General features: G+C 38.8%; 4 protein-coding genes across 8 annotated transcripts; 2 read left to right on the top strand and 2 right to left on the bottom strand.

Moving 5' to 3' along the window:
- Positions 1-87571: 87571 nt before the first annotated feature.
- Positions 87572-245361, bottom strand: LOC136858614 (G kinase-anchoring protein 1). 2 transcript variants are annotated; one of them, XM_067138311.2, is made up of 6 exons: positions 245012-245361; positions 223615-223764; positions 213958-214302; positions 187364-187529; positions 133006-133157; positions 87572-92291 (listed from the first exon to the last, which is right to left on the bottom strand). In XM_067138311.2, the coding sequence occupies exons 1-6, from the start codon at positions 245183-245185 to the stop codon at positions 92256-92258; spliced, it is 1023 nt and encodes a 340-aa protein (XP_066994412.1). In that variant the 5' UTR covers positions 245186-245361; the 3' UTR covers positions 87572-92255. The 2 variants fall into 2 exon arrangements, with proteins under 2 accessions (XP_066994412.1, XP_066994411.1); XM_067138310.2 differs by lacking the exon at positions 87572-92291 and adding an exon at positions 128399-128927.
- Positions 245362-245484: 123 nt separating this feature from the next.
- On the top strand, positions 245485-612749 carry LOC136863227 (serine-rich adhesin for platelets). The gene is made up of 10 exons (XM_067139599.2): positions 245485-245526; positions 295504-295597; positions 322803-322991; positions 365802-365878; positions 437984-444908; positions 479972-480063; positions 563863-564014; positions 591163-591357; positions 602382-602498; positions 612663-612749. Exons 3-10 carry the CDS (start codon positions 322819-322821, stop codon positions 612747-612749), a joined length of 7818 nt encoding a protein of 2605 aa, XP_066995700.2. The 5' UTR covers positions 245485-245526; positions 295504-295597; positions 322803-322818.
- Positions 612750-725662: 112913 nt separating this feature from the next.
- LOC136858616 (tRNA (guanine-N(7)-)-methyltransferase) lies at positions 725663-829769 on the bottom strand. Of its 3 annotated transcripts, none has more exons than XM_068225641.1 (6): positions 829708-829769; positions 794616-794734; positions 774585-774769; positions 738556-738669; positions 728399-728500; positions 725663-725847 (listed from the first exon to the last, which is right to left on the bottom strand). In XM_068225641.1, exons 1-6 carry the CDS (start codon positions 829725-829727, stop codon positions 725716-725718), a joined length of 672 nt encoding a protein of 223 aa, XP_068081742.1. In that variant the 5' UTR covers positions 829728-829769; the 3' UTR covers positions 725663-725715. The 3 variants fall into 3 exon arrangements, with proteins under 3 accessions (XP_068081742.1, XP_066994413.1, XP_066994414.1); XM_067138312.2 differs by having other exon boundaries at positions 829507-829761; XM_067138313.2 differs by lacking the exon at positions 829708-829769 and adding an exon at positions 807424-807987.
- Positions 829770-972244: 142475 nt separating this feature from the next.
- On the top strand, positions 972245-1128498 carry LOC136858618 (arrestin domain-containing protein 17). 2 transcript variants are annotated; one of them, XM_067138315.2, is made up of 8 exons: positions 972245-972767; positions 972952-973104; positions 989057-989268; positions 1008471-1008653; positions 1043245-1043430; positions 1088956-1089568; positions 1116352-1116546; positions 1127613-1128498. In XM_067138315.2, the coding sequence occupies exons 1-7, from the start codon at positions 972653-972655 to the stop codon at positions 1116495-1116497; spliced, it is 1608 nt and encodes a 535-aa protein (XP_066994416.1). In that variant the 5' UTR covers positions 972245-972652; the 3' UTR covers positions 1116498-1116546; positions 1127613-1128498. The 2 variants fall into 2 exon arrangements, with proteins under 2 accessions (XP_066994416.1, XP_066994415.1); XM_067138314.2 differs by lacking the exon at positions 1127613-1128498 and having other exon boundaries at positions 1116352-1117744.
- Positions 1128499-1153433: the final 24935 nt, after the last annotated feature.

Raw genomic sequence — 1153433 nt, forward strand, 5'->3', positions numbered from 1 at the left:
ATTAACCGCCTCAAAGGTAAGTAGCTAAAGAGGGCAGCACTGTTCTCTCTGGATTAAAGATGGCTGCTTGTCGAAAAGAATTTTTTCAAATTATCCGCCACCACAAAGAGGGCAGCACGGTGCTCTCTTGATTAAAGATGGTAGATGACAGCTGAAGAGCGAGTAGAATTTGTTTCCAAATAAGAGCACGTAGAATTTGCCGCCACCACATAGAGTGCAGCACTGTTCTCTCTAGATTAAAGATGGTGGATGACAGAAAAGCGCATAGGTTTGTAAAGCACGTAGAATTTGCCGCCACCGCATAGAGTGCAGCACTGTTCTCTCTAGATTAAAGATGGTGGATGACAGAAAAGCGCATAGGTTTGTAAAGCACGTGGAATTTGCCGCCACCACATAGAGTGCAGCACTGTTCTCTCTAGATTAAAGATGGCGGATGACAGCTGTCAGAAAAGCACATAGGTTTGTAAAGCACATGGAATTTACCGCCACCACATAGAGTGCAGCACTGTTCTCTCTGGATTAAAGATGGCGGATGACAGCTGTCAAAAAAGCACGTGAGTATGTTTTCAAACAAGAGCACGTGGAATTTTTCAATTTGCCGCCACCACATAGAGGGCAGCACTGTTCTCTCTGGATTAAAGATGGCGGATGACAGCTGTCAAAAAAGCACGTGAGTATGTTTTCAAACAAGAGCACGTGGAATTTTTCAATTTGCCGCCACCACATAGAGGGCAGCACTGTTCTCTCTGGATTAAAGATGGCGGATGACAGCTAACGAAATTGCCCGCATGATAGCAGCACAGTGCTCTATTGATTAAAGATGGCGGATGACAGCTGTCAAAAAAAGCACGTAGCTTTGTTCCCCAACAAGAGCACATAGAATTTTTCAAATTGCCGCCACCACATTTCAAAGGTATCTAGCTAAAGAGTACAGCACTGTGCTCTGTTGATTAAAGATGGTGGATGGTAGCTGTCAAAAAAGCACGTGAGTTTGTTTCCAAACAAGAGCACGTAGAATTTTTCAATTTGCCGCCACCACATAGAGGGCAGCACGGTGCTCTCTTGATTAAAGATGGCTGCTGTCACGTGGAATTGTCTGCTACCACAGGTATCTAGCTAAAGAGGGCAGCACTGAGGTTTGCGATGCAATATGGCTGCTGTCAAAAAGCATTTTTCAAATTATCCGCCACCACATTTCAAAGGTAAGTAGCTAAAGAGGGCAGCACTGTGCTCTATGGATTAAAGATGGCGGATGACGGCTGTCAAAAAACACGTGGCTTTGTTTACCTCGCGCTAGTTAGGTTAAGTTGGTAGCACTAAGGTTTAGACCCGTCAAGATGGCAGCACTGCCGATGACAGGTGACGAAAGAGGGCAGCACGGTGCTCAAAGATGGCGGATGGCAGCTGTCAAAAAGCATGTGGCTGTCAAAAAGCACGTGGCTTTGTTTACCTCTCGCTAGTTAGGTTAAGTTGGTACCACCGAGGTTTATTCCCGTCAAGATGGCAGTACTGAGGTTAGCGATGCGTTGTTGTCTGTCAAAAAGCACGTGGCTTTGTTTACAAATCTGTCAAAAAGCACGTGGCTGTCAAAAAACACGTGGCTTTGTTTACCTCATGCTAGTTAGGTTAAGTTGGCACTACTGAGGTTTAGGCCCGTCATGATGGCAGTACTGAGGTTTGCGATGCGTTGTTGTCTGTCAAAAAGCACGTGGCTTTGTTTACAAATCTGTCAAAAAGCACGTGGTTGTCAAAAAGCACGTGGCTTTGTTTATCTCGAGCTAGTTAGGTTAAGTTGGCACTACTGAGGTTTAGGCCCGTCAAGATGGCAGTACTGAGGTTAGCGATGCGTTGTTGTCGATGACAGCTGTCAAAAAGCACGTGGCTTTGTTTACAAATTCAAATTTCGCGCTAGTTAGGTTAAGTTGGCAGTACTGTCGCGCTAGTTAGGTTAAGTTGGCAGTACTGGAAGAGGCCACTGGCTGAGGTGGAGGTGGCCACTGGGAGCCGGAGGTGGCGGTGGCCGCAGAATCCCTGTATTATACTACTATTTGACTATACACTGAAAAAACTAACAGATACTAAAGAGACTGCCAGCATGACGAATACACGCGGCAAGGTGGTGAATCATACCTTATGACCTTACCAAAAAAAAAAAAAAAAAAAAAAAAACACAGCCCTCGTACCCTTCCTCATAGCACAGGCAGTCTCCACTATTTGCTGTGGTGCCATACAAATCGATTAGCTGGAACGAAGGACATTTTGTGCGCATTTTCGCTAATGAGTTTGGTAATGGTTAAAGAAAATAAAGAAAATAATTATCTGATAAGACAAAAGGGCTTGTAAAAATTGCCTTTTCAAATAATTCCTGTAATTCCTAGTTTCAGCCGGCTATAATGGAATAAAAACGTAATATTTTCTCCAAAAGTTCTTGTTGTTGTTGTTGTTGTTGTTGTTGATGATGATGATGATGATGATGATGATGATGATGATGATGATGATGATGATGATGATGATGATTGTTGTTTAAAGGGGCCTAACATCTAAGGTCATCGGCCCTTCCAAAAATTGGGGGGGGGTCTGCCCCCTCGCCCCCCCCACCACCACCACCCCCATCGCCTAATTGCCGCTACTGTTCGAAGCCACTATCTTCTGAATACTGGATATTTGCCGCACTTAGGCCACGCAGCTATCAAGCTCGGTCACGGAATGTGTTCTGGAAGCTGTGTCTATGTATGAAAATCATTTGCCAGGTTCTACACACGAAGTCAAAGGAGAACTGCCTCTCAGGTGTTCATACTGGAGAAAAAAAAACTGTTACGGGCGACCAACTACATCTCCTGACCTTCCGACTGTTAAGTCTTCAGCCCGAGGATGGTTGGCTCCTCAAACAGCACAGAAACTGACTACGATGCCATAATGAGGTGAACAACGCATGATGAGGAGTGAGGCAGTTTGCCATTCCTTTCTTCACTTCTGAACTTCAGGTTATGTAAAATTATTTTTAAAATTACTTTCAAAGAAAAACACACTATTTGACAAGTTTGTGAAATTAAGAAAAAGCTGAGATATGATCCTTGTGCCCTCTCCACTCTAAATGCTTTTCGAATCTGCCACTGGACTGAGCTACGCATGAGATTATTGAGTCGGTAATTTGAACTTCCTCTAGTTTGTCTATAAGGCATTACATGCGTCACAATCATTACCTGCGCATCGGTCCCGATATCGACTTTTCACACTCTCCAATGCGCCTGCTTGGTAGGACGCAGTGCTGGGTCAAAGAGCTTCAAGGGGAAGAGATGGGCTATACTGCAAAACCGAGATATTTGGTTCAGTATACCAGCTCACAATGTTTTATATTTGGAGTGATGTAAACATTCCAATAGACAATCTAGGGTTGTCACAGAGATTCACTTATAACACGTTGATGGTTTCATCTGAAAGAAGTGATGACCGAATATAATAGTTGAGGGTCGCAAAGAAATGTTTCATATATAGTGCTTGTGCAGAAATCGGTCATCTCTAAACGCTTTTTTTCCGGGCCCCCAACAAACACACACTTGTCGCATCAGACTCACCTGACCGTTATAACCCCTCATTATTTCTGTATCCACCTGCGTAAACTCGCAAACATTTCGCGCCAAATAAAGCGATGGCGTCATCTGTCTCTGTTGGTAAGCAATAATCCAGTCGGTGGAGAGCGCGGTAAACGTGCACAAAGTTGTAGGATCGAATCCTACCAAAATCGGTTGGCATTTTAGAGTGCTTCTATATGCAAGAGTCTTGAATCACTATGATGCCCGAAACATTAAGTGATTCTTTATTAATGGAATCGGCACTTGATGTGGAGGGATGTATTCCCTGTTGTGTATTTCTATGCTGCTTTGCATGTAGATAAAAAAGAGTATTAAGACGAATAAGACAACTTTGTTCTCGAATCAGATGAACTAAACATATGTAGGCAAAATCGAACCCGGGGCTCTCTGCATCGAAGACCAGAGCACTGACCATTCAGCCAAACACGTCAGGGAATACTTGACAAGTCAGGTGGCCTGCGCTCTGGAGTAACTTAGAACCAATAGCAAGTAAGAGAACGTGAAACAAACATTATTTAATAGAAATGAACTCTCGCCCTATTAGGTCGTGTTCCGCACATGTAGTACGTGTTGAAGAGAACAAAAATGGTTCATGCATATACTTGCACAATTCTACGATGTTAAGATACAGATTTTCTTTTATTTTCTGACCAATTACGATTGCAAGTAAAAGTTATGAATAAATCAAATTTACTGTAGTGTCGGTCGTAAGTCATTGGATACGGAATTATTTCGTGCAGGATATCTCGGCCCCGCTGAAGATTGGTGGTAGAATAAACATTTGTCCAATGATTCTGATTTGCTCGTTTCTCTTAAGAAATGCATGTAATATTCTGCTTGAATTATCGACCAGAGAAAAAAGAGTGCGCTAATTAAGGCATGGCAGGACGTTTTATGGCATCTCCATTGTAAATGTAAATGATTGAATTCGGGTGACTGGGAACGACATCGAAAGGATAAAAATACCGCTAGAACAAATTATCTGAGCTTGAGAGGTTGGCGCTTTTCTAGTGGAAAGGGAAGAGTTGCGGCAGGAATCGATACTAAGGAGAGTAGGTACAATGAGTTTATAGAGATATGTACGACCATGTTTCATGGGACTACTAGTACACTTTTAACTACCTATTAACTGTTACTCAGACGTTCAAGAACATTTTGACTTGAAATTTGATTTAATATTAAAAATCGGCACAATTAAATGTGCTTTCAGCGGTCGCCAGAAAAATATACCACGGTGGCCAGGGGTCCTCTGCTGCAACCAGCTCGTTGGTCTCATCTAGTTCCACACCTCTTACCTTGAAATGTCCTGCTCCATGGTTAACTGGTTGGCGTGTTGGCTTTTGGCCCAAGGGGTCTCGGGTTTAATTCCTGGTCGGGTCGGGGATTTTAACCTTCAGTGATTAATTCCTCTGGCTCGAGGGCTGGGTGTGTTCGTGTGTGTGGAGGTCAATTTCAACATTAGATATCATCCTAGGTAGGGCTCTATCCTCACAGATGCGCAGTTCACCCATGGGCATGAACTCGAAGGACCTACAAGAGACCTCTCCGGAGGCCATTCGCCGGAGTATATCATCTTGCCTTCCTTGACCGGGTAGCTAGCGTAACTTTTAATATGAGAGTTTCCCGTCATGTTGGCTAAACTGCGCCAGTGACGGCTGTAACTTAACTACACCGGCAGAATAACCACACAAGCTGGTTACCTCAGGGCGAGTGTGTATTCGTACTTCTTTTATTTAATTATGATGATGCTCCTTGTTTAATGGGGCCTAACATCTAGGCCATCGGCCCCATTCGTATATTTATAAGTATTTACAATAACATGCCACTTTAATGAAAGGCAGGTCTACGGCAACGGAAACCGAGAGAAACCAATATCGCCAACAAATATTTACCGATCCAGTGAGTTGAAGTAATATCATTCAAACTGCCAGACAAATCGTCATGAATACTTCGCTCAATAAAATTAATTACGTATTACCCTCTCTATGGCGACATGAAAGCTACTCCATACAATTATCCTTCATCTTCTTCGCTAGAATCGTCGGATTTGTCATCAGCATCATCATCATCATCATTGTCGTTGAGATATATCGTCGCTCCTTAGCCAAAACCACGAATGTGACAATTCTCTTCCTATCCATTATTTTCCTTGGGACTGGTCACGTCTCCCAGCTAAATATTGATATACCTACAAATTACATCGGCCAGAAAGGAATCTATACCAGTCACCAGAGAATATTTCTTTCTCTTCTTCCCGGGAGTACTTGAGAACATATCCTGAGTCTCCGATGTCCCTGCTTCACTGAAATTTCCTCCCTTTTCCTCTTTATTCGAACGTTCTTGATGAAGAACTCCATTCTTTAAACCTTTTGTTACGCTCAGGCCAACAGTTTTAATACCTTATCAACCGGGCGAGTTTCCCGTGCGGTTAGGGCCGCGCAACTGTGAGCTTGCATCTGGGAGATAGTGGGTTCGAACCCCACTGTCGGTAGCCTTGAAGAATTTTCCGAGGTTTCCTATTTTCGCATCAGGGAAATGCTGGAGTTGTACCTTAATTAAGGCCACGGCCGCTTCCTTCTCACTCCTAGGCCTTCCCTATCCCACCGTCGCCATAAGACCTACAGACTGAAACAGTCATATTTGTACAGGTGGTTATTTTACACTTTATAACACAATAACTAGTACTCATATATTATTTTGGGCCCTTTTGTCCTGTTCTGATTGTGCAGGAAACGCACATTTCATATTACAATACTCTTATTTGTACACCAGTAATACAAACAACTAAAACAGTTTCTGTGATCAAGAAGAACCTAATCATCATCATCATCATCATCATGATCATCATCTGTTTACCCTCCAGGTTCGGATTTTCCCTCGGACTGAGCGAGGGATCCCACCTCTACCGCCTCAAGGGCAGTGTCCTGGAGCTTCAGACTCTTGGTCGGGGATACAACTGGGGAGTATGACCAGTACCTCGCCCAGGCGGCCTCACCTGCTATGCTTAACAGGGGCCTTGTGGTGGGATGGGAAGATTGGAAGGGATAGGCAAGGAAGAGGGAAGGAAGAGGGAAGGAAGCGGCCGTGGCCTTAAGTTAGGTACCATCCCGGCATTCGCCTGAAGGAGAAGTGGGAAACCACGGAAAACCACTTCCAGGATGGCTGAGGTGAGAATCGAACCCACCTCTACTCAGTTGACCTCCCGAGGCTGAGTGGACCCCGTTCTAGCCCTCGTACCACTTTTCAAATTTCGTGGCAGAGCCGGGAATCGAACCCGGGCCTCCGGGGGTGGCAGCTAATCACGCTAACCACTACACCACAGAAGAAGAAGAACCTAATAACGTGTAATAACCTATGGCCTTTTGTTATGGCCTTACAACGTCTCGGCATAGAATTATTTACTAGCCTTTTACAGACAGTGCCGGCCCCGTGGTGTAGGGGTAGCGTGCGTGCCTCTTACCCGGAAGTCCCGGGTTCGATTTCCGGTCAGGTCAGTGATTTTTAGCTGGACCTGAGGGCTGGTTTCGAGGTCCACTCAGCCTACGTGATTATAATTGAGGAGCTATCTGACGGTGAGGTAGCGGCCCCGGTCTAGAAAGCTAAGAATAACGGCCGAGAGGATTCGTCGTGCTGTTCACATGACACCTCGTAATCAGCTGGCCTTCGGGCTGAGCAGCGGTTGCTTGGCAGGCCAAGGCCCTTCAAGAGGTGTAGTGCCATGGGGTTTGGTTATTTTTTACAGACAGTAGGGTCAATTTCTTCCCACTCCTCTGCCACAATTTTCTTTAATTGATCTTGTGCCTGGAACGAACCCATTTTTTTTTCAAGTGAACCCACAAAATGTTCAATGAGGTTCAGATCTGCGGACTGGGCAGGTGTTTTGAGCTGCTTAGGAACACTGCATATGAGTTATTCTTTACACACGCCAGCAGTATGTTTAGGATGATTGCCCTGCTGTAATATGCACGAGGGTAGACCTCCCATCTTTTGAGCGCCCTGTTTCAATTTTTCTGCAATACTTCAGGATAGCTCGATTTGTCCATGATTCCATCGATAAAGTGGATGGTACTAACACCTTTACCACACTAGAATGGAACCACCTTCATGTTTCACTGTAGATGTGATATTGTTAGGCTCATTCGCATTATTTGCCTTCCTCCATATTCTGCTGTTCCCATCTGGTCCGAAAACGTTAATTTTGATCTCATCAGACAAAGAAAACTTGGCCCCAGAACTCTTGGCTCATATTTTCATGTGTCTTGGGAAATTTTATTCGAGCGACTCGATGTTTTCGACTTACAAACGGCCTCTTCCTTGCTCGTCTTCCGTGATATCCATACTACCAAAGTACCCGGCGAACAGTCTGGCTGGAAATGTTCTTTCTCAACAGTGTTTCCTTTAACTGTCGGATTTCTGGAGCACTTGCTTTCGGATGTTGCCTCACTTGTTTAACAATGAAATACTCTTGTCTGTAATTTAGTTTCTTATTTTTAGTTCTTCCCGGCAAATTCTTTGTTATGCCATTGTACCGAAATTTATTGAGCACATACACTGTATAGTGCGGTTTGTTTACTTCTTTGAGCGCTAACGATAATTTGTTTCAAATCTGCTTAATTGATCGTGTTATGTACCACATGTTTTACCATCGTCATCTAAGCTCAAAGCAATATGGCTTCACGCCACAAAAATCCACTGAGGTTGCTGTTCTTGCAGTAGTTGACAGGATTCAGGATGTATTCTCTGGAAGAAAAATGGGTTTACTGATTTCACTTTATATAACTGCCCCCTTTGATAACGCCTGGTGGCCAAAACTTCTTTCTCGGTTGAAGAAAAATCAATGCCCTAGAAACTTATTTCAGCTAATACAAGCTTATTTCAGCAACCGGAAAGTAAAACTTCGGATTGGAACTGCAGTTACTTGAAAAAGTATCAATAAAGGATGCCCGCAAGGATCTGCCTACAGTCATGGTTTTTAGAATATCCTCTACGATGAGCTTCTACAGTTGCCCCTTCCGACTGGTTGCAAGGTCGTAGCTTATGCTCTTCTTTTGCTACTGGCTTTACGTCGCACCGACACAGATAGGTCTTATGGCGACGATGGAATAAGACAGGCCTAGGAGTTGGAAGGAAGCGGCCATGGCCTTAATTAAGGTACAGCCCCAGCATTTGCCTGGTGTGAAAATGGGAAACCACGGAAAACCATCTTCAGGGCTACCGACAGTGGGATTCGAACCCACTATCTCCCGGATCCAAGCTCACAGCCGCGCGCCCCTAACCGCACGGCCAACTCGCCCGGTGCTCTTCTTTTAACTGAAGCTGATGGCGCACAGGATTTGGGCAACCGAGCTAACTCGGCCTTAGATATTCTATTTCAGTGGGGCACTGAAAATAAACTGCAGTTTAATCCTTTAAAAACCAAAGCTATGCTCACCACGAAAAGAAGAAAACTAGAAATACCAAACATTATGATGAATGGTCATAATATACGTTTGGAAGATCAGCTATCATACCTGGGTGACATACTAGACAAACACTTAACTTTTAGAGCACACCTGATCAAACTGCAACTGAAATCTAGTAAATTATTGCAAGGCCTATCGATTGCTTGCAGACCATCTTGGGGTCTTAACTCGGAGGCTCTACGAGTAATTAAATACACAGCCTACGTTCCACTAATTTTGTACTGTGTTCTGGCTTTTCGAAGTATTTTGGAAAGGAAATGGGCTCAGGTTAAACTGCTACCGATTCAAAGGGGTTTTGCTCTTCGAATCTCACGGGCCTACCGTACAACATCTACCGAAGCTGCTCTGGTAATTGCGGGAATTGAGCCATTATTTCTAACTGGAATCGGTATAGCTGAATTGACTCTGTGTAAGAAAAGCTAAGTATCAATTCTACTAGTTTTAAACACTGTTGTTGAGAGAAAGTGTCATTTTCTGCAGTCTGGCCATCCAAGCTATTTCAAGAAACATGTTTGCAACAATGTTCACATTTTCATGACTGTATCATCTATACAGACGGCACGCGCATACTTCATACTCATGGAATTCGCAAAGTTGGACGTGCCTATGTAGTCTATCAGGATCAGTGCCGGATTAAGGTGTTTGGGGGCACTGGGCTATTTAAAAATGTGGGGCCCCTTCTTCGTAACATCACGTAAGATTAGCACACTGAAGTCGTTATAGAACTACTTCCACTTAAATTGATGAATAGGGAAGTGTTGAAATAGACTACAATTTTTCTCTATTTTTCATGTTAATATTTCACAGTGCCAAAACATAGTTTGCATTTGTCTCATCATCACTATCAAATCGAAATACAAAACAGAACTTACTACGATCTCATTCCCATTATCTTATTGGCATTACATGAATTTAAAATATAAAATTTAAAACTAAATCAACATGTAAAAAGCTAGCACTAGTGGTGTTGTTGTTTGAGTCATCAGTCCATAGACTGGTTTGACGCAGCTCTCCATGCCACCCTATCCTGTGCTAACCTTTTCATTTCTACGTAACTATTGCATCCAACATCTGCTCTAATCTGCTTGTCATATTCATACCTTGGTCTACCCCTACCGTTCTTACCGCCTACACTTCCTTCGAAAACCAACTGAACAAGTCCTGGGTGTCTTAAGATGTGTCCTATCATTCTATCTCTTCTTCTCGTCAAATTTAGCCAAATCGATATCCTCTCACCAATTCGATTCAGTATCTCTTCATTCGTAATTCGATCTACCCATCTCACCTTCAGCATTCTTCTGTAACACCACATTTCAGAAGCTTCTATTCTCTTTCTTTCTGAGCTAGTTATCGTCCATGTTTCACTTCTATACAATGCCACGCTCCACATGAAAGTCTTCAAGAACATCTTTCTAATTACTATATCAGTGTTTGAAGTGAGCAAATTTCTTTTCTTGAGAAAGCTCTTCCTTGCTTGTGCTAGTCTGTATTTTATGTCCTCCTTACTTCTGCCATCGGCAGTTATTTTACTACCCAAGTAACAATATTCATCTACTTCCTATAAGACTTCATTTCATAATCTAATATTTCCTGCATCACCTGCCTTCGTTCGACTGCACTCCATTACATTTGTTTTGGACTTATTTATTTTCATCTTGTACTCCTTACCCAAGACTTCGTCCATACCATTCAGCAGCTTCTCGAGATCTTCTGCAGTCTCAGATAAAATAACAATATCATCGGCAAATTTCAAGGTTTTGATTTCCTCTCCTTGAATTTTGATTCCCTTTCCAAATTCCTCTTTGATTTCCTTTACTGTCTGTTCTATGTAAACATTGAAAGGAGGGGGGACAAACTGCAGCCTTGCCTCACTCCTTTCTGGATTGCTGCTTCTTTTTCAAAGCCCTCGATTCTTACCACTGCAGATTTTTTAAAATACAGATTGTAGATAATTCTTCGTTCTCGGTATCTGATCCCTATCATCTTCAGAATCATAAATAGCTTGGTCCAATCAACATTATCAAATGCCTTTTCTAGATCTACGAATGTCATGTACGTGGGCTTGTCCTTCTTGATTCGATCCTCTAAGATCAGACGTAAAGTCAGGATTGCTTCACGTGTTCCTACTTTTCTTCTGAAGCCAAACTGATCTTCTCCCAACTCAGCTTCAACTTGTTTTTCCATTCTTCTGTAAATAATACGTGTTAAAATTTTGCAGGCATGAGATACTAAACTAATGGTGCGGTAGTTTTCACACCTGTCAGCACCGGCTTTCTTGGGAATAGGTATAACAACATTCTGCCGAAAATCAGATGGGACTTCTCCTGTCTCATACATCTTGCACACTAAATGAAATAACATTGCCATGCTGGTTTCACCTAAGGCAGTCAGTAATTCAGAGGGAATATCATCAATTCCAGGTGCCTTGTTCCTATTTAGGTCACTCACAGCTCTGTCAAACTCTGACCTCAAAATTGGGTCTCCCATTTCCTCAGCATCAACAGCCTCTTCATGTTCCAGAACCAAATTATCTACATCTGTACCTTGATACAACTGTTGGATATGCTCCTACCATCTTTCTGCTTTGTCCTCTTTCCCTAGAAGTGGCTTTCCATCTGAGCTCTTAATATTCATACACCTAGATTTCCTTTCTCCAAAGGTTTCCTTGATTTTCCTGTATGCAGCATCTACCTTTCCCAGAACCATACAGCCTTCGACATACTTGCACTTCTCCTTCAGCCATTCTTCCTTAGCTACCTTGCACTTTCTATCCACTTGATTCTTTAATCGCCTGTATTCTTTTCTGCCCTCTTCATTTCTAGCATTCTTGTATTTTCGCCGTTCATCAATCAGGTCTAGTATCTCCTGAGTTATCCACTGATTCTTAGTTTATCTTTTATTCCTTCCTACTGACTTCATTTTTCATGACTCTCCAATCTTCCTCTATAGTGTTTCCTTCAGCCTTTTCATTTAGTCCTTTTGCAACATGTTCCTTGAAACAATCCCTCACACTATTTTCTTTCAACTTGTCTAGATCCCATCTCTTTGCATTCTCTCCTTTCTTCAATTTCTTCAACTTGAGATGGCATTTCATGACCAACAAGTTGTGGTCAGAGTCCACGTCTGCTCCAGGGAAAGTTTTGCAATCCAACACCTGGTTTCTGAATCTCTGCCTAATCATAATGAAGTCTATTTGATACCTTCCAGTGTCTCCAGGTCTCGTCCACGTATACAGCCGTCGTTTGTGGTGTTTGAACCAAGTATTGGCAAGGACTAAATTATGATCAGTGCAGAATTCAACCAGCCGACTTCCTCTTTCGTTCCTTTGTCCCAATCCAAATTCTCCTACTGTACTACCTTCTCTTCCTTGGCCCACCACTGCATTCCAGTCTCCCATCACAATTAGATTCTCGTCACCTTTTACATATTGTATTAAATCTTCTATCTCCTCATATATTCTTTCAATTTCTTCATCATCCGCTAAACTAGTAGGCATATAGACCTGCACTATTGTGGTGGGCGTTTGTGTGGTGTTTATCTTGACGACAATAATTCTTTCACTATGCTGGTTGTAGTAGCTTACCCGCTGCCTTACTTTCTTATTCATTATTAAACCAGCTCCTGCATTTCCCCTGTTTGATTTTGTGTTGATAATTCGGTAGTCGCCTGACCAAAAGTCTTGTTCTTCCTGCCAACGTACTTCACTTATACCAACTACATCTAACTTTAGCCTATCCATCTCCCTTTTCTGATTCTCTAACCTACCACAACGATTCAAACTTCTAACATTCCACGCTCCGACTCGCAGAATGTCAGTATCCATCTTCCTGATGATCGCCCCCTCTCGTGTAGTCCCCACTCGGAGATCCGAATAGGGGACTAGTTTACCTCCGGAATATTTTACCCGGTAGGAAGCCATCATCAGTACATCATTCATACAGAGAGAGCTGCATGTCCTAGGGAGGTAGTTACGGCTGTAGTTTCCCGTTGCTTTCAGCCGTGTAGCAGTATCAACACAGCTAAGCCATGTTGAGTATTATTACAAGGCCCTATTAGTCAATCATCTAGACTGCCGCCCTTGCAACTACCGAAAGGCTGCTACCCCCTTTTCGATGAACCATTCGTTAGTCTGGTCTCTCAACAGATACCCATCTGATATGGTTGCACCTGCGGCTCGGCTATCTGCATCATTGGGACACGCAAGCCTCCCCACCGCGGCAACGTCACATGGTTCGCAGAGGAGCCACTAGTGGTATTATGAGATAACAAAGGACATTGTAGTATTATGACTTGTACTACTTTTTACAAGTCATAATACTACAATGTCCTTTGTTATATCATCGGCAAACTCATTCCTGCCTGCAGTAATGTATCGATTATCCGAATGTCGATCAATAGAAATATAGGCTAACAGAAAGTGTCCCAGTCACCAAATTCAAATATCTGCGGCATTTATATTTGCAAGTGCTGTGACAAAGTAACGTTTTCTCCTTCCTACGTCAGCAGCATCGCATCCAAAAATACAGAAATATCGTTAAAATATATTATAATTGTAATCTAGGTCCATTTCAGCCAATTGTAACTCTTTTCATCCAAAGCTTACCTATTTATTTTACTCCGGCATAGTTCACAATACTGCCGTTGCCGTCAGTGACGCATGAATCTTCGCTTGTGCCAGGTATTATATGAAATGAATTATTGTACATTTCGCAATGACGTCTAAAGGAACACAGGTCATTTTATGTTTTTCCGATAAATTTAAAATAGACTAGTTAAAGATGGTGTTGGTGGATCAAGATTAGTTCAAGAATTTGGAGCTGGAAAGACACAGCAATGAGCATTTAAATACCTATTCGAAAATTGTAAGTGCATTTGACAATAAGGACGGAATCTTGAAACAGAAAAACTTTGTAAGAGTTCAGTATTAATGCATTACTCTTAAGGCGTAGGAGCAGATTTTTCCGCAAATGATCGGCTACCCGAAAACTTACTTATCTGATCGTTCCCATTCCCGAATTCTTTCGGATAATCGATGCTGTACTGAACTCGCCTAATTTGTAGTTGAATAACTTTTACATTTAAAATGTATTTTTCCTTGCCTTACGATTTGCAAATGACTGTAAAACACCATCGAATGACAATTCATTTGTTATGTCATGTTCTAAAGACATGATAGTCAAACCGTCCAGTCTTGGTTGAAGCATGGTTGACCGTAATTTAATTTTGATTAGTGCCAGTTTAGAGAAAGAACGCTCTGCTTTGCAATTGGTTATTGGAATTACCAAGTACAATTTCAATACTACAAATACATGTGGAAATACACTAATCAAATCATTTTTGCATATGTATTTAGCTACCTCCTGGCAAGTAACTACATCTACACTTTTAACGAAATCATAAAACTGTGTAATTTCTAGTTTCAAAGATGTATCAAGATCATCTCGGTAAAAACGTAAACAGTTATTAAGAGAAGTTTCATCCACAGTGCATGAAGACTTACAGTCTACTAGAACTGGAACAATGACTGAAATGTTTTGTAAGACTGAAGTCCACTACATAAACTATCAACTATCACCAAAAATGTTTCTACTTCAAATTCTTTTTTTTTCCTTTCAAAATAGTTTTGTTAAGGGCATTACCATCAGCATATCTCTTCTCTGATTGCATTTCAGATGTGTGCTCAAAACCTGTGAGATATTTTTCACATAACCTTTTAGCTTACTCTTCATATTTGTCAAAATTATCTCTTTCATTGGCCGTGAATGTAACCAGAGATTCCAGAAGTTTACAACCTGTTAACAAGTCTAGTGTAGGTTTCTTTAAACTCACACTAACTTTATCAAATCTTTCCAAAATTTCATGCCAAAAGATACACATAAAAGCCGATTCAAATTCCATGAACTTATTTTTCAGTGATTTTGCTTCTCTCCGGGACTCGTGTTTTTCTTCAGCATTCTCACATATAATATCTAATACACACAAAATATTGCCATAGTTGATACGCAATGCTTTCACTGCTTCATAATGACAACACCATCTGGTTTGACTCAAACTCTCAAGTGAAAAGGTTTGTAATTTAAGTGCGGTTCCAAATTTCTCGACAACATAGCCCATTTACGAGGAGAGCTTGAGAAATAAACACACATTCGTTTCAGGTAGGCGAAAAACTTCAAAGCTTCACGACTGGATTCAACAGCACTTAATCCGACTAAAATTAATGAGTGTCCTGCACAAGGCATGAACGGGGAAAATTTATTTTCCTTCTTTAGTTGTGCCTGAAACCCATAGTACTCGACAGATATATTCGCCGCATTATCACAAGAAAGACCTCTACATTGACTCAAAGGTATGCTTTTGCTATCCAAAAATGATTTTACTTCATTAAACAATGAGTTTCCTGTGTGGCTTTCTATAGCCTTAAAACAAAGGAACCTTTCTTTGACTTCCCCAAAATGAAGATATCTACATACAATTGACAATTGGTCTACATGAGCACAATCCGGGGAAGAGTCTACTATCAGTGAATAGTAATTTGATTCCTTTATTTCACTTAGGATTGTATTTTACACCTTTTCCCCATTAAATGATTCAGTTCTTCGGCAATTGTTTTTGATAAATACGAAGACTTCCCTTTTCCTTCATTACCGTGTTTTGAAATGTGCTCCTTCAGAAAAGGGTCAAACTGGGAAATTAGTTCAAGGATTCCTAAGTAATTCCCATTATTATACACTCCACAAATCTAATTTTCACCCTGAAATGCTAGTCCTCGCACACACAAAAATGTTAAGTAATCTGTAACTGGTAAGTTTATATTTGATATCTGAAAACAAACTGTCTTAATAATAATATTTCTTAAGATTTCTGTGTTTGCATGAGGAAATAATCACTCCTGTTTTATGAAAATACTTCACTTTTATTATTGCTTAATCATTACCTTAGAATAAAATACTGTAGCTGCTAAAGCAAAGTGACGCACTGTCGGCAGCCCTGAAGATGGTTTTCCGTGGTTTCCCATTTTCACACCAAGAAAATGCTGGGGCTGTACCTTAATAAGGCCACGGCCGCTTCCTTCCCAGCCCTAGCCCTTTCCTGTCCCATCGTCGCCATAAGACATACCTGTGTCGGTGCGATGTAAAGCCAATAGCAAAAAAAAAAGCAAAGTGATCATGTTATTATGACAACTTTAAGTCACTACCACTGTAGGAAATCCCCCAGATTCCTGATTTGGTTTTGTGTAAAGAAGTTGATAAGGAATGTACGTATGAAAAAAGGAGAACCAAAGGTGGGAAAGGAAGCTTCTTTGAAATTTTTAAGAAATGGTACCAAACTAAGTCACTTTGCTATTAAAACTGTATCTGAGTATGCATTTGAATGGAAAGCACTCTAACTGAAATTATTTTGAAGATCTATTTTCTGAAATATCGTACTAAATATAACCTGTCAATGATGGACACAACACACAGTTTTTTATATAGAGGGAGTCTGATAAATTGAAATTTGGTGAGATATAGACTGAGGTTTAGTAAACAAATCAAACCTATTCAAAGTAGAAGCTGATGTGGGTGTCAAATCAGGGTAGTTGGAGGACATGGCATTGCAATCTGCCTCACCTCTGCCATAGTCTAATGAAGTTCTTAAGGCTTCCTTAAACTCTTTTAACATCTGTATATAATTTGTACTATTGCGTAATGAATGACACCACTTGTAGCAGAAAATTGGAAGAAAATGTGATTCCATGAACTTGTTCATTTTCTAGTTATAGGGCATGTCTCTATCTTTGCTCCAGTGTGTTATAGGAGCTTGAGTTATCTTTCAATTTTTAAATTCATCCACTCTCTGTTCACATTGTTGGAAAATTAATGTGTTGGCAACCACTTGGCACAAACTCTTCTCTAGTCCAGGTCTCCAGCTCATATTTCTGTGATGCTGTGGCCACTCTGAATAACACCAAACTGGTAGGACATGATGTTGGGATAATCAGCTTAAATTGGTTCATAGATTTGTTTCTCCATCAGCTCTGTAACTGCTGTTAACAGTTAGTCTGCCACTGCATTTGCAAAACCTTCAAAAATTATTGATGTCAAGTATGTTGTCTCCTACATCCTTCTCTTTTCAAAATCTCAATTGCAAAAATGAAGATAAAGTTGGAGTTCAAGAGGAAAAATTGGGGCAAATATTTGTTTATAGGAAGGGGTGTTAGGGATTAGAATAACTTACCAAGGGAGATGTTCAATAAATTTCCAATTTCTTTGCAGTAATTTAAGATAATGCTAGGAAAATAACAGATAGGGAATCTGCCACCTGGGCAACTGCCCTAAATGCAGTTCAGTAGTGATTGATTGATTGTTATGACTGCCACAATTCATTTCAACACCTCACCCCAGTACTCGGACTCTAAAGTTATCTGTTTAACTAACTATCAACTCGTGAGGAAATTTTCTTCCTATTCAACCAAGAATTAATTGCATTCCTATGTTCTATACTGTTTTATGGCTACTGACAGCTTCGTCTGCTTTTTCCAGTTACAAAAACCACGTGAAGAAAATGCAGAGTTCATCTTGTCATTAGAAAGTAATTTGCAATGGTAATAAAACACTTTTCCAGTAGATGACGAATATACAAACCAAATCCTTTCAACTGAGTCTCCATTTCTGAGCTTGCGTATAAACAAACTGACTGATAAATAACGATTTTGTGATTTTTGCACTTGTTTGGATTCAAGGTTCGTTCCCGTAACCGAATAATTTTGGAAGTATTGAGGCCCAAGCTGAATACATTGCACTCTAAACTCGTCCATTATGCACTCAGGCCAATATCCAGAATCAGCAGAAGGAAGATTTGAAGCAGGACTGTCATTAGTAGTGGCAGAGGCTCTATGACACGCAGCCTCATTTTTGAGTACTAAATCTGAATCTGCAACATAAGAACACAAGTAAAATTTTACTACTTGTGTGTTCGTGTATTTAGCCAGCCCCGTGGTGTAGGGGTAAAGTGTTTGCCTCTCCCCGGGGGCCCCGGGTTGCATTCCAGACCAGGACAGCAATTTTCAGCTGTACCTGAAGGCTGGTAAGTGGCCCACTCAGACTGCGTGATTACAGTCGAGGAGCCATCTGACGGTGAGATGGCAGCCCCGGGCAAGAAAACGAAGAATACGACAGAGATGATGCGTTGTGCTGACCACACCACACCTCAGAATTTGCAGGTCCTAGAGGTTGGGCAGCGGTCACTTCGTAAGGCAAGGTCCTCCGCAGCTGTAAGACTATTGGGTTTTTTAATTCGTGCATTTATGAAATAATTTATTACTAATTAAGTAAACGTGTGACCACACCGTGTCGGGTCTGGGTTTAATTCAGAGTGCCCTGAGCAAGTTAATGAGACCCCATACCAAGTTCTCCCATCCAGGCAGCGACGGGAAGGTACCTGGGTCTTCGGGGGTGGAAGTCATTATTGCTACCACTACACTAACGAGATCGGCAATTTATTATTTATGACTCCGAGCATTCCATACAATGTGATTGAAGTTTAAAATACACATTAGGATTCCCTTTCATTGTTCCTAAAACCATCTTTCTAATGCTCATGCTTTCCAATTCTGTAAAGACCTAATCTCTCTTAAAACAGCAGACTTAGATATTACACTATTCGCTTACCTGTAGAAGATTCCAATTCACCAGCAACAGTCTCTTCAGTCGTCGATATACTTGTAGACTTCTTGTCAAAAATGTTGATATTTTCGGCTTTTTTCAATTTCTTTCAGATGTTGTTCTTTTAATTTACGTTTTTTGGCACCACTAGGATATTTTCTATCCATTTTACAAAAACATTACAGTTGTAACTTATGAATGGTTCAATAATCAGATGTGAACTGGAAGTTCTCTTCCTGATGCAAAGATAAAGTATAGCATGCGCATTCCACCGTGCTTCCCCTGTCCCCTCCCGCTCACTTCCTAGACCTGTTCATCCCTTCCCCCTCTGTCCGTACTCGCAAGCTGCCAGATTTAAATTTTCGTCAACAATAAACTTTACAATAATTACAGTGCGCAAGTAGCGAGCATTCGTGTCTCCGGACGGTAATTGATTCTAGCAGTGATGAAATACTAACGCGGACAGCTGATAAGAAGGAAGGAAGTGTGCGTGATCGATATTTTGCGAGCGTAAATATTCATATACATACACAGAGGTGGAACAGCAGGACTTTTTATACAATTTTAGGTTCGGCCAAGGGCCGGGGCCGTTGGCCCGCGGGGCCCGGGGCTGCAGCCCCTTTAGCCCTCCCCCCCCCTTAATCCGGCCCTGATTCAGGATGGTGTTGAAATTTTTTCTGCCCAGTATAGGCTTTCAAATAGCTGCTCAGTTTTTCAGGCTGAACTCTGGGTCATAAAGAATGCAGTGCTGTGGTGTAAAACTAACAACAAGAATGTGAAGATACTCAGTGACTCGCAAGTAGCTTTGAGCTCCATTGACAACAAATACAATATGAATCCGATAGCCGCTAGTATAAGAGCAGAAGCTGAAGAATGTCCTCACATCTGTATGTCATGGATTCGTGGTCATAGAGGCTTTGATGGAAATGAAAAAGCAGATACTTTAGCAAAATTAGCCGCCACATTAAACATCGGAATTACATATGATGAACCTCCAATGTACTCTGTTAAGCAACAAATCAAGAAATATATTATACAACAATGGGACAATAGCTAGACCTCTAGCTTGAAAGGATCTGTTACAAGAGAACTATTCTTCCCTGAAGTTACAGATCAACTTCAGAGTAAATTATTCGTGCCTAACTTTGTCCTCACACAATTTCTATCGGGATACGGAAGATTTAAATCTTACCTTGAGCGATTTCAATTCCAAATTACAGATGGACACTTATGCTTTTGTGGTTCAGCTCAAACAGTGGATTATCTACTTTTCCCCTGCCGCGTGTTCGGAATGAAAGGACTTATATTTGAGTACCACCTGAACAGTTGTGATCCTGTTGATTGGTAGGTATATGTTTTGTGTTTGTCACTTCACTGTAAGTGATATCTCTGATTTGTTTTTCTTCTCCCTTTTCACACCACCTGAGAGGTGGTTATGGCTGGTGCATTTGTTGCTGACCGTTAGTGTAATTGGGTGTTACGTTGCGCTGGCGGGTCAGTAAGTGGTAGCAGGTGCTTTGGTTTATTGTTTTTCTTGGGCTCGCTGCTAACCATTGTCTTTCTCTTTCCCCCTTTTCTTGATTAACGTGCCTGAAATGGCGTTGAATGGCTGAGTTGTGAAAGAAAATTATGTACTGTAGTTGTATGCGCAATTTGTCAAAATAAGTGCAAGTATCTCTCCTAATGTTTTGACATTTATTTGTTTCATGTTTATCCCTCATGTCCCTAGTCGTATTGTTCCCGTATCATTTGAGGAAATCTAAGCTCTTGTACGAGCTCTGGATACGTGGCGTGGAGTCAGGTGGCACTGCAACTGAATGTGCAGCTCGTTTACAACTCATCTCCAGGTTCAAATTGATCTATCAAAGGTTGAGCTAAACAACCCCGGTGAGTCCATACTTGAGAATGAGATTAATGTAGAGGAAATTCAAGCTTTCAGGAATTAATCAATTGAGGTAACGCCTACTCAGGCTCAAGTAGACCAGCTCAAGGCTAGATCAATCCATTATTGTGACCGTTTTCAAGACTTTGGACAATCAAGAATGATGCTGAATATATCAGTGAATTAACACGTCTGTTATGTCTCGCCTCTTGTATCTCTACTGAGTTAGACCTCATGTTAGCATGCCGAGAGATGGAAAATTTATCTGCGGTTGTTGAACAAAATTGCTCTTGTCCTAACTCAAATAACCATTCTAACCAAGTCGTTTCCAATTCAAGTGAACAAGCATCTACTTGTGTTGCCACTTCCTTGTTGAAAGGCCTCATTTCTAAGTTAAATATTACTCCTTCCCATAATTCCCTTAAATAATTGTTCTGTGGAGTTAAGAATTATTCAGTAAATTCGATTGATGAATGTCTGAGATTCCTAAGATTCCTAGTATAAATGAAGGAATCCACTAGTGTATATTAAGTTGATGACCTAGGCATGTATAGGGCCTTATTCTCTCATTGTGAGGGTATTCTAAAGAGAGAGATCTCTGAGGCTATTTCTCTGGAGTGTAAAATTAATGATTTTCATGAGTTGATTCTTAACAATGTTATTCCCTCTTTAGCCCTTCAGACACTGATACCACAGCATTGTTTAAGGACAAAGTTTCTACATGAAAATTTACTCACATATATCGTTAATATGAAATTCTTTTGCAAGGTATTCAGAATTTCAGTTCCTGAAGAAGAAATGGTGGCACGTATCCTAAAAGGTACTTCCCCTGGCTATCGATTTTACATTTCCCTTATGAAGTGTCGTACTAATTTCGTAGAACTTGAGGCTGCGTGTTCTTTTGCAGAAGATGTGAAGCATGGAGACGAATCCAGACCTGTACACCTACCTCCCCCTATTAATCCCAATTATCCTGTAACCGCTAAAACTGGCAATCGTGCAAACCTTTAAACATGTTTCGTGTGTAGCTCTGTTGAGCACCTTAGGAATTCCTGTCCATCCAGGACCCGTAAACCGGATAATTTTGCTGCCTATGTGGTTCTCCGCAACATAAAAAGAATTCTGCCCTAATTTCTTCCATAGACGTGACAAATGACTGAAACTTAATGATAAAACCTCTGAATTTCAAAATTCTGAGAATTCAAGTGATTTGGATGAGGTTGTTTGACCTCTTGAATGTAATAAGATATACGGGCATGTTCCTTCCCATGGTACTTTCACTAAGGTTGAAGTAAATAATGAATCGGTTCTTGCATTGATAGATTCCGGTAGTGTAGTGAATTGATTAATTTTGTTTGGTATAATAATCTGAAGAGTGCTTGTAAATTACCTGAATTGCAACCCGTTGGCATAAAATGTTTCGCGGCTAATGGTAATAAATTGGACATTTTGGGGTCTGTGAGAGTAAAACTAAGAATAGGGAACTTCACTTGGAAAATCACCTTCCTAGTAGCATCCAAACTATCCTGCAATGTAATCTTGGGAACTGGGTTCTTATTAAAAAGTGGGTCGGTCCTGGACCTTCAAGCTAGAGTATTCTTATTTTAAGTTTTCCCCAAATTCTAAATTTGACCTTATTGATACTCCATTAGTCGTTTTAGAGTCTCTTGTGTAGGTGGATCAGTACCAGAAGAAAACAATGAAATTGATCTATTGGATCTTAATCATTTGCGTCATGAACAAGCTAATGAAGTCCGTAATTTGTGTCATCAATTTCCAGAGGTGTTCACCAGCAATTTAGGTCTAACTGATGTATTGGAGTACGAGATTGAGTTGTCCGAAAACCAACCTGTTAGATCTCCTCCTTACCGTTTTTCACCTCCTCGCATGCTAGAACTCAAAATGAGTATCGATCAAATGCTTGCCGATGGGGTCATCAGACCGTCCACTTTTCCCTCTGCATCTCCAATCTTCCTGGTACCTAAACCCTCTGGAGGATTCAGAGCTGTAGTTCATTATAGGTCTCTGAACTGCAGAATCATCTTGCTATCCATCCCCTTGCTAGATTTACATACTTGTTCTGGGTTGTTCTCCGGAGCCAAATTCTTTACTGCATTAGACCTCAACCAGGCCTATTATCAGATCCCGTTGTCTAAGTCAACTATTTCCCTGACAGCCTTCATCACAGATTTGAATCTTTATGAATTCTTAGGATTGCCCTCCGGACTTTCATGTGGAGCAGCTGTTCTAACCCGATTATTAAATTCCACTCTAGGGGATATCAAGTTTAAGTTTGTTTTCAATTATCATGCTGACCTGGTTGCCTTCTCGAACACCTTCGAAGAACACATGAAACATGTCAGGGAAGTCCTGGAGAGCATAAAAAGGCTGGTCTTACTGTGAAAGTATCTAAGGTAGTTTTCGCCAAGCCGAGTATGTCTTTTCTCGAGCATGTTGTGTCCTCCGGCGTAGTCTCTGTTGATTATTCTAGAACCAGGGCTATCAGGTAATTTCAACCACCTAAAGATGTAAACGGTATTCCATTCTTTGTGGGCATGGTTAATTACTTCCGCAAATGTATCCCAAATTTTGCTGAGGTAGCTGCATCCCTTAACTACCTGAGACGTAAGGACAGCAAGTTCTTCTGGGGTCCCTCCCAAAAAAAAGCCTTTGAAACCCCGAAACTTGCTCCTGTGTTGGCCATACCTGATTTCAACAAACGTTTCATTGTGCAGACTGATGCCTCTGGGAAAGGTATAGCTGGTGTGCTCTTACAAGAACATGAGGATGATCGTAGACCTGTAGCCTATGTATCTAGGGTCCTCACCAATCTGGAGAATAAATACTCCATCTACGAGCTGGAATGTCTAGCCGTGCTATTTGCACTTGAGAAATTTAGACCATTCATCGAGCATGTAAATTTTGTCCTTGAAAGTGATAATCAGGCTCTCTCGACGGTATTGAATCGACCCAAAAGAACGGGAAGAATTACTAGATGGGCACTTCGGATTTCAGCTTTTAGTTTCCAGGTTAAACATATCAGAGGTTCCCAGAATGCCATTGCTGATAGCTTAAATAGAATCTTTGATGGCGACTTCGATCCTGATGTAAAACCTAAAGTTGAGGAATTTGATGAAGCTAATGATGTTGGTGTTGGTGTTATTCTTTCGGATCTACCTTTACTATACCATGAATTTGTCGATCATCAGAAATCTGAACGTGAGCTGAAAGAAATCATCGACAAAATTAATGACGGAATTGTAGTAAAACCTTACTCCCTAGTAAAAGGTGTTCTGTTTGGGATGACCATACTTTTAAAATTTTTGTTCCTATGGTTCTCGTACCAATTATCTTAAAATATTATCACTCTTGTCCTATTGGCGGTTATTTGGGTACTTGTAAAACTAGGCAGGAAAATAGACAGTTCTTCATTTGGAAAAAGATGGACAGTGATATCCGAACTATGGTTAAATCTTGTAAACCTTGTGCTATCAGTAAACCTAACCTGAACAACCGTGTTGGTTTATTATCACCTTCACAAGCCTCTCGACCTATGGAAAGGTTATTCATTGATTTAGTGGGTCCTCTTCCTAGGTCTAACTCGGGAAACACTCATATTTTTGTGTGTATTGATGCGTTCCTCGGTTTTCCTGGATTATTCTAACTTGATCTACTACTTCTAGAACTTATAAAAACTGTCAAAATTCAATTTTTGCAACCTTTGGTCCTCCCAAGTTTCTGGTTTCTGAGAATGCCAGTGCATTCACTAGCCATTAGTTTAAGAAATATCTATTCGAATTGTGCATCTCCCATGGTACTACCACTCCATACTATCCATACCAATCCTACGCCGAGAGAATGAATAGGAACCTCATAGCGTATCATCATAATAATCAATACAAGTGGGATTCTTGCCTACACTGGTTGGCCCATGCGTCCAATTCTGCTACACATGAATCACATGGATAAAACCCCTATGTCCCTCATGTTCTGTTACACCCCGTATTCTCCTATGACCAACGTTCTTGGCTTTGGTGATCTTCTTCCCGTCCTGTCTAAACCCAACGATGTTCAGAAAATTTGGGATGAAGCCAGGAAGAAGTTGTCGGTATCATATCAGAGAGGTAGGAATGCGTATAACAATGGTAGAAAGTCAACTAGGTTGAAAGTTGGTGATCAAGTTTTTGTCAAGTGCTATCCCATTAGTATGGCTATTAACAAATTTTCTGCTAAGCGTGCTCCTAGGTATCAAGGCCCCTGTTCTATATTAGTTTTTGTCTCCAGTTTCGGCGTTGGTGAGAGACCCCATTGCTAAAAGGATTATGAGACTTCATCTTTCCCAGTTAAAACAGGCTAATGTGTGTTCTTCCTTAAGGACTTCTTGATAATTCATGTGGTCTGCAGTTTGGATCTCTGGACGCGGACTGATTTCAATGAGCCAAATTTATTTAATAATCTTTAGATTTTTATGTAATTATTCTGTTTGGGTATGGATTCAATTTAGCAACGGTTTCCTTGTACAGTATTTATACTTTTGGGTGTTTTGGGGGTTGGTTTCCGAAACTTAAGATCCTTTTCTGTTCGAAACATTGTTGTTTAGTAGTGTGCGAATTAATGCCCACGTATCAAGATTTTCTGGACCGAATATTCTGCATTTATATCTCATGTTAATCTTAATGTGATTATGTAATAACTTGCTACTATGTACTTACTGCGGTCATTGTTTTTAAAAAATGTGAATGTCGTTTGTGGCGAGTGTGTGTCCTTCCACTTGAACTATAAGCATCTATTTATTTAACCGTTAATAACTCATTGCTCTATTGGTATGGTTGCATGCCAATTCTGTCCCTACAAAATTATTGTCTTGTTCATTTGTAACGTTCCAGAGGTCACGGTGTAATTATGTTAATTTTATTATGTCTAATTAATTCGGGAATGGTATATTTTACGTCATGATATTTATCTTCGTACGTAATTTTATTATAAATCATGTGTGATCATTTGCTCACTATCATTTCATTACTTTGTAACTACGACTTTTAAACGAGGGCTGAATATCCTTGTATTAATTTAGATTCTTGCTACATTCGTTTAAATTTAACTTGCAGTAGATTTTCCTCTACCTTGCCTCATCAGCGAGGAAGAAGAAGCGACAAATTTAGACATCAATTCCTGGGAAAGCCGGCACGTGTCCAAGCGTGGTAACCGCAGCTACTGTGTTCCGAGCTGAGTAATTCAAACTGGTCACCGCCTACATTTTCAAAGGAGCGTCCCGTTGCCATGGATACTGAGTGAAATGGCTAATGGAAGAACAGTTAATGGAAACGTTGGGACCCATCATCTTCGATATCAGGAGTAGGGACAGACGTGTCACCTGATTGGACCACGTGTTTCGACCTGTAATTAGAGCCAGTAAAGTTTACTTAAGGGCGTGTTGGAGCTCTTGGCATCATTCTATCTCGTATTTCGCTTTAGGTCTGATGACTTGTCTTATGGTTGATGTACCATAGTGGACTAGTTTGATAGTTTATCACTTCTTCAATCTTCACTTCGTTACCACGACGTGGTACTTAGGAATTTCTGAATGATAGGTGTATAGTCACTCTCATCAGGAAGTACAAACAGCTCGATTACTAGACCAGTTTGTACCAGTCTAAAACAATAGGTAGCATTAAACTAGCTAGAAATGAAACTACGGTACACATTTTCAGTAAAGTTGGAAGGATTGTTAATTTAGTATCCTCTCCGCATAACCCAAAGTGGTTTTTATAACAGTGATTCACGGCTCATCTCCAATATATGGGATAGTGCATAACAGGGAGTGGTAGTTTCGAAGCCATCATCCTATTACTGGTTGATGCACTTGGCAAGGCAGGAATGGTACTTGGCGGCAGATGGAGATATCTCAGAGACGACCGGTGATGTTCCAGCTACAAGGACGGAGGCGTTCCAAGGACCAGCAGAACAAGACCACATGGTGAGCAAGCGAGTTAAAAATTTTGCAAGTTTCCGCGAGGTAGAGTCATTCGATTTTGTGTTAAATTTATTTCCTACTTTAAATTCAGTTCTCGTAAAACCGTCGTGATTTTTATTCAGTATAATAAATGTTATTTTCTTGGTTCATTTTAATCAATCTGCCTTAATTAGCCTTTTGATTTCTAATTCTCCTGCTTAATGGTTAGTGCACTGTCACCCAATCCCTGTGATGAGAGTCCGTCCGAGCTCTCTTATAAATTTTTGTTTTTAAGTCATCAACTTAGCTTGGATAGTTACATTTCTAGTTCAATTGTTCTCCAAAAGGGGTGAGTCACATATGACGCTCCAACGTGAGGCGAGGAAATCATTAAGCACGGAGCAGGGAATGACAGTAACGATAGCAGAATTAGTATTCTGAGTAAAATTTGGATAGCCACGTTGCATTAGGAGTGTTTGTGGGAGGGTCATGACTGATCAGACGAAAGAGGAGATGTTGCACAGTAGACGGGCGATAAAAAGCAATAAAATAGAGAGTTCAGAGGAAGAGTTGGGTAGTCTAGTAGAGGAAATTGAAGATAAAAGTGTAAGTAGTATGGAGAGTGAAGGCAAGGAGAAAGATGTGAGTATGGAGTCAGATGATGGTAGGATGGGGGGCGAAGCGGAGGTAAACCTTAACAATGAAATGAATAATAATGATCGGTTAATGGGAATGATGCGAGTAACGTTAGAGGAATTAAAACAGACTAAATATGAACTTAAAGAACAGTTAGAGCAGACTAAAGCTGAATTAAGCAGGGAAATGAGGGAAAATATGGATGGAGCGAATCGGAGAATGGACGAACACAATAGGCAGTTACGCGACCTGGTGGCAAAAATGAACTGTTTAATAAGCGATTGGATGAACAGAAAAATGAACGTGAACGGCAAGGGAAAGAGGTAAAAGAAAAGTTTGCGGAGCAGAGAAGTAAATTCCTGGAATAAATGGGGAAGGAAGAACAACTCTACTAGGGAGGAAGTAAAGAGGCAGGTCACTAGTATTGATAAGAGAGTGGAGACTCAAAAAGGGGAAATACGGGTGTTCAAAGACCAGGTCCAACAAGCGATTGACACAGTAAAGCTTGGAATTGAAGATGAGCCACGAGCAAGCGAAGAAAGGTTTGCGATAGCTGAAGAGAATAAGATTGAAATTAGGACACTGAAAGTGAAGCAGATTAATTTGGAGATCGAAATTGATAGGAGAGACAAAGACGTAGAACGCCGGATAGAGAAAGCAGAAACTCAGTTTAAACAGGTGGCAAGGCATAAACGGGTTTTTACGGGAAGGCAATGTCTCGGAGGTAGCTATATTAGGGAAATTGAACTACCTAAATTTAATGGAAAACAAACAAACCCGCTAGATTTCGTTGAGATTGTAGGGAAACGGTTTGTAAAGCGTCTAGAGGAAGGGTCTATGGACTGGGAAGGCGTTATAGGAAATATTGATCATGCTTTTGTAGGAGAAACTCGGTCCTGGTTCATGGTATATAGGCAAACGATGACGGACCTTAAAGAATTCAGAAATAAGTTTAGAGAGAAATTTTGGAGTGAACGGTGCAAGCTCGGGAGAGAGAAAGGGTGATATTTAGGAGGTACAAACCGCATGAAGGAGTCACTATGACCGAATATTTCTTGACCCATGTCATGATTTGTCAGAACTTAGATGGTATAACCGAGGGGTCTGATGTAGTTAGACTACTTTTGAGACATTTTTCCGGACAGGATAAAAGAAGCGGCCTGCATGCGAAGAGTTGGTACTATTGAGGAAATGGAGAAATTACTTGCTGCTTTAGGTAACCTTAGGAGTAGAACGGAGAATACTTAGAACTTTAGTCATCACAACGGAGTGAGAGAAGACAGGAGGACACAGAATCACGAAGCTCGCAACCAGTTCAGACCCCAACATAATAGTAAGAGCGGAGTACCTGAATATAGAACAGGGAATTCCCAACGAGGTCCAGAGCAATGTATTAATGCGTCCAACGTCAATACGCAAAGGGAACCTTTAAACAAACTAGAGTCTGTAATGTTAGGTCAGAATTCCAGCCTAGTACTAAGGTAGCGAATTGTCTTACCATAAAAGTGTTACCATACGCCCTAGATGTTAGAGACGATTTGTTGTATGAACCCGAGCAGAATAATGTAGATTCAAGTAATGAAGTAGTCAATCCCGTTGTTAAATTGAAAGTTTGGGTGGCGTGGGCTAAAGTTTTAACTGATTCCGGTAGCTAAATCTCATGTATTAGTTCTATGTGGTATGAGTCATTAGTGAAACAGGGTGTTCAGATGGAGGAAATACCTGTCAAGTCTACTGTCATCATTACGGCTGTTGGTAAAAAGGTCTAGGCAAATTTGTAAACAGGTAGCTGTTCCGATTTGCATTAATAATTTTATTAGCGTTCAGATATGTTTGGTAATTCCGCGTTTGATATTTGATCTAATCTTGGGATCTGATTGGTTAACGTTAAAATTGGCTCAATTAGATTACAATGAAGCAATGCTAAATTTGAGGTGGAATAATGAGGATATCAAGGTTAAGTTTGAGGAGAAAATTCAGAGGAAAACGGAAGTTAGTATAGTGTGGAGGGTGAGAGTGGTTTCTAAAGTTAATGACAAGACTAGTGAGGGCCTGAAGTTGTGCCAGTAGTGGCTTAATGAAGATAAAAGATGTGCCTTGAAAGAAGACGTAGATCAGTTAAATGAAGTCCAGAAGGACGAGTCATTTGAAGTGTTATGTGAACACATGGAGATTTTGCCGAGAAGCTTGGTGTTACCCATCTGCACGAGCATTCCTTTTCTGTGCTGGATAAGAGTCCATTCAGTGGACCACGGTATCCGATACCACACAAATTTGCCATAGCCGTTGAGGATCAGATTCAAGCTATGTTAGCAGACGGTGTGATTGAATTATCAAACAGTCAATACGTTAAGCCCCAGAATAAACTAGTTAGAGTGTTAGGTTTGCCTGAGGAACCACCTCGTAACGCTGAAATTTACGTCCGACTGGCACGGGAGAACCTGATTAAATTAGGAGATAAACGTAAACGGCAGCAGAAACGTAAGGTACTAGATGATTTTAAGGTAGGTAATCTTGTTTTGGTGAGAGTTCCCATGTTGTCAAACAGTGAGGATAAGGTAACCAAGAATTGTTTTTCTTTTATACCAGGCCCCTTATAAAGTACATAGAAAACTAGGACCCTGTGCCTACAAGTTAGCGGACGGCGAGAACGTACTGAATGGTTCATATAACATTAATAGTTTACGGAGATACCTGTCGTGCGATGTGGCTGAACCGGATTGTGAGATATAGGTCAGTAGAACAGGCAAGTTGCTACCTATTATGTTAGACTACGAGCTGAGGGAGTTGACCTCTCAATTGTGGCGGTATTTCCTGTTTGCGACAGTAAACAAGTGAGTTGTTTGTGTGTAGCGGTAGATGTACGCTCGTTTATTGACGATATATTGTCTGTTTTCTGTATGTGAGGCCATGAATTTTCTATTTTATCTATTTTCTGAGATATCACCGAAGGCTAATTAAAGGTGACGACGGCAAGTAATTAATTTTCCCGTATGTTCATTTCGAACTTGCAATAATTTTACCGTGAGCTTAAATCGCGTGTGTCTTCGTGTAAAGTGTATTGTATGATACTTCAAGATAAGGTTGAAACATTCGAGAGAGTGATTAAGGTGTAAATTGGCTGTATCATCTGTTTTACATGGTTTTGGTGTAAAAGATTTGAAGAGAACGTGTTACTGCTAACTACCAGAGAATGACGGAAACATGAAGAGTAAAAGGATTAATAGACACTCGGAAGAGTTTGTAATCTGAATTGTATATATTATATGTTATATTTTCAAAGATCATATTGTAAAAAAAGTGGAATGTTGCTCATGTTGGACAGAATTTAGTAGGTAACCCTCAAGCAAGCTGGACTAAAATACGCTTGGAAGAGTTAGGTATTGAGTTGCATATATGTAATCTGTATGGTATATCTTATCAGTGTAATATGGTGAATGAAATGTTGCCCGAGTAGTACAACTACATGGTCAACCTCAAGATGAACAAAAATAACAAACATTCGCAAGGGTAACCAGTTTAAGACTGATATGTAGACAGTGAGATATAATTCTAACTGTATGAAAATAATGTAGTTCGTAATGGGCATGTAATAGATGTATTTTGGTCAATGTGGGAGTGAGTTGGTGAGTTCTCAACTCAGGTCCTATTTGTTAAGAACTCATGGGGGCGAATGTAACGTTCCAGATGTCACAGTGTAATTATGTTAATTTTATTATGCCTAATTAATTCAGGAATGGTATATTTTACGACAGATATTTATCTTCGTACGTAATTTTATTATAAATCATGTGTGATCATTTGCTCACTATCATTTCATTACTTTGTAACTACGACTTTTAAACGAGGGCTGAATATCCTTGTATTAATTTAGATTCTTGCTACATTCGTTTAAATTTAATTTGCAGTAGATTTTCCTCTATCTTGCCACATCAGCGAGGAAGAAGAAGCGACAAATTTAGACACCAATTCCTGGGAAAGCCGGCACGTGTCCAAGCGTGGTAACCGCAGCTACTGTGTTCCGAGCTGAGTAATTCAAACTGGTCACCGCCTACATTTTCAAAGGAGCGTCCCGTTGCCATGGATACTGAGTGAAATGGCTAATAGAAGAATAGTTAATAGCATCGTTGGAACCCATCATCTCATACCAGAAGCCTCTTTTAAAATATATTTCATTCAGGTGACCAGCTAACCTTTAACATGACAGCAAGGAAATATCAAGGTAAATCCTTTTCAGGACCCAAATTTACAATCATGTCTTTCAACACTGAAAGAGTTGCTGTAAAGAAGAGTTGCTGAGCCGAGTTTGCAGAGAGCAAAAGGTTGACGTTGCCTGCATCCAAGAATCCCACAGAGACAATAACCAGGTGTGACATAGAATTCATAGCATGCGACTTGTTGCTGAAATACCTCATACCAAATATGGAAGTGCCATATTTACAAAACCTGAAACCTTGATTGTCATCGGCATTTACAATAGAGAATGAGATTGAAATTTTAACAATTGAACTTTCCAACTGTACAGTTACATCGATCCACAAGCCACCAGACTCCAATTTCTCCTTTAAAGAACCAGTGAACTTTAGAAACCAGAAAGTGAATATTGTGGTGGGAGATTTTAATTGTCACAGTACTGTATGGGGATATGAACACAGTGATGACAATGGCGAGCTACTACAACACTTGGCAGGTGACATGGAACTCTCTCTTATTCATGATAGTAAACTGCCACCTTCTTTAAATAGTGGCCGTTGGAGAAGAGGGTATAATCCAGATTTGATCTTCGTCACTAATAACATAGCAATAACATGCAACCCAGTCCCCAAGTCTCAACACATACCAATCCTATGTCAGTTTTACTCCGCTATCCTACCTCAGTATGTTCCCTTTCGTCGTAGATACAACTTAGAAAAAGCAAACTGGTCAAAATTCTCTGCTGTACTGGATGATATGGTCCAAAACATCAAACCAGTTGCTGAGTCATATGACCAGTTCACTGAGGCTGTTAAGAAATGTTCTCGTATATCTATTCCCCGTGGATGTCGCACCAGTTACATCGAAGGCCTTAATCTGGATGCAGTCTCACAACTAGAGGACTACTACAAGCTATTCGAACAGAAACCAATGGGTGAGGAAACTATTAAAGCAGTACACGCCCTAACTCATCTAATAGCCTCATCGAAAAGAGAGAGGTGGTCAAAATTAATGGTAGAATTGGATATGACGCAGAGCAGCCAAAAGGCCTGGAGATTCCTAAAGAAGCTGAGCAGAGATCCAACCATGCGAAACACACATTCTTCTGTTACACCCAATCAGATTGCCCACCAACTTCTCATGAATGGCAAAATAACACAAGATTCTAAATCCCGGAGAGCTATGTTGAAGGTATCTGCTGGTAGGGATGAAATAACATCTGAGCTCATGCAACATTTCAATTTCACTGAGTTGGAAAATGCAATAATCAAGTGCAAATCAGGTAAAGCTGCAGGTATGGATGATATGCGAGTTGAGCAAATAAAGAACTTTGGAATAAACACGAAATAGTGGTTGCTACAGTTTTATAATAACTGCCTACAGATGGCCAATATTCCAAAATTGTGGAGCAAAGCACGTGTAATTGCTGTTCTAAAGCCTGGAAAGGACAGCAGAGACCCCAGGAACTACAGACCAATATCTCTCCTGTGCCACCTATATAAGATTTTCGAAAGGATGATACTCAACAGACTCATCCAGGCTATCAACAAAAACCTCATTCCACAACAGGCAGGCTTTAGACCAGGTAAGAATGCTGTTGCACAAGTTCTCAACCTCACGCAGTACATTGAGGATGGTTTTGAAAATCGACAAATTACAGGGGTAGCTTTCATTGACCTCAGTGCTGCATATGATACAGTGAACCCCCGTATACTGCTTCAGAAGATCTTTACACTCACGAAAGATTCAAAACTTACCAGATTGATGTCAACCTTGTTGCAGAACCGCAGTTTTTTTTTGTTGACTATCAAGAACAAAGAAGCAGATATAGATCACAGAAAAATGGATTGCCCAAAGGAAGCGTACTGGCTCAATTTCTATTTAATATTTATACCAATGACCAACCACTCCCTAACAAAACAATTTAATATATGCAGACGACCTTGCGCTAGTCTGCCAGTGTGCAACTTTTGAAGAGGTAGAACTCACTCTTGACAGCGCTCTGAAGGAATTAGGCACATATTACAAGGCTAACCACCTAAAGCCGAATCCGTCAAAATCTTTGCTTTGTATTTTCCACCTCAAAAGCAGAGATGCATCAAGGAAATTACATGTCTCCTGGAATGGAATCCTCTTGGAACAATCTTTCACCCTGCAGTACCTAGGGGTAACGCTGGACCGCTCTCTCACTTTCAGAAAACACTGTTCCAACATCAAATACGAAGTCAGTGCCAGAAACAACATCCCGAGGAAGCTGTGAGGTACAAACTGGGGTGCAAAGGCACAAGTTCTTAGAGCCACTGCATTGGCTCTGTGTTACTCTGCTGCAGATTACGCATCCCCTGTGTGGTATAGATCATCCCACGCCAAGACTGTGGACCCTGCCCTGAATGAAGCTATTAGATTAATCACAGGATGCCTGAAACCTACCCCTGTTGAGAAGCTATACTGTCTTGCTGGCATTTCACTTCCAAGTATTCGTCGAGAAGTCGCTGCTGATCAAGAACGACTGAAGTTTGAGAACGTTGAAGCTCATCCGCTGTTTTGTCATCATCAATCTCAATTTAGGCTGAAATGCAGGAAAAGTTTCCTCCAGACATAAAAGCCTTTGAAAGGACCACCAGGTAAGGCAAGACTTTCTTGTGGAAATCTAAGCAGCAAGAATAGATGGAGCCGCGTGAACAACTTCCGGCTGGCTACAATGAAGACTGGAGTGTTTGGAGGTTCCTTAACCGATTAAGAACCGGTGTCGGCATAACTTAAGTTATGGGGCTTCACATCAGAAAACAGCAAGTGCGACTGCGGTGAAGAACAAACAGTGAACCACATGTATCAATGTCTTCTCTGCCCATTTTCATGCTCAGAACAAGATTTAATGCTTGCTAATGACAATGCCATAGGTGTGGCTCAGTTTTGGAAAAGCACCATCTAGATGTACAGTAAATTTGGTCAATTTTCCTTTGTTTGTTAATTTTTGTAATTTTTGTAAATAGTCTAATAATTACTTTATTTTAAATGTAAGATTAAGTATGCTTCTGACACGAGTAAATAAATAAAAATCTTCGATATCAGGAGTAGGGAGAGACGTGTCACCTGATTGGACCACGTGTTTCGACCTGTAATCGGAGCCAGTTAAGTTTACTTAAGGGCGTGTTGGAGCTCTTGGCATCATTCTATCTCATATTTCGCTTTAGGTCTGATTGACTTGTCTTATTGTTGATGTCCATAGTGGACTAGTTTGATAGTTTATCACTTCTTCAGTCTACACTTCGTTACCACCACGTGGTACTTAGAAATTTCTGATTGATGGGTGTATAGTCACTCTTATCAGGAAGTACAAACAGCTCGATTACTAGACCGGTTTGTACCAGTCTAAAACAATAGGTAGCATTAAACTAGCTAGAAATGAAACTACGGTACACATTTTCAGTAAAGTTGGAAGGATTGTTAATTCAGTATCCTCTCCGCATAACCCAAAGTGGTTTTTATAACAGTGATTCACGGCTCATCTCCGATATATGGGATAGTGCATAACAGGGAGTGGTAGTTTCGAAGCCATCATCCTATTACTGGTTGATGCACTTGGCAAGGCAGGAATTGTACTTGGCGGCAGATGGAGATATCTCAAAGACAACCGGTGATGTTCCAGCTACAAGGACGGAGGCCTTCCACGGACCAGCAGAACAAGACCACATGGTGAGCAAAGCGAGTTAAAAATATTGCAAGTTTCCGCGAGGTAGAGTCATTGGTTTTTTTGTTAAATTCATTTCCTACTTTAAATTCAGTTCTCGTAAAACGGTCGTCATTTTTATTCAGTATAGTAAATGTTATTTTCTTGGTTCATTTTAATCAGTCTGCGTTAATTAGCCTTTTGATTTATAATTCCGCTGCTTAATGATTAGTGCACTGTCACCCCATCCCTGTGATGAGAGTCCGTCCGAGCTTTCTTATAAATTTTTGTTTTAAGTCATCAACTTAAAGTCTGGCACCCTTGGCTTGGATAGTTGCATTTCTCGTTCAATTGTTCTCCAAAAGGGGTGAGTCACACATTGAAGAATTACTCAATTGAACATAAATTGAATTATCGGCTGTCATGTTGTAGTAACTTTTGTCTTGTAGTACCTTGGGAAATCTTATGTGATTTTAGTCTATTTCATTGTTATACACTGAAGTAAATATTGTTAAGGTGTTCTATCTTATACTTACCTTTAAATATTTCTAGTATGCTATAGCCTATTTCTTGAAATCCGATTCTATTTTGGTGATGTAACTGTTGTATATTCTGGTTGTGGTACTGCTAGGTGTATATTGCACGAACCGTGTAGTCTTTTTTATATTATTTTCATAATTGGGGTGGGTTGGCTAGCAACTAGGTAGAACCCGGTGTTAGATTCTATTTGTTAAGTCATTTTGGGAATGGCTATTGGTTATCTTTGAGCTCTGTCGATCGGCGTTGGTGGTGGTTAGCTGTTTGCCTTGGGCATGGACGTAAAGTCTTTACTGCTTTCCGTCTCCAACTACTCGTGGCACGTGTTTCTCAATTTCCGGTTGCTACGGTTCCCTCCTTTAAATTAGTTCTGTAATCTAGTTGTGAATTATCCGTTTGATGAGTGATCTATTACTAGTCATACCTGCCCTGGAGATTTTCTGGTGAGTAAAATTTTGCCCTACCTATCTTTTGAAAATTTGCATCTTGATTTTCCGATCCGGTAATTAACTGGGTTGTTACTTATTGTATTTTTCGATCTAATGTGATATTAGTTCTGCGCCCCACTATAAACATCACTTACCTGGTTTCTTGTCTCTAAATTGGTGTATTATTCTTGTATTGTGTCATTCAATTTGAGTTGTAGCTACCGGGTATTCCTACCTTATCTATTTGTTATTGTGGAGTTGCATTACGTAATGGATCCTTAACCTGAGGAGTACATCTCCTTTTTAAACCTAGAAGGTATGGTTCTGGTCCTATGTTGGTAATGTTGTTACGGTACCATGAGTTGGTTTTTAGGGTTATAGTTTTGGATGGCATGATGGCTGCTTGGCATGCTGTTGAGGATAGAGTAATCCTTTAAACCCTTACGGGGCTCACATGTGCTTCGTTTTAGTCATCATGGTTGTGTTGATGTTATTGTATTGTGTTAATGATGGGGTTATGGTACTTCGGTATGCGCGGTGTGTTGCCTTTAATTTACCTCTGTGTCCCGGTAGATTTGGAAATCAACTCTTGCATGGGTCTACACTCTTTTGTTGGTCCTCGTATGATCCGGTCTATTCTCCTTTTTTCATTCCCTACATGTCCTGCTAAACCGACGTCATCATGTATTTAACTTGTGGTACTATAAAGTTCATTTAAGGTTAACCTACTAGACTATTGGCCTTTTCCTCTGTGAAGTTTCTAGTATCTGTTGCTGTTGATGTTCTTCACCTTGCCGTTCTATGGTGTACTACTTATGAATGGGATTAGCTAATATTTCAAGGACGGTACTGAAGTCGCCCATTATTTGATGATGGGGTCTTTTAGTGGTGTGTTCACTTTCTTCATCGTTGTATTGAGCGTTCTCTATCGACCTGCTTCGTGATCTACCATTTATATTTTTTCACCTTGTTCCCTGTGTATTTGGCGAGGTACCTACCTGTTGCTGTGAGGCTACAGTTGCGGTCTGCGGATATCCCTTATTATTAGTCCGGATTTGACCGAAATCCCTTGTGGATAACCGGTAGCGAATCGTGCTAGGTACCTGCTCCTTTATTTCCCAATTGGCAACTTAATTGAGGTGTATTTCAGAACCTTTTATTTAATTGAGTGGTCCATTATTGGTGTATATGTTGGAAAATTCGGTGAAGTTGTGAGGAATATGATGTCAGATCGGTTAACTCTCCTGAATTTCTTTCAGCCATTTTCTGTCCCGCTCCACCCATGGTGTTAATGATATGGTTACTATGAGTTTATTGTTTTCTGTCCTAGTATTATTTTTGGCTTAATGTTGCTGATAGCTCGTTGCTGATGACAAACTATACGCGTACCCACCATCTGAAAGATCTTGAAGTCTCCAACCGCAGTTACCAATATTCGTCTTGTCTGAAGTAATTCTTTCCTGTAACCAATGGGTTCTGATCATTTTATTACATCCCGTTGCTCAGTGTTTTTGATTGGTTGGTGTAATGATATCTGATCTAATCTCTTGTGGGAGTAGGTTATGTATGGAGTGTATAAATTGTATGGAAACCGATGATGGGAACTTAATTAAAGGATTGTGTTTGTGTATTTAATGTTTAAAAAAATATGTATTAGCTGATTGAATGTTAGCCCTACTCCTTAGATTATTTAAAAAATATTATTTTGACTATCACCTTGATTTTATCGATTGAATTAAATACATTGTTTTTGATTCGCAATATAGTTTTATGACCTTTGCCTAGTTGGTATGTAATTTTGTGAGGTGAAGTTGGAGTTACTTTAATATGTCCAATTCTATATCTTTCTCATTTGACTGTAGATCATACACATGCAAGGTTCTGAGAGGACAGTGGAGTCCGTTTATGTTAGCCACTGCTCAAGAGGTTACTGTTTGGTGTTTAATGTGTATGTTTAGTGATTACTGGTCAACGTTTGGTGCGTTAGCACATTTGACTATGAGTAGCTGGCACTCTTTTACTTGGATTCTTGACGTCCTTTTCATTATCTGGTAACTAATCATGCGTGATTTATGAACTTAAATTTTAGTTAGCCGTTCGGTTAAGAGCGTGCAGCTGTGAGCTCGCATCCGTGAGATAGTGGGTTCGAACCCCACTGTCGGCAGCCCTGAAGATGGTTTTCCGTGGTTTCCCATTTTCACACCAGGCAAATGCTGGTGCGGTTCCTTAATTAAGGCCACGGCCGCTTCCTTCCTATTCCTATGCCTTCCCTGTCCCATTGTCGCCAGAATACCTATCTGTGTCGGTACGACGTAAAGCAACTAGAAAAAACCTTAATTTCTGTATTAATTATTTTAATTTTGAGTTCGACTGTTGCTTTAATTCCATTGATAATGATTCTCATTTCCGACATTGTGTAATGGTCCTGGTTACATTGTTTGGGCAATGGTATGATTCAATCTTGAGTCCGCCTTCTACTAGTTTAATCTGTGTGTGATTAATTGTGGATCTTGTAAATTATTTCTTTTCTGTAAGGTATCAACGGACTTGTTTTTCTCCTTTTCCTTTATTGTTGCCCCTTTTCGCGCTTGGTTTTCTCCTTTATGTTTATTTTTGGTTACCTGTTTGAACAATTATGATGTCAAAGAAGGTGAGATAGTGCATTTCTCGTAAATCGAGAGAAAACTTACTCTCTGGTCTGTTATCAAGAAATTAACCTTATATTCTTTTTTGCGGGTGAATTGTGGCATGTACACTATCTTAGCTGGAGGCATAATGCCTAAAGTGTATAAATTCAGTTAAATCTATTTGTCATGAACATTAGGCAAACGGAACTCTATTAGAACTAGGGTCAATTAACCTATGTGTCTTTGTGCATGATGTGTTGAGACTGACTGGTAAGCTGCAGTTACTATTGGCATGGCATTCTGAAGTAATATGTCAACGAATTTAGTATTGGTGTTCGTTATCTAATGTGGACATCATTTCGAATTTAAACTGGTTCTTGACCACTAACCTAAGTGACTATGTTGGAGTATATGGTGAGCTTTGGTGGGGAGAGGACTGTTACATCATTACGTATTTAAAACTCCTTTCCCAGAAACGGTTTTGGAACTGGCTCTTTGGCTGTGGAAATTATTTTCATTTGATTTATTAACAGGCGTGGTTTCTCCCGTACTACAGATGCTTGTGGACTTACTCATTTCTCATGGATTATATTTCTGCCTGTGGACTGAAAGGAACTATTTCGAAGCTCCATACATATATTTGTTAATTAACATGTATGTATTTCTGCGGTCTCTGCTGTGTGCTGCGATCTCGCGGTAACGAGCTAAGCACGACGCTCCTCCTACCGCTCCTTGTCCAATCAGTGCGCGGCATCCTCGTTACAGCCATGATGGAATGTACTTCGTTTGTGTAAGTCATGGGGAGCGGATGTGTTGGCTTGTCTCTGAAAATGTTAGCATCTGGGTGGAATTTTGACCCTGGATGATAGTCTGGCGGCGTGGATTTTAAAAGCCTCAACCATTTCTGTGTTTTGCTTTTTGGCATCGTCCTGTTTAATTTCAACTTGTAATTTATTTAATGTGACCTGAAAGATGATGTGTACTGTGAGTATACTACGATCTGAATTATTCTCCCTAAATATTGGATATCTACAAGTAAGTACTGCAAACAACATAAAATTCAACTTCAGTGAGGATTAACAAATTTCCGTCGAAAAGTTCATGCAATTGTGTGCCTTATTGAACCGGGGAAACCTAAAATCTTCATGCGGCTATCGAATGTTTACTAACCTTGGAAGAAATGATGATATGAACGTAAAAACTGTCTCTGAAAGTTGTCAAAAAGATAGACGTTGTTAGTGTTCATGAAGGAATGTGTGTTAACATCATTGAATCATTGTTCACCCGAGAATAGGCTATGCCTGAGTGTGTACTGTAAATTATCGCTAATTTCGCCTATATTGCTTTAAACTACGTGGGAATCCGCATGGGCATGAACTTATAGTTTTCTTTAATTTTTTTGGCCTTTAAATTTAACCTTATGTTTTATTTTTCGTAGTAATCTTATGCTTTGACTGGGTTGGTGTTTCGTTTGTTTTTGTGCTTGGACCTTTGTTGCGGTCTTACGCCACGACTGGCTGTTTAACTTGTTTATGTGCGTTGATGTGGTTGCCATAGCAATAATAATGATTATGCTGAATTCTTCCTAATGTGGGCGTGGCACTACTGGTTCCCGGGAGTTCGTTGCGTGATTTATTCCTGGTTTTAATCCTTGTTCCTGTAAAGTATTTCCTATTGTTTTCTACCTCTCTGAATAAAATATTTTCTGCTTGGTTTGGTGTTTCCCTTTGTGGAAAACATTTGAGTTCCTGAAATTAATTTGTGTTGGACTAGATTTTCATGCTGCTACGATACCCTACTTATGCAAGTTTCACTTGTTAATGTTTAATCTCAAGGTTACAATTTTTATTTCTTCTGGTTAATTATTTTAAAATAAGTTAAGAAAAGCGGATCTGCGTCTTAAATTTTAAACTTAGTATTACTTGGTCATTGCTAATTCTAATTTGTTTGTTTATTGTTATCACTTAAAGGACGATGTCCCTTGAATTTAACTCATAAAACCTTTTCTTGCTGAATTAACATTTTAATTTAATTGAAAATTTGAGTTTTCTTTCATAAACTAGATTCAATCAGTGCTGTATCTAGTCATGTTATCCACGTCCTTTGGGTTTTAATGAGCCTGTTGTTTGGTAAGTACATGTTCTGTGTTTGTCACTTCCTTGTAAGTGATATCTCTGATTTGTTTTCCTTCTTCCTTTTCACACCAGCTTAGAAGTGATACCGGCTGGTGCATTTGATTCTGACCGTTAGTGTATCTGGCCGGTCAGGAGTTTGAAGGAAGCGGCCGTGGCGTTAATTAAGGTACAGTCCCAGAATTTGCCTTGTATGAAAGTGGGAAACCACGGAAAATCTTCTTCAGGGCTGCCGACTGTGGGATTCGAACCCACTATCTCCCGGATGCAAGCTCACACCCGCGCGCCCCCTAACCGCACGGCCAACTCGCCCGGTGAGATATCCAGTTAATGCATCTTCAAGGCAAGGCAATATCTAGGCACCCGGCGATGGAACCTGAAGTTAGGAGCACCACTGTCGAGAGGGCGTTCCACGAAATCACCAGAGTAACCCAAGGAACCTGTTCTTATGACCATCAAGACAGAACTTGATCTGAGAGTGTTCAAACAATGGCAAGAAAAAAACAAGCCCTGTAGGAACATGACGTAATGGATTAGGAGACAGAACACCGATAGTCGACTCGTCCCGAGGGAATTCAAGATGTGCTACAAGAACTTCCGGGTTGACGGAGCACTCTTGATGCACAGGTCGCACCTCTCCGACACGCCTGCAGTTGTGGTGATCCCTAGACAGCACACGACGGATATCCTCGAGAAGTTCCACACAGCAATGAAGCCGGCCATCCAGGAGGTGAAGAGACATATCAGTCTATCCGTAGAAGATTCTCCTGAGTAAACATGCGGAAAGACATTCTGGATTATGTGAAAGGGTGCTACATCTGCGCCTGCACCAAGACGAGCAACAGGAAGGCAGATTCTAGTCAGCGAGGAAGACGGCCGCAACGCCCTTGGGAGGTCACAGCCCTGGACTTAATGGATCCTTAACCTAGAACACCACGGCGTAAAACAGGATTGCTAGTAATCACCGACCTCTTCACAAGATGGATTGAAGCCTTTTCGATACCAGAAGCCACGGTGGAACGTATCTCTAGTCTTCTTCAAGATGAGGTATTCAGCCGCTACGATTATCCACGGTGCATTTTGCAAGACAACGGGAGTCAGTGCACGTCAAGGAAGTGGCAGCAAATGATGACTGAATGGGGTGTGAAACACTGAACCACCCCTATATACAATGCAAGGGCCAATCCGACGGAACCAGGAGCTAGAAGTGATGCTACGGGTCCATCTTATAGACAAAGAACATCGACTGTGGGACCTTCAGAAACCGCAGTCACTCTTCGCCCTGCTATGACGCATCAACCGTGTCACTGCATTTTCCCCAGCGGAGCTGTTCCTTGGTCGACAGCTGTACGGCACCGGGGAATGGGAGATTCGTCCACCATCCACTTCTGGGCAAGTTGATGCAGCTGTCTCCCTAGCAGAGTGGCAGCATGAGCAACGGCAGTGCATCAAGGGAAAGCAAGCTTTGGCCGAGAAGGGATCCCTTACCCAGGCCAATGCTCAAAATGTCGAAGAGACCCAGTTCTTCCTACCAGACCAACAGGTACTGCGACGTAACCAGCCAATCAAGTAATAAGATTGGAGAGTTTCACGCAGGTCTCGCACCTAAGTGGGTTGGTCCCGTCGAGGTGGATAAGGAGCTGGGCCACGGGGTCTACTTACTAAAGACCAACCCTCCTGCCAAGGTCCACGAATCAGAGTTGCGGCGAGTCACCCAACCGCTGCATACAGAGCAAGCCTGGTACTGCCACGGGTCCACCTGGAGGAGAGGCTACTAATCACACACCACAATCTGGTCATGAGGAGAACGCATCGACTATCATCGAGGAAGAGGCTGGCAGCTAGGCAACACTGAACCCCGACACGGCACGATCCGGTCAAGAGGAGAGCACATCCAGCGACGTCGAGGTAGAGAGAAGATATAATCTACGACCAAGGCAAAGTCGACGAGTGTGATACTGCTGAATTTGTTTCAAGCCATAGGGGGGATATTGACGCAAGTGTAAGAGATGAATATAACTTGAAGACAATATTTTCTACCCATGGGTAAATAATGGAAATATCGAGCTCTTTAATAATAATAATAATAATAATAATAATAATAATAATAATAATAATAATAATAATAATAATAATAATAATAATAATAACTTTTATTATTATGACTTTGAGGTGTGGCTATGAAGGTGTTTACATCTATTATTATTATTATTATTATTATTATTATTTACGTAATTGTGTACGAACTTTATTTTCTATAATCATGATCGTATTATTTGTGAGGTTATGTCATGACACATCTGCTGTAAAAATAATTTTTGCTAGTTGTTTTACGTCACACCGACACAGATAGGTCTTACGGCGACGAAGGTGCAGGAAAGGGCTAGGAGTGGGAAGGAAGCGGCCGTGGCCTTTATTAAGGTACAGCCCCAGCATTTGCCTGGTGTGAAAATGGAAAACCACGGAAAACCATTTTCAGGGCTGCCGACGGTGGGGTTGGAACCTACTATCTCCCGAATACTGGATACTGGCCGCACTTAAGCGACTGCAGCTATCGAGTTCAGTGTATATTTATTAGTATGGGTTTAATTAATGTAAAAACACGTAATTAATAGTATATAATTTATTATTACCTGTATATATGATGTACAGTATAATCCACTGCAATATTGTGCAACACTCTGCAATAAGTCCAAAACCACGCTATGTGCGACTAGAATTAGGTAGAAAATTCCTTTCATTGTAAATAGGCTATTGGACACACTCGAAATTACGAGAAAACATATTATGTCATATTCTTTTAGAAGTCTGACCAGACAACGTATAAAAAAGAGGCAGTCTTGGGAGTAGAGTTGACTTATTTTAAGGAGACTTGTATGGAAGTCGTGTTAGCCGAGTGTTTGAAGTCAAGTACGTGAACTGGTTATGTTGGTAGTTGGTTGTGACATGCTACTGTAGCAGTCAAATGTTTGTCGAGATGGCGGTTCCTTAATGTGTGCGGTATATAATGCCGTGAGTGTAGAATATGTGAAAGTAACTTGTGAATAAAACAGTGTACACAAATGGCAGCATTTTGTGTGCGTCTTTGCGGTTACATCGAGTACCATATCTGAAGTACTTATTTGATTATTGTTTGGTCGAAGGAGCTATACCAGATGAATGGAGAGTTGCTATAGTAGCCCCTGTGTATAAAGGAAATAGTGATCGACATAAAGCTGAAAATTACAGGCCAGTAAGTTTGACATGCATTGTATGTAAGCTTTGGGAAGGCATTCTTTCTGATTATATTAGACATGTTTGTGAAATTAATAACTGGTTCGATAGAAGGCAATTCGGTTTTAGGAAAGGTTATTCCACTGAAGCTCAACTTGTAGGATTCCAGCAAGATATAGCAGATATCTTGGATTCTGGAGGTCAAATGGACTGTATCGCGATTGACATGTCTAAAGCATTTGATAGGGTGGATCATGGGAGACTACTGGCAAAAATGAGTGCAATTGGACTAGACAAAAGAGTGACTGAATGGGTTGCTATATTTCTAGAAAATAGATCTCAGAGAGTTAGAGTAGGTGAAGCTTTGTCTGACCCTGTAATAGTTGAGAGGGGAGTTCCTCAGGGCAGTGTTATCGGACCTTTATGTTTTCTTATATATATAAATGATATGAGTAAAGGAGTGGAATCAGAGGTAAGGCTTTTTGCGGATGATGTTATTCTCTATAAAGTGATAAATAAGTTACAAGATTGTGAGCAACTGCAACGTGACCTCGAAAATGTTGTGAGATGGACAGCAGACTGGTATGTTGATAAACGGGGCTAAAAGTCAGGTTGTGAGTTTCACAAATAGGAAAAGTCCTCTCAGTTTTAATTACTGCATTGATGGGGTGAAAGTTCCTTTTGGGGATCATTGTAAGTATCTAGGTGTTAATATAAGGAAAGATCTTCACTGGGGTAATCACATAAATGGGATTGTAAATAAAGGGTACCGATCTCTGCACATGGTTATGAGGGTGTTCAGGGGTTGTAGTAAGGATGTAAAGGAGAGTGCATATAAGTCTCTGGTAAGACCCCAACTAGAGTATGGTTCCAGTGTATGGGACCCTCACCAGGATTACCTGATTCAAGAACTGGAAAAAATCCAAAGAAAAGCAGCTCGATTTGTTCTGGGTGATTTCCGACAAAAGAGTAGCGTTACAAAAATGTTGCAATGTTTGGGTTGGGAAGAATTGAGAGAAAGAAGAAGAGCTGCTCGACTAAGTGGTATGTTCCGAGCTGTCAGCGGAGAGATGGCGTGGAATGACATTAGTAGACGAATAGGTTTGAATGGCGTTTATAAAAGTAGGAAAGATCACAATATGAAGATAAAGTTGGAATTCAAGAGGACAAACTGGGGCAAATATTCATTTATAGGAAGGGGAGTTAGGGATTGGAATAACTTACCAAGGGAGATGTTCAATAAATTTCCAATTTCTTTGAAATCATTTCGGAAAGGGCTAGGAAAGCAACAGATAGGGAATCTGCCACCTGGGCGACTGCCCTAAATGCAGATCAGTATTGATTGATTGATTGGGTGCGTAGGGTATGCATGGCTGCTGCGCATGGGCGAATGTCAAGTCTCACGCCTGATAATAGACACCTGCTCCGTCCGCGGTGATTTTTGTGAATTAAGGTGCTGCTGTAAAGTTTCAAATTGAAAGTGCAATTGCGCTTCAGTTCAACATTTACTGTAAGTACTGCATAATAAACAGTTTAATAATGAACCCGCATCTCTTACAGCACGACTAACGTTTGTAGCTTAGTGTAGTATCTGTTACTCGTGCCATACCTACAAGCTGCCGCGATTTCTCGTGAGACACGGATAGTAGATGTGCCCGCAAACTCTCCGCTGGGCAGCGAGCCGATCTACACCAGGCATGTCAAGGTCAAGCGCACGCCAGGCGAGCTGCGTGCAGCGTGTCTTTACTCCCGTGCGGTCTCTCCTGGCACACGCTGACTCGAGCGGAGAAATTCAAAGGAGATGCGTTATGGGTACACAGTATTCCTCCGTTCATTAGGAAGATTGCTACCTCTAAATGAGAACTGCCCCTCACCAATATCATTAATTAGGCACCGTAAGTTGTTAATGTACATGAAATAATACTAAACACATTACTGATACATATGAAGACAATAGAATTGCAGGCTACATAAATGCTACAAATATTAATCAAATATTAAGCGAAGAATCCAATTCTGACATGTTCAAGATATATAAATTAATAATTTAAGAGTATTTTACTTGACATAACAAAGGTGTGATGATATAACTTTAAAACATTTCGGTGAGCACTTATGTACACTCTGGTCATCGTGGTTTCATTTCCTCTGAAAAACTAAGTTGCCTAAAATCAACCCATTTATGTTCACTGATTTTCTGAGTCCTGTTGACGTTCACTGGCAATAATTCGGTTAATGTTAGGCTTGATGGTGCTGGCAGACACTATTTTCATTACTGCATTGAGATGTATGTCTGTTAGCCGAGATCGGAATCGAGATTTGTTGATCTTCATCCTGGAAAATAACTGCACACATCTGTAACTACTTTATGGTAAAATTGGCGATATTTGGAACTTTAACTACCGTTGTTTGGACATTACTGTTTCGTGTTCTCCTAACAAATTAATTTTTAGAAGCACATCAAGTAGATATACTTACAGCTTTCAAAGTACTTCGTGGTTTCGCTATTAATTTCAGCCTGTAATCACCAGTAACACCACTGTACTGATGTGGATGATACAGCTCAAAATTACGCTTAACATTAAACTTTTGGAGTTGACATGCTTCTTACACACAAACAAGGGACCATCAATCAATGTTAAGAAAACTTGAAAACGATTTATTCTCGATTCGAAAGAGCACACTGAAATAGGTATGTAAAACCCTCGAATATTATATCTTAACGTGCATGTATATACAAGTTACAGACCGCTAAAGATGAACGGGTGGGGGTTGTCAGTGTCCAATCGGAGTGAAGTTATTTTGAATAGCTGGCGCGATGGAAGGAGAAGCGGGCAAGAGAGAGAGAGAGAGAGAGAGAGAGAGAGAGAGAGAGAGGTGGAAGGGGGGAGAGTAGAGAGGGACACAGCACTGTGAGTGTAGTGAGGCATCGTGTATGGGTCTTTAACCTCCTATCTATAAAAATGAACCCTCTTTACGTACTGAATGCGTTATATAATCACTTTAAAGAAAAGAATTTCCAGCTCTCCGTTTTAGTCAAAGAAGATCAGACAATGTTTCAGTATTTAGTAGATATATTAGAATCTAATGCAGAAATAATACACACGCAGACTTTAGATATTAATGAACACGAACCATCAACTGAAACAGTGTTTTTGCTCGACGAATACGAATCTTCATCAGAAGAATCTACTTCACCATCAAAACAGGAATCAACATCAGAAGGTCCACAGAGCCCGGAAAAATAGAGTACAATGGTTATTGGAAGAAAAAAGAAAGATTATAAACACATGGTTGAGTGCAAAGAAGCGGAAGGCAAAGCGAACATTTCCTCACTTATCATGGAACTCTATGACAAACAAATATCCTTGTTGGTTACAGGGATAATTTCCAGAGATGGGAGGTGAGTAATACTAAAGAAATATTAAAATTTACTTATGATAACAATGACATTTACAGTAAGATACAAAAGTTAAAAACTAGAAAAGCAGCTGGAATTGATAAGATTTCTGGAGATATACTAAAGGCAATGGAATGGGATATAGTACCATGTCTGAAATACTTATTTGATTATTGTTTGGTTGAAGGAGCTATACCAAATGAATTGAGAGTTGCTATAGTAGTCCCTGTGTATAAAATAAAAGGGGTGATAGACATAAAGCTGAAAATTACAGGCCAGTCAGTTTGACATGCATTGTATGTAACCCTTGGGAAAGCATTCTTTCTGATTATATTAGCCCTAGAATGGTAGACTACGTAAAATGACGTGTCTATTATGAACAGGCGCATCCCTCCTTTCCCCCACTCAACGTTATCGCTTGTCCGGCCGGAAGTGCATCCGCTAATCAGTTGTGAAACAGAAGTGGCTACGAATGGCACCCGTGCTCCCGCCAGTTTGTCTATAGCTCTCGTCCACTGAAACTCTACCCGTAAGTATGACGTACTCTACCAATGCACGTAAATTTTTTGCACGTCTGTTTGACGTATGTCTACCAATAATGGATCTTCTCTTCACCTACACAACGTATATGATATATATAATAAACACATATAATATGAAAGTACACACACACATTTATGTACAATAAGTGTTTAATTAATAATAATTATTTCTAATGCAGAATGGCGAAGTATCTGGATAATGACGAGGCGATAGCAGCGTTTTAGGAGAGCTGTCAGATGAGTCGGAAGGTGAAGAAGACAATGTGCAAGTGTGCTCTGATTCTGAGGAATATAATTCTGACATTGATGAAGACTATGTGCCAATTGAAGATAATATCATATATGAAGAACTGAGTGAAGTAATACGTGACGTAGAGGTGGAAGAACATAGCAACTCCGGAAAGAAGGATCCCGTCTCAAGTGGAGGTAAAAGGAAGAAAATATTACAGAATATAGGAAATAGCAGCAAGAAACGGCAAAAGGAGACCTCCAGAACATCTACTCAGCGTGGAGCTCCCAGTGGAAGTGTTTCTAATCCTCTAGTTCAGAGTGATAAACTCATAATGACTGGACGAAATGAATTTCAGTGGACAACAAAGTGAAATTATTTGTTTTTGTAAATATAGATAACTTGCACGTGGATTTACTTGCTCATTTACCAAAAATTCCTTTGACACGTCATTTTTACGTATGTCTACTAATAATAGGTGGGTGATTATGTCTACCATTCTAGGGTTAGACATGTTTGCGAAATTAATAACTGATTTGACAGGAGGCAGTTTGGGTTTAGGAAAGGTTATTCCACTGAAGCTCAGCTTGTACGATTCCAGCAAGATATAGCAGATATCCTGGATTCAGGAAGCCAAATGGACTGTATTGCGATTGACCTATCTAAGGCATTTGATAGGGTAGATCATGGAAGACTACTGGCAAAAATGAGTGCTATTGGACTAGAAAAAAAGTGACTGAATGGGTGGCTATATTTCTAGAAAACAGAACTCAGAGATTTAGATTAGGCGAAGCTTTATCTGACCCTGTAATAATTAAGAGGGGAATTCCTGAAGGCAATATTATTGGACCTTTATTTTTCCTTTTATATATATATATATATCAATGATATTTGTAAAGAAGTGGAATAAGAGATAAGGCTGTTTGTAGATGATGTTATTCTGTAGAGTAATAAATAAGTAACAAGATTGTGAGCGGCTGCAGGGTGACCTCGATAGTGTTGTGAGAAGGACGGTGGGGAATGGTATGATGTTAAACGGGGTTAAAAGTCAGGTTGTGAGTTTCACGAATAGGAAAAGTCATCTCAGTTTTAATTACTGCATCGATGGGGTGAAAGTTCCTTTTGGGGATCATTGTAAGTACCTAGGTGTTAATATATAAAAAAAGACCTTCATTGGAGTAATCACATAAATATGATTGTTAATAAAGGGTACAGATCTCTGCATATGGTTATGAGCGTATTTAGGGTTTGTAGTAAGGATGTAAAGGAGAGGGCATATAAGTCTCTGGTTTTTAATTTTAATTTCGTGTGGCTATTTCTAGCCGGGTGCAGCCCTTGTAAGGCAAACCCTCCTATGAAGGAGGGCGGCATCTGCCATGTGTAGGTAACTGCGTGTTATTGTGGTGGAAGATAGTGTTATGTGTGGTGTGTGAGTTGCAGGAATATTGGGGACAGCACAAACACCCAGCCCACGAGCTATTGGAATTAACCAATGAAGGTTAAAACCCGTGACCCTCTGAACCGAAAGTCAGTGCGCTGACCGTTTAGCCAACGAGTCGGACAAGTCTCTGGTCAGACGCCAACTAGAGTATGTTTCCAGTGTATGGGACCCTCACCAGGATTACTTGATTTAAGAACTGGAAAAATCAAAAGAAAAGCAGCTCGATTTGTTCTGGGTGATTTCCGACAAAAGAGTAGCGTTAAAAAAAGTTGCAAAGTTTGGGCTGGGAAGACTTGGGAGAAAGGAGACGAGCTGCTCGATTAAGTGGTATGTTCCGAGCTGTCAATGGAGAGATGGCGTGGGAGGATATCAGTAGACGAATAAGTTTGAGTGGTGTCTTTAAAAGTAGGAAAGATCACAATATGAAGATAAAATTGGAATTCAAGAGGACAAACTGGGGCAAATATTCGTTTATAGGAAGGGGAGTTAGGGATTGGAATAACTTACCAAGGGAGATGTTCAATAAATTTCAAATTTCTTTGCGGTAATTTAAGAAAAGACTAGGAAAACTACAGATAGGGAATCTGCCACCTGGGCGACTGCCCTGAATGCAGATCAGTAGTGATTGATTGATTGATTGATTTGATTTGATCCTCGATTGAAGCACGAGACGCAGTTGTAGCGTTTTAAGGAAGATATTGCAAAAGCTGATTCTATTGGCAAGTCATCTTCTAGTTTAACAGTCAAAGATAAATGTAAGCAGTTGTATGAGAGTTGGTGTTTACTAAATTTATGGAACCTCGCGCAAACAACATGATAGTGCACGATATGAACTTACAAAAATGGGCCCGTGAAGAAGCCAAATCACTTGATTTACCTTTGTCAGCAAGTACAACACAGGTATGGAATTTCAAGCAGCATTTTCACATAGGATCACGATAAATTACGCAGTTTGTCACACGAAAAAACAAGAAGGAGAAGAAGATGATAAAACTACTTACAACATACTGCATTCCTGGAGAGAAGAGACAATGTTGCTTATAGAGCAGTATGGTGCTGACAATGTGTATAATGCAAATCAGTCTGGCATAAATAAGGAATCGCATTCTGGGAGAACACTTGATCGCCTTGGTAAGACGATAGTGTGTGGTGTTGCACAATCACAAACCGCACAGACACATCCATTCACAATTATGTCAATTGTATCATGCACGGGACGTATCCTTCCCTGTCTGTTTATCGTACTGTAGGAATCAAAAGCACCAAGTCAAGCTGTCCAGCAGGGTATGTTTAAAGCTCCTAATTTAATGGTGCAGTGGTCAAAATCTGGAAAAATGACATAAGACCTTTTCCGTACATTTCTGGAGTTGACATTTTTATCTCACACTGGTCCATCGAACTGTTCACTGTTGGATTCCTGGGCGCCTCACAAAGATAATAATTTAATACATGAATTATAGTTCCGTTTTTATGAGTTTCGACTTGACAGCCGGAAGTCAGCCGGTGGTGCCAAATTGCTACGAATACAAACAGCTGATTTACGAGACACAACACGAACAGAAATGTAAATAATGGAATATAAGTCCGCAATCAGTTATTTTTTGTAGCAACATACATGATTCACGTAAGATCAATAATACACAACACATTTAGGATAAGGCTACAAGATAAAAATGTCAGTGCTCGAACAGATAAAACGTGAGAAAATTAAATTAAATTTATACTCACCATATAGAAGATCTCGCGTTGCTGTTAGATTCACTTTCCCGTAACGAAGGAAATAATCCTACAAAGCGAATATACCACTCATTTCTGAGTCTCTATCGGCATTGTCATCGTCTGTTGAGGTTTCACACTCGCTTGACCCTAAAGAGATAATAAAGTTTTCAACATAATCGTCTGAACTACTTTATGCCCTTCCTTCTGGCTATCCACCACATAAACTGGGTACTGGGGCTTGTTTTGTTTCAAGCGATGCATAAGATCCCCCTTCCCCATGACATCGCGAACCGAAATATTGTGCTCCTTTAACCACTTAATCAACTCATTCTTTCTAGCCGCCATTGTTGGTGCTTTGTCAAGAATGACTCCCTAACATTACAAACAATTTCCCGGACCTGGCTCCTTAGTGGAGTACCGCGTCCGAAGGGCTTTCTTCTCTTGGGAGCTTCATCCTTAGACGTAAGCGTCGACATGACATAACATCAAATTCACACACAAGCCTAAAATTAACCTACTATATAACTACCGAACGAAATATTAAACTAAGCTGCTATATAAAATAGATCACCTGTTACACACTATTTACTACAATATAACGCGCTATACCATTAAAAATACCAAACAATAAATTTATAAACTCTACACTACGAAATATACACGAACAACAACCTAGCACAAAGACACACAAAGACCGCGAAAAGAACTGAGCACAATACAACACACAGCTGATAGCACGTGGTTACAGTAAACAACAGATCGACAACACTGCTAACCGGAACTGGAGTCTAATGCGCTCTATCGGAGCGATCGGCTGCCTATGATTGGCTGTTGATTAATTCACTTACCCTCCGCCAAAATGCAGCGCTCAAACGTCAAGTCGAAACTCATAACAACTGAACTATACTTTCATTAAATAACTATGAACCTGAAAAATTAAAAGTGCAAATCATTCCAGCAAAAACAACTTCTGAATTACAACCGTTAGACAGGCATTTTTTTTCCGAATGTTCAAAACAATGGGCCGGCATACGAGTATCTGTGATTCCGTTGTGTTAAATAATATCGATGTGAACTTGCAAAAGCGTAACAATATTATCAAACGCATGCCATTGATCTACAATCAAGAATATTCACCGCGCTTCCGTTTGTCACAGACATGGGTGAAAATTAGCGGGCCTAATTTGCATGAAACTTTTGAAAATAGCACATATTATTGTATTAGAAAAGGAACTGGTACTTGCGAATTCCTTGTGGACGACAATAATAATTGTGATCAACTGTCTTTACTCAAATGTGGCTGGTGCAAGAAGCTATTGTGTTTCGAACTTCTTTTCTTAATATCTTGAAGGGAATTAAACACGACTGCCACATTATTGGTGAGTATGTAATTGTTTAATTAGTGCATACTCATACATACAGTATTTAAATGTTTACTTTGACTGTTTTTATCCCTCATGCGATTACAACATAACCGCAGGTTAGTACTGTATTAATTGTGTCTTTAAACGAGGCATAAATTAAATCAAAGTTTTGCGATTACTGCGTTACGATGTAAAATAAATGAATACGTAGTTTAACAGGCGTACAACGTTCACACGGTTCATCTCCCCCCCCCCCCCCACTCTCTCACTCTCTCGACGGCTTCTCCTTACAACGCACCGCAGATCAAAATAACTTCACTCCGATTGGACACTGACGACCCCTACCCGCACATTTTTACTGCCCTGTAACTCGTATATACGTGCACGATAGGATATAATATTCGAGCATTTTACGTATTTCAGTGTGCTCTTTCGGATGGTGTATAAATTGGTTTTAAGTATTCTTAACATTGATTGATGGTCCCTTGTAAGCTTTGAGCTTCTTCTTCATATTCGCGACTTAGGAAACAGTGCGACCATTTCGGGTCAAATCTACCGTAACTTTTCCTCTCACCACTCTCGTCTTGCATCGTCCTTTTATTTCGTGTGGTACGAAGAGATCTGGTTTACTCATCCCTGTTGTGACAATTCAACTCCCCTCTCTCCCGCTTATAGAGTAGAAGTTCTGCTTGCACGCGTACGAGGTCATTTCTAGGCTGTGCAATGTCTTACTGCGGACTTTGTTTAACATGCCTGATCTACGCTAAAGGATGCAGCCTTGAGAAATGAAGAAAAACGTAGATACGTTCAGTATCGTTGCTGTGACGTACAACGTATGTTTAAAATACCCATTTCTTGTTCCAAATAAAGCAGTATACGCCTCGCACCACTTTCTTGTGCGAGTCGTTGGCTGAACGGTCAGCGTACTGGCCTTCTGTTCAGGGGGTCCCGGGTTCGATTCCCGGCCGGGTCGGGGATTTTACCCTTCATTGGTTAATTCCAATGGCCCGGGGGCTGGGTGTTTGTGCTGTCCCCAACATCCCTGCAACTCACACACCACACATAACACTATCCTCCACCACAATAACACGCTGTTTCCTACACATGGCAGGTGCCGCCCACCCTCACCGGAGGGTCTGCCTTACAAGGGCTGCACTCGGCAGTAAATAGCCACACGAAATTAAAATTAAATTAAACCGCTTTCTTGCACCCTCGACAGCATGAAAGGCGTGACACTTTCACTGCTATCCTAATCCTTCCATAAAATCATCCCTGTTAACAGGTATCGTTGCGTAAGTGCTATCATTCATATAGCCCCACAAAACGAAATCCATTTCTTCGACTTTCTCTGTACACTAACAGCATATCCACCAATTCGTCGCTGCTATGACGCCCACGCTCCATTCAACAGCAAACAACATACAACCAGGACAGACTTTTATTTTATAAAAATGCTATTTGTTCGGGGCGTCGACCCATGTCGATCTTTTGCCTCTACTGGCACCATATGTATGAACGTGCGCGTAATTGGAATGGTGGTAGTGTGGAATGTTGTGTGTGAGGAAAGAAAAATTGAGGACGTCACAAACACCCAGTCCCCAGGCCAGGGATATTAATCATTACAATTCAAAAACCCTGACCCTGTCGGGAATCGAGCCCGGGGCCGCCGGATAACAGGCGGACGTGTTGCCTCTTACACCGCGGAGCCGAAAAACCAGTACCTTACTAATGATCTACTATGAGCGAAGTCATAACGTCAACAAATTCTCCTCCCGTCCCGCACACTAGGACTGCTCGAGAACTCGAAAAGGTCCAAAGAAAAGCAGCGTGATTTGTTCTGAATGATTTCCGACAACAGGATAGTGTTACGAAAAGGCTGCACGTTTTGGGCTGGGAAGATTTGGGAGTAAGGAGACGAATAGCTCGACTAAGGGGTATGTTCCGAGCTCTCAGAACAGAGATGGCTTGAAATGGCATTAGTAGTTGAATAAGCTTGAGCAATGCTCTTAAAATAAGGAAAAGAGCATAAAATGAAGATAAAATTGGAATTCAGGATAACAAATTGTGACAAATGCTTGTTTAAATGAAGAGGAATAAGTTACCAAGGGAGATGTGCAATATACTGTCCAATTATATACCACAAACAAACGGATTATTCACTATTGTAAGATTATTTAAAAAATAATATTTAATGGGTTTTATTTAGCTGCCTCCGTGGTTTAACGGCTAAGCTGCTGAACTACTGTTCGTATTTAAAATTGGTTTTAGTTTTCAGTAACTACGAAACTATACTCTGTAACCGATACTGAAGTCTCAGTTGTAATAATTTACTCGATTACAACACAGAAAAGTATACAAACAAATTTACATAATTCAAAAACTGTTCAAGCAAAGTTTGAAAAATATCAAACAGCATAACTGTAACTTGATAAGCTTTCGCGTAAAGAGAGCTCGTTCGAAACTGAATTGAGCACTTCTACCTCTTATTAGCATTATATATTGCTGTTGAATAAGTTCAGGTGCACTAAACATCAAGAAAATATATGAAATGAAATGTCGTATGCCTTTTAGTGCCGGGATATCCCAGGACGGGTTCGGCCCGCCAGGTGCAGGTCTTTTGATTTGACTCCCGTAGGCGACCTGCGCGTCGTGATGAGGATAAAATGATGAAGACAACACATACACCATGCCCCCGTGCCATTAGATATAACCAGTTAAGATTAAAATCCCCGAGCCGGTCGGGAATCGAACCCGGGACCCTCTGAACCGAAGGCTAGTATGCTGACCGTTCAGTCAACGAGTCGAACAAGAAAGTATATGATTCTAACGAAAGTATGATATATTGGTATCCATTTTTATTGTTGTAATTATTTTAAAATAATTTGGTGCATATCTTTTCAGAGGAATGTGCCACGGTCTTGCGAGAGACGGCAGCTGTGCTTGTGTTTCACTCAATACAATTATAATAACTGCAGCTACTGTAGATTCAACCAAATGGCAATTCCTCCACGTACAAATTGTAAAACAACTATTTAGACTGATTCCACAAAACTGGTCTGACCATATTCTTGCAGAGTGACATTAGGCTAGATAACTATTACTTTTATTATTTTTGCGATGAGTCTTCAGGGCCCCTCACAGGCCCGGGCCCGCCTGCATTGCAAGCCCTAACGTTACGCCCCTGAGGCAGTACCATATGGCTGATAAAACAGGCATGGGGGAGTTTTTAAAAATTAACTATGATAGCTGGAAAACGGTAAATAAAAATGTAAACAGACTCTGGGATGGGTTTAAAGCAATTGTTGCGGAATGTGAAAATAGGTTTGCACCTTTAAAGGTGGTAAGGAAGGGTAAACATCCACTATATTATAACAGAGAAGTAGAGAGACTAAGAAGGAGGTGCAGTTTGGAAAGAAATAGTGTTAGAAATGGCTGTGGAAGCACGGAGAAATTGAAGGAACTTACTAGGAAATTGAATCTAGCAAAGAAGTCAGCTAAAGATAACATGATGATAAGCATAACTGGTGGCCATACAAATTTTAGTGAAAAATGGAAGAGTGTGTATAGGTACTTTAAGGCAGAAACAGGTTCCAAGAAGTACATTCCAGGAATCATTAATGAACAAGGGGAGTGTGTATGCAAGGATCGTCAAAAGGCAGAAGTATTCAGTCAGCAGTATGTAAAGATTGTTGGTTACAAGGATAATGTCCAGATAGAGGAGGTAACTAATACTAAAGAAGTATTCAAATTTACCTATGACAGCAATGATATTTACAGTAAGATACAAAAGTTAAAAACTAGAAAAGCAGCTGGAATTGATACGGTTTCCTGGGATATACTAAAGACAATGGGTTGGGGTATAGTACCATATCTGAAGTACTTGTTTGATTATTGTTTGCATGAAGGAACTTTACCAAATGATTGGAGAGTTGGTATACTAGCCCCTGTATATAAAGGAAAGGGTGATAGACACAAAGCCGAAAATTACAGGCCAGTCAATTTGACAAGCATTGCATGTAAGCTTTTGGAAAGCATTCTTTCTGATTATATAAGACATGTTTGTGAAATTAATAACTGGTTTTATAGAAGGCAGTTTGGGTTTAGGAAAGGTTATTCAACTGAAGCCCAACTTGTAGGATTCCAGCAAGATACCGGTATAGCAGATATCCTGGATTCAGTAGGTCAATTGGACTGTATCGCGATTGACCTGTCTAAGGCATTTGATATGGTAGATCATGGGGGACTACTGGCAAAAATGAGTGCAACTGGACTTGACAAAAGAGTGACTGATTGGGTGGCTCTGTTTCTAGAAAACAGAAGTCAGAGAATTAGAGTGGGTGAAGCTTTATCTGTCCCTGTAATAATTAAGAGGGGAATTCCTCAAGGCAATATTATTGGACCTTTATGTTTCCTTATATACTGTATATCAATGATATGTGTAAAGAAGTGGAATAAGAGATATGGCTTTTTGCAGATGATGTTATTCTGTACAGTGTAATAAATAAGTTACAAGATTGTGAGCAACTGCAACATGACCTCAATAATGTAGTGAGATAGGCAGTAGGCAATGGTATGTTGATAAACGGGGATAAAAGTCAGGTTGTGAATTTCACAAATAGGAAAAGTCCTCTCAGTTTTAATCACTGCGTTGATGGGGTGAAAGTTCCCTTTGGGGATCATTGTAAATACCTAAGTATTAATATAAGGGAAGACCTTCATTGGGGTAATCACATAAATATGATTGTAAATAAAGGGTACAGATCTCTGCACATGGTTATAAGGGTATTTAGGGGTTGTAGTAAGGATGTAAAGGAGAGAGCATTTTATGTCTCTGGTGAGACCCCAATTAGAGTATGGTTCCATGGTATGGGACCCTCACCAGGATTACTTGATTCAGGAACTGGAAAAAATCAAAAGAAAAGCAGCTCGATTTGTTCTGGGCGATTTCCGACAAAAGAGTAGCGTTACAAAAATGTTGCAAAATTTGGGCTGGGAAGACTTGGGTGAAAGGAGACGAGCTGCTCGATTAAGTGGTATGTTCCGAGCTGTCAGTGGAAAGATGGCATGAGAGGACATCAGTAGACGAATAACTTTGAGCGATGTCTTTAAAAGTAGGAAAGATCACAATATGAAGACAAAGTTGGAATTCAAGAGGACAAATTAGGGCAAATATTCGTTTATAGAAAGGGGAGTTAGGGATTGGAATAACTTACCAAGGGAGATGTTCAATAAATTTCAAATTTCTTTGCAATCATTTAAGAAAAGGCTAGGAAAACAACAGATATGGAATCTGCCACCTGGGCGACTGCCCTAAATGCAGATCAGTAGTGACTGATTGATTGTGATTGAACCCACCTCACAACATATGTACCTGAAGCGCGCTGTATTGTTATATGTATGTACGTTCCACTCCACGAGTGAAAGACACTCGCAAGAGATCGGTCATGCGCACATAAGATATGGAGCGGTCGGGTGGCGCTGTTTTTGATGTGTAGTTTTCATTTGACGGGCATCAAGTTGGAAGTGTTGTTGCTGTGTGCCGTTGAAGTGAATAGTGTCGATTTCACCACTCTAAAGCATGTTTTCAAAATATGATGAGCGTTCGTGGATTAAAACCGAGGTTGCTCGTGGAAAAAATGCATCAGAATGTTTTCGAGGGTTACGTGAAGCCTGTGGCGAGAATGCAATTCCGTATAGGACGGGTGGACGATGGGTCAAGGCGTTTCGTGCGGGTTGGAATGAGACTGCGGATTTGCACCGCACAGGTCAGCCGTCCATCCCTCAAGATCATACTAACATCGTGAGTGGTGTCGCTTCCGTAGACCATTGATGGACTGTGCGCGAATTATCCGTAGAGTTTGGTCTCCGTCATCAAACGGTGTGGCATATACTGACGAAGTGTCTTAATACGAGAAAAATTGCGTCCCGTTGGGTTCCACATCAACTCACCGATGTAGAGAAATGGTATCGGTATGCACTTGCTGGCGTCGACCTGGACAGATACCGCAACGAAGGAGACGCACGTCTGCAGCGTATTGTCGCTATTGATGAGACGTGGACACGAGCCTACGAGCCTGAATTAAAGCGTCAAAGGAATTAATGACGTCACTCAGGTTGCGATGTCTACAGCAAGTTCGACGGGAACCCAGTCGGGTGAAGCTTATGCTGACTGTGGTAGACGACTACGAGGATGTTTTTCTTATGCACGCTGCGCCTGAGGGGCAGACCGTCAACAGTGACTGCTATTGCCGATTTCTGGAGCAACATCTGCGTCCGGCTATGCGCCGCAAACTTCCACGTTTAGTGCGAGACGATCGCCCTATCGTGTTGCTTAGCAACGAACGTTGCCATGTCGCAAATAATGTCAGGCTCTTATTGCAACGGTGGCATTGGAAATTCTTGGAACACCTTCCGTACTAACCAGACGTGAGTCCTTGTGACTTCGACCTGTTTTCGAAGTTGAAGGAACCCCTCCGAGGCCGCCGATTTCCTGACGTGGCATCTATACTCCGCGCAGTAGGGCGCACCGACGCTGTCATCAACAGAGAACTCCTTGCCAATGGTCCCCAACGGCTTCCCGACATTTGACAAACTGTAATAGACTTTGCGGGTGACTATACTTAAAGAATGTAATGCTATTGTAGCTGTTAGTTCATTAAATATTGTATTTCATTATTCTGTCAATATTGCCACTGCTTTATTTACAACCCTGTAATAATAGTAACAATGGCATATGGCCTCCGGAGGGGCCTGGTGCAGGTCTTTCGAACTGGAGCCTATAGGTGACCTGCGTCACAGCACACACACACACACACACACACACACACACACACACACACACACACACACACACACACACACACACACACACACACACACACACACACACACACACACACACACCCGTTCCCCGAGCCAGAGAAGTTAACCAACCCGGCACGGAATCATACTCGGGACCCCTTGGACCAAAGGCTTACACATCAACCATTTAGCCATGGAGCCAGACTCAGATATAGAGTTCAAACAGCATTCACGCATAACAAATTTGTTACAATTCCAATGGGAGCAATACTGTATGTACCGGGAGTTTCAGATACTGTACATACTCCGTAGTATGTTTGGGCTGCCGCACATGGAATTCGCATGGAAGGGGAAGCGAAACGAAAATCAAGCGAGCATGTTTTTGCATTTGTCATCACAACAAATATTCAACATAGACCCTTCCTGCTCCGCACACACTGCTACTCTCTTATAATGCTCTCTTGTATTCGTATTAACATTGCCACTATGAGAGTTGCTTCACGAATTTTACGCATAAGAATAAGCCTTTTTTAAGAAGCGCCGTTTAAGAGGGACGTTTTCAGGTCTAACCGTTCCCACGACTGCGCAATGTTGACTCCACGGGATTATTTCTTCCACCACGTTGAATATGTGTTAGATCAGGGCCTCTCAGAGCGAATGCACTGTGCACGGTGCAAAAGACGACTTCGCTTGGTTAACCAGAGTGCAGACCCCCACTCCTCGATTTGGAGCAATACCGCTGTCTCTTTCTTTCCCCACGCCTGTCTCCCTCTTCCTCACTTGCTTCGTAGCGCTCCAAATCCGAGCCGAGCTTAGCCGAGTAGCCCAGAGACGAAGCGTTGGTCCGAGCCGAGCCGAATGGGACCGATGCACTGTGCACAGGAACTCTGCGCCTCAATTTGCACGCGTGAGATTTTGGGGGGTTGAGAGGCCCTGTGTTAGAATATTATACTCACTCACAATTATGCTATCGGAATTGTTGCCTCGACGTCTTCTTGTGCTTCTAAAAGGTGGTCGCATTTTGGGATCGTGGGTCAGCCTTTCTGCCCAAAGTTCGAGCTCCTCCCCATTCTTGTCGCCAGTGTTATTCCCGTAGTTGGAACTCTTACAGCTGAAATCCACCACGACGATCTTGACATTATGTGAAAGTTGCTCGACTTATCAAAATACACTGAAGAAAATGGAAATTGCAACACCCAGAAGGAGTGGTGGTACATTGCTGCAATTGAACATGCAGGACGAGTGTTCGGTTGTGATTCGATTATTACACTTTCAGGTCCCTCTGACCGCAAGTTTGGACAAAAATCAATACAGGATGTGCCCACCACGAGCTGCAATACATTGATGAATTCGTCGAGGCATGGAGTCAATAAGGCCCTGGATCGCTTCCTGAGGAATTGTGGCCCATGCTTGCTGTATTGCACGGGTCAGTTGTTCTAGAGTTGTGGGTGACTGAGAACGGCTGGCCAGTTGTCGACCCATCATGTCCCACACATGCTCAATAGGACTGAGGTCCGGGGATCTGGCGTGCCATTCTAAGGTTTTGATGTCGTGAAGAGTTTTTCTGGAGATGCGTGCAGTGTGGACCCGGGCATTGTTCTGCTGAAACATCCCATTAGCAATGTTCGCTATCATAGGGACAACCACTGGATTGTGTACCCTATCAACGTACTGTCGAGTAGTCATAGTGCCCTCAACAAGCACTAATTGCGATTTCACATTAAAGGCAATAGCTCCCCAGATCATAATGCTTGGTGTTGGTCCTGTGTGCCTCTCGACAATAAGATCTGGGCAGCCCCTCTCCCCGGTACGTCGTCGCACACGATTCCGGCGATCACTGCGTGCAAGACAGAAGCGCGATTCATCACTAAATACGACCCTATGCCATTCGTCGACCCACGCCGATCTTTCTCTACGCCAGGCCAGCCTTATATGTAGCTGTGCGGTCAATGGAATACCTTCTGCAGGGACACGGGCTCGTAATAAACCAGCTGCACGCAGGCGATTACTAACTGTTTGTTGTGTAACGTGGGGTGCCATAGCTGCTCGAATTTGCGCTGCTGTAGCATGGGGTTCCATCCGGGCCATCCGAATGATGCGGCGATCCTCTCTCACAGTTCTCTGTCGCGCTGGGCCTTTGCCAGGTCTACGAGTGTGGGTACCTTCATTTGACCACTGCTACCATACACGTTGTACCGTAGGTGCCTGTCGGCCAACACGTGCAGCGACAGTCCTTAGCGATAATCCAGCCTCACACAGCCCAATTATTCGAGCCCTCTCAAAAGGCGACAGTTGTTGATAGCGTGCTCTTCTCTGTCGTCGAGGCATGTTTGACGGGGAACACTTCACTGCACAGACTGCAAGTCAACTACGCTACACCAGAGTCCGTATACTGGAGTTGCTTCTTCCGCGATCAATCACGTGGGGAGACCTGTAGAAACAATCCAATGGGTCTGAAACTTTGATCGTTTACATACCTACATGGCATCGTTCAATATCTTGAAAATCAACACAAACGACCAATGCCTACATGGTGTTGCAATTTCCATTTTCTGAAGTGTAGTAGCGATTTGTAGAGGGATGTTACTGATCATGATTCCTGTTCTACCGTCAGGACTTGGAAGTTGTTCCTGAACGTCATTTGAAGTGACTTGGCATTAACCCATTAGTTCCCACAACTTTTGTTTCTTCAAAAGCGGCTGAAATGTTTCATGGTGGTTCGTTAGCATTAGAAAATTATTCCTGGGAATGTTTTACTGCGGTTCCGTGCACACAAGCCTAGAACGAGTATGTTGCGAAAACGCATCACAGGGAACAAAGGGTTGCAAACATGGTCATATCGAACGTGTGCAGTTAGAAAGAAAGTGTTGTTATAATACCAATTTATTGTGCATATATTACTACTTTTCTACTTCCATTATCATTGTACCCTATTTATTACAAAGTAGTATTCACAATATATTGTTGATGTATAGTCCTATTGCAATACCAGGGAAAAGATAGCACTAGGCAAGGATCACTGTCGGTAGTTTCCTCATTTTCGAACATGCAATTCGAAGAAACACTTACCATGCAGGGCCACACCGCATTTATCACACCTGTTTGTCTGAGATCTGCAGAGAGCACATCGCGTTCGTTTGTTATGCTTCACAACAATGTGCCCTCTTTCATCGAAGCGGATATCTGCCGAGACTCTACTTGTAACTGCAGTTACAATGGGGCCTGGCCTAGCTTTAGACGTTCCATACTTCCCAATGAGATTCTGCGCTAAATTTCTGCGAAAACTCAAGAGGTCCATTATTTCGGCATTCACAGCTTCTGCAGATTTCTTGTGTAGCAGCCAAGCATTCTGTACAGCTACGTCTAACCCTCATGCAAACAGTGGCCACCACCACTTCCTTGATCGTATATTTGTTCGATAATGCTGAGATTCTGATCCATTCTGTCCGTTCCACCCATGTGAATGTTGTAAGTTTTCAGTAGACTGGGCTGGCGAATGGTGAGTTACTTCTTCAAGGATGATGAATACCTTTGAGCATTGAAACGGGGCTCTGTGCCTTCACAGTTCGAAACAGCAGTGACTATTGAATTATCGTTCCAGCGACAAACAACAAGTTTGTTTGAGTCATCACACTTTACATCAAAAGCACTCCTTTCTTCTTTCCTCAATGAACTTACATCTTTTAGAGGGAAATTTTCAATTCGGTTATTTCGCAGCGTTCCTGTCAGTCCAATGCCAAGGTCTGTAAAAATATCAACAATACTTAGGTTTAGGAAATAGTTGTCCAAAAATGTGATGTGGGAGCACTTTTCCATTTCCGTCTTGAGGCAGATTTTCAGGAAACTTAGTTAGAATTCCTCCTCCTAAACCAAAATCTTGCTTGTACTCATTCTGTTGTCCCTGTGCACCTTGGTAGACGTCAAAGTCGATCAGGTAACCCAGTCGTAGATTATGACACCATACTTTGTAACCGAAGCGGATTGGCTTGCGTCGAATATACTGTTTCAAGCTGTGCCTTCCGTAGTACGGGATCATAGCTTCATCAATGCTTGACTCTATCTCCCACGTAGCAAACTCCTTGAAACTCTCTTTCAGTTTGTCTAGGTATGGTCTAACCTTCGCAATACGATCATTTTTATCCAAGCTGGTATTATCACTCAGATGAAGATTCCTCATAATTTCTTCAAACCTAGTTCTTCACATTGCGCTCGAAATTAAGTCATTTCTGGTATCACTACTTTCTTCTCAGTACATTCTATAGCGGGGCAATGGAACATAACCACTGACTAAGAGAATGCCAATAAAAGCTTTCAGCACATCAGTAGAAAATTGTAACACTGGACGTCCTTTCTGAACAGAATATATGACACTTTATTTCACAACATCTAAAATCAACTCTTCACTGTAAAATAGTTGAAATACTTCTACAGGAGATAATGGCCCACATAGTTCATTAGGCTCGTAAAATACATACTTGTTTCTGTTCTTTAGCGTTTTCTTCATTTCACAGTTTTCAGGCAGATCACAATTTCTCCGCTTTCTAACCTGCTTCTTGTTCCCCCAACAACCTAATTTTTGCCACTGTCGCAATAAAACTACTCATATCCTGTTCGCTAATATCGCGAGAAGTGTCTTGGTCTGGAAGTTCAATTTTCTCAGAATATTCTTGCACAGTTTCTCCCTCAAATACCGGTGAGGGAGCCATGAATACATCCACGCAGTTGGCTCGTAACATAACCAGAGGCTCCTTCTCCTCCAGTAATGTCACAATCTCGTGCACGGACAGGCTCCTACATGAGATGAAAAAGAGAACGAAAATTCATAAAGTGCACAAAAGTATTAAGAAAATGGTTAAAACTGTAATAATATGTCAAAAGGTACCAGAACAAAATTTAATGTTTTTGATATCATTTGTGCTCGGTGTTGCGAGAACGCAACACTCGTAATCTGACTAGTCTGTGTGACTCATTGTTGCATCCGGGATTAATTTTTTCACACAGGCATATTATATTGTCTGTGTGCTACGCTCTAAACACGAGTCCGTCATTTTAGCTTCAGATTCATAACGATTTACTTACCGTTCTTGTCGGTCAGACACCGCCATTCGCGGAGTTCATTCACAGTTACAATTCACCAGCTATCCACAGGACGACACGCTGTCAGATACGGCTGGAAACGCCTGGAGCTCCTAGCTTGAGTCATGGAGTAACTATACGGCTAACACCAAAGAGTTTATAATAGTGCTGCCAACTTTATTTAACAAAATGTATATCATTGTACGCTGTTTCGAAAACGCATCACCGGGAACTAATGGGATTTCTGATGTGAAAAAACAGCGGTATCATACAGTTCATCAGGTCGTTCGACTACCAGTCACATCTATTCTTTTTTAGGTCTGATGTTGTTGACACCTTTGTGTCCAATTCTTTGGCGAAATCGTCAGCGTAGACCTACTGGCCTTCGATTCAGAGGGTTCATCTCGCGGCTGGGACAGGGATTTTACCTGTATGTAGTTCTTTCCTCTGGTTCGGGGACTAGGTTTTTGTGTTCGTCTCAATATATTCTTGTTCATCTACACACAACATACCACACCTCTGACTATCCCAGAAACACGAAATAGTGAAGATACCGGGTTGTTCACCAGCCCCTTATTTTTTCGGAGGTAGCTAACCCAACTAACGCGTATATCAGTCATCCGAAAGCATTAGTACCTGCTCCTTTATGGCCTTAGTACAACTATACCGTTTAAACAGTATAATGCTTGCGAATAAGGTAGAACTCATTAGCGACAGTGTTATTTCTATTATTTAAACTATAATGAATGTGTCAAAACGACCACAGCTGCGAATAACACTATCTTACGTTTAGACAGGAAGTGCCTACAAGGATAACAACAAGCTAGCTATGCACCAGGCCTCGCGGTAGCTAAATGACGCATCACTGCTCTTGTATCAGCCAAGATGTCTGGTAGTAGGTTCGATTCATGGGCTGGTAATTTTTCGATTAACGCCGTTCACAGTGACTGTAATATGGCCACATGCCATCCTGTTCCTGAAACGGACCATTTTTATCCGATGTTACGTAGCCAGGTTGGACTATGACATGATGGTCTGTAGGTAGGAAGTAGGTTACCCTGCTTATTCAGTGTAACAAGTGTTCGAAATGTTGACTACCTTGGTTTACGCAGATTTCGCCACGACGTTTTAAAGGCATTCTTGCACGTTGTAACATGTCAGGTGTAACAGCTTGGTATGCCTCAGTGATCAGGATCTTCATGCACCTGTGTATACACTACCTGCTTTAAGTGACCCCACAGGAAGAAGTCAAGTGGTGTTAGATGGGGTGATCTGGCGGGCCAGTGAAAGGTCCGCCTCTTCCTATCTATTTATTTGGATATGAAGCATGAATATGGCTCTGGACGACCACTGATCCGTGAGGTGGAGCCCCGTCCTGTTGAAACCACATTCGTAATCGCTCGCGCAGTGGCACGTTCTCCAACAAGCGTTGGAGTTAATTTTGAAGAAAATGAAGGTAGCGTGCTCCCGTTAGATGTCCGTCGAGGAAATATAGCCCGATGAAATAGTCACCCAAGATCCCACACCAGATATTTACTCCCCACTGCACTTGAAATGGACCCTGCCTTACCCAATGTAGATTCCTCGTGCTCCAATAGTGTATATTATGCCGATTCACGACGCCATTGCTGTGAAATGGCGATTCGTCTGAAAACAGGACTCTTGACAAAAAGGCTGCGTTATTGGTCATCCTGCGTAATGCCCATTGGAAAAATGTTACTCTAGCACCGAAATCACGTCCGTGGACCTGCTGGTGTAACTGCAGATGGCATGGGTGAAATTTATTGTTATTCAGTATATGCATGACTGATGACCGGCTGATGTTAGTCTGTTGCGCAAGTGTCCAAGTAATAATATGAGGGTTATTCTGGACAGCATCCAAAACAGCTTCTTCATGTGGACAAGAAGTTATAGGAGCATCTCTAACGGAAGTTACCCTTCCAAGCGTCCCAGTTGACCGCAATCTTCATTCAAGGATTCGGAACGTATTGGTAGTCGTCAGGCTTCTATCAGAAAAACGCTCGTGATAGAGACGTTGCGACTGGACTGCGTTCTGCCTTGTTTCCTCATAAATGAGCAACATTTCAACGTACTCGTCACTGGAATGCATTGTGAGTGAATGAATACGTGCTGTGCTGTGACCTGGTAAGTGTGCATAAACACTGTGTGTCCGTTAAAATGGGGCACAATCTGTCGGTCAAAAGAAAACACATGCATGAGTTTGGAATCGAACCACTGCATTACCGGTATTCAGACACCTTATGTCACCGGCCTTTAACAGACTCAGCCACAAATGCAACACGCTCGCTAAAGGATTATTACTAAGTATGGCCGTTCCACCTCGAAAGTTAATATCAATCAATCAATCAATCAATCAATCAATCAATCAATCAATCAATCAATCAATCAATCAATCAATCAATCAATCAATCCTGATCTGCATTTAGGGCAGTCGCCCAGGTGGCAGATTCCCTATCTGTTGTTTTCCTAGCATTGTCCTAAATGATTTCAAAGAAATTGGAAATTTATTGAACGTCTCCCTTTGTAAGTTATTCCAATCCCTAACTCCCCTTCCTATAAATGAATATTTGCCCCAGTTTGTCCCCTTGAATTCCAACTTTATCTTCATATTGTGATCTTTCCTACTTTTATAAACGCCATTCAAACTTATTCGTCTACTAATGTCATTCCACGCCATCTCTCCGCTGACAGCTCGGAACATACCACTTACTCGAGCAGCTCTTCTTCTTTCTCTCAATTCCTCCCAACCCAAACTTTGCAACATTTTTGTAACGCTACTCTTTTGTTGGAAATCGCCCAGAACAAATCGAGCTGCTTTTCTTTGGATTTTTTCCAGTTCTTGAATCAGGTAATCCTGGTGAGGGTCCCATACACTGGAACCATACTCTAGTTGGGGTCTTACCAGAGACTTATATGCATCCTCCTTTACATCCTTACTACAACCCCTAAACACCCTCATAACCATGTGCAGAGATCTGTACCCTTTATTTACAATCCCATTTATGTGATTACCCCAATGAAGATCTTTCCTTATATTAACACCCAGACACTTACAATGATCCCCAAAAGGAACTTTCACCCCATCAACGCAATAATTAACACTCAGAGGACTTTTCCTATTTGTGAAACTCACAACCTGACTTTTAACCCCGTTTATCATCACATCATTGCTTACTGTCCATCACACAGCATTATTGAGGTCATTTTGCAGTTGCTCACAATCTTGTAACTTACTTATTACTCTATAGAGAATAACATCATCCGCAAAAAGCCTTACCTCCAATTCCACTCCTTTACTCATATCATTTATATATATTAGAAAACATAAAGGTCCGATAATACGGCCTTGAGGAATTCCCCTCTTAATTATTACAGGGTCAGATAAAGCTTCACCTACTCTAATTCTCTGAGATATATTTTCTACAAATATAGCAACCCATTCAGTCACTCTTTTGTCTAGTCCAATTGCACTAATTTTTGCCAGTATTCTCCCACGATCCACCCTATCAAATGCTTTAGGCAGGTCAATCGCGATACAGTCCATTCGACCTGCAGAATCCAAGATATCTGCTATATCTTGCTCGAATCCTACAAGTTGAGCTTCAGTGGAATAACCTTTCCTAAAACCGAACTGCCTTCTATCGAACCAGTTATTAATTTCACAAACTTGTCTAATATAATCAGAAAGAATGCCTTCCCAATGCTTACATACAATGCACGTCAAACTTACTGGCCTGTAATTTTCAGCTTTGTGTGTGTCACCCTTTCCTTTATACACACGGCTTACTATAGCAACTCTCCATTCATCTTGGTATAGCTCCTCTGACCAAACAATAATCAAATAAGTACTTCAGATATGGTACTATATCCCGGTGGCAGCGCGTGACTTTTACAGTAAGGGAAGCACATATCATAAGCTAGGAATATGTATAAAATAAATATAATAACTCACATTATCTTGTGCTATTTGAATGTTAATTCCATCCGTCTCTCCTTCTTGACGAATTCTTCTATGACAAGGCTGTAGAATTCTTCATTCTTTGATGATTTCAATTTTAGTAACGTCTTCTCAATCGACAGTAGAGATAAGTTCGAGAGTCTCTGTTGTCCCTGTGTGTTTCTGCAGTAGGTGTGGATTCTCCGAAGTGCCGAAAATGAACGTTCGGCACTAGCACTGGACACTGGGGTAGTTGAAATCAACGCACATAACTTAAACAGTTCAGAAAAGGCAGAAGATGACAATCCACTACTTTTTAAATAAAACAAAAGTTTTAGAACTCCCATCGTAAGATACTCATCGGAGGAATAAGCTACGCTGAGCTCGCTTCTGAGACGGGCGAAGTCAAAATGCTGACCGTAACTTTGTTTCAAAGAACAGAATGCTGCTTCAGGAAAACTTTTCTTCGTGTTCCTTTGATCAACTAACTGTAAAAATGTTAATTTCTCGAGTGCTTGGAATCGAACTTCTAGTTGGGTATGTATATTGTCATATATCTCGCAATATATGCGACGGTAGTGTGAATTTATGTTGCAGGTTTCATTTTGACGTAGCCTCTTCTTTGGCAGCTCGCAGCTCCCTTGACATTCGTTCCATACTGTTTCAAATTCATTTCTTTTTCCCTGAATGATACTTTTTGTTTCCCCTACTTTGGCAATACAGAAATTTACATCCAGTGCTTTCGTTTGAAGAATTTCAAAGAGAGAATCGGTTAAGCAAAATATCTTGCTGAAAACTAATAAAATGAAATTGAACTGGAATTCTGAGAGAACGCTGTTAAAACCTCGAGCTTCGTGATACGTTTGACTATCCCATTGCTCTGGATTATGAAGGATATTCTCGAACAACTGAACTAATTCTTCTTTTCGTTCACGAACTGTTTCAACAAGTCTTCCGTTGTAATTCCATCGTGTTGGACACACTTTAGGAAATCGTCTCTTGACTTCTTTATCTAAAGCAGCAGTTCTCTTCGTCGAATTAGAAAAGAAAGAGGCCAAGCTACTCAGAGTCATGAAGAATATTTTACATTCCTTTATATTAGAAGTTGCAGAGATGCCAACTTTCAAGAAAGGCAATTCGTAATGTAGCCGTTCGGGCACCGGGGGGTGGGGGTGGGTGACGAGCGTGGCGACCGTAGAATTTTCTTTTTTCGAGATCTTACTAACATACATATCATTGAAAAATTAATGAACAACATACAATTCAACCAGATATTCAAAGTCTGGCATATAAAGAGTGTATGATTCTTACCCGCTAAAGTAACAGGTGATCTGCAGTACATATTTGAGGTAGGTTGAAGGATCATTTCTTTTGTTGAGTACTGTACTTGCTGCCCTTAGCAGCGTGTAGTTGCTGTTTGGTAAACGTACACTGGTGACATGCTATTCCGTTTGATATCGTGTGCTTCCTCTGCACTAACAGAGCACTTAACTGTTCGGTGCTCAGGTTATGTAGCGCATACCTATCTACGAAATGCCACTGTAATATTTGTCCCAAATGGAACATTATCATTCCTTTTACACAAATGAAGTGAAAAATCTGCGGTAAATTAAGCAATACCGTCGTTACTAGAGAAATATGTATAGTATACGTTCTTACGGGCTTTAGACAGGACTCACTTATGTTATATTCCGCTTCTCGTGCCGTCTTTTGTTTCTTTCTTGAGGTCCAGGGCTAGGACTGACGAATTGGAGTGCTATGTCTGTGAATTCTCATTATCTTTGTCCATATGACTAGCGCGGGCAGTTCAAACAGAAAAATAAATATATTAGTTTTTTGTTGAAGGGAAAAAGCATAATCCCTGGACCAATAAATATATCATTTATGAATGAGTTAGGCCACAAAACGAATGAGAAACATGAAGAAAACGACACCTAATTAATGCATACAACTTCAGTGAACAATGACATCATACACGAAAGTGTTAGACAAACAATACACATAGCGCTGCGACGTAGCAGAAAAAAAATAGTTGTAAAGTAGTGAAGTATATATCCATATCATTCTCTTCAAGTAAAATATATCGTACTATTTCTTAATTTACCGCATATTTTCGAGTTTATTTGTGTAAAAGCAATTATTATGTTCCATTTGGGACAAATATTACAGTGACATTTCGTAGATAGGTATGCGCTACATAACCCGGAGTTCATATTAGCACAGAACTCAGTCTTGTTCTTCGTCACCACACGCAACTGAAAATTCGCGGCTAGACACACTACAAAAACACGCGTGAATGAGATTTTGAGATTTTTGAACTATTTTGGTTTATTACTAGTGTCACTAATCACGGTAACGTCACCACACGTATTTTCCTGCACAATAAATCGCTTCATTATTTCAAACCTTACGCATTTTGTAACACACGATTAGCATATACCCTACAAGAGGAATATATGTAAATTTTCCAACCAAAATCGCAATAAATACTTCAACAGTCACGCACGCAGTATCCACAATGAAACGGAGTTTCTCACCACTTCGCCACCAAAACAAAAGCAAAACAACTCGCATATTTGAATGGAAGTCTGGTCATGTGATGAACGAAGACAACAGCTCCGCAAGATATACCACTTCACAGGTGCCGATTTCTCCGGTAATGGAAGCACACACTGAGTTCGGCGCGAGAAAACTCGAAATATTCTCAAATGAGGGACAGGAAAGGAGTATAAATGATTACCGAAAAATCCGAAAATAATATTCTGAGAATTAAAGCTGCAATGGCATTCTTTGTCTATACTTTTCAACACATCGTACACTTAGATTTTAAAATCAACAAAACATCGTAATTTGAGGTGTGTGATTCGTAAAGGCGTAATTGTGATGGGTAATTCGTAATTATTACGATTGAATCGTAATAGTTGGCACCTCTGGAAGTTGTCTGTGTAAGGACAAGGTTCAGTCTGTGAGCAAAACAATGTATGAATATAGCGTCGGGATATTTGTTTTTCACTCTTTTCTGTAAACCACTGAGGTCTCCTGACATCACTGCGGCTCCATCGTAACATTGAGCGACTAGTTTAGAACCACAGTTGAACTCGTCCATTATGTGGAACACGTGATCTGCAAGAGCAGGAGCACTGCGATCGGCGCTTACGCCGGTAAATCCAAGAAATCGCTCCTGTACTTCTCCATCAGCAGACGTGAACCTAACAACAGTTGAAAGTTGGGAATGGGCAGAAATATCAGTAGTTTCATCTATAATAATCACCACGAATGGTGACTGTGATATTTCTTTCTTTATTTCGGTCAATAACACAGTGGCTACTCCGTCAATTAAATCAATTTGTATTTGATGTGAAAGACCTGTGAACACTGTTGCTTTCTGCAAATGATTTGCCAGTGTGTCGTCATACTTGCTCAGCAACGTTATGAGTTCTAAATAATTTCTACAATTTAAGGAACTTTTATCTTCTGCATGCGCTCTGAAAGGAAGTTCTTGTCTTGCAAGATACATTACAACGTCAATCAGTCGTTGGATCACCTTTCTATTCTGTTTTACCAACTCGTAATATTTTATTGTTTCCAGTTTTTCGCTGCTGATCGAGTTGCAAATCTATTCTGGTCGTTCCGAAAGTTTTAACAGAATTTCAACTCGGATATGTGTTTGTGATTGCTGATGACGCTGGGATGCTTTAAGCAAGTTATTCATATCATCGAAGCCTACACTGTTCCACACCCCCTTTTCATTTGAAAATAGAACGCAAGGCCAACAGTAGAGTTTTGATGTTTTTTGACAACCACATAACCAGCCTATTTTTTCATACTGCTCTGAATTAAAGTGTCGAACACAACGTTTCGTTTTAGTTTTTACACCCGGTAAATCAGGCATTGGCCTGCCACTGGAAATTATATTAATCTTCTCCTGAAAAGCCCTCGAACTCATGCCCTGGATTAAGAGAGATTCTAATACGCATCCACATCCCCCCTCAGCTCTCCTCACTCGCGTCGACAGTTGCCATGCTTCAGAGACTCAAAGCGGGGAATGAGCACAGTCAATGCATTCCCTTCTAAGCCGGTAGAATCGCAGTAGTTCCTTTAATTTACATGTGCGCACGTAAATTTGGTGTAATTTTCACAAATAACACAAAGTAAATTAAATGGTACAACTCACAGTACGATATTTCACTTCAGTTGGAAACACAAGCACAATTAAATCTTTTTCTCACAAGTTTTATCACAATTATCACATACAAATATTCTCGAACGGAATAAGTAGTCAGATGCATTCCCTTGGCTCGCCCCACGAAGCTTGCCGAACCCAAACGAATAATTACGAAGGGACCAGAGTGAAGTCAAGGTCGAGTCTGGCAAGCCACTTGCTGACGAGCGGCCGTGATGTATCACGCGAGCTCATGGAGACAGACGTATGTTTGCAGCTCTCAACTGTCCATGCACACTGTCACGTTAAAATAAAGTTAATTATATATTATACCAAACGACACAAAACTTAAAATAAATACTGATTACAATAACATGCTTAATTTTTTCTTTGTGTAATATTTTTTAAGGGAATGACTCATTCCCTTCATACCATTGAATAACCGCCCCTGCTATATCCCAACCCATTGTCTTTAGTATATCCCCAGAAATCTGATCAATTCCAGCCGCTTTCCTAGTTCTCAAATTTTGTATCTTATTGTAAATGTCATTGTTATCATATGTAAATTTTAATACTTCTTTGGCCTTAGTCTCCTCCTCTATCTGGACATTATCCTTGTAACTAACAATCTTTACATACTGCTGACTGAATACTTCTGCCTTTTGAAGATCCTCACATACACACTCTCCTTGTTCATTAATTATTCCTGGAATGTCCATCTTGGAACCTGTTTCTGCCTTAAAATACCTATACACACCCTTCCATTTTTCACTAAAATTTGTATGACTGCCAATTATGCCTGCCATCATGTTATCCTTAGCTGCCTTCTTTGCTAGATTCGATTTTCTAGTAAGTTCCTTCAATTTCTCCTTACTTCCACAGCCATTTCTAACTCTATTTATTTCCAGTCTGCACCTCCTTCTTAGTCTCTTTATTTCTCTCTGGTTGGTTCCATCACTTTCTGAATCAGCTGTCCTTCCCGTATTAACTTATTTGCCATTTGTTGGTGGGTCGTTACCATTCCTTACCATCCTTAAAGGTACAAACGTTTTTTTTGCATTCCTCAACAATTTCTTTAAACCCATCCCAGAGTCTGTTTACATTTTTATTTACCGTTTTCCACCGATCATATTTACTTTTTAGAAACTGCCTCATGCCTGCTTTATCAGCCATATGGTACTGCCAAATAGTCCTACTTTTAAGACCTTCCTTTCTATCACATTTATTTTTAACTACCACAAAAACAGCTCCATGATCACAAATACCATCTATTACTTCAGTTTCCCTATAGAGCTCATCTGGTTTTATCAGCACCACATCCAGGATATTTTTCCCTCTGGTTGGTTCCATCACTTTCTGAATCAGCTGTCCTTCCCACATTAACTTATTTGTCATTTGTCGGTCATGCTTCCTGTCGTTCGCATTTCCTTCCCAAATGACATCTGGCAAATTCAGATCTCCTGCTACAATCACATTTCTTTCCATGTCGTTTCCCACATAGCCGACTATCCTATCAAATAATTCCCAATCCACGTCAGTGCTACCCTTTCCGTGTCAAAGTCTTCAATGATGTTTTACAGTGTTCATTTAACTTTTTTTCATTACAAAACACGTGGCATAATTCGTGTTAATTAATTCAATCATATTACGGGTACCTGTTTTATTTCAAGGCGAAATACATCACGTTTGCAGAATGGCCCTTAGTATTTTGCGCGGAATTGTGCATAGTAGTTTCTTTCTTTGCTAGGTCCATGGATCAATTTACAGTGATGACACACAGGTAGCGTAGAGCCTTATCAATCATGAGGAGAAATTTCAAGTTATTTGGTGTTCATAAAACTAAATCATAAGGATCTTTAGTTTATACGCGTTATTTGGGTTGCCTATCTCCGAAAAAATAAGGGGCTAGTGAACCACCCTGTACACTTTCATATTAGGTTGGTGTCAGGAATGGCATCCGACCGTAAAACTGAGCCAAATCCATATTAAGTGCCGACCCAAATAAATGCGGAAAGAGGCCAAGAAGAAGAGAAGAATTTGCTGACCCAAACATCACTAAAATGTTTGTTCCCAGTTGTCAGTGAGTAAAAGCACTCAAGCAGGACTGGGTGGCTCAGATGGCTTAAGCTCTGGCCTTCCGACCCCAATTTGAGGGTTCGATCCCAGCTCAGTCTGGTGGTATTTGAAGGTGATCAAATACATAGAGTTAGTAAATGATACACTAGAGGATGCATTGGCGCTGCAGTCGCGTGCGAAGTTAAACGAGCGCGCTGTTTGGCAAAAGCAAAATTGTGTGGCACTGTCACTACTGGAGCTTCCCGATATATTGAAGTATATGCAGTCGACTCTCGATAATTTGACACTCGTTAATTTGAATCTCTCGATAATTTGAAGTTTTTCCTTGTCCCTTGAAAAATACTCGATAAATTGAAAAAATCAATATTATTTGGTCCCCTCGGTAATTTGAAGATGTAGGAATGGCATCTTGCTCGTCGACATTCTAAAATTTGAAGTCGGGCTTCCCTGCTCTCTATAATTTGAAGTCTGTGATTACAGTATGTAATGTTATCGTGCACAGATCTGTTGTTTGTTTATATCAATAATGAGATGTATGAGTGAGTTCGCAGTCTTGAGTCTTCTTTCAAACGTTAAAGTGTGTTACAGTATATTAACGTTTGATTTGAATAATTTTTAAGTATCAAAATGAGTTCAAGAAAGAACAAGTGTTTTTCTATAAGTGAAGAAAAGCGTGAGATTCAAGCTGTGGAGGATGGAAAATAACCACATGCCATTACAGTTAAAAAGATCTGTGGAAAGAGCGCCAGCGTGGATAATTCCATTTGTTCCGAATTGATTGACGAACTAAATGAACTTTTGAATGGCTATGGCCTATGACCCAAGGAACATATTCAACACAGACGAAACCGGGCTTTTTTTTATAAACGTCTTCCTGATCGCACCCTGGCGTTCAAAGACGAGAAGTGTCATGGAGGGAACCTGAGCAAGGAAAGAATACCTGTCTTTCTAGCATGTAACATGGACGGATCTCAAAAGTTGAAACCACTCATTATAGGGAAATCTGCGAAACCACGCTGCTTCAAAGGAATAAAATCGCTGCCCACAGGTTATTGGTCAATCAAAAAAGCATGGATGACGACAGAGTTGTTTAATGAATGACTGCAGGGACATGAAAAAGGAAAAACGCAAAATCTGTTTTTGGACCACTGCACCGTGCACAATAATCCCCACCACCATTAGACCACGTAAATTTGATTTTTTTTCCACCCAACATAACATCAAGATTGCAACCATTAGACCAAGGCATTATTCAAAATTTAAAAAGTCTCTACCGTAGAGAAATTGTTTCTCTTGTGCTGGATAGCATCGAAAAAGGTAAGAAGGCGAACATAACAGTTTTGACCCCTATAATCATGATTGATAAGGTCTGGAAAAATGTCAGCCCTACCACCATTTATAACTGCTTCAAAAAGTGCGGGTTTAAACAAACCGAAAACGTCGAACAGTCATCAGAGCCGCCAAAATTTACGATTTTTGACTCAGGATGGCGACTTCTACCTAACTGGGGAGAGTTAACGTTTAAGGATTACGTTCAAGTTGACGATGATATCGGTGTCCACGGTGCCCTAACCGAAGCTGAACTGTTGGATTTAGCCTCTCTGGATGAGGACAAGGAAGAAAACGAAGAAGAACAACCGCCAATTCCAGTCACATTGAGCGAGGCAAGGACATCTCTTACTACCCAACGCTCTAACGCCCTCAGAACGGACACATGTGACGATTTCTTCTCAGCTCTCACCACTATCGAAAATTCGTTGGACAATGATAGATGGAAGACGCTCACTCAAAAGAAAATTACTGACTTTTTTCAAAATGAACATTTCTGTATGAACATTCAAATGAACATTTCATAATTGTACAAATGTTGTGAAATAAATGAGTAAGTATAAGTAGAACTCTTGTTTATTTGAATTTTTCCCTCCCTTCCTCTTGGTTACTTGAACTCCTATTATTTTGAACTCTCGGTAAATTGAACTTTTTCTCTGGTCCCTTGAGTTTCAAATTATCAAGAGTCGACTGTACTTCTCTAAAGGAAAATGCCAGTCTCCTGCGCAGCTTATGGCTGGATAGAGAGGTTCACAAAGGGCTATGGCATATCATTTCACAGGTAATTTCATTGTAATTCATTTCCGTACCGGTACGTATAAAATAATACTTTGCGTGTCATGTGAACTGGCCTACTTGGGCTGACTTCGCGACTGATTCCCCTGTCGGCGTGAATGAGATTCTTTGGATCTTACCCTGAATACTGAAATTAATGTTTTACGAAATATATGGGATGCCATTTTCCTTTCACTGAATGGCCATGCCTTTGAATGCGAATATCGAGGAAAATCAAGTGCATGATGCCGAGCGAGTGGCTGCAGGCTTTAGGTCACGTAGTTGTCAGCTTGCATTCAGGAGATAGTATGTTTGAACCCCATTGTCGGCAGCCCTGAAGGAGGTTTCCAACTTTTACACCAGGCAAATGCTGGGGCTGTACCTTAATTAAGGCCACAGTCGTTTCCTTCCCACTCCTAGCCCTTTCCTGTCCAATAGTCATCGTAGGACCCATGTGCATCGATGCGACGTCCGGCTCCATAGCTAAATGGTTAGCGTTCTGGCCTTTAGTCACAGGGGTCCCGGGTTCGATTCCCGGCAGGGTCGAGGATTTTAACCATCATTGGTTAGTTTCGCTGGCATGGGGGCTGGATGTATGTGTCGTCTCCATCATCATTTCATTCTCATCACGCCGCGCCGGTCGCCTACGGGAGTCAAATCAAAAGACCTGCACCTGGCGAGCCGAACATGTCCTCGGACACTCCCGGCACGAAAGGCCATACGCCATTTCATTTCATTTCATCGGTGCGACGTAAATCGAATGGGTACAAAAAAAGAAAATAAGAAATGATGTGCAGGATAGCCTGGAATTGTGGTCCGTTTTCACTTTTTTTGTATCTTTATGGTAGACCTGTTAAAAGCCATTGAATATATTTTCTGTATATACAGTTTGCTGCTTTCCCTTCCTACAATATGTGCAGCGGTCCACATTCATACCTTACCACTTTTTACAATTTAGAGACTAGATGTGCAACACCATGTGAACATTTTTGTCAATATTATTATTCCTTTAAATGTCATATAGACTATATACAAGCATAATGAATTATTGACAGAGCGAGTTGGCCATGCGGTTAGGGCCAGGCCGCTGTAAGCTTGCTTTCGGGAAATAGTGAGTTCAAACCCCACTGTCGGCAGCCCCGAAGACGGTTTTCCGTGTTTTCCCATTTTCGTACCTTAATTAAGCCTACGGACGCTTCCTTCCCACTCCTAGTCTTTTCCTATCCCATCATCGCCATAAGACCTATCAGTGTCGATGTAATGTAAATCAAATTGTAAAAAAATATTGTATTTTTTCAATTCTCTTCAGTCATATAATTTACCACTCTCCTTTTCCATTAACGGAAATCATTTTACAAGATAAAATCTTAAAGCAAATCATACATTTCAGGAAAAGCTAAATAAGAACTCCATAATAGGCTGAAACCACAACCGAGTGTCATATTTCCACTTGTAACCACATTTAGAAAACATCGACAATAATAGGAATGGCTTTACGTCCCACTAAGTACTTGCACGGTTTTCGGAGACGCTGAGGTGTCAGAATTTTTTCCTACGGGAGTTCTTTCACGTGCCGCTAAATCTATCTATTTACATGAGGGTGACTTATATTTGAGCACCTTCAAGTATCACCGGACTGAGCCAGGCTCGAACCTGCCAACTTGGGCTCAGAAAGCTAGGGTCTAAACCAGCGATGATAATATTTTGTCTACTTTACCCCAAAATCTCGTCAACGTTTTTAGGCCAAATAATTCGCTCATCCGCTTCGAACGAGAGAGGACATTTTCAGTCGTTGGGCTGAAATATAACAAATTTCTGGTCATTTACACACACACACACACACACACACGCGTTGTTAGAAAACTTAATATGAACAGTACATTGATTTTGTGTCCATTAAATGCACCTGAACACCGTCCTCTTAAATTACGCATTTAGTCTTGTATTCATGCTTTTTAGGCTTTCTTTTTTATTGGAGAGAAGCATTGCAAATATACTGTAGTATCTGAGAATATTTACATGTAAGAATTTTAAACCTTATATATATCTACACAGTTTTAAAAGGCCCCGATTTACATTGATGAGTATAGTGGAGTGAGCTTTTTTCCCCAACATCTGCGATTTCAACGTGCTCCGCTCGCTGCAGTGATTCTCTCGTAGACGGTGGCGCCAATGCTACCTCTAGTGAATCATTTACTAATTCTCTGCTCAAATACGCCAGCTCCGGGTCGGTAGACTTACTGGCACATAAAAGAACTCATGCGGGCAAAATTCCGTCATCCCCGAAAGTAGTTAGTGGGACGTAAGATCAATATAATTAAAAGTAGGCAATTTTGCATTAATCTAATAGCGCAAAACATGACACACTGCATATCGTCGTTGCCGGGACAAAACCTCCTATGTGATAATATTTTTGGAGATATACTGACCCGCAGCACATACATTATGAAGAGCGAGAATGTCTTGACAATACTCGCACAATATTGCACCTTAGATAACAGAATCTTACCGGCCAAAGTTCTAAGCTAAAATATTTTACATAAGAGGTTTTGTCCCGGCAGCGACGATATAAATTTACAATATTTCTACGCATTTTCTATGTGTGTGCCACAGCTCCAACGCTTGTATAAGGTTCTATGGCAACAGCTTCACTTACCGTCACAGAGATAAGTTATTTATAAGGTTCAACCTATTCAATACAAATTACGTATTGTGTAGATGTTGTTAACATTTATTTAAGATGGGACCGGTTTCGATATGCTAATATTCATCATCAGCCATAAACACATTAATCACAAACAAAACAGTAAGGACATAATAATCAAAACTGGCGTAGTGACACATTGAAATATGTACATAGTTGTTTACCATTCAAAGATTAAAAAAGGTTTTGATATGTTATCAAAGTACAAGTCTTTATATGCCCATTCACACCTTGTGTTTATAAAATAACAAGAACTTATAGCAATAATTAGAGCTGGCGTAGTGACACACTGAGATATGCACATAAGGTGTGAATGGGCGTATAAAGACTTTTGTACTTTGATAACATATCAAAACATTCTTTTAATCTTTGAATGGTAAAAAACTATGTACATATTTCAATGTGACACGCCAGTTTTGATTATTATGTCCTTGCTCTTTTATTTGTGATTAATGTGTTTATGGCTAATGATGATATTTAACATGTCGAAACCGGTCCCATATTAAATAAATGTTTTAAATAACATCTACACAACACGTAATTTGTATTGAATAGGTTGAATCTTATAACTTATCTATGTGATTTCAGTTCAATACGGAAACAATAATGAAGTTTATGTCTTTGAATTCACGTACCGTATTCACTTCTTCCGGATCCCTTTGCCATGACCTCAACCGACGCGCTGCCATATGAAGCGTGCCATGCTAGTGTAGTTTTTCCTACATTCCAGGACGGAATATGCTCTGGATATCGTCCGTTTTCACCAAATTGAGTTCCTAAGTTTGCAGCCCGTACATCTTTGCGTTGTTGCGGGTATCCGTTTTGCGCATTACAATAAAATCTACAGTGGAACAGGTAGACCACCCATTCTACAGCAGTGTGTGAATCTGAAGCACCTTGTACAGTGCAGCTATGAATACCTACAAAAATCAACATAGGGTAGAATTAGAACCGTAGGTCCAATCTCAGATCTCAAAAATGACCGGTGCCTTACTAATTCGTCACGAAGACAATACACCCTTTGCTGCACGAATGCTATTCCAGCAGATGTCTATTCCATCTCGGCATTTTTCATCCTATAGCGCTGATTCACGGTTTACTTAGCATTCTGTCACAATAGACAATCGATTAACTTGATCGTAATACCGGTAAATACTGTAGATCTGGCCAACAGGTTGCTCGCGGCATGAATTTTGGCCGATCACTTAACCGTTTTTGTAAGCGAGAAATATTCAAATTTACATTCCTTAGAACCTGGCACCATTTAAATTTGAACAAAGAGTAAGTCAGCTGGATGATAACATGGATTATTTTAGGAAAATACCTGCATGTAATTAATTCAATGTTTAAATTATGCTCCGTTGTTTCCCACACAATAATACAGACTACTTCGCAACAAACTCTTCGTAATCCTTCTGAAGAGTATTCTCGGGTTATTCCATTTTTCAGTTCTTCAATATTCTCACGCAAGTATAAATAGCTGATTTCAAATTAACTCATAGGGAGAAGTCAAGAGGTGTCAGGTCTGGTAATCTTGCTGACCATTCTGCAGCACCTCTACTACCAATCTATTTTCCAAGAAATCTTGTATCCAGCCTGTCACACAGGTACTGATAAAAAAAAAAGCAATAATCAATGTTGTCAAGATGATAGAAAACAAATATGACAAATGAATGAGATGTACAGTACTAACATGTAAATCAATGCATCTTTAAAAATAAGTTTAAAATATAGGGGCATCATTTTAAATTTCAGGGAGGATTTGGCTGAGGGTGTGAAACCTAAAATACAATTAACTCTGCATTTAAAATTCCTCTTTTAATACCTAAATTGGCTTGTTTTTTTATATTTAAATTAAAGTTATTTAGACTGGAAAGTTTGAAAGTGAAAATCCTGGATAAAGACAAATGCTGCTGCCCACTTTATAACATCGCCATGGCAATTCATTTTTAAAAAATAAATAAGGACAGCACTTGCATTTTCCCCACAACAAATACAAGTTAGCCTTTCCACCCAATAGCCAGGTCGCAAATTACAAGTTGAAAATCAGTGTGAACTTCATGGATAATGCATCCGTTTAGAATGAGATAACAACAGTTCAGTATGATCTGTCTGGTCATCATAGCACAAATTTGGAAATATTTTTCCGACGGAAACATAGAAATTCTACATATTTGCATGAATCTGCATTTCCATGCAGTACTTGAAACTAACAAAGACAAAATATAATTCCTTTAATGGACCTGTATTTGAATGTTCCCAAGACTAAGCCTGTCACAGTATACACCTCATTTTGGAAAGCTGGTAGATAAATATGCCACCTACTTTTAAATGTAATTAGTAGGCTTATCTTTAAATATTTTATTATTTGTATATCCAATCAGTTTTTTCATTACTCATAATGCATTAACAAATCTATATTGACATTTCTGTACTTGTGGTACTGATTAAACTTGTGCCCCAGTCCCGAGGTGATGCAGTCCTTTTCAAGCACACGCCCAACGGAGGAAAACTACATGTACCATTTTATCCATATACCACCCCTCCTGCCACTCATAAATCTCTGGCAGTACCAGTAACAGAACCCTGGCCACAGAGAATGACAGCTAATAGTGCTAACCATTACGCTACGGAGACAAGCGTTTGTACCAGAGCGTGTGTTATGAAAGGAGAAAGGGTTTACAATAATCATTCTCGGCTAACTTTTCAAAAATTAATTTTAAATCTTAAGTTTGAATATAGGTTGTAAGTGTTACGTGTGTATTCTTAATCCTTATTTATTCCTTTTTCATTATTCTTGCTTGAGTTTTACGCACCACGTGTTTTTCGTTCCGCGATGTGCAGTTTGTGTTAGTGTTGCTGTGTTTCGTACCTTGTAATTAACGGTTGAAGGAAATGGTGAGTCACTATTTGTAACAAATTGTTCTGTTTCGTTGTTAATTTTCATTAAGTTTCTTTGGTGGCAAGCCTTCCGCTCACCACGTGCTTTTGATAAAGTTGTGGTATCACGTTGCGTGTGCCGTGTTCTAAATTAAATCTTCAGTGATGAATTTCTATGTGTGGTTGTTAACTTACGGTAATTTGTTCGATTTGTGTTCCGATTGTAATATCTGTGTAATTTCCGGTTGTTTTAAACTACGTCGTGATATCGTGCTAAGTATTGTACTTCCTTGTCTGACCGTATGTTATCTTTTGAACAGTTGGTGTACGTGTCTGTGTTGGAGACAGCTGATCGCTAGACATACACAGAGTTTATGAGCGCAAATTTCCATTTTATAAAAATTACTCATGTCGTGATCTTCTCGTTCTACTTCCAGATGACGTGAATTGTGTGTGTGATACTGGTCGAGTTTTAGCATAATGTCTCATTAAGTTGTCTCCAATTACTGTTTTCATAAATTTTCGTCTATTTCTTCGGATGTTTTTCTGTTCGCAAATCTCGTGTTTTAGCGTAGTATTTTCAACATTCTATTTCTTGTTGCCTATGGTGTTTTATTTGGCTGTATTCCATTGTTTGATTTCTAAAATTATTTTGGTGTCGTGTTTTAGCTCGGTATATATTTAAATTTCTGGTTATGTGGGGTTGTTTTGGTCTTTTGCCGGATCTGGGTTCGTTTCCAGGTAGGTATGGAACTATTTGGGGACCATTTCCGGCCACCTGCTAAATTTCGAAACTTTCCTAGTTTGTCTTGTGCTTTCCCATCGTGTAAGTGTCTGTTCCCTTGTCACGTATATTTATTTACCCGTATGTTCCTATACTTCTTAGGAAGGGTGCTACATTAACCGTGATAGTCTTGTGGGGTGAAATGTGCTCACCATATTCATAGACCAGCTAGGCTGAGGCCATTAGGCAAAAATTTGATGGGTTACGGATCTGGACTTGCGCTCGTGACACGTTTGAAATCTAGTATATCTGATATGAGATTTGTCGAAACCTTTTTCTTTGTATTAGGTGGCTAGATGGAAAATTATCTCTCTTGTTATTGTTAAAATGATAACTAGGAAGATTTTCTGCAAACGTTCATTTCGGTGTCAGTATGCTGAGCTATTAATGTCGGTTAAATTCATAGAGGTCTGTAGGTCATCAAGATTTTCGTTTCTGTCATTTAAATTCATCATGTGTGAAATTTTGTAGATGTTACGATTTAGGAAGAGTTCTGCAATTAATTTTCCTGCTTATTTGTTTTATTCGATTTTCTCTATGTTAAAAATATCTTGCATTATGGGTTTCGTGTCTTCTAAATTCCTTTACAGTTTCCGGGAGTATGGGATCCTCTCGACTGAGTAAGGTTAAACATTTGGGTAGCCATGCCGTATCTGTCCTGCCATTTTTGTAAATAATTGTGTGTTTTTCTTGGGTGCCTTGGAGAAGGCACATATGTGCGTGTACTGAGACTTAGGGTTTACGGTGCTGAGAGGCCATGCCTCTCCTGGGAGTACGATATTGGCCCTAAGAGTCTCATTGTCGTGTGGTAAGTTGAAGTGTACTTGAGGTCATGTACTGTCCTTTTTCTATAATGGCTACTACTTGATGTGTCATCGCACGGGTGTTTTTGTGTGTGTGTGTGTACTGTGTTTTGTGACATCACGTGATGGAGTCGGTATTGAGGTCGTTCGTGCCTTTTACCATTGGTTGATTACGCTGATTCAGGAGTCGTCGCATTTGTGTCTTGTGTGTATTTGGGTGATTTCTGTCGGACAGATGAGCTTGGTAGTCTTGTGTGTCGTGCGGTTATCTGGTAATCTCTGGTATGAAGATTGTACTTGTGCCTTTTTATTGCTTATAACAGTGAGTTGGATTTCTGTATGCGCACTGTTGAATTATTTTCATCGTTTCGTTTGGGATTTTCGGTTCATCGGTAATGTAATGTGATTTCGATTTGGTATTCCTGGCTTAATAGCACCGGGTGTGACACGTAATACGTAATGTGAGTTTATCTATGCAAACATTTTATTAGTACAACATGGTAAATGAATAGCGACTTAATAACCTCAATTTCTTGAAAATGGTTGCAAGGTAACGTGATTGTTATTTCTCTGTTTTGAGTTCCCTTGCAACATTCTAAATTCTTCCGTTATTTGGTTCTTTTCTTAACGTGGTGTGATTAAGAATGAGCACGGTAACTTAATTTAGTAGTTATTAGGAACTTATTTAGTTGTAAGCAAAATTCTAGTTAATAAGCTGCGCAGCCATATTTTGGACCTTATAGTTAATAATTTAATTAAGGATTGCCTTTGTTGTAATGAGCATGGTCATTTGTGACCATATTAGTCAGATTTTAACGTTATGTATTTTGGCTAAGATTATAATTTTATTCATGTGTAATTTTGTAATGTTTTTGGTACTAGAGTAAACTCATGCAGATTTTCCTTTTAGTCTTTTAAATTGTCCTAAATTCTGAAATAGCACTTACCAAGGGGGCTGGGGTATCCCAAAACTATGAGAGGGAGTCGTGTTATTATTTAAAAAAATCACTTTTGAAACTCGACTATTAAGTCGTCAATAGTTCAGGCCAGTAGCCGTATCTCTTCAGTTCCAAGTTTCTGCTGCGTCTGTTTATGTATCAGCGACTGCAATACCACTGATTCTGTTCAACCTGGGGTACCTGTTTGGAGCCTGCAACGCACCTATTGGTCACTATATCTGATGGTGGAATGGGAAGGTGGTTCTGATGGCGACAGTAGGCATTGCTGCGCCAATAACCTTCGCCTATTTTGGGCCAGTAAACTAAGCTGGTGGGCTGTGCTGAGGCTGTAAGAGAGCTATGGTTGTACTGCAGTATGGATGGAGACGTTGACATCGGCCGCGGTCAGCGACTTCGTTTGACAGCGATACCAACGCTTTACTTGTGATTGTTTTCACCTTCCTGAAGAGAACGAAGATAAAAATTTGTGGTGTGGTACAATTGTGGCGTTGCATGAATCTTCAAAACTCCATTTAAGACTCCCTTTAATTTCATTTAGATTTGTTACTGTTTTCTTTGTCGAGCAGAGCTCGACTTTGGGAGGAGGAGAATGTAATATGTGGTGGGACGGAGAACTGGAACAATGGGAAATATAATTTGAAGTTTTTTATTTAACGTGTCTGAAGGATTTCATTTTTGTTTGTAATATTTTGTATTGTGAGAAATGAAAGAACTCTGGACTCTGCTGGAATATTTTTTATGTAATTGGAACATTTTTGTAATAACCTTTTTTAAATAAGGAAACAGCATGATATATTGAACGGTATGAACATTGCAAGATGAAAAAGTGTTTGGAAGTGATTTTTTGTATGTAAATTTTATGTAATTCTGTATGTCAAAATTGTAATCTGATGTAAAATTTTGTAAGGTGCTTTATTTTGAAGCATCCTATACCGCACGCCCGGTTACCGATGTTGAAACAGGTGATGTAATCCTTCTTGAATCAGTAGGCCAGGAAATGATCATATATGGTCATGCAATTGCATTAGCAAACGGGAATCTAGTGTAAGTTTGATCTCATTGGTTAACTGTGAACGGGCCATTTCCGGTATTCTACCTGCATCGGAAAAATGATGCGCGTGATCAGCGTCATTTACATCCGACCGTCCTAGCGAGCGCGTGTGCTCGAGGACTTCCCTCGGGAACTCCACTTCTTATTGGTGTTATTTTCAATGTTTCCTGATTTTGTTTAATTCCTTTTGCGTTTCGGTATTTATTTGCTTAACGTAATTTTTAAAGTTTTAAATTTAACGAGTCCGAGTTTGCCCTACATTCCCATTGCCATAATTTGAAGTCTTTCACCTGTTTTCTAACATTCTTTTGTGTTTTTGGATTCGTAATTGTATCTGTTTGTTAAATGTGTTAAGTAACTCTTGATCTATCATTTAACTTTGTTTCCTGAACTTTTTAATTGTTATTTTTAATATAGTTGAGCTAGAGGATGTTTCTTGCAAGTCTTTTCTCCCCATAATGCCATACCTTCCCGTGAATCTCATAGGGTTCCTGCACCTTCCACAATCCTTCTTAGTTGTTATTTTTAGGCCTGTAAGTGTTCCCTTGTAATATATGATTTAATTTTGTGTATTGAAAGTTATCCGTCACGTTTCCATGCTCTGATGTGTATTCACCACCACTGCGTCATTTTAATATTTCTTTATTCACATTTTATATCAATATTTATTATTATTTTCGTGTTATTTTATTTTTATTATTGTGTACGTGCTGAGTCTCAAACCAACGCTACACTGAGAAGGGGGTAAAGAGATGAAGCTTGTGGTTGGTCTAAACAGAAATAGATCACCCAATGAAACAAGTTAGCCATGGTGGATAAGGTGAAGAAGAGTACAGTATTGGAAAAAAATCAAGGAACAAAGAACTCTCCTAAACCTGACTAAAATAGAAAAGCGAACTGGGTGGGACATATACTGAGAGAAAAAAGGACTTCCAACAACAGTTCTTGAAGGTACAGTGGAAGGTGAAAAGAAATAGGAAGGAGACGACTAATAATGCTGAGCGAAGTGAAAAGGGAAAAATATCAGACTACCAAACAGTTGACCTGGGACTGGAGCAGATGGAAACAGCTATGGTGTGAGGGACCTATGTGTAATGGTCATTTTCTTTTTTATGTACAGGCTAATCTATGTATGCTGAGTCAGCATCAACTTGACGTGGGGAAGTTTTGCCATAGTTGCAAATGTTTAGTCCTTAGTTTCCTTAAACCCTCCTATGGCTGTGCCATTACATGCGACTGTTGAGAAGCCCTGTGACATCATTGTCAACCGGATGAGTCTGATGATGATTTGGAACTCCATTTGCTAATGTATTCACCACAACAATTAATCCTATTACAAGAAACAAACATCAATCACTCCACATAAAATAGCTCTAATTCCAAAATGTTATTCTTGTGTTTCTAATATATTCACATTATACACTCAAAAAATAATTTGGAGACTTGAAAATTAAAATGATATAATAACGAACATACTTGTGTAACTAATAATAATTTTTGATGGCTGTGAAAAGCTGAGGAAAAGGAGAATGGGTGAAGTTGTATCAAATGACTTTATTATTCAAAAATGATCTGACATAAACAATACAAAGAAAATAGAGGTACTACATCTAGTGTAGCCCACTACAGAGCTGTAGTCTCTGTTTATGGTAACACACAGAGGTATATCACCAATTGACAAATTCTGACTTTTGGTCCACGTATGACTGAATGCAAATGAAATACAAAGAAAGAAATGCAAGATATTTAAGAACACATAATAGAAAGATATTAGGAAGAGACATAAAGAATAATGTCCAACTACATCTCAAGAATAAGAAAGTCACTCAGTCTCAATTACTGAATTACATTAATATCTTCCAGGAGCGCATGGCTTGAGAATAGTGAATAAAGATGTTTCTTGTCTGCTCACAGCAATAACAACATGGGTTATACATAACAAAAGTAATGTAAAACCAGCAGTCTTACAACAGATAAAAACATAATATCTCTCACTAAATTATATAGGATATTACAACAACAAATAAAAGTTCTGTAGAAAATATAACCTGTCTATATTTGTCAAAGGAGTTGTCCATGACCTTCAACCATGTCGATGAAAATCCAAGGACATACATGCAAGGCATAATATAAAAAAATTTCAGTATATTCATTACAAATGCAAGAAAAAGGTAAATATAATTGCCAAGACAGTTTTTTACATAATTAAGATAGGGCTTATGACAATTTTAGTTTTTGACTGGTCATAAAGCAAAACTTGTTTGCCACACATCCACAGAATATGACTGACTAGGACCAGGAACAATTAATGCCCTAATTCATAACACTTAAGCAGTTAAGATGAAATAAGGAAACCAAAGTCTTCAACAGTGAAGATTTCCCAAACGCAGTACATCCTTTCTAAATTATCACGATAGCAATTTGTGTGTGTTACAGGTTAACTTTTGCAACTTTTGCTTCTAATAAACGCTCAAGAATATGAATATATTGTATAACATAAAAAGCTTTTAATAATTAAAATAAGTGAATTAGATTCAATATAAATATATTTTTCAAATATTATATTACACTACCATGACATAAAGAAGCCTGAGTGCTTTAACAGCAGAAACTCAGCTCCATTTTGAGCATTAAGTGGGAAAATCATATCACCAATCTTGCAGTGTTAGAGAAAGCAAGTATTAAAGGTGACGAGGCTTCCATCATTCATCACTGACTCAGATGGACTGGGCATATCCGCTGTATGAATGACAGTAGGCTCCCTCACCAAACCACCTACGGTGAACATTGTTCTGGTACAAGACTCTGAGGTAACCCTTTCAGATGCTTAAACAAACCATGAAGGTGACCAATGTAAACCTACAGACCTACGAAACACTTACTGAGGATTGCTTACTTTAGCGAGTGGCAACTCATCCCTGCTGTTGTCAAACTGTTTGAAGAAGAAAGTCACAGGCATGAGGAGTCCAAACAGCAAGCACGCAAGCTTCACCAAGCTCAACCATACTCTTCACCATGTATCAAGTGCAATTTTTGCGGACGCATTTCTATGCAAGAACTGGTTTGTTAAGCAGGGAAATTATATACTCGAAGACGAGCAACAACTGAAGATGATTTTACAAAGTCTTTTCAAGTTGCTTCTCCAATCTAGAAAGTACTGTTTCTAGATTGGTGATTTATGATCAACCATTTCAGTTTAAAGAGAATTAGGAAGAAGTATCATAAGGAACCACCTCAAAGATAAAATATGGCTGCATGGTAAGCACAGACATTACATTGAAACTGGTTTTTAGGGGCAAAGGTCATCGGGAAAAGGAAAACCTTGAGTTTCAAACAAGGCAGACTAGTATGCCTGCAGTCCAAACGAATCAACCACACACACCAATGTGGAAAAGAGCATTGTCAAAACTACAATAAGGAAGGCTTTTAAAAACATCACTGCAATTTCATGTGTACAAACTACAATGAGCACAGATGAAGATATAAATTTAGTGTTGAAGTGGTTGACAAGAAATATATCGATGAAAGTTTTCTAGAAAAACTTGTGCAAAGTTCCATATCCAAGGCAAGATTAACAGACCATCATAATAAAGGAATATATGGTTCTTTGAAACCATATGGGATACAGTAGTAGAACATGAAAGGGATTCTATAAATGGAGGTTTTGTTTGCACAACAGAATTCTGTTAACTGTGGGAACTGAAAATGGTATTAGCCACCTGGATATGTTCAAAAATTCCAATACTGCAATTAAAGGAAAATACAATATTAAGAGGGTTTTTTCCAAACAACAAGAACAATTCTACACATGTTAAATTTTTCCTCAATTGTACAACAATAGCTTGGACAAGGAACAATGAAATGGTAGCTTAATAACCAAGTCTCCTGATCTAACACCTAAGGATTTCCATCCAAAAGGGCTATTAACAAGATGAGTTTCAGTTTACTATCTTCCTGGAAAACGAAACCAACTGTAGTTTTGGATAAAGGAAATAGAAACAATTGTAATAGTGATACAAGTCATAGGATTTTGGAACTTAACTAACAGTAGTTAATCTGCCTTATGGCAAGCACAAGTCCAACAGAATTATGTAGCAGTAGCGGTAGCAGTAGTAGTAGTAGTAGTAGTAGTAGTAGTCTGTCAACAACTTTCAGTTATATTGATATTTCAGTACCGGTACTATTTATTGCATCATTGAGTTTATCATTTATCTGATTTACTTTCTCCAATCTTATCCATTTTGATAAATGTCAATATTTGAACTGAGAGAAAACAGATCTTAATATGTAATGCTCACACATACCTACCAAAGAATAAAAATGGTAAGGAATGCACTTCCTTCTACACATTTCTCCAAGAAACAAATCTTTATGAACCTTACATGTCTGTAACATTTTCTTCTAACATTAATCACTTTAAGAAATCTCTATGAAAGTTCCTTTAAAATATAGATTACATAATTTTGAACTACCAGTATTTATATTTAAAAAAAAACATGAACTTGGACATGAGCTGTTAAATTCATTACAATCGGCATTGACTCACTAACGTGAATCTATATAAAGTATACTACACACATTATGCCATTAATGAACATCAGTTTTGATATTAAAAGAGCTTTTAGATCCACCAGAATACCATGAGAAAGTCAAATGCATTGGTGACTTTCTTCACTTGTATGAAAACACACTAAGTACTGCCCATTTTACCTATGTTTAGCAGAAGTTGTACTGTAGATTTTCAATAACCCTTGGAAATGAATTTTCTACAGCCATACCAACAGATAAGCCACAACAAATTGGATTCGCTATGTAAGATCTGCCATTTTCAATAGGGATAAAAGTATATAACATAATTTGAATGTCAAAGTAATAAGTCATTATTCTACCCTAATTAAAAAAACTACAAGGTCTTGTTGCAGTGCACTGATGGACTTTGTGATAACTACAATGTAGTCTGAGAATGCTAATACTGTAAGACTGTCGGATTCTGAATTAATTTGAAAACCATAATCATCAATTTGCTTTTCTGACAATTTCTTTAGAAGGAAATCTATTGAAAGACTGAACAGAAGAGGAAACATGAAAAATAATAATTTTGGTGAGAAGACAGAAGTTCCAATGGACATCCAAAGAATTCAATGCATTCCACAAATAGAATTTTATTCCCCCAAGGAGTGAAGTATTTTTTATTCCCTCACAGATAAAGCTGTTCCTTTAGCAAATGGAAAGCTAACAATTAATAATAAACTCTACAATGCACAACAGAATAAAATATTTGAAATTACAAAATTAAATTTTTAACAAAGATGACTACTTGCATTCTCATGAAAATTCAATATAATATTTTAGCTTTATCCATGAATGACATGTTGTAGCTTAAACTATTAATATTTATAATTCTGCAACACAAAAAGGAACAAAATATTTTACCCAATCATAATTTGTGATCATTAACTTACGGCAATCAACTTTGAGAAATGCCACAAATATGATGCCTATTTGACAAATCCAGTATTCTGACAGCAACTATTAGGATGATGAGCTCACTATCACTCATTGTATGAAAACACAATTAAGATACATAAAAAATGTCTACAGTATTCTCATGCATTTATGGAGCAAATTTAATTTTGAAGAGACTGAGTGCTATGAGTAATACTGAACTATTCTAACCCTGTTTACTATGTTTTCTACATAAAATCAAAAGATGAAAACAAAAGCTTACCTGATTGGCTTGTATTCTTGGTTAGTTAAAGCATTGGAAGAATAAAATACCAACTACAAACTTCTTTCCCTAAATAGGGATAAAAAAATAGCAATTCTAATTATATGCCCATGATATAATTTTTGTGCCTCACATGCATGTCATTGGATTGCACAGGCAGACAAAAGAAAACTATTCCATGTACAATTCTGTATAATGTGCTTTCCTAAAAATAAAAGCATAAGAAATGTTCTCCTGGAACAACTTGTCTTCACTCATAATCAACACTTCACTATAACAGGCTTGACAGATCTTTTAAAAACACAACTGGAATTATGCAGTACACTGGTTGTTTTCAACGTAAGATCTAAAAAGATATTAAAAAATTAAAATTCTTTCTAGATATGCGTAGACCATCATGTCCATTACATCCGAACACCAAATACTGTGCAGTTTCTTCTCGCATATTGTCACTTTAGCGAACGACACAATGGAAGATCTGATCCCAGGCACTAGTCGGCAGCATCACTGAGCTGAATCGCTTGCTGTGCGTTTTTTGTTCTGCAAGCAAACACTTGCTATTAATCTATTTAACAGCAGCAAAACCAGTGAAATGTTGCACAAATTATGGGAGCAAGTATTTGAATGATTTAAGAGGAATGGGGATTCACACTTGACAGGTGTTTCAGGTATCCTGAATAAAAAACCCCACAATAATCCAATGTAAACTGATAATTATAAAGCATGACGAAATAAAACACAATAGTGAGAGTGACATGTAAAAGCCATAGAAGATGAACTCCTGAAAAATGGGCACTTTACTAGTGTAACAGAAAGAAATTAATGTTCATTTCTATTGTGACAGATAATTGATCATTAATGGTTTATTAATCCAGTGTTGTAACAAAAATAAAATTGCATTATTCAAATTATTGTTAAATTTAAGCTTGCCACTTAGACAAAATGACTGAGTACAAGGAATGCAGGAAAGAGCTAAGAAAGGTGGCTAAGGTACACAGGCTAAGCATGAAAATTGGTACTAATTAATTAAACTAAAACTTAAACCTGAATTATCTTAAACAGTTAAAATTTAATGATTGCAACCAAATTCCAGTTGCCACAGGCAATATATGACAGAGTGGTGTTACTAGTGGCTTTACGTCCCACCGACACAAATAGGTCTTATGGCGACAATGACATAAGAAGGGCCCAGGAGTTGGAAGGAAGCGACCGTGGCCTTAATTAAGGTACAGCCCTCAGTGAGGGGGGGGTGATAATCCACTATTTTCATCCTTAACTGCCTCGACTTTCTTGGCAGGTCTCAGAAAAATGAATTAAATTAAGTTTAAGAATGAGAACAATTACAATTATTAAGAGAGTGCATTTCCCTCTTGATATTGATTTAAGGGATAAGTGCCTTATACGAAGGTCAATCAAATATAAACAGGATTTTTGTTCCTGAACATCAACAGTTGGTACGACTGGCCCCGTGCTTCTGCTATGCTTAGGTGGGACTGTTAGGAGTGGGGAGAGAGTGCTGTTAGATATTTCCCGCCGTTTCATCAGCAACGCTCACAATGTCGGAGCAACAGGTGCACCCCTCCACTACGCAACGCACAATTATAAAATTTGTTGCTCATGAAGGAGTTACAGCGGCGGAAATTTGCCAGATATTGACTGCACAGTTAGGTGATCAAACATTGTCAAGGATGCGTGTCTTCGCTTGGCATAAAATGTTCAAGGAAGGATGAGAACATGTGGATAATCAGCAACACGATCGCCATCCTTGGACCAGCATTACAGACGAAAACATTTGTGTGGTTAAAGACATTATTGATGATGATTGATGGGTGATAGTATCAGAAATTGCAGAACAAGTCGGAATCAGTTATGGGAGCTGTCAAGCAATCATCACAAATGATCTACAGTTCCGTAAAATGTGTTGCAGATAGGTCCCTTACCTTTTGACCGAAAATCTAAAGTTGAGACGTTTGGAGGTCTGTCAAAGGCTTACAGCAGGGTTTGTGGAAGAAGGTGATGCAATTTTGAGTTAGATCATCACCTGCAATGAAACACGGGTCCACCACTACACTCCCGAATCAAAACAAGCCAGTAAGGAGTGGTGGTGGAAAGGGGAGGCAGCACCAGTGAAAGCCAAGATTCTACTGCCAGCTGGCAAGGTTCTTGCAACTGTTTTTTTCAATCGGCGAGGCATTTTGCTGATTGATTTTTTGCATGAGCGACGCACAATCAATGCTGCTTACTGCTGCGAACTGTTGAACAAGGCGAAGGTTGCATATCGCCACAAAAGACGAGACCAACCGATTCGACAGGTCATCCTCCTCCATGACAATGTGCGGCCCCATACTGCAGCTCTAACTGTCTCCAAGCTACAGGAAATGCACTGGACTACACTTGATCATCCTCCTTACAGCCCGGACTTATCGCCCTGCAATTTCCATTTGTTCGTACCGCTTAAAGAAGCTCTAGGAGGGCAACGATTTGAAGATCATGAGTGTGTGGAAGACTTTGTGCGCAACTGGCTCGTGACATGACCCTGGTTGGTTTTTTTTTTTTTTTTTTTTTTGTGACGAGGGCATGAAAAAGCTGCCCATATGCTAGGACAAATTCATTTTCAAAGCAGGAAACTATGTGGAAAAATAAATTATAATTGCCTTGTGTTTTTCAATAAATGAATTTAAATAAAAATAAAATCCTGTTTATATTTGTGCACTAGCCAGTTTCCATAAATGTCTGTACTCTGAATTATTACAGCTGATGGTGGAATTTGAACCCACTTGTCTCCCAAATGTACAGCTTGACACCATAGCGCATTAAGACATAATTCTATTACAGAGAATCAATTTCAGTTTTATCTATAGACCATAAAATACAAATAGAGAGATAGTTGCTAACCAATGTTAGCTTTCCAGATTTTATTATAAAGCATAAATTCATTTCTTTGGGGCAGTATTTGTTTATATGATTAAATTTTTATGCATTTGCTGGCGAGATGTAGTGTTTACAATGCACTATGTCTTCCGGTATGGGCTAGAATAAATTTGATGGGGAATGCAGAAATGCTGGACTCAAGATGGGCGCATTTGTGTTTTACGGGAAGATGGAAGTAAAATTCAAATATGCACGATGGCTCAATTAAAAAATGTTGCAGGGAGTAGGCTGAACATGTGAACTTAGTGAAAGAAATTATGTGTATATTAATTAGTTTTTATTTGTGTGTGTTGTGTGTGTGTGTAAGTGTGCTTGTGAAAGTCAGTGGATCTACTTGCCAAGCTGCTCGGGTAAGCTCATTTTACTTCTTGTTTAATTGTATGTCCTACTGCTTGGTTTCAAATGTTCGTTGACCAGTACAACGGTAATACCATTGACCTGCATTCCTCTCCTCAGCCCTCACCCCCTTCTCTTTTGTCCCTACCACCTTCAACAGGACTTGTGTTGCAAGAGCAGCTCAGTAGCCACCCGCGATCGTTACATTGTTGCCACCTAAATGGCCAGTCATTATTAGCTCATATGGAGGAGGTACAGGCTATTTTTGAAGTAAACAATGTACATATTATTGGAATCAGTGAAAGCTGGATGCGTACAGACATGCCGTCATCGGCAGCAAACCTTGACAGATACTCAATATTACGCCATGACCGCACTGACAAAATAGGTGGTGGGCTTCTACTTTATTACAGAAATGACCTGAAATGTAAGATAATTTCCACTTCTGACCCAAGACTTACACTACGACCAGAATTTATGTTTGTAGAATTAGACTGCCATAAAAAGATATTAATAGGGATTGTATACAAGCCACCTAAAATAAGACAGACTGATGATTTTGAAGAGGCATTAGCAAATCTTATCTCGGCATATGATGACATTATAATCATGGGTGATTTTAACACTGACCTTTTAAAGCAGACTAGTGAAGCGAATAACCTACTGAATTTATTTCTCGCCACAAACATGACTGTTCTACCCCTCAACGCTACTAATCACGTTCATTACTCTGACCGCACAAGTCATACCTTAATTGACCTTCTTGTGACAAATCAACCTCAGAAAGTAATTAAACACGGACAGATCCCTGCTCCTGGCATTTCTTCACATGACCTATTGTACGTGTGTTATTCTACTCGAATACCTAAGTACAAACCACGCTACATTACAATACGAGACTTACGACATATGGACCGGAATAAACTGCGCCACGATGCATATAACTTGCCTTGGGACAGTATACGTAATTTTCAGAACATAAACTCTAAAGTAAACAAATTCAATTCAATGGTAGTGGAAATATTTGATAAGCACGCACCAAAGAAACAGGTAAGAATCACTCGCCATTCATCCGGGTGGCTAACGGCCGAGATAAGATCTGCTATGGCCAGTCGTGACAAACTGTACAGACAATACAAACTGACGCATGACACAGATGATTTTGAGCGGTACAGGATTCTGAGAAACAGGACAAAGCAACTAATTAGGAACTCTAAATATAAATACTTTCAGGAACTGATGAACACTAACAGCCCGAGACAAAAATGGAGTAAATTACGTACGTTAGGTATAGGTAAAACCGTAGAACAACATGTACCAAGCATATCACTAGAGGCTTTAAATGATTATTTCGCACGGCCAAGAATAGCCTCTACCTCCTTCCCTAAAAGTTCACTACCCTTGTTTCAACAGCATTCTGTGCATGAGCAATTCTCTTTTAGAAATATCACTTCGAATGAAGTTAAAGGTGCTATATACTCTATTACATCTAATGCCACAGGTAATAATGACATTCCCATATCGCTGATTAAAGATATCTTGGGAGCTGTTCTGCCAATACTAACACATATATTTAACTACTGCCTGACAAACGGAGTGTTCCCAGATGTTTGGAAAGATGCACTAATTAGACCCATCCCGAAGAGCTCCAAGTTAGATTCTCCTTCAGATTATCGTCCAGTATCCATCCTACCACCCCTATCCAAGGTACTTGAACGCCTAGTTCAAACACAAGTTACTGAATACCTTACCAAGCATTCCCTCCTCAATCCCTTCCAATCCGGCTTCAGGAAAGGACATAGCACTGCGACAGCTTTACTACGAGTGACAGATGATATTAGACGTGCAATGGACCAACGGGACTTGACTGTACTGACATTATTAGACCTCAGTAGTGCCTTTGACACTGTCAACCCTCAGTTACTACTGCACAAACTTCGAGAACTAAATTTTAATAGTGTGTCGCTTCGGTTCTTTTCCTCTTACCTTGAAAATCGCCGGCAACGTGTGACAGTGGGAAATATGACTTCAGGGTGGCAAAGTAAGACTCTCGGTGTCCCTCAGGGGTCGGTCCTGGGACCACTGTTATTTATCATCCAAATTAATGATATATCGAAAGCTCTTAAATTCTGCAAAGTGCAAGTGTACGCAGATGATGTACAAATTTACTGTCATTCAAAACCGAGTGATATTGATACTGCAATTACTAAAATAAATACCGACCTAAAACATCTTAGTGACTATGCAAATGAAAACAGTTTACTAATAAACCCGAATAAAACTCAAGTTATTATTATTGGTACCAGTAAAAACCTATATTCCCTTAAGCAACGGGACATCTCTCCAATAATTTTAAACAATGAAATCATACCCTACTCTACTTCAGTGACTAACTTAGGAATTATTATGACTGAGACCCTAAATTGGACTCAACAGGTGATAAGCACATGTAATAAAGTACACAAATGCTTATATCCTATGAAGCGATTCTGCAATGCATTCTCGGTTCGACTTAAAGTACAACTAATTCACTCTCTTATACTACCTATACTTGACTATTGTGACACTGTGTTGACTGAAATTACCTGCGACAGTAACAAGAAACTCGACCGGAGCCTCAGTAGCTGCGTAAGATATATATTTAATCTGCGATATGATGCTCACATATCACCATATTATAAGGAATTGTCGTGGCTTCGAGTGCACCAGCGCCGTGAATTTCACATGTTATCACTTCTGCACAAAATACTTTCTACTAATACTCCCAACTATCTTTCTTCACCTTTTTCTTACCTCTCTTCATATCATGACCACAATATGAGATCTGGCTCCTCTCTTACCATACCTGTAAACCGCACTGCTGCTTACAACCGCTCCTTTATAATCTCTGCGTCCAGGGCATGGAATTTGCTACCTGCGAACATTAGGGACAATCCCTCTCATCGCAAGTTTAAAGTGGCGTGCCGCGAGTATTTGTTGAGTAGATCCTGTTGACTTGCTGGATAATTGTTGAGTGAATGAAAGATTGAATGGGATGAATGAACGGATTATTGCAGTGGATTTTACTTTGTGTATTTTAAAATTAAGGATTCTTTTGTTGTCATTTTCAATATTATTACTATTGTCTTTGCTATTAATATTATTTGTTTTATTTGTATTTGTAAGTACTGTATAAGTTATGTACATGTATACTCGTCTAGTGGTTAAGTGTAAGAGAGGGCCTTGAGCCCTAACTTCGCCACCAATAAAGGCATTATCTATCTATCTATCTCAGTCTCATTCCAGACTCTGACAATATGAAAGTGATCGAGGAAATGAGCGATGCTAGTAATACCACTCCTTATGCAGCCAGACCCTGTTATGAATGGTGTGAAAATATCACCCATAGAGTCGGTTGGTGGATGCATTTTAGTGTGCTTGGCAGACTGATATGTTCTGGCTTGGTTAGGAAAGCAACGGGAAACTACATCACTCCTCATTTCCCTACTATGCCTTTTCAGTGACACCTAGGCTATCTATGATGGCTGTTGGCAGAGCTGTGGAGGATCAAACCAGGCTTCAGGCTGAATATCCAACATACAATATGATTAAATTTACTTTGTAATGTTAAGGGATTGACCAAAGTTTGTCAACATCCTTTGGTCGATGGATATTGATATCAAGACCTGCTAATGTTATAAGTCTTGTTTCCTCATTTAAAATATGACTCCTCCACAATGAACACAATATATTTAACGTGATGGAATTCAGAGTAGGAATGTTCTCCTTTGAGAATACAGGTTTAGAGCACTTTGTAAAACCTGCTGCTGCAATATCCTTACCATTCTCTAATTTCTCATCATTGTAAGACAGTGTCAGACGGTATATTTTCTCTACTCCCTTCTTTAACATAATCTCAAAGAAATCATTTAGGATTATTCTTTATGTTCATTTCTATGGTTTCAGAGCATGCCTAATAAACTAATATCACTTTCTCACTAATAATAATAATAAAATTTGAACTGACAAGGAAACTGTTTGGGTTGGAACAGACACATTTTAATGAACCTTGGCCAAATGATCAGTTAACAGTAGAGTAATTAATTGCTGAAAAAACAGCTGGGCAGCTCGCAGCAGTTTTCTGCTGATAATGTAGAATGACCTTCCGCATGCACCATAGAGAAATATTTAGTTACATTAAACACTTCATGTGGAAAATGAGATTTTGACAACATGAATAAATGTATGCCTTATTCTAAAATCTAGAAAGCCAACACTACTTAGTAAGTACCACCTTATTTGTATTCTCTTGAAATTTATTCTCTATAACAGACTCCATTTCAGTCATTATTTAAAAGGAAAATAGTTGGCAATCACGGGTGTAGAAGATCTTGGATGACCTGGCTAAAAATTTTGGAGATTTGGTTCATTGCTTCATCGACAGAACTACTTCAAACTGAAGTCAACGAAAGTAAAATTGCCATGTGGACCTCCAACATCTGGTAACAGATCAGTTATTATAATAATAATAATAATAATAATAATAATAATAATGATAATAATAAAGGTAGCAGGTAGGGACCCTCTTTGGAGGCAGCCCTACCCAGGGAGTGGCGCCCCTGCCTAGGTGAGTCCCAGAGCACACTGACCCGGTGTGTATCATCTGGTAAGGGTCCCAGCTCAGGGTTACGAGTGAAGACCTCAACGGAATCTACAGCGGAGAAGTTGAACTTCGGAACGGTGGAGATTGTGGAAGAGGCAGCCCAGTACTCAGGGAATTGTATGAGTACACTATTTATCAGCAGCGTCTGTCTCCCATGTTAGGGGCGGCTGTAAGGTGCTCGGTCAACGGTCTCAAAGGCGGAAGAGGAATCTTAACTCCCAACGGCAATGAGAGCGGAAGAACCTAGTGGAGTAAACCACGAAAAAATAATCATTTCAGACTAACAATCCAATCTTACTTTGGAAGCTAATTCCTTCCTTCACAAATCACAACTTCATTCGCAAGATGGAAATGTCACTGAAAGAAAGCACTACCCCAGGTGGCAGCTCGGCAGAGAAATCCACCATTGCACAATGCAATGCAACGGGACCTAGGATTCTGGGGAGTCCCAACATCTGCGAGAAAGACGAGTCGGAGCGTCTTGAATCACCTTCCAAACTCAAATTCAAGAAGAACTATTTCATTGGAACAATAAACGTCAACTCACTTACCAGAGTAGAAAAACAAAAAGAACTAGAAAAGCTTTTGGAAAAAAATCAAATCGAGATCCTAGCTGTACAAGAGACAAGATTCCTGGAAGGAAACATCATAGACATCAACCAATACAGAATATTCAAAGGAAAGCCGGCGATTAGAACAACCACCAACATGCCTCTGCTCGGAACCTGCTTCAACGTAAACAAGAAGATAGTAAACATTGTCACAGACTTCACATCAAAATCTGAAAGATTGTCTCTACTAACTATTAAATGCAAGAATAAGAGATACACTCTCATCAACTGTCACGCCCCGATCAACGAAGACAACAAGAAGAACCCACAGAAAGTTGATGACTTCTGGGATCTTCTGGAAACTGAAATCACCCGGATACCCAAGAGCAACGTAAAAATCCTGCTGGGAGACTTCAACGCACAGATTGGGAAGGAACGAAAGTACAGAGACATCGTAGGGGAATATCCAGCACATAAGAGAACAAACAAGAATGGGGAAAGGCTCATTGGACTCTGCAAAGCTTTTCAGTTGAAACTTATGTCAACACACTTCAAGAAACTCCCGAGAAAATCAAAGACATGGGTATCTCCGAATCCTGACCTAGGGGAATTCCAATTGGATCACGTAGCGATAACAAGAAAAAACTCAAAGGAGTTGATGAACGTCAAAGTGATTAGGAACGGTGAATTCGATTCAGACCCTATCTCTCCAAAGTTAAAATCCATTTTCTCCCAATAGGACAAAAGAGAGACCCACCTAAAATAATCAGATACAACACAAACAAAATGAACATCACTGAGGACATCATTAGAAACTTCAAGGATGAAATCCGGACCAGCAGAAAGGGGAACTGGCAAGAACTCTGCACAGGAATCAATGAAGCCGCAAAGAAAACACTCGGAAAGGCTAGGAGGAAAAGAGAAATATGGTGGAATGAAGAGTGCGAGGAAGCTCTCAGGGAGAGGTCTGAGAAATGGAGAAAATGGAAATGCTCCAGAGGAAAGGAACAAATGGAACAATTCAGACAACAGAGGAAAGAAACATCCAGGATATTTCGAAGGACTAAACGATAATTTGAAAGAGCTCAACTGGAAGAGATCCAGACCGACTTTGTCAAGAACAATTCCAGAGACTTATCAGACCTTCAAGAGAAAACTCAAAGGATACCAAGCGCCAAGTTTGAGCTTCAGAAACGAACAGGGTAAAATCGGACTGAACAACCAAGAAAACTGTGAGATGTTAGCCAGATACTTCTACACTCTCTTGAATTGTCCTTCCCCAACCTCTAAACTAGAATTTCCAGACGTACCAGAGAACTCAGAAGATGACGAGCCACCAACAAAGGATGAAGTCAAGGAAGCTCTTGAAAACCTCAAAAACAACAGGGCAAGTGGAGAGGACTCAATAACGGCAGATGTGTTGAAATGGGCAGAACCGGAAATCTTAGATGATCTTCACCAAATCATCAACGAAATCTGGGAGGAGACAATCCCAGAAGAATGGAAAACAGCACTTATCCATCCACTGCATAAGAAAGGGGACAAGCAGGATGTCAACAACTATAGAGGCGTGTCCCTCCTCCCGATCACCTATAAAATTCTCTCAAAACTGCTTCTTAATAGAATAGAAGGTAATCTGGACCAACAACTAGGGGAATACCAAGCAGGGTTTAGGAAAGGCCGCTCCTGTATCGAACAAATATTCAACCTGAAGTCAATACTCCGTCACAGAATGTTGAGTGGTAAGAAAATTGTGGTGTCGTTTATAGACTTCAAAAAAGCCTTTGATTCGGTGGACAGAGAGACTTTAGATAAGATCATTAGGGAATTTGGAGTCAAAACCAAACTGGCAAATATAATCAAAGAGACCCTAACAGGCACAACCTCCAAGGTAAAATTCTTCGGGCATCTCTCACAATCATTTGAAATCAAGACAGGCGTGAGGCAAGGGGATGGACTATCCCCACTCCTATTCAACTGTGTCCTAGAAAAGATAGTGAGAATATGGACTCAGAACTTGAACATCAAGGGATAATCCCGATCTGTCTAGGGAGAAAATCAGGTGGGATTAAAGTCAACTGCTTGGCTTTTGCTGACGACTTTGCTATACTATCAGAAAGTCCAGAGGTCGCAACCATCCAGATTAACCTCTTGGAAAGAATCGCCAGCCAAACAGGACTGAGGATCTCAGCAGAAAAGACCAAATTCATGACGAACAACAAAGATGGACCAAAATGCTTGGAAACAGAGATAGGACGGATAGAAAGAGTCAAGAAGTTCAAGTACCTTGGTGAGACGATACAGGAGAATGGACTAGAAAAAGCTGCAGTGGAAGATTGGATCTCAAAAATGGAGAGCACATGGCTTGACAAAAAACATCTACAATAAGAAGTGCTTATCTTGGAATTCCAAATTAAAACATTACAACACTGTGGTCAAAACAGAATGCCTGTATGCCAGTGAATGCCTGTCCATGAACTACAAGCTGGAGAAGCTAGAGGTCCTGGAAAGAAGAATCTTCAGAAAAATTATGGGAGCTGTCCAAACTGAAAGCGGATGGAAACTTCGGAGTAACAAAGAAGTTTACCAGAAGGTGGAAAGAATCTCAGAGACCATGAAGAAAAGGAGGCTGGCGTTTCTTGGACATCTATACAGAATGAACGCAGACAGACTTACCAAACAGATATTTAATTACTTCTGGAGAAAAAAGACCACTACAGCATGGATTAAGGAAACGCAGAAGGATATGGAAAGGTTAAGCATCTTGGAAGACCAGCTGTTAAAAAGGAGTACGTTTAGGAACACACTGAAGAATTTGGAAGGTGTTCAAGCCGCAGGAAGACCGGAAGAGCCTGGACAGATTGAACAACGGAAGCAGGCCAGCGAACGCAGGAAGGAGTATTGGACACAGAGAAAACTCCACACGAAGAGAAAGAAATGAAGTTGTAGCGTGATCCTTAGTGGTCCATTCGCTTGTAAAAAAAATATAATAATATTACTTTACGGCCAACAATATGGCCGCTAGTTGGCCACAGAGATACATCATTATGGAAATAAACGCTTTCCATCCAACAACATGGCCCTTAGTTTTCGATAATTAATTTTTCAATCAATAACCGGTCATTGGCTTAAGAAAATGGAAGAGAGAGAGAGAGAGAGAGAAGACTAATGGTGGACAAGGTGGAGAAATCTCAAAATCCAGACATGTCTGTTCCCGAATCAAGCGGCGTTCTGGTCAGCGTCTGTTTCCACACGTGAGGGGCAGATGGTTGAAGGCTCTAGGACTTACAATCCTAGTTCTAACTTAGCAAAACATGATTATGCTTTGCCCGTCATAATTAGACAGTTGATGCATTATGGAAAGCCAAATCAAGAATGAAACTACTCCAAGTGGTAGCTCAAATGAGGAATCCACTGCCACAACGAGTGACAAAAGCAGGCCTGAAGGTTTTGGAGAGCCTGCACCACAATGTGAGGAGACAAAACGACGATATTTGTTAGGAACCCTGAATGTGAACACGCTTCTTAGTTAAAGTATGAAGGCTTTCACGGCCGGTGTCAATATAATAAAAATCTTCCGGGCTATTATGCCGTGGTCCACTCCTCTCGTTTCTACCAAACGTTTCGACTACTGCTGCGGTAGTCATCTTCTGTGGCGTCGTGTCGATACGCTCTCCTGTATCCCGCTGGCGACTGCGAAAGTTGTTTGGGAAGCAGCTGTATTTATATGTAAGTGTGCGGCCTCCAATTGGCTCGCGCCGTGCAATCCATCTGATTGGATATCTGAAGGCACGACATCCGATTGGGTCACGCCGAGCAGTCTGCCGTCTGATTGGATCTCGGAGTGCACGACCTCCGATTGGGTCGTGCCAAGCAATGGATCCTCTGGTTGGTTGACTGTGATGTCCCTGATCTTAGTTAGCTTCGGTCGTACGTTATATAAAGGGGTGTACCAGGACTTGCTGAGTTTCAGTCCTTCCTCCTTTCTATTAAAGTTATCCGGATGTTTGTGTATTTCGATTGCTTCCCTGTAGAGATGTGCGTGAAAATGGGATGTTGTGGCCAGTATGTCAGTATCCTCGTAACGGATCTCATGCTTTCCGTCAAGCAGTGCATGCTCCGCTACTGCTGTTTTGTCGTATTGCCCCAAGCGACAGTTCCTTTTATGCTCCATCAGGCGAGTATTGACACTTTTGCCAGTCGTGCCAATATAAACAGCTCCACAGCTGCACGTTATCCTATAGACCCCAATAGATGTTAGAGGGTCACATGGATCTTTGCCAGAACGTAACATAATACCAATATAAATGGTCCGTTATTGGACATTATAAATTTTCCAGCCAACTCATTCCTGGTTGCCAGCGTTTCGCCCTCGTGTGCTAGGCTGGGCTCATCAGTTGGTACCTAGCACACCTACCAAGACGCATGGCTAGTGCATACCGTGGAGGCCACTGCGTAGGCCAATTGTAGCCACCGGCAGTGCCAATGCACTATGAGACACTCTGTCTCACTACTAAAAATTGATGCCTGCTAGGCCATCAGATAATACAGATGTTGATTCCCATAGGGAATCTGTAATATTTGTTCCGAATGAGTTGGCTGGAAAATTTATAATGTCCAATAACGGACCATTTATATTGGTATTATAAATTTACTCATTCGGAACAAATATTACAGATTCCCTATGGGAATCAACATCTGTATTATCTGATGGCCTAGCAGGCATCAATTTTTAGTAGTGAGACAGAGTGTCTCATAGTGCACTGGCACTGCCGGTGGCTACAATTGGCCTACGCAGTGGCCTCCATGGTATGCACTAGCCATGCGTCTTGGTAGGTGTGCTAGGTACCAACTGATGAGCCCAGCCTAGCACACGAGGGCGAAACGCTGGCAACCAGGAATGAGTTGGCTGGAAAATTTATAATGTCCAATAACGGACCATTTATATTGGTATTATAAATTTGCTCATTCGGAAGAAATATTACAGATTCCCTATGGGAATCAACATCTGTATTATGTGATGGCCTAGCAGGCATCAATTTTTAGTAGTGAGACAGAGTGTCTCACAGTGCATTGGCACTGCCGGTGGCTACAATTGGCCTCCACGGTATGCACTAGCCATGCGTCTTGGTAGGTGTGCTAGGTACCAACTGATGAGCCCAGCCTAGCACACGAGGGCGAAACGCTGGCAACCAGGAATGAGTTGGCTGGAAAATTTATAATGTCCAATAACGGACCATTTATATTGGTATTATAAATTTACTCATTCGGAACGAATATTACAGATTCCCTATGGGAATCAACATCTGTATTATATAGAACGTAACATGTTTCGTAGCTGCCGGGTCGGCTGAAAAATGGTCTTAACATCGTGACGTTCAAGGAGCCTTCCAATACGATCCGTGACATCACGAATATACGGCAAATAAGCGATACCTTTCTTCCTGGGTTGTTCTCATTTACTGTTAGCTGGCTGTCTTCTGGGGTGGAGTGCTCTCCTGACCTCTTGTTTCCAAAGCTTCTCCAAAATTCTGTATATTAACTTTTCTTGAGGTGTTCTCAACAGATGGCCAAAGAATGATATTCTCTTCTTTCTTATGAAATCTATTATAAGTTCTATTTCCTGATATACTGCTGCATTTGGGATGATACGCATTCTCCTTCTTTTTGGTACTTCTTATTAATGCATGTTCTTACTGTTCTTCTTCCTATTTTTAAAACTTTGTCTATGTTATTCTTTTGCCTTAGTTTAAATAATGTTTCACTTCCAGGTTGGACTAGTCTTATAATGTTTCAATTTTGTATTTACTGACACACATTTCTCGTTGTATGTGTTTCTGGTTACTTTTTGGACTCTTGATAATAATTTATTTGTTCTCTCTGTCCAAGAAATTGTTTCATTTAAATTGTATGTTATACTTTCTCCAAGGTACTTAAATTGTTTTACAATTTCTATTTCATTCCCACTTATCAGAACACTGCTTATTAAAAGGGGATCTATTATCATTATTTTAGTTTTTTTCAAAAGAAATTGTTAATCCTATTTTTTCAGCAATAGTTTGGAGACTTGTAATTTGATTCTGAGCTTCATTAAGGTTATCAGCTAGTAGTGCTAGATCATCTGCAAATCCTAAGCAATTTACGCTAATTTCATCTTTAGAGTATTCCAGAGTACAATTAAACAAAAGTGGTGATAATACATCATCTTGTCTTAGTCCTGTTCTGATTGTGAATGCTTTGGATAATTATACTATTATAATACGAGGATTGGGGCAAAAGTCATGGGAACTTTTTTTCCCTTGTAGATATGTGAACGGATCACAAACGTATATGTGTCGTGAGGAAGTTCTTCAGGCACAGTGTGTATGCAGAACAACAGATGGCTTTGTGATAGCTGGTAGTAGCGCAGCAAGGGCTGTGAAATCAGTCAGTTGGTGAGTGTCGTGCGAGATGGACATAATCCGTGTTGAGCAGTGTGCTTATATCAAAATAGCCGTTCTCCAAGGGAGAAATGCGATGAAATGTCACAGTGAATTAGTGGAAGCCCTTGGGAATAATGCCCTACCATACCATACAGTAGCACGGTGGGTAGGAAAGTTTCAGTAAGGATGTGTGTCAACCAGTGATGAGCAACGTTCGGGATGACCTGTCAGTGTGCAGACTGACGTGGCACGTGTCGTTATCAAGCAACTCCTGGATGAAGACAGACTATGGACGCTACTGGAGTTAGAGAGGGCAAGTGGCATCAAGAAACACACCATCCACAGGATATTGCATAATAAGCTGCAACTGCGCAAAATCGCATCGCGGTGGGTACCGCATGCACTGCCGGAAGTTCAAAGGTGGGTGCGCTATGCAATATACTCCGACCACCTTGCACGCTGACAACAGGACGGAGATCAATTCTTGTCACGAATAATCACCATTGATGAATTTTGGGCCAGGGCATACGAACCAGAACTGAAACGTCATTACGCAGAGTGGTGACATACTGGATCAGCAAGGAGGCAGAAGGTCTGTCAGAATCTTTCCCCAGTCAAATTGAAGGTGATCGTCGCGTATGACGTCAGGGGTGTAATTGTTTGCCACTTTGTTCCACATGGCATAACAGTGACCACACAGTACTACAGGGACTTCCTGGTGCGACAGGTACGACGTGGCGTTCGGGAGAAACGTCCGGATCTTGAGGACAGAGCAATAATCCTGCACGACAATGCAAAACCGCATAAAGCAGAGTGTGCAGGGCAGCTACTGCAACGTTGGAGATGGGAAGAATTGGAGCACCCACTGTACTCGCCCGACATTTCGCCCTGCGACTTTGATCTCATTCGAAGGATTAAGGAACCACTACGTTGTAGGTGGTTTGCAACACGAGAGGACATTGCTAATGCTGTGCGCGAACAGGTGACCCGATTCACACATGGTACAGCAAATGTTGAAGCAGATGGTATTCAGCGCCTCCCATATCGTTGACAGCATGTGGTGTCAGTAGCAGGAGACTACTTTGAGGGTCTTTAGGCCCAGGTTTGTCATGTCAACTTTATGTGTACTGTGTTGTCATTCTTTTGCACCAGGAAGGCCATATTGCCCTGTATACTACCGTAATAAATTAGCGTGTTACGATATTTCAGTGCTATATATTTTTCACACATATAGTTAACACCTTGTCCTTTCGTCTGTATATGACATTTTCCAACCAGACTGGTATCTTCAAGAAAAAAAATAGTTGCCATGACTTTTACCCCAACCCTTGTATTAATACACATTTGAGTCAATGGATGTTCCAAATTAACATGTAAATACTGTAAAACTGTTAATTTAAAAGATAAATCATTATTGCCACCATAATTGCATCAACTACATCGAAGATCATAAGTTCAGCTCGACCACCATGCAGTGTCGTGCACGAGAAGGGTCTGGATTAGCGTAGAATAACATGCGAGCCCTCTATCCTGCACGACATCACAAACCCGTATTACTGTCCACATGAACCGAGTGGTAGGCCTAAATCTGCTGTTACATGATTTGGAACGAGCAGTAGAACATTAGAAGTTCAAAATATTCTATTATTTCTTGTTCGTGATAATAACACTAAAACAGTTCAATGTTTACATGTCTGATATTGTTAAGGCCCTGAGGAGAATGAATTGAAATTTTTTCATATTGAAGTTTTACGTACTATTTCCCACATGGCTACTCATTCCTACCACCCGGTGGACCAAAATTTCTGGTGAGAACACTGTATATGCAACAGGATTTTCAACTCTCATACTTGAATTCTTCAGCTGCTCTTCCTTACAGAAATCAGTATGTCTATTACACAGAAGATTATATCTGAACAATAGAGTGTCTATTATGGAGTTCTAGACAATTAAAACCAGGGTCCACATATATTTTTCATTCTTTATTTATTTGTTTAGTGTATGGCTTTTAGTGCCAGGTGAGTCTGAGGAGAAGTTCAGCTTGTCCGGGGCACGAATTTGACTCCCATGGACTTGTTCATACGGATGTGAATGATGATAATGAGGCAGGGGGAAGGTGAAACCTAGTGTTCGCACATAGCCTACTCCTGTCGTATACCACCAAATGCCCTCACTCCATATCAACACTGCAGAGAGGTTTGGGATTGAACACAAGCTTTTGGCATGCCATCTAATGGGTGGTGTGAATAAAAATGAGCACGCAATCTTTACTCGCGAATTTAGAGCAGGCACTCGCAATGAGGTGAATAAAAACCGCCTGTCGGAAGCAGTCACTCACAGCAGATCTGTGACCTTGAGCACACACTCCAGTCGCTCGAGTAGCAGAGTGGGCGCTCCAGATTTCTGGTGAATAAAGATGAAGCAGGCACTCTTTCCGGTAAGCGCCTGCTCATGTTTCCTTGACCTAACTCAGTAGGTGACTCCAAATGATAGTGTCAAGTTCAATAGCATGGCAGAGGTGATGGTGGTGGTTAATCGGAAAAGAAAATTATATAAACTTCACAGAGAATCACCTCAACTTGATTACAGAGTGTTATAAAGGTCCAGTAAGGAGCATGGTGAAGAGCCTCCATGGCTCAGATGGCAGCGTGTCGGCCTATCACCTTTGGGTTCCGTGGTTCAAATCTCGGCCACTCCATGTGGGATTTGTGCTGGACAAAGCGGAAGCAGGACAGGTTTTTCTCCGAGTACTGCAGTTTTTCCTGTCATCTTTCATTCCAGCAGCACTCTCATATTATATTATATTATATTATATTTCATCTGTCAGTCATTAATCATTGCCCCAGAGAAGTGCGACAGGTTTTGGCAGCCAGCACGATTCCTGTCCTCGCCACTTCATTCATTCCAATCCTGATCCGGTCAGATGACTGGAAACAGGCTGTGGATTTTCAAAGAGCATGCTGAATGGTTAGCGGAGCATTTCCTTGGGCACTCCAAACAAACAAGAGGTGGTGCACTAACAAATGAAGAAAAAATATAAATCTTCTTGCGTTTTGTTGGTGACCCTGGGTTTCAGAGTGGAGTTGGTGAAGACATCTCAGAGAACTGTGTCAAAAACATTTTCACAGGTTTTGACATGAACAGAAATGAAAGCATAATATTAGATAAAAATTCCAACAAATGTTGCTTAGATGCAGGAAGCACGGGCTAAGTGGCAAGAATGTGTGAGCTTCCCTTATGCTGTCGGAACTGTAGACTGTACTCATGTACAAATTCAGAAGCCACATGTTCATGGGAATTACTACATTTACAAAAGAGGCATCCCTAGCATTAATGTACAGGCCACTTGCAATGGAAAGGAAGAATTCAACCAGCGTAGATGCATCAAGGCCTGACTCTGTCTATGACTCCCGAATTTGGAGAAACTCCGATGTTTGCAGAATTATGACACCTCTGTAGGAACTCGAAGGGATAACAACTTCTGCAGATCTTACAACCTGCTTACGTCACGCCGACACAGATAGGTCTTATGGCGACGATGGAATAGGAATGGCGTAGGAGTAGGAAGGGAGTGGCCGTGGCCTTAATTAAGGTATGATCCCAGCATTTGCCTAGTGTGAAAATGGGGAAACCACAGAAAACCATCTTCAAGGCTGCTGACAGTGGGGATCGAACCCACTATCTCCCGTATGCAAGCTTACAGCTGCGCACCCTTAAACGCACGGCCAACTCATCCGGTCCAGCAGATATGGCTCCATAAAAATTTTCATTCATTTGTCAATATATTATTTTAATTCTAATTAATGTTTGTTATTTACGTTATAGGCCTTCCATTTTCCTCAATTTATTAATGTCGTAATATTCAGGCTATGATTTCCTACCTTTCTGACGGCCGATGGTAGGGTTATTTTCCCCCTGCATCAGATTCATCAGCCGCTTCTCCCATTATTTTAACGATATGCATTTGTTTCAGATAAAAAATTAGATGTATGGCTTTTCAGGCGTTTGCTCTATTAACCAGCATTTCGTCTTAGGTCTGACACTAGACTCGTCAGAGTGGGATGTGTCAGACCCTACCCACTGATGCTGGGGTGTATGCAGGTGAACTTATCAGAAGCGTATTTATGAGGCGGGCATTAATTCCATTGTGGAGTTTTATCTCCCGTATGCAGTTATCAGACTGTGCCTCATAAATAGGCTTCTGATAAGTTCACCTGCATACACCCCAGCATCAGTGGGTAGGGTCTGACACATCCCACTCTGACGAGTCTAGTGTCAGACCTAAGACGAAATGCTGGTTAATAGAGCAAACGCCTGAAAAGCCATACATCTAATTTTTTTAAATTTTTTAAAATCTGATTTTTGATAGGCTCTGTTGGTGGAAAAATATCTAATTCCCTCCATGGGAATTTAGAATTTCCATATGCATTTGTTTCCCATACGCTTTAATTCTACTTTATATTTCAGTCTTGTTTTATAATTTTTTACCAACAGTTGTTGGACGGAAATTCTACTTCTGCTTCTACCGATTTTCCCACTCTGTGGGGTCCTGGGTGTGAATTGTGCCGCACATGTGGATTTGGCCCTGTTTTACAGCCGGATGCTCTTCCTGATGCCAACCCTACATGGAGGGATGTAATCACTATTGCGTGTTTCTGTGATGGTTGGTAGCGTAGTGTGTTGTGCGAATATGAAGAGGAAAGTGTTGGGACAAACACAAACACCCAGTCTCCGGGCCAGAAGAATGAATCAGATGTGATTAAAATCCCTGACCCTCCGAACAGAAGCCCTCAATGCTGACCATTCAGCCAATCAGACAGTTGATGGACGGAAATGTTTGAGTTAAATTTAGCGAGTAGTTCACACTGAACTGCATTTATTGCACTTGTTTTCTTGTGCTTCTTAACCGGTAACTGTGACTTTGAAAACATAATTGTATGATCCTTTAAAATGGAGATAAAAGCAGACTGGAATTCCACACTGTTGTCTGTCATGTTAAGCATTGAACTACCCGGAAGTTTAAAGATAAAAATTTCATTGTTCCGTATTGAAAAGTATCACAGTTAAATTGAAATAATAAATATGGTAGTTCAACCTATTCAATACAAGTAAATAAGAAATGTAGAGATTACATTCTTATTTAATTAAAAGTGGAAATGGTACCGGTTTCGACCCCAGTCCGGGTCATCATCAGCCGATTATAACTCGAAAAACAATGCATAAGTAAGAAAGAAGTTAACGGTCAAGTCCACACAATATCAGTTGAAGAGGCGATATGATGGGGGTAGGCACTGTAAAATTCAGACAAAGTGGAATGTAAGTCACATAAAAGAAGTAATGTGTAATCTTCCGAGCATCAGCACGGCACACGCAATGTTTGGCACTGTCTCACAATGTTCAAGAAAAGCAGAGAACAGTTAAATGAGCCAGACTGCATACACCGTCAGGCACAAAGTCACAACACAATCCAAATATGAAGATCTAAAGTCATGAAGAAGCCGAATACGAGCAGCTCAATCAAAGTAACTTGCAAGCTCCAGAAGATCGGCGCGGTGTTTACAACGTCAAGTGCTGTAGTTTCAGAAGCTGACGGAGATTGAAGGATAGATTAATGATCAAGTATTTGCTTAGTTCACGAAAATGTACCTATATATATATAATTATAATACGATTCAATATAATTGAATACATAATTATGATCTTGAAGATTTTTAGAACAGTTGACATGAAAAAACAATAGTGAATAGAAAAAAATGGTAAAAAGCGCAATACCGGAAACAAATGAAAACGTGTATGCACAGAGCGCTATTTCTTGAATATAAAAAATTCAAGTCGTGATTGAAGTAGTCAAAGTTGGCGGACGCAAGGCACGAGTTTAAATTTGAAAGTGAGGGCCCAAAATGAAGGTGGCAATGTAGCTTTTTCTTGTTAGTGGTGAAAAGAAAAATAGGATAAATTAATAAAGAAAGAAGATTAGTGGATAAGAAAAGATTAAAAGGGTTTAAAGTTGAAAGGTGGTGAGAAAGGATAAGATAGGGATGAAGGAGGGGTAGTTTAGGGTGGCTGAGGAGGGTGGGTTACTGGAGGTACAAAATGTGGGTAGGAACTTTGTAAGGCATGGAAAATTGAATTCAGGTTTTGAAATTTAGAATTTTTAGAAGTAGAATTAGGAAGTCAAATAGGATGTTGGGTTTTTCAGAAATGTCGTTTAAGTTGGAATTAGTGTTGAAGTATTGGTCAAGGTGAATTAAACAATTTTCAGTAGTGTTTAAGAGGGGGCCTTTGTTAATGATTTTAAGTATTTTCATGTCTTTTTCAATATTGGTGAAATTGTGCTTGGAGTCATGTGTGTGTTGTCCTATGGCGGAGAATCTGTTGTATTTAATGGCGTTGATATGTTCGGAGTATCTGATGTTGAAGTTGCGGCCAGTTTGACCGATGTACGAGTTGCAGTTGTTACATTTGAATCTGTATACTCCAGATTTTGAAAAAGCATTAGATTTATTTAGTGATTTAGAGTTATGTAATATATTGCACCCATAAGCGAATGTGCATAATAAATGCATAAATTAAATGTTTAATAATTCGCATATGGGAATACTGCAGAAGGCTGGGAAAAGCTTGCAGTCTCACAAAGCAACATTCAGGCGCCGTTCAGACTGAAAATATATCCACAGAATACGTCTTAAGGCACGAACAGGAAATAGCTGGCCTGAGTGGTACGTCCAATTATGTTTATGATGCCGACGAGAGGTGGAAACTTTCTATCCAGTTCCCACGTGAATCCGCACATCGGAATGTGCCCTACCTAGATGTGGGAGAGAGAAACGAATAATGCCCGTCATCCCTTGGCAGAAAGTGGAAGAATCCAAGCTACTAAGAGCGCGAACGTCTCAGCCAATCACAAAATTGCAAATTTTAATGTCTTGTCATAGCGGGAATCTACAGCTAGTATTTTCGCGATTTGGTGCCCGAAGTAGCTGTGAAAGGTTGTGTCCTGACTTCCAAACAATATTTGAGGATTTATCAGTGCAAATGTGTGGTTAATCAGTGGTTAAATACGAAATTTTCAATTTGACATGGAAGAGTGTTATTGCCCAGGAAATGAACAGTCATGGCGCGAAGGTGAGATACTCTCGCAGAAAATAGAGCCAGTGACGCGCGCCATCATATAAATTAACCTGTGATCGTTTCTCATAACGCAATGTAACACGTAAATCGGACCAAAATTAGGAATGTTTAGAACACATTTCCTAAAATTCTAACCTACGGATGTATGGTAAATCGGTCCCAAGTGCAGAATTATTACGCCACATCCCTTCCACAGAACTATTTTCAAAGTGGGGGGAGGACAGTTTACAAAACCAACGACACCAGTGTGGTGAATCCTCAGTCTTGTATGAATCTCCAGTCTTGTTTGAGAATTTACTCCTGTCCGAACCGACAGTCTACGAAACGCGATGAGAGACAGTTGTTAGCATCCGAGTGAGTAATGTATTTACTTGTGTGAGTAATATCTTAGCCGAAATGAACACTTTGACAAACTTTTATTCAACTTTAGTTTATGCAGAGATAATCAGGCAATTAAATTAACAAATGACAATGATAGTTATATTCTCAACACTTGCCTTGAATGAACTTATAACATGCTAGGACCGAGATGGACAATGAATCTCTTCGTAACACGTAGCTGCATAACATTTTCCCTAGTTCATGTGTAGCTGGTATATTTCGTGGAAAAGTCCTATTTTGGAGGACGATTATTATAAAATTCTCCACATATCATCGGGAACATTACATTTAACTTTTTCCACACTCTCATAGAACTATTATTGCAAGTGAGATATTTGGGAGCAGAATTAGTCAAGTCAGTTACAGGGAGAAGGACTTTGTTTTCGCTAGTGGAATGCTGCGGCATTAAGACCTTGAGTCCAGTGTTATGGTCAGAGAAGGTGAATAACCAATAATCCTTTACACAAACAAACTGAGAGGGGTGAGAGAGACGACAGTAGGAGGCTAGGCAGGTAGCAGAGTCCAGACTTTCAACTTCACGTCAGATGCTCAATGCAGTGTCACTGAATAATCTTCATAGGAGTGTTAAAATGCGAGTACTAATATAAAGGTGGACGTGTGCAACGCTATCGTAAAAATGCATCAAGTTTGTGTGTGTGACATCTCGGATAACCACATCAGCTTGAAGATGGAGTACTAAATTCATCATGACAGAGGCCGGAGGGTGATCCGACCTGCCTCCAGCACAAATAAGGTAAATGAGCAGAATGTAAATATGTAGGACTATGAACAATCGATGATCAAAAATGTAGTTTAGAATTTTAGATAGGATTGTAAATAATTCACGTGTCGGATGGTATTAATTATTGTAGTTTGATATTATTTTCATTTTTGAGTTAAACATGAGACTACGACAATTATATTTGATGACTCGAAATATAAATGCCATGGTGTCACAATAATAGTAATTATAAAAAATTATGATCGTAATAATAATAATAATAATAATAAACAAGTGTTAGCGAGTGTTATGTGCGTAGTTTCCTTAAGTGAATGTTTTTCATATTATTTCTGGATCATTTTGAAGTCAGTCATTTTGACATATGAGAATCCTATTTTACTAAGAAATTTACATACAGTGTAGTGGAGATTTTAAAGTGATGATAATAATAATAGCAACAACAACAACAACAACAACAACAACAACAACAACAACAACAATGGTAATGAGTGGTATTTTTGTTGACGTTTTGATTTTGTAGATGCCGCCATGTTGGTTTAAATGTTTACTTTTGCTATTAGCGCATCCAGTTTATTATTTCATGTTATGTAATCATTATTCAGATGACCGTAGCTCTCATACTTTGTATTTTGCGACGATATGGTTGATACGCAAAAGTTAATTTCTTTATGTAAACGTGGTTACACATTTTGATAGCCGTGTTTTTGAGAGGCAATCTCGTTATTTCAGTTAAATAATTAGTGACAGGAAGCCAGTGATAAGTTAGCTCTGATATTTCACAATATGTGAAACAGTAGATGATCAAAATAACGAGCAAAGTAATAGTAATATCCCTGGTGATATGCGTTGAAAAATGGAAAATGTGATATTTGGACCATGTCATGAATAATGTCGTAAAAATGGATATGTGAATGACACAGTTATTTCGCCCGCCTGATACGAGCGAGGCCGTACTATGAGTTACTACGTCGAGAATATTGATGAATAAATAGAATTGAGAGATGAATAATTTAACCGAGAGTGTTAAATATGCGACGACATGTGTGATGGTTGTAGGCGAAAAGCCTGTATTGTTTCAAATAGTTTCCAAGGAAAATAGATGCTCGGAAAATATGCAAGTTAGAGTCCGAGGTGAATTGTGAACAGAGCGACCGATCAATGTGTGTTTCGCCAGTCAAGGTATAATCATTGATGACATGTAATGCCAATAATTATTGTCCGTAGAGATTGAATAGTGTCAGGCCCAGACATTTTTCGTCTGAGGTTAGAAGACTGCCATCAAATTCATATAATTTTGCTACGTGAATCAGGGTAATACTTTATACTTCGATGTAGCGCTTTTTTATTTTAAAATTTTATTAGGCAGCGATCTTTGGGATCTGGATTTTTGTTATAATATCCTTTCTTTGCATATATTTGTCACCGTATTATTTTAGAATCTGATGATACGTGAATAGTGTTTGTATTTAATTTATGTAAATAAATAGGTGTAGTCAGGTTATTTTAATTTCAGTATTTCTTGGGAGCAGTGTTTCTCCATTGACATGTTCATTTATGTAAATAAGATTTCATGTGTTAGGGTAATAGGTCATCGATTAATTCATAGTCAAAACCATAGTAGTGGTATGCTCACACCAGAAGACAGTTAGTAATCACCAAGCCTTAGAAATCCACTACATTTCAGTTAGGCAAATGAAGCGATCTTTAACAAGCAGTTGTATCATGAGTGCCGCAAATGAGTTACATAAATAAGATGGAATCTGCCTCCATCTAGAGTTGGTACCACACAAATATGCATTCGCAATGAAAATGCAGGCAGCGGCAAACTGGGTGAAGGTAACGATGTAAAGGGATCGCTTTCATTTGAGATGTAAACTGGAGGCACTTGGCCTAATTAATTTAAGTGTCCAGACTATGACAGTTAAATAAGTAAGGTTTAACTAATTAAATGAGCGATGGTAGCACTCAGGCTTTTGGTTCAACAAATTTTCTTGTTTTCAGCCACGAGTAGTTTAAGTATCTGGCAAAGGTTATATAACGGATAAAGTACCATGTTCATGGTTGTTTTGTTTTTCTCTGTTCTTTTTTATTGTTACACATGGTTAGTGCATTCTATTATTATTATTTTAGAGTTGGGCGTTTCCCAACTGAATTTGAATATGGGTTAAAAATTTGGTAGACACCTCAAAGTCAATGTCAATTTGATGAATTAACAAATTAACTAATTAATTACTCAAATTTATTTTGAGTGGTCATTTTCCAAGGTATTGCAAATCATTTATTCAAATGAGGCTGTATTTCTGACCAGTGTTTTAAATGTAGTCACGTCATCGTCATGGAGACAGTGGTTCGATGTAATCCAGAATATTTAAATCTAAGCGACCTTCAGTCGAAATTTATTAAGGCAGATAATTAACTTATTGTAATGCAGATCTTTTAATTGTTTTAAATTTTAATTTCATTTCACATTATTTTATTTTACACCATTTTTACTTTCGTTTTTACACTTTGCTAATTTTGTTGAATAAATCATTTTATTTATTTAAATTTTAATTCAGTCTTTGGGTACCGTCATTTAATAGTTTAGTTTACCCTATCTTTCATTTCCTCACCCCCCGATCGACGTGTGGCCCATCAACCCGAGGGATCCAAGAACGCACCACGCCTGAGGAGAAGAGTCTACATGAGGTGGTAGGTATTTTTAAATGTCATTATTTGCAGGAGCAGCCGGCGCACATATCAAGAAAGAAGACCACCGCATTGGGTGCCTTGAAAAGGGCACAATATCAAAATTTCTGTTATTGGTTGTAAAGGAAATTTTCATGTTATGTTTTTTAAGAACTAGTTATTTTATAAGCTTCTTGAGTGAAAGTAAAAGTGGAAAATGCAGTGGGTTTGGTTTTTTCTTTAGATAAAGTAGTTTTAGGATGGTGTTTGAATTTGTTGATGATACGGTTTATGAAGGAGTTGTTATAGCCATTGAATTTAGCGATGTTATGGATGGTGTTTAATTAATTATTTAAATCTTTTTAAGACATAGGGGTGTTGAAGGCAAGGAAAATTAGGCTGTTATAAGTAGCACGTTTATGTGCTTGAGGGTGCGAAGAATCTTGTTGTATTGTCGTTGCAGTTTGGGTTGGTTTTCTGAAAATTTTGTAAGATGAAGAAAGATGTCTAGTAATCGTTAAGTCTAGAAAATTAAGAGTTTTGTTGTGTTCTGATTCGAGGGTGAATTTAATGTTAGAGTCAATGTTGTTGAGGAGAAGAGCTGTAGAGGCTGCGTTGGTTGATTCTTCGTTTAAAATTACTAATGTGTCATCGACATAGCTGGCCCAAAAGAGGATGTTAGAGAAATTATTATTAATTTTTGTGTTTTCTAAGAAGTTGAGGTAAATTTCAGCTAGAATGCCTGAAGCTGGTGAGCCCATAGCTAAACCATCTTGTTGATAAATGGTGTTGTCAAAGGTAAAATAATTATTGTTGAGAACCAAGTACAAGATTGACATGAAGGCGAATTTCTAGTATGCTCAGATTACTGAATTTGTTTAAGTTGTTGTTTATTATGGGGAATAATTTGGAAATTGGAATACTAGGGTACATATATACGATGTCAAAAGAATGGAGAGAAAAGTTTGGTTGGATGTCAAAAGTTCTTTAATTTGTCGATTAATTCAGAAGTGTTTTTGATAGATTTGTTGGATAAAAATCGAAAGTTTTTTAGTAAAAATGTTTGGAGGAATTTAGAAGTATTGTATACGGGAGTGGGTCTGTAATTGATTATTGGACGGATGGGAATGTTAGTTTTATGAATTTTTGGAAGGGCTTTGGCAGTGGGTAGGCCTGAGTTCATGTTAATTTAGTTTTTTCTTGATCAGTGAGGAGAAAAGAAGTGTTTTTTAAGGCTTGTTTGAGTAGGCGTTGGATTTTATTGGTTGGGTCTTTTTTTACTATAGAAAAAGAAGAGTCATTGAAGAAATTTTTAGTTTTAGCTCTGTAGTCAGTTTTTCCATTATGACGGTGGTGTTGCCTTTATCAGATTTGGTGATAATGAGGTTACTGTCATTGATTTTCTTTTTAAGATTTAAAATGAGTTTATTGTCATTAATTTATTATTATTATTATTATTATTATTATTATTATTATTATTATTAGGAGAAGTGTTTTTGTTATTATTGATGAAGATATTTTCAAGTTTTCTTTTTACTTCATATCTGATTTCATTTTCATCTTGTTCTTCTGTTGGCATTTTGTTAATGGCTATTTCAGATTCAGTGATTAAATTGAAAGTGTTGAGGTTGGGCCAATTGTGTTTGAGGCCCTTCGAAAGAATTAAGTTTTCATCATCACTCAGAGTTGTTTTAGATAAATTGACTATAGGAGGATGGAATTGTTCAATGGTTTTGGAGGGTGTGATAATTTTCTTAAACTGATAATTATGTGAGGAATTGTTCTTAAGAATGTTGAGGTTTTTCTCAAGGGTTTGTTGCTTAATTGACAATTCATGAAATAATTTATTGTCAACTTGAGCTGGGAAGAGGTTCCATTGAGCACTCGGGAGAAGATTAGCAATTTCTAGATGTGTTTCATATAATCTGTTGTTTAAATACGATTTTTTCTTGTGTAAGAAACAAATTTTGATTTTTAACCAAATTTTGTTGGTTATTCTTTGGGTTTTTAATATGTGAGGAGAAGAATGGGTTTTCCTGATGCAACATTGAAGAAATTTGGGGGTAAGATTATAGGAAATGCATTGTTTTAGGAAGTCTATATCTTTTCCTAATTTAGCGATCTTGATCTTAAGGCCCATGTAAGAGAAGGCTTTTTGTTTCGCACCCTCAAGCACATAAACATGCTACTTATAACAGCCTAATTTTCCGTGCCTTCAACACCCCTATGTCTAAAAAAGATTTAAATAATGAATTAAACACCATCCGTAACATCGCTAAATTCAATGGCTATAACAACTCCTTCATAAACCGTATCATCAACAAATTCAAACACCGTCCTAAAACTACTTTATCTAAAGAAAAAACCAAACCCACTGCATTTTCCACTTTCACTTTCACTCAAGAGGCTTATAAAATAACTAATATTCTTAAAAAACATAACATGAAAATTTCCTTTACAACCAATAACAGAAATGTTGATATATTACATAACTCTAAATCACTAAATAAATCTAATGCTTTTTCAAAATCTGGAGTATACAGATTCAAATGTCTGCAGCTCCTCGTACATCGGTCAAATTGACCGCAACTTCAACATCAGATACTCCGAACATATCAACGCCATTAAATACAACAGATTCTCCGCCATAGGACAACACATACATGACTCCAAGCACAATTTCACCAATATTGAAAAAGACATGAAAATACTTCAAATCATTAATAAAGGCCCCCTCTTAAACACTACTGAAAATTGTTTTATTCACCTTGACCAATACTTTTTTTTTTTTTTTGCTAGTGGCTTTACGTCGCACCGACACAGATAGGTCTTATGGCGACGATGGGATAGGAAAGGCCTAGGAGTTGGAAGGAAGTGGCCGTGGCCTTAATTAAGGTACAGCCCCAGCATTTGCCTGGTGTGAAAATGGGACCAATACTTCAACCCCAATTCCAACTTAAACGACATTTCTGAATAACCCAACATCCTATTTGACGTCCTAATTCTACTTCCAAAAATTCTAAATTTCAAAACCTGAATTCAATTTTCCATGCTTTACAAAGTTCCTACCCACATTTTGTACCTCCAGTAACCCACCCTCCTCAGCCACCCTAAACTACCCCTCCTTCATCCCTATCTTATCCTTTCTCACCACCTTTCAACTTTAAACCCTTTTAATCTTTTCTTATCCACTAATCTTCTTTCTTTATTAATTTATCCTATTTTTCTTTTCACCACTAAAAAAATATACATTGCCACCTTCATTTTGGGCCCCTCACTTTCAAATTTAAACTCATGCCTTGCGTCTGCCAACTTTGACTACTTCAATCACGACCTGAATTTTTTATATTCAAGAAATAGCGCACTGTGAATATACGTTTTCATTTGTTTCCGGTATTATGCTTTTTACCATTTTTTCTATTCACTATTGTTTTTTCATGTCACCTGTTCTAAAAATCTTCAAGATCATAATTATGTATTCAATTATATTGAATTGTATTATAAGTATATATATATATATAGGTACATTTTCGTGAACTAAGCAAATACTTGATCATTAATCTATCCTTCAATCTCCGTCAGCTTCTGAAATTACAGCACTTGACGTTGTAAACACCGCGCCGATCTTCTGGAGCTTGCAAGTTACTTCGGTTGAGCTGCTCGTATTCGGCTTCTTCATGACTTTAGATCTTCATATTTGGATTGCGTTGTGACTTTGTGCCTGATGGTGTATGCAGTCTGGCTCATTTAACTGTTCTCTGCTTTTCTTGAACATTGTGAGACAGTGCCAAACATTGCGTGTGCCGTGCTGATGCTCGGAAGATTACACATTACTTCTTTTATGTGACTTACATTCCACTTTGTCTGAATTTTACAGTGCCTACCCCCATCATATCGCCTCTTCAACTGATATTGTGTGGACTTGACCGTTAACTTCTTTCTTACTTATGCATTGTTTTTCGAGTTATAATCGGCTGATGATGACCCAGACTGGGGTCGAAACCGGTACCATTTCCACTTTTAATTAAATAAGAATGTAATCTCTACATCTCTTATTTACTTGTATTGAATAGGTTGAACTACCATATTTATTATTTCAGTTTAACTGTTACCCGGAAGTCATCGAAGTGTTATCACAGTCTAAGGTGTTATATACATGGCACGTGCACGACTTTGATCAGTGACACCGAGTGGCTGCTCCAGACACTCGAGTGTACGCTGTACTTCTGCTCTATTTTTTTTATCCACCGCAAATGCGGAGTGGAAGCTCATTGGCAGGAAGACACTCAGGCACTCAGCGAGCATACGCTCACTCGCTTAGACTCATTTTTATTCACACCACCCAATGATTAGAAATTGTATACCACTACCTCTCCTACCCTGCCGGCCAACATATCAATACTGATCTGGCATTGCAGTTATTCTACAATATGTTTTATTCATGTTCTTACCTTTCAATATCTTTAAAGGCAATTAAAACATGACAATGTAATAAAGTTGAAGTAGTAATAAGAAACCATAATGCATTAATTTTAGCACTCTGAAGGAAAAGTATATCCACAAACAAGTACTGATTGCAGAACACTGTGCAGAAGAAAAAGGATATCCATGAACACATATGCTAGTGGCCGACTACACGAGAAGACTATGGGGCAAGGGTAAAACCAAAAATAAATTTCCAGCTCGACATGCTTGGGCTTTGTTTTGAAGTGTGGATTGTTTATTGCACTAGCCTTTTCTTTTTCTTGCAATAGCTGGAAAATACATCACTGCATGCAAGGCATAATGTTTTTCCACTCTTCAAGCACTTATTTTTGTAGCGTCGTATTGTACAGCTTTCAATCACATGTGTTTGTAAGATGCTTGTCATTATTGCAATCATTTTTCCGGAGTAAAAATGTTGTCAAGGCCTCAAGATGTTGCAAACGTTGTTGCTTTAATGGAAGATGGTTGCAGCATGCATTATTCTGTAGGAGAGTTGAGAAATACACCTCCATGATTTCCAGAACTGTAAGAAGTTACAGGGAAACTGGAGACTATTCAAGGAGACCTAGATCAGGCCTGAGAAAAGCAGCATCAGGAAGAGATGAACACTTCTTATGACTTCAAGTTCTCCGCAACAACCATACCACTGCCAATGAAGCACAAAATTGACTCCATCAAATTCGAGGGGGTCAATGTTAGTGAGAGAACTGTCCGAAGAAAGCTGGAAGAAGCCAATCTTCTATCCAGAAAACTCACTAAAGGCTCAGAACTCACCAAACACCATCATGCAGCTCAATTGTGTTTCGCAAAAGAACATTGCAGATGGACAATACAACAATGGGAGCAAGTGCTGTCCACTGACAAGTCACAATCTAAAAATATAGGAAAAAGTGCTAATCTTTGAAATAGATAACTACACAATTTCTTCAGCATTTATTATGTGTTGTGTTTTTCATTCCAGTGAGTGCAGTAAACTTGGTTTGGTGAACTATGTACAAAATTTGACTTTGTTTTAAAGCTACTTTCTACAAAACCTGGAATAATGCACAGGGATTTCTTACAGCAGAAGGTCTCCATAGTATAACCTTACACTAAAGGAAGATAAATGATTTCTCTAGTTTAGTGAATGTTACTGAGTTTTCATACAAATGTAAAAGTTACATCATTGAAAAGAAAATATTGTTAAACAGTGCATTATACTATATAATACAGGTATGTACATTAACATACAGTAATGACGTTTCTATGCAACAAAAATTCTATTCACTGGGCGAGTTAGCCATGCGGTAAGGAGCGCGCAGCTGTGAGCTTTCATCCGGGAGATAGTGGGCTCGAACCGCACTGTCGGCAGCCCTGAAGATGGTTTTCTGTGGTTTCCCATTTTCACACCAGGCAAATGCTGGGGCTATACCTTAAGTAAGGCCATGGCTGCTACCTGTCCCATCGTTGCCAGAAAACCTATCTGTGTCGGTGCGACGTCAAGCAAAAAAAAAAAATTCTATGCCACTAGCTTAAAAACTGTTATCATTTTAAGTTCAGTGCTATGATTAAAGACTTCCTCTACCTTGCAAGCATGATTTCCCCACCCCCACTCTATTGCAGATATTCTGTTTAGATTATCCAAAATTTTGGATTAGTGGGGTTTTGTTATCACAACCCATTTTTATTTTGCTGACTTATTGTATGTACAAGGGAGGCAAGGGGTGGGTTTAACCGGCTCTCATAAATACAGTAATAGGCAGGGTTGTTGACTTTGCATGCATTCCCCTGACCTTATTAGTAACAACTATTTTTCATCAGAACTGCTTCCACTTTCCCCTCATATTTTGCCCATAGTGTGTTCAAATTAAAAAACAAGTTATAAATATGAATGTATCGTACATCATAAAACAACTGTGTTTCATAAATACAGCAAATAGTGTAACTGAGGATCTTACAGTACTTTTTACAATCAGCAATTCTTCCACACATGCTTCGGGCCTATCACTGACTGTTAGGTAGCGTAAGCGAAGGAAGAGTTCGGATGGCTGTTTTCTGCGACTTCCTTCACTAAAATCATTCGACTCTTTTTTGTCATAGATTTACCAGAGCATTTTGTCAATAAATCCTCTATATAAAAGTACGAAATGCATTAAAATCCATTCAATGTTTCTTGAGATTAGCCTGCATACCTGTCAAGGACCTCATTTTATAATATATGAATTATAAATAATTATTTGGCTTTGCAACAATCAGCTTTTCCTGTACTATCATGGAATGAGAGAGAACCACTTACTACAAATATAGGTTAAACTATGTATAGTTGCTTAAGAACTCTGAACTTTAAATTGTACCATAATTTTGGAAAATATTAATAAAATGACTGTAATAAATTGCTAGTAAATGAGATGTCCTATTTTCATTAGAAAATAAAATAAAATAAATAAATAAATCTCGGTTTCTTACAGATGATGGAAAAGATTACCTAAATCAATTGAGGTGCTGGAATTTTGTCCTGCAGAAGTTTTTAGTTCTAAAAAGAAACAGGGTCCTTCAAGGTTACATGCTACTCCTCAGTGGCAATGTTATTCCCACACCCAACTTTAACCTTGATCCTCCTGTGTCCAGATTTTCCTGCTAAGAACAATTCTTGAGAAGTGTTATGAGCACAATATCACACAGCACTAACTCCTTTCTGACAGTATTTTACGACCTCAGGTGTATATTACAATGATAGAGATTAGAATATTTAAAAAATTTTAAAAAGCCGATATGCCTAGTGAAGCACTGGTGAATTTAAAGTGCAAGTGCAAGGAATGGTCTCGGAACCCTATGGAGTACAGCTAAGATTTTGGAAAGGTGATGTGCTATCTAATGTTCTTTTCAAAATACTACTGCAAAGTGTCACGAGAGCCAATAAAACTAATTTAGGAGGATCCATATATAACCGATTGCTACAGTACTTTGCCTATGCAAATCACACAACCAAGATAGGCAGAAAACAGCAGTTTGTATCAAAAGATTTCCTTCAAATGGAGAAAGAAGAAAACAGGAAAATGGAATTGCAGATAAAAGAATAAAATCTAAATACTGTATATGATTACCAGGAAATGCAGCAGCAAGATGATGAAGCAGTCAGTGTTAGATATAACTTTAAAATAAAGTGATAACTGGATCAATTATCATCACAGCTGATGATGTATGCACTGAAATAAGAGGAATAACATCAGCTGCCAGTAGACACTACCAAGCACTCCCATTGCTACTACAGTCATCATATATATTGAGGAATCTGAGTGTGTACTGAATCATGATTTGATCAGTAGTGATGTATGGCTTGGAAACAAGGACTCTCACTGAAGAATGAGAAAGAAAAAAATGTGTAATATCTTTGATGCACTAAAGGAAACCAGTTAGTGGAGAATTAGAACAAATACACATCTACACACACTGTACGGTGAACTGGACCTTGTGACAGTAATGGTGAGATGTAGACTGTGATGGTTAGGACATAATATGGGGGGAATGGAAAAAGGTAGAAGGTAGACACTGAAAAATTCGTAGGATAATGGAGCATAGAAAGAGCAAGGAGAAGATTGTAAAAGAATGTATATGACACATGGGAGTCTGAGATGATGTATCAATCAATCAATCAATCAATCAATCAATCAATCAATCAATCAATCAATCAATCAATCAATGATCTGAATTTAGGGCTGCCATCCAGGAGGCAGAAAACCTATCAATTCTTTACCTTGTCCTTTCTTAAATGATTTCCAATAACTTGTTACGTGTAAGGAAGCACAAGATCAAGGAGAATGACAAGAAGTTAAGAAGGCGAAAGCCCTACAAGGGCTATACAGCCATGGAGAGAGAGAGAGAGTACATAGATAACATATTTCAACAAGGAAATCTGATGGTGATTGCAATTTCTGTTTTACAAGCAAGATGACCTTATAGGATAGTCATACAAGATATTTCCACTTTTAACCTTTTCATTGATTAGGTAAAAGTCTCTTTTGTAAAAACTCAATGCTCAGTTATTTTTAGTAATTGACATGGATACATAAAAGTTGAAAATAACAAGGGAAAATCACAGAGAATCTTATCTTCTTGTCTTACAATGTTACACTATGGAAGGTCCTAAACTGATCACTTTCTAACACAAAATATAACTACACTATATATATAGCAAGTTCAAGGTTGTCCAACATAAAAGGCCAACAATTAGACAACCACCAAGATAATGAAAGAGCTCAACTTACATGTTTCTGCTGGTTAACAGAAGGTCCTAACTGGCCACTTTCCAACACAAATACATAACTTCACCGAATACAATAACTTCAGGGCTGCCCAATTTGAGTCAACGTCTATCTAAATTTTACAGTTAAAAATTTTTTTATTCAAGATAAACACTAATAAATCATTAAAAATTCCTATGCATCTTGGTATGAAAGCATTTCACCAAAATAGTCCAGACTGGTTAATCAACAGTTGTCCATTGGTAACTTACATTTCAAAATGTGTCTCTTCTATGGACGTGTTTGGGGTAGTGTCTTTTCACTGTTGTAAACGTGAATTTGAACTCGACAGCATTTTTTCTAAGACAAACTTGTAATATTTATTTGTTTCATTTGCTATTTCTTGCATGAGAGCTGGTAGAAATAATAAGCAAAAAACGTCCAAAGTCACTGTTTCGTTCTGTAACAGACCTCGAGTAATAACTTTACGTCATCAAAATTGTGCACATTTGGGCTAATAAAATTACCCTACCACTGGAACATCTGAATTGCTACGATATGATACAATGTTAATTTTTTGCCCGTGTTCAATATATTATCTGTTTTAAGATCTTCGCTAATTGGCTGATGATGACACTTGAAATGTGTTGAAACCAGTCCCAATAAACAGGTTGTAACTACTTTTTAGTTCAACTTACTACGGAGTATTGAAAGGTGGATCCTTCCCTATAATATTGTACATCATCTTATCTGAGGATAGGTACGGATTCTTTTTCTCAGGCTTTGAGCACTTGACTGGTCAACATCTGCACTTTCATTATAATCACTGTCATTACTAACATCATTCTCAAAATCACTAAAACAAAAATATTCATCTTCCGATTCTAATGTGGGTAAAAATCCTTGTAACCTCAGATTCAGCATGCTCTGCTGGCAAACAACGCAGTTTACTCATCCCTGATGAAGGCCTCTTTGCCATCTTGCATGCTGGACATTCCATAGCTGATATAACAGAATGTCGTATATGTAGAAATAACTAGTGAATGAATCAATGGATAATTTGTTACATAAGTTTCTATGTACTGCAGAAAGACGGCTGTATATGCCCATGGAGATTGAATTATTTCTGATATCAACATCGTAGATATTGTGTAGTCATAATCGGACGTAGGTCTCATTTGTAATATTACAGACAGGACAGTATTGCAATATTGCGAGCGCAGCAATGTACAGGTTAAAAACCATCACTTTTGGCTCAAAAATCTTAACCTTGTACCTGTGTCCATTTATAACCATGCAGATAATCAAGAAACACATTTCTGAACACTCCAATACAGTTCTAAAAATAGGTTTTGTCTAACATATTTCTCTCAAATGTATCAGATAATTACTTTTTAGCTGGGCATGAGTTATTCCATTAAACAAGAGGTCATAAATCTGACCACACCACTACTGGATGAAGAGAGCTCAGTTTTCTATTAGAGATAAAATCCAAAGGTCTTATCATCATCATCATCATCATCATCATCATCATCATCATCATCATCATCATCATCATCATCATCATCATCATCATCATCATCCTTCCAAGTGTCCCGTTAGTCTTGCATTTTCTCTCAGTTTCATCGGACACCCTGTAGATCTATTTCCCATTGGTTGGTAGTATAGGATCTCTCCTTTGGTAGTCTTCCCGATTCCTCCTCTGTGACACTTCCAGTTTTCCAGGTAATCAGATCTTTAATTAATTATTGGTTTCACATTAAATTCCTTAAACACATCTTCATTTCTTTCATGATCCCATTTTGTATAGCCTGCTGTTTGGTGTATGAACGTCATTTCATGTGCTGTGATTCTGGAAAGTCCCGAGTTCTTAATGTCCATGGCTTGGTGCTGTAGCAATGGGCTGGTCTGGGCTAAAGTGTTACACAGATGTAAGCGAATATACTTTTGGACAAGAGATTGCTTCATGATATGATTTGTAATTCTTGTTGTCCTGGTATATTAGGTTATTTTTACAGATATATCAATTTCTCCTTGGTAAGATAAATTAGATAAATAAGATACGGTTTTAACTAAAAATACTTTTTTATTTTTGTCTTCCCTGAATTATGTAGTACATTATGATATAGTTCACACTGGATGAATTTGTAACAGAATGAACACAATGCATTAAAAAAGTTACATCTGTACATCAAAGCATGAAATTTTCAAGATGTAACTGAATACTGCATAATTAATATGGTTTATAATTTCACCTGCAGAGATCAGAACTAAAACAATCTCATTTTCAAGTATCATGTTTTTTCAAAAGAAATTTACCTGTGGCACATGTAATATTGGCAAAAAAGTAATTGAATAAGCAGTAAAAGTATAAATATAAAATTTACACACAGTAGATAAAAACTTTCATTCAGTCACTTCAGTTCTAAAATTGTGTACAAATATTTCTATAAGATCACAAAATATATATTTTTTAATTTTTAACCGAAAGTGTCTACACTAACTGAAGAGGATTTTTCTCGATGTGAAGAGTACAAAAACCAAAGCTGCCAAGTTTGACAAATTGATCTTCACCGATGACAGGTTCTAGTAAATGGAAATAATCATTTCATGTGTCTCCTATTTCAGATGGCAAATCAAATCTGACACTTTTTCTCCCTGGGCGATGCTAGAAATCAATAGTTTGATAATTAGATTCATACTGCATTCAATAAATCACATTTAAAACAGAATTACAATAAACCTAAGATTCTGTGGCAACTACGCTATGCCTGTTAAATCTTCAGCTATGGACACTGCATAACACAATAAGACCATAAAAGAGAAAATCAGCTGCAGGGTACAGAATCCATCAGAAACAATACATGCAGGAAGAAGCTAGATGAATAGTCCAGTCTCTCACCACTGAAGTGATACATTAAAGATATAGAGACCTAGTGAAATGAAATAACAGAAACCACAGATTCTGAAGAAGTCTCGTCTCACCTCCACCTTTCCCAGTACAATTTAGATATATTGTTCTGAATTTATATACATCTAGGAAACAGATGGAGAGCAATGACTTACCATATAAGACCACGTAGATAGAGTACACATAAAAGAAAAACATGGGTCCAAGGCTGCAGCCTTCGTCAGTGGACGATAGAATGATGATGGGCATTGTTTGCAAGCAGATGCTGTGTGAGGTAAAGGAAAAAAAAAAAATTATCTAATGTTGGGGCCGGCTGCTTCCCTGGACCTCAGCACCACTTGATATCCCACTTCAAAATCTCTAAGGGTAGAAGGGTGGAAAGTAGGGGGGTAAATGTTTGAGGAGTTCAACTGTCAAACATTCATTTGAATATGGTTTGTTGGTGCCTGGTGTAAATGCAGACAGGGAGTTCTATGTTGGGGGTTTTGCAGGTAACGCAGTAGCTGCATTTAGCTAGTGTATTGCTAGTTAAGCCAATGTATAAAGCTGGGCATAGTTTACACTGAAGCTGGTAGATAATGTTGAAGTAGTCATGCCGACCTTGTATGGGGTAAGGCTTGTTCGTGACTCTGCTGGTAAAATTGGTGCTTGGTGTATGTAAACGGCAGGTCTTAACAGCGGCTGTGTTCACATGGAAGAGAGCCAGAAGGGAGTGGAGGCTGGTACAGTTCATAATGAGGGAGAATGTTTTTGCGGTTAGGTGGGTGCCTAAAAATGACTGTGGGGCTCCTTGGAGGAAAATTCTGGGTGTGGGGTGAGAATGAGAGAAGATAGAATGCTTGTTTTGTGTAGACCCAGATGATATGTGGTAATGAAGAGTACAGCGTTAGGTTGTTTAGGGAGTCTAGGGACTGTGTTTCAGTGAATTTACACAAGTTATACTGGCATCCACTGATCAAATAATTTTGTGTTTAGGTGAAACAGTGGAGGAAGAGGACTTGAACAACGAAAGTGATGATAATGAAAAAGAAAAAAAAAACGAGGTTTACGAAAGTGATCATAAATCTGAAACAGAGTGTTTACAAGTTCTGAAGAAGAAGAGGCACTTTCATCGATTGAAGGTGTATTCCATTCGTTTTAGGAAAGGATGGAATTACCAACTGGGGCCTCCATGGTCCCGCTCACGGAAACAAAATTTGCAAAGTTTTCCAGGAAAGATGCTGAAAGCAACAGAAGTGATGATTGTGTAAAATTTTTGTTTCCTCTTATACAGGATTATATGTTTGCATTATTCAGTTTGTACTAAGCATACGCCTCCTACTTCAAATTTGTTTAAATTTAAGTATTCGTGATCCTGAATAAATAACTATTTGTTTAAATTTAAGCTTTCGTGTTCCTAAATAAATTGTTTGTCTACCCCTCAGAACCACTTCTTGATATGGGGTCTGGAATGAGGTGAGATGAATTTATATCGCTTGTTTTATGGCCAGATGCCCTTTCTGAAGTCAGCCTCTGTAGAGGAGCTAATGAAGATGGAATGAATGATGGTGAATGGAAACAGGTGAGTAGGTGAAGGTACAGACTGTGGCCTATGAATATAAACTGTCCCTGCATTTGCCTGGAAGCGTAAACAGGAAACCATAGAAAACCATTCTCAGGACAGCCGATGGTGGGGTTCGAACTTGCGCGTCTCCCGAATGCAAAGGTTGGCTCCAGAGCACTCCGCTCGGCCATATTGCTAACTAAATAAATATCTCAAACTGATGTATTAAAAATACCTCTACCATTATACGGGCATATTACGGCCTTTAAACATAAAGACGAGCGCTGCGCTCACTAGCAAGTAACGGCGCACGTAAAGACATAGCGAGTGATGCCGGGTTAAAGAAGCAAGGACCCCTTTACATTAAATGCTCTAACATTACATTGATCATTGTTGTGAGTTGATTTGTCTCTTCTGCTGCCACTCATCTCTGATCGATGGAATTACTGCTCCGTCCTGACTAAAACAGCATGCTTGAATATTGGCAGAAAGTTGCTGTAGAGTTAAATAATTTTACACATTCTATACGATTGTCCCGTCAACGACGGGTACTGCAGCTAATAATAGAATAATCGAGAGGCGGGAAAAACTGTCGAAAATCGGGAGTCTGCCGCCTAAATCGGGAAAGTTGGCAGGTATGTATTATACACAAACTGAACACAAATGTGCATTACAAATAGAAAATGTTCTACAAAATAGTCCCCAGGAACTGCGAAGCAAGTGCAGACAGCAGCTTCAGTTTTGGACCGAGATTGAAGTTGCACGGGGGTGGGGGGGTCCACTCAAACTGCAATACAAGGTCCCTGACGGGAGTCATAGTGTGGGCTGCAGTGTTATCATGAAGGAGTACGGCACTGTCTAACAGTGCAGGGTGCCTTTGCCCATGTGTCTAATGCAAATGACCCTGCAGAAATGTGCAGTAGTACTAGGCATTGATGGTGTGGCCCTTTGAACAGGATGACGCTTAAAAACAACTTTGCGATGACATACAAAAAATGAGCCTGGCCTTCACGGATGAAGGGTTCTGATACACCTTATATCGTCACTGACTTGCACTCAGCTCATAGATGTTTCAGTTCTGGCTCATACACTTGCACCATATATTGATTTGGTCGTCGATGACTTGCACCCAGCTTATAACTGTTTCAGTTCCAATTTATATACACACACATTGTGTCATCTTGGTTGTCGTTGATTTGCACCCAGCTTACTGATTTTTAGTTCTGATTGATAATCTCGCAACCAGGTTTGGGCAACTGCAATAATGTGACTGAGCAAGTACTTTCCTTCATGCTCAAATCGCTGCAGGTGGATAAGGCAGATCTCGTACCATGTCCACTTCTACATCTTTACTTACTGATGTGGCACCCACTTCCCACTTTGAATACTTTTTGTGCACCTGCAAGTCTAGTCGTAAAATGCTGAATAGTGTCAACCCAAACATACTTGTACAGTATGTATGGATATTTCCTGCATGGTCCAATGTTGGTCTTCTGTTAAGCACAATGTAACAACAGCCACGGACATGATCTGTACAGGCAGATAGGGACATCGATGGCACGCCTGGTCCTCAGTTGCTCCATGTCCATGTTGGAAGGCCATCACCCAACATGCAACAGTTTGATACACCACCACCCGACTACCCACAGTTTCTCGTAGTTTTGTATGACACCAATAGGCATTTCTGCTAAGGAGAACTACAATTTTCATTTGTTTACATTCATCGCAGAGCATGGATAGATGTACACTGACTGTGTCAACTGCTGCTACCTAGCCACCTGTGTCAATATATGCTATCTGCTGGAGGTCTTCAGTAGCATGTGCCACAGGGTTTTGAACATAATAATGGCCTTACTATGTTGTCACATGTTCAGACAATAAAACACTAATGCTATGACTCATCAAATGACCTGTACGACAAGAAATGTGTTCCACCTATCAATACTTATTTATTGTAAATGGATTTACATTAGTACCGGTTTCGGCCTTCCATGGCCATCATCCAATCAATACGGAAACTTATAAATAATAATCATGAAATGACCTACGCACATTGCTGGAAATCACTGTAAGACTGTACATAAGACCAGGAGGGCATCATAATCATAACTGTCAGGCTCAGTTATCAGACTGTGATACTTATCAGAGTACAATCAAGTTCTTAAGGAACTGGCAGAAACTTGATAATAGCTAAACATTTATTTCATGAACAATTGATACGATATACCGAGAGATTAAATACAATATGATGCAGGAAGATAGAAATAAAGAATGAAAATATAATTTATATACCTGCGATTTTGATTTCGGATCAGCAGTCAAGGCCCGTACTTTAGATCTTTCTTGCTCTAGCTGCGCGTGCAAGGTTGTAACTTCAGTGGTCAGCTCCTCTCTCATCTGTTGTAACCTCTCCACCTCCATCAACACTTCTGCCTTGTCTCGCACTACAAAAGAGTTCACACAGTGAGTGGCAGAAACCTCATCACAGACCCGATAGAAATCAAATAAAACAATGCATGTTCACAGCAACTCTTGTTTTTTTTTTTTTTTAAATGTTTATATATTTTTATAATCTGCTTTACAACGTACTGATACAGATAGGTCTTATGGCAACAATGGGGTAGGAAAAGGCCAGGAGTGGACAGGAAGCAGCCATTGCCTTAGGGACAGCAACTGCATTTGACTGGTGTGAAAATGGGAAACCACGGAAAACCATCTTCAGGGCTGCTGACAGCGCGCAAATCTTAGTAATGTACAATATGGTAGAAGAATCATGTGCCAGCCATTACCACATTCTTGAAGACAGGAGAGGCCTGGTGCAGGTGGAAAGATATGGAATTGAATACAGGCTTTGGGCGCACAATCTAGTGATTAGAAATTGTATATCACCACATCTCCTATCCTGCTGGCCAACATTCTGATAGTGTTTTTTTTTTTTTTTTTTTCAACGGGGCTCAAACTAGACCATAAAGACTTGCTGCCTTAGTGAATTTGGTCACCAGAAGGGCATGAGAGGAGGTGAAAATATTTATTCAAACAGCTTGAACCAATGAATATTTCCAAAAATAACACTAATAAGAATTTGTTCTTCCTTCTCCGGTCTTTTGAAATCAGAAATAGGGTAAGTATAACCCTGATGTCTGCCAAGAAAACAAGAGACCAAAATAATCTTATTCAGGATCAATATGTCTTCCCATTCATTTGTTAAAAGTTTGTGGTTAAAATTTCACGCACATGGTAATAGAGTAAAATAGAACATCAAAACCAAAGCACAAGCAGTCTAAATGGTGTCAAATCAAAATGCCTGCACATGATACCTGAAGCCACATTATTTTATTTATTTATATTTTATGGCCTTCATTGGACCACTTTAGTCAATTTTATAGCAAGAGTTTTTTTAGTTTTCTGTCTTCTTCATTATCTCAGATCTTAACTTTCTTTCTTCGTCTGAAATCACCCGTCCCATTGTCCGTCTGTTGATCTTGGTTTGTAGACTGGTTTGTTTATGATGATGTTTGTTGTTTAAAGGGGCTGAACAACTAGTTCACCACCTCCTACTGGTATGTGGTGCAACGAAATCAAGCAATAATTAAAACTTCAAAATGTATCAACTGACTAGAATTTAAAAAGTGATGAAAAATGACAATGAATCCAAAAACAATCAGTGGATCCAATTCACAATGCCTTATTTTCTGGGATGATGCTTTATTCCAAAAGGGTCCAAAATCCAAGTCACCAGCCCCTCATAATAGTACTAATCACTGGTAAAGCAGAACCATGGTGTTCCTCCTATAACAGTACAAATCATTGGTAACGTAGACTCATAGTGCTCTTCGCATGGTGGTACAAATCACAAGTAATGTAGACCCATGGTGTCACGCGTAATGGCACCAGTCACAGGTAACGCAGACCCATGGTGTTCCTCATATAGTGGGTCTAATAACGGGCGCTGGCTAGATCCGTGGTGTGGTACTAATCACAGACCATGTGCACTCGTGTTGCTCACATGGTAGCACTAATCATAGGCAATGTGGACCCATGATGTATCACACATATGGTACCACCCACAAGCAACACAGACCCATAGTGTTCCTCACATAATGGTTACTACTCATAAGTAACACAGACCCATTCTGAACACAGCGGACACAACCCATATGAGTGCAACGCTCGGCACCTATTCCTGCAGTCGAGCACCCACTCCCCTGCCTCGGGGAGATGCACACAATGGTACTAATTACAGGCAATGCCCAGACCCGTGGTGTTCCTCACATAATGGTACTGCTCATAGGTAACGTACACCCACAGTGATCCTCACAGAGTGGTACTAACCGCAAGTAACATCAAAACAGGATGTTCCTTATTACACATAAGAAACTTCATGCTTGAGCCCATATTGTGACAAGTATTAACTTGTGAAATCCTTATGTCAAATATTCCACCTTTACAATACTGTGAATCGCCTTTATTGTTAAGAATACATTAAGCTACAATGAGACATGATTCGTCCTGCTTTCAGGACATCTTCAAATAAATAAGAACAAGACCCATTAAAAAATAAATATATATTGTACCACAAAATACAGTACACATATTTCATGTTTAAAGATCATGAGATGGACGCAAGACATGTATGGTATGCTATCTTGGAGCAGGTACAGAGAATGAGAGATGTGAACTTGAAATAATGTTCATATTCATAATCCTTTTGAACTGGTCTTTTATTGAAAGGAAAGCAATTGTAACATCACCTCAGTACAACCAGAGTAACTGAGAACAAGCTCCCCTCGTACAGTTGAATGCGGTGTCAACATCGAACCCCGGTCCTCCTCATCCAGGCCAGGAAATAGCTACCAGAACCATGAAAAACACAGACTACTCCCTCGTTGGCCAATCTCGAAGGTCCAGAAGTTCTAGAATTTCCCGGACGTTCTACTGTCGTATTTTTTATTGTGGACACTCAAGTTTAAGCGTCAATTACTAACAAACCAATAGGCCTATTTCAAAATGAGTTAAACCAATATTTTCCTTGTTTAATTCTGCAATAGAGCATATAAGACAAATTGTTTTCGAAGTTCATTAATTATTTTTTATTTGTGGTTGTAGTAAATATTATCCAGGTTTTTAGCTTCTCTAGAAATCACTCACTTAAAATATATATACGTAGAAAACTACTTGTCCGATGATAATGAAATGTTTATATGTTATAGCCACATATATTACAAGTGTAATACTCAAGTTACAATTTTTTTCAACCATCCCAAAGAGTTCTTATTTTTCTAAAGCAACTTTTTCTTAGCCCAGGATAAACATACAAGAAACTTGGGCTTGTTTTGAAGCACTCAGTTATGGTTATCGTATACTACAACTACTGTAACCGTACAGTGTGATACTGACTTTATGAAGAGTAATATTGATGGGAAGTTGTGTGTGCGCTGAACCGTGCTATTAACAGCAGTCGGGGTGGTGAAATCCGGTACAGGGTTGCCACATACACTCTCCCCGCGCACTTGTAAAATGGAATGCCCCCGACCTTGGTTTGTCAGCATGTTATTTTCAGTCTGCTTGTGTTCTTCATGTTATCTACATCACTTCAAGATGCCTCCGAGACCACCATTGTCTGAGGGCAAACTTGCAATGGTTTTGAGAGCTATTTGTTTCCTTCAAAGTGAGGGGGGGGGGGGGGGGAAGTAGGAGATACAGGTTTCCTATGCACAAGAAAGTGGCAGATTGTCTTGGATTATTGCTGTCGTCAGTGAGGAGAGTAGGAACCGTTTCAAAGAATGATAGAAATATATCATCCAGGTTAAGAAAGAAGCTGGGGTGTTCAAAATCCAACTCGATTATTTTACTTTGGCCACAATACGAAGAAAGGTGCACGATTTTTATATGAATAAATAATTCCCCACAGTTAAAAGCCTTCACCTGAAACTGTTGGAATATATGGGGATTTTACTGATATGTCAATTTCTACACTTCTGAAACTCTGGAAACAATGTAAAAAAAACTCGCTAAGAAAATGGAATACTACCACTGGATGTAAGATGGACTGTCCAAGAATGTTCCTCATTTCAAGCCAGTCATAAACAACATGAATGAATGAGTTCCCATTCATTGCAACATAGTGCATTTTCACATGAAGAATACTGACAGAATTAAATATCGTAAAGATGTGTAAATAATGTAAATTACCTTTGTATAAATTGTACAGAATATACAATGCAATATTCTCTATTCAATACAGAACAATCATGAAATTTTTAACTTTAAATAAATTGTACAGTGCGACATTTCTTAGTAGGAATCCAATCCTTTGTAAACTGCAATTGAATGCCCATAGTCCTTATGAGAAAAAGTAACAAGTGGAATCTGTACGAGGAAATCAAATCAAAAGTTGAAAGTAAACAAACAAGATGCGTTTGATGTGCGCTGTGTTTACTACTGAACGCAGCAACGCTGTGCCTGATTTCACCACCCCGTCTGCTGTTAATCACACGGTCCAGCATGCACACAACTTCCAATCAATATTACTCTTCATAAATTCAGTATCACACTGTATGGTTACAGTTGTAGTTTCTGATAACCATGACTGAGTGCTTCAAAACAAGCCCAAGTTTCTTGTTATACACTTATCCTGGTCTGAGAAAACGTTACTGTAGAAAAATGATAAGAACTTTCTTTGGGGTGGTTGAAAAAAATTGTAACCTGAGTATTAAGAGGGCGGATCAAAACTCACTGGGAATATTTTTTAAAATTTATTGTATCAATCATTTAAAAATTTAAAAATACACATATACAGATCACTTTTCTACATAGTGTCCAGCCTTCGATACACATTTTCCCCATAATCTATTAGCTTAATGTCCTGTGTTGATAATTCCAATGATCACAAGTATAAAGATTGGACTTTTCACCTAATCAGTACTATTATTTATTGTAATGAACTTAAAACATTTTACATTACAGTACTGGTTTCAGCTCTATATATGGGCCATCTCCAGCTGCTGAAGAACCTTGATCTTTCTAAAAACAACATACAATGTCAAAACACTACTTATTCTAATTTTAGATGACCAATTCTAAGCTACATTGATACGTTGTGATGTTTAACAGATCATTATGATGTCACTAATTTTGATGTTCAATCACACACACATTCCTGTATAACAATGTTAAATACTCCCAGTTTAAGCCCTAAAAACCATCTCATATCTAATTTCAAATTTAAATGGTACTATGTTTTTACAAATATTGCTTTAGTAGGAAGTCTATGTTTTCCAAAATTTCATAATAAAGTGTCACGTTTTGATGTTTTTGACATACTTTGACTTCTACAATAAAACAGGGGCGAATAAGTATAAAATCTTCATGTAATTAGCTCAAGGTTAAGTTGTCTGAACTTTAATACCTCATTATCTGGTTTTAAACTTATTTGCCCCTTCAAAACACGCAACTCACACCTGTTTTATTGTAGAAGTCAAAGTACAGTATGTTAAAAATATCAAGACATGTGATACTTTATTAGGAGATTTTGAAAAACATAGACTTCCTTCTGATGCAAGTTTTGTAAAAACATAGTACCATTTACATTTGAAATTAGAAATGAGATGTTTTTCAGGGCTTAAAATGGGAGTATTTAACATTGTTATACAGGAATGAGCATGTGATCGAACATCAAGATTAGTAAAATTTATTAAAATTTGTATCCACCTTATTCAATACATTAAAATGTTGTTAAGATAAAATTACAACATATATTTTATCAGAACTAGTTTCAACCCTTTTTTTTTGCATCATCATCAGCTGATATACATTTTGGGAAATATTGGCAAACACATAAGTTTATCTACGTCACATAAAACAAATTTTAAAAAACATATTGATGATCTAAAAACCGTGTTAAAATTATATTGTTTCAAAGTCCATACTATCTGAGACTTGCGAGTATTAAACTTTAAATTGATGAGGTCCGATGTAAGTTGGTTTGCTTCCTCATAAATTAACGTGGGTTTAACAAGAACAACCACTGAAAACACAATCTTCTTAAAGAAACATTAGCTCAGTTTAACACTTCTTTAACCGTGATGTAGAACCGTATTAAAATAATTCAATAAAATCTTCAAGCCAGTTATAATGGAGCAATCGTAGTGAGGTGGAAACGAGCAGTCGGTGCTTTAAGATGTTAACAATGTTGCTTAGAATTGATAATCTAAAATTAGAATAAGTAGTGTTTTGACATTGTATGTTGTTTTTAGGAAGATCAAGGTTCTTCAGCCGCTGAAGATGACCCATATATAGGATTGAAACCAGTACAGTAATGTAAAATGTTTCAAGGATCTTATAATAATAGTATTGATTAGGTGGAAAGTCCAATCTTTATACTTGTGAACGCATTTTCTCCATCTGATTGGTAAGTTTTTGATGCCGTCCTGATAGAAAGAAGAGGGACGTGTGCGGAGCCAGTTGTGCACAGATTCTTCCACACCTGCATCATCGAACCACTGTCCTCCTAGGTCTTGTTTGAGTGGTTCAAAAAATGGTAGTTGCAGGGCGATAAATCTGGACTGTACAGAGGGTGTTCCAGAGGTGTCCAGTGAATTTCCTCCAGTTTTTGCTGCATTAAAACGACAGTATGCAGTCTTGCATTGTCATGGAGAAGAATGATGTTCTGGATCGGTTGCTGACGTCGCTTGTTGCAATACGCGGCTTTTGCTTCATCCAAAAGACAACAGTAAAAGGGCCCTTTGTTCATGAAGAAAATCCACCAGCAAAAAGCATATGGAGTCCCAGAAAACAGTTGCAAGCACCTTTCCAGCAGATGGGCATTTTGACTTTGACCAGACCTGCTTTGTCTCTTTGCTGCCACTCCATGCTTGCTTGCTTTGACTCTGGGGTGTAATGATGCACCCAAGTTTTATCACAAGCCACAATACGATGCAAGAAATCCTCTCCTTCCTCCTCGTAGCGATGCAGGAGTTTCTGACAAACTTCCTGGTGTGGAGTTTTTTGTTTCTGGTTGAGGAGACGAGGAACCTACCTGGCAGACAATTTTCTGAAATGGAGTTCATCTCTGATGATGGTTTGAACATGAATAAAATAATTTGCAAAATTTTTATTTGCCAATCTTCACCAATAATGTCATGAATAGCAACAATGTTGTCTGCAGTGATGCTTATCTTTAAATGCAGTGATGCTTGTTCGCGGTCCCCTTTCATGAGGTTCATTTTCCACAGCTTCTCTTCCTGCGACAAATTTTTTAGCCCACTCATACACTCGATTCTGTGAAAGTGTTTTTTCCCCAAACTGTGTGCGGAGCCGTCTCAAAATTTCGGAAGGTTGATAATGAGTTACAAGTAACTATTCTCATTTTGGTTCCATATTGAAGATGATGTAAATCACAAATATTATAATAATTATTTATAGTAACAATAATAATAATGTTATTTGCTTTACGTCCCACTAACTACTTTTACGGTCTTCAGAGATGCTGAGGTGCCAGAATTTAGTCCTGCAGGAGTTCTTTTACGTACCAGTAAATCTACTGACATGGGGCTGTCGTATTTGAGCACCTTCAAATACCACCGGACTGAGCCAGGATTGAACCTTTGAAGTTGAGGTTAGATGGACAGCGCCTTAACCATCTGAGCCACTCAGCCCGGCAAATTATTTATAGATCCACCTGTTCAATACAATACAATCCACTATTTCATATGGTTAAAATTTATACATAATACTTAAAATTCATAGGTACATGTTTCACCCTTTTTCCGGGCATCATCAGCCTATAACAATCTTAAAATTATTGGATATGGGATCTTTCCAATTTTACAAACTCATCATCATCATCATCATTTCCCTTTATCCAGCAAATATGGGGCAAATATGGTTCCTCTCCACTTTCTTCGGTCTTTCCACCACTTCTCCTCCAACACTGTGTCCCAGTCCAAGTTTCTTTCTATAATGCTGCGTTGGATGGTATCCTTCCATCTCAATCGTGGTCGTCCACGGCCTCTCCTTCCTTGGATTTGCATTTCCATCACCTTTTTTGGCATTCTTTCGTTGCTCATTCGCTTTATGTGCCCAAACCATCTTAGTCGGCTCTTCTCTATTCTATCATTCATTTTTTCCACTCCAATTTCTTCCCGGATTTTCTCATTCCTTATTTTGTCTCTTCTACTCTTCTGTATCATACTCCTCAAGACTTTCATTCCGGCTGCCTGTATTCGACTCTCATCCTTCTTTGTCACTGTCCAAGTTTCTGCTCCGTAAGTTGTTATGGGTACGTAATACATCTTGTACATAGTATCCTTTGCTTCCATTGGCACATCTTTGTCCCATAACATGTTTCTTACACTATGATAGAAACAACTTCCAGCTTGAATCCTTTTACTAATCTCAGCATCCAGTCGAGCATTCTCCATTAATTCACTCCCCAGGTATTTAAACGTTTCCACTACTTCCAGGGGCTTGTCTGCAAGTCTAATCTGACCTTTCCCTTCTTTCTCCCCTCTAGTCATAACAAGAGTTCTACTCTTTTCTACACTTATTTTCAATCCACATTCTTCGATCTTCCCATTCACCACATTCAACTGTTCTTGAACCTTCCTGTCGTCTTCTCCCCAAATCACAATATCATCTGCAAATAACATCATGTTCATTTCTCTTCCTCCATATGCTGCTTTTGCTGTTCTCATGATGTCATCCATTACTATTGTAAACAGGATTGGTGATAGAACACTTCCCTGTCTCAGCCCACTAGTTATTTTGAACCAACTTGTCCTGCCAACTTGTGTTTGCACGCAACTACAACATTCCTTATACAATGCCATGATCATTTTTATTAATCCCTGTCCAATTCCTTTTTGTACCAGACTGTCCCAAACTTTCATCCTAGGGACACTGTCATATGCCTTTTCAATATCAATGAATGTCATCACCATATCATTCCCGTACTCCCAGTGCTTTTCCATTAGTTGTCTCATAATGAAAATGGGCTCTATTGTTGACCTTCCACTTCTGAAACCAAACTGATTTTCCTGTATCTGATTCTCAACCCTCAACCTTATTCTACTTTCCGGTATCCTTTCCATTATCTTAGCAACATGGGATATTAGAGTAATTCCCCTATAGTTCTTCAAAACTTTCTTATCACCTTTCTTGAAAATTGGGATGATTATTCCTTTTTGCCAATCCTCAGGGACCTCCTTATTCTCCCAGACATTCCTGAGAACCCGATATGTCCACCGCAGGCCTACAGCTCCAGCTGCCTTTATCATCTCCACTGAAATTTCATCTATTCCAGCAGTTTTTCCATTCTTCATCTTTCTTACTGCCATTTCAATTTCATTCATTGTAATTTCTTTATCCATTTCTTCATCAACTAATTCCCTTTCCTGGTCGTCCATTGAATGACTGTCATCCGTTCTTATGTTCAGCAGCTTCTGAAAATACTCTCTCCATCTCTTTCTTATTTCTTCTGGCTTTGTTAAAATTATGCCACCTTCATCCTTCACAAATCTGGTGTTTACTTGATCTCTCTTTTTGTTTCTTAAGATACCATACAGTAATTTCTTGCTGCCCTGCGTATCATCTCTCAATTTCTGTGTGAATAAGGCCCAGCTTTTCCTCTTTTCTTCCTCCACTACTTTCTTGGCCAAATTGTTTGCCTCCATATATTTTCTTCTACTTTCTTTAGTCTTAGATGTTTTCCATGCTTTCCATGCCATTTTCTTTTCCTTCACTTTAATCTTTACCCTATCATTCCACCAGTGTGTTTCTTTGTCTTTCACATTTCCTGATGTTCTACCACACACCTTTTCTGCACATCCAACCAGTGCTTCCTTAAATCTTTTCCATTCCTCTTCAACATTCCTCACCTCTGTCCTGGGTACCAAGGGTATTATTTCCCTTTGAAATTCTTCTTGTATGCTTTTCTCCTTCAACTTACATACCTTAATTCTTTTCTCACTTCTTAATTGGGGTTTTTCAATCTTTCCAACTTTCAATTTTCCTATCACAACTCTATGATCTCCACCAAAAGCTTCTTCAGGCATGGCTGTTACATCTACAAGGTTCTTCCGGTGTTCTTTCTCTATGATTACATAATCAATCATGGTCTTTGTTCGTCTGTCTCCCCAACCATACCTTGTAATCTTCTGACTGTTCTTCTTCCTAAACCAGGTGTTTCCAACAATCATTTGATTCCTCATGCAAAAATCCACCAACAACTCGCCTTCTGGATTTACATTTCCATATCCAAAGGGCCCTACAACATCTTCCTTTCCTTGTCTTTCCATTCCAACCTGTGCATTTAGATCTCCCATCAACAGTACTTCCTTATCTTCTATCTGTCTCTCCACTTCCTCTAAGAAGTCCTCTAGATGTTCATCTATGCAACCAGTTTGTGAGGCATACAACTGAAATAGATCTTTCACGCCATTTTCAAACTGGAGTCTCATCATCATCATCATCCTATCGCTGAGGTACTTTGTATATTCCAGATATTCTTGGATTTCTCTTCTAAGTATGATGGCCACTCCATTTTTTGCTTCAGGTCCTCCGCTGTAATACAGCCTCTATCCTTCTCTCAGAGGGATCTCCCCTGTACCCCTCTTCTTGGTCTCGCACAGTCCAAGTATGGCTATATCTTTTTCTATCATGAAGTCAACCAGTTCTTCTGTCTTTCCCGTCAGTGTCAGTACATTAATTGTTGCAATTTTGATGTAGTTTGGTGCTGGTTGCCCATTTTTCACAGTTCCCCCAGAACCTGAAGATCTGCGCGTCGCTTTTAGCAGGGGACGCCCTAACCTTTTCCGAGGCACCATATCTGCTTTGTCCATATAGGCTATTGTTACGATGGGCTCGCCACACCCAAAGGCATTTTATACCTACTGCCAGGTTCAAAATTAGGCCGCCCCTAACATGGAGACAGACGCCTTTCGTAGCCGCTCCTCTGGAGTACAGACGCTACGGGTATGCCCCTTCCGCCATCTCCGCCGTACTGAAGTCCACCTTCTCCGCCGTAGATGCCGTTGAGGTCTTCACTCGTAACCCTGAGCTGTGACCCATACCAGATGTTACACACCGGGTAAGTGTGCTCTACAAACTACAGAATAAAATTGTTAAACAATGACTCCATAAAATATATACATTTTTATATATTGTAATTGTGTAACATTTTATTTAAATAGCTGAAGAAGAGAATGTGCATATTCTCAAAACATGTACTAGACATAATGTTAAGGTGAAAGGTAAATTTAAAAAATTAACACATAGTATTGACTAGATGGATCATCCACCTCTCTATTTATTGTGATTAAGTCAATACGGACCCAATACCGGCCATTATGGTCAAGGTTATTAATAGTGATTATGCCATCCAGGCAAGAATAATAAATAAATTTAAGAATACGAAGGTTAAAATTCTTAGTATTTCAAAAGACCTGAATTTTCTAAAGAAATGCATTAAAAGTAATGTCATACTGCGCCATTCCCTAAATGCCTCAATATACGTAATATGGTAATCTTAGCAACGCATCAATTATTCGCATGCAAGAAGCAGGGTACGAACTCTGAAGTTCCGTTACAGGCAAGCTGGGAGCAGTACGGAATGGAATTTTCCAGAGGGTAGCTCTCCAGTTTGAATTCGAAGCGAGTCGTTGCCATGGTTACTAGGCACGCGTTCAAACTTTCAAATTTTACAGACTTTGTGCGGGAGTGGCTAGATTCAAACGAAGGAAGCTCCACAACAAGATGCCAGAATGACGAACTTCGAATTCGCAGTAATGCATCTTGAGATTTTCAGCGATCATTTCCCCATTACGCTAGAATTCCACAGTTCCAAACTAAATATCACCTGCAGTCATAAGTATCATTCACTCTTGGATCCTAATAATGTCTTCTTGAGTCTCTATTTAATAATTTCATTTGAACGAAAAGTCGTGGACATGGAGAAAGCCGGTCAACCGTCACCCAGTCACCGTTAGCCGTGGGTGCGCCTCGTGATACAAAGGGGTAGGCAGTTTACTTAAGGAACCCTGGTGGGGAAAGCGTTCTCACTCTTCTGAACTTGGTGGTGCAAGAAACAAGTTGTCCGCGAACGGGAGGCTTTCTTTGTATTAACAAAGGACCGCCATACGCCCGTGCGCGTTTATAGTTAACTTTATTTTCATCTCAAGCAAGACAATTACAGGACTATTTTAATGTCCTAAGATATGATTCACCGCGTTCATAGACCACAAGCTGGTCACACGAAGATTTTACTTATAAGATCAAATTAATTAAAGCTCGAGCGCTGCGCGTGAGACTGATGAACACCTGAACTGTGACCGGTATCTCATAGCGGTTTGTGAATGGGTTACATGTGTATCGTGTGTGTCTCTTATTTCTCTATTCAATACGGAACAATCATGAAGTTTTTAACTTTAAAAAACATAAACTTACGTCGATTGGGTTTGAACCCTTAAACTGATGACACATATTTCGGACTAAGCCAATTACAGCCTAACATCAGGATCGGCATCGTGTAAAGTGTACACGTTAAGTGGTGAAGAAGTTGGTGCTAATCTACTTGTATTCAGCAGAAACCCAGGAGACAATCATGGATGAACGTGGTATCAACGTCTAGACCTGCCAACCATTGCGTAGCATGGGAATTATGAGCAGCTAAACAGCCTAGACATGTGGCTGTGGAATCCGGGCTGAATGATGACTGACTACAAAAGATAAGTACCTAAATCCAATATTAAATGGCATGATATCAGTGTAGGAAAAGTATATTCAGGTTAGGGAAATTAGTTACTATTTATTCATGTTAAATATCAGCTATTATAGCTGTAGTTTGGTTTGTTTCGTGTAACGGTAAATGTTTGGCAAAGGGGGTGTGAATGCTTTACACCTATGCCACTTGTATATATTTATTTAAAAGGGTAGAGGGTCATGCCTTAGGATTATTTAGTCTGTTGATGATGATGCTTGTTGTTTAAAGGGGCCTAACATCGAGGTCATCGGCCCCTAATGGTACGAAATGAAATAACTAAAAATTCAAATTCATCCACTGACCAAAATAAAATAAAAAATGTCATGAAGAATGAATGGATGGACATGAACCCTAAAAAAACCCCACAAACAAACAAACAAACAAACAAACAAACAAACAAAAAACAAACAAACAAAAACAGTGGATCAGACTCAAAAAGAAGGTAGTTAATTAGAGTATTACTGACCAAGGGACCATTTATAAAGCACGATGATGCTTGATGTTGGAAGGGGTGCTAAATTCACGTCTAAGGCCCCACAGAACGGTACATGTCGCGAGTAAAGTAGAACCATGGTATTTATCATTTTGGGGTACTGATCAAAAGTAGCGAAGACTCACGGTGGTCCACACAAGATGGTATTACTCATAAGTGTTGCAATTCGTACAGGAAACGCAGACCTATGGTGTTTCTCACACAATGGCACCACTCATAGCCAACGCAAATCGGTAAGGTTTCTCACCTAGGTGTACTAGTCACGGGCGCTGGTATTCCCGTGGTGTTCCTCACATAGTGGGTACCAATCACAGGCAACGCTGACCCACGGTGCCGCTCATATAGCGGTACAACTCACAGGCTACGCCCAGACCCGTGGTGTTGCCCAAATGGGTACAACGCACGGGTGCTGGAATCCACCAGGCCAGGCTTTTTACTGCAACTAATCACAAACCTATTTCGTACCAATTTAGTGATACTACTCGCAAGTACATGCAACCCATGGTGTTCCCCGCATGATGGTACAAATCAAGAGTAGTTTCATGGTTCTAATTCAATCATCCCTTGGTCGCCCCTTGTAGTCGCCTCTTACGACAGGCAGGGGATACCGCGGGTGTATTCTACATGTGCGTCCCCCACCCGCAGGGGGTGATTATTTAGACTGTTTGTGTTCATTTTTGCTTGTGTGTATTTATGTTATTCCACGTCTGCTGTAGTTATTTGGGGGAAGAGAGTCACTGATATAAACAAAGGCCATCCACCAACAGCATTGGGTAATTCACATAATTAGCAGCATAATGTTAGTCAGGTAATTCTCTGTATGCTATATTAATATTATTTCAGCTGTCTCAGAAATTGGTGTGGGAGCCTGTCCTTCGTTGAGATAGATAGTTTCTTTTAAAATTGCGGGAAGGCAAGTCAGGGATACCACTTGGGGATGAACCCAGGATAATTGAGATGAGAGGCTTGACATGCTTGAGGCTTGAAATGAGGCCTAATATATGTGTTAAGGTGAGATATGCTTTTGGGAATTGAGGGAGCCTTATATATGCGAGTGCTAAATTAGCCAGCAGAGAAATGTAAAGAATGCATCGGCTAAGTAGAGAATGTGTTTTTCATTTGTTTTGCCTCAAGAATATTTGTGTAGCAGGCCAAGACCTGACTACTTGCAGTAAAGTGAACCACTGGCAGAGAATATGTCTCCCCTTCTGTGTGAAAGTGAAAGTCGCCTTGAGGGTGCCTTCCCTCGACAGCTCAGTATTTGTTTTCCTCAACAGCTGATTGTTACAGAGCCGAGAATACTGACAACTTTGTGTCTGTAAGACACAAAATCTGACGCCGTCTGCATATCACGAGGTCGACTCCCCAGATATCATCATTAGTGTGTATATATATTTGTATGTAGTTCTTTCCACAGGTGTGATCTTTTGCATTGGTCATGTGATTTTATGTCTCGTTGTGTAAATTTTGGTGCATGTCAGCTCGGCAGCTGATTTCATTGATATCCAGTTCTGCCTGGACTGCTTTGGTGAGCTCGCGAGCTCATGGTCGAAGCTGTGTAGTACATAAGTTAATTAGGGAACCCCTTAAGCCATAGTGTCTTACGTTTATATCTGCAATTTAGACGGACTGTAAATATTTGTATTAGCTATTTCACGAATGTATTAGTCCTACCGGTTCATCAGAGAGACGTTGTGTTACAACAAGGCCTACGGGCAATTATACTGGATTTATGGTTCTTGTCCGGAGTAGTCAACCATTCAAATACGATAGGTCAATTATTTTAGTCGTCAATTACCTCAGTCGTCGGAATTTATGTAAATTGGCAATTTTTGTCGGCAGATGTTTTACTCGTTTTTTTTTAATGGTCGGAGACCGTTTTGATAACAGCTGTTGAATCGTCACCTGGTAATTCATTAAATTGCAATTGCTAAAATTTTAACTAATCAGCTTAATTATATTGACGACTAATTCCCCTGTATCATCACGAGGTATCGATGTAATATAACGGGTCTGAACCCGATCTTGTTTGCTTGTTTGTATTATCATATTCATGTAAGCGCTTTATGCAGTGTAATTAATTATACTTATGACTGGTTTGAGGTTGATTTCAGTTATGATTATAATATTCTAATTAGCATGGACCATTTATATGTTTTTCTCGGGATTAATAAATCAGTTTTACCCCATAAGGGTTTCTCATTTCAATATATATGTCCATTCTCCCTGTCAATATACTCATTAGTATAAGTTTAGATTAATTTTTGAGTCGCCCAAAATTCATCGAACAGGACCACCGCTTTACCGAACCCTGAGTCTAGTCGGCAACAAAGACAGGAAATGGTACAATACCTAAACATTTGAATTCAGTACAAAACAGGGGTAGATTGCAGCACCATGAAATGAGAACACAGCAGAAAGTAAATCACTTGTGGATTAAAGATGAAATTAGGTTTTTACACCTCAAAAAAAACAAAACAAAGATGAACACACTTTATTAATTACACCTACTCATCACTAGTCAAATTTCGGTTTTCGAGTGGGAGGAAGCGCAATTTAACATTGACCTCTCATTATTCACAGTACTAAAGAAAAAAATCAAGTTTTGGATAGAAAATACCAGAAGATCACTGATGACAAGCGCATCACAAGAGAGGAAATGTGAAACAATATAACACACACACACATTTTATCCACCATCTAAAAACCTGACCAATGTTGATTTCAACAATGATGAAGTTGAGATCTTAAGTAAAGGTCCTAAACATAACTGGCCACACATGAGTAAGACCATTCAAAACAGGGAATTAGTGAAACTGATAGTGGAATCTGAAGTAGCAATTGCAGGGGTCCCTATAGATGAACAAGAGAATATGAGGTTCGAGGCCAAAAAGAAAATTTGTAAAATAATGGAACACAAGAGTATCGCAGATGTCAAAACGAATAATAATCTCCAAATGATTAACAAGAAGATCAAAGATAACAACATAATTGTTACAAAGGCTGATAAGGGTAATACTATAGTTTTGACGAATAAAGATTACATTAGTAAAACAAATGATTTTTTGAAGGGAGATAAGTTTCGTCAGATAAAGAAGGATCCCACCAACAATATACAAAAGACATTTAAGCAAAAATTTTGATCAATACTAACTTTTTGATGGATTCGAAAGAATTAAAACGCTTGGTAAATATGAACCCAGGGTTCCCTAAATTGATGACAATGCCTAAGGTACACAAAGAAGGCATACCGAATTAGACCGGTTGTAAACTTCAGAAATAGTCCCACATATAAAACGGCCAAATTTATACACACGTTTTTAAATAAATATTACAGATTTAATGTAGATACTATCCTCCGCAATACTACAGATTTTTGTAATAGGACAAAAAATGTAACTTTATCGCAACAGAATACTATCCATAGCTTTGATGTTAAGGATATGTACTCGAACATCCCGATTAAGGAGACTATCAACATTGTTAAGGATAACTTTAACACATACAGCCCATTGAGTAGAGTAGAAATAGATGAATTTATCAACTTATTAACGTTCACATTAGAAAACAACTTTTTTACTTTTAATAACAACGTGTATAAACAAGTTAAGGGGTTGGCCATGGGATCACCAGCGTCTGGTATCCTTGTGGACATATATATGGACCATATGGAATCTAATAAAATAGTTGGCAAAATAAGAGGATTAGATTTATGGTTGAGGTTTGTTGATGACACGTTCGTTATCATTAACGAACAGAATCTCAAACCAAACGAGCTGTTTTTTTTGTTGTTGTTGTTATTTGCTTTAAGTCGCACCGACATGGATAGGTCTTTTGGCGACGATGAGGGAGGAAGGGTCTAGGAGTGGGAAGGAAGCGGCCGTGGCCTTAATTAAGATACAGCCCCAGCATTTGCCTGGTGTGAAAATGGGAAACCACGAAACGAGCTGTTAGACCAGTTAAATAACTTAGATAAAACATATAACGCTTACAATCGAATTGGAAAATAATAAAAGTCTAAACTACCGAGACATAACAGTAACAAGAGATAATAAAAACCTGGTTTACCAAGTATTCAGAAAGCCTACACATACAGATGTTGTTATCAGGAAAGACTTGAACCACCCGGGACAACACAAGAAAGCAGCATTTTATAGCTTGATCAATAGAGCTGTAAGTACACCATTAGATGAAAATGAATTTAATGAAGAGATAAACATCATTCACGATATTGCCAGAAGAAATGGTTACCCTACGAGCTATGTCAATAGGATAAAGAGTAAGGTCATGAATAGACCAAACACTCTACTTGTAAATAGGAAAGAAAAGAAGAAACGTGCTACATTCACTTATATTAATAAACAATCATATGGCTTGGTTAAACTCTTTCACTATCACTATCAGCCATATTCAATTGTTTTTACGATGTGGCCTCTTTAAGTCCGAAGCAAGGTACGTTTTCATGAGGTCTCTCCATCTGGGATGGTCTTGAGCGATGTTCTGCCAACTGATCCCAGTAATCTTACGGATGTCTTTATCCCATCTGTCCGGTGGTCTTTCCCTAGGTCTCAGATGATCTTTCGGACTCTTTAGGAAACACAATATCCACGTATCCCTTAGAACAGATAATAATAATAATAAAATTTTGTTTAATTCAAACAGTGTAAACACCAATAGTATTTTCAGTAAGTCAGGAGTATACAAATTGTCTTGTCAAGACTGTGAAAAAAAGTATGTAGGACAGTCAGGAAGAAGTGTGTTGGTATGTTATAAAGAGCACGTGAATGCACGAAGATATTCTAGATACTCTGCCATGTGCGAACATATGCACGGAAACAATCATCATTTCACTAATATTGAACGGGACATGGTTTTATTACACCCGTTAAACAAAGGTAAACAAATGAATGCCCTTGAGAATTTAGAAATTTACAAGTTACAAAAATCTGATAGTGAAAATAGCCTTAATGAGCACATGGCAGAGGACAATCAGTTGTTTAAATTGGTGAGCCCATATTTTAGAAAGAGGGCAAAAGAGAATGAGGAAAATGGCGTAAGGGAGGAAGTATGACGGTAGCATCAGTGACGGTACCCTCCAACCCTATTTCCATCCAGCGCGCCTCCCACTGCAACTCCGCAATCAGTCGTCGAACAACTTCAGTTGCTTTTATATCTCCTTGACAGTTGCATGACAGCCTTACGCACTACTTATTATTATAACATCGGTAAGTTTTAATATTTTTACGAGTTGTATTCTCATTTTGTTTATATTACAGTCTTCCAGTTACAGTTTCTATTTTATTTTTCCTTCTTACAGACTATATTAAGTTCATATCAACCTGGCTGCATAACACACCTATTAACGGAGGGTATCAGCTTGACAACAAGTTTTTATATCATTTTATATTATTCTTAATACCATTCCACCTGAATTTTACAAGAAAGTATTGGAACACCAAGGACACAGTGACCTCACATCACAACAGGACTCAGTGCTCAACATTTTAATTCACACAGACATTATCCTACTATGTTTTATTGTATAAGACAAGATGGAATTTAATTCCATGCCTCCATCCTTCATTTTTAACATGTTACGTTGTACTGGTCATAGTTTTAGATTTCTTAATGGGGGCCCCCATTTTCACTAGGTCTTATTGTATACAGAAATTTTAATTTAACTAGCTGAAGAAGAGAATGTGCATATTCTCAAAACATGTACTAGACATAATGTTAAGGTGAAAGGTAAATAAAAAATTGAACACTTAGTATTGATTAGGCGGATCATCCACCTCTCTATTTATTGTGATTAAGTCAATATGGGCCCAATACTGGCCATTATGGTCAAGATTATTAATAATACATAAACCATACAAATTTTGTTACATTTGGCAGAATATTAAGGGGAGAAAAATGGGATTTAAATGTACAAAGGGCACTAGGAAAGTTTTGCAATACGCAAAAACGGTTGGCTGGACACCCTTGTTATGGTGACGGATGAAAAGAGGGGTGAAAACCAGTCTAGAAGACAGCACGGCGCGACCTTCACACCAGTTGTTACCATGCAGTGGGATTGAAAGCAAGTTAAGATGTCAGTGTGGTCTAAAGGCGAATATCGCGTAATTATCTGCTACAATTTTGCTTGTGGATTAACTGTTGACCAGCGCCTGGAGGAAATGACTCCTGTGCTGGGGAAAGACTGTCCACATCGGACAATTTTCCGCTGGTACAAAAGAGTTCCAGAGGGGAAATTTTGGGGTTGAAGACGATCCTCATTCTGGGCGACCGTCTGAATCAGTGACTGAGGAAAACATTGAAGCTGTGAGGAAAATGTTGCAGCAAGAGAGGTGGTTGACATATCGGCAGGTAGAAGAGACCCTCCACATCAATGCACCAGCTATTCATTCAATTCTACACGACCATTTCCAAGTTAGAAAGGCTTGTTCCCTTTGGGTGCCCCATGCACTTTCAGAGGAACAAAGGGCACATCGAGTGAAGTGGTTCCGAAAAATGCTAAAACAGTTTGAAAATGGGACTTCGCGTAACCTCAATAGCATCATTACAGGTGACAAAACTTGGCTTTATTATTACAATGTCCCAACAAAATCCCAGAACAAGGCGTGGCTGTTTGAAGATGAGGGTACTCCTGTGACTGTGCGAAAGTCAAGGTCAGTGAAGAAAAGGATGGTTGCAGTATTCTTTACTAAACGGGGCATCCTGACTCGGGTTGTGCTAGAAACTCAAAGGACAGTTACTGCGAAGTGGTACAGTGAGACTTTTCTGCCTCAGGTCATCCAGGCTCTCAAGCAGTTCCATCAAAAGTCACTGCTCAACACTTGCCTCTTGCATTACGACAATGCTCCAGCACATCGTGCTAATGTAACAAGCGATTTTCTTGCCAGATCAGGGTTGACTGTGCTTGATCACCCACCATACAGTCCTGATCTTGCCCCATGTGACTTCACACTCTTCCCAGAAGTGAAGATGAAGCTGAAAGGGTGGCGTTTTGCATCTGACGAGGATCTTCTGGCAGCATGAGATCAAGAGTGTGAAAATGTAACCGAAGAAAAGTGGCAGAGTTGGTTCAGTGACTGGTTTCAATGTATGGAGAAGTGTACTGAGTGTGGTGGAAGTTATTTTGAAAAGTCTAAAGCGTTCACTCACATTGCAAAACTTTCCTAGTGCCCTTTATAAAATTACAATTGGCAAACAAAGCATTATTACAGTGATAAATTGTTTGATTTCAGTGGAATAACTTCATGACAAGAAAAAAGAAACTCAATCCTTTCAATTTCAGTCATTAAAAAATTTCACCAAAATGACCAAAAAATCTATTTTTATCTCTGGAGTGTCGCCTTAAATGTTTGTAGAGTTTGTGGACGCAATAGATCATAGAATATTACAGTAATATTATACACAAGCATTCGGAGAGTTTATTCATGATGAAACACTGCTATTTCTGAAGTGAAATTATTTACAACATTTTACAACACACACTTCAACTGTATGCTTGAAGTAAAAAATGTAATATGCGTGAAGTTAGTCCCGTTCACGATGTTTCAGTGCAAAAGTAATACGAAGTTATTTTACCTGAATATTATCACTGTCCAAGAATCACACAGTTCATGAAATAAATAATACAAAGACTATTATAACACAGTTCAGTTCGTGGAAAGAATAAATGAAAGTTATCTCACATGGGGACTATCACTGCACAGTTTTTGTCATGTAGTAAAGAAAGTGAAACTGTTCCACAAAAAGACTATCACAACACAGTTCAATTCGTAAAATAAGTAAAACAAGGTTACTTCACAGAATACAAGTATTTACACAGTTCAGGATGTAAAGTTATTGATTCGATAATACATTTTATAAATGACCTAAATGTTTGAATTAGTCTATTCTCGGAGAAATATTAAGTTCAGAGATTATTGAATTTATGAGCTACCTAAGTGTTCACTGCACAGGCGGAACTAAGTTTGACACACTAGGTTATAATCACTTCAAAAATGTTAAAGTATAGCAGCTAAATTGTTTGGAATATTTTAAAGTACCTTAATCACTGCTCATATGGCTCAGTCAGTTTGCACGTAGAAATTTGAAGTATTTATTCTCACCAACTTTGAATATATCCATTCGCTTAGCCATCTCAGCACACCGACGTTCACCAGCAGTCAACCACATGGCCCCAACTGTGGAATAAGACCCTATTTCTGTCCCGTTCTCGTGTCTCTTTTATACTGCAGTTTTGGACAGCGACTGTTTCATATTTCCTTTAATATCCTCTTTAAATACGTGGACGATCTCATAAACTTGGAGATATTGATGATATTAAAGCGAGGCGTGCAGTGGTGTTTTCCCCATGCTCATGCGATAATTATTATGGGAGGTATTCCGAGTAGAAAGAATGGAACATTCTGTGGATGATATGATGTAGCCTGGGCGATGTGAAGCCGTACGCTACGTCACCCGCTACATGTTAGCTGCAGCCGGCAGCTCACAGGTGCGCAGAGCACGTGTTTCAATGTTTTAAAATACTTTGCAAGATTATTACAGGACCAGCATTCCAGGTTCAATATACAGTACTTCATACATAGTAAGGACAAAGTTCAACTATTTGATAAAAATCTTTGCATCCTTGTTCAAACGTGAAGTGTTGGTAATATGTAAAAAGTCTTTAAAATAACCTGCTCATGGGTGTAATATAGATCACATCATCAAAATATTGCTTAAAAAATAAATATATATATATTTTCCCTACAGTTTTGCCTCCCCTTTTTCAGGCCCACATTGTCAACAACATCAACACGACCAACTTGTGCAATTAATCAAAAGTTTGCCTGTCTGTGACTCATTTTATAAAACTACTTTTATGTAGCATCAAACTTGTATAGTCTATGCACAAAATCGATAACGTGAGTAATAATTTTAAATGCTGGGTCATCATCATCAGCGTGATCAATTTATTTTATAAGCCACGTTGCATTAAATCTGTGCAGTTCATGGACATAGTGATACAGTTAAAACAATATATGTTGTTATCTATGTTACACCCATGTGCAGGTTATTTGTAAGACTTTTACATATTATCAAATGTTTTATGACAAGACGTCACCATTTCACATTGCAACAAGGTTGCAAAAACTTTTATCAAATAGTTTAACTTGGTCCTTACTATATACATTTTTTAAATGGGTCTTGTTCTTATGTGACTGAAGATGTCCCGAAAGCGGGACGAAACATGTCTCATTATTACAGCTTAATGTAGTTTTAACAATAAAGATGATTCAGAGTATTGTACAGGTGGAATATTTGACATAAGGATTTGAAGGTGTTCCTCACGTTATGGTACTAATCACAAGTAGTCCCATGGTTCTAATTCCGTCATCCCTTGGTCACCCCCTTTATTTGCCCCTTACGACAGACAGAGGATACTGTGGGTGTGTTCTTCACCTGCATTCCCCACAACAGGTAGGTAACACAGGCTTGGACATTAGCAATGAGCAGAAAGCGAAACATCAGCAACTGCAAAACCACGATATTTGCATTTCAACTCTTGTAACAGATGGTTGGTTCAGTTTTCAGTGGCTTGGTATGTAACTTGAAACAGACGGGTCAAAGCTGCAATGCAACTATTTTGTACGGCATGATTTTTGTGACTAACATGTCTTCCATATTCTAATGCTTGATGAGGGTGTAGTTCATTCCTATTGTTTTTGCAACCCTGTAATGCGTGAATTGGAATTTTGTAACCAGGTGCTGGTTATTGTGTGTTTCTTTATAATTGAGAATATTCCGACCATGAGAGTACTTCTTTCCCGACTGATGATCTTTCCTTCCATGTATGATGTATCTATTGAGTTCAATGTTAATAATGAGGTCATCTTCCAGAGGCATTTTGGTGGTTTTCTTGTTGATAACTGGTGCTTGTAGGAAGATATATATTTGTGGGGCATAGCTGCTGATGAAGTGGATGTTTATTCTGTATGTGATGCAGACGACCATTACCAGGTAATCATTGCACTGCTGGTCTTCAGAGAGAGAAATGCTGAATTCTGTTAGTACAACAAGGCTGACGTCATTTGCTGTAAAATTGCATTTCAGCTTATAATTGCATTGAATGTTGTAGCAATCTTATAGTGATAGTAATAGGTCTGAACACAAATGACGAACTTCTTGCAGTAGACAGTTAAATTTTTGATCACAAGAACAACTATCAGAGGTTACAGAGTAAACTGTTGTAATTTACAAAACAATTCCATACAAACATTTTGAATCATCTTTAATTTGTACAAACAAGGGAACTATCATGTCAAAACCTACCTTGAAATTCCAGTGTCAGAAGCAATGTACCATAAGAACATATCCAAAAAATTAGCTGCTACTTTAACTGAAAGGCCCTGAAATCTAGCACCAAACCACCCATTTAAAATACAGGTAAATAACACTTCAACTTACTAGCTGAAGTGGAAGTACCCGACAGCTTACCTGAAGATCACATGGAGTTAGAGAGCGGAGCATAAAGATCAACCATGCCATGCAAGGAGGAAGGGAATGAGACAGCAGTGTAGACACAGAGATCAGCTGTTTGTTGACAATCAATTTACTATTAGCAAAACAATTATTATACACACATCCAACCTCTCGTCCACATTGTAGGAGATAGGCAATGGCATGAAGTAGAAGACTACTCAAGGGGTGAAGTACAGTGAGGATTATATGCCCCGTGATCTATGGTAATTGAGGAGCGTTTTTTCAAAACTCGATAAATGCAAAAATTTTCGAAATTGAGTTATGCATGCTAAAGTTATCACTTTGACCTTGCTCACCATCCTGCACAATCATCTTTTGCATAAGTCGATATTTGCCGTGTATAGAAGTGGTTGAACTCACTAGGTTTTTGCAAAAGTCGATATGTGCTCTCAGAAAGTTAAAGCAAAACTCGATAAATGCAGTTAACTATTAATCACGGGGCATGCTCATGTATAATCGGAAGTATTATTCTGTGGAACAATGGAACGCCGGACTCCATTACTGAAAGGATGTATTCTTGATGTATTGAATCATCTTTAATTGCAAAAATAACCTGTTGATGATAAATAAATCTAACTACCTTGGAAATGCATGCCAAATGTTCCTGCGATTAGTCCTCATTGTCGTTGACAAAATGAAACTTACTTCTTGAGAATTTTTAAACAAGTTACTGTGTGAGGACCTATTTCACTAATTAATCTGAAGATTCTGAAACTGGCATGCCGTTTCAGGAATGTGTCGGTGGAAGAAAGTCTAGATACAAGAAGAGAGTACATGGAAACTGGCTAGAACTAAAAACGAACTTAATATTAAATGCATTCATGGACTCGAAAGACTTGGCCACAAGTACAGAAACTAAAAGGATGAAACAATGCAAAGCTGCTGAACTCTGCTATGAAGGTATCACAGAATTCCATCATCACGTGACTTCCTTAAACAAGATCGATCAAGACAATATAATGAAGTATATGCACATTTCTGCACCTCAGCACAGGGTAGTGAACATTGAAAGTGCTAGGAAGAAGAAAACTGTTTCTGTGAAGTACAGCATTAGGAAGAAAACTGGTGAAATACTTCCTGTCTGTGCTGCAACTTTTCAAGGAATTTCTGGCATGTCAAAGGACAGATTATCTTTTCTGGCTAGTAGGTTTCATCATAATGAGAAGTTACCTAAGGAAAATCGAGGTAGTGACAGAATGGGCAAGGAACACAAGGACATAACGATTGCCATTAAGAATCACATGAAAAAGTATAAATGCAGAGAGAGCCATCATGGCAGAGGAAAGTCTAGGAGAGGATATATTTTTTTTTCCTAGTGGCTTTAAGTCGCACTGACACAGATAAGTCTTATGGCGATGATGGGATAGGAAAGACCTAGGAGTTGGAAGTGGCCGTGGCCTTAAGTAAGGTACAGCTCCCTAATGATACAAAATGAAATGGAAAATTAAAAGAAAAAAAAAAAAAAAAAACAACCACTGACCACAATTCAAAACGTGAGGACAAAGAAGGAATGGATGGATATGAATTTAAAACGATCAGTGGAAGCGACTCACAGTGCCTCACATGCATAGAAGCGGGCGTAGAACAATAGTATTACTGACCAAGGGACTGCTTCTACGTATAGCACAATACTGAATCGATGATACTTGTAGTCGAAAGGGGTCAAAAATCCAAGTCAGCGGCCCCTCACAATGGTACTTATGGCTAAAAAAAGTAGAACCATGGTATTTGTCATGTTGCGGTACTAATCAAGAGTAGTGTAGACTCGCGGTATTCCACACATTATGGTACTACTCACAGGTAATGAAATTTGCACACATATTACCTTCAGTGTTTCGCACATTGCGGTGCCATTTACAGGCAACGCAAACCTATGGTGTTCATCACATAAGTGTACTAACCACAGGGACTCGAACTATCCCGTGGTGTTCCTCATATAGTGGGTACTAATCATAGGCAAGCCAGAATCATGGGTTCCGTCATCCCATGGTGTCACTCACAGAGTGCTACTAATCATAGGTACTGTAAAAGCCGTCGCGCTCTCGGTTGCTACTAATCACAAACCTATTTGGTACCGAATATAGTGGTACTACGCGCAAGTAAAAGCGACCCATGGTGTTCTCTGCATGGTGTTACTAATCACACGTAGTTCCATGGTTTTAATTGGATCATCCCTTGGTCACCTCTTTTACCATTTAAACTGAATAGTCAACGTGTTATCACATATAATAAGAGACATAAGAGTGTCTCCGTATCAGTACTGGATACCTACTTTGCATACCCAGTGGAAGTTGAAGTTCTGAAAATGAAATCCAGCCATGAAGCATTGCTAAAATCCTCTGTTTTACAAAAAAAAATATGGTGAGCAAAGAAAAGAAGAAGGATGTTTAAGCTCTGCTGAAATTTTTTGAAATACCGGATGATGCTATGGATTTCTACAGGGTCGCGTTAAAAGGCAAGTAACAGCCTTCTGATGGCTATGTGTTTTGATGAGTTCTTAAATATTAATTGAGTAGACTTCATTTTGTAAGACTTTTTAATTTAACCTGTGTGATATTTATGTGTTCATTCATTACAATAGGATTGATAATATAGGTTAATAACTTATTTTATTTTATGTTACATTGCTTGATGCTAAGCATATTAGAAACTAATAATATTATGTAATCTTTTTTTTTTTTTTTTGCTAGGGGCTTTACGTCGCACCGACACAGATAGGTCTTATGGCGACGATGGGGTAGGAAAGGCCTAGGAGTTGGAAGGAAGCGGCCGTGGCCTTAATTAAGGTACAGCCCCAGCATTTGCCTGGTGTGAAAATGGGAAACCACGAAAAACCATCTTCAGGGCTGCCGATAGTGGGATTCGAACCTACTATCTCCCGGATGCAAGCTCACAGCCACGCGCCTCTACGCGCATGGCCAACTCGCCCGGTTTTATGTAATCTTACAATACCAAGTAGCGTATAGTATGAAATGTATGACAATGGAGCTCAAAAATCAATAAATATTCAAAAAATATTATTCAAAAAAATAACAAAAATAAAAATAACTTCTATAAACAAAAGTATATCATTCCGTTAAGAGTATTCATTTCAAGTTCCATTTTACCAGAATATTTGCATATATCGACTTTTGAAAAAACTTCAGCAAATTATCTTCTAATCTTACCTCATCCACCTTAAGTTTCAACAAGTTCTATTCAGGTACTGTGCTTGTCTCTATCGAACTAATATCGACAAAAATTTGAAATATTTCATGCAGATGCTTCTAAGAGAAAACAAAAACAAACAAAAAACACACATATCCTGAAAAATGATGTTTGCTGCGAATGTCGAGTTTTGAAATAAACACTCCTCAACTGTGAGGGTTCTATAGAAACCCTCAAAAGTGTAGGCTACTGGGCCTGGTGAAGAAGCCATGTTAGGCGTAGCTAGCCAATGGGGGATTAAGCAAAATTTCAAGACAAATATGAGCTTTGCATTGAAGAACTCAAGACAATAACAACAGCTAGGTGTACACGGCACCTTACAGCCTGAAGCTTCACCAGCTACGAAACTCAAATCAAGACTTGTAATCTGCTCTCTTCCTGTCTTTCTTCGTGAAGCCTAGCATAAACCGTTCCATAGCTCTTTGTGTTGTTCTGAGTATTTGCTTAACAAACTCGCTCAATGTCCAGTCCATATATTCCTCGAAGTTAATCAAGGCTTCTTTTTTCTTCATTTGAACATCCTGATTTTGGAGTATAGACCTGAATATATGATATTTATCTTCATTGATAACAATTCAGTCTGACTACAAACTCCATTTCTTGACTCCTACTCCCAGACCAGTGTTGTTTATACTTTAACTGGAGGTCTTTTATTCCTGTTGCCTTCCATTTTGTTTCATCCATCCCCATGATGAGAATTATTTCCTTTTCATTAGATGAGTTATCTCTTCAATTTTATTTTGTCAGTGTTAGAACATTCAAGGTTTCACTGTCTTGAAACTGGCAGTGAAATATGCACTATGAGAGACTTTGTCTCATTTTCAAAAATTGATGCCTGCCTGGTCATCATCCAAGTAGTCTATGCAGTGGCCTCCACGGTAAGCACTAGCCATTCATCTTGGTCAGTGTGCTATTAACCAACTGATGAGCCCAACTTAGCACATTGGGGCGAAACGCTGGCAAACCATGAATGAGTTAGCTGGAAAATGTATAATGCGCAATAATGGACCAACTATATTGGTATATAACAGTGAAAAGCAAAGTTTCGAATTTTGATGACTCATACAAGGCATTTCTTCAATTTATGCCGTGTTCAGTGTTTGAGCATACAGTAATAGAAACAAATAGATATGCTGAGCAGTATTTAGATAAAACATTTGATATTCCTCCGCGTTCGAGGTATAATCGATGAACTGAATGCACAATAGAAGATATTCAGGCAATGGTGGCTACTGATATTGGGATCGGATTGTTAGTTGTAAATTACAACCATGAAATAAACGGGGTTGATAAATTTCATCAACTAGTAAAGTAAACTCGTGTCCTCATCCCGAGGTGGTGCAGCTCTTTTCAGGTACACCCACATTGGAGGTGAGCTGCATGTACTATTTCAACCACATACCAGCCCCCTGCCATTCTTAAATTTCTGGCAGTACCGGGAATCGAACCCGGGCCTCCAAGGACAGCAGCTAATAACACTAACTGTTACGCTACGGAGGCGGACATTTCATCAACTGAAAACTAACTACACATTTGTACACAAGAAACTCAAGTGGTATCAGGTTTTGTGGTATCTTCTCATTGAAACTGCACTAATAAATGGAAGAATATTGTACTATAAGCTTATAAAAGGGCAATTAGTGCTCCATACATACATACATACATACATACATACATACATAATCATTATAGACTGTTATGCCTTTCAGCGTTCAGTCTGCAAGCCTCTGTGAATTTACTAAACATCGCCACAATCCTCGATTTGCAACTAGTGTTGTGGCCTCATTTAGTTCTATACCTAGTCTAACCATCATCATCTTGGTCTACCTCTACTTCTCTTACCCTCCATAGCAGAGTCCATTATTCTCCTAGGTAACATATCCTCCTCCATTTGCCTCACATGACCCCACCACCGAAGCCGGTTTATTCGTACAGCTTCATCCATCGAGTTCATTCCTAAATTAGCCTTTATCTCCTCATTCCGAGTACCATCCTGCCATTTGTTTCCACCTGTTTGTACCAGCAATCACTCTTGCTACTTTCATGTCTGTTACTTCTAACTTATGAATAAGATATCCTGAGTCCACCCAGCTTTCGCTCCCGTAAAGCAAAGTTAGTCTGAAGACAGACCGATGTAAATATAGTTTCGTCTGGGAACTGACTACCTTCTTACACAATACCGTTGATCGTAACTGCGAGCTCACTGCATTAGCTTTACGACACCTTGATTCAATCTCACTTACTATATTACCATCCTGGAAGAACACACAACCTAAATACTTAAAATTATCGATCTGTTCTAGCTTTTTTCACCAATCTGACATTCATTTCTGTTGAATTTCTTACCTACTGACATCAATTTAGTCTTCGAGAGGCTAATTTTCATACCATACTCATTGCACCTATTTTCGAGTTCCAAGATATTACACTGCAGGCTTTCGGCACAGTCTGCCATTAAGACCAAGTCGTCAGCATAGGCTAGACTGCTTACTACATTTTCACCTAACTGAATCCCTCCCTGCCATTTTATACCTTTCAGCAGATGATCCATGTAAACTACAAACAGCAAAGGTGAAAGATTAGAGCCTTGTCTAACCCCTGTAAGTACCCTGAACCAAGAACTCATTCTACCATCAATTCTCACTGAAGCCCAATTGTCAACATAAATGCCTTTGATTGATTTTAATAATCTACCTTTAATTCCATAGTCCCCCAGTATGGCGAACATCTTTTCCCTCGGTACCCTGTCACATGCTTTCTCTAGATCTACGAAACGTAAACACAACTGCCTATTTCTCTCGTAGCATTTTTCAATTACCTGGCGCATACTGAAAATCTGATCCTGACAGATTCTCTGTGGTCTGAAACCACACTGGGTTTCAGCCAACTTCCTCTCAACGACTGATCGCACCCTCCCTTCCAAGATGCCAGTGAATACTTTGCTGGTATACTAATCAATGAGATACCTCGATAGTTGTTGCAATCCTTCCTGTTCCCTTGCTTATAGATAGGTGCAATTACTGCTTTTGTCCAATCTGAAGGTACCTTACCAACACTCCATGCTAATTTTACCACTCTATGAAGCAATTTCATCCCTGCCTTCCCAGTATACTTCACCATTTCAGGTCTAATTTCATCTATTCCTGCTGCTTTACGACAATGGAGTTTATTTACCATCCTTTCCACTTCCTCAAGCATAATTTCACCAACATCATTTTCCTCCTCTCCATGAGTTTGGCTGTTCGCAACACCATCATGATGATTTCGTTTTACATTGAGAAGATGTTCAAAATATTCACTCCACCTCTCCAGCGATTCCCTGGGATCTATTACGAGTTCACCTGAATTACTCAAAACACTGTTCATTTCCTTTTTCCCTCCCTTCCTAAAATTCTTTATTACTGTCCAGAAAGGTTTCCCTGCTGCTTCACCTAGCCTTTCCAGGTTGTTACCAAAATCTTCCCATGACTTCTTTTTGGATTCAACAACTATTTGTTTCGGTCTGTTTCTTTCATCTACGTACAAATCGCTGTCTGCCTCGGCCCTTGTTTTGAGCCATTTCTGATAAGCCTTCTTTTTACGTTTAAAAGCTGCTCTCACTTCATCATTCCACCAAGATGTTCGCCTTGCCGTTTCTACTACAGCATCCCTGTATGCCACCCATTCACTTTCTATATCCTGAACCTGCTTACTGTGTACTGTTTGAAACTTCTCACTAATCATATCCATGTACTTCTGTTTAATTTCTTCGTCCTGGAGATTTTCTACCCTTATTCGTTTGCAGACAGATTTCACTTTCTCTACCCTAGGCCTAGAGATACTTAGTTCACCACAGATCAGATAGTGGTCTGTATCATCGAAAAATCTCTGGAAAACTCGTATATTCCTAACAGATTTCCTGAATTTGAAATCGTTTAAGATATAGTCTATTATGGATCTGGTACCCCTAGCCTCCCATGTGTAGCGGTGAATAGCCTTATGCTTGAAGAATGTATTCGTAACAGCTAAACCCATACTAGCACAGAAGTCCAGCAAACGCTTCCCATTCCCATTAGCTTCCATATCTTCCCCACATTTACCAATCACCCTTTCGTATCCTTCAGTTCTATTCCCAACTCTCACATTGAAATCGCCCATTAGCACTATTCTATCCTTACTGTTGACCCTGACCACAATGTCACTTAATGCTTCATAAAACTTGTCAACACCGAGCTCGATAGCTGCAGTCGCTTAATTGCGGCCAGTGTCCAGTATTCGGGAGATAGTAGGTTCGAACCCCACTATCGGCAGCCCTGAAAATGGTTTTCCGTGGTTTCCCATTTTCACACCAGGCAAATGCTGGGGCTGTACCTTAATTAAGGCCACGGCCGTTTCCTTCCCACTCCTAGCCATTTCCTGCCCCATCGTCGCCATAAGACCTATCTGAGTCGGTGCGACGTAAAGCAAAAAAAAAAACTTGTCAACTTCATCCTCGTCTGTATACCCTCACATGGTGAATACACGGACACAATTCTAGTCCTAATTCCTCCAACTGACAAATCTACCCACATCATTTGCTCATTTACGTGCCTAACAGAAACTATGTTGCGTGCAATGGTATTCCTGATAAAGAGCCCTACCCCAGACTCTGCCCTTCCCTTTCTAACACCCGTGAAGTACACTTTATAATCTCCTATCTCTTCCTCGTTATCTCCCCTTACCCGAATATCACTTACTCCTAGCACATCCAGATGCATCCTCTTTGCTGACTCAGCCAGTTCTACATTCTTTCTTCCATAAGCCCCATTAATAATGATAGCTCCCCATCGAATTCCATTTCGTTCGCCAAGTTGCTTCCAAGGAGTCCCTCGCCTGTCAAATGGGAGTGGGACTCCATTACTCCCATGGGTCCAAGGCTTGCTTAAAATGTTCTGAGCTCGGTAAATTCATGAAGCAGGATGCTACCCTACTTACACATAGTCCAAGTGAGGATCTCTCCTCTAACGGGTTATGGACCACTGGTGAATTGTATAGTCCTAGCCGCCTGAGCACAAGGAGGACCATGACTCAGAATATGTCCGAGATGCCCACCCCCATTCCATAGCAACTGGTATCCCACTCTCAGGACCACTTACTAGGCCACTCAGCCGTTGCCCATGGTTCATGAACTAGGACGTGACTACAGTAACCCACAAACATGAACCATTAGTGCTCCTGACTGCAGAAATTCTGTCATAATGGGACTTCTACAGGAGTATCAGCACAGTCCGCTGGTGAAACTAGGAAGACCTTCTGATTACATACCTCAAGCGCGCCTGACGGAGAGGCACTTTTTTGGGGAGCAGCAGGACCAAGAGTCACAAACCTAATTGCGTTGTTCATTCCATATTACCAGCAAAATGCTCAAAGAAAGGAAAGGTACTGTGCAACAGAAAATGGACAATATTTGTTTGTAAGAATTGCCCAGGACAGCCTGCATGTGTCCAGTTCCATGTTATGAGATGTATCACAGTAATGTGTGTTTCAAGGTCAAATGTCACTGCTAGTGTGCCAAAGTTGAGTTAAAAATGCTGCAATGGTGTTGAATGTCACTAACCTTTAAAGAAATAAAGTTTCAGTTCATTTGGAAAATACAAAAAAATCATATTTTTCTGTAAGTGTTCTGTTTAAAAATTGCGCACCAAAAGAGTTGGGGAAGAAAATGAAATCCCTTGTGACTGGAGGAAAGGTGTGATCATTCCATATATCTATTAATATATACAAAACATTCGGTGGTTTCCAACCTCACAATAACCCTGCTTGTTTTAGATAAATTAATCATGTTTTACTCAGATTTAATACAGTACTTCGCAATGTTTTTAGTGTTACTTATTCAACATTAATTCATGTAATTTTTAAATATATTTCCACTGAAGGTGGTTCAAAGATGAGCTGAAACATGTCTTGCTAAAAATCATTCCATCCAAAGATGGATATATGTATTGAAAGCAGGAAGTAATAAAAGCTTTTCTATTGTAAAGTCCAACAAGGAAGTTGTCTATCACCACTTCTCTTTATTACTGTAACAGGTGAGGTTATAAAAGCAGAAGAAAAAAAAGAAGGAAAAAAAGCTTGTATTTGCAGATGATGTTATGCTAAAGTATGAGACAGAAGGGGAAGTACAAGCTAAACTAGAACTTTGGCAAGAAGAATTTGACAGAATGGGACTGTTCATCAGCCGAACTAAAACTTGGTTTGGAGATGAGTCCAAATCTTGAAGCAGTCCATGAGTGAGTACAAAATGAAGAAGTAGATATTATTAATAACTTACAATACTAAGGGAGCTTTGTTTCTTCACACAATACCATAAACCAAGAAATAGGCAACACAAAATGCATCAAAATTCTACCATTCCATTCAACAACCACTTTGGTATGACATTTCCCCAAGCTTCCAGGATCACACTGTACAAAACATATCTTGTACCAATTCTAACATATGGACTAGAAGCAACAACTTTGACTAGACCTGCAAACGGTCACCTATAGGCCTCTGAAATAAAGTTCCTTCTTGTTTCTAAAAGGCAAGGTACGAAAATATCCAGCAACAACTTATGTTAGACAAGAGTTTGTTAAAACTTTAGAATTAAGTAATTATGATGGAATGGACATACGAGAAGGATGGCTCAAAATAGGACACCAAGAGTATTACACTGAAAATAATGCTGTTGGTAAGAGGCCCAGAGAGAGGCCTAATGATTGGGAAAAGCACATTTTCAAGGACCTTGCAAAACTGATGTAAACTGATAGCAAAAAGAGTAGAACATCAGTTGTGGATGAACAGGACAAAGTGGAGAAAGTTTGTAAATACCCGCACATTCAGCTTGCTGGAGCAGAGAATTGATGATGTCTGGGAGGTTGGCTTAGAAATAGACTGCACAGTTGCAATGTGTTCCACAGATTGTGAGCACGACATATTATATCAGGTCAGTATGATTTAGTTCATATTATTACCACGAAAAAGGTTTTTCTTATACCAAAAATATAAACATGAAAGAGAAGGAAATGTGCCAATATGTGATGGAACTGACTGAAAATAATTATACAGGAGTTGACCTAATGGAGGAGACAGTTCTTGGGGTATATGAGAAAGATAATGAAAATGAGTCCAATGATACAGTTCATAAATGCAATGGCAATTCTGCATCTGCAGGTGAAATCGTGAGTTCAAGTTCCAAGCCAGTGTTGGAATCACTGGAATCTAGTGATACAAGTCAGTCACCCTGCAAATCCTCTAGTTCTAGTAATGTTGCGAGTCTGGTAAAAAGTATTAATGTGAATATCAGTAATGAATCCAAGGAAAGCTGTGGATTTCTTGCTGAATGAAGTTGGAAGAAGCAATGTTTGTTATTTTCCTGTAGAAATTTCCATATGGTTCATCAGAGCAACAACTTTATTTTTAAAGAAACAAGTTTCTATTACACTGCTTGATCATCTAAAATGTATAAAATAATGCATGAAAAAACTGTACAATACTCTTGCTCTCAGGAACCAAGAAGAGCAAGTTGAAGTGTGAGTGATGTTAAAAATAAATGTGATAGAAAGGAAAATCATAAAAGTAGGACTATTAGGCAGTACCATATGGCTGATAAAACAGGCATGAGGAAATTTTTCAAGAATGGTAAATAAAAGTGTAACCATACTCTGGAATTATGCAGTGTGCAAGTGAAAAAGCGAGTTCTCCTTTTACATGGCTACTAGCAGAGAGAAACCACTACATTCTGGCGTTCTCTCTGACTGGATGCACAATTTTCCAGACATATAGGCGCCTCCCTACTTGCTCTGAGCCGAAGGCCTGATCGCTCAGCGATTAGGGGCTTGCTTTGCCTCCTACTACTGGCGGGAGATATCCATTTAAACCCCGGTCCCACCACTTGTGAAATGAAAACAGATCTAAACATCTACTATCAGAACGTGCAAAGCCTAAATAATAAGCTGTCGACTGTGAAATATCCCTGCCAGACGTAAGTTCATGTGATCGGACTTACTGAAATATGGCTCTCGTGGGCGAGTGACAGTCAACTACCACTCAGCGCTAATTACAGCATATTTTGCTGTGATCGCACTGCTCTAGGTGGTGGAGTGATGTTAACAGTGAACAGTGTGTTACCGTGTAAATGAAGGACAGATCTCGAACGGAACTGTGAGTTAGTGTGGGTGGAGGCACTCTTTCCTCGACGTCCTGTACTTGTAGGATGTTACTACAGACCACCAAACAACCTATTCTGTGACCTTGAACAATGCATCGACTCAGTCATTGCAATCCTCCCTCACAGTGAAGTCATTTTAATGCGCGGCTTTAATTTGTCTATAAAGTGGTCTTCTCCAACTACCGGACTGTCAGCTAATAACTGTGACACATGTTTTATAGACTGAAACAGTTTAATATGTACCAAACCCGTAGACCCAACACCCTGGACCTCATGCTCTCCTCATTAGAACTTAAAACAATAACCCCAGGCAGAAACCCTTTCCTCTGCGACAACCAGTCTCTCAATGTTACATTCCTCCTACCCCACCCGTCCTCAAGGTCCCACAGCAGGACATCCTCCCGCCCTACCTACATCTGGTGCCATGCCAACTGGCCTGCAATGTGTCATGTCCTGGAATGAATTCCCTGGAGCCTTTTCAAAATAGCTGATATCGAATCGGCTCTTGACCTGCTGTACGACTGGCTGCAAGCTGCAATTAAAGACTTTGTACTTGAACAACAGGCTACTACCAGCAAATATCAACACTGGATGTCACAAGAGACCAGACTGATACTATTTAGTAAGAAGAGAACTTGGCACCTGTGGAAAGACTTCCCTAACCCACACACTCACAATACCCTTGTTAAAATCCACTGCCATGCGAGGGTTTTGGTCAGAAGAGACTACAAATCACACGTAGACACTGTCACGGAAAACATCCGCAGCAATCCCAAGCACTACTGGAGTCTCATCAATACACGGAGAAGGACGGAGTGGATTCCTGTCAGCGCAAACGACAATGATGCAACAGCAGACTGCGCCGAGCGCAATGAACTGTTCAACAGGTATTTCTTCTCCAACTTCTCCCCTCTTTTACAAAAGCAACCGCTCCCTCCTCCCTCAAACAGAACCCTATCAAGCATAACTATCACACCAAATGAAGTTCATAACCTTCTTCAAACTCTTTGTACCAATAAAGCTACCGGTTCCGACACTATAGGTCCTCTTTTCCTAAAAAATACCGCCAGCACCCTTTGCACTCCTCTCTCTAAATTATTTAACCAATATTTTGCCGCGGGCTATTTTCCTATTACCTGGAAACAGGCAAATATTGTTCCACTTCTCAAATCAGGCAACAAATTTAATGTTTCATCTTACCGACCAATTTCTATTCTTTATATAATGCGAACAAAATGCTATGTATTGAATAGGTGGACCCTACTATTTTGTTCCCATTATATTCTCAGTTCAATACGGATTTAAAATGAAGTTTTTAAACTTGAACAATTTCTATTCTCACCACACTATCCTTTATCTTAGAAAAAATTATACACCAGCGTTTCCTCGCATTCACCTTGCCCTATATCTCAATCAATCAGCATGGTTTTCTACCAGATGGCTCCTGTCTAACAAACCTGGCCATGCTGCATAGCTTTGCATCACATGCCTTCTGGTAATATCCAGCACTTCATCCTCATGGTTACCAGTCACCTCCGGTGTCTCACAAGGCAGTCGTCTTGGTCCCTTGCTGTTTTCCTTCTTTATGGATGATCTGCCATCCAAACTCAACGAAACAGAAAATACCCTCCTTTTTGCTGATGACTACAAGATATTTATAGAGATCAGGAATCCAGCAGATGCAGCTCTGCTACGGTCCTCGCTTAACATACTGTCAAACTGGTGCCGTACTTGGAAACTTATCCCCGATCCACAAAAATGCAGCCACGTGACCATAACACTACGTAAATCCTCTGACATCATATTACCTACTCGACAAGCCCATCACTGTAGTTATGCAACAGCATGACCTAGGTGTAATATTCAATACAATTTTTTTTTTCGCTAGTTGTTTTACGTCGCACTGACACAGATAGGTCTTACGGAGACGATGGGACAGGAAAGGGCTAGGAGTAGGAAGGAAGCGGCCGTGGCCTTAATTAAGGTACAGCCTGGTGTGAAAATGGAAAACCACGGAAAACCATTTTCAGGGCTGCCGACAGTGGGGTTCAAACCTACTATTTCTTGAACACTGGATACTGGCCACACTTAAGTGACTGCAGCTATCGAGCTCAGTCAATACAAAATTACAATTTAAGAACCACATAGAAACATACACAACCAAGGCTATGAAATGACTAGGTATTCTCTACCACTTCATAGAAATTTCTGATCTCACTGCACTTCGTCACTTCTTCCTCATGATCATTCAACCTCTCTTGAACTACTGCTCTCTGATTTGGACAACAGCCTGCCCCCCCCCCCCCTAATATTAACCAGTTAGACAGAGCAGTATCCATCTTTGCTGCAATTGTTACGAACAGAACACCCAAGCTCAGAAATATGTCTATGCAGCAGGTATTAAGGGCAATAAATGTGTCACCGCTGCACATCAAGTGACAGGTAGCTGACCTGAGTTTCCTCCATGGGATCTTAAAAGGGCATTACCACTCGGAACATCTTGCCTCGCTCTTCTCTCTCCACGTTCTTTCCCGCTCCACCAGAACCGAAGACCTTCTCCACATTCCCCACACTCAGCACTCAATACTTCAACGATCTTTCCTAATCTGCCCCCCAACTCTCTTTAACAATATTCATGGGAGACAAGAGCTTGATATAGCATCAAGTAAAAGTATATTTGGGAGGAGTGTAAACAGCCTCCTAAGGATAAGTTGACTGTGGAGAGATTATACCACCATTTTGACCCACGAAGACTTGGCTATGAACATGAACATTCTCACAGTTTTCGATTCGGACAGTCATTATTAGTAGGCTGTGTACTTGATCTTGATATTTTTTGTTATGTTTGTTATATTTTATCATGAAAGTTTACATTTGTTAATTAGTCTGTTGACAGTGCAAGTGAAATTTGCTCCATGTGGCTTTATCATGTAATTAATCAATTAATTAATTAATAAATAAATAAATGAATGAATAACATACATACATTATCATTATAGACTGATATGCCTTTCAGCGTTCAGTCTGCAAGCCTCTGTGAATTTACTAAACATCGCCACAATCCTCGATTTGCAACTAGTGTTGTGGCCTCATTTAGTTCTATACCTCTTATCTTTAAATAGTTAGAAACCGAGTCTAACCATCGTCGTCTTGGTCTCCCTCTACTTCTCTTACCCTTCATAGCAGAATAAATGAATGAATGAATAAATAAATAAATAAATAAATAAATAAATAAATAAATAAATAAATAAATAAATGAGTATAAAGCAATCGTTGAGGAATGTGAAAATAGGTTTTGTACCATTTCATTGCCCTAAATATAAAATTTTTATAAAAAAATAACAGGGAAATGAAATTGTCATTTGCCGAGAATAGCGGTAAAGTTCCGTAAATCGTGCGGCAGAAAGTTCGAAGTAATGAAATACAGACTGATGGAATCCATGTGGCCGCTAACATAAGGGAAAATATACAGGCAAACGGAATCCAGGTAACCGTGATATAAGAAAAGTTCACTATAAACCAACAGTAGGAACACTCGAAGATCGTAAAAAGGAAGAATATACACAGAAGATTTCAAGAAGCTACTGTATAAAGAAATAGCAGATTTTAGAGAGATGATACTAAAATTATCGGAAGAATTAACAAAAATACGAAGTCCAAATGTTATATTTCTCGTAATGATATAGGGTCATAGGCAAATTACACTGCATGAAATGAAGAAGACGACTGAACGGAAAGCAGGGTTGAACTGAGGATCGATGAAAGTTTATTGAAGTAGATTTCTATGAAAATAATATCTTGAAGCATTTAAACATTAACCTGACAGTATTTAAGCCACCATTCGTGTCGTTAAAACTGCAATAGTTGAATTTACGTCATCATATTCTCCTCATAAGATCCTAAAGAATATAAGAAGGCTTTATAACTATGGAGACCGTGGAATTAATGTTAACGATAACATTCATTTACTTTGTCTCTCTTTTACATATTTTTCTAAACACATACATTTACACACATTCTCTCTCTCTCTCTCTCTCCCTCTCTCTCTCGATAATACAAAAATTGACAGGCATAATGTTTGAAATATCTATGATCTAGGCTTGACATGAAATAACTTGAAACAACATTTATCCTTAGATAAGCACAAATATACATCGCATTTCTCACAGCGTAATTTTGTGCGCTTACAACAACTTTCTAGGCGACAAATTCTCGATGAATGGATGTCATCTACAACAGGCCAGTGGTCATATCCGTCGTATCGCTTGTCAACCCCAGGTATCGGAGAAGGTGTGTAAATCTTCTTAGGTGGTTCGGGCATACCATTTTCAACTTCTTCAAATCCTCTATTTCCATCATCCTCAGTTCTTCTTTTCCTAGCAGGGGTGGCCAACCTCGCTTCAGCTATCGACATTCTAAATTTCAGGAGATCTTTGATCTCTCTGTTGCTTCTCTTATTAGCCAGAGCATCTTCCCGATATAGCATCCAGCTATTTACCGTTGCTAGATCTAGAAAGTGAAGAATTACTTTCACAGTCCATTTTCTGGTTCTGAACCATGTTCGATAACACTCCATCTGTTGGTTGCAAATATCAACCCCACCCATACACTGGTTGTATTTACAAACAACAGATGGACAATCCACTTCAACATGTCTTTTTTCAGCCTTGGACCATCTTCTCACATGCAGCTCTGGATGCTTCCCAGCACACGTGGAAGCCATTACCACTTTTTGGTTGTCCATCCACTCTGTTACAACAATCTTCTCATTGCTTCTGACATATTCATTGCTTTCACCCCTATTCATCTTTTTCTGTGACAGTTCTATATCTCGAATCCTGTTTTTCATGACCGTTCCTGTTCCCTCAATCCCCTTTTCTGAAAGTACCTGTAGCAGTGGAATAGTTGTAAAGTACCTGTCAAAATATACAAAACTTCCTTGAGGTAGAGAAGAAACAAGCCTCATAATAACTGCTGGACCAAGACCAAGTTCCCTATTAACTAGAGGAGTTGACTGACCCTGATATACCTCAAAATCTAGCACTAGACCTTTGGAAGTAGTCAAAACAAAGTTCTTTAGACCAACTGGGCGTGGCTTATTTTTCACATACTGCTTAAGTTTACACCTCCCTAAGAAAGGAATCATTTGTTCATCAATTGAATAACTACCATTTCCCCGAGGAAGTTGTAAGCACACATCACGCACTTTTTGAATCACAGGTTGCACTTTCCAAAGTGCATTCGAGTCAGCATCATTGGGTTTATTTACAGTATCGACTACATGTAGATGTTTACGCAGTAATAAAAATCTGTCTCGCGATATGCATTCTGAAATGAGATTCAGCTGAATACCTTTCTGCCAGTACATGGACAACCTGGGATAGCGAATGCAACCCATGAGTAAATTAATACCAAAAAATTTCTTTAATTCCTGTGGGTTTGTATTGATGGACTTCCCCGTTTTTACCACGGAATACATGTTAGTCTTCTCTGCAGCCAAATTGAAGAAGTCGTCATCAAAATAATCTTCATGGTACTGCAAAGGCGTTCTTTCACTAGGCGGATTCTGAAAATGAAGGTAGAAAATTCAGCATAAAATAAAAGTGATTGTAATTGTATTTGCCTTCACCTGAGGACATCTTTATAAAATAGTCAGTCGATAATGCAAATAATCTTACCTGAATATTGGTGTAATCAATATTCACCGGATGTGGCTTTTCCTGGAAATACTTTTTCTTCCAAGCCGCCTTGGTGTAGTATCAGTCCTTGGCCCTGGGGAGGGTGTCTCTATTGCAGTACAATTTGTTTCTTCTTCTTGTTCATCTGCTTCACTTTCTAAGGGTTCCACTTCTACAGGATGTTCGTAAGTACTTATCATTGGATCATCATCGTCATCATCACTAAATTGTTCATCAATGTCGGAATTATTTAAAAATTCGAAGATCAAATCATCATTGAGAAAACCTGGAAATAATACGAGAAATGAAGAAAATGTAAAAACAACACATGGTATGTGGTTTTACAGGAGGTAAGAGAATGTGTAAACATAAATTAAAAGTTGAGTTAAAACCTAACCCCCAAAATCTTGGTGGTGCACATTAATGTGGACATGGTGAACAAGATAGCAAATATACTCGTATTACACTATTGAAATATTATTCCATATGCTTTTCTGATTGAAACTAATGTAGAAAATTTGCAGGAACAGCATTTTAAAAGAATAAAATATATATTTACCTTCGGTGTGTCCAACACGAGGTGGCAAGTCCATGTTTACAAGCTTCAGACTCCATCTGTTGGCGTAGCAGAGAAATAAAATCAGTTGAAAGAGGACGGCCGTACCCCCAAGAATGCTGCAGTCCGGTTTGACGCACTAAAATGATACTGTTTGGATACTATGAATTTTTAAAGCCAACCCCCAATATTTTGGGGGTGGGTTGTTTAAGGGTTTGTCTATGTTTTACATGCATGTACGTGAAAACGCTGTGATGGCCTGCTAAATGGAGATGGGATTGGCGACAGACGGAAAACGAACCGGCCTTGCCCGACAACACAAGTCCAGCGATCAAGACTCGGAGATGCCGCAGATATAAACCAGAAATGATCGCCACATAAGAGGACGAAATTACAGCAGTCCCAGCCCAAAACACAGGCAGAATAAGATAAGTTTAAAAGCTGTATTTTTCAAAAGTAGATATTTGGGTAGTATCATGTAGTAATTTGTTGGTTGTGTTGATGTAAGGAATGGATCGATGTATCTTTGAGAGATGACTTATAAAGATAGTTTCATCGCGAACGTATTGATAGTGCTGTTCAGATGAAGGTGTTTGGTAATCTTCAAAAGCAGATAAGAACTTCCATATGTAGGAAATGTCGCATTCGCCAATAAAGCACAATAATAACGTCTTGTCAGTCGATTTGCAAAGAGTTATGCCATAATCAAGCCGTTCAAATGTACTTGGAGTAAGTAAATACCGGTAATGCATATCGAATCGTAGGTTACCAAGATCATCATTAATAGCAACTTATTGCCAAACGTGAGTAAATATGGGTTATATTTATATATATATTTTGACAAATCAAGTGCATATTGTCAGAAATAGATGTTGTCGATCCATAATATTGTAATTTCATTGGGATATGGAATTATTCAAATCGAGCGTTACATTGAATAGATCAAATGAAGTTTACGTATGCGGTGATGTAAGGATATGATGGAAATATGAGATAAGGAGTGCGAATAATAAATAATAGATATCCTTGAATATTTGTTTGGGGAATGATAATAAATGGAAGGTCGTTTGAGGAAAGAATCTCACGTATAAGTAATTAATGAGAGTGTATGTAACGTAGTGTAGAATTAAGGTTTTATTTAATGCTTAAAGCGACGTAACCTCGAATAATCTATATGTGACGTATTGGCAAATTGAAGATGGGTTTACAGGATGTTAATGAAGTATGGTCATCGGAAATTAATCTCAATTAACCTACAACTCAGGCTATTATGGCAACCTCAAAGAAAATTTCCACATCCTATTTGATATTTAAGTTGATTTAAGCTGAAACACTAGATTAGTGTCGGCAGGTATGAAATTAGTGTCATCGTAATGTTAGCTAATCACTATTAATGGCTTAGGAACTGTCATCTAAGGTATTCCTTGACTTATTGCAAACATATAATTGAATTTATTAAGCGGTGCGACATATTATAACCTGAATGCAAAGGTGTTGAGTCTATCTTGAAGATTTTACAGGTTTCATAGGAATATTTCGATCACATCTAGTCATGAATGATATATATATATGTGTGTGTTTATATACATATTAACGTAGGTAGCTATTACGAGCTACAGTCATGAAACATTTCTTATTCTGCGTATGTTTTCTGAAAGATAAAGTTAGTTGAAGAGCCCAGACAGATAATTAAGCTTACTTACCAAAAGTTATTAAAAAAAAAAAAAAAAAAAACCAGAAAGAAAATATTCTCGGATTTCTTAAGTTTGAAACTTTGTAAAATATCAATAACCGAAACTGGATGTATGTCAGAACTCGACATTCTGCTGGAGCTTAACAGTAGAATCTTATATTTCACGAGAATTTGACTTTATTCATAAAAGAGTTTCACTTTTATTTTACTCTTGTTGTGTCATTTACACAATTTCAAGCTAATTCATTAATATAATTAATTTCTAAATGTCAATATAAAGAACTATACAATTATAATTTTTTAATAAGAGAATGAGAATATGAAGATAGATTGTAATTCATAATAAGTCAAGATGAATTCATCAAACAATCTTAATCCATGAAAAATTTTAGGAGAAGAGTTATTTGGTAGGATGAGACCATAGGCAATAATGAGGTAGTTTTTTGACTAATGATCATGGACTTCAAGGACGATTTCAAGATTTTTTTTTGTTTGGATGAAATACCAATGTACATACAAAATATTTAGAAAACATTTAGCTCATCTAAAAATATGATATAATTTTGAATAAATATTAATAATTTAGAATTTAAGTGATTTTATATTATTTATAGATTATAAGATTAATTTAAGGTAATATCTTACCTGATGATGGTAATTAATTGAGTTTGAAACCGAGTCTTCATGACCAAATATTCCAATCGATGTTCGTATATAATGAAAGGTAGAGAGGGTAATCCCATTCGGATTCACGGTAAAAAAAAAAATGCTGATGTAACTTATTCCCTGAGATATTGTTTGAACATTGAATTTTCTTGATTGCTGAGGAGGACCAAAAGGTGAGATAGGCACTGTAGCACGGCTCTAGATAAATACCGGTAGTCACCCATAAGAACGGTGCAAGAAAATTTTTCCCTAGTTCGGCTCAAGAAAAATTGGCGCCCATCGTTGGAGCAAGACTGAGGATACCCGACGTGGATACAAAAATAAATGTTGGGCGTAACGACAACAAAAAGTCGATGCCTAACAGTACAGCAGGACTGAGAGATTGGAGGATGCCCAACAGTGAGGCAAGCCGTAGGAAGAGGATAACATGACCAAGAGAAAGAATGAATAAGAAAATTTGATACATAATTTTGAAATGAAACTGAGATGAATGCGAAGATAGCTAAAATTTGACACTCATGATTGAGGTCAAGAGAGGAAAAGGAGAGTAGAAGAACAAAAATTATGTAATACTACGGTATAGAAGAGTGAGAAAAGGAGGGCAAATCAACAGTCAAGAGAGAAGTCCTGCAGATGCATATAGAAACAAAAGAAGAAATAGATAATAAAAAATATCAATTAAAGTTGCAATAATAATTTGAATAATTGATAGGCTAAGATAATTAATAGTATTATTTTAGATTATGGTATGATTTAATATTAAGATAGATATAGTTAATTAGACAATAATTTAAGAAATACTGAGAATATTTTTTATGAAGGGCTGGGACAATAGGATAGTCGGTTTATTGGTGAATGTCTGGTCGTCAATCCCAAATTGGATTGAAGTATTGATATAAGCATTGTAATTATAATCTATACATATATTGAGAAATTGGAACTTTAGCGAAACTTTATAGTTGAAATATTAAAATGTCCAATACAAATCAACTTCGCTCACAATTCGAGGAGTATCAGAAGGAGCAGCAAGAGAGATTACAGGAAAAGGATGAGGAGATAGAGAAGATAACCGAGGACTTAGAACAGGCAAAAGAAGAGCAGAAAGGAATAATAGAAATATTGAAAGAGATGAGCAGAAAACAAGAACAAAAACAAGAAGAAAAACAAGAAGAAATGATCAGAAAACAAGAGGAGAGACAGCAGGAAATGATTAAGAAGCAAGAGGAGAAACAGAAGAGGCAGTTGGAAGAATTATTTGGAAAATTTCAAGAAGAGTACCAACAGAAACAGGAAGAGCTGCAGCGAAACCAGATGGAAGAGATAAGAAAAATGGAAGAGAGGCAGAAGGAGATGATGAAAACAGAAATTGGTAAAATCGGAAGAGAAGTTTTCGAAATAAAAACTGGATTAACGAATCTTCGAACCGAAATGATTGAAACAATGGAAAATAAGAATAAGGAGATCTATGAAGAAGTAAATAGAATCAGAGGCGAATTAACAGAAAGTAAGAAGTATATTCAAAGCTTGAAAGAGGATGAGATCAAGAGACTAACTGACAATATGGAGTCAATTAAAATAGATTCACAAGAAAAATGGAATCAGTACGAAGGAAAGATAGAAACAATAAACGAAATTGTACAAACGACGAACAAAACAATGGAAGTGAACTTTATAACAGCGCGTGACCAGATTGGAGACAAAATAGGTATCATACAAGAAGAAATAGAAAAGAATAAGAATGAAACCGAAGAAAGAATGATTAGGACAGAGCAAGGATTGGATCAGATGAGGAAGGAGATCCAAAATATTAAAAATGAAATCCAGATAACAAAATCGGTAATATCCAAGCAACCGAATGAACAGAGGATGGTGGAAGTGCAGATTAATGAGAGAGAGGGAACACCGACTGTGTCTGGAGAAACAGACCAGAGCAATAAAGACATTATAATAGGAACTAACGGCAATGGACATCCAGCTATCATAAATATTATTAAAACTTACGATGACCGACCTAGACATTTCAACAATACTGCAGCCATGTCACCAAAGAGATTTCTGCGGGAAATTGAGGAGTATTTCCGAGAAAACAGGATACCAGATGAGAAAAGGCTCAGGGTAGTCGAGAAACACCTAGACGCCAACCCAAACCTTTGGTATTAGGCTTTCAAATATACTTTTCACGATTATGAAGAGTTCAAATTAGCCTTTCTAAAACGATTTTGGAATCCTGAGATTCAACAGAATCTCAGATTAGAGTTGTATTCAAAGAGATACTCATCAACAGCACAAACTCGATACAGCGAGTATTTTTCATACCAGTTCCATAGATTTCAAGATCTGGACTCAGCGCCTAGTGAACTGGAGGCGATAAAAACTATACAAAAACAATTCCCTTCAGAGATCCAAAGGCTACTTGCGGCTGCAAATGTAGAGTCGGCAATAGAAATGGAGAGTATACTCAGACAACTCGATATGACATCTAGTCATACAACGAATAGAATAAATAGAAGCCCGAACAATGAAGAAGTAATAAATGTACTGACTCGGGAAAACGACAAGAGGAAATCGTTTACCGAAAGGAGAGAAAATGATAGGGATCCTAGAAGAAGAGAACGGAAAGAAGATGAGGAAAGGATGAGGGAAGAGAACCGATGCAGGTGCAGGCACGAGTGTCACGAGGTCGGAAGGCAAGATGGAAACGGAAGATTTGTGCCATATCATCGACCATATAACCAATACAGGATTAGTGGAGATAGAGGCAATTATAGAAGGAGACCTATGTGTCGAGGAAGACAGATTAACAATTATGACGGAAGAGAAAACAGAAATAGGCAATACATTCAGGATCTGAGGAGAGAGACCCAAGAGAAGAAGAAATGGGAAGACACAATCAAGGATCAGAACATAAACGGAGACTTAGAAGGAGCCGAGAACTTGGAATTACAAGAGTATAAAAGAAAAAAAAGAGATGAACAAAAGCTAAACCCGGAAGCCCAGGCATATGAGTTGGATACCCGGAACAAAAAAAACACGCCAATTATAGATTAGGGAATGAAACAAATTGTATGAAAGATGAGCTAAATCAACAAATTGAATGCAGGTACATATAGAAACAAACATAATGCCGTCAACATGTTGTACCATGAACAAGATCAGGAATAGAGCCTAAAATATGATGTTAAAAATTAAGAAAATGATAGAATAATACAAATAGGTCAATGAAAAGTTCCATTTGTATGGAAAATTGGAATGAAAATAAATATACTGCAAGCAGTACATTTATTTACCCATAGCAGGGGAGAAAATGTACCATTTCATTGCCCTAAATATAAAATTTTTATAAAAAAATAACAGGGAATTGAAATCGTCATTTGCCGAGAATAGCGGTAAAGTTCCGTAAATCGTGCGGCAGAAAGTTTGAAGTAATGAAATACAGACTGATGGAATCCATGTGGCCGCTAACATAAGGGAAAATATACAGGCAAACGGAATCCAGGTAACCGTGATATAAGAAAAGTTCACTATAAACCAACAGTAGGAACACTCGAAGATCGTAAAAAGGAAGAATATACACAGAAGATTTCAAGAAGCTACTGTATAAAGAAATAGCAGATTTTAGAGAGAAGATACTAAAATTATCGGAAGAATTAACAAAAATACGAAGTCCAAATGTTATATTTCTCGTAAAGATATAGGGTCAGAGGCAAATCACACTGCATGAAATGAAGAAGACGACTGAACGGAAAGCAGGGTTGAACTGAGGATCGATGAAAGTTTATTGAAGTAGATTTCTATGAAAATAATACCTTGAAGCATTTAAACATTAACCTGACAGTATTTAAGCCACCATTCGTGTCGTTAAAACTGCAATAGTTGAATTTACGTCATCATATTCTCCTCATAAGATCCTAAAGAATATAAGAAGGCTTTATAACTATGGAGACCGTGGAATTAATGTTATATTTGTCTATGTTTTACATGCATGTACGTGAAAACGCTGTGATGGCCTGCTAAATGGAGATGGGATTGGCGACAGACGGAAAACGAACCGGCCTTGCCCGACAACACAAGTCCAGCGATCAAGACTCGGAGATGCCGCAGATATAAACCAGAGATGATCGCCACATAAGAGGACGAAATTACAGCAGTTCCAGCCCAAAACACAGGCAGAATAAGATAAGTTTAAAAGCTGTATTTTTCAAAAGTAGATATTTGGGTAGTATCATGTAGTAATTTGTTGGTTGTGTTGATGTAAGGAATGGATCGATGTATCTTTGAGAGATGACTTATAAAGATAGTTTCATCGCGAACGTATTGATAGTGCTGTTCAGATGAAGGTGTTTGGTAATCTTCAAAAGCAGATAAGAACTTCCATATGTAGGAAATGTCGCATTCGCCAATAAAGCACAATAATAACGTCTTGTCAGTCGATTTGCAAAGAGTTATGCCATAATCAAGCCGTTCAAATGTACTTGGAGTAAGTAAATACCGGTAATGCATATCGAATCGTAGGTTACCAAGATCATCATTAATAGCAACTTATTGCCAAACGTGAGTAAATATGGGTTATATTTATATATATATTTTGACAAATCAAGTGCATATTGTCAGAAATAGATGTTGTCGATCCATAATATTGTAATTTCATTGGGATATGGAATTATTCAAATCGAGCGTTACATTGAATAGATCAAATGAAGTTTACGTATGCGGTGATGTAAGGATATGATGGAAATATGAGATAAGGAGTGCGAATAATAAATAATAGATATCCTTGAATATTTGTTTGGGGAATGATAATAAATGGAAGGTCGTTTGAGGAAAGAATCTCACGTATAAGTAATTAATGAGAGTGTATGTAACGTAGTGTAGAATTAAGGTTTTATTTAATGCTTAAAGCGACGTAACCTCGAATAATCTATATGTGACGTATTGGCAAATTGAAGATGGGTTTACAGGATGTTAATGAAGTATGGTCATCGGAAATTAATCTCAATTAACCTACAACTCAGGCTATTATGGCAACCTCAAAGAAAATTTCCACATCCTATTTGATATTTAAGTTGATTTAAGCTGAAACACTAGATTAGTGTCGGCAGGTATGAAATTAGTGTCATCGTAATGTTAGCTAATCACTATTAATGGCTTAGGAACTGTCATCTAAGGTATTCCTTGACTTATTGCAAACATATAATTGAATTTATTAAGCAGTGCGACATATTATAACCTGAATGCAAAGGTGTTGAGTCTATCTTGAAGATTTTACAGGTTTCATAGGAATATTTCGATCACATCTAGTCATGAATGATATATATATATATGTGTGTGTTTATATACATATTAACGTAGGTAGCTATTACGAGCTACAGTCATGAAACATTTCTTATTCTGCGTATGTTTTCTGAAAGATAAAGTTAGTTGAAGAGCCCAGACAGATAATTAAGCTTACTTACCAAAAGTTATTTAAAAATAAAATAAAAAAAAAAAAAATAAAAATAAAAAAAAAAAAAAAAAAAAACCAGAAAGAAAATATTCTCGGATTTCTTAAGTTTGAAACTTTGTAAAATATCAATAACCGAAACTGGATGTATGTCAGAACTCGACATTCTGCTGGAGCTTAACAGTAGAATCTTATATTTCACGAGAATTTGACTTTATTCATAAAAGAGCTTCACTTTTATTTTACTCTTGTTGTGTCATTTACACAATTTCAAGCTAATTCATTAATATAATTAATTTCTAAATGTCAATATAAAGAACTATACAATTATAATTTTTTAATAAGAGAATGAGAATATGAAGATAGATTGTAATTCATAATAAGTCAGGATGAATTCATCAAACAATCTTAATCCATGAAAAATTTTAGGAGAAGAGTTATTTGGTAGGATGAGACCATAGGCAATAATGAGGTAGTTTTTTGATTAATGATCATGGACTTCAAGGACGATTTCAAGATTTTTTTTTGTTTGGATGAAATACCAATGTACATACAAAATATTTAGAAAACATTTAGCTCATCTGAAAATATGATATAATTTTGAATAAATATTAATAATTTAGAATTTAAGTGATTTTATATTATTTATAGATTATAAGATTATAATTTAAGGTAATATCTTACCTGATGATGGTAATTAATTGAGTTTGAAACCGAGTCTTCATGACCAAATATTCCAATCGATGTTCGTATATAATGAAAGGTAGAGAGGGTAATCCCAGTCGGATTCACGGTAAAAAAAAATGCTGATGTAACTTATTCCCTGAGATATTGTTTGAACATTGAATTTTCTTGATTGCTGAGGAGGACCGAAAGGTGAGATAGGCACTGTAGCACGGCTCTAGATAAATACCGGTAGTCACCCATAAGAACGGTGCAAGAAAATTTTTCCCTAGTTCGGCTCAGTTTGTACCTTTAAAGGCGGTAAGGAATGGTAAAGATCCACTGTATTATAACAGAGAAGTAGAGACTAAAAAGGAGGTACAATCTGGAAAAAAAAAATAAGAGTTAGAAATGGCCATGGAAGTAAGGAGAAATTGAAGGAACTTACCTGGAAATTGAATCTAGCAAAGAAGTCAGCTAAGGATAACATGATGGCAAGCATAACTGGCAGTCAAACAAATTTTAGTGAAAAATGGAAGGGTATGTATAGGTACTTTATGGCAGAAACAGGTTCCAAGAACATTCCAGGAATCATTAATGAACAAAGGGAGTGTGTATACGAGGATCTTCAAAAGGCAGAAGTATTCAGTCAGCAGTGTGTAAAGATTGTTGGTTACAAGGATGATGTCCTCACAGAGGAGGTGACTAATACTAAAGAATTATTCAAATTTACCTATGACAACAATGACATTTACAATAAGATGCAAAAGTTGAAAACTAGAAAAACGGCTGAAACTGATAAGATTTCAGGGGATATATTACAGATAATGGGTTGGGATGTAGTACCATATCTGAAGTCCTTAACTGATTATTGTTTGCATGAAGGAGCTATACCAAATGAATAACGAGTTGCTATAATAGCCCCTGTGTATAAAGGAAAGGGTGACAGACATAAAGCTGAAAATTACAGGCTAGTCAGTTTGACATGCATTGCACATAAGAATTGGAAAAGCACATTTTCTGATTATATTAGACATGTTTGTGAAATTAATAACTGGTTCGATAGAAGGCAGCTTAGGTTTAGAAAAGTTTAATCCACTGAAGCACAACTTGTACAATTCCAGCAAGATATAGCAGATATTTTGGATGCAAGAGGTCAAATGGACTGTACCGCGATTGACATATATAAGGCATTTGATAAGGCAGATGATGGGAGAATACTGGCAAAACTGAGTGCAATTAGACTAGACAAAAGAGTGACTGAATATATTTCTAGAAACAGATCTCCAAGAATTAGAGTACGCAAAGCTTTATCAGACCCTGTAATAATTAAGAAGGAAATTACTCAAGGCAGTATTATTGGACCTTTATGTTTTTATATAATTAATGATATGAGTAAAGAAGTGGAATCAGAGATAGGGAGGGCTTTTGTGGATAATGTTATTCTGTATAAAGTAATAAATAAGTTACAAGATTGTGAGCAACTGTAAATGACCTCGATAATGTTGTGAGATGGAGAGTAGGCAATGGTATGATGGTAAACAGGGTTAAAAGTTAGGTTGTGAGTTCCACAAATAGGAATAGTCCTCTCAGTTTTAATTACTGCATTGATGGGGATCATTGCAAGTACCTAGGTGTTAATATAAGGAAAGATCTTCATTGGGGTAATCATGTAAATGGGAGTGTAAATAAAGGGTACAGATCCCTATACATGGTTATGAGGGCATTTAGGGGTTGTAGTAAGGATGGAAAGGAGAGGGCATATAAGTCTCTGGTAAGACTCCAACTAGAGTATGGTTCCAGTGTATGGGAACCTCACCAGGATTAATTGATTCAAGAACTGGAAAAAATCCAAAGAAATGCAGCTCGATTTGTTCTGGGTGATTTCCGACAAAAGAGTAGCGTTACAAAAATGTTGCAAAGTTTGGGCAGGGAAAACTTGGGTGAAAGGAGACGATGTGCTCGACTAAGTGGTAGGTTACATGTCACAAATCTCATACCTGGTCCGTATGGTATGGCATGTTCAGAGCTGTTAGTGGAGAGATGGCATGGAATGACATTAGTAGATGATTCAACATTAAAAACTTCATATCTGGTCCGTATTGAAAGGAGATAACATACAATAGAAGGAAATTTGACTGATCCACCTTTTGTTAAGAATGAAGCCATGTTTTCCAGTGTTGACTTAGTTAAATGTAACAAAGGCTTTTCTTGTTTTTTTTGTTTGACGGCTTCTTTTTATGAGTTGGTGTTACAAGCCACCATCAAACTTACTTGTGCTACTTTATATTCAATACTCTGTGGAAGGACTGCATACTACGTCACTTTTTGGATGTCCAGGTTTTATTTTAACCTAGTGTTTAGCAGTGCTACGCTTGAGACTTTTTAACTATTTCAAAGTGATCATATCTTCAAACATTCATTAATATCTTCACTTTCATTTTATACTTTGACCAGCAAGCACGTAACTTGTTTATATTCTTTTAAGCATTGTATTTTACTTCATCCTATTAATGTCATTTACTAAGGGTCTATTATACTACATACTTGTATATCTTTGTTCATACGACCTGTTTCACCTGATGATGGTGTCCATAGACACCAAAACCGGTACTGAATAAAAATGTTGTGATCATATTAACAACATATTATGTATTGAAAAAAGGTGGATCAATCAAATTTCCTTCTATTGTATATTAGTAGATGAATAAGCTTGAGTTGTGTCTTTAAAAGTAGGAAAGATCACAATAAGAAGATAAAGTTGGAATTCAAGAGGACAAATTGGGGCAAATATTCATTTGTAGGAAGGGAGTTAGAGATTAGAATAACTTACTAAGGGATATGTTCAATAAATTTCCAAATTTATTGCAATCATTTAAGAAAAGGATAGGAAAACAACAGATAGGTAATCTGCCACCTGGGCGACAGCCCTAAATGCAGATCAGTAGTGACTGAGTGACTGACTTACAACAGGAGGTCCTAGCAATGTCACGAGAACTCAATACTGAAAAATACAGATTTCTGTTCCTTACATTCTTGGATCAGTTGATTCAAGAAAAGGTAAAAAAAAGTAAAATCAAGAGCAGGAAAATTATGATATTCGTATCCCGTTCCCTGCTAATGATGAGCAGTAAAGGATAAGGCTGCAGATTAATTTCTTGAATTGTGCAGGGAGCAGTTTGTCCATTGCACTCTCTCCTATGTTTACAACACAGACCACAGTGGATTTGAGCATGAAATGTGATCAAAACAGGCTAGTCTTATGTTGGTGAAAAATGACAACAGTTATCAGGGATGGATCTATTTTCCCAAACTATTATCGGGTAATGAAATGAAATGGTGTATGGCTTTTAGTGTCGGGAGTGCCCAAGGACAATTTCTGCTCACCAGGTACAGGTCTTTTGATTTTACAGCCGTAGGCGACCTGCGTGTCGTAATGACGATGAAATGATGATGAAGACGACACATACACCCAGCCCCTGTGCCAGCGAAATTAACCAATGATGGTTAAAATTCCTGACCCTGCCAGGAATCGAACCATTTAGCCATGGAGCCAGACTATTATTGGGTTTCAGGAAACTACTGAAATGTTTGGTCCAATAGTTTCTGAATATTACTGTTACTGCCACAATGTCAGGAAAAATGGGAAAAAGAGTTGAAATAATGGTTTACAGAAGCTTTCTTCTCTTTTTATGAAGACAATTGTGTCCTACTTTTTGATTCATGGACTACTTACAGTCAGAATACTTTACTGAAAATATTCCACCAGGCAAGATTAGAGTTGTTCCAGATTCCTCATGGTACTACGGAAAGAAAAAAATTATCTTGTACAAGTCATATTTCATTCCCATCCTTACATATTCTCTGGAAACCTGCACACTAATGTCAAAGGATTGTAGTAGGATTCAAGCCTGTGAAATGAAATTTCTTAGAACTGTCCTTCAAAAGACACAACTTGATCATATGAAAAATGATGAGATTCGATCTAACCTAGGTCTAAATGAATCAATGGAGGAAAGACTTAGGTCATCTAGACTTAAATGGTTTGGGCATGTTAAACAAATGAATAGCACAAGGTTACCATGTGCATATTTGGAAAAGAGAATAACAGATAGAAGACCAGCTGGAAGACTGAGGGAAGACGTTGAGAAGGGGATGGAATTGGGAATCTGTCTTGGACAACGAAATGTTTTGAATAGGAAACTTTGGAAGACTCTCATTTTCAAACATCCTACCAAGCTTGGTGGAAGGGCAAAGCGATGATGATGATGATGATGATGATGACTACGGAAAAAATCTAACCACTGGGTAAGTTTTTCTCCATGAGCAGAAAGCCCTTTCATCGGTGCCTATCAAATGATATCATCAAATTCATGAAGAGGTTTTCCGTAAAAACAGGATCCTGACATTACAATCTTCCATCAGTTTTCATCTCCAAGGTTCTGGAATATGATAAAATACCCCTGATTTGCAAGCAGATATACCACAAATCAACCTCCTGAATTTGTACTGCCTGTGAAATACCGCATAGAGTTGCCGATGCACGACTCCAGCTTCAATTTCTGGGTGTTGCAGTTTAAAGTAACAGGTAATTTGTTTGGATAGGTCTTCTTACAGTACAACACTTCTGCTACTGGAATTTCAAGGTAAGTTTTGGCATGAGAGATGCAGCAGTTCCCTTGTGTGCATACAATTAGCTCAGAGAGTCAAACCTAAAAGGGTCAAGGGATGCATCTTATATGGCCTTGCATACAATAGTATTGAAGTTAAAATGTGACAATATCTAATATACTTACTTTCTCCCTGAGCTAATATCTGACACAACTTCTTGTTCCTTGTTTTAACATTATGTAATTCTTCTTTAAGTTTAACAATTTCTTCCTTAAGTTCTGTATTTTCTTTATTTCTCTTCTCTAAAGAATCTTGTAACTGAGCTACTGTAATTACTTCTTGGATGAACGGCTGTAAAAGTAAAAAAATATACACGTGACTTGAAAGAAGATAAATTTCAGTCATGTTACCTCACTATAAGGAAAAATTAATACAGCCCTAAAAGGTTGGGAAGGTCAATGCTCAGTTTTATAGGGAAACAAGGAAAAGGACAGATGACATTATTTTCTTGCTATTTGCTTTACGTCGCACCAACACAAATAGGTCTTATGGCAACTATGGGGCAGGAAAGGCCTAGGAATGGGTGGAAACGGCTGTGGCCTTAATTAAGGTACAGCCCCAGCATTTGCCTGGTGTGAAAATGAGAAACCATGGAAAACAATTCTCAGGGCTGCCGACAATGGGGGCACAGATGACATTAAATCAGTTACAAAGTTTAATGATATCCTGGAGACAACAGGTACTCTGAAATTATTATTATTAACAAATCATCGCAATTGGGAAATACTGGGAAATGGAAGGATGTCAGCCATATTGCTCACGGGAAGGATGACAAATGGGCAATGTAGGTGATGGAGTGAAGTAGAAATCAAGACCAACAGATAAGGGCTGATGACCAAGAAGTTAAGACCCTTTAAATAACAATAATCATCATCATCATCATCATCAGTAACACTCGACAACAGGATATCAATACAAGTTTTCAACATACACTCAGTTATCTTTCAAGTAATCAAATGATACTAACACCATTGTAGTTAAATGTTTACAATTCTCTATCTTGTTATCTATTAGATTTATTGTATTTATAAGCCCTGAAAGTTTTCTTATATATTAATTCATTCATTCTTACATTCTTAACCCTCAAATGATGACTGTGGCAAACATATAACATTAAAAATATGCAGTCTATGACAGTCATGTTGTTATATTCTAGGTATAATGATCCATTCTTTAATTCCTCATTGAAGTTCTTCTCCACTATATCAAGAATGTTATCACATTTTTCACAAAACTGCAGGCCTACACGATTATAGCAATCTACATCATGGACCACTCATATATTTAAAATGATTAAATTCTTCTGCTTTCATTTTTATTTCATGATAAATTTAATTTCTCAGCCTATAATTTGAGATAAAAATGTGAGGCAAGTGTCAGGCAACACACTTGAGAATAAAACATTCCATATCAAGCATCATATGTAAATGGTAGAGTTTCAAGTTGAGCAAAGAAACTTTAAAAAATACTCCATGTGACAAAATCTCTAAGGATTAGTTATCAATACTATCCGCACTATTTCTGAAAAACTCCTGCTTCTGAAAATCAGGTATGGGTCATATTCAAGCCTTTCATACCATTGTCTCATAATACACTGTTCCACGCGTCAACATGGAAACTCCCACCGTGGACGGGGGTCAGTAGAACAACATCCATGGTATTCCCTGTCTGTGGTGAAAGGTGACTAACAGGGCTCCTAGATGGTCTTAACTTGGCAGTGTGAGTTGACGACCTAGGTACCCCTAGCTGAGTCTGGCATTGTTACCACTTAAGTTACGTGTACCAGGATACTCATTTTCATCAATCCTCTCCGAACCCTCTTGGTCATCTTTTGTTCTTTTCTGACCTCGACGGTATTAGGTTAGAGGCCTAGGGCATTTTCCATTTTCATGCCCTTAATTTGGAGTCAAGAAATGTGGTGGGCTTTATACTTCATAAAGATACAGATGTTTGTAGCCAGATTGAATTTATCAGTAAATTGGAATGACTGCAAATATCACATAATCCACGTCTATGCTCTATGATCAGAATGTTCATATGAAGAGAAGCCTTTCTGATCAACTTTGAAGAACATATGGATAGTGAAAATTTGATAGTAATGGGAAATTTTGATGTACAGTTTGGATCAGACGTACTAGGCTATGAATCCCCCCTGGCTCCTCATTAAGAGGAGAATAGGATGACAGAGGGCATTCACCTCCTAGAACTATGCATGAAAAACAATATGGCTGTAAGTATTACCTGGTTCAAGAAACACAACACAAGATATAGTTGGGATGAAAAATATGGAACTGTGACTGATTTCATACTCGCCGAACAAGAAGTTTGGAAGGTTATATGCAATGTCCAAGTAATCCCTAGTGAAAGTTTGGATGGGGACCACAGGCTGTTGGTTGCAAATATCACAAAAAACAACCTAAAGTCCACAACAAAAGAACACCAAAAATAAAAGCTTGGAGACTTTCTGAACCAAGGGAATGTTTCAAGAGAATATTCGGAAGATGTTACCAGTAGATCTGAGATCTGCAAATGATGAATGGAATAACCTGAGGAGAGCACTGCTTAAGACAGCCAAGAAAGAATGTGGACAGCAGAGCCATAAGGAGATCCAAAGAAACAGCATGGTGGAATGAGGATGTAAAAGCTACTGTCAAAGTTAGAAATGGTACAAGAACCATACCATACCACACTGTGAGGAAATCGAAATAAAACAGGATAATCTATCATTTTACAGCAATCATTTTACAGCAAAGAAAGATTACAGGTCAAATGAATAGTTTACGATGAGAAACAGAAATGCAAAGAAGATCATGCAAACAGAATAGGCAAAACAAACACAAGAAGCTTGTGTATAGCATTGTTAAAAACAAAATAAATTATAGTACTATCAACACAGCAGAGCTTCCAAATGGAGAACTAACTAAAAATGAAAATGAAATATTACAGAAGTTCAGAAGATATTTCAACCCCTTACTGAACTGTAATATAAATGATGACCCTTTAAACCCTATAAACAATAATGTAGAAAATCTGTCCTGGCCGGAAATGGGGAAAGCAATATGTAAAAAAAAAAAAAAAAAAAAAAAAGCTGCTGGATTATGTGAGCTCACTGAGGACATGATCAAAGCACTTGGAGAACCTGGAATACAATGGTTGTACAGAGAAGTGATCATTCCACTATTTAAGACAAGTGACCGAAAGAAGTGTAACAACTACAGAGGTGTAACCTTTCTATGTCCTGGGTTATAAATTTATGAATCCATACGAGAGAGAGAAATCAGAAAATTTGTTGAACCTAAACTTGAGAAAGAACAACATGGATTTAGATCAAAATGATCAACCCTAGACCCTATTGTTTCGACAAGGATGCTCTTAATTAATTATTTAATTAATTACATTAATTTTATTGGTTTTCGATCCCCCAGTTACTTTTATGGTTTTGGGAGATGCCGAGATGCTGTAATTTTGTCCCGTGGATGTTCTTTTACCTAAGTGCCAGTAACTACCAACATGGGGCTGACATATCTGAGTACCTTCAAATACCACCGGACTGAGCCAGGATCGAACGTGCCAACTTGAGCTCAGTAAGCCAACGTCTTAACTGTCTGAGACCACTGAGCCCGGCGAGAAAGCTCTTTGAAAAATACTTGGATAAGAATAGGTTGTTTATAATTGTATTCTTGGATACTGAGAAGGCATATGAACACAAACAACATAAGCATATATGAGAATGTCTGAGACATAAAGAACTGCCAGACGAGATATCTTGAGTAAAACAAGTACTGTACACTGAGAGACAAAGAGCTGTGTGCAAATTCAAAATGGCAGGTCAAGTTGTTTTGAAATCAAGAGCTAAGTCCAACAAGGAAGTTGTCTATCACCACTTCTTTCCATTACTGTAATGGATGAGGTAAAAAAAAAGAGAGCAGTGAAAATTAAGTATCAGACAACAAATGCCATTGTATTTGCTGCTGATATCACGGTACTGTATAGGGTAGCAGAAGCAGAAGTTCAAGCTAAACTTTATCTTTGGCAAGAAGAATTTGAAAGCAAGTGAATGATCATTAGCCAAACTAAAACCGCTGATTTTGTGATTAGTTGAAATCCTGAAGCTGTCCAGGAGTGTGTGCAAAATGAAGATGTATGATATTATTAATAATTTCAAATTCAATACTTGAGGAGCTTCATTTCTTCTGACAATACCATAAACCAAAAAATACACAATAGAATACAAGCTGCATTAAAATTCTATCACTTTGTTTGTCAACTAGTTTGGGATGACTCATTTCCCCAAGCTTCCAAACCTCCACTCTACAAAACATATCTTACACTAATTCTGACCAATGGACTGGAAGCAGCAACGTTGACTAGATCTGTTAAAATTCACCTACAGGCCACTGAAATGAAGTTCCTTCATTGTCTCTAAAAGAAAAGGAGACAAAATAAGGAATGAAAATATCTGGCAACACCTTGGACTGGCTAAAAATCTGTTAGAAACCTTAGAATTAAGCAGATTATCATGGTATGGATGTATGAGAAGGGAGGCTCCAATTAGGATCCCAAGAGCAGGGTTACCAATTTAGCTGCTATGATGCTATATCTGGCCATTTCAAGTATTATGTTAAGTTTGTCACCAATTTTTTTTTAAAAGTCACTAGTTACATTTTGGCCACTTTCTTTTCCTAATTTGACTATTCCTAGCCATATTTATCCTGGATGTTCTTACTGTGATTGTTGCTGTAGTTACAGACTTCAATATTGCCAGTTTGGATATTTTGTGATGTAACAGTCATATAAATGATAATAAAAGGAACTGAGCATCGTTGTTTCATAAATAACCACCAAAAATTCTGATTTGACTTTTTTCGTATGTTCATCTCCCTTTCTGAATAGCATACTTTGGTTATTCAGTTGGAAATGGAATGAAAAATTGTAATATACCACATAACAGCAATGAGAATTTAAGGAATAAGTGTGTAAATTTTACAGATGAAATAACATCATATACATGTGCATCATTCCACTTCCAAAACCATGTGATTATTGGTTTGGAGGGATTCAGACAACATGACAATGGGACAAATCCAGCCTACCTCTGTGTCCAGTATCACCAGTGGGGGGGTTGAACCACCAACAACCTTATGACTCTATGAATAGAGAAATGGATGTGATGGTATATTTTCTAATATTATTGAAAATTTGAATTCACTGTGATCAGTAGTTTTTATTATATTTAATTTTTTCTGAAACAATATGCTCTGTTTCAGGTTTTTCTAAATAATAGGTTGAAACCTGGGGATAAGTGGAGAGAAAATGTGGGCAGGAAAGGATTAAGGCATGAAGTCTATAAAGGGTATTACATCATAGTAAGCCGGTTCGAGTCCTGTTGGTAAAAAAAAAATTCACCACAGGAATGTTGGATGGCAGAATAGGGGAGATGGTGGTAAACTATTTCTAATCACTCGATTGCATGCCAAAAGCCTGGATTAAATCCCAAAGGACTCCGCAGTGCTCATACGGAGTAAGGGTATAATACTATTCATGGTGATTCATCTGTCGAATGGGGACTTAAAACCTTGAGCAGACCCCTGGTTTTATTTGACAGGAGGAGGCTATGTGCCAGCACTGGGTTTCACCCTTTCCCTTCCTGATATCATGTCATCCATTTCATCTCATTCACTCTTTTGATGAAGCTGACATCAGGAAGGGCATCCGGTTGTAAATATTCTGTATGAAGATTTGAAGATTCATCTCAATTCATACCCAATCCCGTAGAGAAATGGGACAGAGGTTGGACATACATATATTCATTGAGGTGATGCTTGCTTGTTGTTTAAAGGGGCCTAACATCTAAGGTCATTGGCCCTATTCATTGAGATATAATCACGTTAACGCGTTTGATAATAAGGGTTACAGATCTCTTTATATGGTTATAAGAGTGGTAGAGAGGATGTAAAGGAGAGGGCATATAAGTCTCTGGTAAGACCTCTATCAAAGTATGGTTCCAGTATGGGAACCACACCAGATTTACTCGATTGGAGAACTGGGAGGGATCCAAAAGGAAAGCAACAGTGAATGATTGATTGATTGATTGATTGATATGCCGCTGAAAGAGAGAACAGTTCCAGTTTTTGAAACATGTTTTGAAACTACAGGTCTAGGATTATACGGAAAGCAGTGGAAATACATAAAAATCCTAACAATTTCAACAGGGACAACAACAGAGTGGTGTTATGTTATGAAAATGTTGCAAACTCTGGGCTGGGAAGACTTCAGACTAAGGAAATGAGCTGCTCAATAGAGAAGGAAGTTCCAAGTTTTAAGTGGAGAAATGGCGTGGAAAAACATTGGTAGATGAATAAACTTGAGAGAAGCTTTCAAAGGTAGGAAAGATCATAATATGAAGATAAAGTTGGAATTCAAGATGACAAATTGGGCCAAATATTATTTATTTATAAGAAGACAATTAAGGAATGGAATAATTTATCAAAGGAAATGTTTGAATGATAAAAGCTTTTGAGCTTTTGCCATGTCGAGAAAACAAGGTGAAATTCTTTACGTTCCACACAGAACTTTGCTCCACATCTTCAGAAGAAAATCTTGACTGTTCACGAAGAAGACTTCTCTAATAATGAAGGTTTGCATTTAAGAATGCTTTACCGTTGGTCTATAGTAAGTGGACCACTCATTCATCACCAGATGGTTCACTGTACGCTAGCACATGTGCTAATATACTAAGTGGGAGCTGACAACACCGTCTAAGCTCCAATTAAGAGGTTTCTTGTTACACCGTATGTGCGTTGCGAAGTAACTGCAAGGTCATCGGGCGAATCAGGGACAAATGTAGTAGAAGAAATAAATAGAAATAAAATATAAAATGAAAGACTCACAGGATAGAAGAATAGAACAGAGCTGAAGAATGGAAAGAAAGTGTGTAGAAAATAAAAATAAAAACAGAGGGTAACGAGTGTGGGGGGCGTAACACGTGTACACACATTATAAAAGTATGACACTTAACACATAGCCTGGAATGAACTATCTGGTGTTGAGGACATGGAAAACACTGGAAAAAAATAACAATACTGAAAGGACATGGAAGAGAACTACCTAAGTACGTCCTTAAAGGCTGGCAACCACATATTACTTAATTGATAGCCAGTGTCCCTGTTGAAATTGTTAGGATTTTTATGTATTTCCACTGCTTTCCGTATAATCCTAGACCTGTAGTTTCAAGACATGTTTCAAAAACTGGAACTGTTTTCTCTTTCAGCGGCATATCAATCAATCAATCAATCAATCAATCAATCAATCAATCAATCAATCAATCAATCAATCAATCAATCAATCAATCAATCAATCAATCACTACTGATCTGCATTTAGGGCAGTCGCCCAGGTGGCAGATTCCCTATCTGTTGTTTTCCTAGCCTTTTCTTAAATGATCGCAAAGAAATTGGAAAATTATTGAACATTTCCCTTGGTAAGTTATTCCAATCGCTAACTCCCCTTCCTATAAATGAATATTTGCCCCAATTTGTCCTCTTCAATTCCAACTTCATATTCATATTGTGATCTTTCCTACTTTTAAAGACACCACTCGAACTTACTCATCTACCGATGTCCTCCCACGCCATCTCTTCACTGACAGCTCGGAACATACCACTTACAGTTCAACAATAATAAAGGTGTTTTCATTTGTTCCACCTATTCAATACTTATATTTTCACTTACAGTGGTTACATAAATAGATTCTTAGTTACATGGGACATGTTTCGCCCTAAATACAATCATCAAAAATACAACTAAATTATAAGTGGAAGTTAAAAGTTTAGTCAGTTATTAAAATTTGGAACATAAAAATGTGAAAAGTGATACAATATATAAAGATGCTAATGAAAAACTGTCTTATGATTAAACTATAATCTTGTCCGAGACTAAAATTTCTTCTATTAAAATTCTAATTAAAAACAGTTTATATAAAATATTAGTGGAAAACCAAAGTGGTAATAATATAAAGCCAACGACATGAGGGCGTGAACACAAGCATAAACTTGATTGTCATGAATACAATCTTTCCAAGGCCGCTGATGAAATTCTTCAGCAAGTGAGTCAGAAGCATCTGTTGAAAATTGTAAGTGGCCATTAGCACCGGTAGGTAATAAAAATGGCTGAAACCTTGTCAGAAAATGTCAGTAGATGCAGAAATAATGTTTTATGTAAGTTGAAGTTGTTATTTGTTATCTACTATTGTGTTGGTTGCTGCTCGTCTGTTGACTCTGAGTCTGGTGCTGTAACTGTGCTCAACCACTATGTAACCACCATAAGTGAAAATATAAGTATTGAATAGGTGGAACAAATTAAAACACCTTTATTATTGCTGAACTGTAAAAATTTCAATACGGACCTAAAATGAGGTTTATAACATGTAACATACCACTTAATCGAGCAGCTCGTCTCCTTTTCCCAAATCTTACCAGCCCAAACTTTGCAACATTTTTGTAATGCTACTCTTTTGTCGGAAATCACCCAGAACAATTCGAGCTGCTTTTCTTTGGATTTTTTCCAGTTCTTGAATCGAGTAATCCTGGTGAGGGTCCCATACACTGGAACCATACTCTAGTTGGGGTCTTACCAGAGACTTATATGCCCTCTCCTTTACATCCTTACTACAACCCCTAAATACCCTCATAACCATGTGCAGAGATCTGTACCCTTTATTGACAATCATATTTATGTGATTACCCCAATGAAGGTCTTTTCTTATATTAACACCTAGGAACTTATAATGATCCCCTAAAGGAAATTTCACCCCATCAACACAGTAATTAAAACTGAGAGGACTATTCCTATTTGTGAAACTCACAACCTGACTTTTAGCCCCGTTTATCATCATACCATTGCCCACCGTCCATCTCACAACACTATCGAGGTCACCCTGCAGCTGCTCACAATCTTGTAACTTATTTATTACATAATCTGCAAACATCATTATCTCTGATTCCACTTCTTTACACATATCATTGATATATATAAGAAAACATAAAGGTCCAATAATACTGCCTTGAGAAATTCCCCTCTTAATTATTACAGGGTCAGATAAAGCTTCGCCTACTTTAATTCTCTGAGTTCTATTTTCTAGAAATATAGCCACCCATTCAGTCACTCCTTTTTCTAGTCCAATAGCACTCATTTTTGCCAGTAGTCTTCCATGATCTACCTTATCAAATGCTTTAGATAGGTCAATCGCAATACAGTCCATTTGGCCTCCTGAATCCAGGATATCTGCTATATCTTGCTGAAATCCTACAAGCTGAGCTTCAGTGGAATAACCTTTCCTAAAACCAAACTGCCTTCTGGCAAACCAGTTATTAATTTCACATACATGTCTAATATAATCAGAAAGAATGCTTTCCCAAAGCTTACATGCAATGCATGTCAAACTGACTGGCCTGTAATTTTCAGCTTTTATCACCCTTTCCTTTATACACAGGGGCCACTATAGCAACTCTCCATTCATTTGATATAGCTCCTTCAACCAAACAATAATCAAATAAGTATTTCAGATATGGTACTATATCCCAACCCATTGCCTTTAGTATACCCCCAGAAATCTTATCAATTCTAGCTGCTTTTCTAGTTTTCAACTTTTGTATCTTATTGTAGATGTCATTGTTATCATATGTAAATTCTGATACTTCTTTAACCTTAGTCTCCTCCTCTATCTGGACATTATCCTTGTAACCAACAATCTTTACATACTGCTGACTGAATACTTCTTCCTTTTGAAGATCCTTGCATACACACTCCCCTTGTTCATTAATGATTCCTGGAATGTCCTCCTTTGAACCTGTTCCTGCCTTAAAGTACCTATACATACCCTTCCATTTATCACTAAAATTTGTATGACCACCAATTATGATTGCCATCATGTTATCCTTAGCTGACTTCTTTGCTAGATTCAATGTTCTAGTAAGTTCCTTCAATTTCTCATTACTTCCATAACCATTTCTAACTCTATTTCGTTCCAACCTGCATTTCCTTCTTAGTCTCTTTACTTCTCTGTTATAATATAGTGGATCTTGACCATTCCTTACCACCTTTAAAGGTACAAACCTATTTTCACATTCATCAACAATAGCTTTAAACCCATAAAATTACCAAACAAACTCTTGGACTCGTTACATCGTTATCATCCCAAATTCTTAACTTGACACATTAGAATAATTTTAAACATCTATAATACCTGATGAAATGTTTTGGTTAAATGATTTAAAAACAATAAGTGTATCACCTTATAAAATACGAACATCACTGTTTGTAAAATTGCCCATCCCACAAGAAATAGCTGGAAGTCATGCAGTGGTGAAATAGTAATGTCCTCCGGGAACAGATTCTCAACGAGAGACATGACCGAGTTAATCGGCACTTTAGTGAACAAGGACTCCACATCGAAACTCACCAGAAGTGCACTGGTTTGAAGGGTTATAGTTAGGGCCCGGATATTTAGGTGGCATATACTTTCACTTTAGGATTTTTGTATTCTTAAAATAGGTAATTTTAGGTTTTGCCTCCAGGCAGCAATATTTTTTGGTTTTGGTAGTTCTGTAAAATTTATTTATGTACTTATTTCACAAAAGTTTACATTGTCATATGAATAAAAATACACAGAACAACTGTATATGTGTTGGGGCTTTGAGGAAAACTTTCTGTACTGTTTCCTTTGTAAGTGATTTTTTCGCATTGCAGTAAATAACAAAGTACATACCCAAATTGTCTGGCGTAAATGATTTCCTGTTGCCACTTATCACATTCTTATATGACGAAAAAGTTCTTTCAACGGAACATGACGTCATTGGAGCGTAGTACATAGATGCTAATGCATTAGGTTGTAAGGGTAATTTTCCTGAATACTTTTCTCCCTGTAATACTGAACTGATGACTTTAAAATCTTTCAAAACCAGGATTGCATTGAAAAATCTTCTGCAGCTTCGAAGAACATGCCACTCTCAATGGTCCAGGTATTTCTCTTCTGGAAACATTGCCACTGATATCCAGGGAATCTTTGAGTGGCAAGGTTGCACCTTCCAACTGGAGAATAGCTTCTGGTATAAAACAAAAATGAGACTCAATATATACTAGGGAAGCGACGAGGGTCGGGGCATTATAAATTTTCCAGCTAACTCATTCTTGGTTGCCTGCGTTTCGCCCTCGTGTGCTAAGTTAGGCTCGTCAGTTGGGACTTAGCACACCACCCAAGACGCAAGGCTAGTGCATACCGTGGAGGCCACTGCATAGGCTACGTGAAGCCACCAGCAGTGCCAATGCACTATGAGAGCTATGTCTCATTTTCAAAAATTGATGCCTGCCTGGCCATCAAATGATGTAGATGTTGATTCCCATAGGGAACCTAAAATATTTGTTCCGAATGAGTAAATTTATAATACCAATATAATGGTCCGTTATTGGACATTATAAATTTTCCAGCTAACTCATTCTTGGTTACCTGCGTTTCGCCCTCGTGTGCTAAGTTAGGCTCGTCAGTTGGGACTTAGCACACCACCCAAGACGCAAGGCTAGTGCATACCGTGGAGGCCACTGCATAGGCTACTTGAAGCCACCAGCAGTGCCAATGCACTATGAGAGCTATGTCTCATTTTCAAAAATTGATGCCTGCCTGGCCATCAAATGATGTAGATGTTGATTCCCATAGGGAACCTAAAATATTTGTTCCGAATGAGGCAGGCATCAATTTTTGAAAATGAGACATAGCTCTCATAGTGCATTGGCACTGCTGGTGGTTTCAAGTAGCCTATGTAGTGGCCTCCACGGTATGCACTAGCCTTGCGTCTTGGGTGGTGTGCTAAGTCCCAACTGACGAGCCTAACTTAGCACACGAGGGCGAAACGCAGGCAACCAAGAATGAGTTAGCTGGAAAATTTATAATGTCCAATAACGGACCATTATATTCGTATTATAAATTTACTCATTCGGAACAAATATTTTAGGTTCCCTATGGGAATCAACATCTACATCATTTGATGGCCAGGCAGGCATCAATTTTTGAAAATGAGACATAGCTCTCATAATGCATTGGCACTGCTGGTGGTTTCAAGTAGCCTATGCAGTGGCCTCCACGGTATGCACTAGCCTTGCGTCTTGGGTGGTGTGCTAAGTCCCAACTGACGAGCCTAACTTAGCACACGAGGGCGAAACGCAGGCAACCAAGAATGAGTTAGCTGGAAAATTTATAATGTCCAATAACGGACCATTATCTTGGTATTATATATTTACTCATTCGGAACAAATATTTTAGGTTCCCTATGGGAATCAACATCTACATCATTTGATGGCCAGGCAGGCATCAATTTTTGAAAATGAGACATAGCTCTCATAGTGCATTGGCACTGCTGGTGGCTTCAAGTAGCCTATGCAGTGGCCTCCACGGTATGCACTAGCCTTGCGTCTTGGGTGGTGTGCTAAGTCCCAACTGACGAGCCTAACTTAGCACACGAGGGCGAAACGCAGGCAACCAAGAATGAGTTAGCTGGAAAATTTATAATGTCCAATAACGGACCATTATATTGGTATTATATATTTACTCATTCGGAACAAATATTTTAGGTTCCCTATGGGAATCAACATCTACATCATTTGATGGCCAGGCAGGCATCAATTTTTGAAAATGAGACATAGCTCTCATAGTGCATTGGCACTGCTGGTGGCTTCAAGTAGCCTATGCAGTGGCCTCCACGGTATGCACTAGCCTTGCGTCTTGGGTGGTGTGCTAAGTCCCAACTGACGAGCCTAACTTAGCACACGAGGGCGAAACGCAGGCAACCAAGAATGAGTTAGCTGGAAAATTTATAATGTCCAATAACGGACCATTATATTCGTATTATAAATTTACTCATTCGGAACAAATATTTTAGGTTCCCTATGGGAATCAACATCTACATCATTTGATGGCCAGGCAGGCATGAATTTTTGAAAATGAGACATAGCTCTCATAGTGCATTGGCACTGCTGGTGGCTTCAAGTAGCCTATGCAGTGGCCTCCACGGTATGCACTAGCCTTGCGTCTTGGGTGGTGTGCTAAGTCCCAACTGACGAGCCTAACTTAGCACACGAGGGCGAAACGCAGGCAACCAAGAATGAGTTAGCTGGAAAATTTATAATGTCCAATAACGGACCATTATATTCGTATTATAAATTTACTCATTCGGAACAAATATTTTAGGTTCCCTATGGGAATCAACATCTACATCATTTGATGGCCAGGCAGGCATGAATTTTTGAAAATGAGACATAGCTCTCATAGTGCATTGGCACTGCTGGTGGCTTCAAGTAGCCTATGCAATGGCCTCCACAGTATGCACTAGCCTTGCGTCTTGGGTGGTGTGCTAAGTCCCAACTGACGAGCCTAACTTAGCACACGAGGGCGAAACGCAGGCAACCAAGAATGAGTTAGCTGGAAAATTTATAATGTCCAATAACGGACCATTATATTCGTATTATAAATTTACTCATTCGGAACAAATATTTTAGGTTCCCTATGGGAATCAACATCTACATCATTTGATGGCCAGGCAGGCATGAATTTTTGAAAATGAGACATAGCTCTCATAGTGCATTGGCACTGCTGGTGGCTTCAAGTAGCCTATGCAATGGCCTCCACGGTATGCACTAGCCTTGCGTCTTGGGTGGTGTGCTAAGTCCCAACTGACGAGCCTAACTTAGCACACGAGGGCGAAACGCAGGCAACCAAGAATGAGTTAGCTGGAAAATTTATAATGTCCAATAACGGACCATTATATTGGTATTATACATTTACTCATTCGGAACAAATATTTTAGGTTCCCTATGGGAATCAACATCTACATCATTTGATGGCCAGGCAGGCATGAATTTTTGAAAATGAGACATAGCTCTCATAGTGCATTGGCACTGCTGGTGGCTTCAAGTAGCCTATGCAGTGGCCTCCACGGTATGCACTAGCCTTGCGTCTTGGGTGGTGTGCTAAGTCCCAACTGACGAGCCTAACTTAGCACACGAGGGCGAAACGCAGGCAACCAAGAATGAGTTAGCTGGAAAATTTATAATGTCCAATAACGGACCATTATATTCGTATTATAAATTTACTCATTCGGAACAAATATTTTAGGTTCCCTATGGGAATCAACATCTACATCATTTGATGGCCAGGCAGGCATCAATTTTTGAAAATGAGACATAGCTCTCATAGTGCATTGGCACTGCTGGTGGCTTCAAGTAGCCTATGCAATGGCCTCCACAGTATGCACTAGCTTTGCGTCTTGGGTGGTGTGCTAAGTCCCAACTGACGAGCCTAACTTAGCACACGAGGGCGAAACGCAGGCAACCAAGAATGAGTTAGATGGAAAATTTATAATGTCCAATAACGGACCATTATATTCGTATTATAAATTTACTCATTCGGAACAAATATTTTAGGTTCCCTATGGGAATCAACATCTACATCATTTGATGGCCAGGCAGGCATCAATTTTTGAAAATGAGACATAGCTCTCATAGTGCATTGGCACTGCTGGTGGCTTCAAGTAGCCTATGCAATGGCCTCCACGGTATGCACTAGCCTTGCGTCTTGGGTGGTGTGCTAAGTCCCAACTGACGAGCCTAACTTAGCACACGAGGGCGAAACGCAGGCTTCCAAGAATGAGTTAGCTGGAAAATTTATAATGTCCAATAACGGACCATTATATTGGTATTATAAATTTACTCATTCGGAACAAATATTTTAGGTTCCCTATGGGAATCAACATCTACATCAACAGAGGGTCGGGGCACTCGAGCGATTTCTTGGCCTTTGCGATGCAGGAAGCTTCTGTTTCATCCAAGTCATTGACAAAAATTTTAATTCCTTATAGGTGCTCAGGATAGTAAATAAAAGTAGACAACCAAGTTCCCCAGTGGGTAAGTATCGGCTCAGGTGGAAGAGGTGTTGTTGGTAGTTTCTCTTTGAACAACTGTATACGTGTTGGGGCTTTGAGGAAAACTTTCTTGACTGAAGAAACCACGCTGTTGACGTCACTGAATTTGCTTCTAATCTCCTCTGCAAGGCGGTGCAGGCCGTGGGCCAAGCACATAATGTGTAGCATGCTCAGGTAGAAGGACTGTAGAACCTGCCCTGCCTTCAACATGTAAGCAACACTGTCTGTCACTAACAAAAGGAACTTACTATCTTGATTCTTTGCTGGCCTCAATATGCGTAAAGCATCTCTCACAGCGCAGGCTATTGTGCTGTTGTTAGTTTGTTCTATTTATTTACAGAGAATTAGATGAGTGTTACCTGGTTCATTTTGATCCAGCTTAACCTACTACCACATTCACAATTAAGCGACCGCAACTGTCAGATGTTTCATCGACAGAACACCAAATATAGTGATCGCCTATATCTTCTCTTATTTCATCTAATGTCTTCTGGTAAACAGGATGCAAATAATTCTTCCTTAAAGTGGATTCATTAGGTATACTACAACCGCTGATGTCTCCTAAGAATGTTTTCATGGTCAGGTTACTTAGCACGTTCCATGGGACGTTTGCAGATACCAACGCCTGACATAGGAGAAAGTTAAAGTTATCTTCAGGCTTGCCAACTATGGAAGAAATAAACGTTTGCTTACTGTTGCTGCTGGACTTATTTCTCCTCACTATGCTAGCTATGTGAGCTGCTGCAGATTTATGCTGCTCAAGATGGGATTTCTGCTCACATTTAACCTGAAATGAAGAATCCAAATCCTAAGTACTCTTCAGTAAGCGAGCTAGGGTATTGCAATGCAGGTTTTAGATAAGTTACGGGAAACTTACTTCTTTGGAGCATGCCTGACAGAAGACTACTCGACCGTCTGTAGTGAAGTGTCCATCTGTAGCAATCCATTTTCTCAATAAGTGCGATTTAGGCATTGTTTCGCTATACAGCAATTACGGTTAGAAAATACTGCAGGAACCAGTCACAGCACACTCTGCCGGCTGTACTCTCTATGGACGACTGGAGGCGAAACTGTTTACGTTCCTCCTGACCTATCAGATGCATCAAGGAGCCACAAGATGTCACATATGTAGTAGGAAGCATGGGATGTGCTGCATTTAACGGTAGTAACATGAACTATCTCCATCCTACTGCTTGTAATTGCGCTGGAAATAATTTTACAATGCAGAGAAAATAACATTCTTTATTTGAAGAAGATAAAACAGCTGTTTAGGTTATTTTAGGTGTCAACCCCTCATTTAGGTTTTTTTAGGTACAATGAAATTTACATATTCTGCTCCAGGAAGTGTGAAACGAACAAATATATCAAAATTTGTGAATTAAATAGCGAGGAAAAAAAAAAGAAAGTTAAAACCTAAAAATCCGGGCCCTAGCTTATGGTTGACAACATACTGACGAAATAATAGAGTCCCTAACGTACGATTCAGTACATACAATATGAGGCTGAAGCAATTTGCTCAGGTATTTAGCCAGAGCATAATATGTAGGAGAACCTATTGCACTAACTATTGGTCTGAGGAGAACGTTTTCTTTATGGATTTTTGGAAGGCCATACAATCTTGATGGTAATGTGCTCCCCGGAGTCAGATGTTTAGCCTCCTCTTTTGAAATTGAGGATTGCCTTAAGTGGTTCACAGTGGTGTTGGGCACACAAATGGTAGGGTCAAGTGAGCTCAGTCTGTAATCAAGATGTGACAACATAGCTGTTATCTTGTTCTTATACTTGTCAGTGTTCATTATTACTAGGGGCCGGATGTTGATGACATGTCATCTTTTTGCTGAGCTGTCTAAAACAATGCTGAAGTACATAGAAACACTGACCGGGCCACCCCATCTTCAAATATGTAAATTTTTATTTTGCATCCTTTTGCATTTTTTGCTATTTTTCTATTTTAAGAGCACTTTTTATGTTTGGTAGATTTTTTGGCCATAGTTTAGAGAAATCTGCCTTTTAAGGTCATTTTTTTTCCAATTTAGTCATGTCATAGCTTTATATGAGGGAGTTACGTCTCTCAGAGTTAAGAACAAGCTGGTAACTGAGACAAGATAATTCAAAATATAGAAATAAAATATTTCAGTATTGCTATTAGTAGTAAAAGATATATTTTGGGTGTAGAAGGTTATGGTGGTAGGTATACAGATGCTCTTATTTTCGTCACAAACCAGTTATGAGCAGAATGGTATGTTACCGGCTCTGTTGACCAAGGTCAGCTGTGGTAGGGTAGCAAGGGGAAGAGGTAGATATTCTTGCCTCAATTCTGTATAGTTCACGGCGAGAGATATTAGTTCATTGCCGCTCTCAAAATGCCTAAAATAAAACAGTGTGTGTCAGTGCATTTAAAGCAACTACTATCTGAATTTGGTGACAATGTATTTCCTACCGATGGAAGCACATTGTTTTGCAAACTGTGTGGAACTAAAGTAGCTGCTGAAAGAAGATTTACTGTAACGCAACATATCGGTCGCAATAAACACATTCGTGCTTTTCAGCGTGTTTCAAATAAACCTGCAACTCGGCGCTTACTGTCTTCAGTGTAATAGACAAGAAAAATGTTCCACCGATCAATACTATTTATTGTGAGTGAATTATTGCACTAGTACCGGTTTCGGCCTTTCTTGGCCATCATCAGCTAGCACACAATATTTACAGTCATTAGACAAAATTACAAAGATGTTACGTTAGAGCATCCAGATGTCTAATGAAAAATGGAAGTAAAATATATTGCAATATGTTGCGTTAAAATATCTCTGATTAAAAGTGGTGATGGTTATAATAAACTAAAACCTATTGAGTGAGCATGGACACGAGTAGATAAACACATTAAAATATATAGGCCACATCATATGACACTAAAAATATAGCACATTAAACACATTAAAACATGGCATATTTTAAAAACGTCTATTAAAATATGAGTTCATGTTGCGTAGCATTCATTCTTCAATCCTCTTGTAGTTCTTGTGTTGATTAAGTTGTATTAGGTGATCAACGAGAATGTTCTATAGCTGATATACTTTGTATTGGTATGTTATAAGAACGCTTGTCATTAAAATTTGAAAACTGAGTACTGTGCAATTCAACTGTTGATGTAGTCCAGTAAGATTTATATATACAGCAAGACAGGGTTTGATTTTAGAGCAGTTGGTGGTGACACCTCTCTCGTCTATGCACGTTATATGGTTGTTATCTGTAAAGAAAAGCTAATATGAGTATAGCCTGTGTATGGAGGAATGCCTGGATGTATGTATGAAATGAGAAGAATACTTACTATTGTTGCTGTGGAGGTTGTGTACCGATATGTTTGGAAATTAGTTGTGTTCTGCTATGAGTACGTCTGGGGCTCATGTTAGCTGTGTGGTGGGATGTTGGTGGAGGGGAAGGAGTGGCGGCTATTGTGGAGGTAGGGGAGGGGTTAGGTTTGTGATTTGTCGGTTTGTTTTGACGTGTGTTTACTAATTTGAGATAGTCATTCTTTATTGCAGAAATGGCTTTGTCAAAGATGATACTGGTTTTCTCTGTAATGTCATTAATGTTATGATTGGGGTTAGCGTATTGATCCAGAGAAATATAGAAATCTTCGGTTATGTTGATCAGGGGGCCCTTAGAGTTTATGTTTAATATCATCATGTCATTATTGATGTCTGTGAAATTGTGCTTAGATTCTTCTACATGTTGGCCTATTGATGAGAAATGGTTGTGCTTTACTGCATTTATGTGTTCATTATAACGGACGGTGAAGTTTCTGCCTGTACGACCAATGTAGCTTGTGTCACAGTTGTTACATTTGATACGGTAGACACCTGATTGGTTGTATTTATTATTATTATTATTATTATTATTATTATTGACTCTTTTGGTGTTGTGTATAGTGTTGGTGCTGTAGTGTGTGGTTTTGAATGCTATTTTCAGGTTGTGCTTCTTAAAGATATTAGTTATAGTATATATATATTGGTGTTGTTGAAGGTATACTTGAGGACAAAACATGACGACCTCAGTTCCTAGAAGCGAGCTGGAAGCCAGCTGTAAATCCCACCCTGCACCCTGCTGAGTTAATGAGCTCTAAGTGATCCTTGTTTGTTTTGGAGAGGCTGCCAAACCACTTTCTTCCTCACTCTCTGTAGCATTTACCCTTTCTTCGTGTAGAGTGCAGTAGCCGATTTGGCATCTATGGCTGCAGCAGAGGTAGTAAATCCTATTAGTCACTAATAGACACCGAGCTGCCGCTGGAAAGTAGTGGTGTGAGGCGAGGTCGTTATGATTTGTCCCCTACTATAAATAGGTCATAATCTTTTTTTGGGTTTGGCTGTTTTGATTAATTTAGTTTTAGGTTGGGATTTTATTTTGTGAACGATTTTGTTGACCATTTCTTTGCCGTATCCATTGCATTTGGCTATATCGTGGATTAATTTTAATTCATTATTTTGATCTATTGCCATTGGGATATTGAAAGCTCTATGTATCACACTATAATAGGCTGCTCTTTTATGTGTGTTAGGATGAACGGAGTCATTTTTTATGGTATTTAAAGTGTGTGTGGGTTTCCTATAGATCTTGTAAGATAAGTGGGTGTTGTGCCTGGTTATTGTCAAGTCCAAGTAATTTAAGGTACGGTTATTTTCAGTTTCTTTAGTGAATTTAATTTGGGGGTCTAAATTGTTAAGTTTATCTAGTACAGTATCTGCTTCAGTGAATCTATTATCTATAATTACGAAGATATCATTGACAAATCTACACAAAAAATATATATTATCTATTTTATTAATTGACGTGTGTTCTAGGTGGTCGATATATATTTCTGCTAATATTCCGGAAGCAGGAGATCCCATAGGTAATCCTTGTTGCTGATATATGGTATCATGAAATCTGAAGTAGTTATTGTTTAAGGCGAATTTAAGCAGAATCATGAATTCTTCTATTTCTAAGGTGCTCAGGTTGCTATGGTTTTTTAGGTTGGATTCTATTATTTTGACTGTTTGTTTAATAGGAATGTTAGGATACATGTTTGTTATATCAAATGAAGTAAGGGTATGATGTTTTTCGATCCTTAGTTCTTTGGTTCTGTTGCAAAAATCTATTGAGTTTTGTATTGTTTTGTTTGCTAAAAATGAATAATGCTTTTTCAAAATTTTTTGAATGAATTATGATAACTTATAAGTTTATAATTGGTCTCATGGGTACATTTTCTTTGTGTATTTTAGGGTAGGCCCTTGCGGATGGTAATTGGGGGTTCATAGTTATAAGTTTAGCAGATTCTGTTTCGGTGAGAATAAAGCATTATTCATTTTTAGCAAACAAAACAATACAAAACTCAATAGATTTTTGCAACAGAACCAAAGAACTAAGGATCGAAAAACATCATACCCTTACTTCATTTGATATAACAAACATGTATCCTAACATTCCTATTAAACAAACAGTTAAAATAATAGAATCTAACCTAAAAAACCATAGCAACCTGAGCACCTTAGAAATAGAAGAATTCATGATTCTGCTTAAATTCGCCTTAAACAATAACTACTTCAGATTTCATGATACCATATATCAGCAACAAGGATTACCTATGGGATCTCCTGCTTCCGGAATATTAGCAGAAATATATATCGACCACCTAGAACACATGTCAATTAATAAAATAGATAATATATATTTTTGGTGTAGATTTGTCGACGATATCTTCGTAATTATAGATAATAGATTCACTGATGCAGATACTATACTATTCTCAGGACCACCTTTTGAGCAGACTAAAGCGGAAGTGAGTGTATAGACCAGAGGATGGCGCAGGCGACGGGGGCAGCACCTACGGTGTTGTCACACGATAGATGAGGGGGCAAGGGGGGTGTGCTACTCAGAGCGAGTTTTGGCAACGGTGCAGTAAATGCGGAGCTGCCATACTTACTCACTCAGTGGATGTCCTGAACACGTGAGTACAGTTCCAATCATAGTCTGTTTAAAACGGCAGTGAGAGAATTTTATCAGTTTGCTTCGCTTTTAGAAAAACAGTGTATGTGCGTATTGTGTGCTACCCATTCATTATTCTTGTACGTTTGTAGGTTTCTTCTTACTCGATATTGGATATTATTGTGCAATGGATTCGAACAAAAATTCACCAGACTGTTATCAGTTGAAGAAGAAATGCAAGCTTTTTACGTCCGGCGAGAGAAATATGATTCTGTCTGTTTATAAACATTTCTGAGCGAATAGTATTGACGGTGGGATTAGTTTACCTCGAGTGCTGGCCCCGGCTCTGATTCCGACTTGGGTGTGCAGCCACTCGATAGTGATACAGATTAATTACTGCGGCACAAGGTAAGCTGACTCTGAAATCTCCTGCATGATGATGATGATGATGATGATGATGATAATAATAATAATAATAATAATAATAATAATAATAATAATAATAAAATAATAATAATAATAATAATATGTATTAATATTTTTTTATAAAAATAGATTTGTAATAATTAATTTATTCAAATTGTGCTGGACAAAGCGGAGGTGGGACAGGTTTTCACCTGGATTCCTAACTTCATCTGTCAGTTTCAAGTTAATTCCAGTACGAGTACATAATCCTCACTTCTCTCGCTTATTCATAAATCGCCCGTGAGTAGCAGCTCATTTCAATCAGGAATCAGACCATATATTTAGATAATAATAGTGAATAATAAATAATAAAATATTATATACAGTATATATATTGATAATAATAGAATAATTTAATGAATGTAATGCTTACTGTTTATGTCAAAAGAATTCGTTCGCAATGTTTTAAGCGTGAAATTGTAGTTAGTAAATTAAAACTGTGAAAGCCTCTGTGGCTCAGCTGACAGCGTGTCGGCCTCTCAACGCTGGGTTTCGTGGTTCAAATCCCGGTCACTCCATGTAAGATTTATGCTGGACAAATCGGAGGCGGAACAGGTTTTTCTCCAGGTACTCCGGTTTTCCCTGTCATCTTTCATTCCAGCATCACTCTCCAGTATCATTTAATTTCATCTGTCAGTCATTAATCATTGCCCCAGAGGAGTGAGACAGGCTTCGGCAGCTGGCTCAATACCTATCCTCGCCGCAAGATGGGGCTTCATTTATTCCATCCTTGACCCGGTCATTGACTGGAAAACAGATTGTAGGTTTTCATATTTAAAATGTAATTCAGTAAATTAATTGTTTAAAGATGTAAGCCGTTAAAAAACTGTATGGGATTCTAACCCGTATACGTTAATGTATTAATTATTTTAAATTCATTCGAGGTTCAATCCGTGAGCTGTGCTGTATTATACTGGTGGAGTACAACTTTGAATCACGCGCCGGCTCATTTGGCATCCACGGCGAGTGTGACGAGACAGTGACGTCACTTCCGCTTTAGTCTGCTCAAAAGGTGGTCCGGGGAATAGACAAACTTAGACAATTTAGACCCCCAAATTAAATTCACTAAAGAAACTGAAAATAACCGTACCTTAAATTACTTGGACTTGACAATAACCAGGCACGACACCCACTTATCTTACAAGATCTATAGGAAACCCACACACACTTTAAATACCATAAAAAATGACTCCGTTCATCCTAACACACATAAAAGAGCAGCCTATTATAGTGTGATACATAGAGCTTTCAATATCCCAATGGCAATAGATCAAAATAATAAATTAAAATTAATCCACGATATAGCCAAATACAATGGATACAGCAAAGAAATGGTCAACAAAATCATTCACAAAATAAAATCCCAACCTAAAACTAAATTAATCAAAACAGCCAAACCCAAAAAAGATTATGACCTATTTACCTTCAACAACACCAATATATATACTATAACTAATATCTTTAAGAAGCACAACCTGAAAATAGCATTCAAAACCACACACTACAGCACCAACACTATACACAACACCAAAAGAGTCAATAATAATAATAATAATAATAATAATAATAATAATAATAATAATAATAATAATAATAATAATAATAATAATAATAATAAATACAACCAATCAGGTGTCTACCGTATCAAATGTAACAACTGTGACACAAGCTACATTGGACGTACAGGCAGAAACTTCACCGTCCGTTATAATGAACACATAAATGCAGTAAAGCACAACCATTTCTCATCAATAGGCCAACATGTAGAAGAATCTAAGCACAATTTCACAGACATCAATAATGACATGATGATATTAAACATAAACTCTAAGGGCCCCCTGATCAACATAACCGAAGATTTCTATATTTCTCTGGATCAATACGCTAACCCCAATCATAACATTAATGACATTACAGAGAAAACCAGTATCATCTTTGACAAAGCCATTTCAGCAATAAAGAATGACTATCTCAAATTAGTAAACACACGTCATAACAAACCGATGAATCACAAACCTAACCCCTCCCCTACCTCCACAATAGCCACTCCTCCTTCCCCTCCACCAACATCCCACCACACAGCTAACATGAGCCCCAGACGTACTCATAGCAGAACACAACTAATTTCCAAACATGTCGGTACACAACCTCCACAGCAACAATAGTAAGTACTCTTTTCATTTCATACATACATCCAGGCATTCCTCCATACACAGGCTATACTCATATTAGCTTTTCTTTACAGATAACAACCATATAACGTGCATAGACGAGAGAGGTGTCACCACCAACTGCTCTAAAATCAAACCCTGTCTTGCTGTATATATAAATCTTACTGGACTACATCAACAGTTGAATTGCACAGTACTCAATTTTCAAATTTTAATGACAAGCGTTCTTATAACATACCAATACAAAGTATATCAGCCATAGAACATTCTCGTTGATCACCTAATACAACTTAATCAACACAAGAACTACAAGAGGATTGAAGAATGAATGCTACGCAACATGAACACAAATTTTAATAGACGTTTTTAAAATATACCATGTTTTAATGTGTTTAATGTGCTATATTTTTAGTGTCTTATGATGTGGCCTGTATATTTTAATGCGTTTATCTACTCATGTCCATGCTCACTCAATAGGTTTTAGTTTATTATAACCATCACCACTTTCAATCAGAGATATTTTAACGCAACATATTGCAATATATTTTACTTCCATTTTTCATTAGACATCCGGATGCTCTAACGTAACATCTTTGTAATTTTGTCTAATGACTGTAAATATTGTGTGTTAGCTGATGATGGCCAAGAAAGGCCAAAACCAGTACTAGTGCAATAATTTACACACAATAAATAGTATTGATTGGTGGAACATTTTTCTTGTCTATTACAATGAATCCAATCAATACAGAATATGAAACTTATAAATCATAATACTGTCTTCAGTTGCTTCAACTTCCGGCAAGTCCTCACAGTTCAGTAAAGAACTGTGTGATGTATTTGTATCTGCAAACATTACGCTGTATGAAGCCAACAGCCCGAAATTATGTTGATTTTTGGAAAAACGAATTAAGAAATACCAGATGATCAACTTTACATAAGAATTATTTGCTGCAGTGTTACGAAGACACATTAAATAAAATAAGATCAGAAACCCGCGGGAAGAAGATATGGGTGTCAATCGACGGAACTTCAGATGCTAAGGGGCGTTATATAGCCAACTTTATGATCGGAACTTTAGAAGTGCATACACCAGGTGAAATCTTTTTATTGACTACCGAAGTGTTAGAAAAGACCAATTATTCTACTTTATCAAAACTGTTTGACAGCGCTATGTTCCTCCTGTGGCCTGAGGGCATCAAACATGACGACGTACTTTTATTTTTAACTGATGCTGCACCGTATATGGTATGAGCAGCTAATTCGTTGAAGGCACTCTATTCTAAAATGGTCCATGTTACACGCCTTGTCGATGGACTGCGCAGAGTTTGTGAAGAAGTAAGGGCTCCTTACTCCAGTGTAGATGGGCTTGAACGTTAAAAAAGTTTTCTAAAAGCACCCTTGAGAGTTGCGCGTTTCAGAGCTAAAGCTCCAGACACTGCATTACCTCCACAACCTATCATAACACGCTGGGGCATGTGGTTAAACGCGTGTATGTATTATTACGAAAACTTCAAGTTAGTGAAGGAAATAGTACAGAGTTTACGGTGAAGAAGCTGCAGCAATAAAAACTGCCCAGGACATGCTATCTGAACCAAACATTGAAGGTAGTTTGGCATTCATAAAATAAAATTTTCCCTTATTGACAGCAACAATCTCATTGTTGGAGAAAACGGGTGAAGAAATTTTTGATTCCATTTCCTTAATTAACCAGGTAGAAACTAGTCTTAGCTACAATCGTGGCAAAATTGCTGCGGGTATTGCATCAAAACTGAAAAAAGTGCTGGACAAAAGCACCGAGTATAAAACATTATACAAAATCTCAGACATTCTCTCTAGTGAAAACTACTGTTTGGATGGGAGTGAGGATGATTTAGCAGCAAACAACCTTCCTCACTTCAAGTACACTCCGATCACATCAGTTGATGCTGAACACAGCTTTTCGAGATATAAAAACTTGTTGGCTGATAACCGCAGATCATTTACACTCGACAACATCAGAATGACATTTGTAGTGGAGTGCGACTCAGACTAAAGTGAACATGAACCTTTTGCTAAGTACTAGAAATCTATTTTGATTGACTTTTCAGTTTGAGCTTAAAATGTCATTTTTAAAATATTGGTGAGTTTATCATTATAAGATCATTTTCTCCATTATATAGTGCATTTTTAGAATGTTTAGGTCATTTAAGTCATTTCTGAAAATTTTAAGTGCATTTTGTAAACTTTTTTACGACATCAACATCCGGGCCCTAATTATCACCATCGCTTTACCTTTATCAGCTGAGAGAATGTTTGGTTCAGACTCATCTTTTGAGTTCCTCCAGGGCTCTCCTCTTACTTCTTGTTAAATTGGGCGCAGGTACAGCAGCAGAACTTATCAGTCTCGCATATTTCTGTTGTACCTCCTCAGCCTCATCTGTACATAGTTTGTGGATGGCTGTCTCAACAGAAGTTAACTCCTCGGTGGGCATTTCAGAGGAAGCGATAGTGAAATTAAGTCCCCTAGCTAGAAGTACCATTTGGTTCTCATCAAAGGATTTCATGGAATAATAATAATAATAATAATAATAATAATAATAATAATAATAATAATAATAATAATCATAATAATCATAATAATAATAACAATAATAACAATAATAATAATAACAATACTAATAATAACACAACTTAATAAAACTGGTAAGTAAACCAGGGATTTTTCTTCTGAATTTTGTCACTAGAAATTCATGGTGCAGGTCTTATTCAATGGAGGGTGGCATTCGAAATGATACAGTACATCTGAAGATTTATACTTAATTTTGGCCAACACAATTGTTCTCTTTTACTAGCGGTTACACATCTTACTAACATAGATTTTCAGCAGTGTTGGGATTTGAAAGAGAAAAGGCTGGAAAGTTAGTAGCTGAGACCTTAATTAAAGTACAGTCCCAGAATTAGTAAGATGTAAAACTGGGAATTATTTCTAGATAGGTTCTGAAACAATTCTCTCTCCAGATCAAGCTTAATTAATTAATTAATTAATTAATTAATTAATTAATTAAAGCTGTAAGACAATTTTAAAAAAGTTCCATAGCAAATCCTTGTTTGAAGACAGGCAATGCCCCTTACTTATACAGCATATTTATCTAAAATACAAATGAATAATATGACTTACCTCTCGTGCTTTCCTTTGTTCTAGAACCTGTTCTCTGTCCAAAACTTTCTTCGCTTCATCCTCAATCCTGTTAAAGAACTGTGGATCAGGTGCTTCAGCAGGAGCAGGTGTTCCATTCTCAGCTGCAGCCTCATCACTAACTGCACTGTCTGTATTCATGTTGTTAAACTGTTCTAGTGACATGGGCTGTGCCTTCTGAGACTTCTTTGTCTTCTTATTCCCAGTTTTCCTTTCTTCCTCAGCATCCTTTTTCAATCTATCATAAACATCTTTCTTCTCTTCATAATCCAGCTTGGATAAGAGGATGGCTTGTTGAAGATCATTTTCATAATTTCCATCCACAAACTAAAAGTAAACAGGCGAGATATAAGCTAATGGAATAAGTAGTAAAATTAAGAAACATTTGATAACTGAGACAAAATTTATACAAGCTTTCAAGGGGACAGGTGTACTACACATTACTGTATATGGAGACATGTAAGATCAGTGCTCATGTCATATGAAATAATCTGAAAGAATAAATCATATATCATAAAAGTCTTTCTTCTCTTCACAATCCAACGTAGATATGATCAATTTAACATAAGGAACTTCATTTCTATTTGCCCGTATTGAACTGAGATAACAATTGATTTAAAAATCTTATGGGTTCCACCTTTTCAATACAAATACAATGTTGTCCGATGTTTTTTACAACATATCTTTAATTACAGAACTAGTTTTGGTGTTCATGACGCCATCATCAGCTGCATAACAAGTGAAGAGAAACTTGGCAATACAACAATATGCAACAACATATCGATAACTATTAACTCCTTGGTATCCTATACTAATTTTATATTACCGGTAAGTTTAAAAATCTCAAGTTTACAACAAGATAACACTTAGGAGTCAAAATTTTAAAATAGTACAAAAATCTCATCTCAAGGTGATGAGTTAACTTCAAATATTTGGTAATAACTAGGCATCCTTTATACACTCGTAAGCATAGAAAGTCCAAGTTCAATTGCAATGTTAGTGTTGGACAAATAGATCTGAGTCCAGTGTATGCTATTAAAATGTTCATTTCAAAGATACAGTGCTAGACAGTTTTATGGATAAAAACTCATGTTCTGTTAACAATATACTATATCGGACACGCACAGGACTTCCAGGTCGGAGAGGATGAGAAAGTTCTGGGAGAAGAAAAAGAAGAAATAAACACAAATGTATTGATGTAAGTGCTCCAATGTGGGCATAAAATATGTACATAATAATAAAATGTGCCGTCTTCTGGAGCTTGTTGAATTGTAAAACCATAAATCTTTTGTTGTATATCTGATTGGTTAGAACTATGAATATTTGCCCTGAAGAAGTTAAACGGGCCTAGCCTCTCAGTTCAATACCAATCCCTGCAATGATGAAAGCCCAATATCAGCGTAAAGAAATTGACTGTAACATAATCTAATTGAAACTTATTTTTAGGCAGACTCACCTCAACAGCTGTGTACTTGGCGACTGTAGCACAACGAGTGTGTCTGCTCGTGTCATGCGATAAAGCGCTAAGTAGGGGGAATAGAGGCGGCAAGGGGAATGTTTCTGGAACGTTGGTGTTGTAGGAGGGGGTCCGGGGGACATTGTGGACAAAAACAGTAATACGAGAAACTGTTATGTAAAAGTTCGGAAAACAGAAGAATTTTCTGGAATTCTTAGCTTATCAAGTAACATGATCAAGCAATCAATAAGATTTTGGGTTTTTCCGAAATTTCATTTAAGTTAAGATTACTGTTGTAATACTGGTCGAAATGTATGAGACACGCTTCTGTAATGTCATGCCTCGGTCCCTTACCTAGCGTCTCCTTGATCTCGAGGCACAGTATATCCAAACATTTCCAAGACAACATTACAGATTCACTGCAAATAAATCCATAAAGATTTCCTTAGAATCGATTAATGAATTAAATAAATTTCCATTACAGGCTCATCACACTATACATTCCTTTGATATAGTAAACATGTTTCCAAACATCAAAACTAATAAATTGCTTCCTATTATCGCCAAGAATTTGAAGAAATATACTTATCTAAGCAACTTTGAAATCAAAGATTTTATGGCGATTTTAATTTTACTGGTTAATAACAACTACTTCGCATTTGATCAGATTATCAATAAACAGGATGGCATTGCAATGGGGTCACTGGCCTCAGGGATTCTGGCAGAAATTTATTTAGACTTTTTAGAAGATACGCTAATAATTAATAATGACAAATTCAAGAATATTCTATTTTGCTCCAGGTACTAGACGATGCTTTTGTTATACTGGATGAACGTAGGACCAACGCTTCTACCACACTTAATAATCTCAACACAATAGATACCCACATAAAGTTCACTTTGGAATCCGAAATAGAAAAATCCATCAATTATTTGGACCTAAAGATCAACAGGCAATCCTCCTCATTTTCTTTCGGCATTTGCAGAAAACCTAAACAGACTCCAGTCATTATATGACGTGATTCGATACACCCCCAAGCTCACAAATACGCGACCTATAACAGCTTGGTGAATCGTGCATTCAGCGTACCAATGTCCAAGCGAGACTTGGACAAGGAACTGAATATTATTCAGTCAATGGAAAAGGCTAATGGCTTTAAAAGGAATTTTATAGAGCGCATAATAGGCAGATTTAAAAATCTGCCCTCATACCACTTTGACTAAAGATAAACCGGAAGTAAAAGAAATTGCAACTTTCACGTTCAATAAAGAGGCTTATAAGATTACGAATATTTTTAAGAAACGTAACGTTAGGATTACTTTCAAAACAGATAACAGAAATACAGAAGTTTTACACAATGCATCAGCTGTTTATAAAATCAATCCATACTCTAAATCTGGTGTATATAGGTTTAAATGCAAAGATTGTGAGAGCGGATATGTAGGACAAACTGGACGCAGCTTTAATGTCAGGTATCTTGAACACCTCAACGCTGTGAAATATAACAGATTCTCAGCCGTAGGCCAGCATGCCCATGAGCATAAACATAAGTTCACGGACATAGATCAAGATCTCGAGATCATGGAGACGCTAGGTAAGGGACCGAGGCTTGACATTACAGAAGTGTTATGAATTTCATGTTTTTGGTCCGTATTGAACTGAGAATAATATATAAGTAATAATAATAACAACGTAAACGTTTCCACCTTTTCAATACTAAAATATATTCACAAAATTATAAATTACACGGTACTAGTTTCGACCCATCTAGGGGTCATCATCAGCCGTATTGGAACAAAGATCATTTTTGGCGAAATCCTAAGAAAATGTTATTTTAAAGAATAACAAGTGAAATGAGATGTTATTATGGTAATAGTTAATAATACAAGGAATATACATACTAAGAGGTTTTTAACAAAGAATAAAGTATAAATGGGGTGTTGTAAAAATTATAATCATGGAAATCAGTAAGTTCTTGTATTGGAATGAAATATGGCTTAGGAAGAGGGCTTAAGGTGGGGCTGAACTGTGCGGGAGAAAGTGTAATTGTCTTGGAAAAGTACCTTTGATTAAATTTAGGATTGAGTTTAGGTTGGCTGCATTATTGTTTCTGAGGAAAGTGATAAATAGATCGAAGAGTATGTTGGGTTTCTCTGAGATTTCATTGAGATTGTGACTGGCATTAAAGTATTGGTCTAGGTGTATGCAAGATTATAACCATAATTTCACCAATATTGAACAAGACATGGACATCCTCGTATTAGCAAACAAGGGCCCTTTACTCAACATAATGGAAAATTACTACATACACCTAGACCAATACTTTAATGCCAGTCACAATCTCAATGAAATCTCAGAGAAACCCAACATACTCTTCGATCTATTTATCACTTTCCTCAGAAACAATAACGCAGCCAACCTAAACTAAATCCTAAATTTAATCAAAGGTACTTTTCCACGACAATTACACTTTCTCCCGCACCCTTCAGCCCCACCTTAAGCCCTCTTCCTAAGCCATATTTCATTTCAATACAAGAACTTACTGATTTCCATGATTATAATTTTTACAACACCCCATTTATACTTTATTCTTTGTTAAAAACCTCTTAGTATGTATATTCCTTGTATTATTAACTATTACCATAATAACATCTCATTTCACTTGTTATTCTTTAAAATAACATTTTCTTAGGATTTCGCCAAAAATGATCTTTGCTCCAATACGGCTGATGATGACCCCTAGATGGGTCGAAACTAGTACCGTGTAATTTGTAATTTTGTGAATATATTTTAGTATTGAAAAGGTGGAAACGTTTACGTTGTTATTATTATTACTTATATATTATTACAGAAGTGTGTCTCATACATTTAAACCAGTATTATAACGCTAATCTTAAAAGAAATTTCAGAAAAACCCAAAGTCTTATTCGATTGCTTGATCATGTTACTTGATAAGCTAAGAATTCCAGAAAATTCTACTGTATTTCGAACTTTACGTAACAATTTCTTGTATTACTGTTTTCGTCCACAACATCCCCCAGGCAACCTCCCATAACGCCAACATTCCAGAAATATTCCCCTTGCCGCCCCTACTACCCCTTCCTTAGCACTTCGTCGCGCAACACATGACATGAGCAGACACACTCGTTGTGCTACAGTCACTGCACCAAGTACATAGACGTTGAGGTGAGTCTGCCTAAAAATAAGTTTCAATTAGATTATGTTACAGTCAATTTCTTTACGCTAATATTGGGCTTTCATCATTGCAGGAATTGGTATTGAACTGAGAGGCTAGGACTGTTTAACATCTTCAGAGCAAATATTCATAGTTCTAACCAATCAGATATACAACAAAAGATTTATGGTTCTACAATTCAACAAGCTCCAGAAGACGGAGCATTTTATTACAAGATTTCAACAGAACATAATGAGTTTTTATCCATAAAACCATCTAGCACTGTAACTTTGAAATGAACATTTTAATAGCATACTACTGGACTCATACCTATTTGTCCAACACTAACGTTGTAATTGAACTTGGACTTAATAGTTAATAGTTATTAATATGTTGTTGCATATTGTTGTATCGCCAAGTATCTCTTCACTTGTTATGCAGCTGATGATGGCGTCATTAACGCTGAAACTAGTTCTGTAATTAAAGATATGTTGTAAAAAACATCAGACAACATTGTATTTGTATTGAAAAAGGTGGAACCTATAAGATTTTTAAATCAATAGATATGTGTGGGTTATTGTAGTCACGTCCTAGTTGATGAACCATGAGCAACGGCTGAGTGGCCTAGTAAGTGGTCCTGAGAGTCGGGATACCAGTTGCTATGGAAAGGGAGTGGGCATCTCGGACATATTCTGAGTCATGGCCCCCCTTTGTGCTCAGGCGGCTAGGACTATACAATCCAACGGTGGTCCATAACCCGTTAGAGGAGAGATCCTTACTTGGACTATGTGTAAGTAGGGTAGCATCCTGCATCATGAATTTACCGAGCTCAGAACATTTTAAGCAAACCTCGGACCTATGGGGGTAACGGAGTCCTACACCCATTTGACAGGCGAGGGACTCCTTGGAAACAACTTGGTGAATGAAATGGAATTCAATGGGGAGCTATCAATATTAACGGGGCTTATGGAAGAAAGAGTCAGCAAAGAGGATGCATCTGGATGTGCTAGGAGTAAGTGATATTCGGGTAAGGGGAGATAACAAGGAAGAGATAGGAGATTATAAAGTGTACTTGATGGGTGCTAGAAAGAGAAGGGCAGAGTCTGGGGTAGGGCTCTTTATCAGGAATACCACTGCACGCAACATAGTTTCTGTTAGGCATGTAAATGAGCGAATGATGTGGGTAGATTTGGCAATTGGAGGAATTAGGATGAGAGTAGTCTCAGTGTATTCACCATGTGCGGGTGCAGACGAGGATGAAGTTGACAAGTTTTTTGAAGCATTGAGTGACATCGTGGTCAGGGTCAACAGTAAGGATAGAATAGTGCTAATGGGCGATTCCAATGCGAGAGTTGGAAATAGAACTCAAGGATACGGAGGGTGATTGGTAAATGTGAGGAAGATATGGAAGCTAATGGGAATGGGAAGCGTTTGCTGAACTTCTGTGCTAGTATGGGTTTAGCAGTTACGAATACATTCTTCAAACATAAGGCTACTCACCGCTACACATGGGACGCTAGGGGTACCAGATCCATAATAGACTATATCTCAACTGACTTCAAATTCAGGAAATCCATTAGGAATGTACGAGTTTTCCGGGGATTTTTCGATGATACAGACAACTACCTGATCTGTAGTGAACTAAGTATCTCTAGGCCTAGGGTAGAGAAAGTGAAATCTGTCTGCAAACGAATAAGCACAGAAAATCTCCAGGATGAGGAAATTAGACGGAAGTACATGGAGTGAGAAGTTTCGAACAGTAGACAGTAAGCAGGTTCGGAATATAGAAAGAGAATGGGTGGCATACAGGGATGCTGTACTAGAAACAGCAAGGGATCTGTACGTAGATGTAGATGAAAGAAACAGAGCTAAAGAAATAGTTGTTGAATCCAAAAAGAAGTTGTGGGAAGACTTTGGTAATAATCTGGAAAGGCTAGGTCAAGCAGCAGGGAAACCTTTCTGGACAGTAATAAAGAATCTTAGGAAGGGAGGAAAAAAGGAAATTAACAGTGTTTTGAGTAATTCAGGTGAACTCATAATAGATCCCAGGGAATCACTGGAGAGGTGGAGGGAATATTTTGAACATTTTCTCAACGTAAAAGGAAATCTTCCTGGTGGTGTTGCAAACAGCCAAGCTCATGAGGAGGAGGAAAATGATGGTGAAATAACGCTTGAGGAAGTGGAAAGGATGGTAAATAAACTCCAGTCATAAAGCAGCAAGAATAGATGAAATTAGACCTGAAATGGTGAAGTATAGTGTGAAGGCAGGGATGAAATGGCTTCATATAGTAGTAAGATTAGCATGGAGTGTTGGTAAGGTGCCTTCAGATTGGACAAAAGCAGTAATTGCACCTATCTATAAGCAAGGGAACAGGAAGGATTGGAACAACTATTGAGGTATCTCATTGATTAGTGTACCAGGCAAAGTATTCACTGGCATCTTGGAAGGGAGGGTGCGATCAGTCGTTGAGAGGAAGTTGGATGGTACCCAGTCAGACCACAGAGGGGCTGTCAGGATCAGATTTTCAGTATGCGCCAGGTAATTGAAAAATGCTACGAGAGGAATAGGCAGTTGTGTTTACATTTCGTAGATCTAGAGAAGGCATATGACAGGGTACCGAGGGAAAAGGTGTTCGCCATACTGGGGGGCTATGGAATTAAAGGTAGATTATTAAAATCAATCAAAGGCATTTATGTTGACAATTGGGCTTCAGTGAGAATTGATGGCAGAATGAGTTCTTGGTTCAGGGTACTTACAGGGGTTAGGCAAGGCTGTAATCTTTCACCTGTGCTGTTCGTAGTTTACATGGATCATCTGCTGAAAGGTATAAAATGGCAGGGAGGGATTCATTTAGGTGGAAATGTAGTAAGCAGTCTGGCAAATGCTGACAACTTGGTCTTAATGGCAGATTGTGCCGAAAGCCTTCAGTCTAATATCTTGGAACTTGAAAATAGGTGCAATGAGTATGGTATGAAAATTAGCCTTTCGAAGACTAAATTGATGTCAGTGGGTAAGAAATTCAACAGAATTGAATGTCAGATTGGTGATACAAAACTAGAACAGGTCGATAATTTCAAGTATTTAGGTTGTTTGTTCTCCCAGGATGGTAATTTAGTGAGATTGAATCAATATGCAGTAAAGCTAACGCAGTGAGCTCGCAGTTGCGATCAACAGTATTCTGTAAGAAGGAAGTCAGCTCCTAGACGAAACTATCTTTACTTCGGTCTGTTTTCAGACCAACTTTGGTTTACGGGAGCGAAAGCTGGATGGACTCAGGATATCTTATTCGGTAGTTCGAAGTAACAGACATGAAAGTAGCGAGAATGATTGTGATACAAACAGGTGGGAACAATGGCAGGAGGGTACTTGGAATGAAGAGATAAAGGCTAATTTAGGAATGAACTTGATGGATGAAGCTGTACACACAAACCGACTTTGGTGGTGGGGTCATGTGCAGCGAATGGAGGAGGATATGTTACCTAGGAGAATAATGGACTCTGTTATAGAGGGAAGAGAAGTAAATGTAGACCAAGACGATGGTTGACTCAGTTTCTAACGATTTAAAGTTAAGAGGTATAGAACTGAATGAGGCCACAGCACTAGCTGTAAACAGAGGATTGTGGCAACGTTCATTATATATTGACAGAGGCTTGCAGATTGAACGCTGAAAGGCATAACAGTTTATAATGATAATGTATGTATGTATGTATGTATGTATGTATGTATGTATGTATGATCAAGTCAAGAGTTATGCAGTCCACTTGGGATATATTGGACTAGTCTAGGGAATGTTGCCACTCTTCAATTACTTCTGTTAAAAGTGTAGTACAAGATTTTCCAGGGAGGAATTGATGTTGGTTGTTATTTATCAGGTTTCTCTCATGCAGAAAATCCAGCACACGTTTAACAATTAGGTGTTCCAAGCATTTACATAAACCAGATGTAATAGAGACTGGGTGTCTCTTGTCAATCCCTCCCCAAAAAATGTACTAATTAAGGTTATAATACAAATATAATTTTTTGGAATGTACTTAGATTAGTTAAAAAATGCTGTAAATTTCATAAAATAGGAAATATATATAGTGCAGTCAGCAGCCAATCGGAATACAACCTTTCTGTGTGTATTTGGTTACATCGCACAGCAGGTTTCCCCCAACAGATTATAGTTACATAACTAATGCTAGCTGACAATCGACAGATCGATCGTAAACTCATTTGTAAAGAGACCATCAATACATAATTTATAGTTGCAACCAGTTTGTTATACAGCTATTTGGGTTAGAGATTATTTCACATTGGTGAGGGTGCTTGTTTTAATATGTCTAATTTTTTAAAATTATAAATTCTTCCTTGCGTAAAGAGTCTCCCTAGATTTCTGGATATTTACCATTATGGTACCACAATAAAACCGCACAATTTAATTTTCTCTTTTTGGTATCACCAACATCTGATCGTTCGGTTAAATATTACATACTTAAGCCACTCACTTCATACCTTGTTTTTCTTCAAAAGATACAGATTTTAGCCAGAAAGCTGTGGTAAAACTACACTTCTTGTTACTTGTTCCAACTCTATAATAAAAAATAAAAATAAAAAAGATATACTTAGCAGCAAGCTATTGCACAAAATACAGCTCACTATGGAAAGGAAGTTTTTATGTCGTTGATTCATTTACATCTGAAATATCATTCAGCGCTGTTATCATAGCGCTACGAAATACTCTGCTACAAAGTGATACCCTTGTTCTTCTTTGAAAGATTATGCAGTGGGGAGGGGACTTACATGCGAGCCTTTATTTTTTAATTTTCCTTGTCCAGAAAAGCCAAGGGGGTTTCATATGTAAATAAACACAGTATTTATGCAGTGTGTGTGACGTATTTATTTTTTGCATGAATAGTTGGACTGGGACACAAGCATAAGCGAGTGCCCTCCAGTGAGAAGTATGGGGATCCGCTTTAATGCTGTGGCTGATAGAGAAATCAAAATAATGCAACACAAAATCTTACCTCTACGTCTTTCTTTTTCCACTGATCCCACTGATCCTGGGCACCTCCAGTCTTCTTCTTCTGAGAGTTACTCACATCCTTGTTAGAGTCACCTTTGGTTCCTCCACTTTTTCCCTTACTTTTGTTATTTGTACTAGTTGGCTGACTTCCCTGAAACAGATCCAATATGCCAGAACATTACTGTTAGTTTGAAACTGAAATACAAGGTTGTTACACAAGGAATGGTTAACATGAAAGAAGGAGTACTTGAATGATGCACTAACTGTAATGTACTCCTCTTGATTTGACTATCCAGATTATGGCAGACACTATGTGCCCAGATATGATCAGAGCGGAGGTGAATTTAAAGATAGGTGATATACAACCATTGAAAATTCAGAAGTGTGAGCATAAGTAACTGTATCCCTTGAATTAATTGCAATTCATTTTTCCAGCTAGGAAATATGTCCTCACAATAACATAGAAGAATAAGGACTACCTCTTCCAACATACTTCACAAAAACAGAGAAAAGAATAGTGCATATTACGGACAGAACAGGAAGTATCTGCTGTTTTCCCACTGAATTGTGGACTTTGCTTTATACCCTGGTATAACAGAGAAGACCAGAACTTCCAACAGTCAATAAGGAAATACGGCACAATGAAATTCCTCATAATGGACACTTCTGAATAGTAGACTCTTCTGGATAACGGATATCTTTTCATTTGCCGGTAGAAATATACAGACATACATGGAACAATTGTTTCTCAGTAGGAGACATTCTCAATAACAGACATAAAAAACCAAACCCCATTGCACTACAGCCCTTGAAGGGCCTTGGCCTACCAAGCGACCGCTGCTCAGCCTAAAAGCCTGCAGATTACGAAGTGTCGTGTGGTCAGCACAACGAATCCTCTCGGCCGTTATTCTTGGCTTTCTAGACCGGGGCCGCTATCCAACCGTCAGATAGCTCCTCAATTCTAATCACGTAGGCTGAGTAGAATTCGTACCAGCTCTCAGGTCCAGGTAAAAATTCCTGACCCGGCCGGGAATCGAACCCGGGGCCTCCAGGTAAGAGGCAGGCACGCTACCCCTACACCAAGGGGCCGGCCAATAACAGACATGGGCACAAAATAAGTTATTACTAGAGGACCCGTGCTGCTCTGCAGCATTCATTATAAACAAGTCAGATAACTTGTCTAGATATGCCTGTCATAGTCATATTGTTTTTCCTGCCCTTTTCAGGGGTTTTATGAACATTTAGTAAGAAGTGTGTTATGGTATGCCACAGTTTGTAGTGAGAATTAATCCATTCTGGTATCATCATGCCGTGTGTTTGGTAAAAATATATCCATATATTCACTTCTTTTATCCAGCAGTTCTTGGTGTAAAGCTTGGTAATGTGTCGTAGAAGGCAATGGTATTTTTAATCGCAGTTATTCTATATAGGCCTAGAACGGTTGTCTTGTGAGCTCATAGGTTAGTCTCGAAGGAGAATATTTTGCCAGGCAGAGAACTTTAAGATACATGGCCTTCACTCTTTCTAGTGTAGCTAAGTTATCCTCCGATAGGTGTTCGCAGATAATGTGTAAGGCATAAGTCATGATGGGGTCCGTTTGTACATAGACTTTTTTTATCTTAGCAACATGTAAGTTATTAGAAACAGTCTGCCATCTGCTGAATATATTTAGAAGCTGGGAAAAGTTAGAGAATCAAAGAGTATCTAACAGTGAACAGTATTCTTCTGTGATCAGAAGAAGTGTATACTCTCTGGCTTGACAGGTAGAAACCAAACATGGGTGCATGCAATGACACTATTAAGAATGCAAATAATGCATATCAGAATATTAATGAAAGTGTTAGTCGCTTAGGAACCTGCTCAGTACAGAATATATTATGGGTTACGCAAAGCCTTTGCCTGCAATTATTGGAGTGATCATTTAATGATTTGATTTTAAGATTACTCAAGTTGGCTGAACTTAAAAAGAGACCTACCAATGTCTCATGATTCACCAGAAAGTAATTCCAGAGAGAATAAAACAAAAATAAAGCAAATCGGTCCATTAGAACGGACAGACAGATTCGCCAAAGCTGTTTTCAGTAAACTCTTTTAATATACAGAATGGATACAATTTTCTGTATAACGGACACTGTTCTGAAAGTGAAGATTGTGAAAATGAAAGAACTAAACCTGATCTTAGCAAACTTTCAAAATAATCTGGAGAAGGAACAGCAGACAAAGTCCATTGCTGATACTGTGTACACAAAGATTCCATCCATGGATGTTGAGCATCCCGTTCAATGTGCGACTGCTGATTCTATTGCACCAAACACGCACAAGGATGAGGATAAAGCAGTGGACGCAACTGAAAGTCATGAAGTGATTTCATAATAAAGTTCTGATCACGGACATCAATTCCCAGAGACTGCAGGACACGCTACCTTCAAGGTATAACTCGTGAAACAACTGCTCTACTGCATGATTACTACAGGCTTCACGAAGAAGACCCATTTAGTGAGCAAACGATTCAAGCAGCACAAAGTGTTCTTTCCTCTATCTCCCAGGCAAAGAAGGAGACATGGATGAAGTTGATGTCTGAAGTCGATATGGGTAGGAGCAGTCAAGAAGCTTGGAGACTTTTAAAATGCTTGAGCAATGATCCTACACAAGGTAACACACATGCCAATGTGAGTGCAGATCAAATAGCACACCAACTTTTGCTTAACCAAAGTTTTCCATGAAAGTAGGGAAGAATCCTATAGTCAGCCAACCAGACGAGAGCAATGAGTTATCTAAGCATTTCACACTAACTGAACTGGAATTAGCTCTCAGTAAGTGTAAGATTGGGAAGTCAGCATGACTCGATGACCTTCGAATGGAACAAATTAAGAACTTTGGTCCTACTGCGAAGTGCTGGTTGCTAGAACTCATGAATAACTCTGTTCAGTCTTCCATGATACCTGAAATATGGAGGAAGGCTAGGGTCATGGCCATTCTAAAACCAGGCAAAGATAAAAATGACCCTAGGAGCTACAGGCCAATCTCCTTGTTATGCCATCTTTTTAAGATTCTGGAGAGACTAATCCTCAATAGGTTGAGTGATAAAATCGAGCCACTTCTGATTCCACAGCAAGCTGGATTCAGGAGAGGGAAAAGCTGCACATCGCAGGTGTTGAAATTAAGTCAACACAAAGAAGATGGCTTTGAAAGCCGTAAAATCACAGGAGCTGCATTTATAGATCTCTCGGCAACATATGATACTGTTAATCACCAAATTCTCCTTGGAAAGGTATACAGCATGACAAAGGACTTCCATCTGACTTGTGCCATTAAAAACCTACTTCAAAATCGAAGTTTCTTCGTTGAGTTCCAGGGAAAAAGAAGCAGGTGGAGGATACAGAAGAACGGACTACCTCAGGGAAGCGTGTTGGCACCAATGCTTTTCAATATTTACACAAATGATCAGCCTCTTCCTGCCGGGACGAATAGTTTCATCTATGCTGATGATTGTGTCATCACTTCTCAGGTGGATAACTTCAAGGCGATTGAACAAACATTGTCCACAGCTCTAGACACTCTTGTTGGCTATTACAAGAAGAATCAATTAACACCAAACCCAACTAAGACGCAAACCTGTGTTTTCCATCTAAACAACAGAGAAGCTTCCCGAACTTTGAAGGTCACTTGGCAAGGCATAGCATTACAACACAATCCTACCCCGAAGTACCTCGGAGTCACTCTGGATCGTGCCTTAACCTACAGAAAACATTGTTTGAACATCAAGCAGAAAGTGGCTGCTAGAAACAATATTGTGCAGAAGCTAACTGGAACATCTTGGGGAGCACAACCAGACACAGTGAGGACATCTGCCCTTTCGCTCTGCTATTCCGCAGCTGAATACGCATGCCCGGTGTGGTACAAATCTTACCATACCAAAGCAGTTGATGTAGCACTCAACAAAACCTGCCGCATTATTACTGGATGTTTGAGACCTACACCTTTGGAAAAAGTGTATTGCCTTGCAGGGATAGCACCTCCCGATATTCGCCGTGAAGTGGCAGCCAAGAAAGAAAAGAGAAAGGTGTTGACATCGGAAGCCCACCCTTTGTTTGGATATGAGCCACCACGCCAGCGGCTTAAGTCTAGGAAAAGCTTCTTGAGAGTAACCGAAACACTTGCAGGAACAGCAAGCAAGAATTCAAGAATGGCGCATCAGGAGTCAACATACGATGATCAGTCAATGGATGACCCCAAAAGAGGAACTCCCTCCTGGCCATGTCACAGATTGGATGAATTGGAGAGCACTGAACAGACTGCGCTCTGATGTTACGCGGTGCAGGGTAAACCAGAAGAAATGGGGTTTCGAAGTGGACAATACCTTGTGTGTATGTGGAGAAGAGCAGACCACAGCCCATTTGCTGCAATGCAGTTCATGCCCATTCAGCTGCACAACAGAAGACCTGGTTAAAGCGAAGCCAAATGCACTTGATGTTGCAAGGTTTTGGGCTCACATAGTTTAATGTGGCTCTTCGCCATTGGAGTATTTATATTATGTTTTATGTTTTTCCTTGTCTTTAATTTTAAACTTATGTATGCTTCTGACTCGATATAAATAAATAAATAAATAAATAAATAAATAAATAAATAAATAAATAAATAAATAATAAAGATGCCAGTAATAAGTTGGGACAAAAGAAAAATTAACAGAATATGGTTCTTTCAAGAATGAAACATACTGTATTTGACATAATATATCTTATGGCAGAGGGTCATCTGAAAATGTGCGTCATGAAATTAGTGATATAAAATGTGTGGCATAACGTTACCTAGCAAACGCGCAGGCTGTAACATGACGTATTAATGGTTGGCCATGACAGACACAGAGAAGGCTCTCTTATCAAAGAGGCCTCATCTCATCACACTCTAGAGAACTGATTATTTCATTCGTGGTAGTTTCATAGCCCCCGAGTCAGTTTTCCCTTTTCAATGCACTGAATCCTACTCTTGTCAACTCCAAATTCAAAACAGAGTCTTTCAAAAATGATCTGTTACATATAAATAAATAAATCATTTCAATTTTGGTTTCATTTACTGAAAGAATTTATGATCCATTGACTATTCCAAAGGGAAATTTTACATCATTTAAAAAAATTGTTTATTTTTCAGGTATGATGTGTTGTTAAATGTTTTCTTTTTTCAGGTATTTTCTAAATGTTATTTGACCTCATAACTGGGTGTGACAAGTTAATTCATCCACCAACAGTTGTTACTCAAATGGGTATTGACGAGTTAACTAGTCTAGAGCCTTTGAAAACTGTTATCTGCTGGGCAGAATGTGTTATCTTGTCTCTTTATGTTGTTGAGTGTAGTTCTATGATCGCTTTATAAAGAACAGAGACACTTTCAAGGAAATTATTTTGAAAATTATTGTCTTACAATTTTTTTTGTAACTTCACGTACAGTAGAGTTTTTTTACTATTTCTCACTGCTTTTCTTGCTATATTGTTAGAAGACAAATTCATATACCGGTAGTGTAATAATGTACCTACCTACTTTTCTTTTTTACAACAATGGCATAGTTTTATTGGTTGTTACTTAGTGTCAGACGTACTCTCGTTATATGTAGTAATGTTATTTGCTTTATGTCCCACTAGCTACTTTAATGGTTTTCAGAGACGCCGAGGTGCCGGAATTTTGTCCCACAGGAGTTCTTTTACGTGCCAGTAAATCTACTGACGTGAGGCTGACGTATATGAGCACCTTCAAATACCACCGGACTGAGCCAGGATCGAACCAGCCAAGTTGGGGTCAGAATGCCAGCGCCTCAATCGTCTGAGCCACTCAGTCCGGCTATAATGTAGTTGCAAGACGTTTAATCAAATACTAAATTAGGGTTTGAATTAGCAAATGCAAAACAAACCACTTTTCCCTTTGCAAAAATCAAATGATCATCAATATGTCTCTCGGTCATGGCCATCCACCACCGGCTGCTAATTTCAGATGAGCACCAGTCATAAGACATAGCCTGCATGATTGCTAGGTAACACTTCTATTACGTTTTGTGACGGTAACTTCCGTAATGCAAATTTTCAGATGACCCCCAACCATAAAACATATTTATTGAATGTCAAAACGGGCAGGATTAGGTAACTATTTTCCGTGAAGGCATGCATGCAGAATGGGTGGAACAAGTCCCTTCGTCATTCGCAGAAGCATAAAATGGAGTGGGATGAGTTCCTTTGTAATTCGTGGAAGAGTAATGGGCTAGACAAATTAATTCACTTTCAGTCTAAATATATTCCCCGCTGCAAATGTTTGTTTCTCATCTAGAGAAAATCCCCAGGTTAAAAGGTTAATAAATTAGTTTCGACAGACTGAAGAACCTAACAACTACATGTTGACACAACTACAATACCACGCACACACCTTTTCCCTAATTTTACAGGAGCAACAAAAAACAACTTTTCTCCACTAAAAAGCAATATATAATCTATTTAAGGAAATTCAAACTTTCATCCATGTTTCTCATGAGAATGCTTTGTGCTGGTGCAAATAACTCTTAAAGAAAATACGGTTAGAGCACATATGCACTAAAGCCTTTAGTTAAAAGGAGCCGCGATTGTGGTTACACGGTACTGCTTAAAATGAAAACTTATATAATTTTTATTTTACCACTCAAAACATACATACACCATGAGAGTAAAGTGGAATGCAATATTAACATCTCAAGAAAACAAATAATGGGTAGCCTATACCCTTTGTATTAAAGTTCATTTTTCTTTCATCACAATAAAGTCACGAAAGGTAGGTCATAAAAGAACCGCTGTCAGTCCTTAAACAACACAGACTTTAGTTGCTGAAGGGGCTGACAATTCATCATTATTATTCGAGGAGTTTCTAAGAAAAGACTGAAGAGCCTCAATTCCGACACTCACGGGGGAAGGGGCCGAAAATCTCCTTGAATGAAAGCTCAATATGTCCTTCACTTACTTCAGAGCTCATAAATCAGCAGCTGTATGGTCATTTAGTGATTTTCCTGGGCGAACTGAATCATACACTTGCAGGTTCTTGCAAGTGTAGTCCTTAAAAATTTATGATCAACTACTGTAATTGAATAAGAATTGAGAGTCTTGCTGGAATGAATGATGAGTGGGAAAACCGGAGTACCCGGAGAAAAACCTGTCCCGCCTCAGCTTTGCCCAGCACAAATCCCACATGGGGTGAGCGGGATTTGAACCACGGTATCCAGTGGTGAGAGGCCAGGCCAACGTGCTGCTGTCTGAGCCACGGACGTAATAACATAGATATTTGAGAATTTAATTTAATTTCCCCTAAACTACCATTTCACTCAGTGTGGAAAAAATTATTTATAGCCTAGATTGTAGTGCCTCATTCCTAGACTTTATATACCAATTTTCATTATTCTTTTTAATTTTCTCGTGATGCGCATGCATGCATACATACAGAGGTGACGCAGAATTAGAAAGTGCATTTCCCATTTACCGTGGACATGTCCAATACAGAAATTTTTACATTATAAGCAATGTACAGACAAAACTTTTATTTCATACAGGCCTATATACAGTTCAACGTGTCTTACACGTATATCAAGGGGAAGAGAAAAAAACTACTTGTAACTCAGAATTACTTAGAAATCAGACTTATACAATACATCACATATTTACTGAAAAACCAATGGAATAGACCTACATGTGTAAATCCTAGCAAATAATAAATACATTAAGACAGAAAACATTAATCTGAACTTGTTCCAGCCTTAAAGAAATCAGATACTTTGGCTTGTTTTACTTTTCTTGCATTAAAAGTATAAACATCCGTTTGCAAACTTAGTAATGAATTCAAAGCATTTTCACTACAACTTTTCGCACTGATGTACCGCCTACATACATCGATTGCACTTAACACTTCACTCTGTTCAGGTGTTTCAAGATTCAGGTCGTTATCTCCATCTCCATCAATGTCACTATTGTCTGGCTCCATGGCTAAATGGTTAGCGTGCTGGCCTTTAGTCACAGGGTCCCGGGTTCGATTCATAGCAGGGTCAGGTATTTTAACCATCATTGGTTAATTTTGCTGGCACAGGGGCTGGGTGTATGATTCGTCTTCATCATAATTTTATCCTCATCACAATGTGCAAGTCGCCTACGGGAGTCAAATCAAAAGACCTGCACCTGGCGAGCCGAACATGTCAACGGACACTCCCGGCACTAAAAGCCATACGCCATTTCATTTACTGTCACTATCACTTGTAGGCAGTTCATCACCACCACCGCGTTGTTGGCATACATCAGCAATAATCTCTTCATCCAATAGTTCTCCACATACAGCCAGATTATCATCAAAATGCACAAAAGTATCGAATTCTACACCCTCCGGTAGCGTTAGCTCATTGCCAGACAAAACTTCGTCCCCATAATCATCATTAGACGCAGCCTCTTCTAGTAACACACCAGCCTTGTGGAAACAGTTGCTGATTGTGGAGGATGACAACTGCTTCCAGGCAGCCGAAATAAAGTCCATGGCTTGTAGCAAATTAATGGAGAGAGGTTCATTTCCTGCAGCACTCAATGTTATTAAATGTTGAACCAGCATTTTTCTATAATGCACTTTGAAATTTGCAATGCTGCCCAAATCAAACGGCTGTAGAAGACTGGTACAGTTAGGAGGGAAAAATTCCACTCGAACATTCTCCAGAACGATTTGAGGTGGATGTGCTGTACATCGATCCATAAGAAGAAGGATCTTCTTCTGTTTCTTTTTCATTTTAATGTCCAGTTTTTTCAACCACTGTTCTATTAGAAGCATAGTCATCCAAGAATTTCTGTTGGATTCATATTCCGTAGGTTTTGTTTTTGCACCCTTAAAACCCCTTGGATTCTTCGATTTTCTTATCACAAGCGAAGGAAGCTTGTCAGATCCATCTGTATTGGTGGCGAGAAGTACTGTTACACAAATTTTACTTTTCTTCCCTGAATGGCATGAGTCACATTTTTCAGCTAATGTTTTATTAGGAAGGAGATTGTAGAACAGGCCTGTCTCATCACAAATGTAGATGTTTGGAGGTTGATAATTGCTTACGATACCCGGCAGAACCTCTTCTTTCCAGTGTTGCACCGTGACGTTGTCCACAGCTTTTGAGTTACAGCAAAATGTTCTCCCTGTGATTCCATGACAATCTTTAAATGCTTGCAACGATCCGGATGAAGCCTTGAAATCAGCAGTGATACTGATCATTTTAGGTAAATCTATCGCCTTTGCCTTTAGCATGTTGCCACTAACTGGTAGAGCTGCAGCCCACGTCTACTTGGCTAGGGGCTTTACGTCGCACCGACACAGATAGGTCTTATGGCGATGATGGGTTAGGAAAGGAATAGGAGCTGGAAGGAAGCGACCGTGGCCTTAATTAAGGTACAGCCCCAGCATTTGCCTGGTGTGAAAATGGCACTTCTACTTGAACCATGTGAAAAGTGCTTTCTCCAAATCTACATACCTTCCTTCTTGCTGACAGCTGCGCTTTGCTGATTTTGAACCCAGTTTTAAGAACTCATAAAAAATAGAGTTTCTTTTACTGATGACTGTACATAGCGTGGTATAAGCAATCCTGAAGTCTGAAGCAATTTCAGTTTTTGTTTTGTGTGGATTAGCATCCACTTCTCATATAAATTTTACATTTTCATCTAGGGTATAACTTTTCCTTTTTCTGTTATCCATGGCTAATCGAAAGCAACTACTACTGTTCAACAGTAAACACCAGATGCCGGCACCGTGGACATTTTACTTCTCTGTTGTTCCAACGAAAGAAATGATCATATTCAAACAAATTTACTGTATTTTCCTTTGTTTCCACACCGAAACCACCCACTTTGCTTGTAATGTATCTTAAACTTTGGCGGCATTGTGAAGGTCAAAAACGATGAAGGTAGAGAAGGTGCGAGATAGAGAGGGAAGGGTACTCGCTCGGTTGACCTTTGTTAAGCTGCCAAAAAGTAAGGGTCAACAATGTCACTCGGCGAAACTCTTTGTGTTCTGTTTCAACACCGAAACCCGACCGCTCTACTTCCGCCTATGCTGACAAAGAGGAAAATTCGTAAATACAGTCGTTCCTTTTAAAAAAGCACGTGCTCATTACAATTACGCAAAAATCAGTTATATTTCACTGACACTTAATACGTATAACAGCAAATTACGTATAATCGGATTAGGTATAAATAAGGTTTAATTAACACCCTTTTAATACACATTTTTCTGGGATCTAAAGGAAATTATGTATAAATATGAATTACGCAGAGCAGAGTTACGTATAAAGCAGATTCAACTGTATATATATATACACACACACACACACAATAATAAGGATGTTGTTTTTCTTCTTTTATCACAGACTGCAGTTATGCAGAGTTAAATCATGCAGACTGGCGATATTGGTCCCACACTTAAAAGCACTTCAGTTCCATGGTATTGTATAGTGTAATATTGCCGGTTTCCTACGGGTCTGTTTAAAATACCTCTTTTCCCACTCCCATGCATCTGTTCAGTAGCACCAATTTTTTAAAAAATCTAAAATCGCACATTTTTGTCAGGTACGCGGTACTGCACTTGCAACAACATACATATTAACTAAGTCGAAGCTGAAAAGAAATGGCTTCCACTGAAAAAAAAATTTGATCTTTGTGTTATTTTTATAACCACTGCTATAGTTATGAGATAGAGAGAGAGAGTCCTGAATAGTAAATAAAACATTAGTAAATACTATTTAGATGGGCAACTGAATGAATAATTTCACCCATGTATATAGAGGGCAATTTGGCCATAGGCTATGTATTTCCCTCCCCAAAATTATGAAATGAATAAAAATAAAACCATATGAACTCTATAGAGAAACAGAAGTGATACTGTATAAATGATAAGGTTTTGTCATAGTTAATAATACACTGACTGACAGAGCAAATGCAACACCAAGAAGGAGTGGTCAGAACTTTATGCCAATTGCAGGGTAGACTGACGTCATTGAGGTATGCTCATGATGTGAAATGCGCCGCTGTGCTGCGCACGTAGCGAACGATAAATGGGACACGGCGTTGGCGAATGGCCCACTTCGTACCGTGATTTCTCAGCCGACAGTCATTGTAGAACGTGTTGTCGTGTGCCACAGGACACGTGTATAGCTAAGAATGCCAGGCCGCCGTCAACGGAGGCATTTCCAGCAGACAGACGACTTTACGAGGGGTATGGTGATCGGGCTGAGAAGGGCAGGTTGGTCGCTTTGTCAAATCGCAGCCGATACCCATAGGGATGTGTCCACGGTGCAGCGCCTGTGGCGAAGATGGTTGGCGCAGAGACATGTGGCACGTGCGAGGGGTCCAGGCGCAGCCCGAGTGACGTCAGCACGCGAGGATCGGCGCATCCGCCGCCAAGCGGTGGCAGCCCCGCACGCCACGTCAACCGCCATTCTTCAGCATGTGCAAGACACCCTGGCTGTTCCAATATCGACCAGAACAATTTCCCGTCGATTGGTTGAAGGAGGCTTGCACTCCCGGCGTCCGCTCAGAAGACTACCATTGACTCCACAGCATAGACGTGCACGCCTGGCATGGTGCCGGGCTAGAGCGACTTGGATGAGAGAATGGCGGAACGTCGTGTTCTCCGATGAGTCACGCTTCTGTTCTGTCAGTGATAGTCACCGCAGATGAGTGTGGCATCGGCGTGGAGAAAGGTCAAATCCGGCAGTAACTGCGGAGCGCCCTACCGCTAGACAACGCGGCATCATGGTTTGGGGCGCTATTGCATATGATTCCACGTCACCTCTAGTGCGTATTCAAGGCACGTTAAATGCCCACCGCTACGTGCAGCATGTGCTGCGGCCGGTGGCACTCCCGTACCTTCAGGGGCTGCCCAATGCTCTGTTTCAGCAGGATAATGCCCGCTCACACACTGCTCGCATCTCCCAAACAGGCTCTACGAGGTGTACAGATGCTTCCGTGGCCAGCGTACTCTCCGGATCTCTCACCAATCGAACACGTGTGGGATCTCATTGGACGCCGTTTGCAAACTCTGCCCCAGCCTCGTACGGACGACCAACTGTGGCAAATGGTTGACAGAGAATGGAGAACCGTCCCTCAGGACACCATCCGCACTCTTATTGACTCTGTACCTCGACGTGTTTCTGCGTGCATTGCCGCTCGCGGTGATCCTACATCCTACTGAGTCGATGCCGTGCGCATTGTGTAACCTGCATATCGGTTTGAAATAAACATCAATTATTCGTCCGTGCCGTCTCTGTTTTTTCCCCAACTTTCATCCCTTTCGAACCACTCCTTCTTGGTGTTGCATTTGCTCTGTCAGTCAGTGTAAATGTGATAGAAAGGAATGTTGTAAAAGTACGATTATTAGGCAGTACCAAACAGTTCATACGACAGGCATGAGGGACTTAAAAAAAAAAAAGAATTATGATTGGTGGAACATAAAAATGTGAATAGCTCATGGGATGGGTTTAAAGCAATTGCTGAGGAGTGTGAAGATACGTATGTACATTGTCTATTTCTAATCTAAATGAGACAGAAAAAAGTACTATTACTGTTAGGTGCATGGTGCATGGCTTACATAAACATCTAGCTGAACATTTTAAAACATACTATCGGACATGTCACAATTCCTGCTTAATGTCAGAGACTAGTGCTCCGAACTACCTAGTACAACCTTCCTGGCAGTCCATGTAAGGTGCAGGCTCTTTAGTTCCATTGTGCAGGGCTCATGCGCTATTCCACATTATCTGTGAGAAGCACAACTCTATGCTACATGTTCTTAGGTTCCCTATCGTGTTCCCCTCCAAGAGATTTACGATAATTGGTGCATACCTGTTTAAGAACCACAGTCATAAAACATATCTTTAGCTCTGATTAAGGAACCATCTTCTATAAGATGATTTACCAATATTGAGAAAAGCTGCTAAAGTATATATATCAAACCATGCAAAATAATTGAAAATAATTTCTTCACTCATAAAAATCTATCAAACAGGTAATGAACGTATGTCAATTTTTGTGTTCTGAAACATACCGAAGCACATGTTGTTGATTGTCATTGGACTACTAACGTCCCATGTTACCTCGATTCAGGAAACCTCTGAGGCGGTGTACTGCTAGGATATTCCCTGAGTAGGCCTAAGGTTGTCTGGAGGCTGTGACTTTTAAGAATATCTTGAGGATAAATAATGTGCCAGTTTTAGAGTTTTGAAACTGATGACTAATTTCAGCATTAAACTGTAAAATAATTATTCATTTATTAATTATTTACTGAAATGTGCACAAACGATGCAAGTACATATGATGGTTACAGTTACATTACATTATAGTTTTAATCTTTGATGAATTGGATAACTGGTTAATCTGTTTCTACATTTGAGAATGTTGCATCTCCCAAAGAAAAGGCCACACAATTCACATATACATCCTGGGTTAGGTTGGTGGTGTCCTTTCCTCTTGCAGATTTTATTGATTGATTGATTTATTGATGCTTGTTGCTTAAAGGGACTTAACATCTAGGTTATAGGTCCCTAATGGTACAAAATGAGATGAAATGAAATGACAAATTAAAAACCCAAAATCCTCCACTGACCACAATTCAAAACATGAGGACAAGGAATGATGGATGGAAGGATATGAATTCAACTCCTACTTCACTTATTTTCAATCTCCAGCTTAAGCTGATTTTCTGAAAACAAAAATACATGTTTCTTTATTTTTAAAGGAGACTACAAATATCAATTTTTACGTCTGTAACATGTACGTTTATGAGATATACTCATTATAAAAAGCCCCACTCCTTGGTTGAGTGGTCAGCGTTGAGGCCTTCGGTTCACAGGGTTTCGGCTTCGGTTCCGGGCTAGGTCAGAGCTTTAATCACATGTGATTAATTCTTCTGGCTCAAGGACAGGTTGTTTGTGTTTGTCCCAACAACCCCCTCTTCATATTCACTTAACACACCACATTACCAACCACAACAGGAACACGCAATAGTAATTACATGCCTACATATACGGTCGCCGTCAGGGAGGGCGTCCAGCCATAAAACAGGGTCAAATCCACATGTGCGACACAGTTCGCACCCACAACCCCACGGGTATGGGTAAAGAGGTAGAAGAAGATACTCATTTTTAAAATTCATCCGCTTCTGTTATTCTTTTCACCCCCTTAAGTGGATTTTCCAAAATAAAGTGTGTTCATTTTTAAAGGAGATTCCAAGTACCAATTTAAACGTCTGTAACATCTTCATTTTCTGAGATATATGTATTCCTCACTTCTTTTCACTCCCCCCCCCCCTCCCTTTAAGTGGATTTTCTGAAAACAAACATTTGTGTTCTTTTATTTTAAAAGGGGATTCCAAATACCAACTTTCATGTCTGTAACAAGCTAGGTTTTTGTGATATATTGTAGATAATTTCACTGCTGTAGAATCCTGGAGCTGACGTTGCCATGGTTACGGCAGTTCATTACTTCATCTGATTCCTAGAGGAGGGGTAGTGTGGTGCCAATATCTCTATAATGGTTTGTTTTAGGGCCTTAAAATATGGTTTTTAGGCCCGTAGGGCTTACCGAGTTTTGTTCTTTGGGTCAAGGGGATTAAATTGAGCTTTGTGTCGTCCTTGTACGACAATTTGATATTTTGCCTATAATTTTTATATCTTCCCCCCGTGTCCCCCACGTCGAATTGTTTTGAAAATAAAATAAAGCCCACGTTACGCACTGGCAATGTAGCTTGCTATTGGTGAAGTAATTTTTAAAATCGGTTCAGTAGTTTTTGAGTCTATCCATTACAAACAAATATACAAATTTTTCCTCTTTATAATATTAGTATAGATAGGTTCCCTAGAGGATGGGACCGAAACCATTTTTTGAAAACACGAGCTGTCATTTGGTCATAGCCATCAGCTTTGCAGTCTCAAATATTTTTAGCCGACAAATAAAGACAATTCTCCACCCAGCCCTTACATTGCCAGCATGCAACCCCCTGTGGGTGGGGGCGGTGGAATAACACCCACGGTATCCCCTGCCTGTCGTTAGAGATGAATAAAAGGGGCCCCAAGGACTCTCAGCTGAGTCCTGGCATTGCTTATACTTACTTGTGCCAGGCTCCTCACTTTCATCTACCCTATCCGACCTCTCTTGGTCAATTCTTGTTATTTTCCGACTCGATGGTATTAGGTTCCTGAGGCCTAGAGAGTCTTTCATTTTCACGTCCTTCATCTTTCTTTGGCCGATACCTTCATTTTTTGAAGTATCGGATCCCTTCCATTTTTTCTCTCTGATTAGTGTTATACAGAGGATGGTTGCTTAGTTGTACTTCCTCTTAAAACAATAATCACCACCACCACCCCAGCATGCTATACAATAATACGCTTGCCTTGTGATGTTGGTGCCTTCAATATGCAATTATAAGTTCCATTGCCCCACTCTTTCTGCACAATGTCAGGAGCGTCATACCAAGTTCCATCTAGACAGAAAACTCTGCACCCCTTGGAACGTAACTTCCAGGGACGGTCTATGAATTTATATCGCTAAGTTAATATTCTAGCAGATTTCATTATAGTCTGCTTTCCACTCAGAATAAAGAAACAAAACCCAAGTTTTATTAACAGCTATCATAGTGGGGGTTTTTTTTAAATAAAGAAAGCCACACACACACTTTTCAAATGCTTTAACAGTTCCTGTACGGTCGGCAAACCTTTAGTACGTGTAAGCAATAAACTTCCTTTAGTAAAGAATGTATATACCTTGCGTCTCACCAAGTCACAGCAAAAATCATCAATTTGGTCAAAAATAACTATTATTACCATACTATTTTGGAGTTGCAGAACCTCTTTGTAGGACTTTCCGAATAGTTTTCCTGTCAAGTTTCAAAATTTAGCTCTCTCCGAAATATACCAGTAACTCTTGCCTGTTTTGTTCTTCATAACATACCTGTATGCATTACATACCAGCCATTGACATTGCTTACTTAAAGTTTTAGTCAGTTTTGTTTTCTTCAAAGAACTACTACTACTACTCCTCCTCAGTTGAGTATCACTCGTGGGCATAGAACAAATGCTACTCGGTTGAGTATCACTGTTACGGGTGCTCGGCTGAGGATTGTTTGCATGCATGGGTAATTTTAATTCATGATTTTCTGGTGCATTAATTTCCACGGCCTTCACATTATTGCATGAAGCTAACTGAAACTAACACTTCACAAATATTAATTTATGAAGTAAATATTACAAGACTTCCGAACAGCGAACGAAGCTTGTACGAATTGTCCAACTGAAAAAAAGAGACTGACATCTATTGTAATAAGAGGTGTATGGGAAACATAGCTGTGAGGATTTCTGTTTGGGAATGAGAACTTCTGTTTTAAAGTCCACTACCGCCATAAATTGGCAAAAGTTTAGTTACTGCAACAATTTTTCAGAGCAGACATCTAGGAGCGATTGAACTGTCATTTGTTTCTTTCTCACGATGGTCATGATCGTGGGATGCACAGTGCTGCCAACTCATGACAAAATTATTGGTCTGGATTGGTTATGTCCGGCTAGTGACAAAACCATTGGTCAGGGTAGGTTATTTGATGTAGATGTTGATTCCCATACGGAACCTAAAATATTTGTCCTGAATGAGTAAATTTATAATACCAATATAATGGTCCGTTATTGGACATTATAAACTTTCCAGCTAACTCATTCTTGGTTGCCTGCGTTTCGCCCTCGTGTGCTAAGTTAAGCTCGTCAGTTGGGACTTAGCACACCACCCAAGACGCAAGGCTAGTGCATACCGTGGAGGCCACTGCATAGGCTATTTGAAGCCACCAGCAGTGCCAATGCACTATGAGAGCTATGTCTCATTACCAAAAATAGATGCCTGCCTGGCCATCAAATGATGTAGATGTTGATTCCCATAGGGAACCTAAAATATTTGTCCTGAATGAGTAAATTTATAATACCAATATAATGGTCCGTTATTGGACATTATAAACTTTCCCGCTAACTCATTCTTGGCTGCCTGCGTTTCGCCCTCGTGTGCTAAGTTAGGCTCGTCAGTTGGGACTTAGCACACCACCCAAGACGCAAGGCTAGTGCATACCGTGGAGGCCACTGCATAGGCTATTTGAAGCCACCAGCAGTGCCAATGCACTATGAGAGCTATGTCTCATTACCAAAAATAGATGCCTGCCTGGCCATCAAATGATGTAGATGTTGATTCCCATAGGGAACCTAAAATATTTGTCCTGAATGAGTAAATTTATAATACCAATATAATGGTCCGTTATTGGACATTATAAACTTTCCAGCTAACTCATTCTTGGTTGCCTGCGTTTCGCCCTCGTGTGCTAAGTTAGGCTCGTCAGTTGGGACTTAGCACACCACCCAAGACGCAAGGCTAGTGCATACCGTGGAGGCCACTGCATAGGCTATTTGATGCCACCAGCAGTGCCAATGCACTATGAGAGCTATGTCTCATTACCAAAAATAGATGCCTGCCTGGGTAGGTTATTGACAAAACCATTGGACTGGGATGAAGAAAAGGGGGTCTGGGGGACGTAAGCCGCCAGGTTAGGGCTGCAAAGTGGTGTTAGGCTCTAGCATTCCGTACAGTGAGAATAGCACATTCAAAAAGCTAAAGTAATTTATCATGCCTGCTAGTGAAAAAGCAATTTGTCTGACTACATTGTTTCGTTACACATTGCATTTAGTTGTGTTTCTTTTGCGTGCGGGTTGGTAACAGAATGCATTTCACTTTATTGCTGGGAATGATGTCATATCCAATTGTATCTCAGTGAATGCTTGAGCAATGATTAATCGCGGGTGATAAATTATATTAGGTTATAAAAGTAAATGTACTTCTGGGGCACAGCGGGTGGGTCCCTGGCTGTCGCAGTGAACACATCTCACTTCTACAAGGTATTCCACATTATGTTTCACATACTGAGTTTCTACCCAAAATCAACCCCTGGCGGGCAAGCGAGAGGCTGGGAGATCAAATGTACACCCGGTTTCCTTGCGGCCAGCCAGGGACCTGTAGCCTGTCCTGACTTCACAGTACTTAGTTTCATTTGGTTCTTCTTCTGGGTTGAACCGTGTTATTTTCTGCACATTCTGTAAAATTTGCCGCTTTTTTAATACATTGCAGTATTCTTTGTCGATCTGAGGTAATCAGTCTCCTAGGCAGCAATCACACTAGGAATGTACAGAAAACAACACGGTTCAACCCGGAAAGAAAACCAAATAACTCTATACTTACCCAGTTTGTTTGCAGGATTTCTTTTGATAATGTCACGCAGTCTGAGACTAATCTTTTTGGGATATTGTGAATCAAAGGTATCAGCTCATCATACTGTACAGACTCCAAATTCACTGATATGATGCTGCTGCTTTTTTTCTTTCTCTTGTTAGTATTTTTAACATCGCACTACCACACTGAAGGTTTTTGGCAACGCACGGATGGGAAAGAGCTAGGAATGGGAAGGGAGTGGCCGTAGCCTTAACTGAGGTCCAGCCCCCAGCATTTGCCTGCTGTGAAAATGGGAAATCATCTTCAGGGCTGCCGACAGTGGGATTCAAACCCACCATCTTCCGAATGCAAGCTCACAGTTACGCGATCTTAACCACAAGGCCAAACTTGCTCAGTTATGCTTCTACCAATATAAATGGTCCGTTATTGGACATATAAAATTTCCAGCTAACTCATTCCTATTTGCCAGCGTTTCACCCCAGTGTGCTAAGTTGGGCTCATTAGTTGGTAAATAGCACACCTAACAAGAAGCATGGCTAGTGCACACCATGTTCGATAACAGACCATTTATACTGGTATTATAAATTTACTCATTCAGGACAAATATTTCAGGTTCCCTATGGAAATCAACATCTATATCATATGATGCTTCTGTAGAGTGTGTCAAAAGTCTCAGCAAAGTCTATAACGTCTGCATGAAATTGTTTACGTGCAAGTCTTAATGTCTTCTATTAAGTTCTTAATTGCCTGAAGGGTGTTTTGTCCATCATGAACCTGAATTATTCACCTAGAAGTTCGGGCATGACTTCTCTGGTGATCCTTTTCATCAAACACTTTTTTCAGTATGTTGAAGAAATTATTCTCTACATAAATTTAGGTTACTGACATCACCGTTCGCTTTAGGCCTAGATATTTTATTATTAAATATCTCCATCCTGCTGATATGTTACCCATTTTAAGGCACTGATTCATTATTTTGTGAGTTCTGGGAGCAGAGAGCATTGGCTGTGATTATGAGATGTTCATTAAACATCCCATCAGGGCCAGGGGTCTGTACGGTTTCTTGAACCTCTTCCGTCATGAAAGGACTAGTGATACTTATTTATACCAAAGGACTTCGATGCATAGGCAAATGTGATTCTTGGTTTGTTTAGTATTTTGGGAAAGTGATCCCCCCAGGTGGCCATGTTTATTCTACTTATTGTTTGTGATCATCAATGCGTCAAAGCATGGTACAAATCTTTATAGGTCTTCCTCTTGTTCCTTGTTCAGGCCAACTCTCTCGGTATTATTATTAATATTACCGGGCGAGTTGGCTGTGCGGTTAGGGGCGCGCAGCCGTGAGCTTGCACCCGGGAGATAGCGGGTTCGAACCCCACTTTTGGCAGCCCTGACGATGGTTTTCCGTGCTTTCCCATTTTCACACCAGGCAAATGCTGGGGCTGCACCTTAATTAAGGCCACGGCCACTTCCCTCCCACTCTGAGGCCTTTCCCATCTCATAATCACCGTAAGGCCTATCTGTGTTGGTGTGACGTAAAACAAACTGTCATAAATAAAAAGCAGAATAAAATTTGCTTTATGTCACACTAATACAGGTAGGCCTTCTGGTGACGATAGGACAGGAGAGGGCTAGAAGTGGGAAGGAATCAACAGTGGTCTGAGGTAGAGCTGCAGCATTTGCCTAATGTGAAAATGGGAAACAATGGAAAATCATCTTCAAGGTTGCCAACAGTGAGGTTTGAACCCAGTACCATATCTCCTGAATGCAAGCAGACAGCGACATGAGCTACTAGCTCGTATGTCCAGAATAGAATCCTGGAATGTCTATATAGTATTAGTCATGAAAGTTTTGGTGAATATGTCTTGCTTAGTCCAAAGGTCTGTAGAGGCTAGTTTTAGTGTGTGTTTCAGCCCTTCAATGTCGTATAGGAGTAAGTTAATTCTCGTATCTTGTTCTGTCTCTTGGGGGTGAAAAGAGAATCTGTAGGCTATCTTCTTACTAAAACTCCAGCTGGCCACGAGGATGGAGTGTTAATTTTGTGGAGATCTTGAAGATGGATCTCCGCCTTAAAGGCTTTTGTGTGGTCTGCTTTGGAGCTCTCTGCACTCTGCAAATTGTAATTTTGGTCAAGATGTGAACATCTAACGAAAACAGTGTTTCAAGCATTAGTAGACCTATACACTGTACCTACTATTTCTTGGTACCAGTAGGCTTACCTATTCTTAAACGACGAAGTTGCTTTAAAATTTCGACATACTATTGCAAACATTTAGACATGATGCTATATAGACTATACAGTATCATGTCTATAAGTACGGGTCGTGAAAGCATTAATGGCAATATTGCAAATAAAAGTAGCCTACAACCTATACGTACATAAACATTTAACACTTATTTGTAAGTAGACCTTCCCTCTTCACTGCAAAAACTGCCACTGGCTGCAATAAAGTTGATATTATAACTAAAACCTCTAGACTTAAGTGACTATAAACAAATTTAGAGTCTGGTAATTTCAAGCTATGAAGCTAGCTGCAGATCTGGTATCGTGGTGATGTACGATTCCTTCACAGTAGCTTGTACGTAGAATAGGTCTACTTCAAACATCACTGTAAACCTACATCTTCATTTTCTTTAACGTTTAACCCGTCTGGTTGTGGAGTCCGCTACATGGATCTGCTGTCTCAATTTCATTCTATCTCGGGCCGCATCTGGATGAATATTCCCACTCCTGAGGTCTTTATGTAGTGTGTCGGCCCAACGTTGCTTAGGTAGGCCTAGTCCCTTTGGTCCTATGCTGACGACCTCTAGGTTGCCGCCCCTCTTTGCAATCGGAGAGGGTTCTCGTGGATTGGTGCTACGCCAAACTCTTCTTGGTGCTGTCATTGGAGTGAGTTGGAATACATAATAAGAACAGATGAAATGGTATGTACATTCAATCTTCATTTGATAAACAAGTAGCAAATAACATAAACTTCGCAAAAAAAAATTGGGAGTACCTTGCATGGCCTACACTACAATTATTATCATCATTATTTAACAATTCCATCATGAAACATAATACATTCCAAATGCTTATAGTTGAAAATATTTACCGTAGGTTACTGACACGACGGTATGGTATTTGTCACTTACCTTTCCTGGATCATTTTTCTTGGTTTTCTTCTTTTGACTGACACTCGATTGACTCTGGTTAGAAGTCGCAACTTTCTTTGGATCGGCTTTCTTTTTTTGTTGATTCTTTTTCGGATAATCATCATCATCATCAATACTCAGAACAGCAAACCGGGATGCTACTGCTGTCGCCATTATTAATTAGTTAGTATACTAACAGATATTTAATAAAAACTTTAAATAAATGTTGATATCGCAGGGAAGAAATATAATCTTCTTCTGTTGATGCTACTCCATTCTAATCACACTATCAGAAAGCAAAGTACCACTGGGATTTCACCTTACGATTTCTACCAAGCACAAACTGTCAAATCAACTGAACGCCGTAGTTCATGCCTTTTGTTGTTCTCGTACGGAATTCTGGGATAAAAGCACTGGGCAAGATACTAATGCATTGTGGGGAACTATTGTACTAAGGTACTAACATGTCTGCCGAAGTGTGATGGAGTGCTGTTGTTTGCGTGTGGAAATCGAAGGTGAATTGCCCTTTTCTGTTTGACTGAAGATAATTATCTTAATTTTTTGTATGGTTTTATGCGCCGTGATTCGTTGTGATAACGAGTGATCTTTTGTTCCCTTGTCAATACTGTCATATTTTAAATTCAATGGCGTAGTTTTAATGTTTTGATTGTTCACACAAGCCAAGGTGGATATTGACAGAGTATATTGTATTGACGGCTCAAAATGATATACTCATCCAGCAACAAAAATTAAACTTATATAGTGGGAATTTAGTATACTCTGAAATAAATGAATTTGAAAACGCCGCCACATTAACTGAGCCTAATGTAATTGAACTCTCCGGTGGTGTAGCTGTAGTATTCGTACAATATTTCCATTCTGTTGCGATCTGTTTTAATCATGGTATTTTCACTAATAGCTTGAATATATTTTGCTTGCTTCTAAGTAGCTTAATTATACTTTAAACCTTGCATTGAATAAACGTAACATCTCAAGTACAGGATGATTCTAAAGTTATTTTATGACAACCTTAAAGTCAAGGTTTGGTAATAAATTTTCTTGTGATTAAGTGGTATAAAATATTTTCTATTCAGAAACTTTCGCTAGTAACAGTATTTTGGTTGATCGGCCCTTTTCTTAATGTGTGAGATTGTGCTCTCAGTGTATTTAATAGGAGATCAGCAAAGGAAGTGGTGTATGAAATTATGGAAATCTACCTTAAACTGTACTTTAAATAATTAGATTATACATCTAGTATATTCCTAGAATACATACCTGCTTCTATTCCAACATTCTCCCTTTAATTATGCGCACAACCTCTGCCTCGGATTTCTTATCCATATTCACCAGTCACCAAAATAGTAGGTAGGTCACATCCTGGAAGATGTCTGTTGTTACATATGCAATTAGCACAGCTTTGTTTTAAGCCTTGATTTACCAAGCAATGACAGCTTCATATAGGCCTAGACTTTGTTTTGCTCATCACTAATTAACTGAATCTGATATACAGTATTGTGATGTTCATTTTTTGCATATACCTTGTTCGAGTGTTACTGTGGATGTTTATGCGACACCAAGTACATATCTCTTCGTATTAAGTGCCGTATCGTACAGCATTTGAGTGAATTTACATTCGTTGATGAAGCAGCTGCTTGAAAAGTAAAAGTTTGTTACAGGTCATACAAATATAGCAAAATGGGCACCTGTGATAGTTGTTCATCGAGTATTCATACCTTTATTAATTTTATTGCTGATACTGCCTCTTCAGGCTTACTGACCCGGCAAATTGGCCCCGCAGTTAGGGGCACGCAGCTGTGAGCTTGCATCCGGGAGAGTTTGAGCCCCACTGTTGGCAGCCCTGAAGATGGTTTTGCGTGGTTTCCCATTTTCACGCCAGGCAAATGCTGGAGCTGTACCTTAATTAAGGCCACGGCCGCTTCCTTCCCACTCCTACTCCTTTCCTATCCCTTCATTGCCATAAGACGTATCTGTGTCGGTGCAATGTAAAACAAATTGTAAAAAAAAAAAACCAACAGGCTTACTGCATTTTTCTTCTTTAATGTGCCCTTTTGGGTGTACCTGACATTGGCAGCCAATGTGGTGAGTGTGTATGTCTCTCTTACAATGCTTAAAATCTACTCTGTTACTCTAGCACCATTTGAGACAAGTAGGCCTATGTTCTGTAGCTGTGACATGTCTCCTACTGATTCCATGAGGCTTTCTACCTTTCTTTGTGAGACAATATAGAGGGAGTGGACTTTTTATCCTCTCAACGTAGGCCTATGTCCAAAATATGACTCTGCACGTCATAGTTATCAGCTTCTCTTTATTTGTGCCAGATGATCATAGCAATTCTTAATTTGTAATCATATTGGTTCAAGAGATTCAGAGCATTCGTCTGTGTCTGTCACATTTCAAATGTTTCGAGGCATTTTGTGAAATATGCTTTAGAGACCATGTATCTGCTATATATAACATAAACATCAGCAAAATCATGCCCAATACCTGCTTTTGTGCTAGTGAGTCTACCTAGTTCATTTTTCAGAGTTTTAGCCATCTGTCAGGTAAACCGGTTCTACACGGTTTGTTCCACTTGGCTGACTCACTGCCCGTATTCACTACCACCACCAATGTGTGCTCACGCCTACCCATTCATTATGCACTGCTATTTCTATTTAATTTGCAGACGGACCTACTCCCCCCCTCCGATTTAAGCGGAAGACTCTTTATTTTCGGTCCTTCCTCCTTCCTGATCGCAGAGACTTATCTCCTGATTTTGAGAGCAGGTTTAGTATTTCTGTATTTTTGGAAAATCCCAGGTTTTTCCTCGTCCTTTCAGTAGGTGGAGAGAATTGATGTTCAGTGGGTACTTGCAAGACAGATACAATCAACTGGTGGTGTTTTTAAATATGACAGAATCTCTAAGGTAGCCTAATGCTTTTTATTTTATCATTTCCACATACCAATTCTGTCTGTTGGACTACTTTTTAGCATATTTACAAGGACAAAAACTCGATTCATATCAAAGCTTCCCGGAAGAAAAAAGAATTATGGAGAAAAATTAAACCTGTTCAAGGAGGCCAGTGTCTTGAGCATAAATCCAGCTCAGGAACAGTGTTGCCGACTTAGCGGATTTTCCGCTAAATTTGGCGGAATTACAAGACTGTCGGCGGAGAAATATACTATTTAGCGGACAGCGGATTTTTTTGGGTGGAATTCTAGATTTATTATACCGGAATTTAGCGTTTTATCCATTTTACTTTTTCTAAAAAATTTGTACTCCAGTCTGCCTCTGAGCCATTCCATATTTCTTGTCAGGAGCTAGCAGTCACGTGAGGAAAATATGTTATTTGGATTTGATGTTATGAGATCGTGGTATCATAAATTTGTAATGCATGGGGAAAGGGTACTTATCTCTTAGTTGACGAATGATGACAGATAATGAAACTGTGAGAGAGTAGCGTTTATATTATGGTATGAAGGATGACTGTTTTAATGAACTGGCCTGTTCTGTGTGTGGCCGTTGAGGTAGGAGATTCACCTAGTTTGCACCCGGCAGTAAAACGCCTACAAGTTTTAGCTTGCCGACTCGCAGGCAGGGGGTTAATTCCAGTGAAACTCACAGATCAGGTGAGTACAGGCACTTACTACTATTATTATTATTATTATTATGTGCTTATGGACCCAATGGATCACGCAAAACTCTAACGATTCTCTTTTCTGAGTTGCCAAACAGCTCTCATCCTTTGTCCCAGGATCCTTTTTCGTTCGTCTGCCCACTTTGCTCCAGTCTTCTTTTTCACTTCGTTCTCTGGTTGCACTTTCCATCCATTAATTTTTTTCCTATAGAGGTTTCTGTCCGCGGTGTCACTTGAGTTCATCTGGGCTTTTTCGAGATCCTTCTTCACTTTCAGTACCCATGGAATATTTTTTAGATGTTCTATGTAGGTGAGAATCGTGTGTGTCAGTCTACTTGCCGGCAGTCTGCGGACGTGCCCATAAAATTTCAGACGTCTTTTGCGGATGTCTGCTGCAATGTTGGAAAGCTCTTCTGTTACTTTGCGTGACCTCAGTGTATATCCATCTTCTGTTTTTCGGGGGCCGACAATTTTCCTCACATTATTATTATTATTATTATTATTATTATTATTATTATTATTATAATAATTATTATTATTATTGCTGCCCATTATTTGAGATCAGATTTCTTGGCGGAATTTTAGCGAATTTTTAGTAGTATTTAGCGGATCTTGAAAATATAAGTTGGCAACACTGCTCAGGAATTTATCAAGAGGCTTAAGGCAGTTACAGCGAAGAGTCACGCGTTCTAAAGCTGAAATACATGTGGTATTTCAGTATTTATATAATACATCCAATATTTCACTATTTATAAATTAATTAATAAGAGAAATGACAGTTGAGTAGTATAATGTGTTAAATTCTTCAAGGTTATGCCATCAATGATGTATTGTAATATATCGAGATATGCTGCAAAAACATCTCATAAAAATAAAAATTAAATAAACTAATTAATTGATTAATAAATAAGAGAAACTACGTGATTGACATTATAATGTGTTAAATATTTTTCAAAATTACATCATCAATCATGTGTTGTAACATGTCGAGATATGCCGCAAAAGAATCTCCTGATTTTTTTTTTTTTTTTTTACTTTAGAAAGTCCTGTCTTCGTATTGTAACGTGATGGCGGGTTGGTTAACTGGTAGCTTCTGTACTAAGATTTATTATTACACTACAGTCCCTACTGTAACTGTCCCTTGCACCCTACTGCAGTTGACTGTACACTGTATTCCAGTAGCAGCTGTCCACTTCACAGTTCTTGCACGCATAAACACAATCTTACATTCACATACAGGATAGGCTTTGTTCTTCAAGATCCCACGTTGCACCGCTGCACTGTTTCGTTTTTGCCATCAGTCCACACTGTATCATCTAATCCGATAGTCACAGCAGTTCACACACTTCACAGCACCGTCCTCATTTTTACTTTGCTGGCAATCGCTCAGTGACAGAGCTGAAACTGAATCCGATTAGATTCCCACTGGCTTTGTTTTTTTTTCTTATTTGGGGGGAGGGGGCAAAGCCCGCTCCCCCGCGTGGCAATCGATTCAATTTACATTGCCTCTGACATGCTATTAATTTCTAAGGAGAAAAGTTAGCAGGGAAGTGATACTACAGGAGTATGCCTGTTCCCTTGCTCAGCATGTTTCCAGGCCAGATATGGTGTTGGGTATCAATAGCAGTATAATCGGGTAGTAAGGGTTAGGAAAAAACCACATGGGCAGAAATAGAAAGATGCCTACATGTAAAACCTGACATTTTGTAAATAGCACATGCAAGGATGTGGTTCTGGAGAGGTCCAGGTCGTTGCGTTCGTTGGGAACAGGTATCGTGCACAAGTCATAAGTCTATTCCTCGCCAGTCCAGTAATTGAGGGGATCACTCCTTCTGGGCACTGCTGTGACTAGCGCGGGCCTTATTGGTTGCTGAGCCCTGCGTCAAGTACCACTAGGGCCCGCCACGCAGCGCCACCTCCTTGGCGTCCCTCATACCCAGTTTACGATCCCGGAGAATGAGGCCAAGCCCGCCTGGGCGGTGCCCTTGTGGATGGGGGTGGGTCATGACGCCGGGCCTCCTTCCTCTCTGCCCGAGCCATGGCTCAGTAAAAAGGGCAACTGCGACGAGAGCCCGAGTGGCCCCCCGCGCAGTTGGCACACACTGGCGCCTTTTTACGTGCTGTGCAGGCTGTGTAGTGGCGATCTCACCCCCACAATGGTTGCACCTCACTAAGAGCCCACATCTCTCCTGACGGTGGCCTCACCTCAGGCAGCGGAAACACTGCAAGAGCTGCCTAGGGGCCGTTTCCATCTCACCTGATTTCCCCTGCCGCTACCCACTGAGGTCCTCTTCAGGTTGGCTCCTCGGTCGACTGCTGTACTGGAAGCAGTCCTGGGTTGCGGCTGGGTGGCCTGTCCTAGTGGGTCGGCGTTGTCTTTCTTGTTCCGGGGGCGGCGCTTGCTTTCTGGCGGTGGTTTCTGCTCGGCAGGGAGGAGGCTTTGTCCTGGTAGCCCTCCTCCCTGCCTGGTGACCCTGAGGTAGCAGGTGGCCCCGCTGCAGTGCCGGCTTCTCCCTCCTCCTGGCTGGCGGTGGCGTCGGTCGTTGCCGGCATTGTGTTGCATTCCCTGTCTTGAGAGGCGCACATCGATGTCTGCATTGTGAATGAGGCACTAGCAGGCGGAGCCTGTGTGGCAGCTTCTGAACGCCCGGTGACGTCCATCTCCAGGTCGCCTTCCTGGTCTGCATCCGGGTGGTTGGCCCTTTCTGGTAGGCCTCGGACTGCGTCCACTTCGCCCAGGCTGGTAGCCAATGTTCCTGGTTGGCGGCCATGTTGGTTTGCGTGTACTTCGTGAAGTACAGCAATCCAACTGCGGTCGCGGCGCTCGGGAACGCCGCCGTTGTCCTCAGCTCTGTCTGGGTGGCTGCCTCCTGGCTGGGCTGCCTGTGTCATCCAGCTGCTCCCCCGAGTCCTGGTAGCCGGACAACCTGGAAGTGTTGCAACACCAGGCTCTCGTAGGCGCGGAAGTGGCTTGGGTCTTTAGGGCGGATTATGACCGTCCAGCCATGGATCACCTTGTGGATGACCTGGGTGATCGGCTCCTCTCCGAAGTGCTCTGCAATCACTGTGAGGAAATCGATTATGATAAATGTATCCTCGAGGTTGTGCTTCCTCCACTGGTTGTACACCAGGAGCGACGGGATTCTAAGGTCGGGGCAGGACTCGGAGCACAGCCTCACTCAAAGATCCTCCATCGCTGCCCTGTAGTTGTAGTCTTCCGGTCTCGCTGCTATGGATAGCTGCACCATCCTAGTCGTCCTGGAATAAAACCTGAAAAAGAGCTAGCATTGAGAAGTGCTTCCTGACAATGCTTGTACTGCGTACTTAAACGTACATTCCCACCGGCAAGTCACTCCTGTTTTACATACCCGGGTCCACCGCATCTGGACACTTCTAGAAGGGACACGCCTCCATAATCTTCCTGAAAACAAATACTCTTGGTGCACCATCCAAATTCTTCTACAACACTCTAGTCTTCCAGGGAGGGAGCAGTGCAATCTAGACGGCAATGGCGGAAGCGCTGACCAATGTACAACCGGCTCTCCTCTGCCTGGTGTCGGTAGTAGGGAGAGGGTGGTCTTTACTTGGTGATGTGTGTACGATTGGAATTGGCTAGCTTTCCCTCCCCCCTTCCCGTAGCTGTACATTGGCATGGCGGACATAGCGGCTTTCCGTGCCACTGTGTCCCCCTCCTTAGGGCAACTCATCTTGAGTTGCTCCACGTTATGGGCCAGACGATCCCGATGCAAAACTATCATCTTCCCATGGGAGATCCGCTGGGTCCGATGGTCGACAGCCATGTTCCTGATGACGATTCATAGGTCCTCGCACTGCGATGGATGGTCCGGTGACTGTCCCCTCATTCACACCTTCGTCTACTGTCAGGACCCTCTTGCCTTTGTAGTCCATTGGTGTGATACATGTGACTGGCTCATACGTCGCGGACTTGGTCCAGCTGAGTCTTCTCTTCTTCTGAGGTGCCGAACTTGATGTTCATGCCAGCACGCAGCATCATGCAGGGATGAGTGTTCTGACCAGGTGCCATTCTCAATGGTTGGTCCTCAGTTTGGACTCCGTTTGTATGCCGTCTCCTAGTGGTGATCCCTCGTGCTGTGGTCATTACTATCATTGCCTCCATCTCCGGAGCCATCGTCAGACCCCACTTAAGGTTCCGCTTCCCCCAAGCTTCGTTCCTGGATGAATCTCTGCGCCGCAGAGCTTACTGCAGGTGTCGGCCACCTCGCGCCGGGTGTCATCTCGGGGCAGCCCGTCTATAGTTATGTCACTAGGTCGCTTGAACTCTGCGTTGAATACCAGTGGCATTCTAATGGCACACTGAATCTTCTCTTGCAGCTCTACTCTGTAGGCAGCTCTCAGTTGGTGGTCATCATAGTACCCGTCCAGTACTCCTACAACCTCCTCATAGATTGAACATGACTGGGAGCTGTGACATACCTGTGTCTTTGCTCATGTAGTCCAGCGATTGGATACTTTGCTCCCTCCGCTGACGTCAATCTGGTCTCAAACTAAGTCTGGCATCTTCCCCAGGAAGTTGTCTCACACCATGGAGTTTCCACCTTGATGACACCGGAGCCGCCATCACTGTTAGTAGGCCTCATTCGTGTCTCCATGTCTGTCGTTCTCTCACGCTAGATACTCGCTTCCTCCACTGGGCCTCGAAATCCAGGCTCCACAACCGCGAGCATTACTTCGGACTGCTTCTCGTCCAGTTTGCTGTCGTTCTGCACGTCACTCTTCACCCCAGTTTTGAGAGAGTGCACTTCATTTTCCAACTTTAAAACTGTTTTCCCACTTCAGTTCACTTAATTCAGACTTAAGTTTGCATATAAAGTCCAAGTTGGTCACAGCTGGGTGAGAGTTTTTTCAGTTTGGTCATACCTAGATTTAATTTCATCCAGCATATTGAGGAGAGTCTGCATCTGTTCAATATTCATTTTCTGTTCACTGAAGATTTTACCAACTACAAAATATGCTAGTGGCCGATCTCGCTTCTGACATCTGTTGTAACGTGATGGTGGGGGTAGTAGATAAATACTTGTCTGGTAACTTCTACACTAAGATTGATTAATTCTAAAAATCACTTCACAGTTTCTCAAGTGTGTACACGGTACACAGTTCACGCAAAGTCACTGTACAGTGATCTCCCAAGAAATTTTCATTAGCCGGGTGGGGAATTCTACTTAAAAAATGAATATGATAAAATCTCTATTTTTCCCCTTTAGAGTATTAACAATAATATCAGACCAATAGACATTAACTGCAAAATTGAACTATTTTAGTGTTATCACGAACAATACATAAGAACAATACATTTTGAACTAGTGTTCTACTGCTCATTCATAATCATGTAACTCCAGTGCTTATCACTAAATTGCTGTGGAGTGCCGTACGGCTTCGTAACGTCTGTGGAATCGAGTACTCGTATGCGATTCCATGGCAATCCATACACGGTTCGCACACAACAATACACGGTAGTCAAGCTAAACATTTAAACTCTGATGTAATTGATGCAGTTTTGCTGACAGTAATGAAGATTATTAAATAAACTGTTTTACAGTATTTACGTTTTAATTTGGAGCACTCAGTGACTCAAATATGTATGAATATTATGTAACTAGCATATGTCTAGGTTATGTTAGCCGGGCGGTCAGTAAAATCGCTTAGGGAGAACACTGCTTGCTTGCTTGCTCTCTCTCTCTCTCTCTCTCTCTCTCTCTCTCTCTCTCTCTCTCTCTCTCTCTCTCTCTCTCTCACACACACACACATACAAGCTAGAACAATTGCACTACATTCCCTACTGCAACTGACCTTAACACCCTAGAGCAGTTCACCGTACACTGTATTCCAACAGCGGCCACACTTCACAGTTCGTCCACAGATAAACAGTCTTGCATTTGCACACAGGATAACCTTTGTTTTTCAAGGTCCCACGTCGCACAGCTGTACTGTTTTGTCTTCGCCGTCAGTCCACGCTATAGCATGCTAATCTGATAGTCACAGCAGTTCACGCGCTTCACAGCACTGTCCTCAGCTTTACTTTCCTGTTATATGTAACTGGGCCCACCCCATCAGGATGCTTCGAGAGAAGGGACACGCCTCCAGAGTTTTCCCAAAAGCGAATACTGTGTGTGCACCATCTAAATTCTTCTATAACACCGGAGGCCTCCAATGAGGGAGCAGGGAAATCCGGACAGCAATGGAGGAAGCGCTGACCAACGTGTGACTGGCTCTCCTGTGCCTGGTGTCGGTAATAGGGAGATATTGGGCCTCACTTGGTGATCTGCGTCCGATTGGAGCTGGCGTCGTGGGCACAGCGGCTTTCCATACCACAGTATTATAAAGACCATTTTAAATAATAAGATAATATAAATAAAGTGTTTAATATTGTCGCTAAAGTTCACTGACATCCATATGTAAATTGTTGACATCTTGGTTGACCAAAGTTTATATACATTTCTAAACCAAAATTAACTATTATCATAACTAGATGCTTCAAGAAGATGCTATTGACAATATTTTCAAGCCAGGATTATTTACCAGTATCACAAAATTATTGGTGAAACCACAATTGTAAACCAAAGCTACCTGATAATACATTGACGATCAAACAAGAGCTTAAAATGGCAAAGTCAATTGAGGCGGACATGCAAGCTGATCAGAAGGACAGACTGTATTTTTGCAGAACCCTACCAGTCCTTCCTGTTGGAGATGGCTGCTGTTATCTTCAACGTGAAGGAATTAGGAAACATCATTACATTTGAAAAAAATAAAAAGTGAAAAGCAGACGGTTTTCATTTTCTACCTTAATGTTATGAAAATTATTTCCTTTTTCGTTTATGCAGAACTAGCATCTACAAAGGAAGCTCTGTCTTCTATTATTTCACATACCATGAACAAATGACAGGATATGCAACATTTAACTTGTTCACTCGAGAAACCTTAGAGGGGGGGAAAAATAGAATTTTAAGACTTCTCATCACCAAGATGAGCAAGATACTGCACTTCTGTGTTAAGCAGCTAAACGGTTTACAAGGGCTAACGTTAAGTCTGGCTTGTGTATCTTGAAGTTTTTGTCGCCAGGCTGAGTAGCTTGGATGGTAAAGCGCTGGCTTTCTGAGCCCAACTTTACAGGTTTGATCCTAGCTCAGTCCGGTGGTATTAGAAGGTGCACGGATACGTCAGCCTTGTGTCGGTAGATATACTGGCATGTTTAAGACCTCCTGCGGGACAAAATTCCGCCACTTTGATGTCTCCGAGAACCGTAAGAGTAGTTAGTAGGACGTAAAATCAATAACATTATTAGTAAAAAGTTTTTGTCAACTAAGATCCTCTTTTTATAATGTGTTTTTCTTTTTACGACAGATCCAATTCTGTGCCACTTTTCAAACAAGGCATGGAAATATGGTTTTGATGGTATCACACTTTCTGGAAATCAATCCAATACTTCCACATACACCTATCATACTAGTTCTTTTTAAAAGATATGTTCCAGCAATAAGCACTTGTTGCTCAATGATGTAACTAACTTAACCAGTAACTGTGACTTACTGTAAAAGCTTTTCAGTCTGTAGAACACATGGGTTTAATATAAATACTAACTGTTACCCGCGGCTTCACTCGCTTGGATTTAGTAGTTTTCATGTCTGTGACGTTATGTTTTCGAGATATACTGTAGACATACCCATTTTAGAAATTCACCCATGTTATCAACTTCTTCACCCTCTTAAGTGGATTTTCTCCAAAAATATGTTTCTTTTAAAGGAGATTCCAAATACAAATTTTCACATCTGTAACATTCAGTTTTTGAGGTATAAGTATCTTCATTAAAAAAATTAACTCCTTCTTCACGTCCTTCCACCCTCCACCCCCACCCCTGCTTAGTGGACTTACCCAAAAAAAAGTATGTCTGTAAAATACTCAGTTTTGAGATGTAAGTATCCCAATTAAAGGATTCAACCCCTTTCTCAGTCCTTTTCACCCCTCTTTAAGTGCATTCTCTAAAAACAAAATATGCGTGACTTATTTTTAAAGGAGATACCAAGTATCAATTTTGACGTCTGTCACATGTTTAGTTCTTGAGATATAAGTATCCTCATAAAAATTATTCACTACTTTTCATCCCTTGAATAGATTTTCCGAAAACGAAAAGTACATGGTTCTTTATTTTCAAAGGAAAAACCAAATACCAACTTTCAAGTCTGTAACCCTACTCATTTTCTGAGATATCAGTATCCCAATTAAAAGATTCAACCCCCTTTTCAGCCCTTTTAACCCCTCCTTAAGTGCACTTTCCGAAAACAAAAGAATACATGTTTCTTTGTTTTTAAAAGGAGATTCCAAATACCAATTTTAATGTTTGTAACTTCTTCAGTTTTTGAGATAAAAGTATCATCATAAAAAGGATTCAACCCACTTGTTACTTATTCCCCCCACCTCTCCTCAAGCCCCCTAAGTGGATTTTCCAAAAAAAAAAAAAGTGTTACTTTATTTTTAAAGGAGATCCAATTTTCATGTCCATAAACTGTTAAGTTTTTGAGATATATACTCATTTTTAAAATTTACCTCCCTTTTCACCCCTTAGTATCAAATCCTACCTTAGTGAACACCTACGCTGTAATATAAATGTATCTCCAAAATTTAATTTCTTTATATCGAGTAGTTTTGGCTCGCCAATGATGAATCAGTCAGTCAGGATGTGTTTATTTTATATAAGATTATTTTTATGCTTCACCCCCTTTCCATCCCCGCCCAAAGGAGTCCTGTGAGTGTCTTACACAACAGCATATGTTTTCCAGATAGTAAGTCATATGTTTACCAGTTTTGGTTGACAGCTTTGCCCAAACTTACATGCATAATTTCGTTGCTGTAGAATTCTGGAGCTGACGTTGCCATGGTTGCGGCAATTAATTTCTTTATACGATTCCTAGAGCAGGGGTAATGTGGTGCCAATATCTCCATAACAGTTGCTTTTATGGCTTTAAAATATAGTTTTCGGGACTGTAGGGCTTGCAGAGTTTTGTTCTTTGTGTCAAGGGGCTTAAAATAAGCTTTGTCTCTTCCTAGTTCGACAAATTCGATATTTCGCCTTATATCTCCCCCGTTGCCCTCCCTCTCGAATTGTTTTGAAAATAAAATGCAGCCCATGTCCCTCAGGCATAATGTATATTTACATTAGTAAAATAATTTTTACAATCGGTCCAGCAGTTCCTGAGATAAGCCATTACATACAAACGAAGTTTACCTCATTATATACAAGAAGTAAGTATAAATAACCACCTAATCGATACTTTATTAATGCCTCAGGCAAAATTGAATAAAATTAAAACTTACAGGACATGTTTCGACCACTTAGTGGTCCTCTTCAGCTGTATAAATAAAGAACTGAAAAGAAAAACATTGACAATAAGCACAAATAAAAGTTCTTTGGAGACTCCTTTGATAAAAATGGAGGTCATCAGAATAGGTCATCTTGCCTTTCGTTCTTGTTTCGAAAAGATGTTTATTCTGCGCTGTCTAGAGGGTCTGTCTTTGAGCGCGACCTGGTGAAGTAACGATGTTTATTCTGCGCTGTCTAGAGGGTCTGTCTTTGAGCGCGACCTGGTGATGTTACTTCACCAGGTCGCGCTCAAAGACAGACCCTCTAGACAGCGCAGAATAAACATCTTTTCCAAACAAGAACGAAAGGCAAGATGACCTATTCTGACGACCTCCATTTTTATCAAAGGAGTCTCCAAAGAACTTTTATTTGTGCTTATTGTCAATGTTTTTCTTTTCAGTTCTTTATTTATACAGCTGAAGAGGACCACTAAGTGGTCGAAACATGTCCTGTAAGTTTTAATTTTATTCAATTTTGCCTGAGGCATTAATAAAGTATCGATTAGGTGGTTATTTATACTTACTTCTTGATTAAACATCGATACGGTCATGAAATGGACAACTTGTAATAATCATTATATACAGTCGAACCTCCCTTCTGCGAACACCGTCAGTTCCGAGGGAAAATGTCCGTTACGAGAGGTGTCCGCTAAACCAAGTTTGTAAAAATGATCAAACGTTTTAACGGCAAAGAACATCCACCTTAAATATAAGCATACGTATCTTTATTTTTATTATTCTAAGTCATTTCTGTGTTAGTATTTCATAGAGAGTTATTATAAGTGATTTTTACATCATTTACAAATACAGCTTCGTGAAGCTTCGTCTGTGTAAATTTAGCACGTTTTCTTAACTGCAATATTCTTGAGACCGGAATAAAGTATGTTAAATGGTTCCATAGTGTACTCACGGTCCCGCGTGACACACAAATTCTTTATCTGTTTAAGCATATTTAGTCCCTGCTTCATTGACAGAACTTCTTGTTCTTCCTCCGCCTCACCGTTGTCGTCAATTTTCGTTCCTGATTCCTGCTCTGTAAAACGATAACAAGTTTTATTCAAAATGGTCCTATTGTATTGTATTTACGAAGTGGAGTGAATTTTTTTTTTCACTCCTCGAATCCTATTTTCCATCCACTCCTTTAAAATTTCAGATCTATTCTTCACAATAGTGTTTATTTTGAGTTATCCCGCAGTTGAATTTTTCGGCAAGCTTTCTCACTGAAAGTCCCTTGTCACTTTCTATAATCGCATTTCTTCTTGCCTTGAGATCTAAACACAGTCGTCCCTTGTAACTCATGTTTAACAGACAACTGAAATGCTATGGTATTTCTCTTTCACTAATTAGCGCCTGTACTGTCTTTTCCTTCTCAAGTTGACTACCTGAGCTCGACCTTATAAGCGACAATCCAAGTTATGAATAGAATGATGCAAAAAGGGAAGAAAATCCCCAGGTAACTTGTGAGTCAACAGTGTCTGGGCAGCATTTCTGGGCAATTAGAATTCTCGGAATAGGGCTATACACCACTAGGTAGAACTGCATTCCGATGTACCTTCTCTCCCCTTGCACTCAAAATAGTACAAACATTCAAAAGGGATTTCCATATGTGTGAAGAATGGTTTTAAAAGAAAGGATGACACGGTCCGGCGCGATAAATTGTCCTGCAACGTGTAAAGAGCCCGCTTAAGTCAAGTGGACGGGACAAATGGCGTTGTCCGCTGTCCGTAGTTCGAGTTGTCCGCTTAAATGAGGCCAATTTAACACTTGTCTTATGTAAAATAAAATCAGTTCCGAGGAAGGTTGTCCGTATAGGGAGGTGTCCGCTGAATGGGTGTCTGTTAGGGCAGGTTTGACTGTATTAGTATAGATTATACTACAACATACCTATAGATAGATAGGTAGATAAGGAATGGGGCAGGGCTCCACACGTAGGTCTATGAAGAACCTTTGTGTCCCTTAACCCCTCAGCGTCGCAGCTGTTTAAAGAGCTTCCTATCCCGCGGCCGGATGAGTTTTCAACTACGCGCGACTGAAATACATTGATTCACTTAAAGCGTTACTACTAGTATAAGAGTAGCCCGATATTCACGAAATTTGGAATTCCTTATGGTAGAACTATGTACATGAAGATAATTACATAATTGTTTCACATTTCCTTAGTAATTTAGTTCCATGTGATAGAGTTCGAAGCACTCTTCGAGACAGGGACCCAAGGCACACTCCTGGCAGCAGTACACCGATGTCTTCTTTTCACCGTGTTTTGAACACGCGATACAACGTCTCTGAGGTTTGGATTTCTCACTCTTGGGTGCTAATTTCCTGATAAAACGTATTTCCTGCAACCTTGGAACTGTATTATCTGATGCGCGCCGGCCTTGAATATTTCATTTCCCGCCCGAGAAGTGTATTTTGTACTACGTAAACAAACCTTCCATCAGCTGAAACTGATAAGATAACTGCTCAGTGTTTGTCCCTGTGACTTGTCTAAATATTATTGGAGAATCTAGGAATCACAATTCACTGTTGAAAACTTCCCTTTGACCTGTATGCGTATCTATAGTCTCCTACACGAAATTTCCAAGTACTGGTTCCTCCTCATCCTCACTCTCATTATTTACCACTGCATCAGCCACAGCTGCTAATACTGCCACTACTACTTCCGACTAAACTTTCATTTGAATTATACAATATTTCAAGCACGTTACTCTCTGCAGGAGCTAGCCATTGAGCGCGGTGCGTCACACAAGCTGATGAAGCTGCAGCGGGACCGAAAGCGGCAGGACGAAACTGAACGAGGGGAGTAACATTTATGACTAATCAAACCAACTCGATACATATTTCAGATTAAAAGGTCGATACATCATCTTTCAAATGAGATATATACCATGCACAACTGCTTCTCGTGTCGTCTGACAGAAAGCAGCACTAACTGATGCCTACACAGAGCACTCGTGGAGAGTTACGAAAAGACTACAAGCTGAGAAATAACGACAAATATAATAAATAAACCGCACTCTTAATACAAAATTAGAGCAAAGAACATCACACGAAAAGACAAACTTCTCAGATCATCATTTCTTTATTTTATTCTGTGGGAAAGAATGAAGCAAACGGACTATTAAAAAAGCAGGGATTGGTGCTCAGACATAATTGACAAATACTTATCCTTGCAAAAGCAACTACACTTTAACGATTTTCAATTCTTATTTAGAACACTAATATACCTGAAAATGTCTTCTTGGAAACAAAACAATTTGCATATCCATAACACCAAAACTCTTCGCACTATAGTCGTAAATGCGAAACCATGTATGGGTCTATACCACGTATAGAGGTCGGCGGCTACAGAAGAAAAGGGGGTCTATACCACATATAGAGGTGGGCGCTGAGGGGTTAAACGGGTTTGCCTAGTCCAGCCCTAGTGCTCCTATAAAGGATACCAGTGTTCGGATGTTATCGTTCCTGATGTGTTCCAGAGTCACAAAGTGTGAGCCAGGATATTGATGTCTAGTGCTTGCAAGAGCTTCGCACTGACAACACATGCGCGGAGGTCTCTTCCTCCCTACCGCATCTTCTACACATTGGATCTTGACTGATTTTCATGATGTGTAGGTGTCTCTGTAAGGTATTGTGGCCTGTCAACAGTCCAACTACGATTCGTATTCTGGTGCTATTCAAATTTATTAGGACTTTTTTATATCTTTGGCTGGGCCCTTCGATAAGTTCACATGCCTGCGTTGTGTGGTTAACTTCTTTCAAATGTCTAAGTGAGACTGGTTTGTCCTTTGGGATATTACCAGTTTCACACTTTGGAGTGATACTCCCAGGAAGGGCTCTGGTCCTATGAAAGGACCTTTCGAGCCTTGTTTCGCTAGTTTGTCAGCTTCTTCATTTCCACTGATTCCTATGTGCCCAGGAACCCAAAACAGGGTAACTGGGCTAAGTTCACACAGCTTATCTAACATCCTTTGGCACTTCCATACCATTTTAGATGTTGTTCTAACTGCACATAGTGCTTTTGCCCAGGCATGTTCCATACATGTACAGCACAGGCTAGTATTGCATAAGTCCAGCGTGGAAAACAGCAGCATATTTACCATCAGGCAAATGCTGGGACTGTACCTTAATTAAGGCCAAGGCCGCTTCCTTCACACTCCTGCCCTTTCCTATCCCATCATTAACATAAGACCAATCTGTGTCGGTGGGACGTAAAGCAAATTTAAACAATACTCGGTACGTAGCAGTAATCCTATCAATCAGTGATGAGTGCCAACAGCAGACACAAAGCACATCACAAAAAACAATGGTCAATGTACGCCTTCACATTTAGTTTTCCTTCAACTCTGTGATATTAGGATGTCTTATAAAATTACTTATAGCGTAGACTGTAGTTCCTTGCTCTCCGACTTTACATACCTATTTTCATTAAATTCTGTTTACCCATTTTCTCATGACTTGGTGCTGATATGGACTTAGAACAAAAATCCAAAGTCATGAATATCTCTGTGGTCGTAGCCGGTACGGTAAAAATGTATAAGACATAAATGATCGGAAATTTAATACTATATAACTAGGGACGTGAAAAATTAGCACCTATTTATTAGTATTAGTATCTAATAGTAAATTAGTATCTATTTTTCCAAAATTAGGATCTGTTTGCAAAGTTAAAATAATCGTATGGTATTAACGATTCCAAGTTTCTGAAGAGCAGTTATTGTCATTGGTTCACAACAATACAAATTCACTGTTCAAACGAAAGCATTGTCAGTACTTCGGCATTGCTTTTTTTTTTTTTTTCAAATTTACCGCCTGTCTGTAACCACTGTGTTGTAATGAGACAACACGCGCTCGCTATGTACATTGTTCGATGGGGTCCACAACAACTCAAGACAGTATTTAGCAAATGTGCTGAACTCTGTCTGAACTGCAGTTAATGCATGCATGACATAACATTTTTCACTTTCTTTCATCTGGGTTTGAATTGCATGTTTCAGAGAACAGTAACCAGACCAGATATCGTTTCGTGAGAGTTCTGTTACTCCAAACTTTGGTTATGTAGTATTTATCGATACAACCACTAATAACATAAATATTTGAGGATTACATTTTAGACCTTCCTCTAAACTACCATTTCACTCAGTGTGAATACAAATATTTATGGCCTAGATTGTAGCGACTTACTCCTCGACTTTCCATACTGATTTTCATTAAGATAGTACCACTAATAATGTAAATATTTGAGAATTAAATTTTGGGTTTTCCCCTAAACTACCATTTTTCTCAGCTTGAATACAATTATTTAGAGCCTAAATTGTAGCGACTTATTCCCTGACTTTGCCCTACCGATTTTCCTTAAGATACGACCACTATTGACATATATATTTGAGAATTAAATTTTAATCATTCCCCCAAACTACCATTTCACACAGCATGAATTCAATTATTTATGGCCTATGTTATATCAACTTATTACCCACACTTTGCAAAGATGCGACCACTAATAATATAAATATTGGAGAATTAAATTTTAGGTCTTCCCCTAAACTATCATTTCGATCAGTGTGGAAGAAAAAAATTTGCCTAGATTGTAGCGACTTATTCCCTGACTTCGTGTACTGATTTTAATAAAATTCTCTTCAGTCGTTTTCTCATGATGCGTGTTCATACGGACAGACAGAAAGTACAGAAAATTAAAGGGTGCATTTCCTTGTTACTGTTTACACGACTGATACAATGAGCAATGTACAGACAAAACTTTTATTTTATATATATATATAGATGGTTTTCATCAATACCAAACTTCAGGATCATCTCTACGAGCTTGAAGTGCTGTGTACAGTCTATTGTTTGTCCAACCCTTGTCCCGTTTCCCTACGGGGTCGGGTATGAGGTGAGATGAATTTGTCATGGCGGTTTTTTATGACCGGATGCCCTTCCTGACGTCAACCTCATCAGAGGAGTTAATGAGAGATGAAATGAATGACGTGATATATGATAGTAGGGAGAGGGTGAAACCCGGTGCCGGCACATAGCCTACTCCTGTCGAATAGCACCAGGGGGTCTGCTCAAGGCTTAACGTCCCCATCCGACGGACGAATCACCATCAACAGCGTCATATGCCCTCACTCCATATGAGCACTGCGGAGAGGTTTGGAATTTAATCCAGGCTTTTGGCACGCAATCTAGTGATTAGAAATTGTATACCACCACCTCCCCTACCCTGCCGGCCAACATTCTGATGGTGAAAATTTTTTCGACCAACGGGACTCGAACCGGCTAACCTCGGTGTTAGACCGTTTTTAGACTTCAGCGCCTTAACGATCATGGCCACCAGGCGGGCTGTGTACAGTCTATTGTTTATTCAAAATCAATGATATGAGTGAGTACATCAACATCAGCAGACGAGTTATTTACGCATTGTTTACACTCATTTTCCAACTTTTAAATGAAACAATTCCGCAGATCATAGCTACCTCTCCTCCACTCATCAGCATTACACTCGCCCTGACTCCTCTGTTACTATACCCATAAATCATACATCAGTTTATAATGGTTCATTCCAAGTGTCTGGTGCCAGGTTGTGGAATTCTCTCCTGTTGAGACTTAGGAACTGCACGACATTAGCCTCTTTTAAATTATCTTGCCAGGATTTCCTCCTCACTGCATAGCCCGGTTGTATGAATGTGAGAATGAATGACGAAGTACTTAAGTATTTATATAAATTCATACTTGTATTAAGATGCACTTAGTTACATAGATCATTATTTTCTCACCTAACTCGAGAACCAGTGGTGTATAATATAACTTACTTGTTAATTTTTAAATTATTGTTGGAATCACCATTATTACCCACTGTCATCTAGTTACATGAAGAATGTGGTTAATATGAGAAAACCTGCTTAAGGGCATCAATTCCTAGTGGATGTAGAACAAACTACCTGCCAGGTATAACATCTGAAACTTCTGCCTTACTAGATGAATACTATAAACTCCACCAACAAAACCATTTTGGAGAAGAAACTACGGTAATTGTATAGCACACAGCATTATCGCTTTCCTTCATTTATGCCTTTATAAGTGGTAAATTGAAAGGTCTTGGCCCTCTTTTACACTTAACCACATTCTTCACTACAGGTTAAATTGTCTATTCTTACAAATTAATAAGATTTTTTTTTACAAGTTGCTTTACGTTGCACCAACACAGATATGTCTTATGGCGACAATGAGACAGGAAAGGGCTAGGAGTGATAAGGAAGCGGCCGTGGCCTTAATTAAGGTATAGCCCCAGCATTTGCCTGGTGTGAAAATGGGAAACCACAGAAAACCATCTTCAGGACTCCCGACAGAGGGGTTAGAACACACTATCTCCCAAATACTGGATATGGCCGTACTTAAGTGACTACAGCTACCAAGCTCAATTTACCTATTATTAAAATATAAAATGAACCAAAAATGAGATTTCTTCATACATTCTTTTGATTTCCTCATCATCCCCTAAACTAGTAGGCATATAGACCTGCACTATTGTGGTGTGCATTGGTTTGATGTCTATCTTGACGACAATAATTCTTGCTCTATGCTGGTCGTAGTAGCTTACCCGCTGCCCTATTTTCTTATTCATTATTAAACCAACTCCTGCATTTCCCGTGTTTGATTTTGTGTTGATAATTCGGTAGTCGCCTGACCAAAAATCCTGTTCTTCCTTCCAACATACTTCACTTATACCAACTACATCTAACTTTAGTCTATCCATCTCCCTTTTCAGATTAACCTACCATAACGATTCAAACCTCTAACATTCCATGCTCCAACTTGCAGAATGTCAGTATCCCTCTTCCTGCTGATCGCCCCCCCTCGTGTAGTCCTCACCCAGAGATCCGAACGGGGGACTAGTTTACTTCCAGAATATTTTATCCAGGAGGAAGCCATCATCAGTACATCATTCATACAGAGAGAGCTGCATGTCCTCGGGAGTTAGTTACAGCTGTAGTTTCCCGTTGCTTTCAGCCGTGTAGCAGTATCAACACAGCTAAGCCATGTTGAGTATTATTATAAGGCCATATCAGTCAATCATCTAGACTGCCGCCCTTGCAACTTCCGAAAGGCTGCTACCCCCCCTTTCTGTTGTGCACTATGGTGGTTGTGTGTAGGTAGCTTTGGGAGATGTGCGGGTTTGAAAGCGGCTGACTATATAAAAAAAAATAGACGTCTGTATCCATATATTTCACTTTGCAGCCACAACTGCCCATCACAGACCGCTGGTGTTTGTGTGTGGTAGTAGCCTGGAGTCTCCCATAGTGCACTGTAGTGGTTCTGTGTCTGTAGCTGTGGTTGTGGTGTGAGAAATGTAGCGGTTGTAATTGGCCGACTGTATATAAAAATAGACGGGTGTGTTCGTATATTTCACCTTGCAGCCACAACGACCAATCTGAGACCTCTGCTGTTTGTATGTAGTAGTAGCCTCGAGGCCCCCGTCGTGCCTATAGGAGTTGTGTATTTGTAGCTGTGGGAGATGTGGGGCTTGAAATTTGGTGACTTCGTCATTGAATGTGTTAAAATGAGTGGGAATGTGCTGGAAGGATCGGAATGAGAATGTACTCTAGAAGGCTGTGGTATGTACTCCTTGGTTTTATATACCATCTTTGATTCATCTCGTGCCTCTGTAGCGTAATGGTTAGTGTGATTAGCTGTCGTCCTCGGGGGCCCAGGTTCGATTCCCGGTACTGCCAGAAATTTAGGAATGACAGGAGGGCCGGTATTTGATTGAAATGGTACATGCAGCTCACCTCAAATGGGGGTGTGCCTGAAAAGAGCTGCACCACCTCGGGATTAGGACACAAGTTTACTTTATTCATCTCGCAGGAGTATGGTGATCTCAGAACCGTAACAGTTTGCTGATTGAGTACATCTGTAAGTATTTTCTGTAATTCTTGAATATAAAGCAGATAACTACTGAAACAGCTACTTAATATCACTGAGGCAGTGATCCTAACTGTCAAAGACAAAGGAAAATTAGGGTTCATACCAAGAATTTCATTGTTCTCAAATGATTTGTCATTTTGTTTCAAATGATTACAATTTCCAGTGAGATTAGCTTACAGTATGACTATATCAGTAATGCTCAGGGTCAGACATTCTGCAATTGCGGGTTTAATTTGAAGGATTCCAGTTTCACACGTGGTCAGCTCTACATTGCTTTCTTCCGTGTCGGACAAGCAGCAATCTGTTTGTGCATTCGCCAGACAACAAGACATCAAATGTAGTTTAGAAGAATGTATTTTTATTAAATGAATTAGAATGTAAGATATTTATGTACCCCAAAAAAGAATATAAATTAAAGAAGAAACAGAAAAAAGAAGTGTTCCGTTAATGCATGTCTTCTTCATTATATAGAGAGAAGTGCACGGATGTACAAAAAACTGGCGAAGCGGGTTGTCTTCAGCTAATAATAATAATAATAATAATACAACAGCTGCCTCTGTGGATCCGTGGTAGAGTGTCGGCCTCCGGATCCCAAGATAGCGGGTTCGAACCCGGCAGAGGTAGTCGGATTTTTGAAGGGCGGAAAAAAGTCCATTCGACACTCCATGTCGTACGATGTCGGCATGTAAAAGATCTCTGGTGATACATTTGGTATTTACCCGACAAAATTAATTCAATCTCAGCCATAGACGCCCAAGAGAGATCCGGTTTACTCTAGGTCCGCTAGATGGCAGACAGAGTAAACCGGAACGTCGAAATTGACGAGCAGACAGCCAGATGGCGTCAAATCGAAATGTCTGCAAAACGGCAGCTGGGGCCATACGATTATTATTATTATTATTATTATTATTATAATAATACAACCATCAGCACTGTTTTAATATAATGGCTTTGATGTTTTATAATTCATCTATCGTAAACAAAATTATTTTAAGCTCAGATTACAGCATCTTATCCCCACATCTAGTACCGATTTCCTTCAAATTCCGTTCAACTGTTCTCTCATGATGGGAGTACGTACAGATAGAAAGACGGAAGGACTGAGGAACATAGATGTAGGGACTATGAGTGTGACTGGGCGTTAGAGATCAGAGTTAAACATTTTGAAGATAATTACTCTTCTGACAGAGGACAGGAATGAATGTAGATCCCTGTCAAACAATGTACAGGGTATGGTAGGTAGACGAGAAGGAGGGGAAGATAGCGGGGAAAGTTGTGGGAGACAAGTGGGCTAACGTTTTAAGGTTAATGAAATTGTAGGCTAAGGTGTTTAATTATACAGGAAGTTCGGGAGAGAAATTGGCATGAGTCACTCGTGGTAGAACAGCACAAGGACAATATAGAATAGGGAAGTGTTACAGTAGAGAGAGGGCATAAGAAGAAGGAAAAACTTGGGAATGGACGGTAGGAAAAGAATAGGAGGAACAGCATCATAAAAAGGAGAGAAGGAAGTAGATTCTTTATTTAGAAGTGTTACATTGAGGTACTTTCAGGGAAACAGGTTGAACTATGTAGCAGTGATGAAAATACAGGGAGGTTTGAGTGAAGTAAGGATGACATAAAGTTGTTAGTATTAAACTGTAGAAGTATTCAAGGAAAGGAATATACAGGGTTATTCACCTAAGATGTTATGCAGAAATAATGCCTAAACCATTAAAGATATCGGTATTCTGTTTACACATTCGTAAGTGATACCTAGGGGCTTGTATAATAATGTGCCTCTTATTCTCCTGGGATGATTAATAACAGATATTGATACTAACTATATATATTTAAATGAAACAGCACAAATACATATGGCTGGCCAAAAAGTTCAACTGCGTACAAGTTGAAATATTTCAAAATTGGACAGTTGCTTTTTGAGAAATCAATATAACTCCTTTTGAGCTTTTGCATGCCGCATCAGACACCGTGCGGTCGACCAAGGATGTATTGGCATGCAAGCTGTTTCTTGGCATTGATTCCTGCCACAGAACGGATACCAGGCATGTACTGTAAACTATTGTATACATTGACGCAAGTGTAATAGACTAGTATAACTTGGAAACAATATTCTTTAACCCATGGGTAAGTAATGCAAATATCAAGCTCAAATTATCATAACTATTATTGTTATGACTTGTGAATATGGCTATGAAGTTGTTTGCATCTATTAGTATTATTATTATTTGTGTAGTTATTTACGAACTTTATTTGGTATAAATCACAATCATATTTTTTGTGAGATTGTCATGAAACATCTGCTGTATGTATATTAATATGAGTTTATTTCGGATGGAGTTATGCATCAATAGACTAAGCGCCATTTGATGAAAATTGAGATCTTTTCACTATCTTGTAGAGGAAAGCTTGAACTACCTACAATAAATTCCCCACTGCATTACAATATGGGCATTAGTTGTCATTTAACTGAAAACCTAAGTGACATTGGGAATTGGTTAAACTGTAATTTGCATTGTTAGACTATGCGACGTTCCAGTTTGCATCATTAGACCACGCGCGTCATTCCTCACATTGCATCACAGATGACAGCGAGGGACCCTGCGTTTTTGATAATGCAAAGTGTTGATACATTGAGTGGTTTATCAAGTGACGAAGTACAGCGATCTATCAAGTACTTCCAAAAGTAAGTAGGAGGACAATGCTACTAATGCAGCTTGCGAGAAAGGTTACATCGGAGAATCATTCTCTAGAAGAACTTTCTAAGATAAGTATCAAAATGAGATTGTTGTATGTAATACGGTAGTCTGCAATGAAAGCAATATTTCTGTATTCATATTTTTGTTTGAAGAATCAGTGAAGGCTTCACTGTAACAGTGTTTTAACGGGTTATGATAGGTAATATGTGACAATTCAGTGAATTTGAGATCAGAATAATGAAAGCAGTGACTTGGCAGATGAGTGTGCCCTAAAATTTCATCAGCGTTTATAAACAGAGGACTACGTAAACATAATGAGAAACAGCAGGCAGACAAACGTCATTGTTGTTCACCAGATGGAAAACACGTCATCGTTCACTTTTGTAGAACTTGAAAAAATGATCATGAATCGGAAAACAGATGTCGACGGTTGCAAGATCAACTGGCTAAAACTAAAAGAAATCCATTTCTTAAAATTACAGTGTCAAAACTAAATTTGATGGTGAATCTCAGGAAGTAAATTTAAATAAGTAAAGACTGGGATGACCATGGGCATTAATACCTTTGTGGCCAAATGCAAAACCTATCTCTGGAGCCAAACTTGGAGACCTTAAGTCGCTGATGCACATAATAACTGCAGATGCCAAACAGTTTCACCAGAAACTTCAGAGAGATCCTGACATTGTGGATGATATAGATGGATTCCAGGGGGGGTGCACTCAGCTGTGCGCAGAAGGTGTTGCATTTTCCTCGCTTAGCGTATGACGTCACGGTGGAACAGCTAGCCACGCGGGACCAATGTAGATCGCGGCAAATCCTTCATTTATCACATGTATCGGATGTATTTGTTTACGTTTACAGTGCCTAGTTTCTTTTTTCATTCGTGCTGTTCGGCTGTAACTTACACGGTACAAGGTGTGAAATAATTGTGAAACGAAGCCGTAAAGTGTATTCACAGAGACATCGCTTAACAGGCTGCTGTGATACGGTGACGACGGTTCTATTCTTCTTTACAGTGCTCTAGAATTGTGACAGACAATGCTGGGCTGCGCTGTAGTAAACTTTAAATCCCACAACCGAAACACCAAAGAAAGTGAAATAGTTTTGCATGCTTTCCTGCGTGATATTAAACTACAAAAGGTTTGGGTATCGAAGTGCTGCAGAAAAGTCTCGGTAAATGTTAAAAATGCTCGAATATGCTCTCTTCATTTTCAGCAGTCAGACTAAATAAGAGACTTGAGGTCTGAATTGTTGAATTTGCTTCGGAAGTGGGTTCTCAAACCCAGGGTTGTTCCCTTACTTATGTTGCCATGCATTAACACGAATGCTGTTTTAGTGAATAGGAATTATAACATGCCTGCAGTTAGTGCCTGCATGTCTTCGCCTACTGCAGAAGAAAGGAGGGAGCGGTACGACAAAAGACTAGTACAGAAACAAGCTCTTGAGTCTTCGAAACAACTATCACCCATTAAGAGAACAGCTGACAAATGTACTAACACACAAGATAATCCTACTGCCACTTCAGAAAAGCACAACTTATTAAAAACTATTGGAGCTCTCGAAGCAAGAAACACTCGGTTGTCTGATGTGAATATGAAATTAAAATTACGAAACAAAGGACTTGCGAATAAGCTGTCACTTTCACAAAGAAATGTTCACAAACTAAAGAAGAACCTGAGTACTTTAGTGTCTGACAAAGTTAAACGAATATTGAGGAAAACATTTTCACCCAGCCAAATAAAACGTCTGTTAAATGGATCTAAACGAGTTCAATAGAATGAGGAGGGCATTTGTAAAGCGATTACTCTACGTGCTGTTTTGCAGAAATGCTACATTTACTTGAGAGAAAAAATGGGATACCCACTGCCTGCAGTTTCAATGCTAAGAACATGGATAAACCGATCCTGTCGCTGTTGGCCAGACGTATTGCAAGACGTTCTACTTTTGATGAAAATGCAAGCTGAAAGACTGAGTGACAAAGAACGAATCTGCGTTGTATCATTCGATGAAATGAACATCGATAGCAGAATTTGTTATGACCAAGAAGTAAACAGAATAGTATGCCCACATAGCAATGTTCTTGTTATGGTTCGAGGGTTGTTTGCATCTTGGGAACAACCTGTCGACTTTGATTTTGACGTACAAATGACAGCTATGCTTCTGAAAAGAATAATATTGTGCTTGGAGTGCGTCTCATACAGCTACTGTGGCAGACATGGGAGCCAAGAATGCATTTGTGTGGAAAGAACTTGAGGTAACATACCTAAACACTCATTTTACTAATCCTCACAACGCGAGCAGAAATGTGTGGGTGTTTGCTGACGTACCTCATTTATTTAAGTTAATGAGAAATCACTTCTTGGACAAAGGTATTGTACTACCTTACAAAAAATCAGCAACGAAAAATGTGATTGAAAAATTATTGGTTCTGGATAGTGGTGAATTTAAAATGGGCCTAAGCTTTCTCAGTATAATATTAATGTGGTAGGCAGGGAGCGACAGCGTGTACGATCAGCAGCTGAGTTGTTTTCTGACACAATAGCACAGGCTATCCGGTACTTGATGCCTGATGAAGAACGTGCGTTCATACAGCTTGCTGATGAGACACTAGACATTTTGAAATCTAGAATACCTGAGAGTGACAAGCCACTTGCATGTGGGTTTGGCATTCATCGCTATGAACAGGAGAAATGCCTCACAGTATTTTATGAATGTTGTGAGAACATGCGTATTGGCTCTGCGAAACATATGCTTCCCTTTCAAAAAGGATTTTTGAAAAGTATCCGTTCCCTGCTTGGCCTGTTCAAAAAACATGGAATCTTTCGGTGTTAAGTACATTCTCACAGCACGTTTGAATCAAGATTGCCTGGAAAATTTTTTTCGCACCTAAGAGGTCTTGGACATTTTTACGATCATCCATCTCCACCTGATGTCAAAAATAGGATCAGACTGTTGTTGTTAAGAGCCAATTCCAGCGATATTCCTCTTTCCAATGTGTCACCTGGAGTTCCTGCCGAATGAGGAGAATTTGTTACGTCGACTATGTTTGGCAACATCCTCCCCGATATGACTGAAGCTCTGGCGATGACTGAGGGTGACAAGGATATAAATGACATTGAATTGCCAGCTGTTGTTAGTGATGATCTGCCCTTACAGGAAGATACTGACTGTAGTGTGGAGGGATTCAAACACGTTGCGGGGTTCATCGCACATCACTGCCGAAAATTTGACAGGTCCCTGTCCCCAAGTCTGGGGTGGGTACACGTGCTGTCTTGGGGAGGTTTGCTCGCCCCTTCTAATGATTTCATGGAAATGATCACTAAATTCGAACTGATATTTGCTGAAGTTCACGGACGAACAGATTTGAACAGCGAACCAGAAGTTGTGAAGCTGAAAAGCCATTTTCCTGACGTCCATCCACAAGTCTTGAATCATATGCTCAGATCCGAACCTTACTCCGTTTGCGTTGATTATCTGCAAAACAGAAATCCAAAAAAATAGAGGCTGTCCGTAAGCAAAAAGCGAGAATGTGGCATTTATCAACAAAGTAAATGATTTCAAGGTCAACAAATGTTCGTGACCGTTGTATTTGTTGTTTTAAACTTCATGTGCAAAGCCACGGGACCTTTGCCTTTTGTGCAGAACTCGGAAAAGAACCCTGTCTCGCTTTCGTCGTCTACGATTCGAACTGTAGCCCTTTTGATGAAAATCGAGTAGGTAGTGAATATACTAGACTGTGATGCTCTTTTTGACTTATGTGAACGGAAAGAAAGATAAACCATTTATTTGATGCTAATGTTCCAAGACTTGAAGTTATTACATATCACAATGTGTCCTATAAATTTTCACCATGAAGTGTTGAACAAATTAACAGTGTTTGTGATATAAAACAAACCCCATCTGTCATTCACAGCGAGGTGCAGATTCCATGCATTTCGTCAACATCATCTTCACTGAGGTAAGAGTGAATAACATTTAATATAAAAATAGTCTTATTTGTCTCGAATCTGTTGATTTAAACCTAACATATAGTGCACTTCTAAGTACCTCTTATTTTGTAGCGCTACGATGTTATACTTTATCTTTTACAGAATATATGTTTCTATAGAATACATTGGATGACGTTCAAAAATTCTAAAATTCACTTCGGTATATTATTGAAATGTGAAACATTACCCGCGCGCTAATACAATCTGCCGTCAGCGGCTACCAGCGATGTTCCATGGTGGCGTCACAGCGACAGCCAATGGCAGCCCGTAACGCTGAATGACTAACCTTACTGTTCTCTGTTAACCTTGGATGGATTCAATGGAGATCCTGATTTTGAGATTGATTGAACTGAGACCAACAATCTTATTACCTATCCAGTGTTTGTGTAATTCATGGGAGCAAATATTATTAAATCACATTTTCTGTTCCTGTTGTGTTCGACTGGGGTAGGTAATTAGAATTCAGTACCTTCTTTCAGAATCACTTTATTTTTCTTGGAATAAAGTAATCATAACCACATATACAGACCTTCATATCCTTTACTTAGTTTCAGGAACTGCCATGATGATGATGATGATGATTGTAGCAGATGTAGGTTTTAAATCACCACTATGGTCACATTAAATTTTTTAAAGTCTTACTGAGTAGATACTCAGCAGTAAGGAGTTATTGGTGTAGTATTGTGATGCATTATTCGCACGTGAGAAATACCTTAAATTGCATCAGTAGACTAAGCACCATTTTTTTTTTTTTTTCAAGATACTCTATGTACAGCGAGTATAAAAATGTTGAAATTTGCTGAGAAGATACAATCTGTTATCCTACAACACTAGGAATACCATGTGTAGCAAAATTATGTTTGCTCAAATTTACACACAAATCTAAAGTTAAACGCCAATATCTCGAAACCAACTTTTGGCGCTTGGTCTAATGATGCATAACAGCATCCAATTAATAGTATATCATTTATTATTACCTGTATATATGATGTATAAATCCAATGGAATATTGTGTAACACAAGGTAATAGTCCAGCGCAACGCATCTTGTCACTAGAATTGTATAGGAAATTTCTTTCATTGTAAATAGGCTATTGGAGACTTGAAATTATGAGAAAACATGTTGTGTCCTATTTTTCTAGAAGCCTGGCCAGGCAACGTATATAAAGAGGCAGTCATGAGGTTACAAGAGAGTTGTTTTAGTGAGAGTTATAAGCACAATTCGTTAATCGAGTATATGAATTTTTTACATTGGTAGTTGGTTGACATGCAAGTGTTGCAGTCTTCAGTCTTATTCTTATTCCTCTTCTTCGTAGTATTTTGTTTCAAGATGGCAGTTTATTAGTGTACCTGTGTAGAATATGTAAATAAAATATTGTACACATTTGACAGCATTTCGTTTGTGCGTCTTTGTGGTAACATCATTGGCGACCATGACAGGACTGAAGAATATGTTTCGGAATACGAGTGTAAGTGAATTGGAACAAAATGCAAGTAATACTAGAAAATACGTCCATACAACAACTTAGAGACAAACTCGAACGTGAAATCTTCCGATGGACGGCAGTAGGAAGTCATTGAAGATATGGTTACGAGAAGCTCTTAACAAAACGGCGAAGATTCCCAAAAGTTTTTTATCGAGGTGGGCGAACATCCAGACTCGCCATCGGATGAAGAGGCAAATATAACCAAAATCTGTTCCAACTTAATGAGCGTATTGCAGGCACTCAATGACAAAATCTCAAACATTGATTCATGAGTTAATTCCACCCTGACGGAACAGATTGACAGAAAGTAAATGACAAACTTTCAGACAAAATTTCAGACGTTGAGTGCGGCCTAACGGAACAAATTTCAAAGGTAGATGACAAGATTTCTGAAGCTAATACAGTTTTAACTAGACAAATATTAAAGTGTACACGCTAATTTACAAAGTAGAACAGTGCCTAGAATCGAAAATTTCAACTGTAGATGATAAAATTTCATCCCAAATTAGCGACGTCACCAATCATTTAACACAGCAGATATCGGACATCAGGTCAAAACTGGGATAGGTTGAGTAGATCAGTTGTAGGGTAAATCAGCTGGAAGGGGACATCTCAAACCTCAAGAAGGAGGTGGAAATACAGGTTTTCAGCATAAAACAACAGGTTAAGGGGAGAATTTCTACCGTTGAGGGAAATATTAGGAGCCTTATATCTGCCATTGAAGGAAGGTTAGAAAACCGGATTTCGAACATCAAGCGAGATGTGCAGAATATGAGGAAGAGCATCCTTCACGCGGTAGAAGGTAGATTAACTCGAACAGGACAAATCATCACACCTTCAACCCCTTCAAACCTAACCAGCAACAGAGGACACCTAGACCTGAAGGTGATTGTAGGAAGCCTTCCAGAATTCCATGGACGACTGAAAGAGAATCTGACTAGCTTCATCGAGGGATCAGTCAGTCTACTAGGATGGACTAATCTACCGGAGGACATCTTCGTTCAACTCATCACACCGCGGTTAAAGGGGCAAGGCGCTACATGGAATAACTTGAAGGGCTTACACTCGAGATGGAATTCCTTGCTAGGTTTAATTCTGAAGGGGTGAAGGACTTTGTGAAAAGGAAGCTAGTGACTGATGCACAATCTATCGACATGAGAGCATTCGTCCTCCAGAGGTACCAACTCTTTAAGCGGCTGCACCCGGAAGGAAGTGAGAACGAGATCTTAGCAGACATCATAGAGCTGCTCAACGATAAGATTAGACCTTAAGTCATAAATGAAAGAAAAGTTCCACCTAATCAATACTATTTTTTTTAATATGAGTTTGTCTTTTCTTTAATGTGATGAGTATGTCGGAGTATTTTTTAACATAGGCATTTGCCTAGTCAGTTTAATTGGTCTCCAATCTTATGAATATTTAGTCCTGTATGAAATGAACTTAGTTGAACAATTGTAAAATAATCAGTATTATAGTCGTTTTAACAATAATTTACGCTAAATGTAGAGGTATACTTGTTGATAGTTCAATAAAACAAATGACTAGCCAAAATAAAACATTAGTAAATAAAGTTTAACATGCTTGACTGCACTGTTGATTGTCTAATGCGGCAGGTAATAGTGGTTCTTGCGTTGTACAGTTCGTGTTATATTAGAATAATAAGAAGTTAGCACATAAACACTTAAACACATTAAAACAATAAAAGTAATAATAATAATAGTAATAATAATAGTATTGATTAGGTGGAATTTTTCTTTCATTTATGACTTATGGTGACTATCAATACGGAATAAATAATGAAATTTATCAATCAAGATAAGATTCGACCCTTAGTGAAGGTATCACAACCAAGATCCTTTGATGATCTGCATAGATTCTTCACCCAGTTGGAAGAAGAACTCTAGCAAAGCCACAGAAGAGACCAGCTCAGTTAGGAAATGCTACTAGTGTAGAAGAACGGAACATCTGAAAAACAAATGCCCAACCTTGGTGTCGGAAAACTAGGTCCACCCCATTCTGGATTGAGGGCGGATGGAACCGGGAACAGGAATGAACCTCAAGACCTGACACAAGCAACCCTGGTCAAGTAGGAGAGGGATTGGTCAGATTGTGAGCAGAACAGGCCAACCTCGCCCAGCGATCATCTTGAGAATAGGCAATGAGAATTTTTCAGCCATACTCGACAGCCAAGCAAGCCATTCATTTGTAAATGGGCCTGTTACCAGATCACTACCGCCTATGAAGTCTCACAATCTCGGAAGGGTAGTGGGAGCAGCGGACGGGGTAACCTATTCCATCCGAGGACAGACTAACCTAACCGCTAAATGCATGGACCTGCCTATTGTAATTGACGTTGCAGTGATTCAGAACCTAATACCTGACATCATATTAGATCATGACTTTCTGGGTAGAATACAAGGTGATCCTAGACTATGCAGCTCATGAAGTCTTTTTTGGGAAAAGACAAACGTCTGAGAGTCGCCTGGCACGATGGAAATCTCTGGACTCGCAAGGATGTGGAAGTCGACGTAGACCTGGGAGATATCGAATTAATGCATCTTCAACCAAGTGAAGAAGATGAACTGAGACTCGCCTTAAAGGACTTTCCAGAAGTGATCACCAATAAAATAGGATGGACTACCACTGTAACGCACACCATTGAATGCAGCACTTTCCCACCCATCAAGCAACGTCCATATCCGATCAACCCGGATAAGCACAACTTCGTCATTCAGAAGATTCGAGAGATAAAAGGGCAAGGTCTCATCGAACCTTCTACATCCTATCAGGCGTCAACTATCGTCCTACCAAAAAAGAAGAATGGGGAGTATCGACTGTGTGTGGACTTCCGCAAGTTGATCGAGAAGACCGTTAGTGAAGCCTACCCCATTCCTGACCTGAAAGACTAGCTGAAACAAGTGGGTTTAGGATTTTCAGTACACTAGATCTCAACTCCGGATACTGGCAAGTAGAGGTTGAGGAAGGTTCTAGATCACTGACCGCCTTCATGACACTGAGAGAATTGTACCAGTTTACAGTAATGCCCTTTTGGACTGAAGAATGTTCCTGCAACCTTCATGCGACTGATCGATAAGGTATTGTCAGGATATGTTGGAGATTACTGCCAAGTGTATTTCAATGACATCTTAATACACAGCAAGAATTTTCAAGAACACTTTGTACACCTAAAGAAAGTGCTTAAACGAGTGAGAATTCATGGACTGACCTACCGGCTGGAGAAGTGCCACTTCGCCCTGTCCCGCGTAGAATATCTTGGCCATGTCTTAACATCTGAAGGTTTAGAAAAGAACCAGAGAAGAATCGAGCTATCGAGGAAGTTTATAAAGGCAACCGGAGAACAATCGAGCTATCAAGGAAGCTGAACGCCCATGGCCTAAGCGACAAATATGTCAGTTCCTTATTTTGTGTGGATGGTATAAGAGCTTCATGCCACACTTTGAAGAAAAGGCAATACCACTCACCAATCTACTCCATAACAACCGCCCATTCTGATGGACCAGGAAGGAAGAGGCAGCATTCCAAGGCATCAAGGCTGCGATATGCAACTTTCCTGGTCTAGCCCATCCCGACCCTTAACGCGGAAGATATGCCTGCAGACGAACGCCATCGACTCCGGCCTAGGAGCAGTGTTATTCCAGGAGAGGAGTGATGGCGGAAGGGACATTATCAAGTATGCCAGCAGAAAGGTATCCCTACCGAACAACGCTGCTGCACTGGTGAGAAAGAAGCATGAGCCTTGGTGAGGGCCATGGGCAAATTCAGAGGCTACTTGGAGGGAAGGAAGTTCCAGTTCTACCCCGATAACGCAGCTCTTAAATGGTTGAACTTTGTCTCTGGCTCAATCTAAACTGATGCAATGGGCTCTGTTAATCGCAGAATTTGATTTTGATGTTTGTCACATCCAGGATCGACAAATATAGGTGCAGACAGTTTATCTAAGCACCCGGCGATGGAACCTGCAGTTAGGAGCACCATTGTTGAGAGAGAGTTTCCATAAAACCACCGCCAGAGCAAACCCAATGATCCTGTCCTTATGATCATCAAGAAGGAACTTGATCTGGGAGTAATCAAATTATGGCAACAGCAAGACAAGCCCTGTAGGACCATGACACAGTGGATTAGGAGACAGAACACCGACAACCGACTCGTCCCGAGGGAATTCAAGTTGTGCTACAAGAACTTCTGGGTTGATGGAGGGCTCTTAATCTACAGATCATACCTCTTGATTAATAAATTTCTTTCTATGACATACGACAGATCATACCTCTCCAACACTCTTGTAGTGGTGATCCCTACACAGCACACGATGTACATCCTCGAGGTGTTCCACGACAGCACTGAAACCGGACATCCAGGAGGTGAAGAAACATCGGTCTGTCCGACATGTCGGTTTCTTCTGAGTAAACCTGTGGAAAGACATCCTGGATTGTGAGAAAGGGTACTCCATCTGCGCCTGCACCAAGGCGGGCAGCAGGAAGGCAGATTCCAGTCAGCGAGGAAGACGGCCGTAACGCCCTTGGGAGGTCGTAACGTTGACCTTGATGGGTCCTTACCCTAGAACACCAAAGGGTAAAACAGGACTGCTAGTAATCACTGACCTCTTCACAAGATGGATTGAGGCCTTTTCAGTACCAGAGACCACAATGGGGCTCATCACCGGTCTTCTAGAAGATGATCTATTCAGCTGCTATGGTTATCCACGTTAAAAATTAAATAATTGAAAAAGAGGTTCAACCTATTCAATACATAAGAGAAAAAAATGTAGTGATTACATTCTTATTTAATAGTAATTAGAAATGGGACCGGTTTCGACCCTAGTCCAGGTCATCGTCAGCCATTCAAAACATAAAAAACATTAAAAAACAATGCATATGAAAAAGAAAAGGATTAAGTGAACTCTGGATCGGTATAAGATGAAATATAAATTGAGGTAGACATTGTGAGTCACTTAAAAGAAAACAGTACGTAATATTATGAATGGTAGTACGGCACACGCAATGATAAGTAAAGTCTCACAATGTTTATGAATAGTGGAGAATGGTCAAATGGGTCAGTTTTTACACTCTGTCAGGTACAAAGTCACAACACTATCGAACAACATATGAAGATCCATAAATATGTTGAAGTCGCAGACGAATAGATTTATAGAAGCAAACTGCCAGCTCCCAGTGATCAGCGCGCACTTTCAAGGTCATGCGCTGTGGTCTCGAACGCCAAAGTAGAATGGAGAATATCCTGAAGATCCAGTATTTGCCTCGGTTGCGGGAAGTTAAGTACGTATATATAGAAATATACAACGCAATTCAGTATAATTGAATGAGTAATTGTGCTCCTGCTGAGTTCTTGGAAAACAGTTGACCGGTCCCATTTCTAATTACTATTAAATAAGAATGTAATCACTACATTTCTTTCTCTTATGTATTGAATAGGTTGAACCTCTTTTTCAATTATTTAATCTTTATCGTTAATACTTTCAATACAGAACAATGAAATTTTTATCTTTAAATGGTTATCCACGGTGAATTCTGTCAGACAACGGGAATCAGTTCATGTCAAGGAAGTGGCAGTAAATGATGACTGAATGGGGTGTGGAGCACTGGACCAACTCTTCCTACAACCCAAGGGCCAATCCGACGGAACTAGGAGGTAAAAAGGATGCTACGGGTCCACCTAATAGACAAGGAACATCGACTGTGGGACCGTCGGATACTGCAGTCACTCTTTGCCCTGCGGCGATACATCAACCACGTCACTAGCTATTCCCCAGCGGAGCTGTTCCTTGGTCGACAGCTGTATGACACTGGGGATTGGGAGATTTGTCTACTACCCACTTCCGATCAAGATGATGCAACTGTTTCCCTAGCAGAGTGGCAGCATAATCAGCAGGCCATCAAGGAAAACAAGCTTTGGCCGAGAAGAAATCCCTCGCCAAGGCTCAAGATGTCAAAGAGACCAGATCTTCCTACCAGGCCAACAAGTGCTGCGACGTAACCACCCAGTCAGTAATAAGATTGGAGGGTTTCATGCAGGTCTCGCACCTAAGTGGATTTGTCCCGTCGAGGTGGATAATCAGCTGAGCCATGGGGTCTAGTTACTGAAGACCAACCCTTCTGTCAAGACCCGCGCATTGGAGTTGCGGCAAATCACCCAACCGCTGCGTATACAGAGTAAGCATGGTACTGCCACGGGTCCACCTAGGAGGGAGAGGCTGCTAATGACACAACACAATCTGGTCATGAGGAGGAGAATGCATCAACCACCACCAAAGAAGAGGCTGGCAGCGAGGTGACACCAACCCCTGACACAGCACGATCCCTTCAAGAGGAGGGGAGCACATCCAGCGACGTTGAGGAAGAGAAAAGATATAATCTACAACCAAGGCAAAGTCGATGAGTGTGATAGACTGTTCAAATTGTTTCAAGTTGTAGGGGGGGACATTGTTGCACGTGTAATAGACTAGTTTAACTTGGAAACAATATTCTTTAACCCATGGGCAAATAATGCAAATATAGAGATCAAGTTACCATTGCTATTATTATTATTGTTGCACCAAGAATTGGCAGCGGAAGTGGAATTAAGGAAGGTGCGGGCTTTAAGATCAGAGCCATTTACCAGTCACGTAAAAAAAGGGGGGGGGGGGTAGTGAAGTCAGCGAAGACTGAAGCCATCTGCTATGCTAAATATTTATTACTGCAAAGCATTCCAACAAGAATAAACTTTGTTTCAATTGGGGGGGGGGGGGAGACCTGCCCTTACATAGTACAAAATCTCCACTAATCTCTTCATAACATGAGAGGAGTATATCACAACCCAATTCTTAAATATTCAACAACTTCAGGGGCTTTAGGCCACATACAAATTCAATGAGGGCAAAATTATACTAACTGCGCAACCAACAAATCTGATTATACCAGAAATACCGTGGCTCAGCCTCGTAAGCAATGTCCATAAAACACAGTATGACGAATTACATTAAAAACAAGTCTCATTCATTAACATTCCTTCAGGAAGCTTGCTCTTTCCAATCAATTAGGCCCATAGCCTCTCCTAGCAGCGTAACAAATACATTACATTCCCAAGGTTAAAGTAACTCCCTTTTCTAGGCTCAAAGAAGGTTGACAAACATTCTCCCTACCTCCACACCTGCAGATGAAATGAACGGAGACCAGCCGCTTTTCGACCAGACAGCTTGCTTGCACCGAGCGATCTCAACAACTCTCTACAAGAGGCACTGACCTCTGTCAATACGCACCACGCCCCTCCCTCTCGGGAGAAGCGGGGCGAGCCGGGTAGGCAACGAGACGGGTGTGAAGATCAGAGGAACGCTTGTCAACGTTAAGATGGAAAAATCCACCAGGGCGGAAATAATTTCCCTTTTCCCTGGGGTCATAAAGGGGGAAGGGACGAAATACATGTTATTAAGGAACAAGGAAAGATAATACATACATAAATATAAAATACACACAGATCGATCTTGGCAAATAGATAAAGCTGAAACAGAAATGAACGACGAGGGAGCGTAATTCATGGTACTATTATTATTATTATTATTATTATTATTATTATTATTATTATTATTTGCATAGTTATGTACGGACCTTGTATAAATCACGGTCATATTATTTGTGAGGTTATGTCGTGAAACATCTGCTGTATGTATATTAATATGAGTTTATTTAATGTAAGAACTCGTAATTAATAGTATATAATTTATTATTACCTGTATATATGATGTATAAATCCAACGCATTGTTGTGTAATACACGGTAATATTCCAGCACAATGCATCTTGTCACTAGAATTGTATAGAAAATTCTTTTTCATTGTAAATAGGCTTGAAATAATAACATTAAGTTATTTATTAGACCACCTAATCAATACAAAATCGTCTTGGATGATTTACATAAATTTGTTAGCTAATAGTAAATCATCCAAGACGATTTTGTATTGATTAGGTGGTCTAATAAATAACTTAATGTTATTATTTCAATCTAATATCATCAATACGGACCAAAAATGATATTTATTACATGTAATTGTAAATAGGCTGTCGGAGACTCAAAATTACGAGAAAACATGTTGTGTCGTATTCTTCTAGAAGCCTGGTCAGACAACGTATATAAAGAGGCAGTCTTGGGAGTAGAGTTGAATTGTTTTAGTGAGAGTTATGAGCGCAAGTCATTAATCGAGTATGTGAATTTGTTACATTGGTAGTTGGTTGACATGCAAGTGTTTGTTTCAAGATGGTAGTTTATTAGAGAGAGAGAGAGAGAGAGAGTGTGTGTGTGTGTGTGTGTGTGTGTGTGTGTGATATATATTGTATACAATTGACAGCATTTCGTGCGTGCATCTTTGTGGTAACATCAACATAATGTGATATACCGTAACATACCCTGGGTGTACAACATTATTGTATGACTGGCAAGCACACAACGGGGAAGAGAGATTAAATTCTGTTTGAAATCCATGTTCAACAGGTTGCGCTCAGTTTGAAGTCTTTCCCCATGGATCGGAATGAGAAGGATTTGGAAAGGACGTCGGCCATGTCCTATCTCAAAGGTACTGATCTGTCATTTGCCTTTTGTTGAATATGGGACACCATGAAAATCACGTTTGGGTCGGCGAGGCAGGACTCGAACCTGCGCTCTCCCGAATGCACACTACTACAGTCATGCCTGAGCTTCGCATTAATAATAGTGTTGCTGCCATCTCACCACTGTTAGCTCTGAATATCCCACATAATAATTAGAGCTGTTTGTCTCGAAATGTCTAACCTATCCCAACCCAAAAAATCCAGCATTGGTAGTGACACTGCTCCTTCGTCTGAAGTAACCCAGCACAGAATGACGTGTGCCTTGTACTACATACACCGAAGCCAACGGTGCTACATGACCACGCTTTCAGAGCCCCGGAAATGAAATAAGAACAAACGGCCACTCTTCTTCGTATCCCGTTGAGTTTCGTAATCACATGTAGCAGCTAGCATTCGTAGTTATCGCCGCCATGGTCTGGGTTCAATTCCCGGCTCTGATAAGCAATTTAATTCTGGTCGGAGGGCTGGAATGGAGTACACTCTCAGCCTCGTGAGGCAAAACATAGAAGAGGTGGGTTCAATACCCATCTCAGCTATCTTAGAAGTGTTTCCGTGGTTTCCCACTGCTTCTTCAGGTAAATGTCAGGATGGTTCCTTACGACTACGGCTGCATCCGTCCAAATTCCTCACCTAAATTACAAATACGGTACACTACTACAGACACCACAGTAACCCAGGTTATCAGACACATTCTAACAGACCGGGCGAGTTGGTCGTGCGGTTAGGAGCGCGCAGCTGTGAGTTCGTATCCTTGATATAGTGGGTTCGAATCCCACTGTTGGCAGCCCTGAAGATGGTTTTCTGTGGTTTCCCATTTTCACACCTGGCATATGCTGGGGCTGTGCCTTAATTAAGGCCACAGCCGCTTCCTTCACATTCCTAGGTCTTTCCTGTCCCATCGTTGCCATAAGACCTATCTGTGTTGGTGCGACGTAAAACAAATAGCAAAAAAGAACTTTCTAACAGACATACAGCACACACACACACCCAAGCATATGGGGCTACATGACCACGATGTCCAAGCCCCGGAAATGAAATAGCAACAACTTTTCTCTGTACTCCTTCGAGTGTCTTAATCACGTACGTCTGGAGAGGAACCCGAACAATAAGATGCATTACTGGAATTGCGACTGTATAAGCATTACTGTTCTGAAGTAGACTTAGTGTTTGAAAATGTGGATGTCATGCAATCCCAGTTTGAATGATCGTCCTGCAAACAAATAGTAAGGTAGTGCAGCTGCTGTTGGAGGGGGCTGGAGGGGAAGGTCTTGTCAGCAATGTGTCTCACGGGCCTCATGTTATGTACTGTACAGTTTTGGGGTATGTCTTGAGTACTTACACAATGCCTTACACAAACCAAGAGAAACTGGACATGCTTCTCCTGTACGGAGAGTGTGGAAGGAGAGCTAGGAGAGCTTCCCAACTGTATGCTGAGAGGTATCCCGTCCGGGATCATCAGTCACATATGACAACACGATGCCTTTGCTGCAAGTTGTTACATAACGGGCACTGGAATGACGTGAGGAGAAACAGGAGCACACCAGTGACAGGGAAAGATAAAGCAATAGATGTTCTGGCGGCCGTCGCCCATAATCCACATACCAGCTCAAAATTGCGTGTGATTCCGGGATAAGCCAGGCAAGTGTAATTCACATTTTACAGCGACACTAGTTTCATCCCAATCACTTATCCCTGCATCAGCAGCTGATGAGTGAGATTAGAGACAACATGTGGATTTCTGCCGTGCTGTTCTTATGCGAGTATGGGACGACACGAACTTCCTGCAGAAACTTCTTTTCACTGATGAAGCGACCTTCAGCAACCATGGACATATCCATGTACGGAATATGCACTGTTGATTTTGTGAGAATCCACGCTAGCTCAGGCAAGTGGATCATCAGCGGCGGTGGAGTGTCAATGTGTGAAGCGGGATAATCGGCGACCATGTAGTAAAGCCATATTTTCTTGATGGTACTTTAACAGGGAACAGACATGCCAAATTTCTGTCAGAAGTGTTACAAGTTCTCCTGGAAGACATACCCGTTAACATACAATAGGATATGTGGTTCCAGCATGATGGGTGTCCTGCCCACTATTCACTTGTGGCCCGGCAAGTCTTAAACAAGATATTCCCTGGTCAGTGGATCGGACGTGGAGCCGCCATCAGGTAACCACCGCTGGACTTTTTCTCTGGGATATGCTCAAGGTTATAGTCTATGCACAAGCTCCAACAACACCCGAGGATCTCAAGTGACGTATCATCACAACATGTGCTGCAATATCAAGGGAAACTCTTCCGTCTCTGACATCATCCTTCGCGACACGGCTGAAAATGTGCACTCCTGTTGATAGTCAGCATTTTGAGCACATAATTAGAAACATTGCGTATGCGGATCATGGAGACACACATTTTCGAACATCACCTACCTCTTATCTTCATTGTTGTTGTGATAATTCAGCCTCCAGTCAACTAACAAATGGCCACAAGTGGCTTTGAAGCTAAAGTACCGAACATGTTGCCAACACGGTCTCTAAGTGCAAAATGTCATTGTCTTAAGAATTACACTGAAGAGACATTATGTTCCCATGCCCACACCCTTAGGTTAATTTCCAATGAAGTCTACCTTGGACGTTATTCATTTGCTTTTCTAGAAGGAGTTCTACAGGTGTCCTGTGTTATGTTTATTTTTCTATTCATTCAATAGTATGTACTGAACACTCAAAGCAGTGACAATAATTATACATTTCGTTATGTTCCTTTGAAGTCAGTGTAATTATTTTATTCCTTTTAAAAACTTCAATACCCTGTCCTGTCATGAGTTCGCCTGTCATACACACTTTGCAAACCCATCACGTGTCTGATATACTTACATGTCTGGTATCCATTCTGTGGCTGGAATTACACCCAGGAAACTGCTTATGCGCCAGTATGTCCTTGCCCGACTGCACGCCGCCTGATGCGGCATGCAAAACCACGCATGTTGTTCTTATTGATATCTCAAAAAGTAACTGTCAGGTTTTGAAAATACAGTACTTACATATTTGAACTTGTATGGAATTGAACTTTTAGGCCAGCTGTATGAATTTGTACCAGTCCATTTAAAAATATGGAGTTAGTATCAATATCTCGGTTATTTATCACCCTATGAGAATACATACCACATTACTTTACAAGCCCCTGGGTATCGTTTATGAATATGAAAACGGAATTCTGATATTTTTATTTCTGTGTAACATCTTAGGTGAATAACCCTGTATATATTTACCAGATATTGTAATAGTTGAATCATGGCTGAGAAACAATATGGATGCAGATTTTTCCCTCAGAACTGGAGTGTTTGTCATAGAGACAGGACAGAATCGATAGGAGCGGAAGTATTCAAACTGGTGAAAGAAGAATTTGTAAGCTATGAAAGAGTCAAGGATAAGGAAGGTGTGATTCTTGGTTTAGGGCTCGTCTCTAAAGATAATATAGAACTTGATGTTCTTGGGATATACAGCCCTGAAGATGGTGACTGATACAAAATTATTTGATAATGATGTGGAAGACGCCACAGAAAGGAACGTGTTTGCAGTGGCGGTGATTTCAGTTTGTCAAATGTTAACAGGTACATTAATGTGAATGGCAGAAAAATTACAATTAAAAGTAAATAAGTTAATCTGGGAAGGACAACTGAATCAGCAACTGATGGGACCAACTAGTGATAAGAATATTCTAGACATGGTTCTGATAAAACCAGATTAGCTCTGTAGAGAAACTGAAGTAATAGCCTAGATGGTGTGGGTGATTATGGAGCAATTTCAGTTGTAGTTAAAAATGTGTTAGAAAGAAGGGTTATAAAAATGTAAGACCATTAAGCAGTACCATGCGGTTGATGAGAGAGATGGAGGGAATTTAAAAAAAAGTTTGATAGATGGTGGTGGTGATTGTATTGTTTTAAGAGGAAGTACAACAGGGCAACCATTCTGTATGATTGGTACAAAATCTATATATATAAAATAAGAGTTTTGTCTGTACATTGCTCAAATTTAAAAAGAGTGATATTTCTATATCGGTCGTGTCCACAGTAACGAGGAAATGCACTTGTTATTTTTCCGTAATTTCTGTATGTATGTATGTACGTGCATCACGAGAAAATGGCCAAAGTGAATTTAATGAAAATCGGTATATAAAGTCGGGGAATGAACCATTACAATCTAGGCTATAAATCATATTTATGTTATTAGTGGTCCTGTAGATAAATATTGCATAACTAAAGTTATATAGAATTAAATTTCCGATCATTTGTATCTTATACATTTTTACCGTACTTCCTGTGATAAGAGATATTCATGAATTTGTATTTTTTTTTTTTTTTGCTAAGTCTATATCAGTATCAAGCCACGAGAAAACGGGTAAACAGAATTTAATGAAAATCGGTATACAGAGTCGACATCAAAGAAAAGTACAATAAGTTCCACCTTTTCAATACATTATATTATGTGACAGTTTTACGTTACAGTTAAACCATGTCTCGAGTGTTAAAAATACCAAAATCAAGCCTACAAACATATTTACTACAACCTCAGCTGAACTGCATCACATATTTTAAGTGGAACACCATTTAACTAAATGTTTGAACACCTTTAACTTGTCAAACATAGCTATATGTCTTGAGTGCCAAAATTTCATAGATTTACACCTATAAACATACTCTGCTATAGCTATAATATAACAGCAGATTTTAACACGTTATTTTAATTAGAAAATTTTTTATAAATGTACATCCTACAGGACATGATTTTTCTTAATCGTGATTTTTTACCTGGACATGTTCACACCTTTTTGTAGATAGATAATGTATAATTTTATATTCACTGTTATATCATACCTGAAATATTGTAAGGTTTAATGTCCTCGATTAATTGTTCTTGGCTGAAGATGACAGGGACACTGTCGAAACCGGTCCCGAGTGTATAAAAATGTGAAGGTTTAACTGTAACGTAAAACTGTCACATAATATAATGTATTGAAAAGGTGGAACTTATTGTACTTTTCTTTGATGTGAATTCTGCTTCAATACAGAACCCAAATATGAAGTTCTTAACTTTAAATACAGAGTCGGGTAATAAGAAACTACAGTTTAAGCTATAAATAATTTTATTCACTTTGGATGAAATTAAATGTCGTATGGCTTTTAGTGCCGGGAGTCTCCGAGGACATGTTTGGCTTGCCAGGTGCAGAACTGTTTATTTGACGCTCGTAGGCAACCTGTGCATCACGATGAGGATGAAATGATGATGAAGACAACACATACACCCAGCCTCCGTGCCAGCGAAATTAACCAATGATGGGTTAAAATTCCTGACTCTGTCAGAAATTGAATCCGGGACCCCTGTGACTAAAGGCCAGCTCGCTAACCATTTAGCCATGGAGCCGGACACCTTGGATGAAATGGTAGTTTAGAGGAAGGCACCTAAAATTTAATTCTTAAATACCTATGTTATCGATCCTGTTGAAAAGTATTACATAACAATTTATAGAGAGACAATTTCCGATCGTTTATGTTTTATTCGGTTTTACTGTACTGACTATGAAAAGCGTGGTATTTGATAGTTGGAAGAAAACTAAATGTGAAGGCTTACAATATCCAAAGCTTATAAAATTGAGCAACAATAACATTACATTGACCATTGTTTGTTGTGATGTTCTTTGTCTCTCATGCTGCCACTCATCTCCGATAGATGGGATTACTGCTGTGCACCGAGTATAACAGCCTGCCTGGATACTGGCGTGAAACAGGAGGGGAGTTAGATAAATTCCTTCTCTAGCATACCATTCCTCTCGTTCATACATTTTCTGATACTGCTGGTACGCAACACGCTGGTTCATCATAGTATTTCATCTATTCAATCCCTACTCTGACACGCTGATTGGATTGATCAGTGTGTACAGTTAAGATTATTGGCAGAGGCTCACTTATGACCTGGTCTACAATTGCAATTTCTGCCTATTCCAAATTATAGCACCACAATTCACTAAGTAACTCAAAATTCAACCCTGAAATGAAATGTTTCTTAAGAAAAGCTTCTTCCTCTTCACTTTTATTAAATCCTACATTCATTTTATTCTAAATTAGCAGCCAATAGGGGGTTTCTCCTCTGGCTTGGAGGAAAAATTTACTTCCAAGTCAGATAGATTTTTCCCCACCAGTGTCGTGAATTGAGATTTTCCAACTCATCGGGTACTCCTAGGAAACAGGGAGTAAAAGGGCATAGCTTTTGCCCTGGGGCTCTCCACTCTTTGCCTCCTTGCCCAGAAAATAATGTGTTCACGGCTGTCTGCGGCCAGGTCATTCCAGATTCCAACTTTGGACTGTTTGATTGGCAGCGTACTACTGTTTGTTAAAAGTGAGAAAGTGTGTCTGGTTTTTCATTTGATCAAGTATTTCATATGATAGCATTGCTGTTAATCGCAACAAACCTACTTGCGTCATTGTAGTGACCTATGTTGATTTCAGTTGGGTTGGGAAAACCATTAAGGCAGTCTTTCTGACGATGTAAAAAGGCAGGTGGAATTATGCAATTTATTATAATCCAGTCCCAGTTCTTCTACATCCATCTCTTCCCAGCCCCTCGTTTCTGCTTCCCAACTTCGTCAGGAGGGCAGGTACCACCTTATTTATCTTTTTCTTTTCCTTCTTTCCTTTTCCTGTAGTTATTCATTTTCTTCTTATTCTACACTTATCTGCATAAACACAGAAGATCTGTCAAGATGGCCTCTCAATGAGTGTTGATGCCCGTCCTCCTGTACCTATCCATCGACCAGGATCACACACATTAACGTGTCTGTGGGCAAAAAGATTGAAAACTGCAGGGACCATCATACATTAAGTACAGCTGGCGACGGGATGCTAGTTGTATGTCTTCCAAGTAATCAGACAGTGTAGTATACAAGAAATGTGTGTAGTTCTGTCCAGTTAGCCTGTCTAGAAGAACGCATTGTCTCAACAAGCAATCACCAAAAAGTGGAGATGTTAGGTTGTCATGTGCAGGTGCCTAGAGGTAGGTCAGGCCTGTATGAAATTCATTTGCAATGTGATTACTTTTATAATAATTGTAACGAGTGTTTCACATTTTATCTTTGCAATCGGGAAGTGTCGGTGTGCACTCAGTAAATACGTGCTCAGGTAAATTTGTACTACTTCTTTTCTGGACCTATATGGGTGTCATACCCTTTTTTTCTTTTCTATACGAGGAATTATTTCCTGAATTTTGCCATTGAGTTATGATACTTAGTGTATGTAAACATGAGAAATGAACTGGAATCATATGTAGCACTTTTTGTGGATGATAACTTATATACTCCATAGATACTTAGTGTGTTACCAGATAAGTTATCAATTTATAGTTCACTCAGCAGGATTACCTGATTAAAAAAACTGAGAAGGATCCAAAGGATGTGCGAGGGCCCAGAATTAGGTAAGGCCTATATCATATTTAATAATTTGTAATTGGTGTCTCACATTTAATTCTGACAATCAGGACGTGTCAGAGTGCATTCGGTACATACATGCTTGACATGTCTGTAATTATGTTTTATCAGACTCACGTTGGGCCTATACTCCTTTTCTCTCTCTCTATGAGGAATTCATTCCTGAAGCTTTTCCGTTGAGTTTTGATACTCGCTGTATATAATTGGTATGAGAAAAGAACTGTAATCACAGATAACCAGGGCTAGGATTTATATTTAATTAAAACTGGCTTTGTACATACATATGGGCTAAAAATTCTCAAAATATGCCGTAAAGTATGAACTACTACATGCCTCTCAAGAATTTAATAGAAATTCACAAAATAAAAGTTTAACGACCCCCTGTGGGGCGGGGTGTGCAGATGAAGAATACACCCACGTATCTCCTGTCTTTCGTAAGAGGCGACTAAATGGGGCGACCAGGGGATGATCGAATTAGAACCATGAAACTACTTCTAATTAGTACCATCATGCAGGGAACACTATGGCTCGCTTTTACTTGCGTGTAGTACCACTATGTTAGGTACACAATAGGTATGTGATTAGTAGCGACAGTGTGTGCTTCCAGCTGGGTTTTACAGTACCTGTGATTAGTACCACTATATGAGCGACACCATTGGTCTGTCTTGCCTATGATTAGTACCAACTATGTGAGGAACACCCCGGGATAGTAAGAGTCCCTGTGGTTAGTACACTTATGTGCAGAACACCATAGGTTTACGTTGCCTGTAAATGGCGCCACAGTGTGAAAAACACCACAGGTCTGTGTTACATGTGTGCATTATATTACCTGTGACTAGTACCATAATGTGTGAAATACCGCAAGTCTACTCTACTTTTGATTAGTACTGCAACATGACAAATACCACGGTTCTACTTTCCTAGCGATAAGTACCATTATGAGGGGCTGATGACGTGGATTTTGGACCCCTTTAGACTACAAGCATCATTGATTCTGTATTGTGCTTTAGAAGCAGTCCCTTGGTCAGTAATACTATTGTTTAACGCTAGGTTCTATATATGTGAGGCATTGCGGTTCGGATCCATTCATTCTTCGTCCTCACGTTTTGAATTCTGGTCAGTGGAGGATTTTGGGCTTTTAAATTCTCATTACATTCCGTACCATTAGGGGCCGATGACCTAGATGTTAGACCCCTTTAAACATCAGGCATCATCATCTTACATACATGATTGGGATTTTATTGTCAACTGTTGCTACAATTATTTTAGCCGGGGGGGGGGGGGGGAGATGTTACAAATAATTATTTTAAATTTTCAAGAGTGAAACTACATATATTGTCTGTTAAAGTTCTTTTGAACTTACCGAAACTCAGCTCAGCATCACAAGAAGTTAAAGGGACCCTTCTAAACCTTGCAACATCTTCAGGAGATAATTCCAGATCTAGTTCTACACTTGATTCACCATTTAAAGTTGCACTGATTTTGCACATATCACTATATCCTCCTTTCTTGGCTTGCACTGTGTTTAATTTCACTTTTCAACTTCCACAACTTGTTCACTGCACCAGTTGAGACATTCAATCACTCCCTTACATTCATTCATTCTTTAAAGGGGTCTAACATCTAGGTCATCGGCCCCTAATGGTACAAAATGTAATGAGAATTTAAAAGTCCAAAATCCTCCACTGACCAGAATTCAAAACGTGAGGATGAAGAATGAATGGATGAATGTAAGGCTTTTGGGCAATACGTTTTCTTGCTTGGAGGGAATTTAATGCTGTTGTGATACAATAGAAGTATGCTCTTATGCAAGTTATGTCATTTTTCACCGTTTTGTCACCAATAACTGAATTTGCGGATCAATTGAAGCAGCGCTGTCAGAGGCTAAAACACTTAAAACATTCTCGATGGCTTCGATGTTAACTGCCTCTGATCTCATTCCCTATTGAGTTATGACAGGCAGTGGCATATCAGGGTACATATGTCTCAGAGTCTGGATCCTACTAGGAGCCTTCAGAAAAACCTTTCTTTGTGGAAGATATTAAGAGGTCCACATTAGGATAGCTAGCTCAAAGTAGTTCTGCACACTGATGAGGGGCATGGGCTGTGCAAGTGAAGTGAATCATTTTGCGATATATTATTTTCAATGCTTCACCTGATTTGACCATATACAGAGTTGCAGCACTTGGAAAATGCACTTTTTCATATTTAATACCATTCCCATTGAATTGCCTTGGCATCACTGAACGGTTTGGCTATGCTCTTGTTGTTACATGTATGTATGACATCCCATGTTAATAGAACAGGTTTACATTCGTTAAACCAATGACATTCCCAATCATTCTCCCTGGGCTGTCTGTCGTCTCAGCAAGTGATACCTATATTGGAGTATCATGCATAGATTTCCTTATTTTTCCCAGCATTTCTTCATGGTCAGTTCTTCTGGAACTTCTCCTGTGCTACTTTTTCTATTAATTTCTATACCTTTATTTTTCCTTCCCTTGTCCCTTTAATTTGACTATTTTACCAAATCTTAACACGTAGAGTGCCAGACCAAATTTCATAAGATTGCCGTCTAGTGCCGTGAGCTAATAACATTGAGTTACTCTCTGATGCCAAAACATTCACAGGTTTAACCAAGCAAATGATTGCTGAAATGAGGATGAATTTATGATATATTAGGTTAACTTATTATGTCTATTAGGTAAAGTATTGTGACCCCATATGAGGTCGTATTGGTCATTACGAATTGTAGCCGTACATGCGCCCCCATATGGGGAACCACTTATACAGTAGTTACTGTCCTGACACTCGGTCATACTTAACTTTTCCTTTGCAGGGACGCGTTATATGCTGTTGATTATGAGAGACGTGTTAGCTTGTTCATACTGGAGCCGTGAAAAAGTACGATCCCTGATTTTAGGTCAGGAAATGTTTGTAAATGACGATCTTCCGATTTTAGGATAGTAAATATTCGTATAAAATGTAGTTATATAAAGTAGTGAAAATCATGTGAATTTGGTAAATTAGGATGTGACAGAATAATAATTATTATAAGAAGAATAATTAGTAGTTACTGAACATTGAATATGTATATAATTTTGTTTGTATAACTTTTAAGTTGAGTAAGAGAACCTAGCAGTGATGATTGTGCAACATGGGAAACCAGTGACTATATCGTTGAAGATGGTCATAATTGTTACAATAGCTGGCTTGGAAACCCTGTGTACGGTGGGGAAGTGTATGCTGAAGACTGTAATTCACCAATGTGGATGAACGTGCGAGGTCGCTATTTGCTCTGTACTGGGTTCAAAATCACTCTAACTGTATACTTCGTCTACATCATCATTGTCCGACTTGTTTTATATATCGTCCAGACTATGTGCACTAAGTCTTTTACTGCTCGATTTACTCATAACGAGTTAAAAAATAAAATGAAACTCACAGCACTGCACAGTTACATAAACAATCTGTGTGCGAGATAGACAATGACTTTTTTTTGCTAGTGGTTTTACATCGCACCGACACAGATAGGTCTTATGGCAACAATGAGATAGGAAAGGCCTAGGAGTTGGTAGGAAGCGGCTGTGGCCTTAATTAAGGTACATCCCCAGTATTTGCCTGGTGTGAAAATGGGAACCACAGAAAGCCATCTTCAGGGGTGCCGACAGTGGGATTTGAGCCCACTATCTCCCAGATGCAAGCTCACAGCTGTGCACCTTTAACTGCACGGCCAACATGCCCGGTGACAATGACTTTGTCACCCTACAAAGCACTCTTGACATACCCATATGGGGTCGCGCCAAAACAGGAATTGAGGAACGGAAGGTGGGTTATGCACGTACTTAAATAGACGACCAGCAGATGGCAGGAAGAGACTTTATACAGCTTCAAAACACATACATACTGCGCACCCAAATGGGTTCGCACAGTTCTCGATTTTGAATGAACGTACGACCCCATATAGGGACGTGAAGTTAAAAAACTTGACTACTTTTACGTACCCATATGGGGTCGCTTGGCGCTCAACGTGTTAATTTAGATAAGGCAATTTTATTGTCTCCTTCAAAATCTTCTCTTGGCATAGCTGTCATATCTTCCAATTGTCTGAATTTCTTTCTTTCGACTAAAATCAGATCAATCATTGTTTTTGTTCTCTTAAGTCCCCATCATATCTTTTTTTTTTTTTTTCCCTTGTTCTGAACCTTGTATTGCCTGCTATTATTCATTTCCAAGAAATAATCTTGTATGTAAATCTTTTTCTTCCATTCCAGTTTGGATCACAGTGATGTTGTGGCAGATGTGTTTTTCCTTTAACCAGTGCGCCTGCGTTCATTACTATCGATAACTCTGCATTTGGTTTTCAAGGTGAGTTTGTTGCTTTAATTTCTGTATAATAGAAGTCACCTGTGTATAACCACCATGATGAAGAAATTACCATAATTCCTAATTACGAATTTGTACTCTTTTTAGATACATCTATAATTTTGTTTTACTACTGGATGACTCGGAAGATAGGAAAACTTAAAAGGGTCCACCTTTTCAATACAAAAATGTTATAGTTTATTTATAACATATATTTGCACTTGGAACTAGTTTCGACGCTGTTTGGCGTCATCTTCAGCCAAAATGTGGGAAATAGGCTAGCATGTAGACATTTATATTACACAAGGCGTTACATTAAACAATACACATCTTACAAGGAGATAAAAACAGGGACGAATATAGAAACAAATGAATCGTTGAGAAAGCAGAAGTTATACATATTAAAAATAACCTTAACCACACATCTTGCAGTGCGAAAATATTCGCCTTGAATGATTCCTGAATACAAAACACACGCGCACATATTTCTGAAGAGCCAGCAGGCAGGAAAAAGTAAAGTGAAACCTTAAGAGTTCTTCTGAGAAGAGTTCATCATTTTTTCTATGTTCCGACTAACTAATGAAGAGTCCCTTGAGTTCCTGATAAACATACACAACAGGAAATTCTCCTTCACTCACAACAATAGCTATAAAGACCAACGGTAAATTGTATTTTAAATACTGTGCAGAGATGTGAAAGCATGATCTTGAACATGATATAACTTCTTCATTTAACCACCTTTGAAAGTCTCTCTCTATATTACATAGCTTCATTAAGACCACCATTCTGTAGATGCACAAAATAATCTTGTAATCTTCACAGGTCCGGTATTCAGCTCGACAAGAATATAAAATTGGTATTAAGGAATACGTTTTCTGAGAGTTTGGAGGTTGACTGTGCCAGTATTTGTGGTGTATGGATGACTCTGTAAAAACCTGTGTCTCAAATGTACATGAGAATTTCTTCATAACTGTAAAGGCTAACAAATATATGATACATAAAAAAGGGTCTGAAGTGTTTACCCAAATAGCTTTTAAAATGGTACAGTAGTGAGTGGTGCACACATTGTGGTGAAATTGTAGCTTATGATATGCAGTAAAATGAGTATAACTTGGGACTGTAACTTGATAGCATGTACCACGAGTTGTTTGTTTCATCTAAACAAGATCTATCAATGTCTGTAGTAACATTTGTAAGAAAAGTTTATTAACCTTTTCACTGCCGAGTTTTGATGACCATCCTAATTTACCAAATTCACGTGATTTTCACTACTTTATATAACTACATTTTATACGAAAATTTCCTAACCTAAAATCGGAAGATCGTCATTTACAAGCACATTTCCTGACCTAAAATCAGGGATCGTACTTTTTCATGGCTCCAGTATGAACAAGCTAACACGTCTCTCACAATCAACAGCATATAATGCATCCCTGCAAAGGAAACGTTAAGTATGACTGAGTGTCAGGACAGTAACTTTTTTTAAGGAAGAAGCACTTTTACACATACATTTTTACTGATACTAGGAATGGAATGCATATCGTCCCATTAGCCCCGCAGCCCAATACGATATGATATTATATTTTACACCATATTTTTACTGCCGGATGCCCTTTCTGATGCAAACCTCAGTTGAGAAAATTAATATAAAAATGAATGATGGTGAATGAAACTGTGGCTTATGAACAGAAACTGTCCCGGCATTTGCTTGGGAGTGCAGAAGGGAAACAAACAAACAAAACATTTGCAGGACAGCTGGCGGTGGGGTTCGAACCCACTCGCCTGCTGAGTGCAGAGCTTGGCCCCATAGCCGTAGCACGTTAATACACGCGGCTATTCCGCTCGGTGATACTATACTGAAATATAATATAAAATTGTTGATCCAAGAACTGGTATTATCAAAATCATTTATTTTTGGGGAAAAAAAGAATTTATCTGAAGAGGGGGTGACAATTCCGCATGTGATTCGTCATTACTACTTTGTCTCGTACTTTCTTGTAATACAGTATCACCACTTAGATATTCTCCATCTTCATTATCAAAATATAGCTCTCCAGAATCACTATTTATGAGGAAACATTCAATTTCTTCGTCAACAAGAGATGAATATATACTTCAAGACGCCATGATCGCTATACATTAGCGGGAAAGATATTCCACTCCATAATCATCATTATCTGGGTATCTTCCAGCGGGTCGGGTAGGACTTTTGTGGACAATATATACCTCCATCAGTTCCTGTCATAGAGTTCCTCTCCTTTCACATCCTGCAGTGTTGTTCCTTTCTCGATGAGGTCTGCATTTATTTGGACCAGCCACCTTCTTAAACATCCAACAGGTCTCCTTCCAGGTACTGCCATTTCCAAGTATTGTCTGGGGATTCTAGTCTCTTCCATGCTGTGCACATGCCTAAACCATTTCAACCGTGCAATGCGTAATCTTTCTTCCATCGTACAGGTTATTTGCATGTCATTTCTAATGCATTCATTTCTAATTCTGTCTCTTCTTGTTTATTGCATAGCAGATCGTAAAAATTTCATTTCACATGCTTGCAGTTTGCTGATATCTCTTTTCAGTAACACACAGGTCTCCAGTCCACATGACCTCCTGCCAATCATGTTCCACTCCAACGAAGCTGAAATAACACCAGATCGCTTACAAAACACGCGAAATGGAGTGGTATATCTGCCGTACAGAACTTCTTTGAGCATTTCCACGGAATCTCAAAGCATGACACTACATCGCGTTCATTTGTAAGATCGGTGAAGTCCACACTGCACCAAAATGTATATATATGGGTTTGGCAGTTGAGACACGGCGTTCAATAACGTATATATACGAGTTTGGCAGTGAATGGGTTAGGAACATGAAAATTGAGAAATAGTTGTGAACTTAGTAAAAATTTCTAAAAAAAATGTCTCAATATCTTAATTTAAACAAGATTCAGACTTACCAGGGAAGGATCTAAAGTTAAAAACTTCATAGCTGTTCTGTATTGAACTGAGAATCACAAAAGTAATTTTAATATGAGGAATTCCACCTTTTCGGTACACTTCGATTATACCACAACATTTTTATTATTATGAAGGTGCCAGTTTCGACATGTTTTCAATATCATCAGCCTTTCGTAAAGCCAAGCAAAATAATGAATTCACATATAGCAACAACAACAAGCAGCTTGCTTGCTTACTGGCACTTAATGGAACTTGTGTAAGACCCAAGTTAGTAATAGGTTATTCAAGGTCTTGTCTAAAAAAAAACAGCTTACTCTTGAGAGGAAGCTGAATGCACTCAAGAATAATTCAGCATTTAATAACAACATTGCAAGAGTAACTAAAAAGTCCCTCTATCCTTTACAACTTCATTGATCAATTTCATCCCCCAGTAGTTAACTTTTCAAAAACACAATTAAATAAGGGAAACGCAATCCTTGCAAAAGGCCCTAAACACAACTGGCCCAATTTAAATAAAGTCAACACAGCATCCAACTTAGTCATAGAATCAGAAGTTACCATTAACCCGAGAACTGTGGACCGTCTGTCTGACAGACGGTGTAACTGTTTCTCAACTGCGATCGTCTATCTGATAGACGGTCGGGAAAATCTTCATAGTTCGTAAGAATCTCAAGAGATGGCAGGAATAGTGTGTTTAACTGCTAGTTGGAAGATTTATCTTTCTTTTGAAATTATTTGTGAGTCACGAATATCGTTTGTTTGGAAGGCAGACACTATTTTATCTTTACACTTGAAGTTATCAGTGTCTCAGTGTCTCATTTACTGTTCACCACCCATGACACAGAATATGCCTCCCAACCTTGTACTTCTTTCTGTTTTTTAACCTTGGTTTCTGGAGATTATTAGTGCAAGAGACTAATCGTTTTGCCAGACAATACATTTATAAGTTAGGTGTTCTACAGAAGCACAGTTGATTTCATCTATGGCCAGATGATGGTGTTGGGATGGCAAGATTTAAAACATTTTTTTGGCCTAGTCATAAATATGGGTCTTGTGAAGAAAAAGAACCTGTCAAGTTATTGGTCAACTCAGCGCTCTAGTCAAGACACACCCTTCTTTAGAAAAGTGATGGCAAAGGATACATTCTTACCAATAAACAGATTTTTCCATATTGTGGACAACACATGCAGCAAGAAACCAGGTGACCCGGACTATGATCCCCTCCTCAAGGTTAGGCCAACCATTGACCACTTCAATTCTTGTTTCAAAAATCATTATGTTCCAGGGAAAACACTCAGTATTGATGGGACATTAGTTGGTACTAAAAACAGAACTCATCTGATTCAGTATCTGCCAAACAAGCATCACCACCAGTGGGGAATTAAACTTTTCAAGGTGTGTGAACCAGTTCAGTGTTTATTCACCCGTAAAGTCTGTAGGTTCTGCACCAAGTGGTAAAGGATTGGGGTTTGTTGTAGTTTTCAGTTTACTGAACTGTATTGGAAGTATATTTGGGAAGGAGTACCATATTGTTGTGGACAACTGGTATACTTCGGTTGACCTGGCATTAGCTCTTTGGGAAAAGAACACTCTTCATCGGTACTATTCGCAGTAATAGAAAAACTCTTTCTCCAGGAATAAACTTTTTAAAATTAGAGCCTGAACAAACTGTATATAAAAGAAGTGGCCCACTACTGTTCACTGCATGGGGAGAGAAAGAATCTCAGAAAAAGTTATCAGTTCTCTCTACTGCATGCCCAGCTATCAATCACAAGGTGAAATGTAGATCTTCGAAGTGGAGGGAAATGGTTATGCCAGTTGTAGTGACAGAGTATACGAAGGGGATGAGGGGCATTGATGTGTCTGATCAGAAAATTGATCACGTGTCAGCTGAACAAGCTAGTCATAGGAACTGGTACAAACATTTTTTTCATATTGTTGACATGGCCATCCTCAATGCCTGTATTCTATATGTACAGAATACAAATGAAGATAAACTAATATCAAGGTATGACTTCATTGTAAAAATTGTGGAGTCTCTCTGTGGTGCTGAAGAAGTTCAAAACTTGCCAGCTTCCACCAGCTTCTCTCACACTATAGAGAAACTTCCCAACAATCGTCAACGCAGGTGTGTTGCATGCAATTCTCCTGGGAATGAAAAAGTGAAAAGGTCCAACTATGGCTGCTTTGGATGTGGTGTTGGTGTATGTGTGAACTGTTACAAGGACTTGGATTACAACACCAAAAAGAAAAGAGTGTGAAGACCTTAGTCCACCATGCTGTTATTCCTGAAAAATGTTGAGGTAAATCTTTTATTATTTCAAAAGGGAACTAATGGCCTAAAATTAATGTTGTGGATCTCCATCGTACGCTTATAGTGCAAAAGTTACATTAATAATATTTTCAGTCACATCAACCTATTATTTCAGCCACTTTAAGGCCAGGATTTTTAAACATTTTTGTAATTGGTAAAACTTGTTTATATATTTTTTACAGTATCACTCGTTATTATTAATTTAATCTTCTTGTTTCTTGCGTCAATGTTTAGAGCAATTTCTAAGCTTTAAAATGATATACAATATATGTATATTATGATTTATTTGTGGTCACAAATATATATATTTATTTGTGGTCACAAATAAATATATATATATATATTTTAAATGTCTGTAATGCAGTAACTTGAACCTCAGCATTTGAGCTAAAATCCGGCAGCAGTACTAGGGTTAATAAAATGCCTTTAGATTTACAAGAGGAAGTAAGACCAGTCGTAAAAAGGAAATTGAGTAAAATATATACCTCCGAAAATAAAACGACAACCCCTAATCATAAGAATAATAGAAGTGCTTTCGTCGAACAGGTACAGGTCCTTAAGCTTAAAAAGAAAATCAAGGATATAGCCTCATCATCACAACAGCGGACAAAGAGAATACGACTGTCATTATGGACAAAGACAAGTGCTTAAATAAAACACTTTTTTTTAACAATAGTTCCTTTTCTATAGTTAAGAAAGATCCTACCCACCAAATCCAATGCATTTGAAACAAACCATAAAAAAACTCCTTTCCTTTCACTGATCAGGAAAAAGCAAAACTTACAATATGAATTCTGCTCTGCCCGCCACTAAAGCTTTCCCTAAGATCTTCAAGGCTGGTGCTCGCATCTGCCCAATTATTAATTACTGGCATTTACAGTTCATTCAGAAATTCTTAAAGAACAACTGCAATTTTTTGTCAAATAAATCTGAAAAAACAAACACTAGAGCTGATCAAGAAATTCGATAACTTTGAAATACAGCCCCATTATTCCATTCACTCGTTCGACATTAATAATATGTATCCAAGTATTAATATCAAAAAGTTAATTCCTATCATTGAAAGAAATCTAAATACAGCTCCCTAAGCAAACTTGAGATCCAAGACTTTATGAAGGTCCTGAAATTAGTAGTCAATAATAACTTCTTTATCAACAGGGTGGACTGGCAGTGGAGTTCACCGGTTTCGGGATCTTAGCAGAAATATATCTAGATTTTTAGAACATACAATAATTGACAACGATGACTCTTTTGCCAGTATTCTGTTTTGGTCTAGATATGTCTATGATACTTTGGTAATACTACACGATAGAATTACTAGTGCTACCTCTACTCTTGACAACCTCAACAATATAGATCCAGATATTAAATTCATCCTCGAGTCAGAATCCAATGAACAAATTAACTTTCTAGACCTCACGATAAGCAGGCTCCCATCCTCTCTAACACACAGTGTATATAGAAAACCCACACAAACTGCTACAACTATGAGGCAGGATTCTACACATCCATACACACAAAAGTGTGTTACTTATAATAGCATGGTCGACTGCGCATTTAAAATACCAATGTCAAAAACAAATTTAAAGAAAGAATTAGACACCATCCATTCCATTGCCAAATTTAATGGATATAATGACTGTTTCATAGAAAGAATAATAAATAAATTCAATCATCGACTAAAAACAACGTTAGAAAAAGAAAAACCCAACTCTCTTACATATTCTACCTTCACTTTCAACGAAAACTTTTGCAGTATCACCAACATTTTTAACAAACATAATATCAAGATATCCTTTCGTACCAGTAATAGGAATGTGGAAATAATACATAATTTTAACACAATAAACAAAAATAACACCTTCTTGAGCTCAGGGGTATACCAATTTAGTTGCAATAACTGCAGTTCCTCGTACATAGGACAGACCGGACGCAACTTCAAAATTAGGTACATGGAACACGCCAATGCTATTAAATACAATAGGTTTTTGGCAGTGGGCCAACATATGCATGATGTGAAACATAATTTTACCACTATAGTCCAAGACTTGGAGATTCTCAGGACCTTAGATGTCACCGATAATTGCTTCATACACCTCGATCAGTTTTTCAACCCCAATTTAAACCTAAACAAAATTTCTGAGAACCCAAGGTTCTTTACGACTTTCTTATTACGGTTTTTCAAGGTATTAAGTTTTCAAGTAAGTGTTCGATCTTCCACGCATTACATAACACCCTCTCATGGCATACGTCCCTGCCACATTGCCCTCCAGACCCGCCCCCAACTCCTCCCTTGTAGCCGGTTCCTCCTCAAGCCCCTCCCTTCCCTTCCTCCCCTCTCCCATCTACCTCTACTCTATACCCACATACCAACTCCAGTTGTCAACTCCTCTCCACAGAGTAAGCTTTTTGGCACGCTGCAGCAAGGTGAGTCTCACACTATAACTCTCTATATCTTTGCTTCATATGACTTGCCCTTTATTGAATGCCACATTAAAATCAGCTCCCCCCTTTTCTTTAGGCTTCACGTTCCGCTTGAACTGAGCAACCTCGGTTCTACATATCATCCTAGGACATACATGTACACTGAAACCCACCTTTCGACGTGCTAGTACAATCTCAAGCTGTGAAGACTATGCCACCAACAGCGCTCAGATTATTCCTCAGTGCCACATTTCACTATGAATAAGATACCTATCAAGATTCTAACATGTTCATTAAGCTTTATCATGCCAAAGCTCAACTTTATAGCAAGTGCCTCAACTTATGTCTTATAATGACTATTACGCCGCCAATGCGTAGCAGTCCTCATATATTTTATATAAACTATTTTAAATGTGTGTTGTCACACAAATTTTCCCAGTGTGTGTCACCATGAATTTTACCAGTGTGTGTATATTGCTGCTATATGTGAATTCATTCTTTTGCTTGGTTTTACGAAAGGCTGACTATGATATTGAAAACATGTCGAAACCGGTACCTTCATAATAATAAAAATGTTGTAGTATAATTTGGCCGTGCAGTTAGGGTCGCGCAGCTGTGAGCTTGCATCCGGGAGATAGTGGGTTCGAACCCCACTGTTGGCAGCCCTGAAGATGATTTTCCATGGTTTCCCAGTTTCACACCAGGCAAATGCTGGGGCTGTACCTTAATTAAGGCCACGGCCGCTTCCTTCCAACTCCTAGGCCTTTCCTATCCCATCGTCGCCATAAGACCTATCTGTGTCAACACGACGTAAAGCCCCTAGCAAAAAAAGACCTATCTGTGTCGGTGCGACATAAAGCAAATAGCAAAAATAAAAAAATAATAAGTGCAACAGTTTTGTATGTTTTGAAAAGGTGGAATTCCTTATATTGAAATTACTTTCCTGATTTCCAGAGAAGGAAAGAGGAAAAAACAGTAAGTAAAAGGATTTGAACAAGCCCCATATATCCAAAGCTAAGCGTAAGAGAACCTACATAGAACGTAAGAAATCCAAGGCAGTGGAGTGTGTGTGCTGCTCCTGTCTAGCCTATGGAGGCAGATATGCCCAAAGACACTCAAGATGATGTAATTGAAATGGTGATGGTGATCATATCAAAATATCCTCAAATGCTAAAGCACTCCAGTATTAAGCAGCCACATTTGTTTTTGTTTTTTTACTGGCTGTAATGGTGTCCTCAAGTTGGGTTTCCATAGGGCAGTTTGGATAGTGAATTACATGTTCATGATTTTGAATTGCACCACTGTTGCCATCACTGTGTATAATCCCTTCTTTTGTGTGTAGCTGTGGTTCTAGACATTCATTTATTTATTTATTTAGCTTCCATAGACTGCACAGTTACATATTATAAAATATAAAATTTTCATTCCAGTTTTATCTTATAAAGGAGTCTGGCTCCATGGCTAAATGGTTAACGTGCTAGCCTTTGGTCACAGGTCCTGGGTTTGATTCCCGGCAAAGTCGGTAATTTTAACCATAATTGGTTAATTCCGTTGGTACGGGGGCTGGGTGTACATTCCATCTTCTTCATTTCATCCTCATCACGATGCGCAGGTCACCTATGGGTGTCAAATCAAAACTGCATCTGGAGAGCCAAACTTGTCCTCGGACACTCCTGGCGCTAAAAACCATATAATTTCTTATTAAGGATCTTCCATACATGTGAAGATTGCGAAGTATATGCTGGAGTTCTTTCTATTAACCTATTAGCAGCTGTTGTTGTTGTGGTGGTGTCGGAGAGCCCAGTGAGTGGGTGGGCTGGAGACGACAGATTGGAAGACTGTACTGTGTGTTCGTGTATTTCTGTTGACTGAGGCTCGGCGTGAGTCAGCGAGGGAAGCCGCTATCATGAGTGTGAGGGTAAATGGACCTGTGTTAAGATATTAATGTTCGCTGTTGTGAGTATCGTCTTGCTGTTGAATACTGTTGGGCTATTTAGTTGTTCACTGCAAGTGAGTATGTTAATTACTGTACTGTCTGTGGAGTGGAACCAATGAACAGTCATCGTGTGTCGAGTGGCCTATAGCCCTGTGTTCAGATCCAGCGGCCTACACAGCTGCTGTATGAGGTGTATGAAAGTAAGGATTAAGGGTCCCCAGGTATAGCAACAGGTCGGACTGCCTGATGTGCTGTAAGGAAGAGAGAGAGACTTGTAGTTGTTTAAATACACTTTTCTATTTCTTATTTTTAATTTATTTTCTTCTCCTTAGATCTCATAAAATCCATATCAGTACTAATAGTCTCATATTCTAAGAGTTTTTATATATACCACTATTCACCTTTTGAAGTACTAAAACAAAATCATATCATTTGTTACCTAGCAACAAATTTTATTCCTTGAATAACAACAATTGTGACTTATACTGCATCACTTTTTTAACCTCAAGATCTACAGCAAGAGAGCTCAAGTACCTCTACATGAACTTCTATTTTTAATTCAAGAAAAGTGTCATAAGTGTTACAATTTTGTTGACTTCTTGCCATTTTTTTTGTTGGCTGACATATGTCGAAACCGGTCCCATAACATATTTAATATGTTGCTACATTAATTCGTGCAACAGTATTATTGTATTGAATAGGTGGAACATCTTTCTCTTTTTAGCATTGTAATTATTAGTTCAATACGGATCAGTGATGAAGTTTTTAACTTTAAATACATTGATTGGGTCATCGTGAAATAAATTAAAGTAATGAAAGGGATGGAGTTTTATTCGTAACAATATTATTTGGCTGTAAGAATATAACATGTGATCTCATTTCAAGCAAACAAGACAGTTTCACACTTTTCTTAGCTAAACATATTGTTCTTTGGATTTAGCATATGTCATTTTAAAACTATGTTTTTTCTAAGATCAAATTCTTACATTTTATTTGCAGTTCATTAACCCATTCAATAGTGGAGTGAATCTATATGAGTTTTTTGTGTAATTTGGCCAGTATGGTAACACAATGGTATTTGCGTGTCTTGTCATTTCCTTATTTAACGTCAAAAATTTTTCATTTTAGGTCCATATTGAATGGAGATTCACAAAGTAATGAAACAAGATATTAGGATTTACCTATTCAATACTAAATTATGTGAGAGATTATTAAATCATCACATACATATTTATTCTCATGGGGCTTGAGGAGAAGGCACTATAATTCAGGATAGAAATAGTTCTATTCATGTCGAGTGAAATTAACATTTCTCAAATACAGTATCTCCAATAAATCTGATCCTGTCAATGAATGTTACATAATAAGAGTTGTCAAAAAATAAAATTTCTTATCTAATACATAGTATAAATTGATCCTACAATAAATAACGAGGGAAATATTAACAATTTTGTTAAAAAAACCATTGGAAGCTCTTGCAACACATCTTTGAAAGCCACGGAGATTCATATTTTCATTTCCAGGAGATCTGTAGAGAATCCATGTATTTTGGACAGTAGCATATTATCCCCACAAAAAATGGGCCACCACCATTTTTTGGATCTTATGTTCGTTCTGTAGTAACTAATATTCTGGTCCATCTGGTCTCTTCCTGCCATTTCAGAAGTATTATTCTTGATCAGTTGAGATTGACAGTCATTCTCCTCTTTTTTTAATATCTCTGTAACTAGTTTGAGGCTAAACTTTCTCAGTTGGACACGGTTGTTAGTACTGAATTGTCATGCCAACAGCAGACAGACTACAATATTGGAACTTCTATCAAATTTTATGTCATATGAATAAATCTTTATTTGGTTTGTTTGTACAAATCTTGGATAGTTTTCGAGGGATAATCCTCTGTGCACTTGCTGTGCTGTACAGTGTTCCTGTAATGCCGATTCCGAGTTTGGTGAACTAATTCGTAACATCCAGTGTCATAAAGTAATTGTCTGTTATAAATGATGTGGTTTCACATGGCCACGTTCATCCATTGGTAGGTTTTGACTGATCTGTAGAAAAATTGCACTGCCCAGTCCAAGATCTTCTCTATACTTATTCTGGGGCCCTTTTGAACCTTGGTAGACCTTAAAATCAACAAGGTATCCTAACTTGACCTTACTTTGTAGCAAAATTGTATTGACTTACCACGAATGAATTGTTTCAAGCTATGGGGTCCAATGTATGGTATGATAGCTTCGACTCCCAAATAGCATATTCCTGAAAGTGACTTAAACAGCCTGTCATTTGTGTCCATCATGGAGTGGTCGTTCAGAGGAACATTACACACAATTTCTTCAAATCAGTTTCTTCTCGTAGCACAACTGCTTCGTTCCTGCTATCAATTTTCCTCCCAGTTCATTCTTCTTCAAGGCACTCCAACGTATCCACTGAGTATCAAGATGCCAAAGAAAGTCTTCAGTTCTTCTGGAGATACTCAGAAGTGTGGTCTCTACTTCTGCACTGCATATCCAAGATATGTACAGGAATTTGCTGAACAATGTGTAAAATTAATTTCGAAAAAATTAGTTCAAATAACTGTAATAGTGACATTGACCTGTGGAAAGGATAAGGCTGGTGAATAACTAGACCTGAATCACTCAGTTTTCTTTTCAGTTTTGTATTTTTGGGGATATCAGTGTTACTCCAGGTTCTGGTTATCTTCTCTGGTCTTCAAAATTTACACTGCATGATATTATTCCCCATGAAGCCACTATCTTTCATTGGAGATACACTGACTGAGCAAATGGCATGGGATAGCAGAGCACTGATGCGCAGGTGTGTTGTCTGCGCACCACTCGCCCCCATGCCAGCGACAATTGTATAGGAGACCTTGTGAACAGTGGCTGTGAATGTGACAGGTGTAACGTGGAACGTCGTCGTGTGCTGACACTGTTCGAACGGGATATGGTGGTCGGTGCCTGTCGGATGGGAAGTGCGATTTCGGAAGTGGTGCGGGAATTCGGCTTCACACGATCAACCGTGTCCAGGGTGTATCGTGAATGGTTGAATGCGGGTGTAACTGTCCACAACAGACGAATGACCGGCTGTCCAGCCACCCTCGATGACCGTGACCGGCGACATCTGAGACGGATTGTCAATAGTGACAGACGGGCAACTGTGCAACAAATCATGGCTCAATTCAACACAGGCCGTGCTAGACACGTCTCCCAGTGGGCAATCCGTAGGAACATGGGTTCTATGGGGTATGGGAGCCGGCACCGCACACGGGTGCCACTGTTAACCCAATGTCATCGGGCACTACGATGCGCATTTGTCGCCAGTCACCAGGGATGGACCCTGGAAAAATGGCGTAATGTGATATGGTCGGACGAATCACGATTTCAACTGCACCATGCCGATGGGAGGCACCATGTATGGCGCAGACCACATGAAACGATGGATCCCGCCTGCCTCGAAGGTGTGGTCCAGGGCGCTGGTGTCTCTGTTATGGTCTGGGGTGCATTTTCCCGGTATGGAATGGGCCCTCTAGTTGTTCTGGAAGAAACTTTGAATGGTACGCGGTATGTTGAGCTGCTCAGAGACCATCTCCACCCATTTTTGGCCTTCCAGCGCCCAGACGGTTCTGCGGTGTTTCAAGATGATAACACGCTGCCGCATTGCTCCCACGTCACCCGGGAATGGTTCCAGGAACATGCAGCGGAGGTCCAACGACTGCCATGGCCACCCAGGAACTCCGATATGAACCCTATCGAGCATATCTGGGATGTCCTGGAACGCAGGCTCCGTGCCACGGACCAGCATTGGCGGCCGCTCTGCAAACGATTTGGTGTCAGCTGCGTCCAAGGACTTGTCGACTCACTTCCACGGCGTCTCACTGCAGTTCGCAGGGCCAGAGGAGGCCCCACATGCTATTAGGTGACTATCCCATGACATTTGCTAAGTCAGTGTATACTGCTGCTTGTCACTTCTTCGGCTTTCGCTTGTGCTTTCAGCTGATGACTACATCCAGTATCCTCATCAGTACAATCCTCTTCTGTGTCACATCTTGAATCTGACAGAGCGAAAAATACATGTGTGGAATTTTCTATAGCTTGTTCTTCTTCTTCTTCTTCTTCTAGTACTGCCCATACATAACCTATTCAGGTATCTGAAATTATAAATTAGAAATGATGGGTTTAATCCAGCCAAGATATATACAGGAACAGTTCAACAAATGTTAAATATGCATCAGGAGTCGCAGAGGATTTTCCAGTAAAGGTTGTAGTTCATGAGGGATTAGCACTAACCCATTTATTATTCAATATTGTAATGGATGTGCTAACAGAGCCAGTAAGGAAGGAAGCACCATGGACGATGACTTTTGCCAGTGATGTGGTATTATGCACAGACTCGAAAAATGAAGTAGAAATGTTGCTGGAGGACTGGAGAAAAGTTCTGGAAGACAGTGGTATGAGAGTGAGGTAAGTAACACAGAGTTTTGAGCAGTGCACCCCATTGCGATCCTGTAGTTTCCTACGGTGAATACGATATGTTGTTGTGTTAGACCAGCCCCATGTTATTCTTCTTGCATGCCCACTGCAGGTCTGGGCACAATGAGCGCCGAGTAATAAAAAGCCAGAAAACATTACACATACACAGGCAGAAATATAATGGAAGATGAAAACAAAAAATTATTTTTAAGAAACAGTAGAAGCTCAAATCATCCAGAGGTAACGGGGCAATAAATAAATACTTACCTATCATGTTCGCATGGACCGGGTCGAAAATGACCAGAGGCGAAGTCATAAACTGAACTTGAGCCTATTCAATCAAAAGGATAAAATTTAAAAGGCTACCCGTCCTACTCCTACAATAATAATGCCGAGTAGAAAACAAAGAGTTTATTAAATAATAATTATATCAAAATAGTAAATGGCCACACAAAAATCAGAAAGAAAGTAAAATAAAAAAGAAAACAAGCCCTGATGGAAACAATACATAAGCTTAATAACCTATTCACTATCATTATAGCACCGTGCCTACCCATAATGTGATCCAGCCAGCAGGTTCAACCGTACATAAAATACAATTAATCAGAAAATAACAAAAGAAGTTGTTACCTTAGGAACAAAATAGAACAAATCCGTGATGCAGAGCTCAGCCCAAAGTAATTAATTATTTGATATCCATATCAACAGGATGAGTCTTTAAAGAAAACATTAGTTAAAGATGTCCGACTCGTTGGCTGAACGGTGAGCGTTCTGGCCTTCGGTTCAGAGGGTCCCGGGTTCGATTCCCGGCCGGGTCGGGGATTTTCACCTTAATTGGTTAATCCCAATGGCACGGGGGCTGGGTGTATGTGTTGTCTTCATCATTTCATCCTCATCATGACGCGCAGATCACGTACGGGTGTCAAATAGAAAGACCTGCACTTGGCAAGCCGAACCCGTCCTGGGATATCCTGGCACTAAAAGCCATAAGACATTTCATTAGTTACAGATGTCTCTGTCAGACTTATTTCCATCAAATTGTACTCGTACAATAATTAATTTCACAGTACTTCCTTCAATATTTGACTGAACGACACGTGAAGTTAACCTTTAGAGATCACGACACAGGGCCTTTCAATGAGATGCCACACAACAACGGTTTCCAACGCACTCAAAAACAAAACTAAAGATATAATATGGCTGAACCAAAGATAAAGGAAAGAGAGGCACGCGCAAGCATGGCGCCTGGTATCAGGGATAAACGAGGCATTGCTAAGGGAACATACACACCCAAAAAAGAAATACCAGTGCCCAAAAAATGCAAAAATAAGAAAAAACGACACAACTAGGCAATATGATATGCGTCCTACATATCTCACATTCAAACACTTGCACAATAGGTTAAAAAGGGGTCCAAGAAACAGGGAAGGCATAAAATATAACAATGGTCAAAAGTACCCCAAAAATGTAATTAACATCTCACACGAGTATTCGAAGCCAAATCCACACCAGATCAGAGGCCCAAATCACATCATCAATGTGTCGCATATAAAATTCAAATGCCAAAACAGCACAAACCATCCATGTACAGACCCTTTCGATACACAGTGACATAGCGGGGACATTGGAGAGCAATTTGGTACATGAATAAGAACAAAGAGACTTCCACACATGAACCGCAGAATAAAATCGACATAACACACATCCAAGGTGCAATAGAGCTCATTCGCGAAATACAGACACTCAATTACAGTAAGACGCAAATCAGTATACCTTGTTGTGACACAAAGAAAACCATAGCTGATATAAATAACGTTACATGGGCAGCAACAGAAAGACAAGACGAGCCATCAAATAAATACCCACGGAGAGTAAGAAATAGTGGCCAACCACAATGCCACGTGGCAACATAAAACAAAGATGATCCACAAGGCCCACCTCAAATACCTGAAAGTAATCGAAAAATAAAAAGTAGTTACCTTACCCTAATCAAGCCATACATATATGTGCAATAAAGTACATTGGAAACCTCCAAGATAAAATGCATGTACATCTTAAAATAAAATAAGTGTAGAAACATTTGTCGCTCACCATAACCCTTCATCAAGACAAAAAGTTTAGAAGAAGAGCCATGGTAAAACTAGATAGACAAAATCGGGAACAAACTGGACGACAAAGGTGACATCTGTGATCTCCTTGGGCTAATTTACCTGTACAATAAAAGTTGAAGTCGGTCATGATACCGAAGTCGGTGAGTACACAAGTAACAGAGGGCAAGCAGTTCGTTCAAAGAGCAAACCAGATAGAGATGGCCAGGATATGGCAGAGCAGTGTGAGCCATGAACAATCTATAACCTTATAAGGAGTGAGCATACCATCGGTGAAAATGTTTAAATTCTTTGGCTCTACCGTAAATGGCAAAAGTGATCCTGGAAGTCAAATCTCGAACAGAATCAAGTCTGTGTGGAATGCTTGAAGAAGGGCTTCCTGCATAATGTTTGACAAGAGGATTCCAGCCAAATTGAAAGGAAAAATTCACAAAGTAGTTGTGAGACCAGCACTCATTTATGGAGCAGAAACCTGGCCTGTCAACAGGGCTGCTGCAAAAGATACCTGATGCAGAGATGAAGGTGCTGAGATATTTGTGTGGACCTACAAGAAGAGGTATGCCCGGTTTCACCAACCTTCATCAAGGGAAGTGACGATCGTCAAATATTTGATGGTCCGTCAAATCCACTTTTAACGTTTCTCCAACATCCATTTTCACTAATGATCATCAAATCGTTCCTCAACTTTGAAGATTGGTTTTTTGTTCGTCAACTCACTTGACGATCCTCAAGTTAATTAAAATGGCTACCATGCTGTAAACATACGGATATGTTCATTGCAATTTAGACATATCTACTCCTGTCAAGCTGACGAACGGTCACAGACTTGATATAAATTCAAGGAAGTGTGATCGGGTGAAATAAATAACTAGCAACGTTGCTGCCGTTAAGTCGAGGTGAGCTAGAACTCCACAAGTGAAGTCAAGAAAAGGCCCGCTGCATATCGCATATCTCAACAGCAAACTTTATGACTATAGCTCCAACGGAGGATGATTATTACCAATATAAATGGTCCGTTATTGGACATTATAAATTTTCCAGCTAACTCATTCCTGGTTGCCAGCGTTTCGCCCCAATGTGCTAAGTTGGGCTCATCAGTTGATGGTCCGTCAAATCTACTTTTTACGTTGATGAGCCAACTTAGCACACTGGGGCGAAATGCTGGCAACCAGGAATGGGTTAGCTGGATAATTTATAATGTCCAATAACGGACCATTTATATTGGTGTTATAAATTTACTCATTCGGGACAAATATTTCAAGTTCCCTATGGGAATCAACATCTATATTATCGGATGATTATTACTTCGGTATTGTGCATCGACGATACAAGCAGTGCTAGTGTACGATGAATTGAAGTACAGTGCAATGGCTTCATGATAACGGGTTTGTTATACATGTGAAGTGAGAATAGTCATCATTTGGAGTGCTATTAAATAGTGCCTTTTTAAAGTGGAGCAATACGATAGTTTTATTGTGGACACTAGCTGATGTACCCGTGCTTCTCTACGGAATTCCACATTGTATACAAAATTCTAGGTTAGGTAGTGTATACATTGTGAGCAAGATTGTATTAAATTACATAGCTCTTAACGTTACCCTAGGAACGCGACGGTTAAATCACCAAACGTCCTCCCTCATATGAAGACTGGGTTAGTGAATTTTCATTGTAATGGTAGGCCCCCTTGCCTACATCAGTCACAATCAGGTTGGGTAGTTTTCATTATACTGGCGGACACTCTCCACCTGCCTTTTTACATCCTCAGAAAGATTGTCTTAGTAGTTTTCCCAAAATTAAATGAACATAGGTCATTACAATGATGTCAGTAAGGATGACGCAATTAAAAACAATGCATTAATATGACATTAATGGTTATGAATTTCATGTTTTTGGTCCGTATTGAACTGAGAATAATATATAAGTAATAATAACAACGTAAACGTTTCCACCTTTTCAATACTAAAATATATTCACAAAATTATAAATTACACGGTACTAGTTTCGACCCATCGCCGAAAGTGATCTTTGCTCCAATACGGCTGATGATGACCCCTAGATGGGTCGAAACTAGTACCGTGTAATTTATAATTTTGTGAATATATTTTAGTATTGAAAAGGTGGAAACGTTTACGTTGTTATTATTATTACTTATATATTAATATGACATACTCGATCAAATGAAAAACCACACATTTTCTCACTTTTAACCAACAGTACTACGCTGCCGATCTAACAGTCCAAAGTTCCACAGCTGGAATGACCAAGCCGCAGACAGCCGTGATCCTTGTGAACACACTTCGTTTTACTTCGGCCGAGTGGGGGTGTCGAATAGTGGAGACTCCCAGGGCAAAAACTATGCCCTTTTACTAATCTGTTTTCTAGGATTACCCGATGATAAAAATTTCATTGTGCCTGACAGAGTGTGAAACTGACTCATTTCTCCAATATTCATAAACATTGTGTGATTTCGCCTACTTGTTTTTACGGCTGACGATGACCTGGACTACGGTCGAAACCGGTCCCATTTAAATAAGAATGTAATTACTACATTTCTTTCTTTTATGTATTGAATTGGTTGAACTTCAATTATTTAATTTTTAATTTTAATTACCCGATGAGTCGGAAAATCTCAGTTCACTACAAAGGCGGCGAAAGAATCTGACTGGGAGGCAAATTTTTCCTCCAAGCCAGAGGAGAAACCCCGTCTTCACTGCTAACTGGGAATAAAATGAATGTAGAATTTAATAAAAGTGAAGAGGAAGAAGCTTTTCTTAAGAAACGGCTCTTTTCAGGGTTGAATTTTGTTATTTAGTGAATTGTGGTGCTATAATTCGGAATAGGCCTAAATTGTAATTCTAGACAGGTCATACTACTACTACTACTACTACTACTACTACTACTACTACTACCAAGTGAGCCTCTGCCTTATGTGTGCACACTGCTCATTCAAAACTGCGCGTCAGAGTAGGGATCGAATAGCTGGAGTACTATGATGAACTAGTCTGTCATGTACCAGCAATACGGTGTCAGAAAATGTATGAAACAGAGCAATGGCATGCTAAAGAAGAACGTTTTCTAACTCCCCAGCTATTTCCCGTTAATATTCAGTCAGGCTGTTATACTCGGTACGCAGCAGTAATCCCGTCTATCGGAGTCGAGCGGCAGCATAAGAGACAAAGAACTTCACAACAAACAATGGTCAATGTAGTTTTCTTCTAACTCTGAAATACCACTCTTATCAAAGTCAGAACGGTAAAACTGAATAAAATATAAATGGTCGGAAATTGTATTCTCTGTAACTTTTGTTATGTAGTACTTTTCGATAGGATCAATAACATAGGTATTTAAAAATGGAATTTTAGGTTACTTCCCCTAAACTACAATTTCATACATAGTGAATAAAATTATTTATAACTTACACTATAGTTTCTTATTCCCCGACTCTATATACTGGCTTTCATTCAATTCTGTTAACCCATTTTCTTGTGGCTCGGCGTTGATATGGACTTGGCAAAAAACAAAAATATCTGTCTTATCAAAGCCGGTACGGTAACAATGTATGGCATAAATGATCGGAAATTTAATTCTATATATCTTTAGTTATGTAGTATTTATTGATAGGACCATGAATAATATACATATTTGAGAATTAAAATTTAGGCCTTCCCCTAAACTACTATTTCACTCAGCGCGAGTAAAATGATTTATAGCCTAGATTGTAGCGGCTCATCCCCCGACTTCACATACCGATTTTCATTAAATTCTCTTCAGCCGTTTTCTCGTGATGTGTGTACATACATACAGACAGACAGAAATTACGGAAAAGTAAAAAGTGCATTCCCTTGTTACTATGGACTTGACTGATACAGAAATACCATTATTTTCAAATTCTGAGCAATGTACAGACAAAACTCTTATTTTATATATATATAGATTAGACTGTGTCTACTCCCTAATTTATTTATTTACATTTTATGGCCTTTATTGGACCACTCTAGCCAACTTTATACAAAGAATTTTTTGTTTCCTGTCAGCCCAGTACTTCTTCATTCTTTCTGATCTTATCCTTCTTTCTTCATCGGAAATCACCCTTGCTATTGTCTGTTTGTTGATTCTGATTTGCAGTCTGGTTTGTTTGTCTGCGAGTTTCTTGATTTTGTCGGTTTTGTTTCTTAGGTCTTCCACTGTAATTTGTTGTTCATCCATATCTTCCTTGATTTCTGTAATCCACTTAATGTTGCACTTACTATTTCATAATTTTTGTATTATTCTCCTGATGATCCTGTTCTCTGGTGTCCTGATTAGATGTCCAAAAAATGAAATGCGTTTCTTCCTGATTGAGCTCATTACTGGTTCTATTTCCTTGTAGACTGTTTCTTTAGAAGCTACTCTCCAGTGTCCATCTTTTTGGTATGATTTGTCGATGCATGTTCTAATGATTCTTCTCTCTATCTTGAGTATTTTGTCTATTTGTGGCAGTGTTAGTTGTTTTGAAGATGGTTTCGCTTGCGTACGTTATTTCTGGTTGAATGACTGTTTTGTAATGTTTTAATTTTGTTGCTATTGACAGGCCTTTTTTGTTGTAGGTATTCTTGATGACATATTGTGCTCTGGTCATTTTATTTATTCTGTTATGCCATGCTGGCTTTTCATTGAGGTTATATGTTATGATTTCTCCCAGATATTTAAATTTATCTACAATTTTGATTTCTTGGTTTCCTATGGCAATTTTGTTTATGAGTGGTGGGTCAGTAAACATGATTACTGTCTGTTCAAAAGATATTCCAAGACCAATTTTCTGTGCTATTTCCTGTAGTGATATAACTTGTTGTCTGGTTTCCTGAATATTGTTGGACAAGAGAGCAAGGTCATCTGCAAAACCTAGGCAATTTAAACTTATGTTATCATTGGGTCTTCCAATTTGGATGTTCTTTGGGTTACTTTTGTACCATTCCCTCATTATATATTCCAAGGCACAGTTGAACAGCAGTGGTGACAAGCAATCTCCTTGTCTTAAGCCTGTTTTTCTGATGAATGGCTCAGAGAATTCCCCTCTGAACTTGACTTTTGATTTAGTGTTGGTTAAGGTGAGTTAAATCAATTTGATTAATTTTCAACATTGAAGGTCTATGGATATAGTTGTAAGCTTTTTTAAAGTCCACGAAGGTTTTTGCAAGTGGTTTGTTTTGCTCCTTGTAATATGCTATGGCTAATTTTAAAGTGATGATTTGTTCTGCACAGCTTCTCCAAGGTCTCAAGCCTCCTTGATATTCATCTAATTCTTCCTCTAGTTGCTCTCTGATCCTCCTGTATAGGATTCTGGAGAAAATCTTGTATGTGCAGTCTAAGAGAGAGTAATTATCTGGATTGCTTTTATCTCCTTTTTTGTGGAGTGGGTGGATTATGGCTGTGGTCCAATGTTCGGGGAACTTTTCTGTTATCCAGATTTTTGTAGGGCCATGTGTAAAGATGTTCGAACTGTATTACTGGCATATTCTGCGAAAACTTGGTCTTCTCCGCATGCCTTATAATTTTTCAACTCTTTGGGTGGCGTGCACCAACCAAGAGTAAGTTCTACTTCCGAAGTATTTTAGTCCTCTCAGATACTCCTGGACTAAATTACTACAAGAGTAAAATGTTGAAGAGCACCATCTTGTAGTATATTACTAAAGAAGTAAATAACGTACGAATATAGGTTAGAATTTACTCTCACGTCGTGCATGGAGTAAGCTAAGTTTAGACATGTTGACTAATGATAATATCGTGCCGTATATGAGAGGAAAGAAGTTTCAAACGTGTTTATGGATTACTTAGATTATATTGACGATCTCGACGCAGTAAACGATGGGAAATGTAATAGTGCGTAGGCCTACAGTGCGTGAAAGGCGATAGCCGTGTAATGTGAACACGGCGAGTATCAGGAACGTTTTTGGTCTTAGGGAGGAATCCTTTACTTTCCTTCTAAATCTACTTGGAGATCAATTACAGCTGAATTCTTGTCTTAATTTTGTTGTATCTCTAAAATTACAGTTGCTGTGTGCTCTACGAGTGTTTCGTACCGGAACATTTCAGTACGGTACAGTTGCCGGTGATCTAATTAACGTTTACCGCACAACTGCTAGCCGTATCTTTCATCGCGTAGTTAAAGCAGTAGTTGAGGCTAAGAGGGAGGTACGCCTGCAAATGATGATGATCGTTCGGAAAATAAAAGGATATTGTCCACGTTGGCAGGTTTCCACACGTCGTGGGTGCAATTGACTGTGACTGCGCGCATATTCCCATTTATTGCCCTCTCGGTGACAACGGTAAACTTTTCAGAAATCGGAAGAGGTTTTTTTATTTTTTTATTTGCTTAATGTCGCACCGGCACAGATAGGTCTTATGGCAACGATAGGGCAGGAAAGGCCTAGGGATTGGGAAGCGACCGTGGCCTTAAGGTAGGGCCTACAGACTCAGCATTTGCCTGGTGTGAAAATGGGAAAATTTCGCTGTGGATGTAGGCCATCTGTATGAAGAAACCGCCATCAGTTTTAATTTTTCCCGCGTGTCCATGACTTTCTGCTTTGCTTTTAAGTCCTTCTACAGAATCTTAACTTGCTTTTCACTGCGTTTTCCGTCACTCGAAGCATTGAATTCTTTCGTCACGACTTTCCATGAATTTCCTTTCTTATCCAGCATCTTTATGTTGTGTTTCTTACACCTTATATCCTTTGCATAGATCGTCATTATCTCTATTAACAAGCATTTATCTTTTTCGCTTACGTTTTTCCCCCGTTTCCTAACGCACATAACCTTATCTATTTGGATTTCTTTAAAGAAGATACACGAACACAGCACTACTCCGCGAGTAACGAACGCTACTTCTGTAGTAGTAACTAAAAGAGTAAATTGTACTTCAACTCTCCGACGTTACTTCCGGAGTAAATAACTCCCGTAGTAATTTACTTCTGTAGTATGGACTTCTTTAGTAAACGCTACTTCCGTAGTAATTTACTCCAAGATGGTGCACGCCACCCTTTGAGTGCTGTTTCCACCTCTTGGATTGTTGGGGGATTTATGAGTTCAGGCGGGGCTTTGATGGGTGTGTCTGTATTAATTGCTAAAAGTTCCTGGGGTTCTTCACAATTCAAAAGTTTAATGAATGCTTTTGCCAAGATTTCGGCATTTTCCTTGTCATTATGTGTCGTTTTTCCATTCTCGCTTTTCAGCATTAATGTGGGAGGGGCAAATTTTTGTACTTGTCTTCCAAACCTCTTGTAAAAGTCTCTGGAATTGGTTTTGTGGTAGTTTTCTTCTATTGAGTTGATTAGATCTTTCTGTGATTGTCTCTTAGTTTGCCTGATAATTTGTGTGAACTTTTTCCTGATATTTTTGAGGTTGGTTGCACTTTCTTCTGTTTTGTGTGTTTGAAATTTTAACCATGCCTGATGTCTTTCTTCATGAATTTCATCACATTCTGAGGTCCACCAGGCATGTCTTTTATGTGTGTTCAATGGGGCTAAATTTTCAGCTTGTTGCCTGAGAATTGGAATCAGTTCTTCTAAATTATCTGTCACTTTTATGTTCTGTGTAACTTCTCTATATTTATCATTCCTAATTAACTGGTGTGGATCAAAGTTTCTCTTTCGTTTATTGTGTTTCGGTTTCTTTTTTTAGTGGTGTGAACTTAATTTTTATTTTGATTATGTAATGTTCTGAACCTATATCTACTATTCTTAATACTTTAACATTGTAGGGACGTGGCGACCCCATCGCCCAGTGGGAAACCACTGCAATCAGCCAACCTCATTGGGTTAGGAGGAAATGCCAACCCAAAACCTTGAACATCTGGGGTACTCCCTCTGCTGTTAACAACCGTAGTTGTAAATCGGAGCTTGCTCCACCCAAGGTTAACTACCATGGAAAGGTCTTTTAGGAAAAAAATTCCACCGTCCTGTCCAAGAAAACAGGAGAAGGCTACATCAGATTCGGTGGGTAGTCACCTTGAAGACATCGAGTTGGAGCGTTGGCAATCACCCATTCCTATGCCAGCACATAAGAACAAGATCAAACAAGATCAGATCAACTACATTGCAACTTATAATATGAATTCTCTACTTAAAGCAGGAAAACTAAAGAACTTGACGGACGAATTAGATAAACAGAAAATTTTAGTAGCAGGACTCCAGGAGATGAGAAATACTACAGAAGAACCATTCGAATCTCAAGGCTACAGAATTTACAATGGGAAACCTGGAGTAAGGGTTATGAAAACTTCAAAAGGAGGCCCAACAAACTTAAAACTTGGAAACATGCTGATTGGAGAAGAGGGGAATGGCAGCTGGATCACGTATTTGTGGACGAAACCTTCCACAGAGAAATCTACTCCCTAATTATGTATCGTTCTATTTTTTTCTCTCCATTTTATTTGAGAACATGAGAGCTTTAAGAGAAAAAAGAGTTTTCTTCTCAATTATTATTGTGCTCATTTATATGTTAAAGCTCGTAGTTCAAAATGGGGGAGAATTTTGACGCTGAGATTATATATATATATATATATATATATAGAGAACTGTTGGAGAATCTTGGACCTGAACGAGTAATTGTGGGACGAAATGGCCATTTCCACACGATGGACAATTCAAAATTTATTATGTGGTACGGGCTTTCTAAACAAGTTACTTTGAAATTATTAGAACAAATTAAAGCAAGACTGAATATCCCACTAATAGGAATAGACCCCTCACTCCTATCCAGCAATTGCTTCTGACACTGTGTTTTTATGCTACCGGCTCTTTTCAAATAGTAATTAGAGATACAAATGGAGTTTCAAAAGCTACAATACGTAGATATATCAAGTATGTGTCTGAGGCAATCGCCTATTTAAGACATCGCTATGTTTGTTTTCCTAGCACAGATGAAGTACGTGCTGTTATTCAGGAATTTTACCGTATATGTAATTTTCCGGGAGAAATGGAGGCAATGGACTGTACTCATGTAACAATACAGTCTCCTGGTGGTCATAATGCGGAAATGTTTCGCAACAGAAAACAATATTTTTCCATTAACTTTCAGACAATTTCAGCTGCGAATCTACTGATTAGAAATGTAGTTGCACGGTGGCCTAGCTCGGTACACGATAGCTTCATTTTTGATAACTCAGAAATCAGAATGATGTTCGAAACAGGAAGAATACCAGAAGGGCATTTATTGGGTGATAATGGTTACCGTTTAGCCCCCTATCTTCTAATTCCCTTTTTGAATCCAAAGACTGAAGGTCAAGAAAAACAACAAAGCTCATGTGGAGACAAGAAATACTGTAGAGAGACAGTATGGGGGTGTGGAAAAGGAGGTTTCCTTTAGGATTAAGAACAAAAGTAAGAACTGCATTAACCATCATAGTAGCCACTGCTGTTCTTCACAGTATTGCAACACAAACTTGTGAGGAGGATCCCCCCGAGGATCAAGTGCCTCGTGAGTATTTGCAAGGGAAAAGAGCACATGAAAGAAATTATCTTATATTTTATGCGGTACCTGTCCCCGTCGTAGATGTTCTTTGTGGCGGTGCGCCTGCTGCTGTTCATGAAAGGATTGTCGAAACTCATTTCCTCTAAGAAAGTAGTCCAGTTAAACAAATTTGCAAACATGAAAAATTAATGAAATATTCTTACACAATGATATGAACTTATTTTTATTACATTTTAACTCATTTGCTTTCAATTTACTGGCAATTTAAATTGTGTGTACATCAGTGTAAGTTTTGTTAGTCAGTTCACTTTTACCGATATGTATTTTGTCACATAATGCAAAGATGCAGAAGTATTGTTCTATAGCACTTAGAATGATCCCTTGTATGCGACAAGAGAGAAATTTTAAAAAATAGTTTAAATACTACCGATACTACATTATTAATAAATAATTACTTATTCAAATACTTGGGGCAAGTTTTGCTTGCAACACAGATGTTTTAAGCTTTTCATTTTCTTGTTTCATGTGTTCAGTTTCTCTCTGCATTTCAAGGTGCCGCATTTCTGAATCATGTTTTTCTTTTAAGTTCTTCAACTATAGGTTGCATAGTTTTCATCTTTCTTCAGACATTTCGGAAAGTTTCTCACATGCTTTGGCAGCTTCGGTCTTTTTCACTTTATTTAAATTGGGCCTGTTCCTTGCACTCCACATATTCCTTGAAGTGGTTGACACTGGTTTCGGCTGCGATATCAGTACTTGCTCGGTAGAAACAGGAATCAGAGAAACAGCTGACGTCACTGATTCTTCATGAGGTGCGATCTCCAACATAGAGGTTATGTGTCGTACTTGTTTTATGTCCACCGCATCGTTCGTGACCAGTGTTATCTATTTGATCTATATATGGGCTCCACTTGCTCACAGATAATAGATAATAATTGGGAAGAGGTTTAATCTAATGATGAAGTTTCAGCTGCTCCACCTCCCTTTTTATGCATGTTGATCTTATCCTGGACCTTCTGTTGTTTCGACCTGCGCTGAAAATTGTCATAAAATGACCAGCTGCTTCATAGATCTTTTTTTAAACAAAATCTCTAGCATTAAACATGTCTGTTAATTGTTCCCAAGCTCTTTTCAGCAACTAACCTTACCATTAATGCCTTGTCTTTGGACAAATTCTCTCCCCCTTTTTTAAAAAAATGTTTCTTTGTTGTCCATTTCTTTTTAGTAGTTAATCAAAACAATATTAAATACTAACTTTTAGATAAGAGTTAATTCAATGGAGAAACATTACATAACTCACGGGAACTGAATTCTATTGCTTTCTAACCCTCTTTTGTTTTACGAGCGAATCAGAAAGACCAACATACATTAATCTGTCATGGAAACCTAAATATAATTCTGATGAATCGTCATATTTGACGAAACCTCAAATAAAGCCAATCTGCGTTGGTGGAACGCTTCTCATTGTAATGAATCGTCAAGCCTTGATCGATCATCATATTTGTTGTTCATTGTATCAACTATACAATGTTTTGCTAATGTATTTTTTGTTTCAGGTAGAAAACAGATACAATGTGTGAGCAGACTGAGGTCTCATACCTTGAGGGGGACATAGTGTGGGTCAAACTAGGATCTTGCTGGTGGCCTGGGAAGGTTCGAGATATTAATAACCTGGACGAAGAAATCCTTGAGAGCTTTAGGAAACGACCCATTGCTGCTGTGCAATTTTTTGAAGAAGATAAATTGTAAGTATGTGAACTATCTTCTCCCTTTCAAAACTTTCTGTCTCTCTGATTCAGAATGACCTATTACTACAGCCCTCGAAATTTGCCCTCACTACTGCCTAGTGCTTTTTTACAAAAAAATTGAAGAAAAAATAACAATAGAAGAATAGGCTGAACGTGCAGTACTATATTCAACAGAAATTAGACTAAACATGAACAGGAATGGGTAGTGTATGTTTTGTTACTGTAAGGGCACAGTTTCATTAGTCAAATCACATCAGTTTGAACAGCTACAGTACATCCTAATAACAGAATCTGCCTGGAATGCAAGTTGGAGTTAACCTACAAAACTACGTTATCACCCTCCTCTCCCTGCCAAGTGCCAGGTTTAATACGGAAATTTGAAATGCCTAACGTAGAAAATGCTTATTTCAGTGGAATTAGGTCTGCTCATCATCCATCCGGAAAACTAACATTTCAAAGAGCATGACTGGATACATAGCTGTCTGTAGTATAAGGCTGCAGTGTGAGAAGAGGTGGCACCATTCACTTCAATGCAGTTTTTTGAGGGATCCTGTTGCATTGCTTCTGATTTGCTGCTTGTAAGTTCAAAATGATATACAGTGGAACCTCGATTCTCCGTTTTTGGAGGGACCCTGGGTAAAATACGTACAACACGGGAAAACGGAAAATCCAAGTATGAATGAACCATCAACAATATAGCTAAATATCACAAAAATGAAATAAGTATAATTCTAATCTTCTTCTTTTCTTCATGGGGCCTCTAAATATTAGTTCCTAATTAGTGTTGACCTCTAAGATCTTGTGCTACCATGTTTTTCCTTCATTCCCACCTAGATATGGCCAATTCCAGGCGTCGCGTGTTTACATTTGTACATTTCTTTTTTAACATATATATGAAACTTACCACCTAAAAAAATTGAGATTTATGCATAATAACGTCTAGATTATACTTAATAAGGCCCGCAAATTTCATTGTTATAAACCTGATGTATGCAATTTCATAAACTTTTAAATGTAACGATCGGTATTTACATGGAACAGACTTTTAATTTCGCATACCTTTACGTTTCTTCTAAATTCTGCTAATTGTGGTAACTTTTATCAGTAATGTAAATATATTGTTCACAAGAAGGACAAATGTACATTTTGTGAAAAAAAAATGTGTAAGTTGCGTAATATCTGCATAATATATTTAAAAGCGATCATCACGTGTTTACTTGACAGCGTCGCAGGATTACACACGCAAATCTGCGCTATGGCGACATGGCATGAGGGCCTAATAAATCTTTAACTCAGCATCAAGTATTATCACTGAATGACAAAATGTATATTTAATATCTCAGCAAGTAATAATAAATAAGGGATGTAATTGCGCAGCGGTCAAACTGCTTGCAACCATCAAGACGGACTGGGTTCGAGTGCCGATTAATGCATCTGTGATTTTCGACGTGGAAGTCATGTCCGGTGGTTTGGATTTCACGCAAAATATGAGGTTCCGTCGCTTATGATAGTGTGATTATCGGTTACATAAAATAATAATAATAATAATAATAAGATATATTACTACAGATAATGGTACGGACATGTGGCCTAAGTAAAGTGCTTTTATGAATTGTCACACATTTACTTAACACTAATAACAGTGAATGTAAAATGAACTAAAATATTTAAAAATATCTGGACATTCAATGCTTACCGGTACGTAGCCTACAGTTTGAATGAAAGCTTGATCAGAAAAAATATAAAATGAAAAACAGTTTATGTTCATTCTGCTTCTGGTATAGACTCATCAAAATACCATTTCCCATGAGTAAAACGAGGCACCGGTAATTTTCTTTCGATTTCACTTTCATTTAAAAAGCACTTGTCTTTCGTCGGTGGTTCACAAAACAGTTTCGCTTCATCGTTGCAGTTGCAAAAATTGGTTACAAAATAAACATCACCATCACTTTCAGTTATGGTACAAACATAATACTTGGAATGTTTCTTTCCGCTTTATTTTCGAAGGACGAAGTCTCCCACTTCAAAAGTCGTATCACGGGGTGGATTTTTGTCATCTGCTTCGATCTAATAGTCTGGATGTAGAGAGTGTATGGTAGTTGTTTCTGAATAATAATATTTTCTTCTCTGAACTATGTATTTTTTTAATGGCTCCACATAGTGAATATCATGTGTTCCTGGTACTGCACAGACATTGACGAAGCAGCTTTTCAGGAGGGATTTACTCCTTTCAACATCTTCAGAAGGAACAAATATAACATTTGTGTTTGCTGAATTTCTTTTCGCTACTTCCACGACATCGTGCACGTTTATAAGGTCTCTTTTCGCACGTAGAGCAACAGGCAAATTACGTTTTAGTGTTCCGCCAACACCGTCAACAGCACCTTTCCCATGACCAGACGCAAAAAAATTCCAAGTTACATTAATTTCAAAAGTTTCCTTAAAAAAAGTTAGGTTTGTGAACATGAATCTTTGCTTGAACTGGCTCACTGCCCCGTCTGAGAAGATTTGTGATTTCTGGTCGTTTTTCCTTGATGTCTGTTAATACTCTGCTTAAAAATGAGTGCGTGGCATATTTGTCATGCTCCATATCGTCAGACATAATTGCATATGAAGCATGATGTCCTCCCGCAAACCGCGCAACAGCAGTAAATATCGTAATTTGTCGGTGATGCCAATAACAACTCTGAATTTCATCTTGTGAAAGAACAGTGAAATTCTCCACAAAATCCCCTTGCAAAACTTGTTTTTTCTACACTTCGAACATTTTGCTTTGCATTCTTTTAATAAATGTGTGTTTCAAAAACAAGGGACACGATTTTACTAATTTATCATAACACTCTTGAACTGTGCCAGATTCTTTAATTCGACATACGTGATTTTCATTATCACTTTGCCACTGGTACCACTCATTTTCGTCTCCAGCATCGTTCCATGCGACGGGGAACTCCTCGGCTGCACGCTCGCGAGAGCGTTGTAAACTCGCGGCGTATTTTTACTATCAGCTTCGTATGAATCCATTTGAAATTTTAAACGAATGATATAGCAGTGTGAAAGGGTGTACGAGCTCGGTAGCTGCAGTCACTTAAGTGCGGCCAGTATCCAGTAATTGGGAGATCGTGGGTTCGAGCCCCACTGTCGGCAGTCCTGAAGATGGTTTTCCGTGGTTTCCCATTTTCACACCAGGCAAATGCCGGGGCTGTACCTTAATTAAGTCTAACATTTTATTGCCGAAACTCATCTGGTGAACATCTTTTAAAATTGTTTAAAAATAAGAATAAAATAAAAAACTTTTGAGATCTGGCTAGTTGTGTTAATTCCTGTTGCTTAACTTGTTTAATTGTCATTAAAATTTCATAACAGTATTGAATATTTTCTGCAGTTGATAATTGTCATTATGGTCGATAGACTTGTTCTCGTTGCTGGAGTAACATTTATAAAATGTATTGGTATTAATTTATATTATCAATGGGGTAAAATTGTTCGTGAACAAACTTGTTGATGAAACACTTTCTGATGTGATATTGGATTTTAAATGTTCTCGAACGTTCCATAATGGCTCGTTGGTGTATTTTCCTTTCTGCTGCGTAATTGTTTGGTGTTACTCCTAGCCTCTTGAGAACTTGATTGCAGCATAGGCCATCAATGGTCTAATTATCATTGTGTATATCCACATTACCATTGATGGTCTTAGGCCCCATGTCTTCCCGATGGCTCTTTTAAATACATACAGCAAGTTCTTGGCCCAATGGGCCTTTGCCTACCAAGCGACCGCTGCGCAGCCCAAAGGCCTGCAGATTACAAGGTGACGCATGGTCAGTGAGACGAATCCTTTGCGCGTTATTCCTGGCATTCTAGATCGGGTTCGCCATTTCATCCTTCAATAGCTCCTTAATTAAAGGTAATCTTAGGTTAAGCGGACGTGGAACCAACCCTCATATCCAGGGAAAAGTTCTTGACCTGGCCGAGAATCAAACCCAGGCCCTCCAGGTGAGAGGCCGGCAAGTTAGACCATGAGGCCAGCTGCAAACATTAATTACCGATACCCGAGTTAAAAATCTCGAAACTTTACATTCAGTTTTACTTCGTCAGTTTCCCCGTAAAAACTTATTTCAGTTCAGCAACTTTGATCAGCCAAACTCTTCGAAAAATCTAATAACGCCAAGCCAAACAACAGTCGATCACAAGTAGTTTTTAATTCTCCAATTTAATAGAATAAAGCACAAAAGCGCCCAACGTAATGGCAAAATCCCTTTTCTTTGTCTTCTATTGTAATTTGGTCACCAGTATACTATTCATAGTCAGTTTCTGGAAATCTTCTACCGCTTAATAATAATAATAATAATAATAATAATAATAATAATAATAATAATAATAATAATAAATTCTATAGATCGGGTGTTTATATGCTTACACATTTTTTTTTTTTTTTTTTTTTTTGCAAGTTGCTTTACATCGCACCGACACAGGTCTTATGGCGACGATATGCTTACATGTAGTAGCTGTATGTCCACCTACAGTATATCGGCCAAACAGGTAGAAACTTTGACACGGGGTACTTAGAACATGTAAATTAATGTAAATATAATAGATTTTCAGCTATGGGGACAACATGATGCACTAGTGTTTTAGTTCTAGTGTTTCTAATAGATTTGTTGGCTAGAAAATGGTAATTTCTTTTCAAGGATCTCTGAATGAACTGCGATATTTTATACAGGCCTAAAGGAAATGAAAATCCACAGCCTGTTTCCAGTCATTCGACCGGGTCAGGAATGGAATGAATGAAGCCCTCATCTAGCGGCGAGAATAGGAATTGTGCCGGCTGCCGAAGCCTATCGCACTCCTGTGGGGCAATGATTTACGAATGATAGATGAAATGAAATAACATTAGGAAGTGTTGCTGGAATTAAATATGACAGGGAAAACCGGAGTACCTGGATAAAAGCCTGTGCTGCCTCCACTTTTTCTAGCACAAATCTCACGTGGAGTGTCCGGGATTTGTACCATGGAACCCAGCTGTACAAGGCCGGCGCACTGCCGCCTGAGGAATGGAGGCTCTACTGGGTCTGAAATTATCAGTCTAATGGGGATGCTTTCTTTATGGATTTTTGGAAGTGCTCTGGCCCTGGGTAGGCCAGGATTCATGTTGATGAGAGAATTACATTCATATTCTGTTTTATTTTTATTTCGTATGGCGTATAGAGGGTACAGAGAAATTATATACACTTAAATGTATATACACTTAAAGTAGATAAACAACAATCGGACAAAGGATCAATTGATGGTAATATAACTTATAATTTAATGTCCAGAGAATTTAGCCAATTCACTATCTCTTCACTTGCCGCATGAAGTTCGTGGTATCCTCCCTGGAAACGCCGAAGTGGGCACATCATTACAACATGTTGGACTGTCTGAGACACTTCACCACAGTCGCAATGAGGGCTGGAACTTTTTCCCCACTTGTGGAGCCAGAAATTGCATCTTCCAAGACCGGTCTGCACTCTGTTCAGTGAAGCCCAGATTCTCTTTAGCAAGTTTCCTACAAGGGTCAGATATCAACCCTAGGTGGTCAGGGTTTGAAGCAGCCCACTCTTCCCTCCAGGCATTATTCATGTTGTACTGTGACTCAACCAGCCTCTTTCCTAGTTGCCATGATGGATGTTGAGATTTTAATCTTCCTTGCTTCTGAGGGTTGCAGTTGTGATGAATCGGCAAGAATGTATTTGCAGTACTTTTCAACCATTCCTTCTTCAGAGCAGTTAGCCTTCGAAGGTGAGGAGGATGGATGTTAGTTAATACTGGCAGCTATTTAAGTGGTGTGGATTTGAGTGTGCCAGACACTGTCCTCGTGGTATCATTCAGCTGGATATCAACTTTTCCTGTGTGTGCACTGTTGATCCATACAGGGCTGCAATATTCTGCAACTGGGTATACTAGGGCAAGAGCTGTTGTTCGGAAGACATTAGCATTTGCTCTCCAACTAGTGCCACTGAGTTTGTGAAGGATGTTGTTACGTGTTTTAACCTTTGCTGCTGTTCTGCACAGGTGTTCTTTATAAGTCGAAGAGCGTTCCAGCACAATACCCAAGTATTTTGGATGAGCACAGTATTTTAGCTGTTGGCCTCTGAATTGAACTTGTGAAATGTAATGGGCTCTCCTGTTGTCTATTGTATATGAAAGGTAGTAATCTCTGTTTTGTTTACCTTTGGTTTCAATCGGCAGGTGTTGAAGTATCTATCCATTTTTAGGAGATCCTGTATGAGAATGTACAAGATGATTTTGTATTTGTTTGAGTTGACATTGGAGTTTGGCTGTGTGATCTTTCTTAATTGGGGAAAATGAACTATTAGAAAAGAATTTTTCTTATCTATTCATCTTTGTTGATAATGACAGTAGAATTACCTTTATCTGGCTTAGTTATTTTCTTTCTGAGATTTTGAATTTGTTTATGTGTGAAATTATTATCTTTGTTAATGTGGTTTTAATTAAGATTAGTGGGAATATCATTATGTAAAGTGAGCCGTACTAGGGAAAAATTTTCTTGCCATGAGTGGGCGACTACCTTTTTCCTGAATCGAACGCTTAGTCCCGCGGCGTCTTTCTCCTTTCGAGCTCTACGACTAGGTAACAATTTTTTTCTTGCACTGTTCTTATGGGTGACTATTTATCTAGAGCCATGCTACAGTGCCTATCTCACCTTTCGGTCCTCCTCAGCAATCAAGAAAATTCAATGTTCGAACAATATCTCAGGGAATAAGTTACATCAGCATTTTTTTTACCGTGAATCCGACTGGGATTACCCTCTCTACCTTTCATTACATGCGAACATCGATTGGAATATTTGGTCATGAAGACTCGGTTTCAAACTCAATTAATTACCATCATCAGGTAAGATATTACAAATTAATCTTATAATCTATAAATAATATAAAAGCACTTAAATTCTAAATTATTAATATTCAAAATTATATCATATTTTTAGATGAGCTAAATGTTTTCTAAATATTTTGTATGTACATTGGTATTTCATCCAAACAAAAAAAAATCTTGAAGTCGTCCTTGAAGTCCATGATCATTAATCAAAAACTACCTCATTATTGCCTATGGTCTCATCCTATCAAATAATTCTTCTCCTAAAATTTTTCATGGATTAAGACTGTTCGATGAATTCATCCTGACTTATTATGAATTACAATCTATCTTCATCTTCTCATTCTCTTATTTAAAAAAATTATAATTGTATAGTTCTTTATATTGACATTTAGAAATTAATTAAATTAATGAATTAGCTTGAAATTGTGTAAGTGACACAACAAGTGTAAAATAAAAATGAAACTCTTTTATGAATAGAGTCAAATTCTCGTGAAATATAAGATTCTACTGTTAAGCTCCAGCAGAATGTCGAGTTCTGACATACATCCAGTTTCGGTTATTAATATTTTACAAAGTTTCAAACTTAAGAATCCGAGAATATATATATATTTTTTTTTACTTTTGGTAAGTAAGCTTAATTATCTGTCTAGGCTCTTCAACTAACTTTATCTTTCAGAAAACACACGCAGAATAAGAAATGTTTCATGATTGTAGCTCGTAATAGCTACCTACGTTAATATATATAAACACACACACACATATATATTGTAACAGTAAATTTGGTACTTCGGTAGAGATGAGACGCAGGGCGTGTACCAGTCGCTGAAGTGCATACAGAGGGAGAGGGTTTTGTTTAAAAGAAATCCTAAAAACTTTGTTTTCAGAGTTTATTAAAAGATTGAAATTAATATCACCTCTGTACAGCGTATACAGTCGAAAACGTTCCTTGACCTATGGCTGGCGATGTCCTTGGATTCCGGCAGCTCCACATTCCATAGCAACGAACCACCATTCGTCCCCCGATGGAAGTTCTAGAAGATCTATTCGGTGCTTTGAAGATCCATGGCGTCGAGGTAGTCCTTGTAAATGGTGAACATAAATGAACATCGTTCAGCTCTGGGGCGAGTTAGTGCAACGGCTGCTTCTGCACAGATGATAGAGTGTTTATAAATGCTTTAGACAAGTCCAAACACAAAATGTCTCGGTGAAATGTCACTTAACTTTATCACATGTCAAGTGAAAGAAACATTCACAAAGTAAAGTCCACTCGGAACTGATTGTCCAGTTTAAAGTTATTTAAAGTTCGTTGCACCTATTACAACGTGAAGTAATGTCACATTACTTAGTTCATTGAAGCACTGTTCAATTTAAATGAAATAAAGACGTTCCGCTCGTGAATCAAACTCGTTCACGTGTTGAAACCAAAAGACGAAATTAACTGTGTACTGACAGTCCTTGGTTTGACTGTTCATAAACTAAATGTGCCCAGAATTGAAATACACTGTTCATTAGAGTAGAAATGCACTGTTCATTAAAATAGAGATGCGCTGTTCACACCTGCACAGTTCAAAAATGTCGACACAATTTACGGATTGGTAATTTAAATTTGGATTAAATACAGTTTATAACTTAAAGTATCGAGTCCTCGGCAAGGAGCAATCAGTTTTAAGTCCATCAAATTTCAATTTCGAACACTCGAAGATGTTTGCGGGTCTTGGACACTCGTATAGAGTAACAGTCAATAAATAATGTCCAGACGATACACAATTCACCTCACGTCCTATCGGAGTAAAAGGTTGTCACAATATAAGGAAATCTGAATAAGTCCACATTCAGCATGACTATATTAAAGTCCACGAACTTGAAACTTAGCAGCGGCTTCACGTTCGGTTACCGCACCCGCGAACTGACTGCGCGAATACGACAGTCTAGTGTGCTTATAGAAATTCCGGCCACAAACTGGTATCACATTCTGCAGCGCACTGCTGCTCACTATAACATGCTGCAACACACTCACACTCAGACACTGATCTGCTGAGCGAAGCAGCACGTATTTATATTTGATCCGAAACTTGTAGAACATTCTGCATCAATCCAGACTGTGTAGTGCAGCGAGGCAGGCTGTGACGTCACCCGCTCACTACGTCACACGCGCGCAGCTGTTGCTCGCTGCCCGGTCAGTTCTTCGTAAGCGTTCCGGAGCATAACACGTAAGTTTAAGATTTTCATAACGGGGACTTAGCCTGTACCGCCGTTACCGGTACAATATATATATATATATATATATATATTATTCATGACTAGATGTGATCAAAATATTCCTATGAAACCTGTAAAATCTTCAAGATAGACTCAACACCTTTGCATTCAAGGTTATACTATAGATTCACAATTAAGTATTTATTTATTTTCCACCTAGTCGATACAATGATTGCTTAAGGCAATTTTTAATGGTCAAAAGTGGTACATGTTTCGTATATTATCAACATCTTCAGCCACATAACATTGTTTAGATGAAAAATATATAAAATTGACAAAGTAATGCTTTAGAGGAAGTGACCTTAAAATTAACAAAAGATTGACAAGATGAAAACAAACAAATAACTCAAGAGAAAATATATAAATTATTTCTACAATAGAAAGCAGTCGTCAAGGAAACACTTGTACAATATTCCATAGAGAAATTGTCCTAATAAATATTCTTTTCTTAATAATTCATGAAAAAAGATCAATTTATAAATTAAAAATTATACAGAGAATTTGAAAATGCTTGAGAAGGATCAAGAAAAAAGAATTGGAATTTCTCCACCTACATATAGCCCTACAACTTATTCCTCCTCAGTTGAAGCTATAGGTGACAGCAAGGAAATTCTTGACACACCTATATCCCCCGCTCCTCCACCTCCTCAGGTGCAAGAGCAAGGAAGAACGCATCATCAATATTACACCCGGCGCAAAACTGTGAAAGAATGACAGGAGTTACTGTTCCAAAGGAAAGCAGGCTTAATAAGATTTGACAACTAGGAATTAGTAGTTATATTTTCATCTATGTTAATAATAAGAGCCGCACTGTGATATCAGGATTTCTTCATTTCGATAATTACTTATAAATTGTATAATTTTTAATTTATAAATTGATCTTTTTTCATGAATTATTAAGAAAAGAATATTTATTAGGACAATTTCTCTATGGAATATTGTACAAGTGTTTCCTTGACGACTGCTTTCTATTGTAGAAATAATTTATATATTTTCTCTTGAGTTATTTGTTTGTTTTCATCTTGTCAATCTTATGTTAATTTTAAGGTCACTTCCTCTAAAGCATTACTTTGTCAATTTTATATATTTTTCATCTAAACAATGTTATGTGGCTGAAGATGTTGATAATATACGAAACATGTACCACTTTTGACCATTAAAAATTGCCTTAAGCAATCATTGTATCGACTAGGTGGAAAATAAATAAATACTTAATTGTGAATCTATTGAAGTGCGATACGGACCATGAAGCTGATTTTATGTAATAGGTTATACTATGTCGCATCGCTTAATAAATTCAATTATATGTTTGCAATAATTCAAGGCACACATTAGAGGACAGTTCCTAATCCAGTAATAGCGATAAGCTAATGTTACGAGGACACTAATTTCATACCTGCCGACACTAATCTAGTGTTTCAGCTTAAATCAACTTAAATATCAAATAGGATATGGAAATTTTCTTTGAGGTTGCCATAATAGCCTGAGTTGTAGGTTAATTGAGATTAATTTCCAATGACCATACTTCATTAACATCCTGTAAACCCATCTTCAATTTGCCAATACGTCACATATAGATTATTCGAGGTTACGTCGCTTTAAGCATTAAATGAAACCATAATTCTACACTACGTTACATACACTCTCAGTAATTACTTATACGTGAGATTCTTTCCTCAAATGACCTTCCATTTATTATCATTCCCCAAACAAATATTCAAGGATATCTATTATTTATTATTCGCACTCCCTATCTCATATTTCCATCATATCCTTACATCACCGCATACATAAACTTCATTTGATCTATTCAATGTAACGCTCGATTTGAATAATTTCATATCCCAATGAAATTACAATATTATGGATCGACAACATCTATTTCTGACAATATGCACTTGATTTGTCAAAATATACATATAAATATAACCCATATTTACTCACGTTTGGCAATAAGTTGATATTAATGATGATCTTGGTAACCTACGATTCGATATGCATTACCGGTATTTACTCACTCCAAGTACATTTGAACGGCTTGATTATGGCATAATTCTTTGAAAATCGACTGACAAGACGTTATTATAGTGTTTCATTGGCGAATGCAACATTTCCTACATATGGAAGTTCTTATCTGCTTTTGAAGATTACCAAACACCTTCATCTGAACAGCACTATCAATACGTTCACGATGAAACTATCTTTATAAGTCATCTCTCGAAGATACATCGATCCATTCGTTACATCAACACAACCAACAAATTACTACATGATACTACACAAATATCTACTTTTGAAAAATACAGCTTTTAAACTTATCTTATTCTGCCTGTGTTTTGGGCTGGGACTGCTGTAATTTCGTCCTCTTATGTGGCGATCATCTCTGGTTTATATCTGCGGCATCTCCGACTCTTGATCGCTGGACTTGTGTTGTCGGGCAACGCCGGTTCGGTTCCCGTCTGTCGCCAATCCCATCTCCATCTAGCAGGCCATCACAGCGTTTTCACGTACATGCATGAAAAACATAGACAAATATAACATTAATTCCACGGTCTCCTTAGTTATAAAGCCTTCTTATATTCTTTAGGTTCTTATGAGGAGAATATGATGACGTAAATTCAACTATTGCAGTTTTAACGACACGAATGGTGGCTTAAATACTGTCAAATTAATGTTAAAATGCTTCAAGATATCATTTTCGTAGAAATCTTCTTCAATAAACTTTCATCGATCCTCAGTTCAACCCTGCTTTCCGTTCAGTCGTCTTCTTCATCTCATGCAGTGTAATGTGCCTATGACCCTATATCTTTACGAGAAGTATAGCATTTGGACTTCGTATTTCTGTTAATTCTTCCGATAATTTTAGTATTTTCTCTCTAAAATCTGCTATTTCTTTATACAGTAGCTTCTTGAAATCTTCTGTGCATATTCTTCCTTTTTACGATCTTCGAGTGTTCCTACTGTTGGTTTATAGTGAACTTTTCTTATATCACGGTTACCTGGATTCCGTTTGCCTGTATACTTTCCCTTATGTTAGCGGCCACATGGATTCCATTAGTCTGTATTTCATTACTCCGAACTTTCTGCCGCACGATTTACGGAACTTTACCGCTATTCTCGGCAAATGACGATTTCAATTCCCTGTTATTTTTTTATAAAAATTTTATATTTAGGGCAATGAAATGGTACAAAAGGTTTAAGAAGGTTTTCTAATTTCTTTTTCGCTTCATATCTTACTTCGTATAATATACAAGGAATGTTGTAGTTGTGTGCGAACACAAGTTGGCAGGACAAGTTGTTTCAAAATCACTAGTAGGCTGGGACAGGAAAGTGTTCTACCGCAATCTTGTTTACAGTAGTAATGGATGACATCGTGAGAACAGCAAAAGCATCATATGGAGGAAGAGAAATGAACGTCATGTTATTTGCAGATGATATTGTGATTTGGGGAAAAGAGGACATGAATATTCAAGAACAGTTGGATTTGGTGAATGGGAGGATCGAAGAATGTGGATTGAAAGTAGTGTAGAAAACAGTAAAACTCTTGTTATGACTAGAGGGGAGAAAGAAGGGAAAGGTCAGATTAGACTTGCAGTAAAGCCCCTGGAAATAGTGGAGATAGTGGAGAGTGAATTAATGGAGAATGCTCAACTGGATGCTAAAATTAGTAAGAGGATTCAAGCTGAAAGCTATTTCTATCATAGTGTAAGAAACATTTTATGGGACAAAGATGTGCCAATGGAAGCAAAGGAAACTATGTACAAGCTGTATTACGTACCCATAACAACTTACGGAGCAGAAACTTGGACATTGACAAAGAAGGATGAGAGTCGAATACAGGCCGCCTAAATAAAGTTCTTGAGGAGTATGATACAAAAGAGTAGAAGAGACCAAGTAAGGAATGAGAAAATCCGGGAAGAAATTGGAGTGTAAAAAATGAATGATAGAATAGAAAAGAGCTGATTTAGTGGGTTTGGGCATACAAAGCGAATGAGTGATGAAAGAATGCCAAAAAAGGTGATGGAAATGCAAATGCAAGGAAGTTCAGGCCGCGGACGACAACAATTGAGACGGAACAACACAATCCAACATAGTATTAGAGAAAGAAACCTGGACTGGAACACAGTGTTGGAGGAGTGGTGGAAAGACCGAAAAGTAGAGAAGAACCATATTTGCCCCTACCCGTCTACAGCTGGATAATAAGGAATGATGATGATGATGATGATGATGATGATCTAAGTTCATCTTGGATACTAAGTGGTAGTTTATTGATGGCTAATTTAGTTTCAATCGTAGTGGTTATTCCGTTGTCAGTTATGTTCGGTTTAGGACAATTCTGTTTTGGACCTCTGCTCAGTTTAGAAGTTTCAATATCATATTTTGTGCTGGGATTTTAAGTGTTTCACCTGGTCTTCTGTGAGGTGCATTCTTCAGATTGAAGGAAGGCTGAGAGCTTGCACAGGATATGTGATTGTGATGAGTGTTCTTCAAATCTTTACTTATCTTGCATTGTTTCATACTTGTATCATAAATTTTATCTATATCCATGTCTTGCCTTAACTTTGATTTTGACAGATGATGGTCTCTAGTAAAACCAAAACTAGTTTCAATGAATATATGTACTTTTTCTTTTTAAGGTTACAACAAATAGTATTGAATCAGTGGAAACCTTTAGCTTTTGTTTTACATTGTATTCCTCTTCAGTACAGATTAATATTAAATGTATTACCTACGTATGGGTACAATGAAATATAAAAGCTATCTACCGTTTCTAATACAAGAGTATTAAAAGGCTTGAAAAAGACAAGAGAACAAATACAAAAACCATATCTACTGTGGCTTGTTAAATAACAACAATGTATTAAAAGATGTGTAAATCACCCTTCACTGTATCATTCAACATAGAATAAATTTCTAACTTCTGAGTGAAATATGAAATACAATCACAAACAGGTTTTCTGGGTTATTCAACAACATGAATAAAAACCGGAGACCAAAGTTGAAGGTGTAATTTACCCTGTAATGTTCAGAAATTCAATGCCATTTCTTTTTTTTTTTTTTTTTTTTTTGCTAGGGGCTTTACGTCGCGCCGACACAGATAGGTCTTATGGCGACGATGGGATAGGAAAGGCCTAGGAGTTGGAAGGAAGCGGCCGTGGCCTTAATTAATGCCATTTCTAGTTTTCATGTGGCTTTCTCAGACTGGCCTCCTGTAGTGAGGGCTCTTAATCTGTGTTGGAAATCACGTTCCTTTCAGAGAACATTTTTGGGGAAAATGTGATCGTATTGAGCGGTAATAGCGAAAATTGATTTAATACGACGTGAATTGGAACTTCGAATTTACAATGTGCTAAACAAGAAATCTTCTAATGAGGAAATCACTAATGAGGTTTCAGTGTATGTTTTTGCATCAGGTTAAATTTCAGATAGAACTGTTCCCATGTAAATTTATATTGAAAATGTTACCATTACTCTACTGGCGCTTGAAAATGTTTTTTATGATGCATGTAAGGGTAAATTAGGTTATATGATGCTGTTTGAATAAGAAAATTGAAATTTTGCCACTGGATTGATCCTACAATTTTTCAGAATGAAATTGAACATGCATGTTTACGTTGTCTCAGAATTAGAAAAATAAGTAACGAGTAAATCTGCCAAACATAAATTTTGAACAAACTAATTGCTGTTCCATACCAATTTAAATGTGTGGGGGTTTCTTTCCCGACTTTTAGAAAAAATCGTCTATAATGACAATCCGCTATAGTGAGTAAATTGTTTGCCGTTATGAATTATCGCTATAATGGACTTGTACTGTATTTCAATGATGGACTATTTTTTGTCAGTATGGATCATATTGGGCTAGTTATGTCTGAAAGAAAGGAAAGAAAACAATCTTGCATATTGAAAGGGAATCAAAAATATTGTGTGACGTATGAGACTCACCCCTTTAAGTTGTGTTGCCAAAGTGTGCATTCATGCCCAGGATACAAACAGCATCTATCTGTTTAAATGGGGTAGGTGTGTGTTAGAAGGAATAAGAGGAGGGACAGAGGCAGTGGTTGGAAGGGAGGGGAGGTATGGCTCTGGTTATGGTGGGGCAAATGGATGAGGGGGAATTTGGAGATGCCGAGGGAGTGGCGGAAGATTAGACTTAGAGTGGGGGTTTTGATTTTTATTTGAACTGTGTTTATTATAAATAGGAAAAATTACAAATGGTAGGTAAAATGGGTCCATCTATTCAATACCACACTAATAAAACGTGTAACTACCAGGCGAGTTGGCCGTGTGGTTAGGGGCGTGCAGCTGTGAGCTTGCATCCGAGAGATAGTGGGTTCGAGCCCTACTGTGCAGCAGCCCTGAAGGTGGTTTTCTGTGGTTTCCCATTTTCACACCAGGCAAATGCTGGGGCTGTACCTCAGTTAAGGCCATGGCCGCGTCCTTCCAATTCCTGGCCCTTTCCTTTCCCATCGTTGCCGTAAGACTTATCTGTGTCAGTGCAATGTAAAGCAACTTGTCCAAAAAAAAAAAAAAAAGGACATGTAACTAAATTTGGTCAACAATCACATACATTGTCATATAATTAGTACATGGGACTGGTTTTGGCCGCCTGGGCCATATCAGCTGTAAAGATTTTAAAAAATTGGCACAACTAAAAACATAATAGACCATGAAACCAACAAAGACATCTAAAAGATTTCCACATTAAAATCAATCTCTGATAGAAAACTTATGTCCATGCATCGCCAACCTAATGTTCAGTATACTGTACTTCATCACCAGCATCAGACACTCTTGGAATCTTGTGGCTAGTTGTTTTACGTCGCACCAACACAGATAGGTCTTTTGGCGACGATGGGACGGTGAAGGGCTAGGAGTGGGAAGGAAGCGGCCGTGGCCTTAATTAAGGTACAGCCCCAGCATTTGCCTGGTGTGAAAATGGGAAACCACGGAAAACCATCTTCAGGGCTGCCGACAGTGGGGTTCGAACCTACTATCTCCCGAATACTGGATACTGGCCGCACTTAAGCGACTGCAGCTATCGAGCTTAAGTTGGAAGGAGAGAGGGAGGGTAAGTTCTGGTTACATCTTTGCTTTTTGTTCCACACATAGCAGTTCAGATTCTTTATATTTCTCTTTATTACAGACATCGGTCTGATTTGTATCGACAGAACACCTACTGGGCCGCTATCTGTTTATGCGTTAACTATTGATCTCCCACTCAATCGCTCACATGTGTACACTACAGTACTTACTTGTTCAGATCAAGCAAGTCAAAACTCCACACAATAACTCACCAATTTAAAACCAGGGCACAACATTTTATGACGTATGGACCCAGGCGTCACCAAGCTTTCCGTCGGAGATTGATTTATTCTGTGTTCTCTTATCTTGATACCTTGGCATGTTTAATGTTTTTATTATGCCAAGGTCTAAATTCATTGTACAATATACAATATTGGTGACGCATGGACATACTGTAAGTGCCACCAAGTTTTCTATCAGATATTGATTTTAATGTGTATTTCTTTTAGATGTCTTTGTTTGTTTCATGGTCTTTTATGTTTTTAGTTGTGCCAATTTTTTAAAATTTTTATGGCTGATGATGGCCTAAGTGGCCGAAACCAGTCCAGGTACAATTATGTGACAATGTAACTGATTTTTGACGAAATATACATAGTTACATGTTTTTTTTAGTATGATATTGAATAGATGGAGCCATTTTACCTACCAGTTTTAACTACTGTCAATACCGATCATAATAAAATTTTTATCGTATGAAAGGAATAATTATATCAGATAGAATGTTGGATTTTTCTGAGATTTCGTTGAGATTAAAATTCTGGTTTGCGTATTGCTCCAAGTAGATAAAACAGTTTTCAGTGATTTTGAGTAAAGCACCATTGTTAGCCACTTTCATTATTTCCAAATCCTGTTCAACAGATGTGAATTCATTATTTAAGTCATGCATATGCTGACCCATGGCAGAAAACCTGTTGTATTTCCTAGCATTAACATGTTCTGAGTAGCGCATCGAAAAGCTTCTGCCTGTCTGACCAGTGTATGAGGCTTATTACATTTAAGCCTGTAAACTCCTACTTTTGAAAACTTATTTTGTTGGTTAAATGAATGTGTATTATGAAAAATGGCAGTGTTGTTATTGTGGTTTTGTAGGCTATTCTCTGGTCATACTTCTTAAAAATATTTGGTATTTTGTATATATTGTTGCTATTAAATGTAAAAGTGAAAGTTGTGGTTTTAGTTGCCTTGTCTCTAGATAGAGTTGAGAGAGGGCGGTGATTAATTTTTCCAACCTAAACAAAACATGAGATAAATTTAAAATAGTTACAACACTCATAAAATCAGAATTGAATCCTTTTTCGATAAGGTAGAGTACACGATAACAAAGGTCAGGATGTTAGAAGCGGCGGGAGCCCTACAAGGCGATGGCAAGTAGCCTTTCATGCCTAAAATTTCAGAAAAGATAATTTTCTAGGAGCTAACATTTTATTTAATTAACTTTATTAAAAAACTCAAGACCCAAAGCAAGACGTACATAAGAACGACCGAAAGGAAATAAAATTGGGTACAACTGTTTTCTTAATCAAAATGCGTGCACGGTGTGCTAAATCTGGTTATTTATAGAGGGCTCGTCCCATTCTTATTAATCCAAGATTAGCTGAAGATTCATACAAACAATAATGTATAAGAATACAAGATTACTTCATCAACTAAACACTACCAGGGAGGAAAGTTACATTGTTATACAGCAGTACTGAGAACAAACTCTATGGAAAATTTTAATTTAAGATAAATAAAAGGTTAAACACAATGTTTGCCTCTGACAAAATTGGAAGTGCAAGTAGCTGCAAAGCTAAGTCATCACGAAATGAAAAGGTTAGCGGTTAACATAAGATCCGAGGGCAAACTTCTGCATAATTAAAGAAAGTGTCCGACTCGTTGGCTGAATGGTCAGCGTACTGGCCTGCGGTTCAGAGAGTCCCGGGTTCGATTTCCCGGCCGGGTCAGGGATTTTAACCTTCATTGGTTAATTCCAGTGGCCCGGGGGCTGGGTGTTTGTGCTGTCCTCAACATCCTTGCAACTCACACACCACATATAACACTATCCTCCACCACAATAACACGCAGTTACCCACACATAGCAGATGCCACCCACCCTCATCGGAGGATCTGCCTTACAAGGGCTGCACTCGGCTAGAAATAGCCACACAAAATTATTATTAAAGAAAGTTTTACATTTGAAATTTAAGTGACATTACCACTCAATATGAAAGAAAGAAGAGTGCTTACCCTTAGGAGAGGCGGGCTCTCCATGTGATGGAGCTCAGAGCTGCCTTCCCAATGGCACAATTTTATGTATTATTTTTTTCTACAAACTGTTTACTGTATCCATTCTTTTTGACAGTGCTGCAAATGGCTGTAACTTCTTGGCGAAATTGAAACATGAAATGGATAAATTGTATCTTGAATAAAATATGACGAAATTGGGTGCCACCTGCAAATGTTTCACAGGAATGATTGACTCTCATAAGTTTCACTACAGGAATTTACTCCCGAAACAAAATAAATCAAAACAGACACCAACAATGATCATTACGTGATGAGACCAACTCGTTTTTCTGCTTACAAAAAATAAGCATCCACAAAGAACATCTACAATCTACAAACCACGAAAGTACATAGTTCTGAAAGCCACACTTCATATTGATGATTTCATATGTGTAAGACGACTGCTGATTCTTAACCTCATTTACATGAACAAAATAGCATCATCACCGTGGAATAAATTTACCACCGGTTATAACTTTGTGAAAAAAAATCCAATCCAGGTCACCTCATTATACTCTGTTAATAAAAGCATACAACTTCACAATGTAAACAGGCTGCTGTGGAATAGATGAACGACGAATGCTGTATTGAATACATGAAAGAATGACCAAGCACTGAACACTTGGCGTACTATTTCATCTTGCAATAAACAGTTCTGTGCACAATAACACATTAGCTCCACTAGGTGAATTATAGTCCACATTCCAAGATATGTCATAAGGAGAGTTCCTTCTGACGTGTCTCTAATCTCTTCATGTATTGTTCTAGGACTATTCTGTCTCTTTTTCATGTCGTCTTCTATTCTCTTCTGCTTCACTATCACAGTCATGACAACACCTCTAGTGGTCTCCTCGGTTAACTTTATAACCTTCACTTCCTTTTCTCTTTTAAAGAATTTTCAATTTTCTTCTCCACTACATTTACGGTATTAATCACTTTCTCTTCCACTGCTTTCAAAGAACTCTCTATTTATTTTTCTGTGTTTTCACAGCTTTGTTTGTGTCATTCATTTGTTCCTTATTTTCATCCAACAGAGCTTTAATTTCATCAAACCTGTCAGTAATTTCCTTCTAAGCTATACTAGTTTCTTGTCTGACCCCACAATGTACTTGCATAAGGTCTTCCCAAACCTTTTTGCCAAGTCAAATTTTATTCCTGACTTCTCTGATCTAGTTTCTTCTAACTTCAGACCAACCTCTTTTAAATTTTTATCTACCCTTTCCTTATAAGTTTCAAATCCTTATGAAAGATCTTGTTTCACATTACTAAATCTTTCGCTCAATTCATTGGACATGCCTGTAATTATTTTATCTATCTCTGTTTTCACGTGATCTATGATGTGTTTCAATATGAAAGCCTCACTTCAGACTGTTGCTAACTTTCCATTAATTAATTTAACTTCTGTATGTAACTTCCTACCTTATTCATTAGATTCATCAAATTTCAGACTCAAATCACATAATTGTCCCTAACTTTCCTTCATATTCTGATTCAGTTTATTTAACTGTCCCTGGTTTCATTCCAGACTTTCTATCCAACTACACTTTAATTGGTTAAATTGTCCTGACATTTCTTATGACAATTGCTCCATTCTGCAGCCTAATTGCCTTCCATGAGTTGACGACCAAAGTCAGCCAACATTGACCTCAAATATTCAGCACTCATTACCAGGGCTCGGATTCTGATGACATGTCATCTTTTAAATGGTTCACCACAGACATTGCTAACTTATATACAAATCCTGTTCATGGCCCCCATATTACAGAAATGCATATTTAAGTAATTTTTTGTCATTTTTTCCTAAGTATTTTAGGTCATTTTCTTGATTTTCATGTCATTATTATGTCATTTTATGGAATTTATTAGAATATTTTATATGTTACTTCTCCTTATCAAGATACAGCGGTGTGCATAACTCATTTCAGAGGTTAAATTTCAGAAAGGCTGTTCCCATGTAAATTTATAGTGAAAATATTGTTATTCTACAGGGAGCATGAAATATGTTTTCATAATACGTGCGCGATAAACCTACGTTAGGTGACGCCATTTGAAGTAAGAATATGGAATTTTTTGCCACAAGCCTCTGTAGTAATGCTATTACAGTTTTTAAGAATGAAATTGAATATGCGTGCTCAGACTATTCGAATTACCCCCTTGGGTATGGGGGATGCAGACAAAGAATACACCCACATCCCCTGCCTGTCGTAAGAGGTGACTAAAAGGGGATTCCAAGGGTTGATTTAATTAGCACCATGAAACTACTTGTGATTAGAACCATCACGCTGGGAACACCATGAGTCGCCTTTACTTGCGAGTAGTACCACTATGTTAGGTACACAATAGGTTTGTGATTAGTAGCAGCAGTGGGTTCGCTGTGGGTTTACAGTACGTGTGATTAGTAGCACTATATGCGGAACACCATGGGCTCTTGTCCAGGACCAGGACATTGACAGGAAAGGCTGAAGAAGTGGTGGATTTTATTGAGAAAGAGGTTAGTTAAATAACAGGGTTGAGCAATGTTAAATGGAAGGAGAAAAGAACTAAGAGAATGAGAAAAGGATATACGCTATACTGGAGTGGTGGCCGAAGACAAACAAAAAATGGAGTGGGCCAGATGATTCCAAATAGCTGGAGGAGTATGTGGGTATGGTGGAGTACATCAGCGAGATTGTGGTGGGGGTGGGGGTGGTGGTGGTGGTGGTGGTGGTGATTATTGTTTTAAGAGGAAATACAGCTAGGCAATCATCCTCTATTAACACTAATCAGAGAGAAGAAATGGAAGGGATCCAACACTTCAAAAAATGATTTCAATCAACGAAGGACGGGGGCCACGAAGGGTGTGAAAATGTAAGACTCCCTAGGCCTCGGGGTTGGAAAAGAACAAGAGTTAGCAAGGGAGGTCGGATGAAAGTGAGGAGCATGGCACAAGTACGTGGAAGTAATGCCAGGGCTCAGCTCAAGGCCCAGTGGTCACCAAACCACACTCCAAATTTCAGAGTCCCTGGAGCTCGTATTAGTCACCTCTGATACAGATGTTGATTCCCATAGAGAATCTGAAATATTTGTTCCGAATGAGTAAATTTATAATACCAATATAAATGGTCCGTTATTGGACATTATAAATTTTCCAGCTAACTCATTCCCGGTTGCCAGCATTTCGCCCCCGTGTGCTAGGCTGGGCTCGTCAGTTGGTACCTAGCACACCTATGGGAATCAACATCTGTATCATCTGATGGCCAAGCAGGCATCAATTTTTGATAATGAGACAAGGTCTCTCATGGTGCATTGGCACTGGTGGTGGCTACAATTAGCCTACGCAGTGGCCTCCACGGTATGCACTAGCCAGCATCGTGGTAGGTGTGCTAGGTACCAACTGACGAGCCCAGCCTAGCACACAGGGGCAAAACGCTGGCAACCGGGAATGAGTTAGCTGGAAAATTTATAATGTCCAATAACGGACCATTTATATTGGTATTAGTCACCTCTTACGACAGGCAGAGGATGCCATGGATGTTATTCTACCGCCCCCATCCACAGGGGGTACATCAGAATCAGGATAATGAAAATTAGAGTGAGAATGTGGAACGAAGTGAAGAACTTCGTACAGATGTATGCACTACAGACAGGGAACAAAGAGGAGGATATTGAGGAATTCTGGGAGAAACTAGAAAAGAAGATAACTGATGTGGAAGTGATTATAATGGGAAATGTATATGCACATGTGGGAAACAAAAGCATACTTGCCAACTTTCCTGATTTAGGCGGGAGACTCCCGATTTTCGACAGTTTTTCCTGCCTCCCAATTATTCTGTTATTTCTCCCAATTTTGGCTTTTTTTTTGCCTGTATTTCAAACATTTGTTTCCAAAACTTGTCATTTCAGCTTTGTACGCCAGTGGCCGAAAGTCCTTTATTAATACGAGAAATGCGCGCGAATGTGCGATGTTTATTGAAACCTGTATATCGCAACGTTTATATCGATTGTCAATCTCTCGTTCTCACATGCTTTGTTCATGTTCGTTCACATTAGTCTAGTCTATTCTAGAGACTAGTCACTAGATTTGGAGTCCTTTTAGTAATTTAGTGACAGAATTCCAAAGATAATGATTAGTGACTTAAAAAAAGGTTTTAGGAGCCATTTGGAGACAATTCTGGCGAGTTTTAATTTATTTCTTGATAAAATAGCTCATACTATTTTTTGGAAGGCCTATCAGAGACCGATCATCTTATTCACATACTTTCTGTGAGGGAATTGAGATGTGTAATTTTTAGCCTTGTAGCTTCGTTTGGCAACAGTCGGGTTTTGAGACTATAAGTGTTCTAATATATACCATAGTACTCCTGTATTGCGCAAGACATATAGAATAAGCAGTTTTGACCAATTGTATCTTCTGATTTTTCCTGATTTTCACATCAAAATCTCCTGATTTTTGGTTTTGTAAAGTTGGCAGCTATGCAAAAGACAAGGCAAGGAAGAAGTAATGGGACCACATGGATATGGAATAAGGAATGAAGGAGAGAAACTAGTTAGGAATGGAATTACAGTGGGCAATATATGGTTTTGTAAGAAAAACAGCAGGAAAATTACAAGATATGGCTGGGGTAACAGAAGAATAAAATCTGTAATTGATTACTTTCTGGTGAAAAGGATAAATTGCAGGCAATTGATGGATGTATCGGCTTTACCAGGAGAAGCATAGAGTTGTGGTAGCAAAAATGAGAGTGGAAGAAAGGCAAGTTTGAGACAGTAAAGTTGGTGAAGACAGGCATGGGGATAAAGAAAAAAACCAACGAAAATAGGCCATTGGAACAGAGCTTGCAGCAAGAAGAAATTAGCAGAGCAGAGGAGAACGCACATGCTATCTTCAAATCGATCGTAGAAGGAGCCCTGAGGACGGAGGTCAGTGTGAGAGAAGAAAGGAAGATACAGGGAGTGAATGTGTGAGAGGGAGCACAAGATTTGGCAAGTGCATATAAACAAAGTGAAAATACAGCTTTGAGGGAGAAAGCAGAAGCAAGGGGTGCCTTGGCGGATGGGAGAAGCATAAGCATAAAAGAGATGTGGGGTAAGAAGAGTAAATTGGACAAAGGCGTAGTGACAAAAAGTAAAATAAAAAATAAATAAAAATTTTAAAAAAAAAACATCAGCAGTAAGTAAATTGTTTAAGCACATGAGAATAGTGGAGTGTGTGTGTTATTTGTGACCAAGATAAGAGTGATTAAGTAGTTAAATTAGTAGGCGGTGAAGCGTGTATATTAATTACTGTCATTGTATTTGGATTGTATAGTGAGCCTGATTGGCGACAGACGTGTCGAAAATCGAAAATGCAATAGAGTATTCGGATTTCTATGTTGGAAGGAGAGGAGAGGTAGTGAATTTAGAGGTATTGGAAGGCTGTAATTCAGATGAGGCGGGTATTTGGTTAGTAAGTAAGGAAGAGAGTGATTGTAAAATGTGGGTAGGTGATAAGGGTAAAAGCTAATGGTAAAATGTGATGGCATAACTGAACATAATGAGATGGTAAAATGTAGTGGCATCATTTAATGTGGTGAGAGGCTTATGTGGCTATAGTTGAGATATTCTGGTTGGTGAATACAAGTAGTTTCAGGATGATTCAAAGTTGCGATGGCATGTATAGTGAGTTTGTAAATAATCACAATGTTTCGTGATTAAGTTAATGTATGGAGATGGATGGTATATGAGCTTATGTGGTCTAAGTTAATTGTTAGTGAATAAGGTAGTAGAGTGGATGTAAAAATTGTGATGAGTTAAGGCTGGCGGATGAAAAGGGAGATAGTGATGTAGGGTTGGTAATGTATGGAATGGCAAGTGAGATGGTTTCATTGAATGTGGAGAGTTGTTTGAAATTTTAAAAGAAAATAAGTGTAGTGAGATAATATAGTTTAACAGTGGGCAGTAGTAATGAAACGTAAGGAGAATAATTGCACACCGGCACAACAGTAAATGTAACACGAAAGCTGTATTTCCAACTTAAGTAGAGCAACAGAGAGGTCAGTGTTCGGGAAGGATTGCACTGAGTTGCGAACCCGGCTGGAAGAGATATGCAGTTTGTTTGAATTACAGATGCCGTCTGCCGACACTATTGCTCTCTACACGGTAATATGTTATTATTTTAGTTTCTTATTATCATACTGCCTTCTGCCATGGCCAATAGACCACCAATAAGGTTTGATCTTGGGCCAAGCAACAGTGTTTGTTCTGCCTCATTGCCATATTATTATTATTATTATTATTATTATTATTATTATTATTATTATTATTATTATTATTATTATTATTATTATTTATGGTTTTGTTCATATGTCTGCCTATCTGGTGGCATTCTTTTCCTTTTCTTTTTGTGAGCTGGTCTGACTTGTTATTTTTTCTCTCCATTAATGGATCATATACATATAATGTACTGTAGATCTGGAGGAACAAATAAAGAATCAATCAAAGACACGATGACATGGTTGAGGAAGATCAACAGTCAGAGGTTCATTATTTTCAACAGGAGAGTCGCCAAACATACGACATAGACAGTCCGCAATAACGTTATCAGTACCTTTGAAGGCGGAAATATGAATTGCCCATCTAGTATGACGACCAGTCCAACGTGGGCGATTCAGTAACCCACTTAAGGCCATGTTATTTGTTTCCAAGAGAAAAGGAGTATGTTCAATATACATGCCAAATTTTTCCAGGGCAAAGATGACCGCCAAACATTCAAGTTCATACACAGAGTACTTAGATTCCAGTGAGCTTAATGCACAAGATGCGTAAGCAATACGACATCTACCAAGTTCAGATTCCTGAAGAAGAACTCTGGCAACAGCGGAACAAGAAGCATCAGTTTGTACAATAAAGTTTTTGGAAAAATCAGGAATGGCCACGGCAGGAGCGTTAGACAGTGCAATTTTCAATTTTTCGAAAGCTTCTTTCTGAGGCAGATCCCAAACAAACTTAGCATCTTTGTGTCTTGACGCATTGAGAGGGGCAGCAATGTCAGTGAAATTATGTATAAACTTACGAAAGAAGTTAGCCATGCAAATGAAACGCGCATTGTCTTTCTGATTTTTAGGAGGCGGGAAGTCGTGAATCGTTTGAGTTTGACTTTTATCGATAGCAACTCCTTCGGCAGACACAATGTGGCCAAGAAAGGATATCTGAGGTTTAGCGAAAGGACACCTTAGCAATTTTGACAGTTAGGCCAGCTTCTTTAACCGAGTAAGGACCTCATGAATTTGTTTGACTTGTTCCTGGAAGGTTTTGGAATAAATAATCAGATCATCCAAATAATGGTACACATACTGGAATTTAATGTCCGGTAGGATAGAATCAGGGAGGCGAGTGAGGACTGCAGCACCAGTCGAAAGGCCAAAGGGCACACGACAGCATTCATACAAATTACAGTCGGTTGCAAAAGCAGTTAGGTGACAAGACTCTTCGGCAAGAGGAATCTGAAGGTACGCACTGTTTAAATCGATTGACGTGTAAAATTATGCTCCATGGAACCAAGGACAACAAGAATGAATATCAGGCTGTGGCACAGACTGGAGAGCCACCTTGCGGTTCAAGGCACGATAATCAAAGACAGGACGATAACCACCATTAGGTTTGGCCACAAGAAAGATAGGTGAGGAATAGGCAGAGGTAGATGGACGGATGACACCCTCATTGAGCATATCTTGGATAATGTCCTTCAAAATTTTCATCCGGGGAGGGGCTAAGCGATAAGGAGGTGATCTGACAGGCATGTTGTCAGACCCATCAATTTTATACTCGAGAACATTAGTCAATCCCAGCTTATCGGTGAAAACATCGGGAAATTTAGCACTTAACTCACGAATTTGTACTGCTTGGTCACTAGGTATATGCTCCAGATTAATCTTAGAGGAATCAACATTAACAGTATTCTTGACGGAAGAAATTAAGCTTGAAGCTTGCCTGCCAATCAATGAAACTTCAGGAGAAAACTTAAAAAACAATTTTCCTTCCTGAAGGTCAATCACCAAACCAACATGTGTCAAGAAATCAGCTCCCAAAATAAGATTACAACATATTTCCTTAAGTACGACTAATTTAAATTTCCAAGTGAAGTTCAAAATTCTAATTTTGATAACAATAGACCCAATAACAAATACAGTAGAACCATTAGCAGTGACACAATTTATAATTACCGGTTGCAGCTCAGGAAGGTTACAAGGAGATTTATACCTTTCATACCAAGACATGTTGACCAATGAATATACACTCCTGGAATCCACGAGAGCTGCAATAAAAGGCAAGTTAACGCATACATGGGCGGAAATACACTGACAATCAACGACACAGAACGTCATTACACGGGTTGCCCAAGTTAATGTAATTTGTTCAGCACAGAGGAAAACTCACTGTTTCGTTAGTGTCGGCTAGTCAAATTATTTTTTTATTGCGATTATTTGGGCAAGAACGTTTACTGTGTTGTTTGGATCCACAAATGAAACAGGCAAAATTGGGGTTGGTATTATCATTAGATGTAGTGGGCTGTTTCAGGCTCGGACACTTGTCCTGTAGATGATCCCTGGCACCACATGCGTAACATTTCTTAAGGGGCTTGATAGCCGGAGGTAACATCTGAGAAACACTGGGAGGACAAAGTAACGGTGGAGGAATGTTCGCCACACGACACAAATCCTCATAACGAACACTCACCGCTTCAACACAAGCAGCCTCGAGTTCCTTAAGGGTTACGGCAGTAAAGCACATACAGGAGCGATACTGAAGCGATACGCCCCTGACTAAGTGATTCACTAAATTAGTTTCGGGAATGGATTGCCTTAAAACTTTACAATAATACTTGACATCTTTTATGTAATTGGACAATTTCTCATTCAACTATTGCCTCCTAAAGCAACAACCTTGGATAAGGGACTGTTGCGCAGTCCAGGGAATATACTTGTTTAATATAGAGTTAACAGGTAAGCATCCTTGACGTTTACTTTCACTTCGGGGAGACAAGGTACCAGCCGAACAAGGGTTGGATGCATTAACATGTTCGTTCCCACTCGCCTGGATATCAACATCGACCAGGGAAAGCCTTTGGACATCAACAAACATCTCAATTGCGTGAACATCACATGACAAAGAAATGGCATTTGATAACAATTCCAAATTTTTTTGACAATGATCAGGACTAAGGTTTAAGGAAAGCAGATCCTTGATTCAATTCAAGTAGTGATCTACCCTAGCTTTAACTCTTTTTAACTGTACTTTAGACGGCGTAATGTCAGCAAAAGAAGCACATAATTCCGTTAACTCATCAAGATTCTCAATAACAAGGGCAGTCGACTCACCAACTGACGGCTGGTCCAAATCAGGTACTGTTGTGGGATAATCGGTGGCTACGATGAGTCTCTCAATTTTGTCAGCATTGATTACACCACTTTCAAGTCCACGAATCTCCAGTTCATACGCCAATTCCATACGTCGAAGCATTTGCGGGTCGATTATGGTGCGTACGGCCATTATGGAATGATACATGAAACATCATTTCAAAAGAATTAGTGGGGTTCACCTCAGCTCACAAATTCATATTTATACATTTATTCATTTTCGGTGCCATTTTTGGGTGCTTGCCTCGCAATTCTATGACTGAGTAAACTGTATAATACCAATATAATGGTCCGTTATTGGACATTATAAATTTTCCAGCTAACTCATTCTTGGTTGCCTGCGTTTCGCCCTCGTGTGCTAAGTTAGGCTCGTCAGTTGGGACTTAGCACACCACCCAAGACGCAAGGCTAGTGCATACCATGGAGGCCACTGCATAGGCTATTTGAAGCCACCAGCAGTGCCAATGCACTATGAGAGCTATGTCTCATTTCCAAAAATAGATGCCTGCCTGGCCATCAAATGATGATGATGTTGATTCCCATAGGGAACCTAAAATATTTGTCCTGAATGAGTAAATTTATAATACCAATATAATGGTCCGTTATTGGACATTATAAATTTTCCAGGTAACTCATTCTTGGTTGCCTGCGTTTCGCCCTCGTGTGCTAAGTTAGGCTCGTCAGTTGGGACTTAGCACACCACCCAAGACGCAAGGCTAGTGCATACCATGGAGGCCACTGCATAGGCTATTTGAAGCCACCAGCAGTGCCAATGCACTATGAGAGCTATGTCTCATTTCCGAAAATAGATGCCTGCCTGGCCATCAGATGATGAAGATGTTGATTCCCGGTGGCTTCAAATAGCCTATGCAGTGGCCTCCATGGTATGCACTAGCCTTGCGTCTTGGGTGGTGTGCTAAGTCCCAACTGACGAACCTAACTTAGCACACGAGGGCGAAACGCAGGCAACCAAGAATGAGTTAGCTGGAAAATTTATAATATCCAATAACGGACCATTATATTGGTATTATAAATTTACTCATTCAGGACAAATATTTTAGGTTTCCTATGGGAATCAACATCTTCATCATAAGTAAACTCTTTCAAGATTAAAATTATTGTGTCCACCTTTTCAATACAAATATATGTTTTTAGTGGTTATATTCAACATGAATGAAACACACCAGTTAGGGACATGTTTCGCCCTAGTTATGGGCATCTTCAGCCTATATTAATCCTAAGGTCAAGAATTAAAAATAAAACATTGAACTTACAGTAAAGTAACTTAATACTAAATACAATTGTCTTATGCTATTTACACATTTTACAATATGTACAGTATGTACAATAAGTTCATTAACCTTGCCAGAATTTATGAACAATGAATTACTTTTTTTACAATGATCAGACCTCCAATTGCAGATTGATAACTAACATGCATACGCCCCCCATCTTCCGATTCTCTCTGGTTACTCTTCTGACCCCTATCACCATCGACATAACTCTTAATCCTCTGCTCATCAGGATTACTACTTCTCTGATACACGGCTAACATTTTTTCCCCTCTCTCTACTATACTACTTTCCCCAGACATCATATGCTCTCTCTCTCGTGCGCATGTGCCCTTCCACACATTCCTCCGAAAGCCTGTTTTACCTCACATTCTCAGTATCACAAGTACGTACATCACTTAACATATCACTTCTTACGTCTAACTTACTACTACCATTAATTAATTGATTATCTATGACTACGTCATTACTTAACATTCCTTAGGTCAACATCACACTATACTCTTAAATCTACTTTCACTACACAACTACTTATACTACATACCTGTTCATCTTATACCTTCAACCTGTCCACTTAATCTACCCGATTCCCTGTGAATCTGAAATACTCTGGCTCGATAACGACACCTAGATAACATTCATATTCAGACTATCATAGTCTCTCTGATAACTCAAATCCGTACGCCTCCCATCTTCCGATTCTCTCTGGTTACTCTTCTGACCCCTATCACCATCAACACAACTATTAATCCTCTGCGGATCATGATCATGATCACTACCTCCCCTCTGATACACGGCTAACATTTCCCCCCCCCCCCTCTCTACTATAATACTTTCCCCAGCCATCATGCGTTCTCTCTTGTGCCCTTGCACACATTCCTCCCAGAGCCTGTCAATGAACTTCTCTTTAATCTCTCCTAAATTAGACATATTATCCCAGTACACTCAAAACCATATTTTACTTTCACCAACAAAAACATTCGACAAGATTTCCAGCACGTATTCCCATTCAATAACATTATTCCTCAACTTACTTGCAAACCTTTTCTAAACTACTTTTACAAATTCTATAGCAATGAACTGTTTTCCAGGAAACCTATTTAAATCACGATCCCTACGTAACAAACCACTCGCCACCATCACTTCTCCTCCCGTCTCACCTGTAAATTCCTGCCGTATCACTCCCTGGCAACTCAAAATTTCTTCTTCCACTTCTCTTTCAGCATTCTCTTCCACTATTCTCACTTCTTCCTGCAATTCTTCCTCTCTCTCTCTCACACCTGCTGTGATAGCGTTTCCTGTTCGTTCCGTAGTTCACTGACCACCACAAGTTTGCTTTCAGTTTGTTCATTTCTACTAATCTGTTCCCTCGTATCTTCCCCAACTGCATTGTAAAACTTGTTCAATCTTTTCTCAGCTACCTCATGAATTTCTTCCCGATTACTAGAAATTTTATTACTTAACAGTACGATATTGTTACTGTCCCCTGTACCTGTCTCCTTGACTTGCTCGATCTGAATATGAAGATTGCTCCGATCCAACGTCATTTTACCTCCCATTTCAACACTTCATTTGACTTACTTTCTAACTTATATTCTGACTTAGATGTTTGATTATTTATCTCTAATATCTTAGGGTCTATGTTACTAATGGTCACATTAAAATTTTCTTTATAACTGCCAATTAATTCTTCCATCTATCTATTCCTATTTTCGATACTACTCTTAATCATTTCTTCCATCTCTTTATTATTATTATTATTATTATTTTCACTACTAGTATCAATCTTTTCTTCCATTTTGCTACAGCTACCAGTCACTTCTTCCATCTGTTTCTTATTATTTTCACTACTACTACTACTACTACTAATTTCTTCCATCTGTTTCATGTACTTTTCGTTATTCTTTTCAAGGAGCTCGGTATATCTGGCAATCAGCAAATTAAAAAGTTGTAGGTCCCTCCCCACTAAAACAACCTTTTGATTTTCAGTGTGCTTCTCGACTTCTGCACTTTCCTGAATAACCTGAGAATCTTTCATCGTATTCACCTGCTCCCTACGCTCAATTTCACCTTGGATATCTCTAGAAGCAATGACCTCCACGTCACATAACTTGTCATTGTCTTCCTTGTCCATCTTTGGTTCACTATTAATAGTTCGCGATCTCAAATTAATTTCCCTCTTCAAATCCCTTAACATATCCCCAAAATACAAATATATCACAAACTTACACTCCTGACATTTACCGGTAATACTTCCGCTGGCTTAAATGTGCATACTCTTCTCAAAATGAACCTATGATATGCTGTTATTCAGAACAAATTCTGAATTTATTCGAGTCCCATGTTGCGTCGACACAATGTAATCTTTTAATACTAAAAGGGTGTGGGGTAATAAGCTTACTTTTGACAACATACCATATAAATTCTGGGAAAAGGAGATTGGCATTCGGTTTCCCCATTACTTGTGAGGTTAAGATATTTTACTGTCATTAAAATAATACTACAAATTCATTTGATAGAACAAAATATATTCTTGAAATAATATATAAAGTAGTGAGAACTGCTGCGATTAAAACAGATGAGAATATGACATTATGACATTGCAACTGAAAGAAACTAGGCATGAATTTGAATTCTTCTTTTCCGGACATTTAACAGTTTATACGAAATATATCCCTCACTGTTTCACTTGACTGTACCTTCAACTTTTTGAGTGTAATTACGACATATTCCTTAAATCTTGTGTTTACTGTAGATGTGTCACACCTAATTTGGTGATGTATCCATGTGACTGCTTCTTCTCCATATCATATGACCTCTTTGTAAGTCTGTATGGTATAACTTCTTTGCAAGTGTGTCCTTATATGACTCCATCAGTTCACCATCCACTTCTTCTCTCTTCTTCTTCCGTTTACCTATCGACTCCCGTTGACTGACTGAGGCCACTCCATCTTCGTTCCCTTAATGGCCAACTGTGCCTCTCCTTCCAGTAGAATAATGACTCACGCTACAATATGCAGCCACCTTTTATAGACGTTGGTTTACGCACCTACGTAATCTCCAGAAATAGTTATAATATACTCCCACCTCGCGACAAATATTACATACAATGGTGAAATCCCCCGGGGAGGCCTGAGACTCTGAGCTCAGTGCTAAATACTCACGATGACGTAGCCATGATGTAGCAATGACTTGACAGACATGCCAGCAGTATTGTTGCACAATATAGCAATGTCATATCCAACATCTGATATATAACAATACTCACTGTACATGTCTTTGATGTTAATCTACACACACATATATATGCATACATTTAACTACAATCACACAAGCGACAAGCATTGCAGAATCAAATTGAATAATAATTATATTACAATAATAGTAATCGCACAGATAAAATAATAAAAGTACATATATCATCTTGTAACGGGATTTGAACCGTTACAATATATATATATATATATATATATATATATTAATTAAATAAAATTTAATAATTTAATTAAAATAAAGAAATGAATACCTTAATAGAAGGCTTTTGACAGAACCCAGTGGGAGGATAATTCCCCGCAAACCCCGCATTAATGTTGGTCCCACACCTCATCACATAAAATTTAAAACAATACACATATACAGACCATAATGTACTACACACGCCTGCACCAAATCAAAAATATTAACCCAGCTAATTTATAATTTAAATCGCAAAAACCAAAGTAGGCTAGGTAATCAATAAAACACCCGATATTAATTAAATAAGAGAACGAGCCAGTTCAATAAACATAACAGAGTCAAACACACGAACTCCACTCAAGATGAAAAATAACACAATACATTCTTATATTCACGATGCAAAAGTTGACGCTATCCCCGACAAGACAATAATGAATAATAATCAGTTACATAACTGCCAAGCCATGATGAGATAAGCAATAACAATTAGAAGAATATATAAGGACACGAACCACACATCACTCACATTAGGGCTGTCCAAAACCCTCAATTAAAACCCATAACTTTACAAGTTACATTACTAAAATATTACTATGTTAAAATTAATGCGGGTATACCCATGTAATTAGGATAATACCGGTAATCTAATAAACCACCTGCAGTAATGTTGAAAACATACCATCCTAACCCTAAATAGATGAACCAGAGAAACTTAAAATTTATGAAATTAGGTAATAATAATAATAATAATAATAATAATAATAATAATAAAATTTTAAAAACTGTGATAATTAGTGCAAACGTAGTACTAGGTTGAAACACGGGCATGAGAAAGCCGAAACACACGTAATAATGCACGAATAAATAACATGAGAATCACCACAGAAAGGTAAAAACGGTTACGTGCAAAAAAAAAAAAAAAAAACCAGCAACAACAGCGATAATTTCAAAATAGTAACCGCACACACATCCAGGAAATAGCACAGAAAAACACTCACAAATACGCAGGAAATCAAAATAAATCCAAGAGGAAAACAAATGTAGCCAGGTAAGGAAAATTTTACCTAAACAACAATGGCCTTCACCGTTACACATGGCACTCACTTAAAACGTAATACCACAAATACAATCAGATCACAATAAATCCACTAACTAAAGTTTAAATGACACATACCTGTGTAATAATATTAACAGAAGTAAATCATAAAAGGCGTACTTACATAGATGCCATATATGCCTAGGTAACTCTGCGTGTTTCACCTAATTACTACTGCACTCACAAGTAAGAATTTAAAAAGGATCCTACATAATTAACACTAATGTGGAAATACAATACATTAAAATACATTCATCCTCGTCCCTTGGCGAGGTATACCTTCCTTGTTACCCAATACCGACCAAGTCGGTCATTATATTAGAAGTTGGACAGCAGTTATTAACCCTTTCCGCTCGTGTGTCGACCTGAGGTCGACAGCCGTCACTTAGCGTTATAGCTCATGTGTCGACCCTGAGTCGACACAATGTTTCGCCGCTCATTGCTAGATTACCTGGCAAGCCAGGACTTTTGTACTTCGTTTCGTAAGTGCTGGTCCCTTCCGGAAACAGAAAGAAACAAAATATGAGTGTTTTAGTTTCTCTTTGCTCGGCAAAATTGCTGTTTCCTTGACAATGGAAAGCAGTCGCGTGAAGCAACATGGCGGCACACAGTCTGACCGAAGCTGAGATTCTTGCGTCTATTTCGGCTGATTTTGTTGATAGTGACCATGAAAGTGACGAAAATTTTGAAACTGGCGATGAAAGTGATATATCCATTAGTGATTCAAGTGATGATATCGATATCAGTGTCGCAAGAAATCATAGAGGAGGCGGTAGTATTATGACTCGTCCCGGTCCCAGTCATACAGTGCTGACTTCAAATATACCTTGGAGATCGTGGAGAACTGGTGATGCAGGATTACCCAAATTTCCTTTCAGGTTAGTGAGTGGATTCATAACGTGTGGCAATAGACCTAAAATAGAACTAGAGTACTGGCAGCTATTTTTTACTGATCAGTTGCTAACCTCTATTGTCCATGAGACGAACAAATTTGCTGAAATGAAAATACAGCAAAATACGCCACTTCAGAAGAGATCTATCTGGTTTTCTTGGAAAGCTGTGACTAGGAGAGCTGAAGGCATTTATTGGTGTAATTATCAACATGGGGATGAACAGTAAGGCAGAAATGCAGGATTATTTTAGTGAAGACTGGTTGGATAAGCAGGTGTTCTACAAAGATGTGTTCTCTCGAGACAGATTTCTACAGATATTCTGGAATCTCCATCTTTCTTCCCCTGATGTTGATAGGGCAGGCCCACAATCTAGAGTTTCGAAGGTCAGAAATATAGTGTCGTACCTGGACACGAAATTCAGGGAACACTTCATTCCAGGAAAGAATCTGAGTGTTGATGAAAGCACTGTAGGCTTCAAGGGTCGTGTCGTGTCGTGTTCAAGTGTTACAATAAGCAGAAACCAACAAAGTGGGGACTCCGTATTTATGTACTGTCAGACTCGAGCACCGGATACGTATGTGCTATTGAACCATATTATGGTTCAATAACCACACAATCACTTGTTAGGCAAGATTTACCCTTCACTTGCAGGATAGTTATTCATTTGGTTACAAAAGTTTTGCAAGCCACCAACGAAACTGGGTTTCATGTCTTTACGGACCGGTTCTATACCAGTTACGACCTTGCTGCTGAGCTACTGAAACTAAAGGTCCATATTAGAGGCACTGTAATGGTAAATAGGAGAGGTCTGCCATTACAAGTGAGAAAAGCCGCAACAAAGAGAATGAAACAACATGACATTATTGCACTCCGAACAGATAACACTTCTGGCTTGGTTTGGAAGGACAAGCGAATTATTGCTATGCTGTCTACTTTCTATGACGATTCCACTCAGCCTGTGCAAAGAATAAGACGTCAAGGTGCCGAGGAAATTGTAGAGAAACCTACAGTGGTATGTGCTTATCAATACATGGGGGGCGTTGGTCTTTCTGACCACTATGCTAGCTCATACCCATTCACACGTAAATCAGTGAAGTGGTGGAGAAAAATGTTCTTCTGGCTTCTGGAGATCACAATAGTGAATGCCTTCTTACTCTTCAAAGAAGGTAACAATGTTATCACCCATCTGAAGTTCAGGAAAAACTTGGTAAGACAACTTGTATAAAATGTGCGGAATACACAGAACAGGAAAAGGGGAAGACCTTCCTCAACGGATGAAGAAGTGAGGCTGAATGGCAAGCTACACTTGCTGTACCCCCATCCTGAAGGAAAAACTAAAGATTGCAAGGTTTGCAGTGACAGGAAAGTTGTTGGAGGGAGGAGAGAGACAGTCCACTTCTGTAAAACCTGTGAGAAGCAACCAGGGCTCCATCCAGGCATTTGCTTTGAACGCTTCCACACACTCAAGGCATACCGTTAAGAAAGTGAAAAACATTATTTTGTGCATTGTAAATACCATAAATTAATTAATTTTGTAGTTCCTTCCTGTATATATTGTTAAAACCAGTACTTAATACAAGGTTTAAAAAAATGAAGAATGCTGACAGAAATAAATACGAGTAGGGAGAAATCAGGACTTACAAATAATTCGAGTGGAAAGGGTTAATGGTTACAGTAAGCGTCCACTTTCGAGCAATTCCAACAGTCGACAGCCACATTCAGGTCTAGGCCACTAGTATCAAAACCGTCTAGCACTGCATCGCTCTCTGGCGAGCAAAGTCAGTACACAATTGAAGTTCCAATCGTCGCACACAGATGGCGTAAGCGTATGTTGCACAACTTGATACACATGTACTTGTAACACATAGTTCAATTGCACAAGGCCTAAATCACGGAATGATCTAACAGTCCGAAGTTGCAGAGCTGGAATGACCAGGCTGCAGACAGCTGTGAGCTCTGAACACACTTTAATTTCGGTGGGGGGGCGAAAATAGTGTTGAGTCCCAGGGCAAAAACTATGCTCTCTTATTCATCTGTTTAATAGGAGTGCCCGATTAGTCGGAAAATCTCAGTTCACTACACTGGGGGGGGCGGAATCTGACTTCGAGGCAATTTTTTTTTTTTCCAAGCCAGAGGAGAAACCCCTACTGTACTGCTAATTTGGAATAAAATTAATGTAGAATTTAATAAAAGTGAAGAGAAAGAAGCTTTTCTTAAGAAACTGTTCTTTTCAGGGTTAAATTTAGAATTATTTAGTGAATTATGGTGCTATAATTTGGAATAGGCCAAAATTGTAATTTCTAGACCAGGTCTTAGTGGACACGTACCATTATTTCATTAAGGTGTGCACACTGATCATTCCAATCAGCATGTCGGAGTAGGGTCGAATTGTTTGAATACTATGATGAACCAGAGTATTACGTACCAGCAGTATCAGAAAATGATTGAACCAGAGCAATGGCATGCTAAAGAAGAAAGTTACTGAACTCCCCAGCTATTTCCCAGCTGTTATTCTCGGTATGCAGCAGTAATTCCATCCATTGGAGACGAGTGACAGCATAGGAGACAAGGAATATCACAACAAACAATGGTCAATGTAATGTTATAGTTGATCGATTTTATGAGCTTTCAATATTGTAGGCCTTCGTTAGTATCGTGAGAACCTATCACCATGTCGTCTGCGTATATATAAATCTTGAGGGACGGAGCGGAAGTTCTTATTGCTTGGACCACGTCATGTGTGGCTACGTTGAACAGAAGGGGACTAAGGGGGTCTCCTTGTAACACTCCGTTTGTCTGTATAATTTCTTGCGAGGTTGTTACGTTGTCTGAAATTATGATGGTGTTTTTACTCAGGAACTCCAGAAAGGAATAAATGCTCTAGGAACATGGGCTGAATACAACGGACTGCAAATAAACGCAGAAAAGACAGTACACATGGTCTTCAGGAAAGGAGGACGCCCATCTGCAAGGGACAAAATTTACCTCAAACATGAACCTCTACAAACTACGAACAGCTTCAAATATCTGGGCGTAACGGTCCAGACAACAGCACACTCATTCAGAATTCACACAACACAACGAGCAGCTGCCGCAACCAAAGCCATCTACGACATCATGCCATTAAGAAAACTTTCCATGGAAACAGCTATAGCCCTCTTTGATGCCAAAATCGTTCCTATTCTAACATACGGAATAGAGATAACATGGGAAAAGTTAAGCTATAAAGACCTAATACGAATGGAAAAAGTGAAAGCCAGATTCTTGAAAGCAGCCCTCGGAATTTCAAAGTACACCAAGTCAAGACTAGCGTACGAACTCGCGAAAGAAACATTTCTAATAGAGGACCTGAGATGGAAATTCAATCTGCCCTGTACAGAGAACTGGAAGAAACTGCGGTTAGAGAGGGAGAAGAAAAAGAAGGAGATATGGCCAGAGTTCTACTCTTCAGAGGCCATGATGAACAGAGCATGGACCGGCACAAACCAGGAGCTGAGACATTTTGTAAATTCCATGGCAGTCCATGGCTACCATCACAAAATCTGTAGGTCGAAGACATACCACGACCCGGACTCGATGTGCATATGTGAACTCTGTGATAAACATTGTGACAGATATCACGTACTGTCGTGTAAAAATCGTGTGAAATCAATCATAGAACTCTGTATTGATTAATTATCCTAATACTGCACAACTTGTGCGCAATAAAGTTTATATATAATATTGTAGGCCTTCACATATAGTTTTCTTCCGACTCGGAAATACCACTCTTATCGTAGTTGGTACGGTAAAACTGAATAAAACATAAATGTTTGGAAATTGTATTCTCTATAACTTTTGTTATGTAGTACTTTTCGATGGGACCAATAACATAGGCATTTAAAAGTCAAAATTTAGGCGCCTTCCCCTAAACCACCATTTTATCCAGGATGAATAAAATTGTTGGTAGCTTAGACTGTAGTTTCTTATTCCCCAACACTATGTACTGATTTTCATTAAATTCTGTTTACCCATTTTCTTGTGGCTAGGCATTCATATGGACTTAGCAACAAAAATACAAATTCATGAATATCTCTGTTATCATAGCCGGTACGGTAAAAATATATGACATAAATGATCAGAAATTTAATTGTGTATAACTTCAGTTATGTAGTATTTATCGATAGGACCACTAATAATGTACATATTTGAGAATTAAATTTTAGGCCTTCCCGTAAACTACCATTTCACTCAGCGTAAATAAAATGCTTTATAGCCTAGATTGTAGTGGCTCATTACCCGACTTTACATACCAATTTTCATTAAATTCTCTTCAGCCGTTTTCTCGTGATACATGTACGTACAGACAGAAATTACAGAAAAGTAAAAAGTGCATATCCTTGTTACTATGGACATCACCTATACAGAAATACCATTCTTCTTTAATTCTGAGCTATGTACAGTCAAAACTCTTATATATATATATATAGATGTGCATTGAATCTAGGGTTGTGATCTACCTCATTGTTCCAATACTGTTGACATTTGCCATCTCTTTTTTTTTTTTCTAGCATTTTGTGGTACTTTATTTTTATGCTCTAAATACCATCCTGATTGAGAGTTTTAAGTCAGCTTCTGTAATTTGCCTGGAGAAAAGCCACTTTTATACCTCTATATATAAAAGATGAATTTCCTTTTTCTGTCACATATCAAGATTACCAGACACCAGGATATTGAAACAACTATTTGATTATTTTTTGAAAAATAAAATCAATAATAATTGGTTCAAAGAAGTTCAGGATGATTTTGAAGAATTGGGTATAACTTGGCAACAAATCAAAGACAGAAAAGAGAAGAGGATTTTGAAGAACAAAAGCATAAGTCTCAAACTAAAAAAGAGAGAGAGAGAGAGAGAGAGAGAGAGAGAGAGAGAGAGAGAGAGAGTGTGTGTGTGTGTGTGTGTGTGTGTGTGTGTGTGTGTGTGTGTGTGTGTGTGTGTGTGTGTGTGTGTGTGTGTGTGTGTGTGTGTGTGTGTGTGTGTGTGTGTGTGTGTGTGTGTGTGTGTGTGTGTGTGTGTGTGTGTGTGTGTGTGTGTGTGTGTGTGTGTGTGTGTGTGTGTGTGTGTGTGTGTGTGTGTGTGTGTGTGTGTGTGTGTGTGTGTGTGTGTGTGTGTGTGTGTGTGTGTGTGTGTGTGTGTGTGTGTGTGTGTGTGTGTGTGTGTGTGTGTGTGTGTGTGTGTCATTATAGATGGAACATGAGAAATTAAGAGAGAGAGCACGAACAGTGTGAGTGTACTTGCGTAAGTTGTAAGCTCAGCTATCGTCTGTGTGTAAATCTGTAGTTGTAGTGCTTAGTGCTTCATTGTGTGTATTTCGTCCAATCTTTTTCAGACAGAAACAGGACTGTCAAATCCAAGAATGCTCTTATAGAGCCAAGTTTTCCACACCATTATAAGTGTCCTTATTGTGTTTTGTGATTATTTTCAATCCAGTACATGTAATTTCAGTGTTCGTGTTCTATGAACACAAGACTGTTAGAGCCAGAACTAGGAACTTTCTAAGCTCCAAGTTCTCCTTGCCAAGTGTATGTTGCATTTCAAGGTAATATCTATCAACTCAATGATGTATTCCCATGCAACCACCTATATGTGCATGGATTTTTTGTTATGATGATTGTTATCAGATTCCCCTTAATTAAATTTTCACCAAGAACTGATGATGACCCCATGGGAGTCGAAACCGATCTTCTTATAATTTAATAAATTGTTGCGATGTGTTGAATGGTGGAACATCCCTCAAACTCTACATTATTGTTTCATTCAGGACCATGTCCACCATTTTAACCTGAGAGCTGTTGATCCAAACTGAAGAACAGTACTCAGCTGTGGAAAGCACCAGCGTCATAGCTGAAGTACGCAAAATTAGATGCAAAAGCTCCCCATTTGGAGCAAGCAAGTTTGTGGATGATGTGTGTTCTTAATTTGGCTGCTAGGTTGGTCAGATGTTTCCTCCACGATAGCATTCGGTCGAGAGCAACTCCAAGATATTTGGGGTTGGCATTGTCAGGAAGAAGACTTCCATTAAGTGACACTTTCAAGGTGATATTCGCTTGCCGGTTATTTAAATGGCAGAAGCAGGTTTCCGTTTTACTAGGGCTTGGTTTTAAGCACGACATTTTTGAAGTATGTGCACAGAACATCCAATTCTGCATTTAAAGTTCTCTCTGTCACATTAGCATCCACACGCTGAGTAATTATTGCCAGATCGTCGGCATAAGCAAATTGACAAGAGCTCATGACAGGTATGTTTGCAATATACAGTAACATACAATTTTACAAAGTTTATTCCACCTACTCAATACTGTACAATAATTGCAATGTCTATAAATACATTACAATATGTTAACAAGGGACTAGTTTCGACCGTATGTGAGCCATCATCAGCCTAAATAAGATACACTTTGATTTGCCGATGTCCTAAAACAAAGTGACATTGTGGGAAAAAAATTTTTAAAGAGTGAACTATGTATATGGTGCAGTAATATACATCTGAAATGGTGGAGTGGATGAAATGTTGATAGATAAAATTATGTTGTACTGACCAATGACAGATAAAATTTCAGGTCTACATATGTTGCAATTAGACTGTAAGAAGAGTATCACAACGATTTTCTACAATGATGATTAAAATATTGCCCTTTTTTTAGTTAATACTCTAAAACTGCATATTAAAAGTATAAGATGCTGGTGTAAATACAAAGTCCAGATGCTTCTAGTAAGTTGTATATTTCAAGTGCATCTTCAGGTAGAAAATTGAATGTTGAACATCGGCGCAGAGGGTGTCTGTCTTGCTTAAGGTCAAATATTTCTGATACAGAAATTGAATGTAGGGAACACCATGCGATTTCTTATAATATAATGGATTTCTCTTGTGATATGAGGAGAATTCCCAGTCCAAGTTGGAACCAATAGAACCTGATGATGAAAAAATTAGAATTAACATGAAATTTTTAAGAAAGGAATGGCAAAACATGAAGAAAAAGAATGAGTACTCACTTGCGACAGTAACAAGAAACTGAACCAGAGCCTGAATAGCTGCGTAAGATATATATTTAATCTGCCATATGATGATCGTTTATCACATTATTATAAGGAACTGTCGTGGCTTCGAGTGCACCAGCGCCATGAATTTCACATGCTATCACTTCTGCACAAAATACTTTCCACAAATACTCCCAACTATCTTTCTTCACCTTTTTCTTACCTCTCGTCATATCATGACCACAATACGAGATCTGGCTCCACCCTTGCCATACCTGTAAACCGCACTGCTGCTTACAACCGCTCCTTCATAATCTCTGCATCCAGGTCATGGAATTTGCTACCTGCGAACATTATGGACAATCCCTCTCATCGCAAGTTTAAAGTGGCGTGCAGTGAGTATTTGTTGAGTGGATCCTGCTGACTTACTGGATAACTGTTGAATGAATGGAATGAATGAACGAATTATTGCAGTTACGTCACTTAAGTGAATTTTACTTTGTGTATTTTAAAATTAAGGATTCTATTATAGTCATTTTTAATATTATTACTGTTGTTTTTGCTGTTAATATTTTTTGTGTTGTTTGTATTTGTAAGTACTGTATAAGTTATGTTTATGTATACTATTTTAGTGGTTAAATGTAAGAGAGGGCCTTGAGCCCTAACTTCACCACCAATAAAGGCATTATCTATCTATCTATCTATCTATCTATCTATCTATCTATCTATCTATCTATCTATTTAGGTATTTGGGATGATGACCTTTATTTTGTTAATTTTAAATTGCCAAGTTAAAAGGCCCACCTCTTCAACACTTTAATTTAATTATGCAATCTATCTATCTATTTAGGTATTTGGGATGATGACCTTTATTTTGTTAATTTTAAATTGCCAAGTTAAAAGGCCCACCTCTTCAACACTTTAATTTAATTATGCATTATGCATTATTTTTATAGTATACATGTTTGGTCTCATTTTCACTTGACATTTGGAAATCTTGTCAATTACAGATATTAGAATAAGATGAAATTCATAAATTGTAGTAGTTCACTGTATTATGTTTACTCATTTTTATTGTTCCTCTTGTAGTCATTGGTACTTATGATTCATATGTACTGAATAGATGCCAGTTGAACTTATTGTATGTGTATTGTAATTATGTGGGGTAATTCATGTATTGTCTGTCTGGTTTTAGCGAGTATGTCAAAAGCTTGGAGCAGATATGCAGGTATAATTGCCGAAGGAAGAACGAGTTTATCAAGAAAGGTCTTGGTATGTCTATTTTTATTTACCAATAGATATTTTAATCCTTTGGTGCTACCATATTTACTCACATAAAACACCCCTCTTTCTCCTAATTTTCAACTTCAAAAAATGGGGAATGGTACAATACATTAAAATTTCATATAGTGTAGGTTAGACTGGTGTGGTTTAAAAGCAGAAAAAGGAACCTGTAATATCTTTAAATCAACATACAGCATAGTTAAAGCCCATGCTTTGTTTATGCAAAAAGTTACATTAGCACATTTAAGCAGTTTTGTATCAGCCTCCTCCTGAATTACCATAGCTGGCTCATCAGACGACTAAGCAGCATGCCACAGCCACACTTTGCCACATGGAATTCAAGGCTGCACAGCATTGAAATGTTATCATGTGGCAGTTGCCTGAAAAATATTTAAAATTTCTTCAACGGAAATCACAAGGTCAATCCACCAATTCAGTACAGCATATGATATCTGATAGGATATGTTTTGGCTCCAATTTGGGCCTTCTTCAGATGAACAACAATAGATTTAGAAGCTAAAATAACACATTAAATCACACATAATAATAATAATAATAATAATAATAATAATAATAATAATACATAGTGACTGGATATCTGCTTTGATTCATCCTCTGCATAAGAAAGGAGCCTTGACCGTCATGAATAATTATTAAGGAATCTCATTGGTTCCTGTTACATACAAGATTTTCTCCAAGGCCTTATTAAACAGAGCAGAACCACAACTAGGAGAATATCAAGGGGGATTCAGAAAAGTGCGCTCTTGTACTGAACAGATATGCAACCTGAAGTCAGTGGTCCATCAGGTAAAAATGACCGGTAAGAAATGAATGGAATGAATGAACGAATTATTGCAGTTACGTCACTTAAGTGTATTTTACTTTGTGTATTTCAAAATTATGGATTCTGTTATAGTCATTTTTAATATTATTACTGTTGTCGACTTTAGGAAGGCGTATGATTCAGTTGACAGACCTACTCTCATGAAAATTCTGCAGAAATCAAGACTGGACCAGAAGACCCATAACCTTATCTAGCAGACTTTAAATAACACCAGGTCACAAGTGAAGTTCAGAGAAACGCTCTCAGAAAGTTTTGAAATCAAGACTGGGGTGAGACAAGGAAGCGGCCTCTCCCCACTGCTCTTTAACTGTGCAGTAGAAAAGGTAAAAAGAGAGTGCCAGAAGGAGTTAACCAGACAGATGATATATACTGTGATATCACATTTCAATTGAGAAAACACAATGCATTACAAACATTAGTGAATCTCCGTGTACACTGCATCTGGTGCAAGGAACAATCAAGAAAACCAACAGGTTTAAACCCATTATCAACTTGAGTTAATAAACTAGATCTGACATACCAACTGGCCAAGAACACCTACAATAAAAAGTCTTTCTCCCGGAACACTAAAACGAAGCACTGCCAGACAGTCATCCGCCCTGTAGCCTTGTATGCTTCAGAATGTATAATATTAAAGAGAAGGGACTCGCAGACAAGCTTGAAATACAGGGAAGAAAAACTTTGAGGAAGATATTAGGCCCAGTCAAGGAAGGGAATGAATACAAACGGTGACCCAACCAAGAGCTCTACAAATACTGTGAAAAAATCACGGACATGGCTAGGAAGAGACACCTAGCATTTTATGGACACGTTTACAAGATGCATCATCTCAAATTTACCAAGCTTCTTGTTTACTGGCAAAAGAGGAAGATCAAGTCACCATGGTTGATGAAAGTAAACATAGATCTGCAGGAAATGGGAGGAACAGAAAGAGACTTAAAAGAGCGGATAATTTTATTTATTTTTTATTTTTATTTTTTTATTTTTGCTTTACCTCGCCGACACAGATAGGTCTTACGGTGACAATGTTATAGGAAAGGCCTAGGTGTTGGAAGTGGCCTTAATTAAGGTACGGCCCTAGCATTTGCCTGATGTGAAAATGGGAAACAACAGGAAACCATCTTCAGGGCTGTCGGCAGTGGGATTCAAACCCACTATCTCCCGGATGCAAGCTCACAGCCACGCGCTCCTAACCGCACGGCAAACTCACCCGGTTGGACATCTTTTAGGAGGATTCTTAAACGAAGGAGGTTCCAGGACAAATCACCAAGAAGGAAGACAGGTACCCTCCGGACCAAGGAGAGGAAAGAACAACACAGCCAGAGGATGTGCAGTTGCCGGGCAAACATCAAAACTCACCCCAAATTTAAAAGTTGAATATTGTGGTCTTTAGTCGGCCTCTAATGTATCGTGCCAGATTGACCAACCAGCTTCTCGTTTACTGGCAAAAGAGGAAGACCAATTCACCATGGTTGATGAAAGTAAACATAGATCTGCAGGAACTGGGTAATAATAATAATAATAATAATAATAATAATATAAAACCAACATACTGATGTTGGTTAACAAGTCCTAATACAAGGTCCTATTATGATATAATCCAAGAAGATAAGTATCAATATAGTCCAATGAATCCTTTTACATCTTGTTAAAACCTCAGTTATGAGTCCTAAAACACATCATTTACAACATTCTGTTAAAAGTATTTAATTAAAAGTATATAAATACAGTTCAAAAGTGATAAAATAATCTAAAAACACTATAATTATCTATCCGGAATAATTTGAGTTTCCAACTTTAGTGTAAGTCACTGCAAACCAAATCATGAAATATATCATGTATATAGTTGCCTGAAATACAAAATATTTGGTTCTGATATAGGCTGACTGTTAAAAATTAATTTCTTCTTACCTTTTGTGCAAGTGCCACTTCATATCATTGAGAGGGATCATAGCTGTCGTCTCTGCTTTTGTAATGTATAAAAAGCTTTTCAGTCTGTCAAAAACACTAATTAAAATATATATAAAACATTACCATACCTGTTTAATAGTGTGTATTTTTGACAGGTGTGTTATAGCATTATATATTGTAATGGTTATAGCGTCCGCCTTGCCAACTTGCTATGGGCCAGGCTCGACACCGTATAGGCCCACTCCCTTGCGCTTCAACTGCACCAATCACGATCAACACTTACGTGCTAGGCCGGCCCCACTCGCTTCCGCCTGCGGTCCCGTTGCAGAGGAGTATGGAAATTACTCGACAATTAATCTGAAGTCTTCCATCATGCGAGGTTCCTGGACACATCTAGCATCTGGACTGTTCTAGAAGGGTTGGCGCAGCTGTATATGATTGGAGTGACTTGCCTGGATTTAGTGAGAGTTAGATGGAGTTAGAAGATGGTGTGGTTGAGTCATGAGCGACTGCCAGTGTAGTGAAGTGTGTGAACTGCCTGACACACCCCCTCACACACAAGTGATATCAAAATGGTGTCCGATTAGTGACACCATGGGAAGGCGTATCACAACAAGGAAGCAACAAAATCAAAATGCTACCAAAAAAAACACAGAATAAATTTAAAATCAATGTGGAAGAGTGAATATTTAACACAAGGGACCCATTTCCCGAGGAACTAAAAGGGGTGGGATCAACAACAGAACCAGGACAAGCATCTGCAAGAAAAATTTATACACCCTTTTAAAAAAAAAACTACTATAATTAATTCAATAAACTGTACAAAACTTTACATCTTTAGCAGGAAATAAATGTGTGAAATAAAAGCAATTTTATCAGTAATAAGAAAATGAAATTAGAAATTTAAGCAAATAAAACAAGTAAATCACCTTTTGGTTAAACATAGAGCCTTTAAATTAAAATAATTTTATGAATCTTAAGGTGAGGTTTTTAACAATTAAATATAATATCTCTTAATTTAAATAAATAAATAATTTAGATAAATAGTACAAAATTTAAGAAAATATATATATTTTTTAAACGAAATACTAACCCTAGCGACCTAACTAAGAAAGGAGCTCCTTGAATAAACCTAAAATGTACCATATAACATGCTATCTACACTTAAAATAAATAAATTGTCTAAGGACCATTCTTAATGGAAGGTTCGCTACACCGAACGCGTAGCAGAAGAAGATAAATACAAAACGTGTCGCACAAAATGAATCACCAAGACATATCTGACGAAAACTATCAGTTGCTTATCATACTGCAGAAATAGAACCATATAGCATAGTAAAATTAAACACCACCAAAATAAAATCACCAACAGAAAGAAACGAGAAGTCATCGTTCATATGCCCTACACTTCAAGAGAGAACCGGGCAGTTAATACTTAAATGTTAGTAAGCACATACTCAAATACACACTCGTAAGAGAGCAACAACAATTAAGATCCGTACACAACGGCATCCAGAGGCAGACTCGACATGCGATAAGATAATAATAATAACAATACAACAGTTACGTAACGACCAGAAAAACATAAGGGCAGATAATCAACAACGGCAGATCCGACACGGTTCGAGAAGATAAGGCTACTCAATAATGCAAGAATCATGACACAGACATTATTAAAGCCCCCCATTAACAATGTCCTTACATTCTACAGACCGGGCGAGTTGGCCATGCGCGTAGAGGCGCGCGGCTGTGAGCTTGCATCCGGGAGATAGTAGGTTCGAATCCCGCTATCGGCAGTCCTGAAGATGGTTTTCCATGGTTTCCCATTTTCACACCAGGCAAATGCTGGGACTGTACCTTAATTAAGGCCACAGCCGCTTCCTTCCCACTCCTAGCCCTCTCCTGTCCCATCGTTGCCATAAGACATATCTATGTTGGTGCGACGTAAAGCCCCTAGCAAAAAAAAAAAAAAATACATTCTACAGAAACACTACACGTAAAATGAATAATACCAAACTTCACTGTCACCATATAGCCCAAAATATAACTATCTACCTTAAATTACTTTTAATAATAATTATTTGGGAAAATTAGTGTCAACAGAGATTGCTCGGTGCACAATTCAAAATGTACAGTTACAGAAGAGAAACGAACCCGAATTAAAATAATGAAAATAAATAGAACACTATGTCACAATAAAATTTACGTCAAACACAGGCAGAATTTACAAGCACGGGAAGCAATAAATCAAATGAAAACACCAGCATGAAGGAAACTTCAAGAGAAGCACACACACAAGTTTACCAGAAATAAAATAAATATGAAAAATAAAATGGGAAAAGACCAAAACACACCAAGAGTACAACGGACATCACAATGCACATACGACGACTCCAAATACAAGTCCCATGATGAAAATGAACGAACATAAATTTTGCCTTGCATAAAATATGAACACCAAAACCGATGCACACACAAACTTTAGAAAAAAAAACCAAATCAACGGATAAATAAAATGCAGTAGTTACATAAATGAAGAACACTAAATTACCAAATAATCCATAATGAACAGTGCACCAAGCAACCACCCGTCACACAACAAAATTAATTCTACATTAAACACTACATCCTTTTCATCAAATTAAAATATAACTGCTGTAACCGTAAAAGTTTGTTTTGATGGCTAGCTGAACACAAGACTCGGCCCAGGGGTGACCGGTCCCTATCTGAATTGTTACAGAGGAGAGGGAAGTCAGATAAGTATAATGGAACACTAATTTGTTTTGAAGTTTATTCATGAAATAAAGTTAGATTTCAACATCACCTCAGCACAGCAGTTATAATGAGTACTTCTCCTTGGGGGCGGAATTGGCCCTGATATATTGTGGGTCATAATGTCTGCTTATGGTGCCACCATCTTCCAAGCCTGTCTTGAATATCTGGAAGGTCTGGATGGTCTAGGAGCAACCGTAGTCTTGGTTGTAACGTGGCACTGGGCATGAAATAGATCGTAAGTAACTGGTCTGCACTCAATTGACTTCACGGTAGGATTCACTAATGAACACAGTTATTGCTGATGGCTTGAATTGAACTCAAAATTACATCTGTGAAGTATCAGCCACGGAAAATAAATAAGTCGCTTTATCAAAGTTAAATATGAGAACTTCGGCTGAATAGTGACATAGAAAATAAAATATTCCACTTCCAAACAGTTCAAGTTTGAATTAATTCTAGAAATAAATGAAACCTAAGAATTTGTTCTGGGACGAATTTAGTCCCATTCACTATTAAATAAAGAAAACGCTGTCCTTTCAAGAACCGTCCTGGGTTCAACACAAGAAATGTTAACTGTACCAGTTTATTTAACCACAGTTCTAAGGCTATGTTCTATCGTGAATATGGTCACTTGGAAAATAAATCCTAAGTTCGATAGCACTGTTAAATTCAACTACTTGTGTCAGTAGCTTGTAACAAAAATGTATAGTTTGACGAAATGTTCTAACACCTTGGTAGAGTAACACTGTCACAAAATTCAATCACCTGTACAGTTTGAAATACTGAATTATGTCTCGCTTATTAGCACAGGTTTATCACTTGTTAGGGTTAAATACAAAATTATGTACAGTTTTGAAGTTTCACAAACGACAAGGTTTTCTCACTTTTAGTATTCAACTTTGTGAAGTTTAAACACTGTCATTCAAATTCTATCATCTCTTGCAATTTAAACATCAAATTACGTTTGAGTACTTGGTAACGTAGTATCGTACAAGTTCAAATCACACTGTTCCTGTAAATAGTTGAACACCTTAACTGTTCACGTTTCAACTCATATGCAGTTTCTATTAGCCTACGTAAACGATACTGTAATATTTCTAAGTCTTGTAGATGCGTTTGTAGAATCAGAGTTCAATAGTACGCGAACTTAAACTTCCATCGGAGAGTCGAACTGGCGACTAACATCACGGCAATAGCATGACCAACAGCTGACCGACCGGCCTTGACTGTGGCACAAGGTAGACTGGCTTGACAAGCGAAATGCCTGCCTATTTATTCAGTATCCCCTGAGAACTGTAATTGCTAATATCTTACGCAAATTTTAACAGATCTGCTTGAAACTTGGGGATTATGATTATAAAAAATTAGGCCATACGGTGATGTGGTTTATTTCTTCTTATCATTAATCCATCTGGAAGAAATTAACGATAGAAAAGAATGGAACATTCCGTCTGACGTAATACAACCTTGGCCAAGTTACCCAGTTGTGACGTCTCACTTCCCCGCTGCTCGCATCTGACATGGTCGCAGGGGAAGCGTGTTCGGCGGGTAGCATAACTCCACATACATCGGGGACTTTGATTTAGAACCGTGTTACGGGTATATTACTTATTTATATTCGCAACTAATCCCTGAAAGGGATTCACCACACCACTTTATCTGATTCCTTTAGCCATGAAATTCATCTTGCAATATATAGTAGGCATTACAAAGCGTCTTACTCCAGTAAGTTCAAATAGCAGACAAGCAGACAGTCGTCTGCGGAGCGCTTAGCACAACAGCCGAGAGTCCAGTGAGTCAGGCGTTAACGTACACATTTCAGGCAGTTGAATACACTGTTACCAACATAGAAGTATAAAATGTGCCATGCATATGGTCCAACAACACATACGAAAGGTCCAAATATATTATACTGATATACAAAGACGTATACCGTCAGATTTCAAGTTTATTTATTAATTATATTGCCTCAGCGCGAACTGTGTGTGTGTCATGAGCGAAAGTTGTGTGTAGTCCTGTGTAGTTTAGTGCGTAGCTAATAAATCTTGGTATAGAAGCTACCAGGCTGGTGTTAATTGATCCTACTACCCCTCCGACTCGTTACAACTGGTGTCAGATTTGGGATCAACTGGTAGCACTAATTTCATACCTAGAAATTTCTAGTGAATTGTAAAATGGATAGCGAACAGTTTCAGCCTCTCCTCATCTTAACAGGACGAAATCAAGAGTGAACTGAAACCGGAATTAAATTAACTTAAGGGTGGACAAGGTAAATTAGAGCAGAAAATGTGCTCTCTTGAAAGGAAATTGAAGAGTGACATATTGCAGGACGTACAGGAACTGGTTGAAAAACAGATCAAAGAAATACCGCAGGTTTTGGAGTCAGGGGCTCGAGATCTGAAAGAAATGCCTTGCGTATGAGAGTGACAGCCATGGAGACTCGTGCTAGGGCCTCCTGCAGCAACAACGGCTCCAGCACCGGGAAAGTAAAACCCCTGCGCTTCGATGGGACAACATCTTGGCGGGCCTTCCAGGCCCAATTCGGGACCATGTGCGGGCACAGCAGTTGGACATCAGAGGAAAGGATCGTGTACCTAATCGCCGGACTGCAAGGACCAGCAGCGGAAGTGGTACAGCTGGGTGCCACTCATGACAAGATTATTAGAGCGCTCAACAGCCGATACGGTGACCACCAGCTGGCAGCCACCTACCGAGTCCATCTGAGGAAGAGGACCTAGCGCTGACAAGACGCTGCAAGAATTCGCGCAAGATGTGGAGCAGCTAGCCCACAAGGCTCTGGATGAGCTTCCTCAGGACCACATTCAGTGGGAGGCAGCCTATACATTCATTGATGGGCTGCGCAACTCTGAGATCTGTCAAAAGCTGATGCTCAGCGGAGAGCATGACCTCAGAGGCCCTGATGTTAGCCCTGAGGGTGGAGGCAGTGAAGGGAACAGCGGCACCCAGCGGCACCGCCACCAAGAATACGAGCTGTCAGAAGCGAGGACGCGCCGGAGACCAGCGCCATTACGGGAGAACGATGCACGCCGACGCACCAACGAGATCATCTATTGAAATTGCGGCAAGCGTGGCCACCTGCGGAGGAACTGCCGTATGGAGGCGGCCCTTGATCATAGAAAACGAGTAAGGACCGACAAGGAGAGGGGCTTGTCAGCACAGTCACTACCGTTCCCTCGTTTCACGCTAAATGTTGTCACCGAGCGGAGCGACGACAGCTTGATCGCCGACGGGTGGCTCGGAGACAGGCCGTGCCGGGTCACAATAGACACGGGGGCGGCATTGACCATCGCCAGGCTGGACGTCGCTGAGGGACAGCCAGAGAGGGAACCCCACTGCCCTTATGTGCTGCGAACGGCCTCAGGAGACACTATCCCCAGGGGGGTCTCTTCCCGCATCGCGCTCACTTGTTTCTCTCCCAGGCCGCCTTCTGCGTGACGTCATATGAGACAGCGCTCTCCCGTCCTGCTGACATGTATTACCACTACAGTCTAAAATGGTTATAACTTCTGAACCATTCATCCAAATAATGTCCTGACAAGGTTATTGTAATCCTTATAAAATACTGGAGGAGATCAAACAATTTATTTTGGTGAGGAATTCAAGGATAATATCAAAATGTTTATTTAATTTTAAGGAGTTATATTTTTTACCGCGGACCATAGCATAAAATCGCTTCTAGAGGGCAGTCGGTTGGAAATAGGTATTTGCCATCCCGGACTTTTTTTTGTAGAGGTTTCTATGCTCTACAATTCGTACGCTTACACTTGGGGTCTATCTTTGATGGTTTACGCAGCGTAAGCCAAGAAAGCAAGTGACCAACCGACTGGCATTTTTGTCTCTTTCTACGTATTTACTGTACATCAGATCACAGATACATAATAATTTTATAGTGGTTCACTACGTGAACAGTGTTCGTGTTGTCAATATCTGAAATAGAACCAATGTACAGATTAAAATACAGTCAACATATTATGGAAACTATAAATTGTCGGCACGTAAAAGAACTCCCGTGGGACAAAATTACGGCACCTCGAGTCTCAGAAAACCGTAAATGTTGTTAGTGAGACATAACACAAATAACATTATTATTATTTTGCGTCTTATAAAGACAATAACGACAACAATTATCATAGCCAGTTAGTTTGCTACTGTGATGGCATAACAATACTTCCTCGTCAGCAGTGCTTGGTTGTTGAAACACTTTGTGATAAACTCTTGAATATCTCCATTATTACAGCTCGTACGGTAAAAAGGTGTCAGATATAAATGACTGAATGAAAATCATATTTTCTGTAATTATTGTTATGTGCTAATAGCCGTGCTGAGTAGCAACTCAAACGGTAGAGTGCTGGCCTTCTTAGCCCAACTTCGCAGGTTCGATCCTGTCTCAGTCCGGTGGTGAAGGTGCTCAGATACGTAGTTAGTAGGACGTAAAATTCAATGACATTAACATTATTATGTGCTAATAACTTATATTTCTGGGATGGGTTTACAGCAATTGTTGAGGAATGTGAAAACAGTTTTGTACCTTTAAAGGTGGTAAGGAATGGTAAAGACCCACCTTATTATAATAGAGAAATAAAAAGACTAAGAAGGAGGTGCAGATTGGAAAGACATAGAGTTAGAAATGGCTGTGGAAGTAAGGAGAAATTCAAGGCACTTACTAGGAAATTGAATCTATCAAAAAAGGCAGCTAAGGATAACATGACCGGGTGAGTTGGCCGTGCGTGTAGAGGCGCTTCCTTCCAACTCCTAAGCCTTTCCTATCCCATTGTCGCCATAAGACCTATCTGTGTCGGTGCGACGTAAAGCCCCTAGCAAAAAAAAAGGTAACATGATGGCAAGCATAATTGGCACTCATACAAATTTTAGTGAAAAATGGAAGGGTATGTATAGGTATTTTAAGGCAGAAACAGGTTCCAAGAAGGACATTCCAAGAATAATTAATGAACAAGGAGAGTGTGTATGTGAGGATCTTCAAAAGGCAGAAGTATTCAATCAGCAGTATGTAAAGATTGTTGGTTACAAGGAAAATGTCCAGATAGAGGAGGTAACTAATGCTGAAGAAGTATTAAAATTTACATATGATAACAAAGATATTTACAATAAGATACAAAAGTTGAAAACTAGAAAAGCAGCTGGAATTGATAAGATTTCTGGGTATATACTAAAGATAATGGGTTGGTATATAGTACCATATCTTAGACTCCCATTTTGAACACCCTATTTTCAAGGCCCGAGTACATCTTTTTCCATTTTTCAGATTTCAGTTCACACACTCGGCATCTTATTTTTTCCGTTACGATCTTGAACTCCCAGTAAAAATGAAGCGGCTTCAGGCATGATCAATTCCTGTTTGAAGTGTTACTACTCCATGTCTGCTACAATATGTGATTTCTCTTGCCCGTCTCACGTATCTATACAAGATTGTGATTTAATTATTTCTTCATTCAAAAGAATGTAATCATCATTTTTTTGTCATGATGAACATTCTTAACTGACTGACAGCTATGAGTTTGATTATTACACTGCCAGCTCTGTGTTGTACCTTTTGTTTTTAACCTCTGGCTACACGATTACGTGTTTTTTCTCACTTAGCCATGATGAACACTTATATATTTTCACTCCTGTTTTATATTTGAACATTCTGATTGACTGACTGGTAGCAATGATACCCTAATGATTTTAATTATTTCACTACCAGCTCTGTATTATACTTTCTGTTTTTATCCTCTGTTTCAACACGATTGTGTGTTTTTCTCTTAGCCATGTTGTAATATTTTATGTTTCTTTCACACTAGTTTTAAGCCTATTTGATTTTCTGAATGTAAATGTTGTTTCTTGGGATACCACATATTTTAAGGACACTAGGTTCGGGACCCTGACCTAACTTAAGGCTAAGATTTATTTTCGGCTGATGATGCTTACGACAGTTAAGCGAAACATGTTCCATATTACAATGCCTGTTGTAATGTTTATTTCCTAAATATAAGGAAAGTTAAGTATTGGAAAGGTGGTGTTAACTATTATTCTTATTTTAAAGTTCATAATGAAGTGATACCATCCAACAGCGAGGTGATGGTTACAACACAGTTAGAGGAACCCATAAAAGAGGACACCATGCTTGTGGAACCCGGTTCGCCGACCACCGATCATACATATTTTTCTACTTATACTCCATTGAACTTTCTTTTTAGTGTGTTTTGTTTTGTTTATTCTTCTCTACTGTTATGTAAAATGGTATTACCGTTAATAAAGAATTAATTAATGGACTACCTGGCCAGGACGCTTGTTCCGGCACGAAGCTGCGTGCCAGTACGGATATTGAATTCGACATCGTGGGAGCAGAGGGTATCCAGCGGGACCGAGCTTGGGACTTGTGAACCAGTCACGTGCGTCGTGCCAGTGGACGACAAAGACACACAGACCCTGGAAGCAGGTGAGGGATTGGATAAGCTCCGGAAGATTATATCCGACACCTGGAAACATTTAGAGGTGAGACAGCTCAGGGAGGTTAAGGAACTAATGCATGAGTTTCAGGACATCTTCACTGCTACCGGAGGCAACTATGGAATGATGGACAGAGTGTACTATCGCATTAACACCGGCGACACTGCTCCAATCCGACAGCTACCTCGTAGGGTACCCATGGGGAAAAAAGTGGAAATCGCCAAATGCTAGATGACATGAGGCAACGGGGTGTCATCGAGGAGTTGAACAGCCCGAGGTCATCGAAAGTCATTCTGGTGAAGAAAAAGAACGGTGAACTCAGTTTCTGTGTCGATTACCGAAAATTGAACGACATCACGAAGAAGGACTGTTTCCTGTTATCTCAGATAGATGACACCCAGGACACGTTATCTGGAGCCCAGTGGTTTTCAACTTTGGACCTGAAGTCTGGATACTGGCAAGTAGCGCTCCATCCGGAAGAGAAAGAGAAGACGGCATTCTCAACTGGCCAAGGGCTCTACCAGTTAAACGTGATGCCCTTCGGCCTCTGCAATGCCCCAGCGACTTTCGAGTGACTGATGTAGGCCATGCTGAGAGGGCTAACTCACGACGCTTGCCTCGTGTACCTGGACGACATAATTATTGTTGGATGCACATTCCGAGAGCACATGGAGAACCTGCGGGAAGTGTTCGAGAGGCTATGCGGGGCTCACCTTAAAGTAGAACCCCGGAATATGCCAGCTGTTTCAGAACGAGGTGCACTGCCTGGGCCACATCGTGTCATCGGAGGGAGTAGCCACGGGTCCGGAGAAGTTACAAGCTGTCATGGACTGGCCGGTTCCGAAGGACAAGCGAGAACTAAGGAGGTTCCTCGGTCTTTTCACGTACTACCCTCAGATTTATAGCTGGCTACTCAGACATCTCAAAGCCTCATACACGGCTCACCGAGGAGAGGAGGTCTTTCCAATGGTCAAGCAAGGTGGAGGCTGCCTTCTGGAAGCTGAAGGAGTCGCTCTGTACGGCACCCATCCTCGGATACCCCAAGTCTGGGGAGAAGTTCATCGTCGATACCGACACCAGCGACGGGAATTGGTGGGGTGCTGTCACAAGCGCAAGATGGCCAGGAGAAGGTGATCGCCTATTTCAGCAAGACATTGCCAAAAGCTGAGAGAAATTATTGCGTGACGCGTCGGGAATTGCTGGCCATCGTTAAGACCTTGGAGCACTTCCACAAGTATCTTTAAGGGCAGCCTTTCCACCTACACACCGACCACTCAGCATTGACCCGGCTCCTAAGCTTCAGAAACCTGGAAGGACAGACAGCTCGCTGGGTACAACGCCTTCAGGAGTACGACTTCACCACCAAGCACCGACAAGGAAAGAAGCACTGCAACGCCGATGCTCTAACCAGAAGACCGTGCCCTGAGAACTGTACACACTGCCAGAAAGTGGAGAGACAGGCGGGCATCGTGGACATCCGGGCCATGAGGGTCACCGCCGCTGAAGGATGAGATCGAGATGCCATCAGGAGGGAGCAGCTGAAGAACGACGACATCTGGTTGATCTTACAAGAAGTAGAGTCGGGGCAGAGGCTGGAATGGAAAGACATTGCCGAACGCAGTCCAACCTATAAGGCGTACTGGGCCCCGTGGTCGTCTCTCATGGTTAGTGATGGGGTACTTACCCACGGTTGGGAATCAGCCAACAGAAAGAAACACATTGCGCAGCTGATAATTCCCAGGAGCATAAGAAAAGAGGTACTGACTGAGTTGCATGCGGGCACTACTGCCGGCCACTTGGAAATGAATAAGACCCTAGATCGTGCCCGGCAGCGTTACTACTGGGTGCACTTGAGGAATGATGTTGAGAGGGTGTGCCAGTTGTGTGACACCACCTCAGCGAGCCGGGGACCACGTACCAGGAGTAGGGGCCAAATTATGCAGTACAATGTTGGAGCACCATTTGAGAGGATCGCCATTGATGTCGCTGGACCATTACCCGAATCTGACGCCAGGAACCGTTGCCTACTCCTGGCTATGGACTACTTCACAAAGTGGCCGAATGTCTACGCCATCCTGAACCGAGAGGCATCGACAGTGGCCGACGTCTTGGTCAAGGGCTTCTTCTGTCGATTCGGTGTACCGAGGGTACTTCATAGCGACCAAGCAGAAACTTTTAGTCCAGGCTGATGCAAGAGGTTCTGCAATGCTTAGGAGTGCAGAAGACCCGTACGCCGCCTCTCCACCCTCAGTCAGATGGCATGGTGGAGCGTTTTGTGAAAACCGTCAAGGAGCACCTCAGGAAGGTGGTTTTGGCGCACCAGAAGGACTGGGACGAGAGGGTCCCATTCTTCTTGATGGCCTATCAAGCGTCCATCCATGAGACGACGGGCTTGACACCTGCCAAGATGGTCTGCGGAAGGTAGCTCCGCCTGCCATGTGATCTAATGTTCGGGTCAGCACCAGACCAGCAGCAACCAGCGACAGACTATGCATGGGAGTTGGTGGATCGGCTCAACGACATCCACGATTATGCCCAACATCATCTAAGGGTAGCCACCGACAGGATGAAAGCCCCCTTCAACATGCTTGCGAACACTGCAGGTTTCCAGGAAGGTGACAGAGTGTGGCTGTACCTTCCGGTGCGGACGAAAGGGAAGTCGCTGAAACTGCAGTCACAATGGGAAGGCCCATATACAATCGTCACCAGGATCAACGACATCATCTACCGGATCCGGCGGCCTCCCAGAGGGAAGATGTTGGTTGTTCACCTGGATCGCTTGGCACCTTATCGTGGAGCAGCTCGGGACGAGCAGCCTTAAGGAGGGGGCAGTCTAATGGTTATAGTGTCAGCCATGCCAACTTGCTATGGGCCGGGCTCGGCACCGTATAGGCTTCGACCGTGCCAATCACGAGCAACACTTAAGTGCTAGGCCGGCCCCACTCACTTCCACCCGCAGTCCCATAGCAGAGGAGTATGGAAATTACTCGACCATTAATCTGGTGTCTTCCATCTCGCGAGGTTCCTGGACACATCTAGCATCCGGACTGTTCTAAAAGGGTTGGCGCAGCTATATAAGAGTGGAGTGACTTGCCTGGAGTTAGTGAGAGTTAGATGGAGTTAGAAGATGGTGTGGTTCAGTCGTGAGCGACTGCCAGTGTAGTGAAGTGTGTGAACTGCCATGATTATCGGACTAGCATACTACAGTGCGGACTGACGGCGAAGGGGAGAACGTGTAGCCGTGCTATGTGGGACCTTGTGTGTGAATGTAAAACCGTGTAGCGTGAGAACAAGTGAGAAACTAAGGGGGAGAGAGCGTGCGAACTGTGTAATTGGGTGTTATGAGCGCAAGTTGTGTGTAGTCCTGTGTAGTTTAGTGCGTTGCTAATAAATCTTAGTATAGAAGCTACCAGTCTAATGTTAATTGATGCTACTACCCCACCAACTCGTTACAATATTATGTTTTAACTAGCATTTTTGACAGACTGAAAAGATGTTAAGTTACATTAACAAAGTCAGCACTGAAAAGTATGGCTTCCTTCTTAACAAGTCTGCTTTCATGGTTGTACGCTGGCCTTCCAACATTGACCTCGCTCTTTTTTTTTTTTTTTCCAATATTCTTTTTATATTTTTTCGACATTCTTTGAAGACTTCTACTCTATCTCTTTGGCTTTGAGTTGTCAGCATTAAGACACTGCCTTCTTAGTTTAATGCTGCACACTCATGGTTTCTAGAATAATTTTGTCTGTGCTAGCAGACTGTGATTTAAACATACATGTTCCTTCTACATTAAATTTTGGGCAACAATCTCATGTGTTGGAATTCAGCAGTGACTCGGAGACAGCTAATGAAGACTTAAACATAGGTTTAATAAGCATAGGTACTTTCAGCAGGTGAGAAGTCGGGGATTTGTCAAAAGGAAGCATCAGGAATTATTTGATAAAATTGGTAGAGAAATTCAAAGTCTCATTAACCAGAAAATGAAAGAAGAAAAAGAAAAAAGAACACCTTAATATCTGAGTTCTTCTTTTCCAGGTTACCATCGTTCTGGTAATAGGCTATGTTTCAGTGTGCTTTATCAAGGTGACTGATGCACCCCTACTTCATCCGAAGTAATCTCTCCCTCCCCTCCCCCCTCAATGAACTAATGCGAACTATGAAAGTGAGTTCCTCCTGGCTCCCACAAGCCCCGAGGACATCTTTAGAACATCTGAAACATGTATTTCGCAGTCAGCTGGTCAATTTTTAGTGTTCCCCTGTAACTGTGTTTTCATGTCTGACCAGCATACTGGTAATTTGTATATAATAAGCATGCAAGAATTTCATTAACTATCTTTCATTTCATCTTCATTAGCTCCTCAAATGAGGTTGGCGACAGGAAGGGCATCCTGCCGTATAAACACTATACAAATTCATTTCACCTCATTTCCAACCCCATATCCAGAAACAGGACTAGGAGGAAGACATACAAGCATGCAAGAATTGATGATTTTGTAATCTTTCTCCCAATTCACGTTGTTTGGGTGTTTCTTTATTTCTATAGCCTCTCAGGTTTTCCTTTCAGGCCGGGCTTAGTGGCTCAGATGGTTGAGGTGCTGGCCTTCTGACTCCAACTTGGCAGGTTTGATCCTGGCTCAGTCCAGGGGTATTTGAAGGTGCTCAAATACACCTTGTGTCGGTAGATTTACTGGCATGTAAAAGATCTAGTGTGGGACTAAATGCTGGCACCTCGGCATCTCCAAAAACTGTAAAAGTAGTTAGTGGGACATAAAGCAAATAATATTATTTTCTTTCAGATTCTGGGGTCCAGCTACTAAAATTGTAATCATATCAAACAGAATTTTGTGATTTTAGTAGCTGTGCCCCAGAATCTTGCAAGAAAAGACCCAAGTGGGTATGGAAATAAACACTGGAACAACATGAATTTCGAGGAAGGTTACAAAACTAGCAATTTGTTGATGCCTATTATATGCAGATTAACAGTCCAGTATGCAGGTCAGGCCATGAAAACATAAGAACGTCCCAAGGTATGGAACAGCCCCAGAAATCACCCAGCCAACCACTGAGTAAGGGATATATTCCATATGTTCTTAAGGTGTCCCTGGGGTTCACAGGTGGAGAAGCGATATAAGGTGAGGCACAGTGACCACCATCGTAGTTGATTTTAGCTACCTGGGGTGGCTGAGTAGTAGTACATTAGTTGCTTTGATAAAGAATAATGCAATATAAATTTTGACTTAATGCACATAAAACAGCAGCAATCTAACTCAAGAAAAGGAACTTAATAGTAATTTAACAGACTGTGGAAACTTCACATTTAAGATACAAAATACTGGCTGAAAGGAAACAAGCACAATACCAAGAAGCCAAAGCTGAAGTACAGAGAAGAAATTAGACTATAACGAACTAATGTTCACTAACAATGCAGAATTTAGCCAAAACCAACAATACCTGAGGTTTCCTCAACCAAATTACCTATTGATGTCTAGTAATGTACAAAAGATTTCTTAGCGTGCTTTCAAACTCTCCAAATTATGATCTCATACTCCCATTCTGAATTCATGTCTACATCTTGGTGTCTATTCTCCAGGACTAAATCTTAGATTTCCTCTTTCTGCTTCCCCAGCTGCCATGAGACAAACAATTCTTGCTTCCTGCTACTAGACTTCCATATGCATCACCAAACTCATCCTCTCACAAGAGGCTCTCTTAATGCACTACCACTCATCTTTTCTCATTCATCAGAATTCTCATCTCATTTCAAAACATAATACCCATTTTGACCATAATCCACAAGGCCTACCACAGTCTTCTTCAGCATACTACATGACATGTCCACAAACTGAACACACCCATCTGTTCATCAGTCAGCTGCCGTCCTAGGGGGCTCGGGTTCAATTTTCGGTAGTGCCAGAAATTTAATGGCAGGGGGGCTCTATGTGGTTGGAATGGTACATGCAGCTCACCTCCATTGGGGGGTGTGCCTGAAAAGATCTGCACCACCTCGGGATGAGGACATGAGTTTACTATCACCGCTCTGTTAAGCCCCATTCCATCTCTGGCAGATCTCTACCCTGCCTAAGCCAGCTGCACTAATTTCTGTCTTCCCAAACATCTTCCACAACTGCCACTCACACAACTCTCATACAAAATTAGACTATACAAAGAAAAAATTAAATGTATCCTCTTAATTCAATACAAAGCATAATTCCATCATTAGATGGAGCAAAAAAAAAAAAAAAGAAACTATTCTGAATCTCTCATCTCTCACCCTCACTGACCATGAAACATCTGTCCAGAGTTTCTGCCCATCAAAGAAATCTGCCCCATTACAAATTCTGACCTCTGCCCAATCTTTTGTAAGGAAACTTCACCGTCTCTTTCAGTACAAACATAGTTAATCACCAGATTATATCAAAGTCATACCAACCTTCCTTCCCCTGTGAACACAGCTGCTGTAAGACCTGCCATTTATATACGCCAAGCACCACTTTTACCAGCAGCATCACCTACAAGTCGTACCCCATACAAGGTCATCATGATTGCACTTCATCCAACATCATCTACCAACTTCAGTGTAGACTCTGCTCAGCTTTCTACATTGGCTTAACTAACAACACACTAGCTAAATGTATATGCAGCCACCACAGTACCTGCAAAACCCCCTGTCCCTATTCACACCAGGTACCATCAAACCACTTTTAATGAATATTTCACAGTTAAAGTCCTCCAACATTAACGTCCGGAACTTCCCACCCTCCTGCTCTTAGAGATTCTAAATTTGGACATCAACTGGTGCTCAGTTCTAGGTAAGCACCCGGCCGTAACATTAGGTAACTGCTCCTCTTTTTCCAGACTCCTAATAATGTTATTATTTTTACATCCCACTAACTACGTTTGAAGGTTTTCGGAGACGCCAAGGTGCCGGAATTTTGTCCTGCAGGAGTTCTTTTACGTGCCAGTAAATCTACTGACATGAGGCTGACGTATTTGAGCACCTTCAAATACCATTGAACTGACAAAAGACAAAGTCACCTCCGTACAGTCCATGAAGGCCCTTGGATGAGTGGAAGGTCTCACGACACAGTAATATCCATAAGTAAGAGTGTTTAGCATGACCTGGGATTATAGCAAGCAAAACAAGAATAATAATAATAATCAGAACACTTACCCACAAATCCCAAGGAAAAGGCCATCGCGATTTGTAGAAGCAAGGGCACAAGAGGCCGAGTGAATCAATTAAAACTAAGTTTTAATTAATAATTGGCTGAAATAATAAATCCTCAAATTTTTTTGAAAGAAAACTTTAATAGAAGCTAAATTAATAAAACAGACTTCCGACCTTGTCCCAAAATATCTACAAGTTAAAATTTTTCAACTATCAATAAAATTGAAGATTAATTAAGAAATTAAAAATTATTAACACCAATTATTACAATTAATGAACGCTAACCACAGGATTCCACCTGAAAACATTTCTAATGCACTATCTCAGTTATCTTTGATGTATGAAAAAGGTCATAAACCTCAAACTTCATGCAACTTCAATTATCCGGGAGAAAAAATCAATAAACATGCAATTAAAACCCACAAGAAGGACAAATAATTAAATATAACTCTTCCAAGCGTTACTTTAATTAAGTATCACAAGACTGAAGAAAGAGGCCAGCACACACGAAAAATCATAAATGCCCATCAGGCGAATGTCAAGTGTCATCAATAATAATAATAATAATAATAATAATAATAATAATAATAATAATCCAACACTCACATGTCAGACACAACAGAGCAACGCCCCCCCACCCGTTTGCATTTGCTTTCTCCTAAATATTTTACTTGCTCAAATGGTGGTTTGAAAATCTTCAAATAATAAACAAATTATTAGAATAAATTAAAGAAAATGAAATTAAACCACCTTATAGGTTATACTGATACTACGTACATCATCACTCTTGTTAGGAGCTCCTCTACATAGATTTGTTCTCTTACGTCTATGAAACTTTGAATAACTGTATCAAGAAGCTAAAATTAATCACATCATTACAAATTAAAATTGAAACCCCAATGATCACATAGTTAGGATCACGACCTGTTTCTCAAATATTTCCGAATCTCTAATTTCCGAAAGATTGGATCCATACTTTTTCACACATAGTAACGCCGAAAGGTTTCCATTTCTCTTCACACCACGAAATAGTAGATTTCGTTGACTAGGTTGGCCCAGTAGAAAGGATGTTTGAAGTATACTCACAAGGTCGGAGAATGGGAACAGATTAAATTAAAACAAACCAAGTCTTCGGGCCTTATGGCCCAGATAGATAATCCATTATCCTGGATCTAGTCCCAACACCATTTTCACGGTCCTCGAGTGAGTTATCTTGTCCGTTAATGCACAACCAGAGCGTAGCTTGCAATCGTCTTCTTCAATTTAATAATCAGGAAAAACAACTGCCTTCCTCCTACATTGTCGTGTTACCGTTCATCGCATAGCAAGCTCATCTTCTCACGGCTAGAGAGCAGCACATACTAGCGACCAGGAAGCCTAGTTACAAGCCGGCCGCAAGAAAGCGTACCATTACCAATCGGAGGAAAAGGTAATAAAAATTTTAATGTTCAAACTCACAGAAACGCCGACAATATATGAAGCCATAAATGAGCCGCAAAATACATCGTACCATGCGAGGAGTAATTCAAAATCCATTACGGAAGGTAAAGGCTTCCACCATTGTTAACCATGGCACGTGATGGGGTAGAGTGGTTAGTTCTACGCCTGGCCACCTTTGCCCCTAGGAATTAACCTGGTACTCAATTTTGGTGTAGGCTGAGTGAACCTCAGGGCCATATGCACCTCCGGAAGTGGAAATCTTGTTTCTTAAATTTTACGACTTCCACCATTGGACTGAGCCAGGATCAAACCTGCCAAGTTAGGTTCAGAAGACCAGTGCCTCCACCATCTGAGCCACTCAGCCTGACTTTTACAGACTCTTATCTGTCTCCCCACTCCCTCTACCTCTCACAGCATCTATTTGTCAACGTTGACCTCTACCATTGTTATTATACATACATACATACATACATACATACATACATACATTATCATTATAGACCGTTATGCCTTTCAGCGTTCAGTCTGCAAGCCTTTATGAATTTATTTATGTCGCCACAATACTCTATTTACAACTAGTGCTGTGGCCTCATATAGTTCTATACCTCTTATCTTTAAATCATTAGAAACTGAGTCTAACCATCATCGTCTTGGTCTCCCTCTACTTCTCTTACCCTCCACAACAGAGTCCATTATTCTCCTAGGTAACCTATCCTCCTCCATTTGCCTCACATGATCCCACCGCTGAAGCCAGTTTATGCGTACAGCTTCATCCATAGAGTTCCTTCCTAACTTAGCCTTTATCTCCTCATTCCGAGTATCCTTCTGCCATTATTCCCACTTGCTTGTACCAGGAATCATTCTCGCTACTTTCATGTATGTTACTTCTAACTTATGAATAAGATATCGTGAGTCCACCCAGCTTTTTTCCCCGTAAGGCAAAGTTGATTTGAAAACAGACCGATGTAAAGATAGTTTCGTCCGGGAGCTGACTTCCTTCCTACAGAATATTGTTGATCACAACTGCGAGCTCACTGCATTAGCTTTACTGCACCTTGATTCAATCTCACTTATTATATTACCATCGTGGGAGAACACATCCTAAATACTTGAAATTATCTTCCTGTTCCAGCTTTGTATCACCAATCTGACATTCAGTTCTAGTGAATTTCTTACCTAACGACATCAATTTAGTTGCAGTATTTACTTTTAAGAATTTCGTTATGGTCCGTATTGAATCGAAATTTACAATGTTGAACAAGGGTAAAGGGTTTCCACCTGTTCAATACATTGACATAGTGACTTAATTAAAATATCACATTTTTATCATTATCGTTATGGTACCAGTTTCGGCATCTCCCATCCCATCATCAGCCAATGAAAACTTTTGCAAGGTATTATAAGTGATTACATGAAATATTTACGCAGTATAGAAACATATACAGAGCATGCTATCTAGTGTTCTGAAATTATACAATTATATTTATATATACACATTAAAATATGTGTGATTAAAATACAAAGACCGCTTATTCTTTTAAGATGTTAAGACACATCATAAAACACAACACTTTCCTGTGTGTCAAAAAGATTTTTTACAACTAAACTATAAATGAATAGCCTTGAAGAGTACAAGGTGTTCCTTTTAAAATTTTATCTTCAGTCTTTATACACTATCTAGAACATTGTTCCTTTTGTTTATGTGATTAGGGCATTTAATCATTGTTCATATTTATATGAATCAGTTCCACCTAGTATGTATTCCTGAAATTTCTGTGATATACGGATTTTTTTCTATTATAATGTCACAGACTTTGTGTAGCTGTTATAAAACATCGCATATGATTGAAGCTTGAACTCTGCATTTTTGTGTTGTTCAAAAATTATTGTAAGGTTGAGGCCGTGCGTTGATAGTTGAGATCTTGAAAATTTCAATATCAGGTGGATTTTGGCAAGTTACTATCGATCTCGACCCAACACGGACCTATTGTGAATTTTACGTTAGAATTCCAAATTTAGAGAAGGCACTTGTGAAAGGAAAAGAATATTGAGGTATGAAACTCACCTCTAAACCCGAAGTGGCCAGTCATGGTGTATGTGAGGAGCTGGAATGCAAAGTGTCAAGCGGCAGCCTGCCTGCATCAGCTGTTAGGCGGAGCGTGTTGGGTAGGGGGAGGGGAAGTTGCGGTGACAGAAGAATGTAGGTTAGGAGCGCATGGATTCTTGTGGGGGCAGTAAGCTAGTGTATTGTGTGTCGTTTTATGGACTAATTGATTTTTAGGTATTTTTAATTGATTTAACACCGAAATAAGTGTTTCAAAACAAATTGTGGGTTTCTCGGACAGATCATTGAGATTGTAGTTAGGATTGTAATACTGATCTAATGTAATAAAACATTGCTCCGTCAAGTCCAATAGCAGACCTTTGTTCATTGTTTCAATGATGTCCAAATCATTATTAATGCCGTGAAAATTATGTTTATATTCTTGTATATGCTTTCCTATTGCTGAAAATCTCCTGTACCTAATAGCATTGACATGCTCGTTATATCTAATATTAAATGATCTCCCTGTTTGTCCGATGTAAACACTGGAGCAGTCGTTGTAGTGAAATCTGTAAACACCTGATCTATCAAAAGAGTTGGACGCATTGACCAGTTTTAGAATTGTGAAAAATATCAAGATTTCTGTTGTTAGTCCTGAAAGAAATTTTAGTATTTCTTTTTTTTTTTTAAATATTTGTTAGTTGAAAGATGTCAGGGTTGAAGGTGAAGGTTGCATAAGTTTTTGCCTTAGTTGTTTCTTTTTGTAACTTAGTCTTAGGTCGGTGTTTGAACTTGTAAATTATACGTTCTATAAAACTTTGGTTATAACCATTATGTGATGCAATATTGCGTATGGTGTTAAGTTCGTTCTTTAGCTCTGTTTTAGACATAGGTACATTAAAAGCTCGATGTATTCGACTATTATAGGTAGCTCTTTTGTGGCTAGGAGAGTGTACGGAATCTTGCTTAATCGTCGTAACTGTGTGTGTTGGTTTCCTGTAAATTTAATATTTAAAAGAAGATGGAAGTCTAGTAATGGTTAAATCTAAAAAATTTAGGGTCTTATTAATTTCAGATTCTATTGTGAACTTGATATCTTTATCAATGTTATTGAGGTGCGTTAAGGTGGAAGGTGCATCAGTAATACGTTGATCCATGATTATAAAAGTATCGTCTACAAATCTAGACCATAGGACTATATTGTCAAATATTTTGTCTTTTTCAATTTTTGTATATTCTAAAAAATCTAAGTATATATCAGCTAAAATGCCAGATGCTGATGAACCCATGGCCAAACCATCTTTTTTATGTATTACTTTATTGAACGTAAAATAATTACTATTGATTAGAAGCTTCAAAATGGGCATAAAATCGTCTATTTCTAGTTGGCTGAGCCGGCTATGAGTACGCAGATTTTTTAAAATAATTGGTATGACTTTTTCTGGTTTAATATTAGTATACATATTAGTGATATTGAATGAGTGCATTGTATGATATGGTTGTAATTTAAAGTTGTCCAGTTGTTTAATTAATTATAAGGTATTTTTAATAGATTTGTTGGCTTGAAAAGTATAATGCTTACTCAAAAATTGTTGAATAAATTGCGCCATTTTATATAAAGGGCTTGGTCTGAAATTTACTATAGGGCGTATAGGAACTCCGCTTTTATGTATTTTTGGTTGTGCTTTTACAGTCAGCAGGCCAGGGTTCATATTAATGAGTTTGCTCGTTTCACTGTCGGTAAACAAACATGTAGAATTTTTAAGTATCTGTTTAAGTTGTCTTTGGGTAGACTGAGTTGGGTCTTTATCTATAATTGTGGAAAAAAAAATTGTGTTTTAGCAGTATAGTCCGCTTGGTCCAATATAACGGTAGCGTTGCCTTTATCTGCTTTAGTAATAATAATATTTGAATTTCTGATTTTATTTTTGAGTTGACAAATCTTTTTCCTGTCTGCAGGCTGTGATGTATTTATAATATTAGTCGGTGTACTGAAAATGTTATTTATTTGCTTTTTAGCCTCGTACCTGACTTCATCTTGAGTATCTGTTGGTATTTTACTAATAGCTGCTATAATTGGGCTAATTATGTTTAGGACCTTTGGAAAGAATTTCTATTTCCTCTTGGTCAAAGTCAATTTTAGATAGATTCACGAATGGCTGGTGAAATTGGGCTAAGTTCTGAGTTCGTGTGTTGTCTGGGTTTGCGTTTCTGGGTGGCCTGTTATCCGAGTTGGATTCATTAAGAAGAGCCTGGAATTTTCTATCTAATGTACTCTGTTTTTGGGAAAGTATATTAGTTAACGTTTTCTGAACTTTATATTGAAAAATGTTCCATTGTGCAGCTGACAACACCTTGGTAACCTCGAGGTGAGTTTCATACAAACGGTTGTTCAAAAAAGATTTTTTTCTTGTGTAAAAATTTAAGTTCATTTTGGAGCCAAAGTTTATTAGTTTTTTCCTGCACTTTTGTCTGGTGTGTTAAAATGTGCCTTTTGTTTTTTAAGAATTTTGAAGTCAATTTATTTATGATGCATTTTTTGATTAAAATTAATATCCTTGCCCAATTTTCCTATTTTAATACGTAAGCCCATATAATAATGAGCTTTGTTTTTTGCCTGGTGGGCCAACTTATTTAGTGTTCAGAATTTCATTATGGTCCACATTGAATCAAAATTTACAATGTTGAATAAGGATAAACGGTTTCCACCTCTTCAATACATTGATACAGTGACTTAATTAAAATATAACATTTTTATTATTATCATTATGGTATCGGTTTCGGTATCTCCCATGCCATCATCAGCCAATGAAAAATTTTGCAAGGTATTATAAGTGATTATATGAAATATTTATGCAGTATTTAGTCTTCAAAAGGCTGATTTTCATACCATACTCATTGCACCTATTTTCAAGTTTCAAGATATTAGACTGCAGGCTTTTGCCACACAATCTGCCATTAAGACTAAGTGCCAGACTGCTTACTACATTTCCACTGAACTGAATCCCTCCCTGCCACTTTATAGCTTGCAGCAGATGATCCATCCACTAGATTAGGCTGCAGCGAAACATTTTGGACCCATGTTTTTCTTTTATGTGTACTGTATCCATGTGGTCTTACATGGTAAGTCACTGCTCTCCATCTGTTTCCTAGAAACATTTATAGATTATCTTCCGTTTCTTAAGAAGGTCGAAGTATGTCATTTCATGAACAAGAAAGCAGTATGCTGAGACAAAATCCTTGCCAAAAGTTTGAAGGAAAGTCGCCACATTAGTTACACATATGCATATTGCCAAAATCTGCAACACTGAAACCATCCTTGCTGACCTACAAAAACCTTTAATTATCTTCTAAATGTAGCAGCTGTCTAGAGATATCACTTTTTTTGGTTGCTGGAAAAACCGTAGCAGTGATAGGCCTGAAGCTCTGTGGCTTTAGCCCTAACTGTGTGATGTATGTGTAATGGACTAGTATAACTTGGAAACAATTCTCTAAACTCATGGGTAAATAGTGGAACTGTCGAGCTCGATTATTATTATTATTATTATTATTATTATTATTATTTATTATTATTATTATTATTATTATTATTATTATTATTATTATTATTATTATTATGACTTGTGAGGTGTGGCTATGAAGTTGTTTCCGTCTATTAGTATTATTATTTACTTAGTTATGTACAGACTTTATTCGATATAAATCGTGGTTGTATCATTTATTATTTGTGTGTTGTATGATCTGTCTTGTGTAATAAAATGTGAGGTTATGTCATGATACATATGCTGTTTGTATATTAATAAGACTTAATTTAACATAAGAACACGTAATTAATAGTATATAATTTATTATTACCTGTAAATATGATGTATAAATCCAATATAATGTTGTGCAACACAGGGTAATAGTCCAGAACAACGCATCCTTGTCACTGGAGCTTTACAGAATTTTCTATCCATTTGCACATAGGTTATTGGAGACTTGAGAAGATACGAGAAAGCATGTTGTGTCATACTTTTCTATAAGCCTGGCCAGGCAAGCTATATAGAGAGAGGTAGTCTTGAGTTGAGTTGTTGCTAGTGAAAGTAGTTAGTCAAGTGTGTGAACTCATGTTGTGATTTTGTTGTGTTGGTAGTTGGTTGATATGCTAATGTGTCAGTCTAGTGTTTTGATGGTGGTTCATAAATATGTGCGTATAATGTGTGTATAATCCCATTGTCGGCAGCCCTGAAGATGGTTTTCCGTGGTTTCCCATTTTCACATCACGCAAATTTTGGAGCTGTACCTTAAGGCCACGGCCGCTACCTTCCAACTCCTAGGCCTTCCCTATCCCATTGTTGCCATAAGAGCTATCTGTGTCGGTGCGACGTAAAGTCACTAGCAAAAAAGAATTACAATTTAGGCCAATTCCAAATTTCAGCACCACAATTCACTAAATAACTGAAAATTCAACCCTGAAAAGAGCCGTTTCTTAAGAAAAGCTTCTTCCTCTTCACTTTTATAAAATTCTACATTCATTTTATTCCAAATTAGCAGTGAAGAGGGGTTTCTCCTCTAGCTTGGAGTAAAAATTTGCCTTCCAAGTCAGATAGTTTATTCTGCCACCAGTGTATGAATTGAGATTTTCCAACTCATCGGGTACTCCTAAAAAACAGATTAGTAAAAGGGTATCATGTTTGCCCTGGGACTCTCCACTATTCGACACCCTCCACCTAAAAAAGACAAAGAGTGTTCACGGCTGCCTGCAGCTTGGTCATTCCAGCTCTGGAACTTTGGACTGTTAAATCGGCAGCGTAGTACTGTTCGTTTAAAGTGAGAAAATATGTGATTTTTCATTTGATCGAGTATTTCATATGAAAGCATTGCTTTTAATCGCGCCATTCCTACTTGCGTCATTGTAAAGACCTATGTTCATTTCAGTTGGGAAAACTACTAAGACAATCTTTCTGCGGATGTAAAAAGGCAGGTGGAGAGCGAGTGTCTGCCATTATAATGAACCCCCCCCCAACCTGATTGTGACTGATGGTAGGCAAGCGGACCTACCATTACAATGAACATTCCCTAACCCAATCTTCATATGAGAAAAGAAGTTTGGTTACTTCCCCGTCACGTTTCTAGGGTAACGGTAAGAGCTATGCAATTTAATACAATCTTGCTCACAACGTGTACACTACTTAACCTAGAATTCGGTATACAATGTAGAATTCCGTAGCGAAGCACGGGTACAATGTGTGTATAATTTGTAAATAAAACAGTGTACACAATTGACAGCATCTAATGTGTGCGTGTTTGTGAATACGATATGTGCAGTCAGACAAATCCAAACAACAGAACCTGTCACAGACTCCGTTAACCAAGAAGTTCTTTGGAGGATCTTAGCTTTAAATGGGTGTATACTAAAAATTTCTTTAACTGCTATACGATATGGATGCTTCTGTTCTTGGCAGCGTCAGACCTGAAGAATCCTTTCAGATCACAGCAGGGGCCTATTTCATAAAACTATAATTACGATTTTATTGGCATTTTTCTTACAAATATGTAGAAAAATTTTATTTCATGCTATGACATAATTGCCTTCTTCCCATACTCACTGTACACAGTATAATTGCTTTCCATATTGTTTTATTAGAAATTGTCTCTGGTTGAACTTCTCTTCACAATAATGTAAACACTATAGTCAGATCATGAATTAAGGGACACCAAACTTAACCTTGTTGAATTGTTTCTCCACCTGATTGCAGCACCGTAGCTCCATACCAGTCTACACAAAAAATGGAGTCTCTGCATTCTCAGCTCAAATAATCTGCCACCATCACCAAACTGACTAATGTATAGGTTAATCCGTTTCCAAAAGTTTGTATTCATTAATGTAGGTCCACAGGACCACGGTTAAGACTCTAATAACTTAGTGGACTGTTCACTGCTTCAAATAACATTGTTTTATTACAACATAACCCCATGTACACACCTCTTATATCTTTAATAGCAAGATACACACACAACAAAACTAGAAAACATCAATGCATGAATCAAACGGATTATTTGTGTCACGACAAATCATAATTATTTGTAATTAATTTAATTTGAAATAAGTAAATTAACCATAGCATGAGATACAATATCACACGCAACAGCCACTAAAGTGATGTAATTTAGTGACATAATTTCAAAGATAGCGACTAGTGACTTTCCTATAGATTTTAGGAGCCATTTGGAGACAATTCTGGCTAATTTTAATTCATAACTTGATCAATAGCATTGCGCTTCGCATAATCGTGCGGACGCATGATACAATATATTTTTTTATGCTTTTGCTAAGTAATGGCATCTAAGTGCATGACTGATTCACACATGTGGAGTATGAGTTCATAGTATTTTCAGAAGGCTTATCAGAGACCGATCATCTCACTCACATACTTTTCTGTGAGGGAATTGAGTGTGTAATTTTTAGCCTTGTAGCAATAGTCGGGCTTAGAGACAGTAAGTATTATAATATATACCATAGTACTCCTGTATTGTATGAAGTTGTAGTGGCAGTGTTCTTTATTGTTATTAGAAGTGATATTGAATTTAATGTGTGATTATGGGGAAGTCGTCATATGTACAAAGCTAAGGAATCGGACCGAGTGAGTTCGTGCCGTGTGGTTAGGGGCACACTGCTGTTAGCTTGCATTCAGAAGATAGTGGGTTTGAACCCCACTGGTGGCAGCTCTGAAGATGGTTTCCCGTGATTTCTCATTTTCACACCAGACAAATGTTGCAACTCTACCTAAATTAAGGCTACGGCTACTTCCTTCCCACTCCCAGCCCTTTCCTGTCCCATTGTCGTCATAAAACCTGTTTGTGCTGGTGCAAGGCAAAGCAGATTGTACAATGTCGAGACAAGGAAAATTTTAAAGCATGCGCGCACCCGTTGACTTTCTGTGGGCAAGTATTGATCCAGGTTGTTGGAACAGTCCATTCAGCTCAAGTATGAAGTACCGAGCTCGATAGCTGTAGTCGCTTAAGTGCGGCCAGTATCCAGTATTGGAGAGATAGTGGGTTTGAACCCCACTGTCGGCAGCCCTGAAGATGGTTTTTCGTGGTTTTCCATTTTCACACCAGGCAAATGCTGGGGCTGTACCTTAAGGCCATGGCCGCTTCCTTCCCAGTCCTAGCCCTTTCCTGTCCCATTGTTGCCATAAGACCTATCTGTGTCGGTGCGACGTAACGCCAATAACAATTATGAAGTGAAGTCTGGTAAGACAGGTCAGCTTGGAAGTCTCAAAACTTAACATATTCCAAAGATGAAACAAACATCAGTAGAGGGTGCTGCCCCTTCAAGGAAAAGAACCAATGAATCACCAGTCCCATGTACTTCTTCACCCAAAACAACTAAACAGGATTCCTTCATTAAGTGCAGTCTGTCTCGTGAAGAAAGGTATTTTTATGTTCCCGTCATCAAATTTAAATAAGTCTTTGTCTGTTTTTATAAAATAATAATAGTGTGTGGCCTCCGGAGAGGCCTGGTGCAGGTCTTTTGATTTGACACCTGTAGATGACCTGCACTTCGTGATGAGGATGAGGACACCCAGTCCCCGTGCCAGGGGAATTAACCAATTATAGTTAAAATTCCTGACCCTCCTGGGAATCGAACCTGGGACCAAAGGCCAGCACGCTAACCCTGTAGCTATGGAGCCGGACTTTTTATCAAATGTTATACCTACTTTTGATAAACCAAATGCAATTTTGCAGTCAAGTGTGCCTCACATCCATTTACTGCAAGATCTGCTGCTGGACACATTAAGGAATTTGATATTGAAATTTGTACTACCTTCAGTGGTTAAATCCTCCTTTCTTTTGGAAGTCAATTACCACAGCAGGGGAAACCACAAGAATGATTGTGACTTGGTCATTGGTAGTTGCACTTCCCAATTCATAGAGTATCTGAAGCATGATGAAGAGGAGGGATTTTTGTCATCAGTTCGAAAGTACTTCACTGATAGATTAGTTTGTGTTATTCTTGGTATTTTAACAATCCCTAACAGTACGGCTGAATGTGAGAGGATATTCAGTCAGGTGACTAAAACACGAACACAGTTCAGGTCGTCTATTGGTGGTGAAAACTTGGAGAGATTGTTGACAGTAGGTAAAATCAAGGCTACAGGGAAACTGCTTTCAACAAACCTTTGACAGAGGATTTCTCAGCAGGCAAAATCTGCCACTGCTGCCTCTTTTAATAATAAGCAATTTTCTACTGATGGAGAAGCTTCTTATATCAATAAGACGGAAGGAAGGTAGGCCTACCGTACCATACATGTTCTTATAAATTTTACAGTGTTGTATATTTAGGTATCACTGAATAAGAATACATATGGAAGTAAAATATTTATGGATTTAGATTCCACTCAGTTTCCCTGGAAATATGTGTTCATTTAAATGTGGACTTGACGACATGATGCATGGAGCTTGCTAGGATAATGTATGTATTGCGCAAGACGTATAGAATAAGCCGTTTTGACCAATTGTATCTCCTGATTTTGATATCAAAATCTCCTGCTTTGTAAGGTTGGCAGGTGTGATGATGGCATTGTCCTCAGTTTTTATAGGCAAATGGAGGCAGGTTTTAGAGACCCTTGCCTAGGGCAGTAAATCCTGAGTGAAATAGGCACAACAGCATAAATACCACCCTTTAAAGGAAAATAATTAGAAGTCAGCTGAATAAAGATGTAAATGTAATTTCTTTTGCCTTTCGTCCCTAATTTTTAATATCCACATTTCGCTCCTGATGGTATTCCAAAAAGCACCCCGTCCTGCACAGTGGTAAATCGCACTGCTTACATTTGAATGTTGTTTGTTTGCCTCTCCCAGAACATACATATCCCACGTCGTTCCATCTTAAGCAATGGGTCGGCGAACGAGGCTTCTCCACCAGTTGCAGTTTCTGAACTTCTCTCCTTCTTCGATGTTTTCGAAAGTATGTCCTCGCTGTTGAATGTCAATCTTCACCATGTCCTTGTTCCTGAGTCTTGGTCGCCCTCTTGGACTTTTGTCTTCATGTTTTAGATCATACATTTTTTTGGTAATCGGTTATCTCCCATGTGTCGCATATGTCCATACCATCTCAGTTGCTGCACTGTTATTCTGTCCTGCAGTCTTACAACTTGAGCCTGCTTGCGGATTTCCTCATTACGGACTCTGTCCCTCCGTGTTTTACCGATCATGCTACGGACAAATTTCATTTCTGCTGCCTGGATTCTACTAACATCTTTATTGCTCATGGTCCATGTTTCGCAACCATAGGTCAGGATTGGTACGTAATAGGTTTCATATATGACTCGCTTACATTTTGTTGGTATTTTCTTGTTCCTTATTATGTCTTTAACTATTTTGTAAAAGTTGCTACCTGCCTGAATTCTGTGGGAAATATCCTTGTCTATAGAACCAGTATCAGAGATAACACTTGCAAGATATTTGAATTGATGGTTCATCTGTAGCTGTTTTCCCTCCATTTCAATGTGTCCCATTGGTTGTCTGTATCTCTTCATGACCATAACCTCACTTTTCTGTTGGCTGGAGATGAGTCCATATTCTTTAGCAGCTTCTGTCCAGGAGTTTATTTGTCCTTGAAGGTCTTCTTTAGAGTCTCCCCACAAGCATATATCATCCGCGAGCAAGATAACTTTCATTTTCTTACCTACAATGTTTTGGTGAACTTTTCTCTGAATCTCGTTCATCACAGTGATGAAAAGAGGAGACAGAACACTACCCTGTCTTAACCCAGACTTTATATCAAAGGTTTCAGTCATTCCTACAGGTGTTTTGACTTTACTTCGGGTACCTTCATACAAATTCTTGATCCGGTGTATCATGTCATCCTGTATTCCAATTTTCTTCAGTGTTTCCCACACCTTCTCTCTGTTCACAGCATCAAATGTTTTCTTGATATCCAAAAAGACTAACCACAAATCTCGGTTGTGTTCGTAGTATTTTTCCATTAACTGACGGACTGTAAAAATTAAATCAGTTGTTGATGTCCCCTTCCTGAATCCATACTGTTCTTCAAAGAGGTTCTCTTCAATAAGGGGTCAGATTTTGCGTTCTATAATTCTTTCATAAAGTTTACCAACTTGAGATGTTAAAGTGATGCCTCTATAGTTGGAACATTTCTTTCTATCTCTTTTCTTGAAAATTGGAATTATGATGCCTGTTTTCCAATCAACTGGTATGTCCCCTTCTTTCCAGATCTTACGAAAGGGTCTATAGATCCAATGTTTTCCAGAAATGCCTATAGCCTTGATCATTTCTCCATTAATTTCATCAGCACCAGCTGATTTTCCAGTTTTGATGTATTTTCAGGCATATTCTACATCACTCCATGTTAAGTCTAACCTGTTGTCAGAGGCAGACTTGCAGGAGGTAGTACCAATATTGTATTTTTGTGTAGGCTGCATGCAATTCACATTTAGCAATTCATCATAGTAAGTCCTCCAAGTCTCTTTGATCTTCTCGTCTTCAGTGATCAGATTTTCATTATCATCTCTTAGGTATTTGGAGTGTTCTTTATCTCTTTTTCTATTTTTCATCATCCCATATAACATTTTCTTATTACCATTAACATCCTATTTCAATTCATCACTCCACTTGTTCAACCACTTCTCTCGTTCTTCTGTAACAACTTTGTTTGCTTGTTTTTTAGCAACCCTGTATAGTTCCTTATTATGATCAGTCTGGTCCTTGAAATATTTTCTGAACATATTATTCTTGTTCAGGACAGCAGTTCTTCTTCTGTTATTCCACCATGGAGTTTCCTTCCATCTTCTTGTGCCACTGGTTCGTCCACATACCTTCTCAGTTATCATTACTAGATTTTCTTTCAGATCCTTCCATTCCTCCTCAACTGTTCTTTCATCTGTCTTTGGTATTACTGTTTTGATGTTTTCTTGGAACTCTATTATTCTATCATTGTCCCTCAGCTTCCAAGTCTTGAGTTTTTTTACCTGTGTGGTTCTTACTTCTTTTAACTTGTTAAACTTGAAGTATCCAATGAGGAGTCTATGACCACTTTCCAGGGAGACGCTAGGAATCACTTTTACTTCTAACAGTCTATTTTGTGGTTGTTTCTCGGTCAAAAAGTAATCTATAAGAGATTCACTTTTTCCATCCCATCCATATCTTGTGACCTTACGGCTTTTTTGTTTTTGATACCATGAGTTCCCTGTTACAAGGTTGTTCCTCAGACAGAGGTCAAGTAGTCTAGTTCTTTCTGGGTTTCGTGGACCCCATCCATGTGCTCCTAGAATACTTTCATATCCATCTCTCACAGTTCCTACTTGAGCATTCATATTCCCTATGATAGTTGTTCCATCTTCTTATTCTTTCCTCTATGTCTTCTTCAAAATGTTCTTTTTCTTCATCTTCACAACCAGACTGTGGTGCATAGCACTGAATGATGTTGATGTTCTGGGAAGAATCCAATTTCAGCATTATGTGAAGAATCCGATCAGAAACATATTTTACTTCTGCTACATGATCTTTCATTTGATGATCCATAACACCAACTCCATTTTTTGCTTGATCTCCACCTGATATTTAGAAATTTCATGATCCGTATTGAAGTGGGCTTACAATAATTGAAATTAAGAGGGTTCCTCCTATTCAATACAAAGATATTTATTAACGTGAATGATTCACATATCGTTCTTATTTGAACTCCCGGAAGATAAATCATGATTTGGACCGGCGTTGTTTTCCCATATTTTCAGTTCACCAAAGGATATTTTGACTCCAGATATCACTAGTAACTTTTTTTTTGTAGCCCTGTCCCTTGATCTTCACACAATATTTGTTCACACATGATTCTTGGAATCATTATCACTACTACATTCATCGGAATACAATTCTGAAACGAACATATCTTATGTTTTGCATTCTTTCATACCTTTCGACTCAACTTCGCAAATAGACGACATGGCATGAACTTCAACAAGAATAATGTGTAACTGAAAGACGATGTTTATAAAGTAGGTCTGCTTGGGAAATACACACAGGAAATGTCAACAAGGTCCTGACAGCTTGTGCTTAGTCTAGGGATACAGTGTGGTTTCACAAGACCCTTCAGTATTTCTCTCAACACACTTCTAATGAACGCAAGTGTGACGAGTGCTTTGGAACGTTTAGCATGGCAGGCGGATGATAATACTCGAGCACTCTGGAGCGTTAGGGGTGGCGAAGAGTTAAGTCTGAAAGTGTTCTACTGCATTATGCAACATTGCCACGACTGATGCAGAAGACGGAATGTACTACAACTTCAACAAGATGAATGAGAAATTGACGATGTTGATGGTGGCAATGGTGGTGATGATGATGATGATGATGTACCAGATAGAGAGAGAAGGCTGAATGAATTAATAGGTTATATGTTATATAGATTTAAGAGATTAATACGAATAATTGCAAGATAATAGTGTGGATTCAAATTTGTTAATATATTAACATTGGAACATTAATAACGAGAAAAATATTTGTGCAAGAAGCAAATAATTTTCATTGTTTCTTGTTTTTAACTAGAAAAAGTTGTCATTTTATCTGTCGCTGTTAATAAAATTAATTCACAATCTGTGATTTCAATATTGTCACTTATTATGTTTATATAACATGGAGTTCCCTGGTTTACTGGAGATGAACATTCATTAGAATATTTCATAGGGGGTAATCCCAACTCTTCCTCTAGTTTTAGAATTTTCAAACTATTTAAGTAACTTTCCTTTTCCATGATACCCGCAGACTGAGTGAGTTGGTCATGCAGCTGTGAGCTTGCATTTGGGAGATAGTGGGTTCAAACCGCACTGTCGCCAACCGTGAAGATGGTTTTCCGTGGTTTCCCATTTTCACACCAGGCAAATAATGGGGCAATACCTTAATTAAGGTCACAGCCATTTCCTCCCCACTCCTAGCCCTATTGTGTCCCATCGTCGCCATAAAACCTATCTGTATTGGTGCTGTGTAAAGCAACTAATGAAAAAAATCAGTATCCAGAGAGAGTTTTAACTTCATTTTCCTCCACAGTTCTTTTGATTCATCATTATTATTTTTATTGCCACATTCTGAGGTTTTCCAGTTGTAGTTTCTGTTGGGGAACTGACAGGAACGGCAGTTTCAGATAATTATAAACCTACAATTTCATGTGCTTCATCTTAAAATGAAGTTTCTCCTCCTTCCCTGATTTCAGAAATGGGTAGTCCATTCACACTGGGGCTATTCTTACCCATTATATTAAAAACAATAATATTGTCTGTTTCATTAAATGTACATTCAGTACCCACCACCACTTCCTGCTTGTTTCTTATTGTCAATTCTTTTCTGTAACAAAATAATATTTTATCATCACTAACATGGAGATTTGTAACCCAATAGTTTCATAATATCCAAAAATATTACTTAATGATTGAAAACATATTAACAATATGTACATATTATAGGTTCTTACCACTGCATTTTTTTCTCATTCTGCCAGAAAAGTGTCTTGTGTACTTAAAAAAATTTTCATGAGGGAAAACCACCAAGAGCTTGGGCCTTCTCATGAATTGTCCAGGTTTTTTTTTTAAAGAAAGTGCCAAATAAAACATCTTCAGCTTCTTGTATGGCTTTCAAAAATTCTGTTTTATTTCCCTTTCTAACTGTCAATAGAAATTCAAACTCGTGTGTTATGATTTCTTTTAACCAGTCAGCATATAAAACTGACAGTAGTAACACAGTTATGAAACAAAAGATGTGAGAATTGTAAAATTGTAGTTACAGTCTGACAAATGGATATTTTCTTTATGAAACACGTAAAATTGTTAACCTCCCCTGCGAACCATGTGACTCTGCCGTGGTGAGGAGGCTTGCGCGTCCCATTGAAGCAGATAGCCCAGCCGCAGGTGCAACCATATCGGATGGGTATCTGTTGAGAGACCAGATTAACGAATGGTTCATCAAAAGGGAGGTAGCAGCCTTTCGTAAGTTGCAAGGGCGGCAGTCTAGATGATTTACTGATATGGCCTTGTAATAATACTCACCATGGCTTAGCTGTGTTGATACTGCTACACAGCAGAAAGCAACAGGAAACTACAGTCATAACTAACTCCTGAGGACATGCAGCTCTTTCTGTATAAATGATGTACTGATGATTGCTTCCTCCTGGGTAAAATATTCCGGGGGTAAACAATGTGCCTCTCACCGCATACACACCTACTAACACAAATTACCTCGTGGGCTGGTCGGAACAGGCTAAAACCAACCCGGAGCTGGTCTCGTACCTCATCAGTCAACGAATGGAAGCAGAAAAGATGATATCCCGCACCCCCAAATAAAAGAATGGGATTAAGAACATAAATTTATGAACACAAGTAGGTATTCAAATAAAAACATAAAGTGAAAAAAATTAAGAGAGGATACAGAAAATAGATTACTTACGTATCACGGATGTAAGGGCTTTAAAACGCACTGTTGTATTTCTCATGAGTGCCGCTTGGTAGATATGAACAGAATTGTAAGGAAACGTTATGAATTGCAATTACAACTAGAATTAGAATATATCCCTTTCTTGGCGAAGTAATTAATTTGGAACGAAGCATCTTTTTCACTAAAGCGAGAAGTTTGATACGTACAATGAAAGCAAACATTTACTTTCTTAAATCACACAAACGAGCAATCGGTAATACCAGACACGAGTTCAAATCATATCTTATTTTAAGACGCTGTTCACAACAATCACCTCTAAGGATCCACATCCCCAGACAACAAAGAAAAGAACACAGGGAAGATGGCCCGGCAAGAAACAAAAAAACAATATATGTAAGATGAGAGGTTGCCATAGTTTCGAGATCGTTATATTTATCCACCAATGAAAAAGGTAAAATGGAGAGCAAATCTTAAAAATAAACAATCAAACTGGCGAATAAGCCGAGAACACAAGCAAATAAAAAGAAAAATAAGGGTGGTGTTAAATAGACACCTGTGAGATACGGAAAAATAACATATTCAAACAAATAAATCCATGCCAACTCACTCATGCACAGTGTAGAGATCAGATGTGTGCAGAACAAAATGAATATTACTATCAAGACACGTTACGAGAAAACTTGTAAGTAAGATCACTGGCCCACGAGCTTGATTAAAACTTACCAGGTCATAACCCAAGGATCGACGCATAATAGATAGGCCCATCCAGTTATGATCAAGACCTTTATCCAGTATTCATGCTAGATGACATATTCATATCGCCTCTCCTAGGGCGAACATGAATTACACAATATTAGCGTTAACGCAACATCAACACCAACACAAGCTCAGGCAGTCATAACCACGAAGAAAACTAGGGTAGGGTCTCTTTCAGAACAACAGGCAAACACACATCATTCACACAGAGCTATTTCCGTTCCCACATATTGAATAATTTGTACCATAAACAAATGCACACTAGAGAGAAACCAGTAAAACCTACAGCAAATGAAAATTTAAAAACGTGTAGAACAGGGTCTCAGTACACGAGATCAGCATAACTATGGTAAACCAAAAATCAAAATAAATACCTTACATCCCTGAGAATAGAACCAGCAGATTCTGTATAATCAAAATCATTAACTCTGAGCAGAGAGTCGTTTAGGGTGGATGATAAATCCATTTGATAAACCACACAAAATCTAGTGCAATAATTTTGTAGCTTAACGTTTCCACCTTCCTCGCATCGTCTCTGACAGAGAGTGGAAGGCAAAGAGTGTCACAAGAGAGAAGTGTTTTGTCAGAAGTTGATGGCATGAGATGCTATCTGTCAAGGAGAAGCTAAAGATACGTTATGTTTGGGAATATTACAAATTTATATGTTCGAGGCATTGCCATGATAGTAACGTTAGAATGGTGCAACACAGGGACAATCTTGTTGTGGCACACATTCCCACCACCCCTTGGAAAATGAGTCCTTTGCACGGTGATCAGCCAAGAAGGGCTTATTTTACATAAGGGCAGAAACTTAAATCTGTATACGTGCACAACTATAACTAGGCTTACAACTAATAACCTAAACATATGGGAATCATAACAAAATGCATGTTACTATACAAAATGTATAAGTGTCTTGAAGGATTATGAGAAAGCAAGTGTCTTTTCACAAGGTCAAAGTAATGCCTCAAAGAACGATGATGTCTTTGGGTAAACACTTTTACTCGCAGTCCATTTATTAATTCAAATTGGGTTAGTTCAAAGAGGTGTATTCCGATTTTTTCTTTCCTACTTTCTCTTTTACATAAAATCAGTTTCATGGTCCGTATCGCACTTCAATAGATTCACAATTAAGTATTTATTTATTTATTTTCCACCTAGTCGATACAGTGATTGCTTAAGGCAATTTTAAAGGTCAAAAGTGGTACATGTTTCGTATATTATCAACATCTTCAGCCACATAACACTGTTTAGATGAAAAATATATAAAATTGACAAAGTAATGCTTTAGAGGAAGTGTCCTTAAAATTAACATTAAAATTAAGCAATCACTGTATCGACTAGGTGGAAAATAAATAAATACTTAATTGTGAATCTACTTTCTCTTTCTCGGACACAGAGTTTGGTTCTCCTTTTTTTTGTTTATTCTCACAGTAATTTCTTTGAAGAGGGCTTTCATTTATCCCTGAAACAGAAAGAGTGTAAGAATGTTGTTATATACAGCATACTTTTTCTATTTCAACTTAATAAAATCAGAATGATATAAAATTACGAAAGAGGTAGACCAAAGAAAGGTTTTGAATTCAGTGCGAAGGACTCATTTTCCAAGGGGTGATGGGAATGTGTGCCACACCCAGTTTGTCCTTGTTTTGCACCATTCTGACGTCGCTCTCACGGCAATGTCTCGAACGTATCAATTTGTAATATTCCCAATCATAACATATCTATAAATTCTCCTTGACATATAGCGTCTGATAGACTCATATGCCTTGGAAAGAACGTGGCTAGAGACGTCTTCTAGTTGGACCATAACAGGTCGCAAAAATTCAATGATCCTTCTTGGTTCAGACCATTTCCAACACAGCTTCCTGCTGACGTGACCCGCAGCAGAACTGATGGGAAAGATTTTTGTTAAGACCAGGCACAGGCTTTCTTCCTTTGTTGTATCTCTGTGCCATTCTGTCCCTGGCTTTGATTAGGTGTTCGGAGGTGACTTTCCACTTTTCCCTGACATCCAAGTGACGGGAAGGTCCAGAAAGATACTCAATGTTCCACTTCAAAGTGAGGGGGTCGTTCAGGACTCTGCCCCCAGAACAGTTCAGCGGGGGTGAATTGGTTGGACTCGTGGATGGCTCTGTTGAAACCTAGGCTAAAAAAGACAGATAACAATCCCAACGGGATTGATTATTGTAATGAAAAGCAGACAGGCATATCTTTAAGATTACGAAGGAAGCCCTCGATGGGATTCAATTGGGGGTGATGAGGGCTGAGAGGGACGTGTTTAATTCCCAAATAAAAGCACATATTTCAGAAATTTGTACTAGTGAAAACAGAAGAGTTGTGCGATATTAACAGTTTAGGCGGGCCGAAGATACCGAACACATGTTTAGTAAGTGTGTTTATGGTGACATTTGAATTAATTTTGCGGACAGGAAACAACCAAATGAACTTAGAAAAGCCATCAATGACAAACAATTTTGCGGACAGGAAACAACCAAATGAACTTTGAAAAGCCATCAATGACAAACAAATACCTATATTGCCATTTTGAGATTTTGTTAACGGTCCAAAGAAATCATTGAACAACTTCTCTCCAGGAGAACTGGCAACATCGGAGGAATGAAAGCCTACCTGACTGTTTTGAACAGGCCTACACTTTTGACAAATGTCACAGGATTTGACGTATTCGAAGACTTCCCTCTTTAAATTCGGCCAATAGAAGACTCGAGCGATCTTATGAAAGGTTTTGAGTTGCCCAAGATGAGCGTCCAAATGAGAATCATGATAAAAATCGTAGGCCTAAGATCACGGGGAACGAATATTTTGGAAGCTTTGTTGTGAGGACTCTTATGACATAGGAGCCCTTCATCTCATAGGATTCCCATCACTGTTCTTCCCTGGAAAGCCTGTCTATTAAACGTGTACATGCATCATACTTCCTTTGGAATTCAGGCAGCTGGGTAAAGCAAAAAGGGTAATTTTGAAGAAAGCAGAGGAGAACCTGGGTATTGGAACTACACTCGACGTCACAATCAGCTGTTTCTACTCCTTTAAACATGTGTGATAAACAGTCGACAACAACGTTGTCTTTACCTCTCATGTGCACAGTAGTAAAGTTGTAGGATGATAATCAAAGAATCCAACGAGCGGTCCTCCCTAACTGTTTGACATTAGCGCTCATCCAGGATAGCGCTTGATTGTCGGTGTGGACCCAAAAATGACGATGCTCTAAATATGAGTGGAATTTTTCAATGCCAAGGACAACAGCTAAACAGTCCTTTTCATACGTGGAATACTTAAACTTCAGAATCGAGCAACCTCTTACTGAAATATGAGATTGGGGCCAGACTGTTATCTTAAAGTTTCTGATTTAACACAACAGAGACAGCAATGTCACTGGCATCGCACTGAAGAACAAAATCACGTTTAAGTCAGGGCTATGTAACACGGGAGCTTGGCAGAGAGCATCCTTGAGTTTGCAGAAAGCACGTTTTTGAGCGCCACTTCAGAAGAAACGAATGTTTTTCTTTTTTAACAAATTCAAAGTGGCCGAAATGTCAGAAATATTGGGGACGAATCTACTGTAGAATCCTACCATAGCAAGAAATCTGCGGATGCCTCGGAGATTTTTAGGCCTGGGAAATTCTCGAATACATTTAACCCTCTCAGGATTAACGGAGATGCCAGAGCTGGAAATGATGTGCTTCAAACATTTGATCCGCCTAGAGCATAAGGACACTTTCTCAGAATTGACAGTGAACCCATGTTTCTTCAACGTGTTGTGGGGCCTTGTGGGGAGATGGGAAGATCGGAAGAGATAGACAAGGAAGTGGGAAGGAAGCGGCCGTGGCCTTAAGTTAGATACCATCCCAGCATTTGCCTGGAGGAGAAGTGGGGAAACCATGGAAAACCTTTTCCAGGATGGCTGAGGTGGGAATCAAACCCACCTCTACTCAGTTGACCTCCCGAGGCTGAGTGGACCCAGTTCCAGCCCTCATACCACTTTTCGAATTTCGTGGAAGAGCCGGGAATTGAACCCGGGCCTCCTGGGGTGGAAGTTAATCACACTAACCATTACACCACAGAGGCAGACTTAAAATTGTTCTTTCCCAGTGATTCGTTCTCTTCTGTAATCTCTACAGAGTCGCTGGGATCCAGTAAGCAATTTATATAAAGAAGGTCCTCGATGTAAGCCATGGCCGTTTTCAACTGTTTATTTATTGCTTACTCTCCCAGGAACTCATTTACCCTTTGCGTAGCTTTAAATTCAAGAACACTTTAGTTCGAACATAATTCAACAGATTCACAACTAAGTGATTTTTTATTTTCCACCTTGTCGATACATTAGTTGCTTAAGGCAACTTATTGGTTAAAAGTGGTAGATGTTTCGTATATTATTAACTTCAGCCACATAACACTGTTTAGATGAAAAATTCATATATTGACAAAGTATCAATGCTTTGAAAGAAAGTGTCCTTAAAAATAGCATAAGAAGATTAAATGACAACATTAAAAACAAAATACAAAATGTTGTCATTTAATCTTCTTATGCTATTTTTAACCCTCCAAGTGCTAAACATTTCACTCTTAAGTGCTGGGCATTCTTAAGGCACCGTGCAGAAACATTTTTGAAGATTTATAATAAATACAAATTTTTAACTACATATGGCATATTATATATCAATTTGTTCGGGAAGAATTAGGGAATAGGATAATAGTAGGCTGTTTTACTTACAAGTATCCAGTAAAAGTATAATGGAAATTAAACTCCAAGATATACAAAGTCTGCCAAATGATATATAATAATAGAAACTTCAAGGAATAATAAAAAAGTCACAGGTAAAAAGACTCGGTGGGAGTCTGTTGTGGTGGGTCATTAGATCTAAATGTGCCTGGTAGGGTTGGCACGTTTGGATTGTCTACATCACTACTTGACGCATCACTATAGTCATGGGTATCTAAATTAGGGTCATATTCTTCCTTACTTCCAGAAGAAAAGTCGTCTAATGATAAATTATCACGAATATCTTCTACATTACCGAAGTCGACTTCACTGATGATGCTTGTTGTTTAAAGGGGCCTAACATCGAAGGTCATCGGCCCATCGTCTTCACTTTCATCACTTCCAAGCTCCTCCAATGCTTTTCTAATTGCACTTGAACCACTTAGTTCCCTCATGTTTATATTATAATAATAACTAAACTGAAATAAACCAATTAAAATAGAGTAAATCAGGCTCTCAACTATCTCAAATTGGCTAGCAAACAATAACCTTCAAACGCTTGAAGCAACTGGACAGTTTTAGCAGACGTAAACAAAGACCAGTTCACAGCTGACAAATCGCCAGGTACTGCTTTCCTTCCCCAACCAAAGACCAACTTGAACTGGCTACCAGATAGAGAATTTAATTTTGCAGCAAGAATATTCGTAAAATCGATTGTTGTACGATTTTACGAGTTATATTGATTTTACGAATCGTCTCACTGCAAGACAATAGCACTTGAGCCGGGATCCGACTCCTCTCGTAGCGAGACGATAGCACTCAGAGGGTTAGGGACAAATTTTCTCAAAGCATTGATACTTTGTCAATATATGAATTTTTCATCTAATCAGTGTTATGTGGCTGAAGATGTTAATAATATACGGAACATGTACCACTTTTAACCAATAAGTTGCCTTGAGCAAATAATGTATCGACAAGGTGGAAAATAAAAAAATCACTTAGTTGTGAATCTGTTAGAGTACGCTACAGACCATAAAGTTGATTTTGCATGATTCAGCACGCAAGATCTCCATGCGATCGAACTTATTGTGAACACGTCTGGTTACATCGCACACAACCGTTACACGACACAACACGGTCAGCCAGTGACTAACTGTTGCTCTCATTCGCAACACGAGGTAAAATTTAAAAAGGAAATGTCAGGAAAATACAGTTGAGACGAGCGTGACTCGAACTCGCCATCCTCATAACTGAAGTGGAGAACCTTAACCAATCTACCATCGTCCACAGTCTCTCGCTAGATGGTACCTGGCATGCTAAACCTCTCGTAACTTTTCTCTACATTTTCAGAATTGCTTTTTTTCGGAAATTTTTGACAGTTGCACGCTACTACTTTGCCAGTGTGTTTTTGTGATGTAGTACTACCAACCTACAAAGTTTGAAGAAAACCGGTGATGCGGGCTTCGTGACTTCCCCTTGTTAGCTGTATGAGGTATCAGTGTCACTCCTCTGTAATTTTCACATTGCTTCCTGTCTTCTTTCTTGAAAATTGGTATAATGACCCCTTTTGTCCACTCTTATGGAACAGTCTTTCATCTCCATATCGCTCTGAAGAGTCTATACAACCACTGTAGACCAATTGCTCCTTCTGCTGTTATGATTTCTATGCTGACCTCGTCAATTTCAGCTGCCTTGCCTCGTTTCATTCTTTTAGCGGCCCACTCAGTCTGCCATGGACACCTCGTTTTCCTTATGTTCCATCTGCACTAAATCTGGTTCTTTGATTTCTCCTTGTACCGAGGTGTTTTGCACGTTGTAAAGCTGTTCCAAGTATTTTTCCCACCTTTGCAATATATCCTGCTTTTGTGTCACCCACTTCCTCTTGTTCGTTTTTAATGAAGTTAACACCTTCACCTAGGATTTTCTTCTTTTTTACCCACTGGAATAAGATCTTTTTGCTTCCATTTGTATCTTCTTGCAGAAATTCAGTGAATGTTTGCCAGCATTTCTTTTGCTCTTCTTGAACAACCTTGGAGCACTCCTTCTTGCAGTGCCTGTATTCTGTTGTTCTGTTTCTCAGTCATCTTTTCCAAGCTTGTTTCTTCCGTTTAATTGTATCTTTTACCCTGTCATTCCACCAGGGCGTTTCTTGACCTTTCTTCTTTCATGATACTCTTCCACAGGTCTTTTCTGCAGACTCCACCATGACTGTTTTAAAGTACTCCCATTCTTCTTCGACCCTTCTGATGGCTTCCTTAGGTATACTTGTTTTAATGTGTGTCTGGAACTCTTCATTTATTTCCTTCTCCTGCAGTTTCCACACCCTTAGCTCAATGTAATTATTAAATTAATGTAGTAATGGTCCACCTTTCAATACTATAATATGTAATATTCTAAATTACATTAATTAGGGACTAGTTTCGGCCGGGGCTGGCCATCTTCAGCCTTAATGTAAAGCACCTAATAACTAAACAAATGTACATGCACACAATTGACATAAAACAAATGAAAACAAATATATACAAAGTGACATTATAAACTGGGATAGAATTATGAATAAATTTGAAAATGAACTAGGTTCTAACATCTTGAGTATGTTCATCATTGAGAATAATTTCAAGTATTAATTTATATACACAGAACTGTTAGTTCTAATACTGCAGGGAACTGGTAAATGTTGATCCTGTAGTTTGTCATCAAATCTATTTGTGTGGTGTTAGCTATATGTAATCCATTGGACACTGCTGTAAATAACCACTAGCTGACGGGGAACTGTTAGATGTTGTTTCATCCTCAATCAAAATAATAAATGAGATGCTCTCATGGTGCTTGTTAAATCTTTCTGAAAATGTTGTTGGACATTGTCAGGACAGCACATGAAGATGTGGTTAACACAGACACATTGTGTCTGGTATAAAATTTTTGCGATTCATTGCGGTGCCCATGAAGTTAACCTGATAAATTAGATAAAATTAAATTAATGAATTGAATGAGAGAATGTGTTAGTTAGATGGCATAGGTTATATGAGACTTACCTCTCAATACAGCTGAGGTGTGTGGTCTATTGTTGAGTGTGCTTCAAACTAACTGTTGTGAGATTCAAATGAAAAGGAAGGAGAGGGGTGGGAAAGGTCAGAAGGAGAGGGGGTTGGGGAGGGGGGATTAAGGTGGAGCTGAAGGATGTGGGAAAAAGGATGGCTGTTGAGGAAATGTGCTGTGAATATTATGAAAAACTGAATTATGACTTGTTGGTTTGACATTGCTGAAAATGGGAATTAGAAGGTCAAAGAGGATATTAGGTTTTTCTGAAATTTCATTATGATTATGATTTGGGTTGAAATATTGCTCTAAATGTATGAAGCAGCTTTCGGTAATGTTAAGGAGGGGTCCTTTATTGATGATTTTGAGAATTTCCATATCTTGTTTTATGTCTGTGAATTTGTGCTTATAGTCATGCATATGCTGTCCTACAGCCGAAAATTTATTGTATTTCAGGGCATTGACATGTTCTGAGTACCTTATCTTAAAATTTCTCCCCGTCTGCCCGACGTAAGAAGAATTACAACTGTTGCAAGTGATCCTGTATACTCCTGATTTTGAATAACTATTGAACTTGTTTATGGATGTGGCATTATGTAAGATTTGTGCATTCCTATTCTTTGTTTTGAAAGCTACTTTTACATCGTACTTTTTAAAGATGTTGGTGACTTGGTAGATTTGTTCGTTGAAGGTAAAGATAGAATGAGAGGAGTTGTTTTTCTTATCTTTTTTCAAGGAGGTAGAAGGGCGGTATTTATATTTATTGATTATTTTTTCTATAAAGAATCTGCTGTATCTATTGGATTTAGCTATATGGCGAATAGTGTTCAACTCATTTATGAGGTCTCTTTTAGACATTGGAACATTGAAGGCTCAGTATACCATGCTGTTGTATGCTGCTCGTTTGTGAATTTGGGGGTGTGAAGAATCTCAACGGATGAACCCAGGTTTACCCACCGCCAAAGCCCTCCCCAAAATACACAAAACCGGTGTCCCCATTCGCCCGATCATTAACTACAGACCAAGTCGCTTATACAAGGCATCGCAATTCATTCAAAGATTTTTAAGAAGAAACTATCATTTCTTATCGAACAAATCCGTCAAAAACACTAAAGAACTGATCGATAAATTGAAAAAATTTAACATTCAATCCAATCATTCTCTCCACTCATTCGATACTGTAAACATGTATCCTAGCATACAAACCTCCAAAATATACCCCATCATTCAAAACAATTTAAGCAAATACAGCAGCTTAAGTATACTAGAAATACAGGATTTCATGTCTATGCTTAAGTTAGTTATCAGCAACAATTATTTCACTTTCGATAATGTTATTTATCAACAAGAAGGATTGGCTATGGGATCAGCGGCCGCAGGTATCTTAGCTGAGATCTACCTGGATTTTTTAGAACACACCAAAATTGATGATAATAATAACTTTAACTACATCCTTTTCTGGGCAAGATTCGTAGATGACACCATAGTAATTATGGATGAGAGCATTACAAATGCAGCTACCACTCTCATTAATTTAAATAACATTGACCCACATATAAAATTCACACTTGAATCCGAAATTGAACAGAAAATAAATTTTCTAGACCTAACTATTACCAGACTCCCAAGTTACTTAAGATATAAGATTTTCAGAAAACCCACCCTAACAGTCACCACAATCCGTCAAGATTCTTCACACAGGATCACATATAAAATTCACACTTGAATCCGAAATTGAACAGAAAACGAATTTTCTAGACCTAACTATTACCAGACTCCCAAGTTACTTCACATATAAGATTTTCAGAAAACCCACCCTAACAGTCACCACAATCCGTCAAGATTCTTCACACCCCCAAATTCACAAACGAGCAGCATACAACAGCATGGTATACTGAGCCTTCAATGTTCCAATGTCTAAAAGAGACCTCATAAATGAGTTGAACACTATTCGCCATATAGCTAAATCCAATAGATACAGCAGATTCTTTATAGAAAAAATAATCAATAAATATAAATACCGCCCTTCTACCACCTTGAAAAAAAGATAAGAAAAACAACTCCTCTCATTCTATCTTTACCTTCAACGAACAAATCTACCAAGTCACCAACATCTTTAAAAAGTACGATGTATAAGTAGCTTTCAAAACAAAGAATAGGAATGCACAAATCTTACATAATGCCACATCCATAAACAAGTTCAATAGTTATTCAAAATCAGGAGTATACAGGATCACTTGCAACAGTTGTAATTCTTCTTACGTCGGGCAGACGGGGAGAAATTTTAAGATAAGGTACTCAGAACATGTCAATGCCCTGAAATACAATAAATTTTCGGCTGTAGGACAGCATATGCATGACTATAAGCACAAATTCACAGACATAAAACAAGATATGGAAATTCTCAAAATCATCAATAAAGGACCCCTCCTTAACATTACCGAAAGCTGCTTCATACATTTAGAGCAATATTTCAACCCAAATCATAATCTTAATGAAATTTCAGAAAAACCTAATATCCTCTTTGACCTTCTAATTCCCATTTTCAGCAATGTCAAACCAACAAGTCATAATTCAGTTTTTCATAATATTCACAGCACATTTCCTCAACAGCCATCCTTTTTCCCACATCCTTCAGCTCCACCTTAATCCCCCCTCCCCAACCCCCTCTCCTTCTGACCTTTCCCACCCCTCTCCTTCCTTTTCATTTGAATCTCACAACAGTTAGTTTGAAGCACACTCAACAATAGACCACACACCTCAGCTGTATTGAGAGGTAAGTCTCATATAACCTATGCCATCTAACTAACACATTCTCTCATTCAATTCATTAATTTAATTTTATCTAATTTATCAGGTTAACTTCATGGGCACCGCAATGAATCGCAAAAATTTTATACCAGACACAATGTGTCTGTGTTAACCACATCTTCATGTGCTGTCCTGACAATGTCCAACAACATTTTCAGAAAGATTTAACAAGCACCATGAGAGCATCTCATTTATTATTTTGATTGAGGATGAAACAACATCTAACAGTTCCCCGTCAGCTAGTGGTTATTTACAGCAGTGTCCAATGGATTACATATAGCTAACACCACACAAATAGATTTGATGACAAACTACAGGATCAACATTTACCAGTTCCCTGCAGTATTAGAACTAACAGTTCTGTGTATATAAATTAATACTTGAAATTATTCTCAATGATGAACATACTCAAGATGTTAGAACCTAGTTCATTTTCAAATTTATTCATAATTCTATCCCAGTTTATGTCACTTTGTATATATTTGTTTTCATTTGTTTTATGTCAATTGTGTGCATGTACATTTGTTTAGTTATTAGGTGCTTTACATTAAGGCTGAAGATGGCCAGCCCCGGCCGAAACTAGTCCCTAATTAATGTAATTTAGAATATTACATATTATAGTATTGAAAGGTGGACCATTACTACATTAATTTAATAATTACATTGTACTTGCAATTCAATACGGATCAGAACCATGAAGTTTATAACCTATGACACCCTTAGCTTTCTCTGCCTAATTTCAGTGAACTTTTGTATCTTTCCCATCTTTAACTTAGCTATCACAACCCTGTGATCTCCTTCAAAAGATTCACTTGGGAAGGCTGTTACATCTACCAACGTTCTCCTGTTACCTTCCTCGACCAAAATGTAATCTCACAATTTATTGCAATTTGTATCCACCTTGTTCAGTACCAAAAATGTTGTTAAGATGAAATTACAACATGTATATTTATTTTATCAGGACTAGTTTCGACGCTTTATATTGCGTCATCATCAGCTGATATACACTGGAAACATTGGCAGACATATATAAGTTTATCTACGTCACACACATGATAAAAACTATGATAAAGATTTAAAAACCATATTATAATTATACTATTTCCGAGTCCATATTGTCCAAGACTTGCAATTATTAAACTTTGGATTGCTAAAATCTGATGCAATTTGGTTTAAATAATCATTAAAATTAAACAAAACTAATAATAAAATTGCGATCTTCTTAAAAACATTCACTTTGTTTGACGTTTTCTAAAAAATGTTTATGTAGAAACATTAAAACCATTCAATAAAGTCCTCAGGCTATTGCCATGTAGTGAACATAATGTCGCAGAATAAGGTTAAACAATCTTCTTAAATGACATTGACACTGTTTGACACTTCAAAATCTTTTAAAACCATATTAAAATTATTCTGTGAAATCTTCAAAATGTTGAAATGTGGCGATCGTGAAAAGAGGCGGACTCAGAAGCCAGTGCTTTATGAAGTTACCAATTATTTCATTCTCAGTTCAATGCGGTCCTGAAATAATATGAATATATTAACCTTCACTTTAACTGAAAAAGTGTAAACTTTACGTCTTATAACATGTGACTCACCTCGTGAGATCGCTGTCCTTGCAAAGCATCGTGTAGCTAAGTGAACCTTGTTGTGTCAGCAATCCAGTGTCCAAGGTTGGTTTTGGGTCAAAGAGGGGAACTAGGGGAAGGAGGGAGGAGCAACTGAGGGGCGGCAACCTGTTGGAGCTCCGGAGGGCGTGATCGTGGAAGGCAGTACGTAAAGCTACTGCGCATAATATGAAAAACCGTCTTATTGTCCGGTATATGTATTTTTTTTAACTCAATAAGAAAATCAAAAAGAACACTTGGTTTTTCAGAAATTTCATTTAAATTAAAATTTGGATTAAAATACTGATCTAAATGTATATAACAGCCCTCTGTAACATCCAGCAAATTACCTTTCCCTAAGCTCTCCAAAATTTCAATGTCTTGTTCTATAGAAGTGAATTTATGTTTTAGATTGAACGTATTATTAACAAGTTTAAATTCCGATTGCAAACCGCTTTGGTCAAGGACAAACCCAATCATAAGACATTTGCAACTTTTACTTATAACAAAGATATTTATAAGTTTACTAATATTTTAAAAAACATAACATGGAAATTTCATTTCGCACTGATAATAATAATACTATAGTATTGCACAATGCAACTTTGGTTAATAGGTCGAATGATGATATAGATGTTGATTCCCAAAAGGAATCTGAAAATTTATAATGTCCAATAATGGACCATATATATTGGTATTATTATTAATAGGTCGAACCCGTGTACCAAATCGGGAGTAAACAGATTTAAATGCAATGACTGTGATAGTACATATCTAGGCCAAACAGGACGCAGTTTTAAAATTAGATACACAGAACACGTCGATGCAATAAAATATAACAGATTTTCAGCGGTAGGCCAGCATGTACATGATCTAAAACATAAATTCACTTCTATAGAACAAGACATTGAAATTTTGGAGAGCTTAGGGAAACGTAATTTGCTGGATGTTACGGAGGGCTGTTATATACATTTAGATCAGTATTTTAATCCAAATTTTAATTTAAATGAAATTTCCAAAAAAACAAGTATTCTTTTTGATTTTCTTATTGAGTTTTTAAAAAATATACATATACCGGACAATAAGACGGTTTTTCATATTATGCGCAGTAGCTTTACATACTGCCTTCCACGATCACGCCCTCCGGAACTCCAACAGGTTGCCGCCCCTCAGTTGCTCCTCCCTCCTTCCCCTAGTTCCCCTCTTTGACCCAAAACCAACCTTGGACACTGGATTGCTGACACAACAAGGTTCACTTAGCTACACGATGCTTTGCAAGGACAGCGATCTCATGAGGTGAGTCACATGCTACAAGACGTAAAGTTTACACTTTTTCAGTTAAAGTGAAGGTTAATATATTTATATTATTTCAGGTCCGCATTGAACTGGGAATGAAATAATTGGTAACTTCATAAAGCACCAGCTTCTGAGTCCGCCTCTTTTCACGGTCGCCACATTTCAACATTTTGAAGATTTCACAGAATAATTTTAATATGGTTTTTAAAGATTTTGAAGTGTCAAACAGTGTCAATGTCATTTAAGAAGATTGTTTAACCTTATTCTGCGACATTATGTTCACTACATGGCAATAGCCTGAGGACTTTATTGAATGGTTTTAATGTTTCTACAAAAACTTTTTTTAGAAAACGTCAAACAAAGTGAATGTTTTTAAGAAGATCGTGATTTTATTATTAGTTTTGTTTAATTTTAATGATTATTTAAACCAAATTGCATCAGATTTTAGCAATCCAAAGTTTAATAATTGCAAGTCTTGGACAATATGGACTCGGAAATAGTATAATTATAATATGGTTTTTAAATCTTTATCATAGTTTTTATCATGTGTGTGACGTAGATAAACTTATATATGTTTGCCAATGTTTCCAGTGTATATCAGCTGATGATGGCGCAATATAAAGCGTCGAAACTAGTCCTGATAAAATAAATATACATGTTGTAATTTCATCTTAACAACATTTTTGGTATTGAATAAGGTGGATACGAATTTTAATAAATTGGAATCTTGGTTCAGTACGGACGAATAATGAAATTTATATACTTAACCAAAATGTAATCTATCAGAGTTTTGATTTTGTTATCCCAGCTATATCTTGTTACCTTCTGACTGTTTTTCTTTCGAAACCATGTGTTACCAATGATCAGTTCATTTCTTCTACGAAAGTCTACCAAAATATCTCCAGCCTTGTTTCTCTTCCCATATCCAAATGGTCTTATGATCTCTTCATCTCCATTTCTTTCTTGACCCCACGAACCTACTATGCTGGCGTAGCAGGGGGAGAGGTGATACTCCCACATGGTGCATCCCAGGTGGCGGATAGGGGGGTCCTAACCGGCTTGCCGACGGACTTGAGGGAAATAAAAGACCTCTCGCGGACCAAACACACAACACCCTCTGGATAGGGACGCAGACGAAGAATAATCCCGCGGTATCCCCTGCCTGTCATAAGAGGCAACCAAGGGATGATAGTCTTAGAACCATGAAACTACTTGTGATTAGTACCACCATGCGGGGAACACCATGGGTTGCTTTTACTTGCGCGTAGTACCACTATGTTAAGTACCAAATAGGTTTGTGATTAGTAGCACACAGGAGCACCGTGCAGTCAGTCCCCCCACTTAGAGTGCAATGTCAGGTTTTACAGTACCTGTGATTAGTACCACTATATGAGCGACACCATGGTTCTGGCTTGCCTATGATTAGTACCCACTATATGAGGAACACCACGGGATAGTACGAGTCCCTGTGTTTAGTACACTAATGTGATGAACACCATAGGTTTGCGTTGCCTGTAAATGGCGCCGCAATGTTGTGAAACACCATAGGTCTGTATTACATATGTGAATACCGTGAGTCTATGCTACTTTTGATTAGTACCACACCATGACAAATACCATGGTTCTACTTTCCTAGCAATAAGTACTATTACGAGGGGCCGATGACCTGCATTTTGGACCCCTTTAGACTGCAAGTATCATTGATTCATTATTGTGCTTTAGAAGCTGTCCCTTGGTCAGTAATACTATTGTTTTACATCAGTTTCTGTGAATGTGAGGGACTGCGGCTCGGATCCACTGATTGTTTTAAATTCATATCAATCCATCCATTCATTCTTTGTCCTCACGTTTCGAATTCTGGTCACTGGACGATTATGGACTTTTGTCATTACATTTCATCTCATTTTGCACCATTAGGGGCCGATGACCCAGATGTTAGATCCCTTTAAACAACAAGCATCATCATCATCATCATCTTTATCTTTCTTGACCTACTTGGGCATTCATGTCTCCTATGATCACAACTTGTTTGTCCTGTATACGGCCTTCCAGATATTCAAGGTATTCCTCTCGATCCGTATCTGTATTTCCTGTTTGTGGAGCATACCCTGGAATTATATCTGTAATACCAGTTTCAAGTGTCAGTCTTACCTTAATCAACCTGTCATTTATGTTTTCCACCAATTCTAGATATTCCTTTAGGTCTTTCTAATTATGAGACCTACACCATTTTTGGCTTCTATTCCTCCACTATAGTATAAGGTGTATCCTTTCTTTAGTTTCCTCTGATTTTTCCTTTCAATTTGGTCTCACTGATTCCCAGCGATGCTATATCTTTGTCAACCATAAAATCTACAATTTCTTCCACTTTCCCTGTTAGTGTCACTACATTGATGATCGCTATCTTGATGTATTTAGTTGTTGGTCACCTATTTCTCACATTTCTCCCAGCATCACAAGAGCTTCACTTCGCTTGTGGGGAACTCCCCAGCATTTTGCAGGTCGCTTGTGGGCAACGCCCTAGCATTTTCCGAGGCTTCAGTACACTTGTCATCATATAGGCTTTTATGCTAATGGGTTCACCACTCCCAAAGGCATTTTAGAGCTACTGCCAGCCGAACTTGTAGGCTGCTCCTACCATGGAGAACAGATACCTTTTGTAATCGCTCCTCTGGAATACAGACGCTACAGTTGATATGGGGTTTCAGTGGCATTTCCTCCACGGAGGGCCCATTTCCCTTTTATAAGGACTCCTCCGCCCTTAGCCATTGGTCGTTATAGAGGGTTAGGCTATTATCCGCCGCCCAACACTCGGGGTAGAGACACTGGCTGTATGGTTTACTCCATTACCAAAGCAGATTTAACTGGCCAGACACTGTTTACTAACATGATTAAAATACTTCTGTAAGTGGACAGGCATCTGCAATTTTAAGTGCGTAGAGGTAGCATGAATGTTGAAACTCGCACCTTCGGTTTAGACTCGAATCGGTTAAAGTTTTGCCGCATTCAAAATGGTCACCAAACTCATTCTCTATCACATGGCTGAGTGTAACCTCCAAACAATTCATGATTGAAGATTGTGACCAGAAAATGATGTTTAATAACCCACTGATCTGAAATGACTTAATCTAACATTTGCTGTAGAAAGAGTATAATCTGCAATAATACGTTGATACTTTAATATGCAAATGCTTTCATATTTGTTGTCTGGTGTTCTTCACTGTTTTTATAAGCCCCAGTGGAAAAAGGTTTTGTATTTGTTCTCTTGTGTTTTTCACACAAGGGGAGTGTTCTAGGCAGGTAAATACAGTAACTGTTAATATTTTAACATCTCTTTCCTAGTATTGATTTAAAATGCTTGGCTTGGGAACACGGCTATACTTATGTCCAAAGAAAGCATCTACCTTTTTGTCATACGGTTGTTTTGTTGCATTTTATCCCCTGTTGAGGTTCATCTGGGTTACTGTACTCACGTCCTAGTTCTTGAACCGTGGGTAACAGCTGAGTGACCTAGTAAGTGGTCCTGAGAGTCAGGATACCAGTTGCTATGGAATGGGAGTGGGCATCTCGGACATATTCCGAGTCATGGCCCTCTTTGTGCTCAGAAGGCTACGACTGTACAATCCACCGGTGGTCCCTAACCCGTTGGAGGAGAGATCCTCACTTGGACTATGTGCAAGTAGGGTAGCATCCTGCTTCGTGAATTTACTGAGCTCAGAACATTAAAGCAAGCCTCAGACCTATGGAAGTAACGGAGTCCCACTCCCATTTGACAGGCGAGGGACTCCTTGGAAACAACTTGGTGAACGAAATGAAATTCGATGGGGTGTTATCAATATTAATGGGGCTTGTGGAAGAAAGAAAGTAGAAGTGGCTGAGTCAGCAAATAGGATGCATCTGGATGTGCTAAGAGTTAGTGATATTCGGCCAAGGAGAGATAACGAGGAAGAGATAGGAGATTATAAATTGTACTTTTCGGGTGTTAAAAAAGGAAGGGCAGAGTATGGGGAAGGGCTGTTTATCAGGAATACTATTGGACGCAAAATAGTTTCTGTTAGGCACGTAAATGAGTGAATGAGGCGGGTAGATTTGGCAGTTGGAGGAATTAGGATGAGAATTCTCTCAGTGTATTCACCATGTGAGGGTGCAGATGAGGATGAAGTTGACAAGTTTTATGAAGCATTGAGTGACATCGAGGTCAGGGTCAACAGCAAGGATAAGATAGTGCTAATGGACGATTTCAATGTGAGAGTCGGAAATAGAACTGAAGGATATGAAAGGGTGATTGGTAAATGTGGGAAAGATATAGAAGCTAATGGGAATGGGAAGCGTTTGCTGGATTTCTGTGCTAGTATGGGTCTGGTAGTTACAAATACATTCTTCAAGAATAAGACTATGGGAGGCTAGGGGTACCAGATCCATAATAGATTATATCTTAACCGACTTCGAATTCAGGAAGTCTGTTAGGAATGTACAGGTATTTCAGGGATTTTTTGATGATACAGACCACTATCTGATCTGTAGTGAACTAAGTAAATCTAGGCCTAGGATAGAGAAAGTTAAATCTGTCTGCCAACAAATAAGGGTAGAAAATCTCCAGGACGATGAAATTGGACAGAAGTACATGGATATGATTAGTGAGAAGTTTCCAACTGTGGACATTAAGCAGCTTTAGGATATAGAAAGAAAATGGGTGACATACAGGGATGCTGTAGTAGAAACAGCAAGGGAATGCTCTTTTTTTTTTTTTTTTTTAATAGGTCTTATGGTCTTATGGTGACGATGGGACAGGGAAGGGCTAGGAGTGGGAAGGAAGTGGCCGTGGCCTTAATTAAGGTACAGCCTCAGCATTTGCCTGGTGTGAAAATGGGAAACCACGGAAAACCATTTTCAGGGCTGCCGACAGTGGGGTTCGAACCTACTATCTCCCGAATACTGGATACTGGTCGTACATAAGCGACTACAGCTATCGAGCTTGGTAGGGAATGCCTAGGAACGACTGTGTGTAAAGATGGGAAAAAGCCAACATCTTGGTGCAATGATGAAGTGAGAACAGGTTGTAAAGATAAAAAAGACGGCTTATCAGAAATGGCTCCAAACAGGGGCTGATGCAGACTGGGAATTGTACGTAGATGAATGAAACAGAGCTAAACAAATAAGTTAATTCTTGAATCCAAAAAGAAGTAGTGGGAAGATTCTGGTAATAACCTGGAAAGGCTACGTCAAGCCGCAGGGAAACCTTTGTGGACAGTAATAAAGAATCTTACAAAGGGAGGGAGAAAAGGAAATAAACAGTGTTTTGGGTTATATAGGTGAACTGATAATAGATCCCAGGGAATCACTAGACAGGTAGAGGGAATATTTTGAAAATCTTCCTGGTGGCGTCACTAAGAACCAAGCTCTTGGGAAGGAGGAAAATGATGTTGATGAAATTACACTTGAGGAAGTGGAAAGGATCTTAAACTCCATTGTCATAAAGCAGCAGGAATAGATGAAATTAGACCTGAAATGGTGAAGTATTGCGGAAAGGCAGGGATGAAATGGCTTCATAGAGTAGCAAGATTAGCATGGTGTGTTTGGTAACGTACCCTCAGATTGGACGAAACCATTAATTGCACCAATCTATAAGCAAGGGAACAGGAAGGATTCCAACAACTATCGAGGTATCTCATTGAATAGTATACCAGGCAAGGTATTCACTGGCATCTTGGAAGGGAAGGTGCGATCAGTGGTTGAGAAGAAGTTGGATGAAAACCAGTGTGCTTTCAGACCACAGAATCAAATTTTCAGTATGTGCCAGGTAATTGAAAAAGAGGAATAGACAGTTGTGTTTATGTTTTGTAGATATAGAGAAAGCATATGACAGGGTACCGAGGTAAAAGATGTTCACTATACTGGGGGGACTGTGGAATTAAGGTTAGATTATTAAAATTATGATTAAAATCAATCAAAGGCGTTTATATTGACAATTGGGCTGCATTGAGAATTGGTGGTAGAGTGAGTTTTTGGTTCAGGATACTTACAGGGGTTAGACAACTAAATTGATGACAGTTCACCTTTGCTGTTCGTAGTTTACATGCATCATCTGCTGAAAGGTATAAAGTGGCAGGGAGGGATTCAGTTAGGTGGAAATGTAGTAAGCAGTCTGGCCTATGCTGAGGACTTGGTCTTAATGGCAGATTCTGCCAAAAGCCTGCAGTCTAATACCTTGGAACTTGAAAATAAGTGCAGTGAGTATGGTATGAAAATTAGCCTTTCGAAAACTAAATTGATGATAGTAGGTAAGAAATCCAACAGAATTGAATGTCAGATTGGTGATGCAAAGCTGGAACAGGTAGATAATTTTAAATATTTAGGTTGTGTGTTCTCCCAGGAAGGTAATATAGTGAGATTGAATCAAAGTGTAGTAAGGCTAATGCAGTGAACTCGCAGTTGCGATCGACAGTGTTCTGTAAGAAGGATGTCAGCTCCCAGACAAGACTATCTGTACATCGATCTGTTTTCAGACCAACTTTGCTTTACGGAAGCAAAAGCTGGGTGGACTCAGGATATCGTATTCATAAGTTAGAAGTAACAGAAGTGAAAGTAGCAAGAGTGATTGCTCATACTAACAGGTAGGAACAATGGCAAGAGATATAGGCTAAGTTAGGAATTAACTCGGCTGTACACATAAACCGGCTTCTGTGGTGTGTTCATGTGAGGCGAATGGAGGAGGATAAGTTACCTAGGAGAATAATAGACTTTGTTGTGGAGGGTAAAGCCAGCCCCGTGTTGTAGGTGTTGCATGCCTACCTCCTACCCGGAGACCTCAGATTCGATTCCCGGCCACGTCAGGGATTTTTACCTGGACCTGAGGGCTGGTTCGATGTCCACTCAGCCTACATGATTAGAATTGAGGGGCTATCTGACGATGAGATAGCGGCCCCGCTCTAGAAAGCCAAGAATAACGGCCGAGAGGACTCGTCGTGCTGACCACACAACACCTTGTAATCTTCAGGCCTTCGGGCTGAGCAGCGATCGCTTGGCAGGCCAAGGCCCTTTGAGGGCTGTAGTGCCAATAGAACTAAATGAGGCCTCCACACGAGTTGTACACAATAGAGGATTGTGGTGATGTTTAGTAAATTCACAGAGGCTTGCAGACTGAAGAATGAAAGGCGTAACGGTCTGTAATGATAATGTATGTATGTTGAGGAACAAATTCAGTTTTAGGTGTCATTAAGATAAATTTCTCTTCATCCAAATGAGTCACTTCATTTTCACTTGATGTGGTAAGTCTATCTTGATAATGAGATGGTAATTGTAGGGGATTACTTCAGTTTGTTATTTCTAGCACCTCCTCAGCCCCTAGATAAAGCATTACTTAACAGTAGATTTCGTCATTCTTGGTGAGGATATCTCAGAACATGTACTTCAAAAAAACAAAATAACTAGCACTTTGTATATGAAGGATTTTGTTAAATTGTAAATGTTTTTCACTATAATATATATATATGTATCTTCTTCGGCCTCCCTCCTTGCTTGTCTTCCCACCACTCGCAGGCTGCTTATCCTCTTTCTCACATAGTCCTCCTCTCATTTCATAATGTATCCAAACCGTAGCAACCTTTTCTGCTGTTTCTTCCTTGATACTTCCACAACACTGAACATTTCTTATATCATCTCATTCTGTGTGTCTTTTCCATCATCCACTTCAGCGTCCTCATTTCTGTCACATTTAGCGTTTCCTCATTGATTTTCTTCACTAGCCATGTTTCACAACCATGTATCGTGGCTGGCCTCACAATCGATTTGAATACCGCTCTCCTTTGTCTTTCCCAGAATCCTCTATTCACCTAGCGTACCTGTCATCTTCTTGCAATTTCTCCATCCAGCCTGAATCCTATGACTGATTTCTTGGTGCAATCCTCCATTCTCCATGATGTATGGACCAATATACTCTTAATGCCTGATAATTCCCTAATATCCTTACATTTCCATCTCTAATTTCTCCTCCAAACCACTTGTACTCAATCTTCCCTCTGCTAATGTTAAGTCCTGAATACACCACCATGCACATATTGTTGTAACTTTCAATCTTCCAATATGAACACTGACAAGCAAGCATCTCTCTCTTCATTTTGTAGTGGACAGTTTTTTTGCTGTGCAGCTGTACTTTATATACAGTGTGATTCACCCACCCCTTCCAATGTAGTTTTATACAACCCATAATATTCATTCCATCCTGAAAACATCTGCCCTGCCGGTATGCTCACACAACACACCAGCTCCGCCTCACCATGATAGGACACCGTATTGTTACACTCATATTAAACACTGGAAGACATGCGTGTGCCTTCTAGAGCATATGAACCTGACACGCCGCCAAAACACTAAATTGATATTGTGACCACGCTAAACCTGACACTTGCTATAAGCTGCCCGGTGTGCCGCATGGAACCATAGTGTAGTTGGCAAAAGCGTGACAGAGTAGGTTTGCATGTCAGGTGGGAGGTTTGAGTTCGGGGCGAAGATTACAAATTTTGGAAATATCTGTTTAATACATACTGCACGCATTGTAAGTTCAGTACCCACTTTCATGAAAATTGTGTGTGAATGAATATGTTTGTGGCCCGAAGAAGGGCTGATTACTTAGCAGGCCGGACATATACAGACCAGAAATAATAGGAACACAACTGCCCTGAGAACGTTTTATTGCAGCAAATGCTCGATGTGATGACCGTTTTGGTTTATGCACATGCAGGCCTGGTGACCAATAGATCGTCTTGCGCGCTGAAGCATTTCAGATGTAATTGCTCGGCAGGTGTCCGTGGTGAGTTGTCGGAGCTGGTCGGGGTTTTCCAGCGCTTGAGTGTAAACAACTTTCTTCAAATGTCCCTACAAGAAGAAGTCTAACGGCATTAAATCCGGTGGTCTGGTGGGCCAAGAAACAGGGTCTCCTTGTCCTATCCATTTCCCTGGCAGTTCCTCGCTCAGATGGTTAAGAACAGGCAAAGTCGAATGTGGTGGATTTCCATCCTGTTGCAACCACATTGTCAATGATCGTGCAAGGGCACATCCTCCAGCAGCATTGGGAGTTCCTGACGCAGAAAGTGCAGGTAGTGTGGCCTCAAAGAAATAAAGACCAATCAGGCGATACCCCAAGATTCCACACCAAACATTCACTCCTCATCGTACTTGATGGCTGCCTGTCACACCAGTGAGGATTATCTGGACTGTAATAATGCATGTTGTGGCAATTGACGTTCCTATTATTGTGGAAGAGCGATTCATCCGAGAACAAGATATGCAATACGAATGCTGCATCATTGTCCAGCCTGCCTAATAGCCACTGACAGAACTCTATTCGATCTTCGAAATGCTGCCCATGGAGCTCAAGATGGTATGGATGAAATTTATGTTCATGCAGTGTCTGCTAGACAGACGGCTGGCTGGTGTTCACCTGTCGTGCAGTCACCCTGTAATGATGTGTGGATTATTACGAGCTGCTTCCGGAACGGCCTCTTCTGTTCCACCCGATGTGACGGGCCTATCGCAGACTGGTGGCTCGTTGGAAATCACGCCTGTTGTCCTTAGGTGTCTTTCAACGTGGCGGAATGTTGTAGCAGCCGGGTGTCACCTGTCGCGATACCATTCCTGGTACAGACGTAGTGCCTCACACGCATTTTGTCTTGCTTCCCCATAAATGAGGAGCATGTCAACGTATTCTCTGTGGAAAACATGCTGAATGATAGCAGAGATTATAGTACATTCAGGCTCTAACCAGCGGAGTATGCTAAGGGCATAAGATGAATAACAGTCATTTTACTGTTTGAATGTGGCAAACATGGGCCCTTGTTTACGTTTTCAAACTTTATACCGATGCAAAAATATTTGAACGGTGCAGGATTCTAACCACCGCTGGCACATTTCATCGATTGCTGGCCGAACGCCTAACCACATCCGCTACGCTACATTGCTGGAAACATGCTGGTAGTACGACGAGAGCAGAGTACATAGGTCATTCAGTTCGGTGTTTAAGACATTAATTGCTGCACTGTTACCTAGTTTTATGCAATGATTCCCCTCTTCGTTACACCTGGTCACGAGGCACGACATGTTAACATAGTTACATGGTAAAAGGACGTTGCTACGTGATTTCAAGGTGTGATGTTTTGCGAACGGATTATATAACATTTCGCTAGGGTTCAGAATCGTGTGCAAAATGTGCTCACTGAACATCAGTACCATACAGGACGCCTGCAGGGGAATAGCACCCCTATAACTATATGCACGTTAGTTGGGCTGCAGCAACCGATATTGGAAGGGGCTGGTGAATCACACTGTATATATGATACATTTCTACAAACAAAATTGATTAGAATTAATTTCTTGGTTACTGATTATTTTTAACAAGTGCTTGTTTATTTTATTCAAGAGAGTTGTGTTAGATTTTGTTGCAAACGACGAAACAACATATCGGCCGCACATAAAATTCAGTTCCATATGCGCACAAATACAATTTTGAAACAAATCGGATGGAGGACCAGACTGCCCCAAACGAGCGGACACAAATACATCACTCAGAAGGTGATACAAACATTTATTACACATGAATAAAACACTGCATAATTACACTTATGTACAACAAATTCAGAGGTACACCAAAACACGTACTACTGCTGTTCGGTGTGTTCTTTTTAAAACAAAACGCAGCAACACATTGCCAACTGTAACAAAATGAAATGCGGCAAGCGAGTACCAACACAAAAGCCGCAACATACTCCCCCTTTGAGGGATCTCAACACTCAAAGTCAAGTGTTTATGCTCATCACAGACAAATGAATTTAAAAACTCAGATACAACACATACAAATATACAACATCCTTGGGCAATGGTCACAATTTCACTATGGCACGGCGCAAAAGACCAGTTTTAGTCTTTACACTGACCACACGAATAATATTGTCACAACCAGGATGGAGCTCCTGGATTATACCAGTCTTCCAAACCAGAGGAGGGAGGTTATCCTCCCTTAGAAGCACCAAGTCTCTCCCACAGTTGGAGTCCACTTCCCTATGGAAGACCATTTACATCTTTGTTGAAGTGATTGTATGTATTCCTTTGATCACCTCTGCCAAAAATTGTGATACAGCTGTTGCACCAAATTCCATTTAGTTAGACAGAAGCGGGAGCTGTTGGATATGTCTGGAGAGGGGATAGAGGTCAATCGTCTCCCTACTAGAAAATGTCCTGGTGTCAAATAGCATTGATCATTGGGGTCGTCAGTCATTGAACAGAGAGGTCTCGAGTTCAAGACAGACTCAATTCGATACCAAAGAGTACTCAGCTCTTCAAAATTAAGAATGCATTTTCGTAGGGTACACTTTAAAAGTGATTTTGTGAACTTTATTCCAGCTTCCCAAAGCCCGCCGAAATGAGGACTGGAGGGTGGAATAAACTTCCAATTCACATTCAAATTAGATGAATATTCTTCTATTTCAGAAGAGCTATCCTTAATAAATCTTAATAACTCATTGTTGGCTCCAACAAAATTTGTGCCATCACTCAAGATGAGATTTGGAAATCCTCTACGCTCCGTTAATCTTCTAAATGCGGTGAGGAAGTCCTGAGTCGTTAGACTCTTCACCGTTTCAAGATGTATTGCCATAGTGACAAGACAAACAAAGAGAGCAATGTACGCTTTAAACCTTACTCCTCGGGTTATCACATTTTATGATGACTGGGCCACCATAATCAAGACCAACTTTAACAAAGGGTAACGATGGTTCAACTCTATATGAGGGTAACTGACCCATTATGTGAGTGGTGAGTGGAGGTTTGCTCCTGAAGCACTTGTAACATGAATGGATCACCACGAACAACTGTCTTCCCACATGGAATCCAAAATCTGTTACACAAGGGGAACAATACAGCCTGAGGGCCGAAATGCAATAGCATCTCATGTTCATGTTTAACAATCAATTTAGTAACAAAGTGTTTCGGAGGAAGAATGATGGGATGTTTTTAATTGTATTCCAACTGAGAATTCATGAGTCGACCACAGACTCTCAACAACCTGTAGTCATTGAGGAATGGATTCAAAGTTTTCAATGAGCTCGAAGAGGCAATTACATTATTAGACCTCAAGTCATGAAGTTCCTTTCCATACTCAATAGCTTGCATCAGACTTATTACTTTCATTTCACTAATCCTCAATTCTTCAGGGGTGAGTGGACCAATGGTGACACGAGCATCGTTAGTGGAGCGAACATTGGTAATAAATCTCAGAACATAGCTATAAACTCGCTTAAGTTTGAGAAAGGACGAAAACTTCTCTAACTCAGGTGGGTGCATGTTAACTAGCAGGACTTTCAAGGAGGGTTTCGATTCTGCATTCACAGCAGATGGTGTATTACTGGCAACAAAATCAGGGTACACGGGGGACAATTCGTGCAACCAGGAAGGACCCTGCCACCATACATCAAGAGAAAACATTTGTGAAGGTAAAACACCTCGAGACAAGTGGTGAGCATGAATTAGCACGCATCTATACATCTTAGCAATGTCAGCCGTAAGAGCAACAAAATAGGTTCTGAACCTTAAAACAATGGACAGCAAGTCAGGCTGAATAGTAGGACCAACCATTAACCTAGAATTCAATGCTATCCCATTTGATAATTCACAACTTCCGTCTAAAACAACTCTCAGCTTGGTTGTAGTGCTAGAATCCTTGAGCACAAGTCTAGAAGATTAGCAAATTTATTTTCCATCTGTTTGAGCCTTCTAACAGCATTATGCTTAGACTCAGCTACAGGTGGCACTTCAGCACGAATAGGAAGTTTGACAACAAACCTACCAGAATCATCTCTTTGAACACTATTCACAGAGTGTTCTTCACAAGCCCTCTCTTCAGAAGTAAGAAATGGTTGATGAAGTTCTTCAAGCTCCCAAAACCTTTGGAGTTTAGTGTCAATAGAATAGAGTTTTACAAGATTGGCACGACGAGCCTTAGCATTATATTTAATGCACGACTCAGGGAAAGTGCCTGATAACACCCAACCAAATTCGGTATCTAATAAGGCGGGATAACCCTTCTTATACAAAATATTAGAAGACACTATTTCGTAGTAGACATCAGCGCCTAGCAAAATATCAATAGTAGAAGGCTGATTAAATGTCCTATCACTCAAAATAATATCATGAGGAATAACCCAATTGGAACAATCAATTTCCTGTGCAGGAAGTGGACTTGTGATTGTGTTCACGACTGCACAGTTCAACTTTAATGTATAATCTGATACATTGGAGAATAAAACAAGGTTACACGTGGAACTTACAGGAGACACATTCGCATTGCCTGTACCAACAATAGGTAGACGACAAGCCCTTGTACGGATACCAAGCTTCTTGACAAGATCAGCAGTCACAAAGGATAATTGACTCGCAGAGTCTAACAAAGCTTTAACTAGTATAATCTCTCCTGAGCTATCTTTTATTCCTACACACGCTGTGCTCAGCAAAACATTAGAACCTAGTCCTGAAACAACCCAAGGTTCTTAAACACTACTAAAGGTTGGGCCCAACGCGAGCCGAGCTGCTATTGGTTAACGAAATGACGTCGCAGTAGGAGCAAAGCAGCCGAGCCCAGAGCGCGCAAATCAGTAGGAATCTCATATCAGCAATCATTACAGTTTCTCAGAACTAATTGCAGACCAGACATAAAGATCACTGCTGTTATAAGATTGAAAAAGAGTACAGCATAGTAACTTTTCATTATTTCCATTACAAATAAGACGTAAATGTAACGTGATGGTACACTGACCAACGCTTGAAATTTATTAACATTTCCAGCTTCCTCTATTTAGTTTGAGGAAGGTTACGAGCTTTCAAATATGTAAACACAAATATTTAGAGATATGAAATCTTTGTCATATTAAATCTTTACAGCAGAAATTCTGTGTTGGAACTACCGTATGTTAACATACGATATACTGACTCACTTCCGCAGGTATCGAGTTTTAAGCTTAACACATATTATAACAGCAGCAGAAGTAAGTTCATATTCGAAACCATGCATAGATAGTCATGGAAAACCTACAACCTGTTTTCCAGTCTTTGATCGGGTCAGGGATGTAATGAATGAACCATATATAGGCTATTATTACAATGGGGTCGCCACTCCCAAAGTGATTTATTAATGACTGTTAAATGCTATGAAATGATAATGGAGAGTGTTGCTGGAATGAAAGATGACAGGGAAAACCGGAGTACCCAGAGAAAAACCTGTCCCGCCTCCGCTTTGACCAGCACAAATCTCACATGGAGTGACCGGGATTTGAACCACGGTATCCAGTGGTGAGAAGCCGACGCGCTGCCGCCTGAGCCACAGAAGCTCTGCATAGATAGTCTACTTTTTAAAAATTAAACAATAAGAAAGAACAGGAAAAAGACTTCATCAGAACACAGTCCTACCTGTGAGATTAGATGTCATGAAGTGGTTGCTTTTGAAGATGAAATCCACTGTCGTGCCTTTCGCCGATGAGATGCTATGGATTTTTCAGTTCTTGTCCGAATGTTCATTTGTCGTATGCGTATAAATATTCTCGTTCTAACATACATTTTTAATATTTCTGGTGGTACAGCGGGAAATTTACTGCTAATTTTTTGACACACTTCGTGTATAATTTTAGGTATGCCTCACAGTTCAGCACGTCTGTGAGTGTCCCTGAAAATTAACTCAAATTCCTTTATTTGGTTTACCATTCTAATAATGGAATGAGTAGACCTCCCAAAGGGGTTGTACCATAAGAAATGGAAAGCATTTCCCCATTGGGTCTTCGCATTGACCTGTCATATTTTCTTTCACGGTCGGCGATGTAGCTGGTGAGGTACCAAAATTCCTCTGCTGAACAATCAGGTGTCACTGTAGATTGCGGTGAATCTTTTTTTGCTATTTGCTTTACGTTGCACCGACACAGATAGGTCTTATGGCGACGATGGGACAGGAAAGGCCTTGGAATGGGAAGGAAGCGTCCGTGGCCTTAATTAAGGTACAGACCCAGCATTTGCCTGGTGTGAAAATGGGAAACCACGGAAAACCATCTTCAGGGCTGCCGACAGTGGGGTTCAAGCCCACTATCTACCGAATACTGGCTGCACTTAAGCGACTGCAGCTACCGCGCTCGGTCGGTGAATCATTAACGGCACAGTTTTCTATCGCGATGATACTGCACAATGAATGCATAAATTTCACTCCAGCTACTATTACACTGTTCACACAACTAACGAAAAGAAAATAAGTGCACCTCACTGCACGAAACACAGCAACTTAACAGAGATCTCACAGAAACGAACTATGACACACACACTACGCAAAATACAGTAGGCCAGTATATAAACCAACAGCAATATACGGAAATAAATTACATATAGTTATTACGTGGAAATCCTTTCTTTATAAGACAGACATATATAAACAACGAAATGAGATACACGTCCGATTGTATGCTACACAGTCACGGTGCTCCTGTGATGACGTCACCAGCAGGACGAGGGAAAACTAACATCTACTGTGCAACCAATCTGGGCCACCCGTGGAAACAACCTTCATAGCAGTGGGTGAAACAATTGCAAAACTTGTAGCATTCATATTATTATTGTTATTATTGGGACTTGTTTGTTCCTTGTGAACCAGTAAGTTGTGGGGCCCATTACACTGGGGGCACTTGTTTTGCTTGCACTGTTTAGAAACGAGAAGCGGAAAAACAAAGATAACAAAGTTTATTTTCCCTCACAAACTTGCGACGAACAATATTCGCTTGTTGGAACTTTCTACAATCAGAAATGCTGTGATTATCAAGTTTGCAAAACCTACAGTTCAAGGAAGTGCTGTTGTTGGTATGTGAAGGGCTTTTAGGTTGGATTTTAAGTCTCGTTTTTGCTCAATAACAGGTTTCTTGCATTCTGTTAGCTCTAATGTTTGACATTTTCTTTCCAAGAAATTAATCAAATTATTTAGTGTGGGAATATTAGTGGAGGCAAATTTGTTTTCTCATTTACTTCTATGGTTGGGCTTGATCTTATTTAGAATCAATTCCTGTAGCAAAATTTCATGTAGTGGAACTTGACCCTCCAAATTGTCAACAGCACTAAGATTAGATTTTACTTGGTTTATCAATTTGCAATATTCAACGGAAGATCCACTAGTACAATTATGGAGATTGAGCAAATGTTTTACGTGCTGTGAAGCAATCAAGCGTTTATTATTGTACCTTTCATCAATTAAATTCCAAGCAACAGTGAAATTATCAGCACATATGGATAGGTTATCTAACAAATCCCTAGGTTCGCCTTGAAGAGACGACAATAGGTAGTGTAGTCTTTGCACATTGTCAGTGCGGGTATTGTTAATAACTAAGCTTTGAAAGGTGTTCCTGAAACTCAAGTATTTTGTCAAATCTCCTTTAAAAACAGGCAGTTCAATGGGAGGGAGCTTCAAGCTACAGCTGGATCGAGTAGAGTTATCAGAGACAATGGATGTGTTACTAGGACTCCTGGGTCTTTCAAATGAACAAAGCAATTCTTGAATCCTACCAACTATTGTATCATACATGTTTTCAAATTCATTATGCTCTCTGAAGTGAGTTTTGCTAGATTTTGAGTCTAATTAACATTCTAAATACTCCCTAACTGCACTGAATTCCTTCCAAATTTCTGGCAACCTATTCTGTTTGGAAATCAGTTCATAGTGGTTTATGTTATCTTCTTTCAAGTAATTTTCAAGGTGAGTTAATGACCTTTTAAATAAACCACATTTTTGAATAGCCTTTGCTTCAGATTCATATGCCAGGATGAATAGTTCGGGTAATGAATTACTGACAAGATAATAGAAATCAATCTTACAACTATGGTAACTATACAAACAATAAGCTCTATATTCAGTGCACTGCATTCATTTTAAATTGTTAGAATGAGTGACAGTCTTTGAATTGAACCAACAATGTAGGTAGATGGATAAAAGCATGAAATAATGTATAATAAACAATGTGTTTTTTTAATCTAAGAATTTCATTTTTTGTCCATATTGAACTGAGAACGTAAGATAGGGAACTTAAAAGGGTCCACCTTTTCAATACAAATAAATGTTATAAGTTTATTTACAACATATATTTATACTTGGAACTAGTTTCGACGCTGTTTGGCGTCATCTTCAGCCAAAATGTGGGAAATAGGCATAGGCGTAAGCATGCAGACATTTACATTATACAAGATGTTAAATCAGTGTGATTAAATAAGAGACATGAGATAGTGAATTACAAAGTCACATTTACAAAATGGTCATGAAGGGTGAGTCAAAATTGTATAAACATGAGTTAGGGCTCAAAAACATAATCACTTGAAAAACATATAAACCGCAACGAAACCACGCGGAAGTTCGAGATGAAATTCGCATTGGAGATTCAAATTATTTCAGACACTCTTCCATTGAATGTTGCCTGCCGCGAGTGTAGTCAACTTCTGAGCTCTCAGAGGAACGTCTTACACAATTCGAATCTTGTATTCTTGTCGAGCTGAATATGTTTACTACACCCTCAACAAATGTGATTCCTTGACTACCAGTTCATCTCACACTTGGATTTAGATATGTTGTATGCATTTGTACAAGTTTGGATATGTTGAGCCCTGTCTCATACTTATGCTGCGCTTGACCTATATGGCATCTGACGAAGAAGTGTCTACAAATTTTAATTCTTTAACTGCCAATTTCACCTTGTACTTACAAAAAATTTGAATATGTTATATGTATTTGAAATTAGTATTTAATGAGTCCTAACTCGTGTGAGTTATAGCTTTTGTTTCACCTTTCATGGACTCTTTTGAAGTGGCATACTGAACATCTACAAATTCGAACCTTTACTGCCAAGTTCACCTCGCACCATGGGTTCAGATGTCATGTGCAATTTTAAGAGGCTTGATTCTCTTAAATCCTAACTTGTATTTGAACTACACTCGCACCAGTAACTTTCAATGAATGAGTGAACGCAGACCTTTATGTGCCAAATTCATCGTGAACCTACAGTTTCGAGTGTGGTGCATGTGTTTCAGGTTTTGCATTCATCGAGCCCAAACTCACACTTGTGCAATTTTGTCTCACCCTTCACAGCTGGTTTTGAATTGACGCTTAGTGAACAAGTGATTTCAATCCCTAACTGCCAAGTTTCATCTCAACCCAAAAATATTTTTAAAATGTTATGTGCATTTTTGAGACGATTGTGTTTTTTGAAATCTAACCTATGTTTTATACTACATTCGCGGCAGGCAACATTCAATGGAAGAGTGTCTGAAATAATTTGAATCTCCAATGCCAATTTCATCTCGAACTTCCACGTGGTTTTGTTGCGGTTTATATGTTTTTCAAGTGATTATGTTTTTGAGCCCTAACTCATGTTTATACTATTTTGACTTACCCTTCATGACCATTTTGTAAATCTGACATTGTAATTCACTATCTCGTGTCTCTTATTTAATCACACTGATTTAACATCTTGTATAATGTAAATGCCTGCATGCTTACGCCTACGCCTATTTCCCACATTTTTGCTGAAGATGATGCCAAACAGCGTCAAAACTAGTTCCAAGTATAAATATATGTTGTAAATAAACTTATAACATTTATTTGTATTGAAAAGGTGGACCCTTTTAAGTTTCCTACCTTAATAAACTACGTACGTTCTAAAATATGCAAGATACACAAAGCGGCCCAACAAATTATTAGCACGAAATCTTATAATGCCCATGAGAAATCAAGACAAATCTGTTAATACTATACACGGAAAGTGCTAGCAGTAGGGTTAGGATATTAGGCAGGATGTCCACCCTAGTCAAGATACGAACAATAAACACGAATGGAACAGACTTACAGTACATAGTGGTGCTGTATCATTAATCTTCACTAGGTACCACTGGAACCACTCCTTGACTGGAAACACATGCCCAAAGTGGCTGGAAAGTCCAAAGGATGACGTCTGCGATGTAATGTTCGCTGGAGTCCAAATTCCAAGCAGCATTTAACATACCGAACATCAGGGTATCAGAAACAAGCTGGCATAAACAGCTCACAAGAACAAATGCGTTAGCACGTGGTAACTTCCACAGATTGTTAATGTGTGATATCAAAACAGTTCCAAAACAATGTAGACTTCCTTGAAATCTCAATATGACGAATTCAAACATTCGTAGTAATTAGCCTTAAGCACGACATCCTGGTGCTTTTATACAATAACTGTTCACGATGCTTCTCGCGCCAAGCTTGTTGCTATGTTCAAATGGCAGTTACAGGCAGCAATTCATGACGATAACAATTTTAAGGTGACTAGAACGACTAGCACAATGTTCAGAGTTCACAACGATTCTCATCGCGGCCCGGAAGGACCAAAATTTTATGTTGCGAAGGACGAAACAACATATCGGCCGTACATAACAAAGTTCAGTTCCATAGGCACACAAATACAATTTTGAAATAAATCAGATGGAGGACCAGAGTGCCCCAAACGAGCAGACACAAACACATCACTCAGAAGGTGATACAAACATTTATTACACATGAATAAAACACTGCATATTTACACTTATGTACAACAAATTCAGAGGTACACCAAAACACGTGTACTGCTGCCGGTCGCCATGTTCAGTGTGTTCTGTTTAAAACAAAACACAGCAGCACATTGCCAACTGTAACAAAATGAAATGCGGCAGGCGAGTACCAACACAAAAGCCGCAACAGATTTGACAACAAAAATTGCTGGAAGCATAAATAATGGTTAACATTGATGGATTAATCAGAACCACCTTCAAATAATCCTGATCCTAATTACCATCTGACATCCTCCAATATGGAAAGTTATTCCTTGCCTAACATGGTAAGGTTCTGTTTTTCAATTTCCTGGACTTTTGAAAACTTTTCAATACACTCTAAAAATAATTTGAACAATTTAACCACATTTGACTGCAGTGCACAAACTGCAGTTATCCTCTCATTTACACCAAGAACAAACTATAGGAACTTGTGAATTTTCTTATTTAGTTCCATTTGTGAACTTTGACCCTCGACACGAGAAATGTTCGCACTACCGAGAACTCTTTGAAAATAATACAATTTTATTTTATTTATATAGATGGAAAATATTAATGATCCACCTAAAATTACACAGCTTTTGTATGTGTCCCATCAATCAACCCACTGTACCAATTTAGCAGCAATTTTAGGTCCAGAGAATCTTGTAAAGAATCTGTCAGTGAAATTATCGAATTTTTCAAACAGATGGTTATTCGTAAACACAAATGTTTTTGTTTATTAGCACTATTTCACAAGCATCTGACAGAAAGAGGGCCAGTCGGTCTCGGAATTTGTAGCAGTACTTTAGTGTGACCTCACCAAGTGTGCACTCTTAATAAACTGGCTGTCAACAAGCAGTTTCCATAACAAGTGCTCCTCAGAGTCGATTTATTTGCAGCTTAGCTGAATTCAGTGTACAAACATTTAAAACTTCAGGTTGCAAAGAACAACAGATATGAGAGATTAAATATTAGCGTAGGATAAGAATGTAGAAATCTTCTTCGATAAGAACAGAGATCAAATTCCTACAGGAATGATGCTTAGAACACCAAAGTTCTTTGGATATTTTAGGAAAGGGCATGTACACTATGTTGTCATTACATTGTTGATAATTTATTTTCAGGATATCTATTCATTTTTCAGTTATATTGATTGCTATATCTGATATAAAATATTTTTCATGTTTACAGATATGTACCGTACCAAACAACGTGAAGGATCATCGTTCATGGATAAATTTCCACTTGATGTTGCAGTGGCCGAAAAGTTAACTGGAGGTGATCCAAAAATATTAAATGATGATATCTTTGCTCCTGAGGAGAAGCCAGACTACCGTGATATCTTTGGTGCTGATAAAAAGAATGGAGACAAGAAAACACCTGAGAAGAAAAACAAGTTTTCTACCTCTTCTGGTAGATCCCCAAGTGTGGCATGGCATGGAAAAGTGTCGCCGGCAAATGTTCGACGTAGCCAGCCCTCTTTATCCCTGCCCACTCACATAATTACTCAGCGTGTTATCAATAATCTATTGAAAGGGGACGAAAATGAGGGAACAGATAACCATGTTCGCATTCGCCATCAGCCTACAAGTAGATTTCGTAAGGATCCAGAACCAAAGGAGCCATATCAATGTTATTTATGTGATTACAATACAACCAGGCTAAATGTATATATTTTGCATCATAAACGGCATAGTGCTGAAGATCGCACAAATAGTATAAACAAAAAACCTGGTACCCCAAAATCTGTGACTCCTGTTTCTAGTAAAAGTGGAAGAGGCCGTTCTCGCTCTGCACAGTCTGGTGGAATAGAAAGTACAAAATCTCAAGTTGATCTGTCTTCTAGTATTCCTGAAACTCCCAGATCGAATGCTTCAACTCATCTTAAGAGTAGCAAGGCTAAAGTTCCTAATGACAGTGAAACTTCAGTCGAGGACAAAAATGTTAAAGAGAAATCTCAGTTCACTGAAAAGAAATCACCTAAGACAATTTTTGGTAAGAAGAGAAGTTTAAAAAGTGGGGCTGACAAAGGTGTAAAGAAGAAAAAAAGTAGTGAAGATTTTAAGGAAAAATTACTTGCTGACTGGGGAGATGTAGATCCAGAAGCTGAAGAAAAAGAAATAGAAATATTAAAAAAGGCTCTGAGTGAATCAATGTCATCAAAACCATCAACTTCATGTTTTGATTTTGATGAAAAAGCTGATGCCATTCTTGACAGTAAACATGAAGAAAGAGCTAAGAAGTTTGCTGAGACAAGAAAGTTCTCAAGATTCATAGAGGAGAAAAGAGATTATGAAATAAAATATGATAAAGAGTCGAAGCAAAACTGTGAGAAAGTTAAAATGAATGATGTTGAAGTTATGGATGGAAATGAATCCACATCAAGGGACTCTAATGATGAGAAAGATAAATCTCTTTGTGAAACGTTTGATACTGTCATGGCTGAAACTGAGTTACCAAGCCTTCCAGCAGTTCCAGATCTCCCGGGAGCTTCACATAGAACAGGATTTGTAAAGACACCTAGCCGGCAGAATGTCCTGGGTCATGATAAAGTGCAGAGGCGCCCTGAATTTGAGGGTCTTCCTAAAACTTCAAGTAACAATGAGAGTCTTGATATTGATGATACTGAAAATCAGTCTCTGCATATTTCTGATGCTCCTCAGGAGCATAACATTTCAAATATAGCTGCGGCTTCTGGTCCTCATAAACCTGCTGGTCACAGTGTATCAACAAATTTTGATGAGGCCTCTGCTTACAATTCTCTGAGAAATACAGATATCATCCAGTTTGCTAAATTTTCAGATCATCCTGAGGAAACTAATATTCACAGTGACCCTAGCTTTTTAAGGGTTTCAGATCAACACAAACTTCCTGAGTCAGTAAGTCATAAGCATGCACTTCGTGATAGTGCGTGTGAAACCAATGAATCGTCTGTCCCTGAGAATCCTACCCATCAGGAAGGGCCTTATGTTTCCAGGACTTTAAGTCAAGACAAACCTGTAGATATGCACATTCAGTCAGTTTGCCCTGATAGTAGCAATCATCATGAGGTTTTGTCTCACTCCAACGATTCAAATTCCCAAAAGCTCCTGAATCATAATGCATCTCTTGACCAGTGTGAAACAATACATCTCACAGATACATCAAATCACCACAAACATCATAAGTTTACCAGTGCTTTGGGTGATCAAGGTAATACAGAAATATATATCCATCATAGTAATCAAGATTCCATCAAGACTGCCATTCGTCGAGAAATCCCAGGACTGATTGAAATCTCTCGTCGACAGGACAGTGCAAACTTAAGTGATCCTACCAGTTTCCCCATTGATGCAAAGAATATTGTTAATAATAAAAAGGACTCTAATCTTGCTAGTGATGAGACTACTATTCACCATAAAGATTCTGATGAAAATTCTTCCACTCACCCCAAGGATCTTGAAGACGAGGATGATGATGATGATGATCCTAATGATGATTCTGTTGAACATCACAAAGATATAGATGATGATGATGATGACAATGATGATGCCCACGACAGTTACAAAGACAGTGACAGTGCTAGTGGTTTTCACAAAGATGTTGACGATGACCATACTTCCGGTTGTCACAAAGATATTGATGATGATGGTAGTAATCACAAAAATGTTGAAGATACTTCTGGGCATAACAAATCTATTAGTGCTGATAGTACCTTAAAGGAGGAAGACAGTTTAGAGATAGAAGATACGGTGGAAAATTGTACTGAGCAACCCAAAGGTCATAATGAAGAGGACTCTATTGACCATCTCTCAGAACCAGTACAGTCTTCCAGTCTTGAACAAAGCAAAGAAATCTGTGAACCTGAAAAACACACAAAATCAGAGATGACTCAGCCTCCCAATATTCATCAAGAGGAGCAGCTACAAGATCACGATGATAACTTGGGCCATGCAGAGACTCTGAAGTTTCATGACAATACCATCAGTAGTCATGGTGAATTAGTTCAAGGCGAATCTTCTGGTGGTCTTGGGAGTGTTAGTCATGTTAACACAAATGGTCACCGGGAAGATTTATTTCATTCTGATACCCATGAGGAGAATACTAATATATCCTCTGATGATTGCAAATGTAAAGATGATGATGAAAGTGTTAATCAGTCAGGAAGCATGGGACATAATGATAAAATATTTGAGACTATGGGTTCCGAAGAGACGGGTATCTCTAAGGCTTCAACTCACTTTGAGAGTTTGGATTGTGACGATGTTTCTAACAAGGAACTGGATCATACCATAACATCTGAGTGTCAAGAGAGACTATCTGCTGTTAACAATATAGAATTAGATAATAATGACACATCTAATTCCCAGTCTTCAAAACCTGCTGACACTAATTATAGAGATCCATTAGATCAAATTGAAGCTACTGACAATTTAGTTGCTCATAAATCTCCTACCCATCACCATGCTTTAGATCTTTCTGAAACTTCTGTTAAAAGCAAGAACATAACTGTAGAATCCTACACAGAATCCTATACCGATCTCAAGAATAGACAGTTTACTAATAATGCAAATCTCCAAAATAGTTCTGGTTGCATTCAGACTGATATGCACTGTAAAAACTTGAACCATGCACCGTATCCAAGTGACAGTGATCAGGTGGAACATAAGACCTCCTCCTCTCATAGTATCAATCTTGATGTACCTCTCAGTCATCATGAGGAATCAAGTCTAAATAAAGATGGAAACGATCATGATGTACCAGAATTTGAGCTAAATCAAGAAGTAATTCCTAGTCAGTCTAATGTGGTATCAAATAAACCTTCGGTTTCAGTTGTGAAAGAGAGAAATGAATGTAATATACCTCATAGTTTAACCTCCATGGGACTTAATAGAGAACAAATAGTGGTTGAGAATACTCTTAGTAGTGATACAGACCATGATTATAGCACAAAACATACAGAAGCTCATCGTATAGAAATCAAGCAAGAGCCGCCAGAAAGACAAGTAACTTCATCTGAAATTGATGATGAAATGGAGTTGGATATAAATTCAATGCCGGTTGTAATGGACGACACAGTTATTACTGATGATGCATCCATAAAAGTAGTGAATGATAATACACTTCCAGCTCCCATTCCTATTTTGGCTGGAGACACGCTTCAAGTTGCAGGTACATCTGAAGTCATAGTTTCCCAGCCATTAGGAGCTACGAAGATTATTAGCAGTTCTGCAAAATCATCTGTTGTGAAGGTAATCAAACCAGCCATAAAGACAGTAAAACTACATACTGGAGCATCTACCTCAACAGGCTGCAGTTTAAAAACCTCTGAAGGAGCTACTATTGTTACTACAAAGGGGGCAATGAGTGGATATGTAGTAATACAACCATCTCAGTCAGGTCAGCCATCGTTTTATTCAGCCAGTAAACCTTTACAGCAGTGCTTGACTCTGAAATCTGTTGCTCATTCATCTCAACAGCAGATTGGAAAGAAAGTTGTGATTGTTAAGTCACCCCAAGGTACCATGCAGCAAGAGATTCTGACCACTGGTGGGAAAGTAACATTACCACAGCGTATTGTGAAGAGTCAGGGAACTGTTTTAAAGCAAGTATCTGGGAAAACAGTTATGGGACGTGGGTCAAGATTTGTACCTCTAACACAGCAGCAGGTGAAAGCCTTTACTGAATCGGGCAAACAAACATTTGGACCAAAACTGACTATGCAGAGTTCACAAACAAAAGTTGTTCTTCCTACGATGCAAAGTATTAAAAAGATAACAATGCCTCAATCACCCGTGAAGATGATTGGCACTGGTGCAACTAAACAGAAAACTAACACTATATTAATTCAGACAACACAAAGCACAGCAGTATCCAGTTCTACAACGTTACCCATTTCACAAACCATTGGAAGACAGAACGTTCCTCGGCCCAAAGTCATTGCTACTCCTAGTAGTGGATCTAGCCTTCAGCGTGTGCTTGCAAGTCAACCTGGACGTCATTCACAAACAGAAGTATTGGCTGCTCAGTCAATGTTACAGCCTAGAATGGTGGTCCACAAGGTCCGCTCACCTGGAAATGGTAAGACATCGAATGTCTCGCAGATCAAGAGAGTGTCGGGAATATTCCCACGTTCACAAGTCATCCACAAAAATGTTTCCAAAACTCCATCTATCCATAAAATTATCCCCATTCAGTCCCAGGCAACAAGAGATGATACTCAGGCTCCTAAAGTGTCACAAGAAAGTTCTGCACAAGGTTCTGATGCATTGCCAACACGCCATCTGCCTGCATTTCAGCCTGTTCAGCCTGAAATTACAGTTTCCCCTACAATCTCCCAAAGCTTTCAGTCCTCTAACAGTACTGTTCTATCTACAGCTCAAAGTACTGTCACTACAAGTGTTGCAACTATGCCTGTCGTATCTACATCGGCAACCTCATTGTTAATACCTGAACAAATTGCCCAAGTGATGGCTTCTACAACAAGTGACCCATCAGCTACCTATGTTTTATTATCAATTGAAGAGCCTAATTCTATACAGTCTTTCGAGAGTCCAGCTCTCTTATATGATGGTACTGCTCAGAATAGCAATAGTAATACTCGAACATTAATCATTGATCCTGCAGCACTGACCTCTTATAATAACCAGGATAACATTATTCTAGCCATCCCTAGTCATAGTGCTGGAAGTGGAACTATAATGAATTTGGGTCAGTCAAATACAGGAGAGACACGTACCAGTACAGCAGGGACTACTCCTGTATTCAGGACCAGAGGTGATGGTCAGTCCTCAGGTTCAGCCACCTCAAATCAAGATATTTTGGCTGCTGCTCTAGCAAATACTGATGTATTCCAGCCTGAAGTTTCCATGCAGGATACACTTACTGTTGTCAATAGTAGTCAGTCAACTAATGGATCTGTTATGACCAGTCGTTTGTTGGAATCGTCACCACCGCTGCTTGTCTCATCGTCAGCAGCTCCCTTGCTTCTGCCTTCCTTGACCAGTGTTCTCCCTCCAACAAATACAGCTGGTGTTCTTGAGACTTCATTGACTCTAAGTCAGCCCATTATGACTCCATTGGAGGTGCCTTCTTCAGTGACCAGTCTGCAGCCTCCACCTCCTGTAATACCCACCTCATTAGAACTTCCACTCACTATTACACAGCCATTGAATATTCCTACCCAATCCTCATATACTCCTCTTTCTCTGGCAACTTCGGACCCATCTGTTACAAATTCTCAGTCCATTGGAAAGTCCTTCCATCCTTCTATGCCACTCCTTTCAGAAGAGATTCCTGACTCTAACATTTCCAGTGAATCGGCTGTAGTACTTACATCATCAGGGTCTATCGGCGTGCCACATAGAGAAGTAATACCAAAAATGAACTCTTCATTTGATAGTGTTGCAGAGAGTTCTTCACAAACAGCTGTTAGAAAGTCTGAACTTGAGAAGGATGTAAAGGAATCTTCATCTCAAAACCCATTGGGGACAGCCAGTGTCCAGCCATATGCCCAAGTACCTGAAATTTCTTCTCATGTGGTTGAAGAAGGTGGTGTTTCAAATGATGGTTCTTCCTTGGATCACAGTGTGCCAAAAGAGCATTTTAAAGGTGCGCATGCAGAAGAATCTCGAAGTTCTTCTGAATCAGATGTGCAAGGTACTGTAGAAGTGACCGAACATTCAGAACAAGCAGTGTCTACATCATACTCTCATTCTACAAGTGGTATATCTTCAAAAGATGACTCTGAAGCAATAGATTCATCTTTAAATGAACCTTCAGCTAGCACAGAAACATCTGAGGCTGTCGCTTTGAGGGATTCATCAAATGGTGATCAAGATGGTTCTTTACCATACAGCCAGGTTGAAAGTACATCATGTCTCCCAGAGAACACCGAATGTACTTCAACTTGTTCACGTACTGCTGAGACCTCTTCTCATGACGTCACCACTTCTCAGCTGCATGACATGCTGGCATTCAGCGATTCGTCTGCTGATGGTTCCACTTCGGTGTCTCACTCTATGCCTTCACTGTCAGATGATGCCCCAAGTAGAGTGAAGAGAAACTTAGAAGACTTAGTGTCTGAAAATGAAGAATCCCATCTTCCAATCAAGAGAAGAAAGGTGGTTAATGAAAGGTAATGCTCTAGGATGTGTGATGAGGTTGTTCATTATATGTATGTATTACATTTTTCAGCTGAAGCTGACCCATAAAAGTGGATCTGGAACTTCACAAAGGCTAACATTGTGTACAGCCTGTTCATAATTTTATGAACTCCGATTAATCTGCATTTGTGTATTGCCTCAGACAGTAGAACAAGTGTATTGGATATACAGTGATGCACTCTTGCACTATAAGTCATCATGACCATGTGTTTGAAGGAGAGAGAACTTTCTGACAGCTAAACATTACTGTCATTTCTTGATGGCATGCTAATGTGTGAATTATATTTTGCATCTTTTTCAAACAATTCAAATTTGAATGAAAAGAAAGAATAGTGGATGAGTAGGTTATTTTTCATTGTATAGTTGTCATCAGAAATCCGCATGTATTTTTATTTCATAGCAAATACTGGTATATTGAGTGAATGTGTGGAGTGTATAAATGAATGTACGTGTCAATGTATAATTTAATGTGCATGTGCTTGTTTTCTCTAAACAGGCCGATACACAGAGTCTACAATTTATTGGGTATTAGTGTTCACTGGGAGTAGCCTTAATGTTGAGGCATTCAGCACGAATGTATGTATAATGTTTTTTGTATTTCTTTGTAAGTCTTTATTTTACAAAAGTATATTTTTATTTCTTTTAAGTTTTACCAATGATCTTGATTTGTTACTTTTATCTATCTGTAAAAAAAAAGAAATTTTTAATTATTTTATGTTTGATTGAAGGAATAAGTAGCAGATATTTTGTTACTTATTAAATATAAGACTGGGAATAATTATAATTTACTTTTCTAATGTAATGAATGACTTGTGCTACAATCTACCATCGAGATATTCTATTCCATTTGTAATTAATATAACCAGTGGGCTGCTGTATTTACATCTAAAGGTACGATAACATTTTCAGAAAGTATGGAAATCCTAGTATTTACAACAATTCCTTGAAAGGTGCAAAGAGGTGTGTTCTGATATCAGAAATATATATATATATATGTTTTGATTCACACTTCCACGAATGGAAATTCCAGACATTATGTTTTTTTGGATTTGTGCCATGAAAAATGAGGTGAACTACTTGGAAATCATGTTAACCTTGTCTCAAAATAAACCTACCCCCCCCCCCCCTTTTAATCAAGTGATGTTCAACTCACTTGGAGATGGAGTCAGATAGACTTCAAGATTCTAGTGGAGAAGAAGCAGCTGATTCCCTTAAGCACACGTATACCATGATCCTTCCCACACAAACTCTTATCTCCATGCAGATTTTTGTCATCATTTACTACAAAATCAAGATATTTCCTGAGTAATGCAAATCTGTGCGTTGTCAACTGTTTACAAAATGGACACCCTAAAAGCCTTGTTCAAGGGTAGTTGTTACAACAATTTACAAATTTCTTGAGCCCTCTCCTAGGCAGAAGAATAAATGACTATCGCAGATTGAAATGAAGAGAACTACTTACCTGTCTTAGCATTCCTGAAACCCCTGACCAAGCTGTCAAAATCCTCTGCAATCATAAGGTAAAAACCAGTTTTGGCATTGTCCATATATTTAGTCTAAACTGGGTTCAAATGATGATCGATTGTCTCCACTGTTACATCTTGGATTGTACAATATTCCGTGCATGCACAGCAAAGTTTATGTTGTACTAACAGTATTGGACAGCTGTGTATTACATTGAGGAGCAAAATATTAATTGTTGTGCATGTCCTGTCATGGGATCATCATTTTATGATCAAACTTAATCAAAATCTTACCAATCTAAAGCATAACATTGGTCTAGGTTGAATATTTACAGAGACATCAGGCTTAACAAGTAGAAGAGAAAATATGAGGTGGTTTAATATTGGCCAGTATAGGGACCGCAGTGGCTCACCTGCTAGAGTTGGCACCGTGCTGTTTGAGATTTGGTATCTATAGTTGTATATATCCAGTGGTGTTGCTCTGTGAAGGCAAGAGTCAATAATTACCTTATCGAGATGTATTTAATACTTGTACACCAGCAAGGGCTCTCATAAAGATTCAATAAGGCTTCAATTAAAAGGGGAGAGAACCTAAGTAGAAAGAAGAATACTTTTGCTTCAGAAAGAACTGCTGGATCCCGAAGAGTAACAATTCAGGGACCATACACGTATCACCTAAATTCAATCCGCTAGAATGGCTGTTCGGTATATTGCGTTCATTAATTTGTGATGATCACCCTTCACTAATAGTCTGAATTTACACAAGTTACAGTCACTTTATATCTCAACAAAATTTGCCCTGTCATCGGGTAGTAATTGTGAGCACAAATCTGAATAACTGCCATTGACATCACTTGTTAATCATATGAGATAATTGTCAGACGACACAAATAAGTGTGTAGTAGGAAAGGCACAGAATAAAATAAGGCAAGCACTAGATTTTACTGAAAACATGGATGACCTCTCTTACTGGACTAAGAGAATAGTTTTCTTAATATTGATAGCCATTGTCTTGCTGAGGAGGGTTGTATAGTATGCAACTCGCCCGAAGTCACAAAATGTCACTACTGAAAACCTACACACAAAAAAAATAGCAATAAATATAGAAGTACTGTATTTACTCACCTATAAACTCCCTCCATCTATAACACACATGCTTAAGTTTTTACTATTGTTGGGGAAGAAACAGTCAGAAAATATCGTGAGCAATCCTTCAAGTGACCACGCAGCAAATACAACTTTTCAGTTAATTGTAAAACTCATGCTTCTACACTACCTGTACATTGGCCTTGGCTGCTTTCTCCTCCTACCTACATTTCTCAATGCCCTTCCAACCTCCAAGCTTTGTGTCCCACACGGCAGCACGTAGTGTGTAATTAGGAAGCATCCAGCGTTCAGGCAGAAGTGAAAATATGCAAGAGAACAAGTTTTACAGCATCGTTGAAACTGAACCTGTTAGAATATGCTGCAAAAAGTGGACTGAGAAGGGCAGTTGTAAATATGAAGTTTAGTCGTGTATTATTCGTTATTAGGGTAACCAGAGAGACAAATAAGTTGGAGAAAATAAAATCTAATTTCTTCTGCCGTGTGAAGAAAGGAAACTATGTCACTGTGGACATAAAAGTTCTGGAATGGGTTAGTGAAACAAGAAACAACAGCTATGCTGTAAATCACAAAATAATGCTGTTTAAAGTGCATGAGATAGTGGGTTTGAATCCCACTGTTGGCAGCCCTGATGATGGTTTTCCATGGTTTCCCGTTTTTGCACCTGGCAAATGCTGGGGCTGTACTTTAAATAAGGCCACGAATGCTACCTTCCCAATCCTAGCCCATTCCCATCCTTGCATCGTCGAGAACCTTAATGTGTTACTGCGACGTTAAACTACAAAAAAAAATCAAAGTTACATGCAATCTTGGTATTGTGCGGAAATAATTTAAATTAAGTAGAGGTTGGTCAGAACGTTTTATGCTCTGAAATGGACTGAGTTTGTGGGGGAAGACATCACCGTGCTTGCAGCTTCCATCAAATTATACCTGTTACAAAATGAAATGTTAATTAACGTCAGCCTAATCAATATTTGTATTACTTTTGATGAGTTACAGTTGGTCACTACTTGTTTCAGCTTGTTTCAAGCCATCATCAGCTGACAAAGCATGGTAAATAATAATTCTCTTGTGATGATGATGTCGTCATCTGTTCAGTCGAATCTGACCATCAGCGATTCTATGAATTAGCGCTCTCCAAGTTGTCCTGTTCCACACTGCCTCCTTTAGTTGTTCCAGGGTGAGGGTTGTGTCTGTTTTAGTGGTGTCTAACCAATGAGTCTTCTAGAGACCTTGTCTTCTTGTACCACTGATCATTCCTAGCATGATTGTTTTTTTCCAATGCATCTGTTCGCGTAACGTGGCCAAAGTAAGCTAGTCTCAGCTTCATAATCTTACCAACCAATGATATACGGGGCTTGATGCGCTCTAAAACTACCTTATTGGTGATTTTTGCAGTCCATGGTATTCATAAGATTCTTCGCCAACACCGGAACTCAAAAGTGTTGATCTTCCTTGTGTCTGCCTGTTTCAGCGTACAGCTCTCGCATGCATACATGAACAGTCAGAATATAATTCTTGTACTGTAGACTAAAAGATATACATAAAATAATTGGCCCTTCTTAGGAATTCTTAAAATTAATGTCATGTTAAAACACTGCACATTAATTTGGTGATGAGTGTGTGAATCCTCTGTTGTATTATAAGCACTCGTTAGATCAATTAACATAAAGAGAGGTGTGCATTTACATGTAGTTTGAAGTTGAAGATTTGTAGAATTGAAGATTGTGTGTTGTTCGTGGAATGGAACTGAAAACATATTACAACACTTTACATCTTAGGAAATTCTTAAAAATTAGTCCTTCTTGATGAAGAGAACTTCCTGTTTGAAACACTATATTTCATTGGATGTGAAGAGCATGTTAAAACGCGAGAGGTCGTGTAGCAGGAATTTGCTGTACTTTTTTGTATTTGTTAATTTTGTTGCTAGCAACATCTCTCCCCTTTCTTTCTCATGCCTGACCTTGACTATCCTCAGTGTATTGCCTGCTGCGCTCCAAAATAGTTTGTTTTATTTCACTCTTTCATTTGTCGCGGCAAATTGCCTTCATGCAACCCCTCGCATAGCGCATTTTTACATGACTGCATTTCTAAGAGAGTTAGTGGTTTTTAGTCAAGAATATCAAACAGGCGGCCATTGATGATTTTCTTCATGCTGAATGTTGGGGGGGAATATATGGCTATGTAATTTATTAAGCAAACAACCAGACATTTCAAGAAAAAAATTTCTCCCTCACCAATCATTTTTGATGAATTTAGGGCGCCAACTGCTTCTTGATCAAGCCTGGAAAAGATCAAGCCCACAATACAATATTGCATGACAAATGAAAAATAAGAATAATTGAAGTATCAAACTGGAACCTGTCCAAGAAAAACCTGAAGAACCTCTTACAGAGGAATGATACCCTTACTGTAGAATTTGATCCCAAAGAAAATATAGGAAGACAACAGTAACATGCAGTTCCTGCCAAACTTTGATTATTTGCAAAGAACACACCAAAGCAACCTGTACAAGATGTGCAGGTGAAGTCATGGACACTGACAAGAATTGTTATCCAGTATCAGAAAGAATTATTTAATGAAATTTGTTTTTGTAATTTTGTGCAATAATTTCTTTTAAATTTTGTACTTCATTTTAAGAATACATTTTGTACTTGAATTGTGACCAAATCATTGAAATACCTATATGCATGCATTGAAGCAAGTTGCTCACGCACGACCTCTCGTGCTGTTTAAAACCTCGTGTATTGTTACCAGATTTTGCAGATTTTTTTTTTTTTTTAATTTTAATATTGATAAAATATTGTTACTGAGTAATTATATTAGTACTAGTTGAAAGGTGGTTAAACAGGGTACGTATTTATATTTTTATCTGAGCATTCACTGCAAAAGCAAAGTAGCAGGACCTGAAAATATGAAGCGTGTGCAATTTGTCTACACTTCACCTCGCATTGTAAAACAGGCACGACCTGTTGCGTGTTAAATTTTGAATCAGAACATAGACCTTGGTTTGGTTGAGTCCTTCAAATAGAAGTGAAAATTTCTGAATTGAGATGTTTGAAAAATGTAGGTCTTAACTATGATGTGGTCAATATTTTGTTGGATTGACAAAACAGATTCTTGATTTCGATGATATATGTTCTTGGAACAAACTGGATACTTTCTTGCCTTCTGATGTTCTGTCAATACAGCTCAAATTGTTCAGATGGATTCGTTTACAAAGCAGATGAACGTCCAAAAGATGCAAAAGATCGGGGGGGTGAGAATAAATATAGGTGCTAGAGAAATTTACTTTAAAATGTAGATTGGAAACTTACTCAAAAGTTGGCCCTGCTGAACTAGGAGTCGCCCACAGCTTGTGAATGTGTGACAGTTTGAGTGCTACTGTTGTCAGATTTTGAATTGCCATTATTGGGGTAGGGAACGTGTCGAACAGGTTGCATCATGACGTTATGTATTGAACATACTCTTCTTGAAATACTTAATCAGAAATTAATGGCAGTGCTCTCCCTAAGACCTCTTTAATGGGCACGCCGCTCTGCCGTTTTTACAGACCGCCCAGCTAAATAACCTAGTTATGTGCTAATTACATAATATTAATACATATTTGAGGCAGTGGGCACTCCAAATTACAACGTAAATAGTGTCGAACTGTTTTATTTAAATGAAAAATCTTCATTATTGTCAGCATTATTGTATAAGTTACATCGGCATTTAAATATTTAGCTTGACTGTCGCGTAGTGTCGTGCGCGAGCGGTGTTTGGATTAGTGTGGAATTGCTTGCGAGATTTGAATTCTGCATGACGTCACAAACACGTATGACATTCCACAGCAACCGAGTGGTAAGCACCATTGTTACATGATTATGAACGAGCAGTAGAACACTACAAGTTCAGAATACTGTTATGTCTTGTTCGTGATAATAACTCTACAATAGTGTTTATTTCCCTGTCTGATGTTATTGTTAATGCCTTGAGGGGAATAAATAGAAATTTTATCATATTCATTTTTTACGCAGTATTTCCTGCCCAGCTACTCATTCCTACCACCCAGCTGATGAAAATATCTGGGGAGAACACTGATGATGTAGTTTAGAATGTTGTTAGCAGTGTCGCTGATTTCATTCACATTTTGAGATGGGTTATGATATTGATCCACCTGAATGTATACGTTCTCCGATATGTTGAAGGTGCCCTTTTGTGAAATGTGTAAAACTTCCAGGTTCTGTTCAATTGTAGTGAATTCATGATTAAAATCTATCATATGTTGATCCGTCGCAGAAAACTTCTTGTATCTAATTGGCTTTGAATGCTTAACATAACGTGTATTAAAATTTCTCCCTGTTTGCCCCATAAAGTATCCAGTTTGCTCATCCAAATCAAGAATCTGTTGTGACAAGTCAAGTCAACAACATGTTGACCATATCATAGTTAATATATCTACATTTCTCAACATCTCAATATATTCAGAAATTTTCACTTCTATTTGAAGGACTCAATGAAACCAATGTCTACGTTCTTTTTCAAAATTTAATGTGCCCTTCATATCCAACGAAACACATTGTTTCAAACAGGACATTCTCTTCAACAAGAAGCTCTAATTTTTAAGAATTTCGTAAGATGTACAGTGTTTTGATATGTTTTAATGTGTTTTTAGCCGCATTCCATGAACAACTCTCAATCTTCAACTTCAGACCACATGAAAATGCACACTTCTCTTTATATTAATTGATCTAACAAGTGCTTATAATACAACAGAGATTAACAATCACCAAATTTATGTGCAGTGTTTTAACATGACATTAATTTTAAGAATTCCTAAGACGGGTCAGTTGTTATTTTATGCTGGGCTGAGTGGCTCAGATGGTTGAGGCACTGACTGGCCTTCTGACCCCAATTTGGCAGGTTTGATCCTGGCTCAGTCCGGTGGCATTTGAAGGAGCTCAAATATGTCAGCCTCGTGTCAGTAGATATATTGGCACGAAAAAGAACTCCTGCGGGACAAAATTCGGCCACCTCAGCGTCTCCGAAAACTGTAAAAGTATTTAGTGGGGCGTAATGCCAGTAACGTTAATAATTTTATGTACATTAATTTTAACATTACTCATGAAAATTTGTATGTTTTTAATGTATATTTTATGTTTGTCTGTTAGTCTATTAACAGAATGATTATTCTTTACATTGCTTTGTCAGGTGTTGATGGCTTGAAACAAACCGAAACTCGACACAAGCAATACAAGTTGACCTTAATTAATATTTTATTTTGTAACTGATAACTGTAAGTATGGATCACAATGAAATTTGTAACAATCAGATTATACCAACAAAGTGATTGAATTTCACTGCTTTGTTGCAAGGCCGGTCAGCTGTTGTAATGAAGGAGAGGGCTGATATAAAACATTTTGCTTAAATAAAGCATAGATTTAAATAAATATTTTGTGTATTGATTTAAAGACTAGATGTTCCTTTTTTTTTTTCTGCTTCTAAATTGCAACCTAACCTATATTATGTGAAATTTTCACCAATTATACCCTCTATTTTTGAAATTGAAAATGAGGTAAAAAAAAAAAGCAAGGTTTTATCGGCAAGTATAAATACAGCACTTTCTTTGCCCATCGTGCAAGAGCTGTTTTAATGTGTTTGTTCAAGTTGAAAATATATTGTCACAAAAATTATCATGTATGCATAATCTGTGGGGTGATGTATTTTACTAGTGTTTGGACAGTTTACACTTAACACAGTTAAATCAAAAGAATCTGGGTGCTGTGATTATCATGTAGTGCGAATTACTCCTAAACTTGTTCTTCATTGTTTGGAGTGTAGATTTCATGTTGTAGCAAGACAGATTAGAAAGGAACTGTAATCTTGTAAGGCCACAGAGTCAACCCACAAGCTATCTAAACTGACAACTGACAAAATTATATTGTGCTTGCAATAATTGTCTTTTATTTGTATGTTGACTTGAATGCTCATGCTCAGCTAGCAGAGGAAGAGACACCACCAATCATGAGCTCACTGTTGTGATGAGTAAGATTGTACACGCAGCAAATCTCACTGCTTGTTTCAAAGGTTTCATAACACTTTTACAACTATGGATTTCTTTGAAACAAAGTACTTCTCAGACATGCAATTTGCACAGTCTGCTGTTTCTTCAGAGTTGATCTTCCTGATAATTGTTAAAAAATTTCAGATACACACCACTGCATTATCAAACTTGACTGAGGATAACTTTTCATCTACAAAGAAACAGTTATTTTTAATTTAAATCTTTTGTAACTTATAGAACACTGATAGTTTTGAAAAAGAAGTGAAGCAAGGTCTTCAAAAGGTCAATTTTTTCTAAAAATTTTTTTATTGTTGATGTCCATTGCAGACAAGTTATACTAAATTATTGCAACTTCAGGCTTAAACATCCCTTTATATTTTGCATCAAAATCAAAGCCCAGTTTACTACTCCTTCTCTGTTTTCATCTCTATAATATTCCCAATGGGTAAGATGGCTATTAAAATTATGTATGTACACTGTTGGTTAGTCCACAAGGCCACCTGACATTTGGTTGTAGCCATTAGTCATTGTAATCACTTAAATAGTATGAATATTCCAGCACAGTCTGCAGATAGCAGATGGGCATTTTCGATCTTGTAGTGAACATAAGTGGCACGATCAGAGGTAGCCCAAGTGTTTCATATCCTGCCACACTTTCTCTTTATCTTAGATCTTTTTCATTATCAACATGCATCCTACATCTACAATGAGCTGAGCCCTTTCACATTTAACAGACATATTAACACATTGAACACTGACATATTTGTAACCTGTTAACTGTTGTATATTGAGCATTTTAGCCGTACTTTGAGACTATAATTTCAACACTTGTTGAGATAAATGAATTATTCTTGTTGTATTTGAAACTATAATTATCTGTCTCAGCACTGATCTCATTTAATCTTTTAATTTTTTGCACCGGAATATGAAAGGGGCCCAAAATATTTCTGACATTTTTTAAAATTTTATTTCTTTTTAAATTTCAATTCATGTTTGTAATAATGTTTTCATATTTACATGTAACATTTTTACATTAGTACATTATTGCTATGCTTCTATGAGAGAAAAAAAGGGTATTATTTGTCAATATAATCTTTTCTTACAGTCCCAATTAACAAAATTTTGACTTTGTGTGATAAAGTTTAAAACATTTAGGTAAACAGAGAGGCGTATTGCAGCTTTCACAATACCGTCGTGTCTCTTTCCTAGATCGTTTTTCCAGTCTCTTTTAGTGATGTTTCTGAGCACTTTACACACTCTTGTGGGTCTTGCCTTATGTTCTGTTAATGGTATTTTCGTTGGAAAATGGCGAGCTGCGAGGCGGTTGATAGAAGATGGTGGCGACGGCAGATCTTTCTGAAATTCCTCTCCTCCTTTCTCTGCAGATGCAGCTGAAAGAGCCTTCACGTAGTCATTCAGATGACAAATCTTATTATTATCTCTCGATTTCTTGTACAGAATGAAGGAATTGACCACTGCCACAGTGAAGAGATGAAAAAATACTTTCTTCCACCACTTCAAAGTTTATCTACCAAATGGATAGTAAGCTAGTAGCTGGTCTTTGTGGTCACATCAGGTTTGTTTTCATTGTAATCTAAGACAACGTCTGACTTCAATTTTCCATTGTACCAAATCTAGATTTTACCTTGACTGTCGAGGCGAAACACTACGTGCTGTTGATAACATGTACACATTACATGTATCCCTCCACTTCAAACAAAACAAGTGACCACTTCTACGGAATGAAAATTCTAGTTTCTTCAGTGGGAAATTCATGAGATCTTTTGGAAACCCCCTGCTATTTTTCAATACGGTACCCACCACATGTTTTTTGTTTTGATTTTTACCCTTCCATAGCTCATAAAATAACGCCAGGCTTGTGTAAAATCTGTCCATATAGATGACATGACCTTGCCCTAATAGATTGCCGCGAAGTTCACGAACCAATGTTGTGATGGAATTGTCCTCGTTTCCGGCCCTTCCCAAGTACATTTTTATGTTTACTACATAACCAGATTTGGCGTCGGCAGCCATGTAAAATTTGATCCCGTATTTATGCGGTTTGTTTTTCATATACACGCAAAATGAAATTCTGCCTCAAAATGGACACAGGCCTTCGTCATTTGTCAAGTTACGTTCTGGGTAGAATGAACTTCGGCATTTTGCAACTAAAATATCGTAAAATGGGCATATTTTATGCATTAGATCATGACCAGGCTCGGATATAAAAGTGTCATTATTGTTTACGTGCATCATATTTAGAATTTGAAAGAATCGATCCCTGCTCAGTAACTTCCTAGAGAAAGAGGTTTGAATTACGGGATGATTACTCCAGTATCAGTTTTGGCAGTTTCACAATACACATATGAAGCACTATGCCGAAAAAATAATACAGCTCAAATAATTTCACTGTGGTCTACTTATTCCAGGTAGAACTCAGCTTCAATGTTCCAGTTCGCCGCATTTCTGCAATACAGCAGCATATCTGTTAGTTTGTTTTTATAGATTTTATTATGTCTGCACTGAAAAACACATAAAAGCAATTGAACACAGAACTCTCACTATTTATATTAGCGTTTACACCACTACGTCCTTGAAAATCGGGAAGAGAATTTTTGCTATCTTCCTCCGTCCAGTTGTAAGCAGTTGCAGACTGTCGCCTCCGAGGGCGAAATGGCTTGACGAACTGCTCAGCGAAATCCCAAACCTCATAATCATTATCTTCATTACCTGAAAAATAACAAGTACCGTATGCCAAAATATATCGAAACCGTAAGTTGGAATTCAGTTGATAAACAGAATATATGCCACTGGCAGATTTCTGTTTATATTTTGATATTGTCGTTATAATTGTGTATGTATCTCTACCTGAATAACTGATGGATCCTTCATGGATCCTGAATTACAGTTTATTAGGGTTTCTATAGTACTATCGGTGAGCGAGTCAACACGTGACACCATTGTAGCAATGAGCGGGAAAGCAATGCGCGCTGAATACATTCTCACTACTCTTCAAAACAAGGATTCGTATTCTATCCAGCGGTTAGTGCTCCCATTTAGCAGCAGTATGCGGTACTGTAATGTCGTCATTCATATTTACGGGAAGAGACCTGTACGTATTTCCAGCAAGCGATTATTTATTAGTTAAGAAACCAAGCCCGACCACCACTCGGGCACCGTATATGGCAGTAAATGACAGAGCCCGAGCAACACTCAGGCATCGTGTTCAATGTGTTCAGATTGTAGGACCTAGATTTCTTGTTGGCTAGTCCTGGAACGGACCTTTACATTTGAGGTAGTCTAACCATTGTCACTTCAAGCCAGGAGATCTGTTAAATATAATTCTTGCTGCCAGATTGATGTTGCTCATTTAACAGCACCATAGGTTCACATCAAGGGCATTGTTACACGTTCGGATGTGAGCAATTCAAACTCAGCTATACAATAAAAATTACTGTAACTTCACTACTGTTTTTGGTGGTTAATGAATTACCTCTGACTGCTTCTGACCTCTTTTTTAAGTACCTTGCTTAGCGATTGATTCTTTGGACAGGGACACTTATAACTTGTGCATGTTAGCATTATTGTGGTTAGAAAGACAATCTTTGCAGTCACGACAGTTGTTCAAAATGTAATAAAAAGCACTCCAGCAAAATAGTTAATTATCAATGACAGCAGTGAAGTTGGTCTAATATGTAATGTATTGAAATTTTCCAGTAATTAAACAGTTTTAAAAATCCTCACTAGATAGAAATTCTATCAAGTATTTTTACTATTGTTTAATTAAATCACTTTCTCACGTTAGTGAGAAATTTTATTGTCAGCTGACTTAAAATCTCAATTTATTACTTTAATTTGAGATGTGCATGACAACTAAGGGATTTCAGCTGAGCTTAACATTGCTTCTCTTTATTTGTGCCTAACTCCCATCTGTTATTTTGTCTATCTGACTTCCCATATTCAACTCTTGTTTGTTTTCCAGTCCCAACAACATTAAATTTGCAAGGCTTATGGTGTCTTTTAACTTTTCCTTATATACATCATTCTAAATTGTACTGTATTGGTATTTTGAAATATTTCCTTCTCTCTGAAAGTCTGGAATTACAGTTCTTTATTACATCTGCAATGACTTAAAAGAAATAGAAACTGAATGAAAAAGGGAATGTCATTTTCTTACTATAAATGACCTTTTTGCATGCCTTCACTGGTTCTTAGTAAAAGTTGAAGACATTTGTAAAATGGTTTATTTGAGAATGTAATTCTGCTGAAACAAGTAAAGGGTTTATTTTATTTATCCTACAAAATTTTCTGCTTGGTTATAAGACTGGGTTTTTAGGAAAAGGTTACTGTTTGTAAATAATTACAAATATACTGATAATAGCTCCAACACTTTGATGTTTTGAGTGGAATTACATTACTGGTTGTATTGTTCCTATCATAGTTGAATTAGCCTGTGTTGAATTGTAATCAGACACAACTTCAAATTCATCAATCAGAACCACCCAGGAACTTGTTTCTGGAAATTTGATTTTTTTAAACTTGAAAAAATGCTTTCATGATGAATTCATAAGAAAATCCTGGTGTTTAGTAAATGTATGAGTTACTAGTCAGGGAGAGTTTGAGGATTTTATAATATAAAGATTTATTATACTGTAAGTAAAGCTATAGGTAACTTCTGAAAGTTCTACTTGGGCTCTGATAAACCTTACAGGCCTCAGCATTACCGTTCATCTGTAACTCACTTGTACTTGCCATGTTTGCATTAAGCTGAGATGTTAGGAATTGAAAATGAGCATTGTACATTTATGTAGCTCAATTTATATTTGTTTCAACGTGCTACGATCCATAAGCATACTTGGCTCCTTCGAACTATATGCATGTTGACTGATTGTAGGCAAGTTTTTGGAAGTCACACTAATAATTGTATTTTAGAGTTCAAAGCACCATTTCCCAATTTAATTTAGCAAAATGAAATGTATTTTTCTGCATATGCTCCATTGGCTGATGGGCATCACACTCCTGCATCTTGTCAAAAACAACACTGTTTGCCAGCAAATGGGCATCACACCCATCACTGAAAATACACGGAAAAATCTTTTCCAATGATTTGGTCACATCCTGCATGCTGGACTTGGAACAGTCGCGTACTTCACCCACTCGTTTGAAATTTATGGGCAAGTCCATGTGGACATCTAAAGCAGCGCTGGCATGGCACAGTAAATGCTGATATGAAGACTCTTACCTTAAGACCTCACAGCGCCAAAGCTCGTGTAAAATGGTGAGCCAAGATTAAAACGGCAGACCCTGCACCAGCAGGAAAATGCTAGGAGGAGGAAGAAGAAGTAGTAGTAGTGTATTTTCACTGTGTTCATCTTTCAAGCACTACGAAGCACAGCAAATTTTTTCTCCATCTTGCCCTCCATTTCCATTCCAGAATAGTTGATAAAATGGCCCCATGGCAGATTTTTCATTTATCGCTCAAAGCAATATCTCCTGTGGTTCAAGATCAACAACTATCATCTTGATTAACAACTTCTCTTAACATGCCAAACATCTTAATATAACTTGTGCAATGTAAGTACATTAATTGCATTTTAAAATGCTAGCACAGTATTATTCATCAACCTTGCGGAAGGTTTTTAAAACTGTGACCTCTTAAAATTCATGATTCTCTGTATACTTGTGGAATATTCTGCATTCTGCATTCATGGCTTAGTAATAGGTCGTTGGCTTTATATCATTCTGCTGTAGAAATATTTCTCTTGATGAGGGCAAGTTGTATGGTGGACAGATAAATAATTGACAAGTTGCCAAAGTTATTCCTATCTTGATTTGTTCAGGAGCATTTAATTATTTATTGAAGTACAGTGAAACCTCGTTAGTGCGTGTTCCTCATTAACATGTTTTCCCGCTTAGCACGTTGTAAACTCGAAGTCCCGATTCTCATCATATTGAATCTATACAAAAATACCTCACTTATCGCGCCACGAATTTTCGTTATTACCGCTTAGTACGATCACATTTTTCCTAGCCTGAAAATGTTATTAGTCATCCCTTGTGAAAGGAACGTGATTTCCAGCTCGGGTAAGAATGAGCCTTCACTACAGTTGCATAATAACTGGAGAAGGCCTTGAATTTCTGAACTTCACAGGATGTGTTGCACCTTCAGGAAGCAAGCCTTCAGCTCAGGAATATTCAGTTTAGTTTGCCGGTTAGCAATGATATTGCTGAATAACACAGTGAGCCTGACTGTGCTTGTATTTCACATTTCATTCAAAAATTAAAAATTTATTTTGTGTTGAGTGGTATAGTGAAGGGTAGTGTATACTGTATTTCTCGCCTGATGGCCTACATCTGGATTAAGAACATAATCGTCTGAAGTTGACTAGTGTGGTGTATCTATGTCCTGTGACAGCCTAGGTATGGATTCGGAAAAAGTAATGAAATTCCTTACTAATGAAGTCAAAATTAAAATCTATCCGAAAGTGGACTAGCACCCGCAACTTTAAGCGTGCAGAGATAGCACAAAGCTCGCACCTTCAAGTTTCAACTCGATCATTCAAGTTGGTCGAATCAGCGTTGCAAAATGGTGGCCAAAGTCGCAGATCGCACGGGGTCGAGTGTAACCTCAAAGTTATTGTCTGAGTGTGACCAGGAAATAATGTTTAATAACCCACTAGTCTGAAATAAAAGGCTTCTACTACCGTTTGTTTAAGAAAGTTTCTGATCTGCAATAATACTTTATATTTTCATGGCCCCCCCATGCAAATGTTCTCAGTTTTTTTTTGTCTTATGTTTTTTACACCTTTCAGTGCACTGTTATAATCCCCAGCAGAAAAGAAGGTTTTTCATATTTGCTCTCTCGTGTTTTTCACACATTTTAATATTATCCTCTCATATTTAGAAATGGTAGATTTAGTTTTGACTGTACCCACGGATACACGACGTAAAATGCTGTCATGTCAGAAACAAGCGTATCTAGTGTTTCCATATCCATGTTGGATAGTTTTAATCCGTGTATTCATTAGTACGTTTTTTCCTTGTCCCGTGCAGAAACTTCTTAACAAGGTTTTACTGTACTTGGTTATCCTTAGTAATATGCAGAAACAGAAAGTGTCGGATTTAATTTACATCTGAAATTTCCAAAATTTTAATTGGTACAGTATACAAAACCGTATCTGCGATTGACGGAATGTTGATGATTGACAAGCCATAGATGAGGGATCTCCACACTCATTCCTTCTGTTCCAAATAGCCACCTTTTAGCATGTGTCATTACTCAGTTCACTTCCTTTGTACAGGGTCTTTTTTAGTTCATTCCGCAGCACCACTCAGGGCATGGCTGGCGCTATGACACTCCGTCGCTAACCGTTATAATGCACGGTTTTCCTCCCCACTACTCACGCCAATTCACACTTATAGAAATCCATGTCTAGTGAAACTGTTAGTGTAAAATCTACCTGGCATTACATTTGATGTTCAAAATGTTGTCCTTCCGCTGTCAAACACGCCTGACACCTCGTAAATAGGTTTGCAAACACTCGGCGAATCCTAGCCCGTGTGATGTTCGAAATAGCTTGTGTAATGTTCTCTTGTACTTCTTCCCTTGTGTGAGGGTTGTTCACATACATTTTTCCCTTCAGCATCCCCCACAGGTAATAATCACAGGGATTTAAATTTAGGGGGATAATTAACCACACGACCTTCAAAAACTTCCCATATTACCTCTATAGACCAATTAGGAATGTGTGCCATCGCATTATCTTGCATAAAGTAACCATTACTCCTTTCTTCTTCCGTCAGCTATTGAAAGAATGGTCTGTGAATGAGGTCTATATATTGATCAGCATGTATTGTTTCACAGAAAAATATAGGCCCTACAATTCTGCTAGCACTTATTGCGCACCAAACTCCTATCTTTACGTCATGAAGTGGATGGACGTGCAGCTGGTGAGGATTTGCTGCACACCAGTAGCAATTGTTTTGACTGTTGACATAGCCACTTAAGTGTAGCCATCCTTCATCACTATAAAATAAAAGTTCTGGGTCAACATACCCATTGTGAACTGACTGAATCAACCAGTTACAGTACCAAACCATAGCAAAACTCTCAGGTCCTCTTAAATATTGGGCAGGGGTGGGTTTGTACGGTTTTTGCTTTAAACACTTTTGTTGCTTTGTGGGCAGAAGGTAATGACACATTAGCTTGCACGGCAAGACGCGACAGGGATTTTGCTGGAGTTCTTTCCGAGAGAGCTCCTATTTCATCAAGCTTTTCCTCTGTTAAAACTGTTCATCTCCTGCGTGATTTCTTGTTAAGAATAGATCCCCTGGGGCGGAACTTCTTTACTAATTTATGTACCGTACTCCTATGGGAAAGGAGGATGCCAGGAAATTTGCAAACGAATCAAAAGCAGCATTCTGTATAAGAATGCTTCGCATAGAACGACACAATGAATAAATGCTGTTCTACTGTATACATCACTCGTTAAACAAACTATTACTTTAATATTCCTACAGAAACTATGCTATTTTAAAGCGAACACATTGAACACACTACCAATACCACAGATGTTAAACTAAACTGTTGCCGTGAAGCAATGGTTATTGCTACCGTACTGCATTAGATCATTTTAGCCGGTCATGAAGCAATATATCTCTTAGCAAATGAGTCACCCGGCCACGCTACTGCCTTCTGTGAATGTTCCCCTGACACACAGAGAGAGCCAAAAAAATAAAAAGACCCTGTAAATTATATATAAAACTTGCAGGGAAATATATGCTTGTATAAGGAAGATTTATATAGTCCCTTTACCAAGCTGACAGTGCTTAAGATAGGAAAATTAAAGAAAAGACTGGCAGAAATTGTTTCATTATATTTTAGCCTACAGTCAAGATTGAATATCTTGATATGTAGCAGGTGCTAGTGATATGGTAGAAAGATGTTGTTTTCTGTTTATCTCTCTGGAGAACTACTCTCTTTTCTAATGGCCGATTTCCACTGATTAACATTTAACAACAACATGTTAAATGTTAAAAGTGTTAAATGTTAACTGGTGACACTATCAGTTCAATGTTGAATACTGTTTCATTTAACATTGTGTCCACACTTAATAAACATGTTAAACTTGACTTTCTTTGTTTATATATAGGGAGTTCATCATATCAATTTGCGGTAATTTAGGTGGTGTCTAGTATTTTCAAACAAGGACAATGGACTCAGATGAAGAGGATTTGGCCTTTGTTATTGCCACTGTTGCTCCTCGTTATGATTTAGGAATGCAGTTCTATTAGACACATTTCCTCCCCTCATCCTGCTCATTGCTTCAAAAGCAAACCTCTTTGAAGTATAAAATTCGTCTGCACCCCCCCCCCCCCCCTCGACTTCCGACTTTTCTGATTTTTTGCAATACTCTACTGTACTGGGAGTGAAGGGACGGAAGTTCTTTTTCGATGTACTCGCGGGAATAATTATAGATAATTTAGAGTTCCTGGAAACTGTCGGCATTCTTCGTTTTATCTCTGTATTCCTTTGATGAGACATCCCACAAACAAGGCCTTTCTATTACGTCATTAATTAAGTCCAAAGTAATCTTGCTCCACTCCATTTCTAACTACAAATTTTAGTATAGTGCAGAGAGAACGACACGTGTACGCGTACCGGTACTGTATTTGTAGCTTATAACAAAGAGATTTAGTATTGCGGAGTGTTGTAACTATAATCCTACTTCATGAGAAACACGTCATTTGCGTCGTTTGGCTATCTATTGACATGGAAATGGCAAGGAAGTTGCCAAAGCTGTGCCAACATCTCACGAACAACGAATTGACTTCACATGTTTTCCATTTGGAACGGAAAACACGCCAACATGTTAAAAGTGTTAACCTCAACATTCTGAGTTAACATGCAAAGTCAATTGGAAGACACAATCACAATATACATGTCAATTGTAACATGTTAAATGTTAACTGGTGACACCATCAACATGTTAAATGTTGAATACTGTTTCATTTAACATTGTGTCCACACTTAATAAACATGTTAAACTTGACTTTGTTTATATATGGCAGTTCATCATATCAATTTGTGGTAACACATTTAGGTGGTGTCTGGCATTTTCAAACAAGGACAATGGACTCAGATGAAGAGGATTTGGCCTTTGTTATTGCCATTGTTGCTTCTTGTTATGATTTAGAAATGCAGTTCTATTAGACACATTTCCTCCCCTCATCGTGCCCATTGCTTGAAAAGCAAACCACTTTGAAGTATAAATTTTGTCCGCTCCCGCCCCCGACGTTTCTGACTTTTTGCAATACTTGACTGTACTGGGAGTGGAGGGACGCTAGGGTTTTTTTTTTTTTTTTTCCCGATGCACTCGCGGGAACAATTATAGATAGAGTACCTGAAAAATGTCGGCTTTCTTCACTTTATCCCTGCATTCCTTTGATGAGACATCCCACAAACAAGGCCTTTCTATTATATCATTAATTAAGTCCAAAGCAATCTTGCTCCACTCCATTTCTAACTATAAATTTTAGTATAGTGCAGAGAGAAAGACACATATGCGCGTATCGGTACAGGTACCAGTACTGTATTTGTTGCTTATAACAAAGAGAATGAATGTTGCGGAGTGTTGTAACTATAATCCTACTTCACGAGAAGCACGTCGTTTGCATCATTTGGTTATCTGTTGACATGGAAACGGAAAGGAAGTTGCCAAAAGTGTGCCAACATCTCACAAACAACAAATTGACTCGACATGTTTTCCACTTGGAGCGGAAAACACGCCAGCATGTTGAAAGTGTTAACCTCAACATTCTGAGTTGACATGCAAAGTCAATTGAAGGACACAATCACAATATGCATGTCAATTGTAACATGTTAAATTTAACATGTTGATGTTAAATGTTAATCAGTGGAGACCGGCCTCTAGGGTACATTGTTAAAGCTACGTCGTAAACAGGAACATTTGTAGAAATTCAGAGTGCAACAGAGTTTGCTCTTCTGCCAACTAGTGAGGAGGACACTTCATTGGGATGTGCTAAACTTCCTCAGAAATCAACATTGACAATGTTCAATAGCTACTGCATATTAATCTCAAGTTATGATGTCGAAACATGCACCCTCATGAAGACAGTCTCATCAAAACTGCAGGCATTGGAGATGAAGTTCCTAAGATCCACTATACAGAAGACCAGGATGGACAAGTTAAGAAATGAGGAGGTGTTGGTGGAAGCTGGGATTAAGACATCTCAACTAGACAGAGTTGGCACATCCTAGACAGAGTCGGCACATCCAGACTACAGTGGTTGAGGCACGTGATGAGGATTGAGCCTACAAGAACGGTTGGAGTGCACTTGCAATGAGAGGTAGAAGAAAAGTACCTGTTCGGAAGACCTAGAACCAGCTTAATTGATATGGTCAAGACTGAGGGAAAGACACTGAATGATGCCATGAAGAACAAGACATTCATAAATAGAGGAGAGAGGTATAGTCTTATTCAACAGTATCCAAGAAACTGGAACTGTAAACCAATGATGTAGCAATTCACTTCTGAATAGTTTTTGCATTACTATAACAACTTTGAAGCATAATAGTGAGGTGAGGAGTGCGAAAACAGAAGCAGGATAAGTACAAATGGCATTCTTTTATCATCCTTGCTAGTCGTCACTGTGGTGCATTACATCTGAGTGAAAAGCTTGGAGATAGGGTGCGTGATAGCCTAGTGACGTAGTCTGGGGAAAATTTAGGTATTTGGCACCCCTTGGCAGAGAAAAATATTTATGCCCCTTATTTTTATATGAATGTATTACCAACTAAAGTACATTCAAAAAACATGGATATTGAACTCCCCAAATTCAGTCAGACATTGAGTGGTTTACGACGTGCTTTCTTTGTTTCCAAATTCATTTACCTCATCTTCATAGTCTAGTTGCTGGATTATGTCAGAATTCATAGACAGGACAGCAAGACTGCTTACTCGATCTTGTGGCATAGATGATCGTAAATAATTGTTGGTACTTACAGATTATGAAAGGGTGCTCAGCCGAACAATTGGATGAAGTAGTTGTTATTCATAATGCAACTTCTAAATTAGGAAACAGTTCCTGGACGTGCTTTTCAAGCACCTCTGTATACAGTATATTTAGAAAGGATATCTTTGTTTTTTCTCAAAATATATGCTTTGAAATTAATAATCTTGTTGCTCAAAAATCCTTCCATGTCGTATTTGTAATGCTCTTGCAGTGTTGTGGTACATTTTAAAAGTTTGTTTGTTTTTTCCTTTTCTCCATTGCAGAGCTCAATCAGCATATAATAACCAGCATTGTATTCACCTGAACATCTTCCTTTCCTTGAAAAGTTGTCTTACTGAACGGTTTCGTCCAGTTTCATTTTCCTTGACTTGGCTGTTTAATACAGCTTTACCTTAGTCTTTGCAATTCTTGCATTTTTGTATGTCATATGTAGAACGATTCTCTGAAAACATATTCAGATAAGGAATCATACAAGTTTATTACAGTTTCAATATCGATATCAACACTTTGCAACAATTTGTTTGTAGCATTAAATCTCTTCAAGATCACTGACCAAAGTGTTTTCATCACTGCCTATTCTAGACATTGTAGATTGTTCAGCATTCCAAGTCACCCCTCACCTTTACCTTACTCTTTGCAATGCTAGCATTTTCATATTGAGACTACAACCTGATGAGGAAATCCATGTTTTGATGTAAACCTTACAACAAAAGGCAGCTGATCTGCATGTGTAATATCAGGAATGAAGTCTAATATGTTGGGAAAATACTTATTTTTCTTCACTTCATCTACAGTATACTTCATAACTCTTTCTGCAAGAATAAACTAATCCCATATTTGAAAGGAATTATGTGCTCCTTTTTCCTTTCTTTCCCAAAGTTCTATATGTTTGGCTAGAGAGGGATCGAATTTTGCCATTAGCTGTTGAGTCATCTCATAATTCCCAGCATGTGTTAAACCAAACCTATAATTGTAACCCGTGAGAGATAGGTCTTGCAGATAAAATGTTTTTGACCACATTAATGACTCTTGAAAATCTCCTTCCTATATTTTACTTCTGTCTCAAACTGAAACATTAGTTTACTCCTATTCTCTCCACAATTTGTCTTCAAGCCCTTAAAGTTTACACCCATTTCCTATGTTCAGCTGAATTGTCATTGGTGGTTTTGTTTGGCCTGGCCATTTTTCCCGTCATTAAATCCCTCATTAGGTTTTTACAAACTGCAATGTTCCGTTATACGATAAACATGGGACACTACCCTTGCTTTGAAAGTTGTTGCTTTGTTGTTTCTCACCATTCTTTAGGGTTCTGAAAAACTAATCTATATATAAGTACCTTGGAAAATCACTGTATTGCCTGCATGAATTTATAAAATCAATATCCACATTTCATATAACACAACCTCGTTTAGCGATATGATTGCGAAGGAATTCATATATTATCCACTTTGCAAGATAGTCAGAAATTGGATCACTACCATCATTCTCCTACCATCATTCTCCCCGTGTCATTTGAATCCTCCAAAATAATTTATTACGCATCATTTCTGCTGATTATACTCTCTGCAATGCCTGGGTCATGTTAATTACACTTGCCACTATCTTTCTTTACTGTTTGCCACATTAGTATGCTCTGAAGTAATTGGAACAAGTTGACAGTGTTTGTTTTAAAAAACAGTACATATATTACTCTTCCTCACAGTATCCTCTCATTTCATTGCCTTTTCTTTGAGAGATTCCGGTTTTGAGAAACATTTAGTTTTTTCGACTGTCACTGATTTTCAGGAATATTAACCCCTCAGCGCAGTGATTTAAATGCCCGGTCGTCTCTGAGCTGCGGGAGGAGTTTTGAGCTTGGTGTTTAAACTTTTCCAGATTCCTGCAAAGCGTTATTCAAATCTTTTGGAAAATATGATGCTATCTTACCTTAATAGTTGAGTTTGGTGTGGTATGTCTTGAAGCATCCCTCAATGCAGAGACCCGCTTTGCAGTCTGGACACCGAAACACTGTCTCTCTCTGAATTTTCTGTTTGAGCACACGACATAATTGGATAAATTCTTAAAAGTTTGTAGGGTCCCTGATATATATCAAGTGCCTCTTTGTTGTTGAAATGCATAAAATTACTAATTGGTTCAGATACATCCATTGAAAAAACTGACCCAAAAATTGGCATGGACAGAATAGAGCTTTTAGAAAAATAGTTTTGTAGCGTAGACTTTTGTACTATAGCAGTTAGCATATAAAGAGCAATCACAATGTATATCTCATCCTTTGTGATTTGGTTTCCAATCCCGCATTCTAGATCAAAGTGGTAATAAGCCCCTAGATCTGATTCTTTGCTTAGCATATAAATTTGTTTCACAAACTATTAGTTCCACTAACTCGTCCTTAAGGAACGTCTTAAAAACTGCCACACCATCACATTCCCCAACTGCTTAATTCTGAGTTCCTGGGTTCCCTGTAAACTGTTCTGTTTGACCCACATAATTAGACATGTTTTCCCACCAAAATGTATTAGCCGTGATATGCAGATTGCCATTCTGCGCATTATCAATCTTATCTGATTCTGAACCGAGGACTTTGCGTACAGCGATGTCAATCACATCACTCAAATCACCATTTGAATCTTACAAACTTTCATCAGAACCATTCAAATGTTCTAAAACATCCTATATTTCCAAGCTCGATAACCCGCACTTGTTTATAAAAGCCATTTCCACTTAAGACCGACGGAACACAAGACGGTGTGTGATAAGGAAGAAGGATGGGAAAAAAAAAGAACAGTCTCAAGAGAGCCCTGAATAGATAAAATTTGATTCTGTTGACAGCCAGGTTCTTCCCTGAGAAGAAATGAAGGTATAATGCAAGAAGTGTACAGAATTGTCACCAGATCGCAGACAAAAACAGCGTTGCCCTTGGTGGCAGAAATAAACATTCCCTGAAATATCACTAATTTCAGTGACAAAACACTACCAAATAGGGATCAAAGTACATCGTTTGGAAGCTCCAACCTTCTGCTTCAAATGAGTTAGAACACAACTTGGATCGTAACTACTAGATCGCAGTAGAGTACATGCGTGTACCGTGCGAGCTGTGCTCGTCACTCCACACTAACAGTTTAAGATATAAATCACATACCAAACAACTGCACTCTGTAGAGTTTCAAACTGAACTGAACTACTCCTGTAATAATAAGGACTGAGATGGTTTTGTCTTTGAATGGCCACAGTTGATGGTGATACTGACTACTCTTATAACAGTGATAGTGGCATCTCTCATTACAAAGCTTCTGATTGCAAGCAGTGAGCTTTGCTGTCCTTATCTATTGTAATAATAATTCTAATAAATTCTTTAAGGTTATCGCATGATATGGTCTAACAGTGAAAAGAAGAGCTAATGATCGCATTGTATGCTGTTGACAAAATGTTGTTTTTTCCATTGCCGGACTGTTGATTTAGTTTAAGGTGGTTGTTGCAACAAAGTATATTATTGCCTATGTTATTCACATCCATTTCATTGTATGTATTCTTGTTCTCTTTTGAAGAGCTAAGAAATACATTTTTTTAAATATACAAAAAACAGTAGGAACAGCATCAAAACCTCCCTTTCAAATATGGCGGCATAGGCAGCTGTCTGGACCTAAATACACCGCTAGGTGTAGTCGCTAACTCTACTAAAATGGCCGTGGTTCAAATCGTGGCCAATGCATGTGGGATTTTGGAAATGAGTCATGTACCTGTGGTTCAGATTCCACATAAAACTATGTGCATGACTATGATCACAATATCAGGAGTCGCATAAAACTGCAAGCTTGCAAATGCAGAAATCAAACAAAACATGTAATATTTTCAGACATCATTTAATATGGAAATAAATGCTGGGGCTCTTGCAAGAACTAAAACCTGCTGAAGAGTACTTGAACAATTGATAAATTACAAAATGTTGATTCATCTATAACCCAGTATACTGAATTAGGGCAATAGAAGTCATTGTGAGATTACAAATGGAATCTTGTAATTAGCATATTGTAATGTAAAAAAATGCCTTTGTGCATTATGTCTTCCGGTATGGGCTAGAACAAATTTGTTACTTTCCTTGTCCTGTCTTGGTCTCAAAATTAACTGAGGTATGAGCGATGCTAGTAATATCTTTACTTATGCAGCTAGTCCCTGTAATGAATGGTGTGAAATTGTTGCTCATAGGGTCAGTGCATGCATGCATTTCAGTGGGTTTGGCAGAATGATATGCAATAGCAACTTCTGGGTTGTGAGGAGAGCAATGGGAAAATACCTCACTCCTCGTCTCCCTAGCAGGCCCCTTCCGTGATGCCTAGGCCGTCTCTGACGGCTGATGACAGAACTGTTCCAGGATCCTATCAACCTTTGGACTGTTATTTGAAGATAACAAAGTAAAGCAGAGGAAATATCCACAATGTAAAGCTAGCTCTACTATATATGATATCTCAGAGAACAACAAAGTAAGAAATTAAATCAGCCTCCTAGAATCTTCATCGTCTAGTTGCTGGATTATGTTGGAATTCATAGACAGAACGGCAAGACTGTTCGCTCTATCTTTTGGCATAGATGTTCGTAAATAATTGTTGGTACTTTGGTACTTATGGTCAGAAAAACTGCTTGTCTTTTGCGGCAAACCATTCATTGAGCCATTTTCCAACTTCCTCGAAATTGCTGAAGTGCTGCTCTGCGCGCGCATGCCCCATTGATATGAACAGGTGATAGGTAGCGCCAGGTCGGAGGAGTAGGGCGGGTGCGGAAGGATGTCCCATCCAAACGATTGCAAGGTGTCTTTCATTAGTTTTGCTGTGTGAGATGGCACATTGTCGTGTAACAAAATCACTTTGCCATGTCTTCTGGCCCATTCTGGTCGTCTTTCGATCAATGCGTGATCTAAATTAATCATTTGTTGGTGATAGCGTTGTACATTAGCGGTTTCACCGGGCTTCAAGAGCTCATAATACACAATACCGCTACCAGAGCGCGCACTGCCTTTCACATTGAAATCACCACGTTTAAATTGCCAAAGCCATGTCTCGCATGTTCTAATCGATGGAACATGTTCACCATATGTTTCTACCAGCAAACAATGACTTTCCACAGCCTTTTCCATTTGATTAAATAAGAAAAACAATCTCTTCCACAAATGTTCTTTTTCAGGCACAAACGTCCACATGATCACTGAACGATACAACACAGACTCTAGTGTTTGGCAGACTTAACTTGTGTGTGTTGATAGGTTAATGTCAGATGAACAAACTGACGTATGTGTCAATCTCATATGCTGCATACTGTTTGCTGGCACCATCTCTTAGTGAAACCAGAAAAGGCTTGTGCATACACCTGGTACCATCTCACATTCAGTATTCTTCTGCAACACCATATTTCAGAAGCTTATACTTTCTTTCTTTCCTTCCTTCTTTCTTTCTTTCTTTCTTTCTTTCTGAGCTAGTTATTGTCCCATGTTTCACTTCCATACAATGCCATGCTCCAGACAGAAGTCTTCAGAAACATTTTTCTAATTCATATATCAACTTTCAAAGTGAACAGATTTCTTTTCTTAAGGAAGGCCTTCCTTGCTTGTGCTTGCATGTAATGTCCTCCTTACTTTTGCCATCATTGGTTTTTCTACTACCATAGTAACAATATTCATCTACTTCCTTTAAGCCCTCATTTCCTAATCTAATGTCCGGCTCCATGGCTAAATGGTTAGTGTGCTGGCCTTTGGTCACAGGGGGCCCAAGTTCGATTCCCGGCAAGGTCGGAAATTTTAACCATCACTGGTTAACTTCACTGGCACGGGGGCTGTGTGTATGTGTTGTCTTAATCATAATTTCATCCTCATCACAACGCGCAGGTCGCCAACGGGTGTCATATCAAAAGACCTGCAGCTAGCGAAATAAATATTTCCTCGGACACTCCCAGAACTAAAAGCCATACACCATTTCCATTGCATTTCCTAATCTAATATTTCCTGTATCACCTGACCTTGTTCAACTGCACTCCATTAGTTTTGGTTTCGGTTTATTTATTTATTTATTTATTTATTTATTTATTTATTTATTTATTTATTTATTTATTTATTTATTTATTTATTTATTTATTTATTTATTTATTTATTTATTTATTTATTTATTTATTTATTTATTTATTTATTTATTTATTTATTTATTTATTTATTTATTTATTTATTTATTTATTTATTTATTTATTTATTTATTTATTTATTTATTTATTTATTTATTTATTTATTTATTTATTTATTTATTTATTTATTTATTTATTTATTTATTTATTTATTTATTTATTTATTTATTTATTTATTTATTTATTTATTTATTTATTTATTTAATTTATTTATTTATTTATTTATTTATTTATTTATTTATTTATTTATTTATTTATTTATTTATTTATTTATTTATTTATTTATTTATTTATTTATTTATTTATTTATTTATTTATTTATTTATTTATTTATTTATTTATTTATTTATTTATTTACATCATGTACTCATCCTCAAAGATTGTGTCCACACCACTCACCAATTTATTCAGATCTTCTGTAGACTCGGATAAAATAACAATACCATTAACAAATCTCAGTTTTGATTTCCTCTCCTTGGATTGAGATTCCCTTCCAAATTTCCCTTTGATTTCCTTTACCACCTGTTCTGTATAAACATTGAAACGGATAAGGAGCAAACTGCAGCCCTGCCTCATTCCTTTCTGGATTGCTGCTTCTGTTTCATTGACCTGGATTGTTATTACTGCAGATTGATTTTTGTACAGATTGTAGATAGTCCTCCTTTCTCGATATCTGATCCCGAAATATCGTTGCCATGCCAGGTTCTCCTATGCCAGTTAGTAATTCTGAAGGTATGCCATTAATTCCAGGTGTTGTTGAAAATTCTGACATCAATCAGTCAGTGAGTCACTACTGATCTGCATTTAGGGCAGTCGCCCAGGTGGCAGATTCCCTATCTGTTGTTTTCCTAGCCTTTTCTTAAATGATTTCAAAGAAATTGGAAATTTATTGAACATTTCCGTTGGTAAGTTATTCCTATCTACTTTTAAAGACCACTCAAACTTATTCGTCTACTAATGATATTCCACGCCATTTCTCCATTGACAGCTCGGAACATACCGCTTACAAGTAATAAATCTCATTGTGACCGTACTGGACATCAGATTATGAACATTAAAATAAGAATATTATTATCTTATTCTTATTTTAATGTACATACCGCTTAGTCAAGCAGCTCATCTCCTTTTTCCCAAGTCTATTCCCAGGCCAAACTTTGCAACATTTTTGTAACTCTAATCTTTTGTCAGAAATCACCCAGGACAAATTGAGCTGCTTTTCTTTGTATTTTTTCCAACTCTCAAATCAATCCTGGTGAGGGTCCCATACACTGGAACCATACTCTAGTTGGAGTCTTACCAGAGACTTATATGACCTCTCCTTTACATCCTTACTACAACCCCTAAACACCCTCATAATCATGTTGCATAGATGGTACCCTTTATTTACAATCCCATTTATGCGATTACCCCAATGAAGATCTTTCCTTAAATTAACACCTAGGTACCTACAATGATTCCCGTAAGGAACTTTCCCCCATCAATGCAGTAATTAAAACTGAGAGGACTTTTCCTATTTGTGAAGGCCACTACCTGACTTTTAACCCCGTTTATCATCATACCATTGCGTATTGTCCATCTCACAATATTATCGAGGTCATTTTGCTGTTGTTCACGATCTTGTAACTTTTTATCACTTTATACAGAATAACATCATCCGCAAAAAGCCTTTTGTCTGATTCCACTTATTTACTCATATCATATATATATATATATATAAGGAATGGTAAAGACCCATTACATTATAACATTCCAAATAAAATTGGCCTCAAGATATCATTTGAAAAAACAGAAATTTTGCCCCAAAAACCAACACAACTAAAAGAAGTTACCATAAATGGTAATAAAATCAAAATAGTAACTCGGTTTAAATATCTTGGGAAAGTAATAACACATAGCCTAAATGAAAAAATCTCAATCCAAACGAGAACAAATAGATTACCTAAACAGAAATATGCAGCAGAAACACTTTCTCACCTGAATAAAAAATCAAAGACTGACAGCAGAAAATTGAAAGGAGGATTGGAAGAATCTGCATCAACAAAAAATACCAGAAAGATGAACAGTGGCGGATTATACCTAACAAAGTCATGTACAAAGATCTAGAACCCATTAGATACTATGTGTAAGAGGAGACTGGGATTCTTTGGACATATCGTGAGGATGCAGGATTCGAGACTTCTGAAACAGTACAACACCATCTCGTCTAAAAAAATACCACAACAGGATGGAAATGGATCAGAGAAGTAAGAGAGGATCTGAAGGAAATAGGCCTTTCAACAGAAGACACCACAAATAAGATAAAATTGAATACAAAACTCAAGAATACAAACCTCTGCTTTATCCTTCCATGAAACAAACCAACAACACGCATATTTTCAACCTAGGAAAGGGCACGAAAATCTGTGTGTCTGAAGAAGTACTGGGAGGACCCCAAAGCCCGAACAATCCCTTCAAAGAGACCTGAACGATGGACTGACTAAAGTGATCTATGCGGTCATAGAATAAGAAAAAGAAGAAGAGTATATAAGAAAACACAAAGGTCCAATAATTCTGCCTTGAGGAATTCCCCTCTTAATTATGACAGGGTCAGATAAAGCTTTGCCTGTTCTAATTCTCTGATATCTGTTTTCTAGGAATATAACCACCCATTCAGTCACTCTTTTGTCTAGTCCAGTTGCACTCATTTTTTGTAGTATTCTTCCACGATCCACCATATCAAATGCCTAAGACAGGTCAGTCGCGATTCAGTCCATTTGACCTCCTGAATCCAAGTTATCTGGAATCCTACAAGTTGAGCTTCAGTGGAATAACCTTTCCTAAACCTGAACTACCTTCTATCGAACTAGTTATTAATTTTGCAAACATGTCTAATATAATCAGAAAGAACGTTTTCCCAAAGCTTAAATGCAATGCCTGTCAAACTAACTGCCCTGTAATTTTCAGCTTTATGTCTATCACCCTTTCCTTTATACACAGGGGCTATTATAGCAACTTCCAATCATTTGGTATAGCTCCTTCATGCAAACAATAATCAAATAAGTATTTCAGATATGGTACTATATCCCAACACATTGTCTTAATTAATTAAGTATATCCCCTGAAATCTTATTAATTCCAGCTGTTTTTCTAGTTTTCAGCTTTTGTATCTTACTGTAATACTTTTTTTAAACTCATGCCTGCTTTATCAGCCATATGGTATTGCCTAATAGTCCTACTTTTAAGACCTGCCTTTCTATTACATTTATTTTTAACTGTGATAAAAACAGTTTTGTGATGACTAATACCATCTATTACTTCAGTTTCTCTATATAACTCATCTTTTTTTTTTTACCAGCACCATGTCAGAATATTCTTCCCTCTAGTTGGTCCCATCACTTTCTGAATCAGCTGTCCTTCCCTTAATAACTTGTTTGCCATTTGCTGTTCATTCTTCCTGCCATTCGCATTACCTTCCCAATTGACATTTGGTAAATTGAGATCTCCGGCTACAATCACATTCCTTTCCATATCGTTTCCCTCATAGCTGATTATCTTATCAAATAATTCTGATCAGCATTAGTGCTACCCTTTCCCGGTCAGTACACTCCAAAGACATCAAGTTGCGTATTATCTTTAGAAATGAGCCTTACACCTAGAATTTCATGTATGTCATTAACTTTTTTGTAGTTTACAAATTCTTCTTTCACCAGAATGAATACTCTGCCTCCTACCATTCCTATCCTATCTCTACGATACACACTCTAGTTACATGAGAAAATTTCTGCATCCATTATATCATTTCTCAGCCTTGATTAACTCCTATTACAATATCTGGTAAGTATATATCTATTAAATCACTTAATTCTATTCCTTTCTTTACAATACTTCTACAATTTATTTTATGTTATCCCTACTTGACTTCCAGATGTCGGTAGATTTACTGGCATATAAAAGAACTCATGCGGAACTAAATTCTGGCACCTCGGCGTCTCCGAAAACCGTTAAGCCAATATTATTATTATTATTATTTTACATTCGTGTGAATGATAGCCAAAACTTTGTGCTACTTGACTCCAGCTGCCTAGACCACCCCGTTTCCCTGAACGTACCTCCTTATAACCCTTCTAAACAAATTTCCTAACTTATGCATACCACTGTGGTTTAAGTGAAGGCCATCCGAGCGCTGATTCCTATCTCCTACCCACCCATTAGGATCTAGAAATCTCACTCCCAGTTTCCCACATACCCACCCCATAGTCTCATTTAAATCCCCAATCACCTTCCAGTCAGTATCCCTCCTGCACAGTATTCCACTGATAACAATCTCTGCTTCCTTAAACTTCACCCGTGCTGCATTCACCAGATCCCACACATCCCCAACTATGTTGGTACTTACCTGCTTGCCTTACGTTGTTGGTACCAACGTGAAACACTACCGCCTTCTCCTTCTCTTCTACTTTCCTGCTTCAACCTAATTCCTGGATAAAACTGTACCATGGTTCCCTTTCCTCCACACACTTTCCCCACGTCTTAACTATGGAATCCCCTATGACCAGTTGCGTCTCCATTTCGCTGGCATCAGCAGCCTCTTCTTGTTCCAGAACTTTGATCTACTTCTGTCTCTTGATACAAAATTGTTGAATTTGTTCTTTTGTGTGTGTGTGTGTGTGTGTGTGCGTGCGTGCGTGCAGTTTTGCTTTCTCCTAAGGTTCCCATGATTTTCCTATATGTGGCATCGACATCATCTTTACTCCATCTTTCCTCTCCATTCCTGCGAGCCGGGCCGAGTGTCTCAGACGATTGAGGTGCTGGCCTTCTGACCCCAACTTGTCAGGTTCGATCCTGCCTCAATCTGGTGGTATTTGAAGGTGCTCAAATATGTCGGCCCCGTGTCGGTAGATTTACTGGCATATAAAAACTCCTGCGGGACTAAATTCCGGCACCTCGGCGTCTCTGAGAACCATTAAGCCAATAACATTATTATTATTATTATTATTATTACATTCGTGTGAATTATAGTAGCCAGAACTTTGTGCTACCAAGTTTTATGAATCATCATTAACTCAAAATAATCCTTTGCTTCTCTATTGCAAAATGTTGCTACGTATTTTCTTTATTCCATTAGAAAAAGGTTCATACTCCTCATTTTGCAAGCCGTGGTATTTTGATGTATAAGGAACCTACACAATCTATCTGAAGATGCAAGGTTTTGATGCTTATACTTATTGTTTAAAGGGCCCCATGCAAGGTTTTATAATGGTCAGACTACCTCTTATGATTTTCGACTACTTCTGGCGCAGAATCAAAGTATCATGTGCTTGTTGTCCCCTTGTTTATACTTTCATTACAAGAGTAACTTGCAAGTTGTGGCATTTTCCTGATATTTCAGATGTTTTTGTAGTGATCAACGTTCATAAATAAATAAAAGCGATAACTTTCCTAACAGAGTGAGTGAGTTAGTGACTGCGTGCGTGCGTGCGTGTGTGAGAAAGAGAGAACGATTGTATTTTGAAAAACTTTTTGTATATTATTTAATGAATGAAATCAACATTTAGTAAATCGCTGTTTATTGAGTGGCAAAAACTTCTGTACTATAGTTAAGTGGCAGTTCTGAAAGCAGTATTGTTTCAGAAGAAGTGGAGATTTCATATAAATTTGTAGCTGGTTGGAATTACTATGAAAAAATGTTTTTTGCACGTTATGGCATTTTCCTTACATTTTGGATGTTTTTGTAGTGAATAATGTTCATAAATAAAAGTGATAACTTTTCCATACAGCAACCTCTTTTTTTTTTCTCCCACTGTATAGGATGAAACTACGTTACACCTTGCAACAGTAATTTAAACAGTCTGTCTTCAGAACAGTGACAGCAGTGTTCAGACTTAAGAAGGAAGGCTATTAAGATGTTAAGGCTGTTGGGGGCAATCGGTATTATTTAATTCACCCAACACAAACCAAACATACCATTCTCCCCAGCTGTTTGAAGCCAACCCTTTTCTTAATGGTGTTTCTGCAATATGTTAGGAACAAAATTATGTACAATAAAACTTTACTAACACTTCTCTGTTTGTCCAGGACTTGCATAGGCCATAAATTCTAATTTTGAATATCCTATAGTCTCTGTTAATAAGGGGCATTAAATTGAGTTAAGGATACTGTCAACTTTGTACAAATGCAGAATACTTAAGAGAATCACATTTCAGATGAGCTATATATAAACACTAATATTGTGTATCTGGTATTGAAATATGGTCTTGATGCTTGAGAGCCAAAGCCTGGGAGAGAAAATGAGAGGCTGTGGCAATAAAGATATTGTGATTAATAAATGGAGAAGAAACCAAGTAAGGAAATATATTTTGGTAAGGAATAAGTTTCTGGTGGTATGTTGCCAACAAGGTTCATGAGTCACTGTGGTAGTCTGGTTGCATGAAGATTGTGTGGAAAAATAGTGTGCTGGATATTTTCAGTGGGTAATATAAAATATACTATGAGTGAGATGGAGAGGTGTTCAGTGGAACAAATAGTGGTTATACAAGATGGATATAGACAGCAGACACTATGTTGAATGGTGGTGGTGTACCTTAGCAGTGATACTGTACCATTAAATTAAGTAAATTCCCAAAAAAATTATCTCACCAGTATAATGGATTTTGTTCTTGCCAAAAGCAGCATAATTTGTCAGAAATAATCTGTAGAGTTTATTTTCGAATTTTTAAGATTAATTTTGTAGTAAAATACATTGCAGCCCTAAATTGAAAAAATAAATTTAGTTTTATGTGTCTCTTGTCGTTGCATGCATTAACATAAGTTCATGATTTATTGGCAGTCATTGCTGAGGGTATTTGATACAATGAAGATATTTTGTTTTTGTATAGATCAGCAGGCTCACTCTTTCAGGAGGAATAGAATTTCCTGTATTTCTGCCAACGATTTTGATATCAACTTACCCTGTATTTTACTGAGTGAAATACATTATTGTAATGTAAAATTGACTACCGGTACTGAGAATAATGCTAGGAAGTTATATCCAGGTGTTGAATATACCTTCATCTCAGCATTGCCATTGACTAAGAATTTTGTTTTTAAAATGTGCTGAGAATAAAGAGAATGTTAGCTTTATATATATTCACGTAGTTTGAATTAGATGCATTTTTTTTCAGTTCTGTCTCTATCATTAAGAAACAAACAATAATAGATCTCTCGTTGAACCAAAAGTATATATTTCCTTTGATTAATAAAAGCTAGTTTAAAACTTTATTAAAGAATTCCCCCAGAACATAACAATCTGTATCAAAGATGTAAGAATTATAATATGTTTATTATTGTTATCTGTATGTGCAAAAGAAGCACCTAATACTTTCTGAGTGTTAGTTTTTGGAATGTTCAATTTGGATTTTTTTATTTTTAGGAGAGGAAGGAGAAGACTGCATTTGTAATATCCACTCCATATTGTATTACAGCAGGCTGGTTGCAATATAGAACACTGTTGTGTTGTTGGGTGTTTACTTGTAAACCATGATATATTGTATTTTAAGTTAAACCATGATAATTATCATTTTAAGTTCTACAAAATGACTATAGTAGTCAGAGAAACATGGGATTTGAAGCAGCTACTTCATTTCTAAATGGTAATTTTAAGATTATACCATTAAGTTTATGAATAGAAGCAGTGTACAGTTTTAAATCAGTTATTAAACCATTTTTATAACTGAAGAACCCAGTGATTTTTAATGTGAACAAGGAACTGAAGTGTCTATCATTTGTACTTTTAGTTATCTGAATAGGACATTTAGTAGTTTATTTGCTTGCACATATCTAATCACAAGTTCCCTTCCTGAAAGCTTTAGTTGTGTATGAATTTGTATGCTTGGTATATAAATGTGTGAATGTTTTTTTATGTGTGTGTATTATTGTATATAATTATATATATGCACATTTAGTGTCATCATTTTCTCTGACTTTTGTCAGTTAATGTATTAATACCTGAATCAGAATGGAGAAGATTATATTGATGCACTCTGTGTACTATTTGTATCTTAAGAAGAAATCTATTAGCTCTATAAAAGAATAAAATATATTGTAAAGTGATTAATGTATCAGTAACATCATTCATAATTTTATTTTCTATCCTTTGATTAGAAATATCCATGTATTATATATAAATTAATATGTGGGTATTTCTTTAAATGAGATCCTGGTCTTTAATCAAACGAAGCAATTTTACTAGTGGTTGCTCTTGTTTCAGGTTAAAAGACCAGGCGTCTCTCTCCCCAAGCCCGCTCCCTAGACCTGGCCCTGCCCTGCATGTCGACCAAAGGAGCAACTCATCCATCATTAGTAAGAAATCGCTACTTTATTTATTAAGAAATGAGAGAAATTATTGGGACATTATTATAAGGATAGTGAGGTTTCTAAAAGTCTTTTGGGCCTTATACTGTGTGCTTCCAGTAAGGGATTAAAATCCTTGACATTTTTTAAGCAGGTGCTGCCATCATAATTTTTATCATCACTTTAAGAATGATAGAGAGAACAGCATAATTTCTCATAAGATTTGAGAATATTTTCCTGATTGTGAGATATCTAGAAACAGATTACAAAATTTGATCCCAACTCTCTCCTATGCAGTAAACTCCCGGTTAACAGAACTCAGATTAACTGAAACCTGGGTTATCTGACATAGCAAATCCAGTAAAAACATACTGTACTGTACAGGAATAATTGCAGTATACAGTATTTAATGTCTTGCTTTTCTTAAACGTGAAAATTAAAAGTGATCATCTTACCAGCTGTAACCTACTGTACATTCATTCTTTAATTTTAAAGCAACACAGAAACTATAGTACATATGTGTTGTTATTTTAGGTTGCCCTAAGATTTGTTGAACATTTTAGTGAGTCATCCTTCTAATGAAAACATGACGGGAGATTGCTGCCTGCAAGGAAAAAACAAGAATTACAGAGTTTTTAATGAGTAATTTATACTAGGTATGTAATGATGTTACGTAATCCTAAAAATGCAATTTTAACTTCAATAAAGAACATAAGTGTAGGCTTCACCAAAAAAATCATTATCCGAAACGGCTTCCTCCTCTTTAGTTCGGTTAACCGGGGTTTTACTATACTTCCCTGTCTCACCTGTCATAAACTTAAAAATGTAGACAGAGTTCTTGTCTAGATTTTGTTAAAGTGAAGTTACTGTAATAAAAGTATACAAATGTGCAAAAAAGCAATCTCTGCTGTAGTTACAAGATTTTTTCTCTTTCTTTTTTGTGTTTGAAATTATTCCAGTCTGTAAGAATTAAGGTGGAAACTTAAAAAGCGGCTCTGCAAAGATCTTCATTCGGAATTATCTTGTTCCATTTGGAATTTCATCTACAAGCATTTTCCACATCTTGCAATAATTTGGTCTTCATTGGATTCCTTTCTGTTAAATACAGTATTTTACAACTTAAGAATACCGCCTAGTATGACTGAGGGTGTCAGGGTGAAATCAGTGTTAATCAGGGAGAAATCAGGGAAGTTGAATTTGGTCATGGAAAATCAATGAAATTTTCTCCAGTGAAGGAGCTTAAGGGAATATTTTTTACTCCAACCTGCCATAACCTAGATTTTTTTTCAGCTGCACCTTGCAAGTGGATTCATATGGTTACTTTAACTACATGGATGCACTCGTACTTCTGCTTCAGTTGTTCAGTATTTTAAAATTGTTTCAAGTTTTCATTGTTGAAGTTTGACAAACAATACCATTATGACTAAGCTGTGTGTATTTTCCACTTAGTGGCTAAATAATAAACTGTGCCCAAAATTCTACAGATGGGTGGATTTGGCAAAAGGGATCCTTATTTAATATATTGTAAAATGTACTTTAGGACTTACAAATAGAGCAATATGTGGAAGCAAGCTGTGCTTTTGCATGCTGAGGAATCAAAACAATTCAAGGATGTGTTAAGTAAATGTTTGCAACTGAGGGGTTTTTATAGTGGAAAAACTCTGCTGCGCCAACAGATTATGAACAAATTAAAAATCTATGTGAAAGCCTAGAAGTGGACAGAGCTAGTCCAGCTATGGGGATTACAGAAACTAGGATTTTAAAATTTTTTTAAACAAATCATGCAGAGAAGAGAGCTTAACATCCTTTATAGCGATTGCAGAAAGTGAGTTGGAAAAAAATACAGAGGAGAGAGTCGCTGGCTGTGATGTAAAACCTGAGGAAGTAACGGAAAAGTCAGAGAATTTTCTTTTGCAAATATGATGATGATGATGATAATGATGCATGTTGTTTAAAGGGGCCTAACCTCGAGGTCATCGGCCCTAATGGTACGAAATGAGACGAAATGGAATGACAAATTAAAAATCTGAAATTCTCCACTGACCAGAATTCAAAACGTGAGGACGAAGAAAGAATGGATGGATATGAATTTAAAACAATCAGTGGATGCGACCCGCAATGCCTTACATTCACAGAAACTTACCGACCAAGGGACTGCTGCTATAGCATAACACTGAATCAATGATGCTTGCAGTCTAAAGGGGGTCCAAAATCCAAGTTATCGGCCCTTCATAATGGTACTTATTGCTAGGAAAGTAGAACCATGGTATTTGTCATGTTGCGGTACTAATCAAAAGTAGCAGAGACTCGCGACATTCCACACATTATGGTACTACTCACAGGTTATGAAATTCGATATGTAATACAGACCTATGGTTTTTCTCACATTGCGGCGCCATTTACAGGCAACGCAAACCTATGGTGTTCATCACAAAAGAGTATTAACCACAGGGACCTGCACTATCCCGTGGTGTTCCTCATACAGTGGGTACTAATCATAGGCAAGGCAGAACAATGGTAGCTATCATCCCATGGTCCTGCTCATATGGTGGTACTAATCACAGGTACTAAAAAAGCCGACCGCACAGTGCTCCTGTGTGCTACTAATCACAAACCTATTTCGTACCTAATATGGTGGTACTATGCGCAGGTCAAAGCGACCCATGGTGTTCTCCACGTGGTAGTACTAATCACAAGTAGTTTCATGGTTCCAAGACAATCATCCCTTGGTCGCCCCTTTTAGTCGCCTCTTACGACAGGCAGGGGATACTGTGGGTGTATTCTTCCTCTGTATCCCCCACCCACAGGGGTTGTGTGTTTGGTCCATGAGAGGTATTTTATTTCCCTCAAGTCCAACGGCAAGCCGGTTAGGACCCCCCTATGTGCCACCTGAGACACACCACGTGGGAGTATCACCTCACCCCCTGCTACGCCAGCGTAGTAGGTTCGTGGTTTTGCAAATGTTGTGGGATACCCTGTTGTCTATATTTTGACTATTTTCTTTCACTTCATTTCCATCCCGAAAGAATACACAAGTCAATCAATCAATCAATCAATACTGATCTGCATTTAGGGCAGTCGCCCAGGTGGCAGATTCCCTATCTGTTGCTTTCCTAGCCTTTTCCGAAATGATTTCAAAGAAATTGGAAATTTATTATACATCTCCCTTGGTAAGTTATTCCAATCCCTAACTCCCCTTCCTATAAATGAATATTTTCCCCAGTTTGTCCTCTTGAATTCCAACTTTATCTTCATATTGTGATCTTTCCTACTTTTATAGACGCCATTCAAACCTATTCGTCTACTAATGTCATTCCACGCCATCTCTCCGCTGACAGCTCGGAACATACCACTTACATGTCATAAACCTCATTTTAGGTCCGTATTGAAAAATTTTTAACAGTTCAACAATAATAAAGGTGTTTCAATTTATTCCACCTATTCAATACTTATATTTTCACTTATAGTTGTTACATAATTAAATTCTTAGTTACATGGGACATGTTTCGCCCTCAATTAAGGGCATCTTCAGCCTAAATACAATAATCAAAAATACAACTAAATTAAAAGTGGAAGTTAAATACAATCATCAAAAATACAACTAAAATAAAAAGTGGAAGTTAAAAGTTTAGTCTGTTATTAAAATTCGGAACAATAAAAATGTGAAAAATGATAAAATAAAAAGATGCTAATGGAAAACTGTCTTATGATTAAACTATAATCTTGTCGGAGACTAAAACTTCTATTAAAATTCTAATTAAAACAGTTCATATAAAATATTGGAAAATCAAAGCGGTAGTAATAAAAAGCCAACGACATGAGGGCGTGTACACAAGCATAAACTTGATTGTCATGAATACAATCTTTTCAAGGCCGCTGATGAAATTCGTAGCAAGTAAGGCAGAAGCGTCTATTGAAAAATTGTAAGAGGCCGTTAGCACCGGTAGGTAATAAAATGGCTGAATCCTTGCCAGAAAATGTCAACAGATGCAGAAATAAGTTTTCTGTAAGAGAAGGAAAAGAAGAAATAAGAAATTGAACGTAAGGAGAGAATTCAGTCTTACATAATTTTGAAACAGATGAGGACTTACATGTAAGTGGAAGTTGTTATTTGTTAACTACTGTTGAGTTGGTTGCTGCCCGTCTGTTGGCTCTGAGTCTGGTGTTATAACTGTGCTGCAGAGGCGGTAGTGAACTCGGAGGGGAAGGAATAGGGGAGTGCGGAAGGGAGGAGAGGATGGGTGGAGTCAAATGTGACGAGGCTGACAAAGGGGCGGAGTCAACTGCATTGCTGGAAGTAGGCCTAATATCTGTAGGTATGGGAGGAGTATTAGGGTTTGAAGAATTAAATATATTAGGTATCCTAAATTTATTCGAACTAACTGACTTTAATAATTCCGGCATTAATTCATGTAGCATACTTTTATTGTCCGTGGTTTCATTGAGATTCTTTTGCTTATTGTACGTCTGATCTAAATAGATGTATAAACTTTCTAATTCGTTCAGCATTCTTCCTTTTTGTATGTTTCTAATTATCGCTAAGTCTTTCTCTATGGATTCAAATCTGTGACCAGTCTCCCTCATATGCAAACTCATCGCTGAGTATTTCCTATGTTTTTCCGCATTAACATGTTCCATGTATCTTGTCATAAAATTTCTCCCAGTCTGTCCAACATATGAAAAATTACACTGAGTACATTTAAGTCTGTATACTCCCGATCCTAAATAACGATTCTTATCATAATTAACTTTTTTATGATTAAAGAATATGGACTGGTTAGTATTAGTAGTTCTAAAAGCTATATTAAAATTATGTTTCTTGAATACGCTAGTAATCTGGTGTATAGCTGGATTATTAAAAGTGAATGTAGCATACTCAGTTTTTTTGGTCTTTTCTGGTATCAGATTCGTAGATAATTTGTTCTTAATTTTATTGATTAATTTGTTGATCATTTCTATTTTGAAACCATTTTGTTTAGCGAGGTATCTAATATAATTTAATTCTTTCTTCAAATTCTTGGAAGATAGAGGGATTCTAAGTGCTCTATAAATTAGACTGTGAAAAGATGCTTGTTTATGTGAACTCGGGTGTAAAGAGGAATTGTTTATAGTTGTAGATGATTGTGTCGGTTTTCTAAATATTTGGAAATCAAAAGTGTTAACCTTACGCGTAACTGTTATATCTAGAAAATTCAATGAGTTATCGACTTCGTCCTCTTTTGTGAATTTCAAATTAGGTTCGATTTCATTTAATTTATTTAAGATTTCTTGACTATTAGTGACAGAAAATATAAGTATTGAATAGGTGGAATAAATTGAAACACCTTTATTATTGTTGAACTGTTACATACCACTTAGTCGAGCAGCTTTTCTTCTTTCTCTCAATTCTTCCCAACCCAAACATTGCAACATTTTTGTAACGCTACTCTTTTGTCGGAAATCACCCAGAACAAATCGAGCTGCTTTTCTTTGGATTTTTTCCAGTTCTTGAATCAGGTAATCCTGGTGAGGGTCCCATACACTGGAACCATACTCTAGTTGGGGTCTTACCAGAGACTTATATGCACTCTCCTTTACATCCTTACAACAACCCCTAAACACCCTCATAACCATGTGCAGAGATCGGTACCCTTTATTTACAATCCCATTTATGTGATTACCCCAGTGAAGATCTTTCCTTATATTAACACCTAGATACTTACAATGATCCGCAAAAGGAACTTTCACCCCATCAACGCAGTAATTAAAACTGAGAGGACTTTTCCTATTTGTAAAACTCACAACCTGACTTTTAGCCCCGTTTATCAACATACCATTGCCTGCTGTCCATCTCACAATATTTTCGAGGTCACGTTGCATTTGCTCACAATCTTGTAACTTATTTATCACTCTATAGAGAATAACATCATCCGCAAAAAGCCTTACCTCCGATTCCACTCCTTTACTCATATCATTTATATATATAAGAAAACATAAAGGTCCGATAACACTGCCCTGAGGAACTCCCCTCTCAACTATTACAGGGTCAGACAAAGCTTCACCTACTCTAACTCTCTGAGATCTATTTTCTAGAAATATAGCAACCCATTCAGTCACTCTTTTGTCTAGTCCAATTGCACTCATTTTTGCCAGTAGTCTCCCAGGATCCACCCTATCAAATGCTTTAGACATGTCAATCGCGATACAGTCCATTTGACCTCCAGAATCCAAGATATCTGCTATATCTTGCTGGAATCCTACAAGTTGAGCTTCAGTGGAACAACCTTTCCTAAAACCGAATTGCCTTCTATCGAACCAGTTATTAATTTCACAAACATGTCTAATATAATCAGAAAGAATGCCTTCCCAAAGCTTACATACAATGCATGTCAAACTTACTGGCCTGTAATTTTCAGCTTTATGTCTATCACCCTTTCCTTTATACACAGGGGCTACTATAGCAACTCTCCATTCATCTGGTATAGCTCCTTCGGCCAAACAATAATCAAATAAGTACTTCAGATATGGTACTATATTCCAACCCGTTGTCATTAGTATATCCCCAGAAATCTGATCAATTCCAGCCGCTTTTCTAGTTTTCAACTTTTGTATCTTATTGTAAATGTCATTGTTATCATACGTAAATTTTATTACTTCTTTGGCCTTAGTCTCTTCCTCTATCTCGACATTATCCTTGTAACCAACAATCTTTACATACTGCTGACTGAATACTTCTGCCTTTTGAAGATCCTCACATACACACTCCCCTTGTTCATTAATTATTCCTGGAATGTCCTTCTTGGAACCTGTTTCTGCCTTAAAATACCTATACATACCCTTCCATTTTTCACTAAAATTTGTATGACTGCCAATTATGCTTGCCATCATGTTATCCTTAGCTGCCTTCTTTGCTAGATTCAATTTTCTAGTAAGTTCCTTCAATTTCTCCTTACTTCCACAGCCATTTCTAACTCTATTTCTTTCCAGTCTGCACCTCCTTCTTAGTCTCTTTATTTCTCTATTATAATAAGGTGGGTCTTTACCATTCCTTACCACCCTTAAAGGTACAAACCTGTTTTCGCATTCCTCAACAATTTCTTTAAACCCATCCCAGAGTCTGTTTACATTTTTATTTACCGTTTTCCACCGATCATAGTTACTTTTTAGAAACTGCCTCATACCTGCTTTATCAGCCATATGGTACTACCTAACAGTCCTACTTTTAAGACCTTCCTTTCTATCACATTTATTTTTAACTACCACAAAAACAGCTTCATGATCACTAATACCATCTATTACTTCAGTTTTCCTATAGAGCTCATCTGGTTTTATCAGCACCACATCCAAAATATTTTTCCCTCTGGTTGGTTCCATCACTTTCTGAATCAGCTGTCCTTCCCATATTAACTTATTTGCCATTTGTTGGTCATGCTTCCTGTCGTTCGCATTTCCTTCCCAATTGACATCTGGCAAATTCAGATCTCCCGCTACAATAACATTTCTTTCCATGTCGTTTCCCACATAGCTGACTATCCTATCAAATAATTCCAAATCCGTATCAGTGCTACCCTTTCCCGATCTGTACACTCCAAATATATCAAGTTGCCTATTATCTTTAGAAATGAGCCTTACACCTAGAATTTCATGTGTCTCATCTTTAACTTTTTCATAGCTTACAAATTCTTCTTTCACCAGAATGAAAACTCCCCCTCCCACCTTTCCTATCTTATCTCTACGATACACACTCCAGTGCCGTGTGAAAATTTCTGCATCTATTATATCATTTCTCAGCCATGATTCAACTCCTATTACAATATCTGGTAAATATATATCTATTAAATTACTTAATTCTATTCCTTTCTTTACAATACTTCTACAGTTCAACACTAACAATTTTATGTCATCCCTACTTGATTTCCAGTTCCCTGTTCCCTTATCACCGCTCCCTAGGCCATCCCGTTTCCCTGAATGTACCTCCCTATTACCCTTCCAAACAAATTTCCTAACTTATACGTACCACTGCGGTTTAAATGAAGGCCATCCGAGCGCAGATCCCTTTCTCCTACCCACCCATTCGGATCTAGAAATTTCACTCCCAGTTTCCCACATACCCACTCCATAGTCTCATTTAAATCCCCAATCACCCTCCAGTCAGTATCCCTCCTACACAGTATTCCACTAATAACAATCTCCGCTTTCTTAAACTTCACCCGTGCTGCATTTACCAGATCCCACACATCTCCAACTATGTTGGTACTTACATCAGCTTGCCTTACGTTGTTGGTACCAACGTGAAACACTACCACCTTCTCCTTCCCCTCCTCCGTCTCTTCTACTTTCCTCAACATCTGCCTCAACCTAATTCCTGGATAACATTCTACCCTGGTTCCCTTTCCTCCACACACTTTCCCCACGTGTCTAACGATGGAATCCCCCATGACCAGAGCCTCAACCCTACCCACCTCATTTGATCCCCTCCCCTCCTGGTCAGCCCTATCTTTGCTGATAGCTGCAGAAGCTACTTCCTCCTCCCTTTTCTCCTTCCCATGACCCTGTTCCACCTGTCTTTTCCTGTCCTCTACTCTACATTTCCCTTTCGTACCTTTTCCCTTCCTCCTACTTCCACGCATCTCAGCAACAGTTCCCTGTCCCTCATCTTCCCTCTGTTGTTCTACCTGGAGTGACTCGTACCGATTTCGCACGGACACCTGTCCTGAATTCTGATCCTGAATAGAGCCCTTGGCCTGCAATCTCCTTCCCCTTAGAACATTAGACCACCTGTCTTCTACAACTCCTCCCTTTCCTTCCCCTCCCTCTTGTACACCTACTGTAACCTGTACATTGTTTGAGGGAGTCCTATCTTCCTTCCCGTCTTCTGTGAGAATCCTAATTATCTCCCTCAAACTTTCCAACTCCTCCCTCATACCCCTCAATGCCTCACCACACCCACAATAAGTACACTCGCGCTCCTTAGCCATTCTTTACGGGGGGGAAATTTTAAATTAAAAAAATAAAATAACTTATTTGCAAAAAAAATAAATGAACGGAGGGATATATTGTCTGGGATAGTACACAACAATAAGGTAATGAATATACGACTACACTACAATACTACTTAGTCGTGCTCTATTATATTTTTAAAATTTTTTTTTAATCCTACAACCCCTAACAGGATAAAAGCTGCTGTTAATTACTGAATATCGAAAGTAATACACAAGAACGACACAATTCCAAACTGCAATTAAGCCTATCCTAATTTCAACAATATTTTAGTAAGAGTTTCTACGGATACCTCTACCACACCAGTACTACACAAATATTTTACAATAATAAAATAAGCACACTAAATTCTAATAGGATATTACTCGTATACTACTGTACAGTACACTACAGTAATTTTTAAACTACTTTCAGACGTATCCTAATTACGATACCGGTACTACTAAGCACAACAGAAATGAAATTTGCAAGAACTACTGTACTCAAAGATTACCAACGAAGCTAAATGCTTAGACAATTTATTATTAGTATTACGGTCTAATAGATATACACGAAAGATAACACACGAATATAGCACGCAAGATACGGCACTATCTAAATGTACTGTATCTATGCTACAATGTATCTACACTACACTACACTAGGTTTGGTTAAATGCTTAAGTATCAAAAGGATTGCCGTACACGAAGAAAAACACGAATATAACTGGCAAGATACTCTCTAATATGTTATACCTTATCTTCACTACAATTCTACTGAAATGTGGTTATGTGATTATTACAGCTGGTGGATTACTATTATTTTCCCTACTCCACGGGACGGAGAAAAAAAAAAGTGTCCTTAATTAGGCCTACTGAAAAATACGAGGTTGTCTACAATAATTTCTCAAATATTTCTATCAAAACTACTACTACTACTACTCCAGGGACTTGAACTGCAATTACTGGGATATATGAACTTTATTATTATTAGCTAACCGCTCATAAATACTGAAAGATCGAGGGAGCGAAATATAAATTACGGATACTAACTACCTACTCAGAAGTACAAATGAATGGAATACAAGGTCAGCTGATTTTTATTTATATTTACTTGACTACACTACACCCTTTGTTCACGACTGTAGCCAACAATGCAATATCTGAATATGAGGAGCGACAATAATCAATAACAATAGACTTAACTATTACCGTGTAATCTCTTTAACTTCTTTTTAAATGGAAGTTTACAGGCGTATCGTGTTTTTTTAATGTAGTAAATTATTACCTTCGTGATAGTTTGAACATACATCTATACGAAATACCGGAGAAGTTGCTGCAGAAGTTACGGTACTATTCCTTATGATAATCTGCCTTTGTAAGTACAACCAACGAATCTACAGATATTTACAAATATTTTTAAAGTTAATATTGTTACCTAAAGTATTACCTAAACCTAAATTCGAAACAAGGTGCACCTAGCTAGCCTACTTAACCTAGAAAACGTAATTTACTGAAGACCAACTGAATTACTTGTTACAAAATTTAAATAATTATTACTACTCCCAATTTCTACCAACAAGCACTAAACACCACTATATAAACAGCACTAAATGAATCAGATATACACAAAATTAAGCTATTTCAAGCCTGCTTAATCAAATTCGGTGCTTGTATTCATTCTCAGCTCTGCATATGCCACCCATCATTCGTTTTTTTTTTTCTTAAGTGCTGATTTTTACATTCCTGTTTACATTCCAAAAAGCTTTTCTGCGAGGATTTTCTGAGGGTATCATTTTCGATCCCCCCATTTGGATCTCCAGTCGGGAACTATGAGAGGGGGCAATCATCAGGAAAATAAATACTGACATTCTGCGAGTCAGAGCATGGAATGTTAGAAGTTTGAATCGCTGTGGTAAATTAGAGAATCTAAAACGGGAAGTGGGTAGACCAAAGTTGGATGTATCAGGTATAAGTGAAGTACATTGGCAAGAAGAGCAGGATTTCTGGTCAGGTGACTACAGAATAATCAACACAAAATCAAATGGAGGAAATGCAGGAGTTGATTTAGTAATAATTTTAAAAATAGGACAGTGGGTAAACTACTTTGACCAGCATAGTGAAAGGATCATTGTTGTCAAGATAGACACCAAGCCAAACCCCACCACAAGAGTATAAGTCTATATGCATTTTATTTAAGAGGATGATGATGAAATTAAAAGAATATGAAGACATAGAAAATGTAATACAATATGTAAAAGGAGACGAGAATCTAATTGTTATGGGAGACTGGAATCCAGTGGTAGGCTAAGGAAGAGAAGGTAATGTAGAAGGAGAATTCGGACTGGTAGAAAGGAACAAAAGAGGAAGTCAACTGGATAAATTCTGCACCAATCGTAATTTAGTTCTTGCTAATACTTGGTTCAAACACCACAGACAGTGGCTGTATACGTGGACAGAACCTGGAGACACTTGACACAAATAAACATCATTGTAATTAGGCAGAGATTCAGAAAACAGGTGTTTATTTGCAAGACCTTCCCAGGAACAGATACAGGCTCTCACTGCAACTTGGTGGTCATGAAATGACATTGGAAGTCGAAAAAAATAGAAGGAAAGAGTACAAAGAGATGGGATGTAGAGAAATTGAAGGAAAAGAGAGTGAGGAATTGTTTCGAGAAACATGTTGCACCAGGACTAAATGCAAATATATGGAATATATGAAGAGTGGATAGGCGTGAAGAATGAGATCAGTAGGGCTGCTGAAGAAAAGTTAGGAAGAAAGGTAAAATCAAGTAAGAATCGGTGGATAACTCAGAAGATACTAGACCTGATTGACAAACAATGGAAGTACTAGAATGGAAAAAATGAAGAGGGCAGAAAAGAACACAGGCGATTTAATAATCAACTGTTAGAAAGTGCAGGAAAGCTAAGGAAGAATGGCTGAAAGAGAAGTGCAAGGATGGTGAAGGTTGTATGGTTGTAGGAAAGGTAGATGCTATATATAGAAAAATCAAGGGAACCTTTGGAGAAAGAAAACCTAAGTCTATGAATATTAAGAGCTCAAATAGAAAACCGCTTCTAGGGGAAGAAGAGAAGGCAGAAAGATTAGCAGGAACATATTCAACTATTGTGTCAGAGGAAAAGAAGTAGATGATAAGGTTCTGGACTGGAAGGGTCTGTTGATGCTGATGAAATAGGGGACCCAATTTTGAGGTCTGGATTCGACAGAGCTTTGAAGTACCTAAATAGGAACAAGGTACCTGGAATTGATGACATACCCTCAGAATTACTGACCACCTTAGGAGAAACCAGCATTGTGAGATTATTCCATTTATTATGTAAGATGGATGATATAGAAGTGCCATTTGATTTAAACCAAAAAGCTGTTATACCTATTCCCAAGAAATCAGGTGCTGACAAGTATAAAAACTACCACACCAATAGTTTAGTATCACATACATACATACATACATACATACATACATACATACATACATACATACATACATACATACATTATCATTATAGACTGTTATGCCTTTCAGCGTTCAGTCTGCAAGCCTCTGAGAATTTACTCAACGTCGCCACAATCCTCGATTTGCAACTAGTGTTGTGGCTTCATTTAGTTCTATACCTCTTATCTTTAAATCGTTAGAAACTGAGTCTAACCATCGTCGTCTTGGTCTCCCTCTACTTCTCTTACCCTCCATAGCAGAGTCCATTATTCTCCTAGGTAACCTATTCTCTTCCATTCGCCTCACATGACCCCACCACTGAAGCCGGCTTATGCGTACAGCTTCATCCATCGAGTTCATTCCTAAATTAGCCTTTATCTCCTAATTCAGAGTACCTTCCTGCCATTGTTCCCACCTGTTTGTACCAGCAGTCATTCTTGCTACTTTCATGTCTGTTACTTCTAACTTATGAATAAGATATCCTGAGTCCACCCAGCTTTCGCTCCCGTAAAGCAAAGTTGGTCTGAAAACAGACCGATGTAAAGATAGTTTTGTCTGGGAGCTGACTTCCTTCTTACAGAATACTGCTGATCGCAACTGCGAGCTCACTGCATTAGCTTTACTACACCTTGATTCAATCTCACTTACTATATTACCATCCTGGGAGAAAACACAACCTAAATACTTGAAATTATCGACCTGTTCTAGCTTTGTATCCGCAATCTGATATTCAATTCTGTTGAATTTCTTACCCACTGACATCAATTTAGTCTTCGAGAGGCTAATTTTCATACCATACTCATTGCACCTATTTTCAAGTTCCAAGATATTAGACTGCAGGCTTTCGGCACAATCTGCCATTAAGACCAAGTCGTCACCATAGGCCAAACTGCTTACTACATTTCCACCTAACTGAATCCCTCCCTGCCATTTTATACCTTTCAGCAGATGGTCCATGTAAACTACGAACAGCAACGGTGAAAGATTACAGCCTTGTCTAACCCCTGTAAGTACCCTGAACCAAGAACTCATTCTACCATCAATTCTCACTGAATCCCAATTGTCAACATAAATGCCTTTGATTGATTTTAATAATCTACCTTTAATTCCATAGTCCTCCAGAATAGTGAACATCTTTTCCCTCGGGACCCTGTCATATGCTTTCTCTAGATCTACAAAACATAAACACAACTGCCTATTCTTCTCGTAGCATTTTTCAGTTACCTGGCGCATACTGAAAATCTGATCCTGACAGCCTCTCTGTGGTCTGAAACCACACTGGTTTTCATTCAACTTCCTCTCAACCACTGATCGCACCCTCCCTTCCAAGATGCCAGTGAATACTTTGCCTGGTATGCTAATCAATGTTTAGTATCTCACACTTTCAAAATTTTAATATGTATTATTTACAGAAGAATAGAAAGTCTAGTTGAAGCTGAGCCAGAAGAAGATCAGTTTGGCTTAAGAAGAAATATAGAAACACATGAAGCAATCCTGACTTTACGTCTGATCTTAAGAGGGGGACAAGCCCATGTGCATGGCATTCTTAGATCTAGAAAACTCATTTGATAATGTTGATTAAACCAAGTTATTTTAGATTCTGAAAGTGATCAGGATCAGATGAAAAAGAATTACACTAGCCTGTAAATTTAAGCTTCCTGATCATTACATAAAGTTCAGATAGTTATCTTTTATATTTTCAGGCATGCTGAATCTGGAACTGAAGTCAGTTTCCCTGTATCGCATCAGGTTTCTTTGCAAAATCGAAATGTGTATAGAGGACTCTCATGTATATACAGGGTTAATATGCTCTGTTGTCACATTTATCAATCAATCAATCAATCAATCAGTCACTACTGATCTGCATTTAGGGCAGTTGCCCATATGGCAGATTCCCTGTCTGTTGTATTTCTATCTTTTCTTAAATGATTGCAAAGAAATTGGAAATTTATTGAACATCTCCCTTGGTAAGTTATTCCAATCCCTAACTCCCCTTCCTATAAACGAATATTTGCCCAAATTTGTCCTCTTCAATTCCAACTTTATCTTCATAGTGTGATCTTTCCTACTTTTAAAGAAACAATTCAAACTTATACGTCTACTAATGTCCTCCCATGCCATCTCTCCACTGACAGCTCGGAACATTCCACTTAGTCGAGCAGCTTGTTTCCTTTCTCTCAAGTCTTCCCAGCCCAACCTTTGCAACATTTTTGTAATGCTACTCTTTTGTCAGAAATCACCCAGAACAAATAGAGCTGCTTTTCTTTAGATTTTTCCATTTCTTTAATCAAGAAATCCTGGTGAGGGTCCCATACACTGGAACCATACTCTAGTTGGGGTCTCAATACCCTCATAACCATGTGCAGAGATCTGTACCCTTTATTTACAATCATATTTATGTGATTACCCCAATGAAGATCTTTCCTTATATTAATACCTCGGTGTTTACAATGATCCCCAAAGGGAACTTTCACCCCATCAATGCAGTAATTGAAACCGAGAGGACTTTTCCTCTTTGTGAAACTCACAACATTATAGAGGTCATTTTGCAGTTGCTGACAATCTTGTAACATATTTATTACTCTGTACAGAATAACATCATCTGCAAAAAAGCCTTTTCTCTGATTCCACTTCTTTACACATATCATTGATATATATATAAGAAAACATAAAGGCCCAATAATACTGCCTTGAGGAATTCCCCTCTTAATTATTACAGGGACAGATAAAGCTTCACCTACTCTAATTCTCAGAGTTCTATTTTCTATAAACAGAGCCACAGTCCAATTGCACTCATTTTTGCCAGTAGTATCCCATGATCTACCCTATCAAATGCCTTAGACAGGTCAATTGCAGTACAATCCAGTTGACCTCCTGAATCCAGGATATCGACTATATCTTGCTGGAATCCTACAAGTTGAGCTTGAGTGGAATAACCTTTCCTAAACCCAAGCTGCCTTCTATCAAATCAGTTGTTAATTTCGCAAACATGTCTTATATAATCAGAAAGAATGCTTTCCCAAAGCTTACATGCAATGCATGTCAAACTGATTGGACTGTAATTTTCAGCTTTATGTCTATCATTCTTTCCTTTATACACAGGGGCTACTATAGCAACTGTCCATTCATTTGGTATAGTTCCTTCATGCAAACAATAATCAAATAAGTACTTCAGATATGGTACTATATCGCAACCCATTGTCTTTAGTATATCCCCCGAAACCTTATCAAATCCAGCTGCATTTCTAGTTTTCAACTTTTGTATCTTACTGTAAATGCCATTGCTGTCATAGGTAAATTCTAATACTTCTCTAGTATTAGTCACCTCCTCTACCTGGATATTATCCTTGTAACCAACAATCTTTACATACTGCTAACTGAATACTTCTGCCTTTTGAAGATCCTCACATTCACACTCCCCTTGTCCATTAATGAAATGAAAAAAGAAAAAAAAGAAAAAGAAATGGCGTATGGCTTTTAGTGCTGGGAGTGTCCGAGGACAAGTTCGGCTTGCCAGATGCAGATCTTTTGATGTGACGCCTGTAGGCAACCTGCACGTCGTGATGAGGATGAAATGATGATGAAGACGACACATACACCCAGTCCCAGTCTTAGTGGAATTAACCAATGATGGTTAAAATTCCCGATCCTGCCGGGAATCGAACCTATGACCCCTGCGACCAAAGGCCAGCACGCTAACCATTTAGCCATAGAGCCAGAAATGATTCCTCGAGTATCCTTCTTGGAACCTGTTTCTGCCGTAAAGTACCTATACATACTCTTCCATTTTCACTAAAATTTGTAGTCTCAAATTATGCTTGCCATCATGTTATCCTTAGCCGACTTCTTTGCTAGATTCAGTTTCCTCGTAAATTCCTTCAATTTCTCCTTACTTCCATAGCCATTTCTAACTCTTATTTCTTTCCAACCTGCACCTCTTTCTTAGTCTCTTTACTTCTCTGTTATAATATAGTGGATCCTTACCATTCCTTACCACCTTGAAAGGTACAAACTTATTTTCACATTCCTCAACAATTGCTTTAAACCCATTCCAGAGTCTGTTTACATTTTTATTTACCGTTTTCCACTGATCATAGTTACTTATTAAAAACTCCCTCATGCCCGTTTTATCAGCCATAAGGTACTGTCTAATAGTCCAGATTTTAATATCTTCCTTTCTTTCACATTTATTTTTAACTAACACAAAAATAGCTTCGTGATCGCTAATACCACCTATTACTTCGGTTTCTCTATAGAGCTCATCTGGTTTTACCAACACCACATGCAGAATATTCTTCCCTCTAGTTGGTTCCATCACTTTCTGAATCAGATGCCCTTCCCATATTAACTTATTAGCCTTTTGTTGGTCATGCTTGGAAATACTTTTTTTTTTTGTGGCATTTGTATTTGTCTGAACACACACTATGTGCGTGCGTGCGTGCGTGCGTGCGGGCGGGCGGGCGTGCGGGCGCGCGCGCAGGGACCACTTCTCGGTCAACAGTTCACGAAATAATTGTAAAAAAAAACACTGAAGGGAGTAAAATGTTGAATTTTCATTTTTGATACCTATGTATTGCTTATTATTATTTATAAGTATTATTATTATTTATAAGTATTTATAAGCTTTATCCTTGGCTTTGACAAAATGAAAGTGACTGAGGCATGAGTGATGCTAGTAATGCCATTCCTTCTGCAGCCAGTCCCTGCTCTGAATGGTGTGAAAATATTGCTCATAGGGTCAGTTGGTGCATGCATTTCAGTGGGCTTGGCAGACTGATATGTAATAGCAACTTCTGGCCCGGTGAGGAAAGCAACGGGAAACTACCTCACTCCTCATTTCCCTAGTATGCCTCTTCAGTGATGCCTAGGCCATCTATGACAGCTGATGGCAGAGCTGTTGAGGATCCAACCAGCCTTCGGGCTGAGGACTAAACATACATACATTGATCGGTGGAACACTTTTCTTGTCTATACATATGTATTGCTTAGACAGTCATCTACACACTGCGTGAATTTAAAAGCCCTCTGACAATAATCACTGCTGAAACATGAGGTTTATTTAATACTAAGAAAAGGGACCACTTTTTGCATCGTAAGTGAGGGTCCACACACTTACTCACTCGCGCTCATAGCTGTGAGAGTGTAAGATAAGATGACTCGGGTATCTTTTCTTATGATAAATAAACCCTAGCTGGGCGCTTTTAATAAAGGTAATAGGTTTCACAAACATCTTCTTTGTTCCAAACATTTCCAATACCAATGCAGTCTTTCAGTGTGTGTGTCATACTGTGGAGAAGTGTGGTGTTCTCTTTATTATTCATATACATACCTGCCAACTTTCCCGATTTAGGCGGGAGACTCCCGATTTTCGACAGTTTCTCCCGCCTCCCGATTATTCTACTATTTCTCCCGATTTTAGCTTATTTTTTTGTGAACTCCAAACATTTGATTTCAAATCCCGCCTTTTCAGCTTTATACGCGAGTGGCCGGAAGTCCTTCGCTCATTGGCCGCTTTCAAATGAAATATCGATGTTTATTAATACGAGAAATGCGCGCGAATGTGCGATGTTTATTGAAACCTGTATATCGTGACGCGAATATCGATCGTCAATCTCTCGTTCTCGCGTGCTATGCCAGGACGAATAGAAGTACATAGTGTGACGACTTCTGCTGTTTGATATGTTCCTACACTACGCGGCGCTGGTGTAGGTAAAGAGGGATCAGCTGTCAATGAACATGTGATTTTAAATGAGATCTGATGTGACTTAATTCGGAATTTATCTTTTAAATAAATTATTTAAAACCGTGGGTTTATTATTGTTATGTTTCAGGAATGTACATTCTCTTTGCTGCTCGATGACTGTGTTTATGTGCGATCTGTGTTTCGTGCAAATTAAGATATAGTGTTCCTTGTTTTGAAAGTAATATGTGACAAATTCGGAGGAAATATTTTACATTTAGTAATGATTTAATGACATTACTTCTGAAATTGGTTCGTCAGTGTCTTAACGAATATCTCAAACGGGTATGTGTGCACAGAGCTAAGTCATATTTCATGAATTCACCACGAAATCAAACTCAGTTGCAATTATTAATTATAACCTTAAAAATACACATGTTCAACTGTTAGTGTACATGCTACGTAATATAAGCATATTAAAACTCTGCAGGCACCCAAATGATGTTACGTACCGTTATGTCATATATATGTAATTCCTACATAACTATTTAAGTTAAATTATATATTAACATGCTCAGATTAATGAATCTTACCAGCACTTCACCACATCAGTCAGTTAACTGGACACCTTGGACATTTTCCGGGTATGTTTTGCGGTCGTACAAGCTTGCATTTCTTTCCGTACTTCTTTTATACGGAAATAAAATCGGCATCGTATGTAATGAAAAATTAATTTTGGTACCAAGTCCTGAGCATGTTCAGTACAGCACCCAAGTCTATGAGAAACAGTAATTGAAGGTAAACTATCCAGGCATTCTTGAAATATTTCGCCCCATAATGCTTCTTGTACACTAATATTTCTCACAACAACTTCCTCTACACGAGAAAACATTAATAATAATTCACTTGATGGGTAAATGAGATAGTTGGATGAGTTACAATATTCCTGTAGACTTGTTAAAGCTGAAAACGGGCTACCCTTTGCCTCCTCGGTATTGTTTTGCAGAGACCCAATACATGCTGTACAGTCTGTCACTTTGCTTGCATGTTTAACAATATACCCACAGAAGTGATGAATAACATTCATTTTTGAACTGGTGACAGGAACTATTTGTTCATCTTCCCAACTTGATAAGGATGGCTGATCAAAGGTAAGCTTGCTGTAAATTTTCTCCTGAGCTGTACTTATGATTTTGGCATTGTCTTTGGCAACAGCTTTTGCCATGGCTCTAATCTGATTGAAAAATGATGTTAAGGGTACTTCAACTTAAGACTGGCAATTACCTCCTTTAGGTATAGCATTGCTTAGTGGGACATACACTGATTGTAACATGTGCAGATGCAAAAAGTCCACTGTAGAAGGGTGATCATCACAGTTTATGGATCGTAGGATACCAAAGTGCCTTTCCAAGGGATCTTGGTTGAATTTGCCTGTAAGCACATAAGAAAAACCGCGGCTCCACAAATACTGTGTAAGTTCTATTGTGCTTTTAAGTGTCACACGCATGGACTCAAGAGTTCTCTCAGAAGCGAATGTATTGTTTGGTGCTTTTAAGATCTCATTCATTTCACACAAACGATAAAATTTCTCACAATCAGGAAATAATGCTTCGTCAGGAGGTTTGGCATTCAATGCATCAAAAACATCATTGAGGTCCCTTGTTAGAATTTCTGTGGCTTCACTTCCTTCAAAACCATTGGTGTGACTGTCTCTAAAAAAATGAATTGCACTTGCCATAGCCCTGCTGAATAACTGGAACGCCAAACGAGCATTCATTTTCTGAAAACCGTTAGGGTTGATATGTGATGAGGTTATTTTTGGACATACTCGCAAACCTGCAGAATCCTGGAGGGTGTCATTTTCATAAACTAGCCTGTAATAGTTGAAGCTAATATTGTGGCCTTTATAGGTAGAATTTTCTTTGGCAAGAAAATAGTTTCTAATGCATTTCAGGATATGAACTGCATCTGAAAATGCCCAAATCTTTCTGGAGGAGCTCACAGGATTGGGAATGCTTACATTTAAGTTATTTAGTTTACCACTGATATCAAGATTTTGCCAAGCTTTCTTGTTTGTCTGAATCCCATCGCACACAAATCCAACAATGTGAATCCCAGCATTTTCCAGTTGAATAATAACTTGGATTATTATTTTTGACAGTATGTCACCAGGTGTGGAATTGCGACTTGCATATATTGCAATAGGTTGCACCCAGTGCTTTAAGAGTGGAACAAACATAAACACTAGGGCATGATTTGCAATATTTGCTTGTTGATCTTCTGGTGTGAGATCATCAAAGTCTACGTACCCATCTATTTTTAAAGAAGTGCCATTAAACTGTATTTCTTCTTTTAGTTTAACTTCATCGAATATTAATATTCCTAACCTGTTGTTGTCATCATCATCATAAGTGTTAAAGGCTTGAGAAATGGCACTGACTGAATGATGATTGATACCGTATGAACACTTCAGGCCTTTCAACAGACTGCGAAGATGTGATGGTGATGGCAGTGGCAGAAGGTCATGCTGTCTACAATGCCTGTAACCTTTTGGGGACTTAATTTTTAACAGGAGTGCTTCCAGTAGAAGTTTCTGATCATAACGCATGCCTTTTGAACTTCTGGTATTGCTCTTCTTCAGTATGGTATCAATTATTATCTTCTGTTTCCCACTTAGTCTTTCATTAGGGGTATTTACCTGTTTTTTGGGTGATTTAATTTCTTCAAGCTCCCTTTCTAGTTCAGCATTCTTTTTCTTTTCTTCTTTTAATCTTCTGCTAAAAAAAAGTAACTTTCCTCTGGAGATGTTTAATTCTCTTTTTTAAGATAAATACCCTCTTGTTATCAGCACTAACCTGTGATTTATTACCAGCACTAGAGCATACAGAGCTAGGGGAGGCTAGTGTGGAATAATCACCTGTGGAAGGAACATATAATTTGGTAGACTGGCGTTGATATGGAGATCTTCTTACTGTGATGTTTCGTGATAAATATTTCGGAAGATTAAGAAAAATATGTGGGACTGCTGTAGGATCCAGTTTCCATCTCTGTCTTGGAATTTCCACTTTTTCACCATTAATAATGAAACTGTCACATTTCTGGATAAGTTCGGCCGCAAAATGCAGATCACAGACACGACTTTTATCACTTAAAGGCAGATCTTGACGTGGGATAGCTTTCGACCACTTCGAGAACAGAGTGGGATCTTTTGGGGGTGAAAAAAATGCCATTTTTCATTCGATTTTTTATCGTAACCCGACTTGCAACCCGGGACATGGCAAGTTGTAGGCATATTCAGATGCGAAAGTAAATTGAAGATTATGCCCAAGTATACGTCCTACTTCTCAAATGCCTAAATATTTTTAACTTTTTAGTTCACGAAAAGTTAACCCCAGATATTTTGCACGTATAAAACTGGAAAACGTATAAAACTACCGAAAAAGACCACAAAATGTTTACACACATCTACATAAAGACGACAAAAAGCGCGCGTACTTGGCCCTTTTAACGACAGCAGCGCTGCAGGTGGCGGGGAACATGTACACCGTGTCTGTTATCATGTGATTCAGAGGGAGTCGTCACACTATTCATTTCTATTCGTCCTGGCTATGCTATGTTCGTGTTCATTCGCATCAGTCTAGTCGATTCTCGAGATTAGTTGCTAGAATTTTGGAGTCGTTTTTAGTAATATTAGTGACAGAATTAAAAGATAGACTAGTGATTTTAGTAGCCCTTTGGAGACAGTTCTGGCCAATTTTAATTTATTGCTTGATAAATAGCATTATGCTTCTTATAATCGCGCGGGCGCATGATGCAATATATTAATCTACGCATGGCATCGAAGCGCATAACTGATTCACACGTGTGGAGCATGAGTTCGTACTATTTTCGGAAGGCTTATCCGAGACCGATCATCTATCTTCTCACATACTTCATGTGAGGGAATAGATATGTGTAATTTTTAGCCGTGTAGCCTCGTATATGGCAACATTCGGGTTTGAGGCAAGTGTTATAATAATACCATAGTACTCCTGTATTGTTTGAAGTTGTGACAGTGTTCTTAATTGTTATTAGAAGGGGTATTGAATTTAATGTGTGATTATGGGGAAGCCGTCATATAGTATGTACAAAGTTAAAGAACCGGACTGAGTGAGTTGGTGCCGTGCGGTTAGGGGCGCGCTGCTGTTGGTTTGCATTCGGGAGATAGTGGTTCGTACCCCACTATTGGCAGCCCTGAGGATGGTTTTACATGGTTTCTCTTTTTCACATCAGACAAATGTTGGGGCTGTACCTTACTTAAGGATACGGTACTTCCCAGCCCTAGGCCTTTCCTATCCCATCGTCGCCATAAGACCTATTTGTGACGGTGCTAGGTAAAGCAGATTGTAAAAAAATAAAAACTAAGAAAAAACGTATTATTGGTACGTAATTTCAGAAAGTTATGTGTAAAATTGGTATAGGCCTATACAGTATCAGCAAATACATGCAACCTTCGTTGTCTGCTGTCGAGGAGCTGGATAATGAAGAATTATTTTTCTTCTGACTAGGTACGTGAATTTAATTTCTTAAATGATTAGGGCTTAACTATCATTCAAATGAAGTGCAACTGGATTATGGTAGTTAATTTGATTTAGCGACTTTTAATTTAGAATTTGGTGACTTTTGGCCAACACTGGTTAGCAACACTGGTTCGGATGCTTCTATTGTTGAGTGTTCTGTTTCATATTTGTGTTCAGTGTTGTTCTGTCCTGTTCGGTTTGATGCGTGCATGTGTTTCAGTGAAGCATATCCAGTATTTATTGACGTTTTTATAGTGGGCTGAATGTTATTTGCTTTCCCGAATCCCTGAAGGTGGTTTTCGTGTTAAGTGGCTGTTTATAGATTATAATGCAAATTTTCGTCATATTGTAGTGTTTTTGCTTGGTATTTTGAATTTTCACTATGGCCAAGAAATACAGTTCTGTTTTCTTGAAACAGTTTTCGGAACAGTTTCCGTGCATTATTGAATCCAGGAAAGGTCTTTTGCATTTTGTACTGTTTGTCGATGTGATATTTCTGTATCACATGGTGGAAAAAGTGATGTTTCAAAACACATGGAAACAAAGAAGCACCGAGGAAACGTCAAGTGTATAGACAGTAATACAAAACTAAATTTTGCTGTTAAAATTGAAGGTGATCGGGTGATAAATGCCGAATGCTTGTTTACAACATTCATTTTGGAGCATAATTTGCCACTTAATTGTGAAGGTCATGCAGGTCACCTTTTCAGAAAAATGTTCCCGGACAGTGATATTGCAAAGAAATACGGCTGTGCAAGAACAAAGACTGCTGCAATTATTGGAGAAATGGCAAAGAAAGAGAAAGAAGAAATAGTAGAAACTTTGAAGAAATGGCCATTTTCTCTTTCAACTGATGGAAGTAACAAAGGAGATTGTAACCTATATCCCATTGTTGTTACTGTATATAATCAGAAGAGACAAAAAATTGAAAGCTGCTTATTGTCTGTACCTAACTTGAAAGGGGACTCTACTGGTGCGAATATAGGTGCCCTTCTTCTCAACACTCAGAAAGAGTGCAATATTCCACTTAATAACTGTTTAGCCTTATGTTGTGATAATGCACCGGTAATGGTTGGAATGAAGAATGGAGTTCCTGGTGTGCTGAAACATGATATGCCTGATCTCTTTGTTGTTGGTTGTCCCTAACATTTGTTAAATTTGGCTGCAGAAAAGGGAGCATCATGCTTGCCATTCAGGATTGATGATTATTTGGTGGACATTTACTATTTTCTACAAAGAAGTACTAAGAGAAAAGAGAAACTGAAACAATTTCAGGAACTGTACAATGCCGAGACTAGGAAAATTTTAAAGCATGTGTGCACCCATTGGCTTTCTGTAGGCAAATGTTTATCCGGGTTGTTAGAACAGTGGCAGCCTTTGTCCAGTCTGCTCAATTATGAAGTAAAGTCTGGTAAGACAGGTCAGCTTGGAAGTCTCGAAACTTACCATATTCCTAAAATGAAACAAACATCAGTAGAAAGTGCTGCCCCTTCAAGGAAAAGAACCAATGAATCACCAGTCCCATGTTCTTCTTCACCCAAAACAACTAAACAGGATTCATTCATTAAGTGCAGTCTGTCTCGTGAAGAAAGAATATTTATGTTCCTGTCATCAAATTTAAATAAGGCTTTATGTCTGTTTTTATCAAATGTTATACCTACATTTGATAAACCAAATGTAATTTTGCAGTCAAGTGTGCCTCACATCCATTTACTGCAAGATCTGCTGCTGGACACATTAAGGAATTTGATATCGAAATTTGTACGACCTTCAGTGGTTAAATCTTCCTCTCTTTTGGAAGTCGATTACCACAGCAGGGTAAACCAGAAGAATGATTGTGACTTGTTCATTGGTAGTTCCACTTCCCAATTCGTAGAGCATCTGAAGCATGATGAGAAGGAGGAATTTTTCTCAGCAGTTCGAAAGTACTTCATTGCCGCATGTGACTACATTGTCCACAAGTTTCCATTGAAGAATGAAATGCTGAAGAATGCGACCGTTGCACGAATTACATCTGCATCCGAGGCTTCATTTTCTTCTGTGATGTATTTTGTGGCTAAGTTTCCAGTGTTACTGAATTTAGACGCAGGTGAAGAGCATGAAGCCATGGATGAATTACAGTCCCAGTTCTGTGCATTTCAGATAGATGATATACCAGATGAGATCTTAATGGAAGAAAGAATTGATGTGCAGTGGTCGATGGTGGGAAAATTAAGAAGTGGTGATGGGAGTCCAAAATATGATAGATTAGTTCGTGTTATTCTTGGTATTTTAACAATTCCTCACAGTAACGCTGAATGTGAGAGGATATTTAGTCAGGTGACTAAAACACGAATACAGTTCAGGTCATCTATTGGTGATGAAAACTTGGAAAGGTTGTTGACAGTAAAATCAAGGCTACAGGGCAACTGCTTTCAACAAATCTTTGACAGTGGGTTTCTCAGACAGCCAAAATCTGCCACTGCTTCTTCCTTTAATCAACAGCAATTTTCTACTGATGGAGAAGCTTCTGTAAATCAATAAGATGGAAGGAAGGTAGGCGTACCATATATGTTCTTATACATTTTCCGGTGTTGTGTATTTATACCATATATTCTTATAAATTTTCCGGTGTTGTGTATTTAAGTATCACAGAATACCAATACATATGTGAGAGTAAGATATTTGTGGATTTAGATTCCATTCAGTTTTGTTGGAAATATGTGTTAATTTAAATGTGGACATGATGCATGGAGCTTGCTACGATAATGTATGTATTGTGGAAGACATGTAGAATACTCAGTTTTGACCATTTTTTTTCTCCTGATTTCTCCTGATTTTTCCTGATTTTCATATCAAAATCTCCTGATGTTTGGTTTTGTAAAGTTGGCAGGTATGCATATAGTTGTGTATTTAAGTTTATTAAAATGTTTTAAAATAGACTAGATTCCAAAATAAGGAGTAATAATTCTCACTATATCAGGGCCTAGTGATGCAGCAGGTGTAATTATGAAAGCTTGACTAGAGCCAGGAGTACACACAATAAAAATCTTGCACGACGTTGATTAAAGGCAGATAGCGAAAGCAGAGTCAAACATACAGAAACTGCAACAGAAAGCAAGACAGGACAGAAGATCTAAAAGGAAGATCCAGGAAGACAAGGAATATGCATATGGTGGACATTTCACCATCTTTAGAAAGATGATTGTGTTTTAGAAGTAAGAGACTACTTCAAATGCTTTTTTCCATAATTTATATTTTCAAGCATTTATGGTTTTTTTTCTCAGAAACTACCCAGTGAAAATGCATTAAATTTTCAGGGCTTCATTATAACGCGTGCCTCTTGAATGTCCTCTAAAATCGATTTAAAAAGAATCTTACCAGCTGATATATGGTTCATACATAACCCACTCTAAAATAGAGTGCAAAAACAGTCCAAATTGAAAAAAAAAAATAAAAAAAAACAAGAAAAAAGAATATACATCTTACATCAAAGGGGCTAGTGGTCAGGACTTATCAAGGGGACATAAGATCATCATCATCATTATCTAAAGGCTTCGCCTTGTCGCTGCAACCATTGATCTCTTCTCTCTGCGTTCCTTTTCATCTCTCCATAACCTTAGCATCCCATCATCTCAACTACCTCTTCAATGATCTTCTTCCGTGGTTTCCCTCTGCCTTTCCCATCACCTTGCCTTCGAATAAGTTCTTTATGAAGTTATTATGCCGGAGAATGTGACCGAAAACTGACGCTTTTCTCCTTTGTATCATTGCTATTAAATGTCTCTGGGTGTTTATTTCTCTAAGCACTGCTTCATTAGTTTTCTTCTCTATCCAGCTAGTTCTTGTCATCTTCCTCCATAGCCACATTTCCACTGCCTCTAGTCGTTTCACGTCCTCCTTCAAGAGAGTCCATCCTTCACAGCCGTATAGCAGCATACTCCAAATGAACGTTTTGATAAATAATTTCTTTTGTTCAGTATTTAAGGATTTATTAGTTAAGAGCTGCTTCTTCTCCTCAAAGGCTTTCTTACACAGGGAAATCCTTCTTTTTATTCCCACAGTGCATCTGTTGTCATCGGTAATAACTGATCCTAAGTAGCAGAACTTGTGCACCTGTTTTATTAAAATATTTCCAATTCTGAGCTGTGCCTCTGGCTTCATTTTAGATTTGCTTACAACCATAACATTATTTTTATTTACATTAATGTTAAGTTGGAAATCTTTTAAGATGGATGTTAATTTGTTGAGCATGATCTGCATGTTCTTCTCATTGTCAGCCAGAAGTGCAATATCATTGGCAAATCTAATACAGTGTACAGTTATTCCATTTATTTTAATACCAGGTGTTTTGGATTTAAAAATTTTCATGGCCTCTTCAATGTACAGATTAAATAGAAATGGTGATAAGGAACACCCCTGTCTTACTCCTTTCCTGATTCTCACCTTGTATACTTTATCATTACTTTTGATGTTTATTCTTTGATTGATGTAGAGGTTTTCTGTCTTTCCAGTCCAAATGAATGTCCTTCATAATTTTGAACAGTCTTTTCCACTGAACATTGTCAAAAGCTTTTTCCAGGTCTACAAAAGCTATATATGTATTTCTGTTAAGCTCCAGTCTTCTCTCCAAGATGGTTTTAAGTGCTATAATAGCTTCTCTCGTTCCTACTCCTTTCCTGAACCCAAACTGATCATCATCTAGATTCTGCTCAATTGCTCCATGGGTTACAGAGGGAAATTACAAAATTAAAAATTGTCAACAATTTTTATAAACCTATGCTATATTTTTATTTAACATTTATTTTTAAATAGTGTATTATATACTTGTTATACACATAAAATTTGAGAGAGTTGTGATTAAAACTGAGATCACAGAAATTATTTTAATATATTCATGCTTTTTGGGGTACATTTCCCCTTAAAACAATACAGTGACTTGCCGCCAGAACTATTGAATATTATTTCGGATTACTTCAGTGCACCCCTCAAGTTTGAAAGTGAAAATTCTGGTGAGGATAGTGATTTTGAGGAAAGTGAACCTTTTGAAATTTCCACAACAGACGATTTGCAGGAGGACTCTGTTGATGCGGACATAACTGTTCTACGTGATGTTCCCAAAGTTCAAACAGCCTCCGAATATATGGAGGAGGTTAAAGAATTTATAAATAAGGGTTGTGGCTGTACAAGAAATTGCACTGGTCTTTTTTCCTAAAGCTTCATTCATTCTTCGAGAATAGAATGTCAGGAACTGGATTACAATTGTGGGGAACATGTCAATCACCACCACGTGCGATGAATGCATTAGTACGAAACCAGCCAATGACGACAGCTACTAAGAGAAAAAATTATGACAGAAAAGAAACTTGCCCAATTTATTACTTCAGAGGGCAGGAGGTGTGTCAGTCATTTTTTCAATTTGTATTCATTTGTGGCTCTAAGAGGCTAAAAAATTTAAAGGAACAATTCAAGAAAGAAGGGGTGCAGCCGAAAATTCACCAAAACGTATTAAATACTGCTCAGATAAAATGTATTCCTTTTGATGATCGTAAACATGCAGTGAATTTTATTAATAATTTCAGTGAACAAAATGCACTTGTCATGCTATGCCAGATCCCTACAAAACAAAGAAGTGATCTCATGCTTCTCCCAACCAGCATGTTGAAGAAGTACGTTCATACATTATACTCTGACAGTCATAAATCAATAGAGAGAATTCCTTTATCACTCTCATCTTGGTTTTCCATCTTGCGTACATTTTGCAGTAACATAGCAGTTCAGAAACCCAAGACTGATCTTTGTATGACTTGTAGAAGCAATCAAACTCTAATAGGGATACTGTAAATAATGGATGAGGAGGAAAAAAGAAATCTGATGGAGAAGGCTATACAACATCTTAATCACGTCCAAGCAGAGCAGACTGCTTATAAAAACACCATAGACAATTGTAGACAACTGGAAACTCCTTTTTCTCTTGGACCACATAGCTGAAACACATACAAAGGTACAATGCATTATAGTTTTGATTTTGCCCAACAGGTGCACTTACCATACGATCTGCAGCAAGTTGGACCCATTTTCTTTCTTACAAGGCTACAAAGTGGATCTATTTGGTGTAGCGTGTGAACCACTTAACAAATATGTTTTTTTACATTATTTCAGAAGCTTGTATTGCAGGTAAAGGAGTAAATACTGTCTTATCTCTTGTACATTACTTCTTGGAAACATTTTCAGTAGGTGAGGAGCATTTAGAATTCCATGCTGATAACTGTGTTGGGCAAAATAAAAACAACTGCTTAATGAGATACCTCTTGTGGAGAGTTATGACAGGAAAGAACAGCAGTTATAAAATATCATTTTTGCCAGTGGGGCACACAAAATTTCAACCTGATTTGTATTTTGGTTGTTTCAAGAGGGCATCCCGGGAAAATGAAAGTGAAGTTATTGAAGATGTAATTAATGTCGCCCGTAAAAGTTGTCAGGTTTCTTGCTCTATTATTCCTATAGCTGTTGGCACCGAATCCAGAAATGTTACAATTCCTACTTGTATGTTGGGTAGTCAGCCCACAGGCTGGTCTGATCCTCCACAGTTCCACCAAAGGCTATCATAGACAGCCTAGGTGTCACTGAAGAGGCATACTACGGAAATGAGGAGTGAGGTAGTTTCCCTTTGCTTTCCTCACCGAGCCAGCAGTTGCTTTTGCATATCAGTCTGCCAAGCCCACTGAAATGCATGCACCAACCAACCCTATGGGCGATATTTTCACACCAATCATAGCAGGGAGTGGTTGCATAAGGAATGGTATTACTAGCATCGCTCATACCTCGGTCACTTTCATATTGTCAAAGCCAAGGATGAGACTGAGACAGGTCAATGAAAGTAACAAATTGCTCTAGCCCATACCAGAAGACATAGCGCACTGTAAACACTACGTCTTGCCAGCAAGGGCTCATATGACTGGTAAAACAAGTTCCGTGCTGGAATGAAGAACATTCCACAAATAGCCCAGATACATCACTTTGTGTGTATGAAAGAGCACCCTTGTGTAGTGTTGACAAAGAAATCCATAGTTTCTGATGAAGTACCGTACACCATCCTTCCAGAAGATCCACCGTCTGACTTCAGTGACCTTCCGCAAATCATCAAACCTCAAGGACTTAGCATCGATAGACAGATGTATCTCCATGAAAAAATAAGACCCTTCGTCTCAGAAGATAAGAAAGATGTACTATGTCCTGCTGTAACATCTTCCCCTGCTCCAGTAACGCCGCCACCAGCCGCCTCAAGTGAAAATCTTACAGAGCCGGCTTCTATTTCTCCTCCTCTGCCAATAATTACACCACCATCATCATCTTCTTCAAAAAGTGTAACGCCTAAAAAAACAAGTAAGGCTCAGAAGAGAAAACCACCAACTCCAAGAAAATTCTTCCCAAAGAAGAGGTCTCGACCCACCTGCAGCTTCTGTGGAGAGGTAGGACATTGGGACCAAATGGTGAGAGGGCATATAATATGCCCAAAACGCAGGCTTCAGCATGAATAACTGATATCCCTGTCTAATGCTGGCTGTAATTAACGATCATTAAGGTAGAGTAGAAGTCCGATAGTCCGGCACGTTCAGGACCGGCCCGGTGCCGGATTATCGAAAATGCTGGACTATCAGGCGGTACCTCTTACTTTGATATAGGTTAAGGCGTACAGCGAAAACAGCTGTAACACAGCGTTTTGCGGTAAAATGTTAATCAGCAGAATCATTAGTTTAATAACATTAGCTCAAAATTAGGGCAGTACCAAATTTTCATTCAACACATTCAGTTTACATACACATATTGTACAATATTTTAGTGTGACAAAAAATTCTCGATTATCTTTTTGTTTTCGAGATCGTTGTCGCTTGGCATAAAAGCTATTTCTGATGATATGTAAATCAATACGTTCAGTGGCATTGTAATTAGTATTACACACAGCAAAAGTGATGAATTTATTTTGGGAATCGGTGGCTTCTGCCCAGCTGATTCTCTCCTTTTCTTCGGTTTCCTCATCTAAGTAATTCTCTTCAAGATTATGTATAGGATGAGGGTTTAATACACTTTGGATAATATCTTAATCGGTTAGCTCCTGCTCGGTAGGTTCATTGATATCCATTTGAATCCACTCCGCGAGTTCCTCTTCAGATGCGTTATCCAAAGGATTGTTGTTGGTTACACTTCTTACAACATCCAAAACTTCAGACACTGATTCGGGATGCTGTTCCTCCCCAACAGTCTGTGTTGTTGAATCAAATGTAGGATCCACAGTTCACCAAAAAGTTTTCCCCAGCATCGTTGTAAAGTAACTTTCTTTACTTGAGGCCAGGACAGTGCGGCAGCATAGACGGCATCTTGTACATTAAATTTGTTTGAAATTCAGTTACATCACACTCAGCACTTAACAGGATGCGAATGAAAGAGCTCCTATAAAAGCATTTAAAGTTCTGGATTACCCCTTGATCCATTGGCTGAATCAGTGATGTAACATTAGGCGGCAGAAAAGTAGCAAATATATTTCCAGAAACTAACTCAGCTACTGGTGGATGTGCTTTACAGTTGTCCAAAAGAAGGATGGCTTTGCTGTCTTCTGGTAGACCAAGGTTTTTTGAAGCTTTCTTTGACTTGTGGCACAAAATAATGCAAGAACCAGTCTTCGAATCGGGTGGCGGTCATCCACGCATTTGATTGAGCGTCATAATGAACAGGCAAGTTCGTAACATTTTTAAATGCCCGAGTTTTTATAGATTTACCAATTAGAAAAGGAGTTATTTGGTGGCTTCCAGATGCATTAGCACATAGCAAAACTGTCAATCTGTCTTTGTTTTTTTAAACCGTTTAGCCGCATTTTCACCTCCCGCAGCTAGAGTAGATGTTGGTAAGCACCGCCATAGTAGGTCCGTTTCATCAGCATTGTAAATCTGATCAGCTGTGATTATTAACTGCGAGTATTTCTTCAAACTCGTCTTTGTATTTTTCTGCTGAATCTTGGTTTGCTGAAGGTGTCTCTCCGGTTACATCAAGTCTTCAAATTCCATGCCGAAACTTGAAGTTTCTGAGCCAGCCATCAGAAGAATTGCATTCACTTTCTGCAACATCTAAGTCTTGTCCAAATTTCTTTGCCTTTTCAATAACCATTGGCCCCGTTACCGGCTTTCCTTCGGAGCGTACTGCACTAAACCATTTGTACAATAAGCTATCTAATTGTTCCAGTTTTGGATTTTTTAATGTTTGTCTGAAAGTCAATTTTTCAGTTGTTACCGGTTGAGAAGCCAATTTCATTAGTTCATCTTATTCTTTTTTTATGTCTTAAATGGTTGACGAGCCCACATTGAATTCATTCAACAAAATATTTCTATTCACACCTTTCTCCAGGCGTCTGATGATTTCCAGTTTCTGGTTGATGGTCAGAGTTACATGCTTACGTTTCTCATCTGATTTGGAACTTGAAGAAGGTTTCGATTTCGAGAACATTGTCACTGCTTAAATACCTAGAAAACTTTGATATGTATGTTCACTGAACTACTGTAATACAGATCCTAGATGGCAAGAAAAAATATTGTAGCGTAAAGTGCTCACAGTCAAAACAATGAACTGAACTTGTGTTTGGTGACAGCCAACAATGGCAATTATTTCTAACAATAGCAGATGTGTAGGGGACAATTCCGGGTGGTTTTGAAACGCGCCGTGCGCCTTAACTGTTACAAATGTAAAGAAAAATAACATTAAAAATCCTGCAATGGTGCTGGACTAATGGAATTCTACTGTATGTGATAATTTTTGTAAAGTGCAATAGTGTTGCAATTAGTTGTCTTCAGTGACCTTCTGCAAATCATAAAACCTCAGAGACTCAGCATCGTTAGATAGATCTCCATGAAAAAATTAGACCATAAATAATATCTGTTGGTAATTTTTGTTTAAAAAATTCTATGTCAGAATACCGGTGAACATGAAAATGTAAACGCCAGTGTAACTTCCAAATAGTTTAGTTGTTATTTGTGTCACAAAGTAACCTCTTTGATTTTGGCATTGCTGGTGCCTGGGAATCGATGACACAGATACTGGAAGCATTCACCTTCACTGTTTATAGCCTTAACAAAATCCTTCATAAGACCTAGTTTGACATGAAATGGAGGTAACGGTATGTTGGACTTGTCAACAAGACATTCTTGGTTTATGTTTTACAAGCCAAGAATCCACTGTCTGCATGGTTGCCATTCCTTTTGAATCCAGTGTTGTGACCTTGCTCGACTGTCACACTCACATAGAAAACAGGGATGTTTAGTGGAAGCTGCTTGTAGACCTGTCAGAATACCATTTGTCTTTTTGGTTCTGATACTTTACACAACACCATCTCAAGATTTTTGTATGTTTCTTGCATAACAACTGAATGAGCAACGGAAACTGGTGCATGTTCATTTCCATTGTGAAGAAGAACACACTTCAAACCAAGCTCGGAGACATCAGTAAAAAGTCTCCAGTGAATGGGGTCATAATGTGATATTCCTAGTTTCAGCATAACCTATGAAATGCTGTTGCATTAAACTAAAGTTCTCTCATCTGAAAAAAGGGTTAAATTTATTTTTCACCTTGTCTGTACCAATAGTACATCGTCCCTGGTACCAACATGTTCCTTTCACAGAGTCTAGACCCAAGTGCCTCAGCAGATTCCTTTGTAAAACCAAGATCTTGAACTATATATTTAATGCACTTTGCTTGAAAAATTTGGGTTCTTTCCCAGCAACTTCCGGTGAGAAATTGCAGTCAAAGGTAGCACCAGCCATTTCTACATCATCTTCAGAAGATGTTCCGGACGCTACATTACAGGTACATCTGGGGCCACGAGGAATGGGTAAAATTTCAGATGAAATATTACTTGGATTCACAATCTTACTTTTGTTCCTGCTGTTAAAGCCCTTCACATTCACTGAACAAAAGTAGCAGTGAGAATTGTGGTCTTTGGGTCGTCGCCTCACCATTGATATTCCGAATGGCAGTGCTGTACGCTCACCATTCACCTACTGTTGTAACTGCCTTACATAGTTCCTACAAACTTTATGAGGAGCCCACAGTTTGTCTTGGTTTCCCAGTTTGAAGCCAAAGTACGCAAGTAGGCCTTTCTGATGAACTCTGTTATATTGTGCCGCTGTTTTATCAGCACGAAACTTCCACACTCTTAGCAGAATATATCTGGACTGTTCATGAAGCCAAAATGTGACATGATACTGTATAGGCTTTTAGGGTTATGCCGTGTCAAGAAAAGGCGAAATTCTTAACGTTTCACAGAAAACTGTGCTCTGCGTCCTCAGAAGAAATCTTGACTGACCACGAGAAAGGCCTCTTAAACAATGACACTTTGAAATTTGGACGTTATTATAAAAGTGGAAATCATACATTCATTCACCACCAGATGGCCCCCAGGATGTGGCACACCGCTAGCGTTCAAAGCAGAAGCTGACCAAACCATCACAATCAGACTAAGCGGTTCACATAACGTGTTTGCGTAACATATGACATAGACAGGTGTATGATATAGACACAAGCCTGGCCAAATGTTCTAATTGATTCTGACAGTGTATGTTTTGAGTGTACTATGTGAAGCTGTACTTTTTATAGGAATAAAAGAACAGGTTGTAACAACTTGCAAGGCAGCTTTGACTTTGTCATGTTTAATAGACAACAATAGTTCTTATAAAACATCAAATATGGTTGAACAAACCTTACATTTACAGTAGGTATGTGCTAATATTCTTCTCCTAGACAGGAAAGATGCTCATCCTTCCACATAGAATTGGCGTCAGGAAGGGCATCTGGCCGTAAAACAAGGCCAAATCCACAGGTGTAGAAAAAGCAGTAGAAGAAGAATTGTTATTTTATCTGAGTCTGGCAAGTTGTGGAAAAATTGCAGAGTGGTATGGACATAGTCTTCGAGGAGGAGTACAAGGTGCAAATAAATTAATTAAATAAGTAAATAAATAAATCCAAAACAAAAGTAATGGAGTGAAATAGAACATTCAGGTGATGCAGGAAATGAAGTCTTACAGGATGTAGATGTATATTGTTTCTTCAGTACTAGAATAATGATGGCAGAAGTAAGGAGGACATTAAATGCAAACTAGCACAAGCAAGGAAGGCCTTCCTTCTAAGAAAAGAAATTCCTCACTTTGAACATTGGTATAGGAATTGGAAAGATAGATGTTTTGAGTACTTTTGTCTGGAGCATGGCATTGTTTGGAAGTGAAACAGGGATAACACTTTTTTTTTTTTTTTTTTTTTTTTTACAAGTTGCTTTATGTAGTTATGGTGATGATGGGACAGGAAAGGGCTAGGAGTGGGAAGGAAGTGGCCGTGTCCTCAAGTAAGTTACAGCCCCATCATTTGCCTGGTGTGAAAATGGAAAACCATCTTCAGGTCTGCCGACAGTGTGGTTCGAACCCACTCTCTCGAATATGGGATACTGGCCGCACTTTAGTGACTGCAGCTGTTGAGCTTGATTGATGATAACTAGCTTAAGAAGAGAGTAGAAGCTTTTGAAATGTGGTCTTACAGAAGAATGCTGAAGGTGAGATGGGTAGATCGAATCACGAATGAAGAGATACTGGATCAAATTGATGGCAAAACTTGATCAGAAGAAGAAATGGAGTGATAGGACACATCTTAAGATGCACAGGACTTGTTCAGTTGGTTTTTGAGGGAAGTGTAGGCAGTAGGAATGGTAGTGGTAGACCAAGGTATGAATATGACAAACAGATGAGAATGGATGTTGGATGTAGTATTTATGCAGAAATAAAAAAAGTTTAGCACAGGTTAGGGTGGCATTGAGAACTGCATCAGACCAGTCTATAGACTGATGACCCAATCATCATCATCATTTTATGGCACTTATTTGGGTAAGATTATCTCAATGTATTTCTCCTTAAAACAATCATCATGACCACTGAAGTGTTTCATTTTTTTATTAATTCTGTCTCTTTATGCCTTTTGTTAATGAGTTTCTGGTCACTATCTGCCTGTTAGCATTACCAACTTGTATTCCTCTGACCTATTTCCTGTTCCTAGAGTTTGAGTTGGTTGGGTGTTTTTGCATAGAGTTGACTCAAGTTCATGAGGGCAATTGGGAAGCTTGCTACACATGAGAACAACCCCTTCTGGTTTTGAAGTAAAGTTTTACAACCAAGGGTCTGATGATGCTAATAACGTCCTCTAATCCATATGCTCTTATTTAGCCAACAGTCGCATTCATAGCTAAAGCTATACAATACATTTATAAGCCATATATTTTTTATTAAAAGTAACAATGAAAGAAGTAGTCTTATGTACCATAGACATTTACTAAAGCCTGATTATCAAGAGAAGTACTTTGCCACCTCCCAGAGATACTATAGGCCTAATTTGTTTGGACAGACGCAATATTTTCTTGATACTCTGTAATATATTCTATATTGTTAAATTATTTGTATTGCATATGTTGCAAGAAAATGATTATAAAGAAGAAGATGGATATTTTTAAACTTTATAACTGTTTATTATTTAAAAAATATTGTTGCTTTAAATAAGTGGTTCATAGTGTAAGTTACTATAGTGACATCCAAGTTCATGAACCATCAACAATGACTGAGTGGCCTAGTAAGTGGTCCCGAGTGTTGGGATACCAGTTGCTATGGAATGGAAGTAGGTATCTCAGACTTATTCTGAGTCATGGCTCTTCTTAGGCTCAGGTGCCTAGGGCTATACAATCCACTGGTTATCTCTAACCCATTAGAGAAGAGATCCTCACTGAGACTTTGTGTAAGTAGGGTAGCATCCTGCTTCACAGAATTTACTGAACTCAGAACATTTTAAGCAAGCCTCGAACGTATGGGAGTAATGGAGCCCCACTTCCATTTGACAGGTGAGGGGCTCCTTGGAAACAACTTGGCGAACGAAATGGAATTCGATGGTGAGCTATAAATATAAATGGGACATGATATAAGATTTTAAACTTTTGCTGTGTCAAGAAAACTAGGTGAAATTCTTTATGTTTCGCAGAGAACTTTGCTCCGCATCTACAGAAGAAAATCTCAACTGTTTACAAGGAAGACTTCTCCAGTAATGAAGGTTTGAATTTAAGAATGTTTACCGTTTGTAATAAGTGGTACGCTCATTCTTCACCAGATGGCTCACTGTACGCTAGCTCAGTGCTAGCATTCCAAGAGGCACCTTATGACACCATCTAAGCTCCAATTAAGATGTTTCTGTTACACTGTATGTGTGTTGTGAAGAAACAGCCAGGTTATCAGACCAATCAGGAACGAATGTGGTAGAAGAAATAAATAGAAATAATAAAATAAAGTGCAACAGAAGACTCACAGGATAGAAGAATATAACAGAGCTGAAGAATGAAAAGAAAGTGTATAGAAAAAACAGAGGAAAAGAAGTCCGAGTCGGTCTGCTGGGGGGGAAATAAGAGATGTACACACATTGTAAAAGTATGACACTTAACACAAAGCCTGGAGTGAACCATCTGGTGATGAGGAACGTATGAATTTGGAAAAGAGTGAAAGGAGAAGGAAGACATACCTACGTAAATTCTTAATGGCTGGCAACCACATATTACTTGATTGATAGCCAGTGTCCCTGTTGAAAATTGTTGAGATTTTTACATATTTCCACAGCTTGCCATATAATCCTAGATCTGTAGTGTTTAGTGTGGGTAATACCTCGAACGTCTCAGAATAAGACATCATGACCCAACAATAGGGCATGCTCAGCTATAGCTGGATCGGCATGTTTGGCCAATATACACCATGCTGCAAGTACAGAGAATTTTGTATAGCCCAGGGTGAAATAGCGGGACAAATTTGTCCTTGCTTATACCTAAACATGCCGGTCCGTTGGTACTCTTATTAAGGAACACCAACGAAATATCCATCTCAACCAGCCAGACAAGTCAGCTATAGCTGATCATGTCCTATCGTCAGGTCATGATGTTGTGTTCCGAGATGTTTGAGCTCTTACCCACACTTAATACTGTAGGTCTAGGATTATAAGGAAAGCTGTGGAAATACGTAAAAATCCTGGCAATTTCAACAAGGACACTGGCTATCAATGAATTAATACGTGGTTGCCAGCCATTAAGTATATTTTATGTAGGTCCCTGTCCTTTCACTATTGTTATTTTGTTTCATTGTTTCCCAAATTTGTACGTTCATTGCCAGATGATTCATTCCAGGCAATGTGTTAAGTGTCATACTTTTATAACGTGTGTACACCTGTTGTGCCCCCCCCCCCAAACTGACTCACACTTGTTCTGCTCTGTTTTTTCCTATACACTTTCTTTTTAGTTTTATTTCTATTTATTTCTTCTGTTACATTTGTCCCTGATTAGTCTGATAATCTTGCTGTTACTTTGCAACACACATAAGGTGTAACAGAAACATCTTATTTGGAGCTTAGATGGTGTCATCATCTCCCACACAGAATGCTAGCATTGTGCTAGTGTGCAGTGAGCCATCTGGTGACGAATCAGTGTACCACTTACTACAGACCAACGGAAAACATCCTAAAATTAAAACCTTCTTTATTGGAGAAGTTTTCGTTGTGAACAGTCAAAATTTTCTTCTGAAGATGCAGAGCATTGTTCTCCGTGAAACGTAAAGAATGTCCTTTTTCTTGTTTTTGCAAAACTTGCCGTATGCACTGACACCAGTTTTATCAAAACTCACTTAATGCTATTCTGTTTTAAAATTCTATATTACTAGCATGCTCTTATAGTTGTACTGCCTGAAAGCAGATAGCAGGATGAGCATTATTTTTCCAACACTTGTCCGACGACAGATATTTGTGGTTCTTAAGTAAGTGTACTGCTTGACAGCAGATGGCACAGCATGTATTATATTCTGTCCCTTGGTGCTGAAAGTGTTATGTGAATCAGTGGTCATTGCCCGCCAAATAATAGAAGTTAATCAATGCGAGCAGTGATATAGTTAAACATGGAAGGTGAAAATGAATATAATATTCCTGTGAGTGAAACACATGGTGGACGTAAAAGAAGAAAGGAGAAAGAAGCGAATACCTCCCGACCGAAGTCATCACAGTACTCAAAAAGTGTAGAACCTGGTATTGACCGCACACATGGCTAATGGAATGAGGCAAGAAAGAATGGTAGGAAAGAGTGCCATGCAGGCGAACTCGCTTTTGCTGACATCACGTGTAAGTAGATCTTTATGTATCTGTATCTGTAGGAGAACAGCTGGAGGGAACTGTTGTGCTAACCATGACATTCTTTTTCTACAAAAGTTGGCACTTTCTTGCTGAAAAGTGGCAGCCCCTCCATAGGTCATAGCACTTCAATGGCTTAAAAGGCTAGGAGTTCATTTCAAATTATATTAAAGCATTCCTTGTCTACAAATATTGTAGATAATATCTGTGCATTGCTGATCATCTTTCAGACTTCTGTAATCTACTGTACCCTACTGGAGGCAAGAGCAATCAAGATGTAGTGCTTTTGACATACATGGATATCACAGCACCTACCAGATAAGTTGTGTATCGCACTGAAGCTAAAGCCCCTAGATCAGTATCCATGAAGTACAAGATAAAGATTAGAGATGGGTCGATTGTGCCAGTTTGTGTGGCTACATTTCATAAAAGAACATGTATGTATTGTTCTTCTCTGTAATGAACTTCTTGAAAAACAAACTAAATATTTTCTCATTTTCTTGTGTTTAATATTATTACTACTTATCTCTGCGTTTTATTCACTTCTAGGTGTGTCGCAGGATTGGTTAGCTAGGATTGCTCGACATTATCAACAACACGGGACCGCAGTGAAGGAACAGAAAGGTGGTTCAAGAGCAGTGCAAGAGGACATTGCCATTACACAGCAAGTGAAACAACACATTATGAAGTATAAGTGTAGGGAGAGCCGTTACAGTAGAGGAAAACTGATTAGATCATATTTACCACCAAGACTGAATGTAAATATCATGTGGGAGAACTTTTGTAAAGAACAAAGGCAAGAACATTTGTTCTGTGTCAAAATTCAAGACAGTGTTCTATAAGAATTTTAATCTCGGTTTTGGTAATCCACACCTATTCAAAGTGCAAGGAACTCAAACTAAGAATAAAGATTGCAGAATCCGAAGAACTTCAAGAAGTGTGTAGAACGGAGCTGAGAGTGCATAGAGCCCGTGCAAAGAAGTTCCACACTATTATGAACACTTACTCTGAAAACTGCATAAAAGTTGCTTTTGGCATGCAGCGAAATCAACCTTTGCCAAAACTCGCTGTTGGAGAAGTGTTTTATGCAGGCAATTAACAATATCAGGTACGCAGATGATACTGTTGTCATAGCAAATGAATTACCTGTGCTCCAACACATGATAGACAAATTAGTCCAGCGCAGTGAAGAGTTTGGCTTGTTTGTCAACGCTTCCAAGACCAAAGTTGTAGTCTTCTCTAAAAGAAAAATTCCAGCAACCCTGTCAATAAACGGCAGTAAGATTGAACAAGTATCCTCCTTCAAATACTTGGGTACTGTGCTAGATGAGGAATGTGATTCCAAGAGGGAAATAAAATCTAGAATAGAACAGGCCAGAAGGCAATTTTTTAGCATGAAACAGCTATTTATAAAATCGGACCTAAGTGTGCAATTAAGAATGCGAATGATTCGGTGCTATGTATTCTCCATTTTTCTCTTTGGATGTGAAAGCTGGACCCTTGACCAAAATCTAGAAAAAAGAATTGATGCTTTTGAAATGTATCTATATCGCCGCCTATTCCGAATACCGTGGGTGCTGAAAATTTCAAATGACGAAGTCCTTCATCGCATGAAGAAACAAAAAGAACTATTACTTACTGTTAAAAAAAGAAAAACCCAATATCTAGGTCACATTATGAGAGGCGAGAAGTACCAGCTATTACAACTCATCATTGAAGGTAAAATACAAGGGAAAAGGTCTGTTGGCACGAGGAAGAATTCATGGCTGAAGGACATCCGAAGATGGCACAACTGCACTTCAGAAGATGCTTTCCATGCTGCAACATCACGTCCAGAGCTGGCTATGTGGACCGCCAACCTCCGCTAGGAGAAGGCGCCTCAAGAAGAAGAAGAAGAAGATATGGTTCTATAAACTGAGTGTAATGGTACATGAAGCAAAACCTGTGATAAAATCTTTCATTATACATGGTGTGAAACCGAAGCTGGGAGAGGTGCAAATGAAATTGCATCTGCACTGCAACACTTTCAGGTACAGTTGGAAGAAAGCACTAGAAACCGTAGTGTGAAGGGATTGAAATTTGAACTGTATTCGGACTCTTGCACCAGCCAGAACAAAAATTCTATAATCTGTCTATGCTGGCACATTCCATGGAGCATACCAAAGTATTTGTAGAACTTGCTCACTATTTCCCCATTCACCGACATAGTTTTATGCCACTGGATCGTGTCTTTGGCAGGATTGAGAAAGAATAACAGAAGAAAGAGAACATTATATCACCTTGTGAATATAGGAGTATTATAGAAAAGTTTGGAAAGGTATTATTGTGGGGAACAAGTTGGTTTTCCTATGACTTCAAACGTATTTCTAAGGAACTCATCAAGGCTACCTTACCTTTCAAAATGATGAATGCTCGGGTGATCTCATACACCTATTCCATACATTAGAATTTTTTTTAAACAATTAGAAATTTATCTGTATTTCCATATGAGACATGTTTTGCCTTTGTAAGACATACCCTAACATTTTGACGCTGTTATCCTTCACAACTGGTAATTACAGCCAACGGTTGATATGTTGGTATCCATATTATCTCTAAACATTTTTTTCTCATTGACTACCCCTGCTGTAATATGTCAATATTATTTCTTAGTAATTACAATTTAATTACAAATCAGGTACCTGATTTTTGCCTTGAAGTATTACTGTGACTGATGATGCCTTCAATGAAAGGTAAAACATGTCTCATATGGAAATAAAGATAAATTCATTATTATTATTATTATTATTATTATTATTATTATTGAGGCGCCTTCTCCTAGCGGAGGTTGGCGGTCCACATAGCCAGCTCCTGATGTGAAGTTGAATGGAATGGAGCTGCAAGTGAAGCCCATAAACAGAAACTGGCAAATAAGTTAATTTGAGAGGGAGGATTTACACAAGTAGTACAAGAACTGACTCGTCTCAATAACTTGCTAGATGTATTCTTGGTTAAACCATGGAAATTGTTTGATAAAACTGAGGTAATTGAAGGAATAGGTGACCATAAGGCTGTAATAATGGGTGTAGGACTTGTACCAAAAATGCTGAATAAGAGGGTCACACAAGACAAGAAATGATACAGAAAAACTAAAGTTGATGAATTTGGGACTTACCTTAAATCACAATTCAGTTGTTGGATAAGTGAAGGGAGTAATGTGGATACACTTTGGGCTAAATTTAAAGGAATCATTTGGGAAGGAGAGAAGAGATTTGTACCTGTTAAGAAGAGTAAAATGACCTCAGACCCTGTTTATTATACAAGGGAAATAAGAAAATTAAAAAGAAAATGTAGAATAGTAAACAGGAAAATCAAAGAGGGTAGGGAGAATAGAGAAACTAGAAAACAGCTAATGAGGGAACTGAATAGAGTGAAAAAAGAAGCAAAAGAGAAATATATGAATGGCATACTTCAAGAGGGTAATGACCACAAAGGAAAATGGAAAAAGTTGTATTCATATATCAGGAATCAAAAAGTAAACGGAATCCAAATTCCTACAATGGTGGGAGAAGTGGGTGAACACTATTTAACAGATACTGAGAAAGCAAATCTATTTAGTAGGGAATTCAGAGATTCAGTAGAAGATTGTCAGGAGTTGGAAACAGTAACAGAAGATAGAGAGGGAGAGACACATAGGGAAACAAGAAGCTTCTCATTCACAGGGCCGGATTAAGAGGGGGACTAAAAGGGCTGTAGCCCTGGGCCCCGCGTGCCAAGGGGCCCCGGCCTTTGGCCGAACCTAAAATTGTATAAAAAGGCCTGTTGTTCCACCTCCATGCATGTATATGAATATTTACCCTCGCAAAATAACGAACACGCACTCTTCCTTCCTTCTTATCAGCTGTCCGTGATAGTATTTCATCTCTGCTAGAATGTCCGACTCCATGGCTAAATGGTTAGCGTGCTGGCCGTTGGTCCCAGGGGTCCCAGGTTTGATTCCCGGCAGGGTCGGGAATTTTAACCATCTTTGGTTAATTTCCCTGGCACAGGGGCTGGGGTGTATGTGTTGTCTTCATCATCATTTCATCCTCATCACGACGCGCAGGTTGCCTACGGGAGTCAAATCAAAAGACCTGCACCTGGCAAGCCGAACCCGTCCTGGGATCTCCCGGCACTAAAAGCTGCTAGAATCAATTACCGTCCGGAGACACGAATCCTCGCTACTTACGCACTGTAATTATTGTAAAAGTTATTGTTGACGAAAGTTTAAATCTGTCACCTTGCGAGTACGGGTAGAGGGGAAGGAGGAAGAGGTCTAGGAAGTGAGCGGGAGGAGACAGGGGAAGCACGGTGAAATGCACATGCTGTACTGTATCTTTGCATCAGGAACAGAACTTCCAGTTCACCTCTGATTATTGAACCATTCATAAGTTACAACTGTAATGTTCTTGTAAAATGGATAGAAAATATCCTAGTGGTGCCAAAAAACGTAAGTTCTGTTTTGTATGTCGATTTGATAGTGATGATGAGACAAATGTAAAATATGTTTTGGCATTACGAAATATTAACATGAAAAATGGAGAAAAATTGTAGTCTTTTTCAACACTTCCCTATTCATCAATTTAAGTGGTAGTAGTTCTATAACAACTTCAGTATGCTAGTGATGTTACTAAGAAGGGGCCCCACATTTTTAAATAGCCCAGGGCCCCCAAACACCTTAATCCGGCACTGCTCATTCACAAATGAAGATATTTTCAGAGAAGTCAAACTGCTTCAGCAAGGAAAAGCAGCAGGAAGTGATCAAATTACTGGGGAGGTATTAAAGACAATGGGGTGGTACATAGTGCCTTATTTAAAATTTCTCTTTGACTATGTCATAAATAATAGTGTAATACCAAAGGAATGGAAGGAATCTATAATAATACCAATTTACAAAAGGGTGATAAAAGGAAATCAGAGAACTACAGACCAATCAGCCTGACCAGTATAGTTTGTAAAATACTGGAGAGTTTAATATCAAAGTACATCAGAGGGATATGTGATGATAAAAATTGGTTCATGAGGAGCCAGTATGGATTTAGAAAGAAATTTTCTTGTGAGGCACAACTGGTGGGATTTCAGCTGGACATATCAGATCAGTTGGATTCAGGAAGCCAGTTAGATTGCATAGCCATAGATCTTTCCAAAGCCTTTGATAGGGTGGAACATGGAATATTATTAAAGAAATTGGAGGGAATAGGATTGGACGTAAGGGTTATACATTGGATAAGAACATTTCTAAATTCAAGGGTTCAGAAAGTCAAAGTAGGAAATAATATATCACAGGAAGAGGAAGTTTGGAAGGGAATTGCACAGGGTAGTATAATTGGTCCATTACTTTTCTTAATATACACAAATGATTTAGGGAACAATATAACATCAAAAATAAGATTGTATGCAGATGACATAATTGTTTATAGGGAAATAAATAACATTGAGGATTGTTCAGAATTACAAAGGGACCTTAAGAGTATCCAACTATGGGTTGAAGAAAATAATATGAAGGTTAATATAGTCAAATCAACTGTTATAACATTTACAAACAGGAGCTTTAAAACTGAATTTGAATATACTTTGGATGAGGTAGTTATCCCAAAAGATAGCAAGTGCAAATACTTAAATGTGAGATTTAAAAGTAATTTGCACTGGAAGAGTCATGTTGATGACATTGTTGGGAAAGCATACAGATCGTTACATGTCATAATGAGGCTACTTAAAGGATGCAACAAAGAATTAAAAGAAAAAAGTTACTAAAGTATGGTTCGTCCATTATTGGAATCTGCAAACAGTGTTTGGGGTCCTCACCAAGAATACCTAATAAAAGAAATAGATACAGTAGTGTGCAGAGGAAAGCAGCAAGATTTGTAACAGGGGATTTCAGGAGAAACAGTAGTGTATCAGAAATGTTAGAGGAACTTGGGTGGGAAACTTTAAGTAAGAGAAGGGAGAAAACTAGACTTATAGGATTATATAGAGCCTATACAGGAGAAGAAGCATGGGGAAAAATCCGTGAGAGGCTTCAGTTGGAAAATAATTATATCGGCAGAACTGACCACAAGTATAAAATTAGAAGGAATTTTAGCAGAAGCGATTGGGGTAAATTTTCATTCATTGGGAAGGGCGTGAAGGAGTGGAACAGTTTACCAGGGGTAATGTTTGATCCTTTTCCAAAATCTATACAGATATTCAAGAAGAGAATAAACAGCAACAGGGAAAACAAATGAAATGTTAGAGGGCATTCGACCATTCTCTTGTAAATAAAAAATGTTTGTGAAAAAATTGATTCCATCCCCTGATCCATGGAGTTTGGACAGCCAAAGTAGGGGACTTGCCTGTAGGGGTGAAGAACAGTGGGGACTTTGAGGGCCCTGGAACCGCTACGGTAGGCCCTTCAGGAACTCTGAAAAGTGGTGGCAAAAGGTGCTCTGGTTAAGACACAGCAGGTCGTTATGGTACTTAGGTTCCAAAATGGTTTTTAAAAAAAGTAAATAAATCCAATGTAAATTTTAATCTTATACCAGTTGCATAGTATTATTTGAAGTATTCCACATACTGTATATGAGTTGACTATGATCGTAAGTATAGGAGATATTATAAGTAGAATTTTGTAAACAATATAAATTTATTAAGGATGATCTGTTTGTTTAATAGAAAAAATTGTTAGCATAAATTGTATATTATTGTATTCTAGAAAAATTTTCTTCTCTTGTTAATTTAAAATTTAGTGCTTGACAATAATGTATTTTAGTGTACCATTTGCCACTGAGGTAGACACTTCATTTGCAAATAAAAAGATTTTGATTTGAGTTGACTTGATTTGATTTGATTCGATTTGATTATTGAGGAGTGCCCTCTGAGGAAGTATGGTGGACCAGCCCAAGATGTCATCAGTGCTACACCCCACTTCTTAGAATGGCTACAGCAACTGGACATTGATTTGTGAATGTGAACGCTACCAACATTCTTGTCCTTGTATATAGTGTAAATTTTATTTTTATTTTGTATACTTGCCATACGATAAATAAATAAATAAATAAATATGCTTTGAAGAAGAATGTTTCCCCATTCAGAGCATTGAAACGGGCTGACATTATTCTCAAGGCAAACCACGTAAGTGCAGAAAAGAAGAAGGATGTTAAAAAGCTAATGCGTTTCTTCAACATTCCTTTCGAAGCCTCAAGCTCTGTTCATGGTGTAGGGTATGAAGACCATGACAGCTCACAAAGAATTTATGAGGAGGAGGAGGAGGAGACACCAATACTTGAGTAAAACACAACAGAAAATTGTTGTTTAAGCGTCTATTTAATGTGTAAATTCAAATACCGTTAATGTTCCAGTGGCAAGAACAAACTGAGTTTTGCAAAAGAAAGCACCTTGTTGTCAAAGACTATCATCAATATTGGATGTATATGGAAGGACTCTCTTAAAACATGTGTAAACATTGTTGTTTGTAAGGAAAAAGCGTTTCAATTTTTGTATAAACTTACAATAATATTGTTACTGTGACTTTTTTTTTCTTAGATAAAGTGGGTGAAAGCCATTTTTGTGTACCTTGTTGTCAGTAAACTACCATCAATTTGATGTATATGGAAGAAATATCGTTAAACATGTTTAAACCTACATAAACAATGCTGCTTGTTAAGGAATACGAAGTTTTCATTTGTCTGTAAAATAAATAAAAAGTTATTTCTAGGGGGGGGGGAATGTTTTTTACATAAAGCAAGTTTTGCAAATACAGTCTTCAATTATGGGCCGTGAAATCATCAATCTAAACAATGTTAGTGGGACTTATGAAAGGTAGAAGTAGAACGGGCTGAGTCAGCAAAGAGGATGCGTCTGGATGTGCTAGGAGTGAATGATATTTATGTGAGAGGAGATAACAAAGAAGACATAGGAGATTATAAAGTATTCTTAACAAGTGTTAAAAAGGTAAAGGTAGAGTGTGGGGTAGGGCTGTTCATCAGGAATACTACTGAACATAACAGAGTTTTTGTTGGGCACATAAATGAGTGAATGATGTGGGCTTTGTTGGAGGAATTAGGACAAGAATTGACTCAGTCTACTCACCTTGTCAGGGTACAGATGAGGATGAAGTTGATAAGTTCTATGGAACACTGAGTGACATCATAGTGAGGGTCAACAGCAAGGATAGGATAATGCTATTGGGCAATTTCATTGCAATAGTTGGAAATAGAACTGAAGGATATGATAAAGTGTTGGGTTAATGTAGGGAAGATTGGGAAGCTGATAGGAACGGGGATTTTTTTTATGATACAGACCCCTGTCTGATCTATAGTGAAGTATGCCTAGGCCTAGGATGGAGAAAGTGAAATCTTTCTGCAGACAAATAAGGGTAGAAAATCTCCAGGATGAGGAAATTAGAAGTACATGGATATGATTAGTAAAAGTTTTGAAACAATAGACAGCAAGCAGGTTCAGGACATAGAATGAGAACGAGCACCATACAGGGATCGTGTAACAGAAACAGCAAGGAAATGCCTAGGAAAAACTGTGTGTTAAGATAAGAAAAAGCAAATATCTTGCTGGAATGATGAAGTGAGAGCAGCTTGTAAAAAAAAAAAAAAAAAAAAAAAAAAAAAAAAAAAAAAAAAAAAAAAAGCCCTAAACAAGGACTAATTCTGATAAAAAATTGTATGTAGATCAGAAAAAAAAGAAGGGGTTCAAACCCCACTGTCAGCAGTCCTGAAGATGGTTTTCCGTAGTTTTCCATTCTCACACCAGGCAAATGCTGGGGCTGTACCTTAATTAAGGACACGGCCGCTTCCTTTCCACTCCTAGGCCTTTCCTATCCCATCGTTGCCATAAGACCTATCTGTATCGGTGCGACGTAAAGCAGATTGTAAAAAAGAAGAAAAGTTATTTGTTGAATCCAAGAAGAATTGATGAAAAGATTTTTGTAATAACCTGGAAAGGCTGGACACTAATAAAGAATCTTCAAAGGGGAGGGAAAAAAGGAAATGAGTGATATTGTGTTTTGGGTAAATCAGGTGAACACATAATAGATCTCAGGAAATCACTGAACGGGTGGAAGGATGATTTTTAAAATCTTCTCAACGTAAAAGGAAATAATTCTGGTGACATCACAAACAACCAAGCTCATGGGGAGGAGGACAATGATGTTTGCAAAACAATGCTTAAGGAAGTGGAAAGAATAGTAAATAAACTCTATTGTCATAATGGTGCAGGAATAGATTAAATTGGGCCTGAAATATAGTGGGAAGGCAGGTATGAAATGGCTTCATAGAGTCATAAGTTTAATACGGAATGTTAGTAAGGATGAAATTAGTAATTGTACCTATTGATAAGGAAGAGAATAGGAAAGATTGCAACAGCTATCGAGGTATTTCATTTATTAGCACACCAGGCAAGGTGTTTCCTGGTATCTTGGAAGGGAGGGTTCGATCAGTAGTTCAGTGTAAGTTGGATGGAAACCAATGTGGTTTCAGATTATATAGGGGCTGTCAGGACCGGATTTTCATTAACCACCTGGTAATTGAATCATGCTATGAGAGGTATAGACATTTGTCATTGTTTATGTTTCATAGATCTAGAGAAGACATATGATAGAGTACCAAGGGAAGGGATATTCGCCATACTTGGGGGACTGTGGGATTAAGGGTAGAATATTAAAAGCAATCAAAGGCATTTATGTTAACAATTGGTCTACAGTGAGAATTGTCCGGCTCCATAACTAAATGGTTAGCATGCTGGCCTTTGGTCCAGAGGGTCCTGGGTTCGATTCTCAGCCGGGTCGGGGATTTTAACCTTCATTGGTTAATTCCAAAGGCTTGGGGGCTGGGTGTTTGTGCTGTCCCCAACATCCCTGCAACTCACACACCACACATAACACTATCCTCCACCACAATTACAGTCAGTTATCTACACATAGTAGATGCTGCCCACCCTCATTAGAGGGTCTGCCTCACAATGGCTGCACTCAGCTGGAAATAGCCACACAAAATAAATAAATAAATAAATAAATAATCAGTGAGAATTGATGTGAGAATGAGTTCTTGGTTCAAGGTATTTGCTGTTCGTAGATTAATGGTTCATCTACTGAAAGGTATGAAGTCTTTCTATATTTGTATCAGAAGTATCAACTTTACTTACAGATATTTTTAAAAAACCATGATATCTACATTCCTACTGTACAAATATACAGGTCTATTATACAATCACAGGTAAAGCAACAATTCGAGAGCTAGATGATTCTTGCCCAGTATTGGGTGACGTCAATAGCGTTGGGGGAAGCTGTAATCAAGTCTTTCATAGTGCACATTGAACGACATAAAACACACTGACATAGATGTTGGATCATCTGCTGCTCTCCGCAATCACAAAGTGATGAATCACTTGAGAAACCCCACTTCCACAAATTTACTTTTGTTCTGCCGACTTCTGTACGGAGTTTGTTAAGGGCTTTCCATACTGTCCACTTCTCCTGGTGTCCACATGGAAGACTTTCCTTCAGCTCTATCCAGTTGGAAAGGTGGTTGTTTCTTTCTCTCCACATTTTGACCCTAGTATTCTTTTCTTTCCCTTCAAGATGAACTGATGTGCAGAGAAAACTTTTTGTAGATTTTAGCCTCTGTATGGCTGGGTGGTATCCATAGAGAGGATGTGCTTCTGAAGAAGATGATTGGAACCTTTCTTTGTTAGCTGCTACCTCCCTACGAATCTCACCGGGAGCAATACCAGCTAAAAGTTGGAAAGTTGGACCTTATCAAGGGGTGTAGGTTTCAAACATCCCAGTAATGATCCTGCAGCTTTCGTCTAGAGCGATGTCGACGTATGAGCTGACCTGTACCAAAACTGGAGAGGCATATTCTCCTGCAGAGTAGCATAGAGCTAGAGCTGATAGCTGATGTTCTAATTGTTTGTGGTAGTGTTCCCCAACTTGTTCCTGATAATTTTCGTAGAATGTTGTTTCGAACAGCTATATTTTGTTTTTTAGTTTTGGCGATGTTTCTTATATGTTAATGTGCGATCCCAGGTACTTTGGTGTATAGCAGTGTTCCAGTAAGTTCCCTATCCATAGTACTTTGAGTTTCTGAGAGGCCTGTGCATGCCGCAGATGGAACTCACAAACTTGAGTCTTAGCTGGATTTGGTTTGAGTTGATTTTGCTCATAATAGTTACCTAGCTTTTCTAATGCAGCAGTTAAAGAGATCTCTGCTTCATCAAAGGTATCAGTTTGAGTAGTAAGTGCAGTGCCATCGGCATAGATAAAGCTTTTAGTATTTTCTGGTAATGGCTGGTCATTAGTGTAGATGTTGGAAAGAATAAGAGCCAGTACACTGCCTTGAGGTAGTCCATTCCTGTGATTTCTCCATCTGCTTTGGCGTCTTTGGAATTCAACAAAAAAGCGACGATTTTCCAGGAGAGTAGCTATCATCTTGGTTACCTTTATGTCTGTAATCATTCTATAAAGTTTGTGTAATAATATCCTGTGATTTACTGTATCGTAGGTGGCTGAGAGATCCACAAAAGCCACACCAGTGATCTTCTTCATTTCAAACCCGTCCTCAATGTGTTGGGTTAGATGTAAAATCTGTGCTGTGCAACTCTTTCCTGGGCGGAAGGCACATTGCTGAGGGATTAGGACTTGGTCTACTCCTCCCATTAAGCGATTGAGCAACATTCTTTCCATTATTTTGTATAGGTGGCAGAGTAAGGAGATTGGTCTGAAATTTTTGGGGTTCAAAGGTTCCTTTCCAGGTTTCAGACAATGTGATCACCCTGGATTTTCTCCATATTTTTGGAATTTCTAGGGAAGTAAAACAGTTGTTGAAGAAGTTTAAAAGTCATGCCTGTGTGGTTGAACTGAAGTGTTTTATTCAATTGTGATATCATGTAATCCTATCGCTTTTCCATTTTTGCTACATTGAATCGCATTCTGTAATTCCATTTCTGCGAACCATGTGACCTTGCCGCGGTGGGGAGGCTTGCGTGTCCCAATGATGCAGATAGCCGAGCCGCAGGTGCAACCATATCGGATGGGTATCTGTTGAGAGACCAGACTAACGAATGGTTCATTGAAAGGGGGTTAGCAGCCTTTCGGTAGTTGCAAGGGCGGCAGTCTAGATAATTGACTGATACGGCCTTGTAATAATGCTCAACATAGCTTAGCAGTGTTGATACTGCTACACGGCTGAAAGCAACGGGAAACTACAGCCGTATCTACCTCCCGAGGACATGCAGCTCCCTCTGTATGAATGATGTACTGATGATGGCTTCCTCCCAGGTAAAATATTCTGGAGGTAAACTAGTCCTCCATTCGGATCTCCAGGTGGGGACTACACGAGAGGGGGCGATCATCAGGAAGATGGATACTGACATTCTGCGAGTCGGAGCGTGGAATGTTAGAAGTTTGAATCGTTGTGGTAGGTTAGAGAATCTGAAAAGGGAGATGGATAGGCTAAAGTTAGATGTAGTTGGTATAAGTGAAGTACGTTGGCAGGAAGAACAGGATTTTTGATCAGGCGACTACCGAATTATCAACACGAAATCAAACAGGGGAAATGCAGGAGTTGGTTTAATAATGAATAAGAAAATAGGGCAGCGGGTAAGCTACTACGACCAGCATAGTGAAAGAATTATTGTCGTCAAGATAGACACCAAACCAATGCCCACCACAATAGTGCAGGTCTATATGCCTACTAGTTCAGCAGATGAAGAAGAAATTGAAAGAATATATGAGGAGATAGAAGATTTAATACAATATGTAAAAGGTGATGAGAATCTAATTGTGATGGGAGACTGGAGTGCAGTGGTAGGCCAAGGAAGAGAAGGTAGTACACTAGGAGAATTTGGATTGGGACAAAGGAACGAAAGAGGAAGTCGGCTGGTTGAATTCTGCACTGATCATAATTTAGTCCTTGCCAATACTTGGTTCAAACACCACAAACGACGACTGTATACGTGGACAAGACCTGGAGACACTGGAAGATATCAAATAGACTTCATTATGATTAGGCGGAGATTCAGAAACCAGGTGTTGGATTGCAAAACTTTCCCAGGAGCAGACGTGGACTCTGACCACAACTTGTTGGTCATCAAATGCCATCTGAAGTTGAAGAAATTGAAGAAAGGAGAGAATGCAAAAAGATGGGATCTAGACAAGTTGAAAGAAAAGAGTGTGAGGGATTGTTTCAAGGAACATGTTGCACAAGGACTAAATGAAAAGGCTGAAGGAAACACTATAGAGGAAGAGTGGAGAGTCATGAAAAATGAAGTCAGTAGGGCTGCTGAAGAAATGTTAGGAAGGAAGAAAAGATCAACTAAGAATCAGTGGATGACTCAGGAGATACTAGACCTGATTGATGAACGACGAAAATACAAGAAAGCTAGAAATAAAGAGGGCAGAAAAGAATACAGGCGATTAAAGAATCAAGTGGATAGAAAGTGCAAGGTAGCTAAGGAAGAATGGCTGAAGGAGAAGTGCAAGGATGTCGAAGGCTGTATGGTCCTGGGAAAGGTAGATGCTCCATACAGGAAAATCAAGGAAACCTTTGGAGAAAGGAAATCTAGGTGCATGAATATTAAGAGCTCAGATGGAAAGCCACTTCTAGGGAAAGAAGACAAAGCAGAAAGATGGCAGGAGCATATCCAACAGTTGTATCAAGGTAAATATGTAGATAATTTCGTTCTGCAACATGAAGAGGCTGTTGATGCTGATGAAATGGGAGACCCAATTTTGAGGTCAGAGTTTGACAGAGCTGTGAGTGACCTAAATAGGAACAAGGCACCTGGAATTGATGATATTCCCTCTGAATTACTGACTGCCTTAGGAGAAACCAGCATGGCAAGGTTATTTCATTTAGTGTGCAAGATGTATGAGACAGGAGAAGTCCCATCCGATTTTCGGCAGAATGTTGTTATACCTATTCCCAAGAAATCCGGTGCTGACAGGTGTGAAAACTACCGCACCATTAGTTTAGTATCTCATGCCTGCAAAATTTTAACACGTATTATTTACAGAAGAATGGTAAAACAAGTTGAAGCTGAGTTGGGAGAAGATCAGTTTGGCTTCAGAAGAAATGTAGGAACACGTGAAGCAATCCTGAGAAATCAAAGAGAAATTTGGAAAGGGAATCACAGTCCAAGGAGAGGAAATCAAAACCTTGAGATTTGCCGATGATATTGTTATTTTATCTGAGACTGGATAAGATCTCGAAGTTGCTGAATGGTATGGATGAAGTCTTGGGTAAGGAGTACAAGATGAAAATAAATAAGTCCAAAACAAAAGTAATGAAGTGCAGTCGAACGAAGGCAGGTGATGTAGGAAATATTAAATTAGGAAATAGGAAGTAGATGAATATTGTTACTTGGGTAGTAAAATAACTAACGATGGCAGAAGCAAGGAGGACATAAAATGCAGACTAGCACAAGCAATGAAGAGCTTTCTTAAGAAAAGAAATTTGCTCACTTCAAACATTGATATCGGAATTAGAAAGATGTTTTTGAAGACTTTCGTGTGGAGCGTAGCATTGTATGGAAGTGAAAATTGGGTGATATGTTTTCCCATTAGTCCAGTCAAGATGTACATCTGTGCTAGCAAAAGGTCCGATCGTTCTGAATTTTTTATATGTTTTTAGGACCTAAACCAATATTAAAAAACCAGATTTGCAATTTCCAAAGTGCTGTGCGAGCGACAGTGTACCCAAAAAACCATGACATTTTCGGACTTTTTTTTAGGTTTTGCTCAATATCTCAGTGAAGTAAGGGTTTGACCAGTATTGTCACTCTATATACTTTTAAAGTAGACTAAATTTGCTACAATTTGAGACCAGGGGTAGCTCCATACAGCCACTGGTTCCCATGATACAGTTCTTCGAAAATAGGCATTTTTTTCCAAAAAGTGAAATTTTTTCGTAATGGTCACTTATTTTGTGAAATATCTTCTAAAATACGCATCCCACATCAAATATTATATGAAATGTTGTAGTAAATTTTTGAGACCAAACTGGTACCTATAGGCCCAACAGTTCTCTCAAAAATGGCAGATAACCAAAAACAGTCATAAGTGGGTTTTGGGGTGAAATGCAAATAAACTGTTCTCAGGTCTTTTTAATGTTTTGTTTATCAAACAGTTAAATTTTTATTGTTAAAAATTTGTTTAATGAAAAAAGAAGAAGTAATATACATATCGGGAATTACTTCATCATCAAACATTGTTTTATATACCTACATACTAAAATGCTTGTACAAACATCATGTTACCCACTATAAGGACAAATTACATTTACACAAAAAAGAAAACTAATATAAATCATGTAGGTATTGCATTTTGGTTGCCAAATCATGCCTTTCTTTTCTCTTAGATGGGCCGGGCTTGGGCTCGCACGAAGATGATGTCTCGATGGCTGTGATGGACGCTGGGAGAGTCGGGTCATCTTCATCGTCCGAGCATTTCAGCTCCACATCCAGAATGTTAATGCACAATTTGCCACCGCATGACTTGCAGAGGACTGAGCATTGTAGCCCAACCTTTCTGCTCGTTGAAATAGACGTCTTATACCTCAGGAAATTCAAAGTATCCCTCGCGATGTCACCCCCATATAGAGCCAAAAAGCACTTGATGCCTGCTTCTCTCATGGCTTGTGGGGTGGAGTCTGGCCGAAGGAAGACTTCCACATGCTCAGCAAGTGGTTCACTCTTGCTCAGGAGTGTTGTGATTTTGGTCTTTCCTTGGCCAAAGGTGCTGAGGGGTATTGCACCCGGTAAACACGTGGGTGAATAGTACCGTCCCTGGTGATCGCTGGGAGTCCTGGTGGTTGTAGGAGGTCATAGAGTAGTGACAGCAACCAGCTTCGCCCTTCGTGCTCTTCTGAAGGTAGATGTTTTTCTCTTCAGCGCCTAAACCGTTGAGAAGAACGAGCAGGTCGACGTCTTCTCCAACTATACACCCCAATCGGCTACTGCTCTTTTTGAAAGTGCCGTCATGACGATCTCTCGATCCGCATCTTCTTCGGCAACAGCCACTTCTACTCCCTCCTTCTGAAAGGCATCACAAAGAAGAGTTTTAGGCGTCTCTTGTTGTTCTCATTGCCCAATACATGCTCTTGAGCAATTTGGATTATTGTGGATTCATCGAACGTCAGTTCGTAGCTGGAATGAGCTGCGTAGCGCCGGAGTCATTCCGCTGTTTTGGTGGTGTTTTTTTTGCACGACCTTGTGCAAGAGGTAGCCACCATTCAAAATGATGTGAGTGCTGGCATCTATCGGCATGTGTCTGGAAAGAGGAGTGAAGGCATAGTACAGAGTGGATTGTGTGTCCGTACGCGTCGAACAGAGACATCGTAAACGGTACCAACTCATACTTGAAGTCATCCTTTAAATCCTCAGGACCTGTCAGAAAACCACTACTGATAGAAAGCAAACTGTCAGTTTTGGGAAATGGAGGGTGGAGAGCAAACCAGTTTTTGAGTTTTTCCACATCAATGTTATCTCTGACGATTCTAGAAGGTATCATGTCTACATGCTGCTCCCCAGTAGGATATGAGATGTTGCAAAAACTTTCAAGCTCTTCACGTATATTCACCATAAACACCATTCCTGTTGTCCACCTTGCCAGCACACTGTCTTCATGGATCGCATCAGCTTCTGTTCAGTTGTTAAGTCTGACCACCACCCAGACCAAAACTTGTCAGACCGGCGAATGGTGAATTATCCTTTTGTGAACATGTCGTATTCACTTTTATCCATCAGATCTTGTAGAGCCATCATATCCTGAAGGTAGAGGTGCGCGCTCTTAGCGTACAAAATAATGTCCAGCTGCGTGGACAAAAGGGAGCATCTTGTGGACAGTGTACAAATGAAGGTTCCGATAAAAAATAAATAAAACTATCAAAAGGCGTGAGAACAGTTTATTTGCATTTCCCCCCAAAACCCACTTATGACTGTTTTTGGTTATTTGCCATTTTTGAGAGAATCGGTGGGCCTACAGATACCACTCTGGTCTCAAATAAAAGCTAATTAAATTTACTACAACTTCATTTCATATAATATTTGACGTGGGATGCGTATTTTAGAATATATTTCACAAAATAAGTGACCATTTCAAAAAATTCACTTTCTGGAAAAAATTGCCTCTTTTTGAAGAACTGTATCTTGGGAACCAATGGCTGTATAGAGCTCGCCCTGGTCTCAAATTATAGCACATTTAGTCTACTTTAAAAGTACATAGAGTGACTATACCAGTTAGACCCTTCTTCACTGAGATATTGAGCAAAACCCGAAAAAGTCCGAAAATATCATGGTTTCTTGGGTACACCGTCGCTCGCACAGCATTTTCGAAATTGCAAATCTGGTTTTTTAATATTGGTTTAGGTCCTAACAACATATAAAAAATTCAGAACGACCGGACCTTTTGCAAGCACGACCCCCTTTTCATGTTTAACTTGACTGTACTACATTGACGACAAGTTGATTTGCGATTTGGTTTGCCATAACATTTGCATGGACTGGTCCCTTGGCTGGATCGTTGCTAAGTCATTTGAGAAGCTTTCAAGCCTTTTGGCTATCCCTTGACATGTCTGTTTCCTCCATAAGTTTGATCTAAGCATCTTTCTTTGCCTGTGCAATTGAGGAAAGCAGTTTCCTTCCAGCTGAGATAGTGTCTTCACTTAGTGGATCTTCCTGAAACAGTGAAATATATGTGTTCATTTGGGCAGCTGTGTCTGAAGTTAGACCTTGTATATAGTTAACTTTGCATCCTCATGGGATGGAAACACAGGAAGCTTCTTTCACAGCTTCAACAAACTGATCATAAAACTGTGGTGTTGGGTGTATATCTGATATTATTTTATCAAGAGTTGAGCTGAACTTCTGCCAGTCTGCTTTTTTTGAAATTATATCTCCTTCGAAACGGAACCTTTATTGGTTGAATTACTGAGAAAAGTTGACACATTATGGGCCGATGCTGGGTATTTGGAATGGGATTGCACATTGATTTCACACACTGCTGTGCCACGTATTCACTCACAAATATCAAGTTTGGGTTGAAGCCTCATCGCCATCTACTGTTGTTAAAGGATGGAGGTAGTTTGGAGTCATGAATAAGTTGTAATTGGAAATCATCAGCCCATTCTAACACAGCCTCTCCATTATTATTGTCATCTGTATATCCCCATAAACTGTTATGGCTGTTGAAGTCTCCAGCCACAAAGTTTGTCTTTTGCTTGTAGTAGTTATCTGGAATTTTGAAGGAGAAATCTACATTTGGTGGTTTGTAGACATCCGAAACAGTGCAGTTACTGAGTTCCACAGTTATTATCTTGATTTGATTTTCAGTGGTGGCTGCAGCAGACAAAATTTGTAAATTTGGTTTGGCAAAAACAGTGCTGCCATACTGTCTGTGGGGAATCTCGGCCACAAGTCTCATTCCCGCTATTTTTGGTCGCCTTAGTTGCTCATCCCTGTGAGTTTCCTAAAGGCATAATATATCACATTTGTACGTTTGACAAAGCTGATATAACATTCCTTCTTTAGGTGGAGATAAACCTTCAATATTTACAGATATAATGGTAAGTGTTGGTCTTGATAAAGACCGTTCTGAATATAGGTATAAAGTGTCAGGGGGGGATTAAATTGGGTTGAAATGTGTTAAGCAGTTTGGTCTTATGCTGACGACTTGGTCTTAATGGCAGATTGTACTGAAAGTGTGCAGTCTAATATCTTGGAACCTAAGATGATTTGCAATGACTATGATACTAAAATTAGCTTTTCCAAGGCTAAGATGGTGTAAGGAGGTAAAAAACCTAAGAGAATTGAATGTCAGATTGGTAATACAAAACTGGAATGGGTAGATCATTTCAGGTATTTATATGTATTCTCGTAGGGTGGTATTATAGTAAGTGAGATTGAATCAAGGTGCAGCAAAGCTAATAATATTCTGTAAGAAGGAAGTCAGCTCCCAGACATATTACCTTTACACTGGTCTGTTTTCAGACCAATTTTACTTTACAGGCGTGAAAGCTGGGTGGACTCATATCTTATTCATAAGTTTGAAATAACAGACATAAAAAGTAGCAAGAATGATTGCTGGTACAAACAAGTAGGAACATTGGATGGAAGGTAGTCAGAATGAGGTGATAAAGGCTAAGTTAGGAATTAACTCAATTGGTGAGGCTGTATGCATGAACTGGTGTCGGTGGTGGGGTCATGTGAGGCAAATGGAGGAGGATAGGTTACCTAGGAGTAGGGATGGGAAATGAGAGCGCATGTCTCGAGAATCGCAAGAACTTCTCAATGCTTTTCTCACAGAAGCATGCCTCATGAGACTCTCAGGAACATAAGTATGCTTCTTACGTCACGGTTACGCAGCACACTGAAAATAACAGGCTTTAATATCTTGCTCAATGGGACAACAGGCCGAGTCATGAATGGAAATTTGGCCTTCTATTTGCAGGGAATAATACATGAACAAGCGAGAAGAAGGTCTGCTATGTTACACTCAACCCATGAAGAAAAATCATTCATTTTATTAAGCTTAATCATTTGACTGGTGTGAATTTTAGTGCATATTGATGGCTACCAAGAGGAAATAATGGGCTGGGAATATTTGACGGATGTCCCAGAAAATAAACTGCAATGTCGTTTTTGTTCTCTTTTGTCGTTTTTGCAAATATGCTGTTATATGTATGTTAAATGTAAAAAAAAAAAAAAAAAGTTTCTTTTTTCCAGCCAAGTAGTTATAATCGTTTATACAAAGTTTGTAAGAAAGACAAGATAAATCATAGGCTCCCAAAATGACATTATTCTATGGTAAACAATAAATTTGTGTGTTGTTGTTGTTGTTGTTGTTGTTCCAGTAATTATTAAATAAGTGCAATAAATACTCCAGCACATTAGGATTTAGTATCGTGTTAATGCCCATTGTTGAAGTCGTGCTAGTTTTAAACACTTGGAAGTGTTTAAATTTTTTTATGTAAATCAAACTGTTCTTTCAAATTCTTTCTTTCAAATTTTGAAGATAATGTGTTTAAAAAGTGTAAGTTTATGTTACTTTTATTACATCCTAACAAGTTTGACTCCAGTAGTTACATAATACCTCAGAATTCATTGACAGCAAGATAACGTCACCTAATTTTTCAAGCCAACATAATTGTACAATTCATTGTTTATACTACCCGCTGAATAGGTATTTGTATACATCTGTAAAATGTATTATTTCCAATAAACAAGGGATAATGCGAGTGTGTTTGAACGAGTGCAGAGTGGACATTTGATTTAGTGACTTCTGCGCCAGAAACATGTACTAAGTAATATCCATTACTTTTCCATTTCCAGTATTAGACATAGTTCATTATAAATATTATGTCCATAAAAATAATGTTTTCAGTATTCCATGGCCGAAGAACTGGTTTGTTTAGCTGATGGCCAACATCATCCTCCTCGAGGTTTAAGAATGGCATAATCGTTTGATTCGATTTTTATTGTAGTTTTTTTAAGACCATCGTTGTACATCATTCCTTCCTGTAAATAAGCAGGTGTATTCATATGAAGTTAAATATAAGGCCAAAGCAAATATTCCGCATGTTCCATGGCAGATCAACCAAAAATGAGGTCGTTTAAAGTAAGCCAAATGGCGTGCTTCAAGGAAGAAGTTCCAACAGTTACATTGCGTTGTAATTCACAAACGTGCTCAAGTGAGTGCAGCAGTATTCACTTTCTCTCAGGATGCTTTGTGAGATTCTCAAGATTTTGCTTATTTGTCTCGAGACTCTCGAGCAAGAGAAATTCCCATCTCTACCTAGGAGAATGATGGACTTGGTCATGGAGGGTAAGAGAAGTAACAGGAGACCAAGACGATGATGGTTAGTTTTTCTAATGATTTAGAGGTAAAATGTATAGAACTAAACGAGGCCACAGATTTAATTTCAAATAGAGGATTGTGGGGCGGGGGTAGTAAAATCATAGAGGCTTGAAGACTGAACACTGAAAGGCATAACAGTCTATAATGAAAATTCTAATACGCCCATTTAGCTTTCATATGAAGGAAGCAGGAGGAGTGTGAAGGGCGCTGAAAAAAAAGAGTACTGCAAGAGTAAAAGCACAGCCCATATCAAAGGGAAAAATCTCTGTCTGAGTTTAAATTCAGGGATGGCCCAAGGTGATGAGAGATTCAGTACTCTTTTCCTTACCTCATGATTGGCACAATAATTTCCATTGCACTGACAAACAAAATTCCAGGAATGTGCTGAAATGTATTATAACAGTACTGTTTCACCTCTCTCTTAGCTGTTGGATCATGACTCCATTGTGAGGTTGTGCGTCAGCACAATTAGAGGTTGGAAAGGGGAGGGAAAGAAAACACTTTCACTAAACCAATTACTGAGCAAAGGAATTGTTCTGGATCAGTCTGGGCGCAGACCATACGCTGAATGATAATGAGGTGATGTCACATCGGAGACCAAGTTGTAAGTCAGGTGGTTAGTTTGCTTGAAGCCAAGTTGAAGTTAAGATGTGGAATGGAGCTATGTCATTTTTTGTATTGAAGTTTAAGGTTGCTGGCGGATGAATGATGAATAGATGCTGTTACAGATAACACAGAACAGCATGTCTGATGTAATCCTACCTCAAGCTGCCTCTGTGCAATTTTTCATATCCTACGGAGTTGTAGGCACAACATGGTAGACTTCCTCCTTTAAGCTACCCTGCAAAAAAATGTCTAAAAGGGTAAGATCAGGAGAATGGGCCAGCCAGTCTACATGCCTGATACATGCTATGAAACGTCCATTGAACATTCTATCAAGAGTCCACCTAGTATTAATTGCAGAGTATGCTGGAAACCATCATGCTGATGCCACATCCTCATCTGAGTTTTCAGCAGGACATTTAGTAGCAAAATTGGTAGATAATTTTGTAGGAATTTAACATATTTTGCAACTGTTTGGGCGCCTTCAGTGAAGTGAGTTCCAGTGAGATGCTTCTTACGATGCCATCTCTCTACAAGGGCTGGCGATCTAATTGATTATGATTACTCACAAAACAACGGCTCAAAAGATTTCAATAGAAGTTTGTCCATACAAGCAGTAAAGTCTTCAGGTCAAGAATTTCTTCGTCTCTCTTCAGTTTTTCCCTTGATGAGTTGGAGAAGTTCAAATCATTCACCTCTCATGATATGCCCTATGTATCTAAGCTTTCACTCCTTGATGGTTGTTAGAAGCTCCTCATTGGTCTTCCTTTCTACCCAGCATATACAAAGCATTCTTCTGTGTAAGTACATTTCAAAAGCTTCAAACTGCATCTTAGGAAAAGGCTGAGCATCCAGCCTTCAAAACCTTTCAGAGGGACAGGGAAACATCCAAACTCGGAGCTGAAGATTGAGTTCTTTACTGGTGAATAGTGCCCTACTGTTGAACAAATTGTTGGCTTGCCCAATCCTGGATAAGATTTCATTCTTGGGATCACATTGCTCATTCACTATAGTCCCAATATATAGTCCTTGGATGACACTTGCTGAACAATAATTGTGTTATGTGAAGGGAGCTCTTTCAGACCTCCTTGAGCTAGAATTAATATCAGTTCATTAGTTGACGAAGATCTCACTGACTGATATATCAGGAATCAAAAAGGAAAAGGAATCCAAATTCCTACAATGGTGGAAGAAGGGGGTGAACACTATTTAACAGATACTGAGAAAGCAAACCTCCTTAGTAGGGAATTCAGAGATTCAGTAGATGATTGTCAGGAGTTGGAAACTGAAACAGAAGATACAGAGGGAGAGACACAGAGGGAAACAAGAAGCTTCTCATTCACAAATGAAGATATTTTCAGAGAAATCCAACTGCTTCAGCAAGGAAAAGCAGCAGGAAGTGATCAAATTACTGGGGAGGTGATAAAGACAATGGGGTGGTACATAGTGCCTTATTTAAAATTTCTCTTTGACTATGTCATAAATAATAGTGTAATACCAAAGGAAAAGAAGGAATCTATAATAATACCAATTTATAAAGGAAAGGGTGATAAAAGGAAATCAGAGAACTACAGACCAATCAGCCTGGCCAGTATAGTTTGTAAAATACTGGAGAGTTTAATATCAAAGTACATCAGAGGGATATGTGATGATAAAAATTGGTTCATGAGGAGCCAGTATGGATTTAGAAAGAAATTTTCGTGTGAGGCACAACTGATGGGATTTCAGCAGGACATATCAGATCAATTGGATTCAGGAGGCCAGTTAGATTGCATAGCCATAGATCTTTCCAAAGCCTTTGATAGAGTGGAACATGGAATATTATTAAAGAAATTGGAGGGAATAGGATTGGACGTAAGGGTTACACGTTGGGTAAAAACATTTCTAAATTCAAGGGTTCAGAAAGCCAAAGTAGGAATTAACGTATCACAGGAAGAGAAAGTTTGGAAGGGAATTGCACAGGGTAGTATAATTGGTCCGTTACTTTTCTTAATATACACAAATGATTTAGGGAACAATATAACATCAAAAATAAGATTGTATGCAGATGACATAATTGTTTATAGGCAAATAAATACCATTGAGGATTGTTCAGAATTACAAAGGGACCTTGAGAGTATCCAACAATGGGTTGAAGAGAATAACATGAAGGTTAATGGAGGCAAATCGACTGGTACAACATTTACAAACAGGAGTTTTAAAACTGAATTTACTTTGGATGGGGTAGTTATCCCAAAAGATAGCAAGTAATAGAAAGTAATTTGCACTTAAAGGGTCATGTGGATGACATTGTTGGGAAAGCATGCAGATCGTTACATGTCATAATGAGGCTACTTAAAGGTATGGTTCGTCCATTATTGGAATATGCAAACAGTGTTTGGGATCCTCACCAAGAATACCTAATAAAAGGAATAGATAGTGTGCAGAGGAAAGGAGCAAGATTTGTAACAGGAGATTTCAGGAGAAAGAGTAGTGTATCAGAAATGTTAAAGGGACTAGGGTGGGAAACTATAAGTAAGAGAAGGGAGAAAACTAGACTTATAGGATTATATAGAGCCTATACAGAAGAAGAAGCATAGGGAGATATCCGTGAGAGGCTTCAGTTGGAAAATAATTATGTCGGCAGGACTGACCACAAATATAAAATTAGAAGGAATTTTAGCCGAAGCGATTGGGGTAAATTTTCATTCATTGGGAAGGGTGTGAAGGAATGGAACAGCTTACCAGGGGTAGTGTTTGATCTTTTTCCAAAATATGTACAGATATTCAAAAAGAGAATAAACAGCAACAGAGAAAATAAATGAAATGTTAGACCAGTGCAGGTTAATGTAAATAAAAAATGTGTGTGAATAAATTAATTCTATCCCCTGGTCTAAGGAGTTTGGACAGCCAAAGTACGGGACTGTCTGTAGGGGTGAAGTACAGTGGGGACTTCAAGGGCCCTGGGATCGCTACGGTAGCTGTGAAGGCCCTTCAGGAACTCTGAAAAGTGGTGGTAAAAGGGGCTCTGGTTAAGACGCAGCAGGTCGTTATGCTACTTAGGTTCCAGAATGGGTAAAGAAAAGAAAAAGTAAATAAATGCAATGTAAATTTTAATCTTATACCAGTTGTACAGTATCATTTGAAGTAATTCCACATACTGTATATCAGTTGACTATATTTGTAAGTAGTATAGGAGATATTATAAGTAGAATTTTGTAAACAATGTAAATTTATTAAGGATGAGCTGTGTGTTTAATAGAAAAAATTGTTAGCGTAAATTATATAATATTGTATTATAGGAAAATTTTCTTCTCTTGTTAATTTAATATTTAGTGCTTGACAATAATGTATTTTAGTGTACCATTTGCCACCGAGGTAGACACCTTATTTGCAAATAAAGAGATTTTGATTTATATGTACTAACATGTATTTATATCAATAAATACTGAATGGTGGAAATACTGTATTGTAACCGTTTTGTGTGTGCCTCGGGATGAATGTCAGCACGGGCCTCTGCACTCAGGGTCGGGACGGGTTCTTCTCGTTATGGAGCCAATTCAGAGAGTTGCGACGCCACAGCTAGCTAGGGTGGTTATTTGGTGCATCATTTTGATGATTAACATCCCTGAACTTGAATGGTAGTGAAATACATCGATTACGAGATGTCAAGTTGGGAATTCTATTGGGCGACCAAAGTTTCAGATCTAAAATCCGATGTATCCATTCGATTACACGACGTTCTTGGTTTATATGGCTTCAAGTCCATCGATATCCTATTAATACTACCTATGATCATGACTCATATGATGCTTGCGACGAGGTTGATCATATTTCTAATACTGGAATTACCCTATGATTTATTGTGAACATGAGGTTGGAACTACTTCACAGGTATGGTTATTTACAGCTAAATAATAATGAAAGAATTAAGATATTCTGGATTGGATCATGTTTATTCAAGGTAAGGTCCCTAACTAGATTAAGACAAAACCGAAGCGTGCATTTACCATCCCAAACACATAATTATTGCAATCATAACCAATCATTTATCTGTATTTAACTCAATGTAATGCAGTGATATTGTTGTGTAATTTTCATCTTCCAAAAGCTAATCCTGATGACGAACACCAGTTTACAATAATGATTAATATTAACCCAAAGATTGATAATCATTATGAGATCTCATTGAACATAATTTGCTTGAATGAAACAACCTACATGATGATACTCATTGCCTAATTGCGTTGTTGTTAATACTTTTGTGTCAGACTCAATACCATACATGTCGTACATTTTAAGAATCTTTACATTTATTTTCGTCGGTTTGGTCCAGACAATAATGCTTTTTCATAGATCAACTGAAATTAAATGAAATTAAATGATTACGACTACACCCTAAATAAATTACGTTGTCCTGAAGACGCTCACATCAACGCAAAAATAAATGCACAACTATCCTCACACATACCTCCGAGGATCTGTCTAACCTAACAAACACTGGATGATATGGATGATGAAATGACAAGACATAATGTCAACACAATATATTATATTCACATTCAAATATCAAATCAAAATATCACATGATATCTAATCTACATACTAATTAACTACTATGTCTATGAAGTGCTACTCTTAACCTATACAAGATATCATGGCACACATCCTTGTAGCTATGTGTGTGGTGAATTTCATAAATGTCGCAAGTATATCGCTTCAAAACCAGTCGAAAAGCATAAACAAACGAGACGTGAATCTCCAATATGGTAATCATGACGTCGTGATAATAAATCAGACCATAATAGTCGATACAGCTTCGTAGTTAATAATCATCACCACCATAACCCCAATATACACTAGCATATGTGACATACATATCCATTAATAACTCTTGACTTCACAGTACGCACAACACACCTGAACGGTAAGTGCTTTGTGACGGATTATTTAGTGAACTATCAACACATCTCACACGAATTCTGTTTCAATACACAGCATATTTCAGTATAAAGACCAGTTAAGTACACTCTAACTCACCACAAGCTTCAGGCACATATCACAGTATCATACTGTGCTGACTCATTATCTACCACAATAAATATCAATATCACAGGCACTTAATATTCACTTGACATACACATTATCACTTATATACTCATATAACGTCGTCTCACATATTCATTATCATTTGTAGCTTCACATTAAATACATTACTTACCTGCATATTATCTTCTTGTAATACCTCGATATGCAGTAATTACTTGACCATCATTAATAACTATGCTGTGATTAATACTCAACTAATAATTTACCATTCGATCCGCGATGTTCACTTACAATATCACACGCAACAAACCACATCACCATTACCTGTGCATAGCTAGCCTTTTCCTCACAAAGCACATATGCGTAGATTATACACCAACACGTGTCACATATGCTCAGATAAAATCGTTAACCAAGCAGCAGTTACAATACAAATTGATATGAACAACATCGAAGCCGACTCCCTTCAATAAACAATCACACGATACCGCGTAAATTCCAATATCTCATCACAAAACGAGTATATATATAGATCGCTATGTGCCAGAATAATTCAGTATACCCAATCACTGATTGCGCACTTATGCCTACGTTTCAACGAACTACCTCAGGACATCACTTATCACTACATAATTACATTCTACTACTAGGAAATGAAATAAAATCTACCATGAAAAGTCATTATAAATGTCTAGGTGTTTACTGACTTGCAGACCAGGGTATGGTCCAGGGAATCCTCCCCGCAACCACACCATTGTCATGGCTGGAGCCTGCTTTCACATCTTAGCCTTACATCTTATTAAATAAATTCATCTTCCAAACAATCATATTATTCTCAATTAGATCAGACCTGAAACAATCTAGTATTAGATTAACAAGTTCACACACTACTATTATTATACTCAACAATAACATATACTCCTTGATGTAAGTAATTATTTACAAGATACCGATATTAAATCCTTAAATGCATCGTTGATCTTATGTAATGGCTTGACTTTCGTACAACATGCAATATTTCCTTTCTATTTGTCAGTAATGACACAGATTTAAAATACCCATCATGTATTATGATTCCTTTTCAAAACTATGACAGTAAACACTTAGTTTTCCACAAATATTTTCATAAAATCTTAATTCAACAACCACAATTTCAAGCTTCACACACGCCGACAACAAGCCAACAACAATGACAATCATCTGTATTCCGCCTTCTCATTATAACAAAGACATGGAACAGAACTATTCTAACTTAGATGTACCATTTCATCTCAAAGAGCATATCATTACCAATCGATACATAGGTGTCGCCACCATCACACTTACAAACTATCGATATTTTATTTTACATGATACTGAACTATTTGCGTTTCCTTTGGTTTCGTCTCATATAATACCTGTTATAAACTACATACAACTTAAAATTAACCTTATATGCCTAAAATTATACATCCTCACTCTCAAAAATGAATATAAAATCCATTCCTTCACTTTCACTTTCTTGCATTCGCGAAATGTATAGATGAATACAGGTCCTGACTGTTCCAACGCCATGTTCTTGTGTCATGAGTCCTACGTGGTCACTTGCGCTGTCGCCCTCGTTCCACATGGAAACGGCACAGTATATAACATTTCATTTAAAAAGAATAGTTATTTTACTCGATGAATGTGTGCATGGAAAATTGTAGATTCCCATGGAGGGAATTAGATATTTTTCACCAATAGAGCATGTCAAAAACATATCAGATGTAAGGCTTTTCAGGCGTTTGCTCTATTAACCAGCGTTTCGTCTTAGGTCTGACACTAGACTCGTCAGAGTGGGATGTGTCAGACGCTACCCACTGACGCTGGGTGTATGCAGGTGAGTTTATCAGAAGCCTATATATGAGGCACAGTCTGATAACTGCATACGGGAGATAAATCTCCACAATGGAATTATTGCCCGCCTAGCAATTCCGAATGGAAAATTCTAGATTCCCATGGAGGGAATTAGATATTTTTTACCAATAGAGCATGTCAAAAACATATCAGATGTAAGGATTTTCAGGCGTTTGCTCTATTAACCAGCGTTTCGTCTTAGGTCTGACACTAGACTCGTCAGAGTGGGATGTGTCAGACCCTACCCACTGACGCTGGGTGTATGCAGGTGAGCTTATAAGAAGCCTATATATGAGGCACACATATGTCAAAAATATCTAATTCCCTCCATGAGAATCTAGAATTTTCCATTCGGAATTGCTAGGCGGGCAATAATTCCATTGTGGAGATTTATCTACCGTATGCAGTTTTCAGACTGTGCCTCATATATAGGCTTCTGATAAGCTCATCTGCATACACCCAGCGTCAGTGGGTAGGGTCTGACACATCCCACTCTGACGAGTCTAGTGTCAGACCTAAGACGAAGCGCTGATTAATAAAGCAAATGCCTGAAAAGCCTTACATCTGATATGAATGTGTGCATGTCGACATTCATGTCCAGGCATCTCTGAGTCAAAACACTGAAAGAGAAAAGAGCCGCGCAAGTATGAGAATGACCCATTTGGTGTTTAATGGTGTTCACATTTCACATAGATACAAGACATGGGACATTAGGTTGATCGTACGATAAACATCACATTGCAGTGCACTAGCTTTTTTTGGTAGGGTAACAAAATTTGATCTTAATCAGTTAGATGGAATTCTTCCAGCCTTATATACTGTGTTGAATAGTACAGTTAGCAGGTCTAGGCCTCTACCATCACCTTGAACAATGAGTTTGAGTGTTTATGCATGTACAGTATCTTGTCCAGGCCCACGGCTTTACCTTTCTTCTGGAGCATGATTGCATACAATACTTCCTCTTTTGTTATGTCAGGACTTGTTCCCATACATTCATGAATACAGAGTGGTTTGTATGGTTGCATATCTTTAAATAGATTCTCAACATACCCAACTTTGTATGTACGTATTGTATAGCCAGGATATCTAAAAAGATTGTCTGGCAGCCTGTTATGTTACTTTCTTAGCACCACCCGGGGGACATGTGTTGGGCACTTTAAGGTTAAACCTACAGACGTGAAGCCTGTACATTGCTTATGGAGAGCTTATAGAGGAGAGTATAATGAATTCTTAATGGCAACCCCGAATTCTATCAGATACATCCAATAACTAGATGTTTGTTTATAATGTAGTGATGAATGTACTGTAATTATATTTCTCAGAATGTATTCAAAAAGCCATACGCTAAATAAATCAATCAATCAATCAATCAACATACTCCTTCTAACACTTCAGCTTTTCTTCAGCTCTCACCAAGATATTACTATTGACATATGTCAGTATAGTTTTGTATGGCATGCAATATTTTCCTGCAAGTTCCTTGATTTTCTTATGGATATTGAACAAGATATTCTATTTCTGTGCATCTTTCCACCACATAAAGTTATTTTACTACCTGAATTTTCTCCACAGTGTCCTGTTTAGCTCTTCATACTCATCTTTATCCCTGTGCTTCAGTTTCCATCTTTCTTCCATAAGTTGTAATATTTCATATGTTATCCGTAATTGCTTCTTTGAGCTGCTTGAATATCCAGTGTCTGTTTCTTGAGTATCAGTGAGTACGTTCTTTAGGACACTCCACTGTGATTCAATATCAACTGTTCCCAAGTTGCTCACTGCACTTATCCGTTCTTCAAGCTTCAAGATTGTTTGAGCCTGTGCCTCGAGGTTAACAAGTCTCTTTATATTAATGCCACTAGGTTTTTCAGAACATCTGATCGTGACAGAACAATGGAGTCTGAAATCCATCGGTGGGATTGTGGTCACTATTAACATCTGCACCAGGGTAGGTTTTTATCTACATTCACGTGCCTTTTCAGATGACTTTTGAGGATGAAGTCTATCTGGTTCCTGACGATAGAACCTTCAATCAATCATTCACTACTGATCTGCATTTAGGGCAGTCGCCCAGGTGGCACATTCCCTATCTGTTGTTTTCCTAGCCTTTTCTTAAATGGTTGCAAAGAAATTGGAAATTTATTGAACATCTCCCTTGGTAAGTTATTCCAATCCCTAACTCCCCTTCCTATAAACGAATATTTGCCCCAATTTGTCCTCTTGAATTCCAACTTTATCTTCATATTGTGATTTTTTTCTTCTTTTAAAGACACCACTCAAACTTATTTGTCTACTGATGTCATTCCACGCCATCTCCCCACTGACAGCTCGGAACATACCACTTAATGAAGTCCAATAAATAATAAAGTTTAATTATTCCACCTATTCAATACATAAAAAGAGATGTTAATAAAGAATTAAATCTGTAAATAAAACTATAGGGACATGTTTTGCCCTTTAATTAAGGGCATCTTCAGCCTAATCTCAATCTGAAAGTTAATTAATTAGGTACCTGATTGTAATTAAAGTACATATGAATATGAAGATAATGTTGGAAATGTGTTTCAAATGGTGAGCGAAATGGTTGACAATAGTTTTGATATTCTTAAAATGAAACCTTCATAAAGTCTAATATACAAATAGTCATAAATTTATGAATGTCCTTGTTTAAAAAATTGGCAACAAATTGTATACTGGTAGTTTTTTAAGAACGTAAATTTTGTAAGGAGACGTTTCCGTTGCTCACTTCAAGTGAGGTTTGAAATAAATTGTTACGTTGAAACAAGTAAAGTGGGGCCATTTGATGGTTGAGGGTGTTAGAGAAAATTTATCAGGTATTAAACAGTTCAAGCGTCAGCTTAAAAATTGTTAGACTATTGAAACTCTCATGTGAAGAGATGAAACTGCAGTCTTCTTGAAGCACGAGCGAAGAAGAGTGCTTGATGGTAAGTAGTTGTGTTAAATAAGTCTCTTTATTAATGTTGAAATTGGTTGACGTAAAGAAGAGTTGGAGAGAAAAACGTTGTGTGTAATTTCATTGAAATTTACGTCAACCAATTTCAACATTAATAAAGAAAAGGTCAGCTACTAGATCTCCCTTGTGGTGAGGTAGTTTCCAGTATTTGATACGACATGGTTCTGTTGTTTTCAGTCGTGGTATCCTCATAAGGTCAAAGAGGAGATCCAAAGCTAGAAGTCTGTGCTGAGGTGCAATCCTGACTGATGAGATGATTTTGATGTTGGACACACTCTTGAGCTCATACCGACAGAGTAACCAATAGTCGACTTGAGTGTTCTGTCCACCATTGCTGTTTGTAATGAGATGTGCGATGGTGTCTTCTTAAAATATGTGTTTGCGATGATGAATTCATATGTTACAGCACAATCCAAAATTCGTTCTCCCTCAGTGTTTAACACAATCCCCGTCCACCATGATACGACATTGTTGGTATCCTCCTCTTGTCAATCCGACTTGCCCATTTATATATCCACCAATGACTAGGTGTTTGTTATAGTCAGTGAATCATAGGTGTATATCGAGGCTGTCCCAGCATTCATCCTTTTCAACATCTGAGCACTGAGGTTGGGAGGGGGGCATAGTCCCAGAATCTATCTTGATTGAAATCAGTCGTTTATTGATGTGATTAACTTCAACAATGCTATCACAAAGCTTCTTACGAACTACAGTAACAACACAATTTTGGTTTCGTTTGCAGTCATTATAAAGGATCTTGTATCTTTCTTCAGTATCATGGGCCTTAGCATCAGTCCACTTGGTCTCTTGAAGGCAAGCGATGTCAACACATCGCTTCTTTAGGGTGTCAGGTGTCTTGCAACTTCTTTCAGAGTACGGATGTTAATCGTAGCCAATCAGAGTTGTTAATGTTGGACTTGCTTCTTTGGCCTACCTCGCCCATAGGCGGGTAGCCCTTGCTCATTTCTCATGCCAGTCGGGCCAGATTAACATGCGCCACTTACAGGGGACGCCCTGGCCTTGGTACTAAGCTGACAATGCATATTGATGTGACGATTTGTTTTACGGCCAGCTTGTCGCATCGCATGTCACCTAGCATTTTAGGGCTGCTGCCAGCATAGAGATTTTAGGCCACTCCTAACATGGACAACAGACACCTTTTGTAGCCACACTACAGGCGTAAAGACGCTGCATGTTGGAGGATTTATGCTTTGTATCTGTCTTAGGAATGAAACATTCCATGGAGAAATATATATTTAATTCACCAAGGGATGCCTCAGGATCAATGTGTTTCACAAATGGTTTGCCAATACAGTGTGGCGGAAGTTGTCGCCATGTGGAACCAGTGTTAATATTTTTGTTTAAATGTGGGAAATAATTAGATTTCTTATTACGAATTACTAGTTTACACTGTACCTAAAGTATCTTCCCCACTGCAGATGTTGTTGAAGTCTTCACTCATTACCCTGAGCTATAGCCTGGCAAATACAAGTAAAGCTCTTGATCGCTGGTGCTGACAGCGCTGACTCTGCCTGCATATAAGAGAGAGCACTGCAATTTCTGAGGGAGATGGCAGTAGTAAGGAGCCATAGCCAAGTCAGTCAAAAAAGAGTAACAGCAATCGCGACAATCACAGATAAAACTATTATTGATTAAATAAAATAATAACACACCAGCTCAAATAGTTGTTTTGAACTGCCGTGATTAAACCGATATATGTGGACTGCTGTGAAAGGTTATGTATGAGTGTACGACACATAATTCAGTGAGAGAAATATTGCTTAAGCTGTTTGCACCAATATCATGGATACAGTAGACTCTGCACAATACATAACAGGCAAAATCACGCACACATGTATCAGTTGAGTATGTAAATAAATCATCACCACCATCATCATCATAGAACCCCTCCATCCTGCCAGGTAGGGTGGTGTTGAATGAGTCTTTGCTATAGTTGTCAGTCCAGAAATGCCTTCTCTCTTACCCCGGATTCCTATACTTTAATAATTAATTCCCTCAGTGGTTCAAAAATCTACCCTGAATGTTAGTTTCTTCTTCCTCTGATTGATCGATCGATCGATTGATTGATTGAATATTATTATTATTTAGCGTATAACATTAAAAATAAAAAACACACAATCACAAATTAAATATACAGTACACTATGTAGGTTACAATTTCGCCATCAAGCTCTGCAAATAGTCTATACAAGAAGGATTTGGGTCAAAAAAGTATTTTGGGCTACCCTGGTAAGCACTCAGGGGGCACTGTTCCACTATATGACGAACTGTTCGCTTAGGGGCACTGCAGCTACATTTCGGGGAGGAAAGTTTGCCCCATTTATAGAGGAAGTCAGCGCACTTTCCATGGCCTGTCCTGATACGATTGAGGGTTGTCCAGGTTTTGTGAGGTAGGTCAAATCCTTTTGGAATACTTGTTATACAGGGAAAGTTCTGATACTCAGCTGGAGCCATAGAAGTCCATTCTTGAAACCAATCCTGCTGCAGGCTGAATTTGTCAACCAGGATTTTGGCAGTCCTTATTGGTGGATTTCTGGACCGAAGTCTGCTGTTCAAGGCGTAGGGTGTATCTCCATGAATTGGCAGATTGGAATTCCTCGACAGCTTCTGGTACTCGTGCAACAAGGCATTCTTTCTCCGTAGGTGAAGTGGAGGAATATGGCTCAGAACTGGTAGCCAAGAAGTGGGGGTAGATTTTATGGTTCCCGATATAATGCGCAAAGTATGATTTAGCTGAGTATCAACCAATTTTGTGTAACAGCTGTTCAGCCAGACTGGATAGCGATATTCTGCAGTTGAAAAGACAAGGGCAAGGGCTGAAGTTCATAAGGTCGAAGCAGAAGAACCGCAGGTGGTGCCACACAGTTTGTGGATGATATTGTTCCGTGACTGGAGTTTAGCTTTTGTCATCTTCAGATGTTCCTTGAAGGACAGTGTTCTGTCAAGGGTTACTCTGAGGTATTTTGGGTGTTTGTTGTGGGGAAGTCTAGCGTTCAGGAATTTGACATCAAGTTCACGGTGGGCCAGTTTGTTGTTGAGATGGAAATATGAGACTTCAGTTTTACTCAAACTTGGCCTAAGTCTCCACTTACGAAAGTACTGATCTAAGGTGGCGAGATCAGCTGTCAGCGTATCTTCGGTGTTCTCCATAGATTTGCCCTGCGTTGCAAATGCCCAGTCATCCGCATAACCAAATGCTTTAGAGGCTGTTTTCGGTAAGTCTGATATATATAAGTTAAACAGCAGAGGTGCTAGTACCGATCCTTGAGAAAGACCGTTATTAAGGATCCTTTCCTTACTTGTCTTGTTTTCCAAAATTACACAAAACCTCCTGTCTATAAGCATGTTTTCTATGAGCTTGGCGATTTTCTTGCAAGGTATTACTCGAAGCAGTTTGTAGATGAGTCTTGTCTCCATACTGTATCGTATGCTGCAGTAAGGTCCATGAACACAACTGAGGGTTTTAGTTGATTTTGAAAACCAGCTTCAATATGTGTAGTCAAAAAGAGAACCTGGTCTGTGCAACTTCGATTTGGGCGAAAGCTCGCTTGCTCAATGGGTAGATGATCAAGAACTACTGAGCCAATTCTATTGTAAAGAAGTCTCTCCAGTAATTTGTAAACCACACTCAGAAGTGCAATTGGGCGGTAGCTTTGAGGATTTTTACAAGATTGACCTGGTTTGAGAAAGGCGATGATCTTTGTCTGTTTCAGAAGTCGAGGGATGGACCCTGTTTCTAAGATATTGGAGTAGAACTTGGCTAACCAAATCATTGCATATTTCCCAGCATGCACTAAAAATTCTGAGTGAATGCCATCAAAACCAGGGGCTTTTCCTGATTTTACATCTTTTAAAGCCATAGCAACTTCCTCTCGAGAGAATGGACAGGAAAATCTGCTGTCCTCAAGACTGTCTGATTTCAAGGCTCTGATTTCCCTTTTGATTGCAATGGTATGGTCGCGATCTTTAGGAGCATTTGAACTTGACACGATATGAGATGCAACTTTGTTGGGGTTTATAGGAATAATGTCTCGAGCTACTCAGCTCCCATCTCCTAATTTCCGTAACAAGGACCATGCCTTCCTGCTTGAATGTTTGAAGTCAAGGTTTTCAACTGTTTCTGTCCATTTCTGTCGGCGAGCAGTGTCCAGGCTGTGTAATAGTTGATCAGCTGTGTTCTTGTCTCCAGTTGTTTGGAATTCTTGATACAGTTCTTCGCTAGCTTCACTCCATCCAGGAATATATTCCTTTCGATAACCCCTAGGTACAAACTTCTTTGCTGAGCTTATTACGGCACCTGTGAATCTCTCATAGTTGTCACTTGTTGGGGGAATCCATCCCAATACCTTATCAAGCTGTTCAGTAAAGGCAGGCCAGTTTACCTTTCAAAAGTTCCAGCGTGGATGAGGAGTAGTTGAAACAATAGGGACTTTTATTCCGATCTCTATTACAACTGGCCGGTGCTGGCTATGAGGAAAGCTGGACAGAACTTTTCGCGTAACTGGTAGGGGGGTGCAGTTGATATTAGACACAAAACACAAGTCAGGATTAGACTCTTGTCCCCATGCTGCTGATCTAAAAGTGCAGAGATCTTTAGCATCATAAATAAGATGGAGGTTGTGATCCTTAGCCCATGAAACCAAAGATTCCCCATTCTCATCACTAGAAGTGTATCTCCATTGTTCATGATGACTTAAAATCCCCAAGGTAGACAGCTGGATGTGGCTGGTGTTGGAGGACACTAGGGGGCCATTGCTCAGCTGGAGGTTTATACACATTAGTGACTGTAATGTCTCCTATTGTGGTGATCACAGAGTGGATGTTTTCAGCAGTACTTGTAGTGCACAGCGAGGCATGTTCAACAGCATGTCTTACATATGTTGCGACCCCGTATGCATGATGGAATGTAGCTCCTAAAAGATCATAGACAGGAATTTTTCATCTAGAGTGCAGTTGATCTTCATCTGCTGCATGAGTTTCCTGGATAACAATCATATCAATATTTTTATCGAGGGATATTCTCGATAGTAGCTCGCCCTTAGCTCGACTCATTCCTTCTATGTTGAGCTGGAGAATTCTGATCATTGGTCCTAGATTTCTACATAGCGGGCCCTTAGAAGGACCATTTCCATTAGATTTTGTCATTGTGATGAGTTTTAAGCCAGGAGATCACTAGGAATAAAAGAAGGGAAATGGAACACTTAACGTATGGATCAAATATAAAACAAAACACTCATACGTCCTTACGTTTAAAAAGCCGTGCACTTCAGGGTGGAAATGTAATGGTGAACCACGACCAAGTGAAGAGCATTAATGCCCTATTCCAAGGGTGCCATGCGCGAGATTTGGCTGGTAACTGAATCGCTGCTGCTGGAGTCATGTCTGGCACTGCTATCTGATCGGCTGTTCTCGTACATGATCCAGAAAAACATCATTCTCCCAGTAAATAGTTTGCAGTTTATTCACATGTTCACTAGTCTTTTGCTGGCTGTGATAGGTTGCATTGTCCATAACAATATTAGTGGCCTCAGGAATGTTCGTTTGGTAGTAGTTGGGTGTGAAGCCATAAGTTTTGGTTATTCATTTTATTTCATGATAGTCCCCTGATTTTGTTTTTCACTTGAATATTAACAGTGCCCCAAGAACAAAACCTTCCACACTACCAGCGTGAGCAATAATCCACCTTTGTCCCTGTGGGAATACTTCAATCGTCATATTCACTCTGTTCTTTGCCATGCACACTCCATTTGCTGTGGGTTGTACTGCAGATAGCTGGTGGTCATAATAGAGTGACTCATTTGTGTACATTGTGAATTTACATGCAAACCACATTAGGTCAAAAATCGTATTACTGAGAAAAGCAGATTGAAAATGTTCAGACCGGGCGAGTTAGCTGTGTGGTTAGGGCCGCGCAGCTGTGAGCTTGCATCTAGAAGATAGTGGGTTCGCACCCCACTGTCGGCAGCCCTGAAAATGGTTTTCTGAGGTTTCCCATTTTCACACCAGGCAAATGCTGGGGCTGTACCTTAATTAAGACCACAGCCGCTTCCTTCCCACTACTAGGCCTCTCCTATCCCATCGTCACCATAAGACCTATCTGTGTCAGTGCGACGTAAAGCCAAAAAAAAATTCAGTCTTCCGTTGCCAATTTCTGCCGTCAGAATAAGAATATTTTTTAAATTATGCTATGGTTTATTAGAGTGTATAGAATAGTACTGTGTAGCTAAAAATTAGTTTAATGTATTTTACCTCATTGTAATTCCTCTCTTGAGATAGCAAGAAAATGCAAATTAGAAAATTCAATTATCGATGGATATCACCAGTTGATAGAGTAGAAGAAATTGTATAGGATAGTGTCAAAATTTAAAAATAAAAAAAACTCATAAACTTGCCTCTATAGAATACAATCCATCAATACTGATCTGCATTTTGGGCAATTGCCCAGGTGGCAGATTCCCTATCTGTTGTTTTCCTAGCCTTCTCTTAAATGATTTCAAAGAAATTGGAAGTTTATTGAACACCTCCCTTGGTAAGTTATTCCAATCCCTAACTCCCCTTCCTATAAATGAATATTTGCCCCAATTTGTTCTCTTGAATTCCAACTTTATCTTCATATTGTGATCTTTCCTACTTTTAAAGACGCCACTCAAACTTAATCGACTACTAATGTCATTCCACGCCATCTCTCCACTGACAGCTCGGAACATACCACTTATTACAGGTCATTATCCTCATGGTTATTCCGTATTGAATGATGTTATTCACAGCAGTTTATAATAAGAAGTATTTTTTATATTTGATTTGTATTGAATATCATAGGTTGTTCTGCCATTCAGCAGGTCCAGTCATGGCTGTGACCTCCATATCTCTCGATCTTGTACCCTTTTCTTCACTTTTGCATAATCTTCCTTTCTTTTTCTAATGCTGTCTAATAACTGATATCGCCTCCTTCCTCTTCCTCATTTTCCTTTTATCATCCCTTCAATTGCTACTCGTAGTAAGGTGTTGTGTCTTAGATTATTCCCTATCCTATTGAATAGGTGGACAAAAAATACTTCTTATTATAACTGCTGTGAACATACCACTTAGCTGAGCAGCTCGTCTTCTTTCTACCAAGTCTTCCCAGCCCAAACTTTGCAACATTTTGTAACACTACTCTTTTTTCAGAAATCACCCAGAACAAATCGAGCTGCTTTTCTTTAGATTTTTTACATTTCTTGAATCAAGTAATCCTGGTGAGGGTCCCATACACTGGAACCATACTCTAGTTGGGGGTCTTACCAGAAACTTATATGCCCTCTCCTTTACATCCTTACTACAACCCCTAAACACCCTCATAACCATGTGCAGAGATCAGTACCCTTTATTTACAATCCTATTTATGTGATTATGTGTAAACCCACGATATGTTCAGTTTTTGTGAAGATTTATTCTGCAACTTCTAACGCCATTCCGAAGTCTGGTGAGTGATCTCCAGATTTCATGGTATTGTGGCCTGTTGGAAGACTTTCTTTGGCTTTTATCCACTCAAATGCAGGTGGCATAGTGGATTGCCATAACCGAATCCTGGCTACCTCAGGTCTCATAGTAAGCACTGTTGTGATCTGCACAAAACAGTTCCTTGATTTGAGTCATCCTCTTGGAGGCTGATGGCCAAATAGAGGACGTGCGTGATCTTTGACTTCATTTGTTCAGTTAATTGATCGATCAGTCGGTCAGTCATTTTGTTCCGTGACCTCATGGTGCACATCAGGAGTTGCTATGCCAGCCAGAAAATAGAGTTTGTATGTAGGTGTTGGTTTCAGGCATCCAGTCATAGTTCTACACAACTCATACAAGGCAATACCAACTTATTTGACATGAGCAGACCGATATCAAACAGGGCTTGCATACTCAGTAGTGAAGTAACACAAAGACAAGGCAGTTGTTTGCAATATCTTAGGGTGGGCACCCCAAGTTGCCACTGTCAATTTACGAATGATGTTTTCTCGTAGGGACCTTTTATTTAGTGTTAAATTAATGTGTCTTGTAGTACAGGGTTTATCCCTAGATATTTTGGGATAAAAAATTTTCCAGCTGACCTCCTTCCCATCTAATGTTGAGCTTCCTTGCTGTTTCCCTGTTTCTGAGGTGAAAAGCACAAACATGAGCCTTGGATGGGTTAGGTTTGAGTAGATTCTCCTTGTTGTAAATGGAAAGGTCATCCAGGGCAGCAGAGAACGAATGTTCCACCTCTGGAAATATTTCACTTTGTGTTGTCAGGCAAAGATCATCTGTGTACCGGACGAGTTGGTCATGCGGTTAGGGATGCACAGCTGTGAGCTTGCATCCAGGAGATAGTTGGTTCGAACCTCACCGTCAGCAGCCCTGAAGATGGTTTTCCATGTTTTCCCATTTTTACACCAGGCAGATGCTGGGGCTGTACCTTAATCAAGGCCACGGCCACTTCCTTCCCATTCCTAGACCTATCTTGTCGGTGCGACGTAAAGCAAACAGTTAAAAAAAAAATCTGTGTAGATAAACTTCTTGGTATATGGAGATGTAGGCTAATGGTTAATACAATACGTTAAACAGCACAGGTGAGAAAGAACTGCCCTATGGTAGGCCATTTTGTTGATTTCTCCAGCAAAATCAAAAAAATCAATCAATACTGATCTGCATTTAGGGCAGTCGCCCAGGTGGCAGATTCCCTATCTGTTGCTTTCCTAGCCTTTTCCGAAATGATTTCAAAGAAATCGGAAATTTATTGAACATCTCCCTTGGTAAGTTATTCCAATCCCTAACTCCCCTTCCTATAAATGAATATTTGCCCCAGTTTGTCCTCTTGAATTCCAACTTTATCTTCATATTGTGATCTTTCCTACTTTTATAGACGTCATTCAAACCTATTTGTCTACTAATGTCATTCCACGCCATCTCTCCGCTGACAGCTCGGAACATACCACTTAGTCGAGCAGCTCTTCTTCTTTCTCTCAGTTCTTCCCAACCCAAACATTGCAACATTTTTGTAACGCTACTCTTTTGTCGGAAATCACCCAGAACAAATCGAGCTGCTTTTCTTTGGATTTTTTCCAGTTCTTGAATCAGGTAATCCTGGTGAGGGTCCCATACACTGGAACCATACTCTAGTTGGGGTCTTACCAGAGACTTATATGCACTCTCCTTTACATCCTTACTACAACCCCTAAACTGTATGTTCCTTGAAATTCTACGCATAATCTTTAGTTCTAGAGAAGACAAGCAATCATTTCTGTAAGACTGTAATCTTTGGTGATTTGATATAGTTTACTTAGCAGAGTTTGATGATGATGATGATTATTAAAGCTCAGCCAAGAGAAATCTGGTTTACTCTGAATTTGATGCACAGACAGCCTCGATGGTATCAAAGTAAAAATGTCTGCCCACAGTACCTGAGGCCATAGATGATGATAATGATGATTATTATTATTTATTCATTCATTCATATAATTTTTGCCCTTATGGACAGTGTTTAAACTCGAATATCTCATGATGACACTATTTTCACTTCTTTCTCTTCTTCCTCTTCCCAAAATCTCTTCATCCTTTGGCTGTGCTCCTGTTTCCTTTGTTCTGTCCACAATGTTCCTGTCTTCTTCTTCTCATTTACTATAAATTTTGTATTCCTAATGTTGTTTCTGAATTATTTTCCATCTCCTATCGTTTGTCTGTTGATCCCTACCTTCCTAAAGTCTTCCTCTATTTCATGATACCAATTTGTTTTCTTGCTTGAACTGTTTACTACATCAAAGATTTTCTTAGTAAATCTGTTGTTGTCCATTCTCTGTATGTGCCCATAGAAAGTTAGTCTGCATTTCCTGATCATGTCTGTGAGTCTGTCAGTGTGCTGGTACAGCTCTTTGGTAGGTCGTTTCATCCAAATGCCATCTCTGTGTATTGGTCCAAATATTTTTCTGAGAATTTTACGTTCTATTTTTTCTGTCTCTATGATGCCTGATGCTCCACTTGTGGTTGTTTCTGGCGCATATAATGCTTCCGATAAAATGACTGTGTTGTAGTGTCTAAGTTTGATCTGTCTTGATATGCTTTTCTTATTATAATGTGACCATGTGAGTTTGTATGCTTTCTGGAGTTTTTTCGTTCGTTCTATGTTAGATGCCTTGTTTGATACTCCTGTTTGTATGCATTCCCGTAAATATTTAAATTTTTTGACTCTTTTTACGGATCCATATGCAGTATGCATGGTGTTCACATTCTTGTTCTGTCATTCCATATACTGGGTCTTTTCGTATGATATCTGTAGACCTGTTTTGGCAGCTATTTCATGCAAGCGTTCCAGTGCTTGCTTTGCCTCCTATGTATTATTGCTGAGTATGGCTATGTCATCTGCAAATGCCAGACATTTTATAATGGTTTTTGTTTCATGTGTTCTTCCCAGCTGTATTCCTTTAACATGTTCCTCCCACTGCTTGATAATCTTGTCTAACACCATGTTGAACAAGATTGGTGAGAGCCCGTCTCCTTGTTGGATACCTGTGTGTATCTGGAAGGGTTCCGAAATTTCTCCCATGAACTTGATCTTGGAGGTGGTGTCTGTTGTATAAGTGCTCTGGTTTTTCTGTCAATGCCATATTCTTCCAGGACGTCAAAGAGCGTCTGTCTCTCTATAGAGTCGTATGCTTTTTTAAAGTCCACAAAGGTAACTACAGTGTTTCTTGTTTGTCTGACTTTCAAAAGTGTTCTCAAGTTCCAGATCTGTTCAATGCATGATCTCCCTTTTCTGAAGTCTGCCTGGTATTCCCCTATTTGTGGATCTGCTTGTGGTTCTAGCTTGTTTAATAGCACCTTAGAGAAAATTTTGTACGCAACTGGTACTAGCGAAATACCTCTGTAATTATTTGGATCTGCCTTATCACCCTTTTTATGTAATGGATGGATTAATGCACATTTCCATTCCTCTGGCACTTTCTCTGTGACTCAAATTTCTGTGATAATCTTATGGATTTTTTTTAGTGATGTTTTCATCTTGGAGCTTCCAGATCTTGGCAATAATACCATCCTCTCCTGCTGCTCTGTTATTTGTCATTTGTTTTATGATTTCCTCTATCTCTTCTATTGTGGGTGGATTAGAATTGGAGTTGGATGTAGTTCCTTGGAATATTAGTTTTTCTGTGGGTTTCTTGCAATTAAGAAGTTTATCAAAGTAATATTTGAGAATTTTACAGTTTTCTTTTGTGTTTGTTTCCAGGGATCTACCTGTTCTTCGGAAGCAGTGGCTAGGAGGTTGATAGCCCTTAATATTTTCTTTGAAAGACCTTTAAAAATTTCTTATATTACTTCTCTTGAAATCTTCCTCATTTTCTTTTTTTAGCCTGTTACTGTCGTATGCTCGTTTTTCTCTTCTGATTTCCTTCGATGATTGTTTCTGAACTAAGTGAAATTCCTTCCATGTTTCTGATGTTCTGTTACCTCTGAACTTCTCCCATGCTTGTTTTCTTCTCTCAATGGCTTGATGACAAATTATATTCCACCATCTATGTTTTCGTCTCTAGGAGGTTGTCCCCAGCACATTGTCTTCTGAACTGCCTTTGCAAGATCTGTCCAAGTGTCTGTTGAATGCCTATCAATTTCTTTAATGATTTTATCCCTGTTAATCTTCAAGTATTCCGGATCAGGTTTGACTATTTTGTTTTGCACTGTCTTTTTCTGTCCTGGGATTGGCGTAATCTTAACTTGTAGTAAATAATGATCAGACTTGAAGAATCCTTTACGCGTTCTGACATTTAAAATTTCCCGTGTATTTTTCTTGGAAATGGCCACATGGTCAATCTGGAATTGTCCCCACACTGTGTTGGGTGTTTTCCATGTTGTAAGTTTTCGTCTTGGCTTTTGAAATTGCGTTGACATAATTTTGAGGTTAAAATTTTGACAATATTTAATGAGGTGTTCCCCATTTTTATTTGTGCGAATGTGTGCCGAGTACGGGCCTGTTATTTGTCTGTATTTTCTCTCCTTGCCTAATTGCGCAATGAAGTCTCCCATTAAAATTTTCACATGTCTTTCTGGTACGTTGTTGGTTACTTCTTCCATGTCTTCCCAGAAGTCTTCAATTTCTTGTGGCTTCTTTCTGTTATGGTCATTTGTAGGTGCATGTGCATTGATAATTGTGTATGCTTTATTACCTGATTTGAAGGAGAGTGTGGAGATACGTTCTGATATGGAACGGAAGTCTATTATGTTATCCACGACTGATTTGTGTACTGCAAATCCTGTATCAAACAATAATGGTGTGCCTCTTCTGACAGCAGGTTTAACTTTGTAAATCCTGTAATTTTCTGTGTCGAAATGGTTTTCATCTATGAAGCGTGTCTCTTGAATGGCAAGAATTTTTATGTGAAATACGACACTGTAGTAGGTTCATGGATTATTATTATTATTATTATTATTATTATTATTATTATTATTATTATTATCACCACCACCACCACCACCACCACCACAGGCATCATGGAATAGTGTTACTATCATTGCACATTCCTCGGTTGCTTTCAATTTGTGAAACCCAAAATTCAGACTGAGATCAACAAAAATAACAAACTTGGGATGGACCTGGTCTTTATATTATAAACTGGAAGTTAGGAAAGATTTCTTCAAAATCTCTATTTCATTGTATAGTTGTTCTTTAAATGTAATATTTTGTGCTTGTTAACTGCTGTGAATTTTGGAATGAGTTGGTGTAGGCTATTTGAATACACTTATCTTGCAGCCTGTTTGGCTATGGTCATATTTTTTTTAGCAGTCTGCAATATAGTAAGCTGCCTCAAGATAGTTACAGTATAGAGAAATGCATTCATTATTTCATGAAAATCTAATCAGATATCTGTGTGTTCTGATAAAATATTTTCTTGTTAAAGGGATTCAGAGTCACAATGTTTTGAGGAAGACATCATTGAGAAAGGATGTCCAAGGTTTTTATGTCCATGTGTAAATAAAAGAATGAGAACATTCTGTTATATCTGCAAGCCAACATAACAAAAAATGTACCTCACTCATATTGAATACATTACACAAAATTATCAGGCATACAAAGAAGCCAACATACAAAACAGTAGCTTTGTACAGTATATTACTGTACATAAAAGTAAATGTACCAAAATATACCAGTCATAGATCAGCTACAAGACTAAACAATTGTGAATTAAATTATCATGTAAATAAGAGTTATTGAAAAGAATTCTTGGATATTATGCTCATAGTTACTACTATTGGACCATTTATATTTGAACATATTTCATTGGGCCATTAATCCTTGGACATTTTGGATTGGACTTTTTTTCTGTGGTAATTTTTCTTGTTTGGACTTTTTTTCTTTTTGTTATTGATATTTTCCTGTAGTCATTGTGTTCTGGAGAGGTTGAAGATCGTTTCCTTGTAATGTTTTTTATGCTGTTGTATGTCATTAAAGATGTAATGTTTAAAATTTGTTGGGATCATTATAGAAATATATTATAGCCTGTTATATAATTTTCAAAGATTTGGCCATGACCTAATAGCCCAGGAAGATGACTTGGAAAGCTTTTCCTTCCTCATAGCTCAATCTATTCTCTTATGCTAGATGAACTGAAGGTGAATAGTTCTACTGGGAAACACACAAGGCTTAGAGATGCAAAGGAAAAGGAAGCAGCAAGAAAAAATTTATTAAGGTTGTTCAATGTGTCTTGTGATTCCACTGTGGCTGATCTAGAAGAGGAGACACCTACACCTGAGGTAATGGTATAGAAACACTTTGTGGAATAGGTATTATTTCTTTACATATGTAATTTCCAGTCTGCATGCTGTGACCTCTATCCATCTGTCTGTCCTACTCGTATGTACCCTATTGTAATATACTCTGCCCTACCTTGACAGACATAAGATAATATGTTACCTTTAAATACAAATGAATTGAAATTCTATGTATATGCCATAAATTTTATAATAATAAATTACTTACACCCTATAAGCTATGTTATTTGAGGGGTCTAATAGCAAATTCGGCAATCTCCCCTTTTGTATGTTTTGAGATGTAAGCCAAGAACTGTTTCAGGTATAGTTTATACTCATTTTCATCAAATAACATGTACCTATATCCAGAAATATATTCTAAGCCTAAAGAGATAATTAGAGACTGAAGTATTGCTCAGTGGTCTGGAAAACAGCAATTAAAATTTGGAGATTGCCAGGTATGCTGGTAAATGATGGAGATTGCCATGTTTGCTGTGGTAAATAAAACATATAAATGGTTCACCGTTATGCACTGGTTAAGAGATATATAATTTTAATATATTTTACACACTTCTATAATTGAAACCTTTCCTCTCACACTATTAGTCATTTAGTTCTTTAATTTGGCCTCAAGAGTCTCATTAATTCTTAAATGCTTAAACAAATTTTGGGCAATCATAGCATTTAAATCTGAGTCCCCACACCATTAGGTCATCTAATTCTTCAATTCTGTTGCACAGTGGCTCTTCATTACAAGGCCTAGCTTCATTCCTTTCATCCCTTGCAGACAGATCACTGTAGTATCATAGGCCATTTACGTTGTGCCAGTCTTCTCCGTAATGTTTACTCAGTAAATTTTGGACATCATTCCTTTTTGTTTCCTTAACACGATTCTCTTGAATTACCTCAGATACAAGCACGTTCACAGCTTTGTACTTCTTTTTAATTGAGGCATAAGTACCTATATCCTATTTATAGTTAGGTTCTCCTCTTATAATGGCACTCATTTTTATTCTAGTTCTCTTTATGCAAAATGTCTTGAATTTGGAAATTTGGAAATGCCATGTTGCAGTTACCTTAAAATGTTCCTGAACAGCATTTTTCCAATCATACCCTGCACAACTTTTTCCTTGTTTTACAACAGTAGCATGCTCTTCAGTAATGCCTAAGTAGTCATCAGGATCATTCTTATGGATGTCTTTTTGAGTATGTCCAAACACTCTTATCAGTATCAGGCAGAATAAAGCTATGTCCCACTACAGGAAAAATTACTTCCATCATCTTCAAATTCTGTGGCTTTTGTGTTGTGGTCACACTTAGGATATTCTGGCAACGATTTAGGGGCATACCTACAAAGAAGTGATATAACATAATATTATTAACAGAAATAGTATCATACACATACCTTGTAATACTTTGTCATTTTGGAGAATATAATACAAAATAGGAAATAGAACAAACCTCAAACACTTCACTAAATTTCTTTTCCACATCTTTGGTCATGATGGTGTCGTCCTTGCATTCCTTGGAGACACTGGTAATTCTAATCTTGAATCCTCTTGTATTCACATTAACATGCTACAATTATAGCTCAGTAACGTAAGCTTGCAAATGAAAAAATGCACAAGAACATCAAAATTGTAACCTTTCTGTGGTTACACAGCATCAAAATAGTAGTAATAATAATATTAAATTTAGATCACACCAAATAAACGAAACATACACACCCTGTTAACACTCCGAAAACAACGTAGAGATATAAATAACAGTTTAACCAACATGACGACTAAAAGAAAGGAGATGGGAAGCGGTTGGGAACCCTGCCAGGTCTGTGAGAAAGTAGTGCGTTGCCGGAAAAACGAAATTAACGGTGGTCCCAATTGGACATTAAATTTACTGAATTAAAAGAATTGGAAAATGACATTACAAAACAAGGCCAATAATGAACTACAAACTAAGTTAACATAGGAAATAAACAAATTTTAAGATATCAGCAGTGTCAATAGTACAAGCTTCAGCTTCACGCCAACGACTTTAAAACAATGTAAAGAAAATGTTTAACAGTCATAATTTGAAGTCATGACAATGTGGATTTGTAAAGTAGTTGCGGACGATACCAACTAAAATTTACATATAAGAAAATTGAGCTCACAGTTTAGCAAGGACTATCCCTCTACAACCAAAGAAGTTAAAGAAAATAATGTTAACATAACACCACATGCAGGTTAAGACATTAGCAAGGAAAAGAAAACATGTTAATTTTTAAAAATCCTAACTCAGAGACTGATCAAGAAGCTGCCCTTTCAAAAAACTTCTGAATAAGGTGCATATCTTAAAAGGGAATACGTTAAGATGAAACTGGAGTACTGGAGGCAGTCCCGGAGGAAATTAAATTTACATATTTATTACACGGAATAAAAAAATCAAGAAAAGGGGAATGCCTCCGAGACAAAGGGGTTATGACTAGCTGCGAGGGCTAAGTCATTTGAAACTTAAAATTGGCGAATGGAAGATACCCCGGGCAAACTCCAGCTTAAGAATTTACATTTAAATGTTAAAATTCAAAACATGAAACAAATAGTGCTCACCTCGGAGGGCCGGAGGTCCCATCAGACGGAGGAGATGACTACTCCCTTCGCCGGTCAGAATTCAAAGATGACGAAATCAGGCCAAGTCGCCATTAGCCGGAAATGGGGCAATCAAGATATAACCAATTAGCGTACCCGTTGTTCTTACATTCGCCAATTAGAAGTCCTATTATTTTACCCAATGAGGGCACAGAAATTTTTTATGAGAAAAGATCTTTACTTCCTTCCTGATGCAACAGGAAATCGCTAGAATCATCTTACCAGCACAAACACGTGTGGCCACACCCTGCCACAAAATGTATTACCTTAAATTCAGTTTCTAATTACACAGTTATTTACATCATAAAAATTTTACACAATAACCAAATTAAAACACTAAAAGGTTCTTCTTTTTCCTCAGTCAATTTTTCAAAGCCAGACAAATGAACATATTTTACCAAATCAAATAGAAAAAAATCAAAATGAAAACGATGACTTGTCCTTCAGCAACGTACTTTAACGTCTTTTCTTGATGTTTACTTTTGAAATAAAATAAATTATACACAACTTCTTTCAAAATACCGTTTTCTTGTCACCATGACATACTCCCCTTCTACAAATTCGAGCATAGCTCAAGGCAAATAAATTTTATTCCAATTTCAGTTAACCAGGGGGGTTTGACCAGATATCACATTCGACACTCAACACCACTACATCTTCGTTCTTGAGAAGAACGTCTGTAATCAGTCGAAGGATTCCCACTTCAGGTGTCGCTGACCACATGCAGCTGCTGACTATGGCCAATTACCAACAACTCCATACAACATCAGTCTAACCAGATCTGTAGGAACTTCATGTCGGTTCACCCACTTATCGAACTGAAGTGTGACACAGTGTAGTATAACTGCTGCCACTAGGAACATCAGGCCACTCCATTTCACATCAGATGACATTGATCCAACAGTTCAACGTGCTCCCCAAACAGGCACGACAGGTTGCACCTCGGATGGACCCAGTTATACTAGCCACTGGAACACAAACACATCCGCAGCAGAAAGAAGAAATTTTGAAAGAAAGCCATCGACCAACAAAGCTGCAGGTTGTTCTTATTGGGTCTTCTTGTGATTTAATTTTGCACTAACATATCAAGGGTTTTTGGTGGTGCAAAGATGGAAAAGGGCTAGGACTGAAAAGGTAACAGCCATGGCATTTGCAAGCTGTGAAAATGGAAAACCATCTTCTGGAATACCAATGGTGGGGTTGGAACCCCCATCTCCTGAATTACAAGCTCACAGCTATGTGACCTTAACCGTGTGGCCAACTTGCGCAATGTTGGAAAATTAAATCATTACTCTTTCTCACCAGAAGAATTCAGTCCAAAAGAGGTCCAGACTTCACAGAAAAGTGCAAGTCCATTTACCACATTTTTTGGAAGATAAGCAAGATTTACACACTCGACAACCAACAATTCAGATCTTGAAGAAGGGTGAAGTGTTCAGGAGGTTTTTTTTTTTTTAACAGCTAACAAATCAGTCACCCCACCAGTGACTCGACAACCTCCATAGGGAGCTCCCCTCATGCACCATTGACTTGGGATACCCCAACCCCAAAAATAAAAAAATGAATAATTTCTCAGCTGAAGGATTCAGTCCAAATGAGATCCATACTTGGCTCAAAAGTGTGTATGGTGACAAAACTGTTAGCAGTACAATTAGATGATGGGTCAGAAGCAGTACAATTAGATGATGGGTCAGACAAATATTGTTGACAAACTACAGGCCAGCAACAGCACTGACAGAAAACAACAACAGTTGAATCAACGTGCTCTGCAAAGACAATTCATTGCTGTAACTCAGCATGCAAAAATTGTGTGACAGAATAGGTTTCAGAAATCCAGCTATGATCAGCATCATTGAGAAAATTGGTTCCAGAAAGATTTGAGTTCAGTGGGTTCCAAATACTTTTGCTAGTGAGCATTATGAGGCCCAGAAAGACATATGTTCAGAACTTCTGAAATATTGCAAAAAGGAATTCACACGTTGTGACAAGAGACGACTGACCTGGGTCCATAATTTCAATGTGTAGGCTGAGAGAGAGCCATCGAATGCTATCACAAGACTTCATCACACACGAAGAAATTTAATGATAATAATGTTATTTGCTTTACGTCCCACTAACTACTTTTAGGGTTTTCGGAAACGCTGAGGTGCCGGAGGTTTGTCCCGCAGGAGTTCTTTTATGTGCTAGTAAACCTACCGACACGAGGCTGACGTATTTGAGCACCTTCAAATACCACCGGATTGAGCCAGGATCAAACCTGCCAAGTTGGAGTCGGAAGGCCAGCACCTCAACCATCTGAGCCATTCAGCCCAGTGAAGAAATTTAAAACCACACCTTCCGTGTGTAACATGATGATGATGATGATGATGATGATGATGATGATGATGATGATGATGATAGTGTTTGGGAGAGAGGCAGAACAATTAACTCAGAGCAATGTGTGGAAGCACTAAAGAAATTTACATTTTGCAATGTTCAACTCAAAAGAAACATTAATGTCTCCATGCCAGTGGCAGTTTAGCGAAGCAATTGTAAGTCTTGGATGGGCTGTTCATCATCATCCTGCTTACAGCTTTGATCTGACACCTTCAGATTATCACCTTTGTTTGGAGCCTTTGAACAATGCACTGCTTGCAGAGTGGTTCCCATTTTGTTGATGATGATAGACTGAAACTAGGTGATCTGGAACCACAGCAGAGAATTTTACGATGCCAAGGTACAATGTCTTGCTCACAAGTGTTGCAAGTGCATAGAAAATGGTGGTGGACACGTGGAAAATTGGCAGGATGTTCATAAAAGTTGTATGGATATTCTATGGAGGTACCCTATTCTTTTTTCCCTTTGCTTTTCCCACACTAGTGGGGTCACAGGTGTGAACTGTATTGCACATGTGGACTTCTCCCTGTTTTACTGCTGGATATTCTTCCTGACACCCGATTTGGAGGGCTACCTACTCTCCTGCTTGTTTCTATGGTGGCTGATGAGAAAGATAGAGAGAGAGAGAGAGAGAGCGCGTGTGTGGTTTTTTTTTAAGACGAGTATAAACATCCAGTCTCTAAGTCACAGGAATTAGACACGGCTAAAATCCGGGAATTAAACCCAGGGTCCCCTGAACCAAAGACCTCAATGCTGACCATTCAGCCAAGGAGCCAGATTATTTTATTTTTTAAGAAGGAAGTGATGCTCTCCAGTGTTGACTCTGTTAAATGTAATTTAAAAAGCTTTCTAGTCTTACATAAAATCAGCTTCATGGTCCATATCGCACTTCAATAGATTCACAATTATTTATTTATTTTCCACCTAGTCAATACAATGATTGCTTAATGAAATTTAATGGTTAAAAGTGGTACATGTTTCGTATATTGTCAACATCTTATTATTTATATTATTATTTATAAATTTCATTTTCCGTATTGACAGATTCAAAGTATAGATAAGAAAAGTGTTTTTCCACCAATCAATACACAATTTATTTTAAATAGATTAAACTAGTACCGGTTTCGGCTCTTTAACGGCCATCATCAGCTAGTACATGATTTGTTTCCAGCCATTAGACAATTCACAAGTTGTTATTGTATTAGACATCCGGATGTCTAATGGGGGATGGAAATGTATACAGTAGCATGTAATTAAAATATCAGTAGTCAAGGTAAAAAGTTACAATAAGTTAGAACATGAGTATGTAGGACATATTAAAACATATGGGTCATAATATAAAACACTTAAAAAGTTTTAACACATTAAAATTTTGTAAGTATAGGTAGACACTTGTTAAAAAATTTTAGTTCATGTTACATAGGTTCCATTCTTCTATCTTCTGTGTAGTTCCTTTGCTTTTATGTTATGTTGATTTTAGCTGTGTATGGTAATCTTCGAGAAAGTTCTGAAGTTGGTATGCGTCATATTGATATGGACCTTTGTCATGAAGAAATTTTTTATATTGTGTAATATATTCCAACTTGTGATGTACTCTGGTAAGTTTTAATATAGTAAACAGCAGGTCTTGAGTTTGAATTAGAAGTAGTTGGTGGCAACACCTCTCTCGTCTACGTTTGTCTATACTTTCTTATCTATATTGTCAACATCTTCAGCCACATAACATTGTTTAGATGAAAAATATATAAATTGACAAAGTAATGCTTTAGATGAAGTTTGTTTGTTTTAATGTTGTCAATCTTATGTTAATTTTAAGGACACTTCCTCTAAAGCATTACTTTGTCAATTTACATGTTTTTCATCTAAACAGTGTTATGTGGCTGAAGATGTTGATAATATACGAAACATGTACGACTTTTAACCATTAAATTGCATTAAGCAATCATTGTATCGACTAGGTGGAAAATAAATAAATACTTAATTGTGAAGCTTTCTAGTCTGTCGAACGCACAAGTTTTTTTTTTTTTTTAACGATGTCCAACTTTGTTTCTACTCCAGCATTTACTGCCAGTAAAATAACAAATAATGAAAAACACGTGTGTTTGATCAACTGTAAAGCTTTTAAATTACATTTAAGTTACATTAGACTATTTCATGTAAATGCCATAACATTAGCAGTTATAATTCTTGAGAAAAGAAATAAGGAAGGATTATTACATGCTGCTCCTGGTATATTTCTCATTGCTTTAGAAGAACACCCAGAATTTTCAATTTGTTAAGTATTAGTTGCCTGTTAATTGAAAAGGAGAGCCAGGAACTCTGTTTGGAACTGAACACCTCGGAAACTAAAATAATGATGGTGGACAGGCAGAGTGACAGTCACCCAGAGATAAAGCGGTTAGATTGATTTGAAATTCTCAATGAATACATTTATTTTGGATCTCTTTTTACAAAAGTCCCGGTCATCAGGATGAAGAATTTGTGATATTTGGAACTATTTCTTTCCAGTTTCGACTTAGTTAATTTACAACTGTTAGGTCTTCACTCTGTCGAAGCTAATTTATGAGTAAATAAATTTAGAAACTACCTGAACAAGAAAACATATAACAGAATTATACCTGAAAAAGAAACAACTTAATTAAAAATAGAATGCAGAGAGGAGTGAGGTGAGAATCTCATTAAGATAAGTTCCAAACTTTAAGTATTTAAGGATTTAAACAGAATTTAAACATAAATGTTTATACAAGGGCTGTAAATACAGTAGTGACAACGTAGTCCAGAAACTTGCCAGAGATCGGGCGTGCGCAAATAGGATATGGGAGCGTTCATGTGGCGTTGTTGTCAACGTGTAGTCTGCATTTGACAGGCATCCAGTTGGGAGTGTTGTTGCGTGTAGCGTTTTGGGAGTGTTGTTGCTGTGTAGCGTTGAAGTGACGAGTGTTGAGTTAGTTCACTGCTCTAAAACATGTTTTCAAAAGGTGATCAGTGTTCGTGGATTAAAATCGAGGTTGCCCATGTCAAAAATGCATTAGAATGTTATCGAGGATTACGTGAAGCCTGTGGCAAGAATGCATTTCCATAAAGGATGGTTGCACAATGGGTCAAGGCGTTTCATGAGGGTCGGAACGAGACTGCGGATTTGCACCGCACAGGTCGGCTGTTTATTCCTCAAGATCAAATTGACATTGTGTGCGATCTCGTTTCCGTAGACCATCGATGGACAGTCCTGCAATTATCTGTAGAGGTTGGTCTCGGTCATCTATCAGTGTGGCACATACTGACGAAATGTCTTAAGATGAGGAAAATTGCATCCCGTTGGGTTCCACATCAACTCACTGATGTACAGAAGTGGCACTGGTATGCACGGCTGACATCCACCTAAACAGATACTACAACGAAGAAGACGCATTTCTGCAGCGTATTGTTGCTATTGATAAGACGAGGGCATGAACCTGCGAGCGTTAATTAAAGCGCCAGTCGAATGAATGGTGTCACCCAGCCTCGCCATGTCCACAGAACAGACAGTTCAACAGGAACCCAATCAGGTGAAGCTTATGCTGATTGTGGCATATTACTATGAGGATGTTATTCTTTCGCATGCTGTGCCTGAGGGACAAACCCTTAACAGTGCCTATCATTGCCGATTTCTGGAGCAACATTTGCGTCCTGCTATGCGGCGTAAACGTCCACGTTTATTGTGAGACAATTGCCCTATCATGTTGCATGACAACACACATCATGTCGCAAGCTCTTATTGCAACATTGGCATTGGCAGGTCTTGGAATACCCTCTGTACTCACAAGGCATGAGACCTTATGACTTTGACCTGTTTCCGAAGTTGAAGGAACCCCTCCGAGGCCGCCGATTTCCTGACATGGCAAATGTACCTCTAGAGCGTTCCGTCATGCCTTGCCAGTGGTTCCCAATGGGTTTCCGACATTTGGCAAAAAGTAATAGACTTCGAGGTGACTACATTGAAGGAATGTAATGTAGTTGTACTTGTTACATTTCTAAATACTTTTGATTGTAATTTCATAGGATCTGATGATGTTTTTTCAAGAATCAAACATGTCATTCTGTTTTAAATTAAGTTGTTTCTTTTTCGGGTATAATTCTGTTATCATATGTTTTCTCTTTTGGATAGTTTCTAAATTTATTTATTCATAAATTAGGTTTGACAGATGGAAGAACCTAACAGTTATAAATCAGGATGAAGATGCAACGTGTCCCAGGTGGCAATGAAAAAATGAACACGACTGTGGAAAGACCATCATATTTCCAAGAACCTGAAAATAGGACTGGTAAACCTCTAGTATTTCCCATACTAATATATGAATATGAGTCGTGGACATTGAGAAAGAAGAACATGAATAAGAAAGATGTTGATAGTTCTGTGGACTGATCACTGCACAAATAACTCCATCCTAAAAGAGCTTAAAAGTGAAAGGAGGCTCTCAAGCCAGATTTGGTGTAGTCACCATGTAACGAGCTGAGGACCAGAAAATATGGAAAAGCTCATCATCCAGGGCAAAACAAAGGAACAGAGGCTACAGGGAAGAGTCCTAACAAGGTGGATAAACCAGATTATTGGTACATGAGGAAGAACAATCCATGATATAATCTGGCAAATCAGTGACAGTAAATCTTGGAGAAAAATTATCTTTACCACAGTGGCTACCACATCTCATAGGCTGGGACTGAGGAGAGAGTTGCATGATATTTCAAACACTGAAGATATGCTGGTTTAAGGGGAAATGGTAATTCTATGTATTTTTTTATTTTATTTTTTTGTAAATTACGTTCCTTATCTCATTCTCTCATAAAAAGTGTCCACATGGGAGTACATATTTCCAAGGTATCCATACTGAGCTATTGCAGTATCATTAGATCATCATATTACCATAAAGGATCTGTGGAAAGATTTTAAAGGTGATAAGATATTAAATACATTACAAGAGTTATTATTTCCCAGAATATTTGCTTTACTTTTGAATACCTTGAAAATGCAAGCAGTGAGAGGAAGAGGAGGAAGGTGTATTGAGAGCACTCTTAAAATTACTGTTTTTATTATCTCATTGAGTGTTTGATAAGGTCCTAGTACTGAATATTTATATTTTGAAGTGCACTTTGTGTCATTTATCCATGCATATGCTGTGGCAATAATTATACTCTAATCTTTTTTCTTTGTGTTTGTTCAACCCTTGTCCTGATTCTCTACGAGGTCGGGTATGAGGAGAGATGAATCTGTCGTAGCAGGTTTTTATGACCGGATGCCCTTTCTGACGTCAACCTCATCAGAGGAGTTAATGAGATGAAATGAATGACGTGATATATGATAGTAGGAAGGGAGAGTGTGAAACCCGGTGCTGGCACATAGCCTACTCCTGTCGAATAGCACCAAGGAGTCTGCTCAAGGCTTAACATCCTCATATAATCTTTTTTATTTATTTTTTATTAAGAAAAATTTAAAAATTGTACTTTGTCTTGTAATTTGACTATCAAATGCTTTATATTATGATCCTAAAATTTATTTTCTTCTAAAATCAGCTGTTTATGCATGAGAGGGTTATATGTTTGCGTGGTCTTGTACGTGATTGCTCAGCCTAAGAAACCAATTCAGAGCGTGCCTACTATAGTGCCAGATGGATAAGAAGAAAGAAACTCGACACCTTTGTGTTTGCATGAGAGTGCTACATAAAAACTGAGAGTTGAGCTCTTGGTCACTAGTAATACCAACAAATTACTAGAATACAAACATATATATTGTTGTAAACAGGATAAGGTTTACAAGAACACAACTTATTTATTTGCTTCACACATAAATTTACAGGAATAAACATAAATTGTCTTGAAGCAAAGTAGATAATTAAGCTTGAGAGAGTTTCTGTTTCTATACACTATGTACACTTTGAATGTATTTACACTAGCTTCTATCTTGAAAAGATAGTTCGTAGGAATGTTCAGTTCGTGATAGTTGAAAACTATCAGTTTCACTAGCATTGATTAGCTAATAGAGTTCCTTCTAACTTGCAGTGTCTGAGTTCATGAGCTTGCACAGAATGACAGCTAAGTTCACAATTAGAGAATCTAATGTGTGTGTCGGAGCCTGAGTGAGATTGGGGATGTGTAGAGTACAGCATCGGGGCTCGACTGGAATGAAGGAAGGGGAAATTGGAGCAGTGACCTGAGGTGAAACCTCATACTACCAGAATTCAGTCCACCTGGTCGAGACACATTTTTAAGAGGAGTAGCCTCCGTGTTCGACGTACAGTGTATTCTGGAGCAGGACACTGGGGAGAATCCTGGAGAGTGACAGGCAGGGAGCTCCTTTTATACTGCACTCGACGTTACAGGCACGCGCACTGAAGACTGCGCGTCGAGTCTCGAAATATCCACGCTTGCGTGCGTGCAGCTGGCTGGCGCTGAGCGGAGAGAGCGGAGGACGTACAATATATATATATATATATATATATATAAGTGAAATAGGGTTACATAATCTCAATTATCACCACTGTTTTCAGTCGCTGCCTATACGTGCTGTATGGAAGCAAATGGAAAAGCAGACCAGATTTGTCCAGAGATTTGTTAGTTGGCTGATGGCTTGATGCGGTACTACTGCCTTGAAAAAAATAAATAAACAAAACTATCCTGTCATCATAGCACCAATATTGTATGGTTAATAATGGTAGTGTTGATCTACTTGGGGGTGTGGGACATAGCGGTCAGTATTGCCATGTACTGTTGGATGTGGAAACTATTTGCTATCCTCAGCTGCTGTGGTATATGTGAAAGTGTGTGTTTCTGTGTATTTTGTGATTGAAGTAGTTATTTTGGGCATAGCAATGAGGCACTATCCTGTACATCACTAATGCTAACTTGGAAAAAGTAGGCCTTTTGCCTTTGCCTTTAGAAACCTGTATTTTCTCCAGATCTGTACAGTTAAAAACCTAATGGATCTATTTGGAGAAAATGCAGATAAAGAATAACAGTGAATAAAATATCATTAAAGGTTAATTAACATGTCTACTTACTTTAGGCATGTGTCAGCGTGGGTGTTATTTCCTACCCTCCATCGCGATGACCTGCAACCTCGGGCATCTGTTGATGGGTAAGTCGTTCGACTAATGCAAGGTGACATAAATAACCAATTAGAGGGAGAAGAATAGCAGTGATAACTGCCGGTGAACGTGGTGACGTAGGTCACGACGAAGAAGAGGAGGAGGTGATGTTAATAACAAGAAGCCTGGTGTTTACCAGAAGCCTGGCATTAGCCAGATGGGTGTGAGGTCCGTACGTGACCATCTTGCGCTTACTCAGAGCCCCTCTCCCCTCACTCCCTCCCACGGATAACAAGCTGCCTGCCCCATCGTCCGCTCCGTTGAGTCAGGCAGCTGATAACTGACCTAAGACACCCACTCTGACACATCCACTTTCTCCTGCCACTCTGCTAACCAACAGTGTGGGGAGACCTTGTTACTCTGCTGCTGATCTGCGTCCCTCTCCCTGTTCACTTCCTATTTACAACAACAAGAACTACGACAAAAGATATAATATATATGTATCACACTAACTGTCTTATTTCTACCTCCTCCCTATTACTATTACATTCCACTTCCTTTAAAAAAAAAATTTTTTACATCGTTTTCTAAGTACATCTAAAAACTTGCCCAATTGTACAACAACTATATTCTACATCAATAAGAATAAATCTATATCATACTAACTACCTCTTTAAACAGCATTTTCTAACTGCCTCTAAAAATATTCCCTGGTTTTTTCCACTCTTTCACTATCCAATTCATGATCTTCCTCTTGTTCCCAGGTTCGATTCCCGGCCACGTCAGGGATTTTTACCTAGACCTGAGGGCTGGTTTGAGGTCCACTCAGCCTATGTGATTAGAATTGAGGAGCTATCTGGTGGTGAGATGGCGGCCCCGGTCTAGAAAGCCAAGAATAACGGCCGAGAGGATTTGTCGTGCTGACCACACGACACCTCATAATCTGCAGGCCTTCGGGCTGAGCAGCGGCCGCTTGGTAGGCCAAGGCCCTTCAAGGGCTGTAGTGCGATGGGGTTTGGTTTGGTTTGGTTTGTAAATACTTATCTAGTTTCACTTTTACCTCCTCTGTCCATTTATATTTAGTGAGTCTCATACCCTTTTCTCTACTCCTCATTCCTTGTCCCTACCTACCCCCATGCTCCATTCTCCTCAAGTTTATAAATACCGGGGCATGATGAGATTAAGCCCAGTCCACAAACTCAATATTATTTATTCTCGCCAACATATCCTCCGAGCGGATTACCAAATCAATAACACTCCCTGCTTGCCTCGTAATATACGTCAAATTCCCCTCCCTATCCCCAGTCCACCATTCAGAATGTATAGATTACCTGCCGAGCATGGTTCCAGGAGTTTGTGCCCATAAACATTTCCTCCTATAACTTTACTCCATCTCTCACCCCTCATTATTTCATTCCCCTCTTTGTTATTTATTGGACTTAAGCCTCCTACTCTTGCATTCCAGTCACCCAGCAATATCATCCCCGTTTCTTCATACTTCTCACCGATCCCACTAATTTCCTCTATCAGTTCCTCGATGAAACTATCATTTGCATATGCCGAGCCACTAGGGTGGTTATATAAAAAAGCCAGGCATACCTCATTTGGTTCTCGACCATCTAGCTTAAACTTCAATCATACTGCATATTTCTTCCTTTATTAGTAATGCTATTCTGCCTGGATTTCTTCCCCTCCTCCCGTGTTTTCTTTTTGTTATGTTCCTTACCACAAACCCCTTCCATGATAAACTCTTCCCTACTTCTTCCCTACTACTTAGCACATCTGTTCTCTCTGCTTGCTCAATCAATACTGACTTGGAAAAAGTAGGGAAACACACATTCAGGATGGCTACCATACGGTACCATGGACCAAGAAAGAACCATTCAAATTGGTGCTCCATCATGAACATATCTTATGCTTTCACGTCCAACATTTCAGTGAATATAGAGGTAATTTTCCGGGGTTGTAGACTATGCTCAGATTGTGTTAGTAGCTCCCAAAATTTCACCAGAAACTGCCTTTCAAGCAATCTACTCTCTCAGAAGTTCAGCAGTGAATTGAAGCTGTGGCTGTGTACTTACAGTATATATGATGGTGGCACACTGTTCTCTGCACAGTCTGTATTTTCACTGTGCCAAGAGGGTCTGCACTGGTTGTTTGACTGTGGTGGCTAGCAGTCGCTGATTGGTTGTACTTTTCCGTGGCTGTTCCCTGCTTCTGTATCCATCTAGTATCTTAGCTGTTTTAAACATGAGTATCCAGGCTCTTTTTACCCATTTCTTCCTTCCTACTGAAATTGTTGGTATGTTAGGAAATTTCCATGGTTTCCCATTGATAGTGTACTGTGACTGAGTGTCTGTTTGTGTAGGTGTAATGTATTTTGTGACTGTCAGAATTAGCCTGAAAAGTTGTTCTCCAGCATGCTGTTTAAGCTTTTCACATAAGTCTCTCACATTTAAGCTCCCTGAAATGCCAACCATGTAGGGATATGAAACTGCAAACTTGAGCATAAATAGAACCTAAATAGAACCTAACCAATTACACTGTGTAGCCAGTCATCTGAAAAAGAAAAGGAGTGAAATGTGAGCCATTTTGAGTTGCAAGAGAGAAACTTGGTCACGTCTTCAAAATGTCCACCTTGGACATCAATGCAGGCTTCCTACCAGCTAGTCCAGTTGCCATGCAAAGACACTATCATTGATGTGAATGTCAATTGCTATTGAAAAATGTGTTTCTAGAAGTTATCCCCATCATCTAATTTAGTCTGTTGATTTTGTACCATGCCCTCTCATCAGTTACACTGGACTGTGAGATATTCTCCTGGAATATATCATTTTACTTTTCCAAGCACTTTTTATGGTTTAATATTTTATAGTGAATATATTTGCCTGCTGTCATTTCTTCATGGATACAGTACTTTTGCATCCATCTCTTGGCACAGGCCAGAGTAAAGTGTAGCTTCCACTGAAGTCCCAGTCAACATCCATGGCTGTGACAATATGGAAGTTGCTGGGGTAAGGATAGTGCTGAGTAATGACATTCAGAGCATGACTAGTGCATCTGAGTGTTATGAAAAGTGCTGCTCATAGGGTCAGTCGTGCTGCAATAGTACTTTCTGACCCAGTGAGGAAAGCAATGGCAAACTACCTCACTCCTCATCTTGCCTAGTACGCCTCATTTTGGTGCTGCCATTGGTTTTTAGGGTTTCCTTATAACCGCATAACCTTTGGTGGTGCTATTTGAGGATCCAACCAGCCTCTGGGCTGATGACCTAACAGACAGACGGTGAATATATTCTTTGGATAATAGTTTTAGTATTTTTGTCAAAAACCACAGACCCAGGTTGTCTGTAAATTCTAACTAAATAACATATGTAGCAAATGTCAGTGACCAGGCCACTTATTTTTGACCGAGCAAGTTAACCATGCAGTTAGGGTCACGTAACTGTGAGCTTGCATTTGGGAAATGGTGAGTTTGAAATCCCTACTGTCAGGAGCCCTGAAAATAGTTTTCCATGGTTTCCCATTTTCACACTAGGCAAATCCTGGGGCATACCTTAATTAAGACCACAGCTGCTACCTTCCCTATCCTAGCCCTTTTCCATCCTTGCTGCATCAGAAACCTTTGGTGTGTTAGTGCAATATTAAAGCACTAGGAAAAAAAAAACCTGTTTAAAGGGCGAGGAATTTTCAGACATAGAAATCTTTAACATTTGGGAAAGGGAATACCGCTGCTTATAAGAGGTCATAAAAGTTGCCTGCCAGCCAATTACAACAATGGGTAGTGAATACTCTATTCTCAAAACAGAACAAAATAACCATATAATCAGGGAACAGAGTTATATCTATTAATAATTATTTAAATATGTACATACGGTATATACACTGGTGGACAAAAAAGTGGATCATTTTGTAAAAACGAAATCGTAATTATTGGAGGGAATTGTTCCATTAATTACATTAATTTTTACATAGAATATTCCATAGAATATTGGAATATTGTACAAGTGTTTCCTTGACGACTGCTTTAATTGTAGAAATAATTTATATATTTTCTCTTGAATTATTTGTTTGTTTTAATGTTGTCAATCTTATGTTAATTTTAAGGACACTTCCTCTAAAGCGTTACTTTGTCAATTTATATATTTTTCATCTAAACAGTGTTATGTGGCTGAAGATGTTGATAATATACGAAACATGTACCACTTTTAACCATAAATTGCCTTAAGCAATCATTGTATCGACTAGGTGGAAAATAAATAAATACTCAATTGTGAATCTATTGAAGTGCGATACGGACCATGAAGCTGATTTTATGTGATGAGTAAAAGGTCTTGGATGGCACACAGCAAACAATCACATACACACACACATGAATCCGTATCACCTTCTGTTCTCTAAACAAACATAGCGAATCGATAAAGAAAAATCAAAGTTAACACACAAATAAATTAGAAACACACATAATGAGGAAAGCCTTTCTAACCAAACCATGGTGAGCACAGAACGAAGCAATAATAAAACCAAGAGAAGATTGACTTACTTACTTGACTTATTTCCTGTTGCTCCCTCTGGAGCATAGAGCCTTGGCGAAATTTCTCCCCACAGTACGGTTCCTGGCCATTCTCTTCACTTCGCTCCAGGTCTTGTCAACCTCTGCGATTTCCTTTTCGATCGTCCTCTTCCAGGTCTTCTTTGGCCGACCTCACTTTCTGGTGCCATGAGGGTTCCAGTCCAGCACTGCCCTCTCAACAGCTCCATCCACCTTCCTTATTGTGTGGCCGATCCAGCGCCATTTCCTCTCCTTGATCTGGATGTCAATTGGCTGCTGATTGGTCAAGGTCCAAATATCTTCATTAGAGATTATGTCTGGCCACCTCACATTTGTTATGCGACGCAGACATCTATTTATGAACACTTGTAGTTGGTTATTGATCTGTTTTGTAACTTCCCACGTTTCATAACCATATAAAAGAATCGACTTTACATTGCTGTTGAAGAGGCGAAGCTTAGTCTTCCTGGAGATGTTTCTATTCTTCCACATGGGATAGAGCTGGACAAACGCACCATTTGCCTTCCAGATACGGCTTCGAACATCTTCCTCAGCTCCCCCATCCCTTGTAACTATACTTCCAAGGTAGACGAAGGACTCAACTCGCTCAATTTCCTTTCCATTTACTGTCAAGCTGGTCATGACATCCGAATTAATCCTCATCTCTTTAGTCTTGCTTGTGTTGATCATGAGACCTGCACATTCCGGTTCCTTCTGCAACCTACTCAGTTTATCTTCTGTTTCCCAGTACCGTTGCGCCATAAGGTAAATGTCGTCTGCGAAGTCAAGTTCTTCAAGCCTGTCTCTCATCCCCCATTGAACACCCCTCGTACGTCCCCTATTACCTTCTTCATCACACTGTCTAGGACCAGCAGGAACAGAGTGGGAGAAAGAACACACACCTGTCTCATTCCAGACTTGACGTTTATCTTTTCTGTTAGTTTCCCTTCATGAAGAACCTGACACTCATACCCCTCATACATCTCTTTCATGATGTTGATAATCTTTGATGGAATTCTGTATTCCTTGAGGGTCTTCCACATAATTCTTTGATTTACAGAATCAAAGGCTTTCTTGAAGTCCACGAATGCGAGGTAGAGGATACTCCGCCATTCCACACTCTGCTCTATGATGATTCAAAATGTATTGATGAGATCCATCCCGCCTGTTCCTTTCGAAGTCTTCTTTCTACTGAATCCTTTATGCGATTCAGGATGACTCGCAACAGCACTTTGCTTGGAATTGAGAGCAAGGTGATCCCCCTCCAGTTGTTGCAGTTTGTTGTATCCCCTTTTTTCGGTAACTTGACTATCAGCCCCTTCTTCCAGTTGGTCGGTATTTTTTCCTCTTTCCATATCTTCTCCAGCAGTGGGTGCAGTAATTTGATTGTAGTATCAAGGTCTGCTTTCAGTATTTCCGCTGAAATGTTGTCCAGACCTGGTGCCTTCCCATTTTTCATTTGCTTCAATGCTGTCCATATCTCACCCTGGGTTGGAGAGTCAAGGCCGATGCCTGGATCACCTTCTGCTTCTTCCTCACCTTATTCTTCTCCTTTCTGCTCTTTTTCCAGTCCCACATCTCTATTAAAAACCTCCGCAAAGTGTTCCCTCCATCTACTCAGCTGCTGTTTGCACGTAGTGAGGATCTCGCCTGTCTTGCTCTTCACAGGCCTAGTTTTATTAAAACCTTTCTTCGAAAGCATCTTTGTGATACCATAAAGCTCCTTTATATCACCCCTTTTTGCCACCTGTTCTGCTTTCTTTGCCTGCTCATCAATCCACTTCCTGTGATCCTTTCGTATACTCCTCTTTACTTCCTTATCTGCTACTGAATACTCAGCTTGTGTTTGAGCCTTCTGCTGTCTAGTTTAGCATATATTTAGCTTGGCCTTTATCTCCTTCCTATAATTTATCTTGTCCCAGGTCTGATCAGATATCCATTCCTTCCGCAGGTAGTTTTTGTACCCAAGCTGCTTCTCACTTGTTTCCACAAAGATGTTCTTCACCTTGCTCCATACAGTCTCCACATCCTTCTCTATCTCAGAATCCAACACCTGGAATCTGTTGCTAAGTTCCAGTTGAAATTGTTCCAATGTCTGCTGATTCTTTAGCTTACTAACATCAAACATCTTGTGCCGAGTGTTGAACTTCTGATGGACTGGCACAATCTTTATACGGAAGTTGGCGACAACAAGATGATGGTCACTGCCAATGTCCGCTCATCTCTTGTTCCTAACATCTTCCAAACTCCTTCTGAACCTCCTGCTCACCGCAATGTGATCAATTTGGTTTTCCGTGACTTGATCAGGAGACACCCACATGATCTTATGACACCGCCTATGCAGGAACACCGTGCCACCTATCACCAAGTCCTGGCTTGCGCAATATTCCGTAAATTTTTCCCCATTTTCATTCATCTCACCAGGACCGTGTATACCCATGATATGTTCCAATCCTTCATTTTTTGAGCCAGCCTTCGCATTGAAGTCTCCCATAACTATGAGAATGTCCTTCTTACTTTTCTTCATTGTGGCATCTCACAACATTTGGTAGAATTCTTCCTTTCTTTCCAACTCCAATTGTTCTGTAGATGCATAGCATTGGATAATGGTCACATTCCTGATCTTGGTCTTGAATCTAGCAGTCAGTAGCCTACTGGAAATCGGCTTCCACTCCATAAGATGTCTCATTGCATTTCTACTGAGCAGCAACCCCACTCCATCCCTGTGCTCTTCGTCCTCACCACCAGAATATAGAAATGTAATTCCATCTGTTGTCTGTATCTCGCCAAATCCTGGCCACCTCACCTCACTCAATCCCAGAATGTCCAGCCCATAGTTCTTCATTTCCCGTGTCACTTGGTTTAGTCTGCTTTTCTTCCTCAAGGTCCTCACATTCCAGAAAACAATTTTCGTTATCCTCTTCATGCCAAAGGTTGTCGTCAGATTATCCGTCCGGTTTTGTAATTTCGCTTCAGTTTCTATAATCAGATTATTTAAGAAGAGCGAGTGATTAACCCACTGCTTCCGAGTGCCTTGACGGGGCTGCCATCTTAAGCCTGAGGCACCAGGCTGATTTTCTGTCGGGATTTCTTCCCTTAGCCTTTGAAGTTCCCACTTCTACTGCAAGGCAGCAGTTCCTATTTTATTTACCCAGCATAGGAGGGTTGCCCCTTCCACCAATTCCACCATTCCGAAGTCCCTCTTCTCCGCCTTCACTGCTGTTGAGGTGTTCGCCGTAACCCTGGCAAGGGACCCTTACATGGGACTACCAGCCGGGTCAGCTGGACCAAGGTTTTTTAAAGAGGTGTTACTCCTCTATCACTTGCCCTTTGTCCTGACTTGTGACAGGCAGAGCCTGGCTTCCCAAACATTGGGTCCAGGTTTGTGGGGTTAAGAGTTAAAGAAAAATAAATACCTTGATTACATAAGCAATTAACATTCAGATTACATAGTGGTAACAACACATGATGGGAAAGATTAACAGTTCACAATAAATACAGGAGTTCGCTAGGAACGTGAAGACTTCAGAAAAGGCAAACGTACCATAAAATGATATGGTGCAGTTGAAATATTCTAAGTGCCCCCTCGAAAATTAATTCTGTCTTGCTGATCAGACAAGAAGAATTCATTTTACTTGAAGCCTGAAACTTAAACTAAATGTGTGCGCACGACTACAAATAAACTTAATTCTAAGGTAATACATTGAGTACAATACAAAGGTGGGTACATGTTTGAGAATGCACGTTTTCCTTCAGAACACGTGTAGATGTAAATGTCCTATCACTAAGGTCAACATAAGAAAACGATGAAGAACAGAGTCTTTTTAGACCTGAAGTGTGTCGCAGTCCAGTAAAGCGTATAAGCATGGGCATGTCGAATATGATCTTACTTCATTTTCTCCATATATTACGATTCGTCTCCTCGTTTTCCTTTTGCCGTTATTAGTCTGTGTTATTCATCTGATTTCTTAAAGAAGAGAACAGTTTTCTATTCCTGAAACAGAAAGAGGTCTGAGTATACCATTTTCTCGCTAAGATATAATCCAAGTTCACATGGTAGATGCAGAAGACAATATGATAACTCAGTAAAAATGAAATAAAATGTATGTTACGGTTTACTTGGGTAATGTAGTTTTAACAAGGTTACATGGGCTTTGGAAAAGTCATGCGTAGCAACGTCTTCCAGCTCGACCATCACAGGTCCCAGAAATTTAACGATCCTTTTTGGCTCAGACCATTTCTGACATAGTTTCCCGCTGTCATGGTCTGAGGCGGAACTGACAGGAAATTTCTTGATTAAAACTAGGTCTCCAACACCAAAAGGGACCGGTTTCCTCCCCTTGTTATACCTCAGAGCCACCTTGTTCTTCGCTTTTATCAGATGATTGGAAGCTATTTTCCATTTTTCTTCCACACTCAGGCGACGGGAAGGAGCGGAGAAATATTCAATATCCCACTGCAACATAAGCGGATCATTGGGGATTCTGCCCAGAAACAGTTCGGCTGGAGTGAATTGACTAGATTAATGCACAGCGGTGTTGAAACCTAGGCTGAAAAAAGACAAATAGGAGTCCCAACGGGACTGGTTATTATAGTGAAAGGCAGAAAAACCTGTTTTGAGGTTACGATGGAATCTCTTGATTAGAGACGGTTGAGGGTGGTGAGGGCTAAGACGGATATGATTAATACCCCACAAAAAACACATATTCTGAAAACGAATACAGGTGAAGACAGAGGAATTGTCTGACACTAATGTCTTGGGAGGTCCAAAAATGGCAAAAATATGATTGGATTACAGTTTAATGGTGACAGCAGAGTTAATTTTAACGGACAGGGAACAGCCAAACAAACTTAGAAAAACCATCATTGACTGATAAGTATGCCGATATGCCCATTCCGGGATCTTACTAGAGGTCCGAAGAAATCAATAAATAGTTTCTATCCAGGAGCATTAGCCACATCGGCAGAATGAAATCCGACTTGACTATTTTGAGCGGGCTTGCACTTTTGACAAACGTCACAGGTTCTGACATGCTCACAGACATCTTTCTTTAGGCTCAGCCAATAGTAATTTTGAGTGATTTTATGAAATGTTTTTAGCTATCCAAGGTGCACTCCCAAATATGAGTCATGGTAGTAATTCAGAACCATAGTCCACAAGGCACAGGGAATAAATACTTTCGAGGACTTGTTTCGAGGACACTTATGGCACAAGAGACCCTTCTTAATTTTGAAAGACTCGTAGCTGTGGTCATTCTTGGAAATCCCGTCCATTATCTTAACACACTCATCGTCTTGCCTTTTGAATTCACCTATATTCGTAAAGCTCCAGGGGTAATTTTGAAGAACGTTGACTGAAAAATTAGAACCAGAACTGCATTCAGTATTATCGTTGGGATTTTCCACGCCATCAAACATGCGCGACAGAGTTGTTGTCCTTGCCTCTCACATGCTCAACAGTAAATTTATAAGATGACAAGCGAAGTATCCAGTGGGCCGTTCTCCCTAACTTTTTTACGTTTGCGCTCATCCAAGATAAGGCCAAATTATTGGTGTGAATCCAGAAATGACGGTGTTCTAGGTAGGAGTGAAACTTTTCAACACCAAGAACGACAGCCAAGCATTCTTCCTCGTAAATAGAATAGCTTAATTGCGCACCGTGTAGCATATTGCTGAAGTATGCAATGGGGGCTAGACTATCATTCTCTAACCTGTGGTTCAAAACGGCAGAGACTGCAATGTCACTAGCATCGCATTGAAGGACGAAGTCATTGTCGAAATTGGGACTGTGCAGGACCGGTGCCTGACAGAGAGTATCCTTGAGTTTGCTGAAAGCTTGTTCTTGAGCATCACCCCAGCAGAAATGAGTATTCTTTCTTTTCAACAGGTTCAAAGGGGCAGAAATGTCAGAGAAGTTTGGGATGAACCTACAATAGAACCCAACCATACCAAAAAATCTACGGATACCACGGACATTCTTAGGTCTAGGAAACTCATGGATATATTTCACCCTGTCGGGATTTACAGAGATGCCAGAATCGGAGATAATGTGTCCCAAGAACTTGATCCGTCTAATACATAAGGATACTTTCTCTGGGTTGACCGTAAAACCATGCCTCTTTAGCCTTGTGAGAAATTCACGGAGATGGGCAATGTGTTCTTCAAAGGTGTTAGAAAAGATCACGGCATCATCGAGCTACGAAAACAGGCAGGAGAACTTTAAGTCACTGAAGACCGTGTCAAGTATGCGGCTCAGCGCTTGACCACCAATGGAGATACCCATAGGCACCTTATTAAACTGATACAGGCCGAAAGGAGTTGCAAAAGCAGTAAATTTGCGACAACTAGGATCCAAGGGAATCTGAAAGTAAGCTGAACTGAAGTCGAAGACTGAATAAAACTTGGCTTTCCCAAAGGACTGCAAGGCAGACTCTATCGTAGGAAGAGGGAAAATGTCGAAGATTACTTTACGGTTCAGGACCCTTGTAATCAATGACCAGACGCACTTAACCATCTTTCTTGGGGATTAGAAAGGCAGGACTGCTGTAAAACGACTTCGACGGGCTTATTACACCCTTATCCAACAAATCATTGACGCACTTCCTCAGGGCGGCTAGTTTAGGAGGAGAACAAGGAAAAGGAGGGAGTCTAATAGGCGTGTCATCTTTCAGTATGATACAAAATGAAAACTCCATAGCACATCCTAGCTTTGCAGACAGTACATCAAGGCATTCTTCCAGGAGACTATTTAGCATGAAAGTTTGATTTTCAGACAGATCACTTAGGCCGATGTAAGATTTGTCGTCAGATATGGAATACAGGGGCTTGTTTCTGAAAGGACTCTCAAAGGGGAAACTTTCGTTCGATCTAAAACGGAAAGCGAAGGACCGACTAATGAAGTCAATCGACAGTCCAGTAGCTAACATGAAGTCAGTACCTAGGATGAGAGGAACGGCCAAGTCTGGGACAACATTGAATTTCCAGTCCCAAGAAAGGTTATGAATTTTCACAACATGAGCTCAATCGGAATGTTAATGAAGCGACATGAGTAAAAGGTCTCGGATGGCACACAGCAAACAATCACATACACAGACACCCACACATGAATCCATATCACCTTCTGTTCTCTAAACAAACATAGCAAATCGGTAAAGAAAAATCAAAGTTAACACACAAATAAATTAGAAACACACATAATGAGGGAAGCCTTTCTAACCCAACCATGGTGAGCACAGAACGAAGCAATAATAAAACCAAGAGTAGATTAAAGAAAAATAAATACCTCGATTACATAAGCAATTAACATTCTCGAAAGGCCGAGATGTGTACAAAGACATCTTGAATCTGTTAAAATATATTTTATATGCCACAAAGGCGACTTGGAAATCCAATCCTTCCATCTTCTTAAGTCAAAACTCTCCACACAACCCACCAGAAAGATAACCCAACAAGACGGGGCAGAAAAGAAATGCTTTGACCTATGCTAACGTATAAAATGCCATCTGCCTTAATAAGGAAAGATTATGTAGTGGTAACAACACATGATGGGAAAGATTAACAGTTCACAATAGATACAAGAGATCGCTAGGAATGTGAAGATTTCAGAAAAGGCAAACGTACCATAAAATGATATGGTGCGGTTGAGTGGTCAATGGTACTGTTTACAGATGAGTCACTATTATGCTTCCAGTCACCTGATGGTAGAGAGAGAGAGAGTGTGAGGAAGTTCGAGGATTGATATTCACTTTACAACATTTCCGAGAGGTCACCGTTTGGGGGTGGCTCCATCATGGTGAGCCCCGGATGGAAATTCTTTTCAACGACGGAGGTGCTCTGAATGCACACTGTTACATTATTGGATTACTGTCTATTTGCTGTTGCCTGTTGTCAATCTTCTGCTATACTTGACCTATTGCTCAAGTGTTGACTGTGCTTTCACCACCCAACTTTATTTCACTAGGATTCTACTGAATTCACCATTGGGCTAATATCCTTACATTTAAATTGCACTCATGTTGCCCCCAAGTTGATGTTACAATCCCCTATGCTACCTTAGATGGTGAAAATTTCATCCTGATGCATGATAATGCATGCTCCCATGCCACTCACTGCATGACGGAATATCTACACGAAGTCAGGATGCGAACGCTCGACTGGCCAGCTTGCACTCCAGACCTCAGTCTCACAGAACACCTGTGGAATATGCTTGGTCGAAATGTTTAGCATCACAACTTTGACACCCTCAATGAAATGTGGGCAATACTATTGGAAGAGTGGTCGCTCATCCCACAAGAAATGATACAGAACCTTCTAGCTAGCATGCTGCGAACAATGAAGGCCATAATCATTGCCAGAGGTGGTAACGCAAGATAAGTGTAGAGTGTAATGCAATGTTAATTACAGGTATGACTTTTTCATAAATTTTCATAAATTACAGCATCTAAGAACTTTTTGAATAAACTTTTTAAAAAAAACTATGATAATCAGTATGAAGTATGCAGAACACTGGTTAATTTCATTTTATATGTTGTAAGAATGAAGAAAAAGCAAGTCGTAAGATAAATAAATACAGTTTTTGTTCTTAAAGTGATCCACCTTTTTTTGTCCACCGTTGTAGTTAGTTATTTTTTATTGAAATACGGAATTATATGTGGACTTAAAATTCCATAAAACGATCCTTTCTATTTAATGTAAAGTTCACTGAAGCTAAACAAAGCAGGCCTTCATGAAACATAATGTTGCACTTCTCATTTTAATATGAACTTTGTAGAAAACACTATCTGTTACCAAAATAGTGGACTTCAAAGGGTTCTTTTAAGTGGGAAAGTGTATCATCATCTTTTGTCTGAGGGAAGATTTATGTTGACTGCAACTGCATTCAACATCAGAAGAGATAATGGGAGCATGTTTGAACTTCACAATGTCTGCTGAGGTTAAGTCCTGTGATATCTTCACACTTAAATCTCCACACTGTATTGCAGCAATCTTTCTCTTCATATCCAGGGTTCTTTGAAAGTACAGTGTTCATCTTCACTTTGTTACATTTACATAAAAAATTATGCTGAATTTGGTCATTCTTCACAGTTGTGTCACAGACAACTGTTTTTGCAGCTTCAATAATTTGAGGCTGCATCTTGGAGTCCATCAGATGCAGAATATTGTTAAAAGAGTATAGCATAATATTTAACCGCTTGCAGCCACTACCCATTCTAGTTATAATTGGCTTGTGTGGCAATGGAATTTCTGGGTACATTTCTTTCAAAAGATGAAGTCTTCTGTAAGCTGTGAGAAAAACTTTTTCACTACGGAAATCAACAAATCTACTTTGGGGTAACTGCCTCTTACCACTTCTGCCACATGATGAAAGGCATGTGTTACACAAGTTAATTGAGTCGTGTTAGGATATACAATAGATAATGCTTCTCCAGCTTTTATCATATAAGATGCAGCATTGCTAATAGAAAGGAACACCTTATCATTCTTAATGCCCTGTGGACACAGGATACCTATAGCTTCATTGAACAGTTTGCTATAGTTTTGTTTTAGCAATTTTTTAGAACATCACAACATAAAAGAATCTGTGTACAATAATCTTCACTTAACAAATGAATGATTATGTTGCCAAGTATTTGCCTGTAATTTCTTGTCTTATCTTGTAATTTCATCATATGTACTGTAACTGAACAATAGGTTTTCTGAACATTAACTCATGTGGGATAGTTCAGTTAAAATATTTCTCGAGGAATTCCCTGAAGCATTGATTATTCAGTTTGAAGAGAGCACAGCATATATCAGCATTGAACTTGGACGTTACACTCAACGTTGGGTTGTGTCAGAAACAATTGACCCTGCTTGAAATTTCATTGTTTGTTAGCCTGATGTTTACTGGTTAAAATGTATTGGAAACCACTTCAAGGGAATTGTTTCAAAATACGAGATGCCATATTTGAAGCAGTAGGCGCTTGTCACATTCATCAACAAAGGTGGCACTGCTACTGGTTTCCAGGACCTTCCGCAAATCTGGCAAGGGTGCAGCTTGTTGCACTGGTATGTTGTGGCACTACACCTGAATCTTGGTCAAACTATACCTGTTATTATCAGTGGTAAGATTATATAATGAGGCTTTGCTTAGACCTAGTAACGCACAGTGGCTTTAAGTAGTAAGAATATCTTTATTGTAGAATATAATTTCCACTCATTTGGAACTCCTCCAATTCTAAGGTTGTTATAATATAAGTTGTTATAATTTATTTGTGACAATATTGGACAAGTTAGTACACTCTATAATGAGAGATTTCACTCTGGTGATTCAAGAGTTGCATGTATATCATGTTTGAAGTGCCTCACTCTTTTGCCTATCCTTAAGTAACTTCATGTAGGGCTTATCCATTCATCTATATCTATTATTGTTATTCAGGTACTCTTTGTCCTTGGTTAACCTGTAGCTGTTGCGGAAAGATTGTACAATAAAATAATATTTCAAGTAAACTGTAAATGTAATGTAAATACATTAAACCAGTTTGATATGATGTTTTATAGGAAAAAGCAAAACTGAATGATATATGCCATTGCATACTGAATGCAGTTCATCAGAAACCTTGTCGAAGACACCTAGAAGATATACTCTACTGCCGTGTTGACTGCAAGCGACATAAATGCTTCAAGAATAGTACTCCTGATAAAAAACGACAGCTTGCGTTGGATACTGGGCTAGGACCATTTGACATGGACTCGGTAAGTTATGACTTGTATTATATTGATGATGTGGGTCGAGGCCCAAACTGAAACATCAACTCTTTGCAACTACTGTTTGACTTTATTAGATTTAGAGATACAATTCTTAAGGATTATTCATATATTTGTGGGCTACTGTAGTCACATCCTACTTGAAGAATCCGGGACAGTGGCCGAGTGGTCCTCAGAGACAGGATGCCAGTTGCTAAGGAATAGGAGTGGGCATCGTAGACATAATCTGAGTCGTAGTCCTCCTTGTGCTCATACAGCTAGGACTATACAGTCCATCTATGGTCCGTAGACCATTAGAGGAGAAATTCTCACTATCAACATTTGTAAGTAGGGTAGCATTGTACTTCACAGAAATTTTCTGAGCTTGCTGAGAAGGTTTTAAACAAACCTCAGACCTATGGAAGTGACAGAGTCACGCTTTCATTTTATAGGCCAAGGACTCCTTGAAAACAACTTGGTGAGGAATTCAATGGTGTGCTATCATATTAATGGGGCTTTTGGAAGAAAAGAAAGTAAAACCAGTTGATTCAGCAAAGAAGATGCATCTGGATGTTTTAGGAGTTAATAATGTTTATGGAAGGGGAGGTAAAAAGAAATAGATAGGAGTTTATAAGGTGTTATTAACAATGGATACAAGGGAAGGGTAGAGTGCAGGATAGGACTGTTTATCAGGAACACCATAGCATGCAACATAGTTCCTGTTAGGCACGTAAATGAGTGAATAATGTGGATAGATTTAAGGGTTGAAGGAAGGACGAGATGGGAGCAGATGGAGATGAAGTAGGAAAATTTTATTAAGCACTGAGTGATATTGTAGTCAGGGTCAAAAGTAATGATAGGATAGTGCTAATGGACGATTTCAATGTGCGAATTGGAAATAGAACTGAAGGACAGAGAAGGTGATTGAATAAATGTTGGGAGGATATGGAAGCTAATAGAAATGGGAAGAGTTTACTGGACTTCTATGCTACTACGGGATTAGCAGTTACGAATTCATTCTTCAAGCACAACACTTCACATGGGAAGGTAGGAGCACCAGATCCACAATAGACCTATCATAACTAAATTTGAAATCAGAAAATCTATAGGAATGTATGGAAATTTTGGGGATTTTTCGACAATTCAGTCCTCTTATCTGATCTGCTATGAACTAAGTGTCACTAGACCTAGGATAGAGGAACTTAAGTCCGTCTGCTGACAGATGAGGATAGAAAATCTTCAGGACGAGGAAATTAAAAACAAGGGACATAATTGGGAAGACAGTCAGCAGATTCAAATAAAGAAAGAGAATTGGTGACATGCAGGAATGCTGCAGTAGAAATGGTTCGGGAATGTGTAGGAACAATTGTGTGTTAAAAAGCGAATGTCTTTGTAGAATGATAAAGTCAGGGCAGCTTGTAAACATAAGAAGTGCGTGCATAAAGAATGGCTCCAAGCAAGAACTACTGTTGATAGGGAATTGTACATAGATGAAAGAAACAAAGCGAAATTAAATATTATAGAGTCCAAGAAGAAATCATGGGAAGATTTTGGTAATAACTTAGAAAGGCTTAATCAGGCGACAGGGAAACCTTACTGGACTGTAATAAAGAACCTTCGAGGGAGAAGGGGTGGAATGAGCAGTCCATTGGATAAATTAGGAGAAATCATTGCAGATCCTAGGGAATCACTGGAGAGATGGAAAGAATATTTTTATTTGATTTGATGTGTTTTTTTATCATCAACAGGGTTATGAATTCTCCAATTACATATGATATAATATATTCAAATAATAAAAATATTAACAGCACTTACTACTACTAATAATTATAACTGAGCAATATATAATATATACATATTTACAAAACACATAAGGAAGGGGAAAAACCTTGAAAACAGAAAAGTGTTTATACATTTGAAATGACCGAAGGAAGTATAACTTTCATTTACCAAGTGCGCAGAAAATGATACAAGGAACGCACTGTCTATGAAGTGTCTATAAGATGTCTGCAAATTTCACTAGCTGACGAGTGAAATACATCCACCATCCCGCTAATTTCTTTCAGGGATCTTAGGGCCTGCATAAATCAAGAGTCCTGTGTGATTCCGTTCTGCACCTGGGTAAGTGAAAGGTGACAGCCTGTCAGTTGTTGCGGGAAGGAACATGAATTGGTAGCAACTGGAGTAAATTGGGACAGTCAAGGAAATTACTGATACATATTTGTATGAAACGTGTGTTGACATACTTGCACCTAGTTCTAAGAGACTCAACAGGCATGTTTGTGCAAAACAAATCATAATCTATCAATGACAGCTTGATACTGATCCATTTTGAGAATCTGATCTATACTCTAAGATGGACACCTCACCAAATCAATACAAAGGCACTGAATGAAAATTTGGACAGAGTCACAATCATAGCACTCATTCAGACTGGAAATATAGACAGAGCATTAGAGATGCTCAAGGAATCCCTTATTAAATCAACCAGAGAAAAACCTCCAAAGAGAATAAGCAAACCTTTGTTTGATGAAGAATGCTACATCCTAAGAAGATCGACACTAGATAAACTGCACAAATGGAGGGAAACACAAACAGCCGAAGCATTGACAGAATTCACAGAGGAGAAAGAAAGAAAGAAAAGAGTCTTCAGTATGCCAGAAAGAAAGAGCTCGAAATCATAACAGTAGCGAAAAACACTCCTTATAAAATACTAGAACCTCGACAATGTAACATAAACTCTCAAATGCCAATGGAGATATGGGAAAAACACTTCTCCAAGATCTATAATAAATCACAAATGTCCGAAGTGCAAAATGAATTCACAACAGAAGATGTCTGGGTGGCATTCCAGTGAGGGAAACCGTGAAAAGCAGCTGGTCCCGACAACTTGACCAATGAAGTCCTATCACTACTATTCACTATCGGGCTCTGGACTGCTCTGTTCAACAAATGCATCAAACAAGGAAATATCCCTGAAAAGTGGGGAAAATCAGTTGTCCAGATTCTGTGGAAGGGAAAAGGACCAAAAGATATTCCAGATTCGTACTGAGGAATTGCGCTTGAATGCGCTCTCTTCAAAGTTCTCTCGAAGGTTATATCAACACACCTCCTACCATTAGCCATGGCACATATGCCAGAAGAACAGTTCGGTTTCATACCCGGCAAATCCACACTCCAGGCTATTGAGGAAATACTTGCAAACATATGGGACCACCAGTAAAATCGGAGGACATTTATATGTTGCCTTTGTAGACTTCACCAAAGCCTTTGATAGTGTGAATCAGAACATCCTGATAAGGAAACTCTCTGCCATTCTAGGACAACGAAACCCTCTCCTGCAACTAATTGAGAGTATACTAGCGTTCAATCTGCTATCAATCACCAATGGAGTAAGTCAATCTAAGCCCATACTCCAAACAAACGGGATTCTCCAAGGAGACCCTCTTAGCCCAATGTTATTTAACATGCTAACTCATGATGTATTCAGAGAAGTTGCATCAGATGAAGTATCAATGATCCTTTATGCAGATGATATGGTTGTTCTTTCGAAAAGCAGATTTACCCTGCACATAGGATTGACTAAGCTCTGTAAGTGGTTGCAGGAAAATGAATTAGTGATAAACACCAACAAAACAAAAATCATGAAATTCAGGAGAGGAGGCAGTATCTCTAAATTAGACAACTTCCACTGCAGAAACGACAAGATATAGTTGGTTAACTCGTATAAATACCTAGGACTAACCTTTCAAGTCACAGGGAAAGCATTCACAAAACATACAGGAGAATAATGCACCGCAGCAATTAGAGCCATCTTTGACATAAAGAACATTGAAAAGCTATCACTTGACACAGCTCTAAAACTTTTCCACATTAAGATTGCCCCCATAGCCTGTTATGTAATCACCAAAATTTGGATCCACCTTACTCCTGCTAATCTAAGAAGGCTGGAGGCCATGAAATCAACCTATATACGGAGAGTCCTTCAGTTATCCCAAACGACAAGGACCAGACTCGTTTATCTACTAGCACACACAGACTTCTTCATCAGGGAGATAGCAATAAAGAACAATCTGCCACAAACCCCAGCATACAAAACCCATATATGGGAAAGGGAATAAAAAGCTAATACAATAGACAAAGACTTCTATCACACGCCGGCCTTGAGCACAGATGAATGGAGGGCCCCTAACTTCCCACTGCTACATGTACATGTGAGAATGGCAACACATGGATTTCATTTCAGAATCTGCATCCATCGGGAATTTCACCAGGCGTCATCTCAATGTTCCTGTACTCTGTGGACAACGCTGTGAACAGTATCATCTACTTGATTGCATAGCAAGGACAAACTTGCTGTCATTTTATGCAGTTGATAAACATTTTGTGTAATACACAACTCTCATGTACACATTGTGTTTATGTTATTACTCGCTCTAAGGCATTAACTAAGTATTGCTTTGAAGGGATCCACACTTCAGAGTAGCACTCTTAACTAGATTGTATAAGCGAGAAATACAGGGTTTTCAATGGGACAACAGATTTAAAAGTCTTGCAATTTCTTTTGAGGACACCTAACGTTTTAAATGCCTTGTTAACGATATTTAACACATGCTCATTGAAAGATCATTTTGATTACTAAAAATAATACCAGTATCATTAATTTTATTAACATGCTTCACTTCTTGATCCTTGATATGATAATTGAATACATTAACTAGCAATTTTCTTTGTGAAGGATATTGCACTGCACTTTAAATATTTAGGGTTAAATTCCACTTTTTGCATCAATCATATTAGACTGTAACAATTCACTGTCACTCATCTTTTCAATTACCCTGTAGAGTTTAAGGTCATCAACATATTTTTTTTTTTTTTTTTTTGCTAGGGGCTTTACGTCGCACCGACACAGATAGGTCTTATGGCGACGATGGGATAGGAAAGGCCTAGGAGTTGGAAGGAAGCGGCCGTGGCCTATATTAAGGTACAGCCCCAGCATTTGCCTGGTGTGAAAATGGGAAACCACGGAAAACCATCTTCAGGGCTGCCGATAGTGGGATTCGAACCTACTATCTCCCGGATGCAAGCTCACAGCCGCGCGCCTCTACGCGCACGGCCAACTCGCCCGGTGGTCATCAACATAGAGCATGTAGTTGCTTGAATGGATTTGTGATGACAGATCATGAACAAATAGAAGGAAACACAAAGGTCCCAGTAGTGAACCTTGTGGAATGCCAGACATAGGCTTAAAGGACGAAAAATTATACCCTCGTATTTTACTGAATAAGGATAAAGATAGCATTTAAACCATTCAAGCAAGCTTCCATGAATACCATATGCTGACAACTTAGTCAGAAGAGCATTATGCTGCACAGAGTCAAAAGCGTTGGAAAAGTCCGTGTACACGGCATCAACCTGCTTGCAATTGTCCAGAGCGCTAGATATTAAGTGGGAAAACACAGCAAGATTGGTGGTTGTTGAGTGTTTCTGGACAAAACCATGCTGGTTAATATTAATTAACCCACTGACTGCACTGTACAAGACTTTGTACACGACTCTTTCCGCTCCTTTGGAAATGAGTGAAAGACTGGTCTGTAATTGACAAATAAAGATCTGTCACGTTTCATGAAGACTGGAATAACATATCCTTTCTTCCATTCGGAGAGAAAATTGCCTGTACGAAGAGACCAGTTGATTATCATGGCTAGTGGGGTGGCCATATCTTCAGCACACTCACGTAACCCAATTGCTGGAATTTGATCTGGACTACATGACTTCTTTGTATCTGTCGATTTCAAAATGTTGCAGACTTCCGATGCTGAAGTTACCACTGATGATAAGTTAATTTCCCCGAACATTTCAGCGTGAGAAATTCAGGGAACTGTGGATGGTAATTTCCCCGAACATTTCAGCGTGAGAAATTCAGGGAACTGTGGATGGATGAAATTTTTTGAAAGTGTCAACAGACCCGACATAATCCCTGTACTTTCTCTGCTGCATTTGTTTGTATTCCAAATTCGATGTAATCTGAGAGAAGTGAAGACCGTGCAGCTCGTTTCCTTGCTCTTTCCTTTGCCCACATTTTGTTCGTAAGTTCGGAATCATACCAAGAGGGAAGATGCCTAGTCTTCATTGTGCGGGAACGTACGGCATCCTTAAGAGCACTGTGCAGTAAATCATAAAACAAGTCACCTGCGGCATCAAGAGTTGGACAGGTTTCAAGCAAGTTCCATTGACAGCGGGATAACAGATTTTGTAGATGAGGAAAGTCTGCTTTTGTCCATATGAATAATGATTTTGTAGTCTGTGGTAAACGAGGAACACGGGAAATATGAAGTCGGAGCTCAAGCGCAGAATGATCTGATAGTACTAACTTCTGTTGCTTCACACTGGGTATTATTAGTGACCGTGACGTCACATTGTTTGTAAACAAAGCCACATGCTTAGCCATGTGCTTTTTGACAGCTGTCGTCTTGACGGACCCTAACCTCACTTCTTCGGACAACTGATGCATCGCTAATCTCAGTGCTGCCAACTTAACAGGGCCTAACCTCATTGTTGCCACCTTATGCACGTAGGGGTGCAGAATTTAAAATCCACGTGCTTTTGACAGCTGTCAAGATAACAGGTCCAAACCACGTGGGCATGGGATTTTTAACAAGTGAACGTGGCTAACCTCAGTGCTACCATCTTAACAGGGCGAAACCTCATTGATGCTACCTTATGCACGTAGGGGCACGGAATTTAAAATTCACGTGCTTTTGACAGCTGTCAGGTCCTAACCACGTGGTCATGGATTTTAAACAAGTAAACGTGGCTAAACTCAGTGCTGCGATCTTAGCAGGTCCTATCCTCACTGTTGCCATTTTAACCACGTAGAGGGCATGGAATTTAAGAAATACGTGCTTTTTGACAGCCGACAAGATGACAGGTCCTAACCATATGCACTTGTTTTTAATGTGGCTAACCTCACTGCTGCCATCTTGACAGGACCTATCCTCACTTCTGCTACCTAGGAGCACGAAATTTAAATTTATCTTGATGGGACTTAGCCACGCTGCAGAATTTTTATGAATGAGGACATAGCCAGGGGCCCTAACCACGATGAATTAAGGCAAGCTGCCCTTCTTGACATGCTCCTTCCTGTTACTATCTTGGAGGTGCCTAAGGACTATAGTTTAAGGCAAGCTGCCCTTCTCAACATGCCCCTTCCCGTTACCATCTTGGAGGGGGTCTAACCTCAGAGGTTTAAGGCAAGCTGCCCTTCTCGACGTGACCCTTATCGACATAGTTTCCATGCAAGCTGCCCTTCTCGACAAGACCCTTCCCGACACAGTTTTAATGCAAGCTGCCTTCTCGACAAGACCCTTCCTCGTGCTGCCCTTCTTGACAAGGCCCTTTCCGACATAGTTTTCATGTAAGCTGCCCTTGTCATGACCCTTAAAGTGGACAGAGTTCAAATCCTAATCTTTACTCTAAAATAACAACTGTCCTCTGTAACAGGATTAAACCTGTCATCATGTTTTGTTTTGTTTTGTTGGGTGGAGACATACAGCATTTGCTTATCCTACATACAATTCTATACTTTTGCATGCATGCTGATTGCAGTCGAAAAAGAAAAAAAATTGAAGTGGATCAAAAAGTATTACCTTCTCCTCCTACCGCTTCCTCCTCATTCGATAAGAGTAAAAAGTCTAAGTAAAAAACTTATGCGACAAGATAAAAAAAGAACAAGAGGACAGCGCTACACCATGCTTTCCAGTTTAATAACGTAAGTATATCTAGTAAATGGTAATATTCGACTAATCCTCTTTTTGCAAACTAGACTAGAATATCGTCATCAGTTAGCTCTTAATGTCGAGAAGGGTAGCTTGCTTTAAAACTATAATTCTCTCTCCAAAAAGTGTCAGGAAGGGATCATGTTGAGAAGGGCAGCTTGCTTTAAAACTATGCCAGGAAGGGACCATGTTAAGAAGGGCAGCTTGTTTAATCCTCTCTCCGAAATGATATTGGGAAGGAACCATGTCGAGAAGGGCAGCTTGCTTTAAATCTATAATCCTCTCTCCAAAATGGTGTCAGGAAGGAACTATGTCAAGAAGGGCAGCTTGCTTTAAAACTATGTCAGGAAGGGACCATATCGAGAAGGGCAGCTTGCTTTAAAACTATGTCAAGAAGGGCAGCTTGCATTAAAACAGTGTCAGGAAGGGTCTTGTCGAGAAGAGCAGTTTGCTTTAAGGGTCATGTTGAGAAGGGCAGCTTGCTTTAAAACTATAATCCACTTTCCAAAATACTGTCAGGGAAGGGTCATGTGGGGAAGGACAGCTTGCATTAAAGCTATAACGGGAAGGGTCTCGTCGAGAAGGGCAGCTTGCATGAAAACTATGTCAGGAAGGGTCAAGTCGAGAAGGGCAGCTTGCCTTAATCCACTGTGGTTAGGCCCCCTGGCTATGTCCTCGTTCATAAAAATTCTGCGGCATGGCTAAGTCCCGTCAAGATAAATTTAAATTCCGCGCTCCTAGGTAGCAGCAGTTAAGATAGGTCCTGTCAAGATGGCAGCAGTAAGGTTAGCCACATTCAAAACACGTGGACGTGGTTAGGACCTGTCATCCCGTCAGCTGTAAAAAAGCACGTGGATTTTAAATTCTGCGCTCTCCACGTGGTTAAGATGGCAACAGTGAGGTTAGGACCTGTTAATGTGGCAGCACTGAGGTTAGCCACGTTTACTTGTTTAAAATCCATGCCCACATGGTTAGGACCTGACAGCTGTCAAAAGCACGTGGATTTTAAATTCCGTGCCCCTACATGCATAAGGTGGCATTAATGAGGTTTCGTCCTGTTAAGATGGTAGCACTGAGTTAGCCACGTTCACTTGTTAAAAATCCCGTGCACACGTGGTTTGGACCTGTCATCTTGACAGCTGTCAAAAGCACGTGGATTTTAAATTGCCTGCCACCACGTACATAAGGTGGCAACAATGAGGTTAGGCCCTGTTGAGATGGCAGCACTGAGGTTAGCGATGCTCACTTGTCCGAAAAATTGATGTTAGGGTCTGTCAAGATTACAGCTGTCAAAAAGCACGTGGCTTTGTATACAAACAATGTGACGTCACGGTAGCGTGGTCATGACGTCATGGGATCAATGACCTCGGGTGCTGACTCAGCAGAAAAAATGCTGACGTCAGTGATTTAGACACTATTGCCCTACTACTATTGGTGATCTCTAAAAGAAAGCAGGCTTTCTCGTTGACATGGGTGAGGATAGACTTAATAGAACCCGAATCGTCTGAGGCCCAGGCTAATTGGCTTATATTGAAATCACCGCACACGTTAATAGTGTCATTTTGTTTTGCTATGCAATTGATTCGAGCTAGGGTTTCTCAGAAGTCTGTGAGCTGAACTTTCACTTTTTCTGGGGGCAGGTAACAGCAGACAATGTACAGCACCTGCTCAGGGTATGGGGTGGCTTTCACAACAACACATTCCCAGTTTTCCGTTAGATCGGGTCGTTGCACTGGACCGTAACCAGAGTTCACTGCTATTAAAACTCCACCTCCCTTGCTCTTACAAGTAATGATATTTTGCCTATCGTGGCAGAAAATAACATAATTATCGTGCAGTATTTCACTATTGTCCATTGAAAAGTCGAGCCAGGACTCTGCTAAACACAATCAGTCTTAATGCATGTCACTCAGAGCAACTTTTTAAAGTCCACGAGTGGCTTCTTAAGACTACAGATATTTTGGTAGTAGATGCTCAGGCTGGTATTCACCTCCGGTCCTGGGTTCACTTGGACATCGTCGGCAACTGCTAGTAGTAGAATACTCAGCGTCAGGCTGGAGGTAGATGTGTCACTGGCCGAAGGCTTGTGCTTTACATATGAAGGAAATTCTTCTTTTGAAGTCTCAAACAATGTGGTTCATTGGGAAGACAGCAATGATGGCAGTGAAAATACGCTCATAAAGCATTAGGAATAGATGAAAATGATTAAATATAGTGCGAAGGCAGAAATGAAATGGCTTTATAGAGAAATAGGATTAGCATGGAATGTTAGTAAGATACCTTCTGATTGGACAAAAGCCACCATAAAGTGCAACTTCCTTTGGGGCATTGTTAGTATCATCATTTATAATCTTGGGGGAAATACCACATCTTTTCTGGAACCTCTGAAACCAGCCAGTACTCCGCACAAACTCTGGAAACCCAGGCGAATGTGCAAAGGATCACAGTGCTCACAAAACAATGGGCCATGAATAGGAATGTTTCTGGCCTGCATTTCAACAAACCCTCACATTCTGCTGTCTCATCTTATTTCGCAGTGAACTAAGGGCATCGGCACAAATATTCTGCTCTATCTTACTTTTCTGTTTTAGATGGGCTTATGCCATACTTCTTCGCTAGCTCTCCTTTCTTTCCTCCTTTCTCTATTTCCAAAAGTACTTGGCGTTTTGAGAGCTAAAATTTAAAAGAATTATGCTTTTTTGTGCACAAACTCCATGGGGATGGACAAACTGAACCCTCTCATAATTGGGAAGTGTTGCGAAGCCAAGATGCTCAATCCCAGACTCATTCTTTTAGTTACTTTATTTTGTGACAGTTTAGTTTATATAACTTTTTTAAGTTTCTCAGCCTGTCAAAACACAAAATATAACACAGGTGTTGGTGGTGGTGGATTTTGTATTTTATTTTATTGTATTTTATTTTCAAGTATGATACAGTGATCTAAGTGTTGTATTTTGTGTTTTGACAGATTGAAAAATCATAAAAGTTGTATTAACTGAGTCAACACCGAAAAGGAATGGCTTCCTTCTTAACAAAACATGTTAGTTTGTCAATCATATTACCATAAACAGGGCCAAGAATTTAATGCTGTAATGCAAACTAGTACAACCTAATGTCACACCTGGTTATCATATACCTCTCTTTTTGACCACTACAGTTTACTGCACTTTGAGATCATTAACTCATGTAGTTTTTAAATGTATTATTAGTCTTTATATGGAAAACTTGCTGATAACCAAGTTTTATGCATTTCAGGGATTTCAACTTATGAGAGAACTGGAACTTCTTTTAAAAGAGGTTGCATCAGAGGAAAAAATCAAGGAATTGGGATATTCACCAGATGTTTATCTATTAAATGTTTGGGTTCCAGAGGTGAGTATAACTAAATGGTATCTCTCATACACACCATGTTCATCTTCTGTTGAAAGAAGACAATGTGTTATTTTTTTTTCTCTCTCTAGCAATTCGTTTGTTCTTACTTCATTTCTCTCTTCTCTCCAAAATATTTGTTTCATATGGCAAATGCTCACTTCTTCTGCTGCTTATAATGCCCATGTTTTACTCTGACCTAATTGCATTGTGCCTGTTACATGCTCCTTTATTTTATTTATCACCTGCCATTTTTGGATGCTCCATTATCCCATTGGTATTACTGTCATCATTATGTCTCTGGCTCCTTGGGTGAATGGTCGACGTACTGGCCATTGGTTCAGTGGGCCCCAGGTTCATTTCCTGGGTGGGTCATGGAATTTAACTGCATAGAGATAATTCCCCTAACTAATGAGCTGGGTGTTTGTGTTTGTCTTACACATCTTTATTTACATGCAACACATCACAGTACATACCACCACAGAAAATACTCAATAGTGAATACAATAGGATTGGTGTCAGGAGAGTCATCCTGTCATAAAATTAAGATAAATCCATACCAAATGCTGATGTCAGGTAATAGCATGTTTCCTGTTCGTATAACTGACCTGTTTTGTTAGGCCCTATCCTTTGTATATTTTAATTTGTATACTCTTTTTATCTGCATGTAAGGTCCGGTTTTTTACTTGCTTATTGGTATTTATTTATTTATTTATTTATTTATTTATTTATTTATTTATTTATTTATTTATTTATTTGTTTCTTTCTTTCTTTCTTTCTTTCTTTCTTTCTTTCTTTATTTTTTTTTCTTTGCGTTTAGGCCATCTGTGGACCACGGTGCTTGTGTTCTAGCTGTGTTTTTGTCGTCGTCTGCCCCTTTTAGCGTACTGGATTGTGTTCTTAGTGGCCTCTTGAGCCTTCCTGTTGGCCCAGTATTCCTTCATTTTATTGCTGAATTCTTTCCTGCGCTCCTCTGACCAATTCCCGGCTCCTTTGTGGCTAGCTGATGTAAGGGATGTTAGGAAAGGTTTAGGTTTGACCATTAAACAGTATGCATTTCTGTCAGTAATGGCGGCTTGATTAATATTAAGCTCTGCAAGATCTTTGTCCACTTGTTTGGTCCAAGGGAATCCAGTAGCTTTACCTTTGTTAGCAACCTTGAAGATCTTATGGGATAATCTATTAGGATCCATTCTGTATAGGTGTCCATAGAAAGTCAGACGTTTTCTCCTGATGGCATCTATGAGGTTTTCTTGATGCTGGTAGAGCTCATTGTTGGGTTTGTACCATCGCCTTCCATCTGGTAGGATCCTTGGCCCTATTATTCTTCTCAGGAATTTCCGTTCTTGCACTTCCAGGGCTCTCAGTGGGGTCTTTTTAGTTAGGGATAGGCATTCTGCTGCGTAGAGGACTGATGGTCTGACTACTGCATTATAGTGTCTCAGTTTTACATTCTTTGATAAATGCTTTGAGGCATACAGCTTTCTGCAGGCATGGTAGGCCTTGTCTAATTTGATTCTCCTTTGTTCAAGAGCCATCGTTTCACTTAGGTCCTCCAATATCCACTCTCCGAGGTACTTCACATTTTTAACTCTCTTGATGTGTTTTGTATCACTGACTCCCATTGTTGTAGGGGCATCTTTGATGTTAGTCATAAACTCGGTCTTTCCAATGTTGATCATGAGGCCCGCTTTAGCTGCTATAGGGTGCAGTGTTTGAAGCTGCATAGTGGCCTCATGCATGTCGTTTGCTAATAAAGTAAAGTCATCAGCAAAGGCCAGGCATGAAATCCTCAGGTTGTCTGATTGAAACCCCATCCTTAATCCGGTGTTCTCAGGTAATGGCCTGGTCCATTCTCTTATGATCTTTTCCAGGACACAGTTAAATAATATACATGAGATACCATCTCCTTGCCTCACCCCTGTTTTGATTGTGAAACTCTCTGATAATTGACCTCTAAACTTAACTTTGGAAGTGGTGTTGTGCAGGGTGGCTTGCACCAACCTATTAATTTTTTCGTTTAGTCCCAGTTCTCTTAAGGTGTTGAAGAGTGTGATCCTATCCACGGAGTCGTATGCCTTCTGGAAGTCGACAAAGATAGCTACCCACTGTCGGCATCTTTTCTTGCTATATTGAAGGATGGTCTTCAGATTTTGTATCTGTTCAGCACAAGACCTTGCAGTTCTGAACCCTGCTTGATATTCTCCTAATTCTTTATCCAATTGTCTTGTTATGTGCTCTTTATTATTGGGAAAGCATACAGATTGTTACATGTCATAATGAGGCTACTTAAAGGATGCAACAAAGAATTAAAAGAAAAAAGTTACTTGAGTATGGTTCGTCCATTATTGGAATATGCAAACAGTGCTTGGGATCCTCACCAAGAATACCTAATAAAAGAAATAGATAGTGTGCAGAGGAAAGCAGCAAGATTTGTAACTGGGGATTTCAGGAGAAAGAGTAGTGTATCAGAAATGTTAAAGGAACTTGGGTGGGAAACTTTAAGTAAGAGAAGGGAGAAAACTAGACTTATAGGATTATATAGAGCCTATACAAGAGAAGAAGCATGGGGAGATATCCGTGAGAGGCTTCAGTTGGAAAATAATTATATCGGCAGGACTGACCACAAATATAAAATTAGAAGGAATTTTAGCAGAAACGATTGGGGTAAATTTTCATTCATTGGGAAGGGTGTGAAGGAGTGGATCAGTTTACCAGGGGTAGTGTTTGATCCTTTTCCAAAATCTGTACAGATATTCAAGAAGAGAATAAACAGCAACAGAGAAAATAAAGGAAGTGTTAGAGGGCATTCGACCAGTGCAGGTTATTGTAAAAAAAAATGTGTTTGAATAAATTAATTCCATCCCCTGGTCTAAGGAGTTTGGACAGCCAAAGTAGGGGACTGCCTGTAGGGGTGAAGTACAGTGGGGACTTCAAGGGCCCTGGGACCGCTACGGTAGCTGTGAAGGCCCTTCAGGAACTCTAAAAAGTGTTGGCAAAAGGGGCTCTGGTTAAGACGCAGCAGGTCGTTATGCTATGTAGGTTCCAGAACGGGTAAAAAAAAAGTAAATAAGTAAATAAATGCAATGTAAATATTAATCTTATACCAGTTGTATAGTATCATTTGAAGTAATTCCACATACTGTATATTAGTTGACTATATTTGTAAGTAGTACAGGAGATATTATAAGTAGAATTTTGTAAACAATATAAATTTATTAAGGATGAGCTGTGTGTTTAATAGAAAACATTATTAGCATAAATTGTATAATATTGTATTATAGGAAAATTTTCTTCTCTTGTTAATTTAATATTTAGTGCTTGACAATAATGTATTTTAGTGTACCATTTGCCACCGAGGTAGACATCTCATTTGCAAATAAAGAGATTTTGATTTTTTGATATTTATTTATTTATTTATTTATTTATTTGTTTGTTTGTTTATTTATTTATTTATTTATTTATTTATTTATTTATTTATTTATTTATTTATTTATTTATTTATTTATTTATTTATTTATTTATTTAATTTTTTATTTATTTATTTATTTATTTATTTATTTATTTATTTATTTATTTATTTATTTATTTATTTATTTATTTATTTATTTATTTATTTATTTATTTATTTATTTATTTATTTATTTATTTATTTATTTATTTATTTATTTATTTATTAATTAATTAATTATCAGCAACAGCATAATGCTGAATTACAAAGATCTGAGCTATGTACAATAGATATGAATCTAAAATGAAAGATATATAAATATTTACAAAGAACACAAATATACACAATAAAAACTGTACAATCATATATATTTACATAAACAACGATATTAACAAAGAAAAATATATTTACAGTAAATACAGGAGCAGAACGGGAAGAAACAAGACGGAAAATTAAGTTATATTAGAAATATCATGACAGAAGGAAGGAAACGTTACGAAGATGTCTAGGTTCTTGTTAATAGATAATGTATTAAACATTGCTGGAATACGTATAGAAAGGGATCTTTGGGTGAGAGAAAGCTGGGAGTAAGGAATATGGAATAGGGTCTTCATTCTGGTACTACGGGATGGGACATGGAGGGGGAATAAGGAAGCTAAATCTGGAGACCTAAATAGACCATTAGCTGCTTTGTATAGCAGCTTTAGGTCGGCTACTTTCCTCCAAGCAGAAAGAGTCTTGAGGTTCAGTTTCCCAAGCACTTGGATAATGTTTAGGTTCCGACATGCAGGGACCCTGGCTCTGTCGATAGCACAGAAAAAAGATTGTACACGGTCAAGGTGGCAGAGGTTTGAAGAAGCAGAAATGGACCAGACTGGAGAGGCATATTCAACAATAGGTAAGATACAGGAAACGTAGAATGCTCGGAGGGCATTTACATCTGTGATGTCAGAAAACCTGTAGAGTAAACCGAGGAGTGACATAGCACATGAGGTAACCCTGTTTATGTGCAAGACAAACAACAATTTACTGTCAAAATGCACTCCTAAGTGGTTTTTATTGTCAACAAGATCAATTGGTTGGTTCAGTAGGTGATATTCTTGTAGAACAGGGAATTTACGAAGTGTGAATGAAATGGTGGAACACTTGGAGGGATGAGGTTTAAGATGCCATGTAGTACACCAACCTGACAGTGAATCAAGAGCATTTTGCAATTGGATTGTATCTGTAGGAGAATCGATCTGCTTGAAGATTTTACAATCATCTGCAAAGAGAAGGATTTCACATGAATGGTGGGAAACAGTATTGATAAGGTCATCAATAAACAAGGCAAAAAGAAGTGGACCTAGGACACTACCCTGTGGGACACCAGAGATGGTGGTGGTGGGAGAAGACCTGCATCCATCAAGGACCACGCGCTGTAGTCTTTCGCTCAGAAAGCTATTAATTAGAGCTAGGAGTCTCCCATGCACGTTAAACCGTTCAGAAATTTTGTGTGATCCACGGTATCGAAGGCCTTTGCGATGTCGATATAGTATACATCTAGTATCGAAGATTGCCCAACATGTCTCAGGAATGATTTTTCCAAGTAGCTGAGGAGATATTACACTGCTAAATTTCAGGTCTTCATAACTTCTCCCTGTCGCTAGAAATCACAATGTTACAATTAACCTCTCTTCAGCACTGATGGTATCTCTCATGTGTGTCTCCTGTTTCTCTATGTTTGGCCGAATCAACCCCAACAATTTGCAAAAACTGTCGCTATCCATAAGCTGAAAGTTCTTATAATCTGCAGGTTCTTGTACGTACAGAGTTCTTAACAGGCTGACGTGTGAAAATCGTGGTTTATCTCTCAACCATTCCTTCATCCACACACGTTTCTTCTTCTTTTCTTCATCAATGCACAAAATGCTGTAACACCTACAGCCACTTTGGAATGTTTGACCATAACAAAAACTTTTTTTTTTTTTGCTAGTGGCTTTACGTCGCACCGACACAGATAGGTCTTATGGCGACGATGAGATAGAAAAGGCCAAGGAATTAGAAGGAAGCGGCCATCGCCTTAATTAAGGTACAGTCCCAGCATTTGCCTCGTGTGAAAATGGGAAACCAAGGAAAACCATTTTCAGGGCTGCCGACAGTGGGATTCGAACCCACTATCTCTATAACAAAAACTACGCAATGCACATATTATTTGCAACACAGACTGGCGGACTGGTCCGCCAACGGGTTCGCCAGTGTATGGTCACCGTCGAGCCAGTATGTTTCGGGGTGGGAATTTTATACATGGACGGGCTCGCCAACCAGCTCAACTGTGAATGGGTCGCTTTACATCGCACCAGCGCAGATAGGTCTTATGGCAATGATGGGATAGGAATTGGAAGGAAGTGACCATGGCCATAATTAAGGTACAGCCCCAGCATTTGCCTGGTGTGAAATTTGGGAAACCATGGAAAAACATCTTCAGGGCTGCTGACAGTGAGGTTTGAACCCAGTATCTCCCAAATGCAAGTTCATAGCTACATGACCCAAACCACACATCCACTTGCTCGGTGGCACACAAAGTCACCACAAGAACCTCCAGAACAATAATGATGAAAGGACACAAAGTGGTGAACCCACCTGCTGAAGCCCAAAGAAAGAGATGTGCAACAGTAGGAAGATTAAACAATAGGGAATGCCAGGAGATGTCACCATGGACCAAGCAAACTTACTCAGATAACATCTCTATCTTAACAATGCATTGTTATTCGCTAGCATTTTAAACCTCGGTACCATTTCCATATCTTTTAGAATCTTAAAATAAAATTAAAATATTAAGATGTTCCCTGCAATAAAAACTGGTTTAACATGGATTAGTGCTGATTAAATAATATTACATGTAATTATGAAAATGTGATTGGAAATGAACAACATGGATTTCAAAAGGTACGCTCATGTGCTGATGCTTACTTTACCTTGAAAATCTTAGTAGAAAAACACAGGGATTTTAACTTGAAAACTCACATAGCATTTGTTGATTTTAAGAAAGCCTTTGACCTAGTTTACATGAACAGACTTCTTAATATATTTTTTTTTGCTAGTTGCTTTACGTCGCACCGACACAGATAGGTCTTATGGCGACGATGGGACAGGGAAGGGCTAGGAGTGGGAAGGAAGCAGCCGTGGTCTTAATTAAGGTACAGGTGTGAAAATGGGAAACCACGGAAAACCATTTTCAGGGCTGCCGACAGTTGGGTTCGAACCTACTATCTCCCAAATACTGGATTCTGGCTGCACTTAAGCGACTGCAGCTATTGAGCTCGGTTCTTAATATCTTAGCAGAATATAATGTTCCACAACAGTTAATAGATAACATATACAACATGTACAGTGACAACCTTATTGCAATAAAGTTAGGTAATCATCAGACTGAATGGGAAGCGATCAGCAGAGGTGTGAGACAAGGTTGTGGACTTTCTCCTTTGTATGAACAACATAATACAGGAATGGAGGTATGAAAGGCATGGATCAATCCCAGTCAGCAGATATCTCACACATCTAGATGCCATACTCTTTGGTGATGATGTTGCATAGGTAGCATCATCAGAAGATGATTTTCAGAGGTCAGTATTTAATCTCCAGAAAGTCTCTTCAAAATTTGACATGACCATTTCACCACAAAAGACCAAAATAATGGCCTTTAAGGGGAAGGACCCTATCCCCAGTAAAATCTGTTTAGATAATAACATTTTGGAAAGAGTCAACAAATTCAATTATCTGGGATACAATTTATCTTACCAACGGGAAATTGATATCTCTGCAAAAATAACCAAATTTACCAGAACAACAGGAATGAAAAAAAAATGAAATGGCGTATGGCTTTTAGTGCCGGGAGTGTCCGAGGACATGTTCGGCTCGCCAGATGCAGGTCTTTTGATTTGACACCCGTAGGTGACCTGCGCGTCGTGATGAGGATGAAATGATGATGAAGACGACACATACACCCAGCCCCCGTGCCAGCGAAATTAACCAATTAAGGTTAAAATTCCCGACCCTGCCGGGAATCGAACCCGGGACCCCTGTGACCAAAGGCCAGCACGCTAACCATTTAGCCATGGAGCCGGACAACAGGAATCATAAATCATATCATGAAGCCATCTATTGTCCAAAAACACACTCGCTTACGTCTTTATAACACTTTAGCCAGACCAACCCTTTGCTACAGCAGTGAGGCATGGACAATAAGAACTCAAGACATTTCCAGAATTATAGCACATGAAATGACGTTCATGTACAGAACAGCAGGTTATACAAAATGGGATTGTATAAGAAATGAAGATGTGCTTAAGGGACTGAATCTGAAACCAGTAATCAATTACATCTATGATTACCAAGAAAACTGGAAACATCACGTTCAAAGGATGGAATCTGGAAGACTACCAAAGGATATTCTACGCTATCAACCAAGAGGACAGAGATCTATAGGACGTCCATTGAAGCGTTGGAAAGAAAATGTAAGATCGTAATGGGCCACAAGGCCTAATACTTGGAATGATGATCTGCCCAAATGCCAGCCTCACCTTCCCGGGATGAACAAAGCTGTTCCCGCAGACGAGGCCCTGTCAACCGAGTCACGGCGGTATAACCGTTACATCAATTACAGAGGAAATGCTGTAATTTCAGCTAGTCCATTAGCTGAGAGGTGGCAGCCCCACCAATGGTCTTACTTCCTTCAGGCTAGCAACCCTTCAGAAGGACATTTGATTGCTTTCAAATCTTGCCAAAGGAAAATGCAAGACCTTAACGGGACACATGGCCCAATACTTGGAAGGAAGATAATGATGATGACATGTAATTTGAATAACATAATAGGGCTTATATCAAAATAGGGAACAAACTTCCTGTTACATAGAAATAGAATACCTTTAACAATAGCCTGTCTAAATACTAAAAGGACACAAAAGAATAACTGAATCTATCAGATGCTGAAGCACCCAGTTATATAGTGTGCTTGAAAACAAAATAAAAGATTACATCAGTATATTGCACCTAATATAGTTACACATATAGCAATAGCTGGTCATGACGACATTGTCTTCCTTCAATTACAGTATAAGAGAATTGACTACTTACATTACTCCAGCTGAACACTTCAAATGGTACTTCACACAACTCACACAAACAAATAACTTCTCCATATCCAATGATTGTATTATGAAAAGCAGTTACTTGGGTGGTATATATTCAATTCTGGAATCAAATTGGACCTCTTTAATGCGGTCCAGGATCCCAAAGGCTCCTAACAAACAAATTGGTAGCACAACCATATTGTCTTCCTGTTTGTGACTACACAGAGCTTGGCTTGCCTTTCACTCAGCTAGACAGGAAGTGCGCACAGTCCACAAACGTACAGTACTGCACACAGAAACAGACCTACCATAATACAAACTATAAACGTTGATTGTTGAAGCTCGGTGTTTACGTATTACTTATATCTGTCCAGAAGATAGTAAAAATACTCTTACATCACATAGATAAGTAGTCCATTCAGTAAATGATAATTAAGAAATGTAACATTTGTTTCATCACAAGGTGCAATACCGCATGCATGTGTGCGTGCATCAGCATTAGAATTTCATCACACCTAGGGCCTCTTGCTTACATACTCAGGTCATCTGTAGGCATCAATAACAACACTGAAAAATCACTAGTGATGTGTCCACATTGTCAGTACCTTTTTTTTTTTTTTAAGTAATCTGTTATAGGCTACTGTTTCAAGTACCACATTCATTCTATTCATCAGTGACAAATTCACCAAATAATCTGCAGGCTTGATTCAAGTCAAGTATTATACATGGTCACCATTACTCTGCTGCATTCAGATACATAGACACCGAGCTCGATAGCTGCAGTCGCTTAAGTGCGGCCAGTATCCAGTATTCGGGAGATAGTAGGTTCGAACCCCACTGTCGGCAGCCCTGAAAATGGTTTTCCGTGGTTTCCCATTTTCACACCAGGCAAATGCTGGGGCTGTACCTTAATTAAGGCCACGGCCGCTTCCTTCCCACTCCTAGCCCTTTCCTGTCCCATCGTCGCCGTAAGACCTATCTGTGTCGGTGCGACGTAAAACAACTAGCAAAAAAAAAAAAAAAAAAAGATACATAGACAAAAGATTGTTTAAGGTTTTATCTTAATTAAGTTAATATGTATGAAGATTTCATTGAGAATGTTCTCTTGATTCAAGTCTGCAGATTATTAGGTGAATTTTTGGTCGCTGATGAAGAGAATGAATGTGGTTATCAAAACATATATGACAGATTAATTAATAAGGATTAGCTTTTTGTTTTAATAGTATTGGCAATGTGGTCACATTATCAGTGATTTCTCAATATTCTTATCAGATAAAAGTCAATACGGAACGAAATAAACCATAATGGTTAAAATAATGTAGGCTTAAAGTTGAAAGACCTGCATCAGTGGTCACTACAGGCCACAAGCCATTATCATCATCTTCACGGTGTCATCACCTTTATCATTATGTGTACCATAATTTTCTTTAAAAGGAAGAGATCCTAGATATAGAGGTTCTCTTGTTGTTAAAGCAAATTTCGGGGAAGAGGAGTAGTCATCTGCTGTAATAGATGTTGTACCTGCCATGAAATTAAATTATGCTTAACTTGATTCTTATTTTATAAATTAAAAATGGTTATTTTAACTAAATGATTTATTTTCAGGCTATATTATTTTCGCTCAAAAATGTCTTAAACTACAGTGAAGAGGAAGCGGAAGCACTATTCTTCAGAACCAGTAGCTACTTATAAAGCTAAGGATGATCTGTGATATTCCTTCCAAACTATTTTATCTTTGTGAGAAGTGTAGTAACCATGTGAAAATCTTTATAGATGGGACATACCAATTTCTACATTAAGATGACACTCCACCTAGCTAGTGATCAGGAAGTTTATAGCTCTGGTTTATATAGTCTTTATCTTCAGTCCTCTTCAGTGCTCTTGAATCACTTTAGTGGGACTATGACCATGATGCTACCAAAAAAAAAAAAAAAAAACATTTTAATGTAAGTTTTCTATGCATATTTCAGTTTCTTTTTAATCTAATATTCAAACATTTTTTGTTTGTTCAGATTCTGAAGATAATATCTCTGTTATAATTGCATTGACATTCTAGTTCTACAGTTTTAAAAACATGAAAAGAGAGCATGAAGTAAATAGTTACAGTTTTGTATTATACATGGTCACCATGACTCTGCTGTAGGCAGATACATAGACAAAAGATTGTTTAAGGTTTTATCTCAATTAAGTTAATATGTGTGAAGATTTCATTGAGAATGTTCTTCTGAATGAACATCATGCTCTATTGCTGAATCATGGAAACATGCATCAGTAGTCTAGATAATGTGTGTCGTTGCTGTGCGTGCACTTGAGATGTTATATCACTTACTGTTGTAAATGTATATTTGCACTGACTTGCATATACTATAAATATATGAACTATATACGTATTAAAGCAGGATGGATTTGAAACCATGTAACAAGTAAGGAAAGGCAGATTGATAAAGAGCAAGCACATCTCACAGTATCTACAGTCTCAATTATATCTTGAAAGAGATAAATAAGGCTTTGCTTTTTATCCTATTTTGCTGTTCATTAGTGAGCTATCTTTATAAATAATTTTAACATGTACTACAACAGTACTATCCCTTGGCATAGTGCCTTTTCTCAAATATAGAGTATCTTCTTTAGAGCACTAAAAAAAAAAAGAATAGGTGTAGATTTTTCATCTTTCATAAAAGTGTTCTGTTCACTTTCCATATCATGTCTTGATGAGGTTCCCACACTTGAAGAGGTGAATTTGGACTTAATAAGCCTTTTTTAAGTTTAATATAAGTCATTCCTACTGTAAGCAGCAGTTTCCAATTCATTATACAGTTCCATGTAATTAACATTTCTTTTATTGACAACATAAGAATCTAATCGCTCTCTCTGCTTAAATCAATCACCAATTTTTCTCCATTATTCCATTTTCTATGGTTTTCTGACATGTTTTGAACATTATCTTTTACTTCTGTGAGTTTATCATTCCCATCTCTATACTTTTATGTAATATTTTCGTATTGCTATTAAAGGTTAAAGTCAAAATGAAACTATAAAATATAATATAATATAATTCCTGTTTTCTCTCATTTCTCTTCATAGCTGCCACTTAAAAATATGACACTGAAAGTAACATGTAAATAATGACAGTAATACTGGCCTACTCCACCATAAACAAAATTCAGAAAAATGCAAGCAACCTATACTTGTTACATTTATTAATATTTTAATTATTTTTTCATTACTGGGATATACTTATGTAGTAGTCTCAATGATATTAATGCAGTAAATCATAGTGACATAGTTCCAAAGATATCAAATAAAAGTGTTTGGAGTTGGCTGGTTTTGCTCTGACACACTATTTCAGTTTATTTCTACATACAACAATATCATTTACACAGCTTACAAAAACATGTTATTAACACTCATATACTGAATAAATGTGCAATGCCAAATGTGACTGATACATCACTTCACTCTGGCTGAATGAATTAAGGCCCTACCACATAACCACAGTTTTCACATTCACACATGGATGACGTATCTGCATTCTCATCATCATCACTCTCACCATTAGCACCATCATCTTGTAAGTGATTCAGTATACCTGCATAATACTGCAGTCCTTCCATATATTCCCATCCACTTTCAAAGTGGGTCTTCTTCTCCCCCCGCCCCCTTTATTTTTTTATTTTTTAACTTCGGTTTCTACTGGCACAACCTTTAGATGAATGTTTTCATCTTTTTCCCTTGCTGCAGAATGGGACTAGCAACCCCAATATTTGCATTAAAATTTGGTTCTCTGCAAATTTTGATTTTCTTATCTTTTCTTCTGTTGAGTATTATTCTTTCACTTTCAGTATCTGGAAGTGAAGGCCAGCAGCACTCTGAAATTCACTCTTTACAAATGCCAGTCATGGACATGCCTCTTGCCCTGGCTGGGCTCAGAAAAAATTGCTTCATATTGTTGTGGCTCAGCAGTTGTTTCCCATCAACATATCAGTTTTTCAGTAACACCAAAAACTTGATCTGGTGGAAAAATGAGTGGCATTGTAGTGGGAACACCAATTCTACTTCCTTCACATTGATAGGAGCTCCACAGTGCAACCACTTGTATACCATTCCAATCAAGTCATATTTTTATTTTGTCCACAACATCCATCGGCAAAAAGGCGGATCTTGATTTTGTTGGATAGATCGATCTCTTGAAGAAGAGTATGAACTGCTGAAGCAAACCTTCTCCAGAAACAACATTAATAACTGTAAAATTGCCTTGAATCATAAGCCACCTGATCTGCCACTTTTGGCAATACCAAATTCTTTTGGCAGTCATAAGTCTGTGTCAAAACTGTTCATCTTTTTTCATTAATTTCCTAAAAGGCAGCCCTTTCATCACATGGATCTTTCAGTTTCCAATTTATTATCTTTACCCAGCATTCTTGCAGAGTTAATGTCAAAATCAAATTGAATACACTCAGAACAAACATTTGTGTGAGGATTTACAAAGCTGAAGTTGAATTCCTGCAAAAATATATTATGGAAGAAGCCCCGTGATACGTTTAGTTGAACACCAGTACTCATGTTGTACTGTTGCCTCAGTGACATGATGTACTGTCTAAATGTCTCACTGATTTCCTCTTTTCCTTAAATTTTGAGCTAATCCTGTCACCTCCCATCTCTTCCCTCCTAGGAACACTGTCAGTAGAAAATGCTTCTCAACATCCTGCACTTTGTGCTTTGTCTTATCAAGGATTTTTAGATATGCCTCTCAGCATACATTTATCATCTTGCCTGTGGTCTTTCGAACAAACTAAGTCATGGAAATTAGTTTGGTGTGGCCCGTAGATGTTGTTGGACAACATCACTTGCAGTGAACTGTAGTTGTTGTTTTAAGAATTAATACTTCCTGTTTTTGGCATGTAGTGCAGGAATAAAATGCTTCATGAAATCTTGCTACAATCTTGCTGGGTGAGATTTTGGCACTGCAGCTTTTTCATATCTGGGTGACTGCAAGTTGGAATACAGGGAGAGTTTTTCTACAGGAACAGACAAAAAGTAAGGCATAGTATGAAGTAACATTTATATCAAACATACTGAAGTGCTACGTAATGTGAGCTGTTCTTAAAATGAATGTATTTCACTTCCAAAATAGGTGCACAGTCTAAATAACTAACTACCTCTTTGCTCTTTTTATAGATAATGACATTTTGTTTGGTCGGCAACTTTCTTCCCCTCTATTGTGATGTTTAAGGCAAGTTACCATTGTTACTCATTTCAGTAACACACCAGCACAGAACCGAGACTTAATCAAGTTCAGTTACAAATTGCTCGAACTGTCCAACACAAGGGATGATCATCAGTGTAAGGCAGAGGGGACCATTATTGACAACTGCCCCTGCTTTTTGTTTTATTTCTTACTATTTAACAACAATCTGAGTTGCATCCTAAACACCAATTAATGTCAATTGGGTAGCTGAAGAACAATATCATCATAACAGCCAATCCATAAGAAAAGCATGGGGGTTGGCCAATTTTGGCATAACACAGACACATTTTGGACTTGGCCGGTTTTACTATGACACGCATGTTGGTGTTGGCCGGTTTTGCTGTGACACAGCAATTTCGACACCCAGTTACTATCGGTTATGTTCAAATTTTTCAAATTCTTGTATCGCTTAATGGTCAAACGTTCCTTATACTACAGCATTGCACTGTTATCTTTAAAATTCAGTTTTTTGGGTTAGCTGGTTTTGCTATGATACTACTCATATCCATTAGTGTTGGCATTTCTACATAAATTGCATAAAATTATAAGTTTTATACTATATGTTCTCATGTATAGTGCACATTTTTCTTTCAAAAGCTGATGGTTGAGGAAATTTTAATTTTAAAGGATGACTGCATAAATGTAAAATTTATATATATATACCTATATGATTTTTAAACTGAACTAATGACATTCATAAAAAAAGTACCTCAGACATCAGACATTCTTAGATAAAAGAACGAATTCTTGAAAATCTAACTTAATGTTCAACATTTCTTCAAATTTCTGACTTTTCATCTACCTCTGTTATGTATTTTTCCATAATATAGAAAACCCCACATTATTCCACACATATGTATATATATAATTTCATCTTGAACATATTGTAGTCTGTCCTTTTTTTCATTTATAAATATATGTCTCTCTCCATTACTTTTTTAAATTTTCAAAGACTTTACCTGTAGTGCAGAGAAAAAAATATTAAAGTGATTATCGTTAAATAATTGAAACTCATTGTTCAGTCCACTAAATTTCTCTCTTTGCTTGAAAAAGTGCAAGCGTATCTCACAGTAGCTACAGTCTTAATTATATATTGAAAGAAAAGGAGATTTTATTGTGTTTTAGTGTACTTTAAGCATTGGGTTTGCATATTCAGATATTGGAGTTTGTGATTTAATTCTTATTTTTCTCTGCCCTCCCCCTTCTCCTTGTATTACATTCCAGTATCTAACTTATTGAAAACTGTCAAATAATTCAGAAAGGTTTTAATCAATGTCTGTTGTCTATTTTCTTTATCTTTCATTGGGCTTTCTTCAGTAATTTTGACTTATTAATCCTTGCATCTGCTTAATTAATTTATTTCTAATTTAGATACCTCATCTGAATATTTGTTTAATATTTTTATTGGATCATTAGATGCATTACATTCATTAACACATTTAAGTTCTCCTAGATTGGTGTTGTATGAATCTCATTAATGATACTGATGGTCATCTGTGAATTGTTTCATCTTCTTCCAGTGAATACCCACTAATGGATGTTTAAAACAACATTTTTCACTTCTTTTTGGTTCGTTGCTGTATGTATCAGACTTCAAATGTATGTGAGCTGGTCCATTCTCTGATATTTTGTGGCTATGAATTGTTTGCATCTATAAAGACATATCATAAAGCAGGCATAATATGGGCAATAGCATTCCTAAGTGAGGAATTATAATTTAATTTGGTATTTTGTATGTTGTACATGGAAATTTCATTTTCCATTACATTTTCCGCACCTGTGTGGTAAATTAGTATATTACTTACAAAGTAACAATGTCTTTTTTAAGTATTTCTTATTTGAACAAGCTAGTCAGATTTGGAAACGAATGAGGTCCACTTTAAGTGCTAGTGTGAAATGCATGGTCTTTACAGGCTGAAATATAAACTGTTGTGTTAAATTGATTTTTTAAAATGATAATATTTTGTGTTCTTATGAACAGTATTGAACCACTGAGTTTTGTTTTGAAAATATATACAAAGTGGTCGGAAACAACATGAGCAAGGTATATTAGCAGTAGAGAATTGGTCATACTGATAAATAATTTGAAAAAAAAATTGATATCTCATACTTGTCATTTTATCAGCTGCTGTAACCAATCAGAACGCTTTGCAGCCGAATTCAAATGGGCTTTGTGAGGCGGTGTTGCTAAATCAGCACGTGTCTTCAGACCAGCTTGAGAGCCATGCCAAGAAATCAGCTTCAAACACATCCAAACACACTGGATTTTAGCCGGTGTCACCGTAGCATGCTTGCTATGGCGCAATCCTGCCAGCTCGAAGGTCGTGTTCAAATCTCTTCTCTGGTGAAGGTTTTTTCTTTGATTGCTGCTCTCAAGCTGGTTTAAAACCACATGCATATTTAGCAACACCACCTTGCAAAGCATATCTGAGTTCGCCCACAAAGTGATCTGATTGGCTACTGTCAGTACCTGATAAAATGACGACGCGCAAGATACCAATTAAGTTTTGCAGATTATTTGTCAGTATGACCAACCCTCCAATGCTCATTTACCTAGTTCTTGTTGTTTCCGACCACCCTGTAAATACACACTCATAAGGTGGAAAAGATTACTCCTTAAGAAGCAGCTAAATTGTACATAATTGAAAGCTAAAAATAACAATGAATATGCCCTCAAGGGACTTTTTCTTTTTAACTACTGTATTTCCAAACATTTGGAACAGCAAGTGTTAGATGCTGTATAGGTTGCTGAATTTAATTATTATTTAGTTCTGTTATAATGTGTACTGTATGTTGTCTGTTTTGTATTACTTTTGCTCTAACTCTGTGAATTCCAAGAACTGAAAATTGTGCAAATATTTGTATTCTATTAAGATGGTTTTAATACAGTTAACATTTGTAAAATCAGGTTATATGTAATTAGTTAACCAACCATGAAGAGATTCTCGGTTTAGTTAAGTATGTAACTGAAATTGTTCTCATTTTACTAGAGATATAACTTTGTAAATTGCATAAACACTGAATTCTCTTATAAATTTTATACTATATGTTCTTATGTATAGTACATATTTTTCTTAACAATAATAATAATAATAATAATAATAATAATAATAATAATAATCATCATCATCATCATCAATTCTCCCCCTTTTAGTAAATTCCAGCATCTAACTTACTGAAAAATATCAAATAATTCAGAAAGGTTTTAATCACTAGCTTATTATAACTATTTTCTTTATTTTTCAGTTGGCTTCCTTTTCCTTCATATAAATCTTTAAATATGTTATCCATGTTATTCTTTACAGTGAACCTTTCTATCACAATTTTATTTTAAAATCATAATTGAACGAACAGAATACATTTGGATATTGTTGTGGTAACATGGATGTAATATATATACACTTTAATATCAGTATTGTTCAAAATTAGCCGCCAATGACCTGAGACTGTTCACGAGTCTGATGATATTGCAGACTAGCCAATACTGTGAGCGAGAGATGTGAATATAACATACTATGTTTATACTAATTCCCAATGGAAATGAAACTCACTTTTTTAGTTCTTTTCATGCTCAAAGAAACAACTGTTACATTTAGGGAAAATAAATTAAACTGTGAGACATCTAATCACAATACTGTTCACTGAAGAAAGGCTATCACAGTGGGAACACAATATTACAAATATTGTAATGGATATGTAATCCTGAAATAGTTAATGACACTTTATACAGAATTCTGAGCAAGTAACAAAATAGCAGAGTAAGTTGGTCTAAATATGTTTCTTAAAAAACAAAAAAGTCTTAATCATTGCATGCTTTAGACTGATTCTATACATGAGTAACTATGGTACAAATGATTGGAAGAATTCTGCAGTATTGTGTTACATTTTGATATTATATTTCGATGTTATGTAAATCATTATATAAGCTATTTCTTGCCACTTTCTCTTTAGAATTAGTGTTTTATATCTTAAATCTCATCAGAAAAATTAAGTAAATAGCAAATTTGAGTTCTGATTGAATAAAACTCTAAACTGAATAAACCTGTAGCCTAGAATGTCCTTCTCCAATAAACCAACCACCGACTTTTTTTGTAACCACTGTCCAGGACTGGTATCTCTATCTTTTTCAAATTTCTTTCTAGTCATTGGTGCAATATTGTTCAAAAATTGTAAAAAGGTCAACTCAGTTTATATTCATACAGGCCTCAGCATAAGAGATTCAAATTTGATATATGTGATTCAGGATTTATTTCCTGATATCTTCTTAACAAGGGAAATACAAACTTGGAGAAGGTATACATTCTGTTTCTTGTTTTCATATTTTATATTTGTATGAAAAGAATGGTAAAATATTAATTGATGCATCAAAATATGTATTGATCAGTTGTACAATAAAATTTATATTATAGTATTGTTGATTTCTTTATTGCATGGGCATGACCTGACATCTGTTGTTGACTTTCCCTACAAGTTAGTAATGTTAGCAAGAGGCTCATATTCAAACATGCAATACTTCTATTCAATCAGTCAGCTATCATTGATTTGCATTCAAGTCTATTGCCCAGGTGGTAGATTCCTCTAGTAATTGGTTTACCTATGTTTTCTTAAATAATTTCATAGAAGTTAGAAATTTCTTGAATATTTCCCTTTGATAAATTATTCCAATCCCTAATTCTTCTTCTTTTCAATGATATGTGCCCCAGTTTGCTCTCATGAATTCCAACTTTATCTTCCCTACCTTTAAAAGCTCCACTCGTACTTAATCATGTACTAATTTAATTCCATACCATCTCTCCGCTGACAGCTCAGAACATACCGCTTAGTCTAGCAGCTTCTCTCCCCACTCCCAAGTCTTTCCAGATCAAAGTTTGCAACATTTTTATAATGTTACTCTTTTGTTGGAAATCATACAGAAAAAATCGTGCTGCTTTCATTTGGATCCATTCCAGCTCTCATATCAAGTAATTTTGGTGTGGATACACTGAATCCATACTCTTATTGGGGTCTTACCAGAGACTTATACATCCTCTCCTTTATATCCTTACTACAACCCATAAATGCTCCATAATCATATGAAGATATCTGTAATCTTTATTATTTTTTTTTTTAAAGGAGAGAGAGAGAGAGTGTGTGTGTGTGTGTGAGGATCTTCAAAAGGCAGAAGTATTCAGTCAGCAGTATGTAAAGATTGTTGGTTATAAGGATAATGTCCAGATAGAAGAGGTGACTAATGCTAAAGAAGTATTAAAATTTACCTATGATAACAATGACATTTACAATAAGATACAAAAGTTGGAAACTAGAAAAACGGTTGGAATTGAGAAGATTTCGGGAAATATACTAAAGACAATGGGTTGGGATTGAGTACCATATCTGAAGTACTTATCTGATTATTGTTTGCATGAAGGAGATATTCCAAATGAACGGAGAGTTGCTATAGTAGCCCCTGTGTACAAAGGAAAGGGTGATAGACATAAAGCTGAAAATTACAGGCCAGTCAGTTTGACATGCATTGTATGTAAGCTTTGGGAAAGCATTCTTTCTGATTATAATAGACATGTTTACAAAATGAATAACTGGTTTGATAGAAGGCAGTTCGGGTTTAGGAGAGGATATTCCAGTGAAGCTCAACTTGTAGGATTCCAGCAAGATGTAGCAGATATCTGGGATTCAGGAGGTCAAATGGACTGTATTGCGATTGACGTGTCTAAGGCATTTGATAGGGTGGATCATGGGAGACTACTGGCAAAAATGAGTGCTATTAGACTAGACAAAAAAGTGACTGAATGGGTTGCTATATTTCTAGAAAATAGATCTCAGAGAATTAGGACAGGTGAAGCTTTATCTGACCCTGTAATAATTAAGGGGGGAAATCCTCAAGGCAGTATTATTGGACCTTTATGGCTTCTTATATATATAAATGATATGAAAACTTTTGGGAGGAACTTGATTACATATTAGCGAAGATCCCTGATGAGCATATAAAAATCTTACTTGGAGATTTCAATGCTAAAATAGGCAGAGAAAAGAAGTATCGCACAGTTGTAGGAAAATGGCCAGCTCATAAATTAACGAACAAAAATGGCCAAAGATTAATTGAACTTTGTGCAGATCATAGACTCGTTTTGGAAACCACCAGATTCATGAGGCGACCACATAAACTTATGACATGGAAATGCCCTAACGTAAAATTGGGAGAGTTTCAGATTGATCATGTTGCCATGGATAAAGATTATCATAAAGAAATTTATAATGTCAGAGTCCTCCGTGGGGTAGACATTGACTCGGATCATTATATCTCAAAAATAAAAATCAAGTTAACACCAAAAAGGAAACACAAACATAATCATCTCAAAACAAGGAGAAATTATGATCCCAGTTACTTAATAAATAATAAAATATATTTAGAGAGATCCAAAACACCTTTAAATGACAAATTAGAGACAATGATCAACAAACTTAAAACCATAGCTGAAGAAATTGCCCCAATCAAAAGGAGAAAGAAACATGCGTGGTGGAACGAGGAATGTGACAAAGCAATTCAAGCAAGACACAAGGCATGGATAAATGATCAACAGAGGAAAACGGAAAAATCTCGAGAAGAACTAATTAATGCCAGAAGACAAACAGCTAAAGAAATTAGGACAATTAAAAGGAATTATCAAAAGGAAATGCTTAGCACTATAGAAGAAACATTCAATCAGCATAAAACAAGAGACTATTACAAAACATTCAAGCAATATCAATCTAAATTTACCCCTCCCACACTTATGTTAAGAAATAAAAATGGTAAAATGGCACACAATAATCAGGATAATGCTAACATTCTTGCAGAATACTTTAAAGAGTTACTTAATTGTGAGGATCCTGTGGAACATTTAGAATTTGATCCTAACCCAAAAAATAAAACTCCATTACAAAAGATTATACCACCAGTTTACAATGAAGTGAAAACGGCAATTAATGCACTTAAAAACTACAAAGCAGCAGGAGAGAATCAAATAGTAGCAGAAATATGGAAGAATGCTAATGATCAGACTATTCAAAACCTACATAAATACATCATTGATATTTGGAACACGGAGAAGCTTCCTGAGGAATGGAATACAGCGATAATCCACCCGCTGCACAAGAAAGGTGATCGCTCCGATCCAAATAATTATCGGGGGATATCCTTACTTGATATTACATACAAGATTTTATCCAAGATTATATACACAAGAATCCAAGAACAACTCGACCAAGAACTTGGAGAATATCAGGGAGGATTTCGACCAGGTAGAAGCTGTCCAGATCAAATCATTAGTTTAAAATGGATAATGAAGCACCAAAGAGTTCGAAGTAAGGGTCTGGTCATCACGTTTGTAGATTTTAAAAAAGCATACGACAGTATTCATCGTGACTCATTATTAAAAAGCCTTAAAGAATTTGGCTTACATCAAAAACTTGTTAACCTCATTAATATGACTTTTAAAAATACGAAGGCAAAAGTTAAATTTAGAGGTGAATTATCAGAATCATTCACTATAAGAACTGGACTTCGACAAGGAGACGGACTTTCACCATTGTTATTTAATTGTGCATTGGAGAAGGTTATGCGTGAATGGAACAAGAAATGCCAACCAACTATCAAGATCGGTAGAAATATTAAACTCAACTGCCTTGCTTTTGCGGACGATTTAGCATTACTTGCAAATACAATAGAAGAGGCTAAATTTCAAATTGAACAACTAGAAATTATAGCTAAAAAAATGGGATTACAAATTTCATTTGAAAAAACAGAAATGATGCCAACTTTTAAAGTTGATTTACCAGTTATTCAGCTGAACAGTAATAAAGAGATTAAAATTGTTCAGAAATTCAAATATCTTGGGGAAATAATAACATGGAACACAAATGAAAAAGAAGCAATAGAACACAGAACAACTAAATTTAAACAAGCACAAAGACTTACCTGGCCAACCTATAAAAAAAAATCTCTTTCGATAAACGCTAAGCTGAAACACTATAATTCCATAGTTAAACCAGAGGCAACCTATGCTAGTGAAACTTTATTCAAATTAAATGTAAAATCTACAACAGACAAATTACAGAAAACTGAGAGAAGAATTCTTAGAACAATTATTAATAAAAAACACCAAGTTGATGGACAGTGGAGATTGTTGCCTAACAACATTGTCTATCGTGAATGTGAATCAATAATATCTACAATGCGTAAAAGAAGAATTTCCTTTTTCTGTCACATATTAAGATTAGCAGACACCAGGATATTGAAACAACTATTCGATTACTTTTTGAAGAATAAAATCAATAATAATTGGTTCAAAGAAGTTCAGGACGATTTGGAAGAATTGGGTATAACTCGGCAACAAATCAAAGACAGAAAAGAGAAGAGGATTTTGAAGAACAAAAGCATAAGTCTCAAACTAAAAGCAGTTGAACGGAAACAATATACTATATCGGACACACAAAGGGCTTCCAGGTCGGAGAGGATGAAAAAGTTCTGGGAGAAGAAGAAGAAGAAATTAACTCAAATGTATTGATTTCAGTGCTCCAATGTGGGCGTAAAATATGTAAATAATAATAAATAATAAATGATATGAGTAAAGAACTGGAATCAGAGATAAGGCTTTTTGCAGTTAATGTTATTCTGTATAGAGTAATAAATAAGTTACAAGATTGTGAGCAACTGCAAAATGACCTCGATAATGTTGTGAAATGGATAGCAGGCAATAGTATGGGGTTAAAAGTCAGGTTGTGAGTTTCACAAATAGGAAAAGTCCTCTCAGTTTTAATGACTGCGTAAATGGGGTGAAAGTTCTTTATGGTGATTACTGTAAGTACCTAGGTGTTAATATAAGGAAAGATCTTCATTGGGGTAATCACATAAATGGGATTGTAAATGAAGAGTACGAATGCACATGGTTATGAGGGTGTTTAGGGGTTGTAGTAAGGATGTAAAGGAGAGAGCATACAAGCCTCTGCTAAGACCCCGAATAGGGTATGGTTCCAGTGTATGGGACCCTCACCAGGATTACTTGATTCAAGAACTGGAAAAAATCCGAAGAAAGCAGCTCGATTTGTTCTGGGTGATTTCCGACAAAAGAGTAGTGTTACATAAATGTTGCAAAGTTTGGGCTGGGAAGACTTGGGAGAAAGAAGATGAGCTGCTTGACTAAGTGGTATGTTCTGAGCTGTCAGTGGAGAGATGGCGTGGGAGGACATCAGTAGATGAATAAGTTTGAGTGGTGTCTTTAAAAGTAGGAAAGATCATATTATGAAGATAAAGCTGGAATTCAAGAGGACAAATTGGAGCAAATAATTTTGTGGGAAGGGAAGTTAGGGATTGGAATAACTTACCAATAAATTTCCTATTTCATTGAAATCATTCAAGAAAAGGCTAGGAAAACAACAGACAGGGAATCTGCCACCGGGGCAACCGCCCTAAATGCAGATCAGTAGTGATTTATTTGTTTCTTTCTTTCTTTCTTTCTTTCTTTCTTTTTTCTTTCTTTCTTTCTTTCTTTCTTTCTTTCTTTCTTTATTTATTTATTTATTTATTTATTTATTTATTTATTTATTAATTAATTAAAACTTATCTGTGATTCCATTTTCTTTACTCATACAGGGTACCCATTTTCTGGAAAAACAGGAAAAGCGCAGCAAAATAAAAATACAGCAAATATACATGGAAAACACAGGGAAATCGCTTGTCACATCAAAATTAAGCTTTCGATCTAAGACTGGACTCAAACAGAATGATCATATGTTTATATGACGTGAGTCATAGCAGCGAGTAGTACTTTGAGAGAGAGACAGGTAGTGTGAGTGTGCGCAGTAGTGAAGGAGAGTGAATGGAAAAATGGACATACTTGCACTAACCACTCGAACATGGCAGTACACGAGACTTGTAACATGCCTAGTATTGCATTAGTTCGAGTGTTGTGTAGCTTACAATTCAGTCTTATCAGTAGCATAATGTCCAACTCGGCTGAATGATCAGCGTACTGGCCTTCGGTTCAGACGGTCCCGGGTTCGATTCCCGGCCGGGTCGGGGATTTTAACCTTCATTGGTTAATTCCAATAGCCCGGGGGCTGGGTGTTTGTGCTGTCTCCAACATCGCTGCAACTCACACACCACACATTACACTATCCTCCATGACATTAACACTCAGTTACCTACACATGGCAGATGCCGCCCACCTTCATTGAAGGGTCTGCCTTACAAGGGCTGCACTCGGCTAGAAATAGCCACACGAAATTATTATTATAGTAGCATAATTCCAGGTCTTTACTTTGATAGTAAAGTTAAATGTTCATACATAATAACTTTCCCACATTAATCTGTAATTGCCTTGTTCTCATTCCTTTTAAAATGCCCAGTATCTTAAAACCTACCCATGTAATTGACATAACGTAGAGGTGCTAATTATTATAAACTAGCAGTTTATAGCTCCGCCCACAATGTACAATGTATGGTGTTGTTCGTTACTATCCTCACGGATATATTTGCAAAGTTCCGACTTAATGAAATAAAGCACATGATCTGCTGCTGTAATAGAATGTAATATTATGTCAACAAAACACTTGAAGATATATCACACAAATAGATTGAATTAAACGTTCCTTGGAACAACACTACGTGCTGAATTGTTGAAAAGTCCTTGAAAGATCTTCATCATGGAGACAAATGTACTCATAACTTTTCTCAGAATCTACCAATTTAAGTAGTTATTACCTCAAAAGAAAGCGCTTGATCCACTGAGTGTTTTTAGACCAAAATGAACTGCATACCTCAATTAGAACGAAAGATTTAATTGCTTCAATGAGAAAAAAAACGTTGAAGAAATGGGACGTCAAATTGAATGTGCACTCATAACTTTCCTCAGAATCAACCAATTTGAATAGTTAAGAGCTGAAATGAAAGATCTTGATCCACTGAGTGTTCTTAGGTCAAAACAAACTCTGTACCTCAATTAGAGCCAAAGATATGATAGCTTCAAAGAGACAAAAAATTGAAAAAACAAATAATTTGAGGAAGGCGAAAGTTAAGTGATTTATAGTGCCTGATGACAAATCTGTGCATGAATACCTTTCAGTTAAAAAAAAAATGAAGGAAATCGACCAGATAGAATGGCCGTACTGACTGACTTTAGTTTTCATCAATTTTTTTAATATATAGATTGCTCATAATTATTATGGATTTTTCCTCACTATTAAGGAAAAATTATTACAGAATAACAAAATTATGACAGAAAAATCTACAAAAAAAAGGAATGTGTCAGTGGTGCTTCTTTCTATGTAGGCTAATTGACCACCATATGTATTCGAACAACACTTCCATTTGTTACAGGACGTGGGATCATATTCCTAGGTTTCAGAACAGTAAAACATATGCTTCTGTTTAGAAACTGGCATGCACACTCACACCGATTTCAAGAATAAGGTCCCTGATGAACACATGTGTTAGTTTGAAGAGTGATTGACGTATGGCTTGCTGTGATTAATGTAGTTCATTTTTGTTGGTTGTGGTGTTTCTGGGATTACTGCTAACCCATTTCACAGATTGGCACTTTATGATAAGGTGTAGCTTGTTTGGCTTATGATACATTTATATCAAGTTCTTATGCCATTGTAAGGGTTCGTGCAAAATATATTTCAAGATGATGATCCCAGAGTATGATAAACATACTCGAGCATCATTCTTAAGTACCATGTCCCACTAAATTCAGTGCAAGGAAAATCGGAATATCCGAGGGAAAAGACAGGGAAAACAGATTTAAGTTAATAGCAGTCACCCTGTCATATCATTCCAATACATAAGAAAACATAAAGGTCCAATAAAACTGCCTTGGAGGACCCCCTCTTAATCATTACAGGATCTACAGGAGAAGATAATGCTTGACTTACTCCGATTCTATGAGTTTGATTTTCTAAAAATTCAGTCACCCATTTAACCACACTATGTCCAGTCTAATAACCCTCATTTTCTTCTGAATCTAAAATGTCTGCGGTATCTTGCTGGAAGCCTGCAAGTGGAGCCTCACTGATATAACCTTTCCTAAACCTGAACTGCCTTTTATCAAATCAGTTAGTAATTTTGGAGGCAACTGTAGCAACTCTCCATTCATGTAAACATTAATGAAATAGATATTTCAGGTACAGCACTATGTCTCAATCCACTGCCTTTTGCATATCCCCAGAAATCTTATCACTGAGCTTGATAGCTGCAGTCGCTTAAGTACGGCCAGTATTCGGGAGATAGTAGGCTCAAACCCCACTGTCGGCAGTCCTGAAAATGGTTTTCCGTGGTTTCCCATTTTCACACCAGGCAAATGCTGGGGCCGTACCTTAATTAAGGCGACGGACGCTTCCTTCCCACTCCTAGCCCTTCCCTGTCCCATCATTCCCATAAGACCTATCTGTGTCGGTGCGACATAAAGCAACTAGCAAAAAAACAAAAGAAATCTTATCAGTCCCAGCTGCTTTTCTAGCTTTCAGTTTTCTACCTTTTTCACTACTTTGCTGAATTAGTCACATCCACTTCCTGCTCATTATCTTATAATCTATACTAATAAAATAAAGAGGAAAAAATTTGTATGTTTGTTTGTAACGGATAGACTCAAAAACTACTGAACCGATTTTAAAAATTTCTTCACCTGTAGAAAGCTACATTGACATTGAGTAACATGGGCTGTATTTTATTTTCACAACAATTCACGGTGGGGAGATATAAAAATAATAGGCTAATATAGACAAAATATCGAATTTGTCATATAAGGACAAGACAAAGCTCAATTTAATCCAGTTGCGCAAAGAACAAAACTCTATAAGCCCTATGGGCCCGAAAACCATGTTTTAAGGCCCTAAAACTAACTGTTGCGGAGTTATTGGCACCACACTACCCCTGCTCTAGGAATCAGATAAAAGAAATGAACTGCCGTAACCATGGGAACGTCAGCTCCAGGATTCTAGAGCAGCGAGATTATGCATGTACGTTTGGGCATAGCTGCCAACCAAAATTGGTACTCATAAGACTTACTATCTGGAAAAAATATACTGTTGTGTAAGGTACTCATAGGACTCCTTTGGGCAGGGATGGAAAGGGGGTGAAGTATAAAAATCTTTCTTAATATATATAAAAATGGATATATATATATGTGTCTGTCTGTCTGTCTGTCTGTCTGTCTCACATCACATTAATTACTATCGGGAGACGAGCACTGTAGGGGTAAGCCATCCCTAGCGCCCTTAAGGGAGGGGGTCAAGGGGTTTAGTTATTAAAAAATCGAGAATAGTGTCGAATTCATAGTTTTCGGAGTCGCTGAGTTGAAAAGTAATACTCCAGAATTAAGTCCAAATTCAGCCCCCTTTAAGGCGGGGAGTAAAGTGGGGGAGAGGGTGAGATATAGAAATAATTAAAACAGTTTTGAATCCATAGATTTCAGGGAGTCTGAGATGAATAGTAATACTTTGGATATTTTACAAGTCCAAGTGGGGGATGAAGGGAGTGAGATATAAAAATAATCAAAACCTATATATAAAAACCTTATCTTATTCTTCTTACTATATATCAAAATGGATGTATGTGTGTGGGTGTGTAAATGACACATCTCCTCCTAAACCATTGGAGCAATTTCACCAAACTTGGTACACTTATCAATTAGTATCAGGAGACAGACCGCATGGGGGTATGACACCCCCTAGCACCCTTATGGGCAGGGGTCGAGGGGGGTAGTATAAAAATAATCTAGAATAGTATCAAATCCATAGTTTTTGTGGTCGCTGAAATGAATAGTGACACTCCGACACTTCAAATTTTTTAAAGTTCATGTTCAGCCCCCTTTGGGGTGAGGGTGAGGCGGGAGTGAGATATAAAAATAATCGAAAACAGTGTTGAATCTTCGGTTTTTGGGGTCACTGAGATGAATGGTGACAATCCAGATTTTTTATCTCTTAGGGGTGGGGGCCGAGAGAGGGACAGTCTCATTGACAGTTGAAATCCTGTATCTATAATGTGATGGCTAAATACATACAGTTATCACTTATTAATTTTTGACAGGATCAAATACTTCCCAGTCTATTCAACCTTCCATAAGGATGAAGTTTTACTCGAAAATTAAATAATCTAAAACTTGAAATCAAACACATCTAAATAATTCTAAAACTACGTAATAGATCGTAACATATCAATCTGCAAGTCAAAAAGAAATTCTATAAAAATTCACTTCACACATAACTAACTGGTAATACAAATCTTAAAGGTAAATATTCAGAAACTATCCGGGCAACGCCGGGTACTGCAGCTAGTATATTATATTTACATACTGATGGCCATTGGTTGTGACATCATACACAACCATTAACCCAGCTCAAGGGAGATAGGGTCATCTTCCCTATCCTTCACTTGAGTAACTCTTGTCTGGCGCATCCACATTGCGGGGGTGGGTATCCTCCACATCAGTAGGCCGGTGTGAAGGAGAGCTAAGTTCAGGCAGGGACCCAGTCTCATGGGGTATAACGTGGAACCCATGCCCAGGGTTACGGACGAAGATCTTAACAGTATCTTAGGCAGAGAAGGAGACCTTCGGAATGGCGAAGATGGTGGATGAGGCAACCCATCCTCTGGGGAAAATTAGAAGAGGAAACCACTGCCTTGTGGAGAAGAGGGATCTTCAAAAGCTAAGGGAGTAAACCCTGAAAGAAAATCCTCAGATGTATTAAGCTTAGCAGGTCAGCAGATGAGTAAATTTGTACTTGTTTTCAACTACAATACAAGCCTCGGATGGAAGTTTAAAAATGGAAATGGAATTGACAAGTCTCTGACTACAGTTGCACAGTATGATGGTAATCCTGGTGTTCGTGCAAGTGTTAGATCAGAGAACAAAACCCGATTTGGAACAATAAATATTTTAACAATGAATGGGAAGGGAAATGAATTGATTGACCTAATGAAGAGACGAAAACTCAACATCCTGGGATTAAGTAAAAAGGAAAGGAATGAAGAAACTAAGAAAGGGGTACACCTTGTACTGGATGGGTAACAGTAAAGAGAAAAGAATTGGAGTGGGATTTGTAGTGAATCAGAATGTCAAACCAATAGCTGAAGTTGAGAATGTTAGTGAAACAATTATAATAATGCACATACATGTAACTAAGGAACTACTGAAGATAATACAGGCATGTGCTCCACAGACAGGATGTAGCGTGGAAGAAAAAGAAGGGTTCCTCAATGAACTGGTAACACATGTTGTTGGAGTTGGGTTCATGATAATGGGAGATCTGAATGCTCATGTGGGAACTGATAAAATGGGATATGAGAACGTTCTGGGCCCACATGGGTATGGTGATAGAAATGAAGATAGAGAGAAACTGTTGGACTTTTGTATCAGAAATAACCTGATAATAAAGAACACATGGTTTATGAAGAGGAATAGCCATAAGATCAGCCGATATAGTTGGGATGGACAGTATGGAACACTCATCAATTTTATAATAACAGACCGAGAATGGGGAAGATACATCATGAATACGAAGATAATCCCCAGTGAAAGTATGGAAGGTGATCATAGATTATTGATTGTGGAATTAAAATAAGTAAAAATCCCTAAAATTGTATTGAAGAAGAAACCAAAGATCAGGATTTGGGAACTGGAGGAGGAGGATAAAAGAATGGCATTCCGAGATTGTATAAAAAGGAAGTTGCCTAACATGGAAATATGAAGTGGAGAAGAAGAGTGGGACAATTTAAGACAGACATTTGTGGAAGCAGCAAGTGAGGTATGCGGGAAAACAAAACCAAAGGTTAAGGGAAAGGAGACACGGTGGTGGACAGACAAAATAAAAACAGAAATAAAAGAAAGGAACAAGGTGAAGAAAGAAATGGATAAGGAAAAGCAAAAAACATATCAGAGGGATGAGAATAAGATAGAAAGGTTACATGTGTAATACAAAATATTGAACCTACACGTAAAGAGGAGTATCTAGGAAGAAAAGGAGAAATGTTGGGGAGAGTTTACCAACAAAATTGAGCAAGATAGTTGAGGAAATCAGAAACTACTATGCAGAGTAATAAAATCAAAGAGAATAAATCAAGAAAAAATCAATGCTTTAGAGAGGGAAGATGGATCCATAGTACATGACGAAAAGGGTCTTCAGAAGGTGATGGCAAAGTATTTTGAAAAAATTTTATAATGAGGATGACTGCTCGGAGGAAGAAGGAGATAAGAAAATGGAAATGCTAGATGGAGAAAAAGAAGAGAACCTGATAACATGGTTGGAACTTGAAAGGACAGTGAAAGGCAATGACCAAAGGTAAAGCAAGTGGAAAAAAAAATGAATTCAATGCTGATAGATTAAGGCAGCAGGAAGCATTGGACTGCAGTGGCTATACAGAGCCCTCAATGCCATATGGAAGGATGAAAGGATACCTGAAGATTGGCAACAAGGAAGCATTGTACCACTGTTCAAAAAAGGAAATACGAAGAAATGTGAAAATTAGAGAGGTATAAGCCTATTATTACATGGGCTAAAAATAATGGAGAAAGTCATAGACAAAAGACTGAGGGATATAACAGAAACCTAGTAGAGGAAGAAATATATGGCCTTAGACCGAATAGATCAACAATAGACTTGATATTTACAGTGCGAACGATAATGGAAAAACATCTGGAAAGGAACGAGGAAATCATCTTTGTATTTTTGGATTTGGAAAAAGCTTATGATACAGTTAAGAGAAAACAGGTATGGGAATGCCTACTGAAAAGGAATGTACCATTAATTAACAAGATAAAAATGTTGTATCTTGAGAGTAAAAGCAGTGTACGTACAAGTGGGGAGTGGTGACTCTGAAACATTTTATACATAAAAAGGTCTCAAGCAAGGAAGTGCACTGTTGCCATTATTGTTTATTATGTTGATGGATGAAATCATACAACATACAAAACAGAGTATTAGTGATGAAGTGAATGCTTTGGTATTAGCAGATGATGTGGTGATTTGGGGAAGGGGAGAAAAGGATGTACAAAGGAGACTGGACATTTGGAATGAAAATCTGAAGGAGTTTGGAATGGTAATTAGTAAAAAGAAAACTGTAGTCGTGCACTGTTGAAAAGAGAAAAAGAGAAGCCAAGTGAACATAGATGGAGAACGGTTAGAGAATGTAAAACAGTTTACATATCTGGGTAGTAATGAAATCAACCCTGAAATTAATAACAGACTAAGTAAAGGTACAACATTTTATCATCAAGTCAGAGAGCTTTTATGGGATGACAAAGTACCCAAGAGATCGAAATTAACATTATATAAACAGTATTTCGTACCAATTGTAACATACAGACTAGAAACGCTGGTGACTAATAAGAGACAAGATACTAAGATCCAAGCAGTGGAAATTAAATTTTTAAGAACATCAGATAAAAAGACAAGAGAGAGAATTCAAAATATTAAAACCAGAGAAGAACTAAATATAGAACCGTTAGTACAGAACATACAGAAAGCAAGACTGAGATGATTCGGACGTGTAAAAAGAATGGGAAAGGAACGGGTAGCAAGAAGGGAATTGGAAAGAGAAGTTAAGGGAAAGATACCAGTTGGAAGACCGAGAAGAAGGTGGATGGATCAGATTTGGAAGGACATTAGAGAAGCTGGAATGGATGTGGCGGAAGTAATTGAGCAGGAAAAGTGGAAGGACAGAAAGAAGTTGGAGGAGGCTTGTTAACCACACCTAGGCAACTGGAGTGGGACATTGATGATGATGATGTACTGATGACTGAATTAAAAAATTACTGTCAATATTCTCTACCTTTCCTTTAATACTCTATGTTAATCACTTTGATTTAATAACCAAACCTCTGTAATGCAAAGAACATTCACACAGAATTAAAAAGTAGACTTAATTCAAATGCATTTGTTACTTGGCCTATTTTTATCCACAAAAATAAAAACCAAGCAGACAACATGGACAAAAACAAACCTTTTATTTATTTTACATAATCTGATCACATTGCATTTTTACACAAAAAATGAAGTCTTAACTTTTGAAATGGCAACATCAGTACTACTTTTGATAGTAAGAAAGCCAAAGATAACCTCTCCTGGGCAATTGTATTCTAGCAGTATGTTTTTAAATGCCGGCCAGCATGAAAAATATCTCTCACAGGTTTCTGAATTCATTGAAACTGTATAAAACATATGAAAAAATTCAAATGAGAGTGAATATACTTTTCGAACACTTCTCTACAGAAATGTCTGCACTTTCTTGGATATATTTGTTTTTGATTCTTCCATTTTGTAAATAAAAAAACACAGCAACTTATACAGAAGAAGTTTCTTGCCCAAAGTGTAAAACTTACTAACATATTATACACTGACCACGTCTTCCATTTATAACTTGATTTAAATGGTTGAGAACATCCAAGTTATTGAAGCCTGATATATCTCTCTCTTGCTTAAGTACAGTATATCAATAACAGGAAACAGTATTGTAGCTTTGTAGTGATGTTGCACTGCCTCAAATTAAGCTTTACTGCCACTGCCAATTTATGCCAGATTGTTGCCTTTTCTTGGCAACACTGCTTCATCCATGCAGTGATTGAACATATGAATAAAAATTTATTCAGTTCTAAAAGATTGTAAAACATCAAGTGTCCTGTTCTCCATTGATTTTACAACTTTGTACGTCACACTGCTGGACTGTAGGGTATTTTATATTGAGTCACACTCTTCTGAGTAAACGCAAATCAAATAGAAAGTTGAAATCCTCCATGCATTATTAACAGAGCAATGGCTTGTCTACCACTGGCAGCGTCAGTCCATGAAATTTCTTGTAGTTGATAGAGTGGCTTCAAAGTATCTAGCAAATATTAAGTACCTATTTATTTACAAGTAAAATGAACAGTGTTAGTCAAGCCTGAAAAATGTTCTACATTAAATATGGTTCATGGTGTGGGTTACTGTAGTCACATCCTAGTTCATGAACCATGGGCAATGGCTGAGTGGCCTATTAACTGGTCCTGAGAGTCGGGATACGAGTTGCTATGGCATGGGATTGGGCATCTCGGACATATTCTGAGTCATGTTCCACTTTGTACTCAGACGGCTAGGATTACACAATCCACCGTGGTCCCTAACCCGTTAGAGCAGAGATCCTCACTTGGACTATGTGCAAGTAGGATAGCACCCTGATTCATGAATCTACCGAGCTCAGAACATTTTAACACGTTCAGTACCTGCTTCTGAGCGGGACACTTGAATGCCTGGACCGGTCATTTTCATGGCTGGCCCTCTTGACATGCATCACTTAATACAATTTACATTTACTCCTAAACCATAAGTGTTAGAAAAATGATACTTTGTGCTTACCTGTAGTAAATATTTAAGGTGTGATATATGGAGTGACAGGTTTCAAAATACGTCTAATTTTATACAGCCTATCTATATTTTCGGCATAACGATTACTGTCACCGAAGTGAAGAAATGAATATGAAGGAAGCATATTCGGAACATTGTTTTAGAAAATATCGTAGTATGAATAACAGGGTCTTCTTTCCAGTACATTTTTATATCAGGATTTTGGACTAATCGGTTTCCACGATTGCATGATCGAATTCTTTGTGAAAGGCCGGGGCGCCGCACTTATCACTTGACTCGCGTATAGATTGGTCTGCTCACACATACTGATAAAATTCGTCATTCATGAAAATACTCACGTAACTCAAAATATCCTGTTTATTTTCTATTTGTACGTTTATAACTGAAGTCTCTGTAAATGGTGGAATGGGTGGACAATAACTAGAATGATATGTATCAGGCACTTCACTTTTCTCTATAGGCCTATCGGATTCGGGAATCGCAATTTCCTCACCACTCTCACTTTCACTATCTGAGTCTATTTCAGGAATAAGTTCATCACCAGAATAATCATTGTGAACAATATCTATTTAATCTTCCGTAAGAAACTTTGTATTAAAAGCCATTATACTACACTCGGTAAGGTCGACACGCACTGCATTGGAATTTCAAGTACCAAATTGACGCGCGAGGAAGTTATGAGATTTTCCAGCTAAAACTGCTGAGATAAACATGAGCCCACTCAACGCGAGGGTTATCTCAACAAGGTCAACCAACTTCCTGCTACAACCAGTAACGCTGACTAAGGTTTAAGAATGCATGGATGACGAATATAAACAGCATTGCTTCGCGTGAAACATTAAACGTCTTACACCGTCCACGGCCCGCAGCATAGGAGCAAGCTTGAACGTCTTATGCCGTCCACAGTCCGCAATGAGTTAAGCAAGCCTTGGACCTATGGAAGTAATGGAGTCCTACTTCCATTTGACAGGTGAGGGATTCCTTGGAAACAACGTGGCAAATGAAATCGAATTTGGTGGGGAGCTATCAATATTAATGGGGCTTATGGAGGAAAGAAAGTAGAACTGGCTGAGTCAGCAAAGAAGATGCATCTAGATGTGCTAGGAGTAAGCGATATTCGGTAACAGGAGATAACGAGGAAGAGATAGGAGATTATAAGGTGTACTTGACGGGTGTTAGAAAGGGAAGGGCAGAGTATAGGGTAGAGCTCTTTATCAGGAATACCATTGCACGCAACATAATTTCTGTTAGGCACATAAATGAGCGCATGATGTGGGTAGATTTCGCAGTTGGAGGAATTAGGACGAGAATTGTCTCAATGTATTCACTATGTGAGGGTGCAGACGAGGATGTTGACAGGTTTTATGAAGCATTGAGTGACATCATAGTCAGGGTCAACAGCAAGGATAGGATAGTGTTAATGGGCGATTTCAATGCGAGAGTTGGAAATAGAACTGAAGGATACAAAAGGGTGACTGATAAATGTGGGGAAGATATGGAAGCTAATGGGAGTGGGAAGCATTTGCTGGATTGCTGTGCTAGTATGGGTTTAGCAGTTACAAATACATTCTTCAAGTATAAGGCTATTTACCGCTACTCATGGGAATGCATAGGAATAACTGTGTGTAAAAATGGGAAAAAGCAAATGTCTTGGTGGAATGATGATGTGAGAGCAGCTTGTAAACGTAAAAAGAAGGCTTATCAGAAATGGCTCCAAACAAGACCTGAGGCAGACAGGGAAGTGTACATAGATGAAAGAAACAGAGCAAAACAAATAGTTGTTGAATCCAAAAAGAAGTCGTGGGAAGATTTTGGTAATAACCTAGAAAGGATAGGTTAAGCACCAGGGAAACCTTTCTGGACAGTAACGAAGAATCCTAGGAAGGGAGGGAAAAAGGTAATGAACAGTGTTTTGGGTAATTCAGGTGAACTCATAATAGATCCCAGGGAATCACTGGACAGGTGGAGGGAATATACTGCAAAATCTTCTCTACGTAAAAGAAAATCTTCCTGGTGGTGTTGCGAACAACTAAGCGTATGGGGAGGAGGAAAATGATGTTGCTGAAATTATGCTTGAGGAAGTGGAAAGGATGGTAAATAAACTCCATTCATAAAGCAGCAGGAATAGATGAAATTAGACCTGACATGGTGAAGTATAGTGGGAAGGCAGGGATGAAGTGGCTTCATAGAGTAGTAAGATTAGCATGGAGAGTTGGTAAGGTACCTTCGGATTGGACAAAAGCAGTAATTGCACCTATCTATAAGCAAGGGAACAGGAAGGATTGCAACAACTATCAAGGTATCTCATTACTTAGTATACCAGGCAAAATATTCACTGGCATTTTGTAAGGGAGGGTGCGATCAGTGGTTGAAAAGAAGGATGAAAACCAGTGTAGTTTCAGACCACAGAGGGGCTGTCAGGATCAGATTTTCAGTATGCGCCAGGTAATTGAACAATGCTACGAGAGGAATAGACAACTGTATTTGTGTTTTGTAGATTTAGAAAAAGCATATGGCAGGGTACCGAGGGAAAAGATGTTCACCATACTGGGGGACTATGGAATTAAAGGAAGATTATTAACATCAATCAAAGGCATTTATGTTGACAATTGGGCTTCAGTGAGAATTGATGATAGAATGAGTTCTTGGTTCAGGGTACTTACAAGGGTTAGACAAGGCTGTAATTTTTTCACCTTTGCTGTTCGTAGTTTACTTGGATCATCTGCTGAAAGGTATAAAGTGGCAGGGAGGGATTCAGTTAGGTAGAAATGTAGTAAGCAGTCTGGCCTATGCTAACGAATTGGTCCTAATGGCAGATCATGCCGAAAGCCTGTAGTCTAATATCTTGGAACTTGAAAATAGGTGCAATGAGTACGGTATGAAAATTAGCCTTTCAAAGACTAAATTGATGTCAGTGGGCACATAAAGCGAATGAGCGACAAAAGAATGCCAAAAAAGGTGATGGAAATGCAAATCCAAGGAAGGAGAGGCCGTGGACGACCACGATTGAGATGGAAGGATACCATCCAACGCAGCATTATAGAAAGAAACCTGGACTGGGACACAGTGTTGGAGAAGGAGTGGTGGAAAGACCGAAGAAAGTGGAGAGGAACCATATTTGCCCCTACCCGGCTACAGCTGGATAAAGGGAAATGATGATGATGATGATGATGATGATGATGATGAGGTAAGAAATACAACAGAATTGAATGTCAGATTGATGATATAAAGCTAGAACAGGTAGATAATTTCAAGTATTTATGTAGTGTGTTCTCCCAGGATGGTAATATAGAAAGTGTGAGGCGTTATAATTAATAAATAAACTTGAAATCTGGCGGTTTACTTCTTCGTACATCTGTATAATATATTTGGACCTTTCGTATATGTTGTTGGACCAGATGCACGGCACATTTTACACTCCTATGTTGGTAACATAATGTATTCAACTGCCTGAAATGTGTACGTTAACGCCATCTATGCGCGCGCAGTGGAACTTGTGGTGAGTTTGAACGCTGTTAGATAGCGCGTAACTCGCTAAACTGTGGTGTGTGCTGGGCGCTTGGAAACGGCTGTCTGCTATTTGAACTTACTGGAGTAAGACGCTTTGTAATGCCTACTATATACTGTAAGATGAATATCGTTGCTAAAGGAATCGGATAAAGTGGTGTGGTGCATCCCTTTCAGGGATTAGTTGTGAATATAAATATGTAGTTATATTTTAATTTGATGAAAAGGATGTAGTGTTTAATGTAGAATTAATTCTGTTGTGTGACGGTTGGTTGTTTGTTGCACTGTTCATTTATGGATTATTTGGTAATTTGTGTTCTTCATTTATGTAAGTACTGCATCTTATTTATTCGTTGATTTGTTTTTTCTAAATTTTGTGTGCGCCTCGGTTCTGGTGTACTTATTTTTACGAGGCATAATTTAAGTTCATTCATTTTCGTCATGGAACTTGTATTCGGAGGCGTCGTATGTGCATTGTGATGTCCGTTGAACTCTTGGTGTGTTTTGGTCTTTTCCCATTTTATTTTTCATATTATTTATTTTGTTTCTGCTGGGTTTGTGTGTGTGCTTCTCGTGTCGTTTCCTTCATGCTGGTGTTTTTCATTTGATTTATTGCTGCCTGTACTTTTAAATTCTGCCGGTGTTTTACGTTATATTTTATTGTGACATCTTGTTCTATTTCTTTTCATTATTTTATTACGGGTCAGCTTCTCCTCTGTCACTGTACATTTTGAATTGTGCACCGAGCAGTCTCTGTTGATATTAATTTTCCCGAATAATAATTATTATTATTATTAAAAGTAAATTATGGTAGATAGTTATATTTTGGTCTATTTGGTGGTTGTAAAGTTCGGTGTTATTCATTTTATGAGTAGTGTTTCTGTAGAATGTAAGGACATTGTTAATGGAGGGCTTTAATACATTTGTGTCATTATTCTTGCATTGTTGAGTGACCTTATCGCCTCGAACCATGTCTGGGTTGCCATTGTTGATTATCTCTTCTTTTCTTTGCCTGGTCGTTACGTAACTGTTGTATTGTTATTATTATCTCATTGCATATGGAGTCTGCCTCTAGATGCCATTGTGTACAGATCTAATTGTTGTTGCTCTCTTACGAGTGTGTATTTGAGTATGTGATTACTAACATTTTGTACTACCTGACCGGTTCTCTCTTGAAGTGTACGGCATATGAAAGATGACTTCTCGTTTCTTTCTGTTCGTGGGTTTAAATTGGTGATGCTAAATTTTACTATGCCGGTGTAGTGAACCCTCCGTTAAGAATGGTCCTTAGACATTTTATTTATTTTAAGTGTAGATAGTATCTAAAATGATATATTTTAGGTTTGTTCAAGGAGCTCCTTTCTAAATTGTGTCGCTGGGGTTAGTATTTCGTTTTAAAAATTTATATATATTTTTAATTCTCTGCTATTTACATAAATTATTTATTTATTTATTTATTTATTTATTTATTTATTTATTTATTTATTTATTTATTTATTTATTTATTTATTTATTTATTTATTTATTTATTTATTTATTCAAATTAAGAGATGGTATATTTATTTGTTAAAAACCTCACCTTAGATTTTATAAATTATTTGTTCTAATTTAAAAAGCACCATTTATATATATTGGGACCTTTCCCACCGTCCCCCATGACTTATGGGACCATGTGACAACAAACCAACCCTTTCGGGTCACAAACACATGGGACCATGCACCACGGAAGTTGATAGTCAAGGGACCTATTCGGCCTGTGCCGATTTCCCCTCATTGGGATTGTATCGTTAATCCACTCACATGAGAAGTTATCGGCCATACAGCACAGCCAGGTCAAAGCTACTCTCCCGTTCCTGAGGTCTGAACACGGACTCCTCAGGGTCGAAGACCGTTCGCGGCATGTAGAGGCTATCAAACTTATACTAACTTAAAGGCCTACAGTGAACGGAAGAGGTTCTTGGATGCTTGTTTTTCGGAAAAGATAGACACAAATAAGTTTTTCCCATTTACTAAGGCGCTCGTTGAAATCTATACAAACACTATGACATTCTTGCTAAAGTAATATAAGTTGACAAAATGAAGACAATTACTTAGCAACGGTAAAATCCGTGCCATCATCCATCAGCTAACTCCATCCACATTCCATTAGAATATCTATGTGGATGACCACAGCTTCTAATAATATTTCAGATGGAGGAAAAACTTCCATCCGAACCAACAACCTGATGGATACCTAATTTTACATAAAACAAAAAAAAATACACATCCCCAAAAGATGATCGTACTCATAGACATACTACGTTTCTACCTCTGGTTTTTGTTTGTCTATCACCCGTTGAACATTAAACTGTTGATTGTTACACAAAACAAAATATAACACATATTACCTATTTACAGTTACAATTGCGAACCATTTTCCTCCAAATACCAGTATCCCCTGGGACCGAATCCCACATCATTAAGTTAAAATTTACTTACACTAACTCAACTAGCCCAGAGTGGTCATTTAGCTTACATCTGCCGCCACCAAATATCTATACGTGAATAAAAGTCTACTGGAGAAATAATCAAAACTTTACTTAATTCATGGGAAAGAAATAAGGTTACGCGTCTCCACTAATTGGAAGACAAATGAAATAAAAATCAAACAAACACAGGCTCGACAACGAACTCGTCACTTACAACAACTATCAGTGAAATTTCACGAAGTCTAAATTCACGCAGAACAGTACTTATCACAAAACAAGATTACACTAAAAAAAAAAAAACATATTTATACAACACAAAATGTAAATGGCTGTATTTCATCTCGTAGCACCCGCTACTTGTGCGAGTAGTCGTCCTGTCTATGTGCAGTCGAGGTTCAAACTGGAGACAATGTCCGTCTCCATCAAAGATCCTGCAATCAAGCCCTAATTTACCCTAATCATGTGAACACTGTCATACAACGGGAACATCTATATTGCTACGTGGCTCGTGGCTTACGGCATATGTGGCAATTACAGAACTCTACTGTTATTATTTCTCCAAGGGCAAGGCAGCCTGTTAGCACGACCAGCTACTTCGCCCGTGCCCGGGACCTACCCTTGCAAGTCGCTCCCTTCCTCCTGGCTCGTAAATTAAAGCGGTCATTCTTTCCACTGTCTGGAAGCTAAACACACCAACCAGCCGGCTTACGCTAAGATATGGTGTCTATAAAATTTAATTCGTTAGAAACTGGCGCAATCTATTCATTGCTCAAGCCAGCCCACATACTTTCAATACACGAGAATCATTTCTCAAATTCAATCGTTAACGCACATCAAATTCTCTCATATCTCTGGAGGTCTGGAGTTCGACTCGTATCTACTCTCCTTCCTAATATTCACCATACGTCAGCCACTGACCACCGCAATACTCCCAGTTCTCTGCCTTCTGAGGCGAGATTGTGTACCTGTCATATTCTACCCTATTGCTCGAGATATATCGGTATAAAATCACCGATCAAATTACTTTAAGAATATAATAATAATAATAATAATAATAATAATAATAATAATAATAATAATAATAATAATAATAATCCTCTAACCTGTTGCTTGAAATGTATCGATATAAAAACACCGATCAAATTACATTAGGAAAAATAATAGTAGTAATAATAATAATAATAATAATAATAATAATAATAATAATAATAATAATAATAATAATAATATTCAGACATGATCAAACTCAACTAGTAAATCTCTACTTTATTAGCCTAACTAATGTGTAGGGGGGAGGGGGGGGCCGGATTTGAACCTTCGCACATATCTTCTCGAACATCTTCAGTTACAGCCAAACTTATACACTGGCATGCAAAACCAACTACTGCCTCTACTTTTATGAATTTAGTGCTGTCACTATTCCACATTAACTTCTGTATAGGCACATGTTAATGATCCTGTCACCTACTAATCCCTGCTCGTCTTATGCAGTCACGCAGATGAAATTTATGGCATTAACCTGTCCAACTTTCTACTTATTTCCCCCCTCAAATCTTTCTCAGCACTCATAACAAAAATATATAATATAACATGCGCATGCAGCTTCTAAAGGGGGTACCAAACTCTATACATCCTTCCTGGTTCACTTCCTTCCCATATCTGCTTACATAAATCAAATTAAACAAGGGTCATCCGACCACTCCAGGTAATTAACCTATCAATTACATCATCATTAACCCTATCTTTACATTAACTCTATTTACAAGGGGAAATACTAACATTGGAAGAAAATAGCTCGTTACTCAACAGCTTTGGTGTTTTTCCAGCCCCATCCGGAGATTTCGGGGGGGCCTGCCATCGGTGCTCACTCCATGTCGCTGGCTCATGCAGTCCTGGGTTCTATGAGTTTGATGACATTTCTGGCGTAATCCATCTTCCTGGTAAACAGATCACTGAAATTATATTTACATAATCTTGCACACGTGTTGATCACTCGACACCATCAAACTTCCCCTCTATCGTTCTATGACCGATGCAAGTTACGTGATGCTAATTATTATGGATATCTCAGCTAGTCTATTTCATTTTAGATTAGGCGAGTTGAACATTCATGATCTCCTCCTTCCCAAGTCTATCGCCTCCTACTTCCGTGATATGAATCAACCGTCCTTCTCCTAATTTTTCTGTCTAGATCGTTCAGATCCTGCACTTATCACTCCCCGTGACTCAGTGTGATAATTTGGTCCTGAAATCCTATTCTCAATTTTACTTGGATTTATTTTTATAGTACTTCTTCACACGACGACTGCTTTCCTTTTGAAACGGATATTACCAAATCCCAAAGTTATATTCCTCGAAAAATGAGCTCCCTCACTGCTACAGACCTCAACCTCACGATGAGCGTTCTCCGTCCGGAGTTTGATCCCCACGGCGTACTCAACTTTTCACAGTTACTACCTACGACACAATGACAAGTATTCAGAGTTTACTTCGCGATCGGATGTCGCACAAATGTCTTTATCATATAGTTACATTTTCTACCATCACTGCACACTGGAAAACATTTTTAGAACTTCACTCGCGTTTCTTTGTGTCAGTTATTCAGACAAAGAAGAGGTAGATATCGCTCGCGACCCGACCGTAGTTCCACCTCTGAAGCTCGTTCTCGACTGAAGACTCCCCCAAGAAACTGCAACAACTTATAGCCAAACTGGGAATAGGGGTGGCTAGCGGGTCCTTTCCCCCACTCTTATTCTGACCTCTCCTGGATAAACCAGCCTGTCAAAATCAGCAATACGCTAGATTGTGTGACTATGTTATGCACAAGTGCGCTATGCCATGCGGAGTTGATTATGTTCGGCGGATCTGCCGTAATTAATTAACAAGATCGAAGGGGAAATGGTGAATCCCCAAAGACATCTGGTTTCACCCATCGCGTCTGTACGCTAAGCCCGTTATATAATCTGTTCTCAAGTGCTTTTACCTTGGAGAATCTCTTGTACTATTACTCCTGTTTTTAAATTTTTGCCAATATTATTTCTACCGCTCTGACGGATGCATTTTTGTCAACCAAGCCTTATTTACGCTGAAAATACATTTAAATTGGCCCGATCGCTTTGGCATCGCTGTACGCTGGCACTTGTTTTCCAATATGGAGTCACTAAAATAGTGTTCTTCTGCTGCTTCTTCTATGACGTGTACCTAGTTCGGGGATTCTTTAAGCCACCCAGTGGGTGTGTAAGGCGCCGTGCTGGCGGGCGTCTTATTGCACAATCTAATGCTTCTTCCAACATCCACACAAAGAAAGCTTGCTGCCTGCTTCCTTACCAAGCATATCATTTGAAATAAATATTAATTGTGCCGATACGGTCACAATATATATATATAAAAAGGAACAGAATTATTATGTATTTATTTTTATTTACTCGAAACTTCAATATTTCTTCTGACTAAATAAAACTGATTTATTTCCACCTATTTATTTGCTGTTAAAGATGTAGTAGTTTGTATTAATTTTTGAATTAATTATAGTATAAACTTAGTGTTTTTTGAAAAGGGTGTACAAATTTTTCTTGTAGATGCTTGTTCTGGTTCCCTTGTTGATCCCACCCTTTTGTTCCTTGGGAAATGGGTCCCTTGTGTTAAATATTCACTCTTCCACATTTATTTAAATTTTTTTCCCCTGTGTTTGGGTTGCATTTTGATATTGTTGCTTCCTTGTTGTGATACGCTTACCCCATGGTGTCACTAGCCGGACACCATTTCGATATCACTTGTGTGAGGGGGCGTGTCAAGTGAGATTGAATCAAGGTGTAGTGAAGTTAATGCAGTGAGTTTGCAGTGTGATCAATAGCATTCTGTAAGATGGAAGTCAGCTCCCGGATGAAACTATCTTTACATCGCTCTGTTTTCAGTCCAACTTTGCTTTACCGGAACAAAAGCTGGGTGGGCTCAGGATATCTTATTCATAAGTTAGAATTAAAGGACATGAAATTAGCGAGAATGATTGCTGGTACAATCAGGTGGGAACAATGGCAGGAGGATACTCGGAATGAGCAGATAAAGGCTAAGTTAGGAATGAACTCGATGGATGAAGCTGTATGCATAAACTGGCTTCGATGGTAGGGTCATGTGAATCGAATGGAGGAGGATAGTTTACCTAAGAGAATAATGGACTCTGTTATAGAGGGTAAGAGAAATACAGGGAGACCAAGACTCAGTTTCTAATGATTTAAAGATAAGAGGTATAGAACTAAATGAGGCCACAGCACTAGTTGCAAATAGAGGATTGTGGTGACGTTTAGTAAATTCACAGTGGCTTGCAGACTGAACGTTGATAGGCATAATGGTCTATAATGATAATTTATGTATGTAATGTATTAAAGATAACATTTTGAGCTTAAATGTTGCAGTAAACATTTAACGCAAACTGGCATATATTAAACGTTTAAAAAAAATCCATTTACCCATCATGGTTGGTTATTCTCCTAGACTCAGCAAAGGATCCCACCTTTACCGCCTGAAGCATGTGACATTCGGTCGGGGTACAAGTTGGGAGGAGGACCAGTACTTTGCCCAGGTGGCCTCACCTGCTATGCTGAACTGGGGTCTTGTGGAGGATGGGAAGATTGGAAGATATTGGCAATCTCTTCCAAGTCAAAAGCTAAGATAGCTAGATCATCTGCAAATCTCAGGCAGTTTGTTCTTATTGAGGGTTTTGCTCCAATTTTGACTTTAGGTGGATTTTCCTTTTGCCAATGTTTCATGAGGTAATCGAGAGCCATATTGAAAAGCAGTGGAGATAATCTGCCACCTTGTCTTGAGGTCCGTTTTTATTGTAAAAGCTTTTAACACTTCTCCCCTGAACTTTTCTTTGGAATTCATGTTGGTTAAAGTTAGTCTGATGATTTTTATTAATTTGGGATAAAGATCATATGATCTGAGGATTTTTAAAGTGTGGGTCTATGAATACATTCATATGCTTTATTTGAAACTTGTGAATGAGGTATAGAACTGTTTATTACTGCACTTGTAGTATTCTATTTTTAGGTTCGGGCTGAGAACTTGGTGTGGGTGAAATCCTTCTTGGTATTCTCCAACTTGTGGTTCCGGAGTGTTTTTTTAATCCTATTGTAAATTATTCAAGAGAAAATTTTGTATGTGCAGTCCAGAAGGGTTATTCCTCTGTAATTATGTAGGTTTATTTCCTTTTTTAAATAATGGATGGATTATTCCTGTGGTCAAGTGCTCCTGGATTTTCTCCATGATCCGCATTTTTACTAGATATTATTGGAGATTTATGATCGCAGGTTTTTCCAGATTTCTGTAAAAACTAGGTCTTCACTACATGCCTTGTAATTTTTTGAGTTCTTTAATTGTGAGTTCTACTTTGTGATGGTTTGGGGATCTATTTGATGAGGAGTGTTTAAAATGGATGTATTGGTGTTTACTTGAAACGTCCCTAGTGTGTCATTGCAATTTAGAAGTTTGTTGAATGCCTCTATGAGGATCTCTGCAATTTCTTGGTTACTATGGGCTAACTTTCCTGATTTATCACCCAGCATTAATGCTGGGAGTTCATATGTTTGTCAAAAGTTTTGTATTAATCTCACGATAACTTTTTTTCCTTGAAATTCTCTGTTATCCTTTCTAGGGTGTTAATAAGATGTTTATGTTTAGTTTGATGATTTTTTGGGTTGATCTTCTTTGTTTTATTAGTTCTAAATTTGATTCCCCTGACTTTTGGGCTTGATGATTTATCCAAACTTGGTGTCTTCTCTCTTTTTTCAATCAATCAACATTGATCTGCATTTAGGTCAGTCGCCCAGGTGGCAGATTCCCTATTGTTGTTTTCTTAGCCTTTTCTTAAATGATTCCAAAGAATTTGGAAATTTCTAGAACATCTCCCTTGGTAAATTATTCCAGTCCATAACTCCCGTACCTGGTACCTATAAAAAAATATTTGCCCCAATTTGTTCTCCTGAATTCCAACTTTATCTTCATATTGTGATCTTTTAAAAACACCACACAAACTTAATCATCTACTAATATCATTCCACGCCATCTTTCTACTGGCAGCTTGGAACATACCACTTGTAATACCAGTCCGTTATTGGACATTATGAATTATCCAGCTAACTCATTCCCGATTGCCAGCGTTTTGCCCCAGTGTGCTAAATTGGGCTCATCAGTTGGTACTTAGCACACCCACCAAGACGCTTGGCTAGTGTATACCGTGGAGGCCATTGCTTAGGCTACTTGAAGCCACCAGCAGTGCCGATGCACTATGAGAGACATCTCAAACATATCAGATGTAAGACTTTTCAGGCGTTTGCTCTATTAACCAGTGTTTTGTCTCAGGTCTGACACTAGACTTGTCAGAGTGGGATGTGTCAGACCCTACCCACTGACGCTCGGAGTATGCAGGTGAGCTTATCAGAAGCCTGTATATGAGGCACAGTCTGATAACTGCATACGGGAGATAAAACTCTACAATGGAATTATTGCCCGCCTAGCAATTCCGAATGGAAAATTCTAAATTCCCATGGAGGGAATTAGATATTTTTCACCAATAGAGCATGTCAAAAACATATCAGATCAGACGTTGTCTCATTAACAAAAATTCAGGTTCCCTATCGGAGTCAACATCTACATCATCTGATGGCCAGGCAGGCATCAATTTTCACCCCATCAATGCAGTAATTAAAACTGAGAGGACTTTTCCTATTTGTGAAACTCACAACCTGTTTTTTAACCCTGTTTATCATCATACCATTGCCTGCTGTCCATCTCACAACATTGTCAAGGTCTTTTTGTAGTTGCTCACAATCTTGTAACTTATTTATTACTCTGTACAGAGTAACATCATCTGCAAAAAGCCATTCCAGTTCTTTACTCATATCATTTATATAAATAAGAAGACATAAATGTTCAATAATATTGCTTCGAGGAATTCCGCTCTTAATTATTACAGGATCAGATAAAGCTTCACCTACTCTAATTCTCTGAGTTCTAATTTCTAGAAATATAGCCACCCATTTAGTCACTCTTTTGTCTAGTCCAGTAACCCTCATTTTTGCCAGTAGTCTCCGATGATTCATCCTATCAAATGCCTTAGGTAGGTCAATCATGATACAGTCCATTTTGACCTCCTGAATCCAAGATACCTGCTATATCTTGCTGAATCCTACACATTGAGCTTTAGTGGAATAGCCTTTCCTAAACCCGAACTGCCCTCTATCGAACCAATTATTTATTTTGCAAACATGGTCTAATATAATCAGAAAGAATGCTTTCCCAAAGTTTATATGCAGTGCGTGTCAAACTTACTGGCCTGTCATTTCAGCTTTATGTCTATCACCCTTTCCTTCATACACAAGTAGCAACTCTCCATTCATTTAGTATAGCTCCTTCCATTGCTTGGTCTCATTCTTCATTCCATCATTGGTGAGTTTTTTTTTTTTTTTTTTCTGGGATTCATTGGAGCTAACTCCTCTGTTATCAATTTTAATTTGGTGGTCAATTCTTCTAGTGATTTGGTGTTAATAGATCCTTCCCCTGTGTTCTTGCAGTACTACATATTTTTTTATTAATGTAGTTGAGTTGAATTTTCTCCTATATTTTTTTGGAGATTTTTCTTTACCATTGGGGGTTTATTTTTGTTTGATCTTTACAACATTATGGTCTGACCCTGAGCCCACTTCCCTTAGGAGTTAGACATTATGGATTTCTCAATGGTAAAATTTATCTGTGCAGATGTGGTCTAGCTGCCATATGCTTTTTCTGAAGTCTGGATGTTTCCAGCATTTTAATTTGTGGGGTTTCCTTTTAAAAGCATGTTGATTTTGAGAGAAGGTTGTGGTTTCTGAAAATTACAATCAGTTTTTGACCATTTTTGTTAGTTTATTTATGTGCTAGCCATTTTCCAATGATACCTCGGTATTTTCTTTCTTGTCCCAGTTGTGTATTGAAATTGCCAAGAAGAATTGTAATGTTTAATGATGTTTGATCCAGAAGAAGATCCCAGAATTTTTCTATTTCTCCTCTGTCTGTTAGTGTGTTATTTTTTTGATTGGTAGGAATGTGTGTGTTAATAATTGTGTATGTCTTATTTGCAGATTTCAGAATTAGGGTTACAAGGCTGGGGAATTGAGAATTAAATTCTGTTAATGGATCAATGATTTTGAAACTTATTAGAAATCTATTACCAAATTGTGGGCAATTTTTTTTGTGACTCGTTACCCTTATTTCCTTTATAAACTTGTTATTCCATAGGGTCTTGATCACTGTTCCTAAATTCTTGAAGTGGCATGATAAGAATTTTATGTTTGTTCATGATGTCAGTGATGATCTTTCATTTTCATTTCGACCCAGGGAGATCAATGAGAAATAGCGCAAGTATCATACGTGCACATGTTGGTTGGAATGGATAGTCCTGATATCCCAAGTACTCAAGGCCAGTTATAAACAGAGCTGCATGCTCTAGTCAGCTGTGGGGTGTTTCACTGCGTACAACAATAACATAACAGTTTTGATGATTGTTTTAAAGAAAGCAAGACAGTGAAAATGAGTTCCTCGTAGGACAATGTTTTAAATCCTATTAACGTAGTGGAGTTTGTAATGAGTTATTTCCGCAAAAAGGGAAATTAGCTCGCAAGAAAAGGAAAGGGGACAATATCTGATTGATTTAATGGAAAATAATCATAAAGGAGTGAAACGTATTGAGGAGGTTTCTCTTGATGTACACATTGGAGACAGTCAAAGCAACTCAAGTGATTTTGTTTGTCAACACCTTCTGCTGAAAGAAAGTGAAGTTCCCGGTCCAAGTTTGAAAGTAGAATATGACTCTCCAGAATCTAGTGATGCTGTGAGTCTGTCACCATGCAAATCATCCAGTTCTAGTTATGTTCCTAATCCCGTAAAATATGTGTGAGGTAGCATCATTATAGAGTACAAGAGGAGGGCTGTAAAATTCTGGCTTAACAAAGGGAGTAAAAAGCAATTATCACTTTCACACATCTGCAAATACTTTAGTTTAGTGAAGTCAGAGTGATATCTTTGCTTGTGGAAATACAGATATGTCGCAAGTCCGATTGAACATAAAATGCACGTGAACTATCTATCGAAAAAAGTAATTTCTCCACCTCTCATGCCTGAATCAGCCATTTCAGGAAACAACACAGAATTGGGAGTAGAAAAATCACAAAATTTGTATCCCATTCACATATTCAGGACAAAAAACAATAGAAGAGGCTGCAGAAGAATTTCTGAAGAGAGCTCAAAAGTGATTTCTCCATTATATACCATCCTCTAGTTACAACACTGATCAAAGCAGGTTCAAGCGCAAAATGCGACCGAAAATGACTCTTTATCTTTTGTAGGTGAGAAACACAAACAATTGGCTAGTTCACTCACATATTCATACACTATAATGCCAACAGTCAGTATGGACAGTTCTTTGTTCCCTAAATTATTTATTGAACTTCAGGAACTGACTGGCAGTCCCTTGGTTTCAAAAAAAAATAAAATGTTTAAAGCAGATAACATCATTGTTACTGCCACAAAATCAGGAAAAATGGGGAAAACAGAACTGAAAATATGGTTTAGAGAAGCCTTTTTTCTCATTCTCTAAATACAACTGTGCCTTGCCTTGTGATTCATTGACCACATACAGTGATACAATTTATCTTGAAGACATCCCTCCACACAAAACAATAGAACTGCTTCAGATTCCTGCAGGTACCACGGGCATAATTCAACCATTAGACAAATTCTTCCAGCAGTGGTTCACTACAGAGACACAATCCTTAAATTGCAGTCTTTCATACATTTTCAGTTTTCATCTCTGCAATTTGGGATATGATAAAATATTAATGGTTTGCAATGAATTACACAAGAGAGTGACCTTCTGAGTTTAGAGTGCCTGCTAAATATTGTTTGGTGAAGAAAAAACCTGTGAAGAACAGTGTGACAATGAAGTTCTAATTTGATGTGCATGGTGTACAAAAAAACTTGCGTTTTCATCATGCAATTTATACCAGTCCTTTGTGCTGTACTTGTGTAAGTGACTGACAAGTGAGTGAAGCAATGCAGCTTCAGAGCAGGTCAAGAAAATGCATGCATGTACTCCCCGCCACACCACAACTCCGAGCTGGCTCAGAGATGTCCAACTGCACCACCCAACATGCTTGCATACCAGAATTCCAAGTACGATTTCAAAGCCTTGCAGTTAAATCTGGAGGCTGATTCTCCACACACTATCCTCTTATAGCACAACAATTGTTTCAAAAAAATTTTTGGATAGTTTTTGACCTGTCTTACTTATTACTTCCCTTGTGAATGTTATTCAGAATAATACTAGACTGCTCCTAACATGGAGTACAGACGCCTGTAGCAGCCACTCTTGACATGGAGTGCAGACACTGCATAATGGATTCCAGTGGCATTTTATTGGGTATAATATAGTAATTCTTTACCCTACCTTAGACGGAGCGAGTTGACTGCATGGTTAGGGCCACATAGCTGTGAGCTTGAATGCAGGAGATGGTAGGTTCAAATCCTTGAAGATGATTTTCCGTAGTTTCTCATTTTTACACCAGGCAAATGCTGCGGCTGTACCTTAATTAAGGCCAGGGCTACTACTGTCCCAATCCTAGTCATTCATCATTCTTGCTTCACCGGAAAACCTTCTATGTGTTAGTGCAATGTTAAACCACTAGAAGAAAAAAATTAATTTTCACTTTACAGGTTCATACCTGTTTTCACACTCCTCAACAGTTGTTTTAAACCCATCTCTTAGGCTGTTAACATTTTATTTTCATCATTTTCTACTGACCAAAATTACTTTTTAAAATCTCCAACATGCCTCTCTTATCAACCATATGGTATTGCCTAATAATCCTACTTTTACAACCTTCCTTTCTATCAAATTTATTTTTTAACTACAACAAAAAACAGCTTCGTGATAACTTACACCATTTGTCACGTCAATTTTTCTTATTGAGTTCATCTGATTTTATCAGCAACTCATCTAGAATATCTTTCCCCCTGGCTGATTAAATCATTTCCTGATTCAACTGTCCTTCCCATATTACCTTATTCACCATTTTATTATCATGCTTTCTGTCATTCGCTATTGTTCTCAAATGTGATTTTATTTAACGGAAATAAATATCACACGAGAACATGTTCACTTCCTTGTGTAAATTACTTTATTTTCATTGTAAGTCACAACACACAATTATACACACTAGTAAGTGACACTACAACACTTAATAGCGGAGTACCCTGAAGTCGATTCTGACAAGTACAGATATCAACAACACTGACTCGCACACTATAACATACACTGTCTTGAACTCACCGGCTCCACCTCGGAGCCCAACAGTCACTCCAAGTCCAACACTTGCCTTCGAGTCCAACCTGACTGACTCACTGACTGACAGCTCGATATATATACTGTTCAATTAACTGTGTAGAATTATTGATTTCTGGAAGGGTTCTTACAACACTCTGATGGAAAACACTCGAAACATCAGTCAACCAGATAGTTGAATGGAGTGCTCAAACTTTCATTACTGTTTACCAATACACGTGGAAATCTCTCCAACATTCCTAATGTCTCTACATGTATCTAGATAATAAACCTTACAGTAACTTTCCAGAACCCTTCATATATACCAAATTATAGTAGAATAAATCTAATATACAAACATTATAGAGTTTTCTACTGCTTTCGACTATATAGATTTTGAGGTTAAATTAATACAAATATGTATTGGAGGTTATACAAATTTTATAATACATATTTACAGGGAAACCATGTATTAGTCATATTTAACATCTAATAAGAGATAATTTAGCATTTAAAAAAATATAACCAAAATATACCAACCACAATAATTGAAGGTTTTACACCAGTTATGATGTCGTACCTACGACAATTATCCCCCCTAAAATCTTCAATATCTATCCTGTGCATTCCTTACTCTTGGTCTTAAATTATATCTAGGTGTCCTTATATCTGTCTTCATCTCTCTTAGTCCTCACTATGTAATTATTTGATGATGAAACTTTATAGCATCAAACCACAATGTTTCTGCGATATATGTACATTGTTTATGGACTATTTAATGAAAAATCCATATGAGTGTCTGCTGATGTATGTGAATGTGGCATACTTTTTCTTATTTTTCTTATTCCCGAGGAGGGTTTTAGGTCTGTTAATGATTTCGTTCTTTATCTGTTTTACGTAACTTCTGGGGGTAATTATTGTTTTGTGGATAATTTTAATATTTTTATTAAATTCCCTCTTTCTTAATGGTGTGTTGACTGCCCTGTTGATCATGCTTTCTTATGTTGTCCTGGGTGGTTGGAAAATTTTCTGATTATTACATCCATCTGCAAAAGTTTCCTATAAATCTGGTACTCAAAGTGATAATTCCCTCTAATTATTGTCATTTCTAAATAATTCAGAGTTTTATTCTCCTCAAATTCAATAGTCATTTTTATGTATTTAACTGTTCCAGTAATTCATCTGGTTTTTAAGTTCCCGCTCATTATCATCATTATCATCATGATCATTGTACAGTTCCAGTTTCCTGGGTACTGTTAATGAGCCTCTTCCAATTCTTCCTGTCCATATACAACTTATCATGGAGAACATCATCCACTGTCCATCCTCTGGTAACCAGATCAGCCTTGAACATGTCCATCCATCAGGTTCTAAGTCTTCTTGCAGGTCTTTTCCCCTCCACTTGTTTCTCCAAATTTATTCTGGCTGTTCTTATAGGCTCCATTCTCGTCACATGCCCGTACCACTGTAGTCTGGATGTGCCAATTCGGTCTAATAGGGAAATCTTTATTCCGGCTCTTTTCCTCCCCTCCTCATTTCTTAACTTGTCCATCTTGGTCTTCTTGATGGTGGATCTAAGAAATTTCATCTCTGATGCTTGTGGGTTACTGTAGTCACGTCCTAGTTCATGAACCATGGGCAATGCCTGAGTGGCCTAGCAACTGGTCCTGAGAGTCGGGATACCAGTTGCTATGGAATGGGAGTGGGCATCTCAGACATATTCTGAGTCATGGCCCTCCTTGTGCTCAGGCGGCTAGGACTATGCAATCCACCGGTGGTCCATAACCCATTAGAGGAGAGATCCTCACTTGGACTATGTGTAATTAGGGTAGCATCATGCTTCATGAATTTACCGAGCTCAGAATATTTTAAGCAAGCCTCGAACCTATGGGAGTAACAGAGTCCCATTCCCATTTGCCAGGTGAGGGACTCCTTGGAAACAACTTGGAATTCGATGGGTAGCTATCAGTATTAATGGGGCTTATGGAAGAAAGAAAGTAGAACTGGCTGAGTCAGCAAAGAGGATGCATCTGGATGTGCTAGGAGTAAGTGATATTCGGGTAATGGGAGATAACGAGGAAGAGAGGGAGATTATAAAGTGTACTTGAAAGGTGTTAGAAAGGGAAGGGCAGAGTATGGGATAGGGCTGCTGATCAGGAATACCATTGCATGCAACATAGTTTCTGTTAGGCACATAAATGAGCAAATGATGTGGGTAGATTTGGCAGTTGGAGGAATTAGGACGAGAATTGTCTCAGTGTATTCACCATGTGAGGGTGCAGATGAGAATGAAGTTAACAAGTTTTATGAAGCATTGAGTGACATCGTGGTCAGGGTCAACAGCAAGGATAGAATAGTGCTAATGGGCAATTTCAATGCGAGAGTTGGAAATAGAACTGAAGGATACAAAAGGGTGATTGGTAAATGTGGTGAAGATAGGGAAGCTAATGGAAATGGGAAGTGATTTTGCTGGACTTCTGTGATAGTATTGGGTTTAGCAGTTACGAATACATTCTTCAAGCATAAGGCTACACATGGCGGGCTAGGGGTACCAGATCCATAATAGACTATATCTTAACCGACTTTGAATTCAGGAAATCTGTTGGAATGTATGAGTTTTCCGGGGATTTTTCGATAATGGACCTCTATCTGATCTGTAGTGAACTCAGTATCTCTAAGCCCAGGGTAGAGAAAGTGAAATCTGTCTGCAAACGAATAAGGGTAGAAAATCTCCAGGATGAGACAATTAGATGGAAGTACATGGATGTGATTAGTGAGAAGTTTCGAACAGTAGAGAGTAAGCAGGTTCATGATATAGAAAGTGAATGGGTGGCTTACAGGGATGCTGTAGTAGAAACAGCAAGGGAATGCCTTGGAACAACTGTTTGTAAAGATGGGATAAGGCGAACGTCTTGGTAGAATAATGAAGTGATAGCAGCTTGTAAACGTAAAAAGAAGGCTTATCAGAACCATGAGCCGAGACAGAATCCAAAAAGAAGTTGTGGGAAGATTTTGTTAATAACCTAGAAAGGCTAGGTCATGCAGCAGGGAAACCTTTCTGGACAGTAATAAAGAATCTTAGGAAGGGAGGGAAAAAGAAAATGAACAGTGTTTTGAGTAATTCAGGTGAACTCATAATAGATCCCAGGGAATCACTGGAGAGGTGAAGGGAATATTTTGAACACCTTCTCAACATAAAGGGAAATCTTCCTGGTGGTGTTGCGAACAGCCAAGCTCATGGGGAGGAGGAAAATGATGTTGGTGAAATAATGCTTGAGGGAGTGGAAAGGATGGTAAATAAACTCCATTGTCATATAGCAGAAGGAATAGATGAAATTAGTCTTGAAATGGTGATATTGCAAAGGCAGGGATGAAATGGCTTCACAGAGTAGTAAGATTAGCAATGGATTATTGGTAAGTTACCTTCGGATTGGACAAAAGCAGTAATTGCACCTATTTGGTCTTAATGGCAGGATTGCAACAACCATCGAGTTATCTCATTGATTAGTATACCAGGCAAAATATTCACTGGCATCTTGGAAGGGAGGGTGCGATCATTGTTTGAGAATAAGCTGAATGAAAACCTGTGTGGTTTCAGACCACAGAGGGGCTGTCAGGATCAGATTTTCAGTATGTGCCAGGTAATTGAACAATGCTACGAGAGGAATAGACATCTGTGTTTATGTTTCGTAGATCTAGAGAAAGCATATGACAGGGTACCAAGGGAAAAGATGTTCGCCATACTGGAGGACTATGGAATTAAAGGTAGATTATTAAATTCAATCCAAGTCATTTATGTTGACAATTGGGCTTCAGTGAGAATTGATGGTAGAATGAGTTCTTGGTCCAGGGTACTTACAGGGGTTAGACAAGGCTGTAATCTTTCACCTTTGCTGTTCGTAGTTTACATGGATCATCTGCTGAAAGGTATAAAATGTCAGGGAGGGATTCAGTTACGTGGAAATTTAGTAAGCAGTCTGGCCTATGCTAACGATTTGGTCTTAATGGCAGATTGTGCCGAAAACCTGCAGTCAGATATCTTGGAACTTGAAAATAGGTGCAATGAGTATGGTATGAAAATTAGCCTTTCGAAGACTAAATTGATGTCAGTAGGTAAGAAAGTCAACAGAAGTGAATGTCAGATTGGTGATACAAAGCTAGAACAGGTAGATAATTTCAAGTATTTAGGTTGTGTGTTCTCCCAGGATGGTAATATAGTAAGCGAGATTGAATCAAGGTGTAGTAAATCTAATGTAGTGAGCTCGCAGTTGCGATCAACAGTATTCTGTAAGAAGGAAGTCAGCTCACAGATGGAACTATCTTTACATCGGTCTGTTTTCAGACCAACTTTGCTTTACGGGAACAAAAGCTGGGTGGACTCAGGCTATCTTATTCATAAGTTAGAAGTAACAGACATATAAGTAGCGAGAATGATTGCTGGTACAAACAGGTGGGAACAATGGCAGGAGGGTACTCGGAATGAGGAGATAAAGTCTCATTTAGGAATGAACTCGACGGATGAAGCTGTACGCATGGGGTCATGCGAGGCGAATGGAGGAGGATAGATTACCCAGGAGAATAATGGACTCTGTTATGGAGGGTAAGAGAAGTACAGGGAGATAAAGACAACGATGGGTAGAATGAGTTTCTAAGGATTTAAAGATAAGATGTATAGAACTAAAAGAGGCCACAGGACTAGTTGCAAATAGTAGATTGTGGCGATGTTGAGTAAATTCACAGAGGCTTGCAGACTGAACCTGAAAGGCATAACAGTCTATAATGATAATGTATGTATGAATGTATGTATGTATGTATGTATGTATGTATGTATGTATGTATTTTAACGTGTTGGCGGGGTAAATAAGTAAATAAATGAGTACAGAACCTGGTAGCATCCTATTTCTATGATTTATTAACTAAGCACAACTATTACAGATTTACACACTCACACACGATAGCCGAGCTTACAACTTACACAAGTACACTTACACGGTTCGCACTCTCTCTTAGTTTCTCGTGTTCCATCTACAATGACACACACACACATAGTCATCAATTATTTACACTACATTCACTCAGTCACTCAGTCGCACTCGTTAGCGCTGTTGCGATCCACAGCTTACACGTCAGTCTCGCAGGTCGGGATAGTATCCGCTGTTCACTCAATCTGTCAAACTCCATTCGCAGTCTGCACACATCGGCACCCAGTGTTCCCTCGTGCTGCTCCCGAACACCCAAGGTTCTTCTCCAACAGCCGCCCTCAAGGGACTCACACACACAACATCAGGGAAACAGGAACTAGTCCTCGGCTCCAACAGGCAGATACTCCATCAGGCTGACATCTCGGCCCAGCCTATCACTGACTGCGCTCTTCGCTAACTCACACCAGAGAACTGAATCTCGCTCTCACTCACTCACTAACTAACTCTCACTGACTCCAGGCAGGTCGTTCCTCTCTTATATACCTGCGCTGGCCCTTCGAGAATAGTCCGGATGCTCGATGGATCCAGGAACCTCGCGAGATGGAACACCCCAGATTAATCTTCCAGTAATTTCCATAGTCCTCTGCTGTGGAGCCGCAGATGGAGGCGAGAGGGCCGGCTTAGCACCAAGTGTTGCTCATGATTGGTGCACTCGAGCGTAAGGAGGGTGGGACCAATACGATGACACCCCCGGCGCATAGCGAGTTGGCATGGCAGACGCTATAACCATTACATTGCCCCCTTCTTAAGGCTGCTCATCCCGAGCTGCTCCACGATACACTGCAATACGGTTTGTTCGGTTGGCCACCACCTTCCCATGGGGGATCTGCTGGGTCCGGTCGATGGTGTTCTCGTTCCTGTTGATAACAATCAGCAAGTCCTCGCATGGCAGCCGGAACTTCGGTGGTTTTCGTTTTGTCCACGCCCGCGTCTACTTTTAGGACTTGAGCACCTTCGTAGTTCTCTGCTGTGATGCCCGGGACTGGATTGCTCGTCCCAGATTTACCCTGATGAATTTCCTCTTCTTCTGGGGTGCGGAATTTGATGTTCGTACCGGCACGCAGCTTCGTGCCGGAACAAGTGTCGTGGTTAGGTGGCATTCTCGTTCGTTGGTCATTGGATCGTCTTCCATTGCTGTTCCGTCTCCTAGTAGGGGTCCCTCCAGCCGTGCCATTCCAATCGCTGCCTCTGTCTCATGGGCCATCGTCAGAGCCTCTTCGTAGTTCTGTTTCTTGCTGATCGTCCTCCCTGGATGGATCTCAGTGCCATGTAGTTTATCACAGGTGTCAGCCGCCTCGAGCTTGGTGTCACCTCGGGATAACTCTTCCACAATCACGTTGTCTAGTCGCTCAAACTTGGCGTTGATTATCCACGGCGTTATATCTGTGTGCACTGAGTCCTCTCCAGCAGCTGGACTCGGTAGGTGGCTCTCGGTTGGTGGACACCGCAGCGTACGTCGAGCATTCCCACAACCTCCTCGTAGGTCGAACTCGGCTGGGGGCTGCGTTGAACTATCATCTTCTGTACACGTAGTCTGGCGATCGGGTATTCGGCTCTCTTCTTGGACGTTGATCCGGTCTCGAACTGGGTCCGGCATGTTCTCTTGGAAGTAATCCCGTCGTCCTGTGGAGTTTCCAACTTCACAATGGTGGAACCACCGTCGCTGCTAGCAGGATTCATTCGCGTCTCCACAACCATTGTTTTCGCACTCAGGGTACTCACTTCCACCGCTGAGCCCCGAACTCTGGACTCCACAACAGCGGGTATCTCTTCGGACCGCTTCTCATCCAGTTCGTTGTCGCCCTTCACATCGTCATTGCCGACCTCGGTTTTGAGAGAGCGCGCTTCATTTGCTGACTTTAACTGCTCGTTCTTCCATTCACTTGAGCCTGTTTTCAATTGGTCCAGGTTTGATCTCTGCTCAGATCTCAGTTCACTAATGAGTTCGCCATAACCAGATAAAATTTTATTTTCAAGTTCACTAAACTTGCTTCAAGAAATATGGAGCTGTTCGGAATTCATTTCACTAGTAGAAATTCCTGCTGGCTACAAAATACACTACCAGGTACTCGATTCTGACACCAGTTTACGTAAAAGTTTATCCACTAGTTTATCACATTTGTCCATCCCACTTCTGACACCAGTTGTAACGTGTTGGCAGGGTAAATATGTAAATAAATTAGTACAGAACCTGGTAGCATCCTATTTCTAAGATTTATTAACTAAGCACTGCAATTACAGATTTACACACACACACACACACACACACACACACACACACACACACACACACGATAGCCAAGCTTACAACTTACACAAGTACACTTACACGGTTCGCGCTCTCTCTTAGTTTCTCGTGTTCCATCTGCAATGACACACACACACAGAGTCATCGATTATTTACACTACATTCACTCAGCCACTCAGTCACACTCGTTAGCGCTGTCACGTCAGTCACGCAGGTCAGGATATTATCCGCTGTTCACTCAATCTGTCGAACTCCATTCGCAGTCTGCACACGCCGGGACCCAGTGTTCCCTTCGCGCTGCTCCCGAACACCCAAGGTTCTTCTCCAGCAGCCGGCCTCAAGGGATTCACACACACGACATCAGGGAAACAAGATCGAGTCCTCGGCTCCAACAGGCAGATACTCCATCAGCTGACATCTCGGCCCTGGCTATTACTGACTGCGCTCTTCGCTAACTCACACCAGCGAACTCAATCTCACTCTCACTCACTTACTCACTAACTAACTCTCACTAACTCTCACTGACTCCAGGCAGGTCGTTCCTCTCTTATATACCTGCGCTGGCCCTTCGAGAATAGTCTGGATGCTTGATGGATCCAGGAACCTCGCGAGATGGAACACTCCAGATTAATCTTCCAGTAATTTCCATAGTCCTCTGTTGTGCGACCTCGGACGGAGGCGAGAGGGACGGCTTAGCACCAAGTGTTGCTCGTGATTGGCGCGCTTGAGCGTAAGGGGGGTGGGGCCGATACGATGACGCCCTGGCACGTAGCGAGTTGGCATTGCGGACGCCATAACCATTACAGTATGTATGCTTGCAGTCTTGATGAATCTCTTTTTTGTGAGAGTGCACGCTTCAATACCATAGGTCAATATTGGCATGAAATAGCTGTTAAACATATCAGTTTGGCCAGTTTTGGTATTATGTCATCCCATAAAAGTGTTCTTACTTGCTGGTAGAATTCTGATCCCTTTTGCACTGTGTTTGTAATTTCCTTTCTGACCAAATTATCACTGGAGATTATACTTCCAAGGTAAGGAAAATTATCCACACACTCTAGCTGGTGGTCTCCTAGTTTTACACTTGCTGGACGCCCTTCTCTGTTGACTGCCATCACCACTGTCTTGGTCTCGCTGATGTTGAGGTTATATTTCTTGAACTGGGATTTCCATACACTGAGTCTGGTCTGTACTTCCTCTTCTGTTTCACCCCAAATCATGATATCATCAGCAAAGGCCCCTGCATTTAGTTCACCTAACGTTTCCTTGACATTCTTCATTTTCCTTGACATCCTTCATTATATTGTCCGTTACAGTGATGAACAGTAGTGGGGACAGTGCACTTCCTTGCTGAACTCCACTCTTGGTCTCAAACCATAATGATCAACCTTCCCCAATTTATTAAATTTTTTTACAATTACGGTAATTTATTTAAAACCACCTATTCAATACTTTACAGTCTTTAAGACTTATATAATCATGCTAAGTTTGTAATGGTACATATTTCACCTGTCATCGCAGGCATCATCAGCCATAAATTCTATACTCTAAGTCAGAGCTCTGAAGTGGATGTTATATTAAAACTATTTTTTTAAACTAATTGTTTACAATAATTTACATTGATGTATAAGGACATTATAGTCATATTTGGATTGAATTGGTTAATCCTGTTTTAAAGTTCTAGTGGGATATCATATTTATGTTCCTATCTAATTTGTACACAGCTAGTACAGTCTTTGTACAACATGTGAATTTTCCTTACCAGTCCTTCAGGCATCTTATCTCTTATAATACTATCATATGCCTTTTCTATATCCAGGAATACAATGACCAGGTTCTTGCCTTTCTACCAATACTTTTCCATCAGCATGTAGATACTAAAAATTAGATCCATTGTTGGTTTGTTACTTCTGAATCCATATTGCTCCTCCTCTAACTGTGATTCATTGATGGTTCTCAACCTCCTTTCTATGATCTTCTCTAGAATTTTTAACCCACGAGACAGCAATGTTATTCCTCTATAGTTGGTGGGTTTCCATCTGCTGCCTTTCTTAAATAGGGGAATTATAACACCCTTGCTCCAATCTGCAGGTACGCTATTTTGTTGTCTGTCCATACGGCATTTAGTAATCTGTACAGCCATTGTATACCCTGGATGCCTGCTGCCTTTATCATGTCTGCATTCACTTCATCTGCACCTAAAGATTTTCCTTTAGGCATAGATTTTAAGGCTGTCTCCATTTCTGTCCAGGTGATGCGAGGTTCCTGATTGTAGGCTTGGATTTCCAGTTCTGTATTTTGTTCTTGAATTGGTCTATTCAGTAGGTGGTCAAAATTGTTTTTCAGGACTTCTCTCTTGTCAGATTTCCATTTTCATCTTCAAGTCCCTTTATGGTATTCATTGGTTTCCTTTTACCTCTGATAACACTATACAGTAGTTTCTTATTGGCTCTGCTGTCTTCCTCCAGTTTCTGAGTGAATATATTCCATGCCTTGGTCTTTTCTTCTTTTCTCTTCTCAATAGCTGCAGTCGCTTAAGTGCGGCCAGTATCCAGTATTCGGGAGATAGTGGGTTTGAGCCCCACTGGTGGCAGCCCTGAAGATTGTTTTCTGGCAAATGCTGGGGCTGTACCTTAAATAAGGCCACGACCACTTCCTTCCCACTTCTAGCCCTTTCCTTTTCCATCGTTGCCATAAGACCTAACTGTGTCGGTGCGACGTAAAGCAACTTGCTTGGTCTTTTCTTCTGTAACTGTTCTTTTAACATTCAGTTTCTTGTTTCAGTATAATTGTTCAAGGTTTCTGATCTTTGCCTCATCTCTAGTAAAATCTGGTTAATTTTCTCCTGATCCCTTTCTTTCCACAAGAGATTTGTTTCCCTGACTGCTGCTCTCACTCTTTCATTCCACCAAGGTGTTTCCTTCTCCCTTATTTTTATACTTGTCTTTCCACAAACTTCAGTTGCTTCCTTTACCAACGTGTCCCTTAGTCTGGTCCATTCTGCCTCTTCATTTTTCCTTTCATCTCTTGGTAACAGGGTTTTATCCGGTTCTGATACTCAGTTCTCTTATGTATTTTCTGTGTACTTTTGGCACATATAAGTTTCTCAGGTCTGCTACTTGTAGATGGTGGTCACTATTAAGACTCTCGCTGGGTATTACTCTGACATCTGTTACCATTCTGCCCCTTTCTTCACCTGAGATGACATAATCAATTACAGTCTTTTGTAGTCCATCCCAACTGTATCGTGTTATCTTATGGCTCTGTCTCTTCTCGAACCAACTATTTTTCACCACCAACCCATTCCTCATAAAGAAGTCAAGGATATGTTCACCTTCTGTATATCTTCCACCATATCCATGAGGTCCCATTACGTTCTCATATCCTGTTCTATCTGTCCCAATCTGTACATTTAGATTTCCTATAATGATTACTCTCTATTTACTAATAATTTTTTCCAAACTATCAAGAATCTGATTCTTATCCTCTTGACAACATCCAGTTTGAGGTGCATACACCTGTACCAATGTTAGTTTTTCTTTCTCTAAATGCACAGTCACCTTTATTATCCTCTCACTAACATACTAAATGGCAGAAACTCCTTCTAGATCATTACTCATGATGAAACTAACACCATTCCTCATCTCTTTGTCATTTCCATGCCAATAAAGTGTATACTGCTTTCTTAATTTCTTCATTCCTTTCCCTCTCCATTTGGTTTCACTCAGCCCCAGTATCATTAATTTCCTCCTTTCCATGAGGTCCACTAGTTCTTCACATTTTCCTGTAAGACTGAGTAAGTTGATGGTCCCAATCTGTGTTAGTCTCCGCTGGGATTTTTGCATTTTTGCAAGACCCTGTCTATCATAAAGCCATAAACCATCATCCCTGACATGAACCTGCTCATGCTGGTGTCTTAATTTAGTTGATAAATGCGTTCCAAGGTTCTTATGTGTTTTGAAAGCAACTACAAATAGGTTCTTTTACTGGCTTGCTAGGCCTAACATAATTGAGGATTTTCTTTCGGGGTTTACTCCCTTAGCCTTTGAGGATCCCTCCTTATCCCACAAGGCAGTGGATTCCATCTGTACTACCCCTAGAGGAATGGGTTGCCTCCTCCACACACCGGGTCAGTGTGCTCCGGGACTCACATAGGCAGGGGCACCACTCCCTGGCAGGGCTGCCTCTAAGAGGGTCCCTACCTGTCACCTTCTTCCCGCTTGATTACTAATATATCATCCATGTACCTCAGCCGTAAATCTAATCCCTTATTTTATTGACTATTTTGCTGGCTTCTAAGTGATTATTTAAACAAATATACAATAGAAAAAACCTGTTATTTAAATTGGTCTCCCCACAGCTGCTGCATTGAAACTAGTCACTATTCACTTTATGCTTTTCATGAAGAGTCCCAGTAAGGCAATTTATATCATATCTTTTCCTCCTTCTTAGAGATAATGAAGGATCTTTACAAGCAATCAGAATTCGTGATCAAAAGAATTCTATAATAAATTTTCCACCTTTTTAATACTAATTATTTGCTTAAAACAAAGCACTCTAGTAGTACATGTTTCATTCCTTAGGAACATCCTCAGCTACTTACTTCATTGTTTAGGTGAAAAATTTTACAAAGAATAATAATCTTTGTTAAAAACCATCTTAAAATTGTACCTCAATGACACTTAAAACTAATGAGGAAAGGGAAGAAGAAGTGGGGGGGGGGGGAAATGGAATGAGGAAAGGAAGATTAGTTACATTTATCTTCTAACTTAGTTTAAAACTTTCCTAATTGCTTGATTAGGTCTTAAAGTTGTTACACTGCAATCACTACTGATTTGCATATAGGCAGTCGCCCAGGCAGCAGATTACCTATCTGTTATTTTCCTAGATTTTCTTAAATGATTGCAAACAAATTGGAAATTTATTGAACCATCTCCCTTGGTAAGTTATTCCAATCCCTAACACCCCTTCCTATAAATGAATATTTGCCCCAATTTTTCCTCCTGAATTATGGTAGAAAAAGACATTGCCTTACAATGCAATAATGTACCATGCAAATTAATATTTTTAAATACACATGAAAATATACAGACACAAACTAAAACAGAGTCAATAGAATAAAACATAGTAAGCAATAATATAAAGACTAATATGAACCACTACGTTTAATACAATAAAACAAATCACTAACCCTCATAAAACGGATGACGAGGTCTGCTGACTGTTCGTCATCTCATAGGATGAGGGAGATGGTACTCGGGAGTTTTAGACTACGGCGCAGATCGGCCTGGTCCACACACTCCGTAAGGATGTGTATCACGGTAATATGATCGACGCAGGTACACACTGGAGGGGGTTCTCCTTTCAGTAATCGACAAATTGGAAGGCCAAAACAACGATGACAGGATGCCATTATCAAGCAGACTCTACACCAGTAGGATAAATGCGTAGGAGAAGAAGAATCTAATATAATCAGAGGAAAAGGTGGAGGAACCATCAGTTACCAGCTGCTGCCTTGCAGTCAGTAGGGGAACCTAAAAAAGACTGGGGGACCCACCTGAATGTTAATGGAAAGCTCACTGGATCACAACAAGTGACCCCTTGACAGTCAACCAAGAGTTCATAACAATAAAGACAATGTGGAAATTCTGGCTAAATATTTCACTGAACTCCTAAATTGTGAGGAACCAATAGAACTCCTTAAATTGGACACAAACACTCCAATAATAACAACACCACTAGAAAACATCACCTCTCCCACAATGAAACGGTTTACTAAACACTGGATGAGATGAAAAATTACAAAAAGTGCCAGGAGAAGATCAGAACTTCATAAAGAACAGTAAATTTCACCCTTCATCAACAGCATGTCAACATAATGATTAAAGAAAAACTACCAGAATACTGAACGATAGCCATCAGCCACCCTGTACACAAAAAAAGCAGACAAAACAGACCCTAACAGGGGAATATCACTTCTAGACATCTGTATATACAGTATAAAGTAAGAGTTTTGTCTGTACATGGCACAGAATTTTAAAAAAATGGTATTTCTGCATCAGTTGTATCCACAGAAACAAGGAAATACACTTTTTAATTTTCCATTATGTCTGTCTGTCTGTCTGTCTGTCTGTCTGTCTGTCTGTCTGTCTGTCTGTCTGTCTGTCTGTCTGTCTGTCTGTCTGTCTGTCTGTCTGTCTGTCTGTCTGTCTGTCTGTCTGTCTGTCTGTCTGTCTGTCTGTCTGTCTGTCTGTCTGTCTGTCTGTCTGTCTGTCTGCATCTATGTACAGGCATCACAAGAAAATGGCTAAAGAGAATTTAATGAAAATCAGTATGTAAAATCGGTGATGAGGCACTACAATCTAGGCTATAATTAATTGTATTCACGTTGAGTGAAATGGTAGCTTAGGAGAAGGCCTAAAATTGAATTCTCTAATATTTATGTTCTTAGTGGCCCTATCAATAAACACTACATAACTAAAACTATACAGAACTAAATTTCCGATCATTTATGTCTTACCCATTTTTTACCGTACCAGCTATGATAACAGAGATATTAATGATTTTCGACTTTTGTTGCTAAGTCCATATCAATGCTGAACCACGAGAAAATGGGTGAACAGAATTGAATTAAAATCGGTATGTTAAGTCTGGGAATAAGGTACTATAGTCTACCCTATAAATAATTTTTATTCATACTAGATGATTAGGGGAAGGTGCCCAATTGTTTTTTAAAATACCTATGTTATTGGTCCGATCAAAAAGTATTACATAACAAAAGTTATAGAGAATACACGTTCCAATCATTTATGTCTTATACAGTTCTACTATACTGACTATGTTAATGGAATTAATGAATTTAGACTTTTGTCGCTTAGTCCATATCAACGCCAAGCATTGCTATTTTTTAATGTTAACTGGCAATGGTTTTTGTAATTTCTTAAGGTGTAAAACTGCATGTTCAGCGGTCCGTATCGACAAGGAAAATTGTGAAGATTATTATAAATATGTGAGGAAAAAATCATAAAGGAACGATCGCTTGAAGAGTAAGACAAGACGGAGTCGTGAAAGAAGGAAGGACTGCCTTTACATTAGATGCTCTAATATCCCAGCCAGAAGAAAACTAAATGTGAAGGCGTACAATATCGAAAGCTCATAAAACTGATCAACAGTAACATTACATTGACAATTGTTGTGACGTGATTTCTCTCTTCTGCTGCTACTCATCTCTGATAGATGGGATTACTTCTGTATCGTGAGTAAAACAACATGACTGAATATTGGCAGAAAGTAGCTGGGGAGTTAGATAACTTTGCAAATTCTATCTGATTGTCCCCTCAATGATGAGTACTACAGCTAGTAACATACAAAATCCTTTCTACAATCATCCTTAATAGAATCAGGTTACAACTTGAGGAAGAACTAGAACCAATATAACTGGTCCATTATTGGACTAGAACTAGAAGACTACTAGGGAGGTTTTATACCATCGAGGAGCTGTCCTGACCAGATCCTGAATCTCAAGCTAATAATGGATTACAACAGGAAAAGAAACAGAGATATGGTGATAACATTAATAGATTTCAAAAAAAAAAAAGCATACGACTGCAACAATAGAGAATCTCTACTAAAAATTCTAAGACACCTCGGATTACACCCCAAATTAATGAATATGATAAAATTGATCCTCACAAACACCAAGTCAAAAGTGAAGTTCAGGGACGAATTATCAGAATCACAATGCATAAATCTCATATTCACTGTTCAGTATTGACCCTAATATCATAATAACCACAAAAGGAAATGACTGTAGTTCCACCTTATTCAATGCCAATCAGATTCTTAAAATCTTTAACGCCGTATTATTGTTAACATTATAAACATTTACAAATTGTATTAAAGGATTTTTTCAGCCATTACACTTGATAAAATATGTTGATACAAGATTAAAAAAAAGTGTTTTAAAACCATTGGATATTGCACATTAAAAAATGTCCATACGATTTTTTCATTAACTAAAAAACAAATGTTCACTTAGAAAGATATCTACTGTGCATAAAATAGTCTTCTTAGGCTAAAAAAACCAAACCAAACCAAACCAAACAAACCAAACCCCATGGCACTACAGCCCTCAAAGGGCCTTGGCCTACCAAGCGACCGCTGCTCAGCCTGAAGGCCTGCAGATTATGAGGTGTCGTGTGGTCAGCACGACGAATCCTTTTGGCCGTTATTCTTGGCTTCTTCTTAGACTAAACTGTCCCAAATAAACTATTGAATAGAAGAACTTAACAATGTACATTAGTTACAGTATCTATTAAATTGTGATTCTTTGGAAGAGCATTTTCTTTCCGTGCTCTTATGTGAAAGGTTCACCAGAAAAAGCTTCAAAAATCTTCAATTCAGTATTAAACTGTAGAGAAAACTACTGCCAACATGGAACAATATAAACATTAGGAGAGTAAAATTTGTAGTGCTCATAAAATAAATCTAAAAAGAAAAGAGAAACAAAGAACCAATATGAGAACATGCAATTTAAAAAAATAATTGAAAATGTAGGTCAGTTGAATGAATACTCACTCTATGTTGTCATACAGATCAGTTTATTGTTTCACATGTACACTGTAATCAAAGCTGCTAGACTGCCAAAACAAGTCAGCTGCCTGCATTGGAATGAGGAGGAAGGGAGGGAAGAGATGGCATTGTTGGGGAAGCCAGACAGGACATTTTGTAACTTGGGAGCACAGCACTTTTTTTTTTTGTCCTTAGGAATTTCAAATTAAGTCTTTAAAAGCATGTTGGTTTGCTCTGATATTTCACTGAAATTGAAATTAGGGCTATAACTTTGATCCAAGTGAATAAATTTAAATATATGTTAGGAAATTGCCCTTCTCCACTCTGTGTGAAATTAAGGGGATTTGTCAAGGGATGTAAACTGATTCTTAAATTCTACCATATGCTCCCCATGGCCAAAAACCTGCTCTGCTTTTACGCATTAACATGCTTCTGATCTTATTTGAAAATTCCTCCCTGCTAGACCAATGTAACATGAATTGCAATTGTTACACTTCAACTTGTATGGTACACCTGAATTAGAAAATTTATTATTATTGTTAACAGTGTGGGTATTATAAAAATATTAGTGTATGTGTTGTTAATTCTAAATGCTATGTTGAAATTTTGCCTTTTGAATACGTTTATGATCTGAAAAATATTATTATAACTTATAAGAAAGTAAGATTTATTTTTAATTTTTGACTCTCTGATGAGAGTTGTATCAGGTGTGTTTTTCAATTTATTTCTTATTTTATCAAAAAAATTCTTGGTGCAACCATTGCTAATAGCAATGTTATAAAAATTGTTAATTTTTTGAAGTCTTTTCAAGACAGAAGGATATTGATAGCTCTGTGGATTAAGCTGTGAAAAAAAAATTTTTTTTTTTTTTTTTCTGAATTCCAGGGTGTAGTGAGTCTTGCCTTATTATGTTGTCTGTTTGTGTTCACTTTCTGCAAATTTCATAGGCAAACAACCGTTTTTTTTTTCTAATGACTTTCAGATCCAAATAATTTAATGAGTTATTAACCTCTGTTTCTGATGTTGAATTTAATATATGAATCCATTGAATTTAGATGTTGAAGTAATGCTTCTTCATTTGTGTATCGATGATCAATTATGGTAAAAGTATCATCTACATACCTAGCCCGCAAAACAGTTCCTTGATGTTTATTAATAATTGTCTTCCGGCTCCATGGTGTAGCGCTAGTGTGCTTGTTTCTTTCACCCTTTTACCAAATACACCTTTATGTTCTTTCAAATTTATGAATAGAGGCCCTTCACTGTTGGCATTATTGAAAATCGTGCATTGTGACCCCACTGACTGCACTTTGGAGCAAACCATTTTTGCTCCTTTTATAGCCTGTGTCCTACCCGAACACATCTCCAGAATGAACCCACTTTGATCGCTATTACATATGTTTAAAATAGAGTAAATTAATGTATTATTCGGGTCCACCTTTTCAATACAAAATGTAAAGAGTTTAAATTACATAAGTGATTAGGGACTAGTTTCGACCTAGTACTAGGTCATCGTCAGCCTAAAGCAAAATTAAAACACAAATATTGAAGAAATTAAACAATGTAAAGACACATAAGGTCTCGTAAAAGTACATACCATGTGAGGTATTGTGCAGCACTATGTTAAAAAATAACTCTGAAAGAGATTCATAAAAAATCCAGTGCACATTAAAAAGATGTTATAAATAGATTGTAATCACAGTTCAGTACGGATCTATCATTATGAAACTTATTTCATTTAATTACATATGTTTCCGGGGCTGAGAGATTCCAGAACAGTTGTATCCTCTCCTAAAAATATTGCTGCTGCTGACATGATGTCCGTTTCTTGATGGACTTTCTTTGACATCATCACAGTTGTTATTTTCTGCAAAATTATGATATAACAATCCTTAAAGGGCAGCACCCATGAATGGCTGGCTTTGAAACCTGTACATTTTTCATCCTGCACAGCTAGCATAGCCCACTGTTTGATTGTCATGTCATGTATTACTTCATTATTTTGATGGGCAACGTCAAATTGGGTTTTTACGGCACACGTTGTTCTCCATTATTCTCACTTTGTCACAGCAGGTGCCTCCAATTTTCACTTGCTCTGCCCACAAATGTAAATCATTCTTACTTTTTAAGTGACACAACTTATGTTTAACAGTCAAGAAGGCAAGCGGGTGACCAATACTCAACAGCCTATCGTTTATAGTCTCTCGTGTTCCCATGTGAGTGATCTATCATCATCAGAGTTGTTTGTGTTACTGTAAGGTGATAGCTCATTTGAGGTGACAGTAAGAGTAGAATAGCTGTCCACATTTAGTTTACTGCTTTCTGTGCAAATGGTAATGATACCTGTAAATACCACTAAGCACAAGAAATAAACACACTATTTACAAGAGATGAAAACCACAAAAGAAACTAAAACATCAACATACCATCCAAACTGTGCAACAGGTCCTGTTCTTGAATGTGTGGCGGGAGGGTGGTTATGGTGATTATTATTGTTATTATAATAATTTACAGAAGATAAAAAGTTTGTGGAAGCGAAAAATACAAGTGCTGGGAAAATCCAAAGGTGAACCGTGGATGGTACAAAGGGGACAGATAGCAATGCATAAGCAGTCAGGGGAAATATAGGGACACTAGGAGATAAACAAGAATTGCCAACTTCAGATGAACAAAAATGTATAGAAACGCAAGACTCAACAAGTAGAGAGTAGTACAGCACCAAAATATTGAAAGATAGAACACTGTTCACAAGAAAAGCATAAAGGAAATATCACAAAGCTTGGCAATACGGACAATTTAGATTTCATCAGAGTAACATTTACAATAGCTTTCATTAAACAGAACAGATGTTTCTCAACCAACTGTACAAAGAAATATAAAAAAGATTAGGGGAGATAGGAAAGACAATAAATAAGAGAATGAATTAAAGATCAGCATTTTTAAATTACAGTATGTGGGCATACTACAAGAATTAACCTGACTAGAAAGCAGTGCGCTATATTAATATTAAGTTCCAGAAAATACTGTGTGTAACACCAATGCATATAGCCCAACAGCTTGACTATTACACAGTAGAAGAATGAAAACTAATCTGAAATACCAGGAATTTTCTAGAGTATTGACACAATGAAAGTTCATAGTCACATAACTTTAAAACAGCATTCCATAAAAACAGGTATTAGACATCCAGCTGCTCACTTATAGATACATAAACGAGTACAACCACTCGAGAACATAATGATGCAAAGTTCAGAATACCTCATAGTCAAAGAATAAGTCCCAAACAGAAGTGAACATTTGCATTGACGTAACACAAAGATGTTGCTGCCCTCTCTCCAACAGCTGAAGAATGCCTCGCCATACCAGGCAAAGAGTGCAGTTTTTATAGGGCCAGTTGGAGATCGGAGGTACAGGGGAAGGCATAACACATGGCACTAAAAACGCCTACAACCAGCCAAGTTGGCCGTGCAGTTAGAGGCACACGGCTGTGAGCTTGCATCCAGGAGATAGTGGGTTTGAATTCCACTGTCGGCAGCCCTGAAGATGGTTTTCCGTAGTTTTCCATTTTCACACCAGGCAAATGCTGGGGCTGTACCTTAATTAAGGCCACGGCTGCTTCCTTCCAACTCCTAGGCCTTTACTATCCCATTGTCACCATAAGACCTATCTGTGTCAGTGCGACGTAAAGCCACTATAAAAAAACACAAAAACGCCTACATAGCTGTGGAAATGTGCGGATGTCAAACATTGGAAAATGATGAATGCGGCAAAGGTGAGTCGACAACATTACAAATGCTGAGAGGCATTTCAACACATCTTCCATATTTTCCCTCCAGACAAAAAAGACAACATTTCCAATGTTGACATTCATCATTCAAAACATGGGACACTTCTGTATATGAATAAACTGTAAGTGTTTGCTGTATCTGTCGTTTCTCATCAAGTGACAACACAAGAGCACAGGAAGAACTGTACTGTAGTGAAGCAACCCCACTTTCATGTTGTCAAAGCCAAGGATGAGACCGAGAAAGAAAAAAGTACGTAACATCTAGCCCAGACAAGGAGAGTCCGTCCTCCCAGCTTGGGTCTGGAAACAGTTAAAATATTTACCATACATTGCACACAAACTTTCCATAATTTGTTTGCCAACTCACTTTCTTACCATTGTAACCCATACCCCTGATCCTTGGGTACACTATGTCTTTACTATATCCAGAAATATCATCACTAGATTTTTGCCCTAGTCTCAGTCTTCCCATCAACTGTCTCATACTAAAGGTGGAGTCCACCATTGATCTGCCATTTCTAAACTAACTGTCCTTCCATCTTTCCTCTCGGTCTCTTTTCTGTTATCTGTTATAACATTAATATTAAGCGATCATTTACTTCAGCCTTTATTTTTAACGAGTTGACAACTGCTATTGGCCATGTTATTTGCGCATTTATTTTTTAACTTGGTATATGAATGTGATTCCTTGTTAGTTATTGTCCCCCTTTTTAAACACCGGTAGTATTATTCCCTTTCCCCATCAAGTAACTTACCTTTAAATGACTAGGGTGTCCAGATTTTTAAAAAAGGGAAGCACGTGAATTGAAACACTTCCATGTACGGGTAAATTAATGTTTTCAAAAAATGAATACAAATCTTTAAGGTAAATTAGGTATATTTAACCTTGAAATGAACTAAACAGAAATTAACAAATATTCAACAGTTGTCGCTATGAAAGGTATCAAGGAAATATGAGAGAAATTCACTAAAATAGAATTATAATTAACAACTTAAGAAACAAAATCTATTTAGAATGTGGTCGGCCAATGCAAAGAAAAGGAAATGGTCGAAACACTAAAAACTATTACAATTAAAATAGCTTCAGATAGTATTTTCAGTACATCATTAACTTCTTTTTTTTCTTTTTAAACCAAATTCCCAGACCAAAAAGGGGAAAATTTAGTTTCTTTGTTAATTTTCTATGGCATCAAGGACATCCCACTGAGCTTCCACAAGCCATCTCATAATCATCCACAAAAGATAGTTCACATCAGGAACATTAAAAAATTAATAAACGTGGAAAATATTAGCATGAAGGAGTCAAGGAAAATGCTAAAATATATCGTAGGAGAGAAGAATCAACATTTTTTAAAAATGCTCCACCAAGACTAAAGTCTTTCATAAAAATTAGCCATACCAACTAGTTCAATCAACAGTCATTATCACCATCACTATAGCAACCACCAAACAAAACAATAGAATGGTGAACCATGGAACAATACCAAACAATGAGAAAACTTACATGCAATCAAACAATAGACAATCTAGCAGATCCCATTACATTTTTTTTTTTTTTTTGCTAGTTGCTTTACGTCGCACCAACACAGATAGGTCTTATGGCGACGATGGGACAGGAAAGGGCTAGGAGTGGGAAGGAAGCGGCCGTGGCCTTAATTAAGGTACAACCCCAGCATTTGCCTGGTGTGAAAATGGGAAACCACGGAAAACCATCTTCAGGGCTGCCGACAGTGGGGTTCGAACCTACTGTCTCCCGAATACTGGATACTGGCCGCACTTAAGCGACTGCAGCTATCAAGCTCGGTAATCCCATTACACAAAGAATTACAAGGTTAATTAAAATAATAAGAAAAGAGTGACTGAAAACTAATATAATTAATGGGATCTGATTATTATTTTAAAAATCTCTTGCAGAAACCCAACATGGATACTCAAACTGCCTCTAACATAATTTTACAGCTTGCATCCGGGAGATAGTGGGTTCGAATTCCACTGTCGGCAGCCCTCAAGATAGTTTTCCGTGGTTTCCCATTTTCACACCAGGCAAATGCTGAGGCTGTACCTTAATTAAGGCCACAGCCACTTCCTTCCCACTCCTAGCCCTTTCCTGTCCCATCGTCGCCATAAGACCTATCTGTGTCGGTGCGACATAAAGCCAATAACAATTAGATATTACGTAATAGTTCAAAGCACCTGCTGGCAATAATAATAATTTTAAAAATGTGATTAATTAAACTCCATTCACCGAGAAATGATTTGACCAAATGACAATAAGAATAACATGTAACTTGTAAGAAAAACTTAAATTCCAAAACTACACAAGGAGAAGCCACAGCAAATTTTAATTTAAGAAGGGAACATTAAAATAATTGGAAAAAGACGTAATTTTCAGAAGCTGCGTGACACAGAAGGGTGACCACGAGAAGCAGATGTCTTGTTCAAGAAGATAATCTGAAGTCCACGGCGGAAAGGCCGGGGCGAAAATACATAAAGTCAACTTACAGTTCTGAAGATCGATGTAGTAGTTCCATTTCAAAGCATAATCACATGCTTAAAACATACTGACCATAGGCATGAGTTTAGAAGATTATAAAGAAAAAACTATGCACTGAAACTCCAATTGAAGAGATCTTGAGGATGACCGGAAAAAAAAAAGAAAGTTTTAGGGTGGTTTCACCCTAAACAAGAGTGCTCATCCAGGACTCATTTCAGCAGGAAAGGGCTGCACTAGATGCGGGCACCACACACAACCTTGCTTCATGATGGTGAAGCCCACAATGGCCGGCAATTTCTGGCTGACTGCGACCACTTAGCTGAACAAAGTAGTCGTGTGCTCATTGGCCATAGAAAATCACAAGTTTGTCTCGCTGCCGACTGGTGGCAGCACCAGACAGGAACAGGAGCTCAGTGTTCAGGGGCAAAGTACTTTTTAAAATAAAAATGTGATAGCAAGTCACAGAGTAAATAATTGAAGAAGAATTACGTGAAATAAATTCCCAGATGACATGAATTTCCGAGGCAAAATGCCTTATCAAAAATGTTGATGGATGTGTGATAGTATACCGTAACCTCAGTTATAAAAATATACAGGTGAAACTGTGCCAGATGATTCTACAGACAGAAAGAACTATGTGTCTGACTTATATATGGAAATAATCAACTCTATTTGTTAGGAAATCGGTGATGGTCCCATTTGGGTGTCAACTGATGAAACAATGCAGACATACTGGAAATGTGATAGTAGGAGTGTTGAAAGATACTAAAGTAAAGCCTGTTGGTTCATGCTTCACATGAACATACGTGCAGTTTGCTGACAAATTATATTAATCTCGGTACCTCTTGCTTTTGATTAAATTCATTATTTATTGATGTTAATCTTACCTTAAACATGTTTTCTATTTTTGGTAGCTTTCCACTGATACAGTATAAGTTCCCTCACGGTGTGCGTTCATGTCACAGGTTTAATGAAAACTGTTTGCTTTCTCTTCTCGCCGGGTATGCTGACCCTGCGGCCATTAATTCTCATTTTTTGATTGGCTACTAACACCTGGACATGACTGCTTGCGTTAACAGCAACTTTCACGCTAATTGGTACCGATGATGTATCCTTCCGTTGTTCTCTATCTTTTGACTGGCTATTCTTTGTAATTTATTATTTAGATTTTCTGAATTATTTATGTGATGTTATCACTAATTTTCCTTCAGGACCTTTTTTTTTGGATTACTTTATATTTTTTGTTATTCTCTCTAATAATTTAATTGTTAGTTTTCCAGCGCTATTTTTCATGCGCCGTCTCCAGAACTTTCTATTCCTCTACATAACGCTAGCTCCTGGCTCACTGGCACACATTATGCAGCGGCTCTCGGCCGCAAGCACTCAGCTGTATTCCTTCGGCCGTCTCTGCCACAAAGTCAACCACCTCGCCATCACATGTGCGTGGACTTGCTGCAGCTCTGGGTTGTCAACATGTCATACAACAGGTAACATAGCTGCGACACTCTTAACGTAAAAGCGAAGATATCTTTTAAATGTCAGATTGGACTCTGCTTTCAACGGCGAGGTACTCGTCGGCATCCTTGCATGCTCGTCAACAACAATAAGTGTTTATGGATCTTCCTTTGAAAGGACATTTTCTAATGACTGATTCGTCAGCTTGTTGGTGATAATCTGTTCACTGTGATTTTATTACCAGTCATTTGAATTTGAGGTTGAAGGCTTTTAATTCTGTTCTTAATGAAAGTTTTGTTGAACTTTTTTCTCCCTGGAGGCGTACTATAAAATTTACCTTTTCAAGAGCTTCTAATCTAGTCCATCATATATTGTAAATTTTCATCGTTTAATTCTCCTTTCTTAAACTTAACATTTTTCTTGTAATTTTCAATTAGCCTCAGCATTTTTGTCAATGTTTTTCCTGAACTTAGATTATTGGTTTTGACATTGGTCAGCCTACAAAATAGTGTACCTATTTCATTCAGTTCTTCTGGACTCTCTAGCTTTAATAAGACGACAGTCTTATTTGTATTTAATATTTCTTGTGCACCACCGGTGGCTATCTCGCTCAGTGTTACATACTTAACTTTATACAGTAACTGCAAAATTTTGTTGTTTTTGCTTCCTTTAATTTGATAATTTATTGTTATATTCGTAATATTATTAAAATAAATTTTGTAACTGCTGTTCCTTATAACCTGCTTTCTTCTCTCTTCATTCCCATAAAACTTATGAATCCTTTCCTAAGTTTTCTCCATTGTGCTGAAACCCAGGACAGCAGATTTTCTTATTGGAATCATTCTAATTTCAATTTGCAACTGTTTCAGGATTTTCTTGTAAGTTCATTCTACTAGTTGCCGATGCAGCCTGCAGTTGCCCCAGTTGTTCCAGATGCCAGAATGCCGCCCAAGGACAAGCTGATTTGAGCTTGTACTGCCTATACAAGGGTCAACTTAATTTGTTTTGTAAGTTCCTTTCCACTTGGGAAGATGAAACTAGTAATATTGATAATCTCATTTAAAGATTAAAGAATTATGAGGCAGCTTATAGTCGATATGACGAAACTCAAACTAATCTGGAAATTCAGTCTCCTGAGCAGGCACTGGACATGAAGGAGGTGGATAATCTATATTTTGAAGATTTGCTGTGCAGATTATCAGGCGAGTTACTGAAACTTTGAAACAGGAAGAGTTATCGCACTCTACTCCTAATTCTGGTTTGTTCAAAACCTCTGAGATTTCTGCTCAAGTTTCTTTACTCAAATGCAACTTCCACATTTTTATGGAAGCGAAGAGGAATGGGATTCTTTTTTTTGAACTATTTGACTCTATAGTTAACAGAAATGAAGCACTTCCTAACATTCAGAAGTTCCATTATCTTCATTCCTCTGTTCAAGGTTCTGCGTTAAAGCTTATTGAGCCTTAATCTCTTTCCAGTAATAATTATTCTATTGCCCTGGATTTATTGTAAGAGCGATATGGTAATCCTCGCTTAAGAATCCAGTGACACATGCAGGTTCTGTTTAACTTACCTTCCACCAAGGCAGTTAAGGTGCAAACTTTCCGAGTGCTATTAGACACCGAAGAGTTGCATGTTAGCTTTAGCAATCCTGAATGAACCTGTCCAGCACTGGGACACTTTTTTGGTATATTTAATTTCTTCTAAATTTGACCTAGATACGTTAAAGATTTGGGAGCTTGAAATTTCTAACATGCAAGCAGTTACTTACAATACAATAGTTCAGTTTCTCAAACAAAAGTGCAAGATTCTTTCAGCTGTTGCCTTTCAGATGAGCAACCACTCTTCTAATTTGGTTAACAAATCTCAGCATGCCCCTTAGGGTTATAGGTTTAAATCTTTTACTAAAACTCAGGTTTTAACTGCTCAAACTAAATCTCCAAATGTGTGTGCTGTTCTGAAAACCATGTTTGTATTATTGTTCTCAATTCAAGTCATTGTCTATAGATGACAGGAGAAAAATGCTTCAAACAAATAAGTGATGTTTTAATTGTTTATCTGAGAATCATCTATGAAACAAATGTAATTCCATCAACTCCTGTAAACATTGTGGCTTAAAGCACCATTCATTGATACATCAGCATAATAACAGTAATAGTTCTGGTTCATTCCCTCTGAGCCTGTTCAAGGTAATGTTGCATCTAACAGTGCACAAACTTCAACTCAAGGGGCTTCCTCCCTTAGTAGTTCTCAAGTTTTGCTTTCTATGCCGTTGTTAAAGTGAAAGATTCTAATGGTCAATGAAGATCGGTTAGATGTCTGCTGGACATTGCTACTACCCACGATTTCATCAGTGAAAGTTTAATAAGACAATTGGGTTTTGAAAAAACTTCCTAATTTTATCGAAGTTACAGGCATTAATAATAATAAAACTTCTTCCACCAGTTTTGTAAGAATTTGTGTCAAAGATTCAATGGAGAATAATGTCATCTTTAATTTAAGCTGCTTAACCATTGACATCATAGGCAGTAACACCCCTCTTTTATCCTTTAACACACATAATTGGATTATTCCATCTCATGTTAAGTTAGCCAATCCTACCTTTTTTAAAGTGCTCCAGTAGAGCTTCTATTAAGTGCTGATATTTTCTAGAAAGTACTATTATCTGAGAAGGTTAGAATTTTGCCTAATGTCTTTGCACGACAAACAAAATTGGGTTGGATTCTCACTGGACGGCTTCCAAAAAACTTGGTGCAATCCAAGTTCCATTGCCATTTCATCACTGCTAGTGATCAAACTAATTTGGAAGGATTTTGGAAATTGGAGGAATGTTCCTCAGAACTCCCACACAATTCTGATCAAGAGGAAATTTGTGAACAGTTTTTCCAACAAAGCACTTCTCGTACTTCTGAGGGCAGATTTGTGGTCCAGCTTCCTCGCATCTGCAACCCTCCTGTCTTAATTGAAACTAAACCTCGTGCTCTTAAGGCTCTTATTGCCATTGAATCTAAATTTAAGAATGAATCCTTTTTTAAGCAAAAATACTCTCAATTTATGGAAGAGTATGAAGCTATAGACCACATGGAGGTCATAAAGAGAACTGAAGATACTAGCTTTTCAAATTTGGTCTACCTTAATCATCATCCTGTCTGGAAAAAACGAAAATGAAAATCACATAAATATTCGAGTAGTGTTTAATGGTTCCGCTTTGGATAGTCAAGGAGTTTCCTTGAATGACACTCTTTTGACTGGTCCCCCAATTCAAGCTGATTTATCTACTATTCTTCTGAATTTTTAATTGTTTCCTGTTGCAGTGATAGCTGACATTCAGCAAATGTATCATCAGATTCTAATCGATCCTACTCTATGAGATTTGCAAAGAATTCTTTGGTGTGATGACCCTAGGAAACCAGTGAAGATCTTTTGCTTAAAAACTCTGACTAATGGGTTAAAACCTTCTGTCTTTTTAGCTATTAGGACCCTCCAGCATCTCGCTGAATTGGACGGTCATGTGTTTCCTCCAGAAGTAAAACAAGCTTTAACTTTTTCTTTTTATGTAGATGATCATTTAGCTTCTTTTACATAAATGGTGTTATAACTATAGTGAATTTCTAACTTCTTTTCCAGATGAGAATCAGGCTTTTGATTCTGTGGAATTATTTAAGGATGAAACGACTACTAAGGCTCTCGGCTTATCTTGGTGTCCTAAGAAGGACTCATTTACCTGTAAAGTGATATTTACATCAGATCTTCCCACTATGAAGCGTCAAATTATTTTATAATCTGCAATATTTAGCTCTGATAGTAGTTACCACAAAACTTTTTATGCAGGAATTGTGGTCTTTGAAAGCTGACTGGGACGAAATTGTACCCCCAGCTTTTCTTCAAAAATGCTTAAGTACAGAAGTAGTCTTCTTGAAATTTCTACTATTTCAATACCTAGAGTTAATATTCTTATGTTAATTTTAAGGACACTTCATCTCAAGCATTGATACTTTGTCAATATATGAATTTTTCATCTAAACAGTGTTATGTGGCTGAATATGTTAATAATATACGAATCATGTACCACTTTTAACCAATAAGTTGCCTTAAGCAATTAATGTATCGACAAGGTGGAAAATAAAAAATAGTTGTGAACCTAGAGTTCTAATTAAACGTCCCCCTGCAGGCAATTTAGAACTTCATTTATTTGCTGATAGTTCCAAAAAGGCATAAATTTAGCTGATAGATTGCTTCAAACTTTGAAAATGCATATCCCTAAGACTTTTTTTGGACCGATTCTACCATATTTTTATCTTGGTTAGCCAAGTCTGCTACTCATTGGCAACCTTTTGTGGCTCATAGAGTTGCAAAAATTCAGGGACGAGCCTCTGCTCATCTGTGGCATTATGTCCCCACTCGTGAAAATCCTGCTGACGTCATCTCGAGAGGATGTACTCTCAAATATTAGCAAGCTTTGGATTATATGGTATGGTCCTTCTTGGCTCATCCGATCCCCGTCACAATGGCCTATCCATCCCAGTCTGGAGGTTGTTAAGCCAACCGAAGTCTGTAAGACCGTAATTGCTGTACATGTTGCCATGAACTTACCGATTGCTTCAAAAATGTTCTACCTTTCATAAACCTGTGCGAGTAATGGCCTACGTTTTAAGATGGAAGTTTTTGGTGTTAGACCAGCCTTTGAAACCTCAAACATTTCTACCATTGAATTAAGAGCAGCTACTATTAAAATCTTATTTTTGTTGCAGCAGGAAACCTTTTATGAAGAGTTTTGATCTCTTAGCAAGGGTCTTCCCTTGGCCAAGAGTAGCAAACTTTTGTCTTTGACCCCTTATCCCGATCGTGATAAATTTTTAAGAATAGGTGGCAGACTTTCTTCTCCTACTTTGCCGGATGATAAAAGGCATCCTATTATTTTGCCTTCTAAGCTTATCGTAATGAGAAGGTGCTAGCATTAGGGCCTAGGAAAATAGGAACATGCCCAGAGAGGAAGCTAGGTGGACCGAGGTTAGGGAGCTTTCCATCTGTAAATTCATCTGTTTTTTATTCAATGGTAACAACATACTTACAGTACCATAACTGAAGAACCTATTCAAAGTAATCCAATAAACTCCTATTGGCCTCGTATATACAACCCACAGGTAATAAAACAGGAACACAAGTAGTAGTAGTAGAATATAACATTTGAAAAATACATACTACAAAAAGAAACGGCCTTCAACTGGCCATAGGCCCCTGGACTACGAACCCGGCACATCCACACAGCACAGCACACACAGAAGTACAACTCTAATCCAATTACACAACCCATTTGCGGCCACAAGCATTAACCTCCCACTCAATATACACATGCAACATTCACTCACGACTTACGCTCCGATGTTCGCAGCTCAGAAGCCTTGGGTTCGAAAGGAACCTCCAAGTAGATGTTCTGGAGAGCGACAAATAAATAGTGAGGATCAAACGCTGGATACAACCAGCCACCAAGACTACGTTTGAGAAGGGAAGGGGAAGGGACAGGAGGGGGAACAACCAATGTAGAAACAGAATACACTCAACTCTTAGCGCAGGCGCACTTCAAGTGTCAGTAAGAGTCTTTTCAGTCTAAGAGCGCAATTACAAGTATCTCGTTGTAAATTTTTTTTTTAAATATATGAAAACATCTGTGATAGTAAGACAATTTCATTATCAGAATTTGCACGCTGGTGCTCGCACCTTGTTATACCTTATTCGAGTGCATTACTGGCTTATTAATGGAATTCATGAGGTTAACTCCGTAATAAGCAAGTGTGTCGGATTTTTTCATGCTAACCCTTTACCTGTGTCTCAGCTTATGGGTGATTTACCTTCTTTTACCTAGCTCGATAGCTGCAGTTGCTTAAGTGCGGCCAGTATCCAGTAATCGGGAGATAGTGGGTTCGAGCCCCACTGTCGGCAGCCCTGAAGATGATTTTCCGTGGTTTCCCATTTTCACACCAGGCAAATGCCGGGGCTGTACCTTAATTAAGGCCACGGCCGCTTCCTTCCCATTCCTAGGCCTTTCCTATCCAGTCGTCGCCATAAGACATATCTGTGTCGGTGCGATGTAAAGCAAATAGCAAAAAATACCTTCTTTTGGATCTCAATCTTGTCGACCTTTTGCATTCACCAGCGTTGATTACGCAAGTCCTTTTCTTTATTGAAATAGCCCTAAGAGGTCTACCTCGAAGACCCTAGGTAAGGCTCATATTGTCTTGTTTGACTATATGGTTACAGGAGCTATTCATCTTGAACTTGTAACTAATGTCTCTATTTCTTATTTCTTAGCTGCTTTTTCTTGATTTTCTGCTCATAGAGGTGTTCCATCAGAGGTTTTTCGTGATAATTCGAGAACATTTTTTGGAGCTTCTGAAGAACTGAAGCGAGCTGTTTTCTCTTCTTCAGCTCAACAGGAAATACAATATTTCACTCACATAAAGGGATTGAAGTGGAGTTTTATCCCCCTTATGGACCTCATCATGGTGGTCATTGGGAATCTTGCATCAAACTTACTAAACGGCATTTAAAGAGAATATCAAATTCATCTACTTTCTCTTGTGAAGAATTTAATTCTTTCCTTATTCTCATTGAGGGCATAGTTAATTCCAGGCCGCTTACTCCTTTATTGCAAGATCCTCATGATCTCCTTCCTCTTACTCCCGCACATTTTTTGATAGGTCAGTCATTGACCTCCTCTCCTCCGGTGTCGCTTCGGAGACTCGATGATTCTTTGCTAATTTTATGGAGAAAGGTAGAGGCTACTCGTGACAAATTCTGGTGGCACTGGCGGCTGGAATACCTGGGACAGCTTCAGGTAAAAGTAAGTGGAAGGTGGAACAACCTAGTTTGGTAACGTGGGAGAGTTGCTGGACATGACAAAAGGATTTGGGTTGTTAAGGTCTGCACAAATGGCGGGGTTTTTATTAGACCTATTACTTCCGTTTGTCCTCTTCCTCTTGATCCTTCATGATTAATGTTCAATCTTTTTCTTTTGTAAGTCCTGTAAAAATTTCTTTTTTTTAGCTTTTCTTTTTGCCCTCCCCACCAGTATGGTTCATGCCTCACATGAACATACGTGCAGTGTGTTGACAAATTATATTAATCTCGGTACCTCTCACTTTTGATTAAATTAATTATTTATTGATGTTAATCTTACCTTAAACATGTTTTATATATTTGGTAGCTTTCCACCGATGCAGTATAACTTTCCTCATGGTGTGCGTTCATGCCACAGGTTTGATGAAAACTATCTGCTTTCTCTTCTCGCCGGGTATGCTGACCCTGCGGTCATTAATTCTCAATTTTTGATTGGCTACTATCACCTGGACATGACTGCTCACGTCATCAGCAATTTTCACGTTGACTGATACTGATAATGTACCCTTCTGCTGTTCTCTATCTTTTGATTGGCTATTCTTTGTGATTTATTATTTAGCTTTCCTGAATTATTTATGTGATGTTATCACTAATATTCCTTCAGGACCTTTTTTCGGATTACTTTGTATTTTTTTGTTATTCTGTCTAGTAATTTAATTGTTAGTTTTCCAACACTATTTTTCGTGCACCATCTCGAGAACTTTCTATTCCTCTACATAACGCTAGCTCCTGACTCACTGGCTCACATTCATCAGCAGCTCTCGGCCGCAAGCACTCAGCTGCATTCCTTTGGCCGTACTCTGCCACAAGGTCAACCACCCCGCAATCGCATATGCCTGGACTTGCTGCAGCTCTAGGTCGTCAACATGTCATGCAACAGATAACATAGCCGCAACTGCCACTGGCGTGGTAGGCCTTTCATTCTTAACACAAAAGCAAAGATAACTTTTAAATGGCAGATTGGACTCTGCTTTCAGCGGCAAGGTACACGTTGTCATACCTGCACGTTCGCCAACAACAATAAGTGTTTATGGATCTTCCTTTGAAAGGACATTTTCTAACGACTGGTTCATCGGCTTGTTGGTGATAATCTGTTCTTGACTTACTTACTTATTTCCTTTAACTCCAGGTGGAACATAGGGCCTCGATGAAATTTCTCCAGCTTGTTAAAATCCGGCCAGTATAAATTTCGCCTGGTTTCTGTAATAAGTTTAATTCAAGTGTGCGAGTTATTAGCCCACAGCACCCTAAGTCCAGTGGAGGGGCTGTCTCCTGTCTGTGCTAGACTGCAGGATTTTTCTATAGGGGTTATCTCCCTTAGCCTTTAAAGATCCCTCTTTACCACAAGGCAGCGGCTTCTTCTTTATTTATTTATTTATTTATTTATTTATTTATTTATTTATTTATTTATTTATTCCCAAGAATAAAGGGTTGCCTCATCCGCCAGCTTCGCCGTACCAAAGGACTCCTTCTCCTCCATTGCTGCCATTGAGGTCTTCGCCAGAGCCCCGTTAGCCGTCACTTTTTAGGGTTCCTGTAGGGCCTTCTCAGCTACCGTAGCGGTCATGGGGCACACACAGTCCCCACTGAACATCACCCCTACAGGCAATCCCCTACTTCATCCCGTTGCCTACCTCCCACAACGTGGATGAGGGGTTGGTCTTGTGGGAGGCGATAATCTGTTCACCGTGATTTTATTACCAGTCGTTTGAATTTGAGGCCGAACACTTTTAATACTGTTCTTAATGAAAGTTTTGTTTAGTTCTCCTTTTTTAAACTTAACATTTTTCTTGTAATTTTCAATTAGCTTCAGCATTTTTGTCAATGTTTTTCCTGAACTTTGGTTTTTACATTGGTCAGCCTACAAAATAGTGTACCTATTTCATTCAGTTCTTCTGGACTTTCTAGCTTTAATAAGATGACAATCTTATTTGTATTTAATATTTCTTGTGCACAACTGGTGGCTATCTCACTCAAGGTTACACACTTAACTTTATACAGTAACTGTAAAATTTTGTTGTTTTTGCTTCCTTTATTCTGATCATTTATTTCTTATATTTGTAATATTATTCAAATAAATTCTGTAACTGCTGTTCCTTATAACCTGCTTCCTTCTCTCTTCATTCCCGTAAAACTTATGAATCCTTACCTAAGTTTTCTCCACCTGTGTTGTTAACTTTTGAGGTATTCACAATGGAACCACCAGACTAATTTAAAGCTATTTAATGATGCAGTAGGAAAATATTCTCTATCTTCATCTTGGGAGCGTCACCAGGGTGTATATTTTTGAAATTTCACTTATATTTCTTCATCATGAGTTGTAAGTAGTAAAATGGCGCCATCGCGTCATCTCCAATTATGGATTTCCTTCCGCTTCTTCGTGTACTGGAGCTTCTTTTAGTATGGAACTATTTTAAAAATTAACTGGAATATTTTTGTGTGTGGGACTCTAAATAGCATTGTACGTTCTCAACTCAGCTAAAAATATTTATAATTATAATTAAACAAGAACATAATTTGGGTTCGTTGTAATTGAGGCGTTCATGCCTTTGAGCGTGTACTGTAGTGCACTTATACTTGGGGTGAAGCTAAATTTATTAAATTATTTTCTAATTACATTAAACATTTGTAAAATTATGTAATACTTTGTTTTGAAATGCTATCAAACCACCCCATTAGGTAAGGGTTGAACCACATGAGTTCTGACCAAGAGGAAGGAAATTTTATTTAAGTTTACTCTGTTCTTATTTTGATTTTCTGAGCTCCTCCTTGTTTCTTTTGTGTTGATTTATGCTTTTCTCCTTGTTGTTCGGGCTTGGTTTCCGTGGTTACCTTGTTTACGCTTGGATACATGGCCTTCATTGCTATGACGACCGGTAATAATTTGATGGTTTAAAAAAAAAAAAACAGAAGAAGGTGTGATGATATTTGCTGCTGATCTCTGAGTTTACTAACTAGTGTGGCATTTCTATTTAATTGTATTATTTCCCCTTGCTTTAATGTAATGTTGAAACTGTATTTGAGATATTAAATTTTATTTTCCATTTATTTGCTACCTGTATGAAGAGTCGTTCTGATTACTCTATCTGAACTGTGGAAAATTCTTCCTGTTGGATAGAACTCCGTGGTTAAAGTTGCATATTTTAAAGTATTATTATAAACAAATAATTATCTCAAATATCCTACTCGCTCTAGTATAGTGAGGCCTCCTAGATTTTATTTAACGTTATGATTGGTCGACCATGTTTTACAAGTAATGAAAATCATTTTATTTTCCGTATTGAAAGAATCTCAATAATAATATAAGAGAATTTATTGGACTCCAACCTATTCAATACATTACAGGATGTTAACATTTTTAGTTAAACATCATTAAAATGGAGACATGTTTCGCCCTCCATGTGGGGCATCATCAGTCATATCAAAGCACCTCAAAATTAAACCAGAAGTCTGGTTGGAAATTATGAACATAATATATAAGAAAGAATACATTAAAAAACACGTACAAAGTCCTATCCTAAACGAAATAACAATAGACTAGTTACACATAGTAAAATACACTAGTGGTTTCTTAATATTAAAATGAGGTCATCATATGCACAGTATAAAAATGAAAGTAATCAAAGTCTATATGATATTGAGTTTGATGGTAGTTCTACGTAGTATATACAAATGTTGGCAAAATAAAACACAATTTATAATTACTGTACACTTATTTATAATTGTTAAAACTGATGAGATAAAACATTCCAATTTGTCTATTTGTAAATTGGCTCCAACCAAAATAATTCGCCCTAGGATTCATGAGGTAGTCAACTCTGTTGGTCACTCCTATTTGAATGGAGTGCACAGTGCAAGTGAACAGCTTTTGTTGATTATGAAATGAGGCTGTGCTAAGACAGAGTTAAAAACAACACCGGCTTCAAATGAAGATAGTTAAAAACATCATTAGGTTCTTCCTAGTTGACTAAAGGTTTGCGTATATTTTGTTGTTGAAGTGTGGGAAAGTCAGTTGTTGGTTGAATGGGCAACGGTCGAAAATGTTGTGCAGTGCAATCGGTGTTTGAGCTGTCCTACATGTGAGGGAAATCTGAAAATGGAGGATTTGTCTTAATTAGTTAAGTGAAATGACGGAAAAAGAGAAGAAAAGGGGAAATCATTGAGAAATGAAAGATGTGAACGTTAAAACTTACCTTGAAAGCTGTTGAGCTGTTACCTAATTGTTAGGAGTTTTGTGGAGCACTGGCTGTCGCTAATGTCCTGCTCCTCGTGTTGTACGTGTGACGTCTTAGAGGAGGGGAGTGGATTTGAGAAGGCGGGGCTGTGGGTATGTGATTGGCGCTTGGGGAGGAGTTGTGTGTATTGGAGGGAGAATAGGGGCGTGATGAGTTGAGCAGCTTAGTGGGGGTGCTTGGAGAGCTTGTTTTGAGGACGTTAACAAGTCTTTTGTCTTTCAGATTTAAACTATTGAGCGAAAATATTAATTGTTCATAAAGAGGGCTTCGGTTGTCTATTGGATCATTTAAATTTTTATTCTTATTATATTTTTGGTCCAAAAAAATGTATAAATTTTCGAACTCGGTCATGAGCCTGCCTTTATCTAGTCTTTTTAAAATTTGGAGATCCTGTTCGATTGTGGTAAAGCTATGTCTGGTGTCTTTCATATGGATGCTCATGGCTGAGTGTTTATTGTGCTTTTGGGCATTGAAATGTTCTGCATATCTAATTGCAAAGCTTCTACCAGTTTGACCGATATATGAACTGTTACATTCAGCACATTTCAGTGTATAAATGCCAGAGCCCGAAAATTTATTGTTGTCCGAGTTTATCTTATTGTAGTTGAAAAATAGCTTTTGATTAGAATTATGGGTCTTATAGGCTACCCTAATATCATGTTTTTTTAAAGGGGTAGCGATTTGTTGTATAATGGGGTTAATGTAGGTGAATGATGCATATTTAGGCTTATTAATTTTTATTGGGGAGAGGTCTGTGGCCAATTTCAATTTCACTTTATTGATTATTTTCTGTATGATTGAGGGATTGTATCCATTGAAAACAGCTATTTCTTTTATGGTACTTACTTCATTTTTAAATTGACATGGGAATTTTTAACGCTCTGTACACTAAACTTTAAAATGAGGCTTGTTTGTGCGATTGTGGGTGAAGAGAATTTTGTTTTATGGTTGTGGGAGTGAATGAAGGTTTTCTGTGAATCTGGAAATCAAAATTGTTTAAGGTCCTGGTGATTGTAATGTCTAAAAAATTGATGAAATTATTGTCCTCATCTTCTTTAGTAAACTTGATGCAATTATCAAAGCTGTTTAAGTAAGTTAGTATGTCTTCACTATTGTTGCAGCTTTTGTCTATTATTGCTAGTGTGTCATCGACATAGCATAGCCAAAGACACAAACCATTAATGCTATTTGTTATTTTACTATTTTCGAGGTTGTCCATATAAATTTCGGCGAGTATTCCTGAAATGGGATCACCCATGGCTAGACCTTCTTGTTTGTATATCTTATTATTGAATGTAAAATAATTGTTATGAAGGACGAAAGTTAGTAATTGTAAGCATTCTTCTATTTCTAACTGACTTAAGGTGCTGTGTTTAGAAAGATTAGTTCGTATGATTTCGATAGTTTTTTTAGCGGGAATGTTCGAGAACATATTGGTAATGTCAAATGAGCACATTATGTGGTTAGGCTGCAAATTAAATTTATTTAAAGTTTTGCATAATTCTATTGAGTTTTTAATAGGGTATTTATTGTGAAATGTGAAATGTTTCTTAAGGAATTTTTGGAGGAACTGAGAAGTTTTGTACGTTGGGCTATTTTGGCTATTTATGATGGGTCGAATGGGAACGTCATTTTTATGTATTTTTGGCAGTGATCTGACGGTGGGTAATTTGGGATTCATGTTGATGAGTTTTTGATGTTCGTGGTCATTAAATAAAAAAGGTGAATTTTTTAGGAGTGTTTTTAAATTATGCTGAGTTTTTAAGATAGGATCTTTTGAAATTTTTGAGTAAGAATTATCGGAAAAGAAATCCTCCATTTTTTGGATGTAGCCGTGTTTATTCATTAGGACTACGGCATTGCCTTTGTTGGCTTTCGTTACTATAACATTATTGGTGTCTACCTTTTTTCTTAATTCGTGGGTTTGTTTGAGAACGGTGAAATTATTGATGTCGGAAACTTCTTTTACAAGGGTAGGTAATTTCTTTTTTATCTCATATCTCACGTCATTTTGTCTCTCGAAGGGAATTTGTTTATTTATGTTGGATTTAACTTCGGCTCTTGTGGTAATTATGTCCTCGGCTTTATTTGGTCTAGGCCAACTATATTTTAGGCCTTGGTCAAAGAAATTGATTTCATTATCCGAAAATGTGGTGTTAGATAAATTGATGGTGGTTGGAGTGTTTTTCCATGAGGGGGTGAAAGTTTCTCTATTTTTGTTTTGGTTGATGGATTTAGGTTTCTCTTCTAATAGACATGTCAACTTGTGGTCTAAGGTTTTTTGTTTTTTGTCTAATATGTTCTGCAATTTATGTGCAATGTGTCTTTGGTATGAGCTCCATTCGAGAGGTGATAATGATTGAGCAGTGAACAAATGTTCCCGGTAAAGCTGCAGGTTTAGTAGGGATTTTTTTCTATACATTAGTTTAATTTCATTTCTAAGCCAGATGGTGTTGACTTTATTTTGGACGTCTTTAGATTTGAGTGTTGGAATGTTTTTCCTTTGAGTTGATTTTAAGAAATTCGGCACCAGACCTAATCTTAAACATTCTTTTAAGAATAAGATATCTTTTGAAATTTTACCGATTTTGATTTTGAGGTTTTGATATCTATTTTTATTTTTATTAGCCTGGTTGTCCTAGTCCAAATAAAGCCGAGGACATAATTACCACAATAGCTGAAGTTGAATCCAACATAAATAAACAAATTCCCTTCGACAGACAAAATGACGTGAGATATGAGATAAAAAAGAAATTACCCACCCTTGTAAAAGAAGTTTCCGACATCAATAATTTCACCGTTCTCAAACAAACCCACGAATTAAGAAAAAAGGTAGACACCAATAATGTTATAGTAATGAAAGCCAACAAAGGCAATGCCGTAGTCCTAGTGAATAAACACGACTACATCCAAAAAACGGAGGATTTCTTTTCCGATAATTCTTACTCAATAATTTCAAAAGATCCTATCTTAAAAACTCAGCGTAATTTAAAAACACTCCTAAAAAATTCACCTTTTTTATTTAATGACCATGAACATCAAAAACTCATCAACATGAATCCCAAATTACCCACCGTCAGATCACTGCCAAAAATACATAAAAATGACGTTCCCATTCGACCCATCATAAATAGCCAAAATAGCCCAACGTACAAAACTTCTAAGTTCCTCCAAAAATTCCTTAAGAAACACTTCACATTTCACAATAAACACCCTATTAAAAACTCAATAGAATTATGCAAAACTTTAAATAAATTTAATTTGCAGCCTAACCACATAATGTGCTCATTTGACATTACCAATATGTTCTCGAACATTCCCGCTAAAAAAACTATCGAAATCATACGAACTAATCTTTCTAAACACAGCACCTTAAGTCAGTTAGAAATAGAAGAATGCTTACAATTACTAACTTTCGTCCTTCATAACAGTTATTTTACGTTCAATAATAAGATATACAAACAAGAAGGTCTAGCCATGGGTGATCCCATTTCGGGAATACTCGCCGAAATTTATATGGACAACCTCAAAAATAGTAAAATAACAAACAGCATTAATGGTTTGTGTCTTTGGCTACGCTATGTCGATGACACACTAGCAATAATAGACAAAAGCTGCAACAATAGTGAAGACATACTAACTTACTTAAACAGCCTTGATAATTGCATCAAGTTTACTAAAGAAGATGAGGACAATAATTTCATCAATTTTTTAGACATTACAATCACCAGGACCTTAAACAATTTTGATTTCCAGATTCACAGAAAACCTTCATTCACTCCCACAACCATAAAACAAAATTCTCTTCACCCACAATCGCACAAACAAGCCTCATTTTACAGTTTAGTGTACAGAGCGTTAAAAATTCCCATGTCAACCGTCAATTTAAAAAAAGAAATAAGTACCATAAAAGAAATAGCTGTTTTCAATGGATACAATCCCTCAATCATACAGAAAATAATCAATAAAGTGAAATTGAAATTGGCCACAGACCTCTCCCCAATAAAAATGAATAAGCCTAAATATGCATCATTCACCTACATTAACCCCATTATACAACAAATCGCTACCCCTTTAAAAAAACATGATATTAGGGTAGCCTATAAGACCCATAATTCTAATCAAAAGCTCTTTTTCAACCACAATAAGATAAACTCGGACAACAATAAATTTTCGGGCTCTGGCATTTATACACTGAAATGTGCTGAATGTAACAGTTCATATATCGGTCAAACTGGTAGAAGCTTTGCAATTAGATATGCAGAACATTTCAATGCCCAAAAGCACAATAAACACTCAGCCATGAGCATCCATATGAAAGACACCAGACATAGCTTTACCACAATCGAACAGGATCTCCAAATTTTAAAAAGACTAGATAAAGGCAGGCTCATGACCGAGTTCGAAAATTTATACATTTTTTTGGACCAAAAATATAATAAGAATAAAAATTTAAATGATCCAATAGACAACCGAAGCCCTCTTTACGAACAATTAATATTTTTGCTCAATAGTTTAAATCTGAAAGACAAAAGACTTGTTAACGTCCTCAAAACGAGCTCTCCAAGCACCCCCACTAAGCTGCTCAACTCATCACGCCCCTATTCTCCCTCCAATACACACAACTCCTCCCCAAGCGCCAATCACATACCCACAGCCCCGCCTTCTCAAATCCACTCCCCTCCTCTAAGACGTCACACGTACAACACGAGGAGCAGGACATTAGCGACAGCCAGTGCTCCACAAAACTCCTAACAATTAGGTAACAGCTCAACAGCTTTCAAGGTAAGTTTTAACGTTCACATCTTTCATTTCTCAATGATTTCCCCTTTTCTTCTCTTTTTCCGTCATTTCACTTAACTAATTAAGACAAATCCTCCATTTTCAGATTTCCCTCACATGTAGGACAGCTCAAACACCGATTGCACTGCACAACATTTTCGACCGTTGCCCATTCAACCAACAACTGACTTTCCCACACTTCAACAACAAAATATACGCAAACCTTTAGTCAACTAGGAAGAACCTAATGATGTTTTTAACTATCTTCATTTGAAGCCGGTGTTGTTTTTAACTCTGTCTTAGCACAGCCTCATTTTATAATCAACAAAAGCTGTTCACTTGCACTGTGCACTCCATTCAAATAGAGTGTGACCAACGGAGTTGACTACCTCATGAATCCTAGGGCGAATTATTTTGGTTGGAGCCAATTTACAAATAGACAAATTGGAATGTTTTACCTCATCAGTTTTAACAATTATAAATAAGTGTACAGTAATTATAAATTGTGTTTTATTTTGCCAACATTTGTATATACTACGTAGAACTACCATCAAACTCAATATCATATAGACTTTGATTACTTTCATTTTTATACTGTGCATATGATGACCTCATTTTAATATTAAGAAACCACTAGTGTATTTTACTATGTGTAACTAGTCTATTGTTATTTCGTTTAGGATAGGACTTTGTACGTGTTTTTTAATGTATTCTTTCTTATATATTATGTTCATAATTTCCAACCAGACGTCTGGTTTAATTTTGAGGTGCTTTGATATGACTGATGATGCCCCACATGGAGGGCGAAACATGTCTCCATTTTAACGATGTTTAACTAAAAATGTTAACATCCTGTAATGTATTGAATAGGTTGGAGTCCAATAAATTCTCTTATATTATTATTTCGACCATGTTTGGTAATGTTAACTACTATTTAATAACATACATACATACATTATCATTATAGACTGTTATGCCTTTCAGCGTTCAGTCTGCAAGCCTCTGAGAATTTACTAAACGTCGCCACAATCCTTGATTTGCAACTAGTGTTGTGGCCTCATTTAGTTCTATACCTCTTATCTTTAAATCGTTAGAAACCGAGTCTAACCATCGTCGTCTTGGTCTCCCTCTACTTCTCTTACCCTCCATAATAGAGTCCATTATTCTCCTAGGTAACCTATCCTCCTCCATTTGCCTCACTTGACCCCACCACCAAAGCCAGTTTATGCGTACAGCTTCATCCATCGAGTTCATTCCTAAATTAGCCTTTATCTCCTCATTCTGAGTACCCTCCTGCCATTGTTCCCACCTGTTTGTACTAACAATCATTCTTGCTACTTTCATGTCTGTTACTTCTAATTTAATATTTAATAATTTAATAAGTTAATAATTTTATCTTAATTTATTTTTGGTCTTTGATTTCACTTTCCTGCATTGACGTTTTCCCTGTTTTAATTTTCAATTTAATTTCTTTTGAAATAAATCACATTTATTTTCCTTTAATAAAAATACATGTTGTTTTTCTTTTAAAAGGTAGTATCTTGATACCAGGTATTTTTAATACTTTCCACAGTTTTCTAGACACCCTTCATCATTACAGGTAAGTCCTCTTCTTGTTCTTGTTAAAGATGTTCTGTGGGTGTATGATTACACTTCCTGTTTGTGTTATTTTAACTAGCTCATTGATGTTCCAGCTAGTTATTTCTTATTCTCCTTGTTTATTTACTGCCGCTTGTTTTGGGTTGATCTACGTTACGGGACAGATGTATTGAGTTAAAGTATTAACAGTTACATTAACTGAGTCTACACTGAAAAGTATGGCTTCCTTCTTAACAAATATTCCTTCCTGGTCTTTCAATTCTTTACAGGTATTACAAGGAGAAAGGTAGAGTGTGGAGTAGGATTGTTCATTAGGAGAACCATAGTATGCAACATAGTTTTTGTTTGACATGCAAATTAACTAATGATATAGATAAATTTGGTGGGTTTTTGGTGGATTTTAATTGTCTTTGATTAATTCTTCTGGCCTGGGGACTGGGTGTTTGTGTTTGTCCCAACACTTTCGTCTTCATATTCAGACACTACACTACCAACTACCACAGAGATACGCAATAGTGATTACATCCCTCCACATAGGGTTGTATCAGGAAGGGCATCCGGCCGTAAAACAGGGCCAAATCCATATTTGTGACACAGTTTGCACCCGCGACCTTACAGGTGTGGGAAAAGCAGTAGAAAAAGAAAGAAGAACGGATAGATTTGCTGGTTGCAGGAATTAGGACGAGAATTATCGCACTGTAATCACCATGCGAAGGGGCACAAGAGGATTAAGTAACAAGTTTTATGAAGCACTAAGTGATGTAGTATGGGTCAACAGCAAGGAAAGTGGAGCACAAGAGGATTAAGTAACAAGTTTTATGAAGCACTAAGTGATCTAGTATGGGTCAACAGCAAGGAAAGTATGGTGTTAATGGGTGATTTCAATGCGAGATCTGGATTGTCTTATGAGACCTTGTGACTACTCAGAAATTTGGTCTTACATCTACATCTGTAAAGGCCTACTTAGGATCACTGCTGCCCATTCTGAATAAGAAAGGTCTTAGAAAAGGTAGAATTAACATTGAAAGCCACATATTCACCTGGCTGGGCTATTACACTTGGGGTCACCTCTTACATGCAGTTGAAAAACTGCAAAACAACACACAAGTGTAACAGGAATGTGGAGTATTAAAATACTTCTGATTTAGGGAATAACTAACAACAGACCCAAACGAACAGTACTCATCACCCACAAGCTTGCGAGACTAAATATCAATGTTACTGCCTTGGGTGAAATCAGACTGTCTTATGAACGAAAAGTTGCTGAGTTTGGATTGAGCTGCACAATCTTCCAGGAGAAAGCGAGTGCCACATGGATGTTGCTGTAAGGCAAAACTGATAAATGACCCCTGACTTAATACAACTCTGTATACCATTCTCTAGAGATAGTTTCATTACTCTTGTCTCTGCCTGTGCCAGATAAATGTGTTTAAAACCAGGTCTACCACCTGTTGAGCAGAACCACAACCAAACTAGAATTCAAGAGGACAAATTGGGGCAAATATTTGTTTATAGGTAGTTTATAGTTAGGAATTGGAATAACTTACCAAGGAAGATGTTCAATAAATTTCCAATTTCTTTGCGATCTTTTAGGAAAAGGCTAGGAAAACAATATATAGGAATCTGCCACCTGGGCGACTGCCCTAAATACAGATCAGTAGTGATTGATTGAACCAACACCAAAGTTAGTAGTGCCAAAGATGGAAGAGAATAAGCTCTATTAAAATGTGATGGGCAAAAAAAGAACTTGGTAATTCAATGCCAGTGGACTGTTGCTCTTCTGTACGTGTACTGAGCATGAACTATTCGTTACCAAATCTCAGTTCCAACTGCCAACCAATTACAAGACTATAAGGGTGCACCCACGCTCTTACTACTGGTATATCCTCAACTACACATCAGCTAATGGCATGATATGAAAGACGTTCTCATCACCAAAAAATATTGATCACCGAGTAAGTTGGCTGTGCAATTTGGGCCATGCAGCTGTTAAGTTCCATTCAAGAAATGGTGGGTGCAAATCCCACTGTCTGCAGTCCTGAAGGTGGTTTTCTGTGGTTTCCCATTTTCATATCAACCAAATGTTGGGACTTTACCTTAATTAAGACCATGGTCGCTTCCTTCCCAATCCTAGTCCTATCCTATCCCACTGTCACCACAAGACTGCCTGTGTCGGTGTAACATAAAATTAAAAAAAAGAAGGTACTGACAACTGTTAGATCACAAATTTCTGATCTATCAGCTCAGAATCTTTATTCTCCAACAACCTTCTATGCATAATTCAGACCTAGGTAGACAGAAATTTGACACTTACACTTTCAGGTAAGTCTTTTGCTGTGAACTTTCAAAATGCAACCTTTGAGAGGCTGGCAAAGAACTCACCTAACACAAAAGAGGTAGAGCAAGGATGGACAGTGCTCCAAAAGATTATTACCGAGTCAACTTAGAAAACTATTGGCTTCAAGAAAATTAAGAGAAATGTGGTTTGAGGAAAAGAGTGAACAAATTTTGAGCCTCATCAATGCAAAAAGGGAACTTTCACTTTAGGAGGAATCCTAAGAATGGCAGACAATACTGTCCTAACTGACAGCAAGGACATCCTTATACACTCTAAAGAACACTTCTCCACTCTTAAATCGAATCTCCACTGCTGCTTAAGACTTTCTTTGAATTTTCAACAACCACCCCCATTGTCGTGGATGCCAATGCCGCCAACATAATTATCAGGAGTACATTGAGGTACTCAATAGTCTTTAGTCCAGAAAGGCACCTAGGTGATCTGAAGAATTTGTTTTTTATTATAAGTAAAAGTGAGGTGATTTTACTCAAAATTTTCCTTTAAGGCACATTTATTGTATTGACCATGGTGGACTAATTGCATATTTTTCTTTAGAACTATGATTCTTGAAACATGAAATAAACATTATGTTGTATATTTAATATTGAAAAAGTGGATTCAAATTAAATTCCTTGATTCACATTCCACTTAGTCGAGCTGTTCGTCCTTATTCCCAGCCCAAAGTTTACAACATTTTTGTAACACTGCTTGTTTGCTGGAACCCAGGACAAATCATGCTGCTCTTTCCTTTCGATCTTTTCCAGTTCTTGAATCAAGTAGGTCTAACCCTGGTGAGGTTCCCATACACTAGAATCATACTCTAGTTGCTTGGGACCGATGGAGTTGGCCTGTAGTTAGGGGCGTGCAGCTGTGAGATTGTATTCGGGAGATAATGGATTTGAGCCCCACTGTTAGCTGCCCTGAAAATGATTTTCCTAGGTTTCCCATTTTCACACTGGGCAAATGCTGGGGCTGTACCTTAATTAAGCACAGGACTGCTTCCTTCCGACTCCTAGCTCTCTCACATCCTATCGTTGTGTCGATGCGATATAAAGCAACTTGTAAAATAAAGTGTTAAAAATAAATAATTGCTTGGTCTCAGCACTGCATTTGGATTTGGCCCAGTTTTATGACTTGATGCTCCTCCTGATGCCAACCCTATATCTACTGCGTGTCTATTTGGTGGTTGGTAGTGTGGTGTGTTGAGTATATATGAAGAGGTGGTATTAAGATGAACTCAATCACCTAGTCCCTGAGCCAGAGGAATTACTGGTAAGCAGACTCTCTGAACCAAAGGAGAGAGTAAGGGGAAGTTGAATGGATGGAATAATGAAATCAAATCAATTGGGCAAAAATTCAGCTAAAGTAAAACTGGAAATGATCAACAGGAAACAAACTAGTTCCAGCATTTCTGGAGAGAACACTATTAGAATGTTCCAAATTTTACATTTCTTGTTTCATCTTGCAAAACAACATTGTAAATGAAAAATATACCCAACCGGGCCCCGAAAGCATCATGTTTCTTTAACCAAGAAAAAGACCCATTGCAGGGTAACAAACATCTGATAAAACGAAATTAACAATGTTCAACACAGACTGTGGGCTAATTTTTACTCATGGATTGAAAATGCGTTCATCTAGAGAGGGCCATAAGCAAATACAAGCCGCAGACATGAAAAGTTTATTATAACTTTCTTGGTAAATGAACAGGAGAGAAGATGTCCTTAAAGTACCTGTCACTGTCATATAAGAATTACAAGAATGAAGAAAAAGGGAAGATCAAGAAACAATGACTGAAAACTGTGTGAGTAGAGGTCGAAGAAAGTGACCCGAAATGAGATGAAGTCGAGGTACATGAAACGTATAATGATACGAAGACATAGCAAGCACATATGTACCATACCAAGAAAAATGAAGTTGGTAATGGTGTACAATGTTGAGGTAACTATTATATCCTTGTGATCTATAATGATGAGCAGTTGAATTAGAAATGCCTGGGTCGTTGCGTGTTGCCCCTTTCACTCTGATGACGATGGCAATGCGGCGTGACATGGACTTTGCAAAATACCGAAGTGTAGAAAGTTATACCATTTCATGACCACTACACAGCCTCCTGTAATGCACAAAGATTGTTCAGAGCAGGGTCAAAGGCACGCACATCTCTCTCGACACCATTCTAGATGTGCTCAATAGGATTTAGGTCGGGTGACCTAAGGGACCGGGCAAGCATCCTCATGTCCATGGAGTGTTCATTGAACCAATCAACCACAATTCGGGAGTGAGTGGATGGTGGATTGTCTTACTATATGAACAGGTATCCCACAGTGTGCTGGAGGTTAACACATGAATGGGCATGATCTGATAGTTCTTGTATCGTACGTCAGTGAGGCATGTCATCAGATGTACCACGGGTCCCTAATAATCCCACAAAATCATCATCAACATGTTTGCTATTCAGGGAATAAGAAACATACTTCAGCACATTCAGGGCAAGGACACAATTCAGGAGAGGATAAGGAAAATAACAAAGCCAATATGTATAGTCCAATTTACTACAGTTTTTGTACTACAACTGTGTGCTGTGAAGATGGCAATTGAGCTTCCAGGCCTGCATTTAATCTGTTAGTCCTTAGTAACACTTATAACTAGGGGGCGGATTTCTATGACAAGTCTTTTTTTCCCCCTTAACATTATATCTTATAGTCTTGTATTTCCTGAAGATGGTTTTCTGTAGTTTCCCATTTTCACACCAGGCAAATGCTGGGACTGTACTTTAATTAAGGCCACACCTGCTTCTTTCCCACTCCTAGCCCTTTCCTGTCCCATCATCACTATAAGACCTATCTGTGTTGATGCGACATAAAGCAACTAGCAGTCTTGTATTTTCAACACATTTCCAAGCATGATAATAAAAATTAAACAGGTTTTATTGGTCATATAAATGCATACTTAGGCTAAGTTTTATGCCATATTTTGAACAAAATATCATTATAATGGCATATTTTGGTAATTTTCATTTGAATGTCTTTTTGTAAAAATCAGAATAAGCTCTAGAAATTATTTTTCGGGATAGACTGGAATATACTACTGAAGAACCATTCTAAAGTAGTGTATGGAATGTTTCTAACAGGTAGGAGCTATTGTTTGCTAGCTGGGTCAATTCCTGGAAACCGGGCTATTGTTTATACGGAAGCAGAGGTTCTGCAGTTATATGTCATTGTTCTTATCTCTCTCCTTCGCCCTTCCCTCTTCCCCCTTCAACACAATGAATGACCTTGGTCATTAGGGCGCTTCAGTCATTCAGTTCCTTTCAATATGCCTAAAACGAAAGTCTCAATTTGTGGGAAGTTGCGAAGTTTTGTTCGCGAGTTCGGTGAAAACATATTCAGTATGGATGGAGTGACATTATTCTGTAAATTGTGTGAGGTAAAAGTTACTGCCGAAAAATGTTTCTTGTGCAACAACACTGTAATACTGTAAAATATAACGTCTGCTATTCGAAACCCCAACATCAAGTTCACAGTGTTCACAATTTTCACAAGATCTCTGCAAGATGATGGTTTCGTCTAATACTCCTTTAAAGAAACTTAACAGCCGAAGCGTCAGACAGTTTCTTGAAAAATATACAAAGCATCCTGTTCTCAACGAATCTACTCTCAGGAAGGACTATCTGACTGCTTGTTATGAAGAGATATTGGATATAATAAGGCGTGGTGTGGGAGACAGTAAGATATGGGTTTAAATAGACGAGACCACAGGTGTGGATGGAAGATATGTAGCAAATGTGATTGTTGGCACAATGAAGGAAGACCGGCCTGGAGATACGTTCCTCCTGACATGTGAAGCGCTAGAGGACAAACCATTCCGCCATTGCAGTTCTCTTCAACAATTCAATGAATCTGTTGTGGCCAAATGGGGCAAAGAGAGAGCACATTTTTCTATTTGTAACTGATGCTGCTCTGTATATGGTGAAGGAAGCCAAGGGACTTAAAATGCTATACCCGAAAATGATACATGTGACATGTCTTGCACATGCCTTGCATAGAGCAGCTGAAAAAGTTAGTAGTAGCTACCCTGAAGTTGATAAATTAATATCGAACTGTAAGAAAGTGTTTGTCAAAGCTCCACTTCGCATTCAGAAATTTCAAGGAGAAGCACCTTCACTACCCCTACCTCCCATGCCAGTTATAACGCGATGGGGGACTTGGCTTGATGCCGCAGTGTACTATTGCAACAACTTAGATGTCGTGGAGAAGATCGTGAAGTCTTTTGATCCTCCAGCATCGTCCTCCATGAAAACCACTCAAGATTTATTTTCAAGCACTACATTAAAAGCAGACCTCGCTTACATAAAGTCCAATTTTAATACTTTATCTGGAGCAATCATGCAACTGGAAGTTTCAGGTGCAGAACTAAGCGATGCACTGGATGTTGTAAAGTGCACTGAACAGGAATTAAAGCATGCGAAAGGAACAATAGCATCCAGGGTGTGTAGAAAATTAGAAAATATACTGGAAAAAACAGCAGACTTGTGTACCTGCGAGTAATAAGTGACATTCTTTGTGGAAACCCTTCATCTGCAGATTTCCAGGAATTTTCTCCAAGTGATTTAACTCGATTCAAGTACGCTCCCCTTACATCATGTGATATCAAAAGAAGTTTTTCTCGCTACAAGACAATACTCAGCGACGACAGGAGGAGATTCTCATTCAACAATCTTAAGATGCATGTGGTCATAAATTGCAACAATTCTGATAATGGAGACTAGATCAGGTATGAAAGTTTCATTCAAATAACATATGTTTTGTGTATAAATTAAAACTGATTGAATATTGAACAGTGAAAGTAACTGTAGTGTTTACGTCTTCCACAGAGTCCGTCCTTGCCTAGGAGTATGCAGTGTAACCTTAACGAGTTCATGAAATATTCATCATTTTAGTTGATTTTGGGTTAAAGATTTCAAAGAATTAAAACTTTTTTAACTTTAAATTAATTGCTGCCTGTAGCAATCATAATAAAATTGTTTCTATATAATGTAGATGCTATTCATTAAGTCCTATTTTTATGTTTTTTTAGGTCATAAATACATACTTATTTCATACATTTTCAGGTCATAGAAATCCGCCCCTACTTATAACATATACAGTTTAAATGTAAGTGTGAACAGTGGGTGTCTACAGGATGTTTACGTACTACAATCTGCAGTCAGAATGCGTCTCATGTAAGAGGGTCTATGCTGGGCTGGGCAGAAACAACTGGTGGTACATGCACACTATGATGAGCAGAGGTCAACCAGCATGGCAGTCATTCATTATACAGAGAGGGGCAGCAAAAAGTTACCACACTATGCAGGGGATGGTGAGGGAACAGACTGCCCACAATTCATTGCTAGACTCACCAGTAAGGTGTAGCAGTGTAGACAGGCATTCAGTTTCATAATGGTAGGCCTTAAATTTATTAGTTAAGAGTTAATAATGAATGAAGGTGAAAACTAATGTGGATCTTACCTTTCATAAAAGTAGTTGTTGAAAATTATGTCCATCATTCTTGATGCAAAAGTTGTTTCAGTGTTAAATACGTGTGTGTATCTCCACCTCTGAAATTTCACATATCAGTCATCTGATTTCATTCTCTAGGACTTCAGGAGTATGTGGATTGTTCTTATACATTTTCTTTTTTAAAGTTAAGGGGATCTAAGTCCACAACTAACTATACACTCTGAACATCTGTTATAATGCATGCATTGACTGATGAGCTGTATGGACAGAGGTGTTATCGTTCTGGAAGAAGGCATACTGCTTTTCTTCCTCAGTGAACATTTCCAAAAACTGACTGCAGTATGTTTTGCACATAACATTTCGAATGAACTACATCATAAAAGAAAGTGAGGCAAATTACTCTGCGTGCAGTAATGGCACACCAAACACTGACTTTCTGATCATGAAGAGGAATTTCATGAACTACATGAGGATTGTCAGTGTCCCAATTCCTTGAATTTTGAAAATTCACATACCCATTTAAATGCAAATAAGCTTCATCCATCATAGTTGAAAGAGAAGGATTGGCAATACCATCACGTTCATAAGTTATGATTGTCATTTCTGTGTTGATGTGTAACTTATATAATAGGAATTAATTGAGGCATGTTCCACCATTCAGCACAATATATATTAATTGAAAACCGGCTTTGATTCCCTTGGTATCATCATCAGTTTACAGTAAATAAATAAATCAAAGGATCTTAACAACAATCAATATGAAATCTGCTTTTAAATATACTTACAATGGTTGACATAAAAAACATTAATATTTACAGAACCTCCTATGATCCAGGTCACAGATGACTGCAGTGCATTTGTACAATGTTGAACAGAGCTTTAAGATAATGCATATAAACTTGAAGTTGAGGAATACTGTGAGGTTCCGATTTATTACTGTGGATTTGTGAAACATATGTTAAAATGTTCTAAATGTTCATAGTTGAATTGTCGATGGAGGGTAAAAACATGCATCAAACTTGACGATCTTGTAAAGTGCCTATGTTAATACAATTTGCAGTTAAAACAATTAGCTGAGGAGTTGTGGGAACATAGTTCATTGTTTTGTGGCGTAGCAGTGCCACGGAAAACATTCTTCTCATTAAGCACTTTCTAAAGCGATACTTCGGATTGAGAATACATGTAGCATATGTTACTGGATGTTATTAAATCCTGCTGCTTACTGTGTACTTCATTTCCTGAACATTGAGATTTTTACAATATTGGTTCATACATTTTACAGTACATGCAATTATTCAGACTCTGTGCTGGATATGTGAGCGCCCTGGGCTACATGCTTGAAAATCTCCTTCAACACACAAAAGTGCACTTTTCTGGAAAACCATTAGAATAATGATGAAAATGTATATGTATATGAAAATTTTTTTTAATGCGAAAATTAAATGTAAATCGTGTATGTATGCTCCTTTTGTTTGTAACACTAACATTTAACATGTTATTTTCGATTTTATCAGATAAAGCTTGCACCAAAACATAGAAAGGCAGCCATTTTCCTCGTAAATGGCTAGTTTGGAAGAATGTGAATGGACTCTTTCTTTTGTAGAAAAATGAATTCTAAGTACAATTGATGGGCTCAGTTCTGAACTGCTCTAATTTTTTTTTTTAACTATCTGCTTTCCTGATAAGCTACCATCATGATAAGCTCAATGGACAAAAATTAATTCACTCCTGGAGAAATAATTACAAACATCATTTAATACCGTGTCACTCCACCTATGGACTTGATAACTGCCTCGATTTGGTCAGGAAGTGAGTCCACAAGGTTATGCAGTTACGTCGTATCCAGATTAAGCCACTCACTGAGGATCTGAACACACAATTCCAGCAAATTGCAGGGATGCTGACGTCGGCGTTTTACCCGCTGTTCCAACATGTTACACAGATTTTCAATGGGGTTCAAGTCAGGTGATTTTGCAGGCCAATCAAGATGTAATAGGGTGGGGTAGTGTTCATAAAACGAGTCACATATGCGTCTAGCCCGATGAATTTTACTCTTTTATTATTTATATTATTTATATTATTTATTTTCCATCCCCCATTAGACATCCGGATGTCTAATACAATAACAACTTGTGAATTGTCTAATGGTTGAAACAAATCATGTACTAGCTGATGATGGCCGTTAAAGAGCCGAAACTGGTACTAGTTTAATCTATTTAAAATAAATTGTGTATTGATTGGTGGAAAAACACTTTTCTTATCTATACTTTGAATTTTACTCTTGTAATCTTGAAAATTCGGGGTATTAATAGCATACTCATCATGGAGATGTTGAGTGAAAGCCAACACCTGATCATCCAGAATGTTTACTTTTTTTTTTTTGCTTTACGTCGCACCGACACAGATAGGTCTTATGGCGACAATGGGACAGGAAAGGCCTAGGAGTGGGAAGGAAGTGGCCATGGCCCCCCCAACATTTGCCTGGTGTGAAAATGGGAAACCACGGAAAACCATTTTCAGGGCTGTCGATGTGGGGTTTGAACCCACTATCCCCTGGATGCAAGCTCACAGCTGCGCACTCCTAACAAATGTTTAAATAAACATGCTGGTTCATGTTAGTGGTCACCTCAGTGAATGGGCCCAATCCATGATACAACAAACACCCTTGAAACATCACAGACCCACCTCCAGCTTGAACCTGACCATGCACATATCTAGGATGAAATGCTTTATTTGGCCTTCGGTACACTTGACAATGGGCATCATTGGAATACAGGCCGAAACGTGATTCGTCAGACCACATTACATTCTGCTAGTCAGCTACTGTCCATGTTCGACTATTTCTAGCCCATTCAAGACGTGCAGCTATACGTGTCTGTGTGAGCAATGGCTTTTTGCGAGGTGACCAACTCCAAATGTTCATTGCATGCAGTTCCTGTCGCAATGTTCTCTCGCTAACAGGTCAGGACGGGGTTCAGTCACTGACTGCAGCGATTCTTGTCGGGTTTGGAAGCGATTTTGATTCACAAGCCGTGAAATGCGTCCCGGTACCTCTCAGTCAGGATATTTTTCCAACCACAATTCTGAAGTGTTTCGTGGCTACCTGCAGTATATCACTGATTTGTGGACATGTTGAACAGTCCACTGTGAAACACCAACAAATCCAGCAATTTCACACACTGTACGGTCATAGGCATGGCCAAACACGATTGCCCCTTTTTGCCACTCTGTCACATCCTTACATCTACCCATGTTGCAATTTACAAATTTCATTATATTGGTCCGTACTGATAAAGCTTAATTAAGAACAAATATTTGGTTTAACGATCCACTTCACACTTTACAAGTGAAAATTTTCACTTATGCTCACATAAAGGTTGTGCGGGTGCGGTTGAGCATGGGACTCGTTCCGTGCACCATCTGTACAGGCTCAACGATCCATTTGTGCTTCACACTATGGTGACTAATTTTTTGTCCTGTAAGCTTACAAAGCCTATGACAATATTGAAAGGTGTAAGAAATACTTTATTATTCTATTTATTTAGCATATAGCTTTCGGTGCCGGAGTGTCCCAGGACACGTTCGGCTTGCCTTGTACAGGTCTTCCCATTTGACACTCATAGCAACCTGGCTTGTCATCTTAACAATCATGGCCACCTGGCAGGCTGTAAGTAATACTGAAATCAGTTGACTGGTTTCCAAGATTAGCTTCCATAGACACATTCGTCATCATCATCATCAGTTTTCCACTCCAGTTGCCCGGGTGTGGTTTACAAGCAATCTCCACTTCTGTCTGTCCATGTACCACTCTTCTCTCAAGACGACATCCCAGCTGATTCCTCTTGTTCCTATGTCCTCTTTCACTTGGTCCAGCCTCCTCTTCCTAGGTCTTCCTACCGGTCGTTTTCTGGCCACGGCTGTGTGTAGCCATTGTTTTGCTGTCCTTCCATCGTCCATTCGTTTGATATGGCCAAACCATTTCAAACGGGCCCTTGTCACTTTTTCATTCAGGCATGGGTACACACCAGCTTGCTCCCTTATTCTTTCATTCCTTACCCTGTCCCTTTTTGTCTTCTGTACCATAGTTCGTAGGAACTTCATTTCTGCGGCTTGTAGTTTGCTGTCCACTTGTTGGGTTGTTGTGCAGGTTTCTAGGCCATATGTTAATATGGGGGTGAAGTATGATTGGAATAGAATCTGCTTTGATCTTAAGGGAACTTGTTCGTTCCAGAGGAAGTTCCGAACTTGATGGTAAAACTGAGCTGATTTTTTAATGCGGTTGTTAATCTCATCTTCCATAGACACATTAATAATAATTATTTAATGCAGCAATGGCCAAAGTATTTACACTTCATATGAAACTACTGAGGCATTATTCCTCATATCTAATAAATGACTTTGTTCTGGCGTTACAGTATGATATCGTTGACACAATTATAGTAAGATTTTATGTTTAGCGTACAAAATTCATTTACTCTGCCATAGATGCCCAAAAGAGATTCGGTTTACTCTGCCATCTAGCAAGCCTACAGTAAAATGAAATGTCAAAATTAACAAGCAAGCAGCCAGATGGCATCAGATTACAATGCTTGCACGCAGTAGCTGAGGACATATTCTTCTTTCGTTTCATCCTCTTTGGGGTACGCTGAATCAATAATTTCTCTGCGTGTTGTCCTTTCCTTAGTGTTCAGTATTACTTCATTTTTCTGATCTTTGTTTCCTCTCGCCTTCCGAGATAATAGGTTTGGCTTTTAATGTAGATTTGTCTTGGAACCTTGTATTTTCGTCTTTAGTTATTACTTTAGCTGTTCGATCAAATAGTGAATTTTCTGTAATTTTAATTCTACTAGGTCTTTTTACAGTTTCTTTAAACCAGCTGGCTTTTGTTTTGCAGTACGGAAGAAGTCAAAGATTTGTTTGCTTAATCTACTAAAAATTCATCCTGAGAAGATGACTGTAAATATTTTTCTTTTTTCGCATAGTATCTGAGAGTTTTTCAATTTTTTTGTGGAGTGTTTCCTTCTTGATATACATTATCTTACCTGAAATTTTGGTCCGATGATCGTTCTTAAAAGTTTCCTTTCTTTTAGCTCGAGTTTCTCCATCTAGCCTTTGGAATTCATCTTTAGTGTTTCTGTTGTGTATAGTGCTTCTGGTTTAATCACTGTTTTATAAAGTTTAATTTTGGACCCCCATGAAAGGGAGTTCTTGTTGTATGTATCTTTTTTTAGTTGGAAGGAGAATTCAAGTTTATTTTTCCTGGATTCCATTGCTTTGCATTCCACAGCATTCCAACTAATCCATTCTCCGAGATATTTGAATTCGTGTACTATTTCAATTTTTTGTTCTTGGACTTGGAGATATTTATGTGGGTGTTTGTTGTTTGTCATGATTTTGTTTTGTTTTTTCCAAAGGAGGATGTGAAGACCTGTTAGCTGCTTGTTTCTTTAGTTCAAGGATTTGCTCCCTTGCTTCCTCCATTGTTTCAGCAAACAAGGCCATATCATCTGCAAAAGCAATACAGTTGATTTTAAGGTTCTTCTTATTGCAAACCAGTCTAATTCCAAACTTTATATTTTTGTTCTATTCTCTACTTTCTCAAGCACACAGTTAAACAACAATGGTGAGAGCCCATCCCCCTGTCGTACTCCTGTTCTTATTCCAAAGGAATCTGATAGTTCACCCATAAATTTAACTTTCAAAAACGTATTTGTGATAGTTGCTTCATGATATTAGCTATTTTCTTATACAAACCAATTTCCTCCAGGACTGATAAAAGGGTTTTTCTATCAATTGATGCCAACGGCCGTAGCCGTGTTGAAACACCGGATCCTGTGAGATCTCTGAAGTTAAGCAATATTGGGTGTGGTCAGGAGCTGGATGGGTTGCCACGCGATGTTGGTGGGGGGTAAGGGAATGGAGGAGCGGAAAGGAACTGGCCACCCTACCGCACGTAAACTCCGGCTCAGGAACACCTGCGGAGGTCTCGTCTTCCAAGATAATAGGTTTGGCTTTTAATGTAGATTTGTCTTAGAACCTTGTATTTTCGTCTTTAGTTATTACTTTAGCTGTTTGATCAAATAGTGAATTTTCTGTAATTTTAATTCTACTTGGTCTTTTTACAGTTCCTTTAAACCAGCTGGCTTTTGTTTTGCAGTACGGAAGAAGTCTGCCTTCGGGCAGAATAACCCTTACCTTATAGCCAATGGCCGTAGCTGTGTTGAAACACCGGATCCCGTGAGATCTCCGAAGTTAAGCAATATTGGGTGTGGTCAGGAGCTGGATGGGTTGCCACGCGCTGTTGGTGGGGGGTAAGGGAATGGAGGAGCGGAAAGGAACTGGCCACCTTACTGCACGTGAACTCCGGCTCAGGAACACCTCTGCGGAGGTTCGGACCTGCCTTCGGGCAGAATAACCCTTACCTTATAGCCAACGGCTGTAGCCGTGTTGAAACACCGGATCCCGTGAGATCTCCAAAGTTAAGCAACATTGGGCATGGTCAGGAGTTGGATGGGATCCCACGCGCTGTTGGATGGGTTCCCACGCGCTGTTGGTGGGGGAGGTAAGGGAATGGAGGAGCGGAAAGGAACTGGCCACCCTACCGCACGTAAACTCCGGCTCAGGAACACCTCTGCGGAGGCTCGGACCTGCCTTCGGGCAGAATAACCCTTACCTTACCTTACCTATCAATTGAATGCCTTTTTGAAATCAGTGAACGGGATAACGTAAGTGTTTGCCTTTGATTTTTGGTATACCATAATATTTTTGGGGTCCAATTGTGGCTCTGCCCTGTTTAAAAGGACTTTAGAAAGAATCTTGTATGTTACATCCAGCAATGATATTCCTCTATAATTGTTTGTGTCTGTTTTCAAGCCTTTCTTGTAAATAGGGCGGATAATAGCTGTTTTCCACTCCATATTATTATTGTTATATTTGTTACATTTGAAAAGACAGTAATCATGTTTACTGACCCACCACTCATAAACAAAATTGCCATAGGAAACCAACAAATCAAAATTGTAGATAAATTTAAATATCTGGGAGAAATCATAACATATAACCTCAATGAAAAGCCAGCATGGCATAACAGAATAAATAAACTGACCAGAGCACAATATGTCATCAAGAATACCTACAACAAAAAAGGCCTGTCAATAGCAACAAAATTAAAACATTACAAAACAGTCATTCAACCAGAAATAACATACGCAAGCGAAACCATCTTCAAAACAACTAACACTGCACAAATAGACAAAATACTCAAGATAGAGAGAAGAATCATTAGAACATGCATCAACAAATCATACCAAAAAGACGGACACTGGAGAGTAGCTTCTAATGAAACAGTCTACAAGGAAATAGAACCAGTAATGAGCTCAATCAGGAAGAAACGCATTTCATTTTTTTGGACATCTAATCAGGACACCAGAGAACAGGGTCATCAGGAGAATAATAGAAAAATTATGGAATAGTAAGTGCAACATTAAGTGGGTTACAGAAATCAAGGAAGATATGGATGAACTTCAAATTACAGCGGAAGACCTAAGAAACCAAACCGACAAAATCAAGAAACTCACAGACAAACAAACCAGACTGCAAATCAGAATCAATAGACAATAGGAAGGGTGATTTCCGATGAAGAAGTAAGGATAAGATCAGAGAGAATGAAGAAGTACTGGGCTGACAGGAAACTAAAAAATTCTTTGTATACAGTTGGCTAGAGTAGTCCAATGAAGGCCATAAAATGTAAATAAATAATAATAATAATAATTTTTTTGATTCATTGTGCCCAACTGTGGAGCGCGTTTGAACTTATTTTGCACAATGTTTCTTCTTCTTTTCTTCCCAATATCTCTTCATTATTTCACTGTGTTCCTTTCTGCGTGTTTCTGTCCAGCTTGTATTTTTTCGTGTTGGTTTTTCTGCAAATTTATGTTTGTTTACTAAGCTTCTAAATTTCATTCTATCTTGAATGATTTCGTCCTCAATACCCATTTCTTGTAGATCTTCATGAATTTCTGCTAACCAATTGTTGCAGATTTTCAGGGTTAGAGCTAGATTTAGAATTTTCTTTGTCAGCCTATTGTTATCCCTTCTGTGTAGGTGTCCGTAGAATTTTAGTCGTCTCTTTCTGATGGTATCTGTGATTTTTCTGTGAACTGAAAAATTTCGTGTGGTTTCTTTTTCATCCAAATTCCATTTTCGATCAATGGTCCTAGGATTTTTCTGAGAATTTTCCTCTCTTGTTTCTCAATGCTTTTCATTTGTGACCTGCCGCCAATGATCAGTGTTTCAGATGCATAAAGTGCCTCTGGTTTGATGACTGTATTGTAGTGTCATAATTTTGCATTTTTTGATATACATCTTTTGTTGTATCTGTTCCATGTGATTTTGTAAGCCCTTGGTAGTTTAGCAGTTCTTTCTTTGTTAGCTTCCTGATTTAACCCTGCTGTCTGAATAATTTCACCTAGATACTTGAATTTGTCTACTTGGGAAATTATTCCACAATGGGTGATTAATGGTTGATTATCGAATTTTGATTTAGTTCCTTCCATAAACTGCGTCTTTTCAAATGAAATTTGAAGTCTGGTTTTTGCGGCTATTTCATTCAATTTTTCTATGGATTGGATTGCTTCTTGTCTGTTGTTCGAAAGGATCGCAAGGTCATCTGCGAAAGCTAAGCAGTCAAGGTGAATTTTGTCTTTAAGAAGTCTGCCAATGTTTATACCTTTAGTTTCTTTTCTCCATTCACGAATCACTTTTTCCAAAACTAAATTGAATAGTAGTGGGGATAGTCCATCTCCCTATCGGACACCAGTTCTGATTTTGAACGGTTCAGAAATTTCTCCCAAGAACTTAACTTTTGATGTTGTGTTGGTCAGAGTTTGTTTAATCAATTCCCTCGTTTTCCTGTCGACTTGGAAATTCCTCTAGTATGCTGAACAGGGTCTGCCGATCTATGGAATCATACGCTTTTTTGAAGTCAACAAAGGTGATTACTGTTTGTTTGGTTTTGCGAATCTGTAGTATGGTTTTTAGGTTTAGGATTTGTTCTGCTCAGGATCTCCCTTTTCGGAATCCAGCCTGATAATCTCCGATCAGGTGGTCTGTTTGTTTCTCTAATCTATTAAGTAGAGCTTTAGAGAAGATTTTATATACGAGTGAGAGGAGAGAAATTCCTCTGTAGTTATTAATATCTGATTTGTCTCCTTTCTTGTGAAGTGGGTGAATCAATGCACATTTCCAATCCTCCGGAATTTCTTCAGAAAACCAGATGTCCTGTAGGATTTTTTGAATACTCTGGGCCAGTTTGTCACCACCAATTTTCAACATTTCAGCGATTATTCCATCTTCTCCTGGTGCTTTGTTGTCTTTTAAATCTCTGATTATTTGTTTGACTTCTTGTAATGTGGGGGCTTCTGAATCTGGATTAGGTGTTGGTTTTTCATAGGTGAATTGTTCTTTCGGAGATTCACAGTTTAAAAGGTCCATGAAATGGTTTGCTAGGAGTTCACAATTTCCCTTATTACTTGTTTCCAAAGTCCCATCTGTACGTTTGAAACAGAGACTAGGTGCATGGTAATTGGATAATTCTTCTCTGAATGTTCTGTAGAAGTTCCATGTATTGTTTTTCTTGAAATCTTCTATTTCTGCCAGTCTGTTTTGATCATATTTTCGTTTTTCAGATCTGATGATTTTTGAGGTTTGTTTCTGTGTTTTGAAGAATTCATCACGATTTTGATCAGTTTTATGGGAACTCCAGTTTAGCCAGGACCTAATTCTGACTTCTATGGCCTTGTCACAGGTGTCATTCCATCACCTGTGTTTGCGTTTCCTTGGGGGGTTGCTGATGTTTTGTGAAGCTTTCAAGAGTGTGTCCTTGAGTTCTAGCCAGTTTTAAGGAACATCGTTGGAGATATTCGCAAGGAAATTGTCTGAGTTCTGTCTTAGAAATTCAGGATCGATTCTTGGGTTTCTGATTGTTTTGGTTTTCTTCCTGTTGGGTTGAAACTTTACTTTAACAAGAGATAGGTGGTGGTCGGAGTCAATAATTCCCTTTTTGACTTTAACGTTCATAATTTCTTTTTGGTTTTTCTTGGAAATAGCCACATGGTCTAGTTGAAATTCTCCTAAATGCATGTTCGGGGATCTCCATGTCATTTTCTTTTGTGGAAGTGCCAGGAAATGGGTTGACATCAATTTCAGATCGAAATTCTCGCAGAAGCCAATTAAACGTTCTCCATTTTTATTGGTTCTTTTGTGAGCAGGGTAAAGTCCTACAGTGGTCCTAAATTTCTTCTCTTTGCCAATTTGTGCATTGAAGTCCCCCAGCAGAATTTTGACATGATGTTTTGGAATTTTGGCTGTACTTTCTTCTAGTAATTCCCAGAAGTCATCTACCTTCTGTGGGTCTTTTTGATTGTAATTGTTTGTAGGTGCATGTGCATTGATTAGTGTATAAGCTTTGTTCCCTGATTTGATTGTCATTAGCGAAATTCTTTCAGAAGGAGATGTAAAGTATAATACCGAATTTGTGATATTTTTTATCACTGCAAAACCAGTGCCAAATTGTAATATTTTGTTAGGGAGGAGGGTAGCTGGTTTACCTTTATAAATTCTATAGTTTCCTGACTCAAAATTATTTTTGTCACTGTACCTAGTTTCTTGGAGTGCCAGAATTTGGATGTTGAGTTGGTCTAATGTATCTGTTAAATGCTTCAACTTTCCAATTTTGCGAAGCGTGTTGATGTTTAAAGTGTCAATAAAATGTTTTTCCTTTGGGCGAAGAGATTTGGGAAGCTCCGATACATTCCCGCATGATGTACTTGGTCCCCCAGAATCCGATGACTGAGAAAACCTAGTATGAATACTAGGGCGTGGGGTAGTAGTATCATTAACTGACGTTGCCATCATGCTACTAAGTTGAAGATAATGGGGAGATTGATCTTTGTCAATCTCATAGTTACAACTAAGGTATTGAGCCTCAGGGGTTGCCTCAAGATGTTTTCTGGCTGTGCCTGTTTTTGGTCCACGAGAAGTATTTTATTTCCCTCAAGCCCTCCGGACAAGTCCGGCGAGCCCCCCGATCCGCCACCTGGGATGCGCCCGATAGGGGAACAGGCAAAAAACCCCACGGGATTATTATTATTATTATTATTTATTTATTTATTTAGCGCATGGCATACAAATGAACAAAAATAACCAATGAACCAATCTACAAACAAATATCTAGATCTTGTATGTACTCAATACATTTTGGGGTTGCCATCAAGAAGTCTTCATATGGCCCTCCATATGCTCTGATGCTGCATTCCTCCCTGATGTGTTTAATAGTTTGTCGCGGTGCACCACAGTCGCATAGCGGCGAGGAGAGCACTCGCCATTTAAAAAGTGAATCCCCAAATCTTCCGTGTCCCGTCCTGAGTCGGTTGAGCATTGACCATACCTTGCAGGGTTGATCAAACCCTGGAACTGTCTTATCGATGCATGGCATTTTCTGGCATGTAGCCGGAGCATTTTGCATCCATTCTTCCCTCCAGGAATCGGTGATGTTGAATCCGATGTGATTGATCTCGGCTGCAAGAGGTGGATGTCTCGAACGAAGTCGTTTGATTTTGAGGTCTGAGATGTCAGAGTGTACCGGTAGTCCAGGGTTTGCTAGGATCTTGTTGTATTCTCTGATCAAAGCTACTTTCCTTCGCAGAAGAAGAGGAGAGGCAACAGGAGGAAAACATTGTAAATCCCGGAGCAATTCGGAAGTGGCTTTTTATTGATGGAAGACTGCCTAAACATCTTGATGAATTGGCATCTGACAATGATACAAAAGATAGGAAGTACAAGAGATGAGCATCCGAATATGTAGGTAAAAATGGAGAAACAAACTGGAATGTCCACTGTCCTCCTCACAACAGAGGCACAAGTGACTTAATTCAATGCCTTGCTATTGTGAAAACTGAAAATAAAATTTGCCTTCTGCAGCATGGAGGCTGTTCTTTACAGATGAGATTCTATATAACTAATTAGAGCATACAAAAAGTTTGTACAAACTATACAATAGAAAGGGACACTTTCAATTCATCAAGAGTTGACAAGGAAGCATTTATCAGAAATGTTACATCTGATGACACTACAACAAGACAATGCAGAATATGTTATAAACTTGCTCCGATCGAGTGTGTGTTATAAGGCGTCAGAAGGCATATCATTGCTGGATGTAACATACAAGATTCTTTCTAAAGTCCTTTTAAACAGGGCAGAGCCACAATTGGACCCACAACTTGGGAAATACCACGGAGGTTTTATAAAGGGTAGATCCTGCTCTGAACAAATACTAAGGTGTTAGAAGGCAAGACCAATTTTTCTGTGAGAAAATGCATGACCATAAATGAGATGTTTGAATCTTTTCAAGAAAGCAGTACTTTCCAGCAGTATGTAAAAACCAAACCAGCAAAATGTATTAAAATTTTTGCCCTAATCTGTGCAAAACCTTTTTATACTATGAACATGAAGGTACAGTATATGTGAGGACCCAATCTGATGGGCCATACAAAGTAGAAAATTCAAGATTGGCGGTAGGATCTACACTCATTCAACCAGAAGTGATACCGGCAGAAATATAACTACCGTACCAATGACTGGTATACTTCAATTCAATTGACTGAACATCATCTCAATGTCCACAACACTGGTAGGAACACTAAAGAGAAGAAACAAGAAATCCCACCTGAAGTTATGAATACCAAACTCCACCCAGTCAATTCAAATATGTTCACCTTTAGGGGTAAACTGACGTTAGCGTCATACAGTGCTAGTAAAACAAAATAGTGGTTCCACTGTTATCAACAATTTTTTTTATTTATCCGTGTCCAAAATATCTACAATATATTTACAACTACTCTATTTACACTTTGTTTTTCCAGTATTCAACTCTCGAGATGGCACATTCATTGGCTTCCACCAAATCCTTCATACTACATGGTTTAGGCAGATTTCTACAGATGAGGTATCCATGATCTTGCTTTTCACCACACTCACACAAATCTTGATCCTCCGTACCCCCACCTTTTCATGTTGGTTTTACATCGTGTCACTCCAGATCTTAATCTGTTAAGTGTCTTCCAATGTCCATATTGAAGATGATGTCCTGCAGCTGGCTTCTCTTTCACTTGCCATAATCCTACAGGCGACTTCCTTCTCCAGAGTTCCTTTTGCCGAGATTCAGCTGATGATTGGATTGACATTGTTGTTTGTAGGAAGCTTTTCCTCTATTTCAATCTTGATGGGTGGGCGTGAAGTCCAATCATTGGATGTCTTGGATCTATTTCGTGCTGCTGTTTCTCAATCTCTGCTGCAACTTGTCTCCTAACATCTGGATGTATTACTCCCATAAGTGGAAAGATATTATTAAGAGGAGGTGGTCGTAAGCAGCCTGTAACAATGCAACCTGTCTCATGGAGGGCAACATCCACTTGGTTTGTATGATCAGAATTCCTCCAGACTGGAGAAGCATACTCTGCAGCTGAGAAACACAGGGCAAGGGCAGATGTACGGAGGACATTAGGCTGTGCTCCCTATGTTGTGTGTGTGAGTTTCCGAATGAGATTATTCCTGATGCATACCTTCTGTTTGGTATCTATACAATGCTGTTTAAGTTAGGGCATGGTCCAACTTTACCCCTAGATATTTGGGTTGATCACAATGGTTTAATTTGTGTCCTTTCCAGGTTACATTAAACTCCTTTCTTGCTTCCTTGTTGCGCAGATGGAATGCACATACCTGAGTTTTCTCTGGATTGAGTTTCAGGTGGTTCTCGTCATAGTAGACAGCTAGTTCTTCAAGAGCAGATATCAGTTTTAATTCTACTTCTTCAAATGTCACTCCTTGAGCAGCAAGAGCTGTGTCATCTGCGTAGATGAAAGCCCTGGTTCCGGTGTTAAGTGGCTTATCATTGGTATAGATGTTATATAATATTTGAGCCAACACACTTCCATGGGGAAGGCCATTCTTTTGACATCTCCATCGACTTTTCTTGTCCTTAAGAGTGACAAAAGAAAGTCTGTTCTGGAGCAGGCATTGAATAAATTGTGTCAGTCGATAGTCTTTGGTTGTTGAATACAGCTTCCTTGTCATTCTCTTATGATTCACTGTATCATGAGCAGCCCTGAGATCAACAAAAGCAACTCCTGTTATTTGTTTCATCTCATATCCATCCTTGATATGCTGGGTTAGATTAAGTATCTGACCAGAAGATGACTTCCCTGGTCTGAAACCCGATTGTTCCTTTATAATCTTTCTGTTGATACAATCAGAAATACGGTTCAATATCCTCTCTAGAATTTTGAAAAGACAGAGAAGAGATACGGGTCTGACATTTTTGGGGTCATTTGGCTCTTTTCCTGGTTTAAGCAAGGCCACAACTTTCGCTTTGTGCCAGATCTTTGGAGTCAACATTCTAGTCACACACGTGTTCATCAGTTTCAAAATCCAGTTGATAGTTATAGTTATGTTTTATTTGCTCTGTTCTTATGTCATCCAAGCCGGCAGCTTTGTTATTTTTCATACATTTGATGGCAGTTCTCAGTTCTTCTTCTGTGAATGGTGTGCCAGGGTGGTCATTCTCCTCTTCATACCGTTCGATTTTTATTTCTCTGGATCTTCTTGTGGGAGGCTAGGGGTACCAGATCCATAATAGACTACATCTTAACAGACTTTGAATTCAGAAAATCTGTTAGGAATGTACGAGTTATTCCAGGGATTTTTCGATGACACAGACCACTATCTGATCTGTAGTGAACTAAGTATCTCTAGGCCTAAGGTAGAGAAAGTTAAATCTGTCTGCAAACGAATAAGGGTAGAAAATCTCCAGGACGAGGAAATTAGACAGAAGTACATGGATATGATTAGTGAGAAGTTTCGAACAGTAGACAGTAAGCAGGTTCAGGATATAGAAAGTGAATGGGTGGCATACAGGGATACTGTAGTAGAAACAGCAAGGGAATGCCTAGGAACAACTGTGTGTAAAGATGGGAAAAGGCGAACAGCTTGGTGGAATGATGAAGTGAGAGCAGCTTGTAAACGTAAAAAGAAGGCTTATCAGAAATGGCTCCAAACAAGGGCCGAGGCAGACAGGGATTTGTATGTAGATGAAAGAAACAGAGCGAAACAAATAGTTGTTGAATCCAAAAAGAAGTCATGGGAAGATTTTGGAAACAACCTGGAAAGGCTAGGTCAAGCAGCAAGGAAACCTTTCTGGTCAGTAATAAAGAAACTTAGGAAGGGAGGGAAAAAGGAAATGAACAGTGTTTTGAGTAATTCAGGTGAACTCATAATAGATCCCAGGGAATCACTGGAGAGGTGAAGGGAATATTTTGAACATCTTATCAACATAAAGGGAAATCTTCCTGGTGGTGTTGTAAACAGCCAAGCTCATGGGGAGGAGGAAAATGATGATGGTGAAATTATGCTTGAGGAAGTGGAAAGGATGGTAAATAAACTCCATTGTCATAAGGCAGCAGGAATAGATGAAATTAGACCTGAAATGGTGACGTATAATGGGAAGGCAGGGATGAAATGGCTTCATAGAGTAGTAAAATTAGCATGGAGTGTTGGTAAGGTAACTTCAGACTGGGCAAAAGCAGTAATTGCACATATCTATAAGCAAGGGAACAGGAAGGATTGCAACAACTATTGAGGTATCTCATTGATTAGTATACCAGGCAAAGTATTCACTGGCATCTTGGAAGGGAGGGTGCGATCAGTCGTTGAGAGGAAGTTGGATGAAAACCAGTGTGGTTTCAGACCACAGAAAGGCTGTCAGGATCAGATTTTCAGTATGCGCCAGGTAATTGAAAAATGCTACGAGAGGAAGAGGCAGTTGTGTTTATGTTTTGTAGATCTAGAGAAAGCATATGACAGGGTACCAAGGGAAAAGATGTTCGTCATACTGGGGGACTATGGAATTAAAGGTAGATTATTAAAAGCCATCAAAGGTATTTATGTTGAAAATTGGGCTTCAGTGAGAATTGATGGTAGAATGAGTTCTTGGTTCAGGGTACTTACAGAGGTTACACAAGGCTGTAATCTTTCACCTTTGTTGGCTTTGGTGGTTTATAGACAGATGTAATAGTGCAGGATTTAATTTCAAAGGTCAGGATTTCAATGTCATCTACACAGGTCAAGTCTGCAGATAAAATGTTAGTGCCCTGTTTAATGAAAACTGCACACTCATATTGTTTATTAGGTCTTCCCAGGATAAGTTTCATTCCATTTACCTTTGGTCGGCGATCATTTTACCCTCTATGTCTCCTGAATCAGTAGGATATCACAATTATGTTTTAATAATAATAATAATGTTATTTGCTTTACATCCCACTAACTACTTTTACGGTCTTCGGAGACACCGAGGTGCCGGAATTTAGTCCCGCAGGAGTTCTTTTACGTGCCAGTAAATCTACTGACACGAGGCTGTCATATTTGAGCACCTTCAAATACCACTGGACTGAGCCAGGATCGAACCTGCCAAGTTGGGGTTAGAAGGCCAGCGCTTTAACCATCTGAGCCGCTCAGCCTGGCAATTATGTTTTGTGCAAATGTCAGATAATAAGGCTTCCTTCTCTGGTGAAATTCCCTCTATATTAATTGAGATTGTTACTAAAGCTGGCATTGAAAAATGCTGTTTGAAGTTCATAACAACTAATAAGTTAGTGTTTCGGTGATGGAAGAATCAGTTGCTGAGGATTCCTCACAAAGCATCATTTGGATGATATGAATCCAGAATCAGATGATGCTAAAAAATCATACATTCTTAATTTTCTCAATTCAACAAAGGAAGGTGTCAATGTTGTCAATGGGTGCAACTCAACATATTCTGTATCAAGAACCATCCACTGGCTACTAGCGGTGTTCGTATTCCCTACTGAACATCATGGGGTTGATCTTTTTTGTTTATAAACATAAACAAGGACAGTTCGAGCTAGGCAAAAACTTTTTCCTGTAACAGCTTGCAAGAGAGCTTTGTCAACATTATTTGATGTATAGCAGCATCCAGGCACAACTACCTCGTCCACTACAACAAAACTTCAGACAAAGGCTAGAATTAGAAACAGAAGAAAGGCCAGCTCCAAGGAAAGACACTGTATACACTAACGTCAGTTTACCCCTAAAGGCGAACATATTTGAATTGACTGGGTGGAGCTTGGTATTCAGAAACTCAGGTGAGATTTCTTGTTTCTTCTCTTTAGTGTTCCGGACATCGAGATGATGCTCAGACTATGGAATTGAAGTATACCAGTCATCGGTACGGTAGTTATATTTCTGCCGGTATCACTTCTGGTTGAACGAGTGTAGATCCTACTGCCAATCTTGAATTTTCTACTTTGTATGGCCCATCAAGTTGGGTCCTCAAATATACTGTACCTTCATGTTCATAGTATAAAAAGTTTTTGCACAGATGAGGGCAAAAATTTTAATATATTTTGCTGGTTTGGTTTTTACATACTACTGGAAAGCACTGCTTCCTTGACTAGATTCAAGCGTCTCATTTATGGTCATGTATTTACTCACAGAAAAGTTGGTCTTGCACTTCTCAATGACGCCTTCTAACACGCACTTGATCGGAACAAGTTTATAACATATTCTGCATTGTCTTGTTGTAGTGTCATCAGATCTAACATTTCTGATTAATGCTTCTATGTCATCTCTTGATGAATTAAAAGTGTCCCTTTCTATTGTATAGTTTGTACAAACTTTTTGTGTGCTCTAATTAGTTATATAGAATCTCATCTGTAAAGAACAGCCTCCATGCTGCAGAGGGCAAATTTTATTTTCAGTTTTCACAATAGCAAGGCATTGAATTAAGTCACTTGTGCCTCTGTTGTGAGGAGGACAGTGGACATTCCAGTTTGTTTCTCCATTTTTACCTACATATTCGGATGCTCATCTCTTGTACTTCCTATCTTTTGTATCATTGTCAGATGCCGATTCATTAGGATGTTTAGGAAGTCTTCCGTCAATCAAAAGCCACTTCCGAATTGCTCCAGGATTCACAGTCTTTTCCTCCTGTTACCTCTCCTCTTCTATATATTTATTTTAACTATGCTTTTTTTAGTATAATTGTAAACTGCTTCTCCTAGTCAGAAGTATGATTTTTTAAAATTTTCAATAATTATTGCAAAATGTACAGTGCTAATGCTGTGAGTGAAGGCAAAGTGCATAAGTGGGTACGAGACTTCAAAGATGGCTGTGACAACGTCCCTGATGAGGCCCGCTCCGGTCACCCATCTCTGATCACAGACGATTTGGTGACTTCATTTGAAGCAAAGATTCGTGAGGACAGACGCTTCACAATAACAGCTCCCTCAAGTGCCTTTTCTGACATGCCTCAGTCAGTGCTTTACAAAATTGTTTTTGAAAACCTAAACTTTAGGAAACTGTGTTGTCGTTGGGTCCCTAAACAACTAACGGAGGCCCACAAAAAGAAAAGTTTTGAATGTTTGATGAAGTTTTTGACTCGTTATGCCGAAGAAGGTGAGAACATGTTGGGTCAGATTGTAACAGGAGACACAACATGGAATTTACATATCACGCTCGAATCGAAGCAACAGAGCATGGAATGAAGACACACACATGAAGGCGAACACACAGGTGAAGGCTAACCAGACTGTCCCAGCGCAAGATTATGGCATCCATGTTTTTGGGATAGGCATGCTGTTTTGTTGGTCGACTTCATGCAACAAGGAACCACTATCAATGCGGAAGCCTACTGCCAAATCTTGAGAAAGCTACGCAAAGTGATACAAAACAAAAGACGCAACATGCTGACAAAGGGATTTGTCTTTCTCCACGACAATGCAAGGCCTCACAGCACAGCTCAGACCGGAGGTTTATTGGACACTTTTGGCTAGGAAGTTTCAGACCACCCACCCTACAACACTGACCATGCACCGGGCGATTACCATCTGTTCCGACACCTCAAACATCACCTCAGCGGCAACCACTACAATGATGACAACGAAGTGAAAGCGGCCATGAACTCTTGGTTATGGGAGCAGGCGGCAAGTTTCTATGAAGAGGGTATTCAAAACTTAGTTGTAAGGTATAAGTGTTTAAAGAAGCTTATCTGCAAATAAATGTGGTGTTTGAAAATCGTCTTTTGTTGTGTAGTTATTTTCAAATGGCTCTTACTTAAAAAAACACGCCTCGTATGTTTAAGCTTTGCTAGTAATGTTTCATAATAGGCCTACTGTAACAAATATAATTTGAAGAGTTTTATCGATATCCAGTTGAAAAGACCGTGTGCAATCCCCCACCCACCTCCCTCAGTTACATCCAGCATGCAACCCTTCTCAGGTTAAGCACTCTGTATGTGTTCAATCTTGACAGAGTTCTGTCAGTGAAAACAATCTAGCATACTCATGCATAAAGGCTGGTCTCCACTGATTAACATTTAACAACAACATGTTTAATGTTAAGAGTGTTAAATGTTGAATACTGTTTCATTTAACATTGTGTCCACACTTAATAAACATGTTAAACTTGACTTTCTTTGTTTATATATAGGCCCTAAATAGTTCATCATAACAATTTGTGGTTATACATTTAGGTGGTGTCTAGTATTTTCAAATAAGGACAATGGACTCAGATAAAGAGGATTTCGCCCTTAGTTATTGCCACTGTTGCTTCTTGTTACGACTTAGAAATGCAGTTTTATTAGACACATTTTCTCTCCTCATCCTTCTCATTGCTTCAAAAGCAAACCAGTTTGAAGTATAAACTTCGTCTGCTCCCGCACCCAACTTATGATTTTTTTTCCAATACTCGACTGTACTGGGAGCGGAGGGACGCTAGGTTTTTTATCAATGCACTCGCGGGAACAATTAAGGATAATTTAGAATTCCTGTAAAATGTTGGCTTTCTTCACTTTATCTCTGCATTCCTTTTATGAGACATCCCATAAACAAGGCCTTTCTATTATATCATTAATTAAGTCCAAAGTAATCTTGCTCAACTCCATTTCTGACTATAAATTTTAGTATAGTGCACAGAGAACGACACACGTGCACGTATCGGTACCAGTACTGTATTTGTAGCTTATAACAAAGAGAATGAGTGTTGCGGAGTGTTGTAACTATAATCCTACTTCACGAGAAGCACGTCGTTTGCATCGTTTGGCTATCTGTTGACATGGAACCGGAAAGGAAGTTGCCTAAGCTGTGCCAACATCTCACGAACAACGAATTGACTCGACATGTTTTCCACTTGGAGCGGAAAACACGCCAACATGTTAAAAGTGTTAACCTCAACATTCCGAGTTATCATGCAAAGTCAATTGGAAGACACAATCACAATATACATGTCAATTGTAACATGTTAAATTTAACATGTTGGTGTTAAATATTAATCAGTGGAGACCGGCCTTAAGATCGACGGCAGTTGTTATCACACAGTTTGCACATGCATAGATGGTTAATACGATATTTCTCCACTGTGCATATCTTATGGTGGAATCCATTCAAAGTAAAACATATCAGCACATGACTGATAGCATAGGATGGCTTCATTCCTTGTTGAGCATAGCATCTGTGCCATAATAATCCATTCATATTTCACCTACTTTTCTCCACAGGTGACTCAGGAAACTCCCATAAGTGCCTGTATTTGCTGGGAAAAACATATGGTATTCATCTTTGGTAGTACGTATTTCTCCAAATCCAAGAAATTTTTTTTCTCAGAATCTCTTGTGAAAAATCAAGGGTTCGTCTTGCATTTGCAACCTAACAGTTTATTTCATTTCAATATAGGCACCTGAGCCAAGGCTCTTCTTGGTGCAATACAAATAAATTACAATGGCAGCTATATTCACAATCTGATTACAAAATAAAATACAGTAAGTATATAATTTAACATGGTGTAAGAGATAAGATAGGACAAAGCTTCCTAACCATAATTACCATACTACTTCAGGTATTTAGTTAAATTACTTTTGAAGACAGTAATGAACACCACTGTCAGCTACCACAGTAACCCCGCTGCTTCTTTTCACCTCCAGTGCACACGCACTCAAAAAACGCTACAATCAGTGTCCACCTATTTATTATACATCGCTAGCCATGGCTACTGGTTGTACAGTGCCTCTATGTTACGTCACTGGATCTTGGAAAATAATGGAGAATGACATTCTATTAGCCTCTACAAAAACGTTTCTCATATCCGCAGAATGGCATCAAAACATGAGAGTCTTCGAATTCTTAGAAAGGCCACAGCTACTCAAAGGCACAGAAATAATGCATCTACTGTACCTAAAGCTTAGTAAAATTAAGTTTTATAGACAGCAGGAATATTTTTCAGCCGCAAAAAAATACGGCATAACTAAAGCCAATGTTCGGCGTTGGCGTGAAGACAAAGATAGTCTAAAAATGCGCACTGTACACGAAAAGCATTTATATGATTTTACAAAGCACTACTTAAGCGTGATTTAATATTTTTAAAGGAAAAAGTGGGGGTCATCTTGTATTTGGGGAAATCAATCGTGACGAAGTGATGGTGGTTATTGTTTTTAGAGGAAGTACAACTGTGAAGGAGTATACTGTATTTTGAAAGGCACCTTGTTCTTATTAACACTTCCCACACTGCACATTTTAATTGTGCTTGGTATGAGGATACTGGAGGTTTCTTTTGGCTATATTCAGATTTTTCCTGAAAGATTTGAAATTAATCCCTGCCATGTACTTCTATTTAGATGCTACGACCTAGTGTATATTTTGTAAGTACCATATTTCTCCAAATCCAAGACAACTCCCACTTTTTCCTTCAAAAAGATTAAATTAGGCTTAAAATGTGCATTCTGAAATCATAATTTTATTTACATCAAATTTCAAATTTAATTTGAGAAAAATATCAACACACACAAGTATCATGTAGAGCCTACCTAATTCCTTAATCATTTTCTTTGAGGTATATGATGATGCCTTTGAAAGTTCAGGAAATTCCTCTTTGCAAACCCGCATTTGTATCACATCTTGTGTTAGGGCCATTCTGACCTTGCATTTTTCGTGCACATACCACACAATTTCATGTCCAACTTCTTTAATGCGCTCTTGTTGCAGGCTGCTGAATGCCTTTCTGGTACAGTATGCATTTTTAAACTATCTTTGTCTTCATGGCAATGCCTATCATTGGCTTTAGTTATGCCGTATGTTTTTTTCCAGCTGCAATATTATTCTTCAATTCCATGTGTTTAATAACCATTAACTTAAAATTGGCATCATAATATCAATGAAAACCAGTTGACACTTTGCCAGCAATACCTGTTCCACGTGTGTCTACAATATGACGATCCATAACGAAAATATTCCTGCTGTCTATAAAACTGTTACCAGTACTTTTACTAAGCTTCTGGTACAGTAGACAGGTTATAACTCCGCCACTGAGTAGTCGTGGGCTTTCTAAGAATTTGAAGGATCGCATCCTTGCTATTCCAATTCAAATGACATTTCCTGCGCAGCTGGGGTTCGGAAGTACATTATGGTCGACCTTGCAGTTAGTTCACGAGAATAATGTTTTAATGCCATTTTGCAGATTTCATAAACGCTTTGTAGAGGCTAGTAGAATGTCATACTCTCTTCACTATTTTCTGAGAACCAGTGATTTTACACAGAGAGGCACTCTACAACTGGCTGCCATGGCTAGCGATGTATAGGCTCAATAAAGATGCGAACATTGAAAGTCAAGAGTTTTGTTCGCGCGCGCAGGGAGGTAAAGGGAAGTAGCATGGTTACCGTGGTAGCTGCCAGTGGTCTTCATTAGTGTTAGGTTGCGAATGCAAGCCGACCCTTGATTTTTCACATGAAATTCTGAGGAAAAAAGTCTTGGATTCAAAGAATATGGTACTTGAAACCCTACACCACACGATGAATGAATGGCATTTGTTTAAACTAAAAACATTCTGCAATACAGACAGTTAAATATTAAAATGTACCCACGGGAGTATTAGCTGATTCAAGCAATGTTCAGCTATAAAGGGGAAAAGGTTAAGACAGTGGCTTTGACTCTTTCGAAGTATCGTCATATTCCTTTCGTTGAGGAAATCCCAGGTAACTTTTATTCTGTCTGTTGTTATCAGCAAAATCTTGAGTTGGAAGATTTTCAGAACAGTACCCAGTGACAACTGACCGAGATGTTTCATTTCCTATATAACTGCTATAGCTGATGCTGATCTTCCATTAATATGGTCCGTGAAGATGCTTCCATTCATTTGCAGTGTTATTCCCAAATATTTAAATTTAAAGAAAAGTAATAGTGGACTCAAGGGATCACATTTGAGTACTCTGATCGTCTGTTGCAGTGGTTCAGATGTTGTGTCATCAGTTTGAATATAGTTTTCCCTGATATGTTTCTTACCAGTCTCATGGCATGAACCTTGCCTTTGACAATTTCCAACTTCTGAATAAGTATGTTCCTCTTAATGAATTTGAGTGCTTTTGTATAATCTATGAAAATGGCATGGAGTTTTCCCTTTCGGTTGTCTTAGTGTGTTGTCTATGTCTTCCCTTAGGCACCTCTTTGGTTGTGGAGTACATCATTATCATCTTCTTCTGAAGCTGTATATTCCTCAGGAATTGTGACTTCCGATTTCTTGAATAGACTCTTCTTTAGTATGGATGATAGGAGTTTGGAGCTATTCCCTGATGTGTTCAGATCACTTACCTTTTATTCAACTTTTATAAATTGTTATGTCAGAGAGTGTGATTCCATTATATGAATAAAAATACAACATCAAAGTATTATACATTTATTTCTATTAAAATAAATAAAGAAATCTCTACAGATCAGGTCTTGTTATTATCGTAGGGGTCAGCAATTCTTTTATAAACTGCTAGGAATTTCTCTCCATTGTTGCGAGTCACCTTCTGGCCCTCTTCCGAGCTTTCAAACACCTTCTCCACAACAGGGTCAGTTTGCTGATAAAGAAAAAAAAAAGACAAGAAAATTAAGCATTATGTGTATATATTTGTAGTCTGTCTAATTTATGCCATTCAAAATAAAAAAGACGGCTTAAAATTTATCACACCAAACAGTTGTACGTTAATAATAATTAAAAAGTGGACTGACAACTACAAAGGCAGTGTAAAATATAGGTATTGTTTATAAAGGATTAGTATATCAGCTATTACTCATTAAAAATTGAATCTATCAATATTTTGAAATCAATGAGGAACAAAGATATAGCTAAGAGAGACTACAAGGAGTATAAATGATTTTTGGACTGTTGTTAATGTTGTTAAATATGTAAGTAAAGGTGTCTCTTGCTCCTATTGTTCATTGAATGGCGTGTGACCTCCTGGTGCAGGTCTTTTGAGTTGACGCCGTATAGGTAACCTGAGCGTCTATGAGGATGGGCCCCTATCTATGATGACTTCTAATGATTATGACGGCACACACACCCAGCCCTGAGTCATCCGATTACATCAATGAAGGTAAATCGAACCTGGGACCCCTCTGGACCAAAGGCCAGCACACTAGCTACATAGCCATGGAGCCAGACTCTTGCTCCTATATCATCAAACCCAATAGTAGATGATGCCTCAGTTCTAATTGTGGGATCTATTGTGTAGCCATTCTTGAGCCCGGTGGTATGACTATCATGTCAATCCAGTGGCTTGAACCAGCCTGAGACAAACCATGAACCTCCTCGTAGAATGTGTACTGATTGAATTTTCACTGTAATGGTAGGCCCGCTTGCATACCATCAGTCACAATAAGGTTTGGAAGCTTTCATTTTAATGGTAGACACTCACTCTCCACCTGCCTTTTTACATCCTCAGAAAGACTATCTTACTGGTTTTCCCAACTGAAATGAACAACATTACAATGACATCAGTAGGGATGGCGCAGTTAAAAGCAATGCTTTCATATGAAATACTCGATCAAATCACAAACCACACATTTTCTCACTTTTAACGAACAGGTCTAAGCTCCTGATATTACAGTCCAAAGTTCCAGAGCTGGGATGACCAAGCCGCAGACAGCCATGATCCGTGAACACCCTTCATCTTTTTCGGCAGGGAAGAGGTCGAATAGTGGAGACTCCCAGGGCAAAAATCATGCCCTTTTACTAATCTGTTTCCTAGGACTACACGATGAGTCTGTAAACATCAATTCACTACACTGGCAGCGGAAAAATCTATCTGATTTGGAGGCAAATTTCTCCTCCAAGCCAGAGGAGAAACCTGCTCTTCACTGCTAACTTGAAATAAAATAAATGTAGAATTTAATAAAAGTCAAGAGGAAGAAGGTTAAGAAACGGCTCTTTTCAGGGTTGAATTTTGAGTCATTTAGTGAATTGTGGTGCTATAATTTGAAATACGACTAAATTGTTGTTCTAGACCAGGCCATACTACCACCACTACTACTACTACTAAAGTGAGCCTCAGTCGTAAGTATGCACACTGCTCATTCAAAACAGCGCGTCAGAGTGGGGTTCGAACAGCTGGAATACTATGATGAACCGGTGTGTTACGTACCAGCTGTATCAGAAAATGTATGAACCAGAGGAATGGCATGCTAAAGAAGAAAGTTTTCTAACTCCCCGGCTATTTTCCGCCAGTAATCAGTCAGGCTATTATACTCGGTATGCAGCAGTAATCCCATCTATCGGAGTTGAGAGGCAGCATAAGAGACAAAGAACACCGCCACAAACAATGGTCAATGTAACGTTATTGTTCATCAATGTTATGCACTTTCAATATTGTAGGCCTTCACATTTAGTTTTCTTCCGACTCTGAAATACCACTCCTATCATAGTCGGTACAGTAAAACTGAATGAAATACACATGTTCGGAAATTGTATTCTCTGTAACTTTTGTTATGTAGTATGTTTTGGTAGGATCAATAACATAGGTATTTAAAAATTAAATTTTAGGCGCCTTCCCCTAAACTAGATTTAAATCCCGTTTGAATAAAATTGTTTATAGCTTAGACTGTAGTTTCTTATTCCCCGTCTCTATATACCGATTTTCATTAAATTCTGTTAACCCATTTTCTTGTGGCTCGGTGTTGGTATGGACTTAGCAACAAAAATACAAATTCATGAATATCTGTGTTATCATAGCCGGTACGGTAAAAATGTATAAGACAAAATTAGCCAGAAATTTAATTCTATATAACTTTCGTTATGTAGTATTTATCGATACGACCACTAATAATATAAATATTTGAAAATGAAATTTTAGGCCTTCCCCTAAACTACCATTTCAATAGCATGAATAAAATTATTTATGGCCTAGATTGTAGCGACTTATTCCCAGACTTTGTATACCGATTTTTATTAAATTCTCTTCAGCCATTTTCTAATGATGCGTGTACATACATACATACATACATACATACATACATACAGACTTGAATGCAACCTATTACAAATGTACAAGCTTACACTCCCCACCATTATATAGTCCTTCATAATGATAAATTTAGATTACTGTAAATATCTCATTTTGTTAAGTAACTTACCAGTTCCTCCTCGGTTAGACGGACAAATAAAGGGTGTTCATCAAGATGTTTCACCATCCATTCATGCAGGTCCTTGACATCAGTGATAGTGTATACTACTCCCTAGAAAGAAAAATACTCATTTAATACTCATTTTAAAATGTTATGTGATGAAATAGTTATTTACATTACAAGGCTGAAAAACAGATTTTCCATTTGAATTGAGATGTTTTAGAAACAAATATGTGAAACACTTTCATTCATCTAACATAAAATATTTTATTACATACAGTATTGAATGTTTTTATCCATTAAATCCATTATGCTCAGTGTAGGGCTCACAATCAATCAATCAATGACATGCATTTAGGGCTGTTGTCCAGATGGCAGATTCCCTACCAATTGTTTACCTGCCTTTTACTTGATCATTTTCAAAGAACTTGGAAATTTATCAAACATTTCCATTGATAATTTATTCCAATCCCTTAATCCTCATCCTATAAATTAATGAAAAAATGAAAATGAAAACCTACAACCTGTTTTCCAGTCTTTGACCGGGTCAGGGATGTGATGAATGAATCATATATAGGCTATTAGTATGATGGGGTCGCCACTCACAAAGTGATTAATTAATGACTGATAGATGCTATGAAATGATAATGGAGAGTGTTGCTGGAATGAAAGATGACAGGGAAAACCGGAGTACCCGGAGAAAAACCTGTCCCGCCTCCGCTTTGTCCAGCACAAATCTCACATGGAGTGACCGAGATTTGAACCACGGTATCCAGCGGTGAGAGGCCGACATGCTGCCGTCTGAGCCATGGAGGCTCCCCTATAAATTAATATTTACTACAATTTATCCTCTCGAATTCAAACTTCATCTTCTATTACGATCTTTCCTACTTTCAAAAGTTCCACTCCAAGTTCTTAGTCTACTAACGCCATCCACCACCATCTCTCCACCGACAGCTCAAAACATACCACATATTTCAGACTAAAAATTTTATTTTCTGTATTGACAGTTCAACTCTTACAATAATATACATGTATTTATTTACCATCCTGTTTGATACATTATTTCATCTCTTAAGACGAAGTATTAAGTTTATTCAGACATGTTTCGACTACTTATGAGTCATCTTCAGTGACCTATATTAATTCAAACATTATCAGATTGAAATATATGTATACACTGTAAAGTTCTTATTACCTGTATTTGGGATATTTACAGTCCAGTAAAAAAAAGTATTAGAGTTAATAATACATAACACTGCAAGGCATAGCCTTTTGTCTGTTGTAAAATATGCTCTTGATATATTTTGTAAGGAGTATTAAAATCTATTAAAATCCTGCCACTCTTCTACAGTTCAAACAGGACGTTGCTGGTACGTCTTGGTTCTACATATATATTGCGGTATGTTCTGGGCAAATTTATGTTTCAATATTTTTCCTCCTAGTGAGTGTAACCGTAAATAGGTATCATCTGTAATGAAAATGATAAAAAAGATAATAATGCATGTTTAAAACGAAAACTAAGGTTAAAACATAGATTGTATTAACTTACATTTTTGACCACTTAACTGTTCTGGATCTGTTGTTTTTGGAGTCTGCCTCTCAAGTGCTGTGTTCCTATTGGTGTAATATGGTTACTGCTGTAACGGGGGAGGAAGGTCTTACAGGAAGGGGCGGAGTAAATTGTGTGAGTGTAGGGAGGGTGTGGTTCTTGTGTTGTAGTACTGATTGCAAATGATTGGCATGAATGTTTCCATATGCATTGGTATATTTCTTTTTTCATTAATTTAATTTAAAATATATGAGGGATTCTTATATTGATCAATGTTAATGTAGATGCTCTCTAAATATTGAGTACAGGGTCCTTTTGTCCATTACATAGGATTTTTAAGTCTTTATCTACACCCAGGAAACTGTAAATGATGATGAAGATGATGATCTATTGTGGTATAATTATAACCGGAATCCTTATGATGGTTACTCATGGCAGAGAAACTATTATATTTAATGGCATTAATACGTTCTGTATATCTTGTTGTAAAATTTCTACCTGATTTTTCATTTCCATTACAGACGATACCTACGTGACGGTTACTTACTAGAAGGAATATTATTACGACATAAAGTTCCCCAATACATACTCTAATATATATGTAAAACCGAAGTCTACCAGCAGCATACTATTTGAACTACAGAAGAGTGGCAGGATTCTAATACATTTTAATAGTCCATATAAATTACAAGAACAACATATTTTACAACAGACAAAAGGCTCTGCCTTACAGACTCTAAATATCCCAAATACAGGTAACAAGAACTTTACAGTGTATACATATATTTTAATCTGATGTTTAAATTAATATAGGTCACTGACGACCACTCATAAGTAAGGAAAATTCTAAATTCCCATGGAGGGAATTAGATATTTTTCACCAATAGAGCATGTCAAAAATGTCAAAAACATATCAGATGTAAGGCTTTTCAGGCATTTGCTCTATTAACCAGCGTTTTGGCTTAGGTCTGACACTAGACTCATCAGAGTGGGATGTATCAGACCCTACCCATTGACACTGGGGTGTATGCAGGCAATCAATCAATCAATCAATCAATCAATCAATCAATCAATCAATCAATCAATCAATCAATCAATCAATCAATCAATCAATCAATCAATCAATCAATCAATCAATCAATCAATCAATCAATCAATCAATCAATCAATCAATCACAAGGTTATTTCACTCCCAACACCATAGTGGTGTATGGGCGGGCCACCAGTTAAACGTGTACAAATACAGAGACACAATACGCGACACTGAGCGAGATATAGAGGGACAGCTATTGGAGCCCTCTCTAGCGAGTAGACCTGAAAACTACTGATTCTGTCATAAGAGCACGTGTATTTATGTGTGAAGTTTTTGGTGTTATTTATATGTTTTCAGTGAGTTGATATAATTAAATGGTAGCGTGTGTCATTCCTTGATATCTCCTCTCAACATGAGGGGAAAGGTATGTGCTGTGTTTGGCTGCAGTAACTATGAAGTAGAGAAGAATACGCTGTCTTTCTTTTGCTACCCTCGTGACAGGAAAATGTAAGCAATATTGTGTTTGCATATATATTCTCCCACTGACAAAGAGATTTTTATAGTACTTCATAACATTCTGACCTGCTCGACCCATATTTTAACTGGCTTGAAATATAATACGCATATTTTATTGTATAGTGCAGCAGTTAACCTTCAATACCGATGTGTTGTTGTATGTGTGATCTGTGGGTTTTGAAATGTCACAGGAGTGATTTGGATAAGGTGTACAAGAAAGAAGGGATGTTACACTTATATAAGAAATGTAAGATCCGTTCAGATCATTTCCAGGCCAGCGACTTTAAAATCCTCGACTATACAACCAAGGGTATGTTACGGTACATTTTTATTCTAATTGTATGTAAATATTCCTCAAAGCATCACTATCGACAACAATTTCATACTTTTCTTTCTTTTATCCCTCTTCTCAGATTGAAGCTGGGATTTTATAGATTTTCCTTCTGTTAGTAGGCTTCATGTTAAGAGGAAAATTGTCCTGCTTTTAAATGTTAATTCATTGCATCATGTATGTAAGGAATGTGCCGATATTTTTATTGACAAGTGTCTTAATGTGATGGTACAATGTTTTTAAATGATAAAAAAGACAAATTGAACCATAAAAGTTCAGGCAGGAATGCCAAAGCAAAAAAAGTAATGCATAAATAAAGATCAACCCATTTCACATCTTGTTTATATGTCTAATTTCAGTCTTTAAATAATTCTTCATTCATTTATCCAGAATTGCTTTAGCAACTTAGGAGTTAATATCTCAATAATACTTTCTTTCTAGACGTAATTTATTTATCCATTTCCATTGATATTTGAATTTAGCGAGACTTTTCAGGTCACTAGAAGCGCCACCGTCGAATTGTTTCCCATCTTATCAAGGCTAAATCCGTGTCGCATATGTTTCTAATGTATTTGACGTGTAGCTCTTTGGCCGTATATAATAGAAAAGGATCATAGAAGAGTTAAAGTGTAGGGGGTATGTGTTGTACATACCATACGAGGAAGAAAGATATTGAACTGGCGCAAGGACACAGTGACAACAAGCCGGGACCCAGGGAAGACCCGCAATGCACACCCCCACAAACACCAAAGGGAGAGGGGACGAGAAATTTATTTTGTATCTACGTATCTCGGGCGCGCATTCCAGAAAAAGTTGTAACGTAGAGTTACATAAGTGTATTACATATATTGAGCTGGTACAATGGGTGGGTTCGGTATGAAGTTGGAGTAAGCAGTAGGGTAGTGTTGTGATAGAAGGTAGTAGAGGGTTGTGGTAATATTGGTGATGGAAGTGGCAAGTAGGCGAAGAAGGTCCAATATCGGGAGGGGCGGTAGGATGAAGTTGGGTTGTGGAGCGGGTAGGTTGATGGCTTGCGGTGGTGGGGTGGGTGGTGGGAGGCTATGAGAAGGGGTGGTGGAAGGGAAACGAACAATACGAGGTGGGGAGCGAGAATGCTCCACTCGGTAAGTTTTTCTGCGGAGACGGACGCCAGTGGTGATCAGCTGGTCTATGTCGGAGTCAGATGAGAGTTGGAGGCTGATCATGAATGTTGGGCCATGAGTGTTGAATATACGGAACGCTCTACGGGCTAGGACACCTGCCAGTTGGAGTTCCTTCAGTATATCCTGTTCTGTGATTGCAGGGTCAATGCCATGGAGGACACAGCTTGGAGATGGTTGGAGTTGTTGTGCTGCTTCGGCGGTTGCTCGTTCTTGGTAGGCTGGCTGAGCTGCAGAGGTGGCTTCTGTGGGGTTGGCAGCGGATTGCTGGGGACTGAGTAGAGAGACAGGTAGGGAGATGGTGGAGGTAGACATGATAGGAGAAGGGCGACTTGTCATGGGAATAAGGGTAGAAGTAGACGTGGAAGTCTCGGTAGAAGTGCTGCAGGTGGTGAAAGTGGTGATTGTGGATATAATGGTGATGGGGAGTGATGAGGACTGCTGGGGTGTGCTAGGTGGATGGATGTGAACAGTGCAAAGGGGATTAGGAGAATTTAGCGCTTGCTTGACGAGACTCTCGGCAGTAGGGACCACTTTATGCAGGCGGCCATTGATTGTCGCGCCGCTGGTTATGAAAGCTGCCGTGGCTTTTAAACATTGGAAGTAGGCGAGGACTTGCAGCGATCTTGGAGAATCGTCGGTGGGTCCGTCCCGGAGCCAGAGAACATTGTGGATGGGGACGCCAGAGCGTCTAAGTTCTGAGCCGATGAAGCCCTCTGACAGAGCGGTGTCCACGCCCTGGATAACACAGGTGTACATGATGATAGGGGAAGCGACAGCAAACTAGGCGTCTACCGTTTGATTATTCTTGGGCCAACTGAGTTGCAACAGAGAAGAGAGCCTCCCAGCCGAAAAAAATTGTAAGGCGGGACATGATTTTGGTGGATGCAGGTGAACTTACCAGAATCCCTTATAAGGGGCACAGTCTGATAACTGCATGCGAGAGATAAATCTCCACAGTGGAATTATTGCCCACCTAGCAATTCCGAATGGAAAATTCTAAATTCCCATGGAGGGAATTAGATATTTTTCACCAATAGAGCATGTCAAAAATGTCTAAAACATATCAGATGTAAGGCTTTTCAGGCGTTTGCTTTATTAACCAGCGTTTTGTCTTAGGTCTGATACTAGACTCATTATTATTACTTATTAACCAGCGTTTCGTCTTAGGTCTGACACTAGACTCATATGCTGGTTAATAGAGCAAACGCCTGAAGAGCCTTACATCTGATATGTTTTTGACATTTGTGACATGCGCTGTTGGTGAAAAATATCAAATTCCCTCCATGGGAATTTAGAATTTTCCATTCAGAATTGCTAGGCAGGCAATAATTCCATTGTGGAGATTTATCTCCCATATGCAGTTATTGGACTGTGCCTTTTTTTTTTTTTCTAGGGGCTTAACGTCGCAACAACACAGATAGGTCTTATGGCGACGAGAACTGTGCCTCTTATAAGGGCTTCTGATAAGTTCACCTGCATATACCCCAGCGTCAGTGGGTAGGGTCTGACACATCCCACTCTAACATATGAGTAACAACACAATAAAGGTTTCCACCTATTCAATACAAAATATATTCACAATATTTTAAAATTACATGGAACTAGTTTCGACCCATCTAGGGGTCATCATCAGCCACATCAAAGCAAAGATCACTCTTGACGAAATCCTAAGAACATGTTAATTTAACAGTAAGATTATTATGGAATAACAAGTGAATGTGGTAAATGAAAAGAGATGTTAGTATGGGACAGGTGAGTAATAGCTAATAAATATACAAGGAATATACATAAGAGGTTTGGAACAAAGTATAAAAGGGGGCTTAGTGTTGTAAAAATTATATAATCATGGAAAACAGTAAGTCCTTATAATGAGGAATGCAATGTGAAATGACACATATAAAATATATGGCTTAGGAAGAGTGGAGGTGGATTTTCCAAAGAAAAAAACTTCTTTCTTTATTTTTAAAGAAGATTCCTAATACCAATTTTTATGTCTGTAACATGTTAAGTAAAAATAATCATTTTAAATAACTTGCTTTTTCACTTATTTTCACCCCCTTAAGAGGATTTTCCAAAAACAAAAAATGATGTATTAATTTATTTTTAAAGGAGATTTCAAATACCAATTTTCATGTCTGTAACATATTCAGTTTTTAATGTATAAGTAACCTCATAAAAAGAATTAACCCCTTAGTATGTGTTTATTTTTAAAGGTGATTCCAAATACCAATTTTTTACATCTGTGAACTGATAGGTTTTTGAGATATAGATATATTCATTTAACACTAGAACGGCTGACACTCTGGCACTCCTAAAACTGATATTTTAACTGATAGACTTAAGCCAATAATCACACTCTACTACAATTTTTATATTACAAGAACAGAATTTCTTTCAACAAGTTAATCCTTTTAATTAGAAATATTAAGGTGCACACCTATAGAAATACGATTTTTGTATCTTACTGACCTCCAGTCTATATATGTAAATACTATTTTAACCATATCATGTATATAACTACTATTGTAATCTTAACATAAGAGTCATGATCAATGTAACTTGTCTTTGTATAATTGTTCTTGGCTGATGATGACAGAGAATCTGTCGAAACCAGTACCAAATATACAAAAATTGTGATGTTTGAACAGAAATGTAAAACTTTCACACAATATATAGTATTGAAAAGGTGGAACTTATCGTCCTTTCTTTGATGTAAATCTTGATTCAATACGGAACCTAAGGATGAAATTCTTAACGTTAAAAGCATCCCCAGATCAAAAGTTTGGGAAAGCCTGACACTCAGGGGCAATATACCTAGGTATGATAACTGTTACAGCTGTGTGAAGACAACAGTGGGTAGAACAGAATGATTTGGAACTGACAATGGACTAAAACAAGGGAGTGTGTTAGTCACCTTTTACATTCATAATGGTGATGGATGAGATGATAAAGGCTCCATGAATGAGGGAAGGACATGTATGCCCCCTAGTAGCAATATGGAAGCAATCAGAATTAAATGCAAATGGGACACATACTAGCCTATTATGATACTGTGTGGCTGCCCTCATTGTACTCGCATGATTCATTCACGGTACACAATGAGGTCTAAACGTGTGTATGTAGCCTATACATACAGCAGAATCCATTATAGCGAGAATTCAAAACAGCGAAAAATTTACTCACCATAACGGGTTGTCGTTATATCCAATTTTTCGTAAAAGTTAGGAAAACCCCACATACATTAAAATCGGTATGTAATGACAATCCGTTTGTTCAGAACTTGCTTTTTTGCAGATTTCCATACTATAGCTTATTCGTAAGTTATTTCTCTAATTCCCAGACATTGTGAACGCGTATGTTCAATTTCATTCTGAAAAACTGGAGTGGCTTCTGTGGCAAACGTTTCAGTTTTCTTATTCAAAGAGCGTCACCTAACCTAAATTAACCTCATATGTATCATGAAAACATATTTCAAGCACCAGTAGAATAATAACATTTTCACTATAAATTATTCGGGAATAGCCTTTCCAAAATTTAACCAGACACGAGAAAATACAGCGAAACCTCGTAGTCCCGATTCACGTTGTATTAAATTTATTTTAAAATACCTCATTTATCGAGTCACAAATTTTCATTAATACCAGTCAGTACCATCACATTTTTCCCAGCCCTGAACTAGTTCTTTGTCATTCCTTGTGAAACAAATGTGATTTACAACACAGATTAGAGCCTTCACCATGGGAGGCAGGTTGGGGAAACTTAAACGGAAACGGGAAATGACCTTCAATTACGGAACTTTAGAGAGTAAATTATAGCTTTGGGAAGCAAGCCATTAGCCTCAGAAAAGTTCAGTTTTGCTCTCCGGTTATCATTGCTGAATAACCCAATAAGCCTGTGTGTGCTTGTATTTCGCATTCCATTCAGAAGTTAGAAATGTATTCTGTGTTGAGTGCCAAAATGAAGGGTAGTGAATATTTGTCACATGATGTTAGGATTAGGAACATAATCGTGTTAAGTTGACTAGCGTGGTGCATATTTGTCTTGTGGTAGCCCTGTTATAGATACCTGCACCTTTGAGTTTCGACTTGAGACGATCAAAGTGTTGTCACATTCAAGATAACGGTCAAAGTCATTTCTGTCGCACATGGCCGAGTTTAACCTCCAAATAATTCATGGTCGAAGAGTGTGACCAGAAAACAATGTTTAACCCACTGGTCTGAAATATAAGGCTTCAGTTGACATTTGTTTTATAAGGAGTGTGATCTGCAATGTTGCGCTGATACTTTTACGGTGGCCCAATGCAAATGTTTTTATATTTGTTGTCAGGTGTTTTACACACCTTTTAATACACTGTTTTTATTTAATAAGCCTCAGTGGAAAAGGTTTTCATATTTGTTCTCACGTTTTTTATTGCCTTTTAATGCTCTCATCGCATCTTTAGAAACTGTAGATAGCCTATATCTTTCACTGTACCCATGCATACATGGTGTAAAATGCACGCATGTTGGGAAATAACTTATCAAGTGTTTACATATTTGTGTTAGATAGTTTTTATTTGAGTGTTCAATAGTACGTTTTCTCGCTTAACGCATTATCTTTCCTTGTCCCCTGCAGAAACGCCTAATGAGGTTTTACTGAATAAACTAACCTCCGAAATCAGTCATCCACTATGTGCCATATTTTGACGTGTATCACATTCTTGTTTAATTTCAGTACATAGTTTTATAATTAAGTGATTATTTACTTCAGCCTTTATTTCTAACAAGTTAACTACTGGCATCGGCCATGTTATTCACGCATTTATTACAAAAATACGCTCTCTTTCATTTCAAATTGTGCTTCTAGAACACCAGTCGACTAGTATTACTAATAGACTGTGATATTGCCTTCGAGTTCGAATGTCGAGGAGAGAGCTTGCTAATGCACATAGCAAAAAATCTATACCAAAGATGAACGATCACATTCAATATGATTGCTGGAGTGCATAAATATTGATAATGGAAAAAATTACGCACACTTAATCGCTCGTAATAACGGATGCATCAGTGATTGGGTTTTCGCTGTAATATAGGAATTTTCAAGGGACAGAAAAAAGCAGTCGTTATAACGGAATTCTTGCTATATACCATACTTGCTACAGAGAACTTCTACTGTAATAATTAACAGTGTCATTTGATAGAATTTGATGATGTTTTTTCAAGAACAAAACATGTCATTCTGTTTTAATTAAGTGATATCTTTATTAGATATAATCTGTTACCGGTATTAAATGTTTTCTTTTTCAGGTATTTTCTAATTTTGTTAGTCTTGCATTAGTTTCAACAGGCTGAAAAACTCCACAGTAATAGAGCTTATATTATCAGTAGTAGTTACCTAATATAAATGTAACTTTATATAGTTACTGTTTACTGGTTTTTTGCTTCTGTTCTAGTTGTTAAATTATGTAAATTTTAAAAATTCTTATGTGGTTAAATGTAAGAGAGGACCAGAAGCCCTAACTTGGCCATGGGCAATAAAGTCATCCAATAAAACTAAAATTGTGATTCTGACATAATGTGCTTCGTTACTTACCCCTTCTGCAAGCACATAGGCATAAACTGCCAAGAGAGATTTGTTGATAATTCTCCATTTATGTTTTGCTCGTTTAAAGTGGGGATCAGGATATAAGAAGAACATTTTCTTCAGCTGAAACACGAAACATTGCACTAGTTATTCATTTCTTAAAATCATAATATCATCATCATCAACAACAACAATAATTCTTAAAATCATCATAATACATATATAATTATTGTGTATTCCACAACTGCATTACTACTGACTAGCTACCATTTACTGTTCTCCTCATTTAAAACACAGCATTTAGGTTGTGCAGCTGTGGCAAGGATCTTCCTCAGGAGAACATCCAACATCTCCATTGCTCGATGCCGACCGTATCGCAGTATGTCTCCAACCCTAAAGTCTTGTCAGTCAATCAATCAATCAATCAATCAATCAATCAATCAATCAATCAATCAATCAATCAATCAATCAATCAATCAATCAATCAATCAATCAATCAATCAATCAATCAATCAATCAATATACACAGTAATGATTTAAACTATACCATAACTTCATTTTAACAACAGAAGTATCAAGTAAAACACTTCGAAAATCAGCTTAATCACTGAAATGCTTGAGGGCAAAATACCTGAAAAATGCCCTTGTAAGAGACCAAGAAACATATTTATGAAGATGTTCTTCAGTTCTACTGATCTAAAATATTATGAAGAAGCTAAAAGAATAGCCAATTGATTCTTTTGGTGAAGACTAACCATAATGACAAACCAATTGTAAGACTAAATACATGATCATCATTATCGGTTAAGATACAATATGGTCAGTGAATCCTATCTCAGAAAAAGTAATGCATTATATTTTATTTATTTAATAATCCCAATATCAATCAATATACACAGTAATGATTTAAACTATACCACAATCTTCATTCTAACAATGGAAGGATCAAGTAAAACACTTCGAAAATTAGCTTGAAATATTTTTGATACAATCGTTCTACTGTAAGAGGGCAACATGCAGAAAATCAGCCTCCAGATTTAATGGCAAGTCTCCAAAATCATGTGGTAAATCTCTCATATAGATCAATGGGATGACGCGCGAGTACTATAAATGTACATGTTGACTAGAGTGGACAGCCCTGGTGGCCGACGTACCCAAGGCCAGTGATAAGCAGTCCCGTGCACTAGTCAGCTGTGGGATATTTTCATTGCATCCAGCAGAAAAGTAACGGTTTTGATGGTTGTTGTAAACAAAGCAGGGCAGTGAAAATTAGTTCCTCAGAGGATGACATTTTAAATCCTAGTAACGTAGCAAAATTTATTATGAATTATTTCCATGAAAAAGTGTTTTTGTTTTCAGGAAAAATTACCTCCAAAGGAAAGGAAATGGGACAATATCTGAGTGAATTGATGGAAAATAATCGTAGAGGAATGCATCGTACTGAGGAGGTTTCTCCACAGTGGAGACAGTGAAAGTGACTCGATTCCATTTGTCAAAACCTTCTGCCAATCACAAGCGAAGCTCCAGGTCCCAGTTCAAAACTAGAATATGACTCCTCAGAATCTAGTGGTGCTCCGAGTCCACTGCCATACAAATCATGCAGTTCTAGCTATGTTCCTAGTCACGTAGAAAGTGTGAGAGAAAATATCAGTATGGAGTAAAAGAATAGGGCATAAAATTCTGGCTTAAAGATGGTGGTAAAAAGTGATTATCACTTTCACATGTCGACAAACATTTTAGTTTAGTGAAGTCAGAGCAATATCTTTACTTGTCGAAGCAGCAGTTGGAAAATACGGGTATTATGAAAAATGTAAGAAATTTATTTCTCTTCCACCTATTTAATACAACTCAATATTTAAGTTAGAGTTAAATCCTCATTAAAATAAGAATTGGTACATGTTTCGCCCCTTCCTATGGGGCATCATCAGCCATAGCATTACCTCAAACCATATCAGGTACCTGATTAAAATCTGATCTTAAATCTACTACAAAATTTAATACATTAAAAAAATGTACTTAAAAAAAGCAGTCATTATATGAGTAACTTGATTTAAATACAAGTGGAACTAACAATATTGATGGCCTTGAGCCATGGGCAATGTTGACTCATTCAACATTAAATCATATTCAACTGGCCTAACGCATGGAAAGCTGAGGACATAATTACCACAATAGTTGAAGTCGAGTCAAACATAAACAAATCCCCTTAGATAGACAGAACGACATAAGATACGAAATGAAAAAGAAATTACCCACTCTTGTAAAAGAAGTCCCTAATAAGAATATATTTCACCTTATTAAAACAGACCCAAGAACTAAGAAAAAAAGTGGACACCAATAATGTCATAGTAACTAAAGCCGAAACGGCAATACCATAGTCCTATTGAATAAACAAGATTACATTCAAAAAGCAGAAGAGTTCTGATAAAACTTACTCGACGATCGCTAAAGATCCCGTCATAAAATTGTAGTGTAGATACGGTATAATAAGATAGTACCGTATCTTGCCTGCTATATTCATGTATATCTTTATGTGTGTATCTATTAGAGCCTAGTACTAACAATAATCTGTCTAAGCATTTAGCTTTGTTGGAAATCTTTGTATAGCCTACAGTAGTTCTTGCAAATTTCAAACTTGCAATTTTCATTTCTGATTGTGCTTAGCAGTGATTGTAATTAGGAAATGACTGAATGTAGTTAAAAATTATTGTAGTGTACTGTACAGTAGTATATGAGTAATATCTTGTTAGAAATTAGTGTGTTTATTTTAGTATTGTAAAATACTTGTGTAGTACAGTAGAGGTAGCCGTAGAAACTCTCTTACTAAAATTATATTGTTGTAATTAGGATAGGCTTAACTGCAGCTTAGAATTGTGTAATTCTTGTGTATTCCTTTCAGTATTCAGTAATTAACAGCAGTTTTTATCCTGTTAGGGTGTTGTAGGATAAAAATTGAGTAAGACTAAGTAGTACTGTAGTGTAGTTGTATATTAATTACCTTCCTGTCATGTGATCTTTGAGCACTATCCTAGACAACATTTCCTTCCGTTTCTTTGCACACAAGTTATTTTATTTTTCCTTTTCTTTCCATTTTTTCCGTAAAGAATGCCTAAGGAGTGCAAGTGTAGGAATTGTAGGTGTGGTGAGGCATTTAAGGGAATGACAGAGGAATTGGAGAGTTTGAGGGAGAATTAGGATTCTCACAGAAGACAAGAAGGAAGGTAGGCCTCCCTCAAACAATGTAGAGGTTACAGCAGGTGTAAAAGAGGGAGGGGAAGGAAAGGGGGGAATTGTAGAAGACAGGTGGTCTAAAGTTCTAAGGGGAAGGAGATTGCAGGCTAAGGGCTCTATTCAGGATCAGAATTCAGGACAGGTGTCTGTGAGAAATTGGTACGAGTCACTCCAGGTAGAACAACAGAAGGGAAGATGAGGAACAGGGAACTGTTGCTGAGATGTGTTGAAGTAGGAGGAAGGGAAAAGGTAGGAAAGGGAAATGTAGAGTGGAGGATAGGAAAAGAGGTAGAACAGGGTCATGGGAAGGAGAAAAGAGAGGAGGAAGTAGCTTCTGCAGCTATCAGGAAAGATAGGACTAACCAGGAGGGGAGGGGATCAAATGAGGTGGGTAAGGGCTGAGGCTCTGGTCATGGGGGATTCCATCGTTAGAGATGTAGGGAAAGTATGTGGAGGAAAGGGAACCAGGTTAGAGTGTTATCCAGGAATTAGGTCGAGGCAGATGTTGAGGAAAGTAGAAGAGAAGGAGGAGGGGAAGGAGAAAGTGGCAGTGTTTCACGTTGGTACCAACAACATAAGGCAAGCTGGTATAAGTACCAACATAGTTGGGGATGTGTGGGATCTGGTAAATGCAGCAAGGGTGAAGTTTAAGGAAGGAAGATTGTTATCAGTGGAATACTGTGTAGGAGGGATACTGACTGGAGAGTGATTGGAAATTTAAATGAGACTATGGAGTGGGTATGCGGGAAACTGGGAGTGAAATTTCTAGATCCTAATGGGTGGGTAGCAGATAGGGATCTGCGCTCAGATGGCCTTCACTTAAACCACAGTTGTACATTTAAATTAGGAAATTAGTTTGGGAGGGTACTAGGGAGGTACCTTCATGGAAACAGGGTGGTCTAGGGAGCGGTGATAAGGGTACAGAGACCTGGAAGTCAAGTAGGGATGACATAAACATGTTAGTGCTGAACTGTAGAAGTACTGTAAAGAAAGGAATAGAATGAATTTAATAGATATATACTTACCAGATATTGTAATAGGAGTTGAATCAGGGCTGAGAAATGATATAAGGGATGCAGAAATTTTCACACGGAACTGGAGTGTGTATCGTAGAGATAGGATAGGAATGGTGGGAGGGGGAGTATTCATTCTGGTGAAAGAAGAATTTGTAAGCTAAGAAAAAGTTAAAGACGACAAACATGAAATTCTAGGTGTATGGCTCATTTCTAAAGATAATAGGCAACTTGATATCTTTGGAGTGTACAGACCGAGAAAGGGTGGCACCGACACGGTTTCAGAATAATCTGATAAGATAATCAGCTATGTGGGAAACGACATGGAAAGGAATGTGACTGGAGCAGGAGATCTGAATTTACCAGATGACAATTGGGAAGGAAATGCAAACGACAGGAAGCATGACCAACAAATGGCAAATAAGCTAATATGGGAAGGACAGCTGATTCAGAAAGTGATGGAACCAACTAGAGGGGAAAATATCCTGGATGTGGTGCTGGTAAAACCAGATTAGCTCTACAGAGAAACCAAAGTAATAGATGGTATTAGTGATCATGAAGCTGTTTTTGTCCTAGTTAAAAATAAATGTGATAGAAAGGAAGGTCTTAAAAGTAGGACTAATAGGAAGTACGATATGGCTAATAAAGCAGGCATGAGACAGTTTTTAAATAGTAACTATGGTCGGTGGAAAACGGTAAATAAAACTCTAAACAGACTCTGGATGGGTTTAAAGCAATTGTGGAGGAATGTGAAAACAGGTTTGTATCTTTAAAGGTGGTAAGAAATGGTAAAGACCCACCTTATTATAATAGAGAAATAAAGAGACTAAGAAGGAGGTGCAGATTGGAAAGAAATAAAGTTAGAAACGGCTGTGGAAGTAAGGAGAAATTGAAGGAACCTACTAGGAAATTGAATCTATGAAAGAAGGCAGCTAAGGATAACATGATGATGGCAAGCATAATTGGCAGTCATACAAATTTTAATGAAAAAATGAAGGGTATGTATAGGTACTTTAAGACAGAAACAGGTTCTAAGATGGACATTTCAGGAATAATTAATGAACAAGGGGAGTGTGTGTGTGAGGATCTTCAAAAGGCAGAAGTATTCAGTCAGCAGTATGTAAAGATTGTTGGTTACGAGGATAATGTCCATATAGAGGAGGAGAATAATGCTAAAGAAGTATTACAATTTACTTATGACAACAATGACATTTACAATAAGATTCAAAAGTTGAAAACTAGAAAAGCGGATGGAATTGATAATATTTCTGGGGATATACTCCGGCATTCATCATGGTGCACCACACTGCTTGAAGGGAAACTGGAAAGAAAGACTAGAAGACGACCAACAGCAGGATTCCTCGATGGCATTAAAGGGCGACATCCATATCAATTAATCAAGCAGCTGGCTCAGAACAGAAGGTCGTTGGACGAGGACAGTCATGCTACCCACTGACCATCAGGTTCAGGAGAATGAGAGAGATACTAAAGACAATGGGTTGGGATACAGTACCACATCTGAAGTACTTATTTGATTATTCTTTGGTTGAAGGAGCTATACCAAATGAATGGAGAGTTGCTATAGTAGCCCCTGTGTATAAAGGAAAAGGTGATAGACATAAAGCTGAAAATTACAGGCCAGTAAGTATGACATGTGTTGTATGTAAGCTTTGGGAAGGCATTCTTTCTGATTATATTAGACATGTTTGCAAAATTAATAACTGGTTCGATAGAAGGCAGTTCGGTTTTAGGAAAGGTTATTCCACTGAAGCTCAACTTGTAGGATTCCAACAAGATATAGCAGATATCTTGGATTCAGAAGATCAAATGGACTGTATCGCGACCTATCTAAAGCATTTGATAGGGTGGATCATGGGAGACTACTGGCAAAAAGAGTGCAACTGGACTAGACAAAAGAGTGACTGAATGGGTTGCTATATTCCTAGAAAATAGATCTCAGAGAATTAGAGTAGGCGAAGCTTTATCTGACCCTGTAATAATTAAGAGGGTAATTCCTCAAGGCAGTACTATTGGACCTTTATGTTTTCTTATATATACAGTGGCGGTCACAATAATATAGCCACCTCTATTGACGGGATTAAGAACTAGGATATCTATTAGTTCGCAAAATCTCCACAAGTGCCGTGTGGTCAGTCCCTTTTAGACAACATCAGGGAAGACGTTGCTGCTATCTGTAGTCGTGCGAATGGAAGCGTTTGAGCTAGACGTGCGAAAAGAAGCATAAAGGTAAGAATCTTATGGGTCAAAATAATAGAGCCGTTTTACAGAAGTCCTGTTCGAACTGATGTTTTGCAGTTGTTTTGGGGGCTAGTGATAACATTTGTCAACAAACCTCCACTCAATATTATTTTGTAAATTGACGTTTGGTTTTGTTTACATTCTTCTAGATGGGCAGAGCAAAGCATACAAGTGATGATGAGCGTATAGTTATGTTCCGGATGTTCAAAAGTGGGATGTCCATGAATCAAAGCCATAGATTTACACATTTCGCGAAAATTAGTCCAGAACGCCATTAGACTGGCAAAACAAACAAAGCTGCATGTGGAGAACAGGGGGTGACCTCGTGTAACTCCTCCTCGCATAGACAGACTCATCACTAGGGAAGTAAAGAAAGACCCATTTTTGTCAACACCACAACTGAAAGCCATTTTGTTTAAGGACAAAAATGATGTTCAACCATCAACCTCAACAATTCAAAGACGACTGAGATCAGCAAAATTGAATGGGCGCATTACAAAACAGAAGCCACATGTTTCAAAAGTGAATGTTCGGAGAAGGTTGGCCTTCGCCCGGAGAAATTAACAAAAACCTAATATTTGGTGGAGGAACATCCTTTGGTCCGATGAATCCAAGTACGAGGTTTGTCTGGAAAATACGTATAAATTCGTCGGGGTGACGTATCACGTATCGTGGAGGCGCCACCAGATGGCATTGCTGTTGTCGCCAATCTTCTCAACGCTCAGTTCGAGTCGGAGAGCTCTGCATGTCAGTAGCAGTGTGCGGCTGCTTGTTGAAAGTTACCCGTTTTCACCTGCCGTCAGTATGGAGCTCTCTCTGATTGAGGAACAGCGCATCAACATCAAGTCTCAGAGCTCGTGTGGCCCGAGTTCGACTGGATTTGGCACGCGGGGGCAGGTGGATCCTTCATCACGACAATGCGCCCGCTCACACGTCGCTCGTTGTGCGTGAGTTTTTGGCCCGAAGCTCAATCACCGTGACAGACCACCCGCCTTATTCACCCGATTTAGCCCCTTGTGACTTCTTCCTGTTCCTGAAATGCAAAATGGTGCTTCGGGGGTGGCACTTGGGTGATGTGGAAGCCATCAAGGGAGAAACAACACGGCAACTGAACAGCATCACAACTGAAGACTTTCAACAATGTTATCAACAGTGGAAACGGTGTTGGCAGAAGTGCATCTTGTCTCAGGGAGAGTACTTTGAAGGAGACCATATTGTAATACCTGAATAATTGTCAAATAAAGTTATTATTCAACTTTTATACGTATTTTCCAGACAAACCTCGTATAATAGGTATGCCTCAGACGGGAAAGTCTATGTGCGCTGCCCACCAAACCAGGAATTTAATCCCAAGTACACTTTAAAAAGTGTGAAATATGGTGGCGGAAGTGTTACGGTATGGGGATGTTTTTCATGGTACGACATTGGTCCAATACACCGTATCAACGGCATAATGAACGCAGAAGTGTACAAAGACATCTTGGCAAATGTAATGCTGCCTTATGCCAAAGAGGAAATGCCGCTGAAATGGAAATTTCAGCACGATAACGATCCAAAGCATACTGCAAGGATCATAAGGCAGTTTTTTCAAGATCACCATATCGAAGTATTAGAGTGGCCACCTCAATGCCCTGACGCATCACCCATTGAGAACTTATGGGAGATCCTAGACAAGAGAATTGACCGCTCAAAAGTTACATCTTTAGATAAACTTTGCGAAGAAATCCAGAGAGCCTGGTGCGCGATCAGCAGCGACGAATGCAGGAGTTTAGTCAACTCTATGGGTAAGAGGTCCAGGGTAATCCTAAAAAATAAGGGTTACCCCACGAAGTACTAATGCACTCTTATGTAAAAACGACTGTTGCTGTAAATTTCATAAGACTGAGATCAAGTACAAAATATTTGCGTCAATTGGCTCTATTTTTTTGACCCTGTGGTCTGGTATTCTTTTGAATATTATTGATTAGTTAGAGTGGTGTTATCTATATAACTGACTGTGGTACAATGTGACTCTGTTGTAATGGTTCCTGTACAACGTAAAATTTTGTTTCCATCATAGTACAAACATGTCTAGTAATAAATTTGCACTTTATTCCAAACCTTTGCTAGGTCGCTCTATATTTTGACCACCACTGTATATAAACAATATGAGTAAACAAGTGGAATCAGAGGTAAGGCTTTTTGTGGATTATGTTATTCCGTATAGAGTAATAAATAAGTTTCCAGATTGTGAGCAACTGCAACATAACCTTGATAATGTTGTGAGATGGACAGCAGGCAGTGGTATGTTGATAAATGGGGTTAAAAGTCCGGAAAAGTTCCGGAAAAGTCCTCCCAGTTTTAATTACTGAATTGATGGGGTGAAAGTTCATTTTGGGGATCATAATAAGTATCTAGGTATTAATATCAGGAAAGATCTTCACCGGGGTAATCACATAAATGGGATTGTAAATAAAGGGTACAGATCTCTGCACATGGTAGAGGATGTTTAGAGGTTGTAGTAAGGATGTAAAGGAGAGGACATATAAGTCTCTGGTAAGACCCCAACTAGAGTATGGTTCTATTGTATGGGACCCTCACCGGGATAACTTGATTCAAACTGGAAAAAATCCAAAGAGAAGCAGCTTGATTTGTTCTGGGTGATTTCCGACAAAAGAGTAGCATTACAAAAATGTTGCAAAGTTTGGGCTAGGAAGAACTGGGAAAAAGAAGATGAGCTGCTCGACTAAGTGGTATGTATTACAAGTAATGAAATTCATTTTTCGTCCGTACTGAAAGTGTCATAAAATGTATATAGGAAAATATTTAATATTTATTTCCAGCTATTCAATACAATACAAGATGTTAGCATTTAAGTTAAGACATTTTTTAAATTTGAGACATGTTTCGCCTCTTACTGTGAGGCATCTTCAGTCATTATCAAAACCTTATAATTTTTGTCAGACAATAGGTTGAAATTATCCTAAAATGTGTTTGATAATGGCTGTAGGTGAGATAAAAATTTTACAGTTATTGTAAAAATGTTCATGAATAACTAAAAATCTAATATAATGATAAACTCATGTGTAATTCACTTGATGAATAGGACGTCATATGATGGTACAGTAGCAAGAAGATGGCTTGAAGCATTAGTCAATACAAGATATCCAGCACATAGTGGAAAGCATATAAAAAAATTACAGTGAAGATATACAATACATTCAAATGATATTTTAAAAAATAGTAGATTCTTAGGTAGTACACTTACAGATGGAGGTGTCATATAATTATGAGTGATAGTTGATGGCTTAAAGCCGTAGTCAATGTTTGAAGTATAAGTAAAATAACATGCTAATATATAAGGAATAAATATGAAATAAATTACATTGTTGAATATAAAATGTAAAGGAAAAACATTCCAATCTTGCTGGGCAAATATTATTCAACGTTGGCGTATATTTGCCCATGAGGTTTAATGGTCAACAGTTCATAGGTTGTACATAGATTTGATCGGCGAGATTGTGTTGACACGAAGTTTGTAGTTAGCTTAAATTTATTTTAAGACATCCAAGTAAGTTTGTAGAGACGATGATGAGCTGTTATTCTTTACGTTGGTATGATTTTGACGCGAAGGTTGAATGGCTGTTGTTTTCTTCATCTGATGACAATATATTCTTTTTTCAAAACATTGATAGTGGACACTTATACTATTGAAGATATTGTGGAAGTTTGATGGGGCTGTTGAATTATTGTTATGATTGGTTGGTTCTGAAATGAAGAAAAAACTGTAGTTAATTTTGATGAGAATGAAAAGAAAAACTTGGGAATGTTTTGTCAAAGTGTTGTTGGAGAGAAGATGTTGGTGCTTACCTATGGCGTTGTTGGCCTGTTTGACTTCTTGTGCGAAGCGTTCTCAGGATACTAGTGATCACTAACGTTTTTACTCCTTGTGTTGTATGTATGCCGTCTGGGCAGAGGGGGATGGGTTGAAGGGGGCGGGTTTATAGGTTTATGATTGGCGAACGGGAGGGAGTTGTGTGTAGTGGGGGAAGCGGGGGGGGGGGGGACGTAGAGCATTTAATGGCTTAAGATTGGTACGTGGAGGGGAATTACGTTGGGAGGGGAAGGGGGGTGTGATGTATTTGTTGACGTGGAAGGAGTGTTTATTGATACCATCTTGAAAATGTTAAAAAAATGTTTGTCCTGAAAGTTTACTTTATTGAATAATGTTACTATTTGATCATATAAAGGGCTTCTATTGTCTATTGGATCATTTAAGTTCTTATTAGTATTGAATTTTTGATCTAAAAGTATGTATAAATTTTTGAATTCGGTCATGAGTCTTTTTTTAGTCTTTTTAAAATTTGAAGTTCCTGTTCAATTGTGGTAAAGTTGTGCCCAGTTTCTTTCATGTGATAGCTCATTGCTGAGTGTTTATTGTGTTTCTGAGCATTGAAATGCTCGGTGTACCTAGTTATGAAGCTTCTACCTGTTTGTCCGATGTATGAGCTGAGGCTCTCATTACATTTTAATCTATAGATACCGGACCCTGAGTATTTATTATTTTCAGAATTTATTGTATTGTGGTTGAAGAACATTTTTTGGTTTGAATTTTGAGTTTTGAAAGCTATTTTGATCTTTTGATTTTTTAAGGTATTGGTTATTTGATGTATGATTGGGATGGTGTATGTAAAGGTTGCGTACTTTGATTTTTCAATTTTATTGGGGAGAGGTTTGTGGATAGTTTCAATTTAACCTTATTAATTAGTTTGTCTATGATGGAGGGGTTGTATCCATTAGAAGTGGATATTTCATTTGTTGTATTTATTTCTTTTTTAAAATTGGTGGTTGAAAGGGGAATTTTTAGAGCTCTGTACACTATACTGTAAAATGAGGACTGTTTGTGTGATTGTGGATGTAAGGAACTTTGTTTAATAGTTATAGGTGTGAATGAGGGTTTTCTGTAAATTTGAAAATGAAACTTATTGGAAGTTCTTGTTATTGTGATGTCAAGAATATTAACTGAGTTTTGGTTCTCGTCCTCTTTAGTGAATTTGATACTATTATCTAGATTATTTAAATAAGTTAATATGTTTTCACTGTTGTTGAGATTTTTTGTCAATTATTACTAGTGTGTCATCAACATAGCGTAGCCAGAGATTTAATACATTGATGTTTTTCATTATTTTGCTGTTTTCGAGGTTATCCATATAAATTTCAGCAAGGATTCCGGATAAAGGGTCTCCCATGGCCAGGCCTTCCTGTTTGTATATTTTATTGTTGAAAGTGAAATAGTTGTTTTGTAAGAGAAAGTTTAGTACTTTTAAGAGTTCTTCTGTTTCTATTTTGCTTAAATTGCTGTGTTTGGAAAGATTGTTTTTTATTATTTCTGTAGTTTTTTTAGCGAGAATGTTTGAATACATGTTAGTGACGACGAAAGAGCACATTATGTGATTAGGTTTTAAGTTGAATTTTTTAAGGGTTTCACATAGTTCTGTTGAATTTTTGGGGTGTTTGTTATGGAATTTGAAATGTTTTTGAGAAATATTTGGAGGAATTGTGAAGTTTTACATGTCGGGCTCTTTTGGCTGTTTATGATCGGTCGAATGGGAACGTCCTTTTTATGTACCTTCGGTAATGATCTGATGGTGGGTAGTTTGGGGTTCATGTTAATGAGACTTTAGTATTCATGTTCATTAAATAAAAATGAAGAGTTTTTTAAAAGTGTTTTTAGATTACGTTGAGTTTTTGTAGTGGGATCCTTTGGGATTGTTGTGTAAGTTTCATTAGAGAAGAACTCCTCTGTTTTACGGATGTAATCCTGCTTTTTCATTAAGACTATAGTATTGACTTTGTCGGCTTTAGTTACTGTGATGTTATTAGTGTCCACTTTTTTTTCTTACTTCTTGGATCTGTTTTTGTGAGGTAGAGTTATTTTTGTTAGAAATTTCTTTTAAAAGGGCAGGTAATTTCTTTTTAATTTCGTATTTTACATCGTTCTGTTTGTCTGTTGGAATTTGTTTATTTATGTTTGCTTCAGCTTCAGCTATTGTGGTGATTATATCTTCTGCTTTATGTGGGTTGGGCTAATTATGTTTTACACCAACCCAATCATACATCAAATAACCAATACCTAAATCAAGAGATCAAAATAGCTTTCAAAACCCAAAATTCAAACCAATAAATGTTCTTCAACCACAATACAATAAATTCTGAAAATAATAAATACTCAGGCTCCGGTATCTATAGATTAAAATGTAATGAGTGCCTCAGCTCATACATCGGACAAACAGGTAGAAGCTTCATAACTAGGTACACCGAGCATTTCAATGCTCAGAAACACAATAAACACTCAGCAATGAGCTATCACATGAAAGAAACTGGGCACAACTTTACCACAATTGAACAGGAAATTCAAATTTTAAAAAGACTAAAAAAAGGTAGACTCATGACCGAATTCAAAAATTTATACATACTTTTAGATCAAAAATTCAATACTAATAAGAATTTAAATGATCCAATAGACAATAGAAGCCCTTTATATGATCAAATAGTAACATTATTCAATAAAGTAAACTTTCAGGACAAACATTTTTTTAACATTTTCAAGATGGTATCAATAAACACTCCTTCCACGTCAACAAATACATCACACCCCCCTTCCCCTCCCAACGTAATTCCCCTCAACGTACCAATCTTAAGCCATTAAATGCTCCACGCCCCCCCTCCCGCTTCCCCCACTACACACAACTCCCTCCCGTTCGCCAATCACAAGCCTATAACCCCGCCCCCTTCAACCCATCCCCCTCCGCTCAAACGGCATACATACAACACAAGGAGTAAAAACGTTAGTGATCACTAGTATCCTGAGAACGCTTCACACAACAAGTCAAATGGGCTAACAACGCCATAGGTAATCACCAACATCTTCTCTCCAATAACACTTTGACAAAAAATTCCCAAGTTTTTCTTTTCATTCTCATCAAAATTAACTACAATTTTTTCTTCATTTCAGAACCAACCAATCATAACAATAATTCAACAGCCCCATCAAACTTCCACAATATCTTCAATAATATAAGTTTCCACTATCAATGTTTTGAAAAAAGAATATATTGTCATCAGATGAAGAAAACAACAGCCATTCAACCTTCGCGTCAAAATCATACCAACGTAAAGAATAACAGCTCATCATCGTCTCTAAAAACTTACTTGGATGTCTTAAAATAAATTTAAGCTAACTACAAACTTCGTGTCAACACAATCTCGCCGATCAAATCTATATACAACCTATGAACTGTTGACCATTAAACCTCATGGGCAAATATACGATAACGTTGCACCGATCCTCGGGGAATTATTGTTTTTCTGCACCATATTGGGCGATCAGTCAAATGCTCCGGCTATTTCCCCTATTATGTCTGTCATATCTTCGGATCGAATGAACAGATCGATGCAATAAATATATGATGCTAAAATGTCGGCAGCTAACCAAAATTTGCATACGTCGTGTAGAGTTTAACTTATTTTGTCAAAATCATTTCAACCGATGTAGTAATTCCATCTCTTCGACTCATTGCAATCGTCAAAACATTCTCTAAGTTGCTACGCGACATCTCTCAGGGATTTTTATTACGCATCACCAACAAAAAAAATATATATTTTACGTAGGTTCAACCGGGAACCCATTTCTTCATATTTAAGATTCACCCACCAAAATTATTCGTCCGGCAATGTCAATTCTCAATTACTATCTAAAAATCAGTCTTTCAATAGCACGTTAATCATGCAAGTTCAACCTAAACTTATCTGCTAAATCAAATCATTTATCCTCAATAATATCCTTTTTTTAATTTAAAAGTTTATTATTATTCATGATCATGAATTAATAGAAGAAAAGAGAAAAAGAAAAAAAAAATATATATATAACTTTCTATAACAAATATTCATCATGCTTTCCTTGAAATATGATATCGCTTCTGTAAAATAATTTGATCATTCCTTCAGAATAAATATCTTAATTGCCTCATGAAAAACAAAGAAAAGTTTGCCTACATTCATAAATTGTAGCTGTTAAATAAATTAAAGTAGTTAATCAAATCAGATGATTGAATAAATGAAAGTAGTTACATGGATTGAATAAATTAGATAAATCAAACAAAATAAACTTAATTTCAATTCTGAATGCACTTATTTTCAGTTCCTTGTAAAAAAAATATTTATAACATTTTCATGTATCTTGTAAAAAAAAAAAATTTATAACATCAGCAATGTCAACCAAGTTCCAAAGCAATAGCTCTATTCAGCTATATTAATTATCTTCCATCAAAAAAAAAAAAAAAAAAAAAATCAATCATTTTATCATGTCATTAATATGTAAATATAACCATCTAGTATTCTAATATCTCCCGTAGGTACTATATAATAGCAACGATATACTATCAATCGATGTCATTGACGTGTCTCAAATTCGCATCCGGGTCCGAATAATATTTCATAACATCCCAAGGAATACAGCTGGTGACGTATTTCATTTGCTTATGGTAGAGAATAAAATTTAAGAAGACATTTCTCCCTTTAAAATATGGCTCCATCCATAAATATCAAATAATATTCATTATCCCGTTTGAAATTTTCCAAGATGACATCAAGTTTTATCCTTACTTATATTTCATTTATAGATTGTATTTTGAAGACAGTTCCGGTTAACCTACCACTACATCATGTTACGTAACGTAATATTATTACCTATATCTAACCCAAAAATATCACACTTCATTATTAATGGTTAGTAACAAGTCATAATTACTACCAACAACTTTCAAATATGGATACACCCATCCATATATCATTTGGGAATATCATAATATCGCGCCATACTCAAATTCACATGTATCTCAACGAATAATATTATTATTATTATTATTATTATTATTAGAAAAGCGCACGAATATTCATATCTATACTCTCCACAACATATTTCTCATAACCTTATCTACCAATCATTTTCCCCGCGGCATAACATTTCAACATACCACACTGAAACTACGATGTTGCATAATTGGGTTAGTTTTCAGTCATATCATCAAATATTTACGTTACTATGAAAAAATAAATACATATTTGAATAACGAGAGCTCATATTTACTCACATGTAATTGTGGTGAATCGGCAACCAAGTCTTAATAACACGTAAACTATTATCTTCTTTCTGTTATACGGTTAAAGTTTACCGTATTAAATACGTCGTTTCATTTTAACACGGGAAGAAAATCACCTTAAATCTCAGCATATATGAATATAAACATTCCTACGTATTAGCATTGATTATACATTATTGAAGAATACCTACGTCCACACGTATCAATGTACCACATTAAACTCTTTGCGAAGATTTTGCCGATTGGAATTTTCTCTCAAAGACACGAATAACAACTTTCGCACTACAAATTTCACAGCTTAATTTATATATTACTTCTAACATTTCTAACTACTACTACCAATAAAAGAATATCGGAACTTAGCTGTCATTTGCCGATGTTACTAGACTGGGCTAGGTTTCCATCTGATCATCCACGGCATGCGGGCTGGCACTGGACATCTACTACATCATGATTATGCACTGGAATGCAGGTTTGGGATAGCAGGCTCGGGATAGCAGCATCGGCAGGGCGGCTTCCGTCAGGTTGTCAGATCCATCTCTAGTTTAGCTCCTCATGATGACGGCGATGAGTACATGCGACAGAATATTGAACATTGTCATTAGGATCAGGGACATAATCTTCTGCAATATATTATTCAGGATCTAATTCGTAACTTTTTCTACAAGTAATCCAAATCAGAACTTCAACGATAGAATCTAGTGTCAAGAATTTAATACAAACTTGTCAGCTCTCAATTTCACTGTCGTTAATATCTTCAGTGTATAGATATTATTATCTCGTTTAATGCAATCCACGAAGTTTGAATTGGAGTTACGGCTACCGACGAAGTGTTTAAACTACTTCTCTCTTGATTTTAATTATTTAATCTGTTCGGTCAAACGCTAGATTTTGGTGTGATCCTTTAAGATTAGCTTGAAGTACTAATTCTTTAGCTTAATTTTCTCCCTTCTAAATACGACGGTTTCTTCTGCGTAGAAAATCTCGCCCCGTTGCAGTGAAAATTTTTTTATTGTCCAACTCGATTTTTTTAACAATCCCAAAAACATTCTATTCTTTTTTTTATATCACGGCCGCATGGATTCTGCCGGTCCACACATCTAACTCCCGAAACCATGGCCTGTCTGCATCGCCAAATTAGCATATTTTTTCTCCGACATGTTACGGCTTCTTTGACTTTCTGCACCCGTATTTTATTATTTTGATAACCACGGCCCCTTTGATTCTTTGTGTCCGTATATATTTTTTTAATGTATAGCCCAACCAAGTGAATTTTCTCGCGTGCAGGGCAAATTCTAACGTCGTATGACCACGTTTATCTCGTTATCAGGACGATGAAAACGGTACAACGTTAAATAATATTTGCCCAGCAATTGGAATGTTTTTCCTTTACATTTTATATTCAACAATGTAATTTATTTCATATTTATTCATTATATATTAGCATATTATTTTACTTATACTTCAAACATTGACTACGGCTTTAAGCCATCAACTGTCACTCATAATTATATGACACCTCCATCTTTAAGTGTACTACCTAAGAATCTACTAGTTTTTAAAATATCATTTGAATGTATTGTATATCTTCACTGTAATTTTTTTATATGCTTTCCACTATGTGTTGGATATCTTGTATTGACTAAGGCTTCAAGCCATCTTCTTGCTACTGTACCATCATATGACGTCCTATTCATCAAGTGAATTACACATGAGTTTATCATTATATTAGATTTTTTGTTATTCATGAACATTTTTACAATAACTGTAAAATTTTTATCTCACCTACAGCCATTATCAAACACATTTTAGGATAATTTCAACCTATTGTCTGACAAAAATAATAAGGTTTTGATAATAACTGAAGATGCCTCACAGTAAGAGGCGAAACATGTCTCACATTTAAAAAAAATTTATAGAATTTCCTGGAAACACATTTGTTGTAACAAAAGAAAATAGTCCACTTTGCTGTACGAATATACGAGAAGAAGAAGTCTAATATTTTTTTGTAGTATTCAATAACGTAGATAGATGGAATAGTATATTTGTTCAACTCACATTTTACTAAGGCAACACTTTGCATATATGCTCAATTCTACATCTCATCAGGATTATGAAGGATTTCAAAGTGCCTCAATGCTTCGCAGTGATAAGAAGAATACCATAAGACTTCTTCTCCTCTACCACTACAACGCTATGCATATATGCCCATTTTTACATCTCATCAAGACTGTGAATTTTGAATTGTATCTACATTAGTATCACCCATGTGCTGTCCCATGGCCGAAAATCTGTTATATTTCAGGGAGTTAACATGCTCTAAGTATCTTGTATGGAAGCTCCTACCAAACCACAAGTTCACTAAATTCAACCAAGACATGAAAATTCAAAAAGTTATACAAAAAGGCCCCTGCTCAAAATTACAGAAAATTGTTTTATCTGTTTGGAACAGTTTTTCAATCCTAACTTCAATCTAAATGAAATTTGAGAGAAATCAAATGTTTTATTTGACCTTTTAATTCCTATGTTTCGTAATCATTGTTTCAGATAAAGAGAATTCTTTCTTTTATAATCTCTTTAAATTTCCCTCTTAGCAGCAGTCTTTCTTTCCACATCTTTCAGCCCAACCTTAGACATCCCTTCTCCCTCCACCCCCACCCCTCACCTCCTCCCCCAGCCTACTCCTTTGTTTACACTGCCTGCTTCCTCCAGCAGGTCAGTGCTTGTTCTCCATCAGACATTAAAGGTGAGTCTCATAAATAATTTTTTTCCTTTTTAATTTATTTTCTGTATGTTTATTCATTCCTAATTCTGGCTATCATTTACAGATTTACTTCTTTGCCTGAGGTCCTAAGTGAATTTTAAGACATCATATCATGACAGGAAGATCATAACCATAATTTTTGTTACTATATGTAATTTAATGTTGTAATTATTCCTGCAACATTGTCTTTGTCTGTTATACATATGTTTTAGTTATCACATAATCTGTTAAATTTATTTGGCTGAAGATGGTCACTAAGGGCTGAAACTAATCCCAAGACTTATGTAATATCCTTTACTTGATATATTGACTGAAAAGGTGTCTTGTCAATTTATTCTTATAATTGCACTTCAATATGGAACAAAAATGAAACTTATAGCTTATAACACTGATGTATAAACAGGAGTTTTATTCTGGGTTCTTGCAGTTCACTGCCTCAGGCAGTTTTGATTTTCTTGTCTCTGTTACATCATTCCTACTTTAATTATTTCCATATGATCCTATGCTGCCTGTTGCCATTTCTTGATGGATGCAGTATTTTTGTATCCATCTCTGAGCACAGGCCAGAGCAAAGTGTAGCTTCCACCAAAGTCCCAGTTTCATCCATGGCTGTGACAATATGGAAGCTGCTGGGGTATGGGTGGTGCTGAGTAATGACATTTGGAGCACAACTAGTGTCTGAGTGTTATGAACGGTGTTGCTCATAGGATCAGTCGTGCTGCAGAAGCACCTTCTGGTCCAGTGAGGAAAGCAATAGCAAACTTCCTCATTCCTCATCTTGCCTAGTACGCCTCATTTGTGCTCTGTCATTGGTTTTTGTGGTTTCCCTGCACACCCTTTGGTGGTGCTATTTGAGGATCCAACCAGCCTCTGGGATGATGACCTAACAGACAGACATGATCCTATGACATATCATTTTGAATTCTGTGCAATATATTTAGACAATATATGTGCTATGTTATGCCGACACCGCAGTGTAGGCCCAACGTTTGATTCCCGGCCAGGTCAGGGATTTTTACGTGGATTTGAGGGCTGGTTTGAGGTCCACTCAGCCTACGTGATTATAATAGAGGAGCTATCTGATGGTGAGATAGCAGCCCCGGTCTAGAAAGCCAAGAAAAACGACCAAGAGGATTCGTCGTGTGGACCAAATGACACCTCATAATCTGCAGACCTTCGGGCTGAGCAACAGTTGCTTGGTAGGCCATGGCCTTCGGGGCTGTTGCATCATGGGGTTTGGGATGTGCTATGTGATAAGGCGAGGGACTTCAGAAAATTTGGAGCCTTAGCAATCGTTAGACCGAGCGAAGCCGGGTACAACAGCTAGTAACTGATAAAAATGAGTTATGTTAAAATTAAGAAATGCGTTATCCAAATGTTCTTGAGCATCATCAAAGCTATCAAAGTTTGGCATCTACACAACATAAATGTTTTAAAGAAAATATTCTTTATATATATCAATACAAAGAATAGGAACTCCTTATATGTATCAATACAAAGATCAGTAACTAATTATAACTAAACTGCACATATTATTATCAATAACCATTAGGAACACATTTTGTGTTAGCTCCGTCAAGGTTGAAAGATTTCTAAAAGAACTGTGTAGTGATAATTTGCTGGATTTTAATACATACAAAAGCTCTTTCAATTATACAGTATGTTATACCAATTCCTCGAGTCCCACTGTATGCATTATTGTTTTTAATCCAACGCTGTCAATCATAACTAGGGTTAAGACTTTTACAATCTTTTATAGTTATTCACTTATCTATATACAGGGTGAAGCGAAATTCGCGCACTTGGGCGTCACAGCGCGACTCCTCACATGCCTTAATTAAAATTATAAAATCCTTTTATTAACAACCACCTACTCAATACAATACATTACATTACTCATTGAATTATAAAATAATCATGAGGTGTCTTAAATAATGGAACATGTTTCGTTCGACATAGCGAACATCATCAGCCGTTAATTTACAAAGATTAGGTCAGGGCCCTGAGCTGAAATGATAAAAAATGTTAAAAGAGTGACAATGCCGTAATAAAAAGTAAAATGATAACATTAGACTTGAAATTATAACAATATGTACAGATTAACAGCAAGTATTTGTAGTGGTATACATTGAACGATGGTAGTATGTAAAGTTAAAACAATCATGAGGTTGTTAAAGTAAAAAAAAATAGATATAGTGGACCTTAAAATATATGTCAATGCGTGAAGCGTGGATTAATTATTGACGATGGAGTTCTTTAAATTGAGCAAAAACAAAAGTTGAAATAGAGTTTATTGAATAGTACGAGTCAAACTGAACCAGTTAAAAGGCGCATGGCGATGAAACTAAGGTTGATATGACGTGAACTCCAGTAGTTAGGAATTCTGTAGGAGAGCCAAACACAATGCCAGAAGGAAATACAAGTTGAACTAGTCCGTATTTACACGCTAGCAGTAAAATTAATCGTATACAACGCAGGACACCAATGGTGGACTTGTTAAAGAGTAACTATAATCTTGAAAGTAGGGAGAGTTCCAGCAAACCAGAGATGGATGGAGCAGATTATGGCACAATTGGAGTTAGAAATCTGGAATTAAAGAAAAGGGAGGAAAAATGAAGTTATGTTATAACGAAAAAAAAAAAAAAAAAAAAAAATTGAAAAAGGAGGCTTACCCTTGGGACTAGTGTGAGGTGTTCGCTAGCGTTGGCTGCGTGAAGCAAACTGGCAAGTAACCTTATTGCTGCTTCTAGTGTTGTATGTATGTATACGTAGAGGCGGGGAGTGAGTCATGTGAGGAGGAGGGGTGACCGATTCCTTGGGCAGGTCGGGTATTCGTGGAGGGGGTGTCGCATGAGAGGGCAGTAGAGTAGTAGTTGTTGTATTATTAACAGTTGTATAATTAAAGATTCTCGTAAAGTTATTGTTCTTTATATTGAAAAGAGAGAGTAGTTCTGGAATTTTCTCGATTATTGGACTTTTAATTTCTGAAGTATCATTGAAACTTTGATTTCCGTTAAAATGCTGGTCTAGGAATATGTAAATGTTCTCAAACTCTGTCATAAGTTTACTTTTATTGACGTATTTCAAGATTTGAAGGTCTTTTTCAATTGTAGTAAAACTGTGGCCAGTCTCTTCCATATGGGAGCTCATGGCGGAATACTTTTTATGTTTCGAAGCGTTGTAGTGTTCAAGGTATCTGGTCAAAAAGCTACGTCCAGTCTGTCTGATATAGGAGAATCCACAATGGGTGCATTTAAGCCTATAGATACCAGAGTTCGAGAATTTATTGTGATTAATGTTAACTATATTTGAACTGAAGAATATATTACGGTTCGTATATCGGGTTCTATAAGCGATATTAATGTCGTATTTCTTTAGAGGGTTAGTAACTTGAAATAGGCCTGGATTCGTGTACGTGAAGGGAGCATATTTCGTTTTTTTAGGCTTGTCCGGAATCAATTTCGTTGCGGTTTTTAATTTTATCTTGTTAATGATTTTATTAACCATTAAGGGATTATAGCCGTTAATTCTGGCCAAATCCTTAATATAGTTTAGTTCTTTTTTGCGATTTTCAGTTGTCAGCGGGATTTTTAATGCTCTATAGACAAGACTAAAAAATGCAGCCTGTTTATGAGATTGCGGATGTAAGGAATCGTTTCTTATAGTGATGGGGGCACAAGAAGGCTTTCTAAATATTAGAAAAATGAACTTATTATTCTCTCTTGAAACGTTTAAATCCAAAAAGCTTAGAGAACCATTGATCTCGTCTTCCTTAGTGAATTTGACATCATTGTCAAGCTCATTAAGGGATGTTAGCACACTGTGACTATCGTTTTTCTGTGTATCTATGATGGCAAAAGTGTCATCAACATACCTTAACCATAATTGAAGACCATAATATAATTGATTATTTTGTTATTTTCCAAATCATCCATAAAGATATTAGCTAGAATGCCCGTATCGGGTCACCCATTGCTAAGCCCTTTTGATGATATCTATTATTGAAGGTGAAATAGTTATTATTAAGTACAAATTCTAACAGACTGATGAAATTATCTATTTCGCATTTGCTAAGGTTACTGTGTTTTAAAAGGTTTGATTTAATAATCTTGATAGTTTTGCTTACCGGAATATTGGAATACATATTGGTAATATCATAGGATACCATTATATGATTATGCTCAAGATTGAATTTCGATAATTTTTCACAAAATTCAACGGAATTTCTTATATAGGCTGTATTATTGAATTTAAAGTGTTTACTGAGAAAATTATGCAAAAATTTTGAAACTTTGTAAGAAGGGCTGTTCATGCAGTTGATAATAGGGCGTATAGGTACGTCTTTTTTATGGATTTTTGGCAAAGCTTTTGCAGTTGGAAGTTTCGGGTTCATTATTATAAGTTTCTGATATTCGTGTTCTTGTAATAAGAACGGTAGATTCTTCAAAAGGTTCTTCAAACTTCGTTGGATTTTGGGGGTGGGATCTTTATTAATAATAGTAAAACTGCTATTAGCGAAGAAATCTTCAGTTTTTTTAATGTAATCATCTTTATGTAGTAATACTACGGTGGGACCTTTATCAGCTTTAGTGACGATGATATTATTATTATTAATTTTATTTCTTACATCATGTATTTGTTTGCTAAGGGTCAGATTCGAGGTAGTTTTCAGTTCCTTCGCCAGAAAAGGGAGCTTTTTCTTTATTTCATATTTAATGTCTTTATGCACTTCTACGGGGAGTTTTTGAATGTTAGATTCAATTCAATCCCGCTGACAACTGAAAATCGCAAAAAAGAACTAAACTATATTAAGGATTTGGCCAGAATTAACAGCTATAATCCCTTAATGATTAATAAAATCATTAACAAGATAAAACTGCAACGAAATTGATTCCGGACAAGCCTAAAAAAACGAAATATGCTCCCTTCACCTTCACGAATCCAGGCCTATTTCAAGTTACTAACCCTCTAAAGAAATACGACATTAATATCGCTTATAGAACCCGATATACGAACCGTAATATATTCTTCAATTCAAATATAGTTAACATTAATCACAATAAATTCTCGAACTCTGGTATCTATAGGATTAAATGCACCCATTGTGGATTCTCCTATATCAGACAGACTGGACGTAGCTTTTTGACCAGATACCTTGAACACTACAACGCTTCGAAACATAAAAAGTATTCCGCCATGAGCTCCCATATGGAAGAGACTGGCCACAGTTTTACTACAATTGAAAAAGACCTTCAAATCTTGAAATACGTCAATAAAAGTAAACTTATGACAGAGTTTGAGAACATTTACATATTCCTAGACCAGCATTTTAACGGAAATCAAAGTTTCAATGATACTTCAGAAATTAAAAGTCCAATAATTGAGAAAATTCCAGAACTACTCTCTCTTTTCAATATAAAGAACAATAACTTTACGAGAATCTTTAATTATACAACTGTTAATAATACAACAACTACTACTCTACTGCCCTCTCATGCGACACCCCCTCCACGAATACCCGACCTGCCCAAGGAATCGGTCACCCCTCCTCCTCACATGACTCACTCCCCGCCTCTACGTATACATACATACAACACTAGAAGCAGCAATAAGGTTACTTGCCAGTTTGCTTCATGCAGCCAACGCTAGCGAACACCTCACACTAGTCCCAAGGGTAAGCCTTTTTTTCAATTTTTTTTTTCTTTTCGTTATAACATAACTTCATTTTTCCTCCCTTTTCTTTAATTCCAGATTTCTAACTCCAATTGTGCCATAATCTGCTCCATCCATCTCTGGTTTGCTGGAACTCTCCCTACTTTCAAGATTATAGTTGCTCTTTAACAAGTCCACCATTGGTGTCCTGCGTTGTATACGATTAATTTTACTGCTAGCATGTAAATACGGACTAGTTCAACTTGTATTTCCTTCTGGCATTGTGTTTGGCTCTCCTACAGAATTCCTAACTACTGGAGTTCACGTCATATCAACCTTAGTTTCGTCGCCATGCGCCTTTTAACTGGTTCAGTTTGACTCGTACTATTCAATAAACTCTATTTCAACTTTTGTTTTTGCTCAATTTAAAGAACTCCATCGTCAATAATTAATCCACGCTTCACGCATTGACATATATTTTAAGGTCCACTATATCTATTTTTTTTACTTTAACAACCTCATGATTGTTTTAACTTTACATACTACCATCGTTCAATGTATTCCACTACAAATACTTGCTGTTAATCTGTACATATTGTTATAATTTCAAGTCTAATGTTATCATTTTACTTTTTATTACGGCATTGTCAATCTTTTAACATTTTTTATCATTTCAGCTCAGGGCCCTGACCTAATCTTTGTAAATTAACGGCTGATGATGTTCGCTATGTCGAACGAAACATGTTCCATTATTTAAGACACCTCATGATTATTTTATAATTCAATGAGTAATTTAATGTATTGTATTGAGTAGGTGGATGTTAATAAAAGATTTTATAATTTTAATATATTGTCCTCAATACGGTTCTATTATGAGATTAATTACATGTAATCCTCACATGCCAGCAATAAAAAAATGTCTCTTACAAACGTTCGTCCTACGAGTATATCCGGGAGAAAAAGGACGTTGAAGAGTGGCAATCTGGCAACATTGTAACCACATGTAGAGCAACTACCTCTGTCAGCACGCATTAGTCGTGCTGTACAGGTGGTACAGTGGATAGAGTTTTGGGTTAGCATGCAGGAGGTCGAGGGGGTTGATCCTGGTTTGAGGCGTATGTTTTTTATTTCATAAATGTAGTCCAGGTGGTATGGTATCTGGCATCTTAATCGTCAACAGCGATTGCAGTGGGTTCTCTAGAAACCATTTGCACTTACATACTACGATCCTAGACATGCACGAACATTCATTTTCATTGGTCAGCATTGAAAGACGCCCTTTCCACGTCGTGAGCGTGAATTTATTTGCACCACTTCATCTACTAGATGCGTTTCAACGTGTTCAACGTTACTAAATTTTGTAAATGTAGGATACATGTGACTTATGAAACGGTGTCTTACTGTATTGCAGTATGTAATGTCCGATGGAAATTAGCAAATAAAAAAGTGCGCCTCAACTCAAGATCGAACCCTCGACCTCCTGCATGCTAACCCAAAACTCTATCTACTGCAGCAACTGTACAGCACGACTAACGCGTGCTGACAGAGGTACTTACCCTACATGTGGTTACAGTGTTGCCAGATTGCCACTCTTCAACGTTCTTTTTCTGCCGGATATACTCACAGGACGAACTTTTGTGAGAGACTTTTTTTATTGCTGGCATGTGAGGAGTCGCGCTGCGACGCCTGAGTACACGAATTTCGCTTCACCCTGTATATAAAATAAGAGTTTTGTCTGTACATTGCTCAGAATTAGAAAAGAATGGTATTTCTATATTGGTCATGTCCATAGTAACAAGGAAATGTACTTTTTACTTTTCCATAATTTCTGTCTGTCTGTCTGTCTGTCTGTCTGTCTGTCTGTCTGTCTGTCTGTCTATATGTATGTATGTATGTATGTATGTATGTATGTATGTATGTATGTATGTATGCGCAACACGAGAAAACGGCTGAAGAGAATTTAATGAAAATCAGTATGTGAAGTCGGGGGATGAGCCATTACAATCTAGGCTATAAATAATTTTACTCACGCTGAGTGAAATGGTAGTTTAGGGGAAGTCTAAAATTTAATTCTCAAATATTTATATTATTAGTGGTCCTATCGATAAATACTACATAACTAAATATATATATAATTAAATTTCCAATCATTTATGTCATACATTGTTACTGTACCGGCTTCAATAACACAGATATTCAAGAATTTATATTTTTGTCGCTAAGTCCATATTAACGCCGAGCCACGAGAAAATAGGAAAACAGCATTTAATGAAAACCGGTATATAGAGTCGGGGAATACGAAACAACAGTCTAAGTTCTGAACAATTTTATCCACTCTGGATGAAACTGTAGTTTAGGGGAAGGAACCTAAAATTTAACTTTTAAATACCTATGTTAATATTGGTCCTATCGAAAAGTACTGCATAACAAAACTTATAGAAAATACAACTTCCGACCTTTTATGTTTTATTCACTTGAACTGTAGCTACTATAATAAGAGTGCAGTTAAAATTGAAATAATAAATAAAGAGGTTCAACCTATTCAATACAAAAGAATAAGAAATGCAGTGATTACATTCTTATTTAATAATAAGTAGAAGTGGTACCGGTTTCAACCCTTACCGGTTACGACCCTAGTCCAGGTGATACTTTTCAATACGGAACAATGAAATTTTTATCTTTAAATGCACAAGCTAACCAAGCTAAACAAAAAGCCTTCTCTTACATGGGCCTTAAGATCAAGATCGCTAAATTAGGAAAAGATATCGACTTCCTAAAACAATGCATTCCCTATAATCTTACCCCCAAATTTCTTCAAAGTTATATCAGGAAAACCCATTCTTCTTCTCACATGTTAAAAACCCAAAGAATAACCAACAAAATTTGGTTAAAAAACAAAATTTGTTTCTTATACAAGAAAAAATCATTTTTAAACAACAGATTATATGAAACACATCTAGAAATTGCTAATCTTCTCCCGAGTGCACAATGGAACCTCTTCCTATCTCAAGTAGATAATAAATTATTTCATGAATTGTCTATTAAGCAACAAACCCTGGAGAAAAAACTCAACATTCTTAAGAACAACTCTTCTTCACATAAATTTCAGATTAAGAACATTTACACACCCTCCAAAACCATTGAACAATTCCATCCTCCCATTGTAAATTTATCTAAAACAACTCTGAGTGATGATGAAAGCTTAATTCTTTCAAAGGGCCTCAAACACAATTGGCCCAACCTCAACACTTTCAATGTATCCACCAATTTAATTATTGAATCTGGAATAGCCATTAACAAAATGCCAACAGATGAACAAGATGAAATCAGATAGGAAGTCATTTTAGATCTTAAAAAGAAAATCAATGACAATAATCTCATCACCAAATCTGATAAAGGCAACACTACTGTCATAATGGAAAAAACTGACTACTTAGATCAAACAAAATTTTTTTTTTCAGTGACTCTTCTTTTTCTATAGTAAAAAAAGACCCAGCCACGAAAATCCAACGCCTACTCAAACAAACTTTAAAAAACACTTCCTTTCTCCTCACAGATCAAGAAAAAACTAAATTAAACATTAACCTAGGCCTACCCACTGCCAAAGCCCTCCCAAAAATTCACAAAACTAACATTCCCATCCGTCCAATAATCAATTACAGACCCAGTCTCCTATACAATACTTCTAAATTCATCCAAACATTTTTACTAAAAAGCTATTGATTTTTATCCAACAAATCTACCGAAAACACTTCTGAACTAATCAACAAATTAAAGAACTTTGATATCCAACCAAATTTTTCTCTCCATTCCTTTGACACTGTAAACATGTACCCTAGTATTCCAATTTCCAAATTATTCCCCATAATAAACAACAACCTAAACAAATTCAGTAACCTGAGTAAACTTGAAATTCAAGACTTCTCAACAAATAATTATTTTACCTTTGATAACACCATTTATCAACAAGATGGCTTGGCTATGGGCTCACTAGCTTCAGGCATTCTTGCTGAAATTTACCTTGACTTCTTAGAAAACACAAAAATTAATAATAATAATAATAATAATAATAATAATAATAATAATAATAATAATAATAATAATAATAATAATAATAATAATAATAATAATTTCTCTAACATCCTCTTTTGGGCCAGATATGTCGATGACACATTAGTAATTTTAAATGAAGAATCAACCAACGCAGCCTCTAAACTTCTTCATCTCAACAACATAGACTCTAACATTAAATTCACCCTCGAATCAGAACACAACCAAACTCTTAATTTTCTAGACTTAACTATCACTAGACATCTTCTTTATCTTACAAAATATTCAGAAAACCAACCCAAACAGCAACCACAATACGACAAGATTCTTCGCACCCTCAAGCACATAAACGCGCTACTTATAACAGCTTAATTTTTCGTGCCTTCAACACCCCTATGTTTGAAAAAGATTTAAATAATGAATTGAACACCATCCGTAACATCGCTACATTCAATGGCTTTAACAACTCCTTCATAAACCGTATCATCAACAAATTCAAACACCGTCCTAAAACTACTTTATCTAAAGAAAAAACCAAACCCACTGCATTTTCCACTTTCACTTTCACTCAAGAGGCTTATAAAATAACTAATATTCTTAAAAAACATAACATGAAAATTTCCTTTACAACCAATAACAGAAATGTTGATATATTACATAACTCTAAATCACTAAATAAATCTAATGCTTTTTCTAAATCTGGAGTATACAGATTCAAATGTAACAGCTGCAGCTCCTCCTACATCGGACAAACTGGCCGCAACTTCAATATCAGATACTCTGAACATATCAACGCCATTAAATACAACAGATTCTCTGCCATAGGACAATACATACAAGACCCCAAGCATAATTTCACCAATATTGAAAAAGACATGAAAATACTTAAAATCATTAACACTACTGAAAATTGCTTTATTCACCTTGACCAATACTTCAACCCTAATTTCAATTTCAACGACATTTCTGAAAAACCCAACATCCTTTTCGACTTCCTAATTCTTATTCTCAAAAATTCTAAATTTCAAAACCCCAATTCTATTTTCCATCCCTTACAAAGTTCCTACCCACATTTTCTACCTCCAATAACCCACCCTCCTAACCCACCCTAAACTACCCCTCCTTCATCTCCCTATCTTATCCTTCCTCAACACCATTTAACTTCAATCTCTTTTATTCTTCTCTTATTCCACTATTCCTCTTCCTCTATAATTTATCCTATCTTTTCTTTCCACCTAAAAAAAAAAAAAAAAAAGCCACCTTCATTTCGGTTCTTCTTATTCAAATTTAACTCTTGCCTTGCGCTGTCTTCGATTACTTCAATCACGACTTGAATTTTTTACATTTTAAAAAATAGCGCACTGTGCATATATGTTTTCATTTGTTTCTGGTATTGCGCTTTTTACTATGTTTTTCTCTTCACAATTTTTTTTTCATGTCAACTGTTCCAAAAACTCTACAGGATCACAATTACTTATTCAATTATATTGAATTATATTATATGCATCTATATATACTTACATTCGTGCAACCGAAGCAAATACTGGATCATTAAGCTAGTCTTCATTTTACGTTGGCGTTTGAAACCACAGTGCCTGATGTTGAATATATCGTGCTGATCACCAGGAGCTGGCAAGTTACTTCAATTGATCTACTCATCTTCAGCTTCAGCACGATTATGGATCTTCATATGTGTTCGATTGTGTTATGACTTTGTGCCTGACAGTGTATACAAACTAGCTCATTTAACTGTTCTTCGCTTTTCATAAACATTATAAGACTTTGCCTAACACTGCGAGTGCCATACTGCTGTTCAGAAAATTACGCACTGTTTCTTTCAAGTGACTTACATTTTACTTCTTCTGAATTGTACGGTGTCTACCCCCGTCATTTTTATATTGCCTCTTCTACTGATTCAGAGTGAACTTGATCTTTTATTTTCTATTTTCTTTTTCCTATACATTGTTTTTCATGTTTTAATTGGCTGATGATGACCTGGACTAGGGTCGAAACCGGTACCACTTCTACTTATTATTAAATAAGAATGTAATCACTGCATTTCTTATTCTTTTGTATTGAATAGGTTGAACCTCTTTATTTATTATTTCAATTTTAACTGTGATACTTTTCAATACGGAACAATGAAAATATTTAAAATATAATAAGTGGTATTTCAGAGTCGGAAGAAAACTAAATGTGAAGGCCTATAATTTCGGAAGCGCATAACATTAATCAATAATAACATTACATTGACCATTGTTTGTTGTGATGTTCTTTGTCTCTTATACTGATGCTCAACTCCGATAGATGGGATTACTGCTGCGAATCGAGTATAACAGCCTGGTTGAATATTGACGGGAAATAGCAAGGGGGCTGGAAAACTTTCTTCTTTAGCATGTCATTCCTCTGGTTCATACATTTTCTGATACCGTACTGCTGGTATGTAACACACTGGTTCATCATAGTATTACAGCTATTCAATCTCTACTCTGATGTGCTGTTTTGAATGAGCAGTGTGTTCACTTAAGGCAGAAGCTCACTTGGTAGTAGTAGTATGACCTGGTCTAGAATTACAATTTAGGCATATTCTAAATTATAGCACCCTGACTCAAAATTCAGCCCTGAAAAGAGCTGTTTCTTAAAGAGAGCTTCTATCTCTTCGCTCTTATTAAATTCTACATTCATTTTATTCCAAATTAGCAGTGAAGATGTTTCTCCTCCAAGCCAGATAGATTTTTCTGCCACCTGTGTAGTGAATTGAGATTTTCCGACTCATCGGGTACTCCTAGGAAACAGATTAGTAAAAGGGCATAGGTTCTGCCCTGGGACTCTCCACTATTTGACGTCCCCCTTCCCCTCCCGCGAAAAAGACGAAGTGTATTCACGTATCACGGCTGTCTGCAGCCCGGTCATTCCAGCTCTGGAACTTTGGACTGTTAGATCGGCAGCGTAATATTGCTCTTTAAAAGTGAGAAAATGTATGGTTTTTCATTTGATCGAGTATTTCATGTGAAAGCATTGCTTTTACTCGCGCCATTCCTACTGACGTCATTGTAATGACCTATGTTTATTTCAGTTGGGAAAACCACTAAGACAGTCTTTCTGGGATGTGAACAGGCAGGTGGAGAGCGAGTGTCTGCCATTATAATGAAATTCCCCAAGCTGACTGTGACTGATGGTAGGCATGCGGGCCTACCATTACAATAAAAATTCCCTAACCCAGTCTTCATTTGAGAAAAGAAGTTTGGTGATTTCTTCGTCGCATTTCTGGGGTAACGTTAAGAGCTATGCAATTTAATACAGTCTTGCTCACGACGTGTACACTACCTAACCTACAATTCTGTATAGGCCTACAATGTAGAATTCCATAGCGAAGCACGAGTACATCAGCTAGTTTATAAATAAATTTTGATATACACATTCACTGTTCATGTAGGTACACCTAAAATTCTGATTTTATAGAACATAAAACAAATGTTATAGGTCATACTAACCTAGTTTATGAATTTATACATTCTTGTGTTGACATTTGTTTTTGCTCACATTATATAGATATTGGTGGTTCAATACATTTGTTTCTAACGCGCTAACCTCGATGGCGAAGTTCGTTAAACGTTGTCCAGTTATAATCAGTGACAACTGACGGTATTTAGAAGCAACAACTCCGTGCATTAGGTTCCGACACGTTAACGAACGCCTACAGGCCAAAAAAAAAACACAGCAATTAAAAGGCTGTAAAACAATAACATTATTATCATTAATTATTATTAGAACAATACGACTTGTTCTTGTTGGTGTACCATTCCAAAAATTATACTGTGTTTTACTTGGAATTTATCTTACAAAAACTTACATAACCAAAGAATATCTATTTAACACTTAATTACTCGCGTCGGAACACAGAGACCCGAGTGAATCAATTTTCTTTGATATATGTAGGTAGGTAGGTAAGGGTTATTCTGCCCGAAGGCAGGTCCGAACCTCCGCAGAGGTGTTCCTGAGCCAGAGTTTACGTGCGGTAGGGTGGCCAGTTCCTTTCCGCTCCTCCATTCCCGTACCCTTCACCAACAGCGCGTGGCAACCCATCCAACTTCTGACCACACCCAATGTTGCTTAACTTCGGAGATCTCACGGGATCCGGTGTTTCAACATGGCTACGACCGTTGGCCTTTGATATATAATAATATAAATTATTGCTAGCACTATGTAATTTCATCTGCTGTTGAAGTATTTATCATAATGCAGTATGGGTCATTGCCGACAATTTTTTTTGCTAATCTGCAATGGTTATGAGATTTGACCTGATGCAAGTGTTTGTGTTCTACAAGAAAATATACATAGTAATGACTAGAAAATTAGTGAGCGGCTAAACAAATTTCTTATTTTATGTGTAAATGTTATGTTATGGTGATGCTCTATGGTTTAACTGGTTAGCATGCTGATCTTTAGTCCAAGAGTTCCTGTGTTCGATTCTTGGCTGGGTCGGAGATTTTTACCTTCATTGGTTATTTCCTCCAGCTCGGGACTGGGCATTTGTGCCCCCTTAAATATTAGATTTCATCACATGTATTGCCCTACTTTCACAAGTGGGGGTCGCCCATTGGCGTCAACTTGAAATATCAGTGCAGGCCTCTCCGAAGACCATACAACATTATAATATATAATGTTCTGTAATAGTTGGTAGAGAGGAGCGTAGTGTGTGTATTAAAACTGACACAAACATCCAGTCCCAGATCAAGAGGAATCAACCATATGAAGTTAACATCCTCGCCCCGGCCAAGAATCGAAGGCAGAGCCTTTTGAATTGAAGGCTATTACGACGATCATTCAGATAAACAGGACTTCATATTATGCATAAGAATTCATAATTTTCCTCATATTACACCTGTACTTTTCCATTTGCAATTGTGGGTCAAAAAGACCCGACGTAAGTGTTTATGTACCTCTCTGAATATGGTTAACTTGTGTTTTTGCATTGTAAGATACATCTAACCAAATTTTTAAACAATTCTACTGTAAATTTATGAAATCTTATGTTGTAACATTACATGCTAATTTAAGGCCTTAATTTATTTCGGAGGCATTCAATTCAATTACATGATATTAGTTACATATTATGGAACAAGACAGTACCTTTACCTCAATACCTGACATGTGGTCCCTTTTCATATGTTTTAGCTATCACATGATTTCTTTAATTTTTATTTGGCTGAAGATGGCCACTAAGTGGCTGAAACTAGTCCCAAGACTAATGTAATATCATTTACTTGACATACGAGGGCGGTTTGAAAAGTTCTCGGAATCACCGCTAGATGTCAGTGCTAGAGCAACGAGGATCCCGCGCAATAATCACACATCCTTTGTGAGTGAACACGTGGCGCGTCAGTGCTCTAGCTGCAGGAGTGTGGTAGTGACGACTCTTTGTAGTTGTTCCCGCGTAGTGATTTGTGACAATGGAAAAAACTGAGATTCGAGCAGTGATTAAATACTTTGTAAAGAAAGGTATGAAAGCAAAGGAAATTCATGCCGACTTTCACAACACACTGGGGGACTCTGCTCCTTCATTTTCAACTGTTGACAAGTGGACCAGCGAGTTTAAATTTGGCCGGGAGAGCTTGGATGATGATCTGCGTAGTGGACGGCCAAAAAGTATTACGACCCCAGAATTTATCGCAAAAGTGCATAAAATGGTCATGGAGGATCGTCGACTGAAAGTGCGGGAGATTGCTGAAGCTGTAGGGATGTCTTCTGAACGGGTATATTATATTTTAACCGAAGAATTGGGTATGAAAAAATTATCCGCAAGATGGGTGCCGCGGCTCTTGACATTGGACAATAAACGCACCAGATTGGAAATGTCCGAATAAAGTCTGGCCCGTTTTCGGTGCAACCAACAAGATTTTTTGTGCCAGTTTGTGACTACAGATGAAACTTGGGTCCACTACTATACCCCAGAGACAAAACAGCAGTCAAAGCAGTGGAAACATGCTGATTCACCACCACCAAAGGAAGCAAAGGCAGTGCGTTCGGCCGGAAAGGTCATGGCCTCAGTTTTCTGACACTGACTCTTCAGAAACATATCAAGTGGATTCTAAGTATCCGGAATCAAAAAGTTGGTTGACCGTTCCAAGAAATGTTTACAGTCTCTTGGGGACTATATGGAAAAGTGAACTTATATTGTATGTTGTCATAGCCGTGTTGCCTACAGGTATGTGTAGGTGGTTTCATAAATGGCCATAACTTGGAAGTGTAATTACTTTTTGATTCACCCTCATAATACTTTGTGCAATGTAAAAAGAATGGGAAAGGAACGGGTAGCAAGAAGGGAATTGGAAAGAGAGGTTAAGGGAGGGAGACCGGCTGGAGGACTGAGAGGAGTGTGGATGGATCAGATTTGGAGAGACAATGGAGAGGCTGGAGTAGATATGGCAGGAGTGGTGGAGCGGGAGGGGTGGAGGGATGGAGGGGAGTGGAGGAGGCTTGTAAACCACACTCGGGTGACTGGAGTGGAACATTGATGATGATGATGATGATGATGATGATGATGATGATGATGATGATGAATACTTTGTGCAACACAGTGAAGATTTATTGAGATGACAGCTGTTACAAACCAACAGCTATCAGACCATTCCAGAAACTAGGCATAATAGTGCCATTCCTCTGCATATTTAATAACATGACAAGATGCATATTGGTTAGATAATACCATTCTCCAGTTAGGAAGACAATCCTATGGTTACTTTCTTACAATTCTTTCCAAAATCATACCAAGAATGTGTTGAGCAATGTCACGAGTTGTGAAAGTAACAAAAAAGTACATAGAATGTTGCATAAGTTGTGGAGGGAAAACGCGTCTAATTTCTGACACTGACTATGGACTCTTCAGAAACATATCAAGTGGATTCTAATTCACTGTTTACAGACTATGTTAGCTATATAATTTAAGGAATTCAAAGTATTATTTGGAAAAAAAAGAAAAAGAAAAAAAATCAAATCAGAAGATAGGCTGATAATACTGCCAATGTATCATTTACCCGAGTGTGTAGAGGTTCTGGAAACATTCCTAACTGGTATGGATAGCCTTGGAGTAGTAGTACAAAATGAAAAATATATGTTAAACTAAAAGATCAGAATGCAGTCAAATGAAGTCCAGTAAAGTGGGAAATACCAGTTCAGGAAATTAAGTTTTAAAAAATAAAATTAATCTCCTTGATTGAACAGTAGGTAATGAGGCCTTTAGTTCAGAGGGTCATGGGTTTGATTTCTGGCCATGCCAGGGAATTTAACTCCATTTGGTTAATCCTCTGACTTGGAGAATGGGTGTTTGACTTTGTCCTAATATACCCCTCTTCAAATATACACAACACAGCCAACTACCAACCAACACAGAAACATGAAAGAGTGAATACATCCATATGGACAGATCCTCCAACAAAACCATGTTTTCGGTTTTAAGTCCCACTAACTACTTTTTCAGTTCTCAGTGACACCGAGATGACGTAAATTTGTCCCACAGGAGTTCTTTTCTTTTACGTGCCAGTAAATCTACCAACATGAGGCTGGTGCATTTGAGAACCTTCAAATACTACCGGACTGAGCCAGGATCGAACCCATCAACTTGAGGTCAGAAGACCAGTGCTTTATTGTCTGAGTTAATCAGCCCGGCACCAGAATAAATAAAAAGGTTTCTGAATGATACAGCTCCCTTACTGTAAGATTTTGAGATATATGCAATAAATCACTGACTTCTACTACTGACTAGTTCACCTGCATTTTCTTGTATCAATAAAATTATTTTGCATGCAAGCCTTTTAAGAAGAGAATGGAAGGAAAGGCTTATCTCAGTTGGTGTTAACACATCAAAATGACAAAGATTCTACAATATTCTACAGCAATGTTAAATGGAAGTAAATTTCTCACACTGACCTGTCCTTTTTGAAAATAATTTGGAAGATACTTCATGGCATTTGATCGTAAACAAGCAATGTTTTGGTACTGATCAGGATGCTGGGATCTCAAAGCAGCTATTCGGTCCATCACATAATCTGAAACTTTAACTCTGATTTCCATTCCCAGCATGAGGTTGTTAGGGAACATTGGTGAGAGAGTCACTGGAAAAAATAAGACATACAGCAATGCTTCTAGCATTTCTCTTCAGTGCAACAATACTTGTTACTTGCATGATATAGAGTGAAAAATGTTTAATTACTTAGATAAGCACTTTTCGGCTTTCTCAGCCTTCATGACACCCCTACGTTGTGAATTATGAAACTATTATATAATTTAACATCCTATTCATGAACTGCATTTCTTGTCAGGCAATAAAATGAGGGTCACTCCAAAACTAATCAGTCTTTATACAGTCTTTTTTTCTACACCTTTCCTATTTATTTATTTATTTATTTATTTATTTATTTATAGAGTACCTAGAAGCACCCTTACCATATGTATTCCAATTTAGTTTAATCAGTTCCAATGCAGGGTGTGGTTGCAATGCTCATGCAAGATGGCTGCTACGCTTGATGTCTGGGAAACATTCACAAAGAGGTTGAAATAAGTGTATGGAGATGACGCTGTTGATCACAGTACAGTATATCATTGGTTAAAAAGATTACGATCTTGAAACAAGTATATGGAGATGACACTAACAATCACAGCATGATAAGTTGCTGGGCACAAAAATTGTAGGGTAATGACAGGTAAGGAAGGATTGCCAATTCTCTTTGCAGTGGCAGACCACACAAATATGTGATTATGTGCAATGCATTAACAACATGGCTATGAACAACAAGCATGTAACTGGAAGGAAAATGTCACACCAACTGGGACTTGAGAAGCAAGTGTATGCACAATATTGAAACAGCAGGGGTTGAGAAAGTTTTCTTCAGGTGGATTCCCAGGATATTGACAGCTGTCCTTAAAAAACAAAAACAAAGAAAACCATATCAGTGAATTCTTGGCGCTGTATGAGAATAGTGGAGGTGACTTTCTTTCAACAACTGTGAAACATAGCTGCACTTCTGTGAACTGGAGACCAAGAGGCAATCAATGGAATGACATCTTGCAAATTCTTTTTTTTTTTTTTTTTTTTTTAAAGCAGAAGAAATTCCAAGTTGTGCCTTTGGCAGGAAAAGTGATAGCATTCAGAGAAGTTCCTTGCTTGTGAACATCATGGCTCAAGGAACCACCATTAATTCTGACACATACTGTATGAAGCATCCCTAATGAAACTCCAAGTCTGACTGAATTATGTTCAACCGCATCAACATAGGCATGATGTATGCTGTTGCATGACAATGCTCGACAACACATTAGTCAGAAAACCAAAGACACTATTCAAAACCTCGGATAGACAATAATGGCACACTCGTCTTACACACCCTGATTTGGCATCCTATGATTACCATATCTTTGGTAAACCGAAGAACATGCTTTGCGGAATGAAGTTTTGAAGATAACAACTCCTTCATAACACCCCTACACACTGGCTTAGGCGTGTCAGACCAGACTTTTACTGTGCAGGCATACATGCTCTTGTTCCAAGGTGGCATATGACAGTTGAAAGGGACAGAGATTATAGAGAAGGGACACTGTGTGCCTCAAGAATGCATCATATACTGCAAAAATAAGAAAAGAGAAGATTAAAAATTGGTTTTATAAAAAATGTGCCAGGCTGTGTTGAAGCCAGTTCTGCAGGTCTTTTGGGTGTAGAATAGGTAGATGTTTGAAAGAAGTGAATGTGCAGAATTTAGGTTTAGGGAGACTGTTTTGGATAGACTCTCCTCTTGCAAATGTTAGGAGTTCAGACTCTTTCCAATCTCCAGCGACTCAATTTACATCTTTTGTGTTTTATGACTTATCTGTATCCATAGGCTGTACGGGAGCAGTAAATTACACGCACATGGTTGTAGCTCTTGGCGCTCCGTCACCTCACCTTTCTTATGTCGTACATAGACTCTTCGGCCCAGCCTCGGACAACTTGGGATTTTTTTATTCTCTTTGACATTATTACATCATCTGTAATTGGGACATCCTGTAGTTGATAAATAAATATATTCTATTCTATTATTTCCACTAATTTTCATTTGTGGTAGACTTGGACCTTCTTAAATCAAGATATTGTGACATTTCGGACCCGAAATTCTCCACCATCTCACAAATTTTCATGCATCTAGTCGTTTTCTCAAAAATATTATTACAGGTATCAACAGAACTCACGTAGATGAAACAAAACATCCCTTGGCTCGTCCTGTCACATCACGGTCCTCAGTTACAGGCACTAATTTTACCACACGCTGAGATCCTATTTCATTTCAAGCTGGCGGATGTGCACGCTGCTTACTATTGTGCCATCGGACTATAAAAGTTATTTATGTAGAGTCTTTAGACCTTCCTCTTTTCAATTTAGTTATTACACTAGAGGACTCGCGCTGCTGCGGAGCATTAGTTATAAATACGTTAGATAACTTGTCGTGATATGCCTGTCGTAGTCATATTGTTTACGTGCCCTTTTCAATAGTTTCATGAACATTTACTACCGGTACATAATAACCGATTCATTTGTAATGTAGTTTATAACCCTTCTTTCCATACAGTATTCACTGTGCTTCCACCATTCGGACGTATCTGGATCTTAATATTTTTAAACGCTCTTGCCCGAGATAATGAAACATACAATTGGCCATGACTGAATACTGGTTCGGGTAAGTAGAAACCTGGTTTTTCAAGAGGTTGCCCCTGCACTTTATTACTGGTAATGATTATACAGAAGGCATGTCGACTTGATACCTTCCCGGCTGTGCGTACGTCGATGTTTTCTATTAGCAGCATGTAATTCATTAGGAAAGTTCTGCCATCCGTTGAGTACTTAAAAGTTATATAACACAGAATAATATTCTTCCATGATCAGAGGATGTGTATACTCTGTGGCTTGACAGGTAGTAATCAAACATGACCACAGCATTGATATTACTAAGGATGAAAATCACATATATCATAATATTAATGAAAGTGTTGGTCGCTTAGCAACCTGCTGTATGCGGTTAGGATAGGCCTTCGCCTGCAATTGTTGGAGTGATCATTTAATGATCTGATTTTATGATTACTCAAAGTTGGCTGAACTTAGAGACCTATCAATGTCTCATGATTCACCAGTAGGTAATTCTGGAGAGAATAAAACAAAAATGAAGATAATCGGTCCAGTAGAACGGAAGGACAGATTTTCCAAAGCTGTTTATGTAAACTCTTTTAATATATAGATTTTTGCTAGTTTTTTTATAGTTCTTAAATTATTGATGGAAGTCTGGTGTATACAATTTTGAAACACACAGATTTTTAATGAGGCACCAAGTACTGGAACGAAACGACAGATGTAGTGGGTATGCCAAACATGTGGTGTATAAGTTTTGGAATGATCCTCGTAGTGAATATTACGTGTTGAACATGTAGGGTACACAACAGTAAGGAGGAGTATTACATTTCTTGATAGATCTTCGCTAACTACTATATTGATGAGTCAGATTGTGAATGGGTTATGCACCATAAGAGAGCTACAGGGACTTTTTTAGCTTTGGACGGCAGTGTGTGCCGTCGCATTATCTTGCATGAAGTAACCATTACTTTCTTTTTCATCTCTTGAAAGAATAGCCTGGGAATGAGATGTATATATGTCAGCATTGTTTCGTGCAAAAATATAGACCCCATAATTCTGTGAGCACTTTTATCCTGCACTCCAGTAGCAATTGTTTTGACTATATAGCCACTTAAGTGAGCCATGCCTCAACACTAAAAACTAAAAGTTCTAGGTCAAGGTACCCATCGTGAATGGAGTGAAGCAACCAGTTACAATACCAAACTCTACCGAAAATGTCAGATCCTCTTAAATGTTGGGCAGCGGTGGGTTTGTATGGTTTTGCTTTCAACGGTTTTGTTGCTTTAAGGGCAGAAGATAATACCACATTAGCTTGTACGATGAGACGCGACAGGGATTTTGTTGGTGTTCTTTCCAAGAGAGGTCCTATTTCATCAAGCTTTTTCTCTGTTAAAACAGTTCATCTCCTGAGTGTTTTCTTGTGAAGAATGGAACTGGTCTTGCGGAACTTTGTCAATAAATTATGTACCCTATTCCTATGGGGAGGGAGGATGCCAGGAAATTTGTGAATGAATCAAAAGCGGCGCTCTCTAACAGAAGAATGTCTCGCATAGCACAACACAATGAATATATGATATTCTGTTGTACTGTATACATCACTCATTAAACATACAATAACTTTTGTATTCATACAGGAACTATGCTATTTCATAGCTAACACACTGTAAACACTATCAATACTACAGATGTTAAACTAAACTACTGCGGTGAACACGCAGGACTTAATGCTTAATCGCTACTGCATTAGATCACATCAGCCGGACATGAAGCAATACATCTCTCAGGGAATGAGTCATAAAACTTTATCAACCCAAATGATAGGAGAATCAATTCTTCAGATTTAGTAATAGCAAACAGAAAGAGGGTTAGGACATACATATCTATTTATTCTTTGTTTAATAGTAATTTTTTTAAAGATATGTTGTAGTGTAATATTTATGCTGAACTTGTGTGTGTTCAACAGACTGAAACGAATTTTAAGATCTTCCCTGATATTTTTCTCACTGTAGGAATATGTTACCAAATGAAATGCACTGCCACAATTTTTGCTGCTTATACATACTGACGAACCCACTATCATTAGGGTATCAATATTTCATTACAATTTCTTTATGTAGGCCTACAAATAAATTTTATATGTTTGCAGTTTCAAGAGTTCCAGGTCTCCACAAAAAACATGGAATCCTATTCACGTTTTTAATCTTGCAAGTACGTAATTTGAAGAATGTGATGTGAAACCAAAATGATCTGCATAAGACACCAGTGAATTAGTCCTTGTAAAGCATACCAGTATATGACAGTGTTGGCAGTGCTGTCGTCAGTGTGCAGATGGTCTGATCCAATGCCTGGCGAAATACTCTTTGGCCACATATCCTGCAATAGAAGCTGTGAGCTGCAGTCCTAGTAATAGATTTAGTATTCTATAGAGGGAAAGAATATAAAATAAAAGGAACTTATACAGTATGTTATGTCATGAAGTACGAATTTTCCAGCTTAATTTCGGCCTATATACTATCCTTGTTTTTAGGCATATTAACTACTGCACTTCTGCTATAACGTGCATTAATGTGTACATGACAAATTTTCAGATATTCTAAATGACTGGAAATTGGAATTGTTTATTTAATTTAAGCGCAGAACTGCACTGTAATTGTTGCCACATGATTTTAAAATAATCATCTTCCTCCCCTCTATCCCAGTGGTACTCACTCTCCGAGCGCTGATGTACCTGATACAAACCTTACTACTTTAAATTCATTTTAAGATGGGTAAGTGCTCAGTGAACATGTAATATCTGAAAACTCATCACTCTGAAGCTACAATCATGTCAAGGTCACACCACATTATCATATTCCAACGTGTCGGCGACATTTAAGAACTATACTTCCTTATGGAATGCCATAATATGTTGTGAAATGTGAATATTCTTATTTGTCCTGGTGATTCAGATTTGTAAAGTTTTGATTCATTTTTTTCAAATATTACTAACTTGTACAGGTGAACACCATATATTTTTGAAGTGGTATTAGTTGTTTCTTAAGTCATTAATTACCTTAACACTTTTCTCATTTGTTGTAGCTTCTGCAAACTGGACTTGATTAAGATCTACTTTTTAATGCATATTCCCTGACCTTAATTTTTAAAGTAAAATAATAATAATAATAATAATAATAATAATAATAAAATAATAATATCATCACAAAAAACGTCAATTAAGGTCTTTCAACTAGAATTCCGTTTGGGTGCTTCTGTCTATTATTGCGTAATCATCTTATTTGATCTTTTCTCATGTTATTTGATGTCATCTCGTACCTGCCTTCTGGATGGAATGGAATTGTAGTTGCTTCCTCTCACTATTTGGGAGTCAGTATCTCGTTGTAAGGAGCAGGCTGTCTGAACATTCCCTGGACTTTGGATACCATAGTTATTGTCTTAAGTTGTTTTGATGATATTTATTCATTTTCTAAAAATATATTATTTGTGTGGCTGATATGAATTACAGTTAATTATAATTATTATTTATTTTCCTTAAATTGTACATGTACAATTTAGGGTTGATAGATAAAGGGCAAGCCCCACATACACAGAAGTGCCTCCATCCCCACACATATGTGTATATAAACTCTACTGAATATTTACATATATGTAGACAATTTTAAATTTACATATTTACACTCCAAACACTGTACTCTTAGAATAATTATTATCTTATTACCCAGCCATTTATACTCTCACTCATACCCTTGTATACACACTCATTCACAACCATTCCCACACGTGCACGCATACACATTTCGCCCACATTCAACTGTACCTGCACCCATCTTTTCTTGCAATTCTAATTTATACAAGTTATATACATCACTAGGGCTTGGATGTTTAAGACCTAAAAATAGGCCAAATAAACAAGCAAATATGACCTCAGAAGTGACAAAATATGACGTAAAAATTACAAAATATGACCCGAAAATGATTAATCTAAATATGGCCATTTAAAAATAAGTTATAAATAGAAACGACAATTCCTTTGATCCAAATTTGTTAACTAAATTCTTTATTCTTACTTTCATATTAGTTTTCAAAAATACACGTTTAGCAGTTATTCACAGTCTATTCTCCTTGATTCACTTATCAAACATTTGTAAATGCATACCTGTAAAGTACTTTCACTAAGATAATCAGATCACACAACATTTTAAATGTCAAAACATGTTTGCACCTTTCATTGGTGGTTTAAAATACGAGAAAACTAGAAATCGAACTTTATATAAAATATTTTGGAACGTTTAAGCCCAGATTATGTTAATACTACTGAAATGCATTAAAGTTTAAATTGATTACCACGAAACAAATTAAGTAGATGTCTTTCAATACATTACGGTAGGGCAGCAGGGCAAATAGTGCAAACTCATATAACTTTTTCATTCTTCTCCGCGGGTGGTATTAAAGCGTATGACAAGATTCATCTTCAAAGCATCAGGCACAAAAGACATCCGATTATCACTTAACACATTCTTGTAAGAAGAGCATCACAAGGCGTTATTGGTACATATTTAAATAATATTAAATCACTGCTGTCGAGTATGCATTCATCTTGAAATGTACTCGTACCTTCTTCTCTAAGAACATCATTTATCTTGCACATACAGCGAAAACTGTCATTTCGATTAAGCACGTTTTGAAGTTTCCGTTATACACTGACGCCAACTATTCCATGTGATTGTTGTGCTGAAAGTTCAACACTTCTCACAATTTCAACACTTGCATGAATTTCTAGGCTAACAACTTCTAAACGAGTAATTGCACTCGATATAATTCCAAAGTTCGACTTAATATACACCAGACTTTCTGACAAACTGTTGGAAAACAATTCATGCGTTATCTTGATAGAAGAGGCAGAGTATTCCACTTGCATTAACTACAGACGTGATACGGAAAAACAGTTTTGTAAGTACTAGTTCTCATTTGGAAAGTTGACGATGATTTTGCACAGCTACAGCTGTTGCCAAACCACCGAAATATAACGTTTCTAAAAAAGTAAATCAAAATATGTCCTTATGATAAAAAACAACCAAAATATGCATTTATATGACAAATAAAAATCACTTAACCTTTTAAGTGCTGAGTTACCAGTTGACTGTTTGGTACCTCAGTGCTGAGTTTTTTCATTTGTATGTAAAAAAATTAGTAGAAGCCACAATTTTTAACTTATCAGTGGGGTGATTAGCTTAAAATGTTTATAAATGTTGGTTATTTATAAATCTAAATGCAAATGGAAAATCCTACACTTATGTTCAATATTATTTTGAGAGAAAACAAAATTACACTTATGTGCCCATGCATGCACTATCTTTATACAAAGTAAAGAGCCCAAAATAATATTATTTCCTAAAATCTGTAGGCAACTAATACATGTAACTTCTTAGAAGTATATAATTTGATATTTTAAAATACTTTCCAAACCTGGAATGTGGTGATAGTTAAATGTTTTGTACTGGTTGTTTGTGATGCCGAATTGTTCAACTATCTGCACCAACTCCACTGGCACAAAAGTTTCTAATAAATCAATAATTTTTGGGTTCTCATCAAACATTATTTGGCCCTCAGAGCCTGTTACAGTTACCTGAAACTCTGGTGAAGAAAAGTAATCCATCCGCCACAAAATTAGCGATAAAATAGCTTTTGTACTCACCGTGTTTTTCTTCTTTCGTTTAGAAGGGGGCTCTGTTTCTCTCTCGCACACAATATTTTTGGCACTCTCTCTATCACCCTCACTTTCTAAATGGCTTAACAATTCCTTAAAAATGATTATCTCCATCATCACTTTCCGCTGTGGTTAACGCTAGAACAGCGGAAGGGGTCAAAATGACACTCGCCTTCAATTTTTCTTTAATAACGTTCGTAATCTTGTTTCATTTCTCTTCAAATATCTTGACTTTTCATAGTTTTTCATCCCGTTCACGGTGATGTATCGCACTTGACAAAATATTTACATTTTCATTGATTTCCGATATGGCATACCCTGGACAGCGGGAGGGGTCATTTTGACACTTGTACAATATTCCTTATTACAACAGTTTGCATTGTCAGACAACAGTGTGTATCCGGCCATTATTATTAGTATCGTTGAGCTCTTACTGTCAGATGAGCCAGGCTGAGTGGCTCAGATGGTTGAGGCGCTGGTCTTCTGACCCCAACTTGGCAGGTTCGATCCTGGCTCAGTTCGGTGGTATTTGAAGGTGCTCAAATACGTCAGCCTCCTGTCTGTAGATTTACTGGCACATAAAAACTCCTGCAGGACAAAATTCCGGCACCTCGGCATCTCCAAAAACCGTAAAAGATTAGTTAGTGGGAAGTAAAGCAAAAAACATTATTACTGTTAGATTAGTGTTCCAAATAGTGGGATTATAGTATTCGCCTCATCATTTAGAAAGTGTTCTTCCTACATGCTATGATTATCTTTCTGCTGACGAGGTGTCTCGTATGCTAGAAAATTCAGACGTTGAGTCGGAAGGTGAACTATCCAATTCATATGGTGATTTTTTGCTTGAGACAAGAGAGACAAGTGAGGACGAAGATCACAACAAGACAGAGGATGAATTATCCGCAGGAGAAGTTCAAAATGCTGATCTCTCTCCGAACTCGCCCCAAATGTCTCAGTCTCATTTAGGTTTTTCAACAGTGAAGATGGTTGCCCGAGATGGAACCGAGTGGGAGATCTTGGATTTGAATTCTTCATCTGGAAAGTGGGCTTCGGTGAACATCCAGAGGGAGCAGGGAGGTCCCACAACATATTCTTACCACCAAGTTTACGACTCTGCCATTAGTGCCTTTCGTCTCCTCTTTGATGAATCGATGCTTCGTCTAATGAAACGACACATGATGAAACGCTGAGAAAGAACTTCATGGACTGGACCGTGTCACTCGAGGAGTTGGAGGCTATGATTGTCCTCAAATATATCCGTGGTGTCCTATGTTTGAAAGGTGTGTCTGTGGATGAACTGTGTTCGCGTTCTTGTGGACAGCAGTTCATGAAGGACACAGTGTCAAGAGATAGATTTTTGAGAGCTTCTCAGATTCCTCCGTTCTGACGAGAAATCAACCTAAGCTGAGCGCCTGCCAGCTAACAGGTTCGCTCTTGTCTCTGAAATCTAGGACAAATTCGTGGAAAATTGTCTTCACTGTTACCGCCCAAGTGAAAATATTACAGTCGATGAACAATTACTTCCCAGCAAAACCAGGTGCAGATTTACCCGATTTATGACAAACTAGCCCAAGTGTTTGACCAAATGTGCATGTAGGAGGTGGCCAATGCATGTCTTTTACAATATCCTTGACCTAACAGCTATCAATGCTTGGGTCATTTACAAGCAAGTAACGGGTAGGAAGATAAAGCAAAAGAAGTTCATCCCCCAGCTGGCAAGTGAACTAACAAGGCGGAACGAGGAAGGGCAACAACAGCAAGAGGAGGCTGTAGGACCGTGTCCATCTAAAAAGCGGAAGAAGTGCCAAGTTGGTATGTGTAAAAGCAACAAGTCTAGCGATGCGTGCAGCAAGTGTCTCAAAGCAGTGTGCGGAAAATGTGCACGAAAAGTAGAAGTTGGGTGTGCTAAATGTGTTTAGCATGTTTTTAATTTGCCTAAAGAATTACTGAAAATGTATAATTGTTGCAATGTGGACGGCCGACTAAGAAAAGGTGTTAGATTGGTTAATTTCGTGAAAACTCCTTAGAGAAACAGAAACATGGTGCCGTTGTTTGTGATTATTCATATGTCCATCAGTAACATAAAAGGTCCATACACTCATTTCATGTCCTTATGTGTAAAATAAAGTTGTGGAAACCGAGTAGAAGAAATTACATGTTTTATTGTGTTATATTTTGAACGTTTCCAAGCATTTCGTATGATGGGTCAAAATGACCCCTTACCGCTGTTCTAGGAATGTCAGATTCCCCGCCGTTCTAGTGTTAATAACTGAAAGATTCTGTGATTCGAAATAACATCGCTGCAAGAGCAAGTAAATTGTTGTTCCGCCATGTTTGTTTACATCACAGATGAACTCCACAGCCGTCTATAAAAAGCTCTGTAAGTTACTTCCCGAAGCTATAATCTCTGATCAGTTAGTTCTACATAATGTCCAACAGACGTCAGAACATGTCAGAGATCAAATTCGGACTCGAAAGTGAACCGGGAAACTCAAAAAAATAAAAATTCTCGTGCACCATCTATAGACGGGTGTAGCACTGGTGGACAAGCCGCGTCAGCCCGTCTATTCATGATGACCACGGAAATGACAATACATCTGAGAGTTACAATAATTGAAAATCTTCCAATCTTTTCAATTATTGTAACTCTCTGTGGTGTGCACTCCTCCGCGCCGTGAGCTACTCGTCCACATGTACCACACACAGACTGATTCGAACAACAAGATATCATATGTCCGAATCTCTGGCATTGATAGCATCGCATAGGAGGCGGGATGTACGGCCTCACATCGCAATGATACATTGTTATCTTGACTTTCTCTGGTAACACTGACAACTTGAAAGAGAGAATGAAGGCACCAGTGGCAAAGTCTTCACCGTTGACCTTGCGCGTAATGCGCCGGACGTGTGTCACGCCAAGGTTCTTCATGTCTTCCATCAACTTGTCATCAGTGTTCAAAATAAGGTTGCGGTGAAAGATGACTCCGCGAACCAGATTCAAGGATTTGTGCTCCTCCACTTTGACGGGGATTTCGCCAAAGTGGTCGTACTTAATCAACTGATCGTCATGTAGTGCTGTGCGAGTCTTCAAAAGTAAACTACCGTTGCAGATTTTTTTGAGATCCTCAAGTTCGACGTAGATGCCTTCAATGTGTCTACTAAAAGGGATCGATTTTACCAGCTTAAAATCATGCCCATTGGTTCTGGTGGCAACCAGAAACCTAGGGAAGCTGGATCCCATTCCTTCATGCTGCGCATGTTCCCAGGGAGTTGAACCTCTCAGGGAAGCACAAGTTGAAGACTTCGGTGGGGGACCACCTTGGGATGGGCGACTGTTTCGAAGCCATGCCCGAAACCATCCTCCTCGAATGCCACCCACTCCGATCAGGGGTCTCTGTAGCCGAACCAAGCTGCCAAGGCAATACCCACCTGGTCATAGCCGGTACTGCCCGGGGTCCGATGTTGGACGATGCCTAATACGGGATGACTGAGGCAATGAGCACTAGGACTCCCTTCGTCCAGTCACTCGCAATAGCATGTACAGAGCACTAAATATAGAGGAAAAAATAAAAAATAATTAATAATATTATGTCCTTCTGGCATTCGGCTGTGCGGGGACCTGTGTTGTCAGGCGGATACTACTGCAAGGGTAGATGACGCTCCCACTCACAAGATCCCTGGGTGGTCAAATGCAGGCTTTTGGGCATAACCGCACACGTAAGAGGTCCATCTCCGAGCAGCATGCATATCAAAAACTTTGAAATGGTCTACAACTAACCCTACAAAAAAAAAAAACAATAAAAATAAAGAGAGGACCATGGCCACATGACCCTATCAGTCGCCTTCTACGACAGGCAGGGATTACCTGTGAATGTATTCAGCCCCTCCCATCCACAGGAGGTCCAACACATTGTACCAAACCACAATCCATGTCCGCGCCTACGTCGCCCCTTTTAGTTGCCTCTTACAACAGGCAGGGTATACCGCAGGTGTATTCTACATGTACGCCCCCCCACCCCCAGGGGTTCTAATCACTTGGCTAGTGTTCAAGTTGCAACAGACAAGGACCCTAGCTCTGACGATTGCACAGAAGGTAGATTATACACGGTCAAGGTAGCTGAGATTTGAGAAGAAGAAATGGACCAGACTGGAGAGGCGTATTCAACAATCGGTAAGATACAGGAAACTTAGAATGCTCTGAAGGCATTTATAGCTGTGATGTCTGAAAACCTGTAGAGTAAACTAAGGAGTAATATAACACGTGAGGTGACCCTGTTTATGTGTGAGACAAACAATAATTTACTGTCAAAATGCACTCCAAAGTCTTTTTGATTATCAACAATTGAAATCGTTTGATTCAGCAGTTGATATTCATGAAGTACAAAGTGTGAACAAAATGGTGGAATTCTTGGAGGATGAGGTTTAAGACGCTATGTAGTACACCAACCTGATAGTGAATCAAGTGCATTTTGGAAGTGGATTGTATCTGTGAGAGAATTGATCTGCTTGATGATTCTACGATCACCTGCAAAGGAAGGATTTCACATGAATGGTGGGAAACAGTATCGATAAGATCAATAAACAGGGCCAAAAGAAGGGAACTTAGGACACTGCCCTGCGGGACACCTGAGAGGGTGGTGGCGGGAGAAGAACTGCATCAATCAAAGAACACGCGCTGTAGTCTTCCACTCAGAAGCTATAAATGAGAGCTAGGAGTCTCCCATGCACATTAAAACATTCAGAAAGCTTGTGTGAAAGAACTGCATGATCCATGGTATCAAAGACATTTGTGATGTCGATATAGAATACATCAAGTTGAGAACCCGCAAGGATGGCAGATGCGGCATGATGGAGGAGGATAGCCACGTTAGTTATGCAGGAGCTTCCAGCAAGGAAAACGTGCTGGTGGGGTGATAGTGTATGGAATTGCAAATGAAAGCAAACACTGGTGGATGATCCTTTCACAAATGATTAATAAAGCACGTTAATATAGAGACTGAATGATAAGTTGCGATATCCGACCTCCTTCCACCTTTAAGAACTGGTGTGATATATGCACATTTCCAGGAGCTCGTAAAGTAGACAACTGAGAAGAAATGTGCAACGACTGAATATCACAATAATAGGGTATGAAAGAGCTACTGCTGTATTCTTAACTCGTTGCGGACCGTGGACGGCGTAAGACGTTTAAGCTTGCTCCTATGCTGCGGGTCGTGGACGGCGTAAGACGTTTAAAGTTCCGCGCGAGGCAATGTTGTTTATATTCGTCATCTATGTATTCTTACACCTTAGTCAGCGTTACTGGCTGTAGCAGGAAGTTGGTTGACATTTTTGAGATGACCCCCGCGTTGAGTGGGCTCATGTTTATTTTAGCTGTTTTAGCAGGAATATCTCAGCACTTCCTCGCGTGTCAAGTCGGTACTTGAGATTCCAATGCAGTGCATGTCGTTCTTACCGAGTGTAGTATAATGGTTTATAAAACAAAGTTCATTACGGAAGAAAACTATCAGATATTGTTCACAATGATGATTCTGGTGATGAACTTATTCCCGAAATAGACTCAGATAGTGAAAGTAACAGTGACGAGGAAATTCCGATTCCCGAATCCAATAGGCCTATAAAGGAAAGTGAAGTGCCTGATGCATATCATCCTAGTTATTGTCCACCTGTTCCATCATTTAGAGAGAATTCAGGTGTAAACGTACAAACAAAAAATGAGCAGGATATTTTGAGTCAGGTGAGTATTTTCCTGAATGACGAATTTTAACAGTATGTGTGTGAGCAGACCAATCTATACGCGAGTCAAGTGATAGGCGCGGCGCCCCGGCCTTTCACAAAGAATTCGTTCATGCAATCGTGGAAACCGATTAGTCCAAAATCCTGATAAATGTACTGGACCGAAGACCCTGTTTTTCATACCCTGATATTTTCTAAAACAATGTTCCGAATACGCTTCCTTCATATTCTTTCCTTTCTTCACTACAGTGACAGTAATCATTATGCCGAAAGTACAGATAGGCTGGATAAAATTAGACGTATTTTGGAACCTGTGACACCAGATATCACACCCTAAATATTTAATAGAGGTTAGCACAAAGTATCATGTTTCTAACATTTATAGTTCAGGAGTAATGGTAAATTTTATTAAGTAATGCACGTTAAGGGGGCCGGGCATGAAAATGGCTCGTCCAGGCATTCAAGTGCCCCGCTCAGAAGCAGGTACTGAACGTGTTAAGGAAGATAGGAGCGAGACCATCAGGACCAGTGGTTTTTTTTCTGACAGAAATGAAAGTAGTGAGTACACTTCAGATTCAGTGTTAGAAATATTAGTGAGGCTATGAAAAGTAACAAGTTTGATTTCAGGAAAATCAACATACTGAATAGGTTTAACAAAATTAGAGGTAAAATATTCATTGAACAATTCAGGTCTATCTGATCCACTGGCTACAGAATGGTCCCAGGTTACTACTTCCGGTATTCATTTGTTGTCTCTTCTGTTATTTATAAGTGACCAGAACCTTTTGCTGTTGTCTTACTTCAAGACAGGCTCCATTAAAATATTCTGAGTAATCCCACCTTAATAAATACTTGTGCTGTTTGTGAAGGTCAGAGAATTGTTTAGAATTTATCTCAGAGGGCACATTTTTCCACTGTCTCCAGGCTTCCGATTTTTTAAGTTCAGCACTTTTAGTATCACCCTTCTTCCGTGGGGACATTTTATGGACATCAAATGTTTAGGAATGAAGTCACAGATCACAGCAAGGGTCCAATCATAAAATAATTCCACAGCATCTTGAACTTCACCCACGTGCAACAAACGCCAGAGTACAATTAACAGTCTGCTATTAAACTTTACACCACACAGGCACAGAGCTCCCAAGGAGAGCTCGATTACATCTCAAAGCATGGAGAGGGGTGAGAATAACAGCTGCTTCAATGGACTTGTGATTGGAGTTAAAAATCTCTCATTCCACAGAAACAGATGGGGGCTACCCGGTTACATAGCCTCAAACTCACAGTCTCTCTTTATAAATTAGTATAGAAGTATAGACTAGTATATTACTAGAATCAAGGACAAATGGTCACCTTACAGTGGTGCAATCAATGAATGCTATGACTCATTCTTACACAATAATACCAGTGATGAATGCATCACTGTTTCCTCATCTTTACATTGGTCTTCAAAAACCTTGGGAAAAATTAGAATCACAAGTTGAAAAGGGACTGGTTAATTACAAGAATCTTATAATCAATGTATCAAAATGGGAAAGAGCAATTTTCAATACTTCATTTGAAATGCCTTAACATTCTCAGAAAATATAGTGCTATTGTTAGACTCTTGCCCAGACATAACGACAGCCTCGTCTTTTAGGAAGACGACTAAAAGACTATTGAAGCTAGAGAATGCCTCAAAGAACTAGTGTGATTCAACCAGTTGATAATAAATTTTTCCAATAGTGTAAAGTATTTATCATGTTTTCAATGGAAGAGTATCCTTAAACTTCAGTTGGGGGTATTCCTACATTATCAGATTTCATCACATCATTTTACGAACTTTATAAAGTACGTGTAATACGCAGCAAGGTACATGGAACTGCAGTCGGGATCATTTCTTACTCCATCCCAACTTTGTCTGAAAAATACTAGTAATTATTGCAAAAAGACAGAATGCAGTAACTTTAATTTTGTTAGATGTGCATGATGCAAGGAAAATGTCTGTTTTGATCACTCCACGGACATGTCACATTTTTGTGATGACTACCGAGTATAAAGGAACTGATAATTATGATGATGTACATATGTATATTATGATTATCATAAAACTTTAAATTCTCAACTACAGTGGTACATCATCATCATCATCATCATCATCTGTCCATCTGACTCGAGGGCAAGCTTACAGTACAGTACAGTTCACTTCTTGGGCGTCGACAGCTGAGCACCAAGGGTTGTACAAACCTCTTGTACAAATGGATTCGCATACAGAACAATGAGGAACTTCAGCAATTTTATTAAAATACTTCCATTGTATATATATAGCAGTTAAAACTGTGACAGTGCATTTTATTTAATCCTAGAACTGGCAACTGTTGAATATCTTCATGTAATTTCCTCAATTCATTAACAGATGGCATGACACAGTCTGCTTTTTGTTGTTCTCGATGTCCACAATTGCCTTGAGTTCAATTTTATTTGTAGTTACAACCTTTTGGGCGTAATTTCACGGAATCAATCAACCAACCACCACCGATCTATATTTAGGGCTGTCACTCAGATTCCCTATCATTTGTTTACCTAGTATTTTCTTACATACCAAAGAAGTTAGGAATTGATCAAACATCTCCCTTAGTACATTATTCCAATTCCTAACTCCTCTTCCTATAAACGAGTATTCTCCCCAATATTTGTCCTCCTGATTTCCAACTTTATCTTCATATTATGATCTTTCATACTTTTAAAAACTCCACTTAAGCTTATTTGTCTACTAATGCCATTCCAAGCCATCTCTCCACTGAAGCTCAGAACATTCTGCTTAGTCGAGCTGTTAGTCTCCTTATCCCAAAGTCTTCTCAGCCCAAACTTTGCAACATTTTCATAACACTACTCATTTTCCAAAAATCACCCAGAACAAATCGTGCTTTCCTCTGGATCTTTTCCAGTTCTCAAATCAAGTAATCCTGCTGAGGGTCCCGTACACTTGAAACATACTCTAATTGCTTGGGATCGGCATTGCATTTTGATTTGGTTTATGGCTTGATGCCTCTCCTGCTGCCAACCCTATTGCGTGTCTCTGTGGTGGTGGGTAGTGTGATGTTTTGTGTATATGAAGAGGTGGTATTAAGATGAACTCGCTAGTCCCTATGAACCAAACACTGTTGGATAAATTAATGCTGTTTAACGTCTCATCTGTTTGAGCGCCACTGCCTGTAGTGTTTGTAAACAAACCTTCAGGTGCTTTATTTTATTATTCTATTTCACTTTATTTCTTAGTTTTCGGTTGGGTACAATTTTAGTACAGTGTGTGTCTAAATATGGCATCTTCATTATGGAAAAATTAGTGATGAATTAGTGCAAAATTTGTTGGAAAATGAAAGTGACGGATCTGATTTTTAGGATATTGAGAGAACCAACAGATTCCGAATCAGATTCGGAATGCGTATCAGCCGTTTCTTCGCATCAAATATCGGAAAGTGAAAGTGATGACGAGTCTACTGTACAGCAACCTATCTTTATATGGTCCAATGATTGCATGCCAATACATTTTCCCCATATTTTCAAGAAAATACCTCTAAGAGTGATGAAACTTCTGCTACTACACTACAAATACATTATTGACAATCTGTATATCTCAATTTCTTTGTGACATGTTTCATTTTTGTGCACATATGATCAAAGTTTTTGTTATTTTGAATTTACAAATTAAATTTTTTTTCTAGTCAAAACATTTACATAATTCTGTGTCAACATGACAATCCTCAGTGTATTAGTTTTATACAAATATATACAGCATTGCACTTTTATTTCATACCTTGTAGATATTTTGGGCCGATTGCAGAAACAATGACTAGTTTAAACCTTAGACAACGTCTGAATCGAGCATGATTTTCCACTGCATAAACAATGTTCAGTCGGTGTTTAACTAGACATCGTTTAAAGTTTCAATATTGGTTTGAAAATGAGGATAGAAATACTTTTCATGCAACTCTTTGCTTGCCATCACAACCAATGAAATTCGTCTGTGCATGCGCCGAACGCCAGTCAGTGTCTGTCTTCCTACACATTACTCAAATATGGCTAAGCATGAGCATGACTTACCTACAGATAAGAATATCGCTTTTGGTGGAAATTAAATCTCATAGTATTATCGAGACTAAAACGACACGCCACCGTATGGGGAAGTATAGCTTTGATTATAGCGTTGTTACGGTGAGTGTAATCTAAGAAACATTGTTAGATTTTGGTCCACCCAATCAATACACATAAGATTCCAACAATGCTTGCAACGTTTTTCAAGTAAGGTCATTCATATTTAAGTTTGCTGAAAGATTATTTGCAAGAAGTGTTAAACTACTGCATTAAATATGTGTATATTTGTTCTCCTATTTTCTCAACAGTTCAAAAGGAACTTTGTTTTAAATACGGATAGCAACAATGGACATTGATTCCGTACGAGACGTTATGGCAGGCTTGTCAATTTCAAGTTGTATTTCATTTTTAACATTGAAGACAAAAGTTTTTGCAAGAAGTGAGGTCAATCTTTTGCGTTTTTCAAATAGTCCTTAAAAAGGCATTGGGTTCTTCCACTTCTAATTTTTTTATCTAAAATGATGTGTATTGATTGGGTGGACCTAAACCTAACATTGTTTTTTAGTTTTAACTGTATCAATATGGATCTACACGATGAAGTTCGTAAATTGTACTCGTAAATAGCTTCGATGAAGGGAAGAAGAAAAATAGTACTGTGTAACCAAATGTGTTGTACGGGCCATATAGATGTAGCTTGCATTCTGGAAATCGTAGGTTTGAAAATCATAATCGGCAGGCCTGAAGATTGTTTTCAGTTGTTTCCCTATTTTTACACCAGGCAAATACTAGGGCTGTTATTATGGCCACGGCTCTTCTTCCCCAGTCCTCCTCTTTAAAGAATAATCACGACCATCACCACTTGTCTTTTCCTATCTCACAGTTGCCGAAAACTTATCTGAATTAGCGCAACAATTATGTATATAAAAACCGCACACAACCTACTTTTTAGTTTTCACTATTATGTGTGCTTGCTGGGCAGTAAATATAAGTGAGTCCGTTCGGTCGATGTATGTGACAGCCCTCTGATGATTGGGACAAGTAATTCTGACATGTATGCAGTCGAAGTGACCTATAATTCCATGGAAAATAAAATATGTCGGTTGCCCAGAATTGTATTCAAGTTCACAGTTACTGGATTGTCCGTTTGTCAGTATCAAGAAACAAGTATCTTGTACAGCGAAATCTTATTTTAAGCTATACCTCCCCATACATTTCAAATGAATTGGTGCAATTTCAAGCGGGCGACCCACAGAGAGGCCATCGGACTACCCTTTCTCCCCGGAATCGCCTCAACATAACACAAATTACATGTATCATGGTAAATAACCTCTGATTATGATTCACTCCTCTCATTTGAGGTTAAGCAGTGTTCTCGGCAGTATTTAAAAATGGCCGGTTGAACATCGGTTTTAAAAGTGGCTAAGTGATAAATAAAGTCTGCAGTGCGGCAGCCATACTTAGGCATTGTTTAACTCGAGACATCGTCTAAACACCGTTTCAGCAATCAGCCCATTTTTTTTTTTTTTAGTTAGACAAGTGAAAGCTGCCAAATATGGCTGGCATCACAAGATTTAACATTGCTTGTTCTAGGGTTAACATACTCTTGCAGTGACAAAAATATTAGGGTAGGTTTTGTCAAGTTGGCTCTGACCATCCCTTGTCAAAATTTAGTAAAACTATATAGCCCCATTTGTGTGTTCTTGAGTAGAACCCAATTTTAGATAAAATTACATAAGGAATACTGAACTAACATAAAGTTAATTATAAATATAAAATAGAAATGAAAATTGATTACCAAGGAGTCCTCCATAACCACATCCAATGTCAGCAAACTCAACACATTTTGTAGGTAAGTTTTCTGAAAAGTATTTCGGGTACAGACTTGACCAATCCATTTCTTCCGGGTATCTTGGACTGGAAAAAAAAAAACTTGAATATAGTAACTGTCGAAGCTGTAATTCATGTACCTGCAATCATTTTATTCTTCATAAAAAGGATTTTCAATGAATTCCAATAAGTACGAATCAAATTACTTCATAATACCAATATAGTTGGTCCGTTATTGGACATTACAAATTTTCCTGCTAACTCATTCCTGGTTGCCAGCGTTTCACCCCAGTGTGCTAAGTGGGCTCATCAGTTGGTAAATAGCACACCTACCTAGACGCATGGCTAGTGCATACTGTGGAGGCCACTGCGTAGCCTACTTGGAGCCACCGGCAGTGCCATTGCACTAAGAGAGACTTTGTCTCATTTTCAAAAATTGATGCCTGCCTGGCCATCAGATGATAAAGCGTTTTGTCCCAGTGATGAGCCCAACTTAGCACACTGGAACGAAATGCTGTCAACCAGGAATGAGTTAGCTGGAAAATTTATAATGTCCAATAATGGACCAATTATATTGGTATTATAAATTTACTCATTTGGAACAAATATTTCAGGTTCCCTATGGGAATCAACATCTTTATCATCTGATGGCCAGGCAAGCATCAATTTTTGAAAATGAGACAAAGTCTCTCATAGTGCAATGGCACTGCCGGTGGCTCCAAGTAGGCTACGCGGTGGGCTTTACGTTATGCCCTAGCCATGAGTCTTGGTAGGTGTGCTATTTACCAACTGATGAGCCCAACTTAGCACACTGGGGTGAAACGCTAACAACAAGGGATGAGTTAGCTGGAAAATTTATTATGTCCAATAACAGACCAACTATATTGGTATTATAAATTTACTAATTCGGAACAATTATTTCAGGTTCCCTATGGGAATCAATATCTTTATCATCAAATTACTTCTACGAAAATTACTGGCAAATACACTATCATCTAAAAAAAAGCTTTTAGAAAAAGTTCAATTGATTTTTATTCAAATGTTATTGGTCAACTGTTGTTACATGATTACCATTATTCTTCAAATGTTATTGGTCAAGTGGAGACTTTAGGACATACCTGGAGGAGAAGCAGCCAAAGATGATTATGTTCAATAATCAACTGTTTTTAATTACATACATACACATATTATCATTATAGACTGTTATGCCTTTCAGCGTTCAGTCTGCAAGCCTCTGAGAATTTACTAAACGTCGCTACAATTTACGATTTACAACTAGTGTTGTGGCCTCATTTAGTTCTATACCTCTTATCTTTAAACCGTTAGAAACCGAGTCTAACCATCATCGTCTTGGTCTCCCTCTACTTCTCTTACCCTCCATAACAGAGTCCATTATTCTCCTAGGTAACCTAACCCCCCCCCATTCGCCTCACATGACCCCACCACCGAAGCCGGTTTATATGTGCAGCTTCATCCATTGAGTTCATTCCTAAATTAGCCTTTATCTCCTCATTCCGAGTACCCTCCTGCCATTGTTCCCACCTGTTTGTACCAGCAATCATTCTCGCTACTTTCATGTCTGTTACTTCTAACTTATGAATAAGATATCCTGAGTCCACCCAGCTTTCGCTCCCGTAAAGCAAAGTTGGTCTGAAAACAGCCCGATGTAAAGATAGTTTCGTCTGGGAGCTCACTTCCTTCTTACAGAATACTGTTGATCGCAACTGCGAGCTCACTGCATTAGCTTTACTACACCTTGATTCAATCTCACTTACTATATTACCATCCTGGGAGAACACACAACCTAAATACTTGAAATTATCGACCTGTTCTAGCTTTGTATCACCAATCTGACATTCAATTCTGTTGAATTTCTTACCTACTGACATCAATTTAGTCTTTGAGAGGCTAATTTTCATACCATACTCATTGCACCTATTTTCAAGTTCCAAGATATTAGACTGCAGGCTTTCGGCACAGTCTGCCATTAACACCAAGTCGTCAGCATAGGCCAAACTGCTTACTACATTTCCACCTAACTGAATCCCTCCCTGCCATTTTATACCTTTCAGCAGATGATCCATGTAAACTACGAACAGCAAAGATGAAAGATTACAGCCTTGTCTAACTCCTGTTAGTACCCTGAACCAAGAACTCATTCTACCATCAATTCTCACTGAAGCCCAATTGTCAACATAAATGCCTTTGATTGATTTTAATAATCTACCTTTAATTCCGTTGTCCCCCAGTGTGGCGAACATCTTTTCCCTCGGTACCCTGTCATATGCTTTCTCTAGATCTACGAAACATAAACACAACCGCCTATTCATCTCGCAGCATTTTTCAATTACCTGGCGCATAAACGAAAATCTGATCCTGACAGCCCCTCTGTGGTCTGAAACCACCCTGGTTTTCATCCAACTTCCTCTCAACGACTGATCGCACCCTCCCTTCTAAGATGCCAGTGAATACTTTGCCTGGTATACTAATCAATGAGATACCTCGATAGTTGTTGCAATCCTTCCTGTTCCCTTGCTTATAGATAGGTGCAATTACTGCTTTTGTCCAATCTGAAGGTACCTTACCAACACTCCACGCTAATTTTACTACTCTATGAAGCCATTTCATCCCTGCCTTCCCACTATTCTTCACCATTTCAGGTCTAATTTCATCTATTCCTGCTGCCTTATGACAATGGAGTTTATTTACCATCCTTTCCACTTCCTCAAGCATAATTTCACCATCATCATTTTCCTCCTCCCCATGAGCTTGGCTGTTTGCAACACCACCATGATGATTTCCTTTTACATTGAGAAGATGTTCAAAATATTCCCTCCACCTCTCCAGTGATTCCCTGGGATCTATTATGAGTTCACCTGAATTACTCAAAACACTGTTCATTTCCTTTTTCCCTCCCTTCCTAAGATTCTTTATTACTGTCCAGAAACGTTTCCCTGCTGCTTGACCTAGCCTTTCCAGGTTATTACCAAAATCTTCCCACGACTTCTTTTTGGATTCAACAACTATTTGTTTCACTCTGTTTCTTTTATCTACGTACAAGTCCCTGTCTGCCTCGGCCCTTGTTTGGAGCCATTTCTGATAAGCCTTCTTTTTACGTTTACAGGCTGCTCTCACTTCATCATTCCACCAAGATGTTCGCCTTTTCCCATCTTTACACACAGTTGTTCCTAGGCATTCGCTTGCTGTTTCTACTACAGCATCCCTGTATGCCACCCATTCACTTTCTATATTCTGAACCTGCTTACTGTCTACTGTTCAAAACTTCTCACTAATCATATCCATGTACTTCTGTCTAATTTCCTTGTCCTGGAGATTTTCTACCCTTATTCATTTGCAGACAGATTTCACTTTCTCAACCCTAAGCCTAGAGATACTTAGTTCACTACAGATCAGATAGTGGTCTGTATCATCAAAAAATCCGCTAAACACTCGTACATTCCTAACAGATTTCCTGAATTCAAAGTCTGTTAAGATATAATCAATTATGGATCTGGTACACCTAGCCTCCCATGTGTAGCGGTGAATAGCCTTATGCTTGAAGAATATATTCGTAACAGCTAAACCCATACTAGCACAGAAGTCCAGCAAACGCTTCCCATTCCCATTAGCTTCCATATCTTCCCCACATTTACCAATCACCCTTTCGTATCCTTCAGTTCTATTCCCAACTGTCACATTGAAATCGCCCATTAGCACTATTCTATCCTTGCTGTTGACCCTGACCACGATGTCACTCAATGCTTCATAAAACTTGTCAACTTCATCCTCATCTGCACCCTCACATGATGAATACACGGACACAATTCTTGTCCTAATTCCTCCCACTGACAAATCTACCCACATCATTCGCTCATTTACGTGCCTAACAGAAACTATGTTGCGTGCAATGGTATTCCTGATAAAGAGCCCTACCCCAGACTCTGCCCTTCCCTTTCTAACACCCGTCAAGTACACTTTATAATCTCCTATCTCTTCCTCATTATCTCCCCTTACCCAAATATCACTTACTCCTAGCACATCCAGATGCATCCTCTTTGCTGACTCAGCCAGTTCTACCTTCTTTCTACCATAAGCCCCATTAATATTGATAGCTCTCCATCGAATTCCATTTCGTTCGCCACATTGTTTCCAAGGAGTCCCTCGCCTGTCAAATGGGAGTGGGACTCCATTACTCCCATAGGTCCGAGGCTTGCTTAAAGTGTTCTGAGCTCGGTAAATTCATGAAGCAGGATGCTGCCCTACTTGCACATAGTCCAAGTGAGGATCTCTCCTCTAACGGGTTTTGGACCACCGGTGAATTGTATAGTCCTAGCCGCCTGAGCACAAGGAGGGCCACGACTCAGAATATGTCCGAGATGCCCACTTCCATTCCATATCAACTGGTATCCCGACTCTCAGGACCACTTACTAGGCCACTCAGCCGTTGCCCATGGTTCACGAACTAGGACGTGACTACAGTAACCCACAAACATGAACCAAAGTGGTTATCAAAAAAATATTTGGCCCTTTCCAGCTTTCTTCACATTAAGACAAGATCTACTGAAACGGCCCCTAAATAAGTGCAGATGCCCCCCACATGATGAAGCTGGGAAGCACAAACGAGCTCGCCAGAGACTGAGAAGAAATAGATGTTGAAGAACCAAAATTAACCCATCTATTTAAAGACAGATAGGAGCCTCCGTGACTCAGACAGCAGCGCGTCGGCCTCTCACCGCTGGATACTGTGGTTCAAATCCCGGTCACTCCATGTGAGATTTGTGCTGGACAAAGCGGAGGCGGGACAGGTTTTTCTCCGGGTACTCCGGTTTTCTCTGTCATCTTTCATTCCAGCAACACTCTCCATTCTCATTTTATAGCATCTATCATTCATTAATAAATCACTTTGGGAGTGGCGACCCCATCGTACTAACAGCCTATATCTGCTTCATTCATTACATCCCTGACCCGGTCAATGACTGGAAAACAGGAAGTAGGTTTTCATTTTCATTTAAAAACAGAAGTGTATAAAGATGTTTCTCTTTGTCTCTTCTTTCTGCTTCTTCCTCTTCCTGCACTGATCTACCATTCTGTTTATGCTGTTGTGTGTTCCTTTTCATCTTCCTACCTTTCTACGTATGATTTGATATTCTTGCTCATTGCTTTCATTAGTATTTGCCAGTAATTGTTGGTATACAGTAAGCAACAAAAAGTAAACAGTTTTTAAATTGGGGTTCTTAGCTTTCCTTTATAATGCTCCCTCTATCCACAATACCAGATGAAGGCATAAGTTTTTGCTGACTTTTGTGGTAAAGAAACAAGGGAAATTCATTTTTTGTCTACTCAAAATATTGGCCATCGGCTTCTACACACTTCACCTATCTTTCAGGTAAGTTATGAATACCACGCCAGGAAACCTGCTTGTCTTTTGTGGCAAACCATTCGTCGAGCTATTTTCCAACTTCCTCGAAATTGCTGAAGTGCTGCTCTGCAAGCGTGTGCCCCATTGATGCGAAGAGGTGATAGATGGCGCTGGGTCGGGGGAGTATGGTGGGTGCAGAAGGATGTCCCATCCAAGCAATTTCAAGATGTCTTTCACTGGTTTTGCTGTGTGAGACGGCGCATTGTCGTGTAACAAAATCAATTTGCCATGTCTTCTGACCTATTCCGGTCATCTTTTGATAAATGTGTGATTTAAATTACAGTAATAACTTTTTGGCGATAGCGTTGTGCATAAACGGTTTCGCTGGGCTTCAAGAGTCTGTGCACAATTGTGATCTACCAGAGCGCCCACTGTCTTTCACACTAAAATCATCACGTTTAAATGGTCAAAACCATCTCCCACATGTTCTAATTGATGGTGCGTTTTCACCATATGTTTCTACCAGCAAACAATGATCTTCCAGTTATTTTTATTTTGATTAAATAAGAAAAGCAATGCGTGCCGCAAATGATGTTTTTCAGGCACAAACGTCGACACAAACACTGAATGATACAGCACAGACACTAGTGTTCAGCGGACTTCACTTGTGTGTGTTGGTAGGTTAATGTCAAATTCATACGCAGTGTACTGTTCGCTGCCGCCATCTCTTAATGAAACCGGAAAAGACTTATGCATACACCTGGTAATCTACTTCTCATCTTATATATACAAAGTATATGCTTAGACTTTGGTGTTCCTCTTCTGTTATATCCATTAATCTTATAGGATTCCATTTCTCCTTCTGTATTTGTTCAACAGTTCTTGTCTTTCACTATCTAAATAAATCCTTATAGTAATGCTAGGAATAAAACACTTCCTGTTTTATCGATCTAATTTGATTCAGGATGACCCAATTAGTACACACACATACAGGGTGGTCAGAAACAACGTGAACCGGCTAAGTCAGCACTGGAGGGTTGGTCATGCTGTTAAATCATTTGAAAGAAATAATTTGATATCTCGCACCGTTGTCATTTTATCAGCTGCTGAATTTAGCCCATCGGATCACTTTGCGGGCAAATTTAAATGGACTTTGCGAGGCTGTGTTGTTAAATCTGTACGTGGCTTAAGGCCAGCTTGAGAGCACCAGTCGAAAAATAAGATTTTGCCTGCGGAGAGGTTTGAATACAGACCTACGAGCTGATAGTATCGCGCCAAAGCCAAGTATGCTATGGTGACACTGGTCGAAACCAATTGTGTGTTTGTGTTTGATGCTGATTTCTCAGCTTGGCCCTCAAATCGTTCTTAAGTCACGTGCAGATTTAGCAACACTGCCATGCAAAGCTCATTTGAATTCACCCGCGAAGCGATCTGATTGCCTAACTTCAGAAGCTGATAAAATGACAATGGTGTGAGATATTAAGTTATTTCTTTCAAATTATTTATCAGCACGACCAACCTCATATACCCGGCTCATGTTGTTTCTGACCAACCTATATACACACAATTATATTCAACCATGAATGATCACACTCCACTAATTGCTGTCTGTTTACAAGTCTCTCACAGCAAGACTCCAGTTGGGCGGTCTTTACCTGGAAAAGGCTATAATCCTTATTGACGGGCCACACCGTTCACTTTTGCATGCTCCATCACACAACAGCAGCATGTAGACAGGTTTGAATACAGGGCTACTGACCACCACAACACATGACTACTATTCCTTGGCTCGACTCCAGAGAAAGTCTGCCATTCACACAATCAACTCACACGGCCATTCCACACAGTGAACTACTCTACACTGACAACTAACTAGCAGTCACATAACAGCAACAACTCAACAGTGCTAACGAGCACTGCGATGCTCCCCACGACACTTAACACTGTTCCCACTCTACTTGCACCAACTATTCCACAAACTGACTCCATATCGGTACACACACAGCACTCCACTCAGTACATGGCAATACTCTTTGGTAGGACACTGACAACAGCTAGCACGACAGTAGAATTCTATTAGTCTGGCATCCAACAGTCTGGAACGCCCGATGGTTCGGCAGGATTTTTTAATCGTTCCTTGTTTTTTTACGTTTGTGGCGATTAAAGCGCACGGCACTGTTAGAAATCACCCGGAAGGGTCCACTACGCGTCTGCTACTGTTAGACACAATCGGCATTGTTGGCTGTCACCACACACAGGTTCAGTTCATTGTTTTGCTTGCGAGCAGTTTTTGCTACAGTATTGTTCCTTGCAATCTAGCCGCAAAGTACCTAACTAAATTTATCACTTTTGTTGAGTTTGATACTAATTATAATGCCACTGAACTTATTGATTTACATATCATCAGAAATAACTTTTATGCCAAGCGACAACGATCTCGAAAACAAAAAGATTCAAGATTTTTAAGTCACACTAAAATATTGTAAACTGAATGTGTTGAATGAAAATTTGGTGCTGCCCTAATTTTGAGATAAATTTATTACTCTAATGATTCTGCTGATCAACATTTTACTGCAAAACGCCTTGTTACAGCTGTTTTCGCTGTACGCCTTAACCTATATCATAGTAAGAGGTATCACCCGATAGTCCGGCATTTTCGGTAATCCAGCACCGGGCCGGTCCCGAACATGCTAGACTATCGGACTTCTACTGTACTGCCATCCCACTCCAACTACTCCATTAATGACTCTTGTGGAACACCCATCACACATTCGATACTCCAACACAATAACAACAGTAACAGCTAACGCTACTGCTGACCTATTCCAACCACTCTAACTGCTCATTAACTCCTTTTCTGTTTGCAGCTAGTATCCTTTTATATTGCTGGTGATGGAGTACTAGAATCTTCGGGGCTTGGCAAGAGATGGAACATTCTCATTTTGTCTCTGAGAAGGCACATGGGGAAACCAGACAAAAGCACAATAGAAGAAGAGGCTGTGGCATGTCCTTAGGCTGGCTGGGAAGTTCCCAGTCTGGCTTACTCATCCCTTGTAGGAAACATGAAGTGGGGTTACAACAGGGCTGGCACATAACAGTAATTTGTATTTTTTACTGTACTGGTAGTGGTGGTGATTTTTAAAGAAAATATGAGATAATCATCCTCTCTTCTCTTATGTTTATCAGGCTTCCCCCTAATCCCATACTTCTCACTTGAAAACCTAAGGCCTCTTGTCAGAAATCTCAAAGGTATGCAAAAAAGAATCTTAGATAAAAGTAATTATTCCTGCAATACTTACTATTTATTTGAGCATATATGTTTCACCTTCTTTAAAGACTTCTTGAAAGCATGATGATTTGATCAACACCCTAAATAATTAATTGTTAATACAACATTAACATGGTTCAATTATATAAAAGAATACATTCTTTTTTTTTTACGTAGTTTACACACCCAATGGGGCACTTTAATCAGTCATACACATTAAAGTCTAATAGTATTTGAGAGTCAGCTTTTCAGCTTCTTCTTCCACTCCCAAAACTTCTTCATCCTGTCGGACCTGGCTGCCCTTTGGTTGTCAGTAATGGTGTATTTCCTTCATTCAAATGTTACGAGTTTGAATCCTATTACTTAGAATCCTCTTCTCTTCTCTGCCTTCAATTTGGAGCACTGATAAAAATAATTCTTCTAAATCATTCATGATCTCTGTGAACCAAGTGTTCTTCATTTTATTTTTCCAGAAAAACATTCTAATTAAAACAAATTAAAATTAAGTTTACAATGAGAAGCTTTTCCAATTAGAAGTTAAAGTTTGAAATGAAACTTAAAATCAGTTTCAGTTCCTGAGGTAGTCCATTGAATCATATGTCAGTGACAAAATCTCTAGGATTACCATTGTAAACCCTCAGGGAACACTCATATGTCTAACAGTCTGCCTCTCAGCACCACAATCACACTCTGGAGATGGCAATTTGCTCCACTTTTGGAGCCATCAGTACATACACCATGACTGGTTTGAATTCTACTCATCCTAGCCCACAGTAATCTGATTAGGTCTGAATCTAGGAACCTTCACTGTAATAGGAGGCACACCCACAGCAGTTAAGTTCCAGCCGAGTGACCAATGACTGAGATTAAAGTTATCTTATGTTAGACTCTGAGCTGCGCACAGGGGTGGGTTCACTGAATTGAGCCTGCTGGACTGTAGGTTAGTGATGTTGCTATGAATTGGTAATAGTGGATTTTCTGCCATTGAGCTGGTGTGGACTTTTATTAATAATTCTGAAATTATCCTCAAGGTGGTGTCGAGATGCACACCAATTTCTTGGTGTGGGGACTGTTTAACCAAACAGGGGCACAGTACTCAGCAACACAGAGAGAGACATACATACATACATTATCATTATAGACTGTTATGCCTTTCAGCGTTCAGTCTGCAAGCCTCTGAGAATTTACTAAACGTCGCCACAATCCTCGATTTCCAACTAGTGTTGTGGCCTCATTTAGTTCTATACCTCTTATCTTTAAATCGTTAGAAACAGAGTCTAACCATCGTCGTCTTGGTCTCCCTCTACTTCTCTTACCCTCCATAACAGAGTCCATTATTCTCCTAGGTAACCTATCCTCCTCCATTCGCATCACATGACCCCACCACCGAAGCCGGTTTATGCGTACAGCTTCATCCATCGAGTTCATTCCTAAATTAGCCTTTATCTCCTCATTCCGAGTTCCCTCCTGCCATTGTTCCCACCTGTTTGTACCAGCAATCATTCTTGCTACTTTCATGTCTGTTACTTCTAACTTATGAATAAGATATCCTGAGTCCACCCAGCTTTCGCTCCCATAAAGCAAAGTTGGTCTGAAAACAGACCGATGTAAAGATAGTTTCGTCTGGGAGCTGACTTCCTTCTTACAGAATACTGCTGATCGCAACTGCGAACTCACTGCATTAGCTTTACTACACCTTGATTCAATCTCACTTACTATATTACCATCCTGGGAAAACACACAACCTAAATACTTGAGAGAGAGAGAGAGAGAGAAAATAAAGACAGAGACTAATGACTGAGCATCAACGGGTAGTGATACTAGAGCTTCACGTTGCACCACAAATCTTGCGGAGAATGTTGTTCCAAGTGTTCAAATTTTATGGCAGGTGTTGCTTGAGGGACAGGGTTCTATCTAGGGTAACTCCCAGGCATTTCAGAAACCTGTTGTGCTTTAACAGCGCATTATCAAAATGCTGTATTTCTCCAAATCGAAGAAGACATTTTTCCCCTCAGAATTTCATGTGAAAAATCAAGGGTTGTCTTGCATTCACAACCTAAGGCCCATTGCTCACGGTAAAATTTTTGGTCAAATCTATTGAACAACTTGTTTTATAAAACTGTCTGCCTATTGCTCACGGTAAAATTTATTAAAATTTGATAAAACTTCCAGTTTTGTAAAACGTTTTATCAAATAGGACATGTCCTATTTTCGTAAAATAACTGTACGCAAGAACCAATCAGGAAAGCCGATGTTAACACTTTCTGCCATCTAGCGCACAATCCATGAAGCACAACGTAAACAAAAATGGCTGGCGCTAAGTGGTCGAAAGAAGCTGCGAGTGTCCTTATAGATGACATAGCTCTCATAGTACATTGGCACTGCTGGTGGCTTCAAATAGCCTATGCAGTGGCCTCCACGGTATGCACTAGCCTTGCGTCTTGGGTGGTGTGCTAAGTCCCAACTGACGAGCCTAACTTAGCACACGAGGGTGAAACGCAGGCAACCAAGAATGAGTTAGCTGGAAAATTTATAATGTCCAATAACGGACCATTATATTGGTATTATAAATTTACTCATTCAGGACAAATATTTTAGGTTCCCTATGGGAATCAACATCTACATCATTTGATGGCCAGGCAGGCATTTATTTTTTTGGAAATGAGACATAGCTCTCATAGTGCATTGGCACTGCTGGTGGCTTCAAATAGCCTATGCAGTGGCCTCCATGGTATGCACTAGCCTTGCGTCTTGGGTGGTGTGCTAAGTCCCAACTGACGAGCCTAACTTAGCACACGAGGGCGAAATGCAGGCAACCAAGAATGAGTTAGCTGGAAAATTTATGATGTCCAATAACGGACCATTACATTGGTATTATAAATTTACTCATTCAGGACAAATATGTTAGGTTCCCTATGGGAATCAACATCTACATCATTTGATGGCCAGGCAGGCATTTATTTTTTTGGAAATAAACTATGAGGTGGTAAATATATCCCTCTATTTTATTCATTTAAGAAGTTGTGTAATGCACAAGTTGCTTGGGTAATAGATTCAACTTTGTCCACTGATAACACTATTTTGGTTAAAAGTACCCTGAAAACATTTGCCATTATTCCGAATGCATTTTCAACTAAACATCTTGCTAGGCTTAACCTGTAATTGAAAACCTTCTGCTTTCTGGTCAGTCCTCTGTATCCAAACGGCTTCATTATAATACAGGACAGTGGGAAAGCATCATCAGCCACTATAACATAAGGCACTTCATTTTCTGTGTGAGGTAAATTGCTTGGATGAGGAACATTCAATGTAGTATTCTGCATTGCAGCCCACAACGAGCTGGACTGATACACACCCCTATCACTCACTCGTCCATTGGTCCCAATGTCAACATATATGAACCTGCAGTGTGCATCTACTAGTGCAAGTAAAACAATGCTTGTACTGCCCTTATAATTATAGAAGTGTGAGCCACTTGACCTTGGAGCTGCAAAAGTTATGTGTTTGCCATTCAAGGCACCCAGAGAGTTTGGAAAATTCCATTTCTCATGGAAATCTCTTGCAATTTGTAGTCACCCATCTGAAGTTCTTGGAACCTGCAATTGATATTTTATTTTATTTTCTTTTAAAGAAAAACAAAAGAGGAGACTGCAGATACATCAGATCTTTTTATAGATGATGTGTTATCTGTCTATGAGGGAGAAGAAAAGGCAAATAAACCAGGACCAAGTACAGCATCGAATGAACGCCTACATGTTGACACTGCAAATGAATCAGGTATTGTTTCTGCAGTAGCTACCAATATTTAATTTAATTTAATTTTAATGTTCAAATTCTGAAATTATCAATAAACACCGAAAGGGAAAATCTTTATTTTACAGGGGAATCATCTAAAAAGAGGAGAAAGAAGACATCCCCTGAGGATGCAGTTTTAGCTTCTGCAGCTACAACATTGCAGTCATTTAAATCCAAAAAGGACAAAGATGATGATGATTTTGCCAGGTTTATTTCTAGCTCAGTGAGGAAAATAAGAAATAAAACTTTACAACTACAAACCAAACATGAAATTTTAAAAGTTATAATGGAAGCTGAGATAAAAGGTAACTGTGAATGAAATGTAAATAATGTACAGTAAAAAGTGAACTTTACCTGCATATAATCCTTCATGAGTGCATTGTATATTTCCCTCCATGTTTCAGGAATTATACGTGAGAGTGTTCCAAATGGTATTCTTGTGGCATACATCAGGTTTGTGTAAGATTATCCAGTAGCAAGAAACCTGAGTGTTATTTGTAGCCTTGCTCTAGGAGATATAGCTTGCCTCATGTTTGTGTCCTGTTTTCTGAACAAGCTGTATCAGTTTTTCAAACGTTTCTTCATTCATACGAAGAACATATTTATAACATTCCAGATTCCTCAAATCTCAATTCATTTTGGAGTAATGAAAACAAACCCCTTCCATGATTTCTCCTTTGAATCCAAGGTCGAACCCAATACTTTCTAGCAGTTCTCCTCCTTTTCCTCTTTATGATTGTACATGCTATAATGGACACTAATGCAGCAGCATTTGCTGTTCTAGGTCTAACTAAACTGGAGCAACTTTTCAAAGTTCCCTTCACTCACTCTTAAGACATTCCTGTACGATTCAGTGTCCTCTAACCTCAATTAATTCTGGACTAAAAAGATAACAATCCCCTTCCATCATCCCTTCTGGTCCACCACCTTCTAGCTCTCCTCTTCCTACTGTTTTTTTCTTTTAATAACTGCTCATGCAACTATTGCAACTAATTAACTTTACTAATATTTCAGAATCTAAATTTCATACACAGTGGGGAATAATTGTTCCTTTATTGTACTTAGTACTAAGCCAGTTGACCTGTGATAAATTATTTAAATGGTTATGTTGCATAATGAGTTCAGTCTAGCTTTTCATAAATAGGGCTTATGTTGTTTAAGCAGCAGTAACCACATACTGCGTATGTTTTAATGGTTTAACATTATGATTTCAGAAATAAAGTTACCAAGCTAAAAAGCAGAATGAGCTCTGATAACGTATACAGGCCATCATTTATGTGGTACAACAGATTGTTTCTTGCTGACCACATCATGCCATGAAGTAGCAAATCAAATCTAAACATGTCACAGATCACTGAAAATGGGTGTATTGAGTCTGCGGTCATGGAATGTGTACTCTTTTAGTATATTAAATACTTAAATAAATCAAAAAATAAAAAATAAATAACTTGCATTCTGATCATCATCATAAAATATGCCTATGAAGATGAAGCACCATAATGGAACTGAATGTATAGGAAACACTGTGTGAAATGTTTTATACTTAAATGAATGAAGTCGCTGTGATTCTAGCATTGCTAATTTTGTAATTGTATAAGTTATTCAATATAATATGATGATAATTTTTACTGCAGCAACAGGTGTAGAGTTTAATGTGAGAAGACATATACTGTGAAATTAATCGTGGTGCTTCTTATTTATACTGGTCTCCACTTTTGATAGTGATGCTGAAGATTACGAGTGAAAAATGCTCTATGAAGTTGTAGGAATAATCTGGTTAGTCAGTTAAAACACTTGCATTACTGAGTTGCATATCATTGAGGTCTACTGTTTGTAATAAATATAAGGCACATTCAAGTTGTGAATTATGCATGAGTATATTTACATAGATTATGAGACTAATTAACAATACAGAAACAAAACAAGTATTACTGGTAGTGAAATCAAAAGTAAGATTTTGTTCTACCTTCAAAACCGGTAGTTATTGACACAGCGTTCTTGCCACTTCACTTGCCCTAATCCACTGAAATAATCTTTAAAATTATTTCTAATGCTCAATGGTACTTGAGCTGCCCTGTTTCCACTTTGTCTCTCAATTCCCTCCAGTGACTGACCATTTCTCCAGTTTCCATGCTGCAGTCTTCCTTCATGTGTGTTTTCTTCATCAGTGCTATTGGGAGGCATGTAAAGTGATTTGTTTTCTTCCAGAAGGAAGTTATGCAAAACACAGGTGGCTTGAACAATAGCTTCCACTTTGTCCACTGAGAGGTTTATCTTACTTAAAAGAACTCTGAATACATTGGCCATAATTCCAAAGGCATTTTCTACAACACACCTTGCCCTGCTCAACCTGTAATTGAAAATCTTTTCCTCCATTGTCAATCTTCTGTATGGAAAGGGTTTCATTATGTTTGTTGACAGTGGAAAAGCATCATCAGCTACAAAAACAAAGGGAAACTCATTGTCACTTGTGGGGAGCTTACGAGGAGGAGGTATATTCAGCATTCCATCATGCGTGGCTAAAAATAAATCTGTTTTCTGAAACACACCCCCATCACTCACACAACCATTAGTTCCAATATCCACATAAATGAATTTGTAACTTGCATTAACTACTGCCAGTAAAATAATGCTTTTTGTGCCCTTGTAATTGTAATAATATGATCCACATGATCGTGGAGCTGCAAAATGAACATGTTTCCCATCAATTGCTCCTATGCAGTTTGGGAAGTTCCACTTTTCTTCAAATCCTTGTGCAATTAATTTCCATTTTTCATGTGTGTCTGGAATCTGAAATGAAAATTAATTTCTTACAAGATTTTCAAGGCAGCTCCATGATTACAACGAATGATGACATACAATTAGATGATGATGGGGTATTGATAGTGCAGGAGTCTGACACAGACACACACCTGCTTCCAGTAAGAGCAATGAAATGAACCAGCCTCCACAAAGGGATGGTACAGAGCATTATATACCCAGTGAAATGGACAGTTAATACATTAAGTAGCTTCAAATATTATTTTATAGGAAAGCAGGGTTTCATTAATGACATTTTTATAATGTGAGGTATTTTTCAGGCAAATCTTCTAGGGGGAAAAAAAAAAAAAAAAGAAAAAGAAAAAAAAACTTCACCCAAGGACCAAGTGCTGGCAACTGTTAATCAGGTATTAATAAATGTTTTATTGCGCACAAATGCGCATGGAAAAAAGAAAATCTTATGAGCAGTCGTCTGTACAGAATTTTGTTAAGGATTCTATTCTCAGTTTACACTTAAGTACGTGATAGCGTTCACAAAGTTCGCCGCATCTTTTGCACCTGCAGTCCAGACTTGGCTCATGAAAGCTCGCTTTAATACACAGGCGTTGGTGAAACCCATGGACTGAGAGTCTGGTCACAACGTGTCTAAACTCATAGACTCCCTGAGTCCAGTTGTGGTTGATCATCGCATCACACTGGTAAAAGTCCCACCATATGCTGTCTCTCTTTTGTTGAAGCTCTTGTAGGAGTTCCTTATGCATCTATGTCAACTTCTGCTTCAGATGCAGAGGAGGCATTTGCGAGTTATATTACCAATGAACTCAGACAAATTAAAAGTGAAAGACTGAAACTCCTAACGAAACAAAAAATACAGAGCTTGCTTAAGAGGCTCTACTGCAAGAAATAGAGTAAAAATGTATCATGAAAGAGTAACTTCTCCTGTATTGTAGCAATATTTTAATTAATAAACATATTCCTACCTGCAGATAGTCATCCTTTAATGCATTGCATATCTCCCTACATGTTTCAGGGATTATACGAGCCAGGGTACCAAAAGGTATTCTAGTAGCATACATCAGGTTTGTATACGATTCACCAGTGGCAAGAAATCTCAGCGTTACTTGCAGTCTCATTGTAGCTGGAATAGCTTGCCTCATATTTGTATCTTTTCTTGCTATTCTAGGTCCAACTAACTGGAGCAATTTTTCGAAGTTCCCTTCACTCACTCTTAAGAAGTTCTTGTACGATTCAGTGTCCTCTAACCTCAATTAATTCTGGACTAATGATAACAGTCCCCTTCCATCATCCCTTCTAGCTCTCCTCTTCCTCCTGTTTTTCCTTTTAATAACTGCACATGCAACTAAAGCTGCAATTTTTTTTCTATGTACTGATGGCATTTGTGATTTATTCACTGACAACAGAACATACTCATCTGACAGCCAAAAAGCAAAATAATCACTTTCAGTACTTGGGACCTCTTCGCACAGAGGTCAGGCCAAACAAATTTAATTCTGATTTTTGGCCAACAGATGGCAATGGTATAATTTTGAAGCAATATTTTACCGTGTACAACACAACATATTTTATAAAAGATTTTAGGAAATTTTTGTCAAATAATTTTACCAAAAATTTTACCGTGAGCAACGGACCTAACTGTAATTAATTTTTATAACTGTTAGGTTCTTCTGTCTGTCAAAACTAATTCATGAATAAATAAATTTAGAAACTATCTGGAAAAGAAAACGTATTATTATTATTATGATGCTTTTACGGCCACATTGACCACTGTAGTCAATTTCTGTCCGGTCTTCTGTGATGTTTTATGTTTTTTTTTTCCTTTTCTGATCTTCCAGTATTTCATCATTCTATCTGATCTTTGTTGTCATTCTTCTTCTGAAAATACCCTTTTAGTTGTTTCTCTTTTATCACATTTTGGTAGGAATCTAACTTTACTATTCTTCAATTTATTTACTTTGATTTATTCTTAAAATCCTCCAGTGTTATGTCTAATTCTTTCATTTCTTTTATCCAGAAAGGTTGCTGCTTTTGTTTCCAAAGCTTTTCCAAAATTCTGCGTATTAACCTGTCTTGAGGTATTCTCAACAGATGACCAAAGAATGATATTCCCTTCTTTCTCATGAAATCCATTTTAGGTTCTATTTCCCGATATACTACTGAATTTGGGATGGTACGCCATTCTCCTTCTTTTTGGTACTTCTTATTAATGCATGTTCTTACTATTCTTCTTTCTATTTTTAAAATTTTGTCTATGTTATTCTTTTGCTTTAGTTTAAATAATGTTTCACTTCCGTAAGTTATTTCAGTTTGGACTACAGTCCTATAATCTTTCAATTTTGTATTTATTGACAAACATTTTTTTGTTGTATGTATTTCTGGTAACTTTTTGGGCTCTGGATAATTTATTCGTTCTTTCTGTCCAAGAAATTTTTTCATTTAAATTGTATGTTATAGTTTGTCCAAGGTATTTAAATTGTTTTACAATTTCTATTTCTTTCCCACATATCACAACACTGCTTATTAAAAGGGGATCCTATTGCCATTATTTTAGTTTTTTCAAATGAAATTGTTAATCCTATTTTTCCGGCAATTTGATTTGATTCCGAGCTTCATTAAGATTATTAGCTAGTAGTGCCAGATCATCTGCAAATCCTAAGCAATTTAATTTCATCTTTAGCATACCCAATTTTTATATTTTTGTTATTGTCTTTATACCATTCTCTCATCAAGTATTCCAGAGTACAATTAAACAAAAGTGGTGATAGTACATCACCTTGTCTTACTCCTGTTCTGATCGTGAATGCTTCGGATAATTCTCCTCTAAACTTCACCTTTGATTTAGTGTTTGTTAACGTTAAGCTTAACATTTTAACTAATTTAGGATGTAATCCAAAATTTTGTAATATTTTTAATACTGAAGGTCGGTGAATGCAACCTTAAGCTTTCCAAAAGTCTACGAAAGTGATAATAATTTGTTTCTGTCTTCTTTTGTAGATGTCCATTAATAATTTTAGTGTTATGATTTGATCTGGACAACTATGCCATGGACGAAATCCTCCCTGGTACTCCCCTAATTCTTTTTCCAGTTGATATTTGCACCGATTGTAAATTATTCTTGAGAATATCTTATGAGTACAATCCAGGAGTGATATTCCTATATAGTTATCAGGATTTGTTCTATCTCCTTTTTTGTGTAAAGGGTGGATTACTGCAGTTGTCCAATGGTTCGGTAATTTTTCATCATTCCAAATTTTAATCAAGCATTCTCTAACTGATTCCGCTGCATTTTTCCACAACTCGGCAAATGTTTGGTCTTCCCCACAAGCTTTATAATTTTTCAGTTCTTTAATGACTTGATTAACTTCATTAAAGCTGGGTGGATCAATATTTTCTGATGGAGTTTTAATGGGCATGTCTGTGTTTATATCAAGTAGTTCTTTTGGTTCTTCACAATTCAATAATTTATTTAATGTGTCTGCTAGAATTTATGTATTGTCTTTATTATTACGTGCCATCTCTCTGTTCCTATCTTTTAGTATAAGTGTTGGTGGGTTCATATTTTTGAAGTTGCTTACTAAATATTTTATAGTAATCCCTAGAATTGGTCTTTTTGTGATCTATTTCTATTTGTTGAATAATGCTTTTTTGATGTTGTCTTTTAATATTTCTGATGGATTTTGGGTTAATTTTCTTTGCTTGGTAAATTCTTCATACAATGTCTCTGTTTTCTGACTTTGATGATTTAACCATGCCTGATGTCTACTTTCAAATGCTTTATCGCATACCTCGTTCCACCATTGATGCTTTTTCCTTGGACTTGGCAAGGCTATTTTCTCAGCTACGTCTTTTAGTTTTGGGATGATCTCTTATAATTTATCTGTTTTATCAATGTCTCCAGTTAGTTCTTTATACTGTTCATTGTTTATTAGTTTATGGGGATCATAAACTTTTCTCAGTTTGCATTTTGATTTTAGTTTCTTTGCTCGTGTGAATTTAATTTTGATTTTCACCATATAATGGTCAGACCCTATGTCTATTCCTCTAAGTACTTTAACATTTTGGATTTCCTTATGATAATTCTTCTCCATACAAACATGATCTAATTGCCATTCTCCTTTTCTCCAATCTGGGTGTTTCCATGTCTTAAGTTTATTAGGTTTTCTCATAAAATACGTAGATTTTGATATCATATTATGGTTTCTACAAAAGTCTATCAATCTTATGCCATTTTTATTGGTCTGTTTTTGAGCTGACCATTTTCCGATTATGTCTCTGTATCTCTTTTCTTTACCTAATTGTGCATTGAAGTTGCCTATTAAAATTTTGGTATGGTTTTTATTTATATTTGTCACTGTTTGATCCAGGAGGTCCCAGAATTCATCCACCTCTTCTCTGGTTTTTCTCCTATTGTTTTTATCATTTGTAGGAGCGTGGGCATTAATTACACTAGCCGACATGATTTTGCAGTAAAATAGAAAATATGTAATTCTTATGGAAATCGCTGCCCTGATTCCGAAAATGATGCTATTTTTTTCCTATCACGTCTAGTTTTGACGCAATTCAGTGTTTTAGTATCTGCATGAATTCGTACGATGTAATGTTGAGAGATGTTCTCGCGCAACTTTTTTTAGAATACAATTATGTGGTTTGATTTGTTATTGTTTGCATTTTATTACAAGTTTATTGCTGTCTAAATTTTCATTTTATAGTTGGGGGTTTCCTGGTAAATTCATAATAAACTCTCCCAGATACGCAATAGACCATGAGGTATGTAGGATTGAAGATAAAACAGTTGAGCGTTTGTCTTTCATCTTAGACCACTTGAATAAACAGACGTGTTAAAAGCCCCAGCCCTTATGCAATGTTTATGATGGACTGATAAAGCAGTTTCCTTGCAAAGATAACAGTCTGAAAGTATTATACTCACGAAGATGAACTTGTATTTTGTACGTATGTTTCAAATCTTCTACGTCAATTGGGAGGGAAAGAGTATGATCCTAGTAACTGGCGTGTTTTTATTGACTCTTCCAAAAGAAGTTTAAAGGCTGTTTTGCTTCATAATACAAATGTTCTGGCATCTGTACTACTTGCACACTCCACACAAATGTCTGACACATACGAGACCTTAAAGTTGGTGCTTGAAAAAATTAAATTTCACGAGCATGGGTGGCAAATTTGCGGTGATTTGAAGATCATTGGATTGTTACTGGGACAACAAAAAGGCTATACAAAATTTCCCTGTTTCCTATGCGAATGGGATAGCAGGGCACGGGATAAACATTGGGATACAGTGAATTGGCCAGAAAAGTAACAACTACAACTAGGATTCAAAAATGTCTTCAATGTAAGTCTTATTGACCGTGAAAAAATTCTACTTCCACCCTTGCACATCAAATTAGGATTGATGAAACAGTATGTCAAGGCATTAGATAAAAGTAGCCTGTGCTTCCAATATTTATCCACTAAATTTCCCTCATTATCAGATGCAAAAATCAAAGAAGGCGTATTTGATGGACCACAGATTCGTAAACTGATGAAGGAAAAAAATTTCACGGACACGATGGCCAAAATTGAGAAAGAGGCATGGAACGCATTCAAGGATGTAGTGACTAAATTCCTTGGCAACATTAAGGACCCTCAGTACAAAGAAATTGTAAGGAAATGTTGGTAAAGTTTAAGGAACTCAGTTGTAATATGAGCCTTAAGCTTCATTTCTTAGCTTCGCATCTGGATTATTTCTCTCCAAATTTAGGAGCTGTCAGTGAAGAACAAGATGAAAGGTTTCACCAGGATCTTAAAGATGCAGAACGACGCTATCAAGGACGTTGGAATGTGAATATAATGGCCGATTACTGTTGGTCGATTGCACGAGACAACCCTTCTAGAGAAAATTCAGGAACTTCAAAAACCCGGAAATTCCACGGAAAACAGGAAAAGACGGAGGTGTGAATCTAACCTTCACGTAATGTAAAAAAAACTATGTGTTTAACAATGTAATTTTTATTCAAGGTACGGTTATATTAATTTAAAAGCAACTGTACAGCCGAAACTAAACAGGCACTTTACGCTTCAGTTTCACGAAATTCAATATACATCTATATATATAAAATAAGAGTTTTGTCTGTACATTGCTCAGAATTTTAAATGGATGGTATTTCTGTATCAGTCGTGCCCACAGTAACAAGGAAATGCACTTTTTACATTTCCGTAATTTCTGTTTGTCTGTATGTATGTATGTGCACGCATCACGAGAAAACAGCTGAAGGGAATTTAATGAAAATCGGTGTACAAAGTCGGGTAATAAGCCGCTACAATCTAGGCCATAAATAATTTTATTCACGCTGACTGAAATGGTAGTTTAGGGGAAGGCTTAACATTTAAATCTCAAATATTTATGTTATTAGCGGTCATATCTTAATGAAAATCGGTATACAAAGTCGGTGAATAAGTCGCTATAATCTAGGCCATAAATAATTTTACTCACGCTGAGTGAAATGGTAGTTTAGGGGAAGGCCTAAAATTTAATTCTCAAATATTTGTTATTAATAGTCTTACCTTAACAAAAATTGGTAGGGGAAATCGAGGAATAAGTCCCTCCAATCTAGGTCATAAATAATTGTATTCACACTGAGAAAAATGGTAGTTTAGCGGAAGGCCTACAATGGAATTCTCAAATATTTGTTATTAGCGGTCCTATCTTAGTGAAAATCAGTATGCAAAGTCAGGGAATAAGTCTCTATAATCTAGGCCATAAATAATTTTATTCACGCTGAATGGAATGGTAGTTTAGGGGTAGGCCTGAAATTTAATTCCCAAATAATTATGTTATTAGTGGTCGTATTGATAAATACTACATAACTCAAGTTATATAGTATTATATTTCTGATCATTTATGTCTTATACATTGTTATCCTACCGGCTATGATCAGAGATATTCATGAATTTGGATGTTTGTTATTAAGTCTTCATCAGCACCGAGTCACGAGAAAATAGGTAAACAGGATTTAATGAAATTCGGTATATAAAGTCGGAGAATAAGGAACTACAGTCGACGCTATAATTAATTTTATAAGACGCCCTAAGATCACTGAGTCGAAAGAAAACTAAATGTGAAGGCCTACTATATAGAAAGCTCATAAAATAACATTAGACTACATTGACAATTGTTTTTTGTGATGTGCTTTATCTTTTGTTGCCACTCATCTCCGATAGATAGGATTACTGCTGCGTAACGAGCATTTTTTTAAAATTTGCCTTACGTCGCACCGACACAGTTAGGTCTTATGGCGACGATGGGATAGGAAAGGGCTATGAGTGTGAAGGAAGCGGCCTTGGCTTTAATTAAGGTATATCCCCAACATTTGCCTGGAGTGAAAATGGGAATCCATGGAATAACATCTTCAAGGCTGCCGACAGTGGAGTTCGAATCCACTATCTCCTGGATGTAAGCTCACAGCTGCGTGCCCTTAACCACACGGCCAACTCGCCCAGTCGTACGAGTGTAACAGTCTGCCTGAATATTGGCAGGAAGTTAGGTAACTTTCTTCTTTAGCATGCCATTCCTCTGTTTCATAAATTTTATAATACTACTGGTATGTAACACACTGGTTCATCATAGCATTCGAGCTATTCAATCCCTACTCTGATGCCTGATTGGAATGAGAAGTGTGCATATTTAACGAAATAATGGCAGAGAAGTGTTCAGGGCTGTCTGCGCCCTGGTCATTCCAGCTCTGGAACTTGGGACTGTTACATCGGCACCGTAGTACTGTTTGTTAAATGTGAGAAAATGTGCAGTTTTTCACTTGATCGAGTATTTTATATGATAACATTGCTTTTGATCGCTACATTCCTACTGACGTTTTTGTAATTACCTATATTGACTTTAGTTATGAAAACGACAAAGTCAGTCTTTCTGAGAATCCTGTAGCGAAGCACGGGTACATCAGCTAGTTAAAAATATAATACAAACCATCTACTTGCTTAAAAAGCAGCATTTATGTGTATTTAATGCATGCAAAATATGATTACGTTTTGCAAGCTGAAATTTACATTAATACATCAAATTTAATCAATACTAAGTATCAACAATTTTACGTAAGAACAAGATAATATTTTGTAAAATTGCCAATAAACCAGACGTGATACCCCAAAAGTAAGTTTTTTCTCGAATTCTGCATTAAGAAATTCATAAAACCCACCTATTTTCGTTTTTACCGCACAAAAAAAGTTTTTTTTGCGGGCTAGTGTTATTGTGTACATTTTATTCCATGCCTTTATTGTTAGCGTCGAGAGTCTTGGGGATTGTGCCTGAAAATCTATTATCGAATCAATTATTTTCAAGATGACTATGAACACTGTACCAAATTGTGGACAATTCCTCATCACTCTTTCTCCAGGGAAGCCTTTGTACACTCTATACCTTTGGGATTCCATGGGTTCCTGGTCTGAATTCCTCATCTCTTGTAGTCCTGCTTAAGGATCCTTTGTTTGTCTAGTTCATTAGTTAGGATTTTTAATTTTCCCACCTGTGCCAAAGAGTTGATATTATATGTTGCTAAATAGTTTATCTGTTTGAATTTTAGTCTTTGGTTTAGTCGGTGGTTTGTCTTGGGTATTTCCAGATGCTCTGACTCATCTGACTCATCTTTCAAGCGACTGCCCACCGTATCCGAATGCAGTCTTCCCTGGCTAGTGCCAAGCGGTAGAAATTTACCAAAAAGATTTCCGTCCATTCTTGACTGTCAAAGGATGGAGCAAGCTCCGAGTTACAACTATGGTTGTGAACCATAGAGGTTGTCTCAAGATGTTCTCTGGCTGTCATTTTACGGCATTGAGCCAACCCTCCTCCTTTCTCCGGGCTTGGGACCGGCAACAGCCACTACTGAGCTACTCGATCCACCCAGTATGTACTGCAGGCGAGAAAGAAAACGTAGAATTAATTTGTTTCTTTTGCTGGTATAATTGTTTCAAATATCACAAACTAACAATAAAGAACAACACTGGCACTTACCAGCTGCTACCACAGCAAAAACGCTGCTTCCCTTCCCCAACCATGCACACAAAACACGCTGACCTTCAACGAGTGTGTCTTTATTACACATCGCTTGCCGCTGCAGCTGAAGCTGGTTTGTGAGACGTGTATCTAGACTTATGTCTAGCATTGACAAGAGTGGTGCTACACACAATTTTGCCGGGCTATGTTTGACCTGTCAGCGGCTCGACATAACTGTCTCTAGCAGCAACCATTTGTACCTGATGCCTAGCAGAATTAACATCTTTATAGAGAGCAGGAATATTCTCATGATGGATCGTCATATTGTAGAGACAGGTGCAACAGGTATTACTGGCAAGTTTTCAACAGATTCTCGTTGGTATTATGATGCCGATTTAAAGTTCATGGTCATTGAACACATGGAAATGGGGAATAACTGTGAAGCCGCAAGAAAATACAGCATAACTGACGCCGATTTTCAGTGTTGGCGTAAAGACAAAGATTGCTTAAAAAAATGCATACTCTGAAAGAAAGGCATTCAGTGGCCTGCAACAAGAACACTGTAAAGAAGCTGAGGATGAAATTGTGAGGTATGTGCATGAGAAATGCGAGGGAATACCCATAACACAAGATTTGATATGAATGCGGGCTTGAGAAGTGGTGCAACAATGCGGAATTCCTCGACCTTTCAAAGGTAGCAATGGATAGTGCACAAGAATGATGCATTGTAACAGGCTAGTGTTGCGGGGTCACACAACCCTCGCACAGCATTTATCAGGCGTACATGAAGAAAAATTAGTTGAGTTCCAGTGATACTTAACAAAGCATTACAGGTATATCGTATTGAAAGATGGATAAAAAAAATTCTTTTAGGAGTAAATTTTTACAGCTTAATAAAGCTGCAAAAGCAACATTCCTGTTTGAATGGACAGACTGGCAATGCTGACAAGACACCAGTTTACTCTGATATGCTTTTTAACACTATGGCACAAGACAAAGAGATACTACAGGAAATGAAAATTCACGTATCACAATAATGTTGTGTGTGCTTGCCGATGGAAGGAAGATGCCTCCGGATGTCATTCTGGTCCACAAAAATATGCCAAAAGAGCAATTACTGCTGGGAATGACTTTTTAATGTCAGAAAAAGGGATGGATTGTAAATTAACTTATGGTTTATTGGGTGAAAACAGTGTGGAACAGGGAGTGGAGCTCTCCTAAAACGAGTTCATTCTAGTTGCATTTAAGGGACATCTCACTCCCAATGTGAAAGAGGAAATCAACAAATCAAATACAGACCTTGTTGTTATCCTAGGAGGTATGACATCACAACTGAAGTGCTGGATGTGGTGGTAAATAAGCCATTCAAGGACCACCTGAAGCAGCAGTACAATAACTGCTTACTCGGAGGGGATCATGCCTCGACTCCTACAGGGAAACTAAAGAAGCCATCAGAAGCATTACTTAGGGAGGCGATCCTTCCGGTTTGGGGCCGTATTTCCAGTGATTTAAATATGGAGGGTTTTAAGTGTTTTATCTCCAGTGTACTAGATGGGAGTGAGGATGACATTCTGTGGAAGGATGTTCAGAACAGTGGCAATGATTCAGATGCCGCCAATGACAGCTCCAATGGAAGTGATTAGAGAATTGGGTAAAATTTTCATAATAAATATATGTGTCGGTTGTATTTTTGTTTTCTTCAATTAAATTTTAAATTCATTATTCATTTAAGATAATGATTTCATAAAGATGACAACGGATATTCAGATCAGTGGCATTGATTCAGATATCTCCAGTGAAAGTTCTTCAGAACTAGGCAAAATTTACATGATATTGTTGAGTGTTTGTTTTTCTCATTTTAAATTTGTTACTCATTATTATACCAGTACTGTAGCAGAATTATGATTTTATAAAGATTACATTGAGATCAGTGGCAGTGGTTCAGAAGCCTTCAATGACACCTCCAATGAAAGTGATTTGAAAATTAGGTAGGATTTACAAGATGTGTGTGTGTGTGTGCTTGTTTCTCAAATTATTTCAGTCTAGCTCAATGTATCAGAAGCATAGACACTGAAAAAATACACCAGATGTAGCTTGATACTGAAATTTATTGTATTACATGGTTACCTACAGTTTCATAATAAAGAATCAAATTTACATAAATAAAGAAGTTAGTAATAATGTTATTGGCTTTACGTCCCACTAACTACTTTTACGGTTTTCGGAGACGCCGAAGTGCCGGAATTTAGTCCAGCAGGAGTTCTTTTACATGCCAGTAAATCTACCGACACGAGGCTGACGTACTTGAGCACCTTCAAATACCACCGGAGTAAGCCAGGATCGAACCTGCCACATTGGGGTCAGAAGGCCAGCGCCTCAACAGTCTGAGCCACTCAGCCCGGCAATAAGGAAGTTAGGTTCAGAGTTAAACACCATCGTCTTCTTCCTCCAGGTCTTTTTCTATTTCAACCAATCAACCACCGCTGATCTGCATTTAGGACTGTTGCCCATATGGTAGATTCCCTATTATTTGTTTACCTAGTATTTTCTTAAATATCAAAGAAATTAAAAATTGGTAAATTATTCCAATTCCTACCTCCTCTTCTTATAAACAAGTATTTTCTCCAATATTTATCCTCCTGAATTCCAACTTCATCTTCATACAATGATCTTTCCTACTTTTAAAAACTCCACTTAAGCTTATTCATATACTAATGTCATTCCAAGCCATCTCTCTACCGAAGCTCAGAACATTCCGCTTAGTTGAGCTGTTAAGTCTCTGTATCCCCAAGTCTTCCCAGCCCAAACTTTGCAACATTTTCATAACTCTACTAATTTATCAGAAATCACCCAGAACAAATCATGCTGCTTTCCTTTGGATCTTTTCCAATTCTCAAATCAAGTAATGCTGCCGAGGGTCCCATACACTAGAAATGTACTCTAACTGCCTGGGGTCAGCACTGTATTTGGATTTGGCTCAGTTTTAAGGCTTGATGCCTCTCCTGATGCCAACCCTATTGCATGTGTCTGTAGTGGTGGGTAGTGTGATGTGTTGTGTATATGAAGAATTGGTATTAAGATGAACTCACCAGTCCCTATACTGACCATTCATTCAACGAGCCAGACTAGAGTTAGTCTCCTTGACAGACCTTATTAGTAATGGACTGAATAAAATGTCACAGAAAACAGACTCTGAACCTAAAACCCTTATCCTCCATTTGCAGATGATTTGAGGTGGGAAGAAATTGAAGAGAGTGTACAGGGGAAATTGAATGGATTGAACAACAAAACCAAAAATGTTGGCTAAAATTCAGGTAAGCTAAAACTGGAAATGATCAACAGGAAAACAAACTAGTTCCAGCATTTCTGGAGTGAACAAAATTAAAATTGTCTAAATTTTATATGAGTACATTCCTTCAATGTAGTCACCTGTAAAGTCTATTATCTTTTGCCAAATGTCGGGAAGCCGATGGGGACCAATGGCAAAGCCGTTCTCTGTTGATGACAGCGACAGTGCACTCTACTGTGCAGAGTACAGATGCTGCATAAGAAAATCTGCGGCCTCGAAAGGGTTCCTTCAAATTTCGGAAACATGTTGAAGTCAGAAGGACTCATGTTTGGTGAGTATGGAGGGTCTACCAAGACCTTCCAATGCCACCGTTACAATAAGAGCTTGACATTGTTTGCGACATGACAACATGCTCAGTGTTCTCCCTAGGACCTTTTTAATGGGCGCATCGCCCTGATGTTTTTACCGATGGCCCGGCTAACATAATCTACATATGCTAGTTACATAATAATAATAATAATAATATCTATTTGAGTCATTAGGTGCTTCAAATGAAAACAATTGTAAACACTGTAAGACGTTTATTTAAATGAAACATCTTCATTATTGTCAAGATAACTGCATCGATTACATCGGAGTTTACCTTGACTATCGCGTAGTGTCGCGTGCGAGCAGTGTCTGGATTGGCGAGAAATTACATGTGAGGACAGATTTCGTATGACATCACAGATCTGTCGGGCACTCTAGAGCAACTGAGTGGTAAGCACCGGTGTTACATGATTATGAATGAGCAGGTGAATACAAGTTCAAAAATACTCTGTTATGTATTGTTTGTGATAACACTGAAATAGTACAGTTTTGCAGGTAGGTCTAATGTTTACCTGTCTGACATTATTGTTAATGCCCTGAGGGGAATATATTTGAAATGTTATCATATTCGTTTTTTACGTATTCTCCGCCCGGCTTACGAAAATTTCTGGGGCGAACACTGATGCTATAAGGTAATGCATTCTTGCCAAAGGCTTCACGTAATCCTCAAAAACATTGATGCATTTTTGCCTTGGGCAACCTCAATTTTAACCCATGAACACTGATCACCTTTCGAAAACATGCTTCACAGTGGTGAAATCGGCACTCTTCACTTCAACGCTACACAGCAATAATACTCCCAACTGGATGCCTGTCAAATGTACACTACACATCGACAACAGCACCACCTGACCGCTCCCATATCCTATTTGCACATGCCCAATCTCCTACGAGTGTGTGTACCACGTTGCCACTACTTTATTCACAGCCCTCATATTTCTTGCATCATCTTGCAATACTGTAAAGTAAAAAAATACCCAACCTGACCCCAAAAGCATCACATTTCTTCAACTAATAAAGAAACCCATTGTGTGGTAACAAACATTTCATAAAACGAAACTCATTGTTCAACACAGACTTCAGGCTAATTCTTAACCACAGATTGGAAATGCGTTCTTGTAGAGCAGGTCATAAGAAAATACAATCAGCAGAAATGAAAAGTTCATTAGAACCATGATTTAACATTGCACCAACATATACAGATTTTTAGTGATGCTAGGACGAGAACGTAATGGCCGTGGCCTTGATTAAGGTGAAGCCTATGCATTTGCCTTCTTAGAAATACACTGAACCAGCTTCAGGGTTCAAACCCATCATTATTATTATTATATATAATTCGCTGGGGCCATCAAGGACCACGTTAAGTCTTGTTGCATTTGACACTGAACTTGGCCTTCTTTAGAGCCCAAATTTCTCTCATTCTTTGTGAGTGGGCCTGCTTACGCTCCTCTGTCCAAGGGGCACCGTGTCCTCTCTTCGGTTGCTCGTCTCAGTTTAGCCCGTTCGTCAATATTTTCTTGCGGAAGAGATCTCTGTTAAGGGCGTCTTCAGCTGAGATATGTAGCATGTTGCAGGTCTTCTTTGGTATTTCTAAACCAGGGAATTGTGGTTTTGGGGTTTGAATCAAAAAAGTGAAAGATTTCTTTAGTTAACTTTCTTTCGTCCATTCTGTTCAGATGACCGTAAAATCGTGCCTGTCTTTTTCTGATTGTGTCGGTAATTTTCTCTATTTTGCTGTAGACTTCCTTGTTGGATCTCTTTTGATGGATTCCATTTCTGTACTTTGATCCCAAGATTCCTCTCACAATTTTGCGTTCTCTTTTCTCCAGTTCTTCAAGGAGTCCTTTGTTGGCATTTAGAGACAGGGTTTCGGCTGCATATAGAACTACTGGCTTCAGAACTGTTTCATAGTGACGTATCTTGGTGTTTTGGGAAAGGCATTTTTTATTGTAGATTGTGCGGGATGTTTGGTAGGCTATTTCCAGTTTGCGTACTCGCTCCTGAAGTGCTTCTTTGTCCAGTCCATTTTTCATGATGATCTCACCCAGGTATTTGAATTTGTCTACTCGGGTGATGTCCCTGTATTTTGTATGGAGTTTTGGTGGAGCCTCTTTGATGTTAGTCATTACTTCTGTTTTCTCAAACGATATCTGCAAACCAGTTTGTTCGGCAATTTCCTTTAAAATTTCAACTTGAGCTCTAGCGGTTTCTATGTCGTTTGAGAGAACAGCAATATCATCGGCAAATGCTAAGCAGTCTGTTGCCATCCCCTTGGATTTGGTTCCTATTCTCAATGGACTGTAGTTGGTTTCCTGTAATCTCACCCGCCAGGTTCTGACGATCTTTTCAAGAACACAGTTGAAGAGTATCGGGATAGCCCATCACCTTGTAGGACTCCTGTTTTGAAGTCAAAGGAATGCGAGAGACATCCGTGGAACTTTACTTGGATTTTGTATTGGTCAGGGTGGCTCTAATTAATGCCAGCAGTTTCAAATCAACTCCAAATTCATTTAAGATGTTTAGCAGGACTTCCCGGTCAATGGAGTCGTACGCTTTCTTAAAGCCCACAAAGACAGACACATACTGCTTGGACCTTAGTGTACAATATCTGATTATCGTTTTGAGATTTTGGATCTCTTCAGCTGTTGAGCGACCTTTTCTGAACCCTCCTTGGTATTCACCTATTTGATGTTCAACTTGTGCTTCCAAACGCTCCAGGATGGCAAGTGATAGAATTTTGAAAGTCACGGGTAGCAAAGATATTCCTCTGTAGTTGTTGATGTTCTTCATGCTGCCTTTTTTGTGTAATGGATGGATCAAAGCTATTTTCCAATCTTCGGGTAGGGTCTCCTTGTTCCAAATTTCTTCTATTTGCTTTTGCAAGCTATCAAGTGATTCCTCTGGGGCATATTTCCATAGTTCTGGTACTACTGAGTCTTCCCCCGGCGCTTTGTTATTTTTGAGATGGGCAATGTGGCGCTTGATTTCATCTCTCTCGGGTGGTCTGGAATCTGGATACCCGAGTATGGGTTCCTTGGTCTCAATGGCGCTTTGCGGTTTAGAGCAATTAAGTAAATTCTTGAAGTAATCTGCCAGAATGCTGCAATTTTCTTCATTTGACGTCGCCAGTGTGCCGTCCTTTCGCTCAAAGCATAGAGATGGTGGTTTATAGCCAGTGAGTTTGCGTTTGAAGGCTCTGTAGTACTCTCTGCTTTCATTCTTCCTAAAGTTTTGCTCTATCTTTTCAATGAGAGATTTTTCGTATTTATGTTTCTCAGTTCTGAACACCCTAGTTGCTTGGGCACATTGGGTTTTGTAGGTTTCCCAATCATTTTCTGATTTCGTAGAGTAGTACTGTTTCCACGCATTGAGTCTTTCTTGGAGGACTGATTCGCAGGTACCATTCCACCAGGCATGCTTTTTGCTTCTCTTGATTTCTGCAACGTCTTTGGCGGCCTCAACAAGGAGACTCTTGGCATTGTTAAAGTCACAGTCATTTGGTCTAGCCTTCTCCTGGAACTCCTCGACCCTTTGCCGAAGTTTATCATTGTCGAAGCGTGTGATCTGTTTGGTTGTCTTCCTTGTGTTTGTGGGAATTGGTTTGAATTTGATAAGAGACATATAATGATCTGAGGCCACATTGATGCCTTTCTTTACCTTGACATTCATAATCTCAGGGCTGTTTCTCCTGGAGATTGCAACATGATCAATTTGGAACTCTCCGAGAGCTTGGACGGGAGAACGCCAAGTCATCTGCTTTCTGGGTAGATGGCGAAAGTGGGTCGACATGACCTGCAGGTTGTGATTTTCGCAAATGGACATTAGTCTTTTGCTGTTGGGATTGGTTCTTTTGTGAGCAGGGTAATTTCCTATAACTTTCTTGTACTTCTGTTCACGACCTAGTTGGGCATTGAAGTCACCCAAAAGAAGCTTGACATGGTGTTTGGGGATTTTGTTCAATTTTTCATCCAGTAGGTCCCAGAAATCATCAACTTCGTCTGGATCAGATTTGTTCTTATCGTTTGTAGGAGCATGTGCGTTAACTAGGGCGTAGGTTTTGTTCGCGCATTTAATTGTGAGTATAGACAATCTGTCATTCACAGGTTCGAAATTTGCAACCGATTTAAGAATCTTGGTTCTAACAGCAAACGCGGTTCCAAGCATCACAGCTCCATTGAGGATTCCTCTTTGCGCTTTGCTCTTGAAAAATCGGTAGCCTTCAGATTCAAAAATCTCTTCATCTGGGTACCTTGTTTCCTGTAGGGCCATTATGGATATCTGATTTTCATGAAGAGCTTTGGTGAGGGTTTTCAGCTTGCCAGTTTGTGTAAGTGAATTTATGTTGAAAGTTGTTAGAAAGGTTTTAGATTTTGGCCTGAGTTTTCGACTCTTTGGGGTACACCGAGACGCTCCGACTCGTCTCTTGCATGATGTCGAGTCTCCCCCAGAATCCGAACGAGACTCGTGCGCCGTGGCGTTCACGACGAGGGATTTATCCGAAGATTTACCCCCTGGGGTATGTTTCTCGAAATGTTGTGCCATCATGCTTTTTGACTTGACTTTGCTTTGGACGGGTACCCATCCTTTTACAACTAGGGTTGTTAGCTCTAGAGGTTGCCTCAAGATGTTTTCTGGCTTCTGGCCATTTACCAGTCTTCGCCGTAACCCTGGCAGGGGACCAGTTTTTTTTTCCCGGTGGTATTTTATTTCCCTACTACCCTCCGACTCTGCTGGCGGCAGAGCCAGCGAGCTTCCCCAATTCCAATGGGTCGTGCCAGATGGAGGTAACCGGTATTATTATTACGCCCATCATAATCTGAATACAAGCTTACAGCTATACAACCTGTATAGAGTACCCAACTTGGTTGGTAAGTGAACAGGATAGAAGATGAGATTAAAGTACCTGTCATTGTCATAGAAGAACTACCGTACCTGAATGAAGAAAAAGGGAAGGCCAAGAAGCAATGAATGAAAACTGTGAAATTGATGATGATGATGATGATGATGATGATGATTGTTGTTTAAAGGGGCCTAACATCGAGGTCATCGGCCCCTAATGGTACGAAATGAGACGAAATGGAATGACAAATTAAAAGTCTAAATTCTCCACTGACCAGAATTCAAAGCGTGAGAACGAAGAATGAATGGATGGATATGAATTTAAAACAATCAGTGGATACGACCTGCAATGCTTTGCATTCATAGAAACTGACGTAAAAGAATAGGATTACTGACCAAGGGACTGCTGCTATAGCATAACACTGAATCGATGATGCTTGCATTCTAAAGGGGGTCCAAAATCCAAGTTATCAGCCCCTCATAACGGTACTGATCGCTAGGAAAGTAGAACCATGGTATTTGTCATGTTGCGGTACTAATCAAAAGTGGCAGAGACTTGCGGTATTCCACACATTATGGTACTACTCACAGGTAATGAAATTCAACATATAATACAGACCTATGTTTTTCTCACTTTGCGGCACCATTTACAGGCTTCGCAAACCTATGGTGTTCATCACATAAGAGTACTAACCACAGGGACCTTCCCCTATCCCGTGGTGTTCTTCATATAGTGGGTACTAATCATAGGCAACACAGAACCACGGTAGCTATCATCCCATGGACCTGCGCATATGGTGGTACTAATCACAGTTACTGCAAACACTGACCGCACGGTGCTCCTGTGTGCTACTAATCACAAACCTATTTGGTACCTAATATAGTGGTACTACGCGCAGGTAAAAGCGACCCATGATGTTCTCCGCGTGGTGGTATTAACCACAAGTAGTATTCTGGTTCCAAGACAATCATCCCTTGGTCGCCCCTTTCGACAAGCCGGAGATACTGTGTGTTTGGTCCGCAAGAGGTATTTTATTTCCCTCAAGTCCGCCGCGAAGCCGGTTAGGACCCCCCTATCCGCCACCTGGGAGTATCACCTCTCCCTCTGCTACGCCAGTGTAGCAGGTTAGCGGAACTGTGAAATTAGAGGGCAAGGAAAGAATGGGAAGATATCGAGATACATAATGTATAAAATGTATAATGATGGGTACACAAGGCAAACACCATACCAAGGCAAATTAAGTTTGTAAAAATAATAATAATAATCGTATGGCCTCAGCTACCGTGTGCAGACATTTCAATTTGACGCCATCTGGCTGTCTGCTCGTCAATTTCGACGTTCCGTTTTACTCTAGGCCCCCACTAGATGGCAGACCGAGTAAACCGAAACTCTCTTGGGCGTCTATGGCTGAGATTTAATGAATTTTGTCTTTTACATGCCGACATCGTACGACATGGAGTGTCGAATGGACTTTTTTCCGCCCTTCAAAAATCCGACTACCTCTGCCGGGTTTGAACCCGCTATCTTGGGATCCGGAGGCCGACACTCTACAATGTTATCAATGGAAGGATCTTACTCAAGAAGTCAGAACATGGGGTATAACTTTACATCCCGCAGCCCAACGTTTATAACATTAGAAAACACATTATCACTGGATTCAGAAGATAACATGAGACTGGACATTGTAAAATGATAGTAACGTGGGTGAGAATTCTAAAGATATCCACAGCTTACTGGTTAAAAACACTTTAAAATTCGACGTTAGTACGGTAATTTAGGCCAAAGTATTAGCGAAAAATGTTCAGAATTCTTTATTAGTTGGTTACAGGTAGGCGATTCATCATTTCTTTAAATCGAGAGATTTATGGAATGTAATTCATTATCAAACCTTCCTTTAACACACAGCAATGTAATAATACAAATTCGGCATTCTTCCACTCTTTATGTTGCAAGATGCCCTAATTTACCCCCAGGTCTGAAAAGCCGCAGCTAAGCTTCCACGTCCCTAAGTAGTTTCGACAGTTGTGTATTAAAAAATCTAGTTTGGTCATCCTTTATTTAGTAGTCATTATTCTATTTATACAAGTATTTTACTGTTTTAGTTTTTCCCGAGAAGGAAGTAGCGAAGTAGTCTAGCTTAAACAATCAATTTGAGGTTATACTCACTACTCCAAACAATGGTCAGCAATAGGATTGGAATGAGCCCGCTGTCTGTAGTATTTCTTTTGAGGGAGTGGTACTGTTCCTGTCATATTTTAAATTTTACAGTAGCTGATCGCATGAAATCAATGGTCTAAGCGAACTAAACTGCTTTTCAGCAGCACGTTTCCTATCCTAGCTTAAGGCACTTCCTCGCATTTCTCTTACATGATCAAAGAGGATATCATCCTCGCTTCCTCACGCGACTGTCAACGTCTTCTTCTTCTCCTTCTGCTTCGTGATGTAAAGTGGGCTTCTTGTTTTACATTTGTGCCCATTAAGGTAGCAGCCAGAAAATAAACATGGGATGTATCACGCAAAACTTGTCCGCTAGGCAGCGTAATGGTAGTACCCGGTATGCGCTTTCCGCAGCTCGATTGTTTTACATGAGACTTATATGGAGTATTCCTACATCTGCGATCATCGAAACGAAACTTTTGCTTTAAATGCATTAAAATGGAGTTACCACATTCTGATACTGATACTGATTCTGATACTGTTTTCAACAAGACGGGAAATGGTATAGGTGCAATGACGATTGCGGATTTGGATGCAGAATTGAAGAAAAGGGGCGAAAAAATATCCTGAAAAATGCAAGAGTTGATTGAAAGGTACCAGTAAGGAATAAATGCAACAACTACTTCTTTTAGTGTTCTTGTTAAGATTGAATTCTTAAAGTACAAATAGCATTTTGAAAACATTCCTAATACGGTATTTTTTCTTTTCTTTGTCGGTTATAGGCGTACATAAGGCACGACATTGGTTATGACTTCAGTGCCTGGGGCTACATCCAGTACAACTGACCTTAATTTCAGTGTAGCGCATGAGTTTCAGGATCTTGTATCGGACCATAAGACAAATACCGGTAAAAAATTTCAAATTTGGTATTAATGAGTTATTTCCTGTTCAGGAAGTCTGAAGTTGATGGTGCTCCAGTGTCAAATTATAGGTCACTGTTTGATTCATTGTCCGTGAAAGTTACCTTTGGTTTGCTCATTCCAGCAAGAGACAGGGCATTTACAAGCAAATTTACAATGCAATAAATAGTGAATCGCATGCAACCACTTTTTACGGAAAGCATCTTGCTTAGGAAAATGATGGTATGAATTCGGTCGACCTTGAATTTGGTGTATTGGGACACAGCAATATTCAGGCAACACAATTTTCTTGTCGTCTTTGTTGTCGTAACGATATATTAAATCTTTAACTTCAGCATTTAACTAGGTAACTTCCATTAAAAGCACATAAAAACAAATGACGATCGACAAGCCCATACCGGGTACTATACGTGAGACATCTATCGGTAGTGTTTCAGTACATCCCTACCACGAATTGAAACTATACAGTCAGATCATGCAAGATACACAGGAAATTTTAACATTGGGAGCACTTGCTCTTTCATTAACTTCTTCTTCTTCTTCTTTCTTCCTACCGGCGTGCCAACCAGTGTTGCCAACTTCAGTGACAAGTCGCTAAATCTAGGGAATTTGGGAACTTTGTTAGCGACAAAATTTTATTTTTCCGATTAGCGACTTTTCTGGGGATTATTCAAGCACTTCAGAGGGAAAACTGGTGAATTTCATAGCAGTAAAATTATCAATTTAACGATATAAACTGCAGTTCAGTACGTGAATGTTTCTGACCGGTTATTTTTTAATCTGGACTTTCTTGTATATCATTTCATGTGATTTTATAATCACATCATGACATCATTCGGAAATGCCTCTTCTTATCTGCTGGATGACATCATGCGTAGGCGCTGGGAGTTAATACAGTATTAACGCAGTAGATTATTCAGGTCATTCGATTATTTATTTTTTGTCTCTTAGTTACGCAGCGGACGGAGGTGATTCGGGCGCGCAAAGAAAATGAATCGATCTCTTCGCAGCTATCAGTGTAATACTAAGTTCTGTTGTGATCTGTGTTTATTCTTGAAGTCATTCATGCTTTGTTTCGTGTATTTACGCAAATTTACACGTGCGATTTCAAATATTCATTTTCGTATTTTCTTGTTTGTGAACTGTGTTTTTGTTTTTTGTTCAACACCATGGGTAAGCCAAAGTATCAGCAAAACTACCGTAAAAACTGGGAACATCAGTTTAAATGGTTAAGACCGGTAGATTCTGATAAGTCCAAAGCCTACTGCATCTACTGTAAAACAGAACTGTATGCTAAATATAATGATTTAAAGAAACATTATGAAACTCAAACATAAAATGCGATCAGGGCCGTTTACCTCACCACTGCAGAAAAAATTACCGTTTACAAAAGTAAACATAAGTACTGCTAGGACTGAAGGAAGTTTGGCATTGTTTATTGCAGAGCACTGCTCATTGTTGACTGTAGATCACTTGTCAGAACTTTGTGTTATAAAAATTTTGGCGATAGTTCTAAAGCAGCAGATCTCCGTTTACACAGAACAAAATGTACTGAAGTAATAAAACATGTACTAGCACCGCATTTTGTTGAGGACATGGTTTCTGATATTGGCGATCAGGGCTATAGTTTAATAATAGATGAGGCGACAGATATATCCGTTACTAAGTTGTTGGGTGTCATATAATTCGTTACTTCAGCGTCAGTATGAAAAGGACAGTATCAAGATTTTTAGGTTTGGTAGACTTACCAAATGGCACAGCACCAGCTATTGTTAACGCAATAAGAATACTCTTACAGCAACAGCAGATGAAGCCTGCTATACTAAGCGCAACAAGAGCTTGCCGAAACTCCAACGTGCGCAGAGACCAATATCTGTTGGCGAAGTTTAAGCTCGTTGCGGGGCTCCTGTGTGTCGCCCGAATGCTGATTACCGGGCTCATTGTTACTCAACCGCTCACTGAGAGGCACAGTGTACAGCTATTTATCAAGCGTGTATTGAAAAGAAGCAAGAAGCGTGTACTTGTATTATTAATATTTTATTTATATTTCGTAGCTGAAAGTGAATTTGTTGTAGTATTATATTCAGTGTACGTAGCGATGCCCCCGTTTCGTTCTAAATTAGGGAATGCTAAAACTTTACACAGTCAAACTAGAGAAGTTATTTATAATGTGTATAAATTCATGAAGTCCGCCTCTGTGGTGTAGTGGTTAGCGTGATTAGCTGCCACCCCCGGAGGTCCGGGTTCGATTCCCGGCTCTGCCACGAAATTTGAAAAGTGGTACGAGGGCTGGAACGGGGTCCACTCAGCCTCGGGAGGTCAACTGAGTAGAGGTGGGTTCGATTCCCACCTCAGCCATCCTGGAAGTGGTTTTCCGTGGTTTCCCACTTCTCCTCCAGGCGAATGCCGGGATGGTACCTAACTTAATGCCACGGCCGCTTCCTTCCCTCCTCCTTGCCCATCCTTGCCCATCCCTTCCAATCTTCCCATCCCTCCACAAGGCCCCTGTTCAGCATAGCAGGTGAGGCCGCCTGGGCGAGGTACTGGTCATACTCCCCAGTTGTATCCCCCGACCAAGAGTCTGAAGCTCGAGGACACTGCCTTTGAGGCGGTACAGGTGGGATCCCTCGCTAAGTCCGAGGGAAAAACCGACCCTGGAGGGTAAACAGATGATGATGATGATGATGATGATAAATTCATGAAAAACGAAACCCACCCCACTGGAAACTTATGTGCTATTCAAAAGAAAGTGGCCGAAGCTACGGGTGTGTCGGAAAGGTCCGTGCGGAATGTAATACGAGGCGCAAAGGAGATCGAAAGGGGTGAAGTGGATTCATTTTCAACGCCTGGAAAGAGAAGACCGAAGTCTGTCAAGAAGTGTGAATTAGACGATATTGAGAAATGCGCGGTCAGGCGCACGATTCACAATTTTCACAATACCGAAGGCGAGAGACCAAGGCTTGAAAAGATCCGTTAGAAACTGGTAGAGGATAAACAGTTTAAAGGTTGCGTAAGAACACTAAGCAAGATAGTTCGAGGCCTAGGTTTTCGATGGAGAAAGAAAGAAGACATGCGTAGAATACTTATGGAGAAGCCTGACATAAGGCTCCTACGTGTGCAGTACATACAAAGCATAAAGCGGTACCGACAAAAGGGTAGGCCTATTGTTTACATTGATGAGACATATTTGCATAGTTCGCACACCAAGTCAAGTGCTTGGAGTGACGGTACTCTTCATGGACTGAAGTCACCTATCTCGAAAGTGCAACGATTAATAGTAGTACATGCCGGTTCAGATGCAGGTTTCATTCCAAATGCTTTGTTGGTTTTCAAATTCAACCAAACAACAGGGGATTATCACGATGAGATGAACTATAGAAACTACGAGAAATATCTGACAGAGAAATTAATTCCTAATTTGCCACCCAACTCTGTAGTCGTGATTGATAATGCCTCGTACCATAATGTCCAAAGTGAGCGTGCACCCACATCATCATCCACAAAAACAGTTATGCAGGATTGGTTGACTGATAAGGGTATTCCGTTTTCTACAGAGATGATAAAACCCCAACTGTACGCTTTGATTAAATCCCATAAATCACGCTATAAGTCATATCAAATCGACAGACTACTTGCTACATATGGGCATACGATTTTGCGTCTACCACCATACCATCCAGACTTGAACCCAATCGAAATGATTTGGGCTCAAGTTAAAGATTATGTAGCACAAAAGAATGTTACTTTCAGACTCGATGATGCAAGAACATTGCTGATGGAAGGAATTGCGTCAATTGGGGCAGAAGAATGGTCGAGTCGATGTAGGCACGTAATCGACACTGAGAATAAGTACGTTACGAGCGATTACATAATGGATGAAGTATCAGACAGCATAATCATTAATCTGGAGGACGATAGTGACAGTGACGGAGAGAGCGTTAGTGATAGCGCGGATGACAGTGAAGGCGATATGAGCAGCTTTCAACCTCTTTCACAAGATGCGGACTAGAACAAGCCATTGGGTAAGTTAACTGCTATTTTACGATCACATAATTCTTAATCTCTTTGTTTGTTATTGTTATTTCATTCAATATTTTAGATCCTGCATGTACAACAATATCATAATGCTATAGGGTAATGTGTCCTGGCTCTGGTTATAATTACAATAAGGCATTACACTCACGCGCTGAGATTTCACTCAGTCCAGCTGGCCAGACCGCCAGCGCAGACGGTTCATTAACAACTGCTGGGAGTAAGGCGATTTAGCGAAGTGAGGGGGCGTGCAGTGCTACTACCGAGCCCACCCGAACACTGCCGATGTTCTGCGCAGCTTTCTTTGGCAAGCTCTTGTTGCGGGACCTATAATTTATTAGGTATAGGTGTAGACAACGCTTCCGTGAACACTGGGCTGAATAATGGGGTATATGAACTTATGAAAAAAGAGTTTAATATTCCTCATTTGAAAATGATTAGGTGCGTGTGTCATTCCATATAGCTAGCTGTTTCTCATGCTACGGAAGACACTTTGCCACGTATTGTTGACTTCATTGTCCGTGAAAGTTACCTTTGGTTTGCTCATTCCAGCAAGAGACAGGGCATTTACAAGCAAATTTACAATGCAATAAATAGTGAAGAGCCTCTCAAGCTTTTAAAAGTTTGTGAAACAAGATGGTTATCCATTGAACCTGCTGTTCGGCGAATTGTTGAACAGTGGGATGAGCTCAAATTACACTTCGATATAGTAAGGACACAAGAAAAGTGTTATACTTCAGAGATGTTATTCCAAATGTACTGATTTATCAAACAGATTGTTTCTTGACTTATCTAAAAGTATTCTGCATGAGGTCAAAAAAGCAATTAAAGTATTTGAATCTGAAAATGCAGACCCCACTCGTTTACTTGATGATGTCATGAATCTTATACAGTTTTTAGGAAGGAAAATCCTTAACCCAACTGCTCGATTTGATCTGTTTTCTCCATCAACTGAGATTGATAGTTACGTGGACCCCAAACCCTATCTGGGTTATGAGTTCGAAAAAATGGCGGAAACTCTATCAGTAGAAAAGGTAGAAGTGGTTAGGGGCCGCTGTATTAACTTCACAAAAAAGCTAATTACAGAACTAAAAAATAGGCTGCCGAACAATTTTCAAAACCTAAGAAAAATGGCTCTCCTTTCTATTAAAAACTGTCTGAATGCTGTCAAAAACCCAATATTTGAGTTAGCGGAAGATATGGGTTGTAGTGTTTCAGATATAGATCACATTGAGAATCAGTGGTGTAATTTAAACCCAATAAAGTGGAGTCAAGTTTCAAATATCACAGATTTCTGGGTAGATATGTTGCAGTATAGTGATTCGGCAGGACGAAATCCCTTCAAGGAACTAGCTACTTTTGCTATAAAAATTTTGGCTCTCCCGCATTCAAATGCCGAAGTAGAAAGGCTCTTTAGTACACTTGGTATTGTGAAATCTAAAGTGAGAAATAGAATGAAAGTCGAAACAGCAGCATCCATCTTGAAAATCAGGAATGCGCTTAAGTGCCTAGGAAAAACCTGCCATTCCTACGAAATTCCAGAGAAGCTCGTCAGGAAGATAGGAACTAAAAATGCTTATTCAACAACGGATGAACTATTACCTGCTCCATCAACAGCTCAGCAACCTTCCACTTCACAGGCTACATAGTTTGCTGAGGAGGAAATGGAAGACGATGAAGACGGAATATTTTTTCTGCATAGGTATGTCCATTTTATTCATGTTTACTGGTAATTTTATGTTAGAACAATTTCTTGGCGACTTTGACAAAAATTTGGCTATTTTTAGAGACTTTCATCAATGAATTTAGCGATATTTTAGGATGTACAGTTGGCAACACTGGTGCCAACCCAGGAATTGTATCGTGACGCAGAGTGGGGATTATCTGAAATAGTCTTAAAGGAGGACACAAAAAAACAGGGACACAAGGTTCTAAACTTCACGTCAGAGTGACCCGTCTCGACGTCTTTTCTACTTTCACACACAAGACCCGGCCGACATAGAAAGGTTATGAACGGTTAAGGAGGAAGGGATACAAAGTTTAAAAGGTAGAGAAACAAAAACACACACACTCAAAAAACACAAAGTTAGCAATCTACCGGGTAGTTCTGCGGGATTCGTAAAAAAGCCTGAATGTAAGTAATTCTATCTCACGTAACCGCTGCTACAATATAATACTAAAACTTAATTATATATCGAGCCGGAGAAATGCGCCGAAACGGTAAGACTGATTTAATCTGCACATTGTTCACCTCCTAGTCATGTTGGTATTACTGACTACACATGGATCTTGTTTTGATCAAGAAAGCGATTAATGACATTAACTATTTGCGGAGAAGGCTTATATAATAGACTGGATAAACTTGTAGGAAACGGAATGTTTAATTGTGTTAATTTGTGCAGAAATTTTTGCCGAGATGTATGAAAACTTGTGCACTTGAACAGAATATGATGTCGCTCGCTATATTACCACAATAACATCTAGCAGCCAGCAGGTGTTTGTAGATGAAACCTGTGTTTATATTGGGGTGTGAGGGCGTGATTGAAACGTAATCTTATGATATTTGTAATATGTCGTCTAGTATAGTGACCGGTGTAATACCAGGGTTTTTTCCCTGCCTGCGGTTGAAGCTGATGATAAAATTGACCCTTATATGTGGATGTTTCTTGCCAAAGCTCATTCCAAGTATTGGTGCTGTCAAGCCGTATTGAGGTTAGTAAATCCATATATGGCATCGAGTTAGAAAGAGTCCTCTTGTATACGTATTACCTTACTCTCAATTGTCTAGGTGATACGTCTTTTCCTGAACTACATCAAGTGCTTTGAACCCATTTTGTGAGTCTGCTGCATGGTCTACTTCCCTCAATCTTCAAGTATATACTTCGTACTCAGAAAACATTGTCAACTGCATTGGTGTACTACTTTATTGTGTGCGTGTGTAGAACTAGTACAAATATAATACAGTATTGTGTCTGGGTGAAATAACGAGCCCAAATCAACTTCACGAACAGAACTGAAAGAGTCCTCTTTCTAGCTCGTTGATATATGGCTTCGATCATATATCCAATAGATGGCTGATGACGTCACATTCTTGAAGCAAGGATCTCAATCAGCTGACTGGTGGGTAGTGCGAGAGTTTTGAACATTGTGTTATAGGTAGTGATGGGCTAGCGACGGAATCGAGTAGAATCGAGTAATGTGCTCTTAGAATCGGTATTACTCGACTCCAGACTCGAGTCCAAGCATACTGGTGTCGCTATCTGTGGACATGCCTTAGAACTAAAATTTACTGTATTGGAGTGCACGGCATTCAGGGTCACCCACAGAATATTTTTGTGGTGTGGAGTGCAATATGTTTGCTGCTGATGATTGATGTTCAGTCATCGGTCGTCAATAATTCGATTGTTATGATTATTATTATCATCATCATAGGCACTAAAGGTTGTGACTTACTAACAAACTGTCAGCTGTTTAGCTAGAACAGAATGACGTTCTGTCCGCTGATTTGCTGCGTGAAAGTACGTCACATTCTGGACGCCTCATCTTAATACCTGACATTATATCTGCCGAAAGCATGATGTACATATAAACTGCTGTAATTCACCTGTTCCCCCGGACGATTGTAGGCTTTGGCGCGGTTAGCAATAGGCTATGGTTACAATAAATCTGTCATACTACCGATCATATTAGCACATCTACGCCAGTGTATATGCATAATGGCTACATGAGATATAATTTACCAGTAGCGAAGCAATACAATGTGTGCAGAAATACCGTCTATAGTCTACAAATAGCACATGTTTAAAATACACTAATTACAACATACATACCGTGACAGGGATTTGAAATAATAATAATAATAATAATAATAATAATAATAATAATAATAATAATAATAATAATAATAATAATAATGTTATAACTTTTACGTCCAAGTACGTACATTTGTATGGTTTTCGGGGATGCCGAGGTACCGCATTTAGTCCCCCGGGAGATGTTTTACGTCCCAATAATTCTACCAACACTAGGTTGACGTATTTGAGCACCTTCAAATACTACCGGAATAAACCAGTATCGAACCGGCCAAGTTGGGCTATGAAGGCCAGATAAGCTATATTATCAATATTAGAATAGATGACATATTCAGTGAAGTGTGTGCGAGACGCCGTAAACGGATATTTTCATATCTTATTATGCGTATTAAGTGGCATTATTATCGTTCTCAAGTAATTATCAAATTTAGGTTATTCCTTTTGCGCATTCATTCAGTTTTTTCATATCGTACCGCGCTGTCGCAATCCCATAAACCCTCAGCGACCGCTTGTACGCATGCTTCATCCATCTACGAGCCGGCACTTCTCACTACTTCTGTTCCTACCTCTTGGAATGATTTTTTTTAGTACCTATCCCCAAAACTGGTCAACTTCAAACTGACGCTAATGGCTTTCGAGGGATTGTCCTTGGTTCGTGTATCCGCAAGACGTTTTTAAAAATTCTCCTTCAACGACTCCTGTGGTCTCTTGAATATTATAATTTGGTTCCCAAATATCAATTCGCCTACTTTAAAGGTCGTTGTGCTCAAGATGCTATTAACATTTTACTTATCGATATTTTATTAGCGCAAATTCGTAAGGATTGTCTTATTGCTATTTTTTTGGACATACGAGGAGCTTTTGACTCCATACCACTGCATCTTCTCTGGACTAATCTTGCACAGAAAGGTTTTCCTGCTCATTTTCTCCACATCTTGCGTAATTTGTTTACGTATCGGAAACTTTCACTTAAATCCGCTTATTCTTCTCTTCCTTGTCGTCTGTCATCTGTCGGTGTTCCTCAGGGAGACATTTTAAGTGGTCTGCTTTTCGCCCTGTATATGAGTAATCTTGAAGAATTGGTTACCCAAAAAGCTCGCATTCTTTTTTATGCTGATGATATAGTTCTTTATTACTCTCATAGTAATGTCGATGTGTGTCGTCACCATATATATCAGCTAATGGAACAAGTCATTACATGGCTTACTTTCCATGGCCTTCAACTTTCTACCTCCAAATGCTGTGCAATGTTTTTTACCTCTAAGCGTAGGTTTAACTCTGAGCCACTTGTTTTCGATTCTCATGTCGTTCCTTTTTGTTCCTCCCATAAATACCTTGGTGTTATGCTAGATCGCTCGTTATCTTGGAAACATCATATTACTCAGTTACGTAATTCTTCTGATATGTATATTAAAATTCTCCAAGTGGTAACTAGATGATCATGGGGTGCTGACCCTGGCACAGCTCAGTTGTTATATTCCGCTACTATTCGCTCTAGACTCGACTACTGTGCGCATGTTATAGATACTGCATCGGATTCTGTTCTTAACCACTTAAATACTTTACAATTTAAAGCTCTGAGAACTTGTGTTGGAGCATTGTTGTCTACCCCTACTAATGCTCTCCTTGTCGAGACCGGTGAGTTCCCTCTTCCCATTCGCCGTAAAATGATAACATCTAAATATTTACTTAAAAGATTTGCTCTGGCTCAACACCCATTGCTTCCTAAATTGCAGTTATTAGATGAATATTCTCTTCTTTCACAGGCCCGCCGTCGTAAGATGCCTGCTTTGTTGTATGCATATCAATTTCTTCTTTCCTATAAAAACACTATTTTACGCACTGCTTCTTCCCCCGTTTATTCAGTAAATTTTGATTGTTTATTTTTTGTCCCTTCTATCATTATCTCCCCTACATCTTCTTTTTCTTCTTCTATTCCTGGTTCTTCGTTGACTGGCCCACCTTTTAAGAAGCTACGTTTTGCTCTAAGTGATTCTGGCGTCCAGATATATACAGACGGCTCAAAAAACTCTTCTGGCGTTGGAGCAGCGTTCTATATTGTCAATACCAACGTTGCTGAACTCTATCGTTTACCCAGTGACTTTTCTATCTACACTGCGGAAATTTTTGCTATTCGTCAAGCTCTTATGTACATTAAGCATCATTCTATACCTAACGCAGCTATTTATACGGATTCCCTCAGTGCCGTTCAGTCGCTCAAGTCATCTCATCTTTCTTTTAACTGGTATTTGTATCATGTTAAAAGTCTTATTTATACTTTGCATCAATCTGGGATGGTTCTCACTTTTGTCTGGGTCCCTAGTCATATAGGTATCTATGGGAATGAACAGGCGGATTTATTCGCGAAGCGAGCTGTTCGTGATGGCAAATCCCTACTTAACCTTGCAGTTCCTCTACCCGATTTTTATCCAGTTCTTAAACATTATGCTTATGGTCAGTGGCAAGAAGATTGGACTAGATCAGCTTCTTATAAAGGTGGCTATTATTACAATATTCAGCCTTGTATTCCTCCCTATCCTTGGTATTTGAAGGGTAACTATTCTCGCCGTCACATTACCAACATTATTCGTCTTCGCTTTAACCATGCTCTTACTCCTCTGTATAAACATCGTTTTAACCTCTCCCCCCACTCCTCCTGTATATGTGGTACTCTGAGTGCTGATGTAAATCATTTATTATTCCAATGCCCTGTGTATGATTCTTTTCGTCCGGCTTTTATTTCTCGTCTTCTCAGTCTTCAGAAAGCTCTCCCCACCAATGTCTCCTGCTTGCTTACCGATATGTCTCCTGCTTTAATACATGCTATCAATCAATATTTGGATGACTCTCATCTTCATTTGTAAATTACTGTGTGTTTATTGTTCGCACCGTTATATACTCCTGCTTCCACTGTTTTTTGCTTCTACGCACTTCCTTTGTTATGTTTCGCGTTACTTAAGGTGTGTACATAGACCCGATGCTCAACTGTTCTTGAGACCTTCGTAGTGAAATTCATTGCGTGTGACCTTCGTAGTGGACTAATTGCGTGTGATTTCGCATTATAAGTGTAATATCACGATAATAAGTGTAGTGGCTGGGTGAAATAATAGAGCCCATAACCTCTCCGACAACAACAACAACAACAACAACAATCTACGAGCCGGCGAGTGAGCGAACGTGTGACGTCATGCTATCATCGAGCCTTCGCAAGCGAAGCGAGTCCGAGCCTGGACTCGAAAGAATCGAGTACCGCGATTCCAGGCATCACTCGCGCACATCACTAGTTATAGGCGAGAGTATCCAACCACACCTTTCAAGAAGAAGAAGAAGAATAGGCGAGAGTAGTGATCAGCGTACTTAAAAGTGACTTTTAGCTACTGTTAATGAAGCGATGGTGCACTATTGCGTAGCGTATGGATGCAAGGAGACCTTCAAAAAAGGATATGGCATTTCCTTTCACGGGTAAGTAAATATTTACGTAAATATGATGATGTAAGGGGTTTCATACAGTTGTTGTCAGGTGTCTGTAGAATACGTACGTTTATTGTATTGGTTACAGTTCCAGTTTCCCGGTTACAGCAATTTTGAATACTGTGCTTTTATTGATTTCAGTTTTCCTGCTGATGAGACAAGGAAAAAGCAATGGGTAGTTGCATTAAGAAGAGAGAATTTCATACCTGGAAAGCATTCAAGATTATGCTTAAGCATTTTTCACCGGAATGTTTTGATAATGAAGCATTTGTTGTGGGAGTTAAACTGAAGCCAAATGCAGTACCAACAATTTTTAATTTTCCACCCCACCTTTTACCAGCTGAGAAGAGGAGAAAACCTCCTGTGAAGAGGAAACTTCAAGTGGATCCTGTTGCATCAACAAGTTGTGTGTGAGCAGATGTTTTTAAAATTTATTTATTATTTTCCATAGATTTATGCAGGAATGTGGCCTGTCATCCTTATGTGAAATATTTGTGTTTAAGATATTTAACATACTGTTCAACTGCAACATCTATTGCAGCATATTAGGTTACTATATTACACATAGGTAATACATTTTTGTTGTTGACCCTTATAATTTTCATATTTTTTCAGTGTTCCTCAGGAAGAGGAGAATGAGTCTCTTCCTAAAACAAAGGTGTTCAGAAAATCTTATGTTGGTGATTACACTGAGGAAATGGTAAAGTCACCAAGGAAAGTCCAGACCTTCATGCAGGTTGCCAGGGAAGTTATTCATAAATCCCATAAGAAGCTGAAATTGGAAAGGCGGAAGTATCGGCGAGCTATTAATCAGTTGCAGAATGGGAAAGCCTTAGTAAACCATCTGAAGGAGAAAATGATGATAACTGAAGATGCTGCTTGCACGCTTGAGGTAAGAAAACAACAGCTTAAATATTTTTTCGGTTTCCCTATATCCGCTAGCCTTTGGTGGTGCTATTTGAGGATATAAACAGTCTCTGGGTTGATGACCTAACAGACAGACATACATACATAAAATTTGGAGCCTTTAGAAGTCTGTAATTTGTTTTTATTGTATCACAATCTCTGTTAAACAAATATTTCAAAAATAATGTAATACCATAAATTAACTTGTGAAAAAGCATAATGCACCTTTTAACTTCCATTGTTCCAGAAATGTCTTTCTCCTGCTGCTGCCCAACTTCGGATGCGAACAAAGGATGGTGATACAAGAGCAGAGTATCCTCCTGAACTACGCTGCTTTGAACTTACATTGAATTTCTATTCAAGTCGTGCATACAGCTACTTGAGGGATGTATTTCCTCATAGTTTGCCCCATCCAAGTACACTGCGGAAGTGGTATCAGTCGGTGGATGATAAGCCAGGATTCAGTTCAGAGGCTGCAACTGCTCTCATTTCAAAAGGGAAGGAGATGGCTATCAGTGGAAAGCCCCTAGTGTGTGCACTGATGATGGATGAAATGTGCATCCGGAAGCACATTGAATTTGATGGAAAACAATTTCTTGGTTATGTGAATTGTGTTACTGAAATCGAGGATCAGGATTTACCAGAAGCCAAGGAGGCTTTTGTGTTTATGGTGGTCTCACTAAATGGACACTGGAAAATTCCAGTGGGTTATTTTTTGATTAACGGTTTAAGTGGCTCGGAGAGAGCAAACCTAGTGATTGAGTGCCTTAAATTTTTAAATGACCTAAATGTAATTGTAGTGTCACTTACTTTTGATGGTGCTGCTTCTAATTTATCCATGGCCCGTTGTTTGGGAGCTTCTTTTGATGAAAATAATATGGTGAACTGGTTTGAAAATCCCTCAAATGATTCTAAAGTGTTTATTCTTCTAGATGCTTGCCATGCTATAAAATTAGTGAGGAATACTTTAGGAGCTAAGAGAACTTTTGCCAGGGGTGATGTCATAGATTGGAGGTACTTAGAAGAGTTAGAGAAACTTCAGAGTATCGAGGGCCTTCATCTAGGAACAAAACTTTCCAAAAGGCACATTCACTGGGAGAAGGAACCCATGAAAGTGAAGCTCGCCACACAAACATTCAGTGAAAGTGTTGCAAGTGCAATGACATAATTGTGACAGAGACTTAAATCTTCCTCAGTTTCAAGGGTATGAGGAGACTGTAAAATTTGTTAGGCTCATGAACAATATATTTGATATCTTGAACAGCCGTAATCTTTGTTCAAAGGGATGGCAGAAACCATTGAAAGCAGAGAATATCCACAGTACAAGGGCCTACATTCAGGAGGCTATTGAATATATACAATCACTGCAAGAGATGGATGGTGGTGTTTGTCTAGTGAAGTGCTCTAGGAAAACTGGTTTCATAGGTTTGATTGTGTGTCTAAAGTCTGTCTTAGGAGTGTATGACTCAGTTTTGAACATGCCACAGCTGAAGATGCATTTTCTGCTCACCTACAAACTTAGTCAGGATCATCTGGAAGTATTTTTTAGTGCCATTAGGAGTCATGGTGGACATAACAACAACCCCACAGCTAGGCAGTTTGAAGCAGCATATAAAAGACTTTTGCTCCATATACAGGTAGGTACTACAACCAGTGCCAATTGCTCTGCAGTTGACCCTACTGTTATTATGAATTGTAGAGACAGCAGTCAAATAACTGGTGATCCTATTCATCTGCCTGCCAACAGTACTGATGTACTTTTTGTTAGTCATGATCATGACTACATTCCAGACCCAGCCAACCTGACACTGTATGTTGAGGATGTAGTGGAATATATAGCAGGTTTTGTTGTGAAAAGATTACAGAAAGCATTTAAATGTGATGTTTGTAAGGCGGTTCTCCAAACAGCAGTTTCACATTCAGCACTCCTGAAGAGGAAAAACAGAGGTGGCCTTTCAATCCCATCATTAGATGTGATATACTTCTGCAGGGAAGGTGAAAAGATGATGCGACAATTCCAGCACAAAATGACAAGGATGAAGGACCCTTTAAATGTACTTGTAATGGCAGTACTGAACCATGCTAAGAGAGAAGTGTTTGATGAACTTCAGGAGCATACATTTGCTTCTCCACCCCTTGACAACCACATTCATCAGCTGAAGCGAGCAGTTTTGATGGAATACTTTAAAGTGAGGTTACACCATAAAGCACGGCTTGAAACAGAAAAACTTCACAGTGTGAGGGTACGAAGCTTTCACACAAAGACTGTTCTATTCAGGAACCAGTAATATAAGGTAGGCTGCTTTATAATATAATTATTGCATTTGTTATATAAACGTGTTAGAGTGTGTAGGCCTATATGAGGATTTCTATGCTTCCTATGACTGGAATATTTATATAGACTCAAGTTGCTAATGTAAGAGGATGCTGGTGTGGTATGCTAGTTTCACTGATTTGTATTAGTGTTCTACTTTTAGGCATATTCCCTCTAATCATTCTGTCTATGAGTCAGGTTGATTTTTATAGAAATTCATTCTTAAATTACTTTTATATTGGCATGTCTTGTTTCTGTATTTTGGGAACAACATTACTGAATGCTGCAGGATGTTTTCTTTTCTTCAGATGTGACCTCCTATTTATAGGCCTACTTCAAATGTGGCATGTGCATTAGTTTATGTTGGGCTTTAAACTAAGCTTAATTTATTATCTGCGCACTTTTTAGTGATAGATTTACACCCTAGTGCTGAAGTGGTCGACTTCGGTTATCTTCGAGATTCGTATCGGCAACCTTTGAAACACAAACTAAGAATCGCTTATCATCGCTGTGCGACATCTGGCGTACACTTTAAGTACTCGTACTGTTGTTGTTTACACAGCAAAGCCAAACTATAGAATTCATGCTAGGAACACGTTTCGCGATGGGAAATGTTATATAGTATTATATATTGTGTGTGTGACACAGTTGTTTGCTTAAAATAATAAAGGTTTATAAAATTCATATCGATCGATCATATTATGGATTCAATTCAGATTTCATTTCCATTCCGTTGGCAGTATTAGCGGAACCCTTCTTACTTCTCCAACGAGTACAAAAATCTATCACTAAAAAGTGCGCAGATAATAGTAGGTGGCAGTGGAGTGAAATTTTACCTGTGTAGCATTGTATGTATCCCTTTATTATTATTATTATTATTATTATTATTATTATTATTATTATTATTATTATTATTTTGTTGTTGTTGTTGAAGCAGCATATTATAACAGATCCCTGCTTCATAGGCATAAATAGGTACTACAACCAGTGCCAGTTGATATGCAGTTGACCCTACTGTATTGTGAATTTTTATAACTTATGATAAGTGAATATTTCTTGTTATGGTACCTGTTTATCGTTTACCCTGGAGAGTTCATTTTTGTTGCCATCTGTTGGTGGTGTATGGTTCACTTAAGTGTGATACTTGTGTTATTTTCTTTCCATAATGGTCCTGTAGGCTATGTGTCACTCTTTGCATCTTGTGTTGTTGGGCATTGGTTTGAAGTAGGCCTATTTCAGTCAAAAGTATACCGAGCACGGTAAATACAGTATTTTAAGTTGTTTTTGGAAGTTATGAAGTGTTTATTGTAGATGTCAATCGCATTAATATTTCAAATTAGGCTACACTTCCTTACGGACAACTTTCAGAGGTTAGCTTTCAGCTATTAATCTCAATATGATGCGGTAATTGGAAAAACTTACTTGTCTCTTACATTATAATAAATAATTAACATTAAACAATTAGTGTTACTCACGGGGATGTAATACTTGCAAAAAAACGATCATAATGAGGGTGTATCCTATCGTAGCTCTCTTTTGGTTTTAAACATTTTCGTCGTAATTATGCATTTATGTCCACGGTTTTTATTGTAATTAACGCTTAACCACAACAGCTAAGCAGGGTACATATCATATTCCGATTTCGCCGCCTTTTCGAATGTCACTGTTTGACAATTTCCTTATATCCTCTCGGACTCTGCTTCGAACTACCCCCCAGTCAGCTGATCGAGATGTTGGCTTCAAGCCGCAACATGGACGAGTGGCGCTAAGCGCACTCTATAGTATTAATGCTCTAAGATATATGGCAGGGCAATGTTTCTTATATCATCTGTCTCAGTTGCCGCGTCCTTAGCCAGTTGATCTACAATGGTATTGCCAGTAATGCCCGAGTATCCTGGTATCCATACTAACGTGATGTGTCTTCCTGCTTTTTGTAAGTCATAAAGGAGTTTTTTAACGTTCTACACGTACCGGTTGGTGGAGGGTTTTAAAGACGATATGGCCTGAAGCGAGCTCAGGGAGTCGGTAAAAATGTGACCCTTATTGTGACGTGATTGTTTGAAAAATAAAATAGCCTGTCTTATAGCAAATATTTCTGTAGTGAAAATGGATAGCGTATTAGGTAGTGACATCTTTTGATGGGTTTCCATTTGGGGCATGTAGATTGCTGCTCCGACTCCCGTTGCAGTTTTTGAACCATCCGTGTAAATTTCCAAGCTGGGTGACGGGTTAGCAACCCGAAATCGCTTTATAGGTGCTGGCTTAAGTGGAAAATGGTTGTGGGGTGTATGACTGTATTTTTTCAAAGGAAATATGATTGAGGGAGTATAAAAGTATATATGCAAACTAAAAGTAAAATGTGGCTCGTACATACACTGTAGAATATCACCTTCGTACTGCAACAATTGGTAGAATGCTTGAATCAAAGCCGGCTGAGGGAAGTTACGCTGGTTAGTGCGCTGGAGAATTTCATATAAAAGCTGGAGCTTGGGCAGAATGATAGTGCTAGTCATGGCCATCTTCTTAAGGATATATTTTTTAGCTAAAAATAACCTGCGTATATGTAGTGGTTGTTCTCCTGCTTCTACTAACAAAGCATTAGTGGGTGTTGATTTGAGGGCTCCTAAACACAGCCTTAGGGCTCGAAATTGAATACGCTCTATGTTTTGAAGTTGTGTTTTCTTAGCTATGTCAAAAAGATGAGCACCGTAGTCTAATCTTGCACGGATGGTAGCTTTATAAAATGCAATGGCAATAACGGGGTCCGCGCCCCATTGCCTTCTAACTACAGCTTGCAGAATATGTAGACAATGTTGTGCTTGCTGGGTTAATGCTTGAAAATGGTATTTCCATGATAATTTATTATCCAAAATTAGTCCTAAATAGCGATGTGAGGTGGTTATAGGAATGTTGTTATTATCCAAATTAATAGGGGAGGTGTCATATTGCCGGTGATGTGTAAAAACCATCGTGGCACATTTGGAAGGAGATAGCTGCAATCCATGATCCGTTAACCATATATGAATTTCCCGTAGAGTATTTGTTAATATACTCCTACATGTGTCCAAATGGGCATGACTAGCGTAAATCAATATATCATCAGCATATGAGATAATACGTGCTGTTCGTAGAACTAATCGTTCCAGGTCATGTAAGTATATGGCAAAAAGGATCCCACTCATAATATCCCCTTGAGGCAAACCTTTAGAGGAGTACCGGATTGGCATTGGGGGGCAGGGAGCTTTGATAAATAATCTTCGACCCATCAACAACTTACGCAAGATGATGAGGAAATTGTAGGGCAACAGTAAATCTTGGAGCTTACGTAGAAGATCAATTATGACATTATCATACGCTCCCTGTATATCGAGAAAGGTTGCCATTACTGTATGTTTTCGAGCTCTTGCGAGTAGTATGTCCATTATTAGCACATTATGTGCATCCTGTGTGCTTCTCCCTGGAATGAAGGCATATTGACTACGAGGTAAAAGGTTGTGGAAAGTGAGACACCATAACAGGCGATAGAGTAAAATCTTTAGGAACACTTTTCGCAGAACAGAACCTAAAACAATTCCCCTATAATCAGCGGGGGTCGGTGGATATATGTTTGTTTTTGTATCGGGACGAGAAAAAAATCATTCCATTCAGGGGGGATCAATGTAGTAACCAGAATAAAGTTGAAATGGTCAATCAAAGTCTGCTTGGCTGGGACAGGCAAAGCATGTATCATAGAGTAGGTTATACTATCAGGGCCCGGAGAGGTTGATTTGTTCTTAATAATACTGAAATCCAACTCTCGAAGGGATATGGGGTGCAATAAAATATTGAATTGGCTACTCGATGGTTGTAATATGAGAGGAGATATAGGTAGTGCTGTGTCGGGCGTGAGTTGCTGATAGAACTCTTGAAGTGTATTTGGCTCAATTATGTTAGCTCCTGGAGAATGATTCCTGTGGGTCAGAGAACGCAAGGCCTTCCAGATGACTTTGGCATTTGTCGTCATCGTAAGGTTGGAGATGAATGCTTTCCAGGCTTCTCGCCTCTTATTGTTAAAGATGCGCCTCATTACTGCAAGATGTTTCTTTAGGACAAAATAATTTTGGGGAGTAGATTCATGTCTATAGGTTTTGAATAGCTGCCTTCTCATTTGGACTAAATTATGGCATTGTTGATCCCACCAATGAATTTTTGTGGAGGCTTGTACAAACTTTGGAATAGTCATCACCAATGGATGGTGAAGATCCAAATATTGCTTGATCAGAGTTAATAAGCAATCATAAGTGAGGACGTCCTCTCTGTGTTCAGTCATGCGAGCCCAAATATAACTTCGAAAATTATCTGGATCAAAGTTAGTGAGTGATCAATGATAATAATGATATGTTTGGCATGCATTAGTCGGATGCGAGTTGCTGACACCAATTGAGATAAGGATAGGGAAGTGATCACTAAGATGCGTGTCCTTGATGGTGGTCCATGATATGTTATGTGCGAGAGGAATTGTACACAAAGATAAATCAACTGCACTTGGGGCAGATCCCGGGGCCGTTAACCTGGTAGGTGAACCATCATTCAGAATTATGAGTTGTTGTTCAACTACTGTATGATATAGATTGTTGCCTTTTGATGAGTTGTCGACACAACCCCAGTAAGTATGATGCGCATTGAAGTCACCAGCAATAATAAGCTTTGGATAGGGTTTAAATTGATGAAGTATGGAGGCCCATTGAACTCGTGTAAGATATATGTCCGGGGGACAGTAAATATTAACAACACATAAATTGAGCAGCTGGATCGCAAATACATATAGATTGGGGATATAGGTCTGAAACGAAATCACTCTGTAAGACAAGTTGGCTGCTATTAAAGTAGCTATACCATCACATCCATATCCATCTATCCTTTCAATTTTATAGCCCCGCAGATGAAAGGTTGAGGATGGTTGAAACCAAGTGTCTTGTAATAAAATAATATGCGGCACATATTCCTGTATAAGTAGTCGTAGTTCATTTTGTTTTGGAAGGATACTTCTGCTATTCCACTGTAGTATTCTGAGCATTTAACTTGAACAAATTAGTTACAGTGTCCCGCAGCTTATTTACCACAGGGAAGGTCTGATCATTTGGCCCTAGGAGTTGTAGGAGCTGCAATATAGTGTTAATAATTTCTGTTTGCAACTGATTTTGTTGTTTCACAAACGTAGATGCTGTGCCTACTTTAGGCGGTGGGACTGGCAGATATGAGGTAGAGGCCTCTGTAGTAGTAAAAGTATTCTCGGTCTGAGTCGCTGGTGTAAGTATACTCGAATGGGTATCTGGCTGATGTTGCCCAATAAGAATACGATGATAACCAGCTTTATCATAACCGGACCTCGGGACAGGTCGAGGCTCCCTAGCAACTATTGAGGTAAATTTTCTTTTCCTGGGTGTATCCACAGCTGATTGGGATGCTGGTACCTTAAGTGGGGGGAAGTGTTGTGGGTGTAAGGTGGGGACATATGTTGCACGTTGTAATTGCTCAGCTGCCTCTTTGAAGGTGATATTATCCGTACACATTGTTTTCTTGATATGTACCTGATATTCATGCATCGTACAATCTTTCGACCCCACTTGATGATTCCCTTGACAATGTAGGCATATTAAACAATCCTGCTGGCAATCATTGGTAAGATGTGACAAAGCACAGCGTCCACATCGAGGTGATTTCGCACGACAATAAACTGCTAAATGCCCATAACGCTGACAATTCTTACAGATTAAGGGGTTGAAGATAAATGGTTGGACCTCCAGGACCACACTAAATAGACTGACCTGAATAGGCAACTTTTGTGCCCGAAATGTAATTTTCACAGAACCGGTTGATAGGTATTCTATACCATTTTCTGTGACAGCTTTGCGGTTAAGCCTTTGCACTTTGGCCACTGGGAAGATGGACTCAATGTGCGCAAGTATCTCTGGTACTGTTAAATCCTTATCAACTCCCTTTATCAAACCAACTCTATAGACATTTGATGTAGGAATATATGCTTTTAGCTTTCTCTCCTGTAAGATAGGATTATTGAGGAAATCATTGGCGTTTGCTGCTTGATGCGCCCTTTTCTAACAATTTTTTTAACACCTGGGATTTTTTTATCATAAAATAATTTCCCTAAAGCCATAGGGTTAATCCCCGCCACATTTTGTTGATCTATAGATTCTACCATAACCAAAAAAGGGCCAAAATGTTTGCGAGAATAGGTTTCCTTAACTTCTTCCTGGGTATTAGTATCCAAATCCATACTATTAGGTTGTTGAGTGCTACCAAGGGCATTCGGGGTATTAGTAGCCAAGTCCATACTGTTAGTTAGTTGAGTGCTACTGAGAGCATTAGTAGATGTTAAATCAGGTTTTGTAGGGTTAGAATTAATTGTCTTATCTTTACGCTTCACCACAAGTTTAGGTGGACGTAGTGTCCCACCACCCCCACTTTCAGCATCCATTGTCTAAAAATCGTCACACACGCCGACTCAAAGAGATGACTCTCAACGTTATTTTTCACTTCTGTACGCAACGGCTGCGCAAAGATCGCCAGGAATTGCACAATAGCGCCTCTAGTGAGCACAGGGCTGAACTAAAATTATCGGGCGGGCGATTTAAATCGTTTAGCGCGCGGAGGGTCCCCAGGTTCTCGCCCCCCTCCCACTCTTAAATATTATATTAAATATATTTTTGTTCTTTTTTTTCCTCATATTTTTTTCTTTCATTTCCTTTTCTTTCTTTCCTTCTTTGTTACCTTTTTCTGAAATACTGCATTCTGAACAACAATACACCTGGAGGTTGGCCTGTGCTTTATTATTATTATTATTATTATTATTATTATTATTATTATTATTATTATTATTATTATTATTAATTTTTTGCTGGAGAAAAGAAGCTTACCAGCTTGTGCTGCTTATTATAATTATTTGATTTATGGAGTTATATTTTACTTTTACTAATTCACAAAACCATGAAGGATGGGAGTGACTGGCCTTGCCTGTGCTGCTTTTGTTTGTTTCTGCTGAGGAAAATGGAAGCTAACTCACAAAGGGAGGAAGGAAGTGACCAGAAGGTGAGTGGGATTGGCAATCCCTATCTCAGATTAAGACCTATGACAGAAATAGACACTAACATCCCCTCGTACATCAGTCCTCTTTAACATTACTTAAGCCAACCGTAACAGTCAATAGTATCAAGATATGCCACTTATGCAGGAAATAAAATATAAATACAATGTAAAAAAGAAAACCATACACAGGAACCACAATGATGAAAGGAAACTCATATGATAAGGAGGGAGTTTGTAGGATTCAAAGATAAATTGAAATGAAACATGATCTTTTGGTTTATGGAGCTATATTCTACCTACTATCCACAGTGTTACAGGTATAAAATTGTGTAGAAATTTGCACCAAAGTTTTAGTGATCATAGTATATCATAATCTCATGACATTACATTCAGCAGTGTTAATCATCAATTAATATTCATCAGCCAGAAAACTATGCAATACAACACAAATACAAAATCATTCATTTAGGAAAGAAAGACTGGAACTGACAAGTTACAACATAATACTTTTCTCTCTTATTGCAGTCTAACGTTGCACTGACATTGCAAAAGTTTTCAGCAACACCATTTGTATTTTCCCAAGGAACTTACTATATGATACATCTTTCAGTCTGTCAAAAGAGGCACCTAGGGCCACACACTGAGAAATATTGAGATTTGTACTTCTTTTGCATCTACTAGAGGATGGCAAATCTCTGGCAGAGTAGTGTTTGAAGAAACCAAGACATGATAGCACATACTCTGTTCCTACATACTGCACCAAAACACAACATATCATTCAATCAGTCATCTGCATTTAGATGATAAACAATGTCAAGCTACAAAATTGTATGCATCCCGTGTATTCATTGATCTGCACTATTTACAATATACTTAAAAATGTTCTATTTTATGTGACAGTAGGATATATCTAAATTTTTCTGCTACATGGAAAAAGATGGAATCATGAATATGTTTGTGGGTTTAAAAGACAAGAGAGTGCTTACAGATTCTGTGATTGTTCCCTCTTACAACATGCAGGAGGTACAAATAATGCTTCCTTTCAGTCCATCCGCAGGAGAGGAGTTCCAATAAATGGACAGAAATATGTAGCATCAGGATCTACGTACAATAATATGGCAGCTGATCCAGCACAAAACATTACCATGCCAAGTCACAACATAGCTCCGCCTATTAAGAGCTATGTCCAAGGAATTGTATGCTAATTTAGTACAGTATTATGAACAATATGCTGCTACTTCCACAACATTATGGTGTGCAAGGGCCTTTGCTGTGATCTAGACGAAATGCCTGTTGAAGACAGTGGAAACTCACTTCAGACAGTGCCGTTTGTACCTACTGTATATCGAAGGCGGAAATCTATGTTGGTGGTTGCAGAGTAGGTTGATCTGTGGTCTGACAGCATGCACTCCACCCGGCCAACCAAGTGGGGAGCCTGGCACAAGTAAGCGGAAACAATGCCAAAATTCAATTAAGGGCTGCGTGGTTGCCCACCCCCTACCCACAGGGGGACAATTATGATAAGGCTAGTTTCTTTACGTTGCACTGACACAGATAGGTCTTATGGTGACGATGGGACAGGAAAGGCCTAGGAATGGGAAGGAAGCAGCTGTGGCCTTAATTAAGGTACAGCCCCAGCATTTGCCTGGTGTGAAAATTGGAAACCACAGAAAACCATTTTCAGGGCTGCCGACAGTGGGGTTCGAACCCACTATCTCCTGCATGCGAGCTCACAGCTGTGCGCTCCTAACTGCACAGCCAACTTGCCCACTACTATGATAAGGAAAGTTTGTAGAACTGTTACCATCACATCAAGTGAATGGGTTACCAACATCACAAAATTCACAAATATTAATTTAGTTACTTGGACATTGCATACATACCAGTACATACTTTTGTATAGGAGGATGTGCATACAAACTGCAAATAAGAGAGGAGAGAGCATAATATATTTCCTGTGTTCTGATGAGAAATGTTCTCCAAAATACAAGATTTTCAGTGAAACCTCCTTTGGTAGAAATGGATGCTCAACCAAAACTATGACTTCTTTACACAAATCATTCACACAATATCACACAACACTTCCACTTCAGTATTTGAATATTATCATACAAATGATGATCTCATATAAAGGAACAGACTATGAGTTCAGTAAACCACATGTTTGAAAGGTTCATTGCTTTACAATGGCGAAAAATGAGGGTATCCTCCTATTCAATACATCATATATTCCGTCATTCGACGTAGCAAACAAATTCAGACATGTTTCGGCTCGCTTGAGCCATCTTCAGTGAAAACAATTAGGGGGTTGGAATAATTTACATAATATAAGTTGAAAAAATGCTAAAAAACATAATGAAAATAACTCCACATTACAGTTTTTCACTTCCCATTTAGCAGATATGTTTTTTTTTTTTTTTTTTTGCTAGGGGCTTTATATCGCACCGACACAGATAGGTCTTATGGCGACGATGGGATAGGAAAGGCCTAGGAGTTGGAAGGAAGCGACCGTGGCCTTAATTAAGGTACAGCCCCAGCATTTGCCTGGTGTGAAAATGGGAAACCACGGACAGATATGTTTCATGCTGTACTTAATCTCCCTATAATAATATTAATAGTAATATTAATGATGATAATACATGTCCCATGAAGTTTAAATAAAGTGTTTGATTATATAACAACTGTAGGGCAGGAATTTATAAAAGTCATTATGAATGCAATTAAGACAAATGGGGGTCTGAAACATGCAGATGTATGGCATATTTTGAATTACAACACTGAACATGAACTTAACATTTTTCCACCTTTATGAACAATTATAATGATGTTCTGGGCTTCATAATGATCTCATTTTTTTGCCTCATACACCGATTAATGGCAATGATGAAATGGGCCTCAGAAGGATGCAACTGTGGCCTTAATTACGGTATGGCCTTAGTATCTGCCTGCCTATTGCAAAGAAGGGAAACCATCTTCAAGATAGCTGACAGTGGGGTTCGAACCCACCACTGCCCAAGCGCAATTTCATAGATACATGACCACACTGCACAGCCTACTTGTTGGGTGTTTTGTAATACAAAATTAAATATATTGCTAAACAATCATTAGCATTCATAAACTGAAATTGCTTAATTTGAATGTAAAATTAACAATAATAACATTAGCACCAGTGTTCTCCCCAGAAATGTTTGTCAGGCGGGTGGCAAGAATGAGTAGCTGGGCGGGGAATACTACGTAAAACTTCAATATGAATATAAATTTCAATTCGTTCCCCTTAGGACGTTAACAATAATATCAGACAGGTAAATATTAACTGCACAATTGAACTATTTGAATGTTATTATCATGAACAAGTTATAACAGAGTACGTTGAATGTCTAGTGTTCTATTGCTCCTTCCAAATCATGTAACACTGGACTTAGGCCTCCCACTCGGTTGCTGTGGACATGTGGACTGCCATACAGGTTTGTGATGTCATACGGAATAGAGGGCTCGCATGCGATTCCACGCTAATCCAGACCCCTGCTCGCGACTACATAGTGGTCAAGCTAAACATTTGATCTCCGATGTAACTGATGCAATTATGGTAATGATTTATCATTTAAATTGGCAGATTTATAGTATTTATAGGTGAATTTGGAGCACCCAATGACTCAAATGTGTACCTATTAATAATATTATGTAATTGGCATATATCTAGGTTTAGTCAAGCGGTCTCTAAAACCGGGTGGTGCACCCATTAGAAAGGTCCTAGGGAGAACACTGAGCACATAAATACCAATTAGTGAAACAACAATTACAGTCCACAGGCTGAAGAGAATAAGAAATTACCTCAATAGTTCTTCATAATAACAACTCTTTACAATGAATGACATCCACTCAGGAAGGGAAGATTTCTTTCTAAGGGTTATATATCACTGTCAGCACAGACAAGCGATGACTCATTAAAAGTTTATTCGTAGTAGCAGCAGGCGTGGTGATGGTGGTGGCAGCAACAGCACCGGTGATAGTAGTAGTAGTAGTAGTAGTAGTAGCAGCAGAAGCAGTAGGAGTGCAGGTGGTGGGAGCAGCAGTCATAGCAGCTGAAGGCCTTGGCCGAGGACCAGACTCGTGTTCAGGCACACCTACATGCACAAGAAAAAACAATAAGAATGGTACCATTTTTTCCTCCTCTACTACAGTGAATGCAGGGTATTGATTTTCAAATCTCATAATGTCATTCATTCATAAACATGTATTATGGTTCTTATGGTCCCTCTATGGTTCTTACAGTAGGCAAAACAGCAATAAAATTACATTGGGCATATGATATTGTCCACCTAAATATTAAGCACTTGAATACATTAACAGTAACTGTATTGAGAGATGTCATACAACTGTTTTTGCTCCATTCATGTTCAGTTGAACTTAAGGAAGAAAACCTCATTGTACTTGCACATTTTATATTCACTGAGTCCAGAAAAGATCCCCTACATGCTGAGAGGATGTTGGAAATAAATTCAAAATGGTACATTCAAATGTTAGAAATTCCCCATCCCCTCCCCCCATGGGCCTGGTTCACCTCTGCTTAGCCAACCCGGTCACTCCAAGCACCCCCATGGTCACCTGTGCAGACACCAAGTCAACGTAGATCACTGACCAGAACTCCTGACCTCAAACCATCCTCTAAATGAAGAGTGGACACTGCAGTTCAGCACATAATGAAAGCCATCAAAATAGTGAAAAATAAAGAGCCTGTAGTTCTGGGAGGTGACCTAAGTTGTAGAGTTAATACACCATATCAAAACACAATGATTATACTATAATTAATAAATGATGAAGGATACAAAGTAATCAACAACTCAATGGAAAAGATATATATAACCCTAAACAGTACAGTACCACTGACTTAGTTTTTGTGAAAGGCGCCATTGTATGAATTCTAGTGCAACTGATTATGTACACAGATCCGGGAAACATGATGGTAACAAGCAGGTAAATACTAAACAATGTCTTGTCACAAAATAAAGTAGGAATTCATGATGGCAGAACAACTTCAGATACTATTAAACAGTGGGGTGGAGTATTACAGGGTGATCTATCAGTCCGCTTCTATTCAATATCGCCACAGCAGACGTTACAGAAATAATTCTTAACGCAACCAAATTGTACTTATACGCTGATGACTTAGATATAGGTTCTAACAACAAAGATTATCTTCAAGCAGCTATGGTCAGCCTTGAAAAATATTCTGAAGACAACAAACTTAAAATTAACCTGGACAAAACGGTACAAATGGTTTTCGGATAAAGAGGCAGTTAGGATAGTGAGCTCATTTAAATACCTCGCCTTCACAATACAGGCAACGTAAAGCCATTGATGGATTATAACAAGGAATAACATTTGCACATGTGTGCACTATTTTGTTAATAATAAATGTTAGGTATTTCAGCTACACTCTGCCTCAAAGAAATGTACACATTTCAACTTACAGGTAAGGCAAGCTCAGGTATGACAGGCATTATAGTAAATTTCATTATGAGAAGCGAGGTTCCCCCTCATCTGGCACTAATGAATTTATGATCATTACCTCTGGAGAGCAATTTGAAATGAATCACAGGAAAATGTGATAGGTCACAGTACCGGTACTGTGAACAACAATAATAACAACTACTTACTTCTTTCCGGGACAGCATCTTTGATAGGGGTCCTGGATAGCTGGAGTGACGAAAGTGCCTCGAACACACAGTGCGGTTCCTCAGCTGCTTCGGGGGAAGCTGCCGCAACTGTTCGACCCCCACAACGTCCAACCACTCTCTGCAAATGTTAGGTCTAGCAACAGGGAAATGATGAAATAAGATTCCCTGTTGCCGGCCTTCTTCGCTATCTGTGTACATTCCACAGATCTGACACTTTTCGTGCATGGTCTGAGACATGAAAAGAAATAGAAGAAAATAATTAAGGACACTGTAATCAGCTTATATTTTTACTATCAAAACGATAGTGGCTTATCAGACATAATATAACATTACGTCAACTGAATTTTAAGGTGTCTGTTTCAAGTAGGCTTATGTAACTATCATATCAACCACCATGCAAAAAGGTAATAAAAAGGTGACAGTCAAAAATAATAAAAATACATTTTTGGGAACAGAAGCAACTATCAATCATCAACTTATTAACTTACTTAAGGATGCTTACCTCAAATATCTTGTACTTTTTCTTCAAACACGCAAACGAAGATAACAGATATACGCATCCAAATCAAAGTGAAGCAAAATGTCAAAAACGTGGTCCAAGGTGTCAAACTCAAATCGACCAATAGCAATCGGAAGATGTTTCTACCAATAGGAACTGCCGTATTCGTCACGTGGGCTATGGGTGAGTGACGTGATGTACAACTGCGCGCTTACAAGAGTGGAGGGCGAAAGTATTCAGTCTGAGCCGAGCCCTCGGAAGGGTAGGACCTATGCCGCTGTCAAACCCTTGCGCCGACTGTTACACAACCAACCACCGATGCACGACCAACATACGTACACGCCAAGACGCGGAACCGTCCAGAAAACTCGACGCTCGAACGATGAATGTGAATTCTATGACTGTCAACGTCAAGCAAATGCAAGAAGCCAAAGAGTTGTCTTGTCTTGCGGATATTTATTTGGGAACCAAATATATTCTTTCCCAGTCACGAGCCCAATGAAATTTGTTCACTTGTATCCACAACAGCACACGTTTAAATCATTAATAACCAGTTTTAGCACAGTTACACTTAGATAGATAAACTGAACGAAGCACTATGATATCGTGTATATGTAAGTTCATAAAAGTAGTAAACTATCTGCACTGGTCGAATACACAGATAACAGATAATCTTGAGCAATAGAAACGTGTTGCACTGTACAAGATTGGAGAGTAATAAAACTCTTGGCGCGAGATCCACTCACCCGGAACATATAAAAATGCCACTTCGCCAACATGTCGAAAAAAAACCAACTGAAAATTTAGATCGTAATTACAATTTGATGTGAGTGTTATCAAGGTATTTGTTTAAGATAGCAATGATCTTAGGCGAAGGCTGATACAATAAAGCTGAAAGTCGTGTAGGGAAAGGTACGTGGACATTATCTAATTTCTGCATTAAAATGGCCTGTTGGTGTGCATATTGGGGGCAATGAGAAAACAAATGGTCACTATCGCCCAGAGGTTCGCCACAGGAACAAGTTGAATCGTTCGTAATTTGAAATCGAGATAAATATACCGGGGTTAAGGCATGATTAAAACGTAGTCTGATGATGTTAGTAATGTGACGTCGTGTATACGTACCATTTGCAAACCACGGAAGTGTGGGAATATTCGGTTGAATTTGATAGTAATAATGGCCTTTCGTACTAGCTGATAAACGGCATTTTGTGCACCATGTGTGTTTAGCTTCATTTTTGATATATGGAAAGAAGTCAGAAATCGGGATCTTGATTTGTAATAAGTTCGCGGTATCTGCAATGGCTTCTTTTGCTGCTATATCGGCCATATCGTTGCCTGCGTGTCGGTTATGCCCTTTAATCCATATTAACGCTATAATAAAACCGGATGTTTCGAGTTGTAAAATAAGGTGTTTAACTTTCGTAGACATATGTATTTTGACTATGGGCGAAGGATTGGAGAGCTTGTAATACACTTTGAGAATCGCTGAATATATTTATTTTTTTGGATTGTAACTGTTGGACATATAAAAGAGCTTGATGTATGGCATATAATTCTGCGCTAAAGATAGTTAAATTATTAGACAACGGATATTTAAAGATAGTTTGTGTTTGTGGATCATAAAATGCTGCTCCAACTCCAGTAGTCGATTTTGACCCATCAGTAAAAAGGTGATAATCTGGTGAGGTTATCGAACTTTTAAATTTCTTAAGAGCGTATAATTTGGGATGAGGTGAATACATTTGTTTTAATGATTCAGAAGGTGCAATGATAATAGAAGGACGGAATGTTTGAATATCATAGTCATATGAATACAAATTTACGCGTGGTGTGCGAAGTATAGTTTCAGTAAGATGGTGGAGTTCAGCATACGCCATATATATGGCGGGGTACTGATGATAAGGTGGAGGACGTTGTTGATAATATTCATATAATAATTTTAATTTAGGTACGATAAGGGAGTTCGATCTGCTAATATGTTTGAGTAGGAATTTTTTTGAAATTTTTATCATGCGAATATACAGTGGTTCTTCTGTAGTTTCTACTAGTAAAGCGTTAGTTGGTGTTGTTCGGAGGGCACCAACACTGATACGTAGTGCTGAAAATTGAAGACGATCCAAAGCTAGTAAACTGTGTTTAGCGGTTAAATCAATAATATGGGCGCTATAGTCAAGTATGGACCGAATGGTTGCACGATATAGTTGTATTGCTGACAAGGGGTCAGCACCCCATGTACGTTTCGTTACTGTTCGTAATATAGTAATATAACGATCAGATTTCCGAATTAAATACTGTATTTGGGGTTGCCATGTAAGTCTTTGGTCGATATATATGCCTAAATATAGGTGTTGTGGGACAAAGGGGATGCTATAGGTATCAAAGTTAATAGGGCTTTTATCAAAGGTTCGTTTATTTGTAAAGATCATCGCTGCACATTTAGCGATTGAAAGTGAAAGTCTATGGGTTGTTAGCCACCGAAGGACTAAACTTAAAACGCGAGATATTGTGGTTCTGCAATGATCAGTGTTGGAGTGAGAACAATAAATAACGTAATCGTCCGCGTAAGCTAGAATTCGAGCGTGTGGAGTCACAATATATTCGAGATCATTCATATAAAGGGCAAACAAAATTCCATTTAGTATCGAACCCTGTGGTAATCCATTTGATGTATAGCGGCTTTCAATTGTGTGCTGAGTTGATTTAATGGTTAACCGGCGATTGGTAAATAGTTGATGTAAAATAGAAAGGAATTTAATGGGAAATCCATGTATAAATAATTTCTCCCAGAGAATATGCAATAACACAGCATCATAGGCACCTTTAATATCCAAAAAGACTGCCACGGTAGATTGTTTCCGCCATTTTGCCAATAAGATTTCGAGTAGGAAAATAATGATAGGTTCCTGTGTACTATTACCACGTCTAAAAGCGAACTGATACTTAGGTAATAGCGAGTGGTGTTCCAATAACCACGCCATTCGTTTCATGAGGATTTTACAGAAGACTTTCCGTATACATGATCCCAAAACTATGCCACGAAAATTTGCAGGTTCGGTAGGTCGTTTTGTCGGTTTCAATATAGGAGTTATGAAAAAATCGTTCCATGTTGTTGGTACGTGTAATGTCTCAAGAATACTATTATAGTGTTATAGTAAATACATTTGGGCGTTAGGGGGTAGGGCCTTGAGCATGAGATAAGTAATTGCATCAGGTCCTGGGGACGAGCTATTAACGGTACATAATACAGATTGTAGTTCGTTATATGTAATTGGCTTTAATAATGAAGTAAGAGAACGAGAATTGTCCTGTGAGGTGGGTAGAAATGGCGGGTTTACTGATACTGGGTTGAGGGTATATAAAAAATCTTCTAAAACTTGTCGCGGATAGGAATAATAAGTTTGGTATTGGAATGTTCGCGTTATCATACGGATCACGTTCCAAAATTTCGCTGCTGGTAATTGAGGAGTTAATGTAGAAATAAAAGACTGCCAAGCTTTTAGTTTTTTGGCTTTAAAGACAAGCTTTGTTTTTGCAATATGCTTTCGCAATTGGAAATAATGCTGCTGAGTCATTGATTGGAGGTATTGTTTAAATAATTTTTTTCGCTGTTGAATGAGATCATGACATTCTTTATCCCACCATTTTATTTCGTATTTCTGTGGGTGGGTCGTCACGTTAAGCGGTCGACACGGATGAAACATATTTAAATATTGGGTTAAATAAGGGAGTAAGGTTGGAAAGGTAATAGGTGACTCGTGTTTCTGCTGCAAGATATGATTGAGATATGACTGATAGTTTGAAATATTGAAATTTTTATAAGATCGGACATTACATATACATGAAGGTGTCTTAAACTGGGAAATTATTGGGCGATTACCATATGTTATGATGATGGGGAAGTGGTCACTGGAGTAGGTATCAGATAAAGTGTGCCAGGTGGTGACAGAGACCATGGTTGGACGACATAATGTAAGGTCAACGGCACTGGGTGGAGATCCAGGCGGAGTTAAACGGGTCGGGGAGCCATCGTTTAAAATAAACAGATTCTGATGATTTGAGGTAGCAGGTAAATTGGAGCCTTTTATTGTATCTATGATACACCCCCATTCAGTGTGATGGCAATTGAAATCACCGAGTATGAAAAGGTGTTGGAATGTTGCAAATTGTTGGAAAAATTGCGTCCATTGACTCTGAGTAATGTAAATGTGCGTTGGGGGGGGGGGCAATAGATATTCATAAATCAATTATTATGGTGTACTATCCCTACTGCATAAGTGTGTGGAATGAAATATTGCAAAGGGAATTGTGTAAAGGGTAATGAAGTTTGTACACATGTGGCGACTCCATCAAAACCGTTACCATCGTGTCGGAATACTTGATAACCTCGTAATCTGAAAATGAAATGTGGTTGAAACCACGTTTCTTGTAAGCAAATAATATTAGCTTGCGTTTCGTTTATTAATATTTGTCATTCATGTCGTTTAGAGGTGGCACTTCGACAATTCCATTGGAGTATTGTAATCATGCAAGGATGTTCATGATAGAATCTCGTAGTTTATATAATACATGGTGAACCTGAGGCTCGTGGCTCATACTTTGGATTAACATTACCAGCAATTGCTGGATTTCTTGTTGAAGTCGTTCCTTGGTAGGAGGATAGCTTATGTTTTGGGGGGCTGCGGAAGGTTGCTGCCCATTAGATGGTGACGAACTTGATGGGTATGATAAGTGCAGAGGTTGTTGCATGGCACTCGTTGACGGGAATGAATTTACTGGAACTGAAGGTTCATTTCGCAGGAAGGCCATGTATCCTTGCCGATCGAAGCCTGGCTCGGGTGTAGGAGGGGGAGATTGCATGATGATTTGAGTAAACTTACGTTTACGGGGGTTTTGTGTCGGAGGAGATGAGGGATTCGATGGTAGTGGAGGGAACTGATGTTCTTGTTGTTCGGAGTGGTAAATTGGAAGGGCAATGCGAGCTTTAGCCTCGGGAAAAGACAGGTATTCAGTGCTCATTAACCTTTTAATGTTAACTTGGTACTTGTGTTCAGGACAATTTGAGGAACCCGTAACATGATTTTTCTTACAGTAGGCGCACTGCGTGAATTGCTCAGTACAAGCCTGGGTTTCATGTTGCTGCGAACATTTCCCACAACGGGCGTTTTTGGCTTGACATTGCCGAATTGTATGTCCATAGCGCTGGCATTTACGACAGCGAATAGGTGAAAAGATGTAAGGTTCAACGGCCATATACACCTTATATAAGGCTACATGGGATGGGAACGTTTGAGCCCTGAAAACTATTTTTATAGAACCTGTAGGAAGGTATTGGGTTTCTCCATCTTGAATTGCACGACGATTAAGATGTTGCACGCTTTTAACCGGTGCCTCAGATTCCAGATACTGTAAAATTTCATCATTCGATAGGCCTTTTTCAACTCCACGAATAATTCCTACTCTTAACACTTGTGAAGATGGAATATAGGCTTTAATTTTGAGGGTTTCAAGCATGGGGTTACTCAAAAAGGCATTGGCTTGAGAAGCCGTATGGAAAGTGACTTGTAGTCTATTGCGTCCCTTACGTTTGATATATTTGTCGTTGAGCTTATTTTCATAGAATCGGCGACCAAGTGCCATAGGGTGTAAGCTGCCTATGTTTTGATCGTTAATGGATTCAACGAATACAAAGAAGGGTCCATGATGAAAGCGATTATAATATTCCGGGGGAGAAGTTACTGGGGACGCCTCGGATTGATTGTGAAGTTGTTCTGGATTAGAACGGTCTGCCACTTTCGTACTACGCCTCTGTTCAGTAGACTCAGATGCCTGAGAAACTTGCTGTTGTGTCGTATTACTATGTGAATCAGTTATGGATTCCTCATCCATGGGGACGACAATCTCACGCTCCACTCGTAGTTTATGCCCGGGCACTGTCAACGTTCCGCCACTATCGGTCTCCATGACTTCTCACTCCTTCACCACATTTAAGCAAAACACAAGTAATTACCACTACCGCGCACCACTGACTCGCACAACTAAGGTAGTGTACCGTACAACGGTCACTGCGTGACTGAAGCCAAAGAGTTGACTCGACGTTAGACCCTGACGGGACGTACTACGTCTTCACTCTGAAGTTTTACCGAAGACTTACGGAGCAAGCCGAAGCTTTCCGAATAGCGTACGCCCCCATCATGAATCGAGTAGTTCAGGCCGTTGCCTACGAGATACACAAGGCCGGGAAATACAGCACACTAGACTTGTCCTCGAGATACTTCCGGCAAGTGCCGCTAGAGTTCTCTATACTGTTCTGTCTCGCCCGCTCATTACAACACGTTCGAATATGAAAAACTATAAAAATTCATTAAAACCAGTAATTTCAGAAGGCAGCAAACAGATATGAGATCAAAGATGGACCAAGAGCAATTATTTGACTTATTTTCTACAACATATTTCTTACAATATGTTTAAACAAAATAAGTAATTCACGAAAGAAGCAGAGAAATCTGATAGATAGTTTGTCACTTTTTAACGATTCCTTTAATTGTGCCTCACCGAGCTCGATAGCTGCAGTCGCTTAAGTGCGGCCAGTATCCAGTATTCGGGAGATAGTAGGTTCGAACCCCACTGTTGGCAGCCCTGAAAATGTTTTTCTGTGGTTTCCCATTTTCACACCAGACAAATGCTGGGGCTGTACCTTAATTAAGGCCACGGCCGCTTCCTTCCCACTCCTAGCCCTTCACTGTCCCATCGTCGCCATAAGACCTATCTGTGTCGGTGCGACGTAAAGCAACTAGAAAAAAAAATGCCTCAGAGTATCCGATAAGCGGATCGAGATTGTGGTCACAAATAACTTTGGGTTTAATCGCCCTTTATCCAATTATCAGCAATCCAATCTTTTCCTCCGCACATCTGATATTTTGACATTCGCATTGAAGCTGCTGTTTGGTGAGCGATGTTATGCCCGTTACGCAAATATTTAGCGTCGTTTCACCGTATTTCTCTTTTTTCTTCCCGTAAAATTAAATTTGTGTTCGCCTCTGTGCTGTGGTGGTTAGTGTGATTAGATGTCACCCCCGGAGGTCCGGGTTCGATTCCCGGCCCTGCCACGAAATTTGAAAAGTGGTGCGAGGGCTGGAACGGGGTCCACTCAGCCTCGGGAGGTCAACTGAGTAGAGGTGGGTTGGATTCCCATCTCAGCTATCCTCGAAGTGGTTTTCCGTGGTTTCCCACTTCTCCTCCAGGCAAATGCCAGGATAGTACCTAACGTAAGGCCACGGCCGCTTCCTTCCCTCTTCCCTGCCTGCCCTTTCCAATCTTCCCATCCCTCCACAAGGCTCCTGTTCATCATAGCAGGTGAGGCTGCCTGGGCGAGGTACTGGTCATCCTCCCCAGTTGTATCCCCCGACCCAAAGCCTGGTTCTCCAGGACACTACCTTTGAGCGGTAGAGGTGGGATCCCTTCGTGAATCTGAGGGAAAAACCGACCATGGAGGGTAAACGGATGAAGAAAGAAGAAGAAAATTAAATTCGTTCTAACAGGAATAAAGCTCCTAAATGACCAATTTTAGCATGCTTTTCAATTTGGTTTGCTTTTTGGTCAAGTTCAGATACCGTAAATCTTTTCTTCTGATTTCATTACCTGTATCCTACTTTTCAATTTACAAATTATTTTCTGTAATCTGGTATTTAATTTTCTCATCCGTATATTTTTTAGATTTAACAGAGATAACTGTAGACTTGTACTCCTTTTTCGTTTGTGGCTGACGTATGAAGATATGGTATGTTCATCGTTATCTGAATCGGAACTTTTACTAAATTTTGATGGCATTACATCATTTTTGGAAGCTGGACGCTTCCTGCTTTTGACATTTTCCTGTTTGTGAACAGGATACACAATGAAAACAGAAGGCAATTTGATTGATGTGTTTACACTGAAATCTGTTTTATGAGAAGAATTGCTAGGTACCTAAAGAGGTCCTACTACTGTGTATCACTTTGCCTAGAAATAGTTTACTTCCGTTTCTCCCTTAAACCGCACTCGGAAGGGAAATTATGGAACGTCAATTTTCATGCTTTTTTTAGTGTCATCCGAAATAGAGAGGTACACAACAGTGCACCTTCTTCTCAACCTCACAGACACTCACCAACAGAAACAATATTCACAATAAATTGCACAAAATCAACACAGCATCACAATTACTCCGCATTTCACAATGTTAAAGTCCGCCAAGAACCAAGGTCGTCTAGGAAGGTCTGGTCACGCTACCACAATCCTTTGCGGTGGTGGCCATATTGGGTCTCAAATATCGTTATGTGGGCGTGCCCGGTGTAATGATGCGAGTTATTACTTGTATTTTGAAGGAAAACGGGATACTGCTCGCACCAAATTGTCAAAATAAGACAACTGACGGAATTAGTGTTTCGCTTCCCGAGAGTTAAGCAGAGGAGAGCTCAGTGGGTACAAAACTGTAGGCGTGACAAATGTCAACCTACAGATAATTCTTCTTGGGCTAGGTTAGTGAAGTTATACATTCGTATTATTTCTGAATAATAGTATGTTTATACGAACGATGTTTTATATTTATAGGTCTTGTGTATTTTCTTCTAGCAACATTTTGAAGAATCGCAGTTTTAACTAAAGAGGGCAGATGGACGGAAACTACTCAAGTGGAATTCCATCCCAACAATTTTCAACGTCCCTAATCCACCTAAGTCTTTGACATATAATAGAAAACCTCCCAAAGAAAGAGAATTGTCTTTCAAAACAAGCAAGAAAAGTAACAGGAAGTGGTAATAGTGGTATTGATGCTTATGAAAATTTTCTTTTCATGTGTCCGGCTCCATGGCTAAATGGTTAGTGTGCTGGCCTTTGGTCACAGGGGTCCCAGGCTCGATTCCTGGCAGGTTCAGGAATTTTAACCTAATTTCACTGGCACGGGGGCTGGGCGTATATGTCGTCTTCATCTTCATTTCATCCTCATTACGACGCGCAGGTCGCCTACGGGAGTCAGATCAAAAGACCTGCACCTGGCGAGCCGAACTTGGTTCTCAGACGCTCATGTCACTAAAAGCCAAACGCCATTTCATTCCATTCCTTTTCATGTAAACTACAGACAGTATCTTTCTAACCCTACATGCAACGTAGAAATGTTTCACAGATATTTGAAATGCTTGTTCCTGTTCTTTTACCAATTATAATCACAACAAAGAATAAGCCTATCATTTCAAACCAACAATTTATATCCAGCTAGCCATCATTACAACAATTTTATTGATAATAGCAATCTTATACTGTACTGTAGTTATTATTTACAGCCAGTGGCGGCTCGTGAAAAAATCGTCCTACGTGCTACAAGAAACAAGCTAAATACGCTGTTTTAAATCTGCATATTGCCATGATGAACAACGCATACTTCAAACTTGGTAGTAATAATAATAATAATAATAATAATAATAATGATAATACAACTTTTCTTACAATTTATAACTCAGAAAAAACAAAAACAACATTAATTTGGAAGCAGATGAATTCTTCGACAACTGTCTACGAGATAAATAATTCATTGGAGAAATATTGTTTTTACTAACCTAATGGCGCAACTTACATCAGTGCAAATAGAATCGTGGGAATATAGATCCCCACTAAGAACACTAATTTAATTTCACTTTATATACACTGCAGTGGATAAATAATTTGATATATCTTCGTATAAACTTTAGCACTAACACAATGTCAGAAAAAACACGCACCAGTAATATAACCGTGAGATTAAAAACCGCACAAAGCAACTGAAAGAGCTGCCAACTGATTCATTGAGACCTCCCCTATTACCAGAGTAAATGTCCGGCTCCATGGCTAAATGGTTAGCGCGCTGGGCTTTGGTCACAGGGATCCCGGGTTCGATTCCCGGCAGGGTCTGGAATTTTAACCATCATTGGGTGTACGTGTTGTCTTCATCATCATTTCATCCTCATCACGACTCGCAGGTCGCCTACAGGCGTCAAATCAAAAGATCTGCATCTGGCGAGTCGAACATGTCCTCGGATACTTCCGGCACTAAAAGCCATACGCTATTTCATTTCACCAGAGTAAATGACATTGTAATGCGGGATAACATTTAGGGTCAGTCAAAGATTCTTTGACTCACCTACGAATTCCTTATTTTTGACACAAAAGGTAGATGGATATTTTAATAAGCATGTGTGAGATAGATTGCCTCCACTTACGCTTTACTTTCGAGCCCAGACGATGCTACTCTCTAGTGTCAGATTCGCTTACCACGTTCAACATAAGCACGGCCGACTGGATCCCTCGCTGCGCTCCAAGGAGCTAGCTAGAGCGACGCATCAAGTCGGCCGTGAACATAAGGGTAGCAGGAGACATCGAGTAATTCTACCCCCTTGCGGGAGAGGAAGTAACTATAAACGGGATCAGTGAAAGTTGATCCCGGTTTACGGTATACTCCGCCGGCTAGGGGGAGTGTTGCAAGCTTGGCTGCGCCTGCGTATTGCTTCCTTCAGGCTACAGGCAAGGGCTCACTTCACATGAGCACGAGCCAGGTTCCCCGGGAGAACGGCGCTAGGTGTTCGACAGATGTCGTCTTGATTTTCACAAAACACAAATTCATATCGTACTCAAAACAACGAAAAGGCACCAGGATAATTGTACTGTACATAAATAATATTCCTTACAGTTCCAAGCTACGTGCTGGAGCCCGGTAGCACGTACTGACCGGCCGCCACTGTTTACAGCTAAATTTCATTCATCTTAAATGCTCTATAGAGTGCATTATGTGGCTGGACAAATACTTACAGATCACAACACTCGCTTCACTCACACTAACCAACTACTGTAATACTGTAATTTAATGTACCGTAGCCTAACATAATATCCTAATGTAATCCCTAAAATAGCCTAAGCTAGGTTAGCTCAACTTAATAGCGACTGAATTCCTATTTGTGATGGAATCGTGTCTACCAATGGCTTTCATTTTCTTAACCATTATTATTATTATTATTATTATTATTATTATTATTATTATTATTATTATTATATGCATGAATATTAGGACTCGGCTAAGAGCCCCGTGGTCGACAACCCTTGCTCCCTAGTTAGGAGCGCCTGACGCCCCTTTCAGTCGCCTCTTATGACAGGCAGGGGAGACCGTGGGTGTTGTTCTATTGCCCCACCCACGGGGGGATCTATTTTGGGTTGTGACTACGAGGCCCTTAGCTGAGTCTTGACATGGCTTTCACTACTTTAGCCCATCCGACCTCCCCTGGTCAACACTTGTTCTTTTCCGACCGCGACGGCATTAGCGCATTCGAGGCCTAGGAAGTTTTTCATTTCCAAGCACTTTGTGGCCTTCATCTTTCTTTTGTCGATACCTTCAATTTTCGAAGTGTTGGTCCCCTTCCTTTTGTTTTCTTCTGATTAGTGTTTATAGAGGATGGTTGTCCAGTTGTAGTTCCCTTTAAAACAATAATCACCACCATCACTTTGTACTACATAGCTGCATGGGTTATGAATAAACTAGTTACGAGTAGCTAAGAACATCACTCTCGTTGCATATGTGCAGAATATTTTTGCCTTAGAACCCAAAGGAATACCATATTAATGGATAACAACAGTTACCATACATAATTTAATGCACTCAACTCAAGAGGCATTCAGTGTTTGTCAACATACTGGGGTAACCTTTTATAAACGCAGTAGATATCGGAAATTACTTTCTTAATAAAGAAAACGCTGAAGGTAATTTATTACAACCGTCGTTTAGTACTTTAAATACAGTACTTCATGTACCCGTAATCATAATATGACAAAGGTACTGTACAGATTTCTATGTTTCTGTCAATAAGATTTCGTATTTGACAGATGATATTAATAAGAAACACAGTAAGACCAAATTTTAAGGAAGTAAACGAGAAGAACGTGAGCTTTTCTGTTGATTCTTGTTTCTCAAAAAAGAATTTCAAGCCTTGTTAATTATCTTCCTATTCAAATAGCTGTGAATGTATTCATATCATTTAAGTGTTATACAGTTATATATACATGACCAGTAGATGCCCAATTAAATTTTTTATGAAAAACAGTTGGTATTTTGTTTTTATTTCAATGTACGGTACCGAAATCCTCCAAATTCGAATACATTTGCCTTTGGTTACGCTCGTTTAAAGACCCAATATGGCGGCTCAATAAGTAGCATTCGTGACTTGACCTCCCTAGACAGACCTTGCCAAGAACAGAACGGAAACCTGACATGTAGCGGCCAAACCGTGAACACGGTCGGTCCGCGTTTACAGCCACAAATTAGTGGCTGTGTCCCGGCCTTGTATATCTCGTAGGCAACGTTCAGACAAATACAGTAGAGACAATACGCGACACTGAGCGAGATATCGAGGGACAGCTATTGGAGCTCACTCTAGCGGATAGACCTGAACGGTACTGATTCTGTCATAAGAGCACGTGTATTTTTGTGTGAAGTTTTTGGTGTTATTTATGCGTTTTCAGTGAGTTGACATAATTAAATAGTAGCGTGTGTCATTCCTTGATATCTCCTCTCAACATGAGGGGAAAGGTATGTGCTGTGTTTGGCTGCAGTAATAACGAAGTAGAGAAAAATGCGCGATCGTTCTTCAGGTTCCCTCGTGATAAGAACATGTAAATAATATTGTGTTTGCATATATATTCTTCCAGTGACAGAGATTTTTATAGTACTTCATAATCTTCTGACCTGCTCGACCCATGTTTTACGGGCTTAAAATATAATACGCATATTTTATTGTATAGTGCAGCAGTTAATCTTCAATACCGATGTGTTGTTGTAGGTGTGATCTGTGGGTTTTGAAATGTCTCAGAAGCGATTTGGATAAAGTGTACAAGAAAGAAAGGACGTTACGCTTGTATAAGAATTATAAGATCTGTTCAGATCATTTCCAGGCCAGCGACTTTTAAAATCCTCGACTATACAGCCAAGGGTATGTTACATTTTTACTCTAATTGTTTTTACTCTTCATGTTAAGAGGAAAATTGTCCAGCTATTAAATGTTAATTCATTGCATCATATGTGTAAGGAATGTGCCGATATTTTTATTGACAAATGTCTTAATGTGATGATACAATGTTTTTAAATGAGGAAAAAAGACACATCCAACCGTAAGATTTCAGGCAGGTATGCTAAAGCTAAAAAAGTAATGCATAAATGAAAGATCAAGCCATTTCACAGCAGCCCATTTCACATCTTGTTTATAGGTCTAATTTCAGTATTTGAATAATAACCTTTTAAATAATTCTTCATTCATTTATCCAGATTTGCTTTAGCAACTTCGAAGTTAATATCTCAATGCCACTTTCTTTCTAGACGTAATTTATTTATCCATTTCCGTATATACATTTCCATTGATATTTGAATTTAACGCGATTTGTTCAGGTCAAGTCACTAGGAGGGCCACCGTCGAATTGTCTCCCATTTTAGCAAGGCGAAATCCGTAAGTGTCGTGTATTGTCTCTACTGTATTTGGTTCAGATAACTAACTGATCTGAACTGAACTATTCTGAAGAACATTGCTGTATGTTTATTTTCACCTACTGCAGCTTCACATGGTCAGCACTATTTCTATTATTTTATGCTCAGAGTATTAGCATATGTGTATATAAACGTGACTCGTGTGTTGAGACTGTCTTGTGAGAAGATATTGGATAGTGCTTTCCGTCTCTGGAGCTCAATGGTTTTTACTGTTTGTTGTTATCTCCGAGTGGTACATGTGATCTACTGCCCGTTGCTTGTGAGAAGATATTGGATAGTGCTTTCGGTCTCTGGAGCTCAATGATTGTCACTGTTGTTATATCTCCGAGTGGTACATGTGATCTGCAACCTGTTTAAAGCAAGCCCAGTCTTTTTAAAATGTACAGGCTTATATAAATAAATGTGTAAACAATTTTTTGTTCATTTTTCAATATTATATTTGACGTTTATATTGTATATTTCAGTTCAATATTGCATCCAGTATTATAATCTCAAATTATATATTGGAATGAATGCCCTATTTTACCTTAGATACCGATATACATTTTGATTAATCAATAAGAATTGCACTAATAATCAGTGATCTGCATTAGGTGCTGTTGCCCAGGTGGCAGATTATACTTTCTTTTTAAGTCTCAACTAATACAGTATAGACCTACGGGATTGATAAAATTAGCCAAAAGATAATTAACTATTAATTATAGTACAAGGTGGTGAAACTAAGGCTGTACTTTTATTCCAGTATTGCTGATCTTGATGGGTATATCCATTAGTGGTTGGTGAATTTGTTTGAATCTATATCAGAAAGTCAGAAGAAAGTGACAATGAGAAGGTTGAATATAATCCCATCAAACTCAGTACCTCTAGGTTATAGAAGAGGTTATGTAATTCCATAGGCAGAACTGACAGTGAGCTGATATTGAAGGGTATCCTTTTTTTCTGCCAAGCATGAAATAATAAGATTCAAGCAAATTCGCCCACCACTACCGTAATGGATGTACGCTATCCTTCAAGATCAGCAATACCAAAATACAAGTACAGCCTCAGTTCCACTACCTCGTATTATAATTAATTAATCTTTTGGCTAATGTTATCAATACCATATATTGTATTAATTAAGACTTATAACAGTATTTCTAGTGAAAGTATAATCTGCCACCTGGGCGACAGCACTAAAGATAATCTCTCATCCTAAAGGGTCAGTGGTACACTCCTGTTTCTATTGTAAAAAAAAGGTCAAATCACATGAAATTTTCGAGCATGATGTACAATGGTATGATTTTTTTTGTCACACTCCATGAACTGTGTGACGGATATACGATAATTACCTTCCTGAATGCTGCAGGTAACAGCTAAATCTGTTCTCAAGATTGTTGGTTTGCAGCTTCCCTGTTGGTACATGGTAGTACTGCTGAAAGTGTCAGTCATTAGTGTGCCATGGCTCAAATTAAGAGTTCTGCAACTGTTAAGCCATGATCAGAAATTTGAAAGAAAAGTGAGGTGTCATTTGCATAACTGAAATTTGCTTTCAGAGGATTCCTGTGCAAAGTAAATTTTACAAATTTCTTTCATCCATTCATCATCATCTTCAAGCTCCAGTTTCCCAGGTGTGGAGTACAAGCGCATGCTACTTCATCCTGTTAAAGTTTAGTTTCTGCTCCTCTATATCTTCCCACTTAGCATTCCTCTCGCTGACTTCCGATTTCACTGTCTCTATCCATCAATTCCTTGGCCTCCCCCTTTCACTTCTCTGTCAAAATATTTCCTTGCTGTTCTCGTTCTGTCCATCGTCATAACATGTCCAAACCATTGTAGCCTGCCTCTTCCTAAAAGCATTTTGTTGCCAGCCTCCTTTCTATTTGCCTCATTTCTAATCTTGTCCTTCCTGGCCTTTTGGTTCATTGTTCTGGTGAATTTCATTTCTGTTGACGGATTTTACTATTTGCCTTGTTATGCAGGGTACATGTTTCAAGTTCATATGTGAGAAATGGAATGGAGTAGGTATGAAACATGGCCAGTTTTGCTTTCTGGGGGTATTTCATCATCCCAGAGTAGGTTTCTCACTTGAAAATGAAATTGAGAAGATTTCTGAGTCCTGTTAAGTATTTCTTAATTTAATGTGTTATCTTTTGAAGTGATTCTTCCAAGGTAGCCTATTTGAAGTTAGAACCAGACTGCAATAGACTTCCCTCCAGCAAATTTTTTTGCTAGTTGGTTTACGTCGCACGACACAGATAGGTCTTATGGCGACGATGGGACAGGGAAGGGCTAGGAGCTGGAAGGAAGCGGCCGTGGCCTTAATTAAGGTACAGCCCCTGCATTTGCCTGGTGTGAAAATGGGAAACCACGGAAAACCATTTTCAGGGCTGCCGACAGTGGGGTTCGAACCTACTATCTCCCGAACACTGGATACTGGCCGCACTTAAGCGACTGCAGCTATCGAGCTCGGTTCCAGGAAATTGATTGAATTTGTGCCTTTACTGTTGATAGTCATTTAAAGAGCTTTTGTTTTATTGATTTTTTGTCAATATTCTTTAAATTGCTATTCCAGGAATTTAGGTTCTCCTGTATGTCTGCTTAATTTTCTCCCCACATCAGAACATTATCTGCAAATATTAGAGTGTTAGGCTCTTTGCAATGTTCTTTGTTGGATTTTATGATCCAATCCATGTCAACGATGAACAGGAATGGTGACAAGGCACTTCCCTGCTGGACTTCTGTTTTGGTTTCAAACCAATCTGATCTTCCATCCAATATTTGGACACAGGTTAAGCACTTTTGATAGAGTATCTTTACTTTATCAATCAGGATGTCTGGCAGACCTATACCTTCTAGGTATTCCCAGATTATCTCTCTAGGCACACTGTCGTAGGCCTTCTCGATGTCCATAAAAACCATCACTAAGTTCTTAACATAGCCTATTCCCAGTGCTTCTCCGTTATCATTCTGATGGCAAATATCAGGTTTGTAGTGCTTCAGTTGTTCCTGAACCCACATTGCTCCTCCTCCAATAACGATTCAACTATATTCCTAATTCATTTTCAAATGATGATCTCCAAAATTTGATTGAGAAAGTTGAGTGATGCCCTATAATTTCTGCGTTTCTTCCCGTCTTCTTTTTTATACAGGGCAGTAGCGGCGATTGTGGAGGGAGGGGGCAGTTGCCCCCTCACTTTGTGGATAAAAGATTACATTTTTATTCCATTTTTAGCCAGCTGAAACTAGGGATTATTGAAATTATTTTTAAACAAAGCAATTTGTACAAGCCCTGTTGTCTTATCGGCTAATTTCTCCCTCATCTCTAGGCTTTACAGGAGTAAGGTATAAAGTTTGATTCTGTCTGTTAGGTCATCAGCCCAGAGGCTGGTTGGATCCTCAATTAGGACCACCAAAGGCTATGCAGTTATATGGAAACTGCAAAAAATAATGGCAGAGCCCAAATGAGGCATACTAGGCAAGATGAGGAGTGAGGTAGTTTGCCATTGCTTTCCTCACTGGACCAGAAGGTGCTTCTGTAGCACGACTGATCCTATGAGCAACACCTTTCATAACACTCAAACACTAGTTGTGCTCCAAATGTCATTACTCAGCACGACTCATACCCCAGAATCTTCCATATTGTCACAGCCATGAATGAGATTGGGACTTCAGTAGAAGCTACACTTTGCTCTGGCCTGTGCCAAGAGACAGATACAAAAAAGTGAAATTAATAAAGAGGCACTAAAGATGCCACAACAGTTTTTGCTGCTGCTGATAATTTAAACAAACTCACTGAGCACACCTCCAGTGTAGACTGTACTGTCCTGTACATACACAAACTTCCCATTAATTAAGCCACATATTTTTCACTTGAATGTGGTACCATTAATGGTGGACGTTAAATTGTATTGTATTGCATTGTATTGTATTGTATTTTATTTCGTCCAACTGATCATACAGTGATATGGGACACGTCAATAATCATATATACAGTAACAAAGGATAAAACAGTAATATACATGCCATGATAAATAAAGATAAATATACGATATGGTAAAGAGGCACAGATTTTTTTTAAAAAAGTGATACATAAGTTAATTTTCAAGTGCTAAGTATTCTTCAATAGAATAAAAACAATGGTTAGAAACAAATTTGAATACTTCTTAAAATTTGAACATGGTTTTATCTGCTTAATGTAGTCTGGTAATTTATTAAATAAATGTACTCCTGCATAACTCAAACTTGATTCATATAGCTTTATTTTGTGTGGTTCTATGTGCAGACTGTGTCTATTTCTAGTATTATACATATGTACATCAGAGTTTATGGTGTAACTGTTTACATTCCTTTCATATATACAAGTGTATGGAAGATATAAAAGTTAGGCAATGGTAAAATAAAATAAAGTTTGAAGTATTTCTTGCAGCTTGTCCTCCTGCCGACACCGTCCATTCCTCTAATTATTTTCTTTTGTAACTAAAATATGACTTTGCTATATCGTGAATTCCCCCAGTAAATGATTCCATAGGTTAGTATGGGATGGACGTATGCAAAATACATAATTTGGCAAGCCTTTAAATTAAAACTATTTTTCAAAGATATCATGAAATAAATTCTACTTAGCTTTTTCCCTATAAACTCTGTATGTTTTCCCAGGTTAATGATTCATCCATCCACAAGCCAAGAAACTTTGTTGATGATGAGTACTCAATTATGGTCTCTCCAAATGATATTGGACTAATTTCCATACTTAAAATATTCTTATGGTGAAATCTAATCACAGAAATTTTCTGTTTACTTAAAATTAATTTATTATCTTCAAGCCAGCTCAGGATATTACTCAATATATTGCCTGCCTTTAATTCTAACCCTTCAGAACTTTCATCAGCTACAAAAACAGTAATATCATCTGCAAACAAAGTTAATTGCACTCCTTGAATATCATTGACAATTTGGACGGTATCATTAATAAATACTAAAAATAATAATGGTCCTAAAACTGACCCCTGTGGAACACCATGATCTATGTTTCTGGCACAGGAATACACATTCTTAATTACATTTTTGCTCAAATCAGTACCGGTATATGATATTTCAACAATCTGTCTTCTATCTCCTAAAAATGATTTGAACCATTCATAGGCCATTCCCCGAACTCCATACATGTATAACTTTTCTAAAAGCAAGTTGTGGTCAATTATACCAAAAGCTTTTGTTAAGTCCAAGAAAATACCTAAACATGCACCCTTTCCATCTAGTGTGTCATATATCCGTTCAATAAAGTTAATGAATGCTGTAGTAGTTGATCTATTTTTACGAAAGCCATTCTGGCAACAAGCTAATATATTATGCTTCTGTAAGAATGATAACAGTCTATCATACATAATTCTTTCCAGTATTTTGGAGAATACAGAGGAGAGGCAGACAGGCCTATAGTTACCAGCATCTTCTTCACTACCCTTTTTATGTATCGGAACAACTTTGGTTACCTTGAATTTGTCTGGAAATTTATACCAGTGGTTAGTGACAAATTTATCAAATAACAGAGGGGCTTGATTATGTATTGGTAACAGCATTTAATAAGGTAGTTTGAATAACCATCTAAACCAGAAGACTTCTTTTTACCCATCTGTTTTATTATCTTATCTATCTCTTGCTCAGTCACAGGAGTAAGAAACATGGATGATACATTCCTGTGAACTGTATTCATGTTTGTTCTTGTCACTGATGTTTGAAAATTTTCCGTTAACCTCAAAACTGCTTCTAGAAAATAGTTACTAAATATTTCTGCAACTTCTGAATCACTGAATTCTTTCCATGCATTTGTAAGAGTAATATTATTTTTTAATGGAACTAGAGTACCTTTCTCCCTTTTTGTAATGTTCCACATACCTTTAGACCTGTTTTTAGAATTTTTTAGCTCATTCTCATTATGTAATCTTTTGGCATCCTTCAAAACTTCTTGATATATGTTCTTATATTTCTTATAATAATCCTTCAATTCAGATGAGGTGGTACTCCCTTTCACACATTTGCTTAAAAACCTTAATCGTCTACTTGAATTTCTAATTCCTGTTGTAGTCCACCCATTCCTATAATTCTTTACAATTATCCTTTTGACTGGTATTGCCACTTGATAATAATAATCGAACAAACCCAAAAACTCACTGAAGGCCTCATTAGTTGAGTTATTTCTATATACACTCTCCCAAGTTTCCTTGGCCAATAACTGGTTAATATATGAAATATTTTCCTTGTTACACATTCTGGTTTCCCTGTAAATTACGTTGTTATTTTTTAAATTATGGTTTTCTATTACCCTAAAATTTAGATGCACAATTTGAGCAAAATGATCTGAAAAACCTATATTATAAACTTCTATTTCATAGTTCCACATTTCCTCATTCTATACAACTTGATCTACTGCTGACTTTGTATCCCCAGATATTCTAGTTTGTTGATTTACAACTACCTTTAAACCGTACAAGGAAAACAACATTTCTAGCCTTTGCTTATCTCGCCCACCATTATTCCCTAAAAAATCTACATTAAAGTTGCCCATGATTATTACATATTTGTTCTTATTCTGTAGGTCATCTAAAATAATTTCAATATTATTATAAAAAGTTTCAACATTACTAGGATTTCTATAAATACATATAAGTATTAACTTATAATCCACTAGTTCAACAAAGCTAGCCTCGAAATGCTCCTCTACATTCAGATATTCAAATTTATCCAACTGCTTACATTTGATATTATTATTCACATATATACATGAACCTCCACACTTCATTTTCTTTCTACAAAACTTACTTGCAAGAGCATAACCTTCTAATACAAAGTTTGAAATCTCATCCTGTATCAACCAATGTTCAGTTAAGCATAAAACATCATACCGTTGTAGGTTATCTGCCTACAGAACCTCCATACTTAGAATTTTATTTCTTAAAGATTGAACATTCTGGTGGAATAAATTTAGCTCTCCCTTTAAATTATAACTATTGCTACCTTGTACCTTAAAAAATCCTGCTCCAGTAATACTGGTCGTTTCCTTGTCCTACTTGGCGTTCTTATTTCTGGTTGTTTAGCTTGCCCTCCTTCAGTTCGTCCTGATGGTGCTCCAACATCCAACTTCTCCAGTAACTCCTCTCCTCGTTCATCCGACTGCTACTGACGATCTCAATGGTTTCCTCACAAGTTTTCCCTAAGTACTCGTTGCTTTCTGGTATTGCTGTCTCTGATTGTGGTAGAATCACATTAATTCCTTTCAGCTGATTTTCTTCTCCTAGGCATCCTTCTTTAGTGGTAGCACTCACCTCAACTACTTCTTCAACTCTTCTTACTTTTATTACCTGCAAATCTTCTGCAACTTCCTCATCTTTATCGAACAGCAATGGTATGGCATTATTCAAGATAGTTGTTCCTGGACTCTGTTGTATTTTCTTTCTTATTATATTAGATAGCTGCTTTTTCCCTCTTCTGCTAAGATGCATGCCATGATTTGTGACATATCCTCGATCCATATTGCTCATATCAATTATTTCTGTATTTTGAAAGCATTTGATAATTTTCTGTAGCCGCCTGTTTGTATCATCAACTAACTTATTTACACAAGACCATTAAATTAAATCATGTCGATGTGGAATATTACACAATATTACATTGGTGGTCTTTAATTTTCAAAGTGCTTTCTTCACCCCAGGAATCACATTTGATGCTTCATTTCTAGCAATATCATTCGTCCCTGCCATAATAACCACGTAGTCATTCTCATTAAGTGTTCCCATCTCTTCCATATCTGACTGAAGAACCTCTTTGAACAGAGCACCCGGCTTGACAAAACCTACAACTTCAGTCTCCTGTAGCATATCACCAAGTTCGACAGCAATACCCCGACCATGGCTATGCCCGTACACAACTACCTTACATTCTTTCTTCTTCAACCCCAGTACAGGCTTCCTTGTAATGGCTGGAACGTTATTAATTTTTACATATTCTTCTTCACTAGAGGTAATTGATTCAAGGACCTGGAACTTATTCCTTAATTCAATACCTAGGCCTACGCCCCGATCATGAATAGTTTTAGGCCTACTGTCCAACTCCTCGTACTTCCGACCATGTCTCAGTTTGCACTTCAGTCACACCATTTAAACTAAGTCTATTACGTTTAATACTTTCAAAGTCTTCCCTTAACATTCGAATAATTTCTTCCCTTGAGGCCAATTCGGATAATAAATTAACACAGTCAACACACTTTCCCGCTTCCGCATGCACGATGCGTGCGTCACATACACAAACACTTCGCGAATTATTTTCCCGTTGGCCTATGACCTGATCCACACTTCCACTGGCATTTGACACCTTCTTCTTCCCGTCGTTAAATTCTATGCACTCACTACTTTCCATTAAACTATTACATTTCTGAAAATTCTCAACAGCTTGAGGAGCAACACGACCGGCAGGCACCATGTTTGTGTACATATCAGGTAAGTTTTCGCTGGGATTGTCAACAGCCACATTCAATGGGAAGTATAAGTGCTGAAATTTTCTGAAAATGATTTTGCTTTTGAACTTTGATAACTACTGACTCAAAAATTATAAAAAATGCATACAGCATCATGAGAACTGAATAATTTCTACCATGTTCTAACAGAGAGAACTAAGTCTCGCTCTTCAGAAATATTTTGTGAGTTTTACCACAAACATACCATTACAGTTTGTAGATCCGTAACATCGACTGGAAAACTACAAATTAATCGACACTTTCTTTTTTAAAAATGTAATATACAAGGGTGAATTGAGTTTTATGCCTACTGCAGCTTTGTTTAGTTTTTTTATTTACAAGTTGCTTTACGCTGCACCGACACAGATAGGTCTTACAGCGATGATGGGACGGGAAAGGATTAGGAATGGGAAGGAAGCGGCTGTGGCCTTAATTAAGGTACATCCTCAGTATTTGCCTGGTATGAAAATGGGAAACCACAGAAAACCATCTTCAGGGCTGCCGACAGTGGGGTTCGAGCCCAATATCTCCTGAATACTGGCCGCACTTAAGCGACTGCAGATATCAAGCTTGGTGTTTAGATTACTCTCTGAGACTTTCCAAAAAAGAGAGAATGTTTATTCAAGTTTCTGTATGATGAGCTTTAGAATCTTGGCTACTACCCGGTATATCATTTGTAGGTTTGCAAGACTGATGTATTATGGAGGCTGAATACAGCATGGATTAAGGAGGAGATATTTCAGTTATGCAACCATCTTTAATGCTAAGTAGTAGTTGTTACTACTTTGTGAAAGACTTGCCAGAAAAAGAAGCCCTTTTTTCTTCTGAAAAGTGTACAGGAACGCTATATCACCAGTTGCAAACATCTTATGGGGGAGGGCGGGAGAATCTGCTTCTACATATTTTCTAATACATACCTTTTACAACCTAAGGAGAAAAATTCACATCACTGCTGTGTAGATATTGTGAAGGTTGCAAAGGTTCTTCCCGTTGATATTTCGACTTATATTCTTCACAATAATAATATTTCCATTTCCATTTATTTAGGAACAACGTCCTGTATTTACAAGCTGCCACTAAGGACAAGATAAAACAAACTAAATTTCTGTACAGATCTACTAATTGAAGAAAACTCTAAATTATAAAGGAACAGTATAATTAGTGTGGCATTCCAGAGCAGTAGCTGTAGAGGTGGTGTCTCAGGATTTTGATGGAGCCTCTGAGGACGAGGGTCGCAATTTCAGGGATGAGCTTCATTGGAAGTTGGAAGCGCTTACATGTGGCGACGAAATGACGAGGTACGGCACCGCGAACTCGACCATTATTTCTATTTCCTGAAGGTGGTATTTAGATTTGTAGTAAGGGATAGTGGATTTGTATTTGTTAATCTTTTCAAGATTAACCTCCTCTGGCTGACCGCTATGGTGTTCGAATCTGACAGTTGGATCTAATATGAATCCTTGAGAGCTGCTATCTTTAAAGGCTATGATGTCAATTCTCTGCAAACTACTGTTTATGGCCAGTCCATGTATCTCCTCATGTACATTCAATCCCTTCCTTAGTTCTTCGGCAATGAGCGATCTGATCTGGTGGTGCCGCGTGTTTCTTAGGAGCTCCCCGCATGTGCAGAATCCCAGGACATAACCAAGAGTTTCTTTCTATCCGTGGCAATGCCGACAGAGGTTGTTGTCCAGGGATCTGCCTGGCACCGAGCGCACCGCAGAAACATCAGCAGTCATCTTTATAGCCTCTCTCCACTCGTTACAAGACAGTCCGGTATGATCTCGCACCCAAGAGTTTGCTGGTGTGTACTCTTTGTACAGTTGGACTCAGAGTCCTTTTTGCGGCAGTGAACACCAAGAGGTGAATTCACGTTCTCGTAGCTCTTCCGGATCTTCTTAGTATCGTACAAGCCGTTCTTGGAGTTTATTTTCTGGATATCAGCGTTTGTTAGTTTTAGGCGTTTTACGCATTCCCGACTCTCCGCATGAGAATCCCTTGAAGCGACGCCGAGTGGGTGTTTAGTCTTAAGCAAGATATTACAGGCGTTAATACATTGAAGGTAAATTTCCCACGAGGTTTTAAAAAGAGCGAGTCCTTTGTATTTCTTTTCGGTGTACAATATGCCATCTGGAGTATCCGTCGGTAACTGCAATATCTCCTTTGTTGCACTTTTAATCATTTTATCGATATCGTATAAGAATTTCTGTGCGGTTTCCTTGAAACTGCATGTCAGGAAAGGGTACATCAGGGTGGGACAGATTGAGTAATTCAGTACTATGAGTTTTTGGTCTTCCTTAAGCAGTGGCGACGATGTTAGAAGTTGGAGCTTATTGTGAAGGTTTTTCATTACAGCAGTCTCGTCGAACACTAGAGTATCCCTGAAGGTAGTTCCAAGATAACGAATTTGTTCGCCGTCTCCAATTAAGTCAATCCTACAGTCTTCTTCCATGGATAGTATTATCCTTCAAGATGAATGGAAGATATTTAAGTTTGAGAAAGTTAAGGCAAATTAAAAATCTGTAAGTTAAAATAACCAGAAACCTCATATCAGTCTAAAACTTCCATGTGGATAAAGGAAATATCCTGAAGTAGCAGATACAATTAAGATATGTTTCACCCTATCCTGTAGGAGTGCAGATGTACAGAGCTTTCTCTCAGATGAACCAAGATTTGACCAATGACAAAGCATTGCCCATGTCACCAGGAATATTAAATACAAGAATAAATATTCAGGATGCTTTTAAAAATTACTGCAGTAAAACAAACCACAATTGATCTGGTCACAACGAAGCAACTGACAATGACAAGATCTGCTCACTCTTGCTACACTGCTCATCCAGAAAGGAAAGAATGAGCAGCAAATGAACTTGATGGAGAGGAAGAAAAGTACATCAAAATTGGTAAAGTAAATAAGAAATGCAACTTAAATACTGAAGAATTTGAAGATTTCAAGAAACTTAAGGAATAAAAGTGAAGAAATGGCAACTAGTGACAAGCTTTTCGAAGAAGTAAAATTGAAGGTAAAGAAAGCTGTGTAATAAATGGTCTTAGCTATTTAAAGGTTACTCAGGGAATGAATTTCATGGAATGATAACTTTAAAACAAGAGAAAGCTTGTATATAAAGAAGTAGAATGCATGCAGAAGAAGTTAGATGGATGTCTTATCTTAAAACAAACATTTTCCAGAAAAAATAGCAATTTAATGATTCATAGTAAACCTTTTTAGTTATTGATCTAATATTCGTATTATAGTACTTCTTTTCTATTGTATTATGGTAGTATTCTGATAAAAAATAAAAATTAAGGGCAAATGATAGATTGTTGTAAGAGGTGATGTAAATATTGTTTTGTGAAGAAGATATGCAATGTGTTTCTTTCTGTTTTATTTTAGAAAAAAATTAGTATATCAATACTGAGTGGCAGCCTTGATTTTTGTAGATTATTCACCCACTTCCAGACATATGTCCGACAGTGACCTGCTGATAAGTTTTTCCTTCCTCTGCCAAGTATGACTGCTGTTGTTTATTAAGTGACTTAAAGTGTTCTGTCTCCTGAATTTCCTCCATCATGACTTTGATACTGTTCCTTGTATGATTCTTTCAACAAATGTAACATCACTTATATTTTTCTTAACTATCATACCTATTCTAAATTACTTAGGTATTCATAGTAGGATATATTGCAGTTGATTTTGATGAGAAAGACTTTGGTAGAGGAAGGTGGTACAGTACTGTAATACAACACCCTGAAGATAATCTCTTGCTCTAAACAGACAGTGGTACAGCCCACGAGTCTATTGTAAAAGGTCCAATCACATTAAATTTTGAAATGTAATACCTTATGTATGCCCTTTCTTAAGTACTGTAGATCTCACAAAAAAGCTTTACCTCTTTTTCAACTCGCAACATTCTGCCCTATGAAAGGTCAACTATAAAGCAAGTAAGTTAAAAATAATTATACCCACCAAGTTATGCACCACCTCCAACATAATGTCTAGTGATCCTTCAGAACAGTACTTCTGAGAATTTCAATTCAGGAAGAAATAAATAGTAGTTTGTATATGCCTAAATGTGTTTATTCATGATTAAATAAAGGACCTCAAATCTGTATCACATCTTCCTTTTTTTCTTTCTTTTCTTTTTGTGTGTGTGTAGTCCATATAGCATTAATTATCAACGTTACAAACGAGAGTTTTACAGTGATGCTCATAACTTCCTACTTTTTGCATTAAAATCCTGAAAACAGTGATTGCTTAATTCTGTGTATTATTTACCTACATACTGACTATATATTTCAAAACATTCTAAACCCTTTTCTTTACAACAGGCCACAAACACATATTCCATCTAACACTGATGATGGGGCTGATGACCTAGATGTTAGGGCCCTTTAAACAAGCATCATCATCATATCACAACATTCCAAACTACTCATTACTAACTGAAATAACAACTGCTTTTGATCTGAAACACTCAAAGCACAATGTTCATAGTTACTTTAAATCAAATGTTGCATGATACTATACACTCACTGACATAGCTACTAGGTGTGCAAGACCACCCCTATTTAATTCACAAAAATCTAAATATTGTTGCATTATTGTTCTCAGAATTTTATAAACATTTCCTTGTTTTTCCTTCCTATTTACTTTGGTCTAAATATTCTTCCTCGATGCTCTGTCAACATGCCATGAGCAAAATAATCCCATGGTTGCAGGTCCCATGACTGCATTCCAAGCTTCTGCCAAATTGGACATGAGACCTTTGGGGATACACAACCAACCAATGTAGGTGAAAAATAGAGACAATATATCCTGGTCACTTCTATTGGAAATCAGAAATGCACAAGGAAAGCCCTGTCTCAAGTCATCCAGAACTAAAAGCATTATTAACTCAAACCCGTAGCTATTAAGCCCGTGTGTTCCATCAGTGCATATACAGTCACTACCATATTTCTTTAATATTTCACTCTGAGCACTGTTCATAATAATTAAAATAGTCATCACTTCTGAGGTTTGGGTGCTTTTCACTGGTGGTCCCCTGAGGTTTATAGAATAATACACGGGGACTGTCACCTGAATTAACTTCGTTGATCCAGGCCTCAACACTTGTACCATCCTCCTGATGTCTGACAGATTTAGAGCTCAAGTTAAAACTACGCTCAATATTATACAAATCCTGTTTTGTGATTAAATTAATTCTTTCACGCTTTGAATCTGTCACAGATTCGCAAATTTTGTCCAGAAGAGCTTGAAAGGTAATCTGGTTGGCAATATCTGTTGCGAATGTTTTCCTCTCTACATCTGTGAGGACAAGATGGCTTAGATCATTTTGATGACCTCTGTGAGTGGGAACATATTTTACTTCACACATTCCATTTTCGTGTTCATTTAGTCGAATATTTGCTGGACAGATCTCATCAACTTTGTTGCTTCTCTGAAGCTTCAAGTGCCTGATGCCTTTACTTTCAGACACAAAAAAGCCTGACCGATGACACACACAGTAATGTCTCTTCGTATTATCTGTTGCAGTGTAAGAACCACTTTTCTTTACATACTGTGAATATGTTTCGCTTTCAATGTGCTGTTTCCTCTGTAGGAAGCTTGAGAAAGAAGGAAATTTTTTATCCTCTGTCTCAGGTCCCCCAATTAGGTTTGTGTGGCACTGACGCTCGTGCCGTTTTAAATTATAACTGTGCGTGAACTGTTTATCACAAAATTTACACTGGTGCGGAAGAGATGCCTCGCCCTTTAAACAAGGCGCAATTTAATTTAGTTTCTAAGGATGGGCCTTAGAAACATGTTTCCTAAGATTTTTATTATACTCATAGCTTTTACCACATTCAGAATACGAGTATTGCTCAACGTTGCTCATTATAACGCTATGTAAGTAGGCCTACCTAAACTGAAGAAAAACTAAATAAACACGCGGCACGTAACTAAATACTCACTATAGTTGGGCACACCAAACGAAATACACTAATCCCACAGGTACAGTAACGAACACTATGCACAAGTAGATATTCGAAAATATACACACGTAATTTTCTTCTCAAACCATCCGTACAATAAATACACTTTCCTGCTGTCAACACGAAATCGTCACTGCCCGGTTCTTCGTATGTATTCGTAGTGTAGCCTACCTCATCACTACTATAGTTCTTAGAATGAAGCTTCCACGGTGTGAAGAATTCGTTCGTTCGTTCGTTCGTTCGTTCGCTCGTTCAGCAGATCTCCTACAGTTCGTTGTTTTGCATTGTCAACTCAAAGCCAGTGCGCCGTTCGGAAATCTTCGGCGTGTTCCGTAAGGGTTCGGCCGTGGTATTCAGGTGGAGCCTTAGTACTAGAGATGGGTAGTTCGTGAACGAGTAGTTCAAATCGAACTAGTCGCTAAAGTGAACTATTGAACTAGGTCACAATTATATTTGGCAACAGTTCGAAATAAACTAAAGTTCCTGCCGACTGCTCGTTCTCTCGAAGGTAAATAATAAACGAACGAGATTCCACTTTGCGACTGCAGCGCCTAATAGCGGCTGAATGTCGGGACTTGGTCTACATAATCACGGTCGACTGGATCCCTCGCTTTGCTCAAGGAGTTAACTAGAGCGACGCATCAAGTCGGCCGTGACATAATTCGTTCCTAAAAACAAGATAATAACAGATGTACAATTCTGTATTACACCTTATTTTGTATATGGCGTCTACAACTACAGCCTGACAAGAGGAAATAAAGCCAGAATCCACTAATTATGTTTGCTACATACACAGAAACTCATATTTTCTAAAGACCTGCAATACATGTGGATGCTCTGCAGTCGGTACATTCCATGAGTTGAGACCTGTACGAACTGTAAAGAAACAGTTCGTAAAGAACTATTTTATCTGCAGTTTAGGTCGTTCATTCCGTGAGTTGAGACATAATCGAACTGTAAAGATACAGTTCGTAAAGAACTATTTTGTCTGCAGTTTAGGTCGTTCATTCCGTGAGTTGAGACGTAATCGAACTGTAAAGATACAGTTCGTAAAGAACTTGTTTGCAGTTCAGGTCTTTCAATAAATATATGTGGATGCTTCTGTAGAGTAAACGAACTGTAATGAGAATTCGTAAAGAACTATTTTGTTTGCAGTTTAGGTCGTCCAGCCTGTTTCCTAAATTATTTACGTTGGCTCATAAAATAAAATAATGCAGTACAATTAACATGCGGATAGGTTTCCATAAAATAAAACAGTATGCTTTTTAAATACTTGGAAAAGTATATTAAGCTCACTTTGTAAGAGTTTTTAAAAATTACATACCGTACAGAAAATATTTACAAAATTAAGCCTAAGTATTAAAAATATGACTAAATTTATGATAAACATGGCAAAGAAATATTAAAACACATACGTATAGTACCATTAATACGTTGGTATGTTTCTATAAGACAAAACAGCATGCTTACTTCAGTATGTAGAACACAATATTATAAGACACTTTTTGTTATATTTTATATAACAAAAATTATAGTTTAAAAATAAATCAAACATATAAAGCCCAAGTTTGCAAAATATGAATAAACTTAAGAAAAATTGATAAAGAAATATACAATATACACATTTATTTAAAGTTAAGCGATTAGAAACTTCAATTATGTAAAAATACCCATAAAAAGATTTGAAATTACCGGAACCATTAATTTGGAGAATATTGACTGCATTCTAAAAGTTACCAATTATGGTGCAAAAATACAATTTGGGATGCCTTTGCTGTAGTAAGTCTATTTCTTTTCTCCGTAATAATCTGCCCTATTTTGGAGAAGATCCTTTCACAGGGGACAGATGTTGCTACTACGCACAGTCTTCTTTTTAGAAGCTCATACAAGCGGGGATAGACGGCTCTCCTTTCCTTCCACCACTTCAACGGATCTTCCATTCTGTCCAGTAGAGGTTCCTGCAAGTATTTATTTAATTCAACAATTCCTGGTGAAGTCGGGTTTTGAGGGGCGATCAGTTCTTTTACCTAGCGGTCAAAATCTTCCCAAAGTTGACGACGTGAGGCTAGAAGATGCAGGTCCTGCCACAGATAACGTAATGGCTGGCTCTTGATCCAGCCGCAGATTTACTGCACTAACTTTCTTCTTCAACGAATCGTTAGCTGCGGTGAATTTAGACACATTGCTGAAGCCATACTTTTTGAATATTTGATCCAGTAATGTCGAATGTGCAATCAATTCGTTGTCTTCAACGTCTTTGAAACGCTTCAACAATTGTTCTTTTAAAGTCTTTACCAAAGAAACTACTTCAACAGGAAATCTCTTATCCTGTTCGTACGCAATGACTCTTCTGTTCATTGCCCGAACAAACAGTATCACCTTAGCTCTGGATACAGACTTTTCCGAGCTTACCTCAACTGTTATTTCTTCAAATACCTGAAGTACTTCAGTTGCATATTCCACTCATGTTGGGTCAACACTTCCACACTGTTTTGTAAAATAGCTAATGTGGAAACTACAGCATTTTTTGCTTGAACAATCCGCTTCAACATATCATGCGTAGACTTCCACCTCGTCACTACGTCTTGCTTCAATTTTAGTTCGGGTAGTCCCATTTGTTTTTGAACAGACTGCATTTTAGCGAGGGCATGCGAGCTCCTTTTGAAATATTCTACTATTGCCTTTACTTTTTGTATGACAATATTTATTTCACCGCTGCGCAGTCCTGTCTGCACCACAAGGTTTACTGAGTGCGCGAAACATGACAAGTGCCGCCAGTTACATAATCTTATTGCAGCAACAATGTTACTGGCGTTGTCACTGACGACAGCAACAATTTTATTCTCTAACCCCCACTCACGCACTGTCTCTTTCAAGCGCCCTGACAAATTTTCAGCAGTGTGTCCGTCCCGAAATTCAACACATCCTAATAAAACGGTACTCAGCTGGCAATCAGCATTGATATAATGGGCTGTGACGGCCAAGAAACTTTGATTATTTATGGATGTTCAAGAATCGGTTGTAAGACAAACAGCTTGTACATCTTCTAGGAGTTTCTGCACCTTTTCAACAGTGTTGCGGTACTATTGTGGTAATAAATTGGAGGAAATAGTTTTTCTAGTTGGGAGATTATATCCTGGGCACAGTAAATTTACAAATCTTTAAATTCGGGCTCCTCCACCATACTGAAAGGATCTTAGCCTTTAACTACCAGCTTCATTAATTGTTCGTCAATTACTTTGTACAGTAACCGATTTATTTACTCTAATATAGTCACCCATACTTGACCGAGTAGCATTTCCGCTTGAGGGAGGCTTATCAAGAGGTCGCATTTCGGTGATATTGTCTGTAAATACATCTGATGCTTCAGAACTAACTTGTTGTTGTGGGTATGGTTCATATCTTGAGGTACAAACGGTCGGGTGCTTTACTTTAATGCTTCTCTGTAAATTACCTAAAGAACCACAGACAATGCTTATAATTTGTGAACAATACACAAACTTCGCTCTTTTACCCCCTTCCACTTCACTGAAACGGTTCCACACTTGGCTTCTTCTCCGTGGCAGCATAATTATAAATGTTATATCACTTGAAACATATACTCGAACAAACTCGGAAATACACCAACTAGTTGAACTAAATGAACTATAGGAACTTGTTTATGAAATGAACTATTATAAAATTGACAACTGCACAAGCGCAAGAATAGTCGACCTGTACATCAGTGTTGCCAACTCCAGCAACAGCGACAAGTCTCTTTGAAGTCATTTAGCGACAGGATTTCGAAGTTAGAGGCAAAAGACTTTTCTGGAGATTTTAGGAACATTTATTAGAGACAATTCTGACGAATTATGATTTATGGTTTGATAAATTTGGTGAGTGAAGTAGGTTAGTTAACACTATGAAAAATACAAGTGGTAAAGTCGCATTCTGATTGACTGCCGGCATCTTTTAACTTAAATGCAATGAAGAATATTACTGTATATTTTTGTTGTAAACTTAATTATTATATTTTGTTATGAGAAATCGTTTCGTATGGCAATTATTGCACCCAACTCTAACTGAGCATAGTCATTTTTATTTTATTACGAATAGCGCCTGGGGCAGTCAAAGTCGTACTTCTTCAAATAGCCAAATGACTGAAAAACGATGATAAATATGTTATAGATGAGTTAGCAGAGAAAACTAGACATTATGTCATAAGATTGCAGCCTTATCACTGCGAGTTGAATCCCATAGAACCAGTTTGGGGCCTTGTTAAAGTTAGGTAGGAAAACACACACAACTTTTAGGTTAAGGGACTTGCTTATGTACCAGCTGAAAAAAGGCACCGCAGGAGTATTTCAATCATATGGTGAAGGGAAAGGAAAGCTATGGGAGTTAGACGGGATTACGGACTCTGTGATGACCGGTAAATGTAAATGAATCATCATCAAGTGAATGCGACGACTCTTACAGGGATATGGAGGGAATCGAGCCACTGCCAGAAGACTACTAATGAGACTGCGTAAGTTATGTACAAATTACTTTGATTTTATTGTTTATTTATGAGTCATATCTGTCTGTTTGTCTGTCTGTCTGTCTGTCTGTCTGTCTGTCTGTCTGTCTGTCTGTCTGTCTGTCTGTCTGTCTGTCTGTCTGTCTGTCTGTCTGTCTATTCTTGTAAGTTACGGTAGTAAAATTGGTACATATCAGCGTATACACGGCCCGGTGCAGATCTTGTGCAACCTTCGTCGCCTGATTTGAGGGAGCTGTAAAAGTAAGATTGTTTTCTGCTAGGCACGTGAATATATATTTTTAAATGATTACATATCATACAAATAAACTGTAACTGGATTATGGAGGTTAATTCGACTTACCGACTTTTAATTTAGAATTTGCTGAAGTTTGTCTAACATTAGTTGGCAACCTGTTGTGCAACTATCTGGCGAGAAAGCTAGGAAATAGAGAAATAAGAATATGCTGGCATGGTTGTTGGAAAAATCGTGATGGACATGTTCATCTTATTATGTGCATTGAAAGCCATCGATGTATATTGTGAAATAACAATTATGTATTTAGACCTAATCAGTGATTTCGTGTTAAATTTTAACTGCTGTATATATAAAGATGCACAGTCGAACAAAGAATATACATGACACGGCAAAAGCCCAAAAGCTTATAATTATCATGTCTATATATACATGCGCATGCGCGAAGTTGGAGGAAATGGAGGTGAATTAGTGAACTAAACGAACTAGTTTTTCGAACTGTTCCTGGCAGTGAACTAATTCACATTGAACTGATCGCAAGAAAGAACTATTTTTCCCATCACTACTTAGTACGTCCCGTCAGGGGCTAACGTCGAGTAAAGAGTTGTTGTTGTTGTTGTTGTTGGAGAGGTTATGGGCTCTATTATTTCACCTAGCCACAACACTTAATATCGTGATATTACACTTATAATGCTAAATCACACGCAATTATTCTCACTACGAAGGTCACAAGAACAGAGTTGAGCATCATGCCTATGTACACATCTTAAGTAGCGCGAAACATAACAAAGGAAGTGCTTAGAAGAAAAAAACAGTGGAAGCAGGAGTATGTAACCGTACGAACAATAAAAAGACAGTAATTTACAAATGAATATGAGAGTCATCCAAATATTGATCGATAGCATGTATTATAGCAGGAGACATATCGGTAAGCAAACAGGAGACATTGGTGGGGAGAGATTTCTGAAGACTGATAAGACGAGAAATAAAAGCCGGACGAAAAAGTATCATACACAGGGCATTGGAATAATAAATGATTTACATCAGCACTCGGAGCACCACATAAACAGGATGAGTGAGGGGAGAAGTTAAAGCGATATTTATACAGAGGAGTAAGGGCATGATTAAAGCGAAGACGAATAATGTTTGTAGTGCGACGGCGAGAATAGTTACCCTTCAAATACCAAGGATAGGAAGGCATTCAAGGCTGGATATTATAATAATAGCGACCTATATAAGAAGCTGATCGAGTCCAATATTCTTGCCACTGACGATAAGCGGAATGTTTAAGAACAGGGTAAAAATCGGGTAGAGGAACTGCAAGTTTAAGTAGGGATTTTTCATCACGAGCAGCTCGGTTAGCGAATAAATCCGCCTGTTCATTCCCATAGATACCTATAAGACTAGGGATCCAGCCGAAAGTGAGAACCACCCCAGATTGATGCAAGGTATAAATGAGACTTTTAACATGATACAAATACCAGTTAAAAGAAAGATGAGAGGATATGAGCGACTGAACGGCAGCTGCTTTAGGTATAGAATGATGCTTAATGTACATGAGAGCTTGACGAATAGCAAACTTTTCCGCAGTGTAGATAGAGAAGGCATTGGGTAAACGATAGAGTTCAGCAACATTGGTATTGACAATATAGAAGGCTGCTCCAACGCTAGAAAAGTTTTTGAGCCGTCTGTATATATGTTGACGCCAGAATCACTTAGAGCAAAACGTAGATATTAAAAGGAGGGCCAGTCAACGAAGAACCAGGAATATAAGAAGAAAAGGAAGATGTAGGGGAGATAATGATAGAAGGGAAAAAAATAAACAGTCAAAATGTACTGAATAAAAGGGCGAAGAAGGTGTGCGTGAGATAGTATTTTTATAGGAGAGAAGAAATTGACATGCATACAAAAAAGCAGGCATCTTACGACGGCGGGCCTGTGAAAGAAGGGAGTATTCATCTAATAACTGCAATTTAGGAAGCAATGGGTGTTGAGCCAGGACAAATCTTTTAAGTAAATATTTAGATGTTGTCAATTTACGGCGAATTGGAAGAGGGAGCTCACCGGTCTCGACAAGGAGAGCATTAGTAGGGGTAGACAACAACGCTCCAACACAAGTTCTCAGGGCTTTAAATTGTAAAGTATTTAAGTGGTTAAGAAAAGAATCCGGCGCGGTATCTATAACATGCGCACAGTAGTAGAGTCGAGAGCGAATAGGAGCTGAATATAACAACTGAGCTGTGCCAGGGTCAGCACCCCATGATCGTCTAGTAACCGCTTGGAGAACTTTAATATGCATATCAGAAGAATTACGTAACAGTAATATGATGTTTCCAAGATAACAAGCAGTCTAGCATGACACCAAGGTATTTATGGGAGGTACAAAAAGGAATGGCATGAGAATTGAATACAAGTGGCTCAGAATTAAACCTACGCTTAGAGGTAAAAAACATTGCACAGCATTTGGAGGTGAAAAGTTGAGGAACATGGAAAGTAAGCTATGTAATGACTTGCTCCATTAGCTGATATATATGGTGACGACACACATCAACATTACTATGCGAATAATAAAGAACTATATCATCAGCATAAAAGAGAATGCGAGCTTTTTGTGTAACCAATTGTTCAAGATTACTCATATACAGGGCGAAAAGCAGACCACTTAAAATATCTCCCTAAGGAACACCGACAGATGATAGACGACAAGGAAGAGAAGAACAAGCGGATTTAAGTGGAAGTTTCCGATACATAAGCAAATTACGCAAGATGGGGAGAAAATGAGCAGGAAAACCTTTCTGTGTGAGATTAGTCCAGAGAAGATGAAGTGGTATGGAGTCAAAGACTCCTCTTATGTCCAAAAAAATAGCAATAAGAAAATCCTTACGAATTTGCTCTAATAAGATATCTATAATTAAAATATTAATAGCAACTTGAGCACAACGACCTTTTTTTTTGCTAGTTGCTTTACGTCGCACCGACACAGATCGGTCTTATGGCGACGATGGGGCAGGAAAGGGCTAGGAGTGGGAAGGAAGCGGCCGTGGCCTTAATTAAGGTACAGCCCCAGCATTTGCCTGGTGTGAAAATGGGAAACCACGGAAAACCATTTTCAGGGCTGCCGACAGTGGGGTTCGAACCTACTATCTCCCGAATACTGGATACTGGCCGCACTTACAACGACCTTTAAAGTAGGCGAATTGATATTTGGGAACCAAATTATAATATTCAAGAGACCACAGGAGTCGTTGAAGGAGAATTTTTAAAAACGTCTTGCGGATACACGAACCAAGGACAATCCCTCGAAAGCTGTTAGCGTCAGTGTGAAGTTGACAAGGTTTGGGATAGGCACCAAAGAAATTCATTCCAAGAGTTAGGAACAGAAGTAGTGAGAAGTATATTATTATAGAGAGCTAATAAAGCTTGTTTAGCACGTAGAGGGAGGATCCGGAGCATATCGTATGATATATAATCAGGGCCTGGGGATGAACTCTTTGCGTTACACAAGGTGGCCTCAAGTTCAGAAAGGTGTATAGGTTGGAGTAATACAGAAAAGCGGGAAGAGCATGGAGACAGGGGGATAGTAAAGTCGGGCAATCAGCCTAGCCTAAGCCAGTAAGAAGGACAGGCGTGTCGTGTGGCGTGCGCCTGTTGAGTGGAGTGGAGTAGGAGTGGGGAAGCGGTAGGGTCAAGTGAACGGCAAGGGGATAGATAGGATGAGCTGGGTAGACGTAGAAGTTATGAGGAAAGTGGTAAAAGAGGTAGTACAGGAGTTATGTCCGTTTGAGCAATTAAAAAAGATGCTTCAGGAGCAAGTCCAGGAGCACGAAAAGACGAGACAGTGGATCCACGTTTACATGAAAAATACGAAGGCAATGATGAAAGACAGCGAGAAAGAACTGGTGTCACTAAGGCAGAAAATAAAAAATATGGAAAAGGAGCTGGTAAACCTAAAGAAGGAAATAGCAGTCTGCAGACAGGAGCGTAAGAAGAGATCCATATTTATTTACGGGGTGGAGGAAGAAAAGGCAGAATCTAAAGTGAAGATTATTTACAAACTGGTAGATGTCATACAAAATAAAATGAAAATTAATTTCAATGAGGTCGATATAGACAATATGGCGAGAGTTGGCAAGGTGGAAAGGCACAGGCCCATAAAAGTGTCGCTGCTATCTTCATTGATGGAAGAGAAGAGAGTATGAATTTCAAAATTCTTAAGAAGCATTTAGTAAAAGCAAAAATTCAGGTGTTGAGAGCGTATATTAGTGGCCAGATACTTGTGGTGAGCGACAGGAATTGGACCCGAAAGTAGACAGTATCGAAACTGAAATTAATGGATGAGAGTTTGAGGCAAGAAGAAACTAGCAGGGCTGAGAGTTCGAGGCAAGAAGAAACTAGCAGGGCTGGTGTGCATATTATCAAGGGATGAGCACCGAGCAGAAGGGGTTCCTGGGAAGCGATCGTAAAAAGAGCTGAGGAAAGAGTAAATGAAAGGAGGATGGAAGAAGTAAGGAAATTAATGAACGAACTAGTGACGGAGGTCAGCGTTAGAGAAGAAAGCAGGATGCAGGAAGAGAAGATGGAAGAAGAAGCACATGGGATGACAAGTGGACATAATCAGAGCGAAGATAATGGTTTGAGGGAGGAAGCAGAGGTAAGAAGTGCCGTGGCTGAAGGGAGAAGCATGAGTTTGAAGGAGTTATGGAGTAAAAAGGGAAAAATGGAAGGAGTAATTACGAGTAATAAAAAGACAAATAACAGTAGTAAGTAACCTGGTTTCCTTAAATGGTATTGGTGATAAGAGAGGTAGCGAAGTTTAGATGGTATTTATTCAAGTGATGGTGTCTGTATGTGTATTGTAATGGTTAAAGTAAATATGGCCTGGTTTAGGGAGGTTGGAAGAATGTGTGGGTCGGTAAATATGTAATGGTGTATTGTGTGATGGATGAAGGTTAAGAGAGGCAGCGAGGTGATAAGGTGTTTTTAAGTGTATTGTAATTGGGTGGAGTTCGATGATGGATGATAAGAGAGGTAGCGAAGTTTATATTATTGTAATTGTAAAATAAATGAGGACTGGAATTGAAGTGTTAAGTATGAAAGGTGACGATGATGGATGGATGATAAGAGAGGTAGCGAAGTTTAAATGGTATTGGTGATAAGAGAGGTAGCGAACTTTAGATGGCATTTATTCAAGTGATGGTGTCTGTATGTGTATTGTAATGGTTAAAGTAAATGTGGCCTGGAATAGAACTGTTAAGGGAGGTTGGAAGAATGTGTGGGTCGGTAAACATGTAATGATGGTTAGATTCAAGTGGCGGTGTCTGCATGTGTATTGTATGATGGATGAAGGATAAGAGAGGTAGCGAGAGATAAGGTGTTTTTAAGTGTATTGTAATTGTATGGTATTTATTCAAGTGATAGTGTCTTTAGGTATAAGATGGATGAATTGGGGAGTTCGATAGATGGACGATAAGAGAGGTAGCGAAGTTTAGATGGTATTCATTCAAGTAAAGGTTCCATAGAAGTTCAGAGGATGCAATGATGTTTAGATGTTGGATCAGAGTTTAGATGGATGGCTGATAAGAGAGGTAGCGAATTTTAGATGACATTTACACAAGTAATGGTGCCTGTATGTGTAGTGTAATTATTTATGAGTTTGGAGACGAGCAGGAACTGATAAGTAGTGCACTGATAAAGTTGCAACGTGAGCAGAATACGTAGTAGCAGAATGTGAGTGCAACGGAAGTATGGAATCAGCAACCCCGAGGGAGTCAAGTAGAGGAAATATAGGAGGAATGGAATGTGCAAAGGTTTGCGTGTATACTCAGCAGGGGCATGAAGGTTTGTGACATTCATAATACCTCTTAAATTGCATATTCTGGGAAGACAATAGAAATATTCAGGAGAGAAGTTGGACGTGACATGAAGAGGCCAAGGATGGCTATCGTGGTGACCTCCATTTGGGGGGTCACGTTTCCGGAGTATCCGAGGGATTCGTGCCATGTCCAAGGAATGCCATTATTTTATTGCGTGTATTATTTTCTTTACTTTTTATGTACAGTACATGGAGTGTGAATTTTGGCTTAGACTGGACATTTTTTTCTCTTTTAAAGAATCAAAGGGGTATTGTTACTGCAGATCTGGAGAAAAATAATAATAAATACATTATACTTCCCACTATTAAAGTCGGGCACGACATAATCACGAGTGAGTGGAGAAAGATAGATAGGAGCTGTGGAGGGGTGACAGGGGGTGGAATGTATTGAGAAGCTCGGGTAAGTGAACGAATTGCACTCCATAATTGAGAAGACGAAGTATGAGCGTTTAGAGAGGAAATAAAGAATCGCCATGCAGCACGGCGTTTAGAAAGAAAAACTCGTCTAGCGGAAGCAATATGTTGTTTAAGACGGAAATAATGATGGGGGGCTAATGTTTTCCTATATATTCGAAATAAGCGGCGTCGTTCAAGAACAAGACTGAGTCCCACCATCGTAAATAGGAAGAGGGACGAGCAGAGTGAGAAGAAAGAGGTTTATAGGGATGGTAAAGATCAAGATAATCTATATATATATATATAAAATAACTTGCCCTGACTGACTGACTGACTGACTGACTGACTGACGGATTCATCATCGCCGAACAAAAACTGCTGAACATAAAGAAATGAAGTTTTGGGGATATATTCATATTAAGATGAAGGTGCTCGTTAAGAGAGGATTTTTGGTTATTCCGTCGCTAAGGGGGTGAAAAGGGGGTGAAATTTTAAAATGAGTGTATCTATATCTCAAAACTTTAAAAGTTTACAGATGTAAAAATTGGTATTTTGAATCTTCTTTAAAATTAAGGAAACACGTATTTTTTGTTTTTCGAAAATCCCAATACGAGGGGTGAAAAGGGGTGAAAAATTGGTTGAATGCCTAAATGGGGATACTTATATCTCAGAAACTGAAAATATTACAGACCTCAAAATTGGTGTTTGCGATTACCTTTAAAAATAAAGAAACACGTATTTTTGTTTTTCGAAAATCCAATTAATGGGGGGTGAAAAGGGGGTGAATTTTTAAAATGAGTGTATCTATATCTCAAAACTTTAAAAGTTTATAGATGTAAAAAATTGGAATTTAGAATCTTCTTTTAAAATAAAGAAACATGTATATTTTTGTTTTCGGAAAATCCCAATAGGAAGGGTAGAAAAGGGTGAAAAGTGGTTGAATGCCTTTAGTATGGATACTTATATCTCAGAAACAAGATATTACAGACCTGAAAATTGGTGTTTGGGATCTCTTAAAAATAAAGAAACGCGTATATTTTTGTTTTTAGAAAATCCAAATAATGGGGGGGTTGAAAAATGGGGTGAATTTTTAAAATGAGTGTATCTATATCTCAAAATTTTAAAGTTTATAGACGTAAATATTGGTATTTAGAATCTCCTTTAAAAATACGTGTTTATTTAATGTTTTCGGAAAATCCCAATAGGAAGGGTTGAAAAGGGTTAAAATGGGTTGAATGCCTTTAATGCGGCTACTTATATTTCAGAACCTGAAGGTATTACAGACCTGGAAATTGGTATTTGGGATCTACTTTAAAAATAAAGAAACAGGTATTTTTCATTTTTGGAATATCCAAATAATGGGGGGGGGGGGTGAATAGGGAGTGAATTTTTAAAATGAGTGTATCTATATCTTAAAACTTTAAAAGTTTACAGATGTAAAAATTGGTATTTAGAATCTCCTTTAAAAATCAAGAAACATGTATATTTTGTTTTCGGAAAATCCCAATAGGAGGGGTGAAAAAGGGGTTGAATGCCTTTAATGAGGATACTCATATCTCAGAAACTGAAGATATTACAGACCTGAAAATTGGTATTTGTGATCTCCTTTAAAAGAAACGTTTTTTTGGAAAATCCAAATAGTGGGTGGAAGGGGTGGATTTTTAATATAAGTGCATCTATATCAAAAACTTTAAAAGTTTGCACATGTAAAAATTTATATTTAGAGTCTCCTTTAAAAATAAAGGAAAACGTATTTCTTTGTTTTCTGTAAAACCCAATAGGAGGGGGTGTAGAAGGGTGAATAATGGGTTGAATGCCTTTAATGAGGATACATATATCTCAGAAAGTGAAGATATTACAGAACTGAAAATTTGTATATGGGATCTCCTTTAAAAATAATGGTACACATATTTTTTGTTTTTGGAAAATCCACTTAATGGCGATTAAACATGAGTGACAATTTGGGGAGAATTTTTTGAAAGACTATATCTACAGAATATCTGAGAAACGTAGAATGTTACTGACGTAAAAAGTGGTATTTGGAATCTCCTATAAATGTAAAGAAACATAGGTGATTTGTTTCTGGAAACTCCTCTTAAGGGGAACTAAAACGGGGGTGAAATTTTAAAATAAGAATTTATACAGTATATCTAAAAAACTTAACATGTTACAGAAGTGAAAGATGGTACTTTTTATCTTTATTAAAAACTAGCGAATGTACCCGTGCTTCGCTACGGTATTCTACATTGTATTCGAATATCGAAGTAAATAGTGTACATGCAGTAAATAAGATTGTTTTAAAATTGCATGTCTCTTGGCGTTATCCGAGAAAGAGCATGGGAGGTCCCCGTGCGTTGTTTCCAATGTAAAGTGTTTGTTACGGATTTGTGATATAACGGCAGGCTAACTTGCCTACTGCCATTCACAATCGAGTTGGGACGTTCGGGGAGTTTTCGTTAAAATGGCAGCCCCCTTTCCTACTTCCAGACAGATTACAGTTGAGGAGTTTTTATTATAATGGCAGGCAATTACCGTACTATCACTCGAAATTGAGTTGTGCAGGCTAAGCCCATTTTCCTACTGCCAGCCAGCTTACTGCCAGTCACACCAAGGGGTGAGTTTCCATCAAAATAGCAGGCCACTTTGCCTAATGCCAGTCACATTTTAGTTGAGGACATTTCTTTATAATGGCGGGCACCCTTGCCTACTGCCAAACACAATCGGGTAGGGGAGTTTTATACAAAACTGCATGCTCACTTGCCTGCTGCAAGTCAAATCGAGAAGTGAACTATTCATTACAATTTTAGGCCTTCCTTACTAATGACAGTTACACAGGAGTTGGAGAAGGAACCCTTTCCTACTGACAGACAAAGTCGGTGTGGGGAGTACTGATTACAATAGCAGACCCACCCTTTCTCGATCGCTACAAATCGATATCAGTGAATATATATAGATCGGCATACGAAAGTATATGCGTGTTTACAATATTGAAGACCTTCATTTACAGATTAACTGCTACTACACGTACGTCATATCGACAAAGGATTATACCATAAAACACGCCGGAGTTAGTGGCCTAAATGGCTGGTCGTATGATATGTGGTCTATTCTTGGGTCAGATTGCGTTAGAAACGTGGAACAGGGTAAAGTTTTTGTAAGATTATCTCACATTACATTACTTCTCGGATAATTATGTGACAATTACGTACATAGCATTTGGCTCATATATGGCTACTGGGTGGGCCAATTTTCGTGAAGAGTTTGATGATTCTGTATTTCATATAAGTAATTGAAAGTATGAATTATGCATGTGAAAATTCCAAATTGACTTAACATCGATTAATAGAGAAAAATCAAACGTAAAAGGGATACAGATACTTCAAAAAGTCATAAGACCAAGGTTGTAGATCATTCCAAATTGAACGGAGATTGTGCAATCCGTTATGTGATAGGAATTTCCGAAGGTGTGCACCATCATTAAAATTGCCTGCATATTTCGATATTCTTCGGGGATAAAAAGTGAAAAATTTAATGATCTTTGTAGTTTTCCGTTCATTACAGGCCAAAACGTATAATTTTGTCAAATTTCAATTATCTTCTTTTTCTTCTGGCAGATTATGCCGCAATCTGGATTTTGGGCGAGACGGGCAAAAATTAGGTCTTTCAGGAAACTAAACCAACAAATTATGCAGATGGTCATTATTGCCCATTAAACGGAAAGCTGTACGAAAATTTCACCAAACTAATCAGTGTAGAGGCACACAGTCGTTACGATTTGATTTATATAGATAAGGGATCTGATCCATGTAAAACACCTTTTGGGCTATGTCTGCTGGACTTAACCTGCAAAACTGACCATTCTGGATATCTCCCTTATTAATCCTCCTGACGATAAAATGCACATGAAAAAAAGGTTTAGAGGTGGACTTCCATCACGTTTGTTCGATTTCCAGTCAGGTTGGTCTTGTTCTGTATATATTGTGGAAGAGTAAAATCACCATTTCGGTTCCCTATAAACCGCCAGTCCATTCCGGAACATGAAATATCATTTACGTTTAAAACCTACCTTTGGACAGGTGGATGCTAAATATAAATTTTGGTTCGAATGTCTTCAGTAGTTTTCAAGTTGTAAGGAATACGCTTTACACGCACCCGCTCGTGAGTTAAGTCCGATGGGACTTGTACAGAAAAACGGTCCGTTAATGAAATCTCCCTTATTAATCCTCGTATCGAAATGATGCACATGAGAAAAAAGGTTTAGAAATTAATTTCTACCAAGGTAGGTAGATTTCCTTTAAGTTTGGTTGTGTATATTTTGTGGAAGTGCAAAATCACTGTTTCGGTTTCGTATAAACCCCCAGTCAGTTCAGGGATTTAGAAACAATATTTGCCCTAAAACCTATCAAGGACAGGTGTATTCTAAATACGAATCTTGGTGGAAATACATCCAGTAGTTTCTAGCACTCGCGTACATACCGCGTAATTAAGGAAGAACATAATACAGTTAAGAAAGTTGAAAGTAATAGAAAATGGATTATAACTGAGGACAGCCGGATAACGACAAATATGTAAATGCCAAGTGAATGTATTGGAAAATCAAATGCCCCGTCAATAAATTATGCTAGTGTGAGTTACGGATATAATAAAGCGGTAACAGAGGAGAAATTTCGGTTCAGTGATTCTTAGGTAAACAAATAATAAGAAGATGACTAATGGTGTTATTACTTAATCTATTCGAGGACGGTTATAACATCCAACGATATTCCGTCAATATCCCGCAGATAGCCCGATTGACGCCTCTCTTGCCTTCTACCCAAGGAACAACCGCGAATTTAAAAGCATGATGAGGAAAATGCAATACGTAACTTCCCTGCTTGCATGCAGTCAGAGACGTTACCATGGTAACCTGTAGGTTCGTTGTCGGTCTGTCGGTCACTCAATGTAGAGCATGATACCAGCGGAAAATTGTAAATTTCTCCGTCATGTGAAGAGTAAGGTAAATTATGAACAAAACGAAAGTTGTTTATAATGAAGAGACGTTTCACGTACGGTAAACGAAGTTTACAGAAAATCAATAGTATAAGAGAAAATGGAGGAAATGCAACCTTCCCTGGGATGAGTATACTCTAAATATGAAGTTTGGTTGAGATCTAGCCAGCCGTTTCGAAGTGATGGTGGAAAAACCATTCAGATTTTTCTATAAACCCCCCGTCTATTCAAAAGATTTTAAAATGATATGCATATCAAAACCTTCCCCGGGATGAGTGTACTCTAAATATGAAGTTTGGTTGCGATCTATCCAGCCGTTTCGACGTGATGGTGGAAAACCATTCTGGTTTTCCTATAAACCCCCCGTGTGTTATAAGATTTTAAAATGACATGCATATCAAAACCTTCCCCGGGATGAGTATACTCTAAATATGAATTTGGTTGAGATCTATCCAGCCGTTTCGACGTGATGGTGGAAAAACCATTCTGGTTTTCCTGTAAACCCCCCGTGTATTCAAAGATTTTAAAACTATATGCATATCGAAACCTTCCCCCGGATGAGTATACTCTAAATTTGAAGTTTGGTTGCGATCTATCCAGCCGTTTCGACGTGATGGTGGAACGGACAAACAGACAGACAGACAGACAGACAGACAGACAGACAGACACGTAATGTAAAAACCACCGATTCGGTCTTGAGTTGACCTATAACGGATAAATATCTGAAAAATTGGCAAAACAATATAAATTACAGACAGCGGACTCTCTAAAATTTTATTTATATAGATAAAGAAACGTGTATTTTCAGTTTTCGGAAATACCACTTGGGTGCAGGGGGTCGGGGTAAAAGTGACTGAAAATGGTGTTGAATTCTTTTAATTAGGATACCGTTAACTCAAAAATGAAGATGTTAAGACGTGAAATTAGATATTTGGAATCTGCTTTATAAGTAAAGAAACACGTATTCTTGGAAAATCCAATGAAGGGGAGGGGGTGAAAGAATTGAAAAATTAATTGACTTAGTTGTATGAGAATACTTACATCTAATAACAACTAAAGTTGTTAGGGCCTACAGACATGAATATTTTATTTGGATCTCCTTTAAAAACAAAGAAGAACACGTTTTTTCTTGGGGGGGGGGGGAATCATCTTGGGAGCCCCGGGAGTGAAACTGAATTCCTTTCATGAGGACACATAAATCAAAAACTGAAGAAGTTAGAGTCGTGATAATTGGTATTTAGAAGATCCTTTCCTATTAAAGAAACAAGTATATTTTGCCGGAAAATTCACTAAGGGTAAGGGGGAGAGTGTGAAAGTGAGAAAAGTGAATTATTTTTATCTCAAAACTGAAGGTAATAGACGTGAACTTTGGTGTTTGGAATCTACTTTAAACATAAAGAAAGACACCTTCTTTTATCTTTTTTGGTGGGGGGGGGGGCGGTGTAAATAAACTTAACGGCTGTGGGGTGTAAAAGAGGTGAGACAAATTGAGTTTACTGTTCATAATGTATTTATAAGGAGCCTCCGTTGCTCAGGCGGCAGCGCGCCGGCCTCTCACTGCTGGGTTCCGTGGTTCAAATCCCGGTGACTCCATGTGAAATTCGTGCTGGACTAAACGGAGGCGCGAAAGGTTTTTCTCCGAATACTCCGGTTGTCCCTGTCAACATTCATTCCAGGAACACTGTGCAGTATAATTTCATTTCATTTGTCATTCATTAATCATTACCACAGGAGTGCGACAGGTTTCAGCAGCCGACACAATTCCTATTGTCGCCGCTAGATGGGGCTTTATTCATTCCATTCCTCACCCTGTCGAATGACTGGAAACAGGCTGTAGATTTTCGATGTACTTATTCTGATCATAAACAGATCATTTTTAATCTTTCCTGGGTTCGTTTTCAAGAGCCATCTTTTCCTTCGGAGAACGTTCTTAGATTACAGTAGATTATCCTGGCATATAAATAAAAGTTTAAACACATTTGAAATAAATGATAGGAATGAGATTGACCGTCCAATTGTTCACCCCTATAATAAGGTCAATAATGCATGGAAGTATGTCATTCGTATCGCCAGAAATCCCGCACATTTGCCTACGCGCGACAATGGTGCTGGTCACATTGTCAACAATGACAATGACAATGGCAGCAGATGTAATTTACCGCCAAGTAGCGGTCTTGCATCTTGCTGTGGGGTCCAGAACATCAATAATAATAATAATAATAATAATAATAATAATAATAATAATAATAATAATAAATGTTCTGGACCATCATCAAATGTGCGAACCGCGCTGGAAACGGGTACTGGACGGGTAACGACTAAGAATGCAGTCCGGCCGCGGGTTCAGTACCGCCAAGGCACTCAAGACGACACCACGCCGGATCTCCTGAAGGATTTGATCCATATTAAAAATGCTTATAGGAAAGGATGGCAAAGACTTAGGTACCCAACTGACCGGGTAGAATACCTGGACCTAGCCCGGGAAGTACGAAATCGATTGCTGCAAAAAAGATTGAAAATGGGAGGAACGTTGCCGTAATCTGTCAGAAAACGAGTCAGATCGCGAATTTTGGCGGAATCTCGCAAATTTCATCGGATTATATATCCAAAACAATAAGCATTCAATTATAAATTTCAGTATAATTCCGTAGCGAAGGACGGGTACCTTGCTAGACTTGTATAAATTGAAAGAGAGTAGAAAAGGACACAGTAGTATCCGAGATAAGCTCAATACGATGGGTAGCATAAGAAATAAAAGATACTCTATCAAAGTGACGGAGGGAGCGACCATTACTAATACATATAGGAGTGGAAGAAGAACTAGGAAACCTGCCAAGACCATACGTAAGAACAATAGGTAAATGATCGCTAGAATGTGTATCAGAAAGGCGATGCCAAGTTACAACCGAAGCCATTGCAGGACGACATAATGATAAATCCACAGCACTTGGAGAAGAGCCGGGGGAAGTGAGACGCATGGGAGAACCATCGTTTAAAATGACGAAGTCGTGCGATTGAGAAGCAGTGAGGAAATAAGAACCCAGGGAAGTATCTCTACTGCTTCCCCACATAGAATGATGAATATTAAGAGGAGAAGTTCGTTATGAGAAGAAAGTTGCTGCAAGAATCGACACCATTGATTATGAGAAATAGAAAGATCTGGAGGGCAGTAAAGGTTAATAATTAAAAAGCGATTATATGAGATACCGACAAAAAATATGGTGTATACAATAGGAGATATGAATGCGTTGATAGGATAAACTATGATGAATAAATAAAGCAACACCGCCGAAACCATCACCATCACAACGCTCAACATTAAAGCCATTTAAATACAACTCAGAGGATGGGGAAAACCAAGTCTCCTGTAATGCTATAGTGTAAGGGTAAATATCGTTTACCAAAAATTGTAACTCATACCGTTTAGAAGGAATACTCCTAGCATTCCACTGCAGGATTCGTTGCATCTAAAGAGAACATAGTGTGCACACAGTCACGAAGCTGATAAAGTGTATGTGCAACATGTGGCTGGTACCCAAATAATTGAATAAGTTGTTGAAGTAGTTGATGAATACCACTTTGGAGATGAACCTTTTGGCGTAGCACAGGGAAACTAGATAATTGAGAAAGAGTTGAAGGTAAACGAGAATTACGGGACGTAGACGGAATAGGGAACGGGGAGGATGAAGATGAAGTGGATGGAAAGACCGAGGTATGTGAAGACACTGGAGTGAGTCTGATGAGATTAAGATACCCAGACTTAACAAAACCATGTGTTGGAATGGGACGGGACTGCTTCAGATCTACCTGAGTAAATTTACGTTTCCTGGGGGTTTCCACAAGTGAAGAGGAACTAGTAGAAGGAAGAGGTGGAAAATGATGGGTATTATTGGACATGTCAAATTGGGTCGAGGGTATTCTAGCAGACGCCTCAGAAAAAGATTTTCTGTACACATAAGCTTTTTTAGGGCAGTTTGCTGTTGATGAGTAGGGCAGGTTGATGAGCCAGTATAATGTTTCTGATGACAGTGAACACATCGGCGAATATTTTCCTGACACTCAGATGTAAGGTGGTGTAACGCACAATGCCCACACGGGGTGATCGGTTTTTGATCGTGTGTCCATATCGCTGACATTTTGAACATATAATCGGAGAGAATATGAAAGGGTGAACTTCTAAATGCACTTGAAACAAAGAGACGTATTGAGGAAGAGTCTGAGAGCGAAAAAAAATCTTAACTCTTCCAGTAGGAACGTAGGTCACTCCACTGGGCTCCACAACCTTACGGTTAAGCCGCTTGACCGATTTGACCCGAACATCAGATTTGAGGTATTTAAGAATGTCAGAATCAGAAACGTTCTTTTCCACACCACGTATAAGTCCAACACGAAATATATTGGAATTGGGAATATATGCTTTCAAAGAGTGAGTTGAAAGTGTTGAATGACGTAGAAAGGAATTAGCTTGGATCGCGGAACGAAATTCCACCAATAATCTATTTCGTCCTTTGGGTGTTATACCTTTCACAAAAATATCATTATCGTAAAACAATCGCCCAAGCGCTATGGGATGTAGCCCACCAATATTTTTCGACTTAGTTGATTCAACAAAGATAATAAATGGACCAAAATGAGCCTGTTGATAAACTTCCAACTCTTCAGGATGTGGGGAAGGTGGGAGAGGTGGCTGAGAGGCATTAGACTGTTGAGGTTGTAAGGGCTGCTGTAATGAATTCATATTTGAAGTGAGATTAATCAAATCAGTTTGCATCGGCACAGTTTCTTCACGACCAACATTGGCATTGGAGGAGGTATCCGGTGCCACATCTCCTCCACTATCAGTATCCATCGGCAAAGCTCACACAGGCACACACTCGCCAAACGTTCACACACTACTTGTCACTGCAGGCAAACACCAGACTGCAACCAAAGAACGATCCGCACCGTACGAGACACGCGGACGTACTGTGAAGAAGCCAAAGAGGATGTGCAAGAAGCAATGTGTGTAGCGTAACGCAAAGAGAATATGTAATGTAGCGTGTGTACAAATATAATTTTTTATTTACACCCAAAAGGGCACAGTGTGCAGGAGTAGAAACCAAACCACTACAAAGTTCTGTTAGAGAACACGGTCTCTTCGGGCATTCCAGTGCGTGGTAACGACCACAGAACTTCTCATACCATCGACATACACAGTCATGGTTCGGATCGTGAAATCTAGGTACAACACATGCCTTGTGATGGAAGCCATGGACAGCTGCACGGGTCCCTGTATCTCTTAGGTCGAAGCAACTCTGACACCAATTGACTGTTGTCATTGCATCCGTTGCATAGAAATCACTCCAAATTTTTGTCTTCTTTAACTTTAATTTATGTAAGAGCTCTTGATATGCCTTTGTTGATTGTAGTCATTGTATGTCGCAAGTCCTCAATGAAGAAAGGTTCTCGGGTCAGTTCATACACAAGTCTAGAAGGTATGTATTTAGATACACATAGGGCTCTTTTAAGGAAAATTGCTTCCACCCTTTCTATCTCTTTTAGATCTTTCTTTTTCAGGAAGGTCCAAATTGTTTCAATGCCGCAAGTGACAGTTGGAGTAACTTTGAGGCGGAAGAGTTTTAAGGCCGTTTTGATTGACAGTTAACTAAGGTGATCTATGTCATTTATTGCTATGATTGCAGCCAGAGCCATTTCCTTTATGTGAGCTGTAAATGTGGTTCCAGTTGTCTGAAAAGTCATTCCGAGATACTTGAATGTATTGACAATCCTCAAAGGTGAACCTTCGTAGCGTATTATGTCTGATGCTGCTCTTCTTCCTCCCTTTCTAAAAACCATGACTACTGTCTTCTGATCATTAATTTCTAAATTGTTTTCTTTTGATCAATTTGTGAGATTGGTGACTGCTTTTTGAATTTCATCTCGATATGGCGATAAAATTACCATGTCATCAGCGTATAGATACATTTTTGCACTAATCGTAGCAATTGCTTCTGTAACATCACGTGTTATTACATTAAAAAGAAGTGGACTCTGAGGATCCCCTTGAAGGACCCTCACCGTCTGAAGGATTGGATTTGACTGTGCTAAATCATCGCATATTCTCACATAGTTTTCTGATAATATATGTTTAATAAGCTTTGTGTAACAGTTTTTCCCTGTTTTCTCTTCCAGTTTCCGAAGGATCAGGCTCCTGCTTGTGGAGTCAAAGGCTTTGCGGAAATCTATAAACACTGCATAGAGCTTTCCTTTCTGCAACCTGAGTGCTTTTGTATATCTTCAAGCAAGCAATTGATTGCCTGGATTGTTGATATGTCTTTTCTAAATCCGAACTGTGCTTCCGGTATTTTATCATCTACTACATCCCTCAATCGATTTGTCAGTGGTTTTGTAAGAACCATCAGTAATGTGCACTCAAGAGCAATTCCGCGGTAGGTGTTCGGATCACTCAAATCTCCTTTACCCTTGTACATCACTTTTAAGGTTGATTCCCGCATTTGTCTGTTATTCTCCCTTGTTTGAGATATTGAATCATAAGTTCCGTGACAGGTTCTTTTAGGGTTGCCCAAATGTCTTTGACATGTTCGTAGAATATGTTTTCTGGACCTCCTGCTCTCCTAGTCTTACTGTCACGGACGACTTCTTCTAATTCGTCAACTGTGAATAATTCAAATGGTGCTGCATCCCAGTCACTATCTTCAGTCAAGTCTCGGGTTTCCTTTGCTTGTAGTAGTTTAGTGAAATGATCTTCCCAGGTTTCTAGTGGGATCTGCCTCGTATATTTTGGTTGTCTCTGCTCCAGGATTGAAAATGGTTCCTCTTCTGCTTTCTTGATCATATTTTCTTCTGACGTTTTCTGGAATTCTTCCTTTGCATCTTTAATTATTGCTTTAAACTGTTTCCTTCCTTTGGAATATTCTGCAAGTGTTTCTGGTGTTTGAAATTCCAGGGCTTTATGAAGGGCATCTAACGCTTCTCTCCTGGATTTGTAGCAGACATGGTTATGGTTCATGTTTGTGGGTTACTGTAGTCACGTCCTAGTTCGTGAACCATGGGCAACGGCTGAGTGGCCTAGTACGTGGTCCTGAGAGTCGGGATACCAGTTGCTATGGAATGGGAGTGGGCATCTCGGACATATTCTGAGTCGTGGTCCTCCTTGTGCTCAGGCGGCTAGGACTACACAATCCACCGGTGGTCCATAACCCGTTAGAGGAGAGATCCTCACTTGGACTATGTGCAAGTAGGGCAGCATCCTGCTTCATGAATCGACCGAGCTCAGAACATTTTAAGCAAGCCTCGGACCTTTGGGAGTAACGGAGTCCCACTCCCATTTGACAGGCGAGGGACTCCTTGGAAACAACTTGGCGAACGAAATGGAATTCGATGGGGAGCTATCAATATTAATGGGGCTTATGGAAGAAAGAAAGTAGAACTGGCTGAGTCAGCAAAGAGGATGCATCTGGATGTGCTAGGAGTAAGTGATATTCGGGTAAGGGGAGATAACGAGGAAGAGATAGGAGATTATAAAGTGTACTTGACGGGTGTTAGAAAGGGAAGGGCAGAGTCTGGGGTAGGGCTCTTTATCAGGAATACCATTGCACGGAACATAGTTTCTGTTAGGCACGTAAATGAGCGAATGATGTGGGTAGATTTGTCAGTTGGAGGAATTAGGACTAGAATTGTGTCCGTGTATTCACCATGTGAGGGTGCAGATGAGGATGAAGTTGACAAGTTTTATGAAGCATTGAGTGACATCGTAGTCAGGGAAAACAGCAAGGATAGAATCGTGCTAATGGGCGATTTCAATGCGAGAGTTGGGAATAGAACTGAAGGATACGAAAGGGTGATTGGTAAATGTGGGGAAGATATGGAAGCTAATGGGAATGGGAAGCGTTTGCTGGACTTCTGTGCTAGTATGAGTTTAGCTGTTACAAATACATTCTTCAAGCACAAGGCTATTCACCGCTACACATGGGAGGCTACGGGTAGCAGATCCACAATAGACTATATCTTAACAGACTTTGAATTCAGGAAATCTCTTAGGAATGTACGAGTTTTTCACAGATTTTTCGATGATACAGACCACTATCTGATCTGTAGTGAACTAAGTATCTCTATGCCTTTGGTAGAGAAAGTGAAATCTGTCTGCAAACGAATAAGGGTAGAAAATCTCCAGGACGAGGAAATTAGACGGAAGTACATGGATATGATTAGTGAGAAGTTTTGAACAGTAGACAGTAAGCAGGTTCAGGATATAGAAAGTGAATGGGTGGCATATAGGGATGCTGTAGTAGAAACAGCCAGGGAATGCCTTGGAACAACTGTGTGTAAAGACGGGAAAAGGCGAACACCTTGGTGGAATGATGAAGTGAGAGCAGCTTGTAAACGTAAAAAGAAGGCTTATAAGAAATGGCTCCAAACAAGGGCCGAGGCAGATAGGGAGTTGTATGTAGATGAAAGAAACAGAGCGAAACAAATAATTGTTGAATCCAAAAAGAAGTCATGGGAAGATTTTGGTAACAACCTGGAAAGGCTAGGTCAAGCAGCAGGGAAACCTTTCTGGACAGTAATAAAGAATCTTAGGAAGGGAGGGAAAGAGGAAATGAACAGTTTTTTGAGTAATTCAGGTGAACTCATAATAGATCCCAGGGAATCACTGGAGAGGTGGAGGGAATATTTTGAACATCTTCTCAATGTAAAAGGAAATCATCCTGGTGGTGTTGTGAACAGCGAAGCTCAAGGGGAGGAGGAAAATGATGTTGGTGAAATTATGTTTGAGGAAGTGGAAAGGATGGTAAATAAACTCCATTGTCGTAAAGCAGCAGGAATATATGAAATTAGTCCGGAAATGGTGAATTATAGTGGGAAGGCAGGGATGAAATGGCTTCATAGAGTAGTAAAATTAGCGTGGAGTGTTGGTAAGGTACCTTCAGATTGGGCAAAAGCAGTAATTGCCCCTATCTATAAGCAAGGGAACAGGAAGGATTGCAACAACTATCGAGGTATCTCACTGATTAGTATACCAGGCAAAGTATTCACTGGCATCTTGGAAGGGAGGGTGCGATCAGTCGTTGAAAGGATGTTGGATGAAAACCAGTGTGGTTTCAGACCACAGAGAGGCTGTCAGGATCAGATTTTCAGTATGCGCCAGGTAATTGAAAAATGCTACGATAGGAATAGGCAGTTGTGTTTCTGTTTCGTAGATCTAGAGAAAGCATATGGCAGGGTACCGAGGGAAAAGATGTTCGCCATACTGGGGGACTATGGAATTAAAGGCAGATTATTAAAAGCAATCAAAGGCATTTATGTTGACAATTGGGCTTCAGTGAGAATTGATGGCAGAATGAGTTCTTGGTTCAGGGTACTTACAGGGGTTAGACAAGGCTGTAATCTTTCACCTTTGCTGTTTGTAGTTTACATGGATCATCTGCTGAAAGGTATAAAATGGCAGGGAGGGATTCAATTAGGTGGAAATGTAGTAAGCAGTCTGGCCTATGCTGACGACTTGTTCATAATGGCAGATTGTGCCGAAAGCCTACAGTCTAATATCGTGGAACTTGAAAATAGTTGCAATGAGTATGGTATGAAAATTGGCCTCTCGAAGACTAAATTGATGTCAGTAGGTAAGAAATTCAACAGAATTGAATGTCAGATTGGTGATACAAAGCTAGAACAGGTCGATAATTTCAAGTATTTAGGTTGTGTGTTCTCCCATAATGGTAATATAGTAAGTGAGATTGAATCAAGGTGCCGTAAAGCTAATGCAGTGAGCTCGCAGCTGCGATCGACTGTATTCTGTAAGAAGGAAGTCAGCTCCCAGACGAAACTATCTTTACATCGGTCTGTTTTCAGACCAATTTTGCTTTACGGGAGCGAAAGCTGGGTGGACTCAGGATATCTTATTCATAAATTAGAAGTAACAGACATGAAAGTAGCAAGAATGATTGCTGGTACAAACAGGTGGGAACAATGGCAGGAGGGCACTCGGAATGTAGAAATAAAGGCTAATTTAGTAATGAACTCGATGGATGAAGCTGTACGCATAAACCGGCGTCGGTGGTGGGGTCATGTGATGCGAATGGAGGAGGATAGGTTACCTAGGAGAATAATGGACTCTGCTATGGAGGATAAGAGAAGTAGATGTAGACCAAGACGACGATGGTTAGACTCGGTTTCTAACGATTTAATGAGAAGAGGTATAGAACTAAATGAGGCCACAACACTAGTTGCAAATCGAGGATTGTGGCGACGTTAAGTAAATTCACAGAGGCTTGCAGACTGAACGCTGAAAGGCATAACAGTCTATAATGATAATGTATGTATGTATGTATGTATGTATGTATGTATGTATGTATGTATGTATGTATGTGTGTATGGTTAAACCATGGTTTAGACTTCCTTTCTTTGTTATCTCGTTGAACTAACGTTTGCTTAATTATATCTTCTATGTGTTGAAGGGACCCATTTAAGTCACCACTATGTATTTCATTCAAGATCATTGGTACTAATACAGAACAGGCCTCTACTATATTCTCATCGATTTTCCGCAGCGGCAGCTTCTTGTGGTTGGTTTTGATTAACGAATCGAAGTTTCCTGTTATGACAATTTCTACTGGTAGGTTTTTCCTTATTGCTATTTCCTTTAGTACCGATGGCCTCACTTCCTTGGGACCTATCTTATTGCTGAATATAAGATCAATAGTGCTGCTTCCATTTAAGCCTATGTATGTCTTCTCATTTTTCTTGTTTAGTAATGAAAATCCCTCTGTCTCCAGGTAATTTACTACCATCTCCGCTTTTTTGTTTGCAACGTCTGTACGGCAGTTTAGGTCCCCGGCAATTATAAGATGATCTGTATTTCCCAATTTAGAGATATCTAACATCAGTTCGTTTGATGATGTCGTGTTCTTTCCATTCAGGTTGAAAATAGGCGCACATCACGGATAAGGGTGCTGTTTTCATCATTAAAATATTGTCTGTCTTATGCACTAAACTGAAAGGTGACATTCTAGCTGATAATATACATGCTGGCCCTCCCTTTGGTCTCCCAGAGTCACCTTGAGTTGCTAACACGCGGATTGTGTATTTAATATTTATGTGAATTTCTTTCAATGAGAATGTTTCTGTAAGCACCACTATGTCATATTCAAAGAATTTATCGCAAGATAATGCAACAAGTACACTTGCCAACCCTTCTATGTTCCACATTGTGCCATTTCACTGCAATGTAAAGTTACGGACGGAACAAAAATGGAGTCTAAACCTCCGATAATAACGAATATAAACGTCTGGCGATATCATGAACTAAGATGACAACATCTTCATCAGACGCTTGTAAAAGGACTGAGGTGTAGAAGGCAGTGAAAAGGAACAAAGGGGGAGGATTTTTACGAACAATTATTGAAAAAAAAAAACCAAGTTGGAAGAGAACTACATTTCATCTCAATCGCATACGAGAAGCAATATCGTCGACCGTATAAAAGAAGATATCAGTACTAGATTTCTCCACTGGAAACAAGGAGTAGATTTTGTTGACGGCTGCATTGTAGAGTATTGGCAGAAGATATTATTTCGCTCCGCGAAATTTAAATACACCAAAAACCCAAAGATAGAAGTTACAGCAAGCATACTTCACGACAATCTTTTGCTGACGTATTACCCGATACCAACAGTCTTAAATAACCGAAGGAGTAGAACTTCGATCATAATCTTCAGAAGGGATATATAGACACAGTTTGTTCATTTCGAGCATTTCAATCAATTACATTATCCAAGATTACCAGTTGTCTATAACATCAACTCTTCCAAGAAGAACGATCATTCTATATAAGCAAACAATAACCAAACCTAATTCTAAGATGATGATACCAATTAATACTGCATATTATTTTGTTCCAACTACTCAAGCTATGCACAAGATGTTCTAAGAAGATGGAAGGCGAAACTACCCAAATGAGCTCCGTAGGATGACGTCGCCAGCCAAATACATAGGGAAATGAGAGGAGGCGTGTCTGCATGTCCAGTCACCAACTACAGGAGCTGCTGAATGAGATAAGTCCATTTTTTAAAAACTAATGTTTGAATAAGTAATATTTATTTCCGTTGTTATTAAAGTAGTGAAAGGATGCAACTAGTGGATTACGAGTTAGGTTAAAGGTGGTCAGGTAATCTTCACATCCTAAACGTCAAATCCATATGTAGGAAGTCAATCAGTGATACAAAGCCTTCGTTCAAAATACTGTCAATGTAGTGTGAGAAAGGATTGTTTTCTTTAAGGTGTTGGTAAATTGTATATGACGTCAGAGTTGAACTTAGATATGTGTGTGTGATCGTTATGATCAAAGAATGGTGAGATAGAGGCCATCCGTAGGAAGTGCTTGCCAGATGAATACAGGTGATTATGTTAACTCCCGATAAGGTACTCCAGGATAAGTAACATAGTAATCATGGCTGACGGTGGGCGAATGGACTCTGCCATTGGCTGAAGATTAGAGCAATGAAATGTCGTTCCCATAATTTAAGACAGCAAGAAGTTATAGCCAACTTACACGCGATGAAAAGACCTAAGATATTGAGGCAATGGCAAAGAGTAACGAAATGAAATAAATAAACATAACAATATGTCGCTGTCTTGAATTATGGGAGTGACGTTTCATGGGGCAAATCTTCAGGGAATGGCAGAGTCTATTCATGCCACCGCCAGCCATGATTATATAGAAACACCGAAGATTTATAACATAATGTTGAAATAATAAGAAGAAGAAGAAGAAGAAAAGCGGCTTCTAACGTTTGGTTGTTCACAGACCAATGATTTTGTCACTACCGGGAGCTAACCTAGCCAGATGATTTAGTAATAATAATAATAAGAAGAAATGGAGGTTAGAGCAATGATTTAGTCACTAGCCGGACCTAACGTATCAAGAGCAATGTAGGGAGACAGTTATTACGGAATTGCACACTTTAAAGCATAGATTGGGCTGTTCTTACTGATTGCAATAGTGGAACTCATGATTCATTATCAATAAGAAACACAAATAATGGCATGTTGAAATGCTTCAGAGATAGCGGTACACTGTGGTCCAGGGAAAAAATACACACACATAAAGAAGGATATAGAAAAAAGAAACATTTATGGTGACATTGAACGTACCTTAATGGAGAGGAGGGTAGAGATCAGCAGCTGCCAGGAAGAAATTCTCGCACATCAGTGTCCACAACCAGCGACATCCATTTAAATAGTAAGTTGTTGATTACCATAGCAACGAAAAAGTATAACTAAACCTCGCGCGCAATGAGTGCCCAAGAAGAAGAAAGGAAAATAATAATTAAACATCGAATCGCCCGGCCAAGTTGGTACTTCATGCTACGTAGTATTAGGAACTAAGTTTAGTTGTTGGTACGTCATGCTAAAAACTATTTCAAGTTGGTACCACGAACTAATTGAACTGACCTACATCCCCAATGACAAATGAACATTAAACAGCGATTCTGCGCTGGTCAACCTTTACGGGAGTTGTACCTATGTTAATTTGGAGTTATGACAGAACCGAAGCTATAATACAATGAGTAAGTCCACAAGACATGGTAGAAATACGTCGCGTGAGAGTAGGATGATATACATAAGGTAATTGAAATGTGACATTTTGCTTAAAGTATGAGATAGTAATTGATTAAAGAAAGTGATGATATGGGATTGATAATTAAGGATGGTAGTAATTATTGTTTCTTCGTGAGTACGATCATGGTTATGTTGTGGTGGACATAATGTGTTTCTTTTTTAAAGTTGAGCTTTACGGAGTGTTAGTGAATTCAGTGATTCATTTAAGCACTCACCTACGAGTAAGCACAGATTAGGTTGGTATATGATCGGAAAGACACCTGTTTGTTGATAATTATACCTAAAAGCACCAATAGATTCCCAACTAGGAGGATAAGTTTTGAATGTGCTCACACCTTCATGTACACTTTTCAATTCTAAGATTATCCTCATGTGAAATGAACTGTAGGGTTACTTCTTAGGCAATATCTAATAACACTGATGACTGACTGTAGGCATGTGAGTTATGAACTCGCAGTAGAATCTTCACACAAAGTAGACCACGCAAGCCAAATATGTTTTTGATGAAATTAGGATAGTATCCACTGGGAAATATAATGCAATCACATGAGCATTCATTTAGAAACATGAATAAGCTCAAGTTAAGAGTAGTTTACTTAAGATTACAAATACAATGTTGAACCATTTATGTGAAAGCATACATTAATTTAAGACAAAGGGACTTATCAATATTCATGCAGGGAGATCAAGAAGCATAAGCATAAACATAAGCAGTGTTGTTGTTTGAGTCATCAGTCCATAGGCTGGTTTGATGCAGCCCTCCATGCCACCCTATCTGTGCTTTTTCATTTCTACGTAACTATTGCATCCTACATCTGCTCTAATCTGCTTGTCATATTCATACCTTGGTCTACCTCTACTGTTCTTACCACCTACACTTCCTTCAAAATCCAACTGAACAAGTCCTGGGTGTCTTAATATGTGTCCTATCATTCTATCTCTTCTTCTCGTCAAATTTAGCCAAATCGATCTCCTCTCACCAACTCGATTCAGTATCTCTTCATTCGTGATTCGATCTATCCATCTCACCTTCAGCATTTTTCTGTAACACCACATTTCAAAAGCTTCGATTCTCTTTCTTTCTGAAGTAGTTATCGTCCATGCTTCACTTCCATACAATGCCACGCTCCACACGAAAGTCTTCAAAAACATCTTTCTAATTCCGATATCAATGTTTGAAGTGAGCAAATTTCTTTTCTTAAGAAAGCTCTTCCTTGCTTGTGCTAGTCTGCATTTTATGTCCTCCTTACTTCTGCCATCGTTAGTTATTTTACTACCCAAGTAACAATATTCATCTACTTCCTATTTCCTAATTTAATATTTCCTACATCACCTGCCTTCGTTCGACTGCACTCCATTACTTTTGTTTTGGACTTATTTATTTTCATCTTGTACTCCTTACCCAAGACTTCATCCATACCATTCAGCAACTTCTCGAGATCTTCTGCAGTCTCAGATTAAATAACAATATCATCGGCAAATCTCAAGGTTTTGATTTCCTCTCCTTGGACTGTGATTCCCTTTCAAAATTTCTCTTTGATTTCCTTTACTGCCTGTTCTATGTAAACACTGAAAAGGAGAGGGGACAAACTGCAGCCTTGCCTCACTCCTTTCTGGATTGCTTCTTCTTTTTCAAAGCCCTCGATTCTTACCACTGCAGATTTTAAAAAAAATACAGATTGTAGATAGTTCTTCGTTCTCGGTATCTGATCCCTATCATCTTCAGAATCATAAATAGCTTGGTCCAATCAACATTATCGAATGCATTTTCTAGATCTACGAATGCCATGTACGTGGGCTTGTCCTTCTTGATTCGATCCTCTAAGATCAGACGTAAAGTCAGGATTTCTTCATGTGTTCCTACATTTCTTCTGAAGCCAAATTGATCTTCTCCCAACTCAGCTTCAACTTGTTTCTCCATTCTTCTGTAAATAATACGTGTTATAATTTTGCAGGCATGAGATACTAAACTAATGGTGCAGTAGTTTTCACACCTGTCAGCACCGGATTTCTTGGGAATGGGTATAACAACATTCTGCCGAAAATCGGATGGGACTTCCCCTGTCTTATACATCTTGCACACAAAATGAAATAACCTTGCCATGCTGGTTTCTCCAAAGGCAGTCAGTAATTCAGAGGGAATATCATCAATTCCAGGTGCCTTGTTCCTATTTAGGTCACTCACAGCTCTGTCAAACTCTGACATCAAAATTGGGTCTCCCATTTCATCAGCATCAACAGCCTCTTCATGTTCCAGAACCAAAATATCTACATCTTTACCTTGATACAATTGTTGGATATTCTCCTGCCATCTTTCTGCTTTGTCTTCTTTTGCTAGAAGTGGCTTTCCATCTGAGCTCTTAATATTCATGCACCTAGATTTCCTTTCTCCAAAGGTTTCCTTGATTTTCCTGTATGCAGCATCTACCTTTCCCAGGACCATACAGCCTTCGATATCCTTGCACTTCTCCTTCAGCCAGTCTTCCTTAGCTACCTTGCATTTTCTATCCACTTGATTCTTTAATCGCCTGTATTCTTTTCTGCCCTCTTCATTTCTAGCATTCTTGTATTTTCGTCGTTCATCAATCAGGTCTAGTATCTCCTGAGTTATCCACTGATTCTTAGTTGATCTTTTCTTCCTTCCTTCCTAACATTTCTTCAGCAGCCCTACTGACTTCATTTTTCATGACTCTCCACTCTTCCGCTATAGTGTTTCCTTCAGCCTTTTCATTTAGTCCTTGTGCAACATGTTCCTTGAAACAATCCCTCACACTCTTTTCTTTCAACTAGTCTAGATCCCATCTTTTTGCATTCTTTCCTTTCTTCAATTTCTTCAACTTCAGATGGCATTTCATGACCAACATGTTGTGGTCAGAGTCCACGTCTGCTCCTGGGAAAGTTTTGCAATCCAACACCTGGTTTCTGAATCTCTGCCTACGTATTGTATTAAATCTTCTATCTCCTCATATATTCTTTCAATTTCTTCATCATCCGCTGAACTAGTAGGCATATAGACCTGCACTATTGTGGTGGGCATTTGTTTGGTGTCTATCTTGACGACAATAATTCTTTCACTATGCTGGTCGTAGTAGTTTAACCGCTGCCCTATTTTCTTATTCATTATTAAACCAACTCCTGCATTTCCCCTGTTTGATTTTGTGTTGATAATTCGGTAGTCACCTGACCAAAAATCTTGTTCTTCCTGCCAACGTACTTCACTTATACCAACTACATCTAACTTTAGTCTATCCATCTCCCTTTTCAGATTCTCTAACCTACCACAACGATTCAAACTTCTAACAGTCCACGCTCCGACTCGCAGAATGTCAGTATCCATCTTCCTGATGATCTCCCCCTCTCGTGTAGTCCCCACCCGGAGATCCGAATGGGGGACTAGTTTACCTCCGGAATATTTTACCCGGAAGGAAGCCATCATCAGTACATCATTCATACAGAGAGAGCTGCATGTCATCGGGAATTAGTTACGGCTGTAATTTCCCGTTGCTTTCAGCCGTGTAGCAGTATCAACACAGCTAAGCCATGTTGAGTATTATTACAAGGCCGTATCAGTCAATCATCTAGACTGCCGCCCTTGCAACTACCGAAAGGCTCCTACCCCCCTTTCGATAAACCATTCGTTAGTCTGGTCTCTCAACAGATACCCATCCGATATGGTTGCACCTGCGGCTCGACTATCTGCATCATTGGGACACGCAAGCCTCCCCACCGCGGCAAGGTCACATGGTTCGCAGAGGAGGACACATAAGCATTACGTTCCATATAATGTCTATCACCTGTTACTACACCATGAAGACATTTCTTCCCAAGTTAATCTAATTTTGTATTTCTAACACTATGAACTAAAAAGAAAGAGAATTATCTCATTTCAGTAGGTCAACAGAAATATGAACTGAAATAGAACAATTGATTTAAAGGTTTCATACGGTCGAGCAGGAAGACTTTGATTCCAATCCATAAGAATTACAGATACAGAGATTATGTCCTGAATATTTTCGGAACTACCCTCAATCTGCAACTTTGTATATAGTGTAATATACTGTGAATATTGTTTTTCTCGTTAGATGCATCTAATAATTCTAATTTTATAATTCTTATCTAATGATAATGATTTAGTAATTCTAATTCAATAATCCTAATTTAACAATATCCAATTGAACAATTTTATCTTTTTATTTATTTTAAGGATCTTGTGCTAAATTTAATTCTTCACCCAATCTATCTTTCGAGCATTCAATTATTAATTATTTAATGTACTACTGATTCAATACTCTCATCAACGAGTATTTTAATTTGAACGACAATTTTATTCATTGGACATTACTAATGTCAAACGTACTAATTATTTAAGTACTTGTGGTGAACATCATCTAACAGTTTTGCCCGATACCGGCATTTGTTAAATTATTTTCTGACCAGAAAGAAAGATATTATAGGTCAATTGCTTGCGATAGAGGAGTTTTAAGATGGCAAATAGGCAAAGCATCAGATATTCTGAGAGGAGGTCAGGTATTTCAAGAGTTAAAACCTAATCCCGTCGAGAATGAAACTTATATTTAGATGGAGCCTACAATTTTTCGATTATCACTCAAAGGTGAAAGATATGATGTTTATATTATGGAATAAGTTGAGTATATAATAAAATGTGGTATTTTAAAGCATGAATCCTTCTATTAATTTCTTTTTGGGATAGTGACTTAGACTTAAGTACTTATTTCAGGTTAACTTGGTAAGCCATAAGGAATTCTAGTCAGTAGCGTGTAGGAGACGTCCTTCGACGTAGATTAGAGGTTCCTTAAACATAATTTGACGTGCTTTCCTTGTCATTCGGAACTCATAGCAGATGTGTATAATAATCTAATAATCACGAATTAAGTTAGCCTGGATCTTGTGTGTCCTCTCCTGGCCGCAGGGACGGCGCAATATTAAACATTTAACATCAGTTCCTATGTTACATGTCTCTTTGTTCGCGGGGTTCCTTATTGGAGTTTCGTCATGTTTATTATTCCTAGTAAATAGTTTCAATAGTTTCTGAGGTCGACTGCTTCGGATTCCCGTCTTGACCTCCGAAAATTAAACCGCCTTATGATCAATCTTTGGGGCCAAAATTCTTCCTCTTGCGTCTTGGCGTAATGATGAAATGGTATTCCCACCTTGAATGCTTTACTTCTCCCTATTGGTTTCAATTGTTCGCATTCGATTTTATCGTTTATACCATTTCTTTGAAGGAAGCTCGTGACTGTCTCTGCTGTTGTGGTTTCATGTAATCTACCTACGTATAGCCATGCTTTACGTTCTACTGCTTTTAATTCTGCATTTGCTCCTTGTTTCTTGCCTACTACTATTTTGCTACAGTTCCTTCTTCTACGACCCTTTGTAGACCAAGCTCCTTGTCCTCCATCCGCATCTGCCTCTTCTGGGTAGATATCACTATTCTGTGCTTCGATGAGACTAAAATTAGGATCAAATACCTCGTTTGAGTGCTGACAATGAGATGTAGTGTAGATGTGTACCAATCTTAATATCCTTGCAATCGTCACGACCGACTGGATCCCTAGCTGTACACTCTTCGAATTCGAACACGAGGGTTGCGTTCACAAAATATCGCGGAGTAACTAGTAAGGTAAACTCTGAGTAACGGTATTATTCGTGAACGCTTTGGAGTGAATACAGAGTAACAGAATATTTCTGATCAATTAAGGAAGATAATTTGTTTCACCATAACCTCGTTTGCGAGGAATTTAATGAATAATTTTCAAGTGAGTTTATTAATACCAGTATGCTGTACGAGTTGTTACTATTTTGCTAACCGAAATGCGACCTAAAACAGTATCCGTTATTCTTTATCTTGCAGGAAGGATCTGATGATGATGACAACGAATACCAATATATCTGCTCTGCCTTGGTGCACGATAAGCCAATTAGAATTACTCGATATGTAGAATATGTTATCAACAGCTACGATGAAATCGAATTTAAACAATATTTTCGATTGCCGAGATCGGGATTCGAACATCTTCTAAGAGTCATTGGTCCTAAACTTTCGAAATCCAAAATCGCGGAACGAGGAAGACCATTGCAAGATCCACTAAAGCAACTTCTGGCTGTAATTTGGATCTTAGCAACACCTGATTCGTACACATTTGTTGGGGAAAATTTTGACATGGCCAAGTCAACTATTTCCGTCTGTTTTGTGAGAGTTATAAATGTATTGTGTAGTATTTCTCATAGTATAATTAAATGGCATCAGGGTAGTGTAGTGTATTTAAAAAATACAGTGAGTGCGCTAGTAACAACAGCGTGACGACACAGAGATTTATACTCTCTGGAGAGAACAGCAGTTCTTCTCATTGGAACTTTCATTGTAATGAGTAGTTATGCCATGCTGTGCAACAAATTGATTTCCTGATAAAATAATGTTAAGTACTGGATAAGTATATTTAGTAGTGTGTTCAGAACATAACAGTTGGCGACGAGGTGAAAGTATAAATAAGTTTTGCTAATATCCTGCACAGTACTATCAATCGACCACCGAAAATATTTACCGCTGTTTTGACACAATTACGTTACACTCAGAAGAATGGATTCAGAACAATTTGCTAAACTATTAGATGCATTCAACCGACAACAACAAACCCTGGTTACTCAGTTTATAACAACATTCCAAAGAGAATCAGGAAGAGAAATCTCGCATTCAGGTAACTGTTCAAGCATACAACCACTTGAAAATTTTGATTCTAGGAAGGAAAAAATTGCATGCTATATGGAGAGGTTTGAGAATTACGTAGCAATGAAAAATATCACAGATGATGAAGAGAAAGCATAGTTACTATGCGTCTCTATAGGTTCTGTGCATTACAACAGTCTATCTGCATTTCTAGGCCCAGAAAAATCGATCAGAACTCAGTCATTTACAGATCTGGTTAACCTGTTCAGCCAAATGCTTGTTCCCAAGAAAAGTGCCGTTATTTCTCAGCATTATTTTTTAAATGTATATTAGAAAGAGGGACAGTCTATCGCCGATTTTGTCGCAACTTTTCAACGTAATTTAGCTGAGTGCGAATTCACAGTCAAATGCCAATGTCAACGTACCTTCAATTGCGGATGTATTTCTAAGAGCCCAGTTCATAAGAGGTTTACGAGACAATTGGTTACGCGAACAGTTACTGTAATCTAATATCACCACTTTTGATGAAATCCTAGCTAAGGCAACATTATTGGAAACGTCTAGAATCGAAAGTAGGGAATTTACCAGACAAGCCTTTTCATCGGCATCTGAATTCCACAACAGCGATACGTATAAGGTTACTACTGGTTCAGATCACCGATCTCGACGGGATCACAGTTTTCGTTATCGTTCTCCGAGCCCCAGTTATAGCAAGAGTAACCATTCGTTGAGCCCTGACCATCATTGCAACACATGTTCACCGAATCAAAGTATCCGATATGGTGAACGTTCTCTCTCTAGTGGAAGAATTAGACCTGATTTCAGAAGATTAGGAATTGATAACCTCTGTTTCCGATGTGCTAAGCCGAATCATCGTGTATCAGAATGCCCAGTTAGTAGGTATGATATTAGATGTGAATCTTGTGGAAGAGAAGGTCTTCTCGCCAAGGTATGTATCACCAGCCTAATGCAAAATTGCAAATCAAAAGCAGATAGCTCCAGCTCAACTAAATCAATTTCAGTTATCCCATGTGATGCCCAGGATCATTCATACGGTGTGAGTAAAGCAGAACCTACTTTCTCTCTGTCACATGAAGAATTATTTGAAGTTACTCCCGACTCTGATAAATATATAGTTACTGTATCACTAAACAATAAGACACAGTGTTTTGAAGTTGACTCTGGTGCATGTTTTACTCTGCTTCCTGAGATGCATTTAATGAATTGGATCTAGGTTTACCCTTACGACAATATGGAATTGTCTTTCGTTCATATTCAGGCAATATTACCACATCTGTGGGAAAGGTTACAGTCTCAGCTGTATATAAAGGCAAGGAAATCCAAGATGATATATATATTGTCCCTAAGGGCTACTCGGCATTACTTGCAAGATTGTGGATTAGGAGACTTGGTATTGAATTAAAGGAAATACACTGACTGACAGAGCAAATGCAACACCAAGAAGGAGTGGTTCGAAAGGGATGAAAGTTGGGGAAAAACAGAGACGGCACGGACGAATAATTGATGTTTATTTCAAACCGATATGCAGGTTACACAATGCGCACGGCATCGACTCAGTAGGATGTAGGACCACCGCGAGCGGCGATGCACGCAGAAACACGTCGAGGTACAGAGTCAATAAGAGTGCTGATGGTGTCCTGAGGGATGGTTCTCCATTCTCTGTCAACCATTTGCCACAGTTGGTCGTCCGTACGAGGCTGGGGCAGAGTTTGCAAACGGCGTCCAATGAGATCCCACACGTGTTCGATTGGTGAGAGATCCGGAGAGTACGCTGGCCACGGAAGCATCTGTACACCTCGTAGAGCCTGTTGGGAGATGCGAGCAGTGTGTGGGCGGGCATTATCCTGCTGAAACAGAGCATTGGGCAGCCCCTGAAGGTACGGGAGTGCCACCGGCCGCAGCACATGCTGCACGTAGCGGTGGGCATTTAACGTGCCTTGAATACGCACTAGAGGTGACGTGGAATCATACGCAATAGCGCCCCAAACCATGATGCCGCGTTGTCTAGCGGTAGGGCGCTCCACAGTTACTGCCGGATTTGACCTTTCTCCACGCCGACGCCACACTCGTCTGCGGTGACTATCACTGACAGAACAGAAGCGTGACTCATCGGAGAACACGACGTTCCGCCATTCCCTCATCCAAGTCGCTCTAGCCCGGCACCATGCCAGGCGTGCACGTCTATGCTGTGGAGTCAATGGTAGTCTTCTGAGCGGATGCCGGGAGTGCAGGCCTCCTTCAACCAATCGACGGGAAATTGTTCTGGTCGATATTGGAACAGCCAGGGTGTCTTGCACATGCTGAAGAATGGCGGTTGACGTGGCGTGTGGGGCTGCCACCGCTTGGCGGCGGATGCGCCGATCCTTGCGTGCTGACGTCACTCGGGCTGCGCCTGGACCCCTCGCACGTGCCACATGTCCCAGCGCCAACCATCTTCGCCACAGGCGCTGCACCGTGGACACATCCCTATGGGTATCGGCTGCTATTTGACGAAGCGACCAACCTGCCCTTCTCAGCCCGATCACCATACCCCTCGTAAAGTCGTCTGTCTGCTGGAAATGCCTCCGTTGACGGCGGCCTGGCATTCTTAGCTATACACGTGTCCTGTGGCACACGACAACACGTTCTACAATGACTGTCGGCTGAGAAATCACGGTACGAAGTGGGCCATTCGCCAACGCCGTGTCCCATTTATCGTTCGCTACGTGCGCAGCACAGCGGCGCATTTCACATCATGAGCATAACTCAGTGACGTCAGTCTACCCTGCAATTGGCATAAAGTTCTGACCACTCCTTCTTGGTGTTGCATTTGCTCTGTCAGTCAGTGTAGATGCTAGCAAAGAAACTCCACTCATGTCATATCCAGTTAACGCTATTCTTTCAGTTGATGACATAATTAATGAATTTCCTGATGTTTTTGAAGAGAGAATTTGGCGTGTTCCGAAATATGAAGTAAAGTTACAGTTACGTGAAGGAGCTAGACCAGTATTTACACGAGAACGGGATGTTCCCTATGCACTTCGTGAACTAGTTGAAAGAGAGCTGGACTCACTAGAAGCAACTGGGGTCATATCTCCTGTATCATCAAGTGATTGGGGGTCACCGTTGGTAGTCATTCCCAAGCCAGATGGAGGAGTTAGGTTATGTGTTGATTACAAATGTGGTGTAAATGAGAAACTTGTTGCTGCAAATTACCTCATAAGGCGAATTGATAATGTGTTGAACAGCCTACGTGATTCCAAATATTTTTGTAAATTGGACTTGTTCAAAGCATTTCTACACTTGGCAGTAGATTATGAAAGTGCTACAATGCAGACTATATCTACACATCGTGGAACATATAGGATGAATCGTCTAAGTTTCGGAATTAAAAGAGCGCCATCCGAATTTAACCGAATCATTTCACAAATCCTCAGAGGACTTCCAAAAACAGAAGCCTATTTTGATGACTTAATCGTACATGGATCAACTCTGGAGGAGTGCACACACAATTTGCGGTTATGTCTGAAGAGATTATCTGATTTTGATCTGCATATCAACCGAGCTAAGTGTTCTTTCTTTGAAGAGAGAATTGAATATTTGGGCCATGTTATCCAGCATAATACCATTAGTAAGTCCCCAGAAAAAGTTAGAGCTGTTAATGACATGCCTCATCCTACAAACGTTGATGAACTACGCAGATTTTTGGGACTAATCACATACTACTCTGGGTTTATACCAGATTTCTCCACCATGTTATATCCATTACGGCACCTACTCCGCAATGGCCATCGTTACATATGGACTTCGGAATGTGAAACCACATTCCTCAAGTTAAAAGCAGAGTTGTGTAGCGATAGGGTCTTAACGCCCTATGATCCAAAATTACCAATAGTTCTGACGTCAGATGCAAGTCCAACAGGTGTTGCCGCTGTCCTTAGCCATCTAATTGATGGAGAAGAAAGGCCGATTGGGTATGCATCACGATCACTGACTGTATCAGAAAAGAACTATAGCCAACTAGACAGGGAGGCTTTGGCAATTATGTTTGCTGTCAACCACTTTTACGCCTATGTTTTTGGCAGGCACTTCACACTAGTGACTGACAATGAACCTCTAACTCGTATTTTTCAGCAAAACAAAGCTCTACCACAGATGACATCTGCTCGTCTACTACGATATGCTACGTTCTTGTCCGGATTCGATTACACAGTTCAATTTTAGAAGTTTGCAGAGAACCAAAATGTTTACTGTTTATCGCGGGCTTCCCTACAGCAAGTCCATTCTTCAACAGATATCTCTATTGGAGATGAAGTTAACCGGTTATTTACGCACTTAATTTTTTAAATTTCAAGCGAACGAATCACATTTCGCACCAACCATCCAGGATGAAACACGTAAAAACCATGAACTGAGTAAACTTTTTTTGATTTACAGAATGAACGGATGGTTTCAGAATATACTCTGAATGAGGGTGTGCTGTTTAGACAAGATAGAGTTCTTATCCCTTCCAGACAAAAGATCAGGTTTTAAATGAACTTCACGAAACTCATTTGGGCATCATGAAGATGAAACAACTGGCCCGTCGCTTCGTCCATTGGCCTGGAATTGATTGAGACATTGAACGCCTAGTAAAAGGATGTCAAACATGTGCATTGACAAGAGCAAATCCACCAAAATCACCAGTGCATCCATGGGACGAACCAAAAGAGAACTGGGAAAGAGTGCATATTGATTATGCAGGACCTTTTGAGAACTGCAACTTTCTGATTTGTGTGGACGCCAAATCAAAATGGGCAGAAGTGCAAATTTTACGAGACACACCAACAAGTACCTCCACAAGCGCGTTGCTAAACTGTATATTTGCTTCTCATGGATTTCCACCAAGTATTTTCTCAGATAATGCATCCATTTTTCAAAGCGATGAATTTCGCACCTATTGTTCAACAAATGGAATTTTTCAAAAATTCATTGCACCTGGTCACCCAGCCACTAATGGCTTAGCAGAACGACAGGTTCAAATATTGAAGAATCGTCTCCGTTCTGCATCAGATGATAATGTCCCAATATACGAGAAAATACAAAATATTCTGTTTCGATACCGTGCTACACCTCTTGCATGTGGAAAGTCACCAGCAGAGCTATACCTGAACCGAAAAATGAGGATTCGCCTTGATGCCTTCTTCCCTATCCGACCTCAACTTTCATTATCCGCAGCCAAACCAGGACGATCGTTTCAAGTGGGGGAGAGAGTCCAGGTGCGCTTCTTCTGCAATAACAAGTACACTTGGAAATTTGGAAAGGTTGTAAAGAAGTATGGTCAGCGACACTACCTAGTTATTTTGGATGAATCAGGAAGGACACTGAAACGTCATATTAACCAAATGAATGGTACACTGGTTCAACCTAAATCACTTACATTTGAACCAGCCCAGTCATACGCCGTACCTAGAGCTCCAGATTGCCATGTCTCGATTAATTCTGATTTAACAGTATCATCACGCCAATATCCAGCTCTTCCAGTAGAAAATCCATCAACCCCCGATATGGCAGTGACCCCACGACAGAATCCCAATGTTCCAACAAATGTACGTGTCCGTAGATCATCAAGACATACTCGACGGCCTGTGCGGTTTTGTGATTTTGTTTTGTGAACCAACTCAGCCCGACTGTTCTGTGAGAAATGAAGTACCTTTTCAAAATTCCATAGATTATCTGTTCTCCCTCTTTTTTAATTCGTCTATATTCCTTATCTGATAAGTTCACAGCTTCGAAGTTTTTATTTAAAATTCAGTGTATAACACATATCTAAGTGGGGGAGACTATAGTGTATTTAAAAAATACAGTGAGTGCGCTAGTAACAACAGCGTAACGACACAGAGATTTATACTCTCTGGAGAGAAAAGCAGTTCTTCTCAATGGAACTTTCATTGCAATGAATATTTATGCCATGCTGTGCAACAAATGGATTTCCTCATAAAATAATAATAAGTACTGGATAAGTATATTTAGTAGTGTGTTCAGAACAGGTAGTGAGATTCAGGAATCATATGAATATCACCCAAAAATTATCAAACATACCTAATGTCATAGGAGTTATTAATGGCTTATACATTCCAGTTAAAGCCCCAAAGAAAGATCCTGAAGTTTTTGTGAATAGGAAATGTTTTCACGCAGGAACACTTACAAGGAATATGTGTCTCAAGTTTGAAGTTCATCGACTGTTTCGTGGGATACCCGAGCTCAGTCAGTAATGTACGAATTCTTCGCAATTCGGACATTTACGCAAATATTGTGTCGAATAATAATCAATTTTTCTTCAAATGGCGAATTCTTATTGGGTGACAAAGCACATCCTGTATTAAATTGGCTCATTCCACCGTATATTGATAGAGGTAACGTCAATAGAACTGGACAAAATTTCAACCTGACACTTTCCACAACTAGGCAAGGATAGAAAGAACAGTCAACCTTCTGAAAGGTAGATTCAGGAGGTTAAAATATTTGGACATGAATAGGACAGATTTAATTCCTGCAACAGTTCTAGCCGCTTGCGTCTTGCACAACATCTGTATTGACCACGACTCTTTGGTAGAAGAGTACATACGTGAAGAACAGGAACGAAATGATGAGATTGAAATTGAAGATGTTGACCGTTGTCTTCAGTATGTACGAGATGGGAATGAAAAGAGACGAGATTTAGCCCAGCAGCTTTATTTTAATTGAGGAATTTCATTTGGTAAGATATTTCAACTCTAGTTCGACAACTACAATTTTTAGATTACTTCCTTCTCTACTTATTAACGGACATGAACTTCAATTAATAAATGACGCCAAATAAACACACACAAGAAACATGAATAACTAAGAAAATAATTTGTTGTAAATTAACTTTTTTCCAAAAATTAAAATATTAAAGCTTTTCGATTAATTTGTCCATTTTTTTCACTGAAAACCCGTATGGTATCTTCCTGCACCTCGATTAATTCCTTGTGCCTTCTTTCATTTTCATTCTCCCTTTAGGCATTTAATTGTGAAAAATGTAAAAGCACTGAATCTAATTTCGCCTTCTTTTTTGGGAGGCTGTTTGGACGCCTTATTGAGTATTGGATAGTCAGTATTATCCATATTTTCATCGCCGCTGGAATCTAACACTTCGACATTTTTATCAGCAGACAAATTAATGTTAGCACCCCTGCTTGAAGAAGCCAATTCCACAGGAACGACAGTGTGTTTCATCCGAAATAACTCGTGGAAATGATCAAAATAATCGAATTTAAATTTTGAATCTCCAGACTGCATGGATTTCATATTGTCCACTTTAGCATGGTACCTCTTCATAAAGTTTTAAAATTTAAATTCACACTCTTTTGGTGAGAAATTAAATTCTTCTGACATTAACTGAGTGGCAATTTTACTCCACACGACATCATTTCGCACAGCAGAGGATGCGAGCGATTCAGTCTTATTACTGTATCCATCTAACAGTAATAAAACCACATTGTGTGACCAACAACTATGATCTTTAAGGTCTTCAGTTACTTCAGCCGAATTCTCATTCAGAAGGACATCTAAAATAAACAAAGTTACATATACATTCAGCCAGCCCCGTGGTGTAGGGCTAGCGTGCCTGCCACTTACCCGAAGGCCTCGGACTCGATTCCCGGCCAGGTCAGGACCTAAGGGCTGGTTCGAGGTCCACTCAGCCTACGCGATTAGAATTGAGGAGCTATCTGACGGTGAGATAGAGGCCCCGGTCTAGAAAGCCAAGAATAACGGCCGAGAGGATACGCCGTGGTGGCCATACGACACCTCGTAATCTGCAGGCCTTCGGGCTGAGCAGCTGTTGCTTTGTAGGCCAAAGTCCTTCAATGGCTGTAGTGCCATGGTGAACATATACATTTATAAAATAAACCTTACGAATTTGAGGTTAATAAATCAGCTGGTCATTCATGAGTATTCTTATGAAAATGCAATCATGTTATTTCCACCGATTATGAAATTGGTACATACTTTCCCTGTTTTGGACGCAAATATTTCCTTCTTCATTCAGTACATAACGTCCTTCTTTGTCAACAACTAGATAATAATTGGAAGTGGAATTCATTTCCATGTCAGTATTCGTACTTGTGTTTTAAAATTTAAAGTTTTTCACCGCCACCAATGAATGCATCACTGCGCATGTCGAGTTAAATCTACCTACCTATTTACGCAGACTAAAAGGAGTATACTCCGAGTTAACTCGAATTGATTTTCTGAACACCTTGTAGAGTTAACTCTTTGCTTTTGTGAACGGATAGAGTTTACTCGGAGTTGGACAGTAGTATTTTGTGAACGCAAACGTGGGCGAATGATACGGAAAAAGAAGAGGAAGAAGAAGAAGAAGAAGAAGGCCCGATACCCCATCAAACCTGTTCAAACTGTCAGGCGACCCCACACATCAACTATGCGGAGCGCGGACGGACCTGTCGTCGTATTAGACTACTACTAGGTACACTCAGTATATTTATGTGTGTGTTTGTGTGTGTGGGGTGGTGAACACAACGTTCTCTGTGAACGGAAAGAGCATTTGTTTAAGTCTTTCTGACAGTATGAGCAACGGATTGGTGAAAGCAGTTTTATGGTAAGTTATTTATTTCGTTAATAAGTACCATTGCATTTTACATTTTGTCCGCTCTTCAGAAATGCGTTTCTGTATGACTTTGTCGTGTTTTGCAGGCTTTATGTTGTTAATCAATACTTTCAAGTGCCGATAGTTAACATGTTTTTCGTATTCTACGAGTTATTATTTTCTTAGTAATAATTAATTATACATTATTATAAAGGACAAATTTTATATTACTTCAGATAGAGCAGACAATGGCCGGTAGAAAAAGGTCATGGACTTGGGACTACTTTGAAGAATTTCCAGACAAACGAGTAAAATGCACGCGATATTATAAAATATTAAAAAAACTATAGTAACAATACATCGACTATGATAAGACACTTAAAAAATCATAATCTCCGTCCGTAATCGAATGACACCATTCCAAATGAGGGGAGACACCTTCACATAAAACGACATCGACATATGCAGGTAAAATATCCTTAATAGGCTCCATTTTGTTTTCATGAATATCACAGTGGACGTCCACTCGCATTAGAAAGGTGAAAGGCCGATCTGCTAGTGTAAGTCCCGCACCCACTACTACATCGTCCCTCTGGACGCCATTCGATTGTGAAGTCCAGCAGCACAACGACAAACATACTGGTACTGCAACTTCCGATGCAATTATAGAGTTTCCGAAGTATATGGGCGAGGTACTTCTGCCGCGTTCCGCGAACCCTCTGGACTATTGGCAGAAGAATGAAGGAAGGTACCCAAGTCTGGCGCTACTGGCAAAAAGTATCTCAGCGTGGCTACGTCTGTACCAGGAGAGATAATATTTTCGAAGACAGGACTGATGCTAAACAAACAAAGGAATAGACTCTCTGGGAGTATGGTAGACAAAACATTTTTTCTGAACACGAATGATGTGTAACATTATTGCCTTATTTTCACTAATTTTCTTATATTATAGTTCAACTTACTGTTACCCTGGATGCTTCTATGTCTTTTCTTTCATCCTGGAAGCTCAGCTTCACACTCGAACAGACCTTTTGGCAGAACTTGGAGCTATGGTGTTCTACATCCAGTCTATCACCCACCTGGCTGTGCGGTTATATGCATAAGCAGATAACATACGAAATAGAAATTCGAAGTGTTTAAACAATAATAATAATAATAATAATAATAATAATAATAATAATAATAATAATAATAATAATAATAATAAATTATTCCCCCCGCCCACCATCCCTGATGCGCCTCTGACTTCTGGCCAGGATGTAATAGTGTCGAGGATACTAACAAGATTATGTTCCCGCAAACGGTACAAATTACTCGCATATGTACAAATACTGTTGCCGCTACGTTGTACGAAGAACTTGTTGTGACGCGTCGTCTTTGTACTGTACGTTCAAATGATGTTCTGGAGGCAGTTTGTATATTTTGGGGAGGAATTTGCAACGAATCGTCGCACATACACAGATTTTGGCTGTCTCTAAATTGCAGATACAGTTTGAAGGGATTATTTTTATTTATTTATTGACTTGTGGCGTGGCTCAGGCTATGAAGCCTGCTGTTATGCCAAACCATCTCATATGTACTACATTGTACAAACTACAGAGTATTAGGATTTCTAGTTACATATAATTAATTATAACATTAAACTTAAATAATAGTTATAAACAAAAGGAAAATTTCTGAGAGTTACTTTTTTTAAAAAAACATTAAATACTAATTTCTTAAGTCTATGTACCATTTATAACATGTTTTTTTAAATACATATCTACTATGTATGCCTCTAATTACAGCCGGAAGGGAATTCCAAGAGCGTATGGTTTCAGGTATGAATGAGTTGCCGTACCCGGTCATGCGGTAAATTGGGAAGCTCAGCAGGGAAGAGGTTTCTGACCTTGTAGGTATGCTGTTGGGAGATGACAAGTATTTAAGATCCATTCTCAGATAACTTGGTGTGTCTGTACGGAGAATGTTGTGAACAAGCGAAACAGAGTGAAGGTTTCTTCTCTCCGCCAAATATAACCACGACAGCTGTTCAAGACAAGGTGATATATGGCAATACCTGGGCATATTTAATACAAAACGGATGCATGTATTATAAGCCCGCTGAAGTTTAGTGTTAAGTGTGGTGTTTGGGTTGTTGTATATTACGTCACCATAATCGAAGATGGGTAGAATTAAGCTTTGAATAAGTAATTTTCTCGTATTTAGAGGGAGGAGATCCCGTAAACGTTTAAGAGAGTGCAAAGAAAAAAATACTCGTTGGCATATTTTCGTCGTGTGCTCCGTCCAGTTTAAGTACTTGTCAAAAATGAGGCCAAGGTTTTTTACTGTTTCGTTTATTTGTATTGGTGTTGCGTGGAATAGGATTGGGGGAATCTTAACACTTTTCAGTTTGGTATGATTACTTTTGGATCCAATTATGATTGCTTGCGATTTGAATGGATTGACTTTAAGAGAATTATTTTTAGTCCAGTCTTTTATATTTTCCAGGTCATCGTTTAGTTTGTCAATGTCTAGTTGGATGTCTTTCGGGTTTGTTTGTATATAAAGTTGAATATCGTCTGCGAAGAAATGGTATTTACACGTTTTTATATGTTCTGGTAGGTCATTTAAGTACAGTGAAAATAGCAGTGGCGCTAGAACACTGCCCTGAACTACGCCAACTTCAGTTTGTTGCCAGTGTGACACTTTCGTACCTGCTGAAACGCACTGCTGCCGCCCAATTAAATAAGAGTGCAGCCACGTCAGTGCGCTTGAAGAAAATTTTTGTGCTTGTAGTTTAGCTAATAATATTTCTCTGTCTACACAGTCAAATGCTTTACTTAGGTCTAAAAGTACAAGGATAGTCATTTGTCCGTTGTCCATGCCTGCTTGAATGTCATTTGTAACTTTTAGTAGTGCTGTGGTTGTGCTGTGGTTAGGTCTAAATCCTGACTGGTATTTGTCGAGTAAATTGTGTTTGTTAATGTAATTTGTTATCTGCTTGTGAACGACCTTTTCTAATATTTTACTAAGACAAGGAAGTATGCAAATTGGTCGAAAGTCTTCGGGTTTTGTTGGATTATCGATTTTTCTTATCGGTCGAATTATGGCACTTTTCCATATATTGGGAAAGATTCCTGTCATGAGTGAGGTATTTATTATGTGTGTAATTGTTGGGAGAACAATTTCAGTGAGTCTTTTAATTAATGTCAAATTTATTCCGTCACATCCTGTAGCCTCTGACTTTATTTCATGAATTGCGTCTCTGGCGTCATTAAGAGTAGATATAGAAGGCCATGAACAACGATCTTACTTGATATCATATGTGGTGTTTAATAATGCTGATCACGAAAATTATGACTTCCGTAATGCCATTTAATCAAAATTAGGGTGCAAGAATATGTTCTACGTAAGTAGTAGTGTTGTCTGTCTTGTGCGATCTTCCTGTTAAGAGATTCTTCATTTAATTGTGAAGTTAAATTAGTGCCAAGGTCAACAGCCATCTTTATTTTATTGCTTGGCATTGATTACACATTGTTCTTCTCGAGGCAGACTAACTTAAACGTTACCAAATCTTGGAAGTTATAACGCACTACCATCTGGCGGAATTCGCATTAGTTACATCTGACATCATCATATGGAGTGGGTATATCTACCCGTTTGTATATTCTACGTACCTCGTATACATTATATTTTCAATGTTTTTCTTTTCAATATTAGCACGTCCAATCTATCTTATATTCTCAAAATTATCATTGATCCAGCGCTAAGAATACTTACAGCTCCGATATCTACCTTAATAACTGTATGAAAAACAAAATAATATTCATCTCTTGCCACGTTCAAATAAATATAATGAATTAAATTGCCCAACGTTGATTCACAGTCTGGTGACGAAATTCCACGTTCTATCTGTAATAAATGTTGTAAGTCTACGTTAGGAGTAAATATTCACATAGGAAAAGCTCACCCTGAGAAAAGGAGAAATAAACTCTCAACACAATATGCTAATACCGGTAACATGAATGTTGAGGAAAGCTTACTGTTGACAGAAGACACCCCAGTGGTCGCTGATCATGAAAATGAAAATATTAATCCTATGAAAAATTGGGAGGATAGGATTTCAAACATTATGCAAAACGGTGATGCTAATCAGCTGGAATCTTTTACTTCTGAGGTTATGCAGTTCTTTGCTGATCAGGTAAATGAATTACCTGACCCTCAACATCCTGCTGTTAGATTTTACAAAAGTAGAAAATTACAAAATAATCGTAAATATGACCATAAAACCTCTAGTAACCCACAGCGGTGGTCTAAAAGGCAACGAGAGAAAACAGAGAGCGTTATGCCTACGAGGTAGCCCAATATCATTTCTATAATCAGAGGCGGAAAATTGCTCGCAAAATTTTGAACAAAACTAATAAGGCCCATTCTTGTAAAATCGCAATAACTACGATTTCGGATCATTTTGAAAAGACTTTTGGTACCGAAAATAACAATTCTCCTCTTTTTATTATGGAAAAAAGCAATGACTTACCTGCTGATATTAATATTTCAGTAGATGATGTCCATAAAGCATTATACAACATTAAAGTTGACACCTCACCAGGCCCAGATCATATTACAGTTCGTGTATTAAGGCACCTCAAGGCTACAAAATTTCTGACGTTACTCATCAACACGATGCTTCATTTTTCCTACGTACCTACAAAACTCAAAATGGCCAGAACAATTTTAATACATAAGGGTGGAGACATAAATGATATTAAAGAATGGAGACCTATAACCATATATTCGGTGATTAGGAGAATAACTGAACGAGTACTAGATATGAGACTGCGTTCATATGTCACACTAAGTCCTCACCAGCGTGGCTTCGTGCCATTACCTGGAACTCATGTCAACGCTTCCCTCGTGAATGGTTGCCTCCAAGATGCGAAACGCAACAAAAAGGATTGTTGCATCATTTTTTTAGATGTCACAAAAGCATTTGACTCTATCGGACATGAACATATCAAACGATCTCTTCGACAATCTGAAATTCCTCCTAACTTATGTAGATTAATTAAAGCATTTCTTACAAAGAACACAATTTAAGTAGAAGCTGATAATAAGAAATCAAAACCCATCGAAATTAAGTGTGGCGTAGCTCAAGGGTCCCCTATCTCACCACTGCTGTTCAATTTAGCAATCAATACTGTAATACAAAATCTCACCGACCATGACATATGCCAACGTTATGGCTATACTTTATCTGATGATCTACCGCCGTTATCCTCATTTGCTTTCGCAGATGACCTAGTCATACTCAGCAAAACTGAAAATGATGCTACTACCGTGTTAAATTTAGCTGAAAGCAGCTTTGCAGAAATTGGTTTACATATCCATCCTCATAAAAGCAAGTCTATAATCCTGAAGAAAGGAAAATTAACTGAAGGAAACGTCACTACACTTGAGGGATCAACAATCCCATCGATAAAAACACACAATGAACGAATCAAGTATTTAGGAATTGACTTCAACAGTGAAATTTCTCTTGACAAACATAAACTAATAAGCACAATAACTTCTGACTTAAATAATCTGGTAAAAACAAAGCTTCTAAAACCAGAGCAAAAGATCAAGATTATTAACGAGTTTGTTTGGCCGGGTTTGATCTATCCTCTACAATGTGCCCCTCTGACACAACTATCAAACACTTTTCTTAAAGATCTGGACAAAATTATAAGAAGTTCCGTAAAAGAAATAATGATGCTGCCAGATGATACTCCAAATTCGATGCTGTATAGTGCAAGGAAGGTCAGAGGGATGGGATTAATTTGCGCAGAATGGGAAGCCAATATACAGCATTACAATATATGTAATCGCTTACTCCATGTTCAGGACGTACATCTACCATACGTAAGGAAGTTACCTGAAGAACAAGATATGGCACTCCACAGACTTGACATAAAAAAAGAAAGTCTTCCTTCAAAGACTGACGGAAGAAAACTACGTGAAATTATGAGAAATCGATTCTTTCAGTCGTGGTGCCAGCTACCACGTAAAGGAAAAGGAGTAGTGTTATATTCAGACTGCCCGAAAGCAAACTCCTGGATGACTCGTAAATCACCTCTGTCCTCTTCTGAATACATAAACGCAGTGAAGATGACATGCAACCTCACCGCAGTCAGGTCGGTTCCCGGTAGGTCATTCAACACAACTCGTTGCCGCCAAAATGGCTGCAACGAGACAGAAACCCTTGGACATGTGTTGGGATTCTGTCGGAGTACTGAGCTAATGCGCAACCATCGCCACCATCGTGTAAGAACGTCGATTGCTCGAGGCTTGAGACAGCGTGGATGGGAGGTGCACGAGGAGGTTCACTGCATCTCTACTGATGACTCTAATCGGAGGGCGGACATCGTAGCCATCAACAGAGAGGACATGAAAGCGATGGTCTTAGATCCCACCATTCGCTTTGAAAGAGACTTTAATCAGGCTCGGGATGTGGACCTAGAAAAGCAAGCTATTTATGTTCCGTGCTTGCCTTACCTTTCATCTAAGTATAAAATACCTATTGATCGGTGGATTGTCACAGGCCTGCTTTTCGGAGCAAGAGGCACCCTCCCTAGTCAGACATCGAACTTCCTACAAAATTTGAAAGTTCCATTCTGCGAGTTAGAAAAAATAGTAATACAGATACTGAGGGACTCGCTGCAAATCATTCATTTCCACCTATACCTGAGAACGTGAGTTACATTCCTCCCTCACTAACCGTGGAAAAAAGAAGATAACAGCATTAACGTTTAAATGTTCATCTTTTGATATTTTTAAACCATTGAAATTGAAAATGTATTCCGGATCCAAATGGTCACCCTCATTGGAGGACGGATGATTTATTTCTTTAATAAATCTCTCCCTCTGTGAAAAATAAAATTCTTCTCCATCGTGTTTTGTTTTCGTATGTAGTCTGTCGATTGTTTCCCTTTTAGTTCGTTCGTCTGTATGTGAATTTTGTGAGCAGAAAAATTGATTTAATTCGTCTAATGGCAAGTCAGTGTTGTTTTCGTCGGTTTTACTTTTTGTCAAACCAATGTTCCGAAGAATTTTCCAAACATTGCCAGAACTGTTATTTTTTAGGATTTCATGTGTGTGGCGTATCTTAGCATTCCTGATGGTCTGAGTTGTTGTGTTACGCAATTTTTTGTACTTTTCGAAATTTTCTGCGGTTGGATTTTTTCTATAATATTTGTAAGCTGCATTTCTTTCCTCCATTTTTAACCTTATGTCTTGCGTCAGCCAAGGTGATGGTTTTCGTTTCACTCGTGCAGTCCGTATGGGGGCGTGTTTGTCATACAGTCCTAAAAGTAGTTTGTTAAACAAGGTTATTTTATCGTTAATGTCTTGTACGAGTTGTATGTTGTGCCACGGTGTTTTGAGTGCGTCCTCAATGAACGCCTCTTCGTTTAGGCTTTTGAAGTCTCGATAGGAATTTAATTTAGGCTCATACTTGGGACATTTCAGTGAGTAAGTTGCGTAAATAAAGTCATGTTGGGAAAGTCCGGGAGCTGGCTGTTTTCCGTAAGTCTGTATTCTATCAGTATTGTTTGTAATAATTAAATCCAGTAGTGTATGGGAAGTAGCTGTGTGGTGTGTAGGATTTAGGGGAAGGATCGTCATATTGAGTGAGGTAAGCATGCTTTTGAGTTGTCTAGATTCAGCAGAGTCACATTTTATCATGTCAGAATTAAAGTCGCCCATTAAAATAGCATGCTCATACCTGGGTAATAGGTCCTGTAGTGCTTCCTCCAGGTCTTCGATATATCTCGTCTTCGGTGCACGATACACAACACCCAGTAAACACTTAACACTGCGAATTTGTAATTCAATAAATCGGAACTCCGGCCCGTTGTGAAATTCACTTGGTGTTTTGAGTAATTCTTTGAATTTCATATCTATGCGCAGATATATCCCTACGCCTCCCCCACCTTTTCCTACTCTATCGTTTCTTATCAGCGCATAACCCTCCATATTTACTAGTGAAGACGGCATACTTGGTTTCAACCACGACTCTGATATTAATATGGCATGGAAGTTGTTGTTAGAGAATATGTCTGAGAATTCAGTGAAATGGGAAAGAAGGCTCTGTGTGTTCACGTGGCCCACCTGCGGAGAGCTTGGAGGTACAGGAGGAATGTTGCTGGGGCAGCCAGCAGTGGTTTGGGAAGGGGTGGTTGTAGTTTGACCGGTCTGCGTTTGGACAGGGGAGGTTTGCAGGCTGTAATTAGAGACATTTGTTTCCTTTAACCTAAGAAAAGCCAACTTGACAGTTTCTAAATGCTAACTGAACTAGTTTCCTGGAATTTAGTTAAGCCTAATCTAAGTTATCAATTAAATTTAACATATATTTACAAATCTAGGTATTTTCCTATTCAATTACAGTTATCGCCTAGTTTTAGCTTAGGCTCATGATTAACTAATGTTGTTTAGTTCTTGACGATTTGTGACCCGAATTTTCCTGTCACCTCGTTTCACTATCACTGTCCCGTCCTTCGACCACGTATTTTTTACGCCGTACTTTGAAATTTGAAATGGGATTATAAGCTCAAAATATACAGAAGTGCACAGCAAACACAGGACGAGGTAGTGTTGCCCATCTCAGTAATCTAACACAGCCTTCTTGAGGTTTCTGGCTGATAACAAGCAGGCCGCTATGTCGCCGCGTCCCCAAAAGCTCGAGCAAAGCTCGAACCTTTTCGAACTATGATGTCATTTTTTCGAGCAGCTCGAGCCGGGCTCAAGCACATCCCTACTGGCACAGTTCACTTGGATAATGGTAGGTATCTCTCTTGCAGATATTGTAGTGGAAACCATGGACCGAAAAGCGAGTTATGGTGTGCCTCAGTTCACAGTTAGCCGTTATCCATTCCCTGTTGATCATCGCGTCTGTGGAGAAGAAAATCTAGCCATATATCATCCCTTTTGTTCTGAAGTTCCTGTAGTAGGCTCTGGTATGCTCCTGACGTGGGCAATGATAATTAAAGCCTTAGATCTTTAATATAGACGGGTTCTCTAACGAGCAGGTGAACCAAGCTTGATGGGGTAAACTTAGAAATTCTCAATACCTTTTTCAGAAATCTAGCTTTTACATTTACAATTTATTTGATGTCTTACTTTTACAGTTGGTCCCAGATTAGCGTCAGGTCTTTCGCTTAAATAATTTCCACGCGGTTTTCAATGAAATTTGTTCAAGGCAGATGTGGCAATTGCCACATGAAGTAATTAATACCTATACCTATAAAGTAGTTAATACCTATTGTAAAAGCTTAATTTTGTGTGTTTGTGATCCATTTAGTGCTATTTATATAGTGGTGTTTAGTGCTTGTTGGTGGAAATTGAGAGTAGTGAAATTTATTTAAATTTTATAACAAGTAATTCAGTTGGTCTTCAGTAAATTACGTTTTCTAGGTTATAAAGGCTGGTTAGGTGTACCTTGTTTCGAATATAGGTTTAGGAAAAAATTCAGGTAATGACATTAAATTTTAAAAATATTTGTAAATATCTGTAGGTTCGTTGGAAAAATACTTACAAAGGCAGGTTATCATCAGGAATAGTACCGTAACTTCCGTAGCAACTTTCCCGGTATTTCGTATAGATATCCGTTCAAACTATCGATAAGGTAATAATTTACTAAATTAAAAATCACGACACGCCTGTAAACTTCGATTTAAAAAGAAGTTAAAGAGATTACACAGTAATTTCACTGGATAATTACGACACGTCACAGTTTTTGGATTGTTGACGATTGCTGACACCGACGAGATCAAAGAGTACGGGCTACATGCACAGGGTAGTTGTGTAAACAAACACAAAATAAGCTGATTACCTTATTCCGATAATTTGTAGCCTAAGGTCCCGGCATACTTTGTACCATCCTTCATACATGGATTAAAAGTTAATAATTAAATTCCTATAGGGCCTATCGTAATAATATTGCAGTTCAAGCCCCCGATGTAGTTTTGACAGAAATTATTGTAGATAACCTCTCATTTTTCGACGTTTAAGGACACTTACATTCTCCGTCCCACATAGTAGGGAAAATAATAGTAATCCACCAGCAGTAAAATTCATATAACCACATTTCAGTTTAGAATTATAGTGCAGGTACGGTATATTTAGATGGTACAGTATCTTACCTGCTATATTCGTGTGTATCTTTGTGTGTGTATCTATTAGATCATAGAACTAATAATAATCTGTCCTATCATTTTCTTGCTAGTTGCGTTAGGTCACACCGACACAGATAGTTCTTATTGCGACGATGGGATAGGAAAGGGCTAGGAGTTGGAAGGAAGCGGCCGTGGCTTTATTTAAGGTACAGCCCCAGCATTTGCCTGGTGTGAAATGGGAAACCACAGAAAACCATCTTCAGGGCTGCCGACAGTGGGATTCGAACCCACTATCTTCCGGTTGCAAGCTCACAGCCGCGTGCCTCTAACCGCACGGCCAACTCACCCGGTCCTAGCATTTAGCTTTGTTGGTAATCTTTGAGTACAGTAGTTCGTGCAAATTTCAAACTTGCAATTTCAATTTCTCTTGTGTTTTGTAGTGACATTCGGTACCGGTTTTGTAATCAGGATACGTCTGAACGTAGTTTAAAATTATTGTAAAGTACTGTACAGTAGTATACGAGTATTGTCTTATTAGACATTCGCATGCTTATTTTATTATTGTAAAATTTTGTAAAATTATTGTGAAATTATTGTGTAGTATAGTAGAGGTATCTGTACAAACTCTCTTACTAAAATTCTGCTGTTGTAATTAGGAGAGGCTTACTGCAGTATAGATATGTGTAATTTTTGTATATTCCTTTCGGTATTCATTAATTAACTGTAGTTCTTATCTGTTAGGGTGATGTAGGATAAAAATAGCGTACGTCTAAGTAGTATTATAGTGTAGTAGTATATTAATTACCTAATTGCCGTGCGATTTTTGAGTACTATCCTGGACAATATTTCTTTTCGTTAACTTTTTGCACAAAGCAGGTTATTTTACTTTTCCTTTTCTTTCCATTTTGTCCTAAAGAATGGATAACGAGTGCAAGTGTAGGAACTGTGGGTGTGGTGAGGCATTGAGGGGTATGAGTGAGGATTAGGAGAGTTTGAGGGAGATAATTATGGTTCTCACAGAAGACAGAAATAAAGTTAGGCCTCCCTCAAACAATGTACAGGTTACAGCAGGTGCCCAAGAGGGATGGGAAGGGGAGGGGGACTGTAGAAGACAGGTGGTCTAATGTTCTAAGGGGAAGGAGATAGCAGGCTAAGAGCTCCATTCAGGATCAGAATTCAGGACAGGTGTCTCTGAGAAATCGGTACGAGCCACTCCAGGTATAGCAAGAGAGGGAAGATGAGATGTGGGGAAGTAGGAGGAAGTGGAAAAGGTAGAAAAGGAAAATGTAGAGTAGAGAATAGGAAAAGACAGGTGGAACTGAGTCATGGGAGGAAGAAAAGGGAGGAGGAGGTAACTTCTGCAGCTATCAGGAAAGATAGGGCTGACCAGGGGGTGAGGGTTCAAAGGAGTTGGGTAGGGTTGAGGCTCTGGTCATGGGGGATTCCATCGTTAGACACGTAGGGAAATTGTGTGGAAGAAACGGAACCAGGGTAGAGTGTTATCCAGGAATTAGGTTGAGGCGGATGCTGAGAAATGTAGAAGAGAAGGAGAAGGTTGGTACCAACAACGTAAGGCAAGCTAATATAGTACCAATATATTTGGGGATGTGTCGGATCTGGTAAATGCAGCACGGGTGAAGTTTAAGAAAGCGGAGATTGTTATCAGTGGAATACTGTGTAGGAGGGATACTGACTGGAGGGTGATTGGGGATTTGAATGAGACTATGGAGTGGGTATGTGGGAAACTGGGAGTGAAATTTCTGGACCCTAATGCGTGGATAGGAAATAGGGATCTGCGCTCAGATGGCCTTCACTTAAACCGCAGTGTTACGTATACTTAGGAAATTTGTTTAGAAGGGTAATAGGGAGGTAACATTCGGGGAAACGGGGTTTTCTAGGGAGCGGTGATGAGGGTACAGAGATCTGGAAGTCAAGTAGGGATGACATAAAAATGTTAGTGTTGAACTGTAGAAGTATTGTAAAGAAAGGAATAGAATTGAGTAATTTAATAGATACATATGTACCAGATATTGTTATAGGAGTTGAATCATGGCTGAGAAATGGAATAATGGATGCAGAAATTTTCGCATGGAACTGGAGTGTGTATCGTAGAGATAGGACAGGGATGGTGGGAGGGGAAGTATTCATTCTAGTGAAAGAAGAATTTGTAAGCTACGAAAAAGTTGAAGATGGGAAACATGAAATTCTAGGTGTAAGGCTCATTTCTAAAGATAATAGGCAACTTGATGTCTTTGGAGGTACAGACCAAGAAAGGGTAGCGCAGACATGGATTCAGAATTATTTCATAAGATAATCAGCTATGTGGGAAACGACATGGAAAGGAATGTGTTTGTAGCAGGGGATATTGATTTACCAAATGTCAATGGGGAAGGAAATGCAAACGACAGAAAGCATGGCGAAGAAATGACAAACAAGCTAATATGGGAAGGACAGCTGATTCAGAAAGTGACGGAACCAACTAGAGGGAAAATATCCTGGTCTCGGTGCTGATAAAACCAGATGAGCTCTACAGAAAAACTGAAGTAGTATATGGAGTTAGTGATCGCGAAGCTGTTTCGTCGTAGTTAAAAATAAATGTGATAGAAAAGAAGCTTTTAAAAGTAGGACTATTAGGCAGTACCAGATGACTGATAAAGCAGGCATGAGGCAGTTTTTAAAAAGTAATTATGATCGGTGGGAAACGGAAAAAAGAATGTAAACAGACTCTGGGAGTAGTATAATTGGACAGTTCGGTGGCCACCACCTCCTCCGGGCTCCCAGGGCTCCCTCCACAACCCGCGGGAAATTTGAATTTTGGCGGGAAATTTGAATTTTGGCGCGAGATTTGAATTTGTAAACAAAGCCACGTGCTTTTTGACAGCTGTCATCGACAACAACGCATCGCTAACCTCACTGCTGCCATCTTGATGGGCCTAAACCTCAGTAGTGCCAACTTAACCTAACTAGCGCGAGGTAAACAAAGCCACGTGTTTTTTGACAGCCACGTGCTTTTTGACAGACAACAACGCATCGCTAACCTCAGTACTGCCATCTTGACGGGCCTAAACCTCAGTAGTACCAACTTAACCTAACTAGCGTGTGGTAAACAAAGCCACGTGCTTTTTGACAGCCACATGCTTTTTTGACAGCTGTCATCCGCCATCTTTAAACCACAGAGCACTGTGCTGCCCTCTTTATCGTAGTAGATGTAAATTCGTCACCTGTCATCGGCAGTGCTGCCATCTTGGCGGGCCTAAACCTTAGTGCTACCAACTTAACCTCATAGCCTGAGATAAACAAATCCACGTGCTTTTCTGACAGCTGTCATCCGCCATCTTTAATTCATAGAGCACAGTGCTGCCCTCTTTAGCTACTTACCTGTGAAATGTGGTGGCGGTAAATTCCACGTGCTTTACAAACCTATATGCTTTTCTGACAGCTGTCATCCGCCATCTTTAATCCAGAGAGAACAGTGCTGCTATCTTTAGTTGAAATGTGGTGGCGGCAAATTCTACGTGCTCTTGTTTGGAAACAAATCAACATGCTTTTTTGACAGCTGTAAACCGCCATCTTTAATCACCGTGCTGCCCTCTTTAGGTACTTACCTTTGAAATGTGGTTGCGGTAAAATCCACGTGCTTTACAAACCTATATGCTTTTCTGACAGCTGTCATCCGCCATCTTTAATCCGGAGAGAACAGTGCTGCAATCTTTAGTTGAAATGTGGTGGCGGCAAATTCCACGTGCTCTTGTTTGGAAACAAATCAACATGCTTTTTTGACAGCTGTCAACCGTCATCTTTAATCAACAGAGCACCGTGCCGCACTCTAGCGTCAGCTGTCATCCGCCCAGCAATTCTCTTTCTATATAATAATTTCGTGTGGCTATTTCTAGCTAAGTGCAGTCTAAAAAAATAAATCCTAGTCTTGTTACACCAGGAAGTGTAACTGGCTAAATCCCGGTCTTTCAGCGTCAGGAAGGGCAACCGGCCATACCGTGAAACAATAGTGTATGATGTAAGAGGCTAGATACTGCTTTTTAAAATCTAAGAAGAGCATCTAGATGTAAAACCCCGATTCTCGTGTTAGAAAGGGCAACTAGTTGTAAAACAGATTCTTAATCCCAGTTCTTTGACGTCAGGAAGGGCAACCGGTCGAAAACAATAGTGTATGATGTAAGAGGCTAGATACTGCCAGTTTTGCGTCAGGAAGTGCAACTAGTCTTAAAACAAATTCTTGCGAATTAAAATCTTAGTTTTGCGTCAGGAAGGGCATCCGGCTGTAAAACAATAGTTCGTGATACAGCGATTTAAAATCTAAGAAGTGCATCTAGCTGTAAAACCCCGATTCTCATGTTAAAAAGAGCATCTAGTTGTAAAACAGATTCTTACTCCGAGTTCTTTGACGTCAGGAAGGGCAACCGGTCGAAAACAATAGTGTATGATGTAAGAGGCTAGATACTGCCAGTTTCGCGTCAGGAAGGACAACTAGTCTTAAAACAAATTCTTGCGATTTAAAATCTTAGTTTTGCGTCAGGAAGGGCATCCTGCTGTAAAACAATAGTTCGTGATACAGCGATTTAAAATCTTAGTTCCAGCACTAAGAAGAGCATCTAGCTGTAAATCCCCGATTCTCGTGTTAGAAAGGGTAACTAGTTGTAAAACAGATTCTTAATTCCAGTTCTTTGACGTCAGGAAGGGCAACCGGTCGAAAACAATAGTGTATGATGTAAGAGGCTAGATACTGCCAGTTTTGCGTCAGGAAGGGCAACTAGTCTTAAAACAAATTCTTGCGATTTAAAATCTTAGTTTTGCGTCAGGAAGGGCATCCGGCTGTAAAACAATAGTTCATGATTCAGCGATTTAAAATCTAAGAAGTGAATCTAGCTGTAAAACCCCGATTTTCGTGTTAGAAAGGGCAAGTAGTTGTAAAACAGATTCTTAATCCGAGTTCTTTGACGTCAGGAAGGGCAACCGGTCGAAAACAATAGTGTATGATGTAAGAGGCTAGATACTGCCAGTTTTGCGTCAGGAAGGGCAACTAGTCTTAAAACAAATTCTTGCGATTTAAAATCTGTAAAACATATTTTTATTCCCAAGAGAATCGAACCCGAGACTGCCGGGTGAGAGGCAAGCACACTAAACCAAACTGTAGGCTATGGGTTACATTTTTTTGTTCTACAGTCTTTGAAGTTGTATCGGCGCAGTCAAGCAGATGTGTGTGTAAACATTATGCTAGAGGTGTGTACTTACGTTACGCTGTCTTACATCACAATTCACTGTACATATTGTAGGGAGAGGTACGCTGAGAGCGTAGTACGGCAAGTTTAAACTTGTACATACAAGAATTGCATCGAGAAGTACGCAAACATCACTAGGGTAAAATGATTCGAGATAAAACTTGTACATACAAGATGTAAATAAATAATGTAGAATTAGCATATTCTTTTATTTTAGATTAGGTATTACCTTCCTCCCGCTCCTTATTTGCAAGATAGAGTTTTTGTTTATTACTCAAAGAAGAAAAGCAAGAAAGAAGGTGTTGAGCAGATTCGTAAGTATGTTATTGTCTAGCTCATGTTGAGAAGAGAATCCTTTTTCTTTTTCTAAACAGTGTTTGATTGCAATACAGTGTTCAACAACATCGAACTATAAACGGTAGTATGTGTTCAAGTCTAAACTTGCAATACTCTTGCTTTTGCAATGCACGTTCGATAGAGATGTAGCTTGATAGAGGTAGAAGAGCAGTTAGTAAGTATGTTGAGAAGATATTTTGTTTTTCTTTCTAAACAGTGCTCGATTCTAGTTATACAATGCAGTGTTCAACAACATCGAACACTAGTATGCAGTTCAAGTTGTAATAAGTTTTGAACAGTAGTATGTGTGTGTTCAAGTCTAAACATGCATCACTGAGGGTATGCGAGCGGATGACAGCTAACGAAATTGCCCCGCATGAGGGCAGCACGGTGCTCCGTTCATTAAAGATGGCGGATGACAGCTAACGAAATTGCCGGGTTGTTTCCAAACAAGAGCGCGTACAATTTACCACCACCACATTTCAAAGGTAAGTAGATAAAGAGGGCAGCACGGTGATTAAAGATGGTGGATGACAGCTGTCAAAAAAGCATGTTGATTTGTTTCCAAACAAGAGCACGTGGAATTTGCCGCCACCACATTTCAACTAAAGATTGCAGCACTGTTCTCTCCGGATTAAATATGGCGGATGACAGCTGTCAGAAAAGCATATAGGTTTGTAAAGCACGTGGAATTTACCGCCACCACATTTCAAAGGTAAGTAGCTAAAGAGGGCAGCACGGTGCTCAAAGATGGCTGCTGTCAAAAAGCATTTTTCAAATTATCCGCCACCACATTTCAAAGGTAAGTAGTTAAAGAGGGCAGCACTGTGCTCTATGGATTAAAGATGGCGGATGACAGCTGTCAGAAAAGCACGTGGATTTGTTTATCTCACGCTAGTGAGGTTAAGTTGGTAGCACTAAGGTTTAGGCCCGCCAAGATGGCAGCACTGCCGATGACAGGTGACGAATTTACATCTACTACGATAAAGAGGGCAGCACAGTGCTCTGTGGTTTAAAGATGGCGGATGACAGCTGTCAAAAAAGCATGTGGCTGTCAAAAAGCACGTGGCTTTGTTTACCACACGCTAGTTAGGTTAAGTTGGTACTACTGAGGTTTAGGCCCGTCAAGATGGCAGTACTGAGGTTAGCGATGCGTTGTTGTCTGTCAAAAAGCACGTGGCTGTCAAAAACACGTGGCTTTGTTTACCTCGCGCTAGTTAGGTTAAGTTGGCACTACTGAGGTTTAGGCCCGTCAAGATGGCAGCAGTGAGGTTAGCGATGCGTTGTTGTCGATGACAGCTGTCAAAAAGCACGTGGCTTTGTTTACAAATTCAAATCTCGTGCCAAAATTCAAATTTCCCGCCAAAATTCAAATTTCCCGCGGGTGGTGGAGGGAGCCGGGAGGATGTGGTGGCCGCCGAACTGTCCAATCATACTACTTCTGGGTTGGGTTTAAAGAAATTGTTGAGGAATGTCAAAACAGGTTTGTATCTTTAAAGGCGGTAAGGAATGATAAAGACCCACCTTATTATAATAGAGAAACAAAGAGACTAAGAAGGAGGTGCAGATTGGAAGGAAATAGATTTAGAAGTGGCTGTGGAAGGAAGGAGAAATTGAACGAACTTACTAGGAAACTGAATCTAGCCAGGAAGACAGATAAGGATAACACGATGGCAAGCATGACGGGCAGTCATACACATTTTAGTGAAAAATGGAAGGGTATGAATAGGAACTTTAAGGCAGAAACAGGTTCCAAGAAGGACATTCCAGGAATAATTAATGAACAAGGAGAGTGTGTAAGCGAGGATCTTCAAAAAGCAGAAGTGTTCAGTCAGAAGTATGTAAATATTATTGGTTACAAGGAAAATGTCCAGATAGAAGAGGTGACAAATGCTGAAGAAATATTACAATTTACATATGATAACAATGATATTTACAAGAAGATACAAAAGTTGAAAACTAGAAAAGCGGCTGGAATTGATAAGATTTCTGGGGATATAGTAAAGACAATGGGGCGGGATATAGTACTATATCTGAAGTACTTATTTCATTGTTGTTTGCATGAAGGAGCTATAATAAATGAATGAAGAGTTGCTATAGTAGCCCCTGTGTATAAAGGAAAGGGCGATAGACATAAAGCTGAAAATTGCAGGCCTATAAGTTTGACATGCTTTGCATGTAATCTTTGGGAAGGCATTCTTTCTGATTATGTTAGACATGTTTGCGAAATTAATTACTATTTCGATAGAAGGCAATTCGGTTTTAGGAAAGGTTATTCCACTGAAGCTCAACTTGTAGGATTCCAGCAAGATATAGCAGATATTTTGGATTCTGGAGGTCAAAAGGACTATATCGCGATTGACCCGTCTAAAGCATTTCATAGGGTGGATCATGGGAGACTATTGGCAAAAATGAGTGCAATTGGACTAGACAAAAGAGTGACTGAATGGGCTGCTATATTTCTAGGAAATAGATCTCAGAGAATTAGAGTAGTCGAAGCTTTGTCTGACCCTGTCAAATTAAAGGAGGGAATTCCTCAAGGCAGTATTATTGGATATTTAACTTATGTTTTCTTATATATATAAATGATTTGACTAAAGGAGTGGTATCAGAGGTAAGGCTTTTTGCGGATCATGATATTCTGTACAGAGCTGTTGTTCTTCTTCAAAATATCTTGCAAAGGAGCAACCGTGGTTGTGTACGTAGGACAATGGTCCGCCTAGAAACTGCAGATTCCCAAAGTTTGCCTGACGTGCTTAACCCTTAGTGATTTTTGGAAATTCTGGATAGCTTTGATTTTGAGAGGGTTTGGGGAAACACCCTCTGAATCGATTATGTGTCCCAAGAACAAAATGTTTCGTGGCAAAATTTTGACTTATCGAGGTTAATTTTGAAGTTATTTCGATCTAGTTCATCTAATGCGAGGTGTAAATGCTCTAAATGTTCTTCTAACCTTGACGTCGCCATCAGGATGTCGTCTATATATCGGACCGTTATCTCTTTGACCGTTTCGCTCGAGTTTCGGTCGAACGCCCTCATCAAGACCAAGCCAGCATTGTAAATCCCAAATGAGAACTGATTGTAACACATATGTCTGTTGGTCGAACCTAAATCCGATAAGAATTTTTGATTCATCCGACAGCTCTACATGATGATATGATGTTTTTAAATCTACGCTGGGGAAGAGTTGCTTGTGTTTGAATTCTTTTTTATGTCTTTAATGTTGGGTGCCTTGTCGTATTCTGGCGCCATCATTTCATTGATGACCCTCGCATCTAAACATACCCTAAACAATCCGTTTGATTTCACCACGATGACAAATGGATTTAGAAATGGTGTCGGAACCGTTGAAATTAAATCATTGTCTTCTATTTCTTTGATAATGCTTCGAACCATTGTACGTTACTTCTCTGGGATATGATACGGTTCTTTTCTAAATGGTTCCCAACTATCAATGATGAGATTATATTTGAAGTTAAGAATTTTCCCGGGCTGTGATCCGAAAAGCGTTTGATGTTTATCCAGAATGTCCTCTGATTTAGATCGGCCTTCCTCCGTAATATTGCCTTCTTGAATTTTGGTCTCTACTACATCCTCAAATTTCTGTTCCTCTTCTTCATCCTCTTTTTCCAAATTAGCAACCGTCCTCCCGAATCTACATCTTATTTCCTGTATCTCCTTCAGTTCCCAATTCGGGAATATCTCCGCATCTTCCTCGCCGTTACGGTGAAATTGAGTGGCCCAAATCCTCTCTTCACTCGCAACCTCTCGCACGTCATTTAATTGGATGTCCTCGTGACTCATGTTGATTTGAAACTTGACTTGATTTCTATACATGTCAGTTATAGCTTTACACTCTCTCAATAGATCTGCTCCAGAATAATGTTGTATTCTCCTTTCTCTAGCATCAAAAATTTGTGTGACAAAATAGCGTTACCCATTTCCAAATCTAGATATACTTGAGTGTCACACACCGTAGTGCGATCAGGTATGATACACCTCACTTTTAATTTAGATACAGGAAATACTGGAATCTGAAATTTCGACTGGACCTCTCGAACGAATGCCTTAGTTACTACGCTTACGCTGGCGTCAGTATCCACTAAGCAGAGTCCGCGTAGACCATTGACTCTTATGTATATTACCGGAAGTTCTTTAATAATTGTCGTATTTCGCGTAACTGGCTCCTCAAACAAGTCAATTTGTTGGACTACCAATGCGTCTATGATTACTGTCGTCCAATCTGACTCCTTTGGATGGTTGATAACGGCGTGAATTTCCACCTCATCACTATTTTGTTTACAGCTCCGCCTCCCGCGAACTACTCAGCCGCTTGAGGATTTAAGTTACCCCCGTGATTCTGTGTGCGTTGAGCTTGGATTTGGAGGCTCTTGGCTCCTCTACACTCCCCTGACGTGACCATCTCTTGGATGGGCCTCTGCCATTTGTCCGTGCCGGCGGGTTGATTCTTCAGCTGTACAATGGATCGCCGAGGCTCAGCTTGTCGCTCTCGCGCCGAATCATCTTGATTTCTCGATCTGGACCACGAATGTCCATTCTCATCCTTCCATCGGGAATATGACCTCCGAAATCGGTTGAATCGGTTGAATCTGGGTCCAGTCTGCCTTTCCGGACGTCTTCGATACTCGTATTTTCGAGAGATCCATGCTTCACGATATTGCTCCCGAGGCCTGTCCCACGCTGTAGGATTCCTTTGGTCCTTGCGCTTTGGAGAAATATTTTCTCGAAGGTCTTCGGTGCTCGTCCTTTCGTTCCTACGTATTGGTTTCCTTTCATCTCGATCTACATTCATCATGTGTATCGCCTCATCATGACGTCGCGAATGTCCCCCATACGTTGTCTGATCTAACTGTCGTAGGCCGTCTTCACATTCGCTGATATGAGGATCTTTTGCACTCCGGTCGGCAGTTAATTCCATATAGCGGAAATAAACTCTAATTCGCACGGCGGGCTATCCAATTCCTTCATCCTTAACAACTGATTGATAAAATATTCACAAAACCTCGTTTGCCGCGTGGCAGAGTACCGTCTCGAGCACAGTTCTAAGCGCATATCTTGTTGTGTTGCGATCTCCCAGTATTATTCGAGGAATCGACGCCTAAACTCTTCGTAACAGTCGAAACACTCTTGAAAGCCTTAAATCAAATTAGGGGTTGATCGGTGCAATAACATTCAACTACCCTAAGGCGCTTGTCTAAAGTTATGTGATGATCAGTGAAGTATTGATCACCTTCAGAGAGAAAGCCCTTCGGAGTCATATGAGCACTGGACCCGAACTTCCTCGGTTCGTCGTTAGCCATCTTTACAAAATTATAAATTGGCATCCCACACATATCATACGGAGTCGAACTACGACCTAGCGGATGACGATTCTGGTTGTCTTCTCCTGTTTGTGTTGATTCCACCATTACTTCATGCTCTGTACCGGTAGACGATAGGTCATGTTCACGTTCTCCCTGCTTCTTCCGCATTGACGTCAGTACTGCCTCTTCCTTGATATCACTTAATTTGAGGTTATCCACCCCCTTTATATCCTATGGTCTAAGGAAATCCATTTCTTCTCTAAGTTCCTTTATCGGTTCCTCACGTAGGTCATTCTTTATGCTAGCGATATAGGCCTTCTGACTCCCTATGTCAGTTTTCTTAGCTAATTCTTGTAATTGACAACGGATTTTCCGCTGTTCTCTTCCTACGTCCGAACAAACATCTTCCTTTAGTCGGTCTAGCCGTCTGTCCATTAACGCATATACCTCTTCGAATGTAACTTCATTATCCTACGCGGCCTTTGCCATTCGTCCCTCGATATCCTCGACTTCACTGAAAGTTGTTTTACTTGTCCCTGTAATGTTTCAAGATCCTTTGTAATTATTCCGTTTTGACTCCCAGGTCCTCAATTCTGACCTCGTGGATAGTCATCTTGCCTTTGATTTCCTCTACTTGTTTATTCCAACGAGCTTCGGATTGTCCTAGTTTTGTACTCATGGTTTCTAATTTTTCCGTTACGGTATTGATACGAGCGTTATATTCTACGGCCTGGGCCTTAAAAAACGGTTCCTGGTCGTCTATACGTTTAGTGCGACGCCTTACCAGTTCAGTTCGACGATTAAAACACTCGCCTATTTTATTGAACTGCTCCTTAATGTCTCTGTCCGCGTGATCGACACGTACCTCCATTTGATTAAAGCGTTCTTTACTCTCTGCGTTTGCCTGATCAAAACGTTCCTTAATGTCTGCGTTGGCCTGATCCTGCCTATCGAAACGTTCATCCCTTTGATTAAAGCGTTGTCTCATTAAATTTTCCATCATCTCCCTCAATGCTTCCAGATACATCACGACACTATTTTGAAAATCTGTACACCACACAAACTCCAAACCATGACTTAAAAATTCCTATTTTATTTAGGCGTGTTTTAAATGCATAACCAATCTACCGCGAAACAAGCTTCAAAACAGTTGTATCACGCCTCCTAACAATTATTAGTGATTCTCTATAATGTAAGAGGAATACACTAATATTATTAAATGAGAAGATTTTTGTTCCCAATCTTTACTAAGAATTTTATTAAACAGATAGAACCACGCTACAATGCCATATTATTACACAAAAAAGTAAAACGATAGCAAAAGAAATCATTTGTGTAAAGTATGCCTCAAAGTCTTTGTCAGATCATACACTGTTTTGGTCATCGCTTGGCATATTTTAAATCACCTTATTAGCGAATGTAATACTATATACACTTTACACAAACGTAGGTTTTATTTATCACTGAGCAATGCTACTCGATATAACTATTCATTGAATGGATTTACCATAACGTCTGAATGACACTACCTTATTAGGCCATAATATTATTTGGCCGCCATTGTTATGGAATTTAAACAGATAATTTAGAACATTTTTCCACCCACGGAATCACATCGCCGCATATCGAACACCTGGTCTACTTAACCACATCAATTACATATTATACTGGACACATACACCTATTTCTGGGTTTACCTGACCCTGTTATATATGAAGCGAATCAGCACAATGTTGGTTTCCTACCCATCACCATAAACACTTAAGAACAACGTAAATACATCAATACATTATACAAAGAAATAATAAACACATTGGCAAATAATACATCTTGAAGATATGGCCTAGTCAAGCCATATGGTGTCAGCTCAAATCCATCGTCCAGACGCGGGTCGAACCCACGTTCAACAGCTTCCAATATGAAAAATCTGAAACTCCGACCACGAGGTAATTTAATGAATAAAAATGGGGAGGAATACGTCCTTCACAAAGTCATAAAAAATTCTCAACGCTAGTCACAATATATCATTAGCATCGGATTGTTAATGCAGTGGTGAGTGAAGGGGACTTACTAGGGCGAATGTTCTGAGGGCTCTTAAAGACGACTCGGTCTGCGCACGAGACCAGACAAATCCCTTATATCATAAATCTGTCCCTCTTGTTGTGGTCAGTGTTCTGCCTTGCGGCCAAAATGACGCACTATTTTCGTTCTTTCTGTCTGTCTGTCTTTCTTTCTTTCTTTCTTTCTTTCTTTTTTCTTCTCATTTTGCTCGTTTCCAAGTACACAGTTATTCAAGGGCCACCAATTCTTATTTCTTAATATTCCGGCCATATACAGCCTAATTCAATACATCGCGATAACTATCATTATTGCAATTCTTTTTCATTCTGTCATCTCGAACATTTCACAAGTCTCGTCTTTCCCAATGACACGCTCCTGCATCTCAAATCCACCTTATTCATTTATATAGAAGACTCTATTCCCACAGGTCATTTAACTAATACCATCTCACTCGCGCATCTATATAATTCATAAATTACACCTCGGACTTGAACATCTTCAATTATCATATTCTTAATTATTATGAGATTTATAAAAATACATGCATTACCGTGCGAAGCGAATACATAATCTATATTCAAATTATTATGAAGATCCATACCAGTTAGTACAATTAGGAAGAACTTATAAATTCAGCTGAGTACAGTTCTCCCTTGAAATATATGCTACACACGCAGTTGAATTTTATGGAATCTTTGTACTAATTCATGCAAATAAGCCGCTCAAATATTAGTGATTATCCTTAAATCACAGAAGAAATCCTAATTAAATTAATAAGATATTTTTCCCAGTAACACGTGTATTGTGTCCTCTAAATTAATACTGTTAATTACATAAAATAAACAAGACTGGTATTTACAATTATATCAATATGCGAACGTGCAGATCTCATGCTTTGTATATTTAAAGAAATGTACTTATCGATACTGTGTGTGGTTTGCTGTCATCTCGACGGCACACCTTGGATTTTTAGACCTCCATTACGACAGCTTCACTAGTAAATAATCCTAGGTTCCTCTTCTTCGTGGTGCCGTCCATGTCTCGAACTGTGGTCTTCTACTGTTGGAATATCTCGACGTTCTCTGAAGAGATGAATGCTGGCACCAGGCGCGACTCTAGTTGATTCCAATCCTGGGTTCGGCGATCACTCATGAACATACAGGCAAGATGGAAAATTGGTAACGATGTTTATGCGTTTTCAAGTAACCTACTGCTGATTAGATCCACTTTTGATTCAAATGGACTAACCCGAATAGCGGTAAGTTTGTATAAATCGCTATTTATTTCCCCTTTTATCACGCAGCCTGTCTAATAGTTACTGTTATTTACCATGAGAGTCAATGGTGTATACAAACGTTTTCCTATCACGAACACCATTATTGTAATTTACTGGGCGTCATTCAATGTTTAAATGCCTTAAAATCGACCACTATTAATTACTGAATGAAATCGGCTGTCTCACTAATTCTAAGCAACCTTATGCGTTTGTCCGTTCTTTGATAATTGCACCATGAGCCGTCATTGAAGTCACAAATATCTAAAGGAATAAATGTTGAAATAACACCTCTATTAACCCCTACCGTATTTTGTCTCGTACCACACGGCTTATTTCGCGATATTCATACCGCACTGATGTATGTTTCTTCGACACAGCACTTCACACTCTGTTATCCATTTTGCATAGTTCATCACTGACACGTAAGTACTACGGCCGCACAAATTACAATGGTTTCCCGCATCTAGGTCTGGGTTCCATTTACAGTATTTTGGCTGAGTGGTCGGAGAGGTGGTAAACCACGCCCCTAATCGAAATTCCGCGCCGCTAAACGTAATCTTCCAGCGACGTGAGGGTAATCAAATTATGGTTCTTGACCCCTTTTTTATACTGATCTAGTCTCGTGTCTATCCGATCAGCGGGTCGTTCACAATCTCAAAAGTGTACTTTTCATAAATTCACGCATCATGGATTATCTCGTGAAATTCCCACCTTTTTCCTCACGTTGCCAAATCTTAGCACTTTGCATCAGTCTACGCACTCCTATATGACTTGCGTCATTACCGATCCACTATTAAAGTATTGCAATTATGTGCATCAACAATTTGCATAAATACGCGGGTTCGAATGAGTCCTCACTTTCCATAGGTTAACTCAAAAAGTATTCTTATTCTTATTATTAAAAATCGTGTATTGGCACCATTGATTGCGATGTTGAATCAGTAAGGATTTTTATTTCTTGGAGCTTAACACACCTTAATTCACCCCACTTTCTGACAAAATGCACCATTAAGCGTAGCGTCCCTTCTTCTTCTTTCTCGCTCCGAGTGAGAGGACCTTTTCAAGGTTCCCCGGTAATACGCTATCCTTCCCACGGTACAGCACAGAGATCTGATCCTTTCGAGCTTGCGTACCGCAACTCGTGTCCCGGTTTGGGGCATAAATTGCTAATTACGACACTATATGTCGCAGAATGTTCCAGAAAACTGCATAGATAGTTGCCTTGGCTTCCTACCATGCCTATGGCGTGGTGATGAACGGTTACAATACGTACAATTCACAATGAAAATAAGAGCTTATAGTTTAAAACTTATGAAATATCACATACATACAATCTCATTCATTGCCAGGATACATACCAAAAACCAAACAAACAGTTGCGCATTGGCGCTTACACTGACACACACGAGACAGTTGCGCATTGGCGCTCACACTGCCACACACGAGACAGTTGCGCATTAACGATTGCACTGACACACACGAGACAGTTGCGCATTGGCGCTCACACTGACATACATGACACAGTTGGACACTGGCAGTTACACTACATACTCACTGGCACTGCACCACTCTGAAAGTCCCAACACTGCGTCGCAGTCGTCTGGGTGTATCGACGATAGCTGGTGACGTGTTCCACGTAGACATCACTTGACCACCGGATCGTGTCTGTTATGACCATATACGAATTACATTTTTAATTAAGCATGAACACATTGCTTAAAAATAATTGAATTGAAATTGTCTCATGATTCATCTGAATAATCAACCTCAACAGATGGGGGGCGACTAAGAATAAAACAGTCTATATAAATGCTGTGGTCGACATGCGCGCATTCTACTAGGATATAACAGTCTCTCACTCTTATTTTGAAAAAGAAAATTTGGTGATCATTTAAGTAACATAGTCCTTAAGGTACTTCGGCGGACGGCGTTTCCTATCTGGTCGGCAGGTTAGGTTTAGGGGTGAAGATCCGTTTTCTTCTGCCTCAAGTCCTTGATATCTCCCAGAGATTGTTTCATTCATCCTGTCAGTGAAGATGAAAGGCTGTTTATATTCAGGATGTTCTTCTTGTTGACTTGGGGCTAGTTTCTGATCAGTGAATGTTCCCGTCTTCTTCGGAACATCCGTCCTAAGTATTTGGTTAATATGTCTTTTGAGGCTATAACCATCGTCTAGCTGAATCTGGTAATGTAAATGACCAAACTTTTCAATGACTACTCCATACTTCTATGATATTTATTCCCTTCATAGAATTTCACTTGGACTCTGTCTCTCACGCTTAGATTGCGATGTCCATGAGTCTCCTCTTCATTTCTTTCCTGTTTGATTGGTCGAATAACGTCTAGTTTGATCCGTAATGGTCTGTTCAGGTACAATTCATCTGGTGATTTTCCACAATCTAGAGGGGTGGCATGATTTTTCAGAAGGATCTCTTGCACTTTTCTGGATATAGATAAGGGCTCATTCGACATTGCTTTTAGTCGACGTTTTAGCGTTTGGACGTTTCGTTCTGCTATTCCGTCAGTTGCCGGATGTCCAGGAGCTATATTTTTTTGGAATATACCATGTTCCCTACAGAAGGATTTGAATAGATCACTTATAAATATTGTAGCGTTATCAGAGACTAGCGCTATTGGGAATCCATGAAATGAAAATATTTATCTTAATAGCTCAATTGTCTTAGCAGATGTCGGAGCTTCACGAATTACTTTGGTTTCTGCCCACGTGGATTTTGCAACAACAATTAGAAGGAAGTAGAAACCTTGAAATGGACCACATAATCCATGTGGTCGCGACTTCAGTTTTCTATAGGGACGTCCCACTGGTGAATCGGTGCCTTCGCTGGAGAGGATCGAATGTCAGCACAGGCCTGACAAGATTTTACCATTTTCTCAATATACTTATCGATATTCTTCCAGTAGCAATATTGCCTTGCTAATTGTTCCATTTTATAATCCCTATGTGTGTGCTATGTACTTCCTTCAGGACTAATGGCTGGAGCTTTGAATGAATGACGACTCTTTGACCTTTGAATAAGATTCCACCATCTATTTTGAATTCATTGTCTATAGACTCAGACGACATGACCTCTGGTTTGATTTTTGATAACAATTTATCGCTTTCTCTTGAAATTCGAATACTGTCAGAATTTAATTCCATGGTTGCTATTTCAGCGATAGTTGAATAACAGAGTTTATGAACTTCTTCATTGAACACTATATCTTTTGAAATGTGTGACCTATTGATCGCTGCACTTGACAAGCCGTCAACGTTGGTATGTTCTGAACCTTTCTTATACTCAACTTCATAGTCAAAACCCGAAAGGAAAGATGCATATCTTAGCAATCTAGCATAAGTCATAGCTGGTAATCATGAATTCTGATGGAAGATTCTGGTGAGTGGTCTATTGTCTGTTATCAACTTAAACGTACGTCCAAATAGATACATATAAAGATGGTTGACGGCGAACATAATCGCTAGAGCTTCACGATCCAGCTGGCTGTAGTTATGCTCGGCTGAAGACAATGACCTTGAATCAAATGCAATAGGCCTTTCAACATCGTCAACAATGTGTGACAGGACTCCAGCAATACCTGTTGGACTTGCGTCACAAGCTAGAACCAGTGGTCGATCTGCATTATAAGGTGTCAGTACTCGATCACTTGCAATCTCCTCCTTTAATCTAGCAAATGCTGATTCAAATGAACTAGTCCAATGCAACTTCTTATTCTTGCGGAGACGCTGCCTCAAAGGGTAGGTTATAGTCGAAGTATTTGGAATTAATCTTGAATAATATGTTATCATTCCAAGAAATCTTCGTACATCGTCTGTATTGACGGGACGAGGCATTTCAAGTATTGCTTTAAATTTTGCTGGTGACTTCATGATTTTGTTATATTCAATAACATGGCCCAGATATTCGATGTTGGTTTCAAAGAAAGCAAACTTCCTTTAATATAAATGTAAGTCGAAGTTTTTGAGCTTTTGAAGGAAGGCAAATATGTTTTTTTGACATTCTGATTTTGTAAAGCCATGGGTAATAAGGTCATCAAATTATGAATGAGTTTTTGATAGTCCAGATAAAACTTGATCTATGATTCTATTAAATTCGGACGGAGCTGTTTTTATCCCAAAGTAAAGACGATGCATGCGATATGTACCTCGATGTGTTGATATGGTATGGATCTTGCTGCTCTTTTCATCAACCTGAAGATATTGAAATACTTTATATATGCCCAGGCATTAAAAGGACCTCGAGTTTCTCAAGCTATTTAGGATGTCATCCACTTTCCGAATTGAGTAGTTTGCTGCTACTAATTTGTCATTAACTATCTTGTAACCAACGCAAAGTCGAACTCCGCCATCGGACTTTGGAATTACTACTAGTGGCAAAACCCAATCAATGTGATTGATTTTTGAGATTATCCCACCTGCTTCTAAACCATCCTCGAATAACTCTTGGTGATGCCCAAGCAGTGGGGATTTCCCGCGTTGGCACTGGCCCCGGGGCCGAGGTAGCCCAACACCAAGGCCTTCAGCTTAACGGTGTAGCCAGTGTCGCGTAGAACTTTAGTAGTAGGCTCGTACTTGGCAACCTTGGAGTCATGAGCCGTCTGCAATGACAGATAGTTGTCTTCAAACGGAATGGTGACGTCGACGATGGCTACGGTGTTGGTCCTTTTGTTCACGACGACGAGGTCTGGCCGCAGAGTCCTGATGTTCTGAGGAATTTTGTTTGCCGCCTCAGTCCAACAACTCCTAGATATAAGGCCTCACAAACGTTCTGGGAATATACTGTGACGTCAGGATCGGGAGGCAAGCTTGAACCTTTTGAGTAATAACACAGCAATGTGTTTGGCCATGTAACGCTGAAATTAGAAGAGTTTTACTTCGTTTAATGGTGGCAGTTGCTAATACCGGTGTACGTAATTGTACTGATGTGTTGCGTAGTTAACTGTAAGGAGAACTTCGACAGTGATAACGAAGTGCATGCATTAAGTTTCTGAAATACGAGGTTGTGCGACAGATATGTTTACGTGTAATTCCAAGACAAGACCACATATTTATTAATAACTCAATGGTGATTAACTATTATTAATACATTCTCACAAAATCATAATGAGCATAGGCCTATAACGTATTTAACTACACGCGACAGCTAGTGATATGTAGGCATATTTACTCCTCAATGATATAATGTTATGTTAGCTCACAATTATGGGATACATTATTTCAACGGTATTATTATTATTATTATTATTATTATTATTATTATTATTATTATTATTATTATTATTATTATTATTATTATTATTATTATTATTATTATTATACACATTAAAACATACCACCTACAAGAGCTGCTGGTGTAGGCCGATTCACCCTGGAAATGCACGAATTTCGCTCACGCTGATACATTATTTTACAGGTATGCAACAAACATTTAAAGTCGGTGATATGGGAAGTAACTGGTACTGATCCTCAGGAAAAACTTTTAACTACTCCTCTTCCAAGACCATGACTCTCTGGTTTTCCGTGGTTTCCCATTTTCACACCAATCAAATGCTGGGGCTGTACCTTAATTAAGGCCACGGCCGCTTCCTTCCAACTCCTAGGCCTTTCCTATCCCATCGTCGCCATAAGACCTATCTATGTCGGTGCGACGTAAAGCCCATAGCAAAAAAAAGACCATGACTCTCAGAGACTGCAGTGCCCTATATCTTTCCCAACTGCCCATCATATTTATCGTCACATTCTGGAAGGTGAAGAGAAGAACCAGGCAAAAAAGGGAATAGAAAGAGGAGCAGTAAACAGAGCCATTGAAGATAGTACATATCTCATACACAGAATTTCAATCCTTAATCTTACACAGTTGAAAAGTACAATATATATGTTGTTACCTGATGGTTGGTGTACTGTGATAAAGTGAACGTAAGTGATTTCTGTGTACGTCGATACATCAAGGCTACCATACTGCATAGCATAAGCAATCATCTAATAGGACGTGGCCTTTATTCTAAACGGGTTTTATTAATAAAATACTTCTAATGTATATGTGGACAAAATTACTAATACAAATGCGGTATATTCTTTAGTTACATTACATCATAGCTGAATTACAAGGAATGAGCGTAACAATGTGTAGAAAGATTCAAGAAATAAGTTAATTCTACTCCTTGTTGATGAATTGAACACCGAGGATGATATCCCCACAGTTAATTTAATAGTCACAGTTAAAACATTTCTTAGTTTATAAAGGAGTATGTGTATGATTTTCTTGTTATTTGTTCAACCTTCTGTCTGATATCTCCTCATGTTTACAAATTCAAGGGCGACCACGTGGTGAAGGGATATAATGCCTGCCTCTTACCCGGAGGCCCGGGTTCGATTCCCAGCCAAGTCAGGGTTTTTACCTAGATTTGAGTGCTGGTTCGAGGTCGACTCAGCCTACGTCATTACTTTTGCGAGCTATCTGACGGTGAGATAGCGACTCCGGTCTAGAAAGCCAAGAATAACGGCTGAGAGGATTCGTCCTGCCGAACACAAGACACCTCGTATTCTGCAGGCCTTCGGGCTAAGCAGAGCCAAGGCCAAGACCTTCAGGGCAGTTGTGCCGTGCGATTTTTACAAATTTATGAGACATAGCAATTTAACGTTGCCACATGTCAATACTTTTAAAAGAGTAGGCTCCAGTCTGCATGGTAGTCCAATATTAGGACAGAAACTTACTTCTAGAATACATAAAACATAAAGTTCAAGGTTTCGAACAGAATGACAAATTGGTAACATCGATGGTAGGTGAAATTCTCATCAAACCATACATGAACTTCAAGGGAAGAAACATGGTAGGCTCATGTGCAAATACTGCCAGTGATGCTACATCAGCTTTTATGTTAGTCCTATGCTAATATTATCCGTGCTAGTTTTTTTCAAGATCATGTAATGCCTATTTAAACTGAAATAGGTTTTTAACATCCTGTTGTGCTGTTAGCAATTCTGCCTAAGTAAGTTAACATTGCAAAATGCTGTCGTGTTTTACAATTGTTTGCTGTTTATCTTTAATGGCAGAGTCACTAATATACGGTAATAACGACAGTATTATTCAATATCCTTTAAAATTTAAACGCTATATGTTAGTAAATAAATTATTCCATTGGCAAAAGATTTAAATCTTGTCTGTGTTTAACCATTTTCCGCGTTTCGCCGCATTGCCATCGCCTCCTTAGCGTGACGTCACCACGCTGTTGTTAGGCCTTATTATCTAGGTGTTGCTAAGTCCCAATCAGTTCATCAAAGGGACTTGCGGCAAACGCCAGACCTGTCAGGCACCCCCTTGACGAGTCTATCGAGAACCGCGTCACACTTTGTTATTAGGCAAGAGGCCGATGCCGAAATCCAAGAAGAAAAATTTAAAGCTGCCCTGACGGGGAAGATGGGAACCGAAATGTGTTGGGATCCAGCCGGTCGTGGGTTGGACTCGTAGACGCTACTCAACTGAGCGATATGTACAGTTGCTAGCTTGCCGTAAGGCACGAAGGTCGTGTAGTAGTGAAATCGTGTGCGGCGTGTCATTTGCTGGTGTGCTTTAGTGTGTATAGTGAGTGCAAAGTGAGCGACGGCCGCCTCCAGTGGGGGGCATCTGCCCCTCACAGGTGATCAGTTAATAGTCAATAAAGAAATTGAAGTGCATATGTACGATGAATGCATTGATAGTTCTTCTTTAGAATCTTCTAATCGAACGCAAACCCAATTATCTACGAGTAATCAACAAGGGCAAAATCCACCGAACTAGGAAATTTCATCCGATCAACAAAATACTCAACTCAGTGTTGTAGCCTAGTCTACAAATGTGCCAGAGTACTATAATAAGTTCCATTACGGTCCCTATATAGTGTTTATGGAATCATCCACTGATAAAACTATAGGTCAATTACACCCTATGGCTTTAGGACGACGTTTCTATGAAAACGACTTAAATGTAAAATCCCTACAACGCAAGGGAAGAAACCGTATTCAATTAACCTTTCACACGGCAGCACAAGCAAATGCCTTCTTACGAAACCCGGTGCTTGAGACTCTTAAAGTCAAAGCCTTTATCCCCTCTTCGAATGTCCTACGTGTAGGACTTATACGAGGTGTTGATAAAAACCTATCAGATTACGAAATACTCCGTCAACTTGAATCATCAGTGCCTATTAAAACTATACAACGTCTCAATCGAAAAGTCGTTCAAATCGACACAACCGAATATTTACCTACAGGATCCATCAAAGTTATTTTTAGCGCACAGACTCTACCTCAACAAAAGAGCATTATACAAAGTTTATTTAGATGTCGAGCCATTTATTTTTACGCCTATCAGATGCCGAAAATGTCAGAGGTATGGGCATACCGAAAAACAGTGTAAAGCACAAACCCATAGATGTGGCAAATGTTCCTAAAAGCACGCCGCTAATCAATGTACTGAACAGTTCATAAAATGTGTATATTGTAAACGGGAGCATTTGACAGGATCCCCCAATTGTCCGGAACACAAATACCAAGTAAAATTGAAAAAATCATGAGCATAGAACATATTTCATTTGCAGAAGCGAAAGCCAAAATAGCACTCCCTGTATATTACCCGGAACAAAACCTTGACCATTTTCCTCTATTATCCGGAGATCATACCCCTTCTCCTCCTGAAAACCCCAGGAAAAGGAAACTCGCGCAGGTTATTATGCATTCTCCTCCTCCTTCTCCTGTCCCAGGATATGATAAAAGGGGTTATATGTCCATAATCCGCAATGAAAATATTCCTGTAGAACGGCTCGCTTCTCAACCAACTATAACATCACTAACTCGACAGTTCAAACTTTTACATCAACCACAGAAAATATGTATAATAGAGATATGTCGGTCCCACGGGCCCAATTGCTCCACAGTGTGAAGGACCATCTTGAAAAAGAAATTCAACGAATATTAGTCTTATTAGTACAATCTTTGGGCAATGAGCCCCAACTGACTCAAGTAGTTTATAAATTACGTGATCACATAGCAAACATTCTAGACATGTATGATCAACATCCTACAATGGAATGTTAGGAGTGTAATTAAAAAACATGAATTACAACTACTTATACAGGAAACCCTGGCCCATATTTTTATGCTTCAAGAAACTTGGTTCACATCACACTCCCATTTCACCCTCCCGGGATATAATATTTTAAGACAAGATGGCCCCGGATCCCCAAACTTATGTTGTAGCCATCATCTATAATAATATTCATTTAGTTAATATATACTGCCTCCCAGATATTTATATCTCGACACTTCAAAGGTCCCATTTTTTCACAATTCGATTCCTTCTCTAATTTAATTGTGTTTGGTGACTTAAATTGCCACCATACAGAACGAGGAAGTATATTTGATACACCAAAGGGTTCATATTTCCTTTGTGCTTCTCACCAGCATAATTTTACGATACTTAATGATGGTTCTTCTAGCGAATCTGCCCTATCGGCTCTCCCCCCAGTGCCGTAGACTTAACTTGATGTCGTACAGCTTTGGCCCCAAATATTACTTGGCACACTTTATCAGATACTCACATGAGCGACCATTTTCCAATTATCATTACTTATGGTATTAGTAAACCTCAAATCTCGATACGATTAATTGAACGAGCAGTAACATACGCTCCTTTAAAAATTTTAATAATGATACATACATTGAGTAGCTCAATTATTCATTTACACATGTACACGGTTGTAATCCTACATTTTCAACTCTTCTTACAATCCTGAATAATTATTTAAATACTTATCACCCTATTCAAACCAATAATCTTATCTTCTTTCCAGCCCTTTCAGGCTATACATTGGTGGGATAAGGAATGTCACGACCTCATTGAACACCGCAAGATTTTATTTAAAAGTTATCGTCAATCTATGACGCAAGCAAATTATTTAAAAATAAAGCGACATATCGCTAGAACTAAACTTATTTTAATACTAAAAATGATAAATGCCTGGAACATATTCATATCATCATTAATTTCTCATATCCCAGCAACCCATTTGTGGAATGCTGTACGAATGATTGCAAGAGCCTTTCAACATCAATCACAGCATCATTTTCCGCGACCCGTTCTCTGTTCCTTTCTCCATTCCTTCACACCTTATTATACGGTACCTCAATTCATTTCGCCCCGCCAAAAAAAGAAAAAAATTGCGAGTGCTGTTTTTTTGTTTTTGTGAAAAGTATTATTAATATAGACAGCTAAGAGTGAAATCTCAAGTGTCAAGTATTGAGCAGTACGTGAGTCTAATTAAAGCGCCCCAAAATTAATGATCCTTGGACTGAGGGATAATGACTGACACTACTCTTATTTTGTCACTGGTTACTCCAGATATATACATAGACGTAAAATGATGGAACTAGGTGAATGACGGGACCGTGAAACTAGTTATTAAAAGTTACAAGAGAGCCTAACTCTGATCACAGAGATGAACTAAAATCGACTTCGGAGGTAAATTATTCGGCAAATACAGTGCGTAGTGATACAAAAAATTGCATAACAACAGAACAGGTAAGAAGTGCTGTGTATATGAAATTACTCACAGGCTAAAGAGGTGCTAAGTAGAACAGTGGTAGTAAGAAAGAGACTGTGCACTTGATTGTGCAAGGAGATCTCAAGATGTCGCTCACCACAGAGGTTACTACCGTAGAGGACAAATGTAACACTTGCTCCAAAACAGTAACTAGTAAGGACGAAGCAATTGAATGTGAGAGTTGCCAACATTGGCAGCACTTTCATTGTTCAGAACTAACCAAAGGAGAATATGACATCGCAAAACGGAAGAATTGCAAACTAACATGGCTGTGCATAGAATGTAAATCAAAGATCAACATTTTTGACATCGAAAGGAGTGTGTTGAAAAAGATATCAGAACATCTGCAAAAGTTGCTAAATGATCTAAAAATTAATATCACAAATTAAATAGGGAAGGAAATTCACAATGCGATATGAAAAGAATTTGAAACATTCAGTAGATATTCAGTTACAAATTATAAAAAATCAACCCTGAATGTGCCCAAAAAGGTTGACTCGGTAGATATTGATATGCTACCTGACACAAACTCAAGAGAGATGACGTCATGTAAAGAACCTGAAGGAATGAAGCTACATGAAGCAACGCGCACGACCGATCGTAACCTTAATCAATCAATACTGATCTGAATTTAGGGCAGTCGCCCAGGTGGCAGATTCCCTATCTGTTGCTTTCCTAGCCTTTTCCGAAATGATTTCAAAGAAATTGGAAATTTATTGGATTTATTAAATGATCTAAAAATTAATATCACAAATGAAATAGGGAAGGAAATTCACAATGCGATAGGAAAACTTAAGTTATTCCAATCCCTAACTCCCCTTCCTATAAATGAATATTTGCCCCAGTTTGTCCTCTTGAATTCCAACTTTATCTTCATACTGTGATCTTTCCTACTTTTATAAACGCCATTCAAACTTATTCGTCTACTAATGTCATTCCACACCATCTCTCCGCTGACAGCTCGGAACATACCACTTAGTCGAGCAGCTCTTCTTCTTTCTCTCAATTCTTCCCAGCCCAAACATTGCAACATTTTTGTAACGCTACTCTTTTGTCGGAAATCACTCAGAACAAATCGAGCTGCTTTTCTTTGGATTTTTTCCAGTTCTTGAATCAGGTAATCCTGGTGAGGGTCCCATACACTGGAACCATACTCTAGTTGGGGTCTTACCAGAGACTTATATGCCCTCTCCTTTACATCCTTACTACAACCCCTAAACACCCTCATAACCATGTGCAGAGATCGGTACCCTTTATTTACAATCCCATTTATGTGATTACCCCAATGAAGATCTTTCCTTATATTAACACCTAGATACTTACAATGATCCCCAAAAGGAACTTTCACCCCATCAACGCAGTAATTAAAACTGAGAGGACTTTTCCTATTTGTGAAACTCACAACCTGACTTTTAACCCCGTTTATCAACATACCATTGCCTGCTGTCCATCTCACAATATTTTCGAGGTCACGTTGCAGTTGCTCACAATCTTGTAACTTATTTATCACTCTATAGAGAATAACATCATCCGCAAAAACCCTTACCTCCGATTCCACTCCTTTACTCATATCATTTATATATATATATATATATATATATAAGAAAACATAAAGGTCCGATAACACTGCCCTGAGGAACTCCCCTCTCAACTATTACAGGGTTAGACAAAACTTCACCTACTCTAACTCTCTGAGATCTATTTTCTAGAAATATAGCAACCCATTCAGTCACTCTTTTGTCTAGTCCAATTGCACTCATTTTTGCCAGTAGTCTCCCATGATCCACCCTATCAAATGCTTCAGACAGGTCAATCGCGATACAGTCCATTTGACCTCCAGAATCCAAGATATCTGCTATATCTTGCTGGAATCCTACAAGTTGAGCTTCAGTGGAATAACCTGAACTGCCTTCTATCGAACCAGTTATTAATTTCACAAACATGTCTAAATAATCAGAAAGAATGACTTCCCAAAGCTTACATACAATGCATGTCAAACTTACTGGCCTGTAATTTTCAGCTTTATGTCTATCACCCTTTCCTTTATACACAGGGGCTACTATAGCAACTCTCCATTCATCTGGTATAGTTCCTCCGACCAAACATTAATCAAATAAGTACTTCAGATATGGTACTATATCCCAACCCATTGTCTTTAGTATATCCCCAGAAATCTGATCAATTCCAGTCGCTTTTCTAGTTTTCAACTTTTGTATCTTATTGTAAATGTCATTGTTATCATATGTAAATTTTATTACTTCTTTGGCCTTAGTCTCCTCCTCTATCTCGACATTATCCTTGAAACCAACAATCTTTACATACTGCTGACTGAATACTTCTGCCTTTTGAAGATCTTCACATACACACTCCCCTTGTTCATTAATTATTCCTGGAATGTCCTTCTTGGAACCTGTTTCTGCCTTAAAATACCTATACATACCCTTCCATTTTTCACTAACATTTGTATGACTGCCAATTATGCTTGCCATCATGTTATCCTTAGCTGCCTTCTTTGCTAGATTCAATTTTCTAGTAAGTTCCTTCAATTTCTCCTTACTTCCACAGCCATTTCTAACTCTATTTCTTTCCAGTCTGCTCCTCCTTCTTAGTCTCTTTATTTCTCTATTATAATAAGGTGGTTCTTTACCATTCCAGGTACAAACCTGTTTTCGCATTCCTCAGCAATTTCTTCAAACCCATCCCAGAGTCACAGAGGGTCTTGGAATTAACAAATGATTCTACCCAAAGGGTCCGGGGAAATGTAAGTGGTAGAGAAGAACTTGCTCATTGCAGTAAGGATATTGCACCATTAATAGGATCTGAACAACAGTCTTCTGATAACGCAGAATGGGTCGAAGTCGTCAAAAATAGACGGAGATCTTACACAACATCAATAAGAACTCCAACTTTTGGAAACAAAGCGGAACGATTTAGAAAAGGAGAAAGATAAGAAGAACATGGAACTTCGTGCGGCTCCCCGAAGAGCATGGCTCTACATAGGCCGATTGGATCAAAACACTTCAGTAGAGATGATAAAGAACCACTTGAAGAACTTGAAAGTAGAGGAGGTAATAGAATGTGAACAACTCCAAACAAAAGGAACATTTAAATCATACAAAGTGGTTATCCCTCTCAACGATCTTGGAAAAGTCATCGATCCGGAACTCTGGCCAGAATACGCCGTAGTGAGAAGATATCGTCTTTTTCGACAACAGGGAAAAGAAGAAAAATATAACACTCAGTTTCCTCCTTTGGAATGTGGAAGGGCTGAAAAACACTTTGACTTTAGCTACGGGAAATCTCATCGACAATCAAGACATTATTATCATGACTGAAACATTCGCGACCACCGAAATCAACATACCCGGATTCTACTCAGAGCAAGTACTCGCCATACAAGGGCAACGAGGCAGACCCATGAGCGGTATTGCCTGCTTCTTTAGACCCGTTGTTGGAAAGTTGTCATGCACCTATAGAGATAAGAACATTATCATAATGAAATCTAACAAATTATCGGTACCGTAATAGGATTATACGTCGATCCTTCCTCAGCAATGGAAGATGTATTATATATTCTTATGACTGCTCTATCGAAGGTGAATCAAGAAATAATACAATCATTGCTAGAGACTTAAACTGCAGGATAGACAACAATGAATATCGAGGACTGGAATTGATCCAAACGTTGGAGGAAGAAGGATTCACCCTTGTCAACAACAAATCTGACAAGACGTACTTTGCCCACAATGGAAGCAGTACAATTGATGTTTTATTCTTCAAAGGTGCTGGACTTAAATTAATTGATTACAAGGTATGCTACTCATCTCCAGAGCCAGTATTAAAGAAGCACTGTCCGGTATCAGCGATCTTTGATTTGGATGTTCTTTCGCACCCATACAATGCACCAATCGTTACGAAGCCTACAGCTCGAAAACTTAATGAGAGTGTCCTCCTGCAAAGCACTGATAATATCATAAACTTAAAGAACAAAATAATGAAAAACGAATTGGACGCTGCAGCTTCTTTTTTAGAAGACACCTTCAAATCTGCCTTTATCACAACAACTCCACGAAAATCCAAACAGTGGTTCAATCAGACCTGCTATTTGGAAAGAAAGCAAGTCCTCAAGGCACTTCATGTGGCGAAAACAACACTGAAAACAGAAGACCTAATTAACTACAGTCAGCTCAGACGTAAATACAAAGAACTACTGAAGACTTCTAGAAACAAGTATACTGAACTTGAGGCATTGAAGATGGCTGACGAAGCCAAGAAGACCCATTATTAGCATTAAAACCGCGTAAAGTTCCAACAGCTGGTAAAATAGATATGAAGACCTAGGAGAAGCACTTCTTACTCATCCTAAATCAACAAAGATCCTTAACAGCCTATTCAAGAAAGAACGTTGAAGCAGACAGGGGAGGCATCACCCTATTCTCACAAAAAGAAGTCTCTGACACTATACTCAAACTAAAAGATGGAAAAGCACTGGGCCCGGACGGCATTTTCAGTGAACACATTAAAGCTTCAGCAAATGTATTACTTCCATCCATAACGAATCTTATGAACCTCTGCTTGTTACTAGAAGACATCCCAAAAGCGTGGAAAACCTCCACATTGAAGGTTATATACAAAGGAAAGGGTGACTTGCTTGATCCAAATTCCTACAGAGGGATTGCTCTGGAGAATAATTTGTTAAAGATACTCACCAAGTTAATAACCACCCGACTGACGGAAAAAATTGAAACCAAACTTCCTGAAGAGCAATTTGGATTTAGAAGAGGAAGAAGCACTCTGCACGCAATAAGAAATCTACTGGACGATATAGGTAACACCTTACGACTACCAAGGGGTAAATTTCACACAGTGTTCATAGATTTCTCCAAGGCTTTCGATAATCTTAAAAGAAACATTATATCGACGAAGCTTGATTCGCTTGTTGAGGACAAGGCTCTCACCATTCTGATCCATAACATGTTGATAAATAATACTGTGATCATTTCAGACGATATAACTTCATCGAGGGAAATCACGCAGACAAATGGCGTTCTACAGGGCGACCCTCTCTGCCCTTTATTGTTTAATGTAGCTATCTATGATGTGGTTCAAGCGATAAAAGAGGTGTCAAACGAAGTAACCGTGTATTTATATGCTGATGATATGGTTCTAGTATCACACGATGTTAAAGAGCTACAAAAAGCACTGGAAGCACTGGAGAAGTGGACAGACACAAATGAATTGCAAGTAAACATTGAAAAGACTGTCTACATGATTTTCAGGAAGGGCGGACGAACATCCTCAAGTGACAAAGTGACGTATAAAGCAGAAACACTAAACGACGTGAACAGTTTTAAATATCTGGGCTTGACGATGCAGACGACAGTAAACTCCTTTAGACTTCATATTAGACTACGTGCTGCGGCAGCTATGAAAGCAATATTTGACATCAAGAATTTAAATAGATTATCTCTTAAGACGGCCATGACCTTGTTCGACGCAAAAATAATCCCTATTTTAACATATGGACTGGAAATCATTTGGGATAAGCTAACAAAGAATGACCTACACACCCTAGAAAAAGTCAAAGCCCGATTCTTAAAGACAACTCTCTGTGTGCCCAGATTTACTAGATCAAGACTGGTTTATGAACTCGCAAAGGAGCTTTTTTTAATTGAAGATTTGAGATTCAAGCTTGCTCTACCTTATACAGTCCAATGGAAGAAACTCTCGGATGAAAGAGTGGCCAAAAGGAATGATATTTGTCCTAAATTCTACTCGACTGAAGCAATGACGGACAGAACATGGACCAATACAAACCAGGATCTCCGACACTTTACCAATTCTATGGAAATTCATGGATACGACTATAAACTCTGCAAAACTAGAATCTTTCATGAACCGGACGGTAGCTGCGTGTGGGCACTGTGTAATTTAACTTGTATTCGTTACCATGTCGTGGAATGCTCTAAGAGAAATAGGCCTATAATAGACTTATGTTTAAATGACATGTAATTGCTTTGTATACACAAATTGTGTGCTCTATTAAAAAAAAATTAATGTTAGTGACAAGAATGTCGCAGGTCTCAATGTGGATGATGTCATTTTATTTGAGCTAAATACGGTAGTGACGTAATGCACCTTTCGTTTGGTTTGTCGGCATCAAGGGGGGCAGGGCAGAGCTGTGGGAATGATCTGTAGCCAGGGAATGTGAAATCAGGATACGAAACTGGTGCGAGAAGAAAGGCATGAGCACTTGATGAGCTCGCAATGACACATTCTGGATTGTGTGAACTGTGAATTGTTAGTCCATTTGTCTTATACGATCCTTGGGACGTTATATCAAAAGGAATGAGTTGTATTCAGCGACTGTCATAATTGCCAGCAGGTTACGCGTACATGATAGTGTTAAGACACCTTCAGTGAATATTAACTTGTGTCTTCCGTACGGAAGTTATTTTGCTGACATTTCGGTTTAGTACACTGTCTTCATTAGTAATTGCGACTTTTGACATACTTTCTGTTTCTTGCCCTGGATTTCTTGTAACTGCCTTCCTGACACATGCGATTATTTAACTAAAATGGGTTTAAAGAAGTTTCAGATTGTTTTTGATAATCCGTGGGCTACATATTATAGTGGTCAGCCAGTTACAGGAAAAGTTATTATATCTGTGGACACTCCCAAAAAAATTCGTGGTTAGTATTGAGGAATGTTCATTCTTTTGCCATAACCCTCTTTATAAATATTGCATTTTGAAAGCCTAAGTATAAAACATATTATGTTCTGCAAAGTTAATAGCTGCTTGCGAATTTAGAACAGTTTCTAATTTGAGTTTCAGTGGTTGTGGATTTCTCTAGTGATTTCTTTTTATGTTTTCAGCACTTGTAATCCACATCAAAGGTGAAGCCCAAGTGAAGTGGGATGAAACACGAGCCAAAAAAAATGCTGAAGGAGCCACCGTGAATGAAACCACTGTCCATTCAGGATCAGAACAATATTTTGAAAACAAATTCAACTTGCTGGGAGGAAGTGGTGAGTTAATATTGCGTGAACTTCGATGGATGTTTGAGATAGTTGAATTTAGCCCTGTAACAGAGGGAAAAATACTTGCACAATATTCCATTCCACAAGTTAAAATTAAAATTGGTTTTTACGGTGGTCAAATATATGCTTGGTGTTGTTTGCCAAGAACTCTCTCTCTCTCTGTTAATATCCTTAAACCAAATAATCACGCCTCTGTCAATTAGGTGTGACCTCACCATCTCAATCCGTTACCAATGATCTTCATTTAGGGCAGATGCCCAGGTGGCAGATTCCTTATCAGTTGCTTACGTAGTATTTTTCTTTACCGGGCGAGTTGGCCGTGCGGTTAGGGGCACGCTGCTGTGAGCTTGCATTCGGGAGATAGTGTGTTTGAACCCCACTGTTGGCAGTCCTGAAGATGATTTTCCATGGTTTCCCATTTTCACACCAGGCACATGCTGGGGCTGTACCTTAATTAAGGCTACGGCTGCTTCCTTCCCACTCCTAGGCCTTTCCTATCTCATTGTCGCCGTAAGACTTACCTGTGTTGGTGCGATGTAAAGCAAGTTGTAAAAGAAAAAAATTCTTAAATAATTTAAAATAATTTGGAAATTTAATTCACATCTCCCTTGGTAAATTATTCCAATCCCCAACTTCTCTTCCTATAAATGAATATTTGCCCCAATTTGTCCTATTGAATTTCAAATTTATCTACTCATGTCATTCCACACCATCTCTCCACTGACAGCTCGGAACATACTGCTTATTTGAGCAGCTAGTCTCCTTTCTCCCAAGTCTTCCCAGCCCAAAGTTTGCATGATTTTTGTAACACTACTCCTTTGAGTTTATTATTTTAAGGCAAGATAAAATAGTGATGTTAAAGTCCTAGGAATGCGTGGTAGATTATACAGCCGCTGAGCAAGAGAACATATGGGGTTCTCGAAACATGTGGGCTATGGTATTTAGCCAACAGTAAAAGATTGTAGTAAGTATTGACTAGGTGGACTCTTAAGTTATTGCTGATAAATTACACTACTCTTTTGCCAGAAATCACCCAGAACAAATCTTGCTGCTTTCTGTGGATTTTTTTTCAGTTCTCGAATCAGGTAATTCGATAAGGATCCAATACATTGGAACCATACTCTACTTGTGATCTTACCAGAAACTTCAGAGCCCTGTCATTGACATCCGTACTAAAACTTCTAAATAACCTCGTAACCACATGAAGAGACCGTAACCTTTATTTATTTGCAATCCAGTTTATGATTACCCCACTGAAGAGCTTTCCTTATATTAACACTTACGTAATTACAGTCATCTCCATGAGGTACTTTCACCCCCTCAGTCTCAGTAATTAAAAATGAGAGAACATTTTCTCTCTGTGAATCCCGTAACCGCCAGGCTAAGTGGTTCAGACTGTTGACGCACTGGCCTTCTGACTCCAACTTGGCAGGTTGGATCCTAGCTCAGTCCGGTGGTATTTGAAGATGCTCAGATACGTTAGCCTTGTGTCAATAGATTTACTGGCACGTGAAAGAATTCCTGCAGGACTGAATTCTGGCACTTTGGCATCTCCGTAAACCATAAAAGTAGTTAATGGGATGTAAAGCCAATAGCAGTCTTATTATTATTACTACTACATATTCTTCTTCTTTGTCATTTAGGCCTACTGAGGATCACGGGTCTTGTATCTATTCATCGGTAAAGTTGTTTCTTTCTTCTTCTGTCAGTACTCCTTCATTTGCTGACTATGAACCAGCTTCCTCTCCTCTGTCCACTTAGTTCCTGTAGTCTTCTTGTAAGGGACGTTGGGAAAACTCCCTGTCGGATGGCTTGATGGAACAGTAGTTGGTCATGAGTTTGTCTCGGTGGGATATAGTTGCTCCATATCCGACTTAACTGATGTGATCCATTTGTTCTTAGAAGCTGTGTCTATTCCTATTACTATGAATATCCTGTTGGTGAGTCTTTCGGAATCCAGACGAGCTAAGTGTCCATAAAAGGTCAGGCGCCTTTTCCTTATAGACGTGAAGATGTCCGCCTCGCATTCGTACAGTTCATCATTATGGCAGATTCTGTAAATGCCTCCTTCCTCTCTGATTGGTTTTAATATCCTCAGGATCTTCCTTTCTTTTAACTCCAGCTTTCTGGAGTGCCATTACAAGGCACTCAGAAGCATATAGAACAGATGGTTTGACAACCAAGTTGTAGTGTCTGAGTTTGAGGTTCTTGGAGAGGGACTTAGATGAATAGATACTAAGACAGGAGAGATAACCCCTTTCACACTGGTACATCTGGCATCTATGGCTATGTTCTTGCACTGATTCGCAGAGATCCATAACTGCATGTACTTTTTGTACGGTAGTGTCTGTGAGAGGAATTGTAGAAGGGGCCTCCCTGATATTGGTTATAAATTCAGTCTTCTGGATGTTTATCTTCAAACCAGCCTTAACCGCTACACTATAAAGACTCTGTAAGTTGTAGGTAGCCTCCTCTATATTGTTTGCCAGTAGAATGAGGTCATCGGCAAAGGCTAGGCATGGGACATTGAGGTGATCTCTCTTGTACCCAAGCTTCAGTCCAGCTCCTGGTGGTAGCATCGTTCTCCATTCCCTAATGATCTTTTCCAGGACACAGTTGTGAAGAGAATGCAGGAGAGACCATCACCCTGTCTTACTCCTGTTCTTATTGGAGCTTTCTGATGGTTCACCTCTGAACCTAACCTTGGACGTCGTGTTCCTCAGAGTGGCTTGAACTAATCGCAGGGTCTTCCCATCTAGACCAAATTCCCATAGTATGGAGAAAAGGGTGTTTCTGTCCACAGAGTCATAAGCTTTCTGAAAATCTACTAGGACCACCACCCAGGGATGTCCACCTCGGCTTTTGTAATTAAGAAATGTCTTAAGGTTGTGTATCTGTTCTGGACAAGATCTAGTCTTACGGAAACCAGCTTGGTATTCACCTAATTGTGAGTCTAGCTGTGCGGTGACTATTGAGCCGGTCTACAGAGATGATCTTGTAGTTCATTTGTAACAAGGAAATACCTCCTTTGGGTAGGGACTCTGTTATCCATATGTCCTTTATGATTTGATAGATGCTCCGCAAGGACTGCTCATCTGCATTTTTCCACATCTCTGCAACTATGCAGTCTTCACCCGAAGCCTTGTTCTTGAGACTACTGATGATGTCCATTATTTCTTCTCTCGTAGGTGGTTGAGAATCAGGGTTCCTGTGTGAAGGCTCATGGAAAATAAGCTTTTCTTTAGGTTCCTCTGTGTTTAGTAGCTTCTGGAAATAATCTGCAAGAGTTTTGGTGCAGTCTTTATTGTTCAGTTGAAGTTTTCCATCTGGCCCGTGGAGGATGAGGGTAGGAGTTGTGTACTGGGTTGTTTGCTTCTTAAGTCCTTTGTACAGTTCTATTGAGTTGTTTCTCTGAAAATTATTTTCAGCCTGTTGCATTGGGCTCCTGAGGTAATTTTTTATTTTGGCTCTGCATATGGTGTTAGCTATAGCTTTTCTTTGCATGTGGAAGGCTTCACAATTGGCTTCGGTTTTATGTTGGTTCCACCTAGTCCAGGCTTTACGCCTTTCTTCTGTAACCTCATCACACGTTGTACTCCACCATGGGTGTTTGCCTTTGGTTGATGAGGCAGGGATAGTTTCCTGAGCAGCATTCAGCAAGGCCTACTGTAAGGCAGGCAATCCTTCTTTCTCTCTATTCTTCCTGAGGGTATCCTGAAAATCACAATCCTCATCGTGCAGTCGCAGAGTGTTGAACAGTGTTATCTTATGACTACTTTGGAGATTTGGTGTTTTCCTAAAGGGTTGCATATTAATCTTGACAAGTGAAAGGTAGTGATCAGAGTCTATGTTGGCTCTTCGTAATACCTTGACGTTCTGTATGTCCATATGATGTTGTCGTGCTACAGCAACAGGGTCTAACTGGAATTCACCAAGCATAGGATTTGGACTTCTCCAGGTTTTGGCCTTTCTAGATAGACATTTGAAGGCTGTTGATTTTAGGACCAACTTGTACTTGTCACACAGTTCAATGAGACATTCACTATTTCTGTGTGTTCTCTTATGGGCTGGATAATGACCTGCTATCTTTCGGTACTTGCACTCCTTACCGACATTTGCGTTGAAGTCTCCCATGAGTATGATGGAATGGTGGGGAAGGATCTTATCTAGAGTTTCTTCTAAGGTGGCCCAGCATTGTTCTAAGTTTTCCAGATTTGTCCGGTTTGTGTCATTTGTGGGTGTGTGGAAATTTACGATTGTGTATGCTCTATTATGAGACCTGAAGGATAACAAGGAGGTCCTTCCATTAAGTGGAGTTCATTTGGTCAACCATCTTGTGGTGTACCGCAAACCCAGTACCAAATTGTGGGAGTGTCTTGATAACGCTTTCACCAGGTTTCCCCTTGTAGATTCTGTACACTCTGGACTCTATTGTATCCTCATTGGTAAACTGTTTCTTGTAGTACTGCTATCATAACCTTGTACTTTTCCAGCACGTCAAGCGTTTGAGCTTACCTACCTTCAGTAGGGAATTAATGTTTACTGTAGCAAAGTACTCAGTGTTTCTCTTTGGTTGTCCTTTAACAGAATTAGATAGAAGTGGGAAGCATGAAGGTGCTGGTTCCCCAAAATCAGATGACCTGCTTGCCCCAGACTGTGTGGAGGTGGATTGTTTACCACCTGGGGTACATTTCTGAATATTTGTTGTCTCGATGTTTCGAGTATTATGAGAGTCATAATTGTGATTACGTAAAAGGTAACAGGTTTTAACTATAAAGGTTGTAAGCTTTGAAGCCACCAGCACTGATCGGCTTACCGATCCAGTTTCCCGCTGGGATTGGTTACCCAACCTTCCACTGGGTTGCTCGGTTTAACAGGGACACCTCTTGTAGGTTACAGTTGCAGGTGACAAGCAACGTATTATTATTATTATTATTATTATTATTATTATTATTATTATTATTATTATTATTAAACTTGCAGCCTGACTTTTCACCCTATTTACCATCGTACCATTGCCTGCTGTCCATCTTACAACATTGTCAAGCTCCTTAGTACAGTCGGTCACAATCCTGTGATTTTATTACTCTATGCAGTATAACATCATCCAAAAGAAGCCTTATCTCTGATTTCAGTCTTTTACCTATATCATTTATATGTGTAGTGTGTTACAATAAGGTACTGCCAAATTTCAAGGACACATTCTTCACATGTAGGCTAGAAGAAGAAAACATCTTATATGGACATGAGTCTGGAAACTTTTTATTTCCATGTTAGAACTCATTTTCTACAACTCTACATAGCCCATTAATCATAGGAAACACACAGGAACAGAATATACCAGCATGCCTCATTAAACTATTTCCGTTAGCATTGATACATGGTTCAGCCCGCTATCAGTTTCTGGTAGTTAAAGATTATGGAATCCATGTGGCACCTTGAAACCACCCAGCTGCTTGTTGCAGAGGATTGGATTTATTGTATTAATCTCCTGGCATCCGAGGTCGTTCTGTAGTTGATAGATGCAGTCTAATCAGAAGGTGATCCTAGTCCATTGTTGATTTTTCTGCTTACATATATGTGCAGGAACTATTAAAATTTTTGTTTCTATGAATATGTGTGGAAAGACAGCCATGATCAGTACTGTTACATGATCGTATGACAGTCAGCCCTATTGAAGCCCACTGTCCACGCTTCCTTTCACATGTGTAAATTTACTTTATTTTTAACTATGATGTCAATGTTGACTGTTTTGTATTATATTAAAAAACAAAAGGGTAGCAGAAAAACACTAGTTACTGCATCAAACAGTGTGTTGTTGTATAATTGAAGTCTATTTCATTACAAATATTGGTCCTCTGGTCCGTGATTAATTGAATCAGCTGGCAATATTCAAGGTACGACTAAATTATTTAATTGGAATATGTAAAATAAATGCATGACTCTGCCATTTGCTGTAGGTAACGATTCACCACCTTCTAGAAACAGATCGCTTTGCATGCCCAGAAGCATGGCCTACTTGCTACGCTGCATTCCCTATAGGAGCTGATAAGAAATAGGTTATAAAGATAATAGCAGAAACTCTCTCAAAAGTGCATAGCTTTCAGATGAGACAGCGCCACTAGCACTATCTAGCGGCTCGCAGTGTAAAAACAAACAGCTGTCGAATGCTCCTTGTGGCTGCTATGACATAATACCTGAACCAGAGATTCCAAAATTTCACCTGTAGCCTGTAGCTTTTCAAGTAGGCTACAAAATGTTTGATCTGGGGTTATAACATTTTATTAGTCACGAAATAAGGCATGGAAAGTAACATCCATTTTAGGCCTACAGCTAGACCAAAACTACTGAATTTTTCATGTGATAGCCTACTGTCTACAATTTTCTCATCTCATGAAGAGTGACAGCTTATAAAAATTTAAAAAATAACTTAGCCTACTGTACACATGCTGTTTTCCACAAATTAAAGTTTAGATGGTTCATGGTGTGGGTTACTGTAGTTACGTCCTAGTTCGTGAACCATGGCTGAGTGGCCTAGTAAGTGGTCCTGAGAGTTGCTGCTGAATGGGAGTGGGCATCTCGGACATATTCTGAGTCATGGCCTTACTTGTGCTCAGGCGGTTAGAGCTGTACAATCCACCAGTGGTCCCTAACCCGTTAGAGGAGAGATCCTCTCTTGGACTATGTGTAAGTAGGGTAGCATCCAGCTTCATGAATTTACCGAGCTTAGAACATTTTAAGCAAGCCTCGGACCCATGGGAGTAATGGAGTCCCACTCCCATTTGATAGACGAGGGACTCCTTGGAAACAACTTGGTGAACGAAATGGAATTCGATGGGGAGCTATCAATATTAATGGGGCTTATGGAAGAAAGAAAGTAGAACTGGCTGATTCAGCAAAGAGGCTGCATCTGGATGTGCTAGGAGTAAGTGATATTCGGGTAAGGGGAAATAATGAAGAGCTAGGAGATTTTGAAGTGTACTTGACGAGCGTTGAAAAGGGAAGGGAAGAGTCTGGGGTAGGGCTGTTCAGCAGGAATACCATTGCACGCAACATAGTTTCTATTAGGCACGTAAATGAGCGAATGATGTGGGTAGATTTGTCAGTTGGAGGAATTAGGACGAGAATTGCCTCAGTGTATTTACCATGTGAGGATGCAAATGAGGATGAAGTTAACAAGTTTCATGAAGCATGGAGTGACATCGTAGTCAGGGTCAACAGTAATGATAGGATAGTGCTAATGGATGATTTCAGTGTGAGAGTTGAAGTAGAACTGCAGGATACGAAAGGGTGATTGGTAAATCTGGGGAAGATATGGAAGCTAAAGTAATAGGAATGGGAAGCATCTGCTGGACTTATGTGCTAATATGGGTTTAGTAGTTATGAATACATTCAAGCATAAGGCTATTCACCGCTACACCTGGGAGGGTAGGAGTACCAGATCCACAAGACTATATCTTAACCGACTTTGAATTCAGGAAATCTGTTAGGAATGTACAGGTTTTTCGGGGATTTTTCGCTGAAACGGACCACTCTCTGATCTGTAGTGAACTAAATATCTCTAGGCCAGGATACAGAAAGTGAAATCTGTCTGCAAAACAAATAAAGGTGGAAAATCTCCAGGACGAGGAAATTAGACAGAAGTACATGGATATAATTAGGGAGAAGTTCCGAACAGTGGACAGTAAGCAGATTCAGGATATAGAAAAAGAATGGGTGGCATACAGGGATGCTGTAGTAGCAACAACAGTGGAATGTTGAGGAACAACTGTGTGTAAAGATGGGGAAAAGTGAACATCTTGGTGGAATGATGAAGCGAGGGCATCTTGCAAACGTGAAAAGAAGGCTAATCAGAAATGGCTCCAAACAAGGGCTGATGCAGACAGGGAATTGTACATAGATGAAAGAAACGGAGCGAAACAAATAGTTGTTGAATCCAAAAAGTCATGGGAAGATTTTATGAAACGGCTTATAGAGTAGTAAGATTAACATGGAATGTTGTTAAGGTACCTTCAGATTGGACAAAATCAGTAATTATTATTATTAAATGAAAAGCGCACAATGTGCAAAAACAGTTTTTGTACAGATGGTCAACTATGCTAATGCCATTCTTATTATTGAGGTTGTCCTCATTTTGCAGTTTTGTGCATGGTATCTTTCACAATGATCATTGCACAGGTTACATATACAGTCTTCGTTCGGCTGGTGGAAGTTGGTTTGGCAGAATCTGTGGTGAAATCCATGAGTGGCGTAACGTGTAATTACGTGCCATAGCTCGTAATTTGCTTGCTTCCATTCTTCCGTCATTATAGCATACATGGAATAAAGTCGGACCAAATAGCATTCCTTTTCTCATTTAAAATTTGGCGTGCATTCTCGTAGGGCTTGATGTTTGGTAGACAAAACTGTGTTTTGATATCGTCAATGAAGTAGTCCTCCTTGGTTAGAACATACGTTAACCTTGAAGGGGCTGACTTCCCAATGCCTAGTATTCTCTTGAGATATCGGGCCTTGACTTTTTCTATTGTCATCAGGTCGCTGAGTGTGAGTTTTTCCCAGGTGATGCTAATCCCATAGGTTGCTATTGGTGATATGGCTGTCCTGAACAGTAGCATTGCTGTACCCAATGATATTTGTTGAGGTTGTTGAATGTTGTAGATGGCTTTTATTGCTGCGGCAGCTCTTTCTTTGACGTGGATATTGTAGGATGTTAGAGTAGTTTGGAGGATGACTCCAAGGTACTTGAATTTCGGCACTACTTACAGAGGTTTGTTGTGCAGGGTTATTGTATTTTTAGGTGCATCTTTTCCTCCTTTCCTAAAGGTCATTTGTTTAGTTTTGTTGTGGTTTATTTGCAAACCGTTTCTTTCTGCCCATGATGTGAGCCTATTGAGGACCTCTTGGAGCTCTTCTATGTTTTCTGAGCCTATTGCCATATCATCTGCGTAAAGTATAAGCAATGCTGAGGTATCTGTGATTATTTCTGTGATGTCTGCTGTCATGATGTTGAATAAAATTGGGCTGATTGGGTCACCTTGTAGGACTCCGTTTGTTTGGGTTACGTTTTTGGATAGGGTTATGTTGTCTGATATTTGGACATAGTTATATTTGAGGATATTCGAGATTATGATTGCTATCGGATGTGTAGCTCCTATTAGGTAATTGAGTTTCCGGATGAGTGTTGCTCTATCAACAAAGTCAAAAGCCTTACGATAGTCTACGAAGACTACAAAATATTTCTTTCCTGGATGCCTCAATGTATCTTGGACCTGTTCTATTAGATATTTTACGGCATGTAGTGTGCTTCTCCCCTTTCGGAAGCCGAATTGATTTTCTGGTATCTGGGAGTCTTATTTCTTCTGAAAGCCTGATTGTTAAGATTTTCATGAAGATTTTGAATGATGTATTTTCGAGGGCTATACCTCGATATGAATCAGGATTGTCAGTTTTTCCTTTCTTAAATATCATTTTGATTGTTGTCAATCTCCAGTAATTGCACGTATGTATAAGCAAAGGGAACAGGAAGGATTGCAAGAACTATCGAGGTATCTCATTGAGTAGTATACCAGGCAAAGTATTCACTGGCATCTTGGAAGGGAGGGTGCGATCAGTCATTGAGAGGAAGTTGGATGAAAACCAGTGTGGTTTCAGACCACAGAGGGGCTGTCAGGATCAGATTTTCATTTATGCGTCAGGTAATTGAAAAATGTTACGAGAGGAACAGGCAGTTGTGTTTATGTTTTGTATATCTAGAGAAAGCATATGACAGGGTATTGAGGAAAAAGATGTTTGCCATACTGGAGGACTATGGAATTAAGGGTAGATTGTTAAAATCAATCAAAGGCATTTATGTTGACAATTGGGCTGCAGTGAGAATTGATGGTCGAATGAGTTCTTGGTTCATGGTACTTACATGGTACTTGCTTTCACATTTGTTGTTTGTAGTTTACATGGATCATCTACGGAAAGATATAAAGTGGCAGGGAGGGATTCAGTTAGGTGGAAATGTAGTAAGTAGTCTGGCCCATGCTGACGACTTGTTCATAATGGCAGATTGTGCCGAGAGCCTGCAGTCTGATATCTTGGAACTTGAAAATAGGTGCAATGAGTAGGTATGATATGAAATTTAGCCTTTCAAAGACTAAATTGATGACAGTAGGTAAGAAATTCAACATAATTGTATGTCAGATTGGTGATACAAAGCTGGAACAGGTAGATAATTTCAAGTATTTAGGATGTGTGTTCTCATGGGATGGTAATATAGTAACTGACATTGAATCAAGGTGCAGTAAAGCTAATGCAGTGAGCTTACAGTTGTGATCAACAGTATTGTTGTCAGCTCCTGGACGAAACTATCTTTGCATCGGTCTGTTTTCAGACTAACTTTGCTTTACGAGAGCTGGGTGGACTCGGGATATCTTATTCATAAGTAACAGAAGTAATAGACATGAAGATAGCAAGAATGATTGCTGGTACAAATAGGTGGGAACAACGACAGGAGGGTGCACAGAATGAAGAGATAAAGGCTAAGTTAGGAATGAAGTCGATGGATGAAACTGTATGCATAAACCAGTTTTGGTGGTGGGGTCGTGAGGCAAATGGAGGAGGATAGGTTACCTAGGAGAATAATGGACTCTGTTATAGAGGGTGTGAGAAGTAGAGGGAGACCAAGAAAACTATGGTTGGACTCAAACGATTTACAGATAAGAGGTATAGAACTAAATGTGGCCGCAGCACTAGTTGCAAATAGAGGATTGTGGCAACATATAGTAAATTCACAGAGGCTTGCAGACTGAACGCTGAAAGGCATAACGGTCTATAATTATGATATATGTATATTTTTCAGGTATTTCTGTTACCATATGTTTTCTTTTTCAGGTAATTTAGACATTTATTTATTCAAAATTAGTGTCAGCAGTCTGAAGAACCTAGATTATGACAAAAATTAAAAATGATCCAGAGAAAGCATATGGCAAAGTTCTCAAGGGGAAATATCGCTGTACTGGGAGATAGTGGGATTAAGGGTACATTATGACAAAAATTAAAAATGATCTAGAGAAAGCATATGGCAAAGTTCTCAAGGGGAAATGTCGTTTTACTGGGAGATAGTGGGATTAAGGGTGGATTATTATCTAAGCAATCAAAGGCATTATGTTGACAATTGGGTTGCAGTGAGAATTGATGATATGAGTTCTTGGTTCAAGGTACTGACAGGGGTTAGACAATGCTGTAATACAAATACAAGAAATGCAATACAAGTGAATTGTATTGACAAGTCGGAACCTGAACACAATTAACTGTAAGAATTAAGTCGATACGGACCATTTGTGGTCATCATGGTCAAGTTAATAGATATTGATTATGTCAGCCAGGCAAGAAAATTGATTAATAAATTTAAGAACATGAAGGTTAAAATCCTTAGTATTTCAAAAGACCTTATTTTTCTTTAAAAAAAGTCTTAAAGAGAACGTCATGCCTAAACATTTGAAATCTATTCAGATGAGAGGTAGACTGCAACATCACGAGGTGAGATGAATTGTATTGACAAGGCGGAACCTGGACACAATTCACTGTAATAATTAAGTCAATTAATTTGAAATAACAAATAACGTAGTTCAACCTATTCAATACAAATAAATAAGAAATGTAGTGTTACATTTTTATTTAATTTTAAGCGGAAATGGTACCGGTTTCGACCCCAATCTGGGTCAAGGTCAGCCGAATAAAATGCAAAAACAATGCATAGGTAAATAAATTAAAGAATGAGTTGTTGTTGTTTGAGTCATCAGTTTATAGACTGGTTTGATGCAGCTTCCATGCCACCCTATCCTGTGCTAACCTCTTCATTTCTACGTAACTATTGCATCCTACATCTGCTATAATCTGCTTGTCATATTCATACCTTGGTCTACCCCTACCGTTCTTACCACCTACACTTCCTTCAAAAATCAACTGAACAAGTCCTGGGTGTCTTAAGATGTGTCCTATCATTCTATCTCTTCTTCTCGTCAAATTTAGCCAAATCGATCTCCTCTCACCAATTTGATTCAGTATCTCTTCATTCGTGATTCGATCTATCCATCTCACCTTCAGCATTCTTCTGTAACACCACATTTCAAATGCTTCTGTTCTCTTTCTGAGCTAGTTATTGTCCATGTTTCACTTCCATACAATGCCACGCTCCACACGAAAGTCTTCAAAAACATCTTTCTAATTCCAATATCAATATTTGAAGTGAGCAAATTTATTTTCCTAAGAAAGCTCTTCCTTGCTTGTGCTAGTCTGCATTTTATGTCCTCCTTACTTCTGCCATCGTTAGTTATTTTACTACCCAAGTAACAATATTCATCTACTTCCTTTAAGACTTCATTTCCTAATCTAATATTTCCTGCATCACCTGCCTTCGTTCGACTGCACTCCATTACTTTTGTTTTGGACTTATTTATTTTCATCTTGTACTCCTTACCCAAGACTTCATCCATACCATTCAGCAACTTCTCAAGATCTTCTGCAGTCTCAGATAAAACAATATCATTGGCAAATCTCAATGTTTTGATTTCCTCTCCTTGGACTGTGATTCCCTTTCCAAATTTCTCTTTGATTTCCTTTACTGCCTGTTCTTTGTAAACATTGAAAAGGAGAGGGGACAAACTGCATCCTTGCCTCACTCCTTTCTGGATTGCTGCTTCTTTTTGAAAGCCCTCGATTCTTATCACTGCAGACTGATTTTTATACAGATTGTAGATAATTCTTCGTTCTCGGTATCTGATCCCTATCATCTTCAGAATCATAAATATCTTGGTCCAATCAACATTATCGAATGCCTTTTCTAGATCTACGAATGCCAAGTATGTGGGCTTGTCCTTCTTGATTCGATCCTCTAAGATCAGACGTAAAGTCAAGATTGCTTCACGTGTCCCTACATTTCTTCTGAAGCCAAATTGATCTTCTCCCAACTCTGCTTCAACTTCTTTTTCCATTCTTCTGTAAATAATACGTGTTAAAATTTTGCAGGCATGAGATACTAAACTAATGGTGCGGTAGTTTTTACACCTGTCAGCACCGGCTTTCTTGGGAATAGGTATAACAACATTCTTCGAAAATTGGATGGGACCTCTCCTGTCTCATACATCTTGCACACTAAATGAAACAACCTTGCCATGCTGGTTTCTCTTAAGGCCGTCAGTAATTCAGAGGGAATGTCATCAATTCCAGGTGCCTTGTTCCTATTGAGGTCACTCACAGCTCTGTCAAACTCTGACCTCAAAATTGGGTCTCCCATTTCATCAGCATCAACAGCCGCTTCATGTTCCAGAACCAAATTATCTACATCTTTACCGTGATACAACTGTTGGATATGCTCCTGCCATCTTTCAGCTTTGTCTTCTTTCCCTAGAAGTGGCTTTCCATCTGAGCTCTTAATATTCATACACCTAGATTTCCTTTCTCCAAAGGTTTTCTTGATTTTCCTGTATGCAGCATCTACCTTTCCCAGGACCATACAGCCTTCGACATCCTTGCACTTCTCCTTCAGCCATTCTTACTTAGCTACCTTGCACTTTCTATCCACTTGATTCTTTAATCGCCTGTATTCTTTTCTGCCCTCTTCATTTCTAGCATTCTTGTATTTTCGTCGTTCATCAATCAGGTCTAGTATCTCCTAAGTTATCCACTGATTCTTAGTTGATCTTTTCTTCCTTAGTTGAGTGAGCCAGCATGCATATATTATCAGGCGCGAAGTCACAACACAATTTAATAAATGTGAAGTCCCAAAATTGTGTAGACATTTTGAGACAGTGCTGAACTTTGCGTGTTGTGCTACTATTCAGAAGATTGTGCCTTACTTCATATAAGTGACTGACCTTCTACTTCCTCTATATTTTACGATTTAAAATCACACGGTGCCAATTCCCATTATCTTATTTTGCCTCTTCAACTGTTTTTGTGAAAGACTCATTCTTTAATTTCTTATTTACCTATGCATTGTTTTTGCATTTTATTCAGCTGATGATGACCCAGATTGGGGTTGAAACCGGTACCGGTTCCGCTTATAATTAAACAGAAATGTAACACTACATTTCTTATTTATTTGTATTCAATAGGTTGAACTACGTTATTTGTTATTTCAATTTAATTGTGATACAGTTCAATACGGAACATCTTGAAATTTTTATCTTTAAATAATTAAGTCATTATGGTCTAATAGATAATGCTGTAATCTTTCACATTTTTTGTTCATAGTTTACATTGATTATCTATGAAGGGTGTTAATTGGCAGGGAGAGATTTACTTAGATGGAAATGTAGTAAGCAATTTTACCTATACCAATGACTTGGTCTTAATGACATGCTAAAAGCCTACAATCTGATATCTTGGAACTTGAAAGTTGATGCATGAGTATGATATGAAAATTAGTCTTTCCAACACTAGTGATGTCAGTAGGAAAGAAATCTAAGAGAATTGAAAGTCGGGTTGGAAATACAAAACTGGAACAAGTAAATCATTTCAAGTATTTAGGATGTACATTTTCCCAGGATGGTAGTAAAGGAAGTGAGATTGAATCAAGGTGCAGAGAAGCTGATGCATTGAGCTCGCAGTTGTGATCAACAGTATTCTGTAAGAAAGAAGTCAGCTCTTGGACGAAACTATCTTTAGACCAGTCTGTTTTCAGACAAACTTTGCTGTATGGGAGTGAAAGCTGGGTGGACTCATGGTATCTTATTCAGAAGTAACTGGCATAGAAGTAACACAAATGTTTGCTGGTACAAACAGGTGGGAGTAGTGGTAGGAGGGTACTCAGAATGAGGAGATAAAATCTAAGTTAGGAATGTACTCAATTGATGGAGCTGTTGGTATAAACCGGCTTCAGTGGTGGGGTCATTTGAGGCGAATGGAGGAGGATTGGTTACCTGGGAGAGTAGTAGACTTGATCATGGAAGAGAAGTAGAGGGAGACCAAGATGATGGTTAGAGACGGTTTCTAATGATTTAAAGACAATTCGTTTGGAGCGAAATGAGGCCACATAGCTAGTTACAAATAGAGGATTGTGGAGGCATTTTAAAACGGTTGGCTTAGGACAGGAGCAGATGGAGACAGCCATGTTGTTGGAATAGTCAGAACACATGATGATGATGATGATGATGATGATCAATAAATTCACAGAGGCTTGTAGACTGAATGTTGAAAGACATACGAGTCTGTAATGAATGTATGTATGTATGTATGTATGTATGTATGTATGTATGTATGTATGTATGTATGCATGCAGGTTATGTATCAGAAGATCATACAATTCTGTTTAGAAGGTCTGAAACAATGAAATACTTTCTTTGGAAAATGAAGTATTGGAAAAGAAGGTATTTTAAACAAGCAGGGTCTTTTAACAAATATGGTCTCGTACCACCAAATGGATTACTTGTTATCTTAAACTTTTATATTTGAATAACTAGCTCTACTTTATTAGTTTCTTTAACTGTTCATATCATTGCCAAATATATTGTTGAAAATAGTTCCTAGTAACAAAAGTTAATCAGTTCAGTAAAATGTAGCATTTAAAACATTTAATGTATTATTTGCAGACGTCGCAATTTGAAGTATGTGCCACTGAATTCAATCGGAGAACTACCACAGACCTCCGAAGGTTAGCCGAAACAACTGCTCTGCTCCATTCCTACCATCCCCAGCACTAATCACATTACCATTGTGCCAAGGAAATATAACCAAAAAAAAAAAAAAAAAGAAGAAGAAAAACCACTGAATTGCAAACTTAATTCAGTGTATAATGCACACTCCAATTTATCAGCATGCAAATTTTGAAAGAAAAAAATGTGTGTGAGACCAGAATATAATCATGATGATGATAATAACTTTGTCTCTAGATGTGACTATGTTTTTATTTACTGTTCTGGAGGTATATTTGTAATTGTATATTTTATTTCAGGAAATGAAGTTTTCATTCAGCCTGGAGAGCAGACGTATCCATTTAGCACATTTTTACCACCAAATTTACCATCTTCATTTGAAGGCGAATTTGGTTATGTTCGATATACGGTCAAAGCCATACTAGATCGGCCATGGAAGTTTGATCAGGATACCAAAGCAGCTTTTACAGTCATCTCACCAGTGGACTTGAATACTCATGAGACTGCAAAGGTAAGTGATGTATGCTTACTTTTGGAGAAAATGTTTTTATTTTTGTATTTATTTATTTATTATGCCTTTGTAGGTGGCAAAGTTATGGCTCTTGGCCCTCTCTTACACTTAACCACTGTAGTAATACGTCATTCGGAGCAGAGTTTAAGACTGCTTAATAATATATATAAATAATAATCTACACAGTAATACATTACACTTTTCTAACTCTCAGTCATTCACTCGTGGATTCATACAAATTATTCAGCTGCATTCAGCAGGTAGCCTCGGCAAGTAGTCTTAAATTTAAGAAATGAGGTGGTTTTCTGACACCGCCAGGCAGGGAATTCCAAAGTTTAGAACCTGCCACAACAAAAGAATTGTTATACATAGAGGATTGGTGAACAGGAATAGAAAGGGAGGAACCAGAGTTGGAATTACTGCTGTGAAAGAAGGATAAATACTTAAGCTGGGATGAAATGTATAGTGGTCTGACTTCAGAGAGCAGTCGGTATATCTGTAGTAAGAGATTTGTTCATCAGGTTTTAGCCATGAAATAGTGAGATAGTATGGGGTGACCACGAACCTACTACGCTGGCGTAGCAGGGGGAGAGGTGATACTCCCACGTGGCACGTCCCAGGTGGCGGATAGGGGGGTCCTAACCAGCGGACTTTAGGGAAATAAAATAGCTCTCGCGGGCCAAACACACTACCCCTTGCGGGTGGGGGACGCACATGTAGAATACACCCGCGGTATCCCCTGCCTGTCGTAAGAGGCGACTAAAAGGGGCCCAAGGGGTTCTCAACTTGGGAGTGTAGATTAGCGACCACGGGGCCCTTAGCTGCGTCTTGGCATTGCTTCCACTTACTTGTGCCAGGCTCCTCACTTTCGTCTATCCTATCTGACCTCCCTTGGTCAACTCTTGTTCTTTTCCGACCCCGACGGTATTAGAGCATTCGAGGCCTAGGGAGTCTTTCATTTTCACGCCCGTCGTGGCCCTTACCTTTCTTCATCCGTTACTTCATTTTTCGAAATGACGGATCCCTTCTTTCTTCTTTGTTCTCTCTCTTTACCCCCTGTGGGTGGGGGACGCACATGTAGAATACACCCGCGGTATCCCCTGCCTGTCGTGAGAGGCGACTAAAAGGGGCGACCGAGGGATGATTGAATTAGAACCATGAAACTACTGTTGATTCGTACCATCATGCGGGGAACACCATGGGTTGCCTGTACTTGCGAATAGTACCACTATATTTGGTACGAAATAGGTTTATGATTAGTAGCAGTAAAGAGGCTGGCCGGGTGGGTTTTCAGTACCCGTGCGTCGTACCCATGAGAGCAACACCGCAGGTCTGGGCGTAGCCTGTGAGTTGTACCACTATATGAGCCGCACCGTGGGTCTGCGTTGCCTGTGATTAGTATTCCCTATGTGAGGAACACCACAAGGCCCGTGGGACCGGCACCCGTGACTACTACCCCTAGGTGAGCAAACTCATCGGTTTGCGTTGGCTATGAGTGGCGCCATTGTGTGTGAAACACCATAGGTCTGCGTTCCCTGTACAAAGTACAATACTTGAGAGTAGTACCATCTTGTGTGGAACACCGTGAGTCTTCGCTACTTTTGATTAGTACCCCAACATGATAAATACCATGGTTCTGCTTTACTCGCGACATGCACCATTCTGTGGGGCCTTAGTCGAGGATTTTGCTCCCCTATCGACATCAAGCATCATTGTGCTTTATGAGTGGTCCCTTGGTCAGTAATACTATTATTTACGATCTTTTTCGAGTTTGATCCACAGTTTCTGTTTCTGTTTGTTTTTTGTAGGGTTGTAACTACTGCAATTTATTGAAATACTGAACAGATAAACGTTGACTCAAATAAGTGTAAATAACAAGGATAATGGGCGCCACCTGCAAAACAATTGCAGGAATATTTAATTATGTAGAGCAACGAGCCACTCCCTCTCCCAAGGCGACGGTCATCAGGCTGACGAGGCTCCAGACTTGCTTTGTAACCTTACCTGTTGCTATATAACCCCTGAAATTAAATTTGGGTAACATGCCAGGTTCAGCCTCACTCCACTGACAAAAGACTCACTTAAAGTTTGATTCTATGACTTTACTCCCAGAATAAGAACTAATATGTGACAAACACCAACAAAATAAACACTTATGCAACCCACTTAGTGCTTGCTGTTTACATAGAGCTAATATACACAATACTACCCAACAAAATCATCTCTTCACTAGATTTACTCGTTTGCCGTCTACAAAGGCAAATTACACATCATTAAAATCATCACTAAAAATCGAACATCATTATACTTTTAACATACCTCCAGGTAAGAGCCCCACTGCACTCCACTGTTACCGTGAATCCTAATCTGGTAGAGAAAAGTACGACGACTATTTCTCTACACATGGATGCAACCTTCTTTACTAACAGCATCCCTAACCTTATTTACACTTCTTCGTCGTCTTGAATTCTTTACAATTGCTGGCTGGACAGAAAGCGTTACATGTCCGGAGGCAAGCAAACAGCAAAATTCTCCACCAACTGAAGCTGCATACTCGGGTGACAAGTTCCAAACAAATACTTTCTTTTACAGAAAGTCCACTGCAAAGCCGGTAAGTTGTTGAGATTATACCATGATCGCTCCGTAACAGATACTCACGTACAATAGCAGATCGTATAGCAAACTGCGCAAATACGTCGCTCCCGCAGACCAGTACAAATGAGAAACACACAGTATCAGCATCAGAGTCAGAAACACAATCAGAATCAGAATCAGAGTCAGAATGACTCGCCGCACACGCGTACCCACTTATATGTGCTTGCTACACGTGGTAATCGCGTCCTGAAAAGTTTAGTGGTAGCAACGCTCACACCGGCACTTCTTCCCGCGTCACTCTGTCAACACAAACCTCGCTCAAAACAAAGCCCTCGCATTGGCTATCGAGTATATGATGTGACATAGACCGTCCACTCATGTATGTCCACATTGATTCACTCCAATTCTTCAACCGATACAACCTGCCGTACCCCGTGTTTTCAAGCCACCTGTTGCAACACATCCAACTGACTTCAACCGTCCTTCCCGATATAGTCGCAGTTTTCCCAGTTGCACAATCCTTACGGCTAGGCCATATTTACAGACTCTTACCCAAACGGAAATTTATACAAAATATAATGATGAACATATGCAATATTCCCTAACTATACATTCTTCTTATAATATTACGTTTTTACATGGTAAATAAACAAAATTACATGATTTTAACCTAACAAACTATATACGAAAATTTCCTAACCTAAAAACTCGGGGATCGTACATACGTACGGTTACAATACCTCCCCTTGATTTGTGAAGATTATATACAATACATCTGAGCAAATCACAGTCTTTTCAGTACAGCAGCCTACACAGCCTGTCAAAGTCACTCAGGATTTAAAGAATATTCACATATTCTTCTTAACATACACAAAACATCTGAACTTACAATACTTCACCTTACATACCTCTTAAGATTGTGAATATTGTGTGTACCAATCATGTCACCTTTGTTATTCAACAGGTGATAAGCACATTTGCCAACTTTCTTACCTACTGTGTAAGGTCCCTGATACAATTGAAAAAACTTATGAATTTCTTTGTTGTCTGCAGATGAAATGTGTGGAACCTTTAGTAAGGGCCGATGACCTTCGATGTTAGGCCCCTTTAAACAACAAGCAACAAGAACCTTTAGTAACACCTCCTCCCCTACTTCAAAACTATCTCCATGATGCCTCCCCTGCTGCATCATTCTCCTATCAGCTGACTTCCTTAAATTCTGCCTCGCTAAATCAATCACCTTTGAAGATACCACTTCTGCTGAGGGTAGATCTACCCTGGTTGCCAATCTCACACAAAAACTCTCTTCCCATTCTTTCACACACAACTTACACAGACTTACATTCGGAACACATATACATTTCACAATCCAAACATCCCTCCTGTTCTGAAAACACACCACAATCGCACCTCTTTCATCAATACTCTTCCACACTTCAATGAAATCATTCGTACGATCTTCAGCATCAGATATTCCACTCAACATACGTTTGAATCGACCTCCTGTTCTCTCATACACATTGTCACTCTCAATTTCTTTGAACTTTCTCCAAATACCAAAAAGCTTTCCAACACAATTACTCCTCATAAAATCTTCAAACCCTGAATCCCCATAATATTCACAACCACTCTTATGATTCTCATTATGCACAAAATGTGACCTAACCTCCACTTCACAAAGAATTTCACCCACAGCATCGACAGTTTTCCTCCACTCATCCTTATCGGACATACCAGCTTCAGTCACCTCAAACTCATTCACACAACCCTTCTCATACTTTCCTTCACTCACACTCTCTCTCTTCCTGAAATCACTACTATCACTGAACTCGAGATCCCGACCATTACTACTAAATTCTCCCACTTTCATATCTTTCATCGCTGTTCCCACTCGCACATCATTCATGCCATCAACACTGTTGCTCTTGACCCTCTTAACGGAAGTTTCATTAATCTCAAAATCATCACTACTCAGACACATTATCGACGTAACATTAATCTCCTCAATTACACCATCCTCTACAACATGATATGTCTTCCTCAAAGACTCCTCCTCCACAAAATAATCTTCATCACCTTTACAACTAACTTCCTTTTCAATTTCTGCAACTTCCCAAAGAGCATCAATTACCACAGTGTTATCACCATCAATTTTAGCACATAGTAGGTCCTCCGACAAATCCTCCTCCTTTTCTTCACACCCCTTACCCCCAAAATCCCTGAAATCATCACCTTCCCTCCCTACATTATCAATTCCTTTCTCCACACTACTACCCCAATCATTAGCTGCCGTGCAGTGGTTATCAATTAAATTACTTACCTCCTCCCCTACATTACTAATTTTATCACTTAATTCCTTCCCCTGATTACTAATTTGACTACTTAAATTATTCCCTTGATCAATCAATTTGGCCAACTGCTCCAATACTAACTTCATAAACTCATTATTACCCCCCATGCTACTTTGATTTTGATCACTACCTTCCCCTTCACCCCCCATTACAATTCCATACACTTTTTCCATAGACATATTATCACTCTGAAAACTACTTTCATCAAACTTTGTGTGCTTGTGCCACAACTGCTCTCCTCATCATTAACTGACATACTTCCTTTATGCACTTTTCTCCTTCTCAAAATCATTACACTCCTATTACTCTTACTATTATTCATATTCCACTGATAAAACATAGAACTCAAAACCTGACAACACCGATACATAACTCCTAACACAAGCTCACTAAAACACTGGACCAAATGTGCCTACCAAGGTCATATAGCAAGTCTGGATATCATTCTGCCTCACGTTGGCGGCGCCAATTGTAACTACTGCAATTTATTGAAATACTGAACAGATAAACGTTGACTCAAATAAGTGTAAATAACAAGGATAATGGGCGCCACCTGCAAAACAATTGCAGGAATATTTAATTATGTAGAGCAACGAGCCACTCCCTCTCCCAAGGCGACGGTCATCAGGCTGACGAGGCTCCAGACTTGCTTTGTAACCTTACCTGTTGCTATATAACCCCTGAAATTAAATTTGGGTAACATGCCAGGTTCAGCCTCACTCCACTGACAAAAGACTCACTTAAAGTTTGATTCTATGACTTTACTCCCAGAATAAGAACTAATATGTGACAAACACCAACAAAATAAACACTTATGCAACCCACTTAGTGCTTGCTGTTTACATAGAGCTAATATGCACAATACTACCCAACAAAATCATCTCTTCACTAGATTTACTCGTTTGCCGTCTACAAAGGCAAATTACACATCATTAAAATCATCACTAAAAATCGAACATCATTATACTTTTAACATACCTCCAGGTAAGAGCCCCACTGCACTCCACTGTTACCGTGAATCCTAATCTGGTAGAGAAAAGTACGACGACTATTTCTCTACACATGGATGCAACCTTCTTTACTAACAGCATCCCTAACCTTATTTACACTTCTTCGTAGTCTTGAATTCTTTACAATTGCTGGCTGGACAGAAAGCGTTACATGTCCGGAGGCAAGCAAACAGCAAAATTCTCCACCAACTGAAGCTGCATACTCAGGTGACAAGTTCCAAACAAACACTTTCTTTTACAGAAAGTCCACTGCAAAGCCGGTAAGTTGTTGAGATTATACCATGATCGCTCCGTAACAGATACTCACGTACAATAGCAGATCGTATAGCAAACTGCGCAAATACGTCGCTCCCGCAGACCAGTACAAATGAGAAACACACAGTATCAGCATCAGAGTCAGAAACACAATCAGAATCAGAATCAGAGTCAGAATGACTCGCCGCACACGCGTACCCACTTATATGTGCTTGCTACACGTGGTAATCGCGTCCTGAAAAGTTTAGTGGTAGCAACGCTCACACCGGCACTTCTTCCCGCGTCACTCTGTCAACACAAACCTCGCTCAAAACAAAGCCCTCGCATTGGCTATCGAGTATATGATGTGACATAGACCGTCCACTCATGTATGTCCACATTGATTCACTCCAATTCTTCAACCGATACAACCTGCCGTACCCTGTGTTTTCAAGCCACCTGTTGCAACACATCCAACTGACTTAAACCGTACTTCCCGATATAGTCGCAGTTTTCCCAGTTGCACAATCCTTACGGCTAGGCCATATTTACAGACTCTTACCCAAACGGAAATTTATACAAAATATAATGATGAACATATGCAGTATTCCCTAACTATACATTCTTCTTATAATATTACGTTTTTACATGGTAAATAAACAAAATTACATGATTTTAACCTAACAAACTATATACGAAAATTTCCTAACCTAAAAACTCGGGGATCGTACATACGTACGGTTACAGGGTTCATGTCCATCCATTCATTCTTCATGACATTTTTTATTTTATTTTGGTCAGTGGATTAATTTGAACCTTTTGTTATTTCATTTCGTACCATTAGGGGCCGATGACCTTGATGTTAGGCCCCTTTAAACAACAAGCATCATCATCATCATCATCAGAATGGGGTGATATGTGTATCATAACTCAGACTGTAAATAAATCTAAGAACAGTTAAGCGCTCGCTGAAGTTTCGAAGTCTGCTCTTTTTTTTGCGTATACAGGAATGGCGTCTCAATAGTCAAGGATGGGAAGCGCTAGTGTTTGTATGAGTTTGATTCTCACATTATAAGGCAAAATAATGTTGTTTCTTTTAACTGAATGAAGTATCAAAAATATTTGTTTACAAACACTTTTAATTTATTCTGACCAATTTAAAGTTTCTGCCATCCAGTATAACTGGAGGAATACTGCCCTGCCCTGCCCTGCCGTGCGGGGAGCCAGTGAGAGGTTTTATCAAGGGTTATAATCCGTTGCATGCAATTTTTGAGGTACAAAACTTAATGAAATCTGTGCTACGGCAGCTGTTTGAAATCTTACCTTATAAAAGATGCTATAAGTGTTGTCCTTCCTGGATTATACAGGCATTGTATCTGGTAACCTCATTCTGGCTGACACAAGTGAGTTCTGCCGCTGTAATGTTTCTGATTTCATTTGTAATGTTTTCTCTCAGTTCCTCCAGTGTCTGAGGATTTGTTCAGTACACTTCTTCTTTTAGTATAGCCCACAAGGAAAAAATCACACACTGTTAGAGCTGGAGAACAAGGGGGAAATAAACTGGCACTGATCACTCTGTCTGTAAACACCTCCGAGATTTTAAGAAGGGAATCTTCTGCTGTATGAGCAGGGGCTGAATCTTGTTGAAACCACTCACTCTATTATTCTTCTTCCATTAACTGATGGAAGAATGACGTCAAAATGTCTTCTTCATACCTCAATGCATTTACTGTTGTCTTGAAAAAATAGGCCCAATTATTCATCTTGCACTAACAGCACAACAAACACCAATCTTCCTATCATAATGCGGGACTTCATAAACACCATTAGAATTTTCTGCACACCTATAGCGAACTTTTACATATGAAAATACAGTGTTGCAGAGATAACTATCTCACCATGTTTACAGCAAATGCTTGCCAGGTTGAACACGTGCAGGTTGCTTGCAAGATCAAGAACCATGCGCGCACCTCCCATACTGTAGCTGCCGTAGTGCAGAGTACAAACACTGTGCGTTCGGTCTGGGTTTATATGGGAGACCCTGTATTGTGATCCACCATATCAAATGCTTTTTTAATTCCACGAACATAGTCATTGACCGCTTTCCTTCATCTAATGATTTATACAAGTGAACTGTTAGAGAATGAATAGCATCTTCAGTGCTTATTCCTGACCTAAATCGTAACTGGTTTGGTGACAGGGTAATATCTTTTCCAAAAAAAAAAAATGTAATAGTCTGGCTTTTGTATATTTCTCTAATAATTTTGAAAAGTGTGAAGTTACAGATACTGGCCGGTAATTTTGCACATCTTCCTTGCTTCCCGATTTATGAATAGGAGTTACTTTTGTGTTTTTAAAACAGTCTGGGAATACTCCATTCATTCGTGACATTGAAAATATGTGCTAAAGGTTTCATTATAAATGGCTTTACCTCTTGTATATTGTTCTACCTGATATCTAGAGCCCGGAAGTTCAGGCATTTATTTTTGCTAAAATTGGCAGGCAAATAAACACTTAACATTTAGAATATAGACAGTAAAAATAATTGAAATAGGTGTTTATAACGACAAACATGGGCACTATAATAATAAAGATGCTCTAATGTAAGCTACATAACACACATCTGCATCATATTTTAGTACTTAATGTTACATCTCCTTGTGGGTGGTGATGACAGAATGTTTACGGTATCCCCTGTCTGTCATAAGAGGCGACTATAAGTGGGACCAGGGCCTCTCAACTTGGGGTGTGTGGGTTGGTAACCACTATTCCTCTAGCTGAGTCTGGCGTTGCTTCCACTTACTTGTGTCAGTTTCCTCGCTCTTAGCTTTCCTGTCTGACCTCCCTTGGTCAACTCTTGTTCTTGGAACCCTGACGGTATTAGATTTGCAAGGCCTAGAGAGTCTTTCATTTTCACGCTCTTTGTGGTCCTTCCCTTTCTTTTGCCGATAACTTCATTTTCCGAAGTATCGAACCTCTTCCATTTTCCTTCTGATTAGTGTTAGTAAAGGATGGTTACCAAGTTGTTCTTCCTCTCAAAACAGTAATCACCACTACCACTTAATTTTACGCAGCGAGGACGGGACCTTGAGATTTGTGTAATATGAAAATATTGTTTACGTAAATGTTATTTTTTTATCTATTAATTTAGAAGGAAGTTTTTCCTTATTAATAATACAGTATATGAAATAATGTATTTATTTTCAGTGATTAATTTTAATACATAAATAACAGCAGAAAATATCCACAGCAACTTAAATAAGGCAAAAAAGGCATTAAAGTATCAAATAGGCAATGAAAGCTAAAATAGGCAAAGATAAAGGCAAAAGAAAAACTGGTACTACCGTTCCCAAACGTACGGGCCTAACTTCCGGGCTCTACTGATATGTCCATATGCAAATCCATTGTTTAAATCTGAAATAAGTTAACTTATTTCACTTTCTGATACTGGTTGCTGGAATAAAGATTTCTTGTTAGAGAGAACTAAATTAATGTTAAGGTGTGTGTTAGCCATAATTTCTATGGAACTGGCTAACTTCGCCCCAATTTCAGTAAAATAATCTGCAAATGAATCTGCTATACTGATTGTGTCTGTTATGAGGGAGTTTCCTATTTTTATTTGTTTCAGTTTCTTTGCAATTTTGTTTTCATTATCATATTCATCACCATCCTTTTGCCCTTATACAGCTCCTGCTGGATCGGGGCATTTATAGCACTTCTCCACCTTTCTCTCTCCTTCCACTATTCCTCCTTCATCATTTTGTCTCAATCGAGGTTTCTTCACCTTCTTGCCTCCTCTTTATTGAATTGATCCACCCTGTTCTAAGTTCACTTGCTCTCTTTCCCTCATCTCCATCATCTGTTTAGGTATTCTTTTCTTCTCCATCCTCTTCACATGTCCAAAACATCTTAGTTTACTCCTATCAATTCTCTCATTTGGGTTTTCCATTCTGACCTCCTTTCTCACATCTTCATTTCTCAATCTGTCTTTCCTATTGTACTTCTTAGGTATTTCATTTCTCTGGCTTGAATTCTATTCTCCTTTTAACGTTAAGAATTTCATATTTAGGTTCCGTATTGAAACAAGATTTACATCAAAGAAAGGACAATAAGTTCCACCTTTTCAATACTATATATTGTGTGAAAGTTTTACATTACAGTTAAAACATCACAACTTTTGTACATTCGGTACCGGTTTCGACAGATTCCCTGTCATCATCAGCCGAGAATAATTAAACAAAGACAAATATAGATCATGATTCTTATGGTGTGATTTTTAATCCACCATTGTAATCACACCATAAGAATCATGATCTATACTTGTCTTTGTTTAATTATTCTCGGCTGATGATGACAGGGAATCTGTCGAAACCGGTACCGAATGTACAAAAGTTGTGATGTTTTAACTGTAATGTAAAACTTTCACACAATATATAGTATTGAAAAGGTGGAACTTATTGTCCTTTCTTTGATGTAAATTCTATTCTCCTCCTTGTCATTGTCCAGGTCACAGCCGCATAGGTCAATATGGGTGTATAATACATTTTGTACATTTTCTCTTTTCACTTTGTTGGTAAATGTAACTTAAAAGCTTTTCAGTCTGTCAAGCACACAAGTTCAATATAAATATTACACTATAGCATACCTGTAAAAACACAGTGTTAAGTTACATTTAACTGAATTTACACTGGAAAGCGTGGCTTCATTTTTAACAAACTTCTTTGGTACTTCCTTATTCCGGACAAGATTTCTTACACTCTTGTAGAATGTATTACCGTGTTGCACCCTTTTGCTAATCTCCATGTCCAGCCTTGTTTTCTGCATGAATTCACTCCCTAGCTATTTGAAACTTAACAATTTCAAGGCTTTGACCACAAATTTTACAATGCCTTTCCCTCGTCTTTCTCCTCTTGATATCACCATGGTCTTGCTTTTCTCGTTGCTGATTTTCATACCATACTTTTCAATTTTCTTGTTTAGTACGCTGTTTTACTTCTTTGCTGTTTGCTCCCCAGACCACAATATCGTTTGCAAGTAGTAATAACTTCATTTCCTTATTCCTGTATGCTTCCTTTTTCTCTTTTACAATTTTGTCCATAACCATTAGAAACAAAAGAGGTGACAACACACTCCCCTGTCTTAGTCCAGTTTTATTTTTAAACCATTCTGTCTTTCCAAACGGAGTCTGTACGATGCTGACACAATTTTTATACATTGCTTGCACCATTTCTACAGTTTCTGTATCCAGTCTCTTTTTGACCATGGTTTCCCACACCTTCTCCCTGGGAACACTATTGTATGTCTTTGTTAGATCTCGAATTGCATATTGTGCTCTTCATGTACTCTTGTTGTTGTTGTTGTTGTTGTTGTTGTTTTAAGTTTACTTTGTCACTTGTAATGTTAAGCTAGTAGTAAGCTCAACCTATAGTATTGTAAGCCATAGTGTTAAGCATTGGAAATACTTAAGTTGTGTGTGTATTTGTATATGATGCTGGATTTAGAATATTAAACTAGTAGCATTTCTTGTAATATTTTCTTTCCATGGGATTGCTTGTTATACTCTTGTTGCTTTTGTAGTAGTAGTTGTTGTTGTTGTTGTTGTTGTTGTTGTTGTTTAATTATGTTTTAACTTTACTTTATTATCGTACTACTGTGATCATTGCCACCGGAATATTTGCCAATTGCGATGTAATAATAATAATAATAATAATAATAATAATAATGAATGTCATGACCAGATCCTTTCCATATTCCCAACTCTCTTCCATTATTTGCCTCATGCTGAAGATTGGGTCTACTGTACATCTTCCACTTCTAAAGCCATACTGTTCCTCTTGCAACTCTTTCTTCTCATTCTCCTCTCTAAAATTCTTTCCAGTATGTATGCCACTTGTGATAAGAGTGTGATTCCTCTATAGTTATCACACACTTTTTTGTTCCCCTTCTTAAAGACTGGTATTATTATTTTTTCCCAGTCTTCTGGGATGTGTTTCTGTTTGCATATGCACTTTAACAATCTGTACAACCATTGTAGTCCAACAGGTCCAGCAGCCTTTTTCATTTCCTCACTAATTTCATCCATCCCTATTGTCTTTCCTATTTTCATTTTATGGACTATTAATTCAACCTCTCATGGTTATATCATCTACTGTTGAGTCATCACACCATAATACTACAGTCTCCTCTGCACAATTTCTCACATTCAGTAGTTTATCAAAATACTCCTTCCATCTTCTCTTTATTTTTTCTGGATATGTTATCAACTCTCCACATTCCTTTTTCATCAGCTTTGTATAAACTCTTTCTTTCCTATTACTTTGTATAATTCCATACAGCATTCTTTTACTGCCAGCTCCATCTGTTTCCATCCTTTGTGTAAATTTTTCCCAACTTCTCTTATTTTCTTCTCTTACCAATTTCTTACATTTCCTTTTATTATCAAGATTGCTTTCTTCTTTTTTTTTTATCTCTATTCAATTCTTGCCATGCTTTCAGCTTTTGTTCCACTGCTTCTCTCATCTTCTCATTCCACCATGGTGTTTCCTTTTCTTTCACCCTCACTAATGTTCTACCACAAGCACACACTGCCCCACTTACAAATGCCCTTTTGAAGTTGGACCATTCATCTTCCACATTTCTTACTTCAGTAAGTGTAATTAGTTGTTCCCATCTCTTCAGAAATTCTCCTATATATTCGTATCTTTTAATTTCCACACTTTTATTTTACTATTTCTTATCTCCTGTAATTTTTCCTTTTTTTCCCACTCATTTTTGCTATCACAACTCTATGATCTCCATCGAATGCATTTCCTGGTAAAGCTGTTACATCCATAAACTATCTGCTATTTGTCCTTTCCACCAGAAAGTAATCAGTTACTGATTTTTATTTTTTTGTCACCCCAGCTATATCTTGTAATTTTCCTGCTGTTTTACTTTTGAAACCATGTGTTGCTCACAATCATCCGTTCCTCTCACAAAACTCACAAGTTTCCTTCCTACTATGTTATTAATAACTTTCCATGTATCACCTAAGCTTGAGCTGTTTTAATTTTTTTTGGAATAAAGTATTTCTTTTGCTGTTCTAACTTGTTAATCCAATTTCTGTAATGCTTGTATCTATTAATAAGGTCTGTATCAGGAATTTGATTGTGGACAGTTAGTTGCTTTGTGAGAGGCTGATGTAAATGATCTCTTATACTTATGGATGTGAGAATTCCCCTCATTATTCATTGAGTGAGTTTCTTAAATGTGGATTGAGTTTTGATTTGTCAGCACAACTGGATTTGTGCTATCATGCATGGTAGCTTGCTTTACATATATATATATATTACTACATCATCTGCAAATGCTTTTAAGTCTTGTTGCTCTATTACCTTGATGTCTTCTTGGTTATTTTGCTTGTTTTTAATTACTCTGTAAAGAAGTTTCTTGTTTCCTCTGCTGTCTTCTTCCAACTTTTCCACAGACTCATTCCATTTTTTCTCTTTCTCTTCTCTTACTATCCTCTTAGCTGTAAGTTATTTTTGCCCTGTAGCATTCCTGTAGTTTAGTAATTTCTTGGCCACCTGGATTTGTTAGGTACCATGAGCAAGAAGCAGTGTGGCGTGCTAAACGGGCTTTAAAGGGTACTCAGCTGTTAATAACAGAGTCTCGTACTCAAACAAGGAAGGAGATGCTTCACAAAGCCAGGAAATGTGTGGGCAGGCGAGCTTGGTCGCAAGATGGATGTATCATTTTAATGGACAGTGGCAGCAAAAAGTATCTTGTAAATACACCTGCTGAACTAGATTCTGTTCTATAAAGGCTTGGTGCAGAGATGAACTGATTAATCCACAATGGCTGTATTATACCGTAGTAATTTTAGGATAGGTTTATATTATAGAGAGAGAGGGAGAGAGAGAGAGTGTGAGTGTGAGTCGCGCGCGCTCGCGCCTTTTGCCTTGAGGAGGTAATTTGACTGATGATGCCCTCAGTGAAGGGCGAAACATGTCTCAAGCGGAATTAATAATAAATTCCTAAATGTAAAATTTATGTGTATTGAATAGGTGACAAAATAAACCATTTAGCATCCTACATTCAGTATCTTCAATACGGACAACAATGATTTTTATCACTTGCTATGTCACACGTGTCTGTAACAGGTTCTATGCCTCACTCCATCCTCTGAAATACCACCATAACATTTTACTGTTAAATATGAAAGTTAGGCTTATAAAAACATTAGTTCTCCCTTTATTCTGCTATTGTGATGCTGTATTCATAGATGCAACGAAAGAACAAATTAGAAAAATAGAAAGCACCATGAATTCCTGCACCAGATTCATATTTTCGTTATGCTACAACACTCATGTCACACCTTATTACAAGCAACTTTCCCTCTTGAAATTTGAAGAACTCAGAAATGTTCATGGAAGAACTCAGAAATCTTCATGTAGCCCTGTTGGTGTACAGATCACTGAGAGAACTCTCCTGTACCTTTCCTCTTTTCACCAGCATAGTACACGCTCTGTTACTACACTTGCCATTCCCTTTAGCAGGTCAGCTGCCTATAATCACTCATTTATTGCGACGGGAAGTAGATTATGGAACTCTGTTCCAAATAACATCCGAAGTAATAACTCACTAGAGTCTTTAAAGTCTTCCTACAGAAGGTATCTCTTAGATGTATAAGCCCACGGTGTGAATCTTGATGAGTGAATGGTGTTGTATGGATCTGTGTATAATTTAGTTAATTTTTCTTTAAATTAATTTAAACTTATTTATCATTAAATTTCATTTAGTAGTTTGAAAAATGGTATGTTCATATTGGTATAATTATGATGTATTTATTTTTGAATTTATGATACAAATTAGTTTCTTTTAAAATATTTAATATTCTCTACGGTTTTTATGTACAATGACATGGTTAAGTGTAAGAGAGGACCAAGAGTCCTCACTTCGCCACTATTAAAGACAAATAAATAAATAAATAAATAAATAAATATTAAAAACTCATAGGCATGAATTATGATATGAGTTACTTTAAAAATACCAATTTCTTGTTTAAAAGATTTTTGTCACCATATGTACACGAAAGATAAGAAACACTTTACATCTGTAAAAGGCAAAATGTTGAAGTAGTGTAGATTCAGTGAGGCTTGGACAGAAGTGTAGAGATTACAGCTTGCCATAAATAAAATCCTGTTGTTTACATTAAAGGATAAGTCATGATGTCCTGTGCCTTATTAAATAAAGTTGTATGGCATTAAACCAGAGTGGTAGCTTCTTCCCTTTTTGTAGTTGTGTGAGAGTGTACTGATTATCTGTGAAAGATAAGAATAAGATGTGAGTGATACTAATATATTGAAGGAATGTCTTTGAATCATGTGAGAGTATCTATATGTGTATTTACTGCTATTGTAGTCCTGATGTTGTGTATGGTTTGGGAGCATGTTGTGTACTGCTCTGTGTTCGTCTCGGGCTAACGCCGGTTGCTGTAAGGGAAGGGATGGAGGGGGAGTGGCTGTTGAGGGGTTAGGGGTGATGCTGGGCATGTCTTCCAGTGGTTCTCTGGCATGTGTCAGGTTTTGTTTATTGATTCTTTTGAGATAAGCATTTTTTAACGAAGGAATGACTATATGGAAAATTCTAAATTCCCTTGGAAGGAATTAGATATTTTTTACCAATAGAGCATGTCAAAAACATATCAGATGTAAGGCTTTTCAGGCGTTTGCTCTATTAACCAGCGTTTTGTCTTAGGTCTGACACTAGAGTCATCAGAGTGGGATTGCTAGGCGGGCAATAATTCCACTGTGGAGATTTATCTCCTGTATGCAGTTATCAGACTGTGCCTCTTATAAGGGCTTCTGATAAGTTCACCTGCATACACCCCAGCATCAGTGGGTAGGATAAGAAATTAGGAGACCTTATTTTTGGGATTAACTTCGTACCATATTGACTAACATATACAAAGGTCTATGTTCAAACATGTATTACCAATGTCTCTCTTTGTAGAGTATGTGGCACAGCTTAATTTAACTTACGTAATACTGGAGCCTACTGTGTTATTGCTTGTGTTCATTTGATAAGTAAGGAATCATTTTCTTCAAATCACTTTTCTTTTAAACTGTGAGGCGATTTTTGCACTCCAGTGGTTTTAGTTCCATAGTAAATAGGTCTCCTTCCTTTCTTTATAATGTTGCATGTTGTCCAGGCGGCAATGTCAGAAAAAGTTGTTTTCACATGTACAAGGGCAGGATTCTCCTTCGTGACTAATCCAAGAAACCTGGGATATATTCAGTTTTGCTGTGTTCACATAGCTATCTGTAGCTTTGTGAAAATCCTCGAAACCAAGTTTTGTATTGTCATTTTGATTGGATTGTCATTTTGTCTGCAATCTGTCAGCACATAGTTCATTATGAATAAGGTCTTTGATACATGTGATTTTACTAACAAGCTGAGAAGAGAATTTGTGGTTTTCTCTAAACATGTACTTGTGTTTGTATATAAGTGTGTGTATAAGTAAATGATAGTTTAAATAATAAAATATTCTGAATTGACTAGGCGGAACCTGGACACAATTAATTGTTATAATTAAGTCATAACGGACCATTAGTAGCCATCGTGGTCAAGTTAATAGATATCTTGATAGCTGCAGTCGCTTAAGTGCGGCCAGAATCCAGTATTCGGGAGATAGTGGTTTCGAATCCACTGTCGGCAGTCCTGAAGATGGTTTTCCGGGTTTTCCCATTTTCACACCAGGCCAATGCTGGGGTTGTACCTTAATTAAGGCCACAGCCGCTTCCTTCCCACTCCTAGTCCTTTCCTATCCCATCATCGCCATAAGACCTATCTGTGTCGGTGCGACGTAAAGCAAGTTGTAAATCCTTGAAATCATTCTCTTCCATATTTATAACAATATAAGGATGTTTTGGTCTACTAGATGTTTTTAATGTTTCTAGGTCATGTGGCACAAACATCTTACTGACACATTTCCTCTTCTCAATCATAGCAAAGTCACAGTCGCAAGGAAGAAACAAATGACCACTAATAAGAAACCTGTGACTGATTTCATCGAAGCGTCCTTTTGCTACCAGATGCAGAAGAGGAACAAACATCATCTTATTTTTGTTTTTGCCGATGCAGTTATCAGTCCAAATTGCCAGCTTTCTCTTTTTAGAGAGAAGGAAAATAACTTCTAGCATTGCAGAAACAATTTCACTGCCACCACGCCCACTAATACTCTCATTCCAAAGACCCATGCATCTTCAAGGTCTCCTTTACACTTTCATATTACCTGTGAAGAATTATACAAATTATTAGTATTATTACTAGTAGTAGTAGTAGTAGTAGTTGTAGTTATTTGATTGCAAGATTGAGAATACATGTGCTTTCGGAGGTTGATTTCTGGCACATCTTTCTGTCAATAGTTTTTGTAGGATTGCCTACTGTTTCTTAGTCTCTTCCTTTCCTTGGAAACATCTTCAGAGCCCCTCTTCCTCCTAGAACGTTTACATCACCACTGAAAGACATTTTATGCTACACGCGGTAAACACGCTACCATCAGCAGGTGAGAACAAGTGACACTTGGACCCTTATTAACTAAATGTACCGCTGGAGCTACAGCTTCTGCCATCTTCAGAGGACATTAAAAACTACAAGAAAAGCGTTGAAGCTATAAACCCCTTATACAAGTATTCTGCACGGTACATAGACCTCTTTAAACCACCTAACTCACATTTGCTTACTTTGGCACTTAGACCCTTCTAATGTATAGATGATTTTGAGATAGGGATATTTGTCACAATGGAGGCCATTCTTTTCAGTGTCAAATTGGTTAATATAACCTTTAAGTTTTTAAAAAGTTTTTTTCCAACGGGCGAGTTGGCTGTGCGGTTAGCGTTGCGCAGCTGTGAGCTTGCATCCGGGAGATAGTGGGTTCGAACCCTACTGTCGGCAGCCCTGAAGATGGTTTACCATGGTTTCCCATTTTCATACCAGGCAAATGCTGGGGCTGTACCTTAAGGCCATGGGCACTTCCTTCTCACTCCTAGGTCTTTCCTATCCCATCGTCTCCATAAGACCTATCTGTGTCGGTGCGACATAAAGCAAATAGAAAAAAAAAAATTCCAGTCTGTCGAACATGAAGTACGAAATTAATGTATGATATTGCTAGAGTATAGAATAATACATTTAATTATTAATAGAATTCAGTGTTTCTACAAGAACATTCTCAGATACTATCAGATCACTTTTATAACTTGCGTATATATGTACAAAATTGTTTACGTTACATAGACTTGTGAAAACTAAGTGAATGCTTAAAATCTTTGCACCTTAATATATTTCAAAATGTTTTCTGAACTTACTGTAGCCCGGCTACTGTGCGTCCATTTCTTCCAGCTGTGCAGTACAGTAACCTAGGATAAATTCAGAAGAAAAGAGTAAAATTTATTAAGGTGTTTAAACAAGGATTTTTAGTAGTTGTGCAGTTTCCTACACTTGTTCTTATCACCTATTCATAATCATTGACAAGCTTACACTATATAAACAATTTTGTACATATATACACATGTTATAAAAGTGGTTTGATAGCATCTCAGGATGTTCCTGTTGTATGAAATGTGTAATTCTTTTGTTAATTAAATGATGTTTTATGGGTATGCGATAGGGATTTTATCAGTTTTATAATTCGTGTTCAAAAGAATGGAAAAGAACTTCAATATTATGTAGGCATTTTACACAAAGGAACACCATCTTATATTTGAACCAATACATCTTATTTTATCCTTGCGGAACTAAAATATTTTCTCTGAAGTCCTTTTCTGCTATTTCTTCTTAAATATCCATTCTACTGTTATACTGTATTATTTTTTTATGTTTCTCCTCTTTCAAGAACTGCTCTCTTGTCTGTCTGTCCAGCTTGTTCATGTATTCCCATATATATTTCAAGATTACACCCACCCCATTTCTGTCCTCTGTTGTAAAACCTCCAGATACTTAGTTTTCAATATCTTTTTTTTTCCCCCTTAAGAACCCTGTGAAGATGGAGAAGGAGAAGTTCTTCTGCTGTTTGTGCTGTAAGTCTGGGCCAGCAACTCTTGTACTGTCCCTGCCAGTTGGAGGTTACGTGCCTGGACAAGCCATTCCAGTTACAGTTGAAATGGACAATACCAGCAATGTTGAAGTTACTTTGGTAAAGTGTATCCTTCGTAAGGTATGTATCTTTTGTAGAAATAGTATTCAATCAAATTGTGAACATCTGTGATCATAAAAGGTTTTAAAATATGAGCAAAGCCATGGTTGATCAAAATTGCTTTTTGTATAGACTAATCCAAATGCAATTAGAAAATACATTCTAGAACTAGAATATACATCATCATCATCATCTATGTTCCAGAATCATGTGAAGACACAAATGAAACAAAGGTGTTTTCTTTTTTTGATTTGTTTAAATAAGTGATTTGTGTATAACTTTAGACTATATGCCATACATTTAAAGCATACGGCCGAACAACGGGACAAGAGCGCTACTGAGCAAATCTGAAGGAGGGAAATAGTAAATAGCTGAAAACACTTCAGCTCATTCTGCACCCACCTAGAACGAACTGTGCACTGTGTCGTCGTTCCACTCTAATTCACGCAACGAGAAAGACTACTAATTATGATAGAAGAGGCCTCAATCTCAATGTACCACTGAAAATTCCTACTTTGTTCAAGTTGGCACTTGTCCCTTTGTTCGGCTGCACACTTAGTTTGTTCTCTGCATACTTAACCCTTTACTGGTGATGTTACTTTTTCTTGTCATGTATCTTGTGGGGTGGAGTTTGTTATACACCAGTGGAAACTGGTCTTAGTGGAGAAACTCAAAGTAATAAATTATTCTTTATAATAAATTTATTGTTTAATACTCGTAACTAACACAAAAAAGCATAAGAATAATTACAGTGATGATAAACATAATTTCAAATGTAGAGATTTTAAAAATGGCAGTAAAGTTCTGTTCATGAATGTAGTGTACTTCATAGTGGTATTTTACAATCAGAGTATCTGATGATTTCTCCCCTGATTCATCCTGTCTGTCAGATATGTATTCATCTGTTTCACTGTCATGATTATACTGATAATCTGATGCAACTGTATCACCTCCATTGCCACTATAATCGCTCTCTTCAGCATGGACAATATCATTTACCAGGAAGAAGAAGAAAAATGAATGGCGAAGGGAGTCAGGTGTAGGGACTGTGGTTGTGAGTAAGCAGTAAGGAGTATGAGGGGAAAAGATAGCAAGTTTGAGGGAGATATAATAATTAGGCTTTTAACGGAGGTCAGGAATGATGTCTCCCTGATTCATTGTACAGGATACGATAGGTACGCAAGAGGGAGAGGAAGGAAGGGGAGAAGTTATTGAAGACAGGTGGGCTAATGCTTTAAGGGGAAGGAAAATGAGGGCTTAAGAGTTCTCATCAGGGAGTGAATTCAGGAGAAGTTTTGGTGAGGAATCTGTATGAGCCACTGCAGGCAGAACAGCAGATATACTGTAGATATGTATTTACCAGAGGTTGTAGTAGGAGATGAATCATGGTCGAGAAGTGATTTTATGGATGTGGAAATTTTCCCACAGAACTGCTGTGTTTTTGTAGAGACAGCATAGGAATGGTAGGAGGGGAGTGTTCATACTGGTGAAAGAAGAATATTGTAAGCTGTGAAAAAGTTCAATATGAGAAACATGAAATTCTCAATGTAAGACTCATCTCTAAATATATTAGCCAAATTGATTTTTTTTGTAGGTGTAGAGATCTGGAAAGGGAGGCACTGATACTGATGCAAATTATTTGATAAGTTATACAAACTATGCTGGGAACAACACAGAAAGGAACATAATTGTATCAGATGATCTCCAGGGAAGGTTATTCGAATGACAAAAAGTATGACCAACAAGTGGTAAATAAGTTAATTTGGCAAGTACATTTGAATCGGAAAGTGCCGGAACCATATAGAGGGAAAATATTCTTGATGTGGTGCTGATAAAACCTGATGAGCTTTGTTGAGAAACTGAAGTGATAGATATGAATCATTATGATGCTGTTTTATTCGTAGTAAAAGATAAATTTGATAAAAAGGGAGGTTGTAAAAATAGGAGTGTTAGACAGTAACTTATGGTTGCCAAGAGAGGCCTGCGGGACTTTCTAAAATAGTAATTGTCATCATTGGAACATGCTAAATAAAAATGTATACAGCCTAGGGGATTGGTTCAAAGCAATTGTTGCAAATCTCCGTGTATCAGAGAAAACGATCAAAAGCATTGGCAGTGGTGAAACAGTTAAATGTTTGGGAGTAGATTTTCCTTAGTCGATCACGGTAAATTGTAATAAAGTTATTAATAACCTAAAAGAAAAACTGGAGAAATTAATTGCCACTCGTTACTTCTGAAAGCTGATAAAAATTAACCACATTTGGCCAACACTTGTGTATTCATTACAGAATGCCCCGCTCGATAAATTGCCAAAAGGATTCCTTAAGGATGTAGACCACTTGTTAAAGAGCGCTCTCAAAGAGTTCTATCACTTCCTATTGATGTTCTGGATGCCATGATTTATTCACCTACAAAATAAAGCCCAGTGGGAAGCATTTATTCAACATCTTAACATGGTAAACATTCTGGAAAAATCTAACATTGTATATGCACTCTGTGGGAGAAATACTGAGAAAGAAAAAGCCAACTGCTTCCGTAATTTGAACATTGCTGTGGGAAAAACAACAAAAAGAAACAAATAGCAAAGCTATTCATGAGGTATATTTTTGGGCTTATGCCGTGTAATTAATTATAAAACACACTCAATGCGTTTCGAAAGGAACCTTGCCTTTCTTCATCAGGAGACAACAGAGAAATGAAACGTCGCATAACAGGTTGCTAGGAGAAAGCAACAAGGAACTTGAAATGGTGCCCTAAGATGTAAACGGGACGCCATTTTAGCCCCAGCTAGAGACAACGAATGGCAACAGTAAAGCATTACTTTCTAATGGTTCTGATAATAGGTAGCCATGATTCACTGAGTTTGTAGCCTGAATCACGGTTGAAATTATCTGGGTGATTACGTATTTCAACCGCCTCCCTGATAATTCTTGGGCGATATTGTTTTATTTGGGCAAGAACACCCACTTCTTGGAACGAGACATCATGACCAGGTGTTACGGCATGATCAGCAACAGCTGATTTATCAGGTTGGTTGAGTCTGATACATCTGGTATGTTCTTTGATGTAAGTACATACCGTTCTCGAAGTCTGCCCAATATAAACCTTGCCACAAGTACAGGGAACTCTGTAGATAACAGGTTGTTGCAATATGGGCAAACTATCCTTAGTTGGTCGCAGGAGTTGCCTAATCTTAATTGATGTTCCAAAAACAGTACGTACATGGTACCTACATAAGATTTTAGCAATACGATCCGTCGTGTTATGTATGTAAGGTAGGTAAGCAGTTCCTTATACATCTTTTTCCTTAACAGACGTCCGATTATGCATCGCTTTCAGAACCGTTGATCAAAGCTCTGCTGTAACCGTTGCTCTCAAAGGTGGTTCTCACGGTGTTAATTTCCTCTTGTAGAGCTGACACTTCACAAATTCTCCTGGCCCTGGTAGTCAGAGTTGTAAGGATACCATGTTTCTGGGCAGGGTGATGGTGAGAATCTGTGTGGAGATACCTATTGGTGTGTGTAGGCTTACGATAAATGCTGTGTCCTAAAGATCCATCCTCTTTCTTGGTGACGAGAACATCTAAAAATGGTATTTTGCCGTCAGGTTCCATTTCCATGGTGAAACAAATGGAAGGGTGCTGGCGATTACGGTGATCCAGAAAGTGACCAAGATTGTCTTCACCTTCCGTCCATACGACGAACGTATCATCCACATATCACCACAAGATCTTCGGTTTGCAAGGTGCCGACGACAAAGCTTTATCTTCAAAGTTTTCCATGAAGAAATTAGCCACAACAGGAGAGAGAGGACTTCCCATGGCCACACCATCTGTCTGTTCATAATATTTCCCATTCCATAGAAAGTAGGAGGAGGTCATGCAGTGGTAGAAAAGCCTTGCGATCTCTTCAGTGAAAATATCATTAATGAGAGACATAACACCATCAACAGGTACTTTCGTAAACAGACACACCACGTCGAGACTCGCCAAGATATCGCCTGGCTGAAGTGATATAGTTTTTAACTTCTCAGTGAAATGTGAGGAATCCTTAATATAGGAAGGGGTGTTACCTAGGTGTGGTTGAAGTAGACTACCTAAATATTTAGAAAGGACATATGCCGGGGAACCAATCGTACTAACTATATGCCTAAGAGGAACACCTTCCTTATGTATTTTAGGAAGCCCATAGAATCTCGGAGGAATAACATCCCCTGGAAGGAGACTCTTCGCTGTATCTTCTGGAATAGAAGATTGCTTGACCAATTTGAGCGTCGCATTTGAGTAGCGAGTTGTGGGATCAGGACTGTTAATCCTGTATACAGGATCAGCTAACAAAGACAAGATCTTGTTGTCATAATCATCCTTATCGATCACCACTGTCGCGTTACCCTTGTCAGCGGGGAGAATGATTATACCAGAATTGTCTCTTAGATCTACCTCACCTACCTTACATACATACCATGATGGATAGTATTGCTAAAATCTTATGTAGGTACCATGTACGAACTGTTTTTGGAACATCAATTAAGATTAGGCAACTCCTGTGACGAACTAAGGATAGTTTGCCTAAATTGCAACAACCTGGTATCTACAGAGTTCCCTGTACTTCTGACAAGGTTTATATTGGGCAGACTTCGAAAACGGTATGTACTTACATCAAAGAACATACCAGGTATATCAGACTCAACCAACCTGATAAATCAGCTGTTGCTTATCATGCCTTAACACTTGATCATGATGTCTTGTTCCAAGAAGTGGATGTTCTTGCCCGTATAAAGCAATATCGCCCAAGAATTATCAGGGAGGCGGTTGAAATATGTAAACACCCAGATAATTTCAACCGCGATACAGGCTACAACCTCAGTGAATCATGGCTACCTATTATCAGAACCATTAGAGAGTAATGCTTTACTGTTGCCATTCATTGTCTCTAGCTGGGGCTAAAATGGCGTCCCGTTTACATCTTACGGCACCATTTCAAGTTCCTTGTTGCTTTCTCCTAGCAACCTGTTACGCGATGTTTCATTTCTCTGTTGTCTCCTGATGAAGAAATGCAAGGTTCCTTTCGAAATGCATTGAGTGTGTTTTATAATTAATTACACGGCATAAGCCCAAAAATATACCTCATGAATAGTTACACGGGCCGTGAAAGTCTAAATGATAAATAGCAAAGCTATCAGAGAAAGGCTAAAAAATGAGGAGTTCAGAAAATGGTGCTCCCTTTCTTAAAAAAAGATAAAGGAATTGCCCTCTTCACACAGCACCCTCAAAGAAATAAGTGGTTTTCAGAAAAGGTAGGCCTTCAACATCAGAGTGGACTGAAAGCATCAAAATGATGGCAGATGCGGTTCCAGTAAAAACTTGTATGGTAGAAGTCACAATTATACATAGATTGAGATTTCCCACCTGTAGAAAATGTCGTTTTGGTTGTCTGTCTGTTAGGTCATCAGCCCAGAGGCTGGTTGGATTCTCAAATAGCACCACCAAAGGTTATGCGGTTGTAAGGAAACCGCAAAAACCAATGGCAGCACCAAAATGAGGCGTACTAGGCAAGACGAGGAGTGAGGTAGTTTGCCATTGCTTTCCTCACTGGGTCAGAAAGTGCTATTACAGCATGACTGACCCTATGAGCAACACCTTTCACAACACTCAGATGCACTAGTCATGCTCTGAATGTCATTACTGAGCACCGCCCATACCCCATCAGCTTCCATATTGTCACAGCCATGGATGAGACTGGGACTTCGGTGGAAGCTACACTTTACTCTGGCCTGTGCCAAGAGATGGATACAAAAGTACTGTATCCATCAAGAAATTGCAGCAGGCAAATCGTTTTGGTTATTGTGCATTAATTCCTCCGGGAAGACATATTTATGTCATTGTGGTGGTGAGCATGTAATTTACTCAATTGAAATTATATTCTAACTTTTTGGCCTGTTCTGTAATTCAAATTCTGAATTATTATGGTTGTTATTGGTATTCACCTATTATTGCTGCCCTATTCGGGTTATTTAAGGTCGCCTTAAGGGCTGCAATTGAAATGGGTAATTAGGTGGGAAATCTCAATCTGTAATTGTAACTGTTGTGCCATTAATACAGGCCTGTAATGAAATTAACTCATGGTAGAAGTCGAGAGAAACCACTGCAGGTGTGCTTACGGTGATATTGAAACTTTTGGACATGTTCTTGGCTACTGTCCATTCGGCTCATTGATGAGGAATACTCGCCATCACACAATTCGTGGCCTTATTGCAAAAGCCTTTCGTGACAATGGGTGGGAAGTATATAAAGAAGTGAACTGCATAGCTGAAAATGGTAGTACGAGAGGAGTAAATATATTCCAGCCATTGATAAACAGAAAGATCGCTCTGTAATATTGGACCTAACAGTACGTCTAGAATCAGGTGAACAACAGCCGAACGATGTGCACTCTGGGAAACAATCAAAGTTCCAGTATCCAATTACATCATGGAGAGCAATTGTGTGAACTCCGTTACCGTTCACAGATTGTTAGTAGGTGATGGCCGAGCTGTGAAAATGGTTTTCCTTCAAGGAAAGTCACCTAGCCACGAATGCCGAGGCGGCCGTGCATGGGTCCGTTCTTGTTTTAAGAAACCATTTATGTTACAAAACATAGAAATCGTGCAATACTGTGTCTTATGGCAAATCTGTTACGTGTCAGTTTCCAAAATAAAGGATGATGTCATAACTTTCAATGGCATGAGTACAATAGTTTAGTGAATTATCTTAATTAGTTATTATTTTATGCATGTTTTTCTGTGACAGGTACACTCAGACTACTGGCACGCTAATTCAGTTAGATTCCACAGTCAACAGTATGGCCATTTATTGAGAGTTGAATGGGTTAAGGAGGAGGTGCAGTTAGAAAGAAATAGGAATGGTTGTACTTTTGGGAGTGGTGACCTTGTCGTAACAGTAGAGGAATTCCTCAAGAATTCCTCAACGCAGTATTATCGGACCTTTATGTTTTTCTTATATATAAATGATATGAGTAAAGGAGTATTATGTATAAAATTTTGACCAAATGAAATAATGGATCATTTTGTATTGTATTGAACAGGTGGACTTATAATATTGTAATAATATTTGAGACATAAGTGGTATGTTCCGAGCTGTCAGCGGAGAGATGGCGTGGAATGACATTAGTAGACGAATAAGTTTGAGTGGCGTTTATAAAAGTAGGAAAGATCACAATATGAAGATGAAGTTGGAATTCAAGAGGACAAATTGGGGCAAATACAGTATTCATTTATAGGAAGGGGAGTTAGGGATTGGAATAACTTACCAAGGGAGACGTTCAATAAATTTCCAATTTCTTTGAAATCATTTAAGAAAAGGCTAGGAAAACAACATATAGGGAATCTGCCACCTGGGCGACTGCCCTAAATGCAGATCAGTATTTGATTGATTGATTGATTGATTGATTGATTGATTGATTGATTGATTGATTGATAGCCTAAAATGATGGATAGTATACCATCAACACTCCGACCTGGTAAAATCTGGACAAGGGGAAATGAAAATGATTATTATTATGATGATGATGATGATGAGTTAAGAATGGTTGTGGATGTAAAGAGAGATTGAAGGAACCTACTACATACATACATATCCCATGTCGTTCCATCTTAACACTATGAGCCCGGCGAGTCAAGATAGCGTCCCTCCCCTGTGCCCGCGTGATTTAAACTGTCAGAATAAATCACAGTTTTGTCAGTTTTTGCAGTATAAATAAACAAATTTATATACATATTCTAGAAAGAGGACTATCATATGAAATCAATTCAAAAATGCGTACGTTCAGCATTGGAAATAATATCAGGCTACAATATTGGTACATTCTGTTATCCTTGTTCACGTACTTGAATTTCTAATTCAGTCAGAAAAGTTCAATAGTGTAATGGTCATAGCACCCGCCATGTCAACTGGCAGTGGGCCCGGCCTGGCACCGTATAGACCCACCCCTTATGCTTCAACTGCGCCAATCACTAGCAGCGCTTAAAGCTAGGCAAGCCCCACTCGCTTCCGCTCGCGGTCCTGTAGCAGAGGAGTATGGAAATGACTCCACGATTAATCTGGAGTGTGTCTCAAGTGTTATTACAATATTATAGGTCCACCTGTTCAATACAATACAATATGATCCACTATTTCATATGGTCAAATGTTTTTTATACATAATACATAAAAGTCAAAGGTACATGTTTCACCCTCCTTAGGGGCATCATCAGCCTATATCAATCTTAAAAAATAATAATAATACATATACTTATACATTATAGGTTAAAATGTTGAAAATGGTTTCGTAAAACATTATACAATAACATCTAAAACAATGATAATGCACCAAAGTATGTTAAAAGAGTGAAATTAACAGTTTGAAGATTAAAACGTGATTAAACATGAGATTTTGAGAGTCTAAAACTAAAATGGATCCATATTTTTATAATATCATTAAGACTGTGAAAGCCTTGAGTATAAAAACAATCATCAAAGGGGGGATGTTTCTTCAATTCCCAAGTTGAATCCAAGGTGGTAAAATCACTTTCAGTTATTTAAAACGGAAGTGTGAATGTAATAAACAAGTTTAAAATGTATATGATTGGGGTATTATGTATAAAAAACATTTGACCATATGAAATAGTGGATCATATTGTATTGTATTGAACAGGTGGACCTATAATATTGTAATAACACTTGAGACATACGTCAACTTCAATACGGAACCAAAATGAGAATAGTCACTTGTAATCTGGAGTGTTCCATCTCGCGATGTTCCTGGATCCATCCAGCATCCGGACGATTCTAGAAGAGCCAGCACAGGTATATAAGAGAGGAACGACCTGCTTGGAGTTAGTGAGAGTTCGACTGAGTTAGAAGTTGGTGTGGTTCAGTCGTGAGCGACTGCCAGTGTAATGAAGTATGTGAACTGCCGTGATTATCGGACTAGTGTGCTACAGTGCGGACTGTCGGTGAAGGAGAGAACGTGTAGCCGTGCAACGCAGGACCTTGTGTGTGAGTGTAAAACTGTGTACTGTGAGAACAAGTGAGAAACGAAGGGAGAAAGCGCGCGAACTGCATAAGTCTGTGTTAATGAGCAAAAGTTGTATGTAGTCTTGTGTAGTTTAGTGCGTATCTAATAAATCTTAGTATCGAAGCTACCAGTGTAGTGTTAATTGATCATACTACCCCGCCAACCATACAACTGGTGTCAGAATCGGGATCGACTGGTAGCAGTAATTTCATAACTAGGAATTTCTAGTGAATCGTAAAATGGATAGTGAACAGTTTCAGGCTCTCCTCAGTAAGTTCACCGAACTCTCATCCAAACAGGATGAAATAAAGAGCGAACTGAAACTGGAATTAAATGAACTTAAGGGTGGACAAGGTAAATTAGAACACAAAATGCGCTCCCTCAAAAGAAAATTAAAGAGTGATATTATGCTGGACGTACAGGAACTGGTTGGAAAACAGATCAAAGAAATACCACAGGTTGTGGAGTCAGGGGTTCGAGACCTGAAAGAAGAAGTAAGTGCCCTGCGTACGAGAGTGACAGCCATGGAGACTCGTGCTAGGGCCACCTGCAGCGACAGCGGCACCAGCGCCGGGAAAGTAAAACCCCCGCGCTTCGACAGGACAACATCTTGGTGGACCTTCCGGGCCCAATTCGAGACCGTGTGCAGGCATAATGGTTGGACATTGGAGGAAAGGGCCGTGTACCTAATTGCCGGACTGCAAGGACCAGCAGTGGAAGTACTACACAGCCTTCAGCCAGGTGCCACTTATGAGATCGTTAGAGCGCTCGATAGCCGATACGGTGACCACCAGCTGGCAGCCACCTACAGAGTCCAGCTAAGGAAGAGGACCCAGCGCGCTAATGAGACGCTGCAAGAATTCGCACAAGATGTGGAGCAGCTAGCCTACAAGGCTCTGGATGGGCTGCCTCTGGACCACATTCAGTGGGAGGCAGCCTATACATTCATTGATGGGCTCCGCGACACTGAGATCCGCCAGAAGCTGATGCTCAGCGGGGAGCATGACCTCAAAGTCCCTGACATTAGCCCTGAGGGTGGAGGCAGTGAAGGGAACAGCGTCACCGTCACCAAGAATACGAGCCGTGAAAAGCGGGGATGTGCTGGAGACCCGCACCGTTACGTGAGACCGACGCACGCCGCTGCTGAGACGCCGACACACCAACGAGATCACCTGTTGGAATTGCAGCGAGCGTGGCCACCTGCGGAGGAACTGCCGTGTGGAGGCGGCCCCTGATCAGGGAAACGAGTAAGGGCCGACAAGGAGAGGGGCTCGTCGGCACCGTCACTACCGTCCTCTCGTTTCACGCTAAATGTGGTCAGCGAGCAGAGCGATGACAGCTTGCTCGCCGACGGGTGGCTCGGAGACAGGCCTTGCCCAGTCACGATAGACACGGGGGCGGCATTGACCATCGCCAGGCTGGACATCGCTGAGGGTCAGCCAGAGAGGGAACCCCACCGCCCTTATCTGCTGCGAACAGCCTCAGGAGACACCATCCCTGTCTTGAAGGAGGCGCTTCTTCAGCTGACGCTGGGACGACGACGCCTTTGGGCCTGGGCCTTTGTTGCTGCCATCACGGATGAGGTCATCCTGGGCCTAGACGCGCTACGGAAATACGAGACGACTGTCAACGTGGGATGACGTGTATTGTGGCTCGGCAAACAAGAGGTAATGCTGCGACACCCAGGGACGCAACCTCGAGTAGCGCGGTTAACGTTGGCCAGCGACAAAGTGATACCAGCCAACTGTGAGGTGATGGTTATGGCACAGTTAGAGGAACCCGTACAAGGGGACAGCATGCTCGTGGAACCCGGTTCGCTGACCACTGATCAAGGACTCTACCTGGCCAGGACGCTTGTTCCGGCACGAAGCTGCGTGTCGGTACGAATATTGAATTCGACGTCACGGGAGCAGAGGGTACCCAGCGGGACCGAGCTTGGGACTTGTGAACCAGTCACTTGCGTCATGCCAGTGGACGACAAAGACGCACAGACCCTGGAAGGAGGCGAAGGATTGGATAAGCTTGGGAAGATTATATCCGACGCCCGGAAACATTTAGAGGCGAGACAGCTCAGGAGGTTAAGGAACTAATCCATGAGTTTCAGGACATTTTCACTGCTACCAGAAGTGGCTATGGAAAGACGGACAGAGTGTACCATAGCATTAACACTGGCGACGCCGCTCCAGTCTGACAGCCACCTCGTAGAGTACCCCTGGCGAAGAAGGTGGAAATCGACCAGATGCTAGATGACATGAAGCAGCGGGGGGTCATCGAGGAGTTGAACAGCCCGTGGTCATCGCCAGTCGTCCTAGTGAAGAAAAAGAACGGTGAACTCCGTTTCTGCGTTGATTACCGGAAGTTGAACGACATCACGAAGGAGGACTGTTTCCCGTTACTGCGGATAGATGACACCCTGGACACATTATCTGGAGCCCAGTGGTTTTCGACTTTGGACCTGAAGTCTGGATACTGGCAAGCAGCGCTTCATCCGGAAGACAAGGAGAAGACGGCATTCTCAACCGGCCAAGGGCTCTACCAGTTCACCGTGATGCCCTTCGGCCTCTGCAATGAGCCGGCAACTTTCGAGCAACAGATGGAGGCCATGCTGAGAGGGCTAACTCACGATGCTTGCCTCGTGTACCTGGACGACATAATTATTGTGGGACTCACATTCAAAGAGCACGTGGAGAACCTGCGGAAAGTGTTTGAGAGGCTACATGGGGCTCACCCAAATTCAAATTTCGGAAAATGCCAGCTGTTCCAGGAGGAGGCCAGCTACCTGGGCCACATCGTGTCATCGGAGGGAGTAGCCACGAATCCGGAGAAGTCAGAAGCTGTAAGGGACTGGCCAGTGCTGAAGGACAAGCAAGAACTAAGGAGTTTTCTCGGCCTTTGCACGTATTACCGCAGATTTATAGTTGGCTACGCAGACATCTCAAAGCCTCGTACACGGCTCACCGAGGAGAGGAGGTCTTTCCAATGGTCAAGCAAGGCGGAGGCTGCGTTCCGGAAGCTGAAGGAGTCGCTGTGTACTGCACCCATCCTCGGATATCCCAAGCCTGGGGAGAAGTTCATCATCGATACCGACGCCAGCGACGTGGGAATTGGTGGGTTACTGTCACAAGCGCAAGACGGCCAGGAGAAGGTGATCGCCTATTTCAGCAAGATGTTGTCAAAAGCTGAGAGAAGTTACTGAGTGACGCATTGGGAATTGCTTGGCCATTGTGAAGACCTTGGAGCACTTCCACAAGTATCTGTATGGGCAGCCTTTCCGCCTGCGCACCGACCACTCCACATTGACCTGGCTCCTAAGCTTCAGAAACCTGGAAGGTCAGACAGCTCGCTGGGTGCAACGCCTTCAGGAGTAAGACTTCACCACCGAGCACCGACAAGGAAAGAAGCACTGCAACGCCGACGCTCTATTGAGAAGACCGTGCCCTGCGAACTGTACACACTGCCAGAAAGTGGCGAGACAGGCAGGCATCGTGGACGTCCGGACTGTGAGGGCCACCGCCGCTGAAGGATGGGATCAAGACGCCCTCAGGAGGGTGCAGCTGAAGGACGACGACATCGGGCTGATCTTACGAGAAGCAGAGTCGGGGCAGAGGCCGGAATGGAAAGACATCGCCGAACGCAGTCCAACCTATAAGGCGTATTGGGCCCAGTGGTCGTCTCTCATGGTTAGTGATGGGGTACTTACCCGCACGTGGGAATCAACCGACGGAAAGAAGCACATTGCACAGCTGATAATCCCCAGGAGCATGAGAAAAGAGGTGCTGACAGAGTTGCATGCGGGCGCTACTGCCGGCCACTTGGGAGTGAATAAGACACTAGATTGTGCGCGACAGCGTTACTACTGGGTGCACTTGAACGATGTTGAGAGGATGTGCCAGCTGTGTGACACATGCACGGTGAGCCGGGGTCCACGTACCAGGAATAGGGGCCAAATGATGCAGTTCAATGTTGGAGCACCATTCGAAAGGATTGCCATTGATGTCGCTGGACCATTCCCCGAATCTGACGCCGAGAACCGTTATCTACTCCTGGCTATGGACTACTTCACAAAGTGGCCAGAGGTCTACGCCATCCCGAACCAAGAGGCATCGACAGTGGCCGACGTCTTGGTCAAGAACTTCTTCTGTCGATTCGGTGTCCCGAGGAAACTTCATAGTGACCAAGGCAGAAACTTTGAGTCCAGGTTGATGCAAGAGGTTCTGCAATGCTTAGGAGTGTGGAAGACACGTACGACGTCTCTCCACCCTCAGTCAGATGGTATGGTGGAGCGTTTTGTGAAAACCGTCAAAGAGCACCTCAGGAAGGTGGTTTTGGCGCACCAGAAGGACTGGGACGAGAGGGTCCCCTTCTTCTTGATGACCTCTCGAGCATCCACCCATGAGACGACGGGCAGGACACCTGCCAACATGGTCTTCGGAAGGGAGCTCCGCCTGCCATGTGATTTAATGTTTGGGTCTGCACCAGACCAGCAGCAACCAGCGACAGACTATGCATGGGAGTTGGTGGATCGGCTCAACGGCATCCACGATTATGCCCGACATCATCTAAGGGTAACCAGCGACAGGATGAAAGCCCACTACGACATGCTCCCGAACTCGGCGGATTTCCAAGAAGGTGACAGTGTGTGGCTGTACCGTTCGGTGCGGACGAAAGGGAAGTCACAGAAACTGCAGCCACAATGGGAAGGCCCATGTACAATCGTCACCAGGATCAATGACGTCGTCTACCGAATCCGGCGGCCTCTCCGAGGGAAGTTGATGGTTGTTCACCTGGATCGCTTGGCACCGTATCGTGGAGCAGCTCGGGACGAGCAGCCTTGAGGAGGGGGCAGTGTACTGGTCATAGCGTCCGCCATGTCAACTGGCAGTGGGCCCGCCCCGCCCCGCCTCGCCCCGCCTCGCCCCGCCTCGCCCCGCCCCGCCTCGCCCCGGCCCGGCACCGTATAGACCCACCCCTTATGCTTCAACTGCGCCAATCACTAGCAGTGCTTGAGGCTAGGCAAGCCCCACTTACTTCCGCTCGCGGTCCTGTAGCAGAGGAGTATGGAAATGACTCCATGATTAATCTGGAGTGTTCCATCTGTTCCTGGATCCATCCAGCATCCGGACGATTCTAGAAGAGCCAGGTAGGTATATAAGAGAGGAACGACCTGCCTGGAGTTAGTGAGAGTTAGACTGAGTTAGAAGTTGGTGTGGTTCAGTTGTGAGCGACTGGCAGTGTAGTGAAGTATGTGAACTGCCGTGATTATCGGACTAGTATGCTACAGTGTGGACTGTCGGCGAAGGAGAGAACATGTAGCCATGCGACGCGGGACCTTGTGTGTGAGTGTAAAACTGTGTAGTGTGAGAACAAGTGAGAAACGAAGGGAGAGAGAGCGCGCGAACTGCATAAGTCTGTGTTATGAGCAAAAGTTGTGTGTAGTCTTGTGTATTTTAGTGCATATCTAATAAATCTTAGTATTGAAGCTACCAGTGTAGTGTTAATTGATCATACTACCCCGCCAACTCGTTACAATAGTTTTCCGTCACTGAACAACAGAATTACACATTGTTATTCCCAATACTTAGGTTTGGTATGGTAACACTCAAAACATTCTCCTATGCAAAGACCTACATCATATTTACGGCAATATACGGTCGTCATTTTCTTCACAGCACTGTCGGTGTTGTGTTTGGAATCGTTGTAGCAAACCTTGAACGTACGCTGCGAGCGTCCTTCCTTTTTCACGTCCACTGCAGTATTATTCTGTGTGGAAAATAATCTCTACCTACTAGCCTTCCTGCAGATTGATGCTCGTGATTCTTCAATAATTTCAGTAGCAACACTACTCACCAAATCATTTGCCAAACGTTCACAAAATTTCGATAGGTGAAGAAAAATCGGGCCTGTTCACAGGAGCAATATCTTTTTTCCATTGTGTTCGCGTGCTTCTCACTTCCCTTCGTCTTTTTGCGACTGGTTCTTCTGGTGATGAATCTCATGATTCATGTTATTTTTCATAATCATTTTCATGCAGATCTGAATCCGAATCGTTTACAAATTCCATAATAATCTGTTCACTTATCCGTGGGCTGTATGCAAGCGTAGGATTTCCTTTACTTGTACTAGGTCCGGAATCCATATCTTGATATACAGTATCAATCAACTACTTGAGAGATGATTGCAGACTGCTGACTCACTACACTTTCATTCTAAATCTGTGAAGTCATATACCGGTAATCCATCATTAGAACACGTGCTCATAAATGTGAGCTTATCAAACCAGAGCATGGGAGGAGTAAGTATGTCAACAATTAGATAAGATCTAGCTGAGCGCACATGGCTACGAAACTTTGTCCCAAGGTTGCACCACCAATCACTATCGATCGATAACACCAACTATCAATAGTATAGGAAATCGACAACACGTTAAAACAAAAACTAATTCGGTAACATGAATAGCTTTCTAGTGACCGAATTTCGAATTTCATGGTAGTAGTATTACTAACAGCGGCACTCAGGAACGCGCCGTGTGGTAGTAATATTACTACCGCCGGGCGCATAGTGTTAAGCGATGGGTTGGCGAACGAGGCTTCTCCACCAATTGCGGTCTCTGAACTTCTTTCCATCTTTGATGCTTTCCAATGTATGTCCTCACTGTTGAATGTCAATCTTCACCATGTCCTTGTACCTGAGTCTTGGTCTCCCTCTTAATCTTTTGTCTTCAAGTTTTAGATCATACATTTGTTTCGGTAATATGTTATCTCCCATGCATCGCATATGTCCATACAATCTCAGTCGCTGTGCTGTTATTCTGTCCTGCGGTCTTACAACTTGAGCCTGCTTGCGGATTTCCTCATTACGTTCTCTGTCCCTCTGTGTTTTACCGATCATGATATGGACAAATCTCATTTCTGCTGCTGGATTCTACTAACATCTTTATTTTTCATGGTCCATGTTTTGCAACCATAGGTCAGGATTGGTATGTAATAGGTTTCATATATGACTCTCTTACATTTTGTTGGTATTTTCTTGTTCCATATTATGTCTTTAACTATTTTGTAAAAGTTGCTACCTGCCTGAATTACGTCGGAAATTTCCTTGTGTATAGAACCAGTATCAGAGATAAACACTTCCAAGATATTTGAATTGATGGTTCATCTGTAGCTGTTTCCCCTCCATTTCAGTATGTCCCATTGGTTGACCGTATCTCTTCATGACCATAACCTCACTTTTCTCTTGGCTGAAGATGAGTCCATATTCTTTAGCAGCTTCTGTTCAGGAGTTTATTTGTCCTTGAAGGTCTTCTTTAGAGTCTCCCCACAAGCATATATCATCCGCAAACAAGATAACTTTCATTTTCTTACCTCCAATGGTTTGGTGAACTTTTCTCTGAATCTCGTTCATCACAGTGATGAAAAGAAGAGGAGACAAAACACCACCCTGTCTTAACCCAGATTTTATATCAAAGGTTTCAGTCATTCCTACAGATGTTTTGACTTTACTTCGGGTATCTTCATACAAATTCTTGATCCTGTGTATCATGTCATCCTGTATTCCAATTTTCTTCAGTGTTTCCCACACCTTCTCTCTATTCACTGCATCAAATGCTTTCTTGATATCCAGAAAGGCTAACCACAAATCTCGTTTGTGTTCGTAGTATTTTTCCATTAACTGATGGACTGTAAAGATTAAATCAGTTGTTGATCTCCCCTTCCTGAATCCATACTGTTCTTCGAAGAGGTTCTCTTCAATAAGAGGTCTGATTTTATGCTCTATAATTCTTTCATAAAGTTTACCAACTTGAGATGTTAAAGTGATGCCTCTATAGTTGAAACATTTCTATCTCCTGAAAATTGGAATTATGATGCCTGTTTTCCACTCGACTGGTATGCCCCCTTCTTTCCAGATCTTATACGAAAGAGTCTGTAGATCCAATGTTTTCCAGAAATGCCCATAGCCTTGATCATTTCTCCATTAATTTCATCAGCACCAGCTGAATTTCCAGTTTTGATGTATTTCCAGGCATATTCTACATCACTACATCACCTACTACGAAAGTGAATTTAGTAAAAAAAGTCAGCTTAAACATACTAGCATTGGAAAGGAACAAATAGGTATCAAATGAAGTCAGAGAGAGAGAGAGAGAGGGGGGGGGGGGGCAGGGAGGGGTGACGAAAACAGTTACAGATCAGTGTGGGAAGAGGGAACACAGAGGAGACAAGAACGAACATAAAAACCCAAAAGGACAATATCCAAATCTTCACAAACTGCCGTCTTCGAATAGATAGTCTCTGCTCATCGGTCCCAACTCTTCACTCATTAAGTGTTGATGCCCACCCACCTGATAAAGCTAGGAAGTAGAAATGAGCTCGTCGGGGGCTGAGACAAGGTGTTTGTAAAAGAAAGAACTGGGACAGATGAGGAGACAGACTATCTATTTAAAGATGGCATTTTGTGTTTTTATGTTTGTTTGCCCTCCCTCTCTCTCATTCTTACACACACACACACACACACACACACACACACACACACACACACACACACACACACTGGCAAACATAGTTGGCAGTGGACATTCCATTTATGAACAAGGGGAGTGAGGACTTGCAATATCTAGAGGTATTCAGTTAGCGGCACAGTACCGTATATGAAGATAGTTGGATATAAAGATAATGCCCAGGTAGAGGAGAGGACTATGGTGATAAAGATGTTTACAAAAAGATACGAAAGTTGAAAAAGCTGGAAAAGTGCCTGAAATTGAAAGGATTTCTGGGGATGGGGATTTCTGTGTTAGAATAAAATATTTATTTGATCTCTGTTCATACGAAGAAGCTATATCAAATCAATGGACAGTTGTTATAGTAGCCCCAGTGTACAAAGCAAAGGGTGATAAACGTAAAGTGGATAATTACAAGCCAGTCAGCTTGGCATGTGTTGCATGTAAAGTCTGGGAAAGTGTTCATTCTGTTTGTTAGACACATTTGCACAATTACTGTTTTGATAGAACGTAATACATACAATCTCTGATGTCCGAATCACTTTAAATCAAAATACTGTATAAGCAGAACGACCGAAGTAAAGAAACATCTTGTGTTATGTCATGTACTGACAAAGGGGATTAATGGAATATGTGGACTCTGACCTCGAATACCTCATTCCCTTGTCTATTGCCAACTTAGTTTGTTTTGGCTCTTTGTTTAGTTCACTTGTTTGCTATGTTAATGTTGTGACAAATGGTATGAGTAACGAAATGTGTGGACTTTGAACTTGACTGCCCCCTTCCCTTCTCTTTGTGATGTGAAAAATATTGTAACCACAAAGACGCACACAGGAGATGCTGTCAATTGTGTACACTGTTTTGTTTACAAACTAGCATGTGCCCGCGGCTTTGCCCGCGTTTAGTAATTCAACCGTTAGATGTTTCTAAACTCTTTATTTAGAGCAAATTAAAGCATTATATTTATTAACTCACATCTTTTTGACGTAAAATGCATGAAATACATTATTTTATTTTTATTATATTGTTACTTTCAATGCTTAAGATACCGGGTTGATGGATGGTACAAATAATATTAAAACCATGTAAAAGACCATGTTGTATAATACAAAATATATTGTTTCCTTAGAGCTTCGGAATAAAATATAATAATGCCCTTCCATTTGGAGATAATGTGTATACTGTATTGTGTTGGCCTTTCGAACTCTTGAACAATCCACGTACAGTTGACAATGGTAAAAGCACTGTTTTCGAAGATGGAGTCCTACAACTTTAAGCGATTGTCCTATGTCAAAATTTCAGATCACTGTGTGTCGTAGATTTGACTAAGTTTCGCATACATACACACGAACACTTCTGAATATTACAGGCTGACGGCTCCTCGTGTCGCGGGCCGAAAATAGCTTCCTACTCAATGGACTTTCAGTCCGAGGAATACTACTTCGCCCGCGGCATACTCGGTCATAATGCTGGCTTCAATAATATTCGTCGTCAGTTTGAGACATCTTCATTGCAGAGGGAAGGATTCATATTCCAGAGAAGGATAACCGGTGCCACAATCGTCCACCCCAAGATGTTTGAGGGTACTCCAGGTAACTCCAAATTGTTCAAAATCTCTGTCGTGTTGTTGACAGCCTCATCTGTTTGGCATGTCGTGTCGATAGCCTTTTCAATTTATAGGAAACCGGATAATTCTTGTGAGTGTTGCTTGTTGATGACATTGACAGTTTCATGTTTTGGTGCAAGAAATGCTTTCAGACACAGCCATGCATCTTAGATGAAAACCTGTGCCCACCTATGACAAATATTTTAGATCTTTGTTTACCATGGATTTGGCTGCGCATCGCACACAGGAACACAGACAGACAAATAGACAGACATCATGGATTGAAGGAAAATGGCTTCCTATTCCACGGACTTACAAATGGCATCCTGATTGATATATGTATTATTCCTTGTTTATTATTATAGTCTATCTTGTGTCATTTATGTTTCCTCTAAATGTATAAGTGTCCAACCCTTGTCCCGTTTCTCTACGTGGTTTGGGTATGAAGTGAGATGAATCTTCGTAGCTAATTTTACGACCGGATGTCTTTCATGACGTCAACCTAATCAGATGAGTTAATGCGATGAAATGAATGACATTATATATGATAGTAAGAATGAAGAGGATGAAACCCGGTGCCGGCATGTAGCCCACTCCTCTCGAATAGCTCAAGACTTTACGTCCTGATCCGACGGATGAATCACCATCAACACCGTCATATGACCTCGCACCATATAAGACCAAAAATGGCTTCCTACGTCCTGGACGTAAAATGGCTCCTTCTCTACCTATCTTATGTACGTTGCCTAGCGACAGCAACTCTATGCATTTAATCTTGGTGACAGCACGTTGGATTGTCATATCCCAAAGCACGTTTACCGATGGTTTTTCATTCATAACTCGCCAACGAAACGAAAATGAAAATTCCGGCTTCGAAGTGCATTCGGACCCCTTTCCATCTATGTATGTTCAAAATTTCAGATCTGTGCATGCTGTAGATTTTGCTGGGCATCGCACACAGACAAACACTTCCTTTTATAATTATAGATTACACACACACACACACACACACACACACACACACACACATACACTAATAAATTGCCGTCTTGAACAAAACGCTGCTACGAAGAAGAAGATTGCCACAATAGCATGTCAGCATACCACCAGCGCAACAAAATCACAACATGAATTCACACACTCGATTAACGACTTGCACTACAAGTCAGTTTCTGTGAAATACTTTCCAGCCTTGTCAATACATTTTATTATAATTATCTACCGTACATGTTTCGAGAGCTACTACTCTCTTCTTCAGCGGTGCCAAAACATCAAATTAAATCCTTGGACTTGATACATTTGTATAATACAGTCATCAACAAAACAAATTATACATAAATCTTGAAATCGTTAAAATATATCTTTGTGCCTAAACGGTTCACTTACACTTAATATTATTTAGTAAAAACTTTTAAAATAGAATAATTTTCAAATCGTAAAATAAATAAAACCTATTAAGTTAGTCACTGTATAATACAAAAATTTAAAATCTACTCTGCTCTTGAAACTTCTCCTTTCCGTAAGTCCTAATTTACACCTAAAAAGTAAAATAAAAATATTTCTATGTGTCTAAACTGTTCATTTACACTTACTATGCCACTTTTAAAAATAGAATAATTTCCAATTCATAAAATGAATAAAACCTACGTTAGTCACTATATGCTAAGATTTAACATACTTTCTGCTCTGTTCTTGAAATTTCTCCTTTCCGTAAGTCCTTATTTACACTGCTATAGTTCTGAGACATTTCATATAAATCGTAATTTCTCCTTTTACTCCCGTCCGACTATGCGAGCCATTTTTAACAGTCAAGTTCTTCAGTTTCAGCTGATACCAAATTTATCAAAATTAAAACATTACACTTGTCTGAACCAAACATGAAGGTCATTGGCAGCAAGCAGAGGAGCAAGGACATGTTTGTTTGATTCAGACAAGTGTAATGTTGTTTTAGTTTTGACAAATTTGGTACCAGCTGAAAAATGTTGAACTTGATGGTTAAAAATGGCTTGCAAGGTCGGGCGGGACTGAAAGGAGAAATTCCGATTTATATGAAAGGTAAAAATACAAATATTGATTTGCTTTCCACCTACTCAATACAATAAAAAGTTTTTATCATTAGGATTTTATCCTTGACATAATATTAAGGCTAGTACACACCTAGTGACAAAGTCGTGGGACATTGTATGGGGACAGTTGTGAGACACTGTCCCTAGACTGTTGCGATACAATGTCCTGCGTCCACATCTATAGAGCCAGTTGCACCACAGGAATCGGCGCGAAATGGCGCAAGAAATTGATTGATGTGCTTTTAATATTGTGAATCCTTTTCTCCATCTCGTGAATGGACATAGTGAACTTTTCAGCCAGAGACTCCATTGCTTCCCTCTTTTTGTCTCTGTGTTTATACTCGGTAGACGTAACATCCCAAAGACAAGGGAGGGTGTGTAAATTCTCAAAGATTTTTAGAGTAGTTTCCATCGCAAAACAACAGAACACGAAACACAACACCAACACGTGGCGGCTATCTGCACACTGGCATCGGCGTGCCCCGGGACTTTGTCTCACGACACGTCCAGATTACATCATGTTGCGCAACATTTGTATCATGTATCCCATTTCGAATGGGAGACCTGAGACATGCAACTTTTGTATCGCGACAGTCCCAAACACGGAAAAAATGTCGCAGGACATCCCTGGAACTTGTCGCGATACACGTGTTCCGCAATTTTGTCGCTTGGTGTGTACTAGCCTTTACAGTTGGGACATGTTTCACTCGTCTACCGAGCATTCTCAGCCATTAAAATGTCTCAAGGTTAAGTTATGATTTTGATGTATTTTCAATTAATCGTACTTAATTATAGTCTTAACACTAATTAGGTAAAACATTTTGTTTAATTGCAGTTATGATATACAATGTATGAACTGGCAGTTAGTTGTGGTTAAAATAACAGTGCCAATGTTAGGGTAAATGACTTGATTCATTAACAGTGATATCTAAGACTCAATGATAACATGACACAGTGAGATTCTGGCTGAAAGGTTTCATGCGTTTCATCTTTCGTTCTAACGGTGAGTGAACAACTGAGTGTATTGTGACATAGTAGTCCAGAGTCTTGGTTAAAAATTACAGAATCGTCTCAAACTTAAAACTTCTGAAGTTTTTGTCTTTATATATGTGTTAATTTAATTGGTATTGCACGTTAATCCTCATGTGGCTTTGATACGTTGGTCATTAATTAATATTGACCGTTGAATCTGTCTTGTTCTTCGTTTTCCAACCATTAACTTAAAATGACTAGTTGACATTGTAGAGTTAGAAGCTGTTAAGGGCTACAGTCGAAAAGGACATTTGGCTATATAAATCTTAAGGGGCCCATAGACATACAATATTATTGTGTAAAGTGGATTGTACAATATGTTGTTAGCTGCCCACAGACGTACAATATTATTGCACAACAATTGGGTTTGTGCAGTAAATAGAATCGTGTGGAGATAATATTGATGGTTGTGCAATATATTGTGCAAACCTGTCATAGACGTACATTATGCGTGGCAATATATTATAATCAATCCATGCCGGTATTTTGTTAGGTGAACACTCTTTTCTGCATCACGAAGCCACTTCACTTCCTTCGGAAGTTTGTACGCAGAGAACTAATTTTTTAAATAACTTCTTGCTTGTTGGCGTTCAGGATTTTTTCGCGATATTACTCAATAAGCACCTCGTTCTGTTCACCTTTTTTTAACGCATTACTGTACTCTTTGCTCTTAACCTTCCATAGAGCTGGAAGGCCATGGTACACTTCAATAAACTCCAAAATAAACATTTTCAGCTCCTGTTTGTCTGCCATCACGATACGTTCTCCCCCACTTGTTGATACCTACTGGTGGGAGGACGGCATATTGCACAATATTGCCAACACACGGCACAGTATTTTGCGATTTGCACAATATATTTAAAAATTTTTGATTTCGCACAATGTATTGCACAAACTTTCAATATTAAATACACACTATCAATTATATTGCACAAACCTGATATTGCGCAATAATATTGCAGCTCTATGGGCCCCTTTAGGCGTTGATAAAATTGCTTCTGCTATGTCTGTGTGTATTGGTGTATCTGTAACAAGAGGAAAATTACGTGAAAATGTTGTGTGTTGATTTGTTTTTAATGTCGTGTTGGATGGTCATCACTTACCCCTTTGACTATTGCTGAGAAAGTTTAGCGGTGTTTACTGCAATATGGTGACCGTTGGTTGCCGCACCTCTACTCCTTGTGTTGTAAGTGTGGGGAAGCTGTGGTGGTGTTGAAGTGGGAGATGTGTCTATTTTCGTAATAAATTCGTAAAAAAATTTCATAGTAAAACAATAAAACCTTTTTATTTTATTGAATAGGTGGAAAGCAAATCAATATTTGTATTATTTTATAACGAATTTCAATACGGAACTAAAAATGAGAGTTTTTACAAGTTATATGAAAGATCCTAGAACTATAGCAGTGTAAATAAGGACTTAAGGAAAGGAGAAACTTCACGAACAGAGCAGAAAGTATTTTAAATTTTAGCATATAGTGACTGACTTAACAGGTTTTATTCATATTATGAATTGGAAATTATTCTATTTTTAAAAGTGTGTACTAAATGACATAGTAAGTATAAATGAACAGTTTAGACACATAGAAATATTTTTATTTTACTTTTTAGGTGTAAATTAGGACTTAAAAAGAGAAGTTTTAAGAGCAGAGCAGATTTAAATTTTTTGTGTTATATAGTGACTAACCTAATAGGTTTTATTCTTTTTATGATTTGATAATTATTCTATTTTTAAAGTTTTTACTAAATGACATATTAAGTATAAGTGAACAGTTTAGACACAGATATATTTTAACGATTTCAAGATTTATGTATAATTTGTTTTGTTGATGACTGTATTATACAAATGTATCAAGTCCAAGGATTTAATTTGATGTTTTGGCACCGCTGAAGAAGAGAGTAGTAGCTCTCGAAACATGTACGGTAGATAATTATAATAAAATGTAAAGTATTGACAAGGCGGGAAAGTGTTTCATAGAAACTGAATGTAAGTTAATACGGACAAGATTGAACCAACACGGTTAAAATAAGTCTCTCTAAGCAACTCGATTCCAACTCCCAAGGCTGCCTCTTTATATACATTGCCTGGCTAGGCTTGTAGAAAAGTATGACACAACATGTTTTCTCGTAATTTCTAGTCTCCAATAATCTATTTACAAATGGATCGAATGTTCTGTAACTCTCTAGTAACAAAGATCCCTTGTTCTGGACTATTACCATGTGTTGCACAACATTTCACTGGATTTATACATCATATTTACAGGTAATAATAAATTGCAGTATATTCTATCAAGTCTTCTTACATTAAATAAACTCTTGTTAATATGCATAAGTTACAGCAGACTTGTCATAACATAACCTCACATGTTTTGTTATGGCCACGATTTATACCAAATAAAGTCTGTACATAACTACGTAAATAATAATAATAATAATAAACATAAACGACTTCATAACCACATCTCACTAATAATAATAATAATAATCAAGCTCGATATTTTCATTATTTACCCATGGGTTAGAGAATTGTTTCCAAGTTATACTAGTCCATTACACTTGCATAAAAAATAAAAGCCTTTTGACGTTCTGCTAATGAAACAGTGGCATGAGATAGCAGCTAGAAAATGATGTGAAAATGAAAAAACCAAAATAGAAGACTTAAAAAACAGTACATACTGTATAGTTAAAGTATATGCACTATGGATAGAGTTCATGGTTTATAGCATTTAAAAATCAGAGATTTAGCGTTTTGTAGCATCTATAATTCTCAAATTTAGCATAATGGTTAAAAATAGGCATAGGTTGTGAAATTGCTAATACAACAGTTCAGAGTAAAATCATACTGTTTAATCACACATTGCTTGTCATTCAGTTTTGAATACACTGTGGAGAATAAGACAAACATCAACATAAGACTGCAAGAAGTATTAACACACACACGAATATACATATTTGTTTACTGAGCTCGATAGCTGCAGTCGCTTAAGTGCAGCCAGTATCCAGTATTCGAGAGATAGTAGGTTCGAACCCCACTGTCGGCAGCCCTGAAGATGGTTTTCTGTGGTTTCCCATTTTCACACCAGGCAAATGCTGTACCTTAATTAAGGCCACGGCCGCTTCCTTCCCACTCCTAGCCCTTTCCTGTCCCATCATTGCCATAAGACCTATCTGTGTCGGTGCAACTTAAAGCAACTAGCAAAAAAAAAAAAAAAAAAAAAAAAAAGAAAATGCATATTTACAAACACAATTTCAAAGTGAAAAATACTATTCTGAACGTATTTATTTATCACAGTACTATAGACCTAAAAGGAAGAGGAATTTCAATGATGACTGAAGTACAACATGCCAATTGTTTGTCCTCCTTTATTCGAGACCACCTAGCAGTTACAATCATGTTGTACTTGCTTTAAAAAAAAAAAAAACCCTCTCTACATCGGCACTGTTCGTAGGGGCCCAAATGCATTGCAGTGCTGCCGAGGCAAAGGAAGGAAACTTTAACGTGTCATCAACATTTGTAGTGTGTCAGTGTTTTTTTTCCATTTTAATGTTCTGCAGCATCTGTTGGTGATATGCCTCACAGCCCTCGACAAACTGATCAACAGTGACACTTCTAAAATATGGCAACTTATGCTTCAAAGACACAAGCGATTTGGGTTCCAGAGCACTGTTTTGTCCTCTAACTGCAGGATTAAATAAATTGCACATTTCGTTGGAAAACACATTAGTATTACTGACGCTCATGTGCTTCGAGAGCTTATTTATGCATTTAAGCATACACTGCTTAAATTGCACTTTAATTTCCTGTCTACGTATTGTTTGCCAAATAAACTTGTTCTGTAGTTGGTGTGGTCGTCCTGAATAGAACAGCAAAGACACGTCTGTCTCGGTTGTCCGATGTCTCGTCTGCGATTAATGCAATGGTCTTCCCGTCCAATGCAGCATTCACCTCTGCCCTTGCTGAATCTCCGCAACATGGAACATAATCTCTACTAAGGATACTACCTTGAGGGAGATCTAATCCTGGGACGTACCTATGGGGCCAATAAAATTTTGTTAAACATGCTAATAATAATAATAATAATAATAATAATAATAATAATAATAATAATAATAATAATAATAATAAAGTTTAGAGGTAAGGACAAATACTTAAACATTTGGTGTAGTGCTGGCCTAGCGAATCACTGAACAAGTTTTGAAGCTTTTCCCTATAAAACTTCCATTTATGTATATCAAAACAAGCTACTATTTTATATCCTAGGTGATCTAATAAAATGTAACATTTTAAAATAACATCCATCCATGTTTGTTTGGTTTTTTTTGGTCGAAAATTAGAATAACCTAAACTTAAATTCCATGTGGAGTCGTCATATTAGGAAACGTTCATCTGTTGTATGTGATTTATGGTCGATAATTTAGGAGACTTAACCTAAAAATCAACAAGGTCGTATAGCAATTGTAATGCATCAAAACAAGCATCCTCGTGGTTCTTTTTCGGGGGACAATGGGGTATATAGGCTAGTTTATGAATAGTTCATAGTAAGGTAGGCTATATTACTCAAGATGGTGTAAATGTATTTTAAACACAAACATAAATAACGTCCAAAAATATATCTGAGATCAGCACTTACTTTTCAAGGTATTCTTGAAAAGCAGGATTGTCCAGTTTGTGGATGGGGATATTACTCTGCAGGCACATCTTCACAGTATCCCCAATAAACATTTGTTTCTCGCTTTTTGCCCTTTCTGTCTTTCTATCCATTTCTGCTATTGTGGCTTGTTGCCATGCTGTTCACATGCTGATTGTGGGGAAAAACTCTCCTTTAGTTTCTGCTTTTGCATTGTTTACACAAAACAACCTTCTTTTTCCATTCTAGTCTTTCATTGCCAAGTCAGCACATCAATATATTTGTAACTCTTGGGACGCTGTTTGATCGTCACTTTGCTTCTACCCAACACTACCAGACAATAAATCGCTACCGTACTTTAAAAGAGAACTACTACTCAACACCTATGTCAAGAATAACCGTCTATGAACAATGGTCAATGTAAAGTGAATGAACACGTGCTTGAAAGTGTATTAAGCTGTTTGATTGGTTGTTCTTTGCACTGCTCTTTGGCCGTTAAAAGATATTCCACACATTGAAAGATTTAAGATGCTGTAATAATTCTTCCCCCTATAATTAACGACATATACCTTATTTTTAAGTCAAATGCATCATTGTTAAAAAGATATATGTTTATTTTGCATAAAACCGAGAATTTCACATCTATTTTGCATAAATTGTATAATTTTGCATTTTATCGCTGATTCAAAATCGCTAAAAAACACTAGTAAGGGTGATAGAAGATGAAAGCACATACACTGACAAAGTTTCAACATATTTTGCAATTATCGCAAATGCTAAAAAACACAAATTCTAACTATGGAACATTGGCTTTTTTTCTAAATATGCACAGTAGTCTAGGTTCATTAAAATAACATTGGATATATATTGTCTTCATTTACTTTCACCTAAAACTTCAAAATACGTTTCTTGACTTCTAAAAATTAAAGTTTAATTATTATCCAAAATTTTGGTTATCTGAAACTACCTTCCCCTCTTTATTCTGCCTAACAGAGGTTTTACTGTAAGAGTTTTCCAGTGAGGCTCAACTTGTAGGATTCCAGAAAGTAATGGATTCAGGAGGTCAAATGGACTGCATCACTATTGACCTATCCGAGGCTTTTCATGCAAAAATTCTGACAAAAATGAGGACTGTTGGACTAGACAAAAGAGTGGTTGAAGGTGGCAAATTTCTAGAAAATTTAAATTGGAGAATTAGGGTAGGTGAAGCTTTATGTGATTCTGTAACGATTTGGAGGGCGGGTCCCGCAAGGCAGTATTTTGGACCTTTATGATTTCTTATACATATAAATTATATGAATAAAGAACTGGGGTCACAGGTAAGGCTTTTTGCTTATTATGTTATATACTACTGTATAGAGTAGTAATTAAGTTACAGGATTGTGAGCGACTGCAAAGATCTCAACAATGTTGCGAGATGGACAGCAGACAATGGTATGATGGGAAAGTCTGGTAGTAAGTTTCATGAAGAGGGAAGGTAGTCTGTTTTAATTACTGTATTGATGGAGTGAATGTACCTCATGGGGATCACCATAAGTACCTAGGTTTTAATATAAGGAAAGACCTTCATTGGGGTAACCTCATTATCGAGATTGTAAATAAAGGTTGCATATCTCCTCTGCGAACCATGTGACCTTGCCACGGTGGGGAGGCTTGCATGTCCCAATGATGCAGATAGCCGAGCCGCAGGTGCAACCATATCGGATGGGTATCTGTTGAGAGACCAGACTAACGAATGGTTCATCGAAAGGGGAGTAGCAGCCTTTCAATAGTTGCAAGGGCGGCAGTCTAGATGATTGACTGATACGGCCTTGTAATAATACTCAGCATGGCTTAGCTGTGTTGATACTGCTACACGGCTGAAAGCGACGGGAAACTACAGCCGTAACTAAATCCCGTGGACATGCAGCTCTCTCTGTATGAATGATGTACTGATGATGGCTTCCTCCCGAGTAAAATATTCCGGAGGTAAACTAGTCCCCCATTCGTATCTCCAGGTGGGGACTACATGAGAGGGGGCGATCATCAGGAAGATGGATACTGACATTCTGTGAGTTGGAGCGTGGAATGTTAGAAGTTTGAATCGTTGTGGTAGGTTAGATAATCTGAAAAGGGAGATGGATAGGCTAAAGTTAGATGTAGTTGGTGTAAGTGAAGTATGTTGGCAGGAAGAACAAGATTTTTGGTCACAAAATCAAACAGGGGAAATGCAGGAGTTAGTTTAATAATGAATAAGAAAATAGGGCAGCGGGTAAGCTACTACGACCAGCATAGTGAAAGAATTGTCGTCAAGATAGACACCAAACCAATGCCCACCACAATAGTGCAGGTCTATATGCCTACTAGTTCAGCGGATGATGAAGAAATCAAAAGAATATATGAGGAGATAAGATTTAATACAATATGTAAAAGGTGACGAGAATCTAATTGTGATGGGAGACTAGAATGCAGTGGTAGGCCAAGGAAGAGAAGGTAGTACAGTAGGAGAATTTGGATTGGGACAAAGGAACGAAAGAGGAAGTCGGCTGGTTGAATTCTGCACTGATCATAATTTAGTCCTTGCCAATACTTACGACGGCTGTACACGTGGACGAGACCTGGAGACACTGGAAAGTATCAAATAGACTTTATTATGATTAGGCAGAGATTCAGAAACCAGGTGTTGGATTGCAAAACTTTCCCAGGAGCAGACGTGGACTCTGACCACAACTTGTTGGTCATGAAATGCCATCTGAAGTTGAAGAAATTGAAGAAAGGAAAGAATGCAAAAAGATGGGATCTAGACAAGTTGAAAGAAAAGAGTGTGAGGGATTGTTTCAAGGAACATGTTGCACAAGGACTAAATGAAAAGGCTGAAGGAAACACTATAGAGGAAGAGTGGAGTGTCATGAAAAATGAAGTCTGTAGGGCTGCTGAAGAAATGTTAGGAAGGAAGAAAAGATCAACTAAGAATCAGTGGATAACTCAGGAGATACTAGACCTGATTGATGAACGACGAAAATACAAGAATGCTAGAAATGAAGAGGGCAGAAAAGAATACAGGCGATTAAAGAATCAAGTGGATAGAAAGTGCAAGGTAGCTAAGTAAGAATGGCTGAAGGAGAAGTGCAAGGATGTCGAAGGCTGTATGGTCCTGGGAAAGGTAGATGCTGCATACAGGAAAATCAAGAAAACCTTTGGAGAAAGGAAATCTAGGTGTATGAATATTAAGAGCTCAGATGGAAAGCCACTTCTAGGGAAAGAAGACAAAGCTGAAAGATGGCAGGAGCATATCCAACAGTTGTATCACGGTAAAGATGTAGATAATTTGGTTCTGGAACATGAAGCGGCTGTTGATGCTGATGAAATGGGAGACCCAATTTTGAGGTCAGAGTTTGACAGAGCTGTGAGTGACCTCAATAGGAACAAGGCACCTGGAATTGATGACATTCCCTCTGAATTACTGACGGCCTTAAGAGAAACCAGCATGGCAAGGTTGTTTCATTTAGTGTGCAAGATGTATGAGACAGGAGAGGTCCCATCCAGTTTTCGAAGAATGTTGTTATACCTATTCCCAAGAAAGCCGGTGCTGACAGGTGTAAAAACTACCGCACCATTAGTTTAGTATCTCATGCCTGCAAAATTTTAACACGTATTATTTACAGAAGAATGGAAAAAGAAGTTGAAGCAGAGTTGGGAGAAGATCAATTTGGCTTCAGAAGAAATTTAGGAACACGTGAAGCAATCTTGACTTTACGTCTGATCTTAGAGGATCGAATCAAGAAGGACAAGCCCACGTACATGGCATTCGTAGATCTTGAAAAGGCATTTGATAATGTTGATTGGACCAAGCTATTTATGATTCTGAAGATGATAGGGGTCAGATACAGAGAACGAAGAATTATCTACAATCTGAATAAAAATCAGTCTGCAGTGATAAGAATCGAGGGCTTTGAAAAAGAAGCAGCAATCCAGAAAGGAGTGAGGCAAGGCTGCAGTTTGTCCCCTCTTCTTTTCAATGTTTAAATAGAACAGGCAGTAAAGGAAATCAAAGAGAAATTTGGAAAGGGAATCACAGTCCAAGGAGAGGAAATCAAAACCTTGAGATTTGCCAATGATATTGTTATTTTATCTGAGACGGCAGAAGATCTTGAGAAGTTGCTGAATGGTATGGATGAAGTCGTGGTTAAGGAGTACAAGATAAAAATAAATAAGTCCAAAACAAAAGTAATGGAGTGCAGTCGAACGAAGGCAGGTGATGTAGGAAATATTAGATTAGGAAATGAAGTCTTAACCCTGGAACCGGCAATCGTCGCGATCGCGACTCATTTCCCTGTTACTCAACTGGCAGTCGCTATCGAGATGCATTACGCTACCACTAAGTAATTTCGAGATAGCGCCTTGACACTCAACATCTTTATGACAAATCTTGCATCATGTTGAAGAGGAAACTCTACTCTATAAATACACCACAATTCTGAAGTAGTTTAGTGTGACCGAGTGTGCGGTATAAACGTGGAAAAACGAGAACGCTTTGCAGACTTTCATTCTGTTGTGCTTGATGTGGTTGTTCGATGTGCATTAGCTTTCGTGGCGCAAATGAGTGAATTGTCAGGGAAGTAGTGAAATTCGTAGTTCTTTGATCTGGACGGCGAAGGTGATAGTGACGTACTTTTAGAAGGAATTGACGATGATATTGACAATAATTCGTCAGGTAGTGGCAAGTTATATGAGCCTAGGCTAAGTGATTTCGACACTGTTATTGACGATGATGTGGAACACAATGAACCAGCCACTGATGATAATAATGATAATGACGGTAATGCAGTTGACAAAACAGAACCGAAGTTGACAAGAGTTTATCCTCCAGAGCCAGAAATAAAAGTGGAAGATAAGTTCAAGGTTCGAATCGCAGGTATATGAAATTGTCCTCCGAGGAGCAGTCCTCCTCTAACATATTTCTATTTGTTTTTCTCCAATGCTATCCGGAAACTTTTAGTGACTGAAACTAATAAATACATACACGCAGGAAATTATACGAAATAAAACGAATTCCGGAAACATGGGTCCGTATTCACGTGTGCAAAGATGGGTTGACGTTACAGTATAAGAAATGAAAAGAAAAAAATTCTCTAGTTATAAATATGGGTCTGAACCCTAATAACAACATTGAAAAATAGTGGAACACTTCAAAATTGCAAATAACTTATTTCCATTTTTCTAAAGCCGTGTAACTCAAACGTTTCGACTGGAAAGTAATATTCTATAGCCTGTTGGTAAAAGATGGGCCTACATACTCTATAGTTTGAACACCGACAATCCCCTTGTACAGGAGGAATTTATGGTTAGTATTGTCGAAGGTCTTGTAGATGAAGAAACTCTTCAAAACATTCCACCTGGACCTTCAGGAAAAAAAAGTATATCAGCTGGTACGCCTCCCAGGAAAGAAACTGCGGTTGTGCCCTGTCTGTTCGACTGCAGAAAAAAAGTCACGCACCCACTTCTTGTGCCCAGGATGTAATTGTAATGCCCATAAACAATACTACCATAAATTAGAACATTTTTGGAGGCCTATGAAAGCAGGAAGAAAGATGAGCCACTTCGAAGGTAACGAGGATGAATCTGACTATGTAGACTCACGTCTTGGTGCGATGTGCCTGTGTTACTTCAGTTCTATTTTACTTTACAATGCTTCAATGTAGTGAAACCTTTTGCACATATTTTTAATCAGCATAAAATTGTGCAAATTTTGTATATAGTAAAACTGTCATATAATGTTACTTTTTACGTACACGTTGCCCAGAACTTTCGGATTATTTTGGAATATTTAGCGTGTGTTGGATACTTCGTCTATACTGCTTCAGGATACTAAATTGGTAAGTTTAATTTCCTACTATAGTATTCTTCGACCTTTTCTGAATAAAATGACTTGTTATACGTAAAAATAAATTGAAAAACAACATTTTTATGAATTTTTTAAACGTTGCTTGCAAAACTCGCCTAAATGCTTGCCGCTTGAAGGTAAACTGCTTGCCGGTTCCAGGGTTAAAGGAAGTAGATGAATATTGTTACTTGGGTAGTAAAATAATTAACAATGGCAGAAGTAAGGAGGACATAAAATGCAGATTAGCACAAGCAAGGAAGAGCTTTCTTAAGAAAAGAAATTTGCTCACTTCAAACATTGATATTGGAATTAGAAAGATGTTTTTGAAACTTCCATGTAGAGCGTGGCATTGTATGGAAGTGAAACATGGACGATAACTAGCTCAGAAAGAAAGAGAATAGAAGCTTTTGAAATGTGGTGTTACAGAAGAATGCTGAAGGTGAGATGGATAGATCGAATCACGAATGAAGAGATACTGAATCGAATTGGTGAGAGATCGATTTGGCTAATTTTGACGAGAAGAAGAGATAGAATGATAGGGCACATCTTAAGACACCCAGGACTTGTTCAGTTGGTTTTTGAAGGAAGTTTAGGTGGTAAGAACGGTAGGGGTAGACCAAGGTATGAACATGACAAGCAGATTAGAGCAGATGTAGGATGCAGTAGTTACGTAGAAATGAAAAGGTTAGCACAGGATAGGGTGGCATGGAGAGCTGCATCAAACCAGTCTATGGACTGATGACTCAAACACATCTTTTCATATGGTTATAAAGATATGTACATTTTGTAGTATGGATGTAAAGAAGACACGTTAAGTCTTTGGTAGGGTTACAAACTTTGGGCTGGGGAAGACTTGAGAGTAAGGAGACAAGCTGTATGAGTAAGTGGTACGTTCTGAGTTGTTGGTGGAGAGATGACATGGAATGATGTTAGTAGACGAATAAGTTTGAGTGCAGCTTTATAGATAGGAAAGATCATAATATGAAGATAAATTCAACAGGACAAATTGGGGCAAATATTTATGGGAAGAGGAATTAGAGATTAGAAAAAATTATCAAGGAAAATATATTTTTAAAATTCTAGTTCTTAAGTCGTTTAAAAAAGATTAGCTATTGATAGGGAATCTGCCACCTGGGTGACAGCCCTAAATGTAAATCAATGACAATTGATGATTTACCCAGTCCCCGAACCTAAGACCATTCAAAGATGTTTTTTGATGATATTGCTAAGAGGTAAAGAATAGTTCTATGATACAAAAGCTCTCAGATTAAAATATCATTCCCATACAATGTGCAAAATACATCAAACTGCAGAGGCATAGAAATAAATCAATCGTCATTCTCTGCCCTTGTATCTTCTATTTTTGAACTTTCTGAAAAAGTTTCTGGTGGTGTTCTTTCTGAAGTTGTTCTCAATCTCATTCAGTTCCTGCTTAATCCTGTGTGTCCTGGTCCATCTTATTGTTCTGGCAGCTGCCTTCCTCTCTTCTTATATAGGACTAAAAAGAACTCTCCAAGACAGAACTCCGTGTTTGCAGCAACATGAGCATAAATCAAGTATTCAGTTTTCATCCCTCTTTATTACTGGCAGTGTTTCAGCTGCTTGGTATGCAATATGCATAGCATGTAATTTCTTTAGCCTTCATTGATATAACTTACATTTGTTCATAGTATATTCCGTACATGAAATAGAAAACATCCCAAGTTTTTTGTACCTTCATGCTGATTTCCATAATTATGTAATTTTGATTTGTTCATTAATTCACTTTATAAATATGTGCAGTTTTCTTTTCTCCCTGATTTGTATTGCTCCTTTTCCTTCTTCTTCTTCTTCTCTTACCATAATCGATTTCATTTTAAAAATTATGTTACAGGTGGTAACATTTCGAGCAACCTTGCCTGCTGCAGTTAAGAAGGATAAGATCACCATTGCTGAGCATAGCTTTGGTGCTGTAGCAGCAGGTGGTTCCCAAACTTGGACAGAGCATCTGGTTATCCCACCATTACCTCCATCAAATCTTCAGAACTGCAACATAATAGATCTGGAGTATGATTTGAAGGTTAGTTTGAAGAAGAATATAGTATGAACTTTGAAAGTTCTTATTGTTGATAGATACGTACTGTGAAATCTAAATTTTACACTTTTGATACTAGTATGAGTTATAATAATAATAAATTTTATTGTGCACAATGTGCAAAATTTGCATATTACATCAACTAAATTACAATTCAAGGAGAACTTTGTTCAGAGCAAAATTGATTCAGAGAGATTGTTCTCTTCTTGCACTTCATTACGTGATATGTATCACACTGTTCATTGCACAATACACACATACACACTCCTGGCTGGCCCGGTGGTAGGATTTCTTGGCACAGATACGGGGGTGAAAGCCGTGTATTGCAAAACGTGTCACCAAATGTCTCAACTCATATTTCTCTTTCATCCAATCCTTATTCATCAGTGTGTCTGTACTTTCCTCGATCGAGTCCCTTTTCTCTTGTAGTTCTCATAACAGTTCCTCGTATGCCGGAGTTTGCTGTAAAGGCATTTGTAGTCTTAAATCCTCTATCAAGATGGTTTCCCGGGCTAACACATATACGTACCGGGATCGGGTGAATTTAGATACCCCTAGGACCCTCTTAAGGTATCTCGGTTTCATACTTTCCAGTTCTCGTACCTGTTTACGTGATAGGTACTCCCATATTACTTCTAATCCGTATGTGAGCGTTGGTAGCACTTTGACTTGGGAAAGTATCATGGTCGTCTCTAGTGACATTCTTTGCGGATGTTTGATTTCACGTATGCTTCTAAGTGCAGCAGCTAGTCTCTTCTTTATGTGTACTGAGAAGGTCGAAGGAAGTACGAGTTATAGACCACTCTGTGCATTTTCAATCAGATTCATAATAATTCAGTCCTTGAACAAACATCTCCATAGATAAACAATTCAGCATACAAAAAACAAATATAATTCCTTTGTATATTGACTGTCCTGATGAAAATGTTCAACACACCCAGTTGGAGACTGGTGATGTGTGTTCAAGTCCCAAGAGCAATCATCTTTTCAGCTCTTTTATCTTCGAATGCTCTTCTATATTGCTATGTTATATGACAAGTGTACATTGTGTGTTCAGCATGACAGAGTTTGCAGCTGTTGATCTCCGTTTACTAGTCTTATCATGTACAACAATCCATTCAGTTTTAAGATTTTAAATATTATGTATTAAGACCATGTTTGTCAAAAATACAATGTGTGCATTCTTCTTCCACTCTTATGACCGCGTAGGATATATTTTTTAAAATCCATTAGACTGCATATGATCACTTTATTATAATCTGTTAACTTCATTTTCCGTATTGATGATTCCAATGATCACAAATATAAAGATACAAACTTTTCACCTAATCAGTACTTTTATTTACTATGAGGTACTTAAAATACACAGTTCAAAAAAATTAAGGGAACATGCTTTGTAACATCTGGTATGTGAACGTTGTGGTAGATGGGTTTCCAATGGTTGTACAGCATACCTCGAGACCTTAGCTACTCAGGGTATGTTAAATCGAAGTTATACTCCTGTCAATGTATTATCCCATAAGCAGTCCACCCTAGAGAAAATGTTTGATTTGTTCATGAGTAAATCAAAATCACATTATGCTCCTTCAATAAGATCTAAAGACTCGGTACTTCTGAAAACCCCATCGCTCAATTTCATCCACCACTCATCAATTTATCCAACACATTACTAGATGCTGATGAAATCTCAATTCTTTCCAAAGGCCCGAAACACAACTGGCCTAATTCTAATGTACCTAATATTGCTTCAAAACTCATTACTGAAACAGAGGCCGCCATCAACAAAATGCCACAGGACTTACAAGCTGAACTAAGGTTGGACGCTAAAAGACAATTAAGATTTTTATTTCTCCCGAACTCAAAAAAACCAATGTACAATTTGCAGAAAGAAAAAAACATTACTAAAGCTGACAAGGGGAATACTACCGTCATTATGGAAAAATCTGACTACATTTTAAAAACTAATTTTACAGATGATACATTTTTGGTGATCAACAAAGAACCAAACCAAACCCCATGGCACTACAGTCCTTGAAGGGCCTTGGCCTACTATGCGACTGCTGCTCAGCCCGAAGGCCTGCAGATTACGAGGTGTCGTGTGCTCAGCACGACGAATCCTCTTGGCCGTTATTCTTGGCTTTCTAGACCGGGGCCGCTATCTCACCGTCGGTTAGCTTCTCAATTCTAATCACGTAGGCTGAGTGTACCTCGAACCAGCCCTCAGATCCAGGTAAAAATCTCTGACCTGGCCGGGAATTGAACCCGGGGCCTCCGGGTAAGAGGCAGGCACGCTACCCCTACACCACGGGGCCGGCTGATCAACAAAGACCGTACCCAATTTATTCTGCGGCAACTGAAACAAACACTGAAAAACACATCTTTCCTTTTAACTGAAAGAGAAAAACAAAAACTTATCAGCATGAATCCAGGCTTACCGACCATGAAGGCACTGCCAAAAATCCATAAGACCGGTGTCCCCATATGCCCCATTGTAAATTACAGGCCAAGCCCCTTATATAAGCTGTCCCATTTTATACAACAATTCCTTTAAAAAAATTACATATTCCTTTTGAACAATTCCATTAAGAATACACTTAAGTTGATTAAGAAACTAGACAGTTTCAAACTCCAACCTTACCACACTTTACACTCATTTGACATTGTTAATGTGTATCCTAGTATAAAAACCGAGAAGCTTTTTGTCGATTATCAATGAGAATTTAAATTCCAATACTCTTTTAAGTAAACTAGAAATATCTGATTTTATGTCTATTCTAAAATTGTTGATTGACAATAACTATTTCATCTTTGATAATGTAATTTATAAACAGAACTGTTTGGCTATTGGGTCACTGGCCTCTGGTATTTTGGCTGAAATATACCTGGATTTCTTGGAACACACGGCAATTGATAATGATGTGAGATTCAACAATATTCAGATGTGGGCCAGATATTTGGATGACACATTTATCATCTTAGATGAACGCTCCACCGATGCGCTAATGACGCTAATCGTAATTCTCAGTAACATCGATCCTAACTTTAACTTTACATTAGAATCAGAAATTAATGGCTCCATCAAATTTTTTAGATTTAACAATCACCAGACTTTCCTCTTCTGTCTTATATAGAATTCCCATGGAGGGAATTAGATATTTTTCCACCAATAGAGCATGGGAATTTAGAATTTCCATTTGGAATTGCTAGGCGGGCATTAATTCCATTGCGGAGTTTTATCTCCCGTATGCAGTTATCAGACTGTGCCTCATAAATAGGCTTCTGATAAGTTCACCTGCATACACCCCAGCATCAGTGGATAGGGTCTGACACATCTCACTCTGACGAGTCTAGTGTCAGACCTAAGACGAAATGCTGGTTAATAGAGCAAACGCCTGAAAAGCCATACATCTAATTTTTAATCTGATTTTTAATTAAACAAGACTCAATGCATCCTCAGACTCAAAAAAGCACCACTTACAACAGCTTAGTGGACCGTGCATTTAAAGTCCCCATGTCTGAAACGGATCTGAGTAGGGAATTGAAATACCACTAGTGCGATTGCTAAGTTCAATGATTATAACAACACTTTTATTTAACACATTATCAATAAATTTAAGCATCGCTCAAAATCAAATTTAATAAAGGTTAAATCAAAACCAAAATTGTTTTAGACTTTCACTTTTGATAAAACCATATATAATGTCACCAACATATTTAAGAAGCATAATGTTAACATCTCTTTCAGAACTAACAATAAAAATTCAGACGTTCTACACAATTCCAGCATGATTAATAGCTCTAACCCTTTCTCAAAATCAGGTGTATACAGATTTCGATGCAATGACTGTAGCGGCTCATATATTGGGCAAACTGGCTGTAGCATAAAAATTAGGTACACGGAACATACAAACGCAATTTAGGTATAATAGATTTTCCGCGGTTGGCCAGCATATTCACAACGCTAAGCACAAATTTTACGGAATAGACCAGGATATTGAGATCCTTGACACGCTTAGCAAGGGCCCTCTTTTAGATACTACCTAATGCTGCTACATTCACTTAGACCAATTTTTAAATTCAAACCTTAATTTAAATGAGATATCTGAGAAAACGAAGATCCTGTTTGATGTTCTCATTGCAGTGTTTAATTTGTTCAAAATTCCGGAAAATAGCTCAGTCTTTCAGATAGGACGTAACTCTATGATGCGATATCCCCTCCTACCTCCAAAACCCCCTGATCCCGCCCTGTTTATCGCCCCTCCCCCTCCTCCTACCTAACATACTCCTCCCTTCCCCATTCCGTCCCAGCCGGTCCACGTCTCCCTTGTCAGTTCCTCTTCAACTCAACTCCGCAGTACATACAACCAGCCAACCAGAAGGCGAGTCTCTTCATAAAGCTTTAATTTCTTGCCCCATTTCCACCATCCGAGTTAATTTGATTTTATCTTTCATACTACAGGCCCGCATTGGATCGAGAATAGTTTAACTTCTTCAACATACAGTTCCGGTCACAAGATCCACTCACTTCAGAAAAATACAACACAACATCTTATTTACGAAGATGGTTTTTATATGTATTATCTACTGACTTAGTATTATTTTTACGCTCACAGAAGAACATCATCCACTTCTTTCAACGTATTTAACATTACTGCATCGCACTTAGCATACATTTCTCTACATACATTGATGCCAATGCTGTACAAAGCACCCAAATCTAAAAATTTTAAGACCATCAAAGACTTTTAACTTATTTCTACGAGGCTTCTCAGCCTCAGTTTTTCATTTTATTCATGACTAACTTGTACTAATTACATATTCAAACCTGGACTTTTAGCATAAATATGCTTTATATTTTAACTTGTTATAGATAGTTTTAGTTATGAGGGTCAATTTTATGCATTTTAATTTTAATATGTATCTTTGTATAATGATCCTATTTGGCTGATAATGACGTCCTTGGATGTCGAAACCGGTACCATTTAATAAATGATGTCGTAATTTTAATCAACAACATATCTTGTATTGAAAAGGTGGATCTTGTACAATTTAACTTATTGTTTTGTAAAGTGAATAGCGGTGTGTCGTTGTGAGGTACACAGACTACTGCGGTCATTTGAGCACACTGTACGTAAACCAGCACATCCCATGAAACATCTTAACAAAGTTCAAGTTGCAAGGGCCCTCACTTTGATCCAGGAAGGATGGACTTTTCGTCGTGTTACTGTGGATCTCGGTGTCTCTCCGTCAGTTATTCAACACTTGTGGAATCGCTACAATGAGACAGGTCAGTTCACAAGGAGGGTTGGACAAGGTCGTAGTCACATGACAACCTCACAGGATGACCGATATCTGACCATCTGTGCGTTGCGGCATCGTTCAGCAACTGCCAGAGAACTGCAACAAGACCTCAGGAGGGTCACTGGTCACGGTGTCTGACCAGACAGTAAGGAACAGGTTAAGGGAAGTGTCCTTAAGACCCAGGCATCCTGTTTGAGTGCCCCATTTAACGCAGCAACATCGTGCAGCTCGCCTTTTGTTTGCCCATACCCACGTCAGCTGGCAACTTCGCCAATGGAGACCTGTGTTGTTCACAGACGAGTCCAGATTCCCCCTGACAGAGCGTGATGGATGTCAATGTGTGTGGAGACACCGTGGTGAACAGTACATGCCAAATGTTGTCCAGGAAGGCGACTGATTCAGACAAGGTTCTGTGATGGTGAGGGGTGGCATCAGTATTGATGGCGGTATGGATCTTGTCGTCGTCCTTGGTAATCTTACCGTTGCAGGGTACATCGAGCTGATACTGCTACAACATGTGTTGATTGCTGCATACAGTGTTGGCCCTGAATTCGTACTCATGCACGACAATGCCAGAGTTCATGTAGCGCGCATCACCAGAGCTGTCTTGCGAGAACTGTATTTTCAAGAGATGGAATGGCCAGCAGTGAGTCCCGACCTTAATACCTTCGAGCACATGTGGGATAGGTTTGACAGAAGTGTTCGTGGGCGTCCTGTTCCACCACAGACTCTCCAAGACCTCGAACAGACTCTCATTGAAGAATGGGACCTGATACTGCAATGTGACCTCCATCGACTTATACGGAGCATGCCACATAGGTGCCAAGCTGTGATAAATGCTCATGGAGGACGTACACCATACTGAAGCTCTCCAACTGTGATAAAAATCCACCCTGGAGGACTGTTAACACTTTGTTTTTGCCCCTATTTGGACATTTTCCTTTGTGTTCTGAAAATGAACGCGAATCCATCGACATTCTTTTGTATACTTCAACAGTAAAGAATCAAGGTTTAGTTGGTAATATACCTGGGTGTGAGATATTGTTTTGTGGAGCATGGCATACGTTTTTTGAACTGTGTATTTCACTTTAGTCCTTTATCCAAGTCTCTTTGAAGGGAGTTTTTAGGGCCTTGCAGTCCTCCCAGTACTTTTTTCAGATGTTCCAATCTTCGTGTCCATTAAGCATGGACATTTGCTCCATTTTATATCTGGACGGTCCAGTCTGCTACATTAATAGAGTAGACCATATAGTCAGCAACTCTGCGCCGAAAGTTGGATGACGAGAAATAACTCCAATCCCCTAAGAGGACCAATGACTTTGAGCGGTTGAGTTCTCTTAGGTGGGATGATGGCCCTCAGTGTAGGAAATGACACTGGAACCCATCAAGCAGCGTCTGTCCCCGGGTTAGTGGCGGATGCAGAAGGCGCCTGTACTACACATTAGGACAGGCCTCATCACTGCTGGAAGCTGCTCTGAAATCCTTTTAGGAGTGGCAAACCCATTGTAATAAAAGCCTAAAATGACAGCAAAAATGCTTAGGAAGGCCCCTGCATGCGATGGACATTTCTTCTCAGGTACTAGGAGAGCTGAGAGAAGTCGGCGACCTGTATCACAATACAGTAGAAGTCCGCTATTGCGAGTATGGCATGTAACGAGAACCCCATTCTAACAACAGTTTGTTGTCTGTCCTTTGAAAATTCTTATATTAAACTGTGTATTATTGTTTGGTTACAGCAAGAACCCCATCACTGACTCATCCATTACACGAGCGATTAAGCGCGCACAATTTTTTCTGTTACCGATATATATGCACTCCAGTGATTATATTGCATTACAAACTATCTACTTCATGTACGTATCGATATGACAATCTCAGAATCAAATAATTATTTGACCCCCTAATCGATACCTTTCTTTGCCTGTGGTCATCATAAGCTACATTCACTTATGCTTAGGTATAAAAAAGGGGAAAGTATAGACAGTGTATGTTCTCGTATCAGCCCTGATCTCTTCTCATGGAAAACTTTTGACTTTGTCTAATGGGGAAGGATGATTGTGGTGTGGTGGGGGGAGGGGGGGAGGGGGGGAGGGTTAGAGAGGTGGGGAGGAATGCTTAAAACGTAATTAAAACTTGTCCTTAACTAAAATATTGTTCAAAAATTCTTCTTAAAAAGATAAAACATCTTTTAAGTTTTTTTTTTTAAGCTTCTGCTCGGAAGCATATTTGAAAAAACACTAACTTTTTAGAAACTAATTACTTAAGATGTAATAAAAGTATAATTAAAAGTATAATTAAAACATATCCTTAACTAAAAATACTGTTTAAACATTTGTCAGCTTCCAATTGATTTAAGGACAGGTTTTAATTACATTTTAATCATTCCCCTCCACCTCATGCTCTGTCGGACAGGTAAGTGATAAGCATATTGACAAAGACGGAAGAGTGAGAGGGATGGCTGAGTATGACTGACTGGCTAGGAATGCGGCCTTGGGGCGGGGGTTTGCGAGTTAGGTATTTCTGTTACAACAGCTAGCCTCAACCGTTCTGCAGGTAGAAAGAAATGTAGCTTCTTGTATTGTCACGTTCATAAAGCACTGTAACAGCAATTGGTGGAGTCCCAATATTTAATGTAGGCACGTCCACGGAATACCCAAACTTTATTTTGTGTATGTACCGTAGATCTTTTTGACATCAGAAATGAATTACATAAAATCAACTTCATGGTCCGTATCGCACTTTAACAGATTCACATACATACATACATACATACATACATACATACATACATTATCATTATAGACTGTTACACCTTTCAGCGTTCAGTCTGCAAACCTCTGAGAATTTACTAAACGTCCCAACAATCCTCAATTTGCAACTAGTGTTGAGGCCTCATTTAGTTCTGTACTTCTTATCTTTAAATCGTTAGAAACCGAGCCTAACAATCGTCGTCTTAGTCTCCCTCTACTTATCTTACCGTCCATAGCAGAGTCCTTTATTCTCCTAGGTAACCTATCCTCCTCCATTCGCCTCACATGACCCCACCACCGAAGCCGGTTTATGCGTACAGCTTCCATCGAGTTCGTTCCTAAATTAGCCTTTATCTCCTCATTCCGAGTACCCTCCTGCCATTGTTCCCACATGTTTGTATAAGCAATCATTCTTGCTACTTTCATGTCTGTTACTTCTAACGTATGAATAAGATATCCTGAGTCCACCAAGCTTTCATTCCTATAAAGCAAAGTTGGTCTGAAAACAGACCGATGTAAAGATAGTTTTGTCTGGGAGCTGACTTCCTTCTTACAGAATACTGCTGATCGCAACTGCGAGCTCACTGCATTAGCTTTACTACACCTAGATTCAATCTCACTATATTACCATCCTGGGAAAACACACAACCTAAATACTTGAAATTATCGACTTGTTCTAGTTTTGTATCACCAATCTGACATTCAATTCTGTTGAATTTCTTACCTACTGACATCAGTTTAGTCTTCGAGAGGCTAATTTTCATACCATACTCATTGCACCTATTTTCAAGTTCCAAGATATTAGACTGCAGGCTTTCGGCACAGTCTGCCATAAAGACCAAGTCGTCAGCGTAGGCCAAACTGCTTGCTACATTTCCACCTAACTGAATTCCTCCTGTCATTTTATACCTTTCAGCAGATGATCCATGTAAACTACGAACAGCAAAGGTGAAAGATTACAGCCTTGTCTAACCCCTGTAAGTTCCCTGAACCAAGAACTCATTCTACCATCAATTCTCACTGAAGCCCAATTGTCAACATAAATGCCTTTGATTGATTTTAATAATCTACCTTTAATTCCACAGTCCCCCAGTAGAGTGAACATCTCTTCCCTCGGTACCCTGTCATGCTTTCTCAAGATATACGAAACATAAACACAACTGCCTATTCCTCTCGTAGCATTTTTCAAGTACCTGGCTCATACAGAAAATCTGATCCTGACAACCTCTCTGTGGTCTGAAACCACACTGGTTTTCATCCAACTTCCTCTCAACGACTGATCGCACCCTCCTTTCCAAGATGCCAGTGAATACCTTGCCTGGTATACTAATCAATGAGATACCTCAATAGTTGTTGCAATCCTTCCTGTTCCCTTGCTTATAGATAGGTGCAATTACTGCTTTTGTCCAATCTGAAGGTACCTTACCAACAATCCACGCTAATTTTACTACTCTATGAAGCCATTTCATCCCTGCCTTCCCACTATACTTCACCATTTGAGGTCTTATTTCATCTATTCCTGCTGCCTTATGACAATAGAGTTTATTTACAATCCTTTCCACTTCTTCAAGCATAATTTCACCAACATCATTTTCCTCCTCCCCATGAGTTTGGCTGTTTGCAACACCACCAGGATGATTTCTTCTTACATTGGGAAGATGTTCAAAATATTCCCTCCACCTCTCCAGTGATTCCCTGGGATCTATTATGAGTTCACCTGAATTACTCAAAACACTGTTCATTTCCTTTTTCCCTCCCTTCCTAAGATTCTTTATTACTGTCCAGAAAAGTTTCCCTGCTGCTTGACCTAGCCTTTCCAGGTTATTACCAAAATCTTCCCACGACTTCTTTTTGGATTCAACAACTATTTGTTTCTCTCTGTTTCTTTTATCTACGTACAAATCTCTGTCTGCCTCGGACCTTGTTTGGAGCCATTTCCGATAAGCCTTTTTACGTTTACAAGCTGCTCTCACTTCATCATTCCACCAAGAAGTTCGCCTTTTCCCATCTTTACACACAGTTGTTCCTAGGCATTCCCTTGCTGTTTCTACTACAGCATCCCTGTATGCCACCCATTCACTTTCTATATTCTGAACCTGCTTACTGTCTACTGTTCGAAACTTCTCACTAATCATCTCCATGTACTTATCCATGTACTTCTGTCTAATTTCCTCGTCCTGGAGATTTTCTATCCTTATTCGTTTGCAGACAGATTTCACTTTACCCTAGGCCTAGAGATACTTAGTTCACTACAGATCAGATAGTGGTCTGTATCATCGAAAAATCTGTGAAAAACTCGTACATTCCTAAGAGATTTCCTGAATTCAAAGTCTGTTAAGATATAGTCTATTGTGGATCTGCTACCCGTAGCCTCCCATGTGTAGCGGTGAATAGCCTTGTGCTTGAAGAATGTATTTGTAACAGCTAAACTCATACTAGCACAGAAGTCCAGCAAACGCTTCCCATTCCCATTAGCTTCCATATCTTCCCCACATTTACCAATCACCCTTTCGTATCCTTCAGTTCTATTCCCAACTCTCGCATTGAAATCTCCCATTAGCACTATTCTATCCTTGCTGTTGACCCTGACCACAATGTCACTCAATGCTTCATAAAGCTTGTCAACTTCATTCTCATCTGCACCCTCACATGGTGAATACATGGAGACAATTCTAGTCCTAATTCCTCCAACTGACAAATCTACCCACATCATTCGCTCATTTACATGCCTAAGAGAAACTATGTTCCGTGCAATGGTATTCCTGATAAAGAGTCCTATCCCAGACTCGGCCCTTCCCTTTCTAACACCCGTGAAGTACACTTTATAATCTCCTATCTCTTCCTCATTATCTCCCCTTACCCGAATATCACTTACTCCTACCACATCCAGATGCATCCTCTTTGCTAACTCAGCCAGTTCTACTTTCTTCCATAAGCCCCATTAATATTGATAGCTCCCCATCGAATTCCATTTAGTTCGCCAAGTTGTTTCCAAGGAGTCCCTCGCCTGTCAAATGGGAGTGGGACTCCATTACTCCCATAGGTCCGAGGCTTGCTTAAAATGTTCTGACCTCGGTAAATTGATGAAGCAGGATGCTACCCTACTTGCACATAGTCCAAGTGAGGATCTCTCCTCTAACGGGTTATGGACCACCGGTGAATTGTATAGTCCTAGCCGCCTGAGCACAAGGGGGGCCATGACTCAAACTCAGAATATGTCTGAGATGCCCACTCCCGTTCCATAGCAACTGGCATCCCGACTCTCAGGACCACTTACTAGGCCACTCAGCCGTTGCCCATGGTTCACGAACTAGGACGTGACTACAGTAACCCACAAACATGAACCATTAACAGATTCACCCAACTAAGTATTTTTTATTTTCCACCTTGTCGATACATTTGTTGCTTATGGCAACTTATTTGTTAAAAGTGGTACATGTTTCGTATATTATTAACATCTTCAGCCACGTAACACTGTTTGGATAAAAAATTCATATATAGACAAAGTATCAATGCTTTGAGAGAAAGTGTCATGAAAATAGCACATGAAGATTAAATGACAACATTAAAAAATATATATTCATGATAAAATATATAAATTCTTATTACTATTGATGACATGCTTGCAAAAACGGTCTAACCCTCAAAATTAAAGAAGTGAGTTAGGTGCTGCTGTCTATTGAGCAACATGAATAGTAACTATTCCTACATACGCTAATATCAGGAGGGATCATTTAGAGGGATACAGTAGGTGAAAATTTGAGTGTTTAACCTGAGGGCCTTTGTCAGAATGCAAAAATGGGCTAACCCCTATAGAGCAGAAATTAAATAAGTGTACGCAACATTGCAGGCTTAGCACTAACATTGTGGTGTAGTGTGGTGGTGAACCAATGATTGAAACAACTAATTTGCTGAAAGCGGCTAACATTATGAACATTACATAAGAATTTTAATTTAAAAAAATTATTACTGAGAATACAATGTGTCTGATTATATATGAAAATGTACGTACTCCAGAATGTTCATTGTATCAATGTTGGTGACCCTGGCTACTGCTTGTAAACAACAAACACGGAGGACACAGAGAGTGAATTTGCCGAGCTGTACTTCCAGCCAAAATTAAGGATATTTTAGACTTGTTGGATTACATACCCCCTCTGTATCATGCATACTACAGAAATCTTCCTTCCAATGCATGTAGTCCCGTTCAAGAAGAAGACGACGATCCACTTTTTGATATTCCTGATTATGATTAAGTTATGGTACAGGATTAAGTACCTGAAGGCCAACCTCATTATTGCATTTGTTGATATGTATTATTTGTTTGTAACAACACCGGGCGAGTTGGCCGTGCGCGTAGAGGCGTGCGGTTGTGAGCTTGCATCCGGGAGATAGTAGGTTCGAATCCCACTATCGGCAGCCCTGAAAATGGTTTTCCGTGGTTTCCCATTTTCACACCAGGCAAATACTGGGGCTGTACCTTAATTAAGGCCACGGCTGCTTCCTTCCAACTCCTAGGCCTTTCCTATCCCATCGTCGCCATAAGACCTATCTGTGTCGGTGCGACGTAAAGCCCCTAGCAAAAAAAAAAAAAATTGTTTGTAACAACACTTTCCTTATCTATATTATATAATTTATTGCCAGAATTATTTGTATTTCCCTTCCATTTATCACAAAGTCAGGTAGGTATGTTACAAAACTAACACATGTACATTGAGTATACAACTTCCCTTAAGTTCATTTAGCTACTACATCGCCAGTCTGCAATAAAACAACTTAAAATTGCTATGAAAAGATTTTGCTGAATGTATACTTTGATTTGATGTGCAATACACCAGGTAAAATTAATGCAGTATATTTTTTTTGTTCCGTTTGCAAAACTTAAATTTTCTCCTTTCAAGCAAAGTGAGGGTTAGACCGTTTATGCGAGCATGTCTTCAATTGAAAGCGGTTGTCAAGGAAACATTTGTACAATAGTCCATAGAGAATATGTCCTGATGAATATTCATGGACAAGTGTACAAGTGTTTCCTTGACAACCGCTTTCAATTGTAATAAGAATTTATATATTTTCTCAGGAGTATTTTGTTTTTAATGTTGCCATTTAATCTTCTTATGCTATCAAAACATTAATACTTTTGTCTATATACGAATTTTTCAACTAAACAGTGTTACGTGGCTGAAGATGTTAATAATATACGAAACATGTACCACTTTTAACCAATAAGTTGCCATAAGCAACAAATGTATCAACAAAGTGGAAAATAGAAAATACTTAGTTGTGAGTCAGAAATTAATGAGAGTTACGTGCAGGGATTTTTTCCTGCAGTTTCAAGTGTTCAAGATAGGGTGCCAAATATACTGCAACCATACCACACACGCCATTGCCCCATAGAACCATGCGACAGCATCATTGTCCCCATAATTTCGGGCTACCGCCATATAACACCATATGCCAAGGCGTTCGATGGTATAGGACCTTTTAAGTCTAGAGTCAACAATCTGATCTAGAAAACGAAGAAAAATAAACTTCCAAGTGATGGGTGAACAAAAGCTCTTTTGACCCTGCAATGATCAACTGCACTTCTCCGTTCCAAAGAATCAAACCAACGGCCTCCCGGGCCCATGGTGCGTTTGCGGCATAAGATCTAAATATAACACTAAACTAACTTAAAGGCGTAAAGGAACGGAGGAAAATTTAGGATGCATTCTTTTTCTGGCAAAATGACAAGCAAAGAAAGTTTAAAATCCTATTTATTATTCCTTGATAAAATCACGATTAATTGAAATCAACCCTGAATAATTCTACAGTAATAAAATAAAGTATATAATGTCCGATGTACTAAATACAAATTTGGAGATGTCACTCCTTTCATTGAGAATTTTTAATAATTCATATTTGACCATTTTATCAGTTGAAATACTGTAGTTAATCGTTCCATTCCTTTTTGACATGACAGTCAGTACACCTATATCATTATTAATTTGAATCCTTGTTAAGAACAGAAAAATCCTTGTAAATGCGATGGTTCTCATTACAAGCTTTCTTCAATATTAGAAGAAACACATTATCAATGTTGAAATTGGAGACAACTTGGAGTGGTCGCCTAACTAATTAATTATACTATTAATTGAATAAACAAAAGAATAAGCTAACACTAGTGGGCAAAATTACAACCATCAAAATAAAATTAGACAAATGTCGGGTCCAGAAATCGAACCCACATTGCAATGAATCCGATGACAAATAACGAGACAGAACCTGTTTTTGGAATTCAAACAAAAACATTAAACACATCTCAAAGAGCATTTTCAAAAATTATGTACACTTATTTTAAAACAAAAGTATTAGCAATTTACACATGCAACTGGTTATACAACACACCAAAAAAAAACTTGTGTGTGACAAAAATTCCATGGTTTGCCTTGGACATCGAACCTGTGGTTGCCAGGATGCCACCGACAAACGGGTCTCTAAAAACTCCCTATCGCAATTATTCATAAGGTCAACGAATCATGCATTACTGGCGTTCCAGTTATTTAATTTCCTTACAGAAATAAACATGAACGAGTTAAAAAGAAATCCTTTAAATGTAATCAGGTTTATGCGAAACCCCTAAGCCTTCAGTCTTGTTGGACAGGCTTGAACAATACTATTGGCAGTGACCCTTCTAACAAGGGATTGCTAACACACCCTTTCTAAAAATCATAAATCACACAATGCAGAACCACACCTAATAATGGGTGGCCAGAGCTCATTCCTTGTCAACAAACTCAAGGCGAGACGAACCGTCTCCCTGAAAATACATCATGGTAAATAATATCATTTCAACTGATATCCTCTTATATTCCATAGCTCCACTGGCTTATATTAATTCTCTGCCTGCTTACAATTCTTTAATTTAGTATCAAGCCACTATTCATCTTTCCAGTTTCACATCTATAGACTCAGAATATCCAGGTTCGCATCCATCCGACTACATAGAAAATTTCAGCCTGTGTTTTCCTACAGTTTGAACTCGGACAAAAATCAAATATGGATTTAAATGTATCCATAATTTTATTTTAATATTAAAGAAAAGCATATACTTGTTGACATAAAAGGAAAACATTAACACTGAGAGGGCATTCATTCGTGTTCAGGCTTGTCACAACATACACAAATAATTAATACAGCCATCTACCTATTCTCTTCATGCAAAATTACATTAAAACAAGAGTGCCTTCCTACCCCCATGATTATTATGCCAATACTGGTATTTTGAAGACACTATCGCCATGTATTACCAAAATAAGTTGAATATTCCATAAATCAAAAATAAACATTATGGTTTGAAATCATCAATAATACAAATCTATATTTTGCCCTCCTAATCTAAAGCACTCTCAACCTTTCTGATATTTCATAGTTAAATCACGCACTGTCGTAGGTACGACATCGTAACTGACATAAAACCTTCAATTATTGTGTTTAATATATTCTAATTATAGTTTAATTAATGCTAAATTATATTTTATTAAGTGTTAAACACGACTAGTATATGGTTTCTCTGTAAATATGTAGTATAAAACTGCATAACCTCAAATACGTATTGTTTAACCTCAAAATCTATATGGACGAAAGTTGTAGAAAATTCCATAATGTTCATATATTAGACTTATTTGGTATATCTGAAGGGTTCTGGAAACTTACAGTAAGGTTTTATTATCCAGATACATGTAGAGACATTATGAATGTTGTAGATATTTCCATGTACATTTTTAAATATCGAAAGAACATTCGAGTACCCATTCGACTAGCTGGTCGATCAATGTTTCGAGTGTGTTCCATTAAAGTGTTGTAAGAACTCTTCCAGAAGTCGATCATTACTTATCGTCATGTTGAGAAATCCATGGTTCGGGCCTAGGGAAGGCCCTTATCGTCGTTTAGCCTCCATGTGCCGACGTGGATCACAGGTTCGAATCCTCTTTTAGTCCTACTGAGCACGTTCATAATCCCAGGGTCCTCTTCTTTACTGTAACAAGTCTAATGACGTTGAAATAAGTTGCATTCACACCACGTATTTGCAAAATGTATATTAGGACTCCCGAATACAGGTAAGGCCAGAACACCAGCGGACCGTATGTCTGCCTTCAATCTTTCGTGTCAAGTGAATGTTTTCTCAACATGGCTGCTCTTTATATAATTTCAGCCCTACACGAACAATAGACGCCAGTCAGTCCCCACCACATTTTTACGTATCAGTGGTTCTACGGGTTGTGTGACATTGGCAATGCGCTCAAACGTGTGACTCAGACTTTTAAGTAATCTAGTTATGTGCGGAAAACGCATCGATCGGCGGTTGATTTAAAATTTATTATCAAAATGATGCCTTTACGGGAATCCCCATTCGGAGTCTGCGTACTTAGTTGGCGTGGGTACGCTACTAGTGCTTATATAATCCTATGGTGGCGTAATTTTCCACACGTTAAAATTTTATAAATAACTCAAATTTTGGCAGAGGTCTATTATGAAAAGATATGACATGCCGAGGTTTCCCTTACTAATTATTATGCATATCTCGAAATCCTACAATACAAATCAATCTTGCACATTGGCATTGCCGTGTTTCGGCCATTTTTAGTGGGCAAAGTTATCAGTATAGATTTTCTTTCTTGTCATTTTTCATAGCTCGCTCTCTTTCTGGGGATTCTTCCAGCTATGATGGACTCGTGTTTACACCACCAAAGTTAAAATTGAAATAATTGATAAAGAGATTCAACCTATTCAATACAAAAGAATAAGAAATGTAGTGAATTACATTCCCATTTAATAATTGGTAGAAATGGTACCGGTTTCGAACCTAGTCCAGGTCATCATCAGCCGAGGATCAGTAGAAGAGGCGATATAAAAAATTAAATGGGGGTAGACATTGTAAAACTTAGAAGAAGTAAAATGCAAATCACTCAAAAGAAAACAGTGCGCAATTCTTTGAGCTGTAGCATAGCACACGCAGCACTTTAAATTTACACCACCAAGTCGGAGGTGGTGTGCAAATTGATGCAACCTAATACAACTTTACTGTAATATGGACAAGGGAGCTTGACAAAAGTTTTCACCGCCTAAATTAATTATGAAATAAATATGTAATGACTGATACGGTCACAATACACCGTGGCTAGTTACGTGTGATCAAATACGGTATGTGTTAACAAGAAAGCTCACCCAGGATCCCTTGGAACGGCATTTTGGAATTAATACCAATATACCGTAGTTGGTTCATTATTGGACATTATAAATTTTCCAGCTAACTCATTCCTGTTTGACAGCGTTTTGCCGCAGTGTGCTAAGTTCAGCTCATAAGTTGGTAAATAGCACACCTGTCAAGACGCATGGCTAGTGCATACTGTGGAGGCCACTGCGTAGGCTACAGACTCTGTCCCAGCGCAAGATCAGGATCAAGATGAAGTGAAGGAAATTGCGAACCTAAAGGGGATATGATCTTGACTGAAACAATTGGTGGAAAATTCCATTAAGCAAAAAATTGATAACCAAGAGTTCTTGATCTTGCGCTGGGACACTCAACACTCATCGAACACTCAAATCTTTTGTTCTTGTACAGATTTGAGTGTTCGATGACTTTTTTGACTCATTATGCTGAAGAAGGTGATGACATGTTGAGTCAAATCGTAATGGGAGATGAAACATGGGTTTCGCATATCACGCCCGAATCAAAGCAACAGAGCATGGAATGGAGAGACACACATTCGCCTGTAAAGGTGAAGGCCAAACAGACTCTGTCCCAACGCAAGATCAAGAACACATGGTTATCGGAGTAGGCGGCAAGTGTCTATGAAGAGGGTATTCAAAACTTAGTTGTAAGGTATGATAAGTGTTTAAACTTGGCGGCTATGTTGAAAAATAGAGCAGAGTATGTAGAATCTCCAAATAAATGTAGTGTTTGAAATCGTCTTTCATTGTGTAGTTATTTTCAAACAGACTTAAAAAACACGCCTCGTATATTGGTATTATAAACTTACTCATTTGGGATAAATATTTCAGGCTCCCATTGGGAATCTACATCTATATCACTTCAGAATTATGCATTCTTTCGGTTCAGATGATCATCCATTGACAATAGATTTCCTTCACTTGCGTCTACTTCATGTCTGCGTCCCAATAAAGCAGGCTTTAGATGTTGGAGGAAATTGCAAACCTAAAGGGGATCTGATCTTGACTGAAACAATTGGTGGAAACTTCCATTAAGCAAAAAATTGTCATTCAAGAAGACGTAAATATGGAAGACTGGAAAAGCTCTGTACCTGAATTTGATAGCACAGTTCGAAACTCTTTGATTGAGAAGTGTTTAGTGTACCATTTGGCTGGGTACATTGTTAATCACTCTTCTAAATTTATTAAGTGTTCGCCCTGTGCCCATTCTCTATGTGAGAATATTCAAAGTAAATTTTTAGTTCTCACCAAAAGAAAGACTATGGTTCAAGCAACAATGAAATGTTTTTAACATGTCCTTCAAAAAATGTATGTGACATTCTTTTCCAAGCCGAGGAAGTAATGAATGAAAAACTGAACTCAAAATTGACGTGGGGGCGAAATATTTTCTGATTGTATCGATTCCATAGAAAAAGTTTCAGTTGATCCTTCTGGAGCTGGCTGTTGTCTTCAACATATTATGGATATAATCTCCAGACTTCTTTATCATTATCTGAAGTGCCAATTTTTCTTCAGAATAAAGGAAATCCAGTGAGATTTACAAACCTTGAACATTCGCCAAATTTTCACGCAAGCTTTCGATAGTCCAGTAACCGACAAATTGAGTTGATAAGTAGAGTATTACCTTAAATAGTTCATGGGATTTTGTTTTAATATGCTGGGAGTTATGTGCTATTTATCTGTATATGTGCACTCCAGTAACCTGTGCTTTCCGCAACGTGATGAAGGCTGTAGCTGTTATTTTTCAAAAGACAGTGTACAGTAGAACCTCGATTATAAGTTTCCATCTTACCGGATTATTCGTTCAAATTATGTTACCCTGCGAGCATCCTAATTAAATCACTTTGTAAAAGTCCTGCATTATCCACTCCTCAAAGAAACGATTTCCTGGATCAACCATCCAGAAATTTGTCCCATCAATGCTAAATCCTCGAACAAGCGTTCTTCAAGAAACTCTTATCTCAAGAAATGACGGCTACGCCATACTTACGGATCTTGGTGTCAACGTCCTGTCACTGCGATAATTAGAGCAAGTACTATACTGGAAAAGCGATCAGCGGTGTATTTGCATAAGGGACCACTTTAGCATCGTTTCCGGGTGGTATCGTATACGGAATCCTTGGAAAACATTAAGCAAAGTGGCCGCAACAATTGGAAGGAGACAGAGCATTTCGACAGCTCTACTTGAAGACGGAGTGAGTTTCGTCAAATGTTCATAATTGTAAAACGTCTTACTTCCTTCAGGCTAGCAACCCATCGGAAGAACATTTGATTGCTTTCAAGTCTTGCAAAAAGAAAAATGCAAGACCATAACGGGACACATGGCCCAATACTTGGAAGGAAGATCAAATCAATCAAAATCAAATCAAAATCTCTTTATTTGCAAATGAGGTGTCTACCTCGGTGGCAAATGGTACACTAAAATACATTATTGTCAAGCACTAAATATTAAATTAACAAGAGAAGAAAATTTTTCCTATAATACAATATTATACAATTTACACTAACAATGTTTTCTATTAAACACACAGCTCATCCTTAATAAATTTATATTGTTTACAAAATTCTAATTATAATATCTCCTGTACTACTTGCAAATATAGTCAACTGATATACAGTATGTGGAATTGCTTCAAATGATACTATAAAACTGGTATAACATTAATATTTACATTGCATTTATTTATTTACTATTTTTTTTACCCGTTCTGGATCCTAAGTAGCATAACGACCTGCTGCGTCTTAACCAGAGCCCCTTTTGCCACCACTTTTCAGAGTTCCTGAAGGGCCTTCACAGCTACCGTAGCGGTCCCAGGGCCCTCGAAGTCCCCACTGTACTTCACCCCTACAGGCAGTCCCCTACTTTGGCTGTCCAAACTCCTTAGACCAGGGGATGGAATTAATTTATTCACACACATTTTTTTATTTACAATAACCTGCACTGGTCGAATGCCCTCTATCACTTCATTTATTTTCTCTGTTGCTGTTTATTCTCTTCTTGAATATCTGTACAGATTTTGGAAAAGGATCAAACACTACCCCTGGTAAACTGTTCCACTCCTTCACACCCTTCCCAATGAATGAAAATTTACCCCAATCGCTTCTGCTAAAATTCCTTCTAATTTTATATTTGTGGTCAGTCCTGCCGATATAATTATTTTCCAACTGAAGCCTCTCACGGATATCTCCCCATGCTTCTTCTCCTGTATAGGCTCTATATAATCCTGTAAGTCTAGTTTTCTCCCTTCTCTTACTTAAAGTTTCCCACCCAAGTTCCTTTAACATTTCTGATACACTACTCTTTCTCCTGAAATCCCCTGTTACAAATCTTGCTGCTTTCCTCTGCACACTATCTATTTCTTTTATTAGGTATTCTTGGTGAGGATCCCAAACACTGTTTGCATATTCCAATAATGGACGAACCATACTCAAGTAACTTTTTTCTTTTAATTCTTTGTTGCATCCTTTAAGTAGCCTCATTATGACATGTAATGATCTGTATGCTTTCCCAACAATGTCATCAATATGACCCTTCCAGTGCAAATTACTTTCAAATCTCACACCTAAGTATTTGCACTTGCCATCTTTTGGGATAACTACCTCATCCAAAGTATATTCAAATTCAGTTTTAAAGCTCCTGTTTGTAAAAGTTGTAACAGTTGATTTGCCTCCATTAACCCTCATATTATTTTCTTCAACCCATTGTTGGATACTTTCAAGGTCCCTTTGTAATTCTGAACAATCCTCAATGTTGTTTATTTCTCTATAAACAATTATGTCATCTGCATACAATCTTATTTTTGATGTTATATTGTTCCCTAAATCATTTGCATATATTAAGAAAAGTAACGGAACGATTATACTACCCTGTGCAATTCCCTTCCAAACTTTCTCTTCCTGAGATACATTATTTCCTACTTTGACTTTCTGAACCCTTGAATTTAGAAATGCTTTTATCCAACGTGTAACCCTTACGTCCAATCCTATTCCCTCCAATTTCTTTAATAATATTCCATGTTCCACTCTATCAAAGGCTTTGGAAAGATCTATGGCTATGCAATCTAACTGACCTCCTGAATCCAACTGATCTGATATGTCCTGCTGAAATCCCACCAGTTGTGCCTCACAAGAAAATTTCTTTCTAAATCCATACTGGCTCCTCATGAACCAATTTTTATCATCACATATCCCTCTGATGTACTTCGATATTAAACTCTCCAGAATTTTACAAACTATACTGGTCAGGCTGATTGGTCTGTAGTTCTCTGGTTTCCTTTTATCACCCTTTCCTTTATAAATTGGTATTATTATAGATTCCTTCCATTTCTTTGGTATTACACTATTATTTATGACATAGTCAAAGAGAAATTTTAAATAAGGCACTATGTACCACCCCATTGTCTTTAATACCTCCCCAGTAATTTGATCACTTCCTGCAGCTTTTCCTTGCTGAAGCAGTTGGATTTCTTTGAAAATATCTTCGTTTGTGAATGAGAAGCTTCTTGTTTCCCTCTGTCTCTCTCTCTCTCTATCTTCTGTTTCGGTTTCCAACTCTTGACAATCATCTACTGAATCTCTAAATTCCCTACTAAATAGGTTTGCTTTCTCAGTATGTGTTAAATAGTGTTCACCCCCTTCTCCCACCATCGTAGGAATTTGGACTCCTTTTCCTTTTTGATTCCTGATATATGAATACAGCTTTTTCCATTTCCCTTTGTGGTCATTACCCTCTTGAAGTATGCCATTCATATAATTCTCGTTTGCTTCCTTTTTCACTCTATTCAGTTCCCTCATTAGCTGTTTTCTAGTTTCTCTACTCTCCCTACCCTCTTTGATTTTTCTGTTTACTATTCTACATTTTCTATTTAATTTTCTTATTTCCCTTGTATAATAAACAGGGTCTGAGGTCGTTTTACCCTTCTTAACAGGTACAAATCTCTTCTCTCCTTCCCAAATAATTCCTTTAAATTTAGCCCAAAGTGTATCCACGTTACTCCCTTCACTTATCCAACAACTGAATTGTGATTTAAGGTAAGTCCCAAATTCATCAACTTTAGTTTTTCTGTACAATTTCTTGTCTTGTGTAACCCTCTTATTAAGCCTTTTTGGTACGAGTCCTACATTCATTATTACAGCCTTATGGTCTCCTATTCCTTCAATTACCTCAGTTTTATCAACAATTTCCCATGGTTTAACCAAGAATACATCTAGTAAGTTATTGAGACAAGTCTGTTCTTGTACTACTTGTGTAAATCCTCCCTCCCAAATTAACTTATTTGCCAGTTTCTGTTCATGGGCTTCACTTGCAGCTCCTTTCCATTCAACTTCAGGCAAATTTAGATCTCCCCCAATTATTACCATATCATTATTATTGTTTTTATGAGTATAATCTATTATTTTTTCAAAGATTTCCATGTCTCTTTCCTCTCTTCCAGGCCTGTATGTTCCTATAATTCCCACCTCCTTCATATTATCACAAACTAATTTTATCCCTAATATTTCATCCCTTTCATCGGTAAACCATTCATGTGAACAGTAAGTTTCCTTCACCAGAATAAACACCCCCCCTCCCTTTTTCTCCCCTCGGTCTCTACGATAGACTGTGTACCCTTCTGGAAATACTTCTCTATTACCCACCCCTTCTTTCAACCACGATGACTGTGATGATGTTGATAATTGAATGTAATGCATTCGGGAACTTTTGAGAATCAATACTTACATTCAAAACCATATCCTCATGTTCAACATATCCTTTAAAAGCCAATGTAGGCCTAATTTGTGCGTTGCAAGATTTCCAGAAACTACAAGCAGTATACTAGCACTTTTCACGGAGCGGAGGCTGTGGGCGCTTTCAATTGGTGCCTCCGGAGAACCTCCGATTGAATGACAGGCGTGTAGTTTAAACTTGGTACAGGAGAAATGGATGAACATTTGTACAGGAAATTATAAATTGTTGCTATTATTGAGCAAAATTTGCCCCTCCGTTAAGTTAATACTTGAATTATTTGGCAGTATTACAGATACCAAGCTGATAGCTACGTAACCCAAACCGAGCGGCCCTGTGCGGGTGAGTGTACGTCCGATGAAACAGTTTCTATAAACGGTTTGGCTCCTGTCCTCATCGCTACTAGACGGAACTATATTCTCTTGCTCTGGTCCCAACCATCGGCAGTCCTGAGAATGGTTTTCCGTGGTTTTCCATTCTCCTACACTAAGACGAATGCCGGAACATTTCGCAGTATAAGCAACAGCTGCCAACCCCCTCACCTTCACCGGATAAAATCTCCTTGGTCTGAGAGACGGCGTTACAGTGTAGGAGACCCGCCGCCCCCAACAAGGGCGGAATGAAAATTTGGGTTGTAGTAGCCATAGTAGATCGTTGAATCATATGTTCAGCCCATACTGTTGCAAACAGCTGAAAGTTTCTAGTGCCCTTAACAGAGCGAAGGTGCATTTTCACTCGGAGCTTCTGATTCAGTTGTGCCATGTTTTACAGTTCAACACTTATAAAACTTCAATAAGTTTGTAACTAATCATCCTATATTTTCGGTCACATCTTTTGCATTTTTGACATATACCTAGAAATTAAAAGCGAATCTATATGTAAATTGAACCTACTGTATTCTGGCACCAATGTAATTGGAATATTTCCATAATAATAATAAACTCAGGGTGTCATAGAAGTTTTTTCTGAGAAACAATTGAACCTATGAAGATATGTTTGTTGTGGGTATCTACAGGGCTTGTATCTAAATTATTTTATGAATTATATGTCAGTGATAATTAATTTTTTTGATACATACATACATACATACATACATACATACATACATACATACATTCATTATCATTATAGACTGTTATGCCTTTCAGCGTTCAGTCTGCAAGCCTCTGTGAATTTACTAAACGTCGCCACAATTCTCGATTTGCAACTAGTGTTGTGGCCTCATTTAGTTCTATACCTCTAATCTTTAAATTGTCAGAAAGAGTCTAACCATCGTCGTCTTGGTCTCCCTCTACTTCTCTTTCCTTCCATAACAGAGTCCATTATTCTCCTAAATAACCTATCCTCCTTCATTCGCCTCACATGACCCCACCACCGAAGCCGGTTTATGCGTACAGCTTCATCCATCGAGTTCATTCCTGAATTAAACTTTATTTCCTCATTCCGAGTACCCTCCTGCCATTGTTCCCACATGTTTGTACCTGCAATCATTCTCACTACTTTCATGTCCTTTACTTCTAACTTTCTAACTTATGAATAAGATATCCTGAGTCCATCTAGCTTTAGCTCCGGTAAAGCAAACTTGGTCTGAAAACAGCCCGATGTAAAGATTGCTCCGTTAAGGGCACTAGAAACTGAAGTGCATTTTCACTCGGAGCTTCTGATTCAGTTGTGCCATGTTTTACTTCCTTCTTACAGAATACTGTTGATCGCAACTGCGAGCTCACTGCGTTAGCTTTACGACACTTTGATTCAATCTCGCCTTACTATATTACCATCCTGGGAGAACACACAACCTAAATACTTGAAATTATCGACCTGTTCTAGCTTTGTATCACCAATCTGACATTCAGTTCTGTTGAAATTCTTCCCTACTGACATCAATTTAGTCTTCGAGGGGCTAATTTTCATACCATATTCATTGCACTTATTTTCAAGTTCCAAGATATTAGCCTGCAGGCTTTTGGCACAATCTGCCATTAAGACCAAGTCGTCAGCGTAGGCCAGACTGCTTATTACATTTCCACCTAACTGAATCCCTCCCTGCCATTTTATACCTTTCAGCAGATAATCCATGTAAACTACGAACAGCAAAGGTGAAAGATTACAGACTTGTCTAACGCCTGTAAGTTCCCTGAACCAGGAACTCATTCTGCCATCAATTCTCACTGAAGCCCAATTGTCAACATAAATGCCTTTGATTGATTTTAATAATCTACCCTTAATTCCATATTCCCCCAGTATAGCAAACATCTTTACCCTTGGTACCCTGTCATATGCTTTTTCTAGATCTGCGAAACATAAACATAACTGCCTCTTCCTCTTGTAGCATTTTTCAATTACCTGGCGCATACTGAAAATCTGATCCTGACAGCCCCTCTATGGTCTGAAAATACACTGGTTTTCATCCATCTTCCTCTCAACGGCTGAACGCACCCGCCCTTCGAAGATGCCAGTGAATACTTTGCCTGGTATACTAATGAATGAGATACCTCGATAGTTGTTGCAATCCTTCCTGTTTCCTTGCTTATAGATAGATGCAATTACTGCTTTTGCCCAATCTGAAGGTACCGTACCAACACTCCATGCTAATTTTACTACTCTATGAAGCCATTTCATCCCTGCATTCCCACTATACTTCACCATTTCAGATCTAATTTCACCTATTCCTGCTGCTTTATGACAATAGAGTTTATTTACCATCCTTTCCACTTCCTCAAGTGTAATTTCACCAGCATCATTTTCCTCCTCCCCATGAAAACACCACCAGGATGATTTCCTTTTACATTGAGAAGATGTTCAAAATATTCCCTCCACCTCTCCAGTGATTCCCTGGTGTCTATTATGAGTTCACCTAAATTATTCCAAACACTGTTCATTTCCTTTTCCCCTCCCTTCTTTATTCTGTATTACTGGCCAGAAAGGTTTCCCTGCTGCTTGACCCAGCCTTTCCAAGTTATTACCAAAATCTTCCCACGACTTCTTTTTGGATTTAACAACTATTTGTTTCGCTCTGTTTCCTTCATCTACGTACAAATCCCTGTCTGCTCGGCCCTTGTTTGGAGCCATTTCTTTAAGCCTTCTTTTTACGTTTACAAGCTGCTCTCACTTCATCATTCCACCAAGATGTTCGCCTTTTCCCATCTTTACACACAGTTATTCTTAGGCATTCCCTTGCTGTTTCTACTACAGCATCCCTGTATGCCACCCATTCACTTTCTATAACCTGAACCTGCTTACTGTCTACTGTTCAAGACTTCTCACTAATCATATCAATGTACTTGTCTAATTTTCTCGTCCTGGAGATTTTCTAGCCGTAATTTTCTGGCTTAATAGAGTAGTAAGATTAGCATGGAGTGTTGGTAAGGTACCTTCAGATTGGACAAAAGCAGTAATTGCACTTATCTGTAAGCAAGGGAACAGGAAGATTTGCAGCAACTATCGAGGTATCTCACTGATCAGAACTGAAGGATACAAAAGGGTGATTGCTGACTCAGCCAGTTCTACTTTCTTTCTTCCATAAGCCCCATTAATATTGATAGCTCCCCATCGAATTCCATTTAGTTCGCCAAGTTGTTTCCAAGGAGTCTCTCGCCTGTCAAATGGGAGTGGGACTCCATCAATCCCATGGGTCCGAGGCTTGCTTAAAATGTTCTGAGCTCGGTAAATTCATGAAGCAGGATGCTACCGTACTTGCACATAGTCCAAATGAGGATCTCTCCTCTAATGGGTTATGGACCACCGGTGAATTGTATAGTCCTAGCCGCCTAAGCACAAGGAGGGCCATGACTCGGAATATGTCCGAGATGCCCACTCTATTCCATAGCAACTGGTATCCAGACTCTCAGGAACATTTACTAGGCCACTCAGCCGTTGCCCATGGTTCACGAACTAGGATGTGACTACAGTAAAATGCGAGGATATATTCATTCTTCTGAATGACTATATGATCTTTATTAAGGGGTATTATATGGAATACTAGTGATGTATGTATGTATGTATGTTTAGTCCTCAGCCCGAAGGCTGGTTGGATCCTCAACAGCTCCGCCATCAGCTGTCATAAATGTCCTAGGCATCACTGAAGAGGAGTACTAGGGAAATGAGGGAGTGAGGTAGTTTCCCCGTTACTTTCCTCACCGAGCCAGAAGTTGCTATTACATATCAGTCTGCCAAGCCCACTGAAATGCATGCACCAACTGACCCTATGAGCAACATTTTCACATCATTCATAGCAGGGACTGGCTGCATAAGGAATGGCATTACTAGCATCACTCATACCTCAGTCACTTTCATCTTGTCAAAGCCAAGGATAAAGCTGAGACAGATCAATGAAAGTAACAATATTGCTCTAGCCCGTACCAGAAGACATAGTGCACTGTAAACACTACGTCCTGCCAGCAAAGGTAGTGATATAGGTCAATTTCTGTGTATGTAGGCAACACGTTTTGTAGGTTGCCTACATAATGGGCGTAAGTTTGAAATTATAGCCGAATACATCTGTACAGTTGGAACTAGTGCTGCGAACAGGAGGCGGCCCTCTGGTTAACCTCCGAAGCTCCGTAACTGCTTTGCCTCCATCGGTAGTACTGGAGATAACCGGAGGAGCACTGTAATCGTGTTATCTGATTTAATCAATAGGGGTGCCACCTCCTCTTCACGGCGCTACAGTATACCCTATACCGTTGACCAAATTACAATGGAAGATTTTAAAAAAAAAGGGATTTCACCATCATGTAAGGTGCATTTATATTTAATGTGCTTTATTTTCTTAGGTATGAGAATTAACAACTACTTGTGGTCGATATTTTTTTGGCATTGTTAGGTTTTTCGAAGTGTTTGACTGATCAAAGTTGCTGAACTGAAAGAAGTTTCAGGGGAAACTGACAAAGTTTCCCCAGTAAGACAGAACATAAAGTTTTGAAATTTTGTAACTCACGTGCCAGTAAATAAGGTTTGAAGCCGGCCCCGCGGTCTAACTTGTCTACCTCTCACCCAGAGGGCCCGCATTCGATTCCCGGCCATTTCAATCCTTTTTTAGATATGAGGGCTGGTTCCAGGCCAACTCAGCTATGATTACCTTTAATTAAGGAGCTATCGAATGGTGAGATGGTGACCCCGGTCTAGAGAACCAGGAATAATAGCCAAGAGGTTTCGTCACACTGACCATGCATCGCCTCGTAATCTGCAAGTCACCGGGCGAGTTGGCCGTGCGCGTAGAGGCGCGCGGCTGTGAGCTTGCATGCAGGAGATAGTAGGTTCGAATCCCACTATCGGCAGCCCTGAAGAGGTTTTCCGTGGTTTCCCATTTTCACACCAGGCAAATGCTGGGGCTGTACCTTAATTAAGGCCACGGCCGCTTCCTTCTAACTCCTAGGCCTTTCCTATCCCATCGTCACCATAAGACCTATCTGTGTCGGTGCTACGTAAAGCCCCTAGAAAAAAAAAAAAATCTGCAAGTCTTCGGGCTGAGCAGTGGTCGATTGTTAGGCGATGGCCCATTGGGGCTTAAGTTTGCTTTTGGTTTGGTTTAGGAGTGTTTGTAAGATTATAATTATACATATTTCATTTTCGTGATGTTTAGCCAAATTGTTGATAGTTTATTCATTTCCGGATTTTCAGTTTTCCCGGGCTGTATGTTTTTTATTTTTTATTTTTACCGTGGTCCCTCCAAAAACGGAGAATTGAGGTTCCACTCTATTTATTTATCAGTTACAGAGTAATACGTTCCCTCTGGCATCATTCCTAAGACCAGCTGATCGGTACTGTGGAACTTGCCCACTCTAGTGCTGCCCGGCGGGCACGCTTGAACTCGAGGAGTCCTCACACTTGTTCTTATATTCGTCATGGTTCGAGTTATCCACGTTTCTTTCTCATTTAAGTTGTGCGTAATGATTTCTTCAAGATAGAATTACTGTATTTGCTCGCATATAACTCGCCACCGTGTATATCTCGCACCTCATTTTTAATATTTGAAATTGCAGGGGAAATCATCCCCGCACATAACTCACATTAATTTCTGACGTCATTAAGACAAATGGTACATACATGAAATAAAGTTAGGGTAATCCGTGGACGGGCCTACATGAAATATCGGGACTGTACCAATTGCTGTTACGGTACGAGGGTGAGTCAATCAATAAGCCACAAAACTGAATTGAGGCAAAAATAATCAAAGTAACTTTCTGACATTTATTTTACTTTTCCACGTATTCACCCTGTACATTCAAGCACTTATCCCATCTCTTTACAAGTCCTTGAAAGCAGCAAAGAAGTCTTTTGGTTGCTGTCGCAGCCAACGTGTAACCTCATAGATTACGGCATCACCTGTATCAAAATGATGGCCACCCAAATCGTCGCACGCCGGTCATTACGGATGAGTTGATCCACACGCTGCAGTGTGGTTGCAGTTGACACCTCCGCAGGACTGTCTACAGAAGAAGTGCATCACAAAATGCATCCCATCTATGGTGAAAACTGTTTCTCACGGAAAGCTGTTTTCAATTGGATCCAGAAGTTTAACCATGGAAGGAAAAGCATAGGAGATGAGGAGCATCCTGGTCATCCTGCGGAGGTGTCAACTGCAACGACATTGCAGTGTGTGAATAAATTCGTCCGGAATGACCGGTGTGTGACGATTGATTTTCATCTGATTGGGCCCCTAAAAAATCATTGTAGGTGACAGTACAAAAAGAAACTGCATTTCTTTCTACCTGTAGAACGGTTGAGCCTATCTGTAGTAACAAAAATACCTAACCCACAAACCCCCACCCCAAGGCCGTATTCCTAGCCAGTCAGTCACACTCAGCCATCCCTTTCACTCTTTCGCCTTTGTCAGTATGCTTATCACTACCTGTCTAGCAGAGCTGATCACATGAACTAGGAGTGTTTCCCTGTCTAGGTAGTCAAGTTATCACGGTATTAGGTATCGTCCATCTGTTGTCTTGTCGACAAGTACCAATATTCTCTCTTCACTTTTTATTCTTGTTTCTCAGTCAATTTTTCTTGTGTAGGTCAATCTTTAATTTATGGAGAAACGTGGGAGTTATACAGTTGGGTTTAAACTCAGTGATAAAAATATGCTGAAGAACATAGTAACAGAGCTGCTGGTCGAGAATTCACTGTGAGTGAGTTTAATGTTTGCTACTGGCGCAAACAGAAGGCTGCGCTAGAAACCACTAACCAAACACTTAAGGCATTCAGATGGCCGAAAACTGGTAAGTTTCCTGAACTGGAGGATGAGTTGCTTCATTACGTTACAGAGTTGTGAAATGATGGCTTTAGTATCCCGCACAAGATACTACTTTCAAAGCGCGCGGACTAGCGATTAAAGGAGGAATCAGCTGTTCGGATGTGAAAGTGAGCTGGGGTTGGAACTGTAGATTCATAACATGAAAGGGATTGTGTCTGCGAAGGCGAACATCTCTCTGCCAGAGAATGCCAAGTGATTTCAGCAACAAAGTCATAGATTTTCATTGCAATGTGATAGCATTGTGGAAGAAAAACAATTACCTCTTTTCTCAAATTGGCAATGCAGATCAAACACCAGTAAACTTCCACATGCCATGCAACACCACCATCAACAAGAAGGGAGAATCTAGTGTGCATGTACGTACAACTGGGTGTGAAAAACAGCGTTGCACGGTCGTGCTAGCAATAACCGCAGACGGAAGAAAATTGCCACTGTACGTTATTTTCAAAAGGAAAACAGTGCCTAAAGCGAAGTTTCCTAAAGGCATATTCATGTACGTGTTCAAGAGAGAGGATGAATGGATACAGTTCTTGTCCAGGACTGGGTTCTGTACCGTGTGGGAAGCTCAGCCAGGGGCACTGCTTCGACGCCCAACAATGCTAGTGTGGGACAGTTTCCGCAGACACTTGGTGGATGACACAGAAATATCTTCAGGAAATGAAAACTGATCTCGTAATTCCTAGTGAATTGCATACAATTTACAAAATATACATTTAATGTTAACCTAGTCAATACTTACAATACCACATTTTGTGGTTAAATATTTATAAATGATAGAAAGGTTGTGAACATGTTTCGCCCTTCTTAATGGGCATCATCAGCACAATGGATAACCTTAAAACAAATAATTACAACTAAGAACGTGTACAATTATTGGTCATATAAAATTAGAATGAGATGTTATGATGTTAAAAGTTATTTTCGATATCATGATTAGAAAGTTTGACGCTAATGTTACAAACACAAGTTAAAGCTATTGTAGTACATTTTTACAATATTGTCTAAAAAATATATATCGGCATTCGTCTGGAATTGAAATGGATCCTCTTCTTTTAATTTTTGGTGAAAGTCAATGTTATTGTTGTGTTCACCAAGCAGATTTGAAGAAAAAGATATTGTAGAAATTAGGTCAGAAATGAACAATTGGTGTTATTTCTTGAGTTAAATTGGTTAAAACACTTTCAGGTGAGAATACGTTGAAAATTTATCCGATGTACAAGTTGGAATGGTTAACGCTATAACAGTAGCTTTCCAGATTGTTGTGTAAAACTCAATGGTTAGAACTGCAAATAAATATAAAAACGTATTTAATGTGTATGTATAAATAATGTATGTGATTGTACCGTATTATGGGTTATGTAAAAATGGATACTTACTTGAATGCCGTGAAGTATCTATCTTGTTCTGTTATTAGCGTTAGTCTGACTGGCGTTCCTGCTACGCGTATTGTATGGGTGTGGCGGAGGGAGGGGAGTGGGTTGAGGGAGGGAAGAATTGGGTGGAGTAATATGTATTGGTATTGGTACGGGAGGGGGATTATTTGGAGGGGGAATTGTAGGTTTAGTATTCAGGGCGATAAGTGGAGTTGTTGAATTGACAACTTTTAATGTATGCAGAATTTTCTTTTGATTTGGAATAGCTGTTTTCAATAACTTAGATATTGATGTGTATGAAGAACTCTTAATTTCCGTGTCGTCATTAAGGTTGCGATCTTTATTAAATGTTTTGTCCAGATAAATATAAATATTTTCTAATTCATTTAGTAGTTTTCCCTTGTTAGTATTCCTTATTATTGTCAGATCTTTTTCTATTGAGGTAAAATGGTGGCCCGTTTCCTTCATGTGTGTACTCATAGCGGAATATTTATGTTTGTCGGCATTGAAATGTTCCACATATCTTGTAATAAAACTTCGTCCAGTCTGGCCAACGTATGAATGACCACATTGCGAACATGTCAACCTGTATACCCCTGAACCTGAATATTTGCTGTTATTATTATTATTTATTTTATTATAATTGAAAAATATGTTCTGTGTAGTATTGGTTGTTCTGTAAGCTACGTTTATATTATACTTGTTGAAGGTATTAGTAATTTGGTGGATAGTTGGGTATTATATGTGAAAACGACATGTTTATTTCTGTTAGGCCTATCTGGTTTGAGGTTAGTGGATAGCTTGTTTTTGATCTTACATATCAGACGGTTTATCATTTCAATCTTATATCCATTGGTTAATGCAATATTTCTTATACAATTTAATTCAGTTCTCAAATTTATGGGAGATAAGGGGATTTTTAAGGCTCGATATATCAGGCTGTATGATCCAGGATGTAATGAAGATTTATTTATTGTAATTGACGAGTGTGTGGGTTTTCTGTAAATTTGATATTCAAAGGAGTTGTTAGATCGGGTAACTTTTATATCCAAAAAATTTAAAGAGCCTCCATCTACATCTTCTTTTGTAAAATTTATGTTGGGGTTGATCTTGTTTAATTTATCCAATATTTCATTACTGCTGGGGACATTCTTGTCAATTATGACAAATGTGTCATCCACAAACCTTAACCATAAACTAATTCCTTTTATGTTGGTTTTAATTTTTGTGTGCTCAATCGTATCCATATAGATATCGGCTAGGATACCCGAAATAGGGTCTCCCATTGCCAAGCCATTCTGTTTGTAAATTCTACCATTAAACGTGAAATAGTTATTATCTAATGTAAATTTTAATATAGTCATAAATTCTTCGATCTCCATTTTGCTGAGGTTACTGTATTTACTGATATTGTTATATATAATAATAGTGTCTTTAATCGGAATATTTGAAAACATGTTAACTACGTCGAAAGAGCGTATTATATGATGCGACTGTAAGTTGAATTCGTTAAGGGTCTCGCAAAAATCAATTGAATTCTTTAATGGTTGCTTGTTATTAAATGTATAGTGTCTTTTGAGGAAGCTATGAATGTATTTAGAAATTTTGTAGTTTGGGCTGTTACGACAGTTAATAATGGGACGTATTGGGATATCTTTCTTATGTATTTTGGGGAGGACTCTAGCTTTAGGGAGGCTGGGATTCATCTTTGTGAGACTTTGTTGTTCCTGGTCATTAAAAAGAAATGTTAATTTTTTTAGCAATGATTTTATGTTTCGTTGTATTCTTGCTATCGGGTCTTTGTTTACTATTGTGTAGTTGTTATCATTAAGAAAATCTTCTGTTTTTTGGATATATGCATGTCTATCTATTAGAACTATTGAGCCTCCTCTATCAGCTTTGGTTACAATGATGTTATTATCTATTTTTGTCTTCATGTTACGTATTAATGTATGTTGTTCAAGGTCAAAATTAGTGTTCAGGTTTTCTGCTAACCTTGGAAGTTTTTTCTTTATATCAGTTCTTAAATCGTTTTGTACATCACAAGGTAATTTGGAAATGTTACTTTCTATTTCGGCTATGTTATTTATAATATAGACTTCTTTATTTTTGTTAGGCCAATTATGTTTGGGATAAGAGATAAATCTCTTCATTCGAAAATTGTGTATTTGTCAAATTTGTTACTATAGGTGTGACAGAATGCATTGGATTTGTCTTCTGTTTGTATTTAGCTTAGAATGTTGAGTTTGGGTTGTTTTTAGTTGCACAAGTTTTTTGTCGAGTGTTGTCTGTTTTTTTGTCTATTAGCTGCATTAGTTTGTTGTTTACATACTGCTGGAATGACTTCCATTCTAATGGGACTAATTCTTGGGATACTATTAAATGCGTTTTATATAGTTGAAAGTTCAAATGGGCTTTCTTTTGGTATCTTATTTTAATTTCATTCCTTAACCAAATGTCATTTACTCTGTTTTGTACCTTGTGTGCGGTTGTACTGTTCAAATTCTTCCTTTGCGTCGATCTTAAAAATTTTGGGATCAATTTCAATTTCAGGCAGTTTTTAAAAAAAGCTATATCCTTACTCAGCTTACATATTTTTGTTTTAAGATTAAGAAATTTGTTCATTTGGTATTTTGCCTGGTTGGCTACTATATTACAAGTCATTAATCTCATTTTTGGTCCATATTGACAATAGTGATTACATACAATTTACAAAATATACATTTAATGTTAACCTAGTCCATACTTACAATACCACATTTTGTGGTTAAATATTTATAAATGATAGAAAGGTTGTGAACATGTTTCGCCCTTCTTAATGGGCCTCATCAGCACAATGGATAACCTTAAAACAAATAATTACAACTAAGAACGTGTACAATTATTGGTCATATAAAATTAGAATGAGATGTTATGATGTTAAAAGTTATTTTCGATATCATGATAGAAAGTTTGACGTGAATGTTACAAACACAGAATGATGCACGCGAGAATAGCTCGGAGACTGAAGGCAGTGACAGTTAAGAGGGTAAGTATGCCAGTTCTCTTGTTTCAATAGCCTAATGCAAATTTTACAGTTTTTCGGGAATACGATTTTTTGCACACAAATCCCTGTGTATATTATGCACTGAAAATGTTCACACTTACTTTTTGTCAAAATAGTGCTAGTTATAGGCGAGCATATATGGTATGTTCAATTTTTTTTTATTTCTGAAAACTTTATTTATGCTCAGGAGTTTCATGGGCATTATCTTGGTTATCTCAAGGGATATATATAATCCAATTTTTAGGGCAACTTTTTGGATACTGGTGAATCTGGGTAAAATTACCTCTTATCTCAAATTGGCAATGCAGATCAAACCCCAATAAACTTCAACATGCTATGCAACACCACCATCAACAAGAAGGGGGAATCTTGCGTGCATGTACGTACAACTGGGTATGAAAAACAGGCTTGTTCAAGGGCTAAGAGAGCTAAATTGACTGCAAATCCCGGAAAGTTTGTTCTTATTAAAGGTATAATATACACATAACATAAGTCAATAATACAGAAATGGGTAGGTCTGCAAACAGTACCAAGATGAAGCCAAGAATAACATTTGAATAATAATATACTTCTGTTAGGTTATATTAATCAAATACAGTAGAGATTAATATGCGACACTGAGCGAGATATCGAGGGACAGCTACTGGAGCTCACTCTAGCAGATAGACCTGAACAGTACTGATTCTCTCATAACAGCACGTGTATTTTTGTGTGAAGTTTTTGGTGTTATTTATGCGTTTTCAGTGAGTTGACATAAATAAATAGTAGTGTGTGTCATTCCTTGATATCTCCTCTCAACATGAGGGGAAAGGTATGTGCTGTGTTTGGCTGCAGTAATTACGAAGTAGAGAGAAATGTGCGGTTGTTCTTCAGGTTCCTCGTGACAAGAACATGTAAGTAATATTGTGTTTGCATATATATTCTTCCAGTGACAGAGATTTTTATAGAACTTCATAATCTTCTGACCTGCTCGACCCATATTTTAACTCGCTTGAGTAATATGCATATTTTATTGTATAGTGCAGCAGTTAACCTTCAATACTGATGTGTTGTAGTAGGTGTGATCTGTGAGTTTTGAAATATCACAGAAGTGATTTGGATAAGGTGTACAAGAAAGAAGGGACGTTACGCTTATATAAGAATTATAAGATCTGTTTAGATCATTTCCAGGCCAGCAACTTTAAAAATCCTCGACTATACAGCCAAGGGTATGTTACATTTTTACTCTAATTGTACGTAAATATTCCTCAAAGCATCACTATCGACAACATTTTCATACTTTTCTTTCTTTTATCCCTCTTCTCAGATTAAAGCCGGGATTTTATAGAGTATCTGTCTGTTAGTAGGCTTCATGTTAAGAGGAAAATTGTCCAGCTATTAAATGTTAACTCACTCGGCTGAGTGGCTCAGACGGTTAAGGCGCTGGCCTTCTGACCCCAACTTGGCAGGTTCAATCCTGGCTCAGTCCGGTGGTATTTGAAGGTGCTCAAATACATCAGCCTCGTGTCGGTAGATTTATTGGCACGTAAAAGAACTCCTGCAGGACTAAATTCCAGCACTTCGTCGTCTCCGAAAACCGTAAAAGAGTAGTTAGTGGGACGTAAAACAAATAACATTATTATTATTATTATTATTATTATTATTATTATTATTATTATTATTATTATTATTATTATTATTATTATTATTAAATGTTAATTCATTGCATCATATGTGTAAGGAATATCTTTCTGTTAGTAGGCTTCATGTTAAGAGGAAAATTGTCCAGCTATTAAATGCTAATTCATTGCATCATATGTGTAAGGAACGTGCCGGTATTGTTATTGACAAGTTTCTTAATGTGATGATACAATGTTTTTAAATGAGAAAAAAGACAAATCCAACCGTAAGAGTTCAGGCAGGAATGCTAAAGCTAAAAAAAGTAATGCATAAATGAAAGATAAAGTCATTTCACAGCAGCCCATTTCATATCTTGTTTACGTGTATAATTTCAGTCTTTGAATAATAACCTTTTAAATAATTCTTCATTCAGTTATCCAGAATTGCTTTAGCAACTTCGAAGTTAATATCTCGATAACACTTTCTTTCTAGACGTAATTTATTTATCCATTTCCGTATATACATTTCCATTGATATTTGAATTTAGCGCGATTTGTTCAGGTCAAGTCACTAGGAGTGCCACCGTCAAATTTTAACAAGGCGAAATCCGTAAGTGTCGTGTATTATCTCTACTGTATTTGTATTAATCATGAAAGTAAAAATGTAGTTAAATTATGCCTGATTGATATTATGTCAAACCACAGAAAATCAAAATACTTACTCCCCCCCACTTCAACAACTCGTGTTAGGCTTAGTGCTTCAAATCTTCTAGCTCCTTGTCTTGCTAAATTTTCAGTTCCTTTACCTGTCAATGGTAGCATCTTGAAGTGAGCTTTGTAGAGCAGATGCCTATGCTTTCCTTATTTGGAGGCATTCTTGCTTCTTGGACATCTCAATGAAAATGTAAATATGAATGGGACAAAATAAGAGCCCAACAGTACTGTTTCCTGCAAGTCAATTTTCAATTTTATTATTTTTTTTGCTATTGGCTTTACGTCTCACTGACGGATAGGAAAGGCCTAGGAGTGGGAAGGAAGCGGCCATGGCCTTAATTAAGGTACAGCCCCAGCATTTGCCTGGTGTGAAAATGGGAAACCACGGAAAACCATCTTCAGGGCTGCCGACAGCGGGATTCGAATCCACTATCTCTCGGATGCAAGCTCACAGCTGCACGCTCCTAACCGTATGACCAACTTGCCCGGTTTTTTCAATCTTACTCAAACTAGGTTATTACCATATTTTATTGCACAAAGAAATGTCTTCAGGAAATGAAAACTGACCTCTATTTTTGACAAAAAATACAGGCAAAAACTTTGAATGTGTAAATTATTTCAAGGAATTTAGATACAGTATTTAAAAATTACATACATGCATATATATCATTATAGACCGTTATACCTTTCAGAATTCAGTCTGCAAGCCTCTGTGAATTTACTAAACGTCACCACAATACTCTATTTGAAACTAGTGCTGTGGCCTCATTTAGTTTTATACCTCTTATAGTTAAATCGTTAGACACCGAGTCTAACCATAGTCGTCTTGGTCTCTCTTTACTTCTCTTGCCCTCCATTACAGAGTCCATTATCTTCGTAGGTAACCTATCCTCCTCCATATGCCTCAGATGACCCCACCACCAAAGTTGGTTTATGCGAACAGCTTCATCCATTGAGTTCATTCCTAACTTAGCCTTTATCTCCTCATTCTGAGTACCCTCCTGCCATTGTTCCCACATCTTTGTACCTGCAATCATTCTCACTACTTTCATGTCCGTTACTTCTAACTTTCTAACTTATAAGATATCCTGAGTCCACCCAGCTTTTGCTCCCGTAAAGCAAGGTTGGTCTGAAAACAAACTGATGTAGAGATAGTTTTGTCCAGGAGCTGACTTCCTTCTTACAGAACATTGTTCATTGAAACTGCGAGCTCACAAATAATAATAATAATAATAATAATAATAATAATAATAATAATAATAATAATAATAATCGTATGGCCTCAGCTACCGTGTGCAGACATTTCGATTTGACACCATCTAGCTGTCTGCTCGTCAATTTCGATGTTCCGTTTTACTCTAGGCCCACTAGATGACAGACAGAGTAAACCGGATCTCTCTTGGGCGCCTATGGCTGAGATTTAACGAATTTTGTCGGGTAAATACCAAATGTATCACCAGAGATCTTTTACATGCCGGCATCGCACGACATGGAGTATCGAATGGACTTTTTTCCGCCCTTCAAAAATCTGACTACCTCTGCCGGGTTTGAACCCGCTATCTTGGGATCCGGAGGCCGACACTCTACCACGGATCCATAGAGGCATTAGCTTTACTACACCTTGATTCAATCTGACTTACTATATTACCATCCTAGGAAAATGCACAACCCAAATACTTAAAATTTCTACCTGTTCCAGCTTTGTATCACCAATCTAACATTCAGTTCTGTAGAATTTCTTACCTACTGAGATCAATTTAGTTTTCGAAAGGTTAATTTTCATACCATACTCATTGCACCTATTTTCAGGCTCCAAGATATTACATAGACTGCAGGTATTCGTCACAATCTGCCATTAAGACCAAGTCGTCAGCATAGGCCAAACTGCTTACTACATGTCCACCCAACTGCATCCCTCCCTGCCATTTTATACCTTTCAGCAGATGATCCATGTAAACTACGAACAGCATAGGTGAAATATTACAGCCTTGTCTAACCCCTGTAAGTACTCTCTGAACCAAGAACTCATTCTACCATCAATTCTCACTGCAGCCTAATTGTCAACATAAATGTCTTTGATTGATTTTAATAATCTACCCTTAATTCCATAGTCCCCCCAGTATGGCAAATCTTTTCCCTCGGTACCCTGTCGTATGTTTTCTCTAGATCTACGAAACATAAACACAACTGTCTATTCCTCTCGTAACTTATTTCACTTACGTGGCCCATACTGAAAATCTGATCCTGACAGCCCCTCTATGGTCTGAAAATACACTGGTTTTCATCCAACTTCCTCTCAACCACTGATCGCACCCTCCCTTCCAAGATGCCAGTGAGTACTTTGCCTGGTATACTAATCAGTGAGATACCTCGATAGTTGCTGCAAATCTTCCTGTTCCCTTGCTTACAGATAAGTGCAATTACTGCTTTTGTCCAATCTGAAGGTACGTTACCAACACTCCATGCTAATCTTGTTACTCTATTAAGCCAGTTCATCCCTGCGTTCCCACTATACTTCACCATTTCAGGTCTAATTTCATCTATTCCTGCTGCTTTATGACAATGAAGTTTATGTACTTACCTTTCCAGTTCCTCAAGTGTAATTTCACCAACATCATTTTCCTCCTCCCTGTGAGGTCTGTTGTTCGTGACACCACCAGGAAGATTTCTTTTTACGTTGAGAAGATTTTTCAAAATATTCCCTCCATCTGTACAGTGATTTCCTGGGATCTATTTTGAGTTCACCTGAATTACCCAAAACACTGTTCATTACCTTTTTGCCTCCCTTTCTAAGCTTCTTTATTACTGTCCAGAAAGGTTTCCCTGCTGCTTGACCCAGCCTTTCCAGGTTATTACCAAAATCTTCCCATGATTTATTTTTGGATTCAACAACAGTGTTTTATGCTCTGTCTCTTTCATCTACATACAGTTTCCTGTCTGCATCAGCCCTTGTTTGGAGCCATTTCTGATAAGCCTTCTTTTTACGTTTACAAGCTGCTTTCACTACTTCATTCCACCAAGATGTTTGCATCTTTACGCACAGTTATTCCTAGGCATTCCCTTGCTGTTTCTACTACAGCATCCCTGTATGCCACCCATTCTCTTTCAATATCCTGAACCTGCTTACTGTCCACTGTTTAAAACTCCTTACTAATCATATCCATGTACTTCTCTCTAAATTCCTAGGCCTAGAGATACTTAGTTCACTACAGAACAGATGGTGGTCTGTATCATCGAAAAATCCCCGAAAAACCCGTACATTCCTAACAGACTTCTCCGAATTCCCGATGAACAGCCCAACCTTGCACTCTGCTCTTCCCTTTTTAACACCTGTCAAGTACACTTTATCGTCTCATATCTCTTTTTCACTATCTCCCCTTACCCAAATAGCATTTACTCCTAGCACATCCAGATGCATCCTCTTTGCTGACTCAGCCAGTTCTACTTTCTTCCTTCCATAAGCCCCATTGATATTGATAACTGGCCATCGAATTCCACTTTGTTTGCCAAGTTGTTTCCAAGGAGTCCCTCGCCTGTCAAATGGGAGTGGGACTCTGTTACTCCCATAGGTCCGAGACTTGCTTAAAATATTCGGAACTCGGTACATTCATGAAGCAGGATGCTACCCTACTTACACATTGTCCAAGTGAAGATCCCTCCTCTAACAGGTTAGGGACCAGCGGTGGATTGTATAGTCCTAGCCGCCCGAGCACAAGGAGGGCCATGACTCAGAATATGTCAGAGATGCCCACTCCCATTCTGTAGCAACTGGTATTCCGACTCTCAGGACCACTTGCTGGGCCACTCAGCCATTGCCGATGGTTCATGAACTCGGACGTGACTACAGTAACCCACACCATGAACCATTTAAAACATTATTTACAATTTATTTATATTTAATACATCAAATATAATATACACATAATTGGTTCAACTCATTTGTGGTTATCGTCATTTGGCATAAATTTATGGCGTGCATTTATTTCTGAAAACTAAATAGGGTACATCAGGTAATTTGGACTCGTGGGCTTGAAATGCCAATACTGGAAAATATTTTTCCTGTTACGAGCTGACAATATGACCCGAAGTGAAATAAATATGAACTAATAAAACTGCAATTCATGTAAGTACATAATAATAACATGCTGTCAAGAAGGAATATTCATACCTTTTGTAGGCTACAGTCTTCTAGTTCCTACTAGCACTGCAGGAAGAATTGCTGCTACTGCTATCACTGCTCACATCTCTCTATAAGAAGTCATCTTCACTCCTGTCTAATGAATCGATATTCCTGTTTGTTTATTTTTTTAGCTCTTTTCAGTCACCTTCAAAGAAATCATGTCCCAAGCACACAATATCCACTCACAAAGGAGTTCCACAGGTGTTTTCCGAATCGTGCCTGTTGGAGTAAGTTCGTGCACACTTTCCGCCATCCAGCACCGATAGAGTTTTCGCACATTGTCCTTCAATGATTTATTTATCGAAATGTCCATGGGTTTAAAGTACCAATGTCGGTCCACCAGGAATCACTGCCAAAACGGTTTTCATGGTTTCCAATTATTTCTTAGTGTCTTTCGTCAGGTGGCCATGGAAACTGTCCAACACGAGAAGGGCCAAGCATCGAAGGAGGGACCCTGCTCAATTTCCCCACACCATTCATCTTGTACGAGTGACTTGTCCATCCACCCTCTTTTCTTGAATACAAATGTGGATCCCTCACGGAAATTTTACTTGAGGCATTGTTTTTCATTTTAGAACAATGTAAGGTGCAAGCTTCCTGCCATCAGCTGTTACAGCAAGCATTGCAGTACATCGTTGTTTTACGCTTCCAGTAGTGTATATTAAGTTTTTAGACTTTGTGGCATATCGAAACTGATTGGCGTCTGATCTGCGTTTCCTATTTGGGAGAGCAAATATTCCTTCACTTTATGCTTCTCGATCATAAAGATAAGAAAATCAATTACTTTTTGGTTGAGATCATTGGGAATTTTTTGGCATAATGTTGTTCTTCATCAGAGGGAAAGTCCATTTCTCTTTATAAAATTAATCCATTAGCCTTGGCTAACCTTACATTAAAATCCAAGACACAGATTCCATGTGCAGCAGCTATTTCTCATCCTTTAAAATAGGTCTACAGCATTTTGTGAGAAATGGCATATCCATTCTTGCTCAAAGATATGAGCTTCATTGATGTTACCGTATTGAACTGAGATCACAGAGATGAGATATCTACTGGGTTCCACCTATTCAATACTAATTACGTGTTGATGTTGCTAATAACTTTTATTCAACTTGGGACCGGTTTCGACACATAAAATGTCATCAGCCATAAAATGAATCACAAATATATAAGCAATGATATAATCAAAACTATTGTGGATACATATTGAAATATGATCATTAAAAGTCTTTAACCGTCCATTCACACCATATGTTAAGATAAATCACCATAACAGAAGAGCAACGGCATAATAATTAAATCTGGCGCAGTGACACATTGAAGTATGTATATAGTCTCTCACTAATCAAAGAATAAAATAAAGTTCTTCAATATGTAATATTTTTGGATCCGTTTAATAGAAGGCTCCGACAGGCTTCCAAAGTAAAGAGTTATCTAAAACATTCACACATGCTATATGTCAGAGCATCGAGAACATATTTGAATCACTTTGTATGTTCTTTACTTTGGAAGCCTGTCGGAGCCTTCTATTAAACGGATGCACAACAACTACACATTGAAGAACCTTCTTTTATTCTTTGATTAGTGAGAGACTATATGCATACTTCAATGTGTCACTGTGCCAGATTTAATTATTATGCTGTTGCTCTTCTGTTATGGCGATTTATCTTAACACATGGTGTGAATGGACAATTAAAGATTTTTAATGATCATATTTCAATATGTATCCACAATAGTTTTGATTATTATGTCGTTGCTTATATATTTGTGATTCATTTTATGGCTGATGAGGACATTTTATGTGTCGAAATCGGTCCCAAGTTGAATAAACGTTATTAGCAACATCAACACGTAATTAGTATTGAATAGGTGGAACCTAATAGATATCTCATCTCTGTGATATCCATTCTCGCGTAATGAAATCACATATTTACCGAGCTCGATAGCGACGTAAAGCAACTTGCAAACAAAAAACAAAACCAAAAAAATCACATATTTAAGCAAATCCTCTTCTACTTGCAAAATCTTGCCACTTTTTGGTCCGCAAAATGCTTTGTGAAACTTGGTCGCTTGAAGTGCACTTTTCTGTTTCCACCAGTAGCACACGTTGCATTCTGACACTGAATACTTGCGCCCCACTGCCCTATTCCCATATATTTTGGCGTAACTGATCACTGCGAGTTTATATGATGCAGTATTACTCGAGTACTTGCTCATTGTGGATTAACAAACAATTTTGAAATCGCAGAAAATGCATGTACCATACCTGAAACACTCGTAAAATATGTTTTTACCAGACTGGAATAGTGTGTCACTAGTCACTTCTGCACTGATTCACTCACTGAACTATTTAATTTTATTTATTTATTCATTCGTTCATTTCTTTCTTTCTTTCTTTCTTTCTTTCTTTCTTTCTTTCTTTCTTTCTTTCTTTCTTTCTTTCTTTCGTAAAGGGCACCTGAGCCATGGCTCATATAGGTGCAATATATATGTGATATACATGTAGCAGAATCAGAATCTTAAGTACACTGATGTTTTACATGAGAATAAATGAAAAGCGAGTTAAACTCATTATAGAGATATGATACATTTTAATGTATGGTTACATAGAAAAGATAACTCGCATGTTCATAGCATCTTATGTAAATATTTTACAAGTTTCTGCTTAAACACAGAAAATGAAGCAGCCTGTGGAATATGTTCATGAAGTGAGTTATACACATGTGCTGAGTAGTACCATACAGATTTGTTGCCATATTTAGTTGAGTTAATTAATTGAATGTGAATTTTATTGATACCCCTTGTATTGTATGAATGTATGTCAGAATTTGTCACACATAAAGTATTGGAGTGAACCAGATTATTTATCAATTTATAGACCATCACAGCTGAACCTTTCTGATGTAAAGCCTCAAGTAGATGAACATTACAAAGTTTGTATAGATAAGCTGTTGGTGTCAATGTAGGTAGCTTAAAAAGTATTTTTAATGCTCTCTTGTGTAGAATTTCAACAGTCTGAAATAGCTCTTTAATGCAACATGCCCAGATATGCACCATATAAAGTATATGACTTTGAATAAGAGCGTGATAAATATTCTTTAGTAGAGTGTTAGTAAGTTTGTATTTAAGTCTATTAAGAACGCCAATTGGTGGTGTAATTTTATTACAAATCGCCTGAACCTGATCACTCCAAGAGAGGAATTCAAGAATTAATCCTAGGAACTTTGTTGCCCTAACTCTAGGTATTTTGCAGTCATAAATTTTGAGTATAATTTCCAGAGAAAGCCTGCATGCTGATAGATGATATAATATGTTTTAGTCAGATTAATAGTTAGACGATTTGCAAGAAGCAAATTCTGAAGTAAAGTAATATCGGACTGCAGTGGTACTTCCTACCGGCTGATAACAGCATGTTGCGAAGTATTTGGAATGCCTGGTTTTGAAATAGGTAGGTTGCTGCTTGAGTAGTTGACATCTTTATTGTGAAACTCATTCGGAACTGCGTAATGGATGATCGAAGAAGTGGGTGCGTCAAATATGGGAGAATTTCTTTTTCTCCACTTTGGACCCCAAAATATTGGGGTGCATAAGTTACCCAAGAGCGTTAATTATACAAGAAAATATGGTAAATACATTAGTTGAACGTGCCACGATTCTCTTTACCTGTTATTATCGTAACAGATTTACAATCCTTATGAAAAGAAAAATTCATTGTGAAGTGCACCAGTAGTGGCTTTCACAATACGACAGTATAAAAGTTGGCAATTGCTTTTCATCATACTACTCATGACAGATAATGCCTATGGGTGAATTGAAAAATGCCTACAAGATGTCATATCAACAAGCAGGTTCCCTTCATTGTATGGTTGGCGATACCGAGTGCAACCTAACAGTCAGAAAATAACTACAGTATAAATCACTAGCCTCAGAGACCAAAGTTACGTGGCATGGTCTATGCGTAGTGCAATTTGTCACCAGAGATTTTTAGATTTTTAGAGAATGTTAGTAAACATCGGACTAATGTTGTTTTGCCAGTAAATGGTGTCTCAACCCCTATTGCTTGCTTTAGCACCAGTAACTCATTTTCGTAAAAATGTGGACTCATACGGTTTTACAAATGACCTATTCACATAGATAGCATCCCTTCTAATTGAAGACAACAGTATGTGAAGTTTGTCCTTGTCCTTTTGTGCATTTACGAATATGCCTATCCTTGTCTTTTTTGGTTACTCTCACTTTGTGGATTGTCATTGTTTTATCCTTCATAGCTTTCTGTCTGCAATTTAGATACTGAGATTTTATAATATTTTGAGTCCCAAGGGGAGAAAAAACAGTAATGCAACTTGTTTTTCTCCTTTTCCCAGGTTGAAGCAAAAGTATCAGGCGTACTTCGGAATTTTGAAGTTAAAACTCCTATTATTCTTGGAACAATTCCCTTGCTTTCATATCAGCCTCCTATCCCAGTTGCTAAGCCAGCAGAAATGAATGGTGGTGATGGAAAAGATCCTAATGCTTCAGTTATACCTGGTGGTCCCTCTCCCCAGTGGGGACCACCAGCTGGTCAGGGAGATCCTGCAGCTTATCCTCAGCAGCCTCCACAATGGGGAGCAAATGTACCCCCAGTAACACCACAGGGACCATGGGTCCCACCAGGTGGAGATCCTAATGCTCCACCAGGAGGGCAGGCTGATCCAAGTGCATCACCAGCTGGATATCCACAGCAGCCACCAGCAGCTGGATATCCACAGCAGCCACCAGCAGCTGGATATCCACAGCAGCCACCAGCAGCAGGATATCCACAGCAGCCACCAGCAGCGGGATATCCACAGCAGCCGCTGGCAGCGGGATATCCACAGCAACCTGGCGTGCCTGGTGCTCCATCCCCTGGACAGCCAGCAGCACCACAGTGGGGACCTGGTCCACCAGTTACTTCTCCTCAGCAGCCCTCGGCACCATCTGCATTATATCCAACTCTCCGTAAGTAGAAATACTGTATACCATGAATGCCATCTTAACCGGCCTACTCATGACTGGATCCTTGTTTGGATAACGAAATGGCCAGCTAAACTGACAAAATTAAAGTGAAGGGCCTGTCCAGCAATATATAGTACTGTACTTTAATTTGTTTTAAACAATATTTCAAACCATATTAGGCTTATAAAGTGACTAAAAACAGCATTCGCTGTTGTAAGCAAAATCAATATGAAAAAAGTTACCTTGCATGCGAGCAGGGCAGGGTGGGATGCAGCATGGCGCTTGCGACCGTGGGGAAACTGGTAGCAACATTTTTCACTGGGTTGACTGGTTAATCTGAAACTGGTTATGAGAGCATCTACTGTACAAAGAAATTATTGCGTGGGCCAATTAGAAGCATTATTAAATCTTAGAAGGAAAGCACTAATGGGAAGAAACATTTTTTCAAGTAATGGTAAGATTTGAAAGATGTGTATGGTAACCTGTCATTTTAATTTTATTAGCATTTTAGTCACCTCTCCCATTTTAAAGCAAATGTCTATGCAGTCTCTCTGCTTACTTAAAAATTTCATATTGGCAGCAGTTATCACTCTTTCATTTATTTTTCATGCCGTGAAAGACAGGGTTTGAGCTTAGGTGAGCTTGTAGGAAATGTCAGATTGGTTGGAAGGTTGGATCGTTCCCGAGCAGTAGGAACATATAGGTTGGGAAGTTTCAACTAAGGTGCAGAGAAAGAGGAAGTCGCTGAAGTGGATTCCCACGAAGATAATGTATTCTGATACGTAGAGCTAATTACAGTATGTACACTATGTACAAAGATAAGACTTTATGTTGGCAAGTCTTGAGCGAGAAGCTGTCCACTGGTCTAGTCTTCTATTCCGACGTGAGAAGACTTATTATTATTGGTTGCGTAATCTTTCTGTCGACCGACAGAGATTCTACTAGCAACTTGTCCGTGAGATGAGTGATAGAAGCCCTGAATCGTGACTTCCCTGTCCTTTTATAGCCTCCGGGGCCACACCCCATGTTCTGGAAGCTTGTGGAAACCGGCGTATGTATGTGACTACCTCACTTTCTCTAATTCTGGCCAATCAGAGGCCTGTATCCAAGAGACCTTTCTAGTGCCTTCTTACTGCGTCTATAGAGTTGAACCATGCCCCTGTCAACATGACTCACGTCCTGTATGACAAACTTCTCTGTTGCTCAAGATTTCCTAACATGCAAGAAATATGATTTCCACTCTTAACTATTCAATATAATTATTTTACAAACCTTATTTTACTAGGTATGGCTATAGGTATGCCTATACCTGACTTCTAGCCTCTATTACAGGCTGATTCCTATACATCAGGTACAGCTAATCCTGCTACGTTCCCTGCGTTCGATCCTCGGAGGGAATAGCAGTCCTGGGTTCAAGTCTCTGGGGGGACACGACACCTCCCTCCCCTGGGGAGAAATGAATGCAAACATTCCTTGCATTCATTTTGTTACATACAAGTTATAATAATCACAATTTATAACCTCTTGGAGCTTACACTCCTATTAGTGACTACGCTGTGCCAATGTCTCATTCGTTAACACCCGTGACTCCGGTGTTTCTATTAATTCTAACTCTGACTGCAAGCCAGGCTCACTGGGGCCCTTCCAATGGCCCTGGGTTGCCGAAAATGGACGGTAATGTTTTCGTCCGACATCTTTGCCTTACTGTTGGCAGTAATCACATTTTGATATATACATAGATTGGGGCAGCATTCCTTGTAGTCCTCAATGCACTTGGATTTGTATTTACAGCTTTTACAACAGCCACAATAACAACATATTATTACTATCATTAGTACTAAAACACTCCAGTTAAATTTGATACACACTTACGTATCTTAATGCCATATTATGTTTGAGTTCAGTCTCTTGCTGTTGCACTAAACGTTCAACATCACTGACCTTTTTACTGGTCCATTTTAGGTCATCTACGTGATTCAACAAATTACCTACACTTACCTTGTTTAATTCAGGGATTTCACTGAGTTTTACACTACAGGAACTCGATTCACAACAATCCTATCCAAGTGCAATTTCAGGTATAATGTCCTTCTTCATGGTGGAATTTATATTCCCTGAACTTTGTATCTTACTATCTACAGAATATACAGTACACAAATCCATGAAACTTATTTACCTAGACCATATAATTTTACATCACTAGTAGAATTTTTACAAATGCAGGTCACTTGGGTTTCATTTGGGGAGATATAAATGTATTTATTATCATTGACAGGGATCCAAGTGAGCTCAAAAATTGGCAATACCCCATTTTCACAGTCTTCAGGAAGGTAATTCACACCTGTTAATAAACTGATTATACAAGGTCTCTTGGTAATTACATTTCTTAGTGGAAAATTATATTTACCTAACCTTTGATTGCCTTCTATTAATTTGCACTGTTGCATTTGTTCTTTACTTATTTGTGCGTACGTTTGCTTCTCCTTGTCTAGGATTACATATTCCTTTTCTTCCTGTAGCTATATAAAGTGGTTGGGGTTGTTCTTTATTTTTGTAGGGAAAGGAACACATTTATACAGGGAATACTTAATTCCGTTTATCAGTGGAAGCTTTAAAATATATACCAAAGAGTCTTTTGTTAGGTAAAAGCTCACTCCTGAAATTTGGTACGTGAGGTACCCATAACTCTCTCTTATCTCTATTGGCAGGTAATAACCCTTGGGAAATTCCCCTTGTACCTTCTTATAAGCTTTTAATATATCATCAGGATTAAGAATCCGTACTTGCACTAGTCCTAACCGAGCCTTTATAATACTATCTAAAATTATCTGATAGTGCTCATGCAGCTGAAGTAACACACCTTGTAATTCAGTCAGGTGTTTATTTAACAATATCTGCAATTCCGAATGTCGGAAAGCCTCTGAAAATTGCTTAAGTTGCTCACAATTTCCATTGAATTTATCTCATTCACGGCAATATCATTCAGTTTGTTAATAACATTAACATGTCAAATAGTGTCTTGGTTATGGTATCTACTACATGGATTAATTCACTTTTATCCCGCCTGCCTTTCATGTCTGATATATATCCCTTTGAAAAAACCCTATTGTATCCCTTATCCCAAAATGAGGAAAGCAACGGAAGCTATCCCATTCTTCTTTCTCTAGCGCGCCTCTTCAATGGCATTTAGGCCGTCTACAGTAGTTACGGTGGACCTTTCGAGGATCCAATCAGCCTTCGGGCTGAATACTCAATACATCTACACGAACCCATCTATTACATGTGAATTCCTTCTTTGATATAGTGCACAACATTGTGTCCGTTTTAGGTCCTCATGGGCTACAATATACAATTCAGATAACCGATTTAATTGTACTAATCATTGTCGCGTACAGTTCTGTTTCTCTCTTCTCTCCGAAGTACACGCCTGTGGGCTTGCTGTATGGGTTATCTCTAAGTCTAAGGGTGCTGCCTTATCAACATCAAAGTCGCTGTCTCCGACCGCTTACTGGACATCATGCAAGCTTGGCCGTGCTGGCCCGCAAGTCAACACATCATCTCTCTTATCTACCAGCACTGACAAAATAGGTGGAGGGCTTCTACTTTATTACAGAAATGACCTGAAATGTAAGATAATTTCCACTTCTGACCCAAGACTTACACTACGACCAGAATTTATGTTTGTAGAATTAGACTGCCATAAAAAGATATTAATAGGGATTGTATACAAGCCACCTAAAATAAGACAGACTGATGATTTTGAAGAGGCATTAGCAAATCTTATCTCGGCATATGATGACATTATAATCATGGGTGATTTTAACACTGACCTTTTAAAGCAGACTAGTGAAGCGAATAACCTACTAAATTTATTTCTCGCCACAAACATGACTGTTCTACCCCTCAACGCTACTAATCACGTTCATTACTCTGACCGCACAAGTCATACCTTAATTGACCTTCTTGTGACAAATCAACCTCAGAAAGTAATTAAACACGGACAGATCCCTGCTCCTGGCATCTCTTCGCATGACCTATTGTACATGTGTTACTCCACGCGAATACCTAAGTACAAACCACGCTACATTACAATACGAGACTTACGACATATGGACCGGAATAAACTGCGCCACGATGCATATAACTTGCCTTGGGACAGTATACGTAATTTTCAGAACATAAACTCTAAAGTAAACAAATTCAATTCAATGGTACTGGAAATATTTGATAAGCACGCACCAAAGAAACAGGTAAGAATCACTCGCCATTCATCCGGGTGGCTAACGGCCGAGATAAGATCTGCTATGGCCAGTCGTGACAAACTGTACAGACAATACAAACTGACGCATGACACAGATGATTTTGAGCGGTACAGGATTCTGAGAAACAGAACAAAGCAACTAATTAGGAACTCTAAATATAAATACTTTCAGGAACTGATGAACACTAACAGCCCGAGACAAAAATGGAGTAAATTACGTACGTTAGGTATAGGTAAAACCGTAGAACAACATGTACCAAGCATATCACTAGAGGCTTTAAATGATTATTTCGCACGGCCAAGAATAGCCTCTACCTCCTTCCCTAAAAGTTCACTACCCTTGTTTCAACAGCATTCTGTGCATGAGCAATTCTCTTTTAGAAATATCACTTCGAATGAAGTTAAAGGTGTGATATACTCTATCACATCTAATGCCACAGGTAATGATGACATTCCTATATCGCTGATTAAAGATATCCTGGGAGCTGTTCTGCCAATACTAACACATATATTTAACTACTGCCTGACAAACGGAGTGTTCCCAGATGTTTGGAAAGATGCACTAATTAGACCCATCCCGAAGAGCTCCAAGTTAGATTCTCCTTCAGATTATCGTCCAGTATCCATCCTACCACCCCTATCCAAGGTACTTGAACGCCTAGTTCACACACAAGCTACTGAATACCTTACCAAGCATTCCCTCCTCAATCCCTTCCAATCCGGCTTCAGGAAAGGATATAGCACTGCGACAGCTTTACTACGAGTGACAGATGATATTAGACGTGCAATGGACCAACGGGAAGTGACTGTACTGACATTATTAGACCTCAGTAGTGCCTTTGACACTGTCAACCCTCAGTTACTACTGCACAAACTTCGAGAACTAAATTTTAATAGTGTGTCGCTTCGGTTCTTTTCCTCTTACCTTGAAAATCGCCGGCAACGTGTGACAGTAGGAAATATGACTTCAGGGTGGCAAAGTAAGACCCTCGGTGTCCCTCAGGGGTCGGTCCTGGGACCACTGTTATTTATCATCCAAATTAATGATATATCGAAAGCTCTTAAATTCTGCAAAATGCAAGTGTACGCAGATGATGTACAAATTTACTGTCATTCAAAACCGAGTGATATAGATACTGCAATTACTAAAATAAATTCCGACCTAAAACATCTTAGTGACTATGCAAATGAAAACAGTTTACTAATAAACCCGAATAAAACTCAAGTTATTATTATTGGTACCAGTAAAAACCTATATTCCCTTAAGCAACGGGACATCTCTCCAATAACTTTAAACAATGAAATCATACCCTACTCTACTTCAGTGACTAACTTAGGAATTATTATGACTGAGACCCTAAATTGGACTCAACAGGTGATAAGCACATGTAATAAAGTACACAAATGCTTATATCCTCTGAAGCGATTCTGCAATGCATTCTCGGTTCGACTTAAAGTACAACTAATTCACTCTCTTATACTACCTATACTTGACTATTGTGACACTGTGTTGACTGAAATTACCTGCGACAGTAACAAGAAACTCGACCGGAGCCTCAACAGCTGCGTAAGATATATATTTAATCTGCGATATGATGCTCACATATCACCATATTATAAGGAATTGTCGTGGCTTCGAGTGCACCAGCGCCGTGAATTTCACATGTTATCACTTCTGCACAAAATACTTTCCACTAATACTCCCAACTATCTTTCTTCGCCTTTTTCTTACCTCTCTTCATATCATGACCACAATACGAGATCTGGCTCCTCTCTTACCATACCTGTAAACCGTACTGCTGCTTACAACCGCTCCTTTATAATCTCTGCGTCCAGGGCATGGAATTTGCTACCTGCGAACATTAGGGACAATCCCTCTCATCGAAAGTTTAAAGTGGCGTGCCGCGAGTATTTGTTGAGTAGATCCTGCTGACTTGCTGGATAATTGTTGAGTGAATGAAAGAATGAATGGGATGAATGAACGGATTATTGCAGTGGATTTTACTTTGTGTATTTTAAAATTAAGGATTCTTTTGTTGTCATTTTTAATATTATTACTATTGTTTTTGCTATAAATATTATTTGTTTTATTTGTATTTGTAAGTACTGTGTAAGTTATGTACATGTATACTCGTCTAGTGGTTAAGTGTAAGAGAGGGCCTTGAGCCCTAACTTCGCCACCAATAAAGGCATTATCTATCTATCTATCTATCTATCAGCAAGCTGATTTCATATTGTCTTATGCTTGGTTTGTCTTACATTTGAGTTAGATAATGATAACACTTAGGTGTTAACACAACAGGCTATCACTGAATGACTTTCGAGTTTTCCTTGCTCTTTTACTGACCGCACGGTGGGTTGCAGTGCCGTGGGTCTCGGGTTTGGTTCTATCTTATGAGTGTGGTATTAACTCATTTTTCCTTTATTAATCTCACGGCAGCCTTTGGTGACATGAGTCCTGAGTTCGCAAGAGCCTTTTCCTATGCAATCTTGAATGCTGATTATGGCTCTTCTTACCTGGCTTATCCATAAGCACTCAGGTAACTACCCGTCTTACGGGGCCTTTTTAAGGGGTGAATCCCGGCTAAGGGTGGCTCACCTTCTGCCTTCAACATCCTCTGATAGGAGACATAGCGTTTCCGGCCTAAGGTAACGGCTATGTAATTTGAAGGTCAGAATTTTTATCTTGAGGGTAATGTTCTCAGTTATCCATTGTGCGCAGAGTGGCACAGAGTTGCGTGGTGGAGGGTTCTGTTCTTGTTAGAGATTGCACAGTTCCTAATCCATCATGATAATGCCTCTTTGGGAAATTTCTAGTATTTTCTAATACTTTGTGCTACACGTGGTTGTCTATCTCGCCATTGATCAGGCTTACCTTTTTAAATTCATAACAACAATAAGGACCAGGTTGTAGTTTACAACCTCCTTTTTGGTTGATTCTGCGCCTGCAGAAATCATACCTCCTTGGGTAGTCACCGGCCCGATGATGGCATACCCCAGGTGGAATCCTTCCTACGGGATTCACACCTCCCATAGGGCGCCCGCATCCATGCTATGAGGACTAAATGCAAGGCCGCTCCCTATGAGGATCCATTTGTCACCTTCTACAACAGACTGGATCAGTCGTGGTGCTATGCTTGTGTATGACGTTGCTTATGTTAACCCCCGGCACCACACGGGGATTTTTCCGTGTACCTTACTACAGGACTCATTCTATTCTCTCCCTTGCGAGAGAATCACTGTGTACTTGACCGTATTATTTAATTCCTTAACATTGATTACCGACTCTGTGACTGTACCTATTCACAAATTCCTACCTTTTCATAATGGTAATTTTATGCAGCTTCCTCTCTATCATGCCCGTTCAATAGGACACTATGTTGCGTATTGGCAATGTTCCTATTAACTCTGAACTAAATTTTAAGCTTTCTGCTTTCTTTACATGAGTGAGCCTTGTGCTCAGCTCAGGACCTCGTGGGTCAAGTTTGGCGAGGGTTGACATCTAGACTCACAGCCTCGCCACTGTGGTCTTTCTGACAGGTACTGAGGATCGTGCACTGTTTGACATCCTGTACCAATAACCTTGGCTCTAAGATTTCTAGGTTAAATTTCTAACACCGGTATCCCTAATTTGGCACGTGGCTTGACTGGGTATTTCATACTAACCCTATCAGCAGCCATCGAAAGTTCACAATGCCGTTGGGGTAAAGGGAGTGTGTTTACCGCGGCCGAAATCAGAGCCAGATAACAAATATTTATGCCCTTTCTAATTAATATATAACTTTAGTCTGTTCTTGTGGACCATAGTTCGTTTTCCCCGCTTATTCAACTCAAGCGTGCAGTTCACACCATTTACCTTTATGACCTTGTAGGGGCCTTGATATGGTGGAGATAATTTTGACTTGCTACGCCCTCGTCTTAGAGCGTCATTATGGAGTAACACTAGGTCTCCTTCCTTAAAAGAAACTTCGTTCTGTGATTCATCGTACCTACACTTCTCTTGCTCTTTACTCTTAATTAGAGTCTTTCTGGCTATTTCATGACTCTTCTGGAGTAGCTGAGTTAATTCTTCTACCACATTCTGATACTCATTGTAAGTTGGCTCAGGTTTTCTCTGTAGTACGCCTGGAATATTGGCCTTTCTTCCGAATATCAATTCAAGCGGTGTATATCCAGTGCTAGTATGTTTGGTAGTGTTATACACAAACATAGCCATTGGGAGATACTTATTCCAGTCATTCTGAGAGCTACACACACAATGTCTCAGAAATTCACCTAGCACTCTGTGACCTTTCTAGGCTTCCGTTCGATTGTGGGCGGAAAGCGGCTGTGTGTACCTTCTTAATTCGTAAGGTTCAACACAGTTTCTTAAACACGTCTGCCATGAAATTCGCACCTTGATCGGTTAAGATCTTTCCTGGTATTCCAAAGACATTGATTACGCTATTTATCAGGGTTCTGGCTACTGTTTCTGTGGTCTGATCTGGCATTGCACTAACGACCAGGTACTTCGATAACTGATCCTGACAGGTGAGCATATATCGATTTCTGGCCTCTGTTAAGTCTAGAGGGCCTCCGATACCTAATGAGACCTTATCAAACACCGTGGCTGGTGTATCTGTGATCACCATTGGGGCCTTCACTTCTGGTCCGGTAATCTTGTTCCTTTGGCGAGAAGGACATGAACGAATATAGTTTTCTATGTCCTTGTGCATTCCATCCCATTGGATGTGGTCTCTCACCCTAGCATACGTCCTGGCAATGCTTTGGTGACCTCCGACCAGCGAAGCATGCGCTTCTTCAATTATGTCCTGTTTTCCCTGCTCTGTTAGCTCGGACTTCGAATTGCTTGTAGCAGGCGTCTCTACTTCACTCTCAGGCTCTGTCACCTCTACCGAAGCGTCCTTGGATTCAGAGCTGAGTCTGTCCGTCTGCTCACCTTCCTCGTTCGACCTCGTGTTACTTGTAACTCGTGTTAGGAGTCGATGTCCTTTCATTACTTCGTTCCCCTCTGCCTGCCGTATCCGGCTCTTGGCCTTCAGAGCTAACTATTCTCACTTCCTGTTCAGAGGTAGCAGGAATTCTGCTTAGACCATCCGTGTTGCAATTATGCTTGCCCTCTTTGTACACGATATCAAAATCGTATTCAGCTAGCTTAAGTCTAAATTTCAGTAACCGAGAAGATGGATCTCATACACTAAAAACCCACTTTAATGGCTTATGGTCGGTCACCACTGTGAAATGACGTCCAAACAAATAAGGGCGGAAATATTTCACACCGAATGCAATGGCCAATGCTTCCCTTTCTGTGGTGCTGTAGTTCCTTTCTGCCTTCTTTAATGTCCTGCTGGCGTACGCTACTGGCAAATCCTTGCCTACCTGCCCTGAGACAGTATAGCACCTAACGCTTCCCCACTTGTGTTTGTGATTAGAATTAATGGCCTTTCAAAGTCAGGGTACTGTAACACTGGTTTTTCAATGAGTTTCTGCTTCAGCACTTGAAACGCATGTTCCTGCTGTTCTGTCCACACGTATGGCACATCCTTTAGGTGTTCGTACAATGGCTTCGCTATCTTACTGTAATTAAGTACGAACCTACGGTAATAACCTGACAATCCTAAAAATCCCTTCAATTGTTTTGTGGTAGTGGGTTGTGGAAAATCCCTCACTGCTTGGGTTTTCCTCTCATCTGGTCGGACTCCGTCCTTCGTAATGACGTGACCTAAGAAGGTGACTTCGGTTCGTAAGAACTCGCACTTGTCCGGTCCTAATTTCAAGTTGGCTTCTCTTAGCCGTTGCAATACGTCTCGTAGCTTCTGGTTATGGTCCTCTATCAAGCTACTATGAATGACATCATCTAAATAACAAAGGCATTTTATCCTTTCTAGCCGTGTTAATATGGTTTTCATTAACCACGTAAATGTTGCGGGCCTGTCTTTCAAACCCATGGGCATTCTTAAATACTCGTAATGTCTTCCTAGTGCAGAGAATGCGGTCTTTTCTCTGTCTTCTGGCTTCAACATGACCTGATGATAGCCATGCGCCAGATCCATGGTGAAGTGTCGGGCCTTTCCTAGGGCATCTAATATTTCTGTAATTAATGGAAGTGGGTACGCTGTACCGATTGTAACCCGGTTGAGCTCATGGAAATCAACTACTAAACGAAACTTTTGCTTCCCAGAGGCGTCCATTTTCTTGGGGATCAGAAGAATGGGCGAGGACCATGGAGAAGTGGAAGGAGCTATAATTTGATCATTTAACATCTTGTCAATTTGTCTACCTATCTCCTCTTTCTGGGCTTCGGGCAATCTATATTGCCGTAGATGAATGGGAGGTTGATCCGCAGGTGTCGGAATGTGACGTTGCAGCACATCCGTGTGCGTTAGCTTATCACCTTCCAAGTAAAATACATCTTGGTAGGCGGTACAGATCGCACATATCTCTTCGCGATCTTTGGGTGCTAAGTGGTCTAAACGCAACTGCTCTCGCAGTCTTTGAACCCTGGACTTGGTGACGGGGGACCTGATATCCGCTTGTTCACAACTGACATTATTATTATTATTGCCATTCTCTGAGTGCTCTTGCATTCCGCTGCTTGTTCTAGATAAGGCGGCTCGCTCGACCTTATTTACTACAGTGGGTGATTCAGCTGTCTCTTTCCCTACAGCTTGAAGTCCTACCACTGGACTTAGTAATTTCCAAGTCTTATCAGTAGTGTTCAACATACTGACAATAGCCGTGTAATCTTCCGACTTGGTCAAGCACTCTGCCAAGTTAACGCCCGGTCTTACTTCTTGCTTTTCAATAAGGCCTTCAGTATTATTCTTATCTACTTCGATAGCCACTATCTTTTCGGTTTGGGGTTCCAAAGTGACCCATACAGCTTCTCGTGCACCAAAGGGATATTTCTTTCCTGCTATTAGCGCATACCCATCCTGGTAATTTAATATACTATTATGCAGGATATTCATTCCAATGATCCCTTCTTGTTTCAAATTGAAATCATTGCCTACAAGGTGGAACTCTAGGATTTTTCCTCCTATCGGGATTCGAATTTCCCCTTTCGTGAATACTACGTCTCCACTGATGCCTCTCAGCTGGAGAGTCTCCTTTCGATTCATGAAAACGTCCTTAGGTGCACATTTTTCTTTGAGGAGAGATACGTCACAACTTGTGTCTATTAAAAACCTATCAGGGTCTCTCCGACCGGCTAAATCTATCAAGATTGAGCCTTCTGTCTTGGATAATTCTGTTGCGGCGGGACTTGATACCTTCAGGGTTTTCACTGCTGTGCCTTGCTCGTGACCCCTTGTTAGTTTAACGTGTCCCGGGTATTGAACCAACAGTCTTCGCTATCGTGAGACCATCGCTTACATGTCTTACACCGTGTTTTAGGACTACATGTCTTGTCTTGGTTGTTTTGTGTTACATCAGCCTGGACTACTCTCTGGCCCTTTCGTTAAAGGCTAACTTGAGCCTCTCGGCTTCGCTTGGTGGTACATTGCCACCGTAAATGGCCTTGCCTCCCACAGGCATAACACCACTTATTACATTGGTCCTTATTACATTGTGGACACACGGGCCTCTTATGACCCACTTCATTGCATTCGTAACATCGTATGATGGGCTCAGTTCACCCCTTATGATTTCCTGCTCTCTGCGCATGCTGGGATTGTACCTTGGATGGTGCTTTTGTGGACCTGACTATTTTTACTTCTCCGGTAGTAGGTTTCTCTTGGTCTCTTAATTTCTTTCTACATTCTTGCTCCTTATGGCCTAGCTTTTTGCAACATGTGCACTTAGGAGCCGGTGTGTCAGACTTGGTTCTTGGCCGTTTTGCGATATGGCCTTCTTGCTTACAGTTGAAGCAAGTCACCAGTACGTTTTGGGATTTACCTTGCTTATTTCCCGTTGTCTGACGTCGCCCTGAGTTGCCCTTTGTGCTGCCCTTGGTAGGCACTACCTGCCAACCTTCTTTATGAGGGGTTCTAGCCGGCTGTGGCTTGTATAGGACTTCACGCTCTTCCTGAGAGAGCAGTAATGCCTCTTCCTTCCTGGCTGTACTTACAGCCTCTTTGAATGTTCTAGGATCTCGCTCCTGCACCTTGTGCTGAATTTCTCCTATTTCGGAGCCCTTGAGTGAACCCGGCAGTGGCTATCTTAACTACCAGTCGGCGCTGATATTCACGGCCTTCTATCGGTTCTTCCTCTAAAATCGCGTTCCTGAACATAACCACGATTTCTTCAACCTCGTGAGCCCATTCTGTCACGGTATCCCTAGTCCCCTGCTTGGACTGGAATAACTTGCATAGATACAGTTCAGATGTCCCTTGTTTGCCATAATATTCCCATATGGCATTCTTTGCATTCCTCCAATTTACATTATCCCCCCGTGATAGCAACTTCTCGCAAGCTGGACCCGTTATCTTTCTTAGAATGTACTTAAAGAATAATGCCTTCTCATTGGGCCGTACCATGCAGTGTGCGGCTTCTACGTTCGCAATGAATTCGCGGAGGCGTTCCGGCTTACTGCCGTCAAATTCATGACCTATTAATTTATGGCCTTCTGCTGCCGATATAAACAATCGTTCCTCTGCATGCACACTACTCGTATCCGATCCTGCGTCACTAACATTATCTACCAAATTACCCATTGCACTTGACTCTGCCATTATAGAAAGAGAAAGTTACAAGCACTCACCCTTTGATCGGTGCTGAAGATGGGCTGGATCCTCGGTCTCCTGTTGTTGTCTGCTACCGCGCACTGGGCTGGCTCAGTAGGCTGCTCTCGTGCTGCTGGCACCTCTCGCTGGAACGGGAATCCTGGCCGGTACTTCTTTCTTGAGCTAAGCCTCTTCTGCGGGACTTCAAAAATGAATCATCTCCTTCTCTGCTGAGGTTGTCTGCTTCCCACCCCACATCTGACACCAAAATTTTTGTCTTCTGTCGTGACAGACAGGGTTTGAGCTTAGGTGAGCTTGTAGGAAATGTCAGATTGGTTGGAAGGTTGGATTGTTCCCGAGCGGTAGGAACGTATAGGTTGGGAAGTTTCAACTAAGGTGCAGAAGGAGGAAGTCGCTGAAGTGGATTCCCATGAAGATAATGTATTCTGATACGTAGAGCTAATTACAGTATGTACACTATGTACAAAGATGAGAAGACTTTATGTTGGCAAGTCTTGAGCGAGAAGCTGTCTACTAGTCTAGTCTTCTAAGTCCAACATGAGAAGAATTATTATTATTATTGGTTGCGTAATCGTTCTGTCGACCGACAGAGATTCTACTAGCAACTTGTCCGTGACATGAATGATAGAAGCCCTGAATCGTGACTTCCCTGTCCTTTTATAGCCTCCGGGGCCACAGCCCATGTTCTGGAAGCTTGTGGAAACTGGCGTATGTGACTACTGTGACTACCTAACTTTCCGTAATTCTGGCCAGTCGGAGGCCTGTATCCTAGAGACTTTTTAGTGCCTTCTTATTGCGTCTATAGAGTTGAACCATGCCCCTGTCAACATGATTCACGTCCTGTATGACAAACTTCTCCGTTGCTCAAGATTTCCTAACATGCAAGAAATATGATTTCCACTATTAACTATTCAATATAATTATTTTACAAACCTTATTTTACTAGGTATGGCTATAGGTATGCCTATACCTGACTTCTAGCCTCTATTACAGGCTGATTCCTATACGTCAGGTACAACTATTCCTCCTACATTCCCTGGGTTCGATCCTTGGAGGGAATAGCAGTCCTGGGTTCAAGTCTCTGGGGGGACACGACATTCATACTGCCATCAATGCTTTAGCCTAAAACTGAATTTGCCTATGGAGATAATTTCAATAATTAAGTTGAAGCAACACTATTAAAACATGATTGAAGAAGTTGGTTTTGGACACATTCTAAGATTCACAATAACTTACACGAGGTATCATACAAAAGAAAGCAACCTCCAAGATAGTAAACGAGTATGTGCTTGTCATCCATATCTTTCATTTCAGGAAAACAGAGAAATTTATTTGCTGGATTTAATCATAAATGTATACGCTAGTAATAGGGACACATCGGCTGTGCAGTTAGGGGCGCGTAGCTGTGAGCTTGTATGCGGGAGATAGTGGGTTTGAACCCACTGTCTGCAACCCTGAAGATGGTTTTCCGTGGTTACCCATTTTCACTCCAGGCAAATTAAGGCCACGGCTGCTTCCTTCCCACTCCTAGGCCTTTCCTATACCGCCGTCGCCATAAGACCTATCTTTGTCAGTGTGACAAAGGAAATTTAACCCATTCACTGCCAAACCCGTATGCATACGTTATTAAACACCGTGCCTCATTCGTCAATCCCGTATATATACTTTCTGGTGCAGTGTGTACTTCACCGATCTCACAAATGAACGCGATATAGTGTTATGCTTTGAGATTCCATGAAAATGCTCAAATAAGTTCTGTACAGCAGATATACCACTCCATTTCACGTGTTTTGAAAGCGGTCTGGTGTTATTTCAGCTTCGTTGGAGTGGTACATCTTTCCCTCTAACTTGTAACCATCATCGCGTCTTGAAGTATACATTCATCTCTTGCTGGCAAAGAAATTGAATATTTCCTCATAAACAGTGATTCTGGAGAGCTATATTTTGATAATGAAGATGGAGAATATCTAAGTGGCGATATTGAATTACAAGAAAATGCTAGACAAAGTAGTAATGATGAATATCGTGCAGAATTGTCACCCCTTCCTCAGACAAATTATTTTTTCCCCAAATGTAAATGATTTTGATAATACCAGTTCTTAGATCAACAATTTTATATTATATTTCAATAATAGTATCACCGAGCGGAGTAGCCATGCGTATTAACATGCTACGGCTATAGAGTCGAGCTCTCACTCGGCAAGCGAGTAGGTTCGAACCCCACTATCAGCTGTCCTGAGGATGTTTTTTGTGATTTCTCTTTTGCACTCCCAAGCAAATGTCGGGACAGTTCCTATTCATAAACCACAGCCGATTCCTTCCACTTCCTTACCCAGTTTCATTCACCATCATTAATTTCATATTCATTATCTTCTCAACTGACGTTTGCGTCAGGAAGGGCATCCGGCCGTAAAAATATGGTGTAAAATATAATCTTACTTCATCCCCGACCCCGTACTGGGCTGCTAAGGGGACGATATGCATTCCATTAACAGTATCAGTAAATATGTATCTGTAAACGTGCTTCTTCCTTAAAAAACCCCGGCCCAGAGGGTTCGCCTGGTCATCAAAACTCAGCAGTGAAAAGGTTAAAAAAGGTAAGAGGGACTTCCTTTATTTAGCGTGTTTTCAACAAAATTATAATTGTTAGCCAAAATTATACATTACATTGTTTTATTACTGCTTTGTCCATTGTTGCAACCTTCAACTGAGGGAAGTTTTATAAAATAAATAAATAAATAAATAAATAAATAAATAAATAAATAAATAAATAAATAAATAAATAAGATGGGTTCACAGGTGAAAGTGTCACAAGTGGATGGGGATTGATATAATGAATTACAGGTGAAAATGTTTTTGAGGTTTATTGGGTATCCAAAAGCATCTATGGGGCTCTTGCATACCTTAACACTAATCAAGGGGAAAGTGAAAAAAATGTCTAGCCCTTTGAAGAATTAAGGCATCAGCAAAAGAAAAGGAGGGGCCATGAAGGGAGTGTAGGCTTTGCAAACATAATACTGTTGGGATCATAATAGAACAAGAGTTGACCAAGGAAGGTCGGATAGGAAAGATGTGATGCGCTTAGCACGAGCGAGTGGAAGCAAGGCAAAACTCAGCTAGGGTCCCCATGGTTGCACACTCAACCTCCTTCAGTCACCTCTTATGCGGGTGATACCTTGGATGTATTCTACTACCCCCACCCACAGGAGGTGATTTTATTGAGACCAGGTAGGTAAATGGTTATGAAGTGGCTGAATTTGGTTGCTCCCTTCTTCTTAAACTATCTCCTTGTCTGCTCTATGTACACATGCACACAGTGCTTTGTTGACGTGAGACAATCCTATGGCCAAACACTAAATTTAATTTAAAACTAAGTGTAAGTTCACTGCAGAACCCATAAGATTATTTACCTACAGCTACCACCTGCAGCACTCACATTGGTGTAATTACTTCCAGCGAAGGTTTGCCAACTGCACAACCCCGAAACCATAGTTGTGGGATGAGGTATATATGTCAACTTTGCCATTGTTTTCTTTACAGCTTTTCTTTATTGGTCTGCATATATCCTGGCTTGTGACAAAAAAGAACCTTTGGTCTAACACATCAAAGTGATTTAGCAAAGAACCTCTTGATGGAAGTGCACCCCTACATAGTGGGGACTCAGTTTCCTGTCAGCCATTGGCTCACATTCTTCAGGATTTTTATTGTGCAGTGGCTGATAACAAAATCTATGGGTATTGATATGTTGGAGTGACGATGTACTGCATGATATTTCAGCCAATGAGAGTGGTTGAAGCTGAGAAAAAGTATGTTAAATGACATGTAATTCATTATATTAGGCTATAAAAGTAAATATTTTTCTAGGGGTGGGTTGATCGGGTCTCCGGCATTCATAACAAACACTTCTCTCCTCTACAAGCAATCCAAGGTGAGATTAGCATCATTTACCTTCATTATAATGTTATTAACCTTGCAGGGGCATCAATGAACTTATACCAAAAATAATATTCAATTTGGGCAAAAATTTGGAAATTGTAGGTGGCAGTGGAAGAGTGAAGTAAGCATGCATCACAACTCACACAAATTGAAGAACACTTTCTGTATGCTGTATAAACAGCGTATTTGCTTGTCTCTGATGTTCTGTTCTCCAGTGATATATGCCAGCCACTAGAATTTCCTCGTGGGTAGGGGCAGTAGAATACATCTATGGTACCCCCTGCGGGTGGGGGACGCACATGTAGAATACAGCCGCGGTATCCCCTGCCTGTTGTAAGAGGCGATTAACAGGGGCCCAAGGGGCTGTCAACTTGGGAGTGTGGATTGGCGACCACAGGGCCCGTATTGAGTCTTGGCATTGCTTCCACTTACTTGTGCCAGGCTCCTCACTTTCGTCTATCCTGTCCGACCTCCCTTGGTCAACTCTTGTTCTTTTCAGACCCCGATGGTATTAGAGCATTCGAGACCTAGGGAGTCTTTCATTTTCACGCCCTTCGTGGCCCTTGCCTTTCTTCGTCTGTTACTTCATCTTTCGAAGTGATGGATCTCTTCTTTCTTCTTCTTTTCTCTCTCTCTTTACCCCCTGTGGGTGGGGGACGCACACGAATAATACACCCATGGTATCCCCTGCCTGTCGTGAGAGGCGACTAAAAGGAGCGACCAAGGGATGATTGAATTAGAACCATGAAACTACTTTTGATTCGTACCATCATGTGGGGAACACCATGGGTTGCCTGTACTTGCAAGTAGTACCACTATATTAGGTACGAAATCGGTTTGTGATTAGTAGCAGTAAAGAGGCTGGTCTGTGGGTTTCCAGTACCCGTGCGTCGTACCCATGTGAGCAACACCGCGGGTCTGGGTGTTGCCTGTGAGTTGTACCACTATATGAGGGACACCGTGGGTCTGTGTTGCCTGTGATTAGTACCCACTATGTGAGGAACACCACGGGAATACCGGCACCCGTGACTAGTACACATAGGTGAGGAGCCTCATCGGTTTGTGTTGGCTATGAGTGGCGCCATTGTGTGAGAAACACCATAGGTCTGCCTTACCTGTACGGAGTACAATACTTGTGAGTAGTACCATCTTGTGTGGAACACCGTGAGTCTTTGCTACTTTTGATTAGTACCCCAACATGACAAATACCATGGTTCTACTTTACTCGCAACATGTACCATTCTGAGGGGCCTTAGACATGGATTTTGGACCCCTTTAGACATCAAGCATTTTCAATTCAGGATTGTGCTTTATAAGTGGTCCCTTGGTCCGTCATACTATTTTTTTTTAAGTCGAATCCACTGTTTCTTGTTTGCTTGTATTTCTTTTTTTGGGTTCATGTCCATCTATTCATTCTTCATGACACTTTTTTATTTTATTTTGGTCAGTGGATGATTTTGAACTTTTTGTTGTCATTTCATTTCGTACCATTAGGGGCCGATGACCTTGATGTTAGGCCCCTTTAAACTACAAGCACCGTCATCATACATCTATGGTATCTCTAGCCTGTCATGAGAGGCTACAAGAAGGGACCCCTAGTGGCTCTCAACTTCGGAGCATGAATTGGTGACCATGCGGCCCCTAGCTCATTTTCACATTTCTTTCACGTACTTGTGTCAGGCCCCTTGCTTTTATCTTTCCCATCCTATCTCCCTTCGTTGTCTCTAGTCTTCTTTCGACCCGAATGGTATTTTTTTGCTAGGGGCTTTAAGTCGCGCCAACACAGATAGGTCTTATGGCGACGATGGGATAGGAAAGGCCTAGGAGTTGGAAGGAAGCGGCCGTGGCCTTAATTAATTTACAGCCCCAGCATTTGCCTGGTGTGAAAATGGGAAACCACAGAAAACCATTTTCAGGGCTGCCGATAGTGGGATTCAAACCTACTATCTCCCGGATGCAAGCTCACAGCCGCGCGCCTCTACGCACACGGACAACTCGCCCGGTCCGAATGGTATTAGGTTTGCAAGACCTGTCTTTCATTTTCATGACCGTGGTGGCCATTCGCTTTCTGTTATCAGTACCTTCATTCAAAGGGTTGGACCTTTTCTTGTCCTCTGATTACTATTAAGAGGATGTTTGCCCAGTTGTACTTCCTCTTAAAATGATCACCACCATCACCACCACCATAAGTTAATTAGTTGTTCTTTACTCTTCATTCTTAGTCCTACAATAATTCCAGATTGGCAACCACTAGATCAGTGTAATGGTCATTTTTATTTTGTAACGAGCGGTCAGTTGCATTCGGCCTTGAATGACATAAACTTTAAATTAATATCATCTTTACTATGGAGCGAGTTACTATAAGTGAAGGCAGCAGGCGCAGAAGATACATTCTGTCACTACATATTGTAACATTGTGGCACGGGTGACTTAGTGATAGAGCGTGGTCAGTATTTCATAGCATAAATAAAATGAACTGTGGGAACTGCCTTAACTTATCCTTGTTAACATATTTTTACTTACTGTATTCCATTTGCTTCTGCTAAATTCTTGTGCTGTGGGAAACCTCTATACAGCCACAGCCTACCAGTATATTGACTTCATGGAAATGGACAAGTATCGTCACCATGGCCTAGATTTTGATGAGCTAATAAATACTCCTAAGATAATAATTATAATGTTCCACCTATTCAATACACTTATTAAAAAATGACTTTACATTTATTTCACATTTTTAGCAGGAAATATTTAAGTTTTTTTGAAACATCTTCAGCTGGTTAATATTTAAAATCGACAAAAATACATTCTAAAAATGATATATACATGAATTATGTGAAAATGAAATTATACAATAAAAACAGCGTGGTGATTTAAGAATCCACTTGTTAGGTATCAAAATGTTAAATGCACAATCCATTGGAATGTTGGTCTTTGTGGTGTGATATTTACGATCCTCTTCTTGTGGTTCTTAATGCGCACTATGTATGAATAAAAATGGAGCTGTCTTGTTGCAGTCTTATTTTAAACTCTGTTTGACCAATGTACAATTTAAAATTGTGGGAACTTCTCAAGTATATTGTTAAGTGTTTGACATAGAAAGAAGCTTGTATACATTGTTGAATATGGAACGATCTTTTGTAATATTTTGTTTGCGGGAGTCTGGAAAGAAAAGAGAAGAGGTTTTATGAAGAGTGAATGCAAAAGTAGGGGGTTAAACTGTCAGAAAATGCTGAATGTAAGTACTTACTCCAACGTCCCTTGTCTAAACGGTGTACCTGCGAACAAGACGTTGATAAAAGAATTGGGGCTGCTCAAGCAGCATTCGGACAGTTAATGCACAGAGTCTTCATGAATAACGACCTAAAACTGCATACCAATCTCATGGTGTACAAAGCTGTTGTCTTTTCCACACTGCTGTATGGCTGTGAAATTTGGACACACTATCGCCATGATATCAAAAAACTTGAGCGCTTCCACCAACAGAAAATGAGATTCATCTTGCATATTAAGTGGGAGAACTATGTGACCAACACGGTAGTTCTCGACAAAGCGCAGCTAAATAGCATTGAGGCAACAATCATTGCTTATCAACTGAGATGGTTAGGCCATGTTCACCGCATGGGTGATACCATGTTTCCCCTCCAAATTATTTATGGTGAACTTTGCTCCAGCAGTAACCTCATGGAGCCCCTTAAGTGTTTTAAGGACCAGCTAAAACACATCATGAAGACAAGTGGTGTAGATATACAGACATGGGAAGAATGTGCTGTGGACCATTCACTGTGACAGAACACTACATCCACCGCCGTCAACTTGTTTGAAAGAGAACGCCGTAGACATCAAGAGGCCAAGCGACAAGCAAGAAAACTCCGTCAATTACAACCCCGCCCTCCTCCATCCATTCAGTGTAACTTGTGTGGATGCCAGGATTGGTCTGTTTAATCATCGCAAACACACCCGTAAACTGAGTTGAAGTGGTCATTGTATGCAGGGAAGTTATATATACTCGAATCGCGTTACAATCGACGACGACTCCAACGTCCTTTGTTCCCTCGAGTGGCCTGAGTCCTGCGTATGCTCATGTGTCTTGTTGATTTTTGACTGATCTCTTACAGGTAATGAGTGTGGTCTGCTGGTGTTGGAAAGAGGGGAGGGGAGGAGAAGGTGCAGTAGGTATGAGGGAGAAACAGTCGCCTGTCCATGACATGTAGTGAATTTTCTGTTATTAGCATTAAATTCATTCATTAAAGAGAATGTTGAACATAATAAATGTTGAAAAATGATGTATATAATGACCTAAAAATCCTCCAAAAAAATGACTTGGAAAGAATGAGAAAATGGCCTGAAAATATGAAGGAAAATGTATAGTTACCCAAAATAGTATGTATGTTATCCAAATTACCTTCAACTTGTAATGAAGTGAATACAATTAGTATCTTCAAATATTAATAATAATAGATACAGAGAAATCTGAGAGAATCATATTTGTCCTTTTTTAAATACAATTGTTGCAATCAGAACAACAGAGAATCTACATGTCATTCAGTGATAGTCTGGGTACCATGTGTTTGCCACCACCCATATGTTGCTGAATGGTAAATCTTTTATCTACTGACCTGTTCACTTGTGTATTTTTCAGAAAGGTATCTGACCATATGTAAAACTTGCCGAATCGTGAAATATTTTCCTTAAGTGGATAGCTAAGTTTTATCTTTGAATCACGCACAAATAAATAAAACTATGTGTAAAACGAAATTAACCAGCACATATATGTATGTTAGTACTCGGGCACTTCAACAACCTGACTTAAACGTGAATTTGTCCCTACTACATTGATAATACCTCCCACTCTCAAGAGTTTAGTTAAGAGTTGTAGATTATTATTTTACAGTTTTTGAACTGAGTATGGTGTTTTAAGTATTTTTGTTTATTGAAAGCTTGGGTTTTATTCAGGTATGTTGATTACCCAATGTAAATGCTTGAGAATGACTAAATAATACTGTAATGCTGACAAAGAAATGTGACTTAAATACTAGAATTGAATGTAATGAATTACTAAAAATGACAAAATAATGGGGTAAGATAAAAAAACAACCTAAAAGTAAAAAATGACTTAATAAACACATTTCTGTAATCAGGGAGCCATGATTTATATACAGGGTTATTCAAAATGACTGTCAGGGTTTAAAAAAATCATAATACACAGTGCAATTGACGTAGGAATACGAATCTTGCTTTATTGTGTACTGCAACTCGTATAAAGTTTTTTTTTTTTTTTACATCACAAATGCTCAGTATGTGCATCTCTTGTCACTCTACACACATCTACTCGATAGTCCATCTCTTCCCACACACGCCCCAACATGTCAGCGGTGATGTATACTATTATTATTAACAAATACATTGCAATTGAGAAATATCCCAGTGGCAATAGTCGCTTACAGTAGTGTGATAATAAAGTAAAAACATACAATTACCAGACAACAACAACAACGAGTACCACAAGCAATTCCATCGAAAGAAAATATTACAAGAAACGCTACTAGTTTAACATTCTAAATCCAGCATCATCATATACAAAATTCACACACAACTGTATTTCCACTGCTTAACATTATGGCTTACAGTACTATAAGTTGAGCTTACTACTAGCTTAACATTTTTATTGATAATAAAGTAAAGTTAAAACCTAACTACCCAACAAAAACACAACAGCAAGAGTACAACAGCAATCCCATGAAAAAAAAAATAAGTCAAGAAATTAGTTTAACATTCTAAATCCAGTGCGACTGGCTTCGGCAGCCGGCACATTTCCTATCTTCACCGCCAGATTGGGGCTTCGTTCATTCCATTCCTGACCCGGTCGAATGACTGGAAACAGGCTGTGAATTTTCATTCTAAATCCAGCATCATCATATACAATTTCACACACAACTTAAGTATTTCCAGTGCTCAACACTACAGCTTACAATACTATAGGTTGAGCTTACTACTAGCTTAGCATTACAAGTGATAATAAAGTAAAGTTAAAACATAAACAACAAGAGTACAACAAGCAATTCAATGGAAAGAAAGAAAGAAAGAAAGGAAGGAAGGAAGGAAGGCAGCTCAGATGCGTTCCTCCATTCTCAGAAGGAACAAACAATCGTTAACGAATCCCCACAGGAAGAAATCACATGGTGTTAAATCTGGTGAACGTGGTGGCCAGGATAAGAGCATCTGATCACAATTCATTCCGCGTCTTATCCATCATTGTGATAGTTCTTGTTTTAAAAATGCTATGACCTCCCTGTGGAAATGAGATGGTGTACGTAATCATTACTGCCGTCACTCAGCTGGGGTAACAGCCGTTCTGTCAGCATGTCCAGGTAAGTCAGCCCTGACACTGTCTGTTCATTGAAGAAGAATGGACCATAGATCTTTGTCTTCAAAACAGCACAGAACACATTCACCTTTGGGGAGTCGCGCACATGTTCCACATAATGGTGTTTTGTTGCTCCCCATATTCAACCGTTTTGTTTATTCACCTTTCCACCCACATGGAAGGTTGCTTCGTTGCTGAAAATTAATCTGTAATGAAAACCATCATCTTCTTCAAAATGTTCTTGCAGTGCGATGTAAAAAATTTGAACTTAGGACTTTGTCATTACTTGTTAAAACTTGACGCAGCTGTAAGCAATGTGGCTTTATCTTCAGGCGCCTTTGTAACACACACCATGTGGTTTGAGGTACATTCAATTCCCTGCTGCCTCTTGTAGTCATTTTCTTAGGGCTACGGAGATGAGCGCTCCAGATCCAATTTACTCCCGCTTCTGCCTTTCCCTTTACACAAACAACAATCTGCAAATAGAATTGTCGAAGGGAGGGTCCTCCCCATATTTCTTTCAGAAATGGTGCTGGACTATGGTAACAGACCAATATTGATGATATTCAAGAGTACAAAACGCTTTCTCCTTACTGCTGACTGCCACTTTGTGAACGCTGCTGTAGTTGCCATCTAATGGTAACTGATGTCACTATAGGCAATGCAGAACAAAACTTTAAGAGTTTGTCTAACCATTGCAGCAACAATAATAGTATGTTTTTCATTGTTTCTAAAAAGTCACAAAACCCTAAAAATCATTTTGAATAACCCTGTATAAGTCAGCAATGTGTATGATGCACCAGTTAATAGATGACAGTAGTGATGGGTAACGCTCTCGCTCGAGACTCTCGAGACCGATCCTCCTGTAGTGCAAGCTGTGTGATGTACCAGTAACTACGACTGTAAACTTGATAGTATATCATAGGCAGTCATTGCGTGAAATAACGTTCTCATATGAAAACGTGTGAGCCAATACATTTTGTCAAAAGCCTGGAAAAGTACTGCATATTCAACCATGAACCCCTTAATACCATTAACGAAAGTGAAAACAGAAAATGTCAGTATCTTAAACTGGTCACGACTTATTTGGGGTGGACATCTTAGCTGAATAACCATGCATAATTTGTGAATAACTGTAGATAGGATGTACACCTACTTGGATACTAGAGGCGTGCATTATTCGAACTTGAGACGGGGAAGATGTTCTTTGCTACACATGCAACCCCCATTACACATGAGTGGGTGATGGGCACCGCTCTCAAGACTGATTCTCGTGTGCTGCGAGCTGTGCGACGTCCCAGTAACTACAAGTGTAAGCTTGATAGTTATCATCAGCGGTTCTCATATGGAAACTTGTGTGAAGATAAATTTTGCAAAAGCCTAGGAAAGCACTGCATCTTTAAATATGAGCTCCTTAATACCATTGAAATGAAATGGCGTATGGCTTTTAGTGCCGGGAGTGTCCGAGGACATGTTCGACTCGCCAAGCGCAGGTCTTTTGATTTGACACCCGTAGGCAACTTGCACATCATAATGAGGATGAAATGATGATGAAGACGACACATACACCCAGCCCCATGCCAGCAAAATTAACCAATGATGGTTAAAATTCCCGAACCTGCCGGGAATCGAACCCAGAACCCCTGTGATCAAGGGCCAGCACGCTTACCATTTAGCCATGGAGCCATTAACGAAAGTGAATACAGAATGCCAGTATCTTAAACTGTTCACGAGTTACATCAGGTGGACTTTTTAGCTGAATAACCCATATAATTTGTTAATAACTGTTATTAGGATGTAAACCAACCTGAATGCCTCACAATCGTTGTTGGCAGGGCAGCTTCTTGTGATTCAGACCGGGCCGGAGGTGTTCTGTGATGATTCCTCTTCATTGATATTATGCGTTTGTTAGTGCCGGATCATCCCAGAAGTATTTCTGCCGATGCATTTTACTTCTTTTGAATAAGCAACACAATGAGCTGTGCTATGTGATATCTCTTAAAAATAACCGACATCCGCGACTTAGGTTGCGTTTCGGATATCGTCTTAAAGTTGTCGCGTACAACTAGATACAATTTCACTTTGCACCGTCATATATTGATGTACCTAATTATGACGCGAATACTCTATAACATTGTAAGGAATTATTTCCTTCGTCACCAAAATATCGGTAAACACAAGCAGTGGTCATATATTATTAAATTTGGGGTCTGATAACGATGTACACCTACCTGTCGAAGGAATTGGAGCAAATGGAAGCATTTTAGATTACACATTCCACTCATGCATAATGGTGGTTGCATATGCAGCAAGGCGCATCTTGCCTCATCTCAAGTTCAAATAATGCACGCCTCTAGTATCCAGGCACGTGTACCTACAGTAGCCGTCAGGTTCTGTACTTAAACCACTCATCCATGAACCTACCAGTGCATACAATGCCAGAATGCGTATCCTTTATAATTATGTTATACTGCGTCAAAATAGACCACGGTAGAAATGAACGCCCTAGTCTCTTGTTGACACGTATTTACGAAATTGAGAAGGCCGGTGGTTGGCTATTCGCATACTTGGTACAAACAACATTCAGCTCCGACAACCTGTAGGCCTATCAAATTATTATAATTAATGAACCACCTTTCCAATACACAAAATCCTTATATTTAGGATGAAACCATTTAATCACAAATTGAACATGTTTCACTTAACTTTGTGAGCATCATCAGCAATAGTTAAATCATTGGTGGGTCAGGGCCCTGATCCTGGTGTATATCACAAAAGAATGTCTAATATACATTGATAAAAATATATAAATTTAACACTTTAAAAATAATCAATAAGATTATTTATGTCTATTAAAACAAAAAAATGTTTAATCATTCAGATTGTTTAAAATGTAAAACGGAATGGATGGCTTAAATGTTAAAAATAGTATATGGTAATTAGATGTTCTTAAAAATCGTTGTCCGACATATCTACGCTCGATTATATTAGACTGTTTATGATAAAATCAGTTTTTCATGTCAGGGTGAGTTCTTATTATAGACTATGTTGCTGTTTTTTAAGAATAAACATGATGAGAAACGCTAAAATCGCACATGATGGTTGAAGTTACCGTCAAACCTAAGTAAATAACCAAGGGACCAGTTCACACACGGGATACATTCGATCAATTTCATATAATAGATCAGCATTTTTTCCGTTAGAAGAACAATTTTAACATATTACTGCATAAAATAATGGCAGAAATTACAACGCAAGGAGTCCCATAAAGGCTAAATTACGCCGATCTAGACGACATTTTATCACCAGTGATATAATAGATCAGCATTTTTCCGTTAGAAGAACAATTTCAACATATTACTGCATAAAATAATGGCAGAAATTACAACGCAAGGAGTCCCATAAAGGCTAAATTACGCCGATCTAGACGACATTTTATCACCAGTGAACTCGTTTTTCAACCATCATGTGCGATAAAGATAAAATGCCAGTTATTTATTTACCTTGTCTGTAATTCCTTTTTGTCTTCTTATCCTTGCAGCTTTTCCATCATTTGCTGAAAGCAGTGTTGGTGGATCGAAGAATATCCAAGATGCTGGTGACAGCCAGTTTACACAAGGGAATTTGCAGTTTACACCAAAATACCCTGTCTATAACTTCCAACCAGTTCCTCAGCCTCAGCAGTAGATGCAGTGATTCATCGGAAAATTCTACGTGGTGCTTAAAGAGATAAATGGTATAAGCTTTATATTTTGTGTGAGAGTACACATTCAAGTTGTATCCATTGCACAATATTGTTAAATTTTCATGAGACTGTTAATGAGCAGCATTTATCAGAGTGTTTTAGTAGTCCCTTAAATATGTTTTGGAGGTTGTATCGTTTATGAAATACCAATTGTGATGTGTTGAATGAACAGTGGTCTGAAATAGTGCTCTGTTTCAAGCTTTACCATGGTAGCACTAGATCAGTTGATTCAGGCAACATATTGAAATATTTTTCTTCATGTTTCAGCTTAAGTTTTGGAAATATCAATATTTAGTCATTTATTTCCACATCATATCGTACTCTTATATTTACTGTTTATAAACAAATAGGAAGTCTGGCCTATGGCTGAGTGATCAGCATCGTGGCCTCAGTACCACGGGTTTGATTCCCGGCTGTATTGAGGGATTTTAATCTTAAATGGTTAATTCTCTAGGCTTGAGAGCTGGGTGCATGTGCTGTCCCCAACATTCTTGCAAAAAAAAACCCCACACTATCCTCCACAATACTAACTTGCAGTTTCCTATACACAGCAGATGCTGCCCACCCTCTTCGAAGGGTTTACTTTACAAGGGTTGTATTAGGGTAGTGTAAATGCCTTTATTTTTTCCTCCGATCTACAGCATTGAAGCCTTATTGATCTACTAAGGAGAAAAATTATAATGCCCAACCTAGGCAGCTTAATCTAACATACACATATAATAATTCCTGTAAAATAAACATATCTGACACCAAAGCAAGGGAAAAAAAAGCCATATTGATATAAATAATAATAATAATCAAATGGCAACAAGGCAGAATGGTCTGTTGTCCCTAGTATAAGACAGTATGGCAGTATGGCAATGAAAAGCTAAACTGGTAACATATTGCTATGTAGAGTACAATGTTGTGTCAGATTTGCATCTGCACTTTAAACAAGACAGTATGGCAATGAGAAGCTAAACTGGTAACATATTGCTATGTAGATTACAATGTTGTGTTAGATTTGAATCTGCACTTTAAACAGCATATTCTTTCTTGAACACTGACCTCTCTGGTTTTCTATTTAAGTTGCAAACCTGGCTTCGTATTTCCTCTACTGTCATGCCGGTGTGCAATTTTTCACCTTACGTTTCGTTACTGTTGACCACTATTTGAACTCTATTGTCTCACTATATTTATTATCTTCAGAATCCAGACAAATCACCACCTTAACTGAAATCATATTAGCTTTATCCTTAACACCTATCCAATTTACAATCACTCTCTTCCTCATTCACTGCACACTTTACTGCCTACGAATTTAACTATTTAATCACTCTTGTCATAGTTACGAATAACACACAAACTCCGCTATTCTCATGTGTACACCAATTTACTTTGTACTGCAAATTGCCTTTTTTACTTCTTGTCACTATGCCTTCGTCCAATTTGTTCTTCTTACCCCATATCTCCCTTAGGCTCAAACTTCTCCCTCTCGCCAGGGTACCTCTGGCTTCTTCTTCCTGCATCCCAGCCGTATTTTCACTTCCTTTGTGTGCTCTTGTCACATCTTGTGTTTCCGCCCCCACAATCACTTCCTGTATCTTCCTTTCTTCTCTCCCACAGGCCTTCATCCTCAGCTTCTTAATTAATGCCCTGGTCTCGCTGGTTTCCTTCCTTATTTCCCTCCTCATCTCGGCTGTTACCTCTCTGGCTCCTTCTTCGATCGATTTGTAAATAGCATTCATGTCTTCTTCTGTCAAGTTAATTTCTTCTTGCTGCGAGCTTGGGTACAGTGTCTTGTTTTCTTTCGTTCTTTCTTTATCTCCAGGTCCGTCTTCACCCACTTTACTGTCTGTCTTGCCTTTTTTCCACTCTCATCCCCACTACCTCTTCGTCCTTCCTATTCTCTTCCATTTCCTGTAATTTCTTCGCTGTCCACACTCTGGTCCATAGTCCATTGGATACTACTAGTTGTTGACCCTTAATGTAGGCTCTTAACCCTTGTATTTTAGCCCTGAATAAATGTTTTTTCAGTGTGTTTATATTCTTTACCCCTTCTCTTCCCATGTCTCTTTTAATCCAAATTTTTGTGCTACGTATATTATCTACGTCTCTTATCACTACTTCCGCCATCAGGGTAGAAAACAACTTCAGTTTTATCGGCCTATCACCCCATTTTTTACCTATCCTTTCCACATCATCAATATCAACTTCACTAAAGTTAATTTTCATCATTTTCTGAATAACTTCCACAACTTTGTAGGTTGTCAGCACTTTGTCTTCCCCTTTGTCTTCCGGCACTCCATATATAAATAAGCATTTCTTCCTGCGTTCTCGGTTGCTGTCTTCAATTTCTGCTTTCAGTTTCACCATCTCTTCCTCCATCTCCTTTATTTTTGCCTTTAGTGATATCATTTCTCTCTTGCTGTTTTCCACTTTGTTCATTGTCTCGTCTGTTTTTCCCTGTATCCAACACCTCATATGTTCAAATTCCTTCATTTGTTCTTTTATCATATTTTTAATCTGCTCAAATGGACACACTTCCACCACTTCTTTCACCACTCTTCTTATGACCTCCACGTCTTCCCAGTTCATGTTGCCACTGGGAGTCGGGCCGGGGTTCACCTCCTCACCTCCTATGGCTAACAGTACCATAATCACCGCTGCCACCAGTATCATCTCGCCCATCATTCTTGTTTCCACTTTACCTCCTTTATTTCTAACTGTTTCCTTTTTCCATCTCCCCTTCCATCTTCCAATAGTTGCATGATATTGATCTACACCAATCATCTTCCTCTGCCCTCCCGTCTTACTTTTCCACTCACCGGTCACACTCCACACCGGCTGTACCGGCACCTCACTCAGCACGTCTGTCACCGAACGCTGGCTAGGTTAGACTGGTATTAGGGTAGTGATAACCACATGAAATTATTAATAATAACAATAATAATAATAATAATAATAATAATGGGCCAATGACCTAGATGTTAGGCCCCTTTAAACAACCAGCATCATAATAATATGTCCAACTCCATGGCTGAATGGTTAGTATGCTGGCCTTTGGTCAAAGGAGTCCCAGAAAGTTGAGTTTTATTTAAATTAGACTATTAAATAAGAGAGAGAGGAAGAAACAAATCTATCCATAACTTTATCAAATTTTAAATTTTCCTCTAGCATTCTTTTCCCTGGCATTTGGAGTTCTGTAATTCTTCACATCCAGACTGGATGAGAAGTGCAGATGTACATTCCTGTTCTGTCATCATGATTATTGTATTGAAACTCAGCTTTTCTTTAAAATTTTTAAAAAATCCCTTTCCATAGTAAAATTTCATCACTTCAGTGTTTCTTAAAACTTACAGTAGATGAAGGGACATTAGCACATGACATTCTGTTGACTATTTACTTTTGTATTCTATAGCTGATACGTTCATCTGAACCCATCTTCCACCCTCCTAGCTGCTCATATGAATGCCAACTTTGGGATTGTTAGCTGAACTTGATGTTCCTCTTTGGTCTCTTGTTTACTCTTGTTCTTTTCTAGCTCCATCTCATTTGGTTTGTAAGGACATTTTCCTACTTTTCATGCACCTCCCCTCACACTATCTTTTTCTACTTACATGTTCAAATTCCTTTGAGTAGTCAGCAGCCATTCTGTTTGTTTATTAATGAGAGTGATTACTTGTATTACTAAACTTCTGCTTTGGGTGGCGAGGAGGACATCATTTACCATAAATTCTTTGCTGCTTTGCTACAGGAATACAGGAAAGAATATAGTGTGTATGTCCAACCCTTGTCCCGTTTTCCTATGGGGTCAGGTATAAAGCAAGATGAATCTTTATTGTGAATTTTTATGACCAGATGTCCTTCAGGAACAAATACAGTGTCATTGCTATTGCACCTGTCCCGGGCTCTACAGGGCATCATTTAAGTAACTCAATTTCACAAGTAAATAATTGAATGGTATTCTTTGGATGAGAAACTTTGGAAATCACTTCCCGGGTGTCGAAGTCCCATCTTCCCTACTTTCACTGTTTCAACGGCTAAGCTCAAGAACATATGGGTCAGTGGTCTGTTCACTAAAAATGGGGACTAAAAATAAATATATTGAGAATAGGGTGTTCTATGATATGAGAGGAATACTCTAACTACTGAAAGGAGGAGATTTTTGTTCCCGATAAAACATAAAGATTTAATTATCTGATAGTCACGTGGTAAATAACATACATGAGATAATGCCATATGGTTACATGAAAATGAAATCAATTATTGGATGAAGATCTTTATGTCCTATCAGTCTGTATTATATCTGACTCGCATTACACTTCTAACACATATTATAAACATGCATCTTAGGAATTTACATATCTCTGAATAAGGGCGTCCCCTTTCTGTACTGGCGAGACCCGCTGGTATCTCTTACACTAAGGTATAATTAACACACGATTAATTATATGTATATTTTAGGTGGCAATTCTCGCAAAATGACACACTTATTAGGTGTCTATCATGGTTGTGAGGTTTTTAATAAAATTCGGTTAAGCACATTCCTATATTCACGAATATCATATCACCGTAATTTGCATATTAGATTGACATGATTATCTTAATAAATTCACAATACCGCCTTAAGCATGTTTATCCGGGATGTCCTATCCTAACACATCACATGGCGGACCGAACAACGTCGGCTCCCTGTAAGACGTCCCAAACACAATAATACGTACAAGAACATATGTATAAGAAATAATGAACCATCGCCTGAAATTACAACATAAGTAAACCTCAGGCAGTAGCCTGCCCCGTCAGCTCTGAGATCAATTTCACTTCACATACAAATATATATAGAAGAATTATGACCCTTCCAGGCCTGCTGACAACGATCTATGGTTGTCACTGTTACATGGGAGTTGAACCCATGCATCGTTAAATTTCAGGGTACATGCCAGAAATCCCTAGATCCGATTTAATAAAAGAAAATATGGGTGGAGTCACTTCATCTGTACAATGTTGGTTGCAAGATACAAGTTGCATATGAGATTTAATACAGTGTTCGGGAGAGCAAGCTTATCGTATGAATGTTACAAGTCTTTGACAGCCGGCAAACCATGTCCGGGCTGCTCCTTTCTCTCTCACTAGGGTCATAAGTAAACCTCAGGCAGTAGCCTGCCCCGTCAGCTCTGAGATCAATTTCACTTTTATTTTCAAACCCTGTGCGGTATTCCGATTCATACTCATGCGGCCTAGTCCTGGCACTTCATTATTATTATTATTATTATTATTATTATTATTATTATTATTATTATTCATCTCACCTCATACCCGACCCCGTAGAGAAACGGAACAAGGGTCGGACAAACAAACACTTTCAAATATTCTTCCATCTAGTTTTATTTAGCTGTCTAACTTATAGATATTAGGTATGCCTATTGTTCCTACATAAGATCTAAATTTAATTAGCAAATTTCACTCAGAACATGACTGGAAATAAACAGATCTGATTCTTTTTTAGGACTCAATTTATTGTTACAGCTTCTTATTTTTATAATGATGTACATAAGTTTACATTGTTTTTTAAAAATATTTATATATCTGTTTTACACAATTACAATTATCTTAAATTATGAATAGTCACAAAAAATGTGACCTGTGTTACAGACACACGGATGTGTTCTTTCTTTGTTGTAAAAGATGCATTGTAACTGGCAAATGTGCTTAAGTACTGATTACCCTGGTGCTGTTATAAGTGAGGAAATATTTCCAGACTAATCTCTAAGTATTAAACCTCTATTTTCTGCTTTAAAGGATTGGAGTTCACATTTTGTGAAGAAGACAAGTGTAGAATTGTTCCTCCTGTAAGTTGCTTGTATAATATTAAAGTATAATATTAAATTTTTTATCACCTATGTAAAACAAACTCAGATAAGCACAAGGTAGAAACAAAACTCACCTAGTGCTGAGAAGTTGGACTGTTTATGCACTACAGTTACCGGTATGTAATTCTAAAATGTCTTTTTCTTCAGTTTTGAGTTGTACCCATATACCTGGATTCAGTATTAAAGTCAATTTTTTGGTATAATGTGCCTAATTATGGTAACTGAAATGAAAATAATTCAGGAAGCCATGTATGCTACTGCTTATTTATGAAGTCTACTCTTTAGCTACTGCACACTTCCACTGATAGTGTCAATCTGCCAATTATTTCTAAACGAGTAATTCATTACGAATCCTTTGATTCATTGTTCAAGGTCAAGTCAATAAGTTCTCGGACTGATTTCATAAATAGTTATTGTATATCATGCACATTCCCCATCACCTTCAGATTGATAGCCAACGTCCATTGAGGATATGGCACTTCGAGGAGGAGGAGAAATCTCCTTCACAGTAACCCTCTTTTGAGGCTAGATATTGATTCCAGCAGTGATTGGAATCATTTTAGGATGCCATATTTTTCATAGCATGTTCATCTTGGAATGTTATTGTTTTAATTTCCTCCATTGTCTAAAATCTTTGCCTCTACAGCTGCATTTTCAGTTTGGGAGAAGGGAGAAGTTGCAGGGTACAAGGTTAAGTGAATAGGGAGAATGAGGCATCACAGTAATGTTGTTCTTGGCCAAAAACTGTCAAGTCAGGAGAGCAGATGAGTGGGTATATTATCGTGGTGAATGATCCATATGTTTTGCCACTGATCGGGTTGCATCCTCCTCACATCCTCCCGTAGATAGTCTGTTGTACTTTGTGATCATTTCTGTCATGGAAGAGGGCACTGAGTAACCAGGGTGCACATCATCAATCGATCTTCTGCCTCCCTTAAAACAGGAAAACCATTCAAATTTAGATGTTTTGTGGGGCTGGCTATGGGATATTTCCAAAGCAGTCTTCAGCATGTCATAACATTCTGAAGCTGTTTTTCAGTGCTTGGAGCAGAATGTACGGTATTGCAAACTCACTGGTCACATTAATCTTCCATTTCAGTATTAACAGACTGCACGTAGTTACAAACGCAGATGTAACATCACTCCTGATTCGCAGAACAAGCTGGTTTTCAGCACACTGACTTGACTCGCTCATCATAGCTCCAAATGAGTGCAGGAAGTACAGTCCAGGAAATAAATGACTAGACCTCATATGAGCTTTTAGTTGTACAGTTGGATATAAAAATGATCATGTTTGGGCTTCATTGGGTATCTTAAATGGAATTGTATCTAAGGTATCGTCAAGATAAGTTTCAGTTTTAAGATAATGATCTGGTTTTAGCATTGTTTCCAGTCTGGTTTAGTGTTCTCCCATTATTTACATACATAACTTTTAATATACCTTATATAGAACTTTATTATACAGACATCCAAGGGACCTTATAAACTGCATCATAAACGAGTGTCATCCTGAGATTTATGCTATCAGTCAAAGTAGAACAAAACATGATTAGGCTTACTTTAGATTGTACAGTCACTCAAAGAATAAGCGCATGGTATTGTATAATTTGTTAAGAAGGAAGCCATTCTATCCAGTGTCGACTTAGTTAATCCCATTCGTGACTCTCCATCAAACTAGTAAACCTACTTGAACTAATTTGTCCCTTTACATAAAATTGCAAATACCCAATGGAGTAACTATATAAACAAAATAATATAACCCAAAGAAAATACTATCCTAACATTTGTCTACTGGAAAGTTTTTTGCCTCAGTTTACGGGCAGACTAGCAGGTAAACTGCGCTCAGCGTATCCTAAATTCTAACATTTATTTACAATATCTACAAAGTTGCCTAAGTGCTGATGCATAGAATCCATATTAGTTAGGGATTACTTATGTCATTATGGAGGGTTGAACTGCTAGAAATCCAGTGTCAGGTATTAGCAGGTCATCTCTGGAGACTTGGGTCCCATAGACAGATGACTCCTGACTCCTGCTGCTCCTGCTGCTGGTGTAGTAATCCTTGTGGAATGCTGCACGCAGTCACAGATATAGGATATTAACATTTCAGAACATCATAGAAATCCGCGCATTGGTCTAAAGTGGTATCTCCCCTTTACTATCGGGGTTCTTAACTGCCAGTTCTTTGTCACACACGGCTCAGTGTATATTTTAATCACACTCGTGTATCTATCTACTCCCAAGTTCAAAATACCCACAAAGAGAATATTTCATGCCACGACTCCTGAAAGAATGACCTTTACAGTTTCTAATATTCACAGAGGAAAATCTTCTCGTGTCAGGCGATGTGCGTGTAGCACTAAGACTCTTGAAAGAGTGAACTTTACAGTTTATGATATTCACAAAAGACAACTGTCTCGCACTGGACAACGAGCATGTAGCACCACGACTCTTGAAAGAATGGCTTGGAGGTGGATATAGGCCTAGCAAATATTAGGGAAGGTCCAAGATGGCTGGCCGCGCACCTGTGTCAGGGTGGTGACAGCTCATTCTGTTGATACTGGAAATATCGGTGAGGCAGTAGTCCTACAGGTTGTTAGCATGATTTGATAAGTTTCTATCGAATGCAGAAGTAGAATCAGTCATACCCTTTTCCATAATCAGCCCGTGTCCTTCCTGTGTTCCAGCTGAACTCTCTGATTACACATCTTTTTTGCAAGCTGTTTTACTTTGCATCGACACAGATAGGTCTTATGGCGACGATGGGTTAGGAGTGGGAAGGAAGGAAACGCCCGTGGCCTTAATTAAGGTGCAGCCCCAGCATTTGCCTGGTGTGAAAATGGGAAACCACGGAAAACCATCTTCAGGGCTGTCGACAGTGGGGTTCGAACCCACTATCTCCCAAATACTGGCCGCACTTAAAAGATTACACATCTGATCGTCAGATGGTAGGGTGGAGCTTCCTTTGTGAGCTAAGGTTTCTACTGCGTAATTTACATATCATCATAAATATACAAAATCAGTAATATCTGATACATGTCTTCCATTCAGTTTTTCTTATAAATTATACAGATGCATTGTATGACTATTGTATCTCTAATTAATATTCAGATCTATGGGTTAATTTAATTTTTGCATTGAAAACGGGTCTGGTAGGCCTGGAAATCTTTGCTTGAGATGTTAGTCCATTGCAGTAAAGCCCTTGATTTCAAGTCACTTAGTCCGTATTCGACTTTGACATCTTCAATTGGTCTCACACGAACTCAGGCTAGCTCACTTTGCATTTGCATTGCTTCTTGCTTTGCGTGTCCCTCTATGTATTGGCGCGTGCTCTGCACAAAGACTTAATACACTATTCAGATATGAAATTCATCTGCATGAGTCGCTGGTCCGAGCCTCTGGTTGGGCACTCTACATGGGAGGTGATAACGTAATTAAATTAATTTGTTAATTAAGTCTGATAAAATATTAAATGTGAGGAACATACAATATCATGCGCTCATTCATTTTTTGAGTAATTATACATATTTACCTATAAGACTGACATTAAAGTGCATGTTATATACAAGGTAGGCATAATATATTCGTGGTATCAAGCAAGGCTGAAAAACACTTTCCTTTTGAGGAACGTGTTAGTACCACAGAATACTCAACGCTATAGATGAGGTGTTGCTATAACAAAGTTCTTCTGTATCTTATTAATTTACTTCTGGAAACAAGGCAGAGTACAAGCAACATAAAGGTGGAAGAGGAAAAATTTAAAAGGGAGATTGACTTGCTAAAGGATATAGGACTGTTAGAAACCTAGGAGAATATAATTAGTGTTAGGTGATGAAATGAATATTATATAGTGCAATCGTATATCTGATGTATTCCTATTGGATTCTGGCCTCTGCAAGTCACTCTTGCCTTCTACTTTTTCCTTTCTAGCTTGAAATATTCACCTCAGGATGGGTATAAAATAATAATGTGCTTTCAGTCCTAAGTTATGGGAGCTTGGATAATGTCATATTCACTTAATGCTTTGTAATTCTTCCAGTTACTCAAGCTCTCTAACTTATAAGATGAAGTTATACTTGTGTGTTAACTTGTGAAATTTCTTCCTCTGTAATTAACTCTGTGTTAATAAAAATATATTTTATTGTAAGAAGAGAGAATTATTTAAAGATGTTCTGGTGGTAGATTAAACATCACGATCATTAACTGATGTGCATTTAGGGCAGTCGCCCAGGTGGCAGATTCCCTATCTGTTGTTTTCCTAGCCTTTTCTTAAATGATTGCAGAGAAATTGGAAATTTATTGAACATTTCCATAGCACATTTTATTACTAAAAGTGGATTCCTTCTTGCCCAAATTTTGATTGCTCTTGCAGCTCAATGTTGGGACGTGCTTAGATGTTACTTGTCCATGAACTAGACAATTGGGCAGCTTGTAACACAATCCCTGTCTTCCCTTCGTATAAACAAATATTTGCCCCAATTTGTCCTCTTGAATTCCAACTTCATCGTAATATCGTGATCTTTCCTACTTATAAAAACACCACTCAAACTTAATCATCTACTAATGTTATTCCACGCCATCTCTCCACTGACAGCTTGGAACATACCACTTAAGAATCAAAGATTTATTCAACCACCTAATTGATGCCTTTATTTGCCTTTGGCAATTTTATAAAATCATTAGTAGTACATGTTTTGACTGCTTTGCAATCATCAGCTACATTCACTTATACTTAGGTATCAAAAAGTGAAAGTATGCACAATAGAACTTCTTGTATCAGCCTTTACCTTTTCTCATGGGTAAACTTATGACTTTGTCTAAAGGGGAAGGATGATGGTGGAGAGGGGTTGGAGGGGTGGAGAGGAATGCTTAAAAAGTAATTAATGTTGTCCATAACTAAAATATTGTTAAAAAATGTTCTTCCAGTTAAGAAGATAAAAATGTCTTTTAAGTCTCTTTTTAGCTTCTGCTCAGAAGCGTGTTTGAAAAAGCACTAACTTTTTACAAACTAATTACTTAAGATGCAATTAAAATGTAATTAAAACTTATCCTTCACTAAAATACTATTAAAACATTTGTCAGCTTCCAATTGAGGAAATAAAATATTTTTTGTCTCTCTTTCTTGCTTGTGCTCAAAAATGTGTTTGGAAAAACACTGGTTAACTTGACCTTGTTGTAATTTTACTACTATTTTCTGCACAGATCAAGGACAGAGAACACTGGCACAGACCCACACCCAAGATAGCGGAAAGTAAAGGCGGAAATCCACAGGCAGGGATCGTGTTACAAGCTGCCCAATTGTCTAGTTCATGGACAAGTAACATCTAAGTACGTCCCAACATTGAGCTGCAAGAGCATTCAAAATTTGAGCAGGAAGGAATCCACTTTTAGTAATAAAATGTGCTATGATTGTTGCAAAAATGTGATTGAAATGTGTCTAGGAGTATTGTTTTCACCCACATAAGTTTTGATTTGATTGTAAACAATGTACTCTAGTCCTTTAGCTACTGTCAAAATTATGTTAATGGATCGGTAGTCACTGGCGTTTACTGGGGTATGAGCTTTGCTAATGGATGTACCAAGGCCATTTTCCACATCATGGGGTACACACCATACTGTAAGGAATAATTAATTGTAGATGTAGATTAGTGGGGGAAATTATAACGTCTAATATTTTCCTCAGCACTACTCTACAAATAGTATCAACTCCAGTTGCATTTGATTTTATTTTCCAGAGGGCCTCTCTAACTTGCCATGGTGAGATACCATTGAAATAAAACTTCTGTTTGGATACCCGATTGTTATAGTTCTCAACAATCAAATTTTGTTTTGAACTTTGATCCAGTGCGGTGTGTAGTGATGCGAAATAATCGTTCAGCTCTTCTAATGATATATCCAGATCTTCATTATTTTCGTGAATATTTACTCCAAAGTTTTTGACTGCCTTCCGTAAAAAGTTGGGTCGTGCGCTTTGTCCAATCAAACTAGGCCTATGTGCGTAGTTTAGTCGAGCGTTTATTTCTTGTTTTGTCCTATTACGAAATTTGTAGTAGTCATTAAATTTGTCTTCCATTGGGTCATGTTTGTATTTTCTGTTAACTGAGTCTCATTTTATCATTAAAAGTTTAATATCTTCATTTATCCATGGAGATTTCCCTTTCTTAGTTCTTATTATGCGTTACGGAAGCATGTCTGTCAATAATTTTTTTTTTGTTAGTGGCTTTACGTCGCACAGACACAGATAGGTCTTATGGCGATGATGGGATAGGAAAAGCCTAGGAGTTGGAAGGAAACGGCCGTGGCCTTAATTAAGGTATAGCCCCAGCGTTTGCCTGGTGTAAAAATGGGAAACCACAGAAAACCATCTTCAGGGCTGCCGATAGTGGGATTCGAACCCACTATCTCCTGGATGCAAGCTCACAGCCACGCGCCTCTAAATGCACAGCCAACTCACGCTGTATATCAATAATCTGTAACCCTAGATCATTAAAAGTGAGAACCATGTCATCAATATTAGTCATTTGTGTAATGTCATGCCAAGGTTTTGAATACGCGTTTGCCATTAACAACTCACTATCTACAATGTTGTAGTCACGTATGATAAAGTACTTGGGCTTTGCTTTAGGTACCTTTAGAGAGTAGGCCATGAAAGGGACATCATGAGCTGAAAATCTGGGGTCTGAGATCTGTCCGTGGTTCATTAATCTGACAGGGTTGTTTGACAGTATTAAATCGAGTAAAGTCTGAGAGGTTTTAGTATGAGTCGCTGAGAGAGGAAGAAGTGTCATATTACAGGCCTGGAACGTATGTAGTAGATGCTTTGTTTCCTCCGAGTTAGTATCTAAAAGATTCGTATTAAAGTCTCCCATAATGATCACATGCTCTTATGATGGTAATAATCTCACTAAGTCTGTTTCTAAGTCAGTCGAACGTCCTGCCTTTGGTGGTCTATATACAGCACACAACAAACACTTCGTACCCTGCGTAGTAATTTCAATAAACATGAATTCTGCTTTCCGCTCATACGGTTGAGTTGACTGACAGACGATTTTCGGTTTTAAATGGCTAAGCACATATGCACCTTAAACTACCACCTCCACCCCTATTTTTTCTATCATTTCTCAGAAGTCTGTACCCTGGTAGGTTGAAGTTATTTGAGTTATGTTTACTTTTGAGCCAAGTTTTGCTTGTTAAAATAACGTCCACCTGCAGTGTGTTGAAAGCCACTTTTAGCTCATCCAGCTTTGTTTGCAGAACAAGAGACTGAGCATTTAGGAGAACTACCTGCAGTACATCCTTCTTGTTGCCCCAGGCCAATCTAACAATATCTGCTGTTACCTGAGGGGCTGAGGCTGGAGATTCCGATGTGCTAGGGCGGGGGTAGAGGGCGGCATTGGAATGCAGAAAACTGTTACTATTGTCAGAGGGATGAACGACATCATTGGTAAACGTTGCCAACGTGCTTACAAAAAAGTTAAAGATTACCAGTAAAATTATGATTTGAGCTTTGCTGTGGTAAGCCAGAACCTGTAAAGAACTGATTAAATACAGAAAGCTAAGTTTAGTGTGGATTTTTCCGATAGCTTTTAATTCACATACAATGAGAAGACGACTTCCACCTAATCAATACTATTTAATTAAATTAAAACTACAGGACTGGTTTTGACCTTTCTAGGTCATCTTCAGCTTGTCACACAATCTTATATAACATATCATACAATCATAAAACATTACTAGATCTAACAAAGAATGTCATACGACGATAACATGTCAAATAATTCTCATGATTGGGGGCAATCGTCAAATTGGAATTTTTTTTTCTTTTTTTACAAGTTGCTTTACGTCGCACCGACACAGACAGGTCTTACAGCGACGATGGGACAGGAGGGGGTTAGAAATAGGAAGAAAGCGACCGTGGCCTTAATTAAGGTACAGGCCCAGCATTTGCCTGGTGTGAAAATGGGAAACCACGGAAAACCATTTTCAAGAATCGGAAACTTGGTATACACTGTCTTTTTTCAATAACATACATAAAAACACATTTTTAAAAGTTTGGATTGTTCATAGGCATGAGTTTTTCTGAAATTAGGTGCTAGCTTTGTAAAACATGTATGGCAACACAGAGCATGTGCATTGATCACAATTTGTTAGTCTTACGGAATGTTGGGCTTGTGGGTTGCACTTCCTTGTACCCTCTGTGGGTGGGGGATGCAGACAAAGAATACACCCGCGGTATCCCCTGCCTGTCATAAGAGGCAACTAAAAGGGGCAACCTAGGGATGATCAAATTAGGACCATGAAACTAATTGTGATTAGTACCACCATGTGGGGAACACCATGGGTCGATTTTACTTGTGCATTGTTAGGTACCAAATAGGTTTGTAATTAGTAGCACACATGAGCACTGTGCGGTCTGGCTTTTACAGTACCTGTGATTATAACCACTATATTAGTGACACCATGGTTCTGGCTTGCCTATGATTAGTACCCACTATATAAGGAACACCACGGGATAGTAAGAGTCCCTGTGGTTAGTACACTTATGTGATGAAAACCATAGGTTTGCGTTGCCTGTCAATGGCGCCGCAATGTGCGAAACACCATAGGTCTGTATTACATGTGCAAATTTCATTACCTGTGAGTAGTACCACAATGTGTGGAATACACAACTCTACGCTACTTATGTTTAGTACCGCACCATGACAAATACCATGGTTCTACTTTCCTACCAATAAGTACCATTATGAGGGGCCGATGACCTGGATTCTGGACCCCTTTAGACTGCAAGCATCATCGATTAGTATTGTGCTGTAGAAGCAGTCCCTTGGCCAGTAATACTATTGTTATGTCAGTTTCTGTGACTGAGGCATTGCGGGTCGGCTCCACAGATTGTTTTAACACTAGAACAGCGGAAGGGGTCAAAATGACACCCACCTTCAATTTTTCTTTAATAACGTGCGCACTCTTGTATCATTTCTCTTCAGATATCTTGACTTTTCATCGTTTTTCATCCAATTCACGGTGATATATCGCACCTAGCATAACATTTATATTTTCACTGATTTCTGATATGGCATACCTTGGACAGCGGGAGGGGTCATTTTGACACTTGTACAATATTCCTTCTTACTGCAGTTTGCATTCTCAGATAACAGTGTGTATCCAGCCATTATTATTAGTATCGCTGAGCTCTTACTGTCAGATAAGCCGGGCTGAGTGGCTCAGACGTTTGAGACGCTGGGCTTCTGACCCGAACTTGGCAGGTTCGATCCTGGCTCAGTCCGGTGGTATTTGAATGTGCTCAAATATGTCAGCCTTGTGTCTGTAGATTTACTGGCATGTAAAAGAACTACTGCGGGAAAAAATTTGGCACCTCGGCGTCTCCAAAAACCATAAAAGATAGATAGTGGGACGTAAAGCAAATAACATTATTATTGTCAGATGAGTGTTCCAGTTAGCGGGATTATCGTATTCATCTCATCATTTAGAAAGTGTTCTTCTTACAGGCATGTCGTGCTACAATCGTCTTTCTGCTGACAAGGTGTCTTGTAAGCTAGTAAATTCAGACGTTGAGTCTGAAGGTGAACTATCAATTCAGATGGTGATTTTTTGCTTGAGACAAGAAAGACAAGTGAGGACGAAGATCACAACGAGACAGATGATGAATTATCCGCAGGAGAAGTTGAAAATGCTAATCTATCTCCAAACTCGCCCCAAATGTCTCGGTCTCAGTTAGGTGTTTCATCAGTGAAGATGGTTGCCCGAGACGGAACCAAGTGGGAGGTCTTGAATTCTAACGCTTCATCTTGAAGGCGGGCTTCAGTGAACGTCCTGAGGGAGCGGGGAGGTCCCACAACATATTCTTACCGAGTTTATGGCTCTGCCATTAGTGCCTTTCGTCTCTTCTTTGATGAATCGATGCTTCGTCTAATGAAACGACACACAGAATCAAACGCTCAGAAAGAACTTCATGGACTGAACCGTGTCGCTCGAGGAGTTGGAGGCTATGATTGCCATCGTGTATACCCGCGGTGTCCTGTGTTCGAAAGGTGTCTGTGGATAAACCATGGTCGCATTCTTGTGGACAGCAATTCATGAAGGACACAATGTCAAGAGATAGATTTCGAGAGCTTCTCAGATTCATCCACTTCGACGAGAAATCAACCTGAGCTGAGCGCCTGCCAGCTAACAGGTTTGCTCTTGTCTCTGAAATCTGGGACAAATTTGTGGAAAATTGCCTTCACTGTTACCGCCCAAGTGAAAATATTACAGTCAAACAATTACTTCCCAGGAAAACCAGGTGCAGATTTACCCAATTTATGACAAACAAGCCCGAGTGGTCGACCAAATGTCCCGTAAGTATACCACGAAGGGTGCATGCAGGAGGTGGCCAATGGATGTCTTTTACAATATCCTAAACCTAACAGCTATCAATGCTTGGGTCATTTACAAGCAAGTAGGAAGATAAAGCGAAAGAAGTGCCAAGTTGGTCTGTGTAAAGGTAACAAGTCTAGCGATGCCTGCAGCAAGGCCCTCAAAGCAGTGTGCGGAAAGTGTGCACGAAAAATAGAAATATGTGTGTAAAATGTGTTTAGCGTGTTTTTAATTTGTCTAAAGAATTACTGAAAATGTATAATTGTTGCAATATGGATGACTGACTAAAAAAAGGTGTTCAGTTGGTTAATTTTGTGAAAACTCCTTAGAGAAACAGAAACATGGTGCAGTTGTTTGTGATTATTCATGTGTCCATCAGTAATATAAAAGGTCCATACACTAATGCAATGTGTAAAATAAAGTTGTGGAAACCCAGTAGAAGAAAAGATGTTTTACTGTGTTCTATTTTGAACGTTCCCAAGCGTTTCTTATGATGTGTCAAATGACCCCTTACCGCTGTTCTAGGAATGTCATATTCTCCGTCGTTCTAGTGTTAAATTCATATCCATTCATTCATTCTTCGTCCTCATTTTTTAAAAATTCTGGTCAGTGGAGGATTTTGGATTTTCATCATGTCATTGCATTTCCTCATTTCATACCATCAGGGGCCGATGACCTAGTTGTTAGGCCCCTTTAAACAACAAGCATCATCATCATCATCATCATCAGCACTTCCTTGTTTCCTAAACCTTCAGTTGTACACTGTGATAGAATCTTGTTGCCCAATATTGATTTGCCGTAATTTTTAAAAACTAATTAGCTCTGTCCTTGAAGTCTTGATAAATAAACAAAACGAATACATTCATTCTGCTCTTGGAGCACGATGAGTGGATGGCCCTGGTCTAGTTGAAGAAATAGCTTCTGCCAACTATGGCCACAAAATTCATACGGATACACGTTTCTGCCTTGAGAGAAAGAAAAGTAGAAGACATATATATTTATTTCTGCATGGGAAGAGTTACAATTGGAGAAGACTTTGTGACTGGAAAATTCCTGTCTATAGAGGAATAAGATGATAGAATTTCATGTAAACTGTTTACCCTAGCATTGGAAAATGAATTCAAGAGACTATTGTGGGATCAAAAGGGCATGAACATTAAGGGTACTTACCTGAATTACCTGTGTTTTGCCGATTGTATCGTGAATGCAGCATCAATTCCAGTTTCTCAGTACTGTTGCTCATTAGAACATAAGGAAGTATCCCAAGCTGCAAGTTTGAGGGTGAACCTCGGTAAAACAAAAATTATGAGCCCCAACAACATGCATGTCACCAATGACAATCAAGTACTTGAACGTCTGGAGGAGTACATATACCTGAGCCACAGCAGTAAACTAGGAAGAGACAGATAACAAAGATCACCAAACGAACCATCATGACTAGCGCATCTTCCAGCAGACTTGGCTACAACTTGCAAAATCCACAGGTGCCAGTGAACCTTAAGAGGAAAGCGTACAACGTGTATTCTACCAGTTGTGGCGTATGGGCTTGAAACTGTAGCCTTTGATGATATAGATGTTGATTTCCATAGAGAATCTGAAATATTTGTCCCGAATGAGTAAATTTATCCTCTTCAGTCCCGAGCCTGTTGATGCTTTCAATGCGTTATATTTTGCTCAAATAATTTTAAACAATTCACCATAGAAAATTAGTGTGTTTCACTAAGTTGTTTTATTCGTGTAGCATATATGCTGCATCAGGACTCAGAGTTGACTTTCCTACCATTATTACTTTTTTCCTTAAATTATTTTGTTTTGTTGTAAGTAGACAAAACCACATGTAGAGCATATGTTACATACGGACTGAGGAGGTTAAAATACTGTAACGTGTTGGTGGGGTAAATAAATGAATAATTGAGTACAGGACCTGGTGGTGTCCTATTTCTAAGATTTATTAACTTAGGACTACAATTACAGATACACACAAACAGACGATAGCCGAGATTACAAGTCACACAAGTACACGGTTACACACACGATTCGCGCTCTCTCTCTTAGTTTCTCATGTCCCATCTACAATGACACATACACACAGAGTCCCCGATTATTTATACTACACTCACTCAGTCACACTCGTTAGCGCTGTCACGGTACACAGCCTACACGTCAGTCTCGCAGGTCGGGATAGTATCCGCTGTTCACTCAATCCGTCGAACCCCGTTTGCAGTCTACACACGTCACACAGTGTTCCCTTCTTCGCCGCTCCAGAACACCCAAGGTCCTTCTCCAGCAGCCAGCCACAAGGGACGCGCGCACACACACGACGTCAGGGGAACAGGAACGAGTCCTCGGCTCCAACAGGCAGATAATTCATCAGGCTGCACTCTCCCAGGCCATCACTGACTGCGCTCCAGCGAACTCAATCTCGCTCTCACTCACTCTTACTCACTAACTCCGTCTAACTCTCACTGACTGACTGTCACTCCAAGTTACTCCTCTCCTTATATACCTGCTCTGGGCCTTCCAGAACAGTCTAGATGCTAGATGTATCCAGGAACCTCGCGAGATGGAAAACTCCAGATTAATAGTCAAGTAATTTCCGTCGTCCCATGCGGCGCGACCACGGATAGAAGAGAGAAGGGCCGGTCCAGCACTTAAATGTTGCTCGCGATTGGCGCGGTTGAGCGTAAGGGGGGTGGGGCGATGGGTGACGAGCTCGGCCCGCTGCCAGTTAGCATGGCGGGCGCTATAACCACTACAATACCAATTTAAATGGTCCGTTATTGGACATTATAAATTTTCCAGCTAACTCATTCCTGGTTGCCAGTGTTTCGCCCCAGTGTGCTAGGTTGGGCTCATCAGTTGGTACCTAGCACACCTACCAAGATGCTGGCTAGTGCATACCATGGAGGCCACTGCGTAGGCTACTTGGAGCCACCGGCAGTGCCAATGCACTATGAGAGACTTTGTCTCATTACCAAAAATTGATGCCTGCTTGGCCATCAGATGATATAGATGTTAATTCCCATAGGGAATCTGAAATATTTGTCCTGAATGAGTAAATTTATAATACCAATTTAAATGGTCCATTATTGGACCTAGCACACGGGGGCGAAATGCTGGCAACCAAGAATGAGTTCGCTGGAAAATTTATAACGTCCAATAACGGACCATTTAAATTGGTATTACTGTAGCCTTTACCATAAACAGCGCAAACTTTCTCAGAGTGATGAGCCTGAGAGAGTGAGTCCAAAATGAGGAAATTGGGAAGACGACTTGAGTTGCCAATATGATGAAGCAAGTGGGAAGACTGAAAATGTAGATAGGCCATACAGCAAGGAGCACCTCAAAATGGACCTGGGATTTGATAGTGGACACCACAGGAGTCGTCGTTTTGGCAGACCACTTACCAGATGGAGAGATAACTTCCTATACCACTGAGGAAACAAATCGATACTCACTGCCCAGATAAGATGCCTATGTTCAGGAGTGGACATCAACAGGAGGAGGAGGAGGAGGAGAAGAAGCTGGTGGCTTTTGAAGGAGTCTGAGTGTGACAGCTTGGTGTCAACTCCCAGCACATTAAAGAAATCTTGCAGGATGAAATTCCAGCTTCCCAATGACTCGTGAAGGGTTGCAAAGTAAATATTACACAGGTCAACGATGATTAAGTTGTCTCATATATTTCAAGTATTCTTTATTAACATGAACCTCCAGAATTTTAAAATCACCATGAAAACTTCCACATCTCTGCAAGAGGTGTGTCATTTTCTATACACATACACATTTTGGCCAACACACACATATAAGTGGATCAAGCAGGGTTACCTCCAGTACTTTGGATGCATTGCCAGGAGAACAGGCACCCTGGAGAAATTTATAGTGGAGGGAAAGGTTAATAGAAAGGAGACCATGAGGAAGACATCCAATCAGATAGGTGGGCCAGCTGCAGCCCCTAGTAGGGAAACTTTCCACGAGGCTATTCTTATAGTAATACTGCCAGACGGCCCTGTCAAGGTTAGAGGACTGAGGAGGAGATACAAAGGCGTATTATGACAGGGAGACACTTAGTCAAAACATGTAGTCTACTGAAACATATTTACACCAGTTCAGATTGTAGCGATTGTGTGAATTCTTACAAGGGGAGGTCATGATATCCGCATCACCAATTTTGTTCAAATTTTGTAGGTTGGCAGTACTAAATCACAAAAATACACTGGCAAAGTAATATCATGCAACTCTCAAAAATGTTCGAAAAAAGCAATTTTGAAAATGTCAAAAAAAGTTACGAGAGGTTTAGCATGCCAGGGGCCTATTCCACGAACGAACTTTGCAACTTTTCGCTTTGCACTTTGCACTTTTCAGTTCAGATTTTGTTCCACCATCGCTTTTCAGATTTAGCTTGCAAAGTGAAAAGTTAGAAATCATTTCACTTTTCAAGCCTGTTATGTTCCTCCATTGGTACAGAAATGCAAAGAAATGAAGTGAAAAGTTTTCATAAATCTTCCAAAGAGATGATTCCCTTTTCATATGTTAATTAACAAGTATGTACATTAGTTTCTCGGCGTAGAATTTGGTTTAGTGATATAAACACGTTACGACGTGAGCTTTTGTTAGCATCAAGCGAGGACAGTGATGAAGAATCCAATAATAGAACGTACAAAGACAGGATTAATATTCATAACCTCACTCCGACGTAATATCGCGAGTGATTTCGTATTATCCCAACAGAGGCTGACTATATTCTTGAGATGATCGGTCATTTATTGAAACATAAAGAAGTAAATTCCTTTCCGACAAAGAACAAATTCTTATGTTTACATTTTTTTAGTAAATGGTGCCCAGCTGTACTGTGTAACAGCAATGCATGGGACATCAGAATCAATTATTTGAAGAACTGTTACCAAAGTCGTAGATGTTGTAGTAAATGTAATATTTCCTAACCGTACGTTGGCCTGATAATCCACTTAATATAGCGACGGGATTTCTAATGAAGAGTGAATGTCTTTCTGTGTGTATATGTGTTGACGGTACTCTCGTTAACATTGATGTGTGTCATCATCTGAGAGGTTATCTTTAAAGTTGCCAAAAAAAAAAAGGATGTCACGTTTCTCCTTGACAACTTCCAGCACAGCCAGCTTCTTATAATAACCTTTCTTTCCCATGATAAAAACTTTAATGGCACCTACGACAATTATACCGCCAAGTTCGCCGCGAAAAGTAAAGCATTAAAATCAGAGTAAGGCCTATACAGTTTGCTCATGGAATAAACTCGATCGGATCACTAACGGAGTGCACTTGGGAGGTATAACTTCTAGAGTGCAGGTTGGTAACACTTCAGCATCTTGAAACATCTCGTCATAAATAGCGGGATTGGTCAAATATAGTAGAGATAATATGCGACACTTACGGATTTCGCCTTGCTAAAATGGGAGACAATTCGACGGTGGCGCTCCTAGTGACTTGACCTGAACAAATCGCGCTAAATTAAAATATCAATGGAAATGTATATACGGAAATGGATAGATAAATTACGTCTAGAAAGAAAGTCTTATTGAGATATTAACTTCGAAGTTGCAAAAGCAATTCTGGATAAATGAATGAAGAATTATTTAAAAGGTTATTACTCAAAGACTGAAATTAGACATATAAACAAGAAGTGAAATGCCTTGATCTTTCATTTATGCATTACTTTTTTAGTTTTAGCGTTCCTGCCTGAACTCTTACGGTTGGATTTGTCTTTTTTCTGATTTAAAAACATTGTATCATCACATTAAGATACTTGTCAATAAAAATATTGGCACATTCCTTACAGATATGATGCAATGAATTTAATAGCTGGACAATTTTCCTCTTAACATGAAGCCTACTAACAGAAAGATATTCCTTACATATATGATGCAATGAATTAACATTTAATAATAATAATAATAATAATAATAATAATAATAATAATAATATTTGTTTTACGTCCCACTAAATACTCTTTTACGGTTTTCGGAGACGCCGAGGTGCCGGAATTTAGTCCCGCAGGAATTTTTACGTGCCAATAATTCTACCGACACGAGGCTGACGTATTTGAGCACCTTCAAATACCACCGGACTGAGCCAGGATCGAAACTGCCAAGTTGGGGTCAGAAGGCCAGCGCCTTAACCGTCTGAGCCACTCAGCCCGGCGAATTAACATTTAATAGCTGGACAATTTTCCTCCTAACATGAAGCCTACTAACAGAAAGATAATCTATGAAATCCCGGCTTTAATCTGAGAAGAGGGATAAAGAAATAAAAGTATGAAAATGTTGTCGATAGTGATGCTTTAAGGAATATTTACGTACAATTAGAGCAAAAATGTAACATACCCTTGGCTGTATTGTCGAGGATTTCTAAAGTCGCTGGCCTGGAAATGATCTGAACAGACCTTATAATTCTTATATAAGCGTAACGTCCCTTCTTGTACACCTTATCCAAATCGTTTCTGTGACATTTCAAAACCCACAGATCACACCTACAACAACACATCGGTATTGAAGGATAACTGCTGCACTATAGAATAAAATATGCGTATTACATTTTATGCCAGTTAAAATATGGGTCGAGCAGGTCAGAAGATTATTATTATTATTATTATTATTATTATTATTATTATTATTATTATTATTATTATTATTAAGAAAAGAGCGCACAAACGTGCATGAAATTAGTATACACTGAACAAATAGATACAAAATACACTATTCTTTGCTGTATTCCTTTAGAGTCTTGTGTCTCTGTGTACAAATTGTAAAATGATAACGCTCACACACTTTGTTGCATAGTTTGCATAAGCAGCCTTCATCTGGGTCATGGAAGTATGTTTTCATGCACAATTTATGGTGAAATCCATGTACGGCTAGTCTAGTAATGGCACTACGCAAAACCTGGTTTGGTCCACTGCATCTTCGGTCTAGCATGGCTTCTGTCGTGAAAAATTCCGGCCATATTGCTTCTTGTTTTTCCTTTCTTTTCCTAAGGACTGCTTCTGCTTGTGGTGTAGATGGTAGCTGTAGGATGTACCTCATATCTTCTATGAAAAAGCGTTCTTTTGCCAGCATATACGCTAGTCTTGACGGCGCTGTTTTTGCTATCCCCAGTATTCTTTTCAGGAATCTGGCTTTTACTCTTTAGGGTTTCTAAGTCGGTCTTAGTAAGGTGGTCCCAAATGAGATGAATACCATAGGTGAGCGTAGGGAGAATTTTGCTGCGGAAGAGAAGCATTGCTGTTTCTAGTGAGATCATGGTGGGGTTTTCAATGTCGTAGATCCCTCGTATGGCTGCTGCCGTTCTTTCTCTTATGTGTATTCTGTAAGAGGTACCATTAGATTGAAGAGTGATGCCGAGGTATCGGAAATTACCTACTCTTTTCAAGGTCTGTCCTGAAAACGTGATTGCGTCTTGTGCCGCAACTCTTCCTCCTTTTCGAAATGTCATGTAAACAGTGTTGTCTTTATTTAGTTGTAGGTAATTTTCGTCAGCCCAGATCTGTAACTTGTCCATTGCTTCCTGGAGGACCTCCCTGTTTCTTGAGCCTAGTATCATATCAGCAGCATAGGCGTAGAGCACGACTGGAGAATTCTGTATTATCTTCGTTACATCTGCTGTGGCGATATTGAATAAGATTGGGCTTAATGGATCACCCTGGAGGGCCCCATTGGTTTGTGTGTTGGAGGACGAGGTTGATACAACGTCTTCAATTTCAACGAAATTGAATGCTAGCAAATTATTTATTGCAGTGACCAGAGGGTTGTTTTGTCCAATCATATGTTCTAGCTTCTTTATTAACTTGGCTCTGTTCAGGAAATCGAAGGCTTTCGTATAATCAATGAAGACAACGTGAAATTTTCCTCCTCTGTGCCTTAGTGCCTCATGTATGTCGTTTAGTAGATTTGCAATTGCGTGCAGGGTCCCTCTCCCTTTCCTGAATCCAAATTGCTCCTCCGGAATGTGGATTTCAATTTCCCTCTCAAGTCGCCGGGCGAGAATTCTTGTGTAAATCTTGAAGGAGTTGTTCTCTAACGCTATTCCTCTGTACGAGTTTTCATCATTGGCTTCTCCTTTTCCTTTATAGAGGATTTTCATTCGTGATTGCCTCCAGCTATCTGGAATAAATCCGCTTTCAAGACTTCTATTGAAGAGTTTTGTCTATACGGGACCTAGTATTTCCAGGGAGTCTTGTAGATTTTCAGTATATATCCCGTCTGGCCCTGCAGCCTTCCGCTTTTTCATGGTAAATACTATCTCTTTTACTTCTGTAAGGGTTATTGCAGATATTGTTGTATTGTTCTGTTTTCTGATGTCGAGAGCCCGGGTTCTGTTTCCTTTGTTGAGAATTGTTGTGAAGTGGGTTTTCCAAGATTCAATGGATATATGATTAGACTGATGTTGTACTTTTTCTTCAAGGCTATGTAGGGGTCTTTAAGAGCTTCCTTAGCTTGTATCTTTGCATGATCTTCCATATATGCTGATTTCTTGAGAGCTAACAGATGCTCATAGAGTTTTCTTTGACGAGCGAACATTTGAAGGTTTGATTTATTCGATTGTTGTCTGGCTTGGCGCAGTAGTTGAAGCGTTTTCCTTCGTTTTTCATAACACTCATTATCAAACCAAATTTTTGAGATCCGTTCTGTTTTGGGTATCATGGCGTTTTTAATGTAGTGGTTGATAATTTCTAGAGCAGAATCTGTTTGGTCTGCTTCAATGAGCTGTGATGCTAATTCTACCTTTGTTTGGTTTGCCTGTAGATTATCGATGTCTAGTTTCCTTGATCCTGTTTGTGTCAGTTTTACTTTGTCTTGGCAGTTCTTTCTTACTCTGAAAGTCGCATAGATTGGTAAATGTTTCTTGAGTACTGAGATGTTTTGTCGTTTTGCTATTTGGTGATCCATAAAGGTGATCCCTCTGCCCCGGAAGAAGATGAGATCGATAGTGCTAGTTCCATTCGGTGCAATGTATGTAACTTCCTCTTTTTTATTAATCAGATTGTATCCTTCAGCTGCTAAGATTTCCAAGAAGAGATCCGTCTTGCTGTTCGGTTTGTCGAGTCTGCAGTTCAGGTCGCCGGTAATTATAACATTTTCTTCCTTTGCTACATATGTTATTGCCCTAATGACTTGTTCCATCGCGTCATCCATAGCTTTTGCAGGGCTGATATAAATTCCTACGAAAGATATGTAGGCTGTTTTCACACCAATTGTATTTTCTTCAATATTGATTTCTTTGATCACTCCTATTTTATCATTATAGAAGCAGGATACGCCTCCTTCTGGTCTTCCCCGGCTCTTTTGGATTGCTAGTGCATGTTTGCTGTAGTAGTGAGGTATGTCTAAATTTTCTGTGATCATTGTTTCTGTGGTAATTATTACATCTAGTCCGTTCCATAGGTCATCAGGCGTTGTTTCGATTAGTTTCCGTAAGCCTTCTACGTTCCATAGCATGACGTTTATTTCAAGAAAGTTCGTGTTCTTAGTCTTTGCTGGTTCATCTTCTGCACTGATCGACAGTCAGAAGATTATGAAGTACTATAAAAATCTCTGTCACTGGAAGAATATATGTGCAAACACAATATTACTTGCATGTTCTTGTCACGAGGGAACTTGAAGAACGACCGCGCATTTTTCTCTACTTCGTAATTACTGCAGCCAAATACAGCACATACCTTTCCCCTCATGTTGAGAGGAGATATCAAGGAATGACACACACTATTATTTATTTATGTCAACTCACTGAAAACGCATAAATAACACTAAAAACTTCACACAAAAATACACGTGCTCTTATGAGAGAACCAGTACTGTTCAGGTCTATGCGCTAGAGTGAGCTCCAGTAGCTGTCCCTCGATATCTCGCTCAGTGTCGCGTAGCATCATCATCTTCTATTTAGAATTGTGTGGTTGGACCACTGCCTGCTCGATCTGTATCCGATTGCTGCTTATACTGCGTGCTCATTACAACATTTTAACATGGCACTAAATGAAACACTCCGTTTACAAATACCCACAGCAGGTGTTTATTATTGTTATGTTTCAGGAATGTGCATTCCCTTTACTGACCGCTGACTGTGTTTATGTGCGATCTGTGTTTTGTACAAATTAAGATCATAGTGTTCCTTGTTTTGAAAGTAATATGTGACAAATTCATCGGGAATATTTTACATTTAGTAATTATTCAATGACATTACTTCTGAAATTGGTTCGTCAGTGTCTTAACGAATATGTCAAACGGATATGTGTGTATAGAGCTATTTCATTAATTCACCACAAAATCAAACTCAGTTGCAATTATCAGCTATAACCTTAAATTAACACATGTTCGACTGTTAGTGCACATGCTGCGTAATATAAACACATTAAAACTCTGCAGGCACCCACATGATGTTACGTACCGGTATGCCATACATATGTAATTCCAACACAACTACTTAAGTTAAATTATATATTAACATGCTCAAATTCATGAATCTTATCAGCACTTCACCCCATCAGTCAGTTAACTGGACACCTTGAACATTTTCCGGGTATATTTTGCGGTCGTACAAGCTTGCATTTCTTTCTGTACTTCTTTTGTTCGGAAATAAAATCGGCATCGTATGTAATGAAAAATTAATTTAGGTACCAAGTCCTGAGCATGTTCAGTACAGCACCGAAGTCTATAAGAAACAATAAGGTAAACTATACAGGCATTCTTGAAATATTTCACCCCATATGCTTCTTGTACACTAATATTTCTCACAACAACTTCCTCTACATGAGAAAACATCAATAATAATTCACTCGATGGATAAATAAGATAGTTGGATGCGTTAAAATAGTATTCTAGACTTGTTAGGTCCTCCTCTGTATTGTTTTGCATAGAACCAATACATGCTGTACACCCTATCACTTCGCTTGCATGTTTAACAATATACCCACAGAACTGATGAATGACATTAATTTTTGAACTCCTGAAAGGAGTTATTTGTTCATCTTCCCAACTTGATAATGGTGGACCGAGCTAGTTGGCCATGCGGTTAGGGGCACGCGGCTGTGAGCTTGCATCCGGGAAATAGTGGGTTCGAATCCCACTGTCGGCAGCCCTGAAGATGGTTTTCCGTGGTTTCCCATTTTCCCACCAGGCAAATTCTGGGGCTGTACTTTAATTAAGGCCACGGCCGCTTCCTTCCAACTCCTAGGCCTTTCCTATCCTATCGTTGCTATAAGACCTATCTGTGTCGGTGCGACGTAAAGCAGCTAGCAAAGATAAAGAAAAAAGATATTTGTGGCTGGTCAAAGGTAAGCGTGCTGTAATTTTTTTCCTGAGCTGTACTTGTGATTTTGGCATTCTCGTTGACAACAACTTTTGCCATGGCTCTAATCTGACTGAAAAATTATGTTAAGGGTACTATCACTTTAAAAGTAGATGTTGACGTGGGATAGCCTTCGACCACTTTGAGAACAAAGTGGGATCTTTTGGGGGTGAAACAAAAATGACGCTTATCATTCGAATGTTTATTGTAACCCGAATTACAACCCAGGACATTGCAAGTTGTAGGCATATTCACATGCGGTAGTAAATTGAAGCATATGTCAAAGTATACGTCCTACTTCTCAAATGCATAATCTTTTTCACTTTTCAGTTCATGAAACTTATACAACTCATACAACTGGAGAATGTATAAAACTACAGAAAAAGACCACAAACTGTTTGGACACTTCCACAGTAAGCCGACGAAAAGCGCGCGTACTTGGCCCTTTTATCGACAGCAGCGCTGCAGGTGGCGGAGAACATGTACACCGTGTCTGTTAACATGTGATTCAGAGGGAGTCGTCACACTATTCATTTCTATTCTTCCTGTCTCTACTGTATTTGGATTGGTTTGTCCTTGGCTTGTTCTCTCCATGATTCCACAATCAAAAGAAACCTCTTTTCTCCAACACATCGCTTCAACATTTTAAGGTACTCTTTGTACAAGTGTGTCAACAGCTTTCCAGATTTTTAGCAGAAAATTACTACATTAGGGTATTTTTTTTAGAAACTCATCAATTGAATTTTGAACAACAGGTCCCAAAGAGCCTCTGGGCTCTTGCAAACAAACAAAAACGTGAGGGAACAACTCTCCTGACATTGCGAGAGTGTACTGGGCCATGTATGAATGACTCACCAAGAATACCTATAAAAGAAATAGATAGTCTGCAGAGGAAAGCATCAAGATTTGTAACAGGGGATTTCAGGAGAAAGAGTAGTGTATCAGAAATGTTAAAGGAACTCGGGTGGGAAACTATAAGTAAGAGAAGGGAGAAAACTAGACTTACAGGATTATACCGGGTGGTACAGCTGCCCCTATTTTTTCCCGAATATATGCAACCAGCTAGGACGTAAATGCCTCTTAGTCCCATCTTGCGCAACACCTTACAGCAATGTTATGTGCAGTTAACCCGATGTAGACTTCTCCGCACAATGGAAAAATGGTACAAGAGGCAGTAAGTGAGGTCCATCTCAAAAACACTGTACCATTTTATGTAGAGCGGTGTCCAATACTCTACTAATTTTTACGAAATGTTACTATACTGTACAAACCATAAACACGCCTATAGCTGTCGGTAGAGAATTGCGCACCTGATTGGTCCAAGAGGCCATTTTCTTTTGATAGAAAGGGCGGTCGTGGTATCATAGAAAACGTGATAGGGTAAGACCAATTACAGACATGTCAATGCACCACCATTTTGTACAGTCTCATCACATCGAAATTGATAGAAACGTGTTTTGCACTGTAGTTTATAATCTGTGGCACGCAAATGCTGTACAGCAGATGTGATAGCTTACGCCATGTAATTACTACCGTTAGAGCGATCAAAAAAGGCATAAAACGGGACCATAAGGCTGTAACTCATCAGTAATTTGTCGAAGCGGGAACTTCCGCTCTCCTCGTGAATACAGAGTTACAAGGATGGCGCTTGTACGTTGCAAATAGCTGCGCGGAATTACGTATGGAAGACGTACGTCGATAGCTTACTTGAAGCAGGAAGGGTTCCATTCTTGAGTCATGCATTTTTTAATGTCATTTCGTATTCGCCTAGGCATCGTTTACGAAGACCTTTCTGAAGTCTCCGATATTCTTCTACGGAAGTTATAATAAACAGGTATCATAAATATCGCCACATACGCACCGATTGTGAATACCACCTGAAACATAACGCTGGACTCATTCAACCAAGTAACGCGTAGAAAATGGTTGCAACTATCTGGGCGTAAGAGAGACGCGATTCTTTAGTTCACTGTGGTGTTTGCACATTCGAGTTCAGAACTTTTAACATCAACGATCAGTATCGAAGCGATAGCCTAGGTAATTCCATTAGTACAGAGCTACGAGACCAATTCTTTGTCGCCTGCAGTGGCTACATGGCACCAATCGCAGCGAGCATACGATATGTTAGCAGGCATTTAGAGTTCGAATCTAGTTACGAGCTTTTCAATTTTATTTTTATATTATACTTGTAAGGCCATTCGTAATAAATATTTAACGTTCTTACGTCCAAAAAGTAATTTGCCACCTTTACAAAGAAAGCATACATACGAAAGGAATAATAACATGCGACTTCTATATGGCAAACGACTACAGGGAATGAAGCGCAGTGCACGTGTTGTCAACATTCTGACCCACCCATTCAACCAAGCAACTGCGCACGTTCGACTGGAAGACCAACTAACAGCGGTCTACACTTCATACGTAGGGCACATGAAACAGCATATCGTAATCCTAGCAGCAACGTGTGAGCACGTACTGTATGGTTAGCACGAAAGCAAATATTATGTATTCACGGGATGATTATGTGAATATGGTACTACTTTATGGAGAAGCTAGGCAAAATGCACGGGAAGCCAGACGCTTGTATCAAGAACGATTTCCTGGACGAAGGCTGCCAACTGCAGATACATTTCGACGTGTTGAAAGACGGTTGCGTGCAACGGGGTCATTTCATACATTACCCCCCCGTTCGGGATGCTCCAGTGACGTCTGGAAATAACGACGAAGCTGTTCAAAATGCAATTGCATACAACCCGCACACAAGCTCACGGGCCATAGGAAATGAACTGAACATCAGTCATGTATCTGTACTGCGAATATTGCACCGCCATAAATTCCACCCTTTCCATCAACAGCTGCACCAGGAACTTCACGGAGATGACTTTCCAAAACGGATAGAATTTTCGCAATGGATATTACAAAGAGTTGAAGCTGATGCGAATTTCTTAATGGACATTCTCTTTAGTGATGAATCCAGATTTCACAACAACGGAACTGTTAATCGTCACAACTTCCATTACTGGAGCGTTGAAAATCCTCACTGGATCAGGGGAGCTCGATTTCAGGTACAATGGGGCGTCAACGGGTGGTGCGGGATACTAGGTGACAAGATAATTGGACCATATTTCTTCGAAGGAAACCTCACGGGACGACGCTATCTAGAGTTTCTTCGTGAGTACCTCCCACTCTTATTGGAGGATGTGCCCCTTATGACACGGTTACGGATGTGGTTCCAGCAGGATGGAGCTCCCCCACACTGGTCGTTGGCAGTACGGAACCACTTGCATAGGACATATCCTGGACGATGGATTGGACGAAGGGGTCCGGTCACATGGCCGGCTAGATCACCTGACCTTACTCCACTCGACTTTTTCCTCTGGGGTTATTTAAAGGAAAGAGTCTATGAGCAGGAGCCTGAGAGCCCGAATCATTTACGGCGGCTCAGCACGGAAGCCTGCAGGCAGATTCCACCACATATGTTGCAGCAAGCAAGAATGTCTCTCCTCCACCGTGCTCAGATGTGAATTAACGAAGCAGGTGGTCATTTTGAACATTTGCTTCATTAATCGAATGGCCATGCATAAGCCCATCGCACCGCTGTCGGTACAATCTCACTTTACTGCAAATAGCTCTTTTAAGAGCTCCTTAAAAAACAAACAGCTGAGTACCTGCAATATGAGAACTGATCATGTTTTAGATTTGTCGTCAACAACACGACTCTCACGAACATCAACAACGCAATAAAAATATTCGTCGTACACAGGACTCGAACCGCCTACTAACGAACACCGGTACTCTCCTCTAACTTTTAGCAAGCTCGGCTATCACGGGTTGCTGTTTAGCGCTGTTGTGTTGCTGCTACTTCTAGTCATTCACCAATAATATTCTCTGTACAGGACGTTTCTGCGACACGTAATTTTCACGATTCTTTACCATCAATCGGTATTTTATCATTAATACTGATTTGCTTGACACGAATAAACGAATTATGGAAAGCGTTGTAAGAGCAGACATTGTAGTGAATAGTCAAGGTCAATATTTTTAGGTTCGACTGTAATCTGCGGGTTGCATAAAACTGCGTGAATAGGGGCAGCTGTACCACCCGGTATAGAGCCTATACAGGAGAAGCAGCATGGGGAGATATCCGTGAGAGGCTTCAGTTGGAAAATAATTATATCGACAGGACGGACCACAAATATAAAATTAGAAGGAATTTTAGCAGAAGCGATTGGGGTAAATTTTCATTCATTGGGAAGGGTGTGAAGGAGCGGAACAGTTTACCAGGGGTAGTGTTTGATCCTTTTCCAAAATCTGTACAGATATTCAAGAAGAGAATAAACAGCAACATAGAAAATAAATGAAATGTTAGAGGGCATTCGACCAGTGCAGGTTAATATAAATAAAAAATGTGTGTGAATAAATTAATTCCATCCCCTGATCTAAGGAGTTGGACAGCCAAAGTAGGGGACTGCCTGTAGGGGTGAAGTACAGTGGGGACTTCGAGGGCCCTAGGACCGCTACGGTAGCTGTGAAGGCCCTTCAGGAACTCTGAAAAGTGATGGCAAAAGGGGCTCTGGTTAAGACGCAGCAGGTCGTTATGCTACTTTGGTTCCTGAATGGGTAAAGAAAAATAAAAGTAAATAAATGCAATGTTATACCAGTTGTACAGTATCATTTGAAGTAATTCAACATACTGTATATCGGTTGACTATATTTGTAAGTTGTATAGGAGATATTATAAGTAGAATTTTGTAAACAATATAAATTTATTAAGGATGAGCTGGGTGTTTAATAGAAAAAATTGTTAGCTTAAATTGTATAATATTGTATTATAGGAAAATTTTCTTCTCTTGTTAATTTAATATTTAGTGCTTGACAGTAATGTATTTTAGTGTACCATTTGCCACCGAGGTAGACACCTCATTTGCAAATAAAGAGATTTTGATTTGATTTTGACTTTGTTCATGATTTTTTTTTGGTTGACGAACGCAGCCTTCAGAACATGGATATCCAATGTTCTGTTAAATGTAGACTGATATTGACAGCCTCAAATAGAAATACGTAAATATAATTTTTTATGTATTTATACATAAAAGTTGCCTGTTTGATCCGTATTTATGACGCGTGTCCTGTCAAAACTTGGGATTAGTGCGCAAACCTGCATCTGAAAGTTCACTGCAGAAACCAAAACGTCTTCCATCTTTACGAAGTCATTTCTGGAAGTGTATCTGGTATCTTTTCTTTGGCAGATTTTGCATCTTTTTTCGAATTTCTTAACCCGTGAATTTGAAGCCTTTAATTCAAATCCTTCAAACTGAGCCGCCGCAGCTAGTGCCCACTCTTGCAAATTACGCGTCGCGACTTGTTTGTTCTCACGTGCCTCTTTAAAGCGATCGTAAGTCCATTCGTCGATGGTTTTACTTTTGTCCCTCGATGTTCCATCCTTTTTGACACCATCTTCTCATATTGCAAAATCCCGTATTCGCTTCAGCCCAGAGCAGCCTCTTTTGTGTAATGTATGCAAACTCCATTTAGGGTACACTCTAGCCATGTTTTCAACATTCACTTGTAATCGAGAGGAACATGTTCCAGAGGCTTCTCGTTTTTTATTCGGGCTCGTAGTCTTCGTCTTTATAATCACTCTTTTCTTCGAAAGCACCTTGGTCGTCACTGTCATCGCAGATGACTACTTCTTCATCATCCCATTACAAATTTGTTTTCTTCTTCTATTGTCAAAATAGATTTTAAAATTTTCTTTCCCAATAATTCGGCCTTTTCTGTAATCTCTACAGAGTCGCCGGGATCCAGTAAACGATTTATATAAAGAAGGTACTCAACGTAAGCCATGGCCATGTTATTTATTGCTTGCTCTCCTGGGAACTCATTTGCCAGTGCATAGCTTCACATTCACTTTCGTTCGAACATAATTCAACATGCGAGATCTCCATGCCGAACGAACTCATGATGAGCACGTCTGGTTAAATCGCACACAGCCGCTACACAACACAACGCGGTCAGACAGTGACTGACTGCTGTTCTCATTCACAACACGAGGAGAAAGGGGATCAGGAAATGTCAGAGAAAAAAGTGAGGTGATACGAGCATGATTCAGAACTCGCCACCTTCATAACTGAAGCGGAGAACTTTAACACTCGACCACTGTCCCACAGTCTTGCGTTTGATGGTACCTGGCATGCTAAACCTCTCGTAACTTTTTTTCACTGTTTCGAAAATATATTTTGAAACTTTTTAGAATTGCGCGCTACTACTTTGCCAGTGAGTTTTTGTGATGTAGTACTGCCAACTTACAAAGTTTGAACAAAATCGGTGATGCAGACATCGTGACTTCCCCCTTGTTAGTACAGGTATAAGGTGTTTGTTATGCCTCAGCCTGAAAGTTTCTGCAAATTAGCTAAGGGCCTCCACAATCTTTAATTTGCATCTAGCTCCCTGGCTTTGTTTAGGTGATCTGTTTCTTAATAATAATAATAAGAATAATAATTAATACTGTTTTTATGTCCCACTAACTACTTTTATGACTTTTGAAAATGCCAAGATCAAGTTATTATTTTCATTTTGACCATATTGAAATTAAATTATTAAATGTTAAACATTAATTTATTGAAACCACCTATTCAATACTGGTTGAGTCTTTATGACTATAACAATGTCATTACATTAAGTTTGAGTATGGTACATGTTTTGCCTGGCATTGCAGGCATCATCAGCCATTAATTCTATCTCCAAGTCAGAGCTCTGAGTGGATGCTATTTTAGGATTAATCATAGTCAATATTATTTATATAACAGTGCAAAGGAGTGTTCAAACCGTCCATGTTTTAAAGTTCTAATGTAACATTCTACTCTTGTTCACATTTAATGGAAATATATTGACTGTTAACTTTCATAATGTCGGTAATGAGAACGGCTTGATGCAATTGGGATTAAATCATATGTACATTTAATACAACTTATTGGAGATTAACATGTGCTAGAACTATCCTTAAAAACTATTTTTACACAATTTACATAATATATACAAACTTATGGTACATTTTGAAACTGAACTGGTCGAACTTGTCTTGAAGTTTCAATGGGATGTCTTATTCATATCCTGCCAAATGGAGAAAATGCTGATACTGGGATGGCATTGTAGTCTATTGAAGTCATAGCATTTAAATATTCTTTTTATATTTGTAGGTATTGGAACATGCTCGGCGTATATGTTTTTTGGGAGGTCTAAATATTCTATAGCTCAGCATCACTTCTTAGAAGAATGAGCATCAATATTTAGGTGCTTTATAGTACAACGGCAAGTATGCTGTTAGATAGTTTGATCAAGATTTGTTAGTGACGTATTAATGGACTCAATAATAAGATTAGCTTCACAAAAGAAGATGAAACTAACAACTGTTTAAATTTTCTAGATGTAACCATAAATAGAACCCATAATAAATTCAAATTCCTAATCTATAGAAAACCAACTTTTGTCCCTTTGACTATAAAAAAGAATCTATGCACCCGCATTCCCACAAATTAGCAACCTTCTACAGCTTAATCTATAGAGCGTTCAACATTCCTCTTTCCAACGACAATCGAAAAAAAGAACTACAGTATATTAAAGAACTAGCGAAACTTAACGGCTACAAACCAAACACAGTTAAAAAATTATAAACAAAATCAAATTAAAAACAGATACTAACCTAACCCCTGAAAGACCTAAAAAATAATTTTGCTGCCTTCTCCTACACAAATCCGGCTCTTTAACAAATCACTAAGCCAATCAAGAAACAGGACATCAATATTGCATTCAAAACCCGCAATACGAACAGAAATATATACTTTAACTCCCACACAGTAAATTCAACACACGACCGATACTCCAATTCAGGAGTTTATAGACTCAAATGCGCCCAATGCGAATTTTCTTATGTTGGGCAAACTGGACGCAGCTCTCATACAAGATATTTAGAACATTACAACGCATCTAAGCACAACAAACACTCCGCTATGAGTATCCATATGAAAGAAACGGGACATAACTTCACCACCATAGACCAGGACCTTTAAATCTTAAAGATCATCAATAAAGGTAGCCTAAAGAATGAATTTGAAAACACCTACATCCTTTTAGACCAACACTTCAATAAAAACAAAAATCTAAATGACACCCGGTCACGAAACAAATTCCTAATTTATTGCCATCTCTTAACATAAACGGTAATAATTTTTTTTTAATCTTCAACTATAAATCCAACAATAACCCAACTCACTCCCTGCCAACAATGACATATACCTACAATACGAGAAGCAGAGATAAAGCAACTGTTCTGACCACCTCACACAAGCAACACAACAGGACCTCTTCCTAACGTCTAAAGGGTAAGTTTCAAGAACATTAAATATACTAACTAATAAATCATCCTAATATAGCACTCACATACATTTTTGTTTTATTCCACAGACTTAAACACACCCACCGGCCACACACTACATCCAGGATCCAGTGAACTGCTCTTCAACCTTACACTGAATAACCTCAAAAAAGGTCCACAACAAAACAACATACAACAAGTTTATACGGTCATATATTAATCCGTCACTAACAAATCTTGATCAAACTCTCTAACAGCATACTTGCCGTTCTACTATAAAGCACCTAAATATTGATGCTCATTTTTCTAAGAAAGTGATGCTGAGCTATAAAATATTTAGACCTCCCCAAAAAACATATAAGCTGAACATGTTTCAATACCTACAAATATAAAAAGAATATTTAAATGCTATGACTTCAATAGACTACAATGCCACCCCAGTATTAGTATTTTCTCCATTTGACAGGATATATATTTTTTGCAAGTTGCTTTACGTCGCACCGACACAGATAGGTCTTACGGCGACGATGGACAGGAAAGGGCTAGGAGTTGGAAGGAAGCGGCCGTGGCCTTAATTAAGGTACAGCCCCAGCATTTGCCTGGTGTGAAAATGGGAAACCACGGAAAACCATCTTCAGGGCTGCTGAGAGTGGGATTCGAACCTACTATCTCCCGAATACTGGATACTGGCCGCAATTAAGCGACTGCAGCTATCGAGCTCGGTGACAGGATATGAATAAGATATTCCATTGAAACTTCAAGGCAAGTTCGACCAGTTCAGTTTCAAAATGTACCATAAGTTTGTATATATTTTGTAAATTGTGTAAAAATAGTTTTTAAGAATAGGTCTAGCACATGTTAATCTCCAATAAGTTGTATTAAATGTACAGATGATTTAATCCCAATTGCATCAAGCCGTTCTCATTACCGACATTATGAAAGTTAACAGTCAATATATTTCC

This window comes from Anabrus simplex, chromosome 1 (genome assembly GCF_040414725.1).
Source record: "Anabrus simplex isolate iqAnaSimp1 chromosome 1, ASM4041472v1, whole genome shotgun sequence".
In the NCBI taxonomy this organism is placed as follows: Eukaryota; Metazoa; Arthropoda; class Insecta; order Orthoptera; family Tettigoniidae; genus Anabrus; species Anabrus simplex.

Excerpts from the sequence above, each read along its gene's own strand:
- LOC136858614 (XM_067138310.2), bottom strand. The coding sequence starts at position 245,185 with ATGGCGACAGCAGTAGCATCCCGGTTTGCTGTTCTGAGTATTGATGAT. Across the intron at positions 214,303-223,614 it reads GGAAAAAGAAAGACGTAGAG|TTTGTGGATGGAAATTATGA; the intron begins GTAAGATTTTGT and ends GTTTACTTTTAG. Across the intron at positions 187,530-213,957 it reads AACAAAGGAAAGCACGAGAG|CCGTTCATCCAAGAAGTAAT; the intron begins GTAAGTCATATT and ends TTACTTTTACAG.
- LOC136863227 (XM_067139599.2), top strand. The coding sequence starts at position 322,819 with ATGTGTGAGCAGACTGAGGTCTCATACCTTGAGGGGGACATAGTGTGG. Across the intron at positions 365,879-437,983 it reads GTTTATCAAGAAAGGTCTTG|ATATGTACCGTACCAAACAA; the intron begins GTATGTCTATTT and ends TCATGTTTACAG. Across the intron at positions 444,909-479,971 it reads AGAAAGGTGGTTAATGAAAG|GTTAAAAGACCAGGCGTCTC; the intron begins GTAATGCTCTAG and ends CTCTTGTTTCAG.
- LOC136858616 (XM_067138312.2), bottom strand. The coding sequence starts at position 829,592 with ATGACAGGAACAGTACCACTCCCTCAAAAGAAATACTACAGACAGCGG. Across the intron at positions 774,770-794,615 it reads TGGTTATGGAGGACTCCTTG|TGACTCTCTCACCAATGTTC; the intron begins GTAATCAATTTT and ends TATTTTTTCCAG. Across the intron at positions 725,848-728,398 it reads GTCTAACCGAGGAGGAACTG|CAAACTGACCCTGTTGTGGA; the intron begins GTAAGTTACTTA and ends TTTCTTTATCAG.
- LOC136858618 (XM_067138315.2), top strand. The coding sequence starts at position 972,653 with ATGGGTTTAAAGAAGTTTCAGATTGTTTTTGATAATCCGTGGGCTACA. Across the intron at positions 972,768-972,951 it reads CACTCCCAAAAAAATTCGTG|CACTTGTAATCCACATCAAA; the intron begins GTTAGTATTGAG and ends TTATGTTTTCAG. Across the intron at positions 989,269-1,008,470 it reads ATACTCATGAGACTGCAAAG|AACCCTGTGAAGATGGAGAA; the intron begins GTAAGTGATGTA and ends TTCCCCCTTAAG.